The sequence below is a fragment of the Colletes gigas genome, unplaced genomic scaffold (assembly GCF_013123115.1).
Source record: "Colletes gigas isolate AHSC1104 unplaced genomic scaffold, ASM1312311v1 Colletes_gigas_Sc00034, whole genome shotgun sequence".
Taxonomy (NCBI): Eukaryota; Metazoa; Arthropoda; class Insecta; order Hymenoptera; family Colletidae; genus Colletes; species Colletes gigas.
Window position 1 is genome coordinate 204,006 of NW_025106663.1, and position 1,080,638 is coordinate 1,284,643.

The following is a 1,080,638-nucleotide window of genomic DNA, read 5'->3' on the forward strand; positions in this document are numbered from 1 at the left end:
TCGATAACGCAATGTTGTTGATTTTTGATAAAAGTTCTGCAAAATTGTTTAAGCAGGTGTTCTATGAAATGTTGTCTCTTATAATATTACGAGATATAAAATCGACGATATAGAAATTCATATTGTTTGGTATTGCACGATCAGATACATGAATATTATTTTCAATTGTATTTGAAAGTTACGAAATTTGAAAATTACTCGAGCAAATATGTATGCCGAACTTTCTTCCGCAAGTTTCGTTCGTTCAACTTTCACTAGAATTTTTAAGTGCTCTAAACAAGAAGAAAGTTTGCAAACTTTGCCCACGAACAATAGTGTAAGCCATAACTTTGTCTTTCTTTACACACGCTTATTGTTAGTTATTATTCAATTACTAATGATAATTGTTGATACAAAGATCGCGTAATTTACAATTTTAAAAGGCTGTTTATCGATAAATATTCCATAAATTAACTTTTACAACGCAAATTTTTTTTCATCGATACGTTTTTCTAAAAAGGAAAATTGCAAAATATTTCAATTTATCGAGTTCTTTTTGTCTCCGCGTTTGCCAGTCGTCCATTGTTCAGTAATTTTTTGTTGTGTAACGAGATCGATCAGCAGACTGATCGGCATCTCATAGAAAATTTGTATACATAAAGTGACGTCGATGTCTGGCGATTATGCGTCCCGTTAAAATTGCAATATTAATTATTTTTTCTTTTTACGACGTGACTGTGCAGTTCCACAAGAAGTTGAATTGAAAAGTATCTACGTCAGCTGTATTTTTTTCGTAAAAATCACAAAAAAAACATTTGAATTTTAATTATCTCCAAGCATTCGTACGTTATGAAATACAATATTGTCATTAATTTTCACAAAAACCTCTCTCGTTTCTCTACAAGCATTATATACAGTAATAAATAGCTATTTATTATACTTTTAATTGCTTATTTTATGTATGTACATGTACAGTATAGACGATCGGTTTACGCGGTATTGATATCGATCAAGTTTCTCGTTACAAAAGCATCGATAATTGAAACCAAGTACGTACGTTGTAATCGACACGTGTATCGATTCTTCCATACGTCGGTGTCGTTGATAATTAGAAAACGGATAAGCTATTTCCCTCGGAATTGTTGTCTCCTCCTTGTTTAAAGACTATTACACTTGTTTCAAGTGTCATATTTACTTGTATCTTCTAAACAGTAATTATAAACCTTATTTACGGATAAACGGATGTTACGCTTCGAGGAATCCTTGCTCGATGATGCGAGGCAAGGTGAATTTATCTTCTGTTTACTAGGTCCATTGTAGGAAAAACGTGCTACGAATGACGTCAAATACCTGGAGATGTTAAGGCCAACCTCACCGTTTCACGAACGTCAGAAGTTCAATGAGATGGTATTAATTTTTTACCGCGCAAACGTCACACAATTTTTATATAATAATCTAAATATCCCTTGCAATACATTGTTTAACAAACATCCAATTAATTCAGTTGCAAGAAATTGCACAATCTCTTTAAACATATTACATAAAGTCGACCAGGAAAATAACAAAATATTAAAATATAATAATTTTTACATACAATACTCATCTTTTTTTTTAATTCCTAGAACTCGAGATGGCATTTTAACATCTTCAGGAATTGTTTGCATATGTTCGTTCGGAAATAAAAATTAAAAAGAAAATACAAATTTTTATTGGGCTATAAATTATCATCGTTTCGTTTTTTTTTGCCTCTAACAAGGGAATTTTCGTTTTTCTTACAAATTTATTTATTCCGTGGTTAAAGAAAAAATACATGCATAATTCATAATTCGCGAAACACGAAGATTAAATCTGTATTTTGGGAAACCGGTAAAATATTATGGCCTCCGTAAGGAACGCAAAATTGAATAAAATAGCTTAGAGTCGTAGCAATTGGGTGTTTTATGCTATACTGTTGCTACAAAGAATGTCGATGACAATTTCGATAAACAATGCGAAAGGAAGTCATTTACAGACACCTGCTTCCTTCTACATGATTTAATATATGCAGTAATAACGAGTTGCACGGTCTTCGTGGCAGACAAGGCCGATCCAATAGATATCTTAAAGAATTCTGGTTTCTTCTTAAGGTTATTCACAGGAAGAAACCGTACATCACTAGACGAAGGCCATATAGGAAGGGGTTTCCCCGATTACCTGCTTTTACGTGGCCATTACCGCTTATTTACCATTGCACTTATACACTGCGTAACAGATTCACCTAAATACGTCATCGAAACCGATAGCGATATTATGTTTTTTTCCTAACGCATGTTCAACAAATGTAACAAACAATTCGTTCTATAGGCCAATGTCGTCATATTTACTAAGAATTCCCCCCTCAAGAATTGATTGCAAATTGTCAGAAAAACATTTATAATTCATTTTCGAAGTATACAAAGTCCATTACATATATTTATAATATTTGAATTAATATTTTGATGTTTATTATGGAAAACAATCCAACGATTATCCTCGTCGGTCTCGGAATTCGATTTATTTTTTGTGAATTCTTCCTTCTCGACGTCGAATCGCTGGATTTCTTCTTTGGCGAAAGAATTTCTTTCTTTCTGTCGCGATTCCTCTTCTTTTGGCCCTGTTTTCGCTTTGCTTCGACCGAGTCCATTGGCTCTTTGAACAAGAAACGACACAAGACCACTTAGGCGGCTGACCTCGACTCCGTGGTATTTTTCATTTCGTTTTTTTCCTTCTCATATCGAATGCTAGTGGCGCGTTTACGTGCCAAACGTGCCAAAAAACACATTATGACCCTAATATTATAACTATCTATCCCTAATTCTTTGTATCATGTTACATTTCTTCACTCTTTCCTCCTGCAATTTCATTTTAATTTATTCAATTCATTTGGAGCTTCGAAATCTCTTAAAGACGAGTGTATATTTCACTCGTTCGTTACGCTACATATACTTTGAAAAAATATGGATATCTCTAGACAGGGAAAACTGGTATTAGGTTGACTACATTTATCTACTAAATCGTATACTGAGCATTCGTGGTATAAATAAGAGGAAAATTTACATATTGGCTTTTAAGTGCATCGATTAAGCTTGACATTAACTCTATATTCGTCGCCGTACAAATTTGCATAGGCGGTCTGGGTTAACAGCGCTAATTCAGCTAATCGAGAGTCGCATTTTCGATTTTTGCTTGCCGGAATGTATCGATGTTCCAAATACTGGGGCCAAAATAGTCCCTGAATGTTCTCCGAATGGCAATCGGTGTCTGGAAAAAGAAAAAAAGGGTTAAGATAACAGACGCGTCTCTAATCCCTTCGTTTATATCGGTCCCACGATTTCCTGTGGGACCGGTTGCGCGCCTCCAGTCGCGAATCGGAGTTGGCCGAGTTCGCCCGAAGGTCGACGAGCGCCTCCACGTATATAAACCCAGCCCGAGCGCCGGTTCGCAATCATTCGATGACCGACCACGACGCTAGTCACGAGTGAACGCAATTAGTGGAGGTCGTTTGACAAATACCTACATCAGTTATCTGTGAAAAAAACAAAGTGAAACAAAGTGACCGTCTAAACGCCGGTCAAAGTGAAACCAAAGCAATCTTCCGACGATATTCGAGCACGATGTACACGAATCCGTTCAATCGCAAACACAGCACGATCCGCCAGATGCTGGATCGTCTGCTGGACCCGACGAAGAAGTCCATCAGGAGATCGGAGAGCGTGTCGAGTTCCGGAAGCGGCAGTTCGAAGGGTAGCAACGGATCCCTGAGTCGATCATTGAACCACAGAGGCGTTCTCCAATGGGGCCGAAAGTGAACCGCGGAAGAGGAAAAGCGTCGCACGGACTCTCTCTTTCCTTCCTTCGTTTTTGCTTGATCCTCTCTGCCTTCGTGAGAACGGACCAATGGACCGGAAACGAAGTTTTCCGCGATGGCGTACGAACTGGTAAAACAGGCTTTCTATCCAGTTCGACGACACGAAGCCAACGGAAGTGCCACTGGCGTCGCGATGCCAGGGCATCGCCATCGAGAAAATCGATCGTTCCTGTTCGCTCCGATTGATGATCGAAGGACCGTCCTACCGGATACTTCCTTCCACGGAACACCTCAGCCTTTCACACGGACTTTCCACAAAGGAAAACATATGCTACTCGACCAGTCTACCGTTTATATCGTAGATGAAATTACGAAACTTCGATACATTCATTGCCACAGTGTGCCATAATTGCTGGAACTTGAGTTATTCAAAGCTGTTCCACTTCACGAACAGAATCGACGAGAATGTATCTCGGCTATTCTGCGGTGCCTGTAGCCACTATTTTCATATTGCTAGTCAAAAGTCAGTATTAGACATCGAATTCGTTATCCTGAGAACATGTACTCGCGATATTTTCGCACCACACCTATAGTCTTTAACTTATTTCTTTTATATAGAATTTCCATCAAATTAAAACGTATTTATTTTATTATTATACGATGTGTTCTTCAATTTTCCTCCGTCTCCTTCATCCTCGTATCGTATTCCCATTTGACTTTTAAAATAAAGTATTCCTAGAATTTTCACGCGATGATCTTTATTATCGCTAGAGTCAGAGTTGTATAAAACATCCTCAGTCTCGTTGCGCGTCTTTTGAAATGATTATTCAAAATTGTTCGCAAAAAATAAAGCGCTTAATCATACATTTGTAAGTTTTCCTCGATTTGCGCAGGCAAACTTTTCAAACGCGTATAAATAGGAATCGTGCTGATTTAAACGGGGATTTGCATACACGATAGATCCTTCTGAACGTCGAAATCACCACGTCATCGACGATGTCCAATAAATTTTACCCAGCTCCGATTACAGCATGTGTCAAATTGTGAACATATTCCGAGCACTAAAAGTCGAGACGCATTCCAGACGTTGTGTCGTAGTATTAGATAAACAATTACAATACCAGACGATTTTTTAGTCACAACGCCAATTAGACAGTCGACTTGTTATTTATTCGTCGAAATATGACGTGTTAATCTCTTGCACGGAAAGGCAACTATAATTTGTTTCTTTTAGACGTATCGGTGTTATAAAAAATATTGATTAAACAATAATCAATAACACAACGGTCAACGGTAAAAATAACGCTGGAGTGTTTAGATTCTCCGCTGAAAAAAATATAGAATGGTCCTCGAATAGTAAATATATAAAAAAAAATAAAATGATGTAATTTTAGAGAAACGCGTGACAATTACCATAAATTAGTTTAAATTTAAATTCGTGACTTTAATTACGATTAGACACGATAATTAGCGTTAATGAAATAATTCCAAAGCGTTTATTAATGTTTCAAGGAACGACATGGTATGAATTTTTTGAATCGATCATCTTTCCGCTATGCTATAGCGCTTGTAAAAGCAATTCGATCCATTGCGCTGCGTATTAGTAGACTAGCTGTCCTTGCTAAGGAACATATCGTTGATAATGTATAACGTATTGATTGCATAATTGCTACGATCAACTGGAAAAGTGCTATTGCGCGCGCATATTTGATAGCTTGAAAGTCAGACCGCGACAAATTGCTACGCGAAACCTAATTTCTTTGTGTTTTCGATACTCTTGCAGCAGAATTAATTGGGTTAATTAGTCAGATAATTTCATGGTCAGTAAAACAGATATATTCTGCTATATTGTTCATTATACAAACTTCTGTAAATGATTAAGGCACTAAACTTGTACAAATATTTGAGGTCGAACATTATTAAATACGTGTTCACTATGGCCAGGAATAACTGAACTTGTGCAAATATTAAAGACGAGTGCTCGCTACTTACATTTAAATTGAAATGTTTACGTTTGTCAAACAAGCAAAGACTTATTCTCTAAGTGGGGGAGATACAGGTGTGTGTCGTTGATAAAATATAAATTTATGCATAGATAGTTCGATCGAAAGGTGTCATTTGACGCAAATAACCGTGGAAATAATTGTTAATGCATATTACGTTATTTTTAATATCGTGTTATTCGAATATAATCGATGTCAATAGTTTTTTTTCTGTAAGTAGAGGAAGCACGAATGCAACTTTGTTTTTCCTTTTGCACAGATTGCCGTATCATTTGATTTGCCTTATAAAATAACGTTTTACAGTGCCATGCAACAACCTATGGTTAAAGTTCATTCAAGGATATTGAGAGTCAACTACGATGCAAAATAATTTAATTCAAGGATTCGACTAAACACGACCGTGTCTTTTCCGGAAATTGGTTTATCTTTCTTTTGATCGTTGTAGAATATAATATTCGATCATGTTTTACGATCTGTGTTTATCAGAGTCGAATCGATGATGCGGTAAATTGTACACGAAATTAGTTGTTACTTGTTTATCACCGAGAAGCGTTTCAAAGCATCGTAAACAACGATAATATCGAATTGCGTACATTTGAAAACTTGTGCTTAACTTAGAAAACAAATATAGCAAAAATATTTTGTTCGTATTTCCTAAAATAATTCTGCTGCGTATGACTATTCTAAATATATATATTATTATAATTAATAGCGTATAAAGAAACAAGTAAATCATCAAAGCGTTTCATCGGTTCCTCGATGTAAATTACTTTCCCTCGTAGTTGACCTTCAACGACCTTTAACATACATTCCACGCACCTTAAAACGGTGTATTGGAATGTTGACCTTTGCATCTATTCAACATCTGCACGTCTACCAAAAAACCGTTGACGTCACATTATGTCCACTTGGAAATCAAACAAGATTAGTCTAACGCAGTGGTTCCCCGCCTTTGTTTCCTTTTTGGCAGCCTGGAGGTCGTGGATCCTTTCCCAGAATCTGCAAAAATTTACTGAAACACTATCGAGCATGTTGTTCGATTCTATAAAAATGAAACGTTCGAAAGAAGTCGAAGAATCTTTTAATTTGCAATTGTATTGCAGTACCGTGATCAAAATCGGTATCTCGAAATTATACAAAATGAAATTTATTTTCGTTGTGTTTACAGCCTCGTGGGCGGTATAGTAAGAGCCCACTTAACGCTTAGGGCACGTTCTAAAAATTTAGATCGCTCAGCGGGGTCATTGTTACCTTACGTAAATACAGATTAGGTGAAAACACAAATACTCTTACTGTAGACATAGCTAAATTTAACTGTACCTGTGCCAGTCTTCGTCTGTTTCCGGCGTCAAAGTTTTACGATCGAAAAAAATAATAATTCGTCGATTTGCTACGATATTTTACCAAGCAGGAAGGTCAAAACATTAAAAAAAAATAACTAACTAATTAACGATCTCATAAACAAACATTTTAGTAAATTATTTTGTAAAACATACGACAAATATAATATTCTATACAGCATTACTTTAATGCTATACGATGCAGAATCATACTAATGCTGATAACCTCGTCGAACTTTACGATATATATGTATACTGTAATGCAAACATGTCCGATTCTTGACACTTGCCATCGTATAATTTATTTCATCCATTAATAGAACAAAGAAATAGAAAAATATCATTTTTCATAACACGTACCGTCGATGAAAATTCCAGAAACTATGATGCAACAGTCCTGGCTAATCTTGATATACAAAATACATTCATTTTCTCCTTAAACATACGTTATTATGTAATTATAAATTGGCAGTTATAATAATTAAGGATGGGGGGTAATTTAAAATAATTGTACCAATAGAAAAAATTCTTTTTTCACCTATAAAACTAACAGTTTAATAATTATTTCGAATAACTCTTTGTAATTTTTATACCAGTTGTCGATGATTTATATGTGCGCGTAATAACGGTGCTCTGCTAATTAAACAATGAAACAAAGACAAAGAAAGAAGCCTGAACAAAGACAAAGATTTCTATTGTTACTCTAATCATGTTGCAATATTATTAATGGAGGGAAGGAGCTCCCATTGAACGCTAATTGTGCATTTAAAAATCGAAGCACGTACGTTGATAATGGTAGGTTTCAGACGCTTCAGCTAAGAGAAATAGGAAGATTATGAAATGATTAAATAATAATACATCGTGTGAAAGTGAAATGCAAAGTAAGGAGGATTTTAAATGCAAGTTAAATGTATCTGGTGTGCAAGCAGCGCCATTTTGTTTCGGAGACCAAGAGGTTACGGCCCGGAGAATTTTATCTCGGTTTGCAGACTAAACAGCTTGACCTCCGTATGCAACACTAGCTAAATAGTTTAGTATTTTTTAACTAAGAAACGAGTTATAATAGTTACTTGCAAATGATTATATTGCGTAGAAAACGAAGTAGTAAATTTGCAATTATCTGTCATACTTTGTCCTTGTCGAAGTCGTAGTTACTGGACCGCACAAGAAGGTGCGTCTAATCAGGCGTGTATAATCGTTTCCTCAAAGAAAGGAATTGTATATAAACAGGAAGAAGAATCTTGAGTTCAGAGAAGCTTGAATTAGTCTGCAATTACGTTTTATTACGCCTAGCTTAGTTGTTTTTCAATAACATTGTAATTTTTTAGCACGTAAACATGATAGAAGCATCTCGAAACATTTGTTACGAGTCCTGTATCAAAGATTGATTATTTTTAAAGTGAAAGGGCGTACAAAGAGAAGTAACTCCACATTTTTAATTATTTAATATTAATATTTACCAAGTTAAATGCTTCGAGATAGTCTTGTGCGTTCGACGCCATGCAAAGGACATTTCCATATGCAAATTAGGAGGTCATAAGGAAATGTTGCGTGATAAATTACGTTCAATCGATATAGAATGTGCACTGATAGAACGAAGTGTATTTAGGAATCCAGAGATATGTATTTTTTTTAAAAAGCTTAGACACTGAGAATATTTTTCGCCTTCTGGTCGTGTATACTATAAAATTGATAAGATCGAAATCGTTAAGCCGAAGTAAAGATTAATGCCGTGTGTCGCCAAGGCTAATCTTAATGGATCTATTGTGCTAATATCAATCGATCGCGACATTAATTAATTAATTCCCAAGCGATTAAGAGTTAAATACCCGATGACACTTTGACATTTCATTGAAGATGAATGTTCTCAATTGTTTCACGATTTACGAAGCTTTCGATAAGTTTGATAAGGAATGTGGGCCAACCATGGTCCAAATTTATCACTGTCAAACTGTTTCGACAGCGTACAATACGATTCGATCAATTTTTACAGGAGCAAGTATTTTTAAATTAATATTTTCACCGTGTTATTTGAAATTTTCTACGGTGGAATTTAAATGGTCGGCGTGACATAATTGGCGATACCATAATCGGAGTACATTTTAAAATGCATCTTACCAAACCTGTTGCGTGGCACAAAAATAGTGATTCCCTTGCACATTGCGCAGATCAAGTATTACCACCAGATTTCCGATAATCGATTGGAGGACAAAATGGCTACGTTCTTTTTCATACTTGACGCCGTTTGATTACTGTTTTTGGAAATAATTAAAAACGAAGTCATTGGTACAATGCAATACAAGACTGGGGAAAATTTCGAATACTTCATAGATACATAATTAAATACTATTTTAATAAATGTTTACATCTTTATTATTATCACACAGTAGATTATTTCTAAACATACATTGTTTTTAATCATTTAGTACAGTAACTTTAGTCCACGCTTAAAATTGATGCTCGAACGTGTCTCGGTGAATTTTTATAGAATTTGCACGCCATATCTGAAAGACGGTGTGTAATCCCAGGGTTAATTCAGGAGCCAGAAAGCAGTATCTCGGTCTATACTCCGTAAAAGAAAGTATGGCTAATCGAAGGTCATTCTTCGACCTTCGTTATCAATGTCTCGAGGTCAAGTTCCATTAACGTCTAAAAGTGTTCTCGAAAGTATATGTGTATCCTCGGTGATCGTTCCTTTCACGAGACATCTGACACCATTCGGTTGAATAATCGGTTTTTACGCACACATACTCGTCACTGATTTAATTTCACAGTCAATTGTTGCCAATTGTTAACAGCAAGAAAGCTACATGTTGCAGATATTGAGGTTTCATTGATTATTACAATAAATCGCAAGAAAGACTGATAGTGACAATATTTACAAAGATAGTCATAATACCATTAAATGAACGACAATCAATTTTTATTCGAGATCAAAATTAATGTTACCAGTGTGCATAATACAAATTTCTTTCTTTTTCAATTCATTTTTATTCTACAAAAAACAACTAAACGAAACTACGTATCTTACATAGCTACGAGGTACTAAACTCTTGGTTGATTTTGCAATGCAACTGGAGTCAACTATCTGGCACAGACAAAGTTATTTTTATTCGTCGGGATATTCTATTTACGGCGAATAGAAACGAACAGTAAAGTCACAGAAACACATTATAGGCACATTTCATAGGTATGTCACTTAGAATTAGTACATCACGCTTTCACGTAATTATTTAGAAACGTACAGTGTTTTAAAACGCGTAACTGACCTCGAAAAAGTCACAATTACGATCAAATTCTACCACGAAAATCATTTAAACACGTTAAGCAATGTCGTTTCTTCAATTGTTTATACGTTTTTCGTTGTCAGATGCCATTTTTAAGACACTGTAGCGATGCTGGTGGGGAACTTTCCATTCTGATCGCGTCCAAGTCCGTATCAGTAATTATCACAAACGAAAGCATCGATACAAATGATCTTTCTATCCGTTATCTTGGCACGATCTCCTCCTGGCTTCCTGTCATTTGGAAATGCCTTGAATTTACGTTTGTAAAGATATATGGCGCCCTTTCTGTCGGGCATAAAATCCTTTCGAATATTTCAGGCAGCCCTCGATCCGTTTTATTTCCAACTGCTTCCAGCATGTTGTTCCAAAGAAGGTTCGCGGCTGTAAAGAGGGCAGAGAAAACGTAGAAGAATTTATAAATTGAATATTTTAGTCGAGAAAGTAATCGTTAGCCTATCATTTTTCTTTATATCAACGAGTAATGTTTGCTAGTAATTTCTGGAATAAATTATTGGAATGGTCACCCTATTCGTAAAAGTGTCGAGTAAGTTTTTGTACGACTCGTTCTGAGAAAACGATAGTGCAAACGAGCTGCTAAAGAAATGATTTAGTGCAAATATATGAGCAGGAATAATACCAATAATCTAATCGGAATTTGTTTTTTCAATGAGAAATTAACAGGTTATTCAAATTTCTTGATTAATCGACCGGATGGGCACCTCCTTTGTGCTGTATATCTTAATTAATAAAAATTCTAGCTACTGAAAAACTGAGAGTCATTATTGCGGAGCTGGTAAGATAAACGTGACCAGTTCCATAATCACGCAAAATGTTTTTTCATCTTCAGGGCAATTTAAATGCGTTCGTGCAATTTAGTTATAGATTTCAAGTCTGTCATTTGTATTTAGATTTTTACTAAAAATTATTCCTGCTGTTATTCATGTTTTATTGTTTTTATAACAAACCAATATTAAATAATAATGACAGTTATTCGGTGACTCGTTCAATATAGTCCTTTTAAAACGATTCGAAATTTTTTAATTTCATCGAAAATTTCACACCTTCTCGAATTTTTTTCTCGAAAATGGGTAAGATTTCGATGGTATGTCTATTGACATAAAATGATTGTAATTGACCCCCGCAAACGAAAATAATTTTTTTAGAAAGATTTGAAAAATTTTTTTTCGCCGAAAAATTTCACACCTTCTCGAATTTTTTTCTCAAAACTGGCTAGGATATCGAGGATATGTCTATTAACCAAAAATGATTGTAATGGACCCCTGCAAGTGAAAATAATTTTTCCAAAACGATTTGAAATTTTTTTTCCCGTCGAAAAATTTGACATCTTCTCGAATTTTTTTCTAGAAAACGGGTAGGATTTCGAGGGTATGTTTATTGACCAAAACTGATTGTAATTGACCCCTGCAAGTGAAAATAATTTTTTTAAAACGATTCGAAATTTTTTAATTTCATCGAAAATTTCACACCTTCTCGAATTTTTTTCTCAAAACTGGCTAGGATATCGAGGATATGTCTATTGACCAAAAATGATTGCAATTGACCCCCGCAACCGAAAATAATTTTTGCAGAACGATTAAAAATTTTTTAATAATTTTTTAACGAAGCCTCAATCAATAAATTGATATTTTTGATTTTCGTCTTATTTTGGTCTCTAGAATCTCCCATTAAAGTGTTTCCTATGGGTGGCCGAACACTCTGCATGTACAGCAATAGAATGTGGTTTGCAGTTTACTGCAATACCGACGCGTTCATTAAATAATTGCAGCGCCTGGCGATATGCAACCGTTTATACACGCTTGTATAGAAACGAACGAACGTTGGAAGGCGCAACCGTAAATATAGATTCACTGGTATTGTTTATTAGCCTGTTTATCGTTTAATATTCTCACCCAATGCGTGGCCCTTTTGACTGAAATGAAAACAATCGTGCGTGACTAAAGTAGGATCAATTGGCGATGCTTTGCGTGGATCCGCATTTGGAGCATTAAATAATTTCATAAACGGTTGCAATACTACTGTAAAATCTGCAGACTTATCGTATCTGAAATAGAAAATAACAGTTACGTTTCATTGTTCGTCTAATAGTGATTAAAATTAAAATTATTTTTATTAGACGATACCTTCCAGAGTAGATTAGATTTTCTATGGCTTGCTGATAAAAATACGCCATTTTTGATGCAGTTATGTCCGGTCGAGTACCCTTGTGCATACAAGCGCAGTAAAGTGGATGCAAAATATTGCACATAGCACTTCGTGGAACTCTAACAGAGACTGTGACGTCTAAGAATAAAAGAATTCAGTGATTAATAAAGTCGACAGCCGAGTTTGATCGCAAAATTATCGATGATACGTCACCTATAACTGGCACAACGTTGACTAGAGTTCGAGGTAGAGTTATTTTCAAAAAATCCAGAGCTCTTCGCAAATGGAGAGCGTATCGAGCTGGTGAAAATTGTGTGGGACTATAGCATTGAGCGGAGCAAATATCGTTTGCGCCAAAGAATATCGTTACGAGCTGCAATATGCATAAATATTTCAAGATTCTGACACTCGTGTGTCCTGTAAAAGTCTTGGCTTATATTTAATTAATATTTATGGTACCTTCCACTGCTCGTTCACGTTTACTTTGGCGTCGTTTCTGATTCTTTGAACGAGGATTCGTGCTTGTTGCAGTGCATCTTCGGTAGCCGCGACAGGAAACGCGATGTTTAGCTTGGCTTTCGACGAGATAAATTCACCCGTACCCGTGGAGTAGCCAGTTAAATTAGGATTGAACATCTGTTATAATAATTGCCTTGGATCAGTTTCGATTGTTTTCATTTCGCATATGGAATATCGAAGACACTTATGGTTTATGGTTTCGCTAACAAGTTGAGTGCACGTTTAATGCGATTAATACCTTCAGTAAATTAGGAACGGTTAAGAACCGTCTCCAATCACCTTGACCGCCCACGCACCAGCTAACTCCGCGTGCTTCTATAAATGTTCCTATTGCAAATTCTTCCAAAGCTCCACTTCCGGCTATTAACGAATCGCCGAGACCACCGACGATATCTATGTCGCCTGGTCTCAGGCGATGCACATTATCAGGCGTCGATAATGATCTGAAACAAAATTTTCGAATATTTATCGAACCTGTTATTTAACCATTTTTTTGCAATTTTATTAACGCACCTCCCTAGTCGAGTGTTGCAGGGAAATGGAAAATGATCCGGAAGTCGAGGCTGACTTCTTATTCCACTATACGTTGCAGGATACGTTATCCCATGTTTAACAACATCGTTCTAAAACAACGACCATTGTTTTATGTTTCCCTGTTTAGAATTGTTAGTTTTATTCGTTGCATTGGCAATGGATTCTGGTCCATCGAATAATAGGTTTCTCGAAAGGCATGAAAGTTTCAAAGCGTGTGCTTTTTCCGGTACACAGCGCGCGTAGTTCCATCAGAATTTAAGTCTCCGTCGATCGTCGGCGAAATACGAGATTAGCACGACGAGCACGTCGTCGTCGATGACTTTCTTTCATTTGCATTCAGCCGCGCCGTGGCTTAAATACCGTCGCATATAAATAATTTACCGACAAAGTGTGTCGCTTCTATGAAGATTCGAAATAACAACTTGTAAACAAAAGTGCATCGATCGATGTGTCAGAAAATATACGTCGAAATTGCTTTGACTTTCATTCTGATAACAAATCTTTCTCTAATCTTTGCTATTGCAATTTCCTCTTTCGAAAGTGTTTTCGTATCATCGTTAATATTTTAATAAAGAGTGAAACGTAAAGCCTAATCGATTAGAGACACCGAGATCGACCATTCTTTCAAGTCTTTCGAACGAAAAGAAAAGTTCTGGCCTTTCTCCAATTGTTCATCGTGCAAAGTATCCTTCTTTCCACCCCGTCTAGTCGTTCTTCCGGTTTTACGTAACATAGGTCTTCGCATTGTGCTAATGCACCGCACTCTGGATTCGTCATCGATTAAACTTGGGTTTTTTTTTTCATGTTGGCAAGTTTAATTAACTCATTTGTAACGAATGGTATTATGCAAATTTGATTTAATAGTTTATTTGGCCAAATAGACTGTGTTTAGATTGAATTTAAAATGGAATCGAAAAGTCCTTTACTATTTAAAGCAATTGATTATTTAATATAAACTTATTTTATTAAAAGATTGCCTTAAGCAAAAATGACTCAATGTCAAGGGTAAAATCTATCCTCGAAGATCAATTAGTTTCAATTATATTTTCGATCGCGACGTGTCTTGTATAACTGTGGAACGTTTTTATCGTTCATTGTTACAGTTGTAAATATATATACTTAGTTATCAATCGCATGCGAAGTTACACAGCACTATTCCAATATCCAACCTTCGAAAACAAATTTATTAAATATAAACAATTAAATTTTTGCAATGGAAATAAATTCATACGAAATTTTCAGCCGAATATTAGTCGAAAAAAACAATATTCTCCACTGATATGACAGATTGCAGCTGTTTGGTAAATCGAAAACAAAGAGTTCAAATTGGAAAATGGTTTGTTTGATCGTTTTTTTTAGATATTTCGTTTTGTTATAGTTACGATTAGAAATTATCCAATTTATTAATGCACTCCATCAATTATGATTTCTTTTTGATCCACGAAAATCTATCAGTGTCGATTTTAACCCTCGCGATTAAACTGTTACAAACAATCACTGCACATACGACGTCCATTTTACACATTTTGCGGGAATTATAATATGCAGAGAAACGTCCGTTCACTATGAATATCGGTATAAGACTGCAGCTCAAGGCTACACATAGTGAGTTTAGACTTTGCACCATAACTGAATTCTGGAATAAGTAAAATTTCCCCTACCCAAGTACTTTCAACCATAAGGTATATTGCAAAGCCTTTCCAGTCCTTTTTCACCCTACGAGCGTATAAAATATGATTCTTAAGGGTTTAATTTTGATTAAAGTAGCTTATGAACCGCCTAATCTTAATAATTTACATTTGCACCGTTTATGTTTGAGTATTTCTGCTCAGATGCATTAATAAAAAGAAAATTATAAGAATCAAGGCACAGAGAATTATAAAGCATCAGGATAACGGCACATTAATTGGCTCTCGAATCACGTTTGACTCTTCGCGTAGTATAGCTTGCATGCTAAACCATTTTTGGCCAGCGATCGCTATTGTTGGTCAGATGGCAAACCGAATTAGCCAACAGTGATGAATTGGATCCATCGTTACAGTGAACTTTCACCATTACTGGAATACCCAAGATTTCCCCAAAATTTCTAAACCATTTCTGCCGTTTACGTATCCGTTTTTTAACGTTAATAATCCTTACCAAGGAGACTCACCCTTCCCAAACGAAAGATGCTTCTTAAAAAATCCGTGAGGGATCCTATGACCGTTGGTGCTATAATAAGTACCAGCAGCAAACGCATAGTCTCCATTTTCATGGCGATTTTATCCTCTTTGCAGAAGGTAGATCGAAAATAATTCAATTATTTTTACGATCGTTCCTCTTTTTTTCATGCTCCTCGAGAATTTGTCGCTTACGAGGATATATTTCAACTTTCTCCGCTTCCTTGACGTCGGTGCATTTGTCGAGAACCTCGAACCTTGAACCTGAGCAATTTTCACAAGTTATTGCTGCCCAAGTACTTGAAATTCAAACCAAAACAAATTCACTTTTTCCCAAATCGAGTCAAGCATTCGAGCATTTATTTAGCTTTAATATTTAGTCTCTGCAAAAAATTCTATTCGAATGCTCGAATTTTAATGCCAATTTAAAATTGCATTTTAATTGTTTACATGGAACTACATTAATAATAAATTAGGATGCATACCGCGTAAAACTTTCCTTTATTGTCGACCTATTTCCTCCAAGCAAACGTGAAATTCGACGAACAGGATCTTTCTTTCAGGTTCACTCGAACAGCAAAAGTTGAAAAACTTGAAAATATATTTCAGAAAAAAATTACGATAAAAATAAAATTTAAATTATTTGTTATGGTAACTGTTCCAGTAATTGGACAGTTAAGAATAAATAAAAATAGGATGTTGTGTCCCTTAGAAATGAATTGAAACGATCGTGTGTACGATTGTTATTTTTTAATAAAATTCAATTATTACGCTATTAAATAAAATAACGAATTGTTCGATTAATAGAGCAAGTACCTTATCGTCAGTCTCAGCTGATCGCAGTAGTGTGGTCAACAACTTTTCCGCCAGTTTCGAATTACTTTTCTTTTAAGGATTCCGTTAACGTACACTTTTTCACTGTTTCGTTTTCTCGCACGACGCAAAGCAACGAAGTGACACTGATCACACGTGGAGCACAATTTGTCTTTCATGGATGATCATTTAGTATCAGCGAAAGATTGAGCAGAACATGAATGAAGACAGCTGAGGAAAGAAGTAAACGTAACCATCGATGGGGCCCCTCTACTTTTCTGTTCAACGAAACACGCACGTTCTTTTGTATTCTTACGCGGTAGTAAAGTCATCGTACGTGAGTAAGAGTGGCGAAACTATAATTCGTCTTGAGACCATCGGTATAGTTACTATAATAACCGTGAAAACAATAAACGTTCCAAAAAATGGCCAGTTTGAGACGAAGTTAAAGTTTACATTATTCGAAAAAATATTGGCCACATTGTTAAAACATATAACAATACAGTACAACCAAGTGTTCTCGTTATCTTTATTTAAATGTCGTACACAAAATAGTGATGTATAAAATAACAATTTAATTTTCATTAAATAGGAATAAATATTGCTTACAAGTACATATAAATAAAATTGTTTGCTAAGATGGCACTTTGACATTACTATACTAAAATTTAAGAACATTTCGATTTATTTTGATAGACAAAATTGATAATAATTTAATGAAAGCATGATGCATGAGACTCGGAATGCGGAAAACTTGCAACGAAAACGTTTAGTGTGTTTAAAGAAAATTATTATTATCGTAGCTTGTTGTTCCTGCGTGAATTTTCACGCGTCATCAGGAATGGTTTCTTCGTCGTTGGACACAAAAACCTTTCGTATGGTGTGGTCCAATGTTCAGTCTTATTCCCATAAGGTTCTAGCAAATTGTTCCAGAGACCATTGGCATCTGTTTAAAAAAGAATTTATTAACGCTAAAACTATTACAAATGGCTTCTTTTTTTAAGATCTAGCTAGTATCATGAAAAAGTCATTTTTAACCCTCTGGTATTACTAGCATTAAATTAGTATGATTGAACTTACATAATGCGTTGGCCTTTTGGCTTACGTGGAAACAATCGAAGGCAAGATACGACACATCAGAGAATCCATCGTCGGCAAGAGGTATGTTCGAATATTTCAGAACAGGCAAAGCTTCAACCGTGAAATCTTTTGTATGGAATTCTGAGTAGTCAGCAATCTCTTCTTCCAATTCCTGCCATCTGAGAGAAATAAACAATCGATAATAATTAGAACAAACTGCATATAATATCCAACCGATGCAAACCTTCTTATTACGTCATAGTAATTCGATTTCTGGTTTCGAAATTGCAATGCAAACAGGCAGGGGCATTCGAAGGTAGTTATCGTGTAACACTTGAACGAATCTCTCCCTTCTCGTGTGTCGACGAGCGCTTTCAAATGAGGCGGCAAAGCTAGAATAACGAAAGTCCTTGGCAGATTATCCCTCAGTATTCTCAGAGTGTTGATTAGATCAATTTTGTGGTCTTCTAAAATGGACCACGGCGATGGCAGCTCGCACAAGTTGGTGCAGAAGTCGTTGCTACCGATCATCAACGAAATCAGCTGGAATTTATTAGTGTAGATTTAGAAACGTCGTTCCATAGTGAAGTTGAAGACAGTTAGAACCATTGTTTTATTAATAAATCTTTATTTTAATCTGATTTTAACTTGTCGAGCGATTGCAGTTGCAAGTAGAAGGGTTGTACGTACTCTCGTTGGAATGAATTTTTCTTACTTGAAACACGAACCTTCCACTGTTTCTCAACGTTTATCCTGGGGTCATTTTTCATTCTGTTGATTAGATATTTAGCCATGAAGGGCATGTCCCTGGACATCGCGCCAGGTTCGGCGACATTCAGCTGGGAATTTCGATGAGAAGTTTGAGAAGTTCCTTGCGCGTATCCTATTAAATTCGGGTTGAATTCCTGCGTATGTAACAATCAGTAAATATTTACAATTCAACATACAGAGATTAACAAATCGATATAGTTTTAAACTGTTTCAATTGAGGGAAAATTGATTTCTTAGACGGAGGATGATCAATGAACGTACTTTTAGAATATTGGGGAGCGTCAGATACGTTCGCCAGTTTCCCTCGCCGCCGATACTCGCCGTGACGCCTCTGTTTTCAATTACGACCTGTAATAAATTAGTTGAAAATATTCCATTACCAGCCGTCAATGAATCGCCCATCGCGGCGATCACGTCTATGTCACCTGGCCTCAAACGATGAACCGAATCGGGCACTTCCGAAGACCTGCCACCTAAAAGCAAGATCAAAGAGCAAACAATGCAAAAGAGAACCCCAAAGAGCGATGTGCAATATTTATAAAGCAAAAAGATTGCTAAAGCTAGAGCAAAAGTGTGAAAGTTTCGAAAGGAAATGTACGACGATCGTAACAAAGAAAACGAGCCTGCTTACGAGGTAAAAAATTCATTAATCCGTAGAGGACATTGATCGAAGTAATAATTTTTCGCCATTCTTGGCGAACGGATTAGTTGTTGCTTTGTCTATCTTCTGCTAGACCTTTCACAATGATTTCCCGAATAATTATTGTTTGAATCACTTTCTGAATAATTCCACGGGGAATGAAAGATCGTCGTGCGAAGAAGACAAAGAAGAAGTGCATTAATTAGGTTGAGTATTTGATATGGCACCGGGGGCCTTGAAACTCGTTTATCACAAGCTTTCTCAGCGTACATCGATTAAGTAGCTGTTGTTTCCTGATTCCTTAATGTTATTTAAGAATTTTTCTTGAATTTCGAGTGCAAAATCTCCGTCACTTTTACTTTACGAAACTGCAAAGCAGTTAAACAGATCGGAATTCGTAATCCGCTGCCATTCGGAGAAACTAGGGTAAACGTAGAGAATAGAAACACCTTAACGAGTTTAAAATCCTTAAATGTATAGATTTAAAAAGAAAAATGGAAAATAGTAAACTTTACTTACCTGTTACATTGCAAGGAAAGGGAACATTTGGAGGAATTTCTTCCTGAATTTTTTGCTCACGATTTGCTAGAAATTTTCGCTCTTGCCCTTCCGCGTTACCTGCAAAATGCATAACAGTGTGGCTTATAAATTTGTTAATAGAATTAATGAAACGTGAGCTTCGTGGAGGGTTGTCTCAACCCCTACGTATGATAATTCGTATCTTGCATCTAAAAATTTCCCATAAATGTTCCCCAAAATGAATGTTTTGAAGCTTGTTGACGTACCGAAAACTCGAAAGATCAGATTACGAATTTCACGGTAGAGACGCAGGTTGTCCGGCGTGTCTAGAGCTGTTTTTTGCGAGGCTACCAGCAGGCAGATATCCAAAACAAAGCACAGGTGGAGTTTCTTCATGTCGATCGTACGAAAACGCGAACTGCCTACGCGACAACTTGAATTTTTTACCGATCGGCACGAATCGACGACGCTGAACAGGTCCGAAATGGTCGCGTTTCCTTTCAGCGGTTTGCCGTGATCTGAGATCGAAATACTCGCGGAACAATACAAAACTGCCGCGCTGGCTGCTGCGTGCACGTATCATCAGCGACCTTGATTGTACCATAGCCGGTTCTGTGTTTCAATGATCGCTACGAAGGTCGCTAGTTAGCATCGGTCTGATTGAAAAACAAAAAAAGTCAAAGACTCCGGGCGATGCTAGTCCGCAAAAGTCGGCTCGTGAAAATAACTGGACATCGACCTCGCGTATTTTTTTTCCAATTTTTTTCTTTTTTTTTTTAACCACCGCTCGTAATCGTGTCCACACGATCCTCCGCGTCTTAAACGGATCTCTGTTTGCGCGAGTTGACGTCAGGACGCGTGAGAAACAGTTACGGAACTCCATTATCTGATGGTATAATCTGAATAGTTTGCCCATAACGACCGATGAAACTTTGAATCGAAATAAAAAACGATCTGATGCTCGTCGTTTGATTTTGGAATAAACAGAGGACTTAAAATAGCTCCGCAAACAACAGTTCTAACGACGTCGACTTGGAAGATCTTGATGGTCGGTTGACACCTGGCATTTCTTGTGCATTTCAGGCACAAAACCAAAAATCACACCACAAAGTAACTTTTTGTGGACGGAACGATATCATCTCCGCAAATTTGACAATTTTGCTAAACGACAAAATTAATTTATTAATCAATCGAAGGCTTGCTCTAATGAAACGACGATAGGAAACGGAGATATGCTAAGTCGCTGCTGCTAACTTCGTCGTTTCCGCGTGTTGCTCGGAGAATAATAGCAGAAAATATGGCGTCTTTTGTACTCGAAATTAAAATTGCACGCACGACTATCACACGTAATTCCTTAAATCGACGATGCTGGATACTTCGCGACCGATTTAAATATTCTTGAATAATTACGCACGTACCGTGCATATTTCAGGTATAAGCGTTTAAACAAAGAACCAACGACATCGCGCATTTAAAAAAGCAGACACTTCTTACAACCTAAATCTCCTAAGTACGATCGTCGATGATTAGAAACTTCTATCTAATAAAAATTGATATTTAGTTGGAATAGTTGCAACTAAAAATTACTGTGACGTGTCCCACGATCGGTTATATAATTTAATTATATTCTAAATGTAGTGGAAAATATAAAAAAACGTGTGAATATTTATGTTAATATAATACATTCGATACTTAAACTTGATGGAAAAATTCTTCTGAGCACTTTGGATCTGTAGACCCCGAGTTTGAATGTAAAATCGAGGTTGAACTGTCAATAGGATAAGGTGAAAATGCAACGTTCGGTTTTGCGTAAAGAGTGGAACAAAAAATATCGCATGATCAGCACTATGTAACGAAAAGAATAATAAAAAGGAAGTACAGAATGTTTTCAACGATAACAAACATCAATAAATAGAAAACTATTCGAAGTAAACTATACAGCAAACCACTGATTAAGATTCCACGTGAAAAATAAACAAATTATTTAAATACCGACTTTTGTTTACAATTTGTATTCAATCGTTTAAAAACATTGACAAATCATCTGTCACGTGATAGATTTAAATTTAAGAAATAACTTTCTTCTTATTTCGTATAATTTTCAAGTTACAAGGAAATAAAAAATTGCTGGACATTTAAGGGATAAATTTTTAGCTTTCAATGTAAGCTTGGACAGCAGAAAGAATTATGTAATACATAATTCTATATATGCTCTACATACGCCCAAAATGTCAGAAGTTTTTGAATTTCCAAGTTGGGGGGTTCCTCTCTATACAGTTTGTTAACTTATCATTGCAGTTACGAATAGTTTAAACAGTTTCACGGTTCAGCCGCTAGAGTGCGATAGTTTCGAAAGTCGACATACCGACACAGACGAGGTATACGAGTAGACCTTTCACCTAATGTATCTAAATTCGTTTATTATATCAAGAAACAATTCTAAATTCGCAGCCATTAGTTCGTTGTTACTGTATTAGCCTGATGTTAATTAATAATTATTGACTGAAAGTTTCTTTGAATTTCTGTCGAGAACCAAGGTCGTACATCACGTATTTATTTCTTCGATCCTCTTTAAACTGTCGTAACTTCTGAACGGATTGAAGGATTTTAATTTTTAAAAATGCATACAACGCGTATTTTAATCGAGAATATGTAGAAATCGATTTTGATTCTCATAGTTAGTAGCGCCACAGTCTCGACACCGAAATAGTAAAAAGATTCTAGAGTATCGTCTGCGGTAGTATCTTTTAAAACAGTACTGCACAATATTCTATACATATATGTAATAATTAAAATAATGGCTCTAAATAAATTGTGCACAGCGTTTCGGCAAATAACAGTAGGCAGACAAAGTATGTTCAACGTTTTACTTTTAAACGATCTAACAATACAAATATAACCTAATTAATTTTCATTTAACTACTGTTATTCCAGGTAATGTTGTTGGAAGATATATTTCATATTATTTATCAGAGAAGCAACGTAATATTTTGCCGCTGTATTCTTCTAAAAATGCAGTATTTATAAAATACCCGGAAACAAATATTTCATTCGTACCAAAAACACTGAACATAGATTTTGCTAATGCAGACGGTGCTTTAAATAAAAATAAAATCGAAATACCATTTAAGAATATACTATCGATAGAAGAACCTTTAACGCAATATCCTATTCGACGTGACTTGCCGCTTATAGATAAATCTTTAGAGCTTCCTTCGAGCAGTAATGTGGGAAAATTTGCAGTAAACTTAATAGTGATTAGAAGACATAAAATGAAGAAACATCAGAGGAAGAAGCTTCGCAAGAAAATGCAGTATGTCTGGGCAAAAATAAGACAAATGCGTAATATAAGAAAAGAAAAAAATTTTCAAGCAGAATTAATCGCAAAGATTAAAGAAGCGCAAGCATTCGATGCAAAAGCGTATGTTTCTGAAAGACTTGCTCTTTTGAGAAAAGAACGAATACAAAAAACATATAGAGGTGAAATATTGCCACCAGCTATGATTAAGCAATTTTTAGAAGAAGAACAAGCTAGGAAGGAGAAGAGACGTAACAAATTTCGGTTAACACTTGATTAAATATGTATAAAGAATAATAAATGATATTTCCTATGTAGAAATCAGACTTACTAAATTTGTTAGTAAATGTTTCGCGATTTCTTTCTGACCATGTATTTGTTGTTAGACATGATCTGCCTTAGTTTAACATATTTTAATGCAGAAGTTAAATTTCTATCAAGAAATTTAAGCTCTGAATTTTATTTCTGTAGCTATAGTCTAAAGAGAACTCACAGTTTTGGCAATATGAATTAAATTTCGTGTTTTATTAGTAGTTTTAGAGCATTGTTCATTGATTTTAATTTTGCTAAAAGCATTGTTACTATGGGAATCTGGATATAAGATCTCAATATCTATTTTGAAAATCTTTTCAATCTTTCCAAGTATCCTAGAAGAATTTAAACCATTGGAGCTTCTTTTGTTTTAATGTTCCGATTTCTAATACATAAGAATTTAGAGGCCTGAATGAGCACTACAGATCAGTATTAAATTCTAAAAATTCATAATTTAATCCCAGATGAAGGATAATTAATTATTATTCAAGTTGTGATTCGATTTATTGAATTGGCGGGAATATGTTCCGACTTCCTTGCAATGGCGCCAAAAATCAGTTATTAAATTTGCGGGAATTTCTATTTTGTATTTCTGATACATTTTAGTAGTTACAATATCAATTCATAGATGACACCACATTTTTTCAAATACTTTAGGTAACGTAACGACGTAAGGAAAAGAACTATTGCTTCCAATAATTAATTTTAATAAAATTGATTCTTGAATGTTATCAGTGTCTGATATTTCATGGCGGGAGAAATTCATAAGGTAGAGATATGCATGTAAAATTAACTAAATAATCACGAATGATATCGATGTAACAATTTCCAAAAATTATTGATAAATGATAACTATTCATTTTGGGATGATGTGCATGTTAGTAGAAATTTATGCAAATTGGTACTGTGACTTCGTATCAGCTTGTAACAATAGAAAGATTAAAAGATTTTTTAACTATGAAAAGTTATTAACCAACACTCGACATTTCTACTAATTTTGGTTTCAAATCGCAATATTGCATAGTTTTATAGAAACGTTTCATTTTCTAATTACATAATTCTTTATTTCAAATAGTTTAATCTGTGAAAGACTGACACTGCACCATATTTCACGAAGACGAGGACTTTGCCTGGCCTAAGTGTTCTAGAAATGTGAAACATGAATATCATGAAATCATTTCGAGAAACATTATCAAATGCAAAAAACATATTGATATTAACTGGTAGCGGAATTTCTGCGGAATCTGGTATTCCCACTTTTCGCGGTGCCGGTGGTTATTGGCGAAAGTATCAAGCTCAAACGCTTGCAACTCCAGAAGCATTTGCAGCGAATCCTTCTTTAGTTTGGGAATTTTACGAATATCGTAGAAGAGTAGCGAACGAAGCTAAACCCAATAAAGTAATTAGATAATCCCATATTTTCTTCTGCTACCTAATATTCTATATCCGTTCTATGAATTTTAATACTTTTATTCTGGTATATCCTAGGCTCATAATGCAATAGCAGCCTTTCAAAATCGTGCCTTAAAAGAAGGTAAGATTGTTACTATTGTAACACAAAACATTGATGAACTTCATCAACGAGCAGGTGCAAACAACGTAGTGGAACTTCATGGATCGCTTTATAAAACCCGCTGCACAGTTTGCCAAGATGTTGCAATAAATAAAAATATTCCAATATGTTCTGCATTGGAAGGAAAAGGGTAGGAACATGATTGCATTATAAATATAATATAGATTATACTATGAATATAATTTATATATCCATAGATCTCCAGATCCAAACATTATGGTTTCTGATATTTTGAAAGACGATTTACCTAGATGTTGTAAAGAAAACTGTAATGGTTTGCTAAGACCTCATATTGTATGGTTTGGTGAAAATTTGTACGAAGATGTACTTAAACAAGCCAGTAAGTACTCTTTAATGATACATAAAATATATTACAATATTACACGAATAATTTACATAAAAATGTGAATAAAATGTTTCATTTTTAAACACTAGATGATGCTGTAGAAAATTGTGACGCGTGCTTGATTATTGGTACATCGTCGATTGTATATCCTGCAGCAATGTTTGCACCACAAGTAGCAAAACGCAATATTCCCGTTGCCGAATTTAACTTAGAAACAACTCCCGCTACAAAACACTTTGAGTAAGTTAAATTCAAAATTGTATTAAATGGTTTTTAGATAGAATAAATAGCAAGCTAATCTGTATAAAAATTATAGTATGTTGGTATGTAAAATATTTAAATTCGTAGCTATCCAGGGCTTTTATATTTTCTATCTGTTTTTTGCACCGAGTTTATCTGTAACAAAGTAACGTTTCTTTTTGTTATTTTTAAGTTATCACTTTGAGGGGCCCTGCACTACTACAGTAACAGAAGCTTTGCAACCTTGAGTTTATTAAAAAATGTAAGTTTAGAATTTGATATAATTATTTAATATTAATAAAATATTTACCTTGTACTAGACATACTTCAGTGTTAAGTCCAAGATGGTTTAAATATTGCAACCATAATTGTTGTTTCGTTGAGAGAACATCTCGTGGTCCTTTTACTTCTATAATCTTATACTGTAAAAGAAACAAGTTATGTTCATTAGATTTAACAAAAATGTATGTATACTGACAGTTCTTATTTCGAAACTATACAAAAATATATATATATATGTATATATAAATTTTATATAAATATCTACCCGCTTGGTCTCATAATTCCATGCAATTAAATCAGGAAATCCAGCCTTCCAAAGTTTAAAGTTCTGAATAAGTCGTTTACAAATTCCTACAATACCTTCAACTCCTAAACAGTATACTATTTCCTAAAAGTAATAATTTTATTCTTTTCTTGCAAATTATTATATAGCATAGCATATGATACAAAATAATTTCAAAAAAATACGTACTTTTAACTGTAAACTGTTCTTTAGTAAGTTTGAATTCATTATAGATTGATATTGTTTATATATTTCAAATCTTTTTTTCATGAAGGAGCTTAAAGTTTCCGAATCAAAATTCTTAATAATTTCAAATTTTATATTTACTTTCTCTTTTCTATTATCATAGAAATGTTCAGTGAATAAATCACCTGGAGCATATTGATACAGTGTTACAAACGCCCCTGGAATATCTATTTCATAAATTTCTTCCCAGAATAAAGTAACGAATAAAAGAATTGGCAATTCGCCTTCACAATGTACTGCATTAGGAAATCCTTGTTCAGAATAGTGATACGATGCAAGCATTTCTACCGATCCATAACTTTGACTTTCACTATTACTTTCTATGCACCAAACACTCTTATTTCCAATCCCTCTGCTAAAATAATTTTACATTAAATCTTTCACTCATTATGAAATTATAATATATGATTTTGTCTTTTTATTAAAAGATCAGGGATGCAACTGAACTTACTTAGGCATTGATAAAGCATTTATAGTAATAGATGAAACTTCGTATTTTGGCATTTGGTGAATATGATCATTTAAAACTTTATCAATATTGATTTTTGTATGTGGCTTTACACCTTTCTTTTTTTTAAAAATTTTATTTGCTCTTTCAAGAAGTTCTACTCGATCTACTTGTGACAAATTTTCTGTTCCTAAGGCTTCAATTATTACTGATGCGCTAGCATCTACATCTTTGTGGTGATACATTTTAATAAGTGCTAATTCATTGTACCAACTTCCTTTATACTTAGACAAGTGACAATCTTGCTCTAATAAAAAGTTTAAAATTTCCAAGACATGTTTTTTGTCTTCAATTTTTTTAAATGCTTCTATGGATTTTGAAAGTATTTTCAACCACACGTATTCAGGCATGAAACATCTAACATGCATGGGAATTGTAGAATTTCTTAATCTACAAAATGTATGTTCCAAGTATAATTAATATTGAAATTTGTTTCCAACAAATGAGTATCTATTTTTAAATACCTTAACGATTCAATTTTCAATACATTTGACAATTTATCCATAGCTAAATTTCCATAATATCGTACTTTCTCCCAATTTTTCTTCTCAATAGATTCCAATGTAGTAAACAACATAGATTTAGCATGAATGTAACTGTAAATACAAATGAATTTAAATAAACTAAAGAACTTCTTTCATACATCAACATTATAGTTATATGATAAGTACGAAAATCTTACTTTAGTAAATGTGACGTGCAAGAAAATATTGGAAAACGAATTTCAGGAATGTTGGGAAACATTGCTTTTCCTAAATAAACATCATATAAATTGAAAAATGTATCTGCTATGCTCATTTTTGGATCTTGATTTGGTACAAGTAAAGTAATTATTTTATCAATAATATTCCATGTCCTGTCAGTTATACATACACAATAATCCAATATATCAAAAATAGAAGTATACAAAATATCATTTGGACTTTTCATACCAGGAAACAAAGATTTGTTCTTTGATAATTTTAATAATTTGGTTATGATATTTTCTTTTTTTCCATTCGAATCTATTTTCATAACTTGGCAAAGTTGACGTATTTCACCAACTTGCAATAAATGGAGTAGAGTAGACAAGTTTTCATTTTTAACATCAAATGTACAAATAGATCGTGAAGCAAGAAGTTTAAACACAGGTTGTAAGTTCGAAGCTATTTCCGGATACTTTATATTACTTTTTCTATGCCATGTTTTCTTCCTTTTTATCATACATGTCAGTAACAATTGAGCATTTACAGGAAGAGTAACAATGGAATATATAAAGTCCATTTCATTTTCATCGAAGTAACCGCAATTTACAGGATTAGAAAGAACTGTAAAAATAACAGCGGACAAGATTTTTGAGTTTAAGTTATTAGAAAAATTTATTTCACTTTCTTCATACTTTACTGATGTCTTTGTGTTTATGCAACTATACTGGTAATTAAATCTGCTATTAGAATATATTTTTTCCAGATTAAAATTATTTGGTGGAATAGCACCATGCTTTGCTAAATTCATATGCTCAATTGCTTTAGTTATAATGTCATTATGTTGAGTGTGGCCCGAAAGGTTTTGTGGCAAGTTTTTCAATTTTTTATTAGATGGTACTTTTGGAGAATATTTTAACCGTTTTACTGGAGAAATAGAATCACGGTTGTTTGTAACTTGAATATTAGTTTTGTTAGGAGATCTTAATCTTTCATTATCATCGTAGCTTGGTATTATTTCTTCCTTCTTTACTTCCATACTATTATTACGATCTATTGCTATTTCACTCATCTCCAAACTACATTCTAAGTCTTGTTTTGGTGTTCTCAAATTAATTTCATTATCATCAGAACTAATAATATGTGTTTTATTTTGTTTCTCAGTTTTCTTTTTCTAAAAAGGGTACAAGTAACATAAGTATTATATTACATTATAAGCACTTGAAAATCTAAATAATCGGTGAACATAGTAATAAATAGTAGCTTACAGATCTTGAATACGATATATCTTTTAATCTAGAATTTTTGTTAATGCCAATCGTTTTATTTGATCTTTGCGTGCTAATTATTGATTTGTAATATTGATCAATGCGCATTTGATGTGACATTTTTTTTAAAGCTATAATGCGTGTTTCACAAATTTTATTATTCAATCAGTATCGTTAACCCCTTGCCAGTTTCGCAATTTTGATAAAATCGGTGTGTACTAGCACGTCTTCGTGACTTCGTTGTAACATAAGTCATCTTATAATTGCCTAGTTTCTTCGTACATTTACGATGAAAACAGTAACGTGTACACTTCCTACAAAAACTCGCCACGTAGGCTGCCGCATCAATTAACAATAAATAAGTAATGCACACGAACTCGGATCAAAAAGTAGATTCAATTGTACGGCTACTCTTTGTACACGTGTCGTTTCTATATGTTATTCTACCAATGTTCTTCAGTTCTGGTTTCTGAATCCAACATGGCGCTCGCGTGTTACCATTGGCTGAATAGTTCGTAGCAATTTTTAGCGCCCTCTTTCACCGTAAACCGTTTAGATGGCGTTAAAAACACGTTATGAAATACAAATTCGAGTAACCTATCTATTCTCTACCAATCGTGACTTCTTCTTAGATTAATTCTCTTCGGTTTCACTGAACTTAAGTGCTCAAAATCTTCTTTGGAATATTTCGTATTGCTCTTGTACACCTGGAAAGGGGTAGTTTTACAGTTCTACGTGCATTTATGTAAGTTAACAAAGAAAAATGGCTAATAATTGATTAATATTCTCTCGGTTCTGGGATAATCCATCCATCGTAAGGAGTTGAACATTTTTATAGATTTCGACCATCGTGGTCTCATTGCGTGACCTTAACCTTAGAAAGCAATGAATTACTCAAAATACATGTTTTTTGCATCGTTTATAATACGATCGTATAAAGTAGTTAATAATCAGAAATTTTTATATATAATTATTTATTTTACAAATATCGCCATTTGTCAGGGATGTCGCCATTTGTCAGGGATGTGCCAACGACAGCTTTGAAGTCGAATGTTACGCGCATTGTGATCGCGTTGGTAGTCTTGTTTGATTTTCCAACACTTTTAAATGCGTATTTGCAAATAAAAATACTTTCAAGTATAGCTAATGTTTGAATAACTGTTTGTATATATGTACGATGGAATTATTTTTCAATATTTTGTACAATTATTGCACAAGCTTAGTAGTAGAATACCTTATAAACATAGTCTGAAATTTAACTTTTTTTCAAATCATTACGGTTAAAACATATTTTAAATACGGTATTTATAGAAATTTTCATAATTTCAGAAAGGTATTGTATGAGTCAAAAAATAGAAAAACCAATATTATCAGGTCAACGCATAAAGACCAGAAAAAGAGGTACGTTTCGAAAATTAGAGAATTTTGTTTAATATTTGTTGAAAATTATAATAAATTTAATTACAAATTAGATGAAAAAGAAAAGTATGATCCAACGGGATTCAGGGATGCAATTATTCTTGGTTTGGAAAAGGCTGGTAACGATTTAGATGCAATTTCAAAGTACTTGGATGCAGCCGGCTCTAAATTAGACTACCGCCGATACGGAGAAGACCTATTTGACATTTTAATAGCTGGCGGTCTTTTAATACCAGGTGGTTCTATTGCTCAAGATGGCGATAAACCCGTTAAAGCTACTGCTTGTCTTTTTGAACAACCAGAAGATATGGAATCAATGCGCAACTTTGAACAAGTGATATATTACATACAATACATATTTAGAGGAAATTTATTAATTTTATATTATATGATCATGGTTGCAATTTGATTTTTAGGTTTTCATTAAACTTATGCGACGATATAAATACTTGGAAAAAATGTTTGAAGATGAAATGAAAAAAGTATTGGTTTTTATGAAGGGCTTTACCCCTGTAGAAAGAACAAAATTGGCTAAAATGACAGCTTTATGGATTTCCAATGGATCTGTACCACCCTCTGTGCTTTCAGTTTTAATTAATGAACATCTTGTCAAAGATAATTTAGCATTAGACTTTTTATTAGAGGTTTTTGTTACTTGGAGAGAGGAAAAAGGTCTCTCTAGTTTAATGACTGCATTAAAAAAGGGCAACATCGAAAGAAGGTATAAAAATATTCTATATCCTGTACGGAGTGTTAAAAAAATGTGTTTCAATACTTTAAGGACTTGGATTTTTTATTATTTTGCTTTTTTCGCAACAAACAGGTTAATGGAATTTGTACCACCAAATAGACGAACAGAGGAGCATTTTCGATCTGTATTTGAGGCTGTTGGTCTTGCAGATATTGTGAAATTACACAAAGCTCAAGCAAGTCAAGAAGCAAAGCGAGATTTGCAACAATTACTCTTGGATGATTTAGCTGAAAATCGTTCTATGAAAGATATTATATTCGATCTCAAACAAATGGCACAAAGATGTGCCATTCCTGAACATGAAGTTATTGGCCTGGTAATTGTGGTTATATTAGAATTATTATTATAATCATGCTAACAAAAGAAAACATAAACGATTATTTACAGATTTGGGGCGTTGTAATGGGACAAGCCGAATGGAATAAAAAGGAAGAATTGGTAGCTGATCAGGCATTGAAACATCTAAAAGTATATACTCCGCTATTTTGTGCTTTTACAGTCACTGCCAAATCTGAGCTTGCACTCATACTCAAGGTCCAGGAATTCTGTTATGAAAATATGAACTTTATGAAAGTCTTCCAAAAAATTGTTTTGCTATTTTATAAAAGTACGTTGTAATTAACTATACAGCATTCATAAAGATTTGGTACCATTTTTGATTTTTAATAACATTTTATTTTAGCATATGTAATATCAGAGGAAGTAATTTTGAAGTGGTATAAGGAGGGTCATTCGGTTAAAGGAAAACTACTCTTTTTGCAGCAAATGAAAAAATTTGTTGAGTGGTTACAGATAGCTGAAGAGGAGTCTGAATCTGGAGAAGAGGAAGATGGAAATGACGAAGAAGAAAAGCAACAAAAGTATGTTATTTGAATATGTTAAAATTCTTTTAATTATATAACCTTTTTTACATTTCAGAATAATATAACCTTCATTGTCAGAAAATAACATATTTGAACTTTATTCGAAATTTCAAAAATGAATCAGATATAAACTGCAATTGGATCGTACTGATAAACAGAATTTTTAAAAAACCAAAGTTTGTATTACTATGAGACAGTATAACGAAAACAAATATATAAAACTTTTTAATTATTGATAGACAGGAAACAACATTATACTAACATCCAATTAGTATGGAAGATAAATTGTAAATTTGCAATGTCTTCAAATTGTATTACTTTAAGAAAAAATATTTTGTGTTACGTTTGTATAACACCGCTACAAAATATATACAGAATAACAAAAAAAAGGTTATCAAAGAATAGATCTTTATCCCTATGTATGTATAATTTTCAGACCCTCTTTCTTTGTATAAGAATATTGTATTAGTTTATAGAAAATATATTGTCAGGTGGTGTTTAATGTTTGAAGTTTTAGTAAACCCTATTTTTCTGGGACAAGTTGAACAATTTTGTAATTATAAATATTTCAATTTAGTAATTTTCTAAATACAATTGTGACTTTATGTTTTTATATTAGCAACAAAATCATAACTAACATTCATTTAAAGAAAATTAAACAAACGGCTGAACTTTATTCACTGGCTGACTTGAATTTGTTCATAATACATATATATATATATATATACTGTTCAGATAAATTATACTTATTCTTTTATATTTACACATTTTTTCTATAAATACAATAAAAAAAATATGATTACAATTTTAAATATTCTGAACATTTATAGAAATTGTATTTGTGTTACGACGAAATATACATGTACGTCGATGCACTAAAGTTTTTGCTTGTATTTATAGATTCTCATGGCTGCAACTGGTTGTTTTCTGATAAGTGTTTTTCCTCTCATGTACGGTATTAATATTTCAGGAATTTTAATGCGAGCATGTTTTGTTTGATGTGTTTCACAAAGTGCAATTAACATACGGGGAATTGCGCATGCAGTTCCATTTAATGTATGAACATGCAAGACTTCTCCATTTCTTGCTTTGTATTTTATACTAAGTCGTCGTGATTGATAATCTGTACAATTACTGCAACTAGATAATTCTCCATATAATTGTCTTCCAGGCATCCAACCTTCCATATCAACTTTTCTAATTACATAAAATTTTAAATGCAGTATTTAACAGATTAAAATGGAATTAAATATTTATATTGATTTGTTTGAAATACTTCGTGTAATGAAATGAGATACCCTGTATGTTCATACCTATATGCAGGAGCTCCTAAATCACAAGGTGGCATATCAATTATTTTAAAATGTAAATTTAAAGAAGAAAATAAATTTTCTTGTATCGCTTGAAGATTCTGAAATTCTTCCATAGATTTTTCTTGCTCTGAACACACAAACATCTCAACCTTCGTAAACTGATGAACTCTTAAAATAAATAAATTAATTAAAATATGATGTTCAAATTTCAATTCTTGCTAGATATTATATACCGTACCAAACTGTAACTGAAGAAGGAATCAAACTTATATAGAAATACATGTATCGGTATTAAATAGAGTCAAATATTACCTATATATTCCTCTTTCATTTATGGTACTAGATGTTTCTGCTCTAAAACATCTGCTCACAGCAGCTAGTTTTAATGGCAAATCATCAATGGAAAATGTAGTATTCATTATTTTGTAGGCTAATGCCATTTCTGATGTTCCGGATAAACTGTAATTATCTCCATAGGAAGAATTTAAAGTATATACTAGAGTTCGTTCATTATCTGATATTAATCCACATCTCTCTATAACTTTAGTAGGAATAATATCAGGTACTGAAACAAGTTTGAAACCATGTTTTACTAATTCATTAACTGTATAATGAACCAATGCTTCTTCCAATTCTGCCAAATCTCCTACGAATATATAACCTCTTTGTCCTACCAAGGGACCTAAGGCTTCATTTCTCAGTAATTTTAATTTTTTAACCAACGGTAAAAATTCTTGTAATTCAAAATCAAATTCTGGCTTGCATCCACATTTCTTTAATACCTGCGGTTCATTACCATAAGACAATATAGTTGGATCCGTCTGATTTGGGATTTTACTTAATTCATACAAAAAAGATTCTTTTAATTTGGGCTTTTGTGAATACTCAAGAACTTTGTCAATATTTCCAATACCTTTCCTTTTTATTATGTTATTCAAAATAATATCCCGATTTGATGGATTACACAAAAACTCTATATTATACTCAGGTTCTGGAATTTGTTGTATTGTGTTTACATCACTTTGTGTATATCGTTTTTTAAACTACAACAAATTATCCGAATGAAATATTAATATCTCAACAAAAAATAGAATAATTTATAACGTACCAAAATTTGTGTTTGAAATCGTTGATGTTTTAGAAACCGATTACACCCTTTATTGAACCACATTTTATGCGTACATACATATGTGTATGTTACTGGTGATGTTTAATTAACCTAATATGTACATACATATATTTTTGTTAATATATTGATTATCTAATACAATTTCAAGACAAGAAAAAACATAGAAACACAACGGCGACGTACCGCTGGTGTGTATCTAGCGTAAATTGAATGCTAATCTCTAAATGTAAAGCAAGTAAAGCATAGTAAGTGAAAAAAGATCAGTAAAGTTAAAGTTGCGATGGCACCACGTACGAAGTAATTTTTTAATCATTGCAAAACAGTACTTATTCAAATTTAAAGTAATGGTAATTTCAATATGGTGATATATGGTGACTACTATTTTTTAACCGACATTGGAGTATTCGCATATTTAGGTTGGATTTCCCTGATCTAATATAAACTTTTAATTTCTTTTAAAATGAAAGAAGAACAACATTCATCGCTTACGAGTATATTTGTTTTTGTGGTTATGTTGTCTAAGAAACAATTTGTCTCACGTATTTGCGTACGATTATCTCCACAATTCTTAGAAATAATAAACGTGCTTTTTCGGTATTTGCTAAACACCGAAACTTTATGTATTTAATGATATTACAATATTATACAATATTCTCATTGTTTCGGTATAAAATTATTTTCATACGTTTTTTTTACTTTGAATGAATTAAGTTGTTCGTGATTTGTATAACCAAGAATTGTATCATTTGTAATATTTGCAAATTTACTTGATATAAAAAGAACGGTAAGCACTATTTGTTTAGCAGTTTCAAGATATATGTGGTACCTACTTCGATGGTGAACGGGAAACGTTAAAAATAAAAAAATCTTGTTTAACTTTGTTTCTTGGTTATAAATAATTTTCTGTGTCATTGAATGTACATACAAAACATGTACAAACAGTTTGTTAGTTGTGCTAATTGAGTTTGTATCTATAACTTGGAAACAAAGTTAAATGTCCTATATAAATAATGTAATAAAACTAATATTTGTAAATAACATCAATTACAGGTAGCCATGGTTGCCCGTGTTTTATTCAGAAATTGGACTTCTCTACGTTATTTTCTTTGTAATTGTTATAAAGATCAAAACAAAATTAAAAGTTCTAAATATGTTGGTATTGGTTTTTTCACAGCCATCATGGTATACAATACTTCTGGAAATATAGTTTTAGCAGCTAAAAATGAATTAGATATGAAACAATTCATGGCGCAACCCATTACCGACATGGAGGAATTAAAGAAAAGGAATAATATGAGAAAAAAAGTAGAATTGTTAGTAATGAAAACCCAAGGAGATTTTTGTAAAGCTTTAGAGTCATTAGAAGATCCTGCTTATCGTTTTAAAGTTGATCGATGGATCAGAGAGGAAGGTGGTGGAGGAATTACTTGCGTTTTACAAGATGGAACTGTTTTTGAAAAGGCTGGTGTAAATGTATCTGTTGTTACCGGTACATTGCCATCGAGCGCGGTGCAACAGATGAGAGCACGTGGAAAAACTATGCAAGAAGGACCTATGCCATTCTTTGCAGCTGGTGTAAGCGCTGTAATTCATCCACGTAATCCCATGATTCCAACAATACATTTTAATTATCGTTACTTTGAGGTTGAAAATCAAGATGGATCGATTCAATGGTGGTTTGGAGGAGGTACCGATTTGACGCCCTACTACTTAAATGAAGACGATGTAAAACATTTTCATAGTGCTTTAAAACATGCATGTGATAAACATGATCCTTCTTACTATCAAAAATATAAAAAATGGTGCGACGATTATTTCTTTATTACGCATAGAGGAGAATGTAGAGGCGTCGGCGGTATCTTTTTTGATGATCTTGATGTGCCAAATCAAAATGACGCATTCCAATTTGTAAAATCTTGCGCAGAAGCTGTTATTCCTTCTTATATTCCATTAGTGGAAAAGCATAAAGATGATGCATATGGATATGCAGAGAGGCAATGGCAGTTACTACGTAGAGGACGATACGTTGAATTTAATTTAATATACGATCGCGGTACAAAATTTGGTTTATACACTCCTGGTGCACGATACGAAAGTATACTAATGTCTTTACCTTTGTCTGCAAACTGGCAGTATATGCATAAACCAGATCCTGGGTCAAAAGAAGCAAAACTTATCGATGTACTACAAAATCCTAGGGATTGGTTGAATATACAAAAATAATATTCAATGTATAAAAGAAATACTATCAAAATGTCTCCATACATAAAGAATATTATTCTTGTTATTATTAGAATTATCATTTCAATGAATAATATAAACTAAGATCTCCATGATTTATTATATTTTTTATTCAATTAGCAAATGAATTTGCATTGATTTATACAAACGCGCGCGTACATAAGCAAATAAACAAAGCTAATTACAAAAAACATAGTAGTAATTTCAGTTTTACAAGATACAGCTATACTTTTGAAACATTTAAATATATTTTTCGAGTACATAAAATGAATATATTTAAATACTACATAAATTATAAACTATTTTATAAATAAAAGTTTCGTTTAATATCGGTATACATTGTATGAAAGTAATTGTAAAAGTAATATTCATATCCTACGAATATCTATGAGCATGTATACTATTTTTTAATATTATTTTAAATATTGTATAAAATAACTTGGCTATATCAGTTATTGATCTTTACAAATATTATTTAATATACATAAACTTCTTTATATTAAAGGTAGAATTATAGATTATTTACAATGTGTAACATTTAGGCAGTAGTATTTAAATTACATGATTTTTTCATGTACCAATATATAACTTAGTACAGTGTCATTGCATTACACATTTGATATAATCTCAATTAACTTGGTCAAATATTCAGTCTTAGGAAAACACATTTTACAAGCTACAAGAGAATATTGAAGTTATGAAAAAATGATAATACATTTTAATATAAATTGTATACGCTATTATTACAAAATAATAATGAAAATGCATAACGAATAATTAAATAGAATAAAATATGGACGATTATTTTAATTTAAAAAATATACGATGGAAGCAAATATTAATGAATATAAATTACAATTGTATAAATGGTTGTCTTTTTTTTTTTAATCTTTATAAACAATATGTAATGATAAGATGAAAGAAGAAATGAGTTTTAAGCAAAATTTATGTTTGCAAGTGGTTAAAATTCATTTCTATTAACTATATACATTCTTTCTTCAATAAATAAATACTTTGATTGTTACGTAAATTGGCGACGTAAATGTCTTACATTTCTATCTAAAGAAAAATATATGTAGGAAATATTTGGCATTCAGCAAAAAATAGGAAGGCTAAGAGAATATTTTTGTAAGAAAGAATAATTTTTGTCATTATAGGAACTGTAACTCTGTAAAAACAGTAACTTGGTAGAATAATATACATATGGATAGTTTTCTAGATTTAATAAAAATGTAAGTGTAAGCAGAAATTATGTTTACTTCTCCGAATGAAACGATTCTATTAAAATAAACAGATTATTTGTTACATTTCAAGTAAAATAATCGGATTAAACGCTTGTTTCTTTTTTGGTTACTTGTAGATAAATATTTGGATTTTTCAAGTATATTTTACTGACTTCAATTTGTTGTAAACTATCTAAATTTGAATTTTTGCTTACACTTTCTACATCGTTCCCTGAATCAAAACATTTTACAATATTGCAAGGGCTTGACATAAGTGATCTAATATCGGTCAGAGAGTCTGTAGTTTTTTCTTTAGAATCTTGCGCAACATTTGTACAATTTAAACTAGGTAAAGTTACCTCCGCGGTAAAACAAAAATTGTACTCGTTAGTACATACTTTAGGTATACATTCGATATTCAACGAAGAATTAACGGTTGTCTGTACTAAATTATGCACGTTATCGCTAGTTAAGCTATTTACTTCGGAAAATGATAATTCTGACTGACTGAATGATTTTTGAGAAATAGAAACTTGATTGTACAAATGCGAGTTCGTGATTGATTGCAAATTCGTGAATGACGGTTTTAAATATTTGCAATTCTTCGAATCGATAACAGAAGAGATGTCGTTCAATGAACTACAATAATTATTTCTCAATGCTTTTGCAGTGTCTATTGGAAGACAGTACATGCTATTAGAATGAGACAACCATTTTAAATTTGTTTTACAGTGTTGTTTGTCTGTCTTGTACGATTCGTTAATACTTTGACATCTTTTTCTTACAAATTGTTCTTCTACACCTGTTTCTACAGTTTCATAAATTTCTGGTAAATTATGATCACTTTTCTCACTAGTCATTTGGGTAGTAGATTCTACTTCCGAACTATATTCTAAGCTACATTGTTGCGAAACATTTCGTAAGTACTTTTCTTCGTCCGTTTTTATGTCTATATCTGAATCGTGCGAAGTTGTATTCATAACTTCTAGCTTTTGACAAGAATCGTTTCTAGAAGAATTTAATACTGTATTAACGCTTATATGGTCCTGCAATCTGCAATTGTTATTGATTTTTCTCACATTTCGAAGAAGACTTTCATGACCGATAACAAAGCGCATTGGAACACTTATTTCTTCCGACATACTACCACCGCTATCCGAGAGAATGTTAATATTTTTAATATCGTTTATTGGATTTAGCTCGACATGAATATTTGTATTATTTACTTTCGCGCTAGTGCTTAAGATAGTTTGGTCTATATTAGTTTCTAACTTTGCAGCAGGTCGCGGTACAGAAATGCAACTACCTGCATCGCTTGTTGCACCACCGTCACCTTGTTTTCTAGGACCGAGATTATTGTTTTTTGTATGACGACGCTGTTTTCTAAAGAATTTTCTAGCAACACCACTTTGACGGGGATTGTAAAACATTTCTACACAAATTGGTTCGGTATACGTTGTTACGGAATTGTTAGATCTATATTGTTGTCGGTGTAACACAACTAAATTTACGTTTGCCATTTTTCTTCCAACAGGTAAAGCTTCTTGATTGCTCATAATATCCGTAAACTTTAAAGTATTGCAAGTCTGTGATCTGTTGGTACACCTTGACGAGCTAATGGAATTCGAATCGGATGTTACTTGAGTAGCTTGAGAATTAGACAATGGTTGTACTAAATGTTGTACCAAAGGATGCGTTGGAATTACGGGATTTGCATCAGAGATGCTTCTCGTTCTACAACATCGATTTTTTCGCTTTTGAAGCCAGCAACGCATTTTTAACCACTGTGATCTAACATCGTTTCGTATAATTCCGTAAAAGAAAAGAACAAAAATGCCAAGCGAACTCGAGAAAAGGGAATATAATGTAGCAAATACAATTTCATCGAAAGAAATATATGCACTTAATGGTTTTACAGTTGATGCCGCTGCGGCAATCCATGATATTAGATATAAAATTAACATGATAATTTGGCCCTTTAACTGTGTTATTTGAGAATGTTCTGAATCCACAATATCAGAAGAATCTTGTGTGCTGTGTAAACTATTTCTGTTCGTAGATAAATTTGTGCTTGGTTCCAATAATTCTAAATCCATGTTCTCTGTAGCTTGTGTACCTTCAGACAATTGAGCATTCACATCGATATTCTGAATAGCACACTTAATAAGCAAATAAAAAATGATCAGATACATAATTAAAATTCCAGCTGGAAGAAAAAGAGCAGCAAGAGCAGGACCAGATGAGAGGAAGCAATACGAGTATCCTGCATACTCTCGTAAATTTATTGCTCCTGATATACCACAAATTATCATACCTACACCCCAACCAACTAAATAAAGACCCAATAATGGTTTTGGTATCGGTTGATCCTGGATTTCGTTATTTGGAATATCTTCGAGGTCAGATTTTGTAAACTTTTTATACATGTTACTGCAAACAAACCAAATTTTTAATACCGTTGTACTGCATTATATATAATTTGTATAAAATTTTGTAAAATATAAAAAGATTGTTACCTAGCAGACACTGCCATCCATAATAGGGAACACAAAGACAAGTAGTGGAGCGTTAGACCAATACTTTGACAAATTTGAATATTTTCTGTCTGGTGTATACCAACACTATAAGAGAATGATAATAGTGCCATGGCAAACCAAGTATTAATAACACAATGTTTGGCTTTTTTAGGCATAGTGATAGATGTGTAACAAATAATATACGTTGCACATGTAATAATTAAGCATGTTATCGTTATAATACTTCCAATATATATTGCTGGATTTAAATATTTAAATGTTGCTCCTGTAATACTAGAAAAAAATTATACATTTTTAAATAGAAGAAATTCGTTCGATACATACTTGTTTTAAAAATATAAAAAATTTGTTCAATAGATACCTGTTACCATCTTGATCAAGGTACGACGTATCTTGTAAAAGACCGTAATATCCCAATCGATTACAATGAAACACTATTAAATTGTTCAACATATTTCTTAAATAACATCCATTACTTGTCCAACCACCCGATTTATTCAACGTTTCGTCCCAAACTACGGGTAATAATCTTTTTCCAGCATAGTAATACAAAGGTGCTCTTAACATAATGTATACTGGTTCGGTTAAATTTTTCATTGATATTCCAACTGAAAATAAATTTCAAATTGTGTATTGTTCTTTAACGATTAATACATACCCTTTGTATTGCTTATTATAACATACATAATTTGCTTCCAATAATGCACGATGTAATATCCATATTATCGGTGTTAACGAGTTTAGGGAACAATCTGTTATTACTGTATACAGAAATCATTACTTGATGAACAACAGCTTCTTGCGAATATTCCAACAAAGATGCAGGCAGATGTATCGAAGCTTCGATTATTCTGTCTTTTATATTAATAGGAGTAGTTCTATTGTTTGTCGTGCACTGTAAGAATTTTGATTCTGAATCGCTTGCAAAAGCAGCATTTGAATACCATGTACATATCAAGCCGGTAAAACCGCTGCGTTTTATTCTAAATTCCTCCAGTGCCATATTCTTTTTGTAAGATTGTATTGATGGAGTAAATTCTACAATTTTTTCTACAGCCTTTATCAGCCGTGAGCAAGATTTAAAAGAAATTTCGGCCCTTTTTAAGATACTTTTGGGTAAATTAATTACTGTACTAATAACATCAATTAATAAAGAACCAAGTTCTTTTTCCTCGGTTAGAAAATTTAAATAATTTTCTATAGTTTGTGTTATAAAATTTACTTCAACAGGATCAGTTAGTTTTATTCCATGCCCTGTATAATTTTTTAATTTTTTCACAGCTTCTATCAGATTGATTTTTGCGAGCGAAAGATTAACCTTGGAAAATTGTTCCAAGCTTTTGGTTGTGTGCGATATGTATGGACATAACTCCGTGTTTAAATTTTCCCAGTAACCTGTGACATTACAAAAGTAGGAAGCTTTCGAAGATATTTGCATTACACCAGATAAATGGTTGCCTTCGCAAGGTAATTCTGCTTTCCATCCTACCACTGTCCTAGGCCATGTATAAATGCCTTTATTGTTTTTAGTTACTGTAACGTATTTATTGATTAGACAATTACATGAAAACTGAAAACATATGGTTTATCTTACCTACTAAAGGACAATAACGAGTTTGATCAGAAATAACGATTACGCTGATTGCTTTCGATCTATTACCATTTACAGATACTAATAAACAATTCCATTGTCCGTTATGTTCTTCTTTGACCGAAACAATACTAAGAGAACTATAAAAAATTATAGTGTTATTGTATATCAATGTGTGGGAAGTTTACCTAAAATTTATTTAAATATTAGGATACCTGTCCACGATGCCACTGTCTGTCAGGTATCTATTATCGATTTTAATATTGGATAAACTTATTTGCGGATCTGTAAATGTATTTAAATCCATAACTTCGTTGGTAGTATTAGGATACCATAACCAACTCAATTTTGCATTTCTATCTTCTGTAATACTAGGTGCTCTACACTTTAAAGTTAATGAATCTCCAACAAAAACTACTTGATTGTGAATTGGCCAAAGTTCGATCGTAGGAGGCAACCATTGGCACTGAATATTCTCTGAATATCTTATTTTTCTCACAAATTCACCCTTAATATTTGCGGGCGATGCACACTTTGGAGCAGGACTGAAATATTAGAGAAGGTAAATTATAAACATTAGGACGTATAAACGTATAAATAAAAAGAAATATTAATATATTACATTAATTTAATGGAGCTCTTGTAAATCCAATTGCTGAACCAAAATAATTCGCAATTACATATCCATGGATTATTAGACAGGTCTCTAAAATATAAATTTAAATTTGATAAAAATAATATACGTATATTTGTACGTATTTTTGCATTGTACAATATTATTTGCCTTACAATTGCTTTATCGATTTAAGACCAGAAAAGGTACCTTCCTTCAAAGTTGTTAATCTATTTTCATTCAATTTCCTAAAACATATTCGTAAAATATGGTACATTAGATATTTAAATATGCCATTTTATCTGTATGAGAATACTTTAAATTATTATATGCAAAAAAGCAAAATTATAAACTCACTTACAAGTGCTCTAAAGCCAGTAAATCATGAAATAATGATGGTATCACAATACTTATGTTGTTTCCTGACAAATCGCTAATTAAACAAACAATTTTAAGATAAAAGAAAACATGTAACAATATGCAGTGGAATATAATTTATAAACTTACAGTCTTTTTAAATTTGTTAATTTTCGAAACGAATAAGCATCTATGGTTGAAATTTGATTCTTACTTAAATCCCTAAAATTAAATAAGCATATAATTATTATAAGCGTGTAATTTAATCTACAACAAATATAAATGATATTCTTACAGCCTTTCTAAATTTTCAAGACCGTTAAAACAGCCTTCTCCGATAGATGTTACATTATTTTGGGATAAATCCAAACGTTTTAGGTTTGTCAAATTTTTAAATGTATTAGCTTCAATGGTATAAATCTTATTTTTGCTTAAATCTCTGCGACACGTTATTAAAAATTATATTATATTTCATATATTATGGCATATCATAGAAATAGATGTGTTTTTCTGTTAAGAAAGTCATGTAGTATACTTACAATTGTACTAATTCCACGCTGACAATATCAATATTAATACTTTTAATATTTTGTAATTCATTACCACATTTAACGCGCAACCATTCTGCTTGCGCTCCAATTTTGCACGTACAATATTGCGGACACGTTTGAATTATCTTTCCTCTGGCTTGAGTTAAAACCAAGAATATGAGGACAGCCTTCATCATTAGAAAAGAATTACTCTAACCTAGATAACGATAACATATTAATCGGTAAATCAAATATTATTAATATTAATTATTTAATTAATTGACTGTATGTAAACATTACTGCGATAAGTGTAGCCACTTATTAACAGTTTCATTCTTTCCTTTACACAGTGGAAAAACATTCAAGAACATTTTTAATTTATCGTATATACAACTTTCATTTATAATAAATAAATTTGTAATGAGAAAAGGGGGGAAAGGTATCAGGGAAAAATAGGCAAAGTAACGATGAAATTCTAAATGGAAAACATGTACTTACAATATTCACGACAATGAAAATAATTATATTTCTCATATTATTTAAATGGAAAATTGTACGTGTTATTTCCGCGTATTATTGTTTGCGAATAATCATTGGAAATAATTACGAGGGTGGAAAAATACTGAAAGAACAAACACCGCGAGTTCTATGAACCTACGAACTGAACTGTCATAAACTAACTATATATGTATGTATACATGTGTGTATATATATATACACATATATAATATATTAGCATATACATATCACTCAAAATGTAGAAACAATTATAGGCTGATTTTCACGTATTCTATAATATTCAAAGGTTTTGATTACTTTTGCTTTATTCGAAAGAATATATAATCGTAATGTGAACATTTCTAAACCGATATAACTACGATGCAGAATTAAAAATTTCGTTAATAAATGATTACAAGTTCTACGAGTGATGAAATTACTTTTGACAACAATGTTCATGGATATTTGTCATAATTTCAATACCTAACCATTATGTAGTTTGCATTAAATAGCGTCGAGAATTTAAACACGGGATTGTCGAATATAGTTATGTAAAAGATTTTTTAATGGTGAAGCACTAAAAAGAGAAAACACGCGATTAGAAATATATTATTTGGAATATGTCCGGTTTTTTCTTTTATTCTTTGTTTTATGTTTTAATGTCAGGATGTATTATATATCCACCTACCGAATTCGTGTCAGCTGGACTAACCATAAAAGACATTTTTTCAAATTGGTTGGGCAATGAAAATGAATTTTTTATACAGTATCACATAAAAAGAAGCGTGATTACATTGTTTATACATTCCATCCTTCTCTTTGGTAAATACAATCAGTTTTTTATTTTCCCGAACATCCAAACTTTTTAATGCCTATTGTTTTGTTTTGTTTTAGGTTACGTTTCTGGCATACTTCTATCTGGATATGTGGATAGTATAAAAATATTATTGGGTCATAATAATTTATGGTTAACGATTCTCGTTTGTACGGTGATCCTGCCTCTGTATACTTTATATAAAATCATAATATGGTCTATGAATAATTGGGCTAGACATCCTATAGCACAAAATCTTGCGCTTTATTGTAACAATAATATACCATGGACTGCCATAGTTTCCAATATCAACGCAGAATATCAAAGGTTACATATCGGATTTGTATAATACTTTTTAGGCTTTCGCGGCCATAGTGATGAATAATAGAATTGGCTTCCGGGTTGGAGCCGCTTTCAGAAGACGAGAGAGTCCGACGTTTCGCCAGCATTGCAGCTAGCTTCATCAGGGAATCAAATAATCTCTGATACTGAGTACTCGTCTTCTGAACGCGGCTCCAACCCGGAAGCCAATTCTAGTATTCATATCGGATTCGTATTATTTAAAATATAAAGCTTACGTACAAATCAAAGGATTAAAAAATGAATATTTTATTTTAGGATAGATAAAATTGTAATTACCACAAATAGTATAACTTGTATAGTAGTAACGAACAATTGGATAATTAAAGTTATGCCTTATAAAATATTAGTCGCACACCAGACTGATACGGTGTTGATAGTTACCAAAAGTGATACTCACAATATGTCTCCCGTGACAAGAGGAGAAGTACAATTTATTAACATCGAGGTATATTTATACACTTATGAATTGTTATTTTGTATTAATTGTAAATATATCCTGCTTATAGGTAAAGCCTACAAGGACTGGAACGCAATCTTTTGATATAAGATTAAATGCATTGGACTTTAAAAATTTGCAAGATAAAATTTCACGCCCTATTACTATATTACAAAATATTACTTTTCATAAAACTTTGCTCGATCGGTTCATCGATAATTTTAAGGAACAAGTTGAAGAAAATCCATACTATACAAGCACAGAAGTAATTTATAGTTTATAAATCTAGTATTCGATCTTATTTTATAAACCAGTAATGGCATATAAATATTTTAAGGAATTAAATCAGTGTATCGGATGTATGCAAGCTACCTCGAACGTAAAATTGTTTAAACAATGCAGTAGTGGTATAGGAAACGGAGATTCTGAAGATTGTATGATGTGTTATTGTCGTCCAATGTGGTGCATTGATTGTATGGCAAAATGGTTAGTGTTTAATATCGAGTACTGTTTTAATTATATTAATATTTTAATTAAATATCTTTATAGGTTTGCATCAAGACAAGATGAAAATGCATCAGAGACATGGTTATCTTCTAAATGTACTTGTCCTGTATGCAGAGCACGATTTTGCATTTTAGATGTCAGTCTTATACAATCTACCTGAACACAACAGTTCATACATTAACATGAAACTGAATTTTTAAAACGTTCTTTTCAAGTGATACATATAATCTACTAAAGTACGATTAATTAAGGAAAAAAATTGTTATTCCTTATTATTAAATGAATGTAACATAGACATTTGTTAAAATGGATATCACTGCAAAATGTACATTACATACATCTTTTAAAATAAGACTAGAAGATAGTAATTGTTGAGAATATGTTACTCGACATGTTAATTTATTTATAAAACGAGTTTTCAAGATTTCAAGGTATGTGTGTCTGTATAATAGAATTTGAAAAGTGTAGAGACATTTCTTATGTTTATATTAACAAAACATTAAAACCATAACACACATATTCCTTCCTTTTTATTTGCATTCTCCTCTACCTTTCCCATTAAATCCTTAATTTCTTACATTCTAAAGTATTATAACCACTCCAAATATTATTTATATCCAATTAAGTTCATTAACCACTTCTCTATACATTATTTAAAGCAATTAATTAATTATAAACGATTTCTGGAAGCGATTAATATTTCAAAATTGCGCTTAGAATTGCGCAAAAAAGTGACAAACGACGGTATCGCCATCTAATATCAGTGTTTCGAAGTCAAAAAATCGTCCCAGGATCACAGAATGATAGTGGAGGTATCCGAAGTACAGTTACCCCCACTCCTCCTCCTCCTGATATACATAGCCTTGATTATTCATTAATAACTCTCTTTCCAGGAACAAATTATGAACTTTTAGAATTGAAGAATGTAGTATAGACCCTTGGCAACATTCAAGGATCTTTTTATAACCATGGCATGCGTTATTAAATAGTTATTAACAAATATCGGACGACGGAACATTCACGGCTGTATCACCGTCTCCTTTAATCGATGAATTATCAAGTTTTTAATAATGACACGCATATTTTGGCTATTAGGGAACCTAGAGGACATCCCTAGCAACATTTAAGGACCAAGTTTACCCCGCTCCTTGCTCTAATTAATTAATTATTAGCGATAGAACCCTGAGATGTTGCGTTAAATGGTTAGAAACAGTGTCCCGACTTCGGATAATTGTTAATAACTATTTAATAACGCATGCCATGGTTCAAAAAGGTATCCCTGAATCTTGGCAAAGGTCCATACTACATTCTTCAATTCTAAAAGTTCATAAATGAATCCCAGAAAAGGCGTAATTAGTAAATTAAGGAGCAGTAATTTATTAAACTTCGAAAACCTCATAGTTTGGCGTTTTCGCCACTAGTTGGCGCCACAATGCAAATCGCTGCTTTCAAGCAATCACTGCTTGTTAATTAATTAATTACGCCTTTTCTGGGATTAACAGATGAACTTTTAGAGTTTAAGAATATAGTATGAACCCTTGGCAAGATTTAAGGATACCGGTTCTAGCCATGGCATGCGTTATTAAATAGTTATTAACAATTATCGGAAGTCGGAACACTGTTTGTAACCTTTTAACGTGACATCTTAGGGATCTTTCGCTAATAACTAATTAATTAGAGCGTGGAGCGAGGTAAAATTGGTCCTAGAATGTGGCCAGGGATGCCCTTTAGGTTCCCTAATAGCCAAAATATGCGTGTCATTGTTGAAAAGTTGATAATTCATCGATTAAAGGAGACGGTGATACAGCCGTGAATGTTCCGTCGTCAGATATTTGTTAATAACTATTTAATAACGCATGCCATGGCTATAAAAAGTATCCTTGAATGTTGCCAAGGGTCTATACTACATTCTACAATTCTAAGAGTTAATAGTTAATAACCAGAAAAGGAGTTATTAATGAATAATCGAAGGTACTGCATATCAGGAGGAGGAGGAGTGGGGGTAATTGTACTTCGCATACCTCCACTATCATTCTGTAATCCTGGGACGATTTTTTGACTTCGAAACACTGATATTAGATGGCGACACTGTTTCACGGCAGAAAAAGTGACAAACTACAGTATCGCCATCTAATATCAGTGTTTCGAAGTTAAAAAATCGTCCCAGGATTACAGAATGATAGTGGAGGTATGCGAAGTACAATTACCCCCACCCTTCCACCTCCTGATATACATAGCCTTGATTATTCATTAATAACTCTCTTTCCAGCAATAAACAATGAACTTTTAGAATTGAAGAATGTAGTATAGACCCCTGGCAACATTCTAGGATACTTGTTATAACCATGGCATGCGTTATTAAATAGTTATTAACAAATTCCGGAAGTCGGAACATTTACGGCTGTATCACCGTCTCCTTTAATCGATGAATTATCAACTTTTCAACAGTAACACGCATATTTTGGCTATTAGGGTACCTAGTAGACATCCCTGGCCACACTCAAGGACCGATTTTACCCCGCTCCATGCTCTAATTAATTAGTTATTAGCGATAGATCCCTTAGGTGTCACGTTAAAAAGTTCGAAAACCTGTGCCGACTTCCCGATATTGATTAATAACTATTTAATAACGCATGCCACGGCTATAAAAAGTATCCTTGAATGTTGCCAAGGGTCTCAGCTATATTATTAAACCCTAAAAGTTCATGAGGGAAGCCCAGGAAAAGAGTAATTAGTAATTAATCGAGTCGTAGTTCATTGACAGCCGTGATTTATTGCAATGGTGGGGGGTGTCTATTGTGGTGCCATCTAGTGGAGAACATTTAAACTTGTCGAGCAATGGTACACTATTTTCGCCGCTAGATGGCGTGGGGCTAGCTGTACTCCGGATACCTCCTCCTACATTCTGTGATCCTGGGACGATTTTTTGAGTTCGATTTTCTGATATTAGATGGCGATACCATCGTTTGTCACTTTTTTGCCCAATATGAGACCAAATATTTCAGTAATCGTTTATAATTAATTAATTACGTTAAATAATGTATAGAGAAGCGGTTTATGAACTTAATTAAGTATGAATAATATTTATAATGCTGTTAAGTGTTTATAATACTTTATAATTAAAAAAATTAAGGAATTAATGGGGAAAATAGAAGAGAAGGCAAATAAATGAAAGGAAAATATGTACTATGATTTTAATGTATTATTAATATAAATATTAGAAATGTTTTACACTTATAATATTCTATTATACAGTAACACATACCTTGTAATCTTGACAACGTGTTTTATAAATAAATTAAAACGTTGAGTAACATATTCTCAACCATTCTATCTTCTAGTCTTATTAATAAATATATCATCATGAAAATGTAGACATTACGTTGTTAATTATAATAATGTTAGTATTAAACCACTAGTTACAATGTAGTTTACTAACATTATAATATATTCTTGAATTCTATCGCGTTCAATAAGCTGAGCTTTATAATGTCTTTTATTCTATAGTTATTCAACTGTTTAAATTGTCATAATTTCAGGTTTTCTATGAGCTAACTAATTCCTCGTCAACGGCTGGTCCTCGAGGTCCATTAGTTATAAAATCTAATAGTTAAAACGTATAATTTATGTATCATAAATTATTTTTACACATCCCATTATTATTTGATTACTAATTTCCTTTAGTTTACAGAGACTGGTGGTATAATTTGAGTTTGCACCTCGTTTCGCTTTTTATAAACATTCAAAACCCTTTCTTTTTGCATTGCTAACATTTAATCGCATTGGGCTTGAATTTTTAGATACGATCGCGCTTTTATTATCCAGCGACGACATCTTTCTTCTAATCTTCATGTTCAGCATTGTGGAAGAGTACTGCCCTTCTATAATGTCCTCTGCTTTTCATTTTCTGCACCCATCACCTAGGATGACAGTATATTATAGTTTATTATAGTATATTACACACTTATACATATACTTTGAAGCCAGGAATGGAAGTAGTCTATTTCAAGTCATAAATATACATTTATTTCATAATAAAATATACCTGGTTGTAGCTTCAGCCAAGATTATGGTTTCCTTTGCTGCTACATGAATTTTACTTGCTCTTTGAAACAATTAAACTTGCTGTTGATGTCGTACCTAAAAAAATAATTGCATATGAATGTTATGTGACACTTCAAGTGCCTCATAATAACATCTTGCTTTTACTACTCAATTATTTACTATTATACTTCATTTAAAATTTCTTTTAATTGTTTTATAGTCTCAGATAACAATTGTCTGAAAGCAGTGCAAGCTCTCTATATAATAAATGATTCATGTTCTATTAATTTAGTAAAGTACACTACTCAATTAATACTATATGTACAGTCCTCCGTTGACTTGAAGTCTTGTGGAAGGAATGCGGGAGAAGTAGAAGGGATACACGTATTCCCACGTACACATTGATCTCTAGCTCGCTATTCGTCGCGGCAGTTACACACACATATGAACTACCTAAGAGCAAAGGAGCGAAATAGATAAATGGGCGGTCCGACTCCCCTTGCTCCTGTGTCGTCCAGCGAGACTTCAAGTCAGCGGAGCACTGTATGTATATATTTAATTACAATAGAGTTTCTATTATCCAAATAACCGGCACATTTACCCTACTGTTCTTGGGTAAATGTTATGGACTATATTTCATACAAACAAAGAAGTCATTGCTGTATGCATACACCAGTGACATCGATACTAAACAGTTGACGAATAAAGCAAAGGATATTTACATATTTTACTCTTTATTAATAAGTTGCATTACTACATTACCCATGGGTATGTTTTAAATTATATTCCTCGTTTTTATCACTTCATATGTAAGTATAGTTCAGTTATCAGGCATTGCCCCAGTCCAGAGTATGCTGGATAATCGAAATTCTATTGTAATTACCAGACTGCGGATGTTTATGCATTTATGGGAAATTTTAATCCTCAAAAAACTACTTTAATATGCAAAAATATAAGAAATACTTAAAGTAAGATACGAATGATTATATTTAGGGGTTGAGACAATCATATACGAAGCTTCCGTTTCATTAATTCTATTAATAAAAATGTGAATTTGCATAAAGATCCGCAGTCTAGTAATTACGAAAAAATGAATACATACAATATTATAATATTATTTGTGTACGATAGACATACCAATCTCATTAACCCTTTCGTTACTATGGGCAATTACAGTCGCTCTGCATAAAATGCAATTGACATACGACAGACGACATCAGTATTTTTTTTTCCAATAAACACCGTCAAACCAACTCGAGTTTGCATGAAGAGATTTTACTCGAGCACCGTGCACATTTTTGGCCTTTTCAGCGGGAATACCGCAGCACAGAACCCGCCTGTATCGAAAGGGTTAATAGCATAACTCGAGGATAACATAATTCAGATCAAATTCGGTTTCAAGTTTGTTTAAATCACCCCACGCACCCTGTTCAATTATTGCCCTCTCTTTCTACGCGATTACTCCGCCATCTAGCGGCGAAGCAGCGTACTATTTCTCGACAAACTTGGACGTTCCGCCGTAGATGGCGGCGCAATTTGTTTACATTTTTTTTAATAATAAAAATAAGCTTTTGATTATGTTTATACAACATATCCATGTACGCAATCTCTGCGTACATGTACAAAAAAAATTATAAAATTATGTATGCGCGTTGCAACGTCCAAAAAACGGAAATTTTCTTGTAATTTGTTATTTTATTAACTGTAACAATAATTAATTGCGTGTTCCAGATTCACAGCCGACGCGACAAGCTCATTTGAACAGTACATTTCAATTTTCTTCGTTGTTAATACACAATGGACTCGTTAAAAAAAGAACAGGGGAATTATACATGAATTTATGTAATATGTGCTATATTAATGTATCGTATACTGACAGCGGACAACAAAGAGTATATTTGCCCAGTACCGTATCTAGTATTACATGCATCGACAAGGCACAACCATCTTAATGCGACAGTTTTGTCAGCGCGGCAAGATGACATCAATTTTCACGTACAAAATTCCAATACGCAACATCTAAAAAATAACGGTTGCCATCGTCTGGGAACAGTTAGTCCCTTGATAATTCAAGCAACTTTTAACTGCTACCTTTATAACTCCCGCGATGGCCTCCTTTTCCCTACCCTTCCGGTTCGTCCTAGAAGCCTTACTTTCTTCCGCCCCCTTTACGACTGGTCTACTCTCTCTTTACGGAGCTGTACATCTTAAATAATTGATCTTAACGTAGTTGCCGGCGTTTTTATAACTGTTTTACCGCTCGCTGTTGCCGCCGTGATATACATAATGTAGCTGACGGTTTTTAAACTTGAGTCCCTGGACGTGGAGGTGTGAAAATACTCAGCTATCGGAGATACGTCTACCTCCTCGATTCTGTTACAATTCTATTCTGTTCCCCATTAAATAATTCCCTCCGACGAACAAGTTTTTTAAACAAAATCCAAATACTAAATACGATTACGTGGTCAGGGAATTGAATTCATTGGAAAACAGTTGCAACAGCTTCGTAGAGAGAAGGAACTGGGCGATCTGTCTAATTTTTGCAGGCCCATCGGAGTAAATCGAAGAAGCTCTGGTTATTTGGACGAGCGATAGCACTTTCGCCAAGAATGAACTTTCGGAATGCTGAATGCAACATCGTTCTCTTCCAGAAAGCACTTTGACAGTGCCCCGCGGGTACATTACTAGGATTGCCGCCACCAATTCAACTCCCCAGACTTGTCGAGAGCTCGGCCCTAGCCCCCCGACTCCCTTGTGTCTGCAAACAGAGTCGCTCGAGGCGATACCGCCGTTCAAACACCCAATCGCTCGATTCATAACGATGAAGCAACTTGCAAATTCTCCATTGTTAACGTTATTTGACTTAGCCGTGCATTCACTCTGCTGATCTGCATAATAGGTATTAACTCGAAAGGATCCAAATTTCAACCCTATCGGAACAACTTCACAGTCTGATACAAGCCTCCGAAATTTCGAGACATTTTTTTACTTAACCATCGAGGAAAGCAATTGACACTAAACCTACCGACCATTTTCAATTAAATAAATAAATGCACACCGGTCGTACAATCAATAGGAATTGCTGAAACTACTTTAGGTATGTAGTGTCAAAGCAGATGTCAAAATAAATATAGAAGACAGCATAAATTATAAAAGAAATTATGGTCATCGGATAGAGGATAAAATGCCCTTTAAAATAAGCGTTCGTACGAGTGGATAGCGTAATTAGTTCCCAAGATATAGCGATTTTAGTTTCGCGTCGATGCGGTGGCTAGTTACGGAGATATAAGGGTTCGAAGCTTTGTTTACGTTTCATTGTCGGCGCGCGGTCAATGACCGTACGTGATCGTAGTAAATAGTAAATTCTTGGAAATACTACGCGGAAGTAGGTCACGCGAGTCGCGTGATTGGAGTAGGTCAGCGCCACGCACGTGCGACAAAGAGACTCGACGCGTTAGACAAAGACAGCGATAGTCAAATTGGAAAAAATACCCTTTTACATAAATTATCATATCTCGAAAACGGAAAGTCCGATCGACGAAAACCAAAAACCATTTCAAAGAGGAAGGTTCACCGCTGCTAACGATTTCTCAATTTTGAATAAAACGCTAGTAGTTTCGGAACTGCACGTAATTAAAGTTTTCAGTAATTTCAATGCGCGCTAGTAACACGGGAAGCGCCATAAGCGGAGTTTTTAAAAAATCACACCTTCATATAAATTACGATATCTCGAAAACGAGAAGTCGGATCGACAAAAACCAAAAGCCATTTCAAAGAGGAAGCTTTACCGCTTCCAACGATGGGTCAATTATTGATAAAGCGCTAATAGTTTTGGTACTGCACGCGTCTAAAGTTTGTTATACTTTTAATATGCGTTGCTACAGCCTTCGTAAGGCGGACCATGAAAGAGAGTGGAAATTGAGAGATTACCCTTTTATGTAAATTACGATATCTCCAAAACGGAAAGTTGGATCGACATAAACCAAAAACCAATTTCTAAGAGGAGGCTTTTCCGCTGCTAACAGAAGTTTAATTATGGATAAAACACTAATAGTTTTGGAACTGCACGCGTCTAAAGTTTTAGTATTTTGAATACGCTTTACTCATTGTTCTTATACTCTAAAAAAAGGCGTGAAGTTAAATGGCGTTAAAATAACATGATAGGTTTAGTGTTAACCATTTTACAAATCCTTTATTTTCCTATGGTAATTGAAATTTTAGTTGGAAAATCCTGTATTAAAGAATAATAGGAATGGAAAAGGATTCGAACGGGGATCGGGGTACACGTTCGTCACCAGATTAGAAGTCGAAGCCTGCCACCGGAAGCTCGTCCCCCCCGCCCCAGCAGTGGAAATTGCATATCATTCGAGCCCACTTTGCGGGCCAGGTGGCTCGTTTTCCGTGGTCGAAGGCGTTCGCTGATACACGGCGTAGTCCTACTTTGTACAACCAAAATTCGCCGGCAAGATGCAAGAGGACACTGCCAGAAGGAAGAAGCAAAGGTGGCGGAGGCGTGGGCGGCATCGAGGAGGCAGGGAGGAAGGGAGGAATTCGTAATATAGAGGGCCGCTCTACGACTCCGTTGGGAGGAATTCCGGGGTACGTTTTAAATTGCTGCATCCCCAACCTCCTTGTTTATGTATGCTACCGTGTTTCTTATTCTTGTGCGGCAGCGAAGGAGAGCGCACGCTGCCCTAACTTTATGTGCACAGTGCTGGCATAAGTATGCAATCTATGCGTCGGTGTGACCGTATCCCCGTCTGCGTGACCGTACATGTGAAAGCGGTAACCTTTGTGTGCTCCGCGAGGCGTGGGTGTGCGTGTAACACAGCGCACACGCGATCGCCGCCCGCGCCTCACCCATGCATGTATTGTATGGTGAAACGTGGTCCTACGTTTTCTCTCGCCGTGTTACAACCGCTCCACGATCTGCCCGTTTTCTCCCGTGGATTCTTTTCGTGTTCCCAACCTGCTAGACTCTTTCTCCTTATTCCCGACATCCGCCAGGCCTTTCCTACCCAACCCGGTGAACTCTCACTCCCCTCCCCCACCTTCTCCTACGCTCTGTTTCTACCTTCCGGCACCAATTGCTGTAATCTATGGCCTATGCTCGTGGATTTAACCCTGGAATTGAACCACGGTGATTTGTATGGTTTATTAATATTCCACCGTATACACGGGATACAATTTACCCATTGGCCTTCATACATTTCAACAATTTTTCTCACGAGCTGATTAAATCTTATTATTCTTATTAAATTTTTTTATTCGACTGTGCACATAGAGTCTCCGTCCAGCTGTGTTTACAGTACACTACAATGCATATTTTTTGTTGCACAGATCCATTCCCTGCCCTTTCTACCCTCGATAGACTATTAAATATTCCGTCGTCTAATGCAGGGTCTGCTAAGAAGCCTTACCCGATGAGTCCCACTAGGAGGCCCAGGAGGAAACCAGCGAAGAAGCAGTGTCACAAGCTGAGATTTCGAGGGTGTTATCAACGAACAATATTTCATAATAATCATTCTTTTAGGGAGAAACTTTGAACGTTGGGAATTCCAAGATCCAACAAGGAAGAATCTTAACCCATCACGACTAGATTCAAGATTTATCTATAGGTAACACAAACCTAATTTTAATATTCTTTAAAACGTCATCAGAAAATTGCATTCAAGTAGCCAGTTCTCGGAGTGCAAAGGGTAGAGTGTTGAAGAGGAAAGGTCCCAAGAATTCCTTCCTAGGCGTGTTCAGGGTTCGCCAAGTTTCGAAGAATGGAATTTGGCGGAAGAAAAAAGGAAGAGTGGGTCGTTGGGGGGGAGGATCACCCACGTCCCGTCGTTCTAGGCGAAGCGCAGAAACGGTGTAAGCATGACGGTTAACCGGAGAGATCGAGACGCGGCAGTAAACCTACTAGGCGTAGGTTTTGATGGCAGATAGCGGTGGCGAGTCGGTGGTGGACCGAGGAGGAGGGATGGTTGGGAGATGATCGGGTCGGAGGGAAGGTTTGGATACCTTGTCGAGGATAGGCTGCCGGTGCAAGTAGGTTTAATATTTGATACCGCGGGCTGGTCATCCTGCCGAGGCGATAACACAGGCCCCGCGGGAACCTTCCGCCCAACATCCCTCGGAAAACGACTGCCGCCAAACTCGCCGGATTCCGCCCCCGCGCTTCTCGCCACCACCTCCTCCATCCTACATGCTCTATCCACTATGCCGCTACTCTGCCTTTCTGTCTTTTCCTCGCTGACCAGTGTCGCTTCTTATTTTTCTTGGAAATAAACGATCCTCCATGCCCTTTCTGCCCGATAAACAAAGTTACCTCTACTTATTCCTTCCACTTGAAAACACATTCACGCGCGACATAGAGGACTATTTAAAATACCGATCGTTCGAATCGACGTTGGTTAACCACCAACGGACGGCAGACGATCGATTATTTTCATGAATAATGCATGCACTCTTTTAGAACAAAACTGCGCGAAAGTAGCAACATGATTTCGATGGGCATATAATAGTTAAACTTGGTGGAATTGCATGTAAAACAAAGGATGGTTTACCTCTAAAAATTGCGTAATAATATCAGAATGAAACGTAAGTGGAAGATAGTTCATGAACGAATTTATAATAATAATTATCTGCAGCAAGTTTTTGTATTTTAGGAATAAAGAAGACTTAAGCTTGGAACGTGGCACCTTATACCTTGTTTATTTTGAAGAAGATGGAGATCAACGGATCCATTAGCTTACAAACACAGCACACCGTTAAAGGGGTTGAATTTTGAATCGATTCAACACTAGTTAAGCCTATTTTCATATAATAGAATAAGTTAATAGCAGTTATTCCACCTAGATGTAACACTAATATAAATATTCGTTTCAGGTTCATCCTCCGACGGGGGTTGTCGAACGAAAAGACCCAGGAGCCCTCACCGGTACCAGTTACACCTTCTTTGTTTCGAGGATCGATGGATCCATCGGAAAACACAACACACCATTGAAGGATCTCGTAAAATCTTGTGAAAGAAATGTTAATATAAGCAAGTTTTCTAAAATTCAACACTGGTTAAGCCCATTTTGTAAGTGGATAGTTGTTTCACCGAGACCAGACACTAATACGACTACCCTTTTCAGATCGATTGTCCGACGGGGTTCGTCGAACGATCCGTGAGCGAACGAAAAGTAAAAATTGCGCAAGTTGCGGTGATATGGTTGTGATTTGCGGGGGGCATCGACGGTAAATGGCGCGGCGTGGCAGCGACCTTGGTATTAAAACGAAGGACGACCGGGGCCGACCGGTTTACGACGTAGCTACTAATCCAAGAGCAGTAACGGCGGACAGCCGAGCGAGAGATTTCGCGGTGGTCGAACAAAAGCACGATGTGGGAGAAGAAATGTAGGTAGAAAACACGAGGCGGCTTCGAGAAGACAAGGTTGCGCGGGGCAAGGTTCGTACGAGGGGTGGTTCGCGCTAGAATGGTGACTGGGAAGGGTGTGGAGGTCCTGGTGGGGGTTGAAAGAAGAGAGAATTTCCGAGAGGGAGAAAAACGGAGAGACCGAGGGAGGGTAGAATGCAGGGAGGGACAAACGAGTGGTCGCGGTTAGCGACACCCACGCGAAACGCGAAGGCAAGGGCAAAGATGGCCGACGTGGATCGGATTAGGGGCGCAAGCGTGACCGTGTTAGACTCCGCCTATGCACGGTGTTACCCCTCCGTTCCAGTTGTTCTCGACTCACCCCTGTACCGAACAACCCCTCACCGGTCTGAGCACGCGCCGGTACGCGAATATTCCGGCTAGTCGCCACCCCCTACCCCTAAGTTTCCCTCTTGTTCGCGCGCTCCCGCCATCCCCCGTGGAAGAGTTCATCCGCGGAGCACTCTTCGGGCGGCCAGTCAGCGCCAAAAAGTGCACAGCTTCAGGACAAGATTCGCGTACGGTGTTCTCTCTCTCTCTGGCTAATTGCTATCGATAACATTTGCGGAATTAACCGTCGCGAACGGTTCGACCGGTGATGTGATTATTTATCCGGCCGATCAGATCCGCCGTCTTCTCGACCGGTGGACTCGTTTCGACCAGCTGCTCCTCGATAGGGAATTATTTATTCATACTGTTCCGAGCGAACGACGTGCTTTACGTTTCTTTTGTGCAGTGATTGAGGTTGCCGGATTTACCAGCCAGCCGATCGGAATGTTCGATCGCTGCGATGATTAGAACATAGAGGAGGCGAAACAGTGCGGATTAGAGGCCGTTGTGTGCGCGAATCACGTGCAACATGCGAGATCCACGATCGCTACGGTCGATCGTAGTAAAACCGGCAGACTGAGAGCTTCGACGGGGATGAGTTGTGGGCTCGTAAAATGAGAGTGTAGATGTACGACAACCCCTCACGGTGATTCCTCGATCCGTCGTGCCCGTCGGTGCATCGGAATTCCATTTAGAGCGATTTCGTGAATGAAGTGAGGTACTTTCGTTGGTCGCGAGGACATTCTCCGAGTTCTTATCGCACACAGATGCGAACCGCGAATATCCTGGTGAAGAAGAAGCGCAGCTCTAGCTGCTAGTATCGCTCGACTCTCGAGGGTCACCGGTTTTTCGCTGGTTTAGGTCTAAGCCATAGAGCTTAGACTTAGCTGGGCTGCAGGATGATGTACTCACCGGACAAGATGATGGGGAGCAAGGGACTCCACGGGGCACCGATCACTGCCCCGGGCTGTTTCCCTTCGGGAAGATACTCGCCGCCACCTTATCGTGCCGCCCCGGATCCCATGCCGCCCCCGCCGCGACGATGTATGCCAAATCCAACGGTAAATAACACCTTTTACTTCATTTTATCCCTTAACATTACCAAAACCATCGTTCCTTTCACTACCAGACTGTGGATCTTTACGCAAACTCAGATTTTTATTAGTAAAATTAACGAAATAGGAGCTTTGCAGAGGGTTGTTTCACCCTCGAAATAAATAAACATCCGCAGTCTACCCAACAAACGCGATATCGTCATTTTAACTATTTTCTTCGAACAATTTTATTTTGGAATTGTTGGGAACAATAATCCCATAAACCCCTTAATTTGTCGCGTTCAGATTCTAAATTTAACGTTACAGAACATATTAATATTATCTGTTGGCAATTTATGTTGAATTTAATATACCTTAGTTAAAAGTAAAACTTCTTTTCGTTAAACGAATCGATTCTTGTCGTTGCATTGTACCATAAATCGCGCGAAAGCCTTCGAGACGTAAACAATACATTATACATGACCAAGTTGGTGGGTTGAAGAATTGACCCAATACTTTTGGAATGTAAGGGTGGCGATATAACAGACATTGAAAGTTCGCGTCATCCATTTTCATTGGCCACAAGTTTCCCTTGTCACATGCATCACACGATCCTTGTATCCGTCGTTTATCTTACTGGCTTTGCTCACCAATAATGTCTACGATTTCCACCCCTTTCGGCGCTATTTATTTTCAGAATTTTTACTATCTAAACATTAACTCTGATTCGTAAGTATGTGCCTGCGATAATGTCACAGATTCAAGGGAAAACATTATCTGCTTCGACAACAAAATTATATGATACAATGCATATTTGAAAGAAAGCGAAGCAAGGTTAAAAAACGTAATAGAAAGAATGAGAATGTAATTGTTATATAATAATTGTGGTTGTCGAGTGTGTGAAACGAATTTGACACCCTAGAAAACCATCGATACCATCGATAGAAAGATGCAAAAGCCCAAGAGCATTCGGTTATCCGTGTCGTCGGTGATACTCGGTCCACGAAAAGTACATCGAAGGCATCTAAAAGGAATCAATCGGAGCTCAGTGTGGCTGGTAGTCCTACATCCGGTATCTTGACAGCCCCCCCCACACACACTTCACGACGTATCTTTTTTCAGATTGTGGTCCCGTATCCCTGCGCGAATCTCGAAACCATGACACACGTCGAACCGTCGATCTGTCCCACCCCTCAATCTCGCGATCTCTTTCCTCCGACTATGTCGCGGATTCCACGGTCTTTAGTTTATTCATGCGATCTAATAGGATAAAAACCGTCGCTACCAGTTGAGTGCCCAGATGAGATTACAGCCGTACTGTTACGTCCGTTAACGCGAATCCGACGCAATCGTTTCTTTCTGCGATTTTCACAGTCTTTCACGCAACGATCGTTATTTTATTCACGTCGATCTCGCTTTCTCTTTCGATTCAACTTCCGATCGGTGCTTTATCCAATGCAATCGTTACAGTTATTAACACTAAAACTACTGAAAATTATAGATACGCGAAGAAATGTATAATGCGATGATAATAAAATTAATTAGAATGATTAATTTTGATAGTCTCGGTGTTAAATGCACGAAAGAACCTCCATTCTTTGAACCAATATGCTAAAATTCAAATAAATACTTAAAAAGAATTGAACGAATAATCTGACCAAAGCCTAATCTTTTAATTGTATATTTAAATTACGAATGTTTGACGTGATAGAATACGGTGTCAATGATTCAACAGTGTAAATAATTAATTGAATAATCATCGCGTAGGGTTTTAACGACTTTGTAAAATCCCATAAAGAGTTTATTGTAGTAACGATTAAATTCGTTAATAACGTTAATCGTTCATGAGTCTAATTCGTATTCTTTGCCCATGGCGTTAATTATCCATGATAATTAATATAGTTTCGCATTACCCATTTATCGTACTGTTGGTAATTATTTATATCTCGGTGACCATCGTTTCACACGTTTCTCGCGTCGGATCTTTCGCTTGATCATCATATTAATGATGAAATTTAATAATTAACGTCGTCTTTTTTACATTATTAAATTTTCTAATCAACCTTCGCTTCGTGTTTTAAAATTCCAATGCAATTATTACTCGTATTAGTCTTTTATTTGTTTTTTAAATGTACTTCTTGTTTCTTTCTTTTTTGGGAGAAAATTACTATTTAGTAATGTTTAAAGTAAAAGTTTGCTGAAACCTGAAACGTGTCTGTCCGTTGCGTTATTATTTTTATTTGCGTTTGTAAATATTGATCGTGCCGTGACATTATCTACTTTATCTTGTGTAACTAGTTAGATGATAGTAATAGATAACATTGTATCACGATTAATATTTACAAACGCCGATACAAATAGAAATAATGAGTAATGGAGAGACGTTAGCCAAGTCGTATCGAATCGCGTGTATATCCAGCGAATTTTCCAAACTAATTTTCTCAAAAATAAAATTTCCACGCGGGTAGATAGCTAGGTAACTGTTTACATTGTTCCTGCCAAGAACAAAAGCAAAATTATTCTCGAAACATTAGTCGTAGAGTCGTTGGTACTTAATTTTACGAGACACTGTGTATTTGCTGATAATATCGAATCGAACACGCTTGAACAGCAACATTTTAGGTGCTTAACGGAAGAAAAAATCATGCGTGATTGCGGTTATTATGTCCGAACGCTTGAACTGAATATTGCGGGGAAAGAGTAACACCGGATAAGTGTAACGACTCTTCAGGGACTTGACGATGGCTATTATCGATTACTCGGCTACATTCACCACATCATCAGCTATTAACTCTTAAAAGAGAACGTTCTTTTTCCGATACAGTACCGGGAAACGGCGAAACAACGACGTTGAGAACTCGAAAAATTTTATTTTCTACACTATCGATAGTACTCGTGCTGGCATTAAGAATTTAACTCTCGTCTGGGTCTATTTGGATCGCATTATTGACACCGAGGTAGTTATTTCGGGGACACCTTGCACAGTTGTCAAATTATTTATGCAATCTAGAAATTAAGTTCTACGCGACTTTAATAACAATTTTTTATGAATAAGTAATCGATATACAATGCACATTCTGGGCCAGTATACAATGTTTGAAAATCAATGTTTTTGCAACCTTATAAATATATTGTTATTGGTATTTCAAACGTGTAACTTAATTAACTTCAAATATTATCTGAAAATAATGACTGTTGATCACTGTATCGTGTACACACAATTCGCCACTATTTGCAGTCTATTTTTAGTGTTAATGAAATAGTAATATTAATCAGAGCTTCAAGAGATTTTCATTAAAGTTGGAATAAAATTTTGTTGTATAGTTATTCGTTTTCAATATAATTGAATTTGAAACATCAGGCGCGTCTAACCATTATCTGCTATTTCTACTTACGCTGACGCTCATATTAAGTTCTATTCCACTTACATAAAAGCCGTGTGTTTTTTAATGTTCTCCGGACACGTAAATTTGTCATAATTGTTCCCAAAGCCTGCAATCGAATCATTGTCCTTTTACGAATGGTACACACGGATATATTATAAACGTTAGACGTTACAAAGGAAGGTTAAAGTACCAAAATGAAGATGAGTTAGTCAAATCACGTAGAATCAGCCTCCTCAATAATTGAAATTTCGACAGTGCTCCTTTTGTGTGTCGTAGCAAGCCTTTCTCCAAAGGCTGTTATTCTACAGATATCCTGTATCCAGTGGCCTGATTTCCAGAATTTTCGAGGAATTCAATATTTGAATACCTCGTACATTTCTACCAGAGCTAACAGAAGATCCTTGCAACCTAGTACGCCAACTGACGTCAGTTCTTGCTGCTTCTACTGTTAGATTTACGATGGACTACTCTATGTACCAGAATCTGTACATGTATGCATATTTGCTAGTCCTGTAAAATATTGACTCGCGCGAGACATTTGTTGAAATTTCCTTTTACAGAGGAAATTTCATTTCTATTGTTTCTACGATAGGCTAAACAGGGTTGTTGTTTGTAGATTTTCAGTGATTCGGATACTTGATAGTTGGATGTGTGTTGGGTAAATTGATGGAATTATCGAGTCGTAGTAAAAATGTAAGAAATAGGAGGAGATAGACGAGATGGAAATCTGTAAAGTGGCATATGCGTGAAGTGGATGGTTTCGTAGAAGGGATGGTGAGTCGACAATTAGCACCAGCAGGGCTGTTTGACAGACTGAGCTCGGACCGGTTTATTCGTATCGTGGTAGCGCACAGGCCAAAAGGGATGCACGCGTATTCATGCATTACCGTTTGTACACGGGGCTGCAGGCTACGAGATTGCATAATCGATATCTCTACAACACCTGTGCCACTCACAAGTGCGCACCTGTGTACGGGGGAGAAAGGTGAACGCGTTTGAAAAAGGTCATGCGTGGATGCTTATCATCGGCATATTTATATGCCTTCGAATCAATCACTGAAACTTCTTTACTTCGATACATTCGCCCAAATTTCCATAACTCTGCTTTTCTCCTATTTTTCATATCTTTTATTTTTAATCTCCTATATAATTGACGTTTTTCTAATTATTAAATATTGCAAATTTCAGAGTTATCATATCTCCGGGTTTCATTTTTCTCCCATTTCTAGCTCTCTAAATGCTGTCTACAATATGCATACGTATTGAATTTATTAAATCTTTATAATGTAGAGAATATTTTTGGATTATGTTGATTTTTCTCTCCGAGAGGTAAATTGTTAATGTCGGTATTGTATTTTTCCGTTAATAAGAATACAATACCGTGGGAAGGAAATAAAGGAAATAAAGGAAATTTTTCTATAAATTTCATTATTGAAAATTGGATTTTGCAAATAGAATTTTGAATGTGACCTCGTTTAACAAACTTCGAAATCCCCCATGTGTTCCATTACAAAGTTTGAAGTTCGTGTTGCTTAAAATTTAAAATGTTAGAATCCAGCGAGCGTGGGTAGTATTATACATCACTCTGATTTAAAAAATTTTGCAATATTCCTGTACAACGTCGAGTAAAACATTAAAAAGGACAAATAACTTCTCGCAAACTTTGAACAATCAAATTTAAATTGAATGCTATACCTAATAATGATTTACACTAACTGCAAACGTTTCTTACCACGATGTGAATAAATAATAATTCGAGTTGATCATTGCTGGCGAATTGAAAGGAAATCGATTGTATGTAAAATTCAAAAGAACAATTAATAGAAACAGATTTGTGTCTGTAAAGCAGTCAAGCTGTTGGCAGTTTACCTTTAAAAGTTGATGACAATCTGCAGTCGATAAAATAGTGAGAATATTGTTAAAATAGTCTGAATTTCCGTACAAGTTCGTTTCAGAACTCTTCTCTAATGTACCTTTGGAGTTTGGTTAAAATGTCCACTGGCTGTATTCATTCGTTCACGAGAAACTTGACGATTATTCGCTGTTCCACATTTCGCGGTACTTGCTACCCTCTCATTTCTATAACTAACCCTTACTGCAACTGAGGGAACCTGACCTGCTGTTGAGTGCTAGGTAAAAGTGAGGCCAATAACATACCATATTCATCTCTCCCACGAAAAGTATTCATTGAACAGGAAATTTAAAAGACTCGTTTATATTTAAACGACGCGATACATTTGTGGTTACGATAATTATATTGCATTAGCCCTATTGCAGAGTGCTCCTTTATATTACCATATTCGTAACGGGATGTTTTTACGCGAAATACGTTACGTGCATTTAAAACACTTTGAAATATGCAAGAGATAACTATGTCTCTAATAATAAAATATTCAACCTTTTATTAAGAAAATGGTGTGGTACTAAAAGTATCTTTTCTAGATTAAATATTAATTTGGTGTTGTTTCTGGCATAAGTTTTGTTATAGAACTCTGTCACACATGGTGTTTGTTTAAAAAAAAAGAATGTATAAGTTATTATTCGTTCATATAGACTTCGCCAAGTAGAAATATCGAGCAATGGTCAGACGTACCAGGGAAGTCGTGTTACTTTTGCAATGTTTATTTCTCGATTTGACTTCAATTATAGTAAACCAACAGAGCCTGATTACCTTTCGTGAAACTATGGACCGATGATTATATAATAAAATGGAAATACAGACGAATTTTGAAAGAATGGGAATAGATAATAGGGGAATTCGCGTTGTAAAGGCGTATTATGGAATAAGTGAATTTATGGCGAGAATTCGGAGGAGAAGAATAATAGAATAAAGTGCAGATGCGAGTCGGTCGCATTGCACTAGAGTTCTCGATGCGGAGAAACATCGAGGCGATGTAAACGGGATAGTAGGTAGGTCCCTTCGGTGGGAGATAGTGCATCGTCTCACCTACGTGTTCCCACACACGTACGTGTGTCTTACAGCCATAGAACAGCCGCGGACGATCCCACACACGGGACACTGGGGACACATAACGCTCCCCACTTACATCCAATCACTCCTGATTTATATTTACTACTCGCTTGGCCCCTTATTTATCGTGCTTCATGGAGACGCGCGGAGAACAGAAACGTTAATTTGCACAAATTGAAAATTATGGACCGCGACCGAAGGCAAAAGTCATCGACGGAAGAAACTTCGCGAACAGTTATCGATCTTCTTTTCGTTACCGTGGAAATTAGTCGACCATTAGTTTTTTCTGATTCTTCTCCCGTTCCCTTAATCCGCCAATTTTATGGCAATCGGTTCTCGACTTACCACAGTTCTTTCGGAAGTTTAAATAGAATTCAAGAATTTTAAACACTTTACGCGGGCGAAAGGGACTAATTAATATTTCGTGCACGAGCAGAGAAATTAATTACTACGGAATCAAGTGAAAATTATTTTAGCAGCGCGTGTGTTTTCGTTCCAGTATTTACAGCTTGCAAAGATTATTTTACGGTATTAATTTTGTTTAAAGGGCCTCGATATTTGGTAGTATAAACACGAGCTACTTTCAAACGTAAGTTTTTAAACTACGTCAAAGAAATGAGAGTTACGTTCTTTCGGAAGAAGCACGAGAGGATGGATAAAGCTAGAACAAGAAATAAGTGGCGAGAATAACGAAGTAGGGACTTAAAATGGTACTTGCTAATAACAGGTGTAAAAAAAAAAAGAAGTGGAAGTTTAGTCATGCACATATGTTCGAACGATACTTACTAATGGAACCTTTATACCGACTGTGAGATATACGCATATAGACTTTTGTCATGCAACGTGTCTATTCCACCTGTAGTCATTGACTGTTTCGAATAAAAAATATTTTCTCCCATTACCGACAGAAATTTTAGAAGAATTAATTAAATTTGTTTGTATTGTTTGTATTGTCTCAAACCCTGAATATAATAATTCGTATCTTTAAATGTTTCTTATATTTGTGCATATTAAATGCAAAAAGGTCACTAAATCTGTCGAAAGGTCCTCATACTCGTAGAAACGGACACGTTCACGAACAATCCAACGCTATTAATACGAGTACTATTACGAGGGGTTTCCTGCATTAGGGTAAAGTTGGGCTGAAACAGGTACATGGTGTGGGTTAGCAGAAAGGGCGAACATTACTTCCGCTCGGTCCTCCGCGGTTTAACGCTCATATTATTATTTTTATTAGGGAGCCGCGGCATATAATGCTATCAGCCCCTGCATGGGCGGACACGCAGGAAATAAACCTAAGTGTATAATTACAATAATACTTACCGAGATCCCTCCGTGGGTTCTCCTCCCTTCCTCAACCCCTTTTCTTCTACACCCTCTCTAAACTTCTCCGTACCTCCACCTTCTACCTTTTTTTCCGAATCTTTCCCCCCTTCCTTACTGTCATTATCTCTAATCTTTTTTTCCACCGACTGTTCTTTGAAAATCTATTTCCTTTTTATTCCCAATTACCTTCAGTTCTTTGCCTCTTGAATAAATCATTTTCTCGTTATCATTTTTTATCATAATTAAACCCCTAAATATAATAATTCGTATCTTAGAATATTATATTTAAGGAAATATTAATTTTTCGTCGATTTACGTGAAAATATCTTTTACGCTGATGGAGATGGGGACGATTATAAAACATAAGCAATTTGGTGGTGCGTGTGGTACAGCAGACGAGAGTTGTATACGTGACTGAACTGTTAAACGCGAGAATTGCCAAGTTCCGATGGAGTTCGGATGGGGAATGGTCCGTGCTCGTGTCTACTCCGTTAGCTTGATCCCCTCTTCCTGGACCAAATGCCACCCTCTACACGTACACGTCCCCGTCCCCTTGCCCATCTACAACTAGATACATACGGGTCACACGTGTGCCGTTTCTCGGAGAAAGATACTACTTCTCGATATATTTTATGTCGTGCGAAGCATAACCACCCAACGGGTACGAGTGTCTACTTCGACTCTGCTAAAAGTATTAACCAACGTTACTCGATATGCTTCGTGGCAATCGTGGAACGTTTGATGTTTGATTTTACAGGTGTAGAACATTGCATCGAGAACAAAGAAAGACAGAGAAAACAGAAACTAATACTCTAGAAGATATTGTTAGAGAAGTTTTTAAAATGTACCAGTGTTGCTTAAAATAAAATTGTTCTCAGTTGCTGCGTGAAAATATACTGTTCGCTTCGACGGTATGCTTTTGACGGAAATCCATTTTTTATCCATTAAGGGACCCGTCTAATGGGAGACCATCGACGCGTTTCGCGTTTAGGTACTAGAGAAACAATCACGGGACACTCGAAGGGAACACCCCTCCTAAAAATCAAGAGGCTACTATTATGACCATATGTTTATGCCACGATTGTATCTTGGCGAAGGGGGAGAGACGAGCTCAGGCCAGGGGGCAGACCGTACACCTGCTCGAGCACGATAACACATGGGTGAGAGCAGAATGTGTGGGTAGAGCAAACATCCTCGTCGGATATGTGTCATTCTTCAAATAAAAATACCATATTGTGCCGTTTGTCGACAATATTTTCCGGAAAGGAGACCACCCCTATGCAACCTGTTTTCTTCGACAGTCTCTACACTAGCTCAGTTTTTCGCCTTATCATAAAATTTCAACGAGATTATGGCTTTTTTGAGACGTAAACGTGGTTCGTATAGAAGATATTGCAAATGAAATTATATGTTTTGCTGCTCGAAAAATTACGAAACGCTGTTATTACGACAGAAACAAATATAGACTCGAAAACTTCGTGAAACTCGATTATACCCGGATACTTTTTAATAAGAATTATTTCTTCAAAGTATACGTTACTTCGTACTTCCGTATGCTGTGACTATAGTCAGAACAACGGGTGGCCTTGCGCATACATGCGATCAGAAACACCTGATTGCACAGACAGGTAAACTTTTCATATCGCAGGTATTACCTTAGGCATAAAGATCCATTTCTATTGATTTCTCTCTCGAGAAGTTTATTTGAAGTATACCGTTGTTGTTTGAGACTCGAAATTAAAATCTATCGATACGATTAATAAAGCTTCGTAACAGTAGTGGTTTGTAGGGGGTAAAGCAATTTTCAGGGTACGCGTTTAAGGTGGATGCCACGATATCTATCAGATCGAAATCTCATAAATCATTGACCGGCAAGTTGGTTCTTAAAAGCAATGAAAAATCGGAATGCTGCTAGGGTTTATAAATGAAAGTCTCTTCTCGTCGGACAGAAGAAGATGTTTCTGGGAGGAACGAAGCCGAAGTGGCTACGTCCGCTGAAATTAGCATCATCCCCGGTTAAAGCAATATCGACCGTGAGATGTCTTCCGCGGCGTCTATCTTCCAGCATCGGGGTTTCAACCCCCCTTGGTCTTAATGAAATTATCGTCAGGCCGAGTTTCGAGGACAAATCGACGTTTCAATTTTCTTAATGCGCTCATCTCCCCGATGGGGTATTGGCGTGCGGGACCCCCCGTCCTCCCCGCGATCCCGAAAGATGTAACCCGCGAGTGGTAAGGACACGTTCTATTCGCTGTCTGACACCGAAATCCTCGTGTTGCTAAAAGTTTCCCGTGCACCGGACAACACGACAAGCTACAGTTGGCTGTTATTGCCACGTGCGGTCGCGTGACCGCCACGTGACCAACTTGCTACTCGCTCGTGTTTGCTCTCATCCTTCCTTAAGTGCATTACTACAATTGCAATTACAGGCCCACTGAATTTACGTGTCAGTCGCGCTCGAATTATTCCTTAGACACCCCTCTCGGATCTACCCTATTTCCTATTTTATTTTTACAAGTGGGTCAATAACGACACTCGTTTCGTGTACACCTATCGATTCGAAGGACTCGGAGAATCCTAAACGGTCCCCATACACTTTCCTCTACTTCTTTCTTCATTTGAAAAGAGCTGTCAAGTGGAGAAAAGAGTTTAAATTATATTTGAATTTTGTAGATAAAGAAAAAGAGATTTTTTTGCTCTGTATGGATAGGATAGAACATGGATTATTGCTCGTTCGTTGCACGGTGTCGACAAGCGGAGAGGATGGTCTCTAAGCATCGAGTAAGATTAGGGTTAGTGGTGGAAATAGGCTGTGTAGGGCTGTTACTTATTCGATTAGTTACTTGCGTCGATTATTGCAGCAATTTTCGACCCCCATTTCCTGCAACGATCGTGTCTCTACTCTATTGGCTACAATAAAATTTCGATTATCCGAATTGACACTAGAAATTGTCAAAATGATTCGTAATTTCTGATAGAAATCTTTACGAAGTATTTTCGAAAAAGAAATTGATAATATTTTTTATTTTCTGCATTTTTATTATCGGTTAACGATGATTTTCCTAGTAAAATGAATGCGTGAGAATGTCCAGGTGATAGCCGAGATCGATAAAATAATAATCGTACCTGACTTGTCTGTAAAAGTTTGGCCTTTTTGTTGAAGGCTCAAGTGAACTTATAAATCACACAAAAGTGGACTTTTAATTTTAGAATTGGGCAAAGAATTCGGTAAGTGTACATTTCCAAAGCATAATTAATTAATCGCATCCTGTAATTTGTTAGGACGAAGAGAAAAAGCTGGTTTCTATTTCACGTTCTACTTAAAACAATAGCATTTTTGAACGATAGAATAAATACACTTTTCAAGCAATTAAAACAATCATTTTCCTCAAACAATTATTCGATGAAATAACTTGGAAGTCTCTTATATCGTACGTATGTATAATGTGCATAGTGTGGAAACTGTTTGACCTCATACAGATACCGTTAAAGACCAAGTTATAATAGTTTCATGGTCGATAACATTATTTCTTTATTAGAAGCAAAATTACAACTCGGATAGTGATGAAACGAAGTAACTGCTACGCGTAGAAAACTTTACGTATCTATTGTGTTAGTAGAATCTTGTTAAAATATGGAAACCAACTCACAATAAACTGCAAAGCAATCTCAAACTAAAAGATGGGGAGAAAAGTAACATATACAATTTTTAAAAATCATTTAGAGTATAATAACTTTCATTGTTCAGAAAGTATCTGTTGTCTACTTGTTGTATACAGAATGTTCGGCCATGAAAAATTTTAATGGAATATTTCAAAGGCTAAAATAGGATGAAACGTTAAAAAAAGTTATTAAAAAAAGTTATTAAAACAGTTATTAAAAAATTAAATTAAAAAATTTCAAATCGTTCTAAAAAAATTATTTTTGGTTGCAGGAGTCAATTGCAATCATTTTTGGTGAATAGACATACCCACGAATTCCTACACAGTTTTGAGAAAAAAATTGGAGAAAGTTGAAATTTTTCGACAAAATTAAAAAATTTCAAATCGTTCTAAAAAAATTATTTTTAGTTGTAGGGGTCAATTACAATAATTTTTGGTGAATAGACATACCCACGAATTCCTACACAGTTTTGAGAAAAAAATTGGAGAAGGTGTGAAATTTTCGACAAAATTAAAAAATTTCAAATCGTTCTGAAAAAATTATTTTTAGTTGCAGGGGTCAATTACAATAATTTTTGGTGAATAGGCGAACCCCCGAAATCCTACCCAGTATCGAGAAAAAAATTCGAGAAAGTGGGGAATTTTTTCAAAATTAAAAAATTTCAAATCATTCTAAAAAAATTATTTTTAGTTGCAGGGGTCAATTACAATGATTTTTAGTGAATAGACATACCCCCGAATTCTCACTCAGTTTCGAGAAAAAAATTAATTACTGAAACTGTCTGACCAAGCGTTGATCTGTTCCCCTGAAATTTTTCGGCGAAATTTAGAAGTTTCAAATCGTTCCAAAAAAATTATTTTCTACTCCGGGGGTCAATTATAATGATTTTTAGTGAATAGACATACCCCCGAATTCCCACTCACTTTCGAGAAAAAAATTAATTACTGAATGTCTGACCAAGCGTTGAGCTATTCCCCTGAAATTTTTCGGCGAAATTTAAAAGTTTCAAATCGCGCTAAAAAAATTATTTTCGGTTAAGGGGGTCAATTAGAATCATTTTTGGTGAATACACATACCTTCGAAATCCTACGCACTTTCGAGAAAAAAATTCATTACTGAAAATATAGTACTTCCATTAAAATTTTTTTCAGGGGAGGCCGAACACCCTGTATATTTATCTGTATGGTAAAGAATGATTTATACCAAATCTGTGGTTATTGGCACGTGTAAATTCAGTAAATTTGGCGCAAACGAAGGAAAAGAACGCGTTTAATAAAGGTGGAAGAACGGAGGCTTTCTAATTTACTAGCAACGAAGTCAAGACTGCCATCGGAAGATTCTATTTTAATAATTTCCAGCAACGACCGAGGTCTGGAAAATAGTTTCTAGCGTGGCAGACGAGCCGTCGCTTCAGAACGGGTAACCGAAAATTGAAAACGGAGGTCGCGACGTTTTAGGTAACTGAAATGACGTGAAACATCGGGCTCTCAAGCCCGAAATGAAAATCAGATGCAAGTGCCGCCTCAAGTTACTATAAAAGGGATATCAAATGGAAGAAACGACGTACAGATCATGTTGTGCAGACTAATCTATTAGAAACAGTCTATTTTAGCAGTGAATTGTTGCAAATAACATGAATATTTAATAAAACAGATGGTTATAGCTCTTCTAAAAATACCAATTATTAAATATCTTAATTATCGACATATGTACCTAGAAAATTCTAGGTTCTATTGTTTGGAGAATGTTACTAGATACAAACAGCGTCTTGTGTACTTTTTATAAAAATAAGAGAAGAAGTTCAGTTGTGATTTTAGCTTTTGCTGATCCACTTTATTCAGGATATGAAATATAAATGCACAGAATCACCGATGCTCTCCTCCCTACAGCTTCCTCGATAAAAAAGTGGTTTCAAGAGTTTTCCTATTGAGAGTGTATAGCGAGGAAAGTTCATGATGAAGAGGAAATAACAACCGAGTTAAAAAAAATGAGTAAAATCTGCTAGGAGAGATATTGGGGAACAACATTAATTATTTGACAAAGTAAATAGAAACTGGTATAGAGAAAAATGGAGGTAAAGGGAGAAGGGAGGCGGAACGGGGGAGGAAAGTAAAGGAACGAAGGAATGTAGAAGCGAAGAGGAAGAGGAAAAGAATATAAGTTGGAGAGGAGCGATTTTAATCGTGAGGGTGGTGGCGAAAATGGGATTGCGCGGATGGGTACGCAGCCCGAATAGGTAAAAGCGGACCTCCATTAGAGAAACTCTGCCGTCGTCATACGGTCGTTAGTTATTGCGGCCACGGTAATGACGAGGCTCTGTGTTAACTAGATAGAACTGACAAGATAATCATTTCTGATTATTAGCGGCTCCCTTGTCGCGTATTTCTTTGAAACTCCCATTGTTTTTTAAACTCGCGGACAAGAATGTCTCCGATGTCATCACTAAAAAGACGAGGAAGAGCTCGTTGCAATCGATAGCACTTGATCTCGTAGTTTGTTTACTTGCCAAACAAAAGAATATTTTTTCACTGAAACCTTGAAAATTGGCAGTCATTGTGTTAATTATACAGAGAGTGGTAAAAACAATATTTTAACGGTGTCATAATAACTCTGAAACAACAACAAAATGTATCCCTTCGTCTGAGAAATCTACACCGGTTCTTGTCAACTAACGTGTGATGGATGAGAAACGATTACGCAAGAATATCGCTCAATCATACTTAAGAGCAATTCATTGCACTCACCGGCCCCCCGGTGAACATTATACCACAAATAATTCGGCTAACAAATACTACGATTTGTTCGAAGAAGATGTGGCAATTAATGTTGTAATGAAAATACAGGGACCACACGGTAGCAATGGATTTCTGGAGGCCTGCGTGCGAAAACAAGTCGAGAAAATGGAACAACATTCTCGGAGGCTTTATTTACCAGAAAATCGAGTTGGAAAATTTTGTTGAGCCCGCGGCTAGCACGGTCGTTTTCGTTTACATTTTCAAACTCGTTGTCCTCTGTAATGTTTTCATGTTCTGTCTTCGATAGTACCAGGTACCTTTATCGTTAGTCTATTTGCATCAGTCGAGTTGTAATAACGTCTCGTTTCTGCAATCGTGTATACGTTAACATGGTGAATGTGTTAAGAGTTTGACAATGAAAGGGTTGAGAGTTCAACAGCGACAAGTACTACATCCAAAGAAAACAGAGTGAATTAATCGAGTGAGTTCATTTAATAATTAGCGTAGTAATTGGACAGTAAATTAAGCAGGAGAAATAGAAAAGGGTATTAAAACTGTAATATCGAATAGCAAACGGATGTTAGAGAGATTGAGGATGTTATACAGAGAAACGTATACTATTTATCATAGCTCCCTCGCTAGAGATTTCGCTGAAATAGGGAGAAATAACCCTTACGACATATTCACCCCTTTCGGTTCACTCTTCGGTTACGTTTAAACAACACGATCGTGTCAGTGAATGTTCGTCGCCCTTGACTACCCGGTGAACAGTGGGAATCACGTTTAAATCGGCTACAGAAAATTGCAGAGATCAGTTTCAGCTTTCCCGGTGTCTGAAATTAAGTAATATTGCCCAAGAAGTAATCTTATTCTTTATAAACCGAGTCGTAGGAAATACGAGCCCTTGATACCGTCTCCTCAATCATCTCTTTCTTCCCCTATTTCGTACAGCGTGGCTACTTTGGGGGATCTTTTTTATGTCGCGTTTAAATCAGCTCGATTTATATTCAATTGCTTTATTCTCGATAAATAACCAGCAACGACGACTTTAATTATTAACATTCTTCGTTATTCTCTCTTCGCGTTATCAATCTTTGCGTTTTTCTTTTAATTATTAACTGAGTTAATCCTTTTGTTGCAAACAATTAATACACCCATGGATCTCATTACGTTACGCTAAGTACAAGACTTCTGATAAACTGTCGTTGATGACTCCGAAATAAGTCGAATCGACGATGATCGTTACATCGAAAATAGAATTTCTGTAGGTTTAACAAAGAGGAAAGAAATCGAAGTTAACGTAATCGAATCTAACCAGCGATCGAAGGTGTTTTTTTTTGGAACGATGTCAACAAACGCAGCCATGAACCTGAAACGTTGGTCAACAATTTCTGTCATGGCTGGAATTTTGTTTTACCGAGTCTTACAGATTGTTAGTTCAGATCGGTGTATGGTCGACGATGAATAGGGGAATGGGTGAAGTTGCATGGCGGCTGAGTATAGTGTAGATGGTCTGGATCGATGAGAGAGAACGGCTGGTCTGATTGGCGGGGCTGCGGGGGCGGAACACCACGTAGCCAATGAGCGTGTCTATCCCTCGATACATAGTGGTAACGAAATCACTGATTTTTCCGCTCAGCAACCGTCAATTTCGGCTTAACTGTAAATACCATAAAGCGAATCACCATGATTTATGGATCGCTCACGCGTCACCCTTTCGTGCACCGATAAGAATTCGACATTTTTTTTTTTTCAACCCTCGAATCAGATCGCGAATAATATGCCAAAACACACAAATATTCTCTTTATTTTCATCCTTCTTCATCATTTCAAAGTCTCTAATTCTAAAAAATATATTCGAGATACAAATCAACCCCTCGCAGATCACACTCGTCTTTCCGTTAAACGAATTCATCTAATTTTTGGATTTTATTCATAATTAATTGTATCCAGAAATTGACGTTTCGTTTTCACCCTGATGGAAAGTCTTTCGATTGCTGGAACGACATACCAGGTGATTCCTAATTGGTAAAACATGATGCTTACAGTGTCATTCCACCGATCGAGAGCCTAGCGCCATATTATGTATGCAGCGTGACATCGTGACAGACACAGTGCACCTGGAATAAACTGCACTTTAGACCTTGTCTGACAGATGATTGGATTCATAAGTACGAAGGGTACATTACAGATCTGAATCTTATCGTCACTTTATTAAGGCTAATATTTTTAATAAAATTGTCAAAAGTCGGTGAAATACTCGTCGGCAATAATCCATTTTAAAGTGTAAATTTTTAATTGTTCGACGTATAAATAATTCGTACAATTATTTAGCTTATTATTAATACTACATTTTAAAATGAACATATTATTGCAATGTCTGTTTAGAAAAATACAACACGATAAAAGAACGTTTTTACTCGACCTTCAAATACATTTTGCTCTGACCTAGTAACCTTTCTCAGGTAGATAGTACCGTCATATTTGCACTTTTAGTCTGTTCTGGTAGTATTCTAATTTCTAATCATGTACACTAACTCGTGTTTAATATCTTCATACTGGTAATTATCAGGATCCTACGTTTGCTGTGCACCAGCAAAGACTATGTTAGCTGATTTTTTTTTAAACGAGTAAATAACACGAGTAACGTTAGTCGACAAACGAGGATCGTTAGAGCTCCGTAGAGTTTCACGATTTCTGTATTAGATTCCGTGCATCACGTGATGGAAAACAATTATGATAGTGCAACAAAAGGACAGGGGTTTCCCCGCCGATGCAAATGATAATGTGTTATTGACCATCGAATTATCACGGTGTTATCAAATCAAAAAGTAAACAGAGATAAATCGAGAGAAATCTCGATGACGATGACGAGAAACAGAAGAAGCATGAAACGTTTGCGATTTATCAATATGACAGATGAAAGTTACATATCTCGCCGGGTTGAAAATTCTCTGAATTGAAGATGGTATTCGTATTGCAGCACGAATCGGCTGAAACGATGTTCCTCGGGGTAACTTAATCGCGTTCTGCATTAAAAGCAAAAAATTACTCAGTAAAGAGTTGTCGGGTAGCAGGAAGAGCGTCTACGAATCAGAATACTACATTACGAAATTTCATAAATTCTCTTTATGATGGCTCTTAGACGCTTGGGGCTTCGTCAGGACCTGTGTTTTTCACTTGAAATAGTAATGAACCGAGTGAACATGAATTCGTATGACTGCCTATCCACTCCACGTCTGGTACGATCGGAAAATAACATCATACTCGAAGAAATGCGAATTACTCGAGTTAAAAATAATACGCGAATATAGAAAATATTCCTACGATTTTATCTATGATTTTTATTTTTAATATTAGTTTTTTTTTAGATAAACTTGAGAAAATGGCCAATAGTACTCGCCACCAGAGGGCTACGCTCTCGTCTCTCTCGCAAGCGCTCGACTGACCCCTCCGTTTCAAGACCAGCTAGAAATCCTTAATAAATTGCTAACGAATAATATTTATGAGTTGTTAACGTTAGGTTTCTGGAATCTGAACGCGTCGAATTGACGTGTTCCGGTAAACCTAGCATTAAGGGTCGCTGTTGCATACGCAGGGATCATCTTCTCTCATCGTCCAAAGCATTAACCCTTTCAGGACGGTATGGTCGCCATTCAGAAATCATTCGCAGCGGTCGAGTGTCCCAGGTGACGTAGGAAACATATTGGTTGATCGAGGCTTCGGCCACTGCAACCGTCCAGTACTGAAAGGGTTAAGTACCCTTATGGACTATCGACCAGTCGCTGGCGACCACTAGGTTCGCAAGAATATACAGTCGAACCTCGATTATTGCATGAGAACCTTGTCCGTTGCATGATATCGGCAGGTGGAGGGGACAGTCGCTAAGTAACAAGAAAAGTACTATAGAAGACCATAAACGTGGCTCATAAGTAACGTAAAGGTACACTGTCCGAGGCTACTTGTCGTTAGATTGATTAAAAACCAAAGTATTGCTCAGACCTTTCATCAAACTGCTAATAATCGTGAAAAAATTGTAATTATTATTCTCTAAAAACATGGTCAATTTGCAGGAGTTTGAGTCGCGGGCAAAACGAGGCAGAAGTAATAACGATTGAAACGAAATTCTGTTTTTGGAAGAGGGAGAAGCATCGGACAAACGGGAAAGACAGAAGAGACGAAGTTCTCCGTAGAAGTTTTACTGATAATTAACTAAATTTACCAAGGGTTGCGAGTCAAAGTGTGAAGTCGTGTTCCAAGTCTTTCTGCACTTTGACGCTCCACTACGCTGGTTAATAACAAATGAGCCAAGCTTCGCCCCCTTCACTATTGTTATAATCGGAGACACCTGCTCCCTTACAGTAACTGTCTACCACTCTCTATTATTCAGCAGATTCGTTTGAACCATTCCAAACATTGCTTGGATCTGCTTTCCAGTTTCAATCTTGATATCCTCGATATTTGTTGACGTTCCACGCGATCCATCCTCTTACAGGAGTCAAATAAAACCTCGCAAGGTTCATTTCGCAGATCGAAATTATAATTCTCGAAAACACGATCGGGGGCAGGCGTTTGTCGTCGATCAATTTTCCAGTTTTTGTTGGTTTATACGTCTCGATCGTGGAAACGATCTACCATGTCCCGTATAATTCCGCGGAGCGGAGTTTTGCGGTTGATTTACAATCGGTCGGGCTCGCAGCTTCCCTGATAATCAAACGGGAGGCTCGAATTGGATTTGTACGATGCGCGGCACGACTGTGTCCCTATATCCGAGAGTGCAGCGCGTGCATTCACCGGTTACGCCGAATCGTGGATACCAAGGAAAATCAATTAGCCGGGCAAACTGTTTCGACTGCGGCTGTTTGCCCGGGCAGGAGTCGGCAATGTATTTCGTCTCGAAGCTGGAATACGTGTTTCTCTACGGCGCGTGTGCCGCTGCTGCGTGTGCACACACCACCCTCTCTATTTACAACCGATGCATTGCACACGCCGCACACACGTACAGCCCTTGTAATACTAACTTTTCCATGAACGTTTCTGATTACATACGCGATTACCCGCAGAATCAGAATTAAAAATTGTTCCGGGGAAATTGAAACGCTTCTAATAACGGGGAGCGCTTGCGAGAGAGAGAGGGACAAGAGCGTGGCCCTCTAGCGGCGAGTACGGGAGATAACGCCACACGCGAAAACACCGTAAAGCTTTCGACTTTCTTTTATTCGACCTTACGGTGTAAATTGAGAAGTTATTTTGCAATTAACAATGGAAAATTCGTGTGCACACGCCTTCGATGTTATCCAAGCTTTGTGTATTTACAGTCGATGCACTGTGCACATACAGCTTGCTGCAAAACACACACACGACCGTCAGGTGTATACAGGCGTTGATTGCTGATATACCGTATGCGCCCGCGAAAGCCGTAGATGCATACATGCAGGCATATGTGCGCTGCATCGGCATAGAACTACATCGATACGTCGTTGAAAATTGACGAAACAATATTTTTCTCGCGGTGATTGCAAATGTACGTACGCATATAGATCTATCGTTCTGATGTGTACGGTGCTTTGAATAATTAGCAACTGGCAATTTCGGGTTTCACTCGTCGATGTATAAAACAATGTTTCGAATATAAGCTATGAAATAACGAACGAGATAGAACAATATAAATCGCCATTTTTCAGCTCCAACTGTTTCTCGATTGCATATCGAAACAGTTCGCCAGTTTCTCAAATATTTTCGACTTTCTAATGATCGTTATTCTCTGAAGGAGACTACGAAATTGTATAAAGCAATTGGCGGAACAAGTTAAAAGAACTACGATTTAACGAAGACGAGAATATGATATATTAATGTTGACTGCGATGGGTAGAATGACATAATCATTGTCATCGGTAGCAATCGAACTCAGAATTGCCCGACGCTTTAATGAGAACGATATTGAATTACCTAGTTCTGCGCGAATCCTAAAATGACTCATTTAATTTGTGACGCCAGCGTCGCGACGCCGGTATGGCCCGATTCTGTCAATCTTAGCGGTACGCTTTAAATATACATATCACGCGATTGCTGAGAATAAAATATGCAAGTTAGATGAATATTAAATCCTGTTGACAGATAAACTGCACTGATATACACAGATTTCTGGCCAGTATTAAATATTTCCCCGCATAGGTGATTAGTTTCCAAGCCTAAAGGAATTCAACAACCGCTAAACCGATGTAATTAAACGATTGTTCCTTGCTCTTCATTTTTTTTTTGTTTTTTACGATTTACAAACGTTTTACATATTTCATTCTTGCGTTCTACGGTGTCTCGAACACGTGTTTTCAATTTATTTCCATCGAAGAACTCGTACGAAATTTATTAGGGCGGTAAACAAACGTTTCGATGCTAAGACCAGACGGTGCAATTTATTAATTCAAAGTTTTAATTTTAGCTGCAAACTTTCATCGTCGGATATAATTTACGACACATTATAATTGAATTTCGAGAGGATCCTAATTAGTTTATAAGAAAATAAAATGAAATTATAACCGTGGAACTAAAATTACAAATATTTAAAATTCTTTCGTTTTTTGTAAAGAAGTAAAATAACAGAAAAATATTTTACCCTATTCTATTTATGAGACTAATTAAAACATTGTTTTAATATTTTTTCTCGAAAATAGCAACGAGAAAGTAATATAAAGTCTTTCCAAGTAACAATGATCGATTTTAATTTTAAATGGACGAAAAATTAAAATTTCGTTTAAAGCATCGTCCCCTTTTTTGTACATCGCGATCTATTCGTAATAGGAAATTGGGTTTTACGCGATATATATTTCTCCCGTAATAGTTCATCTTCATCGCGCGATGCGAAGGTAAAAGGTCTATGATAAATGTGCGCGAGATTGCTCCATGAGTAATTAATATTGATGACAACTAGTCTAGACAGACTGTCGAGGTTAAAGCTTGACGTTGGCAAATTTTACCAGCTTTCCATTCTTGATTTAACTTTTAAGTACTCGACACCTATTGTTGGGGAGTTCAATGACATTTAGCGCGTATAAAAAGACCGAAAACGAACGCAATTAAACACGCAATTAACGAATGTAGCTGTTTCGTAATTACCAGGGTCTTGATAAACGTAGATAAGCGTTTTTTAAATGTCAGAAAACTCCCAAGTAATTAAACACATTGATTATCGTGTTCGAAGGAAAGTAGAACGCTTGCTAAATCAACGTTTTTGTTTTTCAGAGTCGTATATTGGAAGATGCTTCCATTATGTGCAACTCCTGGTCACCAAGGCATAACGTGAGTACACGATACAACCACTAATTTTCTTCTTGAATGATTTATAGTAAATATCGTGAAAGAATACACCCTTTGACCGTTGGAAGAGTCAAAGCAGGAATAAATATGGAGCCAAACGCGCGTTGCAAATAACAACCGTCGATGGGGGTGGAAGTAAATAATAATAGGTGGAAAAGCCAGGTGGAAATAGAGAGAAAATATATGCGGGAAACGCGGAGAAAGAGAATAATTTTAAACTCTGTTCCGTCATGCGAAGTGTTTCATAATATTTATGCTTTATGAAACCGCGTAGTTATGGCGGCCTGGCTGACATAAACTTGCTAACTCGTGGTTACGATTATGGCCAGTAGTAAATTGATTATCTGGATATATGATGAGGCGGACCGAGATAGTTTGAGTGCCACGAAAAGAGCTACAGCTTCCGAAAAACCGTGAAACAAACAGAAAAACCGTCGGAACAACTTGTCGATATTAATTATTGGATTCGAATCTATAATCGATTCTATTAATAAAAATCTGAATTCGCATAAAGATCCGGGGTCTAATAATTACAAACAGTCTGTTATGATCGAACTTTTGCATCGGTCGAATGGTGTTTTGTAATAGGACATCGGATTTCGCAGTTCTTGTCGTTGATACACCGGTAATTGCGTTGTTTAATGAACGGGGCCATCAATTATTAGGAAACAATATCGAATAAAACCGGGGAGCGACAAGTCGCGCGTCCCGGCAGACACCGGAGAGCTAGCTTCCTGCAGGAAAATATCGAGCGCGATGTAAATTTAGATTGTTTCTAAATCGATGGAGGCGACGGTGGGATTTTAGTCGTGTCTGTGTCACAAGTGAAACTGAATTTGATCATGGGGGAACGGCACCGCGGAGATATGTATACTCGGTTACTCTAGACACCAGGTACTCCGCCATGCAAGTGATAATTCGAACAGTCTGCTCGTTCTCGTGTTAGACGTCAGATTTTCTGGAAGAATTTATTTATTCATGCGTCAGACTACTTCGCGATGTAGGTTATCAGACGGAAATAATATAATTGTCCCAATTTGTGATATCCATTGGCCGTCGGTTCGAGAGCGATCTGCATTTAGACCCGAGTAACCATCGTTTTAATCGCTAAATCTTAACCGAGTAATATTTTCGATTTGAATTTCTACATTCCTATTTTTCCTTTACATTCGTTAAAAACTATAACGATCCTGAAAAAAACTTAGAATGCCTAGATTTATCAGGCACAGTGATAAAGACAAATTAGTATCACATATGCACTCGAGTCTCATAATCGCTATCAAGGGGGTGAAATAATTATTTGGAAAATAGTTAACCGGAGATTAAGTTGAAGCATTGCTCGGTAACGTGCACTAGGTTGGGAAGTTAATCATCGTTGGCTTCTCGCAAATCAGCCTGGACACATAAATTACACGGGTGGCTTGTGGGGCGCGATAATTCAATTGTAATTGGCTAATCTTTAACGTGGCCGAGGTGGAAGACGTATTTAACGGGTGGGTCGGTTGCAGGCAGCTCGGAAAAATGACTCTATTAACCACGGGGACGTGCTGAACCGTGCTCGAAGGGGGACTCCGTAGAAACTTTGCTAAACAACTGCACGAGGTGCTAACTACGCAACTAACAAGAGCAATCTGTATCAGTTGGCCAACATTGCCGTCGCTTTTCTTATCTCTACCGGCACATACAAGTCTCTGTAGTAACTTTTACGTGTCGTGCAATTCTACCGGTTCATTCGGTAGTTTTTCACGCCAAGTAAACATTTATACACCTGTTCTTGGTGTACCTGCAATGATCCTAGCTTTTGTCATTGGTTCGACAAAGCAATTAATAGAATTCTACACGATTCGATCACCTAGATAGATAGAGAGTGCAAGACTAAAGTTACCCCATCTTGAAGATCTTCTCCCTCGCTTTAAGAGAAAACGCGATTTAGGATTTATTGGCCTATTAACACTTTGTTCGAGCAAAGCATTCGTATCCATCAGCAACACTCTCTATTACGCAACAAATGGTTTACGTAGCTCGTTCTTACACGTCAATTATCGTACATTACGAGAGAAGTCACTTTGTCTTGTACAACTGTTCTATGAACGTCTTAAATAAATCGTAAAATTATGAGCTTGTACGTTCACTGATTTTTTAATGCAACTAAAATAAATGTGAAGAAATATTTTTTCACGGTGGAGAATTAAAAAGAAAATGTTCGGTAAACCGGTGATTTTCTAGAACAACGGAAAAACTGATAGAGGAACTTCGGAATTAGAAAAAGTGGCGGTAGTTCAGCAACCTACAGACAGACAGTACGTACACGTACTCCTCGAAGACCCGAGGAGTTCATAAATAATCGAAGCGCTGAAGTACGACGGTAGTTTTCACATGAAATATTGATCGACCGATGCGGACATTACAGTTTATAATGAAATAAGTGGATAACGAATCGCGTTTAACCTCACTTAATACAACCAAACGAACAAAACTCTTCAATGAATTCTCCTTCCACTTAATTCATAATTTATTAGGACGTTGGACACACTTTTATTTAAACGTTTACATAGAAGAAAGGCCAAATATTTATTCATTATGTAAATTTTAAATTACCTTTTACATACGCTCGTGTGTGTACATATATTTGAGCAATGTTTAAAGCATTGTACATCATGTGTGTATAATGCTTTTGTGACGCGTGTGGTATTATACTTGTGTGTTAGGAGTCCGGGGGGGTGTGTGCACGCGCCTTTTGTATATCGATCATGTTATACGCGCCACAAAAAGTATTATATAGACGTCAGAAAATTCACACGAACCACATAATTACAAAACATACGCTACCAAAATAAAACTCTAAGAAACGTGCTGGAAATACTAAACAACAAAAAAAAATTGACACAAATATTACACTCACACCCGTTTCATTCTTCGGAGGAATTATTTTTAAAACGTTTAAAGTCTAACGTACACTGTTTTCCATTATTGAGTGAAAAACAATCGCGACGATGCGAATTGATTGTAACAGATTCATACAACTTTGATGAAACTCTGAGGTGCACAGGATTTCCGTTAAATTGTTTTGACAATGAATCGACCTTTATCGATATTTAATAAAACGAAGAAGAGCAGAGATCGATATCACTATTTTAAGGCGTTCCAACTTTGTAGTCCGTGCCACGAAAGTTTTCACACATTTTTATGAAAACATTAATACTGTTTTGAGCACTTTCGTTGAACTCTTCTCGATATAAGAACCTCGTATCTTGTGGTAGAGACTATTAAAGTAAAGTAAAATTGTTTTAGCAATGATAAACTCAAATTATAAACAATATTTAACAATATTATATTATTATTGTATAGCAAGATTTTAAATTCATTCGCGAGAGAATATTAGAGATTACAAAAATTTCATTCAGCATTTGTTTTCGTTTGAAGGAGGTCTGAATTATTGATATTACCTCTTTCTTCTATGAATGGTTCTATTTCTTCATTTCTAAGAAAAGAAAAGTGCAAAACAAACAAACCGCAGACGGCTAAGGCTGTCACTTATGGCCAATATGAAAGTTTCCAGATATACTTAAATGCATAACTTTTATTTGATTGTGTCTTGTAATTTTTTTAATTAATGGTATCTAACGTTCACAAAGTTTCTACGAAACCCTTACGATTCTATGAATCGTGACACGATATGGGTGAAAATTGACCCACCTTCTTTGGAGGACTATTAATTGTTACACAAACTCGATTAGACTCTGTGTAAACGTTTAAAAATTGGCTATAAAAATTTTTGACGTTCGGTTATTTTTAATAAAATTGCTTCGCATCGTTGCTTTGATTTTTCTCGAATAATGTGACGATATTCCTCGTGTAACAGAACCTTGCAATGCGCTACTAGTGACAGATGCGGTTGACGTAAAATATCCCATATAATATCGATTGCCACAGTATAGAGAAGTATCCGAATAAAACGAAACCATGGTTTCGTTTCACAACTGTCATTAATATATCGCTGAAACAGAGATAGTTTACCTCTGCACCCTCATCTATCCTTTGTTTATTGTTGTTAGAGTTACACATTGATATCGAATGGTACAAAGCATATGCTACATCATCGCGTTTACAAAAATTATTTAATCGTTTAGTTATTGAAATTAGTAGTGTAATAACATGTGCATATAGAAAGCAACTTTTTCTAAACATAAACAAGAAACACCAGACCCTTTATCTCGCACAGTTTTAGCAGCACATCTACCCTAAAATAACCTGTCCAACGACCCCCTTTCGACATTTGACAACCAAACGAATTCGATTAGCAAACCTTGTACGTCACGCGTAGTCGCGTTTGGAATAACATTAATTTAGCTGACCAAATCGTAATTGCGAGTCTAATTGTATCTCATACGTATCAACGTATCCCTCTTCGATCATGCTATCACTTATAATTATCGATGATAATAATTACACAAAAATATAAAATATAAAGTATCTCGTGATTTTTATCACCAAAAAGAAATATTATATAAAATTTGCGAATAAACGTTTGCCAGGAATATTGTAAAAATAATATTTTTTGTTAATATTGAATTTAAAGTCGAATGATCCGTGTCAGGATTTATTACATCAAACGTGCATTGATTTAGTGTTATCAAATTATTGGTAACGCTGGTAAAATTAACATTGGTTGAACTTTCAATTAAATTGAACCTTCATGAAAGTCTGGGAAAAGCTAAACTCAAGTTTCCAGTGTCAAAACTATTTTAAGAGTATCGATCGCACGGCCATGTTGAGTACGCAGAGTGACCTCTGACTCTCTGACAAGGTACTTTTATACAAATGAACCGCGTATTTTTTCCACCCCCCCACACACACACACACGTATACGAGAGTGGCACAAATTTTCGACAAATAATATTTTCATGCATGCTGTCGATTATAATCACGAGCATTCAGGCGGTCACCAAATCGAATCTTTAACAGAATTTCATTCGTAATTTCTAATAAAAACAAACCCTTATTTCCATTGCATTATATATTATATTCTAATTTCTTTGGTACAAAATGATATCTGTTTTATAGATATCCCCATAGGAACATATGTGAGATAGAAAGGCGGTGTTTTAGGGGAGGGGGAGTTAAGACGAAAAATGTGGAGATCGAGCACTATCCGAGACGTTACAAGATTTCTCTGATGCGATTTAAATTCGTTTAAAAAAGACGAGAGGCTTTTGAAGACCGTTAGTTCGGTTCGAGGCACGATCCGTGATTCTTCAATCAGTGTCACGTGTCGCTTTTAACGTTTCAGGGTGACTTATTCGGGGGCTTGAACAGCGGTCTACAAGACGGCTTACTTTCGAGAGCGGAGGCTTTGGCTGCGGATTTGGGAAAACACAACGCTGGCACCCCAATGCCTTTGAAGCACGACCCTGTCTCCGTCTATCATCATGGAGCCCACATGCCAACCCCCCATCCAAATAACCGGCCGCATCATCAGGTACATTCACACCTCTTTGTGAGTTTGCTTTTTTGACATATTATACTGATATCTCTTACGAATCCACCTACTTCCTACCTAGCATATAATTTACCGGATCTCTTAATTAACAAAATCATCCAAACACGGTTGTAACCATCAAGAATTTCATAAAACAAAGTTGCAATGCAAAAACTAAACGTAACTTTACGCACCCGGGCGCTCTGTAATTTTGTTTTTATTTAATATCATTCTATTTTCGTAATTAGAATAGTTTCCACGCGAAACGGTACTTTGGGGGCACAATAATTTTGCCACAGCTTTGCATTATTATCAACAGCAAAAGCTTACCGATAAAATAATTATTTTAATAAATTGTATCGGAGTCCTGGTGCCGGTATTCCGTAAAATCCGATACTCGAATATCATAATAAAATGAAATGAGTTTCAACGGTGGACGAAATCATTGAAAATAATTCATTAAGCGTAGCAATTAATCACGATTTATAATTAATCCCGCAATTAAACACTTCGGTACCACCGATTCTTTATTAATATCATTAACGATACAAGCAACAGTTTTCATTTTCGCACCATTAATCATTAATACCTCCGATATTCTCATGCGCGCTGACAATTTTACACATTCAGGCACGAAAATTTAATGCCTGGGTTTAAATAAATACTTATTGATAAGTAATATTTTTAATAAAGCGATAAATTAAGTATTGAATCAAGGCAACGAGCATAATTTTAAGTAATAAATACAAATTGAAATTTTCACGAACCGTGTACGATAATAATTTCTTATTTCACAAAATACCGATGACTGTTTGAGAGTGATCTAATGGTGAATAAATAGGCAAGGTATAACTGCGGCCAAATTCAATTACAATTTGCTGCTTGTCGTTTTCGGGGGTCTATGCTAATACAAGCAATCTGAGGCTAATGAGTGGAGGATAGTATGACAGTAGGGGTGAAGTAACCAATGTGCAGCGACCCGGAATGATCTTCTCGAGCGTAGGGGCGTTGCTCGTATATTATCTCGCTATGTACCGGGACGATTCGCAACACACTGGGCGGAACGCAATCAATTTTGACAGAATTTCGTTTCCATGGTACCAGGTCGCATATCGATTATTAAAAACTGACCCACAAGTCACGAAACCGCGAAAGAATCGCCGAAAACTAAAAGACGATGCTCGTATCTTTCTTACAATTTAATTTTCTATCGCGATAATTTTGCAATTGGTCGACCGTAAGTCGCGGGTACAGTTGACCATCGAACGGTATGTATAGATCGCGATTCTGGCTTCCCGCAGTGCGGTAGCGAAAACACCCTCTTTCCGCTTACATCGTTTCGTCCCGCTCTTTCCCGCGAATATCTCGTACAGATGGTCAAACAGCAAGTGCTCCATAAACTCTGTTTTTATACGCGAGCCTGACGAATTCAATAACGGCGATGTCCTGCCGGGTTGCTTAACGCGCGACGTATTACGTTCACGAACGCATGTAACGAGTTTTGTATCATTGGCAAAAACGTTGGGGTCCAAAGATGAGAGCAGGGCGAGGAATCGTGACGAGTGATGGCCCGTGCACGGGAGAAAAAACGACAGAGACAAAGGAGAGAAACGAGAGAGCGACGGAGAGATCCAACTAACCCTACCGACATGTCAGCATAATGATGAAATATTGCAGGGGTCTCTAGGGCCCTACCGTGTACACCCCTGGTCTAGTCCCTCGTTCCCTCCATATTTGCCACCATCCTCTTTCAACTTTGTTCCTTCTTCCTCTTTCGTGATGCTTGCAGCCACCCGCAACCCCCTGCATTCCTGATGTAACTATGCTATTCCGTAGCACCCCCGGACCGAAACCGTGCCCATCCAGTTAGCTCGCTGTACACCGTACTCCCGCGAGGATACATGTTGCGTACACCAACGTATTCATACGCATACGTGCCACACCCTCCTCACACACCTACCACCAACCGACGGCCCGTAGGCGCATCTTTGCACATCAATTGCACGGACACTTTCCGTTTTTCTGCCGGAATATACCTTAGATTTACCACGCAAACCTCTTCACGCAGACCCAAACCGAAGAGCATTGCTGTACCGATAACCAGCAGTTTCTTATCAATCATTTGTTCCTTTATCTATAATACAACGTTATAGCAATAATCGGGATGAATTTGATCCTATGATTAAGAATTGGAACATCAAAATCCTTCAATCCGTTCAGGAGTTACGATTTTTTAAACATAAACATGAAATTTCTGTGAAATATTTGAGGCCACATGTTATATTTTCAGAAATGAATTTTTTTCTCAAAAGTGCGTAGGATTTCGGGGGTATGTGTATTCACCAAAAATGATTGTAATTAACCCCCATAACCGAATATATTTTTTTTTAAAGCGATTTGAAACTTTTAAATTTCGCCGAAAAATATCACATCTTCTCGAATTTTTTTGTAGAAAATGGGTAGGATTTCGAGGGTATCTCTATTGACCAAAAATGATTGCAATTGACCCCTTCAACTGAAAATAATTTTTTTAGAACGATCTGAAATTTTTCTTTTTCGCCGAAAAATTAAGGCACCTACCCCTGTCGATTTTTCATAGAAATTCGTTTTTCATTTTTAATAGATTTGTTTGACGCGCTACGGAAATTTTGTTCAATACTTTTTTGTAGGTACCCATGAGCTCTACTTCAGAAAAAAGTTTCATTGAAATCCATGCACTATTGTAGAAGTTATGGTCGTTTGAAAATTAGACCACTTTTATGGGGTTTTGCTCATTTTAAAGTCTTAAAGAACAGCTTTTCGAATATTTTTACGATTTCTACATATTCTCCATTAAAATACGCGTAGTTTGCATTTTTGAAAATTAAAATCCTTCAATCCGTTCAGAAGTTATGATGTTTTAAAGATTCGCATGAAAATTCGGGCAAACATTTCTGGCCTCCCGTTAGATTTTCGGTAAGGAATTTTTTTCTCGAAAGTGCGTAGGAATTCGGGGGTGTGTCTAATGACCAAAAATGATTGTAATTGACCCGCGCAACTGAAAATAATTTTTTTAGAACGATTTAAAATTTTTTAATTTTGTTGAAAAATTTGCCCACCTTCGACACTCGTTATAGAAATTATAACCAATGTCGAAATTGATAGGTTTATGAGAAGATGGTGTACAAAGTTCGGGGCTGTCGTTGCGCCACTTTCTACGAGGAAAAATATAAAGGGAGCTCATAAATAATTTGTAAGGGGTCGCGCACACTGACGTCCACGGCACGTGCGGCATAATTGTGCGTACTAGTTTGCACAAGTTTTTTCCTCGTGTCCGGTTCCTCGTTTCCTCCCTTTGCACCCCGCCAATGTTACTCGTTTTTTATTGTAAACAATATTAATCGAAAAACTATCCCGTCGACTAACGAGTAAATCTGAGATTGTTCTATTTACGAGACTGTAAACAATACCAACGACATTTTTTATCCATGACGTCTATTCAAATCAACTTCTAAATCTTTAACGCGTTATTTGCAAAAGGAAACTAACTTTGGGGCAAAGCAATCTTCGTAAAATCATGTTTGCTCTGGAGAGTACATATATTCTCTCCTCAATTTTCTTGTCTATGCAAACCTCCCTAGACAAAGGTTGATCTATCCCGAATTAAATTATTCAAGAAATAATAAAAATTGGAAGAAACTTCGCGATGTGATCAAGAGACGATGTAAATGCGATTACGTAAATTGAAAGCGTGTAATTGGTTTGTTTTCCAGATGAGCCATCCGGGGATGGAGAGTCTGGACATGCTGGACCCAGCAAATTCAATGACCACGTTGACGCCAATGTCGGAAAACACTGGCGGTGGTCCTGGACACCACGCAGGTATTCACGGGCCGTCGGTTTACGGGGGCATGAACGGAATGATGGGCCATCATCATCATCACGGAAACCTCGGCGGGGGCGGTGGGAGCGTGCCACATCCGGCGCACCATCATCCAGCGATGGCGGCGGCGGCTGCAGCCGCGGCTGCCGCTGGTTTGCATCCGGACGCGGACACGGACCCTCGAGAACTCGAAGCGTTCGCGGAAAGATTCAAACAGAGACGCATTAAACTCGGCGTGACGCAGGCCGACGTTGGAAAAGCGCTCGCGAATCTGAAGCTGCCGGGCGTCGGGGCGCTTTCACAGTCGACGATATGTCGATTCGAGTCGCTGACGCTCTCGCACAACAACATGATCGCCCTGAAACCGATCCTCCAAGCGTGGCTAGAGGAGGCGGAAGCCCAGGCGAAGAACAAGAGGCGGGATCCCGACGCGCCTTCCGTTTTACCCGCCGGCGAGAAGAAGAGAAAGAGGACGAGTATAGCCGCGCCTGAGAAACGATCGCTGGAAGCGTATTTCGCCGTGCAACCGCGACCATCCGGTGAAAAGATCGCCGCGATCGCGGAGAAACTCGACCTGAAGAAGAACGTAGTCAGGGTCTGGTTCTGCAATCAGCGACAGAAGCAAAAGCGCATGAAATTCGCGGCTCAACATTGACCCGAGGGTGGCTTGTGACAGCAAAACTGACCGTATCAGTTGCCCAGTCTCGAGCCCAAACCAGAACCTTTGACCGAGTTTCAGGGTTGGCCGTAATAAAAAGAACACGGCGTACGAGAAGATGGAAGACACTATGTTTCCAAGGAAGAAACAACCCGGTGTGCACCGTCGATGACGGAAGACGGAAGACTTCTCGGTATCAAGTGGGTTGACATTATGGTTGCTCGACACTGTGGTCAGACGATTGTCAAACTGTCACAGGCTTAAAACGAATTGACTGTTGTGTTGTCGTTGCGCGCGTACGCGCGTGCGTCATATTCTCGACGCGTCTCAAACAACAATACTTGGCTCATCGACTCCGCGAGTCTCTTCCCTCGTGCCCTGGCCATTTATTTGTAAGTAACACCCTTGGAAAACGTTCCTCACCGGCTCCCTACGGTCTGATCTTTATTTCGAACGCGTTGGAAAATGATTCGTTGTTGAGAAGAAGATGACCTTCGCTCGATACTATCAAATTAAGCAAGTTCTTGCTTTCCTATTCGATTTACTATTTTCTTGCTTACTTTCAGAGGAAATATAGATTATTTAGCATCTCCTTTCTAATTCCTGTTGACTCTGAATTAAAACGATTCTATGCGTGCGATAAAAGTAGAAAAGAAAAGCGTGGATGTGGGAACCGTAGAAATCATCTGCAAAGTGAGATAAAATTTGCGAAGGATATCGGCTACGATCGCGATAAAAGAGTTTACGATCGTGTACACCTTTGGAGCACCCTCTAGACTCGTTGAAATTGTCCTCGATGCCTATTTCAAAGGTTTTACCGAACTTTGACAGATTCAACGTCCATCTGAAACAGCACGTTTTAATTATTAACATGTTGACTGCCAACACCAGAGCCCGTAACATTTTCTGCGAGATTTTTGTACAACGTTCAACTTGAGAATTCGTTATCCAAGTTAAAACGCAAAAGGGATATATTATTCGCTTAATATTTCGTGTCTTTGAACTTCGTTACACGTCTGGGACGCGTTTTATAAATCATTCTTTTTAATCGTACCAATGTTTCTCTTTTAACCACGAAGAATACTTTTACTTGTGACACGTGCAATCGATAACATTTTCACAGAGAAAAGTATGAAAGATTTGGATCGGCGTGAAACGAATAACGAAAGAAATTTCAGAGAAGATGATACAGGTAAAAATTTGTTTGCGATATTATTAAAGGAGAAAAGAGGGAAGTTTTCGCGTACGAGGAAGAGCCAAATAACAAAAAAGATTGGCGGAAACGATCGTCGACGCGTCTTGAAAAGTACAATTCGAAACATAAAAATATAAAAGTACGTATTGTTATAAAGCCCGACGCGCGGATACGTCGCGCCGAAGAAATAAGTGATATTAATCCTAATGAAGACACTCGGTGCAATGTAAAAAGTGAAAAGATAGAAATGGAGAAAAGAAAGTATGCGTGTAACAAAAGTAAGAGTGAAGAACATCGATATATTTAATACTAGAATAAGGTTTTTACTTGAATACATCAATCTCTGTGATTTTATGTTTATGGAACGTAATTCCATAAATATTTACTTGCTATTTCAAATTTCACGAAGATTTTTCAGAAGAACATTACCTTGAGGATCTCTGTCAAAGTTTTCATCGCATTCTGAAACGATAATTTACTTGTTTCTCGAACGAATTTCAACTGAAAGCATATCTAAACGTAACTTTATATTTCAGGGAACGCGATCATTTCTTTAAAAAGCTCGAATCTCTACTATTTATAGAAATATTGTATATTTACTAGAGTCTGTCGCTGATTGTGTGTATCGTTTCAGAAACGTTGTCGACGACTTCAAGGTTTGAAAAGCTTCGAAAAAAAAAGGAAACTTTCATTTTCGTAATCGCTCTAAATAATGCGTTTGACGCTTAGACACGATTCATTCCAGTAAAATGTATCGATGAATAAGTTTGCGCGAGGTGAGAATGACCAGAGAGAAAGAACGTGAGAAACCATAATAGAGGAAACAAATAAGAGAATGTGTTATGTAGTGATATTGGACAATCAGTGAAAAGACTGTATCATATCATATTGAAGCAATACTGTAGTATTAGTCGGCGAAATAATGAACTTTATTTGTATTGTTCGTGATCGAGCGTTCCCGGTGCACTCGAAGGCCTTCGTACGATATGAAAAGGGTAAAAATGGCAGGAAGCGCTGTTCGATTAACTGTGTTTTTTTTTTCTCTCTCTCTCTCTCGAAACGAACCAATCTAAAACTTAATATTTTCAACGATAAAACCGGAATGGATAGGCGCATAGCAAATAAGATAGCTCGTGTTTACTCGCGTGAGCTGGGACCGCGTACGATCGCTCGAACAAACATCGACAAATTGATCCTACATGATTTTTTTTTTCTTTGAACTTCTCGTCGTGTCTCGCGATTTAGCGCGATCCATTTTTCTTTACCGAACGATTTCGCTGTCCCTCGACGACAACGAAATTTTCGATCAGCGTGAAAAAACGAAATCCTCGACCGACTGTGCGCTAAACATACTCGAAAGGGACACGTCGAACACGTTCCAATGTCGGTCGCGTGGAAACGTAGCCTAAGTGCTGATCACATACTAACCGCGAGAAACTACTTTCAGTGCCGAACGATCAAAGAATGAAAACTTTACGACGTGGACGAGTCGTTATACTCATCTATTCGCGTGCATCGAGCAATACCACAAGGATATTCGGCGAAAAGAAATAAGGCTATTTGTCATTATAATAGTTTTAAATAAGCGGAAGGATGGTAGTAATTTTCAAATTGTACATACGTAAGAGGATAGGTATTTTCTAGAAGAATAATAGTCTATTGCCATTCTACTAGATAATGGATGAAAATTGTAGTGCAATATAAAGTCTAACGACATTATTATTATTATTATTATTATAATATTCGTTAATTTGTTTCTTTGTTTCGATATCGTCGCGCAATATTCAATCAAAAAACGTACCAACTTGTTTTGAAAAAAAAAAAAAAACAGTCAACTCTTACTCTTCTTACGACAAATTTAACACGCCCAGGAATTCGTTTGATAACTTCGTTGAACCGACATTTCTGATTGCTTGTACAGAAACGGCATTCTTCTTACTAATAAAATGTTTTTTAGACACTAACGACAGGGTAAACAAGTCATATCGCAGTATGCTTTTAACAATTATTATTATCGTAATGTACAACTAGGAGCCTTGCTGTTTGGCGCGAGTAGGTATATGTGCCGTAAATACACTGAAAACTTTAGCACACTATTTTGCATACGTGTATACACGCGCCATTCTACGCGAAATTCATCACTTTTGATCCTCCACTTTCTATAAAACTCGAGTTAATCGTTTACGGAAGATACGAGCCTTCCAAGTTTGCAGTTTCTACCAATTTTTACGAAAATTACCCTTCAAAATATAGATTTGTTTCTTTTTACTTCTTGTTTGAATTGCAACAATGATTTTTACAACACAAAAATGATAAAAATATCTTTGATTTTACACGACAAGATAGGAAACCTGGTAGAGTGCAAACACTCGTTGAACTATGTTATAGTAGTTGGGAAAAGAGTATTTATTGCTATGGAAGTCTCATTGTTAATTATTTACTATAGACAAAATTATTATATTTATATTATTTTTCATATCTGTTATTGCGATCTTGTCTGTTGAGGCGAATGTTTCGTTGTTAAAGTTTTAATGGTGTTCCTGTTGTAATAATTGTTGCAATTGTTTTATGCAGTGCTCTCTGCTTTTGCTTCGAAGTATTATTTCAAATTTTCCATTTGTTTTGTTCTTTGTATATTTTATTTATGTTGAAGATTGTTCGTGTTAGTAATTTTATTATTGAAAACGAACATGTTGGGTAGAAAAGTGATCGATTTGCCGTGGAATGGCCCATTATACAGTCATAAAACGAAGAATGAAAAGAATCTGACGAGTGAATAGGAAGTCTATGTAATATTTCTCGAAGCAACGTGTCAAACGGACACAAAATAAGCTCTTTAGTTGTATCGTGTAATACAATTAATCGGTAAACGATATTGTCCTTTCATACGCGATTAAAATATAAGAAATTTAAACCTCTTTTTCGTGCATTCTGCGTGCCAAATACTACGATGCAACGTATACAATCTTATAAAAAAAAAAAACAATACATTATATTCAGATGCATGTACAATCCGATACGTCGTTAAACATAACGATTAGGAAACATTCTCCAACTTTTAACTCGTAGATAAATCGGGTATAAACCTTATGTACATACATTCTACACTTGCAATAATTGCAAATATACTCGTATTATAGACACGGGGCTGTCCACGAAAGCACAGCTTTGTTCTTACAATTCTTCCCAAATTTTAATAACTATATTCATTCAATTTAGTACTACTAAACAGACTTTATTAAACATTCGACAATTTTCGTTTCGTTAGAGATTTATTTGAATTATTTTTTTATTTATTTATTCATTGGACTGAATCGAATCATATCACTAAATATGCAGTATATTTATTTTATCGGAGACCACGTATTCGAGGGATAATTAAAAAAGAATTGCATCGGAATATCTAACAAGGGGCCAAAACATTGTTTTTTAAATCTCCGAAGTGTACGTTTATAGCAAATAAACCTATAATTCCATGATTTTTTTAACATCTTTAAAACTTATGAGTTGAAACAAGGTACATAGTGATTGCAATTAATTTTGAAAGCTTGCTGACTTGGATCGTCCTGTAATAACATTTAATAACTCCCGCGAAACTCAGTGCAAAGTAAAAAGAAAATATTCGAAAAGGTCGCGTATACCTACGTGCGCCAAAGTCGAAGATTCTTGTGTATATATACATATGTATAAATTATTTCTTTATTTGTAAAATGGTCGCACGAAGTAGCGACGTTTGTTTCGGATAACTAGTCAAAAAGCTGAAAAAAAAAAAACAATTTAACCGAAAAGTATTACGTTGACACGTGCGACTACGATAAGGTTTGTATAAAGAATTACGAGAACTATTAATTAGTATAAATAATTACTAGCAGCAATTAGATTGAATGTTTATAATAAATCTAAAGAAGCCAAAATGAATTGTTAAACATAGAATCTTACTCATAGGTGTATGCGTGATCAGTTTCCTCCGCTGTTTTTCCCCCAAAGCGATCAACGATCGAGCTTCGTTGCTTTTATTCATTTTATTTCGCGTTAATTCAATCACAAAGGATCTACGGTAAACGAGGAAATATATAAAAACGTTTCGAATGAATTTAAAGATTGACTATTTTAATAAAGACATCATCAAAATTGAATTGCAATAGAAATACTTTCGATCGAACTGCAATAGTCTCTGTTATTTATCGCGTGCGTGTGTCTTTGTAAGTGACCATGTAGTTGAAAAAAAAAAGGGAATACGCTCACACTCTGCACATTCTATGCAACCTATAAAATGTCCTATTCCGAGTATGGTATCAACGAGACAGAAAACAGATCACGAATCACACACGGTTAAGATTGTTCATTTCATTTGTATAAATCCTGAGGCTTCTATTTGTTGCCGTCAATAATTCTTCGTAAAAAAAACATTCGGGTATAGTCGTAAGCGTTCGAGAATATTTATTGATTTTTACAAAGATCATTGTATAGAAAACTGACGCGATTTGGTAAAAGAAAAAAAAAAAAAAAAAGAAAAAGGTTCTGTAAAATATAACGAGATCTAGCAGGATGTATTGTAAAAGTACCCAAACACCATTTATGAGTAAGACCATAATCGACGAACGATATAATACAATAAAGACATATCATAAAGTATTAGTTTAATTGCCTGACATTGTAGAATTTATATGTAAATATGTTGCGTGCAACTTGGATAAACGTATCGAGGCGATGTAAAGTTAACGGATTATTTGAGAGAGGTAGCAACACACATAGCATTTATCGTATTTCTCATTTAATTCAGATAAGGAATCTCATTACTTCTACTTGTCGTTAGACACTATCACGAATTTGTATATAACCAACTGTCTTTGTAAATTGGTATATAATAATTGACGCACTAGTAAAATTCTATTCGCTTTTGATCTATAATGTATGTCGACATAAAATAACAACGTGAGAAAGAATTGTTCGTGTCGTTTCATAGCACCGGAGAATTTTTGTAAACGCGTAAATTTCTAGTGTACGATAGTTTCGACGGATTTTTCATTTTACGTACGATCGAACGATCAACACGATTCTTTCACTCTCCAAGCAAACGATGTCTGTAAACTTAACGAATAGACGATGGAATCGCATATAGAAAAGACAGTGACGCTCTAATCGAAACGAAATGTTTCCTAAGACCAAAGTAAACGGAGAAATATGCTCTTCAAGTACACCAAATTGCGCGCAATGTAAAACAAAGAACAAGGGAGACAATTTTCCTCCATACTGTACATATCATGTGCCATAACTCATTCACCATACTTTGTGTCCAACTTTGTTCCAAGTACCTACTCAATTATAAATATTATAGTATAATAAAGTAAACCTTGATGTTATTAATAAATTTGTATATCTTCCTTTACCTGGCTGTCTCCCTGGCACTCTTGGCCCTATTCATTTCTCGATTATTTACGCGCGGATCAAAGAGAAAGTTTAATCCAAAAAAAGGAAATTCTGAATCTTTGTTTTACATCTTATATGTACGAAGGAAGTTCAATGCGCGCGGCAGAATCACGTGCAATGTTTTTATTGAACCGAATCCAGACGTAGACACGTTGCATGTCGTGCAGCTATCAACTATTGCGTAGAATTATAAATTTATAACACGAGCACGAATACACCGTTAAAAAGCTTATTTATCCAAATCAGAAGAATCGCACTTCGATGCACGCTTTTCATAAAACGGATAATAGTATCGTCGCGGACACGTCTGATGGCTATCGAGAAATTTCATGACTCTGCCATTAAAGGGAACATCCAATTAATTCTTTCCTACTAATTAGGTTAATACGTTTCGCTTAATATTTTTACTCGTTCTAAATAGACTGTAGATCTTTATGCGGTTGTTTAAATATTTTTGCGGTTCTTAAATTCCCCGTAAATCTACGGTCTAATTATAAAACATCGATCACAGACCGAGGCTCGATTTGTTCGATACAATGGGGACTTGGTACACGAAGTGCAATGGTTAATGAAGGCAAACAATGGTTTCCATTACGAGGACAATGGAACCGAGTGAATGTTTCAGGAGGTAACGAGCCTCGATAGCTTCAAGTATCGAGATCAAAGATCAGCTGAGAACAGCTGCAGTTCTATGGGAACAACCTGTTATAGTGTCGAAGGAGAGAACTCGGGATAGAAAAAGCCGCAAGGGAAACGAGTTTATAGTATCTGGTGATTAATTGGTACGGCATGTAAACAGCCATTCGGTACCTAAGGGTTGTTTGCTTGTGTACACACTGTTCATAAGGATAGAGAAATACATGGGGGTGGTTGAATACGCGAACGAGCCTACGCTGACACGCCACACTCATGCGCTCGAGCCTGAACATGTGGCAGGCGTGCCTAACTCGCGTAGCCTTTGTGTTACAAATCATGTTTACATTATTGCTACACTTGTGCGGTTCTAGCCGGTGCAGTGCACTCGTCCTCGATGGCCCAATAGCCCGGGGACAAATGCGCAGCTAGCTTGCCCTCCAGCCTGGCTTGATTAGTTATTTTTTAGACTCGTTTGGCCCTACGATTATTAAGTAAACTAACTCGCCCTGGAAAAATCTACAATTTCGATATTTCAAACGCTCAGCTCGCATTCAGGGGGGTTGGATAGTATCAAAATTGGAACGAATGATAAACAAATGCACGGTGTATTGACCTGTAATGTACATACTACCCCTAAAGTACATTCGACTTCTGTAAATTTCGTTACGTATTGACCATCGTGTTCGCGATATATTGTTCCCTACTATTTGATCAGTTTAGTATATTGGTCTGTTTTTTGACTCTGATAATTGTTTATCGTGATCAGACTACGGATATTTATGCAAATTCAAGGAATTAATGACCCCAACAACCCCTAAATATAATAATTCGTATCTTACTTTAAGTCTGTAGTTTTTTTGAGAATAAAAATTCCGCATAAATGCATAAACCGTATCCGCGGTGTGAGACCGAACGTGATATTTGTAAACCGTTGGTTTTTCCAGGGCTGTCCATTCTTAGATTTTCAGAAAACCGCGAACCCAACGTCACGAGGTCGCATAAAGCGGAAGGGCAAAAAGAGCACAAGTCGGTTGGTTGTAAATTTTCCCAGGAATATCCGGGGACATTACGGTGCGATCTCATCATAAAAGTTATTGCGATACAATGACAATCCCGTGAATAATGCAACGTTCCGCGGAATTATCAAAGTTATGTGACATTGTTCGGCCGCGAGACACGCGGCCTGGTACACAAAGGGCTCCGTGACACGCGAAATTGAACAAAGGGAGAAGCTAAAAGAACGATGTGGCCGAAAGAACGAGCGAACGCGGAAATGAAAAACGTAGGAGGCGGACGGAAAATGGAATAGAAGTAAAAGAAAGGATAAAGGAAAACATAAGGGGAGGTAAGAAAAGGAAAAAGGATGGTCGAGGGTGGAAAATATCCAAGATGTTGCGACAGTGAGAGGTTGGATATAGCATGGTACGTGGCCGGTAGAGCAGATATAACGGGTAGAACGCAGTAGTTGCCGACGGGAGACCCGAGCTATGTGGGTGAATTATACATGATACAGAACACAATCACCCTACTCGACCTTCCTAACTCGTCCGAAAACCGCCCCTCAGCTTCCGACTGGCCGTATGGATGCCGATACTCTTGCTACCTCTTCGCGTCTTCGACAGCTTCGACTGTCGGCCAACCACTTTTTACCAATTTCCAAACCGATCGAACAATTCGACTCCCGGTATCGACCATTAAAACACTCCAGCAGCCATTTTTGTTTTTAAAAACTACTCACATAATATGACTCGGCAAAAGTCCAATCACTGCTCGCATTTTTCCATCGAGTTCTGAAAATAATAATTACTTTAGTCTCATATAGAATATTTTCCAAACAATAAATGCAGATATTAATCAAAGGTGCTTACGTAATATGACTTGGGAGAAGCTCGATCGCTGTTGACATTTTTCCATCGAATTCTGAAAGTAGAAATTACTTTAGTCTCGTAGAAAAAGAAATATGTAAATAATTCTTTTGATTATCGAAACGATATTCATAAACGTACATAGAGAATAAACAATTAAGGGAACAGTGGAACGGAATTATGTTGTCCTTCGAAGACAGAAGGAGAAACTAAAACTCTGTCCGTTCGGGGTAGATTAAATGCAACTACTTTCAGCGTCGACTGTTAATTCTTGATCTTATATTTAAGTGGAAAAGAGTTCGCGCAACGTGGACGACGCTCTTTCGTATTTTTACGAGAGCGCTAATGGTGTCGAAAGACCCTCTCCTGCCTTGACGAGAATCTACCCTCGCTTCTTCCTCCGTCTTAATTGAAAAAATATGAACTTTTTTGTCGTCACCGGAGAGTACTTTGTTCCCCTTAATACCACCGCTGTCTTACTTGCCGCGTTATTATAAAACATTGTAGTTTTCCGTGCAAAAGATTAAGCCCGGTTCTTCCCGCGTCGTAAGGGAAAATTGATTTAAGTCGTCTCGGGGAAAGAAACATTTTTATTAATATTCGCCCGCGGCGCGGACATTTTTAAACGCGCGACATCTACGAACACAAAAACTGTTTAAGATAGTTTACCGGTTTATTTTTAAACATTTCCCGCGTTAACCCTTTTCGGGAAAAGAAAGAAACGAAAACATTTGCTTCAATTAGTCACCGCCGTTGGATATAATGAACAAAACCACGAAGACTTAAACTAGATTACTCTTTCTTCGTGTCTGATAGCAAGTATATCGTTAAAACCCTTTACTTCTCTCGTGTCCAATATAACGACTTTACTTTGTCATTCGTTTTATAGTTCCTTTTGTATCCTCGTGCCTATAACGACCTCGTTCATTTTTTACTCCTAATGTGCTTTAATTTCACACCTTAACGGAGAAATTGTACGAAACACGTCGAATAAAACATTTACCTTGTTATTTTCTATAATAACCAAAGGTAGGACGGGCGCGAATTAACTTCGTGGACTTTTTAACGTTAATACGAGATCCAAATTGGTGCGGCAGTTAGGAAACGATGCGGTAGCAAAGACAAAACCTGCTCTCCGCTAATCAAAGTGTTTGTCTTCGCTTAATCCGGGCTTAGCGGAGACTTAAATATTCCTTGTAAACTTCCGTTCAACATCGGGGATTACTAAATGGGAGCAACGGAGGGTCTTGTCTTCGACTTAGCTAGAAAGTGCCAAGCTTGACTGTAATAGGATAAGACCGCCGAGAAGCTTTCTTAGTTGATATATGTACAAAGTGTGTCATGTATTACTAAAAGATAGTATTACGAACAAAAAACTTTACAGAGTTCACGTTTCAATCGTTTGGTATCCTTTCGATCTGATGAAGCGGCTCTGTTCAATAACTTTGTCGAAAGATGGCCAAAGTTATTGCCTAGAAAAATAAAAAAAACTATAATTAATTCTGACGCGAGCAGCTAATACGAAGAAAACGCGGGAAGAGCACGCGTAGCTGATGGAACGAGCGTGGCAGGGGTGAGAATTCACAATGACGGACGTTTAGCATGCGAGGACGAGGAAACGCCTTATAATTAGACGCGATACGGGACAATGACGTGCACAGAAAGAGTAGAATTTTAGTGCTACGAAGCTGCCAAAGAATACCACACGGGGAGTTGCAAGAAAAGGGGACCAATTCGAGGGGTTGCAGTAAGAAGGAACGAAAAATCGAGTGGAAGGTACATATATGGGGGAAAAAGACAAACCAATTGTGGAATACATCTCATAGTGTCGGACAAAATGATGGAACAATTTTTCTTTAGACAATGTTTTATATAAGGAGGCAGCCTCTACCCTACCGGCAGAATAGACTACCCTACCTTGCCGAGTAAACTACCCTGCCTTACCTGCAAGGTGCACTGTATGTTTAATAACTCTTATATTTACAATGTTTCATATACGGGGAAGAAATAAAACGAGGTTCGATATAGGCAACTATGTAGGATATCGAAAGGCTAGAATCTAAAATTGTTTTCGATTGGCAAATCAATTAGAGACTTGATCTTGGTGTCTGCCGGCTAAGTTGGGCCGTGCAGACTCGCGACTCGTTGGGTAGAAAGCGTATTGTTGTGCCACAGAGAGACGATATAGCTGGAAGAACCCCACCCACCCCTAGGTCGGTTCGCTCTCCGGCGTGTGCCTACACACGTTAAGAGAACAGGAGAAGTGTGTATGTTTTCAGAGCGGTATTATATCGAGCATAAAGAGCGGCCTCGTCCCGAGGGAATGCAGCGTGTGCGTGCTTGCATGCTCTATTCGCGACCCCCTTCCCCGAACTTGGGACAAACCCCCTTCTCAACGACCCTCGTCGTTCTACCTCCTCGTCGACCCCTTCCAACTTTCCTCGCTCCGGTACAGGCGTCCCCCTTTCGGTCTATGTGCCATCACACTGACTCCCCCCCATCCACCCCCCCCCCCACTCGCCTTCGCCCTTTGCACCCTCGAAATGGAACCGAACAGGTTGATAATCTCCGTATAATACAAAAACTCGTACAGCCACCCTATGTTGATGCAGTCTCGCCCCCTTCTATTCTTCGCCTAACCACTTCAAATCGTCCGACTATGCTTCCATCCCTGTTATCTTATTAACACGTTCCTTCTTATTCCATCCCTCTCCTCCTCAAATGCTGCCCACCTTAATCGTACTTTTACGAGCTACCTTTCTACTTCTATCATCGACTACAGATATGCGGTGAAAGTAAAATTCATTAACTGAGGATACAAAGTATCCGAATTAACCCCGTAATCAACGCGTAACCTCGAATTCTAAACATATCTAGCTTTTTTCCACCGAACGAAACGGAGAATCGATAGAACGGGGGCAAGTATCGCGTGCATCCGATTCTAATTCAATTTCGCGTGATTCAAATGACGTTATTACAGGGTAAACAATTGCACGACTGTAAACCACGCTTCTTTTCGTTCCCACTATATCAAGTCAACCGGGCAGACCGATTGCTGGCGGCGTATAAAACTCTGAGGAATGGTCAATTGAAGCGGCGACGGTTTACCCAGGGAATTGCTGAGGGTCGGTCAGCCAATACTCTTAAAAGATTAACGCGTTTCTTTTCTAGGTAGTGACGTGACACTGAAAGAAGAGGAACTACGTTGGCTGCTAAAGTAGTTGGTCAAGGAACCAACTAGTACTGCCCATTGCCTCGTGATTCGTTGCAGTAGTTGGTCATCTGGTCGGAAGTCTTTGCCAATATGCTTGAATACTCAACTCCTGTCTCTGTCTCTGTCCTTTTTCCTAAACCATGTGTGGTTCTCGAAGAAACCTTCGACCTTTCTCCTCTTCTTCCACCTCTGTTCTCTTTATTATTGTTCCCGGTATTTCACCCTCATTCCTGATCCACTCTACTTGTTCATCCCCTAGATTTTTCCCACTCTGTCCGTCTGTACGATTCTCTTTCTCGCTCTCTTCTCTTCTCCCTTGTATTCCCTTTCCTGGTGCAGTCAGGTTGCTTCTCTCCGCCGCCTGTCGTCTGTCTACACAGTTAAGTGCCCCGCTTTGATTTCCGTCGGCAAACACTGTAAATTCCTATTGACCCGTCTGCCGTCACGTTATCACGTTAAATTAGTCGAAAGTAACGAGTATCGACTCGCTACGTTTCCATATATATTCTTCCCCATTGCCCCATATAGAACTGACGCGGATAAAGCATCGAAAAGTGACGATGCAGTTTCGATATTATCAATCTTACGACAACAAACCGAGTTCTAAACATTCGCGGAATCGAAGAGAAATCGAAATTTCTTGGAAACATTTTTCTAGGAAAGAAACGATTTTCGAGTAATTTGGGTGGCAGATCTTGGCGTAGCACCCTGTATATGAATCTGAGAAAGTTAAGGAGAAGACGGGGCATAACGGTACTGCATGACAGTGTCTCCTAAATATTCAAGCGGAGCAGGTACCTAAAACTTGGCAGCTTTATCTCGGCATTACTCGAAAATTTATTCATATATAATGAACGGTTGAATAATGTATGAGGTTAACCCCTTGTTCTGCCTCCACAAAGCCTACACGAGGAAACTGGGAGCTTGAATACTGCGAGGAGGAGATGGAAGAGTAAGAAGTAACAAACGCGGTACCAGATTATATTTAACAGCTTGGGTGGGGTCCTCAGATTGGGGGAGAAATATATTTTCCTTGGAATTATGTAGGGATACAAGGGAATTAAGTGTACCATATTTGATTATTACCCTTTTAATCTAACTACGGGCCAAACATTTTCTGATACGCTCCTAATTGAATCGCTTTTACGCAAGTTTCCTATAGAATTTAATCAATCGTACTGGGCCTATTATAATAACTAAACCGAGAAATATATGTTTAAATAATCGTGCGACTATTTTCAGTACCATTACTATCAATACTTGATTTTAATCGAATTCCCTTCGGTTCAGACTTTCGACTAAAAATAACTAAATTTCAAAGTTGGAATTCATGAGGCTCCAAGAATGGAGAAAAAGATCCATGAATCGATATTTAAGTCATTAAAGAGTACGAAGTGGGTGACGAAGTTGGTGGATATTTCGGTTTTTAAACGATACCTCGAATACACATAAATTTTGAGTAAATAAACAATTGTAGAAGGATCGATGTGTTTCGTATTCCGTTGAATATGGCATAATCGGGTAGGTTCGCAAAGAGAGGACCGTTCGAAGCTTATATGCAGGCTATTAAGCGTATAATAGAGTGGAAGAGGGCGGCGAAATAAATCCGTTTCCGATACCCTTTGTAATTTGAGATGATCGGCTTGTTTCGGCCGTATTGGGACTCGAACCGGCCTCTTATATGTGTCACCAGGAAGCGGTCGTAATCTGTGATGTGATCCGCTGGGTGAAAAAAGGTGCCGAGAGGATCGGTTCAAGTGGATTGTGAAGAAAAAGAGATAAGAGACGATGCTCGAGGGAAGAGAAATACGACGAGTTTCTCGATCCGTAAATATTCCAGACAAAATTGATTATCCGATTCTTCGATCGCTGAAGAATAATTCTCCTCTTCTGTATCTAGTAAGAAAGAAATTAAATTTAATAGCGTGACAATTCGTATATAAATACGAAGCTCGTGAAAAAATGGGGCTTCTGGTTTCAGAGGGGCATTATACCGAATATCGCGAGTGAAGAGACCTAAATATTTGCAGGTAGTAGTCAGGTCTAGACATTCAAATTTATATTGGGACGTGGAAATAATTTAGTCAGACACATTCCCTCCAATATTAAACTGGTAAGTAGAAATGGTTTGCCACGAGTCAGACAGTCTCTCCGATATATTGATAAGAAGAAATAATTTGAAACTATTCAGACGCGTTCGATCCCATACAATAATACACATTGGGTTAGTAAAACTCTTTGTTTCTTTGGATATCGGAAAAATAGTCACTCAGAAAATCAATAGGTTCGATAGTATTGAAAAACCCATGAAATTGTTACGTGTTAACTCATTTATCGACTGTATATTCGAAAGGTCAACGCGAAAAGTATATTTTTGTTGCGATAAACCGTGTTCGCATTAATTTGCGCAATACTGTGGATACAAAGACAACTGCGAAACAACCCAAGTATATTTCAAAGACGGACAAGGAACAAATAATGGCGCTCATGGGAAGAAGAACAGTACGTGGCTCGCCGCGTACGATATAGTCGGGACATAATGGTTAGGGTAGTGAGCTCGGTGGGGATGGTGAGGGGGTAGGAGACTACAGAGATCGGTACAAAGCTTGCTAATGGACGTCCATTGCTATCGTCAAAGATACGTCTACTTACCAGCTTAATGCGCACATATGTAAAACAGCAGAAATAGAGCATGTAAAAAATACCGCGAAGCGTGGAAACTTTCCACTCCGGGGCACAAATTTATAAAAAACTGTTTATCGCTCTTTCGACAAGCTAATTTTTGAGCTCATTTAAAATACTAATAATATTACAAAGAGAGCCATTTTTCTAACCGTACAAAATTGAATCGACCGATTTGATACTGTGAGTATAATTTACATAAAAACTGGGACCCCCAGAAAAATAGTTTGCTTCAAAATCCAAAGTAAATCGGAAAAAATATCCCGCGAAAGATCATCGCCGATCGAAGCGGAGGCGGTTCGTTGGGGGCACGAGAAGTGGACGACGTAGGTGCAGTGGTTGAAGAAGAGAGAAGAGTCTTGCTTAAAATCCCCGAGACGATAGGAAACGGCAAAAGAGAAAAGAAACAGAGAAAGGGAGAACGCGGCGAAGGCTGTGCACGGATGCTGCGTGCTTCTCCATTTTGTCTTAACGTGGTGTATGCGGTTGCTAGGCAACAGCCCTTACGCTCCATTCATTTATAATTCAGCAGCCAATGCGGGCCACGCGAGTCCGCACCCTCGCTCAGTCATTCGGCTCCGGTCTGTTCTGTGAAACACTGAAACAGTGCCTCCGCGGTTATACAGCACACGCACCTTCGCGTGCACGCATATTCCTTCTTCTTCGTCTCCCCTTTCACACCCCCCTCCCCGCCCACCCCCGTCACCCGATGCTCCCGCTTATTTTACCCTTAACTTCCTCTTATACCCTAACCCCGCCTCTATTGCCAACAGCATTCACAATCTCGCTTTATGTACTTTTCTATGGTTTACAGTTCTCTGGACAATGACTCTTTCTACGGTAAAAGTATCTAATCACTTGTGAGCTCTAGAATTCATTATTCGTTTACTGACTTGGTCCTTAAACTTTGTAGGAAGACATACCGTGACAGCAGGGATCAACAAACCAAAAGAAAAACTATTTTAACAAGTCTTACTACCACCGGATACGAATGTCACGTGACTGGAGCAAGGGAGTAACAAATATGGCGGCTATGAATGTTCCATCGTTCCACTTACCACTTGTAACTCCTAAAATTCATCATTCATCCACTGACTTGGCCTTTAAACGTTTGTAGAAAGACGTACTGTGATGGCAGCGATCTACAAACCAAGAGAAAAACTATTTTAACAAGTCTTACTACCACCGGATACGAATGTCACGTGACTGGAGCATGGGAGTAACAAATGTGGCGGCTATGAATGTTCCATCGTTCCACTTACCACTTGTAACTCTTAAAATTCATCGTTCATCCACTGACTTGGCCTTTAAACGTTTGTAGAAAGGCGTACTGTGACGGCAGCGATCTACAAGTCAAAAGAAAAGTATTTTAATAAGTCTAACTATCGCTGGATACGAATGTCACGTGACTGAAGCAAGAGAGTAACAAATATGGCGGCTAATCGTCGATAAACAGATGAATAATTTTGAAATATGGAATTACTGGGCACACCCCGATGAAAGATCGATTTTTCCAAAGTGCTGTCGTTAATGTAGGAACGTAAGCGGTAAGTCTTGCAACAGAGAGACCAGGGGAGGCAGGAGGACTTGAATACCGAGGAACCGATTCGATGTATGCGTGGAAAAAGACTTTAATCCGAGCGTCAACAGAGGTATTACCGCACATCGTTGCCCCGACTCTTCTCATCCCTTCATATTCCCACCTCAACTCCCTTTAACCCCGACCATTGGCTACGGTATGAAGCCTAGCGAGCGAGGCGAGGAGTTGCCGTCCCCAACTCACTCGCCTCATGCCGTATTCATGGTTCATTATCATAGCGAATCATGGCCCATCAGCTTTTGATTGTCCGTCGGCGTTGTTAGTCCTAACTAATGCGACTGCAGTGACCACGATACCTTGGACATCCGGAATGTTATATCAGAGGATAAGCATCATCCTTCCCTCACGATTACTACGTCTTTTAACTCGAATCTTCGTTTCAATTCGTCCTCACTCTTCTTCTTTTTCTTTTTAATCTTCACTCGACATATGTACCTATATCAAAAGATTTCCTCTTATATCAGTCTTCGTCATGAATCGGTAACAGTTATTTTTCTCTAACATACCGTACAACGCTCATAAATATTATAATATACCTCGGTATATCCTTTAGTTATGGGAATGAATTCCCTTGGAAACTTTCGATCCGTAATTCAGATGCAACCCGAAATAATTCAGCCGGCATTACGACCGTATTACATTGTACCTTGCATTCTTCTGATTTCTCTCAAATACGAATCACGTGGCTTTGGAAGCAAGATCTTCTTTAATATGTAAGATCCTCCTTTAATATCGTGTCCGATAAAAGGATCTTCTCATAGAATCGGACAGAAAATTTCCTCTACTTGTATATATTATGCTGATTCTCTTTAGATACATGTTTGTGCATGCGGTATAACGTGTTCTGAAATCGATGTACATATCGTGTTTATTTCTTTCAACAATTATTTGTATTTTTAAATATGGATTACACCTATAATAGCCTTTATAGCCTTTAATAACACCTAATAGCCTTAATAGCCTTTATAACACCTTAGCCCTGATAATAACAAGTACAATTGCCTATTTTATTAATTTCTCAGTTTTAATACCACCTCTATCACTGTATACTAAGTACCATAATCGAAGGAGACATCAATAACTAATAAATGATCGTACTATTTGAGAAAAATCATTGATCAATGGAAAATATTGATTATGCAAGGATCGTGGTTCGAAATCAGTTGGTACAACCGAGGTTCTATCGCGTCGAAAGTTTTTCGTTAGTAACGTAATTTGAAGGAAATGTTGTAAACGCGAGGAAATGACGATCGTACGTCGTCGTGTGATGTACCGTGTGAAGTCGCTTGGTTAGACGGTCTAACTGAGTTGGCACCTCGGACGGTCGCCAAACGACCTTTTCCTCTCTGTCTCCCATCACTGCACCTTGACTCCTGCTCGACCACGGTTTCACATTAAGTATTCACGTTGAACCCAATTTGCGTGCAAGGAGCGTTCTAGGAAACTGAGACCACGGTACCATCCCGAATTCGCCGAATTCCGAAGAAGGGAAGTTTCCAAAAGCCCTTTTAGAAACCGTCTGCCATTCGTTAGACGGAACAATGTATCAAAAAATCCCACATTAAAACGTCAGTGACGCGAACGCCAAAACTCTGCCTATTTTTAAACCTAATTTAATAACAAAAGACCAAACTGCCGAATAAAAACGTTCGTTCTTATTTGCTTCGAAGAATTCGTGCGACCAATAACAGTTTCCAGTTCCTAAAATGATATCCAGCTGCAATTTCAGTCTGATTTCTGATGCGAGAGGGTTCGAGAGCCGGGATTTTCCTCGCTCATCCCACTCGAGTCTGCACTCGAAGAACATACCTAATGGGAACAGGCAATGGGTTGGGATGGGTTGACAATCCTCTAATTACTTTAAAGTAGTTCTCGATTCTCCAAGCGACGTTACGGTTATCGAGGGTTGCAAGCTAGGAATTTTAGTATCCCTTGAACGAAGCCTTACACGTGCAGGGATCTCCAGAATTCTCTGATAATCGAATTTCCTCTGAAATTGTTAAAAATTGTTAGAAACCATTCGAACTTGAATTAAACAAAAATTGAAGGGGCTCTTCACCCTTCTGGCTCAACCTACGTGTGCATCGAGGTCCCTTTACTCTATAAAACACAAAATCTTTCTAACCCTAACGCTTGGAAGCACGAGAAAATGACGCGATTGTGTGTGAGCCATGGGAAAAAGAAATCAAGCTACATAATGGATCAATTAAACGAAGCGAGTTATCCTTTTCCGAATTATCGACGTAATATCTTTTATTTGGCTCCCGAGATGCGAACATCGCATAAATTTATGCTTAACGGGAGCATAAAGGTCTGACAAGGAATGAGTACCGAGACCTTGACTTAAATGGAGGCGAGCGTACGGGTAGTTGCTGCTACTCGTTGATTATTTATTCAAAGGGTATTACGGGCTCCACTAATTATAATTTATATCGTGGCAGTAACATCACATCGACCATACAGCTTCAGGGATGGTACCGTGTACGCGAAAGTGTCAGGAAAACTTTAGAAGCACCCGTGCACGATGCACTATTGTTTATAAACATTTTCCAGACCCTAAAAATCCATCGATCGAACAGTCAAATTCTCTTATTATACATAATACATACATAAGTTAACAATAGTTCCATTTGACCATTCGATGGTTTTATTATCGTGTTTCTACTAAATATTTAAATCCTATGCATCGAATCGGGATTACTTGTCAATTTGTAATTTCATTGAGGATTTCAGGTGCAAGAGAACAATGCAACTAGAAAGATGAAGTGGTAAATGAGAAAAATTAAGGAAGATGAATTTGAATCAGAATGGGGGGGCCATCGATCAACGTGCCACCGTTTAAAAAATCTGACGAGGACGAAGAATGGAATAGAGTGCGTGCGTGTGAGCAAAGATATTGGAAATTCTATATGAACAAACTGTTGTTCGGATTTAGACAGGGATTAATTTTTCTTCTGTTTAAGTTTAACTTGATTTCGATCGAACCCCACATAGGTAGACACAGAGAATGTGACAGGCACGAGAGCCAGAAGCATGTACAGCCAATCAGCGGTTTTTCCTAGACTGGCTGTCATTCAGTCAACCAAGTGGAAGGACAGGAACGGCTTGTGGTTCGGCTTTGGCATTATTCATTATGCAGCTCACAACACGCCGTCACCTGCCACCGCAGTCCTGCATACACAGTCAGCCTGCCATTGACCACATACGTGTATCCGCGTCTCTGTAGGTAACTCTGCTATATCAGCTACGTCTAACAAGAATTTTTTTTAGCCACCCTGATTTCCCTACAGTCCGCCACGGTTCGCGTCGTTGCTCTGCCAAAACTCATTATCCATGGATTTCGGTCAAAATCGGTTAAACAGATTACTAGGCTTTTTTCGCTGTTACGTTCGGCGAACCGTAAAAAGTGCGGTTCACCAGGATTCACCGCTTTAAAAATAGTTCGTTAAGCGTCACGTGGTTATCGACTTACGGTCTTCTGGCTCGTCCATAAAATATTGATCCCCTCTAAGGATTCTTACAGATCTTTTTCCTTGCGAACATACTGCTTTCCTTGTCCACGGAATTTCTAATTAACCTTCTTGCATCGATACTCGATTTGCTCAGATATGCTGAAATAATATTGACCTTTAAAGTATGTTCTGATAGAGTAATTGTAGGTAAAGAATCATGAGGAACGCGAGACGAGTAATTAGATTCGTTGAGATACAATTAACGAAACGGGAGGCAAAGAAGAAAATAACTTTCCTTTACTACTATGAACCCCAAATAGATAGTAACTTCATCAATGGAATAACGTCAAATGCTACTAGCTGACTACTTGTTATATTTGATTAAATAGAAGATCCTAAGTATTTAATATTCAACATAAATTATAATTATAAAAATTATACAAATATAATTAATAAATATTGAAAGAAGAGTCGCGTGTTTGGATGAACCTGAAATGATGCGTAAACGAGACTTAAGGCGGATCGATTACAAACGTAAACGTATCAGTTTCGCGACTATTCTATAGCGGGCGATCACTTGTCGAAATAAGTAAATCAAATTTCTCGATAAGCTGACGGACGTATGAAAGAATAGCTAGCCATGGAAGACGATTCGAGCTGGTAGCGTTGCATTTCGCTGCTGACAGCGGCCACCCTACGCCCCCCCGATTATAGTGGCAATATGTTTATACCAGACTGATAATGAATTCATGGTACGCATAGGGCAACCTACTTGTGAACAGGTTGCAGTAGCATTACAGATCCGATCGCGCAGATGCTCTTTTGTCAGGAGATGAGTGAGAACCCTGGGGATGGCGGTGAATGATATCAGATCTGTCGGGGTCGTAGTAAGAATCAAGGGAATCGTAGTATAGCCGCGTGTGTATCGTTTGTGCGACCAGGTTCGCCTAAACGTGTTTGTGTGTAGGGATGCAACCGGGGGATCCCACGGATCCCAATGGGGAACCATCCTCGGGGCTTAATGACAATTCTGACTATTCAATACCGCTCAAACGCTCGTTTGCGCTTGTTTGTATGTATTATGATCATTTGTACTTAAGCGGGTGTACCCACACCGACGTAATCGCACGGAGGTTTACTTCGCGATGTCCTCGAGCGGAACGAACCGTCACGAGAAACATACGTCGTCGCGAAAAAAATGTTACACGTATGAAAACAAACGGGGTTTCGCCAGTCGTGTCTCCCGCGACGATGAATTTAAGAATTAAATCGAATTCGATGCGTGTACAATCGTATGAAACCGTACAAAAATATTCGATGTATGATATTTCATAATTACCCGATACCGGAAATAAGTTAGCACCTCGCGAGCTGGCCAACGGACAAGATGCGTCGAATTTAGCTGCATTTTTTCTCTCTTCGTTACTATTATTCATTATTCCTTCCTATGATTAGGTAAAACCATAAAGAAACACTGTCATAAAACGGAAATTATGCATCAAACTGCTTGTATTAATAATTCATATCGGTATAACACTCACAGCATACGTTTCCAACAGCACATTCATTCACAAAGTCCAACGAAAAAATATCAATTCTTTTAACGTCATTAATTCCTAATAGCCTTCAAATCTTGTCTTCTTTATTACGCAATTCTATTCCATCTAACACTTTACCTACAAATAAATAAGTATATATTTGTTTTACCAGCTCTTTTGTTCTTATTCTGGCCATTATTATTTATTCGTAAGGGACGCCGATAATATCCGAATAAATCGGGCACAAATAAAAGAAATATACTACGTATTATATACCCGATCACATGTCAGCTACATGTCGGAATTGTAATCGTTATTATTTTTTGATCATCCTTATTATAATTGTTATATTTTATTATATTTATAACTCATCCACTGCCACGAGATCCTTTTCTTTAGCATCCTGTTTCTTCTTTCGCCAAGACGGAAGTTGCACTTTCAAACAAGTCAAAACTTTTTATCATTTTACATTAACTTGAATATTACACATTTTATCATATCAGTTGCACTCGTAATTAAAAATTAGAGTTATTTTCATATATAACTTTATAAAATTTATTTTATATTCTAAATAAAACTGTTTAAGGTAACGGTAATTGGGTAAATGGCGGTAAATGGCGCCATCTTGGTGATTTCCTACAACTTCAACTTTTAATGCACGATGGTGGCCTCCCTGATCGACGAATTAGATATACGTAATAGTACTAGACACTAGCAATAGTACATGCGTACTTACACATAAGAAAAATGGATTCAAAAAGATAGTTTAACCATAATACAGTTTATTAACAATCGTTTCTATTTTGTACATCATGGATCGATTCTTAAATATCAATTGGTATGTATAACTTTTGATAATAACTTTGAAACTTAACCTAATCGATGCGTAATTCAAGCACACGTTGCTACGATGCAAAACCATACTAATTCGTGTTTCAAACATCGTCAATTGAACTGTTTTTACTCGTAAAATATTATTTAATAAGTAATAGATCTGCGTTGCAGAATTAAAAAGTACAGAGTCGTTCGTTATGTACAACAATACTACAAAGAAACGTAAAAATAGATTTGCAAACGAATGGTTTGTAATTTCATTAAAATCAATGTTTTGTGTAATTGTGTTTTTCTTAGGAATCCCCCATTGGAAGATATGATAGATAACACTTTTATGAACGCAGAAAGATTTGAGAAAGACAGCGTCATGCATAAAATTATGACCGGGAATTACATTGATCCGTTTAAAAATATCGAAGAAGAGTATAAAATGATTAATACCGATTTAATGAGAGACATTAATAAAAAAGTAGACGGTAGTATCGAATCTATTGAAATAAAAAAAGAAAAACGAGCGGATAAATATGTACCTCCTGTTAAACCAATGTTTAAGTTTCCTAGAAGGTCTAACTTAACTAAAGAGCAACAAGCGATGTGTCTAAGAGTCTTATTAAGATTTTCAGAATCTGATAAACCAAAAATAACTCAAACAGAAAGAGAGGAATTGCAGCATTACATGGTAAAGACATAGTTGGATTGGCCTGTTCTTTCTAGAGTTAATAATGGTTGTATTGTTTGTATAGCTTTGCATTATTAATTTCTTCTAGGATTTAAAAACCCTAATATCTCAAGAACAAGATGAATTTTTAGAATTTGCCAAAAGCAAATGGCACGAAAGGTCACTGAGAATCGTATGCGAAGATTACATGAAACTACGTTGGAAATCAAAGTTGCAATATGTTAATAGCCTTCCTAGATATTACGTCGAAGTTACAAATGTACCATTCATAACAGATAAAAGCGTCGAAGTAAAATTTATTTCTGTCTGTTTACAAATGGTGAGTATTTTATGATGGTATACCAGTGAGTACAAATAAATGAAAAAACGCTATTTTTAAAATGTTAAATGTTACTTAGATCGTTGTTTCTGGTAGATAATTGTCTGTAGAATGTTAATAAATGTTTCTTATTATTAAGGGTCAGTTGCCAAAAATAGTACTGCCAAGTTTCACTGGACCATACAAGCTACATATAAGTTCTGAACAGTTACAAAAAAGGTTTCCTCCTAAAAACTATACTTGCAATGAATCGCCAGTTTGTTACAAATCACCAGTAAGTGAAGATCCAAATTGTCAAAAATTGGCTGAAAGTAATAATGTGGATTTAGTAATTTCATCCAGTGGTCTTAATTGTTTAGTAAATAACATTGGACCAAGTTACACGAATTCCTGGATTTTACCTTTAGTTATAAAAAGGCACAATGATAAAAATGTTATCTACATAGATAAACCAGCGCCGCCGAATGCAAGCACTGTACCGAACAAGAATAGTTGGATATACAAGTACATTCTTAAATATTTCCTTATCGAGCATCTTATCTCGGAAAAGTAAGATGAAATTTTTATTATTAATATTTCGTTACGAGTACTGCTTCTTTATTTAATAACACTGTAATTGATACTTTTAAATGTGCAATAATAGTATCGAAGAGTATATCGGTGATATTTATTCTGAGGAAATTTTACGACTGGAAGACGAATATGAAAATGCTTCACCGCGTGTTCAAACTAAGCCACATTTCAATGTATCGGAGAAAGCAAAGGATAATGAAAACATTTTAAAAAGAGAAGAGGATTTGAAAGTTTATCCCCAAGTTCCGGAAGACCGAAAATTAAATTGCGAAGATTCTTTGCATGGTATTCCAGATACCAATATTTCTAATTCAACACACACTAAAGGTAAATACTCTCCTAGTGTCTATATTAAAGTATTAAATAATATTAAATAATATAATGAAATTTATGAATTAGGTGCAGAAAATGTAAGTTCTGAAATGAATATAGAAGACAATGTGTCGTACAAACTGTTTACCATAGGACCACAATCTTTAGAACAAAATGAATTAATGAAGAATGTTATTAAAGACTATAAAATGTTAGTGAGAACAAAAGTAGATGGATATGAGGTTTGTATATATTATAAACTTGTCCGAAAGGGTATTTACAGTGTAAGAGATAATAATATGGTTTATTCGATTAAAGACTTTACAAGATAATGAACAGAAATTGTTACTATTGGCACCAAAATTGGAGCACCAGATTGATCTTGGCGCTGAAGCTGTAACGTTGGAAGAATCGTTAAAACAATGGGTATCTCTCGTATTTAGACCTTTTACATTCCTTGCACGAGGTAAATTCATATTGTACAAAATGAAATAGAGCGAAACCTCGGCCAGTGTTTATAATTATTAATTAATATTGCTGTATCTTAGTCCGGATATTGGCAGAAACGTCAGAAATATTACAAGTGGAACACCGTACTGCGATGTCCGTAAGCAACGAAGTCAAACGGCTTTATAACATAAGAGTCGAAGATTCTTTGACAGTTTTACATAATGTCATTCAGTCGCTTACGAATCTATCTCCAGGCCGTTATATAATGAGGCACACAGTAAGAAATGGGTCATTTGCAACTGTTTATAAAGAAGTAGAAGCCCCTGGGTAAAAACCATAAATTATACTGTTACAAGTACATTTATCTTCAATTTTGTCTCTTTACATATATGTTCCTTTTTCCAGAAAAAACGTTTTTGATATACGTACAGTATATGATGAACAGTTTCATAGTTTACACAATCCTCCTTGGATTCCATTGGATAAGATAGTACCAACTCCAATGAATAAACATCTTGAGAGAATGCCAGTTATGTTCTGCCCAAAAATTGGTAAAAAGTTTTCCAAACATGTTAAAGCAGCGGAAGTAAACAAATCTAACACAGGTACATAATAATTTGTTGCATAATTCTAACCACGTTCCATTTGAATTACTATCAATTTTTATTGTTGCAGGAATACGCAGAAGTTTAAGAAATAAAAACAAGAAGTTTAAATAAATCCACGTGTAAATTAAAAAATATTTTTTTTACAAATCTTTGGAAGAATTAAATTTGTTATAAAAAAGAACAAGTAAACTCTTTCTCTGTCAGACAGAGAAGAGAAAATTAAACGAAATCTTCTACATTACATATCTAATCGCATCAAGGTCAGTTAATATCAGAATAATACTCATCAATTTAATTTATATGCATTATTATTAGCACCTCAGATAACTAGACGAGTTTGGACCTTTGGCGTTAATTGTGAAGCATTTATAAGTGATCTAAATTACCGAGCACTCTATTGTTGCATTAACAAATAAATTAAAATTAATTTTCGATCGTAAATAATTGGATCGCCATCTAGCGTGTAAAAAGTGAATTGTTTGTCGAAAAACTTGGGCGTTTTATGGTAGATGTCGTTTCGATATGCAGTAAATGGATAGAGTAGTGCACATTTAAATGTCCACGATCGGGATAACGAGTATTGATGGAAACACCCTTCATTAAGGTCGAAGAAGAAACAAATGAAAGATGCATAACCAACGAAGAGAGTTGAAAGAATTTATCTTCAAATAAAAGTAACCTGCCTAAAACAATGGCTAACGAAACACCTGCCTAACTATAAATCTAAATTCGTTTATTAAATCAAGAAACAATTCTAAATTCGCAGCCATTAGCTCGGTGTCATCCACGAAGAATAACATTTCTATCGTGTGTGACACCGATTACCAGGTCTCACCACGAGGAGGTTGCTGCGAGCGGAGACCCGAAGGGAGATAGATGGAATCAAAGTTCCATCGATCTCCCTTTTACATTCCTACAAACTAGATCACTAAACTAGAGAGATAGAAGGAAGCAATGTTCCTCCGATCTTCTAGTTCAGTTGTACCAAGTAATTATTTCGTTTGAAAAGGGATGAAGCTATATTATGGGATACGCGACGCGACGCGATACGACGCGATGTCGATCAGCAGTGATCGACGCAAGGAACGAGATACGCGACACGCGAACCGAGTACCTGGTCAAAAGGTTCAGCTCCGTTGCCTCTTAGCAAGTCCAAACGAAGGGGAGGAGAATCGACGCACCCGACACAGAGGTTCCCCATTTCTCCCACGCATCCCGTTGGGAGCCAGATGGACCCAACTCAAGATGTCTAACTGAGAGAGGGAGCGTGTGTTGGGGCTACCGTAGACAGGAACAGTCCCTGATCCCCTCTACGGCCGAAATACTCTTTCCCTTGGCTCGTCTCGCCAGAAGACGACAACTGACCCTTCGGATCAGCTAAACGGCCGATCACTTGCTTTCTACATCAAAGCAGTGGTGACCGGAACGGAGGAACGGGAGAACGGGTGAACAAGAAGCTAGTTGGTAAAAGAATTACTTGGCACATACGCAGACGCATACAAAGGAGTCGTCGATGCTTATATCTAATTTTACCAAGCAATTATTTTGTTTGAAAAGGAGTGAAGCTAAATTGTGAGACGCGACGCGATGCTGTCACATGTTTCGAAGCAAGAGAGAACGAGTGAACGGGAAGCTAAGTTAATAATTGCTTGGTATCGCAGCCTTAAAAATAAATTTATCCTAAGGGCCCTGGAGATAAAAGTCCCTCGATGTTCTTGCGTTGTCCCACGATGATGGAGACCTGTAAGTAAGCTGAAACTAAAAAGCATTTAGTTAAACAGTTAAATATAATAAATTGGGAAACACGAAGAAATAAAATAAATGGGCTCAGAGAAACCGTAAGAAGTGACGTAAAATAGACATGGACAAGAGCACAACATATACAACAAGCAACATTTAAGACAGGAATAAAATATGGGAACAAATAAGAAGCCAGAAGTAAAATATGTAAGAAATCCAGAGAAATGAAAAGAAGGTGAAACGACAGATTCAAGCTTAGCAGACATTTGAACAAGAAGTGAGAAATTGGAGATTTAGATATCACTCACCACTGTGTCAATGAAACAGATTTGTACATGCAATGTAGAATGTGCATCGAACAAACCAAACAAGAAACAAGTATTGAAATATGGAAGGGAACCAGAGAAATAAAAGTAAGATGTAACCCCACAGATGCTCGAAGGTCGAAAAGAAAAGGAAATTAGAAAGAGACGGAACTCTCTCACAAGTGGTCAGTAATGGTCAATATTGATCAGCAAAATTGACCAGTGCTCGCCCAGTGGTCAGCACTGGTCAGTAATGGCGAGTAAAGATGGAGCGCGGAACCACGGGGTTCCGTCACGTCCGCCAGCGCCGAGAAAGAGAGAGAGAGTGAGAGCCCGTGACCGGCAGGTAGCCTCAGGTAGAAGAATTAACAGAGTGGGGATGACCCGTCCTTGGCGAGTTCACCAATCAATTAACGGTTAACCGTGCCTTTGACCGACAAATGAATATTCTACGAAAAATGGTATTAAAACAATTATTTATACAACCCAGGCTATCGAGCATTATTTTAACTATTGTCTGATGTTGATTAATAATTATTGTAAACAATGGGTATGAAAATATGGAGAAATTCGAGGAGACTGAAAGTTTCTTTGAATTTCTGTCGAGAACCAAGGTCGTGCATCGTCGTATTTATTTCTTCGATCCTCTGTCCTTCATACGATGCTTTCTTTTGTATGTGTTTCCAACTTTCATTTCTTATCAGTAAATTATACGGGGTTCTAAGGAAGAAATAAGTAAACTGTGTCGCTAAAATCGCAAAACAAAACACAGATTAATGCATACAAAGAGAAGTTGTGTATTTTGGATCGTAATTTTGGAAAATATTCAAGCATGCGAGAATAATTCTCGTGTCGGCCAATTGGAACGTTTTAAAAATATTAAAAAGATATTAATCGTTCTGGAAAAATTATTTTTGGTTGCTGGGGGTCAATTAAAATCATTTTGGGGGGATTTCGAGGGTATGTGTATTCACCAAAGATCATTGTAATTGATCCTCGTAACCAAAAATAATTGTTAAATATAAAAACATAAATAAATTTTAATGAAATTGTGTCGGTACGTTGGCTTTCGAAACTGTCGCGCTCTTGCGGCTAAACCGTCAAACTGTTTAAATCATTCGTAACCGAAATGGTAAGCTGTGGTTGTTTAGTATTTTTATTTTTATTTTTATTATTATCGTATCGATGGGACAATCTAGAACGGCAGATGCTTCCTATTTTGTTGCATGAGGTGCAATGCTCGCAGAAATGCCCGATAATCAATTTCCAAACGTCCACCTCTTTCCACGGCGAAACATTTGTGTATTGTGTCCAGTTCTCTTATGCTAATTAATTGCAACATGCATCTAGTGGACAGAGCTTTGATCAAACAGACTTTCGAAACCGTGCCAATGTTTTCTCGATCGTAATCCTGTAATCGAACAGGTTTTATTTCAGTTGTATTGTATTAAAAGGCGACACTCGCGTATGCAAATCGAAAACAATATTTCTGTATAGTCCGTATATTTAAATTAAGTTCCAAACTCAGCTGTTTGGGTACGAGTATATTAATGCGATCGCTGACCTTGAACAACTCCTCAAGATTCGGATGTTGAACTCTAGACAGTTTATCCATCGCCATAGTAACCGAATGCCGTTCGTCGAAATTTAAGAACGATTTGGGCGAAGCTTCCGAGGGCACGTGTTGCACAGGCACTAAAAGTGGTGCTCGTTCTAAACTCCCCATAGCAACAGCCTCCTCCATGGCCTCCACAAATTTCACATAATCCACATAATTTGACCTTTAAAATTCAAAATATACACCCACAATTTCTCGATCTTTATATTAAGATTTCAATCTTTACATTAAAATAGATACCTTAAAGGCGCTTGGAAAACTTTAATAATGGTCGCCATTTCTGTACAAGTCAAATTACATGCCAGCTGATCGAGACCCCGTATAAATTCTGATCTTTTTATAACGCGCTGTTTATGGACGTCGTATTGACGCATAAATTCGGAAACCTTCGAAACATACGAATAAACAAAAAATATTTCAGGAAAATATTGATAAAATATTGATATTGATAAAAATATTCCATGTTTCAAAAATAGAAATATTCGATGGTTGAATGGAGTTTTTCTTTCAGAATTGCAAGCATTCTGACCTGGGAGGACCTTCTGCATGACGCACCGCGGCTGTTGGAACCCTTCGACACAGGGGGGCCAATTCGAAAGGTCCCGACCCTTCAGGTTTTTCGATAGAATAGTATAATAAATTTTACCGTTCTGAACAGCTAATTTCTAACATTTATTTCTATCTTTTCTAGCGAAAGAATATGACTCTCAAACTATACAGAGTGTTAAAATAAAACGAAAATCAAGAATATTAATTTCTTGACCGAGGCTTCGTTAAAAAGTTATTAAAAAATTTCAAATCGTTCTAAAAAAATTATTTTCCATTGCGGGGGTCGATTACAATAATTTTTGGTGAATAGACATACCCCCGAAATCCTACCCCCTTTTGAGAAAAAAATTCGGGTAGGTGGACATTTTTCGGCGAAAAAGAATTCTTTCAAATCGTTCTGAAAAAATTATTTTTAGTTGCAGGGGTCAATTACAATAATTTTTGGTGAATAGACATACCCCCGAAATTCTACCCAGTTTCGAGAAAAAAATTCGAGAAGGTTTGAAATTTTTCGGCAAAATTAAAAAATTTCAAATCGTTCTAAAAAAATTATTTTTGGCTAAAGGGGTCAATTATAATAATTTTTGGTGAATAGACATATCCCCGAAATTCTACCCAGTTTCGCGAAAAAAATTCGAGAAAGTGTGAAATTTTTCGGTAAAATTAAAATATTTCAAATCCTTCTAAAAAAATTATTTTTGACCACAGGGGTTAATTACAATCATTTTTGGTGAATACACATACCCCCGAATTCCCGCGCATTTTCGAGAAAAAAATTCAGTAAGGCCGAAACTTTAAACGTTAACAACTTTTTAACGAAGCCTCCATTAACAAATTGGTATCCTTGACTTTCGTGCTATTTTGCCCTCTAGAATCTCCCATTACAATTTTCCCGAGAGGCCAAGCACCGTGTATCTGCAATGCTATTGAAAACAAATTGTATTAAGTCGAAGTTTGAATGGTTTACCTTGACTCTATCGCGAACAACTTTTGCTTTGATTTTAGCTAAAATTAAAACAATATTTGTCTCGTCGGGATCAGCTTCTAATGGGGGTTTTTCAGCATTAACTAGTCTCTTCTCTTTTAACAACGAGACGTATAAAGATTCCTCCACCGCATGGGCTTCTAATTCTTTTAAAAACCATATGTAATTAAAACCTAAGTCGTCGTTGTATCTCTGCTCTAATGCAAATTCCTCTTCCGGTAAAAGTAACACCGTTACGGTCGTTAAAACCTGTCGAAATTGGGATCGCGTCACGTGTCCATTGTTGCGTCTAAAAAACGGAGGTGGAAATCTGTGATTTCGTATTTTTATTAGAATAAACTAACCGCGCGTACCGATCGTAATCTTTGAAAAACTGTTTTATCAAAATTCTTCTCTCGATCACGCGATGTCGAATTTTGTCCAAAACGTCCTCGCAAAGGTCTCTTATGGTTTTCTGTTCGCATTGCCAATTGGACGTTCCTTTTCGACTCAATTCTACTATTTCTTTCGGCGGTGATTCGATTCTCAGATTCGGTAACTTATCGAGCTCTTTCACAGTGAAGACTAGAATTTAGAGTTGAATTTTATACATGTAACTATATGATCATACTAATTATCAGGACATAGAAGTACCTTGATCGATGTCGTCTGCAAAGGTGCGCCAACAGACACGATCTGGATCATTTGGATCTTTGTAAAGAACAATCAGAGCGTCGATTTCCGGTTCTGCTAGGTACAAACGTCCTAAGCTTGAAATTTGTAGACCGTCCAAACCTCTCTTGAATTGTGAAATGGTCACTCTTCCAGAATTCAGAGAATCGAACCTCTGCCATTAATTTCTGATTGATTATCTCGCGTTTCGCGATAACATAATTTACTTGAAAATTGTATTTCTACCAGAGGTGAAGCAGTGTTAAGAAAAATGGACCTTGTAAAATTCGGAAATACGCATTCGAGTCTCGAGAACGTGTCTTTGAACTCGTTGAATCACTTCCGTCAAAGGCATGAGCTCCCTGGGCTCCTCGATCACCGGATGGAAAACAGTTTGCTTTCCAAATACCCTGCTGACCATCTTTTTCCCGATTTCTGGTCGAGGAAGCTTAGGCAGTTCCGCCGTGATGATTCGACCGGGAAACTGGTCAAGGATTCTCTTTCGAAAGAATCGTTCGCGAATGAATAATTTAAAACGATGGTTTTTAAGTAATTAGAATCGTAATTAAATATTACTCCGTCGAGAGACAACATTCCATGCTTGTCGAAGTAAGCCTGAACTTCGTCGATTGCTTGTAGAAAAGCAACGTAATTGATAGTGTAGGCGTCTCTGGCGAATCTCTTTACTAGCAAACAATACTCTTCGGAATCGAGAACAATGCCCAGAAATGCCAAGATCCGTCCAAAATGTGTAAAAGTCACGCTTCCAACATTTTTCGCGATCTGCAAACGATAATTATAATCGGAGATCCGTCTGGTTTATATTATCGGCAGATTTTAATAGCTAAATGCAAATTGCAACGTACTAGCTCGTAATCTTGAAAGTAAGGCCTCAATACTAGTCTCCTTTTGTTGATTAGAATAGCTATTTGAGTAACGATAAGGCATAATTTTCGATACTCGTTTGCACTTAGGCGATTCACGTGCTCCGGATCTTCCCATTCCAAACCGGTTACGAGTGGTTTGTTCTTATCGAATCGAGGAACTGTAGAGAAAGCAGTAGTTCCTTTCTAGATGCAGTTTCGTGATCGTTGCAACGACGAGCAAATTGTTATTCGTTATTCCTGAATAAGATTTACCCGACCCTGGATTCGTGCAGGTAGATAACTGTTAGAAAACTGCATGGCATTGGGCATGGGTCGGATATTTGGAAGAGGATACAAGTTGACTTAACGGTACTGGGTCAGGTATGCCGGTCAACTACGAATTCCTTTCTTTTTAGGCACGCCAGTGGCTTTCAAAACCTTCTAGGTGGCATTTCTAACCATTTGTTTCCTCAATATTTAAGTAAAGTAAGTGTATCGATAAAAAGAACAGTCGATATTCCCGACTGTACGATTGTACGTTTTCTTTTCGAATAAAAGACAATATTCTCGTTTTCCAAAAAACAAAAATGTAATATAATTAACATTGTAACTGTTGATATTTGTAAATAATATCAAACGTACGATTAAAAAGATTTTAGTAGAAAAGTATGTATACCGCTGTCGTGAATAATGGTGCAAAACTGGGAATAAAAGATTCTGCCATCTTGTACACGAAAGTAATCAGCCAGATCGCAAATTTCTTTGTCAGATAAACCAATTTTATCTTTTAAAGGGCCAGCCAACACGGAAACGAACTTCGATTCTGCGTATTAACAAAAATATTACGTAAGAGATGTTCAAGCATATAATAAACATTTAACATTAATTTTGTACGTGTACAATATCTGTATTAAACGAGGTTATGTGCCGGACCATTTTTGGCGGGAATATCATATCGAATTCCTATCATTGGTCGCATAGATTTAATCTATGTATGTAGATATATTAAAATAATAAATAATTTTATCTATAGACAATTCATATAATTGTACCTGAAATTAAGCAATTATTGTTAGGATCTAGAGGTTTATAGTAATTCCATAGATCGAATCCTACGCGAAATATTGCTGCTCGTATTTTGTTGCATGTACGCCAAACATCCTGTAGCCTCAAAATCTATAGACATAATAAACGATGGTTATCAAGGGGCAGACAGAATACTCGTATTTCCCCTCGACATCCTATTTTAGAAAATGGGGGGAAACAGACCTTCTGTTCCTCGGGCATTTCTGTAGTACGGTAGGCCTCAAATATTTCACTCAGAAAATTTTTCTACAAAAGTATCTACGAATTTATGAAACACATGGAGGCTCTTCCGAAAACAAAAGATGAACGAATATTTTCAATAAGTATAGAAAATGTAGATTACAATATATGGGTAATAATTAACAAGATCCGACAATGGATAATAAATTCCTGGACAGTTATGATTAAAACAGAAGAAATAGGGAAAGGATGCCAAAATGATATGCGTGGAAAGTGTTTAATTTGAAATTTACATAAAAAATGCTTCATACGTAAATACTAGCAGTATTCCACAAATAACCGTCCGAAACGTGGCGACATCTAGATCAACAGCAGCGCCAGCTGCTAGCGTCTATTACACGCCTACATGAGAACGCTGAATCAACGATAAACGTTTCCCGCTTTATTGGTCAATAACGCGGGAACGGAATCGTTTTTTCCTTCCTGCTTAATAAAATAAAAAATGGCAAACGGTAGAAAGAAAGAAAAATTTTTTTATCGAAGAAAATGTACGTAAGCGAAGTAAAATATGTTCCTACGCGATATTTTATTGATCTCTTCGAAATTATTACGCGTAGCATTCTGGGAACTGATGCTACTGAATGGAGCCAGTTCCTCGCGTGTCCCTATTGGCCAATTCATGCTGCTCAGTGTTTCTCGCAAATGTGATTGGTTCTTCGTTCTCGTTTCGCTCCCCACGCTCGTCTAAAATTTTCGTGTGCATACCATTATATCCACTGTTCCCCCTTAACATCATGGAATGCCCAGCAACATCGATTGGCGAAACAGGGACGTATCAATCCCTCGAAAATTAGGCGTTTTATCATTTCTACGGAGAAATCAAACACCCTACATAACGAATTTTACAATAATATTCACTCCGCGTTAAGGAAATTAATACGTTTTCACTGGGGAAAGAAATGTGGAAAGTACCCGAGGAAAAAATTAATAATATTGACCAGGTTGAATCGATTTACCTGAAAAAATTTAATTTTTTCTGATCGTACCCGTTATATTGTATATATTCGACAAACTAAATGTTAGGGACAAATTGTATGATAAAAATAGTTTCGGAATATGTATCTATCTAACCTTTCTTTTATACTGTGAAAGCAAATCGTGTAAAATATATAACACTTACAGAAAGTAATTAAATTCTGTGCAAGCTTAGAATTGTATAAAAAGAAGGTAGTTTTGTTTATGGTATAGAAACGACTGTATATAAATATTTCTGAATTTTCAGGGTGGCACGGTGTCGCGATGATACGACACTGGACGTTGAAATCTGATTGGCTGCGGACATTAGGGGAGGTAAAGAGATTCCATGATGCTTTGCGCGGAATCTCCTGAGTCAAACTGAGCGCAAGTCGTACTTCTCCCTTCTCCATTCGGCGGCCGAACAGTACGGACGTGAGAGTGTTGTTAGCTCGTGCAGTGTATTTAAATATTCTCTAAAGCACGATTTATAATTGTGTTTTTGTGTTTCCTTTATTAAAAAAACTGAAAAAAGTATAATAAAATAATGGCCGATCAGGAGAACAAGGACTTCAGCGAAGATATCGCCGATCAAAACTTCGAGCAGAACGGTGAAGCGGAGAACGGCGGCGGGGACGCCGCAGAAAATGGCCAAGAGTCGCAGGAGGACAGGTAACCTTTCCCGTCTCTGGATCTCAATTCTTTTCACTTAAATCGAACGTTATTAGCAAAAATTACCAATTACAACCCGATGCTCATTAAACGCGCGTGAATTCACAATAAACGATTCCGTACCGAGAAATTGCTTTGTGCGATACACGATTATCGCGGAATGACAAAATGGCGGATACGCGAGGTTCCCAAAATTGTAATCCATCTCCATCGATCATGAAACAAGTATTTCGAGTATTACAATTAACTTATTTTCATCTGCTGCAGTATGGAAAATCCTTAGGTATTAATCTTTTTTGGAATAAGCTATGAACAATAGAGGGAAGTGATTTTTAGCGAGGCAAGTAGGAATGCCGGCCGCAAGTTGAGAAAGGGCGCGCCCACGCATTGTTGTAAAAAGCAGTAAAGAGAAAAGTGAATTTCAACGATGAAAAAAAAAGTATTTCGTTCGTATCTTTGAACGCACTTTGCTTGGGTTCGTGTTTTGTCTTTTGTTACGATTACATCGTATCACGTCTTGGAAATTTTCCCACGCAACAAATTATCACGCATTTCGTGCAACAAAGCAGGATACTTATTAAATAATTTTACGTAAATGTTAATCGATATGTAGATTATTCAGGGAGGGAAATGCGCAATGTTTCGTTAATTTAGTAACGCCGTGATATTTTTAAAAGTATAATTCGTAGATTTTAAGAATTCTTGGTGGCTGGTGGCACAGCAAGCACCTTGCCTTTCCCCTTTTTCAGCGTAACGAGATCTCAAGCTGGACGATTTGCCTACCGACGAGTTTAGTCCGATGTCGATGTTGATGTACGGAACACAGTCTTATGTAAATATTTTGTAATATTTGCACTACATCCGTTCTTTATTCTCTTTTCATTATCACAGCATTTTGGGTTCTATACCAAAGGGATTATTTGACTTTTTTCCCTTGTATCCCTACAGCTTTGGATTGTCGCAAACTTGTTGCATAGTTTGGGGTATGTTTTTGCAATATGGGTAAGCTATTCTTAGATTTTAACTTGTAGAAATATTTAAAACGATATTGGGAGAGAAGATGTAACCTTCAAATTTAATGAAACTGTTATTGGAGAAAGACACATTAAATGTTAATGTACGAATATGTTTATGCTTATTTTTAGCATGTTGCGTTCAAGACGTGATAAGAATTTGGAGGTGTGCCTCCTCTAACCCATTACAAATTAACGGTTGCGCGTGTAAGGGACGTGATTTCTATGCATAAAGTAACAAGAGTTAAATAACTGATGGCCGGCATTCTACTGTTTTGTTACGAAAACAATAATAATACGAGAGAAATAAAAATAAATGTTGCATGTTATATATTTTTTTTCTTTTTTTTGAAAACTAAGATAAGATACTTGTATACATATAAGAATAAGTATTAATTATAACTTTTATATGTGCTGTTGTTGCGAGGTATAAGTTTAATTGTTTAAAGTTTTGTAATTTTTGTGTAAACTCCTAATTTCTGCTCTTCCTACCTAGTTAATTCTATATTCTAGTTTTGTAATTCGTGAAAAAGAGGTTATGATCTCATCAATGATAAAAATTTGTACACGTTGCGCAAATAATAATTGTAATATTTTTATAGAACATAAACTTTGAAATGCATTTTTGGCCGGCTGAGTCTTCCTCGTTGATTCATTGCAGCTGAATTCTGGTTAGTCAATTGTTTACGATTGACAGTATGTACGCTTTCCTGGGATCTGTGAACCGAAACGTGAAGCCTTATGATTGACTTCCGAGTCTGAATTATTGTGAGAAGTCTGCGTCAAGTTCAAGTCCGTCATGTTTCGTCACAACACAAGCACTGGAAGTCGAGTCAATTACGTCAGATCAATAAGTCTCGCACAGACACACACTTGCCTGCTGGGTCACGCGTAGAGTAATTTCTGATCCGATGTCAATGCTGTTTGGGCGTGATCAAAGCACAGAGTCACTAGGGCCAATGCGAAAAACTCCAATAGGTCGGAATGCCATTAACCCAGTTTATGTGGCTTGGTCTGCAGGTGGCAAACGACCCAGTGCGATTATGGCGGGCGGCTCGCAACCGGCTAACCGTGACCCGACCAACAACTGATTACCGGCGAGTGACTGGTGCCTACGGTATTTATCACCAGCCCTAGATGATACATGAAAAGATCGATCTAAGTACAGACAACTACCATCACACTGCCAGAAAAGTGAAAAATATTGCAGCTCGTTATATATATATATTTGTATATGAAAAGGCTGAAAAGTATATATCAGGAGTCGAAACATAATAATATTTTGCTGATGACTAAACAAAGAGAGAGAAAGAGAGAAAGAAATATAACATATATATATACGTATATACATAAATATAAATAAACGTCCAATATTCTGTGCCATATAGATATTTAAAAAAAGTATCGAGAAGTTCATCGTTAACTTGTAATGCAAAAACAATTTTTTTAGCTTTTTAATAGAGTTGCAGTCTATCTACCATATGCCAATTCTTTGGGCCAATCAGCAGTCAGAGTTCAACTTGGAAAAGTTAAATCTTATTTCCTTTAGGAGCAGCTGTATGTCAACTGGAGTTGTAACTATTGTTCGGGTTCACATGAACGTCATGAAAAGTACTTTGCTCTCTCATTGTGTTAATTTTTACATATACTTTTTTTGCAACTTTTTCCTTTAATTTTTGTTGACAAGCACATTTATCCGAAGTTCAAATCAAGGTCTCTATGTGGTGTGCAAAGCAGTCTCTTCTCATGGTTGTTTCTTATAATCCTATGTTTCTTATTAAGGATAAACACGTATCTTTTGTATGATAACCTTGTATCAGTGAGTTCATTTATTCTAGGAATATGGTATTCTCATGTTTTTTATTAATATCGTTAACTATCACAATTAAGATAATTTTACTCTCACAAAGATATTCTTCCAAATTTTAAAGTAGACATTACCGTAGGTTGTTTGATCGACTATAGAATACATTTATACACGAGTATATAATAATATTTATATCGATTAAGAAGCTTTTAATAAATTAACATAATATATATATTACCTATTAAATAAAATTCCTTACCAAATGTCTTCAAAAATTTATCCAGTGACCCTTTTCCGAACGATAATATTATACTGGTCTAATTACGTTTCTTGTATATTGTTGATATTAAATTTTAATATTTTAACTCTTCTAATTTTTCCAGGGGTCAAGTCAAAACTCCTTTTTCAAATATAAATGGAAATGATTTGTAACAAAACTTAAAATTTTTGCTTCAACCTTAGTCCTTTATTATATAAATTTCAAAGATCGTTGTAATAAAATTCATTACATTACTTTGCAGGTCAAGCGGAAGTAACCAGGATTCGTTGAATGATAGGTACATTCAATTTTTATTATCTTTTTGTTTTGTTTTTAAGTCCATGCATGTCAGTGAGTATTTCAAAAAATACAATAAGTGAATTGTGTACTCGTCATATTGAAATGATAGCCAATTTATTAATAATATTGGATTATAATTTTAAAGGAAAAAGATTACTACAATTGTAATTTTCAAACACTTTCAAACACTTGTCAATAACAAAGATCTTATTGCAACAAAATAGAATATTGCTTATTAAAAAGATTGAGTCTATAGTCCTCTAAAACTGAAAATTGATGTCGTTCAACAATTGTTTTATTTTTGCTTTTTACAGAAAATTGTTTGTTGGTGGGTTAAGCTGGGAAACTACAGATAGTGAGTATATTTCTTTTCTTTTGATTAAGTATTGTTTTTTATTTATAAACAATGATGTTTCTTCTTAGGACACCTTCAGATGACTTTGTCATATGAGATAGTATTATGAACTGAGTTGTTTTTTATTATAATTCTATCGATTATAATGAATATTCATAACTTCATTATTTTTTAAACCAAACCTATTGTTTTACAGAGGAATTACGAGACCACTTTGGCACGTATGGTGATATTGAGAGCATTAATGTGAAAACGGATCCTAACACAGGACGATCGCGAGGGTTTGCTTTCATTGTTTTTGCAAAAGCTGAATCTCTAGACAAGGTAGAGTAACAATAGAAAATAAACAGAATACTTATTTCAAGATCAAGAATTGTTAGAAATTGAAAATTCAAAACCAAATCTTTGAGAATCGTGAGATTATTGAGAAACTTTCAGTATGATGATATTTTTTTATTGTCAGTTCTGCTACTGACTTATTTGATGATACTTCCTTAGCTGAATTTAAAAATCACAAAACAAATTCATCAAGACAATGTACAAGAATATTATTAAAGGTCTTTGGTAATTTCAGATTATGGCAGCTGGCGACCACGTAATCAATAACAAGAAAGTCGATCCCAAAAAAGCGAAAGCTAGGCACGGTAAAATCTTCGTTGGCGGTCTTTCGACAGAATTATCAGACGACGATATCAAGAATTTCTTCTCCCAATTTGGAACTGTAAGTTTCCCTGTCCTCCAATTTCATCAAGTTCCATCAGTTTTTCTAATTGCAATTGTATTGTTTCAGATCGTCGAAGTAGAAATGCCATTCGACAAGACAAAGAATCAACGGAAAGGGTTCTGCTTCATTACTTTTGAATCCGAGCAAGTGGTAAATGAATTGTTGAAGACTCCTAAGCAAACGATCAATGGTAAAGAGGTACGTTTGAAAACAATGAATGGATCCTGTACGATTGATAGCAATTTGTGCGTGTATTGAAACGATTTAATATTGTACATAGGTCGACGTGAAAAAAGCTACACCTAAACCAGATGGTATGGGAGGAATGCGGGGCGGTGCTGGTGGACGAGGAGGTCGCGGAGGAAGAGGTGGACGAGGACGCGGATTCGGCGGTCAAGGTGGATGGGGACAAGGTGGATACGGAGGTGGATACGGCGGCGGTTACGGTCAAGGCGGCTATGGCGGTGGCTATGATGGCTACGGAGGAGGCTACGATTATTACGGCGGTGGGTACGGCGGCTATGGTGGTTACGACTACAGTGGATACGGTAATTTTATTGATTATTATTAAAGAACTTACACGCGCTTATCGCTGTGTAGGATCATTTCGAAGAATTTGGTTTTTTCCTTTTCATAATAATCAATAGCAGAAGATTATCTGCTACTACCGTCCCAGTGTATTCGGCAGACGATATCATAACTTTAAAATTATTATAAGTTATATCTTTTATGTTCAACCTGTCTAGTCTTCCTCTATATATATATACATATATATATATCTCAATATATACATATATACATATATAGACATTTCATTTAACGCCGTAATTTAGGGAGTTGTGCAGGACTTCGAAATTACGAGTGTTCTTTGGTCAAATATCTGAACATTTTGTCACATATATGCTCCAAACAGTCTTATCGAAACGATTTGAAACATATTTTATTTAATCGGATGGAGTACTTAACTGCAAAATTTCCGACGATCGACGAGAAACGGTTTAATGTCAACCACGACAACATCTTTTTTTTGCAGATACCGCACAAGCTAGAAATATAGTTCGTAAATATGAGCATAGATGAGTTGCGATACAGAACTTTCAGTTCGGAGAATCCAAACGTTTGAACGTAGTATCCGATTATATAAAATCTATCCTGAAACAAGTGTCAAGTATATAATACATATATGTGGCAAGAAACATACAATAAAACTTTTAAAAATTATTATCTGACTCAAGGTTCCTGTTGCCTGCGTCCCTAATGATTGCTTTGAGTAAAACTCGTATTACGTATAATTTTAATTATTATTATACATAAATCCAAATCGTCTGCCTCTATATAGTACTACTTACTTGGTAGTACGTTGATGGAATGACTAAAATTGGTATTGTTTGTATGTATCATACAAAATGATAAAAAGATGTGTGATATTAATTATAACTGACGCTGCAGGGTGAGCGCTGGTTTGCAGGCGGATCAGCGGTATTTTTAATTGTTTTGAAACTTCACATGATCGAATAAATTCCATTGCAAACGAACGACGCGGTTTGACAAATATTTTACTATTTTCTAAATTCGAGTTTTGAATACTGTTGAATGTTACTTCATCGAAGTAAACCAGCAGCTCAAATACGTAGAAACTACATTCGGATTATGTTATTTTACCTTGCGAAATACGCTGCTACATGTCTCCTTCAGACTATGTCGAAACAAACACTTTTAAATTCATAACGGAAAGGTTGAAAATCATGATCCGAATAGTAAATCCCTACTTCCAGAGGGTTGGCTGTTTTTGAGCTGTGACCAACTACCTATTTATTCTAGCAATTTGCTAAGTTATATTCTTTGATGCCTTATGAATATTTAACTTATATATATGTATATATATACACGTACACAATATGTATATATATACATCTATATATATATATATATATATATATATATACACACACATACATGCGAATGAATATAAACATAAACAATAAATTCAAAAAAAAAAGCAGAATATCATATAATATGTAACAGTGAATGTGTGAAGAAAATGAACGTTATATTACAGTCTCTAATATAAACGGTTCAGTTTTCTTTGATATTTAGACTCTATATATACGTAAATACGAATTCTACGCAGCAAATTATTCTCATTTCCTTTTGAAACAAAACATTTTTTAGCCATTTTTTGTCGTTTATCGAATACACGGAACAAAAAAAGTTTCTTGACGCATAAAAAGTATTAATATTTCATACGTTCACTGATTGATGTCAGTGAATCAGTGGAATAAATAAATTCGTTGTCGGGTTGTTCTCTTGTAAATTCTGCAGACTCGCTGACTTCAAATGCACGCAGTCACTGTAACATACTTATATGTGAATTTATGATGTGTAGAAAACATTAAAGCAAAACTACACAGGACTATATGTCGTATGAAATGGTATATTAAACCTTCAATCCTTGCTTTCAAGTCCTGCCACTTAATCCCGATATACGCATGTTTTTACATACTTCCAAATTTCACGTAATCACCTCATTCATATAATGTTTAACACGCTCCTTCGACAATATTCAAATTATCGACACTTGCCGAAAATTGTGTTTGACCTAGTTTTCTTTTTTTTCGTTAATTTGCTTTCCATTTGTCTTTGGCATGATTTTTTTTATTTCTATTTACAAGAACAAACGAACCGGAATCGACTTGCAAAAATTATTTTACGCTACTCACACCGCGTCGATATTTTCGTTGGAAATAACGTAAAAGCAAATTGTCATTATGAATTTACGTGTTCGACCCCTGCATACACTTTCCTTTCCCTGGGACTTTGGCGAATCATTATATAATCATCACATTGAAAGTTTTTCGCCGTTATATATGTTTAAAAGTTTCAAGTGCATGTCATTTTTAATGAACAATTGACTCAAATAGTATTTCGAGAAAGAAAATTTTATGAACAGCCTCTGCACTTATGTTGTATGTTACATAATTAAATGTGCAAACAATGAACCCTTTGGAAGACATGATTGTCTTGTCACATTGTTGTGAAAATACTTGTATTGCGTGATACGATTTCTAATACATTTGCAACGAGCGTTTTAATGTTCAAAGTTTCTAAAGCTGACAAGATTTTTCTTTACATAGACAATGACAAACGCGGGTTTATACATCTACGGTAATTTAGTATTATTATCATAGTAATATTTTACCATAGAAATAAAAGAAAACCATAAAAATAAAAGTAACAGTTATCGGTACATGTTAATACTGACCCCATTGTCTCTTGTACCGTGTGTTCCATGAAACGCAGACGGCTATGGCTATGGCGGTGGTAGTTACGATGGTGGCTACAGTGGTGGGCGCGGTGGTGCACGCGGTAAAGGTACGCATTAGCGTTCCTTCTCTATTTTGTATATCCCCGACCGTCCCATCTTTGTTAGCAATATGTCCATTTTCAAAAGTCATTATCATTTCATCGATTATTTTTCATCAGCCATTACTTTATTTCCCCATCTTGTTTGCCTTTTATCCTCCCGTCAACGTTTCCCTTTATTTTCTCTAAGTATGTGTGTACATGTACGTGTGAGCATATGAAACTTATATTTTACTACTTTCATACTTACGATACTGTTAAGGATAATATGGATTTTAAACATTAATCTAATGCGCATTACTAAATGCATAGAAACATTAATTTTCTTACCACTTTCTTTCATATAGATGTTTCCATCGATTTTGCTTGTTTAGTTTGTTTGCAAATCGATGTTACTTACCTTGTTTTCTTTAACCAAGTAATAAATCATCTACGTCATGTTTTTAAACAGTTGCACTCGTCGATGGTACTTTGCATAATTTGTTTGCAAAACGATGTTACTTCTATGTTTTCTTTAACCAAATAACAAAAGTCTATGTCTTTTTATTAGACAGTTGGACTCCGTCCGAAATTAATGAGCTCTATACTGGTTGTTTTTTTTTCTTAACATTTGACATTAATAATTAATTTTTTTAGCTCCATAGTGAAAGGCCTATCAACTATCTATCGGTGACATCGCAGTAAACGATTTGAAAAAGCACGTATAAAGAAAAATACATGGTTACTTAATATTATACTGCTTTCTTAATCACGTTTGAGAATGGCAATAGTACGTAACACGTTTAACTAAACTATAGTATACGTTTTACACGCTATTAGCGATAAATACTGCTTTGACTTCACTAGGAAATCGAGTTAAAGGTTCTCAAATAAATTAAGAATTATTTGAAACGATGGTTTCCGATAAAGAATCTTTTGATCTTGAGATAACATCTCTTATGATCTGATTAACTTCAAACAAAACTGGTAATTACATAGTACTATTTTATAGTGAAATACTGGAAAATATTTTTGTTTCGAATGAAATCCAAATTTTATATTGCAAGCAAAATTTTTATTTATGAGATATAAAAAATATCGTATTCTGTATGTTAGATATTTCGAAAATGTTTGGTTAAAGAAAAATTTATTTTATACAATTTTTATAAATAATAATTCTTGCTATTAATATTGTTTGATGTTTTCTTCATAATTATGTAACAAAAATATTATAGTTTGTTTTTCACTGGTGTCTTAATCAATTTCTTCTGCATGTTACGTTGAGTTTCATCAAAATTTATCGTCTATGCAAAGTAGTACGCATTAAACTATAAATAATGAAGAATGGAAAATTGTACTTGATACCAACACCGCTAAATCCATCTCATCTTTGTTTCACTTACACATCCTTTAACCTTAAACATTTCTGGTTATTTTGTAGAAATAATTTAAAATTATTCTTATTAATGGTACATAGAATCATGCTGTTAATCCTAAGACTTTATAAGTAAAGACTTATTTAAGGTTATTTTTAGATTGTTTAAGTAATTCGAAAGTTTTCTTAAACATGTATTCGATACAATCTCTTAGTATTCCAGCATACGAAGATTCCAGAAATGTATAAGGAGAAAAGGAGAGTATGAATCAGAACGCAGCCTGCAGCTTACTACCTTAGCCTGTAGCCTCTATGTAGATTCTTCGTAGTTTTATATCCATTACGTTAGTCTGTATTTTCATATTATTTCATACTTTATTCTGTTATTGATAGAAGTGTGCGTGCGTTAATTTCCATGAATTGACCATTTTACGGTCTTTTTCTAATTTTTAATATTAAATATAAAGAAACGAAAAGAAACGGTGGGAAGGAAGAGGGGGAATAACGAAGTTGCTGGACTAACGTACGTCATGGGTATTGTTTCAGGAGGCTCAGGCTACGGCGGAAAGCAGAGGGGAGGTGGTCGTCAGAACCAAAGGCACCAACCCTATTAATGGAAATCATTCATTGCGACCGCAATGCAATTCGCATTGTAACCGCTGGTGAGTCATCATAACTTTCCTGACATCTATAACTTCGATATCAACAACCTTTTTCTTCCTTTTCCAATATCACTTACATTGAAACATATATTGTTTTTTTTTTTTTTTTTTTTAATGCGACTAAATTAATTTTAGACGCGCGATAGATGGAGACGCGCGCGACGGAAACGTTTCAATGATTATTTTTTCTTTCCAGGTTTCCTGTCCTACAACAAATCTCATAACTCGTTAAATCATCATTCCATTAAACCACGCCTCTTTCAACAAGAATTTCAACAACGCAGATTACTGCCGCAAAATAAAATGAATCATCAGGAGTCACGACAAAAACTGTAATAGCTTTTCACATCTTGCGTTTAGCAATACATCTGTATTATCGAAAACAACAGAAGCAAAACATATATACATATATATATTATATATATATATACATATAGGTACATGATGCTTTCTTCCATCTCTCGTTTACCCATTTGTACAAAGCGAAAGATACTTCATGTTTTTCATTGGTCTCGGTTCATCTTATTTATCATTAACTTTTTTTTTTACTCGCCCGTTACGTTACACGACGTTCAGTGTAAGGCACCCCTGTCGTATCGTAGTACGTTTGCAAAGAAATTAACGTTGTACATTGACAATATAAAATGTAGTACAATGATAATACCAAACGTATGGATGACTAAATCGACGTTTACATACCTTACGATGAAACATTGTAACGTATTAACATATATTTGTGCAAACGGGGAAAGCAGAAGATGGGAAATAATTTAAAATACAGATATTAGGAAGAATCAAGTTTTCTTATTCACCGCTTGGGACTGTCGAAGAACAAATTCGTCCCTATTTTTAACAATAAGATTATTTTAATTTGTCTATATAAAACTAAACTTAATAAGATGAAAAAAAACCCACTATAGAAGAGTAAGCAGGCAATGTACTTTTTACACGGCTACGTTAAGACAAAAAAAAATGAAAAGTACCGAGTTGTTTATAATGATTGTGGGAAGAATGAAATGAAGTAAAAAGATTATTGCTTCCTTATTGGTAAGAAAAATAGGATAAAATAAATTCATGTTGTGTACATAATATATCTCGCGTATGTTTGTATTTTTGTTGACCGATCCTAATAATTTAATTTTTTGAAAAGAAAAACGAAATATGTACACAATAGTTCTTTCAAACATAGTGATGAACGTCGATATACTAGATTTAAATAAGACTGACACGGAGGTTTTGTGAATTTGCATTGCAAACAATATTTTGCTGATTCTACTACAGTACTTGTATCGAGCTAGATATTTCAGTTTTTAATCTACACTCAATGATAACACTGTACATTATATTTATATATATATCGACAATTTCATTCTAGACAAAAAAAGGTCGTCGTAATAAGGTTTTTAAAGTAAAAGGAAATATTGTATTTTTCTCAAATTCAACACTGTTCCATGTCACAAAAGTATTACATTAAAAAAAAATTAGAGAAAAAAAAAGTGTTGCCTTTTAATTACACAATTGAAGTTTCTTGTAATATTATATACGAATTCGAAAAAATTATTTTAGAAAATTAGACGAATTATACTTGTATAGTTTCATGTTTCATAAATTTATAAAATTCGAAATTCTTTTCTTTATTTGGCAATTTTTTTTACAGTCCAGTATTGCAGTATTTTATAGTGCAATAATTATGTTACTATATTACTTAGTAAGTAAACAAAATTATTTTTCGTGTTTATTTGATGGTTTGTGCCAAGACAAAAAAAAATGAAATGAGTTTTTTTGCATGTGATACTTATATTATCCACTTCTATCCTGTTGGAGTAACAAAAAATTGTACATTCTAGACACAGCTTGTGTTTCGATGTAATCTCATACTTCAACATTTTAACTAAAATATTTTTAAATATATTAGCAACTTCGCAGATAAGTTATATATATAATAAAACATTGTATAAATTGTAATAGAAAACGCGAAATCTTAAAATTAGGAAACTTCTTTCATAAAGAACGAATCTAAGATTAATTTAAATATATCGAAAGGTTTTGTGTTTTCCATACTTTATTTAAACACGTCCAGAAGCAATATTCTCGTAATATGACATTTTTTGTTCAACCTGTAATATTATTTACAAGTGTAGAATATACTTGCGAGTCTAAATTAACTATCACGAGAACATATAATCAATACATACGTAATAAGAGCGCAAGTTACGAAACTAATGTTTCAAATTTATCATTTTAATTTCTTTACTGTGTTGTGCGTGTAAACTTACAAAAATACCGAAATAAAATGAGAAATTAGACTTCTAAATGAAAACAAACTTTCCCAGTCTGTTTAATTGACCATGTTACGTATCTTTCCTGTAACCAGAATTTTAATTGCCTTTCCTTTTGTTTCAGATATAAGTTTAATACTTTTTTCAGGTTCTCCCCTTAAACTTAAATTATCTATTTTTAGTAGTAAAAAGCATGATCGATTAAACAACTTTTTATGTATTTTGTGTAATAAATTTTCTGTTAATAACATATTAACGAACCACTATTTATTAATACGAAACTAAATATAAAGTACAGCCAATCTCATTTTTTATTTAAATTAATAAATGTTTGGTAATTATCTTGTACGTATTAATAAAAAATTTATTTACATTTGCAAATAATTATCATGACTTCCGATTGTACGATACAATTTTTTTGGTTGACAATTGAACAAATTGAAAAGTCGTGAATATTTGCAAAAAGTATTATATTATACGTATGTATTGTAATAATAAATATATTTATTAAAAGTTATCTGTATTTTTTAGGTTAGAATACAACTTTAGAATACGTAGTTTACAATTCTTAAGTATCGTTCAAAATGATTGTTATTGTGATATTAATTTTACATATGAGATGATTAAAATTAATAGTATGTAAATTTAACATCTAACAAGAGGATAATGATTTTATTATTAATGTGAAAAAGTAGATTGCCATGATAATATTTTCATCGTTATTTCATAAAATATTTATGAATTTTTGCATTATAATAAATAGAGTTATTTTAATATCATGATTTCTATATATTTATAATAAAATGTAATGAATATTACAAATAATTCATCGAGTATATAGTAATTACGTCGTAAGTCTAAAATGCGCCATTCGACAAGTTAGCCAATAGCAAATGAGTTACAGTAGAATGTAATATAATATGTAATTTCAACATTTATTGTTGATACCAGAATTTGTTATTTGTTATTCATTCAATATTATTAGTTATTCGTTTATTCGTCATGGCATCAAATGATCGAAGTTTGTTCTATTACCCTAAATTTGAAAACGACATTTGATCTATTGCTTTGATTTTATATACAATAAATATAAAATAAGTGATAGAAATTTGTTAGTTTTACCAATAATGGACTAATAATAATATTAATAATAATGATTTTATTTTGTGTTTACATGTTTTCCTTCTATGTACTACCAAACGCTTCATGAAGCTGGCGCCACTGTAGTTTGTAGTTCGTGTTCAATCCGCGATAGGTTCACTTTCTGTGACCGAGTCGTTCGTCTTTGTACGATCGATGCATCTGTGCAGGTTCCGCTGCATGTGCTGACATCAAGGTGCTTGGAGGGCTCATACATTGAACTGTTTTTATAATTAACGTTATTGTGAACTGTTGTTGTTCGCGGAAACTTTTCTGTTCTTGTAGCAGCTTCTCATTTTCACGGGGAAAAGCCAGTGGGTTGTGTCGCGCACAAGTGATTTTATTGGGTGAGTGCAGAACGCCATAAGAATCGGCCTCGCCGATGTTCTTTCATTCGACTTCTCGGTGGAAAGGCCTTAGAACAAACCAGGAAGGCAAGCATGATGCATTATCGTGAGAAACCCGGCCTATCATTCGCGAATTAGAACGATATTCGTTGTTCATGAAATACCATTCGACTTAACGAATACTTTGATACCCGTCTCGGATGATATTTATCGAAACATTCTGCTGAAATTTCGCGGCTGGGGGGGGAAATTAGCGTTACTCGTTTCTGAGATTGAGAAAAATCGCCATGCTTGCTCGTGCGACCGGCCCTTTGCCCTCGACCTCGCTATTCCTTCCACGATTCACGAGTTCAAGAGATCATCGATAGATTTCTCGTTTTCCAACACGAATTCCTGTTAATTTTCCATTTAGACGAGCACATGTTTCTCCTACCCGACTTCTTCCGTACTTTATCGTAGAATCGTCCGAATTTAACAAGATTCCAATACACATCGAGATTATACGTTTCAAGATCTTATTGTGTTTACCATTTACAAATGATACAAATACTTGATATATATATATATACATATATATATACAGGGTGATGAAAAAATGAGTCTGCAATTGAGTTGTGTGGAATTAATATGTAAATTTTTATGGATAATTATACTCATAGTTAACATTGAATGCAGATTCCAAGATCAATTCTGCTAAAATTAGCTTTCAATATTTATGAATATTTATATTCATTTGTGAATCTCTCTGAATATAAAAAAGAACTGACTTGTTAGAAGTAGAAGAAGATTGCTTCGTAGATACATGTGTTTTGAATATGGCCTTGCCAATGGAAATTTATATTTAGCCTGTTGTTTCAATGTAAAGAAATATTGTAGTTTTCAAACTTCATTTTTTAAATTATTCAAACAGATTTGCCAATATTTAACACAAATAAAAATGTATTTTACATAAAAATAATTGATCTATGCCCATTAGTACAAACTATTCTATGGGGGAAAAAAGTATTTCAGATTTTATGTTTCTACAAATATGTACGTTATTCTGAAAGCATTTTAATGTTAAGCACATCATTCTCATGTGATATCCACAGATAGCCACTCTGATTGATGTGCATAATTTTAATTTTCACCTAAATATTTATTTGTTTCTTTATTTATGCTCGAGTATACAATATATTAAACTATTATTACACATTGTTAGATGTTTTATGGTTCTTGGTACTGTATGCATTATAACCATCTTTCTTCTGTTGCAGACATTTTTCTAATATTAATATTAGCCAGGTGAACTTTCCACTGCTGTTTAAGCAAAGTATTATTTTAGACGTTAGAAGTAAGAAAATGGTCATGGAGGCATCCCCTTCTCCACAAAATGTCGGCCGTGAATTTGTCCGACAATACTACACTTTACTTAATCAAGCTCCTGCACACCTCCACAGGTAATATAATTTAAGTTTATCATTTTTGTTCGTATAATAACGACGCAACTTTATATAAACGATTGTTGTAGGTTCTACAATCAGCATTCTTCCTTCGTACACGGAGGATTAGATTCCAACAGAGAATCGACTCCAGCTATTGGCCAGAAGCAAATACATCAGAAAATTCAACAACTAAACTTTCGGGACTGCCATGCCAAGATAAGTCAAGTCGATTCGCAGCTTACGCTTGAAAATGGTGTCGTTGTGCAAGTAAGCATCAGTATTAGTATACAGCAAGGAGCATAATTGAATCAATAAAAAAAGTTTGTATGAGAAACGAAGTTCAATAATTTTATTATTTCCCATTTAATTTGTCAGTAATAGAATTTTGCTTGTGATTAAATTTTGCACACGTATTTGGTTCACTTGATATTATTGTAATGATTAAAGTAAATTACTGTGCTTTATTCCATTCATAGGTGTCTGGAGAGTTGTCCAACGCTGGTCAACCGATGCGTCGTTTCACACAAACGTTCGTGTTGGCGATACAAGCACCGAAAACGTATTACGTGCACAATGACATATTTCGTTACCAAGATTTGATATTCCCCGACGAAGAGGAAGCGGACGTAGGTGGCGTGGAAGGAGGTGTAGGCGAGGCCACTGAAAGGGAAGGTGAAGAAGGAGGTCGTCTGGAGCCAGAGGAAGATGAACATCAGAGTCAAGGACAGCAACTTTCGGTACCGGCTGCGTCCACGGAACCACAAGCTCAGCCACCGCTCATCCCCGCTCAACAACAGCAAATGTATTATGCTCCGCCACCGCAACAGTCCCATGTTAGTTTGTTATAATTAAAATACTTTAATGAGACATTGTATTCAAAAACTTTATACCGATATTATGTTTCATAATTTTTTCCAGGTACATCCAGTGATACAGCAGGTTCTAAACGGATCGGTCCACGAAGAAACTCCACTTATCAGTCAGCAACCACCGCCACCTCAGCAACAGCAGCAACAGCAGCAACAACAGCAGCCACCACCTCCACCACCCGCGCAGCAACATCAATACATCACCGAACCCACATCCCAAACACAATTCGTTCAGGAAACGCAGCTGGACAGCGCGACCGAACAACAACCAGAAACAGAGAGCGAACCACAGGCTCAAACGAACGAGATCCATGAGCAACCAGAGACTGAGACGTTCACCGCTTCCGTGCAAGAATCCGAACCTGAACCTCAAGTGTCCAACGCAAGTGTGACCAGCAGCGGTCCGAAAACTTATGCCAATCTTGTGAAATCGTTTCCAAGCACCACCGGCGCTACCAGTCCTCAAGCTCCTAAGCTGTCCATGTCACCGGTATATATTTCATGGTTGCAGTGATTCTTTCCAGCGATCAAACTCTTCTTTACTGTACACTTGACGCGAATAAAAGACATTGAAATCTTTATTTTTAGCCTCCAATGACGAACTTGCGTTTAGATGACAGATCGTCGCTCCAACCGACCAGCAGCGGACCCGCGCTCTGCACGTTTACCAACGTCTCCACGCCGCAACAGCAGACTCATAGAGTCGGGAATCAACAGCCACAGCAACAACAACAACGAATTCCCAGGGGTGGAGCGGTGCAACGAGGTAATCATGGCTATTGACGAAATCCTAGCTCGTTACAGGTTTTGTAAATAAAAAAATTGGAATGTTTTTATTGTACACCTTCTTCCCAGAGAATTGTTTAATTAATGTTGCGGCTAAATTGTCGATAACTCGAGGTAATTAATCATTTTTACAGACAGCGATCGCCGTGGGACAAGGCAAAGTCAATATAACGATGCTCACCAGCTGTTCCTTGGAAACTTGCCGCACAATGCGTCCGAGGACGATTTGCGTCAAATATTCGAAACTTATGGCAGAGTAGTGGAGCTTCGTATACACAGTAAATCGAACGACAGATGCAAGGGGCCGCAAGGGAATAACACAGCGAAAGTGCCTAACTACGGATTCATCACCTTCGAAGATCAGCAAGTTGTCAACAAAGTGTTGCAGAATCTGGTCGGTTTTCTTTATATTACGATACGAAATTCTTTTAAGCATCGAGGAGTTTTTTAGTTTTCTGTCATACGGTTTTAGCCGATTCATTATCCTGCTGGAAACGGGCAAAAAACATTAAACGTGGAAGAGAAGAAGGTGAGGCCTAGAATATCGATGGATGGCAGCGGAGGTCGCTTGAATTCGAACGATGGTAACATGAGAGCAATGGGCGGACAGCAACAACAGCAACAGCAACGAGGCCCTGGTTAGCAATGTTTTAAAAAGTGTTTGTTAAAATTTTGATCTTGCGAAGAAAGGATGAAGTTTAATTGTCATTGCTATGATTTTTATAGGTGGACCTGGAAGCGTAATGAGAGGTGGACAGCATGGTACGAGAGGCGGACGAGGAGGCTTTACACGAGGCGGCGATGGAGTAAGGGGAGGCGGTGGAATGCGACAGCCCGGTAATCCAAGTAATCCGAGCTATCAGAATCGTCGCTAATACCGGAAGCAACGTTAAAGGCAGTCTCCAATTTCTTTATTCTTGAATATGTCATCGGTATATATCTACCATCCTCATTTCCAAAAACAGAAAATCCAAGACTATCTTGAATAGCCACTCGACGTGATTAAAGGCGCTATCATTTTACGCTTAAACAACGCCTTGCGTCGTTCGTCAAGCAAGAAACACTTGATGGCGCAGCTCAAACTGTATGGAATACGAACTCGAGTAGAATAAATCGGGTTTAATTGCATTTAAGATAAGTTCGTCGTGTTCGTGGATAAGGAATAACGACGTAGGAAAAGGAATTCATTAAACGTTCAACCTTTGATTCGTTGGATATTTGATGAAGCGAAATACTACGAGTTCGTCCTTCATACATCGACGTCAGGCAACCTACAAGACTTTACAATGAAAACAAATCTACAAACCACCCGCATATACACGTATATGTACAGCAGAGCGACACGTGATATCCACCTTAGAATTATGGATGTGTTTTGTCTCCCGATCAACTCAACGTTGTCCACGGAAGGAAAAATTCGTTGCCAAGTTGTGGTGTAGTGCGGAAGAAATACCTTAGAACAAAATGGACGAAGAAAAGAACATCGTCAGTACATGTGCGTGACAGAAAAACATGGGACAGTGTTCGAAAACGTACACACTATATACGTCGGACTAGGATTCGATACCATTTTGTTTTTCTTTCGGATGAATATCGCGAGAGTCGTGTGCACGTCGCTATTTTAATTTTCTCCGTTTGCCAATTTGCACTATGGAGATACACGAGCGGTGCGAATTTCCGCTGTCGTATAAATAAGTTACGAGCCAAACAAGACGAAAATTTCAAACGCGAGGATACGAAACGCGTTAATAATAAAACTATCGGTCGTGCGTTTCGTATGCTCTCGAGTTTGATTCGTCAACTGTCGATGGAACGTTCCACCTAATTGTAGAAAGTCGGCAATAATGTTTATAGGTGGTAGTTTGGTCCGTGTTGATTAACGAGTAGAGAACCGCGGCTGTTCTGTGGTCGCACACCAAACATACGATTTTTCTCACGTGGCCGATTATCAATCGACCGGTATCGATTGCTAGTTGAGCAAGTATCTAGACTGTAGCTGGTCTCGCCGTTTCCTAATTCATCCGAGTTTCGATCAAGCCGAATTTACATTTCTTCGCTTCCGATAATCACCCACAATGAAGATCCATTTGTAAATGAATTTTCGTTTGTGTTTATATCTTAAATTATAATCCCTTGGCGTACGATTTAATTACAAGCAATTTCTCAAACATATATTATTTAATTTTCTTTAAATTGTTCCCATGTATTCGTCTTTCCACATAAAAAGAGATCTTTCAATACTGCTGACATCAGGAAAAATAGCAACAGCAAAACGATGCGGCAGTATGCCTAGATTCATTCAAAGCAATGTTTATACTGTTCACTATGAATGATCATGCAAAGTAAAGAGACGTAAATTCGGTTCTATGCTCTGTTTTTTTTTTTTTAATCCGCTCATCCTTTTCCTGTAATTTTTTTTTCCTTTTTTTTTTTACATCAAGTTTACTTGTAATCATGGTCTCTGGTGATCGCAGAACTCGCAGCGACGTTGAGAGTAGGCCTAGCGTTACAATATATTAAATTTTATAAATCTAGAAACTTCTTAAAAACATAATCACGTTTTTCCATTGTTTTTCAATCAGATTGTCCACTAAAATTTTCAAATTTCCAAACATTATCGTATTCTATAATACAAATTATATTATATAATCGAACGTAGGTAGAAAAATAGCTCATGATATATACAGTCATACCCTAACTTATGTCGTTTCTAGCAGCGACAGACATTTGTTTAAATAATCAGATTCCTGTTTACGTGCTTCAATTGATATATTTTGTGATTGTAAACACAACTATACTCTAATCTTTATCTCCCCCAGTCACTTTTACTAAAGTATAGAAAAGTTGTCTCTTAATCTAATACGATTTTAACATATGCATCTGTATATACACGCGTATATTATGTATATCTTGACTTATGTCATTCTGGAACCAATTAGTATGTCAATTCGAGGTATGATTGTATTTAGAAAATTATTTTGTTTTAGATTATAGCTAGGGAAGTATAAAAGAAGATTAATTCCAAATTAGATGTTTTTGCATTTAATACAAGACTATTAGATTTACGTAAATCTTCGATCGTTGTAACTTGTGACAAAAATATGCCATAAAATGTTTTTCTATATGTTAATTTGAGATAAATGCTTGCAGATAATACACGATTCGGCAAGTGCTGCGATTATTAGAGACAAGAAGACGCATCGTTCGATTAGAAGAAAATCGTTGAAAAATAATATCGAAACAACGAGTGCAAAATCTTGAAAACGAATCACGTGCATTGTGTTTCCGTGCCATTATGCGAATACACCTCGCCCCGACACAAGTGTACGCACGAACATAAAAGGAAACAAACGGGACGTTGATTTTTTCCAATAACGGCGATGAAACAGGCGGTAAAATTAACAGATTGAAAAATTTGCCAGAAAAAAACAGGAACTTATCAAAGCGTCATGGCGTCTGAACGGTCAGACGCTGTGAAATTAAGGCTGAGAACGCGAGAAAACTAATTATTTACGTTTCTTGTCGATCCACGAAATCGTTGCGTAGTCTATGTTAAAACATCCGTAATAGTTCGTACTCAAATACGTTGCAATTGCTATGTCTCGGATGCAGCAGAGTCGATGCTGGTTTTTCAACGCTTTGTCAACCGCATACTTTGCCCTGAACTACCATAACACGACTTAACTCGAATTTCCACAACCCCTGCAATCAGAAGGCAAATTTTCTTCACCAAGAACGAATGAGAAATTTTAGATAGACTCATGTAAGCTTCCTATGTACGTATCATTCATAAATTAGGATCCATTAATAAATTTTTTCAACCGATATTCGAATCTAACATTTTTATTCGTTGTTCGATAATAAAATTTGCTCGACTCTGATCGTAGATATGTGAAATTGTTAAGTGGGACTATTTTCTGTGCAATTTTGTCAACGTTACTGAAAATTATTCTTGAAAGCAACCCTTGTCTACTGTTAACATAAGATTCTGTAGTGTGATGCAAAGATGGAGGTCTCCACGATCGGTTGACAATGTGTTGAAGCATCTTAGTTAATAAATCGATGTTTCATAGAAACATTGCTCTCGTACTACAGTGGTGAAGCTGCTTCGTCTCAGTCATAGATGAAGAGACAATTTCGTACAGTTGGTTGAATCAATGTGTCGCTCTTGAAATTATTCTATTCGCTAATTCCGATTTTCCCTGAATCTTCAAACGCCTGTGCATTATTTTTCTATAATTTTGAACCAATCGACAATTGTTTTGGCAATGTTCACTGGAAAGGAAAGCCACGCTTACGCGAGATTGTCTCTTTATACTTGAACGGGAGCTGCAAAAATTTTTAGTGTGAATGTTTTCGTTTTTAAGTGACTATTTTTAATAATAACAATAATATTAATAATAATAATAACGAGAAGATAATTATAACGAACGAAGAGAGGAAGGTACGAAGAAAAACAAATAATTGTAACAATATAATAATTAGAGGATGGCGATTAATAAGTTGTGAATTTTTGTAGCATACATTTTTATTTCGGTCTGCTTAGGCCAGTTTGTGTGTACAACTATGGACAACGTTACAACAACAACAACAAAATAATGTTAAAGGAAAATGGAGAAAAAAAAAAAACAAACAAACAAACGTCAAATGTATTGTAACTTTTTGCATTTAGTATAATATACCTACCTTACTACCAACTCCCGTCAGTATCTTTTTATTTATCTGAACATTACCATTTCTTTGAAGCTTCGAGGAAGCTTGTTTGAATATTATGTATGTTGTACGAGTACTCGAGTAATCAAATATAGTAATAATGTCCAATAAATGTTGTCATCCACGATTTCTTTCAACGATAATTCAATTATTTCGAATTGAACAAATTTGTACACGTTTCTTTTCATCGAGAAATTCGTTCCTTTTCCAAAAGGAAACAGTCTCGAATGAAACAGCAGGATCTTAATAACTTTTTTCTGTAAAGATTAGTAAGGTGCTTGCATCGCAATTTATTATACACAATTTATTTTGTGTAAGTGCATAAATTCTTGTACATAGTTCTATCAGACGAATGTTTTACTAAGTAAGTTATATATTGTTTCAATGAAATAATTTATTCTTATTGCTGAATAAAAATGTGAGGCAATAGAGTCCACGATTGTCTGTAGTTATTATTTTTTTTTTGTCACAATTGCGACCTAGTTAATTGTTGAACAATTAGAGAATCTGTAACCGTTTATATCGTTTAAACACGCAAACGCATTGTATTTTATTTTTATAGAGCAGATATTACACGATATAGTGTCTCGTCTCGACTAAACAAGAAAGTATAGTAATATAGAATTTCGATACTTGCAGGGTAACTATTATTCCCAATATATAAATGTTTAACGCTCGTTAATAGTGTGCAATTATCGAGGTTCTACCGGTATATCCAAATATCACATTTCATGGACTTAAGATTAAAAGGTTTCTGAATCTTTTTGTGAATAAAATTAAACAGAAATCCGATTAAAATTTTTAGCTGTTTTCTAGTGGCTTATTAATTACATTGTATAATAATGGCTAATAGATTTTAAGTAGATTCGTTACACGTAATTTAATATTTCATTCGAAATCAATCGTTTAGTCGCTTATAAGAGCAAAATTAAACAATATAATAGAGAAGGAGTAATTGTATAATTCAGTAATTCTCTTAATCTGCACAATAGTTAACATTAACGAACCGGAGCCTTTATTTATTTAAATTTATACGTCACGTGGAACTTTAAGAAAAAGATATTTACTTTAAAAATTTATTTTTTACGTTTAACGTAAGAATCGATGGAAGAATTTGTATATGTATTCCAAAAGTTTAACGTAATAATCTAGACATTTGATACTTTTTTAATTTATACTAATATTACATGAATTCGACCATGTAATTATACAAACGTAGAAAATTAAGATACATAATAAAAGAAAATAAATTTCAAGATTACTCGTCTTTAAACGTTCGAATTTGTTTATCGAATTGTTCAATCAAGTTTCTACGGTTAAACGTTCTATATGTATACATACATTTATACGTAGAAAATTATGCATGATTGATTGAATTTTAATTGATAGTATTGTCGATGGATTAACGAGGTTTTACTTAATACTGCTTTATATTTTAATTTTTAGTCATACTGTAGCTATATATAACATCGTATAATTATCGAGATGGTTTTTGGAAAGTTCTGGAAAATGGCGATATACTAAGAAGTGTATATAATATATCTATTTCTTTCTATACTTCCACACCTAGCCACACGATTATGGGTTGTATAAGTCCGTTTGCGTTTCGTTGTAAGATTATTAATTACTATCAATTTTATATAGAATTTGCCTAATAAATGTGTGTCATTTTTTTCTATGACCTTCTGCCATCTTTTGACTTGCAATTAATTTCTTGTTAATTTCAGCACGCCTACGTTTTAACGTTATCAACGTTGTTTAATTGATACGGATCCAGGAAGAGCAATACCAAGGATGAAATGTTAATGTTCTGTCCGTTACGTTGAATAATAGGCAGAAGACTGGAAAATAAAATAAAATGGAGGGCACGAGGTTGCGTAATTCATCGTGGGATCTTGGGTACAAGGCGACAAAGAGGATCGAGAGAAGCAGTGCATATGGCAGAAAGATCAAACGGGGTGTTGGAGGAAAGAAAAACGATGAGATCATCGCTGGTTGGTCACTGTGAGTATGGAGACTTTACGCTGCGCTCAGTCAGTACCGGTCCAGCAACCGATTTGGAGTGTTCTTTTGACCGGTCCCGAAAACGGTCGGAGAAAGGGCCAGCAACAGTCCAGAGGATCGAAATTCAGGTAAATATGCAACTGCATCGAGGGCAGGTGTGCACATGCACTCACTATGACTCAGAGTGAAAATCTTATGGGCCTTATCTTGGCAATCGCTTCGATGCCATAACAAGATAAGAAATTGGGTCAGAGAAACATTATTTTATAATAATATTATTACAAACATGTATCATACTAATAATGTTTATATCGATGAATGTTAAAACACATTTTATTTTTGTGTTATTGCCTAATAATTATAGTATTGCCTAGTAATTCATATAATGTAAACAAATGAACTTGTGTAGTTTTGGAACTAAAAGTACGTGCATTTAGCAATTTTTTAATTTTAATAAATAACATGGTTGTTACGAGAGTCTGGACACGGAAGTTTAATTAAGGATTGTCGACTAGGAAGTTACATCGAAGCTGCAAATACGTTCCTTTAATTAACGAATTAATGCAACTTATTGGTTGTACAACGTGGATAGGAATATGCTCGATAAAAGCATCGATGGTGGGCGTCGTTGCACAATTAAACTTATCTTGTAGGAAATTCTTCTTTTTCGAACGGAAATTGAACATCCTCTTTGGGGAAGAGAATATTATTATCGGGTATACATTACTATTATTATTGAGAAACATTTATACTTTCTAACGAATATTTTTCTCGATGCTCGTAGTATTTATTTGTTAACGTAGGAATTAAATGAAAAGTATAGTGATAAATTTCGCGTGTCAGGGTAATTTAAGTCCCGCAGTATGACACGCGATATGTGGATCAATTTCACAAAGATCAACGGAAAGAATTTCCAACAAAGATGTCCGTGGACGGTAATCAAGCGTACCTTAATCGAATGGCAACGATTACGCGGAGGACAGAATACATTTCGTTCGACATTTGAAACGTAAAACATGCTCGAGCTCTTAGGTCAACGCGATTTCGTGGAAAAACGAATGGATATACTTCGAGGAACGAATGTCTCTCGTTGCTACACCTCGTTCATGAGAACAAAGAAACTATTTACATTCGATAGCTATTAGAATACTGTAGCCTTGTTTTATTTATTATTATTTATTCAATAACAATCCATGTAAACACGGTTCATTTTTGGTAAAATAGTAAAGGATTATGAAATAACGATAAGATCGACAAAATCTCGTAGAAAAATCTCCCGAAACGTTTAGAATCGTGGAGGCTTTTCGTGGAGTTTAAAAAAGTAAAATGGAGGCTAACGCGTGTATTGATAGACCGGCTGAGGGCTTCTGTTTATTGTTTCGCGGCAATTTCACGCGTCAAATGTAATACAGCTCGTTGGAAGCTTACGCACAAACCAAACAAGATATATTTAGCTTTGGTCCAGTAAAGCTAAGAACTCGTATTCCAGTTTTCTAAGAAAAAAAGATCTACAATAATTGTTCTTAAATAATTCTCAACGAATTCCATAACATCGTGTAATATACAGGGTGTCTCACCCGATTTTGACATTTTGATTTTCTCGCTATTGTTACTCGTAACAAAAAATGTTTCAGCGGAGGCTTGAATGGTATCGAGTGGAGCATATTCTGATGTTATTAGTTTTTTCGTGAGTGGACGCGTAAAGGTCATATAAAGGTCAACTTTGTTTTTTTAAATGGAATGAGGTATTTTTTAATTCATCAATCGATTCAGCTGGATAATCGTTATAAAAAAGTATAAACTATGTAACGTCGAAAAATTAGTAGTTCAGGAGATATTTCAATTTAAATAATTCTAAAACACCATTACTGTTGTACTAAGACGTTAGCGTTTATTTACAGGAATGGTTCAACGGTAGGTGCGGTAGTAATGATGCCTTAAGAATTTAAATAATTTAAATTCAAGATGTCAAAGTCGGGTGAGACACCCTGTATAAATAATAATAAATCCGAGATACGTTAATGAACGAGCCGTTGGCCTAAAAAGTCAGTTGGGATTCGCGGAATTCCATCCTTCGGATCGTGCGTGGGTGTTTATGCTCAGTTGAACGTAGCCTTCGTTGCGTGCTGTCAATTGCAAGCAGTAACGTTACCATATAAATAGATTTTATCATCCGCAATTGTCGCAAGAAGCACTGTTTCGCTTATGCGAGGAATCGGTGAAGCGGATTGCGTGATCGCAATAAGTGTTCGTAAAGAATCGTGATTTCCGAGTATCTGGGTTATCGCTTCGTTGCTCCTATTAAGGCCTCCCGAGATTTATCGCTAGCCACGTTGACCTAAACCGTATCGTATAAATTTTTCAAATTTAACTATGACGAAATATCACGGACAGATCGTTCGATTCGAGCTTGTTAACCCAGACCTACGATATAACGATTATAGATCCTATACGAGAGACGATGCAAGAACATTAACTTGACCCGATACATTAATTTGAGGTTTAGGTTCTTTGTAACGTCTATAACGGTCGAACGGGGTCGAAATAACGGACACTCGACGCGAAGGAAGTTTATCTTGGCGTTATCTGTCAAGATAAGGCTCTATCCTTCCGTCCAGCATCGAAAACAAAAATAAACGCATACTTCCTACGGTTGTGCGCCAAACTTACATACTAATTGGTCCCAGAACAGCTGATACAAGTCAAAACAAGTATGTAAGTCGAGGTATATGTATATACATTGAATGTTCATCTTAATGCAAGAATAAAAATATCGAAAAATAGTTATATCCTTTAAAAAGTTCAGATTGCCTTGACTTTTGTTTACATACCGGTCTATTTTATGCACACGAAAGGTACAAGAATTTTAAACGTAATTATCTCGAGAAATATTGAATAATTAGTTTATTAATTAATTAATTGCAAAGTGAAGCTAATCGATCTTGTTTGTTGCAGGGATCGCGATGGGGGTGAAACTGCGATTTCTTCTGTTTACATTCTTGTTGGTGGCCATCTTGGTGGACACCTCTTCGGCGCAACAGGTACCCTGCGACACCAATAAATAAATATATCGTAAACGTCGTGTAAAACGAGTCGATTTTCAGCGTCGAAGGAAGTATCGTCGTCGTACGACCACGACGACAGAAGCTTCCGTTCAGGATGAGGTCATGAACATGCTGGAGGCTGACGAAATTGCAGAGGACGCGCAGAAAGCTGAGATCACCAACGAAGATGGCACCAATGAGGACAATTCGAGGCGTCAGAGCTTGCTTCGTGTGGATCCGTGTATAGGGAAACACTGTGGTGCCGGACGAGTTTGCAAGGTTCATTAGAAACGAACAAAATGATTGGTTACTGCCCTCATCCTTGTTCATTGGTTGTAAACGTTGTTATAATTCCAGACCATCGACGACGATACCGCAGAATGCGTTTGCGTGGACGCATGTGGCGAGGAGGTCGACCCCAGGCGAAAAGTTTGCACCAATTACAACGAAACGTTTGACAGCGACTGTCAGGTTTACCAAGCCCGTTGTTTCTGCGACACGGGTGATGCCAGGTGCAGGGGACCTGACTATCAACACATCCATATCGAGTACTACGGCGAATGTAGACAGATGCCTGTAACTACAAACAGAATATTTAAACGATCAATTCACAGAGCTTAAAAGCTTCTAAAGTCTTAATTTTGCAGTACTAAATTTTAGTAATCAAAGAGTCGAGTGTCACAGTTGACGGTTCATGATTTCTGATACAATTAGAATCTTCAGAACTTGATTATAAGTATCCATCTTCCTTGTAGATGTGTAGAGAGGAAGAAATGGCCTACTTCCCATGGCGTATGAGAGATTGGCTGTTCAACATCATGAGGGATTTGGCAGATCGCGAAGAATTACCATCTCATTACTTGAAAATGCAAAGGGAAGCAGAAACGAATCACACGTTACGTTGGACTAACGCCGCCATTTGGAAATGGTGCGATTTGGATGGCCACCCACACGACAGGGCTGTCTCCAGGCACGAACTTTTCCCCATTAAAGCACCATTGATGGCTCTCGAGCATTGCATCGCGCCATTCCTCGATTCTTGCGACGTTAACAACGATCACAAAATCACCCTCGCTGAATGGGGTAAATGCTTGGAACTGGAGGAGGTAAAGTTTCTCAATGCTCTTGAGAATTATTAATATTTTTCATCGTTACAGCAGAGACCTTGTATGCAGCTTGTATCAGAGTATTTATTCAATGTAAAATTAAAGCACAAATCGATTAATATTGATTTAAACGATTGTAGGACGTTTTGGACGACAAGTGCGACGAGTTGGCTGAAGCTACAAACTTTGACCAATAACTAATTACCACAAATTCTAAGGATATGGTGTTCGCAGTTGGATAAAGGAATGGAAGAAAGAAAAGGCCAGAAAGTAAATCAGGAGTTGAATGAAACAGTAAAGTTTCATTAATAAAAGTTCAATATTAACGTTGGAGATTATACTCCATAATTCCATAATAGTTTTCTAACTAGCTGGAAACCTTTTAATCTATAGTGATTCGAAAAGAAACACGACGTCCCTAGTTTTCTCTCCATATACTATACATTAGATACTATTTTGCTAGCAACAACGTACGCATACATCTTTTGTATAAACGTATTACGTGACTGCCTTTTTATCAATTAAAATAATAAATAGTACACTTTTTTCATCTGCTGATACTGATTTCTTATGCTATGCATTATTACAACCGTAATAAAAAATTATTTTTTTATATCTTTCATCGAATAATAGAGATCCAAGAAATTTTATTATTGTTCCTCGCGTTTTACATTATTAATACAATTACTAATAATTATTAAGTATTTGTATTTAATCAAATAATTATTGTATGATTGTATGATGTATATTGTACGTGCATGCATAAAAGAAATAAGTGATTTTTAATAATAAAGAAAGAAGTGTATATAATTGGAAATGCAGTTTCCTCTGGGCATGAGTGCCAGATGATCTAACCCAGATCTACGAAATTCAATTTACAATTGATATTTGTTGTTGAAATGGATATTACTACAAAATTTACACTGCATATGTTTTAAAATAACGTTCAAACTATTACTCATCGATTTAATTTATTTATAAAACGCACTATCAAGATTTCAAGGTATGTTTCTGCAAAATAGAATTAGAAAAGTGTAACACATTCCTTATTCCCATATTTATAAACCATTAAAACCATAACACACATGATCCTTCCTTTTTATTTGCATTCTCCTCTACCTTTCCCATTAATTCCTTAATTCTTTTAATTTTAAAGTATTATGATCTCTTAAAACCATTACAAATATTATTCGTATCTAATTAAGTTCTTCTACCATTTTTCTATGCGTTATTTCATGTAATTAATTAGTTATAAACAATTATACTGGAAGCGATTCATATTTTAAAATTGCGCTGAAAATTGTGCCAAAAAGTGACAAACTACGGTATCGCCATCTAATATCAGAAATTCGAACTCAAAAAATCGTCCCAGGATCACAGAATGTTGGAGGAGGTATCGCACTTTGGATGCCATCTAGTGGTGAAAATAGTGTACCATTGCTCGACAAGTTTCAATGTTCCGCAACTAGATAGCGCCACAATAGAGACCCCCCACCACTACAATAAATCGCAGCTGTCAATGAACTATGACTCGATAATTTACTAATTACGCTTTTCCTGGGATTCATTCATTAACTTTTAGGGTTTAATAATATAGCTGCGACCCTTGGCAACATTCGAGGATACTTTTTATAGCCATGGCATGCGTCATTAAATAGTTATTAATCAATACCGGGAAGTCGACACAGGTTTTCGAACTTTGTAACGTGACACTTGAGGGATCTATCGCTAATAACTAATTAATTAAAGCGTGGAGAGAGGTAAAATTGGTCCTAAAATGTAGCCAGGGATGTCTACTAAGTTCTCTAATAGCCAAAATATGTGTGGCGTTGTTGAAAAGTTGATAATTCATCGATTAAAGCAGACGGTGATACAGCCACCAATGTTCCGACTTCCTATATTTGTTAATAACTATTTAATAACGCATGTCATGGGTATGAAAAGTATCCTTGAAGGTTGCCAAGGGTCTATACTATATTCTACAATTCTAAAAGTTCATATTTCATTCCCAGAAAAGGAGTTATTAATGAATAATCAAGGCTATGTATATAAGGAGTAGGAGTTTGAGTTCGAAACCCTGATGTTAGATGGCGCCACTATATTTCAGCAGAAAAAGTGACAAACGACAGTATCGCCATCTAATATCAGTGTTTCGAAGTCAAAAAATCGTCCCAGGATTACAGAATGATAGTGGAGGTATCCGGAGTACAGCTACCCCCACCCCTCCACCACCTTATATACATAGCCTTGATTATTCATTAATAACTCTCTTTCCAGCAATAAACTATGAACTATTAGAACTGAAGAATGTAGTATAGACCCTTGGCAACATTCAAGGATACTTTTTATAGCCCTGCCATGCGTTATTAAATAGTTATTAACAAATATCGGAAGTCGGAACATTGGTGGCTGTATCACCGTCTCCTTTAATCGATGAATTATCAATTTTTCAACAATGACACGCATATTTTGGCTATTAGGGAACCTAGAGGACATCCCTGGCAACATTCAAGGACCGATTTTACCCCGCTCCATGCTCTAATTAATTAGTTATTAGCGATAGATCCCTTAGAAGTCGCGTTAAATAGTTCGAAAAGGTGTGCCGACTTCCCGGTATTGATTAATAACTATTTAATAACGCATGCCACGGCTATAAAAAGTATCCTTGAATGTTGCCAAGGGTCTCAGCTATATTATTAAACCCTAAAAGTTAATGAATGAATCCCAGGAAAAGAGTAATTAGCAAATTATCGAGTCGTAGTTCATTGCAGGCGTGATTTATTGCAGTGGTGGGGGGTCTCTATTGTGGCGCCATCTAGTTGCGGAACATTGAAACTTGTCGAGCAATGGTACACTATTTTCGCCACTAGATGGCATCCAAAGTGCGATACCTCCACCAACATTCTGTGATCCTGGCACGATTTTTTGAGTTCGAATTTCTGATATTAGATGGCGATACCGTAGTTTGTCACTTTTTTGCGCAATGTTAGAACGACAAACTGAAATGTTCTACGCTAGATGGCGCCACAATAAACACCCTCCGCCATTGTAATAAATCACGGCTTTTAATGAACTAGTACTCGATAATTTACTAATTACTCTTTTCCTGGGATTCATATATGAACTTTTAGGGTTTAATAACATAGCTGAGAGTCTTGACAACATTCAAGGATACTTTTTATAGCCATGGCATGCGTTATTAAATAGTTATTAATAAATACCGGGAAGTGGGCACGGGTTTTTGAACTTTTTAACGCGACACTTTAGGGATCTTTTGCTAATAACTAATTAATTAGAGCAAGGAGAGTAGTAAAACTGGTCCTTGAATATTACTAGAGATGTCTACTAGGTTCCCCAATAGCCAAAATATGCGTGTTATTGTTGTAAAGTTGATAATTCATCGATTAAAGCAGGCAGTGATACAGCCATCAATGTTTCGACTTCCGATATTTGTTAATAACTATTTAATAACGCATGGCATGGTTCTAAAAACTATCCTTGAATCTAGCCAAGGGTCTATACTACATTCTTCAATCCTAAAAGTTCATATTTCATTCCCAGAAAAGGAGTTATTAATGAATAATCAAGGCTATGTATATCAGGAGGAGGAGGAATGGGGGTAATTGTACTCTAAATACCTCTTATAACATTCTGTGATTCTGGCGAAATTTTTTAGCGCAATATTAGAACAAGTATAGCTTCTAGTAATCATTTATAACTAATTAATTACATGAAATAATGTATAGAAAAATTGTAGAAGAACTTAATTAAATACGAATAATATTTGGAATGGTTTTAAGAGATTATAATGCTTTAGAATTTAATAAATTAAGGAATTAATGGGAAAGGTAGAGGAGAATGCAAGTAAAAAGGCTGGAGAATGTGCACTATGATTTTAATGCTTTATTAATATAAACATAAGAAATGTTTTACGCTTACCAAATTCTATTATAGAGAAACACATGTCTTGAGATCTTGAAAATACGTTTTATAAATAAATTAAGTTGCTAAGTAACGTACTTTCAACAATTCTATCTTCTACTCTTAAAATTCTGTGTAGAAACTTGTTCGTTTGGGAAAAACTACAACTTAAATGCGGCGGTATATTATTGAGATTTTCTATGTTAGCTCGCATATCTAATTCCCATTGAGAACATGTTATTTCACTTCCATCATCTGACCTCTTTCTCATGCGTTCGTTATCTTCTTCCAATTCGCAAGCATTCTGCAACACCATAAATAATTAACAGTAGATATGAATTCATCAAAATGTAGATATTTCATTGTCCATTTGAATAATTTTAATATTAAAACAGTAGTTTACTAACATTACACTCTTGGATTCTATCGTGTTCATTAAGCTGAGCGGTTGTAATGTCTATTATCTTATAGCTATTTGACTGATTAAATTCTGTGCGATGATTTAAGGTTTTCTGTGGACTAACTAGTTCTGCGCCAACGCCTGGCTCTCGAGGCCCATTATGTAGTTATAAAATCTAAAAGCAAAGAAGTACAATTTATGATAATAAAAATTGCATCCTCTCTTGCAAGATGCCGCATTATTACAAGCTTTGCATGCACGTGTGGATTCAGCGAACGATACCATAGATCACATTCTGTAGGACAACACACCTTACGAATTAACAGTGGAATAAGATGACGCGAGATCTCGAAATTAAACACATGTCAAACCTCCACACTGTATTAAAACATTCTTAGAATATTACAGCGTTTCTGAGGATTTTTTACTACATCAGAAACTTCCCATTTAAACATACACATCAAGACTGATTTAGTAAAATAGTATAAGATTTAAGTGCAATTAAAAATATAAATTTTATATAGTAATCAAACAGAGGCTTAGCTGTCGTTAATAAATAAATAAATAAAAACAAAAAGATATTTTTCGATCTATTATATTTGTGGCGCCACTTAGCGTTGGCGGGAAGGAACTATTTCTCGACAAACTTGGACGTTTCGCCGTAGAGGGAGCCACAAGATATATATAATTAATTATTATTTTTAATGAACCACTGCTCGATAATTAACTAATTACTCTTTTCCTGGGATTAATTAATGAACTTTTAGAGTTTAATTCTCTAGTGAACAGTAATTACCTCCACATACCTTAAAATATCAAAAAATATCCACATGTTTTCGATAAATAGATAATAAAAACAATGTATTTATTAATCACTGCACTCCACATACTATATAATACAAATGAACCACACAAATGTGGTCGCTGATACCCCAAAAGGGGGTACGCGACTTGTAACAAATAAATGGACTAATTAATTAATTAATTTTAAACAATTATCAGTTCGTATGACAGTACAGTAGACATTCACTCGTTCGGTCTCTATCAAACTCTCAGGTCTGATAAATGAATGGTTAGTTAATCCAAAGCATATACCAACATATTATCATTAATCAGTTGTTAATGAACAAAACAAGTATGCGTATGTATGGTTGATATAATACACCGGCTGTATACTTATTGGTGGTTCTACAAACTAGATAAAATTAACGAGAGAAAGATTAAAGCGAACGACCACGGAATCTGTCAATATTTTTCTGTTGTTTAATTGTTTCCATCTAAACGAAAATGTAACCGATTAAAAGAGAACCGAATAAGAGATAGTCTACTGTAATTGGTTACTTTGCTCAGTTACTTTGTGCAATATAGAACGTTATCTAAAGTAGGGATAATGTTACGCGATGCAATGTTCAAGCGATACGAGATGAAGACGTTATTGCATATACGTTTTAACCGAAATTGTAATAACGATTCGTTTCCACTAGGTGGCGAGGGGTTATTTCGTCGAGCGTCCGTGATTGGCGGATGTTGGTCACATGGGACGACCGCGGGACACGCCGACAGCGCCAAGCGTATTTGGCGGGACCGTGCTTAGACGGCGTCGTCTGTGCTCCTCGTAAGTCTGTCGTGTAGTGAACCACAAAGGCTCTCGTCGCATAATGGTAAGTATCCGCGAGTTTTCGGCGGATCCTTTAGCCATCCGTACCTCGTAACCGCATCACCATCTTCTACGATGTTTGTACTGTTTACTGGTGAAGTTTCATGGCTGTATCTTGTAAATTAACCGTGATTTTTGTTCGTTAACAGGCTGGCGGAAAGGCGGGCAAGGACTCTGGCAAAGCGAAGGCGAAAGCGGTCTCTCGTTCGGCGAGGGCCGGCTTGCAGGCGAGTTTATCAATGCTTAATTAATTCAAACGCGTAGATTACAGTCGTATAATTATTGTCTGTCGATAATGTACGCGATCGCCGTTATTTTTCCTAAATTTTTAAAGGTGAACAGGTGAAATCGTCGCGATTGGCGCGTAAAACCGAAGTGTTTTTAAGTAACTAATCGACGATTCGTTTGTATGCAGGTTTAACGACTATTAGGCAAATAAACGACGTGAATTAGGTTCATTTGACTTTAGTCTACGCATACCGCGACGGTAAATTGGGGAAAATCGTAGGGAAATATATTATTTTTCGAATTAAAATTACGGTGGTTTCATTTAACTTCGGAAGTTTTCAAATGAGACGGTTGTCTGTTGTACGCCCCCTTCTCAATTCTTTCGATTCAATTATTTTACTTACATTGAAATGCATTGTTTGATAATCGGCGTAAAGACATTTCGCGAAAATTGTTTACATTTTTATTTGTTTGTGTCGATCACGCTGGAATAATTTTAAATGACAGAATATAAAATTTTGCTGTTGCTTTTGTTTACCTGTCACTGAAACTCGACTGAGAACGTTACGTGCACTGTTTATCGACGTAAATAGCAGTGTTTTAATATTTAGTCGACAAATTAATCGGTGGCTACGATTTGTCAAATATTTTATCAATTTCGAGTGTTTATTTAAACGCAAATGTAGTATTGTAGTGTTTCTAGTAGTGAATCTTCCTCGTGCGATCCTCGTGCTCTCAGAATTTGTAACGATAGAAAAGAGTTTACGATTGTTTTAATCGGAAACGAGTAAAATATAGGGCGTGCACTATCGAATGATGAAACTACAGACTAAAGCTGAAAAGCTCGAGAAAGTTGAATCATCGTGTACCGCTCGATATCCGTGGCGTTAAAAAAGAGGACCGTGATGTGTTGTTCCCATGTGCGAACGAGGTTTGTTTTTATGCCCCCGGGGACAAATGGATAAAACATAATCGTGGAAAACGCCTAAGTCGTGAAACGCTGTAAATATAGAGTGTTGCGAAAAGTCGTGTCATTGCTCCTCGTTCGATATTTCTTGCATGAAAAGCTGCTGACGCGCGTGACCTTATGTTATTCGAACAGACATTACGTACAGATGCGTTCTAACCTGTAAATATTTACCTTAGCCACGGAACTGATATTTCGATACAATCGAGCTTTCGTGCGTGTGTTCATACGTATCACGTTTGTTTTCCTTTCGTTTTTTTCCAGTTCCCTGTTGGCAGAATTCATAGGCATTTGAAAAACAGAACCACAAGTCATGGTCGAGTCGGTGCTACGGCGGCGGTGTACAGTGCAGCTATCTTGGAGTACCTAACTGCCGAGGTAAGAATGTGTTTGTGTTCTATGGAAGAAATATATGATGAAATAGAGAGAGGGGCAATGGCGGAACGGGGACAAATACGCACAATAGGAAGATCTGAAACCAGAACTATATACACGGATAGCGTTACTAGCGACTAATGGCGGAGTTACCAACTCCAACCATCATGGCCGCTGTTTCCCGCCTTTTCGACGATCGTACGCCAAAACATGAATATTCTATTTTTACTTTTACAACCAATTCTCGAACTTTTTTACCACACGGGGTAGAGATTCGAATTTCTATGTATTTAAGCCAATTCTTTATCGAAAATACCAGTCAATACTCCTGGTCTTTATTTAAGACTCCGATCGGATCGATCATTGACGACATTTCTTCAAAATTTCATATCCTCGACAACGTCGAAAACTCTGACTCGATCCATTATTATAATAGATACATAGAGTTGGACTAAATTTACCATGAAATGAACCTTGTTTCAGGTACTTGAATTGGCAGGGAACGCATCAAAAGATTTGAAGGTGAAACGTATTACACCAAGGCATCTTCAGCTTGCTATTCGCGGTGACGAAGAATTAGATAGTCTTATTAAAGCAACTATTGCGGGAGGAGGTATGTTCCAAGACAATCTTTCTTCACTTTTGCAAATTGAATACAACGCTTCAAATTACAAGAACATTATAGAGCTTGGAATCATCGTATCGCTAGTTGCAAGCGCCGAATTGCACAGGTTCGTAACCGTTAAGAAAAAAATATTTTATTTTCTTTGCAGGTGTTATTCCACATATCCACAAATCGTTGATCGGAAAGAAGGGTTCGCAAAAGCCAGCATAATTAGTGAATCATTGAAGAACATTTCAAGCTATGTAGGAAAAGCAGATGCAGAAGCAAGCAGAGTGATTGTTGACAAAGTGTACCTATGTTACTAAATTGATGGCGAGACTGGCGTGATATATTTATATATATATACACACATATATATATAGATATATAGATATATATATATATATATATATATAAATAAAACAAATATTGATATAATTTAATATAGGTAATGAGAATTAAAGAAAGGACAAATTTTTACCACGCAATTGGCATTCAGAAAGGGAAAAAAAGTAATGTTAGGTTCGAAATAGAGAAAAATTTTAGTGTACACTACTACGTCTGCAACTATTTGACGAGCGATGCGTTGTAGCATCGCTTGTTCAAGACTGCAGAAATCCTCGATACGTTACATGAATACTGAACATTTTGAAAGTTGGAGTATTTAAGGACTTGGATGTGTCGAATTGTTTATAGTTTGTTCGGAGTTTATCTTTCGTTCCGTTACTAAGTCGATGGATGTTCCAAATTTGTCTCCTTTATTTTTTAAATTGCTGCGTGGTATTAACGCCGTTTTTCTTAAAATTTGCTATTCAGCGATAGCAGAAGCTGTTATTCCGAAATAATATTGTATACATACAAGTATTACGTAGTTTTTATTTCAAAAAAAGTTTCTTGTACTTTTCAATATTTAACGTTTCCAATTTTTACTCGCATCTAGATGTCTAATACTCTACGAATGAGGATACAAGTGAAAATAAATACGTAATCATTCTTGTTATTAAATACTCTTGACTGTCTTACAGCGATAAATAACATGTATAAATATGTTTAGAGTAAATTTTTAATTTTTGATAATTTCTGTTCGAAAAGTTCGTTTTGCCAAATACCTTCGATTAAATTTTTCAAGTTTTCAGTCCTCACAATATTAATGTAAGTATACAGGGTGGAGTGCTGAAAAATATATATCCTATAGTATGAATTGGGGGATATATTAAACACGAAAATTGCATGACCAGAAATATCATTTTTCTTAGCAGAGTCGGTCTTCGTATCCAAGTTTTTAATAAATACTTTAACAGAAGAAGAGCTAAAGACAAATACAGCGCTATATATTTATGTGCTGTTTATTTATGAACGCGTTAGTTAATATTTAATGCGAGATATTTGTTTATATTCGTATTATTGTTTTATTTGGCTATGTGCGAACTATTGAACCTTTGTTATCAGTTGAAATTCAAGTTTGTTTGCGCCAAATATTTAAATTCACGAGAAAGCTGTGGCGGGGTTGATTTTTCTTCAAGTATTAAAAACGCAAATTTTATTTAAAAGAGAGCTCCCTGATCTTAAGAACTGGGAAACGATCGAGGAAGAATGATTTTTCTTTCATCATATGTTCCTCTATTCAAACTGAGTAATATGTGTTACTAATATTCCGTAGATACTTTTTTTTTAGATTCTCCACTCTGTGTAAGAACATTTTAGGAACTATAGTTTTTTCAAACATTGTTTCTCCTAACGTCGTGAAAATTGATGTCACTTACGAACTATAATTAGCGAATTCTGAACGATTCAGCTGACCCGAACTTATAATTAACCGTTTCGGTACGGGATCATCGATTGATCATGCGTTCGTTATGGCCTCTGGCATCGATCGGTCGCTACGAATAATTTATTAACGTTCTAATAGATCGGACACTCGTACCGAAAGACGATTTATACCTATAGTGGGCTAAAACTTACGAGACTGGAACCTTTGAAACGTGATAAGCTTTTACTCTCGTGAAAAATATTTCGGCATTAGAAAATTTATAACGCGAAACATCATAATCTCTGTTCTAGTAGTGTTCTATTAATGTAAAAACCATAGTAGAAAAGTTTAACCAGTCTGAAACGTGCAAGCGGTATATATGTTTTTAAGAAAAGTAAATTTACTTTCTCTTTGATTTTGTTCGCACGATTTTTCATTTTATTCTTCATGAAAACTGTTAATCGTGTCATTTAGTGTAATTTTCACTGTATCTACGGGTATTGTACCGTATATTAAATACCAGCTATGTGTAAAACGTTCATTTTCATAATAAAGAAAAGTTTTACTATTGAGTATCGTCCAATCACTGATAAAATGAATATCGAGACTCGAGGGAAAATTGTATACTAATTTGTATTTCGTGCCTTCTTTGAAAATCGTTAAGTTAACTTTAAAGGTAATATATTATTGAAAGGCTGTTACACAACGAATGATTTTTGTAAATGCATCATTGTACATTAACTACGTAATGTCATTTCGTATTGCATGTAAAACATTCGATCTAGAAATATACTTTCTCTGATAGACCATAGCTGTGTAATTAAAAGATAAATGCTACCTGAGGATTCTTTGAAAATAGTCTTGTATTCACAGATCGACAAATATTCAGCTCTTTTTCTTTATTTAAAAAGGAATAATTGTTTCTTTTCCTCGACTATTTTTTTAAAAAGAAGACTCGTATCATTTACAACCGAAGCTCGCATTGGGGGTTGGTTTTGTAACCGGTGATAATTGATAATACGTAGGAGTTTGTCGTGATTCGTACATTATTTAAAAAAACGGTTTAAATACTTACAATTATCTTTGATTTTTTTCATTGCTTCTCTCTCCGGTGATAGCTGAATCTCTGATAGCGAGCTTCCCCAGACGGATAATAAATAAAAATGGAGACTTGTTACCAATTTTCCCGCCTGTAGATTTGTTATCAACGACGTGAATCGACTACTGTGTTGGAATCATTTTCTTTAACTTACAGGATAACGGAGAATGCGTTACCGAATGCCGTTAAGGCAGCACCAAGAAACTGGCTACAGAAATGGTTTCAGAAACATCCATCCTTAGTAACGCCATCGAATTTAAGACTTTATTTGCGGATTAAGCACCGGAGCATTTATTATCGAAGCAGTTCTCCGATGGAGGATATTTTCGTGGTCTCAGTTAAGTTTAGATCAATAGCATTAATTCAGCCAACCAAAATTTTCATTTTCGATATCTGTGTATCAAGATAAATAGTGAAAAATTGATCGCAAGTTTTCAAGACACTAAAACGTAGTTTAACTCTTATAAGTAAAAATTTTGCACATAATAATTGAACTTCTCTGTGTGCCGGTAGGTGCTGCCACCACGGTGGGAGCGGCTCCTACCATCTAGTTTCCCCCACCAGCAGCCAATCGTACGGCTGGTCGAGGCTGCTCGCAATGTAATACGGTGTGGCTTCTTGCGTACTTGTAGAAGAGAGATAGAAGCAAGGAAGAGCTCCCCACTAAGCCGGTCAGAAGCTCAGTCGCCTTTCACGAGCATGGTCGGCTGGGCTACTCGTACCGTGTCTAGAATTCTAAACGCCGAGCATCGTTCGCTCGAAACGTAAATTCCATTCGTCGGGGGACGAGAGTGTCCGTTTTATCGACTTTGTCGCGGGGGACAGGATCTCTCGACGGATCGTCCTCGGGTTCGTCGTGAGAGGGCCGGGTGTTTGTGCACACTGGGTGACAGAACGCGTGGCTGCTGTCCAATAGTGTCCTTTCTACGATCAACGTCTCGTATGCTTTGCAACAGCTTCGTGTCTCGATTTTCGGAAGATCGGTGCGAGAGGAACCGTTTTCGTTTCGCTCGCGCCGCGCTATTTCCGGTGTTTATGCCTTTCGGCGAAATTTTTGCGCGCGCGAAGGCCCAAGGGTGGGGAAACCGTCGGTCTCAAAAAGCAGTGATTCCCCGTTAGAAAATGTATCGTTCGGTCGCGAAGTGATCGGGCTTGAGTTTCGCGAAGAGTGGACGTTGTGACTTTCTTCTCGGCGTAACTTCCCACACAGTTCACCTGGCCGTAGATTCCACGGAGATGACGACCAGACACGCGGAACGGGCTGCTGTTCGTGGCCGGTGAGTCGTTTCTTAAGAATTCTTTGCGTGACAATGCTTTTACTCGATCAAAGCTGTGTGTTAGCCAACTTATTACATTGGCGTGTTACGGTGAAAGGAAGATCTTCGTGTTACACGGTTTCATTTCCAATTTACCAGCGTCACGTTCTTTAGAAACGTCTAAGCTTCGGGCTCGGTGCAATGAAAATACTTGCGCTTTTCAGACGATTTCACTGACTCTGTATTTGGAACAATTGGTATTTATTTTCGAAATTCAATCGTATGCATGCACGGCGGACCAGATTTCAAAATTAGCGAGTCAAATAAATTCTTAAATAATGTTTATTTACGAGCTTGCCAACCGTAGTTTAATACTTGAGAATCTAATTCGATAGGTTGTGAATATTACTTTTTCATTGTTTTGGGGCATTGGTATTGCAAAAATAATGATATATATTTCGGAATTAATACACTAGTTCTTGAAACTTGATGATATATGAAATACTTCTTATACGTGTCGAAGTAAATGATCAAAGGCGCCAAATTTGAAACGTAGCAGTTAAAATAAACCGTGTAGTATCGCGATTATTTCAAACGAATATTTGTTGTTTTATTTCAAATAAAATTGATCCATGTTTTGTTTTTAATAGCGATAGAATGAACGTAAGCAAATCATACAATACGCGGAAGCTTTCGATTATGTATTTACCGATTTGGTAAATGTTTACATGATCGCATTTTCGAAGGATATTGGAGATCATGGGAGCGGAAACCAAGCTTCACGGCATATTGCAATAGTGTATACATAATATTTCTGACTGTTCGCACAAGGTTTGTTTGTTTTTTATATAAATCTCTACGTTGTTCAATATCGAAGTCTCTATAATTTTGATATTTATCTTGTATTTTAGCTTACTTTGTTGCGTGGATATTCCGTGGATAGTTGTTACGAAAAGTCTGCTGTGTTTGGGAACTTGAGTTTTGTTTTACTTGTATCCTGAGTAGAAATGTTGTCTGTAATCTAAATACAGGTATGTACTTGGAACGCAAGGTCGGTTGATCGACAACGTCATCAAGGCGGTGGTGAAAGTTTATCCCGCGTGGAAAGAACACAAACTCGTACTTATTTGTTAAAGTAAAGTATCCAGACATTTTGTGATCAGGATGTTAGTTATTTGTCTCAGAAAACGTCCCGGATTTGAGTTATTTGGTCCTCATTGAAATGGACATTGACAAATTGGTAATTGAAGTTGATTAAGTTTGTAAAATGATACTGAATTAGTTTGGAAAATTATAAAATCGAAATCTACGTTTTCGTTAATCCTAACGATTTTAACTTTTAAAAAAGTTGGGTGTAATGTAATGTCCAACTTCGCGAATTTTGCTGCAGATCGTTATCGCGTTTAAGTACAGCATGCAAAAGCATTTTATAATTAAGGGTCTTTTAATTCGGAATAGTAAAAAAACTTTTTCGCCCATTAAGAGAAAAAGTAGTTCAGTATTTTTTGTTTTTTTTAGAGGTCGAAAGTTCCTAGACCACGTTGGCGATAAAGAAAAAATTGTTTGAATGTTCGTGACTTTATTAATGGAAAAAAGCAAGCTCAAAAATAAATTCTCCGGTTAAAATTGTTTGTTAATAAAGTGCCAGGGCCATTCGACTAATTTTACGATTGTTTTTCGCGATAAGGAAGTTAACCAGAGTTGGATAAAATATTATTTTAATTAGTAAAAATAGTAAATGAATATTTCCAATTATTTTATAAATCATTTTATTTATTTTTGAATGTAAAAACATGAGAACTCACTAAAGAACGCGCTAAATAGGTTATTATAGGACTGATTTACAATTTGATTTTAGGAAATATTCGTGACAAAATGTAATCGTGATATCGTTAATTTAAAATTGTTTGCGCTTGACCCTACGATTGTACGAGTTTTGTTAGCTGTCCATCAATTTGATGCATTTGTTGCTCTAATCAAACAAAGTGTCGCCCCGATTGTGTAACTGAAATAGGTACTTGATTGTTGCAATTACGAAGGAATTGCGAGTGAAAGAATATGATCACGTCGTCTGCACGATTACATTAGAAGCCAAGTCGATTTAGTTGCCTTAAATTGAAATCGAATCTGCTGTTCAGATTTAAAAATTTCTTCTCGTTACTGGGGCCAATCACAATCATTTTTTATGATTAGACATACCACCGAATTCCTGCGCGTTTTCGAGAAAAAAATTCGATTCGGTGAAATTTTTTGGCGAAATTCGAAGGTTTCAAATCATTTTGGAAAAATTATTTTTGGTTGCGGGGATCAATTGCAATCATTTTTGGTGGTGAGACATATTCCCGAATTCCTACGCGTTTTCGAGAAAAAAATTCAATTATGTGGAATTTTTTGGCAAAATTGGAAAGTTTCAAATCATTTTGGAAAAATTATTTTTAGTTGCGGGGGTCAATTGTAATCATTTTTGGTGGTTAGACATACCCTCGAAATCCTACGCGTTTTCGAGAAAAAAATTCGATTATGTGAAATTTTTTGGCAAAATTGAAAACTTACAAATCATTTCGGAAAAATTGTTTTTGGGTCCGGGGATCAATAGCAATCATTTTTGGTGGTTAGACATACCCTCGAAATCCTACGCGTTTTCGAGAAAAAAATTCGAGTTTGTGGAATTTTTCGGCAAAATTAAAAAATTTTAAATCGTTCTAAAAAAATTATTTTTTCTTGCAGGGGTCACATACAATCATTTTTCTTTAATAAAAATTTTGACTAATATTTTGTAAGAGATAAAATAATTATTAGTTTAGACTGTTTTGATGAATCGTAGAGTATAGATCGTTCAGAGGTGATTTTTCGGAAAAAATTAAAGCCTCTTGGAGTGAGTGGACTTTACTCTGGACAGGTGTGCACAGTTTATCACCTTTTTCAAAGACATTTACGAGCGAGTCGCCATCGCAGGTTCTCGATTCAGCAGCATAGCACACGATCCGTTAGCGCATCCTCTGGGTCATCGACCATGTGGTCGCATGAGCGCAACTCGCACGATGAAACCCGTAGAATTTTCTAACAAACATACACGATGATCTATCGTCGTTAAATTATTTATTTAATTCATAATAGGGCCTAATTTTTCTTATAGGGTACTGACTTGATTACTCTAAGATAATTGCAAATAAAAAGATTCTTAAACTTCTTTCTAATAATCGAATTTTATATGATTAAACGTTCGAAAGTATTTCAGTGAACTTTTACAAAACATAGCCCCAAAAGTGTAATATACATGTAGCAAGAATAATGGGAATTTTCAGTTTTGTTTGTGATTGTAATTCCTGGGTATAATTCGATTGCAAATTTCCATAACTTCCAGTTGTTGATTTTTGTCGAGAACACCATGTACACACATACACACGTAAAGTTGAGAAAAATTGTACGGTCAGCGTTACGCCGTCTGACGCTGAAGTTCTTCTTTCCCGGCAAGTGATAAATCGCTTTCCGGATACTTGTACATCTGTTTCACTGGTTTCGTATCGTATCTATCATACTCTTCTCCAAAGCACCGACGTCTACGCTTCATTACAAATTCTATAACGTATCGAGCCCCGACCTCTGCAGACGCGTTGCAATTTTTCGTCGTAGCTTTCTTATTACCAACAACGAGAAATCACGACGTTGCTAGGAGGTTCCCAGTTACTTGAATTTATTTTGTAGATCAGAACCGTACTTTTTATATCAAATAATTTACGTATTTTTTAATTTGGATGAAAGTTTTGTGGAAAGCGAGGCGACTAAAACTCGGAATTCTCACGAAATGGGAGGTAATTTGAACAAAAATAACCGAAGTCAGTTTTTCCGGGTCCAGAAGCCCGTCGAACCGTGTAGCGGAGAGAAATTTAATCGATTGATGAAACCATTAACTGTAACGATGCCTTCTGCTAAACAGTTAAATTCTCTTGCACGTCCGTATTGGTTCGAAGCTATCGTATAACTGCGGGATAGCTTGTTCCCGACCCTTTTCCAATTCCACCTACGAACAATATCGCGGCTGCGATTGATAACAAAACGAAAACAACCGCCAACAGCCTCTCCGGAAATTCGCTTACACGTTCGTCACACGATAATGTAATTGGAAATTGGTTTTTAAACGTAGCTCCCGTTTAGTTTAATTTAAAAAAGAATAATCACATCGATTACAAACTCGTAATCTCTCTAACGATCGTTTATCAAACTAATTTAACTACCAAATTTAAAAGTAATATAAACATTTCATCCTTCGCGCGAAAAGAAACCGTAAAGTCCTTTACCATTTTGCAATCTGATGCTTAGTTTTCGAGATACAGGCAGTTAAAGTTCATCGACGTCCTCGGACGCCATTTTTATCCTAGTCAGCTGATTGCGTAACAGCAATGGCGTCCACACGGAAACTTTAATCGTTTATATCTCGAAAACGAAGCCTCGGATCGTGAAATGATAAAAGGCTTTTCGATTTTATTTTACCCAAGGAATTTAGATTTTTCGATTTAGATTTAATAAAGCTTGCCCAAGTATTGTAGTAATTTTTAATTATTTTTCTCCGGTGTTTCGAAGCGTTAGACAAATGAGAAACGAATGGTACAATCTTGTTCGTTAACTGAGACTCTCATTTTTAAAATGCAGCCGCGACGGAAGCATTCCGACGCGTTTCTAAACCGCGGTTGCACAACAAGATTTCGCTTCTATTCACGCTCGTGTGGGAGAGTTCAGATTCTCGAAATGCTGCGATACAATTGTGGAAACCATTCATTGTCCTGCGAAGAGCTCATTGTTCTTTCTGTCACGGCGATATCGATACAACGTTCTTTTTATTGTACGGTTTACATTCGCGATATGAAATCACTGTCGGGGAATTTTTTTTACCCGCTATTGGCGTTTGATACTCGACTAGCGGGAGATTACTATCGATAACTGCAAGTACAACGACCTACTCTACGCTTTTAATACTTTCCTGGAAATTGTTCTGCCAGGGATTGATTTTTTTACTTGTCGATAATCTTTCGTTGTTATGAATGTATCAGGTTAAACAAAAATATCGAGGGAATACTTCAATAGAATTTAATGAATGTCTTACGAGCGATTGATATGCGTAACCGAATTCATACGTGTAAATTTTGATTCAGAATTAAATGAAATTTTATTCAGAAGTAAAGAATTCCATTCTTTTCGTGAAGAAATCACAGTATATCGTGTATAACAAATATAGTAAATATACAACAAATTTATTCACGAGAAGAATGGAATTCTGGAATTCTGAGTATAATTTCATTTAATTCTGGTTCAAAGTTTATATATATGATTTTAGTTATGCATATAATATGCAATATATTATATGCAATATATTATAGTAAATATATAACAAATTAATTCACGAGAAGAGTGGAATTCTTGAATTCTGAGTATAATTTCATTTAATTCTGGTTCAAAGTTTATATATATGATTTTAGTTATGCATATAATATGCAATATATTATATGCAATATGTTATAGTAAATATACAACAAATTTATTCATGAGAAGAATGGAATTCTGGAATTCTGAGTATAATTTCATTTAATTCTGGTTCAAAGTTTATATATATGATTTTAGTTATGCATATAATATGCAATATATTATACTATGTTATATATTTATATTATATTTAAAAAAACTATAGTTTGTCGACTGTTGGTGGTTATAATGAACCTAGTATGAGGTTTCTAATTAGGAACTATGTATCTTTTATGTGTAACTCGATATTGCGGAGTAGATATTGCATGTAACTATGGAAATTTGGAACGTATTGCTCCATTATATAGGATAAATGAAAAGCCAGGAACCAGGAATTCACGGCACGTGACTTCGATATGTCACGATCCTGATCCTCTGGTTCCTATACAGCCGTTCCTAACTCCGACTACGTTCGTATCCTTCTATTTCCTCTCGTCTGCTCGGAATTCAGGTTGTGAGTCGGGAATCCTGGATATCGCGAGTGTAGCGTTTCGAACGAGGGCGAATTTTGAGTTTGTTGGGTGTGTCAGTTCGTAAAAATATCGCCATCGACTCACGGCCCGGCGGTCGTTGCGCATATAAATTTCACAAATGGCAGAGGACAGGGAAGGTGTTCCCAGTTACGTGTAGCTGCGTTGAAATTCCCTGACAGAAACCATTTAAAACCGTCGCCATTTTACCCATCGCAAACAGTTTATTTATGCCTCGCCAGAATCATAACTTTCGGATCGTTTTATTTTTAATTATTTCGTTGCTATTCTCATTATTTTTTATATAATTTTCCAGAGGCTAAACGAATCAATCGTCATTGTATTTAATGAAAATATAAATAAATGTTCAATACTCGATAAAATATATTAAAGTAAAAAGCAGCAGTTTGTTTGTATAATTGTGTTTATTTTATGCAATCGTGTCTCTGTAAATTTCATTAAAAAATGTTATTTTTATTATCGTGCATTTAATTAGTAATGGAATAACGTTGAATATTCCGAGTTATTAATTTTACAAAATGTTTTCTATAAATTAAAATAACAGTACACGCAGCCTGATTAATCGAAGTTTCAAGCGGATAGATTGTCCGGCAGGAAACGATACCGGAGAACTTTCGTTTCGAAACTTAAATGTTTTGAGCGTAGCAACAGATATCGCGAACTAAAGCTGAACTTGTTATAAATTTGCAAACCGAATACGTATGTTTATGAGCCGAACAAATTTAATTCTCTTGCTTTGGTACACATTTTGCCATTTCGAAGCGACGCCTCGGAGTTACATTTTTATGATGAAGAGCCTTCCGTCAAGTTTTATTTTTTTATCTACTTTAACGTTTAAACATTCCACTCCCATTGACACGAAAGACGCCCGACCGTTACGCTTCTCAGGCTTTGTCGTAATAAATTCTCTTCCGGACCGATTCACGTATCGTCGAAATTATTGCACGGAATAAAAATTATATTGGAATTCTTTTTTATTTCTTCGCGATCGATGAACGTATAGGAATGTAGAGTTATTATTTCTTGACAATCTCGGTGAAGCATCTTCTAAAACGAGAAGCGATATTTGACAATTTTTGTACAGCGTAAGGGTCGTATGAAACTTTTCGCCACTTTCCACATATATTCTTTAACATTTCAGAGTCGCGTATCTTCGAAAATTTTGCATTTTTGAAGGAGGATTTTAGTAGAAATATCGCTTCTCGTTTTACCATTCAACACGAGTCTCCCCTGTTAAAATGGGGGGTGGTAATTTGGCGGGGGACAGTAAAGATTCGTCGTTGTATGGCGGAATGGCGGTAAAACGAACTGGTACGTCGATGTATGGCGGTATTAAAATTTAATTTCGAAGGGAGTCGCATCGATGGGCAACGCGTGCCCGTAAATATGTGGCTTCCGGTTTCTCGTGGCACCTGCACTGCATTCGTTGGAATTTCCAAGGCCTTGCGGTGCCACGGCTCTAAATAATCCTCGAGTTGGTAATATCACTTGGTCCACTAAATTTCTGCGAGCTAAATAGCAAGAGACTGTCGCTACGGCGCCAGCTGCTAGGCACAGTGAGAAATGCCTTATCCTCTCGGAGGATTATAGCTTACCACGCATAATCGTCGTAATGAAATTTAAACCGGAGGCTCGGCGCGAAGCATTAAATGCAAAACCCATCGGTTTTCTCCCCGAGTATTGGCTTTGCCAAAACGTAATTGCGTTTTCTTTTTCACCCAAACGCAAGAAACTAATGCACCGTCCATTTCTCTCATCTTTTCCGCTCAAAAAACGGTTGTGTCCTCTTCGACGGCGGAAGGTTTTACCATTTAAGGGGCTCTTCTATTGTATTATTGTATTTTTTTATAAAGAAACTATGCAACTTCTTGCATTGGCGATTTTTACAACGAGAAATAGTCAAAATTAGTGATAGTACAGAGAAAAAGTGTTCACTCGTGGCTTCCATGTTTAATAAAACCGCTTAATTCACCCACTTGACGCTAGTATAGTCTAAATTAACGTCTCAGTTTCTTGGAAGTAGTTTAAAGTAATTCTCTTGGCAAATATCTGTTTTTGAAGCGCTTCGAGACAAACCATTTTTCATCTCCTGTTATCATACGTTACAAACGTGTGGAAATAATGTGATAAAATGAAAATTACACTCATCTTTGGTTCGAATGTGCACAAAGTGGACGATGAGGGCACGGTTGCAATAGTAGTTCGCACGAAATTAGGGTGGGAGCACGTTGTGGGAGATGAATTGGAGAACCAATTGGTCGATTACAGTTTACAAATGGAGTCAAAGTTCTTTGGTCCGACTCTAAATGATATTGAAGTAATGGTTTGTCGATTAGCCACTGGGAACGACATTCAGTATTCCTTTTGATACTAAATCGGTCGGATCTATCATTTCCTATCCCATAAACGAGGCAAAATTTCGCTTTCTTTGGTCTCGTTCATCAAATAGTACGGTTGAAAATACCAAAACACCGTAGCTCCAAAGGAGAACGATATAGGAAGTGTGTTGCGATACAGACCGATTTTCATTAAAATTTTATAACGTTTTGGCAGAGACTAAACTGCACCGTGTTCTTGCGCCATTGATATAAACTTGGTTGAAGGCAGAGGTAGAAATTGGCAGAGATATTTCTCAGCGAGGATGTTTCGTGAACTAGAAATTCGCGTTCATTCGTCTGTAAAGCGATATCGTAGACACATCATTCCTAGCATTTTCTTTACGCCCTACGGACTCTTTCAATACGAGAAATCAGGACGATGGGAATAAGTAGGAGAACAGAATTTGAAAATATCTCGGCCACAACCAAAACTCTATCAATTAAGGTGCATTCTTTGCAATCGTTGCTCCGACATAAGAGATCAAACAAATCGTATTTTGGGTTGTTTTCTTAAAGTCGGAGCTTCTGAAAATATTTTCAAAGTAAAGATAAAAATCCAGATAAAAGAAGTAACTTTTCTTTTATGGGAAAGAATAAACCGAGATTCTTAGGAAAATATCTTCTGGTCTTTTGATGGAGAATGTAATGTAGAAAAATAAATGATTTACGAGAACGTGTTCATTTGTGATCGCTGTAAAGAGGAACGCACAGAGGCGAAGCGGTGGCTTTGGCGTTAATGACTTAACAAATCGATTCGAACTCCAGACGGTAACTTGTAACGTTATTTTAACTACATTAGCCGGAAATTGCATTATAATTTCCTAGCCACCATGGCTGAACACGCATCGTACATAATCTTGCTACTTGTAGTTTCAGCCAACTCTGTGTAACTACACTGGGAGAAATTGACGGAGACATTCTGGGTTCTGACGTTTCACGGGCACGAAATTCTGTAAATACGAACGCCTAACACGATCCCATTAGGATTTTAAATTATTTTAATTATAGTGTAATTTGAATCGCGTCTGTGAGATACGTGTGTAATTAAAAGTAGTCTTAACGAGGTCGTGTTCGAATTTATTTTCGCCAGGAAAAATCTTTCCAATGTTTGTTTTTTTTTTTTTGCAATGCTCTCGTGAAAATATTATGATAAATGCAGACGTTGTAATGAATCAAATTCTTTCCTAATTAATGACGAATACAAAATACAGAACAGTGATTTAAATTTTTATTCTGCAATTTGAATCTCTATTTTTCTTCGTTCCAAACTTCATAATAATAGAATAGAATAATAAACTTTAACGTATATAAAACGACACATGATTTTATTTGGATGTAAACTCAGGAAATAATTTCAGGTTAAAATTTAGTAGAAATAGTGTTAATCTAGTGAATTTCCACGAGTGCCCGGATAGCTTAATGAAATTAGAACCTAGTGGATTTGCTCGTGGCAGAGTCCTACTGTTACGAGAATATATACACAACCCTGGAATCTCACTCTAAGTCTCACACTTACCCTAAAATACAAATTTCCAGAGGTATTCTGAGGAACGATGTAACCTTGTTCGCAAGTTTTGGTAATCCCACGTGTAATCGTCTCCAGGTACCAGAAGATTATAGCAAAATCTTGTTAAACTGCTTCCTTCTTGTCAAATACAGCGATCATTATGACTTTACCAACTGACTGAACACCGTAATACGCCCGGAATCACGTTACACAAATTACTAAATCAAAGTCCCTTTACCAGAAACCTTGATTTTTCCTATCAAAAGTATTCGTTCATTTACGTTTTGTTTATTCCGTAAATATTCTTCATTAAATACTGCACAGTTAATTCGTGCTTCCCTTGTGCACGATTTAATTAGTTTTTCAAATTAAATATCTCGACAAAGTCGCAGACAGAGATTTAACGAATGGATTTAAAATTTTGTGTCCTTTAGTTACGGAGTAAAGTTTTATTCTTTTATTTTGTAGCCTTGTCGCACAATTTGCAGAGGCGTTAGGGTAATCCTTGGTGAAAACCAGGATTAAAGAAAATCCCGACAGATCCTGCAAGATGAGATCTATAAAACGGAAGTATTGACTCAGTATAGACCTTTAAAATGTAGATTTAAGGACAAACAGAATAGTTTCATAGATCACACACTTCGTTCACACCCAGTCGTAGCAATATTTATGTCACACCAAGTATCAGTATCTTTTTTATTTAGAATATGTCCTTCCATGATAAACAGTGGTCGTAAAAAGTAGGAACGGTTTTTCGAAAAGCGTTGGAAATGGGAGAGACTTCGCGGACTAGCTTTCAATCGTACGATCGTAAAGTCAGTTATTCTGTAACAAGTATGGACCGGAGAAGCAGGGAAAACCGGTTTTCCGTTGCTTGCGACAGTTCAATTTTCACCAGCTGAAAGAACGAGACAGAGTTCCTCAAGTTTCACTCCTCCATGGTCTTTCCTCTTTTCCTTCGTCCCCCAGGTCGCGTCGACACTTTGGAACCTAAATTTCTTTCTTTTTTTTTATTCCTTTCCCTCGGTGTTGGCTCCCGCCGCGTGAGACTTAATTCGTCGGACGTCTTAATCAAAAGTTACGATTCGCTATTTTATCCCAAGTTAAACGCCACGATGGAATTATGGGATTGGAACAGTCGAAAACAGCCTACAATCGCTCCAACTTTATTTGTTGTTTAATTTCGAGAGATTGGGGATATATTTTCTAAAGTCCTTTGGCTAATCGTGAGTTAATAATTAGTGTTTGCTTCGTTTCTGGGGCGAGTCAATCGACTTTGATAATCAGCTTCGATTAATGGGATAGTTAGAACGGAGAAGGGAATTAGAAAGATACGATCGGGGGGTATACATATACACGGTAGAAAATGGACGACATTGTAGGAGGTAAATGGAAGGAGACGCGGAGGTAGGTTTAAGTAGGCATAGCTTCTATCGTAATCCACGCGTTTCCGCTAACGAATCCCTTAAACTTTTGATGTTATCTGCGTAAGAGGATTTTTCGTCAGAAGATGAAGGGAGAATTAGAATTAAGGCATACAAATCTTCCCGGATAACGAACAATTCGTTCTGGTCTGGTTCCGTTCGTTAAATAATGAGATCGCTTGAATTACACCGCGGTAACGAACATTTATTACGTTTTACGCCTTTTTACGAGGTACCAAGACTCTCCTTTTTTTTTTTTATACTTTCTGGACTCGGGGAAATAATGGCCTCCTAACAGTCGATACTTTACGAGCCAAACTTGTTGCAAGTTCTCCTGGTCGCAAGTTTTACTTAATTTCCTCGAAAAGATCATACGTTTCCCTGGAAATAATCTGATTTTAAAAATGTTTCCAACGAAAGAGAATCAAATATTTCCTCGAAAATATTCGTTTGAATTTTTTGTTATCGTTGTTGGTATTTGCTCTGGTAATTTTTATAAACGATGGATATATTTATTTTTTCAGGCAACGAGTTGTTTGGAGTTCTCCTGGCGTACAGAGCGGCGAACAAGGAAATTCGTTTAACCGGTAATTATATTCAAAACTTTATTTTAAAACGTAATAACTTTAGCTGGTACGTTTCATGCATAGTAACGAATAATTTTATTATACAACGATGAATAATAATATTCGTTGCTTTTCTGGCTCTGGCTGCCTGCGTGTATATAGGGTGTTCCGTTTAGTACGAATAATTTCATGTTTCCATATACTCTTTGCGATGTAAAAGAAATGATCACGATTCGAAAAGTTGTTTTTCGAGAATGGAAAAATTCATGGAACTTTGATTGCTCCCAGAAGCTACTACAAGCCCATTGAAATCTGATTGCTTCTAATTAATAACTTTATTAGAACTAACTGACAATTGTAAGCTTTCGTTTCCCTTAAGCTACTTATTACTTATTTCAAAGCTTCTGGTTTCTGAATAATTCGTCGTTAATTGGACGATGTCTTCCATCTAGGAGCACTATAATTATCTATGGCAGTGCTGTGATAACATGGTGCAATATTTACTTTAAAATTAGGAACCGTGGGTAACTGGTTAACAGGCCAAGCAAATAATACACGTTTATTTAAAGTAAAACTTTGATCAAGCTAGGTGTGTTTGGCAAATTCTAATTTTTTATACGAGTAATTTCTTCGATTACGTTTCTGTGGAAGTAGACGATGTAAAGGCTTTGTTTCATCCCAGTTTTGTCAAAGACACCGCAGAATAGAATGTTTCTATTATAGTTGGGTACGATACAAGGATGGAACGAAAGTTTGGCGGTACACGGTTGCTATCATCGATTGCGTAGCGTGAATTTCAGATCGTTATTTACCTTCCCAGGAGTTCGGAGACTGCAGCAAGATCTGGGCTCGTATGCAAATAGATATTTCATTCCTGTCTACGGGAACAAGGATTGAAGTTGGAGGGTAAGGTGATTTTCTCGGGGGAAATTCAGCAAAGGGCACTCTGAGCGTGTCGTAGATACGAGCCATTTTCCTTGTTTCCCGTGGACCGCGAGATCTCAGAACCGGCGCTGTCCGTCGAATTTCTTTTTTCGATTTCAGTTCATTTCCCTCGATGATACGCCATCACATCCGGTCGCGCGACTACCGATTGATTCGTAAGATAAATTAGTAAAGGATCCCGTGTCTGTTCCCGTCCATCGAGCGGTATATTTAATTATTTTCAATCCGCTAGGAAAATAGGTAACATGTGCCAGGCAGGAGTTAACTTTGCATACGTATGAGAAACATCGATTTCCAGCCAGCGAGGGGAACAGAGATGCGTGAAAAAGGAAATGGAGATAACGAGGAAAACAGAAAATATGTCGGAAGAGGGTGGTGGCGCAAAAAAATGCATGGAGTCAACTCGGATGAAAGAAGGAAGGGAAAAAGATAAAAGAACACGAGGACGTGACCGAGGATAGAGAAAACAAAAGTCAAGAGAGAAATTAGAAAAAAAGGAGGGCCCTGAGAAACAGCCATAAACGAAGAGGAGAAAAGAGGATGAGTGATGAAGCCACCATGGGTTTCGGGGTATCGCAAAGAGCGAATTTCTACTGCCATTCCTGTCACTTCCGGGCACGGAAACTCTGTCCCGAGTTCTCTCTTTAAGCGTGCAGCAGATGTTCTCTACGACATTCGCGAACGCCAGAACTTCACTTCAAGGAGGGAAATGTGCTTAACTAGCCGTCACCACCCGATGCTGTCCGCCATTTCGACTCTCTCTCGATTCCCCTTTAACCCTAAACAAATGCTGCGACTTCAAACGAATTTTAAACATCGGGAACTCGAAACTCGCAAAAGATCGACTTCGGTGACCTCCTTAAATATTCATGCGCACTCTCTGACGATCTGCTGATAACAGATCGATCCAGTGATTCGGATGTTAAGTTAAAATTCCATTCTTTATCGTATAAAAGTCTATTAAAAGTATTAAAACTTTAGACGCGTGTACTTCCGAAACTACTAGTGCTTTATTCAAAATTCAACCGCCATTGGCAGCGGCAAAGCTTCCCCTTTAAAATTGGTTTTTGGTTTTTGTCGATCCGACTTCCCGTTTCGGAGATATCGTAATTTATATGAAGCCGTAATTTTTAAAAAACTCCGCTTATGGCGCTTCCCGTGTTACGGCGGGCCACTGACCTGCATTGAAATTACTAAAAACTTTAATTACTTGCAGTTCCAAAACTACTAGTGTTTTATTCAAAATCGAGGAATCGTCAGCGGCAGTGAAGCTTCCTCTTTGAAATGGCTTTTGGTTTTTGTCGATCCGACTTTTCGTTTTCGAGATATCGTAATTTATGTAAAAGGTAATTTTTTCAATTCGACTATCGCTGTCTTCGTCTAATGCGTCAGACCTCTCTCTCTCTTTCTCTCTCTGGCACGTGACTCGTGACTCGTGACTCGTGACCCAGTGCCCCAGTGTTTACTATTTCCGCGGTCAATGACCTCGCGCCGATGTATAGAGTGAAAAGTAAACAAACTCTTTGAACCCCCATATCTCCGGAACTAATAACGCTATCGACTTGTTCGACCGCTCATTTTAAAGAGCATTTAATCCTCTATCCGATGACTATACCAACTACTATAATTTATGTCTCCTTCTATGTTTATTTTGTCATTAACGATAAAACTAGATTAGAAATTGTTTATTTAATTGAAAATTAATTTGTGTACAGTATGTTTGCGTAAATATTAGCCAACGAAGATGAATATTTAATATTTCTGTGTACAAGTTCGTGAAACTCGGGGGTATAGGCACTGCTATGGGCACATCAACGACACGAGATAACATCTAGTACACGATCCACCCTATATCAGCCTAGGGAGTCTGAGTTTCAGCGAGTAACAATGTACGAGTTTCAGTAGCGCACCGATGTCGATATGATGGAGACCCATGGGTGTAATCGACTAGATTCTCTGCAGATAATGATTGCGAGGTGGTTTAATAACGGATTACCACTCTATTTATTGTTATCGTTGGCGAAACGTCACGGAATAACGTTATGTATTGACGTTACTCGCGATCATTTCCGGTTAAATAGCCACCCTTGCATCGGAACACGTTGCTTTATCGATCTCGAAAATTCCATAGATATTCAAAGCCGAGTAGAAACTGGTGTGACATAATCGAGTTACATTTTTCGAAACGATGGTCCCATAAATTCCACGAAAGAAACGAAATCGATAGAGAAATAAATAGTCTGGGGTCTTATAGGGTCTTAAATCGAAGGAACCCTGGCCGATCATGGTGCAATATTCGCAAATGAGAAGCCATGTGTTGCTCGGGACGTAAATCCACGCGGAACGACGATCTGTGCTACAAGTATGAAGTATAAAAAATGTGGCATGCACGGTAAGTAATCGTGGCGTATCTCGCTGAGCGTGGCCAGTCACCAGGAAAACTGGAAAACCGTTCGTGCGTGCATTCTTCGTGCTTTTTCGAGTGAGCCCGACGCTACGTACGTCGTAAAACATTTTTTGATTTATGCATTGTGTTGCGAAAGCACGCTGGAAATTAAGTATCGAGGAAATACACGAAACGCTGTGCCCGTTTCGGGAATTAAATATTCACGCATGTTCGTCGAGAACTTTCCGACACCCACGAATTGTTTTGGCACCGTATTAGCGTCCGTTGCACGAATTACCTTTCGAGATTGCATATTTCTCCCCCGATGAAGCCTCCCTTGTCCGTTGTCGCGAGTCAATCGCCTCATGAATATTAAATCAGGTGTGCTCACGGCCTTGTACTTGATTCCGTAGTTCTTGTTCATAATGCATACATTTCAAGCGAAGTGACTATATTCTTACACCGGCTTACAAAATATCAATTTAACGCGATGAATATTCAAGTCGAGGGACCTGGATTCGAGAAGTACCAAGACTACGTACTCTGATATACTTCTCGACAAAATAATGGGACAAATAGGAACAATAATACGTACACTGTTATTCGACGGAAAGCGAAAATTTATTATTTCTTTAAATCCATTTGTCTGACCATTATTCGGCATTTCTAAGTTAAATTTTCCAAGTCTCTCGGAAAACAATGCTTGGGAAAACTCTGTGGAGGAGAATGTAAGCTGGTATCTTTTTGTCCCGGGTGTGGGAAAGGACGAGACGATTTTCAGAGATCGATAATTTTAAGCGAGAAGGCATTACAGTTCCTGTCGACGCGTACACGCGATAGCGAGCAAAAGGTTCCGTTTTCAAAGAAACATATGGTCCCGGTCCTTTTAGTTCCATCTCTTTCTTTCCGTTCAGCCAACTGGTCTGACTCCCAGCCTTACAGCTCTCGCGAGGAGACGCGAAAATCGATTCTGGCGGGTCGCGAGAGTACAGGAGAGGCAACGAGAAGAGACTAACTGCTCCTCTCTGTCATTTCTCTTCCATACGATATCGCAACTCGTGCCTGTCCGTTGCAACAGGGTCTAAAGCATACTGCCAAGGTCTACTGAAAATCCCAAAATGGTAACTTGGTTCGTGGCTTAGCCCCGACGTCGCTAAGCAATCCCTGTCATAAGCCTATTACCTGTTTTAATTGCATCCATTAGCGGTACCCCTTGCATACCCTTAATCCTAAACTTCGTTCCCCCTTACAATCTCTTTTACTTTCTGTCCTGGAAGAATAGTCCATACAATACACGATCTCCGACCAATCAAACTAGAGTAATCCTGGCGGGGATAATACTAGTCCAAAATGTGGAACATAATTTGATCGTACGAGGTTTTGTTTTCGAGTCGACTCGGAAAATTTCAGTAGAAATGTCGAGTAATGGTCAGACGCGTCGGACAAATCGCGTTAAGTCTGCTATAAATTTTTAAAATTCAATTATCTCGAAACCCCAGCACTGGGCAACGAAATTTCATTTACTTTTTCATTCCCTCATCAATTTTCTCCATTATTCTAACAAATATAGAAGACATAATTCGAGGTACAAAAATTAAAAAAAACCCTATGCTCGTTTGGACCACATTTCTTTACAAATATCGAAACTTCGAGCTGCTCTATTACCATTAAACCAATTTTACTTATCGATAATAAAGTAGAATCGATGATGCTCGACTATCGCTGAAAATACAGTACTCCAAATGCATCGATCGCTTTCATATCACTCTAATCGCATTCGAAAGCAATTTGCAAAATCTGGTTAATAGCACTCGACTTGTTATGATTTCGGGCTGTTCGATTAATTAACTTGATATTTGATAGTATTAATCCGCAGGATTTACGAGTTTTGGTAGAAATTTTATTTCAATTTATACTGCGGAGCCATGGTGGACAGCTATTGGAAAGTTTTTAAAGGTAGTTTCGACGGTCCTTAAAATACTAAACATTCGGGACGAATAATAAAATTGGGTCAAAGCATCTTCCGTCCAATTCGATGGCTGACTTGTACTCCGATAAAGTTTGAATGGTCTTTGCATGCTCGGAAATAATCGCAATTTTTCCATAATTAAAAAAAATTCATATTTCATACAGTGTTAACAGAAAAAGTTATTTGGTCGGGTTTCGGTTCGTATAATCGAGATTCCGTTGTAGTGTCGCGAACAAGTTTATTACAGCAGCTTCGGTGCATGATTCTGTTTACATAACGCGTTGCAATACGACACACGAGGCGTGTTTGAGCTTTTAGTACGAGGCAGTAGAGATAAAAGCATTGTTTCGACGCCGTGGCAGCTTGCAAAGTCGAAAAGAAAACATTTCCTCTGCCACGAAAACGTTTTGTTCCTCGCGACTTCGTCATTGAATTTCGTCACGAATGTCTTGCATCGAAAAATTGAAAATAAAAGCTTAAATCGTACGTTGTTCGAAAGATTTAATTATTTGCTGTTCCATTCCTTCGCAAACGTTTTTAAAAAGTCTTTTGAACGAGTTTCGTATGAGAAAGGTTGAATGAAAATGTGTTCTAGCGAAAGAATTAAACGAAATATTATTCATTGTATATTCCAACCGCAATAAGTTTGCGAATCGTTTCAGATATTTAAAATAGCAAGTTTTCGTTTCAATTTTCTACAATTTAAGCTTCTTTCTGTTTCAGGTAAGTCTGGGAAAAACTGGACGTACGAATTTCAAATTCCAAGACTTTCCAAAGAAATTTCTCGTTGCAGGTATTTAATTCTATTTAAAAAATTGTACATCTTTTCACGGTTATTGAAATTGGTAGTTTGGTTAGCTCTGAATAAAATTGCGGGCGAAATTAACGAACCGTGGAAACGACAGGAATTGGCGAAAACCCTTTGAAGTTCGGAAGCGCCAGAATTTATATCCACTGTGGAATTCTAAGTATGGGGGAACACAATGAACAAATTATAGAGTACGCACACGTGATATTTCAAATAACCGAGTTGTGTTCGCTTCCAGGGTTACACGAGTAACAAGCTCGTATTGCACTCTCGTTCCTTCGACTGCGCCCGAGCTTAATGTATTAAATACGCGCGTGAGTACGTGTAGTATATTTACGTAGAGAACAGTAAAATACTGGCAAATGTTTGAGCACGAAATGAAGCACGGTTCGTGGCACAAACGAAATTGATTCTTTATGAAAATTAACAGAAACGAATAATACTTTCCAACGCATCGGTTTAATACTATTTTAATTAAAGCAAACATAATTTCGACCATACGGTATTTTCGTTTTGTGGATACTTACTCGACCGAGAGGGAGTCTATCATTTATTTTAATCTTGCCAACCTTTCGGGCGTACGATTTGCTTTAAATCCCCAGGAATAATTATACACACCAAAGGTACAACGAAAAATTGTGTTTATTATAAGTGGACTGCGGATTTTTATTAATAGAATTAATGAAATACGAGTTTCACTTTAATTTTAAGCATTCTATAGCTTTTTGAGGCAATATAGAAAATCGAAAATTGAGAATAAAAGTTATTCGTTCATGGTTGCGTTTCGAACGTTTCTGAAAGTTTCGTGAACTCTGCCTAGAGTGTTCTATTCAAATATAAGATCGTTGATTCGATTTCTCTGAAATGAATAGATCATTACGTGCATTGAATGTGCCTGAAGGAAGAGCAATTTCCACCGACACCACTCTATCCGTATTTCCCCCAACATATTTTAAATTGTCGTTTATTCCTCGAGCGGTAAAAAGCTTAAAAGGCACCGGGCGCGTTGCCTGATTTTTCGCGTGTAACTATAAACATGTTCATTCACGGTCCCTGCCCATACGCTGCATTTACATAGGACATAAACGTCTTTGAAAGTATGTTCGTACATATATACAGCGCGGGTAAACAGAAATGCAGACGAATATACAGGACGAGGCAAGACGAGTCGTGCAACCGTGCTGCAGGTGATTTTACATGGGAAAATAAGTAGAAATAAAAGAATAATGGTTTTTCGTTCGAGGCCTTGTTCCCCAGAAAATCGACGTTGCAAAATAAGCAATTTCACTTTGTATATTTTATCATAAAAAAAAAGAACAGATATCTCAGACGTTAGACTTAGAGATATACGGTATTACGTTTGATGGTTATCGCTGGAAATAGTTAGGAAACTTTCAGCAAAGTCCTTTCGAGGAAAAAGGAAATGTCCGCTTTGCCACGTAATACAATACGCTCCAAATAATGCCTCGAAACGGTAAAACGGCGAAAATGGAAACTTTGGGGCGAAGAATGACGAAGGGGGAGGCGAAGGAAAGAAAAGCAAAAGAACGGAAGAGTAAGGAGAAACAGGAAAAGCGAACGAAACAGTCTCTGTCGTCTGTAAACGTATCGCTGTTTGAGAATCGAGTACACGTCGTGCTTTCCCGTGTTTTACGAGAGGACTAGCGCTATCGCGAGATTCTCCCTCGAATGGAACAGAGATTAGCATGTCTGTACATTAAATAGCAGAAAATACTCGGAACGGAAGTATTAAAAAAGATCTCTCTATTTCTGTGGTCAGTGCTTATTTAAGAATTCTTTTCTCCCAGAGATTCCTAGTAATTTCAGTCGCTGAAAAAGTCACTACAACATTTAGACTCTTCGATATTTATTCTACAACGCGACTCAATTATTTTATTTTACACAATTCTGCGGAATTTTTTGGTCGCATTTTACGTACGAAATAATGGAGGAATAATATAATGGTGGAAACGGGGACAGTAATTTCTCCGCTGTTATATTTAAATGAAATAAAGGAAAATCAATATTCAGATTGTAAATATTGAATTATTCCGTTCATATCTAGATAGTAATTATAGGAAATATAAATGTCCACCGTTTAATTAAATCGTAGTTATTGATTGCATTGGTTGCGTTAGCAGTTTCCAGAGAAATTTCATGCATGACTTGAATTTATTTATGTTAGAAATATACTCGAATAGATGTTAAAAACAAGAGCAGGTACTGACATTTTTAGACGAAATTAAAAAATTTCAAATCGTTCTAAAAAAAATATTGTCGATTGCGGGGGTCGATTGCGATCATTTTTGGTGAATAGACATACCCCCAAAATCTCACTCACTTTCGAGAAAAAAATTAATTACTGAAAATGTCTGACCAGGCGTTGACCTCTTCCCCTGAAATTTTTCGGCGAAATTTAAAAGCTTCGAATCGTTCTAAAAAAAATATTTTCGGTTGCGAGGGTCAATTAGAATCATTTTTGGTCAATAGACATACCTCCGAAATCCTACCCAGATTCGAGAAAAAAATTCGAGAAGGTGTGAAATTTTGGCCAAAATTAAAAAATTTCAAATCGTTCCAAAAAAATTATTTTCAATTGCAGGGGTTAATTACAATCGTTTTTAGTCATTAGACGTATCCTCGAATTTCTACCCACTTTTGAGAAAAAAATTCTTTACTGAAAATAAACCGTGTATGTTCTAAGCTCGATGCAATTTTTTTACTGCTCAAACTATATTCCACTCGTAAGTCTAAGGGTGGAAGATCTTTTGTACAAAGTTACGTGGAACGTTGCCAACGTTGCCGTAAAATTGTATCGAGTTGATAAAAAGGCAATTGGTTTTGGCAGGAGTTTGAACCTTCGAGGACGAATCAATTTGTTAATTCTTTCTTTCTTCCTTGGACACCATCGAATATCTTCTTAATTCTATCAGATAAATACGAAAACATGTATAGTATTCTAACAAGTATCATCAAGGCTCTCAAAAGATTAAATCTTAATACTTTCCAAGACTCGAAGATGATTATAGTCTGAAGATTACTCGAAACTCCACGCAAAGGCCTTTTTAAAATCCTAGCATTCCCAATCATTTCTCTCTAAATTATTTTTTTTATTAAATAATTCATTGTTTCAAATTGTTATTCGTAGTTTCGTTTGAAACAAAACTGGTTCACGCGTGGTCGATACGGGACTGTAATTCTTTGGATTAGTTACCCCGATAATAGCACAAATTTTCAGTCCTGATTTCGCGCTGTGCTCGAGGTTCTACTTGTGTACCTTTTAGCGATGGTCGCCAGTAGTGTTAAATTACACCATATCTGTACATAAACGGTATTCACTGACACGTTGGTGCAATAATGGCGGCTTAGCTACGCGATGGACCCTTCGACGACGTAATTTCCAGCGTAGTGCAACCACCGACCGATCGAAATTCGCCATAATCTGACAATTGGCTCACCGCGGCTGGGACGTTCGCGGGTACTCGTAAAAGCTTTCGAACAGGCCATGCGAATCTGAATTAGTTTCTCGATTTAATACAGAATACTTCAGAGGACAGTTTACATACATTTTTATACCTTATTTGTTCTGTGCAATTACTTTCGAAAAGAGTTTTACTTTATAAACACACGATACAATTCTCTTTCGATGTATGTCAACTAATTCTGTATTAATTCATCTTTAAATATTTTTCGTTTTCGTTAGCGTTTTATCGTGTTAGGCAGTTTTCGTATCGAGCACCACGTTTCTCACATTCAACCAACCCCCCAGAGGGGAGGATAATGGCGGCTAAACCGACTTCTAGGCTGGTGACGGTCCCGGTTATGGTCGATCCTTGAACTCTATCAGAGCACAGGATAACAGGACCGAATCTGCCTCGTTTCCATCCTTCTCTGTCCCCCAATATTCCAGGATTTTCGACGAATTCCAGGGATTCATGAACGCTGCACGGCCATTGTGAAACCGGTCCCTAGTTTGTAGATGCGTCTTATCGGCTTACCTTCATCGATTAGCTACTTCTTTTCCTCCTACAGGATCTCTTTCCGCGAGCAACAGTTAAATCACCACAGTTTTTTTAGTAAATCTTGTTACTAACTTTGCAAACCAACCCTGTGTTTTATTTAACCCTAGGAATTTGTTTCAAGCAGAAAAACTATACAATGCAATTTTAAACAAAATAAGATTACATCAGCAAAATCAAAATAAAATTCCATTAATTGGCACTAGCAGAATGTAAACGAAACGCAGAGGGGAGTTAAGCAAAGAATAATTGTTTGAATGAAACGTGAGAAAGGTTGGAAATAGGATCGTCCATTTAAAAATTATTTCGCTTTTCCCGTCGTGATAAAGTATCATAGTTTTCTCTTCCCGCGGCTGCATTCGTTTAAGTTAATTGATGCATTATACTGGGCTGCAACTGTTGGATGATTTATGATTCGTATTACGCGTATTATTTTTTTGCCAGCGTCCGAGACGTTGATGAAAACAGCCATCGTATAATACGAGTTTCCAGGTGTAATGGTCTCACTTTTCTTCGGTAACAAAACGCCCGGGACGTTTTGAAATATGGCCGCCACCTTATTAAAGGGTAAATCCAACGGGGCCCCCTCCCAAACCCTTCCTATCATTGTCGATGTACCGTTATGCAGAATGCTCGGTAACAATGTCGTAATAAATGGCAGAAACGTGAGAAACGTCTGATAAAACGCGGAACGTCGCCTTCGATATAAACTGCAAATCGGCGGGAAGCAAAGAGAAAAGTTTCGGGGACCAGGAAACTTCCATAACTAGCCAGACTTTATGCGAGCACATAATTCGAACGGAAAGAGTTTGCGTTTCGTTCGTCGAACTCTTTCTTTAAGTAGTAGTAGCGAGCCATAGATCTTTGCATATTTTATTAACAGTTAAATTAATAAAGATTTTTTATTAAATTATAAATTTGACTGCAAAAGGTCTCATAAAAAATTGCCCAAGAAAGCTTGAAAAAGGCTCGTTTCATACTAGAAGGCCCCCTTAAATTATTTGTTGATAATCTAAAGATAAAAATGATGACTTTGTTCTGAATTGGGGGTAAGAAGTTGCACAATGTGAGGTTCAGGTTGTTTCGAATTCCGGGGCAAATAGGCCACCGGGTACATAGGACGTCCTTCCAACGAAAGTGATTAAACTGGTAGCACTATGTTTATGTATGCTTGTACCAAAAGTTTGCACAGCACGGGGAAATACGCGGAAGCTTATAAAACGAGCTGGTAATAATAAACTCGTAAATTGTTACTCTCGTACATAAGTAAACTATGAAGCTTGAGCAGTATCGTTTGTCATACACAAGGTTCCCCCTAATGAAACTGCCGTTTCCGAGGCCCTTTGTTTCCACTTTTATTACGGTAAAAATAATCGAAATCGACTTTTTAATAATCATTCGAGTGTACCTCGTTCCAGGATGTCTTTGGGTGCATCGAACGGTACGCTACTGCGTGACCGGAACTCGATTACGCATTCTTCTAAATACGGAATGAGAAGCCGTTATGTTTTCTTGTCATACCGACGTCTATGCCACTCGATACTCATCAGTATACAGGCAACTCGGACTCAAAACCATTTTTTTATCCAACACGACCATCGTCAGGCACATTTCACTCGAAATAAAATAACAAATCCGTTTCTACTTTTCCAAAATTTTACTTTATGAAATAAAAGTTTCGGCTTTCGTAACCGGAGGATCCTATTTTTGTGGGATCCTTTGAGTCTTGCAACTATGTGGAAAACCTTTAAACGACGAAGTAAGTAGTTTCACAGCGGTTTTGCGTCCGCCCGATTCTCATTTAATTGGGGTTATGCAAATTCATTCATTATGCAAAGTCTCAAGTTTTCTTACGTTCCTCGCTCGTTCCTCGTTAAATCTCCAACACAGTTTTGATCGTCACTGAGAAAATATCTTAAGAAAGTATCGATTACGTAACGTTCTGCGTCCGCCTCCTAATTTTCCTCGCCTGGGAATAAAAATACCTTGTTTAAACTGACAAATATGAACTTTCAGTATGTTACAATTTTATGCGATTAAAAATGGCTGTAGGATCGAATAAACCCTACCGAAAGCAAAATGGAGGCACGCTTAGCCTCGACGAGTATCGTTGTAGACTCATTAATTAAGACAATCCGACGAATAGGAGTCTGGATACGCGACAGGAAAATAATTAATGCGAGTAATGAACGCTCGAGCAGCAGGAACAGTGAGCGAATTCATTAGGAACAAAAGAATTTACGCTCGAAGAATTCTGTACAGATATCGATGATAACTGAAATACGTATCAGACGGTACAATGCGGTGCAAACCATTGTTGTCGAGAATATCTCGTCTCTCCGATTGTCTTAAGAATCTTATGCGTCGCCATTGTTGATGCAAAAATCTTTCCAAAAGTATCGAAATAATAAGTTTGTTCTTTATTGCTTGTTGTAGCTCGACCAGTTCCTCGCACTGTGTTAATTTCGTTTTAGCAAAATCTCTTATCGGGGAAAGAAAGGAAATTTCAAATTAATCTTCAATTTGAAAACGTGAAATTTAATATTGTAGAGACGGGGAATAATAACGAGGTTGCTGCTAATAAAAAGCAGTCTGACAACGCTGGGCACAAAGAAAATGACGCCATTGCACTTGAGCCAGAGTGTACAAAGCGAAGGAACAGTGATGGCACAGAATGGAAGTACTGTCGAAGAAAATTGTGACCCTTGGAACCGAAGAAAAAGGTGGAAAAGTAGTGTAGAATTAAGGAATGGAGGGGAAATTTATGATAGTCCTCGTCCAATAGTCGTTCGGAGCAATTCGTGCAAGATTGGAGCTCCCAGTCTGTTCCCTAAAGGTGCAAACGCATCCATAATCCACGCCTTTTGTCATCGGAATCGTCTCTGATATACAGGACGTTTCAAAATAACGGGACAAACCGACACAGACAGATTCTCCGTATAAAAAGAGATCAAAAAGCCCTTTATCATTTTGCAATTCGAGGCTTGGTTACCAAGGTACGAGCAGTTAAAGTTTTTGCGTAGGCGTGCAGGCACTTTTAGTGCATTAACTGCTCGTATCTTTATAAATAAACCTCGAATGGCAAAATTGTAAAGGACTTTTCCATTCGATTTTTCGCGAATATTATAACTATTAAAAATCGAAATTTTACAGCATGTTCCTAATCTCTAATTATTGTCTTCTCTTTCCAGAACGAAGCGCGAGGGAGTTACCCTGTACAACATGAGGTAACGTAACAATTCTAATTCAATACTTTTGACAAACAAGTAGTTCGTTTACTTTAAACCGAGGACTGATCGATTCCGTTTTCCATAACGATTTATAAGCAATTTCGTGTGATCAAAACCACTCACACTTTCCGATTTTTCCGTAATCAGGATTGCCCTGCGAATTTAATTAATCGCTTTCCCTTTGACATTTAATCTGTCGTTACGGGCACGCGAAATTTTCCCAAACGAACAGCCCGTCATAAAATTTCGTAATTGAATTTCCAGAGCATTCGTTAATGCTCTGACAGTTTATTCGCGATGACTGCTTGCATAGAATAACAGACAACGCCAGAAGTAAAAGATAACAGAAACAGAAAAATAAATTATAGCGTATTTACTAAGTTAGTGGGTAGAATTATATTAAGAATAATCTTCTAAAGCAATTTATTCTTTTTTACCCTCGCTGGTGTTCCAATTAACCAGATATCAACGAGCATATATTTTTTTGGGAATCTTCGATAAAATTCTTTCCTATTTTTTTACAAAATTCCTGGACAGTTTGATTTAAAGCTTTTGCTGCGCAAATAGTTTATCCCACTCGCATGCACACATAGTTCACGTACCAAACGTAAAATTCAATGCTTTGAAACGCGACCCATTTTCAAACGCAAGAAAGGGTTTGTTCGATAAAACTCTGTTTTGTTTAACTCGTCAGTGGAATATCGATCGTTTGCGTTAGCTGGAATTGTTATGGCGCCCCTTAAAGATGACTCAATTTAAAATATATAAAGTAGTGCTTTCAATTTTTGTTTGTTTCGCGATCTAATTCGTGGGATGTTAAATTATTGTAGCAGAAATGTTTAAATAACGTTTCTGACGATTCGTAGACACGTTAAATGGTGGGAGTTTTCGATCGAGCTTGAATATTGAGGGGCCATCCCTCTTTTCCTCGAGTTCGCGATAAAGGGAATGCAATTTTCATCCATATTCTCAGAAGAGGAATGTCTTATAATGAAAAATTCCCATTCGCAGTTATCATTCGCGTTGAACGTCGTTATATGAGGAAGCTGCCGCTTTCACCAGCGCTTTTCGTAATGTAGCTGCGTTATACAACTAGAATATTTCCATCGAAAAATAATGAGTAGAGTCGCGTTTGACAATGGCGTATCGCGTTAAAAATTCCGTTGGATTCCTTGATAATGAAGTCTAGTAACGATCCACCGATGATTTCAACCGTAACTCGTTAAATATTCCTACGTTTCCGATACTTGGGCAATAATAATTTCAGTTTTTACGAATAAATTAAATTAATTTTAGAAAATAAATGGAAAAGTATTTTACTACAGAGGCTTCGTTATCGAGATACGAGCTGTTTAAATTTTGGCGCGCGTGACGCTGACTGGGATAAAAATGGCGGGCCCCAGGCATTGCACCAAACAATTTTAGCGACTTGTGTCTCGAAAACGGAACCTCCAATCGTGAACTGGTAAAGGACAGTTAGATTTCTTTTTGTTCGAGAAACAAAATAACAAAAGGTAACAACACTTTTTCAAGTGTTTTTTTTTCGGTTTACAAGGAAGAAATTGAGCGTTTAATATTCGCGTTGATGAATCGATACGGTGGAAATTTACACAAGTCGTTAATTCCCGCGAAATAATATAGAAACGATCGCCGGGGAGCGCGTCCGCAAAAAGCAACGTTCATTGTTTGGCATCGCGATTTTAATATCCTCTCGAGTGCTAATGAAAAGCGTACCGTTCGATTTAACGAATACGTTACGAAATCGTTGTATCGTATTGAGCAAATAAAAGGTAAACGCCGGGCAGGTAGAGGTAGATATTTATCGCTTTATTTTTCTGCGAAACTTGGAAATATTTGCGGATCGCTGACGCGTATCTCATCGGCTGTTTTTCTCATTCGTTTATACGATTCTCGCAGTATCACGTGCAAACACGGCCACGAAAATGTTTTGTCCGCGTGTTGACTTCCAATGATATCTTTCGCCCTCATTCTTCGTTCATTCGTTCCGTTTCCCTCGTATTCCTGACACTTATTCCGCGTTGTTGAACAAATCATTTTACTCGGCTGCGCCCACTCTTGCCTCCCGTGTACCGTTAAATTCTCATTTCTTACAATTTCATTGAACTTTTAAATTGCTACTTGGCTACTCCCCACTCTCTAAAACTTCTTTATTTAAATTGTTGTGCCGCTTGTTCCGCCTCGCGTCGAAATATACCGACACTGCACTAACGGCATTAGGAGATCCGATTAATTTACGCGAAATGTCACCAAAGGACGTCACGCTTTGATCAGCGTGCATTTAAATAATTATAGAACGAAAACTTTGTTGCTAGCGATATCCCAGCGTCGGTGGAATTCATTAGATTGGCACAACCAGTATGTTGGTACTTTTAAATAAAATGTTTCGGATAGTTTCTTGCGATAGATTAAATAGATCCAACGTTTGGGCCAAAAGCTAATAACTATCGGCTCGAGGAGTGTCATCGTCGTTGTTCTCGCCTTGGTCGCCTCTTGTAATGCATCGTAAAGGGTTCAGGAGTGCAAGTACGGTCGAAGGTTGTTGCACGGAAAAGTTTTGCAATAACGCACAATGAGTCTCGGGTAGTTTGGCGCATTGTTAAAGCGGCTAACCCTGTCGCAACTTTCCTTCCACGCTAACAAAAGAGTTAGAGAAAGGGAGCGTGGAGGGCTGGTTAGGGCGAATGGAGTGGCCGAGGGATACAAGCGAGAAGAAAAACGAGAAAAAACGCGGAGAGGAAGATGGCTATTCCGTGTAGGATTCAATATTTCACACGCGTACCACGACCAGCCAATAAAGTCGTGCTCGATGTAAAAGCAACGGTTGCTTCGTTTCTAATACAATGAACCATCGGCGACGGGGATAATTAATATTCGTTTTGCAGCGAAGCAATTGGAATTTTATGAGAAACAGTGAACACCTCTTCTTTGTTCGATTTTGTATTAATCGTTGAGTAGATTATTGGAACAAATTTAAATTAATATTGATTATTTGAAAATTTCAGTTTAAAAGCCATTTTCAAATTGTTTGTTAATAAATAGGGATTGAATGAAACTTTGGTGAACGAATGTAATTATTGAAGTTTTAACGTATAAATTGAGTGTTTGGGGGGCAACAATGGCGAATGTTTGCTGGACCAGGATGATTTGAGGCGTTGGGGAGCTCCGGTGCGCGATACCAGATCGATATCGTTGTTTCTCAAGACCTCGACATGTGATCCCCGTTATGGTCGTCGTCACCGTGGCTGTCGTTCTTCGGTTCGTCGACGATGTTGTTGTCGAGAGAGATAAAGAACGTAACCTCGCGGCAATAGCGTCGATCGACGACACCGGGGGGGATCCTTGAGGGAAATGGGATGTTCTATGAATGGAATCTCGAGATCACGTGACCGGAAATTAAAAGAAAAAAAATAGTTGGCGACGAAACAGTTCCTAGAATTTCTAAAGAAACTAGATTCGCGATTTGGACGTGAATATTAATAGGGAGCATCGAGTTTCTAACTGTGAATGAATTTTTTTATTTTTTTTCGTAATTCAGAGTTCTGTTATGGTGGACTTTTTCCCCGAATTTTAAGGGGGTGATTCTCGTGCAACTCGAGTGGAGAATGGGCCGAAAACATAAGGCCCACTCTGTCTGGTGGAGGCAATCAGGTTCCACTGCCTAATGCTCGCAGAACCGGTGATATTCGACGCTTTGTCCGATCCTCTTCGATCGCGACGTTGGAATTCGCCCCCCTGTCCCGCCACCTCCCCCGCCACTCGTCGATTTTGCACGCACGAATTTAATCTGCAGAGAATTTCCGGCATGTGCACGCGTACCTGTATTCCACGGACGAATGCCTATATCAGATATCGCGAATGCACATTTGAAACGACGAGCACAGTGGACCCGATTACGGCGTTTGATCGCCGACGTACCCTTTGAAGCTATTCGATCAAAATACAATTATCCGTCTCTCGTTAGCGACGATACGTCCTCGCGTCCAGATTCGTCGCGACTAAAGCCTCCGATCTGATTAAAGCCTACAGCGATTTATCGAAAAAAGTCCAGCGAACTCCCAGGATCGGGTCTAAACAACTCCCAAGTTCGCGATCTACGATTTTATCTAAAAGAACACTTTTATTTAGGATTAGAAAGATCAGTTAGTTCACGGTATTGTTCGTAATAATCGTGAAACCGAAGGAATAATAAAGGTATTTAGGCTCTCTATTGGGAGAAGAAGAGTTTTTCGAAAGGAGGAGGAGACTGTTCTAAACAGCAACCGTGGAGCATGCGAGGCGCTCAATTAAGCTGGCCGAAATGAAACTTCGCTAATTAACAGGCGACGGTGGTTGGCCAGCCACTCGTATCATTCTTCGCGGCCACGAAATTCGAACCTAAACCAGACGCGAACTAAACCACAGAATAATTAACACTATTTCGACAAAATGTGTCAAAAGTCGTCTTTTAACATTCATGGATAGGAAAAAAGGTCGTGATGGAATTGTATCGTTAATTTAGACAGCATAGCTTTCATTTATACCGGGTAATCGTAAAGTAGATTAGCTGTTATCAGTAGCGTCTCCTTTCCTTTTCTTCGCCAGTTTCTGCGCGGAAAAGGATCGGTAAATTTGGTCGCGTGGCAGGAAAACTGAGTCGAAATAGTCTCGAAGGAGTTGCCTTTGCTTTGTCGCGATTCAACAAAGTCCCAGGATCGTGTACGTACGAGATTTTGTGAACATCGAGTTCGATTGTTACCCGTTAGAAGCGACACGGCTGGGATAGAATTACGATCGACACTGCGTGGAAATAAATCATATTGTATTTTTGAGCAAGCGCATCCTTCCGGCTTTGGAACGGCCATTTTCTGGAAAATGCGACGCTGTAAAAACGGATGGCCCGCGTTCAAATTTTATTGCGTGACACGTGTACCGTATATCGCGTGCACGCTTGATGGGTCACCCTCTCTTTCCTTTTTTTTTTAGTTCTAAAGCACAGATTCGACATGATTTATAAACACATTTCGTACGCCAGATGTTATGGCAGAGAGGAATATGTTTTATCGGGACTGGGACGTCCAACCATTTGTCGTTTATCGTATCATTTTGTCCGCGGGGATATTCCGATCTAGAAATCAATTTTTAACGTATTCTTTAAAAGAATAAGATGTGAGCTGGTCAAGTTATTTCGTCCATCCTGTATAACACAGAGATTCTCGGGGCAGCATAATAAACTCGGCTCCCTGCTAGGAAGGAGTTAAGTCCACTTTTAATACTACTTTAATGACTTTCTGAAGCGTGTGGTAAAAAGACACGACTGCCGGGGAATCTTAAAAGCGAACTGGTGCTCTTAATGGAAACTCAAGACAATTATGCTAGTAATACCCGGTGTGCTCGTCTGTTTCCTCTTATTACGCGCGACATCTGTCGCGAGCTTGAAACAAACCGATTATGGTAATTACATCGAGCCACAGTCGGCACTTTATTGCGCCGGATCAGATTTTTGATTAACTAATTATCAAGTTTGTAATTTCCGACGGAGCGTCTCTTCGTTTCCGATATAATTTTTCACACGTTTCCAGCCCCCGCTGACGAACTGTTAATTAGTCGGCGAAGGTTTAGCGTCGAAAGCTGCTATCTATCACTGTTCACAGTCGCGCGAGCGCAAACAATGCTCGAAGCCACCGTGAAAGGAGCGATTTTTACGGTGCACCGAATTGGTGGGTCTGTCGATTGTGATTTACGATGGTTCCGTACAGGAAATAGTCACTTCGTCAGGTTCGTCGTTCGATGGCCTCTTCGTCAGGACGATGCATCCTGGTGGGGAGTTCGGTTGGCCGACTCTATTCGATTATCCTGATAAAGTCGTTGATAAAGTCGATCCTTCCTTCAACCGGGGCCACGAATCGCTCTTTGCTCGGACGCTGATTAATGCAACCCAGCCACGGTTCAACGAGAACCGAATTATCGTCGGGACTAACAGAGTAGTTGGATTACCAACGCGAAAATATACTAATCCGATTATTAACTGTCGCTGGCTCGCGTATTTGCATCGTTCTTCCCCTCCGTTCGCCATTTACTTTTTACCCATTTATTCTCCACGACAAATAAGTTTATTTATAACTACTCTCGAGTCGAAAATCAGGAAATCCTGCCCAAACTGCCAGGCAATTTTTAAAGATAGATTAAAGGTAGCCAGTCTCTAAATTTTTTGGCGGGAAAAAAAATTTTATTCGACATTGCTCTAGTCCTTAGTAATTCGGATAATCGGAATTTCGCAGTAATAATAAAAGAAAATGACGCCCATTCGGTAAAAAGGCAGTCGAGCTACTTCTTTTCTCCTCGTCGGCCCTCGAGCCTACGATTTTAATGCTGAAAAGCACCTTTCGGCTCGCGCAGCCCACGGAAATTACAGCGTGTACCTAACCTCGCGTCTGCAAACAAGGCAGAGCACATAATCGAGACTAAATTATGCCAGGCTCTTTTCCGGTGTCGTTCAGACTCTGAAAAGAATCAACATTCAGAGTGGCAGCTGAAGCAACTCGTTCCGCTTCGGTTTATACTCGTCCGCGAAACTCCGCGACGTGAATCGCGACGACTATGCACCGCGATTATACCTAACGTTTCTGCCTGTGTGCGTATACAGGGTGTTCCTGAAACTTGGGCGGTCTGGAAAGCCACCCACACCGATGTTCCTTAAGCAACACTAGCTTTTCGTACCTATCTCCCGGAAACAGGAAGTTACCGCATGATAGAACCAACCTGAAAGGAGAAGTTATTCGCGCGCGCAACTTACTTTATATACTGGGTGTTGCCTCAAACTGGAACACTTCCACGTGTGTTATTAAACTTATAGAAACAATATTCTTACGATAATTGTCATTATTTTTGCAGATGGTTGGGATAGATTTTAAAGTCAGATTACTTTTCTTTAACGAAGCTGTGTCTTCTGATTTATTTGTGACGTTTCGTCGACTGGGAATCACTTTCGTTAGGGTGAAAACAGTAAATGACCAAGCGTTAATTAGTCGACGCTGAACTTAATGGTTACATTAGCACCGGCACACAAGAGAGCATATTTAGTAATCGATGTCACTTGGACTTCGATGTAATGGCGGTGTTCCATCGCGATATGACTAAACTAACTTCCCTGCTAGGTAGACATGTTTAATAAGGCCCGAGCTAATTGCATCAACTATTAACGTTGCAGTTACCCGGACAACGGGAATTGCATTTGTGTCACGTCAGTCGAACTTCTGCCCACACCTAAATCATTCATCAGACAAGCGGGAACAGCGCCGAACCGTATCAATTATCTATTCCAAGCGATTGACAATGTTTAACTATCGGGATTCGTTTGATGTTGCTCGCGAAACGTTATTGATTCGATATAATATAAGAGACGATTCGTTTTATCGATCTCGAACGAGTTATTTTTAAAGTGAACGTAATTATGTATTTTGTAAATAGACCGCGGATATTTATGCGTTTATGGGATATTTAAATTTTTAAAAAACCTTTGATTAATTTAATTAATGAAAATATGAGTTCGTATATGAGATCCACTTGTGAAATATAAAATTAAAATTGAAAACTTTTGAGAGAACCGGTGTATGCAGGGACGATGGAGTAACGTGGCTAAGTCTGTGCATGTAAACCGAGACGAAGGTATGAAAAACACGCACGCACGCCGGTGATAGAAATCTTGCGTCGTCAATTAGGGGTCGACTAAACGTTTAAATGCAAACGTGTGCTCCGATTGAAGAGGGCGCATAAATTGTCACGTGTTAATTACATCGCCCGCGATTGCATTAGTGTTGCTGCACACGAGAGGCGAGAGACTTGCACGTTTGCATGCTGGCAATGAGAGGCGTATAGTAATTGCGCGTTCTGGCCGTAGAGTACCTCGATCGTGGAACGAATGTCTCAATATAGCTCGAGTAATTGCTCAACGCTATTTCCACCCCGGCTTTATGCATACCTATTTCGACCTTAAAGGTGTCTCTCGACGCCTTCGCGTTCGAAAATAATTCTTGACGCGAATTATTTTTAAAACGATTAAATTTCGAACAGAATTTCGGAAGTTAAAGTTTCAAAACCGCGTGAAAACGAATGAAATTGTAAACAACAGGAGGGCCTATAACACGGCACCTGTTAATTACACCGTCGTGTTTAAGCAGAATTAATTCCGAGACAGCGCTCCGAGAGGGTGTCTGGCGACACTGAGCACGTTTCACCATAAGTAACTACCGTGCTATACGGACACCTCGGCGTTGATTGCATAAATTATTAACTGTTACTGTTGCTAGGCTAACGCAAGATTGCTCAGACCTCGACTACGCATGGTGCTCTCGAGACGAACTCTGAAACTTTAGAGTTGTTGAAATCACGAGGAACCCTTTAATATCGTAAAATTAAACACTGTACAAAAGTCTATTTTCCAAGTTAGAGAAAAGATGTTTCGGGCGATAAAGTTATGCGTGAGAGCCCGTTTGAAATACGAAACGAATCGAGGGTATGGAGGTACGAGGGAACGTTAATCCGTATCATGAAATTATTGGCGCAAGGCAGGAAATGAGGCACGGTATCTACTAGCATGATAATGAGAGACAGTCCACCCTAGTGCAGTTTATCGCGACGCTGTAAACGTTAAATCTATTCTGGATTCTCCTTTGTATGGCGGCGTAAATGTAGCAACCGTATAGAGTGGCAACTAATGAACGCGCGTCTATTTATCGGCTCTACCCTGATAAATTTGAACGGTGGGGTGTTTCGATAGCTGTTATGTGCCCATTACGTTCGCACGCGACTTAATGACAAACGTCGTTTGTCGCCTCCGATGGCACCCTGCACGCCTACCATTGTTTTCCTTCCGACAATAACATGGTCGTTTTACGGGTATTAATTAATTACTGCTAAACAAGAAACTCGATCATCGGGGCAATAAAGCATCGTCGAATTTCGATTCCAAATAAACAATCGTCGAATTTATGCTCTATGCACTTTCCAATTTATTGAGGCTATTCCCAGAGACCGTTCGACGCAAAGTATTGTTTATAATTATGGATCGATAATACCGAAACTTCGCGTACGTATTATTTGGTCGTGTTTCCAGATAACGCGGTTAAATTTGTCTACTATTATCTTGCATGTAGCCCGCGGTATAATATTTTAAACGCTCCTGCGCACGATTTACGTTCTTTTTTTCTCTCGTGGAAATTTATTTCGAATCGTGCGATCGTCTGTAATCTACTTAGCAATTTCATTAGGTACGAGATACAAGCATACACGTTCGATATATCGGGGAGACGTACTGCGGTGCATGCTATACAAGCACTGATGCCATTGGAATTCACTGACCTCAACATGCATTTTGACAGTGAACGCCGTTCAATGCGGTTATGCTGCGTGCCGTGGTTTCCATTTCGCAATGCCCAGTATTATCGTATGCCGGAATCAAAGCGACCGCAGGCCATCCATCATGGCGATAAAGGCCTGGAAAGTATTAGAAAAAGATAGCCCCGCAGATTACTATGCTCTGCTCCTTTATCGAAGGTTAAAAATTTAAAGAATTGATCATCCTTCGGATCAATTAAATTTTAACACAGGGCATCCGTAGGTATTTGTTTCTATGGTGTTCGAGCTCCGAAATATCTGAAATATTTATTTTCCATAATTTAGTCTCGCAGAGTCGCCAATAGAAACCGCAAACAGCGTTTCAAAGCAACCAGTTAATTAAACTTGGAATCGGATCATAATTCGTAGTCCCTCTCTCTCTCTCTCTGTGTTCTATTCGTACCCTGTCATTGGCAAAACTCAATCAATAATGTTCGTTCTGCTTTCAGATTTCTCAAGAAGCTTACCGCGCTGCTGGTAATTTGTCTTTCGGCCACATGCACCGGTGAGTGTCTTTCAACAATTATATCTTTGCCTCAATAAATCTACAACGATGTAACGTTTACGTTTACGTAATTATTTTTTAGGTTTAATATTAAAAATAACATGTGTTCGGGTTAATTCTAATATCAGAGGTTAAAACAAGTTTGTAGGGACGAAACTGAAAGGAAGGGGGAGGCGTTTCCCTTTCCCTTGCAGGGGAAACAAGAAAGCTTCCATAGAATCGTGTTCCCACTCTTCCTGTTGGTTGTTTCTTTTTTCCACCGTTCCGAGAAAGTCGCCGTATCTCGAGGAAACCGTTGAAACGGTTTTCCAACGGAAAGAGAAATATTTTTTTCTTGTTTGGCCTTGCTTTTCCTTCCCCCCTTTATCCGCGTTTCCCTGCTATATCCGGCCACACCGTCATCCCCGTCTTCTTAATTCCGTTACTTTAGTCATCAGCGTTGGTGTTTGCCTTTCGCGCGAATCTCTTTTCCACTCTTTCTCCGGAGCATTATGTGTTTCTCTGGCATTGGCTCTTTCAGTCGACCCTCCCCCGCACTCTATCTAAGAACCGCCCCCCCCGCGACCGTTCCTGAATCCGTTCGTAATCCAAAATCAACCTACCATACCGAGTTTAATTACGACGGCTTTAATATTTTAAGAAACTCGCGATGCATTCAGGCACGAATGCATTCGCCGGCCATTTTCTCGAGCAACCCAGACGACAACGCCGCGAAACATTGAAATTTTTTAACGGGTTGTTACTTTTTATTCCAATCTTTCCTTTTTCTTGCGTAATTACCCTCTCTTCGACGTTCTTAACCGTCTCTGTTTTAAAGACGTACCGTATGTAAAATTTGTTCTCGTTTTACGGATTGCATGAGTTTGTATTATCCAACGAATCCGTTTTATTCAAAGCATCGCAGAATCGACCACGAAATTATTCGAGTCGCTCGTACATTGAACCGATCGTTGCGTGCTCGTCAAATTTCCATCGGTCATCCGGTTTGCATACTGTCATTTCGCTCCTGAATGTGGCTTCTGCCCAGGAGATTCATTCAGGATCCTGTTAAATACGGCTTCGTCGAGGTAGAGCAACGAGTTTCCGATAATGCCGGATGCAGTCAGCCGTATTACTGGATAATGCGTCGCTCGCTCAATAATACGCGGCATTCGCGTCTGTTCGATCACATTTGATCGCTTGAAACGTCCCCCCCCCCCCCTCCCCATCCATTCCCAATCTTTCTTTTCTTCTACTCCCTTTCATCGGCTTCGTCGCCGTTGGTTCGCGTCTCCGTCACCGTATCCATTTCCGCTTTCTCCCGTTCTCCTGCCCATTATTTCTTCTCCCGTTTCCTGCGTTTCTCTCATTAGATACCCGTAACTCTTTTGTTCGATATACAAGATCGACTCGTTAGTAATTGCCGTTAGAATCAACGCATGGTAGTTCAAATCGCCAAAAACGCGATCTACAGTCTTCTTTTTTCCGTTAAAATTCCACTCTTTATCTTAGAAAAGTCTATTAAAAATAGTAAAACTTTAGACGCGTGTAGTTCCGAAACTACTCAAGCTTTATTCAAAATTCCACCACTGTTAGCAGCGGTGAACCTTCCCCTTTAAAGTGGTTTTTGGTTTTTGTCGATCCGACTTTCCGTTTTCGAGATATCGTAATTTATGTAAAGGGGTAATTTTTTAAAAGCTCCTCTTATGGCGCTTCCCGTGTTACGGCGGACCACTGACGCGTATTAAAAATACTAAAACTTTAGACGCGTGTAGTTCCAAAACTACTAGTGTTTTATTCAAAATCGAGCAATCGTTGGCAGCGGTGAACCTTCCTCTTTGAAATGGCTTTTGGTTTTTGTCGATCGGACTTTCCGTTTTCGAGATATCGTAATTTATGTAAAGTGGTATTTTTCTTAATTCGACTATCGCTGTCTTTGTCTAGCGCGTCGGACCTCTTTGTCGCACGTGCGTGGTGCTGACCTACCCCACGAACGTGACTGTCGTGACCTAGTTTCGAGCGTAGTATTTCCAAGAATTTACTACGCACTGTTTACTATCTACGCGCGCGGGATGAATGAACTCGCGCGAGCGCACCGCGAAATGTAAACAAACGCTTCGAACCCTTATATCTCCGGAACTAGCCACCGCATCGACTTGAAATTAAAATCGCTATATCTCCGGAACTAATTACGCTATCCACTCACACGAACTCTCATTTTAAAGGGCATTTCATCCCCCATCCAAAGACCATAACTACTTTTATAATTTATGCTGTCTTCTATATTTATTTTGGCATTTACTTTGACGCTACATACCTAAAGAAGTTTCAGCCATTCCAATTGATTATAAATTATTTATTTAATTGAAAATGAATTTAAATCAGTATACAGGACTTTTAAAATATTCTATATGTATAATGCAAGCATTAGGAGTACGTTGCTTCGTAAAAGAGAAAATTATTCGACCGGTCGTGGCAGGAATACACGAAGCGTCGGGTAGGTTTAACGTTAAAAAAGTGCCAAAGATTTCGCGTCCAGATCAGGGGTGTCCCGTTAAGTGTAACGAGCGAACTTCCCCACTGCTTGTCACACAGTATGGTGCAGCAGAGCCTAAGCCACGCCTCGTTAGCGTCGTGGAGTCAACCAGCGAAGAAGTGTTCAAAATATGTATGCGCGTGGAAACCGTGGGGAACCCAGCTTTGTACGGCGCAAATTTCGCTACGGACAAAACTGGCTGGACGCAAATTAACATGTCCAACGCACGTAATCAAAGAACATACCACTAGTTGTTGCCGCCGCGCTTCTACCACCCGCATCCGCGGAAAATAAATTACTTGCGTCCGCGGCTTGACATCAAAGCGATCCTTTCGCCGGGGTCACATTCATTTAACCCTCGTACGACGGACGCGGGGGGCCATTTTGACCCAGGGCTGTTCCCCTATTCTTTGCTCGATGACAAGCGAGACCTCGAGCAGATACAAATTTCAATATTTAACTGTGTTAATGTGCAGTCTTTGTTACAAACGCGAAGATGATTTATCTTATCTTTGTAGAAAAATTTTTAGACGTGTATATCGTTACCGAAGTGATCAAAAGAGAACAAGCGCGAAATAACCTGGCAATGGAGGAAGAACGAACCTTGTATGGTCCACGGACACGGGTCAACATGGTCGTCGACCCCCTCCCCTTGTTCCTAACCCCAACAAGGATTATTACGTCCGGTAGCAGCCAAAGGGAGGTAATTATCCACCACCAGCCCTTTATCTGCTGTGCCGCAGACGCGACCGCGCGAACCATTCGCGATATTCGACCCTCTGTTTGGCTTCGTGATCGCAATTCCCACGATGCGAGTCCGCATAATCCGTATGGCCCTCGAAATTATGCGTCGCGCCGAGGGGAAGGAAATTTAAGACGGTCGTTGCGTCTTTTGGGGCCACGGTAGAAATTGCATCTATCGAAACACGAAATTCTCGTCTCCATTCAGCGATCTGCTCGAACACTGTTATCTGAATTACGCCGGACCCTCGATTGTTGCAACCTCGGCGATAGGAACAGCGATGGTATTGCCTGTTGCTGGATAATAGCTATTCAAAGGGCGATTGTGCAAAGTGCAAAGAGAAAAGAAATTATTTCGAACGCTTCTGGTGACTTTACAGCGAAGGGACAGAAGTTCTAGTAAAATGTAAATTATTCGTAAATTTAATGCGCGTGCAAACGCAATAGGCACGCGTAGCAACGACCGTGTTTAGCTAACGTGCCTGACCGAGACCGCGTCTCGTCGTTTGTAAGGCCGGAATACCGAAGGGTTGGCCGGGTAAAGCGGGATCGGATGGTCCAATGGTCGCGTCGGCGTCCATTTGAAGCGCCGTTGAAAAGAGCCAATATTCCGCTTGGCTGCGCTATGCAGAGTTCGATTCATCGGGGAATTCAATTAGCGCCAGTTGCCGGAAACCTCAAGTAATTTGCGCTCAGCCTTCTACCACCCATTGCCTCTTTGTTTCCTATTCGCTCTTCCTCCAACCAGCCTATTCTATCTTCGTTTCGATTCCACGTCTGTTCCCACTTTCTAGCCCCTATTCCACCTGTCCGTATTTGATCTTCCTCCAATCCTCTGCCATCGCGCCACACAGATATCATGCGTCTGTTCATGCGTTTGCCGTGATATTCCATTTTAGTACGAATCCCCGTCGTGTCTGCTCCTTCCTGTATCGCGTGGACACAAAAATCGTTACACTTGTTGTATTTATATTCTACATTGTTTCAAAACGAATTGGAGCCCCAGCGTACGGTTCGCGTTGAGAAACACTGGCCTGGATCGTCGAAATGTCACAACCGTGCGTCGATACCACGCGAAAGGCGGACGATTTACATGCTTCGCATTCTCGAGACTCGATTGTTATTAGGTCGTTGCACCGAAGCGACAGAAGATGTCAAATGGCCGGAGCAATTTGTCCGGAAGTATTTATTACCTGCTGCAGGGAGGAAAGATGGCAAATGGGATACGGAGGAACGGAGAAAAGCGGCAAGATTACATTCATCTCCGTTGAAACGTAACGCAGAAAAGAATTTAATAATCCCGAATGAGTTCCCCCCGCTCGCCAGACGCCAGAATATCATTCCTCGTTGACGCGTGAACTCGAAGAGCACGATACGTGCTCGATAACAGTGAATAGGATGCCATTTTCAAAGCACCAGTATGTTAAAAAACTGTTTTGATTTGCATAGACGTTCGTTTGAAATCTACCAAGAAAAATTGCAGGGTTCTCCTCGACAGCAGTTTCAATTCAGACTGTTACGTATCGAGAAACAAGTAAATTTGATCTCAAATCTTAGGAAAGTGAACCTTGATCGACTATCGTGTCGAGGAGAGATAAACTTTTCAAAGCATTCGAACGGTATTCGAAAAAAGCGTTGAAAAGCGTTGACTCGTAGATCGTGAATGGAGTCGCGTTTGTCGAAACTGGAACAGAGTAGCGAAACAACTATGGCGGCGCGTTCGACTAATTTTCTAGGCGGCTGTTTTTCGAGGCAAACAATGAAGGAGAAGACAAAGGAAGTCGCTGCGAAAAAAGTGCGGTGTTTCGACAATTCGGTTTCAATGCAGCTTCAGATAAAGGAAGGCCAATACGCGGTTGCATTGTCCGCGAAAATCCGCTCAAGCTCATAGGTCGGACTGCGTGGACAACAATGGAGTCGCGCGACAACGAACGTTTTCACGCAACGACCATGGGGCATCTCGTCGAGAGAAAGAATTCGCTTCATTATTAAACGCAGACGCCGGAAATGGCTAGTATCTACGCTCGCGAAAGATCAGATCAAATAAATCGGAATTTTATTCGACCTTTAAAATGAATTTCCCCGTTATCGAGATTGTAAATTCTTTGTTTACCAGAGTCGTTGATTTCACGGTAGAGTTTATTTTTAAAAAGACTAAAAGTTCGCGATCCCGAATGGAATAGTTTGCGCGCGTCCAAATGGTCGAGAGTTAATTTCATCTGTTTCCGATTGCAGAAAATGAGTATCGGGGTAGAAAAACAGAGAAAAATAGAAAAAAAAACGGGGGGAAAAAAAAACAGATACGCGCAACGAATCGGATCGAAACTTGCTTTTCGCGCTCATTCCGCTAACGACTTTTGTTCCCGAATGCCCAAGTTTCTTTCGAACGAGTTATTCTTTCATATCCAAATTGATGCATCCAATCCATTTTCTATCTGAATTTACATTCGAATTCCAGCCCCGGTTCGTAACTTTTACCGACTCGATCTCGATAAGGACTATCTGTATCAATGGGCATAAAAATTAATATAAAAAATATATATATAATAATTAATAACTGTTGCGTTGGTTCATATTTTGATAAAGTTGATTCGCTTCCACGTAGACCTGTATCTTGTTTCATTTGCGAGAAATACAGTCGTGCAAATAAATTAACCAAGTTCGAAACTTGGATATAAGCATACGTTTGATGTATGATATTACAAACTGCAAGTGATTACATAAAAAAAGAAGTTCTTGGGTACACTTCCCGGGCAGCTTTCCCTGAGTCAATTTATTTCCATGATGCGCCTCGCGATATCTTGCACAAAGTAAATATCAATAGCTATCTGCATATAAGGAGTGGTTTCATTCCGACGGAACAAATTATAAGCTTTTTTTTCAAGTCCACGACAAGCTTGTACAGTTTAAAAAAAACAAATAGAATTTTTTTTGGGGGGGGGTTGCTAAATTTCATTTGTAATTTATCATTTTTCTCACGTGTTTGCCCCGACAGCCGATTCAGCGATCGTTTCTTGCAGATTATTAAAACGCGATAATTCATCATCCGCATTCCTAACGCTGACGCAGGTGGTTTTCTTGTACGCAGACGCGAGCATCATCTCACTAACACTGTTTTTTAGCCACTATTTTAAGCGATTCCCGATACCTGCTACCCTGTATTTAAATTATTTTACGTCTCCGTCGATCAGCTTCTACGGTAACTTTCGGATTCTTGTTTACAAATTTAAAGGGAGGAAAAATAAAATACAAGAAAATTACGTATAATTAATAAACAGAAGAAATTTAGAAAAAATACCCAAGTTGTAATGATCTTACAGTAAAATAAGTTTCAACGCTCGCTCGTTGTTATCTATTACGCGTATATTATCCTACGGAAATCCTTCTACGAATGATAAATATAAATAAACTAAAGAAAATTCAGTATTCGACAGAATTTAACGACGAATATTCTTCATAAAGAACTAGTTTATGTATATTTTTTTTTATCAGAGAAAATGTGTTTAACTATTATCTGATCTCGACTGTTTCTAATTATACGTTATTCGAATCATTTTTGTGAAATTAAAGACAGTTTAATATCTCGCGAATGCGTCGACAAATATAAACATTTGTATTTTTGTTATCGGTGTCGATAACATTTATCACGATCAAAATCCGGACCCTCGTTGAACAGTTACTGTACAACTATTTTCAAAAAATAACTGCAAGTAAATATTAATGAATCAAAGGATTAAAGGCTTTGGAAATTGATTGCATCCTCCTTCACTCTGAATATTAATCACAGTAACTGGAGTGTACAGTTCACAACAAAAACACGGGTTCGCTATTTTTAATTTATTCGTTCCAACTATTAAAATCGTTTTGTGCATTCAGTTGATAAATACGGCTCGATATGGTTTTAATTTATTTATTACATAATATATAGTTTCAGTGTTTACGATTCTACTTTCCATCGATCCAACTTGAAAACTCGCACGAGGAAATTGTAAAGTTTCGGCTGATAGCGAACGAAAAGCTTTCCGCGAATGTGCCAACTCAGAATAATAACTTGTTAACGTTGAACGAACGTGAACGTAAAACTACTGTTGTTAGAAAGAACTACTTTTGTAAAATTGCTCGGTGGAATTGCGTTGTCGTTAGCGCGAATTTCTTGGGTTTCTTCTGCAAGCATAGCAATACCTTCTTTCCCCGCGTTCTCCCAAATATCTCTTTCCATTCTGTCTTTGCTTTCACTTCGTTTTATTACACCGTCTTTTTTCCCCCTTTTCCATCTCTTTGGTCCAGCTCGACATTCACGAAATTTCGATTGCTTCCCAAATGATCCAATGTTCCGCGTCGATTCCCTTTCTTTCTTTTTACCGAAATCCATTACGAGAATTCCTCGCGACAACATTTCGACGATATCAACGATATTGCAGCTTTCAAAGAGGAATAGTACGGATAGTGATGGGCCGCGAGCATGTTCGATCGATCAGAGTTGGGCGAATTTTATTAAACTGTGTAAATCCATTCGAAAAGAGATTCGTTTTGAATCGAAATAATGCTCCACTGTTAAATAATTGCCTCCCCTGAGCGTGCAACACGTTTAAGCATTTCGTTTTATAATGTACGCTGTATTCAGCGTGATATTTCCACCCAAGCGAATGAAATGAAAAAGACACGAGTCTTGGATACTTTCTCGTTAAAAAACAAACGTTTACCAATGGATAGTTGACGCGGAAACTGTTACAAATAAGCCTGTTTGTTAACTGTCGCACGAAACGACTGGTCTAGTGGGTGGACAAATTTCGGAAAAATCGAGGACGAGCAGTTATTTTCGTATTTATGCTCGTTCAAACACGCGGAAATATCAGCCCAGGCGTAGGATTTTAATAAGTGTATCGTCACAACGTTCGAAGGAATAACGAGTAACAAATATAACGTAACGCGACAGCATTTTAATAACAATATTCGTTATCTCTACTTTCGGATGAAATAAGAAGGTCTATTAAATAACCGTGAAAACGTCGATGTTCGATCGAACAGATGTAGACAAAGCGTCGAAATAAATATGCTAAAATACTTAGCAAATTAATGGGAGGGAATTTCGAGGCTTTTTCGGATCGACTGCTTTTTCACGATAAGCGTTCGGGGCTCGCTTAGTTCGACACTCGCGAATATTTTACAAAACTTTGAATGGAGCTCGATGGAGCATAGTCGCGGGAACCCCCCCATCCTCGAGGATGAGAATCGAAAATGAACCGGCGCGCGTACGCACACTTCGTAAATTGTTCCCGGCGCAGCCATTCGTGATAAATCGCCGACATGCATTTGTAATATCCGCCACGCAGAGTGGCGATTTATCGTGTTATCTTATAAATTTTAATTGCTCCAGGAGCGTGCTGCCATTTGTGAATGTCTTATTGGAATTTACTACGGCGTCCATTACCGACTGAGTATAATTTGACACGCTGAAATGGAAACCGTTCTCTCGGTGAAACGCAAGCCACGTTCGCAAAAGTATTCGCATTTTTTAAGCAACATGATAATTCGTCGATAGTTGAATTTTATATTCTCGAGCGCGTTTCGTTGAATTTTCTGTGCATTCAAAATGTCGAGAGAAAAAAGAAAAAATCCAGTGTGCCATTCCAGGGTTAAAGAGGGCCGTTATTTGAGCTTCCGAGTGCCAATCAGGAGCCCGTGCGATTGATCGAGCCACGAATTGCCAGAGGAAGCTGCGTGCGACACCAGGAAATTACTCTTCCGCCTTTTTCTATACAGGGTGGTCCGTATAACGAGATTACACGGATTATAAACTCGAGTAATTGTTTAAAATCACGAATTTACAGCGTTTGGTTGGAACATTGATCGTCCAAAGTTGCAAGCAAGGGAGCATCGATGAGTTACGTTTCCCCAGGTGGTTCGTAAGTTTCCTGAAAGATGGAGATTTTCGAGCCATCCTGTACAGTTCGAGGATCGAACGCGTCCGCACGATGGTTACAGTTGCACGTAATCAATCGGTATTTGCAAATTGAATATGGAAGTCGAGCTCGTTCGCCGCGCAACGAAGTGCAAATACAAAAAATGAAGGAAGAAAGTAGGATCGATGGTCGTTGAGTAATCCACTCGTACGGTTAACGATGTCGATCGATATTCGCGATCCTGTTGTCCATCTATTAAGCGGCGGATTGATATTACGAAACACGATTGGAGTGCCTCCGAAACGATCCCGATTAACCGTGTCACGACGATGCAACGTGATTGTTCCGATTATACAACTCTCACGGTTTATCCAAAACTTGAATATCAAAGAATTGATATCGTTGGAAGATGTTTAGAGTCCCATCACTGTTGCACAATTTCCATCCAAGATCCATGGAAACTCGGGAGGTTCAAAAACGCGTTTGCACCGTCTGCTCGGAGGATGCTCGCGTTCTTTGGACACGGCTGGTGGAGAAGTTCGTGTCGTGCATAATAGCGAGTGTCGGAGCGTTTGAAAACACGTCTGCGCAGAGGCTGGGGGGGGAGGGCTGGAAGTCGTCGTCGAGGGGAAACGAAATAAAAGGAGGCGCGACTTGTAAGAACGGGTCTGAAATATCGGCGACATTAGAGGCTCCTCTAACGCGAATCAAACGAACCTGAAACGCTTCGCGACTGCACCGGTTTTCTAAACGCGTCCGCGTCACGTGCACGCGACACGAAGTGCTTTCAAGGCGGCTGGGAAAATTTGACATGACAACGCACAAAGCGAGAACGCGAGGAGGGACGCGACAAAGCGAGGTCTACCGCGGACGTTGAAGTTTTACGAGTTTAGTCGACGCCCGTTTCGCAAAGGCGCTTTTAATAATCGACTGCTCTCGCAAAGAATCCCCGATAGAACTTTTCTACCGAGCGGAAAATAAATTGCAACAGTTTAGGCGGGACCCCGTTTGCTACGGACATTTTCATTTAATTAATGTAATGGAACCGGTGACGAGCAACAATTACCGCTTTAATAAACTTCGGAAATTAACATGGGGGATACGGAGCCTTACGTTTTTCCTCTGGACGACGATATTTTTAATTAATATTTTACGGAGAGATTGAATTTGTTTGCTGCTTAAGACGAGTTACGAATTTTGTGGACAAAAATAAGAGGTAAATTTATAGATATCGCGAGCGTCTGGCACAAACGGCACGTGAAAACGAGTTGGGAAACTCCTGCTATGGGACTTTCGAAGCTGTTTCCATGGATAGAACGCCGACAGGCAACCTGAAGGGGTGCGAAATGAGGGTAACGAAGCCTGTAACCGAATTTAAAATCGCTCGTCTCGCTACAATCCTTCCGACGTAGCGTGGAATCTCATTTTGCCAAAATGCACCGACATATAGAGGTTTCCAATAAGACCGATACAACTTTCAATTGACACAGCCACCACATTTGTCATTCGTTGCTTCCAGTCACGCGACATTTCTATCCAGCAGTGCTTCACGAGTCGCGAAGAGATACACAGTTGTTCCGTGTGTTGGAATTATTGAAATTTATTTGAAAAATTCCAGCGATCTAGCGCCAAACGATATTTCTGTATTGTTTAGAGTTCTCATGCTACATTGATGTCATCAATTTTCGTGAAAATCTGCCGAAATAGTCTTATCGGGAAAAGGATTTTCGTAACATGGGTCGACTAAATCCTCCATGTTAGACGTCGTAAAGGCTGGAACATCTAACCTTCTACCCATATCCCTAATCTTCTTTTGTACGTCTCTACTCTCCGACTGCTATGAGCTTTCCGCATTTCCTCTTTAGGCCGATTTTCCTTGGAGAATCGTGTCGATGCAACAGCTTTGAACGAAGACAATTTAACTGCTTGCAGAGTTTAAGAAGAGCAATTAGGTCAACTTATTTATTTTATTAAATCAAAGACAAATTTTTAAGAAAAATCGACAGGTCTAACTAGAGAAATTTTTCGACAAAATTAAAAAATTTCAAATCGTTCTAAAAAAATTATTTTTAGCTACAGGGATCAATTACAATCTTTTTTGGTGAATAGACATATCCCCGAAATCCTATCCACTTTCTAGAAAAAAATTCGAGAAGGTGTGAAATTTTTCGACAAAATTAAAAAATTTCAAATCGTTCTAAAAAAAATATTGTCGGTTGCGGGGGTCGATTGCAATCATTTTTGGTGAATAGATATACCCCAAAAATCTCACTCACTTTCGAGAAAAAAATTAATTACTGAAAATGTCTGACCAGGCGTTGACCTCTTCCCCTGAAATTTTTCGGCGAAATTTAAAACTTTCAAATCGTTCTAAAAAAAATATTTTTGGTTGCAGGGGTCAATTACAATCATTTTTGGTGAATAGACATACCCTCGAAATCCTACCCAGTTTGTAGAAAAAAATTCGAGAAGTGTGACATTTTTCGACAAAATTAAAAAATTTCGAATCGTTTTAAAAAAATTATTTTTAGCTACAGAGGTCAATTACAATAATTGTTCGTCATTAGACATACCCCCGAATTCCTACGCACTTTCGAGAAAAAAATTCGAGAAGGAGTGAAATTTTTGACAAAATTAAAAAATTTCGAATCGTTTAAAAAAAATTATTTTTAGTTGCAAGGGTCAATTGCAATCATTTTTCGTCATTAGACATGCCCCCGAAATCCTACCCACTTTCGAGAAAAAAATTCCTCAACGACAATATAATTTCTGGCCAGAAATGTTTGCCCGAAATTTCATGCAAATCTTGAAAACATCATAACTCCTGAACGGATTGGATTGGAAAAAATTGAGGGAGCTGATAGGCTCAGTTTCATTCCTGTCCAGTGACCTTTTATGCCTTTCTAACTGTCATTATGATTGTCGCCAGCTCCCAGGTTTCCCTAGCCTATAAAAGTCTCGAAACCCGAAAGGATTTTCCAGCCAGTTTCTCCAAAGCCTTTCGTGCCACGCTCGAAACTTTTCTGTCGTTGTCTTCCTGTCTACTTCTCTCGTCTTCCCTTCCTCTTGATCTCTCTTTCATCCCCGCAGGTATTCTCGTTCCTTTCCCTCGGTCTTGCGTTCTTTCTTTTATCCACCATTCGCACTACAAACACAAAGCAGCATTCAAATTCCCTCCGCGAAAATTAAAACTCGTTTCTTCTTCCTTGGATTAACGAAGCTTCCCGACATAGAACCTAAGGAGCATCGTGCTTTCAACGTCGAGAAGAATCGAACCAGACTAAACAACTTAGACTCTTCTCTTAAAAAATATCAGCAAACTTTGGTGCGTGACACGGAACTAAGGCCATTTAGAAAATTGCGATTTGAACGAACAAATTCAACTAAAATTAAATCGTAATATTTATCTCAGTTTTCGATAAATTGTAACGAATATCCAGAGGATGTAGCGGTGTGAGAAAATTGCGGACAGCGTCAAGAATGGAAACGTCTCCGTTATATCGACGATAAACCACGAAAAGGTTCAATTCCGTTAGCCGAGCTGTTCGAGAAATGCAGACACTGGCGTGTCGATTTCGTCGAAAAGAAGAAAGGATCCGTTTCTGAAGAGGCAATTAAAGGTCCTCGGTTAGGTCGAAACCGATCGAATCTGGAGTAGCACGGAAAGAACAGTTCGGAGCCAAAAGCTTGCGTGAAAAGGAGCGAAAGAAAAAGAAAAAGGACGCTTCTTTCCTTCCCCCTTTTTCTATCGTTCGCTGACCCCCTTTCCATTTCCTGTTCGGTCATGCGAGCCATCGGAAGAAAGCTTTTAAATTATTGCCGACTTACGAGACCGGTTCTTTCGCTTTGCATTAATTTCAACGACGCAAAGGAAGATTTCCGCTTTTATTTTTTTTTATTTTTTTCCCTCCCCCTCCCCTGTCGCTTATCCTACGGCTTTGACCGAACGGTCCATCGATTTCTTCCAAATAGGGCCACGTTCAATTTCGCCTGTCGCTTCATTACCAACGTCCGCCGTGGCAATTTCAGCGCTCCGGAGCGAAATGTAATCAGCCCCGGAGTTTCAGCGCCCATCCTCTCATTTGCATAAGACGAGAATGGGTAAATATGGACGCGGGGCCCTATGACTGGCTAGAAAAATATTGTTCCCGTACTTTTTTTACCCACGGATTATCAGAAATGGTCCACTGAGAACTACAAGCCACCCAGTGTCCGAAAATTTCAAGTGCTCCTCTTTCCTTTCGACCCTTGAAATATTGAGACTCGTCTATTCGAGACTGCAACTATAGTTAAATTATGCTACTTGATTTAACTTCGAGATTCACGAACGAAATGGCTAGCAACGTAAATGCAGCAGGTAAGGTCCAGAGGGAACATCCGCCGTTAAAAATTGCAAATGTTCCGTGTCCCTGCACGAAGTGGTTAACTCTTCTATCTCGTACAAACCGAATGTACCACAATTTTCTTCCGCCGTGTATACAGGCTGCCTCGATAACTCAATTACCCATGAAAGCTGCAGTCTTTAGTTCGAAAACTTGAAAAATATTCGATATTATCAAGTCCGAGAAGAAGTAATTAAGCGATGTTTTTATTATCGCACTGTTACGCGTACCGTGTCTTAATATCCAAGTGATCATAATTTCACAAGAGTATTTTTAATATACTAAAAAATGCACGAAACCGGAACGCCTCGTAGCTGCGAGACTGTCTCATTAAGGATTCTGGTCATTTTTAAAGCACTCGTATCCAAGGGATGCTTCATTTTAATAATAGATAAAATATAAACACCGCGGGGAAAGTTCTTTTCTTGAAATAATAATATACGCCGGCGAGTAAAATGTAACGTCTACGATGGTTTACCTCGTTTCCAGAATAACGCGAAACTCGAGGTACGTCTACTTCAATATTCAACGTGGCTGTCCGATTTAAATCTTTCGCCCAGCGCCATTGTCTTCGCCTTTATTCTCATCGGCGCGCCGTTGAAATAATGATTTCTCCACGGTGTCTCGAATGCATTCGCCCCCCCGATGCGCAATCCTCCAACCGGAGATCCGTGCACTTTTGCGACGATACAATAATAAGGCTGAAATTTTCGTGTATCGCGTGGCGCGATTTTCTGATCAAAAAGCTTTCGAGTGATTACGAGAGAGCCGTGCATTCGAACGAGGGACGAAATGGAAAGAAAATGGGCGTCGCGCGAAGACGGGGCACAGTCAAAAGGCGAACGAACGAAGGATGCGAGAATTTTGAGGCTTAATGGGAATCGTGGCGCATGGATTTGCATGGCGGACGGGGTTTTCGGAGCGAGGAATCGTGCCAAAAGGATCGTCGCAAGGGGAGCAGGCTCTGAGTACTCTCGGGGGTACCATTTTACGGAATTAATCGCACCCGGTTACAAAAGAAACTCCGTCGTTCTGCCATTGTGCGTCGCACGGACTTGAAAATAATTAGTTCCAACGCCAGGACACTTTCGCCCCTCTAACGAACCTTCAAAATGACCCTTGGAGACTTTTTAGACCGACGAATTATCGATTGGGTATCGTAATTAATTTTCCATAAACACTCGTTGATGATACGTAAACAAGACGCGTTTATGGCCCCCGTTTGTCCGAGCAATAATTAACTGTGCTCGATTGCGGAAAAAGAATAACTTGTCGCGTTGTTTCGTCGGCTGGATTCGTACACGTTGGTCGAAGTTAGCCAGGACAGAGTCAAGGGAGTTCAGAACAAACGTGCACTCGGGGAACGTCGCAAAATTACAGCACGAACGCGGTAGGCAAAGCACACATTGCCGAGGAAGTCGTACGAGCCAGCTACAGATGCGTCATCGTTTGTACAGAGAGACGATGACATTGTTGACGCCCACCATTGAAATTAATACTCTCGTTAACACCATGATTTCTGAGACAATGTTCGTTGATTCGTGGAAATCTGCGGGATTCCACCGGCATCGCGTTCGAGAGCAATTTCATTTTTTGTACACTTGATGCATTCTCTACGATTACATCAGCATCGAAAATCAATTAAATTTGGTAAGACTTGGACGAATTGGTCCTACACGTTGGTTAACATCAAAATTGACGTTTATCGATTTTCCGTCAAAATTAACTGTCAGTCTTCAACCGCAAAGTTTTTCTATTATGGACTTGTAATCTCTCTTTTATTAGTTCGAAAAGTCACGCGAAACCCTTGGAAACTAAAATTACAGTCCCCCTGTCAATTCTGCCATTTGATTTTGGTGCTTGATGTCTAGAATTACATAATAAAATTATAAGAAAAAATGTATTACGTTCGATTTCTACTGTATTTCTGGATCGATGGAATGATCGTATTCTGGTTCATCGTGGACAAGGTTGCACTATTGGGAAATTGTCTCAATTTGCGACTAGTGCACGCACACAGTGCCTAACTACTTGTACCGCAGTCTCATGGTTTCCATGGGAACTTTCCTGCGAGTGTAAGTGGTCAAAGTTAACAGTTTCAGTGATCGAAACTTTCCTGGAATAACTATAGCGGACAGCTTTGGGCAACTTGTTCCACGGTATACGTAGTTCTGTCGTGTTACTCACGCTCGAAAAGAAATAAATCCGTACGCGTAAAAAAAATGAATGTTTCTCCATTAGTTATCGTTGGAAATGCCTGCTCGTCGAGAGCACGGAAAATATTATTTTTGCTCGGCGATGTTTCCCGATTCTCGGACAAATTCTCGATTATTATTATCACTCGGTGACCGGTACGTTGGCATTTAGAAGTTTCGCGCACTCTTTCTACTTTTACAACGAGAGTGCAAGACCTTTGGGTCAACGATTCGATTGAAACTTTCCACTCCCTTTACAAAAATATATCGCGGCAGCGTTAGAAACTCAAATATTTTTTTCAAAGTTTTTTAATACCTTAGGAAAGCTTTGCAACGAATCGAAATTGAAATATGTTCCATATCTGAAATAAATAAATGAATTAGATATCTAATTTGAAATGATTCCTTTAATTTCATTTATTAGATTTAACGATATTTCGGTTCAAAGAGCAGTTCAATTCGATCGATTTATATGCATTCGAAATGTGTTATTACCGAACACGAATTTATACACTGCTTCCACCGGAAGTTACAAAGAACCATTTCTGTAATATCTCGCGTTTCATACTTAATTAGCTAGTCCGTTAATCATTAATTAAAACAGCTATCCGAGTAATTGGACATGCCCCAGTTGTCAGACACTTTGCGGAATTATTGTTTTAATACTTTTAGAAACACAATCTTGATTAACAAAATAAATGAATAATTTTTTTTTACTTTCGCAAAGGGTTAAATTCTATCATTCTCGTAAAGTTTCATAATGGATATTTCTGGCGTTTTCCTGGCGACGAATAAACTTCTGGGTGCGTCGGAGCAAAAGTTCACGAAAATTGTTAATGTTTGTAGAAGAGAAATCCGTGGCTTTATAGACGTTGTGTACCTTTGGCGAAAAATTCTTTTGCAAGAAACGAAGCAAACGAAGGAAGCACGCGATGGCTCTTTCCGAGGTGTCTGCCGGCAAAAGAAATCGGATTTTTGGCGACACGTTCGCGCCGTCTTCGCCATCGGACAAAGTGCTCCAACGAGACTCGAGCGCGAAAAGAAGCGAATGAAAAAGGGACGGAGCAGGGAAATAAGAATGAAATGAATTCCCGCGGTAATGTATACGACGTAACGACCCTTTTGTATCGGGTCTGTCGGTCCTGGAATTATTTTAGACTTGTTAATGCAATTTCCTTAAAAGCCGCCGCGATACATCAGCACATAAACGCGCGCATACTCGTGTCATCCGTAGCTGTCGGGGTTTAGGAACAGTAAGTACACAACGTCTTTTGTTTTATGAAAACGGCTGGAACAAAAGTTCATCTCGCTGGGAAATGTAAGTAGCTGCAAAATTGTTGACAGAGTGTTCGAAGAAGTCGTATTCGTCTAAATAAAATTTAATTCTTTATATCTCGTAAATTGTTTCCATCTTGCAATAATCAGCTCGGATACCATAAATCCTGGCCGTCGTTTTCAATTCTTTTGGCATCGACAGAATTTCGATACGCTTTTACCCGTTCGCCTACCTCCTGTATTATCAAAGGTAAAATGATTTTCCGGGTTTCTTGGGCGCGTTTATCTTTCAATCGATGACCCGTCAGAAAGATTCCCAGCACGTTTAGCGCGACACCATTGAAGCAAATGACGTAATTTCCCGTCGAAATTCCCTTTGATTCTACTATTTGTACATCTTACGTCTTTTCGGGAATTCCTGAAAGCCTTTGAACGTCAGACAGAATCAATTCCTGATAGTTTCTTCCCCCTCATCCCCTCCGTCTACTTCCTTTTAATCAAGTTACGTTTCGAACATTCCAATTTTATATACTTATGTCCAAAGATTTCAACTCGAGAGTTTTTCTGCTGTTTCAGGCGCCAACAACGTGAACGAGCCACCGATCCTGGAGGCTGGGGGATATCCCGCGGGTCTGCCGCTATTAGAATCAACCAAAGTCGGTACGGAAGTGTTCGTCCTCAAGGGCCACGATCCTGAAAGATCGCCTGTAAAATATGGCATACAACTCACGGACCATTTCGTCGTAAATCCACGCACCGGGGTCATCACGTTGGCGAAACCACTAAATCGCGAGGTAAACGCGTTATTAAAATAAATATCAACGCTAAGAAGTAATTAAGGGATGAGAACGGGATCCCGAGCAACATCGTTTACGGAATAAGTGAAGTTTTGTCTGTAAATGATGGTGTTCTAAAAATTTCGTCCACTGCACGGTCACGTGAAATTCTTGCACAGAGGGAGGTGTTAAATGGCAGGTTGGCCACGTAATTAAGTTGGGGCACGCTACTCTATCAAAGCGAGAAATTTGAAGCGCGAAAAGCGACGCCGTCAAAGGGGCGCCAGATAATCGGAATAATGCAAGGGCGGTTATTACGCACATTGCTGAATTAACGCGACCACGCGCAATATGGAGCGAATGTCCATAGGAACAAATTTCGTTGGATGAATTCGATACCGATCGGTCCGGACGGATTACGTTCTGTAAACGTCTCCTCAAGCTGAAATTAATTTACCATGGTTACGATTCCTCGCAGTCTCTCGCGAATCCATTTAACAGCGTTGCGACAAACTTGAACGAAACGTAACCCGATTAACTCTTGGTCGTTATCGTTAAGTCGCGTACGATCCAAAACTGTTTTAGTTTCGTTCGAATATATGGGAAATAAAATGTTGGTGCAGCGATAGAGGCAATAAATTGAAGAATATCTATGACGGATAACGTCATTGACCATTTTTTTCGAAACGTCAAAAGAAATGCAGACAAGAGGCGGTGTTCGTTTGATGGTCAACTGTCCACCAAACTCGCAATAAAAGTGTATCAAGGGTCGGCCACCCTTTGTCCAGCAGATTGCAGTGCGAATCGTCAAGTATTGTTTACACTGGCCCGGTGATAGAGCCGGGCAGGCGTAAAATAATTTTATCGCTGAACTATCCAATATTGCAGCCCGATGATAAGTAATAAAGAACGATTTTGTTGCTGGTGAATGGAGAGGACAGCGTTCCGGGACAGCCTGGGATGTAATAAAAGAACGACAAGTATAATAGAGTTTTTCCAATAAATGCGATAGAACTTTCAATCGTCGATCACAGCCACCGTACTTGTATAGTAATTTCTATACCTTTGAAAAATGGACAAATGGTGTCTGACCGTGTGATTGTTTGTCTGCTTCAGGAGAATGACACGATACGTTTTCGTGTTACGTTAGAAGACGAAGTACCATTGGGCCAACAACCGAACATCGTCGGTGTCGATGCATTCGTAATCGTCCTCGACGAGAACGACAATCCTCCGCACTTTCTGGGCGTACCGTACGAAGCCGTGGCCGAGGAGGACCTCCCAGTTGGCTCGACGATCCTTCCTGGTATCAGAGTAATGGACCCAGACCTATTGGGCGACATCATAGATCTATCCTGCGTTCCCCAGCCACAGGTGAGCCATTAATTCGAGATATGTCCAAAAAGTATTCCACATTGTGCTCGATACCGATGATATTTCCCTTAAAATCAGTTCTCCAAATGACCAACAGCTGCCTTGATAATATGGCTATAATGGTACACTTTTTTAAAGATGTCTAAAGAAGCTAAACCGAATATCGACAACTGTTTCGATGTATCCATGTCCTTAAACTGCAATTCAATCTCAATTCAGTTGTCAATTATCGAACGAAGGCATGGAATTGATTGTTCTGGGTCAGAGTGCGCCCCAGAGAAAAGGTTAATGACCCCAAGAGCGAATATTGTGATTCTGTTGCAGTTCCTCGACGCCTGCGAAAAGTTCGGGATATTTAACGTGGAGAAAGGCCAGAACGCGTATGTGGGTGCTCTGGTACTGCGACAGCCACTCGACTACAGGGAAAGACCCTTTTACCAATTACTGCTCAGGGCGAGCGTGAGTAGAGCTTGAAAATTGATTTTAATTATGCTGTTAACACTCGTACAGCGAATGCAGGATCTCTTTTACCCGGCTGTAGCTGTTATCGTGTTCTTTATTCGATAACAAACGTGAGTTCGTTCGATTTTTTAACACAGTATGACTTGGGCTCTAGAATAAGTAGAAATAACGCATAATGGTCAGACGCGCGATCTAATTTAATTATCTCAAAGTGTTGTTCAGTCTTTTCGACTTATTTTAACGAGTACACGATTGAGAATATAAATAAAATTTGATACACTGTTTCTTCTTGAGATTTACGTATACGATAAAGAACATCTGCTTAAGCGTAATGGTCAGACGCGTTAAGAAAATCTTAATCTATATAAAATGACACGAAATAATGTCGTTCTCTGGATAACCAGAAGTTGGATTAGAAGTGTGTTTTACATGCATGAATTTTGCCCACAGGACGGACTGAACAACGAAACCACGGGGGTAGAAATCAAGGTGGCGGATATTCAAAACAGCCCTCCGGAGTTTCTGGACTCGCTAACGGGTGTGGTGCAAGAAGACGATCCTATTGGAACCCTGGTTATGACCATCAAAGCCAGAGACGGCGACAGGGGGATGCCAAGGAAAATGATCTACGAATTAGTAACCAGTGAGTCGACACTGTATTTTCACTGGTTAATTAAAAAGGTACGTCTCAGGTGCTTATTAATATACAATTCTTGCCTAGACCCGTTCGATTATTTTCTACTGGATGACGAAACGGGCGAACTTAGGACAGCGAAGCCATTGAATAGGGAAGCGTTAAAGGATTCGACCGGGGTGCTCACGCTGACTGTAAAAGCACGAGAATTGATCGATGGGATGCCAGGTAGCGACGATTTGACAGTATCCACTGCAGAAGCAACAGTGACGATAAAGGATGTCAACGACGAACCTCCTACTTTCAATCGTCGCGAATATAAAATTGAAATTCCTGAGAACGTGCCAAACGGAACGCCCCTGCCATATTTGGACATGACTGTCAAAGATCCTGACGTCGTGAGTTTCTCACGATACCTTATAACATTTTCTTAACTTGTAACTTTCAGTCATTTCAAGGTTGGTATAATATTACATTCGTTGCAGGGTTTAAACTCCGTATTTTCCTTGCGTTTGGAAGACATTACGGATGGCGCATTTATTATCGAGCCGACCATGGCAACTGGCAGCACTTCCGTGAACATTCGTGTTGCAAATGGTTCGCTCGATTATGAAAATCCTAACCAGCGGAAATTCATCATCCTGGTAAACTTAGGGATCTTATGTTCGCGTAACTCTGTATTCTTATCTTGGCTGCTATAACTCAAAAGTTATATTCTGTTGATTTTCAGGTAGTGGCGGAGGAGGTTCACACAAATCCCAAGCTTACCTCTACTGCAACCGTAACTGTCGCCATTACGGATGCAAATGATAATCCACCTTCTTTCAGTAGACCCGCTTATACAGCCGAGGTGCTGGAAACTGCCCCACCAGGCACGCCAATTATATCGATCACTGCCAAAGATCGTGATAGTGGACGGTGCGAATAGTTCCTATTTAGTCCCCGAGTCTTTTCATGCTAATATCTTGCTGATATTTCGATCATATTTTAATTTTTAAAGATACTTAATATCGGTAAAAATTGAAACGTATGATACCTTTATTTCAATTCGATTCGACGATAAAATTATTAGAAGCAAATTGTACTCTAGATTCGGTACAGCTGGAATAGCTTATCAGTTACTCGGACAAGGCGCTCAGCACTTTTCTGTGGATAAGAAAACTGGAACAATTACAGTGGCACCTTGCTCAACTCCTGGTATATCACCTTGCTTAGACTATGAAGAACAGACAGAATATTTCCTCACTTATAAGGTAGCTTTTCTATTTATACACATTATAGTATGTGTACTAAATTAAGCACTTATGTTCTTTTTCGTCAGGCGACTGACAATGACGGACAGGGACAAACAACAAGCGTTTCATTGCGTATCAGCTTATCAGATGCTAATGACAGTCCTCCACGATTTTTGCAAGATAAATATCGCGCCGTTATAGACGAAGGCGCTAAGAAATTTGAACCCGAGTTGAAAGTACAGGCCAGAGACAAAGATAAAACGTCGAAAATCACGTACGCAATAGTGGACGGTAATGGAATAGGATTTTTCGCTATAGACCAAGATTCTGGTGAAATCATAGTAACGAATAAAGGCCCGGTCGATTTAACGAACTCTACTCGCGACTGGATAGCGCTGGTTATACAAGCGAACGATGGAATATTCGTCGATTCTGCTATCGTGAATATTACAATTCGCGATGTCAATAATAACGTACCGATCTTCCCCAACGATTTATACACTGCTAGCATACCAGAAATATCGCCGATCGGTACGTAATTTGATCAACTCCTTGTAATTATGATCCATAAGTAACGTTTTATATCTGACGATCATTGTGTTCTATATTTAGGAACGGTCGTGGAGGAAATCACAGCGACCGATGCTGACACAGGAATTAACGCAGAACTTATTTATAGAATACAGAAAGGAGCTTTCGATGACTTCACCATCAACGAAACGACAGGAATAATAACAGTATTCAGGAAATTAGACTATGATAATAAAAACACCTATCACGTGGAAGTGATAGCGCTTGACAAAGGTGTGTAGACGCATTGCTTAGTTTTATTTTAACGCAGGAAGTTCACCAGGTTTTCTTTTCATTTTCATAGCATCCGTGACATCGTTCCTTGTTCAATTCATTTTCTGCATTTCGAAGTACTTCCCCCAAGTATTTAATTTTTTCACTTGTCATTCGACCGGTTTTACAACTGATAATTATAATTCCATTATTTCTAGGAACTCCCAGTCTAACTGGAACGACGACTTTAATGATAAGCGTTGAAAACAGCAACGACAAGGCTCCTTACTTTACACCGGAGACTCAGCGAGCAGAAGTCACGGAGGACACGCCGATCGGTACCGTCTTCACATCTCTAAAAGCTACGGATCCGGACAGTACTAACTTGGGGGCATTAAATTTTGCCATTTCCGAGCCGATCACGGCGATCGATAGAAACGGTCAAAGGGTTAACGACAGCAAATCCTTCAAGGTATAATCAAATACGTTATTTTCATCATACTGGGTTGCCCACAAGTCCTGTTCTCAAAATTAATTACAATCGCAGGACTTCTTCGCTGTCGATCGTGCAACCGGTCAAGTTTCTGTAGTTAGGCCATTAAATCGTGACAGCGCAGCGACTGTCAGCATCACCGTCGTTGTCAGCGACACAACGGCACCCACGCTTCAGCAAGGAAGAGGTAAATTAATATAAAAATACACGGGGGTCTTCTACCAATCAGATTAAGAATTTATTAAGAATACCGATATGATTGGGCTGAATTAAAATTGTTTTATTTATTGAATGTGTACGTAGGGACTCTAGTAGTTACGATTATTGATGTGAATCACATGGCGCCGGAATTCTTGAAGCCATGGACAAGAGAAAATCCACGATATTTGATAGAAATGCAGGAAGAACAACCCACAGGTGCCGTTGTGGGGGCGTTCACAGCAGTGGACACGGATAGCAACATAGCGGGATACGCAATTGAACCTCCAAGTCCTTATTTCAACATAGACAATGTTACAGGTAATTCGCCTTAAGAAAGTGAAACGAAATATATTTAATAAAACTTATTTCCCGTGTAGGTATCGTACGAACCAGTCAGGATATCGATTACGAAGAAACAAAACAATTGGAGTTCACGGTAGTCGCTTATGATTCTGGCGTCCCTCAATTATCCGCCGCTGCGAAAGTAACTGTTACCGTGATAAACGTTAACGATCAGGATCCTAAATTCGAGAAAGAGTTGTACAATACTTTTGTGAAAGAAAATTCGCCTCCAGGGACGCATGTTACCGTGGTAAAAGCAGTCGACGGAGACGAAGGCCTGTTTGGGGAAATTAGTTACAGTCTTATCGGTGATCATGCCGCTGACTTTAATATCGGTAAATTTCGAAACTTTCCCGCGAAATTAAATCAATTTACTTTCTACCTTACTTGTCTAAATGGTTTATTTATATTTAAAAAACAGGTCACGAGACCGGTGAAATTACTGTTGGCGGAGCGACCGTCCTTGACAGAGAAATGACACCAGAGATTACTATAACGGTAATGGCCAGTGATGGGGCCCATATAAATTCTCGTCGAAGTACGACCGTTCCAGTACTTGTTAAACTTATCGACGTTAATGACAATCGACCAATATTTACACAACACAGTTACAGAGCCTCGGTTGCTGAAAATTTACCCGTAAATCCACCTGCGCCAATTTTGCAGGTACCTAAAACCTAGAAAACAAGTTTAAAGAATTGAATATGAAAAGCAACTGATATACAATATTTTCGTTACAAGGTAAGAGCCGTAGACCATGATGAAGGAACTAATGGAGAAGTTTGGTATCAGATTATTTATGGAAATGAAAATGAATCGTTTTCTTTGAACCGCGAAACGGGAATTTTGTATCCTGGCGCAGCGCTTCTTGGCAGAGCTGGCTCTTACAGGATCAAAGTGGAAGCTAGAGACGGTGCTGGTGCAGGACCACACTCGGATAGGTGCTATGTCGATATACGAGTAACGCCAGTCAATCAGCACAAACCTCAGTTTGTTATACCCGAATTAACAAACGCCACCGTCGAAGTTCCCGAAGTACGTGATAAATCAATCAATCGATTACTCGTTTAATCAGATGGAAGAAAATAGCATAAAACATTTTCAGAACGCAGGTGTCCCAAATTATCTGATATTGACGGTAAAAGCAATCGACAGAGATTCCGGTGAAAATGGACGCGTCAGTTATTATCTGAAAGTTGGGAATCGAAACATTCAAGAGACCGAAGAATTTTCAATAAATAAGGAAACGGGCGAATTAAAATCAAAAATTATTTTGGATCGTGAGGCAAAAAGTAAATTCGAGGTAAGTTATATTTATGTATTTATATGTATTTTATTTAAAGAATTTTTTATCCACAACTAACATTTCTAGCTCGTACTGGTAGCTACCGATCATGGCACCCCTACGGCCTACGAGACTTTACGACTCCTTACTGTGCAATTAGTAGATACCAACGACAATTTACCACAATTTTACGACGAATACCATTTTCACTTGTCAGAAAATCGCCCGAAAGATTATTCCGTGGGAAAAGTGACCGCAGAGGATAAAGACGAAGGGAGACACGCAAAAGTTTACTACTATATAGAAGCTGGTAATTAGTACTATGCTCGTGGAATACTATCAAACAATGTCACAGAATCTATTTTTCAGGAAACGAAGACTACGCTTTTTACATGGACAAATCCGATGGCAGTATTTATGCGAATAAATCGTTCGACCGAGAGATACGTGATAAATACGTTCTATCGATTCTAGCTTCCAACGATCCTGATATTTATATAAATCCTATAGACGCGAGTCGTCCATTGACGCAAAACGCAGGCCACGGACACGTGAATGTAACCATAACTATTCTAGATGACAATGACAATCCACCCATTTTCGAACGTAACGACTATTACGCTGGCGTAAATTCAATGGCAAATGTGAACGATTTTGTAACGAAAGTGACAGCGTCGGATTTAGACGTGGGCGAGAATGGTACTCTTCATTATTACGTTGTAAGTGCGAATCTCTACAAGTATGGATCGGAGAAACCTAGCGGCTCCATAGTTCCGAGTCCTTTTAACGTGACTCAAGATGGTAAACTTGTCACGAGCGGATATATGGCCGAATATAATCAAGACAGATTCATCGTCGAAGTTATAGCGAAAGAAACTGCCATTCCAGAGAAATATGCCATAACCAGGGTACACGTAAGTAGTCTCTTAGCCTCTTAGTGTCGTACGCGTTTCATCTCGAGACGAATTATTTCTCATTTCCGTGAAGGTTTGGGTATTCGAACCTTCGCAATTAATCAGAGTCATCCTGTCGCGACCACCGGAAGAAGTGAATCGCGAACGAGATGAAATTGTGTCGGAATTGTCGAACGCAACGCAAAACAGAGTCGTTGTCGATGACATCCGGTATCACGTCGATGCATCGGGTCATATTCGTAGAGAATGGTAAAGGGACATTTCTTATTTATTCTCCGGAGATTTTAACATTTCATAACATTTGAATATATCCTTAGGTGCGATATGTACTTACACGTCGTGGAACCAAAGGCTCAGACCATCGCCCCTGTACCACAAGTACTTAAAGTCATCGATGCAAAGTACGATTTCTTGAAAGATTATTACGCAGGTTTTGCTATCGAGAATGTTGTGGTAAGTAATTTCCATGTTAAAAAATATAACAGAATTTATCGAGAACTTTAAAACATTTTCAGCCTGCTTATGCTGGAGTACAGGAGGAACCTTTTGATCCTGCACTAGCAGCTTTGATAGCATTATTGGTAGTTCTATTGGTCGGTGCAGTCACAGTAACAGTAGTTTGTTGTTGTTTGCGTCATTGGTAAATATTAAAACCATATGAGTTTTGTTCTTTTAATATGTTCGATACATTAGCTTATGCATTTTAGGGTGATCACTGTTCCAAACGATATACGAAAGAAAGACGGCCTAATAAAGAAACAAATCATCGACGAGCTAAATACCACAGAGAATCCTTTATGGATCGAACAGTGAGTTTAAACATACATTTTTAGATACAGCAATGGCCATTGATGAAACTTGATAACAAAAGGTTCTAATTGTACAATTATAGTTCAGACAATTTGACAAACTCTCTTACGATTCTAGAAAACTCAAACTATATGAGGAACAAGAGTTAACGATGCAAGTGTTCAGCGAACCAGAGGGTGGCCTAGGTACAGAAAGACGAGGAAGTGGTGTCAGCGTTGGTATGGGCGATACGTCTCAAGATAACACTTATGCTACCATACAACGTCCACTGCCTACAAACAGGCACCGTCCAACCACGCCAGATTACACAACGCTACCAGGAAATCATAATGTATGAATATTGTTACCGTTTTCTAGACATTACCCGAAGAAGGATTCCTCTCTCGAGCCGACCTGATGTTTTAAAGTTGTTTTTCTATCAAATCTTGTTTTTTTACAGCTTTACGAATCAGCCATGGGTTTCCAAGGATCAACCTTCCAGCCATCCTCGAACGTAATGCCACAACTTACACTTGATCACGATGGGCAACCCCAGTTTGTTTCAGGGCTAGTATAAATTAAGTTTCGCGCCAAAACTTCTTTTTCCAATCAATGTATAACTTCATCGCCGTACGTTGTACCTCTTTATTCATAGCTCTAATTGTTGCACGCGCCTTCGAGGAGAGAAAAAGAAAAACCACTCGCATGCACACACCTTTTCGACAATAATCCGATGATATCGTTAGGTTTTTTCTGCGAATAGACGCGTGTATAAGCGGAGCGTGAAGTATACCGAATTATGCAGGAAAATTCTACCCTAACTGTGTACCTTTTACTACTTCCATTCGAGCTCTTCTGCGACAGCGGGGAATAGAAAATGAAGAGCGACGACGAATGACAGTCAATATTACTGGAATAAATATTTCCCTGTAGTTGGTGTGTGCATGTATATATGTGTGCGTTGCCAACCTGTGGTCCCCAAACTAATCATTAGATTCATTATTAGAAAAATCAAAAAATGCTAGATAATAGACATTGTGAAATAGCTTAACAACCGAAGCTTGGCACGACAGATATATGTATATAAGTGAATGTGTAGATTCCGTCCAACGCAATTTTTTATTAATTACTTCCTTACTAGGTTAGTATGTATTTATGTAACCTTACGTGCGTCTCCCGAGTAAGGAAAAATAACGTACTTATTATGTCGTTAATTTCTACATGAACAAATGGATGTCGTGTTATGGCATTTGATACAACAAAGTGTTGTAAGTAAGGAACGAGCTCATATTCATAAAAATATTTCTAAGGAGAAAATATTCAATCAAAATATCAACATGCATCATAGGTTCACGTACAACTGTTCTTTACAACAGTGGTTCTTAACCGTATTTTTTTTCCCATGGACCTTTTATACGCCATGTTTCTTAAATGTTAGTTAAATCACTGTCTTAAATTATAACGCACAAAACGAAGATTTCAATACCATCTTAGCGATATACTTCTATCGAGAACTTGGAAAGATTTATTTCAGTCCAATGACTATCATAATATCAAAGCATTGAAACGATTAAAGTGATATTGTTAGGTGTAATGTATGCAACGAAAATAAATGTTGAAAATTTTCTATAGGGGTCCACGGGCCACAGATTAAGAATCACTGTTTTTACAATATATATTATATTTATTTAAGTTAGGGTTAAATGACTGCTGTTTATCCAATTAATCTGTGATTTGATTATGCCCTGGTATGTGTACGCGATGATCAACTTGCATTTGAGATTTCATGTGAATCATTGGGCGGTGGACGGATATAGTCATACAATTGTAAGCTAGTTAAATGGAGCTGTTCGCATAAAATTTCAATGTTATGTGAGAAAATGATCATTCTACATTATTTGCAAGGCCATATCACTTCTTATCACTTAAACCGTCCTCGGCAAAACGCGTGTACATTGGGATCTGAAATATTTACTGCGAATAGCTCTAATCATACAGTATATCTTGTACTCGAAAAACAATAACTTAACAATGATCATGTTATGTCTATAAGCATTTAATGTAAAACTAATATCAGTATCACAATATTATTAGATGGTTATGAATATTACAGTTCGTAAAAATATCTGTTTATCGGTTATGAATTTATTGTAACATATTTTATGTAAACCATTGATAAAAGAAAAATATCATATGTCGACATTCATCACATTTTGTGTCAGGTGGAAATAAATATTCAAATCTGTGTACATTTATTTTTGTTTAATACTTGTATGCCTATACATTTAATAACAACATCAAAATACAATCCCAATCGTGCAAAATTTTTGTTAAACGTTGTTATTCAATGGAGTTAGAAATGTGTAAACCATTCCTTATATTTATATTAATAAAAAATCATAGTATGTACTTATTTTCCATCCTCTTTATTTACAATCTCCACTACCTTTCCCATTAATTCCTTATTTCTTTTAATTCTAAAGTATTATAATCCCTTAAAACCATTACAAATATTATTCGTATCTAATTAAGTTCTTCTACCATTTTTCTATGCGTTATTTAATGTAATTAATTAGTTATAAACAATTATACTGGAAGCGCTTCATATTTTAAAATTGCGCTGAAAATTGTGCCAAAAAGTGACAAACTACGGTATCGCCATCTAATATCAGGTTTTCGAACTCAAAAAATCGGCCCAGGATCACAGAATGATAGTGGAGGTATCCGGAGTACAGCTACCCCCACTCCTCCTCCTCCTGATATACATAGCCTTGATTATTCATTAATAACACCTTTCCTGGTTATAAACTATTAACTCTTAGAATTGAAGAATGTAGTATAGACCCTTGGCAACATTCCAGGATACTTTTTATACCCATGACATGCGTTATTAAATAGTTATTAACAAATATCGGAAGCCGGAACATTTACGGCTGTATCACCGTCTCCTTTAATCGATTAATTATCAATTTTTCAACAATGACACGCATATTTTGGCTATTAGGGTACCTAGAGGACATCCCTGGCTACATTTAAGGACCAATTTTACCCCGCTCCATGCTCTAATTAATTAGTTATTAGCGAAAGATCCCTAAGATGTCACGTTAAAAGGTTACAAACAGTGTTCCGACTTCCGATAATTGTTAATAACTATTTAATAACGCATGCCATGGCTAGAACCGGTATCCTTAAATCTTGCCAAGGGTTCATACTATATTCTTAAACTCTAAAAGGTCATCAGTTGATCCCAGGAAAGGCGTAATTAGTAAATTAACGAGCAACAATTCATTAAAAGCCTAGAAAGCATATAGTACATTGTTTTCGCCACTAGTTGGCGCCACAATGCAGAAATCAATACTTCGCCGGTTTTAATGAATCACTGCTCCTTAATTTATTAATTACGCCTTTCCTGGCAATGGATGATGAACTTTTAGAGTTTAGGAATATAGTATGGACCCTTGGCAAGATTCTAGGATAGCTATTCCAACCGTGGCATGCGTTATTAAATAGTTATTAATCAATACCGGAAAGTCGGCACACGTTTTCGAACAATTAACGTGACACCTTAGGGATCTTTCGCTAATAACTAATTAATTAGAGCGTGGAGCGAGGTAAAATTGGTCCTAAAATGTAGCCAGGGATGTCTACTAAGTACTCTAATAGCCAAAACATGCCTGTAAGTGTTGAAAAGTTGATAATTCATCGATTAAAGGAGACAGTGATACAGTTGTAAATGTTCCGGCTTCCGATATTTGTTAATAACTATTTAATAACGCTTGGCATGGCTATAAAAAGTATCCTGGAAGGTTGCCAAGGGTCTATACTATATCCTACAATTCTACAAATTCATATTTCATTCCCAGAAAAGGAGTTATTAATGAATAATCAAGCCTATGTATATCAGGAGTAGGAGTTTTAGTTCGAAACCCTGTTGTTAGATGGCACCACTATATTTCGGCAAAAAAGTGACAAACGACAGTATCGCCATCTAATATCAGTGTTTCGAAGTCAAAAAATCGTCCCAGGATCACAGAATGATAGTGGAGGTATCCGAAGTACAGCTACCCCCACTCCTCCACCACCTAATATACATACTCTTGATTATTCATTAATAACTCTCTTTCCAGGAATAAGATATGAACTTTTAGAATTGAAGAATGTAGTATAGACCCCTGGCAACATTCAAGGACACTTTTTATACCCATGACATGAGTTATTAAATAGTTATTAACAAATATAGAAAGTCGGAACATTTACGGCGGTGTCACTGCCTCCTTTAATCGATTAATTATCAACTTTTCAACAATGACACGCATATTTTGGCTATTAGGGAACCTAGAGGACATCCCTGGCCACATATAAGGACCAATTTTACCTCGCTCCATGCTCTAATTAATTAGTTATTAGCGATAGATCCCTTAGAAGTCGCGTTAAATAGTTCGAAAAGGTGTGCCGACTTCCCGGTATTGATTAATAACTATTTAATGACGCATGCCATGGCTATAAAAAGTATCCTTGAATGTTGCCAAGGGTCTCAGCTATATTATTAAACCCTAAAAGTTAATGAATGAATCCCAGGAAAAGAGTAATTAGCAAATTATCGAGTCATAGTTCATTGACAGCTACGATTTATTGCAATGGTGGGGGGTCTCTATTGTGGCGCCATCTAGTTGCGGAACATTGAAACTTGTCGAGCAATGGTACACTATTTTCACCACTAGATGGCATCCAAAGTGCGATACCTCCTCCAACATTCTGTGATCCTGGCACGATTTTTTGAGTTCGAATTTCTGATATTAGATGGCGATACCGTAGTTTGTCACTTTTTTGCCCAATATTGTGGCTTCCAGTAATTTGTTTATAACTAATTAATTACGTGAAAAAATGCGACTAAAGGCAGAGAATGTAAATAAAAAGCATGGAGAATAAATAATAAGGTCTTAATTCTTTATTAATAACAACATAAGGAATGTTTTAACGCTTTTCAAATTCTATTATACAAAAACACATGGCTTGAAATTTTGAAAACACTTTTATAAATAAATTAAATCGTTGAGTAACATATTTTGAACAATTCTATCTTCTAGTCTTATTCTAAAACATGTATATAATGTAAATTTCGCGGTAATATCAATTTTAACAACAAATATCAATTGTAAATCGAATTCATTCAGTTTATTGCCATAATTTCAGGTTTTCTGTGGACTATTTCTTCGCCTGGTTGGCAGTCGTTGGTTCAGAGTTTCAGACTGATTATATGTTTGTATTCGGAAGCGATACAAACAATTTAACATCGTTTAAAATAAATCATGCCTTCTCGAAGCGAAGATATTTTAAAAGGTTTTCAAGTGTATCCTTTTTTTAATATATTAACGTGTATATCTCTATCAAATAAGCCATAATCAAACTTGACAGTTCATAGGTTAGAATAAACTGTGGTACTTGTCTCACGTATTTGGGTCTTATACCATTTATACAATTAGTTTCCTTGACCGTCATTTATTACAGAAACTGGATGAATTTACGAGATGCTGATAACGGTAAAATATTGTGGCAAGCAAACGATGATTTGTTAGTATGACAGATTGTAAATGTCGTTACAATGTAAAATACTTTCTAGATAATGATACGAATTGTTTAAAGGTCCGTGCCTGAAGTAGAACACGAAGCAAGGGTGCCTAAAAAGATTCTAAAATGTCGAGCAGTGTCGCGGGAAATTAATTTCAGTTCTGCCGAACCGATGGAAAGATTTAGGTTAGAACAGAAAGTGTTGTTTAAAGGACGCTGCCTGGAGGAATGGTTTTTCGAATTCGGTTTTGTAATACCTAACAGTACAAACACATGGCAAAGCGCTTTTCAAGCAGCACCCGAAAGTCAAATGATGCCTGCCGATGTGTTAAAGTAAAGTTTCCATGTAACATAATTGTTAAAGTTTACGTTTAAGCAGTAAGAATATTAATCAACTCTTATTTATGTCTAGTGGTAACGTTGTGATAGAGACAAAGTTCTTTGACGACGATTTATTGGTCTCTACGAGCAAAGTCCGTCTGTTCTATATCTAAACGTTTTCATTTTATCCTGACAACGGGTCCAAACAAATGTGTTTCAATGTGCACTCAGGATGGAATACTAGAAACAATAATTTTAAGTAAAGTTTGTATCTAGCATTTTACTTTATGCACCTACTGTGATACGCATGTGCTAAATGTAATTCCACAAAGACCTGACAGCGAGAGCACCGTTTCTGCTTAAAATGAAGTCGACGAAGACTCGTGGTAACACTAAAAACGTGAGACACCTTTAAAGGCACAATGCATCTTTATTTATTAACTATGGACAGACATAGTAAATTTTGTACATATTGTAATACGCTATGCTAATCTAATAAAGATATATATATATGAAAAGTATATGTTTTGAATTAAACATTTTACATTTATTCTTTCCGATTTGTAGATGTTTAGAAACAATTACTTCAGAGCATGCTTGACGAACATCTTCCCCTTCAATTAGTCGATTCCCCCACCATCAAAAATGCAAGTGACGACAGTGTAAGAAAGAAGGAGGTACTTTAGAAAATATTTACATTTATTTAATCCCTTCATTCCCCTCCTTTACTTTAATTTTTACAATCTGTGTAATTGTTACAAACTTTCCGGTCCCCGACTCGACCCGATTGAGATCTCAGGACCTGCACACCCTCAGCTATTACCATTAAAAAAAATAATCATTGGACATTTAAAAACTATACACGATTTAAGAAAATATAGCTGGTATAGAGAAAGACCTGGATTTGCCTATTTTCCCACTGTACACCCGTGCTATTGATTCGTGGTGTACAAGCAATACATTTTTGAGGCTTCTCTACCCCTCTTGAGGGTGTTCATGTTGAATATATTCTATCCCCTACCCTGTCTGCATTGCACAGGTGTAAGGAAAAAAAAGGAAGAAAAGAGAAAAGAAATAGCGGAGTTGTGGAGCTGCTGTAGTAACCACACGAACTTCTCAATCTGGTAGTGATTCAATTACCATTATCCTACGTCGGTGTGCCGTTCGTTTAGCCTATTTGGTGTATTAATTAATTAAATCACGATCACTGAAGATCAAGAGCCCCGTCGCGATGGATTTGAAAGAAGAAGACGACGGTGGGAACGAAAGTGGCAGGCAGCTGTTTTTGGTAGGTGCTCCGCGTGATCCGTTGGTATCAACCGGTGCTATCGTCGCTTCCTCTGGAGCACCAGACGAAATAAACTCCGGGGATCTGCAGTCGACCGCTCTGGCTAGTCTGATAGGAGCACAATCGTCTTCGGTTTGCTTTCCAACAAAATTCTGTAAGTGCACCCTGCCACCCCAGACCTGATTTAATTAACTGCCACTCTCTACCTGTCGGCCTGTAAGTTGAGGCAGTCCTCAATTAAATTATTGCTAAATGCATTAAGCGAATCGGCAGCCCCTGTTTTAAATAGAGTTAGCGGTAATCAGTTTAACAGTTATGAACTATTTTACTCCGTGTGAATTCAACGCGATTAACTGAAGCTACGCATGATTTTCCAATCAATTCCTGAACTTGTACTTCAATTGTACAGTATTATCGTGCGGATTGATTTCACACGGAGGAACTAGCGAGTATAAATCGCTACGTTGATCACGCCTGTGCCGTTTCTTTTTAGCCTACGACTTTTCACAAAGTCCCGGAAGCGAGGACAGACAATCGTCCGGAGTTGGCAAAAGAAAGCAGCGGAGATATCGCACTACGTTCACGAATTTTCAGTTGGAGGAGTTGGAGAGAGCCTTTCAGAAAACACACTATCCCGATGTCTTCTTTCGGGAGGAACTTGCGCTGCGTATCCAGTTGACGGAGGCCAGAGTGCAGGTAATAGTTGTACAGGGTGTTAGGGAATTATCATCTAAAGTGAAAAGTATAAACAAACATTGCTTTCATCTGTATTTTATCCAATGCGTGCATCAGAGTATGAACAGTGAAGTAAAACCTTACTCTACTTTTTACTTTTTTTACTTATTCTACTTTTTGTTTGCAGGTATGGTTTCAAAACAGAAGAGCAAAATGGCGAAAGCAAGAAAAACAGTGTAAAGTAACGCCTCACTTAACTTCGCATTTGCCGCCATCGGACTGTCAGGAAATCCAACAACAGCAGCAACAGCAGCAGCAACAGCAGTCGGATCATTTGCTGCTGGAACCGCCATTGGGCAGTCCGCCACCTATATATCTTGGCATGGAATGGGCTGGATTTTCGCCATACAGTAATACAGCCACTGCATCGCCTCTTGTAGTCAATAGTATGAACAAACCGTTAGAATTGGAATCAGATGACAATCCCCTGTTGGATCCAGAACTATTGCAACTAAAAACTCCACGTTCCTAATGATACCACTTCCGAGTCTATTTACCATAGTGTAGGGTGCCAAGAATATTACTTTTAGAAGAGAACATCTCTACTGTAAATGACCACTTACAATGTCACTTGAGTTTCGTCGTATATTGTGCAATATTATTATCAGTTTTTATTCATATATTGTAAGTAATTTAAATATGCGGGACCACCAGAAGTTTATCATTAATAACAGGGAACAACATTTAAAACTAAAAACACTTTGAATATTGTTATGTAGATTTTGTAAGAATATACATATAGATTTATTCTTCTTCGGGGGTCGACGAATCCCCAAATAAGCAATGTTAGTTGTATGTTACAAATCGAAATTAAATTTTTACCCTTGAACGATCGATAAAAAGAAATTTGTCCCAAACATAAAATAGTAACATTAGCTTTATTCGGTGTGCATATATTATAAATCATTGAATTAACTAAGTTAATTAATTGGTTCATTCAGGAGCAAGTAAGCAATTCGGGATGCTTCGTCTGATCTTTCAAACGCGAGATAGACATTGAATTTAGAGAATTATCTGTGATGCTCGAGCAGAGAATAACCTACAGCAGCCGTTTTATCGAAACCTTATTAAATGTTCTTGTATCGTGACCAATCAAGGAGCATCCCGAATTAAATAAATTAATGATGGTAATGGATGGTACAATAAAATTATACGACGTACGAATACTCATCTGCGTTATTCGGCGTACGTTCGATATACTGTTTATCTATGAGTACTTCGATACATTTTTTGATCATGCTAATCGAGGGAGCAAATTTAACCTTAGATTGACTTAATATCTGAAACGATAAACATCAATTATATCAATTAGATCTATTAAGAACACAAAGTTAAAATGAAATCTCACCTCTTGTACAAGTTGATTGTGTCTCAAAATCCTACGACTTTTCATGGTACGGACGATAGCGGCTTGCAGGTACAATTTTCTGTCTTCGTCGACACTGCGATGCGTGGCCTCTGTGTCATGGGTTTCGTGAGGTACATCCCGTTGCAACGAGCCGGTTATGCGGAATTTTGTCCTCTTATTAGAATAATTAAAATTGAGCGTCAAAACTGTGTCCTCCTCTAAATCTCCCGCCGTCGACTTCTTCAAAATTTTACAATCGACCAAATTGGCCGCGTGTTTAACCAGTTGATCGTGCGACAAACGCAACGACGCGGCAGCCTCTCGACACTGTATCGAATTGCAATGCTCAAAAAGAAGCAACAATGCCATTTGATACGTTTGCACAGTGACCAAATATGGTTTCTTTAAATAATTAAACTTCAATTCGCCTTGACAAAGGTGATGAAGCCAAGTGAGTTTCCTTCCGCTGAATTGTGCGTGATAAAACGTTTCGAATGCTTGTATAGACTTTTCTAATTGCTGAGGGATATGAAATGGTCCTGGAAACGGGGGTAAGGCTAACGGCCACGCGCCCGCTTGCAATACATACACTACAAAACCTATGCCTAATTGATTCTCTCCGTCCCCTTCTCGTACACTAGCAGCAAATTTGGCATTCAGATCCCCTGAAACTGACATGTCGGTAAACATCCTGTGAAGTTTATTCGTGAATTCGTAGCCACACGCTTGTTTCAAATGATCGATCATGGATTCTTCGGCGTCCATCGATTGCGATTGCTGATGAATCAATCGTTTCGCTAGCATACGCGCGTAAAATTTCTGAAACACGTCCTTGTCGTCGACGTATTTGAAGACGGTGATGCAACGACCCAGTTTCTCTTCAACTTCCACTTCTAACGCGGCCTTAGCTGACTTTCTCAGTAAAGAATCGCAATATTTTGCCAGCTAAATTGGAAACGTTGTATGTAACAAAACTTTCGTTAATTATTGTAGAAGTTATTTTCAGGTAGGAGTGAGCGGGTAAACATGATTCAGGACACACACCCCTACCAGCAACGATAAAGTTACTCACTAGTTCTGGTGCTCTTGCTGGTTGCTGTGGAACGGATCTATGGTTTACAACAGCCGCACAAGCTTTATCGAGAGCAGCCACGAAGGCTTGGTCAGCTTTGAACACATCTTTAATCAATTCCGAATATTTTTGATGTACATCCAGCATGCCATCCACAAACTGCGTGTGTACCTATTATATACCTATTATGGAGTACTGTATCGTTTTTGTAAATGTTAAATATATATTCATCATTGTCTCTCTCCTTACATTTTCTCCTTGTAAGTTTCCGATTGCCTTCAAACCTTGTTGAGTGATGTGTTCTGTAACTTTTTGTACAAGTGGAGTCAAGCCAACAGGCAATGGCTTCAATAATGGATACAGGAGAGACAAATCCCTTCTACGTTCGTTTTCTATCATGTTTTCTGCTTCTGTGTGAAGCCAGGTCACGTACGTGGCTATCATTTTTTCTTCGCAGCACTGCCTTACCTGGAAAATATTACTGTCGAACAACCAACTACTTTAAATTGATTGACCTCTCGATTAACATACAAGAAAAAGAGCATACTTTGGGTACAGAGCTCGCGTGAAGGAACTTAAAAGCACGAAGCTTTTCCTGGATGAGTTGCGATGTTACTTTCTCCATATAGTGCGTTACATCCGATTGTTGGCGTAACGCAAATGCTTGTCTCATGTAAAATTCCCCGCTAGCCTCGAGGAAAGGGCCTTCGAATATCGTTTGATACATCTAGAACAAGATTGTTCGTATCAGAATGTTTTGTAATCGATACCCATGCTGGACAAAAAATAATGTAACATGAATAATTACATCCAGTTGTCCCACTAACTTATACTCTTCTACTCGAACAAAACTTTGTATAACACCGCAAATAACTTCTGTATTTGCTAGCTGAGCTTTACCAACTCTGTCTGCATGAATGCAGTCTAACAATTGAGAGACTAATTGTTTTTTTAATGGTAGGATCATTCTTTTCTTCCAGATATCTAAGCCAAGCTCTCCTATCTCCAGTTGCTCTTGATAATCAGCAGTCATAACGGAAGACGTACCATAAATAAGTTCTGCCTCGGAAAGCTTATGATTTTTAATATGTTGCTGATTTAGGTATAAGTATAAGCTGTGTAAGTAGTTAATGCCCTGCGAATATTCGCACCAAGCACGATGATATGCCTGTAGCAAACTAGATTCGCCTTGGGAACAAACTGTTGTCAATAGCTGGAAGACATGATTGTCTAGAAACTTTTTTGTCTCGTCGTACAATTCATCTGCAAGCGGCTCTGGGTATGCCACGCACATAAAATAGACATCACTAAAATGAAATACAAACGATAGGTTTAAGACAAAATTTAACGACTGTCGTAAATCTTCAATTGTAATATCAAATACTGATACCTAAATCTAGCATTCCATGTTGCACGTGGAACATTTGACAATGTTATTATACACTTTGCAGTCTCTTCCAATAGATTCCATGTTTGTTTAAAATTAATTTGTTTAGGTTTCAGTGACATCCTTTTGCACAATTAAAAGAGCACCAAGGAATTAAGTATATAAATTCTATAATACAAGTATCAAATTTGTAACCCTAGAAAAAAATTATATTAATAGATTATGCTGAATTGTACTTAATTTAGAGTAAGAAAGAGAAACAAGAAGTTATCAAGAGTTCATTAGAAAGAGATTAAAAATGTAAAAGACGAATAATATTAAAAGCTGAACGACTGAAATATATTCCAAGAATAATCTTTGAACTATAGACAAAGGATGAATTTACAAGGTTTTCTTCGAACGTTTTATGCATCAGTGGTTTAAAAATAACAAAAGTAAAATACATAGCGAGCGCATTTTCACTCCGCAACCATCGAGAAATTTCTTTCGATTCGAACGCTTCTATTATTTTTCACGCGCAATATACATACGCGAGAAATTATTTTTTGGAATATCTTTTTTTTTATCAACAGCACTGTAAGTTTCGATCGAACGACAAAAATCATTAACGAATCGTCATCGAACATGCACTGCGAATGATCATATTTTATTGAAAATTGATTAATTTATTGTTTGAAATCAAGATCGAATATTTTAAACGAGACTTCTCGAACTAATCATCGAACGAATTATAAATCACACACATAAACGCGTGTTCCCAGCTACAGCTGACTGGTACCATCCAGATGGTCATGATCAGAACCACTAACCAAAAACTCGTAGAGATAGGGATCTATAATATTCTCATAAACACAATTCTCGATCGATTTTAATCTCCGTCGAGATAAATTCCTTTGGCACGTTTAACTTTAATATTTCGTTCTAAACATTCTCCGTTGCAATATGCATGACATTTATGACGATTACGTTTACACAATACAAATTTATGTCGAAGTTATAATATCGATGTACAGTCACAGTTTATACAGTTGGTCTACTCCCCGTCGACTCTTTTGATCTTTGTGTCGCCAATGTAACCATGAGTTAATTTGCGGGAAATTTTAGTAATACCAATAACGCGTATTTTCACGTTCACAATAGAATTTTTTGTTTCTAGATTCCGTAATCCTCATAGTTATTCTACTAATTTTATATAAATACATTAATTCATTATACAAATATAGGATTCCGTCATGCTCTTGTTATATTATTAATGCATCCCCATAAAATCTCAGCGACACAAAAGTTAGGGTAGTTGACCAACTGTGTAAGTCTGACACGCATGTTACAGAGTGAAAAAATGGTATATACTTCATTTCGCAACAGATAATTCATGAAAATATCTTTAATAACTTAAATTGTATAGTCGAACTATGTACTTGGGGCTATTATCTTACTTGAAATAATAAACCTGCTGCATTCTCAATTTTTGAAGAGCCTTTTCACACAACGATACTTGTACGCGATGCAAATATGATTGGATACTGACCGTACATGTAAACTCAATAGAAATGTTCACCAACGATTCTCGTAGTTTACAATGAGATCAATGTTTCCGCATGAATCTCATATACGGTATTGCGTACATACAAATATCGTCGTATGAAAAGATTTATTTATAAAATTACGATTCTATCTATACATAGATTATAAATACGTTTGTACCGGTTGTACGTTTGTTAAGTACTTCAGATGGCACTGCAATCGTTCAGAAAAATATATGTATTGCCTTCTTCCTGTTTTGCTTGTCCTCGTTCTTTACCCTCTGCCAACGCTACAAGCCGGTCGCACATTCTGTTTTTGAGCGTTACCCACGTTTCGTGTCGTAAGACTTAAAAGTAAGTATAAACATTACTCTATAACATTTTAGTCTATAATATTAAATATTATAAATATATCATATTTTAACGAACCAAACGACGTATTTTATTTACACAATAATACATCATAATTGAAGATGTTTTACGATTCGATTAATGGTTCCAATAATTCATTTTAACAAGAATACGTTCTTGGCACATTATTCAAAGTAAAAGCATACAAGGTGTTTGGAAGAATAAAGACATACTCAACGAACGCATGTGTAGAGGAACATTTCAACATTTTTCATAAGAGTAACCTCAACAAAAAGTACTTACACGTTTATAATTATATCATAAAGATGTACACAAGCATGTTCCGACTTCGAATATTAATTATAGTACAACACGTTGCTTTAAAAAATCCGTTAACTAAATTGAAGCTCTTTTATGAATGAACCCAAAATATGTATTCTTTTACTTGAAAATTGAATCTATATGATGATTTAAATATTCACCATCTTTCGACTGATGACCATGATGGTAATTTTTTCTACTGAAAAGAATCAATTCGATTAAAAATGCACTGTAAGTTAAAATAAAAATTAACATCGAACCTTACGTTTTTCAGAATGCGTTACGTGGCCGCTTATCTTTTGGCTGCTTTGGGAGGCAAAACTTCACCTAGCCAAAATGATATCGAGAAAATTTTATCATCCGTTGGCATTGAAACTGATGCTGAGAAGCTTAAGATACTCATATCAGAATTGAGTGGAAAATCAATCGAAGAACTTGTTGCGCAAGGTATACTTTCATATAAATATAAATAATAATTGTAATAGTTTTAATTTTTTTCGCCATAGAATAATATATATGTATGTATATATTTTTATATATATTTTTACTGTAGGACGTACAAAATTGTCATCTATGCCAGTTGGTGGTGCTGCTGTTGCTAGTACAGCTGTAGCACCAGCTGGAGTTGTTGCTGCTCCAGCTGAAGAAAAGAAAGGTAAATTTACATTTTGCTATTTGTCATTATTTCTTAAGGAAAACAAAATTGTAAACGTTACTAACTTCAATTTTGTTCACAGAAGAGAAAAAGCCAGCGAAGGAAGAATCTGAATCTGAAGATGATGATATGGGCTTTGGTCTTTTTGATTAAAATGCGTAATAGCAATAACTGTGAAAGAACTACCTGTACAATACATGTATTATACAGTTTTTACAAAATGATTTGAAAATAAATTGTATTTTTAATTTGTCGTGCCTAACTTAAATTTCTATATATTACAAATGAAGCAAGTATTTCTTGCATTTTCAGTTACTGATTAATATGAAATTAACGATGTGTTAATCAGATCTTAGAAACGTACAAACGTAATTTGGAAGTGTCCAATTTTTATTAATCGATCAAACGATATATGACTTTTGTTGCATTTTCTTTGTGCACGTAACTTATTTGATATTAGAGAAGTGCGCCAAAATATTTGATGTGATATAATTGTAATTATATATTAGATTAAAGTATATTCATACACTAAAGGTTATTAGGAGGATGTATACTACGTGTACACTTAAGCGTCGTTGCGGCTTCATTCTCAGTAGGTAGTGGGGGATGTGGATTGAAGAAAGGAAGGGGTGGTGTTCGAGATTTATCACAAAATTGAGTTGTATGTATTCTTACGCTGATGAATATTTAAAGTACTATAATCGTTTCAACGTTGATTGTAATATTGTTAGGTGTCAAATTAGGTGAATCATATAGTGTTATTATTTTGATGCATTTAAAAACGTTTGGCAATATCAAGATATAGAATCGATCGAAACACTTTTGTACTTGAGGAACTATTTTTAGACAGAGGGGCGGTCGTTGGCGGCCATGATGGGTGTCAGCGGCAAGTAGTGACGGCATTCACTTTGCGTCAGTTGGTTTTGTGCGCTGATGGTTGAGCTGAGGTTTTCTGGTTGAGAAGCGCACCATAGGTCAAAACACTTGTACATAGAAACGGTAGATAGCCGCAATATTATTTCGACTAAATAACAGCGGCTAGAAAACCTCGGAAAGTTTTGGAAAACATCAGAAAAATGACGCAGTTACTACCCATAAGGTTTCAAGAACATCTCCAGGTAAGTGACCTGTTTTCATGCCCGGTTCCTCAATTATTTCGACACGTCGTCAATGATATTCATTTTTATGTTGTATTATCAACTTTATGTTACATTTGTAATGTTTTATTATTCAGTTTTTTGGTTACTATTTGTTCCACCGATGATAGGACGGAAGTTCCGTTAAACCTTTTCAAATTGACATTACTTTGACAGGTATAATACGATTGTACGTTTTTCGGGATGCAAAAATGTTAACAATTTAAGAGTACATTCGTGATAGAATATGTAGAGGTTAACCGAACATAGTGATATCGTTCTATATCGGAAAGTTGGCGAGAAAAATAAATTGATTTTTTTTTATCAATGAGGGCCATGTCTACTCGGCATATACGCCCCTTATTTCCGTCTTTATATGTCGTGAATTTTCTAATTAAAAGGTTCATCTTTTTGTATTTAACTTAAGTATAGCGTGGAAGAAACATATAATTTGAGATAGTATTTCGTTAATTATTTTTTTTACAGACGAGTTACAATTTTTATTAGAACACATTTTAATGTTTGCATTGATATACAATAATTATACACTAATTGTTCCTTGTTCTAGATGAAACATTTTCGATTTTTACTATTCACTTTACATTATAATTACCTTAACATATGGTTTTCACAAAATTTTCAGAATGAACAAATACAAAGTATTCTTTCGTTGCATTGATTTATAGATGTTTAGATAGTTATTAAACTATATTCTACCTTGTTACTTTTTAAATGGTTATAATTAAACAAGTAACGAATATAATCAATATAATAGTATTATCTCTGTGTTTCTTGATTTGAAAATAGTTTAAAGATCAGAAAAGGATTAATGAATAATAATAGTATTAATAAAGAATATATAGGAGATATTATTTGTAAAAAGAAATATTTAAAAGTAATATTAATTTACTTTATATGTTTTATAAGTTTGTGTTTTATTATTTGTTATAGCTTACAGCTGTTGGAATTAATGCTAATAATGTTAGTTTCAATACACTTACTATGGAATCTGATAAATTCATTTGTGTCAGAGAGAAAGTTGGTGATACCGCACAGGTAGTTATTATCGATATGAATGATTCTGCTAATCCTATTAGAAGACCCATTTCTGCAGATTCTGCAATTATGAATCCTGCGAGTAAAGTCATTGCTTTGAAAGGTAATGAATAATGTTTTTTTTTTTTAATACGAATAAAACTTAGTATTACCAATGTTTAGTAAAAGTATAATAATTTGTACTTTTAATTTTGTGATATTTAAATAATATTTGGTTGTAAAGAGAACAGATTCTGTGTTTTAATGAAAAACATAATGATATATATTTTACATTTGTTATAATAGCGTTGAAAACACTTCAGATATTTAACATAGAGATGAAATCAAAAATGAAAGCTCATACAATGACAGAAGATGTAGTCTTTTGGAAGTGGATATCTTTAAATACTTTGGCATTGGTAACAGAGACTGCAGTGTATCATTGGTCCATGGAAGGAGAATCGACTCCAAATAAAATGTTTGATAGACATTCTTCATTAAATGGCTGCCAAATAATTAACTATAGAACTGATCCAAAGCAAACTTGGCTTTTGTTAATTGGTATTTCTGCTCAGCATAATAGAGTGGTTGGTGCTATGCAACTTTATTCTGTTGAAAGAAAGTGTTCTCAGCCAATCGAAGGACATGCAGCTTCTTTTGCCCAATTTAAAATGGAAGGGAATGCAGAACCAAGTAATTTGTTCTGTTTTGCTGTTAGAACAGTACAAGGCGCAAAACTTCACATTATCGAAGTAGGTCAACCTCCTGCTGGTAACCACCCATTTCCAAAGAAGGCAGTAGACGTGTTTTTCCCACCAGAAGCTGGAAATGATTTTCCTGTTGCAATGCAAGTCAGCTCAAAATATGATGTTATATATTTAATAACAAAATATGGTTATATACATATGTATGATATTGAATCTGCAACATGTATATTTATGAATCGCATATCCGGGGAAACAATTTTTGTTACTGCTCCGCATGAAGCATCTGGTGGAATAATAGGAGTAAATCGAAAAGGTCAAGTATTATCTGTATCTGTTGACGAAGAAAATATAATTCCATACATAAATGGAGTACTACAAAATTCTGAACTTGCATTGCGAATGGCTGTAAGGAATAATTTGTCAGGAGCTGAGGATTTATTTGTGAGGAAATTTAATATGCTTTTTCAAAATGGGCAGTATGCTGAAGCAGCAAAAGTTGCAGCAAACGCTCCAAAAGGAATACTACGAACTCCAACAACTATTCAACGATTTCAACAAGTATGTTTATAGTTTGAAATGAATTTCTAAGTATAATGTATCAACATAAAAATAATTATTTGTATGTTAGGTACCGGCAACACAAGGACAAACATCTCCTTTGTTGCAATATTTTGGAATACTTCTGGATCAAGGGCAATTAAACAAATATGAATCTTTAGAATTATGTCGTCCAGTACTTGTACAAGGACGTAAACAACTTCTTGAAAAATGGTTGAAAGAAGATAAGCTAGAGTGTAGTGAAGAATTGGGTGACTTGGTGAAACAAGCTGATCCAACTTTAGCTCTTAGTGTTTACTTAAGAGCTAATGTTCCCAATAAAGTTATACAATGTTTTGCAGAAACTGGTCAGTTCCAAAAAATTGTATTATATGCAAAGAAAGTTTCCTACACTCCGGATTATATATTTTTATTAAGAAATGTCATGAGAATAAATCCTGATCAGGGTGTAGCATTTGCCCAAATGTTGGTTCAGGATGATGAACCTTTAGCTGATATCAATCAAGTAAGTGTTGTAATATTGTTTATGAATACTTTAAATTATAATATTTTTTTTTTTCTAAAATGAATGAGTATTTCTTTATTTTTGTAGATTGTGGACATATTTATGGAGCAAAACATGGTACAGCAATGTACATCATTTTTGTTGGATGCTTTAAAAAATAATTGGCCAAGCGAAGGAGCTTTACAAACACGTCTTTTAGAAATGAATTTGATGTCTGCTCCACAAGTTGCCGATGCAATCTTAGGGAATCAAATGTTTACTCATTACGACAGAGCTCATATCGCGCAATTATGTGAAAAAGCTGGATTGTTACAGCGCGCTTTGGAACATTACACTGATTTATACGACATTAAAAGAGCTGTTGTACATACACATTTACTATCACCAGATTGGCTTGTTGGATTTTTTGGAACATTATCTGTTGAAGATTCTTTAGAGTGTTTGAAAGCAATGTTAACTGCTAATATAAGACAAAATTTACAAATTTGTATTCAAATTGCAACAAAGTATCATGAACAGTTGACCACTAAAGCATTAATAGGTATTTATTATGTTAATTATACATATTAAACATTATTTTAATCTTACACTTTGTGTCAGTTTATATAGCTAATTCTATTATTACTTTTAGATTTATTTGAAAGCTTTAAATCATATGAAGGATTATTTTACTTCTTGGGATCTATTGTTAACTTCAGCCAAGATCAGGAGGTGCACTTTAAATATATCCAAGCAGCTTGTAAAACTGGGCAAATTAAAGAAGTTGAACGAATTTGTAGAGAGAGTAATTGCTATAATCCAGAACGTGTCAAGAACTTTCTCAAGGAAGCAAAATTGTCTGATCAGTTACCTTTGATAATTGTGTGTGATCGATTTGATTTTGTACATGATCTTGTACTTTATCTTTACCGAAATAATCTACAAAAGTACATTGAAATTTATGTTCAAAAAGTAAGTTTCAATATTAATATACTTTAAATTTAGAGTGAAATTAATAATTTTTACGCAAATGATATTTTTTTTTTTAATTGCATATAAATGAAATTAATATTGTTCATTTGTAGGTAAATCCATCACGTTTGCCAGTCGTGGTGGGTGGTTTATTGGATGTTGATTGTTCAGAGGATATAATAAAAAATCTAATTTTAGTTGTGCGTGGGCAATTTTCGACCGATGAACTTGTTGAAGAAGTTGAAAAAAGAAATCGTTTAAAACTCTTACTTCCATGGCTAGAATCTCGTGTTCATGAAAGTTGTGTTGAGCCTGCAACACATAATGCACTAGCAAAAATATACATTGATAGCAACAATAACCCTGAAAGATTTCTCAAGTAAGTCCGTAAGAATAATTTTTTTTTTTAAGGTACACACAATTTAATTTCGTATTATTAATTAATTTTTGTTTTTGTAGAGAAAACCAGTTTTATGACAGTAGAGTAGTAGGCAAGTATTGTGAAAAACGTGATCCACATTTAGCATGTATTGCATATGAGCGCGGTCAGTGTGATCGGGAATTAATAAGCGTATGCAACGAAAATAGTCTTTTCAAAAGTGAAGCAAGATACTTGGTACGGCGCAGAGATCCTGATTTGTGGGCGGAAGTTCTTCTCGAAAGCAATCCGTACAAAAGGCAATTAATAGATCAGGTTAGTTTACATTGAATGAAATAGGTAAAGTAATTACTTCGCAAAGGTATTCAACAATATTTTATTTTTACTGAAATTGTTATCGATAGGTTGTGCAAACAGCTTTGTCAGAAACTCAAGATCCTGAAGATATATCAGTTACTGTCAAGGCCTTTATGACTGCTGACTTACCAAACGAGCTAATTGAACTACTTGAGAAAATTGTACTCGATAGTAGTGTTTTTAGCGATCATCGTAATTTACAAAATCTTTTAATTCTAACAGCAATAAAGGCTGATCGTACGCGTGTAATGGAATATATAAATCGATTGGATAACTATGATGCTCCGGATATTGCTAATATAGCTATTAACAATGAATTGTACGAAGAAGCTTTTGCTATCTTTAAAAAATTCGACGTCAATACATCAGCCATTCAAGTTTTAATTGAGCAAGTTAACAACTTAGACAGAGCTTATGAATTTGCTGAAAGGTAAAGTATAATTTTTAATAACCATAGTTTTATTACAAATTTTGTTTTTTATCAATTCGTTTCTTGTAGGTGTAATGAACCGCCAGTATGGTCTCAATTAGCTAGAGCACAGTTGCAACAAGGATTAGTTAAAGAAGCCATTGACAGTTTCATTAAAGCAGATGATCCATCAGCATATGTAGATGTAGTGGAGACTGCTCATCGAACTTCTCACTGGGAGGACTTAGTACGTTACTTGCAAATGGCTCGCAAGAAAGCACGTGAATCTTTCATAGAAAGCGAATTAATATATGCATATGCGAGAACTAACAGACTTGCAGATCTTGAAGAATTTATTTCCGGCCCTAATCATGCTGATATACAAAAGGTTAATACACACGTGTTTTAAAAAAGTTATATATTTATGAACATTAATTTATATTGTGTGATTGGTTTAGATTGGCGACAGATGTTTCGATGACAAGATGTACGATGCTGCTAAACTTTTGTACAACAACGTATCAAATTTTGCACGATTAGCTATTACGCTCGTTCACTTGAAAGAATTCCAAGGTGCCGTTGATAGTGCTCGTAAAGCCAATTCAACTCGTACATGGAAAGAAGTTTGTTTCGCTTGCGTCGATAGCGGAGAGTTTAGATTAGCACAAATGTGTGGATTACACATAGTTGTACATGCTGATGAACTTGAAGATTTAATTAATTATTACCAAGATCGAGGACATTTTGAGGAACTTATTAATCTCTTAGAAGCAGCGTTAGGACTTGAAAGAGCACATATGGGAATGTTTACTGAATTAGCTATACTTTATAGCAAATATAAACCTCAACGAATGAGAGAACATCTTGAACTCTTCTGGTCCCGCGTTAATATACCAAAGGTATACTATTAAATATGTATTATTTAGAAATATTTAACTAAAAAGTACACTTTATATTTATTGATTAAACAGGTACTTCGTGCAGCAGAACAGGCACATTTATGGGCAGAACTTGTATTTTTGTATGATAAATATGAAGAATATGATAATGCAGTACTTGCAATGATGCAACATCCCACTGAAGCCTGGCGAGAAGGTCATTTTAAAGATGTGATTACTAAAGTGGCAAATGTCGAACTTTATTACAAAGCTATACAGTTTTATGTTGAATATAAACCTCTACTTTTGAATGATATATTACTCGTACTTGCTCCACGTATGGATCATACAAGAGGAGTTGCATATTTCAAACGGACAGGGAATTTACAACTTGTAAAACCATACTTAAGATCAGTTCAAGCTTTAAACAACAAAGCAATTAACGAAGCATTAAACGGTCTACTTATTGACGAGGAAGATTATCAAGGTCTTAGAACGTCGATCGACGCGTTTGATAATTTTGATAATATCGCACTAGCACAACAATTGGAGAAGCACGAATTGATTGAATTCAGAAGAATTGCTGCATACTTGTATAAAGGAAATAATAGATGGAAACAATCAGTGGAACTTTGTAAGAAAGATCGACTATTTAGGTAAATTATATCAACATATTTGAAGTTTCATTAAATACTAGTAAATTTTATTTTTTTAAATTATTATTTATTTCTCTTGATTATTATATTTGCATTTCAAACAGAGATGCTATGGAATACGCAGCAGAATCTCGAAATACCGAAGTTGCCCAAGAATTATTAGAATGGTTCTTGGAAAGAGGGTCGAAAGATTGTTTTGCAGCATGCCTGTTTCACTGTTATGATTTGCTTCATCCAGATGTTATTCTAGAACTTGCATGGAGACATCGTATCTTACACTTTGCCATGCCATACCTTATACAAGTCGCACGAGAATATATTACTAAGGTATGACTATTTGCAACTTCAAATACCTTTAACTAATGATGTTGCGCAAATCACAGCAGCGGTTTCATGTATTTTTCAATAGGTTGATAAACTGGAGGAAGCTGAAAGTCAACGTCTTGAAGAAACTGATCATCAAGAACACAAGCCTATGATTATGCGTAAGTATTTGTTGTACCCATTTTTATAAAATGTATGTATATATTTTACAATTATATACGTTGTATATTTGTAGCGGAACCTCAGTTAATGCTAACGGCAGGACCAGGTATGATGGCATCTGGTTATACACCACAAGGTGTATATGGTGCACCTCCACAGAATGTTTATGCGCCTACTGCAGCAGCAGCATACCAAGGTTATGGTATGTGAAATTCAATGTGCAACGCATTAAATAACAGAGATCAACAAAATCTACTTTTCTATAATATGTAGGTAGAACAAGATTATTTCAATAGCCCATAATTATTATTAAATGCTGACACAATATCGTTAAAGAGAAAAGCATTGCTGCGAAACAATTGTAATATAATAAAGATAATAAATTCAGAGTAAATTACAAAATATTTAAGCGCGAATTTCTAGTTTATGGGTAACGTTTATAAAACGATTAATTTACTGTTACAATAATCAAAGAGTACCATATTATTTACTAAAATAAAACCATATTAAAAAAATACATAATTTGCAAGTATGCATCATGCATGAATCTTTAAGCAAACATGCAATAGTTAATTTTAGTAATCCATATTGTATTGAAACTTTCTCAAGTTAAATTTGATTATTTCATGTTACTTTGCAAAGTAATCATTACATAGTTTTACATATATATCGATGTATTATGTACGTACGTGCCTTTGTTTAAGTATTGAACAGAATTTTAGTTTAAGGTAACGTAAAATTAATGGTCTTAAAAAATACTTGTAAGTTTCACTTTAATAAATATGTCACGAAATTATAAAGTGCTTCCTCTTTGGTAAAAAGATAAAAAGAAAAGGAAAAAAAAAATTTGGCTAATTATGTGTAAATGACCATTAAAAAAAACAAAAATCCAAAATTGATGATTGTATCCATTCATGGAAAATGGTAAAAAAATATTCTAATATATCATTTTTAGTAGGAAAATGAATCTGTTTAGATTCATTAAAAAGTTGTTGTCAGAGTTAACTGTATGAGCCTCAAAATACTTAGCAAAATAAAGAAAAAAAGCGGCATATATCAGTACATCAGTATAACAACAAGAAAAAACGAAGCTAAGTCTAAACTCTCTATAATGTATCTAGAAACTTAATATAGTGAGATATAAAACGCGTTTATCTGTCTATCAGTGTATACTTTAGTGTCTGTGTCGTTGCTGTGGCTTGCATAAATAAAAATTTAGTATCTGGCCTGGCAGCCAAAATATGAAATATAGAATAGCAACGTTGTTATATACTCTGCTAAAAAAAAAAAAAACCGATAATGAAGATAATTCTCTGATATACTCTTACTAAACGAAGCAAATATTTAATCCATTAGAAAAGAACGAACTTTTTAACAATTCCGTCATATTGATGTATGGATATATGTACTAAGACTTGTTTATGTTGGTTTACAATATTACTACCTTATATTTCTTTGTATACGTTAAATTAAAGCATGTAACGTCTGTAAAAATATTTGAAGGTGTTAAGACATATAAATTAATTGTACTTTCGTTTATTAACGTGTTTAGTCTTTAGAAGTGTAATTTGAAGTTTTTTTTTACTTATTATATTTGGTTTATATAATGTATGTATAGTATCATCCTATCCGGATGTATTATTCGTTATATCATTGTATTAATGTATAATGAAATTATAATACAAATATTAATGTATGTTGAGAGGTCATATTCCAATGCATATGTAGAAACTGACAGAATCGTATTGTTAACGTTTCTGCTCGTTACACATTGTCTGTATAAAATGCTCTAGTAACAGATCAGGATCAGTGTATAAGATATACCGGAAAAATTACATTTTTCCTAACACATCTTACATTCAATGTTCCTAAAAGAGCAATCTTATTGCATAATACATTTTAAGTGACATTTTCTTTTGTCACAGATCTTAAAATAATTGAGATATTCACTTATAAATTGTTCTCATGATTCATAAGTATAAAACGAAAGTTGGAAGTTGAAGAACTATAATATAACAATGTAACAGAACATTTTCAAATATATTTGAACAATGTTTGTTGCAATAATTGTCTATCATGACAAAATGACTTTCGTTTGATATGTAATGAGTGCAGTAATTTTAGCTGCATGTATTAAATAAAGGTGTTAAAATTAGATGATGCGAACGAGAATCTGTAACATTCCTAATAATCACTTCATCTTCATTGAAATTATGTAATGAATAAAATTGTAGATTAAAAAGTGTATTTAATGCCGTTTTGAAAACAAATAGTAATGTAATTGTATCATTGTTTGGATATTACGAATTATAATAAAATATTAATAAATTTGGAACATACTAAGATTGATGTTGACTATACAAACATACATATATCAATTCAAAACCACATTTAAATTTATTAAAATAAACAGTAATATGATTTGGATACATACTTCCTTTATGTTAATTTTATATTCTTGCATATTGAAATTAAACTCACTTTCTAAAGTCCCTTTATGATATTATTTTTGTATACAATAATAGATTATTATTTATCAATTTTAATAAGTCTTTTTAAGTAAAACATTTACAATTAAACATATAAAATATTACATTACTATAAATTAAAATGCATTGGATATAATTATATTTTTCTATAAAATGTATGTTTATTATTAGATTACAAATATTGTTTGGTGAGTTTACTTCTTAATAATTTTATAAATTGTAATTGATTTCACATAAATTACATAGTATTTGTACACAATTTTGTGTTTGTATGTTTTACACATGCACACATTACACATAATACATATCTTTACAATTCATATATACGACCACTCTTCAATTTTTTTATTGTACGGTCTGCAGGTTTAATGGAAATATCTTTTCCAAATAATTCCAGTTTTATTTGTTTTAAATAAATATTCATAATAATAACATCCTTAGGTATAGCTGAAAAGAAATGTATATTACAATATGTAATATTTGAATAACATTTAATTTTAGGAAAATGTGAAATAATTTACATACTTCGAATAATGTTATCTTTTCCACAAATTCTGAAAGTATTTTTACTATCTTGAATAACTATTCCATGTAACCCGATTAAACTAGGACATTTTGATCCTACAACTGATATTTCAGCACCATGGAAATCTGCTTTAATTAATTGTTGATTAACGGTTTCCCAATTAGAATCAGTAGGATCTTTTGGTACATTACTAAAAAACTTGTCACCTAACATTTGTTGCATATAGTTTAGCCACAATTGATTTAATGGCAATAAATCATTATATTTCATGCCATCCTTATAACCAATTTTACGCAAACCAAGTTGCATTCGTTTTCTACTTGTTAATAATTTCCCTTTACATCTTTTCTTTCTGTTCCAATTATTTTTATGTTTACTGAGTATAAATGACTAAAAAATAATTATACATTAATGCATATTTTAAATACTTTATCTTATATATTTTATTGTACCTTTCTTAATTCATCAGCAATTGAATTACTGTCATTTGATGGCAATGTGTTTTGCAAAAAGTTTATGATATATTGTTCACTGTTTTTGCATGTACTAATTTGCTTTGTTATATTTTTAGGCAACGTTAAACATACATTCTCTGTAAGTAATAATGAATACTAATTATTAATGAAGAAACAATAGTATACAATGGTTGTAATGTTAACATATTATTTCACAAGTACATACGATTGGATTCCGCCATCACAATTATTAATAAATTTAAAAAATTAAATACTTAGATGGATTTTGGTACCATGATCGATTGTAAAACAAATACAAAACAACTGCAGCATGAGTATGTGTATATGTAAACTACAAACTAAAAGGGAAATCGAGAAAGAAGACGAAGTGTGAGTCTTTTTATGTTCATGTTCAAAGAAACCAGAACTAGTTCGGCGAAGCAGCAGCCTCCCGTGCCAATCAGCAGCCAGTTAGGCTCCGATTGGTCGACAGTCGTCTCAAACGTCGTATAAAAACGGAGCCCCCTGGCGCGCCCACGGAAGACATCACTCAACCGCCAAGCAAGACGGAGCGAGAAGAGAGACGAAGAATTTCATTGAAGATTCAGAGAAAGGCTCCCATTCACGTTCTTTATCGATTTCCCGAAGTTGCGTGAAGTGTTGACCTGGCGTAACATGTGGCTCGTGTGGTAGGATATGCCGGCTTTCCCCGCCACTTCGTTAAACGCTAAGAAACGTTCGTCGTTACTAGTGTCACCGTCGATGCACTCAGTTATGCTAAATCCGACCACACTGTTCTCGTTACTGACTCGTTGAATTATTTGTACCCGCGGTGATTACAAAACGACAGGAATTAAAATGTTCTTGCCAAAGTATAATGTTACAAAATAGGTATTTTTTTCAAATATTAAAAATGCCCATTTCACTCTAGATGACTAATCTGTAAGAAACGTAAGGATCAAGTTAGCACTTGATAAATAAAATCTTATTGGAGTAATTGATAGAACTTTGCCAAACAATGATAATCCTATCGAGTTTTTAAAATATATTTGTATAATAATTTAATTGGAAAATTCCATAAAATCATTTTGGGGATACATTAAAAGTCGAGAGAATTCAGTACTTCCGCGAGAAATTCCAATTATTCTTATTACATACTACGCTTTTAGGGCTTTGTTTCACTCCCTTTAAATTAAATTACCGCCAATATAAAAAATGCGCGTTGCTTAGTTTTTTGAAGTACTACAATATATGTGAAACTGAAATAAAATCTGAGGAGGATAGTTATTTAATGTTCTTTGTTAACGGAATTAAATACATTCATTGTTACTAGTTGAGAGTGAAAAAATCGATTTACAAGTATCTTAGATTTGTTATCTTTTGTCAGTATTTAGTCACCTGAGTAGTGAAATAGACTTAAAGAATGTGTGAATATAAATAATTCTCCGAGTTAACGAAAATCAATAAAAAACAAGTGCTATTATAATTATAAAAATTAATTTTGTTCGTGTCGGTCTGTAATTATTTGATGTGACATCTAATTGTATTCACCTGTTGCCAAGGGCAATGGGCCGAGAAAAGATTTTTTCGAATAATATATCGGATTAAATTTGATTGCACAGAAAAGGTACATGTAACGAAATGTTTGAAACATCGTTTTAATCGAATTTGAACAAATTGGAAGAATGATATATATTTACTAGGAATCTTAATATAATATTTGTATCAAAATTTACAAAGTAATTTATCACTCTCTGAATCTGAAAATTAGATTAATAAGTTATAATTTGAGATTGTCCGTGATATCAATACCAATATCTACTATTGTTTAATATGTTATGTAAGTTTTCAATGTACATATCTAAAAGTACAAGCTAATAAGGTTATGTTGTTTTCATTAAGTTACAATATACTTTCTTATATAAAGAGAATTTATTACTAATTATTATTATATTTATTTCTAATTTCTTGTACACTAAATAAAAAATAAACATTAATTTACATTTATTTAAAAAGTTTTATTTTATTAGCTGTACTTATAAGAAAATTTTATTACATTGATTAATGTTAAAAACATAGCGAAGTGTACATATAATGTTTGTAATTGCTAATTTATTTAATTTTATAATTTGCAGGAATAATGCTGAACAGTATAACAAAACACATTTTACACTGTTGTGTATTATGTATGGTTATAATTGTTCTTGAATTAATTACTGGTGGACTTAGTTGGGGCATTGATAGGAAAGAACAATTAGACCCATGGGTTCAATATGGATTTGTTGGTGCATTCACTTTGTACTTCTTAAGAACACTTACATTTCTTTCTTTTCCTCAAGTTTTATTTAACTTCGTTGGGTTGACAATTTACAATGCATTCCCAGATAAAATTGTATTAAAAGGTTCACCATTACTTGCACCATTCATTTGTATTAGAATAGTGACACGTGGAAACTACCCAAATTTAATTAAAACAAACGTGAAGAAAAATTTAGACAAGTGTATAGAAACAGGTTTAGAGAATTTTCAAATTGAAGTAGTAAGTGATATACCAGTCGGATTGCCTCTTCATCGTAGAGTTAGAGAAGTTGTTGTACCACCAAATTATCGTACAAGCAGTGGTGCTTTGTTCAAAGCACGTGCTTTGCAGTATTGCTTGGAAAGTTCAATAAATGAATTAGCAGATCATGATTGGATTGTGCACCTTGACGAAGAGACTTTATTGACTGAAAATTCTGTCCGTGGAATATTGAATTTTGTATTGGATGGAAAACATCAATTTGGACAAGGGCTAATAACGTATGCAAATGAAGATGTTGTTAATTGGATTACCACTTTAGCAGACAGTTTTAGAGTAGCAGATGATATGGGAAAATTAAGATTACAATTCACTATGTTTCATAAGCCATTCTTTAGTATGAAAGGTTCTTATTTTGTTACTCAGGTAATCTTTTATTGCATAACTTACACTGATATTTGAATTATAGTAAAAACTTACCAAATATCTTTGTCATAGATGGGTGCAGAAAGACAAGTATCTTTCAACAATGGATTGGATGGATCTGTAGCGGAGGATTGTTTCTTTGCAATGAAGGCATTTACTCAAGGATACACGTTTGATTTTATAGATGGTGAAATGTGGGAAAAATCACCATTTACATTATGGGATTTTGTACAACAAAGAAAAAGATGGTTACAAGGTATATTACTTGTCGTACATTCCAAAGCAATTCCATTGAGTAAAAAGTTACTTCTAGGCATATCCTGTTATGCATGGGTAACATTGCCTCTTTCTACTTCAAATGTTATATTAGCTGGACTTTATCCTATTGTTTGTCCACAATTTATGGATTTTCTGTGCACTTTCATTGGTGCAGTGAATATTTATATGTATGTTTTTGGAGTATTTAAATCATTTTCTTTATATCGATTTGGTATTCCTCGATTCATACTATGCATATGTGGGGCAGTATCAACAATTCCTTTCAATTTGATCATCGAGAACGTTGCTGTCATATGGGGTTTATTTGGTAAAAAACATAAATTTTATGTTGTTAATAAAGAATACAACCCACGATAATAGAGTTATAAAATTTCTGTGTATATGGCAATAATATGCTTATATGAGTGCTCATGCATCATTAGTACCTGTAAGATTAAAATAAGTAGAGGTATCTTTATGTCACAAAGAGTTTAGTTATAATATGAATTATATGATATGTGCATGTAGACTGCCTAATAATCATTAGTTACATTTAGAAACCAGTATATGTATACAGAATGGGGCATTTAAAACAGTTCATTTGTATAACTTGTTTGCTTTTCACAATAGAAAAAAATGTGTCAAACAAAGTTGCTCAGTTTTAATAGGCTCATGATAGCTTTGACTCTTTTTTTCTATTGAGAAAATTAAGTAAATTATTCAGTTAACCAATTTTAAATGCCCCACCATGCATATATAGAGCTATTCATATAAACAAATCATTCACAAATCAGCTATTAAATTATTTATTTAAAAGAGTTCAAAGCGTTAAAAACATTCTTTAAAGTGTCATGAGTTTTTTACTGTACCATAATTTATATAAAATTTAATAGATAGATAGATAGATAGATTCATAGATATTGTTTTCCAAAATTGGATTACAAAGAGACCGCTCCACATACAATCTTCCTGCAACTTAAATTAATATATACCAGTTGTATATAACAAATTTTTAACATAAACATTATTTAATTACAAACGTAAAACTTAACTTAAACAAGGAATATACATATTCTTACATCTACTAATACATACTCCTTTATCTTTGGCCCACATATCACATACTTATACCTTTATTTTTGGAAGAACATCTAATCCACCAGACTCACTCCCTCAATTCCCTATATTTTCTCTTTTCTTCTCTCTAGCTTTTTCAGCCATTCCTTCCCTTCTTCTCTTTTTCTTAATGTACTCCCTATGTTAAACTTCATAATTTTGAATTTTATCCCATAAAACATCAATTTTTTATCCTTTAACTATCTCTCTAGCCTCTAACATCCGTTGCATTTCTTCCTCTTCCTCAGCTACTTTTTTCATCAGCCTCTAAAATTCCTGCATACTTATGCTTACTTAAATTTTTGAACACAGTATTTATAATTGACTATGTAAAGTATAAGGAAAGTATTTTATACCAAATAATAATTAAATTTCTATCTCTTATAGTTTTAAAAGTATCGGATATAAAGCACATTACTTGCAATATATGAATACTTTACAAATAATGGATTAATATTTACATATATCAATGTTAAGTAAGAACTGAATTTAAACTTTTTACACTCAAAATTGAAAGAGAAAACGAATTATGTGATACAAAGTTTGAAAAGAATAAGCACTATATTAAATTTCTGTCTCAAGTATCACTGTAAATGCATCGTTTAAAAAAAAATTATTGTGTGTGGATGGATGTATAAATTATATATAAATGTATTTGAATGTACATAGTATCTTAGACTATGTTATATTAATATATTAACCTTCTGGCAAGCGTGCCAGTGTACAGTGATCGGATCGACTTCGGACCTTTTTCTATTCCTCATTTGAATGTTTTTCTATCTATTTGTACCAAAAGTTAAAATTTCATAACATCAACGCCATCAGGTGCGCTTACCAAAGGGTTAATATACCATCATATATTAAGGTTCATTCTATTTAAACTGAACAATTTAATAATTATTCAAAATTAATGTATATTCTATTTGATTAAAACAATGACAAACATTTTTGTGTTCATTATCTACGTTAAGATTGTAACTATCTAGATAGGAATGGGAAACCTGAGCTTTTTAGTGTCTAATGCAGCTTCTCATAATAAATGTTATTATTATGGTACTAATATGTTATAATAGTCGCTCTTGTATCGGAATATAATTTGTAAAGTATATACATATATTAAAGTGTATCTTAAGTAAGACTAATTTAGAAAACGAAACAATACTCAAAGTTTCGCAATTCATTCGTTCATAAAAGAAATATTAGAATACATATAAATATGCATTGTAACTATTTCCATTTCAATTAGCTCATCCTGTGTAAGCATTTTTTTATTTAAATATCCGAAGAGTACGCATGGCATAGTTACTGACCAAAGGTCTTACATAGGTCAGAAAATAAAAATGCCTGAGCAATTGAGATTCGAAATCATATATCGTTGACGTGAAGTCGATTAATCGAATTTCAGTTCAAGAGTGAGAAGGCAAATGTGAATCTTTCTCTCTCGACTGTGACGAGACGGTCCGAAGTGCGACCGCGCTCACTTCGGGCAGCTTCGGAGAATCGAGAAAGAGGGCGAGCATCAGTCTGTCTTTGTCGATTCCCCGAAACTTCACGAGCTGGTGACGAGCTCATTTGTGCGTGATCCGGCATAGTGCGAGGTAGCGGAGTTAGGTGTCCCCGGTGTACCCGGGGATCAGTCTAGTATCTTTGTTACTAACGTTTAAGTATGGTATCATCATGGTGTTACTTAATTTTACCAATAGTATTATTTATTGGTTTACTACGAAAATGTCGCGAACGTACTTGGGGAAGATATAAGAATATGGACAGTTTGCAAGGTCGGGTATTTATCGTGACTGGTGCAAATTCAGGTATTGGTAAAGAAACAGTGAAAGAATTGGCAAAAAGAAAAGCTACGGTTATCGTGGCTTGTAGAAATTTACAAAATGCTCGCAAAGCTATATCTGATATACGCTCTCAAATATTTACTGGAGAACTGGTGAACATAATTTTATAACTTCTTTCTTTTTTATTATATATTAGTGATATATACTATTGTATGTGTACCTCGTTGTCTTCACAGGTCCCAATGCAATTAAATTTAGCATCATTCTCATCAATCAGAGAATTTGTTACAGAAGTGACAAGAAATTTTACTCAAATTCATGTATTAATTAATAATGCTGGAGTATACGTACCTGCTAAAGAACATGCTTTAACAGAAGATGGATTTTCAATTCATTTTGGTGTGAATCATTTAGGTCATTTTCTGCTTACGAATTTACTTTTAGAACATTTGAAACAAAATGCACCGAGCAGGTGCGTTATAAAACATAAAAAGCATGAATAAAATTTATTATTTATTTATTGTAATTTATTTATGATAGGGTTGTGATCGTGACGTCTAAGCTCTTTGAATTCGGTGTAATAGATTTCTCAAACTTAAATGGTGAGAAAGAGGTGACAATTAAAGGACGTATGAATCCTGCCTATTGTAATTCAAAGTTAGCAAATACCTATTTTGGTATTGAACTTGCAAAACGAACTGAGAATAGCGGTGTTAATGTTTACATGGTTTGTCCTGGATTCACTTACACAGGACTGTTCAGAAACGTTAAAAGAAGTTGGTTTCATTACATAATGTTTTCACCTGTAGCTTTACTGTTTTTACGTACTGCAAATCAGGTAATAAATATCTCTATATATTGTACATACTTTTTTAATTAATACTTTCATTATATTTGTATTCATAATTTTTCACAGGGTGCACAAACTGTGTTATACTGTGCGATTGAGCCTTCCTTATCTAATGAGAGCGGCAATATATATCGTGATTGTAAACAGTATTTTTCAAAAAAAGTACTAGACCCTGATGTAGCACTGCGCTTGTGGGATGTAAGCGCAAAACTGACTGGTATTAATAGTTTTGTAACCATGGACGAAAAATCCCGTGATGTAATATGATTCATACAACACCCCGGACGAGATATCTCGCAAGTCTGTTTTTCTGAACGTCGTTCGTCGGATGATTTAGGCGATGATTTTTGCAAAGGTACCGCCAATACAATAAAAATATTATCTGATAAAACGGTACATAAGATTCCTGAATGAATATTTTTATGTATGCAAACTTACATTATTTTATTTTGGATATATACTCAATGGCCATTTGACATTTATTTTTGTATATAAATATAACAGTGAAATCATATAGTAAGTTTAATAAATTATTGCCATAGGTTTCATAAGAAATAGTAACATATTTTTGTTTGCATTGTTATAAATAAAATACTACATTGTATAGTTTTTTAAAATACTAGAATGTTGAAAATATCTTAAATTCTATTAATTACCCTCAGTAATGCGATCAAAATGAAAAGATTTTAATAGTTACAATGACGATAATATTTCTATACTTTATAGGCATTTCTATAATGCGACATATATCAGGTATATACATACTATTTAACTATTAACAAATTGAATAAAAATACGTACTTCTTACGTACATAGGTTTATAATTTATCTTAGAGTAATTATTGTATATGAAGTTACTAACATAACATACTTAACTATAATAAGTAATCGCATTATAGAAAATATTTGATAACACAGTAAAAAGTAGATACTTACACTGATACAATAAATACATTATAAAATACGATATCATGTTATTTAAACATTGTACATTTTGTATTTCATCATAAAAAGATATCTCATACTTTTCTGTTTTCTTTACACTGTAATATTTTGTTACGAAAGTTGCACAAATTTAGTACAGAAATTACATTGTCAAGCAATAATTATTTTAATACTTTGATTGGTCCTCTCATATGTAGTTTGCATGGATAATAGTATTTTTATCTACAAAAATATGGAAATTGTATTTAAAAATCCAAATTCTCTGCTACAATTATTAACCAAATATTACTGAATATAATTATTATCAAAGTACATTAAAATATGTTTAAATATTATTAGAATCCAACAGGAAATTGTAAATAAAACAATTCAATTATTCTAACTTAAACAAATTAACAAAGGAACTAAATAACTGATCCGTCACAAAATTACGCCTATCAGCAGTAAGTCGAAGTCAATGTTCACAATACTGAGAACACTTATGTATGTATGTATGTACATACATGAATATCTAAATGCATTACATATGGATAATACAATAGTACTAGAAACATACGTCTATCGTGTTGCATTTCGGAATTTTCAGTTTTAAAACTAATAAAATACAACATAAACCTATAATAGATATTAAAAACATAACAAATATAATTCATCTATTTTTTTTAAATGTTTTTTTCCTTTTAGTTTTTAGTAAATTCTAAACAAGGTATTTAGTAGATAAATGCAGAGTTTCGTATTTCGATAATTGAGGAAAAATGCATGAAACTCTTTTTGTTTCAGATTTTCATGTAATTAAGTAGTAGATATCAATTCTAATTTTTCTATGCAAGTTGTGCATCGAATTTTACTAGGATCTGGTACATTTAGATATTAACTATTAGAGCAATAACAGTGTTGTGTTATATTTTAGAATGTAAATTTTACAGACGTGGTTTCATTACTTTAAAACTGGTTTTCTTATTAGCTAAAGCTTCAGTGCGTGCATACACATTTTCTGAACTACGCTTAATAATGTCAATGTAGTCACTTGATGTCTCAAAGTCACATTTGTTTGTTTCATCGTACAAATAACAGTCTGATTTTTGTGCTGTTTGTACTAATTCTGTTTCCAACTAAAATAATGAAAATAATATTATATTAGTAAGAGAAAATAATATTTCGATAAAAATTTACATGCAAACTTACCAATGGTTCTCTTTTTCCATCATTATGGCACCAATTTTTAGAGTACAAAGTGTCTATCCTATCTTTCCTATGGTAAAAAAAAAGAATTTCTTTACCATTTTTATGTGTTGTAGATATAGCAAGAATTAATTTTTTTTTTCTAGTAAAAACTTACTTTGATTCTAAGTTGTATTGTTTTTGTGATACAGTATTCTTTGATGAAGGATATTCTTCTGGGTAACTACAAATAGAACTTGTCCTTTGTTTCTTTTTAGTGTCTTCATAAGTGCATAACATTATATCGTCTAATGATAAGCATGATGTAGCTAAATGTTCTTTATTGTATGCTGACGTTTCAATAGCACCTGCACTACGCTCATGAATATTATAATTTCTTTCGCTATCTGCCATTCTAGAATTATCACAATCTTGTGGAACTTCATTCTCTGAATTATAATCTTCACTATGTTTTCCGTTTTTTAAAGCATTATCTATAACATCATTGACATTTTTTAATATTTCATTGGTGATTGAAATAAATTCTTCAGTTTCGTCTTTTTTAATTGTATTATTATCGTTTGAATTATCGTCTCCATTTTGACTATTAGTAAGTGCCATTTCACAACTACTTATAGAATTTGAGCTTCTGTCTCTTATGCTCGCCGTACCTTCCAAATTGTCTATAGCGTTAATCGATGTAGAAACAGATGTAGGTACCATAATTTCAATATTACTTTCTATTACAATTTCATTATTTACTTTAGTGCTGAGTTCGACATTCTTATCACTGATATTACTTAGAATAGCGTTATTTAAGGTTTCGCTGCTGCTATTACTCGATCTATCTTTTGCTAGTACCAACGTTTTATTGTCAATGGCACTGTCTTCCGATTTGCAAATTCGTTTTGATTGACTGCCTAAAACAAGGGGCTGTACAGGTTTATCTAAACCTTGATCCAAAGAAGAACCAAGAGAAGATTTTATACTCTTCAATTGGTTCATAGATCGCGAAGCTCGATGACATTTTTCAAAAATTATTTTTTGTATCGGGGGAGTTAGTGGTATATTTTGTTTACCATTTCCAACTTCGATATCCAGGGATGAAATAGAATATGTTCGTTTTGAATTGTCCAAACTATAAAGTAAAACAATTTTACGATTATAAAATATTTCGTAAATTGATGTTTAATTAAAACAGAAGCTTAATTACATACTGTGATGGATTTGGTCTAATATTTATCAAAGTAGCGAGATTTGAAAGAGTTGCCCTTAAATCTGTTGTTGGAAGGCCACAGTACCACCTTAATTGAGCTATATTTTTATTCAATAGATAAACAGCATATCGAAAGTGTAGTTTATCCTTACGAGCAAATAATGGAAATCTAAAAATATGATAAATTTTATAAGGTATATTATTTATGTCACTTAAACGAAGATTTTTAGATAAAAATAAAATGCTTACTGCCTCTCATTGTCAGGTAGATTTTCTTTGATATGATCTATAACTTTACTACGTGATCCATAATGTATAATAGGATATCTAGTGGGTATATTAAGGAAATTAGCAATCATTTGTGTGGTATGTGCAACAAATCCCAATGCTACAGCTACTTCAGTATCATTTGACAATTCTAAATCTTCGCTATCAGGTAGATGTACATTATGTATTCGAAATTTTCCATTTCCATTCTGTATAATAAAAATATTAATATATTTTACGCTTCCATTATTTAAAAAGAGGGTTAGACGTATTATGTTTAGAAAAATATATTCTTGTGTCAAGTGTTGCATACATACCTGGGTAATAGGATAAATTAAACTTAGTTCCGAAATTAATTGTCTCCTTCTATGAGCAAGTTGATTACTCAATTGAAAATATGTTTCTCTCGTATCTGTTTGATTTTGTCGCCATTCGTGTAATCTTTCTATATCTCTACTAAGTTCTCTAAACATTTCCATCAAATTCAAACCTGTAACAGACACAAATTTGTAATTTAGAATCGTTTTACTTGAATTTGAAAAATTAATAAATAATATTATATAGTAATCGATACCATAATCTTGATTTTCTTCCATGATATTAGAATGCAACTGAGTTAGCACTCTTAATTCACCTATTTTCCTTGTTCTTTCTTGTTCCAATAATTTTGTTCTAAATCTAGCCATTTCTAATTCCTTACGTATTTTTATTATCTCGGCTTTCTTTTCCTTATTTACTTTATGAGGCTGAAATAATCTATTTAATGAAGATTGAAAGTACTTCGGAGTATGAAAGTTATCCCCAGAAGCTATTCGTATCCGAAGTCTTTGCACTAATACTGTTTGGTGCATCAATGCCTCCATTTTAATTTTTAAGCTGCTTAGTTTACTCACAGTGTAACTATCTTTTATTTCAGACGTGTTGATTTTGATATGTAGATATCTTTTTAATTCAGGGGTTTCGATAAAACAATACAGTGGTGTAAAAAAACCAGCATGAAATTGAAAGATTAGAGAATTCTCTTTTAGCACAGTTTCTAAGGTATTTGGTAGTTTTGGGCCCATGTATGCTAAGCCAGTAAAAGATATGCCCCATGTAAATACAGTTACATCAGTCATTGTATTATCTATAACCATCCTTTTCCATAGCCTTATGATAACCTCTGTTAAAAAAATACATATTATTTATAATATAAATTTCAATGAAGTAATGAATAATAACTCAATTGGAAAGTCTTCAGTTTCTTTGAAGGTTCTAACAGATTGTAAAGCTCACCACTGGCAGTAGAATAACCGGTAGCATGTATAGTTGGTACTTCAAGACTTGACCACCTTGGATTTGCATTATCAATTGTTTCACTTGTGTATATAGGAGAAGACATACATGTTCTATGTAGAGTATAATAAAACCAAGAAATGTCATTAGTTCCATTTGACTTTAAATTGTATCCTATTACTTGTATGAGATTTCTAAGCCTCAACTGAAAATGATGTACACCGTCAAATTAATTAGTATATACATAAAATATAATTAAATGTATAAGTAGTATTATTATTTTGCAAAATTACATGAATATGTATTGTCATTTAAAAGTTTAGCTTAACAATTTGTTCCATTTTTAAAAGTTTGAACATAACATCATCACTGATAACTACTGTAAATTTGTACTGTATATACTTAAATGCAACTATGTTTAAATTAAGCATACAATAACAATTTTACATAGATAATTACCTGTTGTGTAGCAAGAGGAAGCCAAGTTTTATATCGTGGAAAAATACGAGGTTGTAGGGTTAAATCGAAATCTTTAATAAGGTTTGTTGTCTCCGAAACCTCCATTGTATAACTTCATAATACCGCGGATGTAATATCATTAAAGTATAAAATAAGACACAGTAAAATACAGTAACGTAGAAAGCTACAATTTATATTCGAAATTGTAATGTATTTTCAGGTTATCTAAATTGTTTCAAAATTTAAGCAAACAATAATGAATGATATTGAAATGCAATTTTTCTCATTCAAAAAATATTTATCTCATTGATTATATCTTTCAATTACAGTTATTCTTTTTAATTATACATAAACTCGTTAAAAAACATCATCATTTTCGAAGTTTTGACAGTTCTTCGTATTGACACTGATGCATTTCGATGTTCACTAGTTTTTTTACCAGATCTTTTCAGTACGGGCAAATGTTTAAATTTAAAGTTACTTTAATACCCTTACTATTCTTAACAAAAAAAAACCCACCAGCGTAATTTAAAACAATGCATATTATGCAAAATTTATTATTTAAATTATTTTAAAGGTAAGAATTACATACTGATAAGGATTTAAAATTGTATTTAAACACATGACGTTTAGAGCTTTGTTAAAAAATTATGGATAAAAGTATGAAATAGTAATATTATGATACAATGTAGGGTATATACCAACAGCTTAGATACAGATAGATTAAGTGTAAATGTTTACATTCAGTTTATTGGTATCTAAGCTATATTTTCTTTTAAGTTCGTCAAATATTACCAGTTGCGTGTTACAATAGGGAAATTTTGAATCTAAAGGGGATTCGCGCCTTGTGGATTGCTGAAGTAATCTGGAAACTTATTTACATATTTTTATTATAACTTATCCGTTTTTATTTAATAATAAATATTTATTAAGCACGATTGTGTACATTTAGCTACTTAATAAACAGAATTATTAGTTTGATCTAGGGGTATTATGAAAAGTTGTTAAAATAGTAAGATTGTCGTAACAAAATCACTGATCCATTCAGGGCGTTTTGAACGGAGAAAGTTTAAGAACTTTACTATTTCTTCGGTTATACAGTAATGTCGACGGATGGAGTTCTTTATGCTCTTTATCCATAGACATTACGCGGCATCAATTAGCGTTCTTGTATCGTAGTAACGATGTCAAAGTGGGGGAAGTTCGGTAAGCTCCGAAGCTTATGTTGGGCAGCACTGGGCTAGTACAAAATGGTGGACGTGCCTTGACTGCATGATACAGATTGGTAGATACAACATTTTGTTTCCTCATGAAGGAGCTAAATATAATAAACCACGTGTAATATTAATGGATTCATAGAAATTATTACGCTTTAGGTACGTATCTTCTTCGACGTCGAGTAATAACTTTTAATAATCGCAGTAATCAATTCGTGCGTTTACCTGTCAATAAGGCTTCCTTTGGCAAGAAAATGTGTTCGTTGCCTCGATCAAAATTATAAAGTACTTCACCCACATTCGATATTTTTCTTTCTAACTGTGAATTTTAAATATATTATTTGTGTTACATGTTTCTTGGTTAGTAATTTTTTTTCTAATTTTTCTACATTAAATTTGTCCAGTTTTTTGAGATTTCGTGAAATGTTTTCGAAATGGGCAATGTAATTTAGTGTTATTTGGAATGTTTGTAAATGTTTCAGTTTCCGCTCTTGGGAAAATTAAATATTTCTTCAACCGTCGGAAATAAAACAAAAAAGATGGAGAAACGGCAGGAAATACTGGCTCCGTTTTCGTCTGGTAAGTTATTACTAACACAAAGACCATTTTACTGACTACTCTTTATCTGTTGATATTATATACATTAATTGATATCTTTACTGTACACAATAAAATGTTTAAAAAGGAACATAATATCCTTTAGAGTTAATATCCTGTCTATATTTAATTTATTAACATCCTATTTTTCACACACCTTTATGTTGCATATGTAATTTGTTGTATTTGAGCCCTATTAAAGCATTACTACTTAATGGAAATAAACGTTTCTATAAGTGCCAAAAATTGCTTAGTAATCTACGTTAAAAATATGTGTGTTTGTTGTTTTATTATTATTTACATAATGGGTATGTAGAGTTTATATTGAATGAATTATATACACGTTGGTAATGAAAATATAATTTAAAGTAAATTGAATGATTGTACATTCTCTATGTATATATCAATGTATTCAATATTCTGTACAAAATAGTAGTATTTGATTTTCCAATTCGTATACATGAAGGTTTTTGAATTTACAAGCAATTCTTAGTAACTTTCAATGCATCAATATATAAATAATATCAATAACATTAAGTATAATAGTATTAATAGTATAACATATGTAGATATTTTGTAACCTCGTTGATTTGCATAATTTCTTAAAAAGTTGCATAGTATATTCATTTTCTCTTTCTTCTTACTTTTTTTCTTCTTAACGGAAGAAAACTTCTTTCCCTTTGGTATATTCATGGAATATATATTGAGATTACATACTTCAATGGACGCGGTGTTGTCATGAATATAAAATTAATAAAACCAGTACATCAATTTTTCTAAAATTATACATTTTATCAATACTCTTAGGTATTAAAAGTAATACAATAAAGTTATTTAAAAAATATGAAATTTATGTAGAGTAGTAATGCATTATTATGAAACCATGGTAAATAAATATTAAAACAAATATATTACAGATTAATAGTTATTTATTATATAATAGAAATAAAAATATATGAAAAGGAAAAAGTAAATATAAAAATTACAATATAACTACATAATATTTTTTTATTGCAATTTTTATTATTTCTTAATGCATTAAATTTAGTAAAAATATAATGTTTGTATCAGTTTTAAAGAATGATCTTAAAAAAAATGGGATTAAGTTCTGATAAAATTACGATGTTAATAATCGATTAATATAAACTCCGTAAAAATAGAATTTAATAAATTGCCGAAAAGAACACTATCACAAGAGTAGAACTTACGAACGCAGAACCAAGAGATGAATTTACCAAAAAGGGTAGTAGTAAAGGTATTAGATTGAAGGTTGGAGGTCGGTTAAGGATCGGGGGTGCACGAAGGTGGGGTGGCACGCGCGGACCAACGGATCAATTCGCGCTCGGGAGCTACGGGGAAAAGCAACAGTGTGTCTATCCCCTGCTTCCTGGAAAAGTACTTGGCACGACTTGAACATATATACTTATTCTTAATACGAGGATGACAATAAAGGGCTCGTCGAGTCATCGTGTAGGTAAAATAGAATATGATTGTTGATAGAACATCTCCATCGACAGTAATCGTTAAAACCTTGGTGTTTTTGTATCAGTTTATTGGCGTGTGTATAACTCTCTTTGCTCGGTGAATTGACCGTGTAACTGTTCCATTAAGTATAACAGGAAGTTTGCTTAATTAATCAAGGTGATCAAATTTATAAAAACCCATCTTATTCTTATCCAACGTCAGCTAACGTTAGATCGATTCAAGTCGGATATCCTTACGCCCAAATTCGCAAGAACCGACAGACGGCCTTGAATTATCCCTGACCAGTATTAACGCGGCAAGATAAAATTACCGTTTCTAATTTCTCCTTTTCTCATTGATAAAAATACCGAAAACATTTGTTTTATGTTAACGCTTGTATATTGCAAGATGAACTGTGCAGATACGTGCTATGGAATATTTTGCCCTGATTTTCGCTGAATACGTCTTTATACATTACTGTAACATGAAAGCGGGAGGCTGTTGCGATTGTCGGGAGCAGATTCTGTTTGTTCCCTTTGCAGTCAATAGGCACGAGGACATTTCGATATCGGTTTTCTCATATCTCGATATAGTTTATAAAATGCGACATTCCTTGTCGCACGCGAGTTTTATCCTTTTTCTGGAATAATTAGGCTATTTTATAATCTTTTTCTTGCTTTTTGAGTAATTTATTTTTGTCTCATATAATTTTTTAGTTTTAATGATCATTGTTCAAATTGACCACTAAGTGTTCTAAAATTACGAATTTAGTTTCATTGTATCATTATTATATAGTTATAATTGATTTATTTTTAATGTATTTATAGATGAGTGTCCAAACAGTGGGGAGGATAGCGAAGAAGATGTAATAACTGATTATTTGGGATCATCGCATTCTGACTGCGATCGTATACCTCTCATTAATGGAGATCTTGGTAGTCTAAGTCTACATGGAAATATAATTGCTGAGTCCAACTACACCAAAGACAATACAGAGAAAACGGCTATCACTATGTCTGAAGGGACTGATGACCAGCAGCACCACCCATTGCTTACACTCGGCTCTAACATTCAAACTCAGCCTAATCCATTGGTGCCAATTATTAGTGTCACACCTCATTCGCCTAGTCTTGCTAAGAACTATCCTGTTCTGGGTAAATTTCCTTGATTTTTTATCCGTTTACTGTGATGCATTGTATTGTATTGAACTTAATTCCAGTTTATGCTAAATTTTGTGCTTCTGTGGTTAACAATTGGTTCACCTCCTTGCAGAGGACAACTTACAACATTTGCATGAAATCCATGATTGCATTCAACGTATGAGAGATTTGACGCTGAACAACTGGGGATATAATCATCATGCATCCCACAATGATGTACCGCAACGTTTAACTTCATCGTGTCCTTCTCTGTGTCCTTTAATTTCATCTGAGATTGCACCACGCTCGAGTAATAATGATACAGGATCTGATCCAGATCTCCTTGCTAACTGCTCTACCAATAGTTCCCCTACACATTTTCCATCAGTAGGTCCTCGTTCACAGAATGCACAGGGTATAGACAGGAGACGCAGTTGGACTGATTTGGAAGATACTCGATGTGGGCGCCGCAGATATTCTGGGCAAAATCATCTGCAAGCACAAAATATGGTTAATATTGTCTGATACATTTTTGAAGAAATACATTATTTGTTATGCATTTTTTGGATGGACACGACGATTGCTTTATTGCTTTTTTCATTTTGTTTCACCAATGCTTTTCATACTCTTTTGTTATTAAAATATTCAATGATTATTTGTTACAATTTCAGCGACAGCGCAGTATTAGTTTAAGTAGCCTAGACAGTGAAATGGAAATAGAATTACATGGAAAACCATGTACCAGACCTGTAGGAGTTGGTAGTCGCGCATGCAGATCGCAAGCAAGCACTCACTCGCTCAATGAAGCTGATCTAGAACAGGTAATTTAAAAGAAGTTTACATCAACAAACTCTTTAAAATGTTTTGTTTGTAATGAAATACATTGAACATTTTTCTGTAACAGAGTGAATATCAGAAGATAGTCTCAAAACGATTCAAAGGTAGTCAAAGATTAGCGGAAAATAGTGGTTTAATGCCTGGTGTCACAGGTTCTCGTTTACCTCTCCAGAAATCTATTTCTACGCCTTCAATTGTTACACCGCAAGTTAATGCTCATCTAGCAGAGTCTGTAACCAGGACAACACCATCGCTTACAGTGTAAGTTAATTAAATATAATTTTAGATCGTAAAGCTAGATCAATAATCAATGAAAGAGCAGTGCATATATGATTTCCTTTAATTGTCTGTTCTATGAAATTTTCAAATTAATTTTATTTTTACATTTATTTTATGTAACTTATATTAAAATTTGATATTATTTGTAATATACAAAACAATATTGTAACTATTATGATCTAGCCTGCGATCTTTATATTTTATTATATACTAGGGTGATCTATAAAACTTTGATTTTTTTTTATTGAAATTCAAATACAATTATAGTAACAACAAATAATAATTAATTGTTTGATGTATGGACCACCCTGGTACAAGTAATATGCAAGGCAATGCACATATTTCATGTACATATTGTATTTGAATATTAATTTTTTAATTTGTACTTAAAAATCATAAATGCATGACTTATGAATATATTCAAAACAGATTTAGAAATATGCATACATCTAAGAATGCTTGCACCAACTTGTATCATGTAGATAAAACTATTTAAGCATGATTGCACCATCTATTACTATATTTGAAATTACTTCATTTTCAATTTTTAAAAATTAAAGTATATTTATACAAGAATCAAAGCGCTAATTTATATTTATACTATCTACATTTTAAAGTTGTGGAAAAGGTTTTTTTTTTACATCTAGTATATTTGATAATCATTTTTGTTTCAATCTTAATGTAGACCTTACTCGTTTAATGGTTTTTCTTATATTCTGATCGACTTATATCTTTTTATCTTTATGGCGCTTTTATTTCTCGGTGGTATACTACGCGAGAATATCTGATTTGCAATATCTTTTACACAATAGTCGCATACTTTGTGTTTGTACTTGACAATTTCCTACCATCCTGCATGGTACAGCCGAAATGAAAAGGGTAGTGGAAGCGAGACTGAAACCGAGGACCTTCATCCAACAAACAGCCATGAATTCCACGAAGATAGGGAAGGCACTCCAAATGCTCAAATATCCCTTGATGAATTCCTGACTGAGTAAGTATTTTATATTTTTATTTATGTACAAAATATTCTACTAACATTCTACATACAAAGGAAAGTGGCTGGTTTGTATCAGCATAATTACTAAGAAATAATACAGAAATACTATTTAAATTCTTCTGTGTGTATTATATTTCTTCATGAAATGCTTAGTTATACATGTATTTAGTTATAATTTAGATATACTTCAATCACTTTATGCAAAAACACCATAGCAACGCTTGTAGACTTTTGCTGCTGTGATAATTTTCATATTATAAATTTTGATGGGATTTGTAATTATATAATGATTAAAATATATAATTGCAATTTTCAGTGGAACAGTGTACGGCGATCATCATTCAGAAAAAACTACAAGAAAACGGGGGGCTTCCATTTTCTTTCGTAAAAAAAAGGTAGTCAAATATTGAAATGCAGATGTTTTAAATACGTTAAATATATTACAAGTAATTTAAAAAATTGTAATGGCGTTGTAGGATAAAAGTGGTAAAAAAACTAGTCTACAGCAACATTTATGGGCGACAATAATGGCAGGATCTCAGGGAAGTTTATTATGTGATGTTTGTATGAAACAATCAACAAATAAGCCACTTCTACATTGCGACAGTAAGAAACAATTAATATACTATTCTGTTTGTAAATACTTTGTAAATTAGTTGTAAATATAATACTTTTGTTGTGCCAGATTGTGGAGTATCTGTACATCAAAGTCAAGGGTGTAAGGATCAACTAGTGCTAGAATGTATTAAATCAAAACATCATTCTAGCAAAGCTGCCACCAAACCTGCATCGAACATATCTACCATTTCGAATAGCTCTAATGTTAAAAGAGGTTCTACCGCGTCATTGCCTCTAGCAAGTTCATCTGGCAGCGGAAGGTAAATAACTTGTACTACAAAAATAATAGATTTTGTGCATTGGATCTACGTATCTGTGGTTCAAGATTCGCACGCAATTGGCATGGCTAGGTCTAAACTCGGAGTTTCTAATAAACTTCTCTTATTTGCAATATAAGTAATGTATAAGTTAGATAATACGTACACACGTTTAAGTTTAGCAAGGAATTTAAATTCTTTTATACATATATTTTTTTTTCTATTGCTTATTAGATTTTCTGTAAAAATATGTCATCCGATATAATGAACACAATCATTTATCATTATTTGTTTATTGATAATACAATATAGTCAATTATCGAAAAATGATCCAATACATCAATACTTATATGTATTTAGCAATCAAGATGATTACATTTTATGTTTTATTCTAAGAGATTTTACTGAATTTTTATATATAGTACGAAAGATGACTAGTTAGAAGGGGTATTGTATATTTGCTTATTATTCAAAAGCTTTGGCTGGCTCAAAAGCTTATTATTTCTAATTAATTTTGCAGTTTAGCCGATAGTATGGCAAGCTTTAGCGTGTTTATCCTCGCGTCTCTAACATCACTAATAAAAACTTTTGCATATACATGTTGGTTAACATACAAAATACCACGCCCAAACTTCTTTAAACATTCTAATAATGCTTATATAAATTTAACGTAAATTATAGCAGAGATATTAACAAAAAGTAACAGCTATTTTAAGTTGATAATAATGGTTTATCAAGTTATTTAACCAAAGACAATATACAAACGATTCATACTTTATGCTATTACAATATGTATATCGTGGCAAAGGCTATAATATTCTTCCCAAAAGATAATATTTACATATAAAGAGGTGTGTATTAAACAATTTATACGTAAAAGTTGAAAACATGATAGAATAAGAAAAATGAAGAAGGAGGGGAAACAAAAGGCAAAATGAAGTTGCCCTAATGCAGTGTGTGCTTTTTCCTTCCCCCGTGCATTCCCTCTCGTGCAACTACGTCAAACCGATCGATTGTTCGGCGATTAAAGGGAAATTAACAGCAAGAAAACCGTGACAAGCTACAGCCCTTGGCGGCGAGTTGCTACTAAGCTCGGAGTCAAGTAAGTCTCAGATATCTGATGTGTTCCTCCTATTCTGTCGAAGCGTTCGTACGTTTCTGTTCGTGTATTAATCCTACACTGTAGTAGGATGATTCGCGTCTATCGTTCTTCGATTCTTTTCTCGCACACATTGTTCAAAAGGCGATTGAATTGTCTCCTTGTGTTGTATTGGAAGAGACATCACCTTACCCCTGCCTATGCTTCTGATATGCTTGCTTCTATAATTTATGTTCATTCAATGATACATTTTGTGTACACACCTCGTTGTAATTTCACACGAAAATTATAGACCATAAGCTCACAGTTATTCAACAGCTAAGCATTTACTTCATCGAGCATTATCTAGAATGAATGTCATAAGCATTTCGTGTTTCCAAATGATTGGATTTCTCTATTATCTTCTTTTTTTAATATTCCCGCATATTTAAAATTGTAGTTCTATTTATAATCTCTTATATGTTTCTAAATGTATTTCTCAGCTCATTCTCAGCATTTTTCATTCATGTAAAATATCATTTTGCCGGAGATATTGGGTCGGGTTGGAAAAAAATATATTAGTCATCTACTTTTTTTTAAGTATTTTAACAAATTGTGGGTCTTGATTTCTTCATATACATTCTAATATAAGTGTATTATTCTGTTGAATAAGTATTTAATGGTTTGGAACTTTTATATTGCATTCGGGATAGCCCCTACCCGACCTGAATATGAATATTTTTCTTGAACATACATCTATCATCAATGATCCTCTTATTCGTTTTAAGTCCCGTTTATAGTAATGTCTAAAGATCCTATTTGTAGTTTAACATTACTGTCGTCTTTAAACTTGGCAATACTTCGACGAAGCAGTTATTATCGTTCCAATAACTCATATTGTTTCGTAGACGTAAGCGTGATTGGTTTATACAGGACATATGTACAAAATTACGTATTATACATCTTTACGCGCACATACATACCCTCACAAAATAAAACCTAGGTGCTGCTTTACAGATTACATTTATATAGGAGGTAATATTAAAAATAATAGTAAAAATGCTGTAATTTGTTATTCTCGTTCGAGTAATTAATATGTTATAATATTTGAAAAAAATGCATTAAAATACCAAAGGTAAAACCAGTTTTAATATTGTTTATTTCAGCAAAATATAATATTGTTCTTATAAAGAAAAAGAATAAATATTCTAACGTATAAAATTATATTTTCCTTTCAGCCAAACAATAAATGAAGAAAAAGATGGGGACGGACAACATCGTGATATGTCCAGGTTTGTGCGCAATTTAATTAACATTTTTCAATTAAATTCTATTATGTGAAGCGCCATTAATACTTCTGTAAATGATTGATTAAATAATTTAACGAAATGTTTTAGTGGTTGGGAGGAATTCGATTTTGGAGATGATGCTCATCAGTTTACTGTTGCCGATCTTGAAGGTTTAGATCCTGAATTGGGCCTAGCTAAAGAAGAACCTGATTCTTGGAGTGCTGTCATTGGGCATAGCGTTGCTCTACGACTTGTTGATAATTGCGAGCGGAAAGTAAAAAGACAAGAACATATTTACGAATTTGTTCTTACGGAAAAGCATCATTGTTTAGTACTTCTAGCTATGGAAAGAATTTTTGCGGAAGGCATTCGACGTCACGTTCGTTTGAGCCAGCGGGATGTAGAACGCATGTTTCCACGATTACGCGATCTCATCGATATTCATTTACGATTTTTGCAAAAATTACGCAAACGACAGAACTCAAACCACGTTGTTCCTACGATTGCTGATATACTCGTTGATCAGTTCTCTAGTGAAAATGCGCAACGTATGAAGAGTGCCTATGGAGAATTCTGTAGTCGTCACAGGGACGCTGTTGAAGCTTACAAATACCATTTGCGTCATGAGCCTAAATTTGCATCGTTCGTGCGTCAATGCCAGGTAATTATAATATAATACAGTATGGTATTAGAAACTATGAATAATCCTCATTGCGGAATTTAACATTTTCTTTTTCAATTATTTGTATCTTTGTCTACATAGTCGCATCCTTTGCTAAAGAAGAAAGGAATTCCTGAGTGCATCCTGTTTGTCACCCAGCGTTTAACAAAGTATCCATTGTTGGTCGAACCACTTATAAAAACGGGTATTGTACAAGAGGAAGGTGAAGATTTACGTAAAGCTTTAGTTCTTGTAAAAGACATATTAGCAGATGTGGACGCTTGTGTAGCTGTCAAAGAAAGAGAGGCTAGAAAACTAGAGATCTATAACAAGTAAGAAAACGATATTTTTGATCTGTCTTTAATTAACATTACTTGCAATCGATCTTCTTATCTTTATTTAGGATTGATGCAAAATCTGTTGCAACATATCGTGGTGAGAAATTCAGAAAGTCATATATTATGGAGTCTAATAGAATTTTGAAATTTGAAGGTACTGCATACTTAATGCAAGGTCGTGGAAAAATGACTGCCATTGTAGTAGTTGTTCTTTCTGACATATTATTTTTCTTGGCCGAAAGGGATCAGAAGTATGCATTTTTTGTACCTGACAATAAGGCTGGTATAGTATCACTACAAAAGTTACTAGTACGTGAAAAAGCGGGTCAAGAGTCTAGAGGAATCTATTTAATAAGTAGCAATCCAGCTGAACCTGAAATGTTTGAGTTGAAAATTCAGAAACCCAAAGATAAACACTTGTGGATTCAAGCAATTAGATCAGCTGTGGAAGCTTGCCCACAAGAACCTGATAATGAAACTGACGCACTAACTGAAAATAATAGTAGTAATGAATTGAGAGATACACGTTCGTCTTCTATATCGCTCCTTTCTGCCGAGGAAAAACAACGTCTGGTTAAAACTAAAGAATCACATATCCTGAAAATAGTTGGTACGCATAGTATTTTATTGTTAATCGTACAGTTTCATTAAAGCTTAACTACATTATCAATAATTGTTGTTCTTCATTATCACAATTAGCTGAACTACGAAAGAAGGATACTGAACAAGCACTCTTGCTTGAAGAAAAAATCAATCTACAAATGCAACTTTTACATGCAGCAAACATTTGGAGTGGAAATGAATGTAGTGAGACTGAAAGAATAGAAAAAATTGAGAAAGAAATTCCAGATTATACTAGACTGGTTCACAGTGAAGGAACTGATACCACGCAGTTATGGCAGGAGGTTACAATTTTTATTATTATTATATTTTTATGATTCTACAAACAGGATAGAAATTAAGAGAAACATTTGTCATTATAGGTGGTTGTAACTGTTCAGGAAGCAACAAAACTTGCTAGTTCGTTGTCTTTTGGTGCAGGTGGTGCTACTCTGTCAAGAAGTTTAAGTTCTGCAGGTGAACGATATAGCGAGGCCTATGTGCCGCCTGCTCTTTGTGTTCCACGAAGAGCTGAAACATTTGCGGGTTTTGATCATAACAAAGTAAATACATAAATTTGTCTTTAGTTAAAAACAAGCTCTGCACGTGTAACTTTCGCCGTTGGGTCCCAAATCTAAGTATAGTTAACTGTGCATCGCTGTACTGATTAAGTTTCTTTTTTTAGGAAAAATATCCGTTACGAGATTCTGCTGCGATTCATTCCGTAATTTCTCTACCAAAAGTCGGTGAATTTATGAAAGAGAGTCCAGATGAAAAAGCAAGCCAAGATTCAGAGACGAACAAAGATCAACAGTGGGCAGCGATTCGTTTGTCTCATCACGTTTATACGCTGTTCTGTATAATTAGTAATCAAATGACGACAATCGATAGCTTACAGGCTCAGTTAGCTGCGTGTAAAGAAGGAAGTATGGGTAAATCGAATAATAGACCGAATCCGAATCGCCAATTAGAAGAGTTACGTAATTTACAAGATCAATTAAGTCGTGAGAAAGCAGCGTTTCGAGCAGCGTCTCAGCAAGAGCAAAAGCAACTCGAGGAAGAGCGAGCCGATTTGGCAAGGCAACGGGAACAATTGGCAGCTGAACAGCGAGACGTAACACAGCAACGAGATCAATTATATCGACGACTTGAGGCATTAGAGCGTCAAGGAATGACATTAGTTACAGGGTCCGCGCCTGGTTCTGCAACTATACATTTATCCCATATGACTCAAGGAACTGACACAGTGCAGTCACGAAAATCACAACCGGATGCTAAGCGAATACCATTAAATTTAATTAGCGCTACTAATCAGCAGAAAGTGCAAAGTAATCTTCCAGTGAAACAGCAGCTGCCTTTAAAACTTGCTAGCGGAAGCAACAATAATACTAGGTACAAACAACAGTATAAATAATGTACGTTGGTCATTCGTTTAAAATCATTTTTATATTGTACAAATAATAGGAGTGGAGGCACGAGTAACAATAGTCCAGACCGACACTCGCGGACTGGAAGCAGTCCAGCAATTGTGACTGGTTCTGCATACTCTTCACCGGAATTGGGCAACAGTCATGCTAGTACAAGTCAAATTCATTCCTCGAACCGCTCATTGCGAATTACACGATCTCCCCCGGAGTATTCCCATCAACAACACCAACGAACTGAACAGCAACAACCTTTGGAAGAGGAGGTAATTTTTTTCTGACGACTCTTTCGTTTTGGTCGAAAGCATTCTCGATCCTCTCGTCCTGCAACTGGCGAAGCTACTCCGACATCCACGCTAACTCCTTCCCGAAATCAATCAAAAGATGCTCAACCTAGAAGCCGTGTAAAGTCATTTTGACTTTCAACATTTTCTCGGTAATAACGCTGAGTTTATTATTTCTAACATCTTCTATTCTACTGTTACTTTCAATTTTTCTCTGCTCGCGTTTTCAGTTTATAGACAATCCTCCCCCTCCCTTCCATTCTTTTTCCATTTCTTTTCCATTTTTCTCTATCCTTACCTGCTAACAATTTTAATCGTGTTGTATATCGGAATGCAACATGATATACGTACACAAGTGATGCATTTAACGTGTCCGTAATGATGGCGTTACTGTCAATAAAAACGTATATATTATTCTCGATAAATCGACAAAGAATAATGTTACTTTTTAACTGCTATTGAGGGCAATAATATAATTTTACGTAAAATCTCATGAAATCTATCGTAAAAAGAATACATATAAAATATGTGGACTAAAAAAAGATAATGGTTAGTGCTCAGAAATGTTTGTGAAAAAAAAAAAAAGTATTAAAAGGCCGGGCTTGGTGGGAGAGGATCAATCGATCTTGTTGAATTCTTGCTCGTTATGTTATTAAGCTGACTGACAGTTTTAGAGACATGATTTTAGACGAATCTTTTAAGCAAATCTGTTGCTGCTTGCTAAAAAATGCAAGATAGAGAAATACATTATATTAGGAATTCATATACATAAATGTGTATATATACTTTTTCATGGCATATGTATGATGTCACACGTACGTATGTGAATGCAAACGTGCGAAAGAATATACGTGCATATGAATGAAAATAATAATGAATATACGCGTATGTGTACAACTTCATTTTACCAAGAATGTACATGTATGCACTTGTAGGTGTGTATGCACGTATTTGTATGAATGCATGAGTAACCGCGGTAGCTATTCTTATACAATAACATTAAAAGTATTTTAATACGTGCTAAAACGACGGGTATGACCTATTATTAACAATAATGATGAATCGCTATTATGTGTGCCAAGCCACAGATCGAAGTTGATTTTCTAGTATCATAGTATCATTCCTTTAACAAAAACAGTCGTTTACTGTCGCTAATTTCAGTTGAATAAACAACCATTCAAGTAATGTTTCATATTCGATATTTTGCTTCGAGATTTTTCACTGCCATTATTATTACTCTGCAATCATTTTTTTCTTTTTCTTTTTAAATTATCTACAAGTTATTTTATTTATTGCATTATGTAAGATCAGTAATATTTCGCGATTGTCTAAAGTATTTTATTTATGCGAGGCTTTTTCAATGAACAAAGCTTTCGAATGTTTGTGGAACAGGAACTTGTTTCAGAGAAAGTATTACACAAACTATGATCATACTGCACGTGTAAAATGTTAATTCCGTTACTTCATTTAATCATTGCTAAGACAAAAATTAATAAAATTTAATAAAATCAGAATTTTTTATTTTGACACACACATACACACACAGAGAGGTCTCATGTGTTTGCCTCACAAGATGCTGTAGCGTGCAATATGATCGAATAAAGGACAGCGTCGTCGAGGCAGAATGATAAAACATGTGACTAATTAATTTATCCTCGTAAGAAAACATAATTAACATTATCAGCTCGTCTCAATCAATCGTGGTGACAATAGTTCTAAAAAGTATTTCCATAAGATATGTAAAGTGTGAAAAAAAAAAAACATAACTAATGAGTTCTTACAAGTCTATTACTAACAATGCCGAGCATATATCAGCTCATAAATAATATTATATTAACCTGTTAGTAGCCTTCATGGATGAGTGTTCGACTTCATTTCAAGAACACTTAATATAAATTAAACTGTTCTTAATATCATAATGCTCATTATAAGGGAAACATGAAACATATGTGCAAAGTAAGTTTTAACACTAAAGCGTAATTCCAAAAAGTCATTCCAGATAGATATTTAAATACTTATATATATATATATATATATATATAAATATTAAAGAATGTATTCTTTGTATGTATTAAGAACGTTCCACTATGTCGATACAATTAAAGTTCGTTGTTATTAAAGATTTTCTTTGTATAATGAAGTCGCACACCATCTTCAGGGTAACGCGAAGAATCAAATTGGAATAACAACTAAAGAGTAGTGCGGCGGCCTACATGCGTCTCGTGGCATCCAAGACGTTTGATGTCACACGACAGCATAAGTTTAAGAAAGGACATAAAGAATTCTTAGTAACGCGGTTTTCCACGTTTTAGCGAATCTTTACGTCCCTGATGCTCATGGGAAGTATTTTTGTACGTTTACTCTGTACCTACTATTTTACTCTAAAACTATATCTACTGTTATCATTGTGATACTCGCTACTGCGATCGTCTTTGAAAACGTTAATGTAAAATTATAATATCTAAATAAGTGAACGCGTATCTGTTTTAAGACGCGCTCGCTCGATGCATCAACATTAATTCTCTTAGAGTTGGAACACTTTTAAGCTGCTGGCCGTTATATCGGTCACGCTAATATTAATTGTTATAATCGTGTTATTTGCTTGATTACTTTATCAAGATTACCATTTATTCACAATACACTAAATATGTCTATTTTATGACAAATGCAAATCGTACACTCCTATTTTAATAAATCCTTACATTGCAAAGCGAAATAATTTTTCTGTAAGGCGATTTATTGCAGTTAATTTGTTACTCGGCAAGAGTAAACAAATATTTATAATATTTTTCTTCCTCTTGAAAATCTCATATATATATATATATATATGTATACATACATACATAAGTGTGCGCGCGCGCACGTGTGTGTATTAACACACACACACACTGGTATGTGATTTACATTCCTTAGCATTTATATACACATGTTTTGCTGCATTTTTTAATTGACACATAAATCGCTGTTAAATCATTAGCCACATAAAGAAATAATATCTATTTATTATAAATGTACATACAACCGTTATTGTAATAAAGAAGAACGTGAGGGAAATGTACGATTATGTTAATGTTACGTGATATTTCTCTTATGTTTATTACATTAACTTATAAAAACTCTTTATGCATTTACAAATTTTTATCCTATCATTTTTATTCAGTATGGCTTGGTCCTGTGTTGACGATCACGCCCTTTGCCAGTACCACACTTTGCCACCAATTTGTGGCTGGAATTTTGTTGTTTAGGCGATGTTTCTGTTTGCCTCCATATGTTTATAAGTCCACTTTCGCCCACCGTTATCAACGAACCACTCTGTTAAATCATATCACAACATTAACATTTCTACTCGAGTATTATGAAATAATTAACTTTCCTTTAGATGTATGTATATTAAAACTATACCTTTTCATGCAGCCAACTGTCGCGTACAAATTGCTTATTCCCCACCATGTTGTAACATACTTCTAATCGATCATTTATGACGTTCAAGCATCTTAAATTTTCCCTACAATATTTTAATAAGATATGAAAATGACAAGTGTAGCGGGAAATTCAGGCTCGGACCATTATGAGAGCGTATTTTAGACATAACCCGAGATGTATCGAGCTCTGTTTCAATTCGCTGATTTCATGATGATTCGAGCCCAAATTTCGGACTACTCGCACATCCCTACTACTAATAATATATGCAATTTTAATGCTTTATTATTTTATTTTACCATGTTTTTAAATTATGTAGCAATTTACCCTTTAAGACTGCTAGTGCCAGCTATAAGAAATGGCTGTCCGAGCGCGTTCGAAGCATGAAATTTCACAATGTAACAGTTGTCTGGATCATTAATCTAAAATGAATAATTTTAATTATGTAATCTATTTATAGTTTTTATATTTACAAATTATTTTCAACTATTTTAAATTGATAATTGATCTAGCATATATCAACCTGGGAGAGTGCTAAGTTGTTACGTTCAAATTTAGTATACGGAGTTGCTCCATCACAGTTCCACAGTTGTAGTGAATGTGTGTGTGTTGTGCACCAAAGATTATCTTCGTTCAACCATCCTATCCTATCCTTTTGTATAAAACATATGTATGTCCAATGAAAATAGTTTTATTCTACTTTGCAGTACCAATACATTTAAAATTTCATTAAGAATTACAACTCACTACAGAGGACTCGGTATTTAAGGAATAAGTTAGTGCACAATCTTCGGATGGCTGTGTAAGATCAAAGACATTAATTAAACCATCTGTGCTACCAGATGCTAAAATGTCCTGCTTATTAGAATGAAATGCCAAACACGTCACATCTTCCATGTGAGATTCCCAGTATCCACCAAGTAGATTATTTTTATTATACAATTTTGAGTTAGTATTTCGTGTGTCCCAAAATAAAATGAATGCATCTCCTCCGATATGTTCAGTACCACCTGCTACAAGTCTTTCATCGTGGCTTACATCAAAACTACATAGAGGTTTCATTTTTCCATCTTCCATACAGTCTGTAAGCAACAAAAGTGTATTAAACTACAGTTGAGGAAAAATGTAATCTGATTACATTTTGCCCAATTCTATATTAAACACATTATGTACTTGGATCACAGATGTAGACTTTGCAAATCAATTTGACAACATATTTTGAAATCTTTTATTAAATGTGTACCTTTAAATTCTGCAATAATTTTCCCTTTGGCACGTAAATCACACGCTGTGATCTGTCCGTTACTTGTTGCTGTGTAAAAAATGTTTCTAGAAGTAGGACTAAATGTAATACCAACAATAGGTGCTTGATTATGAGTTAATGTAATGGTTTGACTTAAACTTTCCCCGACAGAATATATTACACATGTATGATCGCTCAGAGCTGTACCAATCCTAAATTCTGGGTCACTGTACATAAGAAACAATATATGCAACGCTTTAAAAATACTTTTTAAATGTATGTAAATTGGATAGTTTATGTCAATCCAAGTATAACAATATAAAGCATCAGAATAATTCAAACTGGATTGAATAAACAAATATTATCATGTACAAATTGAAGCAGTTGAAAAAATAAATATTTTCACAATTTGTTTATTCAGTTATTTAATACCAACTATAAAATATCAATTCTTATATAAAGCACTGATATTTTTATATGTTAAAAGTTCAAATCATTTAGGTAATTCTTTAACAGTAGATATTAAGGAATTGTATACTTTTCTTTACGGATATAACGTAAAATGTTTTATAATAATACGAAGATATACCTTTGTGTACCACAGATAGCAAGGACGTAATTGTGATCGAGAGATACTGTCTCCTCTATCGACGATATTAATTCGCTTCTTCTCTTAACGTTTCGATTGTCGTATTTTCGCGTACTGTGCTCAACACTCAGTCTCTTCAACGATTCGACTATTTTAGCCATTATACTCGTTTTTTTATTCTCGAGCAAATATCATAAATTAAGGTTAATATCACATCCGGAATGTAGTACAAAGTGTTTGTCGTTTTAAACTGGATCTATATCGGGAAACTTTCCATTAAAAATTGTTTTTCCCCGATATATAAAGCTATTTAATACACGTATTTTGCTTCAATTATAAATTTTCAAAAATTTAGAAGAAACGTTTAAGGCGCAGTAATCTCTGATTCCGGTAAAATCAATCGTAGCAAAAACTAAATAAACTGTGTAACACCGACAAGGTAAATAAGGTGCCCTTCAAATGTTTAAATTTATATTAATGTCTAAGGATTAGTTTTTTACGTTGCTTAGTGTTTACTCCATAGCCATTGACTTTAGCACTGGCCATGCTGGATAAGAGATAGCACAACATAAACGTATCTAGGTACATATGCACATTATTAATACGATCGAGTCTAAAAATTGTTTAAAATGTTTTATATAAATCTTAGGAAGAATTAAATTTAAAAAGATCAAATAAACTTTTTCTCTAGCTTCTCTAGAAAGGAAAAAATAATCGAAATCATAATTTTTGCTGTTACATGACAAAGTAGACATCCCTGGCAATATTCAAGGATCAATTTTGCGACGATTCTCGCTGTAATTAAGTAATTATTAACGATCTCTAAGTCGTTAGGTTAAAAAATTCGAAAAAGTGTCCCAACTTCCGATATTGGTTAATAACTATTTAATAACGCATGCCATGGCTATAACAAGTATCCTTGAATGTTGTCAAGAGTCTCAGTTATGTTATTAAACCTTAAAAATTCATAAATAATACTCGGAAAAGAGTAATTAGTAAATTATTGCAGTGATTTATTATAATGGCGGGAAAGTATATTTCGCCACGCCATCTACGGCGAAACGTCCAAGTTTGTCGAGAAATAGTTCCTTCCCTCCAAAACTAGATAGCGCCCCAAACACAATAGATCGAAACATATCTTTTTTTTATAAATAAACTAAAACTGAATAGGTTAAGTAGGCTAATATTCAAGGTATGTACATACATTTACAAGTGCAATTACTAAAAAAAAAAAAGAAAGAAATGTATAGTCAATGTACCAACGAAAGGGACACATAAGCCTGAAAGAGGCTTAGTTGTCGTTAATAAAAAAAAAAAAAAAAAAAAAACATCTTTTTGCTTTTATTTATTTATTTATTAACAACAGCTAAGGCTTTCTTAGGCTTATGTATCCTATTGGTTAGTACATAGAATTTACATTTTTATAATTAACTTAATCAGTCTTGATGTGCATATATGTATTTCTAAAGTTATTATTACTTAATCTTTGGTGGTTATGCCTAGACTTAATTGGAAGTTTATAATGTAATAAAAATGCATCAGAAGCAATTTAATATTTTAAGAATGTTTTAATACAGTGTAAAGGTTTGACATGTGTTTAATTTTCAGATCTGGCGTCATCTTATTCCATTGTTCCTTCATAAGGTATGCAGTCCCACAGAATGTGATCGCTGGCATTGTTCATTGTATTAACTCCATTTATTACAAAGATGAGTATGATTTCTCTATTTTTAATTATGCATTTACAAAAACAATTACATACAATTATTTCTGTAGGTACAAAAGTCAATAGTAAGCTCAATTGTTTGAAAGAGCAAGCAAATAACAGGATCTGTTAAACCGTACAACTATAAAAGAAAGTGGGTATATTCCATTATGAAATAAATATATATTTATTATATAAAATAGATAGAATTCTATTAGATTAGATTCCTATCTTGAGAGTGTAATATGTGTAAGATTTACAATTGATATTTGTTGTTGAAATGGATATTACTACAAGTGTACATTGCTATATGTTTTAAAATAATGTTGTTCAAAATATTACACATAAATTTAGTTTATTTATAAGGCACAGTATCAAGGCATGTTTCTGTAAAATAGAATTAGAAAAACGTAACACGTTCCTTATTCCTATATTAATAAAACATTAAAACCTTAACACATATGTTCCTTCCCTTTTAATTTGCATTCTCCTCTACCTTTCCCATTAATTCCTTAATTTCTTAAATTCTAAAGTATTCTAAAGTATTTTATTAAATTCTCTATACATTATTTCACGTAATTGATTAGTTATAAACAATTATTGGAAGCGATTCATATTTTAATATTGCGCTAAGAATTGCGCTAAAAATTGACAAACTACGGTATCGCCATCTAATATCAGTGTTTCGAAGTTAAAAAATCGTCCCAGGATCACAGAATGTTAGTGGAGGTATCCGGAGTACAGTTACCCCCACTCCTCCTCCTCCTGATATACATAGCCTTGATTATTCATTAATAACTCCTTTTCTGGTTATAAACTATTAACTCTTAGAATTGAAGAATGTAGTATAGACCCTTGGCAACATTCCAGGATACTTTTTATACCCATGACATGCGTTATTAAATAGTTATTAACAAATATCGGAAGTCGGAACATTTACGGCTGTATCACCGTCTCCTTTAATCGATGAATTATCAATTTTTCAACAATGACACGCATATTTTGGCTATTAGGAAACCTAGAGGACATCCCTGGCCACATTTAAGGACCAATTTTACCCCGCTCCACGATCTAATTAATTAGTTATTAGCGAAAGATCCCTAAGATGTCACGTTAAAAGGTTACAAACAGTGTTCCGACTTCCGATAATTGTTAATAACTATTTAATAACGCATGCCATGGCTAGAACCGGTATCCTTAAATCTTGCCAAGGGTTCATACTATATTCTTAAACTCTAAAAGTTCATCAGTTGATCCCAGGAAAGGCGTAATTAGTAAATTAACGAGCAACAATTCATTAAAAGCCTAGAAAGCATATAGTACATTGTTTTCGCCACTAGTTGGCGCCACAATGCAGAAATCAATACTTCGCCGGTTTTAATGAATCACTGCTCCTTAATTTATTAATTACGCCTTTCCTGGCAATGGATTATGAACTATTAGAGTTTAAGAATATAGTATGGACCCTTGGCAAGATTCTAGAATAGCTATTCCAACCGTGGCAAGCGTTATTAAATAGTTATTAATCAATACCGGGAAGTTGGCACACGTTTTCGAACAATTAACGTGACACCTTAGGGATCTTTCGCTAATAACTAATTAATTAGAGCGTGGAGCGAGGTAAAATTGGTCCTAAAATGTAGCCAGGGATGTCTACTAAGTTCTTTAATAGCCAAAACATGCCTGTAAATGTTGAAAAGTTGATATTTCATCGATTAAAGCAGACAGTGATACAGCCGTAAATGTTCCGACTCCCGATATTTGTTAATAACTATTTAATAACGCTTGCCATGGCTATAAAAAGTATCCTGGAAGGTTGCCAAGGGTCTATACTATATTCTACAATCCTACAAGTCCATATTTCATTCCCAGAAAAGGAGTTATTAATGAATAATCAAGGCTATGTATATCGGGAGTAGGAGTTTTAGTTCGAAACCCTGACGTTAGATGGCGATACTATATTTCGGCAGAAAATTGACAAACGACAGTATCGCCATCTAATATCAGTGTTTCGAAGTCAAAAAATCGTCCCAGGATTACAGAATGATAGTGGAGGTATCCGGAGTACAGTTACCCCCACTCCTCCTCCGCCAGATATACATAGCCTTGATTATTCATTCATAACTCTCTTTCCAGGAATAAGATATGAACTTTTAGAATTGAAGAATGTAGTATAGACCCTTGCCAACATTCAAGGATACTTTTTATACCCATGCCATGCGTTATTAAATAGTTATTAACAAATATCGGAAGTCGGAACATTTACGGCTGTGTCACCGTCTCCTTTAATCGATGAATTATCAACTTTTCAACAATGACACGCATATTTTGGCTATTAGGGAACCTAGAGGACATCCCTGGCAACATTTAAGGACCGATTTTACCCCGCTCCATGCTCTAATTAATTAGTTATTAGCGATAGATCCCTTAGGTGTCACGTTAAATAGTTCGAAAACCTGTGCCGACTTCCCGGTATTGATTAATAACTATTTAATGAAGCATGCCACGGCTATAAAAAGTATCCTTGAATGTTGCCAAGGGTCTCAGCTATATTATTAAACCCTAAAAGTTAACGACTGAATCCCAGGAAAAGAGTAATTAGTAAATTATCGAGCCATAGTTCATTGACAGCTACGATTTATTGTAATGGTGGGAGGTCTCTATTGTGGCGCCATCTAGTTGCGGAACATTGAAACTTGTCGAGCGATGGTACACTATTTCACCGCTAGATGGCATCCAAAGTGCGATACCTCCTCCTACATTCTGTGATCCTGGGACGATTTTTTGAGTTCGAATTTCTGATATTAGATGGCGATACCGTAGTTGGTCACTTTTTTGCCCAATATTAGAACGAATCGACAAACATAAATGTTCTGCACTAGATGGCACCACAATAGGAACCCCCCCCCGCCATTGCAATAAATCACGGCTGTCAATGAACTACGACTCGATAATTTATTAATTACGCTTTTCCTGGGTATCATATATGAACTTTTAGAGTTTAATAATATAGTTGAGTCCCCTGACAACATTCAAGGATACTTTTTAGAGCAATGGCATGCGTTATTAAATAGTTATTAACAAATATCGGGAAGTCGGCACACGTCCTCGAACTTTTTAACGCGACACCTCAGGGATCTATCGCTAATAACTAATTAATTAGAGGGAGGAGCGGAGTAAAATTGGTCCTTAAATGTTGTCAGGGATGTCTACTAGGTTCCCTAATAGCCAAAATATGCGTGTTATTGTTGAAAAATTGATAATTCATCGATTAAAGCAGACAGTGATGCAGCCGTACATGTTCCGACTTCCGATATTTGTTAATAACTATTTAATAACGCATGAGATGGTTCTAAAAACTATCCTTGAATCTAGCCAAGGGTCTATACTACATTCTTCAATTCTAAAAGTTCATATTTTATTCCCAGAAAAGGAGTTATTAATGAATAATCAAGGCTATGTGTATCAGAAGTAGCAGGAGTGGGGGTAACTATACTCCGAATACTTCCTCTAACATTCAGTGATCCTGGCACAATTTTTTGAATTCGAATCCCTGATATTATAACTAATTAATTACATGAAATAATGTATAGAGAAGAACTTAATTAGGTATGAATAGTATTTATAGTGGTGTTAAGTGATTATAATACTTTAGAATGTAACAAGTTAAGGAATTAATAGGAAAGGTAGAAGAGAAGGTAAATAAAAAGAAAGGAAAATATGTGCTTTGATTTTATTAATATAAACATAAGGAATGTTTTATACTTTTCTAATAATAATACACAGAAACATACCTTGATACTGCATTTTATAAATAAATTAAATTGACGAGTAATATCTTGCACAACATTATTCTAAAACATTTGTGGTGGAAGTTTTTAATGCGACTTTTTATATAAAATTTAATCCTTCATAAGATTTATATAAAACACTTTAAAAAATTTGTATAAATAACGTCTATATCGTAATAACTAAACAATTCATGTAGCTACTTAGACTCAATCGTATTAATAATACACGCTCATACATAGGAATAGTACAAAAAATTGCTTAATGTTTATAATTCAATTAATTTTCGTTTTCATTATTATTACAAATTTATAAAAATTATACTAAACAGTTTCGAGGGAAGTTCTTTCATAAAAGTGAGGTGCTAATTCTAATAACCATTCTGGTTGTATCACTGTTATGTCCTTCATGTACGTTTTATTTGTCTGTAGAACTTCGCAAAAAAGTAGCCTTGAAAAAACAAAATAGAGAACTTAAAACAACGTGCACAATGTTAATACAGAAATAGAAAATATTTAAATTCATATACAAACCATTGTGGTTGTTGAAGTGTATATAAACAACTAGTTGGATGTATGTATAAATCCCTATTGCCACGTACAGTCTTATACACGCCAGTATAATGTAAATATGCTGCTTTTGGAAAAAGTCCAGCTGTTATACATTTTAATATTTGTTGTACGTTTCCTTCGAAATATTAAAGAGAATTATTGGAAAATGTTAACTAACTTATGCGAAGGAATTTGATCTTTAGTCTAAATTTACCATTACAAGAAATTAATGGTATACTTAATCTCTTCATCATGGAATGCATTTGCATTCGAATCTCCGTGGCTCGTCGTAACGCTTTGTAGTTAAGGAACTGTTTCTGGCACCAGTTGGATGTTTTATTCTTCTCATAAGCGGTATAGACATTGAGCATCGTTAAAAGATCTCCTTCTTCCACCTCAAATTTTCTATGCGCCACTCTGGCCTTTATCGCAGCTTGGCCTCCAGCTGGTCTTATGAAAACGTTCTGTACTTGTAGCATGGCGAGAACAGTTGTCAATTCTTCGGAACATTCCATTTCACCTACATATAAAAGAAATTATTTTAAATAGTAGATGACATTATATCTACAAAAAAATTGTACCTGATACGATGAGAGACTTTGCCAGAACAGGTTCCAATGGCATCTCCGCCATTGTTACGCCTAATGGTGTCGTCAATTCTCCATTACTATCAATTGCACCCAACGCGTATAGTAATTCCAGCCCTGTGAGCAAATTTTTACTGGGTGGAGCAGAAGGGAAATTGAACCTCAATACATTATCGATGCCTAAAGCCTTCAACTGTAATATAGCGGGTGCTAAATCAGAGCGTTGCATTTCCGGTGGCGTTGCCTCAAACAGTTCATTGTACGCTTCTTCCACGTACAATCTACGGAAAAAGTTTCATGAAATTTTGTTAAACATAATTGTTTATCTATATGTTTACCTATATGCTTTCCCTGATCGTACGCGACCAGCTCGACCAGCACGCTGGTTGGCCGAAGCTTTCGATACAGGAACGATAACAAGGGAATTCGTTTGAGTTTCCGCTTCAAACCAAGGAACTTTGACAAAACCGCAATCGATAACTAGATATAAAGTAAAGATTCTCAGTTACATAGTACATAACCTTTAACGCATAAAGATGAATTACCATAGACAACGTTTGGAATTGTGATAGATGTTTCTGCTATGTTCGTTGCTACTATTACTTTGCGAGTGTCTTTGGCGGCTCTCCAAAACACTTTAAGCTGTTCTGAATTTGGAAGAGATCCATACATGGCCAGGGGTAAAAGTTTCACTAGAAAAAGAGAAAAATAGTTAAAAATAGTTATCTATATACCATTTGGTTGTGTAACATTGGAGAAGCAACAATATGGCGCAAAATTCTACCCACGTTTCCCTTCTTTTATAAGTTTTGCATGCTCCGATAAAAGAGAAACTGCTTGATCCACTTCGTCCAGGCCCGTAAGGAACGCTAAAACATCCCCAGGCTCTTCGTGTTCGTGTATTTTCAAAACAGTGTCCACAACACTGGTGACATAATTAGCCACCGGCTCTGTAATATAACGCGAGCGTATAATGAATAATTCTTACATGTTAATTATAAATACACATACGATAGAGGACAAAAGTATTCGTACATTATGAAAAACTGTTTATTAATACTTGGACTCTTGCCAGTTTATTTAAAAGTATAATCTCGGGCATTCGGTTTTACATATTAAATACTTTTGTCTACCACTCCACGTTCGTCCATATACCTTTTACAAAGTAAATATCTACTGGGTAGAGTCGACCCTCTACGTTCATTATGACTGCTGTGTCTTTTACTGTACCGGTATTAAAAAAATCTCGAAGTTGTTCCGCGTCGACTGTAGCGGAACAAACGACGATCTTTAAGCTTTTCCGTTTCTGAAACAAACATTATTTCTTAATACAGAACGTAGCATTTAAAACAGACCACCTAGATCATTTGTTTACTTTTGAAAATAAAAAAGAAGATTGTCAAAGCGTTTAAAACTTAATCGATCTGTATGGAATTAATATTATTCGATTTACCCGCATTATTTTCTTCAATAGTCCCATGATGATGTCGGTGAGGAGGGTCCTTTCATGTACCTCGTCTATAACGATGACGGAATAACTCGTCAGCAAGGGATCGCCCATTAATTCCCGGAGTAAAATTCCTTCTGTCATGTACTGTTAACGCGATGAATCTTATATTAATTTTAACAAAAATTACAGTAGTGCCCACATAAGTGACCAAGCTCCGGACCGACATCGAGCTTGGTCACTTATGTGGGCACTACTGTATTTCTTATCTTAATTAAATTAACACACGAAAAGATACCTTGATCCTCGTTGTTTCGTCCGTACAATTGTCGAAACGTATAGAATAACCGACTTCGGTGCCCAAAATACAATTTCGTTCGTCCGCAACACGATTCGCCAAAGAGGTGGCTGCAACCCTTCTCGGTTCCGTGATTCCGATTATTTTCCCATCTGTACACCATCCTGCTTCAAGAAGATACTGTAATCATTTTGTAAAATAAACGTGCATATGTCTGTTGTATTTCATAACGTTACACAAAACGATCTATTTATCTGTACTATATTTTTTTTATTATTTTTCTTACAGTAAACTGGACAAGGGCGAGTGAATTAACAATATAGATCAGGTCGATAAAGATTATATTTCATAGAAACTCGATTAGTACATTTATAACTGTGCTTACAACTTTTTAAGTTCAACGTGAAGCTCTACACTCTCAACATCTATCTGCTACCTTTAACGTTAATATGGATAATCCAGTAGCGGTAGAATATTACGTGTTACGTCTTCGGGGTTTAATGTCATATTTATATCGGATTTTATCGAAAGCTCGTTATAAAGGCTTATGTATGTTAAAAACCTACCATGTAACTTCGGTAAACATAGAAGTGCTACAACTAGGTAACTCGTGACATTGGATCACATCGAAATATGTAGGTAAAGGCCAAACGCTGATTAATATGTGTATAAAATAGAAAATTAACATGTATTATTCAGTCCATATACATATAAAGGGTGTCCCACTTAGCTTGAACATTTAAATTATTAGTTGGATGGACTCATTACCCGCAATATCAGTAGCAGAATTAGTTAGAAAATTGCAAGTAGATGTATGTAAATAGCATATATGTATACATATTATATCGATACTTAGCATTGCCATTGGCAGAGTGATGTAGCAGTTACCTACATGAACAAAAAATTTGAACGCTAAACGTGCGTTGGCAACAGCGAAACATAACGTATGCATTTCGCTGTCGCTAACGCTTGGATTGCAAAAACAAAGGAGCACGACGCGAGGTCGTTAAACTTTTGGCAAACACGAAAATTCACGAAAGTACCCGAATTGATAATTACGACGTTACATGGCCGAGGTTAACAGAACCGAGAGCATCGGTCATGTGTAACCACGGCACATGGCATCGTTCGAATCAATTTGTGAGTATAGTAATAAAAATACATTTCAACAAACCTCGTCCCATTTATTTACGTCGCACCTATCGCTACATCATTCACCATTTAACAACGTTTTACTTCTAAAACAAATGTACAAGGTAATACTTGTCGGAACTTTTGATTACCTTGAAAAATGAAAACTTCATTTGTTAGAATATTATAACAACATTAGCAAACTATCATCGATACAACAATCACATTAACGTAAATGTTACAAGTTGAATTAAGCTAAAATATTACCGGTTTAGCATTTAAAGGTTATGTACTATATATTATTCCTCTCTCACTCGTATTCATACACTATGTGAAGGTTACATATACATATCCATGTTCCTTATTAATACTTTCTATATATTTTTATCAAATATTGTTTATTACAAAGCCTGGAAGACACAAAAAGAATTCGATTAGTCTTAGAAACAATCTTTAGAAATTAGCTATACAAACGCGAGTGAGAGGTTAGTTAATTTGTTTTGTACTTTCCATTTTCTTTAAACAAACGAACAGAACTGCTTTGTAAATGGAAGTAGTCTGGTGCAATAAACAATATTTCATCAAATAAAATAGAATGTATTAATTGAAAACATGTTTCTTTTTCTTTTTATATCCATGTTAAACGTTTGCATAATGTACAAATACAAATGAAAGCAATTAGATCAGTCAGGCATTTTTATAAAATACACGCAGAAAAATATAAAATACAAATAATTTTGTTGAAATATTATTTTTGTGGATAAATGACTTCACAAATTTTAATGTATAAGAGTTATTCAAATCGTTATGTATCACCGGTTACTAAATGTAGGGAATGAGTTATTCCAAGATTCATACTGTCATCCTTGGGAGAAAACATCGGATGAAGTTATCTCTTCATCAATGGTACACCTTGTACATATGCATAGGCCTGTAGAAAATGAAATTCGGTTATATAAACAAGCAGCAATATAACCACGTACGAAGGCCATCTTATAAGTCTGATATACTCCCGTGTTCGATCCAAAAATATTGCCAAAAGTAGATAATCTATGACAGCATGAAAATTTATAAATTTCCAGCAAAGGACTATTATCCAAAATGATAAACCTCTGAATATAGTTGTCTGTCTAGCGTAAAGATGTTCCCTACTAATCGATGGTGTTCTATATTCAGTCTCAAGAAGATCCTGGTATAAAGATATATATCGATTCCAGGCAGCACTGGTCAAGAACAAGTGGACGGACATAAGTAATATATTACGAAGTGCTGTGTTTGAAGTTTTTGAGGTTACGTTTCCAGATTCAAGAACTGAAGAAACAGGAAGCTGTGATAGCTTATCGTATCCTCCACGTCTGTTTGAATTATGGACAAGATATTGATACAGACAAATAATTAAAACAACACAACTCAAAGCATCGCAAACACCATCGACGATATAACCAGTCGAACCAACATCCGATCGTTCCCCATCGATATTTGCTCTTTTTCTAGCAACGTGTCCATCTAGATCATCCAACCATGTTCTTGCTTGAAAGAGTATTACACCTAAGCGTCTATGAGATAATGAATCACTGGAAATACATTTACCAGCCATCACTGCTATTAACACGTGAAAACAACTGATTGCATTTGGTGTTATCCATGTCCAAGAATCGCTAATGTGTAATAGATTGTCCATGATAGCCACAAGCGGGCTTAGAAGAAAATAATTTGGATGGTCGAGCATTAATCCTTTCACAGTCACTGTACACAATGGATTAAAATCACAGGGTATAATTGAAACATATCGTGTACCATTTGAAGTTGGTCGTATATCATAATTTTGTATTCTAGAATATAGTAAAATGTCCATTCCAAGGAAGTATAATGTCAATAATATCAAAATTGGTAGGAGTGACCTGCTTACGAAGGTTGTTGTACCAAACATTTTGCTCTATGACTTTGGCACTGCTTTGCACTGTTAGAATTATTTTTATCACATGTCCATACTTATTCCTTTACATTACTACATTGTTTTTCTACAATGTTGTTAACTTTTTAACAAAGATTTCATTGTTCAAATATACTTTGTGTAATCACATATATTTTTCGGTGATGTATGAATTAAGAGAAACTGAGAAATGTGTATTTTTAAATAACGATATCGTCATGTCAATTTAAATATTCAATTTTCAGTTTTTTTAAATTATAGTTTTGAATTTTTGTACTCATCACATGATTTCACATGATTTCGATAAATCATCGTTTTCACGTTACAATATTTCACAGGTTTTCAAACAACCATTATGAATAATATCTCTGTTTGCAGTGAAAGGTGCTGCAATATTTACGAATGGCCGCGTGATACAACGGCTTCACATGTTTATACATGCTACCTTACAGATTTCGATTTTAGCATTTTGTTCGATTAATAAATTAATGTCGATGAACATACGACGGTTACTCTCTTTTTTATGCAACATTCTCAGTTATGCTTTTCATCCGTAGTTTACTTTAATCAGAGTAATATGGAAGTATTTTTCGTAACAAAATTTTAGTCACGCTGTTATCACACAATTTCTCTTAAACGTTCAATAACGGTTCAACGATTGATTATAAAAATTGTTATTTCATGATATTCTTGTTTACTAAATTATTCCAAATAATTTTACGTAATTCATAATAAACGGTAAAGTTTACTTAACACATATTGCACGTAAAGTATACAGTGAACCACAGTGAACCGTCAAAACTTCTTGGCTTCTGCAATAGAATGGCGATGCGTTGAAACCATAGAACTTTTAATGTTCGCACGCATGCGCGTTTTACGATTTGCTAAACATTTTAACCCCTTACCCTATGATTTAAGTTTCAATGGCGCATGCAATAGTCAACAGCAAGGTCGGTTACGCGTCGAGCTATTTCACGATTCGATTGAATATTCAATGTTGCGCGAACGCACACATCTTATATGTTTTTTAATAATGTAATCGTATTTTATCGCTTTCGAAATTGCGAACCTTGTATGTATTGCTTGCGTTTAACCCGATGCTATTGCTTCGCGTCTTTTGCCTAGGTTTTTTTTCAATTCGCCCTACTATGGTACTACATATTACATATGTGTACAATACACTTATGTGCTATGCACACCATATGACGCCATGGCATATGCTTGGAAAAGGATGGACATACTATCCTTATCCTCTGATGGAGAACCGGCTCTCTTTCTTTTTTTATTCTGCCCTACTCTGTTATTACGAGAGTGCATTTAATTTCCAATTACATTAAACGTATTAATGATAAAATTCATACTTGCATTATTTTTTGTTCGATCATTGTAAATTATGTATATTGATAAAAAAAAAAAAGCTCTGTTTTCCTAGCAATTTATAATTTTATAACTATATTCTACTATTTAAACTGTTGCTTTAAGTACTCTGTGATATTTACATATAACATTCTTATAAGCAACTCATTCTCAAATGTTTCTATTCTACTATCTATGTATTCTACTATCTACTATCTATCTCTGTAATCTATTCTTGATAAGACATGATTGTCAGCAATCAATAATTGAATTTATTGTTTGTGACATACTATGTAGTAAATATATATGTAAATATACAGAGTGTTTTATAGCGTGTATGGGGGACATAGGGCAATGGAAAAAGTTCATACAAACTTATGACTTTCATATGAAATAACATTAATACTTCTACTGAATTTTCCATATAATGGTATTACTTGTTTCAATTCTATCTCATAATTTAATAAACTCAATTTTATAAAGTTTAGACATACCTGAGGAAGCTGTGTACTTTTTCCACATCCAGTTTCTCCGATCAAGACCAATGTCTGATACTTTTCCAATAAATAAATAATATGACTTTTATACTTGAATGTAGGCAATCTTTGACGTTGCATATCAAGTGCAAGAGAATGATGCGCATTATAAACAAATTGTGTACAGGAATGGACATCTATGTCTGGTTTATCTTCTTGCCACATGCTATCTCCTATAACATTAACGATGAAATATAAATTGTTATTGGAAACAGTATATAAAATATATATTAATAGCTTAAAAGGTTATGTTTTATAATAATAATAATATTACAATCATATTTGTATCTAATATATGATATAATAAATGAATAATCGTATTTTCAAAATTGTTCAAGATTAACAAATAAGATAATGTTATCAACGTTAAAGCTACAATTATAAAAACTTGTTTAGGTAAGAAATTTAGAATTATACTTACCTGGTTTGAAAAAAATAGGTTTCGTACTCATTTTGTACGATTATATAAATAACGCGATGAAGGGAATTAGTTTCCAAATACGTTATTTATTTATAAACATTTAAACATAAAAACTAGTTACACTACATTGGGCACAGTACACGCACATTATACACCGGTTATAAATTCGTTAAAACTTTTATTTTCTCCTATAGATGACACTGAATATTATTCTAAACCGTTTGTTATATTGCTAATTAAGACGGAATTACTTCTAAACAGAATCACATGACTGCGACAGAGACGAAACGACATGGGGTTGTGTCTCGAACAGATACAAATTATTATTTACGTATATAAAGTAGTAATGTACTATTTTATAGTTGTACAGTTTAATAGTTAATAACAATCATCACCAAATAAAGACCATGCTTTTGTTTTTTCATCAGCATTCGCTCTTTGGTGCGAGCATGCATGCTAATTTCGCCATTGCTGTTGTTATGAACATTTCCCTATCGTTGTCGCGAATATTTTGCGTTAGTCCGTTTTTGGTCATAAATGTAGAAAAACAATTAAATTTTCTTGATTATATAAAGTTTCTTTAAGTTAAACTTCGTGTAATTTTAAATATTAAAGGCAGTAATCATAGGCTTATGTTTTTTTATTTGTAAAATAGTTAACGTAATTATGTAATCATATTCGTAACAATCAAAAAGGATAGTAACCGGTTTTATATCGATGTAGGCAAATTCATCATATTCGTTTAAATTTCATAATCAGTTTTATATTTCAATAAGTCAAGTAAAGTTTTTATTTCATATTTAAAAGAAATATAACAAAACAGTTGATAGGTATATTTTAGTATTAATTTGAAAAAGTTTCTCTATTAATTCAAGTTTTACAAATCCGTAAAATCTAATTATAAACATTTTACAGTTTTCAATTTAAGATTTCACATTGATTTGCTTATTGTAGAATTAATTGTGACAATTTATTTTCACTGTTATACTATTGAGTTTTTGGATTATGCGATAATAACTTAAAATGAATTTTTATTACTCTGTATATATCATTTGTATGGTATGTACAAAAATTTTTTGTTTAGCATTATTCCCCCTTTTATACATGAAACAGAAGTCTAACATAAATATATTAACAATGTTCTTAAATCAACTATTTCGTCATTGAACATGTTTTAATATAATCTTAACAATCGTTGCTAAATTGTAGGTATTCATTATACAAGAAATAATATTACACAATGATTCTGATTGTATGAAAATAATTTGTACTAGAAGTAACAAAAAAGTTTTTATCAGAATATAATATCAATTGTATGTATAATATTATAAATGATATATACTAAATTGCTTTTGCTTTTTGACCTTTTATATTTTTTACAAACATACATAGTTACCATATTTTAATCACACGTAGATTTGAAGATTTTGATATGTAACTTTTCATTAGTTATGAATGCAGCATATTTGATTGCTGTTACCACAAATTTAACATTAAACGTTTTTGCTCACCAACATATCTATACATACAAACGTAAGTTATTACATATTGTCAAGTGTTTCATTGAAAGTTACTTCCGAATTGCATTATGTGCTATTGCAATGAAAGGATTACTAAACGATATGATGTAAATTTTGATGATTAAAGTACAGACTTGTTATTAAATAATTAAAATTTAAATTGTAAACCATTTAAATTATATATTGCATTAATATTAACGTATTTAAATACATGGTGGTAATTTATCTATTTGTTACGGATTGAATTGTACATCAGTTATATGTATATATATACATATATTACGTATACTGCGAATATGTCAGAATTTACAAATACAATTCGTTTTCTAATTTTCGTCAATAAATGTTAATAATTTGTGGGTGAGCTATATATTGTGTTTTAGGAATGTATTTTTATTTGCAGAAAAATATTGTTTCTTCTATATCTGATATGAGATGTCTATGTATACTCATGTCTGTGGATTAGAAAGAATAAGTTCTATATGGAATACTTTCCATGAATATCTTTCGCGAGCACCACACCGTCGTCTATCTTCATGAATCAGAAATATATTATTTCTAATATTATTTATATCTTTCTTACTTCACAAATCTAGTACTAAGTGAATATATATGTATGTGGATGTCAGTGTGGAAAACCATAGGAAACATGAATGGTAGTAATTTAAAATAAAGATGTATGGTGATGCTTTGGATATACGCAATGTTACTGCCAATTAGACTCACGAAAATGGTTGCAATAAACACACAAATGTCTGAACACAGAAAGTCATTAATATAATGTTAAAGTTTCTCTTTTAGTGCTTGTCTATCTTGATAATGCACGTATAACAAATTTTGGCTGGTTTGACTTATCGGTTAGCTGTTAAAATTCCATCTATAGATTAAGTCTGCAGTAAATGTAAAAGATATTAGGCTGTAGCTTCTGCTTCCCCATTGCTTTCTGTTTCAGCACACTTTTCTTCAAGTTTTGTTTTCTTTTCAGGACTTGCACCATCAGTGGTAGTATCTTCTGTTGTATCACTTAAAGTTGTTGATTTCCTTTTTATACAGCAGCTGTCAACAGGAGCATCTACAAAGGGTAACATTTTTTGTAATATTGACTCTATTATTTCTATAATTTTCTATATTAATATTTTACTAGCACATTGTCTTAATTGTACCTGTAGAATCACCATTCTCTGCTGTTGATTCTGCTTCCTTTTCATTTGACTCTTTTTCTTCATTCGAGCCATTTTCTTTGGTTTCCTTAGCTTCCCCATTCTCAGATGCCTTTGAATCTTCATCATCATCTTCAACTATTTTTTTTTCTTCTTCCACAACTTTCTTCTCTGGGGTGGTAGCAACTTTGGTGTCCCTATAAACATCAAAATATATAAACTCTTTAATTATTTTCGTAACGCATAATACGTAGTATGATATAAACGTATTTTATTCGTTTAAAATAATAATAGCGTCATTTATAATTTTACAGATGAAAGCTGCGTTGTATTTCGATACAACTAAGAAGAGAGAAATGTTTTTAAACGAACGAGGCTTATTCTGCAGTTAAAAATAAATATTGGACATGTTTAATTTTTTAAAATCGGGTATTGGTTTATGCTACACAGTCATAGACAAAGATGGAATGATCGGGGATAGAAATAGAGATAGGACGCCAACTGTGGCGACACCTAGCGATGTTGATATCCTGCTTTCGTCTCCCCTTCTCACCACCCCTCACCATTTAACAGACCATACAAAACACGTACGTAACGCAACACACATATACAGAATGTTTCGGCGCGGCAAATCGTAGATGCGTGGACCGTAAATATACATCAACGTAACATATACGTATATATGTATACACATATATATATATTCGTTCCCATAGCGTCGGAGACTTAAATAAATCTTAGTAGTATCGACATTCATCATTAGAAACACGATATACTTCCTCTAAAATATATTAAAAGGAAAATGAAAATGCGTATTATTAGGATTTTCATACTTGGTCGGTAAGGGAGAACAGATCAATAAGCTGTGCCTTTTCTTTTTAAGGCGATGCGCGTCCAATCTTACGCAAAATATTTTCAGATTTCTTTTATATACATGTGTACGAAAATGATATTTTATTTTCTCAACATCTAAATACCTATATCGCAATTAACATCGGGTAATTAAAAGAATGTCATAATAAAGAATATTTAAATCGTAATCATATTAAATTTACAACTATAGCAAATGTATTATGAATAAGAATAACAATATTTTGATCATAAAAATTGTAAGGACACGCATGAGACAGTGGTAACAAGAAAAATGTAAACAAAACTGACACGCGTTTTGCAATTGTCGTCGTTTCATGTACGTGAAGCTACAAGTGGCGAAAAATAAAAAGGTAAACGATGCCATCAGAAAAGCGACTCTACAAGTAGAGCACGTATCGTGGCAAAAGCAGGTAATCCTGAGAACGTAACGCGTCTTACGAATCAAGCTGAGAATATCACGTAGAGAGGGCATACCCCCCCCTTCCGACTCGTTGTCCCTTTCTCGTGACCATACTCTTACAAACTTAGGTACGCTTTCAAAAGTATACAATCAACTACGGTAGAAACAAAATTGTGAAAGTAAGAAAACCATATTCAATTAGAATCTGTACCGAACGCATGAATGAGGAAAGGAATTATGCAACGGTTGGAACATTAGCCCACCAACACTTTATTCGATAACGAAACATTACAGAAGTGTATTTGGTGAAAACATGTGATTTTCTTACGATAAATCAATAGAATAATCTGTAGTACTCACTTTGTTTCTGTATCCGCCATGCTGATCAATTTAATCGTGTGGTCGATATAGTATTTAGGTAGCTAACGCACTTAATAATAAGGCTTGAGTTTTCTATGCACCGGTAAGCAGCGTAGAATTCTGGTATCACCACTACCGCGGAGTCGCGTACCGACGCGCAAATGGCAGAGAGACTCGCACACTGATTCGCTCGAGACCCAAGTTACTCGGCCCGGCCGGCAGGCCGGCGGCCTTCAAACACTTTTCTTTCCCGCTCGTTTACAGATGGCGCATGAATCAGTCCTTTATTAGGACGTTCACAGTAAATTTGATTTGAAGTGCTTCGAAAATATGAATACAATGTGTCTACAGAAACTGGAATTATTCTTTAAACCGCTATCAAGGAAATTGGTAAATATACCTATTGTTTTCGATTTATTAAATAATAGAAATTGCTTGAAAATCAGTATAAATTTGCCGCTACGTTTTAACTATGATTACTACAGAGTCCAATGAAGTTTCTTGTACAAATATATTAAAGCCAGAAAAGAATATTTAATACATACGATTCATATTGTTGATAGTTATACTTCACTTTAAATACATAATATTACGAACGTATGTTATAATACATTTAATTAAGGCTACCAATAGTTACGAGGCTTAAGGTTCGTAGTAGTGGTGACTTCGCTACTATTGCTTTGTTAATGCCCCTCCAAATAGCACATTGACCAATTGGATTCCGCCTTGCGAAACTCGTAAAAAATCCCCGCACTTCCGGCGCTAGTAACGTATTGTTTGAAGAACCTATATTTTGTTCCGCATCGTCTTCCTGCTAATAACTATCAAATTCTGTGTACGATGTTAGCTGTCGGTTAGATTCTAGTGATATTTAATGTACGCCAAAGATAATAGACGAGATATAAACGTAAACAAAAGTTTGGAAAGTTCTAGAAGTTTCGCGTATGGCCCCATTTCCGGTGTATATTAAAAGGTGCGCGATGCTTTCAGGTTGATCCACGCACCCGACCGAAAGGCTCCACTGCATTTACGTCCATGTTACAGGTTGCTTTTATCGTGAAACATAAAATATTACTTTTCCTTTACGATACTATATTGTTTCTCTGTAGCGTTAGTTTTAGAAGAAACAGAGGGTTATGCAGTTTCAGCCATTAATGAAAGTAGGCTTGATACGATACGATTGGTATATTTGATTTCACTGAAATCGTTATATTTATCTACGTACGTAATATCAGGTTGCTAAATAGTACATATATTTATTATTATATTATTTTCTAATAATTTTTAAAACAAGAGGAGAAATACTGCTTTCAGATAATCGTTTATACCCCAACGAATGTAAAATGGATTATACATTTTTGTATGCGCAAAAATCATGCAAACGCGTCAGTTTAGTCGATTCAGAAATGTATTTTTTGCCCTGCCGTGTATACCACGTGCCAGGAGCCTACGTAAGCATGAAGATAACACCAAGCAGCTGCTATGTACGGTGCAGGTGAAGACGAGCAAAGCAGATGCTTTTCAAATATCCTTTACACAATGAAACATTAAACACGCATTCATGCCAAACCGTATAGGGATTTTAATGAAACTTTCTACCACGAATGTTTAATGTTTCCAACACATTCTTATTTTAATATTCATAGAAAGAATAAACATATGACGTTTACATTTATTTAGACATTTCGTTGCGTAAATTATCGCGAATAAAATGAATTTGCTATTTGTTCGATTAATTGTCCTTGGGCTATTAATTTAAATTCGTAAATTTCTTACGATATTAATTAGTATACGATATAAAACTTTCGCGATGTTTAAATACATATATTATAATCGGAAGTAGATGGAAATTCGTTGACATACAGCTTTGCTTGATGAAATTAAATTTCGTTTTAGTGGGTCAGTGGAAGTGTTCAGCCACAAGCTATTTCGATGACAGTAACCTATATTTCTACTGGCTTTGCAGTGTCAAACTAAAGATAGCATCACGCATCTAAATTTTCATTTCGCTGGACTAAATTCCCACTTTTCTTGATGTGCTCTTATTTCCTACACTGTAGCCTGTTACGCTAGTTTTCTTACTTTTGCGTATTAGAAAGTGTCTGTTACAAAAAGATATTATATGTTTAAAACAAGTTCGTATCTTGGCGAAATGCATGTGGTATTATATTTAAAAATTTAACGACTTGTATAATCGTTTTAAATATTAATGTATCGATATAAATAGTGCATGCTTTTAGTCTGTTCGTCAACGATTCTCGGTTCTTAATAATTTTATTTCCGGTTTTTTTTGCAGTATCGGTCGGGATCTAAATAAATCGAAATGCATGGCTATAAAAATGTTTGGAAAGAAATAAGCGATGCAAGTAAATAGTCGATTCTACTTTCCTTCGGCAAATTGGCACACCGCTTTCAGCTTCAGGTCATGGAATCAATAGAGCGCGTGGTCGCGCGCATCCCATAGGGTAGAAACAAACTGAGGTTGTTGGAAGAAACATATCCGAACGTAACCTCGTTAGACATGTCTTTTGCCACCTTTACCTAGTCTGGCGTGCAATGTGCCGGGATTATACACGAAAATACTATGTGTATCCGAAAGGCCTGACCTGGTCGTACCTTTTTGACTCGGTGGTAACCGGTTCGTCCTGTCCTCCATCGACTCCACCTAGCTTTCTCGACCGTACCTGCTGCTCTAAAATTGTGCCTATATGTTTATCTACAATTAGAAACTAATCGCCAAAGGATTATCACAGGTCAGCGGGTGTTCAACCTTCCGTGTACATACCACGGTTCAATACCACAAAACAGGTCGATTATTATTAATAGCAACGAAACTACCAAATTGATAATAAACTCGATCTGGGATTAGTTTCTAACAAAATAACCATGAGAAAAAATGTTCCAGTCGTTAGAAAGATAAATTAGTTCAATGGTCTTTTAAATAGGTTAGATTTACAAAAGTTTTATCCAAGTTGAGGGTACATACGTACACGTATGAACGCTACAAGGCATAAATAGAAACATCGTATGCTGACCTGTGTTTACATTTTTGTTTGTTCAAGTATCAGGTGATTTTTATGTAAATAATGCATTGAAATTATTGATACGTGTACGATGTATCGATCAAAGCAATCGATAACGTGAATTCGTTAAAGGAATTATTGTTTTGCTCCAGAGTAGTTTATACAGAGTTCGAGTAAATTAAAAACTCTGGTTGGATTTTTACTTGAAAATATGAATAATATTCGTGAACGTGATAGAAAAATGAAAGAGAATCGACCTAAAATTGAAGATATTCGTAACACAACATACTGTTTTTTCTCGGATGACAAAAAGAGTCACATTCCCCATCGAGACGGTGACATAAACAGTCGTAGAAACAATTGACGATCCGGTACGAAACCTTGGACGATTCGTAAAGGAAAACAGCTTGCTTTGAATTAATAGTGCGCGGACGCTTTCGCATGGTGGCAGCACCTCCCGAGAAACCAGTGAAACGTTCCCGTGCTACATCTGTCGGCGACAAGTCGAAGCAGTGGCTGATCTGTGCAGCACAGTATCTCTCTTGCTTCCCGAAGCGGTACTTGGTCATTTTCGCATCCGTGCGAAATCCCGAACGAACAAGCGGAGAGAGCCGCGTCGCCATCTTTAGGAACGGTACCGATTACCTCCGCTATCGCCGCCTGTTTCGTTTTACTTTGCGCAAAGTAAATCCGCGAGTATAACAAAACAATTGGTGTATTTAGTGCAATAACGCGTACTGTATATTCAATCGCGGGGATACGCGACACATAACCGTTTGTGATGTTCGTTTAATAAGCCGAGTAAAAAGTTTCCGTGTGTGTGTGTGCCGTGTAAGTTGAGCAGACGACGTTTCGTAAGCGTTCGAGGGTTGAGAACGATCAAAATCAACGTCGTTCTCTCGATTCGTTCGACCCTCGTTCGAACAATCGTCACCGATTCTGCCGCTTGGTACGTTTAGCCCGTGAATCAACCAGTGTGCAGTGTTTTGATTTGCCGAACGAAGCGAGCGAGGCACGTCGATGGTAGTCGTCGCAGACGTACACGAATCAAGAGAGGAGTAAAAATAAAGGGGGAGTAAGGGATAGATCGAGACGGCTGTAGAGAACGACAGCAACATCGGGCTAGTACAATTGACAGGAAAGATGGCGCTAGGTACGGACGAGGATTAATGCTGACCCATTTTTCCGCGCGAAATCGCTCGGTCTCGCTTTGTCGTGCGATCAAGGGACCAGTAAAATTGGAATCGAGTGCTAGGAGTCGGTTCCTATTGTGAATTCGAACCGATAAAAAGTAAAAACGAAAGGGATAAGTCGTTTGTCGGTAGAAGTGTATTCACCGTGCGGTTCGCGCGTGTGCCCTGTTACTGCGTAAGTGTGAGTGGCCTTTTCGAGGTGTGTGGGTCTGGTTAGGGTCAGCATCGTACCGACAGGTTTCGACGAGAACAGAGGGAACGGTTGAAAGGGAACGCGTACGAAAGACGGCGCAGGTGGTACCGGGCAAAAGTAACGTAGAAGATAGCAAAATTTTTGAAGGGGCCAGGGTTTGGCGGAGCCTTGGTAGGCTCGGCTGCTGGAGAGGATCAACCAAGACGAAGACGCTGTCTTCGCGAACCTTTGGAGCTGCGTAGAGCCCTGGCCGGCTCGGGTATCAGCGCGGCTGCTAAGATGGGCAACAATGCCACGTCCTCGAACAAAAAGGTTGACGCTGCCGAGAGCGTCAAGGAGTTCCTCGACAAGGCAAAGAAGGAGTTCGAGGACAAGTGGCAGAAGAACCCGACGAACACCGCTGCCCTCGATGACTTCGAGCGTATCAAGACTCTCGGTACCGGCTCGTTCGGACGTGTTATGATAGTGCAACATAAACCGAGCAAAGAGTATTACGCCATGAAGATACTCGACAAGCAAAAGGTCGTGAAACTGAAGCAAGTCGAGCACACGCTGAACGAAAAGAGGATACTGCAAGCGATCAGTTTCCCGTTTCTGGTATCGCTGCGGTTTCATTTCAAGGATAATTCGTATCTGTACATGGTCCTGGAATATGTGCCGGGTGGCGAGATGTTCAGCCATCTGCGGAAGGTCGGCCGTTTCTCGGAACCGCATTCGCGCTTTTACGCGGCACAAATCGTACTAGCGTTCGAGTATCTTCATTATCTAAATTTGATCTACAGGGACCTGAAGCCGGAGAATCTGCTGATCGATTCTCAGGGCTACCTGAAAGTCACGGATTTCGGTTTCGCGAAAAAGGTACAGGGCAGAACATGGACCTTGTGCGGCACGCCGGAATACCTAGCCCCTGAAATAATCCTGAGCAAAGGTTACAACAAGGCCGTGGATTGGTGGGCGCTCGGTGTCCTTGTTTACGAGATGGCCGCCGGTTATCCACCCTTTTTCGCCGATCAGCCGATCCTGATCTACGAGAAGATCGTCGCCGGGAAGACGCGATTTCCCTCGCATTTCGGTTCCGATCTGAAGGACTTGCTACGTAACTTGCTGCAAGTCGATCTCACGAAAAGGTACGGGAACCTGAAGGCTGGCGTGAACGACATCAAGGGTCACAAGTGGTTCGCCAGTACCGATTGGATAGCAGTCTTCCAAAAGAAAATAGAGGCGCCGTTCATACCCAAGTGCAAAGGCCCCGGGGACACGAGCAACTTCGACGACTACGAGGAGGAGACGCTCAGGATTTCGCTGACGGAGAAGTGCGCCAAGGAGTTCGCTGAATTCTGAATTCTTGTATGGATAGAAGATGGATACACGTGTCGCGTATTTATTCATACGCGATGGTTCGTCGCTCGTTGGTCGCTTTTTGGGCGAGAGAAAGAGATAGATGAAGAAGTAAGATGGAATATTGAGAGAGAAAGAGAGAGTGCGAGGGGAGGAGGGCAGGAGCGAAAGTGCAAGGGAAGATCGCGTGCATGGAAACGGGAAAGAGAGAAAGAATACGGGTACGAGTGAGCGCGAGTGTATGATTGCGTGCGTGTACGAGGAAGCTCGGAGGCGAACTTAGGCGAAAATGATACCATTAAAAGATTTCGGTGGGACGGGTGGGGGGTGGAAGTGCAACAGAGATGGCAAATTTTGCGCTTTGTTATTTTCACGAAACGATAGTAAAACGACGTTTGTCGAGCGTATATAGAAAGAAAAGAAAACGAGACAGCGAAAGGGACAAACAAGTATAATATATATATCAATGAAAACTACATTTCGGTTGTTGCGTACACGCCATCGCCATTCGCTACTTTTTACATCAGATAATCTTTCTCCCCCCTCCAGTCAACGATGAATATATATACATATACGTACATGCGTGTGTACCCTAAAGGTGGCTTTACTGTCCGGTTTAAGGAGGAGGCGTGTGTAAAGTTTTACTCTCGATATTTATTAATCGATATCGGAAACGTCACTTAGCCCGGAATTATATTTTGTACATAATAGTGTCACTGTCTTAATGAATGTTCCCCGAGGCCCCCTTTACACCACGCCCCTCTTCTTCATCGTCCTGCCTCTTTTAGCACATACGTTTACAAGACTTGAGAGTAGTCATAATTCACCAACAATCAATTGTCATGTCGTGCATTGTTGTCTATTTGTCTACAAAGAATTCTTCTTCGTCGTTGAGAAAATTTTGTCACGATACGATCCCATATTCATATCGCTAGTCGTTGAACGATGATTATTCCGTTGGAGTAATGTTTATATACGACTCGTTTTTTTTCATCGATTGCCCGCTTTGGACAACATCGGAGGGGAAATAGCGAAAGAGGGAAAGAGAGAGAGAGAGAGAGACGTTTATTATAGTATATTGTGAATCTTATAACAAAAAATACTCGTTATATACCGGCTACAGATGCTCGTTGTTGAATTATTGTACCTAGCGTGAATGAGATGAGCAGAGAAACAGAAAGGGAGAACAAAACAAGAGCGAATGGGAGGGAGGGAAAGATAGAGAGAGAGTGTGTGTATGCGTGTGGGACGGGGACAAAAGAGTATTTATGAAATTGGGCGGCAGGGTGGGGGAGGGGGGATACGAGCAAATGAGGATTCATTTTTGGAATGTTTTTAATAGAGGACCACCGGCGTTCGTACATAGATACATTGTAAGAGTAATTCATATGTCGCCTTAAGTTGCTGTACGCAAATGAAGCAACGTTATCTTTTATATAGAGCTGCACTTTTAGTACGGAATGTAAACATACGGACAATCCTGATCGCGCGAACGAACAAAAGGAGAAGAAACAATTGAACGAACGCGTACCGTGAGAATGAAATATATTTCGTCGGATAATAGAGGCACCGGGATTTTATCAGCGACAGCGAATATTGCCGAAAGACGCGTTTGTTGATTTTTTAGATTACTTTCTTTCGCGGTAAATTACGACCATTAACGAATAACGTGAGATTAAGGAAACACCAATAACGGGAGAACGATTTTACGATTTTACGACGATACAGGGACGTATACAGAGCAAACATATTAACTTTCTACGAATAGCTCGTTGGCATAATCGTGGTGGGTGTTTAATTATTATCTGATAGAAATATTGTGCGGTTAAACGCCGCGCACAGGGTCATTGCGAGCATAGAGATACGTATCGATTCGATTTGGTGGTTTGGTCAAGATGTTGGTCGATGGGAGAGGATAAATCTATGGTCTGTGGTAATATCAGTCAACTACGTACTGTGGTTTCCACTTTCGTTCAACTTTGTCCTCTTTACGAGCGAGACGAAACTTTACGATCGAAATTGCAGCTGAAAAGAGAAGGATAGAAACGATAGAGGGAGAAAAAGGAGAACGTAGCGGGAAATAGAAGCCGAGTTCTATCGATAGGCACACTTTTCCGCGTACCATGCGTGCGTCCCTATCTATACAAGGTGTCCCGTAATTCCTGATAAGATCAAAGTGGGGGTTATTGTATTCACAAATCATTCCGAAGCTAGTCAAACTCGAACAATCGTCTCTTATAGTTGCTGATCTTCCGTCGATTCTCTTCTCAATTTATATTAGTACCAAAGATATCGTTTTTTTTGAGGAATTAGAATTCTATTCATAGAAGCTTCGCATTATCGTTGCGATTCGATCTGCTAAATTTAACTAGCGTTACTTTATATACAGAGATTCGTGTAAAAACGCGATTGGATCTTCTGCCAGCTCCCATAGATTCGAACTAACCAGCTTGTATCGATGGTCACTTTCCGTCTTACGTTCTCGGATTGGAATTAATTATTCATTGAACATAGATCAAATGCAATTCTGCTCATGAAAAGCGGTCAATTGCGTTAGTTTATTGTTTCATATCATATAACGCTTCGCCTTCAGCGTCCATTAATACCGTTGCACACAGTAGAATAGTTGTTGCTTCCATCGCTGTAACGATCATACAAAAACGATATCACGTTAATAGATTTTTAACAATTAGATCGAACGCCAGTCTAAGTATTTCGTTGGGAATATTTTTAAAATTTTTAGATAATTTAGTTTTTTTTCTTGGAGAGCATAGAGCAGGCTTTTACTGTGATGTCTGGAATGAAGTATATTTTTAACCATCTAAAATCCTATAAAATAACTCCTTGCAAGTAATATGTACGCTATCGTGAGAATAACTCGATAATATCGAACAGCAACTATCTAATGGGAAACATATGGACGTGGAAATGTTCCTATCATCACAGTTTTATCAACTGCAGAACGCAATAGCAGTTGATATTACCTTTGTCCTTTCTTCTGACGGAAGCTTCTATCGAAAATCGATCAAGCGTTGCGCTTTTAGCTCGCCAAATCCGCCGGAAGATTTGTACAATAATAAAAAGGCCGCGTATATCGTGTAAAATTTCAACTTTCCTCCGATCCTCCATCGAACTTCATAAACAGAAAATACCTGAAAGTAGATTCGCCGAAGTAAAATTCCACAAATTTCCTCGGTTTGCATTCGATTTGCACCTGGAATTACACGCGCAACTTTAATCCTGATTAATCCGAGATTTTTTACATGAAATTTCAAGATTTTAACTCGCGCTGAGATATTGGAGGCAATTAAAAAAAATGGTAGGAGAGAAACGGGGCGAATTAGAGTAGTATGACCGTAACAGTATTGCAGCGCTACTCCACCGTAGTCGTAAAAGTTACGATTGGGCAGTTAACGACCAATTTACTTTGAGACAAGACGAGCATGTTTGCTCGCCGTGCGCTGGCTATTATTCAGGAATAACTGCGTACAAAGGTTCCCTTAAAAACCGTGCATTCTGATATCAAAGAGCGAAACAATTGGAAGGAGATTGCGTACAATACCATTAATAACCGATACGTTTGAACGAACGTAAACGATCACGTTTATCGACAGATATCTATTTTGCATATAGCCATTTCGGGTAGGAAACGCGTAATCTCCGGTGATTAGCGTACCAGAGACATTTGCACGTCGTTCAGCGTTTAGTGTCGTTCGTAATCTGAACAAAGATTTTTTTTTTTAACAAATACAGCGTGTACGTTGGTAGGAGTCTGGCACGGTAACCAGTCGTTTCAAGGACGAGTACTTGGATACTCGTAGAAATCAGTGCAGCAGATATACGTTAGAGGTTGGCAAAAGAACAAGATTGCGTCAGAGGTTCGCGGACGCAAAAAAAGACATCGAGAGAATCGCTGAGGGGGTTCAGCGATTAGAAACAATAGAGACGCAACGTCGAGGATGTTTTTGATCGATATGGGTGTTAACTGGTAATGCGTAATACCGTAGGACGGATATTATGGGAATATCTGGGTAGATCTTGTTAGGAATTACTCTAAGCTATCGTCATTGTCGTGCATGTTCGGTTGATTCCAAGGGATTTGTTGGGGGGAGTCTCTATTAGCTCGAACATTGTACACTAGGGTCAGCCATTTACCATGTTAACCCTTCAGTTACCTTACATCTAAATCATTTTCTAGGTCCTTCTCGTTGTTAAATAAGGTCAAATTTTCCTTTTCTTCTGTTTCGATTACGTGTTTTTTGCCAAGATGGCAATTTAAATTTCTCCGCGTTAGCGCCGTTGGCAGTCTGATGGATATCGTTTCATCAGCCAACATTCCATTCTCAGAGTCGATTGTTACAGTATGCATATCGTAGACTTTGAGCAATCCTCATGAAGCCATTTTGATATCGGGTTACATGTATAGCAAGGAAAAGTTTCTTTCATCGTTCTGTTCTTCGCAGATCGAGTAGCCAAGTTGTGCACGCGTTGCATAATTATTTAGCTCCGACACAGTACTTAAACGAAGAAGAAAGGAAAGTTTATAATTGCAATGGAACGAAGATCCGCTTAACAATCAAGCACGCGATAAAAAGATTTTGCATAGGATTCTCACAGGATGTTTTGATCATTCTGGGGACGAAAGGAAATGTTTGTTTCTTTCGATTTTATTCACCAAAAATGATCGTAATTGACCATTTTACACGAAACGTGGTCGTTTCCTTTTCTCCCTGGAATTGGGGTGTAAAATTGACATTGTAAGGAACATCTGTTCGTGGGGAAGGGTTGTTTTTCTATCGACACGTACGATCAGCGTTATCGAGCGCGCAAGAAGGACCATCGGTAGTAAATTAATCGTCGGGCCATTCAGCCGACGTTCCTCATCTGTGGCTGTGCTCACGATAGTGTTTCTGCTTCTCAGATGTTATCGCCAGCTCGTTCTCGCGTGTAGAGAGTCACTCACGACGAGACTAAATCCCGTTATCCCAAAACACGAGCTGTGCACTCGCAAAAAACGAACAAATGGTTTATCCTCGCGGTCATTTCTGCACGAGTTCACCTGGATCGTTCGATCTATGCTTTTGGGAATCGGTACGATCGACACACAATGCGCGGAATCGGCAATCAGTAGCTGTAAAAAGAAAAATATATATTTTCTCTCTATCGACGTTACGCGACGGGTAAATGACGGTATTCTTCTACTTGATGCGTGATTGCAGGGTCAGACATTTTCTATGTAAACTTCGAGAACCACATCTTTGAATATGAGCTTCGCCCTATCGAGAAACAGAGATTTTCTCGGAGAGTATTTTCTATTAAAAAGTATAGAAACAATGAAATAGCGAAGGAATGAAATTGTTTAAGCGCTTTAGTAGGTAATTCTTTCAATTTAGTCGTTTTATTCGAGCACTATTATCCGATCCATTTGTTCTAAATGATACAACGCGTTTGAATAATCGTTCGAACGTTCATTGGAAATAAGAAAAAGTACAGTCAGGAAAATTCTGAAGGTTTTAGTCCGAGGAATAGTCGAGTAGTTTAGCGATTCGTTCGCCGATATATTGCACTAAAGTGCCAACTGAATTTATCAGAATCTCTTATGGAGTATCTATCTGTCTCTGTATATTCGTCTAAGTGTCTCTCTTAAACATAATATTAAGCGAAGAAGGCTGTGACCTTGTTCACGAATCGGAACTACTTTTCTCTTCTTCATAAAAATGATTATCATCGAGTGTCTATCGGTGGAAATTGTCCCGTTGGTGTTACTAGAATCTAAAATAATTAGGACATGGACGTGGTGATTAGAACGAGCCATTTTATTAATTTATGAAATTTTATTTTCAAACGATGCATTCGATACGATCTCTCAATTTGTTTCATCGTCTAATCAAGCTCCGAGTTTATCGATATCGCGAACGAAATTTTATTATTTTCCACGTGTCTGATCGTAATAAAAAGTAGACGAATTCGAACCAAATAACGTTTATATTAAATTGAATCTCGATCGTGGGAACAATTTAATCAATTTTCCTGGTTTTCGATGGACGCAGAATATCTTTTCATCTGTTATTTCATCGTTCTTTTCATTGTCGTCGAAATACGTAAGAGATAACGAGTTTCGCGAGGGTGTAACCGCTTTCGATGCGTGCTGATAAGGAAACAATTACTCTCGCGAGAAGTACGCGTCGTAAAATTACGACGGCAGACGGTTCGATGCAATTGTAACGTCGTTTTCCATCTGTCGAACACTCTCCATTTACGTATCGCGTAATTTTAGTACGGTGATGCAACTTAAATAGCGACTATCGCGATCTCGAACGCGGCTCGATCGTACGAGTTCCGTTCCAGCAACATTGAAACTCCTCCAGTTTAAATTCGCTGCTCGAACGATCGAGAAAAAGGGTAGATCCGTAGGTGTCGAGGAAATAATTTCTTTTTGGAGTCGTTGGAAAATGAAATTCATGCAATAAAGGGCCAACATTCGCGTCCCTGTACTATCATTCACGTATCGCGACCGACATATCGTGTTAGATATTTCATTAAATTATAGCTAAATATATTTGATAGTGAACACACGTAGCGACGTACTCTAACTCTCTAAGTTCTACTTCCTTCGAATAAATCTGCACTTTTATTTAAATTCTAATCAAATTCCGTAAGCTGAGTTAGCTATGTTTTAATTGAATGCAGATTGTTTGTGTTCGATGATCGAACGCGTGTCTCGAGGCAATATCGTCTGTCGCGACCAGATTCCTCTGATTTTGGCTCGAAACGTAGACGCGTCCAGATCGACGAAATGCAGGTAGACGAGCCTTTCATGCTCGTTACTATACAAAGTAGTTAGCCTTGATGAAGTTCGTTGCTTTCGCGTACACAATGCCTCGACCTCTGAAGGCTGGCTGCATTCATTGAACGCTCAGCCCGCCCACAGGATTTTTTATTTTTCGTCGCCAATCGAAGTCGTTTCGCTGGCCTCGTTAATCTTTCCCAAACGCGGCGACAAAAAAGGATATCGTCGTTAAGTTTCACTTCTACGCGCGTTTAAGATTTTTTAGATAGAGCTTTTTCGATGAGAAACAGAAAAGAATCGTGTTATTTTCCGATTCTTTCCCTTAGAATAATTTTTCGGAGAGAGCGAAGTTTTTGGATCAAAGTACCGTGTACTTTGCTGTATAATTTTGTTTGTACATACGAGAAGTAATCATGGTCCTCGTTGGTCTTCGAGCAGAACATTTTTTTATACCCATAAGGAGGATCATGATCTCTATCGGGCATCGAGTCTGTTTTTTTTTTGTAATTAGAATTGTTTCTTTCTTTTTTTAGTTTCTAATCTGAAACCGTGTGACGAACGTATCTAAAATTCTTATCTAGTTTGATGTTAATATGTAAGATATGTTGAGAACGTATTAGAGAGAAAACTTATTATTGTTCTCGTTATTTCGTTGTACAAAGGTTAATCGAGATTGCGATCAAATTTAGTTGAATTCGATAGGGAAATCGACGAGAGTGTTACGCCTCGTTGAAATTGATATTCTATCCGATGTCTTGGTTTCCAAGTCCAAGAGTCGATCATGTATCCTTTGGCTCGAGCGATGGCTACGAATGTGACCGTAGTTAGCCTGTAGAATCCGTCGTATCACCGTCGTATCTGGTCCCCAGATGCGACACTATATCGAACGACTGTTGTAATTATGCATTAGCTTTCGATATTGGCTCTCGTGCGTTTTAGCGTTGATCGATCCATCGATACTTTGCATACCGCTCTGCGACGTCTACTAGTTCCTCGAGTCATCTAGCGGTAAATCAATTACGACGAAGATCCGACATGGAACGTTGGAGCAGACAGTCTTCTAGTTCATTATCGAATCATGCTTCGAACATCTTCTCAATACCACAAACATTCGATGTACTTATTCGAAAATTTCTAAAATCCCCCGAACCGACAAATTTCCATTTCTTTTCCATCAAATTAAAAATTTTATTCTCAATTCGTGGATATCAAACTTATGGGACGACCTGATGGTTTTGGAGGATTTCGAACGTTGTCGATTCAACCGAGCACAGAGTGGCTTACGTAGGTATGAAATAATCGAAGGCTGCCCGATTGGAAATGGTAATCGGTTAATGAACGAAACCACGCGTGCTCGATAGCCGTGTGCCCGCACATAGTTCGATGAACGTACGTACATGTACTTAAATGCTTCGACTTTCCGAGAGTAATCGGCCAATGCAAATGAAACAATTCATCGTGGCTCGCCTCGATGTTGTACTTGAACGTGGCATACGTATTTATACCCACACACCGACGCGTCTCGTTATAATCCTCCTCGACTTTGTTCCAACGTTTCTGCGTTCCGCTGGTTTGCATTAAAAATTCGTTTCTCATCTTCGCGTCCACCTTTCCTTTCATAATTACAGAGAATCTCGAAGGAACGCTGCAACGATCATTTACATTGGCAAACAATGCCAATTTTACAATTTTCATCCACGAAAGTTCGATCGTTTTCAAAGTCCTTTCAATAGTTTCTTTTAGTGTACATTTTTCGAACAATAATACCTGCAATTGTCTATAATAATCGACCTAGTTTAATCCACTTTCCAAGCTCGTCGTTCTTTAATCGAAAGAATGTTCCACGTTTGTGTTGCTTTCGTATTCGTAGGTTTAAACGCTGAGAAATGTTTGTCCATCGCGCCAGCACTGTTTGGAAGCATGATTAATTTCCATAACCGTAATAGCTCTCTAATTTCTAGTGTAAGAAGCAATTCTTCGAAAGGGTGATCTGTGATGTTTAGTCGATCTGCTTCGCCTCCTGTAAGCGTGTCTGAGATCAAAGCTTTCGTTCTAATTCTCGCTAATATCTTCTAATTTCTCTTCTGTGTTTTTTTGAAAATTCATTGCTTAGAACAGGATAATCAATGGACACGTTCAGACAGCTGAACAGGAATAGATTTGGCGCTAGAAGTAATTCGAAAAATTAATTTATTTCAGACGAATCGAGAATCTCTGTTAAGACAAATACGAACCATCGGTTTTATCTCGTTTCTGTGTTCTTACATGCATACAGGTGTAAACGAATATGTACAATATATTAAGTAAGGGTACGTAATACTAAAACGAAAGGAATTCTTTATCGTAGCTAATTCTAGTCGCGACGGGATATTAAGGGAACTTGGAATAGCTGTAACGCGTATCTAGGGAATTACGTACACCGTCCAAGACCTTCCGATTTTAAGGGTGAACCAATCAAACTGGTGCAACGCTCGAAAAAACATATAAACACTCATATAAATATAATAATTCGTATCTTTTTGCATTGTAGTTTCTTTAGAATTAAAATTTCCCAATTTTTGTTTCGTTCATATTGAGATACGTTTTTTCGAGCGTCGTAGTCGGTAAGAGTTTGAGAAGGATGATAACGTTTGCGAGTGTTTTACTGTTCGTGTAATTTATGGGCGTACGAGTAAACCGATTGTCCGAGATATTTACATCTGTGTAAACCAAGTGCTGGTAGAATGGAAGATTGCTTTCGTGATAGCGTCTGCAGTGGCACAGTGGTTCGAACGCAATTATTCGCTGTTCTTTTTATTTTTTTTTTCGTTGGTAAGGTGTACCGGATACGAGTCTCGATCGTTAACGAACACGGTGACGTAACCGGAAGATAAAGTCTCGAAAATGGTTTTCACGAAGGTAAAAATACGTTGGATTCCAGGGATCGAGGATTATTTGGGGTCTATTGATTAACTGCTTCCGTGAAAATTAATTAGGAACGTTGTACGAAAATTAATTAGCACGACCTTATAGTTGGATCGTCTGGTTATGTCACACGTGTTATCGAACGTTAACGTTCTCGCATGTATCGGTGGAATCTCTATAGTTGGAAAGAATAATCCAATTTGTGGTCGTGTGGCTAGGTCACAGAATTCTTCATTTCCCCCGTAAACTAGTCGAGAACATATTGAATACATAAACGATATCTCTGTTTATCTTAAGCGACCCGGAGAAGTCGAGATGTTCTGCTTTTTATTATTTTAGCTTTAACGAAGAATCTCCATGTTCCTCATTCTCGACGTTCAGCACTAAATAATCGCCTGTGATCGATTACGTTTCCATTCTGCTTATACAAAGGGTTAACGCGATTATCAACCACCCGACAGGTCTCGTTTATAACAGCAGAATGCTGCGTGTTACCATTTACACGAGAGACTGTACGCGTAGTCTCCAACCTTTGACTTTTTAATAGAAACACCCTAGAATATCGAATTCCCTTGATATTTAATCGAAAACCAGACACGGTAAGAAAATTGCATTTTCTGTAAATCCAACTTCGTCCGTCGAGGTGGCAGTTTGCTCGAGTTTTACATCTGAAAGATCCAAACATCTCTCTTTTTTTAATACTTGGTGCTCCATGCATCCGTCCACTCCCATACTTCTTCGTATGCCAGCATTCGTTCGTTTCGAGCAACCTCTTTGCTGGTGGAATTTCTCTTCTTTGGCTGTTCCCTTCTTCCTAGCGTGTGTCCCCGAATCACTGACCTGGCGTTTCCCCCCCCATAGTGTCATCGACAATAATCTCTGTTGGGATTACTTCCTCGATTCGCAGTTCCGTGTCAATGCGCGCACACTCGCGTCAAACGACTCGAACACACGTACACCCTCCATCCAGTACGATTTTAGACAGCGTAAAAAATAAAAATGCGTGTCCCTTTCATGGTCGAAAATTTCGAAACGCTGCGACGCCGGATAGACGCGGTTCTATTGATTTTCCTTGGTCGCGTGTATGTGTACGAGAGAGTGTCGTTCACCTGTCTTGTCCGCCGATACGTTATCAACGATATTCAGATCTTGCCCCGAGAAATTCTTCCCTCGATGGTAATTTGGTGAAACCGGGGGGCTTGCAACGCGAATCGATCAAGGCATTTTGTTTTTCCTCGAAGCGAAAGTTAACGATCGCGCACGATTACTTCTTCGCCGCCAGGTAATCGAGGTTTCGAAATTCTGGCCCCGTTTAGTTGCATTATCGGGGACGCTACCGATTTTTCGTACAATAATTTGCACAGCTGTCGACGATAACAGTAATCTGTAAATGGTGTACAGTTTGTGCAGGTTGGAACTAGGGCTGGAACTGCTTTTATTTGGATGCTTGTATTCGAATGGCGTGTTGTAGATCACGAATCAAGATCATTCTTAACCCTTTACAGACCAAATTATCGTTTCATTCGGTACACGATTGAAAGGCGACTAAAAACAACGTAATATTAAAAGAAATAATATTAGAAAATTGGAAAATTTCTAGAGAAAGAAACTGGAATTGAGTTTAAATTTAGGGGAATGTAAAACGAGCAATGCGTGCCGCGATAAAATAGAATTTGACGTAACAAAAGTGATTTGTGTTATCGATCGAAATATATGTAGTCGTTGAAGCGACGCAGGTTATTCATACTCTCCTATATTATAAGAACGAGACACGGTTAATGTATTTGTATATGCTTATATACATGTAGATTAATTGATTATCTTCTAAGAATCATCGGTTTTACTAACCGCCAACGATTTATTCGTATGCATAATTAATTGGCAGATGACAAGGCATAATATTTAAATGCAACACCAAGTATCTGAATTATTCAATTAGTGCATATTTATGAATACTTTCTTATTTGAATAATGATATACGAAGTTTATTTGTGGCACTCGAATACCTATAACGTTTTCGAATAGTCTGAGCCCTAGTTGGAACGCGTGTGATCGTTCAGCAACCGGTTGGAAATATTCTCTGTATCGGGGGCTACAGACGTAATCGGTTTCCGTACAATAATTTGTACAAATGTCGCTGACGCGAGTGCTTAACGCTAAACCTACCGCCACTTCATCGCTGAAACATTTTTAGGCATGTAACGTCAAAGTAAATCTAAAAATAAACATAGAAGGAAGCAGAAATTATAGTAGTTGGTATAGTCATCGGTTAGAGGATAAAATGCCCTTTAAAATGAGCGCTCGTGCGAGTCGGTAGCTCAATTAGTTCCGGAGATATGAGGATTTTAATTTCAAGTCGATCGGATGAGACCGAAGCCTTTGTTTACATCCGCGAGATCAATGAACTTTCTTACTACGGCCTTGTCAAGGTCGTTGACCGCACGTGACTTGTAGTAACTAGGTCACGCGACCACTCGGTCACCAGTCACGTGCGCGAGAGAGAGAGGTCCAGCGCGACGCGTCAGACAAAGACAGAGATAGTCAAATTGGAAAAAATTACCCCTTTACATAAATTACGATATCTCGAAAACGGAAAGTCCGATCGACAAAAACCAAAAAGCAATTTTAAAGGGGAAGGTTTACCCCTTCTAACGGCGGTTGAATTTTGAATAAAGCTCTAGTAGTTTCGGAATTACACGCGTCCAAAGTTTTACTATTTTTAATACGCGTTCGTAGACCGAAGAATTGGTCGTGACAGGTTTAGTGTTAAACGATAATTACAACAGTGTGAGGGATTCTTGTACAACTTGGATTGAACGCCAATACAAAGTAGGGCAAATTTCTTATGTAATTAAAAATTTCAAAAGATAAATAACTTGGTTGTCAAATCTTCGTGTCTGTAGCCTCTAGTAAATTAAAAAAAAAACACTCGAGTTTTCTGCGTGGCACAGAAGCCACGGACGTAACAATTTTAGCAAGTTTGTGGTGATTGTTGTGTAGTCGTTGACCCGTGTTGAGTGTCGTGCGATTTATTGTTACAACCGGAAGTCGTCGACGCCTACGACTCGTCGTAGAAAAGACAATTTGTTGCGCCCGTGGCTCCCGTTAGAAATTCGATCGATAATCGTGTGATATCGATCTCGAATTTTACGTTTTGATTTCGACACGTCGGGCGGAAGGTGTAGATAGTAAAAATGATCTTGGATCGGCCAAAATGATTCGTTTATCCGCGCGTTACGATGAAATTTGATCCTTTGCACTCTGCACGATTTCGCATAACTCGATCCACAGCTCCAAGTTGCAAACAGATGCAAGTTCTGAACAAGTTAATTTCTCTTAATATTTATATTTTCAAAGATACTCTTCTCAGCGTTTTGGTAATTTTTTTAATGGAAAAGGAAATCATTTTCTTGTCAAAGAACTGTACAACTTTGTGTTGAATCTACAATGTAAAATATTAATAATCGGTTGTTCTACGTGTACTGGAACGTAGGAAAATGAAAATGCATTGAAAATTATGCGAGAGTAATTGTCGCGAAGTAATACGGCGATCAGGGCGTGTAATTGGAGCTGCTGGAACGAAACCTAATGGCAAGCTTTGAAGAGCAACGGGTTAAGCGCGTTTGTGTGTGTCAGATCAGCGGCGTTTGAGGATACAACGGTGAATACGAATCGTTCGTCGATCGAATTGTTGCACCAAAGTACATACGAGTTGAAGTATTCGTCTCCTCGCGAGCATACGAGAAAATTTCGAAAGAAAGAGCAGGGGGTGGGGCGAGAAATGAATATTACCACTATTTTACATGAGGAGTATTGTAAAACGAGACATTTTTTCTCGCCTTGTGATCATTATGTTTGTAAATTGTAGCCGATTACGATTCCTATACGATGTATATGTAGACACTTTGAGAACGGACTTGTATTATCTGATCTAGTACTCGATGAGTTACGAATTTGATTAATGAACATACCAATCTCATTTTTTGTAAATATTAATTTAAAATAAATCCTATTGTAAAGATTGTATAATTTAAATGTCATTCCGATTACTGATTTTACTTTCGTACCTCTGTCGAAACCATGTCAAGTATTTATCACTGCTACTCCCTTTCATCCTCTCTCCGTTATTCGATTTTCTTTTTTTATTCTCGAACGGTGCACGAAGCTTCTTTTTTTCTCTCGTATATTACATGCACGAAGAATTACGACGCGCCTTGGGAGCAACGTATGTTTTTTTTTCTTTGTATTCCTTCGCGAATTTTAATTTTTTTAAATGGCTCACGGTTCCCATAACTTCGTTCATGCTCTTTAATAAAAGCGCGACAGAGTATCTCTTCTTTTTCTATAGTAGGAAAGGACGAGAAAGGTGCGCGCCATTTAGAGTTCACTTTTCGCGTGATTAAATTTTACTGTGCTCCGTTCCCGGCGCGAAAAGATAGAACCTTTAACTTTCTAATTGAAGGATTCAGCGCTGAAAGTTACCTCCGTTTTTAACAAGTCTCTATCAATGAACGTGGACACTGAAAATGTTCTTATTCCGTAAGAATCGATTCAGTAAATCATTTTTACATAACGATCGGGCAAAAACTCCCCGGAAACCATTACATTCTCTCGCGAAGTTTTAACACGAGAATCGTAATATTGTTTTTACGCGCTCGTTTGCCAAACGCGAGATATTGTACGCTTCTAAAAGGAAAACAAATGCATCGAATGTTACATAAGTCGCTGACTAGTGTTATTCCGCTGCAATTGCAGGGTCTGTTGTCAGCCTCCGATGATAGAAGTGTCGGATATACGGTTTTTTTTGCGACCATAAAGTGTCTGCGCGAGAAAATAAATGCGTTTCAACTTTCAAATTCGAAGTATACACGTTAATGAGCTTTCAAACGGCGAAAAAAAAACGCGTCTCGTTGCGATTAATGTAAATGCAAGTTGGAATTGCAATCGTGGCTACTTATGAATATCCATTGAGGCCGGTGTGTAAGTTATCTTTGATCAATACCGATCGCACTAATACCACCAGGTATCAGGTGCTAAGTCCTGGCCTTCCGTGATCTATATCGATACCGTGATTAGGCAGGATGTGTGGAACAGTGGTTCTCAAACTCCGGAACTCTTCTGGACCAAATCAATGGGAATATTACTTTTTAACGAATCAACGTTTTTTACAAATATACTTTCTAATTAAAGTATCTTTCAGTCTAATTTTCTATTACAATTTTAGAGCTGGCAAAGATAAAAGTTTTTAACCTACTTGGTCAGGGTTCGAGTACGCTCGGTTTTGTTTTTCAAAGTACTCGTAGAGGGTTCGAACCTTTCTCGTTTAAGTTCGAGTCTACTTGAAAGTAGCTTTTGTTCCTCGAAGTACTTAAAGGAGGGGGGGGGGGGTGGGTGTCCGGAATCTAACTGATTAGGATTCGAATCTGCTTGGGTTCGAGCCTAATCGTCGCGCTTATTAAAGCTTAAAGTTGGTTGGTACATTTTTATCGACGTTCATCGGAGGCAATGTTGCAACCGTGGCTGACCCGAAAACGCGTAGTTGCAATGATGGAAGCGTTGGTGTGTATCGTAAATTCGAATCGATGGCGTCGGTGTATTGGAAAGAGTGTAATGACGAGTGCTGGTGTCGGGCGATAAATTCTCGCAAAACCACCGAAATAGATCAGCGGAGAGGAGCGGCTCTATGTGAAAATGCACGACCTTGGCTCATCTATAAATTGTTGCTGCGTCTAAATTCGTACCGTGTGCACGGAACAATCATATTTTTACCACAACGATACATCGTCTGCCGATGCTGCAAAAGCACAAACGAGTGGTTTTAAACAACACTTATCAGTCCCGTGTTAGTTTCGAGATTATTCCTAATCTATCCGTGTTGTAAAACGATTATGTTGCTCGTTACATGTGTAATATACAGTCTGTAATTTTTATTTCCATCGTAATCTCCCGTTAAATCCCGATTCTAAAATGGTCGGGGAAACGTACTGATACGCCCGTTGCTTAGAATTAGAGAGCAACGTGTCGCGTTTCCACGCGAGAAACGAATCGTTACATGACACTGTTCCAGGTAGGTGGTTCGAAGCGCGTAAACCGCGCGTACAACTAATAATTTCTCGCAACACGTATTCCATCCGCTCGATAATGCATACGTCCGTTTACTTAACTAATAACAGTTAACCGTAATCACAGGTTCTTGGTGTACGCAAAATCAACGGAAGCTCGCGTCAATACGGAGTTAACACTTTGATTGCACGTTTCACGCCGATTTTCCAACTGCTTTTTTAAACAGGGAAGAGGGAAGAAACTCTTCTTATAGATCGTATCAATTTTATTAATTTCTATAGCTTTTGTTGCAATCATTTTTGTATCAAGAACTCGTGGTGAATTAAATTCGTTGAACCATCGATCGTGGAACACGAGATTCGGTAGCCAGGAGCATTAGATTCTAGGAATATTATCATAACGAAGTGTAGAGATATAATAATAAACGTAAGATCCGAACAAACGTAATAAATTGATTAGACGATAACATTGAAACTGAAACAGCAAAATCGCGTATACGTGGCAGTGGAACTTCGAGGCGCGCAAATGTCACCGTGAAACGTGTTATCGTTCGAATTTGCATTATCATCGGTTTGCATAATATTTGTACGATGATCCACTATTTTCGCCGTTTTTAACGAAAACTGAACCTCGCCAGGAACGAAACAAACATTTAGCCGAGCATCGAATCATTCCGAACATTTCCTTTCGCGGTTTCATTTGAAATTTCGTGAAAAATATCAAATTATATTTATTATAACCAGAAGTAAGTTTATTTAAAAACGATAAATGTATAGTGTACATATTACTTGCATATTTATCATATTTTTCGTGCATGTATACATATCTTACGTGCCTAAACATCTGCAGTCTAGTTGTAACAAACATTGTTAGTAAAAAAAAAACTTATCAATCGAGAGTTTGCGTTTTCTCATTGTTTTCCGCGTCTGGGGAAGTTTCTATTTCTAAACGAAGTGGTTCCTTACGGTAGACTGTCTGTACATATACGCGAAACTAGCACGTAAGACATATTTTACAATATCGTATAGAGAAACGAAAGTATCGGTGTGCAGGCTCGTTGATTCCGTGAAAAAATCAAATCGTTGAGTCATATCCACGAACAAGTTTGTTCCCCGGTGATGGAGGAGTGTGTGAATGGTCGAGTAGGGCACACGATTGGTCCGATTTGGGTGTATGAAGGTCAGCGAGGTACCAATTTCAACATTGAGCAGGCTCGTAGTGGATCGGAAGAATACTAATCGTAAGATGTAAGTGTTACGGCGTTGCGATAGTGCCGTTGAACGGCGTGCAACGTATCGAGAAATGTATCTTTAATTTTGCATCGTGTAAATAATTGAAGGATGGTTCGTGGAAAGTCCGGCTCTGGATAATTAACGAATCGTTCAAGTGGTCCAAATGAAATCAAACGGTCATTGATTGTATTTTAATTCGACTCGTGCCTGACCGTAGCTGTTGAAATTTGTCAAAAGCCGCGAACCAACGGAAGGAAAGTTTCTCGTCGTATCCATAAATCGATTTTCCATCCGGGCATTAAGCGATAATTCGCCGGTAATTGGTGTCAAACTAATTTTAGATTCTGCCCATTTCAGCTCTGTGCCGCCGTTAGGCGTGTGTATAGTTCGACAACTTGGAAAAGATCCTTGAGGGAGTGGCCCGAACGTTAGTGGGGGGACGAGTCTGTTTAAAAGATTCTGTCATACCCTATTTTCACGAATTTTTTAATAGAACAATAGAAGAATAGAAGGATTTTTCTAAACTGTCGATCGATGCATGCACGATTTAACCCTCGAGTGGACTCTAAAAAATTTTCAATGATTACTGGTTTAAACTTGAGGGTTAAACGTTAACAGTGGTTGGAAGACTGTGAGTTTGGTTTGCAGCAGGATTGAGAAATCGCTTTCCATTCACATGGGACGGGATCACATGAGCAGGCAGTACACGTAACGACAAAGGAAGGCAATTCGAATGCCTTGGGGATTCGTCGCCGATAGAACGAGTGTGCGTGACCTGCCAATTGTTCGTTCGAATCGGCTGCAGGCTTTTAAGGCGTGCTTTTCGTTAATAGCGCTCCGTCGAGGCTCGTTACGGTGTCATTAAATGTGTCGTAGACGTGCTGTTGTCTTTGTGATGTCAATATCGGTCCAAAATAATTAGTCCCCGTTGTCGTCACTAAGTCCATGCACCTTTTTCCCGCCGCTGTCGAGCTTAACTCTAGATGTATCGATCCTTCCATCGCGAGTTTCAATCGGTTTGATCGTCTCTGTTTGGTTAACGAACGCATTCCTACCCAAACTCTGTCACACGGGGTTTCGTTCGCGAATAGAAATGTTAGATTCGTTCGTGAGCCAGCTTTCAGAGAAATAACTTGAACTGAATCTAAAATCTCTGTTCGGTTGTTCGAACGACTCCTGTTCGCCTGTCGGGAGCATCACGTTGAAGATCGACGATAGAACCAAAGCCATAAGATATTTTTCTCGGTGTGTCTGGGGTCAGGGGAAGCGTATCGACGTTGTGTAACTTGAAGAGTTATCTGTACGTAGCGTTGGTTAGATAGTCACTCGTCGTTAAGTAGGTCGTCCACCGAACGCAGTAAGCAAATGTCTCACACGAACGACATCTCACGCGATCTTTCAAATTATTTAAAGAAAGAATGCCTGTACCCGTTTTAGTGTACTCCCGAACCGTTCGACCGTTATCGTGAAACTACCGTTTAAGTGTCAAGGTGTAAAGGTACCTTTTTACGGGCCACGCTGCTGGCTGTTTTGCTGTTGCTGTCAGGGAACCGAAAAGAAACCACGAGATTCTCTTTTGGAGCATACGACCGGCCATATCCGAACGATCGTCCTGGCTTTATCGAACCTGTAGAGGCAAGCCTTCGCGCTAGATCTCCGATCTATAAACGCATAATCAGACGGGATCGTAAACACGCGACAATTGCAACGACACCGCGATAGGATCGCTGAACCAGCCTTTAGAGGATACAATAAATATTACACTAGTTTGAAAGCAATAATTAAGGAGCAAGGGACGAACGTAGACACCTAGTTTCGTTTCCTCGATAAGCGTCTCGTCGTTTCTTTTCGATTCGCAGTCTCGATCGCCCGTAAGGAAGTACCTACTGATTAAAGTATATATATAAATAAATATATATATATATATAGTAAAAAGAAATTAAATAATATGAAGAATTTAAGCGCGGATTGAAGTCGCCGAATTACTCGAGGTTCGCTGCAATTCGGCCTCTTTGACGTCTATGATCCGAGACAATACGGGTCAATTGTATATGTATAAATATAGATAATATTATGAATCATGGTCCCGAGACGTGGCTAAGTCTGTCTGTGAATATAATATCAAGTATGTAAACAAAAATGTGTTTTAGGCTATTTGTATTTAAACTAATTTGAGCTGATTGTTTACGTATCCCCGATACTTACGAGTGATTATACGATAAATACAAATAAATTAATTAAATAGTTACTTTCCTCTATTTCTTCGTTATTGGGAAATTTGCGATACTTATCACCCCTCATCTGTTCTCCCTTTTACAGTAAAAAACCGATAATTAACACGAGAGGAAGCGAGACAGAAAATAAAACAGCAGAAACATACATTTTATTTTCGGTAAAGAATTTTTTTCTCGAAAGTGCGTAGGATTTCGAGGATATGTGTATTGACCAAAAATGATTCCAATTGACCCCTGCAACTGAGAATAATTTTTTTAGAACGATTTGAAATTTTTTAATTTTGACGAAAATTTCACACCTTTTCGAATTTTTTTCTCGAAAATGCGTAGGATTTCGGGGATATGCCTATTCACCAAAAATGATTGTAATTGACCCTCGCAACAGAAAATAATTTTTTTAGAACGATTTGAAATTTTTTTTTTTGTCGAAAAAGTCCACCTTCCTGAATTTTTTTCTCGAAAATGCGTGGGAATTCGAGGGTATGTATTTTCACAAAAAATAATTGTTATTGATCCCCGCAATCAAAAATAATTGTTTTAGTATGATTTGAAATTTTTCAATTTCGTCGAATTTGGTCCACCTTTTCTCTGTCGATTTTTCTTACAAATTCGTTTTTAATTTTTAATGAACAGCGTGCCGGATAATCGGAGCTTTACTGTATTTTAATATTGCGGCTTCGGTGATCAGGTAAGTCGTTAATTACTCGGTGCCTTTCCCCACTCTTCCGTATTCCTCGCGCTAAGTGATTCGACGAGTCCCCCCATTCCGTTTCGGGCAGTATCGCGTGACAGTCGTGTTTCCCCGCATAGAAGAACTTTCCCCCACCATATCTAGTCTGCAGAGTTGGAACTTTGAGACGATGGTTCGCTGGACACCTAATTAGTGAGTATGTAGCGTGAATCTCGATGGGGGGAGTACCGATTTGTTGTGCAGTGGGACGTTTATGGCTACTGCAAACACATAAATATGGGAAAAACAAACAAAACGACATAATCGACTACTGATAAGACACTTGGTCGAAACGTGATTAATATTTAGATTGTCATAACTCCGAGAAAAGGAGCTATTTTAAAGGTTGAACTTTCTACTTACATTTTTGCTTAAAGCATCTAGATATGTCCCCGATCAATAACGTTCTGGTAACAAAAGACTCATTAATATGTCTGCGGTCAATAATACGTTAACGTCTATTGTTCCAAACTCATAGTAAAATACACAGAATTTCGTAATATTTTGCTCGAGCCACGGAGACATGGTTGGAAAAAAATCGTGATTTATGGAATTTCGTAAACGTTGGATTTTTAAACAATTCGTGAATAAGCCGTTCAATTTTGGTGGGGGGCTTCATTGTCGAGGAATCGAAAAGATAGAACATCCATCGCCGCCTGCTGAATAACACCATTAAACGATGTCACGCGTTTGAATGGCGCAATTATTGTTTAAACGTATGCCTCGCCGAGTTTCTGCTCGGCTGTGAACCGAAGTTAGCTTGAAATTGAGCACCAACTCGATTTAGTTCGCACACAAAGGAGCGTATGCAGAAACGTACGTTTACTTTGGCCGTGCGTGTACATGTACATCGGTCGATGCGGTTTTACCGCGGACTTGTAGATGTATTAACGAGAAACAGAATGAAGCGTGACGGTAATAATTGTATTATACCTACTTCGCAAACAATTTTAAGTCGCACACCTGCTGGCACATCCAAGAAAATATACGGAGGTTGTCGAAAGGATTCCCAGATATTTCGATTGTAGTAAAAAATTTTTAAATTACTGTTCTTGTGTTCATTGAAATAATTCTTTCTTGTTTTAGCAGTACAATTACACGTAGCAGAGTGTAACATTGCGATGTCTCTATGGGGAAAGGCGTGAACATGGTGATTTTGAAATTGCATCGACTGCGGACGCGGGGACGGTCCCACGGGTAAAAATCAGTTTGTCATACTAGTTGCAAAGTATATTTATTATTGAGATTATACAACGTAGGTAGTTTCCATAATAACGTGCGAAATTATGTATGAAATTAATAACACTTTAGTTCTTGACCTACTTGTTCCCACTTAACCTGTTTCTGGGATGTTTACCCTGGAACTTCATTTCGTAATCGGGTATCTGTTTCTGACAGAAATACACTCATCATTGTAACAAATACATTCCATACAATGTACTTTTAATGCTTCGTTCCAGCTTTCTTGTTGTCTTAAAATATATTAATTGATATTAAACTCACGATGGAACATAGAATATCTTGTTCGTAGCAAATGCACAAAGTTGATGGTCAAATTAGAAGTAAGACGATTTCTTGGGTCTGATCTGATCATAGCGAATCCTCAATGAAGGAAATGTAAATTGATCTACGAGAATTCTTTTGTATTTTGATCTTTGCTCTAAAAAATAAAATTCCGAATAGTCTGGTTGTTTGTTTGCAGTGAGCGTCGAACTCCCAGTTAAACTAATTCTTCAATTAAGCCAGTTCCTCTGTCGAGACCGCTATTAATTGCTGCATCGACCGGGACAACCCACCCGTACGACGACGAACTCGTGCAGGATACATTTCCCGTCTTCTCCGTTGATTTCCTACGAACCTCCGTATTCCGTGCGCCGCAAATCAGGCATAAATTGTATCAAATGAACGGGGGATCCGATCGATTCGTTGCCTGACGAACCAGCTCGTTTTACATGATCGCGATTTACGACGATCAGAAATTTATCTTCTGCTCCGATTTCTATCCAATCGATTCAATTTAGATGATTTCTTGTACCACGAACTATCAACCGACGACGTGCAAACAATGTTCGTTGCTTCGAGAAGTGTCATTTTGCTAGATTCTGTCCACGTTTGCACGCTAAATTAATTTTAGAGCATTCTGACAAACTGCTAGCCCCTTTTGTCACTAGGATGGGCTGTTTGTGTGTTCGTAACGCGGCTCTTTGCTTGCGTAACGATGTAACGTTACGTTGGTCGTAATTATATAATGGTGTGATGCATTCTAAAGGCCAAAGTTGGATCGATGCTAGTGCAGGAGCATCGTAAGACTCTCGAGGAGGTCCTGTACGATCCACCGGAGTGCTCGCCATCGATCGAAATCCTTAGATCGCGCTACGAACTTTCCTTCGTTCCAAGAAACAATATTTTTCGTTGATAGTCGACGCGAAAAGTTTCTCCAAGGTGCGAACATTGTGATTTATCGTCGGAGAACAACGCTCAGAGGCTTCTTAAGATTCGTATTACGAGAGAATCTGACTCACGTGGCTCTGGAAGTACCCGTAGTGTTGTGCATGCTCGTTTTCCGCGCTTCTGTTTTTCTTTTTTTTCTAACTCCGACGCGTTGCATAACGCCCAAAGCGACGCGGACGTGTTATGTGATTTCAGTAAATTTCAAACCCGAGATCGATGGCTGGTATACGCGTTTCCTGTGCTCGTGTTTTTCGTTACAGGTTGGGCGACAGTTCAATCGAAAAATGGAGAATAAAAATTTGTTTCGCGTTAAAAAAAAATTTAGATTGGTTGATCGATTAGGTAATAATTAAAAAATTTATGTTCCACGATCGATAGAACCTGGAAGGTTTGCCTAATGTTAGGAAAGGGATAACAATCATTAGTTTCCTCGCTGTTAATAATGAATTAAATGAAATTACATTGTCCACGCTCGACGATCACGAGGGCAACGACAACGAGGCGCTTAAACGGGTATTAACCTTGTCAAAGACATTGAATATTAAAGTAATGCCAGTTTTTTTTGCATGAACGTTCGAATGCTTGGCTCGATTAGAATGCGTGTGTTGTTCAGGGACGAGATGGGATCGTTGACACTCGTAATCGTACGATGTCGCTTAACGAACTCAATTTGTTTTTTACAGGGCCACTTGGAAACTACAATTATACAGATCAGAGTGTGGTACCAAAGATACGATGCACAAACTAATTACTTTGAAAATTAAACAAAATTGTTTCCATTTTTCCGAAGAAGAAGCAGATAGGAATGTGACTTTTAAATTTGACTTATTATTTTCTGCGAAGTTGCGTGATTTATGGGACGTTCGTGCTTTCGAAAGACCATTCCGGATAGAAACGGCAAAACATCGTTAAATGGAAATGGAGCTTACATTCGTCGCTTTATCAGAGTATGGGATTTTATATAGGACGTTGGTTGTAACATATGTGGGTCACTACGTATAGAATGAGAGTTTGATGTATGAACCGGTTGTCAAAAATAGACAGGTTGCTGCAGAGAAGATAGATATTCTCTCAAGCGATTCGAAAAAAAAGAGACTCGAAATTACGAGAGTGTCTTTATTACGACACCTTTGTTCGTTGGGATCGCGAATCGAATTACAATAGCCATCGATAACCGCACGATTGTCTCGATTTACGGATAAAAGAGTTTCTCGAATACCTCGCGAACCGTCCACTTGTTTCACTTTTTGTTTGTTAAAAAGTCAAGCGCTCGACGCTCTAAAGTAGCTCGATCGATTTCAATTATATACTTCTGCTTCTTCATAAATTGATTTTAACCATGGTTGGATTATATTAATTTTATACTCGAGCTGTATTCCTAAGTATTTTAAATATAATTTTTTTCTCGAAAACGCGTAGGAATTCGGGGGTATGTCTGTTCACAAAACATGATCGTAATTGATCACTGCAAAGGAAAATATTTTTTTTAGATCGATTTGAAATTTTTTTTTCACCGAAAAATTTCACACCTTCTCGAATTTTTTTCTCGAAAATGCGTAGGATTTCGTGGGTATGTCTAATGACCAAAAATACTTGTAATTAGGCCTAGTAACTAAATATAATTTTTTTAGAACGATTTGAAATTTTTTAATTTTGTCGAAAATTTCTCATCTTTTCGAATTTTTTTCTCGTAAATGCGTAGGATTTTGGGGGTATGTCTGCCCATCAAAAATACTTATAATTAGGCCTAGTAACTAAATATAATTTTTTTAGAACGATTTGAAATTTTTTAATTTTGTCGTAAATTTCACATCTTTTCGAATTTTTTTCTCGTAAATGCGGAGGATTTCGGGGGTATGCCTATTCAGAAAAAATGATTGTAATTGACTACTGCAAAGGAAAATATTTTTTTTAGATCGATTTGAAATTTTTTTTTCACCGAAAAATTTCACATCTTCTCGAATTTTTTTCTCGAAAGTGAGTAGGATTTCGGGGTTATGTCTGTTCACCAAAAAGGATCATAATTGATCACTGTAACCAAAAATAATTTTTTCGGAATGATATAAAATTTTTCAGAAATGACTTTAGCAAAAATATAAATATATGTCAATAATTTAGTGACTCACTACATCTATTGGTACCAACAATGAAATGTATAATACAGATATTTATTGTTTGCGTTTCTCACATTAGGAATCGAGCACAGAGTCAGTAATGTTGGCGAATGATAATGATATTTCTTTAAAATTCGCTCGTTATTGGAGATCGAAGGTGGCGACGAAGAGTTCCGAGGCGCCTTGTCGTTGGTTTGTTTCGCGTGGATTAGTTTTCGTTAAAAATACTCGGCAAGCCGAGTGTGAATAGAAGCGAGGATACGTTGTCGAGCGTGTCGCGTATCAGCTCGGCGTACGGTTATGCCGATGACGGCCAATTATTTTACCGCGGTCAAGCGACAGTTTTGTTTTATCGTAACATGACGTTAGAGAAGCGCCAGTGACGTCACTGGACCCACTCAGCCGATAGACGAGAGCCACCGAAGCGATAAACATATTTATTAAGTGTGTTAAGAGGGGACCTTTAGCGCAACCCGAGGCGTTCTTGCGCTTAAGTTTCCCTCATTATTACTCGCGATCGCTTCGCTCCTTTTTATCCCACCGACAGCCTTTTGCTTCGTCAAAATCACAAAGATTTTACCCCTGGTCCACCTTTTATTTTTTATTCGTTCAACTCCTTTCTTCACGGTTCAGAAAACATCAGAAACGCGTTGTATTTTCCAAACTGTCACGCGATTCTTGCTTTCAAACACCTGCCCATCCACCTTCGAATAGAATTTTCCATTCGTCGACTGCCAGGCGCTCGAAACTTTCATATTTTTATTTTCCCAGCGCGTTATTAAAATCCACGAGGCTTCAATTCGTCGTTGCTCGTGACTCGTCGGAATACAAGGCTTTGACATAATAAAGTTGATTGGATATAATAGTGTCGGAATCCGGGCAAGGGACACGAAGACTTATACCGAGCGTCCAAATATTACGGAACAAGCAAATGTAAATTCACAGTCGCGCAAATAAAATTAAAAGACATTTTCACGATTAATTTTTAATCAGACCTGCAGAACGTCTCTACTGGGAGGACGAAACTAATTTCCGATAAGTAGGACGATCGGTGAGTATGTGTAGCAGTAATTGATCGCAGGGAAGAACGCCAGTTATTGGCTTCTATGGAACCGGTGCAATATGGTGCCAAAATGTGACGTGTAGAGTTGATTTTTTGTTTCCAGGCCCTGACACGCTGCTGAACGGGTTGAAAGGAGAAGAGACTGGATCGTAACGGTAACAACCGGTTGTTCTTATTTAATTAGACACGTAGACTGTTATCCAGTCACAGAGCTGCGGTTATGCGGATAAAGAGGTATCCATTTATCGGGCCAAGGATGTCGCCGGATATCACCGATAGCCGCGAATATCCGGTAAACCGCAAACCTATACGTATATCATCGTTCCGCGCGAGCTGTCACGTTTCGATAAGTATTCTGATGGATTTAACTGTTTCCACGAATCGACGTCCAATATAGACGCGATACAATTGTTTAATTTCAATAAGTTCGGATCTCATTGGGACTCGATGGAAATGAAACGTTTTATTTATCTCGGAATTCAACGACGCGGGTGATCTAATAAAAATTATCGTTCGTTTCGGATTTAGCGAACCGCGTCGATGCTTTTGTTCGCCGGTGTACATCGCCGGAGAGGTTACCGCTCTTCGAGAGGGCTCGATACAGACGTTTTAAGTTCAAATTAATTAAACCGTCGTACGGGTCGCTCGTGCTCGTGTTATCCAGCGTCGCAGGAAATGTGTTTATCTATACAGGAAGCTATATTCGGACGCCTGGTCGTACAAGGACCGCGAAGCGTGTCTTGCCCTAGTCCTAGCAGCCGAGACCCAGTTTGCAAAGTTGTCCAAGTCTAGTAGAAACAAGCGAAATCGTTGGTTGGTGCGGGAATAAATATAGAAACGGAGCAGGGTAGTGGAGGCAGACACCGAAGAACCGGCGGAAACACGTAAATACGAGCCAGAACTAGCGTGTGTGGCGGTTCTAGCCGCTGAACTTCTCGTCTCTATGTCCCGTGGATCTATTTCTCTCGTCCACAATGAAATATTTATATTCAAATTTTATTTAACGAGTTACGCTATCTCTCGTCTGTTATTTGCATTCGTGTCTGAACGTTGACTGCTTCGTAGACGGGAAATTCAAGCTGACAGTGTGTGCAGTCCCTGTGTAACAGATTGCCTCTCGAACGAATGAAAAACTATCGAGGGCTCGTCGATACAGATAGATTTCATTGGCACTGAAAATACCGATAAAGGTTAGACGGTACTCGTATTAGTTGAAAGTTTCGAAACGCGTCTATCCTTGTCACAGAGGAACGTCGCGATAGCATAAGAGAAGAGGTAAAGTAGGACGACCAGCCAAAATGTAACGAACGACGTTTGAATATTAATTTTCATCGCTTTTGGTCCCAAGAAATTAGGAAACAATGGTTATTTCTTAACTCCATTAAGTAGAAAAGGGAGATCGAGATTAATTCCAGCAAGAGTTCTTGTCCAAAGCCTATTGGCTGATTCGATACAGTTTTTGTAACGCTGGCGCCAAACGTCGATCGTAAACAGTATCTCCTATTGGCAGATGATCACCTCGTCTAGCAGACGTGCATTTGACCCATTCTTGAACCATACTACTACTAAATCCGATGTACACAGACGGGTGACTAGGTCGGTTTGGTATCGAAATACGGGCGTCGTCGATTAGCTTCCTCTTCCTGCCATTTACGTCACTGGAATTACTCTCAACCTCCTTACAGTGGATGTGCGTTCAGCTCGAATTTCAACGTGTTGTTCCAAATTTCGTAACATTTAATGCGTAGAAATGGTCCCTTTCCCCAAACTCGTCTCGCGATCGTCTCGATACCCGAAACAATTCCCGAGGCGAGGTTGGTTAATTGAAAATTAAAGAGAAAGAGGTTTAAGTGGTCGTCGGTAGACGTAAATACGCTGCAGCAAACGAGAAACTAGACGGACCGTGACCTGGTAAGCTGCTCTGTAATCTTAGTCGGTTTCTCGGAGTTCACCCTCTTTAGTTCCACCCTCCCCCTCCACGCCCCTGGGCTTCATAACCATTTTATCTTCCGCAATGCACTCGAAAGCCCTGTCTCCGTTTATTCCTGCTGGGTGTATTTGTGTATTCGCACGTGTTATTATCACGTTTCGTGCAATCATATTACTACGAATCGACTCGAGTCTGAAACGGTTCGCAACTCCCATGGTACAGATTTTCATGGAGTGAAAATACTACGTGCATCGGCGTCAGCTGTTTTTAGTACGCCTACGGACATTTATTTCGGGCCATCTTAGAATCCGTTGATGTATCAATTCCATTTAAAAAGCAAATTTCATCTATAATTAGCTAGTCTGCGGATCTTTATGCAAATTCACGTTTTATCTCAACCCTTAAATATAATAATTCGTATCTTACTCCAAGTATCTCTTATATTTTTGCATATTAATTGTAGCTTTTTCAGGATTAAAATTTCTAATAATTACAGTAGGGTCGAATCTTTTGCAAATGCATTTAATAATTAGAATCTATCAACTCTGTCGATCGTACGTGCGTCTAATTATCGAAACAAATTTATGTCTGTTGCGTCGGTGAGCCTTGCGTTAATACTGTTTACAGTTTGAATCCCGTAACCGAGATGTAATTGGAACAGTATCGTACGTAAATTGTGCCTAGGATTCGCGTGCTCCACTTTAACGCGTTGCAAGTTTTAAACGCGAACAGATAGGATGATATTGTCGTATTGTTTGTGGCAAAGAACGTTCTATTGTACTTGTCGGTACGAGCGGCAATAAAATGTGATAAAATTGTAAGGAAGTGGACGTTCGCCAGGCGTCAAGTAGCTGAAGAAATTTATACACGAGCTTCTACATATATTTTGCGAATTGGCTTCGTTTCATAATGCAGATTTGAACTTTGCGTCGGGCGATCGCGTCGTTTATAATACAGAGTGTCTTAAAATACGCCGTGTAATACGAGAAAGGCCGTTCTTTGCACGAAAAGTAAAAAATATCTAAGAGCCTATATGGTCAGCAACGAATACTCTATTTTGTTGAATGTATCGTATTTAAGACATCTTGTAGGAACGTTACTTTCAGGAAATATGATCGAAATAGCCGCGGATATTAAAGCTATAAATTCTGGTGTTTCGTTGTCGAAACTTGTGAATGTTGTAGCAGTTGGCCAGAAACGTTTGACGCAATCGCGATAAAAATGTTAAAAATATCAGTCCCCGTGCAAGCAGGCTAAATACAGAAACGTTCTTGGTCGTGTACTGTCCAAAAAGAGCAATTACCGTTATTAAAACATTATTTATATATTTAGTATTTCCCAACAATTAATTCGAAACACGGTAGATGTACTTAGACCCGCGCTATACAATTTTCGACGTCCCTACGCTTTGATTCTCCTGTCACCCAGTTCTCACGCAAGGGTACGATAATAATTATATTTCTCCCCTCGGGGTCCCGATGAGCAATAAATTCTATAAATATACATCTGGCCACTTTGATTGCGCTTTCTCGGGATTATTTATACCTTACCACCGAAATATATATCAATTTTTCGATCTTAATATTCGTAATTCGATCAGGAATTCTCTATCTTTTCTATTTTAACGAGGAATTTTTCCCCTTCTCCAGTGGTCGATTGATATTTTTATTTTCGGGCATCGATGAAATATAGTATCGTTATTCGTCTCGTTGAATCGTAATTGTTCAAGTTTCGCGAAAGACAACGTTGATTCTCCCTGCCGTTGTTAAAAATAAACGATGATAACGATCCTGTCTTTTTCCTTGGGCTACAGCAAATAAGCTGGTTATTTATAAACTATGCCTGCGCCTCTCAAGGAAACTCTGCTGTAATATTAATAAACGCGTGTTCCTCCGCGGAAACTTATAGTAAATAAAAATTGAACCTTCACATTTTGAATCGTAGCTCGTTCATTTAAATTCGTACGAAGATCCTGGGAACGTTATCAAGAGAATTATAATAATTTTGAGAGTATGAATTTGCACAAAGATCCGCGTGTTGTAGCGTTCGTTTCGGTGGTGGAATCAGCCCCGTTGAAAGGCAGCGTTTCAAACAATTTGGCGAAGCCCAGGCGCATTGACGTTTCAATCGAATTAACTCCCCCTCCCAGAGAGTCCACCCCCGCAGAATTTCCCGTCGGAAATCGGGCATTGAATCGACAGCGTTCTTTTCGACGAGCTTCGAAGCCCCGATCGGACATCCTCGCCCCGAGGTAGTCTATCGTATTCAAAAATATACGTAGACGTATAACAACGATCGTCCCGTCTCTCTCCGCGTGTCCCGTGGCTCGTTCTTTCGCGATAGACCGCGATAAATAAGCGGGGTGGGTTATTTATAAAACGGGTACCAGCGATTCTTGAAGAAGATGTAGTGGCATGCGCACTTCTGCCAATTTCTCTCTCGCTCGTTTACTGCGCCGACAGCCTCGATAAAGGAGGCACTCCTGCGAACGTCGAGATGGCACTTCGGAAATGTACCGACCCATTCGAAGGACTATTGATTACGTACGGAAATAAAGTAAAAAGGTAGGAGGCTCCTTTAACGAACGCGACGGATATACGTGTACGCGACACTCGAACGTTACTCCATCGTGGCTCCTTCGCGTTTCATATCCTCCCTCGTCCTTCTCTCTCCCTCTTTACTCCCTATTTAGAATTACTTACGTAACCCATCGAGCTCTGTCCAACTCTGCTCCTATTCCGGTATCGTTTTGTCTCCCGCGAAACGCTCGCGACGTGTCACGTTGCCAAAACTGCAACACGTCCAAAATTATACGACGGAACTACCCCCCCTGTATCCACCCATAAAATTAATATTTTGATTTTCCTTATCGATACGTGGAGTTCATGGCCGTTGGTCACTGTCGGGAATAACAATTGATTACTTTGCTATATCAATTATCGATCAGCGACAGGCGCGCCGCCGCTTCTCATGCCTCCACTTCCCCGTACAAACTTTTTTAAATTATAGATTGCTCGTAACCGCGTTGTTTTATTTCCAACGACCCAGAGCAAAGCATCGTTTCTTCTCGAATTCTAGTTGTGCAACGTTTGAAGTTTATTTTGGTTTCTGAGGCACGGGAAAATTGACTCGAGCTTTCCATGGGTTTCGTCTAGAATTTCCAATTTCGTTTTACAACCTCCATCGAGTCGGTGGATGGGGCAAGAATCGTCGCCGTGGGTTTACCGCTCCATCGGAGGACAGTAAAGTGAGAAATGGGGCGGCGAAAGGGGTGAGAAATTTTTCAGAAAAACGAACACGAAGGAGTCGATGGTAGAATTTTCTACACCGCAGGTAGAACACGTAAGGGTATCTCAGGCAAGCTGTTTGAGTTGCAGATGGTACGAGGTCCCGGGGCTTGGGAAATCAATACCGTCAAAACCACCCCTGGTCCTGTGTCACTACTATCCCTATTCCTCGTACCAGCTATAAAATTCCAGCCACCCGGTACACCGAATCCCCGTGATCGGTTTTGTCGGTTTCGAAAACGGGACAAACCTCTTTTTAAACAATCTCAATTTGACGATTAAATAAATTCAACGTCGTTTCTACCCCCCTCTAGTCAAAGTGCTCGTTGGTAGGCATTTATGCGCGTTCGAGGGCCAATTTAAACTATTCCTCAGCCCCCCCCCCCCGGTGTCTACCATTAATTCCGAGTGTCACTTTTCGCGAATTTTATTCAATCCTTTTGACGAAAATTTCACATCTTCTCGAATTTTTTTCTCGAAAATGCGTAGGATTTCGGGGGTATGTCTGTTCATCAAAAAGGATTGTAATTTACCCCTGCAACTAAAGATAATTTTTTCAGAACGATTTGAAATTTTTTAATTTCGACGAAAATTTCACACCTTTTCGAATTTTTTTCTCGAAAACGCGTAGGAATTCGGGGTTATGTTTATTCACCAAAAACGATTGTAATGGGCCACTGCAAAGGAAAATAATTTTTTCAAAACGATTTGAAATTTTTTAATTTTGTTGAAAATTTCACACCTTCTCGAATTTTTTTCTCGAAAATGCGTAGGATTTCGGGGGTATGTCTGTTCATAAAAAAGGATTGTAATTTACCCCTGCAACTAAAGATAATTTTTTCAGAACGATTTGAAATTTTTTAATTTCGACGAAAATTTCACACATTCTCGAATTTTTTTCTCGAAAACGCGTAGGAATTCGGGGTTATGTTTATTCACCAAAAATGATTGTAATAGACCACTGCAAAGGAAAATAATTTTTTCAAAACGATTTGAAATTTTTTAATTTTGTTGAAAATTTCACACCTTCTCGAATTTTGTTCTCGAAAATGCGTAGGATTTCGAGGGTATATCTAATGACCAAAAATACTTGTAATTAGGCCTAGTAGCTAAATATAATTTTTTTAGAACGATTTGAAATCTTTAATTTTATCGAATTTCACACCGTTTCGAATTTTTTTCTCGAAAATGCTCAGTTTGACGATTAAATAAATTCAACGTCGTTTCTACCCCCCTCTAGTCAAAGTGCTCGTTGGTAGGCATTTATGCGCGTTCGAGGGTCAATTTAAACTATTCCTCAGCCCCCCCCGGTGTCTACCATTAATTCCGAGTATCACTTTTCGCGAATTTTATTCAATCCCGGGTCAATTAGGTTGAATGAACGTCGATGAAACGTCCGTCGGTCGGGTCGATACCATTCCTATTTTCATTTTACGTTTCCGTGCTGTGAAACGCGACCGCGCGAAAGCTTCTTTGCCCCGAACGCTTTGACGTCAACTCGTTCTCTCGATGGAACGAGTGTAACTGACTTTTCCTTTTCCAACTCTAAAAATCTATTTTTCCCCTATGCAAACCAACGAGTAATTAAACAAAATCCTGTAATCCTGTGCGCTCGATCCAAGTCTGTACGAAACTTGGGAACAGTCGACGATATCGAAGGGCGTTGCATTTAATAAATACGTACCCGTCACGGTGTAGATTATTCAGTACTATGACACTGTTGTGCTGTTGCACAGATTTATATTCCGAAGTACAGACTGATTTACATCGCGCTGAATATTTCAATCATTTCGCGATCGCGCGCCGCTAAATTTTTAATCAAACCCGTATCGGCTGCTGGCGTTTAATTATAGGATCGAAGCGCATAGAGCGAGAGAACGATACGTAATCGGTCAGATTTTCACCGAACGAGCCGACAGTATCTTCGTGGCCCCTTTTAAATATCGATATTTATTAATATTTCACTATCGTACCGGTCAATATCTTTGGGAACGGATTCCTAACAATTATTTACGACTAGGAAGAATGCATTTATTATTCAACTTGCGTCGATATTTGACATTGGAAAAACAGATTTGGTTCACCTAATTTTAGGAATTCTTTCCTTGGAAAGTATGAAATAAATATTAAAGTTATATTATAATAAATGGGAATATTCGATAGTTCAATGGAGCACTTGGTTCCTTTATTACAATTTAAAAACACATTCTAGGATAGGAAATTAAATACATTTCCAAATGCAGATCCCTGAATCTCGATCCAGGGAACAGTTTGTTTCAGGGAGATGGCTTTGAGAAGCCACTGTCTCGTATGAACTTTTATTTCGAGTAACTCTTTGTACAGGTTTTTGCGTGCATGGAAGTATCAAAGAGAATCCGAGCTCGATATTATAGATTTCCCAGGTATTTCCGTGTGCGTTGAAAGCAAACGAGCAACAAAGGGTGGAAAATGATCGATTCGCGTTGAAAATGTAAGTTCGGGTCGCTTGGCTCGCTAAAATATATTTATCTCGGGGCTGTTGGAGTGCGTGCGGGATGGAAATGTCAGGGAAATGCATCGTCGAGCGAGAATTTCCCTTGGTCGAGCAATAAGGAGGATCGAGGGGAACGGGCCCGTGCATGGCCAGACCGATTTATTCGAATTTCGCGCAGAGGAATTACGATCGTGTCCTTATATCGCTCGAGTTCATTCCAACGCGTTTTTTCCCAGTGCCACGCGATCGAGAGGGAAACGCATTTACATTAGACCGGTAAAATGTCATTACGAGAAATCGTGGAGGGAAATGAAATTAGGAACTATGAGTGGCGTTGTTTCATCATTTATTGGCTTTATCGTTAGGTTACACTGATTTTTTATTATTAAAAATATATTCTATCTAACGACGCAGTGCAATCGCTTTGAGAACGTTCCGAGGAGGTAGTTTTAATTGAAAAAGCACATGCAACTTCTTCGGTAAATGCGACAGATTCCATTAACGCGAAAATCCTCGCCAAGAGGGGCTAATTACTAATTAGTAAGACGAATGTAGAAACGCGGAATAATTAACGCGAACGGGCGAGTACTGCGAATTGTTAAGGACGCGTTGCTTAGTTATAACTAGTTGAATTTCTCGCCTCCGCCCTTGATTAACGTTTCCTCCGAGCTAATCGTTCGACCTCTCATCGCGAATGATTCGCGTTCAGGGTTGAAATTGTTCTTTTTAACCAGAGTTTCTAAATTGTGTTCCTTCGTTCGTCTCGTTGATCAGGCTTAAATCGAGTCGACGGCGCCATTGGGGTGCAAAGGGTTAACGCGGTGTCTTTTCATAAGCGAACGAAACACAGAGGGAAAAGTGTTTGAAACTCGGACGTTTCCCGGACGATTAACCCTTGTGGAACCATTCTTTTGGTACTTCTCTTTCACCCTTATCCATATGTTTATCACGAACTCTCTTGCCAGGCTCTGTTCGTTTATTTTTTCTTTCCGTTTTATCGCGATCTATCTTTTTTCCGTATGATCGGGCCTATCTGGCTCTCGGTTCCTCCGCGGTTGGTTTCTCCGCCTCTGTCGGTGCCATTGAAAGCCCCGCAACACGTTATGTCTAAACGCCAGTGAATAAAAGCTCGAAGCCAGCCAAGTGAGTATACGCTCCGTCACTTCTAATTTTAGCACAAAGGGTGCGGCGAGCTTGTGTACACGTTTTCGCTGGATCGTGTGCGTGTACGTGTGTGTACGTGTGGATAGGTGTGGAGGTTTCGGTGAGCGCGAACGCTTCGTACAACACGTAACGATAGAAGCAATCGAGGGGGTAAAATATCTATGTAACTATGGATTTCCAGCGGCGATGCCGTTCGTCGGCTCGTTTTTATAGACCCTCCTCTTTGCCTTCTTCCCAACGAAATACGATTTCCGTCTCGCTGCGTATTGGCGGAACGCTATGGCCCCGTCAGTTATCCGGGGAAAACTCCAGTTTCGACCAACAGTTCATAAACAGACCCGATTACCTATTAGTGGCCTCACCAACCTCGAACACACAACGACCACCATTTTAGACTTTAGTCTATTTTCTCGTTGCTGGCTTTTCGATAATTACACGACCACTTTCTCTTCTCTTTTTTTAAGCTTCTCAAGGTCGTCTTGGATCATTTTTTTACACCGTTACGAAAGAACTCGGTTTCACGGAATAACTAATGAAACGATAACGATCGAATATCAGCCAGCTCTCACGATGTCGGAACTCGGTTCTGACGCGGTGACATCCTAACAGAAAGTACCTTACTATCGGTTCCACGTTTCCAGCGAAGTAACAGACGTGCAAGATCGTAGTCCATGAAGGGAAAATCGATCGTGTAATATCGTCGAAGACTCTGGTCAACGTTCCCCGCGATTCCCTAAGAATTTCCCTCCGCGAGAAACTTTTATTACGAACGATAGAATGTCTCGAACCTTTATCAAGAAATTTTCCCAGGGATCGAGTTTGATTAATTCCAGGATTTTAACGTATTGTTCTTCCATTTTATCGAGTGGTCGTTCCAGCACCCTTTCGTTTTCACCTCTGCGTTGCCATTGACGGTCTCGCGAACCACCGAGGGCTTCCAGAGCGGTCTGAAAGGGACAAGTGCAGACAGAAGTGCACACACGAGTCCCATTTTCCTTTGACGTGGCCGTAACGCCACGAGAGTTCGGCCATTATTGTTCGTCGCGGCGTTTGCAACTCCCTAATAATTCGTAAACACTCTGTGTCAACGATTGCTCCACAATGCTGGACAAAACTATCGCCTTTCCACTTGAAATTTCTATTTTTATTAATAAAATCAAATGGAAGCTTCGCGGAGGGTCGTCTCAACCCCTAAATAATTCGTATTATATTTCTGCATATTCGAGTATTCGTGGATTTCGTAATTTTTTAGCATAAAGATCGAGAAACGTAATATTATATATTATTTGTGTATTTACATATGTATAAGGGGTCCGTGTAATTGGTGCAAGTGTTCCAAAGCAATTGTAAACCATTTTCCCGTACAGAACAACACCGAGACAATTTATTGCCTTTGCTCTGCGACGTGGAAGACGAAAATTTCGTTATTAGTATGCATAACCATTCGTATGCGATGCAATTACCCGCATATGAAGTTAAAAGAGCGCGTGTAGCTTTACAGAGGCGATAAATACAATCTACATAGAGAAATTAAACTAATAGCGTATTTATTATATTAACTTGTTCGATGTTTTCAATTTCTTCGCTAATAATAAATATAATGTTTATTATTTGAAGCAAGATCATTTATTCCCTTTTTAAATTAATAATGGTGTAAGTGAAATGTGGGAAGGAGTCAGATAGCAGGGGTCAGCGAATTGGGTCGGCTCGGGTACAATTATTTCCGAGGATTACACGTGTGCCCCGTAAAGTGGGCATTCGGTTTCGCAATTGCGATTGGACGACCCTCGTAGCATAAAACAATGCAGTCGATCGTCAAACGAGAAACCGTCCAAGCGTTTCGACGTGTTTTAACCCCGCTGTTTCCTCCTCTATTGTGTTCTCGTTATTGCGCCTCTCCGTTGCTTACTTGTCGCCCGTTGTAACTTGAAATTACCAGTTACGCCTAAACTGCAGCTGTCTTCTCGGGAACGTACCGATTAACACTCGGTTCAGATCGACTTTGCTTAATCGACGATCATGCTTTCTAGGAACTAAACATTCTATTCAATAACAGTACACATACAGTTTATATATTTTATTATACATTAGAAAAATATTAAGTTTAAAATGAGCGACTCTTTTCTTGTTGCTGGAGGAGGGTGATAGAAATATGATTATAGCATTATACTATTGTACAATTGCATCATTGCTCCATTGCACCATTGCACCTGCAATTAAACTATTCAAATATCGAAGCTAGTCGAGAATAGTTCATTGTTTTGGATGCTAGATGGCGAGTAGATTAAAAAATAGTTTCCCTCCGTCGCGACATCTGTGGCGGAACGCCCAAGCTTGTCGATGGGGTTTACCGTCACTGCAGTTGCTACGTGGTAATCGATAAATCCACTGCAGTTTTCGGTTCGTTTCTATGGTGTTCTAAAGCGCGACCATAAATTCAGTGTGACTCTCAACATTACCGAGAGGCCATGGAAACCCACTATAGCGCATTATGGTAGAAAATGAAATTACAAGAACTCTTTCGCTTTCTAACATAATGTGTATTGGATCAACCCTGGGGGGTAGGAGTGCTCGCAAGGGAAAGAAAACTTAAAGAATTTACAAGAAATAGATACAGAGGTATGCACAAACATACTATTTATATGACAAACTGATTGGTATTAAAATTTGAAGGTGTTTTTATGGTTAGAATTAATATATATTGCAATCGATCTGGTTACTTATGGGTCGAATGACAGATCGATATTCGATGCTTCAGCAGAGCCAATGACAAGACCCTTTCCATTATAACGTCACATGAGTATATCGATAATAAATTATTACCTAATTAATTATTTGTTTAGTGTCTGTCTCTATAGAAATAAATACAGAAAAGAAATTAATTAAAACAGTCACGGGTGTCAGAGTTCTATGAAGTGAAGTAGAATTAATACTTTTTTCTATTCTATACACAAAAGGTACATTTATATGGAAAACGAAATGATTTAGACTGAAAATAAATATTTCTATGATTTGAATTAATATATTTAAATCGATCTATTTATTTATGTATCGAATAATCGATATTCGATACTCGAGCAGAGCCAATGAGAGGCAGCCTTTCATTATGACTTGACGTGAGTGTAACGATGATAAATTATCGCGTAATTAATCGTTTGTTTGGTATCCTTTTGTGTTTATTTTATTCATTTTACATATTTAATTTGTTTAGTTTCAGTTATTAGTGATATAAGGATTAACTTTTCCTTCGGAGATAAGATCGAGAATCGAAACGCTGGGCTACGTGACTATCCCCCCACTCCCCCCACCCCCCGCTGCGCGGTGAACGTGTCTTGACCTGTTCGTCCATTTGTCCTTTGACGATTGTTGTGTTGAGATGCGCTGACAGGCGTCGCGTCTAATGAGGTGCGTAGTATTTAATTATCGTCATATTAATGTTCCAAATCACTCATAGTACTTTCCTTTACTATCTATTAGTGCTTTTATGCAATATTAACAAGTATCTATTAGAAATTCAACGGGAATCGCGAAAAAAGTCGAGTCAATTTCACGCGTATTCATACGTATCTATTCGACATCGATTATGATATCTCTAAACGTAATTATCAATTCATAAAGCATATTTCGGGTTCAGTCTATGCTTAATTAAGATATTGGTACAATTATTTTTATGTATACGATCGTAATTTTTCGTTTTATAGACTTTGCAGGAATTCGGGGGAAAGGGACGTTACCGGTATACAATGGCCGCCATTGAAAATTGCAAATGGAGGGGATTGAAGACGGAATAGTGGTAGATTCAACTTTATTATAACAAGTGAGTGTGTACCTACATATGTTTACATGTTTTTATCTTTTTATCGATTAAATTTGATAGAAAATCGATTAATAGATGTGTGATTGCTTTTAATTATATCTTATTTCTGTTTTCAGGTTTTTCTTTCAGAAATTTTTATGACCGCGCGCAATGCGGTTAATAGAATCAGTGTTTATTGCGTAGATCAGTTGATTGTTTTTCGAAGCACAGCTGCTTCGAGTAGAGTTTCGTTTATACTTTAGGCTCGCGCGAAGGTCGAGTCAGTGTCTGTCGCGTATTTGTATACTTTTTCCCAGAGCATCGTGGCTCTTTGCTTTCTATATCGCGAGATTAGAGTCTCTTGTTCGTCGAAATTAATTTACGGTCGCGTTAGTTTAATTCTCTTTTATTTTTCCTTTGAATTACTCGTTACCGGTATTAGAATCACAGAAGAAAAGAATATGTATTTGGCGGTAGTCTACGAATAAAAAATGTAAGTATAATCCTACTTTATTCCATGCATGCTTAGAAAAATAAAAATTTTTCCAAGTTTTAACATTTTCTGAATTATGAGAAACCTGTGATCTTTTATATTAAATCATGGAATGTGTATAATGTTTACGGTAGATTATAACTGTTTTCTCGTGCTTTATAGACTACGGATTTCATCTTTACATCCTGGAAACCAGCAGGACCGTGCAGAGATGACTTCGCCGATGCATTTCACTGGACAACAGGACCGTCATCGACGCACAGGTATCACGTCATCATAGTCATCGTAGTCAGCGATCGGTGAGTGACGATTTTTGTCCCTCTGGTCCCCCAATCATGTCATAGGACGAAAGGTCCGAATTGACACGGGTGACCGGTTGTATACGTGCTATATTTGGGCGAATATGGTGACCATTACTGTCATGTTTTATTAGTTTAGGCTAGGGTCTTCTTGTGCTCTCTGTTCTTTAAATATAAATGTTTTAATTAGACCATTTATAAATGAAAATATATTAAATATCATCATATGAATAAATATCAAAATATGGATGTTGATTATTAATTTTCTTTACTTATTCATTATCTTTATTATAAAATGATGATTCTAATTATTTCTTTATTACAAAATATAATGTATTTCACGCACAAGAAGAAATATCGCGAATGGTAGATTTTGTAATCAAAGTAATGAGCATTGTATATAATTTCCTCTTTTAAAAAATGTACTTTGATTACAGAATCGACCAATAATAGTTAAATATTTGAAATTTATTTAAATGCTGTGTCTAACACTTTCAAAATAAAGTTTTGCTTAAAGTTTTCCTTTTATATAATTTCTATCACAATAATTTTCTATAATAATAACACTTTTCATGTTTTAATATTAACTTGTTTTGCTTTTACTATAAAAAGTCGAGTTCTTTTAACTGAAAATTAAATAAAATGATACCGTCTCTTTTATTTATTAATCATTCTTTCTAGTTAGGATTTTCAGGTTACTATTCCGTGTTCGTTGCCTAAGTTCATGCACATGCCCAGGTGCTATTTGCATAAGCGAAGGCAACGGGGCACGATGACTTAGATTCATAATAATAATCCTAATTAGCGTCTGACAATTGGTTAATGAATCGTGCGCGACGTACTCTCCACATATGTGTGTGTGGTTAGGCTGTGGAAGTACGTCGTTTAAAAATAAATTATACTTTACAAATAAACTTCTATTTTTTAACATTAAATTTCTACGAATTGCAATAATAAAATAAATTAATAATAAAAATAAATTACAGTTTACAAATAAACTTCTATTTCTTAACATTAAATTCCTACGAATTGCAATAACAATATTAAACTTTTATGCACTATTTAATTGATATTTGTTGCATACTCAATAAAATAAGTTATTTCAAATAACAGAATCAACAGACACAAAAAAAAAAATTCCTATATTACATCGAGACACGTTTTATAAAAATGTTTACATAAATAATATAAATACGCAATGGTCGTTAGCCTTTGTCAGACGATTTCAGGAAATGGTACGTAAAAATTAGAGTGTGAATGTTTGCAATGTTCGGGTGTCGGAGGAACCCCGGGGCTTCCTCTCTAGATTAGGTTTTTTGCGCCCGGACATTATGCGTGAGAACCGTGGAGTGTGTGTTTGCGTGAATGGGTTTTGCAATTTTTTAAATCTAGCGTTAGGTAGGTAGGTAACTTATTTTCTGGTGCGAGTGTTTAAATTTAAGTAGGTAGGAGATTTCGAGAGTCGAAACGATAGCCAAATACAGGCGGATCCGTTTGTTTTGGTTTCACTTTCGATTCTTGGAATCGCTCGTCGCGGTCGCGATCGCGTTACATAGGCTCGCCGAAACGCTCGTCCCCGCTCGAGGCTTCCCACGCATTGTCTTCCAACGATTCGTATATTGTTGGATGATAACGCATTGCACGGAATCTCGAGCGTAGTTTTAAGTTTCAGGCTTTTGGCAGGACCGCCGAAGAAAGAAGAGGCTCTCGGGAGTCGAAGAGGCCCTGACAAACTGTCGCAAGAGCGGGCTGCAACAAATGGCTATTCATCTTCATTCTCGAATGAGGATGGAGAGTCATTCTCTTTCACCATATTCGCCCGTAGTTGTAGTATTTAGTAGTTTTTCAGGTGACACTTGTACAACATCCAGTACTTCTGGACAAATCGCGATTTGCTTCTAGGATAGCGTTGCGACGAATAGTAATCACGGTTCCATTTAGAGTTGCGAATCACAAATATTTTTCGCGTTTCTTTTTACAGGGTAGAGTTGCGTGCAGATACTAATCGCGTTTTGCAGTAGCGTTGCGAAATATAAAAATTACTCGCGTTGTAAATATAATATGAATTTTCTTGCTATTGTTTTTAGTATTTCGAAATAGAAATGATCGCGTTTGCTTCTAAAATAGCGTTGCGACATATATAAATCACAATTCCATTTAGAGTTGCGAATCACAAATATCTTTCGCGTTTCTTTTTACAGGGTAGAGTTGCGTGCAGATACTAATCGCGTTTTGCAGTAGCGTTGCGAAATACAAATATTAATCGCGTTGCAAGTATATGAACGAGAATTCGATCGCGATTGTTTTTAACTTTAGAGCAGTTTCTAATTTGTTTTTGAGTTTCTGTTTCAGATTGGTGGACCAGAGATTGCAAAGCAGCTGAATTGGATGGAGAAGATTCTTCGCAACATCAGCTGCACTGGATCATTATAGGTAGAGTTGTGCTTTATTTAACATAAAATAAATAAAACAAGAGGAAGAAGGAAAGGTTCATACTCTCCTTCTTTCTCGTAAGTTATCGTCATTCATGAGAAGAGGCCGCCAAATGCATCTTTGCATCGTTAGGTCGGTATGACAGTCAGCTTGCAATGCTTTTTTACCGTCAGATGGAGTGGGGGGGGGTCAATGACCCGCTTACCATCTGAATAGTTTACGAGCTGACTGTCATTCGTGAGAAGAGGCCGCTAAATGCATCTTTGAATCGTTCGGTCGGTATGACAGTTGCATGCAATGCATTTTTCCGATGGAGTGGGGAGTCGGTTATCCTCTTACCATTTCGGTGTCACTTCTAACGTTATCGGTTGACAATGGAATTCGAATTTAGCACTCGTAGCGTTTGGAATTAAGATTAAATATTGGAAGCAATGAAAATTAGATTTTGGATTCAATTTCGAAATTTATTTGTCCATTCTTCTGTATATTTCGAATAGTTGAAAACCAAGTTGAATGTTGTAATTTTCCTATCGAATATAAAATATTTCTTTTTATTAAAAATAAGGTATTTTAATATTTCCGAAGCGTTTGAAAATTCGATAGATCACTCAGACCTTTTGTATGAAAATTTCTAACTAAAAAATATAATTCAAGTACTCTGACAAAAGCGCCTTTACGACGCGCAAGTTAATCACGTTTAATTACTGCCGTCGATAAACAGTGCACTGCAACGCCGATGCAACAAAACATTTCATAAATAAAAATTGGTATAATTTCGTATTCCCGTGCATCGTTGATCGTTAATATCTCTCGTACTTAAACTTTATCGTCGCGTATAAGGACGCGAGTCGCGTTAAATTTGATTCGTACCGAATGGTTTCGTGTGCAACAAGTACCTAGGGGTACGCAGGTAGGATTCGATGTTCCTCCGTTATTGTTCGGAAATTAATTAGCGAGAAAGGTGTTGGCGAATGGAATCGACTCGGTATCGAGGCGTCTACGTGGGTGGTAATTCGTTAACGGTATCGTGGGTAATGTTGAACGTAGACAGGTGGGAAATCGATCGATCGGTCATGAACCGTGTCACCCCGGGTACGTTCTACTTAAAGCGTTCGGTTTAGCGGGCACACAGGGGTACAGAGAGCGATCCTGCCGTCGGTCTCAGGATCCTCGACCCTAGGCGAGAGTAATTCTCGTTGGTCGGGAGATTGGATCGTGCTTGAGCATCGGTCGCGACTGTCGCTACGTAACGAACACGCGCACACAGTCGCGTGTACATATGTAAAAGTAGTTCCGAGGCCACGCATGAATCCATACACCTCGCGTAGAGAAGGGGATGCACGCACACCTTGTAAGTCGCGCGGCAACGTTGCCGAGCTATGGGGGTTCGCAAGGCGGTCGAGAGGGAGAGGCGAGGATCCCAGCATCCCGGTGAAGGAGAAAGAAAGGTAGAGAGTTCTCCTGGTACACGGTGGTGGGCAGAATATTGATCTGTGGGGTGGGCTTCGGGGATGGTGTCCTCGAGCCCTCCACCCCAGGCCACCTACTCTTCTGATCGTTCCTCTCTGTCTCGCCCTGGCGCCCGGCTGGTATCCGTACCGGGAGTGGGGGGGACGCTAGTTGCGTGGTGGTCCAGTCCGCAGCTTCCCGCGAAATCGTGGTGGGACTGAACGCGAGCGGTAGGGGGCTCCGGCCAGAGAAGGGGTGGCGAATGGTTAGGGGATGACGGGAGGGAAGGTTGTACCCATCGCGGAGAGCCTTCCTCGCGCCTATATCGCGGCGGTAGCTGCGAGTCGCGAGAGCTCGACCGGCAGCTCGTACACGACCCCCGACCGCCTCCTATTTCAGGGTACTTTCAGTTCCGTTTGGATACCCGATCACAGAACGAGGCGGTTTTCTCCCCCTCTTCTCTCTATCTTTTTCACTCGCTCTCTCTCTCTCTCTCTCTCTCTCTCTCTCTCATTCTCTCTCTCTCTCTCTGTCTCCCTGGTGCTGTATCTACCTAGCTGTTGCCCCTTTGGCTCTATCCGCGCACACGCCTCGCCTCTGTCCGCTTCACCTTCTTCTCGGCCGCTGTCTCAGTCTACCGCGAGTCTCGTACGCCTGCTTGTAGGACACCCGGTAACGTAGCCGCGTGTGTGATAGTGCTTCAACGAGCGTAGCCCTGTTCGTTCGTAACCGTCGTTCAGTAAACGTGCCACACCGGCTTGACTTTTTTCTGACAGCGGCCGGTGCGTGCGACGTCGGATGCTCGGTACCACGGGTACGCGAGAACGTGTTTGCCCCCCAGTGATGAACCATCAGCCCCGCTGGCAACACACCGAGATCACGTCGCGTTGATACGTCGCGAGGATGCGATCGGGGAGGAACAGTGCCAACGACTAAACGATGATGCACTCGCTCGGGGATACAGGGAGCAGCTGCCAGAGCTACGGGATCGTGAACACCAACACGGAGGAGGGCATTTGATGTAAAAGAGAAGGTAGGAAGCAGCACGCTTGGCCAAGTTGCCTGGATACGGGCAACACCGTGTTGCGCTCCGGTGAAGTAGGAGGCAGCGAAGGAGGTGGAAGGTGGTGCTAATACTCGAAAGGATGGAGGATACAGTGGACACCAGTGGAACGAAGATGACGATGCACGCGGCCGATCAGGCTGCGAACGCAGGCCCGCGGTGCGTCCAAGGATCGCGATAGCATAACTGCCTTACTCGAGAACGTGATTTCGTACAACAGTGCCCGGGAACCGTCGTTAACGTTGCGTCCAGGCGACGATCTACTCCCCTCCCGAATTCGTTTATGGAATCGACCAACACTTTGCACCGAAAGCTACCGGGTCGACGAACCTTTGTCGCGGATCTTCTTCGTGGAATACCGTATCCGTGCCAGTGAACGCCTCCGCTCGCTGGATAAATACCAAAGAACAACGGGAATTTCCCTCGTACAAGCGTCGTAGATCCAACGCCCGCGAACCTACCGCGATACTTTTCTACGCACGCGAACCTCCATACAACCCTTTTCTAAACAACGCGCTTGCTCCATGCCTAGCCGATCGCGAGACTAGAACGTTCCCGTGTAATTGATAAATGGCACCGAGCGACAGATGCCGGACGCAATTGTAGGTACGTTCGTATCGACATGTTTGAAATCACTATTGGAACTTTCTCGGTGTACCTTTTACGCGTACAACGCTGGAAAATGTCATTTTTTCCACTATCGACCTTCAAGACAAGTGTCTCAGAGAATATTCAAATTATTTAAAGCATCTGGTCGAATTTGAAATATTGTATTTGCTCAAAGTTCAATTTCCAATCATTTCAGAGTTTATTAAAGGACGTTTCTATTCCAGTAACACTTTGCAGGCTATATTTTCATTCATTTCATATCGATACATCTTTGAAACGACAATCTGATTTCTCGAGAAATTCGGGAACAGCGTCTCGCAGAGTATTCTCTATGTCGTGGAGGCACGTGATATTTTTCTAGCAATTATCTAAAGACCGTACTTCGAGGAAATACGTTAGAGTTTCGGTGGAAAGTATTTAATCGACATTTTTAAAACGTAATTTAATTTCTTGGTGATGCATCGCGTAGTACGTGTCAAGCACATGGCAGACACTTTTCTTTTTGCTCTCGCGTTCTCGCTGAATCCAACGTAGCGATTTAATTAATTATCCAGCGATTAAACGACGTGTCCTCTTGAAAAGTATCGATCCGAAACGCCGCATAGAACGGAATATTTTTAGTCCAACTAGAAAAATATCACGAAACGTTCGAGCAGTGCGTTAGGGTTGTCCGTGATTAAGGGAGGATGCTTATTTCCAGGATCGTAGAATTCGAGCGTCGATACGAGGACAGATCGATCGATAGATCGCCGTGGTGACGGGTTATGGTAGAAATGATCGGTTGATAAATGCGCGGCGTGACTGGCGAACTGTTGACCATGATTCTAATCAGTGAAAGAGCGCGCTACGCAGAGTTCTCCGGTGACGTTGGAGACGGTGATCGCAGCTAGAAGTGGCACGGAATTGTGCAGTGCAGGAACAACGGACAAGGATCGTCCGGAAGAGACAGAGATCGAGATCGGGTGGTCGACCCTTGCGAATACGAGATGTCGACCTGGACTAGTCTGCAAAATTCATTCGCCATGGCAAACCAGACGAGAGCTCTGCCGCAGATGCGAATAAAGCTTTGTATGGTCAGCGCCGGTCTCCAAATAGTCCTTTTGCTCACCGTCCTACCTCAAGGTAAGACCCCGCGCCTGTCGACTTTCCTCCATCCAACGTTCGACACTTTTCAATCGGGACCGTAATTTCGCGCCCTGGAAATTTATTTCGCTGAAAAGTGGCTCGCTAACGACAATCGAAGACGTTCCTAGGCAACCACTTTGATCGAGAACTCTGAAAAAGTTTCCCTTTTTTTCAAACTAAACCTCATGATAGGAATACATGGACGAAGAGTATTCTGCTTTTGATATCAGGCGTAAAGTCTTCATTTTACCTACCAACATATCGCCCTTTAAGTCTTCTTTTCTCCAACCGTTAATATCAATGTGTTAAATTGAATAAACTGAAATATAGAATTTCTAGGATAGGTTGAATTTCGACTTAATTGAAACGACGATTGGAATTCGAATTTCATTGTGATACCGGGCTCATCCTCATTTGCATTCTGTATCGGAATTTCCATACATATAAAGATATTCTGCACGGCCATTCTCAAATGCACCTAACGGCCCTACGGATTATCTGTTTGCCTTTGTTAGAATTCTATCTGACCGGGTCAAACACTGGATACCCATCTCAGATCTACCCTACGAGCATAACTTGCTTCGAACGAACATTAAATTGCTCTTTGAAGTTTCATTCAGTTCTATCAGGTATTCATCTTTACAATTATATAACCATAACAGTATCAAATCGTTGTAAACTTGAAAACATGTAAGTGGAACTCGAGGGTAAGAATGGAAAGTAGCAGTGAGCTTGAGGATGGGAAAAAAGGTCGCGTAAGCGGAAACTTGTACGTTTGGCTGAAGAATCCCAAGGGTTGTAAAGGGATAATACTGCTCTTTACAGCTCTGACGGGTCGTTTGATATTTTATAACTGGCATAACCAGCACAGGGCTTGATCAATTTCTTATATACTTTTTTGACTCTAGAAAAAGGCAAAGATTAGATTTTTTGTGAATAAAACAGCTTCGGAGTTGCAGTTTTCTCTCTCTCGTTGGAAGACAAAAGAATCGGCAAATGGTTTCCCTGTTGCAATACTCTCTGCACGTGGCCCTACTTGGCAGAGAAAGCACGTGTCATCCAAGTTTACGCTCCCTATCTCTCCCGACATAACTTTCGAAGTTTCACTCTAGAATTATTCTACAGTCGGTCTAGAATTTTTATTCCAGAATTACTTTGGAATCTCTTAGTAATTCTTGCACACAGAAAATTCCAAATAAAAATTATCCCGTCAGTTCGAAACGGTGAAGTTCGTTTCTTGGATCTCGTTGCTCGTGATGGAAGTATCCGAAATGTAATTCGGAAGCATAGTACTTCGAGCTGGCAGCATGTGCGCGGTTATATAATTTACGAATAGCTGGTTTCCCCCGAAAACGTCGTGCTAACGTGTATAATACATCGTCTCGTCAATCATGATTACGACTAGCACGCTCGGTGACAGTGTAGCGTATAATGAAATCAGTCTCACTTCACTTCGTTACAGGCTACGATTCGAATCGATATGCCGCCACGAGGAAACCGCATTTCGCTTCGCCCGTGAGTGGTAAATGCATCGTTTTTTACTTTGCCCGAACGCGTGAACGTAAATCGTTTGGAAAAAGACTTAATATAAGGCGTTATTCGTTTAATGGCGAACCAGCCCTATTAGCGAGATATTACTCCACCTGGTACACTCGCTGTACCTTTTTTTACCATTCCGTAAACGTATAACGCGGAACAGCCGGAAAAGATAAGGCTAAAAGGAATGTTAATACGACTGTACAGTATTTTCTCGCGAAGAGTGTATATTCGCCGAGGTAGAAGCTCGTACATTTCTTCTCTCAGTCGGGAAGATTATACCCGATAATAAGTCAGCCGATTTATCGCCATGCCTCGGTTGAAATATCCCCTTGTAGGCGGCAGATTTCGCGATCGTGAGTTATTTCCGGTCGGTGTGCGGAAAGGCTCCTGCAAAACTGACCGGGAGCCACTGCGTATTTTTCCATTTTAAGGTTTACGGCGACCGATGGCTGTTTCTCAATTATCTAGCCCGCGGGGGATTCGTTGCTCGTTCTATCGTGACTTTTCTACGCCGACAAAGCGGACCTAGAGAAGAAATATTTCTCTCGAACGGGGGAAAAACAAGATTCTTTCTACCTATTTTTTGCCCGAGCTTTGAAACCAAAGCATCAGATTTATCTCTTAACGAGACTCGCGGATAGCGTTCGGTTTAAATACATTTACATACTGATTAGAATTTTATACCAAATGTAAAGGTATTCCGTCGCGTTTGATTGCATTTTAATGTAACAACCTCGAGTCAAGTTTCGTCGCAAGATTTCGTTGATTGGGGCGCTCGAACAGCGAAAGGGGTAATTTATCGTAGGCTATAAACGAAAGCGAAGCTATCACGACGGAGATTTATAGCGTCATGTTACAACGAACTCACGAAAAAACTCTGGAAAACGCAACCTGTTCTCTTCAATTGAAAGGACCCTTTGTTGCTACGGGACAATGGAAGTTCCCATACCACGCGAATCACGCGACAGACGATTGCGAAGTTAGACTGGCAGGTTTTGCCTCATCCGCCATACTTTCCGGATCTTTCGCCAGCGAACCGATTTAGAAAATACACTAACCAGCTTTTCCACCCTTAAGCGTTTCAATGTCAGTCGACCAATCTATCGACCTACATCCCGCGCGCTAAAAATGCCAGGTTTACCGTTACTTTCGGTCTTACGTACCCTTCGAGACGAACTGCACCTTTTTCGCACCGTTTTCAGTTTTATTTCTTTTGATTTTCTTAGACTTAAAATGAAAATTCCTTTCCGGGGGGGAAAAAGGATCGAAATCAGTGCCAAAGTAAGAAAATTTACGCGTTCCACTTTCCCAGCTATTGTTTTACTCTCTTTACCAAAATGTTAAATTGGCACCAACTTACAACGCGCTCTTCCGTATTACACGTGTACCACATGTGCCAAATATGCCATATGTCGCTCGATAAATAAGTCAGAAATTCTATAATTCCCGTTTAAACTTGTAAAATCAATCACACATACGGTTTCTTTTAGTATGTCAAGCAGTTGGTCATTTTCATATGTTGGAAAGGAACGATGAAGGCTATATTTCATTTTAATGACCCATGTCCGCACCACGTGTGCTCTCTATGGGGGTTTTAATCTTTAGTAGATTCCATAAATCGTTGCTATTAAGAATTACGTAGAAATTCTGATATAATAGTTTATCTTGAGTTGGTATCAGAATTATTAATGTCTTGTTGCTAAATGCAACAAGCTATTAGCGCACGCGTCACGATGACAACCATAATTCAACGATAACGTTATGTACTTTTACTGACAATTATGAAACGATGAGTCCCGATGTACATATCAATTGCTTACGGTGATAACGAACGGCAGTAATTAGTTTAGAATTTCAAATCAGTGTAGACAGTAACAGGAAGCTCAATTGTCACGTGTGTTTGGAGATACGACTGTTTGGATTCGTATGGAAATTCATCGAAATTGAAAATCTAAGGGAACAATTAATCGTGAGAAATTCGTTTAATTTAGACGCGTTATATTTGGCGTATAAAATGTGAAAGCTCGTTGGGGAATGAGCTGGTGTAGGTCGCGTTCGTGTTTTATAGCTCCCCGGGATTAGAGTCACATTGGTTCGCACGCTTCTTCGATTATGCGCGGCGGCTCTCAGACGTCAAGATTTTTGCATGGTATTACCAAGAGACTAAAAACAACATCCATAACGTCCGATATTGATTCGCGGAAACACACGCCCCCACCCTTTTGGTCGAAGCGTGCACACGCACCCAGCTAGCACCGGCATTAACTGAGAGGAGTAGCACTCGAGAGGTTTGCAGCCGAGGTTTTGCCAAGAGGAAAAATGTTTTTCTGTTCTGCGACAGTAAGCCTTGTCGGCTCAACCTATCAGCTGTCTCATTTTCCCTCTGCAACGGCTTACACTTACATTCTCCCATGCAAACTGCACCTACGGCATGTTGTTAACGCTTGTACCTGCTTGGGGTTTATACCCCGGATTACTTCACACTTTTAACTTCAAGAATTTCAATTACCAATTAACGCCTGCTCCCCTCGAACTTACGATTCCTCGTACATTTGCCCAAAACTCGACCAGCAACCTTTAACCCTTTGCACTCCTATTTTTTATCTCAGGAGCTCCTTTGTCGAGTTCCAGTCTAAAGAGATATCTTGAAAATTACAAAATGCAACAACAGTGTAAATAAAACAGATATTTCAACAGGTAAATTTCAAATAAAACACTCAACTCGATCGAGTAATTTCATTTTAAAATATCACTATAGTCAATTCTTATTATCCAACTAAAAATTAACTTTTTTTATACCATAAGGCTATTTCATAAGAATTTCATTGTGTTTCATTTTAAGATATCACTTTTATTATACATAATTATTAATAATTTTTTTTTTGTTGAGAGCTGCTGGTAACAAAATAGAAATATAATTCCGGAGTGCAAAGGGTTAATCATCGTTTAAGATAAGCTGAACGAAACAATTAAAAACAAGAAAAAACACTGTTTTTCTCGTGATCGATACGCGTTAACAAACTTTGCAACATGTATGTGCAAATATTCCGTTCAAAATGGCGAACAATTGCGTCGATATGTTTCCGCTATGATTGTAACGCTGACAAAAGCATTTTTATTCGGCTAGGAATTTTTACAAATTCGCTTTGCGTTTGACGCCGTGTCGTTTCTGTGTACGCTCGCGCGAGCAGTTGTTTCATTTAATTCCGAAAAGGCCACCCACTTTTGCATTAGCCGTCGAATCGAAAAATTCCACCCGTTCAATCATGCCCGCCGCGTATCTGATAATGAAAATTGGGCTCGGTGTTTTACGACGAACTGTAATTCATACTTTCTGCGTAGTCCGGAGTAATTGGAACGCTCTTAATTATGGATCGCTAAATGGACTTTAGTTTTAAACGAGGGGGAGAGGAAAAGAACCCGGGAATATTACGCATGTTGCATCGACCGCAAAAATTCTCCGATTCCTTCGTCGAGTCATCTTTAATGTAGCAGCTAATTATTTGCATCAAAGACGTCTGGCATTTCCAGATTTACATAATCAATAGGGACATACCACAAGAATAATTTTATCTCTTAAACTTCGGTTACGAGAGTCGAATAAAATGTATTCTTGAAAGTTAAATCGTGGCACGATCGATGAAAACGATGTCGTAAAACTGTGATCCCGGAGTCCGTGTGTTCTAAACAGCACGCTGTTTGTCTAAGCAATTTGTTAATGCTCCATTTTGTACCCAGACAATATGAACGCGAAACTTTCGTCGTTTCCACGTCGGGATGGAAATCACGATCCGAATTAACTAGCTCCCTATACGTTATTCTAGACGACAGTATAAATTTCATTCGCCAAAGTTCTAAATGCGTTCCTCTGGGTGTTGGCCCCTGGCAGCATCGAAATGATTAATAATCTGTCGCGAAGATAGAAATTCCCACAGGACATGGTTAGAGAACGCCGTGGCATCTTCATCATCTCGTTCTCGCGTACAAGTTCCTCAAATTTGCACCGCGGAGAAACGAAAAAAGATAAAGGATGGACCCCGGCGGTTTCGGGGTTCATTTATAAGACGAACGAGGCGCCCGTATGCCGGCTCGTTTTATTTAAATCACGGCCATTTATAATGTCAAGAAATTTCTACCGTTCTAATGGTGATTTATACCCCGCTGTCTGACTTTTCCACTCGAAAAATTGGATCGATCTTGCTTAGAATTAGACGCTGAAAGTGATATCGTTCCTTCGATCGAATATTTACATTCGCGGTGTTGAAGTTCGTTTGCCAGGGATCCCCGAAACTTTCTGGCAATGACTCGCGAGTAGTTTGGCTTATTTACAAACCGGTAAGCGCGAGAAGTAAATATACGAGGGGCCAGGTCGGTGGTCAGAGATGCTCGCGAGGAAATATCGCCGTGTCGGAATAAATATACGACTCGCACGCAAGCGCTGCGCGATCGGCGCCGTGAACTTCTACTTTTCCGGAGTAAAACTTGCGGAGTACGTTATATAGACGACATCTGACGCTCGAAGAAAGTCCACACAGAAACGCTCTGGCGTTCAAGTTAACGGGCTGCGAAGTAGTTACGAACGTAGCTTGCCGCGGTTTGAAAAATGTGGCGAAACTTTAAGGGCGCGACGAAATATTAGGTTGGGGAAAAAGAAATCCATTATTTTTCACTTTCAGAAGGCTGTGGTGATATTAGAGACCAAAATAAGATGAAAATCAAGAATACCAATTTGTTGATGGAGGCTTCGTTAAAAAGTTATTAACAATTAAATTCAAATATTTCAAATCGTTCTGGAAAAATTATTTTCGATTGCGGGGGTCAATTACAATCATTTTTGCTCATTACACGTACCCCCGAAATCCCACGCATTTTCGAGAAAAAAATTCCTTACGAAAATCTAGATAGGTGCCTTTTCCAACGAAAAAAAAAAATTTCAAATCAGGGTTGGAAAAATTATTTTCGGTTGCGGGGGTTAATTACAATCATTTTTGGTAAATAGACATACCCCCGAAATCCCACGCATTTTCGAGAAAAAAATTCCTTACCGAAAATCTAAATAGGTGCCTTTTGCAACGAAAAAAAAAAATTTCAAATCGGTTTAGAAAAATTATTTTCGGTTGCGGGGGTTAATTACAATCATTTTGGGTGAATAGACATACCCCCGAAATCCTACCCACTTTCTAGAAAAAAATTCGAGAAGGTGTGTAATTTTTCGGCGGAAAAAAAAATTTCAAATCGGGTTGGAAAAATTATTTTCGGTTGTGGGGGTTAATTACAATCATTTTTGGTCATTACACGTACCCCCGAAATCCTACGCATTTTCGAGAAAAAAATTCAGTATGAGCAGAACTTTAAGCGTCAATAGCTTTTTAACAAAGCCTCCATCAACAAATTGGTATTCTTGATTTTCGTCTTATTTTGGCCTCTAGAGTCCCCCATTAAAATGTTTCACCCTGTATGTATTGTGGTTATTGGAGAAGTAACATTCCGTACTAAATAAAATTATTTTATAGTTTTTTGGTTGATCGATTGAGTTGTGAGTTATGGAGGTGTAAAAGATGGAAGTTAATACAGAGAAGATTCGGTATATTTTACAATTTTGCTTTGATGAAGGCGAAAATGCAAGCCAGGTATCTGAAATTGTGAATGGCGTTTATGGTTCCGAAGTAGACCAACGTCCAAGAGCTAAAGGTCGACCAAAAAACATTTTTAAACCATTTGCATAATGCTGGATTGAAAAAGAAGCTCGATATTCGAGTGCCACGCGAATTGTTCGATCGAATTTCCATCTGCGATGCCTTAGTCAAACATAACGAAATCGAATGGCAACAAATTATAAAATAAAACGGTACACATTTTACACAAGTCCCAAAATCCGAGCCATGTAAAATAAAGTCTTGAAATAAACGTGAAAATAATGGATTTCTTTTTCCCCAACCTAATATTTAAATTCCAGCGAAACTTTGAAAATGTCCATCTTTTCGACAAATGAAATTTCTATTTGTATATAGATCTACGATCGCGCGTATTGCTAAAAAATTCTTAACGCTACGAATGGAATTTCGAGAACTGTTATCGTTCCTCTTGGAAGTAATTCTTTGACCCGGGGAAATTTGACTGCGTTTACGTATGCGGTTTGATGAATGAAACATTTCTTTCGAGCAAGTGGATCTCGGGATGAGGATTCAGGGGGTATTAGAATTTGAATTTCTTAACGGTACCGCCGGAATTGAGTTTCCAATGCAACAATACCTCGGCTGAATTTCGTTTACATTAAAGAAATCGTGAATGCTTTTACATTCGATACGTTGTTTCGATTCTATCTCTCGGTACATTGCTATTTTCGACGTTTTAATTAACACGGTCCGATCTCGAAATTCAATCAGCGCTTCCGACAATCTTGGTTTGGCTTCGAGCCTCACCGAACGATCAAACAAGCAGTTTGGGTCCTCTCGCTGTACATAGCCACCAATACTTACGTCTCCATTGAACGCGAACCTCTCGAATGTGTATCCTAGGCTTTGGACTCCCGACGATCAAAGCGATTCGGGCAATTTCATGCAAATGGCGAAGATGCTAAACCGAGACTATAGATCGGATAAACGTTTCTAACACGGAATAAAAGTCGAAAACGAGGCATATTCGACGGTGTTTGCTCGATAGGAGCCACGTTACAATTAACGCCAGTGTCGCGTGTTTAAGGGTGCTCGATATTCCAAGACAATAGGTGATTCAGGAATATTAGCTCGATTTTGATGCAAAGGGGCGCGGGTAGAGATATCGATACATCATAATCGGTCAGTGGCAGTAAGACGGCTGCGTTTGCACCTGCCTGCTCCTGGTTGCTTGCCTTTTTCCCCTCTTGTTCTCCTCGAGCCGTCGAAGTTGCAAAGGGAAAGCGGGAGTGCGAGGGAAATAGGCTGATGAAGAGAGGAGCGGAAAGATCCCTTTTATAATTAGGCCCACGGGCGAAGCGTTGCTCCTCTAATTACCTGTCCAACAATCCGGGAGCGAATGAGTAAGTGGCTCCCGCCTCGAGACTAGCCGCCTTCGTTGTTACGGAGCTTATTCAGTTATACGAACAGATTCGTAGCGAGCCGTCAACGTCCTTGTACACTTTTTCGTCGGCGCTCCTGAAAATTCCACGTCGACCTAAAATATCCCGGGACCTGGTGCACGGATAATCCTCCGGGGGGGGAACGATACGAAATGCAAACGAACAAGCTCGAGCGTCGCGGTAATTTCTTTCTTCGTCGGGATTGCACCCGAAATTGTGAAATTCAATGCGAGTAGATGCAGTTTTGCCCAGAATTATTCGGGATTCGATGCATCCCGGGCTACGGTCCAGTATTTCTTGCGCAGAAGCGATTCAGCTTGCAAGGAAACCGAGAGAAGTGCAACACCGTGCCACCACCACGGCTGTGAGTGGGGAAATCGCGGTCGCTTAAGAAAAATTGCACGAAAACATGCTCCTGTCGTCAGATTTATCTTGTTTTTTTTTCGATAGACCTTCCTCGTGATAAACTATGAAACCCACAACCTTTTCGAAACGATATTAGAAGAAATTCAAGCTTTGATCGAGATTTTCCCCATTAATTTCACGCGAAAAATACAACATCGTACATCTCTTTCCATCAAAGTTTTCCTAATGAAATTTATTTTCTATCTTCTATTAAATTTTTTAATATTTTCGTCTTCTTTTGATCCCTAGAATCTCGCATTAAAATTTTTTCCCCAGACGTGTTCGAACACCCTGTATATGTTTATCCAATAACCGGGATATCCGGCAGCCTACATATATGTACAGTGAAAGTTGTAATTAGGTTTATTACGAACAGTAACGTAAGAACATTTCGCCAATAAATTCTACAGAATCTAAAATTTTAATCGAGAGTAATCCATACGTCTTCTGAATTCTAACAGCGTTGTTTACACGCTTCCCTGCACTTTTGCTAACTTTCTTTTTGTTCACTTGCGTCCCGTTGCAGTTTAAAAAAATATCGAATATCGTGGCTGGTCTGTTCAGCATACTTTCGATTGCCAATCCCGTGGAAAAATGTCTCGTTATTTGTTATGCTTGGGAAACGTTTTTCAATAGTTGAAAAATTGTAGCGGAAATACACGGCCGTTATTTGTTTTCCTTTTTAGCGTGTTATTAAAAGTATAAAAACGAAATCGTCGGGACTGTTCGAGGTGTAGCCGGGTGTGTAAGGGTTAAAGTTCTCGATCGCTTCGAAGAATAGACGATATCGATACGGTTTGATTTTAACGGTACCGAGTTTCCATTTTAATGAGATTAGCAATGCGTCGTACAGGTGAAAGACTTTTTAATGCACCGAATTTAAAGCAGAGACGCGACACGAGGCAGAGCCGTCAACTTAATTGAAACAGAAAATTGCATTTAGGTTAACGAGCTAGCTTTAGATCGCGTGAATAGCGTAGGTACATATGTGCTCCTCAGTCGCCACCCAATTATTACATTTCATCTAATTACGCGGGAGGTTGGCCTTTCATTAACAGTCGAAGCCCTTGAATCCTTTTGTCCTAACGAAAAAAACCAACGCAGCCACGCGAAATTGCACCGAGCTGGACCTTTCGATACCAGGCTGAGCCATTCACGTGACTCCCGGCAGAAAGTTTGTCTAATTTAATATGCGAGTCCTCGTTCGAATAAATAATGCATCCAGGGGGAAAGTTGAGGGTGCTTACCTTCCCATCCATCCACTCTCGCTGATGCGAACCACGTTTTCGAAATATCTAAATAATTGAATTTAGTTTAGAATCCAAGCATCCGCGAAGTTTACTTTAAATTGCATCCACGCAAAATTAATGGAATCGAACGATCTCTCGTCATTGTCTTTTCCTTGTCCTTGGACGATAGGAATCCGGCGATAGCGATGACAAGACGTCAGAATCGATAGAGGAGCACATTGAAAAGCGGTAGCCAAGTGTTTACCCAAGAGCTGTGTAAGCCTCTATGATTTGAGTAGGCTGCCTCGATATCCATGGCCTCTTAGGTCTTCACTCGAGCCAAGTGTCGAGTCGAGGCGTTTAAAGCCACGTTCCCGCTAATAAACATTAAAATTTTTATCTTAAATATGCCCAGGACTCCAAAAAGATCAGGGATCCAAACACTTTTTAGCACAGAGTCCTATCTATATCGATGAAAATCCATAAAAATGTTTCAAATATACGTGATCCGCGTGTGGAAAAGTGGCATTAGGTGGCTCGGGCTCGGCTCAAGTGGAGATCGACCCTAAAACGTCAATGTGCATATACGGGTTGACCCAATAAGGATAGACTCGTTGCTCGAGCATCCAGCCTTTTCCCTCCGTTAGTCTACTTTAGACGAGGGCACTGTATAGGCTGATCGAAATCCCGGAAGATGTTCCAGGCGCTCGTAAAAGCATTCGACCCGCGTCTGGCTTAATCATTGTCAAGTAGCAAAATTACTTGGATGCCGAAACTATTTTGTTCCAAGTATCCTTGTTCTCGGAGAGATTGCGGTAATAGGGGATAGACGTTTATGGATTACTGTCCGAACCTATCCACGGTTGTAAAAAGATTAAGGACACGATCGACATTTTTCTCGTAGCGAGGCTATTTAATTCACGCAATTTTCATTATAGACTCTTAAAAATGGTTAAAAAATATAAGATTTGGCAAAGCCCGAGGAGGGATAGAAAAGTGAAGAGCATCGCGATATCGTAACCTTCGTCGTTTGGTCGTAATCAGGCTCCCTCACCCTAACGAATCCGATACAACCGGCCTTGCAAGCTCCGGCTGGCTCCACACATCGATAATCGTCGGTTGAATGGTAGTAGCGGTAGAAGCCGAAGAAGGGGTAGAAGAGGAGGCACAGGGACCGGTTAGTGGTAGGCTTGTTGCTGGCGTGGCAGCGGAATGTGGAGCACTGTGTCAGAACGACACCCTTCTGAACCGTTCCACCGTCACCCAGTCGCTTAGTTCTCTGCACTTTTCACCCCCTTTCACAAAGACTCTCCCCTCGACAACCACTACACAGGTTACAGCTACAGAACCATCCCTTCCTCTCGATGTTTTCGATCCCTTTCCCTACCCCTGGGTCTACCCTCTTTTGCCTGCGATACACACAGCCTTTCTTACTTCTCCCAGGTTATCTCGACTAGCTTTTCTCGATTGCTCTTGTTACCCAGCTCCTTCGATTCCATTCTTCGACACGTACTCTATCCCGTTTCATTGTTCGGTGCACCTTTCTTTGATTAACTCAAGATCCACGCCCCTCTCTGCTGTTTTTGTTTAGATGTTTTCACTTTGACGCGAATCTACTTCGTCTCGCCCCTGTTTAATCCTGCGCTTTTCCATTAACTTCTCATTCGGGATTTTTAACGTCAATTTGGCCAATCAAAGGTTACAAACCTTTGTTACGAATCCATCGCAATTGTACTCGATTTCACCCAACTTTGAATGCTATTGTTTCGGTGTAAAAGTACCAGCAATGCACAGATATATTATGATCAACAAGTGAGGCTCCTGAAAAACTGTACCATCTGTACCGATGAACTCAACAGCTGACTAATTAATTCATATTTAATGGTACATTTCGCGCAGGATATACTGTTTTATTTAACGTTTCTTTGACCATTTCTTCTGGCCATCAATACGCTGCCAACTACGTATTAATTTCAAGCATATTCTGTATAGGGTCTGACGTTCCCTCTCGTACAAATAGAAAATTTTATTTCGAATATGTTGAGAATCGATGAAATATATCGTGTTTGTTTTACACGAAGCGTTGTTTGATATTTTACGTTTCCGAACTAATGTCTGACGCGCCAAATTAAAAGTTAATTGGAAAGCACGACCGTACGCCAAGAGTGGTTATAATTTCCCTGAAACCCCCTATTTCCATTCATTCGAAAACACGATCAAAATTTCACGGTTGAGTGCTGTTCGTTTTCTGTCGGCAAACAAATCAAACAAACAGTTTTATGGTCGGCGGATGGAAAACGATTTCGTGCATTTCTGACTTACACAATTATACATATACAGGGTGTCTGGGAAAAATTTCGAGATGTATATAGCGTGGTCGCGAATATTTATTCGACGATAAGAGAAGTGATATTTTCGTCGAGCAGGAACGTAAGATCGAGGACAAAAATGAATCTAGTTTATGACCCATACGCAATGTATCACCGAAGTTTCTCGAAATGCGCGCTCTCTCGTTTGGCGATGCGGGGATCCGTTCAAAACATTCCTCTTAGTTAGATTTATCGCTGAATAAGACACGGTCGTATTTCGGCAAATGGATTTCTGAGCAGCATAGTCGGGCTCACGCATTGCACGGAATAGAAAACCCGTGAAAATAAAAGGACCGTCGCGAGAAAAATGAAAGCTTAAAGGAGGGTCTACATTAAGAGAAAGTAGACGATTTCCTTTCCTACTTCCCGCGAATGTTCCCCATTATTTTTCTCGCACGTCATTACATTGATATATACCTCTCATATCGGGGGATAGAAAAAGGAAAAGAAGCTTAACGTACGTTTTGCAATAAAGCTGGCAAACCCTATTATCCTCGTACATTTTCACGGTTCGTTTAATTACAAAATTCTAAATATGTATTTTTAAGAGAACGAAGTAAATTAATTATCCTTCCGGTCGTGAGGATTTCTCGATCGTTCGTGTTGGAATCTAGATGAAAATTTCGCGTTTAAAGAAAGAGCAAGTGATGTTTTAACGGGGGTGGTATCGAAGCCAGGAAGGAGAAGGGTTGGCGAAGGTGGCGGCGGAGAGAGGCGGCAGGAGAAAAAAAATATTTCACCGACTCTGGCTGCGACGGAAAAGCAATCGAGGCAATTTCGTTCTCCGTGCAACTGCAGCTGCTCCGTGCACTTCCCCTTGCGCGCGCCTCCAAAGAAAATGCTTTACCCGCCTCTGGAGGGCAATTGCTATCTACGGACGGTGAACCTTGTCCCGTAATTACTCGCCGTTTCATCTCGCCTCGCTTTTCCCATCATTACTGATCATTCTCGCCCTGGTGTTTCGTTATGCGTGCATCCACCGACCAAAACAATGTTTATCTAATCCAACAGTGGGCAACAACTGCCCATCGATCGAAAGGAAAACGTTAATTCTCAACGTAGCTGTCTTCCCTTCTGTTCAGAATATAAATATAAACATCGCGTTTAGTCAGTTACAATTCATTAAATCTTGAATACATTAAATGCATAAAACATTTATGTATATAGCATTCGGTAAACATTTTCCTTTAACGAAATGGCATTTTGGGCATTTATTTATTGCCCTGTCTCCGTAATATTAATTCCCTGTCAAACGGGTAGAATTTATCTCGAGCAAGGGTGTTCCCTTTGTGTTTTTTTTTTTCGACTAACGAACCATCTATTCGTTTAAGCTTTCGAACGTAGCTCGACTCGCGAGGATCCGACACATCCATCTTCTTTACCTTGCCAATTCTGTGCAAACATGCTTCACGAAACGACGAAAATTTCATTCGAACGGGAAGTTTCTCGGGAAAAATATTTAATTTTTTTTTTTGGCGTTACGAGTCTTGGAAGTTTGGTGATAACCAAAAAAAAAAAGAAGCCAGCATCGATTTCTGTATTTTCACCCAAACAGACGCGTAATGAAGCCCGATAGGGACTCTGGGGAAATTAGGAATCAACGGCCACGATCATTAGATTATCTGCTGGTAAATATCAGCGTTTTCATCGCCTTCCGTTCTACTTAGTCTCCGGCGATCTAGCTTAAAAAGTAATTCCAAGCCACGATTAATAATTTTTCTCAAAACGGGAAAAGAGATTAAATTGGAAAGAATTTCACGAAAATGGAAATAGAATGAAATAGAGTCGTGGGAATGGTAAATATCGTGTTCCATCGGGGAGATACGTCTAGAGTAGGTTGGAAAAAGATTCCTCGCGTCGTTTACGCACCCCTAGTGGCAGGAGTACAGGAAAAATATGCTCGGATCGAATATACGATGGCGTAACCTATCTATCCCGTCGAGCGATTAATGTCGTGCATCTTTGATACATGTGACGGAGCTCACCGTCGACGCGCACGTATCGTTGAAAAATAAGCTTTTTCCCAACGGAACTGTATCGTGTTACACGCGTGCAGATGTTTTCCAAAATACTCCGACCGTACAGAGTTCGAAATTCTATGAAAAGCTTAAGTGAAATCGAATAGAAAAAGAATTCACCTCTTCTGTTTATGAAACAAACCATGGAAAGTTAGTTAAATCATGGGCTGCGACAGCTGTCGGGAAAGCTCCGCTCGGAAGTGTACTTATGCACTTTGAAAACGAGTCGAGGAATATTCGAAATGACTTAATAGCCGGGCGAACGCGCATCACGTCGACATCGTTCCAATGAGACTTACGTTAGTTGGACGTGGAAATAAAGTGGACGCGTCCTTTCGAGCGGATTACATTATTCCGTCGAGGAAACGTTCAACTTACGTTAGTTGTAATCGCGTTCAACGGACGTCCCTTCGAGCTTTGTAATTTCGCGAACTTTGGAAAGTTCCAGGGAAGTCTTGGGGGCCGATTACAGCGGGGAACTTTTCCTTTTAGGCGTGGAGGATTGGCAGGAGTATATCGACAAATATATTTCCCGGGGAATAGCGACAGATTCCTCGATTTTAATTTTCGCCGTTGACGATTACAAAGGAATCGTGTCCAGGGATTGGCAGCAAGTAAATTGGTATTATAGTGGACAGGTTGTGAAAAAGTGGCAGACCCGGTCAAAAGATTAAAGGACTTTCAGGACGTCCAGGACTTCATTTCGTAAATTTAAATGGTCCTGTCACGGGGATTTTCGTTTCTTTTTTTTCCCACGATGAAATCGCGAATAGAAGCTAATTGATACGTCACTCAAAGACAAGACACCGATCTTCTCTTTCACGTGTCAAGACCGGGACACGGTTCGTTTGCGTTTGTCCGTGGAATAAATGAGCCGTTCGGTCTGAAAGTGAAGTAATTCCATTTATCTTCGTTTACGAGTTTCAATCGACTGAAAAATATTGATAAACGCTAAGTAGCTCGTTGTATATTTTCGCTGATTTTCCCCCGAGTACATTTATCACGCGTTTAAAGACGTAATCCGTGGAAAAATGTGCTCTCGGTGATGGGAAAACTGGACTGGATTTAAATAGAAACAACTCGATTACAAGTAACTCGGTTACGAGAAGTTCTTTTCTCGAAATCAGAGCCAAATGCAGATGTCGCGAGTAATTTCGTGGTAGGACGGTCAGTCAAGTGCCACTTCCGTTTCCGAGAGAATAACTCTGTTAGCCCGGGTCGATAACACGTAGGCGGCAAAGTATCGCGGCAAGCAGTCCAGAAGATCGAGTTTCCAGAAGTGCAGCTACAAAGGGGACCAAAAGGACAAGCAAACCGTATCCTGTGCCGGTCGACGTTGCTTTTCATGTCTTCCTATTCACGATGGCTTGGCCCTCGCTGTTGCCATGGCGACGATATCGCGGCTGGGGTCAAGAGTCAACGCTTATCCCCCGTCCCGCTGGAAAAACTCGCGAAAAATATTTTCTATCGACCGTAGCAAGCGTAGGTTAACCCTCGAATCGATCATCTTCCAAACAACTATCGTCGCATCGATACAATTAAAGAAGCTAGACTGTAATCCCGGGATAGAAGTTTGCGATTCTTTATATTTACTCACGTTTCTCCGGGATACTTTCAACAGACGCGTTTACTTTACGGGGAACGAAATCACGGGCGTGTTTTTCGAACAATTCGCGGAACCGTTATCGAGCGTTATCGATAATCAATACACAGAGGCGGCGGGTAATTACGGGAAAGGGAAAATAATTTCGGGACGTATCCAGTTTTAATCTTTCGGCTGAAATTTTCATGAGGATCTTCCGATGGCCATTATTTATTTAAAACGAAACGGAGAAGTTTATATTCGAAACGCGGATCCGCAAAACTTTCCGCGGGACACGGAGAGCGACTCGCTCGGAAATGATATTTCTGAAGGGAATTGATGAATTAATTAAACGCGAACAGTTTCGCGAGTTTCGTGCTCCGCGGGATAAACAAAGAGTGAGAGAGTAAAGGTGAACCGATGTGGTTCACTGGTTACAGAACAGTTTCCCTCAAGAGTCGTAATTCGTGGCTGAATGCTGCAAATGAAATTCTAGTTTCAATAAACTCGGACGTCAATGTTACGGTCCCCGAAAACGGAAAGTAAAAGGACATTAAAAGTAACAATGTTGATCGAATAAATCGACCATCGATCACAGTCTTCGTAATAAAAAATATCCCATGGTCATTGTTTGAAACGTGGCCAGATCAGTTTCGAGAAGCTTGGAGTTGAACGATTCTTCCTTGTCGTTGCTCTCAGGGTTTCGCTAATAACCCCAAGGGTTCCCCTCTGGTCGCCATTTTTCACGGTAGTTTCACGATTTCGTGACGAGTTCCAGATTCTGCGCCGAAATCTCGAAACTGCCTCTTCCTTTTCGAAGCTGCTAGGGCAAAGATCGAAGCTAAACGAGCCCGAGTGTGTTTGATGGAACGAAGAACGTTGAAAGACAAAGACCGTGGAATAAAAAGGGTTGGGCAGAAAGAAGCACCCGAGTTTAGATGGGAATAGAAGTTTCTTCTTACACCTTCTCACCAAAGGATCTCTTCTCCTCGCATTTCGATGGTTCTCTCCTCTCTAAAAGGAGCTAAACTTAACGTTAAACTATGTTAATATATCATCTTGGGGAATAATAGTAAGGAGCTGGATTTTCCACTGGACACGAGGCACAGGAATAAAATTTTAGGGCGAGGGTTGTGAGAGATTACGCAAGAAAGGTCAATCGCGCAGAGGGGCTGAAACGGAGACAGAGAAAGATGACGCGCGGGAGGGGTAGAAAGGGAAAATGAGAATTTTGGGGAATGCCTGTTGCTATGACGACCATCCGAGATCTAAACGAGTAACGATAGAGGCAGGCATCCAGCCATACTTCGTGCTATATCGTCGCTCGCGTGGAAAATGCTCGCCGGTGAAATCATATTCGATCTCGCGTCGTTCCTTCTCCGAGGTGCATCGATCTTGGGCGCGCTATTTTCGTTATTTTTTCCTTCTTTCGCGATTTAGAAAGGCTACAGCCAGCCTTGGGGAGCATGGCACGTTTCCAAGCATTCTTTTCGTACAGGTTTTCGCGTTTTGCACTCCCATTTGCACGGCCAGTGCTTCGTCAAAGAGGGCACGTGTGGTTAAAACACAGATTACATCCCAGAACCGTGTAAAACTGAACACTCGAAATGATTTACGTACAATTGTACCACTTTTCTAATCGTAGACACTAAATTGTGCAGATGTACGGGGGAGAAAAGCAATTTCAATTTAGATACTTGGATCGATTTCACTGTCTCGTATCTACCAAACAAATCGACGTTTAATTTTCGGTTTCTTTCATTTCCAATTTTTCTTATCGCTGGTTTTGGTGCACTTCATTCACTTTCAGCGACGCGACGGACTGTTTATTTATCGTTAATTTCGATTGATCGATTGACTTCGTAGATAATGCGAGGAACATTGATTCTAGTTAGCAGATCCTCTGGTTTAGATTTCAAAGAGCCATTGGCCAATTGTTCCCCGTATTTTCCCACGCGAAATCGGACAGTTTTCGACGCATTTTAGTTACACTTCGACGCGCAGTAGCTTCCAGTGATGTTTAAACGTGAAATATTTGTTTGACAATTGGATGGACGTATGTTGGTATCGTAATAAGAGTGTAGCAGGATTAATATTGAAATTTATGTGTTTCGTTGAGTCTTGCCTTTCCCCCCTCTCTGTCGTGGCCCGGGCACACGCGTAGAGGGCAACTATACTCAATAACAGAAGTCATAAATATTCAATGCGCGTCCGGAGTCGACTTAAGGTGATCTATTGAAACGTCGATATTCGATCACGGACCTGGGTGAAGCTCGTGGAAAACCTGCTCGGCCTCTGTCGACCCTGGCTTCTCACTCCACCCGGCACGAAGTATCAACAAGTCACTGTGCGCTGGCAGAAAACCAATGAAAGGGTTGCTTGCTCGTTCGATCGGGACACGAGTTGGCAACTCTTGCTTCAAAAGGAGCGCGATGCCGATCGGCCAGCGTTCCCGGCCGTCCTCGCGATAATAGCATAAACGATCGTTTTGGACATCTGGAGAGAGAAAACGATTTGTATGCGCGTTACACTTAATCCTCGTCGAGCATAGGTTTGCTCGGTATCGAAACAATTTCTTCTGTTGCGCGTCTCGCGTTGAATTTATTTCATTTAACGTGACCGACCCATTCGAGATCGATACACAGGCGATATACAGGGGAGTTTGGCTCTTTAAAATGTCATAACTTCTGAACGGTTTGAAGGATTTTAGTTTTCAAAAATGCAAACGACGCGTATCTTAGTGGAGAATATGTAGAAATTATAAAAATATTCGAAAAGTTGATCTTTCACACCGCAAAATGAGAAAAACCCTATAAAAATGGTACAATTTTCAAACGACCATAACTTCTACAATAGTGAATGGATTTCAATGAAACTTTTTTCTGAAGTAGAGCTCATGGGCACCTACAAAAAAGTATTAAACAAAATTTCCGTAGCGCGTCAAACAAATGTATTAAAAATGAAAAACGAATTTCTAAGAAAAATCGACGGGGGGTAGGTGCCTCATTTTTCCGGCGAAAAAAAATTCTTTCCGATCGTTTTGAAAAAATTATTTCTAGTTGCAGGGGTCAATTACAATTATTTTTGGTCAATAGACCTATCCCAGAAATCCTATCCGTTTTCGAGAAAAAAATTCGAGAAAGTGTGAAATTTTTCGACAAAATTAAAAAATTTCAAATCGTTCTAAAAAAAATATTGTCGGTTGCGTGGGTCAAGTGCAATCATTTTTGGTGAATAGACATACCCCCAAAATCTCACTCAGTTTCGAGAAAAAAATTAATTACTGACAATGTCCGACCAGGCGTTGACCTCTTCCCCTGAAATTTTTCAGCGAAATTTAAAAGCTTCAAATCGTTCTGAAAAAAATATTGTCGCTTGCGAGGGTCAATTACAATCATTTTTGGCGAACAGAGATACCCCCGAATTCTTACCCATTTCCGAGAAAAAAATTCGAGAATGTGTGAGATTTTTGACAAAATTAAAAAATTTCGAATCGTTTTAAAAAAAATATTGTCGGTTGTGGGGGTCAATTACAATCATTTTTTGTCAATAGACATACATCCGAATTCCTTACCAGTTTCGAGTAAAAAATTCGAGAAAGTGTGAAATTTTTGACAAAATTAAAAAATTTCAAATCGTTCTAAAAAAAATATTTTTAGTTGTAGGGGTCAATTACAATCATTTTCGGTGAATAGATCTATTCCCGAAATCCTACCCAGTTTCGAGAAAAAAATTCGAGAATGTGTGAAATTTTTGACAAAATTAAAAAATTTCGAATCGTTCTAAAAAAATTATATTTAGTTACTAGGCCTAATTGCAAGTATTTCTGGTCATTAGATATACCCCCGAAATCCTATCCGTTTTCAAGAAAAAAATTCGAGAATGTGTGAAATTTTTGACAAAATTAAAAAATTTCAAATCGTTCTAAAAAAAATATTGTCGGTTGCGGGGGTCGATTAGAATAATTTTTGATGAATAGACATACCCCCGAATTCTCACTCACTTTCGAGAAAAAAATTAATTACTGAAGATGTCTGACCATGCGTTGATCTCTTCCCCTGAAATTTTTCAGCGAAAAAATTCTTTACCGTAAATATACCTGTGTGGCCAGAAATGTTAATTATAATTTTTCCCAGGGCTGGAAGAATATTCCAAATTATTTCACGTTATTATAGACTAGTCCAGAAATGATATTTTAAAGAATCTGTAAAACTTGAGTGCTCCTCGGATCCAGAATTAATCTTCGCAGCCGCTACTAATGGCAGAAGATTCGTCAAACTTTTTCCCCTAAATCAAAAGCGTGGGTAATTAAGGGAAGCGAGATCCACAGTTAACGTAAATGAATTTCATCCAATATTTCGCATGAAACTCTCGTTCTCTTATCAGCCGGAGGCAAACGGTTTCGCCCCCCACCGACAACCGTCCCTGCGGCTCGCAATCTGCGTCAGATGCTGGAACGTTCCATCACTTTGTGGCAATCCGCGATATCCCGAAATTGATTGTTAATTGCCCCCGTGGCTGGGGAATTGCATTTATCAACGTACGACGAGGCCAACTTTCTCGAAACTTTTACAAGAAACGATCAAGGATTCGTATCTGATCGGTTTCGATCACCAAACTTGTAATTTTTAACGCTGGAGGATCGTCGAGTTTGCTAAAAGACACGCACACAGAGTCGTCACGCACGCCCTTCCAATATCGGTGTATCTTAATTTCCCGAAGTCTCGGAAAGTAATTATGCTTTCATCAGGGTTCCCCGCGTGCAATCGGTGACAATTAAACTCGGTAGACGACCCTCCATTATTCGACGGCAGGATGCGATCTAAGGACGGTTTCGGGGTGAAGTTTGGCGGCGCGAGGAGTTTAAACTACGTTTAATGCGGCCCCGCCTGACGAGTTACGCCTCGATTCGGTGTTCGCGGTAACAGGGCCACGGTAAAACCAGAAGGGACGACTAAGCCTCCTCCTGTTCGAGCACGTACAAGCAGAATCGTCGAGAGGAGGAGTGAGAGGTCAAGGGACACCGTGTATTGTTTATGCTTGACATTGTCAGCGCGTTATCCGAGAGCCACGGTCCCTGCCCACTTGCATATTTCACCTTCCTCCTCCTAACGACGATGCGCTAACGAGATGATAATAAAATATTTGACGACCTGCAACGGTCCCTTTATGGCACGGGATCAAACCAGTTACACCGTACACACGCGGCAGGAGTTATGAATTAGTTGAACGGCACGCCGCTACTTCGTTTCAACAACAATCGCCTCGTTTAGTTGTCCAGGGGATGAAAAACGTTGCAGTCGAATTATTCGTAGCAAAGCTTCTTACGTTAATTAAAAGATACGATTGTAATTTGTTTGGCGATCTATCGGTGATCGTTACCGAATAATTGTAATTGGTTAAAATGGGCAAACAAATGCTTGACTCGCGGCGTAGTCTGAAGTGCAATGAATAAAAGATGACAGTGATAAATGAAAGCTTCATGAATATTTATCGAAGATAATTACTATGATTGCATTTCGGAGCAAGTTTCGAGCGACAGCGGTTAATGCACACCGCGGGGACAGTTGATCGAGAATCACAGCATGGGAGGAGGGACCGAGGACGCGAGTGTTAGCGCAGGTAGAAATTTGATAAAGTAAATTCCTCGTCACTTAATATACGCGTTCGTGACGTGCCACGTACGCTACGTGACATCAGTTGCCCCCGAGACTCCGCGGAAACTTCTCGCATGAAATTTCTTACCTACGCGAACGCTGCAGCCAACACTTGACATCCTAAGAAAAGACGCGTGTAATAACCAAGAGCGTAATTACTCGAAAGCCTCGTAAATTCTCATAAATTTCACGACCAAGCACTTTGTCAGTTCGTTGCAAAGAATCCTCTCCAGCGGGGGCGAAACGGTAACGATTTGAATTATTCAGAACACGAGGGTCATTTTCTCACCTCTGCGTTTGACGTTTCTAACATTAACCCCTTTAAGCCCAGAAGGGTCTCGAGAGTCTTTAGCAGCGCCTATTTATTATTCGCAATTTGTACAGTTCTGCGATAGAAATTGGAAATCGTCGTTTCTTTAAAATATTCTTAGGGAAGCCCAGTTAGCCTGCGCTACAGGAATTCGTCGAGAAACTCGAGCCTTCTACTTATTTGTAGCCCCGAGGCTTTTTCAGAGGCGCTCGGAGATTTAATACCAACAGGATATTCGACAACCTTGACTGACCCGGGGCCTGTGCACACGCTGGTAAAATACGCCGTGTTTATATCTCTGGTCTGGGGAAATCCAGAGAATGATTACCCACGAGGTTTAAATTGTAAATAGACGTACAGCGAAAACGGCGCAACGTTGTAAATCGCATACAAGTTCGCGACAAAAACGGTACATAAATTCAACGTTTTTTCCCCCCTCGAACGTAACGAATGATTTTTATTACGTGTTTAAACGAGGTTGCTTATAGTGCTCTCCAATTGAAATACTTTGAAGCGTCCAAAGTGTGTGTTTTATATTTAATAACTTTCTGTTTCGGCCCCGGAAATTTCTGGAAACGCCGCGCGTCGCAGCGTCGGGTCTCGTATGACAGGCCATTAATCATTACAGTTTATCCGGGGTAGTTCCCTTTGAAGACACGATTCAACGTTTTAATATTAGGTTGGGGAAAAAGAAATCCATTATTTTCACGTTTATTTCAAGACTTTACTTTACATGGCTCGGATTTTGGGACTTGTGTAAAATGTGTACCGTTTTATTTTATAATTTGTTGCCATTCGATTTCGTTATGTTTGACTAAGGCATCGCAGATGGAAATTCGATCGAACAATTCGTGTGACACTCGAATATCGAGCTTCTTTTTCAATCCAGCATTATGCAAATGGTTTAAAAATGTTTTTTGGTCGACCTTTAGCTCTTGGACGTTGGTCTACTTCGGGACCATAAACGCCATACACAATTTCAGATACCTGGCTTGCATTTTCGCCTTCATCAAAGCAAAATTGTAAAATATATCGAATCTTCTCTGTATTAACTTCCATCTTTTACACCTCTATAACTCACAACTCAATCGATCAACCAAAAAACTGTAAAATAATTTTTTTTAGTACGGAATGTTACTTCTCCAATAACCACAATACATACAGGGTGAAACATTTTAATGGTGGACTCTAGAGGCCAAAATAAGACGAAAATCAAGAATACCAATTTGTTGATGGAGGCTTTGTTAAAAAGCTATTGACGCTTAAAGTTCTGCTCATACTGAATTTTTTTCTCGAAAATGCGTGGGATTTCGGGGATATGTCTATTTACCAAAAATGATTGTAATTAACCCCCGCAACCGAAAATAATTTTTCCAACCCTGATTTGAAATTTTTTTTTTCGTTGGAAAAGGCACCTATCTAGATTTTCGTAAGGAATTTTTTTCTCGAAAATGCGTGGGATTTCGGGGGTACGTGTAATGAGCAAAAATGATTGTAATTGACCCCCGCAATCGAAAATAATTTTTCCAGAACGATTTGAAATATTTGAATTTAATTGTTAATAACTTTTTAACGAAGCCTCCATCAACAAATTGGTATTCTTGATTTTCATCTTATTTTGGTCTCTAATATCACCACAGCCATCTGAAAGTGAAAAATAATGGATTTCTTTTTCCCCAACCTAATATTAGTGAACGACGATTCGAGCACGCGAGAAAGTTTATTTTTACCTTCGAACGATGTTGCATGATAAAGGAATTAATAGTTTCCAAGGGGATTCGAGAGACTCTTGTCCACGATTGGGAAAATATCGGAGATAAATCGGAAAAGTATTAAATACGGTAATTTAGTAATAGGTGAAACGGGGTATTGCTTTTCTTTTATACGAATCGTTATGATGCACTTTCGTGTTTATTAATAGCAATTATAGGAGGAAATAATGAACTTGGAGTATCGTAATTGTTATTACAGTTTTAATCTCTTTCGTAATTGTGTTGCACAAATTCGGGGAAAATTGTATCCGTAATTTGCGTGCCCTAAACAAGTAAAAGCTTACGCTCAGTGGAGCTACGATAACAGAGTTGCCTGTCCAGCTGGATAAGAATTTCCATATTTCCGGTCGTAGTCGCAGTTTAAAGTCGGCCGTCCAGCGCGATTATCGAAAAAGCTATCGAATGGTCCCGTATCGACGACAAGCCACTCGAGAAACTATTCGGAAGTTGGACGATTCCCGGGGAGTTAATCGCCGCCGATCGACGAAGAGGCGTATCTCTTCAATTTATTCCGGAGCAACCGGCTTTTGTTGTAAGCGGATTCGAGAGTCCGTCCATTTGCCGGCGGAAGAGTCTGCCACGGATAGAATTCATTCTGTTGTGCATACTATCGATTATTCACGGGTCCTATTCACCGCTCTTACGTGTCGTTTTGACTGTGAAAGCGCACTATTCCCTGCGCACCTCTCGGCCTACTTGTCCACCGATCTATATACACGAGTTTTCCTACACGCGATCAATTCCAGATCGTTTTTATCCTCCCCCCGCCACGATCATTAGTATTTCCTCTAGATAAAACTATTTCGACCAAACTTTCTTAGATAATTTCATTCAGAATTACTTTGCTCGTAAATTGCTCCTCGACTATCGATTGGGAAACTATTCTTTGCAGATTTTTAATCGCCGATACGATATGGAGACCCGGAAAATCACGATATTCTGTCTCCTGTCTGAAAATAGTGATAACTCGAGCGTAATTAACGGGTCACGGTCGCATAGGGAGCCAATTTCACACGTATAATCGTGCGTGTCCTAAATTCCCGACAGCGGTGGAAACCAATCCAATCACACAGAATTCCAGTGGTGACCGATTTGGTAATACCGAGCCAGCTCTTCGAGTACAGATGCTCATTATTCCTTCCTCTTACTGCTTAATGCCACGCGCATATCTCTCATTGACCGACAAACCAGAAATTCCAACGCCAACACCGTAAATACGTTAATAACATACGACGATATAGAATATCGTCTCGATAGAACATTTCCTCGCTTCGAAATCGCGAACTTCGAATTACCAGCAAGACGGGGAGAATGATTTTCGAGGGCGAGTTAAACGTTTGCTTTCGCAATTAGTAAACCCATTAAACGTCAATGGGCATTGATCGAGGGGGGAAAGTGCAAAGAATCGAATAATGTTTCGACAGAGGGAACGATAGCCGGGGTTTGGTAATTACAAGTCGCGGTTTCAAACAGATCCAATTTCACGTATTCCGCCACGTATGTAACGTTCGAAATTTCCGACGAGTTCCCAACGATGATCGATTCCACGGACTATTTTACGTACGCCAAGACTTTTCTTTCCGGCTTCGATAACACATGCCCGGAGTATTTCCGCGCGAGTTCGCGCTATCGATTTTGTCCTCTTAATTCCGAGTTCACCTTCGTCTCTCCGGGCGGAATTTCTACCAACTATGGAGATATGCAATCTCGCGTACGAACCGTAATAAATTGCTACCATAAGTTACGGCTGGGATTTATGCAACAAATTGCCAGGAATGCGTATAACGTGTAACTGTTTTCCAACAATAAAATGTGTTTACGAAGAAGCATAGGTCGTTGGAAAAACACACATCCTTCTATACAATATTTTATTACGGTGTACGCTTTGCAGCAAAATCATCAACTTTGTGCTGAATCATGACACGTGACAGGAACGTCTCCAAAAGCAAGAGACGCCATACGAACGTACATACATAGCGTGATATGCATAGATTCATGTATTTATGTACGTACGAGCATATAGGTGATATGTAGATGTGTTTCTGACTCTGAAAGGCACTCCTATTCCGCTTCCGGGCTTCAGAACTATCCTGTGACACCAGGATTTCTATCCTAAGTACATGGATCTAGCATTTACCTGTCTCGTGTCAGGAAAGCGATAGATATTTTCGAGAGAGCTCGATGACTCGTTAAAAATACAGAGATGAAAGGCCAGAATCGAGACTTCGCTAATTGGTGTTTGTCAGTGACAATGGCTGACAGCGTGTTTGTTATTGTTCAAAGGCGTGGAAGTATATAAGGCAGTTAGCGTTTGGTTAGGGTAGCCTGGAGAAACGCAGTCAAAGCGGTTTTCAGGGCGAAGTTGGTGGTCGATGCCAGTGCTAGAATCTTATTTGCCGGAGATGGTCTCGGCTCAATTCGTTAGTGTCAGGTCAATTAAAGCGGAGACAATGCAGCGCGAGACAGCGGGACACTCCTTACACGTAAACTTGCTAACAAAGAACAAAGTGCGGCCACAGACGCCGCGCGTAACTTCTGCGACAACAACCGGCAAGGTAACGTCATAATCCTTTGTTGCATAATGTTCGCGGACGAACAAGGGAAGACGGCGAGGACAGAGAGAGAGAGGAGTTGAAAGACTCGGGGACGCGTGACTCGGTACTGATAAGGGAAATCAACGTTTCGGTTCTTGGGTCGGATTAACGATCGACGACAATAGGGGAATAACTATAGAACGATCGTGATCGAGTTATTCCCCGGGAGTTTGCGATAGAAACTCGCGAGTTAGTTCGAAACGGCAATCGGAAGGAGATAGATAACGCACGCGGTGAATATCGAGTCGGACGTGGGCAGAGAACCGAGTAATATTTTATTTTCTATTCGCCCAGACAAGGTGTACATTACGTTTAGAAAATGTTGAATTCTCGTGCTGCGTTCTGGCAGTTTAATCTAAAGCGTGATGTATTAGAACGTTGGAGCAAATAATCGATAGATGTATCGCGGAATTGCGCAGTCTGCGATAAAACAATAAAATATTGGTCCGTTTATATTAGAAATAATTAGTGTATCAGGGTCGATCTTGGTTAGAGTACGGAGTGGGCGGATATACTGTTCAACAAGTTTGTAATTAAAAACCGCGGCGACAGAACCACCGTATTTTGTAACCTTGCCCGTTTTCCACTTTAACGGTTTCGCTCTTCTGCGGGGAAATAAAGACAATGTAGGCGACACAGTAAGTTTGCAGTTCCACATCTTACACTCAAAGTCACTGAGAGCAATAAGCAGCCGCAGACCCCGTGTACACCGAATATGAGTTTCCTGGTTACAAGCACCAAGCAGTTCCATATTCTAGGCAACGTAATATCAGCGGAGAGTAACAGAAGTAATAGAAGTAGTAGTAGAGCGACGGTGTGCAACACACAGGGCGGGATGCCACTGTCGTATAAACTCGAATAAAAGCAATTGTTCGATTTTCGAGAAAAAACATACGTTTATCGGGCGTACAAAATTCTGCGGGCTCTGAAATTTCCAGAAATATAATTGCTTTTTCTCTTTTTTCTTTCCGTTTGAAATGACGGGCTCGTATCACGTTCTCTGTTCGTTCCTTTTTTTGTTCTCATTGTTCCCGATTGTCGTATAAATTCCATTCTTCATCATAAGTTACGATTTGTTTGAAAAATGGATTTTGTTCGCTTCTCTAACGAAGCGGCTATATCCGCTTAAAGTTTCAAATATCTCAACGCATGCAAAATCCACCTACCGTTTTTATTCCGCCGATCTTCAGGGAGTAACGAACGATCGTGAAATAAATCTCATTTTTCAAATTACTTTTGCTCGACAGTGATATATTCGATCCTATTTCTTGTAGAAGCTCTTTTACAAAACTAACTAACATTTTAATATTATTAAAATTCATTTGTACCGAACTGCACAGCTGAATTGAAAAAACAGATGAGCTCCTGTCACGTGATATCGAGGGGTGGGAAAAGTGACGAGAACGTGAACAGAAACGTTAGAGCATAACACGCAGGATGCAAGTCGTGCACGATATGTAGATACAAAGGGAACAGTCGTCTATAGGTTATTCAGGTATTCCGTCTGGTATAGAATACCTCGTACGCATTTCTACTCCGTAGCGTGTGTACACACGTGTGCAACCCTTTAAACGCGACCAGTCGCGAGTCTAACTCAAATACCGCTGCCGAGTTGTCGGGAATATTTGACTTAGCCCGGGTATATTCGGCAGTGGCCTAATACTTGAGCCAAGTTCAATTTGACAACGAGATTGTTTCACGTTGCTCGAGACCTTTATGAAGAGATTCCGATGTCTCTGTGCTCTCGTGGTAACGCGCGCGAATCACATTTTCATTTCTATTTCACCGGAGATCTTTAGCCGTTGCAAGGGCTCCCGGGTTAAGTGCAAAGTAACAATGCAATTACACGAACTTGGCGTAAAATCTTGCCGTGAAGTTGCTTACCCTTTTAAATGGAAAGTGGCATACATTTTGTCCTCTCGAAATTCTCTCCAGGCCAGTTCGGGATTTAATAAATTTTCAAGTCTTTTTGCGTACGAGAATGGCCTCTCGCGCTCGCGCAAAATCTGAAATATTGTCGGGCCAAACATTCCTTTCGAGCTCCCGGATTGCAGAGTTACGAACATTGGCATTATTTCAGCTCCAACGATCTTATTGCGCGAAACTCCGGGAATAATTACGAAGTAAGAACCTCCCGTAAATCGGGTCGGACTTTTCGCGAGACGTCCCTCGACTTCATAGTGGGACCCACTTAAACTTTCATCGATTCGGCTCGAGTTTTCCTCGTAAAATTCTAATGGAAACGCGCACCAGATATTACTTTCGCAACCTGTGGCCATTGTAAGGCTAGGAGGTGTATCGCGTAGTTTTATACCACGCAACGAAAGTAATTTCATCAATGAATCGAACTAGACTAATCTACGACTCAACCTTGAGCAGTTTTTTACGATAAGGAGGTACTTTACGATAAATGGGAGGAAGTAAGGAAATTTCAACGCGTACGAAATAGAGAAAAGTATTGCCTTTGACTTTCCTGTGGATAGGTATTGATTCAAAACAGAAAATCCTATACAAGACACGCAGTTATTGTAACAACCTTTCACTGTGCTATGAAACTGCCACGATAAACATAGCTGTAAATACAAACGAGAAAATCGAACGTTATTGGATTCCGCGATGGAAAGAATCGTAACCTCCTATTTATTTCATCTAGTTTCCATGCAAGGAAAGCATTTTACAGTAATTTCCACTTGCTGGAATCATCCGCAGTGCTTGCAATTTAAAGAAACGGAAGTGAAACGCTATAAATATTGTTAAACAGTTCCAGTGGCTCTCACGTAGACGCGTATTGTTGTCAGGGAAACCAGAAAGCACGACGCGGAGCTGGAAAATCGAAACAAGAAAAATTTCTACCATAAATAGCGCTTTCCAATACTTTCCACCGACCCTCCTATCTTACCTGTTTGTTGCGTACAATGATGGTCGATCATCATGGCGACTTCAGAGAAAAGAAACAGAAAATTCTTTGCAATTTATTTCAAAATTAATAATTATTTATATTACATAGTATTCGAAGGATTTTGCCTGTAATATTGCCCTAAAATTCATGGAGTATCGTTCGATCGAGGCAATTTTCTTCGCGGAATAATAGTTCGGTCGAGTGACTTGCGAAAGGAACCATGTGCGCTGTATATACAACGAAGACTCGGGAACCTTATCAATGTTTATGTTTACCGAGTAGCTGTTCGTCGGTTCAATCGCGTGATGGGCGTCTCAGTCGTTCCGCGAAGGTACCAAGGCGCTTCATTGGGTTTCGTTTCCACGATTTATCGTTCCGGGCGTCGAGAGTGACAAACGATATCGGTAGTTGCTTCTTCGTGGAACACATTGTCGAGTTCGAGAGTCCTTCTGTCCTGCATAGTTCTCCCAAGACGTTCGAATCGGTTTCTCGTTACGACTCTGACGCTCCAGCATTATTACGTTATAAAAATTTGTTGCTCCGTTGACTCGAGCTAGGCCAGTTGTTAATCGATTCCTTCGATTGCTCCGAGATTTCTGAAAGTCAGCTGGCAAAGAACAATCAAACTGAAGCTGAGGCTCGAGACTTCGAACATTTGCGGTCAAGTAAGGCTTCAATTAAAAGTAGCTGTATCTCGAAAACGAATGGTTTCAGTTCCCCCGTTTCTCGTTAGTTTTTTAAACCTTCGTTTTAAAAGTTTTTTTAAAATTTCGAGCGAATTTGACGCGTTCTGAACCGATACATGGAAAGTTCCGCAACTAGGTGGTCAGCTCTTTTTATATTGCAACGATGGCACAGCTGACGACATGTGACCAAGCAGGTTTGGTATAGGAAACCCACACCAAGGCTGCCAACTCGATTAAGGTCACTGACTGTGCGTGATTCGTCGTCGCTAGAGATGGACAGCATTTGAACTTTGAACCAGCGAGATACCGAAGATAATAACGCGTGGCAAAATGAAATCTCATTCCGGAGATGCTCTTCTTTTTACGAGACTTTCGATGAAACGGTTTCTCTGCCGGGTCGACCCAATTTCACATTCGAAAACATAGTCGCGAGAAAAGTAGGTCATTCGTCAAAATATGGACCTTCGATGGTTACACATTTAGTAAATATCGTAATTTCGTAATCGTAAAGTTCGTAATTAAATAACAGTGATCGATGTCGTTTGTATAATGTTCTCGATCGCAGAGCGTCTTCCTAAGTACACGTGCTTGGTAATCTCTTATAAAAGCGAGCAAGCAGATAGAGTTTGCCATAGGAAGGCAAGGGATGAAAAAACGCGGGCAGGATTTGCGACGGGACATCGTGTGCCTGAAGTCATAAAGTGCAGTGCAAGCTGCAGGTAATGTTTACGGTCGACTCGAGATTCTCGGTGCACCCGGAAACCAGTTACTGCTGTGTCTACGATGCATTAAATCAATCGTAATAGATCCAACCGCTATTAAAAACAACAACGAACCGCTATAATTCCAATCGTAGCGTGAACATTTCACACAGTGTACTTAGTATAATAATCGTCGATATTACTATTAGAACGTTGTGTTCGTCGAAATGTGGAAAACGCGCGGTACGAACCTGCTTGGTCACCTGAGTTATGCGAGTTATGACAATCGACGATGCTAGGAGCGATTTGAAGATCGATCTTCGATAAGTTGCCGTCGCTCCCTCTGTACACAAGCATAAACGGGAGGAACGTACTCGAAGCCAGTACCCAGCAAGTGACCCGGATGCCTGGAACGTCATCTGATTGGACTGAGTAATGTACGGGCGAAGGGCATTGATTCCCCTGCACTTCCTCTACGATCTCGCGAATCTTCCTCTAAAAACTAAAAAAATTCCAAGTTTTCCAATCGCAGGGACAATATTTAAACGTTGAACGGTTTGTTTAAAAGGAGGACAGTGGAGCAAAAGTATTAAAAAGAAGTTTAACCAATCCCGCGGTGTTTGCCATTCAGGAAACGTTCCATAGTTGCGGTGAAATTTATGAAGTCGTAATATTACCGCCATAAGCATTTCCAGGCATCTTGCACATATTTTAAACAAATTCAGGTTAACGGGAAAATCCGTATTACACCCGGCAAAGTTCGAAAGCGAACTTTGACTCGAAAGTTCTTCCCGGCACTTGCTCCGTCTGTGGTTTTCCGTGGGAACGTTCTGCATACAAACGTGCTTCTTCCCTAGATCTCGCAAAAACTACGCGTGTGGTAATGGCCGAATTAATAGCCAACGCGTGGGGGGTTATAAAATCACATTCTGTTACACTCGACCCATTTTCACCGCGAATATTTCCTATAGGCAAAGTGATAACAACGGTCGTATGTGGATTATCACGTGCAATGAACATTTAATAGGTGTGATCATAGGTATGATCTAGATCTTAAAACGTATCAAAGAGCATCGTGGATGAGTTTCAGTGATTCAGATTGAAATTGTCGCTGAATACTGGTTTTTGATTTAAAGTCCAGTTATTAGACTCAGGATGCATATTCTGCTCTCGTACGAGTCGATACAATTTATGGAAGAGTTTGCTGAAATTGCTGAGGTTACGAGGCCCAGAATTTCCATCTCGGTGGGTTCCAGAGGATCTAATAAAACGCGTCTAGGCTGACCGTAGGCGTCGTAACAACGGAACGAAAGTAGAGCCGTCTTATTTCGGTGGCACGTTGTGTGTTTCGCGTTAGTTATTAAAGACGGGGTCCCTGGTGTAAATAAATCTCGACATCGCGTCGCCAGAATGCACCGGTGGATGCGGAGAGGCTCGTCGCATGCAAATGGCGGGTCGCGCGGCTTTCTCCTGCGGGAATCGTTCGAGCGGGAATGACAGAATTGATATCCGAAGCGTGGATATGGAACTGCTTGGTCACAGCCGTCGCGGTATATCGGAATACAAGGGTTTATGATCCTCTCGTGCTGGCACGTTGCCCGTAAATCGGTCTGACCTCGGGTACGGCTAAGGGAGGTTCGCGCTTCTGTCACAGACCCGATGGCTTCCTGCCATCCACACGTGGTTTCAGACACCTGTAATCTGACCCTGAAGAGCCCGACACGATTCTCCGTAAAACTTTCTTGGCTGGAAACGGTACAAAGAATATAACAGCTCGAACGTACGCGTTAAGAAGTACCACCAAGTGCAAAGTGAAATTGCAACTGAGAGTAATTCATAAAAAGTAGATATTTTAGACGTTTACGAGTATTCATCATGATTTAGACACTACGTTCGTAGGCCAGCACACGAGGTACATTAAATTAGCGCGATTTTACAACGCGTGTCACGTGTTTAGGGTTATTAATTCGCTGGTAACGGACACTATCCAACAACCGTAATTTTATTGTACTTAGCCCCCCGATTATCGCGTAAATATTTGAACGTGTCACTTTCTCCAAAATACGGGCCACTAAATATTAAATTTATTGCTCGAAAGCTACGAGGTACCCATCCATAATTTATGGGTTGCTTTCCATCTTCCAAATTGAGCACTAAATTTTACATTCCTTACACTATGAAATATATTTCAACTTCAAGTTTGTAAATTATTATTTGCGTTTTTGAATGCACGTAGTTCCATGCATATTCTGTCTCTATCATATTTGTAAATAGAAATCAATTTCTGATATTTGATGTTCGCGATATTTCCGATGTTTACTAAACATGGCGCAGATAGAATGTACATACAAGAGAATATGCGCCTAGAAAGGTAGAAATATCGATTTAGAACGGTTAATACTTTTCCGTTCAAGGTACAGAATTACACAAAATCTTTTTTAATGATTTTTCTCCTCATCAGCCAACGAATGATAATTACGCGTACGGAACGCGATAAATTGAATGTTGACGGAGCTTTCGAGAGCCGCGTTAAGCATTTATCGCCGTAGATGAAAAAATAGACGTTTCGCCACAAAGATTCTCGCGAGGCTCGATTAAAAAAAGAAGGAAAAAAAAGGAAGGAAAGGAGAATGCTTTGTGGCGGTACGAGAGGCTTCGTTCTCGCGATGCTTCAGGTAATAACTCATCAGAGAGATTTCCCTCTCGTCGTGAAAACATTATCACGCACACGCTTTCCGCTTGCGCTCGGTTGTCCTATTTATAACGTATCAGTTCCTCCCGGCACGGCTGCTTAACCGCATTCAGCAATATCTCTTTAATGGTTTAATTCTTACCGGCGGGAGGGGGCGCGGGGCGGACGAAAGTTTTTGCATTCTCTTGCCGAGGTAAGTAGAGAGAACGTTCCGTTAATCCACCTACGTACTACTTGTACCCGCGGCTTCGTTAATGTAAAGTCGGCTAATTAATTTTTTCACCGAGCCGTCTGCGCATCCACGGAGAAAAGTATGTCACGCGAAGTAATAAAAAGTTGTTACGATACGTTCCTCCTTTCCGTGGCCTCGCGACGCGACCAGAAAGGATTCTTGTTGGTTTGTCGGAAATTTCTTCGATGGAACGGTGGGAAGGATCTTGCGTTTCCAGGAAACTGCCGCGGGAGGAACGACGCTGTAAAATTTCCGGGTTTTAGAACGGCCCTCCGTTCCGCGAATAAAACGTCCCCTTTTTTAATTCCCAGCTATGATTCGTTTTCACCACCGAAATGCAAAATTTTACACTTTTCGATGGGTTTCAGTACCATCCTTTGGAAAAATATCAGGAAACGTATTGTGCAAAATTATGCCTAAATTTTCGTGCAAGGAGTCGCACAGCTTGGGCGACATAAATTCCAGAAGGCTGTAGCCGCGATATAGTCGCGTTAATATTTATGAGATGCCACGAGAAAATAAGCTTAAAGCGGATGATACGAGTCGTTTGTAATTCGTCCTTGACGTTGCCTTTAATCCTTTAAGATGTAGAGAATTATTCGCCCGGGACGAAGGAACGCTGAAACAGGTTCGCCTCTGTAATGAAAAAGTCGAGTGTTTCATGAATTACGTTCCTCGAATCAAACTTTAACCATTCCGGAGGAAGTACGCGTCTTCGTTTGCATAGTATCATATATTATGTATACATTTGTTTCGATACAACTGAAATGTATGTCACGAGTAATTTCTTAATAAATTCCGCTTCTAATATTCAAAGATTTTCCCCATGCAAGCTACATCACAGCAGTAATTAACTACCGAGTTAGTTCTAATTTACACTGGAATTTGAACTCATTAAATACCATTTAACGAGTGACTACCACGCGCAGCTGTTGTAGAGAACCCCTATCTCGCGAAACAACCGGTGACACTACTTAACGCTACGTTTAATTGTAAACGCACCATCGCTAAATTCATGTTTCTATACGAGAGAGAACAGTTGTCTTTTACACCGCAAATTGCGTACCGTGAAAATCCCTGGATCTCGATCGAATTTAGATGCAAGTTGCAGTTGCAGTGCGTATCATGGTGAATCGAAATTCCGTCGAGCGTGAATGTTGGCAACTGCTCTCTGTTGAGAAGAACGTTTCGTCTTGGCGTGATTAACGCACCGCTTTGATGACTCGATAGACACAGACCTCGTGGGACTGAAAATCCGATACACCCAATCACTGCATCCGTACAGAGTGTGAACTATCAGTAGAGTATCGGGTTGCAAGGCGCGTACATCTACACTGGCAGGCGTGAAGCCTTTCTAAGCATCTACCGTCTATATAGAATGGTACGCGAGTTGATTAACCTCGGCAAGATGAAGCTCTACCCTCGGCCACGGAACCATCAACTGTCACGATGGTCCAATTTCATCGGTTAGTCGAGAGGGTTGCACACCAAGCACCCTGTTAACGCCAAGAATTGCGTTCATCCGAACCATACTTGACCTTCTCCGTGTCCCTTTCAACCAAGTTACCTATAACGTCTAAATCTATTTGGTTTTGTCTGTTTTTGACTGTGCATCGTGTGTACAACGTCAGGTGGGAATATCTTCCGATAGAACTAAACTCCCTCATAGAACAGAGTAGTCAACAAGATTAAGAGATTAGATTTCAAGGAGTTATCGAGCATTCTATGCAAGCTGTTCAGCAGAATCAGTTTATACCAGCTCAATCTCGGATTAAGAATTACCCGGAGCACGTGAATGGTTCTAACTTGGAAACAGGGTAAAATAGAACACGTGTTTGCATCAATTTCCTTCATTGTTTTTGTGTCCTCGATCCACCATTGAAGTGGCTTTCATACGTGACGACTCACCCTAGATTCGTAATGGTTATTGCTACACTTTCGTAACAACATGGAATCAAATGAGCACTCACGGGAGAACGATGATAGGAGCTAAAACTTTAATGGTCCAAGGGAAATCAGGACGAAATAATTGCTCTTTGTTAAAGTTTCCTAAGAGATAATTAATTTAAAAAAACAATTGGATAGGTTAACGATGTAACCAAGGAGAGATAAAAAGGAAATTAATAATAAATGTGGAATTAGAGAACGATGTGCTCTGGTACGTGGAGAATGAAACATTCTATGGCGCATACCGTAGAACCGATCCTAGATACGTCTTATTCTTCGCGAAAGTAAAATTTACAACATTCTATCGGTTATCAATCATCATTCCTTTCGAGAGGAATGATTCGCAGATTCCTGAAATCGACCACTACGATTGCTAGCTCATCGTCCATGAATAGTTCCTTTCGTTGTCTTGGGAATTCTGGATACCCTAATGCTCCAAATACCACCTTTTCGAAGCAACAGTTATTAAATTTCTATTATTATTAAATGATTTCTGGAAGGAAAAGCGTCCGAGTGGAATTTTCTTTGCGGACACTTGAAAATAATTTCCTCTAAGGGCAGAACATTCATATTGCGGTGGTGGAGTATCGTGGAAATGAAGGAACACTCTGTGCGTTACGGATCAGGTGACTGAGTGTGAACAAGTGTTTTGGGACACTGGGAAAGAGGTCGAGTGGTTTTTTAGGTTAGAGGGTGGGGTCGCGAGTACAATGAATATTTGAATGAATTCTTGGGACGTGTATGCAGGTACGGTTAACGTCAAGATGAGTGCGATATCAAAGTGAAATCTCTGTTTCGAAAATTTCTTAACGAGCGTTCGTTATATATTTCCTTTAACAACGTATACGAATTAATTAAATAATTCTTCATTTTGGATCCTCGAAGTAAAGTTTCTTCTCACTGGCGTTTACTACTTTTTTGCTACGAAGCGCGAGACTATTTAAATCAGGGGAGAAGGATGAACGTAAATTCGAACGAAAGTTGCAAATATGCGGCAAGTTCATAACGGCTGTCGAGTGGTTTAAAATGTGCGGTTTAGTGGAACTGTAACTGGGACAAAGAAAGTGCGGGACAATCCGGTGTTCTTTCAAGCCTGCTTTGATTTCTTTGAAACCGATGAATATTCAATTTCATTGTGATATTCGCGCTCTCTGTCTTTCTCTCTCTCTTAGTTTTTATCAGTTTCCTTTCTCTCCTCTGTTTCTGCTCTGTTAGTCCCCGCAAAGAGAATCTAATTTAAGTTCCTCCGCGAGTAGATTCCGCGCCACTTTCGATTTTCTACTCTGCAGAGGACTCGAACAATGGTAATCCCAGCCGAGGCCGCTCAAACGAATCCCGCGAATGTTTAAACTTTCCTCGAGCATAACAAATTTTTCCAATTCCGGCACTTCCGCCCAGGACCGTGGAATCGTTTCAACCGGCGCCAGGCAACGGAATTAATTTACTCGCGTAGATAATCATCCAGCGAGAGTCGCGTGCATTAAAAATTTACATACGAGTCGAGCCAGAACGTGGAAACAAAATGTCGTGTGTTTAGCGTATAACCGCCTAATCACAAACGACCCGAGGCAGCGTTAAATTCTGCATAAATCTCGTAACAGGTTTACACATCTTCGAACTTGTTGGCGTAATAACGAATAGCACAATTATGAAACTAATGCATCCAGAAGCCATGGGAAATATGTATGCCCCACGAGATCGATCGATCAATACGGGAGCTTCTGTTCGCAGAAACCCAATTACGGCTTTTGACTAGTCCGAACCGAAACTTGGACTCACGCTCGCTGACTCTCTTCCGGTACTGTAGTTATACTGTCGCCTAGCATAACGTACGCATCGCAAATTATAATAACAATCGTGCCCAGCAATGGCTTTGTGGTCGGATCCGGTCTTGATGTATTCGAACGTCAAAACCATTCTCCGAACTAGCGCTAAAATAATAAATAGAAGTTTGGAAATCGAAAGCCAATTGCAACGAACAAACATATCTCGAGATAATTGTACAACTGTCGATAGAATGATTATTTTGATAGAAAACTTTGGTAGAATTTTATAAATATCGAATTGAAATCGTAAGATCGTCGTGAAATGTAACAAGTGCGATAGAAAATTGAAAATTTCGCGTCGGAAGTTCGACGTGCCTTAGGAATAATAATCCACGCGGATTCCAGCGAGTCAGAATAATCGAATTTCCGACGAAATCGCTGAAACGCCGCAGAAAATCCTTGCGCGGAGAAATCGAGCGACCGTGTCAGATCTCTGTTGGCAGAAACCCAATTAAGGCTTTTGATTAGTCGAACCGAAACCCGAACTCCCGTTTGTTGGATGCCTTCCGGTGGCGTAGTTCCGCTCCGCGGCCGCACAACTACTGTACGTGGTCAGTAAGTACACGCTCCGGCTTCGTCGCGCGAGTTTCACCAAATTTCTCTGCTGCCAAGTTTTGTCGCCACCACCCAACCCTCTCAACCCTTCCCCGACACATACAGGTTATGTGTTTACAATCCAGGGAAACCTTTCGTTGTTCGGGGCACCGGTGTATGCGTTCTGAGATCGGTATTCACTCGGTCAGACTTTCAGCCGACTCTGTCGGTGCTCTATGCAAGACAGTGACGCTTTGTTTGCACGCAGAGAGTAGCAAACCCAACGGAATTGCACAATACAGGAATTACGCTGCTAAAAAGGGGTTGAACTCGATACGCGAAAATAATGGAGGAAGTTTAAGTAAACGTTTGTCCGGTTTCGTCTCGTTTCCGCGTTGCAGATGCTTTCCAAGGAAAACACAGTGTATTGTTGATAGAAAATGCAAACTTTGTACGTTTCTAAGCACTGTTATTCTTCTTTACTCGATTTCATTTGCATGAAGTTTCGTTTAAACCAATTACGCGTGAAAATTTCCTGTAAAAATGCTGGAATTTACGAACAAAGAATCAATTTATAATCGCATAACCGCCATCGATCTCACTCTCGTATTTAACAGAGCGAATACATCAAATTATATTGATGTACGAACACTGAGGTCGGTGGAACGTTGAAATTCAGGGAATCAGGATAGTCGTTATCGACGATGAACACTGTTACTGAATACGGCCACGTCGATACATATTATATTATTGCACGGCCATATGGATAATCCAATTGGTAATGCCTTCGTATTATTGATTTATGTGCTCCCTCTAATCTTCCGGAAAGAGGAATCAGTCTGTTTATAGGTAATAACGTAGCGCGGTGAAATGTATCACCATTTTCAATCGCCGCGAATTACGGTGTATCTCGTAACGACGACCTGAAAAAAATGATAGCGATTCGATAATATCCGATATATTGATATTCCTGTTTTACGCTTCGCTAGAAATATCAGCGCAGTAGATTTCACGTTTTTTTATCGTAGTTCTTACCGCTTTGATGGGAACGTGTTATCGGTACACGCAAAGATAACAGAAAAATTGTACGCTACACGTATTCGAAAACAGCACGGTAATTAATATGTATTGTTGAACCTCTTGAAGGAGCAGGTATTAAAATAAGGCGCTGGAATTTGTTTAACGTGCATTAAACCGAACGTGAGAGTGGAACACGTGCAGCATGGCTGCCGGAAGGCAGACAAACGGAACCATGAAACTTAAGGAGAGGTTTATGTAAATTATGTTTGCACGATGATCTTTGGACAGTAACGGCGTATCCTTTGCATTTAATCAAGAAAGCCCTCGTATGTTGCGTAAATATTATGCCTCTCAGGCTTCGACGTTAGAATTTAATAAATTTTCAGTGGCCTTTCCATTGTCAAGCTCGACGGAGCTTCGCGGAAACTGTTTTCTAAACAAGCTCTCCGATGCTTAATTTTACTTGTGCTTGCATTCGTATCGACCAGCCTGCGAATAGAATTCTAAGAGAGTTAATATTTGGAAGAAAGAACGGAAGAAATATTACGATGTTGACTGTATATATTCTTGGCGAATCAATGGAGCTTCGAGCCTCGTCGCCTCGTCGCCTCGTCGCCTCGTCGCTTCGTCGCCATTCCCGGCTCTCTTTTTCTCGTTCTATCTCTCTTCCTTATCCCCCGTCGTATTATCTGTTTCCTTGGTGCGCGCAGGCAACATTTCTCCTCCGTAGCACAGATCCACTGCCGAGGTTTGTGTGCAGCAACTTATGCACGTCATTAACGTCTCCCCGTACGCGAACGAACACTTAGAGTATCGTAAATTGAACAAGCTACATTCAGGAACTTCTTACTTGTGGAGGACTCGTTCAAAGAACGACCGTGTTTTAAACTAACCGAGCTTCTGACACGAACGTGATTTCTTCGCTATTTATGGAATCACAGAATTTTAACAATTGATTGTCCTAGGAATTAATTAAAACCAGAGTACCGCGAATAGTAACTAACTAGACACTAACAGTGATCTAATTGCTTCCAAACATTTAACCAACAACCAAACAAACATCGAGCAAAGACAAGTGGACACTCGAATGGTTGCAACTCTGACTATAACCGAGTGGTCTTGAGGGTTCCCATTAATTCTTAATGATGGCTGATCGAGTAACCGAAACATTTGGTGTTTCTGGGTCCATCGGTTCAGTAGAAACCCTCTTACCCTCTCAATCAGCATTTAAGGTTCCTCCCAGTCCCTTCTGTGTGACCGATATGCGGTAGGACAAATCGAATTTTGAACCCGTGCACTCTAGATTCCAAATAGAGTGAATGCAATTAATACCAAATTTACAATAGGGGTTGATTTGTTTTTGGAACATGACCGTCTAAGAGAATTTGTAAATAATTCAAGAGCATGTTAAGCTCGCGCCAGCTGGAAATACTCGAATTGTGCATAGCGCGAATATAGTTATACGAACGTATTAGTCCATGCAAGTTTCGCACATTTCCTGGGTATAATGGTTTCGTCTTTGTTACCGGACACCGAGGGCGCACCTCGAAACATTCTCAGTATTTAGTTGCTGTAATCCCCGTAGATGCTCCGATGCCAACGCGGTTCACGTTCCCAGAAGTTTGCGTTTCGTTGCCCAACAAAGCGTCGTTGTTTGCGCAATAATAATTTTCGGCCATGTTTCGCGCCTCGAACGAAACGCAAACTATGGCTGAGAGACTTTAAGCAACGTGTACCTTAAAAAACGTGTCAGTTTAAAAATTAGACACCTTGTTCCTTTTGTCGAGTCACTATAGGCGAAACTTTACTGCTGATAAGTCGAACTAACACAAATGCAAAACTTGGAACCGAATTTTGTGGCAAAGACAAAATGCACGAGGGCGCAAAGTTCGACTCGTACGCGGAATTAGGTTTCGCGGGTGTCAATTCTAGTACGGTTCGCGGTTTATTTCGATCGCGGTATCGCGATAGACAAGATAACAGAAGCAGTACGTTCCAGTTAAGCTAACGAAACCGCGCGAATCGTGGATCTTCGTCTCGCGAACGCAACTTCGCCAATCGCGGATGTCAACCGGATGACATCAATTCGAGCATCTGACGATCATAATTCGTGATTAAGATCTTCGTCCTGATTATTCGTATTGCCAGAGTTACGCACAGACATGGTTCACGGTCGATGCAGCTCATTGCAAACGCGTGTGTTCATAGAAAACGGATTTTCTGAAGCTGGACTTTGCAATTTGTTCGTGGTGAATAAATGAAGGATTTCTGCAGGATGTGGGGCAGGTTTATAACAGCGTAGTTTTTAAAGAGCCCAGGTATTATTAGTCTCCGTCCGTACACATAATGGGGAACAGGAACTCGTAGGTTCGGGACACGTTCGTTCACTATAACCCACGTGTATGCGATCGGTTGCATTGTACGCTCGCCCGAGCGTGTAAGTAGGTGCGTGCAGTCACGTGTGCCCGATGCCCACGCGTGAATATTTGCGTGGGCTGACGTTTATGGCGTCGCTTTTATCTCCCTGGCTAGATCCTGCGGAATATCTGCGATGTTGTGCCTTTGGATCTCGAAAGGGAGCTGATTCGAGCATAAAATAAAACAAACTTGTCGCGTGAATGGTAAACCGTTTTCTGCCATTGCTGTTCCTGTTTCATTAAGCTGTTGTAACGTATCGACTTGTCGATCGTGCCACGAATTACTATCCATCCCGCGTATGAGCGTCGCACGTGCGAATATTCGGGGTGCGATGACGCTTAGATTCGCAGGGAGTGCCATTCATACCGGTGGTACCCGCAGGCAGGGGTGCCACCAGCAATGGCGCGAAGGAACGTCGACGTCGAAGCTGTGAAAAAGCCACCAGCCAAGCCCCATTCACGCCCGACACCCGTTATCACACATATTTAGTCGAGGTACACGGGCGTCGCGTAACCACTCTGTAAACGACATTCCTCTGCCTTTCCTATTCACCCCCCTCTCCGCCCCCTTTCTTCCTTTATTTCTTGTTCCCTCGCTTTCACCCTTCCGACGACTTTTTTTTCCCCAACCCCTGGCAAAGTCATTCTCATTAATCCAAATCGACGCCGACAACGTTCGTCTGAATGAAGCCGCACCCGCGATCCTCTTTCAGTCGGCCTTTGTGGCCAACTATTAAAAGGCTCATCTACTGTCTGGTTAGCGGAGCTCGTGGAATATTCCGCGGGAAATAAAAATACCGGCGAATATTCGCGAATTCTCCCGATGCCGAAATCGCCGCGTTATACCTGTAAATTATTTACGTTTCGATAAACGCCGCGAATGTCGGCTTTCAGGCAGCCGCGATGCAAAATTTGTATTCGTACCTCGGGTAGTTTTTACTCACTGCCAATTAGTTAGGCTTCTGCACCTACGATGTTGCAATTTGTCTCTTTGCACAGATAAACAAAGTAACTCGAGAAAGCTATCAAACTTTAAAACCACGGTACAATGTATCAGTTTCGAACGCTGTTGAAATTTCCAGTACATATACATACGTAAATAAAAAACGGTTCAATTTCTTTGTTCTGTTTTTCAATCGTAGCCGTCTTCTTTCGACCGAACTGGTCGTTGTCCAGCTTCCTGCTTCTTGTCTGTCCCCGTCGCATACTGTCTGGGTTTCCGGGAAACTTTGAATGGAACTAATCTCGAGAGGAGGATCGTTTAGAGTGACCTAGTATCAATCGATCGTTATCGTCTTTATTTATAGGTACAGTTTTACCTTGACGGGAAATAAGACCAGCTTGTCATGGTGGACATATTCAAAGTGCACTGCTCGCGTGAAACACGAGTACGTTTATTAATTTTCGGGTACGATAGAAATAGAAATGTAGAAACATGCCATATCACAGATACAATCATTCTGATATCTTATACGTATAGAATAGTGTTTCAGCATGATCTAGAAATTGTTTTGGTCAGTTTTCAGTTCCATCCCGATTGTTTACTACTTACGTTTACACAGATACCGATATCGATTCGAGCCCGTTCAAGTGGATCCTTGTCGAGCGAACGAAATCAATGTCATCGTTAATCAGATTAGGCAAATGTATTACGTGCTATTGATCCAGTGTTGAACTATAGTTTATATAGTACCGACATATTGCAATGCTCTGATTAATCACCTTTGTAATGCCGCGCGCGAAACACGTGCTTCGATCTCGATACCTGTCGTTGGTAAACAATGTAAACTATTCCGAATACACGATTTTAACGCGTTTTCTTTGGTTCGTGTGAAATTTTTACAAAATAAAACATCGTTGCAACCTGCAACGAAACGAATAACCCGGTGACCAATGTGCAGCCATCAAAACGAAAACATTCGCAACACGATTGATAGGACGGAAGTTCCGGAATTCGGGAACTGAATTTTGCAGGAAAGTTCGAGTACCGATATTCATGGCACCGTGGGGCTCTAAAATATCGACGCGGTCGGGGCTGGGAATCAAGAGAAATCTATTTATTGGCACGAAAGGTACGCGAGAGAAATAAATTTCGAAAAAAAAAAATGAAACATCGACGCGGGTTGCAATCTTTCTCGCGAACGAATCATTCAGTTTGTATAATTAACAAAATTTTTGATAAATTCTTCGAACTTGGTTGCACGTATCTCGTGGTTTCTATTTACCGGTGGATGAGAAAAGAGAATGAACAAAGAGAAAAGCGATTCTTACGCGAAGGGTAGCGTCAATGACCACGATCAAACCGAGCACAAGAGGGTGGTCTCTGAATATGCTGGGGACATAAAGAAGACGCGGAACAAACGGCGAGGGAGGGAATAAAAAGTGCGAGGAGTATTGAATCCTCCGTGATGTCGGAGCAAGTACATTTGTCGCGACCCCGCAATATTTCGGGGTCTGTCTTCAATGGGTGCACGTGCGCCGAATTCGGCTGCGGTTACAACCATTATTCTCTTCGCAGACACAATCCTGTTGCATTTCGCTTTCGGCCACGGCACCGTGCTCGGATTCTGAAGCTGTTTAAGGCGCGCTTCCAGGAATACAATGTCTTTCCTCCAAAATGAACGTACGCGCGTCAAATTTGCCAAAGAAACAGACGTCCTTAATTCACCACTCGATACGGAGTCAATAGCCACTTGTTAACACATTTTCTGGTTTCTTTTTAATTAAAAGATCAACAACTAGTTCAGTACGTACATTTTCTTGGAGTTGATTATTAAAAATTGCCTGTTACGACCATGTTATATGGAATTGATTGAATTTTATCGCTGTTGGAATAAAACATGGGTGGCTGTAATTATGAATACGAATTCTGGGTGAAGGCTCGAGTGATTAAAAATTGGTGTAGTTTCAATTTGGCCCGAACCGAGTGTGTACCAGCTTAGCAGATTTGCCAGGGGATTACAGTGGCTTACTCGCCATCGTTGCTTCGTAATATATAGAATCCTCACTCGCGAACACGATGTACGATGTTCGCCAGAGTTCAAGGAATTTCTGAACAAACTTTTGCTGAAAGGAGGATTTCGCGCAACAACAAAAGTTAATATTATGGCTATGTGCGATTAATACTGCTACTGCTGCTGGGGAAAAAAGGTCGAAGAATGTCCGAGTAGTTCTAAGAAGTTCGTAGCCACGAGTTTCGAACGTTAATGGATACAGCGGTGATCGATGATATAATTTGACCGATGATTGCGTGTAGATGACTGACACTGTCGGTTACAAAGCGATACACGTTCGGCAGAAGTTGTGCCTGCTTCTAAAATAGATTACTCTTCGATCTGGGAACTTATTCTTTCATTCTTCGACGCAACAAAATTTTCGCCGAAATTTAAAAGTTTCAAATCGTTCTAAAAAAATTATATTTAGTTACTGGGCCCAATTACAAGTATTTTTGGTCATTAGACATACTCCCGAAATCCTACGCATTTTCGAGAAAAAAATTCGAAAAGGTGTGAAATTTTTCGATAAAATTAAAGATTTCAAATCGTTCTAAAAAAATTATATTTAGTTACTAGGCCTAATTACAAGTATTTTTGATCATTAGATATACCTCCGAAATCCTATCCGTTTTCGAGAAAAAAATTCGAGAAGGTGTGAAATTTTCAACAAAATTAAAAAATTTGGAATCGTTCTAAAAAAAATATTGTCGGCTGCGGGGGTCAATTACAATCATTTTTGATGAGCACACATACCCCTGAATTCCCACGCATTTTCGAGAAAAAAATTCCTAAATGAAAATATAATGTCTGACCATACTTTGATATGTTTCACTGAAATTTCATACGTACGCTTAAAACACCATAACTTCCGAACGGATTGGAGGATTTTAATATTTTTAAATGCAAACAATGCGTACACTATCACGTGTATGCAATCATATTAACGTTAAATTTATTTTTGTTACAGAAAGCCTGTGCGGACCCCACGAAAAACGCTTATTGAATAAACTGCTGTCGGGGTACAATACCTTGGAGCGACCAGTAGCCAATGAGAGCGAGCCTCTCGAGGTGAAGTTTGGCATCACACTGCAGCAGATCATAGACGTGGTGAGTTGTCTTTTTCGTATTCGCATCATCATCGATCATGCGATACGGAGACAATTTTGCTACCAATTTAATTTTATATCGCGTGAAATTAAACGTGACGTAAGATGTACGGAGACTTTTGTCGATCGACTGTATTTTCGTTTCCATTGGCAGTAAACTGCACAATACGACCACCGTACAGAAATGAAAGTAAACACACACACGTACACAGGCACACGACACATATAATCGATAGAACTTCGATATGAAAGATTTTCTATTATGACCCCCTCCTTTCTTTCGTCATATATAAGGAGTTACCTGAATCGTATATGAATACTGTTTGTTACCATTCGATCGGGTTTCTTTTCTCGCGCATTCATTGCACCGCGCAAATAAAAAAAAAAAATCCACAATGACATAACTGCGACGTAGCGAAATATAATGGCTGTGGAGGTATGATAAAAGTTTATTCTCGACGCTAATGGCGGGGAATAAAACCACGGAACTGTAGAATGTAAAAACTACTAAAATTTGATACGTTAATGTATCGTTTGGAAGTTAGAAATAAGTAAAAGGAACATTAGTACTCGCGGTACGATGCTGTTGGAGAGTTTATTTGCCAGTGAAAGTGAGACTGTAAAGTACGGCGTTAAATAAAATATTTAGTGTCAATAGCCACGTAATATTTCCAGAGATTTCTTCGAACGGAAGATTGCAAAAGTCGCGCGGCGATGCGGTGCAATTTCCGCGGCGAGATACACCTTAGAAAACTGCCGTCCTGCAATCTTTGCGTGAACTGCAAAGATAAGGAGGCTCGCGATTAGGCTGCACGAGTTTTTGCTCGTCAAAATATCGGTCTTATCTAAATGAGAGCGCGGTTAACGGGGCAAGGGGGGGGGGGGGGACGGAATGAAAAGAGGGAAAGAGGTGGTGAACGAGGCAGATTGCATTACGTTCTCCATTTTCGCTAGCCTTACTTTGCCCATTTACTTTATGTACCCTTCCTTTTGTGCATCGACCCACCATCACGCGAAACACCTTTCTACTATGTAAGTACCGTAGATTCCGATGAACGAAAACATTTACGGCTCTCATAAAAGATTCTTTACGAAGATGCCACGCGTAATTATTGCCTGCTTTCCTTTTATTTAATAATTTTCAACCTGTTCGTTGAGAAAAGCTACGAATAGACTAGTCTTTGACGTGTAAATTACAGCTAGACCAACGATTTACGTAAAAATATACCGTACCATGTTTTTTTAAAGGTATTTTAATTCAATTCCGGCGAGAGTTGCTAAAATTAATATTGTCCGTGTGTTTCGTACACAACGTTACGTTTCCTGGTTTCCTCCTCTGCGCGATCATAGAAAGAGTAATTACAGCGGCAAACGTTCTTCGGACCATGCAACTTTGCACGGAACAAAGTAAACAGCACTGGAAAATTCCGATATAAGACGTACTCGGAATGCAAATACGTGGAACGTAATTATTTCAGACAACAAGCGCCCCCTTTGTACCTAAGTCTGTGTGTCTGTTTGTACAGGACATTTGCGAAAAGCGTAGGAATTCAGATATAAAGCTGACGTTGCAATTCAATTGAAAGTCACTGTCGACCACGAAGACGCAATAGAAAAGAAACAAGTTCGAAAGTGGAATTAAAAATAACGCGAATCCTTTGAAATCGTTTAAATCGTATTTCCAATTAATTTTTCGTCCGTTTCTGTATAAATTTTGTATTTAATAAGATACATAACGCGCTGATAACGAACCACTCTGTTGGCAAAGCGAGATCGTGCGTTTTTTCACATGAAAATTGTACACGACCGCAAAGATACACGACAAAAAGATCGATCAGCAAAATTCTCCCTCGCCTCGCACTTATTTTTACATCCCGTTGCTTTCTCTTTCGAGGGCCTGATTAATTTCCGCGGTTCCGCGTGAAACGCTATTTTAATTCAGGAACATCGAAGTCCGAATGCGGAACATTAACGAGGTTGCAGCACGGCGAGATATAATAAAATTCTCTTTGACCTCTTTTTTTGCCGCGTTACGCGAAAAGGAGTAAATTAAATTTGTCGGAGAAATTCCCCGCGGGTAGGACGTTGTTCTTTGTCACGGAGCTTCTTACAAGCTCGAAAATGAAATAATTATTTTTCTACGCGAAGCGACTTTTAGAGGATCCTGTAGGATCGCCAGCGACGGCGATGGAGGGAATTAAACGGTTCTACACGTTCATTTTTATGCGCCCGCAAAAACAAAGGAATAATCTCGAAAGCACGATGCGTAAAATTAATCAGATTCGCTCGTTACGTTGTTTGCTTGGTGCAAAGGTATTATACTAGCTTTTCCCGTTATTTGACGCTCCGGTGTCATCTTTTTGCGTGCTTATTCGATCCGAGATTTTGCGCGTAAAACGGGCCACGTGAAATAGTTGCATCGTAGCGAAAGAAAAACAGCCAGTTTTCGCTTCCGTTCCCTTCTTCGAGCAAAATTACTCGGAACACGCTTAAATATTAGTCTCGCGCGTTTTTCCAGCGATGAATTGCTTGCTCGGTGAATTGCAAAACTGCACCAGCTATTCCCGTATATTTTTTCATCGAATGCCGACCGGCTGTTATCGCGTTTTCGTTTCCGCGAGTCGACCAATTTTGCTCTTGTTGATTATTTTCAGTTTCGAGAGGAATGGTGTTTTCGCAATTCTCGATCGCAAAAACCATTTTCCTCTTTTCCGCGCGTCGCATTTGTCAACTTCCGGCGTAGCACTTCCCCGGCTCGCTTTTCACTAGGAATTCGAAATGACGCTTCTCACGCATTCAAACGTAGACATTAATTTTTAACGATGGGTGCATTTCACTTCTTTCATGGCGCTTGACGTCCCGTATATCATTCTTTATTTCTCGAAACGAAAAAGCGAACGGACCCGCGAGATATCTCAACTTAATGAACCCAGTCAAGACCATTTCATTTTCTGACAACGAATAGTACAGATGTTTCTATCCTGTTAGTAGCTGGATTCTCTTGTTTTTGCTGTCCTTTCTCTCCAACTGCAAGGTATTTCATGTTGTAGACCAAGTGCTCCCAGTGTTTCTGCGACTGAAGTTGTTTCATAGGTAAGAAACATAGTCCTTATCTACGGAAACTCTAAAACACTTGGCTTAAAACGTTAACTGTTTCGTAACAGTGTGAAAGAAGTATTCGGTACAAAGCACGAAAAAGACAATCTACTTAGAAGATGGGAGAAAATATTGAAAAATACCTCAAATTATAGTCAAAGAAATGAAATTCAACGCAACAATACCATGTGCCAAGCTTTTGAAGGCTGACCAAAACGTCTGATGTATTCTGAATCACAATTCCCCTTAGAGATCCGTCAGACTTTGTTCGTCAGCATAGTACTTAAGAGGCAGACAGCGTATGTCTGCAGCCTTCCTTGGGGAGATGACAGATTCAACCGAGAAACCAGACAGTATTGTTACGATGCAACAGTAGATTTTTCATTACTTAGATATTCGAATGTTTCGTTTATAGCCTGGCACAGCAATTTCTTCGCTCTGCTCCAAGCAAACTCTTTGATCTTCAAAACTAATTCGATTCGACGAGTCTGAAAGATTCTATTGTTTTAATCGAATACATTCTCACTCGTGTCAAAAGTGTTTTAAGGTTTTTCTTGCAAATAACTGAGCCAAGGACTGAGTTACCGAAAGGTAGTTAGGACCAAACCAACAGAATCTTTAAAATGTCATAACTTCTGAACGGAATGAAGGATTTTAATTTTCAAACTTGCAAACGACGCGTATTTTAATCAAGAATATGTAGAAATTGTAAAAATACTGAAAAATTTGTTCGTTCATCACGTAAAATTAAAAAAAACCACATAAAAATGGTCCAATTTTCAAACAGTCGTAACTCCTATAATAGTGAATATATTTCAATGAAACTTTTTTCTGAAGTAGAGCTCCCAAGTACCTACAAAAAAGCATTAGAGAAGTTTTCTGTAGGACGTCAAACAAAATGATTAAAAATGAAAAACGAAGTTTTAAGAAAAATCGACAGTGCCTCATTTTTCCGGTGAAAAAAAATTCTTTCAAATCGTTCTGAAAGATTCTATTGTTTTAATCGAATACATTTTCACTCGTGTCAAAAGTGTTTTAAGGTTTTTCTTGCAAATAACTGAGCTAAGGACCAAATTACCGAAAGGTAGTTAGGACCAAACCAACAGCAAACATAGTTGATGAGAGCCACAATTGCTCTTGAGATCTAAACTGGGAGTTCAACTTGTGTAATTACTCGTGCATCCTAGAATTTTTAAATCAAAGTAAATTCTAGACAAGTAGTAGTCCTTTTAAGAATTCTAAAGTATTATTGTATTATTTTTTATGTGCATTGTTCTTTATCCTGTATGTGGTGGTCGAAGCTCTGGTTTTAATAAAGGCGTGCTTATATGAACTAATAGCACGTTTAATATACGCTGAATTCTCTTTTCACTCGGTGGGTACGTTTCAAAGTACGCCGCGCAAAACATGACATATTGCTTATGGTAGAACGGAGAATTTCTCCTACAACTTTGAAAAACAGTGTAAACAGTAATGAAACGGTATTTATAACGTGGAAAATTTTTCCGCCTTTCATGTATTTCCGTATATTTTTTCGAATTATCCACGCTTTTATAAAATCGTATGTGTCGTCTGATGTTAGCGTACGGGAAGTCCGTTGAATTTTTTTAAACGAATCCGGGGTTTAATGGTCGAACGTTGGCAGCAAATCGACCATAAAACGTGCATCGATTTTACGCCAAAAGTGCAGACAATTGGAACTCGAGGCGAGAAAAAGAGCTGCGCGTATAATTTCTATAATAGTCGGTTTAACGACCTATTAAAACGATCAGTTTTATATGAAATTTAATAAAAATAGACACAAGGGAAGTATTTACGTTGCATTTCTCACCTTAAACGTCCAACGTCAACTCGCAATGAAATTTTTGTAAGAACGTTCATCCTTTGGAGACATTTCTTTAAAAGTTCTTTTCAACAAACTCGATCTCCCGCTAGGTACACGGGCGTATTGTTCTTCGATAACTTCTTTCGATCATAAAACAGAGTTTGAGAAAATTTGGTTTAAAAATTTACAGCCAATCTCTGCGCTATGGCCTCTGACGCTGACGAGACTCGCGATCCGTTTCATTTTGTCCTGAAACAAACAGAAGGCTGAATCCTCGATGTTCCTGTAATTATACCAGGAGCAACGAAGTCTGGTAAAATTGTACGAAATTGTTGGGAAAGTGTGCGATCAAAAATGCGAATATGTCGTGACTGAAAGTGACCGGTAACCAAATTTATTTGGGGTAATCAGTTACGAAGTAGTTTGTTCATTGATACTATCGTTGAAGTGCGTTCGTTTGATAAATCACTTTGAAATTCTGTTGAGTCTGTGGCGGTGTGCGGTTCCCTACAGAGCACTGGTAAACGAACGATTGCAGCAGCAATTTGTGGTTATTGGCTCTCCAGTTTTTGGCGTGAATTTTACGACTAGCTGGCTTTTCCACCCCTCTTTCATTTCCCCGCTCACGTTAGTTTTAACATGTACATTAATACGCCCGCGTGTTTCCAGTCTTGTAACCGTCAACAAAATTATAATAACGATCGATTTTTCCGTGTGTTTCAGGATGAAAAGAATCAAATACTAACGACGAACGCGTGGCTGAAATTGGTAAGTGGAGACGAACGGTATTAGTCGACGAAATCAAGTTAGGAAATTGATAGAAAGTCGGAGGAAAGAAGAAAATTAAGGAGCTTTAAATTATTATCGAAACGCGGAACGTTTCGTTCGAGGAACAGTTTTGGCATTAAAGTTGCAGAAACGAGGAAGTAGCGGCGTTCGAGCTAAAAAATGAGAAATTTAAAATGCATTTGCGGGGGTAGTATCACCTTTTTCCCTCTTTTGCGACACGGCTCGCTTACAGGAAATCAATATACGGTAACTAATACTTCCCTGTCACGGTTGCTATTCTCATTTCCATCGAGGTGGTATAACGTTCCCGATAAAGAACGCATCCCCGTCACCTAGAACAACAGTCTATGTTGGAAAATAAAGCGTTCAAATAAATTTAGAGTCCTAGGTTTATCAAATTCCGATAATATTTCAAAAATATTTCATCTCTTATTCGATGAAGCGATCTTGCTTCGGACGAAGAATAAAGTTTTTACTTGGAATCGCGTGGAATTCGTAATTTTGTTAAAATATGAATATGCACAACTTCTCATTATTAATGGAGAATATTATTTCCATTATAATGGGCCACGGTTCCCATGCCTTTGACTTTGTGGTTCTCCGTGTTGCTGACTAATAAAATCGATTTTTCATTAACCCTTTGCACTCCGAATTATATTTCAATTTTGTTACCAGCGGCTCCCAATGCTTTTAAGAGCTTTATTTGATATTTACCTGTTGAAAATAAGTGTTTTATTTACGCTGTTGTTGTGTTTTGTCATTTTCAAGGTATCTGTTTGGTTTGGATTTGAAAAAGTGTCGAGTCATAGAAGTGCAAAGGGTTAACATTATTATCAGACCGGAAATGCAGGTGCAGTTGTCGGTGTTATAAAGAGCATCGGATAAAAATGTCTAATTTTGTTCCGACTGATAGCTCGAGAATCGGAAATGAGCAGAGAGGAGGATCTCGAGAAGGGCTCAACTCGAATGGGGGGTTCTTCGAATATATAGAATAAATAAAAGATGGATGGAATGAACGTTGGTCGGACGGGGTTAAATCCGTGATCGAATCTGCAAGAGGGTGGATGCATCATAGTCGATTTAGGGGGCTCCCATCATTCTTTTCGCGTTGCAGCTGGTCAGGGAACTGAAAACTGAGGGGACTGGGAGTCGCGGGGGGATAGGAAACGTAAGGTAAACGGGGTAGTGGGTGGCTCTAAGGCGGAGAGGATTCGAGAAAATCGAGGAAGCAGAATGATGCACTCTTGCGTCTTTCTGCAGCCCCGGTCGGGTCGAGATGAAAAGGACGGGATACGTTTTCTGACGTTGCTGCTTCAAATAAAGGGATGAAAACGAAAAGTTGGAGGACGGTAGCTGCGAGCCGGTGACGTTTTCGGCTTTTCTAAGATACGAAAGTACTGCATGGGAATTTATTTAACAACAGTCTACTACGATGCTCCTTGAGACTACGCGGCCCCATACATTTTTTATCATCTCCTCCATTTTACTCGAAACGCGAACGTCTAGGAAAACCTGCACTTCACTACGACTTCTTATCATCGTTTTAAGACACGGTTGGTTTTACGAGATTTCACATGCAACCTGTATCTTGTACGGAATCAAAGCATGGGATCGATCTTGATCCTATGAAATCCTTGATAAGCAAACATATCCACTTTTTGGAACAGCTTCCTTTTTTCCAAAGTAGTTTCTGAATATTCATCGTTCCTTCAAATAGTGCTTCATAATTTTCTCTGCTCAAACACACACACACGTACACTTCCTGTCGTATCTCAAACTCCAATTCTCAGAATCGAACAAGATGAGTAAGTAGTAACTTACGAAGCAAAAAATTATATTGCAGTTTTGCGACACCTTACGAAACAAGGTATCTGTTCGTAAAATAATCTTACGATATTTTTATTATCCTCTAAAAATATATTCCTGACCTCGTAAAGAGTTCAATCGTAAAAAAAGAACTTGTCACAAACCTGACGCGAGGTATTTATATATATATCGAGCTTGATAATTCTTGACGAAATTCCCTCGCTTTTCAGAAATATTGTATCATTCTATATTTTATAAATTTCGTTATTTATCGCCTCTAACTCAAATTCTCCGCTCCAGTACGAATAGTTGGAATTAATCTATGACTATTAAACGACCCCTCGAACCCTCTTCGTTCCGCTCATTAGTTTCATCCGCCTCTTAAATCACATCGTGTCGATATCGTCCGGCTTTTCAGTTTATAGCTATTTTATTGTCTTCGAAGGAATTGATTTCTGGCTACTCGAAAGATTTCCTTCCATTCGTCACATCATTTCTTATCCCTTTTCACTTCGTCACCCTTTTCCTTCCTTCGAATCTCCCCGGAATCTGATTGTGTCCGAACTCTTTTCGTTCTGCTTTTTGTTTGGTCTCTCGGTTCTCCAGCGATCGGCCAACCCTTCGGGAAACCTGGCGAAATCCTCGTAATAATGCCGAAGATCGATCCGCGGGAGAAAAAAGACACGAACACGGAAACTTTTTTTAGCAATTAATTAGTCCTGGAACTTCCTCGTGTTTTGTAGTTTGATCTATTCCTTCCTTCTCGTTCCTGGGATATGAAAACACGAATTAATTAAAAATAGAATTTAGGCCAGTTTAACGTCGATTAAAAAGGGTACTCTCCATTCCACTTTTTGCTCGAACAGTGAAGAATTTTCATTGATTATTCTAATCGATGTTTGAACAAACCCATTAGGAGCCAATTTTCCTTTCTCGTTCGTTTCAAATGTTTTCCAATAGAAATACGACATTGGATCGAAAGATAAAGTTGATCTTTTTAACCATAATGTATGCTATTGTAAAATGAAAATTGATACTTCGACCGTGAACAGATTAAAAAGTCAGTTAGCGCTAAAAGTCAGTAATTCTTTGGAAATAGTTGCTTCGTATAAATTTCCCCCGGATTAGATTTAAACGGCGTGAATGTTTCATTTCAATTACCATCGCTATTTTTTTCGTTTCTTTTTTGCTCGTGAAAATTCCTGGTCGCCTGCAACGACGAAACTTAACAACCGGCGGGTTTTCCGTTCCCCGGGTGTCTGGGCATTAAAACTACATAGCGAGATTCTCGGCTAATGACGAAGTTCCGCGGAAGAGAGTATTAATTCCCGCGGCGTCGGCCGCTTTGAAGTGGCCAATCAAACTTGCGAATGCATTAAGCTAAATAGAATTTCGAAGCAGCGCTTGAACGCGACGTGACTGGCTTAATTCATAGACTGTTATGAAATATACAGGCGCCCCGTTGCACCTCCAGACGGACACACACCTGGTCAGTCGGTGTTCATTCGCGTATCGAGGTCCTTTTCTCCATATTATCGAGAAAGAGCATTCGAGAACTCGAGCAGGGATCTTTTCTCTAGGGTCTCTTCCTCAACCCTGGTTCAGACGTTGCAAAATACCCAAAAAAACAGAATATGGAAAGGTCATTTTGTAGTCAAGGTTCTCATAGTCAAGTCCTGTAATAAAGGAAAATTTTCTCGGTGTCTCGGTTTTCTCACGCCAAGGTGAATAAGTTGCGATGGTAGGAAAACGAAGTCTACGGGGTGTCGTTAGAAGCGACAAGTATTAATAACCCACGATACAGGGGAATTAGATTGTCCGAAATCACCGTAGCTATCCGTTCAATCGATATCCCTGGAGATTTTCAGGTGGATCCTTGCTTTCCGGTGTTTCCGGCCAGGAGCTCATAAATCAGTCTATCGCAACTACACGAATTCTCGTGCGGATATCCGAAGTCGTGCATTACTCTTTACGAAGGAACGAATTCCTTTGTAGGGAAAGATTTACTCGGTGCGGGTCTCTTTGTCGATGTATCGATTAAGGACCCACTCTTTTATACCGCGCCGCGCTCGAACTCGGATAGAAACCGAATCAAACGTCGCCATCGCGAACGAATTTCAGGGAAAAAGCGATCACAATGGCGCGAAACGAAACATTATTTACAGAATGGTCGAAAAGAGCTTAATAAAGAAACATTCCTTACGTTCGAGACAAGATACACTCAAGTTTTGGCATTGGCTGCTAAATATTACCCAAAGGTGTAATTAAGTTTAGGAAAATTCAATCTAAATGTAAAACGAAAAGTCTTTTAGCGTTATCTAAAAAATTGCTTCGTTCGAAAAGGCACAAGGAGGAAATTGGGTTGGTAATGAAAGTATATTGTTTCGAATATTCTACAGTTTTTAAAATCAACGCGAGCTTACCGAATAAATATTGTTCTTTATTAAGCCGTTTCGTACTGTAGAATCTCGACGTTTTTGGCAGGTATTTGTCCACGCCATTTTACAGAATTTCGCGCGATAAATTCCGAAAGTATTCAAATATTTGCCCATGCAGGATTCGAGCGCGTATTTTTCTTCGATCCATGAACCGTGATGCATGGCAGTTTGCAAAATGTTTCGAGAACTCCCCTCACGCTCTACAAGAGACTGACACGCAGCTGAGCTTCGCGGCCATAAGTCAAAACTATGGAATAAAGTTCTGGCTGGTAGTCGACGAAAAACAAACCGAGTAAATCGGCCTGTTGGCCATCTGATTTGTTACCAGGGTTTAGGGTGATAGTAAATGCTTAGAATATCGCGAAGATAGTAGATTATTCTGGGTCGTTCGATAATGACCTAAATTCTGGAGAGAAACGTACTCGAAAAAGGATAAAAAGAACTACAAAAGCCCCGACGACATTTTTCGTCGGCTTTCCTACGGTCCATAGACGAACGTGTGTACAGAAAGGGTGACCGATCAATAGTCAATCAAACGGGCTTCCGTGCTAATCGCTTACGAAACGAGTTTACTGTCGACGGAACTATTCATTCCCTTCCGGTCTAGTCGATCCAGACATTGTAGACAGACTTCATCAAGGACAGGGACGATGAAACGAGTTTATGATACGATCGTCATTTCTTCGTCATTTTTTACATCAAACGTTTCTATGCAGTTTCGATTCTTTTCGTAACTTTTATATAATTTCCAAGTGTACGTTTATCGCACCGTTGAATATTTCTCGGGAAAAGACGAAAGTTACGATCAGTTTCGACGTGCTCGCTTGACACTTTAACGGTAGACGAACCGCTCGTGTGCATCTGGCCTAAAACCAACAGAAACGGGGCTCTGGCAGACGTATTTGAAACCCGGGAGTGGAGAGTTTTCCAACGAGCATGCCGTAAGAATGCTAACCGAACCTGTTGAACGTTTCTGTCGCTGCGATTCAGCCTAGCCGAGCCTACTTGCTGGCTTACCGATTTCCAGACTACACCCAATATCCGAGAAGCAACGTTTCTTGTCGGTTGCCGGAAGATAATCAGCCTGATGGTCGAAATCGAGCCTCGTGCCAACCTTTCTTCGAGTCCTTTCCCCGGGGAAAACCTTCTCTCAGTAAGCATTTGGTCACAGCCGAGACACTCGTTCCAAAATTATTTTAAAATCACGTGCATGATCATCGAACGTCGGTGATCGATTAGAGCAAACATTAAAGCGTAGTTCGCGGTTGTATCGAACCTGTTGCGCAGAAATCGCAGCGGCGGTGCCTGCCGATTTACTTCTCCGTTGCAGAAACTCTGAAAGTAGATTCGATATCCAGGTCACGTCCATTGGTGAACTTGATTTGCATCCAGGACTTTTAGCGGTGAAAGAAAATTCCCGCTGGCCGTAGAAAAGCTGCGGTTACATTTCGTTCCCCTTTTTTTCCCTCGAATCGCGGACTAATGCTACCCTAAAGTTCGGTCCTCACGGAGCTCGAGGATTTTAGCGAACGGTGCGAATTCTCAAGTGCATTCTCAAGGCTTTCAAATCATCCGAACGCTCTCTCCGGCGCATAGCAGAAAAATGGAAAGATCAAGATTTTTATATCATCGTAATGTCTAAAAAAGAAAGCAGGAAGAGTCTGAGATCGAATTATCGAAGAGAAGATTACTTTGGCGTTGATAAGCGCTGTTTCGTCGCTAGTTGCATACAAGAGAAGTTTATCAAAGAGCCGTAACGATGCAATTCCGCAGCACCCAAAGCAGGAATATTTGATAATACGGCAGAAGGACGATACCGCTAATATGACGTTAAAATTTATTGTCGACTAGGCGGAAATTGGCCGAGGGATTCATCAGAGGGATTAATGTACTTCGTCGTACCGCCGGCGGATTCAAATTTCGAGATAACTATTAAAGTGTATACATTATTCCATTCCATAGCTCCAGGAACGAAACAAATGCCTCTCAAAGTGTTGCAAATTTTAAACTTTCAACAAACATACAACTTATCAATTAATTTCAACGTCTTAATACTAATTTCATCAATGTCTCACCTGGCGTAGATCTTTCTGCATTTCTCGCATCATTTATCATTAATTTAATCATTGCTGCTCCATTTCTCGCTTCTGCTGACACGTCGCAACAATGTTTAACACGACGTGGAACGTAATTAATCTGTGTCCTTAGAATCGTAATATTAAATTAATTACCACCTTTGCCCAAACTTAATCTTTTTCTAGAATATTTTCTATAGTTTGTTTCACCTTTGTCGCCATAGAAATTACACGCCGGTGGTTCGGCAAAGATTTAAATTTACGGCGAGCAGAGAAACGAGGCGAAATAGGAGAACTTTTCCAGAAGGTATTTTCGGTACCTGTCATGCCATAAACCATGTTGGGGGGGGAGCACGGCAGCGCTATATTTTTCAACAGGTTTTTCGCGGTTCATCTTCAGGCGAAGTAACAAATTTTCACGCGGCTACAATTGTTAATTTCTCGCGGAAGTGGAGGATACCTCGGAAATAAGTATACAAACTTTCGGGAGCTTACTCTAGCCGACTCCGGAATAAAAAAGTTTGTACGATCATTCTTTGGGAACACTTTCCCCTTCGTGTTATACATGTACACTTAACGTCGACGGTGGAGTTTCCGCGAAAATATGTGTAGAAAGTTCGCTTGAAGTTTGATCTTAGCAGCCGTGTTAATCTTTCTTTCGCTTTATACAATGTCGGGCTGATTTATTCGATCATCGTTTGATTTAAAATATTGAAAGTGGCGTTAAGCGATTCATATATCACGCGTCCCCTTTGATACGATACAACTTTTCCACGAAAACATCGTATGCACAATAGTTGATTTACGAGCACTTTATGGTTAAGTTAGGTAAAGTTAGGCGATTCACCGTGTAGATAAATGAGACACACGGAGTTATAAAGTGTTGACGTTAAAGAAAAGATGCACATTTTTCCAACCAGTTTAAACTTTCGTAAGAGAGTCGTTTCGAGAAACAGGGTTTGAAATATTTTAATAAATTTTCACCATTTAAATTCCCCGTTAGAAGAACACAGCGAAACGTCCAACTTGGAACAGCGTTGTTTGGAATGAAGGCGATGGAGGCAGTTTTGTTCCGCTGAAATTGCTCGTTTTGAACTTTTATCGAGTAGCCAAACGATAATAATGGCGGAATGGGTGTACCCAATGCCTTTTGTAAAAAGCAAACTACGTTGGTTAATCGCGCAGGTACTTTGCTCCTGCCAGGTAACCGGAGATTCCGTAGGATGGCAATAACGCGAAACTAGCATTTTTATTCTTCGACGTGGAACTTAAATTCTCCGCTCTTTTGTCTTCGCGAAATCGTCCAACGACCTGCCGCGTGTCCGATACGAACGAAAGTTGAAATTAAATTACCCAAGTCTTTTAATTAAGCGAAATTACGGCTCCAGGAGAAAGCTTATTTCGCAATTACTAACCGTGACGAGAAGCAGTAACTTTAATGCATTTTTATTTTACCATCATTCGTTAATTTCATATAAAAATATTTTATGTGCGTTTTGGAATGTTAGGAAAAATAGTTAATAGCGTTTGTTGATTCTGCGGCGCAGTTTATATGGGAATCGATTCCTTTGTTTCGCTCAAACGTCAATGATTACACGTGGCATTATGTCGCGTGCTCTGATTAACCCTCGCTTTCATACGTCAAATTCAGTAACGAGAACAAGGTTGCGCATAGAATATGAGCGTTTGATTGGAACAGTTTGCCCGATAGAGGCATAGTTTCGATCGTGTTCGTTGCTCCTATTTTTCGATCGACTGTTTCGTTTAAGGGTACTCGTACATCAATCCCGAAATGTTTAGTTTATCGCTTCGTGCGTGCAACAAAAATGGTCCAAGGGATGTTTCGAGCGCAATTTTTGTGAAATTCCACCCTCTCGCGGTAGCTTGAACAGGAATTTTTCAGGAGAGTCTCTTCCTTTCCAACGCCCTGTTAGGTGAGATTTATGAAAACGAACGAAGGGTCAGGAGCAGCTTCAATTCGATCGAAACTCGGCGGTGTGCACGAAAGGAATCTCGATAAGATAAACGAAACACGGATGCATCGTCGCGTAAGCGCGCGGCATTAAAGATTTCGTTTCCCGTTCCGGGTGGAACGTTCTCACGTAAACGTTCCCCGCAAACAGGTACATCGACTGATCTAAAATGCGAAAGCCAGAGGCACGTTATTCCGGCACTCGTGCTCCTGGAACGTGTGTGTCGCGACAACCTCCTCCATTCCATACATTTAGCAGAGACATTGTGCTAACATGCGACCGACATGTTCCCTACGCGATGATGTTACATGGCTGTCTCTGCTTACGCGTCCTCGTGATTGGTGCTCCGTTTGTTCTTCCCCCCCCCCAAAAGGTGAAGAGTACCTTACAGCATCGCCAATTTCGCTCACGGCGCGCAAACACAAAGCACCAGTTATTTTGAAGCCCGCTCGATGCACAAAATTCACTCCCACAGAGTTTGAAATTATAGAAAATGTTACGTTAGCACCGTGGTTCAAATAAACAATACTTTATTAAATTCAATAAACTTGATTAATACATAAGCAATTATAAGTAATATTCTCATTTCTGTTTGAATTCTTCTAGGACTCTTTACATACATACACATCATTGCCAATTTACAGGAAGATTATTCCCTAACAGAAAATATAGAAAATTCGATGGTTCCGTGACTCTAAATGCCAAAAATATTTCGCAAACGACGGACGTTCGGTGCAGATGTTTTCTAAGGATTCCATTAGGAATACCAACCGCGTCGCATTTACAGAGGAAACAGTTTGAACGTTCGGAAGTTGTTGGAAATTCAACCGAGGCACGTTTGAAATATTTCCCGGTTCGTGGTCGAGCGTTTCTTCGAACGGAATTGTCTGGTCCCCCGGTTCCTCGAAGCCCATTTGTTCTTAGCGAGACTCCGTTGCGTTTCATTTATCGAATGTCTAGACGGGATGAACAAAAAAAATGCGTCGTCGAACGAACAACGGGTTAGGATTTTTCGAAAAAAAAGTTGAAAGCACGCATTCAGTGGCAATCTGTTTGGACGTTCTGTCGTATGCATCTGAGTTGCCGGGAGTTTCGACCGAATGCTTTTGTGCGCGAATGTTTCCGCGCCGGGGATCCAATGTTTTGTCGTAGCTCGGGACCGTAGACTTCGGTTCGAGTTATTTTTCGACTTTTCGCGCGCAGAAGCATCGGTCGAAAACGTGCTTTCACTTTTTCCCCCCTCGCAACATGCGAATACAAGCTTTTCACGAACCGTCGTTCACAGCGGACGCTGAACTTTCCAAAGAATTATCGCTTGTTGTTCTTGCAACAACCCCGTGGCGTATTTTTCAAATTTCCAACGAAATCCGTTTAATTATTCGGCATCGGATAACGTTAATTGGTTCTCTGGATGTTAATACCGTATCCGCAATCGATAGAAAATACTCTTCGACGAATAAATTTCAGGCATAACCGAGGCATTGTCTCGCACTCGGCTAGTGTCGTTTTACCGATAAAACTGAAACGAGTTTTCAGACACAACATTCTTGAATCCACTAAAGAAGTTCAAGTGCATCTCGCGAGGTGAACAATTCCCCGTTTCGTACCCTTCATTGTTCCCGGTACGCTTCTGCATGTTTTACTCCCCCTTTGTCTTTCTTTTCCGCTTCAATTATTCGCTTTCGCCGTCTGGCTGGGGTTCTCCGCCGATGCACTTGCCCTTCTCCACGCGTTACCCTCACAAAGACGGGAAAGCGTGCAGCCCAACACAGTGGCCCACTTACTGTTCGAGGTCTGCATTTGAGGCCCTTGATGCCAACGAGGACCTCTTCTCGCTCGAACCACATAGAAGCCGCCTACGCGCGACCTCCTGCCGGTCTAACTGTATTGATAACGACAACCTGACAGACGATCGGGCATTGTCTTCTTCGTGTTTGCGATTCGAGCCCAGCGTATTTCCGCTATCCCTTTGATAGAGAAAAAGGGTTAAAAAAAAACATTCCTCCGTCCAGGTTGGAAGTTGAGCGTCGCGCGGGGAGTTAATATCAGGTCTCGCGACGTGCCTAGGACAGCAAAATGTCGTTAGAGGGATACTAATCCGCGAGTATTAAGCGAAAAAGTGTACGCACTTGGGCGAGTTTTACGGACGAGCGGGCGCATTCGCGTCCAAGTTCGCGGTGCCATCGGGTATGAACTCGCGAGAGACCTCTCTTTATTGTCTGCCGCGGAAAGTTTTTCGACCTTTTTTTCCCCCCGGGGAACTTTCAACGAGTCCTTTTCGCGGCAACGTCAGGACCCGGCCGATTCTCTCCTACCGAGAATCTCATTGTACGGCTGCTGCATAAATTCATTAGTGGCAACTTCGTCGCGATAACGTTCGGTCCTTCGTCGTAAATTGAATTTTTCGATGCATTTTTACGAAATTCGGAACACCGTACAAAACGAACCACGAACCAGATGAACCAGCCAATCCAGTTTTAGTTTTTATCATAACTGTGTTTATAGATGTTTTAAATCACGGATAAACAAGCGAGAACTCCGTACCAAAGACTTCCTCGTTACGGTATAATAATATTGGAAGAAAGTGAAAAAAAACAAAATTTTGATGGTTAAAAGCATAATTAATACAAAGACTGAAGTGTCTTCTTTCCAATAACTTCCTTAAAAGTTAGTATACAATTATTTTCGCTGTGTTATTATACGCAAATACAAAAGTCCTCGTGTCACAAAACAATCTTCTATTTTGCAATGGATCGTGTTCGAATTCAATGATGAATTTCGTGTAGAAATTTCACGGTTTGAAGCCGTTCCGTTACGTACGAAATTTGGTTTCGCGCTGATAGGATCAAAGTAACCATTCTTCGGATCCATCAAAGCGATAACCGGAGCTCTTTGAAAGATGTCGGGAAGGAACGAAAGCCACAGAGCGTATTCCGTGGAATACCTGTTAGAATTTGGCGAGGCTTGCGCCATTTCGATGGATCGTTTTAAAATAATTCGGGAAAGATGGAACGATCGATCGGAGCGTAAACGGGAAAGCAGACACCGCAACATGGTCCCATCGAAACGAGCATCCAGGCAAAAGCTAAGAGGCGTCGCGACGCGTCGCGTCGAGATTTACGTGGCATTCAGGGGCCCCCGCGGTCGGGTTTAAACGCGTTCCGCTGCAACGAGGGAACAATAATCTCGATCGTTGGGCGTTTAACGAGCCACCAGATTTACCATGGACCGGATGTGCCTGCCGTGACATCGTGCTTGACAATCGCGGCATGTAACTTCCTATTAACCTGGCCAAACCGTTTTCGTCCATGGAACCCCATCGTTAGACGGCTGGAAGCCGAGCCACGATCGAAAATCATTCGGTTCTTCGTTGTTGTTCCGATTTACCATCCCCCGTAGCTTCTCTGTGACGCGACCGATGCCCGCAGCATATGAACACGACGCATCGATTCGTCGACGCCCCTCTTGGGTATCGATTCATCGCGATTCATTCGAAGCTCGTTCCGTTTTGTGCGTTAACGAGGTCGTTTCACCGAAGGTCGTCGCCTGGAAACTATAAGAATTACAGACTCATCGTTCGAGATTAATCGATGGGAAAACATCGTGAAAATAAAACGTCACCACCCGGGAAATTGCTGCTCCCACTCCACCTGCCAAAACAGTAAATGACAGACAAAACAAGTTATCAACTTATCTTTCGTGAGTCTCTGCAAGTTTATAAACTCGAAAAAGCTAACTTTTACGAAAAGATTCAGCTTTAAGAACTCGTTTCTCTTTCTCAACGGCATAAAACGGAAGATTGAACCTCCTAATCTGGTCGTAAAGGAGTTAATGCTTATCTCTGCTCGTGGAATACTAAACAGTAGCGATTATAGTACGCCAAAACGGGTCCAAAATGGCGTGAATTTGTGTTAAGATACCTCGAGGACTGTCACCCGATATAACGGAATATCCGATAATCTGCTACTGAAATCTCGTCGGTGGTGCATTGTCCAAGTTCTATCCTACAATTGTTTATTCTCTATCTGGCAAAGTCCAGTGAAACGCCCAAACTGTTCTATCTTTTCAGACTGTGCTTCGTGCAGCAAGAAAATCCTTTTATGGTTACATATATTTTCACATTGTTCCGCCATTTTCCTCGCAATTGCGTGCAACGGACATATTGTCGCGTGTGCTACTTACTAACTGTTCCCTGCTATTGTTTTTCGATAATTACCGATAATTACTGTTCTTACTGATCTGCTAACGAGACAGACTTCACTATAGACTATAATGTTGTTTATAAGAACGTCGATAGTAGACCCTTTTAAAACAGTGACTTCTTTTTTCGATCGAAAAATCGTGGTTCAAGTTCAAGTTCGAATAGGTTCGCGGAGAAATGCATCGTCGAACATTATGGCAAAATGGATCTGCTAATTGGTAGGAGGAAAGCCGAGGCAATATTATCTGCGCGAAAATGCGCATACGAACGACGACACTGAATAAAGTTAATGTGGTATTGCATCGGTATTATCGACAAAATTACGCGAACGCGCATAATAATGTGGTTGTTCGAGAATATATGCATCGATTTGCCTTGTGCATTTCGATGTGGGCGTGTAACATTTACCGAAGTGAATATGAATGCAGGCATATCGTTTCTGTACCCACGCATCGTTGTCAACAAACTAAATTACTGTTTGTTTACACCGAGCTTGGTATCGACGTTTTTGCCTCGATATTTTGGGATATTTGATAATCGAAAGATTGACAATTGATCGTTTATGATCGATCGTGTAACTCGTAACATTTTTATAACCTTCTATCGATATTAAGACTATTAATAGTTCAATTTCCTTTCACCTTTTTGGGAGAAACGACTCTACTCTGTATCTTGAGCCATAATTACGCCACTATTTGCATCAGATATAGGTCTTGTAATTATAAAGGCATATAGATAGGGACTTTGTTATCAGTTACGAGGCAAATACATTAGCGCGGCGAAATTACAATCTTGCGATAACACTACACTGCTCTCATCTCGATACTATTAATAGATTATAGAAATGGTGCGGTTGCCTGAGAGTCTACGATCGTAACAGCGACAATTTCGGAACGTGTCTCTCGAAAATGTTGATCATCGTCGAAATGTTGCCAGATGCATATTTCCCAAGATATAATACGTTGTGGAAATACTTAGAACCTTTATTTGCATAAACTTTTACCGCGTGATCGTAAAGAAAGGCTGAAAACAATCCTGAGAACGTTATTAAAGTTATTAAAAAATTAAATAAAAAAAAAATTATTTATAGTTGCAGGGGTCAATTACAATCATTTTTGGTGAAGAGATATATACCCGAATTCCTACGCACTTTCGAGAAAAAAATTCGAGTAGGTGTGAAATAGTTGGAAAAATTAAAAAATTTTGAATCATTTTAAAAAAATTATTTTTAGTTGCAGGAGTCAATAACAATCATTTTTGGTGAACAGACATATCCCCGAAATCCTACGCGTTTTCGAGAAAAAAATTCGAAAAGATGTGAAATTTTTCGGCGAAAAAAAAAATTTCAAATCGTTCTAAAAAAATTATATTTAGTTACTAGGCCTAATTACAAGTATTTTTGATCATTAGACATACCCCTGAAATCCTACGCATTTTCGAGAAAAAAATTCGAAAAGGTGTGAAATCTTTCGATAAAATTAAAGATTTGAAATCGTTCTAAAAAAAATATTGTCGTTTATGTGGGTCAATTACAATTATTTTTGGTGCATACACATACCCCCGAAATGTTACGCATTTCCGAGAAAAAAATTCAGGAAGGTGGAGAATTTTTTCAAATGTTTCGCAAAAAATTGTGGAGCTTGGCAATCTTCTTTCTCGGGGGGAAACAGAGTGTTTGGAGAAGGAGAAATTTTCCTTTCCCCCGTACAGAGAAGCGAATAATGGTTCCTCGTGACAGAGCGAGTCGAATCCTTCAAATATTAGCTCCGGCGGAGAAGCTTTGATTCATCGCGGACCCGGTTGGGAATCAATTTTTCGACGAGACGCCGCGATAAATTCACGGGCATCAATGAGAGACTTCCCGGGAGTCACGGTTCGAATTAAAGTCTTCTACACTGAATTTCACTTACGGTTCTCCCCCGCATCTTTCGACGTTTTTTTTACCGATCCGAGCAATCCGGCCGCGAGCTTTTACGATGAGTTATAGGCAACGAACACCGTCTTCGCCTTTCAACCAATTAACCGAATTGCGCCTCGCCGTGCCTTCGAAACTTGGTATACAAAAGAAATTCATTCTCTCGCCTTTTCATCTACAATTTTTAATCGAATATATTCTGTAACCGAGACAATAGATCTTTGAACGCCGTTTCTGAATCGCACGGAATGGTCGAAAGGTGGAAATCGATCGAACAGGAATCACCGTCGAAAGAGAAAGCTGTTATTTCCGTTCCTTCTTGTATGTAGCTAAACCAAGCTCAAAGGGAAACGGGTGAAAGAGCGTGGCTGCAACTATTTGGCAAGCTCCGGACTACCATTTGTGGATTCAGCTAGATAAATTGCTGGTTAACCGACAACAGTGCCAAGTGCGCCGTGTTTAATACCAACGTGATATACCACAGAGTTCGTTAAAAATTCATACGATGCTTAATCGACCAGCCGGCTACGAACGAATCCATTTCCCCTTTCCATTCGACCATTCGATGATCTTTAATGCACGCGACAGCTGCAATGCAAAAATATTCTTCCATTTCCCTTTTAATACGCCACACTGTGTATCGATTCTACAGGCATAATTTCGTCGTAGAAAGGTAGCACCTTTCTCAATGTTATTTCCTCGAATAAACAAACGAAGTCGAAATACAGGATTCCAGATAAGGAACGAAGGCTCGAGAATCTGTGAAGGGGAATCGTGTTGACAGTACTCGATGTACCGCCAAGCAACGCGAACGTTCTCTGCTCTGTGATCGAAACGAAAACAAAGGAACGTCCTTCTCGAAATATTTTTGTCGCGAGCGTTGGATTTTCTCTTTTCGTTAAACTGTCCGGAAAACAATGGACATATTCTCGCGACGCAGCGTTCCGAAGTTGGTTATTTCAAAGTTGATTAGTGCCCCGTGACTTCGCTCCTCAGAAATACGATTTACGGCGCTTACCGACTTCGCCGGCGAATGGCTGTTTCCCAATTACGCCTCCGAAGCATTTCTGCACCGCTCGAATGGAAGTTTATTGACAAAACGAAGAGCGAGATAACGAGAAACTGTATTTCGAATAACCGACGCCTTCAGGTGTGCCTCGAAATCGCTTTAAAAATAATAAAATGTTAATTCCTAAATATACGGGCAGAATTTTTTATCAAGCGTGTTTCGAAATAGAATGAATAATCTGCAGGGAAAGAAGCGTGCTTTGAAGCAAGAAAGTTCCATTAAAAAATCCGTGTTTGAATACTTGTTAGTGCGTGTTCCACCTTTGCTTTTGGAAGCACCGGTCGAGAGCCCAAGGTATTATAATTTCGAGTTTTGTACGACTTTCCTGTGCCCCCAAAAAACGCCAGTCGGTCGGTGCGTTAATACGTTGAAAAGTTCTAATGAAATTATAGTCTTAATCCGTTTTTGGCGTGCTCTGCGCGAAATTGTTGGCGAGAAAGGTCGGAAGAGACCGCAATATCTCGCGAATTTAACGTGTTAATTGCGTTGTCGCAAGAAAATGTTTCATAAAGGCTCCCGTACATCTTCTATTGTCCTATTATAACGCGGTAACGCAATTTTCCCTGCTTCGAAGCTTCGTATTATCTTCGAGTATTCAATCTTTTCATTCACGTTCGAACCACGAAATTCCACCGAGTCTCTATCGTACGATTTAATGATACATCGAAAGATCAACGCAACAGTTTCATATCGCGTGGGTGTACCGAAATGAAACAAAGAAGTACGCGTCGTTTCCGACACGAAAGCGCACTTTGCGCCAGCCCAATAACAGGACTTTCTTTTCTAGCATACTAACGCTTCCTTGATACGAGCCGTGACGATTCTCGAGAAGGATTCTCCTCGTCTATGTGCATACGGTCGCGTGAATTTCAACGAGCAGCCACGTGTTAGCTCGCGCTTGCATTTCGTGCGGGAATTTTGCATACGGCGATAGTAAAGTGAAATGCAGTTCCAGGCGGCCGTTAGACTGGCATTTATACCTCGAAATGTCGTTCTCGTTCGATAGATCAAATGCAAAGCGATGATGATGATCTCGCAGGACATTTTCTCGAATGTCTTATCTCTTTAATATAGTGTGAAAAGAGACCGGTAACTAGAAATTTAATAACACAGATTAAATAGGAAATTTAACGATATTAAAGTACAAGCAAGGTTTTAATAACAATGCAACATATTCTCCCTCTATTATGGCAACAACAGAGAGAATCTACCTTTCCAAATCCGGTGTGTGTGCTTTCCAAAGTACACGTTCTACCGGATTAACTGGATCTCCATTATGCACGTAGAAAATATGTCAAAACTGTGCAATAAGCTTCAATTTCGGGGAAATTCATTTTCGAGTACACGGACGTATTAGTAAAATCCAATTGGACGCAGAGTTTCTACCTAGTGCGTGGAATTAATAAGTTATGTATAACCAGAAATCCTATTTATCTGATTTATAAATCATCATTCTACGTTTTCGGATTTATTCGTACACGGAGAATAATCTTTCTCGAGGTTGAATCGTTCGCTGGAAGACACCGTGTACACGTCCTCTGGGAAAGTTAGATACCGACGCGGGAGAGAAACTCTCTGAGAAGTCAGAAAGCCGAACAAACAAATTGATACCCAATACACCGTAAACTTTCCACGAACGGAGGTTATCCTTGAGATATGAGTTGCCTGCACCTGGGGAACTTTTTACCCGAAAAATGACGAATGATGTGTACGTAACGCAAAACGAAGCGTGCAGAACGTCGCCTCTTATGTTGGACGTTCATACTTTGTTGACAAAGTTTCATACTGGCGCGGATATTCTTCCAAACCATCCTTTGTCCCCGAAACTATGGCGAGAATTAGATATTTTACAATCTTTCTTGCTCTTCGATGGAGAACTCTGTGCAATTTCTAAGTAACACAATGGGAAAGGTTCTCGAGAAAGTCACGACCATGTCCATCTGCGTCGTGCAATGCAACATGTCCATGACGCGGTGAATTTTACAGGATGCAAGTTCGAGGGATCCTTTCCTCGCGCACGTGACGCTGATTTAATTTTTCCGAAGGATGTCGTTGTACAAGAGTGCACGTCCAACACGGGCACGTGCACTGATAGAATATATGCATCCACCTGGCGTCACACATATATTTGCATGCATCTGTGTCTACCAGGACGCAAGATCGTGTCTAGAATCAATTTCACGGAACCGAGCCATCAAACGATTTATTTCGATCATCCTCTGTAAAGATAGCTGAGTTAGAATCGTAGGAAACGGGTTCAAAAATAACAAATACGGTGGCTCTTTCACATTTTACCCAAAAGTTTTACATCACACATTGTACATCGAATTAGAAATTGTTTAAGTTGACCAAATTTATTCCTCACGACACGGGAATTAATGATCTTAATTACGACATTTCGCCTCTCACGAAATTCCGTTCACAGTTCCCTTTAATTTTTTCCGAAAAACGGCGCACGCAAATATACTTAATTACAGCGCGCGTTACTTACTTTTTAATTGAATCCTTGTACACATTAATCCGAGAATTACCTTTACCGGAGAAATTTATACTTTACAGCAGACTTTCCCTTTGAAACACATTTTTTAAACGAGTGTGAAACATTATCTACGCGGAAATAATAGAAATTTTTATTTGAAATATTTCCAATATACAGTTAAGAAGATACAGATACAGCTTAATTATAGAATTAATTTTAACTTAATTACTAACAAAACAAGCCTCAAAGTTGGTTAAAATTTAATTACACCCATGATTGAAATCTAATTAATATACGATTATTTAAACATTTACAAACGAATAAATCTAAATTAATATTAACGTCTTGTTATCTTGTTTTGGAGTAATTTTTAACAATTTTTGTATCGAAAAGATAGTGCCAGGAATGTTTCATTTAAGGTTCCCTCGATTGCGAGTAATGGGCCATTCGATCGACAGATCCGGGTGCCTAAGCCTTGGTTATTTCTCACGCCCAGGAACACCAGGAACACCAGGAGCGTATCCTTTGCCGAATATCCGTTTCCAAGCGAATGATAATACGTGTGTACACTGCGCCAACACGCCGGGCCGTATCATTCAAGAATTCACGCTACGTTGGCTTTGATACCAGCGCAATTAGCGGCAGAATTCCAGTTCGCGCGTATTTTCTACGGAGAATTCACCTCAAGTATATTCGCCAGTGTCTCTATTTACGGTCGAACATCGGTCACAGGTGTTACGATTCCAAGAAAATACGCGAAACGTGCAAGAATGCAATAAATGGATACACGATTGAAAGTTACGAAAACAATTATTCATCGATTTAATCGAAATGTTCACCGTAACTAAGTTCTTTTCGCTAATAATGGGAAAGTTTAATTACTCGAGTCCGAGATTAAAATATTCTTTATCATAATGAAACTCCATTTCCACGCCTATAAAAGATATTCTGCGGAGGACATTTCGTTTAAATTTACAATATTATAATTACCAAATGAATATCGATTTATTGCTACGAAAGAGACGATATCCGATATTAAAACTTGCTCAGCCCCTTTTTCATAACGCGTTTAACGAAGAAGAAGGTACACGCTGTAGAAACTTAATAGTGAAATATTAATTCGCAGTATTTACGAGGAAAATATGCTTTAAAGACTAGTAAATGGCATGAAACATTTTTAATAAAACATGACCGTACATTAATTTCGGTAGAAGAATAACATTGTACGTTACGTAGTAAATATTGCAATTACCGGGCAAAGAATTCTATAATTTATAGAAATTATGGAAACGTTTCCAATGAAATTACTGTTTATATTGTTCGAGTGTTTTAAATATAAAATTCGCAGTATTTACGAGGAAAATATGCTTTAAAGACTAGTAAATGGCATAAAACATTTTTAATAAAACACGACTGTACATTAATTTCGGTAGAAGAATAACATTGTACGTTACGTAGTAAATATTGCAATTACCGGGCAAAGAATTCTATAATTTATAGAAATTATGGAAACGTTCCCAATGAAATTACTGTTTGTATTGTTCGAGTGTTCTAAAGAAAATTTGTTCGCGGGAGTGGTCGCTCGAATGTGAAGCAAATAATTGAAAAAGCAAGGAATCGTCGGAATCGAGGAAAGAATTTTCCAATGGTCTTTGGAAGAACCATTCCTTCCTCTTACATTTTCAACAATGATATTGCGCCATCGCTATCGTTTCTGGCGTTAAATTACTTTACCTGGAGGAAAGTAGTTCGCTCGAATTCTACGCACGTTTTAATAATACGCAGCTTTTCACTGTTATTTACGATACTTGAAAAATTTCATAGCGACGCTCGAAGCACTTATTTTCATAAAAATGCAACGTTACACGAGGAAAAGTCATCATCAAAAATGAATACAAGAAAGTAATTTTTAACGATACAAGTTCGCAACTATTAATGAGTTTCCATTTTAACTTTGAATTTTATGCAGCGTTCAACATTTCAGTACTATATAATAATGTATATTTAATATTTGTAATAGTGTATATTTAATATTTATAATAGTATACATTTAATATTTATAATATTATATAAATATTTGGAATCAGAAATTTTTTTTGACGCGTCGAATTCGTTCCAGAATGTCGAGTCGGAATTTTCCGAACGCGATTCTTCATGCAATTAGCGTAATTGGTAGTTCGAATTGAACGATCGCAGCCAGAAAGAATTAAAGTGAATTAAAAATGAATTAAGTTTTATCAATATTTAAATGATCGAACGAGTTTGTTCCCCGGCGCATTCCGCGCGCCCGGTTGATATTCTCGTTTATTTTAAAATTATTTCAGAGAATGTGTTTATATAATAATTATATTCATTCCTGATTGTGCGCGCGGAATGCCTCTCTCGAACGAGGTTATAGTATTTCGAGACGGGCGAAATAAATGCCGAAATTTTTAACAGAAATCGAGTCATTTAAAACATTTGGGCGGTTAAAGGTGAAAACTTGATAATATTCATAAATGGTTATAAAGTCGAAATTAAATTAGAATAGTTTTAGGATAGGCAGGTGTCCAGTGAACTTTGGCCCAGAGTGTTCGTCGTTGACGTTGATAGAGTCGCGTAAGAATATGTCTACCGTCACGGATATTCCCGAAACTCGCGAGTGAAGCAAAGCAGCTGTCTCTTTGTCTGTCTCTGGCGAATTAACGATCTACAGAGGTCTTCCAGGAAAACGTTTAATCCGGAGGCGCAGGGAACAAGAGCGGAGCAGGGCAGGGCTGGCAGGGCGTCGTCAAATGAACAATTCAAGCGACATACTGCACGTCCAGGGGTTCCGACCCGCCCCCAAAACCCGTCGGCTCGTAATCTATCCCGCACCAAGCTTCACACAAGTTACCAACCCCCCTCCACCCCCCCTCCCTCTCGCCGGGGCAATCTCCTTCGCCGCATAACCCGATAATTCTAATTACCCTAACAAGATCAATAATTTCTCTCGGCCTCGGCGTACGCTACCGCCTCGACGCGTAATCGTCCTGCGAGATTTCTATTGACGCGTCGCGACGCTCGCGCTAGGCCGGTTTCTCCATCATCTTCGAACGGAAACGCAGCTTTAACCATTCTAACTAAGATACGTTCCAGCAGAGAGTTTCCATCAGTCGAACGCGGTCACTTTGTTCCAAACGCATGAACCTAACCAAATATAGCAACTATTGCTCTTTCCAAACTGGGTAATATTTGTACAACGTTAATCAACTCTGTTTCCATAAGGATACACTCCAAATTTCATCTTAGTCTTAAACAACGTTATCATATACAAATTTCAAACCCAAATTTACACTCGCAATAGTGTTCGATTTGGCATATGGAACGACCTAATTTCTCCTCTCGTGTCAAGAACGACCCAGATCCGCTATCCAAAAGCTAAACATATTATGAAACTTACCATTCGTCTACGATAACACGACAAAATGTACGCGAAGGTGTCTCGTTTCGGACCAAGTTTAATTTAAAATTCGAAACAGGTTCGCGTTAGTTTGTTGAAATAAAGTTTCAGAGAGAAACGAACGATTCCCGAAGAAAGATTAAAGAACGATCATTTCGCGATATTTAAATTCCGTTTAACGAAGAAAATTATATTCGATGTCGTTCGCGCGAAAATGAGAAAAGTGGATACACTTGTTTCCGTTGATTTTGTTTTCCCAACGCCGGGGGTAGAAAGTTTTCGTATTCGCGCTTGCTTTGGAACCCTCCCCTTTAGCGGATCGATACGCTTTTGCTCCGCGAATAATTTTTCGTTCGCTCATTTGGAAGCTGTAGCTGTTTACGAAGGCGTCGAAGAGATTTTTACCGATTTAATTTAAGTAGCAACGTTCGTGAACGTTTCGGTGTATTAATATTATTAGCGTGCGCGAATTTCAGACATATTATCGTCTACCGGAAGCGTAAACCAACTCTGGAATTATTCAGAGTGGGTGGAATATCAGTTGCTTCGCGAAACCTGCCCGAAAACAAGCCTGCGTTGTCAGATTTATTAAATAGACAGTTTAAAGCGGTCTTGTATCAAAATATGCGAGCAAATTAAACAATTTAGGGCTTCGAAGATTCTCGTGTCTTGGTTTTAGTTTCATTCCCTTGCAGACCGTTGTAACTTGGAATTCTTGGACAGCTATACGCCACTGGGACCTCGGGATTGGACAGTTCACCTATTATTTGACTTCCAGAAATTCCAGGACAAAAGGTCTCGCGATACTATGGCCTCATTTGTGCTCTTTTCCCTTTTAAATTACAATAAACACGTGTACAGTATAAATTCTCTCTTAGAAATGATTAATCTTGAACGAACCAGAGTCGTGCTAGAATTTACCAAGAAATAGGGGATAACGGTGACCGCGGTTTGTCCGTCAACCTATCGCCACTATTGTCAACATCAAAGCCCGTAATATTCTACTATTGGTTCTCTGGAATCCCTAGAATTAGATTTCCATCGAAAGATCAGGTCCACGGTTCGATCAGTCTCTACGATTAGTATGATCGCGATGACGCCTAGATCAGGGTTGTGGTTTTGGAAGATCGCCGTCCACCCTCGGACTTAACCAACGGCATGCGTTGCATTAATGCACGCGAGAGAGCCAGTCAAGTGCATACGTCCACTATTGTGGTCATCCGAAGATGGATGCGGCGATCCATCGCAGATCGAACGATGCCCATTTCCAAGAGACTGATCCAATTTACATATACACACCTTTTTGCTACCCTGGAAGCAAACTCCATTCCAGAAATCTATTAGAAAATGCATAGCCTCTGTTATTTCGTTCACCAGTCGATTCATAAATTCGTTGGAATGTTTTTAAAATGAAACTGCACTCTCCCACTTTGAATAATTCACGTTTTCTTCATTATTATTTTCGAGAAATTTTATTTCGACCAGCACAAAGTCGTACCGGTTTCGAAGAAAAATATCGAGAAGCTGGCAGCGTGAATTTTATTTTTGTTTCAAAATTCTTCCTCTCTCGAAACATTCTACAGACTTTACAGAAACTAGTAGTCGATGGAAGTAATAACAGGGAGGTTGGGAATACGAAATATAGCCTCCCAGGTGAAGCGAGTAAATATTTTCTTTACTTCAGAAACGAATTAAAGAACATATTTCTGCAAATACTCGTTTCTATAATTTCCCATCGGAACCTATAGTCAAGAATTAAACTTTGACTGTTTAAAAATGTTCTTTTTTTAATTATATATCAGCCATATATTAATTAACGATTTGTTCGTCGCATCGGGGTCGCCAGGATTTTTTTAGGTAATATATGGCTCTCGTGGGAAAAGTTCCGAGTTGAAGAATGTGGCACCACGAGTTAGGGGAATGTGGACAGCGGGCCAGTAATTTCTGCTAGTCGTAGGCGTTAAAATGTTTGACCCAATACGACCCGCAATTCCTTCGAGGATATTTCTTCCATGTTCCAATCAATACTTTCGTAGTATAAAAGTTAGAAACATTATTGCAAGATAAATTCAGTATAACAGATCGATTAATCTCTTCCAATTTCCACCAATGTATTAGAATATTTATTGTATTAAGCTGATCATCAAGCTACATCGCATGGTTCGATAAATACTCATCCGTTAATACTAATATTTGATTGTTAAAAACGTGAACTAGCTTCCAACGAATTAGGCTGCATCACGCGCTCGACGAAGCATAATTATAGTCTTATCCTTCGCAGACTGGCAATGTCTATCTTCCTTTTTGAACTTTGTTTCCCTTTAACGATACACGTACAAAAGACAATTTATTTAAATGGGTGTAGCTGGTCCGTAGCTTTAACCTTGAGAGGCAAGGGTGAATATTCCCACGCGAAGAGAAGGAAACTGTTCTCTCGAATGCAACGCGAAACGTCCAAGTCCCTGAATGGCTTCTTAGCGGTGAAAAAGGCGATCGTTTAATTTCCGAAAATGCGGCACACCTCGCGGGTGTTTCAACCAGCAGCAAATAGAAACCACTCGGTGAACCGTTGGGACGAAATTTTATTTCAGAGGGAACGCCGAAAGAGCGTTCGTTACGCCTCGTTTCCATGGCGGGGGCGAGTCACAGGAAGCCGGTTCGCGTCGTATCGCCGGGGAAAGGAACTTGAAAATCTTGAAGCAGACACGATGCGTCTCTGGCTCATGGAACGGAAGGCGAACTTTCACCCTCTGAATTCCTCGTTTGTGCAATTCAGCCGCGTAATCTAATGAGCAAACGCCCGAGACTCGCCATCCAGACCCGGAAATTGAAGTATACATTATAAAACGCCGCGTTTTCTATGCAGTTTCCACACCACCGTCATAAAACCAGGTCGCGAATTCCTCGAAAGTCACTGCATTTAAATATACACAGCTACCGACCGCGGCTCTTTCTAACGTCTCTGTTAGCAACGCTCTGCCTGTAATTTCACGGGAATCTGACGTGAATCTTAATCGCGATACCCTTTTGTCTAATTTGGAAACGGTGGAACGTAGTTTGCTACCATTTACGATTCTTGCTCGACTTCAAATGGCTCTTTAATCCCTCGTAGGCGAAAGAAATATAAATTTTTTGACAATTAGAGCCACCAAAACTACGAAACTTTTTCAATTTTCAATAACAGCGAATTGTGTTAAAAGTTTTCGACGCTCGAGATTCCTACGAGCCTCAACACTTTCAAGATTCTCGAGCCTATTTTAGTTTCAAGATAGCCACAAAGTGACTCAAAGTTCCAACATTCTTGCTTGAAAATTCGCAACTAAGAGTATTAAAATTCTACCGTTAATTGGAAATTCCTAGGCGGGGAATTACAGAGTCTCTGTTCGAACCTTTAATTACTAGGTACATGAATAAAAAATGTTCATTCAACATAGGTTCAAAAGTTAATACTTTCCGCTAAAAATCGGGTTGAAGTATCTAAAAATCTTTGTCGACGCGAGTGTGGTTGGAAAGGGGGTTAAATGCCCTTTAAAATGAGCGCTCGTGAGAGTGGATAGCTTAATTAGTTCCGGAGATATGAGGATTTTAATTTCAAGTCGATCGGATGAGACCGAAGCCTTTGTTTACATCTGCGAGATCAATGAACTTTCTTACTACGGCCTTGTCAAGGTCGTTGACCGCACGTGACTCGTAGTAACTAGGTCACGCGACCACTCGGTCACCAGTCACGTGCGCGAGAGAGAGAGGTCCAGCGTGACGCGTCAGACAAAGACAGAGATAGTCAAATTGGGAAAAATTAACCCTTTACATAAATTACGATATCTCGAAAACGGAAAGTCGGATCGACAAAAACCAAAAAGCAATTTCAAAGAGGAAGGTTTACCCCTTCTAACGGCGGTTGAATTTTGAATAAAGCCCTAGTAGTTTCGGAACTACACGCGTCTAAAGTTTTACTATTTTTAATACGCGTGAATAGGCCATTATACGCAAGCCGGACAGTGAGGAGGTAGTCGAATTAAGAAAAATTACCTTTTACATAAATTAAGATATCTCGAAAACGGAAAGTCGGATCGACAAAAACCAAAAACCAATCTTAATGGGGAAGGTTTACCGCTTCCAACAGTACTGGAATTTTGAATAAAGCCCTAGTAGTTTCGGAACTACGCGTGTCTAAAGTTTCAGTATTTTTACACTTTCGTTTCTTTGATACTTTTGGGTTGAACACTTTGAATCATCACGCTCGTATTACACCGAAATTTATCAGCGTAGATTTCCGTTGTTCTCGCCCTCCCGGCGGATTTATCTTCTCGAAATTCATGCTTTGTGGATTGCTTAACTCTTACCGTTTGCACGCCATGTTCGAGCGATGGAAACAAAGGAACCAAAAAGGATTTGACGTCGTTTCAGACGAGCATGCTAGGAAATTTCGCGAGACTCTCTCTGATTCTACCAGAACCATCGGTCGATTACTCTCGAATTAGTTTCTAGCTGCATCGTTCCCGCTAACAGTACGAAGAAAAGAAATCCCATTGAGTAATTAATTTTCCGTCTAATGAGGATTAATTAATTTCGCTAATTTTATCTTCGAGCGAACTTCCCGTGATATTCCGCGATTTCATTATTCTTGGAAAATTAATAACGAACGTCAACTTTTCATGGTTCGCGTCGAATTAATTGTTACAGGATTTAAATGTTACGCTATCGTTGTCGTAGAGTATGAGAGTTTTCTTTAATTTTCTAGGAATGGACGGACTATAATCTCCAGTGGAACGAGTCCGAATACGGGGGCGTAAAGGACCTCCGAATTACACCGAACAAGCTTTGGAAGCCAGACATTCTCATGTACAACAGGTAATTCAATCTTGTTACATTTACATAAGGAATTTGGTTCCGTTCGATGAATCGATAAATCTAATTAACACAGCGACCGATTAAAAAGTCTGTTTAAAATCCGGGTGAATCATTTCGCGTTAAAACAGTGACGGGATTCAGTTTCGCGAGGAAACGTTAGATCAACAACCGAATTTATTTCGATAAACAACCGGAAAATGTACTCGAGATAAAAGTATATCGCGTAAAAATTTCCAGCTTAACGGCTGCCTTGTTTTTCGATGAAACTCGAAGGAAATTCTGGCGCGTAGTTTAAAACGTTCTTAAACGGAATTCCAATAAACCGTGCGGCGAACTTTGACGAAGGGACGTAAAATTTCACTATGAAAATCGTGAAGGAATCATAAAATTCTCGAAACCGAAAACACCGACGGAAGTAATTCTGTTTTTAACCGTTCTAAATATCGATTCGCTGTTATTAACAGTGTACCACGAATTACTCTGATTTGACGGGAAAAAATTTGTTTAGAAGTTAGAATTGGATTGATGTGCAACGTGATATTCAGTACGATTAAAATTGTAACGCAGGGCGATGGTTTACATGTTCGTCGAACCGGGAACGAGAATATTTGACGAGCTCGAATTTCGTCCAGGATGTTTTTGCTCCCGAGGAATCCGGGAATAGCAAAATCGAGCTAATTCGTGGTACACGCAACGCATTCGCGTAATCCGATGCATTCGTGTTGCAATTACACCGGGTTGCATCGCCACGCCGCGGATAGTTAAGCTGTCGAACTTTAAAGCACGTTCTCGAATTCGGGTCATCAATATTTCACCGGACAGCCGTTATCCGAATTAGTTCCGATTCCTAGCGGCGGAAGTTGCGCGGGGAAGCGTCCAGTTTCGTCCTCGAGTCGCGTTTTTCCTTTTCGGGGACGAACGAAACGCGCGAGTCGCGATAAAACGTGCCAAAAAAGAACGTGCAAAGGTAAAACACCGGATAATTAAAGAATCGAGGTACGAACTTCCGGTGAAAGCCTTGAGGAGAGGAATATAAAATTTTGAGAATGTTTCAGAGACCCCCACGGCGGCTACACGATATGTCGTCGATGCATAAATCGATTTCTATACGTTCCTTTTATTTTTCACAATGACGTTTTCTCCCGATTGCAAGTAATATATTTTAATCTCCAAGGGTACGTAAACACTATCCCAGTATTGCTTCGCATCTTAAAACGTATATATTACACAAGTACACACGTACATTGCGCGTATAAATATATAATATACGCGTCAATACAATATATTATATATTTATACGGAGAAGTGCATGCGTTTATTTCCGGTGCAAACAACACACAGTACTTTATTTAGTATGTACTTACCTATGTATATTTACATTTTTCGTTTCTGTACATATTTATACATATAAAATAGATATGTATATATACATGCTCTTGAAAGGGTTATTCGATTCTAGTCGTAGAGTACGTTTCTATCCCACGAGTCGACCGGCTTTTCCTCGATTATACGAACGCCATTTATGGTTCATGGTTTCATGGGAACGTATGGGAAATGCCGGTCGTTTCGTATCCGTTCTTCCGTACACTTTTTGTGTATCAATTGCGAAAACGCAGAAGCATTAATTTCATGTACAGACGGGTCATATTCATTTTAATCAATATTTACGGAGGGCCACGACGTTAACATGTTCGCCGCGCCAAGCACGAGTAGAAATTAGAAATATTTATCAGGCTCTTCGCCATTTCGTTGAGATCTTCGAGTTGTCGCGATACAATGAGAATCGAACAAAGTTTGAAAGGAACAGGGCAGAAAGATCGTTCAAACGCGAAACTTCCTCCAGGAAATAACTTGCGATTTCTCTCGTCCTGGGCGTATTCGAGGCGCCTGGAAAACCGCGTCGGGAAGAAAAGCATGCTTCTGAACGATGGACCAGAAGAGGAGACAATTCCTCTATGATTAACGCCGTGGCTCGCTTGATCACGCAGCCTCTAGATTAAATAGTCTTAGATATTAATAGGCAACTGTGTACGCAGTGCGCGCGCGCCAGCAGAACGTGAAACGTCTTCGGAAATATCTCATGTTCTGCTCTGCCCGCAAAATTAATACGCTCGCCACTTTGCTGCCAGCTGATCCCCATCGCTGTCAGAATCAACCGTCGCCTTAAATAATCCGCCAAATTATTACGCATTCCCGCCAGAAGACCGTCTCACATACCGTACGCCGATTCTCTGTTCCGTCAGTTTCAAGTTTTCTCGAACCTGTTCTTAGAATATCGAATTTCCTAGAGATTTATTCGCAATCGAGGGTTTTACGGGGCAAGAACTCGTAGCGAAAGGAACGGCATCGATCTTGTTTCCGTTGGTCGTTGGCAACGCTGAGTGATTACCGCGTTAACGAAGTTACGCGCTATCCGAGCGCGGAAGTAGCCCGTAACATCGCAACAATTCCGAATCCCAAGAGCCCGAACTCCAATTTTGCGTCGAATTGAATTCATCGTAACTGCTAATGGCGTGCTTGGAAGACATCGACCCCGGTTTATCTCGAAATCACTTAATTCTCGTAATCGCGTTGATCCCCTGAATTCCGGGAAACTCGAAAAAAGGACAGCCAGGACACCGGGGAACACGTTGTAGGAAGCAACCGGAGTAATGGCGGGATCGGATGGCCAAGGTTCTAAAGGGCCACCCAGAGAGGCTGGAATCCTCTTTCAGCGACTAACAACCAAGTTGGTCAACCAGTATCTAACTAGCGTCCATTGATTTATGTGACTCGAAATTACAATAATGAAGTATAGAACAATTGCTGTTAAAAGCGCTAAAGATTTTTCTCCTTGTATTCTCGGCGAAAGGGTCGAATGAGAGCACCGTCGATAGCAGTTTAATCAAGTTTGGATTGCGCCGTGTCAGCAGAACTTTGGCGAACGTAGAATTGATCCTTCGTCTTTCCACAGATACTGGAATCCCGGTTGTAATGGATACTGATTGTTTCGACTACGAAGGCACAATAATCTACCATTGTATTCGACCGTATCGAGACCAAAATTTCTAATGTAGCAAATCGTGAACTGTCTTAGTTCGATTTGAAGCCAAAGAGTATGAATATGACATCGTAGAGGCATTCGTAGAGCATCGTAGAAGCGTTTCTTTGTACGTGTTCTGTCCACAGGATCTCGAGGAGAAAAATAATATCATGTGCCCATTTAGCAACACGCTGTAGGTACCTCGGGGAACAGTTACCAGGAGTAGTTCTTCCAAAGAGAAAGAAGAAAGGTGTTTCCTGCGGAACCGTAAAGCGAATCCCGAGCATCCCGCTCGAAGGTACTTTTAGGCGTTGCTGGCTGAATTTAAGCTCCTATAACCTGGAGGTTAAAGCTTCGGGACTGGCGTACAGCCCATAAAATCCGTTGCACCCGAACACGTTCGCGGATCTATGTAACCCTGCCGCGAATCGACCGGATACTTATGAAATTTGTACCAGCCGAATAATCTATGAAAGTCACTCCTCCTCGAGGCACGTCTACCTTCTCGAACACGTTCACCTTTATCTCGCGAATTACTGAACTTTGAAACGACAAATGTCTCTAGGTAATCTCCAGAAGTAATTTCTGAAATCGATTACTTTTAAAATACAATCTTTTCGGATGGAATGTCGTTTTGAGGCTCTTCTTTTCGCGTATGCAGATGGCCCAGGAGCACGATGATCAAATTCAATCGGTGTCAGATTCAATTCACCACAAAACTCACAGAGAACACGTTTGTTACTCGGGGACCGGTTGTACAACGTTAACATAACGAGGTGTACTTCGTGTTTAATCAAGTGAATTTCCCTGTTCATATTTGTCGAGTTAAATTTCGTTTCTATCTACGTTTCGTAGGAAAATGCTACCGGGGGATTATGTATCGAAATTTTGTTATTTCACCGTGTGTTGGCTTTGGCAATATTTGCTCGATTTCGTCGTCTTCAAACAAATGTTGTCGTATAGGTTACCGGTGTGATTGATCTCTGTTCACGGAAGACTCTGACACAGCGCAATTTTCATTCTTTCTCGAGAAGTTAGTTGCCACATCTTAATTATATTTCATCGTACTGGTCTCTGATTAAAATCCAATAATTCCTTCGTTCTTTTAAATTCCGAATTACACGAGAAAGTTTCCACCAAATTCTGTCAGAAATGCTTTCGCTGGGAAAGCAAGTATAAGCAGAATATCATGCATTTTATAGCCGGGTGTCCGTGACAAGCCCTTCTCTCGGAATTCCTGGGCGTTATGATATTTTAAGCTGGTCTACTTTAGGGATACGTTCTACGCTTAATCGCAATCTCTCCAGCTGTTTCCCCCCCGGACTCGATAATAACCAGTAAGCCCTGCTATACGACAATAGTATTCTGATAATGATAAAAATTTCGTTGAGCGTTCGATCGAGCTTCATTCGATACGGAGTGTTCTTTGACGCTCTGTCGGGAAGTTAATATCGTCCTTGGCGCGTTCATGACTTGGCCATAATCGCTTTACATGCTGTTCCCGCGGTAATCACTCGATTTAATCGGCTTAAGGGAGATGCGGCTGAATCGTTCGTCTTCCGCGTGAACTCGGAGAGATCGTTCGTCGAAACGGTCTCCCCAGGTCGTAGCAGTTAACCTGGGCTACCTGATAAATTCCACCCCTCTGTTGAATCACCTATGCCTGGTCGCGTTGGAAATTCGTTGGACGATGGCGACGGCGATGGCGATGGCGAGCAGGGCCTCGCAGCGGGTGGCGGCTGTAATTATGTGTATAATTAATAGAGATGCGACGTCAGGCCACCCCGTTACTGCGGGCCACCGCAGCACCGGGCCCGGTGCCCGCCCCCTCTAAACACGCGCAACACGTAGGAACATTTCGGCATTCCTGCGGAACAGCCAAAATGCCGGCGAACGCAACTACTCCAGCACCGCGATCACCCCCTGGACCGAGTCACGAATCTATCCACACGCCGTACACGTACAGTTTCACCCTGTGTTCCTCAAGGTATGCAAACCATCGGCTCGAAGGCAGCTACGATTCGTCAAATATCCAACACACGGGTCATACAACCCGATCGATCCGCCATTTACTACCAATCAACAGTTTTATTCGACTACAACGCTCTTCAAGTCGAGATGCACCGAAGAGTCACAACATTCGATATAGTTTCTGCTCGACCGTGGACTCATTGATGATTCTGTGCTTAAAGAACCTTGAGATTAATACTCGTTTGGACGATACCCAATATACGAACCTATTAAAGCCAAAATAAGAGCTTACAGCTTACGTTTGCGTATAATTTCGGGGGCTCGTTGTACCATACATATGAATTTTTCGGAAATAACGCGTTTAGATAGGACCTCGTGTGTAAAGTGTGTTTAGCCAGGCAGCGTGTAACGTTGAATTTAGCCTGGAAAGTATCCTGGCACGCGTTTCGAAGCGATGCTCGCGGAGGAGGCCCGCCAAGTTTCAAGCACCCTTCGGGCAAATTAATGCTACGCCACTGGTGCATAGGCGCGCACGATGATTTGGCGCCGTTAACTTTCCGACAGTTTGCCCGACATTTATGACGGTCGAGTTTGAACGCGGCCCACCACCTCGTTATGTCGTCAGGATTGTTTGCTCATGAGAGTATAACAACTTCAACAAATACATATATTCGCGTGACTGTGCTACATGTGCGTTTGCATTATCTAAGATGCTCGATTCGATTCGAACTCTTGCTTGTAATTTTGTTAGTTTTAAAATTAAAAATTCAGAGTAGGTCCTTTCTCGAGGCGTAATTGCCAATAATTACAGTTTCTGTATCGGAGTGAGATAAAGAATTCCATTCGAGTAGCGTTTCCGCGAGACTGCACAATGTTCCAATTGCGAGAAACTTAGCATTCCGGTCGAGAGCCACAGGGAAAGTTAAAAAGACTGTTATCAATCAACGGTACAGTTGATTCCATTTCGCCAATTGCGCGGAATCTTGGAGCGGAAGCTATTCCTTTTCCCCCCCAAGACGAATAGGGATTTTTATAGCATTTTTATGTGCTAGACCACGTACGTGGGTATCGTCCATCGAGCGTAGAATCGCGTACCCGGCCGATATACGCGGAGAACAACGAGATATAAATTTCTTCCGCGAGCTGTTCCTCGTCGTGTAAAACCGCTTCGAAACGAGGATGAAAATTCTTGAATCGAATTTCCGCGCACACCTGGGTCGGTTTCCTTCGGATCTACAGCTTCCATCAGTTATTTAACGCGAAACCACGCGCGTAAATCAAAACGCGAATAAAACTTAGTGGCTTAGTTCCTTCGTCAGTGATTTATTAATTGTTGGACACTAATCGTAACGTTTCGATTCTTTACGAATCGTGTGTGACTTGTTTCCTTTTCATCTCGTATATTTTTGTACTGGAAAAGGCACTAAAAACGTTTCATGATGATCGAAGTTAATTTGTAATTATATAGGGTGTTCGGTCAACACTGGGAAAAATTTTAATGGGAGATTCTGGAGGCCAAAATGAGACGAAAATCAAGAATATCAATTTGTTGATTGGGGCTTCCTTAAAAAGTTATTAAAAAAATTAAATTTAAAAATTTCAAATCATTTACGGAAAAATTATTTTCGTTTGCGGGGGTCAATTAGAATTAATTTTGGTTATTAGATATACCCCCGAATTCCTACGCATTTTCGAGAAAAAAATTCCTTACTGAAAATATAATCTCTGGCCAGAAATGTTTGCCTGAAATTTCAATGCAAATCTTTAAAAAATCATAACTCTTGAACGGATTGACGGATTTTAATGTTTAAAAAAGCAAACGATGCGTATTTTAGTGGAGAATATGTAGAAATTCCAAAAATATTCGAAAAGTTGATCTTTGATCCAGAAAAATAAGAAAAATCCCATAAAAATGGCCCAATTTTTCAAACAGCCATACCTCCTATAATAGTGAATATATTTCAATGAAACTTTTTTCTGAAGTAGAGCTCCTAAGCACCTACAAAAAAGTATTAGAGAAGTTTTCTGTAGGACGTCAAACAAATTCATTAAGAATGAAAAACTAATTCTTATGAAAAATCGACAGGGGGTAGGTGCCTCATTTTTCCGACGAAAAAAAATTCTTTCAAATCGTTCTGGAAAAATTATTATTAGTTGCAGGGATCAATTACAATAATTTTTGGTGAATAGACAAACACCTGAAATACTACCCAATTTCGAGAAAAAAATTCGAGAAGGTGTGAAATTTTCGACAAAATTAAAAAATTCCAAATCGTTCTAAAAAAATTATTTTTATTTGTAGGAGTCAATAGCAATCATTTTTGGCGAATAGACATACCCACGAATTCCTATCCAGTTTCGAGAAAAAAATTCGAGAAGGTGTGAAATTTTGGACAAAATTCAACATTTTCAAATCGTTCTAAAAAAAATATTGTCAGTTGCGGGAGCGAATTATAATGATTTTTGGTCAATACACATACCCCCGAAATGTTGCGCATTTTTGAGAAAAAAATTCGAGAAGGTGAGAAATTTTCGCCAAAATTAAAAAATTCCAAATCGTTCTGAAAAAATTATTTCTGGATGCTGGGGTCTATTGCAATCATTTTTGGTGAATAGATATACCCCTGAAATCCTACCCATTTTCGAGAAAAAAATTAATTACTGAAGATGTCTGACCAGGCGTTGACCTCTTCCCCTGAAATTTTTCGGCGAAATTTAAAAGTTTCATATCGTTCTAAAAAAAATATTGTCGTATGCGGGGGTCAATTACAATCATTTTTGGTGAATACACATACCCCCGAAATCCTACCCACTTTCGAGAAAAAAATTCTTTACCGAAAATATACTATGTTGCCGGAAATGTTTCCATAACTTATTAACAAAGCCTCAACCAATAAATTAGTATCGTTGATTGTCGTCTCATATTGGCCTCTAGAACCTCCCATTAAAATTTTTCCCGTAGATGGCCAAACACTTTGCATAATCAAAGCTTAATATGCAGAGAACATATTTTTCGCGTCTTTTGTAATAAAATAAGGAGAAACGTGTATCGAATGCGTTACGGTTCAATCGTTCAGCAGTCGACGCACGGCAGGAAAAAGCCCAGTGAGGGAAATTCGAGTGGTATTTCGTTTGTACCGGGGCGAGCAGAAACTGAGAAGAAAGATGGACGGGGCGGAAAACATTTCGAAACATGGCTCGGTTCAGGCGCATGAGCGCGCGTGCAGGATGGTCTGGTCGTTGTTGGGAGCACCGGGGAAAAGGTAAAAAGCGTGGAGGAGAGCGGGTTCCGTGGCATGGTCGATGAAACCTCGACCGCCCGAATTTCTAAGGGAGGCTTTCGCTTAAAACCGCGGCGCGTCTTCTGTCGAGGGAAGAACCGTAATCCGTGGCGATAGGAACGCCTTGGAGGGCAGAGCTAAATTCCCCTGCCGCGACACCTAAACTCCCAACGAATCGCGTACCTAAACCGGGCACAAAGACGAGATCGATAGTTACCGTTGAAACCGTTTCGTGTATTCGCTGTTAATTCTGTCGCGAGAAACACGACCGCGCAGACAGCTGACTCGTTGGCTCTGGATGGCTTGGAACTTGAATATTAACTCGGAACGTTCCTACGAAATGCTTCCAAATTCGCCCAAATTTATCGAGCCAAACTTTTCGTCTACAACAGAACGCTAAAACCTGATACACATGTACATATTTTGTGCAAGTTTAAACCTGTTTTATCCTTCACTGTGAGAAATATGGGCCACTTCTGTCAAAGGTTGTAGAAATTTTGTAGAACAGAGTGTACGTTCAGAGTTTTCGTTAATTTTCGGAACGCTTGATGGAATCGCGACGTTGAATCGATGCTAAGTGGGCAACGCGTTAATATCGTTTAACAATACACAATGTCCGTGGATAATGGTGGGCGGGATGGTCGTTACTCGCGAAACAAAAGAGGAGAATAGCCCAGCTAGCACGACTTACTTGTTGCTCGCAGCGCTCGACGCCTCTTCTCTGGTGAATATCGCCATCCAAAAGCGTCAGTCGCACAAAAGGGAGGAAAAAAAGAGGATGGAAGGGTCAGCGATCTTGGAGGACAGGGTTTATCCAAAAAGCCAGAAAATGCCCATCGTGCAAAGGTCGTCGTCGTCGTGTGGCAAAGAACAATCGACGAGAGTGCACCCCCCTTAGAATTCATAAACGACGCTGCGCGCTTTGTGACAGCAAAGGCCGATTTATGCTACACGCTCCGACACGCAGACCTTCCGTTTACACGGAAATATTCGTGTCGATGCTTCACTTTTTCTGAAAATCTGATCAGAAAATAAAATAGTCTATTCAGATGGTCCAATCGAAACCCCCCAAAATATGAACGAAAAACGTTTCCAGCGTAGTTTTTTTTTCTCTCTCTGTTTTTCCGCTCGACTTCTTTTTTCGAAAGCTACAACGCGGGATAAAGTCGCGGGGGATACATGCAACGCATCGCGATTGTTTCGCCGCGGCGCTGCCCGAGAACAAAAGGGAAGACGGCTGTTTGCGTAACAGGCGCCGGTATGAAAAACCGAGAAATTCGCTGGTGTCAATTACCAGCCGCTTCTCCGTTTTCCATAAAATTACACCAATAGAATATTTTCTCTCGTCGAGAATTGGCCAACATTTTGTTCGAACAAGCGATAAAAGCACAGCAGCTGAAAGAGGACGTAACGAGGACGTTCGATTTCGTTAGGAATCAGCGAGCGATTGAAAACTTTTCGATGGTGTATTCGCTAAGTAGGCAATGTCAGGATTTCGTTTTAGGAAAGTGCTCGAAAGTGCTTGGGTAGTTCGGCACACTTTGGTCGCGAACTTCCGGGGAACTGTACGAGCGATCGAAAGTATTAACAGGAAGAACGAAATTTGAAATTTTCCCGGCTGATTCGGTAATGGCGGACGCTGGCAATCGCTTGAAACTTTGACGTCGTCCTTATTTTCCGTTGAATTTGCATGCATATGAAAGCACGGGATTTACAACAATAACTGGCTGTTATTTCGCCCGGTAAAAAGAGCTGTCGTTGCCTCGGTATTAAACTTTTTTCAAATTCTTTGTCAGGTTCCGCCCTCAAAGTGCCATTAAAGTTAGTTATTGCGTTGCTTATAAATCACCGATACGAGTTATTATAGTCAGTCCGGTGCTTGCGCCACTTGTGGAGCTCTTTTAACGATAATAATTAAGCTCTATACATTTTTTCCTGTTAATTATAAAATGGAAAGCAAATTTCAAGCGTGATATAGAATAAATTACCTTCGGGAAAATTCTGCGATTGACAGCGTACGAGTTAATAAATTCTGTGTAATTAATGTTGGTAATTATTAGCTCGAGAATAGTCTCCTTCTATCACGAACTCTTTGTACCAGATTTCTAAGCACTGGTTCCTTAAATATAAGGTGTACAATGGCCTATATTTCTCACAAATTGTTTACTAAATTCGTCCAGTATTGTGCAATTTCGAGAAATTATGAAATTACACGCCTATTTCCATTTTTAATGGATCTTCTTCAGTTTCTTGGCTCGATGCATTTGGGCAAAAAGGAGAAAACATGGATTGATTAGACACCCAGCTGTTCACGAAGCCACGAGATACGCAACAACGAGACAAAACGGATAATAATCGACACAACGTGTAATTTCGATGTTTCGCGAATCAGCTATGGAATAACGCGTGTCAATCACTCTTTAAACGTGAAAATCTAAACCGAGTAATAAAAACGAAACGTAAAAGTAAATACAGTTTTGTTAAATACTCGTCGCGATAAAATGCTTCGATCGGGGGTTGAAATACGTGGCAAGTTCAAGCTAAACGACAGAGAAAAGAGCAGAATTTAATCTTCCAAGGTGTTAAACTAGCACGACAATGAACAAAGAACCGTTAAATTACTTTAAATTGCATAGGTGGTAATAAACTGGTAATTTTTAATATTTTATCAGGCTTTTGTACAAACCATGCATTTAACAGTATATTAATAATGTGTCAGGCGTTGTTTGCAAGCCGACAAGGGCGCCGCTGCCTTGCCCTAACAGTAACTAATTTGAAACTACAATTAATCCGCCGTTACGTAATAGTAATATCGTTTTGGAGTAGGTACTACGGGGTAAACAATAATTGTCACATCAAATCGCTAATAACTTGTGGTAATTGTTGTTAATCGGACAATCTCTAACAGCTGTTTACCTGTTCAATAAATTCTGATCGTTCGAGTGTATCGAGCTGTCGCGAGTCGCGCTACTTTGATTGCGAATCTGCCAAATTTAACTATACAATGATTGACCTAACGAAATCAATAATTGTAGCGCGTTTCACGTTCCGCGAATCTAACCATTGTTGGCGTAATTATACGAAGAATTACACAGCGATAATTACGCGTTTCTGCAGAGAGGGAATTATAAACATTCGAGAATAGGTTGTTACGTTATTAGGCGAGAGACATAAATGTTGGAACATCTCTTGAACCATCAATTTCCTCGAAAGAGAGCATATCACTAGAGTTACGTTAGAAAGATACGCAGCTGCGGAAAATAAAAGCGCAGGAAACTTTTATGTCCTCTAGCTCTCGCGCAAAGGATGCATATTACTCTCTTGTCGAGAATGTATTACCCAGGATGCATCACGAAACATCATAAACGGCTTTTATAGACAAATCTTTTGGAAAATGTAACGCGCGCCATTTAAATGCAAAATCGACCAGAACTTTATTTCCGACCTTTGAACTTTCGTAGTCGCGAATAAATGTAATTAGTAAAACTATTTAAGATCCTGAATCGCTAATTACGAGGCATTCTGTTCGTGTAAATAAAAAGTATCGATCGTGACTTTGAACGTTGCTTCTCGCGGAAAATATGGAAGAAGTATTCCTTCGAAAATTCTGATGCGCAAACTCTCCGAAAGTTAATTAAATTTTATCATTAATTTTTCATCAAAGCTTTGAAATACTTTTGCAATGCGCTTTACGAAGGATTGAAATAGTTGGACTTTTGAAAGGAGAAAAGGGGATTAAAATAATTGTACATAATTTACTCTCGATCGATCTTCCGTGATCGCGAATAATTTACATTTATTTTCGTGGCTGCTTGATTATAAGCGAATTAATCGCGAAAATGGCTTTGACGGTTCGTCGTTTGCATAAGCCCGATGTACGATATTTTAGATTACGCCAGCTTCAACGAGCACGAAACGTTTATTAATTTACTTTGTTCAGGCGGCTAACGACGGTCGGAAAACATATTAGTTCAGGGATATTGGTCTAAAAAATTCTATATTATAGTATAATATTGTAAAAAAAAAAAAAATCTTGGCACCTTGGAAGAAACGAAAGATTTGAATAAATTTTTTTGATCGTTGAGCTTGACATTGTCGATCGATAAAAATCGAGGATTAAAAAGTCGATAAAACGCGTTACGTGGGAGAAAATGAAGCGCCGCGAGACCAAGGCCGATGAGAATAATTAATGGAGATGTAATGTGAACACGTTAGTGCGGAAGAGGGTTTCGATGGGACATACCAAACGAACGTGGTGGTCACGCATAATGGCAGTTGCCTGTACGTCCCTCCTGGCATCTTCAAGAGCACATGCAAGATAGACATCACTTGGTTCCCCTTTGACGACCAACACTGTAACATGAAGTTCGGATCCTGGACCTACGACGGCAACCAGGTACACTACTGTCTCCACTACACACTAAAACACGCTCAGAGTACACACCAGAGCACCAAATATCTCTTACTGGTCCTGAATTCTTCAAACTGCGCGTCCACGCGCTTATCCTCGAAGGGTTAAAACGTGTCCCCGTACAATCCTCGCCAACGATCGTCCAAAACGCTCGAGACCCCGTCACAAAGAGAATTCGAAACGATAATTGCAATTGATAATGAACTGCTCGACGGAATGATCAACTTTGGTAGAAAGTGGTAATCAGTCTGCGATTAAAGGAGCCAGGACGTCATTCTCCGCGGGGACCAGTGAGTTTTTTGCTCCTGTCGCGAGGAGGTCCGATGATTCTCTCCGTGGCGTCGGGCTTCGTAAATGGAGACGCTTTTGGAGACCGTGCAGACATCGACGAGTCCTTATTGCCGCGATATTCGACCCGTTTCCCTGCCACCTCCGCGCAAAGAAAAGTCCTCCTGATCCTACGCCCATGAGATCCCTCCCGAGGCTTCTTTGTCCGACACAAGAACTCAGCGCAACACAATAGCAACGCTCCATAGATAGCCGTTCGTTCTCACGCTTCGTAGCTTCAGCTCAGATCTATATATATATAATATAGGTATATAAATGTACGATACGATATACATTCTTTACGTATATACTGATGCATACACGCACATGTCCCGGCATATGTGAAACATCGAGAAGTGTGGGGCGAAGGAAAGACGCGTGTGATATCAGGAACACGAGCTTGTCCTCTCTCGCTGTGTTTCATACTTTTTTCTTGCCTTTAAGGAAGGCAATTTGTCGGCTACGAATCTCACGTCTGACCGATAACGATGGATTTCCCATAGAAAATTCGTGTTATTCGAGTAACCAGGTCGTTGATCACGCAACAATTAAATTCGTCGGGGTTTGTAACGTTAAATGCCCGTATATATTATTTAATGCCCGAACAGGGTTCTGATAGCTCGTGTTTGCGAGTGCGGTTCCGTTAATTGTATTCCACTTTCAGGGCGGTTGCTACTCGGAAATGCGGTAATAGCGTGAACCGTCGTTAGATTAGGACTCGTCGTATTCAATTATTTCGGAATCGAGGCGAACTTGGCGTAATTGTCATTAACAGGATCGCTGCTTGTTATTGACGCGTCGATTGCTCCGACGTTACCTGCCAGCCATAATTGGAACTGTAAGAAAATCACTTTATTATCGTCGCGCGGATCAATTAATTGATCGTTTCCCCATGGTGGAAACGCGATAAGATGTAGTTTGTAACGTTAATGGCAACCAGGCTTCGAAATCATGTTTCCCTTCGAACGGAATCAAAGGTGTAACTATGAATAATTTATCGAGAATCGTCCTGATGAACGAAACGTCAACGTCTTCATCTTTTCGCGTTAGTTTTATTCGCGATGGCGTATCAGATTTCATCCGACGTTAAATCTCGTTAAACGTGCTCAACTCGACTGTAACCGAATTTCGTAGAAGTTGAGATAATCGCCGTTAATGGAACAACGTCTGCATGCTGGAACACGAGACAGTGTTCCATCGTTAATCACGGTATTTTCATTCGCGACTCGAAAGTACCCCGTCAATTTCCGCTTCCTGCAATTCTCACATTTATGCACATATTTTCTTCGCCAGCCGTATATACAGTTAACCGAGCTAATAACCTAACTTTCACCCTCGATGCACGGGTATTTAAATATTCGCTGGAGCGAATATACATAATAAATAACCGAGTTTGTTCGTTTCACCTCTGATTTTCTCGCGAAACGCCCCACCCCTTGCCTGGACTCCGCGAAACTAGGGACGAACGTGTTTCATCAGAGAGTAAATTTGCTCGACTCGCCGGGAATATAACGTGCGTGAATTCACGAGCAGCGTCAGAAACACGCGCATCCAAGCTGTTCGGATACGGAATGATAAATTCATTTCACTTACGAGCCGCCTCGGACAATTTCCCGCGACTGGATCTCTCGCGTTTCACGGCGCGCGTAAAGAATCGCGGAGGATAGTCCTTTTCCCCCGGAAACGACGAGCATCGTTTGCGTCGCGGATGCCGTGAAATTGCAAAGCAGAGCTTGACAGGACGCATTCTGCCCAAAGGAAGCTGATAAATCGAGAGTTGTTCTGATCGAAAATCATTCGAAGAGAAATCCAATCTACGTAAATAGTTACTCGATAAATATACGTTTCAAAGCAGAGTTGAAAAATGAATCAGCAGGAGTAAGATCAATTTTCAAATTATTTTGATAATAATTATGTTGGAACGCATTTGTTGAAATCAGAGATTCCAATATAACAAATTTGTCAGCTAAAAGGGGTCAGATTATTTCGCGAGTCCATCAGAAGCTTTTAAATATACATATACATGTTTTTCTGTTGCTATATTACTGCACACTCCAAAGTTAAGTAGTAGAGATCAGCCATATGAAATTTACCGGAGAACAAGTAGTATAGATCAACCATTGATCAGCCATGCGAAGCGTACAGATAGTCCAAGTAGTCCAAGTCGATTATTGATCAGACAGGCGCAGACAAATGACAAAAACGAATCGGTTATCAACAATAAGAAATCAAAACCTGTAAATTTTTCGTGTAGGAAAGAAATTGAACAGCTTTGCTTCGTTCTCGAGACCCGAGCAGTTAAATTATGTACTTGTTGATCGTCGTGGACACCTGTTTCTCGTTTAACTGATTACACGTGGACTTGGATACAAGAAACACATTTTCACGTTCACCTTTTTATTCATTTTGAAATACTCTTTAAATCGTGAAACGTTGACTGTAGTGGAAGCGTGGAATTATCGAGCAGAATGATTTTCGTCCATAAAAATATTCGACAGCCCGGGAAAGATAAACCGGTGACATTTTATCTCGAATAATCAATATCGTGGAAAGGCTAGTGTGGGTCGTAAAGTTCGGTAATCGCCACGAATAGCCAAAGATCGCTCTTTTAGTGATAATACCACGCGGAAGTTAAACCGGCGAGTGGAGAACATAAAACGCGAACGATTTATTGTTCGAATCAGAGCCTCGACGCAGTTGTCGAACTTCCTACGATTTATGGAAAGTACGCTGGAGTTATTTCGTCGAGAGTCACGCGTGTGTTTCCTTTTCGTTTTTAATTTTTTAACGCGCGTACGAGAGAATTTTAATCGAGAAAAATTAATGCAATCTCTGTTATCACTTTGTTTCTCACATGCTGTATTCCTAAATTGCGAGAGAGGACCATCGATTACAATTACGAGCAAAGAACCCACTTTTCGAAGGTTTCACGACTGTCTGGAGTATAAATTTCGATAATGTGCACTCGTTTGATCGTGGAAGGTCTGCTTAAAAGCGGTGTCACGATATCTTTTCAACTGCTCAGAGGATTTGTTATGCGTACGTTGATCAGACTTTAAAAAACAAGTAATTATTATAATTTTGAGATACAAGTTGTCGCGAGTTTCAAGAATTTTTACGAATGAATTCGTATCTGACTATTTTTAAAGTCGCTGCAGGGCGTTCTAGCGTGGGTTTAAGTTAAGGAAGACGTGTATAGAGAAAGGAGGAAGCGTAGTGGGCTGGATGAAGGTAATATAAGAGTCGAGTACGATGTTATACAAGCATAATGCAGCGTCAGCCGGTCGCGTACAAAGAGACGTACGCATAACAAATTCGTGAATGCAATCTCGGCACACGAATTGGCTATAAATGTGGCGGACATTATACGTACCCTGGTGTCGGCATTAACCTCTCGGATAGACGAGGGGTCGCTACGGTGGGCTGATGTCGCTTGCCGGTGTTACTTGCTTTCACGGGCTTTTCTACGGAACATATTGAGCGAGCTTTCACTATATTATACGTAGATATTATACGCGCATACAAAACGGTATACGACCACGCGCGGGAAACAAGTTTCAAGGAAAAGAGAAAAGAAGCGAGCAAAAAGCGGAAGATACCGGTGTGACCCAACCCCCCCTAGACCCACACAACCCCCTCGGGAATATACGTCGCGTATATATGTGTCTTCCTCCCAAACCACCCCCCCCAACCAAACCCCCCCTTTCAACCTGGGAGAAAAAAAGTAACAAAGATATCGGACACGTAGGGGACAGGATGACCGAGAACACAATGACCCAGAATATACTTATACATGCCATACACACAGATACATCGACAGTCAAAGCAGGGACCACGTGATTATGTCTGAGCTGGAAATTGTGATCTGCATGGTATATGTCTTCGTTACTCTACTATTGACTCCGCAACGATTATCCTCTCGATTACTCCACTACCATTTTCCTTTTCTCGTACCTTTATTTTCACGACAGCGAAGTCTTGGTTTCTGCATTACGTTTCAGAAGCATGTCATTTCTATAAATTTATTACTCGATGCTAGAAAAAAGGCGAACCTTTTTATAATAAAAGAATGCACTTATTTTCATGGAAAAATTCTAAGGGACAGTTTGACGAGTGTCAATAGAACTGACCAGGAACCACTTTATTCCTTCGATCGTGGAGTAATCAAGGCTCCGTTTAACGTAATTTTTTGCGAGCCTTCGTCGCTAGATAGAGTTGTCCGTGCTTTCTCATCTTTTTCCCCCCTTTTCCTCGGTTTCCATCGACGAGGCACTCTCTCTTGTCTTTCGACACCAAGGAAACGCCATCGAGCCAGACACGAGGATCAAGTTATTTGCAATCTGTCGATCCGTTGTCCAGAACCCGAGCAAAGTTTCCATCGCGGAGTCGATAGCTGAGTGACGTTTCCATGCCAGCTACTAGCGAGATCTCGCTCTTGAAATTCTCCGTTTCGCTAGACGTTCACCGAATTCATTTCATTCATTTCATTCATTTCGCGCGTTTACTTATCGATCCTCGATCGATCAATTTGTAAAATGCTCGGAGAAGTATTACCAGTGCATGGTAATTGTATCGATATTAAGAAATTCTACGCATTCTCTACGGTGACTCGTTGAAATAGACAAAAAGAGCCTGTTCAAGAGATTAACTATTCTCGATGATTTTATTACCCGGTGCATAATGACGCGTGAGGTCGTTAAATTGTTTCGAAAGCGTCCAATTTTGGCAAAAAGTGTCGGGATAACCTCGACGTGAATTAATTTACTCGTCGCAGCGTCGTTGGTGCGTTCACAGAAGCCGAGCAATTAGCGTTTTACGAGAATTCCTGGCCGCGCGTACGCGGAGGGTTTTACGATTGTCGCAAGACCGGTGATAGACAGCTCGTAAATTCGCGAAACCGCGCCCGGAGATGGCGCATTGTTCCGTTCCACGTGTCTGATCGGGGGCCTGTTGATCATAAACTGTTAATCGCGTTTATCTTTGGCGGACAGCGAATGGAAACTGACAAACTGCAGGCTTGACACTGCACGCGACGAGATCAAGATATCGAGTGACTCGATTTCCCCAAAATTCGCTGCAATTTGCTGGTCGCTGTGGCCACCAAGTAAACTGATAAGACGAACCAAAGTAATCGATATCAAAATATTCAACTGTTCGGTTCTTGAAGCAAGGATTCAATACCTATGACTTTTACACAGGTATTACTCCAGCAAAGCTGCATGGAAATCGATATTCAAGTAAATACCAGTCATTTTTTTTTTTTAAATTCTTCGATAATCTTCCGTACAGATTTACTCTTAAAAAGAATAAAATTCGCTTTGTCACATCGTTGTTAATCTCTTGAAGTTCCCAAAGGCTAATCAGTTTGCACCGAAATGTAATTAGAAACTGACGAATCGAAGACGAAGGTAATTTGTTTCCGTACTAGAAATCGATGAGCTACCAATGCGAATGTGTACAGATCAAGGATAACGTCCTTAAGAACACGAGATAAATTGAATATCAGGAGCTGCACCTCGATAAAACTTATCTACGCCTCGATAAACGATCGAGTTTTATTACCTCGCGATACATTGTCCGGGGAGTTTTACGAGAACCTAAGCAGTAATACTTCTCGCGATCCTCTTGCACGCCATTCCTCTGCGAAACAATGTGCGAAGGAATAAAATGTCGCGTTACTTTAACAGGCATTACAGACATGATACTCGAAATTGCTCGTCGATACGTGCAAAACGTTTGCTGAACGGAGAACTTGAGGGGCGAACGACCACTCGCTAAGCTTAGGCTAAGTACATATTTGTTTCGCACACACCTGTTAACTTGTGCCATAATTTTCCTTATGGTCGCCACGGAATTCACCTACCTTCAATAGATGTGTTAGAACCATAAGTAGATCGTCGAAAGCAGTAGAATTTCCATATCGACAGTTTGTTGTTTTATTTTTGGCCTCGCGTAAGGAATCGCACTGTTTTGAAAAGAAATATTATCGTTTATGAGATATCGCGTTCTACTTGCTCGAAAGGGTAAATATTGGGTTGCTAAAAAATTTGTTTACTCGACCGTAAACGAAAAAGAACACGATTTTAATCGGAAACATCGATCGTTCGCGATATATATTTTTGAGTGGCTATACACGGCAGCCCCGGCCACACGTCACGCTTGATTCGTTTACTTTACACATTATTTTCCGCGATTAAACGGTTGTTTTTGCGCGAGCACTTGAAACGGTAATGGATTTATCCCAGACCCGCGAAACGAAAATTTATACGACGACCGAGGAATCAAAATAAATGTTACATTCGCGGCCATATTCCAACGTTTTAAAACTCAGTCGCGACGAACGCGATAATTTCACGAACCTTCGAATTTACAGAAACCGTATTATCTTTGCCAACGAGTGCTCGTCTTTGAAAGTTTCGTCCTCGCGACGTTATTTTAAAAATTATTGTCCTATCGTGAGATATCTCAGCTGTTTTAAGGGCGTACATTTAAGAAATGGAACTTTAGAGTGGGCTGTTCTTTAGAAACTTCGGTGGCCTGCTGCTCTTTGGCCTACAGTGTCCATATGCCTGGCTAGTTCTCAAAGTTTTTAGTTTTATACGACTATCTGCAGGCACGTGCTTTTGACGACGTACGACGATGAATTCGGTAAAGTAAAATTCCAAGTCAGTCTTAGAAAGAGACATCGACTGCTGTTAATAAATTAATTAATTTAGAAGAAAAATGTAGCTCGTAGGTTGTTTCGTTATGACGGATTAATAATTAATTCAGTGAACATTGCTGTAACGAAAAGGGCCGCTGAATCTTGATAATATATTATACCATAAATCACAGATAAAAATGAAGCCACTATATTACTCTGTTTTATGGGGTTCGAGTATTCTTTTATAGTTTTTTCAAGCTATCAGTGATATTAGAATTTACAACCTGACGATTCCTTTATCATTTAAATACCGGATGAAATATTTCCTGAAATATTTGCGTAGAATAATTTACATCGGGAATGTTCACAAGCGGTGCAAAGTCAGATACCAGGTAGGGTCCCTGTGTGATAGAGTGGGGGGGCCTCATCGAACGTAGTCTTCGGTCTAGGAATTATTTAGAGAGGGGATCAGAGTTGTCTACGCATCAGCGACGAAAAGAACGCGCGTAGAACTTTGATAAACATTCGAGAGGACCTTGAATTTGTTTACGCGTCTCGACGTACTGCGTATCCTCGCGAAAGGACAAAGCGAAGTCCTGAATTACGCGTTTAAATACTGAAATACTAGTAAAATTCTTTATCCAAATTTCGGTATCAACTGCAGAAATATCTCGAGCGTCCAGAATCTGGAACAACTCTTTTATCGAAGCCGATACGAAGCATCGATCGTTTGAAAATTTTAGCGATCGTCCACTCACATTTCTTGGTGAGTGACTCTAAATCCCAGTATCTACTTCTTGCGTGTATTTAGTTGTATTAAATATTTTATACATTCGAATAGCACATCAACGATTAGTATATAAGATCCTAGGTGTCCCAGTAAAAATTATCACCTGGATTATTTTCTAAAATTGAGGACTAGTCTCGTTTGAAACATCCGTGATCTATTTTGTAAAGCCGTGGTTAACTTTGACGGGTAAACTGTCTAATGCGGAATTACGAAACGTCGAAGGGCTCGTATAAAATAGGATATCTTGCGGGACGTAGTTCGTTACAGGGCGCTTTGATCGTGCACGTAGAGCCGTGGCAAACATTCGTCGGTCCCCTGATGAAATTTTTCTTCCACCGTCGGACCAAACCGCCGTGAAATAAGCGAGTCGATACCTAACTTGCACCTGTTGCACGTGTGTTCCTGGCATCGCGACCGAGTCTCCAGATACTTTGCATTCGCGTAGCGCCTCCATTCTTATCCCGGGTTTCCGCCCCGCGATGATTGCTTTCAGCCCCGGTTCCTCGTCCTTGTCGCGTGTTCTTTTCCTTGGCAATTTGCGAGTTCGTCACCTACGAGACCAGCTCCGCGTGACCTGAAACTTTCCCCGGGTACTCGTTTTATCCGCGACGTCGGTGATCCGTTTGACCGACTTCCGTGCACTTTCAGTGCGTTGATTGCGCGGCTAATTATAGGGCCGGAATAAATTAGCGATTTTTACGCGAAAAATACGAGGGGGAGCACCGCGTTCCAGTCTCGTTCCGCTAAATTCCCGCGGCGTGTAAATAAACTGGGAACTTTACCCCAGGGTTGATGGAACTGTTTCAAACGAGGCCGCGAATTAATCCCAACAACAATGTATTTTTCGATCCCTCGATAACGCTGATTTAATTTAAGAGTTACTTCGAACGTTGCGCCTAGTAACCTAAAAGGATACATTTGTTTCAGAGTTCATAAACAGTACGACGATCTACTTAATCTCCATCCCCCGTAGACAGTTCAAGAAACACTAGAAACATGTATAGTTGAAGTTTACCGACTTTACTGGCGTGTGCGAAGCAAATTCATTCCGATCGGATGCGCTCTTACATGTGTGCCCCTCGTTGCATTCGAGCACGAGTTGATAGAAAAAGAACGGCGAGAAAGGTGGTGTGTGTCGTGTAATAAAAGGGAAAAGAAGAATGCGTGTGTGGCTCTGTTCGATGCACGAGGTTAGGGCACTCGTGTAAGACCACGTTCTCTCTCTCTCTCTCTATCTCAATAATACATCAAACATCGTGTTCACCGTAGAACTTAAGTGTTAATCGCGAGAAGAGCGCATAAAACTACCCGTTTCCAGCACTCGGTGTGTTCGAAGTACAGTAATGCTCGTTTACGAGTGACAGAATCGCCTTCCCTCTCGTCGCTGTGCACGTTTACGCGTTCTGTGCAACCATATTGGCCTCTGTTTTATCACCTGAAAGCGAGAACTACTGTAACTGCACTCCTCCGTGAACCTCGATCGAGTGGTCAATAGATTGCATACAAATACGTACCTAAATCGAATGTATTCCGCATAAATTGCATAAAATTCGCAGTCTACTGATCAGAATATCGCCGAATATTTTTTCTGCAGCGACTGGGGAGTCGTTCTATATGGACAAAGATGGACGTCGCCTGTTTCTCTTATTGCTTCCGGGTCGTTATTCCAAAGCGGCGAGTGACCTCGGCAAATTATATTCACCGGTTCTAAAAAAAGATTCGCGTACCAATTAATAGAACGGTAATTAGCAGCAGCTTTCCACGCGCTGATTAATCAACGATACCGCGTAGTCGCCGCGTTTATTTCCATGCATCGAAAGTGGAAAACGAAGCTCTCGAGGTTCGATCTCGAAATTGAATTCCGTGCTTTGATTCGAAGCAATCGCGTGAAAAATATCCACTTTAATTGCGCCGCGATAGAAACGCGAATATTCTTCCATCGTTAGTTTCTCGATAGACAGGGTGTTATTAGAATAATAAAGAATCGTATCTACGAGTCCATAAAAATGAAATAAAAAACGGCGAATAAGATCTCTTTGAGAGTATGATTAAAAACCCGGGGAAATGAAGTCCACAAACGGATCGCTAGCAACATTCTGCTTATCTCTTTTAATTACGCTCGGTTGCGCGCCAGCGAGCCGCGTCGTTTATTTACCGGTGTTTGCCGCGAACTTATGCATACACGCGCATTAATCGAAAATGCACGACCGAGTAAACACAGGAGGGACCAGTAAACACGCGGAACGCGTGAATCCGCGATGCAAATACGCGCGTCGAAAAATCGTGTCTTCGATCGTCACGATAACATCGTCGAACTAGTTTAAAGTAGTCTGAAAAGTGTCGTATATTACGCACCCCCCATCGTTCTCTCGAATCGAAAAATGCAGAGAGACCAAGGAGGAGGGCAGAGTTTCTTTACGAACACCGAATCACACGTACTCGTCCAACACCATTCGACACACAAGCCCCGTGAACTAATACATCACAAGGAATCAACATTGGTTCGCGTACCAAGCGAATAAATATACTATATGTACGGCGTGTGTGTCGCATGCTCTGTCTCTGTGTAAAACGCACCTACTCGTGCAGATACTCGATCGATGTGCAACCTGTGTTTGCGATATGTAGATGCATGCGTTCCCTGGTTCCCAGCATTCCTCATTTTCTGTGTATCTCGCGATCAGGGAAACTTGAGAAGAATTTGTTCCCACGGACAATAGTGGCGCTTCGGATGACAGGAACGTTGATAGTTTATCGCCGATATAATCGTTTTCGAGCATTCTGTTAGCGAACGCGTAAACTGTCGAGGTTTACCCGTCGAGTTAAGTCGCCAAAGCGACATCCGGATGTTCGCGGGGGCCTATGTGAATGCGAATTGCACGCTCACATATCTGTCGTCGGTGACGCGTGCTGGTCGATTGCTCTCATCAGCGAGCCCTTCATAATGTAACCCGTGTATTTAACAATGCAAATGCCTCATCGTACATCCATCGAACTCCCATCCTCTCACCCCAGATTATACGAGAGTGGCCGTGGACGGTTGACACGATCGGGCATCGGCTGGATTCTTCGCGTAAAAATAAATGGAAAATGTGAAATAAAATGTTTCGTGCCGGGCTTTGTATCGGGGGTATCGACGGCGATATGGTATTTGTCGGTTATTTTTTCCATCAAACCGACAATTTACATTCCGGTAACGACCAGAGATCGAAGATACATAAGTTTTCAAAATAACGAACAACAGAGAAACGCTTTTGTTCTGCAATTTCAATTTTTTTTTTTTTTTTGTTTTCTATGCAAAGAATCGTATGTTCCGTTGTATCAATCGTCCTCGTCCATGCTGTATATGTTTGCGCAAAGAGTCCTTGGCTGGAAAACCCTCCCTTTGATCGAGTTTCAAGTGCACACGCTGTTGATCCTAAACTGGTAATTATCGGAGAAGGTTAATTCTTGACCGAATCGTCGAAATTAGACAGATTATTGATTATAAATTTACGCGCGGCTAGGATTCCTGGCGTCGTTCCTCGACGTTCCCTCTTTAGCGGGAAATTGTGTTAATCAATGGTATCGAGAAACGGAGTTTGTCGTTTGATATGACGGGACATATCGGGACAAAAACGTGCACGTTGAACGACGCAGATCGCGTTCGAGTCGCCTGTCACCGGTTTAGGATTAATTGTCAATCGTGCATGGGCCGATAAATTTCAGACAGGCAGAGTCTGTGGACGCGGACTCGTTACGCTTTCTAGAATACTAATTGAAAATGACAATTGGATCGATAGACGCATCGGGCCGTGAAAACCTCCGTGAAACCACAGGGAAAATTCAACGCGTACAAAGCTAGTACCTGGAGGATTTTATTACGAAGCACTAATAGAAACTAATCATGTCGTTGATAGTTCCTTAGTGCTTTGAAATTGGATCGCGTGATCGGGATATCTGTCAGGCTGCGTGCAGTTCGATTTTGCAACGCGTGACTGTGATCAAGTATAAATATCAACATACGTAGACACATTAGTTTGCCAAATGATGCGCCAGACAGGGACTAAGCCGGAAATCCTTGGAGAATAAACGCTCGAATCTCGTTCGAATATAGTTCGACAAGTTTAATAAGATCCCCGGGGGTGGTGTACGAGTCGGTGATAGAATAGGAGACCAGACGATTAGATTATCGCTAGGGCCTATGACCTGTCTAGCAGACGTCATCAGATACTTTCCAGACGATGCAACGCTATAGCAAGATAACAGACTGTAGCGGAGGATCCCAGATTCCGTCTGTCGATCGTCGTCAGATTGCTTTCCCTTTTCTGTACCAGACACGCACACGAGACACCCTTCGCGACACACCGTGTTCCCTCGAGTCTTCACCTTGCACGATTTATGGGGTGCGTCGTCGTAATCCGTGTGGCTGCTAATCTATAGCCGTTTGAGATACCAAGCTGTCGCATGTGCACGCGTCTATGTCTGCTTCCATGCTTCCTGTTTCCTAGCGGAATCGACCCGACCGTAGATACGTGCCTGTCTTAATCAAACTTTGACCTTGGTAGCTCGATCTGGTACTGAACTCTGAGGAGGGCGGCGACTTGTCGGATTTCATCATGAACGGGGAATGGCACCTCATCGGTGAGTTTCATTCAACGCACGTTTATTCGCGATCCTTGCAAGTTATCGAGCTTGATGTTGAATCATCGAATTTTTGTGCATCGAGACGTACCAGCATTCTCTTAAAGAAATAAAGAGCGTACGAAGGAAAATGCATTGGAATATTTGCTTGCGTCAAAGCTGTTCCAGGCCAAATTAAGATTAAGAGAATTTTGCATAGAAGGGAACGCGAAAACGTTAACTGTAATGCTCTTCGAGTGCATCGTTCGTATTCTATCCGGCGTTTGTTCGCGAGAAGAACGCTAATATGCGTTAATCCCTGCTCGTTAACGAATCTCTTTGTATTTCGCTGAAAGAGACTACGCCGTAGAACAAGAAAAGGAATTACTAGCGGGAGAAATTCAGACAAGCACAGTTCCATATGTTCATGTTTGCGTTCGATGATTCGATAGAATTAGATAACAAAGCATACGAGTCGAGTTGTCGATTAAAATTAATATTTGTCAACATGGCAACTTGCAATCTTACGAAATTAAAAAAGAATACCATATTATGGAAGAGGATTAATTAGTTTCACACCGAAGAAGGAAATTTGAGGTAGGAGTATTAATATTCGTAACAATAAATGAACTCGAACGTCAAGACGGAACCGAGTTCGCATTATCCCGTAGAAACAATGGACGCTCGAATAGTAGGAGTTGAAAACAATAAAAAGTATTATCAAAGGATAAATGTTGTCAACAGAAAATAACGAAACAATCGGCATTGGTGAACAAGCGTCCTACAGGTGGTTTTATACGTTCCCCAATATCTCTTTGTACTTTCTAATATGTACTTCAGAATCAATTTACGCATTAGTTAAAGGCTCTTCGTTGGCATTCTCTAACGAGATTGCATTGTAAATCGGGCTCGACTTGGTTCTAATAGCATTGATGGATTATCGAAAATCCATTTTCCATTCAACGTCGATTTTAGTGCCTTAATAGACTGCCCGCCTCGATGTCAGTTTCAAGCAGTCACGCGTATCAATGCGGAGATATGACGTGAGTTACTTCGATAGCTCTCGACGTGTAATTCCAACCTAAACTGCTACACCTTTCCAAGTAGAATTCCTCCGTTCTCGCGGCAAAATATTCACGATAATATTCAGATCAACGTTGACATTCTGCCCTGATCGATTCAGAGTAAAACTGACACTTTTCGACTTCTTTCGGCGAGAGATTCTCAAGTAAACATTCTACGGTCACCCTTATTTTTCGATTTTAAAATATTTAAAAAAATCCAGAATTGTTGAATTCATGCTAATATTGAAATACTATAGCTTCCTTTGTGAATGTTCAATTTTGTTAGGTTAAAAAATTTTGTTAACAGTTAGTTTCTATCTGGATAAATTACAAGCTAGGATATAAAATATTTAAAAAATATTCAGAATCGTTGAATTCATGCTAATATTGAAATACTATAGCTTCCTTTGTGGGTGGTCAATTTTGTTAGGTTAAAAAATTTGGTTAACAATTAGTTTTTATCTGGATAAATTACAAGCTAGGATATAAAATATTTAAAAAAAATTCAGAATCGTTGAATTCATGAAAATATTGAAATACTATATAGCTTCCTTTGTGGGTGTTCAATTTTGTTAAAAAATTTGGTCAACAGTTAGTTTGTATCCGGATAAATTACAAGCTCGGATTCGGCATGAATTTGATAACATCTAACAGGATACGATTACTGTATTGTTTAACACAAAGCAGCGATTAATTCTCAACATCCATATAGCTTTGCGCTACACATCATCCTGGGATATCGATGCACGTTCCATACGTCGTTGATTGGCTTCGATGGCTCTATTAATCATATCCCGTGGAGTAACATGAAATTCATGGTGGTTCCAAACCAGTAACTTGTCGACGTAAAAAAACAAAAAAAGAATTACAAGAAAACTCAATATCCAATACTAGTATCATTAAATTAAAACTCAATTAATTACTAGCTATAAGTGTGTTGCATGAAGATGTTATTTCGCAACAGATGATTAATAGAGGCATTCACGCTTGCAACAGTGCATCCATGTCGGAAGAAAGTGTGTGGCATGTTGGAATTGATCGTTGTTTCGTGTTAAACAATCGTATCCTGCGGAATAACATCAATTTCACGCTAGGAACCAGCTTTCAATCCATCGAGAAACAGACAGGATTGAAAAAAATGATTTTTAAAATAAAGAAAAATCGACCATCGACAAATTAACGCCAGATTTACGAGCATCGATCGCGCGTGTTTTCTTGGCTCGATACTCTGAAAACTTTGTTCGAGAGATTCCAAGTAATTTAGGTGGCAATTGTTGTTGGCGAACCAGCCACGTAGAGTCTCAGTTTTCCAGGATAACGTACAGTTTTCGCGGTATTCATTTCGGCGTCGTCGACGCGTAAAGGAATGTTGATGGAAGTCGTTAAGAAGTCAGTTCCGGCGATCCTGCAAACACGAACACGAACACGCTCCTTCGTTCGAAAGATGTTCTTGCGCGAGATTCCCTCTCGGTGCATCCCATGAACTTTCCAATCGACCGCCGAATCCAGTTTCACACGGCTGTATCCTAGACACCATAGTCGCCTCTATAAACCCGTAAGACGGTCCTTTCTTTCCCCGACATCACTGCCTTTGACTCTTCTTTTTCGCTGTCAGCTCCGGAGTGTACCGTCTTTGCTCGAAACTGTTCGACTCGGCGGATGAAAACGCGCGTGAAGGAATCCAAAGTGTCAGGGACGCGAAATAGAGCTCCGGAGAATGTCGAGCGCGAGATTGCATTAATAAATTCAGATTTCTTTGTTCCTTCCATAAAAATCTTTTGAAAGAAAAATGTCCAAAGAACAAGACAATTAAAACGCGCAACGTTTGGTAAATTAGCGTAAAAATAGCTGACTTGAAGAGCTTTTCTGGAGCGGCAACAAGTGACCCAGACCCTGACACTTTCTTATCCGTATTATCGGACTCGATCGGCGACGATTCCGTTTGATCGAAAGTAATTAAAAAGGCTCCGTTCCCTTCGGCGCAATTATTAACGCGATCAGTAAGTATACGACTCCTAGCGACTTGGTCGATGCTTAATTTCTTTTGGAAGTAGCTCGAACATTTCGCGAATCGAACAGAAATGTTTAAAGAAAGGTGAATGTAAGTGTTCGCGAAATGTTGGAGAAGCATTCGGGCGAAATCAGCGAAGCGTGTAATTTGTGACGGAGGATGGACGAATAGTTGCAACGTTTAAAGGTATTTAATTACACGAAACGATTAATGTTAAGCGGGGTAAAGGGTGAACAGCGTTGGTATTTCTCGAGCAGAGTGCCGTTTAATCCCAACAAATTACACGCTCGGCCGATACACGCAACCCACTTACACCTGTCGGTGGGCGTCGTTGGACGAAAACCAGGACAAACTGTCCTTGAATTTCTCCAGCCGAGGTAGTCGTTCAGGTAACTATTAGTTCCCTTGGTATCGACAGTGCATATAATTAAGGTCGTTCGGGGGTTCGTTGCAGGAATGCCCGGGAAGAAGAACACGATAACGTACCAGTGTTGCCCGGAGCCGTACGTCGACATCACCTTCACGATACAAATTCGAAGGAGGACCCTGTATTATTTTTTCAACCTGATCGTGCCGTGCGTCCTGATATCGAGCATGGCCCTCCTGGGCTTCACGCTGCCGCCGGATTCCGGAGAGAAGCTCACCTTAGGTAACGTAACTCGTAGCATGCCTTGCCTGCCGATCACACCAGCCACACACGTATCTTTACGTTACATCTATATTTTTCTATCTTATTCTGTCTTCTTTCCGTTGGTTATTTCGACTCTACACACATACGTATCTGTGTCTATCTATCTGTCTATCTTTCTCTCTGTTTCTCTTTGTGCGTGATACACGTGATCTTGCGACTGTTTTACGAGAAGGGTCGAACGACGATCCACGGACCCAATTCTCGACATGTTTTTTTTCGTTATATTTTTCCACGGTTCGCGACGGGATCAGACGCTGTTTGGGAATTTGCAGTATTACTATAAACGCTCGAACAGATTGATGGGGAAAGAACGACGCCTCGAGTCCTCTTTCTTCGCTAGGCGTCACATCGGTTATCGTTCGAGCGGAATCCGCATGGTATTGAATTTCTTCTCCATTTCGTACTCGATTCGCAATTTTTCTCATCGAACCAGTCGAAATTATGGCCTTCCATATATCCAGAAATATATAGTAACATTTCTCGATCCGAATTTAAGGGGAAAGTAACACAGAGAATATTTCAATATTTTAATAGATACAGGTACCCGAGGAATGCAACGTGGAAAATGAAAAACGTTTTACCTCCGCGAATAATTCAAAGGGGATTACTCGGCTCGTAAGGATATGCAATATATTCTGGACGGTTCTCATTTGGCGGTGGTATTTCTCGAAAGCAGAGAAAGGAAAACGCGCGGGGGATGCATCGCGTAATCGCGAAAGCTCGTTGGAGCTTTGGTATTCTTCGCAGCGTTTCTAGGTTCCCTCCTAAACCAGCGATATCGATGGGAGGGCTGCCTCCTGGTTGTCTCAGGTTCGTGGCTGCGTCCCGTCTGGGGACGTCGCGTGATTTCAATTTTGGATAGGTTGCATCCCGCGGATTACAACCTTGGAAAATCTCCGCACGCCACGATCGTGCATTATGCATACCGGCGCGCCGAAATTCGCCACGATCGTTGTAACCTTCATGAGGCTCGAATACGTCTTTTGGGACGCGAGTCTGGCTGCCAGGACGCGGACAGGCGATTAATTATGCGCGATGACACGTTACGAGACCAGGAACCTGGGGATACGTCGGGAATATTCGAAATACCAGTCGTGATCTTTAAACTTTTTAGTTTTATTTAAATCGTTTGTCCTGTCGCAGTAGAACTCGGCTAATTAAATCCATTAATTGCTTCGCCAATCTTTATCTTCCGAAAATTACCCAATCACCGGGTTAACAAGCAAGGAACTTGGAAACATCGTGGCTAGCATAAGTCTCTTTCTAACGAGTCCTTGAAAAGTAATGCCCGTTGCCTTGGTAAGTTTTGGAAACTCGAAGGTAGATGCTGGTCTTCCGAGGTCAAGCCGAGAGTTAATTACACAAAGTCACTGTCCTAGTCCGACTCTCGTTCTCTTCCTCTACCGGTGAAACTTCTCTCGAGCGATTCGACCACTTTGTATGTATCTCTGCCACGGACGCTTCTGCTTTAACTCCTCGCCTTACCATTTAATTCGCGAACTCGTCCGATAGTCAAACACCGAATTTCTTAATTTGATCATGAAACGTTAACTCTTTGACTGCCGTAAAACTCGTAAGACAAATTTTAATTCTAAACCCAAAGTTCTGGTGTCGTAAATAATTTCACAGTTTTTGCCTGACAGTCGATACGATAATTTCTTGCACTCTTTGATATAAAATTATTCTTTTCCTGATGGATGAACAAGGCAACGGGTTAAATAAAGCGTTTTGGCCGCTAGGGACGAGAATCATTGACACATCCAGCGAGCGTTTTAACCCGCAGTTTTCGATGGAACGTGTAATCGAAAAGCGGAACGACGTCTTCGGGTGAAACGAGCTATAATGGGAACTGTCCTGTTAGAGACATCGACGTCGATCCTAAAGGACTCCGTCGATACACCGGAGGCCAGATTTCACCTTTCGCTATGTATTTCAAGAGCCGCGCGTGATTGGGCTCACTTATTCCGGCAGTCGAGCTCCATCATTCTTTAATGCCGGACGCTGAGATGTCTGATTCGTGGTTCGTTCAGACTCTAGATAAAATGCCTTTTCATTCGAGATAACCCATTTTCGGAACGTTCGTAATTTTGATGGATTTATGACCCCAAGACGTTTCCCCATTTATCGTATTTTAGACACGAAGAGTCTTACCGTGATTTCTTCGCCAATTGTGGACCACTTAGAGTCGGTCCGCAATTATTGGAAATGGTTCCAAGGAGATACAAGCTCTTTCCTATCGAATCCGACGAAATATCTGTTTTTATCCTACGAAAAGATCCTCGTAAATGGGGGGCAATTTGAATAAAACTAGAAATATTACGTTAATAACGCGGTCTGCAGTTTGACAAAAGGATCCTGTAATTTTTTTATCGAACGAACGATTGTTTCCATGGAAAATGGGGAGGAAACGGGGTAAGCCATGCTGCAAACACGGGTTTCTTATGACGGATCGATCCGAGAAACCGGTTTCGGGGCCAGAAAGTGCGGAAATTCAATTTCCATTCGGTGGCTCGCGGAAAAGGACAGGTTAGATCGATGTTTGGCAGGGATTCGGACTCCCGTGGACGTTGTTCCCGATGTACAATCGCTGCTATGCAGAGGATCGAGCAAGTACACGTACAAAACACGAACGTGTCCCGCGAGCCTGCATCCGGTATATAATTTTTCGGACACCGTTCGGCCGGGAAAACACCGTGAAAATACTTTTCTCTCCGCTGGATCGGTGCGTTATTCCCCTTTGGGGAGGAACTCGAACACTGGCCATCTCCCAGAGGCGACTCACGGTCGCACAGATTCCCCGAAATATGGTTAAATCTCGAACGATCGATTCCTCGATACTCCGAACGCGATTATAATTATTAATTTTTATACCAAGTTAAAATTTGCACTTTAATTCTTTGTTATACTCTAACACGCACTGTCGAGCATAGTGAAACAGTTTACAAAAGCTATTGTAATCGAATGCGTCCTTCGTTCGAACGGGTATTGAAAATACACGGTAAATACGAGAAAATTAATTTAAAAAACAATTTAACTCGTTGCACTGCAGTTAACTCTGAATTAGAAGATTACAATTAGAACGAAATATCTCTATATATTTCAAATACCGCGTCAGTGAGAATTTGCTATTGCCATCAGCCGGAACCACGGGTCAATGATCGATGGGGAGTATAATATCTGAGAAATTCCAGCGAAGTTTCATCGTAGCCTCAGGTGAACCCCAATGTAAAACAAATTCAAGTAAGATCAGAAATTCCTATCGAGAAGTGCAATCGCTACGAAAAAGGTCGGAGTCAGAGTGTGCTAATTTCTCGTCGATTTCGAGAGAACAGTCACCAGAGATTTATTATCGTTGTTCCAAGGTGTGAGTAAACTCGATGCTGATTAGGAAAGAGTGACAAACGTTCGGATAAATTCTTGACTCGAGTTTAGCGGTAGAAGGACAGGAGACAGTGTGAAAGAAACGAAATCGTTTTTCTCGCGGAGGAGTCTGAACCCGACACGGACGATAAATCCATCCGTTTCAACGGGGCGGTGATTTATTAAGAATACTTTTGGCCGCGTATGTATGAATAAATCTCCGAAAAAACGAGGCGCGGAAAGTGGCCTGAAAGCTTTCCGCTCCGCGGAGAACAAAACGCGAAACGTTGCATAATCAAATCCCTTTGCAGAATGAACGGAATGTATTCGTGTACTCGTCGCGGGGCACGTTGCGATTGTGCCCGTGATACGGGCTCGTGTGGGTGTTCGCGCGTCGACGAAGAACAAGGTATATAGAGTTGGAAAATGGTCGGAACAGCGCAATTAAAACATAACTGCGGGTCGTTTGTCAGACTATGTATGTCAGAGCTGCAGTCGGTCGGGCAGAGGAGGGACTTATTAAAAATTGCCCTCGTCTCGTGCAATTTTCAGAGTACGAAGACCTTGGGGATTCCGAAAGCTCCGGGAACCTCAACTATGCGAGCAATCGAACGACTATAGAACTTCCCCTATATATACTACCCTTAATATTCGGACACTCGCCTATATCGACCTCTTAGATACGAAGAATAGTTTTAAAGAACCTCACTTTGATTCCAACAACTTTAAAACGAGACAAAATATAAGCTCACATAATATATTGGAGGTATTAGAAGCACTTCCGGTTTCGAACGACGAGAAATTTCCGGCTACTCGAATTCAAGACCAGAGTCACGGGAAATACGTGGGTTTTTGTCGTGGAATCGGCGAATTTTTTCGGGCCAGGATCGAACCGGAAGCTCATTAGGAATTCAAGCAACGTCCTGGAGCATTTCCGCGCTCCCACGAACCGCCAACCCTCTCGAGCTCCCTTTTAGAAAAGGGAACTTCTTACGGTACATATGTCTCGAGTCCTTGATTGTGCACGATCGCGTTTAAGCGTACCGTTGCAATTTCCGGGTACGAGTCTCATAAAGTCGTAAATTTTCACCGTGATATTTACGTTCAGTTTCGAGCTTACTCGATCTGACGGAGCTAACGAGCAAAATCTGGAAAGCTAAACTACTTAATATGCAAATAAGTTCTTCGATAAAAACATAAAATATCTAAAAAATCGCGTCTCGATTCGTTATCGATAGGAATAACGGTGTTTCTGCCGTGGATCTTTTCAACCCTATTGACGTTTGGCAAGCATAGTAATTACGCGTTAGCTCGTCGAGCAGACGGAAGGGATTCCAGCAGGAAATCTGAATAAGAAAGATCGAATCCCGCGGTATCCGAGCCTCGTGCTCGCCTCATTTTCCTACTTCTTCCGCCATTGTTATCAGACCGTCTTTCCAATTCTCCTTTCTGCTTCTCCTTCCGCGTTTTCTGCCATTGTTGTCACTTTACGTCGCCCGGCTCTCTCTCTCGGTCGGTTAAACCCTTCTCGGGACTCGAATTCCCTTCGCGCCAGAGACGAGAACCGGAATCTCCAACGAAACTTCGTGAAATCCTCCAGTGTTATTTCGACGGAGTTAAATAGTTTTGGTAACTGTTTTACGGATCAAGGAAGAAGCGACCTGATCCGTAGTTAAGACGCTCTGTTCATTCTTCGATCGGTCAAAATAAACATACCAAACAAGCATCAGACTCTAGCAATATTTTTCCTATCGAATAAAATCAGATTTTGAGAATTAATCTGCCGGATGTCTGACCGTACATCGCTATTTCCACTTGCTCTCTCGTGTTGGACGAATTCTCTGGTGCTTGATTATTTCCCATCGATCGAGGCCACGTTTTAAACATCGTAAGAGGAAAGACGAGACGTCGTTCGTGGTTGTCTCTCCGGAGAGCACCGTTACCCGCCGGGGAACAATTTCCACCGTCGTCGAGAGCTTATTATTATGGGTAAAAGTGTAGCTCTTTAGGCACGGGCATTATTGCGACGCCTATGAATGAAATTTCCATAATATTATGCCGTTGTAAATTCCGAGCGGTGTGAGCGCCCCGGCAACGCGAATTTCATTAACCGGATAAATACGGAGGAAATGCACAACCCGCGTCCCCGCGTTAAGGCTGCAAAGCGACACTGGCCACTTCATGGCAAGTGTATTTGATTGAACATTAGCATGACAAAGGGTTGGCCCTGCGAGCACACACAACCATCCGCCCTAAGAGAATCGCCTCTCTCCTTGACACCGTTTCCCCCACCTCGATCTCTTTCCCCTTCTTACCCAAACTTTGCCTATATATTTTCTCAACTAAATTCCCTACGATTTATTCCTACAAAGTGCAGTCGATTCTTAGATCAGATTCTCCGTTCTAGCGAAAGGAATACCATAAACGAACGATATACAAACATTTACTATAAAATAAATATTAAGCTCGTATTGTCCAATGCATTTATTGTACAATTTAGGTATATTCCGTAATTTTTAGATTAATTTCACAAGCGCCAGGTGCGCTAACGAAGAAACTTTCACAATGGGGCGTCAGCTTGGTTTTTGTTACCGGCGCGGCCGTGTCACGCTTCATAGAATAGCTTGAAAAATACAGGACACGGTTATTCGTTATTAAATTGGGTTGTCCAATTTATTTTTAAGCAATAAATTTTTTGTCGTCGAAAAAATAACGATACCAAAGAACGACAGAGCGAAATAAAATGTACAGTGTCCCAGAAAGACATCGTTAAGACTTCGTTAAATAGTTAAATTGTTAGTTTTATGCCATATTCGATGGCACATGGTGTTCCACCTTGGCATAATTTTCGCGAACGGTTGATTCCAAGCGTGGGCAACGATTTCGGGACAATTCGTAAATGACCCGTGAGGAAAAGTGATTTATCAAGCGAGCAACCGAGCGTGATCTGTCGGCAGTTACCGAGCCACAGGATCGACGAGCTTTACACTCGAGAAAGCTCCTAGCTCTCAGCATGCAAATCCTTCTTACAAATTAATGCAACTTTCTTACGTCGACGTGGAATTAATCGTGCGGCCGGGTGGCATAAATTCGACAAATTCATCGATTCGTGAATTAATTATTCGAGAGATAATCTATCGATCGCTGGACGGAAATAGGAAATAATGAAAACCGACGCGAACACTTAATTATTTACGGTTAATTCCGATATAGACGCGGGTTGCTCCCCAGAATTAAAAGCACAAACTCGAGTCACGTGAATCAATTTTGCATATTAATTGCACACGCATCGGCACGCGCTCCCGTCGTTATCCATCTACGGAACGAACGTTCGAAACTAATTGTAAGGAACTAATTGCTGGCTTTGCTCGGGGCCCCCCGACCCCATTCTCGGTTACCTGACCAGGCAACCCTGAATGTTATTGGCGGTTTGCCACCCTGCAGCGGATGCATCTTGTCGCGGTTTACGCTGCGCGATCTCATCGAGATGTGACCTCGAACTCTTATCCGACCCGTGTCAAAAACAGCCTTTAAACGAATTAAAGTCCCCGGGGGTGAAGAGGGAGACCCAAACTCCTGCGGGGAATCCGTGTCAAGCAAATTATCGAGGCTGTGTACCTGTTGGATCGAACGATATCGGGGAACGTAGGCAGTTTTAGGCTCCTCTGTTTTCACTTATCCGATTTTTATGGAACTTGGCACTCTGACAGAGCATTTTGCAAGGGGTGAAATCTATTCCGGGTGATTTTCGCGGCCAAAAAATAATCGCTGGCGATTGTAAAGTAATAGTTTGCTATTTAGCTATTGATAAATATGTAGACATTTCCAGCAGTTTTCGAGTTTCGAGTCAACTGGCTGGGACTAATGTTACTAATGACTTGGACGGTCGCGTGCTCGTGGCATCAGCACTATTGTGTCCCTAATTCGACGTATTAATCTATCTTTGGCCGTGTAATTGCTCCTGTCACGAAGATTAACGAAGCATCGGGTCCGGTTTTAAAACATCGTCGTTTAATTAAAATTAAATCGTTTATTAATAAGACGATTTCCAAAGTAAAATACGTTCGAGCAAAAATGAACGCTTGGTTTGCTTGGAACAGTCGAAACTTGATGTATGCAGCAGCAGCAAGCGACTCGACAGTGCCGAAACATTCATCCGTTCAAAATACCGCAGCAGGAACGTGTTAATCCGTCTTCTAAGTTCTATGGAAACTATGCAAATCTGAGTACGGGTCTCCTGTGTGCATCTGCTTGCACAATATCCGCAATATTTGTTGAACGTGGACAGGCAATTAATGTTTATCCTCTTCCGCGTGAATTCTCTGATAATGGAGGCCATCTGGATGCTCCCTTGGGCTGCATAAACGCCATTCACGTTCAACCAATCTCGTTGATGCATCACCTCTTTTTTAAAGGGAATTTCTGTTACGTGCACAGGCTAAGCCACATAAAGTGCTACAAGCTATTAAGAACTCGCGAGAAAATTCACTGCCATCGAATATATAATGATCAATTATTTCTGAAAATCCTATTCGACGAGTTCTGTTATGGGAAAAGTACCTGACCAGATAGCAGTCGAGACACCTCGAAATTATAGCGGTTAACCGGTGCCATAATACAATTCCAAACACTTCAACCATACCGGATAAAGTTATTAACGACTGAGCTGACTCTGTGTTTGCAGCATGGGAGCTCGAGCTACTCATTCACGCGTGGGATTATGGTCGCGCGACTGCGTAACCTAGGAAATTACGAATACGCGTGGTCTGGCGTACCGGATACTAGGATACGTCCTAGTCAAAGATAGTTTAAGCTTTAATAAAATTCTAAAGACCTTTTGGATCACGCTGAAATCCACCTGGAGACGGTTATCGGTCCAATTTTCAAACAGCCATAACTCCTATAATAGTGAATATATTTTAATGAAACTTTTTTCTGAAGTAGAGCCCATGGGCACCGACAGAAAAGTATTAGAGAACTTTTCTGTAGGGCGCCAAACAAATTTATTAAAAATGAAAAACGAATTCCTAAGAAAAATCGACAGGGGTAAGGTGCCTCTTTTTCCCGGCGAAAAAAAAATTCTTTCAAATCGTTCTAAAAAAAATATTGTCGTATGCGGGGGTTAATTGCAATCATTTTTGGTGAATAGACATACCCACGAAATCTCACTCACTTTCGAGAAAAAAATTAATTACTGAATATGTCTGACCAGGCGTCGACCTCTTCCCCTGAAATTTTTCGCCGACATTTAAAAGTTTCAAATCGTTCTAAAAAAATTATATTCGATTATGGGGGTCAATTGCAATCATTTTTGGTGAATAGACGTACCCCCGAAATCCTATCCAGTTTCGAGAAAAAAATTCGAGAAGGTGTGAAATTTTCGACAAAATTAAAACATTTCAAATCGTTCTAAAAAAAATATTGTTGGCTACAGGGGTCAATTACAATGATTTTTAGTGAATAGACATACCCCCGAAATCCTATCCATTTCCGAGAAAAAAATTCCGAAAATCTAATATCTGACCAGGCGTTGATACGTTTCACTGAAATTTCATGCGTATCTTTAGAAAATCATAACTCCTGAACGGATTGAAGGATTTTGATTTTAAAAAATGCAAACGACGCGTATTTTAGCGAAGAATAGGTAGAAATTCTAACAATATCGAGAAAGTTGTTCCTTGACACCGTAACGAGGAAATATTTGCTTTTGATCGTCGCGCAGGAAACAAAATGGAAGTTCTCGAGCGAACGAATTGCCTCCGCTACTGTTACTAATGACGCGGTTTTCGAAACGCGCGCGATTGCGGCGAGAGGAAGTCTCGAGCTTTCTGAACTCGCCGAGATAATCCGTCCTCCGCGGGCCCCGATCGGAGAATTACGCAAATTGCAAAACTCGACAGCTGCACCCGGAATTTCCGTTGAGCGTAAATACGTCGTTTGATGAATATTTATGCGAGAAACGCGTGCACAGATTGCGCGAGAACTCATCGCGCAAATTCTTGTTCATTTAAATAATTTATTTTACGCGGAATCGTGCTTCTACAGGACAAAATTACAGGATCCTGGTTAACGATCGTCTATACCTTTTCAAATCAAAAGTGTTTCGAAACTGAGATTTCCCAGAAAATTCAATTTGGGAAACAACGTTTCTCTGGGCGACTTTGGAACCTTCGTGGATAGAATTGTAACGAACCGTTCGACCAGAGGATCCAATTTCGAGCTACGGTATTGTCCTGGAGTTCCTTTCGAAAAAATTCTTATCGCGATCGTCCATCAGGATGAATTCGTCTTGATACGTGCGTATTTTTGTCCAACAATCGCAGGGGTGACCATTCTGCTGTCGCTGACAGTTTTCCTGAACCTCGTTGCAGAAAGCATGCCGACGACCTCGGACGCTGTCCCTTTAATAGGTACTTCTAACAATCACCACGATAATTACGCATCTCGCACTGGCAAGCGTGTGTTACCATTTCTGTTCTATATGTCTGTAAATACATATATTTATATATATATGTACGCGTGTACAGCGTGTCGCAATAATCGTAACAGAACCGAAATCGAGGCGATTCTGCGTGCAAAAACAAATCGAAAATACCAAAGTGTATCTCCTACGACTTTACGTTATCGAGAAAAATAATTAAAGTTTGAGAGATGTTTCTGAAATATTTTCAATTTAATTTGATATGGGGAGTCGACTCGTTCCTGGTTGCGCTACGATCTGCCACGACACTCTGTATACATATACACTATATTTGTGCCTGTCGTTAAGCATCTCCTTCAGGAAGCAACCCCCGAGAATCGCAAGAAGGGAAAGCGTGAAAGAAAAATCATGCGGGACGGTAAGAACCTCGAAGGTCGTTCAGAGTCGCGGGACAATTTCGTTATTATCGCCGGGTCGAGCCCTGTCGAAATCCATTTCCGAAGGACCGGAGAAATGGACGATCTCGAAGGGTGGTTGTCGGCCAGCGAGAAACGATTACACGGCTGTTTCGACCCCAGGAAACGATTTCATTCTTTCCTATAACACGCCATCACGTCTAAACCTGCTTGTCTCGTGATTCCTCGTTCAGATTTTCTATACAAAATTAATTTACTCGTGAAACAATATCTTGGTTCGCGATTTTCGATACGATTCGCCCCCCATAACTCAACGAAACGCCAGGCCTCGACAATTGCCACGCAATGGCAATAAGCAGCGGGTAACACAAATCACTGCCGCGATAATTAACAACGCGCACCCTCGGTGTAATTAGCTTCCATTGTCGTGGGCCTGCGCGCCCTAACCGACGGTCGAAACGAAACACGGCGAGCAATCTTCGGGGCAAAAAGATCCCGGAATCCCCGCGCGAGAGAAAACTCGACAGATATGCGACTCGCGTCGCGGAAATGTCAATACAATTCAGGAAGGCATGGAAACTATTTCTCTTGGCTGCGCGGCCGGCGTTTCATCGGTTGATCAATCACCCTCGAGGAATCCCATCGTCGAACGTTCGCTGTGCTACGCCAGTACGATTTACGTCCATTGTCTTTGCCACGATTGCTAATATTCCTGGTCTCCGGAATAAAAGGACTTGTATCTTTTCGAGAAGAAATATTCCTGATTCGTGCTAGCAACTATCGAGTCGAAACGATTAATCGACGTTCACCCTGGAAGAAAGAGCTCCCCAACGGGTGGACGAAAGCATGTGGAAGTTTTAAGGACCATCGTGGGCGGCCCGGGACCGCTGTTTCGAAAGTTGTAACGCGTTTACGCCCGGAACAACTTTCCCCTCGGTCGCTGGGAATCCTGTTTGCGGCGAAATTTCGAGCTCTTGGCGTCGGCGCGTGCATCGCGAAGCTTTACGCGTAAATTACCGGACTCGAAAACACTTTTCAAGCCCTCAATCCGGTTCCCCGTTAGCTTTTTCGCCCCGCGAGCTAAACTCATCGACCCTCAAGACGATTTCAACCCTTAGTTCACCGTTTTGTGCGTCTTACAAAAGGGCAACGATATTTTGGAAACTATCGTAGAGTATCTTATGAAAAATTAAGCCCAGAAAACGTCAGTTCTCCTTTCAAATTTGATTCATTTCGTATGAAAGCACGAAACAAGCAGGTGATTGATCAGGGATGTGCGCGGTCTATTCTCTTTCGCATCGACATTTTTCTTTCCTTTCTGAACCCTTCTACAAGAATAAACAGGCTTGTGTTACATTAATGTTTAGATTACTACCTGGTTCCCATGATGTAATTACACGAAAAGTGCCAAAAAGCTACCCAAGAAACTGCTAATAACTAAGTCGGTTTAAAAACTGATACAAACCCCTCAATTTTCTTCTCTCAAACTATTCTACCCCAATAGTTGTCGAATTCAAACACCTACTTTGAAATGAATTAAAAAAGCTCCGGTTAAGAATGAAACTTTTCACGATTTAGATTTGATTTTCCCAGTTTCTTGGGCAGCTGTGTCGCTTGGTACTTGAGTACTACCCTTAAACATGCACGGTTCTTTCCACTTTTGGTGTATTGTATTGTAACTCTCGAACGGCAGTGTGTTTAGAGGAGTTCCTTAATTGATTTAATTGTTTTCTGTGTCCCCGTGTCATAATTTAGAGAGTAACTGGTAGCATCGAACACTCCTAGGTATATTGCTGTGTTAATTGCCTGTTGAAAGGTCCTATAGTTTACTCATAGTCTGCCGTTTTCCCCTTGGGGGTTTAGCAAGGGATATTCCATCAGTTTATCGGGAAGCTTGTGCAAACAGTAAGTTCAATTTCACGGACTGATACGCACTACTTCCGCTATAACGTCATCGAACGTTGCTTCGGTTCGTTTTTTTATTACATGGGGGGGGAAAAAATAATATTTCCGACCGAACAGTATCGAGTTAATACGTGTCCAGCCCTCTTTTTCGGGGTTCCAACAAAACTCAAACGTATCGAATGTAATATACCTTTGTACATACGCGTTTCGTATAATAATATCAATTTCGATTTGGAAGAATCAAATACTTATAGAATGAAATTAATTTCCATCGAACCAAACGATACCGGCGCCTTCGACGAGTTTCCATATTGATTTTACATTTATCGGAGGAATCAGTAATGCATATTTGCCAACGAAAATTGATAAACGATGTGAATTTTATTGAAATAAAGAACTGCAGTTTGTACGAATCGATGTTAATCTGAACGACCTTCGTCGTATTTCCCACGAAACGATAGAAAATGCTTAACGTAGAAACGCAATTTATTTACAGCTCCAAAACATCCTACGTACACGATCGTGTAAGCAAAGAAATTATATGTAATTACGTTATAATCATAACTTTTAGCTAAAGCAATAACGTACAAAGCTCCTGCGCTCCTTTCGCGGCGATCTAACAATTTTAGCCGGAACGAAATCGATTCTCGTTATTCCAAATTTAAATATTCGACGCTATTTTCTACAGTCGTCTATAGTTGGTCGATATACTCGTGTCTCGCGTTCCAAGTCGGATTAATAAATAACGTGGATCGTCGCTGGTGAAGAAAAAACGAGAGAAACAATTGAAAAGAGTCTTCGAATCGATCGATCTCCAGCGTCACTTGGTGGTTCGTTTACCGATCGAAGGGCAACCGGTGAAATAAATAAAAGGGAAATAGCGGGGAAGAGAAAAGGGGAGGAGCATTAACCAGAGTTCCAGCCCTGAAAAAAGTTTAATTAAACCGTAAGAGAAGGGCGGAGGAATGGGGATGGATGCACGCGGTGCATCTATGAGGCGAAGTCCTCCTCTTTGGTCGCCAACGAATACGGTATTCGGAGCCCGGAATCGTGTATTCTTTATTTCCACCGAGGAGTCATTTTCCTCCGGTGTCGTGTGGCCAGTTTTTCTTTTCTCCACGTTCTCTCTGCCCTGTCTTTTTTCGCGTACCATCAACCGCAAGGGAAACCAGTAACCGCAATGTGGCCACGCTCCGGGAAATTGCTCCCAGCTGACTGCTACCAACGACATTCCGCGCAGCCAGGACTTGACGGACTTTCTTTTTCAGCTGGTTAAGCGACGTTTAGACACTGTCGATGGGACCAACGTCGGAAAACGATAGGGCAATAGTCTGTTCTATTCGCTACGTTTGTTCCAAGTCGTTATAGAATTGTCAGAACAATGTTTGATCGTGTCCACAGTGGTACACGTTGCCAGCAGCAATTTGTTTCGATAGTCCCAGCGTAATTCCTGTGAATTGTAACGTACAGGGATTAACGATCGTGTCGTTGGATTGGCTCGATCGCTGGCGATGCTCGTACCATCCTGCGTGAAATTAGTTTCTAACGAGCGACCCGGAGTAACCTCGAGGTTTTTCGGGGGTTCCTCCTTGTTGCGGCGTGAACGGGGCTTCCCGCGGAGATGTTAATGGGCATCGAATTCGCGGGTAATTAGGAACCGTGGGTGATTTATTGGATCGTCCTTTCGGCGGAACGAATTATTCTCGTGTCAAGAGAGAGAAGGAGGGCTCCTGTTGAATCCTTTTGCCCCGATGATTACGTTGCCTCGCGAACATTGTCTGGCGGGACTAATTGAAATTTAATGGGAACCATGAGACGCGAGAATTGTTGGTCGTTCCCGTGCAGGCACGCTCGCCAGCAACGAAGTTCCGAATCTCAGAAAAAGAGCAGTCTTAAAAATTTGAATATCTTTCCTAGGTTGTCCCGTTGAACCTTCAATTGAGAATCCTACCTACAGAGATTAGGAAATTATTAGAGTTCCAGTGATTGCTCTTATAGAAGAATAAAGGAATCGGAGAGATTTAAATTGAGACAATAAGTCAATGGGAAAAGGACTTAAGCTCTTGTTTTTCATGGTAAAAATTAAACTACCTAGAGGGTAATGGAGGAGTTTGAGCACAGACGAGGTATACTAGCCACCCATGCTGAAAATTCGAAGGAAAAACAGATTTGAAAGAAAACTCGAAGGCAATAGGTGGACAAATTTTTTGGCGAAAAAAAATTTTTTCAAATCGTTCTAAAAAAATTATTTTCGGCTGTGGGAGTCGATTACAATCATTTTTGGTTGATAGACATACCCTCGAATTCCTACGCGTTTTCGAGAAAAAAATTCCTTACTGAAAATATAATCTGAAGCCTGAAAAGGTTCGCTGAAACTTCATGCGTATCTTTAAAATGCTATAACTCTTAAACGGATTGACGGATTTTAATGTTTAAAAATGCAAACGACGCGTATTTTAGTGGAGAATATGTAGAAATTTTAAAAATACTGAAAAATTCATTCGTTCACCTCGTAAAATTAAAAAAACCCCATAAAAATGGTTCAATTTTCAAACAGCCATAACTCCTATAATAGTGAATATATTTTAATGAAACTTTTTTCTGAAGTAGAGCCCATGGGTACCTACAGAAAAGTATTAGAGAACTTTTCTGTAGGGCGTCAAACAAATTTATTAAAAATGAAAAACGAATTCTTAAGAAAAATCGACAGGGGACAGGTGCCCCATTTTTCCGGCGAAAAAAAATTCTCTCAAATCGTTCTAAAAAAATTATTTTTACTTGCAGGGGTTAATTGCAATCATTTTTGGTCAATAGGCATACCCCCGAAATCCTACACAGTTTCGAGAAAAAAATTCGAGAAAGTGTGAAATTTTTGACAAAATTAAAACATCTCAAATCGTTCTAAAAAAAATATTTTTAGTTGCAGGGGTCAATTGCAATAATTTTTGTTGAATAGACATACCCACGAATTTCTACACAGTTTCGAGAAAAAAATTGGAGAAGATGTGAAATTTTCGACAAAATTAAAAAATTTCAAATCGTTCTAAAAAAAATATTTTTGGCTACAGGGGTCAATTGCAATCATTTTTGGTCAATAGGCATACCCTCGAAATCCTACTCACTTTCGAGAAAAAAATTCGAGAAGGTGTGAAATTTTCGACAAAATTAACAAATTTCAAATCGTGCTAAAAAAAATATATTTGGCTACAAGGGTCAATTGCAATCATTTTTGGTTAATAGGCATACCCCCGAAATCCTACCCACTTCCGAGAAAAAAATTCCGAAAATTTAATGTCTGACTCGACGTTGATACGTTCCACTGAAATTTCATGCGTATCTTTAAAAAATCATAACTCCCGAACGGATTGAAGGATTTTGATTTTCAAAAATTCAAACGACGCGTATTTTAGTGAAGAATAGGTAGAAATTGTAACAATATTGAGAAAGTTGTTCCTTGACACCGTAAAGCGAGGAAAAGCCCATAAAAATACATTGTAAGGTCTGCTTGTACGCCTCGTCTGTGGTTTAAGCCCTCCTCTTGTATCCGGTACTGATTGGCCGCTGGTCGAACAGCGTGCCGCAGTCGCGTCACCGTATTGAAACGGTAAAATGGGAATAAATGAAGACAGCGTTTTCGATAACCGGTGTCGGTGACGGCAGACCCGATAAACAAAATCGTCGATTTGCTGGTGGAAAACGAGAGAGGTGCTTGTCAGCGTAGAGTTCTCGGCGTTGCTTTGAAGCGATGGATGATTCCTCGGCTCTCGTTATGGCGCCTGTCCTGCGCAATTATTGTTATCCCGTCGAAAGCCGATGTCTATCTTTCGCTATTTGGAAACGAAATACTCGCTGGCGATCGTGAAATGCGCGGAAAAGTGCTTCGTATGGGAATCGATCTCCCACTGGATGTTTTCCTCTCTTCTCTTATTTTTTTCGAAAAAAAGATACCCTTAGTGGCTTCCGAGAGACCTGGAAAACCATTTTGTTACCGTCAACATGTTTCCCCGGTTTCGAGGGAAGATCTCTTAAAAGAATAAGTAACAAGGTTATTTCTGAAAATTGCATCGAGGACGCCGACAAACTAAAACGGCCCATTTTTTTCTCTTTCTTTCCGTTGACTGTGACAGTATCAATTCAGGCACTGACAGTGTAACGTTACTCTCGTTTTGCATCGGAGCCGCGTTAAAGAGAAGCGAAATTCCCTTTGACTTTACCCAGGCATGCTTACTTTGATGCTCTGAATTTAATCTTCCGCAGTCTTCAGTTTTCCAGAGCCTTTCATTAAAGTTGCCCCGCGGATCTTTTCCCGTTCGGACGACCATCTAATGAATATTATTACGAAATTGTTCGACGCGTGCTTCAACCTCTCCTGCGAACATCGATTTACGAGTAGCTCGAAATGCATAGTAAATTTAAACAATTTGTCTGCTTACGTCGTATGGTTATATCGATAACTTGTTTTACTTATTTAAATTTATGAGGAATTTCCATCGCGGTGGAAACAGTCGACAAGACAAGCCGTCATGTCGCCGTGAAAAGATATTTGAGAAAGCCTTTATGCATCTCCTGATAGCAGGACTCCTGATGGCGTATATACTTATGCATACGACCTGATATCGTACACATGAAGTACGCGTCGCGTAGTATTTATGCCAATATCTCCCCTTTCCGATCAAATGAATTCTCGCCGCATAACATATAGCGTTGTCAAAATCGTTGCACATCGAACACGTTACTTTCTGCTTATTTATCGATTCACGTCGGATAGAATTTATTATTTTTACAATGGACGAAAGGTATCAAAGAAGGATCTTTCTCAGTTTCGATCGAGTTTCCGTCGTTACACGAAAATTTCTTCCCCTTTAATCCGACGCAAACACGAGCCGTCTGATCTTTTCGCTTATTCGACTCAATCCCGGAAGTACGTGCGTGTCTGTGTACGTGCGCACGCACGAGTATGTAGCATCGACGTTGCAAAATTTCAATTTCCATCACAGTTCGAGACCCACGATATTGAATCGGGAGATTCGGGCCGGTGCGGTGTACAGAAATCGAGCGATATAAAACTTTCTGAAATATCAGAAATACCGCGATACAAACAACCACGAACGTCCATTAGATTTCGTAGCAAAATGTGAAACAATAAGTTAACGACCACGGCAAATAGAAGTATCAGTTTACGCTATTTATTTTTACAATTATTTGTGTACATTTCACTCTGACGAAACAACGATGTAATTTGTTAAAAGGCCACTTTTTAACCTTACAGTGTAATTAATTCCCTCTCGCGTTTCTTGCAACTTTTTTCATTTCGATTCAAATGTCCCCTAATCGAAATAAGTGCAGAGAAATCTCGCGACACGACGGACCGGTGAAAAAGCTGAAAGTTTCTTTGTAATTCCTACGATTTTCCCGAAGTTCGCATCCCTTTCGCGTGAAAATAATTACGGTGCAATTAAATCGCCGGTCGATGTCCTCGATGCGATTTAAAAGTGATTAGAAAATCATCTCGGATTAAAAGCGTTAAATGTCCTCGTGGAAGATCGAAACGAAAAGTGTGAGAATCTTTCTCTTTTTTGTTCAGATTAAGTGATCGAAAGGTGACTGTTGGAAGAAACCCGAATTCTCGATACCCTTTTCTACGGATCCTGCATACATTTGATACGTTTTGTGCCTCGAGCTTAGGGATGCTGAGAGGGTTATATTTAGATTGTAACGAACCCGTGGAGAGTCCTTCCAGGCGATCGAGCAATTCCGAAGCTCAAGGGGCCACTGAGTTCCGGCAGAATTCTGCAAGTTTACAACTTCGTGTTTGGAACACTGTGCTTCCCTCGAAAACAACTGATTCCGATCATCGAATACCCTCCAATGCTATTTTTCTTATCGATCGAAGCGAAACGAAAGCTCTAATTTCTGCGTCCAAGTCGTTATTTGGAATTTTTAACTTGTTCGCGGCGGTATTTTCTTATCTTGTCGATAATCCGCCTGGTTCGTGGTGTAATGGCACCCCTAACTTGCGATCGACTCGAAAGCATTCACCGAGAGGCGTTCGGCCGATAACAGTCGGTCGCGAACCGCAAATAACACTCATCGAATCGATTTTAACGGTCGCATAAATGTCCAAGCAGATGTACAGACGCGACATTTTGCGACGGAAACTGTGCTCGAGCCATTTCACTGGAACTCGCAGACGTCGATCCTACGGACGTGATCGGTTTCCAGAATCGTCGTCTTGCTATCGCGGATTTTCATCGTCCGTGTATTCTTCGAAACGTATTCGGAATCGAAGCTGACGGACAAGTTGGCTCAGCTTGCACAGACCTAACTCAGAACCCTAGAGAAATGATTTCTGTAATCCCAACGAGGAGCTACCTAATTTCAAACGGTTCCATGCAAAATTAGAAACGTCGAGAATTTTGAAGGATTCATTTAGAGATATTTCACTCCGTAACCCGAAATGAACGTCGTTCCAAACAACATCCAACGCAGCACGCTCGATTGAGCGCGTTAAGTTGCAAACTTTCTGATTAGGTAATAGACGTAATTAGCAGAAGTTGAAGATAAACTTGGAATTAGTTACGCGTTTAAGCGTCACGCGCAAGCTCTTCTAATTAGTCGCCGGTTCGAGGCACGTACGGATTTTCTCCGCTCGTATTCAAAGTCGCGAGTTCCTCGAGCGAGGACCATTCTTCGAGTCTCTCGTCTCTGCTTTCCTTGTCCGTTTTCACCCAGCCACGATGAGGGAATGTGGGTCAATCTCGAAAACGGCCCGCGTGGCCAACTATCACCACGATTCGGTTCTCATCGAGATTGTTTATCGGAATTTTTGCGAAAGTATTCGACGATACGGGCATTTCATCGATCGGATCGACAATGAGGATAAAAACTGGCCAGCATTTTGTCGCTCGTGTTTATTGCTGGCAAACACGCGAGGCATCAGCAACGTGATTATTTGGAAAACGAGCGGATTTCGGCGCGAAATGTCTCACCTAATTATTTTCCAAAAGGTCTATACCTTGCAACGCGAAACGCAATTGTTTCTTTATATAACAACGTGGCAATAAAACTATTTTCATTTCTTGGTATAAATCATGTCATACAGCGTCCCAAGTGTTTTATCGTATTTTATATCCGCCGTATTTTTACGACACCCGGGAAACGGTGTCGCGTAGGAATTTAAATTCCGCCAGCGTTACAACCGTAATGCATACAAACTCATAAATTACGTGGGGCACAAAGCAACGCCGCGACGCGTCGCGACGCCGTAAAGGTTACGGGTGATCGAAAATTCAGTTTTCGTTTTCGACCCATCGATCGTTGAACGTTTTTCAGAACGATTTCGGATGCGCGTCCTGTGTAATTTGAATTCGCAGATTGCAGCGGAGGAATGGCGATCACCGTGAGCAACAGAGACACAAGTACGGTGGAGGAAAAGAGATGATAAACGCCAGCTCGGGGAAAGTTCGTTCGGCTATCCGCGATACTTTATGCAAATTATAAGTTCCTACGATGAAAACGCGATCTAAGTGAATTAACACTAAACCTACCAGCACATATACCAGTCGTGTAATCGATAGGGATTGCTGAAAATTTTTTGTGTGTATATTGTTAAAGAAAATGTTAAAATAAACATAGAAGGAAGCATAAATTATAAAAGCAATTATGGTCATCGGATAGAGGATAAAATGCCCTTTAAAATGAGCGCTCGTGAGAGTGGATAGCTTAATTAGTTCCGGAGATATGAGGATTTTAATTTCAAGTCGATCGGATGAGACCGAAGCCTTTGTTTACATCCGCGAGATCAATGAACTTTCTTACTGCGGCCTTGTCAAGGTCATTGACCGCACGTGACTCGTAGTAACTAGGTCACGCGACCACTCGGTCACCAGTCACGTGCGCGAAAGAGAGAGGTCCAGCGCGACGCGTCAGACAAAGACAGCGATAGTCAAATTGGAAAAAATTACCCCTTTACATAAATTACGATATCTCGAAAACGGAAAGTCCGATCGACAAAAACCAAAAAGCAATTTCAAAGAGGAAGGTTTACCCCTTCCAACCGCGGTTGAATTTTGAATAAAGCATACATAGTTTTAGAACTACACGCGTCCAAAGTTTTACTATTTTTAATACGCGTTATTACACTGTTCTAAAGCAGTGGAAATCTATCTTTTCTTTTGCAAAGAAATATAAATAGTATAAACTGTCAGATGACCGGTCATGGTAGGTTTAGTGTTAATACGAGGACGTTTATCACGAGTATACATACTTTGCCCCAGCTCATATTTTATACAACGAATAATTTTTCACGGTCTCGAAACAATTATTTTTAATTTATTTAGTTTTATTTCGCGAGCGTACAGGTACAAACACCTATGAGCATAAAACAAACAGGATCGTTTAGACCGAGTGTACGTAAGTAAGTGAGAGGCAAGGGTGCAGCTATTGTTTAAACCCAACCTCGAATACATTATACAATGTACAATAATTATAACAGTAGAAGAAAATATCAAAATCAACGAGTAGGCAACAATGATTTAATAAACTTGTAGTGTCCAGTAGTTTGTAGACGTGTACGAAAAGAAGGCTTGAGACTTGGACGTTTGGTGACCTGGGATAGATATATAGGGTGTCCCTAAAATAAAGGGCTAGAATTTTAAAATATATTCTACTCGTTGTAATAATAAAGAAACATCGTGAATATAGATTCATACACGCTTTCTTTACAGCATCTGAAGTCAAACAAAAACATGAAACATTCGATTACTTGGAGACGAATAACTCACGAACCTATGTTTATACGACACTTTCTGGTCATTAAAATAAGTAGACTATATTCGTAAAATTTTGCTGTTTATTTTAAGGGCACCCTGTATGTGTTTGGGAACGAGTGGGACGGGCATTAGCAGAGTGGTACCAGAGATTGGTACGAATGAGATTGTAGAGATACTGCGATATACAGGCGGATAGGGTTTCGAAAACTAGTCAAGGCGACTTCACGAACAAAGGAGAAATCTGATCGTCTTTGGGAATACGGAGGAGAAACGAGGACAGGAATTTTTGGATATTTGGCATTCGATACGAGAAATTGAAAAATCCGATATTCACCGATTTTGGTATCAACAGGCATTCACTTCGCAGCATTGGCGAAATTGTAACCCGAAACGTAGGTTGGTTAAATTAAAGCGAGAAATAGTTTCCAGTTGAACACGATATTGTTCCCTCTACGGTTCCGGAAACGTGCGGTAACGTTCGATTCGTTTCATTATTGCCGGAATACACTCCGAGCAGAATTATTTTTCCAGATTTACGTTAACCACGGTTTAATTGCTGTTCGTTCGGAGAATTTTCTTACTCGTTCCACGTGGAGCTTTCGATGGAAATAAACATGCTCGATGTTACGTGGCAACGTGAAACTTTACTCCCGTCTTTTCGTGTTCCTCGCAAGGATTCTCGTTTCGGAAATACTGTTACAGAACATGCTCCCGCGTATCAGCGGATTATCGAGCTCAAGATGAAAATACTTCCCTCCACTTCGCAGATACGCGGCATTTTTGTCTTTATTTTTCTTTGGAAAGTTTCGACGATAACGGTGGTTATTTATCGCGAATCCTCCTCTCCCAGAGTCCGTATATCAATGGGGTTTGCCTCCCCCGTCCCCCCTTCCTTTTACCCTCTTTTAGCAAGGATAAGAGTCCTTTCAGAAACTCGATGAAATTTCGTGTCCAGCTGACCGCAATTAATATTTTATTTTTTTGCTTTATCTACGCCAATGCGGTCGGTTTCCCGCCTTACATAGGAAATTCATGGCACATGCTCCCGAGTTTTAACGATCTTGGTGAGTTAACGTCGGAGAATTACTTGCTTTTATGATTAAAAGTTTTACGTCACCGACGCGGTCGAAAAAAAATTATTAACAAGATTAAACCACACTTTTGGAAACTGAAGTTTAGTACTTTGTAAAAAGAATGAATTTTTTATTCGTTGTTCGCTGTGCACGTTTTTAAACTCGTAACGTCGACCGAGTACGCGAAACACGGATAATTCTTTCTAAAGAGAGATAAAGAATCATATTTTGTAAAAATTAGCGAAAAAACGCGACACCCTATTGAATTTCGTGAGAAAATTCGGGGATAATGTGGGTACAGAGCTATATAATTATGCACCGCGTTTAAATCCTTTAATTTCATAGAATCGTATAATTAGTCGGGTGTTTTCCAATCGAATTAACGTTATCGGAAAGTAATGTTAACAAACAATGTGAACAACGAAACCTGTACTACTGTTTTTGAATACCGTTTCAAAGTGAATGTTTATCGGTGCATTATAGTCATCGCTTATCATTAGTATCAGTTCGAGTTTCAATTTAAACCTTTAAATTGTTCATTTGTAGAAACGGGTTTATCGTTTAAATGTTATCGACAAGTATCGTTTTTGGGGGATTTGTAATTTTGAGTTTAAAATTACAGATTTAATTAGTTGCAACAACCGTTTGTTTGCGATTCTTTCAGAACGTTTATAGAAAAAAAAGACTGTATATTAATTAACAGCGTTCAATATCGAAACATTTTTAATTAACTCGCGAACCTTGTTGCAGATGATGCATAATTTGTCCAACGTTCATAATGAAAGTTATGCTCTCATGAATTATTAATTTCTTGGTAACCATTAACACACAGATACCTGCTAATAACAGCTAGTTTAAACAACCAATGAGATACACGGAAATCGATTTACAGGTATTATTAATTTACGAAATTCCGTATGTACAATACATATTATTAATTTCACTTACTTAATACGAATTCGATGTAAAATAGTTTCCTGTATTTGATCATTCCTATACCTAATACGCTCTTTCTTTCCGCGTTTCTCTGTATCTTTCACTATTTTTCATTCACGATTTATCTTGCTGACCTATTTCCCATCTCTTTCTCTCCCCATTTTATATCTTTTCGCTGATTCCATCGTTCTTTTCTTTTAGTCTTCTTCCTTTCCTCGCAATTTCTTGCCTCTGTTGTTTTTTCCGTTCACCACCGACGAATATACGGAGACTACAGGGGCTCGAGTTCCCCGGAAACTAAAAAAATCTGTTATTTGAATCTCGGATCGTTCATATTTTGTTAACCTCTTCCGGTACCCAACCTTTCGGGTCTTCTCTCGTTCGATTTTTGTCCCTTCGAAGTTTCATTTCGTTCCGATAACGGACCATCGATTTCATAAACTCCTTTCGTCGGAAAATGGTGGCGCGTTATGCCCTCAAAGTCAGATTAATATCTTAATCGCACCCCTCGATGGAAATACAAATATTCGAGCAAAACTAGGAAGCTTTTGTTGAATGAGAAACAATGCAGCGTATTCTCGCGCTGGGGAAACCGACGATTTTTCTGGTGTTTCACGGAACGCCCCAATCCTCTCTTGATTAAACGCGCCATTAATTCCACGGCACCCGAAACGCTCTTTTACACAGAATGGAAAGTGCTTCTTGAGCGCGGTTCATTTATTTCGTTCCGAAAATAAATACTCGAGGATCGATAGAAATTTCCAAGTCGCGAGCGACGCCCAAATGATCCATCGATCGATAAAGAAATAGCTAATACACGGACTCGGTCGAATAAATAGGAAATTATTCCGAGTCGTTAACGAAGCCAGGAAAAAGTTTTCCCCGTAAATATAGCGCGATTTAAGCAAAATCGTATGCACGAACGACGTTCCCCCGAGGTGGGCGGGCTTTGCCGCCCACTTTTTGCGGGCATTAATATTCGAGAAGAAACGACAGTGCAGAAAATAGCTCGCTCGTAACGATACTTTTTTCCACGACGATAATGTTGCTACCTCGATGACCACGAATTCGTCCTGTTGAACGAATTCCTCCCTCGCCGGTACACGTTATTTATTATTTAGATACAGCTCCTGCAAAGTGGCCACGAGCCTCGTCTTTAATTAATCAACTGTAGGTACTCTGTATGGTCAGATTATGGGGGTTCCAAAGTGATCGAAGGAGCACGTCTATTGGAAAAGATGGTGACGCTCTTTAGGGCCTCCAATGCTGCGAACGAATGCCTGTTTCAAACTTCTCTCAGGTCCATAGAGTCGGTGATTTAGATCAGATTATGCCTATTTTAGTTTCGATCGTTATTTATCAGACTTCTATTAGAGAGACTGCAAAAGTCTCTGTTGCTTATCGATTTCACGTGTGTATTTCCTTCGTCACTGTGAAGTTTGTTCCCCGAGCTGGTGGAAAATTGATCGCAGTGCGGGATTCGCGCGAATCTTCCAACGGGAGAGAATCGCGGTGCTTTGAACAGGATTCCTGGGAATCAGAGTAACGTTTTCGATCCGAAGAAAAGGTGAGCCCCCGGTGTTTTTCCCCTTCGACGACTGTACGGTTTTGTCCGGTACGAAAGAACAACTTTCCACCGCGGAGCAGCTTTTTCTAAACGATACTCTAAGCAGCTACGCGAGCTCTTGCATCGACGTTAAAGCAGTTTAAGATCAATCGCGTCCTCTTTCTCGAGGATCAGACACTCGATCCCGGACCTAACCCTCTCGGTTCGATTCCTATTCTTCGCTTTTATCGGTCGGCTGTTTTAAAACCGGGGATTCACCTAGGTCTTGATCCCCGGATTGTCAGTCGTTCGGACGATCCAAGGGACCGACGTTCGTGCCAATGGTTGAGCACGATCGTCGGATACGAGTACGTAACGGATCATTGAGCACGCTGGGCTACGACTGTTTCAGGAGTGACCATCTTGTTATCGCTGACGGTGTTCCTGAACCTCGTCGCCGAGACCCTGCCCCAGGTCTCCGACGCTATACCCCTGTTAGGTACATTGACTTTTCTGCAAATAAAACGTGTGTCAGTGTGTGTTTATGCCGCTAGGGTTCTCGGAATGCTTTTCAACCCGCCTTCGTTTCCCTTTCTCAGTCGATCATCCTTGTTCCGAACACTTTCCTCTGCTCTTCTATCGCCAGCGAACCTTTTTTTTGACGAGAAGATATCAATGTTTGGAACTTGATTTTTCCATAGTACGGTGCACTCGTTGTATTTAGGAAGCGATTGGACGTTTAAACAAAGGTGCATAACGCGTAAAGTTTGTTCGTTAACGTTGTTTATCGTTGTTTACGGCAGATACACAATCGTCGGACGCAAATCTAATCGCGGGCAGCGTTCGCTCGCACGACTACAATGCCGAATTCTCCCCCTTCGGACGAAAGTTTTTCCCAACAATGCTCGAATTCACGCGTTGTTACTCTCCTACAGGCGCAAACAAAGGAACCACGTCGGAAGAAATTTCCTTTCTCCAGTTCCAAACGACCCTCCCTTGCACCGTAGTTCGGAAACTTCGCCGCCAACTTACCGGGATTTAATTGAATAAGTTCGCGTCTGAAACGCGACAGGTCGCTGTCACCTCGCGCAGGAACCCGAAATCCACTAACCCGGGCACGAGTTTTATCCCAAACAACGATCAAAAGTAGCCAGGGAATTTTGAAAGAAAATAAAATGTTAGCAAGGATAGAACAGAAGCGCCCAAACACTTGTTTCACGAATTAAACAGACTCTGGATTCCAGTGATATGCAAATAGGCGAAACGTTGCTTAGAAGTCATAGTTGGCTTATAGAGCGGTTTAAATGCAAAAAGGGTATTCTATTTTCATTCCCCAACGCAATGGAAACGTCGCGTCTCGAAAGCACGGAATGAACAAAAAGGGCCTGAAACGTTGCTCGTGGAAACTTTGACCGTTCGTGTATCCCTCGTCTCGACGAGCCTGCTGTCGAAAGGGCTCGTCGATCTTCCGCTCGAAAGCTCCAGCCATCACCGACTACGTCGAGACATTATTTCCACCTGGAAAACGCACGGTTGCGTCGCGGAATTTCCTGTTGCAAGCTCGACTCTAAAAACTGTTGCAATACGCAAGTTTATTCGAAATTAAACTAACAAAGTTTCCATTAGATTCTTGGAATTAAAGTGGGTCTGTAAGAGCTCCCTAAAAATATTTTTAGAAGAAGTTTGCGAACCCCTGCGTCAGGTGACGGTTTCCTGTTCCGGAGGTTTGTTTTATCGGTGATCGAAGTAAATTAAAATGCTTGAATCGTGCCCGTGGTGGTGGATTCGTCGTCGACGCGGTGTCTTTGTTCCCTGGGCGCGTTCTGTTTCCCTCGACCCGGTCCGATTTCACGTCGACGTGCCCCTGTCGATGCGTCAACGCCGAAGAAATCGGCGTATCCTTCGTCGTGCATGACACCCGCGATATTGGAACGCGGGATCGTTCGAGAAATTAATCGGAGAGGAATCGAGATACGGGGAGAGAGCGTAGGTGTGCCCCGGAGAGGAAAAGAGCAAACGGAACGAAAGTAATTTGTCTCCGGAGACACGGACACGCGTTGAAAGGATCGCTAGATCTGAATAAATTCACCGACGAGTTTTTTTCGAAATTTTCTCCGCCAGATGCTTGCTCGTTTCGTTGAAATATCGATGCAATCGCAAAGTGCTTGTTCGTTGGCGATGTTGGACCACGGAGTGTCAGAGATGTTCGAAAGGTGTATAAAGTGCCGTGGCGCGGGATAGGTTTACTTAATTATCGTACTCAGTTCGGGAACGTGTACTGCAAAGTGACGTTAAACGTATTTACTCTTCTCTCGACTCGAGATCGAACCTCTTAAGCGTTGTAACAGACGTGCTTTCCAGCAACTCGCGACTGGAATTCGTGGAATATGTTTCGAGCTTAAAGCGATCAAGACCGATAAAGTTTCTTTGCTCCTAATCCTGCGGATACATCGCTCCTCCTCCTCGAGCTTTTCCAAGCCTTTCAAACCGTAACACTTTCATCTCCGGTCATTACGACACAACGACTACTTCTTGGCGAATCTCTTTCTTTCCGGACGGAGACGAGTACTTTAATTATCCAAGGCCTTTGTGTCCCCGCGCGATATTAAAAGCGCGAAACGGTCGCATCTGTAGGGCTTCAATTATATTCAAAACGCCCAACCCGGCCCTCCCCCCCGCCACTCGCCGCAGACCGCGTCCGACGAAAGCGTCGGAACTTCCGATCTCTTTCATTCGAGCACCCTGCCCGGGACAATTCGAGCAAAAGGAATCGTTTCCCTTTGTCCCGCCAATTGCCCGACATTTTATGCTACTTCAGCGCGCCGAGTATGGCGATCGTGTTCAACTCTAATCTCCTTCACAAGATCCTCTATAACAAATTAAATACTAACACCGGCAACATGTCCCATCGAAACTAATTTCACTACAACGATAATGTTAGAAACGAGTGCACCGTTCGACTTGTCGTCAAATTAAAATATTTCCAAATATCATTTAAAAAATTGCTTCTTCCAGCATCCTACGTGTACGAGTGTCTGTGAAGCGTGGAAGCGAATGCTTTTTTAATAGCTACCTTCGAAGCGTATATCGATTGCTTAAAATATTCTTAATTAATTTAAGGCGTCTAACATAAAAAGGATAATTAAAAAGGATTCTTTCGAAGGCCGTTCTCGCGACCAGAATAAATTCCTCTTCTCTCTCTGTCTCTTCGTACTTATTTCTTTTTTCTTATTGTTTTTTGCTTTCGTGCGCGAACGATCGCTGTCTTCTTTACGCGAGAACGATAATAATTGCCTGACTTCGTGTCCCTTCGAGAGCAAATAGACACCCCCCGCGAATACTATTATAATTGCTCTTTTCCCCACCCTCCCCGGTGCCAGCTAATAAATAAAAGATAGACGGGCAGTAATTTAGCGATAAGCGAGATCGCAATTTAAAATATTTGAAGGAGAAATGAAATTAGAATCGTTTCCGTGAACGATGCGTCGACAGCTTGAACAACATGGCTCCCCCGGGGGGTAGCCTCCTTTTCCCCCCCGCGCTGTCACAGCCCTGTTTCCATTCCCCATCGAATGTGTCATACAATATCGCGCCGGTTTCGTCTCATTGTTTCACGGCAATCGATTCTCGCCCGCGAGTCGGCGGAAGTAAACAAAAAAAAAAATTGAAAAAAGAGCGCGTTACGTCGAAAGTCAAGCAGAAACAATTTGTTCCGCGGCCCATTGAAAATGGCTGGGTTTTCATACGCCGGCCAGACGACGCTGCACACGAGTTTTGAACCGCGGGGACGCGTGTGTTCTTCGAAGAGAATAATTTACCTTAAGAGCAATTGATTTTCCAATAAACCAACGTGGCGGGAAAATGTTTGCCAACGCTCGAGGACCGCGAGGATGCAACGAGCGATGAAATGCGTCGAGTTACTCGGCAGAGTTTCAACCCTGGAACGCAAACGACGCCCGTGATATCGCGTTAAGAGCTCACGGATCCACGATACCGTACAAAACTTCCGTCACGTTCGCGACAAATTTCGAAATTATTTAAAAAACTATCCTAGATATTCACCGACGATCGAACAGTCTACACTGGGAGATCGTTGTACGGTGCGTGGCGCGCGTAAAAAACAGGATTTGGCCGTGATAATAAAAGGGCAAAGGTGGATAAAAAAGGTCGAGAAGAATACTGACTCGAACCTCAACGATGTCTCCGGGGTGGTACTTGCGCAAGCTGTAGACGCATTGTTCGTTTACCAGTCACGTTCGAACCGTTTCGCCTCGGTTCCCGCTAAGAACACTCGACGATCGTTTTCTTCCCTTCGTTTTCACGTGCTCTCCTTTTCAGCCTTTGCACCCCTCGAATCCGTGGTATTTTTATTTTACACCTACCTTGGCCTTGTCCGCCCCCAGCACAACCTGATATCTCGTTAGCGCGATCATAAACGCCTCGACCCTCCGCCCCCACCCATCTTTTTATTTTATTTTTCTAAATAGACTCTGCGCTAGTAATAGTATTCCGGAAATATTGCAATAACCTGACAGCGTTTCAGAACAAACTACCTACCCTTCGATTCTCGTTGAGAAGCTGGCACCGATCGCGTGAATTTTCAACAACGAATCCAGTCTCGGTTTATTTCCTGCTGCCCCACGACTTTCTCTCCTTTCCTTCTTTTACCATTTTAGAAAATTCTACTGTCGCTTTGCTACATCTTTTTCTCTCTTCGAGTCTATACGTTTTGTCTTATATACATAGTGTTCTGCACAATATACTCACGTACGCTGTTTACTTGTTCGTTCGCTTCGTATTCTCGTATATTTGTCAAGCAATGCGTTACCAACAACACACGGACACCAGAACACCCACGTACACGTACACGTGCAAACACCATTCTCAAAAATACCAACAATTTCAATACTATTATGAATAATATGTATCAGCTTCCTTTGCAGTTGGAGATGGACAAAATTTATTTTATAAATTAAGAATATAAATCTCTCGAGCGAACTTTCGAAACTCAAGAAAGTTTTGTTCTTAACTTATATTATCAGGTAATTAACAATTGTTTCAACCTGGTCCATTATAGGAGCGTAGAATAGAAGGTAATATCTGGGTACTATCGACTTAAAAAAACGTGAATTTGACAAGACGATGCTATTGTTTCGTTGGATAAAGTGAATCGAATGAAAAGCTCTGTCTTTGGACGATGTTTCTTGAAAGCACTGCAAAGGAACTTTGCACTTTGCCTTTTAATCCGGGGTCCAGGCAATCCATTCCCTCTTCTGGAACAACAATTACGCGGAGTTTAGACACACAGAAAGGTAATCACCGACATTCGCCACACGCTTCTGCCAACGATGTTTCTTGGGAACCGACTCGAAGGAACTACGCGCTTTGTCTTTTCCCGCCAAATCTTGACGATCCTTTCCTACGCCGAAACTACGATTATGTAAAGTTTGGAAAGACAGGAAGGAAATATCTGGTGCGACGCGATAACGCTAGACTTACACCTCGCGAGCCATCAAAGAGACAATTGCTAAGTTGCGTCTCACCGTCTTACTCCATCCGGACAGAGTTCCCTTTGACGCCCGTGCCACTTCCGTATCTTCTGAACTTTCAAAGTACACCTTTGTCGACGTGTGTCTGACTCGTCCGTGGAAGTGGAAAGGACTGTCGGGAGCCTGGTTAAACGGGCAAAATGTGAAATTCTTTCCCGACGGTTCGAACAAAGGGATTACTTTTCCGTTACATTAATTAAAATTCGTCAAAGTGCACCGTAATCCGTAAACAACGTGTACGCGTATTTCGAGGTACGAAAGGTCTCGAACCTCTGACGTGTTCAGTTAACCGAAACACGTTGCACACACTTTAAATACGGTGCATTACATTCGAATCGCGGTAGCGCCGCGTTCATTGAGAACACCGAGCCCCACGGACCATTATAACGATGCACCACACCGGTAGTACATCACTCTCCTAGTTAACGTCCAGTTAAAAAACCATCGTCATTATTCCCCATGCACGGTGAACGCGCGAGGCGTATAATAGGCGTAGCCGCAGACCGCCAGTTTTTAACGCAATTTACGGGACAACGAATCTGAAAGTTTAGCGAATTATCAACCACTCGACGCCAAAGACCGTAACGACAGGAAAGCAACGGGTAATGATCCGAAATTGATGGGAAAAGTGATGGAAATCGACACAATTTTCAACGAAATTGCTGTACATTCGTAATTATCGATAATAGATCGAAACAGGCAGAAGGAATAATTATCAAAAATTTAACATTCGTTTCTTGCGATGTAAAGAAAGGCTTTTATATATTTATAAGCTCCGTAGCTAAAAGTAAACGTGGCTCAGGAGGTTAAAAATACCAGTAAAATTAAACTCTGGCAGAAAAGGAACCGTAAAAAGATTCACAATTCCCGCGTAAAGTATTCTCAGCCATAATTCTCTGGTTTCGTACAAGCATTCGGACAGGAATTTTACCGCGTTAAGTGCTGGAATAGCTTACGCTGTTGCTACAACGTGACCCTTGAATTACAATACTTTAAATCAGCGAACGTGATGTTTTACGCGGGTAAACAATTTCCTGGCCTTACGGATGAAGCCATTTTACAGTAAGCGTTTAAATTTTTCCAACGAAAGAGTTGTCCTTCGTGTAAAATAAATACGTGTTTCGAAAAACGCGGAATCAAATGCTTGTTTCTGATCGAAGTTGCCGAGTAATTGAAATTCAAGCATGAAAAACGTTGAATGGCCCGAAAATTTAACTTCGACATGCGCGTAGTCGTTCGACAGCTGTAAATATAAAATATTTTCACATACGTGTATATTTATTTTAACGTGGACAGTGTACGGGTGGAAACAAGTATTATTTTTTTTTCTCGTACGCGTTATACATTTTTATTACCCTCGTTTCAAGCTTTACGATTACACTGTTCAATTTATTACAGCGGAACGACTTTAAATTTATTTGAAACGTCTGTGTGACTATGGTTTACGCTTGTTCGTCGAAGCGAATACGTGACATTTGCTATTAGATTTTAGAAAATTGCTTGGGTTCCCTTTCCTTCGCGCGAGAATGGCGAAACTCAAAGACACAGCGGAGCACATCTATCAGCGTTCACTGACTTTCGATTAAAAGTAATCGATGCTAATGAAACGCAATGAGCGGACCTCGAATCCAGCGCATTCTCATGATTTCCTTCATTATCCCCATCAATGCGAAACGGGGCAAATTGAGTTAGCAGCAGACTGTCCACCTGTTAGAACGCAACAACGAGCACCTGGATAGGTTTTAAGTTTCCAGGGTCTCGTTTCGAGTTGATCCTAATCGCCTGATCGAATGCAATTCGACGTGTAAATTGTCCAAAGCTACAAATCTGAACAGAACAGTAACAGAGATACAGAGCATAGAGTCAGGATTAATAGAGACGTCAAGGTGGTCCAGAGTTTCGTGAAAATTATAATATATTCAAAACATCGAATGAAAATGAATTCGATGCTAAATACAAGCTCGAAGGGAACTGTCACGAGGAAAAGAGGTCGGGGGTAACGTTGCAGCTTTGAAGAAGGCAAAAAGAGATTGAATTTTTCGCTGCACCTCGTCGCACTTGCCCCATTTTCCAGGTTCTGTAATGAGGAAAGAAAGACGACGTTGTTTCACCAGGGAAAAGGGAGCTGTCGGTTTGAATCTTCAGCGACCAGCTGGCTAGAAGTAATCGATGCAAGAATCGCGCCTCATCTTCGTTAATTATAATCATATTCTCGCTCGATAGACGCCCGAGTCTTTTTCGACATTGCTGCTCTTTCGAGCAGCTTCAATTTTCATCGACGTAAACTCTGCTCGATTTTTAAATTACTGGTCCAAAGATTGCACTCGAAATATCGGTTTTAACGCGTAAACAATTAGATTCGCGATAACAATGACAATGTACAATATAAAGTCTCTCGCGTCGATATTTCCCAGAGAATTCCAGGGAAAATGTTTTCCTCGAAGCTTTTATTTACCCAAAAACTAGACCACCCTGTAACGTAAAAACTTTTCTCTCGGAACAGGTATAAAAATATTCCCATTTCTCGAACATGGTCCTTTGTAAACATTAAAAATTTCACACGTAATTCCCCAAGTACACATTCTATCCAAAGTATGTCACCTGACGAGGTTTGCTACTATGTGCCTCGTGGCTTGCTTGTGGTTCTTTGACGAGACATTAGCGTGTCCCTTATAGTTCGTTAATGATGTACGTATCCTGTACTTCGCTTTTAACTCATTCATGAAACACTGGTAACTTACTCGTGGCTTGCAGTTGATTCGTTGATACCGTGTCTTTGGCGACTCAAACAACAGTAGAGATCTGTGAAAACACTGAATAGGATGATATTTAACCATTGGACGAGCAACGAGATATCCGGGCTACCCATTTCTGTATTCCTTTCAATAATTATCTACGCAAAACTACCCTAAAATGTATGTTAACAATTTCAAATCTATCAGATAGATCGTTTCGATGGATATTCAGGGCATATTTTGTCAAATTCACGTTAAATATTTAGCAAAATGGTAACCGTAACGACGAAGGTGCAAACTTGAAACTAAAGCTTCAAGATTGATTCCGCGTTATCGTTGACACCAATAATCTCAATTCGGTTCATCGAGTCCGAAAACGTTTTACTCGATGATTTCCTTTCGCTGGTGTGCGAGATATCACCTTCCAATTCTGCGTCAAATTGAATTTCAGCAACGCGATAGTTCGGAGCCGCGCCAACGATTTCTCCGATTATGGCGGATTCATCGTTCGCGAAACAAAGATTCAACAATAAATGGATAAAGCAAATACACATTCGCGACACACGTACACGAGACGCCACAATTTCACACGCGCGGTGACCGTAGAAAACGATCGTTGCTCATTTTAATTAAGTGAAAACGCTGATCGCAACACGTACTGCCAATAGTTCCGAACGAGATCTTTGCTCACTTGCATGACGTCGTGCCGTACTATTATTTATTCTACCCTTTTGTTACTTTCATTGTTACAATGATCGTTGTTAGCGTTATTCTTGTTGACTCGTGAACACTTAGAATTTTAAGGAAACACCTAGATACATACGTGTTTACTTGTGTTTACTTGTTGGAACGCGAACGTCCACGATTTCTTGTATCGAGGTTGTCCGATGGTCTGATCGATTTTGTGCAACTGGCGAGCTTTTCTCTTCTTTCTTATCGTATCTTTAGTTCGTCTCGGTCTGCTGCTGCATAATGATTATCGACAATGAAATATCGAACATTCTGCAACGTTTCTGTATTACGCCTGTCTCTTCTTGTCTGTCACTTTAATATTTATCAGCCTCTCTGTCTATCCTCTTTTCTCTCTCTCTCTCTCTCTCTCTCTCTCTCTCTCTCTCTCTATCGCTCTGCCTTCATTTCTACTAAGTACTGGCTCCTCTCTTCTTCTTCCTTTAACCTCTATCTCAATCGCTTTCTCTCTCTCCTTAATTCTCTCTCGCTACTTATCTATTCTGAATTTGGTTTCGTCTATGCAAGCTGCTGGCTCATTGGGTTTTCTGAAAGTGCCTGTAATACTCGGACATTGCCTGTAACACTATATGCTTTCCACATCTACGTTAAGTATACACGTGTAATGTCTGTTGATTGATGTTGATATGTTTCGTACAAGCGACATAGAATACTATAAATATATATATATACTTAGCAATTACTTTATATTGATTATACTGTGTGCGTTATAATGTGATAATTTAATCGTGTACCTATTTCTATTTGATAATTCCACATAGAAAATTGCTATCGGTACGGTATTGCGACATATTTTTAAAACATACTAACTAAAAATTATCAAATGATTTACAATCGTCTTTGTTTCTCCAGAATAGTTGCAAACGTAAAAAACTGAACTGTTATTTTCTTTGTCCCTGACTCGATTCTGCCACCGTAGACACAGATCGAAGGAAACAATTATTCGTCGGGAATAAATGGGAATATTTTCCGTACGTCCATGTGGAATTCACGTACGGAAGCAGTTACGGGAGAGAAGGAAGTAGCTCCTTAGAGAAAACGGATCGCAGACACGTGAATCTGCCGTCAAGTACAAAGGACAATGGTCCTTTAGAAAATGGTCAATTTGGAGCTCGAAAAATAGACTGCTACAGAAAGTGTATGCGTTCCACAAAAGGAATGGTAAAAATACGCGTGTAAATGCGATAACAATTGGAATTAGATTTCGATACTATCGTCAATGTTACAATCCACATTTTTCATTTACGATTCGTCTTCGAAATAATCGAGCAATGTGCAAGTCTATTGCATGCAATATCCTTGATAATTGATCGACCAAAATGCCGTTGGAATCTGGGAATAGAAATGTAATTTTAAGTTATTCAAATTGTGAATCGTATATTTAAGCTCTGTGTGCGTACCAGATCGAGTAAGTGATTAATTTGATCAATTGATGTGAAACGTAAGGGTTCGTTCAAATTCGAAATTATAAAAACATACGTAAAACAATAATTAACTTCTGAAGTGGATCGATATTAACAGCGCGAGTTATTCAAAATGTTATACTCGACAATGTATTTAAAGGTCGTTAAAATCCGCGCTGAGAGAACGCTATTTCCAATAATTATCAAAGATATACCAGCAATATCACCTACCGATGAATTTCGAGCCTCGATAATACGATCGGGTAATGCAATTTTATACCCGAAAAATTTGATGCTTTCGAACCGTCCTGGACAGACCGAAATTAGAATTTCATGGCTGATGATGTTACTGGCGTCGTTCAAGGTAGAAAATGTCCCCGATAAAATGGCCTGGCCGACGGTCTATTAAGACAATCTGTCGTTTTCGGCCGGGGGAATCGTTCGTTCTTGGAAACGTTTTCGGAAACGACGGGAAAGTTTCGACTTTACGACGGCCACGGTAATAATTACGACCGCCGCAATTACACAGGCGCATTAATTCAAGCTTTATAGACCGTATCTGTCTTTCTCCGCGCCGACAGCGACGTTTAGTGCAATATGCCGCGGCGCCTGCCGGAATTACCGGCCCAGGTAAATGAAATTGGCTCGAGCCTCCCCCCTTTTCACTCCCACTCGTCCCTTACCTCCTCCCCCCCGCACTCTGTCACCCGATCTTCTTCTTCTTTCAGTCTTGATCGGTCTTCGTTTCTCCGTGTTACCTCGAACACTCTCATTTCGTAAGATTTCTTCACTGTTTCCATTCTTTTATCTTTTATTTCATAGAGATAGATCAAATCCTTTAAACTTTAATCGCCAGGCGTGTCCTGCAAAGTTTCGGGAAGCTCAGAGGGAGAGACAGTTCGCGGATGTTCCAAGTTGATGATGTTTCATCCTGGCATCCTCGATTTCCTCCATTTTCTCGTTTCATTTCAATTCCGTACTACTTATACCACGTCTCGTTTTTATGGTCATTATTTTCCACTCTTTAGCGACTCTTTACCGTTCCATTTCGTTTCTCGTTTAGTCCATCCCTGGGCGCACCGGTTTCGTTTCTGCATTTTTCTTCGCGGGCGCTCAAACCACCTTCATCGTTTTTTTCATTTAATCCCTTCTTTTGCTACCGTTCGTGTCGTCCCCGCCCCTCCGTTGCAATCTATTTACTCCTGTCATCCTCCGGTCCGTGTCGCCTCTTTCAGAGCACCGTCGGCCCGTCGAGTTTCTTCCCTGTTTTCCTAAGGGTACGTTTACACTGCCGCAACATTCTGTTCCAGAAGACACTTGAAACCCGCGGAAAGGGGTCGATTTTAATGGAACAACGCGTACAAAAGACGCCTAACGTGCGCGAACTTTTGGGGTCTGTCGAAAAACATCGTGAAAGAAAGTTGCGCAATAGTCTCGTGCCTGAAAGCAAATAAACGCGTGTTTCTATGGCTGCTGGCTAGTGTACGTTTTCAACAGTGTGCAAGTGTACAACCTGCCTCCTTACAAGTCCATTTTTTTCTGCCTCGTTTCTTGAATGCGAAGAAAAGAAAACACGTGTCTCTATTATTACGCGATACACTGCTGTCACGTAACGTTATATAATTAGGAATTTTATTTCGCAATATATTCGTTTGGTGCGGACAGATCGTTGCGGCATAAATGTACCCCAATTTTCTCTTTATTTTCACTTTCACTCTGTCCATCTTTAATAGAGATCAGTGGAATTAGTGGTAAGACACAGCGAATACGATTCTGGTACGATCGACAGTTTAAAAGTTGATGCAATCTTGCCTATTGCATAAAGAAAGATGTCCCTTTAAAAATGAATCGCCATTCCTCGAATGTTTCGAAGACTAATAATGTTTCGTTACATTGTGATGCATAAATATATTACTTAAATGGGAACAATTTTAATGGGAGATTCTAGTGGCCAAAATAAGACGAAAATCAAGAATATCAATTTGTTGATTGTGGCTTCGTTAAAAATAGATTAAAAATATTATCTAATTAAAAATTTTCAAATCATTCTGAAAAAATTATCTACGGTTGCAGGCGTCAATTACAATCATTTTTTATAAATAGACATAACCTCGAATTCCTATCCGTTTTCGAGAAAAAAATTAATTACTGAAAATGTCTGACCAAGCGTTGACCTCTTCCCCTGAAATTTTTCGGCGAAATTTAAAAGTTTCAAATCGTTCTAAAAAAAATATTGTCGGCTATGGGGATCAATTCCAATCATTTTTGGTGAATAGACATACCCCTGAATTCCTACGCAGTTTTGAGAAAAAAATTCGAGAAGGTGTGAAATTTTCGACAAAATTAAACAATTTCAAATCGTTTTAAAAAAATTATTTTTAGTTGCAGGGGTCAATTGCAATCATTTTTGGTCAATAGGCATACCCCCGAAATCCTACACAGTTTTGAGAAAAAAATTCGAGAAGGTGTGGAATTTTCGACAAAATTAAAAAATTTCTAATCGTTTAAAAAAAATTATTTTTAGCTAGGGGGATTAATTCCAATCATTTTTGGTCAATAGGCATACCCCTGAATTCCTACCCAGTTTCGAGAAAAAAATTCGAGAAGCTGTGAAATTTTGGTCAAAATTAAAAAATTTCAAATCGTTCTAAAAAAAATATTGTCGGTTGCGGGGGTTAATTACAATCATTTTTGGTCAATAGGCATACCCCTGAATTCCTACACAGTTTTGAGAAAAAAATTCGAAAACGTGTGAAATTTTCGACAAAATTAAAAAATTTCAAATCGTTCCAAGAAAATTATTTTTAGTTGCAGGGTTCAATTGCAATCATTTTTGGTTAATAGACATACCCTCGAATTCCTACGCGTTTTCGAGAAAAAAATTCCTTACTGAAAATATAATCTGAAGCCTGAAAAGGTTCGCTGAAACTTCATGCGTATCTTTAAAATGCTATAACTCGTAAACGGATTGACGGATTTTAATGTTTAAAAATGCAAACGACGCGTATTTTAGTGGAGAATATGTAGAAATCGCAAAAATATTCGAATAGTTGATCCTTGACCTCGTAAAGTGAGAAAAACCCCATAAAAATGGTCCAATTTTCAAACAGCCATAACTCCTACAATAGTGAATATATTTTAATGAAACTTTTTTCTGAAGTAGAGCCCATGGGTACCTACAGAAAAGTATTAGAGAACTTTTCTGTAGGGCGCCAAACAAATTTATTAAAAATGAAAAACGAATTCTTAAGAAATAATCGACAGGGATAGGTGCCTCATTTTTCCGGCGAAAAAAAATTCTTTCAAATCTTTCTAAAAAAATTATGTTTAGTTGCAGGGGTCAATAGCAATCATTTTTGGTGAATAGACATACCCACGAATTCCTACCCAATTTCGAGAAAAAAATTCCGAAAGTCTAATATCTGACCAGGCGTTGATACGTTTCACTGAAATTTCATGCGTATCTTTAAAAAATCATAACTCCTGAACGGAGTGGACGATTTTAATTTTCAAAAAAGCAAACGACGCGTATTTTAGTCAAGAATATGTAGAAATTCCAAAAATATTCGAAAAGTTGGCCTTTAACCCCGTAATGTGAGAAAAACTAGAATCCCCCATTAAAATTTTTTCCAGGGGTGGTCGAACTCTCTGTAGATTAATAAGAATATTATCAATGGATTAGTGAGAGTCCCTGGAACATGAAGAAACATAAACAGCACGAAATTCCATTTCATTTAGCCGGGGACTACTGTATTAGTCTCGAATGAAATATTAATAACTAATCGGGAGAACTGAACAAGAAGAGCAACATCGGGGCTATTTACGGACAGAATTACCGTCCCATAAAAAGGGATGTCGCGTGTTCTTTTTGATCGAGGTCCCGGCACCTTAAAACAAAAGCTTCCAACGTAACGATACACGCTGTAGCTCCATTAATCGCTCGTAAATCCTTGACGATGCAAGTCCACCATCCGTTGTCCGGTCAGGGGTAAAACACTTGACGTATCCCGACGAAAACCCGATCGCGTGTTTTCGCGTCGTGAACGAGCTGCTCGCAGGAAAATGGGCAGTTTTCCCCGGTGACGCCACGCCTCCCGGCGCGAAATTTCATCGAACAAAAGGGCAAAGCGAGAGAGCGCGAGTAGATTAGACGACTAGGAGGAACGAGAGCGGAGAAACAGGAAGGGGGAAGACCGGGAAGCCGTATCGTAAAACGGGGAAAGAGAAATTGAATTTTTTTTATAGGGCCGTGCCACATAAATTTCCTGCCCCGAAAAAAATGTGCTCCCCTCGACCTCGCCGAGGGGCTGGCGAAGAGATAAACGTATCGTGAGATTAGGCGGACCACGCGCGCCCCGAAAGGGCCGCCAAGTGGGCAGAATCGATTCGACTTAAAATTACGCGATTAGGTGGCACCGAGATGAATCAAGGAGAAGAAAATCGATTCTGGTTGAGAGTTCATCGATACGTTTATCCGCAGGAGGAATCGTCAGTGCTCGACGGAATAGATTAAACGCCGGCTGGGATCGAACAGCGGAGAATATCGGTTTTAAAAAACAGACACGATAGATAAAGCGGCCTAAACGAACGAAACGAACGTTCGCTGTCATTCGTCCGAACGAGGAAGAAAAAAGGCTCGAATTTTACGGGCGACTTTTTGAACGCGACGAGCTTTCAAGTGCACGACGCGCGCGCTCGTCGCTGAGCGAAGTTGGCAGATCGCGAATCTAATCGGGGCACAATCTCTTTGATCCCCACGAAATTCCGTGTCGGGGTAACGGAATTACATGAAGGGTACGTCGCCTGGACCGTGTCCGATAAAGTTTAATCTAAAAGTCCAACGTCGCCGGCACGTTTCAATCCACCGATACGTGAAAATCTTGAATTCGCGAACGGCTCGGATTTTCGATCGATTAATCCACGGATAATATTACTCTTTGCTGGGTATTTCATTTTTTATTTCTGTTGATTCCGTTTTGTTGTTGCGCAGACGACGTGCACGATCGAATCGGTGTCTTTAATCCTCTATAACCTGGAGTTTCACGAGGGAGAATAATTACGGGAAAGGAATTGTTCGCGCAAAAATACCAGCACAATCGGAATGAATGATCGATCTCGATTTAGGCTTAATCGCGTCGTTCCGATATTTCGGTGCTGCTCGTCAAATTATACGGTTCGTTAAACTGTCGTGAAAGTTTAATTCAAATCGTTGTTTAATGCATAATGAACACTTTGTGCATAACTGCATCTAGATACCGTTGCCTTATGTACACGCAATAATTCGCTCGAAGTATATGGACCAAGTTTAAAGTAAATGTCACTGTGGGCTTCTGAGATACGGGAAATTATGCAAATCGTACGATTCACGGCCCTCGCAAGCTGTTCACCGCGGGGTGTATTTAAATAGTAATTATTTTCTTCTTCGAAAAGTAATAAAATGGATATTTCTATTAGATTCCGAGAAGACAAATTGCAACGCTTTATTTGCAAAGGGTTAAAAAGTACCGGAGAAACAAACTACTCGTTTTGAGATACGTCACAGGGATTATAGAGGATTAAAAGTCGTTATCGGCTCGGATCGCAAAAAGTGGTTTTAATCTCGTGTAACAAATCGGTTCCCAGCAGGTTCATTAGCGTCTCCTTGCTCGTTTTCCTTGGAACGATCCTTGGAATCCTCATCCTGGTTCGAGGGATTCGATCGCGATGCTTGACACTTGGAAAGGCGAGGAAAGGGGTGACAGAGGGGGAGAGAAAGCGGTAAAAAATGGCGCGGGAAGGCTCGATGGTAATGCCTGGGTCTCCACGGTCGTCGCGAGAGCGAACAAACAACGCGCAGTCTTGAACAAAGGGTCCTTTTCCGTCTCCTCTGCCTGCACCCGTTCCTCGTTCGAACCTCTCTGTCTTTCGAGAATCTTTCACGGGGATCTCCTGGTACCGGGGCTCACAAAACACCCCGGATGCGTTCCGTCGACGCGCTTCTTCTCCGCTCTCGTCGTTTTTTTTCGCGCGTAAACCGCCCCGGCGATCGATAACGCGCACGAGTGCACGTCGTCTACGCTGATCCAGCCACCGAATCAGGTGTATGTGTGTGTACGATGTTGCAGGTGTGACCATCCTGTTATCACAGACGGTGTTTTCCCTGCTGGTGGCCCATGTGTTGACGCGAACCTCCGAGGCGGTGCCACTTATAGGTACCGATCCACCTTTCCTACCTACGCCCTCTTTATAATCAGAGATCGTTCCGTTTCGGGGGAGTTTTCTCTTCCAGCTTATCCTTCATTTTCAATTACGGACCGTAGCCTCACAGTTTCCACCCTCGATGTCCACCGTTACTTCTCATCATCCGATTCGTAATTTCTTTCATTGTAATTGTCGGTAGTTGCAACGTTAATGAATAACGAGACCATTGTTTGTCAAGAAAATGTCACCCTTAAATCGCGTGTCCGAGAAAAAGTAAATTCCTGGGAACATTTTCGTTGGATGAGCTCGAGAAAACTCCCCGCGCGTTCTCTAACTTGCGTTAGAATAACCAAGTGGTCTGTCCTCCGTCTCTCTTGCGTTTCTTCTGTTAGTCGCTTGTGGCCACAACGGCCCCATTCTCGTAGACATCTATTTCTCAAGAAGGATCTTTCTTCTTCCAATGGGTTCGCGATGTTGGAAATTGTCTCCCCTCGCAACCCGCACTCAACACACGAACGAATCCGTGTCCTGGGCGACGCGTCGCTTGTTTCAGTTCCGGTTTACTGGCACAGGAACCCTCTTCGGTAGCCATAAACTACGCTTTACTATCGCTACGATGTTGCCCTTACCGAACACGAACACGAACACGAACACGAACACGAACACGAACGCTGTTTTAAGTATCTGTAAAATGGGAGGGAGCTTGTTTTTCATCCATTCCCTACGGTCAATATTTAATCTCCCCTTCGCGAGATTAGGTTAAACATTTGCTGGGAGGAACAGCGTTACGTGTATACCACTTAACAGGAAACGTAGTTTTTCACGCGTAAAACGTGACAAGCGTATCGACTCGAATTGATCTCGAAAACTTTTTAACGAGCTAACGGGCACGAAGTAGACGCGACCAGGGACAAAGAGCGTGAAATGCAAGCCACCGACGACGAGTGTCAAAGAAGCTGCGGGTGCGCGTCCTTTTCGTGTTCGGTAAGAAGCACGCGAAGTAACGAGAAAAGGTGGCACGAGGAAGAACAGCTTTTTTTTCTGATCTTCAAAAACGCCCTTCGAGACGGGCTCAGCGTACCGCGAACGGAACCGCCAGAATGCTCTTCTCGTGCTGCCGGCTCAAAAGTAAATGGAACAAGAGTCGAGTGAATGGTACGCGTACAGGGTGTGCAAGAAATATTTGTCACGGGCTTTCATGGATGAATCTACGGGGCTCTGAATCGACGTAGATTCGTCAACGCTTCGCCAACAGATCCGTTTTAAATTCTCTGACTCGAATCTCGTCGGAGACCAAGCGTTCCGTTCGAGATAATAAAATATTGACCCAAAAATAATTAGCGGTTGTTAAGAAATTAATTTTTAAGTTCCACAGGCGCGCGCTGGAATACCGTGGAAAATTAAATGCCACACTCTGTTCGCGGCGGTCGCGGAACAAATGCCTAATGGATTAATAAGCTCCCGGTCGGTAGGCGCTGTAATTAAAGAGCTTATGAAAGGGTTCCTGGTGGGTAAAGTGTTAAATAGCTTGCCAGGAAATTCATTGTGACCTTAAAGATCAAGGCCAAATTCATTTTTTTTTATTCCTATTCTAATTACTGAGGGGATAACAAGTTGAAGAGAAACCTTATACCAGAGACAAATCGCTTTCTCTCGAAAGATTGTTAAAATTTTAATCAACGAGATTCTATGGAAATATATCAGAAGGGGCTAATTGAATGGTCCTGATAAACTGTGACAAATATTTTGCTCGCCCTGTAGCGGTGGTCCTTAGTTATAGAGGTGAAATTAAAGAAACAATTGACATTGCGAGCCACTCGCGCCATGGATGAGACAGGGAGTGGTTGGCTGTGTTACAGGAAATGTCTGTCGAATGCAATTCGTGTTTAACGCGTGTTTCGATGCCTGTCGCGCTATACCTGATCAGGTAAGGATCGGTGAGCGCGCGTATTCGCGATTCGACCTGCCAAAATGGCGATTCTCGCGGACGAGCCTATTCGTTAGTCGATCATCGTCCTTTTGGGACTGTCAGGATCAGTTTGCTCGTTAAATTTTGATCCAAAATCGATCGAACGGTAAGAAGATCAAGAGCAGTGTTCCTGCAAAGTTCTTCGTCCTCTCTGTTCCTCGCTGTCTCTCTCTCTCTCTGTCTCACTCTCACAGTCATATTCTCTATTCGCTATTTTTCTCTTTCCTCCCCCTCTCTCTCTTTCTCTCTGTCGCCTTGTATGCGATTAGATTTGTTACTTAGACTCTGTCCATCTACAGATGTTGGTGGTTCTTGAGGAATCGAGAGGGTCGATACGAAGATTTAAACGATCTTCGCGATCCTATGAGAGTGTAATTCAAGCTCAGTTTCCGTCTTCCTTTTTAATCGAACCGGAAGCTGGTGTTTCGAACACCATGCTGAACGAAGAAGCGTGAATCGTGAAGGTACGAGGCCGGAGAATAAAAACAGACATAATGGCATTTCACGTAAGATTAAATCTGAAAGACTCAAAGACCGAGAGTCGAATATTCAGGCTCCAGTGCGATCCACTGACTTTCCATTGACCGAAATCGTCGATTTCCACGGCTGGATGCGTTCGCGCGAAGAAAATCACGATTTACCGAGCCCAGCAACGCGCCATTGATGCAAATAAAAGGTTCGATAATTATTCAGCAGTAATGAAAGTAACAATCGCGATGTGATTACGACAGTTCGGAGGTAGTTTATTTTTTATGTCCGGTCCACGTTGGATGGCGAATGAATCGAACATAATTAATGAATACTTTTCGATGGAGATCGCATTTTGATCACTTTTCGTTTCGTTGCGATCGATCGTACGGAATAGAGTGCGGTTCGATTAACGAATAATCTTCGAAATCGAATCACGTTCCCTCGATAAACGATAGCCCCTGCACGAAACCTGGGACTATGAAAAATTACGCGTTTAAATAAGAAAAATCTGCTGTGCAAACGTTTGTTCTTTCGTCGTCGAGATTGTTTCTATTAAAATCTAATCTCTCTCTCCGGCCGTGACTCGCGGAAACGATCGATTCAAACACGGAGGTTTATTTGTTAAAAGATCCAGATAAGTGATTTCAGATCGAGAAATAATCCTTGAAATGGAATTGAGAGGATTTGTATCTCGTTTGTCGAAGAATTAATTTCTTTCTCTGGTTCGTGATAGTTCAGGGAAAACGATTCTCCGGGAAGGTGGAATCTTCAATTTTTCGTTGGGTAGAATAATCGTTGGAACTACCGAACGATAAAAAAAAAACTTGATCGATCTCGCGAAATATTTGAGCATTAAATTATTCGAATGGGAATATTCCTTTTATAATTGTCGGGGATATTTGAATTACCGAAGCGTTCGGAATATGCAAATACGATAAAATTGGACAAAGTAGTTCCAGCGTTAATTGAGAATTATCAAACGGTTGTTAATCAACGCAAAGAACGCTTCAAAGTTTCGCGAGCTTTATTTCTCCCAGAATGGCCAGACTTTCCAAGAAATTCGAGAGTCGATATTTAACAATCCGAGGTGTTGGAACTTTACGAATAATAATGTCAGCCTATCGTGAGTTATTTCGTTGGGAACGTATCGCTGTTATATAACGTTTCTCACATTTTCCCGTCGGAAACTTCCTTCCTCTTATTAATTATGTCACTTCGAGCAGTCTGTTGATGCACAGCATGCCCCAATGAGCTTTGGCAAAGCATATTTCGCGAACTCCGTACGAATTGTTTCGAGGAAAAACGCCAAGACGATTTTCCCGCGTTTCCAATTAAATTTTCAACCGTAACGATACACTCTTGCATAAAAATTATATTAATTCTTGAACCGACACGTACCAGGCCGTAATTTTCACGACACACGTGGCCGATAAAAAACGAAAAACGAATTCTTAAGAAAAATCGACAGGGGATATTGCCTCATTTTTCCGACGAAAAAAAATTCTTTCAAATCTTTCTAAAAAAATTATTTTTAGTTGCAGGGGTCAAATGCAATCATTTTTGGTGAATAGACATACCCACGAATTCCTACCCACTTTCGAGAAAAAAATTCCGAAAGTCTGATGTCTGACCAGGCGTTGATACGTTTCACTGGAATTTCATGCGTATCTTTAAAAAATCATAACTCTTGAACGGATTGGACGATTTTAATTTTCAAAAGAGCAAACGACGCGTATTTTAGTCAAGAATATGTAGAAATTCCAAAAATATTCGAAAAGTTGGTCCTTGACCCCGTAAAGTGCGAAAAACTCTTGCATAAAAATTCTATTAATTCTTGAACCGACACGTACCAGGCCGTAATTTCCACGACACACGTGGCCGATAATTACTAATTATTTCCTAACTAGACATTTCGCGTCGTAGACGAGCTCGAACGTGCGTGCACTGTGAAATGCGAATTTTCAACGAGATCGAACGGTTTTCAAGCTCGCGTACGCGCAACCCCTGGTGCGTTTTAATGAAACGCATTAAGCGGCTACGCATTCTGGTTTAATTACTATTACACTCTGTGCTCCGCGCTCGAAAACCCTGTCACACGTTTTCAGCGCAATTTCACGGAGATTCGAGCGATCGCAAGACTCGTTCGTCGACGCGGAACATTTTTCTAATATTTTCCAATCGAATAATATCTTTTTTTTATATTTTCTGCTTGAAAATTTGAACCCTTTCCACGAATTATAAATCGATGGTCATTGTAATGTTCGATACCACGCGTTACCACGCATATTTAGCCATCTGTGAACGTAGCACGTGTTTGTGATCCTTTTAATTTTTAGAATCGACCACAAATTGCTTCGTTTGTTCGCGATATCGTTGAAACTTTAATTTAAAGTTTAAACTTTAAACCTTGCGAAACGTAACACGATTGGCTGGTATTATTGTTCGTGCAATACGAGACTGGAAAGAAGATACAGCTTTTCAATTTATCGAGGCTTCAAAAATCAGCTATTTTCGTTCGTTCTAGCTTTATGAAAAATCCTCCCCTTTCAAATGATACACAAAGCTTGTCACGGTAACTCCGACGAAAGATCAAACGGATGAAACGTCGGCAACCACTCGTTCGAAAGCTTTTGTGGAGTTCAATCAAGAACAGTTTTGCATATCTCATTCATATTAACGCGCAGGCATACCAAGTAAACGCTGGTTATTAAAATCTCTGAAAGCCGCGCGTGCTCAGAATCAAAACTGAAGAGATAGGATTTAATTAATAGAAGAACGAAAGAGAATTTTATCCATAAATCGAAATTATTCCGTCTGTTTCCGTTTCACTCGTAAATATCCAATCGTCCGCTATTTTCAAATTTTTAAAAAATTTTTTTAAATTTGTCCTATATTATTTTTAAAATGACATAAATAATTCTCTCGATTTCTTTTGCCTTTGAAGAAAGGTATAACGATTTTAAATATGAGGGGACTTTCTCGTAATTGATGCATCGGGGATTAAGTTTATCATCGATTCATAATCGAGTCGACACATTTTAACGAACTTTTAACTTTAAAATTATATTAAATTTTAAATCAAAGGTAAAATGATCTTTTAGGGTAGCCTGTGAGTGCGTTCAGTGGAATCGGTCAATGGAAAGTCTGACGCTTGGCAAAAATCTATCCAATAGAATATTTATTACGTATAAATTTTAAATTATTCACAGTTTCTCGCTTATAAAAATTTGTTCGATCATAGATTTCATTGGGTGCCCTTTGCAACAAACTCCCGGAAAATGTTATCGGAAATTATCGCTCGATTACAGACGCGAAACGCGGCGAAAGTGCAAACGCTTTAGAATCGATGTAAAATAATTTATTTCGTCGGACGGGTGCGTTTGCGATTCTTCTAGCCTGTTGAATCGCGAAATAATTACACCCGGTAAATTATTTCCACGACGCGACGATTTCGAATCGACGATTTAAGCACAAAAATTGAACGAAGGCGATGATAATTCCGTATCGTGTTAAAATCGTATCGTTTCGTAACCGTTAATTATCCGCTGCTCGCCATTGTGCGTTGAATAAAATAATTTTTAATTTCCCTATCGAGTCGCGCGAGATAAGTATAATTATTCTCCAACGGCGCGAATTTACATTTCGTTGTAATAACTAATTTTGCATTTTGGACAGACATTATTTACGCAGAACTACGCTTTATACCTTAAATCCTCTCTAATCTTATTTACTAAAAAATTATCGTATCGCGAGCACGTTTGTTTCGTATTTTATGTACTTTATAGGTTTCAGAATCGATTATCTCGATAATGAAAGCTCGTAAAAATTACTTTTTCGGGGTGAATACCATACTTTTTATATAAAATACAGCAACTGTAGAAAACGTCGGAGTTTCACCAAAAGGAACGGCTTTTGTAGCCCTAAACTTAAACTTAACCGTGATCTTTCGGAACAAGTGGAACGTATGCACTCGATGCACTTTGCAAACGGTATTCCCGTGTCATCGCGATCCAACTTTGCTGATCTAACGGACATGAAACCGGGAGAAAACTTTACGTTCGACGCCGTATGAAAAATTAATAGAATTCACGATTAGAGTAAGCGTACGTAGACGATTTTCACGGCTTGGCGCCGCTCCGCGATCGTAAAAGAACTTTTATAGAAGCTTGCACAGGCTTCATGGATAATGAAAAAGATTTTTTTTACGCGAAACTTCGCTACAACCTTCGATTCTTTTACAGTCTCTTGTTATTTATTTGTTATTTGTCGGGGAATTTACTGAAAATATTTATATAATTAATAATAAGTTATATTAAGTCGTCTTAGGAGTTAATTCGTCGCTAATGCAAACCAATGTGCATTAAGGAATGGAATATTTATTGGTGAAAGAATAAAATAAGCAACAAGTGGTGTTTCGTCGAAAAGCATTGTGCCGTTAAACGCGTTAACGAGGAAATGTAATCATACTTTTCGTTTCACCGTGTATCTGAAGCTTTCGGGTGGTTCGTGATCGATATAAATTGACGTTTAAACGTTTCGCGACGCTCAGTTTCATACAAAACGGTTTTATCGGGGCTACAAAAGGTCATTCGTGCGTGGTAAACTCGATCCAAGACCACTTGTCGGCGGACAGTTTCGAACTGCTTGGCTTTCGCCTCGATATATATATTTTCAAACTTTTCCCCGCTGCTGCGCGAACGAACCGGGATAGAGATGGCATCGGGCACGTGCGAATGTAACATCGAGAAATCGTCAGACTTTCACAAAGAATCGTCTCGACTCGGTTTAGTGCACCTGTAGTGGCAAAATAATAATGTATTCGTATGAGTAAGCACGTAGGTACGCTGCATCGAAGGCTCTCAAGCAAACGAACGATCTCTTTCTTACTTTCAGCACCCTCTTCTCTATTTCTCTTTCTGTCACTCTCTCTCTCTTTCTCATACACATGATTTCTCTGTCCTTTAACTTTCGAAGTCCATTCGAGACGATCAACGACCATATCATTACGAATAATGAGAGAAAGGACCAGATCGAAGAATTCTGGAGAACAATTCGTGTCTGTAGCGTTAGTCGAAGACATCCTGAGCTCGTGTCAAGACCAGATCCATTGTACCGCGCTGAAAAGATGATGGTCGTAGTGGATTTGTCACATCTCCACCCTGGTCGTTCCATTCTCGTCGATTATTAGCCGCTGACAAGAAGAGGACGAGGCCTCAGGGTTACGTAAAGTTTTAATAAAAATTGACCCGAGGGCCTTGGCCTTTCCTTGCAAGTCCAGACCTACGTTTGCTGTCAGAAGAAGAAGAAGGCTTTACACTCTATTGACGAAGGTTGATGTCGATCTAAACTAGAGAATCTGAACAAAGTTAACCCTTCTTCTCGTGGACGGACAGTTTGTCGGAACCACCAAGGGCTGGGATAGTGGCAGAGTTGTTAACATTTTAATGTTGTACCGAAAGAAGAAAACTACAAATAGTTTGCATTAAACGAGACACGGACTGGCACCCACGTGGCGGAACATTTTAGGCAAATTTCTAGGCCATGCAGTCGGTTAGACTCTGAGATCGAATCTTCCAACGAAGAGGAATTTATTCAACGAGGGATCGGAAGCTCGGACGAAGCTTCTAATACGCTCGAAGTACTTCGGTAATCCCTATCATACTACTAGCAAGGAGTTACCAGCGATCAAGTTTGCGATTTCGACTTGCAATTCCAACCCTTGCTAGCACTCGAGGGTTAATCTCTTTTATGGCTGACCACGTACTTCCTCCTGCGTCTTGTAGCCTGTGTCTTGTCATGCTTGACGCGTATGACGAATCACTCTGGCCTGATTACTCTATTTATCGCTACTCTGAACTCTTGCAAGGCAGTCTTCCTTCTTTCGAGACGACGTTGTTCGATCTGAATCTCTTTTCCGTTAGTCGACGAGTCTCTTCGACGAAATTAACTCTGTTTTACGCTGTCTTGTTTGCATTTGCATGCACGAGGAAAAGAGAAACCCTTGCTTTGAAGGGAATATCTGGAATCGGTTGAAATTTGGTAACGAGGGTCGATGCATCCATCGCGTAGCAAATTAGCCTCTAATGTTCCCGAGGACACACGATGGGCTTTGTTTTATTTAGGAGTTTCTGAGACAACGCGATGCACAATGTCACTGTCTGAAACAGTTTTCCATCGCACACTTCTGCTAATTTCTTCTTCTTCTTCTCGTTCTATTTCCTACTTCTTTTTTCTCTTCTTCCTCCTTCTCTTCTGCTGCTGCTGTCGCTGCTGTACGCCCTGTAACCACTTCTTCTCATTAGTCTAACTCACGGCTTCTGTACACCAAGTGGCATCGCTGAACTTGCAGCTGTAGTTACTTTATTAACGTAAAGCCTTGGGTAAAGGGGTAAAATTGCGAAATTACGTCGACCGAGCGAGCGTTTCCGTTGAGCGTCCGTGTGCTTCCTGTCCGACGATGACGTCGCGAAATACGAATAATAACGTTATTTAACACTGTTTAACTGTCATCCTGCCCTAGAGGCGAATCCCCCCAGGAGCTAATTGCACGAGGTGTTTTTACATCCCCTTCGCGTTTCTTGCCAATTCGGAAATTTTGTTAATTGCCCGGAAATTCGTTGTACGTCGCCCAACTCTAAAAAGCTAATTTCTACGGAAATATGAATATCTATCGGAATAAAAAAGGGGGATATAGTGCTAGGAATTTTTCTATTATTAAGTATTCGAATAAGAAATTGGCGTGATTAACGTTGCGTTTAATCACGCAAGACCCGTCGAATTAAATCGACGCTGTTCCATTAATTCAGCGTCGCATCGCGCTATCGGTTCAGTGTTCCCTCGTTGATTGAGTCACGCGCGGCCGAATCACAGATTAAACAATTCAACGACGAGCGTTTCAATTAAGCGCGAGATCGGGGAAAATCGTTTCGATCCACGCGAAGTCGACGGAAAAACGATCTTCGCGGGTCCTGGAACGAAATCGGAGGCAGATCGATCGACTCGATACAATCGAGGACCCGGTTATTGATCGCAGAAATTTCGAGCGAAGAAAATTTAAAATTAAAGGAGAAATGAAAATGCAGGATAATCAGGGGGGTGAATTAGCGGGCGCGGAGAACGGAGAAAAGTGAATTAGAGAAATTGCCGAGCATTCGACCGATTTCGCGCGGCGCTTACGGAATTCCTCGGAACGTAATTTCGCGTTCCGAGCCGTGGAATCTCGGCGGTGAGCAGAACAGATCATAACGAACCACGGAAATAATAGTAACGCGTGCATAAACCCGTTACGAGCACGTTAATGCGGTATCCCGTGGCCACGGAATCGCCAAGTGCGCGCAGTTATGCGTATTATGCTCCTCGCGGGTAAAATATCGAGGAGGAGATATGTCGCGTGATAAATTTATCCTCCACCGATCTAGGGACCGGAGCTATGCAAGATCTCGAAAAGCACGAAACGTGACTATCTCGACTCGTCTTGGAAATTCGAGACGTTTCTCGCTCGAGATCGAATTTCCCAAGAAACTCTCGTGAGTGCTTAGAGTGCTGACTTCGTTTGGGAAAGGTGTGCAGTCGAAATTTCATTTTGGACGATTCGAACTTCACGGTATAGAAATAACATATTTATTCGAAAATAGATTACAACGAAACATTAAAAAGGAGAATAGAAAGACCGAAATCTAATTAACGTTTAAACGAGTGAGATGAAAAGGAAACCAATTATTTTAAATTATAATTAATAAATATACGCCCAAATAAAATCTACAAAATTTAATTAATATACACGAAGACTCTTTTTATGGTAATTAGTAAATAGAGTTTGTGATGCTGCAATTTCGTGATTCCCGTCCCTAAAATTATGCGTTTCCTTCACCCAATGGTCACCAGCAGCGAAATAACTTTTAACCGTTATAAAATATTTAGAAAGATGCATTGAAACAGCTAAAGTTTTAGCAATGTTTTTCTTATAAAAACTGTCAAAATAACGTCGCGACAGATGTATCCCCTATTCGTATTCCGAAGGATCGTGCACTTTTGACGAGACATCGGAACCTGGAGCATTTACTTTCCTCGATGCGCACACGGTGATTTCGTTTCTGTTCGTCTGAAATAGTTCTCTATAACGATGCGAAATCGCAGTTGCAAAGTGATACTTTCCTTTTCACGGTAAAGCTCCTTAAAATTCGTTTGGTGTTGCGTTCGACGTTTCGCGCTGGAGAAGAGACACTTTAGTTGAAGAGTTGTCAACTCCTAAGAGGATATTCTCCTTTAGACGGTCATTTTTTCGAACTAAATAAGAAATAAGGCGAATTCTTTGAACTTTCCAAAGCTAAATAAACGTCTCGAGTACGGTCAGCGATGTACATTAATATTGATAGCACTTTGCAGAATCGTTTATCGTCGAAATTATCGCAACATTTATATTTTCAATATTTTATCGAAAGATTCTTGCCATTTTTGCCAGCTCTGTGTATTTCGACTAAAATTCTGGACATACCTAATCTAAAGAAACGAGAATTTTCATTCCGTTCGATCTACGCGGGATTTATATTTCGGGGTCAACACGATTGATTGAACGAGAAAAATTTCAATTTCCATTCGATGTTTTGTGAAATGTGGAGACTCGAAATTCATTTCACCGAGATATATTAAAACAAACTGCATATTTTAATGTAAATATTTGAAATGGAACGTTCGCGTGATAAGAAAATCTTGGAGGATCAAGGAAAAAGGAATGAAAAACTCGTTAATGACATTAATAACTAAACAACGAAGAGGGAAGAGTTTGGAATTTCTCTACCAGAGAATTACTGTACCAGTAAACATCTAAATACAGCGAAACGCGACCCGGGAGATAGAGGAGTGGGCAAAGTCGCCAGCCAAAAGCAAAACGCGGCCAGTGTCGAACCACGATGATTACCTAGTGCCTTAAGCACCAGGAAACTTGGAGCTGCTTTGATGGCAGGATGAAAAATCGCAAAACGCACGGTTCATCGAGCGGGTGCTCGAGCGTAGAGTCAAAGAACGGCCGCGAGCGTCGTTAAAATCGCAAGATTACAGATTCGCTCGGTCGAGCTAACGCGAGCGAATCGAGTCGCCGATGGAAAAAGAGAGACGAAGGAAGAAACAGTTTTCGACGGTCGCTGTCGAAGCCAAGTAATCAAGAGACACATTGAGCGCATAAAATTGCGAGGGACCGAACGGACAACGCGGAGGAAAATAGAGAAAACGAGCGATCCAAGATGGGAGACTAAAAGTACGAGTTATACGTGACGAAGGCGGTCGTTCGGAGTAATCAACGGACACAGCGAAATAAACGAACGTCGTCGATGAAAGGGAACTGCATGGGACGGTGAACGAGTGTCTTCCTTAAACAGTCGAGAGCCTGGAAATAGAACTGCGAGGAAAGGAATAGAGAAAATGACTACAAAGTGCTCGAACACTGGACCGTAAGTCCGTGGAAGGCTATCACGATCGTTCGAATGGAAATCTTCGATACTTGGATCGTTCAGAGTCTGCTACTGGCAAAAGATCATACGGTAATTCAGATTTTAAGAATTTAGTAACATCAATTTTTTCAGTCTCTGGGCATCGATTGCATAGTGTGTCTAATGTAAAACGAATTACTTTCATCAGGAACATGCATACGTTTTACACTAGATTACTGATACGCTCATCGGTAAGCTTGATACAGCAAACTCAGCCTTAGACGCTATTAGCGTATGTCGATTGACTCCTATATGATGGAGTCATTTGCCTAATGAACCTGAGGGAGCAGGTTTAAGCAAATACCTCCTAACGGCGTTATCTAGACGATCGAGTTCAAAGCCGCAATTCCGTAACAGAATAAAATAAATTGAAATATTTTGGTGGAGACTGATCTTTCTTTTTCTCTTTTACGAGGCAACTGTATACAAATTTAAATTCATTATCAATTCAATAAACAATTTATAATCTAGTTATATTGCACACCGGTCGTATAATCGATAGGAATTGCTGAAACTTTTTTGTGTGTATATTGTTAAAGAAAATGTTAAAATAAACATAGAAGGAAACATAAATTATAGTAGGTGGTATATTCATCGGATAGAGGGTTAAATGCCCTTTAAAATGAGCGCTCGTGAGGGTGGATAGCTCAATTAGTTCCGGAGATATGAGAATTTTAATTTCAAGTCGATCGGATGAGACCGAAGCCCTTTGTTTACATCCGCGAGATCAATGAACTTTCTTACTACGGCCTTGTCAAGGTCGTTGACCGCACGTGACTCGTAGTAAACTAGGTCACTCGGTCGCTCGGTCACGAGACACGTGCGAGAGAGAGAGGTCCAGCGCGACGCGCCAGACAAAGACAGAGATAGTCAAATTGGAAAAAATTACCCCTTTACATAAATTACGATATCTCGAAAACGAAAAGTCCGATCGACAAAAACCAAAAGCAATTTTAAAGAGGAAGGTTTACCACTACCAATGGCGGTTGAATTTTGGATAAAGCGTGGGTAGTTTTGGAATTATGCGTGTCCAAAGTTTTAGTATTTTTAATGCGCGTTGCTACAGGCTTTCGTAAGGCGGACCGCGAGAGATAGTGAAAAATGAATAATTACGCTTTTATATAAATTACGATATCTCGAAAACGGAAAGTAGGATCGACAAAAACCAAAAACCAATTTCAAAGGGGAAGGTTTACCGCCTCTAACAGTACTGGAATTTTGAATAAAGCCCTAGTAGTTTCGGAACTACACGCGTCTAAAGTTTTAGTATTTTTAATACGCGTTTCAAACAGATATAGCTCGATTGAACGATACGTATAACTTCGTTAATTGTAGGAGTTCGATGATACGCCTTTGCACATATATTTCTAAGGCTGTATCCTTTAAGAAAATGCACCAAAAGAAATTTTTATCTATTCTAATTATATGGAAGGTTGTAACATGTTTTCTGTCGTACGGTTTCGAACTGATAAATCATGAATCGCTTAAAATACATAACCACAGCTCTGGCGAAACGAATCCAGCATCGCAGAAATGCAAAAGGGGAGAGTTCACAGCTGTCGAACGCATAACAACCGAAAGCGATTTTACATGTACCTGTACGATGGAAAGTAATAAATGTTTCACGACCGCGTTGCAAGTATTATATTCTGATAACGGGTCATATGAGTTGGACTCGATATTAAGAAGACCAGAGTAATGATTATTCAATTATTATTCTCAGCTTACGTAACGCAATTTTTCAATGCGTGAAATATGAAAATTTGTATCGTTGCATCGAACGTTGCACGAGGGTTGCGAATTCCGTGTTTATTTAAAGGTGACGCAAATACTGGTAGTTAACTGGTAATTAAACGCGCGTTGTTACCTAAACCTTGCAACAGAACGATGCGGTCCGTACATATGTCATCGTGGTTTCATTCATACTATCACTGCGCATTCATCTAACTTCGTTGCGATTCGAAACGAGAAATCGTCGGCAACCGATGAACCGGAAATTCGTTCGCGGCCTGATTGGTAGCTCGTTTATACCGCGTATGGATCTAAACTACTCCCGGCGATGTCAATCGTTTACGATCGACGTGCTCGAGATTTTACGAGCACGTCAATTGCATTGCTTTTTCCGCGATTACTGCATCGCGAAATTAACCCTTCCGTTCCTAAATTATCATCATCCAACGTTTCATTCTATCTTCTCGATTATACGAAACAGAATTTTTCTAGATCTACGTATACTTAATTACTGCTTTTTTAGACGTTCTCATTTAGCGATCTTGTAAATCCTCGATCGCAGAGTTCGGCCACGGAATTCAGTGTTCAATCAGTGTCTGTGGAACGGCACACATATTAATGAAGTCCTGCAAAACACGTTTTTCGCGTATATACCGTGTTCCTCTCAATTTGCGTTCGCTGTGTAAACCGTTGGTACCTGTTTGCCCACGTACGAGCGTAATAAACATTCTTGCTCGGCGTATACCACGCTCGCGCGTTTACCATGTTCTTTATCTGATTGGGAACGTATCATTTTCCGTGTGCTTTACGTTCACGTTAAACTTGTGTCAATATCAGATTCCGTTTTTAAAACAATCCTTAAAAATTCATAACTAGAACAGAGAGAACAGTCCGCCGTTAATAAGGGGAGCAAAACTTCTAACTCTGAAAATACATAGCTCCGACGTTCGCTTTAAGATTCATTAACGAAGAGAAAAGCAAAAGAGAGTTTCGTACGGAACAATTAATCACGTCAGTGACGCTTATGCCGGCCTTTGTGGACCCGTTAAAAGATAACAGCGAAGATAATCCGAAGTTTAAAAGGTACCTTTTTCGAGCGTTCGCGTTGGCTTTTTGCTATCGAGCGTACCAGCGATGCTTTGAAAGACCTGTAGCTGATCTCAAACGGAGGATCTCGATGACTCGCGCTTCCACCATTTTTCAACGAACCATCCAGGAGTATCTAGATCCTCCGTTTCGGATCTAGAATTAAAAACCATCGTTTCTTCGGGGTTCTCGACTCTCAAAGACGATGGTCTTGATACCTCGTGCGTAACAAACGAATAAAAAGTATGGTTCCGGTAATAAAATCGAGTCGTTGGACGGTTGACTCGCGCTGCCACCGCCGAGATTACCATTTCACTTTTTTATTTTTAATATTTTCAATCGCATTGCCGTATTGATCCGCGGTCGCTGCTTCGCCCGATTTCCGGAAAAATCCTGATCCGATAGCCGGCCGCAACAATGGATTTGCATTATCAAGAATTTCCGATCGATCAGGGGAGGGGGGGTTGAATGCAACGAGGAAGAAAACTCGGGGAATAATCATTTTAACAGAATAGAAGCGAATAACTGAACGCAAAACGTGATCTGAAACGTAGATGGTGGGAAAATGGTTTATTAACACGTTCACGGTATGCGTTCGTAAGCGTGAATTCGAACGCGCGGAAAGATAATGAGATATTCACGGAAATAAATATTCCATCTTCCTTTTTTAACGATATTATCATACACGTATCTTTTTAGTTTAATTATACAGTGAACGTGTTAATTATACTTTCGTCTAAAATTTAACACGTTTAGGAATATACTTTCTGATTATTTACAGATTCGACAATTAATTAATACTCTGACCCAAAACCATAACTGAACCTACAGGGATATCCCAATGTCTCTGTAAAGAAACTATCGCGCACACATTCCGTAAGATAACAAAACTAATCAATTACATATAATTTTCTGTGAGCTCACGTTGGAGCGTTAATTAGAAAACCGTGGCTAATCGATTAGAAAACGCCCAACGCCGAAGACACAGTAAACATCTCTCAGTAAGTCTGTCGCATACCAGCACCAGCATATTCAGCTTCGCTCGAGGAGAGAAATGAATGATAATTTTGCGTAATTATTGGACTACGTGCAGCTTGGACCTTTACGTGAATGCTTAGTTGTTGGTTGAATTGCATGCGGCGGTAGATACTGTAACAATATTCGTGCTTTAACACGCAGGCTACTCGTGCATCCTCGTAGTAATTGCATTCCGTAGCTGCATGCCAATCTGTTAGATGTTTCCTCTACAAGGCACCGGCCGGGTCAGCGATGCACATCGCCGCGGACAATTCGAGAGGACTCGTTATTAAAGTGCTCCTTAACACCTCCTACAAGCGCAGGGAGTGCTTGCACTGGAAATATCTAATACGCGGTGAATATCGATCGACAACAGATTCTTCTCCATAAAGTGGACTCGAATTTACCGAACTAAAGTACTCACTTGTTTCATCGAATCGAAAGTTACCTTAAAATCGCCAATATTTTCATGGACACAGAGTTTCACACTGATCATTTAACGACACGTTGAAAAAAATTTGAAAAATAAGAAAATCAACAAGTAACAAGTTCTCTCGAGAGTCTGGCCAGGGTGACGATTAAGTTCGAAGTATAAAGAATAAAAAGCATTTGTTTTCGCGGCGTATTAGCGCCCACGTAAGTACGCTTTAGTGTCTGTTACTCGGTTCTTTTCACCTGACCGTAGTCAAGCGTGCGGCTTTCTTTCGTTCTTCGCCTAATTTCTTTCTATCTTTATTCCCTCGTCTGTGTGCCCCTTTGCTACATAACGAGGAACGATCCCACAAAGAATCGACGGGAATAAATCGACGAGCAAAAGTAATCGTAACGAGTCTAACTGTTGCATACTTTGCTCTCGTTTACGCAATTTGTCGGTGTACATGGGGAAGCGAATGTGATTAGTCGCAGGACCGAATGAAAGATTACCCAGGGACAAGATGGATAAAATAAAGTCTTGCAATGATTGAAAATGGTAGAGTTCGAGATTAGAGTCTCCCTAACACCTTGCAGTCTTTCATTCTTGGGCGACTAATTGAGTGGATCGACGATCCATTACCGTGACTAATCGCCTTCTTTCTGTGTTTTTTTCTTCGGGGTATCTTCGGGAACACCCCGAATTCAGGGACGTACTTCAATTGCATCATGTTCATGGTGGCGAGCAGCGTCGTTTTTACGGTGTTGGTGCTCAACTTTCATCACAGATCGCCCGACAGATACGTGATGCCACAGTGGGTGAGTTAAACATTAATCTAATCCAAAATTTCTTTCATTACGAAATAAAATTACAGTGAATTACATTACACGTGTCCGCATTCGTAATATTTATCGATAAACAGAATATGTTATCGCTCGTTATTATTTATGAACGTTATGTAACGTATAATCGAATCGAATTAATCAAAATTGATACTCTTTGTTCAATATTAATACGTCAAATACGTTCTTTATAAATACAGGTACATATTTATGAAACGACAAATGTAAACGAGAACATTTCTATTAGAATTAAGCAAATATTAACGCTCGATAACGCGCATTAGTTTCAATTTTTATTTTAAAATTGAATCAAATTTTATATGTACCTTTGATATTATACTTAATCATATATAGGTTGCTCGTTTCTCTTACTTCGTTTGCCTTCATTACCTTTCCATTAAAACTTTAGTTTCTTCTCCTCGAACAACTTTTAATTATCTTTCGTGTTTTATTACGCTGCTGATTTTATTAATCCGCGAGGAGTTCGAAACATATAAAACGATTCGATTCCCTATTTTATTCATGTTAATTAAGAGACAACGGGATGTAAAGCTGATAATGCTTGAAATTCTTAACGAAAAATTTAAAAGAACTGACTTGGATGCAATTTGTTTGTTGAATAATGTTAAAAATGATACGCACGATGGAACGCCCCTCTCGTTTTGGTTCGTGAGAGCAGTTTAAAACTACAGCCGTATCCGCAGTAGCCATTAGAACCGTTAAAGACAGTAGTTGTTGAAAGTTTAAAGCGCCTTCGAGGCGTTAGCACTTCTTCTTGACCGTTGATTACAAGAAGTTTCATAAACCGAGGAGAAACGTACTTGAAGTAGGGACAAGAATCCTACAGCTACGCAAAAATTCCCCGGTGGTAGTTTCCCTTGCTATTACGTTCGGATGAAAGTGAGCCCCGAAGTGATCCAACTTTATGCAAAACTGCGAGAAGAAATCGCGCTCGGGTGCACGCTGTTGAATAAGTTGCACCGGAAGGAATTAAATTTCGAAACACGAGCTGTAAACATTAGTAATTTAGTAATGTCAGCTCGTCCCGCGAGTAACGAATGTTCTTTCTTATCCGTGGCTAGAAGAAATGAAATTCCTCGCGCAACTCACGGGGTGTTCCTCGAATTAAAAGTTTCTATCACAAAGTTACAGAACATTAGACAGCCCGTTGACACGATTTGGTCTTTTTCTTTCTGCGTTCTTATTTAATGTTTCTTGTGCGTTGCACACAGGTAAAAACACTGTTTCTACGATGGCTGGCATGTATGCTACGCATGAATCGTCCGGGAAAGAAGCACGCGAAGAAAAATAGTCTTACAGGCGACCAGACAAAGGATAAAAAGCCGCAGGAAAAACCTAGCATGAGTTTGCTAGCGAACGTTCTAAACCTCGACGATGACTTTCGTCACAGAAACAGCGCAGGAACACTTCCTTCCGGATGTAACAGGTAACGCACATACTTTCTCAAAGGTCCCCTCCTACCTGTATTTTTTTTAAAAACATTTACTCGATATAAGTCTAAAAGTAAAACTGTTTTTAACGAACTATATTATTCATTTGGACGGACTGTTTCGAAAATAACTTCCCTCGGACCTTTCCTGTCAGCGAGACATCGAGCACACAAAATTATTTGATCAGAAATTTCTCAACTGGCGTTCGATATCGGCAAGATATCACGGACAGGCACCAAAGGAAAAGAGAAAATAGATATCTCACCGATGGCCAACAGACTGAAAATTTAAACGAACTGGTGAAATCTATATTCCGACATCCAGACATTATGTTGGGAATAATGGGATGAAAAATAATCTAACAGGCGTGCTGAATTTATAATCAACGTCCGTTGCAGGTCTTGGCTCGATAATGTGATTATCCTGGTTATCGATGATAAAACAACCATCGTTTGATGTATATCGCACCTATTAATTTCACGGATATTTATTTGTTTATTGAAAATATAAAATTTCAAATTTCGATAACGGCGAAGATAAATTGCAACCTTTACATTGTTACTCGTACACTTAGGTAGTGTCCTCGTTTAGGGCTAATATTATTTTCCCATTGGTGGTTCACGGATATGCGAGGGGAAGTAATTTTCGATGTACTCTGGCGCAGTGTTCTATTCCGAGCAGTTTAGAACATGCACAGCTAATAGGGTTTTCAAGTATCTGCAAAAAGGATCGTGCATTTTGAGAGCAAGATACAGCACGAGTGGATCACGATGTTTTACAGATAATAAGTTTAAAGTCGAAAGTTATAGTAATTCCCTCGGATGGAGATACTTTGGAAAACTTAAGGCTGTTTTCTCCGAACTTGCTCGCAAAACTGCTGGTTAACTGTTTGGGCTCCCTCGGACAAACTCCTAATAAACTAGGTCCCCGAATGTCAAAGAAATCAGCATGGTTTTCACGTTTCGCCAAACATGTTTAGATTTTAACACTGCCCTGAACTTTACCGATAACGAGCAAGTGGTTCTTAAAATTATTTAGCATTAAAACATAAAAGATGGTTGTAATTTCGTATCTGACGTTGCATCGTCTTCAGTGCGAGATTCAATATTCACGACATCAAAGTCAAACTAGCTGCTAGGATATTGATTTGCACTAAGGGCAGCGATGCATCTAGAGATCGATCGTTAACGCGCTCAGTGACGATTCTGTGCCCTGATTAATTCGTAAGAATCTAGGTAATAGACATCGTAAAGATTCCTTTCAAGAAATAATATGTTTCTGTTAAATTGTTGAACAGTAGGTCGACGTTTGGCACACCGATATCCACCGGAAGACCAGCGACGGTGGAGAACACGTCAGCGTCGTTGCTCCTCAGCGGGATGCAAGAGGAGCTGCACACGATTCTTAAGGAATTGCGATTCGTTACGAATCGTATGAAAAAGGCGGACGAAAATGACGGAGTCATTAGCGATTGGAAATTCGCCGCCATGGTGGTGGACAGGTTGGACACATTTCTAAAACTTCTCGTTGAAAGACATTTAAAAAATTAGCTTCCGCTCACGTTGATCTCCCGATAAAACTTTCCTAATTTTCCTAATTTTCGCAGGAGACAGCGAAACATAAACTTGATAGTTTGAATTCATAATGGGATCTTTTATCGGAATGAAGCAGAAACTCACTTCCTATTTATGAGACACGGTCGATTATCTTCCCTCTCCATGAAATATAACTTGCATTAATAACTCGATTTAGTCGGAAAATTGTAAAATAAATTATTCGACGTATCCGTGCAATTTTCATTCGCAGTTGCTTGTATCCCGTTATCTATATCTGTCTGTAATCCTTTTTAATGATACTGTTGTGCATTATGAATTTAATAATCATATCAGATAACAATGAATTTCCTCTAATTACAGTTTTCGCAATTGGATATTTTGTCACGTCCTTTGCATAAAACATTTCAATTCGTTTCGAGCATGCAGAGACGGAGAAAACTTTATTCGATCGATAGACGTCTCGTTATTAATAGATATTTTCTCGTTTGCTTTTTTATTCCAGGCTCTGCTTATACACCTTCACGATATTCACGGTTTTGGCTACGATAGCCATTTTGTGTCGTGCGCCACACATAATCGTCCAGTAAATAGACTGCCCCGGTCAAGTCACCGAAACAATGCACAAAAAATGCCAAAGGTAACGTCCCTTTAATTAACATTTTTAATTAAAACACCACGCTAGGCGTGTGAATTCTCAAATTTTCTTTTTCGATTTTTATCAATCGATTCTGTGTAATTATAATCGCGTAGAAATATCGACGCACGAGTGGACCACGGACTGTCTGCCGGTTTTACACGAAAATTGACGCGTAAATTCCTAATAATGATGTCAACGTGCATGGCAGTGTTGTTCCATTCGAGTATCGCGTAACATCACACTTTACGCGGCACGAGAGACACGCAGAAAGCAAAATTAATACAGTACGAGAACGTTAATTTATTTTACATAACGAACTTAGTCCGTTCGTTGTCACGTCGATAATTTCCTGCGAGCGATGTACAATTTTCCACGGAACGGCGGACAATGCCATTTGTCGGGGCATGCAAAATGGGATTTTCGAATATTTACAGGGAGATTTGAAAATGTTACCGAAAAGAGATGTTTCTAGAATATTGTTCCCTTTTACAGAAACAACGGACACGTGGGTGTTCGAGGAGGGCTGCTACGGTGCGACCAAGTAACGAACCGCGAACGAGAAACGGATTCGTTGCTTTATATTTCCTTTCTTCTCGCTCCTGGCCGGCTGTGTCTCTGTTGTCCTTCGGTTCTGCCGTTTCTATCTCGGGAGGGAAACCCGGAAATGGGGAAATCGGACGCGAGAGACAGAGTGTGGAGCGTGCTCGAGAGCGAGGGACACCGCCGTGGAAGAACCAACCGGAGTCCACGAAGAAGGAAGATAAAGAGCCGAGAAGAGGAATTCGATTCGTCTCGATTAAGTTACGCTACGGGCACGTGAGCAGCGCGCGTTCCTCGGGCTAACGAACGGCTAATTAAGAGAGGAAGTAATAAAGTAAACGAGCATATCGCGACAGGGGTGGACAGAGAGTCGCCTCGGCATATATTGTTGACAATACACGGCCACGTTGTGCGTTTACTTTCTTCGGCTACCTTCTTTCGATCGACCGCTGTCACTTTCTCTCCCAAGTTAGGTAAGATCGACCTTCTTTGAAACGCGTGTTCCGGGAACAGGAGATACTCGAGACGCGTCGTTGTACAATTCCTCGAGTGTGAGAGAGCGTGAGAGAGTGTGCGTGTGCGTGTGTGTGTGTGTGAAAGAGAGAGAGAGAGAGAGAGAGAGAGAGCGTTGTCGCGGCCTTTCAATAATAATAGTAACAACACGAACAACTAAATGAAGAAGGACAACAACAATAATAGTAATAATAATAACAATAACAATAATAATAATAGTAACGATAATAATCGTAATAATTAATAGGTAATATAATAATAATACCGGTAAGTAATAATAACGATTTAATAACACTAACGATAATACTACCGTTAACGATATGATGCATACATATATTAACAATAAATGAATAATAATATTTATTGATACTCGCTTTGTGTGCGAAAACGTTACGATCGAATTCGTTAATATATTATCGCGCCACCAAGGGTCTCTCGTGGAAACGACACGGTCTTTAAATAACTGCCAAATAGAAAACTCGAGTCAGTGGTGTCCGACCATTTTACAGGTAAACGACTTAAGGTGCACGATTCGCCGCAGGAAAATTCACGCGTACACGAATTAGTGGGAACGGAGCACAATTCGACAGGAAAGATCTTCCAAGTCCGCGATGATAGGTTTCGTCGAGGTAGCGTAACAGAAATTGAGAAAGTTGTCTTTTCAACGACTGTGTTATTTTTTCTCAAAGTTGAAAGAAATATCAACGGGAAAACGACTGCTAGAAAATCTTCCTTTCATTCACGTGTACACACGTTTCGATGCCGCGTATGAAACAGGCTTCTGTAAAGACGGGTGCTCCAAATTTTGCACGACTCTGTATGTGCTTGTACCCTGGAAAGGCAATTCTGCAAACCGGTCCACAGTCTGTCGATCGTTTGTGGAACGAATGACGAAACGGAAGCTACTAGACGACCCTCGCAACCACGACTCCGGAACAATGGATCGCGCGTGCAGACATTCGACGGTCTAGTGCGTAATCACACTGAAACAGCTCGAAATGATGAAAATCAACGTCGCGGTTTTCGTGCATAGACTCTCCTGAGTCTTTTATCCTAGATTATGATCCAAACATGACAAGGACGAACCCCACTTTATAGAAAAATCAACTGCATTCTCTATTACTCTTTAATATTTGATGCTTTCTAAACGAATTAATCTTTTTTTAAACTTCTCCTTGTCATCCTTCCATAATCTTGTTTCTATTAAACGATATCAGACGACTTCCACTAATTCTAAGCGACAGTCCAATCGCCTGATCTCATTCCTACCATTCCTCTTCGCTCAAGTCACTACCTCAGTAATCTTATAAATCTTTCCACCGTTAAATTAATCGATGGTAGGAAAACCTTCCATGCTGAATTTCACGAGTTACTTTTTAACGATTATATTATTACGTATAAGTAAAAATTAAATGTACTATATTCAAACGCAGCAATTAAAAGGCTAAACTCGGTGAGATACGTACAGGGTATTCGTTCAGGCCTGAGAAAAATTTTAATGGCAGATTCTGAAGGCCAAAATCAGATGAAAATCAAGAATATCAATTTGTTAAAGAATGATTAAAAAATTTCAAATCATTCTGAAAAAATTATTGTCGGTTGCAGGGGTCGCTTGCAATCATTTTTTGTCAATAGGTATACCCCCGATATCCTACCCACTTCTGAGGAAAAAATTCATTACTGAAAATGTCTGATCAGGCGTTGATCTATTCCCCTGAAATTTTTCGCCGAAATTTAAAAGTTTCAAATCGTTCTAAAAAAAATATTTTTAGTTACTATAGTCAAATACAAGCATTTTTGGTTATTAGACATACCATCGAATTCCTACACAGTTTTGAGAAAAAAATTCGAGAAAAAGTGAAATTTTCCACAAAATAAAATAATTTCAAATCGTTTAAAAAAATTATTTTTAGCTAGGGGGATTAATTACAATCATTTTTGGTCAATAGGCGTACTCCCGAATTCCTACCCAGTTTCGAGAAAAAAATTCGAGAAAGTGTGAAATTTTCGACAAAATTAAAAGATTTCAAATCGTTCCAAAAAAATTATTTTTAGTTGCAGGGGTCCATTGCAATTATTTTTGCTGAAGTGACATACCCACGAAATCCTACCCATTTTCGAGAAAAAAATTCCGAAAGTCTGATGTCTGACCAGGCGTTGATACGTTTCACTGAAATTTCACGCGTTTCTTTAAAAAATCGTAACTCCTGAACGGATTGGACGATTTTAATTTTCGAAAATGCAAACGACGCGTATTTTAATCAAGAATATGTAGAAATTCCAAAAATATTAAAAAAGTTGGTCCTTAACCCCGTAAAATGAGAAAAAGTAGAATCCCCCATGAAAATTTTTCTCAGGGATGGTCGAAGGCCCTGTATGTACGTCTTGCTAATTATACTTGTTTCATTCGTAGGGCGACCTTGACGAAACGTAAAATTGCGTGAAATATAGGCGTATGAGATTTAGGCGAAAGCGAAAGGGGCGATAAACGTAAGAACACTTTTGGAACACGCGGCAGTTGCACTCCTCGTATCGTACAACGAATGTAAAGTTAACAATACATCGGGAAACACGCGCAAGAAACGGGTATCGTAAAAGTATCGCGTTCAGAAACGCGAACGTGACCGATTATTGCGACGCAAAAAAAAAAAAATAGAAGAAAATGAAGAACGCGATATAAAGAAAAAATAAAAAAAAAATAAAGAGCATTCGCGGCAGTAGAGTCATTGATCTCCGCATCGCACAAAACCGATATATGTAAGTCTACTTACTACGTGAAAACCTAGTCTATTTTCCCAGTGACGAAGCTGTACGGAATGAGAGAGTACTATAATTATTCAAACGACGCAGAAAACATAATAAATGAATAACTTCGAAGTGTTCTGATTAAATACTCAAATAAATATTGTATATGTATAAAAGAACTGTTTGCATGTCGTGGGACTCAATACACCGTAGTGACGTGATTAAGTATCACGAAAAGTGTCAGTAAAATAAACATAAGAAGTAAACGTAAGTAAGAGTATAAAAATGATAAAAAAATCTGAATATAATAATTTCCGTTAAAATAATCGAGGAACTTTCAAACGTAATTCTCCGAATTGAAACATTCTCGCGAACAATGGTGAAAAACGATTCGTTGGCAATCTTTTTTTTTCGAGTTACAATTAAATAACGAAGAAAACAAAAATCGTCGACTCCTGTTCGATTGTTTAAAAAAATAAAATATAAAGGACAAAGAGAATGTGTAGCATACGCAGGAAGCGCACACGGTCGATCAAAAAAATTTTCTCACGAAATCTTTCCCTATAATAATCGCCGACAATCAATTTTGCGCAACGCGAGACGCGCGCGATTCCTTTCAACAAATGGATACGTTACATGTGGATCGTATGGTGATAGATCCAGGACAGTTTTGAGAACAACGAATACGCATTGAACTCACGATAAAAAGAAAGACTAAAAAACTACGCAAGCTAGATCGAATAGGGTCAAGATCGACGATTTTAAAATCGATTTCGAGGAGCATTCGACCTGAACATTGATCCACGACCTAAAGTAATTTTTTAATCTGTTGGGAATTTTGGTCGATCTTTAACCAGAGATCCGAATCGATGAAACGTGTCGGAACGCGGTCGCAAGTATGACAGACCAAATAAATATTAACAACGGTTAAGGAAAGGGTGAATTAAAAATATAGAATTACTGCAACGGTGTAAAAGTAAAAGAAAAAAAAAAAACAAAGTTTTATATATCGATGAGACGAACGGCAAAGAGTGCATTTTTAATACGAATGCTCGTTATGGGAGATTAACGAGTATCGGCTAAGAAATTTCACACAATATTTGTATCGTTTAAGGGATCGAATTTATTAGGATCGTCTCGAAAGGCAACGCGACTGCGAAATCACGGACGTCTGCGTAGAACGTAACGAATAAGATTTAGAGATCGATGCACGATCATCGTTTTCGTCGGCGAAATGTTATCGTTTTTTGCCGAGAACATCATCGTTAATACTACTATAATTACAACTACTACTATTACTATCTATGATACTATTACTACTACTAGTGCTATGGAACGCTGTTATTATTATTTTATATTATTATTATTGTTGTTGTCATTATTTTATCATCATTCTTTCATCCATCATATATTATTATTATCGTTATTATTCTTATTATCGTTATTACTACTATCATTATCATCATTGCTGCTATTACTGCTGCTATTGCCATCATTATTACTATTGACACAAACTACCGTCATCGTAACTGCTGCTATTATTATTGCTGTTAGAGGAGAAGGTACATTATTACGCGAATACACGTTTTGGTAACCAGTTTAGTTTCGTTTCGCGTTGGTAACGATCGTAGCGTTCGATTTCTTCGAAATCACAAAGCGTTTAGAAAATTGTTGAACGGATCGAAGAAACTTCATTTCGTAAAACGTTCCAGCGAATAATTTGTTCTTGCATCGAACGACACGCGTGAAACTAACATTAAGCTTTTGAAAACATTTCGAAAACGTTTCTCGACATCTTTCGGAAACTTTTAACGCTTATCGATTGCTTTCTAGTCGACACCGACACTACTCGAGGATTGGCCAACCGATCCTTCGTTCTTCGGCTGTAACAATTGTTGCAGAATTAATCGACGCGCGAAATTTCTTATTCGAAGTATGGAATAAGTGAAATTCGCCACAACGACTTCCTCGATTATACTCTTTCCGATAGGACGGCTAGATTTTCTTGTCTGTGTTTCAAAGAAGCAGAGAAGCGGGGAACGCGAATGAAACTTGATCCGTTCGATACGGGACTCTCGATCGATCGAGGACGGACAGATCGAAGCGTGTATCGTGTAAATAACTTCTATAATAAGAATCGATTATTAATGCCGAACGCGAAACCCCCTGAGATTAATGTTCCGCCGAAAGCGACGCCATTCGGGCTGATCGATCTTCCCGATAGATCCATCGATACTCGCATAGTCCAGTTAATCATAGTCCAGAATAAACAGAACATTTTTTAAATATGTCAGAAATTTATTGAGACAAGCTTCTCGTTAAGAGATCATTTTTCTTGCGATCTTTCGTTCACTCGTAAAAGAATTTTATTAAATCGAACATTCGTTAACTAAACTGATACGAGTTCAATACCTATCTTCATTTGACGCAATTAACGCACATACTTAGGTGTTTAAACGGACTGCAAATGAAACATATACGAACTAGGTAACGATCACAGACTGTTTGAAACGAATCTGCACAGCGATAGTGGTTGCAACAGGAAAAGGACCAAGCATATGTCAGTTAAAATCCAGAATCGTACTCGAAACGTGCAGCTAAAAACTTTAAATATTTAAAAGAAGCTATTAACTGCATTCCCTCTAAATCATAATCATTAGAATCGGTATTTTCGAGCTCTATCGTCGCGCAGAAGCCTCTAATACGTATCAGTTTTTTTACAGACGGTTGCAAGCAAAAAATACGTGAAACAAATCGCGTAGAGTTATTTTTTTACCACTTTTCTGGCTTTTTTTTTTACTTTCCGTGCCGATGCGTGCTTCGAATCGTAAGTTAATACATTGATATCGCCACGAGCAATCCACCATGAACGATTCTTTCGCCAGAACGAATCCAAAACGAGAAAATGACATTTCGAAACAAAAGTCACAGAGCAGTGGTGCACAATTTTCTTCTTAAAATTGAATTTCAACCGAACACGATAGGAAATTTGTTTAAAAATTCTCCAAAGCAAATTGCATTACGATTGCAAGAATTTACAAGACGATACTTGGAGATTTCGCGCGTAGGAAAAAATGAAAACGTTAAACACTGTTGATCAGTGCGCTCCAGTTGATTCGAAACGGTAAACGAACGGAGCTCGAAATCAATTTCCAGCTTGATGAGAAAGCAAGAGCGATCTGGTCCTTTTATTCTCACCGATGCTCTTCGATTTCGCGAACGCGTCGCCGCTGGACCGTTGCGAATCGCATCCAACGTACGAAAAGTGTTCGACGTGGTTTGGGATGGCCCGATAGTCGAATCATTTGGTCGAGAAAACGCGACGCAAAACGGCAACCCGTTCGATCCGATTTAACTTTGCCATAATTCGACTATGACTAACGAATGGACTCGAACGTCCGCACCAATACGGACGGGGCGTATTTCCGGTCGACTGGCCCACTGATCGAAACCAGAATTGGGCAAATTTCATTCACCGGTAACGAATATCAGATTCACTAAATTGATTTACGTTAAAAAATTCCGAGGTTTAATTTTACGAGCTCGATGATACGCTTTTGCAAAGAAAAAAAAATTTTTTGCAGTTTACAGTAAGATGGAAATCGTAATTTAATTTTACGAGTTCGATGATACGCTTTTGCAAAGAAAAAAACAATTTTTTGCAGTTTACAGTAAGAAGGAAATCGTAATTTAATTTTACGAACTCGATGATACGCTTTTGCAAAGAAAAAAAAATTTTTTGCAGTTTACAGGAAGAAGGAAATCGTAATTTAATTTTACCAGTTCGATGATACGCTATTGCAAAGAAAAAACAATTTTTTGCAGTTTACAGGAAGAAGGAAATCGTGAAATCTGTTTTTATTTTTGTTGCTCGTTTCTCTCGCGTGTTGATGATAACGGTGTCAAAATTTAACGCGTCTTCATTCGCGGCTAATTGCTGTCAATTACGGGGAAGCTCTGCTTGACGAACGAAGGCGAGCAAGGTGCAGGAAATAGCGAGGCTTATCGTGGAAATTGCCAATCGTCGTCTAATTTACCGGCTCGCAGCCAATTTCGAGTTGATACCGAAGATCCAGGACGCGACCACCTCTCGATACTGTGCATCTACGTGCTTGGACCAGATATTCTCGCTTTATTTAAACATTTCTCCATCGTTACATTCTGTAAACTAATTTTCAGAACACTCTATCTAAATTTCTCTCAAATAAACTCTTCCAAGGATCAGTTTTTCATAAAATCTCCACCCCTGAATATCTATGGAGGATAATAAGCGACAAGTATCTGTAAAACGTTGATTTCTTGTAGCTTGTCTCGCGAGTAAATAAAAGTTGACAAAGTGAAAAGCTAGGTCGACGAACGGAACGTGAAAGTGGCTATAACTTTGGCTATAAAACCAGCAACGAGCCCGTTCTTTTACCCGTTTTTAAGCTTGAAATCGATCCTGCGAGACGTAGAATGTTTTGTCTAGATTCTCCGTTTATCCTAGCTGGTTGTACTATTTTCTGTTGCACGCGAGAATACACAATTCGATGCTCGAATGGCGCCGCTAGCGACAGGTAGAATCAGAGCGCGATAGAAACGGTTGTTAAATTTTAAGGGATTTTCGTTTCAGCCGAGAGAGAGAAGAATTATTGTAAAGCGCATCGTATTGATATACATATTATACATACGCATACATTGAGGACACGAATATACATACACGTATAAATATAGAGGCGAGCGCGTATGTATAGATATATATATATATGTATACACGGACAGAATATATACATATATCTATATGCATTACGTATAAATATATAAATAGGCGTTTGCTTAGGTGATATGTTATATAAATATGAATTCTATAAATTATATATATAAATATATAAATATATAAATAAAAAGAAGATTTAACACAATCCTCGCGTATGCACGAGGGGTGTAAAGGTGTGTTGAATAAAACGAGAACCGCAAGACGTTCGAGCACGTTCGACTAACGGATAATCGCCAAAGTGTTGATAAATTCTAATGCTAAGAGGATTCATTAATGAACTAAATACAAAGGAATTGAATTAGGTTACACGGGCAACCAAAGTAGTCTGTCCCCATATTCGTCTCTGTTCCTATTTCTCTGCAAATGTACGGTCACGTACGCTCGTGTACGCGGAGGGGTTGATTTTGTATCGTTCGTTCGGATCGTTTCTCGGCCGCGTAACGGAACTCGCGTAATTAATAAATACTGTGATCGGTGTTAACTGTGAAACGTCGACTTCGTATCCTCGCGACCGACTTAGCTGGAATTATTTTTTACTCGATACGTTCGATTAGTTTTCTGAACGTCGGGCGAACGTTAATTAAGAATAAGCCAGCGAGTCCAACAAAACCGGGTAAACCTTTGTGTACATTTATATAAACACACGATATGTATATGTATATGATACTTGTAAGCTTATTACGGAATACGACAGAAAAAAATACGTGGAATTTAACGAGATGTAAAGAATCTTCCAACGACGAATATATCTTCCGCGCGTGTCCGTCTCTGTTCCTCGCGCGTCCTTCGTTAAAAGAGAATGATCGTTAATCGTGACACAGTCGATGAGACGAGAAGATGCTTTTCCTTGTTTTTACACCTGTCCCTCGTATCCTTTCACCAGGACTCTATTTTCTCTATTATCCCTCTCCGTCTCTCGAAAACGAACGAGGAAACACAAGACCAAAAAGAAACGCTCGTAAACCCCGTAAATCTGAGTTCACGCGATCTATCGACAAAACCCAAATCATCGTCACTCGAAAAGACGCACAATGACGACTAGATCGTTACGATCCGAGAGTGAGAAGCGTATTTCGATCATTATTTACCATTGTATATATCTCTGTATGTACAACACATACACACACACACACTCGTTGATCACGTGCATGGGTATACACGTGTGCGTACACCGGCTGGATCACCACATATTTCAATCATTATCTATTGATTTAGAAAATGTGACGTATATCGAACCTTTTCTGTAAATAAAATCATTGCAACAAAGTCGTGGTTTCCTAACAGAATTAAAATACTTTCTAATTTAATGAGCATCTAGAGGTGATCCACCCTGTGTGTACACACACGCGTGTACGTGTGTGCATAAAATACATACACCTTACACGCATATACAGGCAAAGAGGCCGCAATCAGAAAGCGAAATTTAACGAAACGGTACGTCGAATGATAATTGCCAAGCCTCTCCGAAGAGTGTGTTGGTTCGATCATGTTCGTTGGAACGAATCCCCTAAAGAAGACATTAATTAATGGTTGATGAGTTTTGAAATCTCTCGAAATTCTTCCTAATTTCCTAATCCTAATTTCGTCGCGGCGACCACGATCGTATCGAACGTTTCTAAACAATTCTGGTATTTATCATTCGAACCACTGTTCAGCACCCTCGTGCTCTAGCCGTTGAATCGATCCATAGGCGTTTAAACGTGGTTTAGAATAATTATGCCTACGAAGGGAGTGCAGTCTGCACAAAAAAAAAAAAAAACAGAAGCGAGCCCAAGGGGGATAATTAATAAATAATTAAATAAGGACTAAGAAATAAAGCCGCGCGGTATGCTCAAAACGTAGAGGAAAGTTTTATCTCTGTACATGCGCTTAAGAGAATCCTTACCTAGAAATATTACAATTATTACGATGTTATTAATGAGACGCGAATAAGGAATTCGGTGTGGTGCGAACGGACACGATTTGTCAATGGGTTTTTTTAGAATTAAGTTTAATAATACGCGAGCCGACGGGGGCGACACTCGATCCCGTTCGCGCGGCACGAAGGATAATTTCGATTAATCGACGCGGTGAATCGCACGCCAGTGTAAAAAAAAAGAAACGAATAATAAAAAAAAAAGAGTGGCTTGAAAATTGATTTTAAAAAGGCTGACGATGGTACCGGGGACGCGTCGAAAATCGTGAAACGAACGAAACGATGGCGATTCCTCGTGCAAAATTCATCGAACGATGTTGCAATTGATCTTTTCTCCTACGAAGCTTTTGTACGTTGCTTGTTGATCTCACCATCTTTTAACTATACTACTGTCTGAAATTTCGACAACCTAAGATAGAAATTGTGAAAACGTGGCAGCCATAAATTATGACAATCTGAAAGACTACCATATAACAGCTAATATTTACAATAGAAAACAAGTATGGGGAAATATTATTGCAGATTTTGCATGAGGAATCACGATCTTCTCGATCGCGTAACGATTTTTGATCCTCTATTGGTTCTATTTAAAAATTTTCAGGAGAACCTCGCTACAAGTTTGGAACATTGTGACACGTTTATGAATAATTATTAAAAAGCATATGAAACATAATGTAACGAAACTGGTCAAGGATTTATTTATTACCGTCCCTTGGAAGATCGCGTGGGAGATTGAATTCAATTCAATATTAAATTAAAGATAATGGAAAGGCGTAATCTTATAATAGATCGTTGTTCGACTGCATTACAAGGACGATCTTATTTATACTTAGTATGTAGAACGCCCCGTGGAAAACGCGCGATTTGCAGCCAGTTATTGGATTCTTTTATGCATAATTGAGACCGTGCATTGCCTTTGACCATCTACTTTCAAGGACTAATTGTAATATATCGATCGTCGGAATAAATAAAGTGCGTAAAGGTAAATTAAATAATTTTTAATTAGCCGACCGAGGGGGAATTCTAATATAAAGCCACTCGTATACCACGTCTGTGAGATAAGTGCCTAGACGCGCCATCTATCGCATTTTTTAGGTCCATGGGGTTTTAGAACCCCATTGCCATGCCGGTATCACTCGCAACCTTACCAACGACCTATAGAAAACGATCTTAGCGCTTAAAAAGGTAAGAAATGAAATTGGAGGAACCCTTCTTTATCAACAAACTGAATCTGTACCGACCAAAGTCGGGCATCAATTGTTAATTATTGAAAAAAGAATAAATTCATTTTTATTATTCGTATATATGAGCGGACATATATCATTTCAGATATCACTTCTGATACATCTGGCAACGTGTAACCATTACTGCTGGCTTCTGCTGGCCTCTGCCAACATGTGCGGGCTTCTGCCTGCCTCTGCTGACCACTACTGACCACTGCTGACCACCCCTGATGCTTCCGACAACGTGTGACTGATTACAACTTGCCACTGCTTGCCCCTGCTGGTCTCTGCTTGCCTCTGCTGTCCCCTACTGACCCCTGTTAACCCCTGCTGACCACTGCTGACCCCTGCTGACCACTGCTGACCACCACCAATGCTTCCAACAACGTGTGACGATTACAACTTGCCACTGCTTGCCCCTGCTGGTCTCTGCTTGCCTCTGCTGTCCCCTACTGACCCCTGTTAACCCCTGCTGACCACTGCTCACCCTTGTTAACAACTTCTGCCATGATATATATGTATTAAAACATTGTATAATGTAAATCTATGACAATAAATGATATAATTACAAAGAATTCGAAGTGTTCTCACCATTTTTTACCTTTCTCTTCCTCTCCAAATCATTACCTTAGTTATAAGACTCCCTGAAACTCCTTGGTTTCCCTGAACCCACTAGGAAGTCGTAAAACTCAGAACTTTGCTAAAAATGCAGAGTTTCCAAGAATTTTCGGCGTTTCCAAGAAATTTCAGGACTTTCCAGCTGTTTCAGGACTTTCCAGCTGTTCCAGGACTTTCCAATTGTTTCAGGACTTTCCAGCTGTTTCAGGGCTCTTTCGTTGTTTCAGGACTTTTTCGTTGTTCCAGGGCTTTCCAGCTGTTTCGACTTTTCGCTGTTTCAGGGCTTTTTCGTTGTTTCAGGGCTTTCCAGCTGTTTCAGGGCTTTCCATCTGTTTCAGGACTTTCCAGCTGCCTCGACTTTTCGTTGTTTCAGGGCTTTCCAGCTGTTTCAGGACTTTTAAATTTTTGATTTTGGCAGCAAGTACGAGAGCTGGACACTTTGGGAATCCAATTTTAACCGGAAAAACGGTCTCTTAAAACTAAGGCAATGATTTGGAGAGGAAAAGAAAGGTAAAAATGATGAGAACACATAGAATTCTGTTAAATTACATCATTTATTCCCATATATTTACATTATACAAGGCTAGAACTTATACATCATGTCAGAAGTTGATAACAAAGGTCAGCAGTGGTCAGCAGTGGTTAGCAGTGGTCAGCAGTGGTCAGTAGGGGTTAGCAGGGGTCAGCAGGGGTCAGAAGGGGTCAGCAGGGGCCAGCAGGGGCAAGCAGTAACATGTAGTAATCGTCACACGTTGTCGGAAGCATCAGGGGTGGTCAGCAGTGGTCAGCAGTGGTCAGCAGAGGCCAGCAGAGGCCAGCAGAGGCCAGCAGAGGGATGCAAAGGCATGCAGAGACCAACACGGGCAAGCAGTAGCCAGTTGTAATCGTTATACGTTGTCAGAAATACCAGGAGTGGTCAGCAGAGGCCATCAGATACCAGCAGGGGCAGGCAGAAGTAGTAATCGTTATACGTTGTCGGAAGTATCAGCCACATTGTTAATATCCATCCTGTGCACACGAATCAATGCGACAAACTTTATTCTACAATAATAACCAACAAATAGCAGCATATATGCCATATCGAGTTCACAACAATACACTCTTACCCAATAAGAGAACAGATTATTATACATATATCAGGGAGTTTCTTAAATAGCTGAATGAACTGAAACGATAAACGATTGAAGAAAACTAAAACGGAGAAACACAAACTATAAAACTGATATAATACACCAAAAATACATTTCTATCTTTCCACTTGTTAACATAAATAACACGTCACCCGCAGCCAACATACTGGGAATATTGTTGGGGTTCTTAACAATCTCCTTTATCGAACATTGGTATGAGATTTTTTAGCACCAGATGATATATACCATGTTTTACGGATTAAAAGTTACCTACAGTGGATCTGTACCTACAGACGTGGTACAAAATACATGTTCTAAAAGAATTATTTTCAGTTGCGAGGGTCAATAACAATAATTGTTGGTCAATAAACATAGCCACGAAATCCTACTCATGTTCGAGAACATAATTCTGATGTAAAGTCTATTGGTATACCTCGACTGTGAGATAACTGCCTAGACGCGACATCTATCGCATTTTTTAGATTCATGGGGTTTTAGAGCCCCATTACCATGCCGGTATCGCTCGCACCCTTACCAACGCCCTATAGAAAACGATCGTAGCGCTCGAAACAGTAGGAAATGAAACTAGAGGAACTCTTTTCTTTATCAACAAACTGAAGCTGTATGGACCAAAGTCGGACATCAACTATGATTGAAAACTCACCAACTAGAATTAAGTCCTGGTTCAAAATTAGGAACAGCCGTCTCAGACACCGCAAGAGTTTAGCTGATGCAGCTAAATCAGCTGCTTTGTAATTGTTGGATACTACCCTGGCAAGCAAACGCGAAAAAATAATCGCAACACTAAAAACAATCGCGATAAAATTCATATTATATTTACAACGCGAGTAATTTTTATATTTCGCAACGCTAATACAAACCGCAATTAGTATTTACACGCAACTCTACCCTGGAAAATCAAACGCGAAAAATTCTCATTGTTCGCAACACTAAATGGAACTTTACAATTAATGTGAATTATTTGCAACTGTAACTAGGCAAAGAAACGCGAATAATTCATACTACGCAACGCTGATAACAAACCGCTATAAAAATTCTTATTCGCGACACTACTCTGAAAGAAAACGCGAAAAATATTCATCGTTCGCAACTCTAACAGCTATTGTGATATATTGTTCTTAGTCGCAACGCTAACCTAGAAGCAAACGCGATACTATTCGTATACCGCGACACTAATAAAATCGCGTATTAAATAATGCGCAACGCTAATTTTACTACGGCGTACAGCCGTTCCAGGCGGCTTCATGGTACTGGAAAAAGTACCATCTGAAAAGCTACAAGTACTACAACTACTGGCGACTATAATGACGTAATAGGAACATGGAATGACTCTCCATCCTCATCCGAAGATGAAGATGCAGAGCCATTTGTTGCAGCCCACTCTTGCGACAGTTTGTCAGGGCCTCTTCGACTCCTGAGAGTCTCTTCTTTCTTCGGCGGTCCTGCCAAAGCCTGAAACTTAAACCTACGCTCGAGATTCCGTGCAATACACAGTTCGTCAACGATTCTACGAATCGTTATCGGAACAGGTGTGAAGAAACTCGAGCGGGACGAGCGTTTCGGGGATCCTACCGCGAAAGAACACGACCGCGAAGAGCGACTAAAAAGCCGCGCGATTCCAAAAATCGAAAGCAAAACCAAAACAAACGGTGCAATCCGTTTGGATCGGCTAACGTTTCGATTCTCAAAATCGAACTACAGGTACAGGACCTTTGGCAGTCCTGCCCTGACCCTACCTACTTACATCTAACACACATACCAGAAAGTAAGTTACCTACCTACCTAACCCTGTATTTAATAAATTGCAAAACTCATTCTCGCAAACATACTCTCCACGGTTCTCACACATAATGTCCGGGCGCAAAACCCTACACTAGAGAGGAAGCCCCGGGGTTCCTCCGACACCCGAACATTGCAAACATTCACACTCTAATTTTTACGTACCAATGCCTGAAATCAACTGACAAAGGCAAGTGACCATTGCGTATCTTTATTACACATATTACGTTACTTTAATGTAATAAAATCTTTGATAAAATATATTCTATAAATGAAACAAATTAATATATTATTGTGTAAATAATCGTAATCGAATTTCTTCGGTTTATTATTGAAAATCTGAAGTTAATTGTTGTTTATACTTTATTAAATATTCTGTACTATGATCCACGCGTATGCAAAAAATATGAGCAAGACGGAATAGAATTTTATTTGGAAATTATACTGAACTTTTAAAACGACGCAATTCCACAGCCTAACCACACACACACATGTGGAAATTACGTCGCGCACGATACACTAACTCAATGTCAGTTGCAGATAGATATTATTAGTAATTTCTATAAACTAAATCATCGTGCCCATTGCCATCGCTCACTCAGGTAACACCTGGGCACCTGGGCGAGTTCAGGCAAAGAACACGGAATGGTATCCTGCAAATCCTGAACTAGAAAGAGTGATTAATAAATAATAAAGACGGCATTTTTCATTTAATTTTCAAATAAAGTGACTCAACTTTTTGTTTGGATGTATTAAAAGCAAAACACGTTAATATTAAAATATGAGAAATGTTGTTATTAAAGAAAATTATTGCAATTAAAATTTAATTATCTAAAAGAAAAAAATTTAATTAAGTATTTATGATAAAACAATTTATTTCGACAATTTTAGATATACCATTTAAATGAATTTATTGAATTATTAATTAATATTTTCAAATATTCTTGGTAGATTCTGTCGTCAAAGTTTAAAAAAAAATGATAATAGAATACAATGCTTGTTACTTTGACTCAAAAATCTATCAGTCGCGAATTGTCTTCTTGTACGTAAAATACAATATATTTTGTAATAATTAAGGAAACAATTAATATTCAATAATATATATTCCATATAACTACAGTATTATTAGAATAATCATTTTAAAATGAATGTAAAAAATAAGTAAAGAAAATATTTAATATATTTTCATTTATAAATGTTCTTAATAAAAATGATTTATTACTCTGTAAAATATTTATTTATGATATCTAAGAAACACAGAGCACAAGAAGACCCTATCCTAACTACAAAATAAAATAATGTTCCTATTCACGGGTATAAAGAATACCCGCGGTCATTATATTCGCCAAAAATACTACGTATACAACCGGTCGCCCGTGTTGATTAGGACCTTTCGTCCTACAACATGATTGGGGACCAGAGGAACAAAAACACATGCGACTCACCAACCGTTGACTACGACGATCCTCTAGGTAGACCTCTGCGATGCTGCTTCCCAGTCTAGTCATCAACGAAATCATCTGCATGGTCCTGCTGGTTGCCAGGATGTAGGGATGTAATCTGGAAACTGTAAAGAATAAGGAAACAATTATAATCTACCGTAAAAATTAAAAACAATTCGTAATTTAATATACAAATATCTACATGCTCAAAGTTGAGCAACACTTACATTTTTTACTCGTGGAGTATCGCCCAAAACTCCACATCAGTGATGCACTGATTCTAATACCGGTGACGAGTTATTGTACTTTTCAAAGGAATAATAGAAAAAGATATTAAAGAAAATGGTAAACCAACGCGACCGAAAATCTAAGTCGACGAACAAGAGGCTCTACTGTCGCGAGTTAGAAAACAAAGAGCCACGACGCTCTGGAGAAGATAGACAAATGCGCAATATACACTGACTCGACCTTCCCGTGTGCCTAAAGTATAAACAAAACTCTACTCGAAGCAACTGTGCTTCGACAAACAATCAACTAATCTACGAGACAAACACCGATTCTACCGACCGCATTGCGCGCGATCACAAAAATTTCTGAAAAAAAATGCTGAAATAAAAAATAAAAAATAATTAAATAATCACTCGGACTTGTTTATTTCTAGATTTAGTATTAAATTTAACCGATAAAATGACAAAATTACGTAAATATATATAGGTACATACTTACTTGTTATAATGAAGATGATTTTCCAATATTCCATTTTCAATTACTTCCATTAGCCATTGTCAATTCCTCCCATGTGCCATTTTCAAACATGGCGTCGATTGCGTGCCGGTAGCATCCCTTCCAGTTGACCTCGAACAGTCAGAATCTGTAACAGCAATGAAACACATATTACGATCCAATGAGTTAAAATAAATATACCTATAACATAATTAAACATCGACTGAACCCGAAATATGGTCCATGAATTGTTAATTATGTTTACAGACTTTATAATTCACGACAATTATGTGTGGGAAGAGCGCGAACGAAACAGATCAAACATTTTTCGCGATTCCGATTGACTTGAACGTCAGAAACGTGTTAATATTATATGAAAATACTAACAGACAGTAAAGGAAAGTACTACGAGCGATTTGGAACATTAAGATGACAATAATTAAAAATTACGTACCTCATTAGACGCGTAACCTGCCAACGCGTCTCATCACACGAGTTTCCAGAAGACGAATGGCGGGCAGGACTATCGCGGGGGGTCAAGGAGTGGGGGGAGTGGGGTGAGATGGTCACGTAGTCCAACGCCGCGACTTTTGATTTTATTTCCGAAGAAAAGGTTAAATCATATACTGAAAATAAATAAAGTAAATATGTAAAATAAATAAAATTAATATTAAAAGATATCAGACAAACAATTAATTAATGTTTTATTGTCTTTATATGCTTGTGACGTCAGAATGAATAACAGCCAATCACAGGCGCTGTTTGAATATCGAATATCGATCTGTTAATCGACATATAAGTAACTAGATCAATTGAATTATATTAATTGTAACTATAGAAACATATAACGTGTAAATATTAACTTTTAAACTAAATTGGAAGCAGTTTACAATGCAAATGTTCCTTTTGTTTATAGCATATTTTCGAAAATTATTTATTTCAGTTTTCACTAGATTTACATAAAAATCTATCTTGATTCTATATCGATATCATTGGGCTTGATTTATGGTAAGAAGTTGGTAGTACAGACATAAACGAAGTGTGAAATAGATGTCGCAGACGATTATTTTTTCGTAACACACGGTTTAAAGGCACAGGCAATGCAGAGTGGAGATGTGTAAAGCATCTTTTTTTTTTTGTTTCGCACGGACAAGGCATTCGAGAGCCCAGCTGCAAGGTGAAGTCGAGTGTCCGGCGTCCGCGAATATAAACAGAAGCTAACCGAGCGTTGAAAAAACAACAAGCGTATCTGATGACTGGCCCTGGCTTACGAATGCTCGCAACGGTAATAATATAATTACTTTTATAAAATACTGGAAACTACAAAAGAAATAGACTAAAGCAGTATTTAGTGGGAGATGAAAAACATCGTGAAAAATGAATGTCTTTTTATATTCTATATAAATTATTAGTCTATTGTTGCATTCACAAAATTTGTATAAAAAGCAGTGATTAAAATAGTAATAAATTAATATATTTCAAGCGATCTCGTTATTTATATATCGATTAACATATCGATATTCGATGTTCAAACAGCGCCTGTGATTGGCTGTTATTCATTCTGACGTCACAGGGATATAAAGACAATAAATCATTAATTAATTGTTTGTCTGATATCTTTTTGTATTTATTTCATTTATTTTATGTATTTACTTTATTTATTTTCAGTATAAGGTTTAACCTTTTCTTCGGAAATTAAGTCGAGAGTCGAGACGTTGGACTACGTGACCATCTCACCCTACTCCCCCCACTCCTTACCCCCCGCGAGGCGCGACCGTTACTGTCCGCCATTCGTCCGCTGGAAGCTCGTGTGATGAGACGCGTTGACAGGCTTCGCGTCTAATGAGGTACATAATTTATAATTATTGTCATCTTAATGTTCCAAATTGCTCGTAGTACTTTCCTTTACTGTCTGTTAGTACTTTCATCTAATATTAACACGTTTCTGACGTTCAAGTCAATCGGAATCGCGAAAAATGTTCGATCTGCTTCGTACGCGCTCTTCCCATACATAATTGTCGTCAATTATGAAGTCTGTAAACATAATTAACAATTTATGGACCATATTTCGGGTTCAGTCGATGTTTAATTAAGTTATAGGTACATTTATTTTAACTCATTGGATCGTAATATGTGTTTCATGGCTGTTACAGATTCTGACTGTTCGAGGTCATCTGGAAGGGATGCTACCGGCACGCAATCGACGCCATGTTTGAAAATGGCTAATGGAAGGAATTGAAAATGGCTAACGGAAGAAATTGAAAATGGAATATTGGAAAATTAATTTCATTATAACAAGTAAGTATGTACCTATATATATTTATGTATTTTTGTCATTTTATCGGTCAAATTTAATACTAAATCTAAAAATAGACAAGTCCGAGTGATTATTTAATTATTTTTTACTTTTTATTTCAGCATTTTTTTTCAGAAATTTTTGTGACCGCGCGCAATGCGGTCGGTAAAATCGGTGTTTGTCGCGTAGATTAGTTGATTGTTTTTCGAAGCACAGTTGCTTCGAGTAGAGTTTCGTTTATACTTTAGGCACACGGGAAGGTCGAGTCAGTGTATATTGCGCATTTGTATATCTTTCCCAGAGCGTCGTGGCTCTTTGTTTTCTAACTCGCGACAGTAGAGCCTCTTGTTCGTCGACTTAGATTTTCGGTCGCGTTGGTTTACCATTTTCTTTAATATCTTTTTCTATTATTCCTTTGAAAAGTACAATAACTCGTCACCGGTATTAGAATCAGTGCATCACTGATGAGGAGTTTTGGGCGATACTCCACGAGTAAAAAATGTAAGTGTTGCTCAACTTTGAGCATGTAGATATTTGTATATTAAATTATGAATTGTTTTTAATTTTTACGGTAGATTATAATTGTTTCCTTATTCTTTACAGTTTCCAGATTACATCCCTACATCCTGGCAACCAGCAGGACCATGCAGATGATTTCGTTGATGACTAGATTGGGAAGCAGCATCGCAGAGGTCTACCTAGAGGATCGTCGTAGTCAACGGTTGGTGAGTCGCATGTGTTTTTGTTCCTCTGGTCCCCAATCATGTTGTAGGACGAAAGGTCCTAATCAACACGGGTGACCGGTTGTATATGTAGTATTTTTGGCGAATATAATGACCGCGGGTATTCTTTATACCCGTGAATCGGAACATTATTTTATTTTGTAGTTAGGATAGGGTCTTCTTGTGCTCTGTGTTTCTTAGATATCATAAATAAATATTTTGCAGAGTAATAAATCATTTTTATTAAGAACATTTATAAATGAAAATATATTAAATATTTTCTTTACTCATTTTTTACATTCATTTTAAAATGATTATTCTAATAATACTGTAGTTATATGGAATATATATTATTGAATATTAATTGTTTCCTTAATTATTACAAAATATATTGTATTTTACGTACAAGAAGACAATTCGCGACTGATAGATTTTTGAGTCAAAGTAACAAGCATTGTATTCTATTATCATTTTTTTTTAAACTTTGACGACAGAATCTACCAAGAATATTTGAAAAAATTAATTAATAATTCAATAAATTTATTTAAACGATATACTTAAAATTGTCAAAATAAATTGTTTTATCATAGTAAATACTTAATTAAAATTTTTTCTTTTACATAATTAAATTTGAATTGCAATAATTTTCTTTAATAATAACATTTCTCATATTTTAATATTAACGTGTTTTGCGTTTAATACATCCAAACAAAAAGTTGAGTCACTTTATTTGAAAATTAAATGAAAAATGCCGTCTTTATTATTTATTAATCATTCTTTCTAGTTCAGGATTTTCAGGATACTATTCCGTGTTCTTTGCCTGAACTCGCCCAGGTGCCCAGGTGTTACCTGAGTGAGCGATGGCAATGAGCACGATGATTTAGTTTATATAAATTCCTAATAATATCTATCTGCAACTGACATTGAGTTAGTGTATCGTGCGCGACGTAATTTCCACATGTGTGTGTGTGGTTAGGCTGTGGAATTGCGTCGTTTTAAAAGTTCAGTATAATTTCCAAATAAAATTCTATTCCGTCTTGCTCATATTTTTTGCATACGCGTGGATCATAGTACAGAATATTTAATAAAGTATAAACAACAATTAACTTCTGATTTTCAATAATAAACAGAAGAAATTCGATTACGATTATTTACACAATAATATATTAATTTGTTTCATTTATAGAATATATTTTATCAAAGATTTTATTACATTAAAGTAACGTAATATGTGTAATAAAGATACGCAATGGTCACTTGCCTTTGTCAGTTGATTTCAGGCATTGGTACGTAAAAATTAGAGTGTGAATGTTTGCAATGTTCGGGTGTCGGAGGAACCCCGGGGCTTCCTCTCTAGTGTAGGGTTTTGCGCCCGGACATTATGTGTGAGAACCGTGGAGAGTATGTTTGCGAGAATGAGTTTTGCAATTTATTAAATACAGGGTTAGGTAGGTAGGTAACTTACTTTCTGGTATGTGTGTTAGATGTAAGTAGGTAGGGTCAGGGCAGGACTGCCAAAGGTCCTGTACCTGTAGTTCGATTTCGAGAATCGAAACGTTGGCCGATCCAAACGGATTGTACCGTTTGTTTTGGTTTTGCTTTCGATTTTTGGAATCGCGCGGCTTTACAGTCGCTCTTCGCGGTCGTGTTCTTTCGCGGTAGGATCCCCGAAACGCTCGTCCCGCTCGAGTTTCTTCACACCTGTTCCGATAACGATTCGTAGAATCGTTGACGAACTGTGTATTGCACGGAATCTCGAGCGTAGGATTAAGTTTCAGGCTTTGGCAGGACCGCCGAAGAAAGAAGAGACTCTCAGGAGTCGAAGAGGCCCTGACAAACTGTCGCAAGAGTGGGCTGCAACAAATGGCTCTGCATCTTCATCTTCGGATGAGGATGGAGAGTCATTCCATGTTCCTATTACGTCATTATAGTCGCCAGTAGTTGTAGTACTTGTAGCTTTTCAGATGGTACTTTCTCCAGTACCACGAAGCAGCCTGGAACGGCTGTACGCCGTAGTAAAATTAGCGTTGCGCATTATTTAATACGCGATTTTATTAGTGTCGCGGTATACGAATATTATCGCGTTTGCTTCTAGGTTAGCGTTGCGACTAAGAACAATATATCACAATAGCTGTTAGAGTTGCGAACGATGAATATTTTTCGCGTTTTCTTTCAGAGTAGTGTCGCGAATAAGAATTTTTATAGCGGTTTGTTATCAGCGTTGCGTAGTATAAATTATACGCGTTTCTTTGCCTAGTTACAGTTTCAAATAATTTGCATTAATCGTAAAGTTCCATTTAGTGTTGCGAACAATGAGAATTTTTCGCGTTTGATTTTCCAGGGTAGAGTTGCGTGTAAATACTAATTGCGGTTTGTAGTAGCGTCGCGAAATATAAAAATTACTCGCGTTGTAAATATAATATGAATTTTATCGCGATTGTTTTTAGTGTTGCGATTATTTTTTCGCGTTTGCTTTCCAGGGTAGTATCCAACAATTACAAAGCAGCTGATTTAGCTGCATCAGCTGAACTCCTCCGGGTGTCTGAGACGGCTGTTCCTAATTTTGAACCAGGACTTAATTCTAATTGGTGAGTTTTCAATCATAGTTGATGTCCGACTTTGGTCCATACAGCTTCAGTTTGTTGATAAAGAAAAGAGTTCCTCTAGTTTCATTTCCTACTGTTTTGAGCGCTACGATCGTTTTCTATAGGGCGTTGGTAAGGGTGCGAGCGATACCGGCATGGTAATGGGGCTCTAAAACCCCATGGATCTAAAAAATGCGATAGATGTCGCGTCATGGCAGTTATCTCACAGTCGAGGTATAGGAATAGAGTTTACATCAGGATTTTTTTGTCGAACATGAGTAGGATTTCGGGGCTATGTGTATTGACCAACAATTATTGTTATTGACCCTCATAACTGTAAATAATTTTTTTAGAATATGTATTTTGTACCACGTCTGTAGGTACAGGTCCACCGTAGGTAACTTTTATTCTGTAAAACGTGGTATGTATCATCTGGTGCTAAAGTCTCATACCAATGTTCGATAAAGACGATATTTCTTGAATTATCTCTTTAGTAATTTACAGTTTGTTTAAATAATCCTTAAAATTTTTAATGCGATTTAATTATTCTACGATTCTTCTTCGATTTAATAATTCAAATTCTGTAATAATACATTGTTCAATATTCTACGTGGTCACTGTTTACATTTTCAAAAATTTTATATATCTTTATTTTGAATAACTGCGTTTAGTCAAACATACATCCACGGTGCAGTTATAAATATAAATAGTTGTAACGTCTTTTAGATGCATCATAAACTAAGTTGTAATGATCAAAGCAGATGATAATTCAAATGATATCTTGTCTTAAAATATTTATTAGGCATATTTGCAGACTTTACAAGGTGTACATGACATCTTGGAACGAAATTAGAGTCTCGTTCGCGTGGTTGAACAGTCTGGTAGTCGAATCGTTCGCTCGCGGTCTTTGAAACGTTTATTTGCGAGAAAGAACGTATCGGTGTCGCATGATTAAACGCTTTGTTACGAGAACACGATCGATCGTGGAACCTCCAGTCAAATTATATACCGTTCGAAATATTGGACAGTGGAAGCGTCTATTTGGGTCACTCGATTCGCGACCCAATCGCTTGAAAAGTTCCGTCGACGATTGACACATTTCGGAGGCACCGCGCGATCTCTGTTTGCGCCTCTCACACACGGGAAAACACTATACACGAGGAATGGTATTTTTTACGCGGGACTGGGAATCGCGATAAAACGAAGGCGGTCGATGGGGAGTCTCCTTTGAACGCGGTACAGCCGGGGCAAAGCTTCCAGTTGTCTCGCTGTTCATACATTTTCGAGATTGAATTTTTCTGTGGACGTTCCCCGATCTCAAAATAAAAACAATTTCACGTTCGATCGGATGCTACTTATAGTTAAAACCATTTCCTGGGGAACAGCTGCGCTGCTGCCGGTGTTCCTCGAATGAAAATAAGGTCGAAGGTTTTTGTTTCATTATACAGATGGAAGGTTGATGGAATCTTTTTCTAGCCCGCACCAAATTTCTCTTTTTAAAAACATTGATTATCCAATTCGAGGAGGAATTATTTGATCGTTCTGGAATTTCCTAAATTACTAATATCAGTTTACTAGATTTTAGTGTCCATATAGAGGAAGGTGGTAAATTACTCGTTACTCGACTAAATTATTGGACGTATTCGAATCAGCCTTCCAAGTGTCGTGACGAGTTGATAAATTAAAGTCCCCCCGATATATCTCCGTAATAATTCACCCTCTTAGCAGAAGTTCATAACAGGAAACGTCTTCCCTGATGGTACAGCTCAACGTTACAAGTACCGACTTCCAGCACAACACGTCGTACACTCATGCTTCCGACAAACTCGGCGCCAAAACTCGCTCCGCCAGTATTCCGCGCGCAACTCGTAATATTACTCTAGGTCAGGGGTGGGAAACCTTTTAGCATCGTAGGGTGGCGCGTCATTTCACGGATTCCCCATAAAGTTCCCCACTCCAATGACAGTTAATTTAGCCAAAATTACGAAGGGGACGCTTCAGCTAAATAGGAATTAATATCCTTTGAAAAATGTTAAGGCACGTTGGGAGATTTATTTACGGTGCTCGTATAAATTTAAGTGGACCGTGGACCGTGGACCGTGGTAAGCGCGATCGAACGTAAGAATTAATAGGAAAGGTTGTTTATACGATCCAACACGATTTTCCTTTTTATTTCGAGCTGCTCCATTTTTCCTCCGGGTACCATGTTTTTAACTTAGCTTTCCATCTAGCTACATATCCGATACTAAGTACTTGACCATGTTTACTCGAAGGTGCGGATAGGTATGTTGCGTTACAGAACTGGGGCGGTGATACTTCCTGTTTTGTTCGACGCGGGCAGGGGTTAAGATAAATAAAAAGCTAGAAAGTATAGAAATAATAAAATTAAGACTATCGAATAAAGAGATACTCGTCGGCTACGGAGGATCGTTTGTTACCGCGTGTTTGCCGCGGTGAATGTATTTCGAGGAACGGTGAACGGTTCATTAATTTCGTTGATTGCAAGAAGCGCACGGTGGGAAAAGACAGTTGATATTTCTCGAGGCATCGCGGACGGTGGTCCAGGCCATTGCAGGGTCTAACTGTTAGCGCCGGGATGGGAACCGTGGAAGAAAAGCATTCGTTAAGAGAGTTCGCGTTTCTTTCTTACGGCTGTTCGGAACGAGTTGGCCGCGAAGACGGAGCGAGAGGAAAGGAGAGGAAGAATAAGAGGCTGAGCGCAAGTAGGGCGAGTAGAGAAACGTGTCCCTGTGCGTGGGATACTTATTTAGCAGAAACTCCTCTCCTTTCGTTCTTCCTCCAGCTCCTCCGCTGTCCCTCTTTGTCTCGATGGCTCCGTATATATCCCGGAATACTAATGACGTAGCAAGAAAATCCTGACGGTGGTAACCTTCGCGGGCGGCGGCAGCTTACCTGGGAAAGTTTTCCCTTCACGTGCCAGCTCTCGGGCCTCGTAGCCGCCTGGCGAAGGCGCCTCCGTAAACGCCGTAACGTCCGCTGTGTTTCATAAATTAGAACGAACATTTCTCCAGGGAGGACAAACCCTCCGAAACTCGGGGGCAGAAGACGTACTCGCCTTACCGCGGACCGGTTATGGCCGTAGGGGGAATACGATTGTTTCGCGACGCCGTGCATAAAAGCGGCTACGAACGTACCCCTAACGATACGTCGAAACGCGCCAACCTGACCCAAAACGACCTCCATCCGCGAATTAATTAACCTGGATCCAGTCGAGAAATTCAACTCGATTCGCGAGAATGTTTGAAAGGTTGCTCGATTATCGACTAATTGGTAGACTAAACGCAACTTTCAAAACCCATCGAAAGGGACACGATTGTTTTTCGAACGGAAACGCGATACATATTGTATTTTTTACATTTCACTCGGGATCCACGGGATTATTTTCAATGGGTATTGCATTTCGGTAAATCGAGGCATAAATATTTTTCCCCCCCCGTAATAGAGTATCGTATTTTCGATGATTTTGCGTAGGTACGCGTATCGGAGGCTTTGTACCTAAATAATGTACATTTTATTGCAACATACATCGCGGTAAGAGAACTTATTAACATGAAACTCGCATAGAACAGAAATTGCGTCATAAACCCTATCATAAACATTAAAATTAGAGTACGTTCGCGAACATAAGTCATCAGAGTGAAATTCACAGCGCCGCCGCCGATCGTTAAATAAATGTTCCGAGTTTCGCAGAGACGAAAAGTAATAATGTCCGCGGGATACCGTTACGGGATCAAATTTTACGTAATAAATATCGCATCGTCGAAACACGCTATCGGGATATCCGCTTTAAAGGGCACACGCATTTGTTTTCCGCTTCTGTTTTAATGGGGTATACCGTTTAAACGATTTAGAATTCCCTGGTTATGCACCGAATAAAAGTGAATAACAATATTTTTTATCGGACGCATTAAAATAACAAATATTCAACGGCCGGGAATAAATTGTATCGCGATAAAAGTGTAGGTTACGCTCGTCAAATAAAAATAAAAATTTCAATCACCGCGGAACAAACAAACGCTTATAAATAGAATTTTGTCTATCTCTCGTTACGAAATACACGGTTCGAGTCTTGGCATAACCGCACTCTCGTTCGTTGGAGAGGAAGGTAGCAAGATTATAATGATTGCTTCTATATTTCGTGCCCTGGTAGATTACAATTGCGGAGGCAAAGCTCGCAGAAATTATCAAAGTAAAATTTCCCCTCGCGAGTGGCTTTATCGCAATGTTTTCCTTACGATCCGAGTGAAACGTTGGGCAAATTAAGGTCGTCTCTGCTCGATTTAAGAAACGATTTCGGGGAAAGAAGAGTTCGACGTTCAATTTCTGTCCCAGGGACGATTTGTCCGTCACGAGTAAAGGGTGGAACGACGACTTGTTCGCTCGGATTCCATATCGTGGCCAACGACTCGTATCTGTTAGGTAAGTTTCGGTTGCCGCGAAAACTAAGTACGAAGTATAAGCGGGCTTTAAAAGCGGTAGGGGGAGGAGGATCGAACTCGAGTTGCGATGGGAACCTCTCTCGCCTAGCTTCAGGAAATCTGATACGATTCTCGCGGTATCGCAAAAACTTCTCTGGCCAAAGTTTTCTACTTGCCCTACCCGGGCGAAATACTTTCTATCATCCGAACAAACGTTTCAGGGCTGCAATCCTCCCAGGGAGCCCGTAGATAACGGTACCGCTAAGCTATTATCTACATTGCTTATTTCCTCGAGCTCCCGCGAAATTTACTGGCAACCAAACCCCGCTATTCAATCGTTGATAGTGTAATTGTTTTTCCATCTCACCTCTCCGACCAGCGTTTTCTTTCTCCTTTTTCCTGTCTGTTTCGCAAAAACGGCCGATCGCCGCTGATTAAAGTACCCGCCACCGACGATAAATTGATCATTTCCAGGCCCCTATCCGAATTACTATCGCGAACCAGCTGGTCAGGATATTCTTCATAAATTGCTTGGAATTTTTTACCGCGAGACGAGTACCACTCTCGTTTTCTTTCGAGGAAATTACAACGTTCTTATCTGGTGCTCGAAACTTGCGTATAAAAGTGTACCATCTTCTTAATTACTTTTCTTATTTATTTAACAATAATTATCGTTGGGGGACGAAGATTCAAAGGATGAAAGGTAGTCGTTAGAGGGATGCATATATTCGCGCAATCCACGTAGATTTAACGCGTCGCGGCGGCGCTCTTTTTCGACGATGGAGAATCGATTGGACGCCGCCTCGCCTTTTGCGAGTCACGGTAAACACAAAGCAACTGCGAAACTCGCAGCCGCAATAACGATGCACGATGAAAGAGAAGTCAAAATTAAAGACGCGTATATAAACATCGAGGCTCGAGATCGAGAGGATATTGCGCTGTCTTTGTTTGCTCCTATTACGTGTCCCGTAACCACTGCCTTATCGTTACGCGATCGAATGACAAATAAATCAACGCAGGAATAGTATATGAAAAGCCAGATAATTTAAATCCAAGGATCGATCATGCGCCAGCTATCTATCTGTTGGAGAACCGCTCGTTTAAAAACTGTCTGGATACTCGGTTGAAATATGCCGGTGCACCGTCATGCATAAACCACACGAGACATAAAACATGCAAAACTTTTTCCAACGATTCGTTGAATCGACTGCTCGAGAAACTGGCGTAAGATCGACTCCTCGATCTTCTAAAAAGAATAGAATTATCGGGGAAAATGTATCTCGATGACTTCGGTGGTGTTTTGTTCGTGATAGTGAAGATTCCAGCGTGGGTTGATCGACGCGATCAATCACGGTGGGTAGTGTCGCGATCAATAGGTGTAAAATGTCGTTGGCAGGTTTGAAAAATTAAAGGGTGCCGCGCTACAAAAGGGTTGGATCGTTAACGATGATTCAGAAGGGCGATCAGTATTTCCGGAAAGGGTACGGTCGTCACGGTGGAGCAGCATACTGTTACCGTGCCATACTGTCTGCGCAAATCCAATTTTACGAGGCTCGATCCCAGCGGATCGAAGTGCATCGCCGACACTGGGGGATGCCACGCAATACGCCAGTCTCTGGCATCACGGAAGCTGAATTCCACGGGGAGTCCAAGCTTTTGGCGACTTAGCCAGGCACAACCATGGCTGGCCTTGGAAGATGGCGAGGGCCCCTTTGGAAGGAGGGAACGCCGCCCGATGATGCCCGGAGGGTTAAAGACGAAAGAGGAAAGAGGCCGAGAATACGCTCGAGGGCGGAGAGAGAATCCCGTGCTATCGTCGGCAGACGTATAGCCCTTCCGCCTTTGAGGGCTTCGTGAAAAAGAATCGTATACAGAGAGGGCTCGAGGCAAAAATCGCGCGGAAGTGCACGCTTCCACAAATAACCATAGTATTTTACACTTCTCCTCGGCTTCAGCCATAACTGCCCGGGTCACACGGTCTCATAAATCGCGACTCGTATTTCTTCCCTACGCGGTGCTGGATATATCCTGCAAATGTGTATACTCGGATTTTAAAATCCGTACTCGCGATCGTTAGTTAGCTGGAAAACGTTCCCGCGCGCTATTTTATCCTTTCTACGTATCTAATCGTTCTTCCTGCTCTCCTTCTCCTTGTTCCTCCACGCGTGTACGTGATGTTAATGCATAAACGAGACCGTTGTTAGTTAGAAATCGCGCTGACGGACCCGGAGTCTGCCTCTCGCCCCGAGTGCTTAATTCAGAGGTGATTTTCGAACTTTTCTGGAACAAAGGTACATTCGCAATTTCGAAAGTTGTAACGAGAGCGCTTTGAATTTTGATGAGGAATGGCGCGGACAACGTCTCCGACATTTCGATCGTTTTATACCGATAACCGTCATCGCCCTGTGCGCCATTACTAATTAACTCGTTGCATATACTTGCTCCAAAGTGTTACGGGAGAAAAGACCGACCGAACGCTTCTCGACGTGCTCTTAGCGTGTCAGGGCCGTCTTAACTCCCGGGATCTTTTCCTCGTTTTTTTGTTCGATAACAGAAACAACGCGAAAAAATTAGTAAGAAAAGAGTAACGCGCAGGGGCGGGAGGGTCAGTTGGGTAGATGCATCGACGTCTGGCTAGCTGTAAACTGATTTGCATGAAAAGAATGTAAATCGTCCGGACAAAGCAATTTAGGTAGTAGGCTATACATAACTCCGTCGTATCGGGCACGTTTTAAAAGTAGACAGCTCGCTCGACTTCCGTTAAATCGCGCTCACAATCAGTCGTTGCAATCGACGAATTGCGGTTGCGCCGGCCCTGGGACACTTTCCATCGGGGGGGGGGGGCAGGGGCTGGATAACTACCGACTCCCCTCTACACCGAACCAGCTTGTCCGACGCCAAGTTCCCCGACTCGTATACGTGCATACATCGCGACTGTCGGCTGTGGAAGTCGAGTGCACGCGCGCGACACACGTCCATGAATCTACGTGTGCGCGTGTGTGGGTGTCGTTGATGGTGTGCGGTCGGGTTTGAATGTATGAGCGGGCGGGAGGTTAGTGCTAGGATCGGCCGGCAGCGGCGCCACCGTTTACCCGAAGCGTACTCGTAGCACAGACTCCGTGCGGCCGTAGCGCCATCGAGTATCGCTTTTCGTTGGTCTGGGTAGGTCGCTGCAGCCCGCGGAGCGGCTATCAGACGACAGTTTGCCCTCTGTGCCTGGACAGAGTGGGTGTGATTTCGGTTCATCTTGCCCCGTTACACGTTGTTGTGGTGCTCGTAGCGCGAGAACGATCGACGAACGTTATAATCGGCTCCTTTGCGATATCTCATACGCGGCTCGAACTCGACACATGAGGAGGAAAGTTGTTCGCGCGAAGTGGTGTGGGACGAAGACAGTAGCAGAATCGGCAACAACTCGAGGAATGACCCCGCATGATCGTTCGCGATCGCACGTCGCCGCGACCAGCCGCGATATGACGCGACGATCTTCGAGCTGTTCGTTGCATTCCTCTTGACTACGTTACGTGTGAATTCGTAATCGGTATATCTGTCAGCCATCTGTTAGCAGTGTGTTCTGTGTGAGATTCAAGTGTCGACGATCGCCAGAGAGGGAAGCCAACGGAGAAAATCTGTTGTCGCGTTGTTTGTTCGCTCGCGCACGTCGCTGAAAAGTCATGGGTGATGTGTACATGCTAGTTAGTGATCAGGATACACCCACGGACGGAAGAAAAATCGACCTGACCGTACCGCTCGCCATAGTAAGTCTCGACTTATCTTCTCGTTAGTTTCTCTCATACGGTAACTTGGTGTTTCTCGTTTGTTTGATTGTGTGTACCCGGTACATACCGTGTTCTCTTCCCGTAGCCTCTTTCGATCTTGGAAGGTTAACGATGCTATCACGACCGGGGGCGAAAGAGAAAGGCCAATGCTATGGACAAGAAGGATAATAACAGAGACGAATCCTATTGTGATATCTGGATCCTTTCTCTCTCCGTCTTCGTTCGCTTTTATCTTCGTTTTTGTCACCATTTTCTTTGCCCGCTCCGTTTCGCTGGCTGGCTGGAGAATTCCCCTGTATCGTTTTGTTCGTTTTCCTCCGAAACTCGAAGAATCGAAACGGGCTTTTAGATTATTAAACTCGACGATAGGCCGCCTAGCGTTCCCGTTGATTCGCTTACGAGAATGACGGATCGAAGTAGCGCGCAACGATCGAGATCGTCGTTTTGGCGCGATCGAATCGTCGTGCATCACCGAGACTATAATCTCGGATAAAGACTGATCGAAACTGTCAAACTCAGCTGATGGAGAAAGCTTTCTCGAGAAATCCGATATGAGTAATCGATCGTCGAAATATATGTGTCCCGAACGTTGAATCACAGGAATTGTATCGATGTAACACGATTTCCAAATTTATGCTAGAAACGAAACTTACTCTTAAATTTGCATCGATTGATCGGTCGAGCGAATTATTCGTTCAAGTGCAAATAATAAATAGCGATAATCTTCCGATTAAATGTCAATAATTAAACTGTATACAGTGCATTACCGAGTAACAAATTACCAATCATTGAGAATAAATTTGATGTTATTTATCTCGGTAAATCAACGTTTCGTTCTCGTTGGGTCAATATTGTTTATTATTCGACCCAAGAAACTTCGTGCTACTTCCTGATCGATTTATTTATTAAGCAACATTTCACTTGAAATAGATTCTTCTTGACACGATGCTAAATATAAATATCATAGCTGGTGTTTCTTTGAAGAGATATCGTTTGCATCTCGGTTCGGAGCATGATATCATCTCGTTATCCTTAATTATACAACGGATTTCTTGAACGTTCGATCTCGAACAAGGTCTCTCGTGTGTAGCATTCGCGACAGCCGGGTTAAAAACGATCATCTCTCGCCGGTAGCATAAAAAGGCGTAATAGTTTCGAGTAAGCGATCCGAGATTGCGCGAAGGCATGCAAAGTACCTATCTCGAGTAGCTCGAGTTGCTCGAGTTATTCGAGGCTTACGATTGCGTTTTCAAATTGCTGTGCTCCGTTTCTACGCGTCACGGAGGAGACCGGCCGGTCAAGGGGGCGAGGGGAAGCTTGTTTCTTAACGGCGAATAATAATTATTGTGTCGTCGCACACAGCCGAAGCCTCGAGAAGTTTATTACGGCGAGGAAACGAGCGCGTTGAATATTCAAGCAGGCTGCATTGAGAATTTACCGTGTAACGATCGTAAAAAATTCGACGAGCACGAACAACGGTCTCGTCTGCTCGCGGAAACACCGCGAACGCCTAGATTAAATATTAATCCGGGACGATGTTTGGTATTCGGTCAAATATAGCGTCCCATTCGCCTTGCGTTACATCAATATTAATTGCCTCATCATCGTGTTATCGGCACCTTGGAGAATTTCGTTCGAGAACGTACTTGAAAACCCCTGGTCTTCGTCGAAGAATGCTAATTATCGGACGATAAACGCGAGTTCGAGTTGTTCCTCCATCGCGATACGGATTTATCAATTTCTTTCGGATGCAATCACGACAAATATACATCGAAGCTTTGGAGTAAATTGTTTAATCGATTCATTTGCATATTAATCGTACAGTTGTACAAAATGTGACACGAAACGTTAACTTTAATATGCACCGTGTAAGACGCTTCGAAACAGTTTAATTTATCGCGAAAAGTAAACAGCTATTCGGGTCATCGGTCCCTGTACGTGTATTTAAAGAGCTGGTAATATTAGCGATGAAATATTCGCGAAACGATTCGTAGAAAGTAAATTGTACGTCGTGGTGCGTGGCTGGAAATCCACGATCCGTATTTCTTGCTGCCGGCAGTGCCATTAATTCGGTAGAACCGAACGAGCGTACAATGCACGCTTAGTTTGGTGATAAACAATGGCGCATGGCTGTGTTAGCGCGTTCTCTGTGGCCAGATAACGATTGACTGGTGGAGACGTGTCCCATTGCCTCGACTTTCCAACCAGAGATAACGCGACGTGTGCTTATTAGGTGTTGTCGAGACTCTTCTTATCACAGACTCGGTCCGTGGACGTAGCACTTAGCCGTGAATTGGCTCGACCTGTAACCAGTTTCCGTTCCTCGGCGCTAACCTGCCGATAATTGAATCAACGCGCCGGAAATCGCGCGACGTGTTCACCTTTTTTCTTTTTTTTTTTCGAGCTTCCTACCGAGGGAAACCCGGGCCTTCGGGGTAAATAGAAATTAAATGAAACGAAATGACGCCGCATTATCTTGCATTAACGCATCCGAATGGCACCCCACAAGGTTAGGGGAACTCGTATGCCCCACGCATATGTCGTTTAGAAGCGCAGGAGGCTCCATATTTAAGGCTACACATGGCGTTCTCGCGATTCTCCCTTGCTGGGAGGTTTCTCTCTGGCTCGACAGATATTTCACGTGTTCGTTCGTCGAAGGAATTCGTAGGAATTAACGCTGATCGATCTCTTTTGTTTTATTATTTCGCTGACATTAAACCAGAGTGGATTTCGATCATTCGACGCCGGTAGCTTTGCGTTTGAACGCGATGCTGTTACGATTATCCCCTTTGCGCCGTTCTGGATGGTAATATGGACAAGCTAATAACATACGTATACTGGTATTTGATAGCTTTGCAGCCACTCATCATCGAATATCTATACGCCAAAGATTAGCATTATCGTTATGTATGCTGCTATTTGTTACAGAGTGTCAATTAGACTATGATTAGAAGCAATTAAATTAATGTTTGGAAATATTTGATAAATGCCACCAGTTGTCCAAAAGATCTCTCGTAGATGATCTCGATTCTAATCTGAAAAGGCGTTAATGAACGCGTGTAGCGAGTTGTTTAATAGTTTTCAGCTTTTAAGAGTCCGAAGAAAGTACAATTATACGGTCGATAAAGTGTCTCCGTGCAGCTAACCAAGTTTCACATTTTGTTTCGGCTTTATTCGCCGTAAATTAGGTGAAAATAGCCAAGTAGGGAATACTTTTAGTATCCAGGGTGTCGGTATAAGTATGGCGTAAGACAGCCTACGTACCTACGTACGTACGTGCCAAAGTTCTCGTCGAGGACAAGCTAGACCGGTACTACAACTTGTCTTCCTCTCTCTCTGTCCAGGTCTCTCTCTTCAGCCGGTGCACAGATGCACGTTGGACTCGCACACGTGCATATTCACGTATGTGCACAGCCAGCCGCGTAGATACAGACTCTTGGCCATTCTTTGTTCGCCTACCTGGTCTCTTTTTCAAAGGCTGCTGTGCTCGAACGGTGTGCAGAAGCTCGCGCCGCCTTCCAACTTTGAGCAACTCGAGGGCATAATAATTATCGCGGAACGACGATTCAGTTATGACTTCGGTATCTTGGATGCACTTGGCTGCACGCGCAACCAATATCGTTGTTCCCGAGCAGAACGTCAAGAGTATGCGCTTTTGCTCGTACGTTTAAAGTTCGTCTTATCAACTCCGAATATGTCGTCTTTGACCCCTATTCGAGACTCAGTTACGAGCTCAAATTAGTCGTTATCTCGATTCAGTTACAATTACAATTTCAATTCGAGCTTTGACAATTATTAAGTTTCTTTACTCCAGCTTTTTAAATTTTTCTGGGCCACTGAAAGAGCCGGGTATATTATTTCTCGAGGTATTGCCTACCTAATTCGAAACAAGTCTCGAAGAATTTATGTTTCTTATATTTCCTCGGTGGTTACGATAAACTTTGCTAATGGGGAAACCAATACCGAATGGAGATTTATTGTAGGCAAATACGAGCCGTTGCATTGCTCGTATATGCAGAGTGGCTCGACGACGACGAGAACGACGGTTCGTCGGTGAAAAAAGGAGAATTTGAAATTTTCAGACGGAAGTTATTAGAGTTCATCAATATCGAATCCGTTCGTCTGTGTAAAGACTTTGCTTTCTTCCATTTCTATATTGGCCTCCCCCCCTGTTACCCGCCGGGCAGAGAGCCCTGTGGTCTTATGGTGGGTAGGCAAGAAAGAGCAGTCGAAAAATTTGAATAGCTGAACTCCTGGAGCTCATAAATCTGGAACAATTCCACGATAAAGGAATTCCTTCCTTTTCTTCCTTCTTATCGATTCACATTTTCCCTTGCTCTTACCCGGTTTAAGTAGAGTTTCGCCTGCCCGGACCTTAAATTTCAAACTGTCGTTTGTTTAATAATGACCGATTGGTTTTCAATCTCGTGGCACTTTTAATTATCGCTTTCGCGATAAAGATTCAATTTTGGAAGCAGCTATTTCTAGTAACTATCTCGTTGATAAATTTTATTAGGATGTTAAATTTTTCTAGAAATCAGCGAACGATCGGAAACTCTTGCCCGTGTACATACGTTTCGTACATATCCTCGAGCGGTTATTATAGATTTTTCCCGTGATTCTCGATAACGTCACAGCGCGAAGACATAAATTTTAACCCTGAGTCATGACATCTCAGAGTATTCACTCGGAACGTATAGGTAAATTCTCCGTCGAATATTTCCCTATTTACGGGGCGATTCTCTGCCCCTGTCGTCGGTTTAAACGCGCCATATTTACAGCTCTTGCGAATAATCCCGCTGCGAGAGCGAAAGCGCCCCCGGAGGAAGCGAACTGCTGCTAGGGGTGTATCCATACGGATCATTGTAATCTCGGATGAACTGTATTTTGATAAACGGGCTCCCTGGCCACGCAAACGCGACAGATTTACAACGAATCGCGGAAGTTCAAGTGCCGTGAGAATCATCGATTAAATCACCTTTCCGCGACGAACACTATGATTTAAATATCGTTCGAGCTTCGTACATCATTTCTATGGGTAGAAAATTTGGCCATTTTGTAACATTCTCGTTTCATCGATACCGAAAATTGTTGAGCGCAGTTTCGTTTGGACGACACGTTTTCGACTACAGCCTCTCTTTCAACTCCGGCTTCTTTCTTTTTTTTCCCACCCCTCGCCGACCCCCACCCTCGTTTCATTCCACCCTTTTCTGGGCGCGGCGAATGCAGGCGCACGTACATACGTACAGTGCGTGCACGTCGTTCTGGGAGCTCATTAATGTTTTCAAGATGGGGACGTGGCCCCTTTGACCTTTTAGAAAACGTCTATACAGACGAAAAAGCAAAGCGCGAGCAAGTGGAGCCCGGGGAGAAAAGTAAAAGCACGTCTGAAATCTCTGAAGGACACTACACGCTGCACTTTGACCCCGGCGCGCACGCAATGAAAGGATACACGTCTTCTGAAAATACTAACGACCGATGCTGCTTGCTTCCTTAATTAAGGTGTGTCTCGTTACTGTCCGCGTTTCGTTGGAAAAACTGGACATCCCCGATATCCAAACATTTCGCTGGCTTTCGGTCTCGCAGTCAGTTTTACCAACAAATTATTATTTGACCAACAAACGCCTCGCTATTTCCCATGTAATTCGTACTGTAATGCGAATTACGCGCTTGACGCGACGCGTTATGGAAATTCCGGCGAAGGATATTTTTCCGGGTGTATTTTCTCGTGCGTGCGATATTAAAGTTCGACAGGATACGGGCAGGGAATGTTCGAACGCCTCGGTAGTATCGCACCTTCCAGGTGGCTCGCGGAGGCACGTCTGTTTGGACCAACAAACGAATTTCTCGAATATCTTGTCTCGTCGATGTCAGCCCTCCGCGTCCCTGTGTCTAGTTTTGTAACCTCGCTTTATGCGTCGAGATATCTCATATTTCGATCTCGAAAGACCGCGAATGTCCCGTAGCGTTGTTGTCTCGTTGTCTCCGTCCCCTTACATACACCACGCTTGCAAACGTCGAGCCACAGAATGTCTGAAAGGGATCGCCGGCCCCGATTTCCTTCGACGCGCGAAATAAGAACGCCCGAAAACGCTTGGCCCCTCACGCCTGGACATTTCTATACACCGACTCCCCCGGTTCCCCTATTCTATTTTTCCCAGCAGACCCTGAACTCCGTGTCCCCTTCTTTTTTCGTTAAGAGTCGCGATTAACAATGAACACCGAAACTTTTTTTCAATTTGCTCCGCGGAATCGACAACGAACAGCGAAGCAGCGGCGTTCGGTGTATCGATAATCCGATTCGCGTGTTTTAATGAAAAGTGCAGTTGTAAAGTTTCGGGGAGGGTATAACTTTCCGCGCGGTGAAGCTGCTCGGGCGCTGTTCGGACGAAATTACGAACGTACCCGAATCTGTTTGGATACACTTCAATCGTCGAAAACACGCCGCTCGCGACGGATACGAATATCCGGTTTCGAAAACAAGCGGATATTAAGAAGTTGGATAATTTCCGCAAGCGAGATAGAAAATATCGTGGAACGAGGATGGTTGGGTCGATCGCGAGATATCGGACGCTATAGTCGAACGAAACGACTTGGACTCGGTGACCGGTATCTCAGGTACCTCGACCACCTGTCTCCACCTCTGACCCACTCTTTCTCTCGCTCGTTCTACGATTGATTGGGAGCACATGCCACCTAGAACACGACCGTTCACAATTTTGGCACGACTCCCTTTCCGTTCCTTCGTTTTGTTCGCTCACTGCCCAACTTTCTCCCCTTCGAGCTGGCAATAAAACCTTTCGATATATATTTCTAGTGTTTACGAGCTGCCCCCGAGGATGTCCCAGTAATTTCACGTGTTATTTCTGGACGCAGGATTGATTTTCAAAATCATAACGCGAAATTAAATGGACGACGCGGATAATCCGACCGGGAATAGTCACGTTCGTGAATTCACGCGCGTTGATAACCCCGGGTTCGAGTTATTTTCTGTAAGGATGCGAACACTCGCGGGAGAACTTTTTACTCGGCGCTCCGGAGTTGAATTTAGTTTACTCGAAAACTTTGAGACATTAGTCCGGCTTTTACCGACGTCCCCGCCATCGAATACCTCGTACGTTTCCAATTCCTCCAGCGGAGAATTTTACCCCGGAGTAATTTTGTTTAATGATCTCCCCGCAAGCTCGAGCTCGCTTTAAATTTCGTAGATCGAAACGTTTCTTGGAGAAGCGGCGTGAAATGAACGATACACAGAGGGGAGAGTGGCGAAAATCAATCTTCGTTTCGAGGAGTCGCGGACACGGTGGATCGTGCAATCGTAGAATGGCGAATCAATCGACTCGAATCGTGTCTCGATCGAATGCCATTACGAGATGAAATTAAGGAAATTGCGTTCCTCCAGCGCGAGAAAGTACATTAAAATTGTAGTTTTTAAAAATTGTAGACCGAGGAATATCGAACGATCGATCCAGGAGGCTCGGTTTAAAACTATAAGACGCGTTTCAGGGTGAAATTTCTTTCCTGCCGTTTGATTAAAAAGTATTGGATTAAAAAGTTTCGTCCCGCTTGGCCCGATATTGGGTGAGCGTAGACTGGGCGTCGTTAATCCACCGGGCGATATAAAGTTGCTGCGTGACCCGGTGCAACTGATTCTCTGTTATCTTGAGGTACTCCGCCGCGTTCTTGGAGTTGGCTGTGATACACGTTGTAGGTATAACTCTTACATAGTAGGTCAGTGCCTCTTGTTTTCCAGGAATGATATTCGGCGTTACCGTGTCGCTAACCTCGGTAGGAACTGCGCGAAATTAGACATTGGCATTGTTCCAGCGTAACGACTTCATCGTTTGGCCACGCCGCGCAAGAAAATATTAGCGACATTACTCTTAACAAGGCGACAGTATCTCGAGGACGATTTGATCAGTTTTTCTTTTACAAAGAACCTTATTCGCGCTCCGTATGAAGTAATCCGGAAACGTACGTTTTTTCTATCCTGGGTTCTTGGTAGATTTACTGCAAGAAACGGCGGAGAATGCCTTTCAGACTTGTTCACGATCCAAGAGAAATCCGTCCTTTGGCTTAGAAAATTGTAATTCGCGATGGTAATGCGATTGGACGTTAGTTTACGTCAGTATTTCTCGAACTTTATCACTCTACGAATGAGGGGTTTCTCGTGTAATGGGATCAAAATATCGATTTCTCCTTTTCCTCGTAAATCGAACTGTACAATATTTCATGAATCTCGATATCTTAATCAAGATAGCTCGTAATATGTGTCTATACGATTTTAAATTACAGTAGAGAGCGAAAATATAATTTCTGGCCAGAATGTTGCCCGAAAATATCATGCGAATCTTTAAAATATCATAACTTCTGAACGGATTGGGCGATTTTAATGTTTAAAACGGCAAACAACGGGTATTTTAGTGAAGAATATATAGAAATTCTAAAAATATTCGAAAAGTTGGTCCTTGACCCCGGAAAATGATAAAAACCCCATAAAAGTGGTCTAATTTTCAAACGACCATAACTCCTATAATAGTGAATGGATTTCAATGAAACTTTTTTCTGAAGTAGAGCTCATGGGTACCTACAAAAAAGTATTAATCAAAATTTCCGTAGCGCGTCAAACAAATCTATTAAAAATGAAAAACGAATTTCTAAGAAAAATCGACAGGGGGTAGGTGCCTCAATTTTCCGGCGAAAAAAAATTCTTTCAAATCATTCTGAAAAAATTATTTTTAGTTGCAGGGGTCAATTACAATAATTTTTGGTAAATAGACATACCCCCAAATTCCTACACAGTTTCGAGAAAAAAATTCGAGAAGGTGTGAAATTTTTGACAAAATTAAAAAATTTCGAATCGTTTTAAAAAAATTATTTTTAGCTAGGCGGATTAATTCCAATCATTTTTGGTGAATAGACATACCCACGAATTTCTACCCAGTTTCGAGAAAAAAATTCCAGAAAGTATGAAATTTTCGACAAAATTAAAAAATTTCGAATCTTTTTAAAAAAATTATTTTTAGTTGCAGGTGTTACTTACAATCATTTTTTGTGAATAGACATACATCCGAATTCCTACTCAGTTTCTAGAAAAAAATTCGAGAACGTGTGAAATTTTCGACAAAATTAAAAAATTTCGAATCGTTTTGAAAAAATTATTTTTAGTTGCAAGGGTCAATTATAATCATTTTCGGTGAATAGACCTACCCCCAAAATCCTATCCGTTTTCGAGAAAAAAATTCGAGAAGGTGTGAAATTTTTCGTCAAAATTAAAAAATTTCGAATCGTTCTAAAAAAATTATTTTCTATTCTGGAGGTCTATTACAATGATTTTTAGTGAATAGACATACCCCCGAAATCTCACTCATTTTCGAGAAAAAAATTAATTACTGAAATGTCTGACCAGGCGTTGACCTGTTCCCCTGAAATTTTTTCGCCGAAATTTAAACGTTTCAATTCGTTCTAAAAAAATTATTTTCGGTTATGGGGGCCAATTACAATCACTTTTGGTGAATACACACACCCCAAAAATCTTACGCGTTTCCGAGAAAAAAATTCCGAAAGGTGGAGAAATTTTTCCACGAGCAAAAAAAAATTTCAAATCAAGCCTGACCAAAAATATTTCATTCTGGCCACTAATATGGCATTGCTCCTTCCCGAATATGCCGGATAATCGGAATTTTACTGCATTCCGTCGCATGGAAATTTAAAGTTTCTTTTCCAAAGCAATCCTGTATAAATTAATGAAACTGAAATGGTCAGACGTTGAACCAAAACCCGCATCGAACTTCCGTCGGCTAATTCAACGATCTAGGACAAAGTGTCTTGTTAAATCTATAGAACAGCCTCTGGTCGAAGCGCAGAGCGTTTCTGCACTTTGAAAGATATTCCGGTGAATTAATCGCGATAGAAACGAAATTTTATGAAGACACGGAAACGGGTAGAGATTGCTCCGACGTCGTGACCGCGTCTGCGAGTGGAAGAGCCCGTCGTCGCGACGTTTTTTCACATTGCATTTTCATTTCGACTGCAAAAAGGAAACGCGAGAAAGGAGTCAGAAGCGGTTGACGTTGTTAGCAGGCGTTGGTAGCCGCGCACGCCTGCAGAAGTAATAGCGCCGCGCATTGTATTCCATTTACGTATGCTGTTGCACCTCCGCGAACTTCTCGCTTCGAGGTTTATATCTCCGCGGTCCCGTGGATCCCCGTGTATCGAAACATTCGAAACTTCCGTCCGTATCGCTATGCGTGCACCCACTTTTCTTTATTAGCGTTCCTCGTCCAGATTCTCCTTTAGAAATATGTTTGCCTTTATTCTTTATTCCTCTCGATGTTTCTCTTTGGACAAACTTATTACTTTTTTAATAAAAGGAACTCTGCTTACAGCATCAAAAGTAGGTTGAAAAGTTCTAGAAACAATGAACGATAAAGAAAAGCAATATTATAAGCGAGCGATCGACGTTTAACGAAAGTTTAGAAAAATGGGATCTACGTACATTAAAATAATCCCCTTAGTAGTAAGGTCGACGCATTAATTCGGATGTCTTGAATATTGAAAAATTTTGTCCCTTTTGGGGATAAAAAATAATCCGGCGAGGACAAATCGGGTGGATAGGAGGGAATGATTTAGGACTGCAATTTTTTTCTGGACCCGAAAAGCTTGAACGATCGGTGGCTTATCGCGCGAAAGAAACGCACTGATTTTCACTAAAATGTTTCGAAATAACAATTTCATCGGGAAACACTTTCGACGTGGAATTTTAAACAGACAGGAAATAAATAACGCGTAAAATATGAAACGTTATCACCTCGGAGGGTCTTCTGAACCGTGGGCAACCTAACTTAACCGGAACGATTTTTATTTTAGGTCTCTCTCTTTCCCCGGGTATCTCTCTTTGCATTTTTCATGCTCCCTTCCCCAGCGCTTCGCCCCTCGGAATTCACCCGTTCCTCTTTTCTTTTGCTTTAAACTTTCTCCGACTTTCCGCCTCCTCGGGTTCTTTCTCCGTCGCGCTCTTTGTGGAAAAGCGGCATTAATTACGAACGCGCGGAGAGCCGTAGACAAAAGTCCGTTACGTTACGCGGCGGTCGTGTGTCCCAAAGTTTGTGCTTCTGTGCCAGCAATTAACAACACGTTTGCGTACGTAGTCTCCGCCGGGCGAACAGTAGAAACGCAAAGGGTGGCGACGCCTGAAAGGGGTGGACCGGGCAACATGGCGCCCGAGTCGTCTTTTTTCTTTTTCGAAATACGATGTTCACGGTTGCTTACGTTTTTTTTTTTCTTTTCCGCCCCGTCGCACCGGAATAATTTGACGACGGGGAAACAATGCCGCTTGTCTCGTTCGAGTATTCGTTCGCCAGGGAGGAATATCCCTGATAGAACGTGGAAACAGTCTCCTCGCAAACACGGCCTAAACGAGCCTCGAGCGTCTCGTTTAAATTAACCCGCAAGTAAGCTCATATTTATAATGTACGAGGGTGCGTGAGAACCTTCGCGGAACCAAGAAAATACAAGGGGCTGAGGGTTTCACGACGTCGAGTTTTTTATTCAGATTTAGTTTGGTTAACAAAGTGTATTTGGTACGTTAAAGGAGGAATGTCGAGTAAATTTTTCTTAAAACGGAACGGATTAATTTGATCAGATTTTCTCGACCAGGTGTACATAGCGTTTCATGAAAATTCCGTACAGACCCCAAGCGCGTTTACTTAAGGGGTTTAATGAAACATTCACCTCCGAGGAAATATTTCTCGTATTTTGGTCGGGAATAAAGGTACGCGGTCGAGTAATCCAATAATGGCTGACGCGTGGTCGGAGTTTTGCTTTTTATTATTCGACGATATCGTTGTCCGTCGGCGAACACGTGCCGGCGTTCCTTTGAACGCGCCCGGAGAAGCCTAGTTCACGGAGTCTGGCGTTTATAAGGGTAGAAAGCGCGAAAAACGAGAACCACGTCGTCCGTGTTCCCCTCTTCGTCCGGAATGCACTTTCCTCCTATTACTTGGTCTTGTTCTCTTTTTGCACGACTGCATTCCCGTAATTTGCTCGTACCGTGGATAGAAACCGTCGCGTCGTCTCTTTGACTGCGCCCGTCGAACGAGACGCAGAGAAAACGCGGACGCGCGGAGGCCTCCAAGTGACGAAAAGTGGAATTTTCGTCTATTCCGAGGAACGATGGGGACTCGGACGCGCGGATTCTTAAGCTTCCACGAGCGGAAAACACGCTCGCGTCTCGCGTTCGGCTACGAGAATGCGAAGCTTCGCAAGAATTGAAACACGACTGCAATCTTCATTCCCGACTAACTGTATGAAAACGCGTACCTCGACTGCTGAGGATTTCTGCTTCGAATTACACTCTTCTCTGTTAAAAAGTCATGGGAGTATTTCGGTTTTCCGTTAACGAAGCTTTGAGCTGCGATCCAATTTATGGATTTAGCCCTGTTTATAGAGTCGTGCCAGCTTGCGGAACAATGCTCCCGGGAAACAAAGTTCGTACGCATCGCGCTGAAAGAAAACAGAAAGTTATTAGTACGTATAAATATTCATGAGTTACGTAAGAATAGGAGTGTTCCTGGGTACGGGGCGAGGCGGTAGTTAGAAACATTCTGACGTTAAAAGCTGGATTTAGCTCGCGGAGACAGCGTAGCTGGAAAGCAACAGTGCGGAGTAAATAGTTCATGCACTCTGTAAAATCATGTAAGAACAAGCATCAGCAGTGCTCCAAAGGCTGCAGTAAATCATCAAACAGCTTACAAGAGTTAGCGCCCCTCGACTGATTTATACATGAATATAAATTGCTTCGCAGACGACGCGGTGTACTGTTGGAATACTTGCCGGTAATATTTGCATATTTTCGACGACAACTTGTAATGACATTAATTTACTCGAAAAATATTTCCGTAACGTTCTACCGTACAATAACGCGGAGTATTTGTTATAGTTACGAGTAGGAATTATATTTTTTTACTCGTTGTAAGCAGTGATATGTTGTTCGCAAAGAAATTAATAGGATGCAATGCTATAAAAGGTCGATGTTACGACCGGTTCGCGTCGTTCGAGGCTACGATAGAAAATTATTGAGTTCGATTCGAACCAGACGGTAGTTGGAATTGATCGGATGCTCCAAGTTCGGCGAAAAACTTTGTACATTGTCATCCGTATGCTCTTCGACATTATTGTGCATTGAAAGAAATTAGAGGAACTCTTGCTCGACGCGATAGACGCGTTCAACGTCACACATTTTATCGACCAATAGTTATCGAACTATCGATACGGGTTTGAATTAATTTTGGTGCGTGCACGGTGCATGGTAGTTTTTATTACGACAGGAACGTAATACTGTGGAGGAATAGGACGAGGGGGGTGGTTTCGCCGGAGACGACCGATAAAACTGAACTTTCCAGGTAGATTGTATCGGTTTCTTCTTAGCATATTCCGGTACGCTTTTCGCTAGACTGCACTTGGGTAATTTGCGCGGTAGCGCGAAATCAATAAGAAACAGGAAACTCGAAGAGACGAAGACTTACCGGGTGTTTTCAACTGTAACAGCAAGTCGTATTCACGCGCTCGCTTTTTACCCGATGCAACGTTCTCATAGATTTCATATTCCGTCGCAAAAAGCTGGCGAAGAAGAATTTAGGACACGCTCCGTGTTCACCTCTGACACGGGTGGAACTTTCTCTTATATTCATACGAGCTCTCTGTATTCAAATTTTGGATTTCTCTCGAGCCATGCATTCGCAAATTATTGAGAAACGTTTTTACTTTTCGAAAATATATTTCTAACGGATGTTGTATAGATTATCCCGTATCGGTTGTTTCCTATTCGGTTCCCGTAGGGATCGAAGCTCCGTCGTCTCGTTTACGCGTCGCGGCAACAAGACACGTCGAAACTTTCAAACTGCTGTCCGCTGGTAGGAAATAACATTAATTACCAGGTAGACAAAACTCTGGTACGCGATGCACGGAACGGGTCGGGATAGTTTGCGCTTTCCGTTTCAGCAATTAACAACATTTGGATTGTGTCGGTGGCGGCGTGTAACGTAGCGGGGGGTGGTGGTTTGGTCGACGCATACCTTTCTTCTCCCTCGAACAAGCATTTTATCCTCGTTACTTTTTCTTCCCGCGTTTCTTTTCACCGGCGTCTCCGAACCCCGTCCAAGCCCGGTTGCACCTCCTCCCTTCGCCCCTTTAGCGCCAGTAATTTACCCGTGGCACGAAATAAACCGCCGTTACCTTGACTACTCCCTTGTCGGGTATTTCCGTGAGTTTCCTCGGTTGCGTTTTTATCGCATTGTATCGCGCCGTGCCATCGCGACGACGACTACGACGACATCAGGATGGTTGGTTTGTTTTGGTTTCCCTCCATCGCGACGCATCACCTTTTTGGTGCTCAAGCCGGGGACGAAGGTGTGCGTTCCTATTGTATCCTCGATCTCCGGAACTTTTTACGTTTCCCATCCCGCTGGGAGCTCCGGAGAAATTCTACCTCGACGCTTAAACGTCCCGATTTTCTCTTATCATAGCCGCGACTGCGTGTTCCGTTCTCGATAATGGACGGGACTCGTCCAGAACGATTCAAACGCGAAATGGATGAGAAAGATACCCATAGCCATCGTTATTTTTTAAAGAAAAGACAAGAGAAACGTTTTGGCTGTTGGAAATTTTCGAAAATTTTTCCTATATAATATCTCGGCAAGGTTCTCATCTAAAAGTAAAGGGACCGAAAAGGAACCAACGTTGAAACATTTATTATTCAGAAATTAAGCTTCATATAGACGCGGGGGCTAAAGTAATTTACAAGGAAGGAAACTCTTACAGTTTTAAAATCTCTTTTGTCCTGATTAAAACATTAGACTGCTCCTGGAAGGAGACTCCGTTTCCCTACGTATTAAAAAATGTGATATTTTCTAGAGAGACTTCGAGGACCTCGCGTCCCTACCAATTCTTCGATGTAAATTTTTTTAAACGAAGATATATTCGGTATTCGTTTCATACAGAGTAGAGTAATATACTTTTTAAAGTGTTTAAATTCTTTTCAATTTAAATATTTTGTATGAATGTCCAGATTTTCTAGGATACATAATTGTCGTAAAACTCGATTCGAGTCCATCAGACTTATCCCCGCAAATAGAAAAAGACTCGAACGCTGCGTTGTTTTGAAACCTTTCTCATTTTATGATACCCGTCTCATAAACCATACCCCGGGAAAAAGATTGTAAAAGTATCTTATTTGCGATGCTAAGAAATTCGCGATAAAATGAAATGCAAGGTTGTAACTCGGAACTTATGGATGGCAGTTGCACGGTAGAGTTATTCAAATACGTTTGTTCGATTCTCTGTACGTAACATGCAAAAGGAGGACTGCATGCGATCGCGGAATCTCGAGTCGAAAGTTGCGATAGTAATTAGACTTATCGTTAAATATTCGCTGTTTGATCGCTCTGTTTTTAACCGTACAATTACGGAATGGTGTTGAAAATCCAGGAATTTCGTTGCGAGGCAGCTCTAGTTCGAAACGTCGGTCGAAGTTTAAACACGCGGTTTTCTCTTGTGACGTTAGCAACGATCGGTGTACTCGCTTATTATCGCTGGCAAATGACACGTGAAATTGAAATTAACCTAGAACTGTGATTATGCGAACTTGTTTGCATATGAAACATTAATCCAGCCCTGCACGCGATCGTCGAACGATCTAGGAATTAATTTGGTTCCCGGATTCGTACGCTCCGTTTCGATCGTGACGATTATTTGCCCATACGGAGCGGTTATTTTCGAACCGATGACGCGTTTCCGCTCGAGCATAAGAGAGTTAACGCGAAAATATATACCTGGCTTATCTAACTTATCTCTTGAACGCGATAACTTGTCTCGTGAGTTTTAAAAATAATCAGATCCAGCGTAAAAAAAAACGGGATTTGCAAAGGACGTGTTTCCTCGTTAAACGTGGCCACGGAGGCAAGCTGGAAGATGCTCGGAATTGTCATATTCGTCGGTCGGTGGAACGAAACGCGCTTCATTCCTAATTCATTAGCGGCAGAATCTCGCTTCGTAACATTTACACGTTTCCGCAGGACAGACAAATGCAAAGTTTCGGTCGAGGGGAGGGGGTGTAACCGTATTTTCATCAGGCCTGGAAGTAGTCGCGGCTGGGCTGTCTCTGTCTAGCAGGTTTGGCCGCCTTTGCACGACCACGAGCACGATGACGACAACGACCACGACGACAACGACGGCGACGAGGCGCGACGTCGAGTTTCGCGTTTGCACAATACACAAATACGGGCATCCAAATACGTAATTCAAACTGGGCGGACTAGCTTTCGGGCTCTACTTTTGCTAATTCCATTCCGGGCCCGCGCTAGGGTTAGAGAAAATAGCTACGCTCGAGGAACAGAAACGACCGCCGGACGTGTGCGGAAAACATGATCGCTCGTGTTGACCATTTTAATTCAAGAAACCGAGCATTGTCCCGACGCGCCCCGACGATACAGAAGTCAGCCACGGTCTTCCTTGCTCGCGAATTAAACATTTTATCGCCTCTGGCTTTTGTCTTTTAACTCCGTCGAGTTTCGTACGATCGAAGCGTCCTTGCGGTGGAAGGGTTAAATGATCATCGCGATAGGATTTTGTGTTTCCTGCGCATAAATACGATCAAGGGAGCTGAATCGGTGCTAATTCGGACAAATCCCCCGTAGCGTGATCAGCTTATTGCCTCTCGAATCACGCGGCTTTCATGTAGGGGACAAGCAGACAAATGTACAGAATGATATATCTTGACGTGCGTGGAGATTGTGTCTGATCAAAGGCCGGAAGGTCGACAGTGGTACTTCGTTTGTTCGATTTAACGATGCCCCGTTAATTAATTCAGTCTCTTCGATGCTAACAAGTACGCTTCCGAGGAACTGTCAGAGTGGGGGGAACTCTCCGACGTGCACCGAATCGGTCGGGCACGATGCTTTCGTGCCAAAACTACAATAAAGCTGAAATTGCATACCTATTACGGCCAGACCCGAGATCGAAAACTGTTTGTGGTAGAAATTCAAGCTTCCGTCGACTGCGTCTAATGCTTTCATCACCACTATCTCGAATAAACCGAATTTTTATGTACGATGACTATCATGGGCAGTTTTAACATTTTTTTACGGAAAGCAGTTGTAAAAAGATTCAACGAGTATCAAGCAGAGATTCATTCTTTTTTTTATTTTAAACGAGTAGAAATAATTACTGAAGTCACTCCTTAGAAATATTTACACGGTCCAGCAATGCTTAATAAACGAGGAATAATGTCACGAACTTGCCAATAATTCTCTAGGAATGTTGAATGGTACAGAAGCTTCGATAAAGTATTTGTTTTTTCGTAAAAAGAAGAACGAAATCAACGTAAAATTTAAAAAACGGATGAAACGAAATCCCCGTGAAATTCGAGAAGAGCGGAAAAAAACGAAATCTACGTGAAATTCAAAAAGAACGAAATCCATGCTTCACGGGAGATTGGACGAATCGAGGATCGATTCTGAAATGATCGATTTTTCAATCACTCTGCCGAGGACATTTTCAATGGCAAGCAGCATTCTTTATATCGATCGTTCGACTCGAAATTTAATATACGTATTCGTGCTCGAGGTCGATGAAAATTCTTAAAACGAAGAATTATAGTGGAAAGATAGGATAACGGGGTACAGCGTTATTTCAGAAACGTGCCTCGATCAGATCAGGGACGCCGACTGATACAGTCGCGATGGATTTGCATATACAAGTTGCCCCCCCACATACGTTTTCACGCTGATGTACGCGTAGGAACGTTTGCCAGCGCCTAGTACACGGTGACTCGGAAACGTGTTAGGCATTAGGCGAAAAAAAATCGGCTGTTTCCCAAGCGTTGGAGCGACGGTGACTGTTTCGGCGATAGCAATTTGTAACCGCGCGACAAGAATTGGCGTTGGCTGATACTAGCTTGGAAACACGAATCACCGGCACTTTAGCGCGAATTGTTATCGCCCGAGTAGTTACCACCGTTGTTATCTAAGCAGTAAGAAATCTTTGTCGTCGCGTTGCGGGAAACCTCTCTTCGAAGCGATACGTATCTGGAACAGAATCTTGGGGGGACGAGACGCGAGTCGAAAATCGTGTGCGGCATAACTCGTCGTATTTACCATGGAAATGCAGATATTCCCGTGCAAACATGCATCAGTCGTGCATACGGGAGAGCACCGGAACAGGTGTGCGTGCAAATATGTACGGGAATCGGCCAAACGTCCTGAAAAACAAAACTCCACCCGGAAGAGTCGATCGTCGGTCAAAACTTTCTCGAGAAAACAATTTTCAAGGATTTCGAGATTCTCTGGAATAAATGAAATAATTATACGCTGTTTAGAAGCGGAGGCTTATCGAAAAAATCAATTCACAAGGGTCGATGCAAAATAGGAAGCCAGTCGAGGGTGGGTTTCGATCGTCGGGCAAAAATATAAATATGTATAAGGCAACAGAACGAATAATATCGTATTTACAAATTTTGATAAAAGCGTTATTTCGAATGAAACCGATGGCACCTCGGGAACGAAATAAATTTTTCCGGTTTCGAAATTGTTTGTGGCCGAATATACGTGTTCGTATTTTTTTTAAGGTACTTTAAAACAAACATCGATTAATATTTACCTTCGAAACGATTTGTTTAATGGAGGAGATAAATTTGATTGAATTTTTATACTTTTCTCGCTGCAAGTGTATCGTTGCAATTATAGAGATAATTAGCGGGTGTTTTGCGTTTCTCTGTGTTGTACGGTAAACGATAAAATATCTAGGCGTGCGCGTCTGGGGGAAAAATATGTTTCGAAGACACGAGTTGAAAATCGTGTAGGACGCGAGTTGCCGCAGTTACCATGGATGTGGAGATATTCCGGGCGCGCAGTACATTGCACATGGGACATTAGGTACATGGAAAATATACAGGTGGATCCGCGAAACACGCTCGGAGCACATCCCTGCGGCGTATTTTTCCTAACTTGATCATTCTCTTACCGCTAGTACTCGTTTCTCGCCTGTTTCTCCATGCTTCTTCCCGACGAGCCGCGCTATCTCGCGGAAACCGTTTTCTTTCATCGACGCAAATCGACGTAAATCGCCGGGACACGGATATCTTCTCAGCAAAATGTTTACGCGCGTATGTTGGATTTCTATTCGAAGAAACAACGATGAACTGTTCGATGCTAGGTAGTTCCGCGTTTGCTTCAAAGGCGAGCCTGTCTATTTATTTGACGATATAACGATATAATGCGAACCGGCATCGGAGAACGGGTAATTTAGAGGGGCGCATAAGGTGCTTGGGAAACAAGTTGCAAACTGCATGGCGTCGGGTTGTCGCAGTATTTGGCGTCGAGATGCAGATACCCGTATGCAAACACGCAGAACCTGTAAACAAGGAGAGACAAACATGCGCTAGACTTGGAATTACATACCGGAGTTGGTGACTGGCCCCTATGGTGTACTTTTACTAACCCTGTCATTCCGTTCTCGTTCCCTCGATATACCTGCAAAATTCTTCTCGCTGATTATACGCTTCTGATACAGTTATAGCCGTGGACGTTAAAAGCTTCACGAAAATATAGATTCCTTTTATTTTATTTTGTTTTTGAATAATATTTACTAAACTCGTTTGTAAAAAAAAGAACCAAAAATGTAGAAATTACAGTGCCACAAAAAGGTATATAAAATATCACAGGTGTATCGAGCCACACATTTGTTCGGTATAGATTTCAATATTTTATCGATCCTATTCAAAGAGATGAGCAGTTTTGTACAAACACGCGTACATCCTTTGGATTTTCCCTCTCGAACGAGATGAAACTTTTAATTCTTTTACGTACAGACTCGAACAATTATTTACAGACACCCGGGGAAAAATTGTTCTGGGTTGGAATTTGATAGGAGGTCGATTTTCTGTTATATTTACCGTCGAGATGTAGATATCCTCCCGCAAAGATGTGTATATATACATCATCGCATAAAACCGAGTCTTTGAAATACGCCAGAAACCAAGTTTCGGCAGCAGGGTGTACTTTTCTTAACTTCATTATGCTACCCTAAGTAGAGACTCCTCCTCGCTTCTATTTGTGTGTTTTTGTACTAATACACGCGCTTCTGCTCCCTCGTAATCCCATTTTCCGTTTAAGTTACGAAAATGAGAAATCCTGAAATTAGTTGGCGCACGATTATCCTCCCCTTTTTAATGGTCAAACAAAGGCCGCGTAATTTCTTGTTTGATGTAAGCCTGCGGCGAACAAATAGCAACATTATGTAAAGCAATTCGCCACCTAACTGCGTTGCTGGTTAAATTACGCTATAAATGCTCGATCTCGTGATCCATATTAACGAAGAACTTTCAGAATTTTAAATTCTTAATCGACTTCAAACCCCGGAATATTTAATACGGGTGTACTATAAATAAAAATTTTCCAATATTTTCCAATTATTTTCGAAGCTACTTTGCAACCGAGTATCGTTAGAGTGAATAATGAAAACATCCAAACGGCGGTATTCTCTTAAGAATAACATACGCAACCCCCCGGAGGCCTTAATTGTGTCGTATATCAACCACAGGAATACAAAGTTACAGAATTCGCCGTTAATTTCCAGACAATAAGTAGATTAGTGAACTTTCTTGGTACTGATAAATGAGTTACAACTTTCCAACAGCGTGAAACCCACTCACTGTTTAGAACGAATTAAACAATTAAACGGAGCAAACTGTATCTCGGGAAATTAGTATTAATTTAACAGAAAGCATCGGGTCGTCTTGGAAGTAATAGAAATTGTTTTATTCTTTCGATCTGCCTATTGAAAATAATTCCAAGGGGCGTGTGGAAAGCAAGGCGGTTCGATGATTAGGGGGTGTCCGTTGTATTAAGGGCAGAGGATATTTGTACGCAACGCGAGGCGAGGAGCGACGCTCGGTTTCCCTCGTATTTACTCTCGAGATGCAGATACCCTCGTGCAAACATGCATCACCGCGGAAACACGGACGCGGAGGGTGCATGTAAGTACACTGGCATCCTTTCGAGTTTTCGAATCGCGTTGGAGGCTCGACGGGTGTACTTTACCTAACTTGATTATACCCACGTCGCGGGTACCACCGTGCTGCTTGTTTGTGCACTCGTTACATCGGTTTGCTTGCACCTTTATCCCACCCTCTCTCGCGACTTTCGCTCTCTCGTCAGTATGCTAACGCATTCCGCCGTCGGTACCACCCGAACAGAGGGAAGAGAATTGGGGGAAAGGGACACACGGCGGAAAAAAAAAAAAAATATCGTCGAATCGAAGCAGCCCGCGGCTCTGCTTCGTCATTGTGCACACGGTATACATAATACATGCGAATAATATTAGTCCGCGCCGACGAAACGACGCTTTTGACGAGACCGTTGCTACGCCGAAGCTTCCATGCGCGCATTTTCACTTATTCTTTCGACTGGCTGATTTTCCCCTTATTTCGCGGCCACCAAGGGTATTAATTTCCGCGATCTCGGTTCTTATTAACGTCTTCTCCGAGCCACGCTTTTAATCCCCCGGTGAGTTTCCGCGCACACAGTGTTATCCGTATTTGAATGGTACGGTTTAAAATATGATACCCACGATAATCGAAACATTAGTATCATTCATGTATGCATGGCGTGGCAACTCACGTGTAAACCCATTTGCATCAAGAAGCGAAATGCGTCGAGTTACCCGTATCGCACCGAGTGTGGAATAATCCGCGAGCAACGACCCCCTTTAAAGCTCATTTGTGTCACTGGTCTAAATATGCTTCGACATTCAGTCCATAATCGGTACTCTCTTTGGCTTCGTAAAATTTGAACGCGTTAAAAATGCTCGACGTATGAAAGCGCGTATTTTATTCTCGCAAAGGCGAACACGTACGCGAGAATCATATCGAATGAATGAGTCGGTAGTTGCGATATTACCGCGAAGAAAGATTCCCTGGAACCGTCGCTTCCCAGAAATTTTATTGAACGAAATCGATTATCGCTGCTGTTATTGACAGTGTTATGAAACGAGTTAGTGTAACTCGACGCTTTTCTCCGAAGAATTTTATCTCGATGGTCGATACTTTCGCGTTTATTGCCGGCGAACATCTTTTGCGACAAAGTTTCTCGAAACTGTCGTCTGCTCGCTACAAAAATAAATTAAGAACACTTTTAATAATCCATCATCGTCGATCTCGAAACCGATCAATTAAAGCTTCCGCGACGCATACGATTCTTTGTAACGAGTCTCGCGATCCACGTTCGAGGAACGAGACAGCAATTCCGCGATAACCGGATGATATTCACGATCGTCGTGTTGCGTTTCTAATCGAACGTGTTTGCATCCCGCCGCGCCGTTGCGTAACGATCGTTTGAATCTTTCATAAGAGCGAATAGCGAAAGGTCACGATCGAATGAAAATTTATGCCCCGGCTTCAAAGGCTCGACGCGACGTTTTCCCTTCCTTTGACCCGAAAACTTTCCCGGTTTATTGGTTTTTTTTTCATCCCCGGGACAGTTAATATCGTGGTCTCATTTAGGCAAATGGCTCGGAAATAAGATTTCGAATATTCCAGCGTTGGAAAAGGTTTTGTAAATTTGTTAAAATAGCCACGACAAGATAATCGACGTTCGCGCGGCCTCTGATTTTTCTATTCGACTTTTAATTTCGTGTAATGACTTCCGACGGAAATCGATGCCCGTTTAACGCGCAGTTGTTCCCTTTAATACGAGCAGTAGGTGAAAATATCCCAATACTGGCGCGTCGACATTGATAGATCGCAGTCATTTGTGCTCGTATGAATTTTATTTGATCGCTTTGTAGGAATTCTCTGAACGATTGCTGCGATTCCATTGGTAAAATTCTAATGGACGCCGCGCGTGATTACGCCTGATAATTTATCGTAATCACCTATCATCGATTGTTTTAGAAATCATAGAAGAAAGTTTCACAGTTAATTTGCAAAAGTCACCAGAAGTAGAGTACGGACCAAAATACTCTTTAATGCGTCGTAACGTTCGCTAGCAGTTCGTTACATCGCGAAACGAGTTCGAAGAAACCTGACCGCGGTCGGTCGGTTGCGGTAATGAATTGCTTCTTCGTGTTGCTCGACGATGAATTAAAAATTAATCGCCCCGCCTCGGACTCCGGTTACGTCCAATGAGGAGCGTTACATTTACCTCGCGCGATTATTAACGCGACGTAACGTTGCAAACGGATCTCCGACTCGGTGGGGGTGGGGACTTGGGACATTTTTATCCTGCTCGTTGAAATCTATTTTTCATCCCATAATATATTAAGGAGCCAATAGAATCTTAATTCTGGGATCGTAAATTTGCTGCGTGAAGCCAACCTCCATAACTTATCGTTCCCCTGTAAGCCGGTGCTCTTCGTTTCGTCGCCTAGTTCGAGCCGCTAATAACATTCTAACAGGCTTCAGTTACGTATCGTAAGAACCCTTATCGTCGTACTCCACGTTTCTAATCCCCCGGCGCAACCTATTCTCGTAACTTCTAATCTCGTCCCTTATTGTCATGCCCCGCAGCTCTAATCCTTACCGTAATATATTTTAATAAGTTCCTCTTCGAGACGAAGCTGGAGGCCGGAGACCCGTCTCGCCAATATCTAAGACTTTTTTAAGGGATCGAGTGCAGTTAATAGTTAGGGAAACAAGAAATCGATACCAAGCTTGTTGGCAAACTTCGGCAAATTTTATATAACGAATAAAACTTCTCGTTTCGTTCCTAAATTACTTTTGTCCTTAAATTCATTCGTAAATTAGAAAACGTCAACTTTATTAACATAGGTAATAGAAATACAATTTATATTTCCGTTACTTTAATTATTTCACGAGCCCTTTCACGTTAAAGCCCTGTTCTCGTGCAATAATTCTATCCTATATGTAAATTTCTGCCTATTCTACCGCATTCTGTATATTATGGATATTCCAATGTCATTTCGTGACGATTAATGCGATTCATCATTTATAGGATACGTGTATCGAAATTCACGCTCAAAGCCGAATGACATACATAGGTTTAATAAATAACAGTTTAATTCTTGGATTAATAATCTATTTGAAACGTTACATGTCGCGAATTGCCCAGAGTATCATTATTTCGTAACAATTCATTATCTAATGTGAATTTACGCGAAAAAAATAGACTTTTCCTTTCGAATACTTTGAAGTTAAAAGATGAATCCAGCTTCAGGAGTTACGTCAGAATGATTTGGACAGTATTTTGCAAATGATCGATGGTAAAGTATCAAAAAAGAGTAGAAAATCCATCAGATTGGTAGTCACTCTACGTTTTCTTGCTAGCAGAGAAACGTAGATTCATTTATTTCAAATAATTGATAATTTATGTTGTGCCTTGACAACGCGTACGGTCTACTTATTGGCATTATCTGCTCGATAGAACCAATTATCGAAGTACGCGTTTCTACAAATAGCATTAATAAATCTCTCATGATATTTAAATCAGCGTATCGCTTAGCGATCCCATATATTCGACGAATGGGGTCAACGCATTCGTAAATAATGCAATCCAATCTATGTAGGACGGATCCATAGCCACCTTTTATCGCCGGTTTAATACAATTCCGACTATATTCTTCTCCGATACGACGTCTGACGTATGTTTTGTGGCTCAAGTACAAACCGATTGAATTCTGATTCGCCTCATCGAACTAGTTTTATTATTTACACGTGGTTAAACACCTTGCAAGGTGTATCGAGGAGTCGCGCGACGAGTAATTAAAGGAAGAGCTCGGTGAGCTTTAAGGACTTTGAAAACTGTCGCTATAATTAGGCGTGTTGACGATTACATCGAGTGCACCGCATGCCGACTAGCGACGCCGACGTGACGAACAAGAGACGCTAATATCAACAGTGACCGGTCTTCGATGCCACGTAAATATTTAATAAAATAGGACGAATCACCAGGGAACGCGTTAAACGATCATTTTGTCAGAGTGGTGTGGATAAACTGGCACGTTCATCCGGTGAGCGTCGACTTTTCTGGTAGTGACTCTTAGCCCTTTCAATGCGACGCCGTTTCTTAGAATTATTGCCAGTGACAAGCCAGCCCCGAAAACCCCTCGGCGTCTCTGACCAGCCCATTGGAAAGTAATGTATCAGAGTAACGGTTTCTTCGATCGGAGATATACGATTCGAAAGGGTTAAATGGGACTTGGGGATTTGTGTGTAATCGGCGAAGGGTGGGAGGGCCGAAAAGTTTCCGGGTTACTGCAACAACTTTTCTATTTCGCGTCTAATAGCTTTCGAAGAGAATTCGGTGACAGTGTCCATCGCGATCGGCGAATGCATTTTTCCTCGTTACTTTCCATAGTTTGGGATTCTGTATCACCTTGTATGCGTCGAAAGGCTCGAACGTAAGTGCGTGCGTGATATAATACATTTAATGGTTTAATCATCGGGCGGTTAATACAATGCGGAAGTTGAGCGAGGCGCGTCGTTCAAAGCGTCAATTTTGATCGATCCGACGTCGCTCGTTTAAAGTTCGAAATTGGATTAACGGTAGTAAGCGAAGCAATAAACTGCGAATGGAAAGGGGATCGCGCGGCACGATCGCCATAAATTCGATTTTAAAGCGTTGCTCAAATCCAGCTGGCCCTGCGACCAAGTCGGAATAAAATAAATAAAATTAATGACCGTCATTTCTTCATGAAGTTTGTTTTCCAACGTACTCGAACGAGCCAGCCAATTTACGGTACAACGTTCAAGAAATGTTCTATAGCATAATGTTGGAGGTGGAATTTGATCGCGTTGAACGATTCACCCTGTATGTTTGTTGTACCGTTAGGTGTGTTGGGTCTCCACGCACGAGCTGGCAAACAGGAACTCCGGGCACGACAAAGTTTTGTGGCGTGTCTACGGTGCAGTGTTGCGTCGCGCTGCAAGGAACACTGTAATTGGTCCCTGGCGTAGCTCGCGAAGGTGTGGCGTCGCGACGGTCACGACGACGGGCGGGGAATCTTTTCGTTCCTCCGGCACCTGCCTCGGTGACGTAATTGCTCGAGCTGCTTTGATGAATCAATCAGCCGACTGCGGTTCGCACGCGCGCGGAACTGCAGCTTCTGCAATTCAAATGAGAATTTTCTAGAGACGCGTGTCACCGCGGTGTGCGGGGTGCGGGGGAGGGGCAGGCTGAAGCACGGAATCATTAACTCGCGGCACACACAGCAACGACGCCGATAAAGTGACTGCCGTTGGGAATGTTGGGATCGCACGTATTCGAGCGCCACTGGCTTATCCCGCGACGTGCTCGCGCCTCTGTTAACGCCAAGCTAGAAACTTCAATTTATGCCATTAGCGGTCCTTTTTCCTGCCCCGTTCCGATCTGCCAACCACTCCACCCCTGACTTTATTCTCTGTTGTTGATAATCATTTATTCCGTTTAACGACAACCGTCGAATCAACGAGCCGTGGCGAGATCGGAAAAAGGAATTTTCAGGTGTCGTCGCGTTCGTTAGAAATTCCTATTTGTCTCTGTTGCGTTCCCTTCGCGTGGATTCTCGTGGTAGAGAAATTGGACGATCAGAAAACGATTCGAGGAAAAATATCCTGCGCGAGTGTGTATCCCAGCCGGGACCCGCGGTCTCTGTTCCTTCGTCCTGTGCATCTGTAATGCGACGTTACTTCCGAAGTGGGCGTTACACACGTACGGAGTAAATTTATGGTGTAAGCTCCTTCGAATCGACGTGCGCTTTGGTGAAATTCTCAAGTGATCAGCGCGTAGGAAGTTCGCCGGATATTCCCCCGAATTTCTAATGCAATTCACGTAGAGACTAGTGCGCCTGTGGGAAATGTAGCGTCCGCGGATGTGTGCGCGGCCACGAATACAGGGGAAACACGACCGTCCCCGGCAAGAAAGCTGTAAAGCGAGGAATAATCATTTTCGGGATGGTGATAGTCGGGAGATTCCGCAGTAAAAAAGTTAACCGCGCGCGGAGGACCGAGTTTCCCTCGTTGTTACGATCCCAAGCTCCACCACGGTCGCGAGTTATCGTCGCGAACCAGTTTCCGAGTAAAATAAGGATGGGATCCTGACGAACTACCGCCCACCATTCCGTAATAGGGTGTTGATATATATCGACAAAGGTAGCACTTATTTTACCTTGAAGCTATGCAGATCCCTTAACAGATCATGTTACATTTCGTAACATAATCTGTAGACAATGTTAGTGAAAACTTTGATCTGCCTCTCAGGTATAGTTGGACCACAGGGCCAAACAATGCCTGGAGCTCAACGATTATATCGAGAATCGATCGGTTCTTTTTGGTAATTTTGAATTCTCCTTATCATTTATTATTCCGTCTTGCCTGAGAATGCTGGAGAAATATGAAGTTACGTATTCTGACGAAACATTGAGACAGAACATTGAGCTCGAACGAAGGGAAAGAAACCCGGGATGCTCGAGAGACACCGGTCGTTAGTTAAACCGAAAGCACTTGGTACGTTTCCTGTCGGTTTATTCTCGGCACAGAGGACTCGTGCGTGTGGACGATCGAGAGGATTCTTCCCCTGCATCGATTTCCCCCGGTACGGAATCATAAAGATTCGAAAAGCTTTCTCCAGCGTGCATATCCGGCAGACGTCGATCCCGGAACAATCCTTTCGGCTTACGCGCACTCGGGAATCCGGGCTTAATGGATTCGAGTAATTAGTCGTGCCCTTGAAAGACGTTGCTCGAAGGGGGAGTAAATAGTAGTGCATAAAGGGGGGCTGGTTTGCCCGCAATCGGCTCGAAGGTTACAGAAGCTGGCGAAAGGGTAGGCGCACGCAGACCGTGGCTGAAACCGCGAGAACCGAATCCATAGTTAGCGTAAAAGATGGCGGAGGATAGCGGGTGGGTTTTCGGGATGACTAGCAGGCCGGGCAGGCGACGAGAGTGAAAAGGGATTGCCGACGGTGGCGGTGCCGGTGCGGGCACGCTCGCACACCCCAACAAAATGGATATAAAGCGAGAGCACTCAGTGCGTTTCCTGTCAGAGCGCTCCGGAAACGCAAGGCACACATGTCGGGGCCAAATGCCCGCGTAGATTTATCCGCGCGTGTTGGTACACGTGGCCACATAAAGGGCCCCGTTGGTCCTCCAGCCGTTTGAAAAGTCCTTAAATTTTAATGCAAAGCTCTAAGTCTCGCTGCTGTTGTGTCGGCTATGGGATTAAATGGGAGACGAAGGGGATACCTCGAGCATTATCCACGCACGCGGTTGGGTTTGCATTAAACGAGCAGCGCCACTGGCAGAACGCAACGAAAAAAAAGCATATAAAGCCCCTGGAAAGCTGTAAAGCTAAAAGAGATGGGATATATACCCATGGTATTGCTATTGCCACTGTCGCGGGGAGACGAGGATCCTATGAATGGCGACGAATCGCGAATAAAAGTTCGGGATCTTGTAAAACGAAGCCTTGGAAAAACTCCAGACAATTTCTGTTCGGGGATTGACTTTTTACGGGAGTCGCGTCGAGTATCGTTTGGCGAAGATTAGAGGTAGACAAAGAGGCGAGCGTCAGTTTTGCGAAACCGAGGAAATACCAGGCTCCTTTTAATTCGATTTTTGCGCGTATCTCGTGCCGACGATCGGACATTACCTCGACCGCCGATTCTTTTCTTCGAGGCTCCGCGGTCGCCTTTGTACGTCGATTTTTATCCATTTGAAATCTCTGCTCGGGAAACGAGGCTGCTACTCGTGATTTCCAGCTATTTAGGTCTCATCTGGCTTCATTCAATTAGACGATCCGAAGTCGACCGGCAGAGATTCCCGAGTCCCTGATATGAATCATACTTTGGTCGATCCTCAGCCCGGAGGAAGTTTAATGATCGTGAAACGTCGAGTGGCGAAATACCGTTTCCAGTCCCGGTCACATTCGGCTCTTTACGCTTGCCCGATCCGATTAAATTAAATTCAATTCCAGGATGATTTTTCTTCGATCCGTCCTCGTCCTTAAAAATCACATTCTCGCTAATTGTGACGGCTCGCGATCCTCGGTAACATTTCGGTCGCATTTACCTTCCTTTATGACGGCATTTAAACGCGCCACCCGGAGATAGAAAAAGGTGGGACTTATCTTTATATGGCTTCTGATATCAACACCCGCATCCAGCTCGTCTGTATAAGCCGATTACGTCCGGCTTTCGCATTCCCGCGCTCGGTTTCCTCGATTCCCGGCCATTTCTGCTCTCCTACCAACCTCCAAAACGTCGTCGACTTTACTATACTCGTTTAAAGTCAATTTAAAAGTATACACGTATACGTGCATGCTTCGTAAATGTCAAATAACACTTTCTTCTTAATTGAAATCTGAAAGAGTAAATCGGTGCTCATCTCGTCAACCTTTTCTCGTTTCTCCTTTCCGCCGTCAACTTTGCCTCCATGCACGGTCACTATTTAACGACAGTCGATTCCCTCGCGTAATCTCGGCTCGTAGCCCTTAAATGACCGCGCTGGCATCTCCTCGTTCGTGTCCGGGACCCTTTGTTCCGCGATAGCGACGTATCCGTGCGTACATCTGTGCTACTGGCTTTTGTTTCGAAAATGTTAGGCGTCCGTGTGTGGATCTTTTATTCTCTTTTTTCGGGGGGGGGATTCCTGTAGCGTAACGAGAGCGGACGGTTGACGTACGGTGGCGCTCTGCCGGTTTATCTAGCAGGATTTTCGTCGGACGGCTACGTTCCCGTGACTCTTTCCCCGGTATCTGCTTGCAACGGGAACCAGGTTGCTGTATGAATATGCTCGCAGGACCCTCGCGAGATCGCGCTCGTTTTTAATTTACTGTTTTATCGGTTCGTGCTCCGGCGTACGTCCGATGTTATCGTTTCGGCTGGTTTTTAATTTCCAGAGGATAAGAGTCCTGTCCCACCAAGAGAGCTGGTTACGTATCATCGTACAAATTCCGTTATCGTTCGCGACACATTTCTGCATAAACTGTTTCATTGTCGGTGTTACGCGATACGGTAACGTCCTGCTTGTTACGAATTTTCCTCCCTCCGGTTCTTACACGCCTTTATCCCTTCTATTTTCTGAAATTGCGAGCACGGGAACGAGCCCCGACGTTATCTGCGTCCTCTATGGTTACCCGTAGCGGAGGCTGTTACCGATTTACCGAGCAGGACATTCTTTAAAGAGCGGTAAAATGGAATATCTTTTAATTCACGAAAGTATCGAAGGTGTTCTAATCGAAATAGGACCACGTTTAATCACCCAAGTAGTAAAGTGCATCGACGCTTAGCAATAATTGGAAAAGTAAAGTCGCTGGCGTTTTGAGAATGTATATTGATAGAAATTCAGCGGTGCAGCATACTTGCTGGGAATGTCGTTTCGTTAATAATGTTATGAAGTTCTCGCCATAGGGCCTGTCAACAGGGCAAACATGTACGCGACGAGTGTGGGTTATCGAGTGGCAGGGCGTCGGGATCGAGAAACGCTTGTAAAATTGTCGAGTATATCGATCGGGCCGGCGCAAAAATATGATTCCGTTGCGGGTAACTGCAGTCGACGCCTGCACGGTCGTACATTGAATGTCTCTCTATTATTAATATGCAGTCGTACGGACGATTAAACGTGGACTCGCGCCGGGGCCAGCCAATAATTATTTGCGGCATAGTTGCGTCGCCCCGATTTCGAAAACCGCATTCGACGCTACCATCGTCAGCTGCACGCGTCGCGGCGCACGGATTCGACAACATTGTTCTGTCGAGTCAACTCCGTTACTCTTCTTTCCATCCGGCGATTCGTAGCGATTCGAGCCGGATTCGTCGCGATCGCTCTATTTAGTTATGAATATCGATCTAATTCGCTTATTTGGAAATACCAACGCGACAACCAGCGTGCAAACAACGGAATCCCAGGTCTCGTAAATAAAAAATGCGTGGCCAAGAAGGTGGCAGGAAAGGAGGCTCTGTGCTGGCAACGATATCGGTCCCCTTTGTACGCACGCTATCGGCGAAGGGGAGGAGGGGAAACGTGGCGCGTACTAATGCCCCGAGCACCGACTGAAACGAATGATTTGTGAGGGTGGCTTAAGCTTCGTTACCGCCGCGGAGGAGCAAATGGAGGCGCGCCGCGAGGAGATTGCTTCAAAACGCTGCTTCGAGCGAACGAGAGACAGATCGAACGCCGTAGAGGAGGAAGGAAGCCTGGAGGAAGGGAGGAACATCGGTGAGCGTGTGTGCGCGATGAAAGAGAGCTCTGACGATTTTAAACCAGTCGGCTAGCGAAAGAGTGACGGAAGAGGACGACTACGTCAAGGATAGAAGCATCGAGCGAGAAGCGGAGGGAGGATAGAGGAGGTTAGAGTCCCGTCTCATCTACTTGATTGCATCGCCCGGATTACAGCAGGGCTTTAACGTATCCCCCTCGGGACGCCTAGCGTGAAAACAAAAAGAGAAGCAACCCTGACGCGGACCCAGAAGGTAGAAAAAAGAGGGGAAAAGCCGACGGACTGCTTCTTCTTCTTCTTCTTCTTCTTCTTGTTCTTCTTCTTCTCTAGGCTCCACGCCGCGGCGTCGGAGTAAAATTCCCCGAGAATAATTTTCACTTCCACCTTCGGCGTTGTCGTTCACCCCTGTACCCCAACTCTGTCTTTCTCCTCTCCTCTCCGTTCTCTTGTTCCACGGTGTCGTTGTCCCCTTTGAATCCACGGGCTAAACCTTCTTCGCCCTTACGTAGTCAAAGAAAATTGCCAGTGAATTAATTTTTACCACCGAGCCCATAATCTCCCACTTTATGGAACCGTCCAGGCTAAATGCATACCTCGAATTTCGATTCGTTCGTCACGACCAACCGATTTAAACGGCCCTGCGTGCATAGTATTTTCGATCAAACCGTTAATTGACGACATACTCGCTTTGCTCCGTGTGATTTATCGGATTGAATTTTGGCCCAAGCAGCTAGCGTGAACGATTTAAATCCGAGAGCCATCGAACTGTGTACCATCCATTTATATTTAACGCTTTAATAAACCAAGTTATGTATATTACAGGTGTTTTCGGGAGAAACGGGTTCTATAGTTGTTTATTAATATTTTGCACGGGCCGTAGCCGTTCGTCGATACGTTATTTCCGTTTAGAACGAAAGCGGCACTTTCGAAATATCATATCGTGGTCTTTTAAAGCGGTGAAATTTTCATGGAAGATTGACAGTTTTGTGTCGTCGGTTTTCAGACTTATTCATTTGCCTAACCGTGGAATTGTTTTCGTGCTTTCAATGTATGTCTCCGTGTAAATCTGTCCTCTGTTTACGATCAAGAGCAAAGATTAAAACACCGTGGCCGTGCCAAGTAGGACGACGTGTGCTGAACAATGTCGTACATACGAGCAACAGCCTTGTTCGTTCTCCTTTGGATTTCGATGATAGCGCGCGAGATCGATTCTCGTAGACAGAATTGCTGTTGCTCCTTCGCTCGGGCTAACAACCGCTAAATTAACCCCGCTTCCGTTGTCGTTAAATACAAGTTAAATGGAAGAAAATTGGTTTCACGGAGTTCCTCGATTTAGGTTAAAAATACTGTGAAAATCGTTTCAACGCTGTCAGACTTCCTCTTCTAAAACAGATATTTAACTCTGATAACGCACGATACGATAAAACTCTCCGAATCTGCCTGCTCCGAACGAATACGATTAAAATACAACTTTGGAGTTAGCTTAAACGTTTCAGAACCATTCTCTCGTTTCTACAATAGAGGCCCTCGAAAGCCAAACTAATCAACTCCACTTTCTGTACATTTCTCAAGTTTGGCTTGATTTTAACATGTCCGTTACCACCATACATTTACTCCGATGCATGCTTTGAACTATCCGCAAATAGGCCAACCGAATATTTGTTAAAATTAATAAGGAGACCCCTGTAGCAATGATAATAACAGTGTTTGAGAACGTTTGAGCAAGCAGATTTCTTCACCGCTATAGAAACAAGGGGGTTCCGAATCGTCTATGGTCGCTTTGCCGCACTTCCTCGATGCATAATTCGATAGCGCGCGTTTGATGACTTCGGTAGCTGAAATCACATGCTCCGAAGGGCCATTATGCACGCAACAACGTGGATAATCATTTCTCGGTACGTTTCTGTTCAACGTCCTGTGATAAAAATGCGAAAGAATCGATCTCGCAGGTTCAGCAACAGCTGGTGGCTTCGTTTCAGGCTGGTCGGACAGCTGCCGCGAAAGCTCGCGTGTAGGCACGTGCACGACCGTGTTCGACTCCTTATGCACGTTTATGGCAGATGGCGAACCGATCGTGAAATGCCCCGCTCGATGTCTTCGCCGGTTGGTTCGGCAAACCGGTACGTAGCACGTTACGCTCGCGATACATAATTCGATGTGCATTCTCCTACCGCTCGAGTCCTCGACAAACTGCCATATGTCAAAACGATGACGTTACAACATTCCTGGCACACTTTCGCCCCTACGTGCCTAAAACCAACGCCACCCTAAACGTAAAAATACTAGAAAAGTACATGTACCTTGGGAGAAAGCAAATAATACCTTTCCTGTAGACGCAACCATTGATCTACGCAAAAGTGCATAAATATTACGTAGGAATACGCAGTGTCTATAACGGTTCCGCGAAATATTTTGCATACATGCATATTTCATGGTAAAGTTTCTATAATTTAAAGCGAAACACAGAAACGTGTTAACGCTGGTACTACGGAGAGTCATTTGTGTAGTAGAAATTTTCGTTTCAACGAAAAGTCGTATTTTAGATTGTCTAATTTACATGAACACGTATCTTAATGGCCGTACACATTCTTAGGAAAACGAAATTAAATACTCCGCCGCTTTCTGAAAAACAAGCGGCAATTGCACGAACAAATTCACGATTCTTAACGTATAGAAATTTCCATATTGTAATTTTCATTTATCTAATTATCGATATTTCCTTGTTCCATTTACCGTTGCATTCCTTTCCGTTATTAACTGTTCAAAGAATGTGAATAAAATTAATTGAAATATCGTAAAGTGTTGTTGCAAAGGGAATTAAATTCTTTTAACATTGAAATCAATTTCTTTTGTGTGCAGCGCGTTGTTGTGGCCGTAATTGAGGGTATCAGGACAATTTTGCATAACAAGGACAACAAGCGCATTACGTATGCCACGTGTAACGCTCCTCCTTTTAAAAGAGATAATCGTCGCCCGCGCTTCCATGAGCTCGTTTAAATATTTATATTGATCTCAACCTATTTCCACAGGCAGTGATGTTGCGTCCGCTACGCTCGCTAGCAGGCAGCCTATTTTCGTTGAAAACGTCCATTGCATTTTAAATCCACGCGGATCTGTTTGCTTTTATAATTCAAGCACGAAATTGTACTCCGTTCTCTGTTCAAACGGCGAATCTATACTTTTCATATCGATGACTGGGCTCTCTGGAATTTCTATCTCTTATCCAGACGTTTGAATTTGCCATATTATCTATTATTATTACGTATCTCTCTGTAAACCATTCCGTTTTATTATTCCTCTGAAATTCTCTTGTAATTCACTGTCCTAGATTTCTAGCTTCCTTACGAGCATGACATAATTTCTTAAGCTCACACACATAACTCCTTTTCTAGCTATATTAATGTTTTACCAGAAATATACCTTCGTCAATGACATTTATGGAAGCTTCTTGGATAGTAAATTGTTCTTGTATGCTAATGGCCTGAACGTTCTTTCTCCGATTAAAACATCGGAATTCTGAATATTTGTTCAGTAATCGTAAATTGTAAGTAGAAGAAGAAAAAGAAGAGAAATAAAGTAGATACAGAGTGATAAAAAAGGAAATAAAAGAAAGAGGGCAAAGAGGCGAGTTGTGGGCAAAGTGATGTTACGAAACCTATCTTCGATATCAATTTCAAACATAAATAATATCGATAATGTAAAGTCGGGGTTTGCCGTGTACAAACAGAAAGAGAGTCTATAATAGGAGGATAGAAATGCTTCGTCGGTGGTTTATTGGAAACTCGGCTGAGGTCTCTAGTTCGACCTACAATGGTATTAAAACATGTCTCGGTTCTCTGAGGACGCACACACAACGCAAGAGCTGTAAATCGATCTTCGCTGGCTAGATAACCCATTATCGAGTGCTCGGGACGACAAACCGAAGCCTTTCGCGAATTAATCCTGTACATTACACGTTATCAAATTCTCTCGAATTAATTGCTGGAAATCAATTTTCCCGCGTGGTCTTAGGCAGTTGTTGATAATTAGAAACCCTTAAACGATTGCGTCAGCATAAATATAATCGATCGTAGGTGTATTTACGATGCGACAAGAGTATCTTGACCCATTTTTCCACGGAGCACGTACGTGTGTACAGATAGGGACGCGTGTTCGTAAGAAAGAGGGCAGCAATTGTAGTTTGGAAAGCGACGATTCCGCCTTGGAAGCTGGCATTGGAGGGTTTGCTCTCGCCAGCGAAAGATCTTATCGACTAATTGGAGCACCATGCGAGCTGCAATAGAGGGTTCCCCGACCCTTCTATTCTCTTTCTAGACGGTGTCTCCTCAACTCTAATACAACACATCAGCGTCTTGTTCCCTCCCGGCGGGGATCGCGACAGCTACCTAATTACGATCTCCTCTTTTCCTCGGAATTACTGGCTCCACCGAGGGAAGAAGATATTTAGCTCGATCGCATCAGCGACGCGTGCATACGGGAACTTGTATTTGGTTTATCGTTCCCGTCGGGTTCCCTTTTTTTCTCCGCCTCTGTCGGCCAGGATACCCGACGGCTTCCTGTGTGAGATCGTATCGATTAATTAGAGGGTCGAGCAGAGTGTCGGTCGGCTTTAACAAGAAGAAAACGATACCTTGTAGAGTACAGGGCGGACCTTATTTTGCCACCATCTTTGTCATATTTAAACGTTTCGGTTACTATGAATATTCTTGTTTATATCAGCTCGAGCTGCTGGTTTAGTCGCAACAGAAAAAAATGAGAGCGTAATCGCTTTATTGTGACTAAATTTTGCACGCGAAACGGAAGAGCTCCGCTAATGAACAACGTGATAAGCATAAAACGCGCGAGCAATGTAGCATTGTTTCTTTTTTCTACCGTTCGTGCTCGTTTCGGTGGTTCCCGAATGCAGAAAACTTTTCTGTTCGGGTATTGCGTAGCGGTTCTTTGTACGTCGTTTGTAGTTTCTTCGTGCATCGGCTCCATTGTTGTAAGTAAACAAACTCGAGGATTATCTCGGGGACTCTGGGAATTTGAACGTCGCTGTTTATAATTCTATACGCTTCTTAGATTGGAAATAGTTGCGTGCAAATAAACCTCACGCTAGACTGAAGACACGTATGGACATCCAACTGCGCGAGCACGTCCCACATCGTTATGTCATACCTTTCCACAATGGATATACGTACTGTTGCCGTTTCTATTTCAGAACGCGCGTCATAGCATTCAACGATACAAATTTTACTTCTTCGTAGGAATTAAAGCACTCAAAAATAAAAATTAAATGTATCCAATCGGGGGGGAAAATCGTTTACGGAGTGAGTAATTAAATATCATAAATAGTGAGATATATGTATCACTTAGAATTCAAATAATTAATTATTGTGAAGTTATTAGCATTATTAAATATAGCTCCGGATATGCTATTCATATAGACTGGATATATTGATTTACGAGGATTATACTTAATAGAGAGCATTAATGCAGAATGATGAATGCCAATGATCACTAACGTATGAATTGCATATGATGTTTTAACTACGTTCTCATGGATGAAAAGCAAACGAAATATGAAATATTAAGATATTTAAAAAAATTTCAAATCGTTCTGATAAAATTATTTTTAGTCGCAGGGGTCCATTACAATCATTTTTGGTCATTAGACATACCCCCGAATTCCTACCCACAATCGAGAAAAAAATTCATGACCGAAAATATAATTTCTGGCCAGAAATGTTGCTCGAAAATTTCATGCGAATCTTAAAAATGTCATAACTTCTGAACGGATTGGACGATTTTAATGTTTGAAATGGCAAACAACGCGTTTTTGAGTGAAGAATATGTAGAAATTCTAAAAATATTCGAAAAGTTGTTCCTCAACACCTTAAAATGAGAAAAACCACCTTACAAGTGGTCCAATTTTCAAACAGCCATAACTCCTATAATAGTGAATGGATTTCAATGAAACTTTTTTCTGAAGTACAGCTCATGGGTACCTATAAAAAAGTATTAAACAAAATTTCCGTAGCGCGTGAAACAAATCTATTAAAAATGAAAAACGAATTTCTAAGAAAAATCGACAGGGGGTAGGTGCCCAGATTTTCCGGTGAAAAAAAAAATTTCAGATCGCTCTAAAAAAATTATTTTCGGTTACTAGGGTCAATTACAATAATTTTTGGTCCATACGCATATCCCTGAAATCCTACTCATTTTCTAGAAAAAAATTCGAGAAGGTGTGAAATTTTCGACAAAATTAAAAAATTTCAGATCGTTCTAAAAAAATTATTTTCAGTTGCAGGGGTCAATTGCAATCATTTTTGGTCAATACACATACCCTCGAAATCCTACCCATTTTCTAGAAAAAAATTCGAGAAGTTGTGAAATTTTCGACAAAATTAAAAAATTTTAGATCGTTCTAAAAAAATTATTTTTAGTTGGAGGGGTCAATTGCAATCATTTTTGGTCAATAGGCATTCCCTCGAAATCCTATCCGTTTTCGAGAAAAAAATTCGAGAAGGTGTGAAATTTTTCGTCAAATTTAAAAAAATTCGAATCGTTCTAAAAAAATTATTTTCTATTCCGGGGGTCTATTACAATGATTTTTCGTGAATAGACATACCCCCGAAATCTCACTCACTTTCGAGAAAAAAATTAATTACTGAAATGTCTGACCAGGCGTTGACCTGTTCCCCTGAAATTTTTTCGGCGAAATTTAAACGTTTCAAATCGTTCTAAAAAAATTATTTTCGGTTATGGGGGTCAATTACAATCACTTTTGGTGAATACACACACCCCCAAAATCTTACGCATTTCCGAGAAAAAAATTCCAGAAGGTGGACAAATTTTTCCACGAACAAAAAAAAATTTTAAATCATTCTGAAAAAATTATTTTTAGTTACAGGGATTAATTATAATTATTTTTTATGAACACACATTCCCCCGAAATCCTACGCATTTTCGAGAAAAAAATTATATTTTATTCTTATTCATAAAAAGATCTGTCAAATCGTTTGCAAATTATTGTTAGAAGCGTTGCTTTTCATCCATGAATGCTAGATGGGCTCCCTATCAGTGTTATTCTATTAGCCGTTGTTATCCTGTAATTTATGTTCTGGAACACACGGCGGCTGAAAATTAATTTTATACCAGGGATTTCATTAGCTTGAAAATCTATTTAATTAACTTTAAATCACCTGTTAATAGATTAACTGTCATTATGCTTTACTTTGGTACTCGAAATGGCTATTTTTAAACATAGTCCACTGGCGGTATGCGAATGGAATTACTATTCACGGACGCATCGAAACGAAATTGTATTTTCAGCGAAGTGGGTATCTCGTCGAGTACGGTGTTTCGATAACAAGCTGCTTGCTTTTATTCTCAGGGCATTAAGCTCGAGAAAAGAGAGCGCACCAAGTTCGGATTATTACAGGATTAAAGTGGTATAAACAACCGCGTTATGTTTTTAACGCTTCGTCGGCGAGAGACTGCGCACGCTGGCCGCTCTTAAAAACCTCGGCAGCGCATAAAAATGTTAAACATCTGGGAAAAAAGCTGTTTCGTTATCGCGATAAACTTGGAGTAGGCTGGATTTTCAGGGTGTCTACGGATTAAGCGAGTTAAATATTCGATGTTTGATCGTTAAATAATTTTATTCGGGAAAAAGAATACATGAGTCAGGAAGTATAATTAATTTGTCTGCAAATGCACGAAAGAGGAAGATTGGCTGGGTATTTCAATAAATAATCGTTCTAACGATGACGCTCGTCTGAAAACACCTTTTGCGCCTTAAATGCTGTAAAGGGCCGATCGACGTCGTCTTCGTCATTCTATCAGCGACAAAGGACCGCGAGCGCTCGGAGCGAACGGGAAGGAAATTCCTTAAAGCCGTAAGAAAAGGCGTCTGCCGTTGCATGGCTGGCATAGCACCCACGAGTAACTGGCGCGCGCCAGTTCAGAATGACAAAAGAGGCATTGTGCTTGCACGTGAGATTTCTGCGAGCCGAGTAACGCCCCAATCACTGTGTAACCTGCACGTATAGTTCCACCTATAGGTACTCCCGGCTGAGCCGCTCTTGCTTATCGCATTGGGCCAACAGCATCCAGTCGGCTCTCGCCTCGAACCACCTTCTCTCCTTCTCTCCTTCCCGAAATCCTGAATCTTGAATCCAGAAACCTGTTCCCGTCGTTGTCGTCGACTGACCTGTGCGTGCGTGCGTGCCACGGACCGGATCTCTCCGGAATCTCCGACTCGTATAAAGCTCCGTTCACAGTAAATAAACGATCTTTCCCAAGGAGGATTCACTTCTGCCTTGGCACGTAACGATCGAGCTCGGTTGCTTCGCAATTACTTCCTGACACTTGACCCCGACGCGGTACAGTACCCCACTGTTGGCGACTCGCACTCCGTTAATAGGTTATTTCATATAGAAACTCAAGAGATGGCTGGGAAATGTTATTTCGAGAAAAAGTACGTTATCAAAGCGAACGATGTAACGAAGTTCACGGTACACGGAAGTCATCGATCGTTGACAGAACGACCCATGGTTGTGTAGTTTGTCCCTTTCTTCGCGAGCTCGTTGCTGTGTTCCAGCAAATCCGCGACGCAATGGAACATATTCTCGTAATGAATTTTTGTCGTTGGTAGAAAACCGAACAATGTAACGGATTTCGTAGTGCACGGAAGTCATCGATCTATAGTCGAAGTTGTTCCATTGTTTCCTCGCGAGTCGGTTCGATAAAGCCAGCCTCCTCGGGGTATATTATAAAAAAAATCAATTCCTCCTGTCGGAGATTGGTAATGAGAATCACTGAACGGATGGTATGATCGGTGGTGCGTCCCTGACATTAAGGATTGCTTCACCGTCCACTCTGGGAGGAGCGTAAAGCGTCTGTAGCCTCGGGCGGACCGCAACGGGTTAGCCCGGGAGAAGGTGAATCACTGCCAAGAGCTCGCTACAATGATCGTCCGGAACTGATTCATGCGAGCTGGGTCCGTTCGCGGTGCACGTTTAACGAAAGGTATGCCGGCGATCGAAGCAGCTTCGCCGCCGTCAGGGACAAAAACGCGAGCGTTGCGTATTAGTAAATCCGAGCGCGTCGCGTTCAACGAATGCTCGTTGTCGTTGTATCGTCGAACGTGTTTTATCCCCCGCGTTGGCGATAAATCACGGCGAATTTAACAAACTTCAGCGCGGGCTCCGCAATAATACACATATTCCCGGGGAAAATTTATACGCGCGTATTGGACACCGGGGCCGCCTGGCAATGCGTCTTTTTTTATTATACGGACGCCGCGTACCGGTTCTTTTTCATCCTTTAATTATTGTTTATCGCGGTTACGCGCGCGACATACGACCGCGTTTTCAAGCAGAATTTCGCCACCGCGACCTGGTCACGCTGCGAGTCAATCATTAAATGAATTCCACGGAATCTCGTGCAACGTTTGCGGTAATGCAGTCCGACCAGTGCCGTTTAATTTTACATTCGCGCGATTACCAACCCCCCGACACACTTTACGCCGTTTCCGGCCGTGGGGATACACGTCACTTTAAGCATTAACGGGTTCTCGTGCTGTCGATTCGCGAGCAAACATCGCGTGCATCGAACAATCGGTCCGCGAGGGACCCGGAAAATGGCCACTCGTTTTCGAGTTTTCTTGCGCGGTTCGCTCAGCAGATTTTAAACGGTAGGCAATTCTCACGCGTCGGGTTTTTGGGGTCACGGTCCAATTAGTTGAACGAATTTCAGAGCCGCACTTGTACCATTTTTTTGTATTTTTTCGCCTCGGTACAGCTAGTTGAAGTGCGCCTCTAGTTTCAGTCCCGTACGGGTGCACGTTCTGAGCCCGTTTTCGGTCCTTTTTCGAGCTTTAATCGTTTTAATTGCTTTGCTCAAAATGCTCGCGGCTCTCGTCGAGCTATATCCCGAATATTCCGCATAATTAAGAGACCATTCACCGATTCGTATTTTGTTTCCATTCCTTAACGCGAACAACGTTCTGTTCGTTTTCGCGATCGCGTTTATTAAATCGCGAGCTCGAAAGTCTCTCGACGAGTCGCCGCACGAATATTTACAGAAAAACTCGGGCATTTGTTATTCGGCGTCCAAAGTTAATCGATAAAGTTGGGAAAAGTCGATGCATCGACGTTGAACCAGTTAAAAATGCAGCGTTCCATATTCAACAAGTTAATTCTATTTTCACTGCCTTGGATCGATACACCCGAAGCCGCGCCTCCCACGCACCCGCTGATACGCACTTATGGTCCGACGATCAATCGATGCATCGGTTTCTAAATAAAAAATTCGGTGTTATTTTTAGAAGAGATTGCGCGTAATTGCGGGGCAACGACCCCGGGATGAAACGATTGTACATCCAGTTACGCGTTTGATGTACTCGGGGAAACAAGCACTCCGGTATCTCCGGCGGCTCCGAAGAGTTAGTCTTCGATTATGTTCCCCGAGGAGCAATCCACGAAATAGCTCTCGGTCGAGATGGTCGAAGTAGCTTGAACGACGGTTACCGGGGTCGTTTGCTCGCATTTAAATGGAGCAAAGCATCGCCCGATGTTCTGGTGAAGTTCGCGGTTGCATGTGTTCTGCTTGGCCACGGTTTCCCTGCTCGGAAGAGTGCATCCATCCGGTCAAATTAAATTAACACTTTGGAGACCCTTGAAAACCGTTTCCCGTGATTTCGAAACGCACGACGATCGTAGTTTAGATTTCGCCCCGTGACGCCGCCTCTACTATTTCAGGGCTCATTTAAGATTCTCCACCGAAACGAATTTATCGATGCGGTGACTAGACTCGACCAAAATATTACGGAGTCGCTCGATACTTCCAGTCTCGCTGTATCGGACCGGCAAATGTATTACGAATTACATAAACGTCACGGTTTTCTTATTCGGATAGGAAAGCTAGGAATTGGTTTGGAAATTTCTGCGCAAACGCATCGACGTTCATCCTTCGAGGAACCTGATGAAGAGTTACGAAGCACCCACGTGTAGCTATCGACTCGATTACGAGAGCGTCGAATAAACGCGCCGTGACGACGAATACGGATCAGCCTTAATACCCGAATGATCCTTCGCTACTCGATATGGAATTGGCACGCACGCGTTCCTTTTTCGCCACTTTTCGACGCCCCCGGCTTTCTAGCGACAACACGAACAGTTTCTGTTTTACTGACTGTAAGCGTATTATCAGACGCTTGTAAAAGGCGCTTGCCGCGGATTACTTTGATTCCCTTGGGGAGCTTTTAATTTTCACCATTACTCGTTCGATAGTACGTTCTCCGAGTTACGAGCAAGGGATTTCTTTTAATATAAAACAAGAACCATTCAAGGTTTACTTCCCCGACAGGCTTATCGTCTCGTCGAATGGAAACGCGTCGACTGTTCGGTATTTTTGGGAAAATCATCGAACCGATGTTTCCTTTGCGTCATCGTGTGGAATACGTCGGGGAGAGAGGAATTATTCATGACGGTTTCCCCTATTTTGATATACCAAGCGGGGCGTCGGTGGCGGCACTTAGGTCCGCACACAGGCGTCGGATATCTCGCCGGTACGTAGGGGTTCTTGCGTATTCACGGTGTCTGTCATCGGTACTCAGGGATTCAAACAGAAAGAGGGGCGAGTTAGCGGAAAGTTTTATTTACTTGAAAAACGCGGCGCCAGGGATCCTTGAGCCAACGCGGAGGGAAAATAAAGTTCTGGCCGGGTAGCGAGACGCGGTAAGAACGGGTAAGAAGAAGCGGAAGAAGTAGTAGACGGTTACCGTTCCTCGGTTGGCGAGAAGAGAAATGACAAAAAATCGGGAAGAGTTGAAAAAGTCAATTATCGTGGCAATCCGAGTTACTGCTCCGACTGCTAGGAGCTGGCAGCTTAGCTCGAGCTAAGCGTAGCCACCGGCGTCGCTACACGGGGGCTTGGAAAACCGGAGCAAAGTGTCCTTCAGCGCACAGCTGAACGGGCGAAATCGTTTCGCCAAAAGTAAATGGGTTATCCGCGAGAAAAAAGATCCGGTTACTCTTTCCGGGGGCACATCCGGCCGCGGACCGTTACGAATTTACATGGAAATTAACCGTAGCGCCCTTGCCTTATCTATAATTCACCCCGACGGCAGAAACTTCCAGCCGGTGACTTTTCCTGGAAAAATTAATCAATTATAGATGGATTCTCGTTCACAGCGATTTAGTTTTTAGTGCGCCTCGCGGCTTAGAATCGAAACGCAGAGGGGGGCGGGGGGTGGGATTTTATTAAAACGCGTCAGAACGCGTATCGAGCCCGGGCGAAATCTGGCGGCCGCGTTCGGAAAAATGCATCGAACCCCGCGATAAACCATTTTCCAATTTTCCGCTCGAATCTACCGGAAGACTTTCTCCGCCGCGCTAAACGAAAATTCTTTTCCCTAAAGTTGCGGCCCGCGATATCGGAGGGTTGCACTCGCGATAGCGTCGGGGATGTAATGCACCAGATGCCACCCGCGAAGAAGCTTTCGATTTTCCGCACAATTTTCGTACCACCGGCGGACAGATGGCCCGCGAATCGTATCCATTGTCGCTCAACAATACCCACCCTCCCTCCAGCGTCTTCGCCTCCTCCTTTGCTTCTTTTTCCCCGAGGTTCCCCATTATACAACTATTTTACCGATTCTATCGGGATCCAAGACGCGAAAGAAATTTCGATAAGAGGACACGGAATCGTTAGGGAAGGTTTATGGGTCTCGAACGTGTAAACGCATAATCGTTATATCGGGTGGTTTGGTGGGAGGTAAGTTGAAATCTCTCTACGGTTCGTGCGCGAGACTTATTACCATGCTCGACTGGTGCATCCCCGCGCCCTAAAATCCATTTATATGTGTATACACACGCGTTAACATAGTAACCCACTTACGTATATACATTTATTACATATTATGCATAATATGTATATTATATAAGATCGCGGTCTGGGCACATAAGCATCAATATGTCCAATATTCAAGCCTCCGTAAATACATATCTATACGCACCCGGGCAACGGTATTACGTGCACTCACGAGCGATATAGGTCGGTTATAGGTAGAGGGTAATATTCGAGGATGCCGAAAGCACGTTCGAGCGATCGATCTCTCGGTCTGGCCCTCCCTCTTAGCGAGTCTTACACCAACACGAACTCCTTCGGTTCGCGGTGCCGGTTGCATTCGGGGTTGCAGACTCGAGCGTCGCCAGGAGAGAAGCACGACCTGCTCCTGGAAAAGGATAAGGAACGTTGGTACGGTCGGGAGGGAAAGAACGAGATAGATAGAGAGAGAGGGAGAGAAACGTAGGGGGCGTGAAGGAGATGCAGAGTGACAGAGCGAGAGAAGAAACTAGAGAACGAAGAGGGGTGGCTCTCTGAGTAGGTATCTCAACTTACGATTGCCTCGGGGGCGTGCACAGAAGTGCAAAGCAATCGTCTCCCAGCTCGACCCCACGGCTATAGGTTCTTCTAGAAACGGTAACGTATCGAAATACATGCGGCGGAAACGTTGGGCCCCAACGTTGCCCTCCGTGTTACACCCTCTGTATCTACGGCCGTACTGAATTCTTCCGCAGCTGAAATTCTCTCGATCTTTTCCACGATTCCCGGGGCTTCTTTACGAGATTTTACCCCGGCGCGATAAATGCACGCGCAATTATACCGGTAAGAAATTGAAATTTCGCGCCCCCGTACGATGCTTGTCCGTTTGTTTTCGTCGGGGTTGGGATTTATAGGGAAGTGCAAAACAGTTGTTCCCGGTGGATTTATGAGCGTGGATCTGTTGCAGGGTAGGGCCGTGTCCGTGATATATCGAACATCGGAAAAGGCAATGTCATAAATAAGAAAAGAGAATCAAGTTTACGGTACTTTGAACAGACGGAACGATTTCCTTTTTATTTCTAATACATCGGTGTACTATGTATTTAGTCGAAACAGGTAATGTTTCGAAAAATGATCGACCGCGGGGATGGAAAGTTTGGGGAACAACTCAAAGTGGATTCGGAGCGTACTGGTCAGCCAACGAGGAGTTGTATTCTACGGAGAATAGAAACTTCCATCGAATTTAATCTTATTACGGTTACCTTAGTTTGGTCGCAGTAGACACTCGCTGGAAAACAAAGCAATTGTCCATCGGCACGACCCCTTAACTATGGATTCTCCTCGAAACGTATCGAGATAGATCATGGATAGTAGCCGGAAGCGAGGGACCAGTCTCCGTTATCCTCTAGTTTCGTACTCGAATTACATCGGGATGATCTTCGTCGTCGCGTTCTTTCGATCTTCGTTGTTCACGAGTTATTTTGTTGCGCTCCGAACCAAGTTGTTCGAAGGCATGAATTTCACAACGTCAAACTGGGTTAAGTTCGGTTACACGTAGTTTGCAGCACCTGTAACAGAAATGCCGACTGAACGTTAAATCGACTGATTGCAACTTGCTGGAAACTATTCTTGATCGTTATGTTCCAGGCATTGTTAGCCAAACATCGCAATCTACTGTAGCTCGTGCGAAATTTAAATCGTTTTACAGAGCGATTCCGAATATACAGTTTAAATATAAATTGTACATTTATTTTCGTGGTATTTTTCGAAACTCGAAACGCAAGAAATTTGTTGGAACGAATTTACGGGTAATTTGCTCCGGGGGGAACGATTTAAATACGAACGATATAATTTAACGGGAGTAAACTCGCTCGCAAATAAGTTCATTTGCGTGACACCTGAAACTTGCAGTTCCGCAATGCAACGGGTCTCGCGGTCTTATTCCGTGGCTGTTGATCTTCTTAAGAACGCTAATCTGCCGGTATATATTAATTTGCCTAATTTCCTCTAGCTCAACGATAGTTGAAGCAGAAAATGTCATCGTCGGATCGTTGGGTTCCAGAGTCGACGGTGGACAAAACTTAAGTCACGATTCTCGCTTGGAACACGACGTTCAAGTTCCGTTCTTTTCGATCATTTGAAATGATTCGAAATTGCGAAATACGATATAAATCACGATGAAATCGGAGCATTCGTCTTTACAATGCGTTTCGTTGATTTTCGTAGAAGGAACGTGTTCATTGCGTGATTCGGAATACAATGGAGGGGCTCGAAACGTAATCTAGCAGCAGCAGATTATCCTAGAAACCTTAGGTGCAGAGATACGTAAAACAGAAGGAAGAGGATTCTCGTTATTTTCCACCCTCTTGCTCGAGTTACGCTAAGAAAACATACAATTTACGGGAATCTCCTGAACTTGAGTGTTTTCATTCCTGGTTAATTGATTTCTTGCCACCGGTTCGATATACCCTTCCTCTTCTGCTTTTTTTCATACCGTTTTCGCGTCTATAGCCATTGAAAAGTTATGGAAAACTCGGTTCTGTTCCCCCCCCCCCCCAATCTAACCGTATCGAATTCAAGTTTTGAAACATCGACTAGTAAACCCATTTCTCTCGGAAATCTTTCTTGAATTTACTTTTTCCTAGCATCTACTTACTCTCTGTCAGGTTCCCGGCTTCGAGTCTATGCGAAATGCGCAAATTGCACGAAACACTCGAACCATGCACGTAGAATGAAAATACCAAAGGCTGAAGTTCTCTTTGGCGAACGAATTACATACCGTTCATTTGTTTTGGACTAGTTTCACATACGCGTATAATAATTTCCGTGCAACTCCTTTGTTAAATTGCTGCAAATTTTACGGACACGTGTTCGTATATAAACCACAGGTAGCCCGGCAACTTCAAAATAAAGTGAAAAATATAATCGATACGTATCGGTACATATTATTTATTTATTTTCTTTGCATTTTCGAACGCAACGCGTAACGTGAAAGAGCAGTGGGCCGAAATGGGATAGAAAGAAAGGTGGAAATGTAATATTTCGGTTAAGGGCATCGTTGGAATCGATCTGTCGTGTAATTTTCATGAGGATTCGTGTATTGAAACTGGTTCAGTGATCAAAACATTTCCGGGACACGCGAGTAATGCGCTTTCGGGACAAGCATCGGCTACGTTCCCCGTTCAATCTTTCGGAGCGGTTCGCTGGCAACGAATGGACGCTAATAGTCGATGAGGTTTGGTAAATTCACGGGAATCGGAATCGATTGGATGCCAGTCACGGGTGCTGGCCGCACCAAAAATTCTCAGATCGCGGTCACCGCCACGGCTCCTCTCATCCTATAGAACGAATACTTGGAATAGAATCCCGGAACATTCTTGACGTCCGTGACGTAGCTATCGAATTAACGGTGTGTACAAAACCGGCGAAACGACGGTTCCCCCTTTCCGGTTCGCCGTAGTTGTCGGTTTCTCTGCAGGCAGTTTGCTTCTACACATACCTGCGGTAGTGTCAGTTTTGCAGGTTTCTTCGACAACTATTCCGAACTCTCCAAGCAGAGTACGACTCCCGTCGATTACATCGGCTGCACCGGCGATGTCGTCGTCGTCGCGGTGCTTTCTTTGCAACCGAATTCCACCGTCGACGCGAAATCTTCCCGTACAATGAGCAATGACTTTGGTAAACGGGGGATTCCTGATTCTCCCGTTGGCGGGCTTGGCAACCGCGTGGATGACAGCCGATACGCGTGCAACAGTACCGATATCAGCTACCATCGATCTATTATATCGACTGTATGGCGACATCTAGCCTCTACAACGCAATAGTAGATGAGAATATTTCAATTTGCGGTGTAATAATCAATAGTGTGGTTCAGATTGTTCGACGTGGACACAGATCCCTTGAATCGAAATTCAGGATGGTTGGGAAATTGTGCTGCAACCAGCGTAGGAGGGTTCTTCGTATAAAATTTAAACCGCGACGGTAACAGCTTCGTGGATCGTATAAAAAAACGATTATAAACTGTGATCAGAGTCGAAGAATTTGGCATAGAAACTTGTCATAGAAATTTGAATAGCCTGAATAACGCCCTGACAAAACCAGCTTCTGAAATAATCGTGGAGACCGTATTTGCCGCGATAGCCATTGGTCATGTCGTTTGCAAGCCAGCATTACTGCAAAAGGTGGTCATTTCGAATAATACCTCTATTTTTCTTTAGTCGTTAACTGTTCGAATAAACGCTGATCGGTTAGAAACGACAATATTTCTTATCCTTTTTTAGTAGCCAAATGTTTCTAACGAAACAATGTCCAGGGTTTACGGATAAGATAGAAATAAACTTTTATCGCGTTTAGGTTTCCCGCAAAACGCGTTCCTTCCAAGTTACAGTCAGTTTTATACTTGTATAATTCTCGCTGGAAACTGACCTAGCGTAACTGCTTCCACTCAGCTGTTTGGTATCAACGTTTTATGCTTCATGTTTAGGGTTCCGACCTGTCCTACTTTCGGATGTTTGTGGCCCACGTCCCATCTTGATACTTAAACGTCCTACTTCCAACAGTCTTTCATAGAAAAATTCTAAAAATTCCGGAGTAAGCGGATCGTTGACGAAAACTATCGACTTTCGTTTATTCTCTATAAATTCCTATTAAACGTCCGACACAGGTGTTTTGGAAAACATTCGGTATTCGATATCACGACATCGGGTCACGAATGTCGTGCTATTTTAACGACTCGAAAGAGTACCTTTTCATTGGTATTAAAATAGAAGGCAGGTTGATCGATAGTCCGGGCCTCGACTCGCTTTCAAACTTGGAAAAAATTTCCTTCGGCTCGACCATTGAAATTCAATCTTTGTTCGCTACAGATGTTCGAGGAAGCTTAAGAAACTTTTGATCCCTGTTCTCAGTTTGAAACAATAAATAAGCGAGGGCAAGGAACAAAGTTTAGTACAGCTGTCATCCGTGTGCTTTCCTCTTCGTTTTTCTTCCGGTCCTTTTCCCGAGTTTTCACCAGATTATTCCAGATTTTCTTCAGAGACCCAGCGTCGATTAGACTACGCGTGGAAATTTGACTGTTTCTTTGCTCGGGAATTCGAGCCTCGAATCAGGGAACCAGACGAGCAAGAAGCGACAATATTATAGCATGTAATAAGAATAATTGTCGACGATGTTTTATGCATCGCGGTGATTTCGCGTTCAGCTCTTTAAAGTAGTCGCGTTCGCTAAACTTTCTTGTAGCGGGAATCTTAAATCTTTAACGGAGCAATTCCTTCTTCTTCGAGTTCTTCTCCCTCTCTCTCGATAAAGTTCGTAACAACCGTGATAGAATTTAGTTTTACGCAAGCGGCAGCGAGATCGTATTTCCTTGGTTACACTTATCGAGCAATTTTTATTGTTATCCGTTGGTACAAAGTAGTAATTTTTAACGAGGGCCATATGCTCCGTACCTCCACTGGGAAACGCTGTATTTCTTAAGGGGATACACCACCCGGACGGCTTATAAAAACAGATGAATTTTAAGTCTGTTTCCTGAGATAACTATCACGCGGTATAACGAGATATTTTCTGTTCGCGTTAAGCAATATTTTACCTACATATTCTATTAAAATGTTTGATAGAATCATATCAACTTGCTTTAAAAGAAAACCATGCACCGTGTTCACCGAAATGACAATGTACTTAAAATTTTAGTTTCATTATATCTGCACGCCTAAATATCATAATTAGAATTTGCGTTCGATACGCGCGAGCGTAATATTGCATATTTCCAATGTCGACAATTTGCGAGGGAAAACGTTACCAATTAAAGCCTTTATTGCTCGCACCAAGAGCAGTATGTTTGACGTCCGTATTTAATTGACAAATTTTTCCTTAACCGAAACGTAGAATTAACGGCGAACTAATTAAGCGACGAGCACAGGGCAGACATTTACGCGTTACGTTGCATGGGAAAGCAATTCGAAATGAGATTTCGTCTCGTGCGTTTTGCTCGTCGTGGCCCTCGTTCGATGCACCCCTGTTTTCTCGAGATCGATCTAACGAGAGCACCCGTTTGGTTTTGTTTCAGATGAATCACCGCAGCTCATCGCAACAGCATTCGCCAGCCGATTCGCTAACAGCCTCGACACGGGTGAGTTTCTATTCTGATCCCGGGCCGGCTATTTAAGTACACGACACAGGAAAGTTTCGGCGCGTATCGTGGCGACGCAGAAAGGAACGGCCGGCACCGACGAGGGGTCGAGTTGGTTGACCCCACGTCTAGCGACCCTAACGCGGCTCGTGTGTCGGATATCTTGAAAATCGCCTGGGTCAGGGCGTGGTGGCCAGCAGGTCCGCAATCAGACCGACCCGCGAGCCTCCCCTCTGCTCGTTCATCATACGGCTCGCTCAAAACATCGAATTAAAATCGCCAAATTCTTTCGACTCGGTTTTCTTCGTCGTCGCTTGCGCTCTTGGCCGTTCTGATTAGTGGAAAATAATACCCGTAACGCGATAGCCCGGGTGTTCGCGTTCATATTGCGGTCGTGTGGGTTTCGTGTAGTTGGTAAGCGCGCGAGCGTGCACCGTGTACGTGCGGTCCGGTTTATCGCGTATGTCCTCACACGGTTGATATATGATTGCGTTGTGTGCGTGCTAGCCCCGGCACACATGTGTCTCTATGATCTATGCGCCCGTAGTTTGTCTCGTACGCTGCTCGGTGTATATCTACGCGAGCGTGTGCGCGTGAATTAGTGACTGCGTATACGCGATATCTGTACGCCATTTCATGGCTGTGCCTGATGGAAACGGGACTCGTGTTAGCCTTCCTGTACTCGCGCTGTGTACTTTTGTACGTGCCTTGCTGGTGCACGCCGGGGCACTTAAAACCTCCACGCTGAATAACTCGTTTACTTTTACCCAATAGATAAAAAGCGCCTGGGTTTCCACGCTGGCTTAATTCCGATATCGTTGCTTTTTTTTTTAATGGACGCGTAAAGGGAATATGGGATATGATATCGAATGAACCCCTTCAGGGTCTTAGAAATTCGAAGAAAAGAAAAGCGAGAGTTTGATTTCAGAGCTCAGTGTACACGCGTGATCGAGAGACACACGTGCGTTGTTGGTTGACAGGAGAAGCGGAGGCGACGCGTGTGTTTGCCTGCGTTGACTCGAACTCTGCGCACGAACTCTGGCTGTTCGACGTGCGCGTGATTGCGTGTACGCGTGCATAAGACCCTTTGTACTCGGGGATTCGGGGAAGCTGCCTTTGCACTACCGGGCGAAGACACGAGCCAATCAATCCCCATCTGCTTTCGGTTTCGCCTCCCCTACGTGCTCGCTACCCTAGCTACCCTCGCTCTCTCTGCGCTACGTCTCTAGAATTTCGATGATCTTCGCCTGGAAACAGATTTATCTCGCCTGCTTTCCTTTCTCTTCGCCAACAGTGGCTTTCGAGTTCGCTTGGACCCTTCATCGATTCCGTGGAGATGCTCCGTACGCGGCTGGCATCGAAGCTACCCCCGTGTGTTTCTATCTCAGCCGTGTTTCGCGTGCTGGTAATTTTATTCCGCTTGCACCGGATGCACCTAGCAGTGGCTCTTCCTGATACTCGTTTTCTGGAACACCCTGCCACGCTCGATTATCGCTACACCCCCTTCGTTCCTCCAAGATTTCACCCGCGACATCCAACGCCCTCGGGCGCCATTCATCCTCGGTTACGTTTTTAATCTAGTCGCCTAGTTTCGAGGGTCCTTATCGACCCTGATCCGTCGTTTGTCATCGCGTCAACGGCCAATAGCTCGCGAAAGCCACCCCGGGTTTGGCTGCGTTCCGAACAAGTTAATAGCTTTTTTGCTACTCGGCCTGTATTATCGGCCTTTTCTTGGCGAGGATTTCCAGCTTAAAGGGAGACGTCGTTAATCTCGGTGAAACCAGATTCGGGAAGGTTAAGGTCGAACTTTCGAATCGGTGGCAAAGTACCGCGTTAACGGAGAATCGCCTAATTTTCACGAGATACTCCGGAACCCTTCTTTTATCTTATCTCCCCTTCAAAGGGACGCGTACGATCGAAAATTTACCGCCTCCTGTCGCCCTTGGTGACCTTTCTCAAACGCTGCAATCAATGTCTGCGCCCCGACCTCGCAGGTGTATAATCGTGCCCGCGGTTACGGCCAACTCGCAGCTCGCTGCGCTATAGTTTTGCAAAACCCGTCGTGTGCAGGTATACAGGAAACCAGAGACAACGAAGCGAACGACCTCGTAAAATTCGACTCGATTTATGTTATGTTTCCTTCTCCGGAACTTTTCCCATCGCGTTCCCTGCAACCTTACTATAAACAATCCTCTGTAAATAGTCTTAATCGACACCGTTGTCGTTCAGTGTCCTGTTCTCGGTAAAACCAGCAGAATATACACGAGTTTATTCGAACGAATTAATACTAATTGAAAGTTTTAACGCGTACAGTAGGGCTCGGTTAAATATGAATATTTCATTCCGAATAGATGAAACAGAATCATCTCCGTCACTGTTCATGTTTTTTCAACTCGAGCGGCCAACAGCTGTGAAAAAAGAGGTTGCACGTCAAAGCGATGCGCGACAGCAATATGTGTATGCAAACCAACAGTTTTTATATATTTTTTGTATTTTCATCCTTCGGTAAAAATATCGTCAATGGTTCGGCAAGAATTATTTCGCAATCATTTCCGAGAAACGTTGAAATTAATGTCACCGATTCGGGGAATCGCCGACAAATATTTGTCGGCGTGCAATTTGAAAAACACGGAACAAAGTCACTTCGTTGTGTACAAGGTTTGCTCAAACATTCTATTTTGACAATTAACGGAATAATTTTTACATCGTGCTCGAATAAAAATTTCAATAAATATTTGATCGCAGTGCTTTGGAAACTAGAGACATATACGCGTTGAAATCGGAAATTTTTAATAAATTTCATGCTTGATAGACAGGCGCGCAATTTACGCCCAATATTAACTTTCCGCGCGGATGGAAAGGAAAAAAGAATTAAAAGCAACAGAGGTGTCAAATATACCGAAAGCGGTAGAATTTAAATTTCACGCAGGTTCTTTATGAAAACTATTGATAAGCGTCGTTCGATGCTCGCGAAAAATTGAATGAGAAGCTTAAGTCTTGAACTTTCGAGGGATCAATAGTATTTCGCGCGTGACTAGGTGATATTCGACGAACACAGGATTTTTATCGCAATTTCCCGCGTGGCCCAGATTTCTCTCATCTTTCATTTTATCATCCACATTTCGATTATACGTCGACGCTAGGCGAATATGGCGTGGACCGAGAATGAGTAAGGTGCACGATCTTATTAAATTCACCGGGTATTGTGCTCCGCTTCTGCACTCGCCTAACCGAACCAGATATCGAGTGCTATCCTTTATTTACATTCGATTACAATAGCTGTTTGCGGATCTTTTATCGAAAATAGACGAGACACACTCGCTTGGTTTACATTCTTAAATAATATCTGGCGATTTTTGAATATGGATCAAAGTTTATTATAATGTATACCGATTTTGATCGGTTCATCGATCGGAATCGTTTGATCGTTGGAGGTAAAAGTATGTCAACCAGTGGCCCGGTAGAAAACACTGTTTATGAAATGGCGGGACAGGTGGGTGGTAGATCGTTACGCGTGCGATCGTCGTCGCCTCGGATCGATCTACTCCTGACCGTCTTTTCCTCCCGATCGGCCGGAAGGCTGCTGCCAGGACGAAGAAGCGTGAAAGCCGATTCTGCTCCCGTGCCGTAAATCACCACTGGCGGATATATAAAAGCGATTATCGAAACTTCGCTAATGCGATTTTCCTGCCGTCTGCTTCGCGGCCCGGTGCGCTGTGCATTAGCGAATGGCTGGCTTGATATAATGGATTGATAGCGAGACGCACTGATCACACGGATATTATTATTATTTACATACGACGAACGACAGGTAATCGCGATGCAACCAGCGAAATGTAATATCCGCGACCAAGTTGAAAATCGGTGAAACGCAGATCGCTTATTATCGATTAGAAATAATTGGAAACTGATCGTACCAGATTCGATCGAGCTTAATGCATGCTCGCGGATCTGGGTCAAATCCTACGAAAGACAAAACCGTGTCTTATCGAGGTACAAGTAAACTGTACGACAAGAAAAATAAGTCTTAACGACTAGAAAACGTCCGGGGAAACGAGGAATGGTCGTTAATCATAATATTTGTCCTCGCCAAACAAATAAGGTGTTTTGTGCGAAATAATGTAGATTGGAAAGGTTTCCACTGTAATTTTTTCAACGGGACTGTGAAAAGCCGATTGCATGGCGTCGTCGATCACCGGGGTCGGGTAAAAATGCGATTGTTGAAACTTGGCTAACGTAATTTCGCCGACGTGGATCCCTCGCCGCCTGTCATCTGCACTTCAATTACCCGTCAATGAAGGCCTCTCTATAAAGGAGATAACAGCGGACGGTTATCGTGAAAGGATAGCGAGCCCACCAAGTGCACGTCTCTGACCATGCGCCGCGAGTTCAAAGCAAACTGCAGTCTGTCACACAACACCGTTATCTTCGTGGAAATTAATTTTACCCACGAAAATTTATGCAGGATGTTCACCTGTCGTAACAGTAATTCTTTTAGGGGATGATTTCTTGACAATTTTCCTATAAATGCATAAATATCCGTAGACTATAGTAAGCGAAATACGGGGGAAGATGAGGGATATAGAGTACATTAAATATACACGCTCGTGTGTTTCTTACAGAAGCGATAAAAGACACTGAATTAAACATATTGTTTCCTTTGCATAAATGCGACAAAGGCCATACGGGACATTCCCATTGAGGAAATTACTCTTGAAGGGAACTATTACTATATAACTTCTTTACGCGTAATAGTATGTTAAAATACGGATAGGAATACGATGATCCGAGACTGAGTCACGCACTCGACGTTTAACGTATAAAACGAACGGGGATACACGAAAAGTTCCCGAGTTTTATCTCCGAAGGACTTGGATTAGATTCCAGGAGCAAAAAGGTCCCAGGAGAAAAGTTCCTTATGCCAACTAGAAACTAGAGTCTGCCGGGACTTCTGGACCCGTTCCTTTATGACTCGGATAACGACGAGAGGGCTAGTTATTCCGAATTCAATACTCCCTGGTAGTGGTACGCCGGGGGGTATATCTCGTTGGTGATCTCCGGATCAAGGAGGTTAGAAGCTCAATAGCGCTTGGGCACTCCTCAACGCTACGGAATAGACTGAACAGAGATGGACCAACGCCGAGAGTCTCGCATTACGTGATCGCAAATGCAAAATAAAAATTATCGACAATGGAATTTAAATCGTAGGAGTTATCGTGGCGGTAAAATAAATTTTGATAAGCGTTTGATCGAACGATCGGGGCACACTGTCTGGGATCTAGTCGCGAATCGTTGGTCGAACGGTACAGAATCGGAGACTCGAGTATCGTGACGGTGGTCGGACCAGCGAACACGAAAGTAAAGCGGGGACCGATTTTCTCTTTCACAGGCACACGGGAGTTGCGTTTCCCGTGGCGTAACGCGACAGGGAAAACTGATTGTGTCGGCGCTGTCAATCACCAACGGCGGATATAAAAGCGATTACCGAAACATCACTAATGTGATTTTCCCGGCGAGCAGTCCAGCCTTTATGGCGTGTCGGCGACATGGCTGACTCTTGCTTGCTTTGCTCGAATGACCGAGGTATGCACGTTGAAATTCATCGTTTCAGAACGAAACAAACGAAACAGAGACCGAGGAAGGGGGAGGGGAAGGCGATAGGAACGATTGATCTCCCTTTTGTGACATCTCAAAGTAACGCGATTAGCGTATCTTGTTCCGCTTCGTCGACGCTAACGCAGGAAACAGTGCTTTTTATCGTCGTGTCGTCCTAAGGTTATTTACCTGAATGAATCGCTCGATAGAGAAATGTGCAAGACACGGGTTAATAATTTCGTAGGCCTTGTGTACGATTGAAGTTTTCTAAGGAATACGAAGCGTGTTGTTCCAACAACGTGGAAGTTGATGCAAGTAAATCGATTTTGGAATGACAATAGGTACAAGTCACAATACAAATCAAGTACGTGGGTGGTTTGAAAAGTTCATAGTTCTCGTCCACCGACAGCGATACAGGCCAAGTTTTCTTAACATAGGATCTTGAAATATTTAGTAAGAAAAGTAATTTTCCAAACTCGTTGGCGTAGCTTGTTCGAAAGGATCTTTCAGGAAATACCGACGCAGTTTATTATTCGATTATTTAAGTTAACAGCTCTCGAGTGAATTATCCTGTAAACCGTAATCGCGGGTAGAGTATGCCAGCTTTGCGCGGGAAGCCTAGGATTTCGGAAGTAATCACTTAATTATCGTTATCACTGTCGTCGTTGGTGCTTATCAAACTAATAATGATAACAGTACCGTTTCGTGCGGCAGGGAACGCGCGGACACGAAAACCTCTGGCTCGTACGAGCCGCTCTCTCTCGAGCTTATTACTTTATCGGTGTATTACGTGACGCTTTCATGCTCGTAATTATAATTAATGTCAGGTAGGGCAGCGTCGGTCGTCATTTGGAAGAGTGGCCATTATTAAGGGGCAGAACGCGCTGCAAACCACTGTCACTGTCAGTGCGTGCTCGCCGGTAATTTCGCGGCGTTGATAAGCGCCGCGCCGTGCCATTAGGTGATAGATTTTATTGTCCGTCAGGACCCACCCCGACTGATAATCATCGCGATACCTTACCTTGCACGCTCCTGGCTGAAATGTGCGCGCACGTGACGGAAATGTACGCCACCATTCGGTATACGCACCTCTCTGATGTACGGGGTGTTCCATTTGCCCCGACATTCCATCCGGAATATCCTCTGTTCTTTCCACACCGCGTGTAACCGATACTATTTTCCCAAATAAAATATCCGAAATTTTGCCAACATTCTAGCTTTAATAATTTCGTATATATCTCCGTAACAACAAATTTCGATATGTTATATTCGACCAGAGACTATTATAGATTAATATTTTCGTTGGTAATTGCTACAAGATTGCTCCCGAATGTACGCGAGTATTATTTAAATTGTCACAGAATTCGTCGTAGCATGAAATTAACCGAGTTTCTCCTATAGCAATGAACTGGCACTCTGCTCGAGTTTGTGAACGTCGATGTACATACAAGAGCATTCCTACTCTGCATCGAGGAAATGTACATAATCGGTTTTAGGGATTTTAGAAGTAGAAGAGGGACTGATAGGATAGAGCAAGCATTAGGAAGGTTCTTAAGTAACCTAAAAGCCAGAATAACTCATAATTCATAGGACATGAATGATGATTCACAGAGACGAGCTAACCGACAATTGAATTTCGATTCACGATTAATTCTTTTTTACCAGTCTGTGTTCCTCTTTTACGAGACAACTGTAGAATTAAATAAACAATTATATCGCACACCAGTCCTGTAATCGATAGGAATTGCTGAAACTTTTTTGTGTGTATATTGTTAAAGAAAATGTTAAAATAAACATAGAAGGAAGCATAAATTATAAAAGCAATTATGGTGATCGGATAGAGGATAAAATGCCCTTTAAAATGAGCGCTCGTGCGAGTCGGTAGCTCAATTAGTTCCGGAGATATGAGGATTTTAATTTCAAGTCGATCGGATGAGACCGAAGCCTTTGTTTACATCCGCGAGATCAATGAACTTTCTTACTACGGCCTTGTCAAGGTCGTTGACCGCACGTGACTCGTAGTAACTAGGTCACGCGACCACTCGGTCACCAGTCACGTGCGCGAGAGAGAGAGAGAGGTCCAGCGCGACGCGTCAGACAAAGACAGCGATAGTCAAATTGGAAAAAATTACCCCTTTACATAAATTACGATATCTCGAAAACGAAAAGTCCGATCGACAAAAACCAAAAAGCAATTTCAAAGAGGAAGGTTTACCCCTTCTAGCGGCGGTTGAATTTTGAATAAAGCATAAATAGTTTCGGAACTACACGCGTCTAAAGTTTTACTATTTTTAATACGCGTTGTTAGACTATTCTAAAAGGTTTGGAACTGAAGATTCTCTTCCTTCATATTTGTTACGGTGTATATTTCCTATTTACATCGGAAGCTACCAAGAATTTAATCAATATAAATTGTTTAACTGATTTGTGAAAAGTTCGATTGATCGTTGCGTCTAATTAGAAGCTAATGTACCATGTGGATGAAATATTTATAATTAATTCGATCGGAAAGTATTTTTAAGGTGGCCATTGTCGAAGTTTGAAAAGTGCAGAGGGAGAGAACGAATCGTACAGTCGAGCGAACAGGAATTCTAACTCGGATCTCTCGTTTGCCGGACGACTGCTCTAGCCAATTGAGCTCGCTCGGACCGTCGACGGATTCCTTTCCCCTGAGTCTAATATCCGAATGATGCCGCCCACGCAAGGTCAACAACATTTTTCCTTTTAAGAGGAACGATGTGTCTTTGTCAACGTAACGACGCAGCAGTCGTCTAAACAAAATTTTGACAAGTTGGATCGCGTACAGGTCGAACGGACAAATCGGACTATCAAATTCCAGCATATCTGAACGTCATGAATATTATTGCTGTTGTACGGTCGCCGATACATCTGTTTCCTGTTAAGCGTTACGACTTCCTTGAGAGCGGTTGCATATGCTCGGTCGGTGTACGAAGTCGCGCGGAAAGTCAAGTTTACGACGGTTCCCTCTCGACGCGTACACACATGAAACAATTTTACGATAGAAAAGCGAGCGGGGACGTAAAAGAATTGTCATATTAGATTCGGAAATCGCCAATAGCAGTCATACCGAGCATCAAAGTATCAGATATCGATTACTTAACGGTAACGACGACCCAACAAACCGTTCAAGTTGCTTTAAACACGAGTATCGTAACAATTGCTGTAACTATTTCTGATCGCATTGTTGCTTTAACGAGCTGTGTCGCGTAGATTGTTATCGTTTCCACCGATACAACCTCGATCTCGACGATAACGGGTAATCGGTCGGCAATCGATTTTCCGCTATTTGAGCGTTAAACTTTCACCTATTTGACTCCGTTTAAATAGAATCGAATATTATTTCTGTGGCGCGGATCGATCTGTCGGCGTGTAAACGCAAAGGGGTAAAACGTTTTAGAATGTTAACTAAGGCCAGAGTCGGGCTCCAATTATGGTAATGTTTCGGTAAATATAAAGAACGTAATTGTACCTCAGAGGCATTCGATAGAGAGGAAAGTACAGTCTAGTTCATACAATATTTACCCTTATCGTGTCCTCAGCGACCATTAATCATGGGGTCAGAATCGATCAATACCCATTGCAGGAGCGAGGGTTATCGCGTATTTGTAATTATAGCCTCCTAATATCTTCCTCATCAGGATAGTAATCACGGTTGCCAAATGTCTCTAGTTGATCGAGATTGTCCCCAATTTCGATATTCACGCGCGTGACAGAAATAGGGCAGCTCTATGGAGACAGATGTATCCAAAAACCCACAGTCCGTTCATTCGATGAACGAACATTCGCCTTAACGATCACCATAAATATTTATTCAATCCTGTCTCGTCTAATTACCGCCCCGTAATTGAAAATCACTCGTACCTAGCAGGTGTGTGCTGAATAGCATTTTCTCAATGAACAGTTTAAACGTTCTGAAGCGTCTAACTCCGATAGAATTACTTATAGTTGCCGAGATAGATATTCTTCAAGTTTGCTACGAACTTGGCACAAAGAAGATTGTTAAAATACTTTTCCGATAGTTGGTTCGCGAACTTTAATAGAATATCTGGTAATTTTTTAAATTAGCAAGTGATTGTCGGTACCGCCAAAGAGATCTCGCTCTATGATGTTTAATTATCAGGTCGTTGAGCGAGATACTGTACTTTGCACGCGTGCGTATCGAGATTTTTCTCGAAGAAAGAAGAAAAAGAGGTTGCTGGTTGGCGGTGGGTGAGATCAGCGTGGCGTGGTGTTGTAAATCCCAGCGTAAATACATCGGGGCTGGTAAACACCACCAGCCCGTATATCGTTAAGCAAAGGCTCGAAGCCACTTCGCCCCCAAAGGGACAAACTGCACGGCCTAGCCAGGATTGTGTGCGTGTCCATGCTCCACGCCCATTTTCTGAACTCAGCCACCGCTGCTGATCCCTGACGTCACTTCCGGCGCGCGCTGTGGTTCCCTCTTTCAAGATCTGACATAGATTGGGGACCCGGGAACGAGCTATTCGTGCATGGAGTTTTACGGTTCGCCTTTGTTTGCCGTTCTTACGGCCGCAAACCGACGGGGTTCCGTCCCTCGAAACAAACAGAGGAAAACAGAGACAACGAAACACGCACGGAGAAATTTCCAAGTCTTGACATTTTTATCTGCTCGCCTCGCGAGACGGAATTTCATTCGTAAAACTGAATCGCGCTCGTTTCGACTTTTTCACGGCTCGAACTTCCTCCTCGGTTTATTCCGCGTTTCATTTTTCTTTTTATTCAATGGCCTCGAATTAACACGCGTCCTTTCATGGGTTTCTATACGGTTCTTTCGGTGAATGTCGACGATCTTTCGATCACGATTATGAAACGTGCTGGCGTACGAAAGAATACGAATGAAAGTCCACAAATTCAGATGGATATTAATTAGGTGTGATAATTATTAGACCTTGCATACCTTTTTGTTTCTAGAAACACTTTAAATGTCTGTTTTTAAATGAACAATTTCGCTAAAAATATTTCGTTCGTTTTTATCGCATGATCTCTTACGAGTCGGGATATACGGATGTCAAATTAACTCGTAAAGTACGGGCTGGGTTTTATAGAGGCTCTCGAAGATCGATGTCAGAAAGTAGTAAAGAAACGTTGGAGTTTATGTCCAGGTGTGTTTGAAAAAAATAAACGACATAAAAGGAGGACTTTGGTGGTTTCGCGTGCAATGGTTATTTTAAGGGCTTTGCGGTCCGTCTGGTAAATAACACGAAATAACAATTGCTCGGACTCGCGGTTTGGAGGTTAACGGATCAAGCGTGCTTTGACAGAAACCATTACGATTTATCGTGAAACAAATCTGGTCTCGTCGCTTACGTGGCACGTACATGTAGATAGAATCGAATAGAAATGTCATTTGCATCATTCCGCGATTGATTTCGCCGACCAACTCGAATCGAGAAATTAAAAATGACGTTTTATCTTCCGTGAAAGTATGTGCCGCCCAATGACGGAGTTCTTTCTCTCGAAATCGATATTTTTATACCGAAATGAATTGCACGGTTGTTGTAGAACAAACTTCGAAAGCTTTTCCTCTCTTTGTTCGCGATAGTGGAATCCTGTAAAGATAATATTGACCAACAAACCTGTTTGTCATATAAAGCGAAAAATGATAAGAGTTTTTCTTGTCTCCGTTGAAATATTTGTTAACCAATACCTGCGTAAACATTTACACGAAATCTAGTAACAAATATTTTCCCGTTTGATCATTTTTTCTGACGATATAAAAAGAGTATATGTCAATACGAGGAAGTAATAGTAATAGCGGGAACAATAGTCGCGGTAACACTGGTCATGCAAATATTTTAATTGGAACACATGAGGGAATAAATATTGTACGAAACTCGTGTAAAATATAAATAATTTACTTTATTTGCGCGGAGAAATGTATTGAAAATTGTTGTTGCGCGAAAAGCGACTGTGAGTATCGTCCTGATATAATTAAGTTAATTTCAGCTTTCAATTCTGATGGAGTTTAATCGCGAGAGCTTTTTCGATTACGATTCGAATCGTGAAAAAACATCGGGCCAAGTGATCGTGTTAAAAAATAAAATACGAGTTCAACGAAACGTATTTTGTTTTCCATTGTCTTACGTAATTTCATGGTGGAAACCGATCGGATCGCATTAAAGAATATTAATAAATAAAAGAGCAATTACGATGTGGTGTGCTTTTAATTTATTAATTAAATTCGAGTGTAATAAATTACTTTGGTCCCCAAACTCAACGCGCTCGGTGTTCAGTGATTATTTAAATGTTCCTCAAACTTCTCTCCGTCTCAGAAATATAAACGATTCTCGTAGAAATTGCTTCGCCGCTGTTCTACGACAGAGTTTGACAATGAGTAATTTTCCAAGTTCTCCGGTGACATCTGTCCATAGCGAATGGCTGTTTATCGATACGAATAATCGAGGAATATTCTTCGAGGGAAAAATAAGTCGACGATAAGTTCAGAATTCTTATTCCGGGTTTTATAGAATCGTTGCTCCTCGATTTGGGAACAATATAAAATCAGGTATTCTTTATTGTTTTTCTGCCATCGATCGACCTTTGAAACGAGTTCCACGCGTTTGATCCCAGCTCTTATTGGTAGTTGCTAGATGGACTTTGCACGAAATCGACCTTTGAACTAGAAAGTGCATCGCGTTGAGTAACAAGCCTCGATGACATTCTGAAAATTTCATTGCCTCGGGACGAGTGATAGGAGACAGAAAGCTGGTCGCGCCAACAATTTTCTAAAGAAAGATTTGCGCGATTACAAATTAAATGTGTACTCGTCGAACCGTTTCGCGATGAATTTATTCGGGAAATACGTGATATCGGTAGGTTAATCGTTAGCCCTTGGAGCGGTACGAACGATATTACACTTACAGTTTCGTTGGAAAGGCCGCGCCTTATCGGAAACAATTTATCGGCGGGTGCCGGGACAACACGCTCGCCTCCGGCTCCCCGTGCAATCGGCATAATTTACTCGCTTATTTCACTATTGGCCCGATACGCAGCTCGCAATTACACTTTTCCTGGCGGCCGGATTAATACGTACACTTTATCGGGGATGATTTATCGGGCAGCGGCGGGACGATTTGATCGCGACCAGTCACGGGTCTCCTCGAGACAATCAATTTTGATCGGGATCTACCACCGGCCGGTCGTCCATCCTTGTCGGATGGCAATTAACGTAAGCAAAGATCGTTATCTCCTTTGAAGTCGGGCTTCTTCTCCACCTTTCGCCTCCCTCTTTCCACGACTCCCTTTTCCTTCCTCGGCGTGCTGCTTTTCACCCTCTTGCATACGTATACACTCTTCCCTCTTCCCTTGTACCTTTACCCCGACACCCTGGGCCCTTTTAGCCATCCCCTTGCATCGTTCCTCCTCGCTCAGTCAATGGTCGACGACCGTCTGCCGTCTCCCCAATGCATCTTTCGATTTCTCTCCGATTTCTCCCGCCCTCTAGCTTTATTCTTCCTTCTGGTATATCTTTACGTCCTTTCAACTTCTTTCCTTTCGAGCCCCCGAGGTGTAACTCTCGCTTTTTAACGAGCTTTTGCTCGCCGATAGTGCCCCGAATACTCAATCTATTGCTACGTGCTAGTTCAGCGAAAAGATCCTTTGCGTTAACCCTGTCATCGACACGTTTTTCCCCCCGTTAATACCTGATTTTTTCAATCCGATGGTCGCCGGTGAATTTAAACGACAGAAAAATAAATGGAATTTCGATTCGTATTGTTTCCGGCGTTTTGACTGGACGCTGATAATCCGTAGCAGGAAATTAGAGATACCCTCGAGGCATTCGAATTTACCGTGAATCGTGATTGTCATTAGACCACAACAAACGCTGCGTGCCATGCGGTCCGACGTGCACTGGGGGGAGGCGCGCTGAAAAATGGACACAAGTATGCCATGGTGTTTGGGAACGCGCGGATACGCGAGGCGTCGCGTTGGATATTTTTGGAAATTTTTGCATGCATGCTGAAAGCTTCGTTTCATCGCGAGCTGGATCGAAAAATTATTCGCGGTCGTCGGTGTTTGCCCCTCTGTCGTCGCGAAACACGCTACCTCGGTACAAATTTGATTTTTCGTTCACGACCGTTTGCCGTTTCGATAAACGAATTCGACACTGCTTTCCAATGCCCGGGGCGACGAAACGTGTCGGCGTAAAAGTGCTTCTGGAAATCAAAATTATATTTATATTATATACGCAACAGGAATTTAGGGTAGGATGCAGAGAGCCGAGGGAGGGATCGATTTTTCGTCGGTCCGATCGAGCAATTACCACCTAGCGGAGCGCACACGGCGCTAAACCCTGATTGCACGTACGCTTGTGTACGCAAGAAGGGTGCGCCGGGTGTTATGCGTATAAATACAAACAGTTTGTCCGTCGACGGCCAGGACGAATCGAATGAATCCATAACGGATATGACAGAAGGGTTACCGTTTTTCCCATTACGGTCCTCCCCTCCCCCCTCCCTCTGTATCAGAATCCGGAAATTACCTGCCGTCGTATTATCATACGAGGGTCAAATCGAGACCACCCTCTCCCGCGCCGCGGCCGCGTTAGCCCTGTTTTTCTATCTCCGTCCAGTCGACAGTCTTCGTCGGTGCACACACGCCGAAATACGAGCTCGTCGTTCGCCAATCAATAGCCTACGTGCCCCGCAATCCGAATTTTCGCCACTGCCGCCGGGAATGAAACCGCCCCGGCATGTATCCGCTTGCGGTTAAAATATCTGCCCATCCGCTCGGACCCGCCAACCCTCATCTCGCCCAACGCCCGCTTCAAAAATTACCCGCCACCGTCTCGAGGGCCTCCTCGTTCGAGAAACGTTTGTATCCAGGCTTTTCAAGGCGACGAACTATCACAGAATGTCGTTACGAGCAGCGAACAGGGGTGCTTGAAACGCAACTGTTTCGTCGCCTTTGAATATTTGGAATATCGGGGCGTTACGAAACACCGAGCGTTCTCAAAGCGAGTATTCGCCGCGCGACGGGGATGAAACCCTCTCTCGTTCCATCGTAGCTGCTTCCCGACGCGAAATAGCCAAGCGCCACCCGCTACCCGGTTGTTGTTTGCATGCACAAGCTCGCGTTTATGCGAACAACCCGACCTACCGCCCGGAATGCCGGAAAAATAGTAACCGCGACCGCTCGCCAGACCTTTAATTGCTCCTTCCCCGAAAACTTGACCAAAATTCGAACGTTCTACTTTCAATTCGATTCAAGCTATTTTTTTCTCACTTTTGGCTCGGTTTTTGAAACGCGCGATGCGTGCGTGCAATGTTTGCCAACGCGACGAACGCGACCATCCCCCGGATGTAACAACGTGAGAATATACATCTGTTCGCTCGCGACAAGTAAACGGGGGACCGTATCTGCGGGCGATTCCACGAAACCGACGAAATATTTCCATCCGGGAAACGATCGACCATTAGAAACCGTAATAACACTCGTGTCCTTTCCGGTGCAAATCCTTTCGCCGCTGACTTTCCTCCGAGAAGTATATGGAACGGGGTTAACAGACAAAATTTCAGAAACGGCAGAAACTCCCCGATACTCAGCGGCGAGGACGTAAAAATCGATAGTTCGCGTACTCGATAGAGTCCGTATCTGCCCGGTAGCCAAGGATAAAGCTCCTTCAAAATGTATCCACCGATACGTTAAAATATCTATGCGTCTACTCGTTCCTGTTGACGGGTTCGCTCGCGTCCGTGTCCGTGTCCGTGTGTGTTTGCCTATATCCCTGAATTCACCTCGATACGTATGTATATGTATACGCGTCATATCCGCTCTGTGGAACATCCGTCGGCGAAGAAAACTTGTAGAAGGCGAAACTTGTCGGTGGATGTCTTCTGCAGTATCCTACATTGAATACGTTTCCCTTCGCTAGCAAGTATTTACTTCTTATGTGCAAAAAGATTGGGAACGCTCTTAAAGAGCACCCACCATTCATGGAATGGAACAAAAGAGGCTTGGTAAATTCGGAAAATCAGCTGTTTTCTGAAAAATCTCTACGTAATCTTCCGCTGCTGGAATAGTTGAGCGGTTACTCGATGCATTATACATAGAATTGTAATATTTAAAGAGCCGAATGTCGAATAACGCATCACCGTGCCGCGACGCTTTCAAATGAAACGTTTAATTAAATTTTTCACCTCGCTTGGACAAGGACTGCAGCCGCCTGTCCGGTACGTTTCATCCTGTCGCGATTAAACAGCTTTATAATCCGCGCCGCGGCTGTGTGCATCTGCCTGAAAAATTCATCGTTTCCCGCGAATTTTTCAAACGAGCGACATTTTTAAAACGCTAAGTACCGCTCGTGTTTGGTAAGGGGAATTTCTGCGTACGAAGATCGGTGTCGAGGGCAGAGAAATAGCTACGGGTTCGAGTAAAGTGCGATTAAAAGCACGAAAGCTACGTCGAAAGGCGATGGCATTTTGTCCCCGATAGTGTCGCCCACTCCCCCTCTTAATCGCCTGCAGGTCTCCGAGTTTCCTATTAACCGTTCCCCATTATTTCTCTTTTATTGTTTTCCCATTCGTTTCTCCATGTTTGACTACGTCTACGCTATTCCGCGGATAATTAAAACGGAATCGCTTCTCCTCCGCGTGTTTGTACAACAACCCTCGAACTTTCGCGGGCAAGTATAAAAAAAAAATGTGCATTCGCCTTTTCAATAGCGCTCATAGATTTTCGATAGGGTTCGGGTCAAGGGTTCGCGCTTGAAAATGGTAAAACACGCGACCAATTGAGCGCACTCGTGGCGGTAGGTTTGAGTGTCCCGATCGAGCTTGAAAGTAATATCTTCCACGGCGAATGGCGGCATATTTTTCATAGCTTGTAATAGATTTCGTTCCGACGTGTCTTTGTACGTCTATCGATCCGTAACAGTTTAAATTGGAATGATTTCACCTAAATGGTGTATTTCGTTGCATCCTGCTGTCGCATCTGAATGCAAATGCGGTGGATAGAGAGCGGGAAGAGGGATGCACGGACAAATAGAGCAACGAGTACAGAAAACGAGAAAGAATGACGCGTGATAACGGAGATGGTCAGAGAAAATTGAAGGAGAAAATTGTGTGCGACTTATGGCACGCTTCCAGAGCACTGCACTCTCCATAACACTGTGTGTGTGTGTTAGACGAGTCATTGAATATCCTCGAGTTCACAGATTAGAAAATGAAACGAGTTACAACCGACAGAGATTTTTTATTATTATTTTTATTTTACAAACGATAGAAGAAAAGTAAATTTACATCGAGTTGAAAGTTTGTTCCTGTAAGAATATGTTACATGCTCCCTCGGGTTTCTATCTGTGCTTTACTTTTAGCTAAAACAGAAACACCTACCGAAAGTACTTAATCTCCCTCTTCTCCTTCTATCTTCGTCAAAATACCACCGTACACGTCCCGTTCTCGCTCCTCCTTCGCTCCGTGCATCCGTCTCCATCTTTTCGCGTTTCTCCGAGATCCCAATCTCCGGCAGGATTCATGAAATGCGCTCCAACCCGCGATGTATTTACGGTTGAAAGCTGCCACGTTGTATACGGCTGTGTGTTTCGTCGACTGTGCTAATCCAAACGCGGCGAAAACGCGTTCACCGTCACGATTGTCACCGGTGGCCACCGCCAAAAGCACACCATTTGCAAAACCACATTTTATGCTGAAAAATCGAGAAACCAGAATAGAAAAATGCATCGTAAATTCTGTAAGGTAATAATGCATTGTACGACGCATTAAAAGATGCGAGATTCCATTCAAGGAGATGCATTATGCGACTGCGTGCATGCATTTACGTCCTATCAGCGTGACATGGAAATTTGGAGCAACCAAAACCATTCAATTTTTACCTCGTGCCTTCCTTTCGTATCTGGAACAGTTTTCGTGATATAGTTCTTTCTATTTTCACGAAACGCCCTGCAATATTGGCTTCCAGACAGATGATAACTATACCACGGATATATCGAGATCGAATCGCGGTATAATTTACCAGCGTGTGCTTATAACAGACATTTTCGGTGTTAATGTTTTCTATTTTACGTTAGAGGCTCGATGGGCAGGGAATTTGTTAACACAGATCGGCGGGGACGTTCTGAATGCACAGAGAACCAATAGAGCGTCGAATTCGATGAACGACTAGATAACGGCGTATCGTTTCGTAGTAATTAGTTTTATCGAAAGCGGGTTCCGAGTGTCACGGGGATGAAAATAACGATTGAATGGAGAGACAATACTCGGACGGGGGAGTCTCTTGTTACGCGGACGATACCCTGAAAAGTGGCGAAATTGATTGCGATGCTTACTTTATTAAATACGCCGCACGGCCAGGAAATCGTTGACTAACTAAATAACATCCTGGCGCTTCGTATCGATTATCCGCCATCGTTCATTTTCAGAGCTCATCGTCTCCGTTATTATCTCCTGAAATTAGTTTAAACGGAAGGAAGAGTTAGGCGGGTGGCTGTTAGCCGCGAGGAAGGACATTAATTTATGACGAGCTCGTGCGAAATTAGCTGTCGATGGGAATTAAATGCACCGTCGAATTTATGGTGTTAACGAATAAAGGCGCTAATTTACGGCGTAAGAGTCCTGCCATCGCCTGTAACGAAATTTCGTGGAAAGGATCTCGTTTTTAAAAATTTATTTTATCCAAATAAAAGGAAAGGAAGTCGAGGGAAGATTCGCTGTAACGTGAAATAACGTGCAAGTTAATGGCGTGGTTTGAGAGCGCGAAGTTCGATTCTCCGGCTGAATTTTACAACTATCGCGGCTCGTAAAAGGAAAGCATCGCGAGGTATCGATTCGAGCGTAGTCGAGAACAGAGGCGTACGTATTTTCTTTCTACGCATGTAAATTCAACGATTTGCACGCTCATCGAATAAAGGCATTCATACGCCGGTGAATGCATAATGTCCCCGCATCCGAAATCGAGTTATGCCCCCCGTAATCTAATGTATTTCGCTATTCGAGACGCGAGACGAGTGAAAAAGTGGAGTAGACACGCGCGGGGGGTAGAGAAGATTGCCGTAAAGAGATGAAAAAAAAAAGAGGAAAGGCAAAGAGGACTCGCTGGCTGGCGCTGTTCCGGAAGTTCCTGCAGAAGGAACGCGTGCTCCTGTAAATATGGCGACACCCGTTGGAGTCGCGCGCGCGGAGGCAAGGCAAGGGGTAACAGCGAGCGAGCTGGAATAAAGAAAAGTACGTGTTCGAGGAGACGACAAAGGGGTTGGCACGAAAGCAATATATTGTTCAGTCTCTCGCGCGACATACGAGTTATCGATACCATAACTCGAGGAACTTGGATGCGTCCTCGTCCTCCGGATCGTCGTCGTCCCTGTTGTCCTCTCGTCTCGCCTTTCGCGCCTCTTGACTCCATAATGCTCGAACCTTGGGCAACTTTTTTTTATTTATCGAGTTTCCCGGGAAATCTCTCGTCCGCCGTTTCCTCTTTCGCACCCTCGCGTTTCCCTTCTCCCGACCTTTTTTCCCTCAGCCGGCCGTCAACCCCTCCTTTTGTTCTCGTTGTTTTCGCTTACTTTGGTCCCTTTCCTCCCGTTTCTTCGGCCCGTCTTTATTGCTGTACTTAGCATCCACCTTCTCACTCTTCAGCCTTGTTTTTCCGAGTTATTCTCTGCGCTGCCCCCCTTTCCACGGATTCTGACGCTGGGCTGTCTCCGTCCCCGTGAAAGCTAATTGTACTCGTTGCTTCTTGTCGTCGCAGCGACAGAACTCCACGTCGTTCTTAGTTTCCGAGCTGGAAACTGGGTCTCTCTTAACTGGGTTGGAGTACAGGGTGGCTATGGGTGTGGGTGTGGGTGTGTTCCGTGTTCCGTGAGCCGTGCGAGCACACGAAACGATACACGTTCGCATACTTAGACGCGATTCTATGTACGCCGAAGGGACCAGGACAGCGAAAGAGACGGAGAGCTTCAAAGCCAGAGGGGGCCCGGAGAGACAAGGAGCGAAACGCAAGCTTACCGTGAATTTAAGCTAACGTCTTCGACTGGAACGCCGCGTGAATTAATCGAGTTAATTGTTGTGTACTCTGCTCCCCACTTGGCCGCTTCTTTGCGCTTAATTAGACGCGTTCCAGTACGCGAGGAGAGCAAGTTAAACGGCGTTTAATACGATTTGACAAGGGGCCCGGGTGTTTAACTTTCGATATCGTTCGGCCCGTTGATTAAAAATCGGCCATCCGTCCGCGGCAATTTTCTGTAATCTTGCCTCCCGCGATGCCTTTGTGACGTTCGACAGCGGGAAGGAAGCGAATGAAAGGGAATTACTCGGCCGCCTTTAATTTCGACCAAGACGAACCAACGAACCCGGGGCTCTCTGCCGTGGCTAATTCGCTCGGGAACGGTGCAAACACTTCCGTGGAGAGAGCCCCGCTCTTTCGATTACTAATTTCGAACCAGACGCACCCTGCCCACCAGAGTTTATCTGTACTATAATAGAATACTGTAAATTATAACAGCATCGGGAAAGGGTCTGTGTCGTATGGCATCGATAAAGATTGCCTTTTAAACAACGACGATACATCGTTATTAGGTTTTTGTTCCGAAACCAGTTGCCAGAAACCATATAGGTCTGTCATACGTGTCACCGGTGGACCTTTTGTTCAACCGGCAGGAAAGGGTAAAGAATAAGAGAGAGAAAGAAGAGCAGAGCGTGAGAAAAGCGCAGAGAGAATGCAAACAGCGAGCGGAGAACGGAGCAACGACACCGACACACGAGAGCTTTGGTCGGCTATTAATTTTGTATTTCGCTTAAACATGCGACGATGGGACTGCACCAGACGGAAATTCATTTCCAGCGTTCCCTCTCTTAGTGCACCGGAGCGACCGCGACTCTTATTGGATTCCCCAGCCGGAGAGGCCTTGCCTGCCTACCTGGCTGCCTGCTCTCTCGGTTACAGAAGCGGTTTATCGAAAGTTTAAATTATTTCACCGCACGACGTCCTGTCCGACCGAGGGAAAACTGCTTGATTCTCTGTCAGACCTGGAGAAATGACAAGAGGAATGCCCGGACAAACGACTGGCTGGCCGGATAACGTACCAAAAGATGTGTAAACGAAAAAAGAGAACAGAGTATTGAAAGAAACACCATATTGAAACGGCGTAAGCACCCTTTCTTTCTTAAACGAACACCTAAATATATTTTTATCGTTTTAACGTAATTTATGTGTTCGTAATGCATACAGAGAGAAAGAGATAAAAAATGATATTAAGGGAACGGAAGAAAATTGCGAGAGGCCATAAGAATCGAGGGGGAGGGTGGAAAGAGAATTGAAAGAAACAACCAAGAGACACGTGGTATAGCGGGGAGAGTAAGAGAGTCTTCCGTCAAACGGGCGCGGTTGGTTTCTGCTTTATATGTATATGCCTCTGTCTCCCATCTCGGAAAATCGATGTTCTACGACCTGGAACGAAATTCCAGGAGAGATTCCAGACGAAAGACCGTTTTCGCAGAAATTCTCGCGAGTTAATCGCAAATAACACTCGCGTTGCAAGGATGATGCTCGCTCAGCTATTTTGAAGAGGGAACGGGCGGTGATTCGATATCGCGAGGGACAGGACGGATAATGGAAAACACGAAAAAAATAGCCTCGCGCTTCGGACACAAACAGGCAAATTAGAAAAAAAAAATTCACATCCATTTTAAATTCGATCTTTAAAAATGTATAAGCAAGGATTAATTTTAATATTTAATACCTTTGGATACGCGTGGATTTTTAAAACACTTATTCTTCCCCCTGTCAAGAACAAATTAATTCGTTACAATCCCTTCTGTTACACCGTAAAAAAGGTACGATTTAAGCAACCTAATTTATCATAGTTAAGTTAAGCGACCTATTTTAAATCGTACTTCCTTTAAAAGTAGGAAATCTGTGAAGAGATAAATTACCAGAGGCACGTTGAGCACCCTGTTTTAAATGGTACCTCCGTCAAAAGCACTAAATTAATCAAAATAACGAAAAATTCGTAAAATAATAATTCCAATATCGAAAACAAGTCCAATTAATGTATTAGAATGACGAGTAAGAAAAATGTGACGTCGGGCGTAGAGAGAGTCGTTCTAGGATAAATCGTTAGGTTTTGTAGCTGTTAAAACGGCGCGTCGCGGCGCTAAACGCGAATCAGTCGGCTGTGTATAAACAATAAATCGAGTCCGTTGGGCGGGCCAATTATGCCGTTCGATCGGCGGAATTATTGATGTTTGATGCGATTCCGACAACCAGATTCCGGGCAACAACGACTTGCTCGCGCGGATACGGAAATTGAATTTTCTCGCTCGAAGAATTCGTCGCGGCCCCGGCCAGCTGCCCGCGGAAATTCTCTTGGAGGTTTTTGCGCGTCGGAACAAAGGGACGCGGGCGCATCCGCCGACGCCCGACCTGGCCAGACGTTTAATTGATCATTTTCTGCCCGTTGAATGACGTGGAAATTGTTTGCCCGCTCGGGCCAGGAGTCGGTCTCGTTATTGTCCCCGGGAATATCGTTATACCCCTTGGAAACAGCGCGACGCGGTGCTCGCTCGGCTAATGCGATCTTGATCGTCGTTGCTTTGAACCACCACGCGTTTGTTCGTCCGTTCGATCGCGGAACAACACCTCGACACTCGCCAGGGCCACGCTTTCGGCATTTACGTTCCAGCAAACATCCAAACGAGTGTTTGTTCCATCGATTAAGATACGCTGATCATTTTTCGTCGCGTTGATCGAATTCCAAACCAAACGTACGCGTGTCGTACGAAATTTTAATGAATAAAGTGACCGGTGTCACCCCAAATGTTCGCACCCCACGAAAGGGAAACATACACCGATCCCCCCTTCGAGCTGCGAATCCTCCCTACTAGACTTTATGGCTTTCGTTTAACCCTAACCTATGGAAAGGTGTCATAACGCATAAGAGTAGCACGAAGGGGAACGCTCGCTTAATATCTCTTTCTGTCGGCATTGTGTCGCGGACCCTAATCGCGGGAAGGATCATTTCGGATGAGTTACACGTCGGACGATTTCTTCTAATCCCAGCTGCCCACAGCTTGATGTCCGTGTCGTTTACGGATTTTCGGAGACCCGCATCCTCTTTAATCAGACACGTGGATACTTTATCAAGGGACGTCTATGAATCTAGAACAGCGTTTCTCATAGTGTGCTCAGCGAAACAATTGCTGAAGATCTTCTACGCAATGTGTCTGAGAATAACGTTCAATGCGTTAACTCTTTACACTCCTATGTCGAGTGTAAACCAAAGACATACACTTGAAAATTACAAAATACAGCAATACTGTAAATAAAACAGATATTCAATTGAATTCATTTCTTCCTCTGTTCGTTTAAATTGCTCTATGTTTTAGTTAACGTAAACTTCAAATAAAACAAAATTGAAATATAATTTGGAGTGCAAAGGGTTAACGATGTCTGTGGGAGTGTTAGGTTTGAGGATCACTGATCCAGAGCTTAATGACTGCGCTGGGTATGATAATTGTCCCCGTCGCGACGCCGCCGAGGAATCTGTCCTGCCCGATACGCGATAAAATGAATAGAAGTCGGCCGACGTTGATATCGTATTGTATAATACGAGGTCAGCGTGAATTATGGTAACCGATAAACAGTTATGCACGCATACGATTCCTTAATAAGCAGCTGATAACACCAGCCTCGTATAAATCATCGCGGGTAATTGCCGCGAACCGCTCGCAACGTGTACTTAACCGAACAAAGATGATTGAAAAGCTCCTTTTGTTTTCCCAGCGTTAAGTACAGCGGGAACTAATCGACTTTTAAAGAGAATTTTTAACCCGTTTGACATTAGCATATGATTATTACAACGGGGGGGGGGATGAAATGCGTGCCTGGAATATTTTCATTTTTCATCCCTATCGCTGGCGATCGAGCAGTGTACGGAATCTGCCGTGAACAGATTTGTTGGAATAATCTGAAGCGTTCGTGTTCCAAGAATCGGTGATTCAATTGTTGATAAATTAAAAATAATGGGAGGAAAGGGGTACTTTAATTATTCCTTTCGAGCAGCTGAGCCCGCATAGAACAGACCTTTCATCTCAGAAGTTCGTTTAATTAAAATGAATATCTTTTCGTTTCTATTGACTGTACGATCAACGAAACGCTAGTTTGCGAATTTATTATATCGTATCGATTATCGGTAAAGTGTTAATAGCGTCATCAACAAATTCCCAATGCGTATAGAAAGAGAGTATCCGGGCGATACGATCGCGTAATCGAAATTACATTATCAATTGCAACGCGATTCGCAATCGGGGCCAGTTCCCAAGTTGAAGCAAAACTAGATGGCAGAAATAATTGCAACATCAGCTGACGTTTGCTGTAAATCCCAGACTTTGGTCGCCATCTGTCACGCAAACTTGGCGCCATACGCTCCGGTGGTTTCTTACCAATCTACAGCGTGCCGTGGAAAGTTTTGCCCTTCCACCCCTCCCAACCCCTCAAGCACCCCTTGGCGAAAAGTAACAAGGCTTTACCTATCATCGATAAATAATTACAGCCAGAACTAAATTTTAAAACGGTTTTCGCCCTCCAAAGGGCCGGGTTCCGAGTTTCCATGAATTCGAAGCAGAAGCTATTTGTCAAGGAGTCGAGATAAATTCCTCTCCTTTCAATAGCGCGATTGGCCGAATGTGTTCTCCTCTCCCCTTGTAATTCCGTTTGATCGAGAACGGGTCCGAGCACGTTGATCGTTTCGCAGTTGAAGCGGATCTTGCACGTGTAATTCGTATTTTATGATCCACTCGAACGCGGCCCGTTCTTGGGAGATTCATTCATTACGGGCGAGTATAATAAAGCCACTCACCGTCCCACTTCGTTTCCATTTTCCTCGATCCTCTTTTTAGCGACGGCGCGAGCGTGAGCGCGAAAAGTGCCATACTTCCGGCGTGACGTAAATTGAGCAACGTCGTTGAAATTCGCCAGAGGAACGGGGGAGGGGGGAGTCTTACCGAGGAACAGCAGAGAAAGGACGAACGACAGAAAGTAAGTGGGACGTTCCATGCCAAATCGATCAGCCATTCTGATCAAAGAGAGGGCTTTGAATGTAAGCCGAGTGCTCGCTCGAGATTGCCAAGGAAAAATCTAATTTGAAACTTAAATGGAGGAATTTGTATCCCCGTTGCTCTTATGACCACTCCTCGCGCTTTAAAAATAGAAAAATCACGCCTCGAACAGAGCCTGATCCTTGCACAATTTTCCTTCCCTTCTCGCTCGTACATGTGCGCGCTTTTTATCCCGCGGGGCAATTATCCCACTAATTGGACGATTTTTAAAATGATGTTGCGTTCCTTGGAAATCAAAATAATCCTTGCTTTCATTTTTGCAATATGTTATTTCTGCGTTCGGTTAATTAACCGATATCCTTTTGAATAAACAAATTGCTTCGGAAACTCATCGAAACGCGGAACGCGGGTTTTCCTACGCAGTTTTAAATCGCGAACAATGAAAAAACACGGAGTAAATTAGGTCAGCGGCAAAGAGTAATTTCGTATTTATAAAACAGTACGCAAAACTTGTTGCCACGTTATTAACAGCAGTTTTGTTTTCCACGGACGAGTACTTCGTTTCTCGTTTTGCCGGGATAAATGTTTTACATGCGAAAAATTTCAAACCCGTTTTCTCGCGATTTAAAAAATATTAAACATTGCAGGTTATTCGACAACCAGAGGAAAACGCCGTGAAAGCTATCGAGTTGATTTGCTTCTTCGAGCGTTTCATGTAAAATGGATCGCGAGAATTACAGAGAAAATGAAACGTTCCGCGGATAAATCCAAAAGGGTGCGTCCTCCCGTAAAAACGAAATCTGTCGATTGCCCGTTGGACGACGAAAAATGGTCAGCAATAATTCAGAACATCCTGTTAGCACGTAATCAACTGTTACGGACCATGGTTCTCGCGCGGGGGGGAAACACAACGAAGCTCAAAGTGTATTTTCGTCCGCGGATTCGAAATAACCGATTTTTCACAGTTTTATTTACACCCGGCGATATTAAAAAGAAAATCCTGGACGGAAATTCAAACGTTTGTTGAAAATACAGACGGTCGGTCGAATACATCCATAATAAAGAATAGAATTCGAGTGGCGGCTCGCTTATAAAATAACCGATATATGCATCGATTCTTTCTTTATTTCTTTTCGCGAACATTTTTCAAACTCTCGAGCATTCTCTTGACCATTTAGAAAATGTTTGAAAGGTATCCCTTGTCAGAGAGCCTCTTGGCGAGCCGTGGCTGGCGTCTTCTCCGAGCGTCGACCGAGTTGTTTTTATTATTATAATGAGCAAGACGCGACGGGTGGTCGCATGTTTCACAACATTATCCTCTGAACTCCCAACGTCTCAGGGCCAGACTTGACGACCTCGAATTCCCTCGACGTCGTCGTCGTCGACGTCCGCGGAACTTGTTGCTTCGACCTGAATCCTAACAAATAGAGCGCGCGGAGAACGCCTCGCGCTTTTAGCGTTTCGTGCACAGCTGTCAAGGAACGACGAGGTTAAGGGGTTCGATCGCCGCAGCGAACAGGTGCGGTAAACTATCGTGTCAGACATTGTACGCGAAATAACTGACTGGTAGATTCTTGGACGAACGAAATTCTTCCTATCTCAACGATGTTACTTGATATTTAACACGTATTACGCTTTGGACAGTCATTTTCAAAGAAGTCACATTTTTCGGTGAAATTAAAAAATTTCTAATCGTTTAAAAAAAATTATTTTTAGTTGCAGGGGTCAATTGCAATTATTTTTGGTCATTAGACATATCCTCGAAATCTTACACACTTTCGAGAAAAAAATTCCTTACCGAAAATATTATTTATGGCCAGAAATGATGCCCGAAAATTTCATGTGAATCTTTAAAATGTCATAACTTCTGAACGGATCGGACGATTTTAATGTTTGAAACGGCAAACAACGCGTATTTTGCTACAGAATATGTAGCAATTGCAAAAATATACGAAAAGTTGTTCCTGAACACCTTAAAATGAGAAAAACCACATTACAAGTGGTCCAATTTTCAAACGGCCATAACTTCTATAATAGTGAATGGATTTCAATGAAACTTTTTTCTGGAGTAGAGCCCATGGATACCTATAAAAAAGTATTAAACAAAATTTCCATAGCGCGTCAAACAAATCTATTAAAAATGAAAAACGAATTTCTAAGAAAAATCGACAGGGGGTAGGTGCCTAGATTTTCCGGTGAAAAAAAAGAATTTCAGATAGCTCTAAAAAAATTATTTTCGGGTACTAGGGTCAATTACAATAATTTTTAGTCAATACACATATCCCTGAAATCCTATCCATTTTCTAGAAAAAAAATTCGAGAAGTTGTGAAATTTTCGACAAAATTAAAAAATTTCAAATCGTTTTAAAAAAATTATTTTTAGTTGCAGGGGCCAATTGCAATCATTTTGGGTCAATACACATACCCCTGAATTCCTACTCATTTTCTAGAAAAAAATTCGAGAAGGTGTGAAATTTTCGACAAAATTAAAAAATTCCAAATCGTTCCAAAAAAATTATTTTCTATTCTGGAGGTCAATTACAATGATTTTTAGTGAATAGACATATCCCCGAAATGTCGCTCACTTTCGAGAAAAAAATTAATTACTGAATATGTATGACCAGGCGTTGACCTGTTCCCCTGAAATTTTTTCGGTGAAATTTAAACGTTTCAAATCATTCTAAAAAAATTATTTTCTGTTATGGGGGTTAATTACAATCATTTTTGGTGAATACACATACCCCAAAAATCTTACGCATTTCCGAAAAAAAAATTCAGGAAGATGGACAAATTTTTCCACGAAAAAAAAAAATTTCAAATTGTTTTGGAAAAATTATTTTCGTTTGCGGGGGTCACTTGCAACCATTTTCGGTCAATGGGCATACCCCTGAATTCCTACCCACTTTCGAGAAAAAAATTCCTTAAGAATCGATAGGTTGAAAACTTTATCACAAAGTAGAATATTATTAGAATTCCAATGAAGATAGCATGAAAATAAAAGCCAACGATGTTTTGGAAGGCCTGTGCATAGTGATGGTGGTATGTAAACGGAATATCACCGAGGTAAACACCGAGCAGCGTCAGTTGGTGACCGCTACTCGACGACAACAGATACCTGTGAAATCGGTCTCTCGTTCGAACAGTAGAACGTAGTAAGAAATCACAAGCGTTAACTAGTAACGAGAAACGAAACGATTTAAGTAATTACATATCCAGTAATTAGTAAGCGTAATCTGTCACGCGAGACCACCGATTAAAATTTAACGACGCGTACAACGCGATGGGGTCCGACTCGAGGATTTTGTGGCGAACGAGATTTAAATTTGACACTTTTTAATTCGCCGGTCGAAAATGACGAATAACCCGTCCGATCTGATCGCGGGACTTTAATCGAACGATTGTGCGGAATGAAACAATATTAATCGGATTGTAATAAATCTTAATGGATTTTCAACGGTGAAATAGCCAATTAAATAAATCTGCTTTACATTCCTCCATTAACTGGAATATAATTTCTGTAGTGCTTTATACGGATACGTTTTCCGAGTTACACAAACAATTTAAATTTAAACGAACGTAGACGACGCATCGATGTCAAACGTAGAATCTACAACGTGTCGGTTTATCAAATATCTACGGTAATGTGGAATTTAATCAGTTTTATCTCGGTTCTGGTACACGCGTGAATGTGCGGATATTATTTTTATCTCGTCGTTCTGGGAATATCAAAGATATTTAACATTTAATTCTTGGATTTCTACGTATTTCATTATTTCCACGTAAAGCTGGCATCCTATATAGAATTTTTCCTTAATTAGCAAAATTATCACATTAATGAAGAAATATCGCGTTCCTTTTTGTTGCATTTCCGGCGGAAAAATATCATTTTCAGGAGCTTTTATCTTTGACAGCTATTTTTACTTGTGCTCGTGTGTTTCAATTTTAACGAAAATATACGAGCATATTTATTTGCGGCGTATCGTTCCGCGTAACAAATTGAAACAAACATTTTCCACGTTCCTTACGCGACTCTAGTCGTTTTGATTTTTTTTAAAACGTACAAAGCAACGAACGATATAACGTGACGTTAATATTTTATACTCGTGTGTTATTAAAAATGTGTCGATAACTTGTTTAACGTTTTGTGTCGTTTTTTCTGTTTCAGGTAAGCAGCGTCCATGAAAAATCCTTTAAAAAAGAGGTACTGCAAATCCACATCAGAATAATCCACGTACGAGTCCAAGAAACTTTCACATCGAACATTTTTTTCTATTTGTCTTTGGATTATTCCACTTCGCGTTTTCCTACCCCCAAGTTTCAAGAATGATTGCACCCCTCTAAACACGGATCTCCATCGCAAACAAAAATATGCGTAGAATGTTTTCGATAGCTTTATGTTTGCCAAAGTTTCATAAATATTGGCGTTTCGCAGTTGGGAAATGTTCCCTGTTAACTGGCAAATATTTGTGGGAATTCGTTGTACATATAGTGACTAACAAAAGTATATATTCGAACGGCAGGATAAAGGGTAGCAACCGAGAGGTTACATAATAATTTACTTTCCGATCAATTTGATGTTTCTCTTTTTTATTTAACATTCGTCGTGGAATGGTCTGCGTGTAATATGGGAGGATCTTATTTTGAGAACGTTGAGTAATCTTCCGTTGAAGAAGCACGAACCGGAAGCGCAAGGGCGGCGCGATTACGGGTATCAGACTTTTAATGGTAGCATTATTCGGACGCAATTTTCTGGCTTCGTGGAGTTTAATATACAGTTTTTCACGCGAGGAGCAATTTCGCCCCGAAATTGGAGGAAAAATTATGCCCCTACGTGGCTAGGATAATCCCGGGCAAAACATATTACAGAGCACGGTAATAATTAAATACGTCTCTTTAGCAGACCGACGGTTACGCGATCCGATTAAACGCGGCGTTTGTCTCGCGTGTCGGCTGTATTAATTTATTCGGTGCTCGGTAATGCACGTGACACGGACGCGATTGATAACAGTTATCCGAAACGCTACCGTTCTATGATAATGCAATCCCCCCCCCCCCTCCTGCGTCTCATCCATGGGGAATAAACGATTTTTCCCAGGGTTTGTTCCTTGCGCTGACAGACTCAAGTTCCTCTTCTTGAATTAATTGGACGTATGTATATTCGCCGCCATATACATAATAGGTCGAAGGATCCTGCTGGAATTGCGAATAACGTAACTCCTCCAGGAAAAGTCGCTCGAAATTGCTAGAATAAATCTTTTCCCTGCGATGTTCGTTTTCAGAACTTGCGCGATAACGACTCGATTCAATTTAATAAATCTTTACGTAGACTTTCTCTTCGTGTATAATAAAGCATGAATTGTTACGCCTTTTTTACCAGACAATAGACTCGCGAATTTATGAAATGTTTAATCCGAAATACGGGGTTTCCTTCCGGGAAACGGCGTGAAAATTTCTATTGTCTCTCGTTAAAAACAATCTCGGCGTGTAATCGGACCTAGCATTCAGTAATTTTTGTCACGGATGTCCATTAACGCGACCAGCTATTTAAAAGCGCGGTTATTTATTCGACAGAAACGCGGAACGATGTAACAGCGTGTAGAGATTTTGCTGGCGGTATGAATGTTCCGACGACAGGCTTTCTATTTGCTTAATCACCGATGCCCCGGGGCGTTATCTAACGTCGCGACGTGCTCGAACGAAGAAACGTCATTGTTTTCCGAAACTGATACGATTAGCCCAGCCGTGCAAACGAATTGGTGTCGTTGACCGGCTTATCGGGAACACGCGCGTGTTATTTCGCGTGTAGAAATTGGAACCAGTCCGCATGAAGGGCGTTAATTTTGAAAAGCAGCCGATAACAAGCGCTTACTCGCGGCGTAAATGTGACGTCGCCCGCCACCGTAAATTCATCAGCGATATTTACATTCCGATATTATACAAATGTCACTCGGTATTGATTTTAAAGGCAACCAACGACACTCCTCGATGATAAACGTTGCTTTATCCGAAGCAATCGCGAGCTCTCTTGTCCTCCATGACTCCGTTTTTAGTCACTCTATTTCTTTGTTTTGTCTTGGATCAGTCCACTTTGCTCCCTTGTGTTTACAAATCCATATCGTATAAGAGCAACTCATGCACAGAATATTAAATTACTGAAAACTATTGAACGAAACGCTGGAAGATATTTTTCCCCTATCGGTTCTCCCGTTCGTTTTCTTTTTTTTTTCGTCGAACTTGCGAGTTTCACGGCACACGGGCTACCGCATGCTCTGTCAATTGCAAATGACGGATTCGTTCGATTGTTTGAGCGACGAAATAGCATCGATACCCTCTGACAAACATCGATCTCGATGGAGGCCCGGGTTTAATGTATATCCTGTCGAGACGGACTGAACTATGCATTCGGAAGCTGCTCGTTCCCTGTTAACCGTGCACGGAATCTAAAATGGAAAGCAAACGAAGAGCTCTTACCCCGGGTTTGTTCATTTCTCAGACGGGGAAATTAATTGAAACGAACCGTCACAATATCGGGAACGTATGGACGTTTAGAACCGCGAATTTTGCATCAGAAATATTTGGGTATTGTTCGTTCTTGAATCGATATTAGCCCTTTATTATATTTTTTTAATCCACCGCTATTCGAAAACTATTGAAAAGACTTGCAAATACGCCCAATGGCCACGAACCGTCAACAAAGCACGAATGCGTGCTGAACTTTAGACGGAAAGTTATAAATTTTTCCGTTCTTTCCAAACTGTCCCCCCGACTGACAATGAGTTATTACTGGATAGGAAAAATCGATGACGTTACACGCAGCGATATCAAACAATGGAAACATCGTTTTCTCAGACAAAATTACGGCGTACCACCTCCCCAAAACTAGAATTACACTCGCAGAAATATTTATCGTCTGTTTGCTGGCTAATGGGAGCTATCCATTATGAAGCATTGTCTCGTAATCAAGAAATACCGAGCAATTAAGCTGTTTTCGTACAGTTTTGTTTCGTAAAGTCACTACGGTAAAATACGTCGCGAAAGAAATATCGCAACTGGAGGTTTTCGACAGAGGAATTTGTTGATGTTTAATTTTATAGAGAAAACTAAGTAACGCGATAAATAACGAAGAATTAGAAGCCGGGTAACGAACTCTTTCGCCCAAAGGGATTACTTTTTCCAGCAACCTAATAAACTGCGAATAAATCGAAATGGAATTCTAATTATGCCACCGAAGAAGTTCAGGAAAAACGAAATTATTCCCTGCTAATTACATCGAACTCCTCCATCCGATTCCTCCTACCCTCGAAGAACATTCGCGTCCCTCGGTATTTTCTCTTCCTCGTACCTCGTTCTCGATCAAAGATGCTTTTTATTAACTCGAACGAACTCGACACCACGACGCGCTTACATATTTTTATTTACTCCGATAAGAACAGTAAATTATAGTCCTCTCTCTCAGGATATTAATTCTACTTCATATTTATCTTAGTACGAATAGATCGAACTTGAAAATACAAGTAGTAAAATTTAGTTTAAAGCTGGTAGATCGTTTTGGTCAATGGGAGGAGGGGTTGCAGCCCCTGTAGCCACTTCCACCCACCCTTGAATGCTGCCCCAAGGATCGGTCAATCAATATCTTTGCCCAGCGACGCGCTAACGATTACGTTCTTTATACAGTTGCACCGATGTTCCTTGGTAACCTTTCATCTGAATTTTGACGGTGAAAAATTACCGTTTTCGTGGTGCGTTTTGTTGCTTCCACACCGGCGTTATATATGATGCATGTCGTCCATCACGCGATCGTTGCAAAAATAACGACATCGTTATTCTTGTAATGCGAACGAGAACGATCAGAGGGTCGGGGGAGAGAGAGGGTAGGGTTAATGAAATTGTTTTAAATACAAATGGGAGAAATTGGAACAGCCAACAGCCCGGCCGGCCGACGTTGATCGCGAAATTCTCGATAAATTGGGAATTTTCGATTAATTGTAAGTCTCGAATGTAATTTCACAATTTGTCGGTTATATGAATTTTATTACGAGAAAATAGGGTTTCTTTCGCGTAGGTGTCGACGATTTTAAAAATATTTTACTCGTTTCAATTAACAATTGAGAATTTATATTACCGCGAATTTACTTGGCATTGTTGTCGTGGAAGTAGAATATCTCGACGAATCCACGACGATGACGTCTGTAAGAGGATCGAGGAAGTTGTAAATTTCTTTTTGCCAAGTTCGGGTGCATGTAAAACGAACTCGTTGCTTCTTGAATTCGAAAGTCGACGGAACGGGAAGTAAAAAGCAGAAGTTTTGCACGTTCCTCGCGATCAACCGCGCGAAACGTTATCCAAACATGTCGCGCGCGCGGAATATTAACAGAAAATCGACGGAAGATAATCGATGCAACGATAAATCACGATAATTTACGATCGATCGTAACGCACTCGCGTCACGTAGAACGTCTGGTAGCCATTACGGTCGAACAATCGTCTCGTGAGAAATTCATTCTCGGTCAAGCGATATTAACTTTTTTTTAAATCGAGAATTGAATTATCAATTAATCTTCGTTGGCCACGTTGACGGTATAATCTCTCGGAAGGTCCTGTAATTCGTTTCAACCGGTCTAAGAAACGACGAGAAAAGGAAAAGGACGCAAGTACCGTTATCCGAATTGTGAAACGATCTTATTTTCTTTTTTCCAGCCCCCCCGTACGCGCAATTACTCTCAAGGATATATCTCTGTCGGAAGGCAAATGGTAGAAAAACCGCCCTTGATCTATATCTCTGGTTCGGATCCACCCTCCATTCACGCAGATTCGCGCCTATCTCGAACGACGTTCCTATCCATTCCGCCATCGTGTTCCTTCGTTTATCTCGACTCGTTTTACCGGATCGTTGGAACGGCTTACTGCCTCCGCGAAAGACAGAAATACTTGGTTTCGAACGAATGCTGTTGGTAATCACGCCATCCTTTATTTTTTCAAATTATTAGTCGATCGATTCGTAAATGATCTTGGCGGATGAATAGCTGTAGTCGACCTAAAATTACGATGACTGTCGCGTATCCGTTTCATTGTCCAGCATGCGTGCAACAATTCACGGATCAGACGTTGACAACAATCGCTGCGATTGCTAGCGCAGCTCGCAGTTTCATCGATTCCTCATGAAAAAAACGGAAGAAAAGATCGCGATCGTTGTAGGAACGCGCTGTTTTTGCTCGGTTGCGCATCGGTATACTACTTTTCGGTCTCCATTCTCCGAGTTCCGTCGTTTCTAGACTTCCTTCTGCGTCGCTTCGAGTCCACTCGACGTTTCTCTCCTCCCGAACCCGACAAATTGTCTCCCCGCATTTATTCCACATTTTTTCCAGCCTCTCTCCGCGTACTATTTATAATCCACAATCATCCCTCCCGGTCTTTCTTGTTCTTCCTGCCCGTCTCGCTTCCCGGGGCTTTCCTCCTTTTATCTTTCCTTCTTTTTACGGAATATTAAGCCGCGCGCGCATTCCCCTCCGATCTCTTGCGTCCATTCACCGGTTCCTCGAGCGTTCCTCCGGCAAATTTCTCGTTCCTAGCATCGCGTCCAGCACACGGATGGGGCGACGAGGGGCCAGAAAGCGAGGGAGCCCGACGGGGGTGGTTTTAGGGGGCGTCTCTTTCATCCTTTGCCCAGCCATTCGTATCTATCGAGGTATAAACAGAAACGTACGACCAACCCCTCTGTTCCGCGAATGTAGCACCCGCCGAGAGCCGTCGAGTGTCGGGCATTAACGTCGAATGCATCACGCGATGCGGGACAAGGATCGGTAGAACGGGGGGACGATAAGCGAAACCGAGACCGAGAAACGCCAGGGGGAGGACAGATGCATCGGTAATGCATGCTGCTGGTCCCGCGATTGCATTTATACGCAAGTTGACAACGCGGGGATGTCGCCAGAAAACGACGCGACCGTGTACTCTTTTGTCCCGAGGTCCAAGTCTGATTTATCCACGGTAAACTTGCGATAAATTGCCTAATTAGAGCGAAACGTACACGTTACATCGTTCGCTGTTCCTTTTACCTGCGCGTTCGATGATTTTTAACGGGTATTTCGCAACGCCGGAGGTTTTATCGAAGGTCGAGGATTAATGACTTTCAGCGATGATGGAATCGTGGCGTGATTTTCAGGTAAACGGATTACGAGGATCGATTGGGCTATTGAAAGCCATACGTAACGTCGGAGTCGCATTAGGATGCGTGCGATTCGATTAATAATGTACGCGCGCTGAGATTTAGATGAAAATTCCGAATTAGAGCGGACAGGCCGGTTAATTGAAAACAGACATAATTGAATCGCGTGAAATAATACGTTAAATGGAACGTGTGCATTCAATGGGGCCTGGGTAAACGTTCGATTTTTATGCATGACCGATTCGCTTAGTTGTTTGAGCACGTTAAAAGGGTCATGATCGAATCAGCCGCTACCTGTGCTACCTTTGCTGCGCCGATGTTTACTTTCACCGGGGAAACACGTTAATGGAGCTGTTACAGGTATGGGCTACGGGTTCACGGTGTTCAGAAAATTACGCCCCGGCTTCCACAAAGAAACGAAAGTCATTTCCATTTGTCTTCGGAGGGAACGACCTATAAAGAGCAGCAGTTAGTAGTTGAAATCCCCAGGAGGCTCGGTCCGCTGCATTTCTACCATGGAAAACCTTCCTTCCTTCCTGTTAGCATCCTCCACCACCGAGAAAAAGGAAACGAAAACGAATACGAAAACGCGCGAATAATTATTCGCGATAAGTGTTTGCTCATTAAGTAAGAAGTTATTCCTTTGGATATCGATTCCCCGTTTCCCATCGTTATCCAAACGTATTCACCAGGAACTGCTGACTCCTTTCTGCAAATTACTTACGACGCGAAGAATTCTTTTCCCCGATTTTCTATAGTTTTATAATCGTAACGAAACGTGTAGCCTTCGGTCTGCTTACCATGGTCGTTCCAACAACGAAACACACGCTCGATTCTGTCCGTGGCGTGATATATCCACATTTAATATGAGAACTCGCGCACGTGGGACACGTTTGTTCCGATTTCAATGATACCGAACGATACCGGGGGTCGGATTTTGATTAATGGTTCTTCGTTTGCGCGGACTCGTACGTTTCCAGACGAACATCGGGGGCCCGTGCTCTCTCTTTCTGCTTTCCTGTTCGACGTGTCCCAGGCTTTCCAGGTTTTTCCGTTTCGCGACAGCAGATTACGTTACCGGTTGCAACGTCAAGCATGAAACATTACACCCGGGGTAATCTAGCCGGGAACAGAGCGTGTTTCCGGGCGCGGTCTGGGCGGAGAAAGCGCGTAAATACGCGTCGGCCTCCCGTTTCCCTCCTTTTTTTGGCTCTTTATGCGGCTTTCGCGAAATTAGGATGGCGGAATCCTCGGCGAGGAGCGTTTCATTGAATTCGATCGACGAGGTTGCCAGCCCTGGGGTCGAAGAATTAATTTCCGGCGCTTTGTTCTCGCGGTCGAGCGATTTTTCAAAGCCTTCGGCGCATAACGCGCTAAGAAAATGGTCGAGAAGCGTTTCTTTGTACGCTTCCACTGCGTACAGCGGGTACCGTGTTGTCTTCAGAGGCTTCGCTCTTCTTCTCGTGGTCTCTGGCCATCGCTTTGAGACTCTTTTTATTTCGAAGGAAAGAAATCCGTTCCCCCTGCTGGAGATTGGAAAGTATTTTAATGAAAGTTAGTAGCAAATTTGATTTACGGCGAAGAACGTCTCGCGTTTCGAGTCGATGGAAAATAATTTATCTTTTGTAGACGTTCTTTTAAATTATTGTCTCTCGCCTAGGTTTCCGCCACGAAACGTTCGACGCGGTTCCCGGTATTCGAACGCCACGCGATTATTTCACTTTTAATTGGTTAATTAGCGCTTCATTCCGCGAATTAATTACTTTATAATCATTTATTTAAGCAATTATATGCGTTTCGAAAATAATTAACTCTCAGAATATTATATCGCGATATAGTCTCGTGCGAGATCGCAGCTGACAGAATTTTTAGTCGACCGTCGCACGACAATTACTTATGTTTCCGTTAATTAAATCGCGAATCGGTAGCTTTTGTTGCCGTTATCGACCAGCGAAACTTTCCACCGTGATTTCTATATCCGACCGGAATTATTGGTTTATGCGGAATCCCACCTTTGTTCCTATCAAGGATATTACAGATTTCGCTTGTACATCGTCTTCCTTTATTTGGTACACGAGTCTATTTACATTTACTCGTTCGTACGGATCAGAATAGATTGCACAGCCGTCGAGGAGAAATATTGTCGCTTCATTAAATTAATATTACTGCTATATGGTTGAATAAGCAACGTTTGCAGACCGGAGTGGCGAGTTAATAAAAACAGCACGCGATCAATCGTTATCCTAAGCAATTCACTGTACGTACGCGACTAGTTCTCGGTTTCAAGCCGACCAAACCGCGTGGGGAACAATGTAAGAACCGATCGACACGGAGGAAACTCTTCTCCCTCGGCGCCAGACCGTAAATGCATTTACGGGGACCGGCTTTTATAGGGGCGATTATTTCGTTACGAATTCACCGTCGACCGATCGTAAAGTCTGCTACACAATTATCTAATTACCGCGGCAATTACGTCCCTGAAATTTCATTGGCCGCATTAAACGGCCAGGTAAGGCTGGGGGGGAGGGGGGCACACAATCGTCGGTGGGTACACTTCGATCGACGCCGGTGGGTAACTAGATTTTAGTCGGACAAGAAACCGAGGTGCTCCGAAGCGAAATGCGCCCAGAGTTGACGAGGCGGAGCGCCGCTGGCTGGATCACCAGGAGAAACTATTTTCCCGCTCGTTGCAATTACGGAAAATCAGCGGGCTTCGCGGTAAATCTCGCGGATAAGAGCACCCCCCCACCCCCTTCCAAGATACTCCTTTCGAACTCTAACGCTTACTTTTTCGCTCGAGATATCGAACTTTAGGGATCGAACGGTTATTTTTATTATAATTTTGAGAATGTTAATCGAAAGGTACTCCAAACTTGTGGGCAACAGTAGCCTAATTCATTGACTCGTGATCGCAGGGTACAGAGATATGACGCCGCGAATCGGAATTGTTAAGCCGAGCCCGTAAACGGAGAACGGTTTACGAGTGGCGAGGCAGACCGCTTGAAATCTGCTAGGATTACTTCGAGAGGGATCAACCCGTGGAATCGTATCGTCCAAACACTAGGGGAGGCTGAGAGACTCGTACAGCCTTTCTTTTCTTTTCCTCTGATAATAAAGGCAGAAAAAAAAAAAAACAAACAAACCAGGAAGATCAACGTTACGCAGGAAAAATTCACAATAACGATTATTTGCCTTGCAACAGCATTTCGTGGGTCTCGGGATTTCTATTTGCTCGCAATTAAACGCGATTGCACGAAACGACAGAGAATTGACTGTTTATCGACGATCGATGCATGCAAAAATTGCGTACCTTGGGCAAATATTCGTTATATCCAGAAATATGGCGAATAAAACACGTAAACGTGACAATTTAGACCTCGTGTTTTAAACGCGAGGTTCGAGGAGCGAGCCTCGAAGGTTGCAAGCTTCGTATAGGTGGGTAGTTGCAACCGGTGCAACCGATCCTCTTTTGATCCGTTTGATCCGATCGATGGGACCGCGCACACTCTCGATACGCTTTTCCGCGGCGAACAATAAAGTTGACGGGGTCGAAATGGCGGGCACACGTACCAGCCAAGGGGGTTGTGTGCGTGCCCGTGCACGTGCACGGCCATTACCATGGAAAATAGCTTTCCATAAAACGAAGCGTGACAGCATTTCGAGGTAGGAGCGCGTCCGTAATAATAGTCGGGCATCGCGTATATGTCGGTTAATCCGATTGATCGAGCGCTAAAGCGCGTTATTATCGCCTTACAGATTCCATGCTGTGCTCTGCCGTTGCACCCCTCAGACGAGTCGTGTCGATCGCAGTTAACCGGGGTGCGTGAGTGTGCAGAAACCGTGCCACGGACACGGCACTCGATCCTGCGACCTCCGTCACCCATGTCCTGTTCTCCGTGTCTGCCCTGGACGTATCCACGCGCCTATGTGTCCACAATGATCAACCTTTTTCGAGGAAACATTCATTTTCTACCAGAAATTCACAGAGGCTCAGGCACTACTAACGTTATGCGTCATAATCGTCGTGGTTGCGTGCTCGCGAACTTTTTTTATCCGGGTAATGCGGCGTATGGAAATTTTCGCATTTCCTTGGAACGCTTTGTCGGCTCACGGATGGAATTAAAAAAATCACTCGGGCAACGTCACCCGACAAAGTCACGGTTCCAAGTCCGCTAATTAGCCGAGTATTTTTTTAAAAACTTGTTTAGAAATATGAAGTCGCGCGGGGTTGGAGACCGAGTGTTTCCCGGAATTTTTTTTCCGAGTAAATCTCATTTTCGACGTGTCACCGGTTCTTTGAGAAACGATCCGTACAATAAAACGCGAGATGCTCCGCCCAGGACGCTCCTCCTCGGTTAGAGTTTATCGTTCTCGGAGAATCTTTCGAGTTGTCTGGAATATTCGCAGATATCTTCCGAAATTCGTCTCTTTAGTTTGATAATTTTACGAGTGTCAGGGGAAACTTCGCGGAAGTTGTATTGATAGACGGGCCGCACGAGCACTTGCCTCGTTCTGTTAGAACTTAATTTACGGATAACAGTTTGACATCCGCTTTGGAACGGAAATTTCTCAATAAAATTCATTTCCTTGCCGTTCTTTCCTTCAAAAATTAAACCATATGTGCCCCATCGTTTTAACGCGTTTCACTTGATAGCGTGTGAATATTAACCGATCCCACCGACGAATGGAATTTCTTAAGAGCCAAATAATTATGTACTTTGGGGAAGTTCGTAACTTTCTATTACATTCCTTATAAATTATACTACAGGTCACTGCATCGAACGATGTTGCTTAAGATAAATGTGACTGAGGTCCTCTGTAAACCTAGTTCTCCATAGTTGCGACGAAACTGGCTATTTGAGCGTGCTAGGAAAATGTAATTAAATTGTTTACACGTAACAATTTCATTTCGTGTTTATTAATTAAATAACAATTACACCGTTCAAAGTTACAAATATTCTCAGAATCTAAGAGAGATATCTTGATATGGCAAATTCCTATTTTTCCCCTCTATGAATTTCTTATATTTTCGCTTAGAAAAGAAGTAGGTATAGCTTGTCCCAGTTTCTAGAATCAAGCTTTATATTCGCTGGGAATTTTCATACCGAACGACACAATCGTCCCGAAACGAGAAAATAATAATTTTAACCGTGCTATAAAATATATCGTTGAAATAACGATTCGGAAATTAGTTTGATTACAAAATAAATACACAAGCATAAATGAAATGCACGTTTGAAGATTGAAAAATATGTTTCTCCGTTGAATAGAAAACGACTCGATCTACGCTTAGAGTTTGTGTTCCCTTGTTTCTCGCTGCGATCTCTTTGCTCGTTTTTTCAGACTTCTCCACTGATTGTTATAACGTATGAATTAGCATACGTTGTTCTAAATTTCACAAAAGTCGTCCAGGTGAATTATAATGCACTGACCGAGTATCCAACAAAGCGTAAAATACTATTCAAAGTACTGTTTAAATTAGAGGAAGGCGAGTAATTGTTTTTCAAATTGGTAGCGATGCGTGAAACGTACCATGTATTTGTTTATTTTAATGTTGCTTTAGCTCGTTATCGGTGTTATTTTTCAAACCAGAGATGCATGTAAATGTCGGTGAAATAAATTAAGATGAAAGTCAAACAAGAATTCGTTAGATTGCTCTCTAGTTTCTCCTCGGTTTAATAAGTTTCCTCGATTATTCTAACAATTTTCTACGGTATTATATGGCACCTGTAGATTTTCTAACGTTGGAGGTCGATGATAATTTCGTCGTACGAAAAACAGGTGACTTGATCTTAAATTAACGCTGTTTCTATTCGCCGTGGTATGCGTTGAATTTCACGCTAGCGTAAGCGGACCGTTAAACTGTTAAAATACAATACGACGCCTTCGGTTATAGCGACTGTTTTATGTTCTGCTCGTCTCCCTTTTGTTCCCCTTCGTTCCAACCGCTGAAATCCGTTTCACGTTGGAAAACGTCGGAAGACGAACGAAATTTCACGCGTTATTTTAATTCGCCTCGATGCAACGCGATGTCGCAATTAACGCGGCGATTAAACCGGAAATACGAAACACACGCGTTATGAATATTCCTCGAGAATCGAAGCCCGTTCCTTTTTTTCTCTCTTTCTCGATAACCGATATTATAGGAATTATTTAAATCGTTCAGAGGAGTGCACGCCTGCCGAGCGTGTACACATCAATTTCCGCGCGTCTATTTAATATTAATGCTCGTGTCCTGAAAGCGTGTCACCGCTCATTTTTCGAGAAATTTCTATTATATCGCTCGACGTTTATAATATTTATTGACGACGCACGAAATGCTTAATGAAACGTGTGCTTGGACGTATTCGCGAAAATATAACGCGTGGCCAAATTTCGCATCAGATTCGTCTCCGAGTTATCCAACCTTATATAATTCCTACAATAATGAATATATTTCAATGAAACTTTTTTCTGAAGTAGTGCTCACGGGTACCTACAAAAAAGTATTAAACAAAATTTCCGTAGCATGTCAAACAAAACTATTAAAAATGAAAAACGAATTTCTAAGAAAAATCGACAGGGCCTAGATTTTCCGGTGAAAAAAAAAATTTCGTATCGCTCTAAAAAAATTATTTTCGGTCACTAGGGTCAATTACAATAATTTTTGGTCAATACGCATATCCCTGAAATCCTACCCATTTTCTAGACAAAAATTCGAGAAGATGTGAAATTTTCGAGACAACTAAAAAATTTCAAATCGTTCTGAAAAAATTATTTCTAGCTAGCAGGGTCAATTACAATAATTTTTGGCCAATACGCATATCCCTGAAATCCTACCCATTTTCTAGAAAAAAATTCGAGAAGATGTGAAATTTTCGAGACAACTAAAAAATTTCAAATCGTTCTGAAAAAATTATTTCTAGCTAGCAGGGTAAATTACAATAATATTTGGTGAATACGCATATCCCTGAAATCCTACCCATTTTCTAGAAAAAAATTCGAGAAGATGTGAAATTTTCGAGAAAACTAAAAAATTTCAAATCGTTCTGAAAAAATTATTTCTAGCTAGCGGGGTCAATTGCAATGATATTTGGTGAATACGCATATCCCCAGAATTGGAAAATAATCCCAGTAAAAATTGGTAAACCGAAGCTACGCACATATATGTAAATTATTCGAACATATCAAACAATCCCTGACATTGTGAATTCGTTTCCAGATATGGTTCCGCGTTGTTCGGGAACCAGCAGGCATTATTATTATTACATCTGACTGTGATAATCGATGTGACGCGAGTACGTGCCGCAAACGGCGATAGAAAATACGAGCCCCTGCTGTAGCAGTTCGCGAGGCTAATACTGGATTAAGTATTCCCCTTTTGATTGAAATCGGTTGAATCTGCAGCAGCCGCATAAATTAGCTAACGCGGGATCGTGTGTGCAAACGAAAATTATATACGATAGGGTATTATCGTAATATGAATTTAAACTCGTCGGATATTAAAGAGTGTGGGACCGTGGAAAATTCAGTTCCGGTTAAATACGACTTAGTATTATTGTGTTTATCAAGTTGTTATTTAGTATTGTGTTTATAAAGCTGTTAATCATACACGGTGGATTAACCGGGGGACAAAATGGTGTTTGTCGGTAGCTAGTGGACTAGATCAGTGTTTCTCAAATCCTCGTCGTTCCTCGACATTGATAAACTATGATAAACGTTTCTTGTTCCGTGGAAAAGAGTTGTGAATCGTGATCGAGGGGTTCTCGAGTGTCGGGGACGCTTTGAGAAACACCGAGTAGGACAATTCGCGGGATTATTCCGCGGATATCGATGATTTTGAAGCGACGCGTGCTCGAAACAGACGTGAAAATGAAACGGGGCCGACCGTACAAACATAGTCGCGAAAACTCATCGAAGGTATCGGGATTTATGGATAAAATACGTAAAGGGGGGCGCAAACGCCGCAGTGTATTCGCTTCTAATTAAAAGTGACATAGGGTTTCCCTTGGTTCGAAAACTAGTTTTCAACGACAGCGGAAGAAAAATTCTGCACGGCGGACGAGCGATTCGTGTTAAAATTCAATCCGACGCTGTTACCGTCTATATTCCGGCTGCATCTGTCGAACCAGGTCGCTGTTCGCGATAACGAAATCTAGAAAGAATCCGAACGTACGGTCGTCTCATTGAAAATTCAACAAATTCGCGCGTGTACTCGATTCGTCTCTCGTCGCGTTCCGTTTAATCCGTCGTTGCGCAGACGTTCGACATTCCTTCCGTTTCAATGGAATTCTAATTGTTTCGTTAAAACGATCTCAACAATGACATTCATTTGCCCAAATTGCTCCTTTCTTTCACGTTTCGATCCGTAGATTAACGCATTGAAATTCGCTATTTTGGCAATAGTGCCGCGATCGAAGGTTTCAATTTAAATAAAAGTGTTGTCCGATGATCCAAGATCTCGCGAAGCGTTTGATCGAAAGAGGGCGGTCAAATAGTCTTTGGGGGTACCGTGACACGGTCGTTGTTCCTTCCCTTTCATCCTGACGGGGGTTTTCATCAGCATCCCATATACATTTCCAGCGTGCCGGCATTGTCTGCCGTTTATCGCGCACAAAACAACGACGAGGAGAGATCTCACCATTCTTCTCCATTTAAAATCGGCTTCTAAACGTTAGTGTACGCCCCGCGCCGGTCGAATCTGTTCCCCGGCGCATTACTCATTGTTCTATTTTGACCGTCCAGCGTCCTCCATTATCCCCGTGGAACGGCCCTCGGCCGGATCCAGCGGACGACTACAAAGATCCGCTTTAAGGACGATCCGAGGCCGCTGGCGAAACGAAAAATTGCTTTTCAGTTAAATTACGACAGTATCGTGATTCATGCTAGACGACGAAGGAAGTGGTTGGCTAGAGGGTGGAGGGGTTTCGAAATGTAAACGGATCTTATCTCGGTCGATGAAGCACGCCGTTCGATATTCCGATACTAGCACCATCGCCATCGCTGCTAGCTCCAAGGGTATCGAGCCCCTGGCATAATGGAATTCCTCGTTATATAAATTTCGGTGCACATTTTTCTGGCACCCATCGATCTCCCCCGGTCTTCCATTTTCCCGGCTTTTCTCTTTTAAAGTCGACGTATGTACTGGCCCGACCTCGATCTCCTCTCCACGCGCTCTCTATCTGCCTCGTAACCCCCTCGCCGAGCGTTTTATTCCGTCTCCGCGAATGCCCGCCCGATCCCTCAAACGTTTTTCGAGACCGAGCCCGGCAGAAAGCGAAATTCCATCGATAACTGCGAATCCGGCCTCGTCGTTTCTTCTTTAAATGATTTTATCTCGCCGAACAAAATGCTCCAAGCCGATAAAAAGGGATTCCCGTCGATTAACTTCCGCTTCGCTTTTGCCCGGCGTTCGCGAGCCAGCAAATTGTAGCCGATCATCTCGAGCGGTGCTTAGGCGAGACCCTCGAGTACCCGGATATCCACGGGACCGAATATTTCAATAGCAAAAATATTCCCTATTTATATAAACGATATTCTTCTGGGAAGATAAACTTTTTAAATTCTTTATAGTTTTTAACCTGGAATAAAATGTTTAGACGTTTAGAAATGCACCGCGAGTCACGCAAGAATGCATTTCACCCGATAAAAGTAATTCCAAACGAATAATAGAATTAAAATAACGTCGAACACGCTCCGTACCTTATGTTCGCTTCTTTGTTTCGCGCGCGTCTTCCCGCGACTCTCGATGAGTCGATCAGGGTCGATATCTCGCATCGATAGATGGCTCTGGCGTCTAACGATTGCGCAGCGTTCTGCGCCGCCGCCATGGACCGTTACTCGGAACGCGGTCCCCCAACCATACGCTTGTTTACGTCTAATAAACCGTTCGTTTTCGCCAGATTTTTCGTGGTTTTCCTGTTCCTTGTCGACGCTTAACACCCTTTGGTCAGTGACTTTAAGTTTGTGCACGTTACAAAGTGAGTTTTCGCGGAATTAGTCGACGATACGTGTAACAATCGAAACGACAACGAGATGACAGCAGCGCTCGGTCCTCGTGTTCCAAAAAGCAGATAACCTCTCGACGTTAAGTTGATTTTCAAAGCGAGTACGGATAATGTGCCTAACGATACACTCGAGTTCGAGTACTGTGCTACCGTTGATTCTCATCGGATCTCAAAAGACCTGCGGTGAGTATTTGCAGTCGATTACTGAATTTACGAAACATGTAATATTTCGTGCACACTGTCGCGATAATTTAAAACTAATTTTCTTTCGACACGGTTCGTTTAGACAGCGATTGAACTTTTAATCGAATCGTTAAAAATCGTGCGATATATAAACTATTTACGCGAGTGTGTTTCGACGCTAATTTGATTAGCGAGGGAAATCGTGTAATCAAATTTTCGCGCAAAGAGAAGTTGATTTTCAAACTTTTTCCCTGCTAATCGAATAAAAAACTTTGCTCCGCCGTGCGTCATCGAGATTTTTTCAACCGCTAACCACGAATATTCTGTCTTTGAAAAAATCAACAAGGATCTGCAAGGAAGCTACGTCGATGGAACAAACCGCGGAGTATCTGTTTCGAAATTGATCGGTTAAATGTGCAAATCCACGCGAGATCGAAAAAAATAAACACGCGAGAATAATCAACGAGACCGAAATTGGATCCGGCGTACAGTTATTTCGCTGGTATTTTTCTGTACGTCCTTTGGTTGTTATTCGGCCACGTAGATCCGTGCACTTGGAAAACGGGGACAGATGTTGCTTTGTAACTTTACGTTCGCCTATCGCTGAATTTATTGACTTTATATCGAGAGCCCGCTGAACTCCCAACGCGTTCTTTTATTACGTGTATCGCTCCTTTTCGTCGACCACAATACCCTTTCAACCGAATTTCCTCGCGAAATCTATTTCCTGTCCATTTTTTATTACTTCTCATTCTCCAAACGCTATAAAATTTCCATCGATCGAAAGTAATTCACAGACAGTAAGACCCCTAAACTACTCGCACAAAGTATGCAAATCTGTTTTTCCAAGAAAGCAAATGCACACTTCGTTACGCGTGCAAAACACTCGATGTACGTTCGAAATTACTGCAATTATAACGCGCTCGTTTCAGATTTCACGAAGCATCGGGCCACACATTATTCGGAAGTTTTAATTATTCCCCGTACAATCTGAATTCATTTCAGTCTGTTAATGGATTAAAAATTCAGTGAATGAAATTAAGGATACGAATCACGTTCCTGTAGCGTTAATTTCATATAGTATCCTTTAGCCATACAGGATAGAATTTAATACTATTATATAATAACACGAAATTAACGAGAGTTATGTGTAATATTTGTCCCGTATAAAACTAATGAAACGTTTCTCGATTTTTTGTAGCCAATTTTTAATCTTTGTTTTGGTAAAAAATTGTGTATTCCGTTCCCCTTGCGGAACTGGGTCGGCAGACATTTTAAATAATCATGTTTTTCCACGGAATAATCCCGGTTACATGTTTTCGTCTTGCGTATTATCGTATTCCTGGTAGCGAAAGGTCGCAAACTTTTTTACTAACAAATTGAACAACTGCGCGGGGTACGGTATAAAATTTTACGTCGAATAAAGGAATACACGTTCCGGGCGTTTTATGGCTGTTCTCGTCTAAAGAATTGAAACCAGCCCGGGAGTTATACCGAATAGAATAGTATTTCGGGGCGAAGGTTACTTTGTTGCACTCTGTTCCCCGCTCTGGAAATAACTTGTAAGGAAAGGCGAGGGGGGAAAAATTGCTGCCCACCGAGACGCTCCTTTGTAGGGAGAAAAAGAATCGACCCGGTCGGATTGTTGGTTTGCTGGACGGCTGCTCCTTGCTCCGCCAGGTGCGTTATCCGTCGACAGATTCCTTTTCCCCGAAACCTAATATTCGAAAGTGACCGTCGGTTATGGTTAGGCCCACCTGACGAAATACGACCACCTCGGACCGCTCGATGATCGTTTCACCGGTCCTCGCCTTCAGCTAGACGAAATTATTCTTTCTTTTTCTAAGTTGCACGGTCCATGCAACGTCCTGTAATTTACAAGCAACATTTACACTTTGTTCGACGCTTAAGACGGCAACAGCCGGAAAATAAAGCCACTTGCAAACACTTGACCAAAAATACACGTATACCTGCATGCACACGTAGGAACAATTTAAGTCGGCTACGTGAGATCCCAAGCTAACGTTTCCAAACGCTTCGACGGAACTTTGCCCTTTACGAACTTCCAAACTTTATTTCGTGCCGTAAAATCTGATGGTTAAAGTTGACTCTGACCATCGAACAGGACACATGCCGCGTTGTAATAATTTTAAATATCCATAGACATCGCACTAGCTGGAAAACCTAATAATTTTCTTCTTTGTTAAAACGATTTGAAAGGCTGGGAAACAATGTTCCGGTTTTTCCGCGGCGCGACGACCATATTTTTCACTTTCCATACCGGAGGGGGGGCGATTAATTTTTTTGTTTCCGAGGTTTTGCCGCCTCCCCGCAAGAATTCCTAACGTTGGGACTCGATTTTTTCTCGTTTCGCGGGGCTTTTTACCCGAAGCGACCAATCGTTTCCGCGACGCCAGATTTCTCCGATAGCTCGATAAATTTTCTTGGCAAAGGTTTGCTATTTTATGGTGGGTTCCTCGAACGCCTCTACTCCCGGGCGAAAAAGCACGCTTCAGAATGAGCAGCGAGAGAGAAAGAAAGATGGAGAGAAAAAAAAAAAAGAAAGGATTACCGTCGATTAATCTTCGTTTCTTTTGCCTGTTGTACGGCGAGCTTTTCCTTTCGGATCTTTCCAGGCATATTGTGCGCCCCCCTGGTCGCATCATTTTCCCTTCTTCGACCAGTCCTTGCCCCCCGTACCCCTCTCTCCTGTATTATGCATTATGAGTTATTAATTATTTATAAGTGTGCTGCCTACTTGAAACTTCTTCTCTATTCCGTGCGTCTCGCGACGTAATATGATTTATCTGTCTACCTGATCTTCTCCTTTACCTTGCAAACTTTTATATCGTCGACCGCCAGCAATTCACTGAATGATTCGCGACCTACGTAATAATGGAAATCAGCTTTATGGTGGTGTCTTGTACGTATTTACATTTATATTATGTTGTAATACCCGTCTGAAGACACTTTATGTCGAACGCTTCATAACGCAAGAAATTAATCCTCCAATGAGAAGTTTTCCTTATCATTCGACACTAATAAACAAATGTGTCGCTAGTAGAAGTATCATCTATCGATTTCTTTCCAAACATTTGTCATTTAAACGCTATTATATCCGTGAAAATGTTGTTTTGATTCCTCCTTGCGATCGTATTGCAAATCCGTACGTGTGTAATTAAAACATAAAGCTCGGTTTATGAGAATTTATAGATTACACAGAGCACGTAATTAAACTCAAAATCTATACTCGTTAATTGGGAGCCAAATGGGACGAAGTATGAATTTATCGTCAGAATCTTGATTTATAAATACACATTTCACTAACGAGCCAACTGTGCGCGCTATTAGAACTATAAAATCATACGTGACCTCAAACTAATGTTAAACCACTTAATAATTCGATTTTAAAAAATTGACGAAGCGACTATAGGATTTCGAAGATATTGCGATCCATTAAATAAATACCATCGAAAACTCTTTTCAAGAATAGAATTTATATTTCCTTTAATGCAGCAAAATAATGGTAATAAAGGTAAAGGAATTTATTGGGAAATTTTAGGTACTAATGTATCTTTGAAAGTTGAAATATTCAGAAATATATTCTGGGTATATTTAATTATTTTATAATTTAGTGTACGCGTCAAATATTCCCATATTGTGTTAATATTATATATTGCACGGGCATCAAATATTGTAAATTTTCTCTGCTAATTTACTTCTTCCCTGGACAGAAAATGTGTTTAATAATCGTTCCATGGCCGGCGTGGGTGATATTAAAATAGAACGTTTTAATTGTTGATTATTATGTGCTTTGAGATTATCTACTTTATTCGGGGAAAGTTTCTATCAAAAGTCCCCCGTAATCTTTCTCCTGGGTGATTTTCGAAGCTCGATGGGAACAGAGGTTCTCCGGGATTAATTTTCCCTTCTCTGTCGTCTACTATTCGCGTTAAATTCGCCTCCATTTTCGTGTTCATCGTCGTGCAGCGTTCCTCGACACATAATTGCACTGGATTACCCCTTTGTGCATCCGAAATTGTTACATAGACGCTAATGTTTCAAATCACTAGATTTTTCATTCAATATCAAACGGTAAAAAGAATTATAATCGTCGAAATTGTCGTTGATCGAAAAAGATCGGCTTCGCCTTTCAAGGTAATATATTTTCACGATTTCATAATTCTCTTCTTTTCGCTATGCAGCCGAAGCATTCGATGCATCATTATTGCGTTTTCTTTTCTAAGCAGATATCGACGCTTCCTAGTTCCCCGCGATCATTTTCCAAATGATTTTTATACTCTGCAACGGAATCCCCGGGAGGTCGTATGAATGAGTTCTTGCCGATTAAGTTACCTCCCTTCTTCTTGTTAAAACGCAATCGAACGAGATATTCACGCGCACACTGCATTCTTGACACGGTTTTTCATTTCCCTTCGTCGAAGAATTCACATCGCGTCGATTCGTGCATGCATATTAATTCTAAGCCGAAGCACTCGACACTTTTTCTTTATCGAATCGATTCACTGCACGGTCGATTACAATTTCTCATCGGGTTATCCGACGATAAACATTTTATTATACATATAGGTATAATAATCACGTTGAGATAGCCTCGGGTAAAACGGTTGCAAAATCTATTGTAATCGTAGCGCAGATAAATTGCAATTTCTTTCGAGTTTGAAATCAGAAATTTCTTGACCGATTTTCCTACCGAATCGCTAAATTTTCTAGCGATCGTGATCCTCGAAACGATCTCTGTCTATCCGGACAAAATGCCGGGGGTTGTTGGGGGAAAAAGAGACGCGGCCGCCGATTAATTTCCGTTTCTCTTTCGTCCGCCATTCGTGCGAATCGCGCGCGGCTGTTTTCGAATCCGCTGGAGCGTATTATACTCTCGACGCGCTATTACGTTTTGTTCTGGCCCGCAGCACGGATATTAAATCATTTGTGACTCTTTATTAACGGAATCCTGCGAAACGGATATTTAAAATCGCTTTTATGCGACAGCTAACGATATAATGATTGTTTACCGATTCGTGTCTTCGATATATCCATTGTAAACAATATACCTTTCGAGAAAAATTTACAGTATAAAGCGAAAATTCCACGTGTAATTTTGTTTTGTAGCGTTAATGGATCTCTTTACGAACGTCCATCGTGTTTACCCAGAAGTATTGCAACCATAAAGGTACCTCTGAAAGCAGGAATACTGAACACATATTGTAACTCAAAGAAATAACTCTTCGGTTGCTCGTGAAGTTGGAAACTTTGTTAATGAAAGTTTGTGTGTTCTTGTTTTACCTTAGTCAAAGACGTTAAATATTAAGCTAAATTTCATTGATCAACTCTAACCAGAAAGTTTACGATCTTCGTACATAACTGAAATAGGTGGTCGAACTTAAACTCTTTTGCTCGTTTTGAGTATGAAAGAAGATCACGTAAAAGAAGACTTTTTGTTTAGCGTAGAGTTCGAGAATTCAATTCTTTTGGACATATTTCGAGGGGCACTGTACGTATCGTTCCATTCAGGCAGCAACGAACGTCTTTAACATTTTATTGGTTGAAATTGCTTTCATCGAATACCCGAATGCATTATGTATGTTGTCGGACTGCGGAAGAGCAACCAGATCTCTTCAAACGATTCAAATATTGGATCGGTGCATCCGGCATCCAGCTAGCTCCCTTCTATCAAACCCTAAACCATTTTCGAGAACACGGTGCAGCAATTCCCGCTTTCGAAAACTTTTACACCGGGAATCAAGTGTCTGAACAGATTTTTTTTCGAACCCTACCACAATGGAACAAATAAAATAAGCAGAGTGAAGTCGATATACGTTTGATTATTTGCACGCGTGATAGTTTGAGAAACTAGTAGGTTTCTGGGAAGAAAAAGGAGACTTCCGGCAATTAATTTCCGTTTTCGAGCACATTAGATCGTCGAATCATGGTCCTCGGTGTTCTGTTTCTCTGTGGGTGGGTCTGTTTGGTCGAGTCTGCCCTTTCGCGAGTTCTGCCTGGTCCGACGATACCCGAATTCGTTATAACCGAGAGCCCCGGGAGCCACGGAACCGTAACTTCGCAGGATACACGATATGCGAGCGAAAAGCACAGAAAGGGGACGAAAAGGAACGGTACGTTGCTCGTCGAACGGAGAAAGACGGGTTGAAATCAAATTTACAATCTGCTGAGTGTTTCTCCCTTCGCAGGCTGCAACAACGCCTGCGAAAGTATCATCCGGGCTCTCTCGTCGCTAGTAATTTCGAAATGTTTTTCGCTGCGCTTTCCGACAGCTTCCCAAGTAGATTTCGCGTTATTTATTTAGCAGCAGCACGGTCGGGTACGCGGCGACGATTAACCGAACGCATCACCAGCGAAGGGTAATTGGTTTCGGCCAATCAGCGTGCAGTCGTCGGAACGTGCCGCCTACACAACCTCCCCCCCTCGAACAACGCGTCTGTGTTTGTTGTAATTAGGATGTCAACGAATAATGCGTGTCCGGTAATTATCGATGATATCTGACTTTACCGAGCGGGACATTCGGATTAATTTCGATACTGAATTCGGACGGGACCCGGTGGTAATTAGTTTATTATGTTTGCCGTTGCGCTTGCTTCCCTTTGGGGAGTTCTACGCAGCCCCGGAATAAGATATTTACCGTTCATTAAGAGTCCCGAATTAACGAATATTTAATATCGTTTGGGATATCCGATACGACGAACGGAACACAGACTGGTAAATAGAACCGATATTTTGGAGATATCGAACAGCGTTAAAAAATCGTGACACTTTCACGGGTATCGGGTAATAATAAGAAAATTTAATTTTCCGTCGGAAATGAATTTTATGTTTCCGCGCCCGAGCTAAGAATTTCCCAAAAAAAAGCGGAGGAAAAAGCCTCGGGCGGAAATTAATTCCAAGACTTAATGAAAGTGGTAATGAGCGACGAAGATTAAGGATATAAAGTAATCGCCGTAAAACTCTATTGTCACGCGATTTTCATATTTTACATAGTTTCACGCCCCTCGGAAAAAAAGAAGGAAATAATGGCGGAGACAGAGAGGGAAAATGGAAAAGTTCGGTATCCGTTCGCCGGCGACTTTGACGACTTTTTTGGTCGCATTTTCCGCTTCGGGACATACAATTAATGCCAATCCTGATTGCGAGTAATAGTAAATCGAGCCCGGCGTCGGTGAACGTTTCACGTTTTTCAGATATGGCAACGTCGATCGATATTCTCAATTTTCGAAGCTCATTATCCGCGTATAATTAGACCCCGTATCTAATTTTTGGCGAGAAATTCACCACTTTTTCGAAAAACCCGTATTCCCCCGATGCTCTTCCCTCCCTTTCTCCCTCGCTGGCAATTTTAAACTCGCTACGTATAAATTGGACCCGTTCTTCGCAATTCTATTCCGCAGATTCGTTCAAAAATCGCGTTTCCTCGAGCGTTTTAATCTCTGCGAGCAGAAATTGTTAAGGTTCGCTTCACGGATTCTTCGAGGCTGAAATCGCGCATCTTCCATTATTACGCGGTTTATCGTGTTCATCCCGGATTTTTTCTAGTAATCATTAATAATTCCATACGATATTCGACTCGTCGGAAGTCCCTGTTCTTTTCCTCTAAACTGATTTGGTGTTGTTATCGTGGGCGATACCTTCCACCTAATTTGCATCCGAGATGCAGAACGTTGTACGATATTCATTAGATAGAACGATGTTATCAGAAAATACGGTCGTTGCGCGGGATTAAAAGGACGTGGACGATAAAGACTTGTAAAAAAGTCGAGTCACGAACCGTTCGCCGGCAACGTCAGTTTCCCGGCTAATAAGAGTGTATCGCAAAAAAGACGGAGAAAAGAAATTGGAAGCCGGTGGCGAAATGGGGGAGCCCCGGTCGCGATATGGATGCGAATACGAGTGCTTTTCGAGAATCAAGATGAGGGAGCGGCACGAAAGACGTCGTTGTCACGTAGTACCCTGATGGCCTCGAGAATTCACGGACCTCGACAAGGGCTTTAAAAGGAAGAAATATTAATCCAAGTTAAGCTTACGTAACGATGAAACACGACTGTTTCTACCGTCGAAGCGAACTTCTCATGGAGACTTGCAAGGAGAGTGCACTCTAAATAGAGAAAGGCAAACGTACGTAGGTCAGTCCTGTTCCTGTTCCGTCTTGTCTACGGGAGCGCACATATTTGCCCAAGACGAACGAGACAATTTATTATGCCCTTAGAACCGACGAGGGACGCGCCTAGCATGCGTGTGCGTGTGCAGGTTAATTAGCTGCAGGTATATCGACGATTCTACGTGGTAAACAGCGGAAGAGTAGCGTTAAAAAATCTCCCCCGGACAAAACAATGGTAAAATTGTTAAAATGTAACAACACCGCGTTTAATATACAGGGTGAGGCATTTTAAACAGGTCACCTGAATAACTCGCTTGTTTTTGAAGATAGGAGAAAATGCATTAGACCAAACTTACTTGGTATCAGGGGGGCTCATAATCTGGTATATCCAATTTTCCTGTAGGCGGAGGCGTCAAGGAGATATGAATGTCAACTCTATTTTTTTTAAATAGAACAGTATATTTTTTTACTTACATTCTGATAAAATGTTTCAAGGCGAATACAATGACCTATTATTAAGGTCATTCAAGGTCACCCAAAGTCAACTGCAATAGAAAATAAATTGTCTCAAAGCACTCTTCGAACACTTGGATACTTTGATATTGCTACTACAAGTGTTCAAAATGGTGATCTTGAACATGAATACATAGTCTAAATCGTTGCAATACTGATGACACTGCCTGGCAAATTTCATTTGTATCTATTACACAGCAAGCTCTTCTTATACGTTCTTGCATGCCAAGTTTGGTAGTTGGTTTTTCGCGGTACACTTCTGCCTTTAATTTTCTCCACAAATAAAAATCGAGAGGTGTCGAGTCTGGGGATCGTGCCGGCCATTTGTTACTTCCTGATCGACCTATCAAACAATCTTCAAATTTTCTATTTAGAAATTCTGTAACATTGCGTGCTGAATCAGCAGAGGACATCCGTCTTGCTGGAACCACATGGATTGTCGTATGTCCAGTGAAGTGTCTTCCAACAATTCTGGCAAAACGTCGTCTAAGATTTTCAGGTACTTACTACTATTTAGCGTGCCATCAATAAAATATGAACCAATTATTTTATTACGAAGAAGGCCACACCAGACGTTTACACACCAAGGTCTCTGTTTGTCGACTTCTCTCAACCATCGTAGATTATCTACTGACCAGTAGTGCATGTTGTGACGGTTAATTGCTCCATGGTTTGTAAATGTGGCCTCATCGGGTAAATAACAGTTTACTCAAAAACATTTCATCGTCTTGTAGTTTTCATAAGTCCCATTTACAAAATTGTAAACATTTTGTATAATCATTTTCAGTTAATTGTTGATGAAGTGATATGTGGTACGGATGAAATTTGTTAATGTGTAATATTCGTAAAATACTTCGTCGACTGATCCCACTTTCGCGTTCCAGTTGTCTTAGTACTAACATGTGGATCTCGTATTACAGCTGCTACAATATTTATCGAGTTTCCATCACCAGTTGCTCGTTTAGAAAGATTACGTGTTTTGTTATCCACAGTTCCAGTTTCTTGGAACTTTTTTATAATGTTTGCAAAGACAGAAAGTGAAGGTCTATTATTACGATCGCGAAATCTTTCACCATACACACCTACCGCTTCCCTCATAATTCTATGACATTCACCATAAATAAGAACCATTTCTATTTTCTCTGCTATCGTGTAACGCATTTTAGAAAACTGAACACTTAGACTGAATAAATATTACGAAGCTGTACTCTAGTCGGTAGTCAAATTACCAATAATGTTTGAGGATATAGATAAGCGTACAATGTGATTGAATGTTTGTTTATCTTTTGTGACTCGTGTCACGTAATACACAGTACGTGATACACAAGTATTTGAAAAGTACTCTGAGACAATTTATTTTCTATTGCAGTTGACTTTGGGTGACCTTGAATGACCTTAATAATAGGTCATCGTATTCGCCTTGAAACACTCTATCAGAATGTAAGTAAAAAAACATACTGTTCCATTTAAAAAAACAGAGTTGACCTTCATATCTCCTTGACGCCTCCATCTACAGAAAAATTGGTAAAACCAGATTATGAGTCCCCCGATACCAAGTAAGTTTGGTCTAATGCACTTTCTCCTATCTTCAAAAACAAGCGAGTTATTCAGGTGAACTGTTTAAAATGCCCCACCCTGTATATCTATTAGCATATTATTGCGCACACCTGTAAACAAAGCGAACGTTACAACCCGTGATAATCGCGTTGCATCGGTGGTACGATGCATGCCCATTAAACAAACTTAATTACGCAACGGGACGTAACGAGCGGAGAAAGGAAGGAAACGTTGCGTCGTGGTGGTTGCTTTTTTCAAATTTGTTCTGTATAATGCACGGATTAAGCACGTGAGAAAAGTTTTAGGTAACAAACATGTCGGCGCCTAATATTTCATGGCTGGAAATAAAGGAGGAAATTTTAATTCACCAGGCTCTGCGCATTTGTTCTCCAATTGCGCAACGGTTTTGTAACAATTTTTAAAAGGGCTAAATTTTAATTGCTTTCGTTCGACTCTCCACCTTCCTTTGGCGAAGCTATTGCGTTAAAATGTGATCGAATGCTTTTTCAAAGGAATTAGAAATTTTGAATATTTTGTCGCGCGATTCGGAGGGGGAAAGATACGAGCAGGTGTAACGCAAGATTTGCACGACGGTACGTCACAGGAGTCGATTTGCATAAATAAGGCGCGCGCTACGGGTGGTGAGGGGGTGAGGGGGGCGGCGTTCCATCGGGTATTATGCCCTCAAAATGCATCGAATACGGAGAGTAGTCATGCATTGGCGATGAATGCACCGGCCCCCTCTGCATCGAGCCGCGTGTATGCGTCGCGGTTATCCGACCGCCGGAGAGAAGAAAGAGTGAAAGAGAGCGGGAGAGAGGGGGGGAGGGGGGCTGGTGGAATACCTGACCATGATAAATGCCCGACGCACATCACTCTCGCGACGCACGTCGCTCGAAACGGCTACAATGCAGCCTCGTGCCTATTATGCTAAAATGCAATCTCCTGATAACCGCAGCCGCGTCATTGCTGGAGCTTAATCTCACCTATCTGTACAACCGAAAGGGGTGGGAAACAAAATGGGAACGAGAGACCGACCGGGGCTCACCCGGTGATTCGGGATAAAGAGGATCGTCGATGGTATGAGAGTTCGTTCGCTGAACACCACACCGTTGGAGAAAGAGAGAGAAAGGCTCGGGGAAACCTTGGAAAACGGACAATGCTAGCGGAGACTGAAGAGATACGAAAAGAAATAAATTCCGGGATCGATAAGCGTCCGGTCGAACGTCAAAGCGCGGGCTGTGTGCCCGCCCCGGACTCCCGCCGCGCTTCGAATCTTCGATAACAAAAGAAAGAAAAAAAAACGAGCAGGAAAAACGGCAATCGACGTGTCATTTTGAGGGTGTAGAACCAGCTTGGAATCTTTCTTGCTTACAAGTGGTCGTCCAGCGTGTCTGAGTGCGTGTAACGATTACGGTAACTACGGTTCCCAGGAAGGACGTTGATTGTTTCATCTTGATTAGCGCGATAACGTTTGATGGCAGTTGGAGAGTTCCGCGAGGGGACGATCGAACAAAGGATTCGATAACGGTCATTTCCTCGAATTATTCCATCGATCCACCACGAATCAAACTTTCTGTATCGCGATCATCGTTTTTTAACGACGATTTACCCAGACATCACCGATGTTATTAATGTAATAAGAAAACTTTTACTAATTGGAACGATACTTTAACGGATGATGAATTGTTCTCTGCTAAAACGGTGTTTAGCTTCCCTCGTTCTGGAATAAATACGAGACCATCGTTTCGGAATTTTATCGTTCCGGATGGTCCGCGCAAAATATGCGAGTTTTTGAAATGTGACATCGCGACGATTAAGTGGTACTGTCGAGGTGACGGATAAACTCGAAATAAATTTGTCTCTGCCGTATTGTAAATTGTTGTTGTTGTTATCGTTCATCCGTATAGAAATGTAAAATATGCAATTGCAGCCGGTAACCCAATCAAGAGAAATACGCGTCGGTAAAATACATTTTGTAGCAAACAAACCGTTCGACAAAGGAACGTCCGTAATCTTCTTTCGAACGTAATCGGCTTACTTACGCATTATTTTGACATTCATGCGAGTCTATCCTCGGAAATTTTATTTACCGTGTTATAATCGCTACCTGAACAGAATGAACAGCCAGGCATTGTCTGGCTGACAATCATAATTCTCGTCCGCGTCGCTACTCAACAGTTTTGAAATTCATATCCCGGCTACCGGTTTTATTATCTTCGTCGCTGTACGATTGTTTCCAATAAAACCTCCTCCCCGCCGGAAACAATTAATATCGACGTTCCAAAGTATCCAGTATATTTTACAAATTACTCGGATCCGAGGCCGTTAAAACACGATGTCAATTATGTAAATTCACAAGATCTCTAACAGCAAAGAGTTACTTCTTTCTCCACCAATTTTATTTAATTTGTTCGTAACGTTTCCTAAAGAATTAAAAGAAGTATTTCTTCTACCCAGCTACAAAATTGTTCGCCGTTTAGCTCTCTTCGAAGGAACATTCGGAAAGTTTAGATACCTCTTCGGGATCGTCTTCCAGGCGAGCGAATAAGCAGGTATTAAGGGCTTAGACCACAGATCGAATTCGGAGTACTTTACCTGCAATCGTGCATCTCGCTTCTTCTTTTCACTTCTTCCTTCTTCCTTCCTTTCCGTAGATTTTTCTGCGTTTCTCTGGTTCGCCAACGCCCTAGACCCGGGGAGGCAGCGAGAACGTAAAGGGGTGGTTGGAGGTTAAGTATCGGGGATCGTCGAACTGTGCTGGAGCAGCTTCGTGCCAAAAGCGAAAAAGGATTTAATGGAGGATCATCGTACGATCTCGCGTGTAAGTTTCATTAACGGAGGAAAACTTGTAATTACAACAGTCTGGGAAATTTGACACCCTCGCGGTATAGTCTTTCCCCGTGTATCTGATCTCGAGTCTGACCAACGACGCTCAGGGCTGATCTCCAAATTTATCATCCTCCGTTCCGGTTCCTCCCTCTTTTGGTCTCGCTATCGCTTTTCGTTAAGCGGCGCATCAATACCTTTCAAATGCGCTTAGTGTAAAATCGTGGCAAGCGTTAAGAGAAGATCGAAGGAGTACTGGGCTGGCTTCCCCAGAGAGGAAGAGGGCAGGGGGGACTTCTCGTGTGCCGAAGGGTGAAGTTTAAGGCGGTGGAACGGAGATGGGTTACCGAGACGAGGTTAGAGTAATCCGGAAAGCTCATCGTGTAATTTCCCATAAGACCCAGGCGAGCTTGTACTTTGCTTTTGTCAAAAGTTTTCCAAGAGTATCGTCTCGTCTCCGTCGCCTCTCCGCGCATCGTTGCATCTTCCTAAAATAGCCAGCGAGTCCGCGCGGCTCGATTCCGGCAACCGAAAGTGCATTTTTCCCTCTTCCGTACCCTCCTACCTTTTTTCCTCTGTTCGCTTTCATCTGGCCACTCTACACGGATGTCACGGGGGCTTAATTAAGCTAATGGATATCCGTAATTGATGCAACGAGACTGTCCGCTGGTAGCCCACCGTATTAGTTCCCCAAAACGTGGAATACGTCCTCCGCGATAAATATCGGTTTGAGTTTCGGTGGCCGGTTCAATGGCTTGGCATGTAATTGTGGCTAATCGATCGGAATAGAATTTCGAGGAAACGTTTCGAGCCTCTAAAAGGATTTTTCTGTTCCCGGATGGAACCCTTTAAAGGACTCGATCGATGCGTTTCGTCTTATAACGGCTCAAAGACAATCTTACAGTGCTAAGAAAGTTTATAGTCTTATTAAAAGGATGTTAAATTATTCGCGTGCCATCGAAATGCGTCAACTCCTTGACCGCGCGAACCGCATTTAATTTTAGCACGCAGCTCGATCGAACGCGATTTAGACATTAATGCGAAGGGACGGTCACCGGTGATTTAAATAGTTGGGAAAGTAAAAGGAAATTTATGCGATAGAGAGATGAAATATTTTCCGGACGCGTCAGATCAGTTATGCATGGGAATAAAAAGAAGCTCGTATACACGCGGAGAATTATCGTCGTTCCGTAACGTCGTTTGCAAATGAAGAATGATACCGCGCCAGGCTGGAAAGTTGAAAAGCCCCCGAAGAAACTGTCGCGCGGTTTAAAAGATTGAATTTCCATTTGAAACATCGCGACTCCGCGACTCGTCCTGTTCAACGGCAGACGTCTTCTTCCGTCGAGGGGAACGCGCCACAATGGCCACTTAAATGCTCGTCAAGAAACGCATTAAAAACTCGTGGCACGACAATGCGTTCGCGTAAGTGGAATGATCAGGACCGTGGCAATACGCGAAACGAGAAGACGCGTTCTGCGTTCAGCTGGAAGGTGGAACTGTGATGCAAGTTACCCGCGGGCTAGGAGGAACATAATGGCATCCACCGGGCGTAAACATATCTTGGCTGGTACACAAAACGGTAGACTAGCGTCGCTGCATCTCGACGCCTGTTCTCCGCAACAAACGAGTTAAGTCAGCACTCGCGAAATCGATAACGAACCCTACTGGCATCCTCGACGACCTGCACACGGCAAAGAGATTACCGTCTTCCGGTTTCAGATATAGTTACTTGAAAATCAATTGCCCGTTCAAGGCCACTTCCTTCGCTATCAATTACATCAGACACGACTCCTGCTTCCGCCTCATGTTTCCTCTTTGTTTGGTGTTTATGTTACAGTGAAACACCGAAATCTGGAGAATGTCGACTTTCACCGGTGAATGTCAACATTCACATAGTCGCTTAGTGTATGTCCGAAATATTTGATAAACACCCTTATTTCTGACTTACACCGGTAAATGTTGACATTCACCATGCACTAATGGTGAGTGTTGAACATGTTGGAGATTTATATTTTCTTCTCCGTAATTCAGTCGCTATAAAACGTCACAAGGGTGACGTAACATTTACACCGACTCTTGTCTTTCATTTATTTATTTACGTCATCGTGACAGCTTCGATCGTTCCAGCGTTAATAAAATTACAATGTAAACGATTTGTACTTTTCAACGGTACCGCCGAAACGTGATATTTTTTCTGATGGAAATGTTTTCAAATATTTTACATTCGCATACGTTTCGCGTTATGGCTGGGCTTCTCCCCCTGTCCTTTATCCGTCGACCCTTTTTCCTGGGCTGTTGACGCGTCTGGGATTTCCCTTCCTTTTATTGTCGCAGTTGTATACGTCGAGCGGAGTACTTTTCCCATAACCACTTGCAAATTCGAAGAAAAAAGTAGCAGTAAATTTCCCAGAGTGCCATTTATGGACTCTGAATCACACATTGTGAGTTTTAATGGATCCGAGACCTTTAGGTAAAAGTATTCATTATTAGAGGAAACCGATCTGCTTTCTATTGAAAGGATAGTCGAAAGTCACTTTCTGTCTGTATTCTATCCTGCTCGAACGTTTCTGTTTCATAGCAGAGAATACCTTCGACCGTTAAACGGTCACACACGTCTCGATCCGCCGTTCGTGTGACCTGCAGTACGCCATGTTTCATGGTAGCGTGCACAGTTCCCAACAATCCTGTGCATTTCACAATTATCGTTGGGAACAGTCGTGCTAACAATAGTTGTATACCTTATCGCGCGATAAATCGTTGTTTTACGGACCACGTTCGCGGCTTGATTAAAGAAAGAGATTACCGCCCAAGGAGGTGACAGACCAGAAACTCTGTTCAGGTTGCTCGAGTCGTAGGCGGGATTAATTACTCGCCGCGATTGTCTCTAACGACACCGTCACTCGATCTTCTATTATTCCTGCTTTCGCTGTCGTGAATTCTTTAATAAGGATGTCGATAGTTCCCCTTCGACAAAGCACGAGACACCAGACTGACAGAATTAGTTAGGCTGCTGTTGAGATACGCTTAATCTTCGTCCAGAGTTCAGTTATCGTTTTGCGGTTCGAATACGCCCTATAGATTGGTTATTCGGTAGTTATGCTTAAAATGTAGGGTATGTAAAGATACGGTACATCGTATTGCAAACAACATACGTGAAACTAGAGCACGAGCAAACAAGTCTCTCTGTTTCATTAAACCGAAGTAGAAGTCTACAGGAACTGTTTTATATACATCGAAATGCTTGCCAATTCTAACTCTGATAATATTTCGACGATTATATGTTAATGGAATTCTCGTTTGCATGCTTTCGTATCGTCTTACCGTCGATTTCCATTTAGAATCTATCAGGGAATTGATATTTACCGAAGTCCATTCTTCGGATAAAAAGTTATGAACGCAGAGATAATTGGAAATTTCCCGATACCGTTCGTAGAGCTTGATAAAGGCGATTTTGTTTTCTTCTTGGCGATATCTATCCTTATCTATAGAAGGCAAGTTATTAGCGGGCGCCTTTCTTTTTAGAATTTTTAATAAAGGGGCTCCTCGAAATTTAATGTTTTCTCAAAGCGACGGATGCAAAAATGGAACACGATCGGCGATGATAAATTCTAACAGCCGTTTGGGAAACATTTAACGGGTTGAAACGACACTTTGATCAGATTTTTTGCGGTCTTTTATATTGTGTTTTCGATTTCGCAATCTTGAATGCCTCGAATGCGCCGCGAAAACAAGAAAACGGACCGGGGGACCATTGTGGAAAATAATTGCTACCCTTCCGACGTGTTTATTCGAGAGCGATGCAAATAATTGAAGAAGCACTGGAAGATACTTTTCTTAATTGGAAGACATCGGTGCCCCGTTTCTTAGATAATTGCTAAACTTTTCTCGATCGTTCAAATTTAAAACAGAATCTTGCTTCTTAATATTGTGGATTATTTGCACTGTTCCGTTTGGCGTATCCAGAAGTCGAAATTGCCTATTATTTTCACTATTTGTCGCTCCCGTGGATTTTCAAATTGTATTCCATTCATCGCTGATGAACTGGCACTCTGTGGCCCCGACTAGTGTTTTTTCATTCGAGGTCGGTCATTTTGTTTCCTATTATCCGCTTGATATCATTGTTCTCAGCATACGATCAATATTTTTACTTTTTTTTGACAAATATCTCGATGATCGACTATCTGCTGGGGAACAGAATGACAACTGGATGAAATCGGTGTCCTCTCCTCGTTAGTCGAGTCACAAAGTCTATGAGAATTCCTTTTGCAGCCTGCGAGGCCACCTCCGTCGTCAGGGAAAAACGTAAATAAACTAGCCAGGGGACAACGGAGCTTGCAAATAAGTTTTTCAGGTGGAAAAAGCCGCGAAACTACTGGTTTTGCTTGGCCCGCGTCTGAATGGAGGCTGACAGCACTTCGCAGCTAACGTGCACTCAACTACTTAATAATGTAACAGTCAGCCAACCACTATGCGTCCATTATGCTTCTATGCACGTTGCACAAGAACCAGAGGTAACAGCCTGGAGGTTGTAATATAGGATTCACATCCTGTATCACGCTTCCCGTCGTTGTGTCTGTGACCTGCGGGAAAACACGACGGATTCTCCGTCATCCTGTCTCTTCCGTCGTTCGGCCAGTTCTTGCGCATCCTCTACCTGTTCGCCAATCGAGCCAACCGGCATGGCAGAGAGCAGCTGTCGATGCCTTTGCTCTCCTTTCACAACTTTTAATCCTCCAAAGTAACAAGCCGATGCTTGCCACCAAACTAACTGCTCCAAACTCTTCATCGAATCAACAAATTCGCTAACGCTGTTTTTCACCACCAAATTCGATGATATCCTCAAATAATCGCATCCAATCGGTTGCAATCTTACTTTGGTCGCTAGTACACCGTGACAGCTTTTGTTCCCGCCTGTTTTTCTCTGTCCCATCATCTTTCAGCACCGTTTCTTCTCACCTGTCCTCCCCGACGTCTGAAAATACGACACGGGGATTGCCCTTTGAGTGGTCAAGCGACGCGTTTAATCCCTTCCCTTCCAACTTCTAGTTCTGTCACGGGGACTCGTTCATTTCCCGCCACTGAACCCGGACAGCCTTGGCGCGGATGATTGATGCACTGGCTGGATTGATACACCCACGATTAGTCCATAAATACTGTCATTCTTCGGCCACCGTGATTGAAAGGTATTTGTTGTTTTTAAAGGCCAACCTCCAGCATAAATTCCGTTCCAATATTAATTTTCAACTGGCTAAAACTCGAATCAACTTGTAGATACTTGATCTGATTCCTATAAAAGATATTCTTAACAAACTTAGTCGCTAGAAATACGTGAATATTTTTGAATTCAAATAATATCGAATAAAAGACTCAATTTTAATATGCAAATGTAGCACATATTCCCCCGCTTGTATTTAATACGAGCATTAAGTTTTATTCAAATTTATTTGTATTTAAATAGAGTAAATTTCCGAGTGCTACAGAACGCTTAATCCGGGCGCGGCTCGAAGTTTTTTCCCGGGTACGTTTTAAATATCTTTCCAGAGTAATTAAAAGCACGCAACAAGTTCGGTGATTATTCGAGCGAACGGAGACTGTTCTCCAGATTTGTTATCGATTTATTTTGACGATATTTCCCCGTCGATTATATTTTTCTGTTCGCGAGCGGCCGGCACACATTATTTCTAGAAATTCGTAAAGCTTTTGGCCCACGGTTTACGTAAACGCTGAAAGCATTTCCTGCTTTGCTTCTTAATGCTGTTATTTCTGAATACAAAGGAGACGTTCGTTCGCGTTTGTTAGGTGGAAAATCAATATCAGGATATTCAATCGCAATGTTTGGCGCGATTCCTGTTTCCGGTACAATTTCTTGGAATTTACATCAGAAAAGAACGTTCGCGATGCGGAAAGTTGCTCTCCGTGCCCGCGTAATCTATCGAAATTCTTCTATCTTTTCCTCTTGGTGGCGTTATTGTTTTCCAACCGATGAAATTTCCGGTTTGTTTAAGATCGTTCGTTTTGTTTCCTGGAGGAACAAAGAAAAAAGCCACCCGGTGCCTTCATTTACGCGAAAACCATCAACGAAGTTGATACGAAACGCGTGTCATTCGTTGTTTGCGTTTTAATTAGAATTAAAATTTAATTAAAACAGTCACTCTGGGGAAACAGTTACGCTGATTTCGTTAGCGTCGGTAGCCAATCAATTTTTCAAACACATTTGCGGCCGCGCCGACGAAAGGACGCGGCTTTTAATTGCAAATTTTTCTTGCACGACATTCCTGCATTTACCATGCTCGGGTTATAACAGCCATAGTCTTCTATATCATAATTTTTCTCGGTTGGACGGAACGAAACAGTCCTCGACATCGTTCATGTTTCTTTTCAAAATTTGTTAATTGCATTATTTAAAATGCAAATAATTATTTATCGATTAGAGAACGAAATGAAAATGCTGAAACTTGAAAAATATTTTCTCGCGAGCGCGGGTTGCAGCGATCCCATGTGTTTTCGCATTTATTCGTTATTAATCGAACCACGAGTACCCCACAAATTAGCCTCTCGGTAGAATTAATAGTTTATATGATTACAACGCGGGTGCGTCTAATATTCGATGATAAATAAATACCCGTGTGCCAGCGTGTTGTAATTCCGCGGCAATTCCGGCTACCTTTTTCCCTTGATAGTCGTAGAACGCCGGGAAAATTATAAAGTTCGCTTGAAATTTTCATTCGGCGCAGCTGCGCCATTTTTTATTACGGCCAAAATTTAAGTGCGTTTATGTTGAGCCAATAAAACGCTGGTCGAGCATTTTTCGCTATCGTTTCCCTGGAAATTTCGTGAAAGGTTGGAGCTCGTGTTTTTCCCCCGGAATTAACATATCACCCAATTGATACCCACCCCACTCGTGATACGTTAGAATAAAATAAAACACAGGCAAACAGGTTCGCGCAGGAGAGGAACGATATACGAGCCGATTCGATCGCCATCCGTTAAGTGGGGATCGTTGGAACGATTTCAGCCCTCTTAAAAAGGGTAATAAACGTCATTGACGATGGACGGGAATGAATTTTTGGCGACATACGTCGGTCCGTGTATCGATATCGCGAATTATTCCCGTCGATTCGAAAACGCTTTTTTTTTGTCGAGGGTTACTCCGCGAACAGAGAAAACAGGCCGCGTGTCTGACGAAACGCGAAAATGAAGCACGTGTGAACGGTACGCGTAGCATAAAATTCCCGACCGCGTATAGCGAATGTAAATCGCCGAGGATTGTACGCGCATGAATTTAACCGTCCCGCATGTAAATTTTGGGAGGTAGAGGAGGGGGGAGGAGAGAGCCAGGGACAGACAAAGTCGACGGGAGCATGTAAATTTTATTGCAATCAGCTATTGTAAACAGGATTAACGACGGAGCGACGCGAAAACTATTTGTCCGTCTGAGTCGCGCCTCTGTGGAACTTGACGATGGATCTTGCTGGCAGATTTCAATCATGATTAATTAAATTAGTTAGTCGTACAAACTAAAAAAAACCATAGCTTTCATAACGAACATGCAAGAAACGGAACACTGATATTCCGCGTATGTAACAAGAGAATTCTAGTAAAATGTAGCGGAAGAATGCAAGTATTAAACGCGAGCACAAGAAATTTAACGTGTCGAGATTAGTCTAGTAGACGAACGCAGGCTTTATCTCCGTTATGAAATTCTGCCCCCGCGGAAAACTAACGAAACTGTGAAAAGTTTGGGGCTGTAAAAGGGAGAACCGGTTGGATATGCAAATGCAACGATGAAACGTAACTCGAAGTCCAATAAAATAAATCAGTGTCGTTAGCAGGGGGACGGAATAAACAACCAAAACGGTCGACGCTGTTAAATATAAAGTATAATGACAATAATAATAACGATTTTTGTAAACTTTCCCGCGCCAGTCGAAACTTGTCACGCTCGGAAAATTGCTGTCGATGACGTTATTATTTTGCCAGCGTCGCTAACAATTTTCGATAAATTTTCAGACAATTTTTTCGATTTAAATTCATCGCGTCAAAGGCGTACAAAGTTTCCATTTTCCGTGACGCTTTAATTATCAATTTTTGCAATTTGAGCGCTGAGAAAAATGTCCCGAATTTCTGTCGGGAAGCGCGATAAAATCGAACGCATCGATACGCGGACACTGTGTGGGCTGTTTCAAAGCGACGATTCGAAAAATCTGACCGTCTGGTCGTCGGCGAGACGCATAAATTCGAGACACTTGCCTGTAAATTATTAGGCCTGCCAGAAACATGCAACTTTGTTACAACCATTTTCTCCCCCTTTTTTTGTCCAACGAAGGGAAAGAACGCGTGCTGGCCAAGGGCAATCGATGAAATCCTATTACGTTTAAAATTCACGAACGTTTAACCGCCCCCGCTGCGCGCAATTTGCATATCTTCCTCCACGGCCATCCACTGGGTCTCTTATAATCGCAATAAGTGCATGACGGTGCACCGCAGTGGCTGCCTGCGAAGTTACTATATTAAGCCAAGAACAAAGGAACGAACAGTGCTTTTTTTCTCCTTTAAAAATTTTACGGTTAAGTTTCAAAGTAGATTCTTGGCTTTCCGGGCCGAGGCTTTCGTTTGAACAAAAGAACTCTTTTTTTTAAATTCTCCGTTCTTGGGAAAATAAACTGCTTTGGATTCGTTTCTTTCTACGAATTAGCGTGTTACAAATTGCACGAATGGAAAAAACACGATTCCGCTGGTTTAACCATTAACGAGAGCGAGAGTTATTATTTGTATTTATTACACGAGGGTTCCATTACTCGATGTCTTCGTGGAAAAATCTTTATCGCGGTACGAGAATTTGTTTAATCGAAGGATCGTAATTCTGATGCTTGTACTTTTAATTCGAGCTTCTATGGGAGGTCTACTGTACTTTCGTGCGTCGATTTACTTGTGTATCCGCTCGAACGTTCATCCCTTTCGCGCGTAACGTTCCGAGCTGTTCAGATTTCACTTCAGAAGCTTCGGCGCAGTAATTTAATCAACAATCCATTTTGAATGTAACATTTGTTCAGGTTGTTCTAAAAGCTGTCCGATGCAGCGAGTGCGTGTTTCTTCCTTTCACCGGGAACCTTTTTGCAGGTTGCATAAACTCGTTAACGCATACTCGACTCGCATTATTAGAAGCGAATCGTTCCGTTGAAAGAGAACGAAATTTTTATTCCAACCGGTAAGGGATGAATGGAAACGAACGATGCGATATTCCCCGGGCGAAAAAATAGAGGATTACGCGGCCAGCAAAACTTTAACGATCGCGAAACGAAATTTACCTTGATAGTTAGCGAGCCTCGAGTATCTTCGATCGAATATTTATCGCGGACTTACATTATTCAACGTGTTTTCGTTTACTATGTATGCGGGATCATTCGCGATTTATTCACTGCGAACGTGACAACGGCTCTAATGTTGAATTACATTCCTCGAGGTAACCTTCTCCTCGCGTAACTCGACAAAAACGAAACGAAATACTTTTGGAAATGCAGAAAAACGAGTAGTTTCGCTAGTATTTCTAACGCGATCTATAACGATCGATCGTCAACGCAGATCTTTGCAATGGACGGTTTCAGTTTGAAATTTATCTCCGTATATCACCTCTTGTCAGCTGAAGATTCTGTCACCTGGGGCGCATTAACCGTGATCAAGAGCTTGTTACCGGGCTAACTGCTTCGCCCAATGAGAATCCAAGGGACACTGTTTCTCATATCACGACTGCAATAAACATCTCACATTCACATACTGATGTTGATCATAAGATTTACCTCTGCGTCCATGCATGGCTCTCGGTTATCAGGAGAGACTCAAAAGACAGATTTATGCATCAGCAATATTCAAATCGATCACGTAGAATATTTTTCATTCACTGTCTATTTCGAGAAGTAACAGAAATTATAGGGAAACAATTAAAAGTAACTATTTCAGTTATTGGACCGGTAAAAAGTAGCATAACTTTTTTGTTTTCCAAAAATTATAGTAGGTGGTATAGTCATCGGATAGAGGATAAAATGCCCTTTAAAATGAGCGCTCGTGAGAGTGGATAGCTCAATTAGTTCCGGAGATATGAGGATTTTAATTTCGAGTCGATCGGATGAGACCGAAGCCTTTGTTTACATCCGCGAGATCAATGAACTTTCTTACTACGGCCTTGTCAAGGTCGTTGACCGCACGTGACTCGTAGTAACTAGGTCACGCGACCACTCGGTCACGAGTCACGTGCGCGCGAGAGAGAGGTCCAGCGCGACGCGTCAGACAAAGACAGCGATAGTCAAATTGGAAAAAATTAACCCTTTACATAAATTACGATATCTCGAAAACGGAAAGTCCGATCGACAAAACCCAAAAGCCATTTCAAAGAGGAAGCTTCACTGCCGCCGACGATTCCTCGATTTTGAATAAAACACTAGTAGTTTCGGAACTGCAAGTAATTAAAGTTTTTAGTAATTTCAATGCAGGTCAGTGGCCCGCCGTAACACGGGAAGCGCCATAAGCGGAGTTTTTTAAAAATTACGGCTTCATATAAATTACGATATCTCCGAAACGGGAAGTCGGATCGATAAAAACCAAAAAGCAATTTTAAAGAGGAAGGTTTACCGCTGACAATGGCGTTTGAATTTTGAATAAAGCTTGAGTAGTTTCGAAACTACACGCGTCTAAAGTTTTACTATTTTTAATACGCTATTATACGCGAGGTAGTCGAATTAAAAAAAATTACCATTTATATAAATTACGATATCTCGAAAACGGTAAGTCGGATCGACAAAAACCACAAACCAATTTCAAAGAGGAACGTTCCCCGCTGCTAACGATTGCTTAATTTTAAATAAAGCACTAGTAGTTTCGGAACTACACGCGTCTGAAGTTTAACTATTTTTAATACGCGTTCCTAGAAAATCTGAATCTTTTAATTCTGCGACGGAGGAAGTGGAATATAGCATTTATCTGCGCAGATGGCTAGGGTTCGGCCGTTCAAAGCGCAATAAGCAAGCAGAGCATGTAATCGACTATCTGACAGTAAATCCTCTGTGGTAAATGTACACGGTCTCTCTGTGCTCGTATCGAGCTTCGGTTACCGCCGAATTCCGACTCCGTATTTACTAGCTTCTGTGTTATACTCGACGATTGGCAACCGTGCCATCCCCGTGTGTGCTCAGGTTGATTCACGCTCGGAACACTTTTCAACGAACTGTTTGAAAGCGTGCACGATAAAACGTTGAGAATCACGAACGCTGTTCTTTCCGAACCGAGAAAGTCGCTATCGTGCCCGACACAGGCATGTTTTAAACAGTTACCGGATTCATACATTTTAAGGAATAAAAATATATTTCTTCGAGAGTGGCTGAACGAATATAATTCTATCGATTCCCGTTACACTTGTATATAATGTTGGAAAGTAATAACACAGCATAAACCAGAAATTCTATTCCGCCATAACTCTCATGTGCTTTGCATATAAATACGGTAGGGAATGATAGAGGGATATCCCGTGAAGTAGAGACTTGTCACTGAAGCGCACGCTTATCCCACTCATCTTTAAAATCGATTTTCCGAAAAAAGAGGAAGCTACGCGGAAATATATTTTATTTCACCCTTTCGATTTGGTGTTTTACGTAACATCGCTACACGTTCGATTTTACCTGGGCGTAAAATACATAATGGAATTTTAATCGTCGTTTCGGATCATCAGTCAACGTATCCGTGACGCGAAAAGCGATAGAATTCCGAAAGAAGAAAACGAGACTAATTTCTATAGAATCCTGTCGCGGTAATTTTATTCCCTGGTCAACCGGGGACCGTTTAATTTCTGGTGATAAATGTTTTAGAAAAACGTACATTAATTTCGAACGGGTTCCAATGTACGAGATCTCTAAAAATATTGGATCCCGTCGCAAAAAGATATTCGGTGTTTGTTCTGGCGGAAAGTCGATGAAATTCAATCTACGAAATCGCACGTTTCGCGCGACCAAGGGATCCAGGGGAAGACGAAAGGAAGAAATTATGCATTCTGTTCTGTTGTAATTACTAGGTGGAAATGTTTTATTCGATGTAATTCGCGTGGTTGTCAGCTTTCGAGATGCCTGACGCGTCGATCGTGACCCTCGTCGCTTGCACTGTGACACGCGATGTTAGACTCGACTGGCATCCACTTCGACACTTTGCATTTACGCCCCCGATTGTCCTGATTCCGTTGTGCAAGTTACCCAAACAACGTGCCGTTTGATACATTGGGTAACATATTATAGCTGTTGACCCCACACAGTGATTCACCCTTTCCTAAAGAAACGATCCTAAAAAACGCATGCTTGTTTGGATGATGAAGCACCTGCCTCGAAGGCTCGGATGAATTTGTCCCGAAAGACGTGTAAATACTCAAAGAGATGGATCTACGGCGCTAAGATAACTAAACGATACGCGAACGAACGTTATTGATAATAATTTAACGCTTGGTTTCTTTGAATTTCGTAACATTCCTGCTTAAACTGTCAATCGTTATATATTATTCTATAGGAGAAATCCGCATTGCTTTTTCCCCAGGTTGCGCCGACAGGCTATTGAAAATTCATTATACGCGGCTTTCGGTTTATCTTTTTTAATTAAAGCTCTTTTCAATTTAACTTTCCTCCGCGGAGTTGTATTCGTGTTTCGCTTAACCGCCGTACGACTCGCTGCCTGGGGGAAAAAATTTCGCCGACTGATTTCTGACGATGTTTAAACTGGAACTGCACGAAAATTTGCGGCTAGAGCGCGGAGTGGAAGCCGGACAAAGTTTGCTCGAGCGTCAAACAAAATACGGGAGACGATACGAGAGGGTTGTTTCACGTATTGTTACGATTTTAAATAATACTTCTTTAAGAAAGGACGTGAATTCGTAAACGTGTCGAGTGTCCCTGATGTTTGATATTAACTTGTAACTTGAAAAATGAAAAGCAGAAAGTTTATTTCGCCATGGATCGATCGGTGAATCGATCGATCTGGGTTCTAGGAGTCGAGCGGTGTGACGATTCGAGAGTTTCGCGATAACGCCTTCTGAATGGCAAGCAATTCTAAAGACGAGACGTTGACCTTAAGAACGAGTAATCGATCGCATTGTACGGAGCTCGACACGCCTGCGATATGCTCGCAGTTCAGCCCGGCATCGGCAAATTTATTACATTATCGGCGTTCAGGGTACGCGACGTGTCGATAGCGACGCTGAAAATTTCGAGCGTCGCACGGGACGCGTGGATCCATTCGCGTAGATTGATTTATCCTGGATCTTAACCTTTACGCCGCGTGTTTTTTAAACGCGGTATCCTTTCTACACGATATACAGTACAGTTCCGGTTATTTCGACTATGAAATGTATCCGGAATGTCCAAATAATCACTATATTTCGCACAAATAAACAAGTCACATTTTTCGGCGAATTTAAAAAATTTCAAATCATTCTGAAAAAATTATCTACGGTTGCAGGGGTCCATTACAATCACTTTTGGTCATTAGACATACCCTCGAATTCCTACCCATTTTCTAGAAAAAAATTCGAGAATGTGTGAAATTTTTCGACAAAATTAAAAAATTTCAAATCGTTCTAAAAAAATTATTTTTAGTTGCAGGGGTCAATTGCAAGCATTTTTGGTCATTAAACATACCCCCGAATTCCTACGCACTTTCGAGAAAAAAATTCCTAATCGAAAATGTAATTTATGGCCAGAAATGTTACCCGAAAAATTCATGCGGATCTTTAAAATGTCATAACTTCTGAACGGATTGAAGGATTTTAATTTTCAAAAATGCAAACGACGCGTATTTTAATCAAGAATATGTAGAAATTGTAAAAATATTGAAAAATTTGTTCGTTCACTCCGTAAAATTCTAAAAATCACCTTAAAAATGGTCCAATTTTCAAACTGCCATAATTCCTATAATAGTGAATATATTTCAATGAAACTTTTTTCTGAAGTCGAGCTCATAGGTACCTACAAAAAAGTATTGGCCAACTTTTTTGTAGGGCGTTCAACAAAATTATTAAAAATGAAAAACGAATTTTTAAGAAATTCGACAGAGGGGTAGGTGCCTTATTTTTTCGGCGAAAAAAAATTCTTTCAAATCGATTTGAAAAAATTATTTTTAGATGCAGGGGTTAATTGCAATCATTTTTGGTGAATAGGCATACTCCCAAATTCCTACTCAGTTTTGAGAAAAAAATTGGAGAAGGTTTGAAATTTTCGACAAAATTAAAAAATTTCAAATCGTTCTAAAAAAATTATATTTAGTTACAGGGATCAATTAGAAGCATTTTTGGTGGATAGACATATTCCCGAATTCCTACCCACTTTTGAGAAAAAAATTCGAGAAGGTGTGAAATTTTCGACAAAATTAAAAAATTTCAAATCGTTTTAAAAAAATTATTGTTAGTTGCAGGGGTCAATTGCAATCACTTTTGGTCAATACACATACTCTCGAAGTCCTACCCATTTCCTAGAAAAAAATTCGAGAAGTTGTGAAATTTTCTTCAAAATTAAAAAATTTCAAATCATTCTGAAAAAATTATCTACGGTTGCAGAGGTCAATTACAATCATTTTTGGTGAATAGACATACCCCCGAAATGTCACTCACTTTCGAGTAAAAAATTAATTACTGAAAATGTCTGACTAGTCGTTGACCTATTCCCCTGAAATTTTTCGGCGAAATTTAAAAGCTTCAAATCTTTTTGGAAAAATTATTTTCGGTTACTGGGTTCAATTACAATTATTTTCGGTGAATACACATACCCCCGAAATCCATTTCAATTTCGAGAAAAAAATTCGAGTATGTGGACAAATTTTTCGACGAAACTAAAAATTTTCAAATCCGTTTGGAAAAATTATATTCGCTTGCGGGGGTCTCTTGCAATCATTTTTGGTAAACGCACATACCCCCGAAATCCTTTTCAATTTTGAGAAAAAAATTCGAGTAGTTGGACAAATTCGACGAAATTAAAAAATTTCAAATCGTTTTGGAAAAATTATTTTCGCTTGCGGGGATCACTTGCAATCATTTTCGGTCAATAGACATACCCCTGAAATCCTACCCCTTTTCGAGAAAAAAATTCTTTAAAAATCAGTAGGTGGAAAACTTTTTCACAAAGTAGAATATTATTAGAATTCCATTGAAGGTAGCATGAAAATAAAAGCCACTGATGTTTTGGAACACCAGTACATAGTAGTGGTGGTAAGTAAACGGAATATCACCGAGGTAAACACCGAGGATCGTCAATTGGTGACCGCTACTCGACGACAACAGATATCTGTATAATCAGTCTCTCGTTTCGAATAGTAGATCGTTTTAACAAATAAATCTTTACGACCAGTGTTAGTGTCCCTCTAGAATCGAATCTAATATACGGTAAATGTGTTCGCGTGCACAGAGTCGAGTATCGTTCGTCGAGATTAATGGGCATTGTCCAATTAGGCGACTAATCGTACGAAACGAAATTAGTTTGTAAAACGAAGGTAATTCGTTGTCGTTTGCATTCCGTTTAGTAAACTCGTTCGGACGAGGCGGAGGATATTACGAAAGTGGCAACGCGGGACAGTTGAAACTGTTCTAATAAAAGAACGAGGGTACCAAATCGTCATTACATTTACGCGTCGCAGCGGCAGGCGACGATATAGCCGATCCTGGAACCGTAGAAAATTCGCCCGGTGATCGGCCGCTGACTCCTTCGGCGATAAAGAAGATTTAGATCGATTTAAGATTCCAATTTCCGGGGCTTCTCATGGGAGCTGGGGGAGGTACTTGGAAAGACGAGGACGTCGACGAGGACGGAGATGTGCTGGTGGCATATCGTGATGAAAGGACGAAGAAGCACAAGAATGGTTCCCCGTAGATAGTAGCCCAGGTTTCGGTAGTGGCCTGGATTCAAAGTAGTCGGCTTCGGTCCGAATTACTAGGCTCCGTTTTCTACGTCTTCCTCCTTCTCATTCCCCTCGATTTTTTACCCCGGGATCTTATCGTTGCTCCTCTTTTAAATCTCTTCGTCCTAGATCCTGTGACTCGTATGTGTTTCCTTAAGGGGTTACATTATTCATGCTTGCTTAAAAATTAATTACAACGGATGGGCGTACGTTTAAGAGTGTACGTTTCCAAAGCAACATTGTTCAAACATGTGCAATTATTTTAAAACTCGTCGACCTATCGATTTCCGGGGGGAAAAAATTTCTTCAATTTTGTTAAACTTCCGGCACGGTGTAACCCCCCTGGTGATTATATTATTTCCGTAATCAAGTTAACTCTCGTTTGGCGGGGCAGCTACATGTTTATGCATAATCCTGTTGGACGGTTTTATAAAGGATTTTATTATTATTATTATGAAACACCAGTTAGTTAACCTTACTGCGGAATTTTATTTTACGGGATAATTTCAAAGCGCGGTTTTTATTGCTGTGGGATGTTTCGGTCGGATAGTTTCGTTCCTTACGTACTTTTTTTCCTTCGGTTTGCCCCCCCTCCAGATTCCATTTCACGTTGTATCATTTATTCATACTTGCCACTTACCGACCTTTTAAACTTCTTTCGTCTTACCTAGGGGCAGCAGGTGTCCCAAGTGCACTCGTAGCTACATTTCACGTTATTTACCAAAAGGAAGACATATTTATACTCGTGCTCAGATTATGTTCGTATCGTTTCCTCCGGGCTGTCTACTTAGGCAGATTAAATAGTAGGTACACAGGATTTAGCAGCGAGAGTACGGTCAGGTTGAACTCAACCAGTCGACTCCGGTCAGTCTTAACCGTTTCCTCGTTTTTATTCCCTCCCCTTAACCCTGTCGTTTTCTTTTTCCTCGTCTCTTGTTTACTCTCTCTCGACCCTCGTTCCCGCGGTGTTTCCTCCTTTCTACTTTCCACCCTGTCCACCTCCTTTGTCTAACTACCTCTCTTAAGTGCTATCTGAAAATTCCGCCTCGTCGTTATTACTGCTTATTTGAATTTCACTTTGCCGTTTGCCTCCACGCGCCCTATATACATTTAATGTATTCAGCACTGGCCAGCGGATCTCAATCTTCTTTTTACAGACGTTCCAACGAATAGCTTCAGTTTTCCAAATCGCCAGGGTCACGTCAGAAGTTAAATGATTCGCTTTATTTAATTTTGCTTTCCCTCCATCGTTTTTTGTTTTTATTCGGAGTTTTCATTTGTTTATCGTAGCAGCTCGACCACGGTTTTCTTTGATCAATCGTCGTTAACATTCCTCTTCGTTTAATGCCCCGACGCTTGTTATTCCCTACACGCGACACGGGAAAAAATTTCCCCGCGTGTCCATTCGTCTGCTCTTATCGTTTCATCTTTTTCCACCACCCCCCTCCGTTTCACTGTCGCAACTTTTAATTCCATCCACGGCCTGTATCGTTCGCTTTAAACTTCGCCTCGCGACTGTGCGTTTCCCGTGTCGGCCCCGACCTCGCGGCTCCCGTTTCTTTTTCCCTTCGTTTAATCTCCGTACAAATGCGAGCAGATTAAACGAAAAATATTTCGCGTTTTAATCCAGCTGTTTAAACTGCGCGCGGCCGTCTATCGCTTTAACCTTTACGCCCGGTTTTCCCCCGCGAGTCGCTCATCGACTTCCTTTCCCCGAAACATCCTCAAAATACGGACTTTGCTGGCCAAGCAACCCCTCGAATCAACCCTCTTGCGTTCACGCACCCCCTTCTTGATCACTCAACGGTAATTGTCGGGGATTTTTTAACGCGTTAATGAAAATATACAAGCGAGAGAGGGTTTTAACAAAAATTAAAAAATGGTCTGGATTAGGTCTGGGTTAGGTTTGGGTCAGGTCTGGGTCAGGTCTGGAAGAAAATTTAGATTTTCAGAAAGGAATTTTTTTCTCAAAAATGTTTAGGATTTCGAGGGTATGTGTAATGATAAAAAATGATTGTAATTGACCCCTGTAACTAAATATAATTTTTTTAGTGCGATTTTCAATATTTTAATTTCATCTAAAAAGTTCAGTACCTACGCGAATTTTTTTCTCGAAAGTGGGCAGGATTTCGATGGTATGTCTATCCACCAAAAATGCTTCTAATTGATCCCTGTAACTAAATATAATTTTTTTAGAAGGTTTTGAAATTTTTTAATTTCATCGAAAATTTCACACCTTCTCGAATTTTTTTCTCGAAACTGTGTAGGATTTCGCGGGTATGTCTATCCACCAAAAATGCTTGTAATTGATCCCTGTAACTAAATATAATTTTTTTAAAACGATTTGAAATTGTTTAATTTTGTCGAAAATTTCACACCTTCTCGAATTTTTTTCTAGAAAATGGGTAGGAATTCGTCAGTATGCCTATCCACCAAAAATGCTTCTAATTGAAGCTTGTAACTAAATATAATTTTTTTAGAAGGATTTGAAATTTTTTAATTTCGTCGAAAATTTCACACCTTCTCGAATTTTTTTCTCAAAACTGTGTACGAATTCGGGAGTATGCCTATTGACCAAAAATGATTGCAATTGACCCCTGCAACTAAAAATAATTTTTCTAGAACGATTTGAAATTTTTTAATTTAATTGTTAATAACTTTTTAACGAGGCCTTTTAACATAGGGTTAAACCCAAAAATAATTGTTTAAATGCTTTTGCAATAGAATTAGACCCTTTATAATGTTTTGCAAATTCTTTTTGAGGCAGATCTTTCTCCCAATGCGAAGAATAATAACAAAATAACAACGAAATAAAATTGGTACATTTTTCAGGATGCGTTCGGTCTCTCTATTTACGCAGACCGCCTCATCCTCGGACCTTTTCTCTCCGTTTTTTCTCCCCTTCGTCCTTATCGTGTTCGTCCGCCCTCGGCATTGACACGTCCCATCGTAAGGAACGTCGTAATTGGTCCTTTGGTCGCGACCGTTGCGCAGAGGGTTGAACGGGGAACGATGAAAGGGTGAGAGTCGAGGCTGGAAAGAAACTGCACAGGGTGGCGGGTATAAAACGAGGGAAAGGAAATTGAGAATGAATCGCTGAAGAAGAAACTGTGTAAATTAAAGAATAAAGGGGGCAATGAATGGTAAAAGGAATCGAGGCGTCGCGGAGTTTCTATGTTTTCGACTATCAATAATTAAAGTACCTGAAGAAACTCGATACTGCGTCCGTAAACGAAGAGATCGGGATGAAATAAAGAGGCGGTGGCGGAACGTTACCCTAGATCAGCTAGGGTTCCTTTGGCTCCCTTGGGAGGTCACGGTGAACTCTGGTCGGGGTGAGATATGCAGAAATTAAATATTCATTTGGGCTACCGACCCTCCCGGTCCATTCTCTTGGATGTGTCGCGCTGGTTCTCTCTTCCTCCCTCGAAAATAATGCCTTGGCCCGAGGCCAGTTTCGTTGAAGGCTCTCGATGTTCCCGATCCCCTTGCTCTTATTTCGTTGCAGCCTGGCTGGGGGGAGAAAAAAAGATGGCGGACGGTGGTCGGGAGCGTGCGCTCGAGGAGTCCCTTTTCGCTAATTCTCGCAACTTTCTTCTCGAACTCGGACTCGAAGGTTTCTCTGTCCCTCCCGATTCTCGTATCGCGTTTCGTGGAAACGTACCTGTTGAACCGTACGACGACGGTTCGATGAAATAATGACGAGTAGTTTATGCACCATTCACCGCGTTACCGGTTGGGAGGAGTAACCTTCGCTGGCTGGCGTGCAGTTCCGTTTCTCTTTGCCGTCTCTGCCTCGCGAGCAGAATGTACCTATCTACCAGCACGTTGTTGCTTCACATACATACGTACGTACGTTTCCTCCCGGCGGTTGATGAAGTGTTTCTCTCGGCGCGGAATTGCATCGCTTCCTTTTGCTGGAACACATCCACCCGGGGTGGTTAGACGCAGCAACGAGGGAACGCGGAGGATAAAAGGATTTGTTTTGGAGCTTTCCGGAGGACAGCCTCGGAAAGAGAAAGGGAGAGAGCCAAGGATGAAATTTGAATATCGTCGTTGTTGCCGCGCTAGAGTTCGCTGGAACGGAGGCGTCGTGATAGCGGTTTAGTTAAGGAACACTTTGTACCGTAATCGTTGTATAAATAGTCATTAGTCGCGGAGCTAAATATTCCTTCAAAGTAGGTTCGTAATTATTTTTCCCTAAGAAACGGACGAGCAGTTAATTATTTTCCGGAGGGGAACTTTTGTAAATTACGTATAAACGCGTGTTAGTTTCGTTGTTGCGTAAGATGGAAATAAAGTAGCTTCTGCTTTGATCGTCCATGCTGTTTAGAGGAAAGCTTGGATCGTAAGTTATTGTATTTCGCGCGAGAACAGCGAGGGGGATCAAATAAGGATAAAAGGGGGACTAGGACCGATCGTTCAATAACAAAGATCACGGAACACGGTTCCCTCACGATTTGAATAAAATAAGGCTCAGCGTCGCCTTTTGCTCTTTAGTGGATGCATTTCGGCGGATGAATATAAGAACAGCCGGAATACGAAAGGATAGAGAGATTTGTTTCATTGTTTCCGGTTAGGAGTAACATAAAATTTGAATATCACGGTTATTCGTTCCTTACCAACCGGTAAACGATAGGAATTGCGTTATTTATTCTCTTGACGTTGCGCAATATACGCCTTAAGGGCACGGGAGAAGCTAACGTTCCCTTTCCTTTTTGTTTCAGGTGGCCACATCCTACAGAATAAACACAGAGAGTCGAACCGAGGCAACAGGGATGAAAGGATTTCTTCGACTGTGCCGAGAAAGGGTAAGACGAGCTCAGAATGTTGTATCGTGCTTTCAAAGAGTCCTTTACAGCGTTTTATCGCATCTACCGAGGGATTCTGCGATTCCGCGAAACGCGGAAAATACAAAAATATCATAATCATTTCCCCCGACACTCTTCCACTCGGAACAGTCGCGTTCCCTTTAATATTTACATTAATTTACCATTCGCGAAAATACAGAAACCCATCGACTTAATGTTGTTCTGTTTGAAAGCATGGTACACCGAATTTTATACAGCACGACACGTTTACCGGGGTGGTTTACTCTGTATAAAATTCGAGTATCATTTTTCATTACAGGTTGAAACACATTTTCCAATTAGTTTCGTTTGCATCGATCGCGTGTTTCTATGCAGTACGATAAAATCACTGTTTCACCCTATTAAAACGTTTACTGGTCGATATAGAAACATGTCTTGTTTTGTTTTCTCTGTAACACGTGTAAAAAAAAGGTGGAATAGTTTTTGAAAGAATTCCAGGGAAAGTTGCCCGTAAATCTGTCGAATTAACGAGGTCGTTATTTAGAAAATTAGAGAAAGTTGTTACAAGTTCGGTTAAATATTGAATGGAATTATTCTATCGGGCAGAGGGTTGATTTAATTAGAAATTAAGGAACGCTGTCGTCGAAGTTGTATCTCCAGGAGCCGATCTAATTTACGTAGCAAGCCCGATCGGCAATAAAGGAAGACGCGACATTATGGCGGGTGCTCGGCTTTCCAATTAACTTAATTAACGTTACAGGACGTTAAAATTTTGACGAAAATAATGTTCCTATCGGCGAAGTGGCTCTTAATTAATTTCCACGATTGTTTTGTAGGTAATTGTATTTTCCACGTCGGGTTTAATTAACGAGCAGACCTCTTGCAGCTTCGCGAAGATCCGCCCCGGAAGAAATAGTAAAACGCTTTCTCGAAACTCGCCTCTACCCACTACTCGACGACGATCGCATTCATCTCATTGAAAGTATCGACGTAGCAGCGAGCCAATTAGCGCCCGGGCAATTTATTATCACGTGGACTTTAATTTGACGAACTGGTCGTTGACCGTCGTTTTTTTATTTGAGAATCGCTGGTCAGTTCAATTTCTATTTCGATGTTAAATACGATAAAGAGATGACGAGACGTCCTAATTTCGATCTTGACGAAACGCGCGAGAAAGTTCATTTCGCGTTTCCCAGCATATTGTTTCGGGGTCCCGACTTGAACGTGGGCCAATTTGCGGTATACAGGGTGTTCGGCCACCCCTGGGAAAAATTTTAATGGCGGATTCTAGAAGCCAAAATAAGACAAAAATCAAGAATACCAATTTGTTGATGGAAGCTTCGTTAAAAAGTTATTAACGTTTAAAGTGCCGCCCTTACTGAATTTTTTTTCTCGAAAATGCGCAAGATTTCGGGGGTATGTCTATTCACCAAAAATGACTGTAATTGAACCCTACAACCGAAAATAATTTTTCCACAACGATTTGCAATTTTTTAATTTTCACGAATAATTTCACACCTTCTCTATTTTTTTTCTCGAAAGTGGGCAGGATTTCGTGGGTATGTCTAATGACAAAAACTGATTGTAATTGACCCCCGCAACCGAAAATAATTTTTTTAGAATGATTTGAAATTTTTTTTTTCGCTGAAAAATTTAGGCACCTACGCCCTGTCGATTTTTGTTAAAAATTCGTTTTTCATTTTTAATAATTTTGTTTGACGCCCTACAAAAAAGTTGGCCAATACTTTTTTGTAGGTACCTATGTGCTTTACTTCAGAAAAAAGTTTCATTGAAATATATTCACTATTGTAGGAATTATGGCTGTTTGAAGATTGGACCATTTTTATGGGGTTATTCTCATTTTGCGGGGTCAAGGATCAACTTTTTGCATATTTTTCGAATTTTCACATATTCTTCATCAAAATACGCGTTGTTTGCATTTTGAAATATTAAAATCGTGCAATCCGTTCACAAGTTATGATGTTTCAAAGATTCACATGAAATTTTGAAGAACATTCAGAAAGATCACACATTAGATTTTTGGTAAGGAATTTTTTTCGGAATTTCTACGTATTCTTGATTAAAATACGCGTCGTTTGCATTTTTGAAAATTAAAATCCTTCAATCCGTTCAGAAGTTATGACATTTTAAAGATCCGCATGAAATTTTCGGACAACATTTCTGGCCATAAATTACATTTTCGATTAGGAATTTTTTTCTCGAAAGTGCGTAGGATTTCGTGGGTATATGTATTGACTAAAAATGATTGTAATTGGCCCCCGCAACCGAAAATAATTTTTCCAGAACGATTTGAAATTTTTGAATTTAATTGTTAATAACTTTTTAACGAAGCTTCCATCAACAAATTGGTATTCTTGATTTTCATCTTATTTTGGCCTCTAGAATACCCCATTCAAATTTTTCCCAGGGGTAGCCGAACACCCTGTATAACTGCACGTCAACCGCTAGTTTCGCGTTTACGAGGGAAATGAAGCACGTCGATTGGGCCACAATATGTATTTGCTAATTCAAATTCCGGTTAATTAACGGCTGATAATTCGGTCAACTGTATGAAATTTTAACGTACACCTGGAAGATGACCCCTTAACCCTTTTGGTAAGGTAAACAAGCTATCGAGGTGACCCTATTCAAGCATCGTTGATAATAATTTATCGTGAAATACAACGATAATAATTCTAGCGGGATCGTGTTACCGTCGTCGAAAAAAAAAGAAAAACGATACGGTCGTGTCGTGTACTACGTTTATAATACATCGTAAATCGTCGTACGTTGTCGGCGGGTGTATAATTAATTATCAATGCGAACCGTGGAAAATGAAATTTTCGATTCTGAGCGTCGTTATCGAATTAAATTAATTAGCGAACCGCAGCCCGGGATGGATGGCGAAAAAACGGAGGAATTTAAATCGAACCGCGTTGCTTGTCGGCGAGACGACAAAATTTATTATTAATTTATCCTGGGAACGGGGGAATCGCGAAAAATTAGGAGGTTCGTTTCTTTCTGAAATGAAGTTTTAGAAAAAGCTGTTTTAGAGACCAGGCTGACCTAAATCTTTGGCTTATGGAAGTCTGCGTACGATAATCCGACAATAATATCGCATTTATCGTTATTTAATATTCGTATTATAATAGTTGACGAATTTCGTGGTATCTTTATTGCGATATAATGCGCAGGTGGTCCTATTCTTCTAAATTTCTCATTAATTTTCATGCAGCGTTCCTCTAAAATTTTCTGTCGCAACGCTGGATGATGCACGGAGTGTCACACGCGAGTTCACTCTTCTCCGAGTTAGTTGAAAAAATGGAATTCTTTTTTTTTTAAGTGATATTTGTAGAACACGCGACACTGATTACGTCAGGACATTCTTCTTAACAAAAATTCCTCCAGCGCAACGAGAGACAATGTTTTACAACGAGATTTCGTATTCCGCTGGTTATTTATGAGCAGCGCCGCGTTCTGGGTACTGAATAATCATGCGAAACGTGATCAAGAAAAAACATCGATACGAGTAATAGTGCATTGTTATAGGTCGAGGCCCACATTCGAAAATAATTACTTTTTGCAATCTGCTCGGCTGTAAAAATAACAAAAATCGGTGCAAACAAGAAATAACAATCGGCAACGTGTATCGAAAGGGAATGGAAATTCGTGAAAATATAACGATCGAACAAGGACGAAACAATAAATGGCGCATCGTAAAAATCAAATTAATTTCGTTGGAATATCGCGCGGGAAAGTTTCGAGGTTCTCCTTTTTTCGCGAGATAATAATTGCCACTAAAATAAATATCCCGTTGCAAAGATAAAATTTCACATTATTATTTCGCGAATCGATCGTAGATCCAATTTCTCGCGACACAGTCAATTATCGTTCCTCTCGGGAAATATTGACTCGTGTGACTGAAAACACTGAACGTATCTTTCATATTCTGTTCCAAATTGAACGAGAATTGTCGAATTCATCGGCCCCGTCCGCCATAACAATGTTCTATCGCTCGCGATTGTATTTCATAATGTTTCCTTTCGTAAATTTGTAATTAAAACATTTACCAAACGCGACTTCCGATATTCTAAAACGTAGACGAAAGTTGATAATGCCCCCGATCCTAACAATTTCATAACTCCACACACGGCTGTTACATTCCTGGTTTTTTCCCGAACGACGCACAAAATTCCTGCGAAGCGGAATTAAACGCATTCCAGTATTTTCGCCCGATAAAAATAACGTTGTCGCTGATACATATTTCTCTCGAGAATAAAAAATGACACGCGATTCCAAGAGTCGGGAAAGCTACAGCGTGTTATTGTTTGTCCACAAAGTTGGAATGATTTTAAAATTTATTTTCCAGCGGAATTTTTAATACCGAAACGGTATGAAATCTCGTTGCAAATCAGTCTAGCCGGGATATTTAATAAATCAACAAATATTTAAAAGGACGATAATGAGAAGGGAGAATTTTATTCGCGTAGCGCAATCAAACATAAAGTACGACGTTGCAAAATGGTTTCCCTGGTTCCTCGCCGGAATTAAGATAAAACTTATTGCGAAGAAAAAGTAGGGTTTTAATTCCACTTGCAGTTCGCCGGAGTTGCGCGTTATTCCCGAATACCGATAAAGTCGAAATTATAGGTCCATAATGAAAAACTTTCTCCCTAAACCAGAACTTGTCGGCTATGGAACGAAAATGAGTTAAGTTCGTCTCGTTTTTTCCTTGTCTTTTTACTTGCGCGAGAAAACGCGAGGATTTATGATTTCGTTGATGCACAGGGAACGCGAAAATGTTTAGAAATTAGATTCAGTTTCTTTGTGAAATTGATAGGGGGGGAAGTTTACCGCGAAAGAAACTTTTCTCCCTAATCCTTCCCGGAAGAAATATCCAAAATTCCATCTCGAAAGTTGAACCTCGTTCCGAAACGCGGCGAAGCGTTTACCAACGATTTTCGGGCGTCTCGCGACGGTTTCGAGTTTCAACTTGAACCGGAGCCAATTCACGGCACTTCCGGTTGCCTCCTCGAGAACGACGAACCATCCAGATGCCGTGAGAACGATCGTTTTGCCAATTTACGATCGAATTCTTATTCCGCCGCCGCCGCGCGAAGAGTCGAAACGTTGTCTTAACCGTTTTACACGTTTCAGGCGGGAATCCCTTCCAGGATATATCGCGACGTTACATCCACTAGGGAACTGACGATTTACGGATAAAGGGTGGGAAATTTTAATCGAGATTTAAAATTCTATTCGATGGAACTCAGATATGGATATCGATACCATTATGTATGCGCATCTGTTGGAAGAAAATTGATAATAATCGAGGGTAACGGTATTAAATATCCTTGCTCTCTGTTCGTAATGATACCTTGGAAAAAGAGAAGCCCTGGGTGGGATCAGAAATTGGATAGAGCCGAACTTTTTCTCGCGACTCGGAACGTGTTATTTGGAACATAACGTGTAATTTCGTATCGTTCGATTGGATCACGTTTCGCTGCCGTATTGTGTAGTTGGAAGGAATTGTTCTCGATGGAATGGCTGAGATTAAAATGACTGCGTGTGTTTCGAGCGAAGTGGGTCAAAATAATCCATTGTTTTCTACCTTTCCACGGAATAGTTTCCCATTCGAAATGATCAATTTGTGCGGCAAGGGAATTGAAAGAAAAAAGAAAAATAATAATTTTGTGTCAAGAGTGTATATAAGTACCACTGATCAACGTTGATCGATACTTTTCAAGTTGTAGAGTTTCGCCTTCGACTCTCTTCTCTGAAAGTGAAATAACTATTCCTTGTTAATACCATTGATCGATCAACGTCTGGCCATTTTGTCAGCCAGTAGACACTTTTAACCGTTTGAAATCACGGTACGGGCGGGAAAAATATTCCGTCGCCCGGCGCAGCGATCAAACATTACCCGAAACTCCTGAACAGTCTCCGTCTGCTCAAATACTCAAATATGTAGTATGAACCGTGATATTCTCGAATGGAAATTTCCGTAGCGAGGCGAGGTCCTCGTTCCATGGCGCAGCCATCCCCACAGCAGAAGATGGTACGTGTCGCGTTCGAGTTTAAATAGAACTTGCCCTGGTATAACGAACGTTCGTCAAATATTTATACCGAATACTTGGCTGTTATAGGGGAACTTCTCGGAAACCCATCTCGCTCAACTTGGCCCATTGTTTGCCGCGAGACGGGTGCGTTCATTCGTCGATAAGCAGCCGGAAGTATAAGCAATAACGTCTCGTACACGATCATCGCAATTTTTTTACGTTTCCACCGATACGAATTCATTCCTGAGTAAGGATCCTAGATTCTATGCGCTTCCGGGGCAACGAAGATCGAAAAATTTCGTTCGACAACATGTGAAAAGTGGCCGTGAGGGAGATCTTTCCGTAAAGAGGTTTATGCATTCGTCCCCTAACTGGAATTTTCAAATTCTGCTACAGTGAGCGACAAATTTCGCTCTAAACAACATCGAAGAGAAATTAATCGCGAAAGTATCGTAGAAAATTGGGGGAAATGCATAAACCTTTTTCATGGTACCGCGTATATACTTTACACCGTTACCCGGTCGTATATTCTGATATCTTAGAATTCAACCTTGTTCCCCGCAACCCATTTCAAAGCACTCTCGCGGTTACTTCGGTTCACCTAGCTATACGTGTATTGTGAATTCCGATATTCGCGACCACAGAGCTCTATCCTTTGGAAACGTATTTGCTTCGAGTATGAACTTAACCAAAAATCCCCGAAGAGAATTCCTTGCATCGTTGTCCTTCCATCGATCCAACTCTCTCTGTTTCTCTTTGTTTATTCGCTCTCTTATGGTTTTCACAGTTGCCATGGGTAATAGAATTGTGGTTCACATGGTTCTTAAGATTCCTGTACAAACTTCTTTGTACGAATAGACCATTAATGTTAGAAATAAACAAGTGTTACACAGTGTTATTGTTTGTGTTTCAGGATCATGGGAATGCACACGAATGAAACGTGTTCTGTTGATAGGTGATTGTTGAGATTAACCACTCGAACAAACGACTGAATAATTTACTTGCTACGAATAGCTAACAACGTGTACAATAGAGATTGCTGGCCATGTCACGAACACGGTCCTAGACGACGATAATTAACGATCAGCGACGCGACGACGGCACATTCCATTCCGTGATCGATAGTCCGCGTGATCAATACCCAGCAGGTCCTATCGTAATTTCCAAATAACCGAGTTCGAGCATCGTTGGAACGAAATATGGTACCTGAACGATTATAAAATCAAAGCATCCCTTTAAATCAGCAGGAAGGCTTCGAAAGTGGGCAGTAACAGAGTGGACACTCGACTGGAAGTTACTGTAGTCGTATCTGGCCCGTGATATCCATCCGGTGTTGTTTTATCGCGGCTCTGTACATCCTCGATCCCTGCTTAACTGTGTTTCCACAGGGTAGATCGAATCTACCCCGCCTATTTCGCCTCCGAATCCAATGGAGTCCGTGACCCGGGTCTGTAGCTGTTATTTGATCCTCCAAAGACAACAGTATTTATGCTAATCCTCGGACGTGACCCCGTAGTCTCCGTGTTTTTCGATCACCGCGAAACAGAAATCTCGAATTGTGCATTACGCCCGACGAAGGTTGTTATATACCGTGGCAACGCCATAACACGGAAGTCAATAATGCTTTCCATTTCGAATTTTCTGTCGCGCCTCGAAACCTTCCTTTTTTACGTCCCCCTTTGCCATTATCTGCCCAATAACCTGGCGGAATGGAAAGCAAAACGTAACGTTGCTTGCACTGTCAATGGAAACCAATAATTACTTTTCATCCTTTTCCAACGCGTTTCATTTTATCAAGAAAAAATTTCTACGAAACAAGTTGTATATAAAATGTCGAGATCGATGGTATAGAAAGTTACGTAACAGAGGTCACTAGGAATTCCTCTGAAAACGATATAATACTCCGGTTCTGTACCTTAGCATTTTGCTATAGATACCCCAGGAACTAAACCTTGTTCTCGTAACCCGCGTCGAAGCTCCCTCGTTTATTTCAGTTCGACTACTCGAGCCACGTTACTCGTGTAGTACCCGTTGCCTCAGGGAATTGTAGGTTGGTAGGTCCTCCGAACTGTACGCGACTCTACGTGATCCAATAATAATATCTCCCAAGCATACAAGGACCAAAGTTTATCAATTAATTCTTTTCCGTTCGAATCGTCGAGAACTCAACCCCCCCGTAAGAATTTAATAATGTAAACACTCGTGAATTTCTTACGGGGGCAATCATCGCGAGAAAGGGATCGAATTAACGTCGGTTTATATTCCTGCACAGAATCTGCCCTCACTATCGATTCACTCTATTTTTTTAGGTTCCCGTGTGCCGTTCGGAGCAATATCGCTCCCGAAAGAATGTTCGATCGTTTTAATTTTGCGAAAGTTTCCCAAACAACACCGCAATTTTACTCGGTTCTGTTTGACTTTGCGAACTTTGTTCATCGCTTTCCCCGAGAAGGTAATTCTTCCACGTTACAAGTGGCAATGGATATCAACGCGTTATTTATCAACTGAAATTTTGTGGGAACGTTCTCTTTTTACCTTCTTCGAGATTTAAATTTCCATAGATTTATCGCTGGAATGGTACTTCATCGTCAGCGATATCTTGCCCCGTTTTAAAAGTATCCCGCGTGTCCTGAAATGAAATTTGTAAATGAAATTCGCGGCGTAAATCCGGGGGGCGACGGTGGCCAATCTAATTTATTAAAATCGCGTCGAAAAGTACTACGAGGATCACGGTCGGCGCTGTTTCGTTGCAACTTTTTCCCCCATGTCTGGCGAAAAAAGGAGAAAAACCGCTTTTTAATCACTCCGATTCGATTCCCTCTAAGAACCAGATATCTCCCGGGGCCCGGAGCACGCCGCTCCGTTCCTCGTTTATTACCATTCGCTGGAATATCCATTAAAAATATGAAATTTCGAGTGGATTTTACCGACCTGTCGTGTCGATACCCCGCAGCTGTATTATTCGCGCTCGGTATGTGTGTTTATTAATTGTTCCAATAAATACGTGTCGCTTGAAAGATTGACAATGAATTTATCAACGAATCTGTTTCGAACCGTGTTTTAAAAAATCAGTTATTACGCGGGCCAACGTGTTCGAATAACGGCTGATCGGAAATCGATGTTTATGCGATGTTTACACGGTCGTTAGAATCTCGATGGAAATTTGGAATTTCAGCGTTTTTATATTCGTATCGCCACTGTTAAGAAAACCTTAAATAATAATTAGAAGCTTTAGATCGTAACAGAGGGATTTAGTATAGACTATGCAATTACACGGGCAACTCGATGATAAAATAAATTGATATAAGTAATTTCCGGTTTCGCGTGACATAATCTGGACCGCCATTTCGCCTGACAGGGGGTAGGTCGCGATTTATATCTCGTGGCGAGCAAGTTTCGCGTTACACGGCCCTCGATGGACGATACCGAACTAGTAACACAAAGTATCGGTTCAAAATTAAAAAACCATCGTTAATTTTCAAGTACGGATTTAAATCATCTCTCGATGGCGTGAAGCTCGTAACTCGAGAGCAGAAATTACATCGCCAGGGAGCTGCTTCGTTTTTTCGTTGCTCCTGTTCGTAAGTTGCAACGTCGTCCATATATTTATATTCGACTTAGCCGAGTTACGTTGCTCCCGCAGTATCCTTGAGATTCTATTTCCCCGGGGATCCTATAAGCCAGGCGGTCCTTCAAAGTCTGCTTACAGTCTGCTTTCGGTATTACCTGCAGCTCGCGCGGATCACCGGGAGTCTATTTTCCAGTCTCAAAGCTGTATTCTCAATTAATCTGACGCTCCCCGGTCGTTGGGAACGTTGTTTCTACGGACGCTGGTGTTTTAACGAAGTTAATTTCCTTCCTTCCGAACGAAGGTTACCGGCTGCAGCACGAATCGAAACGTTTATTGTGTGACTTTCGTCGCGTTTGTTTGCTACCACCCCCCCGTCGCTGTCGATGATACCGTATCAGAGCTGAAAAGTTGCCGGACTCGGCCGGAATAACATTCAGAAGGATTAAAGGATCCCGTGGAAATTGAACCGTACTTTGTCCGCCTTAGATTTCACTCTTCAACGGAAGTGTACCCTTTGAATTTCACGTTCAAAGGAAACGGTTATTGTTTCTATAATAGAATTCTGAATTTTAATGAGAATATCCCGCGCTCGTGTTTTCCCATCCAAGACCCCTACCCGCTATCGAATACCTCCCATTACCATTCCAATCGGGCTGTATTTATTTTACTCGAGAAAATTTCGAAATTCATCCGCGATGGATCGATTCAATTTGGGGGAAACTGCCCTAGCTATTGTCCATTTTATTGTGTAATCCCCTCCAAATAATTCGAAATTTTATCTTATCGTAAGAATTAATTTGGCTCGAAAGTAGTTCGAGGGGGGTCGTGTATCGTTTTTATCCGGCACGTGTTGTTTCCCCCCGACTTCCTGCTGAACAGGAATCATAGAATCTGCCCTTTGATAACACATACAATTAGATGCACTCGGCAAACCGTAAAACCGTTTCCTTCGTGCCCGAGGAGATCCCTCAGACGAAGCTACTGTCGGAAAGTCAAACCCAGCTTCTCTTCCCCGGTACTTTCGTTGTACTTCCACTCGACTTCCTCCCGGTGGGGGGCTCCATCGCGTTGCTCCCTCGGCGACCGGGGCTTCCCCAGGGCTAACCGTACCCAGGCCCTTCGGAATCCCCGACTGCACCAGTCAGTTTTCGTTCGCGTTTCCGCGAGAATTCGAGGTCTGTCTGTGACGGAACCGAGACTCCCCCGCGCCACTCGAACTCCTACATCTCTGCTCCCTCGTCATCCATGTATTTCTAATTCAAATAATAATCTAACGTCGCGTTTGAATGGAAATTACATCTGGGAAAGCTCGGGTATCGAGATAAGAGTCGGGAAGTGCAGGTGGCTGTGATTTTCCCCTTGTCTTTCCTTCCGGTTGGCGGTTCGGTTTTTTCACCGAGTTGGCGACTCGTTTCTTTCCGGTTCTCTTGCGTACTCGTTCTGCAGGATGCACCAGGAGAGACCGGCAGTCTCCTGTTTCGCGAAAGTGTTCTCAAGAGTCGAAACAGTTCCACGGTGACCATAAAGAATGCAAATTGAAATCGCGACGCTTCGTTCTTTTCGAGACAATGACTTCTCGGGTTTTTATTTATAAACAGGCGTGCGAGTTTTACGTATGCAACATAGATACGTGGCCTTTTCGATCGCGCTAGCATACTATTTTTTAAGTTTCCCTGAAAGTAACTTCTCGACAGTTTTAATACGCGATTTGTAGTTGGACTTTCATAAACGTCTATTTCCTAGTGCATAGCAGAAAGACAAACTCCGTTACCTACGAAAACACTCGAGCCGTCTTTATCGATCAGCGGACGGCGACAATGCATTCATTCCCGGAGCGTTCGTCGGGGGAAAGAACATTATGTGGGTCAGAAGATTTATGTTCGCGTGAATTGTCGTTTATATTTTCTCGTTTGCATCGTTAGCATATTCCTAGCCGTTAACGCCCCTCTTTCACGGCGACAAGCAAAAGGGGCACCTTTATTAGCGCCGACCCACTTCGATGATGGATTCGACAGTTAAAAACAAGGAAGAAAGTAGCGAGATATAAATGCACCGCCGTACATAATGGTCATCTTTATGTCCGACCAATTTGTATCCTCTTATTTTGATTAAACGCTGAACGCGACTCGTATTAATTACTCGACCATAAAGAAGGGACACGCCATTTAAAAATATAATCGATCGTTGGTTTGGTCCTGAACGTGTTGTTCCTTGCAAAACCAGTATGCGTTTAAATTTGTCACACCGGGTACGGCCGAAATATTTCCTCTGTCAAAGCTCGCATCCGGAGAAGCGGTAGTTTCATAAAAAAAATTCCAAACTGCGTGCAACCCACCAGTTCACAGTTTACGTTGCTATATTTTTGTTACGCTTTGTTATCGATCGGTTTAACTGTTTCATGCAACGTGTACTAATCTCGAGGAAGACGAATAATAAAACGGCTACAGATGTTTTGTCGAAGACATTTTTCTGTACACTGTACACATCCACGAAAGTACGCGTTCTCTGCTTCAAAGGATCCCGGACTCGCAGAAGTTATTGAAGCGCATCTTTCGTGTTTCTTTATCAGTCACGTTTTTACGGAATCCGCAATCTTTGTTTCCCAACTTTGCCTCGGAACCTATGTTTACCGGTTTCGTTTGCATATTACGCGAAAAATACAAGTCTTTGCAACGTTCCCGGGGCTTTTGGCCAAAACGTAACACCGTATTTTTATAGAAATAACTTCCCCCAACGTATATCGTTGACTGTAAACTATATTTAAGCCGATTACGAAGCTTGTCGACGAGACACGACTTTCGCGTTTCCTCTCATCGACGCGCGAACGAAATTAATCTTGGGCGATTATTAAGCTCGACGTTGATCAGAAAGGATGATAAATGCCTCTCGATAATTTTATCAGTTCGTCGCCTCGGCGTAGCGCGTTGATTATAATCGATGCGGTTTTACGGCGCGGAAACACGCTTCCCTGTTTTCCATAACGCGACCAGCCTCGGGGCTTGATCCTCCATCCTGATGAAAACCCACGTTGAGTACGTTCTATCGGGGCTAATCTTGTCGTCCGTTTATGCATGATGAAGTAGCGCGATACACCAGTCCCGCTTTAGAATTATTTAAGACGGGACATGATACGATTTTAATGACGAGTCATAATCCGCTTTGGACAGTTCTTGCCGCATGCTGGCCGAATGTTAATGTATCGAATTAATACGAGTAATGCGGCGCAGACCGTTCCCGATCGATTTATTTCACTGGCCTGGACACCTGAAGCGTCGCGACGTCACGGCTTGCAAAATTCATTCCCTGCGGTTCGGCTATTCGAGCCAACCCGGACGAGAAACCGCGAACAAATATTTTAACAGACGATAGAATTTTTGTTAAGGATTTTTACGACGTTATAATTATATTTACCGGTCGTATAATGCATAGGAATTGCTGAAACTTTTTTGTGTGTATATTGTTAAAGAAAATGATAAAATAAACATAGAAGGAAGCATAAATTCTGGTAGGTGGTATAGTCATCGGATGGAGGGTTAAATGCCCTTTAAAATGAGTGGTCGTGAGAGTCGGTAGCTCAATTAGTTCCGGAGATATGAGGATTTTAGTTTCGAGACGATCGGATGAGACCGAAGCCTTTGTTTACATCCGCGAGGCCAATGAACTTTCTTACTACGGCCTTGTCAAGGTCGTTGACCGCACGTGACTCGTAGTAACTAGGTCACGCGACCACTCGGTCACCAGTCACGTGCGCGAGAGAGAGAGGTCCAGCGCGGCGCGCCAGACAAAGACAGAGATAGTCAAATTGGAAAAAATTACCCCTTTACATAAATTACGATATCTCGAAAACGGAAAGTCCGATCGACAAAAACCAAAAAGCAATTTTAAAGAGGAAGGTTTACCCCTTCTAGCGGCGGTTGAATTTTGGATAAAGCTCTAGTAGTTTCGGAATTACACGCGTCCAAAGTTTTACTATTTTTAATGCGCGTTCCTACAGGCTTTCGTAAGGCGGACCGCGAGAGATAGAGAAAAATGAATAATTACGCTTTTATATAAATTACGATATCTCGAAAACGGTAAGTCCGATCGACGAAAACCAAAAACCAATTTCAAAGGGGAGTCTTTACCGCTTCTAATAGTACTTTAATTATCGATAAAATGTTAATAATTTCGGAACTGCACCTGTCTAAAGTTTTAGTATTTTTAATACGCGTTGTTAGACTGTTCTAAGACGGTGGAAACAGTGTTGCTGTATATTTAGCGTTAAAAACGTACAAAGTATCAGTTCCCAACGAAACGTAAATATTTTCACGAACAATTTATGAAATCCCGTGCACCGGGGCTGAAACAACGTTATCGTTTTGTTCCATAAATCAACGAAGATGTTGAGGAAAATTCTAACCGTTTTCTGGTGCCTGGTATAAAATGAAAAAGGCCGCGTGAAAACTTCGACCCCGAGGATCGGGGTTCCGAGCAACGGAAGCGACGGTTGGAAAATAGTTTCGAAAACAGTTCGAAGGGTCTTTTCGAGGGGGGGGAAAAAACGGAGACGGTATCGCGTCCGGAACTTTCAAAAAACTATCGGGCAACGCGAACGTCGGTGAAAGCAAACCGGTTTTCGCTCGGTTTTCGCGCTGGAAAAATTACGGACAGGGATGGAACCGAGTAAATGAATCGAGGCTTTTTACGACCCTTCCTTTCTTGCTTGACCGACTTGGAGACTTTTCAGGAGCATATATCAGAACGTTTCGAAGAAAGACCTCTGGGGTCCAGGGAACAATTCGCGCGGCACTCTGCCCCTTTCGCCCATTCTTCCCGTGTCACATCCACAAACGACAGGATAATTTCAAAAGGAACCGTTTTATCACCGAACGAATGGTAATTCATCGCTGATTCCATTCGATCTATCGAAATTACGATTCTAACTGTACATGTTAAAAATAAAACGCGTGGAATCGTGTTTAATTATAGTTTTAATTGCTCGACTGTCTATCAGATAGAGTCGTAAAGCGAAACACAAATAACGCAGACGAGACGAATAGGAATCACCGGTGACAGGGTCACGTTTACTCATGCAACATTTAGGTAATAGGAGTTTCGATCGTTCCGGCTCAAAGACTCCTCGAGCGTATGGTAATGCCAAGATAAAGCGAAAATGTAGTATGAAAGCGGTCACTCGATTCGTCGTCGAATTACAGAGAGTTCAAACCTGCCTGTGTAATTATTGACTTTCGATCGAAACTTGAGCGAATTCGGTTGAACGGAATTGCCGGCCGATGCCTGGGAACAGAAATTGATAGTACATGCGTGTAAACGAGACGTGCAACGTTTCATCGTTGGAAAATTAGAGGATCGCTGAGTACGTGATAAATGTGTCCTCCTCGGAACCCGGAACCGGAACCCATTGTTTGCCCCCGACATTCTTCATCGGGGACGGAGAACGGTCGCTGGTTGTCGCACGATTGTTATTTTCCGCCGTAAATATCGCGCTGATTCTTTGGACGTTTCTACGAAGGTATTCCTGTTGCTCGAAAATTATTAATCAAAGAAGTTTTAATCGTTAAAGGGATTGTTGCTATTGCGATCTAATTACAGAAACTTTCCACGCGGACGAATATACACGGGAACAAAGTTAGAGGTTCATCTGTTAATTAATTTTAACGCGTCGACATCCACCCTAAATTCGCAAGGTCCCACTAGACTACGGTTTTGCACAAACACAACGTACGCACAGTCGGGTTGTTTAATGAAAGGATCGATAAAAGTATTTCGTCATTTACAGTCGCGGACAAGCGTTAGGGAATTGTTATTTTTTCGATTATTTTTGCAACGGAAGGTCCACCATAGTCGCGTATATCGATAGAAGCACACGTTGGGCCACGTTTGCTCGAGAAATCGCAAACGGTATCTCGCTTATATGCGCCGGAAAACAGACAGTTGATACCGCACACTCGAGTTCCTTCGCATTGTACTCGAAATACCGCATAGATACCAGTTTGCGCTGCGAAAGTTCGCGCTACGAGTAAACCGCGTTTATCGTGCAACGCAAAGGATCCTTCGAACAGCAGGATTCGAGACTATAGCGACCAGGAACCTCGTCTTGAACGACACGCGACCGCCAACGCAGATAACAGCGAACCGCTATGTTCCTCTTTAACCTTCCAAAACTCCATTATCGTAGATTAACCGTGAGCTCATTAACCTTGCGATTCTCTAAAAACCCTATTCTCCCCTATCGATGTCTCCTACAAGCTTAGTTTTACGCTTTAACGAAACGAACAGCCCCCCAAAGCTCGCTCCTTCGGAGTTGACGAGCTTTAGTAAAATAATTTCGAAGCGTTTTTCTTTTTAATTTTTTATTAGTTTCGCTCGATAGTGTTGCTCGTGCATAATAAATTGAACTCTTAATCGATATGGCTGACGTGCCAGTCAATGTATCAACGACACCTCTTACTCGTGTATTGTATCTTTCTTTTCGAGGAGAAATGGTGTGGACTCCTGTTTCACGCTCGTCGTACGTTTAATACTCATAAAAAAAGCTGAGTTCGAACAACGCCGAATATCCTCTCTAAAAGCGCTATAAATTTGTGTGACAAATTGGTGGAACACGTCCCGTAGCTACGGAATTATTACGAAATATTTAGATTCGTTGACAGCGAGCATAACCATGCATCACGTGGGGAACACCATAAATCGACTGATCTCAACGTCGACTCGATATACGATCATATGTTTGCCTTCGTGCGTTTTCTCGTTCTCCCCGAAGTATCTTGCAGGTTTTCCTAAAAAATCTAATATTATTCCTGTATGGCATAAATATCAATCAAATGCAGTATGTACAACGCGTTTTAAAATTGGCGAAACAATCCTTTCATCACGGTTTGTGGTGAATTAATAAATTTGATAATATTCCGCAAATTGCACCGATAGTTTTACGGTATAACGTGCATTGCAGTGAAACGTACGTGACGTCATATGCGAGTCGAATCCACGGGTACGTCAATATACGCGGTTCGTTTATAGGCCAGTCCCCAGGGACAAGAAATCGACCAAAAAGTGCACTAATTAGTAGTAAACGTTTGCACGTATTAATGGGTTTGTTTAAACCCGTGAATTTCATATAGTTCGTTATGCCGGGAACGAATTAAAATGGGAATAGCGAGCGTTGTATCTTGAAGACAATTAATTTTATTTCTCTTTTTCGAACGGGTAGAATAAGAAGCGGCGGAAGTTCGAACGGTAAAAAGAAACGGAGATATAGCGTAAAAGTTGTCACCAATAGAAACGGGGCTCCTTTCAGCAGGGATCTCAGATTAAAAAATTCCATCCAATTAGAAAATGCTTTTATTCATTATAGAGAGTGTTCAATTTGTTCTTTGTCCATCTAAATGCATAAGTCTCGTCATCGAGGAACGTTGCATTGTTCCCCTTCGTTTCCTGACAGCAACGAGATGACTTTCGCCCTTTGAATTCGTCGAAAGTACGGTAACGAGGTTGCGTCGCGCTACTTTTCAATTGGTCCGGTAACGATGTCGCGTATAAACCATATTTACCGTTCGCTTTATAAATCAACGAGATTTCGAAAGAACATTACGCTCCGTAACGAGAAATCTGAAATTTCTTACGACTCGAAATACAAATTCCCATCTTCGTCAGGAGTTTCATCTTGGAAAGAGACTGTATACTGTATGAAAATGTCGATCTATAAAACGAGAAGCGTAAATCGGGGAGACAAAAGGATCGAGATGAATCGAACGGGCGCAGCCGTGCATTAGTCTTTTACACCTCGTTTGCGTTTAATGAGTCGAGTGAACGGCGCGCGGCAATTTGTGGTCGGATTATGCGGGTTATGGCCCGTTGCAGTAGGAAAAACGTATATCGTGGTTGGCGGTAACAGGTCAAGTAGCTGGCTTTGTGAAATTAATGAAAGGTTTTCACGTGCGGGGGGCTAGTCTGGAAACGGAGAAAGTCAAAGACCGTATTCGTGTTTTCAGTCTCGCGTGTCGCCTTTGTTTTTTCCTTCAAACGTTTAAATTTCCGACTTGGACCGGCTTACTTTGCAGAAGTGCTTTGTGCCGGCTACTTAAACGTTAATTCATTGATCGACTAAACTTAATTTATATAATTCATTTATTTTTGATCCTGAAAATAATTTCAAGTGTTTAAAAATTAACTTTAGGCTGTATGGGGTGAAATAAATCGTGATTTCGGAGTGTAAGAAAGTTGGTCCTGGGCGGGTGACGTGGACAAACGATAGTCGATGTATCGATCCACTGTTACGAAAGTTTCTGGGAAACTGTGGGGATCGGTAACGAGCGAAGAACGGAATCGGGAGAGTGACGTTTCAGGGCGATCGGTCATTCATTATCGGTGCCGTTCTGTCGCGCGATGGAAACGCTCTGAATGCATAATACGCAGGCCCCCGCGATGCATAATTACCTTGCTCGGGGTGGCAGCGATTGCGCTGCAACAGTACTTCCAGGTGTAATGCCGTAATTTCAATGGGGGGAGGGGGGAAGCGAGAAAGCGACCGTCTGCTCGCTCGACAGCCCATAATAGGAATAAAGGGGCCGTCAGGACCCTGGAAAGGAGGACGAAATAAATTAAATCGGCAGGATTCAAAGAACGCGCGAGAATTAATTAATTAAACCGATATTGCACACCGCCCGACCACCGGTTGTTCGATTCCTCGAAAGTCTCGTAAATATTTATGGCTCTGAACGCCTCCATAAACTTTCTTCCTCTCTTCCTTTTTTTGTCTTTTCAAATCAGAAATTATTTGAAATTTAAATAATGCACCGAGTATAATTAGTAAAACCATATTTATCAATAAACGTAATATCTGATTAGAGACACTGTTCGCGGTTCGCGTATAATTGCACCGCAATGTAATAATAGTGATTAAACATTATTAAATTGATAACAGTGGTCGAATTCGTATTAAAATATGTTGATTGGTACGAACGTGTGTGTAAATGTATTTTTTAATTCCGGATAGTAATTAATCGAAAACACTTGCCCTTGAATACAACGCGTAGTCCGGCCAAAAGAATAACTTCGAACGCATAATTATCTGTAATTAATATTAAATTATTAATTCGTATTAAAATATGTTGATTGGTACGAACGTATGTGTAAATGTATTTTTTAATTCCGGATAGTAATTAATCGAAAACACTTGCCCTTGAATACAACGCGTAGTCCGACCAAAAGAATAACTTCGAACGCATAATTATCTGTAATTATTATTAAATTATTAATTCGTATTAAAATATGTTGATTGGTACGAGCGTGTGTGTATAACTCGTTGAAATGTATTTTTTAATTCCGGATAGTAATTAATCGAAAACACTTGCCCTTGAAACAACGCGTAGTCCGGCCAAAAGGATAACTTCGAACGCATAATTATCTGTAATTATTATTTATCGTTCTCGGGACGAAATCTCGCTTTATTCCCGTCCGTCGTCCTGTAATCCGATTTACTCCGCACAGAACGAGACGAATTTAAAGCCGTAAATGGGAAAATACGAGGACATAGGAGGTGCCCTTATCCCCCGTCGCTTCCGGGATTACATCACACGGTAACGTTTTACATCGTCCCAGACAACGATTATAAATCCGCCTCTTTTCGTCGTCGTCGGTTGTTCGCCGATAAAAACCAGCCTTTTCTAAAAATTAACCATCGAGGAAGTTTTTAACTAGCTAAGCTCAATGTTTAAGTTTCCAAGAAATACTTGGAATCATTAACACGTTGCTTGAATCGTCAGAAGTGTATTTTGTCTGATCAAAGCAAGTTTTTCTCCGCGAAGAAGTCGTAAAAGTGTAACTTATCGGTTTCGTTCGTCCACTCAATGTTTAAGTTCCCAAGAAATACTTGGAATCATTGACACGTTGCTTGAATCCGTCAGAAGTGTATTTTGTCTGATCAAAGCAAGTTTTTCTCCGCGAAAAAGTCGTAAAAGTGTAACTTATCGATTTTGTCCGTCCCCCTCGATTATAAGATCACGTTCGAAAAATGGAAGAAATATTTATTTCCTACCTTTATTGCTTGCGGGAGCACGTTTTCGCGAACCGACAGTGAGCTCGCAGGTTTTTCATTTTGGGGGGGGGGGTGGCGAAGTCGATTGAAACGAACGCCCCGAAAAGGGAAAAGGTTCGATCGGACGGTGGACGTTTCGATGGACCGATGACAACGAAGGAACCGGATATTCGTTTAACTGGCGAGCTTTACGCCGTCGTAAATAGAATCGCAATAAACTTGTGCTCGTTGGCTGATTTTTTTTTTTTACCCTGGTCTCGAGGAGCGATAATAAAAATGTAATTAAATCTTGGCGGTTTTTGTCGTTTCGACAATGTGCCAGCGAAGGGGAAACGTATCGCGGAAAATAATAATCCGAATTGAGTAGCTGTCAGGTCCGAGGAGAATTATTACGGTGCGCGGGAGAAGTAATTGTAGCAGTAACGAATGGATTTCTCGCTTCTGAGTTTTACTCTTGGAAGTCAGATATGCTCGGATACACGGTGAATTAATACTTTTGCTGTTATTGCATTTACTGCGGATCTAATTTCGAATTAACAATTACGCGAGAGTGTCGGGGGCGACTGTCGATGGTAATAAAAGTATCAAAAATCCAATTTAATATACGCGATGAGCGTTCTTCGTTCGACCCTTTTGATACGGAATAAATCAACGTCAAAATTCATTCATTAGCAGTATTTTGAAATCTTTTTCCCCTTGAAACAGCGAAATTCAATCAATTTGGTATAAATATCCTTTAATCATTGATATTAACAAACATAATGAGAGGCAACAGTGGAATATAAACACTTAGATATGCTGCATCGTTTTACTTTTTATTAATTACGAATTCCCCGGTTCCGGTGGAATAATGTTTCGCTTCGAAAATAATGACGCAGATGCTTCTAATGCTCTCGAAATATGCTCGAGAAAAAGCAGGCCGATCAAGCACACGTCGACGCGTGTCAATATGCAAACCAATTGTTGCAACTGGGTCAGAATTGCGGAGAATCCGCTTTATCGTTGAGCTTTCCTTTCACCGGTATTCCGGAAGATTAACACGCCCGCGACGGACAAAGCAGCCGCTGTAATGTCGAAACGAAGGAAAGTATGAACGTATGGGGAACAATAGGAAATCGTGTCGAGGCGTATCGCTGTTTAATCAAATGTGGAAGCGTTTCCAGGTTGTCCAACGGAAACTGGAACGTACGTTTTCGTAACAATGTCGAGAAAGTTTCCGTGTAAAAAAAGAAGAAAAAAATGACCGATCGAGGGTGCATGTGTGCTGTTACGAGACGTTTAGAAAAGCATAATGGTTAATGTCTCGTGAAAGCAGCTTTGTAAAATAGGGCAGTGAATTTTATTCGTCAATGAACGCGTAATTAATACTCCATCGTAGATGCGCTAACGAATGTTGGTTTACGGTTGCAATTATAAGCAGGGATGACCTGGAACAAGCATGTTAAACTGTGCTTTACAACGAACCACGAATATTTGAATTATTTTGGCCATGTTTGAAGAAGCTCCGTTCGGTGTACGTAGCGATTATGAAATTATTTGCATAGAGAACAACGACGATGAATCATCGATCTGTGCTGTGAAGTTTCTTTAATTCCGCGAACGTTTCGTCTTCGGATTGTTTATCGCGACGAGAAAAGTTCGGTGCAGAAACGTCGCTGAAATTACCTGGAACTCTCGTGGTATCTCGATCGTGTTAAAGTTTGATTTTTGCGCTCGTGTATCAAAGGAAAAATATGTCCCAGTCGTTTCTTGCGAGATTGCTTATCGGGTACAGTTATCGGTAACTCCCACGCGTATTGCTCGTCCAATCTCACAGTTTCCGGTGACGAAATTGGTTAAAAGAATTTAAAAAGTTGCACGGTCGATGTTTGAGTTAAGTTTTCTTTAATTAACGTTGGATTCGGTAATCATCGACGTCGAATAACCCTTTAGCGGGCGCGTTTCACCCGGGATAAGGGGAGTGATTAGCCCGTAATTAGTTGTTCCACTCTTCTAAGACCCGGTTCCGGCCGTCAGCGGGTCTGTAATCCGATTTTCTGGCTGACGGCGGTCGTCGCGGAATAATCGAATAATCCCGTGCCTCGAATGGAACCATTAATCGACGGCGGGGGACAAACGTTCGATCTTTTTTTCACGTTCTCGCCTTCTCGTCTCGCGCTTTTTAAGAAGCTCGTTTGTAATAATGATGTTTGGAATCGCCCGGTGACGAGAGGGCTTGGTTGTCGCGTTTCGTCGAACAGGGTAACGAAGTAGGGAGGCACCGATGTTGTTGCAAAAGGCAATTCGCTTATGTAAATCGTGAGAGAGCCGTCCCTGTACGTAATAAAATTTAAAGCGCGCTCCCAACGTGTGCACGGAAATGTACACACTTTGTTTGTTTGCCTGTTTCTCCTCCTTCTTCTTCTTCTTCTTCATCTTCTTTCTCGAAAGGACTTTTCCCCTATACTATGCTGTGTACCGTTACGTAACTGACGTTCATAGAATGGTGGAAATATGGGTTCGCGTTACGGCGATGAATACCTGTTTTCGAAGGGCCTGACGATATTTCTCAAGCTTTCCCGTAATAATGGAAAAATTTCACGCGAGTCTGCTTATTAGCGAATACCAAACGAATAGAAATCAACGTGTTAAAGTATAAAAGTCCCATAGCGTTGATAAACTCGGTTTCTTTAGAGCTTTGTTTAAAACGTACCCAAAAAACTGAAACTAAATTTTACACTCTGCGTTGCCGTGTTTATTAATTGGACAAGTTTTGGCCGAGTCTTCCTTGGCGCCCCATTTTCTCTACCTCCCGCGGTAAACGCTTTAAACTAACCTGGGATATCCTATTTTTTTGCTAACGAAGAAGCATTTCGCAAACGAGAAGTCTGTTGAAGGAAAAAAATTCTTTCTATTTTAAGCTCCGAGCGTGCTGGAGAATGGTTACGAGGGAAATTGGACTCAAAGGAATGTTGATAAAAAAGAAATTAAAATTTTAATATCGAACATGAGTTTACAATTAACCTAAATATTTCAACTTTGAGCAAATTGAAGAAAGACCAAAAGAGAGACTCTTTTTAAAACTTCTCAATATCTACCGATTCGTTTGCTTGATAAAAAGAAACATTGGACGAAAGTGGAATTTATTGGCACGTTTAATTTCCACGCGTCTTCGATTCTGACGAAACGACTGTTTCTCGGTGTTAACACTAGATTGCCCAAGGAAGTCATTTTGACTGCTTTTTAATTTCAATTAGAAAAACAATTATGTATATAATGACACAATTTCTTAGAATTTTGTGACTTTTTGCACAACATATAAATGCGTTTATTAATAATTGTAGTTACCTCCCCCTCTCTTTCATTTCCGGTATATGTGTTATACCTATATTGGTCAAAAGCAGTCATTTTGACTGCTTGGGAAATTTTGAATAATCAAATGACTCTTATTATTGAATTGAGTAAATTTCTTATATGACCAGTTCGACTCTGTATTGAAATAACAGTTTTCATTTTTTTTCGATTACCAACACATGATAACATACAAGTACATGATAAATTGTCGATTTGGGCGTACCTAACCCAGACATAACCCAGACATAACTCAGACCTAACCCAGACCCTAGATCTGGGTTAGGTCTGGATTAGATCTGAGTTAGATCTGAGTTAGGTCTGGGTTAGGTCTGGATTAGATCCGAGTTAGCTCTGGGTTAGGTCTGGATTAGATCTGAATTAGATCTGGGTTAGGTCTGGGTTAGGTCTGGATTAGATCTGAGTTAGGTCTGGGTTAGGTCTGAGTTAGGTCTGGGTTAGGTCTGGATTAGATCTGAATTAGATCTGGGTTAGGTCTGGGTTAGGTCTGAATTAGATCTGGGTTAGGTCTGGGTTAGGTCTGGATTAGATCTGGGTTAGGTCTGGATTAGATCTGAATTAGATCTGGGTTAGGTCTGGTTTAGGTCTGGGTTAGGTCTGGGTTAGGTCTGGATTAGTTAATAATCCAAATTATCTTAACCCTTTGCACTCCTATGTCGAGTGTGATTCGACATCAATTTTGATCTCAGGAGCACCTTCGTCAAGTCTCACTCGACATTCTTTCAAGTCCAAACCAAACAGATATCATACACTTGGAAATTACAAAATACAACAACAGTGTAAATAAAACACTTATTTTAACAGGTAAATTTCAAATAAAACACTTAAAAGCATTGTTCGTTAAGTCCCATTCGACATTTTTTCGAGTCCAAACCAAATCATACACTTGGAAATTACAAAATACAACAACAGTGTAAATGAGACTTAACCCAGACCTAACGCAGATCTAATCCAGACCTAACCCAGATCTAATCCAGACCTAACCCAGATCTAATCCAGATCTAATCCAGATCTAATCCAGATCTAATCCAGACCTAACTTAGATCTAATCCAGATCTAATCCAGACCTAACCCAGATCTAACCCAGATCTAATCCAGATCTAATCCAGACCTAACCCAGACCTAACTCATACCTAACCCAGACCTAACCCAGACCTAACCCAGACCTATTGATAAATTGCAGTTTCTCAATAAGCTAAATTAGTACTTGTTATTCGAATCTTTATGCAGTGATACTTGTTCTAACAAGTTGTTTATTTTATTTCTGCGCCCTAAATTCATAATATTATAACATAATATTAAAAATTAATTTTAAACAAATTACTTTACACATTAGTTAGTCTTTCACAATGCAGTCATTTTGACTGCTTTTGGCCAATATAGGTATATACTAAGTTTCAGTCTTTCTAGTGTTAAAGGTGGCTGGTGGCCTAGCACCAGGTGCCAACTGGAAATCTGCGCCAAATAAACCTTTTTCCCCCGCGGTCGTTTCCAGATTACACCGACGCCAAATTGCTTCGACAGGCAAAAAATTGTTTCTGTCTTTTCTCATTTTCTTAATTCACGTTTGTTTGCTCGCCCTTTTCCATCGAAACGGACAATTCGAAACTGCTCTTCTCGCGCGAGCCGTGTTAGAAATCCGCCTGGAAAAGTTGCGAATAATTCGAGAGAGTGGTTTGGTCGCGTTCCAGGCGAGATCGTTAAGCATTCGTTGATACAGTCGGCGTAGAACCGCTTACATATGTATGAATGTTGTTACGCGAAGACCGACTAACCCCCTATACCCGGAGAAGCCCGATTTAATACAAACACGGTCTTGTTTATATTCGTCGAAGCCTGGAAATCCGGTTATGAATAGACGAGGCTTTAGAATCGTGTTCGATCAATCAATTTCTACTTATTAATTAAGTATCGCGTCGAGGGTTTTCGAGAGCAGAGAGTGACTGTTGGAGTGCAAAGGGTTAAGCACGCCCTTGGTTGTTCCTAATGCACAGACATCGGTATAGTTGTGTTTGGATCGTCGGTGTGGCGTTAAGTAGCAATCCCTTTACCCTGGTGATTCCACGCCGGAGGTATTCATCCGAGTGGACAACGTTACTACTGATTCTATCGACGTTCGCTTGACCCAACGGGGCGCTATAAATTCTACTTAGTTAAACTAATTCCTCGGTTTAAGCTATTGCAAATGCTTACACCGTGTACCAACCCGTTGTACAAGGTTTGCGACTGCTTCGCGGACCATACGTCTTCCAAGTTCGATGACTCGAACACACCCACAGTTGCGAGAGGAATATTTTCCCTCGACGAATCTACGTTTAATCAGCGCCTTTTAGGCGGCCCATAGATAAGATTCGTAATTAGTTATAGACGTTGCTTTGAAGCTCCAAACCCCCCCTTGGAGGCTTTAACCCCGACTGGCGTTTCCACGTAATTCGATTTTCCGGCTGGTGTGCGGAGCTGTCTCTCGTGAAAAGCGACACCGAACCGCTCCAAGTCGAAAAATACTCGCTGAGCCATCGTTCGCGAGGAAATGGGTGATTCCATGGTTAAAAATTAGTCGAGGAACGATCATCCTTGGACAGATCTATTTTTTCCCGACGTAATTAATTTCCCAACGTGACAGCAGTGCGGTCGAGAGGTGGGAAATTTATTAATCGACGAAACAAACGGTAGTTTGACTCCCAAACTATTGCCAGAGGCGATTCCAAAAAATTTATCGTATTGCTCTCACGACCACCTCGCATTAATCACATTTTATTCGAGAAAAAAAATTCAAACAAAGCGACCGTGTATTTCAGCCCGATAAATTTTTACTTTGTACGTCGAAAAATTTATTCACTTTTCTTATTCGATCATGATGCGGCGGTTGTTTTTAACATTTCGTTGTTCCATCGTGCATTATAAAGCTTCGTTCGCGCGAGTGAACGACGCCGGGGTATTGTTGAAAAAAAGAAAAAACACACATTTCACACTTTCTGTTCCCATATCTGCGGCTTGTCAAAGCGCAGCTGCCACGTATAAACGGTATTGCGTTTCACAAAAAACGTGAAAGCGGAGACGCGGTTAAGGGAGAGGCGGCAGAATTCGTCCATCGTCGAATCGCTTGCAAATTCTAACTCAAATTTTCCCTGCCGCCAGAACCCGAATATTCCTACGATCTCTTTAAACAAAAATACGCTCCGCTCGTTTCTCGTTTCTCGTTTCGAAGTCTTCAAACATTCGCCCCGTGTTTGGCGTTCCAATTCTTTCGCGAATTAACGAGAATCCGCTGCTGGATTTGCATAAAATTCTGCTCATATTCGGGAAAGAAACGCCGCATTCGATCGCTTTGATTAACCCTTTTACTGCCTTATTCTTCACATTAGGAAAAAGATCTGTCTCAAAAAAAATTTGTAAAACATTAGAAAGGGTCTAATTTTATTGCAAAAGCATTTAAAAAATTATTTTTGGGTTTAAATTTCTTACCGAAAATCTAATTTTTCTTCCAGACCTAACCCAGACATAATCCAGACCTAACCCAGACCAAGGTGCCTAAATTTTTCGACGAAAAAAAAAATTTCGAATCGTTTTAAAAAAATTATTTTCAATTGCAGGGGTCAATTGCAATCATTTATGGTCAATAGACATACCCTCGAATTCCTACCCATTTTCTAGAAAAAAATTCGCGAACGTGTGAAATTTTCGACGAAATTATAAAATTTCAAATCGTTTTGGAAAAATTATTTTTAGTTGCAGGGGTTAATTACAATCATTTTTGGTCAATAGACATACCCTCGAAATCCTATCCACTTTCTAGAAAAAAATTCGAGAAGATGTGAAATTTTTGACAAAATTAAAAAATTTCGAATCGTTTTAAAAAAAATATTGTCGGTTGCGGGGGTCAATTACAATCATTTTTGGTGAATAGAGCCATCCCCGAAATCTCACTCACTTTCGAGAAAAAAATTAATTACTGAAAATGTTTGACCATGCGTTGACCTCTTCCCCTGAATTTTTTCGGCGAAATTTAAAACTTTCAAATCGTTCTAAAAAAATTATTTTCGGCTATGGGAGTCAATTACAATAATTTTTGGTTAATAGACATACCCCTGAATTCCTACACAGTTTTGAGAAAAAAATTCGAGAAGATGTGAAATTTTCGACGAAACTAAAAATTTTGGATTCGTTTTGGAAAAATTATTTTTGGTTACTGGGGTCAATTACAATCATTTTTGGTCATTAGACATACCCTCGAATTCCTACGCACTTTCGAGAAAAAAATTCCTAATTGAAAATGGAATTTATGGCCAGAAATGTTACCCGAAAATGTCATGCGGATCTTTAAAATGTCATAACTTCTGAACGGATTGAAGGATTTTAATTTTCAAAAATGCAAACGACGCGTATTTTAATCAAGAATATGTAGAAATTGTAAAAATATTGAAAAATTTGTTCGTTCACCCCGTAAAATTCTAAAAACCCCCTTAAAAATGGTCCAATTTTCAAACAGCCATAATTCCTACAATAGTGAATATATTTCAATGAAACTTTTTTCTGAAGTAGAGCTTGATGGGTACCTACAAAAAAGTATTAGACAACTTTTCTATAGGACGTCAAACAAAACTATTAAAAATGAAAAACAAAATTTTAAGAAAAATCGACCGGGGGTAGGTGCCTAAATTTTTCAGCGAAAGAAAAAATTTCAAATTTTTGGACGCTTGGGTAGCAATTGCTCCGTCGAAATTTGATTACTTAGTTCCCAATTATAAGTCTGATGGTCGCAGGGTTGAAAAGAACCCGGTCGCAAGTTTCATCCAGACGTTTTTTAAGTTTGACAAGCCGGCTGTTTAAATTCGGGTTAAGTTGCGGATAAGCATCGTTCCGCCGTGAAACTTCGTTTTAATTATGCACTATTTTAATACAGCCCCTTTTATCGGCGAGACGAACTTCGTTGTCGACGGGGCGAGTTTTTATCAAAGAGTCTTCAATCTGCGAAACTCTTGAATGCAGGCGAGCCTTTGCGACGCTGATGCCCAGCCACCTTTTCCGCTTTCACGAAAACTGCCGTTCTCTTCTAACTCGTATTTCTTATTATATTATTTTACTTTTTCGTCCGCGGGCGCAGGAAGCAATTACGCTTTGGAAATTTTAATAATCACGATGATCAGCGTCCAGATAAATAAGCATTCGCTTCGACTCACTTTTTCGCGACGAGGAATTTTCGCGGCGCGAAGGGTTAATTTTCGATCGATCGCGAACCGAGACGGAATAAAACGGTTCGATTGAATGGAGAAGTTCAATATCCCGGTGGCATAAATTTCTCTGTGAAAACGTCAAGCTTCTCTCCCCTGACGGCTTTGAAAGTTTTCGGTACTTTTCGCCTATAAACCAAACGCCGAATCGATGAATCGACCAAGGAATAAAACTCATTTCAATCTCGCGAGCAGAAACTCGTCGGAACGCTTTGTTGGGGGGCGTACCGTGGCACAATTCTGCTTCTCGAAATTTTTAGTGAAAAAGGAAATTTGACAAAAATGTACTTTCATTTGTGTGTTCGAATCGTAAGAAAAATACTAAAATACCGAGCTCACTTCCATCTGGATCCAAAGATTACGCTCTACGAGGGTAAAACAGCTAGACAGGCTCGTAAACAGGATACTAGATTTTGTTACAAGTTACGCGTTGGTAAAAGATATCTATCGGGAATAATAAAAATAGTATACTGTCCGTATCTCCGTGAAGAATGCTCGCAACTTGTCCGACAGTGGAACCTATTTCTCTCCCTTTCTTTACAGTCTATTTTCTTTTGTATATCCGTTCCGGTTCGACGTGGAAAACGCTACCGCGGCACATATTCCGCCGCACTTTGATAAGTCACTGCCTCTAGATTGGAAAACGGTGTATATATCAACTTGAAGCGGAGAGATTTGCTTTCGATGGCCCACGATTTATTCAAAACACCCGTTAGTTCGGTTCCTAGCATAATCGGTTCCATCGAGACCGAGTTACGCGTTCGTCGGGGGGGATCGGTGTTTACGTAAAATATTTGCTAAAAATAAAAGGGAAGGAGAAACTGTAAAAGGAAAAAGGGGGTTCCCGTGCGCTTTGGTGACGTTACGAAACAACGTGTGTGTGCGTATGTTTCCCGGAATGTTCTCTTTCTTCCTGTCCTTCCGCTTTCCGCGAGACGGGCTGCGAAATGCAATCCTCCTGTCACATATTCTGTCACGCTTTGACAGTCGGCTGGTAAGGGATGAAACGCGTTCTACAGCGTGCTCCAAAATACGAGATAAATTAAAAGTACAGGAACGTTTTTTCGCGGGAAAACCAGCTTTGAGGACAGAGTGTTTCCATCCACAATTGTTAACAATCGTTCTCGAGAATTTTAATCATCTCTGAACGCATTAAGGAATAGAAATCGACGTATCGAAGCCAGATTAAAATGCCCTCTTAACTCCTGACAAGTCGCGAGCCGTGTTGCCAATGGAATATCGCTTTTCCTTCTTTTTCCCCGGGGATTTCCACCTTCGTGTTTTTGTAATCCGTACACCGCTTAGCGCCGAAAGGTTTTTTGTGTTCGTCCAGTTGCAATGTTTGCCCCGTTCTGTCCCCATTGATAGCGGCTGTAATTACTGCCCGCGTACGCGATGACGTAGTATCGACAGCCCAGCATTGTTGCACTGTATTTATTATGCAATTAAACCGCGAGCGTTAAACTAGATTTATAAGTGGTACGCTAGTTGCAACCAGAGTTATCACCAAGTTGTAATTACGAGCATCGGAACAACAGTTTAATTGTCAAAGCTGACCTTTTTCCCCCCGGAAGAAATTCCGAGACACTCGATTACGTAACGAGTGATATACATTTTGGAGTAGCTCCGTTTTAAATCACGTTAAGCTGCTTAGGAAAACGAAGAGTAATGTAACGTTATAATCCAAGAATATCGTCGACCAGAACGTTTGTGTGACGCCCAAGCTGCAAATGTCAGCGGGAGTATCGTTTCGCGCCGGGAACGTATGCATATTTCGCGTCAGGATTTCATTTCGCGCGAGAATTGTATTTTCGCAGGCGCGGAAAGGAACTGACAAATAAGCCTAGCAATAATTTCGCCCGGGGAAAAGGAGGCGAGAGATTTGACAGAAAATAAAACGAGAAAAAGAAGAGACAGGCTATCGACAGCTCGTCTTAGAGGGAAGGAGCCTGGGAAACGATAAAACAAATGACGGGGGACTTCGACGAGGCTGTTCGATATTTCCAGAAATTTCCCCCGAAGAAATAACAAGCATTAAATTAATTAAGTAATTAGCAACGAAACATTCGAGACAAAATCAAACATTTGTAACTGGAACATTCTCAGCAATGAAAGTACATGTATCCAGTGCCTGAGAAATAATCTCAACAAATACAAGCAAATGTCGGTTTTTGATTTTTCCAACATCGTTCCCCCGTTTCTAAAAATCTGAAAAAATTATAGATTAATAATCATAACAAGACGCTAACACTGTAAAAATATAAACGTGGTCGTTTAATAATTGCTATTAAAAAAAAATATTTTTATACTTTTCGAATTTTTTAAAAACTCATTTCGCGGTGAAAAATTCTGAAAAAATTCACAAACACGTACGCCCTAGAGCAAAATACCCACGATTTTTTTCAAAATCTTTGATACGATACAACAAAAGATATACAGCTTAAACTGAAAATTTCGTTACGCCCTGTAACTACCCTCTCGGTAAGGGTACGGGGTTGTTATTTGACACAAATGGTTTTCTTTGAATGGTCTATTAACTGATATGTTCACTGATCAGTTTGTTCCTTCTTTGCGTCTATATCGAAGATACCATTCCAAGTGAAAACAACCCTTTAAAACAGAAAGGGAAATACACAGAGTCGATTATTCCGCGTTGCAATGAATTTCAAAAACGCGAGAAGAACGAGAATAATGAGAAAAGTCGATAAAAATATGAAACCTCTTCGATAACTAAATATTCGAAACGGTTGGAATTGCTATAAGAATTATGATATTTCCTCTGGAATCGTCGCTGTTATTTAAACAAATTCCTTTTTTACGATTTTTCGTGTTATATCTGGGTTTTAGTTTCAGTAATTCTTTTAGCAAACTAAGCCAGTATTGTTTACAAACAACACATCGTTTGTACAGCTTTGTTAACCATTCTGTAAACACTACACAGCGTTCTATGAGTTTATAGTTCATTATTGCGATAAGAACATTGCGTGTCGTGAAAGTGATAAAGTACTGTCACGAAGGGTTGGTTTTTACGCGGAAAACGAACGATACGCTGCATCCAGGCACTTTAATAATAAAGAAAAAGGGGGAATTGTTTAAATTTCAACGAGAGAGAATGGATTCACGACGAAGAAGCATTTCGTATCCGAACGCTTGGCTCGACTATTGGGCAAACGTCGATAGACTGTTGCCTGACAGTCGGAATACAAACGAACCAACGATATTGCCATAAAAATATCTGTACTCGTGTACAAAGCTTTCTTACTTTTTCCATTTTTCCTCCCCCTCGTACTCCCAGTAGCTTTGAAACGCCCTGCAGGGGTGCACGATACGTTTCTCTTTAAAATAAATACCCCTGTTTACCTCTCATTCTCTAATGGACGTTACTCAAAACATAATACTTGCAATAGGCTTTATTAATCACGATAACTATTCACTCGGTTGATTAATTAAAATTTTACTACTGTGATAATGTTTCTCGATCCAATTTAATTCGATAAAGTTTAGTTTCTTCGAAATCGGTTTTGTTCGGATAAGTAAAGATTTGTTGCGAAACAAACAAATCAGTTTTGAGGTAACCAAGGTTCCATTGCCCTGGTAGAGCACGGTTTATGGAGGAACGTCAGCATATTTGCGGCGACCTCGTGAAATTACACACTCCGTTCGGGTAAAACGAAAATCAAAGCCGATTTCGTATCCACGCGGCTTTCAATCAACGAATGCATTAATGTTTCTAGACGGTGTATACACCGACGGTAAACACCGACCAAACGGAGCCAAATTTGTATGACCCCTTCGGAATTGTTTCCATCGATGGTGGAACCAGGGCTTTTAAACGCTCCGAGATGTTCGTTATCCCCTGGAAAATTACAAACACAACCGAAAATCGAGAACACGCGCGAGCGCAACCAGTTAATTGTTTGACGAACCTGGTGATATTACATTGTCGTACTTTTATTCGGTCGTTCGCGGTCGAGCGCGAAATAGAAACTCAGGAAAACGGGTTTCTTTCGATGTTCAATCAACCGCTGATATTTTAATTAAACGCCCCGTCGTTCGGTTTTCAATTCGGTTAGATGTATTTTATGGTTACACGGATATTGCGTTATTCCTGTGGACGGAAACGAATTTTCAAGGAATATATGGACACTGGAATATACACACGCGTGCAATACCGAACCTATTCGTGTTTTCTCCATAACTGTGCCACTATTGGAAACGGAAAAACTTACCTTTTTAAGTGGTTCCCGTTTTATGTCGATGATACGACATTTCGTTTTCGAGATATCGTCGTTCAAAGAAGTGCGTAACTTTTAAAACTCCACTATCTATAATATCAGTTGTCTAACGACGCGTTAAAAATAGTAAAACTTTAGACGTGTGTACTTCCGAAACTACTAGAGCTTTATTCAAAATTCAACCGCCGTTAGAAGGGGTAAACCTTCCCCTTTGAAATTGCTTTTTGGTTTTTGTAGATCCGACTTTCCGTTTCGGAGATATCGTGATGTATATAAAAGCGTAATTATTCATTTTTCACTATCTCTCGCGGTCCGCCTTACGGACGCCTGTAGGAACGCGCATTAAAAATAGTAAAACTTTAGAAACGCATAATTCCGAAGCTACTCAATCTTTATCCAAAATTCCACTACTGTTAGAAGGGGCCAACCTTCCTCTTTAAAATTCCTTTTTGGTTTTTGTCGATCCGACTTCCCGTTTCGGAGATACCGTAATTTATATGAAGCCGTAATTTTTAAAAAACTCCGCTTATGGCGCTTCCCGTGTTACGGCGGGCCACTGACCTGCATTGAAATTACTAAAAACTTTAATTACTTGCAGTTCCGAAACTACTAGTGTTTTATTCAAAATCGAGGAATCGTCAGCGGCAGTGAAGCTTCCTCTTTGAAATGGCTTTTGGTTTTTGTCGATCGGACTTTTCGTTTTCGAGATATCGTAATTTATGTAAAGGGGTAATTTTTTCCAATTTGACTATCTCTGTTTTTGTCTGACGCGTCGCGCTGGACCTCTCTCTCTCGCGCACGTGACTGGTGACCGAGTGGTCGCGTGACCTAGTTACTACGAGTCACGTGCGGTCAACGACCTTGGCAAGGCCGTAGTAAGAAAGTTCATTGATCTCGCGGATGTAAACAAAGGCTTCGGTCTCATCCGACCGACTTGAAATTAAAATCCTCATATCTCCGGAACTAATTAAGCTATCCACTCTCACGAGCGCTCATTTTAAAGGGCATTTAACCCCCTTTCCAACCACACTCGCGCTAACAAATATTTTTCGATATTTCACCCCGATTTTTAGCCTGAAAGTATTAACTTTTAAACCTACGTTGATTATACATTCTTTACCCCTCTCACTGAATACTACAAGTCTCGAAACACTATTTTTTAATGCCCTGTATGTTCACGTTTCCCTTCCGCGCGACACAATTTCTCGATTGAAATTTAAATAAAGAAGGGAGTGGAAATTGACGCGAAAAAAGTAATGGATAAACCGTCGGCGTGGAAAAGCGGAGCAAGGATATCGCGTTAGCTCGTCTGACAACAATTCAAGTGCGTGTCTATTGTTTCGGAGTGCGAGTAACACTCGATACAGATACTCCGAATGGAAAAATGGGCGACGAGTGCACACGCTGGCAGTTGCTCCCCGACAACGGGCGTTTCGAGAATTTAAATACGTTTTTACGGTGGAAAATGTACGCGATTCGGCGCGTTTGTTTGAAAATCGATGGTTAATTCGTGGACGAGTACGAAGCCACATAGAACGCGAGAATTATTAAAATTCTAATGCAAGAGCTACAAATGACGAATGATCTTGATTCTTTTGATATTCTTTGAGCTCTTTATGAATTATATCGCAAACAAATCAACCGTTCGCGTGCAGATGAACAACGTCAATACATAAACTACGTCCAACGGACCGGACGCGGGTGTAATTAAAGTTTCACCGGCCACTTTCCATAAATTCGACGATTCGATTGATTCGATATGGCGAAAAGGTAAGCGTGGCGAGCAAACACTGAAATGCCATTAAACGGGAACTGATTTTCGAAACGAGTTTCGGGGGATATCGTTAACCGACCGAAAGAGAATCAGAAACAGTCGGTCCGCGCCGCGGCCACGCAAGTACCGGTATTAACATAATCGCTCGATGGCGACGATAACGATGATTTCCGTTTACAGGTAATTTTACTATTATTTTTCGCTAGTTCCGCGAGAGAATCGGAATTTAATCTAGAAATACCCCGGACTCGTGATTCGAGATGGCGCGATAATTGTTACTCGACACCTAATTAATGTAATCGGGCATCTGGTGGTACGAGGATCGTTCAAACCGTTGTATCGGATATACAAACGATAATTAACTATCGATTGTATCTCATACTACGAAAAGTGAACATCTCTAATGGTTCTGTGGCGGTTGAGATCGTTTCGTTGCTGACAGGACGCCCAGAAAAATGGTTTCCTCGATTCGGGGAGGGCAATTCTCCAATGAAGGATGAACCATCATGGTCTCGAGGCTTTCTCGCGTAATGATTCGCGACAATCGTCTCGGGAATTAGTCGAACGATGCTTTGTTTCTTGTTTAAACGTTCTCTTAGGCCAGAAAAGCAGAAAAACTTAAATTTTGTTATTTTTCCAAGGCAGAGCTCGATTATTACGCGTCCCGGGGAAAAGTAGGGATGACGCAACAGCGAACAAACAGCGAAATGCCATCAGACGCGACTGATTTCCGAAGCAGACCGGGATATCATTATCCAATCGACCGAAAGGGAACTGCAGAGTAGCTGGACGCATGATTGAACGCGACGATTGCTGGACCGACAGGCTCCTCTTAAACGAGCACGAGCCGCTCTTTGATTACATAATGATTCCCTGCTGGTGTTCGAAAACGAAGCCACGTATTCTCGCGATAAAGAACAACCCGGACGTTCTTTGGAATTCGCGTGTTTTTGCGTGGAAAGGCGCCCCGGGACGTGACACGTTTCGAAACAGGGGACAATTCCCGAACGATCTGTTCACCCCCCCCAGTACGTGAAAAATTGCCTTCCCTTGAATTATTGCTCCTTCCTTCGCGGAGAAACGTACAGTTTTCGATGTTTGAGCGCTCTCTTTGCCTATCGTTGCTATATTTACAGAGAGTGATTATAACCAACGAAATATTACCGAAACGATGACACAGAATCGAAAGCCTCCGGACCCAATTTCGAGGAGAGATGTGTGTTGCACATTGTTGTTATGGCAGAAATGAAATTCCAGCTGTCTCTGCGATGCACCTCGCCCGGGACGAATGAATCCAAAAACAAGAATCGCGAAACACCGATATACCGTTTTTGATTGGAACGAAACGAAACGCGTCTATGTTACGCGATACGAATTACATTTTTCGTGGTTTCGAAACCTGGAAATATATTCTCTCTGCCAAACAAATTAGAAATTATTTATACAGAGAGATCTGACTGTACCAATTGTGTTCTTCAACGATCCAAGGAAAAGCGTCTTTTGAAACACAAACACAAATCTGTGAAAGTAATAGGAACGAGGGGCGAAATGAAACGGCATTACGAGAACCGCGACCACAAAGCCTCCGTCGGTATTTTTGGTATCGCAATACGAAAAATCTCTGTCATCCGTGTTTCGCGCTGGAAAAAGCGCAGCTTCTATTTTCCCACGGTATTACACTCAACGTTTGCAAACATTAAATCCCCGTGTTGCAAATACTGGTTACGCCGTGTAAGACTAGGGGTCGGTTCTCCGCGCCTCCGGTGAAAAGACGGACCCGGGGAATTATTAAAGCCCGGAAAAAAGGTAATCCGAATGACGCAAATCCGTTGATTTTTCTCTCGTTTCGGTTGCGGTATTTTCACTGTCCGGATAATTGAGTTTAAATACATCCACGCTTCCGAAGCTCATTCTCTATACTGGACCCTTGTTTCGTTTGATAGCTTGGTCTTAATTCAACATTACCATATAGGAAAGATATTGTGTAACTCTGGCTAAAAAAGAGGAAACATTGAAAAAGTCTCTACTGGGTACTGGAAAGATACTCGAACTTGAAAACAAACTGGCCCTGTATAAAGCTATTCTAAAACCAATATGGACTTAGGGCAACTCGGTGCAATTTCAGCTGAGGAGTGCTGCAACCATTTCAATCCAAAACTCTGAGTTAGTTAGTTTGTTTGGTGTAAATTACTTAGTTTATCAGTTAGTTAGTTAGTTTGTCAGTTAGTTAGTTAGTTTGTCAGTTAGTTAGTTTGTCAGTTAATTAGTTAGTTTGCATTAAATTAGTTAATTTGTCAGTTAGTTAGTTAGTTTGTATTTAGTTGATAGTTTGTTTAGTGTAAATTAGTTAGTTTGTCAGTTAGATAGTTTGTTTGAAGTTAGTTAGTTAGTTTGTCAGTTAATTAGTTAGTTTGCATTAAATTAGTTAATTTGTCAGTTAGTTACTTAGATTGTCAGTTAGTTAGTTAGTTTGTATTTAGTTGATAGTTTGTTTAGTGTAAATTAGTTAGTTTGTTACTCTGAGACTCGTTTGCTTCTCGATGTGTCGTTGATCAGCCGTTTAAAAGATTTCTATTCTGAAATTAAGTTTATTTACGTTAAATACGTGTGAAATAAACGTTCCCTTTGGACGAAAGATCTTTTCACAGCGTCACACACATGACGTGTTCCAAATTAAAAGCACTACCGGCGGAAGTTAGAAACTGGGTGCCAAGTAAGACGAGGTTGCACGAAACACGGGTCGAGAAGTCGACTGACGCCATTGACAGGTGTTTAATTGAAATATCGTGCGAACCTGTAACATAATGATACACGTTGGGACCGTGATTTATTAATTTAAAACGAAAACGATATATACACGAGTGGGTTTAAAGAAATTGAATTGTGGATGACTATGGAAGACAGTCAGGATGCGCTTGTTTGTGGTTTCAAGCGCAGCCAAACTGGGATTTCATCATATTTAAAGTTCCCGACGTTTAATATTTGAAAAGCTGCACGGAGTTATAAAGTATCAGTTTCTGCATTCCCTTTTATCCAAGTTCGCCTTACTGCCCGTAAAGAGGAACTGGAAACACACGTTTTCTACGTTTCTCAACTTTCTACGTGGCTGTCCTACTTTCCGCGAGCGCGTTAAATGGTCGCAGTTTACGGACGAGGTTTTCCCAATTTTTCGTCGTTCGTCGCCTCCCCCCGATATTTCGCTGGAAGAAAAAAAGAGGAACGTCGCACGACGACGCGAATAACAAGCTTTTCGAAACGCTTCCGCGAATTTGACAGCATCCAGACAGTTCCCGTTCCCCGTCGCTTCGACAAATAATTACAGTTATTCGTAAAATTGGGCGTACACGCGACGCGAATATCGTATTTTACGTGCCCGGTCCAGCGAACGATTCTCACGATTTCTATTCCTGCGCAAGAAATCGAAATAAAAGCAACGATTGCGAATTAAAAATTTCGATGCATCGAGAAATTTCGAGGGGAAAATAGTTTTAACTAATTTTTCATTCGCTTGAGATTCTAGAGGCCAAAATAAGATGAAAATCAAAGATACTAATTTGTATATTTTCGGTAAAGTATTTTTTTTCTCGAAAGTTGATAGGAATTCGGGGGTATGTCTATTCACCAAAAGTTATTGTAATTGACCCCAGTAAACGAAAATAATTTTTTTGGAACGATTTGAAACTTTTAAATTTCGACGAAAAATTTCAGGGGAAGAGGTCAACGCATGGTCAGACATTTTCAGTAATTAATTTTTTTCTCGAAAGTGAGTGAGATTTCGGGGGTATGTCCATTCACCAAAAATTATTGTAATTGACCCCTGCAACTAAAAATAATTTTTCTAGAACGATTCAAAAATTTTTAATTTTGTCGAAAAATTTCTCATCTTCTCGAATTTTTTTCTCGAAAGTGGGTAGGAATTCGTGGGTATGTCTATCCACCAAAAGTGCTTCTAATTGATCTCTGTAACTAAATATAATTTTTTTAGAATGATTCAAAAATTTTTAATTTCGTTGAAAAATTTCACACCTTCACGAATTTTTTTCTCGAAAGTGGATAGGATTTCAGGGATATATCTAATGACCAAAAATTCTTGTAATTGACCCCTGCAACTAAAAATAATTTTTTCAGATCGATTTGAAAGAATTTTTTTCGGCGGAAAATTTAGGCACCCTACCCCCTGTCGATTTTTCTTAGAAATTCATTTTTCATTTTTAATAGTTTTGTTTGGCGCCCTATAGAAAAGTTGTCTAATACTTTTCTGTAGGTACCTAGGAGCTCTACTTCAGAAAAAAGTTTCATTGAAATATATTCACTATTATAGGAATTATGGCAGTTTGAAAATTGGACCATTTTTAAGGGGGTTTTTAGAATTTTACGGGGTGAACGAACAAATTTTTCAGTATTTTTACAATTTCTACATATTCTTGATTAAAATACGCGTCGTTTGCATTTTTGAAAATTAAAATCCTTCAATTCGTTCAGAAGTTATGACATTTTAAAGATCCGCATGACATTTTCGGGTAACATTTCTGGCCATAAATTCCATTTTCAATTAGGAATTTTTTTCTCGAAAGTGCATAGGAATTCGAGGGTATGTCTAATGACCAATAATGCTTGCAATTGACCCCTGCAACTAAAAATAATTTTTTTAAAACGATTCGAAAATTTTTAATTTCTTCGAAAATTTCACACCTTCTCGAATTTTTTTCTAGAAAATGGCTAGGATTTCGAGGGTATCTCTATCCACCAAAAATAATTGTAAATAACCCCTGCAAGTAAAAATAATTTTTCTAGAACGATTCGAAATTTTTTAATTTTGTCGAAAAATTTCACACTTCGAATTTATTTCTAAAAAGATTCTCTGCGCCGTGGACGTTCGTGTATCGCGTTAATGGACAAAATGGTACATTGCGATCACTAATTACATCCAGTTAAACGTGACGTTATCCCTCTCCCTCGATCAGGTCGCAGCCAGCAGCACCCTGCGGCTGCAACCCTTCAAGCTTCCCCGTCTGAACTCGGTATGATCAGTGCGAACGATAAGTCGAGACGTCTGCCGGGCGTATTCTCACCGCGTTATCTGCCTGTAATTAGTTGCACCTAATGACACATAATTAAGACAAAAAGCTCTCTCGAACCGACCGTGTACTCTGTACAGTGCTCTTTACCTACCGATGGACGCTTCAGAAATATGAGATCGCGCCAAAGGATCCTCCTATCGAGGGTACAACCAGCCTCAAAGTATGGACAAACGATTACACCGTATCGAAAGAGAATATTATTTGCTCGCGTTTCAAGGAAATGTTTATCATCCGTTGAAACGTCGAAACGAATCAGCACGCGTAAGAGAACACGTCGGTTCGATGTAATCTCGACGATGCACCGTTATTGTATTTATGGTAATGTTGAAGCGACGGAATTAATGGTCTCGGGGATGATATTTGCTAACCGCGGCAAAAATAATGCGAGTTCATACGGATCCGTGGCCGTTTATTATTTTCATCGCGATTAATTGCCGATCTGATATGCATGATAATGATAATGTATCGGGGCGCTGTTCGACCAGGCGAACCTGCATTAATATGAATGACGAAGAAAAACAAACATTCGCCTAGTTGCGTAATAACGGGGAACTTGCACTGAATTTCGTGCCAAACGCACCGACGCGATAATAATTATGAACTCGATCGTGTAGTTTTCGATCCCGCGGTTTTCGCAACACCGAAACAAAAATAGGGAAATGATTTTCCTTTAGGATATCAAAAACAATCTTTTTCGTGAACATGGATGCTAAATAGAGACCGATTTCTAAACATGACTTCGGATTAACATAAGATAATTTAACCAAACACGGCGGAATAACGTTACCCCGTTGTTTCCGCGACCGAAACAATACGCTATTAGCATCCCAACGCCATCATAATCATATGCTCGTGAACTCACGCAACAGCGAGTAACCGGAGCCGTTATCTCAGTTAATCCTATTATAATTCATATTAGGTCAGTCAGCGAAGCTCTTGTAAATTTTTATCGGTCCGTTTCGTTGCACCGAAACCCGTTTATTATCGTTGGTAAACGTCATCGTTGCTGTTGTCGTTTAGATCGATCAGCCCCAAACCCTGTTTTCAGGAATAGACCGTTTATTTTCCGAGAAAACCATTTCTATGAAACATTGTAAGCGTTCGAAAACATACATAGCTTCCCTCGAAAAATTAGGATATTTTTAATCGCGTTTAAAGCGCACGGAGAGTGCTGGGGATTTATTTAGCGGACGTGGTCGACAATTTGCCTCGGTCCCCGTGCGTGTGCCTGGGGGATGCTCGAATAAATAATATTAAAGCAGGTTCGGAGACCTTGATTCATTAAATAGTGGTTAAAATCTCGGTAATACGGGCGAAATAGGAAACGTGGAACGGGGTCAAGCACGTCGGTTGAACTCGGGGGGGGGGTTAGTTCGGTGTCGGGAGTGTGTATAATCCTTTCCTAATGACGTGCCTATTTTTACCTTTAATACAGCTGACACGTCGCGATCGCGCCTAGCGGGGAAGATCTAGTTCACGCGTATATGTTTTTCAGCACATTTCGCGGTCTGATTAACGTGCATACGTGTACCGTGCAGCCTAAATCCTCGATTCGAGCTTCGAAAAGAATCTTTTTTGGGAATTAATTAATTTCCTTATATGTTTGGGAGGTTTAATAACGAGTCTGTTTGTTGTTTACAGACGCCACAGCGCAGCGTAGCGATATCGACGACCGTGTTTCACCTGCTGGTCCTTGCCGGTCTGTTCACCTTCGGCGCCGCTGCGTTCTGCCCGATCAAGTGCATCTGCGACGACGACAACCTGGTGGTCTCCTGCATAGAGGCGAACCTGGACGTGATACCGATCGCCCTGAACCCTAGCATCCAACGGATAGTGCTCAAGGAGAATCGGATAAAGACTGTGGAGGACGCGGCCTTTCGGTTCTACGGTGACTTAAAAAACGTCGATCTGTCCAGCAATCACTTGTTAACCATTCCCAACGGGAGCTTCGAGGCGCAGAAGCAACTGGTGGAGCTGCACCTCAGGCACAACAAGATCTCCGCGTTGGCAGAGAAGGCGTTCCAAGGTCTGAAATCGTTGACGGTGCTGAATCTACGGGACAATTACTTGGAGAGCCTGAAGAGCGGTCTGTTCGCGTCACTGTTGAAACTGGAGGAGCTCGATCTGGGGAAGAATCGTATATCGAAAGTGGAGGCCGGTGCGTTTCAGAAGCTGGGCTCGCTCAGGGTGCTTCATCTCGACGACAATCAATTGAGAAGCGTCCCGTCGCCGGCTCTGGCCCCGTTGAACGCCCTGGCGGAGCTTCACATAGGCTGGAACGCGTTCTCATCGCTGCCCAACGACGCCTTCAAAGGATTGGAACAGTTGACCGTGCTGGACATCACCGGTGCGGGTTTGGACGATATCGGGGACGGTGCTTTCCGTGGCTTGAACACTCTGCGCACCTTGGAACTGGACGGGAATAAATTGAGGGAAGTGCCGACGAAGCAGCTGGCGATACTGCCGCGGCTCGAAGAGCTCACCCTGGGTCAGAACTTTTTCACCTCGCTGAGGTCCGGGGCCTTCCAGGGGCTCTCGAAGCTGAAGAAACTGGACATATCCGCGGCGAAATTGTTGACCACGGTGGAGCAGGGTGCGTTCTCGGACAACGCGAACCTCGAGACTCTTATACTGAACAGCAACAAACGACTGACCACGATGGAGGACGGCTCGCTGGCCGGTTTGCCGAACTTGAGGCACCTGATGGTGCGCGACAATGCGTTTACCGGATTCTCCGAGTCCCTGGTGGCCTGGAAGGAGCTACGCCGACTGGATTTGAGCGAGAATCCGATGGTGTGCGACTGCAGCCTGCTCTGGCTGTCCGAGGTGCTCGTCCCGAGGAACTCCAGCCCGGTGATATGCGCGCAACCGCCGGAATCCAAAGGAAAACCCATCAAGGGAATGACGCCCGACGAGCTGGGCTGCGCCTTCTCCGATCCCCGTAAACAGGCTTTGCTGGCCACGCTTTGCGTGGCTGGACTCGCCCTTCTCACCGGTTTGACGTTGATCCTCTACTACAGATGTCGCAGACGCGTCAGGGACGCCCTCAAGGACTACAAGTGGAAGAACCGAGCGATCTCGCGCAAGGAGCACGAGTACCAGAAGACCTTCTCCGACGACGAGTACATCGTCAGGTCCGCCCATCCTCATCATCACCATCATCATCACCATCAGGCTCAGTCGCAGCCTATACCCACTCATCATCATCATCATCACCTGCAGCAGCAACAGCAGCAACAGCAGCAGCAACAGCAACACTCTCAGATCGCCACTGGCATCAAACCGATACCGGTGACGGAGCTGTAGCTAGAACTTCGGGCGGCGAGCCCCGGAGCCGGCGGCGTTTGGTTCTTGCCCCACGGCAGCACTACTCTCGCCGAGGGCTTCACCTACATCGACGGGGAAACGGCGCGACAGATGCGCCGTCCGGGGACGCTGCCCAACTCCGGGGCGTCCGGTGCCCGTCGATCGGCCGGACCGATCGACGACGGATCGACGCCCCTCAGCGTGAACGGGGACAGTTGCTCCACGACCAGCGGACGACTGCATTACGCGAATCACTCTTTGCGTCGGGCGCCCCAGTCGCCTCAACCGCCGCCAGACAGCCCCCAGAACGACTCGAGGGTTCAAAACGGCGTCCCAGGACACCACCACCCTGCACCGCCGCTACCCTCGAGACACCAACCCTCCTGCGGGCAGTCCTCGTACCCCACGCTGCCCATGAACGGCCACGCCGCTCATCAGTATCATCATTTCCCCCGCGACAAAGACAGATCGTCCGGTCGCGAGAGAAGTCGCGATCGTGACCTGGCCGTGCATCGGCCCGACAAGCACCGCGACGCTCACGTCGAGATGGAGATGCGCGACGGGATGGACATGGGCGAGATCGGACCCTATCGAGCGTAAGCCGCGAGATCGAAGCCCCAGCGAATTGAATACCAAGACTGAATCGTACTGGCCACGTTTCACGCCTCCTCGTATTCGTATTTGCGATGGAATTGCTGAAGACTGATCATGATGTACATTCCAATCGCTCGAAAATATCAGAATAATCGACGCTAAGAAGCCAAGAGAGAGCATCGATACCGATAGATTGCGAAGCCTGGGAACGTGAAACGTCCTACGAGGAATCGCGTCAAAGAGTCCGAGGGACAGAGGCACAGTACGTATTACGACGACGACAATTGTGTTCGTCCCCGGAAGCAAAGACGCGTATTCGAGACGGCAGCTGACTTTGAAGCTTCCCAGCGAGAAGCTACGGAAAGACGAGACCGGAGGAAGAAAGCGGAAACGATAAAAGTGCAACGTCCAGTTGCGAGAACGTCATCCGACGAATGAGCGTTCCAAGATGCGTCGTTCGTATAAGTCACTTTGACGCGATCGAAAAAGGACTTGAAACTCTCGCTGAAAACAGTCTTTCGGGTCGAAATGGAGCAACTTTCAAAAGGAAAAATCGTATTCAGAGTGTTCTGTTGTCGATTCGAAGCTTCGTTCGTTGTTTAAAACGTAATCGATCGATGGTAGATGAAATTTCGGGATCCCGAAAGCAATCTCAACGAGTCGACTGGCAGAGCGATCGTTCAACCGAATTCGTTCTCCTGTCCTTCGCGAATCTCGAACGTAATCTTATAACGAGCTTTCTTGAACCTGGAGGGCTCATTCCGCTGAAATAGAGCTCGATCATGGACGCGGAACCTTTCACGGAGAGAATCGGGGTCAAAATGGCGTACAATTTTCTTTCGAAACCGTCATCTCCGAGATCGACCATTTTTAATTTGACAAACTTTCTTTAGATCGTTTTGGAATCTTCGATGAAAGCGTTCCCCGGGAAAACACCGACGAACGAGTTAGTTTTCCACCAAAAGACTCGAAACTTTTAAGAAACAGAGCATTCCTGCAATTTATCAATCCAAGTTTTCCCCGGGTTATAAATCCTGTAGTTTTTCCAACTTCGCCGAGTATAAAGTTGCTGCTATTGTTTCGACTCGAGGGAAACTCGAAGCGAACAATTTCAGTTGAATTCCGGCGAATTCATAACAACGTTCATCCGATGAAATTCTGTTTTCGAATCATAAAGTCCAGATAACGCTATTGACGATCCAGCTTCGAACGTTTGTGAAATTATTTTTGTATTGTCCGGTTGCTCACAATAGTGTTCTTGATTACTGTACAAGTCTTCACCGAGTTCGGTACGCTCTTTATTTCTCGTTTCCTAAACTCATGCGATCGGCAGCTGCGTGTAAATTAATTCCATCCACCGATAGGAGCTGAATTCGGATTATTTTTAATCCCACTTTATACTGAACGTGTACTTTTATTATAAACGAAAGGCCCCTGGGCGTGTGGGGCCTTTTTCCTTGGAAACGTCGTGGATTCTAATAGTTTTCGAGATAAATTTCGTGCATCCTTAGCGTAGGACGTAACTCAGGCGGCCGTTAGCGCGATATTCGAGGCTCCTCTTTCGGAAAATGTCGGAGGGAAGCGTCTGACAAATGGAATCGCGTTAAGATAGGATGCTGCAACGGGGTTTGCAACCGCTCGCGGTCCGGTTCAGCTGCTGGAGAAAGATGCGAGCCTTGGTCGAGCAGATTATTTTTCCGGCCGAGTGTACCCTGAGGAATTCCACGGTCACCCAGGCCGAGAAAGGTGACTGCACCTTGAATCGACTCTAGCGCGCCATTCTCAACCGTGCAGAAGCTGGATTCCAGCTTCGATCCCGCAATACCTTCTCGAGCATCCACCATGATCGATTCTTTAGCAAAAAAACCAATCCTCCTACGCGTCAAAGACCTTTCGACCTTCTCCTTCGATTGTTTCGAACTTTGTTCACTTTAAAAAGATCAATCTTTTGTTACTCGTCGAACCAAAATTGCATACAACGCTCTTCTTATTAGAAATTCCATAAAATTGCACTCCATCGAATATTTTTATTTCTTACACTGTGTCAAGAAACGAGCATCTATGCCATGACAAATAGAGGTCCCTAAGACTGAGAAATTTATGTTTTTTTTTATCAATTTGATTCTTAGAAATATCGAGATCTTTGTACGAACACAAAGTTATTCTACGATAATTTCTAAAAGAGCATCGTTGAAACAAATCTTTGCGAATTATCGTTCTTTAGGAAAATGTATGATCGTATTTGCCAAGTATTTTTTCCGCTGATAAAATCGCAATAAATAACAAGTCGACGAAAGTCAATTTGAAATCAATAAATCACATTTCAATTTCCGGGTTTCTCGTTTGGAAATGGGTTTTATTAAATGAACAAGTCCGCGATGAGCAAAAAAATTGTAGAAACAAGCGTGAAAAAAATCGAATGAAACATAGAACTCGTTTTTATCGTAACAGTGTACACTAATCGATTACGAAATAGTATACAGAAACGAAATTTTTTCCTTCGATATTATTATTAGCATAATTTTGTCGATCGAGACATAAATAATAGGTTTTAAATTTGCTCGTGAAATTTATTCCTTTTCCCGGTCGAGTATTAATTAAACACAAAGATGCTAATGCTCGCGCGAACTAAAATGAATCGTTTTAACGCTGATAAACGCAAAGAGTGATTGAAATATTTACCATTGAACATTTTATTCGCTTCTAAATGAACGCTTTATCCGCGGCGCGCGTACGTCGGTATCGAATTTCTGTCCGTGACAACAGATGTTAAAAATTCAAAAGCTATCCTGTGGGTTTGTTTGATCCTCTGTTCGGGAACTTCGAAAAAAAAAATAGGGGATAAAACATTTATTAGTAATTTGCCTTTCTTGATAACGTATCGGTATATATAGACAAATACTGCACCGACTGAAATATTAAATTATCTTTTTACATGTTTGACACGTTGTGTTTCGTCGATAGATTCTATTTGCAAGTGTAATATTCGAGGATCCATGAAATTTCTGCCATAATCGCGACAGAACGTGTTCTGAGGAAGAAACTTGCATTTTATCCTGCATGCTATTAAATGCATTCCGGCGAAACGTTTCGGGATCGAATATCGAACGATCTACCGATAAGTCAGCTCTAAATATATCAGATCTTATTTTTTAAGCAGCGTAAGGGTTTACGGAATAAGAACGACGACGCTAGAAGGAAGTAAGGGAGAAAAGCACAGGAAATTGGGCGTAAAAACGTCTCTTGTGTTTCCGAGGATCGTCGCGCTGAACGAACCTTAATTAGAGTGTCCGATTGTAATTAAGTATATTGTAATTATAAATGTCGGGGTCAAGTATCGTAGATAGTCGATGGAAGAGAAAAGAGGGTAATCTGTCAAAAAAAATTATATATTTTACGATATGTCTGTCGTTTAAAAATTAAGTGAGCTGCATCGTATCGCGTTGCTAGTCAATCGACACGAGTCGATGAGGAGTGGATTGAAAAGATTCGATAATGGGGCAAGGGGTAGAGAGAAGCGTGGAATAAATCACGAATATTAAATTATTGTACAAAATTTAATGCCGATAGTTTGTAAGGCCTATCGTTTTACGAGATCGACCGTATGTTTATATCGTATTACGTATCTATTATAAATAGTACTATGCGCCCAACTCGTATTCTATGCACACGATTCCATCACGTTCCTTTCGCGTAAACGGGCCGAGAATTCCGACTGGTTCCGAGCAAACGTCCACGTAACATGTTATGAAACTTCCTTCTCGTTCGGGATATCCACAAACGGAAGTGTTCCCGCGGATAGAAAAATCCTCGAAGCGAAACTCACGTAAAATAGCAAATATTTTCGATCTCTGGGACTCTCGAAACGTCATTCCTGCTCGAACTTTGAAAGATAGAAAGAAGAAGTAATTAATGACGATTAGAAACCGCGAAACCGCGAATGCTCGAACCAGGAAGAGCTCTAGCTCGTTTGTCAACGTAGTAGCGGCTGACTTCGGTGTCCAATCCCCCAGTTCTTCGACCTCGTAAACTCTGAATCGTTTCCAATTGAAAAAAAAAAAAGACTGAGGAGGTGACGAGGCTTGACGAAGCCTGGCAGAACTATGAAAGATCATCAGCCGGCCAAACAAGAGGAGAGATGCGCGCGATGACGCTGTACATTGGTGTAAAGCATAGCGGAGCCTTATTGAGAAAGCAATATGCATCCTTAAAAGCTGCTTAAAAGTATTTTCAAGCTGTTCATTCTACTCGAGTAATTAATTCCTATGCTAAGTATCGGAGAAAACGCGTTCATCGACGCTGATGACCACGTTACCGAGTATCACCTATTCTATGTAACCCACGGATAGCTCGCTCAAACTTTTAAGCATCCCCAACCGGTTCCAACGCACAACGTTTTTACTTCTTACCGAGCGATCGACAAGTTTTCGATCGTTTGCACTGCCAATGGTAACCTTCTAACAGCGTTTACTTAATCAAAATCGACATTTACACGTTCGTTGAGCCGTTTTTAGCGCGTTTGTACCAGTGATATGATTTCTGATCGAGAAACGATTGCAAAGAGAAATGGTATGGCTTGTAACCTGTAATGTATGCGCTATTGAATATTCCCAGTGACCTTTGTCGCAAAAAGAAGTATTTTTTTTCGTGTATGCATGCTCGAGGGATCGACGTTATACCGTGGGCGGCAACCAGTCTTCACGGGCTGCGTGTAAATACACTTTCGATGATAGCGTGTATAAGAATCATTCGTCGCCTATAAGATACGATTTTCTCCCATTTAATGAATCTTTATTAAAATGTATGATAATGAGCGCGGTCCTGGCTCCAGCGGCCTTCTTTTCGCTGCCTTCTCGCCGGTTGGAACCGATCAAAACTGTAAATAGCGTTGCAAAACGAGTACAGGCGGGAAAAGTGACTGACGGAAACACGGACGCGCTCGATGGAAAAATAGCAAACGGCGCTATTTTCGCGTAAAGAATAAGAAAACGCGTACAGACTCGTGAGAACCGAGCGGAGAAGCAGTGGTTTTAGCGAGTCGTTGGGCCATAACATAGGTCACTAAATATAATATAATATTATAGGGATATTCCAGCGTTATTTTGTACATAAACAACTTTATCAACGGATATTAAGAAGTCATCAATAAATCTATATATAAAAAGTATTTATCTCACCTGATTTATCTTCCCGCGGTATCTGCATCCAATCAACATGTTCAACGCGTGAATGTAAATCCGAATGAATTTTAAAATAATTTATTCGATCGCCAAAGGCTTAGATGTTTACGTAACACAAAAACATTTATTCTGTTAGATTTATGTAACATTACATTTAAATAGGTTCGTACAATGGTTTCATCTTTATGTATAAAAGCTATGTCTAGAAGTACTGAAAACTTTGGTAGAAGCTAATAATCGCACAGCGAGGTACCTGCACCGAACATTCGGACAGAATTTCAACGATTTTGCATATAAATAAAATTTTTTTTATTCAAGGTAGTTACATATATCAGGCACACTGTACTAATGTTTACTTTTGTTAGGAAAATTTGTATAATAGAGCAAAAGAATTCGAAACAAATATTATTATTGTCGATATGCCAAAACCTGCTATTGGAAATAGAAATGGCACTAGATTGTTTGTTAAATCATAAACTATCAGCTGTAATAACAGGAATTTGTTATAAAAATTATATTGAATGCTATAATTAAATGCCCCCCTTGTATTGACCATAAGGACAGTAAAAAGAAAAGCATACTCCATTTTCTAAAGGAAGCTATGGATTCACTAAAGTCTCCTCGCGTTACAATTTTTTTACAAATAAAGACAAAGACGAAGATGAGAACGGGGACAAACACAAGGACTAAGAATAAAGACTAACAATATAACACAAATAAACAAGTAACATTTCCTTACATATCATGTGTTATAATTTGTGTGATTGTTTCTATAATTCATACGATTGATACGAGAAAACATTTACCAGATATACACATTCATATTTGAGACATTTATTTCTGAATATTGAACGAATTTTGGAATAGTTTCGTCCGGGTTTTCGGTGTAGATTCTCTACTGTGCATCGCGTATTCCCCTGCTGTGTAGATTTAAAATAAATCCATCTAACACTATACATTGAAATGATCAAACAACTAAACGTGACGCGTTCGGAATGTTTCTCCATGAACCAAAGAAATAGATATTACTAAAAACGTGTTTACCTTAAATAAAAAATAAATACACGGTATCGACACAAGCGATAGTTTATTACTTCTGGGTTAGTTATTGTTTGTATAAAAAAATCTCTCGTTCTATGTTACGAATTATATCGCGGTTTATTAAATTTTTTCACGAAATTACTATTTTTCCTTTTCTTTTTTCTTTATGAAATCTGACGTATATCTTGGTTAACAAAGTGTGTATAATATTTCATATAAAGCAACTAATTTACATCAAGCAATAGTTACAAGTTTCTGCTTCTTCGATTAATGTTTTTTGGACATCGCAATCCCGAGGCCAACGATACTTGCAAAGCCGATAATAACCCCTCCTGCGATGGCCATGCCACATAGGCCCTCTGTAAACAAAGTAGATCATAACATAGATCACCTTGGCAGTGTGTATTCATTCTGTCGAGCGACATCAAATCGTTACCACGCTAAACACGACGAAAGAATTACCCAAAATGAGAGCTGATACATAATAAACAAGAACGAGTTCAAAAACATAGTCATCTCCATAACCTTTTTCAAGTCACTCGTAAATTCAAAGTTATCCGCGTTGTAAATAGTGCGCATTTACGCCGAGTTCGTTCAAGTGTAACCTAACCAAAAAACTAACAAGATTGCAGAACACTAGAATTGCGTCATACAACGGTTAAGAACAAGAAGATAAAAGAAATCAATACTGTTAAGTTCTCCATTCTAATACTTAAACATCCATTCCTATACGAAAAGCTGTTTTCTAAATTAATTACCACGGATTAGAAATTTATCTTTTTTCGATTATTTTTTGATCTTGCTTTCAACGTACAGCGAATATACGATGTATTAAAAAACCCAAAGTTAACCTAACCTTAAATTGACGAAATATAGTAACTACCGACCCATGAAAATACTAATAAAGTAATAAACTAGTATAAGTAAACTGTTATTTAACTATTATAGACGATAGAATGAATTAATAAGAACCTTTTTCCATTTTTTTCTTGATCAATGTCTCCAGATGTTGTACTTGCTGGTTTCCAGGTTCGACTCTGAGGAATGCTCTAACATATGTTAAAGCTTTCGAGTATTCCTGCAATACGCAATGCACAATTAATAAACAAAGTTAATTGTAAAAGGAATCTGGATGAATCTATAAAATCTTACCTTTATTCTAGCATTTCCAATGGCTAAATAATAAAGGCAATCTCGTTTCTCGCTTTCGCTGTCATTGCTATATAGATCTTCCAATAGAATTATTCCCTTTCGAATATCGGCAGGATATTTACTTCTAACGAGACACCATGCATATTCAAATTGTGCTTTTTGCGTCACGTACGACATGTTTAATTGATCTTGGTATACGCGTTCGAATTTCTGAAAGAATTGGTCAATAATTTGCAATATATGATGCAATAAGTAAATAACGAAATATATAGATCGTTAAAATTTGAATCATATTTTGAGCATCGCAGTGACATTTCTAAAATAATGTACTATAATTTTATAGTAAACGAATAATCTCCGCAACCTTGAAACCAGAAAAACAATTCGTAATTCTTCCATAACCTCTAAAAATCGTTTAGAAATTTGATGCAATTGCATATTAAAGACAAAGCTCGAAACGAAAAGCTTAATCTAGGAAGGTATTTTATGTCCAATACTTTCCCTAATAATATACGTAAAAAACACAAGAAAGTTAGGAACAATTTCGGTATCTTTTATCGAGAAGATTTACCTTTAAATCTTCAGATGAAACAACCTCATCCAGAACATCCTCCATTTTCTAATATAGAACTATACGAATTACACGAAGAAAACAATTTGTCTTGTCCTAAATTCTACCTTAAAAGGAAAGAACACATCACAAATATACCAGCTTCTTTTCGGTAAATCGGACTGTCAGGCAAAGAAACAATAAAGTGCACACATACCCTTCCGTTTGGCACCGCAAATGCATTGGCGAAATAGCAACGCGGCATTCCACGTGAAATTTAAATAATCTTACAAATTTCGACCGTGCAATATCTCTTTAATAAAATATTATCTAAAAAATTGATGGTATAACATCGAAATCGATAATTGTTACTTCTAATTGTTAATGGCTATCATTTTTTATTTCTGTACGTTCAATCGTATTATCGCTTAATATTAGAATTTTTAGTTAATTGATCTCTGTCTTTCATTTACATTTTTAAATGCGATTATGGTATTGTAAAAATTGTAAAAAATATTTTAGGTATTGGGGAAATTCGAGGAGAGGGAATTCAAATTATATGGATCGTTTTTGTTATAAATATTTATTACATTTATTACATCATTATTTATTAGAGAAAAGTTCGTTTAATCGTTTTGTCATCGAATACAGAGGTATACCCATTACGGTATAAAAATCACCATTGATTTTCTCAACTAGACAGCCACCTAACCCTTGCACACCATATCCTCCAGCTTTATCCCTATAACCAAATTTTAATTTTTAATTTTACGCAATAGAAATGGTTGTGTATGAAAGGAAAAGGGATTTACTCTTACAAAGGTTCTCCTGTTTGTATGTATGTCTCTATTTGTTCTTTGGATATGTCTCCAAACTTTACTATTGCAGAGTCATAAAAGTTTACCTCCGCCTTTGGTGTTTTCAAACACACTCCCGTGTAAACTATATGTTCTTTATTCGCTAAACTAAAATATGATGCATCTGTATAGCTTGTAAATGCAGTGGTATCATTCGTGCATAATCATTTTACCTCGTCAACATTTCAAATGCATGCGACTCGTTCTTTGGTTTGCCATAAATGATATCACCCATTGTGACCATAGTATCAGCACCAATTATCAAAGAAGGCTGGACAGGATCTCCTGATAATCTGTCGTATACTTCTTGTACTTTATACTTTGCTAAATCTTGGACGTATTCCCCATAATTTTTATACGCAGAACTGTTCAAGTTCTCATCGTACTCCGAAGGTACTACCTCCGCATTAATACCCTGTGTTATTATAGTAAAACCTGCATGTTACTGGCATACAGTGTATAATTGCAAACATAATTATAGTTATTTTTTAAAATTTATTTCAACAATTTACGACAATTTATGTTTGACATTATAAACTAGAAATTACCAATTGTTTTATTATTTTGTATCGTCTGGGAGACCCACTGGCTAAAACAACTCTGTTTGTTGTTAAAGCTTGCACTGTTTGCTGTAACATCACCCTTTTTATTTTCTCTAACGAATCAATTGAATAATAAAGTTTCCTGCATAGATTTTGAATAGACCTGTAATTTGTTACTTTTGTTTCGTAGTTACACGCGAAATTAGTCTTTTAGAAACACGTGCAACGTAGACAGTTCGCGCAAAATTGTGTGCACCGTGTAACGATGAATTTGCTATAGCTTAAAGTAAAAGAGAGAAAGCAAGTGTGTGTCTTTCCTTCTCGCTCTGAATGGAACTAAAATTCGAATTATAAGCGTATCGCGTTATAGGTGAATTAAAAAAATAATGTAAAATAATTAATATTTAACACTTTACCGACCGGTAGCGGTTGATTAATCGGCTATCGGTCGGTAAGCGTTGGTCGGTAAAACAGTTGATTAATAGGCTGTTAGCCGGTAAAACAGTCGATTAATAGGCTATCGGTCGGTAAAGTGTTAAAAAGCTTGTATTATAGATATAGAATTTTGTAATTATTTTAGAGTCAGGGCACTTTAAAACTAATATTAATTATTAATTAATAATATTCTTTAAAATAATTTAAAAAATAATTTTTTTTTTTTCTTTTTATCGTTTGGTATTTTGTGTACATTCTGAAGTAAATGCATATGTGAGTTGAGGCCGACAGCTATTATAATTTTGTTCATAATGCGTACAAAATTTGCAAACAAAACGTCGCGTTGCCTCAGTCGTGGACGGAATTTCTAAAAAGAAACCCCACGCGTAATGAACGTCGTCCATGGTGTACTCGTTAAAAGGTTTGAAACGCGATTAGACAAACACTTTGTCGAGGGCGGGCGTGTAAAAGGGGGATGGGTACACGTGTTTAGCGCTGCTTAAAAATATTAGAGCGGGAAGAACTATTTTCTAGGCACAGAAAGACTCTAATACATCGTAATCGGTAAATTACGTAAATGCCGCATGCCATGAACGAACCTAAAGGTCAGTCAGTCCGAGGTCTTACATAATCGCAAGGCGAAAGGTTGACCCATCTTTACGCCGCAGTCTTCTTAGCTGAACAAAGATTTCGCGGTATTTTTTTCGTCATACTTTGCATTGTTTCGACGGCGCAACGCTCGTAACCGTTTAATTAATTAATTCGGAACGATTCGTCGTTGAGTGCTCGCCACGTCTTATCAGAGTTTCATTTCTTTTAAGTCACGATCATAAAGCTATCCCGATAACGTTCCGTAAAAGTCGTCTTCGCTTTAAAAACAAAAGTGAAAACTTTCGTTTATCGTACGACATTTCCGCAATTTTAGAATGTTTACATTGAAAACGTATTATTACATTAGGAGAAACGTTATATTAGAGCAGAGGAAGTCCCGGTTTCTTATATTTATGTTGTTGAATTATGTTTGAACGAAGTTTATGTTGACAATTCCGTCCTAAATCAACTCGCTAGAAACAAGGTAAGATAATGAGGTTACGTAAATTGATGGGTTCGCTATTCACGGTCTTTAGGGTCTATTAATTGTTGTTGGTCGACGGGGGCGATCCATTTGCACGAATTGCACATTGGAAATTGTGTTGGAAAATGAACTATAACCGTGGATAGATACAGGAGTCGTTATCGCGACGTTTGCTTATGATAAAATGTGTATCACGTGTATTTAGTTGCAAATAAAAATGTAAATTACACGGAATTCTTGAAACAACGCTATCTGAAGATCTACATAATCAGAGGCTGTGACAAGCAGGATATTAAAAACCAGTTATTAAAGGGTATTCATAAACAGCATGCCAAGATAAACGCGGATGATGTATGCTATTGTTATTTCATGCCTTTGCTTTTTTACGGAATCGCCGATTCACGGAAATAGTAATTTTCTGAGATCAGAAAGCGATCTCCGCCAAGGCAGGAAATTTATTCTGTGGTTTATGCAAATACAAGGTACAATATACGTCAGATCATACGTAAACCTGCGTATACCTTTGAATGGCTTGTTTTTTATCTTTTTCTGGACCAATAAAATGTGTATTCCCAAACGTTCAATGACTCGATATACGTGTTTGTCTTTCTTTCAATTTTTATATCTCATGTGCAATCCTAATTGATAAAGTCATTATTTAATTATTTATTTACGTAAGCTAATTAAAATTCTTTGATCCACTTTATTTAATCTGTTAGAATTAAAGCATAAAAATGAAAGAAATGCGATTAGATAATCCATTTGCTTGGTGTAATAGTTTCGAACAGCGAATGAAATAGTTCTTCGGTTCTTCCGTGCCTTTGGAACAAGAAGTTATTCGTTGCTGACGAATTAAAAGCCATTCGATGTTCGCTGTCCGGTTAAAATTGTGGGGAACACAGCCGGGAGGTGTAATCAAGGCTAACCGGGGTGGTACAATTAATTATTACAATTCCAATTAATGGGGATAAGAAAACGCCATCGTCGCTCATCGCGCTTATGAAATCGACGATCGAAAAAAAAGAAAGTCGGATAGACCTGGCTCCTCTTCCAGTTCGGTGAATTTACAGGTTCTGTTATCTAGTCCAAAAGACAAGTGAAATTACCAGTACATGCGTGTGTAATTTCTATGTCCACGCATTTACGCGAAATGTTGCGTGGGCATAAAAGAAACCCACCGATACGAGTGACCAAACGCGTTGAGTAATTACGAGGATGTTGCACTGCGCATCTGCAACGGACATTGCGTAACAATATTATATATTGAGTGTTAAAACGTTCTTAATCACGATACGAAATTAATGCGTAGTCGCATCACGCCGGTACATCGAGTTCTTTTTCGCTGAAAAAAAATAAGACGTAGGAGTGTTGCGACACTCGCGGGCCGTTTTCAGTTCCCCTTTTAATCTTTTCGCGAAAGTTCTTTTTATCGTTCTCTTTATTCGAGATCCTTCCACTGGCAATTTCATTTCCTAGTTTCGATTAAACGACGCTGGATGGCAATTAGGCGTATTGTAAATTGTAAGGTCGATGTTTAGAATCTTTGTCTTGAAAATCTGGGTTCGTCGACCTGGGCGCATCGAAAGGTCTCGAAATGTGTCTCCTTAATCCCGGATTGTAAGTTAATACCGCTCCTTTACGCGCCCGTGGGTTTCTCTTTCGGCCATTTTGCAACGCGCGGGAATTTGCAATGATTCAGTTGGACGGTCGGGTAGTCGTGAAAATTCGCGTCGCGGCGTCCTTTAAGGCGTCATAAAGCGAAACCAGGTAAAATCTCGAGGCGCGGGTAATCGCCAGGCTATCGTTATTAAATGCGATTACGCAACACGAAAAGCTGCTTCAAAGGACGCGCATTATGAGACCGGCACGTAGTCGTTTCTATGGGGGGGGGCTACGTCATGCCACGAAAGCGACTTGCGTTTAGCATTACGGATAATACGATCGCGATCAGGGGCGTTATTCGAACGGAACTCGATCCCGGAACAACCAGATCTGTCCTTTATCCGATCGAGGACGATCTCTTCCTCTGGTCGCTAAATACATTTACGATACGCCTGTTGGGAAGATAAGTTCGCGAATAGCTGACACACCTTCCGACGAGTAGTTTTCTGACCTTTTCGTTGTCGCTAAAAAGAAAGAAGCTTGTCCGACGGATCTTCGATCCAAAGTGACGGTCGATCGCTGTCGAGGACTGAAAACTCTGACATTTCAATCTTCGACGAGATACACCGGCTGTTTACCATCCTTCTTTCTATTTACCGTTTCGACGAGGAAAGAAACGTGGAAAATGCTCGATTCTCTGTGAACTTGTTACGTTCGTTAAAAGACTGAATATTCTATGGTGTTACGGACGTCGCGTCACATGAATGACACGATGTAAATGTCGGTATATGGCCGTGGAATCCCGCGAGAAAGGCTGGCTAAAGATTAATAACGAATCAGGAGTCTCCAGCCGGTATTAATGCCACGGACGAGTTTCGTCGAAAACTTTTGCACCACCTTACGATATTCGGCTGATGAATCGGCTTGGCCGTATATTTAATGGGTGCACTCGATCCAGTATTACGCAATGGGGAACTCGTTCAATGTTTGGCCAAGAATCGAGCATGCAAAGTATAAAACACGTCACGTGTTTCGATATTGATAATAGAATTCACAAAATTCGTACAAACGACGATATATCGATGTAACTAACACACATTCGCGCGGGCGTTTCGATAATTAAGTCACGCGTGGGACTATTAATTTTCATTAGTGACGAACAATATGTGTTTCGCGTTTGTCGGTGGAAACGGGGGGGGGCTAATAAAAATCAGTTACATCGTTTTTACGTCGGATTCGTTTTAAAGAACGACTCACCGTTTTCATGACTGCATCGATGAATCATAACGCGCTCGATCACGTAACGAGAAACCAGAGAATCGTAGAGATTACTTGTACTATCCAAGGCTGAACTCAGAAATGAAAATATCGAAATTTCTAGCTACGTCGATAACGCGAGGACTTTGATCCAAGATCGATAGTTTTCTGCGCGGTTTATAGTTTTCCATCGAGTCAATCGTTGATGTTTACGCAACTTTACGTTCTGATCTTTTTCTACGAGCAATTACCACGCGATACGTGCAAAATTCCGCGTGGTATCGTCTCGCGGTGAGTTTTCGCGGTCAGTGAAATTGGCGAGGTATGAAAATTGTTTCGCGAATCCATGAAAATTACATTCCCTGATGCATTATCGCCGATTGGACGTTGGCGCGGCAAATGTCAGGGTTAAATAGAAGATTGATGTATCAGAACGCTGATATTCCAATATCGTAACATGTGTAATTTACCTAAATTTGCGTCAGGTTCGATTTGGACGACGTCGAACGCTTTGTGTTTCACAGAGGACTTTCGATACCGCGTAATCGAAACGCTAACGCCGTAAATAGAAAAAGCAATAGTTAAATGTCAAACCATGCTTGACCAAAGTATTTTATAATATACTCATAAATATTATAATTGTTATTCTAGGAGAGTGTAAACATCCCGTGTTGCAACAGTCGGGCAAAGTTGCGAGTGAAACTTTTCTAAGAAACGGTAAATAACGAAGATGCGATTAAACAAACAGTTTTACAACGAACCGAAATGTTTCGATGTTGGTGCAACGGGTGAATGCAACGTTAACAAATGAGACTCGCGGAGCCGTGCGTGAAGAAGCTATTCAAGGAAATCATTACAATCGAATCGTTCTATACAATCGTACATGACCTAGACACTGGAACCCTTTACGCAGCGCAGCGTTCGATCGTAGTGTGTTTTGTTCGATTTTGTAAAAATTCTGAGCAAATATCCGGTAGAACCTTGCACGAAGCATCAATTATCTTCTCGCTTCGCCTTCGTTCGTTCCATCTTCGTTGCACGTTCCTCTCATTCCCACTCGCGACTCTAGCAAACAAATTAAAACGTTATTTATACTTTGTCTCCAATTTCTACTTCGTTTTCGTTGCTTATTGGCCCGGAATAACGATGCTAATTCCATTTTTTAATATCCATTTATATCTTAGACTGTTTGCACACCATACACTGTGGATAAACGTGTAAAGGGTATAGCCGAATAAGGGGGTCAAATGTGCCCTTGAACCAAATTTGTCATACGAAGGGTAGTTATTGGGAAAACTCGGATTAGCGAATTTGTGCCTATTTCCCCTATTTAATCGAGTATGAAAATTATGAAAAAAATCTGGTGCATTGCGACTATTGAGATACGTGTTTGAGAATTTTTTCCAATTTTTCCATTCCAAATCCTAGGCGTGAAAAATTGAAAACCCAAAAAAACACAGAAAAATACGGACTTCGTATTGAAGCTTTCGAGACACTAGATTTATATAATTACTGTTAATGCGTATCGTCATTGGCTATCTCCCTGAATTTTTTCAGATTTTTTGGCAGGGTGCGCCGTAGTAGCAAAAATCAAAAACCGATTTTTTCGACGTTTTTAAATACCGCTCTAGTGTATTTGCTTAAATACCCCACTGTTTAATTATGAAAAAAATCTGGCGCATTGTGGTTATTGAGATACGTGTTTGAGAATTTTTTCCGATTTTTCGATTTCAAATCCTAGGTGTGAAAAATTAAAAACGCAAAAAAACGCAGAAAAATACCGATTTCGTATTGAAGCTTTCGAGACACTAGATTTATATAATTACTGTAAATGCATATTGTCATTGGTTATGTCCCTGAATTTTTTCAGATTTTTTGGCAGGGTGCGCCGTAGTAGGAAAAATGAAAAACCGATTTTTGTCGGCGTTTTTCGCGTGAAAAAGCAACTTATACTTTGAATTTTTGTATTCCCTTTAATAGATAACTATATTCTGTGGTTTTAAACATTTCCATGTTGAGTAAAACAGTGTATACAGTGAACTAAAATGAGCATAAAGTTGTAACAAGCAATACCAGAGGGAGGAAATAACACATTATTTATATTAATAAAATCTTAAATAAAATAAAATAAAATATAATATAAAATATTAATAAATAAATTAATTTTTAATTCCAGGCAAATATTTTATAATTCAATTATTTTAAAATCAGAGACGAAGCTTCGATAACGAATATTAAAATTAATGTTTGGTTTAATGATTTCATTTTGACGCTTGTCGAATTTCTCAAAAATTGTATCGTAACGTGTGTTATAAAAATTAATAATTGCACGAGTATATGTGCAAATTAAAATCATTACGTTCTATATTCATCCTCGTTGCGGACAAGTTGGATTTTTTTCAATTTTAAATATTTAAAAAATGAGATAAGAAATGGTTTGAGTGTGGATCGATTAAAACTCACAGTTGTTGCAGAGTATGAATCTTTCTGCTCATAAAATATGCTTCCCCATTTGGGATATTATTAATTGAAGGTATAATGAGTGATCCACCCACACTGTAGCGATTTTGTGGAAACGTGGGAATATTCGTGGGTCCTCGAGCTGCCGAAAAATGAACGGTCGTGGAGAGCCGACGTCCGTTTCCCGTGTCGCGATGAAAATCCCGCGACGCTCATGCTCGTTCGAGCGCATTTTTCCGAAGATGCACTGGTCAGAAGAAGTGCATTGTGAAGAGGGCAGGGATGACCCCTTTCACTGTACCACGTTGCTACGGTCGTGTATATAAAGAGCCGAAGCATCTGACGAAGAAGCACAAGTATCAACCCATCTGCATCCTAACCGCTTCATCGTCGGTGTCCGTGTGACAGAGAGATTATGTTCACTATCAAGGTAGGTACTCAGTCCGTAAGACACGCGGGAGTAGCCATCGAGACTCGGTTTTCATCGTAGTGGCAAACGTGAATTATCCACGGTGTTAGCTGTCTTAGGGGGGACCATTTGATTTACGCGGTTATGGGGGAGCAATTCGCGTGTGCCTTTTCCAAGATCTACGGTGTTCCAGGGAGATCGATCGAATCACCAAAATGGAACCTCTCGGGGGCCCTAAAATTATTTTTACGCAAATTTTGCAACGTGTTTTGGTCCGGTAGATCGTTTAAAAAAATTGTTGTTCCACCTAAGAGTAGCTTTTGTGTAAAATATTTTCCGATAATCGACGATCGCTGAAACGTGTTTCACTTTCATTATTTTATAATGATTAAGTAAATTCAGAATCACCTGGATAAACTTTGAACGTTTCGAGACGATCGTTAATTGCTACGACAAATTTGTTAACGTGTAATTGTCGAGGAGTGTTGTATCGGCGCGAAAGCACGGATGATAACATTGACAGACGTCGCAATCCTTTCGCCATAAACGCGCAGCTTTTAAATTACGAATGACTTGCATCAGGATAATTCTACAACCGATTACCTGCGCGTAGAAATTTCGTTATTACCGTTATGTCACTCGTTGGTTGGATACTCGTTATGACATTCCGGTTTTGTCCAGGACGCGTCCTCCTCCGTTCAGTCGCTCGAGGAAATTTTCTCTTTCTCGAACAGAATAAAAAGGAAAAAAAGGTAGAAAATTCGTAGGTAAGGGCGCGACGATAGCATTGTTCTTCTCTATCCTCTGATCCTCCTCGAGGCGTTCGAAGATCTTCGTTAGCGATGTTGCGTACGATCAAAATCAATGGAACACAGAACGGGCGTGAAATTAAGAATAGAATTATCATGACAATTATCCGATTGCGTCACGAGCCGTGTCGACACCTTTTTCTTCGAGGTAGGACAATCGCGAAGGAATAAAGCGTGACACCGATGTTGGATCCTAAGTGCTTTTCTACGCACACGCGCCTCTGCCATTCTGGATTCCGATCGCGACATCTTTCGCATCTTTTCGATTGTTCGAACAAGATAAACGAACAAATTTAAATAGAAAATTAAATGTTTTCAACCCCTTGAATACGTCGATGACTTGCTCACTTTAGATTTTAGACGTTGAATCTTTCTTCTTGGTTTTTTAATTCTTTTCTCGATCGAGGAATTAATCGAACAGTTCGGATCTTGTATTTATTTTTTCCGCGATCGATATGTATACCAATTGATTTTTTCCCAGTTTCAATGCCGCAAACTCGTTCTTCCGCGTTGTCGAAGTAGCGCGCAATTGCATATCGTTGCAACGGAAAAAGAGTATGAATTTGCAACGAAGAATTGCGTGGTTCTCGTTTGAAAAAGAATCTTCACAACTGGCTTTGTACATATACTTTCGAATCGTATATGCAAATTGAACTTCTTAATAAAATTGAAAGAAAAGAAGAAGTTTCGAGCGTGGGCGGTGAAAAATGAAAAGATCGACGAATGGACCGAAGTCGGGTTGCCTCGTGATCGTTTGACATTATGAATGGAAGAAGCGTCTGGTTGTCTCTCGTTCTTTCATAATCCGTCTTATTATACGTTATGAAGAACAGGTGGACGTAGCGTCATTACCAGAACAGCATTCCTCTTCAGTTTCGTGCAACGCTTGCGAAACATTTCGTGCTTGCTCGTCGTTTTCTTGATATATTCTTAATAATTCTCGAGATTTCTCTGTCGATATCTCTATCCCCATTTTGCAATAATCTTTTTACGTTTATCCGTTAAGTTGGTAGAGTGAAAAAGTATCTGATAGCCCATGGGGGGGCCTTCCTTGTTCTCTTCCGCCCGACACTCGGCCTTCTGCGCCTCTCATTGTTCGAGTACACGACACGTAGGAAGCGATCGCTTGTTCCAGCTCGGTCATACGGTCAAGGAGAGGCGAAATATCGATTACGTTGCTACGAGAATGAAATCCTGTCCCGGATAAGGTTCCATTGACGACGTCGAACGCGATCGGTAATTAGAAACGCCGCGATCCACCGGGCAGGATTACAGCTCGCCATTTGCAATCCTATCTTTCGTCACTTGCAGACGATTTTCGAACAAAATTGATAATCCATCAAACTCGACCAACTAATAATAAAGTAATCTCGTATAAAAAAAAAGTAACATCAAGTGCCTGAAACTAGAAGACTCGTGAGCTAGATAGACGAGAATTTGCTTTTGTTTTGATATTTTCGCGAAGAATCTTCAGGCGAGGATGAGAAGCGATCGGGATGACATTTAGGGTGGCGAGGAAGATGATTCGCGGCTGATGGGGGTTCTTGAATGAAATTACACGTTTCACGGGCGCATTACACTGTACCACTTTCGTCCTGCCATTACGCCGTATTTCATAATGTCATTTGCGACTGACGTAACCGCGTCGTGCAGCCTCTAGGCATTATCATCTTCGCTTGCCCTTTGCAGCCACACAAAGCCACGCCACCGCGTTACTTTCACCAATTCTATGAATATTTGAACGAAAGGTTTTGCAAACGGCGCTAGGGGATCGGCATCCCATTGTCCACGGATTTCCCATGCGCTACCTCTCTTACCAAGTCACGAGGGAAAGAGCAACTCAAAAAAACTCGCGTTCCAATTAAGGCTTAATTGACACCCCTCGTGCTTCGTTTTCGATGCCCTTTCGTCGAACCTTTCGATTATACCAGCGATTCTAAGTAACGAAAAATATGTTTCAGGTGTTGGTGGCGGTCGTACTTTGTACGACAGGGACATTAGGGGCACCTCAACGACCCAGTGGCGGGGCTGACAAAGATGCGGTGATCACGTCCCAGCAGCTCGAAGTAAACTTCGATGGCAATTACGTCAATAAGTAAGTGCTCAACAGAACGAGGAACGATTTCTCTGAAACTGTCGGCCAGTCTCAACGCGATTTTTCTATCGTTCTTGATGGATGCGTCGGATCAAAGCGTAAGAGAAGCATCGCGGGACGCGGTTTTAATTTATAGTTCTCCGAAAAACGGGTCAAACGTTTCCGAATGAAAAATGTCTGCTCGTTCCTGGAAGTTTGCAACGTAAACTTGGGACAAACGTTTTTAAATGGTTCGACGTACAGTTTGTCGCGCGGCAAGTTGCGGGGAGATAGCTTTAACGAGGTAGCGGGCAAAGTAATTACACAAGGTGAAAACAATGGGCAGGGGATAACAGGTATTCGTTCCCAATGGCAACTGTCGCCCACTGCAATCTCTGTTCTGCATAACTGCATTGTTATTCGCTGGCAGGAGCGTTAGCTACCGTGTTTAAATGTTTATTCTTTCAATTACGCTGCCCTTTCTTCTCCATCGAGTCGACAGAAGTGATTACTTCGTACCATTTCGCTTTGCGATGATTTTGTCGTTGGATTCGGGACTCAGTTGCGTTGTTGTTTAGCTTCGAGACGAGCAACGGGATCAGCCACCAAGAATCAGGCCAGCCTAAGCAAGTGGACAACGAGACCCCGGTGGTCTCGCAGGGTTCGGATTCTTACACGGCGCCGGATGGCCAACAAGTCAGCATCACGTACATAGCCGACGAGAATGGCTTCCAAGTGCAAGGATCTCACATCCCCACGGCACCGCCGATACCACCAGAGATCCAAAGGGCGCTCGAGTGGAACGCGGCTCATCCCGAGGAGGACGACGGCGGTCAACCACGACCACCTGGCCGAGGTTTGATCCTCAGAACATCCCCCTAAACCCCATACTTTACTTTACTTTACATTACGCTTCCTAGAGTTCACAATTATCTTCTCAGAACTCCCCAATTAAAACAATCCAAGGTACTTCAATCTACTTAGAATTTCCAACACTTGGGAGTCTTGAATTAAGTTTCTCAGAGGCGATGGAACAAAAGTAGATTATCGTATCGCGGTTTAGAGTAATTATTTTGAGAATGTTAGGTGTTAACGTAAGTTAGAGCGTGATAATGAACGCGAAAGCGTTGTTCGGTAATTAACAGGATTCTCTTTCCATTCGGCAGGTTAATCAGCCCAACTATACCTCAAACGTGACCTGATTTCGAGCCAGCCATGGACAGAACCGACCCCGAGCCTCCGATGCAACCATAAAAATAAATATAGCGTGGTATATTAATCTAGGATTATACGTAACAGAAAAAAAAATATGGCGCGAGCCGATCCGGTGTATATTAACTATATACTTCGAGATTCTTTATCATACCTTGTATAGAAGAAAGTAATGCGCACTGTTCAGCAGCTTACGACAGGATCGTGCCGATGCGTGCACGCTGCTTTCACACGTAAAACGCGTAAAAAAATAAACGACGCCGTCGCAGTTGCGTGGATGCGTATCGAGCGTCGATAGTATATATAATACGTATACTTTAACTTGTGATTTTTGTATATAAATAAAAGCGTTTTGCCGATGAATTTCTTTACTTTTACATTGTTTGACAGCAGTGAACCTTCTTCTCCTATGGACAATCAGTTATGGACACTCGAAATCAACACTTGTGTTTCCTAATTAATAACTATATGGAACTAGAAGCTATTGTAAATTCTTACCAACGTTTTTCTAATTTTTAATAAATTTCCTTCACGCTCTATGAGAATGTTGTTCAATACTTTTCTATAGGTACCTATGAGTTCTACTTTCCCTAAAAATTCCATTGAAATATATTCACTATTGTAGGAGTTATGGTCGTTTGAAAATTGCACCATTTTTCATGGGGTTTTTTTAACTTTACGGGGTCAAGATTCAACTTTTCGAACATTCTTAGAATTTCTACGTATTCTTCGCTAAAATATGCGTTGTTTGCGTTTTGAATCATTATAGTCATGATCAGACATTATATTTTCAGTAATGAATTTTTTTTTCGAAAGTGGCTAGGATTTCGGGGGTATGTCTATTCACCAAAAAATATTGTAATTGACCCCAGAACTTAGAAATAATTTTTTTAGATCGATTTGAAATTTTTTAATTTCACCGAAAAATTACATACCTTCTACAATTTTTTTCTTGAAAGTGGGTAGGATTTCGGGGGCATGTCTGTTCACCAAAAGTGATTGTACTTGACCCCTGCAACCGAGAATAATTTTTCCAAAACGATTTGAAATTTTTTTTTCCGTCGAAAAATTTGACACCTTCTCGAATTTTTTTCTAGAGAACGGGTAGGATTTCGAGGGTATGTGTATTGACCAAAAATGATTGTACTTTACCCTAGAACCTAGAAATAATTTTTCCAAAACAATTTGAAATTTTTTTTTCCGTCGAAAAATTTGACACATTCTCGAATTTTTTTCTAGAAAACGGGTAGGATTTCGAGGGTATGTGTATTGACCAAAAATGATTGTAATCGACCCCCGCAACGGAAAATAATTTTTTTAGAACGATTTGAAAATTTTTAATTTTGTCGAAATTTGCCTAACTTTTGGAATTTTTTTCTCGAAAGTGCGTAGAATTTCGAGGTTATGTCTATTGACCAAACATGATTGTAATCGACCCTTGCAACTGAAAATAATTTTTTTAGAACGATTTGAAAATTTTTAATTTTGTCGAAATTTGCCTAACTTTTGGAATTTTTTTCTCGAAAGTGCGTAGAATTTCGAGGTTATGTCTATTGACCAAAAATGATTGTAATCGACTCCTGCAACTGAAAATAATTTTTTTAGAACGTTTTGAAAATTTTTAATTTTGTCGAAATTTGCCTAACTTTTGGAATTTTTTTCTCGAAAGTGCGTAGAATTTCGAGGTTATGTCTATCGACCAAAAATAATTGTAATCGACTCCTGCAACTGATAATAATTTTTTTAGAACGATTTGAAAAATTTGTTTTTCGCCAAAAAATCTCAGCATACTCGAATTTTTTTCTCGAAAATGGTTTGGATTTCGAGGTTATGTCTATTGACAAAAAATGATTATCATCGACCCTTACAACTGAAAATAATTTTTTTAGAACGATTTGAAAATTTTTAATTTTGTCGAAATTTGCCTAACTTTTGGAATTTTTTTCTCGAAAGTGCGTAGAATTTCGAGGTTATGTCTATCGACCAAAAATAATTGTAATCGACTCCTGCAACTGATAATAATTTTTTTAGAACGATTTGAAAAATTTGTTTTTCGCCAAAAAATCTCAGCATACTCGAATTTTTTTCTCGAAAATGGTTTGGTTTTTACGGTTATGTCTATTGACAAAAAATGATTATCATCGACCCTTACAACTGAAAATAATTTTTTTAGAACGATTTGAAATTTTTTTTTTGTACATTTTTTTTTCCTTAAATATAACATTATTAATAACTCGATCGATTACTGGTTTTTTTATTGAGAATTAAGACCTTACACATTTTGTACCAATTGAGAATACGGTTTCGCTAAACGTTTTGCCAAGCTCTATGCATACTTCAATGTTGTTGACCTTTTGTTTGCATTTTTCAACTCACGAATAAATACTCTTACTTTCAATGTTACAACGTGATTTCTAATCAACTAAATACTATAAAGCTTGTACACGTTATCAACATAATTTTCTATCGATATTATTACTGTTTTTCTTTATTCTTAACAGGTTTAATATTTTTGAATAACCCAGCTTAGAATTAAAGCACTCGAAACGTCGTTTGACATGTGGTTTGTATATTTATAGCAACTGGTTATTTACAATACCAGTTAATTGACGATGAAGGTGCAGATTGATTACAGGTTGCTCGTCCTGTAATCTAGCCGGAAAGGTTTACTCGAATACGTGTTACCGGTCATACGATGGTGAACCGGTATCACCGAGTGACATTTGACGGAAAATGTCGGTGATAGCGTAGCGTACAAACTATAAAAGGTGCACGGGAGACTCACCCGTTCATCAGTTCGGTTTCATTCGTTATAACTGGAAAACCACTAACCGAGGTAGCTGCTTGAACATTCAATTCTCGACAACAACAAAATTACATTCGTCGGTCATTGACCTTTCAGAATTTTATCAATACACGACAGAATCTAATTTATTTCACTATTAATTAACGCAGATATTACGATAATCGCGTCGATCAGTGGCTAACGAACTGTACATCCTCTAAACCGTGCAATTTCTTTTCAAGAAACCACCCACGCCATGTTCACCATCACTGTTTTCCTTCTAAACATGATGGGTATGGCGTTAGCTGCGGGCAACGAGATCCCCATCGTCAGTCAGAGCCAGGACATCAGTCCAGACGGTAGTTTTTCCGCGAAATGGGAAACTGGCAACGGTATTACCTATCAGGAGGAGGGATTCCTGAAGAATCCTGGCCAAAAGGACACAGAGGCTGAAGAAGTCCGGGGTTCCGCGTCCTGGACCGCTCCGGACGGTACCAAAATCAACCTCGGCTGGCTGGCCAACGAAAATGGCGCCAATTTTCAAGGAGCCCATCTACCGACACCACCGCCCACGCAACCAGTGCCTGTTCTCATTCAGCGTGCCCTCGACTGGATAGCCGCTCATCCCTACAAGGAAGAGAAGAATAGATTGTAATTTTTCACGACGTTTCACTAAAATAACAATTGAGGTCCTTCGAGGTCTTCCTCTTCCTCTTCCCAAGCGCGTAAATGCCTCGAATGCACAGGACCTAGGCTTATCAGGGCCTGGGTGATCCTTTCTACTTCTGAAACGGTTGGTAAAAGACACAATGTTATTACTGCGGAAATATATTTACCATTCTATTACTTTTCTCCTATTATTTACCTTCCTCTTCATGGCGTAACATATTTCTTCAACTATCGTCGATTCTATTGCTTGTAGAAAAATTTACAAAAATTCCAGAAGTGTACTGTACACACGACCTCGATACTTGCACGTTGAAAATTTCCATAAGAGCTGTGAAGGTTGTAAATATCGAGGGGTGGTAGAAATAAAATGGATCAGTGTCTTGAATTGCAACGTTTATTCCGTATGCATCGGTGACATATACTAAACAACGATTATTTACACTGTCGTTGCTCGTAGTAGATGCTCGCGTCTGCATGCGCGACGATACATAATACATAATACATAATACATTATATAATAGGGTATAACGATATAATACATGTGTATGTGTTATACGTATGTATGTACCTCGGTAAGTATAAAATAAATATTTACAGCAAATTGAACCAGAGTGGTGAACGCGTGTTATAGCTGGACGGGAGAGGCAACGACGGCTAGCGACTCATTGTATTTCGTGGCGTTAAAATTGAGGGGCTCGGGTGAGATCACTGACGACGGACGTGTTATCGTTTACACCTGGTTCTGGTCATCCTTGGAGGGATGCGCCGCTATCCACTCGAGCGCTTTCTGAATTAGGGGCGGGATCTCGGGCGTGGTGGGCAGATGAGCGCCCTGCGGTTGGAATCCGTCAGCGTTCGCGACGTACGTCAGCGAGATTTGCTGGCCGTCGTCGCTCTGATAACTGAAGCTGCCCTGCGCGTTCATCGCCTCGTTCTCGGACCCAGCGTTTTGCACCTGGCCCTCCTCGTCCGCTTTAATCCCGTTACCAGCCTCGTAGTTCCATTTGTACGAACCGTCCGGGTTCGGGCCCTCTTGGCTCTGGCTGACGATCGGCACCACGTCCTCCGCGGGGGCGGATGACACGCAGCACGCTAGCGCGAGCACAGCTATCTAAACAATCCCAAAACAAAACCATCATCGATTTTCTCGTTCAAGCTTAACCATCGAGATAATGTATGATTGGTAATGAAGAGTTTGAAAGTTCATGAAGCTCTAAACACCGCGTCGATTATGTGTCACGTCACTGGAGATGAACAGATACTCAGTGTTCGCGTCATTGTGCCAGGCAAGACCGTTTCCCGCGATTTAGCGATGCATCGGGTGCAAGAGTTATGCAAGTGCCTGTTGCACGAAGGATCTAGCCTACTTTACAAATAACGAATCAAAATGTTCGATTCCTGTGCAAACAAACCTCGTAACTTAACACTTTACCGACCGGGTAAACGCCGACCGATAAAACAGTTTATTACCGGCTATCAGTCGGTAAGCGTTAGCCGGTAAAACAGTGGATTAATAGGCTATCAGTCGGTAAGCGTTAGTCGGTAAAACAGTCGATTAATAGGCTATCTGTCGGTAAAGTGTTAAGATGGGCACATAAACGGAAGTAATGGAATTTTTATACGTTCAAGAGGAACAGTACGCGTACCAACTGGACGCAGTAGGCGATACCGTTTTGAGTCAGCCACGATCGCCCCGGTAGTGCAACTTTTATTCGATCGGACGTGGCTGCATCGCGCAGAGATCTTCGATGATATCGAACGTTCTGCACTGTACGATTTCTATATCTAAGATTGCACGTTTCTATTCCCAAATCTGACTAATAATTTGCGATACGAGATACACACTTTGGTTCCGATCTACGATAAGTTCACGGCGTCCTCGGGGACCAAATGCACCCTACTCACCTTTCGAGCGGTTCGAAATGTATAGAAAGAAGACACCAGGCAACGTTTCACAGAGTTTCCGGTACGTATCACGGCACAAGAGACGCGATGGTACGGGCGTGTCGCGGCACTCGACGAAATTCTCCTAAACGAGGGCTCACTGAGGACTATCCCGGATCTCTCGACGGACTTGGATCGAATTTTTTTTTTTTTTTAATTACGCTTACCAGTGACGTGTACATGGTGCAGCAGTAATCGCTGATGGGCAAGTGTTTATCAAGCCCCGCAGCGCTCGTCGTATATATACCCCTCGAGGCATCACCAATACGACCAAGTTTACGATAGCCACTGTGTTCCTAAGAGGACGCACATGGGACACGGCGACACATCGCCAGACAGAGAGAAATCACGACCGGGAGTGACAAAGATACAGAGATTTAGAGGGAGAGAGACGGGTACAGGTGGTACCTCAAGGGGGGTTACACGGATCCTCGTTTAACTTGCGCCAATGCACGCTGATATGCATGTGTGGGGCACCAACAACACACTGTACATCACCCGGAGAGAGACTACTATCCCGGGGATCAGCATGTCACATTGCGCTAAATGTCATCGGGTCCCCGTTAAAGGATGCTTACTCAATTGTCATAATTTCTTTAACGACGCAAAGTCGCGTACGGGGGGAACCGATGGTGAATCCAGATATCCCAGGAAGTCTCAGAAATAGATCTCGCAACGTTGGATCTAGGAAATCATCTCGAGTTTATTTTCAACGTTCCATTACCAAATAATTCTATCTGGCCAGGTTTTCACCAGTTTTTCATCCTATTAAAAACCTGCCAAGCACGTCGGAAAGTCGACAGGTGTGATTTATGAATTTTTGTGACACGCGGACGTAAAAAGGTGTGGCTCGTGTTTTCGTCCAGTTTCGTATTCATATATTTCGGGTGTTCGTTCGATTTTCGCGGAAAATTTCATTTCTTGAAAGCGCTAAAAGCTTTTGCGCGATGTATATAAGTTGTTTCTTTTCAGTTTGTTATTAACGACCAGTCGACGAGGTAATCCGTCGCGAATTAACGTCTGAATTTTTCTTGTACCCGGATTCGATTACAATGATATCGATAGCATCGATTGATCGTTAAATATCGTGAATAGCAAGCATGACGTGGTTTAAATCATTAACTGGAAGCAACCTTTCATTACCAACAATGCTCTGTCAAAGTTCTAACAGTTCACTTTGTCGCTAATTTTCTTTTCAAACGTTAGAATGATCGTAATGAACGATAATTGCAGTAGAATTCTCTGCGGTACGTAATAGGTTGTATTCTCTAACATTTAAACACGCGATTTTCTTGGATTCTTTAATTATTTGCGTTGAATATTTTTTGTTTCCGTGTCTTTCTAGGCGATACTTTTTATAAATCTTTCTATTCTATTTTAAACGTGCTCGACTCATCGTTATTACCTTGAATAGAGCGTAAACGCGCATCTGTTTAATCGGGAATCAAAGTTGCCCGATCGGAATGTTAATGATTGATTATTGATAGGCATTAACGATCGTGTATTAATTACGATTTAGACTGGGGCTTTTTGTACGGAGAAAAACTTGTTGTAATTTAACCATGCGTGTACGTCGTGTTTTACGTAACATTTGTAAACCGCGGTTAATTGATGAAATGGTGGCTAAACCAAGTGTTAAACACGGTTGTACCTGTCGAATATTCCTGCTCATTTGTTTACCATTAATTTATGATTAATTTTCTAATAAAAATACCTGTTTAGGACTTTGCATCGATCATTCCACTTTAGGAAGACGGTTTTAAACGATACAACTAATAAATTATTAAATCGACGAAGGGACGATTAATTATCCGCTTCTTTTACGGAAAATGCAAGGAACACCTTCTACCGATAATAAATTCTCCGTTTCTCAGGAATGTCCAAGTTCCTTGTTCGAAACAACACTTGCAGCGGTGCGTGATTCACCGGTGGCACGTAATCGATATCTATGAACAATTATCTCCAGGTTACTGTTCGTTCATCGATTTTTTTTAATGGAATTAAACATCCCCCGGAGATTATAAAAATATTATAGAAAACGACGAGTTACGATTGTTCAGCGAATAAAAAATTCCCTAGTGGTATGCAGAAACGAGCAACGAATATTTTAATTCAACGTACGCCTGCACTTCGCTAATTGACACGTTAAAATACAGAACAAATTTCTTCTGCAAATAGTCACCGGGTTCACCAGATGCCGGATTGCGGTATGGCAAATATAGGGGAAAGTCAGCGCGGTATGTTTGTGCTTTTAATTAGCTGGTTTGCGTAATAGTGCATACAAAAGACGTGGAAATAAATATCACTCGTGAAAGTAGCCGAATGGATAACATCTTTTTAGAGTGTCGCGATCTATCGAACATGTTCCATGACGATCGAAGGGTTGAATCTTCGTTGCAACTTGTTATTTTTTTCTCGAAAGTAGATAGGATTTCGGAGGTATGTGTGCTCACCAAAAATGATTGTAGTTGACCCCCGCAACCGAAAATAATTTTTCCACAACGATTTGCAATTTTTTAATTTTCTCGAATAATTTCACACCTTCTCTATTTTTTTTCTCGAAAGCGGGCAGGATTTCGTGGGTACGTCTAATGACAAAAACTGATTGTAATTGACCCCTGCAACCGAAAATAATTTTTTTAAAATGATTCGAAATTTTTTAATTTTTCCAACTATTTCACACATTCTCGAATTTTTTTTTAGAAAATGGGTAGGATTTCAATGGTATGTCTATTGAGCAAAAATGATTGTAACTGACCCCTGCAATCGAAAATAATTTTTTTAGAAAGATTGGAAAAATTTTTTTTTCGCTGAATAATTTAAGCGTTCCCCCTGTCGATTTCTGGAAAGAATTAGTTTTCAATTTTCAATCATTTTGTTTGACGTCGTACAGAAAAGTTTTCTAATACTTTTTTGTAGGTACCCATGAGCTCTACTTCAGAAAAAAGTTTCATTGAAATCTATTCACTATTATAGGAGTTATGGTCATCTGAAAATTAGTCCACTTTTATGGGGGTTTTCTTATTTTGTGAGGTGAAGAACCAACTTTTCGAATATTTTTAGAATTTCTACATATTCTTCACTAAAATACGCGTTGTTTGCCGTGTCAAACATTAAAATCGTCCAATCCGTTCAGAAGTTATGACCTTTTTAAGATTCGCAAGGAAATTCGAGCAGACATTTCCAGCCATAAATTACATTTTCAGTAAGGAATTTTTTTCTCGAAAGTGCGTACGATTTCGGAGGTATGCGTAACGATAAAAAACGATTGTAATTGATCCCCGCAACCGAAAATAATTTTTTTAGAACGATTTGAAAGAATTTTTTTTCGCCGAAAAATTTCACCACCTACTCGATTTTTTTTCTCGAAAGTAGATAGGATTTCGGAGGTATGTGTACTCACCAAAAATGATTGTAGTTGACCCCCGCAAGCGAAAATAATTTTTCCAGAACGATTTGAAATTTTTGAATTTAATTTTTAATAACTTTTTAACGAAGCTTCCATCAACAAATCGGTATTCTTGATTTTTGTCTTATTTTGGCCTCTAGAATCCGCCATTAAAATTTTTACCAGGGGTGGCCGAACACCCTGTATAATATCTAATACTTGCATCTAAAATCGATGCGTCGATATTATCAGATTACACCAAGCGTCGTTAATTGATAAAACGTTTGCATTAAACGATCATAAGTACCCTTTCAAAGGCCTCGATCTGTAATTAACATTTCCTTGTAATCTGCAGTCAACAGAATCTATAAAATTTCCCCCTCGAACGTTCAAAGTTTCGCTAACTCGAAACGCCTCGAATTATTCGATAAAACATACCGTTGCGTCAAGAAATTTCTTAAAGAGATGATCGATGGCAAATATTGTATACACTACGGCTCAAAAGTATTCGATTACTTACTTTTATCGTACTATTTATATCCTGCATTAATTATTATTGTTCCTTGGTAAGTACAGTTATGATTACGACAAGGATAGACTTTTGGAGCAAGAGAACTACCGGTTACTGTAAAAAATTTTGATTTATTCCCAACAGAATCCAGTTAATTTGTGCCAGAGAGATTCATTAATCTGAAGAGCCATGCTCGTGTGATTTCGAAGTTAATCGAAACTTTTTTTCTAACTAAATCACACGAATTCGTGAAACTTTCCAACTAGCTTGCCCCAGTCTGTAACGAGACGATCGACGCAAATAAATCTGAAACCGTTCGAGCTTATTTTCGAAGCAATTCATTCGCGTAATACCGTCCTTTTTATTTGTTCGATTATGTTTATCGAATTGAGTCACCTGAAGAGCGTTCCTTTTTATTTCAGTACATCGTGTCCATGGCTCCCTCAGCGGAATAATGTCTTCGGGGAACAGAATTCACGGGTTTGTAAATTATACCGCGTTGAATGTCAGCCTACGCGAGCATGGATCGCAGGCAGACGCGAAAAATGCATCGACGCGAAGAAATCCACGCGAATTTCGGTCCCCCCTTTAACGAAGCGCTTTTTTTTTTTTTAATTGGTGATTAAACATGATCGACAGTCTCTCGTTATTCCGCTACGGTAAATTTTCCCTTTTTTCCCCCCGGAAATAACAGCAACTCCTAGACACCCGGATACTCTGTTAAACTCGTAACGTTGCTCGAACAATGGAAAAACATTTATAATCTGTTTCTCCGCAGTTTTCATTGACGGAGTACCTTTGATCGTGCGTTAACACCGACTTTCTCTCTATCTCCCTCTCTTCTCACTTTCCCTTGTTTATTCTCCCGTATTCTGATTCATCTTCTTACCTTCTCGCTCGTTATTTTACTCTTTAATCTCTCTTCCATCCACTTGTACTTTAACCTTCTCTTTATTCCCTTACTCCCGCTGTCCCTGTTCCGTTATACCCGATTCTCTCTCACTTCGTCTCTTTCATTCAAGTACGCATTCCGAGGAATGCGCAGCGCTCGTAAGTGCATCCGCGTGTAACCTTTCTGCGAGTATAGAACTTCTATTGCAACAACCGTGCATATAGCGCATATATCGTACTTATAAGGCCGTTGGAAATCCATTACCTTGCCGACTGATATTTCAAATTTACTCCCTACTCTTCCTTTGCAAATTTGTCAAACTTTTCGACCACTTGGTCCTTCGATTTAATCCTCAAAAAAAGAGAAAGTACTCAAAAATCGGTATTTCAAACGCTTGGAAACTTTGATGTTTCTAGCCTCGGCGTCTGATTTATCATCGACTCCTCCACTCTAAAGCTATTAATCAAATCACGAAAAGAAGAACAGAAGAATCTATTCTTCTGTTTAGGAAACTTAGATTCAGCCATCTATGTCACGACTGTGCAGAGATTTCAGAATGTTCTCTATTTGGAGTGTCGACGTAACAGCTTATTGCGCATCCAGCGTCGTTAAACACTCGATTATCGCATGCTTGTCGATCACGATTACCATGATAATAATTTCTGTCGCTTTCCTGTGTCTCACAGAGACTGTGGAGAACAGAAATCGCTTGGATTCCCGACTTTTAAACGAATGGTCCTCGACGCCAGGGTACACTTAGCCGTACCCTGCACCTAAGATGAAAGTAAAATTGAATTTGGCGTGCGTTACGTCTTCTAGCCTCCGGGTAGGCGCTCTCTTAGAATGCTCGAGGTATATACACACTTATATGTCAAGGTCGTCTTCTACCAGCAACTTCTTTACCGGTTTACGATTTATTTGCAATGACTCGGTACCGATCATTACCGTCTTCGACTACCTCGGGGCTCCGGGAGCGCAGAAATACGTTTGAATGCATACACTACCGGTCAAAAGTATCCGATCGCCTGCTATATGCCCAAACGAAAAGAAAAGACAAGGAAATTTTAATTTATTTCTCGAGGATTTATTTCGTTCGCGTGTACAATATGTTCGTTGCTCTTTCAAGAGCGTAACTATGGCCTGAGGCAAGGTTTGCTAGGTCAGCCTTATTGATGAGTACACGGATGAAACGCCAATCATTTTTGTACCAAGCATGGCTCTTCAAGATTAATGAATCTCTCTGGCACAAATTAACTGGATTCTGTTGGGAATAAATCAAAATTTTTTACAGTAACCACAGTAGTTCTCTTGCTCCAAAAGTCTATCCTTCTCGTAATCATAACTGTACTTACCAAGATAAAATAATCAATAATAATTAATGCAGGATATAAATAGTACGATAAAAGTAAGTAATCGAATACTTTTGAGCCGTAGTGTATACAATATTTGCCATCGATCATCTCTTTAAGAAATTTCTTGACGCAACGGTATGTTTTATCGAATAATTCGAGGCGTTTCGAGTTAGCGTAACTTTGAACGTTCGAGGGGGAAATTTTATAGATTCTGTTGACTGCAGATTACAGGGAAATGTTAATTACAGATCGAGGCCTTTGAAAGGGTACTTATGATCGTTTAATGCAAACGTTTTATCAATTAACGACGCTTGGTGTAATCTGATAATATCAATGCATCGATTTTAGATGCAAGTATTAGATATTATACAGGGTGTTCGGCCACCCCTGGTAAAAATTTTAATGGCGGATTCTAGAGGCCAAAATAAGACAAAAATCAAGAATACCGATTTGTTGATGGAAGCTTCGTTAAAAAGTTATTAAAAATTAAATTCAAAAATTTCAAATCGTTCTGGAAAAATTATTTTCGGTTGCGGGGGTCAACTACAATCATTTTTGGTGAGCACACATACCACCGAAATCCTATCTACTTTCGAGAAAAAAAATCGAGTAGGTGGTGAAATTTTTCGGCGAAAAAAAATTCTTTCAAATCGTTCTAAAAAAATTATTTTCTGTTGCGGGGATCAATTACAATCGTTTTTTATCATTACGCATACCTCCGAAATCGTACGCACTTTCGAGAAAAAAATTCCTTACTGAAAATGTAATTTATGGCTGGAAATGTCTGCTCGAATTTCCTTGCGAATCTTAAAAAGGTCATAACTTCTGAACGGAGTGGACGATTTTAATGTTTGACACGGCAAACAACGCGTATTTTAGTGAAGAATATGTAGAGATTCTAAAAATATTCGAAAAGTTGGTTCTTCACCTCACAAAATAAGAAAAACCCCATAAAAGTGGACTAATTTTCAGATGACCATAACTCCTATAATAGTGAATAGATTTCAATGAAACCTTTTTCTGAAGTAGAGCTCATGGGTACCTACAAAAAAGTATTAGAAAACTTTTCTGTAAGACGTCAAACAAAATGATTAAAAATTGAAAACTAATTCTTTCCAGAAATCGACAGGGGGAACGCTTAAATTATTCAGCGAAAAAAAAATTTTTCCAATCTTTCTAAAAAAATTATTTTCGATTGCAGGGGTCAGTTACAATCATTTTTGCTCAATAGACATACCATTGAAATCCTACCCATTTTCTAAAAAAAAATTCGAGAAGATGTGAAATAGTTGGAAAAATTAAAAAATTTCGAATCATTTTAAAAAAATTATTTTCGATTGCGGGGGTCAATTACAATCAGTTTTTGTCATTAGACGTACCCACGAAATCCTGCCCGCTTTCGAGAAAAAAAATAGAGAAGGTGTGAAATTATTCGAGAAAATTAAAAAATTGCAAATCGTTGTGGAAAAATTATTTTCGGTTGTAGGGTTCAATTGCAGTCATTTTTGGTGAATAGACATATCCCCGAAATCTTGCGCATTTTTGAGAAAAAAAATTCAGTAAGGGCGGCACTTTAAACGTTAATAACTTTTTAACGAAGCTTTCATCAACAAATTGGTATTCTTGATTTTTGTCTTATTTTGGCCTCTAGAACACCCTGTATAGTGTAATTTAATACGTTCTTATCCGGGGCGAACATGCACGATCAGCTTAACTTCGTGTTTTGCGTTTAAGCGTATAAATCCCGGAGATCTCTTCAGCACCTGGAATAAAATGATCCCGAAATTTCAGCCGGTCCTTTATCCAACGCGTTATTTGCTTGGCGTTGTTTGCTTTGTTGCATAACATTACAATAATTTTCTACGCACCTCTCGATTACGCAACACGATCGACGGAGCCTCGTGTTGCGACAGGATTCAAAGATGCGCGGCTCCCCGGGTGCAAAAAACCCAGACAGCTTTTTTCTTTCTCTTTATTTTCTCTTCTTTGTCATCGAGGTGCAATCGTTCCGCGAAGAACCTCGTAAACTCCGTCAGCTTTTGCCTTTACGCGCCGCCTGGTGCTCCGTAGACCTTCGAGATTTATAGCTAGACGTTATCGAGGAAATTTCGCCTCCTCGTCAACGGCTGTCTTCGATTAACCGGTGACATTTAAAAATGTCGAACAAGACGCTTTGACGCTGCAAAGGATGTCAGATTGCACTTTTGGCGGTGCTGAAACTGTCGAGGAACACATCAAATGTTATTTTTTAATCGAAAGTCTCATCAAATAGCTAGATGCAAGAATTTATTCCTGGAATCTGGACTTGGATGACCTTTCTCCTTGGTCAAAAGAATACTCTGTATTTTCTATTACACCTTTGCATGGAGATTCTGTTTTGTTCAGAAAGAAGGTATCACTGGATAGATTTTCGATGTAAAACTTGGAAGAAAACACACCTTAAACTCCTTAATACTTAAATATATATTTATTCAGTAATCGTAAACGAGCATTTAGTGATAACGTTACATAATGTCTTACATCCTCATTAGTGCGTACACGCGTGAAACATCACTTTGCAGCCATTGCATCGACTACCGTTCGAAATCGCGAATTACATTACATTTAGAATAATTTATACTAACATACAAGTTCTAATTTGTAAGTCTGTAGAGAGGAATTGCGTGTAATTGGACTTATCGTCGCGTCAACGATCTATCATCGGTCTCTGTTCCTTGATCAGCGAGTTTTGTCTTGCTCAGGATGAGCGGCAATGTATTCGAGGGCCTTGAGAATCCCTTCAGGGATCGGATGGGGTGTCGGGAGGTGTTCGCCCTTGGGCTGGAAGCCATTTTCATCGGCTACGTAGCTCAAAGCCACGGGAGATCCATCTTCGAGCGAGTAGCTGTACGATCCTTGGACAGCGATCACAGAGGTAGTTTCGTTCAACTGCTTCAGTTGGCCGCGTTCCTCAGCTTTGATGCCGTTTCCAGTCTCGTAGCTGAAGACATAAGATCCGTCAGGGTTTGGTCCTTCCGCTGTATACGCCAAAATGGCCACCGGGGTCGTGGGGTCCACCGGAGCAGCAGACATGGTCGCCATCAGGGCAAACAGGATGCAAATCTGAAGAAATTTTTATTTTATTTAGCTCCAACTTGGCTGATTTCAATCCTTGGGATCTAGATGGTCAACACAGTACCTTTCATGAATAGCAATATATGTATATCTCTTAAGTATAGAAAATTGTAATATACAGGGTGTTCGGCCACCCCTGGGAAAAATTTTAATGGCGGATTCTAGAGGCCAAAATAAGACAAAAATCAAGAATATCAATTTGTTGATGGAAGCTTCGTTAAAAAGTTATTAACGTTTAAAGTGCCGCCCTTACTGAATTTTTTTCTCAAAAATGCGCAAGATTTCGAGGGTATGTCTATTCACCAAAAATGACTGCAATTGAACCCTACAACCGAAAATAATTTTTCCACAACGATTTGCAATTTTTTAATTTTCTCCAATAATTTCACACCTTCTCTATTTTTTTTCTCGAAAGCGGGCAGGATTTCGTGGGTACGTCTAATGACAAAAACTGATTGTAATTGACCCCCGCAACCGAAAATAATTTTTTTAAAATGATTCGAAATTTTTTAATTTTTCCAACTATTTCACATCTTCTCGAATTTTTTTTTAGAAAATGGGTAGGATTTCAATGGTATGTCTATTGAGCAAAAATGATTGTAATTGACCCCTGCAATCGAAAATAATTTTTTTAGAAAGATTGGAAAAATTTTTTTTTCGCTGAATAATTTAAGCCGTTCCCCCTGTCGATTTCTGGAAAGAATTAGTTTTCAATTTTTAATCATTTTGTTTGACGTCTTACAGAAAAGTTTTCTAATACTTTTTTGTAGGTACCCATGGGCTCTATTTCAGAAAAAAGTTTCATTGAAATCTATTCACTATTATAGGAGTTATGGTCATCTGAAAATTAGTCCACTTTTATGGGGTTTTTCTTATTTTGTGAGGTGAAGAACCAACTTTTCGAATATTTTTAGAATCTCTACATATTCTTCACTAAAATACGCGTTGTTTGCCGTGTCAAACATTAAAATCGTCCTCTCCGTTCAGAAGTTATGACCTTTTTAAGATTCGCAAGGAAATTCGAGCAGACATTTCCAGCCATAAATTACATTTTCAGTAAGGAATTTTTTTCTCGAAAGTGCGTACGATTTCGGAGGTATGCGTAATGATAAAAAATGATCGTAATTGATCCCCGCAACCGAAAATAATTTTTTTAGAACGATTTGAAAGAATTTTTTTTCGCCGAAAAATTTCACCACCTACTCGATTTTTTTTCTCGAAAGTGGATAGGATTTCGGAGGTATGTGTACTCACCAAAAATGATTGTAGTTGACCCCCGCAACCGAAAATAATTTTTCCAGAACGATTTGAAATTTTTGAATTTAATTGTTAATAACTTTTTTAACGAAGCTTCCATCAACAAATTGGTATTTTTGATTTTTGTCTTATTTTGGCCTCTAGAATCCGCCATTAAAATTTTTACCAGGGGTGGCCGAACACCCTGTATATCTCTTAAATATATAGAAAATTAAAATATAGGTAAATCGAAGATCGAAGTCGAGGTGTTATTTTAATGGTAAATAATTGATTTTTTTGGCCGCTGGATTTTCCTGTGTAACTCACCAAAGTGCTCATGTTGATCAGAGTAGTGTTCTCGTTGTAAAGAACAACTCTAACGGCCGGGTTTATATAGCGGTGCCGAAACCTTGCGAGGTGCGAGGACCTCCCTCTCATTGATAGATTTCTGGCCAAGCCTTAGACACTGGCAAACATTACGAAATTTTCTGGAGGGTCTAATAGAGGGGCACGACGAGCACTGACCACAGTACAGACTCGCGACGTCTCGTCAACGTGTACCAACTCTGTCCCTGTGGACATGCTCATCAAGCTTCTTGGAAACGTATTCAAATTTGCGGTCGAAGACAACCACGTCATGTGAGTAGGATTTAAACGGGTCAATTTCCATTTGGAAAACCATTCTTTTCCGAAAGCGTGATCAGAGATGGACGAGTGCAGGAGAAGAAAAGTGTCTGTAACATTATCTTTGTTATTAATCCAAGACACGAGTGTTTGTTTCAGTTTCTCGAAGATAGTTCCATTTTCTTAGCAAACTAAAATTGAGTTCGATTAATTTAATAGCTTTGCAACGATAGACTGTAGTACTGAGAGAAGAATGGTTGATTTTCTATTCAAAATTCGTCGAGTGTCCCGGTGACTTGGTAATTAATAATTAAATATTTTGGTAAGAAATGTGGGTTTGAAAGGACGACGTATGTCATGCTTAAAAATGCATTTGGCGACACGTATGTACCAGAAAAAAGAAGGTCTGCCAAATATGGAATGCCTTTGCCTCGCTTCCATTGACCCGGTGATCCCTTTGTGGGAATTTTCGTGTTTCGCGTGTGTTATAAATTCAGCCCTGTAACGAATCCCCGGGGCCTTGGGGAAATGCACGCGAACCGAATACATAAGTTAATCTATCTTCTTCATGCGAGAGGCTGCCAAATTTTTTTCCCAGGAACCATGCACCGTTAACTGTCTCTTCAATTTGTCTCCGCTTATTGAAATTCTTTTCGTTATCTACGTGCATGGATTCCATTAAAATAGTCAAATTACAAGAATTCTCGTTAGGAATTTTTGTGTTTATCAGAGTCGAGGATCTCTGGCTCGACCAATTACGTAATAAAATATCTAAGATCGGACGTATCTTTTTTTTGGGGGGGTCTCACACAGGTGAAAGGACTGTTTTATTACTTTTCAAATATATTTTTTAACTGTGTCGCAAGATCGTTTCATAATTGTGCAAAAAACAGGAGAAATTCGAAGGACCTGAGATTCTAAGATCTTTGAAATCTTTTGAGAGCGATAGATCGTCGCCTAGGATCGAGTATTTAAAATTCTATTTGACACTGTGTGATATTTTAATGGATTAACACATTACCGACCGATATTAATCGACTTTTTTACCGACCAACGCTTACCGACCGATAGCGTATAAATCAACTTCTTTACCGACCAACGCTTACGGTCGGTAAAGTGTTAATAAACAAACGTTGCACGAAATTTGCCAACGGAGAGCGTTTCTTTGATCGATACTTGTTGCATTGGCGTGTTGGGAGGTGCAGGTGAATGTTCAGACTCCACTGGGAAGTGTCCTTTTGAGTCATCTACCTGTTTCTGCGTACGATTATTAGCCAGTTCGTTTTACAGTCGGTAATATAGTATTGAAATCTGGTTGCAAATACTACAGGGGCTTCTGAAAAATTTCTATAAAAATAAATATAAAAATATTGATGAAAGAAGAAGGCAAATGTGTTTGAAAACCACGCGAGCCGATTTTCAAGTCCACTCTGTACAAGGAGTAATTAAATGTACCTGCAACAATTGATAACGAATATCGGAAGACACGAATCTTCCTTTTGCGTTCATTAAGCCGCGGATGAAAAGGTTGTCGGTCGAGCCGAAGGCAGAAGTGATAAATTATCATAACCTGTCGTACGTGGTTCCTTAATCGGCGACTACGTAACGTTCCTTTGAGAAACTTTAAGGGAGTCGGCTCATCTCGTGAAAGTAAAAATACTGTACGAATTATGGCCCCGTGTCTTCTTCTCCCTGCTCGTGCTAGCAAACGGGACTTACCACGGGTCCTCCTGGCCCTGAATGAATCGAAGTGCAATCGAGAAGGCCCCGAAAACGTTCTCAGCGTCTCTACGTACATTCTCCGGGGATAATGACTCTCGATATTTATTACGAAGCTGTGTTCCTTTATTAATTCTGTAATTCGGACAACCCGGAGCTATTTATTCCCCTTTCTTATCGTAATTACACGGTTGTTGAATGTCCAATAATTTTAATTCTTTTATTGAATAATTCTAACAGGTAAACAAATTTGAAAAACGTTGTTCCAGACGATCTTGTCGAGTCATTTAACGAAGATCCCATTTAACACGAAAATCCTAAAATTGTCAACGAGACCAAAAGTTTGATTTCAAATTAAATAAATTGAACTCATTAAAATTTACGAAGCCTATTAAAATTTATTTTTTTTAGCATTTTAATTTGAGAATGAATTGTTTTAGTTTCGCTTCAAGTTTGGCGAAAGTTCTGTCACCCACATGTGGGTCACGCGGCAGTCAGAGTGTTTATTTTAATTCTTTTATTGAATAATTCTAACAGGCAAACAACACTTGAGAAACGCTGTTCCAGACGATCTTGTCGAGTCATTTAACGAAGATCCCATTTAACACGAAAATCCTAAAATTGTCAACGAGACCAAAAGTTTGATTTCAAATTAAATAAATTGAACTCATTAAAATTTACGAAGCCTATTAAAATTTATTTTTTTTAGCATTTTAATTTGAGAATTAATTGTTTTAGTTTCGCTTCAAGTTTGGCGAAAGTTCTGTCACCCACATGTGGGTCACGTGGCAGTCGAAGTGTTAATTTCTAATAGCAGAATGGCTTTCATTACGAAATACATAACCAATATGAATATTGTAAATGTTGTATGAAGCTACGGATGCCTTGTGTCCGGTCGTTGGGTGGTTATGCAGATTTCGTCCTTCGTAAACACCGCGTTATTACCTTTCGTTTCGTGGACAACCGATTTTAGAGTCAGTTACGGGATCATAAAATTCTATCGTGACGATCTGCCTTAATGTGGTAATAAATATTCCCGCGAGACGTCGTATTTTGTTTCCCATCGAACGCCATGGCTTTTCGGCTTCTAAATACCCGCAGTAATTGCAACGATAGTGAACTCCGATAACCGTTCTCATGGTAAAGTTACATACGTGATTAGCCTTCAAAGTAGCCTTGGTGTTTATGGTTTCTCGGTTATTTTTTTTTTAAATTTTTCTTTGTTACGTTTGAAATGAAATCGACCTTTCGATTTTTGGAGAAACGCGTGGATTTGTCTAGCATCCGAGCAATTTCGCAAGAAGCTTTTAATTTTTTACGCTCGTTTTCGTAACGATTGAGCATTTATTTTTAGTATTGAACATTATTATACATTTATTCCTCGAGGATTGTACAGACCCATTGCTCAATACCGTTTTCTTTTCTACGTAAAAATATACGACATCGACTATAAATTCGTATTAACCTTTCGCATTAAATCAGCTCTTGAAACGCAAAAAAGGCTTGAATTCTGATTGAAAATTAGAGGTAATCACGCTTATTAATAGCATCCACGCGAAACCGAAACCTTACTAGCCCATTTTTATCAACAACCTCTCCGACCAGTCGAAATTATGCAGGAAATTAGCAAATCTGGAAATGCCAAGCAGTCAAACTTCGAATTGTTGCGTTTCGAAGAGTTTCTTTCCTGTTGGACCATCGAAGAACCGATTTCCCTTTTTTTCGTTTATTACTTTTTCTCTCATTATGCACGTCCAAGGAGGAAGTTATGAAAGGTGTTCGGAGTAACAAGAAATTTATACTTTGCAAGTGTCCACAAGTTTCATATTTTACATGTCAGGGGTAATCAGATAATCGAGTGCCCCGTAAGGCACGAATCGTCCCCCCCTCCGTCTTTAAGTACCGAGACACACAGTGGTTCCTCCTTATATAACGTTACGCAACCGTTAAAACGTATCAATTCCTTTTGCACCTGCAGAAACGATGCACGAGCTGTAAATAAAGCGCACGGCGACGTACTGAGAAATTTACGAACGACGATCTGAACATTTGCGACTCCTTTTGCGAAACTTTTCGAATCTTTCGTTTCGGAAATGTAAATTTCATTCAGGTTACGCGGAGAGACCGGAAGATATCTGTTCTGTATCTTGATTAAGAAAAAGTTGCCAGAATGCACGGGTGATACCTGGATCTAGCCACAACCTTTCCGATCCACGGATCGACTGCTATTTTGTCCGTTCTTGATCCGTGTGTGTGGATCATCCGCAAAATTTGAAGGTGTCCAGGCTTGTCCAGAGTGGGAGGAGAAAGGGCTGGAGGGGGATTAAATAAGGCATCGCCTTGTCCGAAATTCTGCTGATGGATATATAAAGGGACCCTCTGCACGATATTTCGAGTCAGTGCAGTGAGAAGCTCGTGTCGGAAGAACCACGTTTACTTTTTGCTGGAAATCGACAAGTATCAAGGAAACACATCATCATGAACGGATTGGTGAGTTCGAGAACACGGTGTCGTCCTTTATGGGATCTTTGTGGGCAGATTGAAATGGGAATTCGAGGAACTGTGTTACGCCATACAGCGATCAGCCGTCTTAATAACAAAATTTACGTAAATTCTTGCACGATGAGCCCGTAAATATTGTCCATTCTTTCGATATTCGATACGTGACAAATCTTAAGATATGTCACACGTATATGCGTATAGAAAAATTATTTTTTTGTTCATTAATAAACGTCTCGTGACGTTCTTCGAAGTAGAATTATTAGAATAGAAATTCATTCTTAATTTTAAGTCAGAATAAATGTGATTTTTTTACGGAAAAAAAAAATTTTCAAATCGCTTTGGAAAAATTATTTTCAGTTGCGGGGGTCAATTACAAGCATTTTTGGTCATTAGATATACCCCAGAAATCCTGCGCATTTTCGAGAAAAAAATTCGAGAAGGTGTGAAATTTTTCAGCGGAATTAAAAAATTCCAAATCGTTTTGGAAAAATTATCTTTAGTTGCAGAGGTCAATTGCAATCATTTTTGGTCATTAGACATACCCCAGAAATCCTGCGCATTTTCGAGAAAAAAATTCGAGAAGATGTGAAATTTTTCAACAAAATTGAAAAATTCCAAATCGTTTTGGAAAAATTATCTTCAGTTGCAGAGGTCAATTGCAATCATTTTTTATCATTAGACATACGCCAGAAATCCTGCGCATTTTCGAGAAAAAAATTCGAGAAGGTGTGTAATTTTTTGACAAAATTAAAAAATTCCAAATCGTTTTGGAAAAATTATCTTCAGTTGCAGAGGTCAATTGCAATCATTTTTGGTCAATAGACATACCCTCGAAATCCTGCGCATTTTCGAGAAAAAAATTCGAGAAGGTATGAAATTTTTCGACAAAATTAAAAAATTCCAAATCATTTTGGAAAAATTATTGTCAGTTGCAGGGGTCACTTACAACCATTTTTGGTCAATAGACATACCCCCGAAATCCTTTCCAGTTTTGAGAAAAAAATTCGAATAGGTGCCTAAATTCGCCGAAAAAAAAAATTTTCAAATCGTTCTAGAAAAATTATCTTCAGTTGCTGGTACCAATTACAATCATATTTGGTCAAGAGACATACCTAAAAAATCCTATCCAGTTCCGAGAAAAAAATTCTTTACTGAGAACACAATGTGTTATATTTATTTTGAATTTTTCGAATTGTCGCAGAATAATGAAGTTTGCTTAGACATGTTTGATTTGCTTTTGGAGAACCTAGGTTTAGCTTGCCCAAGGCGTCCATTTCCAAATAGTTGGACAGACACTAACCATAATGCAAACATTTCCAGGTAATCGTCCTGTGCGCCGTAGCTGCGGTTGCATCCGCGCTCTCGCCAGTCTCCGTGGAGCCGCCAGTTCCAATTCTGAGACAGGTGGCCGAGGGTCCGAATCCCGACGGAAGCTACAGCTACAATTTCGAAACAGCGAACGGTATCCAGGCCCAGGAAGTCGGCTACCTGAAGGCACCTGGCACCACAGCCGAGGCTCGCGAGGCCCAAGGAGGCTACAGCTACACCGCGCCCAACGGCGAGGTAGTCCAAGTGAACTACGTCGCCAACGAGAACGGATTCCAACCCCAGGGTAGCCACATCCCACCCATTCCTCCCCAGATCCTCAGAGCCCTCGAATTTATCGCCGCGCATCCTGAAGAGAATAACATTGGTGCTCAATGAGATGATCGGGACGCCTGGAATCTCGATACGGGAAGAGGATCAGTCTCCAAGGGCTCCTCGGCGGTGATCTCTCGCTAAATCTCGAGGGCTGAAATCGAGACGATCCACCAAAACTTCTTGACTTTCTACTTTCGCGGTTATGTTTCACATTTATACGGGTACCTCGATGTCCACTTGTTATTTTGTCACTTCCAGAAATTATAAGAGAATGTTGAGGAGGCTTTGTAAATAAAATGTATATTGATAATTCTGCTCTTTCTTCGGTGATCGAAGGGTGTTGCATCGATCAGTTTCAATTATTAGTCAAATGGTGTTTTAGTGTACAGGTGTAAGAGCTGGGGGACATCGCTCAAAGAAAAATCAATTTATGCCAAGTTTCATCCCCCTGTTACAACTTTTAATGTCGAATATGTATGATATAGAAGATAGTGCTTTTGCAATCGCGGAATTACACGGTAAGTATAGAGAGTAATATTTTTGGTACAAAGAGCAACATTACATTTTTACTTTGATAATTACTTAACAAGATTTATCGATAAGTTCGTAATATTGCTCTCTTCGTGCCAGAAATATCATCAGAGACAGAAGTAACGAAGATTTTCTAGAAAAATACAAATTTATTCGTAGTTACATTACAGACTACCAACTGAACTTAGGGACTACTTAATGCTAGAATCGCGTGGTGTTCCGTAGGTTCGGTCTAAGAGATTTGAACTGGTTGTTGCTGGTCGGTACAGAGTTCTGTTGGCTGGGCGAGTCTTTGGCAGCTTCCTCGGGATCGGGGGTGGAGGGTTGTTTCGCGATCCATTCGAGGGCTCTCTGAATGGCAGGTGGAATGGGGGGTGGTGTCGGCACGTGGGTCCCCGCCACTTGAGTACCAAATTCATCTGCGGTCCAGCTGATCGCTATTGGTGTACCATCCGGGGCATTGTACTGCACGGATCCTTGAATCAGTTGCGTCTCCGATGGCGTGCCCGCGTACTTGCGACTTCCTGTCTCTTTCTGGACGATTCCGCCCTCCGTTTCGTAGTTGAACGAATAATGGCCGCGGTTGTCCCCCAAGTCACGGCTTTCCGTCAGGATCTTCTCTGGCTGACGGAAGTATTCTTGACAGCTAACTGAGGCGACCACCGCGAGAAACACCTGAAATTATACAAAATTAATAAACCTTTTATATGTAACATTTTTTTTAAAGAAAATTTGCATAACATGAAAGTGTCTGTTTGAGGCTCGATCGTTGTAATTATCGCTATTTATTGGTATCGGTGATCGATGCAGCTTACTATGTTACGTCACGAGCACTCAAGGAAAGTTGATCCACCGGAAAGATAATCTCTGATGGATATTCTTGTTTCGAAGAAGATTCTTATGGCGTTTTAATCTTTTAACGATAGATATATTCACGCTTCTGTGTCATGTTTATGGCCTTACTAAATCTTACTAATAAAGTTGACATTAAAAATTTCCGGAAATGCCAACTCCTTGAATTTCTCTCCGTTGCATTCTTTCTCTTGGTAATTTTGTTTCAATTTCGTCGAGTGTTACGATTAAAAGATACAACATCGTTCTAGTTGCGTGAAACACCCTGTATAATGATTATAGAACAAGTACCGCACCGAAGGTTACTAGCCTGCTAGCATAAATTACGTGTCTGAAGCAATGAACTGTAGTAGCGATGGGATCGAACGTATCGCGGATATTGTTCAAAAGTTATCATGTTCCTAACAATTGATAAGAGAATTATGTTTCCGTGTGTTCGTGCATCGAAGTGTTTGCAGAGTCGATGGAAATAATTCGGTAAGAAAAAGGACCGACAGGTGTCGATGTACACATGTTTTGAAAGATCCGCTTTCTAATTTGCAAGTCAATGGTTTTAATTTGAAAGTCAATACACATGTAACGTAGTGACTAATATCTAAAGTAGTACAGCGTGTTAGGTGGTAATAGACGTATCAAAGGTGTGCCTCATTAACGAATCTTTCGTAAATTTCCTAATCCTTTGCTCGATGTTTCGAAACGCAGAACCGATCGATCGACGTTCGAATAAAATGAAGTTTTCCGAATGATTAATGCAAAATTTTGAGAAGGTAATCGTGTTCCCGATAGAAATATCGTGTCTCGAGTCTCCGGACGTCTGTCACTCGAATCGTTCCTTCGTAATTAAGCTTCGGTGTTCTTTGTTCGTAGAAACTGGGATTGAGAAAGGTCGAGACCGTCAGAATATCTCTCTATCCTCGATCAAGGCGTAGCTAGAGCGTGTATGCTTTAATCTTCGTCATGTTTGTCCTGTAAATCCGTCGAGATACCTTTCTCCGTGAAAGGTCAGGGCAAGACAGATGTGCTCGCAGGTAGGTCGCAATAATCGTTGCATTCGTAAGCGGTAAAAGGGACGGATACACGATTTCCAACGGCCCGTTACACGTAAATTATCAGAAAACTTGGTTTTCATAGATTAAACCGATCCCACGATTCAATTTTTACCTTCGATGCTCGTTTTAAATGCCAAACGAAGGCCTGGCGAGTGCTCCAGATGTAAAACAAACGAGACACTAAGACAGAATTATAATTACATTAATTGTTTCTATAGAGTCGGTGATAGTTTTGTTTGGTGCTGTTAAAAATACGATATAAACCTATGCTCCTTATAAAAATGAATGCTGCATTATAGGTATTCTAAATTTGTGTATAATCGTCGAGACAATTTGTAATCAAAATTAAAAACTCGATGACACTGACCTGACCCAACAGTGTCGAAAATTAATTACCTAAGAAGGTTTACATATTCACGTATGGACGAGGACAGGGCTGAGCAAGCATGTTAAGAAGCTGGTAGGAAATTGAATCTAACTTGAATTGATCGAATAAAACTGTATTTTACCACCGTGGTCACGAAGAGCTCTGATGTAAGATTAGAATATCGTAAAATGGCAAGTTTGCTATGGAATTATCGATATTTTAGGACATTTGAACGTTGATTCGACATTGTATTTTGGATCGTAAAAATCTGGGTGGCTTTGGTCGAAGAATAGTTGGATAATTTGTACATTTAGAGGCGAAGAGGCGTTAGTAGAGACTTACCAGGGGCCGCATGTTGCCGAAACGATGAGAGGACGCGGATAGAACGTGTGAACGGTGGAGGATGTGTCTGTCGTCAGGTAAAAAGGCAACGTCACATATAGAGCGTCGGTTGTTCTGTCGATGATTGCCGGCGTGAAGTTCGTGAGCAACTCTTGGACTGTTGGGGGCACAGCCGACCTTTATACCGGCGAGACTACATGCCAGCTGCCTTTACATAACCCGAGAAAGTGTATTTCGGCACAGCAGCGTCTCCCTCTGGAGCACAATTCAACCAGAGAACGATTCACACCCCCGTAGGAACGAAAACGGGTAAAACAGAAGAGGAGCAAGGATACGCGATTGTTCGCCCGTGTGTCCCTGCACGGCGTCTTTTTAACGCGATTTCACCAACGCGGATTCTCTCGTCCCGGACGAGCACCTCGTTCCTTTACGTAACAACTCTTGCGTAATTCCCATGTGGGTAGCAGTGGAGGCTCCTTTTTGGCGAGACCTGACAATGCAACAACCGACGACGCGATAATTTCGAGAGATGGAACCATTTTGGGACAAGCATGTTTTCAGCTGGTTTCTTTATGCGATAATGGAACGTTCTTCGTTCTTTTTATCGATACACACGAAGAGTCATTGCCACGATCTACATACTTAGATCGAGAGGTGCATATTTCTATAACAGGTTGCTCTTAAATATTCATGGATCGATGGGCTTTCGATCGTTCTCTGGGTTCCAAAGGTCCTCGGAGAAATTCTCGCGATCCAACAGTTTCTCGATCCCATCGAGTCGGTCGTATAATTTTACATCTCAATAAGCAGGCAAAGAGTGGCCTCTGTAATTGTATAGTTGATCTAGAGTGTTTAATGGGACGTTTGGTTCATAGAAAATGGTAAGGGCATCATCCTCGCGAAGAAGCAACCATAGTTGAGCTATAGACCTTTCACCTTATGGACTTTCAGTGGCCCAAACTGACTGACGAGTTGAGAAAATTCGGAGGTGATTTTCGCGTCTTCTTCTCTCATGGTCAGTCGAGAAACTATTCGCTGAACTGATGTATTGATGGGCAGACAGATGTAGCGTGTGTGAGTTGAAAAAGGCAAGTATTATCAGACGGCAGATGTCCAAAGATGCCCCTCCGCTTGCACACACTGCATTGCCACCTTGTATATGAGTTATGGCGCTTCGTACAGCGTCAGAGATTCGAGAAAGGAGGCGAATGTGAGATGTGAGTCTTCCCCTTCTTGCTCTCAACACAGATGAACGCATCACTGGCATGCGATCTCGAATCTCGACAGGTATTTTTTACTTTCCGACCTAAGTAAGCAAACTACCATAATTTGCAATACGGATAGCGAAGAGAGTCGCGAGGTTTCGTACGAAATAAAAAGACAGGACCGCAACAGCGTATGTGTTTCATTTGTCTCACACATGGTCACCCACCTAAAGCTTGCAATTAAGCAACAGTCTCCCTTTTTACGACTCTGTTCGTACTTGTAGATCATGTCTTAGAGATCTAGCTACCTATGTCTTTATATTAACGAGTGTTTTATACTGTTCTCTCCAATTATTTCGTCCTAGAACTCATCCAGTAGCCTTATACCTACATGATTGAACATTGCGTATGAATGGACAGGTGCATGTTGTGTGTGTGTGTGTGTGTGAATGGGCTTGGGACCGCAGACGCTAGTGACCAGGCGTCTGCGGTTCAGTGTGAATGTTGTGGGAGGTTTGATAAAGGCAACACGTGGCGGGGGGACTTTGTGACGTCTCACAGAGTCCCCCCCTAGACGTGTGACAATGGTCACCGTGGGGTTTTAGCCGGTAGGAGTCCGGCACTACCCGTCGACCCTCCCCCCACCCTTTTGGGACGCCCAAAGGGTGAAGGGAGGGCCGGAGGGTGTCCATGAGGATTTCCCCACGTAAAAGAACAAAAAAAAAAATAGAAATTAAGACTTCAAACCAGGTGACAACCCGATTTCAACGCCACCATCGTTGCAGAAATGTTCTGGACACTTTGGACATCCGGTTTCGACCTTTACCTTGAACTGAAGGCCACTGGAAACTTCAGAAATTTTCGAGCGCTTCGAGAATCCAAATGGCCTTGGCCTTGACCTTGAACTCAAGGCCACTGGAAATTTGAAAAATTCTCGAGCTCTTCGAAAATCCAAATGGCCTTGGCCTTGGACTTGACCTTGAACTCAAGGCCACCTGAAATTTGAAAAATTCTCGAGCTCTTCGAAAATCTGAATGGCCTTGGCCTTGACCTTGACCTTGAACTCAAGGCCACCTGAAATTTGTAAAATTTTCGAGCTCTTCGTGAATCCAAATGGCCTTGGCCTTGACCTTGACCTTGAACTCAAGGCCACCTGAAATTTGAAAAATTCTCGAGCTCTTCGAAAATCTGAATGGCCTTGGCCTTGACCTTGACCTTGAACTCAAGGCCACCTGAAATTTGTAAAATTTTCGAGCTCTTCGTGAATCCAAATGGCCTTGGCCTTGACCTTGACCTTGAATTCAAGGCCACTCGAAATTTGAAAAATTCTCGAGCTCTTCGAAAATTCGAATGGCCTTGGCCTTGACCTTGACCTTGAACTCAAGGCCACCTGAAATTTGTAAAATTTTCGAGCTCTTCGTGAATCCAAATGGCCTTGGCCTTGACCTTGACCTTGAATTCAAGGCCACTCGAAATTTGAAAAATTCTCGAGCTCTTCGAAAATTCGAATGGCCTTGGCCTTGACCTTGACCTTGAACTCAAGGCCACCTGAAATTTGTAAAATTTTCGAGCTCTTCGTGGATCCAAATGGCCTTGGCCTTGACCTTGACCTTGAATTCAAGGCCACTCGAAATTTGAAAAATTCTCGAGCTCTTCGAGAATCCGAATGGCCTTGGCCTTGACCTTGACCTTGAACTCAAGGCCACTTGAAATTTGAAAAATTCTCGAGCCCTTCGAGAATCCGAATGGCCTTGGCCTTGACCTTGACCTTGACCAAGTTTTGAAAGTGGGTCAAGGTCACCAGCACTTCAGAAATCACTCAGGTCACTTTGTGAATTGGATTTAGATCGTTTTAAGCAGTTTATTTATATTTTTTTTTTTGTTTTTTTACGTGGGGAAATCCTCATGGACACCCTCCGGTCCTCCCTTCACCCTGTGGGCGTCCAAAGGGTGGAGGGAGGCTCGGTGGGTAGTGCCGGACTCTTACCGGCTAAAACCCCACGGTGACCATCGTTAAACATCTAGCTGGGGACTCTAATGAGTCCACACAGCTCATTCACACTGAACTACAGACGCCTGGTCACTAGTGTCTGCAATTCTGGGACATGGGACTCTGGTCACGGGGTCATATTAACCATAGGACCAAGTGTCCCATGTCCCAGTCCACATATGCACACGCATTCACACTCAAAACACATTCATACCTGTGAATGGTCCTCAGAAGCTAACATGGAGATGTTAGATACTATCTAACATGTGTGGAAGGTCAAGAAATCTTTTGAAGAAGGCTTTTGTCTTTTACTAACACGAGTCGAACGAGTGACAATGCCTAAATCTACTGTCGAGAGATGTAAGCGACGCCAGCGATGCAAGAGCGAAAAATAAAGCGAGTATTAGCCTGTCCTCTCGACTGTCAAAACCTCTATGAGCTCACGTACAGGGAATTTTGATCATGTTGGGCGAAAATGGAATGTAGAGTTCCTGGAGCCACCGATGTATTATAATTTAAAATAAGAAATAGAAGATTTGCGATGTATGGTATCAATGAGATCCTTAGGTATTTTAATAATCATAATCGATTGATCACTCCAATGAAATGAATCGATCGATGCCCAATAATGGACCGTACGAATTTCATTTCATGAACAAATAATAAAAATTTCTGTGAGTTCAACCTGCTGGTAACGTCGCGAGTGACACGAAAATGGTAAGGGGGTCTCCGAGGCCCCATAAAGACGGGCCGAAAAAATCCATTGGGTGAAAGGTCTGTGGCTCGTCCGTGAAAGCACCGAAGCCTTGCAAAGGAGGCCCACCAGGTCCGGAGTCGTAACGATACGCGTATCAGTAGTGTTCGTTGGGACCGCGAGAAGGCACTGTGGATCTAAAAAGCGATAGGCGTGCGTGTGCGTCACGGCTGGTGACGTGCAATCGGCGTGCACAACGCCGTCGCGACGCGACGTCGACGTATCGCAATCGCGTGCAGCCTACGACTGTTCCCGATTTCCGTGGCGTTCTCTCTAAAAAACCCCGTAAATCGCGACGTGTAGTTACGCGTGAACGCGAGGATTCGTGGGTCCGATCTTGGGGCCGGAATTACCAGCCCACGGTACATCGATGGATCCCGGTGACATCGTTGGAATGCAATCGATCCGGTCGGAGCCCTCTTCGATCTGACAGGTGTGTACTCTGACACGTGATCGTGGCGCGTATCTTCGATTCGTAGAAATTCCAAGATCGTAGAGACATCGCCCACGCGAGAAAGAAAAAGAAAAACGTTCGACGAGGAACCGATGTTTTCGATCAGCTCCGTACCCACGTATCTGAATTTCGTCGAACGATGAGACCATCGGTTTTTATAGGTCACTGGTCAATGCTACCTCAACCGGTATTCCACGTCGGATCGTATACAACGCTCGATATGACTTTATCTCCGCGCGATGTTTTATTACACGTATGTTACAAACGGCTGGCGTTGTCAGATAAGAGTAATTACATTTATACGATAATTGAAGATATTACCGATGACAGAGTGTAGTCGTAAAACGTATCAATTTATTCGATAGAATTTATCGCCCGTGAGGTATTTTTCCAGCGGAGAACGTAGGATAGTGGCCAGAGGCTGCGAATGCTTTCGCGGTTCTTCGCGTCAATGAGAATTACCGGAAGTTCGCGCAAGCATTCTGCGTAAATTCCTATCTCTCTCTCTCTCTTTCACTCCCCCTCTCACGGCGTGGTAACTCCACAGTTGTTCCCGTCTCTCTCTCTGTCGGTAGATCGCTATGCCATGATGAATGCCACGGGCAGCAAGAACGCTGTGAACGGCAACGAGACGATCCCAGGCAAGACGAGCCCGCACGGCAACAGCGTCGCCCGTCTCCAGAGCGTGATCGGCAAGCAGAGCAGCTGCGTGCGCAAGATGAGCACGATGCCGGAGGAGGAGGACGCAGGGGACGACGTGGATCCTGACCCGACCAGATCAGGACACCACCAACATCATCACCACGACACCGACTCGGATTCCCCGTCGGAGGAACGAGGACGCCTGCTCTCCGTGCAAGAGCCATCCCGAAGGATCACCATAGCGCCCTGCAACGGCCTGAAAAAGACCATCCCTCGAACGGACAGCAGCAGCAGCAGCATCCACGAGAAGTCCCATCGATTGCAACAGTTGAAACCGAGGGATCAAGAGCCACGAGGAGTGCTCAGATTCAACAGAGGAATCGACTCGCAGAGCGGACGGTACCGTTGCTCGAGCGTCCGCTCCGTCAGGTCTAATCCGACGATGGACGACCATCAGCATCACCAGTATCATCCTCCAGCGGCCAGCTGGGCCTCCATTGTCTTCGCCGATGGGAACGCGCAACCTCACGTCCGGGCGTTCCCCGATTCCGTCTCTATACGTTCTCTAGCATCGATCGGCATGGGCTCTTCCGACGGCCGGAAGCTCACGATACGTAGAGTTCCCACATCGCCGTCGGAGCTGCTTAACATGGTACATCCGCCGCCGTAAGTGAGCCACATTACCTAACGTTCGCGTTTCGACCAAGGACCAGGCTATCAATCATCTCCCGTGGTTCCTCTGCATGCGGTTTCCGGTTCTCGACCTCACCACGCTGTAACGCTCGAGGAATCCTATCTGACGATCGGAGAATCCCGATAGATAAGATACCCCGTTATCGCGACCGTTAGCTGCTTTTTAATCGAGATGATGGCTAATACGCGAGTTGAGAATGATTGATCGTTGTTTGGACAAACGTCCAGTCTGGGAGACAATCTCTCATGACGTTCGCGACCAAGATGTTACGGTACTTTCCAATTTATCTCGTTCCTCTGTTTGATCAGAGTTAGCTTCCGTTATAGAAGAATATTCCAGACGGTAGAGTTCTCTACAATGCTTGGAATATACTTGGAATATAAGATCGACGTTCAGATTTCACGTTTACATCGCGAATACCGTCTAACGAGCAGCCCAAACAACAGGTTTCGTCATCGTGTTGCATAAAAACTGGGCCTAGAGTCCTTTCCGATCAGAACGTTCGCTAAATGCAACTAGGGACCAGTTCCTACTGACAAAGTGGAATGAAATTTCTCAGCTAGAGTCGTTGAACTGATAGAATCATCTTAAAACGCAGTGGTAGTAGAGATCCGACTGTTATGGCTAGTCCAAGTTAGAATTTCGGTGAGAAGAGATGCTTACGAAGCGTGGTCTCGTCATCCAGGGACTGCAATTCCAGCGTATTGTCCCAGAGACGTAAGTGGATAATAGGTGTACAATGTAAGACCATACTTTTGTTACAAGTAGGTGTTCATGCGGTATATTGTTGTAGCTGCCCTGCTTCTTCCATTGAAATCGTAGCGGGACCGTTTAAAGGACCGTAATCGTTGCTCCACATTCGAAGTTCCTATACGCAGCGTTAATGAATTCTGCGTGGAACGGGTCGTTTAATCACCGACCGTAATCGCCAGCATTTATAAGGCTCCGGCTAGGAATTAGTATTCTATATTTTTACCCCCCCTCTGTGAATAATCCCGAGAAGACAAAGAGGATGATTGCTGTGTTAATTCCTTTCGTCAAATGATGCTTCGATAAAATTTGAAAATTTGATAATGACGTAATAATTTACTATTGTCGCCCCTAGCCGGACCCGCCTGGCTGTCCACCATTGTTTCAGCATTGTGAAATATTTCGGAATTTACACAGGTGCGCCGTGTTTATTATCCGGCTACGTCGATTGCCATAACTCTCGCCGTCATACCGCGACATCGTTTCTGCATCTGCCGTGTCGCGAACCATAAAAATTCTTCTTCGTTCGGTACGCTGCTTATATAATACCGAGTGTCAAGGTCCTACGCTTCGTTTGTACCCCTAGTTTCCCACGGTCGTTAATCATAATATGGGCGACTTACGGGGCCCGATTTTCTCTTCTCCTCGGCGACATTTATCAGCCCCGGGTACTGGACACGGTAAATTTTTCGCGTCCTCCTAACGATTTCAATAAATCACGCAGATAAGCTTCGGGATTCTTGGCCAGCTACGGGTGATTAAAGGTAACCGGTTAGGTTAAAAAAGAAACTCGCAAAAGTGGTGAAAAACTCAACCCTTTTCGGTTCTACGTCAAACCGCGAATGGACAATGGAGAAACGATCTTTCGAGCTTTTGTTCTCCTAGAAACGTCTCGATTGACGTGACAGTTTGATAGAAGGCGTGTCATTGATCAAATCGACAGGCAAAACGTGTGTCACCTGGTCGATAAATATGCAACAACTTGCATAATATTGTTCATCCTATATTGTCCTATGGAAATCGAGCGCTCTTTAAATATCTAATTTATGTGGAGTCTCGATCGTTTTATATTCCACGAAGCGAGTCCAAGTGTTAACGTTACAGGAGAATAAATTATTAAAAAATAACATGATACTCTAGGATTAAGAAGTGCCAGTAAGCAAACGAGAGAAGCTAGAAATTGCCAAACTTTCGAGCGTTTAGCTTCTATGGTAAATCAGTAATTCTTCACTCGCGATTCGACGAACGTTTCAGATCATTCGAGGAGAATAAATTATTAAAAACTAACATGATACTCTAGGATTAAGATTGAGAAACGAGAGAAGCTAGAAATTGCCAAACTTTCGAGCGTTTAGCTTCTATGGTAAATCAGTAATTCTTCACTCGCGATTCGACGAACGTTTCAGATCATTCGAGGACGATCTATCGGTGTGCACGAGCCTGGACGATGCAGATGCAGAAGACCTCGGGGATTACAGGCAACCCAGACGACCACACTGGGCCAACAAAGTCCAATTTGTCCTTGCTTGTATCGGTTACTCCGTGGGCCTGGGCAATGTTTGGAGGTTCCCTTATCTGTGCTACAAAAGTGGCGGTGGTGAGTTTCCGTACAATGTATATTATTTATTAATCAACTCGAATTCAAGGTTTATGCAATCTCGATCAACGAATGAAAACATTTTCAATTGCGTGGGTGTCGCGTTTACGATTTATAATGCGCTTCAGCCGTGGAATACCTTTACGAGAACGCTTCTAACGTGTGTTCGTTGAAAACAAATTTGTACGTGCTAGATTGCTGGCTGTGACATACATGTCACGATTAGTGTGCTTGTGATAAAAGTACATACATACGTGTTTATCCTCTGCGCCGTGACCTGCTAAAGATGAACTAATTTCTAAAAAAATATTACAATTATCCTGCATGGTGTTATTCAGAATTATCAGAAAACGATCGATTTAATTTTCAAATTGGTCTAAAGAACCTCAAATAACACGTGTTTATCCTCTGCACCGTGACCCTGCTAAAGATGAACTAATTTCTAAAAAAATATGACAATTATCCTGCATGGTGTTATTCAGAATTATCAGAAAACGATCGATTTAATTTTCAAATTGGTTCGAAGAACCTCAAATAACACGTGTAAAGGAATGAAATTGCAATAGAATGTTGCAACAAAAGAATGAATATTATAGATTATTCTATAACTACATGCTTTACTCTGATAACAGAACGTGCCAACAGTCACGTGTCAGAATAGTGTAACTTTAGATAATCGTGGTTTCTACAAAAGAGCGTCTCAACACACGAAATGGCAATCATGATGGAAACGTATTGCAAACAACGGGAAACGATGCGTTTAAAATTGACAGAAAGGCACGCGACATCAGCGAATAGCTAAAAACTAGGTGAAGGTGACCAAAGATAGAAAAACATGGCGAATCGAAGCATTAAAGTCGTCTTTAAACATTTACAAATTGTTTTCGAGTTAAAACACTTTTGCTTTTTATCAAAAAGCAGAGTCGATAACCTGAAAAACATAATAAAAGTCTTCGCGATAACTCTCGTTAATTAAAAGAACTTTGCAGGACGATTAACCGACTGGAATTAAATTCTACGTTAATCTTTCGAGTATTGAATGTTTCCATATGAAAGCATTTTGTTACTTTTTTATTCAAGTTTAATTATCCCTTTTTTGAGATTATTATTCCAGAGTACAGAGAGTTTGTGTTATGCATCGCGTGACCATTTTGCTGCAACCACATCCCCTTTACGCGACATTCTATGAAATATATAGTTCGAACAAGGGCAGACGTTCTCTCCAGGCCTGTAACGCAAGTGCGTATCGTGTTGCTGGTAATTTTCAAAGTCTGAAAGCATCTCGACGGAGTCCGGACGTGGCGCAATCCGCTCGCGGAACTTGATACATGACCTTGCCGGATCGTAGCTGCACCAGCAACCATAGTAAATGATTTCAATGACACCGGTGGAAATAATCGACGGAGTATCGTTTCAAACGACCGTACGTTAAATTGTACGACCGGAAAACCTGTACGATCTGATTTCTCACGAACAGATGCACGTTTCTCGTCAATTACACGTCGATATTTTACTATGGAGCGAATCCTAGTCCACTCTGATGAAATAAACTTTGCATAGCGAGTACACAGATTCGTACACTTGATTCCATCGTTGCAAACAGAGACCACGGATGATAACATTAATGGGGAACACTGGGATGCATCGAAATGATCATTTCGGTAATCGTGCATCACGAAGTCAAATCAGAGAATGCTGTCTGATTTGTTCGACCAGCGCGCTGTATGTCATTCGTGGAATTAATTTACATACGCGTGAGGTGCACCGACGCGGCACGAATTATTTCAGTGTCACAACCGGAAACAATAATCGTCGCAGTATCTGGGGAACGTGATCGAATATAGCTTATCGTTAAATATTTATGGATGCAGGATAAACGAAAATCTGATTATTAATATATTCGAACTGCAATAATAACAAAATCATGTTCTTAACAAGTCGCGGGTTGTAGTTCCTGTTTTACCCACGCGAAATGCGTAAATAATAACCAGTTTCCTAAACGATCATGTTGATACAGAAACGAATACGTAACCGTCATGGGAAGGAATGCATACAGGGTGTTCGGCCACCTCTAGCAAAAATTTTAATGAGCGATAGTAGAGGCCAAAATAAGACGAAAATCAAGAATACTAATTTGTTGATGGAAGCTTCGTTAAAAAGTTATTAACAATTAAATTCAAAAATTTCAAATCGTTCTGGAAAAATTATTTTCGGTTGCGGGGGTCAACTACAATCATTTTTTATCATTACACATATCTCCGAAATCGTACGCACTTTCGAGAAAAAAATTCCTTACTGAACATCCAATTACGTGCCTTTCAACGGAGAAAAAAAATTGAAAATCGTTGTGGAAAAAATTATTTCCGGTTGCGGGGGTCTACTACAATCAGTTTTTGTCATTAGACATACCCACGAAATCCTGCCCGCTTTCGAGAAAAAAAATAGAGAATGTGTGAAATTATTCGAGAAAATTAAAAAATTGCAAATCGTTCTAAAAAAATTATTTTCGATTGCGGGGATCAATTACAATCATTTTTGGTCAATACATATACCCACGAAATCCTACGCACTTTCGAGAAAAAAATTCCTAATCGAAAATGTAATTTATGGCCAGAAATGTTGTCCGAAAATTTCATGCGGATCTTTAAAATGTCATAACTTCTGAACGGATTGAAGGATTTTAATTTTCAAAAATGCAAACGACGCGTATTTTAATCAAGAATACGTAGAAATTCCGAAAAAAATTCCTTACCAAAAATCTAATGTGTGATCTTTCTGAATGTTCTTTCAAAATTTCATGTGAATCTTTGAAACATCATAACTTGTGAACGGATTGCACGATTTTAATATTTCAAAATGCAAACAACGCGTATTTTGATGAAGAATATGTGAAAATTCGAAAAATATGCAAAAAGTTGATCCTTGACCCCGCAAAATGAGAAAAACCCCATAAAAATGGTCCAATCTTCAAACAGCCATAATTCCTACAATAGTGAATATATTTCAATGAAACTTTTTTCTGAAGTAGAGCTCATAGGTACCTACAAAAAAGTATTGGCCAACTTTTTTGTAGGGCGTCAAACAAAATTATTAAAAATGAAAAACGAATTTTTAAGAAAAATCGACAAGGCAAGTAGGTGCCTAAATTTTTCAGCGAAAAAAAAAAATTTCAAACCGTTCTAAAAAAATTATTTTCGTTTGCGGGGGTCAATTACAATCAGTTTTTGTCATTAGACGTACCCACGAAATCCTGCCCACTTTCGAGAAAAAAAATAGAGAAGGTGTGAAATTATTCGAGAAAATTAAAAAATTGCAAATCGTTGTGGAAAAATTATTTTCGATTGTAGGGTTCAATTGCAGTCATTTTTGGTGAATAGACATACCCCCGAAATCTTGCGCATTTTCGAGAAAAAAATTCAGTAAGGGCGGCACTTTAAACATTAATAACTTTTTAACGAAGATTCCATCAACAAATTGGTATTCTTGATTTTCGTCTTATTTTGGCCTCTACTGTCGCTCATTAAAATTTTTGCTAGAGGTGGCCGAACACCCTGTATATCGAGTATGAAAAAGAATGAAATCTATGTGCCAAAATAAGAAGAATATATTTACGATATGCGAGTGAAGGGAAATATATTTCTGCAATTTGATCGGACTAAATGCTCCTTCCCAAATTAAGTCGTAGTCCACGGGACGGTGATCATCGTTTATTACGAATAAAGAGTTACATCCAGTGACCTTGTTACTGCCCACAGAATGACGATTAACGTTGAGTACTATTACGTACGAGTCGAGTTTAATGCAACCTTTAATAAATCCATATTACAGGCAGATTTAGTAACGACGTTTTTATTCATCGAACAAGTACACTTATGCGCGAAGAGACTGAAAGGAGATGCTTGCAGAAAGGTTTCACCATTTATCACACATGTAATGTCTTTGTTTCGAATTTTCAGGTGTGTTCTTGATACCTTACTTCTTAATACTTATCGTATGTGGAGTACCGTTGTTGTACATGGAACTTAGTATTGGGCAATTCACTCGACGTGGACCGATCGGTGCACTCGGTCAAATTTGTCCCTTGTTCAAAGGTACATTTCATTTAATAAATCTCAGAAATGTTTGATCAAATGTTAGGGAGAATAAACTAATTCGTAATGAGAATAGAAGTTTGGGCACTTTTAATCTAAAAATACTACAAACGACTTAACCGAAGCCTATCTCCAAGATCTTCTCTAAACAGACTACCTTAGACATTTCGTCTGATGTATTACTTTGATACGGAGGGCCCATTTACGAAACTATGTTTGTACAAGAGTTTCGTTCGACGCTGCAATCGGTAGAACAAACGCCTGGTGTTTGGTCAAGCATTTCAAGAATTTCGTACCTCCGAAGAGGAATGTGATTTAATTTTATTTGTTCGAACAGGAGCCGGCTTGTCATCGGTGGTAATATCGTTTTTGATGTCGACCTACCATAATGTGATAATAGCTTACGCTATATATTATTTCTTTGCCGCGTTCAGAGCAAAGCAACCTTGGTCCGACTGCGACCACTCGTGGAACACGTTAGCCTGCTGGCTACCCACCTACAATTTCATCGACAATCGAACACGTCCAAACGCTTCCAGAACGCCATCGGAAGAATTTTTTGAGTAATCAAAAATAAAAGCATATTTTAATTGCTTCCATTAGTCGTGTCTTATCTAGGCACATTTTAAACCCCGATAAAGTTTTCGTATCTTGATTTATTTACTGTGGGCCTGTGGTGCGAAGCCTCTTGGTAAATGTGACTTCTTGGATAGCAATCTTCTCCTATTATCGTAATAATCTCGCCACACGCGCTGACTCATGTACTTTTGTCTACGGTAGATACGAGGGTCTGCTTTCTCACATTACTAACTTTCCTTTGGGTTGTACGATCTGTATTTTATTAGAAAAAACAATAGTTCGGTATCAAATTCTGGTTAACTGATGTAAATAGAAAATTATACTTTCCAATGTTTTAGAACAGTCTAACAACGCGTACTGAAAATAGTAAAACTTTGGACCTGTGTAGTTCCAGAAGTACTCATGCTTTATCCAAAATTCAACCGTCATTGGAAGGGGTAAACCTTCCTCTTTAAAAATGGTTTATGGTTTTTGACGATCGGACTTCCGGTTTTCGAGATATCGTAATTTATGTAAAGGGGGAATTTTTTAAAGGGCGCTTCCCGTGTTACGACTGACCACCAACGCGTATGAAAAATAGTAAAACTTTAGACGAGTGTACTTCCGAAACTACCCACGCTTTATCCAAAATTCAACCGCCATTAGAAGGGGTAAACCTTCCTCTTTAAAAATGCCTTATGGTTTTTGGCGATCGGACTCACCGTTTTCGAGATATCGTAATTTATGTAAAGGGGGAATTTTTTAAAAGGCGCTTCCCGTGTTACGACTGACCACTGACGCCTATCAAAAATACTAAAACTTTAGACCTCTGTAGTTCCGAAACTAGTAGTGTTTTGTTGAAAATTGAGGAATCGTGAGCGGCGGTGAACCTTCCTCTTTGAAATGGCTTTTGGTTTTCGACGATCGGACTTCCGGTTTCGGAGATATCGTAATTTATGTAAAGGGGTATTTTTCTTAATTCGACTATCGCTGTCTTTGTCTGGCGCGTCGGGCCTCTTTGTCGCACGTGCGTGGTGCTGACCTACTCCAATCTCGTGACTCGCGTGACCTACTTCCGCGTAGTATTTCCAAGAATTTACTACGCATTGTTTACTACTCGGGATCAATGAACTCGCGCGAGCGCACCCTTATATCTCCGAAACTAGCCACCGCGTAGACTCGAAACTAAAATCGCTATATCTCCGGAACTAATCACGCTATCCACACTCACGACCTCTCATTTTAAAGGGCATTTCATCCTCTATCCGATGACCATAATTTCTTTTATAATTTATTCTGTCTTCTATATTTTTTTTAACATTTACTTTGACGCTGCACACCTAAATAAGTTTCTTTAATTCAGAATGAATTTAAATAATTGTTTTCAGTGCACGTAGTAGTAACTTGACACTAGAATACGCTAAAATATAGCTTCCCAGTGCTTTCTAAGCAACTCTAATTTTTACTCTCTACGCTTTGCATGCTCACTGGACTCTTTAACACTCGGTCTCTCTTCTTGCTAAGTCCTGTCTAGACAGACTCAAACAGAACTCTCTCATCGACTCTAACAAACTGCACCCTTTCCGTTCCACACTTGTCATACTTGGGGGGGGCCTTCGCCCTCGCGTACGTACAAACATAAGCGCCCACTCAACCATTCCTTGAACTCTATGTCAGTCACACTTTTCCTCGTAATAAATGCATTTCCACGAGCTTTAAATAATTTTAAATTAAATTCTTTTATATGTAGCATTAATAAAGCGTCGTTTCTGATAATCCAGCAACAAGGTACTCCAGATCAGTAAAGGGATCGAAGAGTCAGGAGCACTAAGATGGGAGCTAGTCGCGTGTTTGATCACCGCCTGGATCCTCGTGTACTTCTCCGTATGGAAGTCCATAAAATCGTCAGCGCAAGTCAGATACATCACCGCAACCCTGCCGTTCCTTTTAATCGTCGTCTTCCTGGCACGATCCCTCACCCTCGAAGGCGCCGACAAGGGCCTACAATTCTTCTTTCATCCCCGCTGGGAGCTCCTCGGCGACGCGAAAGTAACACGTCATTTGTTACGCAAACTTTCAAGGATCGATCGTTATTCTCTCGTTTGATTGTTAGGTATGGATCAACGCGGCGGCCCAAATCTTCAATTCCGTGGGCATAGCGTTCGGCTCGATGATATGTTTCGCGAGTTACAACAAGTTCCACAACACCATCCTCGTGGATAGTGTTGCAGTCTCGCTTATAAACGCATTTAGTAGCCTGCTGGTTGGAATATTCTCGTTCGCGACGATCGGTAACATCGCTGTGGAGCAGAATATGTCCGTCGAGGCTGTTTTGACTGATGGTACGTGAAGCTAATGGCGATTATTTTAATTTCTCGCTGAAGATAACATCGAAGGAAGACGGAAAGTTGCAGTAAGTTAATAATTTCTGTTCAAGGACCTGGTTTGGTGTTCGTCGTCTACCCTCAAGCGCTAGCCAAGATGCCAGCGTCGCAGCTCTGGGCAGTATTATTTTTCTTTATGCTAGTCTGCCTCTCTTTGAACAGTCAGGTACGTGGAAAACTTGTTAATACAAATTAACACCGATTATAATTATTTCAAATGGATTTTAGTTCGCTATAGTGGAGGTGGTTGTGACTTCGATCCAAGATGGCTTCCCTCGATGGGTGAAACGTCATCTCGTGTGCCACGAAATGCTGGTCCTCTTAGTATGCGCCATATCGTTTCTGTTTGGTCTGCCCAACATCACTCAGGTTAACAAACTCTTCATTCTTTCTCTTTTATTCTTATTCGTATTTTTATCGATGATTTTTATTTACAGGGTGGTATTTACTTCTTCCAACTGATAGATCACTACGCAGCCTCGATATCGATCATGTTTCTAGCCTTCTTCGAGGTGATAGCGATATCCTGGTTTTACGGTGTGAGACGGCTGTCGAACAATGTGAAGGAAATGACTGGTCGAGTGCCGTCAGTGTACTTCCGGTTTTGCTGGCTCGTCGCGGCGCCTCTGCTGATTATGGTAAATTTCTAATAATTATAAGGAGCTTTTCTACGTAATGATTTTGATACATTCTGATCGTTTCCAGGCTGTGTGGGTGTTTAGTTTAATCGATTACGAACCACCTACTTATCGAAACGGGGAGTACGAGTACCCATGGTGGGCAGAGGCGATTGGATGGGGAATATCATCTCTCTCCCTCATTTGCATCCCCGCTTTCGCCATCTACGAGTTCGTCAAAGCGAACGGTGACACTTGCTCGGAGGTATTTAGAAAAAATTTTGAAATCCCCATGGAACCAAGAGTTCTGATGCAAAATTTAAATGCAACTGGGTCTTTCAGAAATTTCGAAACGCCATCAAGCCTCATTTCGAAGCGTGCAAGATCTGTGGCCAGGAATACTGCACCGAGCCTATTCACAATTACGAGGATGAGATTGTCAAGGAGCTTCAACACGATACCAACACCCCGATACAACTTAACACCAGTATTCTTTTACCGAAACCTCAGACATGATCCAGAGAAGCAACGAAGATCGAAATCTCGCGTACCATTAAACGTACAGCGTGTTTTTAATAGCAAGTTTAGAGTGAAGTCTGAACGTGTGGCGAACCGTAATCCCACTTGCAAGAGTTTCTTTTCTCGTGTCTTCCTTTTTCCCAATTATACTCTTGCAAGTAGGAATATGACATAAGTGTCTGATCGAGAATTCTGAGACTCCAATTTCGAAATTGAAAGGCCTTGTGACCGGTGCAGTGCATCACTTTTTAAAAAGAACTGTACTCTGTACTGAACCGAATCTCTCTAATGAAAATGAATATTTGTGAGTCAGTGTACAGATCGACATTAATTCTCGTTACGTAATATTAACACATTACCGACCGATAGCCTATTAATCGACTTTTTTACCGACCAACATTTACCGACCGATAAAACAGTTGATTAATATCGGTCGGTAAGCGTTGGCCGGTAAAACAGTCGATTAATAGGCTACCGGTCGGTAAAGTGTTAAAAATAGAACTGTACGACTCGAAATTGATATTATATCATGCTGTAAACCTTACAGGTTGAAGGTAGAAGATAGTTAAACGCACTGCAATTAACAATCGCTGTACCATATAGACGACGATAAGTAGAAACGAGTACAAATGCTAACATTAACACATTATCACAATTTATACAATTTATCAAGTAAGTAGCGACGATGGTAGACGGCCGTAGGGGTAAAAGAACGAATAATTATCGCATAAAATAGCAAAACACCGTACAAAGCCAAATTGTCAGTAATAGAAGCGTGTTAAGCACACTAGCCTGTAATAAATTATTACAATCGTCGTTTGTAAATATATTTTTGTAGTTTTAACAACTGTAAACACGATGTAAATGTACGAATAAAAGGATTTCGACAAAATGATTTGTTTTTTCATAATAAACCTGCAAAGGAAACCTTAATAAACGTATCGAACTTATGTAAGTTGAAGACTGCTTCGAAACGAATCCCCATACGTTAAATTGGATTAGCTTAATTGCGTTATGTGCCTACGGAGCGGAGTTTCACGGCGGGATCTGGTCATTCGAGTCTCATGCAACCCCAAGTTCGCTTCAAGGCAACCTGCAGAAGCTGAGGAGAGAAAAACGAGGGGAAGATGACGAAAAAGTTCGAGTTCAATTGGCTAATAGAGGTGCCGGAGCTGTTGAGAAACGGCTCTGTGTTCGATCGATGGTTCGAGGACAAGGAAACGACGGAATTCGAGCCGAGTTGCATGTTCAAAGTCGACGAATACGGGTTTTTTATCTATTGGAAGAGCGAAGGGAAGGTACCACGAGCTTGAAACCTTGAAATCTAACCATAGATGCTAATAGAACACGTTCACGTAGCTTTTAATAAAGAAATTAAATGTTCGAGTACACGGTAGTTTAGACGAATGATTTATAGCTGGGAAATTTGTTATGTAGGACGGGGACGTGATAGAGTTGGCCCAGGTGAGCGACATTCGTTACGGTGGCACGCCAAAGGTAAATCTGATCGAGAAATTCCGATTAACATTTAGTTTGGGCATCCACGTAACAAGCATTGAATGTTTTAGGACCCTAAATTATGCAACAAAGTAGGGAAACACGGGTCGATGGAGCAGGTGGACGAAAAAAGCTTGACTATATGCTCGGGCATCGATTACACGAATATTCATTATCAACACATAATTTGTGCAGACGCTCAAACAGCCAAGGTAATGATAATGATAATGAGAAGCTTTATCGAGTACTTATGAGCCTTTCAACGATGAATATGATTGTTCAAGGATTGGCAAGCTGGTCTGCGATTAATTACCCATAACACGAAAGCTTCCAACGTTTGTCCCACGATTCAGCTTATGAAACAGTACGTATCATAGTCTTCAACCCTTTTTAAATGACTTTAGGTCGATGAACGTTTTGTAACAGAGATTGTAAGAATTGTGAACGATTCTTACGGTGTACTGATAGGAACTAGAACTCAAAATCGTCTGAAAAGTCGTCTGAGCGAGCCCTGGCTCGTGATGTTTACGTTTCGGGCCAAAATCATCACGAGACTCGTTAAAAGGGTTAATTTTAAATTGTAATCTGTTTGTTTAATTGACCCAGTTGGATGAGGCTGAGTTTCCAAGTGGATCCCAAAGGAAAAGTGCCAGTGAAAGTTATATCTAAGACCTTTGCTTCCGGAAAAACGGAGAAACTTGTGTATCAATGTCTATCGGACTTAGGCTTGCCCAGTGGAAAAGTAAGGAAAAACGTTCGAAAAAAGCTATTTTCAGAATGAATTTTGATGCTTGGTAACTTCGTCGATTTCAGAGCGACAAGATAGAGCCAAAGGACTTCACTTTCGATAAGTTTAAAACTCTGTATTTCAAAATTTGCCCCCGAAACGACATCGAAGAACTATTTCAATCGATGCAAGTATTATTTTAAAGAATTCTATAATATTTTAAGCACTGTCCTGCATTTATTAACGTTAGAGTGATGTGATTTAGAACGAAGGGGAAGTCGGATACGATCAGTTTGGGCCAACTTGTGCAATTCATGAACGAGAAACAGAGAGATCCTAGACTGAACGAAATTTTGTATCCTCTTTACGACGAGAAACGATGCACGGAAATAATTAACGATTACGAGGAAGATGAGAAAGCAAAGGGTGCAAGTAAGTTTATTTTGACTGCTTTTTAATTTCAATTAGAGAATATAATGACACAATTTCTTCGAATTTTTATTAACAGTTTATTAATAACTGTAGTTACCTCCTCCCTCCTTCATTTCCGGTATATACTAAACTTTCAACATAAAAATATTAATTCATCATATAGTGTTCGAGGTAAAACTCCTCGTATTGAAATAATAAATGAAAATAATAAATAAATCAAAATTTAATTGAATATAAATTATATGGAAAAAATATAATGGATAAAATTATTCTTATAAATCTAATTGGTAAATATTCAACTATAAAAATTATTGTAAATTGTCTTCTAAAACATTCAGTCTTAATAATAAATGAAAATAATAAATTAATGAAAGTTTAATTGAATATAAATTATGTCCAAAAAATATAATAGATAAAATTATTCTTATATTAATTAGATTAATTGATGAATATTCAGCTATAAAAATCATTGTAAATTGTCTTCTAAAATATTCGGTATTAAATACTGAAATTAATTCAGGTTCTCCTTCAATTAAATCAAATGGAGTACGATTTAATTCAATTGATATACTTAAAATAAATAAACAATATAAAGGAGATAAAAAGATAAAAAATTCAATATATTTTTGAAATATAATAAAATTATAAATGAATAAGCAATATAAAGGAGATAAAAAAATGTTCAATTAATATACTTAAAATAAATAAACAATAATAAAGAAGATAAAAAGATAAAAAATTCAATATATTTTTGAAATATAATAAAATTATAAAATGAATAAACAATATAAAGGAGATACAAAAATATTCAATTAATATACTTGAAATAAATAAGCAATATAAAGGAGATGAAACAATAATATAAAAAAATATTCAATTAATATAGTTACAATAAATAAACAATATAAAGGAGATACAAAAATATTCAATTAATATACTTAAAATAAATAAACAATAATAAAGAAGATAAAAAGATAAAAAATTCAATATATTTTTGAAACATAATAAAATTATAAAATGAAAATCCTTCCGTTAAAATTATTATAATTAATAACTAATTTCATAAGAAATTGATCGTGCAATTTTTATGTTGTAAGTCTTCCTAGCGTTTAAAACCCTTCTTTCGGGAAAATTATCGTGCAATTTTTTATATTTAACAGAGAATTTAACGAAAGAGGGGTTCATTCGTTATTTGATGTCCGATGAAAATGCTCCAGTGTTTCTGGACAAACTGGAAGAGTGGATGGACATGGACCAACCCCTCGCTCATTACTATATCAATTCTAGCCATAACACCTATCTCAGTGGCAGACAAATAGGTGGCAAAAGTACTGTAGAGATGTATAGACAAGTGTTACTGGCTGGCTGCAGGTATCATTTAATTCTTTATCAAATAAAAACACTTAATTATAGAAAATTACACGATTCATTAGGTGCGTGGAACTCGATTGCTGGGACGGAAAAGGGGAGGACGAGGAGCCAATAATAACTCACGGAAAAGCTATGTGCACCGACATCCTCTTCAAAGACGTCATATACGCTTTAAGAGACACTGCATTCGTGACCTCGGAGTACCCCATAATCCTCAGCTTCGAGAACCACTGTTGCCTCAAACAGCAATACAAATTAGCAAAATACTGCGACGAAATCCTGGGCGATCTGTTGCTGAAGGAACCTCTGAAAGACTACCCGGTACTTTCTCTATATTTAACACGAAAGAGACTTGTTTGTTTTCTAATTGCATGTGAATTGACGCAGCTGGAGCCTGGACATCCTCTTCCACCGCCCAGCGCGCTGAAACGCAAGATACTGATCAAGAACAAGAGACTTAAGCCGGAAGTGGAGAAGGTGGAGCTAGAGCTGTTCCGTTCGGGGCAGTTCGAGGCGAAGGACGAAGTTGTCGAAGACCCTAACGCACCTCCAGCTCCGCCAAAGGTTCTACCACCTTGAAAATTGCTTTTACAGGCTGGGGAAAGTGTTCAAATAATTGGAGAAAATGATTGCAGGAGGAAGTGCCTCCGGAAGCTCCTCCGCCAGCTGAAGGAGCTGCACCTGGCGAACCTGGCGCTGAGGGTGAAGCTCCTCCGATTCAGTACACTGGCAGCACCATGGCTTGCCATCCTTGGCTCTCATCGATGATCAATTATGCTCAGCCTATCAAGTTTCAGAGCTTCGAAACTGCTGAAAGTCTGTAAAATACCTTACTTCCTATTAACCCTTTGCACTCCGAATTATGTTTCAATTTTGTTAGCAGAAGCTCCCCAACGCCTTTAAGTAGTTTTATTTGAAATTTACCTGTTTCAAGTGTACGGAACCTCTTTGGTTTCGACGAAGGAGCTGCTGAGATAAAAATTTACGTCGAATCACACTCGACATAGGATTGCAAAGGGTTAAAAGTTGAATTCCTAGTGAATGATAAAAAAAACTAGATATTACCGTTGTTACAGAGAAGAATATCTACCACAACATGTCCTCGTTCTCGGAGACAGCAGCTCTGAATTATCTAAAGACCCATTCGGTGGAGTTTGTTAATTACAACAAGCGTCAAATGAGTCGAATCTATCCGAAGGGTACAAGAGCTGATTCGTCGAATTACATGCCTCAGGTCACTTAATTACTAATTTAAACACACATGCTGATAGCTTTCACGTTGTTTATGGTGATTCAGGTGTTCTGGAACGCGGGTTGTCAAATGGTGGCGCTGAATTTTCAAACCCCAGACTTGCCTATGCAATTGAATCAAGGAAAGTTTGAGTTTAACGCGACAACAGGGTATTTGTTGAAGCCGGAATTCATGAGGAGGCCCGACAAGGTCTTCGATCCCTTTTCTGAGGACGTGGATGGTGTCATCACGGCTCAATGCTCCGTCCAGGTACGTGAAAGTAACAATAGTGATCGATAGACTGCGGATCTTTATGCAAATTCATATTTTTATTAATAGAATTAATGAAATGGGTGTATTGTAGCCTTAAATATAATAATTCGTATCTTACTTGAAATATTTCTTATATTTTTGCACATTAACACTTTACCGACCGATATTAATCGACTGTTTTACCGACTAACGCTTACCGACTGATAGCCTATTAATCAACTGTTTTACCGGCTAACGCTTACCGACTGATAGCCGATTAATCAACTGTTTTATCGGTCGGTAAAGTGTTAAGTGCATTCTGTAGTTTCTTGAGAATTAAAATTCTCCATAAATGCATAAACATCCGCGGTCTAGTGATCAAGATTGGGTCAATGTTGTTTTGTGGAGGCTCACAGAGGGATGGAGACTTTGATAGGGAGATTAGGACATTGTAACAGTGACAGGGACCTTGACAGAGAGACATTGGCCCTGTAACAGTGATGGAGGCATTGACAGAGACAAAATAGGGGTAGAAACAGAAACAGAAACTCTGACAGAGAGAGAGACAGGACCTATTCTGCCTATTTCTACCACCCTTCCCTTTTCTAGCTTCTACTTTATTCTAAAAATGATTAAAACTACTGACAGAGGGATGGGAGACGTTGATAGGGAGATTCCTGGGGCCTTGTAGCACTTGTGGGAGGCAAAATAGGGGTAGAAACAGAAACAGAAACTCTGACAGAGAGAGAGGAAGGACCTGTTCCACCTATTTCTACCACCCTTCCCTTTTCTAGCTTCTACTTTATTCTAAAAATGATTAAAACTACTGACAGAGGGATGGGAGACTTTGATAGGGAGATTCCTGGGGTCTTGTAGCACTTGTGGAGGCAAAATAGGGGTAGAAACAGAAACAGAAACTCTGACAGAGAGAGAGACAGGACCTATTCTGCCTATTTCTACCACCCTTCCCTTTTCTAGCTTCTACTTTATTCTAAAAATGATTAAAACTACTGACAGAGGGATGGAGACTTTGATAGGGAGATCCTAGGGCCTTGTAGCACTTGTGGGAGGCAAAATAGGGGTAGAAACAGAAACAGAAACTCTGACAGAGAGAGAGGAAGGACCTATTCTGCCTATTTCTACCACCCTTCCCTTTTCTAGCTTCTACTTTATTCTAAAAATGATTAAAACTACTGACAGAGGGATGGGAGACTTTGATAGGGAGATTCCTGGGGTCTTGTAGCACTTGTGGAGGCAAAATAGGGGTAGAAACAGAAACAGAAACTCTGACAGAGAGAGAGGAAGGACCTATTCCACCTATTTCTACTATCCTCTCCTTTTCTAGCTTCTATTTTACTCTAAAAATGATTGAAACTGACAAAATCTGGCTGTTTTCTAGGTGATAGCAGGTCAATTTTTGTCTGACAAGAAGGTGGGCACCTACGTTGAGGTGGACATGTACGGTTTGCCAGCAGACACCATTAAAAAGGAATTCAGGACACGTATGGTCCCTGCAAATGGTTTGAACCCAGTTTACAACGAGGAACCGTTCCTTTTTCGAAAAGTTGTGCTACCTGACTTGGCTGTACTTCGACTAGGTAACTAGACCAAACGATCAAAGACAGAAATGGACCAAAAATTCTGATATCTGTTGATTTTCTCTAATTTTTTGGTTGTTTAGGAGTCTATGAAGAGAGTGGAAAGTTGTTGGGTCAGCGTATCTTGCCTCTGGACGGTCTTCAAGCCGGATACAGGCACATATCGCTGAAGACTGAAGCAAATTTCCCTATGGCGCTGCCCATGCTGTTCTGCAACATCGAGCTGAAGATTTACGTGCCCGATGGATTCGAAGGTGATATCGCGGACGAGTTGGCAGAAATAGAAGTGTAGTTCGATGACTGTGACTCGAGACGGTTTTCACCGCTTCCAGACTTCATGGCTGCTCTGTCGGACCCGGGTGGATTCAGCAAAGGAGCGGAGAAACAGGCGGAGACGATGAAAGGGCTTGGAATCGAGCAAACGGACGCCAAAGCTGAGGCCAAGAAGAAAAAAGAAGAGGAAGCTAAGAAGGGTATTAAGAATTTTAACCATTTGCACTCCGAATTATAGTTGAATTTTGTTACCAGACTATCCAACGCTTTTAAGTGTTTTATTTGAAGCTTACGTTAACCAAAAAATAGGAGAATTTAAACAAATTCTATTAACACTTTACCGACAGATAGCGTACTAATCAACTTCTTTACCGACCAACGCTTACCGACCGATAAAACAGTCGATTAATAGGCTATCAGTCGGTAAGTGTTAGCCGGTAAAACAGTCGATTAATAGGCTATCGGTCGGTAAAGTGTTAAATATCTGTTTCATTTACGCTACTGAAGTATTTTGTAAGTTTCGAGTATCTCTTTGGTTTGAATTTGAAAGAATGTAGAGTCACACTCGACATGGGAGGGCAAAGGGTTAAGTAAATCTCATTTGTGATCGGTCAAAGGAACGAAATGAGTCCTTCGATCGCCTCGATTTGAATTTTGATTAATTTTAATTGGTAAACTTGCATTTTTGCCAGTGTTTACGAATGCTAAGTTCTTGTTGATTTGCAGAGGAGTATAAACCGGAACCAATTACGCTGGACACGCTACGAAAGGAGAAAACGTTCAAGCTGGGGAAAAAACAGCAAAAGGAGCAGGACACGATGAAGAAGAAGCATCTGAAGGAACGACAGACGATGCAGAAGAATCACTGCGCCGCCATTGATAAATTGGTCAAAGGAAAAGAGTACGTAATTGGAAAATGCTGGAAATTGCTATGGCGGCTAATCTTGGGAAATAAATTTCATATTTTCCAGTAAGAACGCGTTGGTGCAGGATGCCAACGTGAAGAAGGTAGTGAGCGAGCAAACCGCCCAATGGTCGTCCATGGTGGAACGACAACGGAAAGAGGAGTGGGAGTTGTTGAAGAATCACACGGATGCTGCTCGAGAGGAATTCAAAAAATTGATCGATGTGGTGCAAGCTGGACAGGTTAAGCAATTGCAGGCGAAACACGACAAGTACGTGCATCAGCATGATTTCGTTCAAATTGAGATTGAAAGATTTTCCTGTCTACTTTTAGAGATATCAAAGAAATGAACGCGAATCAAGTGAAGGTATCTGTGGAGACAGCTAAAGAAGTGATGAACGATAAAGCGTTGAAGACGAAGGGTGACAAGGATCGTCGTATTCGTGAGAAGAAGGAACAGAATACGAAGAAGTTCATGCAGGAGAGGAAGAACGTGCAGATCAAACAGGGTCGCGAGAAGGAGAAGCTGAAAGTTAGCCACGAGAAACAGGTGGCTGGATTGGACGGAGAGATCGACTCGGTAATTTTTGTGGAATTCTCCTTTGAATTGAAGTTTTCTTATTTTTAACACATTACCGACCGATAGCCTATTAATCGACTGTTTTACCGGCCAACGCTTACCGACCGATAACCTATTAATCGACTGTTTTATCGGTCGGTAAGCGTTGGTCGGTAAAGAAGTTGATTAATAGGCTACCGGTCGGTAAAGTGTTAAACACAGGACGATACTTAAAGATTTCTCTGTTCCAGACTATCGAAATGTACAAGAACGAAGCGATTCAATACGACTTGTCCTCCAAGACAGAATTTTTCGTATGAATGTTGGGACCTGTGGACATTATACATATTTCTACCTTTCATTTGATACTTTTCTTTATACGATACTTAATACATGTGTAGCATTTTTTAACAGTGAATCTACGCGTAAGGGTTCTTCTTTCGAATTGTTACGATAAAAAATTCTGTAGAAACTTGTAATTACTTTATTATCCCTTTGTACAGTTATAATGCATTCTATGTACAACACCCGTTAATTGTTAAGTATTACACGCTAATTTGAACTGAAAATCTTGTATTATCATTACCCAATAAATAGGCCCTAAATAGTAATGATTTTGGGGGCTAAAAACCCTAACTCGTTTGTGCGTAAACGCTTCTTTTTAACAATCTGAAAGGTTCGATCGTGTCGTTACACGGAAATAGAACACTGATTAACAGAAAAATTGAACGAAAAGAAACCATGAAGACTTGAACTACTCTGGAACTTAATGAATCTTCTCCTTGTACTGTTCCATGTACCGTTGAATGAACGGCGATCTATAGACTCGTAAAGAGGCGATAGAACCGGCGCATGCGCCTACCCAATACACTATTACATGATCCATAAAAGATGTGCCCAAACATCCATACTTCAATGAGGTTGCCAGCGCGGGATTGAAGTAGCCGCCGGAATAATCGAAAGCTGAAAATAGAGTGATCGTTGAGCACTCGTTGCTAAATATAAATCAAGGAGCGCTGCTGGGGTCCACGGATAATTACAATTAATATTAAGGCTCTAAAACAGTAAATAACAATATTAATATAATAAATCGATCGAACCTGCGATGACCAGGCTTGTCCCAATGAAGGAATCGATGATAATGTTGAACTTTGAGTTTATTTCGTTCAAACCGTGCGACACCACCCTGTATACGCACGTCGCCACGCATTCGACGAACGCCCCGAATATTACGGGCACCTGAAAAATAAAAAAAACGATGTCAGTACATGATCTGATGCTCTAATGCACCTTTCAGCGAGTTAAAGCCGAAAATCCTTATTTATTTAATAAATAACTCGGTAAAGGGAGTCGGATTGATTTGGCCATAAGTCAAAGTTTGCCGCGAAATAGTTCGGTATTTCAACGCTAGATGGCGCTCATTTTCGACCTCGAGCCCCCTGGTGCTAAAACGCCCAAGTTTGTCGTCGAATAGTTCGGTATTTCAACGCTAGATGGCGCTGATTTACCGACCTCGAGCCCCCTGGTGCTAAAACGTCCAAGTTTGCCGAGAAAGCCATCTATTGTTGAAAGAACGAACTATTCGACGACAAACTTGAGCGTTTCGCCGTAGATGGCAGCACAAATCATGTACCACCGATGGGTCACACGTTCTTTAATTTATACGCAGGAAGCATCACGGGATAACTAAGCGGATATTTTAGTGGGAAAGAATGCAGTCTCTTATTTGGACACTACTGTGGTTAGTAGAATAATAATAAACTTTGTTAGCGGGGCAGGGGAAGGGCCAATGTCTCACGAAGCTTGTTATTCGAAAAGGAATAGAGAAACCTTTCACGACCTACAGAAAAGTTGTCTAATACTTTTTTGTAGGTTCCCATGAGCTCTAATTCAGAAAAGTTTCATAAATCCTAATTCAATGAGTTTCTCAACTGACCGCCATTTTTAGATCGGTATGTCAGTCAGATTTGCCCGCGAAAGTCCACAAGTTGAAAGATCTATTCGTATATCTCGTCTGTTGCTCGACTATGACCGATCAAGCGACCAACGATCGATAAAGGGTTAATGAAGGGTTAATTCCCGCTTGGAGACATTTAGGTAACTTTTAAAATAAAGAATTATATGTGCGCCCCCAGGCGGACAACCCCCTTAACGAAAATATATGAGACCGTAGTTTGTTACCTGTAAATCTGTGGTGCAATCTTCAAACGCTTTGTTCTTGTGTGTCGAGACGATCTCGAGCGCCCAAAGTAATTGTATGTATCTAAAAACAGCAAGACCGCCGACAAGCTCAGCCCATATTAAAAGGAAAGCGTCGCGCACCGACTTCTTCCCCTCGATGAAGTCCTCGATGTGCGTATAAGGACATGCAGTTGCATCGCCCCAGTTCATAGACCACCAAATCGTCAGTACGAATAAGTATAACCCATACATGGAGACGCCCCAATTTTCGGCGACTAAGATTCAACATCAAGGTAAAAATCAAGCTGTTTTTATTCTAAACTACGATCCACTTAAAAGCTACCTTTTACTAAAAAGTGTTTTGGCCCGAAAATTGAATTGGGGGGCACGCAATCTGGTGTAATTTTTCTCTAATCGGACGCGTAGAGGATATGCACTGCCAAAATCATAGATTCAGTTTCATTTCTGCGTTTCCCTTTTTACGAATAAACAAACTTACTTATTATAAGTTCGAAACATGCACCGCAAAGTTCGCCGGTAGCAATGCCTTCTAAAAATAGTGACCGTAGGAACGGGTCCCGTATATAATATGTCACGTATCTTCTCATCCAATACGCAATGAGACTCGTGAGCAGAATGTACAGCGTGGAGACCGCTAATGCGATCATTGTTGCGCTCATGGTGCTTATTTAATATGCACGAACTGGATGGCAATACTATAAAAATACAAATGCAGACTTGTGAGAAATTCTCAGGTAATTTCTCTAAATAGAAAAAGGAAAATAATAAACAAAATTGATCCAAACTTAAAGAATCTATCAGAAAGTTACTGGCGTCATAAAAAATACAATTAACTTGAGTTAATGCAATTGTATGTTAATTTATTCCGAATAGGTGTATAAACTACATATTAAAACCAGGTTATTATGCAACAAGCATAGAATCCGTACGATAAACTATGGTTTCAGTTACGTACATGTGTACATACCTGTCTATCACCGAACCTCAGTCGTTCTTTTCATATCTCGAGTTTCGTACGTTGACACGACACTAAAACTATTTCTCTATCCTTTCTCTTTTCCTACGCGCGGCGCTAGATTTTCCTCAACCAGTTATTTAAAACTGGCGAGTGTGTGTAATTGAATATATCCGTCCGGATATGTCGCCGCGGCTTTAAATAGCTCTCCCAAATTACCTGGTTGGGCACTGTTAAATATCGACTTGGGGACGTGCACGTACAATTTAAAATAAAATTGATACTTATATATGATTCGTAAACATATGCAATACTTTACACCCATCACATTATAATACCATTTACAAGGTATTACACGGTAACACAGATTTATTTAGTTTCCCCGTGAGAATGATCTAAAAAGTAGAAATTTTAAAATGAATTTAATCTTGATCCAACTTTAACCAATCGCAGGCTCGCTTCAGCCAGCAGCGTTTAGGAATACTTCTAAACAACAGACAACGTTAATTAAAAGACAAGTATACATAGTTATGATTGGATGTTTTTATTCATTTTATGAAGTAATCATATTTATGAACTACATTTATTACATAGGTAAATGATTCCATGTTATTTATGAATGTGGGCTAACTTCAATTATATCATTATAAAAAAGAAAGTAAAATTTATTTACAAGAATCAAAAGACTCTCCTTTGTGCTTTTTGGCCACTTGGGAATCATCTTGACTCTCTGTTCTTAACATTAACCTGGGAATTCGTTTCGATTTCAAATAGGACATCGTTTCGCTTGATGATCTAAAAGAAAAATTAAATTACATAAATCACTAGTTTCTTACTAGATCTTTCCCACTAGTTTCTTACTAGAATAAAGATTTTCGAATTAGAAGATGTAACACATACCTCGGATGAGAAGTTTTAGGGTCAGTCAACATTTCCGTTGGATTGCTTTCAGTCGAATTGGAACTTGTACATTGAGAATAAGGAATGGTCGGGGTTAGGTATGTTTTATTAACTATCTCATTAGTTGGTTCGGTATTCTCCGTTTGATTTGGCATATTGTTACTAATACGATTCTCTCCGTCTGCTGTAGACTTCTTCTTATCTTCTATGTCCGTCTTCACCGATTTCAGGTCGACGTGATTCTCGGCCTTCAGTTTCAATTTACCATCTTGTGTAGGAAAGTTCACGGCAGGTATAGTAATGTTCTTGTCTCCTTTGGTTGAATTCACTAACTTAATTAATAGCTTCGACAGTTCTTCCCTTTTTCTCGTCACGGTTATCTCCTCGAACCAGTTCTTCAATGTTTTTATCGGCAATGTATAATTTTTTATAGGATTCTGAAAGAAAATTGTTAAAAATAAAATTATTTATTACACTATATACAGGGTGTCCTCGCTAAAGTGTGACAGTCGCGATACTTCAAAAACTATTGATGATACGAAAAAATTGTTTATATGAACTTGCCACTCAAGCCGAGACGTCTCCACCAAAACTCAGTAAATTTCCAAGTGTTATATCTTGAAAACTAATAAAAATCGGGTGAATAAATTGCAGGTTAATGAATTTGTCTTGAAAAACACTATCGCATGATCCAAAAAAAAATATATAGTTCCATTTAAAAAACGAAACTTCACCATCGTATCTTTGAAATTAATAACATAAATAAAATTTTCATTTACGCCATAATAAAGATCCTATTTTATCCTGCATTTGTCATATAAACAATTTTTTTGTATCATCAATAGTTATTTAAGTATCGCGACTGTCACACTTTAGCGGGGACACCCTGTATATAAAAGTAAAACATGAACATACTTTAAAGAAGCTCTCCACGTATTGTAATACATATAATCCGCAATCAGTAAAATTCGATTGCTGAGGAACTTTCAACGATGCGCCTTTAATGGTGTCTTTCGAAAATACTTTTTCACTTCCAATTTTTGCAACATATTCGCAACTCAAGTAATCCCTTAATGTTGCTACCACTCGTGCTCTGCTTGCCCCAGCAAGAGAATCGAATATCAATATGCACGGCCTACGGAAAATTAAAACAGAAATATTAAATAAACAGCAATAATTCCACATATGTACATGGTACTTACACTTTCACGATAGAATTTTCCTGTGACAGATTTGGTTCTATTTTCGGCAGGCGACTTTTATCTTCCGCCATTTCCGTTTCATCCTAAATTAAAAATTAACCAAAGTCAGTCCAATAAATGATTTATTTATTTACGATAAGCTTACATCATCTTCGCTATCCATTTCCATTTCTTCGTCATCGCCTTCGGCTTCGTCTCTTTCCGAACCGTCGTCAGGTTGATCTATAGTTATGGTTGTTGTCACTGGCGCGAGCGTTGTGCTTCCGATTGTAACAGCTTGGAGTTTAATCTCCTTCAATCGTTTGCTTCTTTGTACAGTTTTGCGAACATCGTTTTCTTCGGAACGTGCTTGATTCGTAGAAACTTCGCCCACTAATCCAGGAAAACAAATAATAGCCAAAAACCAATGAGCACTGAAACAAATTTTACATATAATAGAGACCTCAACGAAAGGAAGTAACGCATTGTTTCGATATGAAAACTTACTGTTCGTTAATAGGAATTATAATAAAGTCCTTCTCAAATATATTGACATTTTTCGTCCACTTTTGCACTCTTGCGTGTCTTTTTGCAGCAGGCGAAAGAGGCACGTTACTTTCGACTGATTGAGTATGCGGACTCGTTAATCGTTTATAAAAATAAGAACTAAACACGTGAGTTCTATGTTGATCAGATTCCGATAAAACTTCTAATGTTAGATACTTTAAATAGAAGTCAATGATTACATCGTTCAAAAATTGATCCTCTCCAAGACACAAATAATCTTCAGTGTTAATGGCTATACCACCCTTTGCAGGCGGTGGAGGATATACAGTTATTCTGTAAATAATTTTAATTCATTAATATAATAATCTGATATCAATATCTACCTTGTAAATGCGAATAAATTTATTTCTTACGTCTGTATTCCACCATTGACATTCGAATTATTTAACGATGACGATTGACTGTCTTTCTTTGACATAGTTTGAACTTGCGAACTCTGTGAAAATTAAAAATTATTACCAAAAGGTTTTTCAAACGGTAATAAATACAATCGATATAATTTGTTGCTTACATCTTTCGGTGATGCCCGTACCAGAATATCGTTTGCTTCCTTCGAACTTAATTCCTCTAACAAACGCCTTCGTGAGAATAAATTTTTTAGCACTACTTTTGATTCTTCACTTAATTTCTCTGGCAGTAACGTTATCCGTTTATGCGTGTGATCTACGCGTGAAAATAAAAGAAATTTTATTTCATTTATAATCATTAATTATTTGAAAGACAGTACCTTTTCCAGCGGGGTCGTAATACGGCCCTTTTGGATCTTGCATTCCTAATAATTCACGAATCATAGCTCCAGTACTAGTACAAGTATAAAAGAAAAGCACTGGCATCGACTTCCCAAAATGAATTAGTACTTTTACAAGATCTTGAAACTTAACGTCTAATGTTACGAAGCTTTTCTCTATAAAATACGTAAATATTTGTATAATTTAAACTTAATTTAATAATTATCGATATTGGTAGAACAAAATTACCATCTTCCAACAAAGGTACACCAAATCGTACTCCATTTTGGGAGATTACTACTCTTTCCCGAGGAATATATTTATAAGATCCTATCCTTACTGTCCGACACAACAGAGAAGTATGGGGGCACTGAACAGAATTATCTAAAAAAGAAAAATAGTTGTTTTTACTCTCTGTGTCTTTATATTTATGTAATAAATGCGAGTTATTAAATAATACCTTTAAGAATATCTTCGCTATCCATACTATAGTCAGAACTTATACTAGAAATAGAATTGTTCGTAATTACTGGTTCCTTTTCAAGTATGGTCTCAGTTTCTTCTGTAAAACTATTACTTGTAATATGTGAAAATGAACTGTTATTAGAGCCCTCCGATTTTTTACTTTTTCCTTCTTCCTCTTCATCCGACGATATTGTCAAACACTCTGCGGAAGTATCATAGCCAATCATCAATTTTCATTAATATTAAATCGTGAATTAGCTTCCTACCTGGCTCCTTATGAATAGGCCTTGGTTTCACAGCGCCCCTTCCTCTTCCTCTTCCACGTTTATAAACGGACCCATCTCGTTCCAATTTCTCTAGTTTCGCTGATGAGTTTCGCTCGTTATTTTTCTTATAAAAGGTCTGAAAAAAATATGATATATTTACATGACAAATAAAAAAAATTCGAATATAAAATACAGTTGCAATATTAATATCACGTCACAATCCTTACATCAACGGATAACATGGTATCCTTTTTCTCTTGCATGCCCATTGACATAGGTATGGATTTCACATCCTTCGGTAGTTTTCTTCTACATCTTGAACACCGGTTGAAGTCGATTGAACTGATGCCACAGTGAGAACAGACGGCAAGCATTCCCTCAATGTATATAGGCTCCTAGTTTTATACAAAATAGTTCTTTCAGTATTTTCAGTTCTGCATATATCTAATTTATTAGCTTACCTCAATTTGTTGGACAGGGTTGCTGTTCTCATCTGGTGAACTGAAACATTAAACAATGCGCCTTAATATTTTTAAATGTAAATTTTATACGTAATCTTCAGTCGTCAAATATTTAATAAGAAACTTACCTATGCGAATTATCTAAATTAGTATTTACGTTGTCGTGAGAATTATCACTTTCAGTCGTATCATGTGATGCCATCGCTGAACCAGATCTAGCATCCACGATATAGTTTATACCCAATGTAGGATCAGAAACTAAAGAAACACTCGTTGACCCACAAAATACAATGTTTGCCTGAAAGTGGAAATATTTATAAAACCAACAGTTCCCAAAAGAATTCTTCTAATGGCAATGAATCAGATAACAATTCAAGTACCTGCTCTAATAAATCTTGAACCGTACAATCCTCGTTTGGTATGTCAAATGTAATTAATCTTTGTTCACCGTTAGTGAACGTAACTAACATTTTTGCAGTATTTCCTTGAATTTGATGCTGAACTATAGTATTTGATGGATTATCGATAACTTGTTGAAGATAGGCAATACTTTCAGACGAATTGTTTTCTGACTCAATTTGCGATGACAAATTATGTTGATTTGTCAGTGTGTGGTCTGTAAGTGATGTTAATTCTGAGGGTTCTGGAGATTCAATGTCCATACTATTCATATTTTTAGATGAAGATGAGAGCGAAGGTTGTTGTTCATATTGAGACTTTTGTGTTAATGTGGATTGTTTTTGAAATTGTGATTGTGATGTAGATGATATATGTTGTCTTTGTTGCGCTACATTTGTCTGTTGTCGTTGTCCAGGACAATTTAATGAACCCTGTACTGCTTGTGGCATAGCATTTGATAATCGCTGTACATTACTTCCTTGCCGTCTTTGATCTTTTTGCATTTGTTTTAATTTCGTTTGTTCCATTTTAGACTGTTGAGGTATTAATGAGTTTTTTGGTATTAAATTGGAAGCCTGAGGTCTAGTAAGAATTGTACTCAAAGAACTATGTGTTTGTGTAGAAATTGGGGTCACATTTTGTCCGATAGGACTAACTGATTTATTACACAATGAAGGTGTAGATGCTCTGACATTAGACGCATTAGCAGTTTGTATTTGTATTTCAGAGTTACTTGTTACATTCACCCTATCAAGAGCACACAAAGATCCAGTCTGTACACTGTTTATCGGATGTCGATTTCTATTTTGATACAACCTAGGTGGTTTTCTTTTTATAAGTCCAGCACTCAATGATGATGCACTCTGTTTTGAAACTGCATTTTCACTAATACTATTTTTCTGCATTTTTATCCATTGTATTTGTTGTCCTTCATTATTACAACCTATCAATGCCTTAGAACCTAAATAAGATAGTATGTTCCTTTACAGTTTATCTTCTAATACATGATTAGTGATTTTCTTAATTCAACGTATTAAAGTAAAGCTCCGTTTCAATTTCAATAGAATTACCTTTATTATCAACTATGTTTCCACCAAGAGTATTAGTATTAACTGCTGTAGTCTTTAATACGCCTTGAGGTGAAGTTAACTCATTTGTATTTGTTTTAATTATAAAAACATTTTGTCTGGAAGCAAAATGTATCATATTAAATGTGTCAATTAATATTCTGGAAAATAATACAAAGAAAATAATTAAGAATCAACTTTTGACCAGAAAAGTATAGTGTATATTTTGCATTTCACATTATTGATAATTCAATCATACATACTGTTATTTTTCAAACACATACCAATATAGAGAAGAAACTGTATAACTCGATCTTATTAATTATTTACTGAGTTAGTACAAGCTTTAAAACAGCCTGTATGTTGATTATGATTGGTTTTGTCAATCATATACAATAGTAAAATGAAGTTAAAATACAATAATTGTGTATTATTTTTACAAATGAAGATAACGAGGAAGAAAGGGTGCATTGGTACATTTCTAATTTAATTCAAAGAAACAAAAATATTATCATTGTAAACTCAACATGATCTGCATACTTTAAACTTTATTTATTCAGATATTATGAGTAAATTATATAAATAATTAAACATATTTGCATAAGCACAATTTTAATATTTTTAACATTCTTGTCTAGAATCTTTTAAGGGTATGTGTATAAGGGCATATACAAGTAATTAAAATAAATTTAATATCTCCTAACTAATATTCAAGCATGTTATTATTATTTGAATAAACAATAATATTGTATAAAAAAAAAATTTAGACAAAAGTTTTACATATATTATGGCTTGTTCCTAATTTTGTAATATGTATAAAAAAGGTAATAGTTTCATAGTGTATATTATACTTTGTGCTTATATATACTTCATATCTTTCAATAGAGTAAATTAATATTAGTATTAATACATATTATATGATCTTAATAAGTGATTGATAAACTTCTTGCCAATGAAAATATGATTACACTTACGTTTGTCTGTATTCATTATGTGAATACTTAGAAAATATGCTCACATTTCACATTCATAGAGCTTGCTGCAATTTTTTAAATTGTCAAAATACAATATTTGATTATTAAATCAGTAAATCAGAGTAGTAATAAAAAGTTTCTTTGAGGCACACGTGTACAATACTATGATAATCTATTCTAAATATGTTTGGTAGCATAAAAAATAAATAATGTGTGCATTTTCCTTGATAATTTCATTAACAGAAATGTGTTTTGTAGAAATATAAAGTTCAAAGTAATTAAAGGATCCCTTACTGAAATAAGATAATATTTTCCAAGTTATTCATTCAAATAAAATAAACATTCGATAAAAATCAGTTGTAAATATACAGTAATTATTTGATTTCATTCTAAACGATTGGATATCTCCCTAATCTTCAGATCCTGTAATTGATTTGACCACTTTCTTTGTCATATTGTTATTATGTTATATTTTCATGTGTGATTAGAAGACTACTTTAAGAAGTGTTCTATAACAAAGTGTTATAATGTATGAAAATCAATAATAATTTGAATTGCTTATTCTGATCATTAAATAAATGATATAATTAGAAAATTACTTAAAACAAATTGTTATATACATGAAATTTTATATACCTGTTTACAAAATTCTAAATTCAATTAAATATTTAATGTTTACAGTGTCATGTAATTGCGATTATATTAAACATTAAAATATATAATTTCACAATGTAGAAAATAAACATAAAATATGCCTTTTACAACCTATAACATGCTTCACAATTGATATTTAATTTTCATAACCAGTGCCACGTACCAATACCCCCTTCTTTTTTCCTCAAATATTCAATATCTTTCTGTCCCTAAATGTATATCAATATATGAATGTACAAAATTGAAAGCAAAAAGATATCACACTGCTACTTGAATATTTGAAAAGTTTAAATGCATGCGCACAAATTACCCTTGTTCCAATTGCGTTGTAGAGATTTGATTTCCTAAATTAACTTGCTGTGAAAATATCGATTGCCCACTGTTTTGCGGCGCAGTGGTATAAGTTAAAAATTGCTGAGAACCATTGTCACCATTATTTACATCTTCAAAAACTAACTGAACACTTTGTCCTTCTGCAGAGCAAATTTTCTGTAAATCTTCAAGTGATAACGTACCACTGGCATTGGTCACAAAATTATAATATTGTGCCATATTATTCAAGACTCGACTGCTTGCAAATATGATCTTTTGTCAATCAATGTAGACCAATAGCAAACTGATCAATATCACTACTATACAGGACTACACCAGTCCATCAATATCATATCTGTAGAACGACGAATTAGTATCTGCACAATAAAACCTATTAAAAATAATTTAAAGTTACTCGTGATTCTTAGTAGTTCATGTTACAAATCTGATAGTATAATTCAATAGAAAAAAGAAAATAGAAACATAGAAGCAAATCTTAAAAACTAAAAAGAATTGAGCTAATGAAAAATATATAATTACTGTTACTTAATATTTCACTATTTGTTTTATGTTTATCGCATATATTTTTTAATTTAAATTGTTATACGAATACTTTGAATAATAGTATCTCGATAACAACAAAACCTTAATAAAACAGTCAGAAATGACATAAAATCAAGACCAATTCATCATACAGATGTATTACAGAACTATATTAATTATTACATTCACATATTTGCAAAAAGTAATTTATTTCTAGATACATTTACATTGAATTTAAATCACTTATGCCTTATATTTATGGCATAAAATTTTTATATATTTCATGTATATTATCACAAGTGTTTGAAAGAAATACATCTTAGAAATTAAAACAAAATTGTCTTAAGCTACTAAATATAGTTTTAATAAACATACAAAGCATACTAAAAAACGTTTAGTTTTCTTTTATCGATAAATAAACATAAGTTGTAAAATATAACTTCTTAAGTAGTCTCCTACAGAGAATTTCTTTCAAATTACATAATAAAGTCCTAAATTGTTCAAAGTCCTAGAGTCCTACATTGTTTCTCAATTATTCGTTATACTATGGTACAAGGCAATTTTATGCACAATCGGAATGTTTGAAAATATTTGTACAGCATGTGCTTCAAAGTTTTGAAACATTGACAAAAAATTTGTAATAAAAAATTGCAGTATGATGTGTATTGTGGAATAACACCATTACAACCTGATTAGTCTTATAAACAAAAATTGTGCTTCTAAATTATAAAATGCAAATTTTTAAAGCAAAATAAACTTATAAAATTATTACCATTTAGCAAAATTTTAAATACGAGTGGAACTATATAAATTAAAAATGCAATAATTATTACTTTTAGATAATAAGTCAGAACTGTAATTGCATATTATTTTCTACGCTAAGTTTCACTAAAAATAGGTTACAGAATTATCTCCTATAATTTATAATGATACAAATTGTAAGTTTCATATAATATTTGAATTACTTAAAATAGTTATGTAGCAAGACAAATTTGCTTTTCAATGTTATAATTGTTTTCAGTGCTTTTTAAATTAATCATGTTTTTCTTTTACATGAAAGTACATATTTCTTTCTTGTATTTTTTACTGACATCGACATGTAATTGACCACTATAATAATATGACTTATAGATTCAAAATTAAACATTCAAGGTAAACAATATTTCAGAATAAAAGTTCTAAATGATATCCCCTGGCAATTATACATTGTCTAAAAGAACCAGTGACAAATTATGATTTTCTTTCAATAACTTTTAGGGTAATAGCAGTATTTAGTATCAATTCAGACAATGCATTGCCAATATACAGGACATCATTTCCAACAATTATTGTCAAACATTAATGATTTATGTTTTTATATTTTTGAGCTCCAACTCTTAAAGGAAATAACCAAGTAGCCTGTCTCAAGTGCAATAACTTGCACATAAGTTTTAGATTTAGTTATACCATGAGATACATGCCATTATTGAATATATAATATGTATTCTCACATAAATAATATATTATTTTCTATAAAAGAAAAAAACAGAATTCGTACAAAAGTATTATGCTTTTCAAAAAATGAGAAATATAAAAAGTATATATATTTATGAAACTTATGAAAGTTTTGTTTTATTTCTATAATATTGTTTGCAATTTTAAATATTTGCTGCTTTCATATAAAATCTTTATGTATTAAATGTTTCTGGTATATTCTGTATCTAATGATATTTACTAATTGTATCATCATTAAAAATAAAAATTCAAAGTATCATAAGCACGAAATTTAAATGCAGATTCGATAAATTCAAGCAGCTAAGATTCATTAATTAGCAGATAATGTGAATATTAAACGACATAAAAAAGTAAAAGTAAAAAATAAAATAATTTTTTGCAAAAAATGTTGAAGTATTATAATCAATACCTATCTTTAACAATGTGTTTTCTAATGACTTATTTATAAACAATTGAAAAAATTAATAATGTTATTCATCGTTACTTTACATAATATAAATGCATATTTTACAGCTACTGCAAACGATAGTGTTAAAAATAAAGGATGTACTGCCATTACAGCTGATGTGAAATGAGAAAAAACTTGGAAAGATTTGTTAGCATTTTCATCATGGCATGTGATACAAATTTAGTTAAAAAATAATTCATAAAGAAACTGAATATATAAAAATAATTGCGATTATTATTTCTAACATTACTGTTGCTGTTACCTTTAACAATGCAAACTAAAATTTCAAATGGCATTGAAAGGACAAAAAGTATTTAAATTTTACGGAATCATAACCTAAAAGTCGGAGAATGAAAATTATCTTCCGTTTCTCATATCTACTGTACAATAACACTATATAATTTTCACAGAAATGCATGCATCGAAAATAAAATAACTACCATGGATTATTGAACATATTTATGATTAAATGTTGAAACGTGCAAGATAAATGGTAGTAAGATCGTTGAAGAGTTTTATCATAACCTTGTTTTAGAGTCGTAACAATATCGAATAAAAGTTCCAATGAAATATTATTAAAGAAATTTGCATTTTATTGGACTGCAAAGCGGCTTTATTATTAATTCCGTACGAAAAACATGCGGAATTACTAACTTGGATACGAACCGACGTCTAGTGCACACATTACAAATTTTTTATTAAACTGACAACCATGATACTTACAGTCGTTTGTACAAGATGAAGTAAATATACAATTCCGATTTCAGCAATAACAAATACGTCTTTGATTGTACTAAAATTATTTCGTTATAGTTCGCGTAAGTAAATAACAACTCCAATTCGCCATTTTACGTTACCGTTTACGTGAAAGAATCGCAAAGCAACCGATAGACCGCAAAAGATTACGCCACTGCGTCACTGAAGTAGAGTTTCCGGCTCCGGTTTTCTAAGGCTCTAATGGCGCCAAATTCGGTACGTCGTGCTAGTAATATATTAAATAACATTAATATAGTTACATAGACGTTTAATTTATACTTGTAGAAGAGTTGAAAATTAATAGAGCATTTTTAAAATGTTTTTTTATAAACAGAAATAATTAGAATCTTAACAATAAAATAACTTCTAACATTAAAATGTATTTACTATATTTATAAATTGAAATACTAATATAATTAATTTGAAATAGGGAAATTTTATATAGTAATGCAACAGATGAAACAATATGCTGTAACAATTATTTAAAACAATTATAACAGTAATATTTAAAATCATATATCCTTTGAATTTCATGCGAATTGCAAGATTTTCAAATTTTTGAAGATTTCACAGGTTCATAAAATATCATTGTTACGAATAATTGATTTATTTGAAAAGGTGGTTACAAATAAATTCAAAGTACATTAACTTCGAAAAAAATGTTCTATTCAGTCATATATTCTATGTCTTCTTTATGTTTAATATTTGATTTATGGTCATTACTACTAGTAACATTATCGCGAAATAAAGAAATTAATTGCTGTCCACTTCGATGCAATGTATAAGAACTAAATGGGAAAAAATTCTCAGCTGTAATTGTTGCTGTCTTTTCACTACCGAATATAGGAAGCTGACTCCGCGTATTATTTTCGATTATAGTATAACAATATGCCAATTGATACATTCGTGTTATTTCCGCAAAATTATGAACAATTTCAGGGTGGCAGACTTTTAATGGATTTAACCTACAAGTTATAATTTTTGCTAAATCCATTTCTTGTAGATACAACATATCTGAAAATATATAAAAAAAAATTATTCCGATGCACTTTAATTAAAATGAAATGTACTTACATTTTTTTGAATTAGGAAAGTCATTATGCCTTTTAGTAATTATAAGAAATAGTGCTTGGCAGACAGAATAAAATACACTATGTTCTTTATTTTCGTCACGAATATATCTTAAGTGATCTTCCATATTAATATAATCGTGTATCCATCTGCACAATTTAAACTGTACCGTTTTCACTAATCTATTAAAAATACATACATAATAAATACACATATATGCACTAATTAAAAAATAGTATACAAGAATAACTAATTACCCGGCTGTGATAAAATTTGCTGTAACTAATAAACTAGCAATGTATGCCACAGATGATTGGCGTATAATAGGAGGTATATTAGGATTTGATACTTTATTCCATAACCAATCTACAAATGCCTCCACAACAGCTGTTTTAAAACTACAAATATAGAATATAATATACTGAACAAATTGACTTGCATGAGTAGGTAATATTACTGTTTCAAATATTTGTAATATATCGAAATAAAGACTTTTTAAAGATTCTATTTGCAAGACTCCTTCAAGAAAACAGGAGTTATGCATGTATTTCAGAATCAGCGTCATACACACATCCAATTTATGAGCTATTGGATGTATTTTATCTGTTTCTGTTATATCATTGTCTTCGACAATATTATTCTCATTACCAAATGTGCTGTCGCATTCACTACTATCATCTATCAAGTCTTCATCCTTATTATCTGTCTCTAAACGTGGTATGTTTACATCCAATACCATTAACCTACAACAGAAGATGTTTAATTTCTATCTCGATCATAAAATACCACATTAAATATTACCTGTTAATAATTAGAGACAGAATATCCGATCGTAATTGTGGCGCGTATTCGAATATTTGAATCAATGCATAAACATAAACTTCATGAATATGAGTCCCGTGAACAATATATGGAAATCTTCCTCTAAGCGATTGCAATAGTAGCTTACTTGACCTAAAAAAAATCATTTATTCATAAATTATATACAGTGTCTGAACAAAATTTATTAGTAATTTCTTACATTGGCACAATTTTCAAAATTTTGCAAAGTACATCATGTATGTGACTTAATCTCTGAACATCTTCTTCCCTACACTGTCCAGCTTCCCATTCCACATCATTTTCATCTAAACAAAATAGAAATGTTAGTCGAAGACAGATGTTTCACAAAACATTTAAATATTACTGTAAAACATACCTGGTTTGAATTGTTCAACTAAATTATCTATAACATATTTAGCGTAATATATTTGCATACAAATTAAATCTTCCAGAAATGCTTTATACGCGGATGTTACTTCTAGCGAACGATTTGTCCATTTTAATTGCAAAAGTGTTTCTATAAATATTTTATGAGTGGGACCAAGCAATGATATACATTGTCTTACATTTGCCAAAAATTCTTTCAAGTCTGTATCCTACAATTGAATACAGTGGAAGGTAATTTGTTAATATTCGTAATTAGATAAAAATAATAAAAATTATGTTTCTACACACAGGTACCTTCATATTTGAGTCACGTAGAATATGTATTAAATCTTCGTAATCTTTAGTTCCATTGCCAGTTTCAAAATTATATATAATACTTTTCAGATTCTTTGGAAGCTTGAAATATACTCTATTTGACTGTCTAATTAACTGTGACCTAACTCCGGGAGCTTTTAAGATCGATGACACACTGCTAACTCTTGAAGAAATAACTGACATCTGTTTGAAAAAACATATAATATTAAATGAAAGAATTTGTAATGTAAGTATCATACAATACTATTCTAATAAAGTATTTACGAAATTTGTTGTACCGGTATTAAAATTAATTAATATGATCGAGTGACACTTGCCTTATTTCTTGAAACTGTTACGCGTGCAAGTAACAAAATGAGGTTATGATAGAAAATAACAAAAAGCTTAGGTATTATTAACTTTCGGTTATATTTACAACTTTTTAATGTGTTAATATTATGCAATAACTTTGGATTATACGTCTGTTTACATTGTGAAATCGTATTATTGCACGGATATTACATTAACGAAAAATATTACAACATGCGTTCACTAACTCCATGTGGTCAAAGCGGAGCCGAATAGCCGATCTCGACCAATGCCGACTGCCGACAATCTAGATTATCGATTCGTTCTTTCGATATATATTTTTGATAACTCGAATCGTCGATATTTATTCAAACATTCGATTATTGTATTTGTTACGAAAGTTGTTTGTTGGTTGTAAATTTTAAAGACGTTGTGTATAAGTTTACAAACTTTGAATTAATAATTTTGTGCATACATCTCGTGTTTCTTAAAATACCGTAAGTTTTTTTTAACACTAGATTGCCCGAGGAAGTCATTTCGACTGCTTTTTAATTTCAATTAGAAAAACAATTATGCATATAATGACACAATTTCTTAGAATTTTGTGACTTTTTGCAGTACATATAAATGAGTTTATTAATAATTGTAGTTACCTCCCCCCTCCTTCATTTCCGGTATATGTGTTATACCTATATTGGTCAAAAGCAGTCATTTTGACTGCTTGGGAAATTTTAAATAATCAAATGACCCTTATTATTGAATTGAGTACATTTCTTATATGACCAGTTCGACTCTGTATTGAAATAACAGTTTTCATTTTTTTTCGATTACCAACACATGATAACATACAAGTACATGATAAATTGTCGATTTGGGCGTACCTAACCCAGACCTAACCCAGACCTAACCTAGACATAACCCAGACCTAACCCAGACCTAACTCAGACCTAACCCAGACCCTAGATCTGGGTTAGGTCTGGATTAGATCTGAGTTAGATCTGAGTTAGGTCTGGGTTAGGTCTGGATTAGATCTGAGTTAGCTCTGGGTTAGGTCTGGATTAGATCTGAATTAGATCTGGGTTAGGTCTGGTTTAGGTCTGGGTTAGGTCTGGGTTAGGTCTGGATTAGATCTGAATTAGATCTGGGTTAGGTCTGGTTTAGGTCTGGGTTAGCTCTGGGTTAGGTCTGGATTAGATCTGAATTAGATCTGGGTTAGGTCTGGTTTAGGTCTGGGTTAGGTCTGGGTTAGGTCTGAATTAGTTAATAATCCAAATTATCTTAACCCTTTGCACTCCTATGTCGAGTGTGATTCGACATCAATTTTGATCTCAGGAGCACCTTCGTCAAGTCTCACTCGACATTCTTTCAAGTCCAAACCAAACAGATATCATACACTTGGAAATTACAAAATACAACAACAGTGTAAATGAGACCTAACCCAGACCTAACCCAGACCTAACCCAGATCTAATCCAGACCTAACCCAGATCTAATCTAGATCTAATCCAGACCTAACCCAGATCTAATCCAGATCTAATCCAGACCTAACCCAGACCTAACTCAGATCTAATCCAGACCTAACCCAGATCTTATCCAGATCTAATCCAGACCTAACCCAGATCTAATCCAGATCTAATCCAGACCTAACCCAGATCTAATCCAGATCTAATCCAGACCTAACCCAGACCTAACTCAGATCTAATCCAGACCTAACCCAGACCTAACCCAGACCTAACCCAGACCTAACCCAGACCTATTGATAAATTGCAGTTTCTCAATAAGCTAAAGTAGTACTTGTTATTCGAATCTTTATGCAGTTATACTTGTTCTAACAAGTTGTTTATTTTATTTCTGCGCCCTAAATTCATAATATTAAAAATTAATTTTAAACAAATTTCTTTACACATTAGTTAATCTTTCACAATGCAGTCAGTTTGACTGCTTTTGGGCAATATAGGTATATGTATACTAAGTTTCAGTCTTTCTAGTGTTAATAATATTCAATACAAACAGCTCCTTTATCGTTCGAAGACTGATATTATTCGTTCTAATTAGATAATATTAAGAGAATAACACAAATAATACTGAAGTATAATTTTTATTTCGTTCTTTTCCGAGAATTGATATAAATAACCATAGTATCGTTTTCGAAAATAAAATTTATAACTCCGACGCCATGATGGAATAAAAATATTTTCATTCTTTCGTACGAAGGCACGCAGATCAATTGTAACAAGTTTGTAAACAGTCTTGTCGCTTCTGACAACTTGATTTACAACGAAAATGAGTTTTCTACTCAATTTGAAAGTTTTCTGTATCTAGTTTTTATCATTTCTTCGTTATCACAATTGGAAAATCGTATCTTTGGATTATGTCAGGGATTTAAATAGTGTGGTACGTTATTTTGTTCCGCGAGTATATTCGTTAGTACTCGATCCAAACGATCCGGCAAATGATCCAGCAGCATTCGCGGCTTAACAGTCAATTCCCTAAATTCTTCCGCCTGTGCCCATCGCATCTCGTATTTTTTGTCCTTCGCTCGTTGTTTCTTGCTAAAAAAGAAATAAGCAACACGTATAATTACGAAACTACGCTGATACTAATAAAATAACAAACCTATTTCCTTCTGACTGTTTTCTCTCAGGCTTGCGTCTCACTATGTGAAGTATTTTGCCTGCTGTATACAATTGCACATTCGTGATCCTTCTTTTCGCAAAGTCTCTCTCATATATATTATTTTCCTACAATGCACGGAAAATGTTAGTCCCTTCACTTTCACGCGTAAAAATGATAAAAAAAAAAAGATTAATTATTCACTTCTATCCTCGACTCGTTTCGTTCATTGAGCAAAGGCGATCTTCCCACCGATGTGGTGATCACGTTGCAGTTGGACCAGGTCTTGTTTAGATCATTTTCAGGAATGCCAAATAACATATAGCCCAATCCATTTAAGACCACTCTATACTGAAAAGATAACGTTTATCATGTTACGTAATTATAAACATTCGTACAGATTTTTGTTTATCGACACTATGATTCATATTTTCGCTGTAGGTGCGTATCTTATCCACTTTCTCCATTAGAACGGTATACGAGCCTCAGTTTTAAATCAAACTCGCTATCTACTTCACTTTCTAGTAAACTGGGAGTCTTGATTTTACTTTCCCGGCGGTTATCGAACATTCCACGTAACAGAGTTGGAAGCACAGCAATTGTCCATCCTCTCCAACGCGTCGAGAAATTTGAAAGACTATACCTTGGGCAGCCGGCAGGCACGGAGTCTCATGAGCATAGATGTTCTCAAATTTTCTATAGAGTGAACGCTTAGCCTCATTACTAAGTCATTTCCAAGTCCTATCGTTACCACAAATTCTTCCGTTATTTTAGCAACTTCTCGGGAGACGAGGCCCGCTGATCAGAAAGGTTTTTTTCTAATTAAAAAATCCTTCTTAAGAGTAAGAATTTGTAACAGTAATTTCACCAACAATTATTAGTATTTTCTAGAGTATGTACCTGGCGTGGAGAATGCATAGACCTTTAGATTAGGGTACCGAGGTCGCAGCAAAAATCCCAAGAGAATGGCTAATCCGGCACCTAGGCTATGGCCTGAAAATAGAACAATGTTAGAATCGAGTTATCGTCGCATCATTTCTGAATTTACCTGTAAGTATTAAATTATAACGAGGATTCATAGTGAACGCGTGCTCTAAAATTTTGTTATCGTCCAACTCTTTTAGAATTATCTTTGCACCGATTAGCATTGCTCTGTGCGCCTGTAAAAGAGGAAAAATTACATGGAATATCTGATGATACTAAAAATAACGTAACGCATAATGGTTATACGACTGTAATTTACCTGTATTACAAATGCTTACCATTGATCCTGGTGGAAGACCTTCGCATTCAAAAATGACGGAATCCGCTGTAAAATCTGTGATCAGATCACGTAACGATAGCGAACCTCGTATAGTAATGACGATACTGTTAGTCTTATGATCGTCTATTACAAAGAATGGTACCTGGTAACATTTTACAAAGATAAGCGTCATCTTCGTAACACAGAAAGAAACAAAAAATAATCACGAACCTCGCACAAACGATTTTTGAACGATGCGTATATGATATCGTCCGTGGACAAGTCCGATAAAACTTTCACGCCTGCTAAATAGCAATAGCAACAATTGTCGCCGGTAATTGCGGTACGTTTTCTTCTATAATTAAATTGCATTGATTAAAATATTCTATTTCCTGGTAAATATAAAATTTATTCTCTCACAGTTACCGAAAGCAAGTGCAGTAGGTCAGATTGTGTATAAGGCGGAAATATCCGGTACACGTGTACGTGTAAATGGCGATTAACCATCCGTAAGAAGCTATTGAAAGTTTTACGTAATGAAGCGCGTCCTCTAAAGACATCCAACTAGGCGCGTCTGACATAATGGCAGATAAATCTATAACAAAAATTATGCTGTAATAATTAACGCCGTGCATACATTAGACCAAAAAGAATGATAATTAGGGTGGTAGTTTCCTCCGTTTATGATGTTTGAAAGTTTGTTTTATAAGGTCTTAATTAGGGTTGAGAAACTCTATGACATAATGTCTGCAGGTGGCCATTTCGAGGCACTTCCTGTGAGAGTGAGCAATTGCATATTACTGGAGTATGTAGTTATACGAATGGCTATGTTCGAGAACAAGGTCAAATATGTGAACTATATGAACGTTTCTATGTCTCTAAAGTCTATGGTTTATGTTTATTATTAGTAAAATAATTCAGTTGAGGATTAAGGAAGGCAATATACATATGTATACCGTTAGTGTATCGTGGACGAACGAGGAGATTCAAACGTCGCAATTCGTGAGTTTCACGCTTCTGTTGAATTCTTAATAGAATGCAGCCCGCCATTACATCCGAGGGCACCAAGTCCGTTCCGCGGAATAGAGCGCCTATTATATCTAAAAAAAAATATTTTCATTATTATAGTGTAGGCTGTGACTAGACTGGATGGTGATCAGAACAATTGATAATCCAGAGGGATAACTTTCCAATCCAGTGGAGGATAATGGTGGTCGCCGGAAGGTCTGTTCTGACTACTGGTCTAGAAGAATCTTTATAGTACCACTATGAAAAGGACTTGTTAATTATCCATGATCCAATTTCAGTGTGGCAGGAGGACTCTTTCCAGGCCAGCCGTACCTATGTCTCACCAGCGCAATGTTGAAGAGTTTCGTCAGCTTTCTCGTCTTTGCGCAGCCACCAGAGGAACTTCATTCTGCGTAGCCACATGCCCGAAACTTTCGTATGCTCGGCTAACGTGTCCAGATCTTTGTCGGCCAAGGAGCCCAGAGGGTCGAAGATCAACGCTAGACCGAAGATAGTGAGACCTATGAGGATCCAGTCGAAAAGCACCAGAGCTTGGACGACGGTGGTCGTGTAGTGATCGTAACCGCACTCGACCCTATCCCCGAACATCCATAAGCTCCCTAAAACGTTCCAGAATATCTCGGGTAGAAGCAGTAATATCCTGTGGAATTGCGAAAATATCTCACTCTTGATGGAAATATTTCAAACGAATTTTAAGAATATACTTCGACTATACGACTGTTTCCAGAGACAATATTTGAGCATTTTTACTCTGACAGATATTTCGTATTTTTTTTTATTACCGAATAGAACAAAGTCCAACACCCGAGCCAACCAGCTCGACTAGTTAAAGACATTGCATTTCGTGTCTTCTGAAAAACTTGATGCATATGTAGATTTGAACGTATACTTCTGACAGTCTCTTTTGCTTGTTCCTACATTACATATGTACATACGTGTCGTTTGAGATGAAATCTGAATTTTTTAAAATCAATGACGAAAGAGAGACTTTTCCTATTTTGTAGGAGACTTTGTATTATTCGAGATGGGTGGGACGTTTTTGTTGGACGTTGAAAACAAATTACATCACTAAATCTCATAAAAAGTTAATTCTCTGCTCTGAAACGCATTTTTAAAAGAGTTAATAACGCGAACGGCTCGTCGAAAACACGAACCGGTTCACAAAAGACATCGTGCGATACGTCGGGATGAAAATCGATCTTTAAAATGTAAATTGCTGTTAATTTAAAACGCGTACTCACTTGACTGTCAGGAGTGGTTCGACGAATTTACGAGCGCGCGTTTCCATGATAGATCCTTTCGCGCTGTGCCTAACAATGATCAGCATAAAAAGTATTGTTACAGCGAGGAACGCAACTTGTCCCAAAAGGTACACGCGAACCAATTCGCCGCCTAATCGACAACTCCATGTGTACTGGTAATATCTACCGCAAGCACTTCCAATAAGAATTAACCTGTTAACAGATCAATTTACACCTAACATACAACCACGTTTTTTGTTAAATAACATTATAATAACAGTGTCTCTAAAATATGAAAGACCCGATGACGAGATTCAATTATACAGGGAATTCATCGAGTAAAGAAAAACAAACCTGTACTCCGAAATGCTAATTCGAAAATATTGACCGAGGTATTTAACTAGCACCTTATAAATTTATATTTAAGTATGATAATATAAAATAAATACCGTCGATATATTGTACGTATGTAAAATATATTCATGGCAATAGCGTGCATAAATTAACACGCGATGGAATTCGAGCTACGAGTTACCGAAGTATTTATTCTCGCAGGTACCAAAAATTTTATTTTTGTACTTACCACACGGTTCGAATGAAAATTTCAAACAGACCCGGATACACTAGATCATCGGTCGCAGCCAGCCATTTTCTTCCAAAAAGTTTTATCGCAGGCATTTCTCTGTAAAGCGCACGGATGAGTAAAATTCGCTTGAAACGCGGAAGCAATCGAGCTACAAATGTACAACGAATCTCAGCTCTGCTTAATGGCCGTGTGATTGTGTATCGCGAAGTGGCTCGAAGAATTTCTTTAAATCTACGTTCTCAACGTTTTGTGATAACGCAGAATCTTGAACGGAATTCATCATTATCTTCGTATTGCTGTGTGTACGGATGAATGTAGAATTTTGTGAGATTTGGTGAACCCGAGTATGTATCAACTGCAACTGTATTTCTGTGATCGTGAACCACGGATCAGAGAAAGCGCTGAGAGAAAGTCTTTGTCTATCCTACATCTGAGATTATTGACATAACGTTCCCGTCGTAGCTGGACGCGCGAGGTTATCGGTCGTTGAAAGATCTTTTTAATTTTTATTCAGTTTTATTTTTGAAAATAATTTTTAACTCCGCGCGTTCACCAGCGACTCTTGTTCATGGAACTGCCGATGAATAATTCAGTAATTACGCAGTAAACATCATTAGCCGCTCTTGGACATGTTCTTTATTCGCTCTTACATTATGACTAGATTATTCGTCTGTAATGATCAGCGAACGCGACGCTGTTGCATATTTAATCGCTTTTTCTCGCGAAACCTTCGATCGCGTGTCATACAAGGATAGTTATCGATCGTTTCACAATAGCATTTTGACATACTTCCCTATGGGGTTTATTATTATTTAAACTAAGGTTGTAGACCTTCTTGAAACGAAAAAGATTACAGGAGAGTTCGAATCGTGTCATAATCGTTCGATGCAATAATTTCACGGCAATTTAACAATGTTATAGTGGAAACGACGTATACGCGAATAATGATGCGTTTGCGTTTATAAATGCATACTCGAGGTAATTCGTATCTACCTAGAATCTTATATCTTAGTTGAATTGTTTTTTCTACATTATTTGAATTAATTTCAATTGTATTTTCCAGGCACCTTACCAGAGACACGTTTTGGGACGCTCGAAGAACTCAATATCCCAGTTTTCACGATCACTTTGGTACCCCGGATCGCCACAGTGGGAAATAGTTACGAGATTCTATTCTAAACGGGGAAGAAGGATTGTCTGGCGTGCACCGCGACTCATAATCGCGTTCGAACGCGATCGATGCTCGATTGCCGCGATCCCACCGATCGACGGAGACTGTGTCAGCACCGAAAACCGCTGAGGCAAGCACGAGGAAGAATGCGAACGAGCGCTCGCCGTGCCCCCCACGGTGGAACCACCGGTGGACAGAAAGAACCGGGGCGGTGTGCAAATTAGATAAAAAACTGCACTCGGATCGGCGAACTGTCCACACAATGCGCACGGAAACCCGTTCACCTTGTTTCGTAGCACCCTACGCTGAATCTCGCGAGAGCTGGTTGGCGGGGACTGTCCAGCCGCGGCCAGAACTTTCCCTTCGTTCCTCTCGATAACACGTTCCTCCGCTTACGAAAAAACCAATGACTCCTCGCGGGGATAAAAACCGATGGTAGGGAGCAGCTGGGCACGCAGGTGCCCCTGTATCCCACGATTGCAGCAACCTCCCAGTCTCTACTTTACACGAAAATTATGAAACGAGATTGCCTCCCGATTATTACGTTACCTTGTTGATGCTGAGTTCGCCGAAAATTACTTTCCATCGATTACCATGATCTCGCGGAGGTTGCTGTCAACAGGAGGATCGAAGGATCTATCCTCCTTTAACAATACAACCTATTAAACTGATGGTATAAAAGAAATCAGGGATCCTTTGAATAAACATGATTAAACTAAATAGAAATAACGTCGATTGCTGTCGTTACGGGACACCGTCGACTTCTACTTTGTTTTCTGCATGTACATATGTAGTTTCGCTGTATATCTATTTGATTATATACGTCAATCTATTTCATAAAGTTAACCTAAAGCTTATTTTTGTAATTAAACAGGAATCTACTACTGTATCTAAGACTGCGCTGCCATCTACGGTAGAACGTCCAAGCTCGTCGAGAAATCGTTCTGGTCGTTGTCGCTAGAGGGCGACGCTGGCGAATTCTATGGCGTTCAAACATTCGTTGTTTTCATCGTAATCGAATCCAAGACGAAATCCTTCCAATATCCTTCCACACCGCAGACGAGATATTTAACAGGTATTTATCCACATCTCCTGCAACTATAAATAATACAGATAAAAGAATGGTCTGTTTAAAAGAAAAAACAAATGGTATCTCGGGGTGTATTTTGAAATAACGAGAGCAGCACGATTCAACGAACAATATCTCCAATATTGTTCGCAAGATACTCGTGGCTCTCTACCTATAGTACAGAAAAAACGTTTAACATTAAAAGTTGATAAATGTTTCGCACATTCTCCTAGTCTTTTTCCCATCATTCATTCGTTGATTCGATTAATTTGCTTTCTGGGCATATTGGATGGCCCCCATAAAGCGCTACAAGCTATTTTCTTAAGAAAATTCTCTTTCCGTATTTTACAGCACATCGAGACATTTTCTCTAATACATGGTGTACAGATGCCTGACAAAGTTATGCATAATATAACGCCTATTCGAAACACTTCATATTTTGCACGACAGAAGAAATACGATTAAAAAATAAATTCGTAGCAGCAGGGATCAAAGCGAATCAAAAGCAATATGTTTCAGGATAGAAATCACTTTATTAAATATTATAAACAAATAAATAAATTTTTCTATCAATTTGGAATGGAAAACACGCAATCGAGTCCGCTTTACTTCGTAAAACCAAGAAAAACGATACTTCTATTTCACGGCAATAAATTTCGTATCTTCGCAAAAGAATTTTTCCTAAAAAATATTAGCTAGTTCGATCAATTTTTATTAGATGGTCTTCGAATGGATAATTAAAAATAGCCCGAATAAGGTTATGTTTAGATTCGTTTTAATCGGGAAAACCACGCTAATTTATGGATAATGCACTCGCAAATATAGAATGAGGAATAGAACATATTTATCTTTATTAATGTGCATCATATTTTTTTCGACCGTACGAGCCGAGGAAAAATCATTTTCTATAATTCGGGGGGACTGCTTGTATTTTCTGTTCGTTGCAAAATACGAAAGTGTTGTATGTGTGTTTAAAACAACTATCCTGGAATGCAATAATTGTATAGCATTCCCGTTCGAGAGAATAAAGGCTCCCTGGTTATCTGGGATGGTTGGCAGTGGTAACATACATATGTATATTTTACATCAAAGGTTTTCGTCAAACATTAAAATATGGAAAAAACAATTTCATAACCGATTCCAATAGTTTCTGAGCAAAATAGCTTGACATACTTCGTGCAACGCTTCGACTATGTATGCCAACGTACACACACACGCGCACATATATTCATACATATTCGATATGTGTGCCAATACAAATACATTATACATAAAATAATAAACTTTTACGCTAATCATACGATTTACTTCTTTCGTTTTCATTTATACACATATACATGTTTATATATACCTCTACATACATATATGCATACGCATAGACGCACATATGACGTATTATAATAATACACTATGTCGCATATAAAAAACAATTACTTATAGTAGAATACAAGATTGTTTCATACATATACATATACATACACAAATGTATATACGTATGTAAATGCATATGTATTACGTACGTATATATATATATATATATATTTATTTATTTACTTTTTTTTTTATTACTTATTAATTTGTTCGTTTTAATTAATTGAGTGTCAATTTCCGTCGTCGTTAGTTAGTATTAGAATTGTTATTACTATTATTAATCGCGCCTTAGTTCGTTATTTCGTTTCATTTTTAAATATTATTTAATCGTTCCCTCGTTCCGTCATTAAATTTTTCCCCGCACAAAACATTTTTACAACTATCGATCATCTCGATCGGATTAAGAATGACTAAGAATTCGTAATAGAAGAGTATCGATTATCGAAAATCAAAACTAAATTTTAATTTTATCAAAACCTCGTTCATATTTAAATTATTTATACAGCTAACTGTTCGAATAAGAAAAACTCTTTAAATTCAGAAACTTAATCGTATCTTTTAAAAGTACGGTGAAATAATTTGTCGTTAATTAACTAAAAGTTTATCGAGAAAACGCAAAGTGGTTTAGAAAATATAATAACGAAACTTAACAGTGAAACGAAAAGATAGAAATACAAAACGCCACTTCTTTTACAACGTTCTCTTTAATTATACAACTTTTATTAATTTTATCATATAACTGTCATAATTTTCGATTTTTTTTTTACAATAATTTAGGATTATGTTATCGTTAACGCATGACCTCTTTAACCGAATAGAATTAACCGAAAAACAGTTAATAATCAATCGACGGCATTTATAACAATTAGTAAACAAGGATGCCAAAAGTGCAACAATAAAAAAAATGGTATAAATTTAATACAATTTAAGAAAAAAGTAATACAAAAAAAAAAGAGAATTACGATTAAAATTTATTGCTTCATCGTTACTGTGATGCTGTTATCGATTATGCGATCGACGTTAAGACTGAAATTTAATAACGTTAACACGAAACAATCTTTATCTTTCATTCTACCTTAATTACAATAATGACAAATAATCGAAGAATATTTCTTTTATATTTATAGTTTCGTTTATGAACTAACAATTGATACAAAAATCGACTCGTTGCCGACACGATTAGAAAGGCTACCCAGAATACCCCGACAGGGATTAATAACCGTAATAATTATCGACAAGACTTTTCTCGTTAATTTCATTCCACTCTCTTCTTCTTTTTTCATTTTTCTTTCTATTTTTTTTCTAAATAAAAATTACCCCCAATGACAACAATAACGAATGTCGGAGACATTAAAAATTTATCTTAAAAATAAAACGCAAATAAAATCAAATTACAATCATGACTGGCATTAAACGGGGACGTAAAAAATAAACTTAAAAGTTTTACATTAGATTCAAGAGGAAAGATTCGAAAGTTTAAAAATATACTCGAAACGTTTCATTTTTAAATTTAACCAAGCGACAAAGTTACGAGACCGTGTTTTTCGAACTGGCTGTCAAGATTTATCGAAATGTATTTAACTTAGTAGGTAGACTGTTTGCTATACTTTTTCTATCTTTTTCCTATCATGTTAAAAAGAATGGAGAAATGAAAAAGGACCTTCGACTTTGAACGACAGCTATTTCTGTACAAAATATTATCTCATAGAAAGTCGTTATCAAATGTTAGCGATATTATTATAGATTGTAATTCCAGAAATATCTTTTTTTTAAAATACAGTAGAGTTGCGTTCTATCGTCTCCTGGTCAAGTTTTCCTTCGCAACGCATTTCCATATATTTTATTACACTATACGGCAGAGATTCTTCGTGTTCACACTTCAAGTCCTCATATGTATAGCCATTTCCGAGAATTTTCCTCTCCTACAGGCCCGTTCTGCGGCGATATAACGCGACTCCACTGTACTTCGAACAGACAAAAACTTGACAACCACAAAACACAGTGAATTTCGACGAGAAACTGAAAATAAAATTATAATAATATTTTTCTCTACTCTCTTTAGCGTGTCGATAAATTATATAACAGAAAAGTAATTACAGAGCCGAGAAATAAATAGCAAAGATGCCCTTACTTTTTTCCACCAAGTCCCGTGATTATCCCCCTTAACGAAAGGACCCGTTACATATAAATAAAACTAAAATTTCATTAGAATGGCAATTATTAAGGAAGCGTTTGAGTGAAGTCTGTTCAACGAATTACGAAAGGATATAAAAAATGAAATTTAAAAAAAAACAAAAATATGAATTAAACAGCATCGCGAGGAGACGATCGATTGTTCCAATTGTTCGAAGGGTGGAGATAAAACGACTCTGATGTTTAAGGGTGGGTAACAGAGGACGAATGGGTATTTTGAACGATTACGGTTAGATAAAACAAGTTAAAAACCTACCTGAAATATTCATCGGTCCGTTCAAAACATATTTCAAACAGGGCGAAATATAAAAGCACGTTTTTTTACAATAATAATGGTACATCACGATAGCTGATAATGGGAACGAGGGAACTGCAGGGCTTAAAAAAAAAAAAAAAAAGAGAAAACGATCGACTCGATTGGCAGGTGTTAAAATCATAAGTCCTCGAGTTTATTTGCATCTTCCTGGTCTTCCATCACCATCGTTCTTCAACCTTGTTTTCCATCTCTTTCTCTTCGACTACGTTCCCGTTTTTCATCTTCGAAATTAATTCGTTTCGAGTTTTTAGTACTTTTAACGTTACAATTTCTCGCCTCGTGGTTCTGCATCTTAATCTTTAATCTTTCTCCTCTGCTCCTCGGCGTTCGTCATCGATTTTGATCTTAATCTCAAACTTTCAATTATATCCTTACGTTTTCTTGCTTATCGTTACTCGTGATCCATAGTTACGCTCTATGATCCTCTGGTCGTCTTTATTGGAAACTCTGTTGTTCAAAGTTCAACAGTGTCGTGCAGCGACCGTTCAGCATCATCATTATCCTCGTTCTCGTTCCCGTTGCCATAATATCGTGTACTTTTTGGTGGGTTTCGCGCGCATGTACGTGTATCATTCGTTCGTGTTAGGTGTGTGTATGTGTCCTGAGTGTGTGAGCGTGTGTTTGTGAGAGAGATCGAGACAGAGAGCCAACTGCCGGTAAAGCGGACTCTAGCTGAAGAGGCACGCAATGTCGCGATGTTGTTGCTGCAAAAGTATTCTCTGCTCCACGTTCCGTCTCCACATCCTGAAACAAACAATGTCGAGACAATCAGAATCTGTTCTCAGTTACTCCATTACCCATTACCAATCTCGTTCGTTGCGTTCACGACTCGTATGATCCTTGAGACTCTACTGTATATCGCTTTCACAAGGAAACATAGATCTCTAACAAATTTAAAAGTCATGGCTCAAACTTCATGACTTAGATTGTGATTAGATTGCAAACTTATAATTTGAAACAACATTCCAAAGAACCAAGCAAGCAAAGATTTGATTAAAACGTATAAAGAAAAAGATACAGGAATTAAATTAGAAATTCCGAAGTACATCGAGGACAAGACGAACAAATACGCAAATAAATCTTAAAAACAGATTCTAGATGAAAGACAGATGAGTAAACAAAAATTAAAATGCTTTATTATTATTTTTTTTCCTTACAAGAATGAATATACTTTATTATTGGCAATGAACAAAATTAATAAATGTATTTACTTAAATATGCATGATACCTTCTTATCACAAAATATAGCTTAGTTTAAAAATTTCGACGCTTCTTGTAACAATCCTTCTTATTGGCTTAACAACGATCGCATACGTGTTCACTTTACTTTGACGGCCCCGCATTTGATTATTTCACTCGACGGTCATAGAAGGACGTATCGACTATCCCCCAGCTTCTTGTAATCGTACGCGTTAAGAGAGTTACTAACCACACTCGAGCCGGCGGAAGAAGCAGACGTGGCAGCAGGGGTAGGCACCGTCAATATTGGATGATATTGTCTACAACAGCGAAACCGCATGCCCCAAGACCAGCACGAGACATCAGCCGCACCAGTTCCCTCGCGTGTGACGCAGCAACTTCCAATGGCGGTCGTCGTGGCAAGTTACTCGACTCTGGAACCACGTTAAGATCCAGTTATTACGTGCACCACTAAATCTAAAACTACATCCTGGTCCACAGACCACCAAACAGATTTTAACAGTCATTACAAAGAGTTGTCTAGATCAAGCAACGCATCTTTCAATAGATAGGTACCTAATTTATGTATCTCTCACCAAGTATAGCAGAATTTAGTCTCGCGCAAACGGTTTCTCTCTGTTGAGGGTCGAGCTGCCATCCGACCGGTGAATTCCACGGATTTGCATAAGCGAGAAGACTGAACGCATCCTGAAGCATCTTTTTGTTACTTTCATTCTTCCCGTGTTGCTGTCGCAGATGTATGGACTGAGAGTAAAGCTGCCTGCCGAATTCTAACATTTTCTCGATCGCTTGTTTATCCCCGCCACAAAGCTGCTTCTTGTTAGCTTTGTTCGATGTGTTTTCTGGATTGCAACTGCCGTTCTGTTGTTGCTGAATTTGATTGGTATTATCGATCTCTGAGAACAAGTCGAGTTTTCAATTTAGGATGTTGTAAGGAAAATGCGTAAAAATATTTTAATTGATAACTTACCCATATCGACGTCCTCCCCGTTCCGACATTTGTATCCGTTGGTATTTAAATCGCCATTCTGATAGCCGTTGTTGTTTCTAACGCCGTTCACGATATTCTCGTCCATGTCTACGTCGTCTTCGATCTGTCCATTCACGAATTGTTGCTCGGTGGAACCGTTGATCGTGTTGCTAATGTTCATCTCCTCGACGTTACCATTCGCTGAAGACTTGGTGTAAGCTTTCGTGGACTGTATAACACTGGTTTGATTAACATTCGAATTCTGACAAACCTCAGAATCGCTACCATTCACCATTTCAACAAATTGTCGACATTTCAAGGCGAAAAGAAGATTCGGATCCCGCTCGAGGAGTCCCGGATACAGTCGACTGGTTAATTCTATGGCCTCGCCCATTCTACCTGCTAGTACCAACTTCAGAATTCCTGAAACAAACATCACAAACAATACACTTTCCTTTACAACTGTATTTTTATCAGCATACACCAGCCAAGAACTCCGATTGGGTGGGTATCATCTAATTATTTAAAACAGTGTATTAAGAACAGGCTAACCCACTTACCTATCCATTAGATACACTGTTTACCTATTTAAATAGAAATGCATTCCATTTTGCAGAGTTAGTACATTATAAACAAAAGTATTGAAAACTAGGTTCGAGGAAGACTTACTTTGTCTATTTTTTATGGAGTTAAAATCTTCCTCGAATACCTGACCGGTACTGTTGGCAAATGCCTCTGCAGTAGCACAATAACCATGATGGACCAAGTATGTTGAAACCATTCTGCGAAACAAAGAGTTTTCCATTGTTTGAACGAAATCGATTTGGCGGTAATGTTTAAAAAAGAAAATTAAACTTACTTATGAAGAACCGCTTGCCACTGACCCTGGCCATGATCTGGTGTCGGGTAGTTTATGATTTGCATTCTTGTTCTAACACGGAGCTCGTTGAGCATATCGTCGATATCAAAGACAAAAGGTTCCTGACCGAAATTTGCATCCACCACTTCTCCAGGTGTTTGGAGACCAACGGTTGGATACAAATTTGGCTGCAAAAAAAAAGAAGAAAAGTTATTTTCTATATCTAGAAACTTTGTAAGGGAATTGAGATCCTCTTACGTACCGGAAGATCGGTAAAGGCGATACCAAGATTATGTCCGTTCTTTGTGTAAAAAGCATTGTTGTCAACGAGATTTACACCACAACCTATTACATCCCCCGTAGTAAATGTTGGCCCGTAAGGTTGTCCTGTTCCGGAGGAACAAAAGCTGTGCCCATCGTCGCCATGATATCCATACGAAAGCTTATCCCAACCAGGCAACCTATTTACATTGACTCCGTGACCGGACAGGCCGATTCCCATGTACCCGTCTCTGCCTTTACTGACTATTTTCACTTCAAAGTAATAGAGACCGCAAGCAGCTGGTATAGAGTGAGTTGTACGCACGCTTGCTGCATCCTTGTGAGTTTTTCCATACCCTGAAACATGCACATTACTTTTCAAATCAATATTCAAGTCAACGAAGATAATAACTTAACGATAATCACTTTATAAAAAGATTAAAACACAAACATCGGTTTAATCTATGTAATGTTTCAATACATACTTTTCTATACTAAAAAGATCACAAATTGAAGGTTGTCTGTGTATTTAAAATCAATTAAATTTGTTTGGATCAGCTGTATAATTACAATCATTATATTTAATTATATATAAAGCAATAATTAATGTGTCATAGTCGTTGCTGGTAAGTACAACTCATTACAATTTAAAGTTGTATCAATTAAACAAATAGAGATGTAATGAATCGAATTAAAGGGTCATTAGGTGTGATTAGGTGCGAGCAAGATTCCAGACAAATAGAAATTATTGGTAGTTTTGCAATACCAAGAATTCCAAGGTCATTTCGGTATTCGTTTTATAATTTTTAGAGACGCGGATAAATATTCTTAGAAATGTATGTCTCGCTAGAATGTATTAGGAAAATATAATGGTACATTATAGTGTATTTAATTGCAATTAAACGTATATGAAAAAAATCATGTTCGTTAAATTTCAATCTCTTGTGAACATATTTGTAGTGATCTATGTATTCTCTAAAAAGTACTCATTCTATATATTAAACATAAATAAACAGTTGAATAACAATTGAGTAATCAAGAAGGATTTGTGATAAATAATTAACAAATCACCAGCAGGATAAATTTACATATTTCATTACATATTTCTTTTCTATCAAAGCTTTCTAAAAACAATCAAGTTCAAACATAAGTTGTGCTATTTGATAAAAAAAGTGTACAACTTATTTCAATTCTATAATAAATATAAAACGCTTGTATTATTCGATAGGATAAATTATTAATTAATAATGCACACGACTGAAACTATTCCATGAAGTTTATTTATCGAAGAATGAAATTTCTGTAACAGTGTACAAAGAAATATCAACGACTTGTGCTTTATCTAATCGTAATATTTTGTAATCACTTTGCTAGAGAGCTAAAAATAATAATAATTAAAATGTTCATTTTGTTGGAATCAAAATAGTGACTATTATAGAGGCGATTCATTTTACAATAACCAAAAATATTAAGTTCTTTACGTAACAAACAAGTTACATTTGTTAAAAAAAAAATTATTCTTAACTATATTCGATGCTATCAATATTGTGTACTATCAGATATGAAAGAGAAAATTTTTAATATTTAAATAAGATGAATTTTGGAAATAAGCAAGCAGTAAAAGAAATATGTAATGTAAATATAGTTTGGTATAAATATGCACACTTGGAAATTAGTCGACATCGAAGAATAGGATGTAGAAGGAAAGGAGTAAGAGCGACAGAGAGAGAAAAGTAACTGTTCAACATCGCAGCTGTCATTGTCATTGGGCCTTCCCCTACGCAGATTCATTTTTTTTTTCTTTCCACGAATTTCATAAAAAATCGTTCCAAGCACAACACGTACTCCAGAGGAATTTCGAGCAGCGAGAAATATTTACGAAAAATCTTTGAACAAAATTCGAAATAGAAGGAACCGAGAGAAAGTCGAACGGAGACTACGACCGATCAGCTGATTCCTTTGTTTAGGTCGCTGACACACGCGAAACGGAGGCCCTGCCATTTTCAATCGATATTACAACTCCGTCAACGATTCGTCCGTATCGAGCAACAATCGAATCCTATTGGCCAGGATCGTTCCTCGATCCTTCGAATACAACAACTCGGAAAATTCTACACGACAATTTTCTAGGATGGAATGAAATTTCTGGCGAAGATCGGGGGAGCGATCCAAACGTACCTTTGTAATGAACACGAAGATTGTTTTGCGAGAGGCCGATGTAATTGTACTTGTCCTTGGGACTCCAGGACCTTGGCAGCGGTGTTTCCTCTTCGTTGACCATCGGATAGAGCAGCTTGAGGGGATCGACGGGCTGAGTTTGCCCGGAATTCATCTGAGAAGCCTCCATAACACTCCGTTCCTCGCTGGTGGCGGCCATCTTTCTCCTGAGCAGCCCCACTACTTTCGCCCGTGGACTGTGCTTGACTGACTGCGCAACGATCCTGCGCAACTCAGCATTACCTCTTGGTTTTATGAAATATATAATACATAGATAATATACTTGGTAATAATTCTAATGTTAATCTCTATACTGCCCCCTATCGTTCGATATAGCAATAATTAAATAATTAACGTACCTATAAAATCATAGTTCATGGCATTTAAATGACAACGAAATTCAACTTTGGCTGACTTGGTAAACAAACCATTAAAGAAAATTCTCCTTTAATTATCCTTTAAAATTCATTACGAAAACATTACCACGTTCCATGCTCTAATTAATTAGTTATTAGCGATAGATCCCTTAGAAGTCGCGTTAAATAGTTCGAAAAGGTATGCAGGCTTCCAGGTATTGATTAATAACTATTTAATAACGCATGCTATGGCTATGAAAAGTATCCTTGAATGTTGCCAAAGGTCCATACTACATTCTTCAATTCTAAAAGTTTGTAAATGAATCCCAGGAAAAGAGTAATTAATGAATTATCGAGCAGTAGTTCATTAAAGGCTGCGATTTAGAGGGTTCCTATTGTGGCGCCATCTAGTCGCGGAACGCTGAAACTTGTCGAGCAATAGTTGCTGTTTTCGCCACTAGATGGCACCCAAACTACTGCACTCCGGATACCTCCACCCACATTCTGTGATCCTGGGACGATTTTTTGAGTTCGAAATCCTGATATTAGATGGCGATACCGTAGTTTGTCACTTTTTCGCGCGATGTTAGAACGACAAACTCAAATGTTCTACGCTAGATGGCGCCACAATAAACACCCTCCGCCATTGCAATAAACCACGACTTCTAACGAACTACGACTCGATAATTTATTAATTACTCTTTTCCTGGGATTCATTCATGAACTTTTAGGGTTTGATAACATAGCTGAGAGTCTTGACAACATTCAAGGATACTTTTTACAGCCATAGCTTGCGTTATTAAATAGTTATTAATTAATACCCGGAAGTCGACACACCTTTTCGAACTATTTTACGCGACTTCTAAGGGATCAATCGCTAATAACTAATTAATTAGAGCAACGAGCATAGTAAAACTGGTCTCGAAATGTTGCTAGGGATGTCTACTAGGTTCCCTGATAGCCAAAATATGCGTGTCATTGTTGAAAAATTGATAATTAATCGATTGAAGCAGACAGTGACACCAGCCGTGAATGTCCCGACTTCCGATATTTGTTAATAACTATTTAATAACGCACGACATGGCTATAAAAAGTATCCTTGAATGTTCCCAAGAGTCTATACTACATTCTTCAATTCTAAAAGTTCATATTTTATTCCTCAAAAGAGAGTTATTAATAAATAATCGAGGGTACTGCGTATTAGGGGTAGGAGGAGTGGGGGTAGCTGTACTCCGGATACCTCCACCAACATTCTGTGATCCTGGGACGATTTTTTGACTTCGAAACACTGATATCAGATGGCGATACCGTAGTTTGTCACTTTTTGGCGCAATTCTCAGCGCAATTTTAAAATATGAATCGCTTCCAGTAATCGTTTATAACTAATTAATCACATTAAATAGCGCATAGAAAAATGGTCGAAGAACTGAAATATTTGGAGTAGTTTCAAGGTATTATAAAATTAAGGAATCAATGGGAATGAGGATGTAAATAAAATGGACGGAAAGTATGGACTATGACTTTATAATATAAATATAGGAAATTTTACACGTTTCTAACTCTAATTGCCTATTGCTCAATTTTGCCAAAGTCTTAATACTTTGTCTTTTCCGCCGGATGCGACGCGCAACCCGTCCAAAGACCAGTCAACGGCGTAAACCTCATCCGCATGACCAGGCAATTCCCTAAGGAGCTTCTTTGTTTTCATACTCCACACTAAAACAACAATAATGAAATAAACATTGCTGAAAACTGATCTGATCGACAACGAATTCGTTGATAAAGTTTACTAGCCTTTTAAAGTAGAATCTGCGCTGCCACTAACGAGCAAACGAGAGTCTGGACTCCATGCAAGAGAGTACACAGCTTGTACATGACCTCTCAACGAAGCTATATATTTTCCTGTATTAGATTCCCACAATTTAATGGACTTGTCAAACGAGGCTGACGCGATTATGCGACCATCCGGTGAGAATTTCACATCATTGATCAGCTGTTGGTGGCCAGTCATTCTTGCTGAAATATTAATTAAAATCAACAAGATTAACTTTGCTATTTTACGATGATTAATACGTTTTTGCTGTAACAAACAATACCAATGGATTTTTGTCCCTTTTCTGGTTTCCAAAGGAATAACGTAAAGTCATCGGAACCGGAAACAAGTATTTCCTCGCCAAAAGACTCGTACTGCGTCTTCGCACGTTCTAACGAATTTTCAGTTTTGTCTTCGTTCTTTCCAAAACGAAATTGGCCGGATTTAAGTACATAGTCTACGTTCAATGCTAATGTATTCACCCAGTGCGCATGTCCCTCTAAAGTCCTACACAAGATTCCCTGAATGTATCAATTTTAATTAGAGATTTAATAGAATAAAATTATAGTTTACAATTTGTTTGCAAAGCTTTACATCGTCTGCTCTCCACACTTTGACTGTCCTATCCTGGGACGCGGAATAAATGAGACCACTTCCTCCCCATCTAACACACGTCACGCTTCTCGTATGACCTGAGAGAACGCGTACAGTTTGTCCAAGCTTCGTGTCCCATATCCTCAAGTCGCAATCTTTGGAAGCGCTAACTAAGTATCGACATTCTGGATTTTTATGATACGGTTCCCAGCACAAAGACGTCACCCACATGCTGTGCCCCGACATAGCTCTATCTGAAAATAAATTATTGTTTCACCGTAATCCGAGTACCAAGGAACCATATTGCTACCTTATTTCCAGTCATAAAATTATCAAGGAATAATCTTCACCTATTTGTTTGCCAGTGTCTTTATTCCACAACAGAATCACCCCATTTTTACATGCAGACGCAAGCTTACTTCCGCAAGGAGACCACGATATGCACAAAACCCAATGTTTATGACCTTCGCATGTAAAATATGGAGTTTGCGTATAGATGTCCCAAAATCTAACTGTAGTATCTCCGGAACCACTAGCTAAACATGTTCCATCCGGTGAAAATGCAACCGATATCACAGCTTCCTTATGACCTGTATATAACAAGATTGTTTATGTGTAAATTTCAGGATAAATAAGTCATTCCAAACGTACCTTCCAAAGATCCGGTGCAACGAGTAACTGCTCTAACTTTAAAAACTGCTTGCGGTTGATATATAATTTCAATTACATTCTCCTCTGTGCAAAAACTCTGCGAAATGACTTCTTCCAAAGTGTCCGTAACCTCAATATCATTCACATAAAATGCAAACGATATCGGTTCTTCGTATTGCAAGAGCGCATTGCAAATTGCTTGTAACTTGTCGACGGTAATATTTGTGGGTAAATCCAGCAAACCACCCGGTAGCACTTCACCGGTGTCGGATTTAAAACGAGACAGAACTCGTTTAGTTTCCATCGTTTCCATAATGAAATCGCTGGTTTCTTCGAGCTTGCCTCTATTTATGGTTACAATTCCCGTCATTGGATATTTCTTGGCTACAGTGAGCGTAAAAAGTATTCGTACGCTAGTCAATTTGAACAAAAACTTTGCGGAACTTTGTTTATTACAAAAGTATGTTAACAAAAACATGCATACATATTGTTAGAAATCTCTGGAACAAATGTCATTAACAACAAATTATTTATTTATATTTATTATGAAAATATTAACAAATTTCCAGAAATTTACCTAAAGTCTTTGATTCGTAACATTCCACATAGAACGATTACAAGTACGAATACTTTTTACACTCACTGTAAATCTAACTAAAAATTCTAGCGTATAATTCTGTTATTATTAATTTATACATACTCTCAACGTATTGTTTACAATATATTCAAAGCTTCATCGTGGGGACAGATCAACCCGCGTGGCGTGATCGCCGTAAACTGATGTAAAGTCGCAAACTTACAGGTTACAACTGCGATTATAAGATTACAGGTTAAATTACAGACACAAAGTAAATTACAAAGTCTATATGTTATTATATCTTACTTACATTAACGATTATCGTTTAACACTTTCTATAAAATGTGTTCAATTCCCTGACTTCATCTATGCATTTCTATGTTGGCAACATTGCCACTTTATACATGTGTACAAATCATGACATAAACATGTATAAATTCTTATTCTTCGAAGTAACAAATTGTGTATGATGATGTTATTTATTATAAATTTCTTTTCCTTCCACAACTATAATAAAATATAACTAATAACAAATAAAGACGTGACGATAATATTTTATGATAATTTCAGTTGCTTGCAATCTGAGCTTTGAATCGTTTAACATTATTTGTGGTATATAATTCTCTAAAAATATTTAACATGACTGCTACACCAGGATTTGATGAAGGATGGAGATTTAATAAAATCCTTGGTACAGGAGGATTTGGTGTTGTTGAACTATGGAACCACAGAAGCGATGCTAAGCTTGGTACGTTCATAATTTTATAATCTAACATTAAAGAAATCTAAAATCTCCATAAAATATTTTATTTATTGCAGCGATCAAAAAGTGTAAATGGAGTATTACACAGTTGACGGAAACACAACGAAAGAGATGGATAAAGGAAGTTCAGATAATGAAATGTTTGGAACATAAGAATATCGTAAAAGCGTTAGAATTACCATTTAAATACCCGGATGAAACTATAGAATTGCCGATATTGTGCATGGAATATTGTAGAAGAGGTAATCTTAGAAAGGTATGTTTTAAAATTTATTACTCTTTCTACCTAATGAAATAAAATAATATTTATTTATATTGGCAATGTTTTATTAAATTAAAGGTTTTGAATATAAGAGAAAATTGCTGTGGCGTTACTGAAAAAGAAGCGATTAACGTAATGAAGGATATCTCTTCGGCCGTAGAATATTTACATTCTAAAAGTATTACACACCGTGACTTAAAACCTGAAAATATAGTTTTGCAAGAAGAACATGATAACGTAAGTAATTTCCATGGTTTTAATGCCAAACTATCGAGGCTAGGATTTACACGGAAACTTTCTTTTAGATTACGTACAAGTTAATAGATCTTGGATATGCGAAAGAGCTCGGCGAAGCTAGTATATCTGCATCCATAGTAGGCACATTAAATTACGTAGCTCCGGAATTACTTTGGAAGCAGAAATATAGTTGTTCTGTGGATTATTGGAGTTTGGGTATTCTATTTTATGAACTTGTTACCGGTACAAGACCATTTTTACCAAAGGTGCAGCATACTATGACATGGTATAATATACAATTACGATAAGATACAAAAGATCAATGTATAACAAAGCATTTAACATTAATTAATTTTTTATAGGATGCAGCATATTAAAAATAAAGGATACAACGACATTTGTGTTTTTGAATCGGAAGGGAAGATAATATTCCACGAAAATATTCCTGGTCCTACGAATCTATCAAGGTAACAGCTATTGAATTTATTTTAACTCTTCGAGTGCTGTGAAAATATACATCTGCTCGGCAAAAGCTGGTATAATTGTGTACGAATGTATCTATCTGCTTAGAGTACAATGACACTCTTTATCAATGTGTTCTAATTTGTAAATTAGATACACACATGCTCTGTCCGCACTCTAAGGGTTAATAAAGTAAAACATAATAAAGAAGACGGAGTAATTTATATAATTTTACTGGGTTTGCGTCAGATGTCTGAGAAAAAGACTGGTAGAATGGTTTAGAGTGGCGTTACAGTGGGATCCAAAGAAAAGGGGAAGGAAATGCAATGAGAACGGTGAAATGGAACTAGTGGTATTCAAATTGCTTAACTCCATTTTATCTGTACAGGTAATGGTTAAATATATTAACCCTTTGCACTCTGAGATTGCTTAAAATTAAATGGTACGATCATATGTTTTACTTTTATAGATAATAAAAGTATTTTCTCCGTCGAGATATGAAATTAATGAATACGAAATAGATAGTAATACCAGTGTCATAGATATACAGTCTATGATTGAGAAAGATACTGAGATACCAATAAATGAACAAATTTTAACAGATTACTTCGGTAAATGTCTTATTGCGGGCGAAATATCACTCTTATCACAAATTCAGGTACAACGTAACACTGAAAATGTTTGTACATTAATTACAATTTTACTTCATTTTATTTAAATAGTAGAATTAATTAAATATCTCTCATTTATTTAAGTTAGTTATTTTACTTCAGGATCCAGTTCTATTTGTTTTCAAAACTGAAAATACCTTCATGGAGAATACACCCGCATTGGATATTCCTAAATCGGTTCTAAAAATGATAGAATTGTCTAAAAGTCAATTAGATTTTGATGTATTAGAAGATTATTATCGCGCGGCAATATTTTTGATTACACAAGAAAGATATCTGTTCCAGCTATATATTTTTGCTTTGACTATAAAAATGTAAGTTGAGTTTATATTTTCTGGTTAACGAAGCGTTAATGTCCTCAAAATGATAAATGTACATGTTTTGTAAAATTTTAGAGATTTGATAATTGTAAGATTTAATACATTCAACGAAAACGTAACGAATGCATTAACAAGTATAAATGATCTTTCGAGCGAATCACTTCTAATTCAGCAAAAATGGGAAAATGAATTCTCAAATACAGAGAAGATGGAAGCTTTGAAAATTAAGTTTGAAAAAGTTACTAAACTTGCCAAAGCTGCTGATCAGATAAAATTAAAATTCGACTCATTGATGCAAGAATGTAACGAATTGAAAAATAAAGCTGAGATGGTTGATTGTTCCGATATATCGCTATTGTAAGTAAATATTATTTTATGCAATTTTAAATATCGCGTAATGAAAATTGATTAATACTTTAATGCTCTGCAGGCGCTATAAAGCGGTAAAAATCTTTGAACTACATAAAAATGAGAATTCTCATAAAGGTGTAAAACCAACAGAAATGGTAAAATTGATTTTTGAATTTTTCAAAGTTCGACAAGTACAATTTGATAACGAAAATATTTCCGAAATTATGAAGTACGTATATGTATGAATTTACTTATACTTTACATTTAATTGTAATTAATTTACATTGTATTAAGATAATTACATTTTTTTAGGCACATAGCAAAATTAGAAATTGAACTCTTAACGTTGGAAAGAATTTTCGATTCGGTTATAGCTATGCTGACGGTATATCGCGAGGACCTTCAAAATATAACACAATGTACTTTCAATCGTACACCTCGCATTTCTAACAACGAACTACCTCTGAACACATCTGTTGTCACGCGTAATGAAATTGCAACCAATTCAAGAAATAATGATACGAAAATGTCGAATGAATTTACTGGTAATCAGTCTTCAAATACGTCCATTAAGCGCAGTGAAATTATAGACGAAGACAGTAATTTGATATATGATAATATAGTGTTACGTTACACGTAAGTTTAATTAAAATTTTTATTGTACATAAAAGTATTTTAGATAATATAGTAAAGCTGTTTTTTTCTCTTTATTTTATCAGATTAGATAACTTGTTGATAGAAATGCAAAAGAAATACATGGAAATGGTTACTCTGGAGCCGTAATAATATCGCTGGTGAATGTATGTATGCACTGTGATACATTCCGTTTTTAAATTATTGCTCTTTTATTTGCTACACAAATTCTGTTACTCGTTACTTCGAAATGTTTAATTTAATATACTTACAAAAGAATGTTAATATTTCTCTGAAAGCTTCACACTTGAAATTCTTATTTATTATTATTTTTAGTATATTTACTCGATTTTAATGCTCTTGGAATATAATGCCGCACACCCCACTTGATGTTAGCATGTTTATCTGTTTTTAAAAATGTATAAGTGGGTCCATTTGTCATAGTTTTTTCTTTTATTTTCCTCCGAATGTCACTAGATGTTGTTAAGGAATCTAGAAAACATTATATATTAATATGAGACATCGCAAATATTGTTTGAGCACTTGTTATTTGTTTTCATATACAGGTGATTGATGGGACTAGTCTCCTGACCGATCATAGACTTAATCCGATTGCATGTATAAGTGTTTTGTTATTAAAAAAAAGAATTAATATATACGTATGTCTAGAATATTATTTTTCTCAAAATAATCTGTAATCTTTGTTGTATCTTCGATTTAATTTTGTTCATTGATGCAACGTCGTATCAAATAATCTATCAATTGAGCTTACCTCCTTTAGAAATAGCATTAAATACAATATATAAGCACAAATATATGAAAATATGTTTGTTCAGTATCTGTAACAAAAATTAATCAGTGATATATAATTATATATATTTATAAGTGTGCGTATATGCTATTATGTTTATTTTTACTTAAAGTATACCTACTAAATAAATGTTTGATATTTTAAGATTCATTGTGCTTGTAACAGAAGTAAGGCAATGACTGTATCATAGTAGAATATCATCAGTAGCTTGTATTCCTTATATTTAACAAAAAATTTCATGGTTGAATAAACATGTGACACGAACGTTTTTACTGCACTTTCACTCGTACAAGAAGTAATAGTTCGGTTTTCAATTATTGTTTAATACCTTGATAAATTTTAAATATTTAAAGTGTTTATTGTATCGGTCAAAATACAATAGCTTTTATATTTTGATACATTTTATTAAAAAAATTGTATACACATCCTAAACTGAGGATTAAACAACAATGTTAAAATAAATATTATAATTTTTATTTACTATTACTTTCTCTTCGTTGAGAAATCTTACACACCGTACTATTTTGCTAGATTGTCCACATACATCAACGATTATGCAATTCCACGTATAAAAGTTCATTGTACATTAACTTGATAAGTAAAAAAAGAGGAAAAACGCGAATTCTTTTGAGTATCTGTTTGTCCAATTCATTGAGAGGAATAGATATTACTCATTTTCACTGATATCTTCGTCGGTTGTGAACTCGGAATGTTCATCAGCTGCATCAACATCTTCTGCAGTTTCTTCGTCTGAAATATCCCATTGTGGATGTTCTGTGGGCATTTCTGGTGCTTCTTTTACATCCAACTGCAGAGAAATATTGTTATAATAATAATAATCGAATTTGATTTTAACGTGTTTGCATACCTTAATATTTTGAGCTTGATCAAAGCCGAGATAAGAATCACTACGTAAACATACAGTAAATGTATAAACACCAGGCCATCGTGGTGCTGTAAATCTTAACTGAACTTCTTCAAAGTGTGCTAATGATGTAACATAATTAGGTGGTGTCAGTAAAGTCTGACTTTTACGATCGCAGATGTAAACCCACCAATACTCTTGTTTAACATCTGGAAAGAGTGGACAATGCACTTCGTGTGATAAATTACTTCTTCCCTCTAAAACTTTTTCTCTTTTAGAAATTTTTTGTTGAAATCTATATTATAAAAATATCAATAGGTTATTGGAATTAATTTTATCGGTAATAATAATTTGTTATAAATAAATGTTTTACCTTTCCCATTCGGTATCATCGTCGTCGACGGCCACATCCTTTTTATCATGACTGTCTTCATCGTCGCTTCTGTCGCTATCAACATCGCTGTCACTAACATCCGACAACTTATCTTTGGAAGACTCTTTTTCTATTTTATCTTCTTTCTTCCTTGAATTAGGAGTATTTGTTTGTTGAGCATTGCTATTGCCAGACTGTGATTGCGTCTGTGCATTTTTAACAGATGTAGATTTCTTACTAGTGCCTTTCTTGTGAGATTTCTTTTGACCTTTCTTTTGTCTAAGCCATGCAGGCTTCTTTACAGACTGATTTTGTTCTTCTGATACTTCGTCGGTAGGTTCGGCGGTGGCTTTACTATCCTCGATCATTACTTGTTCCTTGACAGTATCGTCGCCGAATAAATGTTTCATGTCTTTGCGTGTTAATGACACTGTTACAGTTACAACAGCACCAGCAGTATAAACCGTTGGATTTTCGTCACCAATTACTGAAATTACACAATTCATGGATATGTTTACCATAGGAAATTTGTTACACATTAATATCAGAATTTATTTTATAACAAACATTAAACATCTTGTACCTTCGGATCGTACTTTGAATTCTATGTATGGCATACTTCCAAGAACTTTCATAACATCTTCATAGTGGCTATCTGATAAATTTCTAAGAATCAGTCTTCGTTCTTCTCCTTTCAATTGTGCGAATTGTTGAAGACTTTTGATTTGATGCTAATAAAAATATGTGTTATGTAACGAAGTATAACATAGATCTTTCATATACAAAATAACAATTACCTTTTTTGCTAAGAAACATTTTAAATTATCTTCACTTATATGTGGTAATTGTAACAGAGGATTTTTAAATTCCCAAAAACCTTGTACTATCATTGGACACAATTTCATACAATTTTCTAATGTTTTTATACTTGGTAAACGTGGAACTAAAAAAAAAAAAATATATTTAAATCTATGTTTCTAGTAATACCTTGAATATGAAAACATGTTATACAAATACAGGAAGCATGTACCTCTTTTAGCATAAGCTAACAAAATTACTCGATTTAGAGAAGTTAGCATTCCTTGAATTAAATATGGACATTTTTTTACTATGTACTGCCTATCTTTGTCCAATGTTTCTGGATTTAATGGTATACGAAATAAATGTGCATGAAGCAAAGCTCTAGCTTTAATGGAATATGAATTACATAGCGGATCTTCTTGATTTTTTGCTCCCAGTTGAGGTAACTGCTTACTGAGCTGAAAATAATAACACATAAAATGTCCTATAACTCGTACTAGTCCACGGAAATGAATACAACATTATATATCAACTCTTACCGAATGAATTTCGTCCCTGTCCGTATGCCTTTCAACTATTTCTGCATTTTGTTTTTTATAAAATTCGAAAGAAGCAGCTAGAATCATGATTACTCTTTTTAGTGACACCGAAGGTGTCTTGAAAAAGAAGAAATAATACATTTCAGAAGTCGCCAACAGTACCTAAGAGTAAATAATAAAATAATATAAGCAGTTTCTCGATAACGTTCACTTATATTATTCAAAATTAGTTATGTATTTACTTGGTCACCAGTGTAACGAATACTCTTATACCACCACATTCCAACAACAGTTGGTAAAGCAAACATAAACACCAATGAATATAATCCCAAAACCCATACAGAATTTTCTTTTTCAACGATCCAGGATGGTAAAGCTATACCAAAACTCATTGCACCTGGACCGTCTGGATTTCCGTACTTCTCCCAATTTTTGCGTGCTTCATCGTCCGTTAATGCTTGATAAGCTATTAATACGGAGGAGAATATTATTACCTTTTAATAGCAACTAAGATATTAATATCTACAGTTGATATTATTTATATAATGGCATTATTACTAATGAAAGATATATACTTAAATTGTTATACAACTAACTGCCAGTATGTAAGCGCATATCTGTTAGTGATTGATGTATTCTACGTTATTCTATCTTAATTCTAACCTTTGGTTAGTTTCATAAATGCTTTTTCATTTCCAGTTTCTTTATCTGGATGGAGAATCAAAGAAAGTTTACGATAAGCTTTTTTAATGTCGCTCTGCGATGAACCCTATAAATAATTACAATATTATAAATATATGCCCCGATATAATCGAATATCTTTTCATGTACATCCATCGCACTTACAGGAGAAACTCCAAGTATTTCAAACGGATCAAAATTGGCCATTTCATAGTCAAATTGTGATACTTTATATGCCAGAAACAGAAGTATTACCCATCCAAGGATAATAAGGAATTTTCTATAAATGATACAGTAATATCAGAAAAACTGCTAATATTTATACATAAAAGTATTTATGTATAAAATGTAACTTACGTAAATAATGCTTTGGTTTCTTTCCACGGTTCATTGAGTTGCAGGATAATCTTTTTCTTTTTACATCCATCGCATTGGCACTCTTTTGCCTCTTGATCAGGATCTAATATATAAATAATGTCAAACATCCTCTTTGTGTAATAATAACGGATCGAAATATAAAATTAATCAAATAAGAATTATTACTATTATCTTCTTCTAAAATTCACACACATCATGTACAAAAATTGTTACAGTTTATAACAAATAATAATAATGTTATAAGCTTAATTATATAATATTTGATGTCGCCTGCTAAAAAATATTGCTAATAGGTATAACATAGAAACAAAACGAAATTGTTTGTAAAATACATATTGCTGCCACATATGCCTTAATTAAATATTCCATAAAAATATATAAATGAAGATCAAATAACAAATTAGTACGCCGACGAACGTTGAATATTTCGATATTATTTTATTTGGATACAAGTATTGAAAATACAGCCTCTTTATTTATTAGTAAATTACTAACGGGATATTCACAATTAAGTGGTGATTAGTCTTCCGTCACAACATTATGGAGTAGGTTGTATATCGATAGAAGGAAGCGTAAAACACGGTAAAACTTATTAAATTAACGAGAAATATGAATGATTATGAAACGTTATTGTAATGTCACATAATTTATACATTAAACCGAACAGAATAATAGAAATCTAACCTTGCTTCGGACAACGTGGCCAAAGATAATACGTCCCAGGTATCAAGAGAAGCGCCAGAAACGACAGTAAAAAGTAGAAAAATGTCCCGCCGCTTTCGTCATATTGAAATTTTTGCCCGCTCATAGCTCATTAAGTAATAATATTTAAGTATATCGTTTAAGTACATTCATTACTAAACACCACTTTGAATTCACGGTACCATCCGATATATAGTACAGTTACAGAGTTGTCGCGTTCAAGACTGCCAACTCAGCATCGAACGCTAACAGTTCAGGTCTGATGTGCAATTGGCGTTGCTGGTAACGTTCGTGTCCACGTAACGAGAAAAAAGGAAGCACTTTAAGAATTGCAATAATTACGTCCGTTGACAAATGATATGACGTACGCATCGTGCAGCCACAGGCTACTTTCCTACATCTATGCGAAGCTATGATACGCCATAGCATGATAATACAACCGTTTGTCCCGTAATTCTTCCTTTGCGCTCTGACCGGCAGCAACGTCACTAACGCCAACGTCACGCCAATGTCTATTGTAAACAAATCTTGAATCGATGGCTAAAATCGATAGAGATATCGATATTGAAAATATAAATGCCACAAAGAAAGTGTAACTGTTTTTGATTACCAATACGTTTAAGAATGAGCGTTCATTCGAGATCGATAGTAAACAAAAACAATTGTACTATTATTACAGGAATATGTTATACACAAATGCTTAATAAAATAAGATATACCCCGAATTGTTCATACGCGCTACGAAAATGAAAAGTCACTACGTGAAAATTAAAATATTAAAAGAAACAGTATTTAATGCCTAATGTTATATATTACGCGTTTCATCTTTTCTAGCATTTCATTTCAGGATGATTATGATTCATGCTGAACGCGTTTGCATCTGATACAGAATATTCTTTTCCACTGTCGATCGAGCTAATTTATCATTAATCGGTATGACTAAGAATTAGTATTATAAGTAATTACGAAATGAGCCCATATATACGGTTTGTTCCATGAATTGAAGAAATAATTATGTGATGAATGAGTTCAGATGTGCTCATGACATTCTGATCGATGATTTTGTCTGGATTGATTTATTTACAAATACTGCCAATCTATGGTTTTTCTTAATTGTAATACGATACTGATTACACGCATACATTATGTATACTAAACGCACTAAAACATTGTGATATCTATCCTTGATAATCCACGAATGAAATTTCTAAGGTGAGTAAATAATGTTTAGTGGTTAGGTTGAATATATATTTTAAAATGTAAATGATTCAAAGAATTGTTTTTTTTGTTATTGTTATTGCAGCTAATATTTTAAATAAATCACTTATTATTTTGCTATTTTTGCCATCATTAAAAAATGTTATCGTACCGATGGTACACACTTTCAATTTTTTTTAATTTACATACCATAAATTTTATATCTAATCTAATTATAATGCAAATATTAAGTACAATTTTAACATTCAATTATACAGAATTTGTACAACTTTGTAATTAGCATAAAAAATGCCTATAAAAAACATAGCTGATTGGACGCAAAGCGACGTGACAAAGTGGCTCGGCGAAACCGGGCATGAAAAATTCATTGATTTGTTTCTCGAACATGAAATTGATGGAAAGGTACTGCTGACTCTAAAGGAGGACGATTTAAAATCGAAAGGCATGAATATAAAGAAAATTGGAGATATAAAAAGATTATATATTAGTATAAAACAGATACAAAGAGACAACATGGCAGTATTATTTGAGTTGGGATACGTTGACTTATTTCCAACATCAAACTTTTATAATCACCATAAACAGGAAGTAAATAGAAACAGATAAATGAAACTAGTTACGTATCTGTAATTGAATATAAATATTTTATATATTTTTTACAGATACCTAGTAGTACTTTAAACAATGAAGGTTCTATGGAACACGAATTTTATTCAGCTTCTATATCGGAAGACGATCACGCGTCGCATTTACCACCTGAAATTTGGAAAGCTTTTATTAGTTTGGCGTATTTGTTTATCGTTACGTGGATTACTGCCTTTGTGATGGTCATTGTTCACGATCGAGTGCCTGACATGAAAAAATATCCTCCATTACCCGACATATTTTTAGATAACGTGCCACATATTCCCTGGGCATTCGATATGTGCGAAGTCACGGGAACCATACTTTTTGCGATATGGCTTATTGTACTGATTTTTCATAAATACAGGTAAAGTATATCGCAATATTTCTTTAAATTTTTAATGAACGAAATTAAGGTAAGTATATCGATGCGCTAAATTAAAATGTGTTTAGCAAGTTTGTGTACTTTGTAGATTTATCTTATTACGAAGATTTTTTGCTTTATCTGGTACAGTCTTCCTACTAAGGTGCGTTACGATGCTTATTACTTCCTTATCAGTACCAGGCGCACATTTGCAATGCCAACCGCGAACGGTTCCCGAAGATTGGACAAGGTAAAAATAGTGTGTTATTGATTGAAACAATTATTAAGAAAAATCTATACATTATTCTTCTTATTTAGTAGTTCCGCATACGTCGAGCTGTACAATAAAATTGCTATGGCTTATGTTATATGGCGTGGTGCTGGTATGTCTATTCAAGGAGTTAGAACCTGTGGCGATTACATGTTCAGTGGCCATACTGTTGCACTCACTATGTTAAATTTTTTCATTACAGAATGTAAGTATCATTGTATTTTTTTACTTTTAGGAAAGTAGAAATAGTACTTGATAAATTTCTTATTTCCAGATACTCCAACACCATTGTACTTTTTACATACTTTTACTTGGATGCTCAATATGTTTGGTATATTTTTTATCTTAGCAGCACACGAGCATTATTCCATCGACGTTTTTGTAGCCTTTTATATAACTTCCCGATTATTTCTATATTATCATACATTAGCGAATAATCAAGCATTGATGCAGCGTGACTCGAACAGAACCAGAATTTGGTTTCCATTATTTAGTTTCTTTGAATCTTCCGTAGACGGGATTGTTCCAAACGAGTATGAATCACCGTCATTGATCATTTACAATCTAGTGTGTACAGGGAAAGATATTTGGGATTTGGTTCGATCTTCGATTTGCTTGAAAAAATCGTGGCGTAATGTACGCAGTAGTGTTAAAAATAATACAAAGAAAGAACATTAACCAATTTATCGATTGTATCGGTTTATATTTATTTGAAAATAGAATTTGAAATATTAACTTTATTTGATAATTCTCTTTACACGTGAAATAAAAAGAAAGAAAGTGAAAATAAATTAACTGTAAGTATTTATTTTTCTAAGTTACATAAATAGTTATTAAAATTACCTGGCTGTTACTAAAATAAATTTATATGGTTCGTCTAGATTTTTCTACTGCTTACCGTACGGTCATTCGTAATATAACAGTTAAATCGAACTATATTGTGGCCTTCCAAAGTAAGTTCTAGCTGATAAAGTGTTATGTTTCTCTGGTCCTTAATTAATATAGTTTGTCGTAATTTTAATTTCGTATTTTTATCATTTCATTTTGTTTGAAATTCTTTCCATTCGAATAGGCATAATGTTACATAAAATTCGCATTAAGACATTGAAAAACTTAAATTTTGTAAAGAACAAAGATTTAACGTGAAATAAGTGTGATAATTTTATCAAGGTGATAGCCATGTTTGTATCTGCCACAATGTTATAGTATTATACTTCTGTTGGTTAAATGGGTACAAGTTTAGAGATACATTTCAAGTGTTGCGCTTATTAAAGTTATATGTTGACGAACGTTATAACGTTAGATTTTCTAGATGAACTTTGAAAATAATGTAAATGATGATTTGATGAAAATATCAATACACCATCTTATTTTATAACTTTTGATATCGGGTCTTGATGGAAACAGATGAATGGAATAGTTGCGATGTTGTGTAAAAATATAAATAGCTTTTCCACCTTTAATTCGTATACATATTTTTTACTGAAATGAAGATACGAGCTAAAGGATTTCATTCTTGGATCTAGCAACCAATCTAGCAAATTATTCAGGTCTGATCCTTGTCGTTCGTCTCTATGTGCTAAAAAGATTCTGAGTGAAGTAGTAAGGTGTAACTATACACGGACAAAAAAAAATCTAGTGATTACATAACGGCCATGATCAGACTAATCATTGAATACTTGTAAACAAATAGAGTGTATGTACACGTGAATGCGTATGTATGGATATGTTGTATGTTGCATATATGTATATGCAATTCATGTACATTTTTCATACAACTTAAACAAGAATAGAAGATTAACATTTAACTTTGTATGAGAATTACTAATCAATAAGAGGCTACTTCTGAGATAATTCATTATATTTATATTTGTTACAAATAGATTTCTGGTTAGAGTTTATTATTATTTTAACTGGAGGCTCGTAAATATTATATTATTAAAAACTAATTAATAGGGGGATAGTAATAAAATGAAGGAACTAATTTGTCATTCTATGTATCGATCCAATGACATTCTATACCAGATGAATAAGATTGCTCTTCGATATTTTCTTACTTTAAATATTTTTCATATTTCTTTATAAATAGGCGCACAATTCGATAGATTTAAAACGTTATTACGTAATTTATTACGCATGTTTACTAGATAACAATTTTGTAAATAGAACGTCTGTATTATCATTAGAATTAGTGTAAAAAGGTGCTGAGTTGGGACAAATAATTTCTATCATATACGGGGTGTTCAGCCACCCTTGGGAGAAATTTTAATGGGGTGTTTTAAAGACCAAAATAAGATGAAAATCCACAAATTGGTATTCTTGATTTTCGTCTTACTTTGGCCACCAGAATCCCCCATTAAAATTTTTCCCAGGTGTGGCCGGACACCCTGTATATTCTTTTAAGGATGTCTAATGTCAACATGACCGATATTGTCTATTGTAATATGCACAAGTCTCGATTTCAACCGATAAACATTTTCTGGATACGAAGTACACTAATGGACAATAAATTGTTTGTAATAATTGCTGCGATAAATCTGCGCTTCTTTCAAAAATAGTACCGTCTACGCAAAGTGTACCGTATCTAAAATTAAACCGCCGGTTCCGTAGACTGTTTGTGATTTCAGAGATGTAATGTCGGTACTAGCAGCCCGTTGGCTAGTACTACGTTATTATTTTACTTGCCGATACTTTGTTCGATTCGGAAATGGAATGTTAATAAAATAATTTTACGCAACGTGTGGCTTCGTATTATCGTTTTTTGAATCTAATTCTTAAAATAGAAGGTAGATTTGTCGGGAGAATATGTCATCGGAAACCGAAGCTGCCTGCCCGATTTGTGGGGCACACTCGAATGCAATGCTCAAGTGCAGCGGCTGTAAACAGCAAGTTTATTGCGGCAAAGATCATCAACGACAAGACTGGCCACGACACAAGTCAGTTTGCAAAGCATGGGAGGTTCACGAAAGTCCCGAACTCGGACGATATTTATTAGCATCGAGGGACTTGAACCCTGGCGATTCGATCATTTCGGAATCGCCTTTGGTCTGGGGCCCGGCTTTGCACACGGATCAAAGAGTTTGCATCGGTTGTGGGAAACAATGCACGTCCATCGACACGAGGTGCACGACATGCCTTTGGCCGGCGTGCCAAATGAACTGTCCCGGTCTTATCGATAAGAATAGACACGGTTTGGAATGTTTATTTCTCGTGAAAGCTAGAATTGTACCCAGGTTTGTAAAATGTTTGATTATTCGTTACTGCGGTATTACCTGCCTTGTATTCTGTAAAGTAAACCAGATAACATCGCATATCTCCCCATAAGGGATTAAGAACGCTTGTAGCTTAATAGCCACGTTTGTTTACGTTGCCATTTTTCCGTAGGTGTGACGTTCTCCTAGTGATACGCATGCTAACACTATGGCGGAAAAAATCCAAATCGTGGACGTCTTTGGAACAATTTCTGAGCCACGAAGAGTCTCGCGGACCTGGCACAACCGCGTACGAAGAGACTCAGAATGTGACACAACACATTGAGCGCCTTCTATCGAACATCGAAGGCGGTAAGGAAATCGTAAGCAAAATTTGCGGTTTGATAGACGTTAATGCGTTGGAAACTGTGCCACCCGAAGGCTCGGTGGCGATTTATAAAACAGCGTGTCTTTTGGAGCATTCTTGCTTAGCCAACACAAAGCACAGCTTTGCAATCGACGATAAGGGGGCGCCACGTATCACGGTGAAGGCACTATGCTTTATAAAGAAGTAAGTTAGTTGGATATGCAATGAAATATATAATTATTTTTCACTCACTGATCGGTTGATTTCAGAGGAGACCACTTGAGTACTATGTACACGCATGCTCTGTGGGCAACAATGGCCAGAAGAGCTCATCTCAGGGAGACAAAATACTTCTCTTGCCACTGCAAACGTTGTGCAGATCCAACAGAGTTAGGCACACACCTTGGTACTTTGATATGTCCTCATGACAATGGTTACATTCTGCCCAAGGATCCATTGGACTTTGAGTCAGACTGGAAGTGTGATTCGTGTCCAGGAACACTTACAGCCTCAGAAGTGATGCAGTTCACTGGGAAACTGGAGGAGGATGTTGATGAAGCTATGGCTGAAGCAAGAAAAGATAAACTGATTGACCTTCTGTCCCGGTAATAATGATTTCTTTCTCCCTTACATGGGAAACACTTAATCTTCTATTCTGTTTCTAATAATTATTTATTTGATATTACAGACTTACTGCACTGTTGCACCCAAGCCATCAGCAATGCATCACTGTCAGTCACTCGTTGATTCAACTGTTATCTGAAAATAATCCAAAGAAACCTGAATTGTGTAAACGTATTATAGGGATTACCAAAGTATTGGACCCGTACGGTGCAAGATTGTCATTGTATACAGCTGTTGCGTTGCGGGAATTATCTACATGTCCGGGCGAAGACGAAAAAAGTCTTTTGTCAAAAGCAATTTCGTTGCTGCAATTCGAACCACCGAATTCGCCAGGTAAAAAATTTAAAGAATTACTAGAGGACGAATTATAACATCTCAATAAGTTTAATATCCACTGCTGGCAATAAAATTTGTATTGAAAGTTTCTATATTTTATAGAATGTATTATATTACATTTGCTAAAGGTATTTATGCTTAAAAAATCATTCTCAGTTTACGGCTTTATATTATACAGATATATAACATAACATAGGATTAAAATGATAAATTTCCCGCATAATTGAACAAATGAATTCCGATTATTTGTAACTATACAGTACATATAGCCGTGACTATTAGCACCGTGATGCATAGTTTAATTCGTTGTCCATTCTTGTATGTCACATTTTACACGTAACAGTATGCTATTAAAATTATGGTGTATTTACAGTATGATTGTATAATTAATACCTACACGTCTGTTTTTTTTTATTTTAATAAAAAAAGAAAGTTGACTGTTTTTTAAAGACAGATATCGGTATCGATGTTTTTTTTTTACAATCTTAAACTAGAGGAGAAATGCAAATTCCAGGTAAATCTTACCGAATCACGATGCTTGTAAATCTAGACTAGATTTAGCTTTGAAACGGAATAGCTGATTCTCATATCAAGAAGGTACTCTTTTATAACAAAGAAGATAATGAAAATCAATTATATTAGACACTATTTTATCGAATTACTCTTTAAATAAAATATTTATAGAACAAATGAGCTTTTATCGACAGAGGATTATGAGCGAGGAGTCTAAAAAAAATTTATACCGATCGACTCGAGTTATTTTAATAAAATTTTGCTAATCTCTGACTAAAATAGCGAGATTGTTTACATGATAGTTACCGAACTATCACTGTACCTCAATTACCTGTACACGAGGATCCAGTACAAATAATAAATGCTATGAAGTAAAACAAGAAACAAATCTAAAAACAAAACTAAGAGCCCAAGGTGTTCGAATAATGTTCGTTCTTAAGGATTATCATTGGTTGTTCTTATTCTGCTTTTTAAAATTAAGATAGACAGGAACGTCGAGTGCGTACACCTAACAACGGATAGGACAACGATTGGCCATTCACTTGCGCCGTGATTTGCAAGACGTAAGCCTTTCCTGGCTGCAACCGCTTTAGGGTAAATGGTAACGCTCGATCGTTCGCCGGACTCTGTTTTTCTTCGCAGACTTCGAAGGTATATTCCGAACGCCGTCGACGATGAAGCTTGCATTGGTCCGGGATTGTTGTTATGCTGGCAAACGACGAGGTGCTCCTCAACTCTTGCACTAAAATACAATACTTGGCTGCACCCGCTGACTCTACTCCTATCGTCACCTCGTGGCAAGTCCTTAACGATCTGTACTCACGTGGTGTACTTCTGGATGGAATCTAAACAAAATATCTTTGTTTGTCTATCTACTAAACAGAACTGTGATAATTAAGGGAACGTAGCTCTGTCTTCCTTGTTAATATCTAAACTCAACAGATTATTTGCAGTATTTTATTAGAAATGACGTTTACTGATTACGTGGTGTACTTCTGGATGGAATCTAAACAAAACATCTTTGTTTCTCTATCTACTAAACAGAACTGTGATAATTAAGGGAACGTAGTCTGCTTCCTTGTTAATATCTAAACTCAACAGATTATTTGCAGTATTTTATTAGAAACGACGTTTACTGATTACGTGGTGTACTTCTGGATGGTATCTAAACAAAATATCTTTGTTTCTCTATCTACTAAACAGAACTGTGATAATTAAGGGAACGTAGTCTGCTTCCTTGTTAATATCTAAACTCAACAGATTATTTGCAGTATTTTATTAGAAACGACGTTTACTGATTAATTGTGGATTAATTATATTGTTGATAGAGGACTAGTGCTTTTGCAGTGTTGTAAGTGTTTATACGCATCCCATGTGATCGAGAAATATCTAATTTGTATAAACGCACCTGTGGAAATATTGTGGACGACTCTTGAGTAGCTAATACCTTTATAGCAAATACTTGTGTCAACTCCTGCGGTGTGGCGGATATCCGTAACGTGTACGCCCTTCCTGAAGTTAAAGGTGGCACCCTTAATGATGCATATCCTACTACTTCCTTTTCCTATAAACGTAGATTATTTATAATATCGATACCAATAGTAAATATTGTTCATTTCACATGAAACCGTACCTAATAAAGAAACACGATATCTTTTCAACTGACAAGTATAACTATTTAGAACTGTATAATGTACATGCGAAGAAACATTATTTTAGGTGGACGATTAATGTGGAATTGAACTATAATTACTATCAAAATGATCTCTGTTTACTCTGGTCAGACTCTTGTGTTGACTGAACTCTTATAAACATGAATCATTGGTTATAGAAATGAGTATATGATTACTTAAGTGCACATGTACTATATGTTGTATATATATATATATTGTACTATATGTTGTATATATATATATTGTACTGTATGTTTCATTACCCGTGAAATTCCTGGGCCACTTAATTTCGCTTTGACGATGCCACCACCGCAGGGAAGAATATGGAAGGTGCTGGAAATGTTCTCCGGAGGACGGTACCGGAAGTTAACGAACCCATCGGTTTTACGCAAATTGGCCGTGGCATAACGACCAGTGCGTAGCATCAATTCCGGCGTTTTTCGGAATCTTATCGTATCGGCGGCCACTCGATTCGAGACATTGTTTCGTGTATTCACCTAATACAGAGCAAAGACAATACTACAGCTATGCATTTTACAGGGGCACGGGTTCCCAACCTCTGGTTTTTCCCCCTTGTAAACAGAATTTGGCATTATTGGTGGAATATCAACGGACACAAAAGTTGGGAATCCCTGTATTACGTTATTAACACTTTACCGGCCGGTAGCGGTTGATTAATCGGCTATCGGTCGGTAAACGCCGACCGATAAAACAGTTGATTAATAGGCTATCAGTCGGTAAGCGTTAGCCGGTAAAACAGTCGATTAATATCGGTCGGTAAAGTGTTAATGAACATTTGGAAGAATCGGTATCGCAAACGATGTGTTTTCCTTGCGACGGAACAATTGCAAATTGCAGTTTTACAATGACTTCGGAATAAAAGTGTTACAAGCGATATTACAAGTATTACAAAATGACGCTGCGCAGTAATCGAAACATTATAGTGGCAGTAAATTTGTTAATCGAGAGAGTGTTTCCCAAGTCCCGATTACTAACCACGTATAACGTGAAATTGTACGTAGTATCGTACTTCATCCTGTGGAGTGTCAATTTCGTTTGTCGAACGCAATGGAGTCCTTCCGGAATGCCGCGGTGTTGTTGCTCCTTGGACGACGAGCTTCTCTTCATGGGGTGCGTGTGAACACGCAGAACATTCTGCGCTGCGCAAAGCGTCAGGGGGTGGGGCTGGGACCCCGACGTGACAGCCAAACAGTAGCGGGATAGGTGGGGGTCCACGTTGCTGTAAACATAAATGCATCCACCTCGAATTCCCAGCGTCTATCAAGAGCTAATTCCAATCCATCGAGACTGATTTTAATCGGTAAATTCTCCTCAATAATAATTTATCGATAGAACATGTCGATTCCTTTTCTTTATCAAACTTCATTTCTTCTTTAAGCGATAAAATTACATGGGTACCTTTGGGGGGAATACACAGTCGAGTTTGCACGCACTCCTACCGCCCCTGTTGTGAAAATAAACATTATTAATAATGATTAGGATGTGTAATTAGTTGTTAGAAATAGGGACCCCTCTTTGGAGGAGGGTTAAAGAGTTTTGACTTACTAGAAACGATTTGGCAATTTTTAACGACCTCCACAACGCTGTTCAACCGCCCGCAAGTGGGTGGTGGGTGGACTTGCTGGTAAAAACCACCCACCACCCACTTATTCGATTCTGTACAACACACACAGATTCACTGAACATTCACTCGGATTCATTAGAGATCTACTAGGCACTCAACACTATCCAGCATCAGTATACATACAGTATACATACAGTATTTAGTGTGTCTCGCATACAAATGATACAAATGTAAAAAAAAGAATTGAAACTGAAGCTTACACATGTTTTAACACTTTACCGACCGATAGCCTATTAATCGACTGTTTTACCGGCCAACGCTTACCGACCGATAGCGTATTAATCAACTTCTTTACCGACCGATAAAACAGTTGATTAATAGGCTATCAGTCGGTAAGCGTTGGCCGGTAAAACAGTCGATTAGTAGGCTATCGGTCGGTAAAGTGTTAAATGCTTAGAATATTTACATATTTACAGTTGCACAGCTTAAAAATAGGTGTTCAAATGGGCAAGTAAATTGATAAATAGGAAAAATGGCATCTTTTAAAAACTCTTCTTAACGCTAAACTTCTGAACGCTAAAAGAGAAAAGTTTAGTTATTCAACGACAAGATAAAATCGACAATCACGTTCCATCGATAAAGTATTAATAAATTGACCAGGTTTAAGTTTCTATTAAACGATATGAACGGTACCTTTTGTCCCAGGATATTGTAAGTCGACGCTTACTTCTTCTCTGTTGGAACTTCAACGGACGGTGGCGATTTTTCTTGTCGTTCGCGTACCACTTCGACACGTGATCCAAGTCGTTGGAGGTCGCGTACAAGAGCACAGTGCTCGGTGTCGGTTTTTGATAATCGTCATCAGGCGGGTCCACGGATTTAATTTCGAACCAATAAAGGCCAGCGCGGGTCTTTGGTATCGTGAAATTTTGATCCTCCGCGCCTCTGTACGTGAAAAGGGGGGAGCCTGGCTTCAGAGTCTTCACCGGCCATCGTGTTTGCGCTGTTGTATCGATCATAACACTCATTCGAAAGATCATCTTAACATAATTTCATCGATATTTTAATCTGATTTCAAACGTTAGAACTTTCACTCACATGCACACATACAACAAAATATAAAGAGGACGAATTATACGATAGAAACCTAATTTTTAAATTCGCGAAACTCGAGGCAGAAATCTTTAGAGGTTTAAAAATACTCGAAACTTTTAAAACTGTAAATTAAGCGATATAAATATGAATTTTTAAAATGTTACGTTTGTTTTGAATAATTTCTGTGCACTTAGAGGTTTAGAAGTTTCTAAGTTTCGAGTATCCCTAATAAAAATCAATCGAAAATGTGGAATTACACGAAGCTCGCAGAATACTGTAAAAATGGAACTGAATTAATCATTTTTATTTTTACTGTTGTTTCTAAACACTTACGGTGGTATAACGTGTGTTTAAATTGCTCTCAATCTTAGAATTGCTCTCAATCGCACGCGTTTCATTTCTCGAAAACGAAGGCTCGTATAAAAAAATTTTTTTGTACATTTTCGATTTATTTTTGTACAAGGAATCGCCTATGTCCGGTTGCACCAACTGTCTTCACCCATCCTGTATAAAATAATTGAATTAAGAACGATTTTTTTATGAAATTTTATTTAATTGAAATTTTAATGTACAGGGTGCTCGACCCTGGAAAAAATTTTAATGGGAGATTCTAGAGGCCAAAATAAGGCGAAAATCAAGAATATTAATTTGTTAATTGAGGCTTCGTTAAAAAGTTATTAAAAAATTAAATTGAAAAATTTCAAATCCTTCACGGAAAAAATTATTTTCGGTTGCGGGGGCCAATTACAATCGTTTTTGGTGATTACATATACCCCCGAAATCCTACGCAGTTTTGAGAAAAAAATTCGAGTAAGTGAAATTTTTTGACAAAATTAAAAAATTTCAAACCGATTTAAAAAAATTATTTTCGGTTGTGGAGGTCTATTTTAACCATTTTTGGTGATTACGTATGCCCCCGAAATCCTAACCACTTTCGAGAAAAAAATTTCTTACCGAAAATCTAATGTGACGTCAGAAATGTTTGCCCGAATTTTCATGCGAATCTTAAAAATGTCATAACTTTTGAACGGATTGAAGGATTTTAATTTTCAAAAATGCAAACGACGCGTATTTTAATCAAGAATATGTAGAAATTCTAAAAATATTCGAAAAGTTGATCCTTCACCCGGCAAAATGAGAAAAACCCCATAAAAGTGGTCCAATTTTCAAACAGCCATAATTTCTACAATAGTGAATATATTTCAATGAAACTTTTTTCTGAAGTAGAGCTCATGGGTACCTACAAAAAAGTATTAAACAAAATTTCCGTAGCGCGTCAAACAAATTTATTAAAAATGAAAAATGAATTCTTAAGTAAAATGACAGGGGTAGGTGCATCATTTTTCCGGCGAAAAAAAATTCTTTCAAATCGATTTGAAAAAATTATTTTTAGTTGCAGGGATTAATTGCAATAATTTTTGGTGAATAGACATACCCCCGAAATTCTACCCAGTTTCGAGAAAAAAATTCGAGAATGTGTGAAATTTTCGACAAAATTAAAAAATTTCCAATCGTTCTAAAAAAATTATTTTTAGTTACAGGGGTCGATTACAAGTATTTTTAGTGAATAGACATACCCTTGAAATCCTACTCATTTTCGAGAAAAAAATTCGAGAAGGTGTGAAATTTTCGACAAAATTAAAAAATTTCAAATCGTTCTAAAAAAATTATTTTCGATTGCAGGGGTCAATTACAATCATTTTTGGTGAATACACATACCCTCGAAATCCTGCGCATTTTCGAGAAAAAAATTCGAGAAACTTCTGAAATTTTTAGACGAAATTAAAAAATTTCAAATCATTCTAAAAAAATTATTTTCAGTTGCGGGGGTCAATTATAATCATTTTTGGTGAATACACATACCCCCGAATTCCTACGTATTTTCGAGAAAAAAATTCTTTACCAAAAATATACTATTTTTTTAATAACTTTTTAACCAAGCCTCAATCAACAAATTGATATTCTTGATTTTCGTCTTATTTTGGCCTCTAGAATCTCCCATTAAAATTTTTCCCAGGATTCTCGCGTTTCTATTCAGTAATTATAACTTTAATTCACTTCTCGATGTCCTTTAGTAAACAAACGGGAATATCTTTGTTCATAAATAACTCAAATTAATTGCCAATTGATATATCGAAGGACGTGCACGTACTTTGTACTTTTACATGCAGAGTAACGAGGAGAACCGTTTAATATGAACAAGAGAGAGAAGAAGAGAGACAATAGCATTAACAAAAGATCAAACATATACAATGTTAGATTTCGTTAAATAATTGCACCCAAATTTTTAATTTTTCAGACTCCCTTTCCCCATCGAGACGTGGAAAATTATTTACAATAGAAAAAACCAAAAAATATGGAAGAACAACTTGGTGCAAGAAGCATGGAAATGAATACAAAGTGATTGTTGACTCTACGATATACAAAATTTAGAAATTAGAAATTAAAACACTATTCGTAGTAAGAAAATTGTCAATGGTCCACTAAGGAAAATAGTATGGATGGATTCAACTTTGATATGTATGTGACATCCAGTAGCGAACGTGTTAAGATATTATATTAGTATGATATTTTAATAAACGATAATTTCATCGATTTTTCTTACATTTCGATCCCTCCGTTTCCTCGGTGTCTTTCGGTGGTTCGACGTAACTGACAGTCCATGATATCGGTCCGCTACAGGGGCTAACAAGTAACGTGAGGGGCGGGCCTTCGCGTGGACTCAGGTAATAGAACCTGCAATAATTTTTATCTGCATCCAGTATGATATTGATGCTCGTAATGAAAATGATTGGGTAATTATTGGGACAGGGCTCACCGATTTCAATAACTCTCAAATACGTTGGACAACACTCTGAACAACTTTTCCCTGCACGTACACACATCACCACTGGCTGGTTTCAGTTTTCAAGATCACAATTTTCTATAGTTCGACTTAAATTTAAGGAGCTATTCTACTATATCATTTAATCTACTGTACTCTTTGAAGAATATCATTTGAAATATGTTTGAACAAGTTTGAACAAGTTTGAACAGGTTCCAACAGGTTTGAACATGTTTGTTTACTTATTAGGAGAAGTATTTACATTTAGAGTATCTTAGACAATGAAGAACTTTGAAGAATATTATTTGAAATATGTTTGAACAAGTTTGAACAGGTTCGAACACGTGTGCATGGAAAAATTGTTGAGAATATTGTCACCAACTGGAGACTATTGAAATACAGCAGAAGGCCCTACGTTCCTAATAATTATCAAATGATTTCTGAGTCAACGTTTAGATAAATTAATCTCTTCGCCTGTACGTACGGTGTAATATACATACAGGGTGTCCCAGTAATAGCAGTACAACTGAGAACGGTTATGCAAAAATGTATGATAAAATTTTCTTGTACGACCTTCCGTTTTCGAGAACGAAAATATTAATTGTTCGACAAACGTATATCTAGGAGCATACATACACATACATACACAAGGGGTGGGCGTCTCCGTATAGGAGTAAAGACACAAATGTAGCGAGGCGTTTATATTTAGTCATAATGTGTGATCGTGCCCGTGCAAAAGTCCCCCTTTAAAGATCGCACCGGTTAAGTTTACGCCTCGACATAGCGTTCGCTGTTTCCCTCTCGCTCTGTCGCACTGATTTTCTTTCACTTTCTCTCTCATACCCTCCTTGCTCCAGCCATCCCCTAGGACGTCGTCACGGCTCATCCCGGTTAGCATACGTACGAGAAGAGCGTCGGGACGCCGCACGTGCTTTTCGCTCACGGACTGGCACTGAAACGGCTATTGTAAAATTAGCGTCTACACACAATGCCGGCGTCGCGGCGTCTGGGGTCGCGCAGCCACGACCCCCGTCGTCTAATTTTGGCGGTCGGCTTGTCCCACGGCAAACTCGAATTGATTCTGTCATTTCGCGAGGACGTTTCGCGACTTTCGTGGAAATCTGGCGACGTTCGACCCACCCTATCACGCGACGTCCACCGGTGCCCCAAATCGAACCTTTCACTCACATTTTTCCGCCATTACAATAGATAAACATTGGAGAATTTTCTAAAAATCATGTTTGAAATATTACGATTTTCATTTGGACGAAATTTGCTATAATTACGAATTTAAACTGGAGAAAACGCATGAAAGAAAGATGGCGGATTCTGTGTAGATGCACAGTGCCCTAAATCGAACATTTCCATCGCATTTTCCCACCATTAGAATAGATAAACATTGGAGAATTTTCTAAATATCCTGCTCGAAATATTAAGATTTACATTTGGACGAAATTTGCTATAATTATGTATTTAAACTGGAGAAAACGCAAGAAATAAAGATGGCGGATTCTATGTAGATGCACAGTGGCCCAAATCTAACGTTTCACTAACATTTTCCCATCATTAGAATACATAAAGAGTGATAAATTTTCTAAAAACCCTATTCGAGATATTAAGATTTACATTTGGATGAAATTTGCTATAATTACGAATTTAAACTGGAGAAAATGCATGAAAGAAAGATGGCGGATTCTATGTAGATGCACAGTGCCCTAAATCGAACATTTCCATCGCATTTTCCCACCATTAGAATAGATAAACATTGGAGAATTTTCTAAATATCCTGCTCGAAATATTAAGATTTACATTTGGACGAAATTTGCTATAATTACGAATTTAAACTGGAGAAAACGCAAGAAATAAAGATGGCGGATTCTATGTAGATGCACAGTGGCCCAAATCTAACGTTTCACTAACATTTTCCCATCATTAGAATACATAAAGAGTGATAAATTTTCTAAAAACCCTATTCGAGATATTAAGATTTACATTTGGATGAAATTTGCTATAATTACGAATTTAAACTGGAGAAAATGCATGAAAGAAAGATGGCGGATTCTATGTAGATGCACAGTGCCCTAAATCGAACATTTCCATCGCATTTTCCCACCATTAGAATAGATAAACATTGGAGAATTTTCTAAATATCCTGCTCGAAATATTAAGATTTACATTTGGACGAAATTTGCTATAATTATGTATTTAAACTGGAGAAAACGCAAGAAATAAAGATGGCGGATTCTATGTAGATGCACAGTGGCCCAAATCTAACCTTTCACTAGCATTTCCCCACCATTAAAATACACAAACATTGACAAATTTTCTAAAAATCCCCTCTCGAAATATAAAGATTTGATAAAATACAAAAAAGAAAGATGGCGGATCGATCGTACCCCTCCTACCATAACTTTCTAATTACTTTGGTACACGTTTGTCTAAATGCTACACGTTCTCGATTATTTACAATTAGTCTGAGCGCAAACAGGTGTAATGCAAAATGCAACGTAAATAATTCGCACGTCCAAACGTGTTGCGCGCGTTGTTTGGCGAACGATTCGTGGAAATCCATCGACGGTCGATTTTTGCCGCGAGCACAAAGGATTTTCCATTTCGCGTTTCGACGTGTTTAATGCAAATTCGCCACGTGTGGTCGCGGGTTACAGCGAACGAATCGAGTTTAAATTATTTATCGAAATGGACTAAATATCCGTTAACAACGATGCAATTTTTTTTTAATATTTCAGCCAACAGTTCTGTCTCTTATTTGCAAAATTTTAATAATTTTATTGCCCCCCTCCTCTTCCTTTTATCTCAATTAAATCCAATACTGGTTCTAGAATAGAAAAGAACACTTTACTAGGTAACTTGAAGTCAGGTAGTCCACTGTTACTTAACTCTCGAAGGATTTGTAATACTTGGGGCTGAATGGAGTCCTTGACACGTGACTGCGATATCATGCATATACACTGCCGTTCAAAAGCACTCGATCACTCGTTACAGACACTATAAAACAGTAGGAGTTCGATTATTATTAAATTACAACTTCAAACGCGAGACAATTTTTTAGAAATAAAAATAAACGCCAAACGCACCGGTACAACACTGATGTTTTGATTGCTGCAGCATCGTTTTCCAACCAGAGATATTTAAATTCGTATAACATTACGAAGAAAATATGGTATCTGGCCGACTTGGCCAAAACAAAAGCATCGGGTTAAAAGTATAAATTATGGTTAAATTTAGAACGATCTTCGAGGGAAATATGAACATACAAAGACCAAGAATCGAACAGTTCTAAATAAATACAGTCTCGAACAATTAATGTACATTTTTTAAATGTAAATTTATAACTTTCAAATTGTTCCTTTTCCCTTAACGCTCGAATCCAGCCATAAAAGTTCAAGTTTAACGCGTATTTTAGTGTCAGAATATTTACAAGTGTAGAATTTGACTCGTGTACGAGTTTCGTGGAAACCATCTGATAGTAAAACTTTATGACGCGTAGCGTCGCGACGCATCGGACCATTAAGTGCCGTGGACCCATTGCAAAAAAGTACAGAGCTCAACGACAATACCGGTGTAGACAAATTGGCTGTTCAAGTATCATCCAACACTATTCTAATCGATAATTTAATTAACAAGATGTGACAGTGATGCGCAGTGTAATATTAACAAACATTCCGGAAATAGAAAATTCTTTGTTCGACAACGTAAGAAACGCGCGGAGGATTATATCATTCGCCAGCAAAGTGAGTCGAATTGTGTTTGGAAAATGTGGTGCTACGGTTGCTGAAACGTGACACGGGGCGCATGACGTTTTTGTATAAACGTTCGGGGCTCCCATGGACTCTGGTACACGTGCATGGTAAACAAGCTGCGTGGCACAAACGAAATTCGTACGAATTGTTTCTATAGTTCGACGAAAAGTGAATGCACCTTTCTGTCCGCTAATTTTAGATCCAACCGAGTGTAATCACAAGGGAAAAATTCTGTTAATAAAACGAAACTCTCTGATCATTACCAATGAGAGATAGAAAAATTAATTGAACGAATCGTTTCAATTTCACACAATAATAATACAAATTGTTTTCTCGAGTGCGAATGATGGTTATCTAATTGGTCGAGGGTTCTAAGATGCATTAATCATTATAGTGCATCTCTACACTCGATCGACGTTCTCAGACATATGTAACCTGCAGATATCTATGTTTCTATCGCATCGTTTGACAAATCAATTGAATTGTCACTTATTTCCCCGTTTAATCGTTCTCTGAAATAATTGTTTTAAATATATAATAGTGAACCTATTTTGGTAGTTTGTATACAATGTATAATGTGAGTTGGATGTGATACTTCCTTCCAATAGAAAAGAGCAGAATTTCTAATGAAACGAGATAGAATTACACAGATCAAAAGGATGTATCATGTCCTCTGAAAAACGCAAGAACTTTCTGCGGTACCTGATATATCAACCAGTATCAACCCATAGGTGTTTATATACTCCTATTACATTCTTTTGGCTAGTATTTCATTAGTACAATGATATAACGAGGTATCATGTGTAACGTAGTAAGGAAAACAGCCGCCTTCCTCACGCTTGGTTCAACAATCTACGGTTTTGCAATGTTTCACGGCTCTACGGAAGATCTGTAAGAGTTTGTATCGAATGAATGAAGAGTCAAGGGTAAAGAAGACGTTTGTGAGATCGCAATTGACGTGGTAGACGAAGGGTAGAGGGTGACAGGTACTCACTGAGACACATTGCCGGGTCGAAGGTTGGCTGGTATCTGGTACTCGGGGTGCAACACGCCTGTTCTGTTGAACTCCTGCACTCTGGTAGGTTTCTCGGACCCGAAGGGCCTGGGGCTACCGATCGTCCTGTATCCCTGCTGCTGCGACAGCCTGTCGCAGAAAGCGCAACCGGTGCCCCTGCGCGCGAACACTGACACAAACGCAACGAGGAAACCGACTTGGAAGCCGTGACGGAACATGACGGGGCCAGGAGCTTGGGAGTCTAAAGGACGACGGTTGACGCCGCGACGTCTGTCGTCCAGTGGCGAACGAGTACGACTGTGTGCCGAACGGTAGACGGGTGCCCAGTCAGCGAGCGAGGCTGCCGCTTGGGAAACCACACTGAGACGAAACGAAATAACCCCTCTTCGCTTCCTACCGAGGCGACTTCGTGTTTGCCCCATCTTCTGGAAGGAACCCTCACTCCTCTCCCCGGCCTCCGCCTCCTCTCCTTTGCTCACAACCCTGCCTCGTCCCCCCGGCGATCAAACCGTACTCGTTGTTATGTTTTGCCGTGCATGTGCCAGCGCGCGACCACGTGTGCACGTGACCCTGATTCGAGGGCATTTTTGCAGAACCGCCGCGTTTGAAGGAAGGGTAAGGGTAGTCCCTGGCAGACCTGCAAAAATATTTAATTTTATTCAGAAACAATGGCCCTGGATATGAGAATCCGAGTACCTTTTCTCTTGTGATTCGGAAGGAGGTCATCCGTGGACCTGGGGGGAACAATGGCGGTTAGCAAATTTAGATTGTTTACACTACGATAATGTATCTGTTACCGTTGGAACCGTCTGTAAGTTAATACTCTTAATCTCGCCGCGGCGACTTCGACAAAGAGGACCGATGCCTTTGTAATTGGGCCGCGTTCTGAGAAGGTGTCCGAGGTGGGAGCCACCCTTTCACGTGTCCAGTCCCGACCTAGACACTGAGACCAGTGACATCTTTTATTTTGAAAATCGTGTGTGTCAGCTATGGCATAGATACGAAAGAGGTAATTATTAATTCTCGTTGAGAGCGACGTGTACCGTGCTGCATAAGGTAAAACAACGGGACCTTCCTGTTTCGCCGGGGCGCAAGGAAAGAAGGAGCCGATATGGCGCGAAAGATCGTGCAGAAAGGGAAGTTATATACGGTACGCTGTATCTTGGACCAACCATGGGACGATGATGACAGCAGGTCTGGCGGGTGGCAGGCCAATAAATCATGGCCAGCAGTGTGGGAACCTCTGCCTATACGTTCCTCTCTCGCGTGTATGGGGTACGCCATTGGTAAAACCTTTACTCCCGTGAGTCGATCGCAGGGTGACCGTACGTCGTACCCGTGCATATAACTCTTTCTCCTTCTTTCTCCGCCTGGGTACGTTCTTTTTTGATTCCGCGCGCGCCTCTTACACACTATCAACCATGGCTGCGTTGCATCCATAGGTGTGTATCGCTATGAATCGTATTATATTGTTACCATCAAATGCATCCTACGTAATCAGTAACGGGCGAGGACCCTTCATCTTTCATTCTTCCACAGTCGGTGATCAAATTGTTAACTCGTTCCAAGTTTCTGCAACAACGGAATCAGATAAGCTTCTGCTTTACTGGCGATCGATGCACGCGCAGTTATTTCTGTAATGCGGAACCTTTGTTACATAACAGCGTAACGTAATTCATAAAGGAGACCACAGATTTCGAGAGGATCGTGTTCGCGATAGGAAAAAAACTTGCTCGAAGAAGCAAAACGACACGAGGGGCAAAAGTAGGGCTTCCCTGCGGTGTACATTTTTGGCCAGTTATCGGTTTTTTTGGAATAATAACAATCTTTTAGGTTAAACAATGTTCCTCTCTGTATCTGGTCACTTTTATGATAACAATTCTTCTGTATTTTCAGTTTAAATAGCTCCTTATAGAGCCTTATAGAGGGGTAAAAGTAGGGCTTCCCTGCGGTGTACATTTTTGGCCAGTTATCGTTTCTTTTTTTACAATCTTTTAGGTTAAACAATATTCCTCTCTGTATCTGGTCACTTTTATGATAACAATTCTTCTGTATTTTCAGTTTAAATAGCTCCTTATAGAGCCACATTGTTGCGAAATGAGTGAATATAGTGAAATCGGATCTCACACTGCTCACGATGCGGTCAGGTCTCTGGTGGACTCCCGGTGAATGGCACGAGCAACTTTGTACACTTTAATGCTTTGTCATCCAAGTCGACTTCGTTTTGTTTGGCTGGTGCGCTGAAAGAAATTGACGTTATCAAATTCCATCACAATGTTTCGATCAATGAATAAGTACAACAAGCTTTAAATACGTGGTCCAGAAATTTGTACCTTATAAATGGTAGATAATAATATAATATTGGTAAAGACTAGTTACGATATCTCTGATAAATATGTTAAAATTACCAAATCGTCTCGGGACGTTCACATGATTGGCCAACACGTGCCCGCAAGTGCGCGTCAATATCTTTCAATTAAGATAAAGGCGCATCATTAATCTTGTTAACAATAGTTGCCCACGGAATCAATTTATCTACCATCTATCACGCAATTTTTGCATTTTAAAAGGTTATTTTCGTTCGTTAAGAATTGTCTATCGAATGCTGACACTTCCTGCTTTATAACTATATAAACTTATAAACCATTCATATTATATGTGGTTCCAAATTCAAAACATTAACATATTTATCTTGAACAATACTTCTTAGATTTATTTAACGGCTATGGATAGTAGATAATAGATTTACATTTCTGAACACGTGTTCTCTAGCGGCTAAATATTACTTCATACACCGTTGAACAATTAATTCCGGGTAAATGTGTCAGGAAGGCAAGAAAGCTGCAAAATCGTTTCGAAACAAACTACAACGTAGCACTCTTTAATTTCAATCTCAGGAACATGAACTCCATTAACTTTTTTTCAACGACTTGTATGTTTCCGGCTTAATTGCCTTCTACTTTTATCCCCCCGGGGGACTGGTTATGGCAATAACGTGGTAGATGCGATATTGGATCTAAAGTTTCGATATTATCCCCCGGGTCAATCGCAATAAATAATCATTTTGCTTGAAAAAAAAGAGCCAGCCACTCCGGAGCAGTCAGTTTTTCGCCCCCCGATATGCAACGACGCTGATGATCTATAACTGCAACATTGTGGCCCATGCCATGAATCGGCAACTAATACACTTTTGGAGAACCGGTTAAAATCGGAGCAGATTGTCGCGATCGTACCATGAAATTGATAGCTTCCATATCTTTTACACGTACGATGCGATCGTTTAGCGAACCTGACGTACCCTGTACGCTTTATTTGCAATTTCAACGGCCAGACTATACATTTGACAGAATGCTACAAGTGGATTTGTAATTAACAGACTGCGAATCTTTATGCAAATTTTTATTAATAGAATTGATGAAATTGGAGCTTTGTAGAGGGTTGTCTCAACCCCCTACTTTAAGTATTTTTTATATTTTTGTATGTTAAATGCATTCTGTAGTTTTTTGAGGATCAAAATCCGCAGTCTGGTAATTAACGATAACAAACAGGGCGTGGCACGAAATTCTAGGCCCAATAAAGCCTTCAGGGTGTACAAAAAGATACATATGATAATTTGATACAAAAGACTTTGATAATTTTCACTGGATATATGAAAATTTCTCTATTATTAAATAATATTTTTGAATCGTATCAATTTCAAGATATTGCAGTCAATTTGTAATATTTAATTAAAAATTGAATTTTCTCTATTATTAACCAGTTAGCTGTGGCGCCCCCTTTCACGAGCGCGCACCTATATGTGTCGCCAAAATCGAGCGATGACGAGTATACTCGTGAATCACAGAGTAAGTGTTGCTGTTAAGATATTGGATCAAAAAGATGTGTTTATTTTATAAAATTGACACTTTTATTACTAATGCTTGGCCTCAAAATATTCTAAATCTTTTGAAATTTCAGAATATGTTTTGTTTTTCTCAAAAATTACAATTTAAATAACCAATGGTCACTACTTTATATGCATGACGAGTATACTCGTCAATACACAAAATCGTGCCATTTCTCCATGACGAATATACTCGTCGATCACAGTTAACTGGTTAAATAGAATTTTTTGGATCATGTCAGGCTATTTCATAAGAATTTCATTGTATATCATTTCAAGATATCGCTATAATCAATTTATATTTAATTAAAAATTGAATTTTCTCTATTAAATAGGATTTTTGGATCATAACGAACCAAGGAACGTTGTAGGAAAACGGAAGATTGGTATCTATGGACTGCTGCACCCCTGATCATTTTATCTGAAACATAAAATTGCTATAAGAAGCTAATCCGACCAGCGGCCGATATTATGTAGATATTTACCGATCGGTAAACACTTTTGCAGTAAACTGGCCGTAATAGAGAGCCCCCGGCGGTTAGCCGCAACTTATTGGAACAAATGACGTTAGATGTAGATGAGAAGGGCTCGAAAAGACTTACACCACAAGTTTTGCTTTACGTGTTTCGGTTCACCCAGGTTGATCCTTTTCTGGAACGAGGCAGAGAGCCTCGAATGTCAGGTTCCGATGATCCAGCTGAGTATCGAGTTTACACGTAACTCGCTCATATGTTGTCCCCCCCCCTCCTCCTCCTTTGCCCCCTCTTCCTCTCTCAGTCGCTCCTGTTCTTCTTCGCGCGGCGAAGACCTACTCTTGCGCTCGGTGGCCACCACCTCGTGATAGTGACCCTGGACGAAGGACCCGCCGACACCTTCCAAGTGTTACCGTATAACCGTGCAAGAAAATCTCACCCGGCCACGCGAGGTCCCTTTCGGGGCGCTCGGGTGTCACACTGGCAACCTGATATCTTATTTGGACCGTGTAAAAGTACACGCGTATGCATTATACGTATATTGCTCTCCTACGTTGCCCCATAACGCGACCCCTTCCAATTCGTTTCTTAGATTAACCTCGCTCGAGTTGAGTATTTCTCTGAACTTCCATTCAGGGGCCCACTTCGGTAATTTTACACCTTCTTCCCCCCCCCTCTATTGTATCTTCTTCCAACCCCCCCACGGTCTTTACGATCACTGTAAATATTTTTACCTAAAAAAATTCACAAAGTTATAATTCATTTTGTACTTTCAGATGCAGATTCATTGGGGGCCCCAGTTTGGTAATTTTACACCAACAAAATCCACCATTTTTCCCCCTCTATTGTATCTTCTTCCAGTCCACAATCTCTACAATCTATCACTGTAAATTTTTACCTGAAAAAATTCACCGAGTTACAATTCATTTTGTACTTTCAGTCACAGATTATTTGTACCGAGAATGCATACTAATTTTCCAGACATACTTCTTCGAGCCCGGAAAATACCGACTGGTGTAATTAAAAAAGTTCATCGGCATTCTTTTACATAACTTGTAATTTCTGATTACCACGTTTTAAAATTTCCCCGCGAATAAACAAACTCTTCTTCGCCTCTGTGCATCAATACTTTTATGGCCCTTTGTTTCCACCGCTGTTTCCTGTTTGGCTCTCCACTTGTGTTTTGATACGACGCATAGCGGAGATAAAGCGGAAGAATGTCCATACATTACTGAGAAACAATTCAACGAAAATTAGTACGAATTCGTACGAATTATTTTGTAATTTTAAACTTTATAAAAGTTCCCCTCCGGGACGTAGTGGAGTCTAGATTTTAAAAAAGTAATTAAGCAGCGTTTGATTAAAAGTTTTAATATGAAAGAAAACCTACGGCGATTCTCGTGGTTTTACGCTATTGAAAAAATTCGTTTCGATTAAAATATTTAACGGGAGATCCGATCGGATACGAAATATGCAAACACTTGGTCTCTGTACACTTGTTGCATATTGCGCCGTCCAGATATGTATTTATAGGCTTCTTCGAAATAGGTTGAGAGCAGTTGCAAAGACCGTAGAAATTCATTACAATTCACGCACGCGGTATATCACACGCTCGACTATATTTCACGTTCCAAGTTTCATCCAAAATTCCATTCCGCAATTTTAGTGAGCTACAATTTCTATTTCAACGCATTCGTTCCTAGATAGATCAGAAAATGATTAAAAATGGCGATCCTCGCTGCCATTTGTATCTCAACCATTTTACAAAGTGTTTCATTTTTTTTTTATCAGTTTTTACTCACTGAACAGGTTGGAGGTACAAGTGTTATCAATAACGAGATCGTTTCGTTTAAAAATAACAGATCTTAACGCTATCTGGTTAATTAATTACCGAGTACCGAGTCAGAAATAAGCAGATAATTACTGTCACAGGCATATAATACACATTATAGGAGCTGGAGGAGGGCGAATGGGGCCCGAGAGGAGGACCCTCAGTGGGCCTAAAAGTGTATACGCGTACCGCTCTGGGCAAACAATGCATCTCCTTGGCCCGTGCCCCTCCCGGAATCCTGATCTTTCGGGTCGAACCGACGTATTACTTATTTATTAGGACCGTGCACGGGTGGTCTGCGACATGACGGAATCGATTACGCGAATTCGCGGAACTGGCCTTCCTGGCCCCGAGTCCCCTCGGAATTATGCTTCCATTCCTTCAGATTCGTCCCTCTTCTCAACCTTCTCCTCCAGACCCCCTCCGTTTCACCGTCTCTTTCCGTCTATTCCTTTCTTGCAATCCTTCCTCTTCCCCTCCAGGCTCCACCTTTTACAAACTTCTACCCACCCTCTATCCTCTTCTACGCTGAACGTTAACGCTCCGCTTATTACGTAATCAGAATTACGATAATTGTTTCGGAACTTTCGACTGCTCATCAATCCGGGCGACAGCCGGTTGCCCGCGGCTACTTGTAGGCATGGATAAGGATCAGAGAGCATTATCTTTGCCTTTGTAAGCTTTCAACAAGGAGATATTGCGAGTTATGGCCATCTCTTCCTCCAAAAAAGTAGATAAAACAGTGTCCACACAGCAAATCACTACATCCATACTGTGGACTGCTACTATCAGCTGCTACCTCAGCTGTGGGATGATAATAACATTGATCAGCACGTTTGCTAATATATAATCTTCTCAAATAAAACAAATCCACAGAAATAATTACTTTGGTATCTCTTCTTCCAAAAAAGTAGATAAAACAGTGTCCACACAGCAAATCACTACATCCATACTGTAACTGCTACTATACCTCAGCTGTGGGATGACAATAACATTGATTAGCATATAATCTTCTCAAATAAAACAAATCCAAAGAAATAATTACTTTGGTAACAGGCTCTAGAATTGGAGACCTTTTCTTTTGCAAATCTGATGAGCTGGGCCAATTTTTCTTTTTCAAATCATCCACAGCAATAATAATAACTTTGGTAACAGGCTCTGAGGATTGGAGATCTTTTCTTTTTGCAAATCTGATGAGCCAGGGCCAATTTTTCTTTTTCAAATCATCCATTGTTGCTTTCAACTTCAAAAAATACAGCTTGGATAACAAGTTTGGCTACAACATATTCAACAGTTAAATTCACACAACAAACGAGAAAGAAAAGAGGGGAGAATGGTGAAGAAACAACACCGCGAACGTTGCAATTGTATGTACAGTTTTTATTTGGGGTTAATATAGTAATTCTCATTATCAGGGCGGGTGAATACGATTGGGTCGTGTGTGTGTGTGTGTGTGTATGTAACGTGTACGTGTGTGTGCGTGTACGTGTGTACATATGTAAATGTGTATTTAGTCCGAAGAGTGAACGTGGGGTTTAAGGTAGCTAGCCTCGTCCTAGCCTCGTGTGCGCAATTCATCACACCGTTAATTAGTCTGCAGCGTTTTACGTGTTTACGTAATTATTAATTACCTTTTTGTTTTGTTCGGTCGTTAATTTCTCTTTGTAAATACTTCATCTAATTTAATTACGTACGTAATAATTCGTTTAATCAATAAATCCGTAATAAATCCGTATAAACGTTGAATCGTGTGCGTGAGTGAACTAGTGGTGCCGATCCTGTCGTAGGGCCGGCTAGGAAGTCTCTGTAGTAACCAGCGGTAAACGTATCACAAGTTATGTAGCATTCATTTATGCATTATCGGCACCGAGGGTTCGCGGATCGAGGCTCTTTCGTTCCAAGCTTTATTCAAGCACCGATGTTTATCCCTTTTCCTCGTCTCAGTACCATAAAAAAAAAGAAACAAATCTGAATCTACAACCTTTACGTTTCGTGTTTGAACTCTACTCACTCGATGTGCAAACAGTGCTTGCGAAACCGAATAAAAAAAGATTTGACGAACATAGGTTCGAAGACCCGTTCGTCTTTAACTCACATTAGATAAAATCTTTCTCAATGTCTTTTGTCCTTTGCTGTAATCTCGTTTAAATGGCCCCATAAAGTACAATACGACAGATCCTCGGACCTATATCGAGATTCCAACGTTCCTTTCGCCAAGCACTGTGTGCCCCAAAATGGCGGCCAACAACTTTTCGCGCGCTTTTCATTGATTATATTTATGATAAGCTTCGACGAGGAAAGGGTCTTGTTCCTTCCGTTTCTGGTCGACGTTAAATTCGCGTTCACATTGATACGAAACACGTCGATCCACGAACACTCGGAAGTATTGTAGTTATAACGTGGCGGCAGTGCCGTGGCGTTTTATCGTTCCGCGACGCCACCTATGAATAGGCGAATCGCGGTACACACGGTCACGCCACGGTCCCCTGCGCTTAGGTAATTGTTATTGTATATCAAACTTTATAAACTGTAATACAATGTAAACCTGTAAAAAATATACTGGGTGGCGACGGCTCTGTATAATATAATAAGTAGTATTATAATCGTTATGGTACAATTGTAATTAGTATAAATATATCGTTATATTATATTTCTGCAATGTGCGCTTCCCTATCTTCATTTCTTCCTTTATCTCGCTTATCAATCTTTCGCCATGTATCGTACATATCGGCGGCCAAGTCGGCTGCCGATTCGCGTTCTATTATTTATTTTCTGCTATACTTTACAACCGCCTCTCGTTCGGTGTACGGTAAATACGGCTAAGCACCATTTTCACGTATATCTGCCGCGTCACGGAACGTATTATCACTTATTCTGTACATTAATTTGCGAATATAAAGCATTCGTGTTAAAGAGAAACGTACAGGAAATAAAAAAATGTATCTCGTGTACGTCGGGGGGACACCTTCGCAGCATAGAAAATGAAACGATCTTCGACAATCGACGCGAAACTAACAACGAGCGCAACGTTCAAGTAGCTACTATTCAACTAAGATATACAGTTACATATTTATTGCGAAACTCGTGATCGTTGGAGGAATAATATCATGTATTTGTAGTAATAGCAATAAAGGTTAATAATTATTCCTTCAACCAAGAGCATCAAAGGCGCAGCGTTTACCGTACCACGAATGAACAGCGTTTTAGTCATTTGTTTATTTGTTTTTTTTCTCATGCGCTCGGGGCGAGGCTAGGGCGATTTAGGAACTACGTGACAGCACAACCGATGCAAGTAACTATTTCATCTGTTTCCTGGTTTTCGTTTTCTTTTTCCTTTTCCTGTTGTTGTTGTTTTTTTTTCTTTTTTTTTATACAATGAAGTCTCGGTGAAGTTCGATTTTGACGGTTTCCATGTCACGACCATTGAAACCCGAATCAAAAAAAAAAAAAGAGGGACCGATGTAGTTATCCCTTGTCCGTGTCGAGTGAAAAGTCGCGAAAACTTCGGACGAAATCGGGAAGGAAAACTTCAGACTTTTGTCGTTTGGATAAACGAATAAACCGAACGAATAGTTTTTCGCCGCGGCGAACACGTGCTTGCTCGACTGACGCGAGACGAATACTGACGGTTGATAACACCGCGACAGAGTGAACGATAGAAACGTACGGGGCGCCATCTATCGACGACGACGCGTACCTCCCCGCACTTGATTCGCTTTCCACTCGATTCACGGAACTTTGGAAACTTTCGCGTTATTTCTCACATAATATATATTGCACGAGACGACGCATTTAACGTACTCACTATCTCTTTCTCTCCTTCATATCGTCTTTCTATTCTTCACTCTGTCTTTCGCATACACGCACGCATTCTCGCAATTTTGTCTCATTAAAGGTTGTATCCGAAGAACAATGCTCGCGTTGCACAATTATCGATAAATATATATATATATATGTATGTATATATATATATGTATGTATATATTACGCATAAATAATCGACTGCGCGCTCTTTGATTCTATGTACAAGTGTTGGCTTCACGTAAATTAAAAATAATTATTTTTCGGAGACACATCGCTCTTTCTCTCTCGCACACGCACACGCGCACGTACATACACGCTTATAATTCTCTCACGCGTTTACTCCTATCTCTTTCATGTAAATAATACTTTTCATTCGTCTTCCTGCTCGTTATTCGTTTCTTTTTTTCTCTCTACCACTGTTTCGGCTATTACATCTCAATGTTTCCGGATAAAATCGTACAATCTCATCCCCCTAACTGTAGGAACTTAAGATATGGTGACTTCGGCGTCGGAGTCCCAGAAAAATCAAAGTACATTCGTTTGTCGTATTTGTGACTTTCGGTATTATGTATAACTGTGCCCATAAGCGGTAGTATTATCGATGTAACAGTGTATACAATCTAGTGGCGATTCGCGGCGGCGGCATTGGTGAAACTATGAGACGCAGAGGCGGCGTGGCGGTCAACGATATCCGATTACTGATAACGACCACGACGATATAAATTATTACAACTAATCGGAATAATACCTACTTAAATACTAACGAATAAGAGAAACAATGGACACACGTTACGTGAAAATGAACCCCTCTTTCGAGCGAAATGGTATCTCGAAAATTAAGTTTTGATTCATATATTGATACATATTTTATTCATTAGTATTATTACTTTAAAATTCATTATTATTAGTATTTTAAAATTCATTTAAGCTTCGCACAGTTTTCGAGTTATTCAAAGATCGTAAAAAAACGTAAAATAAACGTGGAATTTTGTCATTAATTATTAATTGTTGTTAGTAAATAACGTAGAAAAGAACCGGAATGAAACGTCCTATTTTATTAACTATGAATCTAAAGGATCTATTTTGCGGTAAGGAATAGTCCTTTTATTGTCTTGTTACGTAAATATTATCACATGTTTGCTGGTGATAAATTTGATAAATTAACGGTTAATTAAACATTTACAAAATCGTACGTTATAAACAAACAGAATTAAAAACGAGTAGTTTAATGCAAATTATTGCATCGAACTGTAATTCTATAAATTTGAAACTACATTTGTGGCTTCTGAATATTTCGAAATACCATTTCATTCGATAGATCGATCCTCACGACGTCCGATTCGATATTAGAAGATAAACGACACCGCGATAGAGCTAATGATATGTCGCGGTCGCGTCCAGGTGCGACCATAAGCGGTGAAAATCATATTCTATCCGTAAACTAATATTAATAATAAACGTAACGCATGGAACGATAATAATACGAATAATAGCAATAGTAAAATTAATAACCGCGTCGATGTGTGCGTAACAACGTCTTTCACCCGTTCGAATACAACCTTTCTATCTGTAAAGCCCCTATTAACACATTTACCGACCGATAGCGTGTTAATCGACTGTTTTACCGACCAACGCTTACCGACCGATAGCCGATTAATCAACCGCTACCGGTCGGTAAAGTGTTAAATCCCTCCGTCATTCATGCGTATGCGTATCCAATGATTTCTAACAACGAATCAATAATTATCAAACGGCCCAACCCTTATCAACCGGTTTCGCGACCCTTCACAAACTTCAACTAACTTGTACTACGCGCGATAATTATGCGAATTATGGTTCGCAGTAATAAAAAGATAACCAATCGATACGCCCCCAAAATCTCGTATCTTTTTCTTTTTCTTTTTCTCTATCTACACCTCTAATGACAGTCTCGATCGCGTTCGCCTGTGTGTACATGTATGTGTGTGTGTGTGTGTGTATAATTTCCGAGTCTCTCTTTCTCACTATTTCGCGCGCGCAATCGTACCCTTCCTGTCATCTGATTATCTTTCACGTAATCGTTTTCGTCATCGATCGTCTCGATCGAAGGCCGTTCACATTTTCCTAAGGGCTTACAAACAACGAAACAGGCGTAACATGTTTCCATTTCCCCATCGAGGAGTTACCTAACTAACATACCGATCGTTCTTGTATCTTTTATTTATTTTTTCTTTCATCCCCCGTTAACTGTAAAATAATACTGAAGTCTGCACATGGTGCCTATCACATATGTCTATTACGTAGTCTCTTTCTGGCAGTCACTCCCGACACACACACGCTTTTTCTATCGTTTACATACAAATTACAACTTTCAGAAAACGTCCCCCCCCGCTCCCCCGCTCCCCTCGTCTCGTTTTCCCATAATCCCGTACCGATCTCGCAAGCGCGCCGCAGCTTTGTTCGCTCATTTCTCAACAGAGTGGATAAAAAATTGTTAATATCGTTCTCGACGCGGTCGTACCCGCCTCATTAATTACATAACTTTTTCACAAAAATTCGAATTTCAACGCAAAAACACACATACACGCATACACAAAACAGAAGCTAGTCTCGAGTAAGCTGTTGTCAAATGGAAACAATTCAGAAATGGACACGATTAAAATAAATAGAACAATAATAAACAACGATAATTAATAATAATTTCCCGAGCGTGATATAGGGGAAGGCGCGGTACAACCCGTCGAAAACAGTTATAAACTCTTTCGAAACACCCTGTGTGTATATCTATATATATATATATAATAATAATAATATATATATATATAAATATATATATATAATAATCAATAATAATATCAGTTTGTATTGTACAGGCTATTTTTTGGGCCGAAAGCCTGTGGTCTCTCTAATATTTACTTAACCCCCCCCCTCCTCGTCTCGTACCCAAACGCTCTCTCTCATTACATTCTACTTAAGTTATTCTTTTTAATAATATATTTAATCTCGCTTTCGCTAGGTGTAGCAAGGTGTGACATAACGAAATCAACCACATATTCCTGCCGTTCTCTCACCGCTCTTTGTGTGTGTGTGTGTTTTTTTTTTTTGTCTTTTTTTTTTGGGTTTTTTTTTTTTGTATCATTTTCTTAAGTTCTTTAACGAAATAATCATCATAAATGTATTATAGCTTTACGTTACTTTTTTCATTTTTTTTTTTTTTCTCATTACCATTACTTTTACAGTTTAATACGTAACTTTTTTTTTTTTTTCTCTTTATCTATCGTAGATTTGTCTGTGGCTATCCCTGATGTGTTAGTTACCCTGCGCTTCCGTCTGGTTGTCGAAATATTGTATTTTTTCGTTTTTTTTTTCTGCGAAATTGTGGTCTACGATAAAAATTTTCCCCGTTCACCGTACGTTTCCATTTTTTCCCCATTTTTTTGTTTCGTCAAATCGTTCGACGACTATTCGTTTTGTTCGCCGTGCAAAAAGTTCGCGCGCCCCGGAACCCGCCAAGATCCACCGTCCCTTCCGGTTCGAGCGTCGCGAAACCGCGCGAGGCTTTAGAAAAATATCGTGCACGAAAGAAGAACGAACGAGAAGGACGTAAGCGTTAACGAGAAAAACATTATTTACAGATCAACGTATTCCGGGCGTTGTATATTGCACCGATTTTACCGGAAGTAGCGCGCGCTCCGAGTGGAGGTATCCAGGGGGGGGATCTTGGCAAGCTCACGACACCCTGCGTGTGATTATTATGCAACCCCCGATCGTGAACGTCATTCTACGAATCGGCGTGATCGAAGTTCAGAGCTTTACGGGCATTTTAATCGCTATCCGGAATCCAATCAGGGAACAACGCAAACGGCTCGCGCGAAAGTGACGTATTACATTGGTCGAATAACCAACACGGGGGGCTGTGTGTGTAAAATAATATTCAAACTGGAAGCTCGTTTACCACGTGCTTTCGGAGGCAGCGCGGACAACAAGGGCTCGAGGGAACCCTACGCTAGTCGAAATCGCTTTTTAAGAGACACCAGGTACAAGTTATAGTGTATAGTGTCAGGAAAACCTCTAATACATTTCTTCTCTCGATGGGCCTTCGTTTTCCAGATACTTTTATCCAAAAGTTTACACTTCAATTCACTTTCTAGATTTGAGTAAGTCGGTAGGACGGTTGACTTAAATGTTTTTTAATACAGAAAACATCAGTTTTTAATATAGAAGATAGAAACACAGTAATAAAAGGTAGCAGTGTCTTGCAACATTCCCCATTAACGATAAAGCTTACGTAAGCAGAATGAACCAAACTGTTGCAATGGTAAATTGCAATGGTATATAATTAATACAGAATTCACTTCTATTTTCTGTATTAAAAATGCATGTTTTATGTTTAACAATTAATATTGATGTAATACATAATTTTCCATTTCAAAATTGAATTAAAAAAACCCAGTAGCAACGTCGGGGATTCGAACCCACGACCAAGAAGAATTTCGTAGTTAAGCGCTCTACCGACTCACCCAATGCTGTAAACGAAAAATAAACTCTTTCATTATGTATTTATTGAACTTTAAATCAAGATACATATCTCGAGAACAAAGGCCCGTTTAGATGACCATATTAGGGTACTTTGATACTGTGTACTATAACTTGTACTTACTACCACTGGCGTAGAGTTCTCTTGATCAACGTTTCTCCTAATGGAAACTTCGGTAATGTACAATAGAATAACAATTGGCGTTAATCCGGTTGGGCAGAGACGTTGTAATATAGAAATCTGTATAGGGGGAAAAATAGAATAGTAAGTGGGGGGTTCCCTTGCCGCCTCCGAGCGCGTGTTAGAAGAGGTATCGTAACAATCGACGGTATCAAACTATTGTTCGAGTCTTGTAAGCTTACCTCATGTGCATCACAGGCCACGAGGACGTTAAAAGTAGAAAGCGCGGTGTCTCCCTAATCGCGTACGTCACTTTCTCGCCGAGTAGTTGTGCGATCCAAGCAACGGAGTGTGAGCGTTTCCAACAATTGCTATTCCATACAGCAGCCATCGTATTTACTCAGCCGTTTACAGTACTATTTGGTATAATCGCTCTTGTAGCAGGAACTATTTATAGTGATGATACGAGTGGTCTCGCCCGCCAGCAAAAGTGTCTCCGCCACGAAGGCGTCTCGGCACTAGTGGATCATTTTTTTTCGTAAACCCGAAACGCGTTCAGGGGAAACGAGCACCAGAAAAGACCACCGCCTAACGATGGCCCTTCTCTTCTCTCGAGCGGTCTCCGGGCGTACCACTGATATTAACCAAGTAGACACCGGAGTCCCGAGCAAACGAAACAAAGAAAAGAAACGAGACACGATCCTCTCGAGAGAATTTCGCCGGCACGCTCGACCGAGTCCGGCGTGTTTCGCGATCGACGGACAAAAGGGGCGACGTCAATATTTTCGTCCACCGGATAAAGACAGACAAAGAAGGTCGATGGGAACGTAAAGAAAAAAAATCGAGAAGCGAAACGTGGCAACAGTGTGTGGCTTAAGCGTGGATTGAGCAGGGCGTTAACGTCCGTCGAATTTACCCCGGGAGCTGTAATTGGTGATAGTCAGTCTTGTGAAAAAGAGAACAATCTCGCGGAAAGAATCGGGGGGCGTGTGTGTGTGTGTGTGTGTGTGTGTGTTACGTTCGTTGTGTAGGTGTTTTCGAGTGTGGGTGTACGTGTCGAGGGTTTCGTTTAACGGGATGGTTTTATCGGACAGTTATGTGTCCGTGGTCCATCGACGAGGATAATAAGCGTCACCGCGCATACCTATGACCACGAGTAAAACGATTTTGCTTCTAATCCGAACCATTTTGCTGGAGTAGCGCTGGCGCCGACTGAGGCGGTTGCGGTTGCAGCGACTCGTGATGATGGTGATGGTGATGATGATCGACCGGCGACGGGGTTCGACTGCTCCGCGTGGTGGAGAGGTCGCCACCGCTGCCACCGCCGCCGGGATTCCCGGTTGGTTCGAAGGCCTTCTGTTCGCTAGGTGGTAGCAGATGCACCATGCTGACAGGCACGGGGAAAGCAGCGGCGGCGAAATCGGGAAAGAAACCCTGCGGCAGGTTGCCACCGAGCAACGAGTGATGAGGGAATCCACTGTCGTCGCCCGGATGGGGCGGCAGACCGGCGAGCGGATGGGACATCTGCGTGGGCGGCTGGACGGTCTTCACGTTGTTGTTCAACGAGTTCATCACGACTTCGCCCGTCGTCGCGCCCGTGCAGTCCCTCCTGAGCTGCTCGAGCTTCAGGCTCTTCCCGTATTTACCCCTCACGTACATCAGAAGGCTGTTGTACGGTATACCGAAGATCCTGCTCGCCTGCGACGTGGTCATCTTCTTGTTCCAGACGTGTTGGAGCGCCTCGGTGAGCTCAGCGTTCGTCCACGACCTCGGTGGTCCGCCCCTGGGCGCGCTGTGCTGACCTTTCGGCCTTCCCACCGGCAACCCTCGGCTACCGTGGTCCCCCCATCTGCGTGGCGTGTCACCGTCGCCTCTGTGCTTCTTGGGCTTCTTACCCTGATGATGGCCGCCGAGACCCGCCGCGCCGAACAGACCGTGCAACGTTTCCGGCTTAAAGCTATCGTGTAGATCCGCCAGAAGGGATCCCCTGTCGAGTGCACCAGCGTGAGGGAACAGTCCCCCGCCTAACGACGCCACGCCGTCCAGCGGGAACATCGCCGTCACGGAGCTGCGTCGCGGCGTCAACGGGGAGTCTTGCTGTTGCTGTTGCTGCTGATAAGGATGCGTCCTGTTGGGCCCGTGCGGACTGCCCTCCCGCGGATGGTGACCCTGCGGCGGTGGCGGTAGTTGGCTCTGCGGATGGTTCGGCAACCACTGAGCCGCCAGCTGGCCCAAACTCGTCAGGTACTCGCTGTGATGATGCGGCGGCGTCAACGACAAGGCCGACATCGCCGGTAGGCCCGCCGCAGCCGCCGCCGCCGCCGCTGCTGCTGCCGCGGACGGAATGTCTTGAAGGGAACCGTCCGGATGCAGCAGACTGGTGCCCGTCAACGGGGATCCTCTCGGACTGCTCGCCGCCTCGCTGCTCTCCGCCTTCACGTGATGATGGTCGGTTCCGCTCGGCGACATGGATCTCTTCATCGAGAGGTTCTCCGCCATGTCCTCCTGCTGCTGTTGCTGCTGACTCTGCGAACCCATCGACTGCTGTTGCTGGTGATGCTGTTGCTGCGACTGTTGCTGGCTACCGGACAGGTTCAGACCGCTCGTAGGTGGGCTGAGACTCGACGGCGGATGCGGTCGGCTGAGATCCTGCGGCACCAGCTCGCCGGATCTTCGTCGCGGTCGTGCCTGTTTCCGTCGAGGCAACAACGGCGACCCGCAGCTCTCCCTGAGCTCGCGGATGCCGAAGTTCAAGTGACCCATGTGCGGTAACCTGTCGCGATGGTCCCTGGCAGGGTGGAAAATAGTGGTGGTGGTCACCGCCGCTGGTTCCCGCGTCGACGGCGGTGCCGTGCTCTCCGACGCGTTGTCGTCCTCTTCAGGGGTGCCGTGCCTCGCGCCCTCAGGCGTGGAAGGTTCCCCCAGAAGAAGATCGGCCGTCGGGGTTTCCGGCGGCGACGCCGGCCGCGGCTCCGACGACGCCAATCCCCGCACTTGCAGACTCTCAGCGGCTCTCATCAGTCCTGGAAGCTCCTCGCGACCGACCCGTACCTCGCCACGATACATGAAGTCGATCAGCGCCGCGACCTCGTGGCCAGGGAAATCCTTCAACACGATCACCGGATGCTTGCAGGGATGCTCCGCAAATATCCTCTCGAAGAACGGACTGCAACGCAAAGTATTCGAGTTAGGAACGCTTTCAGCAAAGAGGTCTTTTCAATTTAGATTAATATTACTAATGTGGGGGGTCCTGTTGACGAGAGATGGAAAAGGAAAGGGGGCACAAGGCAGCAGGTCCTCAGACGCCCAGGATTAGTGAGAGGTGCTGCCCTCTGGTGGCGAGTACGGGAGGCTCTTGGACCCCAACACTACACCAACGATAACTTTACATCATTGTAATCAATTAAAATTCTACAGCAGTTCATATACAATGTACTCTAATTATGGGAACTTTCCCCCTCCTATCAGTTAGAATTAAAGTGTCCATATATGGAACGTTTGAAAGTTCAAATTTCCAGAAATAGCATTGCATATGGAAATTAAAGCCTGCAGGATTGTTCGGATTATGTACATCTGTACTACATTCCATTCTCACATAAGGACTGTGAAATTCATAAAGCATCAAGAAAGTTAGGTGAACAGCGTCGGCAGCGTGTCGACAGATTATCCCCATATTGGAGAACACGAACATTAACCCATCGCTGGTGCATTTGTGACGCGATTTATCGTCCAGATGTAACGAACGCGAGACACGTACAACGTGCACATAATTCAGCCAATTCGCGGTTCCTCGATAGGTTTATTTTATCCTAAATACGATAGAAGAATATTAGATTTAATTGGAATTATATTGGAAGAATAAAATAAAAGGAATCAAAGATCAAAACGATCGTTTGAATTAAATTCGGAAATTTTCTCGATTTCCGGAGCGGTCGTTATAACCGACGTCGACTGAATTTTATTTAGATGGACGGATTAAAAGTAACAAGAAGCAAATACGATGGGAAATATTCTCTGTACTCTAATACTAATGGTGTGCTAAAATCAAAGAATCTCGATTTTAAAATTTCTCATCGAAAATATGGCTCGAGATTTATTTTAATTTCTTCCAAACAAACCCTTTATTCTATTCCTTCCTTTGTACCATGCTTTCTCTATCAATGTCGGTTACATTTACCATTTCGTCTTCACTGTTTCGGGACATTTCTATGAATTGTTAAGGGTTACTAAGTTCTTCACGAACTTCACTGTATCTTGTAAAACACTTCTGAAAAATAAAAATTTTCTGTTTTATATTCCTATGTATGGTAGGAACATAAACTTTTGTAATTTTGGCTTATCAGAAGAGTTTATTACTATTTTTATTTACCTCGATCACAGGTTCGTAATATTTCTGTTCCACGCTTTGTTTCTTTCTTTCCTTAATTTCGATCATAACCATAACACGATCATTTGTTACAGGAACATACATTGGGCAAGATTGATTGTCTTCACATAGTTGGAGAAATTACCCTGTATTTTCTATTTATTTTTTCACAATAAAAGAATGGATATTTTTAATACGAAAGTGCAACTGCGTCATCACGGACGCCATTATGCAGTTTTTTAAATTATTCTGCAGGGTTAAAGATAAATAATCAACACAGGGGGCAGCACTGTTCAGTTTTTTAAATCTATTGGTGGAATATAACGAATATCTAACCCAGAGACCTAACCCAGTCCAGATAGAGTGTGAAATATAAATAATCCCGACAGGGGGCACCACTGTTCAGTATATTCGACTTTAAATCTATCAGTGGAACGTAACAATTATTACGCAGTCCTGATAGAGGGTGAAAGATAAAGGTAAAATAAGGATCGATTACCTGCAGGCACTAAGGACGACCTTGTGCGCCCTGAGGCTGGTCTCGGCGCAGACCAGTGTCACGTCAACGAGTACCTCGTTGTGCAGCAGCGCCTCGAAGGCCTGTAGTATGTGTGTCTGATGATTGTTCCATCGTAGGGAATAGTGCGACTGCAAAGCCATCCCATCAGGACTGTCCGCGGCGCTCGACATTTTTTCACCGCCGCTCGTGCCGTTAGCGGAGCCACCTTGCTCCGCCTCGTTCTCCTTCGTACCTCGGGCTACCGCGGTCGTCTTTCCTTTCCATGCACGCACGCACGTGATCACGCACGTATCGTGAACGATGCCTCCCCGTCGACACTATCTTGAACGGTGCTGTCCTCCTGAAACCCCAACAAACCACATACAGACCCAAAGCTTTCGGTATTCTCATCATTTCTCTAATCTATTTCCCCTTAAACCGATCAGCGACGAACATCCGTTGCGAACCAGTTTTAAATCACTTAAAACATTTCAAGACGTAACCTTCACTGCATTTGTTTTGGCGGGAATAACTATTCTCTTCTATTACTTTTGAGAAAGATACAACCAGAGAAATAACGTTTAACTTTGGCTGAACGAGTACACGAATTATGATCAAGTTTGACCAAGTAAAAGTATTCTAGTCCACGAGCGATTTAGGCGGCAAAGCGCCCAAGTTTACAGAGGAATAGTACCCATAATTAGCGCCAGATAGCGCCACCATAGCCACTTTACCGCCAAGTGCATACACTTCCCGCGTAAAAAATCTGTTGAAGCTACGACCACGCTACGTAGCGCGTTAAAATGCCCCACACAAGATATTCCCAACGATCTTCGTACGTTTCGACCGGTTTACGTAAGTTTCGAGCTGTACACACTGATTTTATGATAAGTTTCACGATAAATTGGGAATATTTGTCCACGGAAAGTACTTACAGGTAACGAAATTAGTGTACGAGAGTCTTTCTTAACGAATATTCTCTCGTAATCTTAGGAAACTGTGTCTATTACCTACGTTTAGTATTGTAACCTAATTTAATAAATGTGTGTTACGATTAACCCCAATTTCCCAGTCTCCCCGGTAGGTTATGCAAAGCTCTGGCGCATGGTGAGTCGTAATTTGTATAGAATTCAACATTTCCTGACAAAATTTAGTAAATTTTTAGTTTGATATGTCTATTTACTCTCAAATATTGCATAAATAATTAATACAATTACGTAAGAGGCTTTAAAACAGAATGTTCTCGAAATATTTCACTTTTCAATCTCTAATTTCTTAAAACGTTTGAGGTTAGTTAGCCACGAGAATCTTCAAACGATTTTAAACGTTCTCGATCATATTTAGAATAATTTATGCGTATAGTAGGTTATTGCAATTAAATTTCATTGTAGAATGCAATTGAATACGATTTTCATTGCAACATGATTAGAAATAGCGATTCAAGGACAAGCAAATCGTCTTCAATTGCCTGGGAACTTATAAATTTTCACGTTCAATTATCTCGAGAACGAAGTCTCGAACAAAAAAAGTTTATTCTTTATTTTTTATTTGTTTTTTCATGCAGCATCAGTCCCCCGAAAATGGACCTTCGAGTTGTGGCGGTTTAAGCGTACGAGAAAAGTGACGAATCGTGCGACGGAGAAACCGACTAAGAAAGTATTTGGCGGCCATTTTCCTGATGTTTGTCATACTCGAGTGTCACGGAGCTTTCGACGCAGCGTACGGTGAGTCAAACGATTTAAAATGTTTTATTAATACTTTAATTCCTTGTTTAACAATTTATTGTTCAATGTTGTTCTTTATATTATTGGTAAATTGGAAATTTTATATTAAAAAGATGGTCGACGAAAGATGGTATACGACTAATCCATAACCTTGCAAATTAACACAGTTTTTGTATAAAAAGAAGTGTTACGAATCATTTGAAATCATTTTTTATGGTTAAATAGAATTTTAATTATTATTATTGTGTGAAAGAGTGTGATAATTCATGCGTAAGATCGAAGTGGGTTACAGAAATTTCTGATTAACAAAATGGCGGCCACTGATATGATCACTTAGGAACTTTGTGTCGCAATTACTATCGTTTTACAGCGTTGTTCAATTTCTAGACCAGCATTATACATATTTATTATAGAATATGCTAATTTATGACATTATTATACGCTTTACAATTATTATTCAAGCACTGTTATGCTTATATGATTCACAAATGCATATTAATACTTTAAGAGGTAAATCTGCACTCTAAAATAAGTAAAATATGAATAAAACAAAGGCATATTCAGATAAACATTTAAAAAAAATTGTAAATTATTATTATAAAATAATTCTAAAGGTACAAAAACTTTTCATTGAGTTTGTTCTTCTGAAAAGTATTTCAAACTATTTTTTTTCATTTTTTATGATTCATAAAAGTCTAAATAGAGAAAGTTTAAATTGTTGTTTCATTGATGTAAGATTATATGCAAAACTGGAGAAGTTTATTTGGAAATAATCAGCAATTTTAGAGATAGAGGCTCAGTGTAAGATTAAATCTGGGTGTGATACTTTTCTAATGGAAAGATTAGATCATTTCTGAGATTATTGGCTTGTTTGATTCAACGTTTCTAAATTGCATTGGGTCGATGATATATTTATGCAATATTTTTCACTTGTTTTAGCGTACAGGTTCGATCTTTGATATATTTATATGCATTTTGAACCGCCCCTGTGTGTCCGCCGATGGTCGATTAAGTTCAGAAGCGGTCGAGTCTCGAGAATCTCTTGGAAGTTGAAGAAAAAGATGCGAACGAAATGGAGGAGCGAAACTAGCGCGCGTAGACTGATAAGAAATGACCGATGAGCGCAGGTGAAATCGGTGGGTTATCGCGACAGGTGTTTCAAAGGGTTAGATCACTAAAAAATACAATTATAATACTTCTGCGAATTGTCATTAAAATTGGGAAGACTCTGTACCAACAAATAATTAGTTTTTATGGTAATAATCGTATAGTAAATTATTTTTACACGTTATCGATGGTGTTCAGCCATTAATTAAGTATTAATTAAGTTTAAGCTCCTCAGTAATTATAATTATATATAAAAAAAAAATTAAACGTCCACATATGTGGCCAAGGATGTGATTAGGTTAATTTTAAAGGTTCTCAGAACAATGTAGAGAGAGAATATTAATGGTCCAGGGATATATAATTTTCATTGGAATGTCATTAAAATTGGGAAGACTTTGTACCAACAAATAATTAGTTTTTATGGTAATAATCATATAGTAAATTATTTTTACACGTTATCGATGGTGTTCAGCCATTAATTAAGTATTAATTAAGTTTAAGCTCCTCAGTAATTATAATTATATAAAAAAAAAAATTAAACGTCCACATATGTGGCCAAGGTCGTGATTAGGTTAATTTTAAAGGTTCTCAGAACAATGTAGATAGAGAATATTAATGGTTAAGTCCAGGGATATGTAATTTTCTATGGAAACCAGTGTAACTTTCACAATCTTGTGTTATTCGTCCCCATCGATCGGTATTTTCTTTCTACTTTAATTAACGTTTTATGCGTGCGAACGCTCCTTACGAAAGGAGCAAGAAATTTACTCGTTACATCGATACAATCTGGCGAAGTCGATTAAAGTTGCGTGTAAGAAAATATTTCACGATAAGATGTCTGTCGGGGAATTTATATGGGCGAGAAGGAAACTAAAAATAATTCTGATAACTTTTGTATTTGGGGCTGTTCGCTGGTAAATTGTAGGTAGCTGTATTGTTATGTTCAACGCGAAGGTTAATACAAAAATGATGAAAACTAGGATCAAGGGGATTGCAAATTAACAATAATAATATTAGTTATTATATTTTTTTCTTCAATGCAAAAGGTTATGCAAAGATAATAAAAGCTAGTATGGAGGGGGTTGCAAATTGACAAGCATTAATAATAATATAAATCATAAATGGAAGCTATTATATTTTTTTCTTCAAATGCAAAGGTTATTCAAGAATAATAGAAGCTAGTTTTGGGGGATTGCAAATTAATTTCACAGCAAAATGGCAAGCAATAATAATAATATAAGTGATAAATAGTAACTATTGTAATTTTCTGCTGAATACAAAGGTTATTCAAGAATAATGAAAGCTAGTTTCAGGGGGTTGCAAATACATTTCAAGACAAATCAACAAATGATAATATAAGTAATAATATAAGTTATAAATAGTAACTATTATATTTTTCTCCTGAATGCAAAGGTTATTCAAGAATAATAAAAGCTAGTTTTTGGGGATTGCAAATTAATTTCACAGGAAAATGGCAAGCAATAATAATAATAATATAATGCATAAATAATAGCTACTATAATATTCTCTTTAACACAATGGTTATTCAAGAATAATAAAAGCTAGTTTCAGTAGATTGCAAATAAGTTTCACAGCAAACCAACAAGTAATAATAATATAACTAATAAATAGTAGCTATCATAAAGTTAATACAAAAATTCTAAAAGCTAGTTTAGGGAGTTTGCAAATAAATTTCACCTCAAATCGACACCTCATAATACTATAAATCATAAATAGTACCTAAAATATTTTTTCCTCGATTTCAAAGCACATCTAAAAATTCTAAAATCTAGTCTCTGGATGTTGCAAATAAATTTCACAGCAAATCGACAAATAATAATATAACTAATAAATAGTAGCTATCATAAAGTTAATAAAAAAATTCTAAAAGCTAGTTTAGGGAGTTTGCAAATAAATTTCACCTCAAATAGACAATTTATAATACTATAAATCATAAATAATAGCTATTAAATTTTTTCCTCGATTTCAAAGGTTATATAAAAATTCTAAAAGCTAGTTTAGGGGAGTTTGCAAATAAATTTCAAGCTAAATCAACAAATGATAATATAAGTAATAATAAAAGTTAGTTTCAGGAGGTTGCAAATAAGTTTCGCAGCAAAATAGCAAGCAATAATATAACTAATAAATAGTAGCTATCATAAAGTTAATAAAAAAATTCTAAAAGCTAGTTTATGGAGTTTGCAAATAAATTTCACAGCAAATCGACAAATGATAATATAACCAATAAATAGTAGCTATCAAAAAATTAATAAAAAAATTCTGAAAGCTAGTTTATGAAGTTTGCAAGTAAATTTCACCCCCAAATCGACACCTCATAACACTATAAATCATAAATACTACCTATTAAATTTTTTCCTCGATTTCAAAGCACATCTAAAAATTCTAAAAGCTGTCTCCGGAGGTTGCAAATAAATTTCAAGCCAAATCAACAAGAATAACGCTTTCGTGATTCCAGAGAAACGCGCATAAACTTCCCGTTGTACTCGTGTCGCAGTGTTTACGATATAAGCTACCTCTCTTTCGAAACAATACACGTTTCTTCTATCGGTTCGTCGATACAACGCGACAAATTCCGCTCGAATCTCGCGAGTCTGGTGCATCCAACGAAAATTAATCGGCCAATAGGGGGGATGAAAAATCCCCGCGATTGAAATCAAAGTTCGCGGAAGAAGAAAACACCCGATCGCGGGGTATCGGAGAACGCGTCGAGCCTCGTCTAAATTTCAACCCTTGCATTATTCATGCCCGCTGACTGCTAGGAAAAAACACACACACGCGTGTAGGAGGGGGAAACGTAGAAAATTGTTCCAGGTTAATTCGATATGGAGTCAATTGCATTTCCCCACGCTTCGTCACTCCGCGTCCGAAAACTTTCTTCTCAAACACGTGTTTTTTGCTCGATGTTTAACGGATTTTAAAGTCAAACTGTATAGACACTGATTAGAAGAAATATTTGTCAACGATTCTGTGATTCACTGTTAACTCTAAAAAAATAGTTTGTTTTTGAATTTGTAGCTTGGAATAAAAAAAAAATATTCTTTAATTTTTACAAGTAGACAGTTTTTTAAGCTCTGGTCGAATCTCACGATTTTTTTATTATTATTATTCATTTATTAACGGGTAATTAAACCCTTTAGCAGAACGATGTAATATCTAAGGAACTACAGATGTGGATTTTACATAGTCAAACATTATCGCTTGGTGAACGTAACAAGAATAAATTAATTTACAATACGTTGCAAGGATAGTTTTAGACTTTCTAATGATTGTTCAATTAAATCTGTTTTTGTGTGTGCGAAATTTACATTACTAATTTTTGTGAAACATTCTCTGTATTTTTGGAGAGTTAACACAGTGGTTTCGAGATTGGAAATTGTTTTACGATCGTTCACGATCATTTCCACGAGTTTTCCTCCCGAGTGTTTAGTAATACGAACCCAACCCTGTTGACGACAACACCGACGATTCGACGGTTCGAAGAGGACACTCGAAACGTGTGTGTTCTTGGCAACGAAGAACGAACGTTGCCGAATTCGACTCTGATCACACGAGTCCGCGTTTCTCATCTAAACACAGTCCATGGTCACAGGTAACTAGATAACCAGATAGAACACACATGTCACTGGATCGTCGAACGGAGGTATCGTCGGTATGGAAAAGTATTTTATCCGCACTATCTGCTGGGGGTCGAGTATCTCACACTGTTCCCCATGGTACGCGGAGGCAGGAAGTTACACACTGGGACGTTTCTCGTTTGGCGGGAAAGCTAAACACGGGCCGGGCAGACCGCGTGGTTGCCGTAGGTACGATCAAGAGAGAGAGAGAGAGAGAGAGAGAGGGGGGTGGGAAGCGCGCGCGAGATAGCGCCCCTAAACGATCAGCTGGTTCCTCACTGTCACCGTCTTCTCCTCGAAAGCACAGACGCGTTCACAGATCGAGATCGATCGTCACCCGCGTGTACCTCGCCGTACATCGTCGATCACTTCCGGTGCCCCCCCCTGGGGCCGACGATTCGACACCAACGAAAAACGCAGGGGGGGTAGAAAACGTAGAAAAACCTCGAAAGAGGGAAATCGGTGGAAAAATGTTTCGACGAAACTGACCGTATCGTGTGGATTGCGTGTGCGGCACAGCGGCGTCGGCGACGGCCGGTGAGTGAATGCGCCGTGACGTTAGGCGCCCCTCCTAAGATCTCCGCCCCTCTCGCTCCTTAGAGCTCCCCCCTCCCCTTCGGTGACGAGCACGCGTCCTCTCTCTCCCGCAGCCTGGAACACGACACTCTCTCGCTCGCGCGCTAACTAACCGGCCTCCCTCTCTCCCTCTCTCTCGCCACTCGGCCGCCTCCCCCTTTCTTCCACCTATCCAACCCTCTCCTCTTCCAACCCCTGCTTTCTCCTCTTCGTCACTTTACCGCCCCCCCGCCAGCACCTCTCGCCACCTCTGGCGTGTGTCCTGCCGCTCCAACCAACATTCGCAGACCGCCAACTACCCCTTTCCTTCCTTTCTACTTCGGGGAAACCTACTGTTCCGCGGGAGACGCGTTCCTTCTTGTTGCCCTAACTCGCCTTTTCCCACCCCCCTACCGCGCTCCACCAGTTGGTTCTAGAGGGGTTCGTTCGGGGCAGCCACCTCGCGCTCATCCGCGGACCGATGTAACCGATAAGACAAACTTTCACATACGAAACGGGGATTCCGCGACCAAGATCATCCCTGATGTTCTATGTTTCCTTCTTGGACCCTACCACCCCCTAGAAGATGTGAACTCTGTTTATATTTTAGAGATTATCGTGAGTTTATCGGGAAATTTTGTTTCGTTAAACATTGGTGATTATTCTTTCGTTATGGTCCTCTTTAGGGTTGCAAATTAATTGGGGGTTAAATAATTAATAAAATGAGCTTGGTACGACAAGGATTGGTATCGAAATTGGGAACGTGTGCTTCGAAAAATTTAGGTTAAGTACAGGGTGAATAGATGTGAGTAAATTGAAGTTGATACAGAGGTATATATGTGCTTCAAAAAATGATACAAAATATAGAGAAATTTGAGTCAAATACACGATAAATAGATGTGATTAAATTGAGCTTGATCAGGTGTATCGAAATTATATACATATGCTTCAAAAAATGATACAAAATATAGAGAAATTTGAGTCAAATATATGATAAATAGATGTGATTAAATTGAGCTTGATAAGGTGTATATATAAGCTTCAAAAAATGATATAAAATATAGAGAAATTTAATTCAAATACACGATAAATAGATGTGACTAAATTGAGCTTGATACAGGTGTATGGAAATTATATAGATATGCTACCAAAAGTAATACAAAATATAGAGAAATTTGATTAAAATACACGATAAATAGATGTGATTAAATTGAGCTTGATAAGGTGTATATATGTGCTTCAAAAAATGATACAACATATAGAGAAATTTGAGTCAAATACATGATAAATAGATGTGACTAAATTGAACTTAATACAGGTGTATCGAAATTATATAGATATGCTTCAAAAAATAATACAAAATATAGAGAAATATAACTCAAATACAAGATAAATAGACATACCTAAACTGAGTTTGATAAAGTGTATCACATATACTTCAAAGTAATAACAAATATAATTTGAATACAGGATTAACTAAACACGATAAATAGATAAATAGATATAGCTAAACTGAGCTTGATAAGGTGTATACATATGTTCCAAAAAATAATATAAAATATAGAGAAATATAACTCAAATACACGATAAATAGACAACGAATAGGAGTGATTAGGGATTATCTAATCATAGCTTGATGCAAGTGTATCGAGACAATAAACATACCAAAAATAAAAAAAAAACACACACAAAGAAATATAATTTGAGTACACAACAAATGGGGATGATTAGGAATTATCTAATCATAGCTTGATGCAGGTGTATCGAAACAATGAACATACCAAAAATTAAAATTAAAAAAAAAACACACAGAGAAATATAATTTGAGTACACAACAAATAGGGGTGATTAGGGATTAGGGGTTATCTAAACATAGCTTGATGCAGGTGTATCGAGACAATAAACATACCAAAAATTAAAAAAACAAAAACACACACAGAGAAACATAATTTGAGTACACAACGAATAGAGGTGATTAGGGATTATCTAAACATAGTTTGATGCAGGTGTATCGAGACAATAAACATACCAAAAATTAAATAAAAAGACACACACAGAGAAATAGAATTTGAGTATACAACATATAGGGGTGATTAGGGATTAGGGATGATCTAAACATAGCTTGATGCAGGTGTATCGAAACAATAAACATACCAAAAATTAAAAAAAAACAGACCTAATCCAGACCTAACCCAAACTTAATCCAGACCTAACCCAGACCTAACCCAAACTTAACCCAGACCTAACCCAGACCTAACCCAAACTTACCCCAAACTTAACCCAGACCTAACCCAAACCTAACCTAGATCTAACCCAGACCTAACCCAGGCCTAACCTAGATCTAAACCAGACCTAACCCAGACCTAACCCAGATCTAACCCAGACCTAACCCAAACCTAACACTACAACTTTCAATTTTTTTTACCACAACAACATTGTTATCCTCCCTAAAATCTATTTTTAATATTTGTCCTTCTTAATTTTAATTTATCTCTTTATAGATACCAAAGTAGCAACCCTTCGAGAAACATATCCCATTGAAACTCCTAATAAACATAATGAATTGTCCCTTTAATGCTTACCCCCTCCTAAAATTGATCCCGAATTACAAAAAGGTTGCCTTGGATCCATAATTTCCTCGAGTCAGCTGTCCCGCGAGCGATAAAATATTCCCGTTTTCCCCATTAAACGCAACGAACTCGTAAATCACACGAATAAGGATAATAGTGATTAGTGATTATCTAAACAAAGTTTGACACAGGTGTATCGAAAAAACAAACATAAAAAAAGTACAGAGAAATATAATTTGAGTCCACAAGAACCAAAGCATAAAAATTTGTATCTACAAGGAATATTGCCACCCCTATTAGCCCTGCACTCGAATATTTTCTTGTTACTTGCATCGCGTGATCGAGTCATCACCGAGTCTATCATCGTATTTTTGTAATTGCGTTTGAAACGCAACGATGACGATGAAAATTCGACGGAGGCCCGAAATACGGAGTTGCTCGTCCAATCGCGGGGGGGTCGCGGAAGATAAATACAAAGCGGGTGTTGCAAAGATTTCGAGGACGATGAGGAGTCAAGGCCGCCGACGGAGGTGGTTACCGGAGAGGGTGAAATTCCAAGTTCAGGACCGTTCGAAGGATGTTGAATCGCGACGGGGCACCATACGAAGGTAGGAACTGTAGATAGTTTCCCTCCTCCGCTTACACCCTCGCGGGCGCCCCTCATGTTTCCGTGTCCGTGTTCGTGTTCGTGTTCGTGTTCGTGTGCGTTTATGTACTTCCGCCGAATACCCTTGCGTCTTCTCGACTTCGTGACGCGATAAACTGCGGAGCAACTGAAAATCTCCACGCAGTTCTCCGTGAATCCGATCTACTTGACTTTTTTTCACCCCTATGCGTATAATTAGGTATTACGATTTTAATTAACATGGAAATTTTAAGTAATTAATGATCCAGAAGCCCCATCTTTTCTTACATTCGCTATGAAATGCTCAGAAAATATTTAGATAAACTGTTTGTTGATATTTCTAATGCCTGTTTAGATCAATTTTATGATAGGGAAGACTACAGGACTTCAGGATACGTGAGTAGAGAATGATCTAGGATCCATAGAATGGTCAGAAAATATTCACTGTCCATAAACTGTTTGTTGATACGTCTAAAATCTGTTTAGATCAATTTTATGATAGGGAAGACTACAGGACTTCAGGATACGTGTGTAGAGAATGATCTAGAATGCATAGAATTATCAGAAAATATTCACTGTCCATAAACTGTTTATTAATGTGTCTAATATCTGTTTAGATCACTTTTATGATAGTGAAGACTACAGGACTTCAGGATACGTGTGTAGAGAATGATCTAGAATGCATAGAATTATCAGAAAATATTCACTGTCCATAAACTGTTTATTAATGTGTCTAATATCTGTTTAGATCACTTTTATGATAGTGAAGACTACAGGACTTCAGGATACGTGTGTAGAGAATGATCTAGAATGCATAGAATGGTCAGAAAATATTCACTGTCGATAAACTGTTTGTTGATACGTCTAAAATCTGTTTAGATCACTTTTATGATAGTGAAAACTACAGGATACGTGGCTAGAGAATGATCTAGGATCTATAGAATTATCAGTGAAGCGCGCATGTGGCCCGCGGATTTTTAAAATCGAAAATTCGGAAGCAAATCTCTATACGAACGAATTATAGTTTTTTTAGGTAGTTTTCAGTGTAGAATTTTCATTTTGGTTTTTCACTGCAAGACACTCTGTATAGTGATTGAGTATCGCCTGGTAACGCTTTTTTTTATCAATCGTCGGCCATTTTGTGTGCACTGATATATTCACGATAGAGATAGGTAAAACTCAAATAATGATTTCAAATAATGATTTATTCACTGAGTAGTTGAATTTAAATTTGTATGTTTATTCATTCTGTAGTTTTTATTTTTATTTCGATAATTCTCTGCCTTGATTGCTTGCAAAATCACAATAAATAACAATTATCGAAATTGTATTCGCATATTCCAGAAACAGATGGGTTTTCATGGTTCTTTAATGGGGAATGCAAAGTGTGATCAAAGTTATTTAGATCATTGCAACATAGAGAATAATCAAACATTACAGTCGTTTTAAATACGTTTGTAAACATTTAATTATGGTGACAATATTTAGTGTTTTAAAAGGTTAATTTTTTATAATTCATTTAAAAGCAGTAGAAGGTATATGTAAAATTTTGTTATTTAAGAAGAAATTTAAATATTCAACTATGCATGGAAACAATATATAATTGCACTATCGAGGTTGCTTTCTATTTTATATAATTATTACTAAACACGAAGATTTTTGTAATAGTTTACGAATAACAGAGCATAGAGTGCAATAAAATATGGGCAAATATTCTCGTCCAAATGACAATTTTAAAAGAATATATAATGAACGAGTAAACGAATAACAATTTGATTTATCATCAAAATCGACGATACAAATGATTCATACCGAAAAACAAGACATGGATTGCAATGAAACACGCACTGAGAAAATGAGGCAAAATTCTTGTCCAAATGCAAATATTCTTCAACTATTAATCGAAGGACAAGTAATTCATATCACAAAATAAACAATTACTCCAATCGTTGGGTGAAATAAACTCCTTTAAGTGTCTATTATTCGAATAAACTTTTGCCCATCTCTGACCATCGACGTCGATCAAATATGCAAGAAATTCATACTGAAAAAACATGATATGGCAATAAAACACACGCTAAATAAAAATCCTTGATAACGAATACTATTGTTTCGTTCACTCAAACATACTATCAACAATGCAAGTAACTCGTATCAACAAAACAAACCCGAAAACCAAGGCGTTGCAAGAAAACACGCACTGATGAAATGAATCGTTCGCAAAGATGAGGCAAAAAAAGAAAAGTTCTTGTATAAATGAACATTTTCACTAATTAATAATACACAAAGAGTAAAAAAGAAAACATACTATCAAACCATATATCAACGATGCAAGTAATTCACACCAAAGATCATTGGACGAAGCAAACTCCTTCAAAGATCTAACTTTCGCCCCATATCTCCGACCATCGACGTCGATCAAACGATATATGCAAGAAATTCATACTGAAAAAACAAGGTACAGATAGCAATAAAACACAGGTTGAATGAAAATCCTTGATAACGAATAAAAAATGAACGACTATTTGTTTACTCAAACATACTATCAACGATGCAATTCGTATCACAAAACAAACTCGAAAAACCAAGGCGTTGCAAGAAAACACGCACTGGACGAAATGAATCGTTCGCAAAGATGAGGCAAAAAAAGTTCTTGTACAAATGAAAATTTTCACTAACTAATAATACATGAACAGTAAAAAAATCAACGGATCAAGTAACTCACACCCAAAAACCAAACAATTACTCCGATCGTTGGACGAAACATCAAACATCTCCGACCATCGTCATCGATCTTAAGCCCCGATGTCCCTCAAATACAAAACAACCGATCTACCTCTGTCTCCCAGCACAGAAGCATCCACTTCGAAAAGAACGCGTCCATAATCGAAAAGGTATCTACCTTGAATCGTGTAAAAATATCCCAGGTTGCTGGTGGTTCTCCGTTGGGCAGTTGGATCACATCGTGGCCGCGCGAGCACGTGTAACTCTGGATGGATCGCAGTGGTAACACGCAGTATCACAGCACAGGATTCGCGTCCCGTACACGCGTATGGATCCACGGTTTCCGTCACGCGTGACGATCCCACGAACGGTATCACCGATCATTGACCGAAATGGGGGGGGGTGGTTGGGTGGGTGGGGTTACTCGAATCACAGTCGGTTGGAAAATCGCGGGCGGCACGCGTGGATATTCCGCAGGTGGTGGTCGACTGTCAACTATGTCGGTGGCAGGTGTGCACGGTCCCGTGCACAGGTGTGCGGTCGAGTGGCGGCGGGCGGCGGGCGGCCCGGCTCTTAGAGCAGTCGCGTTGTGACTGCCTCTTCGGACTTGCCACTGAAAGTGGAGAACGAGGCGAAGAGTCCCACCTCCTTGTGCCACCTCCAACTGGGTGGGTACCAGCCCATCGGACCCTCCTTCTCCTCTCTTGTCCTGTTCAATCTTTTGCCACGACGCCACACGCCGCCTCGGCGTCCTTCCGCCGCTCCAACGTCCAGACGCGTTTTCCCACCGAGAATCTCGAACCCCCAGAACCGATTACACGACGCTTATGTCAGGTGAACCACGGGTCCCTCGCGAATTTACCTGTACCGTGCCCCAAATATCCAACGTCCTCGCGCACCTGCTCGACCTCCAAGCTAACTGACCGTTCTGCTCGTTCGCGGGGGAGTTTTCTCGCACCGTTTACCCCCACCCCTTCTACGAGGATTTGTAACCGAGGCGCTGCCATGTCCTCAGGATCTAACGTCTTACAAGACGTTCCCAGGTACCAACCGCTGACCAGCTCTTTACACTCAATTACTAACCATCTTCTACCTGAATTCTATTTTTACCTGTTAAACATTACCATTCGATTGCAAATTACTTCTCAAATGCTGTTCCAACTCATCATTTAACACATTGACCACCACGTGACCCACATATGGGTCACACGACGTTTCACCGAGGAGTTAAAAAAATTAATTTCCAAGATTGGATGTTAGAGAAAATAAAGCCCTTGAATTTTAACTAGTCTGTGAAAATAAATTCCCATGACAAATTCTTGTCTAAAAAGAAAATTTAATTTTCCTTTTAATTTTAGGGGTTTCGTCCAGCAGTCAACGTGTTAATTACGAATAATTTTTCAGATACTAATTTTGATTTTGTTTAAATTTGTTCAAGAAATGGTAAATATAGTAAAAATGTGTTCATTTTAATGTGTGAGACTTGCTAAAGAGTAGACTCATGATTTTGAAACTTAACATCAGGAACTTTTGATGGAATTAATGTTACCTTCACTACCACCATAATTTTTAATAATTTTTATTCTATTTTATCACAGTTCCTATATATTAATCGTTGAAATAAAATTTGACAAGCAAATGCATAGTGAGAAGAATAGATTTGTTTTTTTGATACCTTGTGAATGGAAGAATGTGTTCATTTTAATATGTGAGACTTGCTAACGAGTAGCTTTATGATTTTAGATCTTATCAGGAACTTTTGATGGAATTAATGTTACCTTCACTACCACAATAATTTTTAATAATTTTTATACTATTTTATCACAGTTTGTACATATTAATCATTAACAAGCAAGTGCATAGTGAGAAGAATAGATTTGTTTTACGAAAATCTCCTGAATGGAAAAATGTGTCGATTTTAATATGATTACAAAAGACTCGATGATAAAATTAAAATTTTACACTAATTTAATCAATTACAACAAGTTTGACTCATCATTCTGAGTAGTTAAATAAAATTGACTTGTATTTATGCACAATGGACAGAGAATTCAATATTCTCGAGACCCTATCGATTGAAAGACCATAATTTCAATTATTTTTCAGTATTATTGAATTTTAATAAATGAAAACGAGTCACAAATATTTCGAATTACAAGTTTATATTGAGAAAATAATTTATACTTGCATCTAAGCACATATACAGGGTGTTCGGCCACCTCTAGCAAAAATTTTAATGAGCGATAGTAGAGGCCAAAATAAGACGAAAATCAAGAATACCAATTTGTTGATGGAAGCTTCGTTAAAAAGTTATTAACGTTTAAAGTGCCGCCCTTACTGAATTTTTTTCTCGAAAATGCGCAAGATTTCGGGGGTATGTCTATTCACCAAAAATGACTGCAATTGAACCCTACAACCGAAAATAATTTTTCCACAACGATATGCAATTCTTTAATTTTCTCGAATAATTTCACACCTTCTCTATTTTTTTTTCTCGAAAGTGGGCAGGATTTCGTGGGTATGTCTAATGACAAAAACTGATTGCAATTGACCCCCGCAACCGAAAATAATTTTTCCACAACGATTTGCAATTTTTTTTCTCCGTTGCAAAAATTTAGGCACCCAATTGGATTTTCGGTAAGGAATTTTTTTCTCGAAAGTGCGTACGATTTCGGAGGTATGCGTAATGATAAAAAATGATCGTAATTGATCCCCGCAAACGAAAATAATTTTTTTAGAACGATTTGAAAGAATTTTTTTTCGCCGAAAAATTTCACCACCTACTCGATTTTTTTTCTCGAAAGTAGATAGGATTTCGGAGGTATGTGTGCTCACCAAAAATGATTGTAGTTGACCCCCGCAACCGAAAATAATTTTTCCAGAACGATTTGAAATTTTTGAATTTAATTGTTAATAACTTTTTAACGAAGCTTCCATCAACAAATTGGTATTCTTGATTTTCGTCTTATTTTGGCCTCTACTATCGCTCATTAAAATTTTTGCTAGAGGTGGCCGAACACCCTGTATATTAGGCAGCCCTCCGAGTCTGCGAGGCGTTCAAATCACAAAATTCGCAAAAAAGAATTCCACAAACATCCTTCCAATTTTACAAACAATACATTGAATTTGTCTTAAAATTCTAAATAATCGCCTTCGATATCTAAAAAAAGTCGCTTTTTGTCGGTATAAGTCTTTCAATCTAGATATTCGCAAAAGATTTCTATTTTATTCTCTATTATTTATTTATTTACTCGATAAAAGGGAAATTCAATTACCTTCAGTCAAAATAAGGTTACAAAGATCATTTTAAATGGGTAAACAACGCAAAGACAAAGTGTTAAATACAGTTTAAATTCGCTGTTTTTGTATTTATTTCTGACCAGTTATAAAAAATATTTACATCATTATGAACACTAAAATTTGACTGTGAGATGAGTTTGATGCCATGCAAATGAGAAGTTATGATCGTAATGAGTCTTTTGGCTCTTTTCTTTTAATCTTCTCATTTTAACTAATAGTGATCTTCTTCAGTGATGTGTGCACACTCGTTAATTTCAATTCTATCGTTGTCTAGCCAGTTTTCCTAGCTTCAAACCTTGTTGTATTATTTTTGTATGTGCAACCATTTAGCGTAATATTAATTTCTCGTTGAACATGGCGTATTCCCATGCAATAAGTAACGCAAAAGGTAACGAAACCGTGGGGGTATACCAAGACCGCAAATTGGCTAATCGTGTAGCAAAAGGGCGCGATGCCAAGCAACATACAGTCGCCATAAGTAAATGACGCCGGTGATTGTTAAATTGAATATTTACGTTTACCTTGGTACACCGCGAATTACACGAGTTACGCAAACGAGCGTATAAATGTATAAATTAATGCGAAACTATTCCGAATAATTTACATCCGCAGTGCAATTTATTACCAGCAATTGTGCGTCTGAATCTGAAAGGCATCGAGCTCTGTTCGAGATGAGAAGCTTTTAACGTTCAAATAGGACATCGCTATTCTCCGTCTAATCGGTTTTAAGTATTAAACAAATTAAATTGCCCGTTTCAACCCCGCGTTATTCACGTTCGGTTACATATTATTTATATTCAAGGAAAGATAGTCGAGTTATTTAAAATTCTTCCATATAGGTTGACAAATAATTTCAAATAAAATTTTAATCTTTCATGGTGCATATCATTTATTGGGAAACTGTCGTTAAGCTTGCGTTCGTAGAAAATACGGTTATTTTAAATCGTTCTCGAAATTAAATATAATCTAACCTATTTTCTTAACCTCGTCGAAGAGTGAAACTAATTCAAAATTTATCTATTGATAGATAAAATATTGGTTTCATTTTTTATTTCACTGATTTCCAACGTGAGATAATTAAATTGAGCAATCGAAAAATCTAAAAATGGGGTTAATCGAGATCTCTGAAGCCCTCTTAGGGTCACCATTTGTTGAGTCCAGTGACTAATACAGTATAGCAAAGAGGTATGCAAATTCAGGCTAGAAAATGATAAGTAACAAGAGTTCTTTTTTGCAAACTTTCCTCGACAAGTTTGCCCTTTAAGAAGACGTTGCATCGAGGCTACAACTGTGGCAAAAACTGTTTTTTTAGAAAGAGTTAAAAGTGGGTCAAAAAAACTAGGCTCCTTTCCGTTCCAATAATCAATTTTTCCTATAATAGAACGTCGTACGATCGTTTTAATTAATCGACATTCTACAGTATGTGATCATTTTATTAAATAAGAAATTACATAAATTTGGTGGAGACAAACGAGAAGGAATTATAGCATAAATCATAAGCTATAAATAATCTAGAAGTGCGTGAGGGGTTCGAGACACCAGAAGTCCTCTTAGGGTTAGCCACCCTCGACTATGCAATGACTAACCCAATATATATAGCACGTAGCATCGACAGGGATAGATTATTATCTATAAATACTAATTCCCTAAGGAATATATTAAAAATAACTTTAAAACGGAAGAAACATAAAACTAATGATTTTGATATCTCGTTTGTTTTTTGTTTTCTCAATTATTTATATTCTCGTCCAATAAAAAGCTGTTTCAGTTTGCATCTGGACCGTCGCCAGATATAAAACATCAAATTGCATTATTATTTATTCAACCTAATGTTCTATACTATATTATAATATTCCTCAGAATAATGTAGAATATTGTAATATTTTTCCAGTTAATAATAGGAACTTTGTCAGTTGATTTTATGAATCTTGAGGCAAGTCGTAATGTATAATCGTTAGGTTTTCTAAGAATTTTATAAATTCTTTCACACGTTTCTAACGATTAAGGGTAGTTTATTTCATGCAGTATGTTGTGGCGGATCAAGTTTTATTTCATGAAATATTTTAATGTTAAGTTGGTGATATAACAGGAAGTTTCGTACCTCTTCTTGCGAACTTCGAGGGGTGGTTTCAGCCCCTCAGATACGAAAAGAAGCCAAAATAAAAACATACGTCTCTGGTATTTTTCGATAGACATATGGGAAGTTTGGAGAACGATCGAAGGTGGACACTTAAGGGGTGAAAATCACTTTGTACCTCCGCAAAACTTTGCTATGAGACCTATCTACATCAAGGGTGCCCGAAATAGCATTTTTCTCCCTTAATAACATCGACGTTTGGTCGTCTAATTTATAGAAATTATTTAGAATTCCATAGTCGAGCTTCACCCCTAAGAATATGAAGAATATAAAGAAGGTAATTTGAATTAAATGTAAACATATATAAAATTAGCGAAAGTGTTTGGGAAGAAGCAAAGTGAGATCCGAACCCCTGTCCGGTGATTCGGTGTGACCAGTGTGAAATTAATTAGTGTTCCCATAGCGCATTAATAATCGTGGTAATTAAAAGTCACCGAAAATCCGAGTCGGTCCGCGAGTTTGTAGCGTCGTATGAGGAGTCAGGTGGCGTCGGGGGGGTTGTTCTGCATGGGGCCACCGGGCAGAAGGTGGGGCGATACGGGGTTGGAAGGGGGTTGAGGTGGTCGGAGGAAGTACCCACTTCCCGTACCCATTCACCCGTCCTTGTGTCCCTGTTTAAGGGTCTCGCCAGTGCAGCCTGGTACCACTACACCCTCTTCCCCCCCATAGCGAGCCAAGCTCAGTCACCCCCTGCCTGGCATCGTTGCCGCCACTACCATTGCCGCGTCCTTCCAACTCCCGGAGCCAACCCCCCGTTTTGCCCCACCAGGCCGCGGAAGAAGCGGCCGTCAGCGGTTCTCATCCGTGATGTTGCTCCGCATACATCTATACGCCGTTGTACGGATACAGGGAGGACCCAGGGCTGGTGGGGCGGGTGGTGCTGAGCACGCGTCACGAGGCGCTAGAAAAGCAAAGGTGCCCACGGATGTATTTTTTAATTATTGATTTTAATGACGAGGGGAGCCGCTGCCAACGCCATCTTGGATGCTGGGCGGAGTAAGAAGCGTCTCTCTCTCCCCTCCCTCCTCCCTCCGCGACCCTCGTCATCCTCATCCTTCTTCGCCCGGTACTCTTTCCGTCTTTATTCAGCGTTCGTCCGGCGCTCCCTGCGTGGACTCTTTCCTCTCTTGTTCTTTCGCTTCTGCACGCGCCCCCCCCCACCCCCCTTCCTTCCTTCTGTCTTTTCATCCTTTCCACTCTCTCTCTCCTTCTCTCTTTCTTTCACCTCTTTTCTACCGTTTCCTCGCTCTTTGTGCCACCCTCCCTCCCCCCCTGCTCGAATGCTCCGTTCCTTCCACCCACGTTCCCCTCCCCCCTCCTACCCAACCCCTTTCCAACGCCTTCGCGGATCCTTCGCAGGTTACCCCCGCGACGATGCCCTCCTCCTTTTCTTCTCGACTAATGCCGAGAGATAGACAGATGATGATTAAGAAAGCGCCGCTACGTGTGAGGACAACGCCGCGACGCTCTACCCCTACCCATCCTCCCCCCCGTCGACAAACCCCCCTCCAAAACCGTCCGTCGGTGCTTTCTTCTCGATTTTGCTACGTCTCCACCGGTCCTCCGCGTCTTTTCCACCCCTTTTTTCATTCGCGTTGCGTGGGACGATTGGTCCTCGCGGTTCCCCGGGAACGTTGCACCCCCGACGAAACTTTTGGTCACGGTTTTGGGTCACGCTGGAACCCCCCCGCAACGCTACGTCCACCAAAGTGATAAACAATGCGTACATATCCTAATATCCTCGATACAAATAAAATTCAATAATTTTAGTGTTAAATACGCTACCAGCGACGGTCACAGAAAAAATTGAATCTGTGCAATTGATACAGTGATCTCCAGATCCATTTGTGCCCCAATTTTCCCATTTTGGAGCAATGGAACTCGCTATTTTACAATTTTTCCTATTTCAAATATAAATTTCAAGTTTCCAAATAAATTAAACAGCACATCCTACTCGAATATATTTTTGGCCCGTAATTATTTATGTAACATCACGATCTAGACAGCGTTAAACTTTTACAATCCGGTTATATGGTATTTAATTAAACACGACTACACGCGTCGACGCTAAATATATAAGCTCCCTCTCCAGAAATACGATACTCCTTACCTTTTATAAATGATACATGGATGATTTGAAATAATCGGAAGAGCCTTTTTTAAACTTGCCTCTTTGAGCTAGAAAGTTTACGGGGGGCTATTCATAAAACATTAAGTTCATTATCTTCGTTATTAAGAACGAGGCAGAGCTCGACGAAGTTTGATGAATTTTTTCCCAACGTTTCCGACCCTGTTGCTTTTTCTGTGAATAATTGTGTAACAACCGAACAGTCAAAGTTCAGGTATTTGCGTGTCTGAAACCGTACTTTAATAAACGTATGACTCAGAGAGAGACCCCCCTAATAAAAATAACGCATTGAAATATTTTTCTGGAAACGAATGGGGCACTTACTTTGACGAAATTGCGGTAAATTCTTTATGTTCGAGCAAACAGTCCCGAACACAGGTATAGTTTATACCTGACCGTGCACCTGACCGCACCGTGTGCAACATACACAATTGTTTCTCGCAAAATGGCTACCGAAAAAGGTGTTTTCGATCGTTCCCGTGCGTCATGCGTTTATAGGTGTCGTTTCCCCCCCCCCTTGTCGACTAATTACTATTTCTATGAGGCCACCGGGGACTATTTTGATGGGGGGACGATGCTATAAACGAAACGGGCGAAACCAGGTAATCGATACCTGCTTCCTGAAACGTTTAATCCTCATCGATTGTTTCCTCGATCGGTCGGACCCGGTGAAACTTGCCCGGTGAAACTTAATTTCACACCTTCCGGTGCAAAGAGCGCGTTTTACGATCGCCATGCACGTTTTCTTATGTTTTTGTGTGCCGCAACTCATGGCCGGCGGGGTTCGTAAGGAAGCAATTAAACGCGTGGAAATATGTATTCGGACCCGTAAAATAAGAATAACGCGAGCAAACGATAATGCCTTGCGTCTATGCACGTTTTAAAATTGTTCCTTAACTTCAAAGAATGATAAATTAATGCATGGAACTTTCTGTTAGCGAATTTAGACTGTACAGAATGGTGGATCTACGAGATCTTTCTGATTATTATTGATTAAAACTTATTTTTGATTGGGTGCTCTTTTCGACGAAATTGAAAAATTTCAAATCGTTCTGGGAAAAATTATTTTTAGTTGCAGGGGTCGATTGGAATCATTTTTGGTGATTAGACATATCGTCGAAATCCTACGCATTTTTGAGAAAAAAATTCCTTACCGAAAATCTAACGTGAGGTCAGAAATGTTTGCCCTAATTTTCATGTGAATCTTAAAATTGTCATAACTTTTGAACGGATTGAAGGATTTTGAAGTTTAAAAATGCAAACGACGCGTATTTTAGTGAAGAATATGTAGAAATTCTAAAAATATCGGAAAAGTTGATCCTTGACCACGCAAAATAGGAAAAATTCCATAAAAATGGTCCAATTTTCAAACAGCCATAATTCCTACAATAGTGAATATATTTCAATGAAACTTTTTTCTGAAGTAGATCTCATGGGTACCTACAAAAAAGTATTAAACATAATTTCCGTAGCGCGTCAAACAAAATTATTAAAAATGAAAAACGAATATCTGGAAAAAATCGACAGGGGGTAGATGGCTAAATTTTTCGACGAAAAAAAAAATTTCAAATCATTCTGGAAAAATTATTTTCAGCTGTGGGTGTTAATTATAATCATTTTTTGTCATTAGATATACCCTCAAAATCCTACGCGTTTTCGGGGAAAAAATTCGAGTAGATGTGTCATTTTTCGGCGAAAAAAAAAATTTCAAATCATTCTAAAAAAAATATATTTGGTTGCAGGGGTTAATTACAATCATTTTCGGTCATTAGACATATTTTCGATTTCCTACGCGTTTTCGGGGAAAAAATTCGAGAAGGTGTGCAATTTTTCGGCGAAATTAAAAAATTTCAAATCGTTCTCAAAAAAATATATTTGGCTGCAGGGCTTAATTACAATCATTTTCGGTCATTAGACATATTTTCGAATTCCTACGCATTTTCGAGAAAAAAATTAGAGAAGGTGTGAAATTTGTCGGCAAAATTGAAAAATTTCGAATCATTCTAAAAAAAATATATTTGATTGCAGGGGTTAATTACAATCATTTTCGGTCATTAGACATACTTTCGAATTCCTACGCGTTTTCGAGAAAAAAATTCGAGAAGGTGTGAAAATTTTCGTCGAAATTAAAAAATTTCAAATCATTCTAAAAAAAATATAGTTGATTGCAGGGGTTAATTACAATCATTTTCGGTCATTAGACATACTTTCGAATTCCTACGCGTTTTCGAGAAAAAAATTCGAATAGATGTGACATTTTTCGTCGAAATTCAAAAATTTCAAATCGTTCTAAAAAAATTATTTTTAGTTTCTGGGGTTCATTACAGTCATTTTTGGTGAATAGACATACCCCCGAAATCTCACTCACTTTTGAGAAAAAAATTCGAGAAAGTGTAAAATTTTCGACGAAATTAAAAAGTTTCAAATCATTCTAAAAAAAATATATTTGGCTACAGGGGTTAATTACAGTCACTTTTGGTCATTAGACATATCCCCAAAATCCTACCCATTTTCAAGAAAAAAATTCGAGTAGTTTTTGAAATTTTTCGACGAAAAAAAAAATTTCAAATCATTTTGAAAAAATTATTTTTGGCTACAAGGGCTAATTACAATTACTTTTTGTGAATACATAAACCCCCGAAATCCTACTCACCTTTGAGAAAAAAAATTCTTTATTGAAAATATAATGTTTGGCCAGAAAAAACAAAAACAAAATTGAACATGATTGTTTAGTATAGTTTATTCTGTTTCTATAAGTAAACTCGAGCATAGGAAAATTACAATATAACTTATTAAGTTGATCAATTCACTGCTTTCATATAAAAAGTAATTATAATGGAATCGAGTACAGAAAATTAATATTTCTTTCGTGTCTTCAATTCAGTGTGCACTGACAATAATATTATAAAACGTAAGACGTTTACCTAACATGCATAATACCGTCGGTAGATGCTATGTAAACGGGTTAAATAAACAGTGGAATAAGCAGGAGCAAGGAAAAAAGCATTTAAGAAAATGTTGAATAAGTAATTCGCAACTATGACGTATTCGCAAGTAGTACGCGTGGAAAGTTTCGTCGGTAATTAAAATAGAAAAGTTTAAGTCCGGGATTAAGAACGTGATTAAAATCCAAAAGCGTGGAAACAATTTTCGATATATGCATACGGAAACCAGTTTTAAAAATAACAATTTTAATAACTTTGAAAACCTGGTAAATAAATAACTTTCTCAAAATAACTCAAAATAACTTTGAAAACCTGATAAATTTAAAAAAAACGTACCAGTCACGATTTGCATGAAATCTCGCATAAAATTCGCGGGGCAGTGATCCTTCAATCCACTAAAACCTATTATGTAAATAGACGAATTGACGGTGAAAGGTACTTAAACATATGCAGGGATCGATAGAAGGGCGAAGACGAAGATTCATACGCTATGCGGAGGAACTATAAGAATACGAGCTATGGTCGAACCACCCCCATTGTGAATTAATTACCTAGAATCGTTGCAGAGGGGGGTGGCCGTACATTTCGTGGCTCGCGACAATGCCAAGTCACGATTTTATTAATTCCCGACTTTATCACGCGTGTTGCGATCTACGTGTATGTTAATTGATCCACACCAATAATTTCCACCCTCCAAACGACGATTTTTCATCACTCGTTTCTGTGTAGACTATTAGAAGAGTCTATCGTAGAGAATGGTGGCGATTCCTATTCAAATCACGCGCGAAATCGGCGCGATCTAGGATCTAGATTTTGTGATAACCGCGCAGCTACCTGCTCGTGACGATTGATACGCTCTCAGTCCGTCGAGTGAACGTCAACAGAAACGATATAGTGATAGCTAGTATAGTTAGTCATCTTCGTGTGTTTGGAAATAAGTTTCTCGAGTAAGTTGCATTTATAGGAGATCGTTAGGAGCTAATATCGAAACAGAGTAACCCTAGTGCCTTTACAAGTTCCAACGACGGTATTAACCGTAAAATTGCTGTAAAGTGAAGAGGATTAAAATCTTACGAAAAAGAATCTGTATATAAAGTTCGATTGTTTTTCACGTGGATACGAGGCAGGAGGTTTCCAATAATCGCTCAACACGTCCCGGGTGCAACCCATTTTTGCGACTCGAGGGTTTATCCATCGGTGAGTCGAGCGATGGGAAATCAAAGGGTCTTTTCTTGATTCGAACGACTACACTTTTATTTTCCTTTCCCCGATACAAGACGGAGAAAAAGAAGCGTTCGCGTGATGTGGTAAAGTAACAGGGAAGTGTGCTCGTGAGGGGGGGAGAGGGAAAGGGACAAGGAGAGTTTGAGAAGGAAAGAAAACAAAATCGTATCGAGGGCTCTGTGTGTGTCCGGGCGAATTTCTAAACAGTGAGAAACGCGAGTCCACCAGTTCTAACCCCCCCCCCCCCCCCCTCACCCCCCCTACTCAACGTCGAATCATATTTTGGTCGCGTTTCAAACTTTCTTTGCAAACAGCCACGATTTACTATGTTCGACACGACCTTCGAAACCGAGCAACTAAATAAAGTGGTACAACGAGACATTTCTTTCCTTTTGAGGACTAATTTTATAAACTGGAAGATTTCAGCGAGTCGTTTAGTTATATTTAGAATTAATTTTGTAGACAGGAGAATTTCAAGGTAATGAATAAAGTAGTACAGCGACATATCCCGTCCTTTTAGCGCATATTAGTTAGATTAATAATTATTTTATAAATAATAAGTATATTATACTATCTATATAGATCTATTAATTTAAAATCTATAGTTATCTATAAATATATATCTAGAGTTTGATAGTATATAAATATCTATGATTTTATAGAATCAATAGATTATCTATTAATATACAAGTCATAATTTATTAACAATAAATTTAATATTTATACATATACAGGGTGTTCTGCCACCCCTGGGAAAAATTTTAATGGGAGATTCTAGAGGCCGAAATAAGACGAAAATAAAGAATATTAATTTCTTGACTGAGGCTTCGTTGAAAAGTTATTAACAATTAAATTCAAAAATTTCAAATCGTTCTGGAAAAATTGTTTTTAGTTTGAGGGGTCGATTACAATTATTTTCGGTGGATAGACATACCCCCAAAATCCTGCACATTTTCGAGAAAAAAATTATTTACCGAAAATATAATGTGATGGTACCCCAAAATTTCATGCATATCTTTAAAACGCCATAACTTTTGAACGGATTGAAGGATTTTAATGTTTAAAAAGCCAAACGACGCGTATTTTAGTCTAGAATATGTAGAAATTCTAAAACTGTTGGAAAAGTTATTCCTTGACACCGTAAAATTACAAAAACTACATAAAAATGGTACAATTTTCAAACGACCATAACTCCCACAATAGTGAATATATTTCAATGAAATTTTTTTCTCGAGTAGTGCTTATGGATACCTACAAAGAAGTATTAGACAACTTTTTCGTTGGGTGTCAAACAAAATTATTATAAATTATTATAAAAAATCGACAGGGGGTAGATGCAGAAATTTTTTGACAAAATTCAAAAATTTCAAATCGTTCTGGAAAAATTATTTTCAGTTGCAGGAGTCAATTACAATCATTTTTGGTGAATAGACATATCCTCGAAATCCTACCCAGTTTCGAGAAAAAAATTCGAGTAGATGTGCAATTTTTCGACAAAATTCAAAAATTTCAAATCGTTCTAAAAAAATTGTTTTTAGTTTGAGGGGTCGATTACAATAATTTTTGGTGAATAGGCATACCCTCGAAATCCTGCGCATTTTCGAGAAAAAAATTCGAGAATGTGTGAAATTTTTGACGAATTTAAGAAATTTCAAATCATTCTAAAAAAAATATATTTGGTTGCAGGGGTTAATTATAGTTATTTTTGGTCATTAGACATACCCTCGAATTCTTACGCAGTTTCGAGAAAAAAATTCAAAAAGGTGAACAAATTTTTCGACGAAAAAGAAAATTACGGATGGAACCTTAAACGTTAATAACTTTTTAACGAAGCCTCCATCAACAAAATCCTTGATTTTCGTGGTATTTTGGTCTCTAGAATACCCCATTAAAATTTTTCCCAAGGGTGGCTGAACACCCTGTATATGTATAATATACAATTATCTTAATCATATTTATAATTAATTTAGATAGATAGGAGAATTTTAGTTTTGTCTCAAAGTGACTAAGCAATGATACTTTGCAGTAACTCCTATTTTCTCACACATCCAAACACGTGTCATAATATAAACAATATATCTTCACACGAGGAAGGAAGTGTTATTATGTCGCCTTACAACAGTGTGGGACCTAATTGTAAGTTGTAAGCTGAGGCTAGAGGGAGTCTGTTGTGCAACCAGGTGATTTTTATCGAGAAAACTCGCCCAGAAACGAGTGCAAGGGCACAGTCGAGGGATAATTGTAGTTCGTGCGTGTTGATAGCAGAGGTCCTTCGAGGAGACGCGTTTAGATAAAAGGGATCCACGTCCACGTGGATTACTTACCGCGCGACAGAAGCACACGGACATAGAAGGGGGAAGCGTTCGAAGAAAGGGGGTGCGCGAGCGCGTAAGAAGGGAAAAATCGGAGGGTAAACAGGAAAATAGAAACTACTAAGCGGTTGTAAGAGAAGCGAGGCGAACAGGAAATCACTGGGAACGGGAGGAGAAAGATGGAGTGTTTTATTTGAACATCATTCACTTCTATGTACCTACCACGTATAGTTAAACTTTACGTAGCAATCAGATATCCCAAAATCGATCGATGGACTAACGAAATAAAACCGACAAACTTTTTACGGGAAAATTCAACGCTAGGCTCTTAATTGGACCATCTAATACTACAACTCGACTTTTCAAAATTTACTACAATTTTCATTATTATATTATTATATATATATTCCTTCGAGTATCTATCGTTTCAATTTTATTTTTTAATAATTGTAATTTTAATCATTATAGTATGTTTATGTGAATGTATTTTATTGTTTTTGTGTGTAGAATCTAGTCCTGAAGTGTATATTAACCCTTAAGTACACGTTTGAACTATTAATTGTTTAATGTATGTTATTAGTTGATTATTTTTTAAACTATTTAAAGGAGAGTTGATTTCCATTTAATAATTTGGTAAAAATTTAAAAAAAACAAGTGCATAGAACCCCTTGACTCACGATTTAATTTCAAGTGATTTTTCATACAATTTGTACCACCAGAAGGACTAGATTTGTGTTACGAATAGCTTGTGAGTGTAAAAATGTGTTGATTTTCCAAGATTCGATGACGAGTATGGCCTGAAGATAGTGAAAGTTGATACGAAGGACGTGTGATCGTATGTTAAGGGATGAAATGGAAAGAGTGGTCAGAGGAAGATGGAGAGCGTGAAGGGAGATGGAAAGAGGGTTTCTTAAAACGCGTTTGGTCCCCGGTAGGAGGAATGATCCATAGAGCGGGACGAGGGTAGCAGATCGGGAAAGTCTGTTGGTACCCTTCGTATCCGGCTGCGTGCTCTCATAGGCGCCGAGCGTTGATGAGTCGAGGCAGGAAGATGTGGAGAGGAAACGAGGGCGTGTAGGATGAGGGGGGGTGGTGAGACGGGGAGGTAGGAACGACCATGAAGAGAATGAGCGCGAGCGCGATAAAGAAGCAAGGACAGAGGCAGAGAGAAGGAACGACGGGTGGAATGAGTTAGAGACGGAGGTGGCGGAGGTGGAATTAATGCACGCACCGGGCCACGCACCCAAACCCCTTACAGGCAGCCAGCCTACTTCGTTATACGACAAGTATAAGAGGAGAGCACAGAGACTTTTATTGATCGCCTGGCAAAAACTCAGGAACCCTCATTTCGTGCTCCGTACCCCCGACTCTTACCCAGCGAGCTTCCACCATCCACCAACCATCCACCCCCTCCACCCTCTTTCTCACCACCCCCGGGTTGGTCCCCCTTTTGAGGAAAAAGTGGGCTGCCGACGTCGTCGTCCTACTCGTCGTTGTCGTTCGTTGCTTGCTGCTGATACCGGTGCTCCTCCGCTTCCCGATAATCTTTTACACTTAAGGCCTCCCCGTAACCCTTTCCCTTTCGAAGAATCATCCCGCTTACGTGTCGGTGTACCCTCCCCCCGTTTTGTAGTTCGCTGCCCTCTTGCTCGTTCGTTTTACGCTCTGGGGGGCCTGTTCCCCCTCCTTACCCTGCTCTTTTCGTCTCTCATTTTTTGATCCCGTCTCCCTTGATGCTTCTTACTCGCGCCATTATCTACCACCTGCGAGGGCCGAAGAATCCCGGGGGCGATGAAGGTATACGCGACGGAATTACGTCGATGGCCCGGGACTACGCGGCGAAATTCTACCTTTCTTTCTCGGGATGTATGCAAAGCTTTCTGACCCTCCTTGTTTTTCTATATGACCCTTCTGGGCTGATTCTTTCCCACTCGGGGACGACTTACGCGACAAGACGCGACGTAATTTCTCGAAGGGCACTCCTATTTTGAATAAAAATTACAGAGATCGATGAGAAAAGAAGCTAGGAATACGGTAGTGCCCCGTTAACTGTCCACGAAGAACTACCTAGAGACACAGAAACGTCGATATTGTTTTGGTCTGGGTTAGGTCTGGGTTAGATCTGGATTAGGTCTGAGTTAGGTCTGGCTTAGGTCTAGCTTAGATCTAGGTTAGGTCTGGGTTAGGTCTGGCTTAGATCTAGGTTAGGTCTGGGTTAGGTCTGGCTTAGATCTAGGTTAGGTCTGGGTTAGGTCTGGCTTAGATCTAGGTTAGGTCTGGGTTAGGTTTGGCTTAGATCTAGGTTAGGTCTGGGTTAGGTCTGGCTTAGATCTAGGTTAGGTCTGGGTTAGGTCTGGCTTAGATCTAGGTTAGGTCTGGGTTAGGTCTGGCTTAGATCTAGCTTAGGTCTGGGTTAGGTCTGGGTTAGCTCTGGCTTAGATCTAGGTTAGGTCTGACTTAGTTCTAGCTTAGGTCTGGGTTAGCTCTGAGTTAGGTCTGGCTTAGATCTAGCCTTAGGTTTGGGTTAGCTCTGGGTTAGGTCTGGGTTAGGTCCTGTGCAACACACGTACAAAATAAAATCATTATTTTCTAGGAGAAATATAAACCTCTAAAAATAGATTTACCAGAAGAATAGAGATGTCGAGTTTCTGAGTAAAAATTAACCCATTTAAACAATTTCTATGTTAATAATGTTTGAGAATGATTGTAGATGGTAAAAAATTGGACTTTTTCGAACACCGTGCGAGGGTAGGCGAAACTTTTAAATTTATCTCGGCCGATTTAGAGCGAAACCTCCATCGAGGCGTCGATAGATGGGAAATTATGCGTCGAGCTTATGGACGATTCTCAGTTTGGGAAATTTCGTCTTTGTACGAGTTGATCGATGAATGGTTACCATCAGGAACAGCTGGTTTCGGGGAAAGTAGAGTAACGCTCGGTTAACTGAACGGTACAAGTGTACGCGGTATTTCAGTTATTCGGGGGACCTGACAATTCTCCCTTTTTTAGAGTTCAGACTTTGTAGTTAATTTCTCACTGTATAGTAGACTATGATGATTATTAATATAAACAAATGCTCGGATAACTGAACGGTACAAGTGGACGCGGTATTTCAGTTATTCGGGGGATCTGACAATTCTCCCTTTTTCAAACTTTAGACTCTGTAGTTAACATCTCACTGTATAGTAGACTATGATGAATATTAATATAAACAAACGCTCGGGTAACTGAACGGTACAAGTGGACGCGGTGTTTCAGTTATTCGGGGGACCTGGCAATTCTCCCCTTTTCAAAGTTCAGACTTTGTAGTTAACTTCTCACTGTATAGTAGACTATAGTTTGATGAATATTAATATAAACAACGATCCTACGAGAAATAGACTCATGCAAAAAAGTTTCAAACTCATTAAAAGACACTAAAGTATTGCTCTAAATACGATCAGTTCCACTAGGTAACCCAATTGTGTTCGCTAATAACTAGACTGCGGATCTTTATGCAAATTCACATTTTTATTAATAAAATTAATGAAATTGGAGCTTTGTAGAGGGTTGTCTCAGCCCCTAAATATAATAATTCGTATCTTACTTCAAATATTTCTTATATTTTTGCATATTAAATCTGTACTTTTTTGAGGATTAAAATTTCCCATAAATGCATAAAAATCCGCAGTCTACTAATAACCAACAAGGTGCATGTGACCTAAAACGCTCAAAAAACAAAAAAAAACGTTACATATTATAAACGCTAGGGGCAAGAAACATTTATTTAGAGTTTCGTGGAAAGATCGAAAATCGGTAGGAGACAGGAAAAGGCAAGGGAATGAAAAAGAATGGCCATTGTCAGAAAATCACGCAACTGTAAACTCCACGGTTGGTCCACGCACCTCCGGTTTGGATAGAAAAATTATGGCGTATCATTGCCGCGAGTAACGTTCCTGTCCACCCTATTGTTTTCCCCAGTCCGTCTATAGGGCGTGCAGAGAGGCAATAGAGCTTTTAAAGCTTAAAAAACGTAAGTATGTGAAGTCCGGAGGCGAATCTACCCCGAAACGAAGGTCTGGTTTTTGTGCTGGGGGACGCAGTGGAGGCGGCGAGGAAAGGGAGAGGGTAAGAAACGGTGAACGGGTAAGATGTGTTTGTTCCACACGAGCTATTGTTCGCCAAGACTACCTTTCTATTGTTTGTTACAGTCTCACCCTCTCTCTTTCAACAACACGTTCTCCCCTATCGGTATCTTACATCGCGCCAAGCTTTATACCGTATCTTTTGAGGCGAATATTTCAAGAGTTTTCTACTTTCGAAAAATCCCCCGTCCCTTCGCCAGATTCGACTGTTTTATGTCCCCTTTTTTTCTCCCCAACTAGTTTCCGCAAACTTTCACCATTTACCGAACAACAGTTCCTGAAAATGTCATCTTTTTCCATGGAATAGAAAAAAGAATTGCATCAGGTGTACGCAGAAGTTAATTATTCTAAAAAAATACAATTTTATTTCGAGTTTAATATCGTAGCTGAAGTAGCAGCGTGGCTTGAAATTATCGAAATAATTTTAGAATCAGGAGATACCAATATCTGTTTATTTATTTACAGAAATGAATCCTCTTGCGTTAGTCTAGGTATTGTTGAATGCAACATGGAGAGTATTTCCGGGAGATATAACCAATCCATTAAGAACTTTATAAATGAAAACTAAAAATACGATATTGGATCAGAGGTAATTGAAGCTAAATATTTAGATCAAGTCGATAATATAATCACGATCTATTGTAGGAGTTCTTTCAAGTATTTCTTTGATAAACCAAATCAGGGATATTCTATTTTATTTAAAAGAAAGGTTTCTCGGAAAACCTCGATAAACTTAGAAACAATTTATTACGATCGATGGTAATAAATAGAGAGCTAATTTCGGTGTAGTTTTTGCCGGGAGAAGTCTAATTCGATCGTAGTATCGCACCGGATGGTAAGATTCGGGGGAGTTTAGGGTGGTGAGGGGGTGGGAACCGGCCCGCGAAACTTTGAAAAGCGGCGCGCGCGGCGAGAAACTCAGCGCGTCCCTCGTGCTTCCGGTTAGCAGATTTTCCGCGCGTCAAACCACGAGTTCCCCAACTAATTACTTAATTTAATCCGGTAAAAATTCCGAACGAGAGTGTACTTATCCGTGTAGCACTCGTGAAAGTACAAGGCCCCGAAAATCAAACATAAAGAACCCAGGAAAAGGGGGAAAGGGGGGGTGAAAAACGTAGAAAACCACAAAAGATTTCAATCTGTAGGTCTTTGTAGGTGGAAAGCGTTTGCAGGTGCACAGAGAGTTTGCTCATTCACGTACGAAGGGGGGGGCAAGGTTGTACCTGGGCAAAGTAGTCTGTCGGTGCTCCTTATTGTCATACACTCCCGGGCTCCCCGCTATAATAATAATTAAAGTTCCCGTGCACACAATCATAGTAATGGCCGCCAGTGGCACCGGTGTTGTCCGCCGCGGCGTCGAGGAACGGCCAGACGCTCGGAACGAGAGGAGCGAACGCGAATAACCCGACCGACGGCGCAACCCAGTGCCGTCACACTCGAGTGCACGGGACTTCACCCTTGCACTCGCCCCCCCTCGCGAGCACAACCGTAGGAAGAGAGACCAGCGGGGAGGGGGAACACCTGGAAATATTCTAATAAGCAAAATTTTCGCTTTTGTGTTTAAGAAAAGAGAAAGAAGTGGCGGGCAAGTACCGTCGGAGGGCGGAAGAAGGAAGGAATCCTGGGGCTGGCTGGGCTGTACTCTTCTGGTAGTCGCGATGTTGATGGTGGTGGGTAGCGATACCGGTCTTCAAGGAGTTAGAACGATGGCGGAGGGACGTACAGGGGGGATGGGGAGGGGGAACAAGGAAATGAAGGAAAGGGGAACGTACAAGTAAGAGTTCGACGGATGAAGAAGAGGAAGAAGAAGGCGAAGAAGACGGACCGAGGCAGGCAAGGCAGGCAACGCAGGGGGGTTGAGTTGGTCGTATTGTCTCAGCGGGGTGGTTGCTCGCGGGCTGCGCGGGGGGGATCGAGGGGGGTTGGTCGGGTTACTCGGGAGAGGGGGAGAGATGAGAAGGGGCAGGAGGTTAGGCAGTCGAAGGAACGAAGTGGGCGGAAGAAGAAGCGGAGGCAGAAGAATGAGAAAAGAAGAGGGCGACCGGGTGGAGGGGCACGGCGGCGAAGGGGGTAAGACGCTGCATGAAGGGTTGGAAATGTAGATAGAATTTCTTCATTTCACGTCCTTCGCCCCCCCACACCCTCCGTGCTCACCCTCGTCGACCGCCACCGCGATCTCCACCCGCCCCCTCCCACTCCTTGAACCTACGCCTTCTTCGTCTTTTCCTATGCTCCCATTTCTCTTCTTTCCGCGCCGTCCCCCCTATCCCACCCACACCTCCTCGACACCCTCGCCAACCCCCGACCCTCTCCTCTCATTTCACCCATCCCCGCCATTCTTTCTCTTAAGACTCCGCGGCAGAGGAATCGTTAAAATCTGGCCGTACCCTCGGTACCCACCCTACCTTGCTACCCTCCAATGACCTTCTTCTCTCTCGCGCTTCCACCCTCGCTGGAACCTTTCCTTCTTTATCGCGTTCCCTGCCGTCGAAGCTACTGCCCCCCCTCCCCCCGCCTCCCACCACCCCACAGTCACCAACCCTTGAATGCCGCTCACTCACTACTTACTTTCACGGGTGGTTCAGAGGGATTCGTGGGGGAGGTAGGAGGACCGCTGGGTCTCCCGGAGGATAGTATTCCGGTATTAATCGGATGGAGTGGCTTGTATGGGAATTTTCGAACCCCCCACCCACCCCCCCGTTCGGAACCATTCCCTTCGTCATTAGCCTTTCTTATCATCAAACACAATTATTACTATTATTCATCCATCTAACGCCAAATCGAACTCCCATACAATTTTTTCTATTATTATTTTATTAACAGCAGAAATTGATCCATTTCTAATCAAAATTCTTGCAAACTTACTGGACCGAATTTTTGCTAATTTATTTCCATTTCTTCGAGTATCTTTGGCACAAATAAACATTAGGTTTGCCAAGAAGTTCGTACGGTTCTTAACATGTGAATATAATAGAAAGTAATTATTTTATTCAATAATGCATTTTTCATAATTTCTCATTAGTATAATAATAAATAAAAAAAAATTAGTCCCAGTGGAAAATCAAGATCATTATTATTAGAATTCCACAGTTTCCCTTTTGTTTGATGCTGAAACACGTGGGTGCAATTTTTAATTAATCATTTTTTAGAGTTTTGACACCCTTACGAATGGTTGGAAAGCCCATATCGATAAACAATTAGTCGCGCGGGGGTAAGTTTGCACGCGACAAACGGCGGAACATTATAATTTTAATTAAGCAGTTTAGCGTTAGACAGTTTGAGTTTGTCGCGCTGGATCCCGAAGTAGTAAATCAGTCCCTAAAGTTCACGACGCAGCGCGCGGATTTAGGGTCAAAGACGATCGCGTCGTCGGGCTCTTCTGCCTCTTTTGCTCCCCCCCCGAAGCAGCGACAGTGGGGGGGTAACCAGAGTGTTTTCGAGCGACGCTCAAGGGTTATTGTTTCGGGTACTGTGAATTTACATTATTTCCTCCGACCGGTCTCATTGTTCGTTCATTTTTGAACATTGCATTCTCAGTCACGGATTCCTCGTTGTTCTTGCGTCTCACGATACATTTGTATAAGCGTAATTACTGGTGCGATGGTGCACCGTATTTTTCGTAATTAAAATCACTCCTTTTTCTCTTCTTGCGCCCATTTCTGCCATCGCATTGTACCTAATTCCACCGCAAAACCTGATTCGAAATTACCTTTATTATCACGTTACTTCTATTCTCCACCAGTCGATTCTCTTTGATCGATCTCGATCTCCCATATTCTCCAGAATCCACAGAATTATAAAAATTTCCAAACCAAAACATTCGTATCGTAGTTACAGGCACGTACGTGACAAGTTTTCCAATTATTTTCAATTCTGAAACCCATTGTTACGGTTCTCGAATTTACAGAAATTGTTTATTCATTCTTTTGGAAATCTTGATATTAAAATTTCTAATAAAAACATAGTCAATCTTACACACAGTATTATAGAGTATTAGACATTTGGTAGAGTTAATGAGAAGCTTCCCAATTCTTTTATATTCCAAGCTTTCAAATTATTTTCAATTCTGAAACCCATTGTTACGGGTCTCGAATTTACAGAAATTGTTTATTTATTCTTTTGGAAATCTTACTATTTTTAACCAAATTTTTGACCAAAACATAGTCAATCTTACACACAGTATTGCAGTTACAGGCACGCGATATGTTATATAGATGTTACCGTGAATGACCGAAATTGGAGAATGTCAACTTTCACCGGTGAATGTCAACAGATACCAAATACGTCGGTGAAAGATCGAATATTTCATTACATTGTTGTACATTCGGACCCTCTCCGGTGTGTGGCGACAATCACAGATATGCTCTGGTGGAGGTCCAAAACAGAAGAGCCAAAAAACAAGCGACTGGCTCTCTCCTGCCAAATCCTTTGTTCTGCTCGGAGTCAATCAGTTTTGTCAGTCTTATGCAAGCTTTGATAACGCGAGCAACGTTTTCTTAATTTTTTTTTCCGATACCCTAATTTATACTAAATGGATACTGCAGTAAATCGTGATCTTTTTCCAAACCCAGACCCTAGATCTGAGTTAGGTCTGGATTAGATCTGAGTTAGATCTGAGTTAGGTCTGGATTAGATCTGAGTTAGGTCTGGGTTAGGTCTGGATTAGATCTGAGTTAGCTCTGGGTTAGGTCTGGATTAGATCTGAATTAGATCTGGGTTAGGTCTGGTTTAGGTCTGGGTTAGGTCTGGGTTAGGTCTGGGTTAGATCTGGAATAAGTCTGGGTTAGGTCTGAGTTAGGTCTGAATTAAGTCTGGGTTAGGTCTGGGTTAGGTCTGGGTTAGGTCTGAATTAAGTCTGGGTTAGGTCTGGGTTAGGTCTGGGTTAGGTCTGGAATAAGTCTGGGTTAGGTCTGGGTTAGGTCTGAATTAAGTCTGGGTTAGGTCTGGGTTAGGTCTGGAAGAAAAATTAGATTTTCTAATTAGCAAACTCGTCTTTTTAAGAGTAAATTAAGACATAACCCAGACCTAACCCAGACATAATTCAGACCTAACCCAGACCTAACCCAGACTTAATTCAGACCTAACCCAGACCTAACCCAGACCTAACCCAGACCTAACCCAGACCTAACCCAGACTTATTCCAGACCTAACCCAGACCTAACCCAGACTTATTCCAGACCTAACCCAGACCTAACCCAGACTTATTCCAGACCTAACCCAGACCTAACCCAGACTTAATTCAGACCTAACCCAGACCTAACCCAGACTTAATTCAGACTTATTCCAGACCTAACCCAGACCAATTCATCGCTGATAACGGGGGTTAGGTCTGGGTTAGGTTTGGGTTAGGTCTGGAATAAGTCTGAATTAAGTCAGGGTTAGGTCTGGGTTAGGTCTGGGTTAGATCCTTTCAGAAAGAGAGGCGAAAAAGTTACGTCACCCTTGTGACGTTTTATAGCGACTGAATTACGGAGAAGAAAATATAATTCTCCAACATGTTCAACACTCACCATTAGTGCATGGTGAATGTCAACATTTACCGGTGTAAGTCGACATTCTTCAGATTTCGGTGTTTCACTCTAACATACACATTTAGTAGTTATCGAGAAGCTTCCCAATTATTATAAATTCGTACGTTTCTCGAATTTACAGAAATTGTATCAGTCAAGGAGCGTTGAAAATTTGTTTATAAGATCGATTCGTCGCGTGGAAATAATTATTACAGAAAGATGCATGATTGAGAGGATTAACACGTATAGAGGTGGGGTTTTCGTTTGGATATTAAGAATAATAAAATTGCATTTGGTACACGAGACGTCTCGAGCAGTGTACGGTCGTTCCGTGTCCTTTGTTTCGGCCCCGTAATAAAGTCAATTCTCGGTAAAAAGTTTCCCGGGCTGTAATTATTTGCATCCACGCTCTGCACCGTGAAAGGGGAAGAAGAAACTTATACGGGATACGGCGGGCACCCTCCGACTTGCGTGAAAAATATGTAAAGTATTGATTGCATTTTATAATTACTTGGGAGAGCCGGTCGTCTTAGCTACCCTATCCACTCTCGTCCGACTCCAGCCCCTCTCGGCGTTCTCACACCCTTCGCTGTCATCCACCCCCTCACGACGATCTTTCTTTCTCTTTCCAGCGTCTTATTTCCTTTGTCGTTCTCCCTTTCCTCGCCCGTTTCCTTCCACCTCGAGCTAGAAAACAGTTCGCCCTCTCCTCCCTCGCGTTACGCGTGCATGCTTATACGTTTACGCTCGAAATAAACGAACGGATACTCTAGCCATCTTTCCAGCTTGCTTAACCTTTCAGACGAATTTATTTTATTTCTATTCCCTCAAATCATCTTTATAATGTCTCGAAAATAAGCAAACACTCCTATTTTAAGCTCTCGATATATCAATCCAATAAATATAATTTCATTTCAATTCCTTCGAGTCCAAGTCTCTAATAGCTTCCAAAGTATAGTGTGGAAATAACTAGCCAAAAAGTGAAGAATATTTTTTTTTATTCTTCAGGCTATTTGATATAATAATGGTCCCCTTCAAGCTTCAATTTTCTAAGATATACTGCCAATATATATTCTTTTTTTATCCACCATTTGAAACCTTGTACGAGATTTAGTCCTGCTGTACAATTATTTATAATGATTATGTAATAGGTAAATTAAATTATAAGATTTCGATTGGTAAGAGTACAGTTGAGGGAAGATACGAGTGACTGTTAGGAGCTGTTAGGGTTGTATTTGGGGCCAGTATCGCGAAAATGTGAATGGTCGTCGCGATGAATCTGCGTGGGATTCGATCGATCATCGTCGCCGGGCGTTTTGTTCAAAGCGAGGAACGAAAGTTGGTCCGGAGGCTGGGAGAACCGTCGAGCGAGAGAGGGACGGGATATTTCAGCGCGAAAGATACAATTAAGATTTATCTAGCAGCGCAAAGCGGACTGATTAAAAGTTGGAATGGTGCTTTGCAAACACTCCATTAATAAACACGGTTTTAGGAAGACACCCGGAGTACCTGGTAGTTTTTCAGCCGCGATCGACGCGCGTTCGTCGTTTCCATTTGTCCGGGCGTCTCGTATTTACGAGTTTGTTGCGTTTAATGGGGAAAACGGGAATATTGTATCGCTCGCGGGACACCTGACTCGAGGAAATTATGGATCCATGGCAAACCTTTTTGTAATTCGGGATAAATCTGAGGTGGGGGCAACCTCGAAGCATTAGAGGGACAATTCATTATGTTTATTAGGAGTTTCTATGGGATATGTTTCTCAAAAGATTGCTACTTTGGTATCTGTTAAGAGACAAATTAAAATTTAGAAGGACAAATATTAAAAATAGATTTTAGGGAGAATAACAATGTTGTTGTGGTAAAAAAAATTGAAAGTTGTAATGTTAGGTTTGGGTTAGGTCTGGTTTAGATCTAGGTTAGGCCTGGGTTAGGTCTGGCTTAGATCTACCTTAGGTCTGGGTTAGGTCTGGCTTAGATCTACCTTAGATCTGGGTTAGGTCTGGCTTAGATCTAGGTTAGGTCTGGGTTAGGTCTGGCTTAGATCTACCTTAGATCTAGGTTAGGTCTGGCTTAGATCTACCTTAGGTCTGGGTTAGGTCTGACTTAGATCTACCTTAGGTCTGGGTTAGGTCTGACTTAGATCTAGGTTAAGTCTGGGTTAGGTCTGACTTAGATCTAGGTTAGGTCTGGGTTAGGTCTGGCTTAGGTCTGGCTTAGATCTAGGTTAGGTCTGGCTTAGATCTAGCTTAGGTTTGGGTTAGCTCTGGTTTAGGTTAGAACTTGAGATACACTGAGATTTTATTGACCTAAGCAACGTAATTTGCAATATTAGAAAATATTGTGTAAGAATCGATGAAAAATAGGGTCAAATGGAATTCGTTGGTGTTGTCACAGGAAACGTTCGTGGTATATTTACGAGACGGAATCCGTTAACGGTTCAGCGTTGCACACGTCGTGGTTTGCACACGGCGTGGTTTGCACACGGCGTGCAATCACCCTTTTCGGTTAGGGCGATCGTCGATTGTTAAATCGAACCGTTCTTAAGACGAGCACCGTGCCGTGCGTTCATCATATCGTCGCGCGTTCGCGTCCAGACACAACGTAACAGATCATTATGTGTTTCACCTTATATAATAAAGTCTTCTGCTCGTTATCGTTATATGTGCCTATACTTTCGACCACAGTGCATCTCCTATTGCTATCCCATTAACAATAGTTGGATTCAAACTCTCGGTCTTTGGATCACTGGCGTTCTATTCGTCGTGTTCCAACGCTGTACCGCTACTTTCCTGGTGCTAGTATCCTATATCTATGCAGTGTATCTCTGGCTCCCCATCAGTAAAAATTACACTAAAAAATTGATAAATAATACACCAGGAATTTTGCAAGCTACAACTCTAGCAAACCATGGTAACATTAAATGATTATTAAGTGGTAAAGTTACATATTTCGCCCTATACTTAGAGACGAGGGAAAGTTAAAAAGTAAAATATTTTTTTGCAATAATTTTGTCCCTTAATTTTGTTACTTTTAACACAATATTTATTGGCAAACTCGACAGAAAAAGGGACCTCCGAGTGACAAAGTTTTCTCCCCCCTCTCCTAATAGAATTCACGGATCTTCGAACGCGATCGAACCCATATCTTCGTTCCTATTATCATCCAATTAACCTCCTCGTAAAACTATACGATCCCATAAAACCTGAAACGATAGAAAATTGATAGAAAACGAGTACTCGGTTGATCCTCTCAAGCAGATGTTAAGTCTTCCACTTGTAAACCGCCAAAAAAACTCGATTTTTAAAGAAAAACGTTCACGAATTGCCTTCCATGATATCTCAAGATCCACTCGATCGATTTCCTTCAAATTTCGCGTGCATCTTCAGTGTATACACGTCTCACTATAGGACGAAGTGAAAACCCATTATTGAAGCCATTTTTTAAACTATAGAAAAATATGTATCCTAATTAAGAATCTTTTTCATTTTCCTTGAATTGGTTAAATTAGAACTCTCATTCTAAGCTCTGTACTACTCTTAATTTCGACTATTTCTCCGATAAAGTATCAAGAAGTAGCATAGTTTCTTAACAAAAAAAAAAATCCTTCAAAGAGAAGAAAAAAAAGGGTGTTTCAGGGTAGAAGACCCCCCTAATTAGTCGATCGATTTCCTTAAAATTTAGCATGCACCTTCCGTACACGTGTCACTATAAAATGAAGTGAAAACCCATGATTGAAGCTACTATTTTAGCTGTAGAAAGATATGTATCCCAATTAAGAATCTTTATCATTTCCCTGACTTGGTCAAATTAGACTCTAATTTCGACTATTTCTCCTACGAAGTGCCAAGAAGTAGCATAGTTTCTTAACAAAAAAACTACCCCAAACAGAAGAAAAAAAAAAGGGTTTCAGGGTAGAAGACCCCCTAATTACTCGATCGATTTCCTTCAAATTTAGCATGCACCTTCAGTACACGTGCCACTATAAAATGAAGAGAAAACCATTTTTCTGCCATTTTTTTAGCTATAGAAAAATGTATCCTAATTAACCCCTTGCCATACAATAACGTGTCCGACTCGTCACAAGTTCCTCGTGTCAAGTTTCACAATTACGAGGCCACTCACTCTTCATCACGTCTTATAAATTAAAATCAAAATGTTTTTACATTCCCTTAGGTATTCGTAAAACAACTCTATATTTTTCGTGACCATTCCTTGTACGAACAAATGTAAAAGAAAATTAAATAGGATACGTTTGAAAAATTATTTGGAATTGAATCGTAAGTCAAGGGGTTAAGAATCTTCTTCATTTTCTTGACTTTATCAAATTAGAACTTTGTTTCTTACCAAACAGAAGATAAAAAAAGGGGTTCCAGAGTAACCTGTAACCTTAGAGGCGCTTCCAGGGGTGTACAAGTCGCAATAATTCGTTTCGGATTTAAGACGAATGTTAGGTGTAGGTGCGCTAGGCGGTTGGGAACGGAAGGAATATCGGAAAGGTAAGGAACAGGAGACAGACGGGGTGGGTAGAGAAAAGTTGCGCGAGAGGAAAGCGGGCGTAGGATGAATTGGAGGCGCGAGTGGGAGGGCGAGGGTGGGTGGCGAGGCAAAGGGTGGGTAAAGAGGGCCACTGTTTTTACCAAGCAGCCTGCGACTGCCGCGCATTCATTTACTCTTGGTAAACTAACACCGTCTCGCTCGGTCGACGCGCGCCCCCGTCTATTCACTCACACGGTGGGTTCCTCTTGGCGCGAGCAGGGGGATGCTCGACGGTCGCGTGCACGCGTACATATCGAAACGAACGCGTTTTGGGTGGCGTGGGGACGGAACGAAAGTTTCCTTGGCTGACCTAACCCAGAGCCACACGCGTCGCGGGCCCTCGCGTAAGGGGGTAGGAACGCGCGTAAGGGTTTTCTCGGTTTCTTACAGCCGGGGGTAGTGGGAGTTTGGCGGGGGTGGGTGTGTGGGTTGAGGGAGAGCTGCTCTGCCTAGAAGTTGCGCCCAGCATTTTAATCGATTTCATTTGCGCGCACGCCGGAGGAAAAGAGACGACCAGCGCCCCGGAACGGAGAAAGAGTGGCTTTACAGGGTGCCCGAGAGAGAGGGGGGAACGGGAACGGTGACCGAGAGAGGGAGAGAGGAAACGAGCGAATCGAAAGAGCGAGTCTGTTGCCGTACCGAGAGAGAGAGAGAGACGGGAGCGGAAACGAAAGGAAAGCGGGAGAAAGAGAGAAAGCGCGAGCTCGCTCCTCCGGTGTATAAACCTTTCTTTGTTTTGCTTTGCTTGCGTCATTAGGGGTTGGGGATGGATGAGGCGAAGGCGGCGGCCGGGTGGCGGGTGGCGGGTGTACCCTACCAAGGGGGGGCTGAAAGGAGGAGGAGGAGGAGGAGGGGGGGGGAGGGGGGAGGGGGTAGGACTCGACGGGAGAGGGCGTGGTTCTTCTGCAATCTACATATAGGCATCCGTGCAGACGACTTTGGTACGTATGTCGGTATGTGTATGTTTGCTGGTATATGCACGTGTGTTTCACGTAGGTGCACACGTTCTGCCCACGGAATTCCATGTTCGTGAGAGTCGTCGCCATTCGCCGTCGTCTTCGTCCGTGTCCCTACTTATAATTCGCATGATGGGTCGACACACGCTCTAATTAAAACTTTACCATGTATCTCGTCGCCCTAACCCCCACCAACGTTACTTCCAAACGGGCGACAGCCATACGAGGGGAACGTTTTATAGACGCCTCTCGCGTGCGACTGCGAAAATACGGGGATCAGATATCACCGACTTACGGATTTTCGACTCTCAGCGTCTTTGCTGGCCCCCCAGGGGGTGGGGACGATCGACTGGGCTCGACTTTAACCCTTTTCGATCTTTAGGTTCCCGAAACTATTTTAAAAGATGAGAGAAAGACGCATCCTTGATGGAAATATTTTGTAAACAAACGTTCCATCTAATTTCAAATAATTTTCCAAACGTACACTATTTAATCTTCTTTATATACAATGGTCCCCAAAAAGAATAGATTTGTTTAATAAAAAATCTATTAATTTTAATATTATAATATAGAAACTTCACTGGTCATTGTAGGAGTAATAAAAAATTCACATCAATGTTCGTGAAAATTAAAATTAGTAAAAGATTGGTCAGTGTGAGCAATTTTTAGGGGGAGGTTTGGGTTAGGTCTGAATTAGGTCTGAATTAGGTCTGGGTTAGGTCTAGGTTAGGTCTGGTTTAGATCTAGGTTAGGTCTGGGTTAGGTCTGGCTTAGATCTGGGTTAGGTCTGGGTTAGGTCTGGATTAGGTCTGGCTTAGATCTAGGTTAGGTCTGGTTTAGATCTAGGTTAGGTCTGGGTTAGGTCTGGGTTAGATCTAGCTTAGATCTGGGTTAGGTCTGGGTTAGGTCTGGCTTAGATCTAGGTTAGGTCTGGCTTAGATCTAGCTTAGATCTAGGTTAGGTATGGGTTAGGTCTGGCTTAGATCTAGGTTAGGTCTGAGTTAGGTCTGGGTTAGCTCTGATTTAGCTCTCGGTTAGGTCTGGCTTAGATCTGGCTTAGATCTAGGTTAGGTCTGGCTTAGATCTGGCTTAGATCTAGGTTAGGTCTGGGTTAGATCTAGCTTAGGTCTGGGTTAGGTCTGAATTAGGGGAAGGTAGTTTAATAAAAAAAAAATTTGCTCACACTGACCAGTTTTGTATGAATTTTAATTGACACAAGGAGCAAGAATTGTAATAAAAAATTCACATCAATGCTTGTGAAAATTAAAATCAGTAAAAAGTTGATCAGTATAAGCAATTTTTAGGGGGAGGTTTGGGTTAGGTCTGGATTAGGTCTAGCTTAGATCTGGCTTAGATCTAGGTTAGGTCTGGCTTAGATCTAACTTAGCTCTGGGTTAGGTCTGGCTTAGCTCCGAGTTAGCTCTGGGTTAGGTCTGGGTTAGGGGAATGTAGTTTAACACTAGATTTACGGAAGCCGTCAATTTGACGGATATCTGATTCCATATTTAAAATTGCAGAACGCGTAAATATTATTTTTTAACCACTTATGTTGAGCTTGATTGATGCAATGGCAAGAATACATAGTCTAATTTGTCGGGTTTAGGATTAATTATAATATATTTGGAAGGTTATATCAAAAACTCGTTACACGTGGACGCAGGACACACTGTTGTTGTACGACGACTGACCGCTCTTGAAATTTTACCAAAAAACGTTACGCCGCACACACACACATACATACATACATAACGAATACGCGATGTGACTAATGCGGGCCCTGATTCGTTATAACTCTTTACATAATTAAAAGAAAAATCGTATTTTAATTTAATTGTCAACATGAAAGATATTAATAAATATACGTGCGATCAATACCCGTAAATCTAGTGTTAATAAAAAAAATTTCCTCACACTGACCAGTTTATTATGAATTTTAATTGACACAAGGAGCATTTTTTACAATTTTTTATTATAGCGAGGGTTAAATTGATTCGCGACTTATCACGTAAACGACTCCGACACATTCGTGGCTGATCGAGATTCAATATCATCCGCTCCTAACGAGAAGATTTAAATTTTCGCTTCGTCTTGAGCGAGTGACGTGAAGCGTTATCTCGTTGGCCCCGCATAAATAGATCGACACTTCGGGGAGTAATATTGCGGAGATCCGATTGCGCAGGAAGGTTGTACATAAGTTCGAGTAACTTGTCTATATTGGATGTCGCAGTCTACGGTACCCGGTAAATAACACACTAAACGTTAACCCTTTTGGGTTCGACGACCATCCTCTAACGGGGAACGTAACATCTTTCTTCCTAACCCAACATTTCTCAACACAAAATTATTTGTTATTTTAAATACTACTACACCAATTTCACCATTAAAACTTTGAATAATCGTACTTAACACTTTCGATCTTCAGAAACCACAAAATTTCCTTCAAACTTCTAATTTGTATTGAAAATAATTCCTGGAGTTAAATACAGAAATTATTCTATAATCATTGAAAATTTTATTTTGAATTCTCAGTAATTTAATAACCTAGGCATCGAAAATAGCGAAAATACCGAAAGTACCGGAAGTACCTTGTGTGCCCTTCGATCGTTATCCCTAATCGTCTCTCGTAAGTCTTCTAAGCGCGTGTTATCGCGCAATTTAAACATTCAGAACTTCGGAATTAGCCCCCCACCAACATGTTATCCATTCGATCTCTTCGCATAACTCCATGGCTCTGTCTTCGACCCTGTGCATTAATTTTCGAACGAGATATTTCGCGAAATATAAAGTTCGCCTCGAGATAACAGCATTAGAGATTCAACGCGCGTGAACGTTACTCGATTGCATATTACACTCAATAATTATTTAATCAACGACCTGGGTCAATCCTCCTCCCTTTCGAAGTATCAGGATATTTCTTATTTTCTAAATTAATTCGTAGGAATTTTAACAGTAATTATTGGTAGTAACTTATGCATATTCGAACAAAAATCTGTCTGTTAAATTTTGCCAATTTTCAATCGATATAAATCAATCGTAAAGTCCAAAGTTCGTTTTATTCTCTATTGGTACGCTTTTTATCTAATCGACGATGCATTTTTACTCGATGGGGAAGGAACTTTAAAGTCAGATCGACGCTAAACGAGTGTTCTCCGGGGCCACGCAAATATGTTCCCCGGAAATCTCAGGATCGAAGTGCAAGGACTTGTGTTACCTCTGTGTAAATTCGATATCGAAGCTTAAACGGCAAGGTACGTGGCAAAGTAGGGTGTATAGTTGGCGAAGAAGGGGGGAAACTAAGGGAGACACGAAGAGGGTGTAAGTGGATGAAACAAAAAAAGAAAGATCGCAAGGCTGTATCAAACGTTTCCACTATTCGTGTTTTTCTTTTCGTCATGTTTAAACATTCCAAAACTGGGGGTGCAATGAGCCACATTTCTCCAAAAAAAAGGAATACCAGGTGTTACATAACAAACCTGAGAACTTGAATGTCTCTATGGGGGTGTTAGAAGCTTTCAGAATGCAGTACAAGAGTCACTGCAAATGAGTATCTTGTCTCTATTGTGAGGAACAGTTTTAACCCTCTCATTACGCTGTGTCGATAAGAATTAGAAATTGAGAGTAAACGGAAGGATCAGACTATTTGTAAGCATATTTCCAAGACTGCATCCCCCAAGAAAATGCAAAAGAAGGATGAAGCGTGAAAGTTTTCTCGCGCAGTGAAAGGGTCTGTATATCGGAATCGGAATCGACGGGGCGCCCAGGATGGGGTTGCATAACATAGGTGAAACAGGTGTAGGTCGAAGACTAGGTGGGGGGAGTATCAAAGAATGACGTCGCTGTGAGAGGAAGCAGAGGGTGTAGAGCGTAAGAGAAAGGACAGGGACTTGTCGGAGGGTAAAGACCACGTGCTCAGCCACGTGGTGACCGAGAGCCCCACCCTTGCCACCGACTGCTCACACCCTCTCAACCCACCCCCCAGGATGCCCCTCTCACGGGCAGCCTAGCACTCTCCACCCTGTCAGAGGAGACTCGCGCGCGTAAAGCCGCGCCGACGCCAGCTGACCACGCAGTGGACCATCCCGTACCGACGCCAATAAAATCTCTGCGTTACTCTCCCGCCTCGTGGCCCCCCACCCCCGCCCCCAACGGGATCGCACGCCCGCTGAAAAGCCTTTTCCGTTCGTTTTGGTCGTTTTTCCCGTCCGCCACGTGGGCTGGCCACTCCGGGCTGGCATCAAGCTACCCGACTCGAGAGCCAGCCGGCCACGCGACACGTGACTCCTACCCCCGTCAGCTGACCGCTACCTACCTGTTTGCCCGACTTCTTTTCCACCCGACCCACCCCCGTCGCGATTATGCGCGTCAACGGACCACGATTATCGGCGAATCGATGCTCAAATCCCAAACTTTCTCACCACTGAGACGATCTTCATCGTTCCTTGTCCGTCGTTCGATGATTAGAACTCTATTAGCTGAATTTGATATTCAGGCACTGTCCATGAAAAGACAATATTATATGGTCTTCTTTTCATCAATATCGTCATATTCGAATAATTTAACACAATTATCGTCCTCATTGCAATGCTCTCTTGAGTATAATTAAATAACGAAATGATATGTCAACCCCAGAAGACGATCTGCTGCCAAATTAGAATTACTGAGCTCATACGGGGAACATAGAGCGTTACAATGATGGCGTATAATTAACGAAACAATATAGATATGGCATAAAAGAGGAAGCAAGTCGGTGTTTAGCTTGAGAGTTAATTCAAAGGTCTCGTGTCGCGTACCATTTTCGATCGGATCGCGAGGCCCGAGAATAAATATTCAAGAACGCGGGGAGCATCGCGTTGTGAAGTCTGCTCGTAGGGGTGACTCGTGATCGCGCATTAAAGGGCATGTAGATGTGCAGGGAATAAACGGCGCTAGGGATGAGCTCGTGGGGTTCCAAATAAAAGTTCGACTTGGACTAACGTGACTCAAGCAAGAAATTTTTGAGGATCTCAGCGATAATTACATGCCTCTGATCGTGGACACTTCTACTGCCACGTCATTCTTGTATGGATGACAGAACTTTTGACAGTTGGAGTCTACGTATCATGAACAAAAGAGTCTAGAAACTAGAGGAGTACATAACTTCCCTTTTAAATACTGCAAAATTACTTTAAAAACATCATTGGAAACTGCTGGGTTACGTTTGTAACTGTGCTTTTACTTTGGCCTCCCAAAATCCTTAGTTGGTCTGGGTTAGGTCTGGGTTAGATCTAGCTTAGGTTTGGGTTAGCTCTGGGTTAGGTCTGAGTTAGGTCTGGCTTAGATCTAGGTTAGCTCTGGGTTAGGTCTGGCTTAGATCTAGGTTAGGTCTGGCTTAGATCTAGCTTTTGTCTGGGTTAGGTCTGGGTTAGGTCTGGCTTAGATCTAGGTTAGGTCTGGGTTAGGTCTGGCTTAGATCTAGGTTAGCTCTGGGTTAGGTCTGGGTTAGGTCTGGCTTAGATCTAGGTTAGGTCTGGGTTAGGTCTGGCTTAGATCTAGGTTAGCTCTGGGTTAGGTCTGGCTTAGATCTAGCTTAGCTCTGGGTTAGGTCTGACTTAGGTCTGGCTTAGATCTAGGTTAGGTCTGGCTTAGATCTATCTTAGTTCTGGGTTAGATCTAGCTTAGGTCCGAGTTAGCTCTGGCTTAGATCTAGGTTAGGTCTGGAATAGTATGTTAGCGGCAATGTATTTTCCAAGAGAATCGAAAGTAAGGACCACCGAAGGACACTCAGTCTACGATAGATTTATGACAGAGTTTTGGGGTGCATTTGCCGCGTTGGGTCTCCAGCTAGCGCGTGTCGAGGCATTGATTGTTCATGGATAGAGAGAGAGTAGTTAAAAGAGGCAGACGACCTGACGTCGTACTGCTAGAAAAATAAAGTCTTTGTCCTGAAGGATCTGGCCACGGAATGGGGAAGGCGTTGGACCTTCCGGTATGAGCACTGTGAGGAACGGCACGGGACTTACCCCAGAACCGTCAAGGGCAAAACTTCTAACAAGTATCAGTCTTCTTAATTAATTTCTACAGCAATAAATCTCGATAGATGAATGTAGAATCGTATCGTATGTTCGATGATCGTTGGGGGTAAGGAAAATTTCGGAGTGAAGCAAGTGGCGCATAAGCGCAGCGCGTCAGCTTATTAGGGGTTGAGGGTGAGGGTGTGTTGTGTTGGAGGCCACACGTGCGGGCACGCGTAAGAGTAAGAGTAAGAGTTGGATGGTGAAAGAGGGTGGTAGGGAGGGGTAGGTTGGGTACACGACATGTCATGCTGTGCCTGGCTCGCCTCCACCTTCTTCGGAGCCACCTCAGCCCACCGTTCGCCAGCGCTCACCCCTTCCACCGAAAAGCAGCCTCATCCCCTCGGCGCCGCATCCACTGCCACATCGATCCACCTTAATGAGTGGAAAGAATAAGACAGCCTCCCCTACTGCGAAACCGGAGTTTCGCCCTCCCCTACGACGGCGAACGACGTCGTGTATAGGGAAAGACGGGGTCGCGGGAATCGGAGACGGGCGAAGGAAACGGGACTCGAGCCTAGTCGTGGAGGCGCAAGGGGGAAGGGGGCGGTGAGGGGCAGGAGGGAACGTGGAAGGAAAAACCGTGAGAAAGAGAGAGGGAAAAAGGGAAGGAAAAGAGAGTCAAGAAGAGCGAACGAGAGAGGGCCAGAGGGGGCTGAGTTTCAAGAGGTGAGGAGGTGATGGAGTTGGAGCCAGAGGGGTGGTAATGCTCCCGTTGTTTCGCGAGCGAGGGAGGCACGCACGCACCCCCCCGGACTCTCATCCCCCTTTTTCGTCCAACCGACCCCTCACGGCTCCGAGGAATGTTAATTCCCGGCGCTTTAATTCTTACGAATATTTCCCTCGTGCCTGGGACTATCGCCGCGGCAGAGCCAGAAAAGACGGGAGGCGAAGAAGAAGAAGAAATGGGAATCGAGGAACAAGGATGACGGAGAACCTGAACGAAGAATAAGACGAAGGAATAGAACCCCTGAAGGCTCGTCGTTCCTCACCACCTTGGCGTCGGCTTCCTCTCTGTCCTTCTTCCACAGATTCTCTCTCTCCCTCGCCACCTCTGCTCGTGTCTCTGTTTCCCTGTCGCTCATTTACTCTTTCCACACTCTCTCTTCTAGTTCGTATACGACGTCTCGCGGATTTTAAGCTTTACGGTAGTTTTCGAGTGCTTGCGGGATCGCGAGCACCAGCGTTTTTCAGACGTGAACGCGGAACCAGCCACGGTTAACACTTTTACCCGCCATTATGGTCACCGGGTGATCGACCTCTCAACCTTCCAAACGATCGAGGGGCCGTTCCCGTTTAGAAGCTCATTGTTTAGGTAACTATTCCTAGTTTAATCGCGATCGACAACTGTTTACAGTCGGAAAGGCATCTGAAATAAATTTGCAATTATAAGTTCGATATTGTTTCTATACAGAGTGTTCGGCCACCTCTAGCAAAAATTTTAATGAGCGATAGTAGAGGCAAAAATAAGACGAAAATCAAGAATACTAATTTGTCGATGGAAGCTTCGTTAAAAAGTTATTAACAATTAAATTCAAAAATTTAAAATCGTTCTGGAAAAATTATTTTCGGTTGCGGGGGTCAATTACAATCAGTTTTTGTCATTAGACACACCCACGAAATCCTACACATTTTCGAGAAAAAAATTATTTACCGAAAATATAATGTGATGGTACCCCAAAATTTCATGCATATCTTTAAAACGCCATAACTTTTGAACGGATTGAAGGATTTTAATGTTTAGAAAGCCAAACGACGCGTATTTTAGTATAGAATATGTAGAAATTCTGAAAATGTTGGAAAAGTTATTCCTTGACACCGTAAAATTACAAAAACTACATAAAAATGGTACAATTTTCAAACGACCATAACTACCACAATAGTGAATATATTTCAATGAAATTTTTTTCTCGAGTAGTGCTTATGGATACCTACAAAGAAGTATTAGACAACTTTTTCGTAGGGTGTCAAACAAAATTATTATAAATTATTATAAAAAATCGACAGGGGGTAGATGCAGAAATTTTATGACAAAATTCAAAAATTTCAAATCGTTCTGGAAAAATTATTTTCAGTTGCAGGGGTCAATTACAATCATTTTTGGTGAATAGACATACCCCCGAAATCTTGCGCATTTTCGAGAAAAAAATTCAGTAAGGGGCGGCACTTTAAACGTTAATAACTTTTTAACGAAGCTTCCATAAACAAATTGGTATTCTTGATTTTTGTCTTATTTTGGCCTCTAGAATCCGCCATTAAAATTTTTCCCATGGGTGGCCTAACACCCTGTATATATGCAATAAAAATGTTTATTCATTCTCTTATAGAAGACCAAGATTTTTCAAAAATCCAAACGAGTGGATTTTTATGTGAATCACCGAACGTTGAATGAAATTATGAATATTGATTTATTTTAAGCGTTTTGAGACCTAATTTTGCGACTGAAGCGCCGGTCACCGGTGACCACCAGTGTCAGTGACCATGTTGACTTGAATTTTTTATTCTATAGTGATATAGATCGATAAGAGATCTGCATTTGACACCACAAAGTGAAGAGGATGTCAGAGACCACGTGTAAATAAATTTAGTTGCAGGAATTCTTTGCTACGGAAATTACGAATACGGATTATGTAATATGTGATTCGACCCTGGAGGGTGGAAGCCTGGCTGCCTGCCTTCCCCTAATAATTTAATATCGCGCAAAACTGCGGGTCTGGTTCGTCTGGTAAGAGTATGTATCGAGACGTGGAATTGAGTAAGATAAAGGGGAAGGAGAATATCGTAAGAGAAACCGAGCAGAAACAAGGCACATTGGGAATCATGTTGATACGAACAAATTCCTGCAAAATGCTACAACCCAATTTAACAGAATCGCTCTCCACCAAACGAAGCTACAGTTTTCGTGATTGTCTTATACACACGTGACGTTGACGAATGTTTATCGATTATAAACAGACGGTTCTTACATAATCCATCGCATCGACAACTCGTTCGATATCTTACGTGTCGCGTTATACAGAAATTTGTCAAAACCCGGTTAATTGAAATCGATTTCGTTTCACAATTAGGGAAGAACGGGGTCGATAGGAACATGGAGCAATTGTAACGTGTTTGATACTTCAAAATCTATGATTGAAGCACATATACTCATGTTTTAACAATATGGTTACTCGACAAACTTTTCGACGACCTTTAGATTAGTATAGTTTCAGTAAAAATGTACTAAACTACGTGATTCAAGATTGTGAAAGCAAAGAACTATGAGAATTACATATAATTTCAATTTTGTTATTTTTATTTCGGATGTTATATCAAAATTTATGAAAACCCGGTTAATTGAAATCGATTTCGTTTCACAATTAGGGAAGAACGGGGTCGATAGGAACATGGAGCAATTGTAACGTGTTTGATACTTCAAAATCTATGATTGAAGCACATATACTCATGTTTTAACAATATGGTTACAAACTTTTCGACGACCTTTAGATTAGTATAGTTTCAGTAAAAATGTACTAAACTACGTGATTCAAGATTGTGAAAGCAACGAACTATGAGAATTACATATAATTTCAATTTTGTTATTTTTATTTCGGACGTTATATAAAAATTTATGAAAACCCGGTTAACTGAAGTGGATTGAATTTAGCAATGACCAAAGTGAATTTTACGATGTTCACGCGTCGTAGACGAATGGAAACTATCAGAGGCGAGTCATCGAAGTATATCAATGATTTGTTCGAATAAACACGCTCTGAGCCATGACCCGCGCAGGAATAAATGCTACAACAGACGGATGACCGGATATGACGGTCGTGCAAAAACCTCTGGTAGTTACGCTTTTCTCTTTGACTCTCTATTTGCTTCTTCCTCCGCGAATTCATCTCTGTTCATCGGTTTTTCGTTTTTGCCCGGGTGTATACCGTCTCTTTCCCCCTCATCGATCCACTTCGATCTATCATTGTTTCTTCGTCGTGTCGGGGGAAAAAGCGCCGTCAGCGTTTACCTTAAGTTACGTACCTGCCTACGCGTTGTTGTCCATTGCGTTCTTAGAACCTATAGACGGGCCTGTGTTTTTCTATACCACGGCACTTCCACGAACGAGACACGGTTTATTTAATGTAATAAGCATCCACGTGCAACGAGAAATCTCTACACGAACAAACAGAGCCACGGATTGGTCGTGTAACGCACCACAGGCGAAAACATTCGTTTTTTAACTGCCCTACACGAATCCGAAATGTGTTAACTGTAAATTACTTGTTATCTAATCTCTACTGACAATTCTGTGTTTTCCTTTGGTTTAACTGTCTCTTAATAACACAAAAAAAATTGTAGAATTCATCTGGACAAAGCGTTAGCCTACTCACGACTGTCTTCTTCGCGTTTAATTTGGAGGGAGGCCCTCGTGTCGAAAGTTCTTAATTTTTTCAGGTATTTCGAAAGATGCGCCCAGCGGTGGAACTTCCCTCGCGTCAGGGGTAACTGGAAAATCACAGGAAAATTTTTCGGCGAAATTGAAAAATTTCTAATCGATTTAAAAAAATTATTTTCAGTTGCAGGGGTCCATTACAATTATTGTTGGTCATTATACATACCCTCGAAATTCTACGCGTTTTCGAGATAAAAATTCAGGAAGATAGACAAATTTTTGGCGAAATTGAAAAATTTAAAATCGATTTAAAAAAATTATTTTCAGTTGCAAGGGTCAATTACAATTATTTTTTGTCATTAGACGTACCCTCGAAATTCTACGCGTTTTCGGGGGAAAAAATCGAGTAGATGAGGAATTTTTCGGGGAAATTAAAAAATTTCAGATCATTCTAAAAAAAATATATTTGGTTGCAGGGGTTAATTATAATTATTTTTGGTCATTAGATATACCCTCGAAATTCTACGCGTTTTCGGGGAAAAAATTCAGGAAGATAGACAAATTTTTAGCGAAATTGAAAAATTTCAAATCGATTTAAAAAAATTATTTTCATTTGCAGGGGTCAATTACAATTATTTTTGATCATTAGACGTACCCTCGAAATTCTACGCGTTTTCGAGAAAAAAATTCAGGAAGATAGACAAGTTTTTGGCGAAATTGAAAACTTTCAAATCGATTTGAAAAAATTATTTTCAGTTGCAGGGGTCAATTGCTATTATTTTTTGTCATTAGACATACCTCCGAATTCCAACTCACTTTCGAGAAAAAAATTCGAGAAAGTGTGAAATTCTCGACGAAAAAAAAATTTCAAATCGTTCTAAAAAAAATATATTTGGTTGCAGGGGTTAATTATAGTTATTTTTGGTCATTAGTCATACCCTCGAATTCTTACGCATTTTCGAGAAAAAAATTCAAATAGGTAACCAAATTTTTCGACGAAAAAAAAAATTTCAAATCCTTCTAAAAAAATTATTTTTATTTGCAGGGGTTCATTACAGTCATTTTTGGTCATTAGACATTCCCTCGAAATCCAGCGCATTTTCGAGAAAAAAATTCGGTACCGACGAAACTTTAAATGTTAATAACTTTTTGATGAAGCTTTTATCAACAAATTGGTATTCTATATTTTCGACTTATTTTGGCCCCTAGAATCCCCCATTAAAATTTTTCCCAGAGGTATATATAAGAAATACATTGTAATTGTCGATAGTTCTAATAATTGCCATCAATCACGATTTATCGGTCCAATAGAAAAATCCAACTTGGTCAATAATTACTCTAAAAACTAGTAAAAAGATTGCAGTAATTATAGATGACAAGAATTTTTTATTTAAAAAAATATCAAGGGCCACGAAAATGAATTGCTTTGAAATGAACACAAAACAGCGTGTATCGTCGTAAAACGTTCGACGTGGCGTACGATGGTCATCGAACGGTTGATCGTGTAAATCGAAGGTAGGAAAAGGGGTTAACAATCGTCCATCGTAATTCTGGCACGCTACCAAGGCGTTTCTTACGGACAAACCGGCGTAAAATATCTTCGAGCGATTCGCGTCAGCTTTGAATAGCGTCTTAATCTGCTCGTTGGGATCAGGAGTGTAAACAACGTGGCCCAAGCGACGGTAACACATGTACGGGGCCACGTATCGAAGGATAGGCGCGTCGGTTGATCTAAACTCACTACAGGCGATAAATTCAGCCGACGAATAAAATAGATCTCGACTAATTGTGAGAGATGCACGACACACTTGCACGCTCGAACGGTCCTCCTTTCTGTTCTGTTCTGTCCTCCTTCCCTGCACTTATTTTCGCGCTGTCTTACCTCGTCGGATGGGGGGGGATGCTTTCTCTTTCTTTCGCGTACACATCCTCCCACCGGTTCCGTCTTCATGCTCTAGAACGTGCTATGCACTCCTTACACTCTGCTGTGTCCTACGAGGAGGGAAGGAGCGTAGGGGAAGGTAGGCTTCGATGCTTGGTTAAACCTCTAGGAGATCGGGTTATGCACACCGCAAGTTCGTCCACAGATTTGCCGAGCGATGGCTACGAGTGATGAATTAGCTCTTCTTGGGATCCGCTACGCCTTGGAAACAATCGAGACAGAACCACCTCTCTCTCTGGATCGAGCAGCAGAAACGAAACTTGCATGCATCTTGGATGCTAATACGTGGACGATCAAATCACCAAACACACGAGAATAATCACCTATACTAGGGGCAAGATACTCTGCATAGAAAAATGGCAGAGAAAAACTATAGAAAGCTACGTACAGAGAGGTAGTCATCTTGGAAACAAACGAAAGAAGAAAATAACTGGATTATTTATGCCACAAATAATTGTCTATATTTCGTATGCAATATCGATACACTTGGTTAATAACACTCGACTAATGGCGGTCTTTACATACGTGTAGTTAGAGACAGAGTGAGGCTCGTCGCAATACAAAAACAAAAAAAAACAAAAATAAATCTTCTATATAATATCCAACAAAATTTGTAATACAGAAATGGGGGATAGTTAAATGAGTCCTCGACAAATTTTCTGCATAGAAAAATGACAGAGAAAAACTATAGAAAGTTAGATACAGAGAGGGAGGTAGTTGACATCTTGGAAACAAACGAAAGAAGAAAATAACTTTGAAAAATTGTAATACAGAAATGGAATTAATTCGAAACAGGATACACTATAGATCGCCAGAGTGTGCGATTGTATGACGATTCAATTTGTTAATAGAGTTCGCGAAGAAATCTATGTTTATCCGAAACGATGACGTCTGAAAATGATTGATTCACTTTGTCCAAATTCAGAGATTGACGGGGCGGTATCCGGTTTTACTATTTCGAAATTCTCGCGCGCGTTCGGTTCTGTTGAGGTTCGAATCGATACGGATGCGTTAAAAGAGCTTGTGCGGGGGTTTCCATTTTTGGTGCATCAAAGATTCGACGATTATAGAACCGTCGCCTGGGCGCTGAAGAGATCTGTTTCACCGAAATATTCAATGCTTCTACTTACTGGAACCATCGATCCTTACGTGTAATCTCAAAGTGTAATTTTCAATGCACTGCAATTGTTGAACCCTCGATTTTCCTATTTTTTTTATTAATAAGCTTTAGATCTTGTTCAGGTTCGTTGATACGTGAATATTTACAGGATAGTGTAATTTTATTCTTGCTATTATGTTATATGAGCTTGTAGTTTCATACTAATCGTATCATCTGTTGTTAAATGTGAATGATGACGTGTAAAGTGCACTGCAATTGTTGAACCCTCGATATTTTTTTTTTATTAATAAGCTTTAGATCTCGTTCAGGTTTGTTGGTAGGTGAATGTTTACAGGATAGTGTAACTTTATTCTTGCTATTATAATATATGATATTGTAGTTTCATACTAATCGTATCATCTGTTATTAGATGTGAATGATGACAAATATTAGAATATTCAGTTTTTATTGATACTATAAATATTGATACATAACACTGTTTCATTTCATAATTACGACAGTAATTCGACAATCACACGATAATTAAACAATCGTTAGATGCTGTAAAGAGTTAGGATTAGGATTAGATGGTGATTGTAGGTTTAGATTAAATATTCGAATAAAAGTGTGTCTATTCTGTTTCATATTATAATTCAAACACCAATCACTGGAGAATAACACGTTAATTAAAGAGTCTTGAAAGATTTAGGATTAGGATTAGATGGTAGTTGTAGGTTTGTATTAAATATTCGAATAAAAGTGTGTCTATTATGTTTCATATTATAATTCAAACAGCAATCACTGGACAATTACATAATAATTAGACAGTTTTGAAAGATTTACGATTAGAACTAGATAAATATTTTTGTCAAATATTGGAAAAATATTTTTTTAAACCACATTTGTTCACATGAGAAAAATATTGGATCTGAATATTGTATACATGTACAAAAAGTATAAATTGAATGTTTAAAAAATATAAGCTAATAAATATTCAGGGGATATAACCTAGATATTTAAAAAATATAAAGTAAATGTTTAAAAAATGTGAATCCAATATTTGAAAAATATAAATTCAATATTTAAATACCATTCAATAAAATCTTCGAATTTAAGAAAAAGTTATACAAAAAATTAATCTCTATATAAAATATCGAATTCAAAGTAAAATAAAAGTAAACAATTTATTTCGCGTCATATTCTGGAACAAATATTCATCCATGATAAACATAAAATATTTCCTGCATATTTAAAAGAAAATATTCTACTTCTAATATTACATAAAGATTCATTTTATAATGAGAAAAAATGTACACTCCAATGATATGAAATAAATATTATCTGCATATTTAAAAAAAATATTTCTAATATTACATAAAGATTCATTTTATAACAAGAAAAAAATATTCCATTTCTAATATTACATAAAGATTCATTTTACATAAAGAAAAAAAATATTCTTTTCATAATATGAAATATATGTATATTATCTGTATATTAGGAAAAAATATTCTATTTCTAATACGAAGCAAAGATTCATTTAATATTGAGAAAAACATATATTTCTCGTAACATGAAGTAGATATTTCTTGCACATGTAAAAAGAAAATATTTGTCACTTAATATAAAATAAATATTGTATGTATATATGAATATTAAGAAAAGATTGAATCTCTTTTTAATATTATATGAACGTGTATACAATATTTAGTGGTACTAGGGGTAATGAGATGTGGTGGTTGATAGGTACGAACAAGAGGGAACCGCGAGGACGTTCGTAGCCCTCGGTAGGCCTCGTGAGGAACGAGAGATCGCACGAGCGCAAAGATCAAGCAGGATCGTGCGACCCGGACCCCTCGACCTGTGTGCCTCGAACCAAGGAACGAACGAACGAACCAAACGGCCCCCTTTCGCCCTTCTTCTGTCCCTGTTGTGCGCCCGTTGATCCGCGGGTGTTTCGCCTCCTCCATCGCCGCGGCCACTTTCCTCGCCTCCCCCCCCCGCGCTGGTCCGCACACCTCTTTACCCCGCCTCGCGTGCCAGAGATGTGATCCACGCCTGTGATGCAATAACTCGGGATTGTGTTACTTCACCCCGGTGCCGGAGTCGAATTATGTCGGATACGGTCGCGGTCTCGTATACATTTGTTGCGATCACGTGTCCGCCAGCGACGAACAAGTCGCCGCGGACAAACGGGATTGGCGAACGGATCGTGAACAACTGGGATCGTCGATAGCGAATCTCTTGAAAACGGGCCTAACCACGGACTTTATTGCGCCCTGGTCCGTTTAGTAATCATGCCTTGACATTTTTCAACGCGGACGGGTCACGAGACTCCGATGTTTTAGGATCGATACCTTTTTGCACTTTCCCGATGCCCACTCCACAGACATAATCCTCTACAGGACCTCTTCACTATCGAGATACTCTTTCATCCATCACTAGAAATCCCCCAAAATATCGACCAATCGAAACTACCCCTTTATTCAAAACTCATCCTCCATCATCCCTAAAAATTGACACAATATTCAAGAATTTTTTTTTCTACATTGTCGATCATTTATTTCGATGAATTTTCCACACTGGAGGGGGCAATAAAATATATTTCACTCTTACGATCTTCTGTAAATGTTAATAACTTTCTAACGAAGCCTCCATCAACCAATTGGTGTCCTCGATTTTTATTTTATTTTCCCCTCCAGAATCTCCCATTAAAATTTTTAAAATTAGTGTCTAAAATATTGAAAATATAATCCACTAATATAGAAGCAAGCTTTTCAGATGAAAATCCAATTTTCACGGTTTCAGTAAAATTACTTAACAAATGTGTGAAGGGTGGAAAGAAAGGTAGAAGTTGTTTAAAAGGTTTGCCACGTTTAGAGGAGAGCGTCCAGTGCAACGATTCGACGAGACTATTCGCACCCTTGGCTATCATCGGTATCTTGTTTTCGTTCGAAAACCAGTACAGTGTCGCAGCCCAGTCTTAGACATGCAAGGTACACACTTTTACCTCGGGCGTACCACCTTCCAGCTGCGCTAATCTCTCGCAGATCTCCGCGGAATCTCATTAGAAATTCATAACCGTCGCATCCCCCGTGCCCGTACCCCGCCCTGGAGGCACCGGGGGGGGGAAAAAATCCATGATACGAAAGAAATAAGCAGGCAAAGTACATTAAAAATTAATTACTTTGCTGATGGAAGCTAGAAGTGCCTAGTGCGCCTTTACACCGCCAACGGTGTAGTCAGACTCAGCCCCCCTGCCTCCCCCCTCGCCCCCCCCCCCTCTTTCCCTCGCAATTCACCCCGTCTGTGAGGCGCTGCATTCCGCCTCTTTATTTCAAATACTTTCGAGTGTGTATCGCGGCCGTATACTTGTTAGCGCACTTTCCGAAGTCCGAAATAAAACGTACAAAAGCAACCCCGGGGGGTCTTTCAGTCGGAACGTTTCGTTAAGACGAAAACGCGCCTCGGTTTGAGCCGAGTTACGCGTTATTCTGCGAGTACTCGCGTGATCGTGATGCTGGCCATCTCGAAATTAGGCGAAATTAGGATTTACCGTTACTACAGTTTTTAAATATCTTTTCACCGCCACGTGTATTCAATTTTTCAATATTCACTACTTCAGAGCGAAGATGAAAGCAGAGAATCTGTCTTAGACAGCCTATTCACGCGTATTAAAACTAGTAAAACTTTAGAAGCGCGTAATTCCAAAACTACTCAATCTTTATCCAAAATTCCACCACTGTTAGAAGGGGCAAACCTTCCTCTTTAAAATTGCTTTTTGGTTTTTGTCGATCCGACTTTCCGTTTCGGAGATATCGTGATGTATATGAAAGCGTAATTTTCAAAAAACTCCGCTTATGGCGCTTCCCGTGTTACGGCGCGCCACTGACCCGCATTGAAATTACTAAAAATTTTAATTACCTGCAATTCCGAAAGTACTAGTGTTTTGTTCAAAATCGAGGAATCGTCAGCAGCGGTGAACCTTCCTCTTTGAAATGGCTTTTGGTTTTCGACGATCGGACTTCCGGTTTCGGAGATATCGTAATTTATGTAAAAGGTAATTTTTTTAATTCGACTATCTCCGTCTTTGTCTGACGCGTCGGACCTCTCTCTCTCTCCACGCACGTGAGTCGTGACCGAATGACGTCACGTTTACTACTTACTACGATCACGTGAGGTCAATGACCTCGCGGGCTCATCAATGAAAAGTAAACAAACGCTTCGAACCCTTCTATCCCCGGAACTAGCCACCGCATCGACTTGAAACTAAAATCCTCATATCTCCGGAACTAATTACGCTATCGACTGGTTCGAGCGCTCATTTTAAAGGGTGTTTCATCCCCCATCAGATGAATATATTAAATATTATTATTTATGCTATCTTCTGTGTTTATTTTAACATTTACTTTGACGCTACATACTTAGAGATGTTTCAACAACTCCTATTGATCATACAATTGGTGTTCCATAAAATTGAAGTATAAATTATTCATTTAATTGTAAATTCATTTAAATTTATATACAAGCTTTCTGTGGAGCATTTTTTCGTTAATAATTGTTCTCTCAGGATCTAATTACGCTATCGACTAGTTCGAGCGCTCATTTTAAAGGGTGTTTCATCCCCCATCAGATGAACATAATAACGATTATTATTTATGCTATCTTCCGTGTTTATTTTAACATTTACTTTGACGATACATACTTAAAGAAGTTTTAACAATTCTTATCGATTATAAATTATTTATTTAATTGAAAATACATTGAAATTTCTATACAGCTAAATAATTGTTTTCTCTGGTTTCCAAGGGTGTTTTATCTTTTAAAATTGAAAAGTTTTTTGTATAAAGTTATACTGGGGCCATATACCTGTACTCAAAAGATTCGTAGACGACTGTGGGGACAATATCGAGGGAAAGAGAGATCCATCCAGGAAGCAGTGTATAGATCGGAGCGGCTAATAGGTCGCTGGGCGAAATCCGATTGGCGGCGCACGTCCGCAAATCGTCGGCTAGCTAAGTTAACCGAACGCCGTGCTGGGCTGCCTACTCATTTTAATATCAGCTTATTACCTCTAGGCCGAAATAAATAGATAAATAGATTCCGTGGAAAGGCCTCGATCGGATTTACCGAGCGGCGGGGCACTTAAGCCGCGACCCTCTTCGCCGCGACGCGAGGCGACGCGACGCCCGTAGCCGGTGCGGAGGGTAGACCGAGAAAGAGAGAAAGATTTCCACCATCTATCTGCGTTCTCTGCATCTACATCAAATTCCACCATCCGCCACTCCCACGTCCATCGTCCTCCGTAGCGGCAGGACCCGGGACTCCAGGAGTAATTAACTCCTTAACGAAGTAAACACGACGCCATCTTAGCTTCCGCTACTACCGGCATTCCGCCCTACACCCCCCCTCGACGACCAAGCCCCTCTTGCCCTCTTCTTCTTCTTCTTCCGCTTCTTCGTCATCGTCGTCGTCCTTCTCGCGACGACTGCAGTTCCTGTTAAAGTATACCTGCGCGCGAACGAGTCCGAATGGGGGGCTGCGAGGCGCGAACCGCACTTTTTTTCTCCCTCCACCCGCCCCCTTTCCCACCCCCTCGACCACCTCCCCCCGCCGGCCCCGAGATTGCAAAAGCGATTATATTTGCAGCGCATTAATGCCATTCGCGAGATGTTACGTAGGCGACGACGCCCCCGAGCTACGACTTGCACGGTTCTGGTTACAGCCACGGAATTGAAACATCGTCGACGCGGCCACCGATTGTGCCACGGCGATCGTTTTTTTCTCGACCAACCATTTAATTCGTTCTATTATCAGGGGGGAAGATTGTTTAACATGATCGTCCCAAATATCGTGGATTTTTGTTTACTCTGTTTACGTTCAATGGATCGTCCAATACACGCCTCCATTAGTAATTAAATCGGTGTTCAGACACAGGTTATTTCCCTAAGGTGTATTCTTCAAAAGGGGATAAATGATTTTGCTTTGCATAGTTTTTTCAATAACAAAAAAGCAAAAAGACATGCCAGACATGATATTTTCGGTGAAGAATTTTTTTCTCCGCAGTGCATAGGATTTCGGGATTATGTCTATTCACCAAAAATAATTGTAATTAACCCCTGCAACCAAATATATTTTTTTTGGAACGATTTGAAATTTTTTTTTCGTCGAAAATTTCACACCTTCTCGAATTTTTTTCTCGAAAGTGAGTGAAATTTCGGGATTATGTCTATTCACCGAAAATTACTGCAATGGACCCCTACAACTAAAAATAATTTTTTTAAAACGATTTTAAAATTTTTAATTTCGTCGAAAAATTTCACACATTCTCAAATTTTTTTCTCGAAACTGCGAAGGATTTCGAAGGTATGTCTAATGACAAAAAATAATTGTAATTGACCTCTGCAACTAAAAATAATTTTTTTAAAACGATTTGAAATTTTTTAATTTCGCCGAAAATTTTCTCATCTTCTCGATTTTTTTCCCCGAAAACGCGTAGAATTTCGAGGGTATGTATAATGACCAAAAATAATTGTAATGGACCCCTGAAACTAAAAATAATTTTTTTAAAACGATTTGAAAATTTTTTTTTTCATCTAAAAATTTGGCTATCAATTTGAATTTTTTCCCCGAAAACGCGTAGAATTTCGAGGGTATGTCTAATGACCAAAAATAATTGTAATTGACCCCTGCAACTGAAAATAATTTTTTCAGAACGATTTGAAATAATTAATATTATTCCTTATGTCGATGGCGTTGATCATGTGTGTCTATCATTTTTTCCTTCGATATAGTGTAAAAAATTGAACAATGTTTTGTTCGTAATAGAATTACACATCGTATGAACTAAAATCCTCCGTAAAAACTGAAAAATCGTCGAATGTACGGGGCTCTAAACACAAGAAAACGATTCTTTCTATAAATTTCTAATTTAATTACGCAATAAGCATAGTTTAAATAATTAATATTACTATTATGTACATAGTAGTATTATTACGAACAAAATATCATTCGATTTTTTATTCCAGATCAAAGAAAAAAAATACTAAAATTCTCACCAGATCAACACCGTCAATATAAAGAGTAAAATTGATTATTTCATCCAAAACTCCATGAAACATACCAAAAAAAAAATACATTTGTATCTCGAAACATTAAAGAATATACATAGAAAGTGGCGAAATGTTTCATGAAACCTTTACACCCCAAAAAAATTGTCAAACATCGCTCCTCGTTTTACCACAATTTCACACGAGTGTTCCCTGTCGAGGTTTAAAAGCAAGAAATTGTTATTTTCAGTCGCTATAAATAATAAAGATCGTTCGAGGGAACAGCGTGACGGGAGTCTATGGGTTTTGCGTATTGGACCGGCGGTAAATAACTGTGTCGACGTTTGTAACGCGGAGTAACACGCGATGGAGGCATGCACTTTGCCCGGGGGGGGGGGTTAGGTTCATAAATTTCCTCATTGAGCCAGGTAGAGTAGGTCCCGGTGACCACTTGCCAGTGAAAACCAGCCCAGGTAGAGGTGTATTTACGGTACTCGGTCCCTCGAATAACGCGCGTGCTCACACATCCGTCCGCTTCCACGGATAATAGGACCTCGGTGTTCCATGCGAATAAGGATGGTTTAAGGACGACCATCGGTGGGTCAGGTGTTCGTGTGTGAAGGCACCCCCGGGTGGGCTCGACCTCTCCAACGGAATCCTTGTCCGGGCGTTTTTCGTTCTACCTGCCTCGTTGTTGCTCCAACGTCGTTAGGATGACTCGCGTATTAGGTAATTTGTTCCAACGACGTACAAATCCCTCCGTCTCCATTCTATATGTTCCATTATACGCGAACAAACGCCTACAAATTCATAAATTCGTTCGATATTCCGAAATTGATTCTGTAATTTGATAGAAAATAGGGGAAAGTCAGTTCTGGGGATTTCTGAGATTTTTAGCTAACATCAGGGATTTGAAATGTCATAGAAACCTGAAACCTTGTAAGAACTAAAGCACAACAATCCCCAAGCTCGTTGGTGAGTAAAGAATTCAAAAATTTTGGCTACATTTGATAAAAAATCGAACTATATTGTAACAAGTATAGAATCACTCGATAGGGTCGAAGAAAAGGGGTTTACTGTTAGTTTCTTCCACCAAAAGGGGAGATAGTGGTATTAAGAATGATCTAGTGATCGAGTTACATTCTAAATAATTTTTTTAGAACGATTTGAAATTTTTTTTTTTCGTCACGTTATACCCTGTCGATTTTTTCCCAGAAATTCGTTTTTCATTTTTAATAGATCTGTTTGACGCGCTACGTTAAAGTTGTCTAATACTATTTTGTAGGTACCCATGAGCTCTACTTCAGAAAAAAGTTTCATTGAAATATACTTACTATTATAGGAGTTATGGTTGTTTGAATATTGGACCACTATTATGGGGTTTTTTTTAATTTTAGGGGGTGAACGAATAAAGTTTTCAGTATTTTTACAATTTCTACATATTCTTCACTAAAATATGCGTTGTTTGTATGTTTGAAAATTAAAATCCTTCGATCCGTTCAAAAGTTATGACATTTTTAAGATTCGCATGAAAATTCAGACAGATGTTTCTGGCCTCGCATTAGATTTTCGGTGGGGAATTTTTTTCTCGAAACTGAGTAGGATTTTCGGGGTATGTCTATTCACCAAAAATAACTCTAATGGACCCCTGCAATTAAAAATAATTTTTTTAAAACGATTTGAAATTTTTTCATTTCGTCGAAAAATTTCTCATCTACTCGATTTTTTTCCCCGAAAGTGCGTAGGAATTCGGAGGTATGTCTAATGACAAAAAATAATTGTAATTGACCCCTGCAATTGAAAATAATTTAATTTACTGTTAGTTTCTTCCACCAAAAGGGGAGATAGTGGTATTAAGAATGATCCAGTGCTCGAGTTAGAATTTTATTAAAATTAAAAATGGTACTCGAGGGCCGATAACGAAGAATCTGGGTACAACAAGAGGCTCCCGGGTTGTAGAACGTAGGTAAGAGGACGGAGCATCGGTGATCAGGTGTTCGTGTACAAGTACAAACACCCCCGGTGGGTGCACTCGACCTTTCGTGAGTACTATTAAGGCTCTTCGTCCCTTTACCTGTTCCATTGTTAACCGTGCAACACCGTTACTACGACTCCGTGCATTAGGCACTAATTTTATAATCCTCGTAGCGAAGAAACGTCCATGTGCCTCCTGTCTCTCATTGTACGGCTATATCCGGTATATATCTCTCTCACAAAGCCATAGAAAAGACCCGGGGACGCCCTATAGTGTCTCCTAACATTATTTCAAATCGTTCTGTTGGAGTTTTGTAATTAGCTGACACGTTCGATATAACTGTTCAATATAAACGTATATTTAGAAGTAAATTAAACATGTGTGCATACAAAGGCGATCTCTCAGGGAGACATAGTTGGACTAAACAACAGGAAAACAAAACAATATGGTGTTTTCTGAACTTTGATGAGGTCAAAGCTTGGATTATTCCAGCTGACTTTGATCATGCAAAGGCTGAATCTAGACAAAACAATATGGTCGTATCGTTAACGGCCATCATCGATTCTCTAACACGTTCATTATCCTAGTTGCTTTCTTTTTGCTCTGGATGCCTCGTATGTGTGTGAATACGTTGGAATATTGACAGAAAATATTCATTGTAGACAATAAAATAAGGAAAGAATAGGATTTGTACAAATTAAATTAACACTTTACCGACCGGTAGCGGTTGATTAATCGGCTATCGGTCGGTAAGCGTTGGTCGGTAAAGAAGTTGATTAATACGCTATCGGTCGGTAAGTGTTGGTCGGTAAAAAAGTCGATTAATAGGCTGTCGGTCGGTAATGTGTTAAAACAGATATCGTATGTGTGCCAATACGGTTGGAATATTGACAGAAAATATTCATCGAAGACAATAAAATATAGGATTTGTACAAATTAGAACAGATATTTCATATTTTGAATTTTCCTTTTTTCCAGGGATCGATTGCAGTTTCAGGGATTCATTAGAAGGCGGATTAGAAAGTAAAAATAACTCACGTTCCTGTCGGTATTGGAAGCCTGGTAAGTGAGCTAAAATTTTCTAATATCTGCAGCTTGGCTCGATCAAACACCGGTTATTCGTCGATCCAGCAGTACTTGAAGATTTACTGGAACACTTGTCCGTATTACGGATGCAATTATCGACGATCCGGAAGAAAAGCGCGTATCGTACCTTCTTCAGCCTCTCCCTTCCCCCTTTCTCGGTTCGCGACGAATCGTTTTTCACGATTCAGCGATTCCACTCTTGCCATTTGGTCTTACCGATCCGGTCAGTGTTCGGGGAACACGTAAACCCTTCCTTTTCTGCGCATTATATGTTTATCCGTCTTTATCCACTTTCCTTTTGTTCTCCCACACCCCCATCGGTCCCCTGACCGTCGAACGGTGCTCTTCAGCAGGTAGTAACAGCCGTACAGGTGCACCTGCACCCACACGAACCTTTTCAACCCCCTGCAGCCACCAGTAGCGTAACCAAAATGTCGCCAAAGAACAGACTCTTTTGCAAGCCTGAAATTCGCGATGAAAACGCAGGGAAATTGGTCAGAAGCACAGAAAATCGAGGAAAATTGTTCAGAAATTTTCTATCGAGATCTTCTGGCTCGTCGATTTAGATTCTGATTCAGAGCGAAGACATTATAGTTTCGGTGAAGAATTTTTTTTCTCCAAAGTGTGTAGGAATTCGGGGTTATGTCTATTCACCAAAAATGACTGTAACGGACCCCTGAAACTAAAAATAATTATTTCAAAACGATTTCAAATTGTTCAATTTCGACGAAAAATGTCACATCTATTCGAATTTTTTTCTCGAAAACGCGTAGGATTTTGAAGGTATCTCCAATGACCAAAAATGATTGTAATTAACCCCTGCAACCAACTATATTTTTTTTAGAACGATTCGATATTTTTTAATTTCGTCGAAAATTTCACACCTACTCGAATTTTTTTCTCGAAAGTGAGTGAGATTTCGGGGGTATGTCTATTCACCAAAAATTACTGCAATCAGCCCCTGTAACCGAGGATCATTTTTTCAGATCGATTTGAAAGAATTTTTTTTCGCCGGAAAATTTAGGTATCCCCTTGTCGATTTTTTCCCCAGAAATTCGTTTTTCATTTTTAATAAATCTGTTTTACGCGCTACGGAAAAGTTGTCTAATACTATTTTGTAGGTACCCATGAGCTCTACTTCAGAAAAAAGTTTCATTGAAACATACTCGCTATTGTAAGAGTTATGGTTGTTTGAATATTGGACCACTTGTCAAGCCTGAAATTCACTATGCAAACGCGGGGAAACTGGCCAGAAGCACAGAAAATCGAGGAAAATTGTTCAGAAATTTTCTATCGCGATCTTCTGGCTCGTCGATGCAGATTGATCAGTTTTAGTAATTTTATTTAGGCTCGAGGTTTACGGCGGTGCATTTATTACGGTATCTACATTTATAGTTTCTTCTAATCATATTTCTGGCATCCTCGATGACCCAATTCCGATCTATAAACGTCAGTCAATCTAGAAATCTGTCTCGTTCGTTTCAAATCACAATTTCACATCTTCCGAATTAGAGGTTCGCACGAATGTACAATTTTAAACATTTTCCAATGATAATTCTCCAGGCATAACAAGCACCGACATACACTTTTCCTATAGCAACGATCATTTAAATAGTTATTTCACTGTTTCATACAATTATATAACCAAATTCTTCGTTTCTCAGTAGAGGTTTGCCCAAATTTTTAATTCTCAATATAGATTATAGAATGATTATAGAATGATTATTATACGGTCGATCTTCATGCAAATTCATACTGTTATTAACCCTTTACACAACTTGATTTATGAAATACATGAATAAAATTTAAATTGTAGTGTAATTCGGAATTTCGAATTCGTTATTTAGCCCCTTGATGTCGAGTTTTACTATCACAAAGCTACTGAGTGATCAAATTCATGTAAAATTGAAGCTTCAAGCTCTAAAATTCATTGATTTTTGGGACCTTCAACAATAAAAATACACTCGAACGTTCGAACTCAATTTTATTCAACCCCTTGCAACGACAAAACTGCAATTCTATTAGCAAATTGCATTCACACAAAGAGCTGAACAAAATTCATTTTTCCTACAAAGAAATTAAAATAAAATTAACTATAGATATGAAAAATAATTAAAAATTAAACGGTGGGTTAATTTGGAATGTCGCCTCCCAAAGTGGGGGTTTGATGAAAAGGTTCGATCTCCTCGATGAGTCTAATTAGCATGAAAAATCTTCGTAATCGCGTAAACCAGGTAAAGTCGAATGCACCTGATCGACAAAGGGGGCCAAGTAAAGTTATTTAAAATCGTACATTTACGCGATTTCTTTAATTACAGTTCGCATGGCCGTGGTTTGAATGGGGTTGGGGCGATTGAATGGTAGAAGGGGCCGGGGGTATTAAAATCTAAATGAAAATGTTTAAGCAAAGCCCTCCCCCGCTGCCCGGATACGCGGTATTAAGGGCATTATATAATATACATATAATTCTTAAGAGTAAAAAGGCCGGTTCGGTGGTAATTAGCTATCCTCATTCACTCGCGAGCTCCGGCAATTATGCATACTTAAATACACAATTAACTTCTCGAGCGCTAACCCGGGCGATCTGAATTCGAAAAACTCCGGGGAATCGGAGCCGGGTTCCACTCGACTTCCGTGACGGAGCAGTGCGTGAAAGGGTTCAAAGCCTTGCGCGAGCAACTTAAGTCCCCGGTTCGAAAGGGAAAGGGGGGTAAAAAAAAAAAAAAAAAGGTGGATGGCAGAAAGAAGAAGCGAGGTATTGCCTCGTCGAGTAAGGTTAAGGCAAGAGGCCTTGGGGCCATCCTTAACCACTCTCTCTCTCTCTCTCTTGCTCGATGGTTGGTTATATTCGCGTGTCCCCTCTTCCTTTGCTTTTTCCGTTTCTCTCTCTCTATTCGTCGTGTTCACCCGGTACGTGTCTCTCGTGGAGCTTACTGAAACGAAGGGCACTTGGCATTCGGCCATCGGTATGGAACTCGCGCTAATGGCTCGGGCTCTTGGACCTTCAGAGAAGTGCAACATTGTCTTAGCCGGGGCCCCCCTTTTCCCGGAATTCTCCATGCACGTCGTCCATCTTTTCTCGCGGCCAGCCTTGTTCCCTGAACGATCCCGCTCCCGCTCTCGTCACTTTATGTCTCATAATTATTGCCCCTCTGTACCCATTTTACGCTCCCTTCTACCTCCCCCTCTATCTCTCTCCCTCTACAACTACGCGATTACTTCCTCCACAGAAATCGCTTCAATTTTATTCCAAATACACACCATCTCGAATAAAAACAGTCTATCGACATATTCACTCCCCCAAACATTTACTTCTGGTACTAAAATAAATATTTAAATAATAATTAGTTTCTTGAAAAATACCTACAATTTTACTAGAACAGAAATAGTTTAGCAAGATTTATTCGTTGTAGTCACTGGGACAAGTGTTTACTTCTCATACGAATATCTACACAAAGTGTTTAAAAAATAGTAAAATAAATATTGAAATACTACTCGATATTTAAATAATAATTACTTCCTTCAAAAATACCTACAATTGTATTCAAATAATAACCATAAAAATAGAAACAGTTTAGCAAGATTTATTCGTCATATATATAATATTTAAATAATAATTAGTTTCTCCAAAAATACCTACAATTGTATTCAAATAATGACCATAAAAATAGAAATAGTCTACCAAGATTTATTCGTCATATATAATATTTAAATAATGATTAGTTTCTCCAAAAATACCTACAATCTTATTCAAATAATAACCATACGAATAGAAATAGTTTAGCAAGATTTATTCGTCATATATATAATATTTAAATAATAATTAGTTTCTCCAAAAATACCTACAATTGTATTCAAATAATGACCATAAAAATAGAAATAGTCTACCAAGATTTATTCGTCATATATAATATTTAAATAATGATTAGTTTCTCCAAAAATACCTACAATCTTATTCAAATAATAACCATACGAATAGAAATAGTTTAGCAAGATTTATTCGTCATATATATAATATTTAAATAATGATTAGTTTCTCCAAAAATACCTACAATTTTACTAGAGTAATAACCACACGAATAGAAATAGTTTAGCAAGATTTATTTGTTGTAGTCACTAGGACCAAGTGTTTACTAAATAATAAAATAAATATTTAAATACTACTGGAGATTTTCCATATAGAATGTACTTTTTTTAATTATCCCTTTGCGCTCGTCTTTATTAATAGCAACATCTATGAATATCGACTGTAATTTTTAATTTAAATACTGTATTTAAATACTACTCGAGATTTTCAATATAGAATGTTTTAATTATCCCTTTTGCACTCGTCTTTATTCATACCAATATTTAGGAATATCAATTGTAATTTTCTGACGTGACTTCTAAATCTTCTGAGTCTCTTTTCTCCATCAAAATCTAAATATGTACTTCCAACGTTCGAGTATATATTTTTATCGTTGATGGTACCAAAAATCAATGAATTTTAGAGTTTGAAGCTTAAATTTTACATGAATTTGATCACTCAATTGCCTCGTGACAATTAAACTCGACATCAGTGGGCTAAATAATCAAAATTCCCAATTCCAACATTCAATTTTTCTCGTTTCACAAATAGTTTTCCTAAAAATTCCATTTTATTGCGTAAGATGGGACTTTTAAAACTTGGATGACGTTTGTCCGTCGTAAAGCAATTTGTGGACAATGAAACATCTCAGATTTCAGTTTTAGTGAGCGTTCGAACAGGTTCGTGAAAACTATACGAAATTTGGGTGTCGAACGGTTGAATTACAAGGGAAATTGCATTAGGTGCTATCCAGAGGTGAGGATGTAAACGTTTTTGAAACATGTTGTAAACGAGGGCTCGTGGAATATCGTAAAAGGTGGTTACTTTTGACGGAACGCGCCTTCGATTTACGATTGTTCGCAAGGTGCTTCCTCGCGACAGGTAATGCTATAAACCAATATCCTCTTTCTCGGAAAGCTGTCGTTTGGAAAAGTATTACTTTCCGTAGGTATATGGAGAAAGTGGAAGTTTTATGCTCGAATATTTCGGCGATCAGAGACTTTACTTATGGCGTCCACCTTGTCACTGACACCCCTAAACTAACCCTAAGTTTTATTGCTCATCGGTCCCTATTCGCTATAAATAATATTATTACACTTAAAAATATTGATAAGCTTGTTTCAATAATCGCGGTGAAATTTTCAAACCAGATCACAATAGAAGAGAAATCCCAGCTAAAATTCTCGAAATACTCGAGCTCATTTAATTAGAGAATTAATCAGCTTTTAATGCCACGGATGTCGAAAGTTAATAATGAATTTGTAAAAGACAGCTTCGATTTTTTAATTCCATCAGAACATCCGAGGGGACGCGATTGAAATACGATTTCCAAGAATTCTTGAATACTTATCTATTTAATTTGAATTCGATTCCTGATTATTCAAAATCGCGTTTGCATAACGAATGTGTAAAAGTAAAAATCGTTTCTTTAATTATCGATTCAATTTATGTGGAATAGTATTTAAATCTAATTGTTGAGTTTAGTCGAATTGAACAGAAATTACAAGTATGGAAACTGATCGAATTGATCCATCGAATGGACTTTCGTAAAGGGTATAGCCGAATAAGGGGGTGAAATGTGCCCCCAAACCGAATGGAACGAGCCACGGGTCATTCGATAGCAAAAAACAAAATAACCCCCGTGTGGAAATTTTTAACTTGAAATCTCGACCGTGGGGGTAGTAATGGGGTGAAAACGAAAATCATGTTTCAATTATTTCTCTTGACCTATTGAGTAAAAAAATGTAAAAAAATTCAGAGACATTTCGGGTACCGGGGCACACACTTTGGGAGATTTTCAGATTTTTTTGATTGAAGAACCAGGTAGTGAAAAATAAATAACAGCAAAAAATGCCGAAAAATGCCGATTACGTATTGAAGGAGGCCCGGAACTACTTTTATACTTTTACAGTAAACAGGTATTACTATTACTATTGCTCTCAATTTTTTTCAGATTTTTCATTTTGGTGCGCCGCAGTGAAAAAAAATAAAAACCGAGTTTTTCCTCGTTTTCCGCGTATTAGGGTAACTTACACGTTGAATTTTTATGCATCCTTCGATATATAAGTGTTTTGTAGACTGTTTAATGTTTCTACACTAAGCAGAATTACATGAGTAATTGGATTATTGATTGGTTTTGAGGTCTATGATTCTGTGCAGAGTGTTTTGTTTATTGGTTTGTGAAGGTGGTAGGTGCTAGGTGGTAGGTACTTGCAATAATATTTGAATGCAATTGTTGACTTCAATCGAATTCAACAGAAATTACAAGTATGGAAACTGATCGAATTGATCCATCGAATGGACAAGTTTCGTAAATTTAGCGTTAATGAGTAATTGGATTATTGATTGGTTTTGAGGTCTATGATTCTGTGCAGAGTGTTTTGTTTATTGGTTTGTGAAGGTGGTAGGTGCTAGGTGGTAGGTACTTGCAATAATATTCAAATGCAATTGTTGACTTCAATCGAATTCAACAGAAATTACAAGTATGGAAACTGATCGAATTGATCCATCGAATGGACAAGTTTCATAAATTTAGCGTTAATGAGTAATTGGATTATTGATTGGTTTTGAGGTCTATGATTTTGTGCAGAGTGTTTTGTTTATTGGTTTGTGAAGGTGGTAGGTGCTAGGTGGTAGGTACTTACAATAATATTTAAATGCAATTGTTGACTTCAATCGAATTCAACAGAAATTACAAGTATGGAAACTGATCGAATTGATCCATCGAATGGACAAGTTTCGTAAATTTAGCGTTAATGAGTAATTGGATTATTGATTGGTTTTGAGGTCTATGATTCTGTGCAGAGTGTTTTGTTTATTGGTTTGTGAAGGTGGTAGGTGCTAGGTGGTAGGTACTTGCAATAATATTCAAATGCAATTGTTGACTTCAATCGAATTCAACAGAAATTACAAGTATGGAAACTGATCGAATTGATCCATCGAATGGACAAGTTTCGTAAATTTAGCGTTAATGAGTAATTGGATTATTGATTGGTTTTGAGGTCTATGATTTTGTGCAGAGTGTTTTGTTTATTGGTTTGTGAAGGTGGTAGGTGCTAGGTGGTAGGTACTTGCAATAATATTTAAATGCAATTGTTGACTTCAATCGAATTCAACAGAAATTACAAGTATGGAAACTGATCGAATTGATCCATCGAATGGACAAGTTTCGTAAATTTAGCGTTAATGAGTAATTGGATTATTGATTGGTTTTGAGGTCTATGATTCTGTGCAGAGTGTTTTGTTTATTGGTTTGTGAAGGTGGTAGGTGCTAGGTGGTAGGTACTTGCAATAATATTTGAATGCAATTGTTGACTTCAATCGAATTCAACAGAAATTACAAGTATGGAAACTGATCGAATTGATCCATCGAATGGACAAGTTTCGTAAATTTAGCGTTAATGAGTAATTGGATTATTGATTGGTTTTGAGGTCTATGATTCTGTGCAGAGTGTTTTGTTTATTGGTTTTTGAAGGTGGTAGGTGGCCAAGTATAAGGATCGAGGTAAAAGGTAGTTGGATCATGAATGAACCTTGACACGACCTCGCGAACTCGACACCAATCCTTGAATGAATCCAACTATTCGTACGCAGGTTTCCGTGGAGGTGCAGAGAATCCCTGTGGCTGGTCTCCATGTATGAATGAACACGGAAATAGCTGTGCCAGGAAGTGGTGGCATAATAAATACCTCGTCTAACTGGCTCCTCTTCGGATCTCGTCCGTTCTCTGTCATTCCCTGCCTCTTTACCGAGTCAAAGGTTATTAATAATGTTAATAAGGACAGTCGTTTCGTTCCTTCTAACTTGATCACTCGTTTTCAGACAAGTCTTTCCCCTTCGAATATTTTCGTATGCACGTTCACGACGTCGACCGTTTTCGGACAAACTCGGAATAGAGCGATTCCAAATATAAACCGGTTAAATGCTCAAGTTTCGAATGAATATCGCGACGAATTGTTCCCAGGGAAACGTGTGTCTCTCAAACGTCTCGAAATCGTCAACGTCCAACTCATTGTCAATATTTAATATTGATTATATATATTTAATGACAAGAATCAATTGGAGTATAACATATTTTCATTTGGTTGGATGTTGATAAAATAGTGCAAGTTATTAAAATATCATCGAAATTTTAGATTTCTCAAAGTTTTCTCTGTTTCGGGGATGTTTTATAGAATAACAAATATTTGATAGTTTAATGGGGTACTTGTTGTTTTGTAGTATTTCTAATGGCAATAATATTAGTGTATTAGTATGTTGAACTTGTGTTTCATAAGCTTGTTCGTAATTAATTCAAAATATGATGAGGCTTTGTTAAAGAATTATTAACGTTTAAAGTGGAGCCTGTAATGAATTTTTTTCTCGAAAACGCGCAGGATTTCGAGGGTATGCCTATTCACCAAAAATGATTGTAATTGACCCCTGCAACTGAAAATAATTTTTTTAAATCGATTTGAAATTTTTCAATTTCGCCAAAAATTTGTCTATCTTCCATGAATTTTTTTCTCGAAAACGCGTAGAATTTCGAGGGTATGTCTAATGACCAAAAATAATTGTAATTGACCCCTGCAACTGAAAATAATTTTTTTAAATCGATTTGAAATTTTTCAATTTTGTCGAAAATTTCACACCTTCTCGAATTTTTTTCTAGAAAGTGGATAGGATTTCGAGGGTATGTCTAATGACCAAAAATGAATCTAATTGACCCCTGCAACTGATCATAATTTTTTCAGAATGATTTGAAATTTTTCATTTTTGTCCAAAAATTAGGGAACCTACTCGAATTTTTTTCTCGAAAATGGCTAGGCATTCGGGGGTAAGTCTAATGACCCAAAATGATTGTAATTGACCCTTGCAACTAATCATAATTTTTTCAAAACGATATGTAATCTTTTAATTTTGTCCAAAAATTAGGGAACCTACTCGAATTTTTTTCTCGAAAATGGCTAGGAATTCGGGGGTAAGTCTAATGACCCAAAATGCTTCTAATTGATCCCTGTAACTAAATATAATTTTTTTAGAAGGATTCGTAATTTTTTAATTTTGTCGAAAAATTTCACACCTTCTCGAATTTTTTTCTAGAAAGTGGATAGGATTTCGAGGGTATGTCTATTGACCAAAAATGATTGTAATTGACCCTCGAAACCGAAAATAATTTTTTCAGAGCGATTTGAAATTTTTTTTTTCGTCGAAAAATTTAGGCACCTTGTCCTGGGTTAGGTCTGGGTTAGATCTGGATTAGATCTGGGTTAGGTCTGGGTTAGGTCTGGATTAGGCCTGGGTCAGGTCTGGGTTAGGTCTGGGTTAGGTCTGGCTTAGACCTAGGTTAGGTCTGGGTTAGGTCTGGCTTAGATCTAGTTTAGCTCTGGGTTAGGTCTGGGTTAGGTCTGGCTTAGATCTAGGTTAGGTCTGGCTTAGATCTAGTTTAGCTCTGGGTTAGGTCTGCCTTAGATCTAACTTAGGTCTAGGTTAGGTCTGGGTTAGGTCTGGAAGAAAATTTTTAAATGCTTTTGCAATAAAATTAGACCCTTCATAATGTTTTACAAATTCTTTTTGAGACAGAGCTTTCTCCTAACACGAAGAATAAGTCACCATCGCATACGCAACGATATATCGTCGTTCTAAAAGGGTTAAATCAAATCTCTATACACCTACTATCCCACACATACAATCCTGAATTTGAATGGAGAAAATTGTTTTGCTCTACTGGAAATAAGTTCCCAGAAATAAAGTTCCAACCAAACCAGCGACAAATATAGTGGTGTTTACTGAAAAATTTGAATGGAGAGAATTGTTTTGGTCGTCGAGAAATAGCTTGCCAAAATTAGACAAAATATTAAGTTCGATCGATCAGAGACCTAGTCGAAGACTCGATAAGCGTTTTAAAAACACGTTGTAGGATTGAAACATCAGTCTCGAGTGACCACCATGTCACTATGTTTGTATTTAAAACAAATGTACACCTACCATCGACACTTAGAATGGTGAATTAGAATCGAGGGAATTGCGTGTAGATAAAATATTAAGTTCGATCGATCAGAGACCTAGTCGAAGACTCGATAAGCGTTTTAAAAACACGTTGTAGGATTGAAACATCAGTCTCCAGTGACCACCATGTCACTATGTTTGTATTTAAAACAAATGTACACCTACCATCGACACTTAGAATGGTGAATTAGAATCGAGGGAATTGCGTGTAGATAAAATGTGAAGTTTGACCGCTCGAAGGGGGTGGTACGCGCGTCGTCAGCCGTTGAGGGTGTTCAAGAATTGGTATTTGCACACGTCCACTTGGCGGTAGTTGGGGCCCCGTGTAACCAGATTCGAGTAATCTTTCAGCGGTTCGTCACCGGACGATCCCGGTGACACGGTACACTTGGAAAGGAGCTCGATGACTCGAGTCAGCAGCCCCGCTAGTTGCCGAGCGAATTTATCGTCCGTAGGACGCAGAGCCAAAGATAGACAGAGACAGAGAGAGAGAGACGGTGAGAGGAAGAGAGGGAGGGAGGGAGTTGTCGGTGTGGCGGGTGGGTTTCTGGGGTATAGTTCCATCGTTAAGGAGTCGGAGTGGCTGTGGGCTGGATAGGGAGATGGTTTAGGGTCCATACATAGAAGGAGCCAGCACGTATAAGGACGGAACGTGTGGGGTATTGACTAGCCGGCTGGTCCCGGCAAGGGTTGCGGCTAAGACGGAGCAGAAGAGAGGAGGAGGAGGTGGGGTAGGAGGCACCTGAAGCAACGGAAGGAGCTCGGATGGAAAGCAAGATAGAAACGCGCGGGAAAGCGAGAAAGGAAATCGCTCGGAGGACCTAAGAGAGAGAAAGAGCACTCTGAATGCTAAAGGTGGTTCGAGGGATGGAGGGATGAGACGCGTGGGGTGGTTGGGTGGACTACCTAAGACTGATATGGATTGTAGATTATTCTGGACCTCGGGGTGCGGCTTGGCCAAGGGTTAGTATCTCAGAACCCTTGGCGTTTACCTCTACCTCCTCTCTTCTGGCTCTGGCTCTGGGCTCTGCCTCGTTCTCAACCCGCGTAACCAAACCTCTCGGCGTCCACTCACACTCTCCCTTCGCCCCATCCACCGATCTCGCCGTACTTCCTGCCTCGACCCTCCTCGCGTTGCCCACCGCCCATCTCGCGGGCTCCTCGCAAGCAGTTCGTCTGTTCCGACGCGGCTAGGCCTGCGGCCGATTACATGCCTTTCCGTAATCCGATGTTGCGCGAATCCCGCGTTTCTCAGGTCAATTCACCATCTTCCGCAACATTCAAAACCTAAGGAATTTACGGGAACGGGCATTCAACGTTCATCCTCGATCCATAATTCCACTATTTATTACAAATACTATTAAACATCTTACAAATTCACTGGTCACTGTTGCAAAATTGCCTTCTTCCAACCCTTTGCACTCCCCTTTCCAAAGGAACATCCAGCAAAGAATTTAGATTTTTTTTTTTTAAATTTTACCTTGATCAATAACTTCACTATTTCTTGCAAATTTACAAAGTCACATAATCAAGAAATTATTATTCCAAAATTGTCTTCTTCTAACCCTTTACACTGCCCTCTCTGAAGGGACATCCAACAAAGAATTCAGATTTTTTTTTTTAATTTTATCTCGATCCATAATTTTACTATTTGTTGCAAATTTACCAAATCACATAAACCAGCTTCTAAACAAGAAATTATTATTCTAAAATTGCCTTCTTCTAACCCTTTGCACTCTCCTTTCCAAAGGGACATCCAACAAAGAATTTAGAATTCTTTTTTTTTAATTTTACCTCGATCCATAATTTCACTATTCTTTGCAAATTTACCAAATCACATAAACCAGCTTCTAAACAAGAAATTACTATTCCAAAATTGTGTTGTTCCAACCCTTCGCACTCTCCTCTCCAAAGGGACATCCAGCAAAGAATTTAGATTTTTTTTTAAATTTAATCTCGATCTATAATTCCAGTATTTCTTGCAAATTTATGAAATAGTATAAACGAATTTCCAAACGACTAATTATTATTCTAAAATTGTCTTGTTCTAATCCTTTGCACTGTCCTTTCCAAAGGGACATTCAACAAACAATTTATATCTTTTTTTTTTAATTTTATCTCGATCCATAACTTCACTATTTCTTGCAAATTTACAAAGTCACATAATCAAGAAATTATTATTCCAAAATTGTCTTCTTCTAACCCTTTACACTGCCCTCTCTGAAGGGACATCCAACAAAGAATTCAGATTTTTTTTTTTAATTTTATCTCGATCCATAATTTTACTATTTGTTGCAAATTTACCAAATCACATAAACCAGCTTCTAAACAAGAAATTATTATTCTAAAATTGCCTTCTTCCAACCCTTTGCACTCTCCTTTCCAAAGGGACATCCAACAAAGAATTTAGAATTCTTTTTTTTTAATTTTACCTCGATCCATAATTTCACTATTCTTTGCAAATTTACCAAATCACATAAACCAGCTTCTAAACAAGAAATTATTATTCTAAAATTGCCTTCTTCCAACCCTTTGCACTGCTCTTTCTAAAGTAACATCCAGCAAATAATTTGCAATGTAAATTACTAAGTAGTTGTCTGCTTTCCTTTTTTCACCAAAATATAAAGGACACCTTGAGTTTTTTAACTACAATGTGCATCAATTAATAATGTCATTCAAAAGTCTATTGAGTACAGAATAAAAAATTATTGGGGTGCATTTTTTACCCTTGCAATAAGTTCGTAGATTTGGAAGAGCAAGTTCTGAATCGCGTCGACCTAAATGATAGGCATAGCACTCGAATGGTTGCAAGAATGGAGAATGCTAGACACGCGATTGTTCGGAGGATACTACGTCGTGAATTGTTGTAATGGATTCTTAATTAGAATGAGGCAAACTATAGCGTGTGCAAAAAGAGATAAAGTAGTTAAAACATTCTTGAGGAATTTTTTACAAACTATAACACCTCTTGCAGTCAAATTTACAATTGTTTTGTTTATTTATACCAAACGTAGTCAAATATTCTGTTTCATTGAAACGAAGAAACCTGAAAAAATGGCGACACTTTGAAGTTTGTTTATCGATCAAGTAGGGTAATTTTAACACTGAATTTAAGTGATGGAATCAACCCCTGTTTATGGTCGTGTGATCCAAATATCGACTCGCGTGACTGGTGATTACGATCCATATTGGCCTTGGGTCGCGATAAAAATCTCTCTTTTCGAGCCAGCCAAAATTGACCCAGATTTTGCTACATTATGCATCACTATAGCACGTCTACTTTCTTCTACTCAATAATTTCTTTCATTTTGAAAATATAAGATAGAAAATAAGTTTTCTATAAACTTTAAATCTTTATAATTTATATTAATTCAATTTTTAAATATTAATATAAATTTAATAGATGAAACTCATGAAACTCAATAAACAAAAACTACGTCCAAATTTCTGCAACACTTGTCTTGGGATCAAATTCTAAAATCAATTTTACAATCAATAACATTCAAATTTTTCTAATTTTTTCCGAGTTTCTTTATTTCTAATATCATGTAATCTTCATTATGTAATCACAGTTAAAAGTCTCATTTTTTCAGCACTCTGGTTCAAATCATTTTTTAATACATTCCATTATCCATGAATACTAAATTTCTAACACCATTTACCCCAGATTTTATTAACAAAAATCCACTAAATTACCAGGTATACAATTTTAAATAATAAATTACCTGTAAAAAGTTTCTGACAAGGCTGGCTATCCGATATCCCCAACGAGTAGAAAACTTGAAACAGTCGTCGAGACGATAACGTGTGACGTATGTATATATTTCTCTCCACGCATCTCCCTTTCTTTTTTTACAGTTTGCTCGCGCGAGGTACCGGTGCATTGTTAATGACGGTTAATGACAGAGTTGTTACGGGGTTTAGTTGGCGACTATTAGTTTCTCCGTGTACCTGGTACCGGCCACGGCGCGGCACACGCTCGGTAATTACGTGTAGCGTTGTTCTGGAGTGAGGCTAGCACCGGCTGAAAGTTCCGCCTTTGGCATACAGGTGATCTCTTTCCGTGCAGTCGAAATTTTAAAAACGCTTTTATCTAACACTCTGAGAATTTTTACGCTCCTAGCTATGCTGAACCTTATTATGCAACATTGTGTTCGATTTCGTTTTCTTGCTTTTTACACAGATCCTCAAAACCTACTCGATTCTTCTATCGAAACTATGCAACACTTCTACAGAGATTTAATTTTTCTACAGTTTTAATATCAACGATTAAAGCTTTCATCATTATCTAGCACAATTCTAATCCATCCGGAGTGTTAATTACCCAATCATGGGGGGGGGGACCTATGTGATTATCTCAGTACCAAATTTCTATATTTTTATATTCATTTTAATAATTATAATTATTAAGTATCAATTTTATTATTTAAATTCATTTATATTCCCAGAAAAAACTTTCTTAGTCATCCCGGAGAATCGAACTTGGATCAACCGGGTGGGAGTGTCGTGCTTTGTCATCACGCCCCAATGATGGTAATCGATACTCACTAGATTTTAATTGTATTTGAACCCCCAAACGTGCAAAGTTTTAACGAAATCGGAGAGCAGTTTTCGAGCAACCGATCTGAATCTTTATTTTTGCGTTATCTGAACGCGGATCGCTGTATCGCGAATTATTAGAGAGACCGCTGTGCACGCGAGTAATCGAGCATTACATGGTGATCGGAGAGCCTACGCTATCAATTGGGAGTAAATCCGTGAAAGCCATTATTGCTTATCGTGAAATCGTTTATCCTGAGCGATTCGTTCCTCCGCCTGTGCTATAATAATTACACGTGACTCGCGGAACACTGTATACGTTTATGCTCTGACGAGAAACGAGTTTTGGCCATTCTTAAATGGCGGATCCGCGAGAGGTCAACAATTGACCTCTCGTAGATAGAATTCGTAAACATCGGTAGGAATATCAAAGTATCGACGATGTTTAATTTGTGAGTGTTATAGTGATTGCATAAGCTGTGTAAATTGATGTGCTCCAGTTAATATTACCAGTGTTTTATTCGCGACGAGTATCATTGTGCCCCAACATATATCGTTTTTCTTATTCTGATTTCTCCCAGATATTTCTGCACGAAAAAAGCTGAGAATGTTGAAACGTTACGGTCTTCGACGCGGCTGTATCGCTTGCACAATACCGCATCTACCAGATATTATCCACATCTTGCGCAACCATTCCACGAATCTACTTCATGAACACCATAACCACTTTTTCTCTTTTTATAAGCGTATTTACACTGGGTTACTTTTACTCGCTATTTTGTTTTCTGATGTGAAATGTACACGTCGCGATATTTCGAATATAGCATGCAAAATTATACGCGTATCTTCGCGCAGGAGGCAATCGTAATATCTAGTCACGTCTGTGGTAGGGTTTGATGGATCTGCCTTATCGAGGAGTCCACCAGCATCTAAATCCTAAACATTTATTAGTCTCCATAGAATAGTGTGATCAATTTTCTTGATCAAGTCTTCTTAGTTCATTTTTTTATTCGTGTTAAGAGAATGGCATTCCAAAGTTCTCACGTGATAAAGCAGAGCAGGTAATCGTTTGTCACCTATTGGATCTCGTATTGATCTATAGATCAATTTTTTAATTCTGTCGAAAAATTTCATAACTTCTCGAATTTTTTTCTAGAAAGTGGCTAGGATATCGAGGGTATGTCTATCCACCAAAAATGCTTCTAATTGATCCCTGTAACTAAATATAATTTTTTTAGAAGGATTTGAAATTTTTTAATTTTGTCGAAAAATGTCACTTCTTCTCGAATTTTTTTCTCGTAAATGGGTAGGATTTCGAGGATACGTCTATTGACCAAAAATGATTGTAATTGACCCCAGCAATTGAAAATAATTTTTTTTAAACGATTCGAAATTTTTTAATTTTGTCGAAAAATTCCACATCTTCTTGAATTTTTTTCTCGAATATGCGTAGGATTTCAAGGATATGCGTATCCACAAAAAGTGATTGTAATTGGTCGCTGCATCCAAAAATAATTTTTTTAGAATGATTTGAAATTTTTTAATTTTGTCGAAAAATGTCACATCTTCTCGAATTTTTTTCTCGTAAATGGGTAGGAATTCGAGGATACGTCTATTGACCAAAAATGATTTAAATTGACCCCCGTTATCGAAAATAATTTTTTCAAAACGATTCGAAATTTTTTAATTTTGTCGAAAAATTTCACATCTATTCGAATTTTTTTCTCGGAAATGGATAGGAATTCGAGGGTATATCTAATGACAAGAAATGATGGTAATTGGCCCCCCTAGCTAAGAATAATTTTTTTAAAACGTTTTGAAATTTGTGAATTTTGTCGAAAAATTTGTCCACTACTCGAATTTTTTTCTCGAAAATGCGTAAGATTTCGAGGGTATGTCTAATGACTAAAAATAGTTATAATTGACTCTCGCAACTGAAAATAATTTTTTTAGAACGAATAAATGATTTGAAATTTTTGAATGTAATTTTGTTAATAACTTTTTAACGAGGCCTCAGTCAAGAAACTGATATTCTTCATTTTCGTCTTGTTTTGGCCTCTAGAATCTCCTATTAAAATTTTTCCCAGTGTTGGTCGAACACCCTGTATAATATGACGACTCCAGAATACATACGTTTCCACCACAAAGTAGTGTCGAGTTCTAGGGCAAAGGGTTAAACCGAAAAATAATTTTTTAAATGCTTTTGCAATAAAATTAGACCCCTTATAATGTTTTACAAATTGTTTTTGAGACAGAGCTTTCTCCTAATGCGAAGAATAAGACACCTTTTAATTAATAAACGTTAATTAAAATAATATACCCTGCAATAAAGTTTCAACATCATGCATAAAGTTTTCTGGCTTCTAAGTGTTCTTGCTTGCATCTTTTGGGTCTATTATGGCTATTAGAAATCTGTTAAGGTTGAAGATGCGAGGGAATAGATGTGTACGAGAAAAAGAGTCACGAATTGGGACGTTTGTCGTCGAAAAACGTTCGGGAAGCAGGCAGTGTAGGTAGGTAGTCGGGTCTCACGGGGCAATCTTTCACATTCTACGCATACTTGCGCCCACCCAAGCCATTCTGTCAGATAGGTGGTATAACCGAGGCTCGCCTCGAGTCAAGTTCGAGGTACGCTGGGTAGGAGCGTTGGCAGTTTCGCGGAAGCAACAAGCTGTTTATGGCTGCTCCTTGCGCTCCTCTCCTATCCCCCTTTCCTTCCCCCGCTGCAACAGCCCAGGCTTGCTCTCTTCTACGCTTAGGCGGACAATGCCTGGTTGTTGTTGTTGCTGGGGTCCTTGCACACCGATACTCCTTGCAAACGCTCGTCTCACGAGGCTACCTCAAGCTTCTCCCGAAAGAGAGGGTAGAAAGTAAAGGACGGAAGAACCCGGCGGGGTGATCATGGGGGGAGTTCTCCAGGGAGTAGACCTTCGGGCGCGAACAGCGTGCCAAGTAGCTGTTTACATCAATTTTATCGCCGATTTCTGAACCCCGCTGCCGGGACAGATTTCACGCGTCCATAAATCCTCGTCACATGCGTGAGGGAAACAGGAGCGAAGACCCGGCGAGGGGTTAACTCAGGCCTCCTACACCTAAACGCAAAACTACTCTCCGCAAAGTCGACTCTGGAAACAACAGGTCTCCGCGTAAATCCAATCGAATCCTGCTGATAAATACACCAAATGCAGGTGTAGAAATTGATTTTTGGTGGTCTCAGGGAGAAACAAGGAAAGATATAGAAACACTGCGATCATCATTTCATTAAATACTTTTACTATTGAAGAATACTCCTAAAATGACAAAGATTCGAGTAACGTTGAAGGCAAGACAATGTGAGAGATACAGTAGTGTCCAGGTAACTGTCCCACGAATCTACCCTGGATTTTGTGATTTGCTTGCGATCGAAAGGGGCCAAAGACGTGGACAGAAGCTTCTTGGTCAGTTGGAGGATATTATTGAAGGACCTTAACCGGAAGAAGAAACGTATAGGACCCATGAAAGTAAGATACCAGATAAGAGTAAGACCTGTGGGCGTAGATAATCGTGACGTGTAATACAATATGCAGATAGATATTTGCAACTCGCACACAGTGTTCCCTGAGGCGGGAGCCGCGGCCCATGGTGCTCGGAAGTGCGATTGGAGGGAAGGAAGATGCCTCTGGTTCTCTGTCTGTCCTTGTCGCGCCTTCTGCGGCCGGACACGAAGAGCGGTCCCGGGCTGGAAGGAGACCGTAGCTCGAGCGCTAGAGAAAGAAAGGGACGGCGAGCCAGGGGGTGCCCGGAGGGGGGTAAGAAACTGTGAAATATCGATTAAGTTTGCCAGTAAGACAAGGAACGTCCGCGAGGCGAACCTTGCAAGGTGGGAGGGACGATTCCGAAGGCGGCGGGTGGGTGGTCAGGGAGAGGGGGGAAGGTGATATGAGCATTGTATCGGGGAATTAACGGTACTCCCTTCGCTCTCTTACCCGAACCTCCACCTCCTTCGTTGAGCCTCACCCACCCACCCACTTCTCTCTCTCTCTCTCCTTCTCTTACCGCGAGATCCCGCGCCGACTTTCTAATTCCGTCTCCGTTCTCCCTCCGTGCTTGGGGCTCTCCCTCCCTCCATCTTGGCATTTCTCTGTCTCTCTATTATATGTACGTGTGCATCTATATCTGCCTCCGCGCTCTGCGCCTTTCCGTCTTTCTCCCGGACCCGCTCGCTGGCTTCGTCTTACGACTTACCCCCCTTTTCGGCCACCTTCGCATTCGCCTCTGCCCAGCACACGTCCCAGATCGGCTCCCGACCAACCCTCCCTCCTTGCCGCCTGTCTACCAGGAGGAGGGCGACTAGCTACAGGAGATAGAGGGATGCAACGGGTTGCTTCGAGACGCGAACCTACACCAAACTCCCTCGTACCCATCCCTCTGTCTTTCCTGGTCATCGGTGCATGGCCTACCCCCCTTTGGACACGTCCCTCCCTTATCTCGAACGCAGGCCCGATCTGGAATTGCATGTACATGAATCACGCCATACGACGATCGATACACTTTCAGGACACGATTTTCATTCGATCAACCCTTGCAAACCATAATCCCTCTTCTTGCATATTCTATGAAAGTCCATGGTGTATCATTAGAGGGCAATAATTCAATTTTCTGCCATTTCTAACGCGTTGATAATGAAAAAAACGATTTTGAGTTTCCCAAGCGATCATCCCCTAACTTCTTGGCGCTTATATTAGGTGAACCAAGTTCAGATTGTCGATCTTTCTTTCGTGATCCTATATATGTACTCTGTGGTGAATTTTGTGGCATTTGTTGACAACGAAAAAAAGCAACGATTTTGAGCCTCACAAATGAGATCATCCCCTAGCTTCTTGGCGCTTATATTAAACGAACCAAGTTCAAATTGTCGATCTTTTTCTCGTGATCCTACATGTGTACTCTTTGATGAATTTTCTAACGCGTTGACGACGAAAAAAAGGAACGATTTTGAGCTTCACAAACGAGATCATCCCCTAGCTTCTTGGCGCTTATATTACGCCACCCAGTTCAGATCATCGATCTATCTTTCGCGATCCTATATATGTATTTTCTGGTGAATTTTGTGGCATTTGTTGACAACGAAAAAACCCGATTTTGAGCCTCCCAAACGAGATCATCCCCTAGCTTCTTGGCGCTTATATTACGCCACCCAATTCAGATTGTTGATCTTTTTCTCGTGATCCCACATGTGTTGTACTCTCTGGTGAATTTTGTGGCATTTGTTGGCAACGATTTTGATTCTCCCCGTCTCCCCCTTCAAATAATCCTGTAGCTTCTTGAATGAGTGTTCGACCATCCCCTTTACTCGCCTGATTAATCCCTTTACAGCTTGGAATAAAAGAATTTTTATATTCCAAGAAAATGTAAATGCGTGCACCTTTATCGTGTGCTTTGATGATAATTTAAGAATCGCGTACTTATTTACGATTTATTACCTTTAATATCGGGAACTTGGGGAAACTGTAGTTTGTTTACGAGACTCATTGTTCACAGTTTAAGAAGAAACGAAGATGGAAGGTGTGAACGTCTGCGCGTTGCAACGTGTGAAAATACATAGTTAATATCTTGGTAGTTAATAATAGCTGTTCGTGATCGATAAAAATGTGATCTCAACTATCCAAGATCGAGCTAGAAACTTCGCTTACAGAAAGGAGAGCTCCGATTGAAGAGTACCAAAATGGGGTGACGACTACGAGGGGTTGAACGGCCCATATTCTCACCACACGCGTTTACTGTACCATTTATAGTATTAACAGTCGATCATCGCCATTTTTCCCCCGATCAAAGGTCGTCAGAATCCACCTAAAATTCTCAGGGGTTAAAAAAAATATTTTCCACGCTATTCAAATAGTTTGAAGTCAGGTATATATTGTGTATTTCGGGAAGGGAGATTAATTGGTCGAAGCACTTCCAGACGTTATCGTCGCTTATGTTCAAACATCTTGTTCACATAGATCAATATCATTAACTGCTCACACTAGTGCTTGTGGATCATTGTGTATAAATATTTGCGTAATCCTGCGAGTAATCAACGTCACAGCTTGTTTGATATCACCGCGGTACATAATAATGCATTATAGTATTGCAGTCCACAAATTTCAACAGTAATACATTTCTAACTAACCCAATTCGTGCAATAAAAATTTAGACGATTCTAGAAATGTTCATAAAGTTCGTTAAAAGTAACCAAAACAGCATAAATTAGAAAGTGAGATGTATAAAAGTGGAATAGTGTAAATTACAAAGTGGGAGTTTATAAATTTCTAAACTCAAGATACGTTTATTTTAACGAACTTTATGAAAATTTCTGGAGTCGTTTAAATTTTTATAGCAAAGAATAAACGTATCCTGAATAAATTTCAAACGAACCCAATTCTTTGCAATAAAAATTTAGACGACTCCAGAAATTGTCATAAAGTTCGTTAAAATAAAAGTATCCTCAATTTAGAAATTTATAATCTCCCTCTTTGTAATTTATACCATTTCACTTTCTAATTTATGCTGTTTTGGGTCAGTTTTATAAAGTCTCTAACGTTTGGAAGTGTTTTATCTCGAAACTGTCCGTTTCTCGTGCGATTGTCTGGCGCGAAGAAAAGGTGATGATCGTTCGTAGAAATGTCAGGAGTATATAAAGGATGAGGGAGTATCCAACCCCACCCCAAAGCGCAAATCTCACGGTCGAGTGTGAGGTTTTCGCGTTATCCTGTAAGAATAGTACATTTTTTTCGATTAGCTCGACCGTAAACGAATCGTTTCCTTCTTGAAACTTCTCGACACGTTAATCTACAATTATTTATTATTCTCAGCGCGCGTAATTCTTCGTTATCAATAATGGAAACGAATCTGCCACTGTTAAAAATTATTTTAAGGGCGAAAATTCCAGTTAATAAATGAATGATAATAAAATCCCATAAAATTGAGTTTAAATTCATGCTCGAATCGTACAATGATGATTCATATTTTGATTAATAGAATTAACGGAATGGGAGCTTTGCAGAGGGTTGTTTCAACCCCTAAATATAGTAATTCGTATCTCACTTTATTTCTTATATTTTTGCATATTAAATCTGTAGTTTTTTTAGGATTAATGACAAACAATACAAACAAACCTTCTCAATAAGAAACTGCAATATTCTGGATAATATTACAAGTGGTATGATCGAGTAAAAGGGTTAATTTTATAAAAGTGTGATTTCTCAGTCCATCAATTATTTGGAATATATTTCCTGGGCGTGTGAACGTTATGTTTGAGTGTCGAACGAGACGAGTAAACGAAAACAAACGTCCCTGAATGTGACTCGTGCAATTAGGCAGCCAATGACTAGCCTTGGGAACGACCGAACACTTTGTTTTTCTCCGTGGAATTTTGTTTGTATGAATCCTGCTCGAAGGAGAACTCGGGGCAGTTCCAAAGAGAGAGTTGGGAAGAGACGTACAGAGAACGAGAATTCTAAGTGAGAGTCGCAAGAAAATTCGTCAAGTGTTGTGTTATTTTACGTATAATCGTTTAACCTCGTCAAAGATACTGATTCACACGTGTACGTTTAGTAATTAAGTTGTTTTTGATATTAGATCGTGATAGTAATCACTAGAGTTAGGAGTGAATGTTCATAGTTAAATTTTTCATTGATTTCACGTGGAAATATTGTCAGATTTGGCCTTGAAGAGGTTAAATATAATGTGTTGTACATGTGTGTTTTAAATACAGAGATATTTTGTTCTATTTTACCTAAAAATCTCGTGTAATAATTGATAGAAATCGATAACTAGAAAAGCTAGGGAATCATGTCAGTTTCTGTTAAAAATCCCTTCGAATGGACTTTAAATTCAAGCTTGAATCCCATCAGATTCATGTATCGTGCATGTGTGTTTTAAATACAGAGATATTTCGTCCTATTTTACCTAAAAATCTCGTGTAATAATTTCATAGAAATCGATAACTAGAAAAGCTAGGGAATCATGTCAGTTTCTGTTAAAAATCCCTTCGAATGGACTTTAAATTCAAGCTTCAATCCCATCAGATTCGTGTATCTAACTCTATGTTTATAGAAACACGTAAATTTCATGCATTAAGATTCTAAATTTAATATTACAAAACACATAAATTTAACGAATATATCCCCCCCTAGTTAAAAGAAAAATTGCACTTCAAATGTAAACACACTGAATAACAATAAAAATACGCACAACGCAACATAAAGTTACGCTATAGCTATAAAACTATGAACATGGTCACGTAAATAATTAATTTTAATCATTTTTTATTTTTTTGCCCACGTTCCACCCTTTCGAAAAATCTGAAAAAATTAGAGATTGCTATATATTTCGAGAGCTTTATACCCTATAAAAACAAACGTGGTCACATAAATAATTAGGGCAATATAAAACTTTTTCACCATATTTCAATCATTTCTTATTTTTTTGACCACCTTCCAGCCCTTCGAAAAATCTGAAAAAATTACGTATCAATAGTCATAATGTTACGCTATAGCTGTAAAAATATGAACATGGTCACGTAAGTAATTAAGGCAATACAAAACTTTTTCACCATATTTCAATCATTTCTTATTTTTTTGCCCACGTTCCACCCTTTCGAAAAATCTGAAAAAATTAGAGATTGCTATATATTTCGAGAACTCTATACTGTATAAAAATAAACGTGGTCACTTGATAACTTTAGCAAAAAATCACAAAAAAAGTGTCCCTAAATCTAGGTTGAATATTAGAGAAAGAGTGTCATTAAAAGAACCAAACCAAAGTTAGCAATTTTTGTCAATATCGTGCGTGTTACTTTCGAGTGAAGGGGTTGATCTGGTCGGTGGGTGGTAACGCGTTTCCCTGGCATTCCACGGGACACTAAAGCCCAACCGGACTTTTCGAACTTGGCGATAGACTTCTACGTAAAGTACAAGAGGCTCGTCGCGTAGGTATCCGGTATCGTAAGAGAAGAAAGACAAACGACAGGGGGGGTGGGTGTGAAAGAGAAAGAGACAGCTAGGGGGGTGGGTTCGGAGGGGGAGATCCGTTACTGTCAAACAGTGGCGGTCGTCGGTACCCGCTTCTACCGAAGCACCTTGTGCACGTGAATCAATAGCATTAACCCATTCCATCCTATCAAAAGGGGTGGACTGGGTGGTCCGTTGGGCGAACGAGGAGAGGGTGCAAAGGGGTGGCAATAGTAACAATCCTGAGGTATTTAGCCGCTCGCCCCCAGGACAGCGAGGGAGCCAAGATACCGCTAAGACCGTCCGCGTACTGTGTAGCATCCATCCCACCTCGCACACCCCTTTCTCCTTCTCCATCCCCCCTGAACTGATCCTCTCTTTCTCCCTCCCGTTTGCTTCCATCCGACGCTGCTCCTTCTCTCACCCTCCCCCTTAGATGTATCGTAGTGTATTCTCATACGGACTTACTCGCCCTAGGTCTTGGGACCGTGTGTTAGATGCACGTAAGTGTGTCCATACCGGGTGATCACCCGGAAAGCTCACCCCGGGGCTGGGTCAACGCTTAGAAATTCACCAGAACGTGGTCTGTATTATCAAAATCCTCCACAGGGTCTCGCTACACTGTTTCCATCATCCTACCTTTCTTTTTTCGCGTGAGAATATCACAGCCACAAATTGGGGGAGCTTTTAGCCCTAGGAACACCTCACATATCTATAGTAATCGTTTGTTTAATTTCATTGCAGACTATCACCCACCCAAAAGCAGGAATTGTCGACAGATGATCATCCAATCTTTCTTATTTTTCGTGAGAATATCACAGCCACAAATTGGGGGAGCTTTTAGCCCTAGGAACACCTCAGACATCTATAGTAATCGGTGGTCTAATTTCATTGCAGACTATCACCACCCAAAAGCAGGAATTGTCGAATGTCGATCATCCAAACTTTCTTATTTCTCGTGAGAATATCACAGCCATAAATTGGGGAGCTTTTAGCCCTAGGAACACCTCAGACATCTATAGTAATCGTTTGTTCAACCCCTTAACGCTCATATCTTTTGGGTTAACCAATGATCAGTCTTCTAAAAATACGGTTTTTGTTAATTACAATGTTGCGTCTAACGTGTAATTTGAAAGAAAACAAATATTATCATCCCTTGAAACAGTCAGACTCGAGCATGAACGTTATAAGGGGTTAATTTCAATGCAAATTGTCATCCAAAAGCAGAAATTGTCGAGAGATGATCATCCAACAAACTTTGCATGTTCAAACTTTGTATTCTTTGTATTCTTTCGGGTGATCAGTGTTTAGATGCTTTGTGTGTCGGGAATTAAACATTCTGACCCATCTGTTGCACGAGGGAACGAGTTTGTTACGAAGTTTTAGATGATTTTGAATTCTTTAGGTACTTGGTGTTTAGATTCTTAGATTCTTAACTTGGGAATTGAAAGTTTGGGCAATTCTATTGAGAAATGAACAATTTATTGCAATGTTTGCCCAACTTAAGGGTGCATAGTCCACTTAGCAAATGGTGTCACATCCCCCTTAAACCTAAATTGATCTTTTCAATCCTCCAACAGTGAAAATAGAATCGACTATTCCCCATGTTTGTTTGATTGTTTCGTAATTCTCTGACAACTCTCCTGAATCATCCCTGACCTCCGCTATAGTCTTCTGCTTAATTATGCTTCTTTCCATATACAGGGTGAGTTATTCAAACCTTGCACTTAAAATATATTCCTTGTTTATCGAAGACACGAATGAATGAGAAATATATTATATTTAACAAATTATTTCCCCCCAAGGATCCTCGACTAATTACAATTATTAGAATTGAACTTTTGTAGGGTGAGTTATTCAAACCTTGCACTTAAAATATATCCCTTGTTTTCGAAGACACGAATGAATGAGAAATATATTATATTTAACAAATTATTTCCCCCCTAAGGATCCTCGACTAATTACAATTATTAGAATTGAACTTTTGTAGGGTGAGTTATTCAAACCTTGCACTTAAAATATATCCCTTGTTTATCGAAGACACGAATGAATGAGAAATATATTATATTTAACAAATTATTTCCCCCCAAGGATCCTCGACTAATTACAATTATTAGAATTGAACTTTTGTAGGGTGAGTTATTCAAACCTTGCACTTAAAATATATCCCTTGTTTATCGAAGACACGAATGAATGAGAAATATATTATATTTAACAAATTATTTCCCCCCAAGGATCCTCGACTAATTACAATTATTAGAATTGAACTTTTGTAGGGTGAGTTATTCAAACCTTGCACTTAAAATATATCCCTTGTTTATCGAAGACACGAATGAATGAGAAATATATTATATTTAACAAATTATTTCCCCCCAAGGATCCTCGACTAATTACAATTATTAGAATTGAACTTTTGTAGGGTGAGTTATTCAAACCTTGCACTTAAAATATATCCCTTGTTTATCGAAGACACGAATGAATGAGAAATATATTATATTTAACAAATTATTTCCCCCCAAGGATCCTCGACTAATTACAATTATTAGAATTGAACTTTTGTAGGGTGAGTTATTCAAACCTTGCACTTAAAATATATCCCTTGTTTATCGAAGACACGAATGAATGAGAAATATATTATATTTAACAAATTATTTCCCCCCAAGGATCCTCGACTAATTACAATTATTAGAATTGAACTTTTGTAGGGTAGTTCTTGATCCCAATTAGTATTACTAGTTTAATGACTCTGTTTGGTGAACTTTGGGTAGCTTTTTTGTGTCCTTTAATGGCATCTGAGGAGGTTAATCTTACGTAAATTTGTTAACTAGTCAATAGCACGAATTATCCGTAAGAAGTTCCATTAGACGTATGTCTCGTGTGATTTATGTATGACTGTGCAACCTTACCTTTTTAGTCGACCAGCCAGACGGTTTCTGGAACGATTTTCTAACAGATGTTCGTGCAGGACTTATTGCATGCCCCGTTCCCCGGATTTGAATCTTTTTTTCTGCCACTCCGAGAACATTTATTTATTCAAACTTCTTCTTTCTACGAGTTTGCTTGCTCGCGAGATTAAACAGTTGAATCGTTTAGGTCGTTTGGACGAGGGATTTGGGTCGAAGCTCACAAGACTGGACGTTCTTGTCCCGTTTATTTTTCGTTTCGGAACTTCGATATAAATGTGGGCTGACTTTGAGTAAAAAACGAGGTGAAGGTGAAGTTGTGAATATTACTCGTAGCCTTTCGAAAAGGAGGCTCTGCATGAGATGGACGGGACTAAATTTGTTTATTCAGATACAATCTCCCTTGTAAATTCACATCAACACTATTTTTAATTTTATTGATCGAGAATAATTAAAAATACAACGAGAAATTTATGACAAAACAATAACATACCTGCATGTATTTCTTTGTTACTTTATGTTCAATTTTATAGATCGAAAATAATTAAAAATACAAGGAGAAATGTGTAACAAAACAATAACATACCTGCATGTATTTCTTTGTTACTTTATGTTCAATTTTATAGATCGAAAATAATTAAAAATACAACTAGAAATGTATGACTTTACAGTAACTATATCTGCATATATTTCTTTGTTATATTACATTTAATTTTGTGATTTGGTTTCATGGTTTCCCCTGTAAATTCACATCAACACACTTATAATTGCATGCCATATTATATTTAATTTTATAGATTGAGAATAATTAAAAATACAACTAGAAATGTATGACTTTATTTATTTAATTTATTTTATTTTATTTATTTTACTTATTTATTTTATTTTATTTATTATATATATATATATATCATATTTAATGAATTAAATTTAATGTCCTTGCATGTTATGTTGTGATCAATTTCATAAATCGAAACTGATTAGAAGAAACTGATTAGAACACGTCTGACAAACTGGAAGTGGGGAATAAAGTAGCACACAGTTGATACGAGTGTGAGACGTTAAATTATTCGCCAGTTAGATATATCCGGGAGTTTCTTGCGTGTAATTCGGAGACGAATGGTGCTGGGGATCACTGTTTATTAAATCTGTTTTGTCAGTTTTAATGAATGGCGTATGTCTTCGATCGCGTTCGAACTCGAGAGATTAATGGCGAGTTGCAGGCAGAGCATCCCCGAAATTGTCCCATTTCTCAATAATGTTACATATGTGAGAATTGGAGAAACACCTACCGCGTGTTTTCAATATTTATTATATATTTTTATTATTGTTTTTTTCCTCCGGGAGCGGTCACCCATCCCATACTGCACACACGCCGCCCAATGCAGCTGCACTTGAAGATCGAACGGTGACCAGTGCATCCCAACGCTGCACGAGCGTATTATATTGTATTATTTTTTTATTGATAGACTTAATAACATAGAAGCTTCCTAAAGGCTTATTTCAACCCCTAAACAGTCTAATAACGAGTCAAAAATCACATCAACCCCTCGAGTCACCAAGAAAACATCTAAAATAATAAACAAATATTCCCCCTGTGAGCAATTGGTTCACACGACGATGCACGGACATTTTAACACTAGATTTACGGAAGCCGTCAATTTGACGGATATTTGATTCCATATTTAAAATTGCAGAACGCGTAAATATTATTTTTTAACAATTTATGTTGAATTTGATTGATGCAATGGCACGAATACATATTCTAATTAAAATAAAAATCGTATTTTAAGGTAATCGCCAACATAAAAGGTATCAATAAATATACGTGCGATCAATGTCCGTAAATCTAGTGTTATGAACGCGTCTTTCTTCGCCTACTTGTACCCGTATATTCATTATCCTCATCTCTTCTTATTATTGTTGCTAACAATTGTTTATTCAATCATATGTGTTACATGTCGCATCTCCGACAATCTGTTCTGTATTTATATCGTATATAATATCAAGCTTTTAATAAATATTCCCTTAACTGCGTTTAATAACACCCCCCAATTTTCTCAACCATATTTCAATAAAACTCGTGCCTATAAAGCTGTATTAATCGATCGAAAAACGATTGTATCCTCTAAATTTAGTTTTTAACCGCCCTAAAAGGTATTCAAACTGTTCTAAAAGATTCTCGAAGCGAAATCGATAAATCGAAAGGCGATCGTGCGGAATATCGACACCGCTGGGGATTTTTCGATTAGTTCGTTCGATTGCCGTCAGAGGCGCGGCGTTCGCGCGCGATTTTCGCGTATCACGGTTAGTTCAATTTGGAAAAAGGAAGGAAAGGGAGCGAGCGAAAGGAAAAAAAGGAGAACAGAATGAACAAATGGGGGAAAAAGGAGAAAAATACGGGTTTGGGAAGAATGGCATTAAATGCAGCGATCTGTGCAGTCTGGCGACGCGGGCGTTTTGATGCCGCAATACGTGCGCTTTGGTGCGGCCAGTAGAACCGCGCTATATAGTCGCTTTTGGATTTAACCAAGACCTTCGTTGTTCTGGCGAAGTGGAGCCAGCCGGAGCCCAGTAGAGCGCAGTAAAGCGCGTAGAGTATTCGGCTCGAGCAAACCACTCGAGTATGACATGAATTTTTTTCGCCCTCCTCCCTCTTTACCCCCACCCTCCGCCCAACCACCCTCCGCTGTGCTCCTCTACCGAAAGTATCGCCGCTTTTTTTTTTCAAACCCTCGTCGAAACTTCTCACTCTTTTCCACCCACGCGGGTAAACGGTGGAAATTAATCTCGTTTGCTAGTTTCTATTCCGTGCTTATAGTTTACCGGTGAAATTATGGTACTGCCCCTGGACAAGCTTTTTCACCGTTTAATTTTTACCGACTCCTCGAACACCTGCACAACCCCCACGCTAAATGATTTTTATTTCCTCGTGCAATATATATATTCTGTTTATTGGTAGGGGTGTATTTTTGTTCTATTGTGAATCTTTGGAAAAGTCTGTTTCTTCTATTTTGTATTTTTTTTTTTAAATATAACTTCTTTTTTTTACTGAATTGCAAATTTTATTTAAGAAAATTGAAACTAATACAAACTATGCATATTCAAATGAAATAAACTAACTCCAATAAGCTTCAATTAGCTCCAATTATTGCAAAGTTAATATTCTAGAACCTTTGGAAAAGTCTGATTCTTCTATTTTGTATTTTTTTTTAATATAGCTTCTTTTTTTTACTGAATTGCAAATTTTATCATTGAATTTTAGAAAATTGAAATTTATACAAACTATGCATATCCAAATGATTTAAATTGGCACTAATAAGCTACAATTATTGCAAAGTTAATATTCTAGAACCTTTGGAAAAGTCTGTTTCTTCTATTTTGTATTTTTTTTTTTAAATATAGCTTCTTTTTTTTACTAAATTGCAAATTTTATCATTGAGTTTTAGAAAATTGAAATTTATACAAACTATGCATATCCAAATGAGATAAAGTGGCTCCAATAAGCTCCAATTATTGCAAAGTTAATATTCTAAAACCTTCAAAATGAAATTTATTTCTTTTTTTTTGCATTGAGACGAATTTTTAAACCCATTTTTTAAGCCTCTGTTTGAAAATATACAGTGTCGCCATTTATAGTTTTTCTGAGCTCAAAAAATTTTGAAATGTCACTGAAATATGTAGAAAGGAACCTTCTAAATTTGACTGCAAAAGGTGTTATAGTTGACTTGTAAAAAATTCTGCAAGAAATTGTTGAAAAATTCAAGGTAAAATGAGGCATTAAAAATTGATTGTTTATGTGTTTTGTTGGCTATCCTGATCGAGCTATCGGTCAACGAGGCTCAAGGGATCGAGTAGTAGATTTCAGGATCACTGTAAACAATCGAGTATTTCTGTATTGTTGGATTTTGCCTTATATATTCATGAAAAGTGTTTTAGAGACTGTTTAGACTAAATTTTGTAAAATTCTACCTGTTTCACGACAGTTATTTACTTTCAATCTGATACTTTTCTTCTGATTAATTAGAATTCAGTTAATGATACAACTACTGACAATTATAGTCTATTTATTTATATTCATTCTCTCAAATTTTCAAAAATTCAGTCGAGTTAATTTTTTACAAGTTTCATTAGAAATTAGAAATTAGAAATTAGTCATTTTAGGAGTTCTGACCTAATTGGTGACTTCTAAGCAATACAGTTTCAGAATCAATCGTATAATTTGGCTTAAGGCCTAGTTTTCTAATTCTAAATTTAAATTACAAATGTTTGATTCAATAGAATAGAGTTTCAATAATTCTACAGTGTAAATAATCAATTTGTAAATTATTTACAAATATTAGAAATTACAAATGGGTCATTTCGACTGCTATATTAGTTCTAATATCAACCAAAGCACAAAATTAGATCTAGAATTAGGAACAAATAGAAATTAGAAATTCCTTTGCCTATTAAAATTCACAAAATACACACAAATTTAAATTACAAATATTTGACTTAATAGAATAGAATTTCAGTAATTCTACAGTGTAAATAATTAATTTCTAAATTATTTACAAATATTAGAAATTTCAAATGAGTCATTTCGACTACTATATTAGTTCTAATATCAACCAAAGCACAAAATTAGATCTAGAATTAGGAACAAATAGAAATTAGAAATTCCTTTGGCTATTAAAATTCACAAAATACACACAAATTTAAATTACAAATATTAGACTTAATAGAATAGAATTTCAGTAATTCTACAGTGTAAATAATTCACTTCTAAATTATTTACAAATATTAGAAATTACAAATGGGTCATTTCGACTGCTATATTAGTTCTAATATCAACCAAAGCACAAAATTAGATCTAGAATTAGGAACAAATAGAAATTAGAAATTCCTTTGGCTATTAAAATCCCTAAAATACACACAAATTTAAATTACAAATATTAGACTTAATAGAATAGAGTTTCAGTAATTTTACAGTGTAAATAATTAATTTCTAAATTATTTAGAAATATTAGAAATTACAAATGGGTCATTTCATCCTTCATAGTAGCTCTAGTATCAACCAAAGCACAAAATTTGATCAAAAATTGAGGATCAATAGAAATTAGAAATTCCTTTGGCTATTAAAATTCCTAAAATACACATAAATTTAAATGACGAATATTAGACATAATAGAATAGAGTTTCAGTAATTTTACAGTGTAAATAATTAATTTCTAAATTATTTAGAAATATTAGGAATTGCAAATGGGTCATTTCATCCTTCATAGTAGCTCTAGTATCAACCAAAGCACAAAATTTGATCCAAAATTGAGGATAAATAGAAATTAGAAATTCCTTTGCCTATTAAAATTCCTAAAATACACATAAATTTAAATGACGAATATTAGACATAATAGAATAGAGTTTCAGTAATTTTACAGTGTAAATAATTAATTTCTAAATTATTTAGAAATATTAGGAATTGCAAATGGGTCATTTCATCCTTTATAGTAGCTCCTAGTATCAACCAAAGCACAAAATTTGATCAAAAATTGAGGATAAATAGAAATTAGAAATTCCTTTGCCTATTAAAATTCCTAAAATACACATAAATTTAAATGACGAATATTAGACATAATAGAATAGAGTTTCAGTAATTTTACAGTGTAAATAATTAATTTCTAAATTATTTAGAAATATTAGGAATTGCAAATGGGTCATTTCATCCTTCATAGTAGCTCCTAGTATCAACCAAAGCACAAAATTTGATCAAAAATTGAGGATAAATAGAAATTAGAAATTCCTTTGCCTATTAAAATTCATAAAAGACACAAACAGAGTGTTAAGGCGTGATTCCACTGAGGCAACATGTAGCATACGTCAACGACGCATACGACGAAACACAATTTTATTAAGGCAACATGAAATCGACGTTATGTGGACACTTGACACGTGTATTTGCTACACATTCATTTCTTTCCTTTCCAAAATAAACAAATGAGGGATTATTTGATATTTCATTTTTTTTTTTTTGTTTATTTGATGGTCGGGTGGGTTTTTCCTTATATTTTGCCAATTAATTTTGCTTCTTTGATGAATCCCAGTAGGTTGTGTAGCTTTCTGTTGGTGAGGTTTTCTTTAAGTTGAGGTTCCAGCTTGTGTTTACGGCGAAGAATGTTGTCAAGGATTAGGTGGTCCGTTGTAATTGTTGTGTTGCAGTGTTCGCATATTGGGGTCGGTTCCTTTGATAAATTATTTGATATTGTTTTGTCGAACAAGATCGAACACGTCGAGCAACGTCGTCAGTTAATGACAAGTAACATGCTACATGTCGCATAGCATTGCCTCGGTGGAATCATACCTTTAGATAGGTTTGTTGTGTTTGTAACTGGGGAAAAGCAGAGCGTCCTTGGCCTGTGCAAGGCTCGAAGAGACGATGCTCGAAGGAAGATGAGAAGACCATCTGAATTTGCAGCAGTCGATGATGCCCGGATGTGGACTGCGGTCTGTGTCATGCATCAGCAATTCACATCTCTCCAGCCTCATTGTTTGCGTCGAGGAAATCCTGGAATCCCACGTCTACGATGTCCAAGCATCCCAACTACAAAGAATGTTCCGAGATTCGTCCTATTCCGGAAAGGAATAGGCGTTTTTACGATTTTTGCACGGCGAACGCTCGTCCCTCGTCCCTCGTAATACTTTGTATCCTTCGTCGACTTCTTCCGCCGGCGGTACTAGCTTTTACGGACTCCCACTGTTTTTCTTTCCTTGTAATATGACGATTGAAACATTTCCAATCGATCTTAAATCATCCATTCGTTCTCCCTTGGAAATCACCAGTTCTCGATCCATCTTGCTAAAAAATCTTTACTAACCATCCCTTACTCTCGAGAGCCATTTAAAAACCATTTAAGTGACTAGTTAGCTTGTTATTTTGTTAGTTTCTTAGTTTGTGACTAAGCTGGTCCTCAATTTATTTTATTTGTAAAAAAATTAACATAGTTCCTCAGATCTTTTAAATTTCTAATCACACACATTCTTGTATGGAGAGAAACTCTTTAATTTAATTGAAAAATTGAAAAATGAGGATCCAATCCTAGTGTACACTTGCTGGAAACCAATGACTGGTCTTTATTTTATTTGTAAAAAAATTGACATAGTTTCTCAGATATCTCTTAATGCAAATTTTTAATCACACATATTATTGTATCTAGAGAAATCTGAAATTAAAAAATTTTAACTTAAATGCCGGATTTTGGTTATCCAATCAATTCGAAATTTTGCATATTTAATTTTGTTACCTAGAAATATAAAAAGTTGAAAAATGAGGATCCAATCCTAGTGTACACCTGTCCTCGTATGTGTAAGGAGTGGGGGGGGCGGATAAACGAGTGAAGTAAAAGTCATGGAGGAGGTCGAGAAGGTTAATGGTGTACGCATACGTTAAATGTATAATGGTTAGCACGTAATCCCGTAAGACTGCGAGGAACGGAGTCGACGGAGGGGTGAAATTACACGCGAGGCGTCGCTGGCACGCGAGGGATCGCTCTGCGTGTACGAATTTTAAATCCGGAGTGGTTTTTATTCCGGCTGGCTCGATAATTCGACCGACCGCGCCGATAAAAGAGATGTTACAACACGTGGGACTGGGCATTTTCTGAGATTTACTCGCGCACTGTTACTCGTTACTCGTTAATGGTTACTGTGTACTGTTACGTAGACAGAACGCGTGTAGGGGACAGGTAAAACTTGTTACATGCTCGGAGCAAGGAGGTTACTTAAGAGCTGAACTCGTAAAGAGGATAGAGCAATATTCCGCAGGTATTGGGTATTGATGGTCAGGTGTGTCCAACGCAATGCTCGATCAATGATTTATCTTTGTTAACAGTGTCTCTCAATCTTTATACAATTTAAATTACTTACGAGTCTAGTTCTTTGTTAATGATCGTATAGTTTGGAAGCCAAGTTTTTATTTGGGATTTTTTTTTTTAAGTATCGTAAGATACTATTGTATCAGGATTTATGGCATAGTTTTGAGTTATGTTTAAAGAGTACACACGATTTTTTTCATGAAAATATATTTAATATTGTCGATGGTACAGCTGTTTTAGTAGACCTCAATTGAACATGTTTCTAAGTTAGATGTTAATTTTTTCAGGTGTCATTGGCGATTTTTTTTTGAAGAACCATAAGATACTATTGTATCGGGATTTGTGGCATGGTTTTGGCTTATGTTTAAGGAGTACGCACGATTTTTTTCATGAAAATATATTTAAAATTGTGGACAGTATAGATATTTTAGTAGACTTCAATTTAACAAGCTCCCTAAGTTAGATGTTAATTTTTTAGGAGTCATTGGGGATTTTTTTTTGAAGAACCATAAGATACTATTGTATCGGGATTTGTGGCATGGTTTTGAGTTATGTTTAGGGAGTACACACGATTTTTTTCATGAAAATATTTTAAAAATTATGGACAATATGGATGTTTTAGTAGTGCATGTTACCTGCATGTTAGATGTTAATTTGTTAGGTGTCATTGGGGATTTTTTTTTGAAGAAACATAAGATACTATAGTATCAGGATTTATGGCATGGTTTTGGCTTATGTTTTAGGAGTACACTCCATTTTTTTCATGAAAATATTTTAAAAATTATGGACAATATAGATGTTTTAGTAGTGCATGTTACCTGCATGTTAGACGTTAATTTTTTAGGTGTCATTTGGGATTTTTTTTTGAAAAACCATGAAATACTATTGTATCAAAATTTGTTGCATAGTTTTGACTTATGTTTAAGGAGTACACTCCATTTTTTTCAGGAAAATATTTTCAAAATTATGGACAGTATAAATTTTTTAGTAGAGCTCCTTCAATTGAACATATCTGCATGTTAGACGTTAATTTTTTAGATGTCATTTGGGATTTTTTTTTGAAGAACCATAAGATACTATTGTATCAAAATGTATGGCATAGTTTTAGACTTATGTTTAAAGAGTACACACGATTTTTTTCATGAAAATATTTTAAAAATTGTGGACAATATACATATTTTAGTAGAGCTCCTTCAATTGAACATATCTGCATGTTAGACGTTAATTTTGTAGGTGTTATTTGGGATTTTTTTTTAAAGGACCATAATATATTATTCTATCAGGATTTGTGGCATGGTTTTGACTTATGTTTAAGTAGTACACTCCATTTTTTTCATCAAAATATTTTAAAAATTGTGGACAATATAGATATTTTAGTAGACTTCAATTGAACATGCCCCCTAAGTTAGATGTTAATTTTTTCAGGTGTCATTGGGGATTTTTTTTTGAAGGACCATAATATATTATTCTATCAGGATTTGTGGCATGGTTTTGACTTATGTTTAAGTAGTACACTCCATTTTTTTCATCAAAATATTTTAAAAATTGTGGACAATATAGATATTTTAGTAGACTTCAATTGAACATGCCCCCTAAGTTAGATGTTAATTTTTTCAGGTGTCATTGGGGAATTTTTTTTTGAAGAACCATAAGATACTATTGTATCAGGATTTATGGCATGGTTTTGACTGATATTTAAGGAGTACACACCATTTTTTTCATTAAAATATTTTAACAATTATGGACGGTATAAATTTTTTAGTAGAGCTCCTTCAATTGAACATATCTGCATGTTAGACGTTAATTTTTTAGGTGTCATTGGGGATTTTTTTTTGAAGAACCATAACATACTATTGTATTAGAATTTATGGCATGATTTTGACTGATATTTAAGGAGTACACTCAATTTTTTTCATGAAAATATTTTAAAAATTGCGGACACTATAAATATTTTAGTAGAGCTCCTTCAATTGAACATATCTGCGTTAGACTTTAATTTTTTAGGTGTCATTTGGGATTTTCTTTTAAAGGACCATAAGATACTATTGTATCAGAATTTATAACATAATTTTGGCTGATATTTGAGGAGTACACAGTATTTTTTTTATGAAAATATATTTAAAATTGTCGACGTTACAGCTGTTAGTTGAACATCCATTGTGTTCCATATGGACGTACCTATAATAAATACCAAAACCGTATTATTAAAATTCTTGGAATACAATACTAACATAGTAGAAGTATCCCCCCAAATACTTTCTAGAAAATGAAACAAAAAATACAGACTTCTTGAATCCCCTCAGCCCATACTATCCCTTTAACCCTAAAGTGTATCCCCAATCTGAATTATTCTACTTAACATTGATTTTTACCAAATCGGTACAACTTTCCTTCAAACCATTTAAAAAACAATTAACTAACGATTACACAAATTTACAAACAATTACATCGATACATACTATCCAAATAATCCACTCAAGGGTTACCAGAACTCGTTGCCAGGCAAAAACAGCGACAAAAGGAAACACGAGGTAAAAACAGCAGTAGAATTCGAGCAAGTACCACTTTGTGGAATGCATGTCTGTCACAAGTTTCACACATGCCGTCCATTGTGTCGAAAGTCATTGGCGCGGGCATTGTTTAGCGGGGGAAAAAAACGAAACCAAGCATAAAAAGAGTGAAACCAGTGAAAAGCTGTCTAAATCCACAAAAGCGTGTTTCGCTGTGAAAAATCCTCCAAGCCCCCCTCCCCCTCTCGCTAGATTCACCGAGGGGGGTGGTTCCATTTGGCGAAATACATATCGACCACGAAATCAAGACGAAAAGACGCGCATTTACGCAATGCTCACGTGTTCGTTCCATAAGTGTTCGGTAACAGGCATTGTGGCCAACATAGCAAGAAATGGCAGGACAAACCCTGTACGTGATGCGTTGTTGCACACTTATGAAATAACCCCACCCCCCCCCCTACTTTTCTCACCCCCCTTCGCGTTGGCTACGTCTCACCTCCCCTCGTTAGAAGAAACACGAAGGGTGAACGTGCCCACGTGCACGCGTGCACGCGCGTGTGTGAGTTCCAAGGGGGGGTTTCAAGGAGCAGAGGGGGCGGAGGAGACACCGGGGGGAGGTGGGCGCGGGGGCGGTGGGTGGAACGGAGAGGAGAGAGGAGCTGCTTGGCATGAGAAGCGTTCATCAGCCCCGAGGTTTTAAATACGAGGCGAGGAAGGGAACTAAGGAAGAAACCACCCCCCGCCGTCTCTCTACCCTACCAGTGACGGATTGATTAAAAATCTAAGGGGCGAAAATAACATCGGGCGCCTACCTTGTATACTGCAAAACTGTGGCATTTCTTTTTTCTTCTTGGACAGTCTTCGTTCAATTTCATCCCCTCCCCCCCTCCCCCCATTGGTCAATCTGTTTAATTATTATATACCTCGACTGTTTTTTAATTTCTTTTGAGCTAAGAAAATTTGACAAAATTTGGAGTAAATTGCAAACTCGAAAACAACGATTATACCTCGACTGTTATTTAATAATTGAGTTTTCGAGACACTTTTCTAAGCAAAAAAAATACAAGTTTGACAAAGTTTACCAAAGATCGAATTCCTCGTTTGCTATCACTGAGATATTAGAAACGTCGTGAAATAAAAATTGGTCCCCCGGAATGTGGGGGTAACGAGGTACCAAATTCGACCGGAAATCCTACCCTTCCGGGGGTAGCGATCGCAAGAAACCAATATCGCGCGAAATATAGATCCTCGAACGGAATAATCGAGGACAAAACTCGAAAAAATAATTATCCCTGGCCCTCCATGGTCTCCTCAAAATCAAAAGAGCGTAACCAAGGGGGGTGGGTGGGTGGGGGTGGGAGTAAGAAGCAGCGTTAGCTTACGCAGCGGCAACGTGCAGTTTTAAATAGTCCGCGAAGGGTGGGTAGAGTACATTCCACGCTTTCTGGGAATAGGGGTTGATGTGGGTAAGTTGGATGAAGGGGGGCAGAGGGGGGGGTGGTGGAAAGCGAAGACCAGCAAAGGAACGGGTCTGGCGCACGAGGGAAGTAGGGAGAAAAAGGGCGAAAGAGATAGAGGCCGGAGAGTAGACGACGAGGGCTGTCGGGAGATAAGACGCAAACGAACCCCCTTTCGCGTGTCTCGATCGATAGCTCCACACGGAAAATTCGAAAGTAAGATGCAATTAAACAGCGAGCGAGGGTAAGCAAGAAAAGGGGTGAGTTTTCCAGCCCCGTAGGCCCTTCCCCTCCATCTCTCTGCCTCCCTCCGGGTTTCTGCCTCTCTCTGGGAGCCCTCCGACTCCGTTACAAACTTCAACCCCTATCCGCCTCTTTCTTCAGTTTCATCCACTGTCCTCGTCCCGTGGCTGTCGCTGTCTCTTTTCCGCGTTCTTGTTGAGCGTACGTCGGCCCGAAGGGAAGCAACCCTTTTTCTCAACCCCCTCTAGTATTTATATTGAGCGTCTTAAAGCATCTCCCCCTACCCCGTTGCGCCTTCTTACAGTTTTCTCTTCCTTTCTCCTGTTGCTCCAACAACCACCCTTCCTTACTCCTCTTCTTTCGCGCCTCGGTCCTCCTCTTCGTCGTGACGTCACTTTAAATACTCTTTTCGGAGGGTGGTGGGTCGTCCAGGCTGCCGGGTATCAGGGAATTGGTAGTCGTTGCCGTACGGAGCAGAGCTAAAATCATTCTGTCTTATTTCCCTCTATCTGTTCCTCCTCTACGCTGATCTCTCACTACGATTCCTTTTGCTTCCTCTTTCTTCGCCTTCTTTTATACCAGAGCACATCTCTTTCATCTCTTTCTTGGCCACTGCGACGATTCACGATGGCCAACCTCGTCCTCTCCCTCGCCGACGTTATCCCGCTACGCAATGGGAATTAGTAAATATTCTTGAGGTTGGTCCTAGTAATACAACCAGTACGTGGTGCATCCCTTTTCCTAGAAACTCCCCTTCCCCTTGGCTACGGAAGCGCATGTCATTAGAGACGGTCGTTTAGGTGCATGGTCCTGGGAAATTCGTCAGAAAATCCTAGTCTTTCCTTACTCTGATCCACATATCACTGTTATTAGCTTACTCTACACTATAATAGCTAGCTTTCCACATCAAAACATGCCAACAATATTCGATAATTCAATAGTGAATTTGGTATTTTGCAATATTCCAAATTAAAGTAGCATCGTTTACAGTTTCACGAGTATCTTACTCTTCGCGTAGGAATAAAATGGCGACTGTTATTAGTAGACTGAGGATCTTTATGCAAATTTTTATTAATAGAATTGATGAAATAGAAGCTTTGTAGAGGGTTGTCTCAACCCCTAAATATAATAATTCGTATCTAACTTTAAATATTTCTTATATCTTTGCATATGAAATGCATTCTGTAGTTTTTTGAGGATTAAAATTTCCCATAAATGCATAAACATCCGCAGTCTAGTTATTAGCTTACGCTACACTATAATAGCTAGCTTTCCACATCCAAACATGTCAACAATATTCGATAATTCAATAGTGAATTTGGTATTTTGCAATATTCCAAATTAAAGTAGCATTGTTTACAGTTTCACGAGTATCTTACTCTTCGCGTAGGAATAAAATGGCGACTGTTATTAGTAGACTGAGGATCTTTATGCAAATTTTTATCAATAGAATTGATGAAATAGAAGCTTTGTAGAGGGTTGTCTCAACCCCTAAATATAATAATTCGTATCTAACTTTAAGTATTTCTTATATCTTTGCATATCAAATGCATTCTGTAGTTTTTTTGAGGATTAAAATTTCCCATAAATGCATAAACATCCGCAGTCTAGTTATTAGCTTACAGTACACTATAATAGCAAGCTTTCCACATCCAAACATGCCAACAATATTCGATAATTCAATAGTGAATTTGGTATTTTGCAATATTCCAAATTGAAGTAGCATCGTTTACAGTTTCACGAGTATCTTACTCTTCGTGCAGGAATAAAATGGCGACTGTTGTTAGTAGCCTGAGGATCTTTATGCAAATTTTTATTAATAGAATTGATGAAATAGAAGCTTTGTAGAGGGTTGTCTCAACCCCTAAATATAATAATTCGTATCTAACTTTAAGTATTTCTTATATCTTTGCATATCAAATGCATTCTGTAGTTTTTTGAGGATTGAAATTTTCCATAAATGCATAAACATCCGCAGTCTAGTTATTAGCTTACGCTACACTATAATAGCTAGCTTTCCACATCAAAACATGTCAACAATATTCGATAATTCAATAGTGAATTTGGTATTTTGCAATATTCCAAATTGAAGTAGCATCGTTTACAGTTTCACGAGTATCTTACTCTTCGCGTAGGAATAAAATGGCGACTGTTATTAGTAGACTGAGGATCTTTATGCAAATTTTTATTAATAGAATTGATGAAATAGAAGCTTTGTAGAGGGTTGTCTCAACCCCTAAATATAATAATTCGTATCTAACTTTAAATATTTCTTATATCTTTGCATATTAAATGCATTCTGTAGTTTTTTGAGGATTGAAATTTCCCATAAATGCATAAACATCCGCAGTCTAGTTATTAGCTTACGCTACACTATAATAGCTAGCTTTCCACATCAAAACATGCCAACAATATTCGATAATTCAATAGTGAATTTGGTATTTTGCAATATTCCAAATTGAAGTAGCATCGTTTACAGTTTCACGAGTATCTTACTCTTCGCGTAGGAATAAAATGGCGACTGTTGTTAGTAGACTGAGGATCTTTATGCAAATTTTTATTAATAGAATTGATGAAATTGAAGCTTTGTAGAGGGTTGTCTCAACCCCTAAATATAATAATTCGTATCTAACTTTAAGTATTTCTTATATCTTTGCATATTAAATGCATTCTGTAGTTTTTTGAGGATTGAAATTTCCCATAAATGCATAAACATCCGCAGTCTAGTTATTAGCTTACGCTACACTATAATAGCTAGCTTTCCACATCAAAACATGTCAACAATATTCGATAATTCAATAGTGAATTTGGTATTTTGCAATATTCCAAATTGAAGTAGCATCGTTTACAGTTTCACGAGTATCTTACTCTTCGCGTAGGAATAAAATGGCGACTGTTATTAGTAGACTGAGGATCTTTATGCAAATTTTTATTAATAGAATTGATGAAATAGAAGCTTTGTAGAGGGTTGTCTCAACCCCTAAATATAATAATTCGTATCTAACTTTAAGTATTTCTTATATCTTTGCATATGAAATGCATTCTGTAGTTTTTTGAGGATTGAAATTTCCCATAAATGCATAAACATCCGCAGTCTAGTTATTAGCTTACGCTACACTATAATAGCTAGCTTTCCACATCAAAACATGCCAACAATATTCGATAATTCAATAGTGAATTTGGTATTTTGCAATATTCCAAATTGAAGTAGCATCGTTTACAGTTTCACGAGTATCTTACTCTTCGCGTAGGAATAAAATGGCGACTGTTATTAGTAGACTGAGGATCTTTATGCAAATTTTTATTAATAGAATTGATGAAATAGAAGCTTTGTAGAGGGTTGTCTCAACCCCTAAATATAATAATTCGTATCTAACTTTAAGTATTTCTTATATCTTTGCATATTAAATGCATTCTGTAGTTTTTTGAGGATTGAAATTTCCCATAAATGCATAAACATCCGCAGTCTAGTTATTAGCTTACAGTACACTATAATAGCAAGCTTTCCACATCCAAACATGCCAACAATATTCGATAATTCAATAGTGAATTTGGTATTTTGCAATATTCCAAATTGAAGTAGCATCGTTTACAGTTTCACGAGTATCTTACTCTTCGCGTAGGAATAAAATGGCGACTGTTGTTAGTAGACTGAGGATCTTTATGCAAATTTTTATCAATAGAATTGATGAAATAGAAGCTTTGTAGAGGGTTGTCTCAACCCCTAAATATAATAATTCGTATCTAACTTTAAGTATTTCTTATATCTTTGCATATTAAATGCATTCTGTAGTTTTTTGAGGATTGAAATTTCCCATAAATGCATAAACATCCGCAGTCTAGTTATTAGCTTACGCTACACTATAATAGCTAGCTTTCCACATCAAAACATGTCAACAATATTCGATAATTCAATAGTGAATTTGGTATTTTGCAATATTCCAAATTGAAGTAGCATCGTTTACAGTTTCACGAGTATCTTACTCTTCGCGTAGGAATAAAATGGCGACTGTTATTAGTAGACTGAGGATCTTTATGCAAATTTTTATTAATAGAATTGATGAAATAGAAGCTTTGTAGAGGGTTGTCTCAACCCCTAAATATAATAATTCGTATCTAACTTTAAGTATTTCTTATATCTTTGCATATGAAATGCATTCTGTAGTTTTTTGAGGATTGAAATTTCCCATAAATGCATAAACATCCGCAGTCTAGTTATTAGCTTACAGTACACTATAATAGCAAGCTTTCCACCATCCAAACATGCCAAGAATATTCGACAATTCAATCATAAAATTGTCATTTTACAATATTTCAAATTGAAAAAGCGTTGTTTACAGTTTCACGAGTATCTCACTCCTCGATACTGTTCGTTTGTGGAATAAAATGGCGCCAATTGTGTTACCTAGAGGTATTCCGTTTCATGAAGAGCGTTTTTCGCGCGAAAAAGTCTCTTCCCGAATATAGGGGAGCTTAAACGACCGAGAAAACAGAGATTTACCGGCGATAGTTGTTCGGTTGGGATGTACGCAGTGGAGCAAGAGGTATCTGCCATTTGGTTTATGGGTGAACGATTATGTATGTGGAATGAATAAATCACGAGTACCAGGTAGCACGGCCGCCACGTTTGCGCATACCTCGTGGCTCCCGGAAAGCGGTAAAGCGTTCCTCTCGTCATTTTACCGGGGCATACGCGTGTTTCCGTGCTACCGTGGAATAGGAATCCATCGTTTGGTAATAGCACGAGCAGCCAGGCTATTCTACCGTTGCGTAGTCAATCAAAAACCGCGGTGGCAGATCGTAAAATTCGCTTCCTGCATCGATATGCGTGTCTTCTACTCTTTTCTGCGCTGGGGCACACGGTTTACTTTCACCGGATCAAGGAGAACCTGTCGATTCCTCCGCGAACGATCGAACCACGTTGTGGTACCCCAATTCTGTTGATATTTTCATGTCTTCTGCGAAGTTAGGGATCAAGGCAGATATTCGAGAGCAATCTTGCAAGCTTTCACCCTATACTCTGACTATAATTGCACCTGTGTATGTACTTTTAATGCATTTCGACCAGTTTATCGACTCTGTAACTCTTGATAGTAGCATTCGATTAGATTAAAACTTTGCATTTTCTATGTCGAGTGTGATTTGATGTCAATTTTTATCTGAGGAGCTCCAGTCGACAGTTTTTCAAATCCAAAGCAAACAGATACCTTGAAAATTACTAAATAGTGTGAACAACAACAGTGTAAACAAAACAGATATTTCAACAGGTAAATTTCAAAGAAAACACTCAACTTGATCGAGCAATTTCATTTTAAAATGTCACCATAGTCAATTTCCATTATCCAACAAAAAGATATATTGAAAATTACAAAATGCAACAATAGTGTAAACAAAACAGATATTTCAACAGGTAAATTTCAAACAAAACACTCAAATTGATCGAGCAATTTCATTTTAAGATATCACTATAGTCAATTTTTATTATCCAACTAAAAATTAACTCTTCTTATTATTAAATAGCTTCTTTTTATACCATAAGGCCATTTCATAGGAATTTCATTGCATTTCATTTTAAGATACCACTATAGTCGATTTTTATTATAAAACTGAAAATTATACATAATTATTGATAATTTTTTTTTTGTTGGGAGCTGTTGGTGACGAAATTGAATTATAATTCAGAGTGCAAAGGGTTAATACAAAAGGAAACTTGAAGAATCTGATAAGGGCAGTACAAAGATACCACTATAGTCAATTTTAATTACAAAACTGAAAATTATACATAATTATTAATAATTCCTTTTTTGGTTGGGAGCTGCTGGCAATAAAATTGATATATAAAAAAGGAAACTTTAATAAACTGATAAGAGTCTGATAAGGACAGTACAAAGATACCACTATAGTCAATTTTAATTACAAAACTAAGAATTATACATAATTATTAATAATTTCTTTTTTGGTTGGGAAACAAAATTGATATATAAAAAAGGAAAATTTAATAAACTGATAAGAGTCTGATAAGACGTATACAAAATAACAAAAACAGATATTATAGTTAATAGCAAGAGGCAATTTTTAAAATGGAGAACGTTAAACATTGAATATTAATGCCTTAACTTTAACTTAAAAAAAAAAAAAACAAAAATAAATCTGAAACCAAAATAAACAACATCTGTTCGATAAGAGTGAGTTTCCACGAGAAATATAAAAGCGAAGAAAATGCAAATCGTACGTTGGAGCGTAGGAATATTGAATATTAAGGATCCCAGCATTCGGCTGTATCACAATATTTTAATTCTGTTTGTTTCCGGGGGAACCAAGGTTGCATACAGAGGAGGGCGAAATTTAAAACTGAATATAAGATCCCGGGGGGGGAGGGGAGGGGGGGGCCCTCAAAGGAAAAATGTACTCCCATGCGGCAATTTAAGGAAGAGAAATCAAGACTGGATAGAGTTAAGTATTTAGACGAGACCGTGTGTCTTTAACGACATGCACTTTGCCAGCTGAGTCTTCTAGAGTTCTTGTAATAGAAGTGCACCGCGTGCTGTCTATGTTACAGTCACTACCCCGACGATTCGATCTTCTTTATATTTCTTTGGTAATTACTTAATCATGCGGTAAAATAAAAATTCTGGGGAATTAACAGTCATCTGGTAACTGTGCCTCGAGTTGGGTGTAATTTATTCCTTAGGAAACGTCAAAGTATTGAGGATTTAGTTTGAAGTATTGTAAGATGACAAATTCAATATTTCAATGTTGTTTGTAATCATATTTACAAAATTGCAATTACCAAATATCACTTAAATAGCTTCTTCAATTGTGGGGGGTGCAAGAAATGCTTTTTTTCGAGCCATTTAAGTAGCATAAATGAGGCCAGTTAAATAAATAAGGCCTTTGCACTCAGAATTATATTGCAATTTTGTTACCAGCAGCTCCCAATGCTTCTAAGAGTTTTATTTGAAATTAATCTGTTGAAATAAGTGTGTTATTTACACTGTTGTTGTATTTTCTAATTTTCAAGTGTGTTTGGACTTGAAAAAATGTCGAGTGAGATAAAAAATTGATGTGCAAAGGGTTAACCATCAGTAATCTCTGGGGATGCAAACACTATTCTTTGCAACACACTGGTTTTCTCCAATAATTCAAAAAAAAATATTTTTTATACCCCTCCCTTACAATTAGATATTTAGATATGCAATTATTCAATAATTTTCGAAGAATAGAACGCTTGGAAAAAAAAAGAAAAACCGAAAGCTCAAGATTGTGTTCTTTGCAAGTGCAACGTTGGCCAAAATCCTCAAACTTGCAACGTGCATAAGATGATTCCCCCAAAACACAGAATATTAGTTACCAGAGAAATTTAGAGGAAATATTCTCATCTTCAGAGGTAGTTCTATCGTTTTTCTGGCAAAAATAGTGGAAAATGCGAGGTGAATGAGGTTCCGTCGGAAGAATGAAACGAATCTGGATGGTCCTAGAGTTTGGAAGCGTGGCTAGCTTGAATACGAAACGACCGCTCCCACATCAATCATCTTTCTCAGTTTCGTGGTAGAAAGGATCGGTTGCAAATCGTTCCGTGGCGGGGGTCAATAATCGTTGCGCAACGGAGTCAACGTCGGGGCCATTCTGTGAGACAGGATCCGCGGTACAGAGGAATACACCTCGTACAAAACTGATCCTGTTGACTTAACGGATCAATTTGATGCAAATCACTCGGTTTGCGATATACACGCCGCCCGGTGTACCGGCCTGGATCACCTAGGGATCTCTCTATTCGATCGTTAATGCCACGTAGAAGTGAACGGGTGACCCGTCTTCGTCCTCCGTTCTTCGTTCTTTTCGTGTCCAGGACGGTGCATTTGGAAATTAGCGAATGGGCCAATTATCGGCCCCCGATTGCAAGGATCGAGACGATCGAGGGACCTCGCCGGGCCACGGGGATCACTGTGGGAATCCTAACGCGTCTACAGCGTTTATTGAGGCTACGTGTTATTGTAGGCCCATGTTACTCTTTATACCGTGTCAAACTATCCTCTAAATCACTGTTAATTGAATTTGAAAGCACTGGAATTTGTAGCTTTTGGTCAGAATGAAACATTCAATTGAGTCGTTATCAATGATTCTAGGCTCGACATAGTCTGTGCAATCTCAAACCATCAGAGAATGCTCTTATTTTATTGTTGATCGAGGGAGAATTTAATTTTACATTCTGTGTGTTTTCTAGATGGTTCTTAGCCCTACATAGTCATACAATCTAAAATTACTAAAAGAAACTGAAGCATTTGAAGGGATACAAGTGAAATTGATAGGTCAATTGTTAGGTCAACATGAAAAATTAAGCTTGTTTGGCCTAAAATAAAGTTTCCAAGGGTAATATTCTGATGATTTGAGATTGTAGGACTATCTTGGGCTAGGAATCATCAGAAAATCACTTGGAAAAGACAAAATGAATAAATTAAACTTGTGTGGCCTAAAGTAAACCTTCCACGAGTGAACATTCTGATGATTTGAGATTGTAAGACTATGTTGAGCTAGACATCATCAGAAATTTAGCCACCTGTGATGGTGAATCAACCTACTATGCAACCTCCAGATTGTTCTCAACAATCCAAGCACATTTGACTAATCAAACTGAATGAAAATTGATAGGTTTCGAGTGGAAATGAAAAATTGAATTTGTTTGGCCTAAAATAAACCTTCTAAGGCTAAACATTCTGATGATTTGAGATTGTAAGACTATGTTAAGCTAGGAATCATCAAAAAATCACTTGGAAAAGCCAAAATGAAAAATTAAACTTGCTTATTCTCCTAAACTAAACGTTCCAAGGGTGACCATTCTGATGATTTGAGATTCTGTGACTATGTTGAGCTAGAAATCATCAAAAAATCACTTGGAAAAGCCAAAATGAAAAATTAAACTTATTTATCCTCCTAAAATAAACGTTCCAAGGGTGAACATTCTGATGATTTGAGATTTTATGACTATGTTGGGCTAGGAATCATCAGAAAATCACTTGGAAAAGGCAAAATGAGAAATTAAACTTGTTTGGTCTAAAATAAACCTTCCAAAGTAAACATTCTGATGATTTGAGATTGTAAGACTATGTTGAGCTAGACATCATCAGAAATTTAGCCACCTGTGATGGTGAATCAACCTACTATGCAACCTCCAGATTGTTCTCAACAATCCAAGCACATTTGACTAATCAAACTGAATGAAAATTGATAGGTTTCGAGTGGAAATGAAAAATTGAATTTGTTTGGCCTAAAATAAACCTTCTAAGGCTAAACATTCTGATGATTTGAGATTGTAAGACTATGTTGGGCTAGGAATCATCAAAAAATCACTTGGAAAAGCCAAAATGAAAAATTAAACTTGCTTATTCTCCTAAAGTAAACGTTCCAAGGGTGACCATTCTGATGATTTGAGATTCTGTGACTATGTTGAGCTAGAAATCATCAAAAAATCACTTGGAAAAGCCAAAATGAAAAATTAAACTTATTTATCCTCCTAAAATAAACGTTCCAAGGGTGAACATTCTGATGATTTGAGATTCTATGACTATGTTGGGCTAGGAATCATCAGAAAATCACTTGGAAAAGGCAAAATGAGAAATTAAACTTGTTTGGTCTAAAATAACCCTTCCAAAGTAAACATTCTGATGATTTGAGCTCGTAGGACTATGTTGAGCTAGAAATCATCAAAAATTTAGCCACCTATAATAGCAAATTAACCTACTATGCAACCTCCCAGATTGCTCTGAGCAAACCAAGCACATTTGACCAAAACAAAAGCAACCAAACCCAATCAAATCGAATGAAAATCGATAGGTATCGACTGAAAATGAAAAATTAACCTTCTTTGGCCTACAGTAAAGTGTCTAAAGGTGAACATTCTGATGATTTGAGGTTGTATGACTATGTTGAGCTAGGAATCATCAAAAAGTCACCTGGAAAAGACAAAATAAAAAATTGAACTTGTTTATCCTCCTAAAGTAAACGTTCCAAGGGTGACCATTCTGATGATTTGAGTTTCTATGACTATGTTGAGCTAAAAATCACCAAAAATTTAGCTACCTATAATGGCAAATTAACCTACTATGCAACCTCCCAGATTGCTCTGAGCAAACCCAATCAAATCGAATGAAAATTGATAGGTCTCGACTAAAAATGAAGAATTAACCTTCTTTGGCCTACAGTAAACCATTTAAAGGTGAACGTTACGTTGGTTCGAGGTTGTATGACTATGTTGGGCTAGGAATCATAAAAAAATCACCTAGAAAAGACAAAATGAACATTAAAAATGGTCTAAAGGTGAACATTCTGATGATTTGAGATCGTAAGACTATGTTGAGCTAGAAATCATCAAAAATTTAGCCACCTATAATAGCAAATTAACCTACTATGCAACCTCCCAGACTGCTCTCAACAAACCAAGCACATTATACCAAAACAAAAGCAACCAAACCCAAGTAAAATCGAATGAAAATCGATAGATTTCGACTGAAAATGAAAAATTAACCTTCTTTGCCTCACAATAAAGTGTCTAAAGGTGAACGTTACGTTGGTTGGAGGTAGTATGGCTGTGTTAGGGTAAGAATCATCGAAAAGTTAGCCGCGTGTGATGCGAATTGAAAGGTAGTCGACTACGGAGTCGATCTTGAGTGGCCGTGGCGCGGAACAGCGCTCGATGGAGCGGAACTACCAGTCACCTGCTCGCTTCCGGCACGTCGCTGTGGTTGTCCCTCTCTTCTGCCTCCTCTGCTATCGCGCGAACCCTCTGGACAGTCCTTCTCGAACGTCTCTGCTATTTCCGTCCCCCTCCCCGTCCCTAAACCTCTCTCTCTCTCTTAATCTCGTTTTATCTCTCGCGTTCTAACAATATGCTTATTTGGAGAGAAAGTTTATTATCCATTGTTAATTTCACATACATCAATAAATACAGCGATTAATCGAACTGATTCGATGAAAATAGAATCGGAAAGGAAGTCGATTTTAGTCGGGGAAAACGGATTTCCAGCACATCGTAAACATCGCTCAGGGACGTTCTTTATAGCTCCTAGCAAAAAGCTATGTTTCTTACGTAAAATGGCCTCACGATCTATCAACAGTTCACCAAACGAACATATTTGTCGAAGTTCCAAGTATTATAACAATAAATTAATTACAGACTGATATAGAATCGATTACCTACTCTGTTTTATCGACAGGTGAAAAAACAAATCAATTACCGATTGATATAGAATCGATTACCTACTCTGTTTTATCGACAAGTGAAATTTCAAATTAATTAGACTGATATAGAATCGATTACCTGTTCTGTTTTATCGACAGGTGAAATTTCAAATTAATCAGACTGATATAGAATCGATTATCTGTTCTGTTTTATCGACAGGTGAAATTTCAAATTAATTACCGACTGATATAGAATCGATTGTTCTGTTTTATCGACAGGTGAAATTTCAAATTAATTACCGACTGATATAGAATCGATTTCCTACTCTGTTTTATCGACAGTTTCTCACTCCCCGGACAATATTAATAAAAAAAATGGTAAAAATATCGCGAAATCGTGAGTACTGACTCCCCCCCAAAAACGAGACTGTATTAAGAATGAAAAATAATTGTAAACGAATGAGAAATATAAATTCCTGCGTGGTTCTTTGTGGTCACATGTAAGTTGTCACGTCGAATGAAAGGGTTCGCCCGGGTACATATGTATTCATACACGGTGTGTCTATATAGAAGTATATCGGTGGTAGAAGCGTTCCACGCCTGGGAACGTCGAGCATGACTAAGCGTTACGGTTGTTTCGGATCTGGACTGGACAAGCAGATCGAACGATCGATGGATTCGTTTAATCGGGCCACATTCAAACTCCATGGAACTTGTGGTGGACGACCGAACACTACGATTCTCGGCTCGTTCTTCTCTGTCACGCTGGTTTCGCGTCTCCAAATACCAACTGGATTGATTAAATTTGGATATTTGGACAATATTTGATCCTAAAACACACGGAATATTTATTCTGAGGAAAAGAAATCTGAAATCGAAGCTTAATACACAATCATTCGAGCAGTATTAAAGAATTTATCGAGTAACAGGTCTTCTAATATGGATTGGATTGATTAAATTTGGATATTTGGGCAATATTTGATCGCGAAACACACGGAGCATTTATTCTGAGGAAAAGAAACCTGAAATCAAAGCTTAACACTTTACCGACCGGTAGCGGTTGATTAATCGGCTATCGGTCGGTAAGCGTTGGTCGATAAAAAAGTTGATTAAGACGCTATCGGTCGGTAAAAAAGTCGATTAATAGGCTATCGGTCGGTAATGTGTTAATACACAATCATTCGAGCAGTATTAAATAATTTATCGAGTAACAGGTTTCAAATATGGATTGGATTGATTAAACTTGGATATTTGGGCAATATTTAATCGCGAAAAGTACGTAGACGTTAAAAAAGAAAGGTAAACAATCTCAAAAGCACCCCAGTCGAAGATTACTATATCCAAGATAAAGAAATTTAGTGGAATAGAAACTTAATGCACGATATTAAATGATCTTTACAGTTAGTTTGTTAGTTTGTTAGTTTGTTAGTTTGTTAGTTTGTTAGTTTGTTAGTTTGTTAGTTTGTTAGTTTGTTAGTTTGTTAGTTTGTTAGTTTGTTAGTTTGTTAGTTGTTAGTTTGTTAGTTTGTTAGTTTGTTAGTTTGTTAGTTTGTTAGTTTGTTAGTTTGTTAGTTTGTTAGTTTGTTAGTTTGTTAGTTTGTTAGTTTGTTAGTTTGTTAGTTTGTTAGTTTGTTAGTTTGTTGTTTGTTAGTTTGTTAGTTTGTTAGTTTGTTAGTTTGTTGTTTGTTAGTTTGTTAGTTTGTTAGTTTGTTAGTTTGTTAGTTTGTTAGTTTGTTAGTTTGTTAGTTTGTTAGTTTGTTAGTTTGTTAGTTTGTTATGATTTATTTTCATGAATTGAACGCAATATTCCTGAAACTTCGCGTTCCGTCGGACTAAAGTTCCGTTGCTAATAAAGAAAAATTGTAAACGTGCTTCCCAACAGTAGAATCAACTACGTTTTTTAATTTTTTTTATTTTAAACGAACAAAAATATCAAAAATATTGCGAATTTCCTCGAGATGGGATTTTTTTCTTCGAGTTCGATGAACTTTATTTGCGGGGGATCGTTGTTTATGGGTACGTGTTCAATTAGCGGATTTTAATGGAGGATTTGAGGGGGTTTAAGCTAAGAAATGATCTCGTTGAAAGTTTTGATCTCTAGAGGATTAACGAGCAATCTGCGATTTGCGATTTGCGATTTACTTTTGCTATCCAGCCACGACAAGGTGCATAAATAGGCCTAAATATCACAACGGGAGAGAGATACCTGAGGCTCTCGATGCGTCGCAACAGAATCGCGACTCTAATTGAGACGTTATTGGACGATTCCTCGGTTCCCCGACAAATTACCGGAAGTCCATGTCATTGGGCGTCGGTCGAGTCGCGACCAACCTGATAACAAGATCAAACTTTACACTATTTAATTAGAAATTATTTTTCAAATGCACACTATTTAATTAGAAATCATTTTCAGTATGTATACTATTTAATTTCGAATTATTTTTCTACTTGGATTCTATATTTATTAATTCTTTAATATTCGATTTAATTGGAAATAATTTTCAGTACGTGTACTATTTAATTTCGAATTATTTTTCTACCTGAATTGTGTATTTATTAACCCTTTAATATTCGATTTAATTAGAAATCATTTTCAGTATGTATACTATTTAATTTCGAATTATTTTTCTACCTGAATTGTGTATTTATTAATTCTTTAATATTCGATTTAATTAGAAATAGTTTTCAGTATGTATACTATTTAATTGCAAATTATTTCTCAAATGCACACTATTTAATTACAAATTATTTCTCAAATGCATACTATTTAATTACAAATTATTTCTCAAATGCACACTATTTAATTAGAAATTATTTTCAGTACGTATACTATTTAATTTCGAATTATTTTTCTACCTGAATTGTGTATTTATTAACCCTTTAATATTCGATTTAATTAGAAATAATTTTCAGTACGTGTACTATTTAATTTCGAATTATTTTTCTACCTGGATTGTGTATTTATTAACCCTTTAATATTCGATTTAATTACAAATAATTTTCAACACGTATACTATTTAATTTCGAATTATTTTTCAAACGTATACAATGAAAACTTTTCTACCTGAATTTTATACTTATCAACCCTTTAATATACAATTTAATTTCAAATAGTTTTTCAAACGTGTACTATTTAATTTTGTTTAAGGAATAGCCACGAAAAATATTAGATTATGTTTTACGAATACCTCTTTTTACGAATTTAAAAATGTGTTAATTTTAATTTATAATACTTGATAATAAGTAGACACATTATTAACTTGTCGAGGGTTAAATAAAATTGATATCAATTTATGAATAGTGGGCAGAGAATTCAGTATTCTTGAGACACTGTTAATTAAAAAATTGATAATTATATTATTCTTGATTATTGTTGAATTTCAATTTATGAATAATGGGCAGAGAATTCAATATTCTTGAGACACTGTTGCTTAAAAAATTGGTAATTATATTATTTTTCATTATTGTTGAATTTCATATGAAATAAGCTTGATAAAAAAATCAAACCTTATATATTTTTATTTTCTGTCTCTGTAGCCATAAATTCAAATAATCAAGTGTTTATTATTTTTTGAATAATAGAAGACAATATACAGGGTAGTTCACTTAAATATCTTCTTTAATTATAGGGGTGCAACAAATATTCTTTGCAATACAAAAATATCTTAATAATATTACAGAAAAAAAAAAATAATTCAAAGCTTAATAATTCTATTATATTAAATAGATTTATTAATTTTGAGATCTCTAAGGAGATATTCACATGAATCCTGTATAATAGAATTCCCTCATAAAATTCCACTAATTAAAAATAACCTAAATGAAAATTAAAAAGCAAGATTTAGAAAATAGATTAGACTACTTTGGTCAGATGTAGAGAAATGGTGTGTCTGTTAATATAACGACGGGTTCGCTTAAAAATCTCCTTTAATTATAGGGGCGCAACAAATATTCTTTAAAATACAAAAATATCTTAATAATATTACAGAAAAAAAAAAAATAAATCATAGATTAAGAATTCTATTATATTAAATATATAGATTTATTAATTTTGAGATCTATATACATCTATTAAAATATATCCATAGCTTAATAATAAATAATTATCTATAAATCCATCAAATATATAAATTATATATCAACACAAAAATGTTCTTTTCAGACCATTGAAAAACATAATATTTGTTCTAAAGAGATATTTAGGTGGATCCTATATAATAGAATTATTCTCCCATAACCTTATAAAATTTCACTAATTAAAAACAAGCTAAAAAAAGCAAGATTCAAAAAACAAATTAGACTACTTTGAACAGGTGTGGAGGAACGTGTCCATTAATACAACGAACGATAATTCCCAGTAAAACGAGGGGGGCACCGGAATCGAGAAAACGTCAGAGGCGTGGATATTGGGACTCCTCGGTCTCTATTTCTGCCTCCGCGTCCTGGTGAGGCTAAGGGGCCCCCATTACGCGGCCATAAAACCGTAGGCTAGGTCTCTCCCCATGCACTGTTATACGCATCCCGCGCAACCTCCGCAAAAAAAAAATACCACATTGTTCTACCCACGACACTCGCGTACCTGGAACACGGGAGCGTGGGGGATATTAAGTAAAGGGGAAAAAAAAAAAATACAAAAATACAAAAAAAGGGGGCTGTTCCCCCCATCTGCAGGGAGCTGCCGAGGGCCGTGATAACTTGGGAGGATTCTGGAAATTGTGAATCAGCGTAGGTCGCTTTGTATCCGTTCCCGTGCACCGGAAGAATGATTTCGGATGGTAAAAGGGGCCATTCGCCGGGGGAACCCAGAGGTCGCCGAACACGCCCGGATTCCCTCGCGTATATTGCTCCTGAAGTGTTCGTCGACTGAATTTTTTCGGGAACGTTGTTCCAACCAGCCATTCATCGAACCCTAGAAACTTGCGCTCTTTATCCATATTTTCGGGGGGGGAACAGAATTCATATCATTTATCAATTTGCTGTTTAACCCTCTGAACGTGTTAAACGCATTCTGCAGTTTGTCGATGCTCTATAGAATGTAGCTTTTTATAGACAATGAGAAGTATGTGACCTTTGATACTGAATCCGACGCTCCCTTTGCGATGCGTGTACCAAAGCATTCCCCCCCCAGGGGGCAGAAAACCAAGCTGATGAATTATGGAAGAGAAAATTCATTTTTCTGGAGGATGTCTCCCGTTCGAGTCTATAAATGAATACATCTCGGTAAGCACGTCGAATTATACAGGCTGAAGGGCCCATGGAAGGTGTCATTAGAATTTTACAGAGACACTCGCGGTTCTCTTAACGCAGAAGAGCCATAAGCGGATGTTTCGACATTTTTAAAAATAAAATTAAATTAAACAGTAGAGGTTTAAATCTCGAAGGTCTGTTCTGCGAGGCGTTTCTCGAGATGAACTCGGTGACGAGGCATAAGAGCGAACGATTATCACATTCGTGATCTTAATTCGACTTTCACGTGTGAGAACGTGTGTTTAATTTTGCAAGATGGCCGTTAGGAGCGTGACCAGCGAGAAGTGGCTTTGTTAGGCTTCATTTTATCGTCTCTTTTCCCAACTTTGACATTTCGAGTTCGAGAAGTATTGCTTTCGGGGCTGTAGCGATCGAGAAAACATTTTATCGTCGTAAAGGATCTGCTGGCGGTTTTGTCGGTATGGCAACAACATCGTCAATCATGTTACCAGTCATTGGGGGTTTCAGTAATCGTTGCGCAAGTCATTTCTTTCATCGGATACTGCGTCGGAGGATACATGTCATACTGAATGCAATCACTGTTACACTTTAACGTGCCACACTGTCTTATTATACGTTATGTCGATCCTCGTGAGTTATTGTTCGCCTCGATAGATCGCGATGATCGTTTTTACCGGTCACACGTTATAGTTTCGGTAAAGAATTTTTTTCTCGAAATTGCGTAAGAAATCAGGGTTATGTTGCTTCACCAAAAACGATTGTAATTGACTCCAGTAACTATAAATAATTTTTTTGGAACGATTTGAAATTTTTTTTTTTTGTTGAAAAGTTTAGGCTTCTACTTGAATTTTTTTCTCGAAACTGGGTAGGATTTCGGAAATATGTCTATTCACATAAAATGATTGTAATTAACCCCCCTAACCATAAATAATTTTTTCAGATCGATTCGAAATTTGTTTTTTTGTTGAAAAATTTAGGCTTCTACTTGAATTTTTTTCTCGAAACTGGGTAGGATTTCGGACATATGTCTATTCACAAAGAATGATTGTAATTAACTCCCCTAAATATAAATAATTTTTTCAGATCGATTCGAAATTTTTTTTTTTGTTGAAAAGTTTAGGCTTCTACTTGAATTTTTTTCTCGAAACTGGGTAGGATTTCGGAAATATGTCTATTCACAAAAAATGATTGTAATTAACCCCCCTAACTATAAATAATTTTTTCAGATCGATTCGAAATTTTTTTTTTTCGTCGAAATATTTAGGCATTTATTTACCTGTCGATTTTTCTTAGAGATTCGTTTTTCATTTTTGATGGATTTGTTTGACGAGATACGGAAATTTTGTTTAATACTTTTTCGTAGGTATTCATTAACTCTACTTCACTAAAAAATTTCAATCAAATTTATTCACTATTGTAGGAGTTATGGTCGTTTGAAAATTGGATTACTTTTATGGGGTTTTTCTTATTTTACGGGGTCAAGGATCAGCTTTTCGAATATTTTTGCGATTTCTATATATTCTTGATTAAAATACGCGTTGTTTGCATCTTTGAAAATTGAAATCCTTCAATCCGTTCAGAAGTTATGGCATTTTAAAGATTCGCATGATATTTTTGGGGAATATTTCTGCCTACATATTATGTTTTCAGTAAAGAATTTTTTTCTCGAAAGTGAGCAGGATTTCGAGGTTATGTGTATTAATAAAAAATGATTGTAATGGACCCTTGCAACTGAAAATAATTTTTTTAGAACGATTTGGAATTTTTTTTTTCACTGAAAAATCTCACATTTTCTCGAATTTTTTTCTCCAAAATGCGTAGGATTTCGAGGGTATCTCTATTCACCAAAAATAATTGTAATAGACCCCTGCAATCAAATATATTTTTTTTAGAACGATTTGAAATATTTCAATTTTGTCGAAAAATTTCACACTTTCAAGATTTTTTTTCTCGAATCTGCGTAGGATTTCGCGGGAATCTCTATTCACCAAAAATGATTAGAATTGACCTCTGCAATCAAATATATTTTTTTTAGAATAATTTGAAATATTTTAATTTCGTCGAAAACTTTCACATTTTCTCGAATTTTTTTCTCAAATATGCGTAGGATTTCTGAGGTATCTCTATTCACCAAAAATAATTGTAAAGGACCCCTGAAACCAAATATATTTTTTTTAGAACGATTTGAAATTTTTTAATTTTTACTGAAAATTTTCACATTTTCTCGAATTTTTTTCTCAAATATGCGTAAGATTTCTAGGGTATCCCTATTCACCAAAAATAATTATAATTACCCCCTGCATCCAAATATATTTTTTTTAGAACGATTTGAAATATTTTAATTTCGCCGAAAAATGTTTACTCTAATTCCACCATTCCGGATGATCGAGACTGTAATAGTATTCTTTAAAACAGCCCTGTTTATCTGTAGCCTTGGTCGTGGCCATTGGGATAGCCCAGGGTCTTCAAAGTTACTTCATAAACGCTTTTGTCAGCGCGTTCTTTAGGCTACTAAAATTTTTATAAGAAGCGCCTCGTGGGCCATGTTCTCCAGCTTTGAGCACAGTTTACAAGCAAGCGGATCGAGATCTGAGCTACCAGAGGTCCAGTCTTCAACTAGAGTGATCTCTGGAACAGTGTTCCTCCTGTTGTTTGTTCTCTGTGTCTCTTGATGGAAGCCTTTACCTTAGAATGAATACTCAAGAGTTTCTCGTATAATATTTTTTAGAAGATCTTCCATAGAAACGATCTCTCACATTGTTGATGAGGTCAGAATATAAAATAACAAACTTAGACACAAAACGAACAAAATATGAATTTATGTAAGAAAATATAAGCAAAAATATGGCTGTATTCAAACATTCGAGACAAACTCAAACATTTGTAACTCGAACATTCTCAGTATTCAATGAAAGCATATCTATTCAGTGCCTGAGAAACAAACTCGTCCTTTTTCTTAACACATTACCGACCGATAGCCTATTAATCGACTGTTTTACCGACCAACACTTACCGACCGATAGCGTATTAATCAACTTCTTTACCGACCAACGCTTACCGACCGATAAAACAGTTGATTAATAGGCTATCGGTCGGTAAAGTGTTAACACACATTTTACAAAACCACACTGATCCATTTTGTAAACAATTGCAAAGAGCATCAAATGCATTCGAGGCGTTGTGGAATAGCCTGATTTTTAGTATGGTTTTCTCGGTTTGCTGGATTCTGTCGTGGTGTGGGAACGGGGCACGATGGAATCCAGGTTCCGAGAAGACACGGTTAGATTTTAAAACGCGATGCAAGGAAGTTCGAACCGTAGTTTAATCTGCACGACCCGTCATCGGCGCAGAAAATTGCGCTCACGTGACGGGCGGATAGCGTAACAGCGCCGCGAACAGACCGTGGAGAAAGAGAACGGGCACCGGGGGAACGAGAGTCCGCGAATGGAAAAAAGAAACGGGCTACGAAACAAAACCCAACGGAGCTCTAGGAAAAGTCTTAAATCTCTGAATGAACTGGTCAAATGGTCCAGCGAAGAATGAATGGTTGCACCAGCAGTTTCAACTCCACTCGGAGCGGTCCTCCTTCTTTGCCTCCTTTTTACTCCAACTCCCTTCGCCATCACCATCGCACCACCACAGAGATCGCCCCTAATTATGTCATAACAATTTAACTGTATACCCTTCACTCCCCCTCCCAGGGAATCTTCCGTCCACCAACTTCTCATTTTTCTGCTTTTCTTCGCCAGGAATGCACCTCACTCTGTTGCTCTCTTCTCTGCAATCGCGTGTTAACGATACTTGTTAGCCATACTAGCCCCCTCGAAATTCATCGCACAATTCTTTTCAAATCTTCCTCCTTCTTCGTCCAGGTTGCTCGACCAGGTGCAAAAAGACGGATTATTTCGTGAAACTTCGTCTCCGCGACAGGTCCTTGTGGAACAGTTTATCGTGTCGACGAGTACCACGTACCATTCGTACAAAGAGAAACCGATCAGTCGAGCGTGAAGAAGTTACCGGTGCAAAATCAACGATCTACTGGTCGAAAAGTTGTGTCATTAACAACTCAGATATTTCTCATAATTTACATTGCAATTCGAATCTTGTTCAAACCACGTTTATTTAGTCGATAAGAGGTACTATTGTACCATTAGTGTGTAAACTAGGGGTATGATGTTTACATGATATTTGAGGTACCATTCTTCTTTAAATAATTTTTCATAATTTACCATTGCAATTCGAATCTCATTCACATTTATTTAGTCGATAAGAGGTACCATTAGTGTCCAAACTAGGAACACGATGTTTACGTGATATTTGAGGTACCATTCTTCTTTAAATAATTTTTCATAATTTACCATTGCAATTCGAATCTCATTCACATTTATTTAGTCGATAAGAGGTACCATTAGTGTCCAAACTAGGAATACCATGTTTACGTGATATTTGAGGTACCATTCTTCTTTAAATAATTTTTCATAATTTACCATTGCAATTCGAATCTCATTCACATTTATTTAGTCGATAAGAGGTACCATTAGTGTCCAAACTAGGAATACCATGTTTACGTGATATTTGAGGTACCATTCTTCTTTAAATAATTTTTCATAATTTACCATTGCAATTCGAATCTCATTCACATTTATTTAGTCGATAAGAGGTACCATTAGTGTCCAAACTAGGAATACCATGTTTACGTGATATTTGAGGTACCATTCTTCTTTAAATAATTTTTCATAATTTACCATTGCAATTCGAATCTCATTCACATTTATTTAGTCGATAAGAGGTACCATTAGTGTCCAAACTAGGAATACCATGTTTACGTGATATTTGAGGTACCATTCTTCTTTAAATAATTTTTCATAATTTACCATTGCAATTCGAATCTCATTCACATTTATTTAGTCGATAAGAGGTACCATTAGTGTCCAAACTAGGAATACCATGTTTACGTGATATTTGAGGTACCATTCTTCTTTAAATAATTTTTCATAATTTACCATTGCAATTCGAATCTCATTCACATTTATTTAGTCGATAAGAGGTACCATTAGTGTCCAAACTAGGAACACGATGTTTACGTGATATTTGAGGTACCATTCTTCTTTAAATAATTTTTCATAATTTACCATTGCAATTCGAATCTCATTCACATTTATTTAGTCGATAAGAGGTACCATTAGTGTCCAAACTAGGAATACCATGTTTACGTGATATTTGAGGTACCATTCTTCTTTAAATAATTTTTCATAATTTACCATTGCAATTCGAATCTCATTCACATTTATTTAGTCGATAAGAGGTACCATTAGTGTCCAAACTAGGAACACGATGTTTACGTGATATTTGAGGTACCATTCTTCTTTAAATAATTTTTCATAATTTACCATTGCAATTCGAATCTCATTCACATTTATTTAGTCGATAAGAGGTACCATTAGTGTCCAAACTAGGAATACCATGTTTACGTGATATTTGAGGTACCATTCTTCTTTAAATAATTTTTCATAATTTACCATTGCAATTCGAATCTCATTCACATTTATTTAGTCGATAAGAGGTACCATTAGTGTCCAAACTAGGAATACCATGTTTACGTGATATTTGAGGTACCATTCTTCTTTAAATAATTTTTCATAATTTACCATTGCAATTCGAATCTCATTCACATTTATTTAGTCGATAAGAGGTACCATTAGTGTCCAAACTAGGAACACGATGTTTACGTGATATTTGAGGTACCATTCTTCTTTAAATAATTTTTCATAATTTACATTGCAATTCGAATCTCATTCACATTTGTTTAGTCGATAAAAGGTACTATTGTACCATTAGTGTGTAAACTAGGGGCACGATGTTAATAAAATTGAAATGTTCCATTCTTCTTTGAATAATTTTTCTCGTTAGTTTGATGAATGTTGTAACGTGTGTAATTTCAGAGGTTGATGGGGACTTGTATGTACGATTAAATGGCCAAGACGTGTGATTACCCCAGATATTTCGTGTAAGGTGATAGGATGCGGTTTGTTCCGGTATCTGGTCAGACGTTGTACGTCATGGACGTGGACAGCTGCGTGTCCATGTCCAGTGAAACGTAGGCGGATTCGTCGAAGGAAAGACAAGAAACTTCCCCCTCTTCTGTGCATCTATATCACCGGGGGGGGGGGAGGTTTTTTATTCTACATTCTCACGGGCTAACAGGCGGCGGCGAGCCGAATCCGTGGATTTTATCCGTCACGATTACGTGGACCCCGTGCAGGATACGCACAAACGCGCACACCCGTAACCGAAGTGTGAAATCGCGGGGCTGAGAAAAAAGGAAGAGCGCGTCGAAAGCGAGCAATTTCACACCCGTGGACATGTGAATTCACTACGGATACGTCCACCAACACTCAACAATACTTTACACGCGTTAAACACAAACTCTTACTGTTAGCCTTTTTTCTTATGAATTTTTCAAAAAATTACAGTCTATAAAATAAGACAACGCGTGGTTTAGGCAAGTTTCGGCGATATTTGGTATTTCGTCGTCCCATGAATTCGATACTCCGAATAGAATTTGTAATTTAATAGAAAAGAAACTAAATTTGTTGGGTTCAATTTTTTTTAAAACGATTTGAAATTTTTTAGTTTCGTTGAATATTTCACACTTTCACGAATTTTTTTCTCGAAAGTGCGTAGGATTTCGAAGATAGCTCTATTCACTAAAAATGATTATAATTAACCCCTGCAACCAAATATATTTTTTTTAGAACGATTTAAAATTTTTGAATTTTGATGAAAAATTTCAGTTTCAAGAATTTTTTTCTCGAATACGCGTAGGATTTCGAGGGTATCTCTATTCACCAAAAATAATTGTAATTGACCCCCAGAACTGAAAACAATTTTTTTAGAATAATTTGAAATTTTTTAATTTCGTCGAAAAGTTTCACACTTTCACGAATTTTTTTCTCGATTATACGTAGGATTTCGAGGGTATCTCTGTTCACCAAAAATAATTGTAATTGACCCCCAAACCTGAAAATAATTTTTTCAGATCGATTTGAAAGGATTTTTTTTCGCCGGAAAAAAGGAGGCGATTTTTCCCAGAAATTCGTTTTTCATTTTTAATAAATTTCTTTGACGTCCTACAGAAAGGTTGTCTAATACTGTTTTGTAGGTAGCCATGAGCTCTACTTCAGGAAAAAGTTTCATTGAAATATACTCACTATTATAAGAGTTATGGTTGTTTGAATATTGTACCACTTTTATGGGGTTTTTCTCAATTTACGGGGTTGAGGACCAACTTTTCCGATATTTTTGCGATTTCTATATATTCTTCACTAAAATATGCGTTGTTTGCATTTTTGAAAATTATAATCGTCCAATTCTTTCAGGAGTTATGACAATTTGAAGATTCGCATGATAGTTTTGGGGAATATTTATGGCCACATATTATGTTTTTAGTAATGAATTTTTTTCTCGAAAGTGAGTAGGTTTTCGAGGATATGTCTATTCACCAAAAATGACTATAATTGACTCCCACAACTGAAAATAATTTTTTTAGGACGATTTGAAAATTTTGAATTTTGCTGAAAAATTTCACACATTCACGAATTTTTTTCTCGAATATACTTAGGATTTCGCGGGTATCTCTATTCACCAAAAATGATTAGAATTAACCCCTGCAACTAAATATATTTTTTTTAGAACGATTTGAAATTTTTGAATTTTGCTGAAAAATTTCACACTTTCAAGAATTTTTTTCTCGAATCTGCGTAGGAATTTGAGGGTATCTCTATTCACCAAAAATTATTAAAATTAACGCCCGCAACCAAATATATTTTTTTTAAAACGATTTGAAATCTTTTAATTTCATTGAAAAATTTCACAATTCTCGAATTTTTTTCTCGAATATACTTAGGATTTCGGGGGTATCTCTATTCACCAAAAATGATTAGAATTAACCCCTGCAACCAAATATATTTTTTTTAGAATGATTCGAAAATTTTAGTTTTCGATGAATTCGATACTCCAAATAGAATTTGTAATTTAATAGAAAAGGAATAAAATTTGTCGTTTCTAACATCAAGAATTCATAGAAATTTGGAACAAATTAATATTGCATTGAAATTTATCCCATGAATTCGATTCTCCAAAATAGAATTTTTAATTTAATAGAAAAGAAACAAAATTTCAAGAATTCATAGAAATTTGGAACGAATATTGCTTCGAGACACAGTAAAAGTAATTTTTTTGGGATTATAAAAATTCTTGGCATAATTGATTAAAGTTTTTATCACCGTGGTAACAGATAATCTAATGAAACTCGAAGATGCAAGGCGATGAAACACGGTTTTTCCTGCGGTCCTCCGATTTCTAGGTTTTTTTTCTTCGATTTCGCGGAAAGTAGTGATCACGGTGGTCACGATCCCCCCCCCGGATGAGATCACTTTTATGGATTGAATTCAGGGTCGGGGAACTATCGGGCCGTTGGAGGTTATCGAGGCAAAATGTTGGAGCTAGATCTCCGGGTTAGGTAAGTGCCCGTCCGAAGATCAAAGGGATAAGGAAACCAAAGCTTTCCACGTTACGGGGTTAAAGGCTCAGAAAATTCGAGTCGTGCCGTCCACGAGTCGTGGAACCGCGTTTCCGAACTTGTCTAAGAAAAAAAAAAAAATGAAAAGAACGAGCTCACTGCGTCCATCGAGGGGAAACAAAACGACCAAAGTCGAGGAAGCAACGAAAGATTATCGACGATAACAAAGTTAGCAAAAGAAACACAGACGTGAGCAGGCATAAATTAAGGGGGGGTCAAGGGAGACCTCGATCCAAAAAACAAATTCTCTCAAACACGTATCGAAACGTAGCCAAAAATGGAGAAACGATGAAGTGTGTTAAATTGGAAATAATCTTTTCATCGGAGTAAAAATTTGTATGAGAAAAAGTTTAGAACAAGTACCAACGCCGTTGAATCGAGGACTGAGGGGGGGAGGGTGAAAAAGAACGTGAAGAAAGCGGATCGATTGTCGTAATACACTCTTGGAATGGTTAGTCTCGCGTCTTTCTCTTCTTCTGTCTGTTGGACACGCATCAGTCTCGCATCTTGGTATGAATGAAGATAATGTGGGGTCGTGCGAGCCAAGTGTGGGAAGCAAAGTACTCCGGGGACACGGCCAGGCGAGCTATACGGCTCAATCGTCGAGAATTCTATCGATAAAACGTCCCTGAAACTGTTATAAACAATCTAAGAATATACTAAAACTTTAGACAGGTGTAGTTCCGAAATTATTAACATTTTATCAATAATTAAATCACTATTAGAAGCGCTAAGGACTCCCCTTTGAAATTGCTTTTTGGTTTTTGACGATCGGACTTCCGGTTTTCGAAATATCGTGATGTATATAAAAGCGTAATTATTCATTTTTCACTATCTCTCGCGGTCCGCCTTACGGAAGCCTGTAGGAACGCGCATTAAAAATACTAAAACTTTGGACACGTATAATTCCAAAACTACTCAATCTTTATCCAAAATTCCACCGCTGTTAGAAGGGGCAAACCTTCCTCTTTGAAATTGCTTTTTGGTTTTTGTCGATAGGACTTCCGGTTTTCGAGATATCGTGATGTATATAAAAGCGTAATTTTCAAAAAACTCCGCTTATGGCGCTTCCCGTGTTACGGCGCGTCACTGACCCGCATTGAAATTACTAAAAATTTTAATTACCCGCAATTCCGAAAGTACTAGTGTTTCGATCAAAATCGAGGAATCGTGAGCGGCGGTGAACCTTCCTCTTTGAAATGGCATTTGGTTTTTGTCGATCGGACTTCCGGTTACGGAGATATGGTAATTTATGTAATAGGGTATTTTTTCCAATTTGGCTATCGCTGTCTTCGTCTCGCGCGTCGTGCCTCTTTGTCGCACGTGCGTGGTGCTGACCTACCCCGCGTACGTGACTCGCGTGACCTACTTCCGCGTAGTATTTCCAAGAATTTACTACGCACTGTTTACTATTTACGCGCGCGCGGGATGAATGAACTCGCGAGCGCGCCATCAAAACGTAAACAAACCCTATCTCCGAAACTAGCCACCGCATCGACTTGAAACTAAAATCCTCATATCTCCGGAACTAATTACGCTATCTAGTCTCACGACCACTCATTTTAAAGGGCGTTTCATCCCCTATCAGATGAACACATTAACAATTATTATTTATTCCATCTTCCATGTTTATTTTAACATTTACTTCGACGATACATACTTAGAGATGTTTCAACAATTCTTATTGATGATAGGGTTGGTGTTACATAAAATTGAGTTATAAATTCTTTATTTAATTGTAAATTCATTTAAATTTATATACAAGCTTTCTGTGGAGCATTCTTTCGTTAATAATTGTTTTCTCAGGAATTAATTACGCTATTTACTAGTTCGAGCGCTCATTTTAAAGGGTGTTTCATCCCCCATCAGATGAATATATTAACCACTATTATTTATGCTGTCTTTTATATTTATTTTGACTCTACGTTTCTGGAGAAGTTTCAATCAAGTTTATTTGATACAAAATGCATATAAATTTAAATTTTTTCGTTAATAATTGTTTTCTCAGGAACTAATTATGCTATCTAGTCGTTCGAGCGCTCATTTTAAAGGGTGTTTCATCCCCCATCAGATGAATATATTAACCACTATTATTTATGCTGTCTTTTATATTTATTTTGACACTACGTTTCTAAAGAAGTTTTAATCAAGTTTATTTAATAAAAAATGCATATAAATTTAAATTTTTTCTCTGATATCGACTCGTAACAACGAATTGGTGGTTGCTAATGAGGGTTAAAAATAGTAAAAATCGAAGGTACGTTTAACTATTCCGTGCATCGCGGAAGCGGACGAGATTCGGGAAGTTAAAATAATCGGGATCCAATTTTCGCGAACTGATCCAATAAAATTTGTTCATCCAGGGGCGTCTACTTGCGCGTGCACTTTCTTGTCACCTCGAACGGACTCGAAGCTCTCGAGTCATTGACTCCGCTTCCGGTTCGGGTCTCCGTCGCTCTTATTGTTATCTCCGCGGATCCTCCTTCCTCGTTCCTCCCTTTTCCTTCCAGTTTACGGAACACCTCTGTCTCTTTCCGCTCCTCAGCCGTTCTGCATTCATTCCTCCGTCTCTATCCACACGTTCTCCCGCTGTACACGTGCACACATTGAACCCCCAAACAGTCATTTCTCTCTTTTACCAGCGATTTTTGCTTCCCTCTTTGTCTCTCGACGCTTTTCTTTCCTCCGCGTCGTTCTTTGTCCCGCCTGGTCGCCCGTTACGGTGAACCCTCTTTTTCCCCCGCGGATCCCCCCGGCTGCACTGGGTCGTTCTGTTTCCAGAACCCCATAGGCTGACGAGATAGAATAGAAGATCCAACCTGGAGGCCTCCGTGTTCCGTATACATCCTGCTGCCTCGATGAATGGATGTATTTCAGGGCTCCGTGAATTAGTAACGCGATTTTCTCGCGCCTCCATCACCCTCTCTTCACCGTTTTTTTCTGGGGGGAATCATTTCATCAAAAACACGTTTTCGATGGTAAACCTTTAATTTTGTTTCCCAAACGGGTAATTTTCGAGCTAGTCAATACTAATGTCATTCTAAGCTAGGAAAAAGGAGCTAGGAAAATATTTTTAGAGAAGCTATTGTGAATTATTATGGCAACATTGCCTCAAAACTTTTCGACGAAATTTAAAAATTTCAAATCGTTCTAAAAAAATTATTTTTAGTTGCAGGGGTGAATTACAATTATTTTTGGTCATTAGACATACCTCCGAATCCCTACGCACATTCGGGGAAAAAATTCGAGTAGATGTGAAATTTTTCGACGAAATTGAAAAATTTCAAATCGTTCTAAAAAAATTATTTTTAGTTGTAGGGGCCTCTTATGGTCATTTTTGGTCAACAGGCATACCCCCAAAATCCTACTCAGTTGCGAGAAAAAAATTCCCCGCCGAAAGTATTATTCCTGGCCGGAATTTTCATGCGAATCTTGAAAATGTCATAACTCCTGAACGAATTGGACGATTTTAATTTTCAAAAATGCAAACAACGCGTATTTTAGTGAAGAATATGTAGAAATTCTAAAAAAAACTATTCAAACTATTATTTAAGCCAAAAAAAAAAAATCGAATTTTTCAATATTCTAGAGTTACCAGACCCCTTAAGAAGCATCGATTGGGGAGAATATTTGGGGGGGGGGGAAAGATTAGAAAACTGAAGATTGCTCGTCGAGAGGGAGCTGGTACGTCCAGAGGACTGTGGAATCTGAATAGGTGGAGGTATAGAGGCACCTCTGTGGGGGTCTTTATCGGTGTAATTCGTTTAAAAGGAACTACACGGGCGGGCCCCGTGAATGCCCTCCTAAGTCATGCTACGCGAGCGAATGCGCTCACCTGTGCAGCTCGTGCACGGGCACACACGCGAAACGAGCATAATTGTAAGGCCTCGCGAGCGCTTAAACACATTTTTCGGTGGTGGATGATCGATGGAGCTCGATAAGCGTGTTCAATTAGCGTGGCGCCTTTGTACACGAGGACGACTCACCGAATTTATTTATCACGATCATGCACCGTACGAACAGTTACACTGATCTCCCGATACGTCTGTTTACCCATCATACACTGCATCCGCTATCCATCTCTCTCTCTCTCTCACACTATTCATGCTTTTACTTTATTTATTTATCTCTGCAACGATCATTAATGACACACAATTCAATGTATTTCAATGTATTAATGGCAGATTTATAGGAAATTTTGCAATTATTATTATTAGTAAATTACTCAAGCAAAAATAAGACTAAAGTGTTACGTTAGAAACAATTCATAAATGCTTCGTTAAGAAGTTATGAGAATTTTTATTTACTAAAAGAGAGCAACTGGTAATCGAGGCACGAAAAAGTATTTTTAACGTGGAATTATGTACATAACTTATACGTTTCTTTATCAGAGTTTAATTTCTATCATTTTTTTTCTCTATTTTAATGCCCTCAATCTCACCCGAGTTTCACAATTTATATTCTCGTTATAACTTCTTAACACATTACCGACCGATAGCCCATTAATCGACTGTTTTACCGGCCAACGCTTACCGACCGATAGCCTATTAATCGACTGTTTTACCGGCTAACGCTTACCGACCGGTAGCCTATTAATCAACCGCTACCGGTCGGTAAAGTGTTAACAGAGTATTTATGGATTTTTTTTTATATAAGATTGACTTGTAGAACACACACTGTTAAAGTGTTTAGAAAGTGTTTTTTTCCATATCAGACTCATGGTGTTGGTGATATGAAGCATCCCTTCGCGTTCTTTCGATCAATTCTTTCATCGACCCCGATTCGACTGGCTCTGTCCAAGCAACCGGTCTCCTTCGCTCATTCCAACCCCCCTAACAGCCGCGAAACTGATTCGATTTGTCGTACAATGCTGTTTACGATGCGATTACATGCCAGAGGTCCCTGCAGATGGCTAGGCGACGCCCATAGCTCGGGCAACCCGGGGCTCCTGAGCGCGGCGATCTCGAAAAACCCTGACTTTTCCGTGCAGTTTCGACCCTCGAGACTCGCTCCAGCGTCCTGTCGATTCGCGCGAAAGGGTGAAACCGATGCGTGGGAGGGTACACGCGAATTGCGGAAAAAAAACTCACAACTCTCGAGGGCAACGATGGAAAAACCGATTGTTCGAAAGTTTAGCTAATTAGGGGAATACACAATTGCGCTCGAATCAATCCATGTCATACATATTTACAGGACTCTGATAAAATTGTACAGAAATTAACCCTTCTAAACTGAATTGTTCAAGGGAAATTTTGATATGCAAAAGTGTGAGAAAAATCCATGATAATGGTAATAAATGCTTATAAATTTGATTAGAAACACACTTAATATGCAAAAATTTGAGAAATATGTGAGATGTGAATTATTGTATTTAGGGGTTGAAACCACCCACTGTAAAGATTCCATTTAAAAATGGCAGAGAATTTTCGTCGATCCATTCTAATAATTCCCCAACTCTTCTAAACTTATTTTTGAGACCAATTGAAATCAATTTAAATTCGAGAAGGTGGAATATTCCGGCGAAAACAAAAATTCTTTCAAATCGATCTGAAAAAATTATTTTTAGGTACAGAGACCCATTGCAGTAATTTTTCGTGAATAGACATACCCACGAATTCCTACGCATGTTCGAGACAAAAATTCGTGGAAGTGTGAAATTTTCCGGCGAAAAGAAATTCTTACAAATCGATCTGAAAAAATTATTTTTAGGTACAGAGACCCATTGCAGTAATTTTTGGTGAATAGACATACCCACGAATTCCTACGCATGTTCGAGAAAAAAATTCGTGAAAGTGTGAAACTTTAGAACGAAATTAAAAAATTTCAAATCATTCTAAAAAATATATATTTGGTTGCAGGGGTTAATTACAATCATTTTTTATCATTAGACATACCTTCAAAATCCTACGCGTTTTCGGGGAAAAAATTCGAGTAGATGAGAAATTTTTCGGCGAGATTAAAAAATTTCGAAGCGCTTTAAAAAAATTACTTTTGGATCCACGGGTCAATTACAATCGTTTCTTGTGAATAGACATATCCCCGAATTCCTATGCACTTTCGAGAAAAAAATTCGAATAGGTGAAATTTTTAGACGAATTTACAAAATTTCAAATCGTTTTAAAAAAATTATTTTTGGTTACTTGGGGCAATTGCAATCATTTTATGTGGGTACGCATATTCTCGAAATCCTACGCATTTTCGAGAAAAAAATTCGAGTAGGTAGACTTTTTTGACGAAATTAAAAAATATCAAATTCATCTAAAAAAATTATTTTTGGATCCACGGGTTAATTACAATCGTTTCTTGTGAATAGACATACCCCCGAATTCCTATGCACTTTCGAGAAAAAAATTCTTTACCGAAGATATAATTTTTGGCCAGAAATGATCCCTGAAATTTCATACAAATGTTTAAATTATCATAATTCCTGAATGGGTTGAATGCTTTTGATGTCTCAAAATGCTAGCAACGCTTATTACGATGAAGAATAATTAGAAATTCTACTAATTTTCGCAGAAGTTATTCCCTAATCCTGTTAAATGAGAAAAACTCTATCAAAAAATGTAAGAAATATGTGTATTTAGGGGTTAGGTTCCATTTCAAAATTCTATCAATAAAAATTGACATAGTATTTTAAAATTGCACAGAATTTTCGTTGATCCATTCTAATAATTCCTAATTTTTCTAAACTTATTTTCGAGACCAATTGCAATCAATTTAAATAGAAAAAGAGTACCTTTTGAGGCAATGTTACCATAATAATTCACAATAGCTTTTTTAAAAATATTTTTCTAGCTCGTTAGAGTGATATTAGGATCGACTAGCCCGAAAATTATGCGCTTGAATGATTGTATTTAGGGATTAGGTTCCATTTCAAAATTCTATCAATAAAGATTGACATAGTATTTTAAAATTGCACAGAATTTTCGTTGTTCTATTCTAATAATTCCTAATTTTTCTAAGCTTATTTTCGAGGCCAATTGCCCCCTATTCGAATTTTTTTCTCGAAAGTGCCTAAGATTTCGAGGATATGTCTATTCACCAAAAATACTTGTAATTGCCCCCTGCATCCAGAAATAATTTTTTTAGAACGATTTAAAATTGTTTAATTTCGTCGAAAAATTCCCCCTACTCGAATTTTTTTCTCGAAAGTGCCCAAGATTTCGGGGGTACGTCTATTCACCAAAAACAATTGTAACTAACCCCCACAACTGAAAATAATTTTTTTAGTCCCCTACCGTGAAACTTGCAACGATTCTAATTCAAAGGGTGAAATCAATAGAAAATTGTCGAGCTTCGAGAAAAGTTTGGAAAACCCCCGTTGGTGATCGATCGCCCGCGATGCAGTATTAACGATCGCCGATCAATTTTACATGGAACGATGACGCTTCAAGCGCGTGAATTTTAAATTCGTTTCGGTTCTACGCGGGCCACGGTCCGGCGATTTTTATTTGACTCCCCCCCGGTTCGGGTTTAATTTACAGTCTGGTCACCGGTTCGCAACAGAAGTTACCGGAGTCTCGAAGAAAAACTTTCCACGAATTTCCCCGCGAAAATAAATATTCGGTCGCCGGACTGATTTACTCTGTTGCAGAATGCGTGTGGACTTTCAACGAATACGGGACGGTGTTAACCTACTTTCCCGGGAGTTTCCCGCATCCCCCTCCCACTACTTCGTTCGATCTTAATAAAACGAAATAACCAACGGACTCGACGCTCATTATTCGATATTGAACGATATTCCAAAATGGCCATTTTCCACGCGTTACTATCTTGCAACAATTAAATTTGAAACACCCTCTATATGGTGCATTAGGTCCTCCCATGAGTTACTATCATTCAATAGAATTTGATAGAAAATAAACAAAATTTGTTGCTTGAGGAAAGTTTCAAAATTTTAAGTACATCAACCAATATGAATTATTCTAGGTATCAATAAGAATTGTTTTCTAAGCGTTAAATTACTAGGTTTAGTCTAAAATTAATATAATAGAAAACAAACAAAATTTGTCGATTCAGGGAATTTTCAAAATTTTAAGTACATCAACCAATATGAATTATTCTAGGTATCAATAAGAATTGTTTTCTAAGCGTTAAATTATTAGGTTGATCAGTCTAAAATTAACGTCAATAATTCATAGAAATTTGTAAACAAATAAATATTGCATCCTGAATTTTCAGAATTTTAATATGAATTATTCTAGGTATCAATAAAATAAGATAGATGGAATAGGAATTGTTTTCTAAGCATTAAATTATTAGGTTGATCAGTCTAAAATTAACGTCAATAATTCATAGAAATTTGTAAACAAATAAATATTGCGTCCTGAATTTTTAAAATTCAATTTAATATTTAATTTAAAATAAAGTACAACAATTTCTGGGTACATTCGCGAGTAAACAATTTGAAAATTGTCAATATTTTATTAATCAATGTTAAATTACGTTTCAATAAAAAAGTCAAACAAATCTTATTAAAAAAATCTCACGATGCAATGATTTAAGCAAAGAAAAGGTTTACAATTTTCTATAAAATTCCATTATTAGGTTGACATGTCTAAAATTAATGTCAATAATTCATAGAAATTTGTAAACAAATAAATATTGCGTCCTGAATTTTCAAAATTCAATTTAATATTAAATTTAAAATAAAATCAACAATCTCTGGGTACATTACTGAGTAAACAATTTTAAAATTGTCAATATTTTAAAACCCAATGTTAAATTACGTTTCAATAAAAAAGTCAAACAAATCTTATTAAAAAAATCTCACGATGCAATGATTTAAGCAAAGAAAAGGTTTACAATTTTCTATAAAATTCCATTATTAGGTTGACATGTCTAAAATTAATGTCAATAATTCATAGAAATTTGTAAACAAATAAATATTGCGTCCTGAATTTTCAAAATTCAATTTAATATTAAATTTAAAATAAAATCAACAATCTCTGGGTACATTACTGAGTAAACAATTTTAAAATTGTCAATATTTTAAAACCCAATGTTAAATTACGTTTCAATAAAAAAGTCAAACAAATCTTATTAAAAAAATCTCACGATGCAATGATTTAAGCAAAGAAAAGGTTTACAATTTTCTATAAAATTCCATTATTAGGTTGACATGTCTAAAATTAATGTCAATAATTCATAGAAATTTGTAAACAAATAAATATTGCGTCCTGAATTTTCAAAATTCAATTTAATATTAAATTTAAAATAAAATCAACAATCTCTGGGTACATTACTGAGTAAACAATTTTAAAATTGTCAATATTTTAAAACCCAATGTTAAATTACGTTTCAATAAAAAAGTCAAACAAATCTTATTAAAAAAATCTCACGATGCAATGATTTAAGCAAAGAAAAGGTTTACAATTTTCTATAAAATTCCATTATTAGGTTGACATGTCTAAAATTAATGTCAATAATTCATAGAAATTTGTAAACAAATAAATATTGCGTCCTGAATTTTCAAAATTTTAATATAAATTATTCTAGGTATCAATAAAACAAAAATAATTTCTGGATACATTAGTGAGTAAACAATTTTAAAATTGTCAATATTTTAAGAACCAACGTTGAATTATTGAATTACGTTTCAATAAAAAAGTCAATGCAATGATTTAAGCAAAGAAAAGGTTTACAATTTTCTATAAAATTCCCTTACATTGTTAGTATTCAAAAAAAATTAAAATTTCTCTGTATGTGGATAATTGTACCACGGAAAATCGTTCGAGAATCGTTCGTAGATCGAAGTTCGAGGCTCCGTGGATCGCCCCACCACTCGTGATAAAGTTTCGAAATCCAGGGTCGAGTCGTCGAGCGTAAACATTGCCTGATCAGTCGTTGATCGTAGCGCAGGTGTTATTAGATGTCCTCGAGGTCGTTTTTGTTGCATTCGAGGGATACACAATTCAGCGACGAGTGATGGCGCAGAAAGAAAAAGAACCCAGCAGCTTCTGATGCGTTAAATTAAACTTTAACTGCGGGGCAGCTGACTCCTGAGGACTACCGATTGCTTAGAAACTCCGTGATTCCTTCTACATCTGCCCACACCTTCAACAACTCATTTGGAGATCTGCAAAAGCAGGTGAAACCACTTAGTCTTCGATTTTTAGTCATTTTTAAAGCTAAACTAGCTATATCTCACTGTCTAATCGTGTTAACCCTTTGACTGGTCGTTTTATAATAATTTTGGTAATACAATACACATGTCTTTTACAAGAATTCTACGTGAAAAGGCAGATTGACAACGAAGAACAGAATCGTTTCGTTCGAGCGAGTGATGCAGCCTTTGTTTGTTTCCATTCGCGTACGTTCGCGTTGACCCAACATCCTCAGACCTTATTTCAGTTTCTATCTTTGGTTTTGACCAACTCTATCAACCATATCCATAGAAATCGTAACACAGCAGATCATAGCGATACCGATCCATTTTCTCCGAGTCTCCAAGTCTCGAATAACAAAATTCTTCGTTTTCGATGTGTTTTCGCATAAAGAATCGCCCGTTCCTAGATTCTGAGGCATCCTGTACACCGATAGACCTGTATCAAAGGGTTAACACCGAGAAAAAATAAATATTTGTGAACGTTGTAGCTCCCAGCGGAGGCAGGGAGCATCGCTTCCGGTATTAATCCGCCACTTCGATCATAAAATTTACATCCACGTTCCAGGAGGTTGTTCGGTATGCGGCACAGCGTCGTGAAACCACCCCTCCCCCTTGCAAGCCCCGAATCCGACACATCTTACAACCCTTTTCCTTACTTAAATCCAAATAAAGGTTGAGATTCTCGAGTCTCCCTCCTTGGTCCGACATAGGCGTTCCGCGAGCCCCTCTGGATCGGAACTCGCGTTCTCTGTCCGCCTCCCTAGCCCTTTTTCTCGTTCCTTGTCGCCCCCTCTGGCCCCCTCGCCGGTCCCTCCAGGCTCTTCGTCTTATACCACCGGCCACCTTCTTTCACCTCGCGACTTCTCTCTCTTTTTATGCTAACCTCCACCCTGGTCTATCCATCTTCCTTCGACTTCGTCCTTTCTCGGTCGTCCTCCTTCATCCCTCGACCGGTGGTTCCCCGACTCGCTCTCCGGTAACGAGAGGAGAAACACCCTCGCTACTTTTAATCGACCCGCGCTTTCTTCTGCTTATACATACCTAGCCCCCCTCTGTACACCCCTCAACCCCCATCCGTCCTCATCTCTATCCTACCCGTTCCACCTTCGAGCACTCACAACCCCCTTGCTTCTTACGTCTCATCTTTACCACCAACATCCTATATAAGTACCTAAGGGCGTTGTCTTTGGTCTTTCGCGTATTTTGCGCTACGTTCGCGAGACGCAGGGGGGTTTCAGGATTGTACGCGAAATGAATGCGGGAGATGCTCGCGAGAATCCTCGATTTCAGCGTTTTCGAACTGATTTTAGAGACGCGGTGATTACCTGTTTTCTGATGGTTCTCGGAGGATGGAATAGCAATCAAATTTTGGGTAAATGTATCGAGTAATATGCATTGTCAATGGTGGAGGGTCTTCCTGAAAGTGGTGCATTTGTTGCTGGATGCAATTTTCTTAAAACAGATACGTTAAAAATAATTTTAAGGGGTGCTTCCAGTTAATGAATAATTATGAAATGTTTCCCTTCGAGTTTAAATTCATGCTTTGTTTAATACTTTTTTGTGGGTATTCGTGAGCTCTAGTTGACAAATAAATTTCAATGAAATGCACTCACTATTGTAGGAGTTATGGTCGTTTGAAAATTTGACCATTTAAATGGAGTTTTTTTCATTTAACAGGATTAGGGAATAACTTTTTGAGAATTCTTAGAATTTCTAATTATTCTTCATTATAATACGCGTTGTTTGCACTTTGAAACATTGAAATCCTTCAATTCGTTCGGGAATTATGATATTTTAAACGTTTGCATGAAATTTCAGGGAATTATTTCTGGTCAAAAGTTATAATTACGGTAAAGAATTTTTTTCTCGAAAGTGCGTAGGATTTCGGGGGTATATGTATCCACAACAATTGATTGTAATTGACCCCTGCATTCAAAAATATTTTTTTTAGAACGATTTGAAATTTTGTAAATTCGTCGAAAAATCAGACCTACTCTAATTTTTTTCTCGAATATGTGTAGGATTTCGACAATATGTCTATTCACCAAAAATGATTGTAATTGTCCTCTGCAACCAAAAATAATTTTTTTAGAACGATTTGAAATTTTTAAATTTCGTCATAAAATTCTATCTTCTCGAATTTTTTTCTCGAAACTGCGTAGGATTTTGGAGATTTGTCTATTCACCAAAAGTACTTATAATTGACATCTGCAACCAAATATAATTTTTTTAGAACGATTTGAAATTTTGTAAATTCGTCGAAACATTTCACCTATTCGAATTTTTTTCTCGAAAATGCGTAGGATTTCAGGGGTATATCTATTCACCAAAAATGACAATAATTAGCCCTCGCAACTGAAAATAATTTTTTCAAAACGATTTGAACTGTTTCAATTTTGTCGAAAAGTGTCACATCTTCTCGAATTTTTTTCTCGAAAGTGCGTAAGATTTCGAGGATATGTCTATTCACCAAAAATACTTGTATTTGACCTCCGCATCCAAAAATATTTTTTTTAAAATGATTTGAAATTTTTTAATTTCACTGAAAAATTTCAGATTTTCTCGAATTTTTTTCTCGAAACTGAGTAAGATTTTGGGGGTATGCCTGTTGACCAAAAGTGACTATAAGAGACCCCTGCAACTAAAAAATAATTTTTTCAGAACGATTTGAAATTTTCTAATTTCGTCGAAAAATTCCACCTTCTCGAATTTTTTTCTCGAAAGTCCCTAAGATTTCGCGGATATGTCTATTCGCCAAAAATACTTGTATTTGACCCCTGCATCCGAAAATAATTTTTCCAAAACGATTTGATATTTTCTAATTTCGTCGAAAAATTCCACCTACTCGAATTTTTTTCTCGAAAATGCGCAAGATTTCAGGGGTATCTCTATTCACCAAAAATTACCATAATCAGCCCCCGCAGCTAAATATAATTTTTTCAGAACGATTGGAAGCAACAAATATCATTTCTCATATCGCTAGCATCGATCGACAATTTTGTTCTTTTGATCTATAATAGCGTGTAGAATCTAGTCCCGACGCGTATCACTCGTCCTGCTATACCCCTAGGAAAGATTCATACGTAAATGGCAGTCAGGATCGAAGCAATCAGAACTCGTAACCGACAAATCCGTGAAACGACTCTGAATCTCTCTCCGCGGCGATACACGTAGCCTAAGAGGACAATGAAACGCTTTGTTTCGATCTTCCTCCGGGACGAAGACGCCGGGGCAATTCTCTTTTCACATTCCGGGCACTTGCCGCGGTATCCCGAGAAAACAGAACGATTCCGATAGACAAAGAAGATTGAGCGCAGGTGCAGGACAGGGTGGAAGCATCCTCCCGGGTGCGTGTGTGAGGATAGTTTCGCGGTTTATGGCCGATTACTATGGAGGCCGTAACGTCCCGCGTCTTACCTACGTACGCACGTTCGAGTACATATGTAACGATGCATGTAACAGACTCACACAAGCATCCGGGTTGATGCTGCGCCATCAAAACTGCAACGAGTTCGTTTTCGTGTTCGTGTGCGTTTGTTCGCGTTGCTTCAAGATCGGTGATACATCACCTTGCGCACACCACACGGTCAGTACACTTCAAATACACTGCAAGTCAGTTAACTCTGAGTCAGACCTTTCACTTCGTGGTCCAGAGAGCACGGTATGGTACACGAATGGTTCCCACAAGTGGAAGCCTTCACCGTACGATGCTACAGTTTGTTTCTTCGTTACGGAGGGGGGGGGCAGCAGAACCAGCCCAGAAGTCGATGGACACCCGCCAGACTTCTCTTTATTCGAAAAATCATCCTACGAACTAATATCTTATCCACGATTCGATTCAAATAACCACCGAACGATGCAAGAATAATTTCAGTAGCTCGAGAAGGTATTCGAAACGCTTCCAATTTGCTAAAAAATCGAATGCACATGAAAGTGTGAAATTCGACGAAATTAAAAAATTTCAAATCATTCTAAAAAAAATATATTTGGTTGCGGGGATCTATTACAATTATTTTTGGTGAATAGAGATACCCTCGAAATCCTACGCAGTTCCGAGAAAAAAATTCCCCGCCGAAAATCTAATGCGAGGACTAATGTCTGCCCGAATTTTCATGCGAATCTTAAAAATGTCATAACTCCTGAACGAATTGGACGATATCAATTTTCAAAAATGCAAACAACGCGTATTTTAGTGAAGAATAATTAGAAATTCTAAAAATATCGGAAAAGTTGGTCCTTAACCCCGTAAATTGAGAAAAACCCCATAAAAGTGGTTCAATATTCAAACAACCATAACTCTTACAATAGCGAGTATATTTCAATGAAACTTTTTTCTGAAGGAGAGCTTATGGCTACCTACAAAAAAGTATTAGACAACCTTTCCGTAGGGCGACAAAGAAATTTATTAAAACTGAAAAACGAACTTCTGGGAAAAATCGCCTCATTTTTCCGGCGAAAACAAAAATTCTTTCAAATCGATCTGAAAAAATTATTTTTAGTTACAGAGACCCATTGCAGTAATTTTTGGTGAATAGACATACCCACGAATTCCTACGCAGTTCCGAGAAAAAAATTCGAGAAGGTGTGAAATTTTTCAGGAAAATTAAAAAATTTCAAATCGTTCTAAAAAAAATATATTCGTTTACAGGAGTTAATTGCAATCACTTTTAGTGAATAGAGATACTCTCGAAATCCTACGCATATTCGAGAAAAAAATTCTTTAATGTGCGAAATTTTTCGACAAAATTAAAAAATTTCAAATCATTCTAAAAAAAATATATTTGGTTGCGGGGATCTATTACAATTATTTTTGGTGAATAGAGATACCCTCGAAATCCTACGCAGTTCCGAGAAAAAAATTCGAGATGATGTGAAATTTTTCAGGAAAATTAAAAAATTTCAAATCGTTCTAAAAAAAATATATTTGTTTACAGGAGTTAATTGCAATCACTTTTAGTGAATAGAGATACTCTCGAAATCCTACGCATATTCGAGAAAAAAATTGTTTAATGTGCGAAATTTTTCGACGAAATTAAAAAATTTCAAATCATTCTAAAAAAAATATATTTGGTTGCAGTCATCTATTACAATTATTTTTGGTGAATAGAGATACCCTCGAAATCCTACGTAGTTCCGAGAAAAAAATTCGAGAAGATGTGAAATTTTTCAAGAAAATTAAAAAATTTCAAATCGTTCTAAAAAAAATATATTTGTTTACAGGAGTTAATTGCAATCACTTTTAGTGAATAGAGATACTCTCGAATTCCTACGCATATTCGAGAAAAAAATTGTTTAATGTGCGAAATTTTTCGACGAAATTAAAAAATTTCAAATCATTCTAAAAAAAATATATTTGGTTGCAGTCATCTATTACAATTATTTTTGGTGAATAGAGATACCCTCGAAATCCTACGTAGTTCCGAGAAAAAAATTCGAGATGTGAAATTTTTTGGTAGGTTTGAGTCTTCAAAATAAGATTGCAACCTAAGTTAGGAGTCTCAACGCTTAGAGAATTTCACAGATGATAAAGGACATTATGGACACGAAATGTGACCTTTGATTAGCTCAGTTTTCCTTCTAATTTGCGACTCTGAAGCCTGTTAATATCATCTCGAATTAATTGGGTGCTTTGCTAGTCATAGACACGTTTATGAATCCCAAGATAGTCAGCATATAATTATTATAATTGAAATATATTGTGAACACATCGTAGACACGGGTATGTAGAAACGAATAGATGAAATTTTTCGAACGAATGATAAAAGAAATTGCAAACTAAGTCATTCAGGAGTCTCAACGCTTAGAGAATTTCACAGATGATAAAGGACATTATGGACACGAAATGTGACCTTTGATTAGCTCAGTTTTCCTTCTATTTTGCGACTCTGAAGCCTGTTAATATCATCTCGAATTAATTGGGTGCTTTGCTAGTCATAGACACGTTTATGAATCCCAAGATAGTCAGCATATAATTATTATAATTGATATATATTGTGAACACATCGTAGACACGGGTATGTAGAAACGAATAGATGAAATTTTTCGAACGAATGATAAAAGAAATTGCAAACTAAGTCATTCAGGAGTCTCAACGCTTAGAGAATTTCACAGATGATAAAGGACATTATGGACACGAAATGTGACCTTTGATTAGCTCAGTTTTCCTTCTATTTTGCGACTCTGAAGCCTGTTAATATCATCTCGAATTAATTGGGTGCTTTGCTAGTCATAGACACGTTTATGAATCCCAAGATAGTCAGCATATAATTATTATAATTGATATATATTGTGAACACATCGTAGACACGGGTATGTAGAAACGAATAGATGAAATTTTTCGAACGAATGATAAAAGAAATTGCAAACTAAGTCATTCAGGAGTCCCAACGCTTAGAGAATTTCACAGATGATAAAGGACATTATGGACACGAAATATGGCCTTTGATTAGCTCAGTTTTCCTTCTATTTTGCGACTCTGAAGCCTGTTAATATCATCTCGAATTAATTGGGTGCTTTGCTAGTTATAGACACGTTTATGAATCCCAAGATAGTCAGCATATAATTATTATAATTGATATATATTGTGAACACATCGTAGACACGGGTATGTAGAAACGAATAGATGAAATTTTTCGAACGAATGATAAAAGAAATTGCAAACTAAGTCATTCAGGAGTCTCAACGCTTAGAGAATTTCACAGATGATAAAGGACATTATGGACACGAAATGTGACCTTTGATTAGCTCAGTTTTCCTTCTATTTTGCGACTCTGAAGCCTGTTAATATCATCTCGAATTAATTGGGTGCTTTGCTAGTCATAGACACGTTTATGAATCCCAAGATAGTCAGCATATAATTATTATAATTGATATATATTGTGAACACATCGTAGACACGGGTATGTAGAAACGAATAGATGAAATTTTTCGAACGAATGATAAAAGAAATTGCAAACTAAGTCATTCAGGAGTCTCAACGCTTAGAGAATTTCACAGATGATAAAGGACATTATGGACACGAAATGTGACCTTTGATTAGCTCAGTTTTCCTTCTATTTTGCGACTCTGAAGCCTGTTAATATCATCTCGAATTAATTGGGTGCTTTGCTAGTCATAGACACGTTTATGAATCCCAAGATAGTCAGCATATAATTATTATAATTGATATATATTGTGAACACATCGTAGACACGGGTATGTAGAAACGAATAGATGAAATTTTTCGAACGAATGATAAAAGAAATTGCAAACTAAGTCATTCAGGAGTCCCAACGCTTAGAGAATTTCACAGATGATAAAGGACATTATGGACACGAAATATGGCCTTTGATTAGCTCAGTTTTCCTTCTATTTTGCGACTCTGAAGCCTGTTAATATCATCTCGAATTAATTGGGTGCTTTGCTAGTTATAGACACGTTTATGAATCCCAAGATAGTCAGCATATAATTATTATAATTGATATATATTGTGAACACATCGTAGACACGGGTATGTAGAAACGAATAGATGAAATTTTTCGAACGAATGATAAAAGAAATTGCAAACTAAGTCATTCAGGAGTCTCAACGCTTAGAGAATTTCACAGATGATAAAGGACATTATGGACACGAAATGTGACCTTTGATTAGCTCAGTTTTCCTTCTATTTTGCGACTCTGAAGCCTGTTAATATCATCTCGAATTAATTGGGTGCTTTGCTAGTTATAGACACGTTTATGGATCCCAAGATAGTCAGCATATAATTACTATAATTGATATATATTGTGAATTATGAATATAGAAACTAATAGATGGAATTTTTCAACGAATGATAAAAGAAATTGCAAAATGGCTCAGGATCGAAGATTGGGGGATGATTTGTTAATTTTTGCAGATTATACGCGTGGCGAGTTTGTCGATTTTTATCATAAATCAGTGGAAAATGACTGTGTTTTGCCCTGGGGTCGTCGAACTATGATGATTCGAAGTTCGTGTCTTAATCATCACGCTAGTTACGGGTAAAGTTCAGCATATTTATGTGCGATCAGCCTAAGTGGAGCGAATATTTCATCCTCATTCGACTTCCTTATTGTCTTCTTTCCAAGAAGGATAGAAAATTCGTTTCCACTTTGGTCGAACGCGTTATGTGGGTCAACGTGTGTGTGTGTGTGTGTGTTGATCGCGAGGATATTTAACGCGTTTTTAAGAATTGAAAAAATGCCATTGAATTAAAAAAAATTGCTTGAATTGCGCGAGGATGGACGAAAGGAATAAAAAGGGGGCGCATTCCGGATCGATTATTAGTTTCATAATGCATCCAATGAATAAGATATAGTTGAGTCTTTTATTTCGCAGAGGCGAATATTTAAAAGGAATTTAATATTTCGATTGATCCGTCCCAACATCTCGACGTAAATATCGAATAAAAGGGAATAAAAACCACTTGTCGGTACTTTGTCCCGATGGCCAATCAAAGACCGATACCGCCCAGTGCATGTCTGTATCAAAAGATAGATTATTGCCTTTGTGGTCACTTCGATATCTGCCCGATTGGTGGTTACACGTAACAAATATAAAATATCGTTTGTGCCAACCTTTTGATGGAAAGTTCAAGCGTTCGTTATAACGGCGAACATGATACCAAAAGATAGGATAAAGCAAGATAATTATTGATCCATCCGCGAATCGTAAACGCAGACCTTAGACTGCTAATTGGTATAATTAATTTTTATTTCACGGTGGATCACCGTCAGAATCAACAATCAAACTTTCGTTTAACTTTGGTTTATCGTTAAAGTTATTTCAATTATCAAATGATACAAAATTCATGCTTTTTAGCATTTCGAGGTTTCTATTTTCAATTTTTAAAGCTGTGGAAATCATTGGATATTTGTTTAGTTTCGTTGGTGTGCAATTGCAAAGGTTCAGAGCTCAAATGGGGAGTTTCATATGTTTTGTAATTTCAAGGGAATAACTTTTCGAAAATTCGTAGAATTTCTAATTATTCTCCATTATAATACGCGTCGTTTGCATTTCGAAACATTAAAATCCTTCGATCCGTTCAGAAGTTATGATATTTTAAAGATTTGCATGAAATTTTAGGGGACCATTCCTAACTTCACATTTATATTTTTTTTCTCGAAAGTGAGTGGGATTTTGGGGATATGTGTATTCACCAAAAATAATTGTAATTGACCACCAAAACTGAAAATAATTTTTTTGGAACGATTTGAAATTTTTTAATTTCGTCGAAAAATTTCACACATTCAAGAATTTTTTTCTCGAATATGCGTAGGATTTCGAGGGTATCTCTATTCACTAAAAGTGATTGTAATTAACTCCTGTAATCAACTATATTTTTTTTAGAAAGATTTGAAATTTTTTAATTTTCCTGAAAAATTTCACATCTTCTCGAATTTTTTTCTCGGAACTGCGCAGGATTTCGAGGGTATGTCTAATAACCAAAAGTGACAGTAATTAACCCCTGCAACCAGAAATAATTTTTTTAGAACGATTTTAAATCTTTTAATTTCGTCGAAAATTTCCACACCTACTCGAATTTTTTTCTCCAAAGTGCATAAGATTTCGAGGATATGTCTATTCACCAAAAATAATTGTAATTGACCCCTGCATCCAAAACTAATTTTTTTAGAACGATTTGAAATTTTTTAATTTTGTCGAAAAATGTCACATATTCTCGAATTTTTTTCTCCAAAGTGCGTAAGATTTCGAGGATATGTCTGTTCACCAAAAATACTTGTAATTGCCCCCTGCATCCAGAAATAATTTTTTTAGAACGATTTGAAATTGTTTAATTTTGTCGAAAAATGTCACATCTTCTCGAATTTTTTACTCGAAATTGCGTAGGATTTTGGGGGTATACCATTGTGGTATGGGGCATGGGGGTATTGTATTCCAATTCAGAAAATACAAGTTTCATATATGTTATAATTTCAAGGATTTTATCGACGTAAATTTTTCCAGTTTTGAAAGCTGTGGAAATCGTTGGATATTTGTTACGTTTCATTGGTGTGCAATTGCAAGGGTTCAGAGTTCAAATGGGGATCGAATAGGCCCTATAGAAATCAAGGACGAAGGACGATGATTGCGTCGGTCCAAGCAAAGAACAAACATCCACCGATACTTTGTACTTACACGAGTTTATGAGCAATCAGCTGGTGCTGGCCAGCGCAAATTGTTTGTTCCTCAAACCCATTTAACTCCATTCCGTGAAATTCTATTCAAATAATCACAGCTTCACTGGCTGCCAATTACGTTTTTGTTACACCGTACACACAGGTTCGTTTCAAAGAACCCTATACTCCAAATGTGAGTGCAATACTGTTCGTAACATTCCTCTATACGTCTCAAATATTCCCTCAAATTGGCTCGATTTATTCCTCGATAAAAAGAATCCAATGAAGAATTAAAACAGATAACAATAACGAGTCTCGATCATTGATTAATCTTAATTTCGACTCGTCGTCAAGTTTCACGATCACTAAGCTACTTGGCATCAAGTTTCATATACTAAAATCAATATAAATGGCTCGATTTATTCCTCGATAAAAAGAATCCAATGAAGAATTAAAACAGATAACAATAACGAGTCTCGATCATTGATTAATCTTAATTTCGACTCGTCGTCAAGTTTCACGATCACTAAGCTACTTGTCATCAAGTTTCATATACTAAAATCAATATAAATGGCTCGATTTATTCCTCGATAAAAAGAATCCAATGAAGAATTAAAACAGATAACAATAACGAGTCTCGATCATTGATTAATCTTAATTTCGACTCGTCGTCAAGTTTCACGATCACTAAGCTACTTGTCATCAAGTTTCATATACTAAAATCAATATAAATGGCTCGATTTATTCCTCGATAAAAAGAATCCAATGAAGAATTAAAACAGATAACAATAACGAGTCTCGATCATTGATTAATCTTAATTTCGACTCGTCGTCAAGTTTCACGATCACTAAGCTACTTGTCATCAAGTTTCATATACTAAAATCAATATAAATGGCTCAATTTATTCCTCGATAAAAAGAATCCAATGAAGAATTAAAACAGATAACAATAACGAGTCTCGATCATTGATTAATCTTAATTTCGACTCGTCGTCAAGTTTCACGATCACTAAGCTACTTGTCATCAAGTTTCATATACTAAAATCAATATAAATGGCTCGATTTATTCCTCGATAAAAAGAATCCAATGAAGAATTAAAACAGATAACAATAACGAGTCTCGATCATTGATTAATCTTAATTTCGACTCGTCGTCAAGTTTCACGATCACTAAGCTACTTGTCATCAAGTTTCATATACTAAAATCAATATAAATGGCTCGATTTATTCCTCGATAAAAAGAATCCAATGAAGAATTAAAACAGATAACAATAACGAGTCTCGATCATTGATTAATCTTAATTTCGACTCGTCGTCAAGTTTCACGATCACTAAGCTACTTGGCATCAAGTTTCATATACTAAAATCAATATAAATGGCTCGATTTATTCCTCGATAAAAAGAATCCAATGAAGAATTAAAACAGATAACAATAACGAGTCTCGATCATTGATTAATCTTAATTTCGACTCGTCGTCAAGTTTCACGATCACTAAGCTACTTGGCATCAAGTTTCATATACTAAAATCAATATAAATGGCTCGATTTATTCCTCGATAAAAAGAATCCAATGAAGAATTAAAACAGATAACAATAACGAGTCTCGATCATTGATTAATCTTAATTTCGACTCGTCGTCAAGTTTCACGATCACTAAGCTACTTGTCATCAAGTTTCATATACTAAAATCAATATAAATGGCTCGATTTATTCCTCGATAAAAAGAATCCAATGAAGAATTAAAACAGATAACAATAACGAGTCTCGATCATTGATTAATCTTAATTTCGACTCGTCGTCAAGTTTCACGATCACTAAGCTACTTGTCATCAAGTTTCATATACTAAAATCAATATAAATGGCTCGATTTATTCCTCGATAAAAAGAATCCAATGAAGAATTAAAACAGATAACAATAACGAGTCTCGATCATTGATTAATCTTAATTTCGACTCGTCGTCAAGTTTCACGATCACTAAGCTACTTGGCATCAAGTTTCATATACTAAAATCAATATAAATGGCTCGATTTATTCCTCGATAAAAAGAATCCAATGAAGAATTAAAACAGATAACAATAACGAGTCTCGATCATTGATTAATCTTAATTTCGACTCGTCGTCAAGTTTCACGATCACTAAGCTACTTGTCATCAAGTTTCATATACTAAAATCAATATAAATGGCTCGATTTATTCCTCGATAAAAAGAATCCAATGAAGAATTAAAACAGATAACAATAACGAGTCTCGATCATTGATTAATCTTAATTTCGACTCGTCGTCAAGTTTCACGATCACTAAGCTACTTGTCATCAAGCTTCATATACTAACATCAATATATATGTATAACTGGCTCAATTTATTCCTTAATAAATGAAATTCTTCTAATTCTTCATAGAACTCGTTTGATGTCTTTTAAGTTTCATATACTCATAATCAATACATTTTTACATTCATTCACGTATTTCGAGGGATAATTTGCAATTAAATGGGACTTGAAGGGGTTAAATGGAGCTTGAATTCATGAAAAAAAAAACTAGAAACTAAAGATTGACACAAAGTTTAACGCGTTAAAGAGTCATCAAGTGTGAACAGTGTTTACAACATATTAATGGACGAATTTTGAGGCAAAATCGTGTTTTCTGTCCAGGGAAATGCGTTACCGCGAAAAGGGGAAGGTACGAGCGAAAGAGTAGGCAGAGGAGGTGGTAGGTGGGGAGGGACAACGACGCGGAAGAGGTGCAGAAGAGGGGGGGAGGGAGAGAGTGGAGAAAAGAGGAGCTGTCGCGCATCGAAGTCTCCGAAACGGCAGGGTGCTCTCTGCCAAGAGTAACACGAACGAACGAACGAACGAATGAAGCATCGTATGTGGGGAGGAGATGGCTCCGTGAGGTGGATGCACCACGGGGGGAAAAAAAGGAGGTGGTTACGAAGCAGAGCGGAGCAAAGTCGAGGCGCGGAGCCATTGACCCGTGGAACGAGGGGGTAAGCTGTATGGTACAGAGAAACTCATGGGCGAAAATGTGTAGCACCGACACGCACGAGTCCCTTGGACGATGCATACGTATGTAATAAACCGTGTACACGGTGCTGATGTGAACGGGGTACGGATAGATCGAGAACGATTAAGAAATTCGTGACGGGGCATTGTGTTTGCTCTCGTGACACTTGCGTTTATGCTGGAGAGAGGATAGAGGAGTTTATACGGCCATTGCTTCACTATGACTAATTAATAACCAGAGAATGTCTCTTATTATCGAGATTTTTTTATCGTAATGTAATACGAAACATTCGCGAGTCGATTTACTCAATTCTATTAATTTGTTTCAATTTTTATTTTAAAATTAAATTTATTTTTATCGAGTCCTAATTTTTTATTTTCATAATAAATTTCTAGGTTTTGTGTATTTTAATATTATAACGATCGCTAATTTTCGTGGGATTATCGAATCGATTAACCGGAGTTAATCGATTCGAGGAGTGAGACGGTTTTGTATGACAGGAACGATCAAAGAGACAATTCTATCTTTCTGGTCCCGCGAAGACAGGAACGACACGGTCGTAAAGTTTTATCAAGTGCGTTCCGACTTTCTAATAGAACAATCCCAATCAACTTTCCTCCGTTCACGGTGTATTAGTCACGAGCATCGGTTCTTAATGAGAGAAACAGACCGCGGCGGCGTGGATTAGCATAAAAATTTAGTGAAACGATCCAATTTCAAATGTACGACCATTATATACAAACTCGAATTGTTTAAAAGGTAAACTCAATCAACCTTTTACACTTTAAAAAAGAATCTTTAATAACACAAACTAGAAATACCAATTGCAACTTTGTTTTCTTGACTTCTAAAAACAGAGGAATATTCTTCTCTTCGTCATGGAAATATACAAATATCTACAATTTAATTTTTGTTATCACGAATGAAACTTGAATCGAGCCACAGTAGGTATTATGCAGATGCATGAATTTTTTAATTTCGACGAAAAATTCCATCTACTCGAATTTTTTTCTCGAAACTGCGTAGGATTTTGGGGGTTTGTCTAATCACCAAAAATACTTATAATTGCCCCCTGCAGGCAACAATAATTTTTTTAGAACGATTTGATATTTCTTAATTTTGTCGAAATATTTCAAATCTTCTCGAATTTTTTTCTCGAAACTGCGTAGGATTTTGGGGGTATCTCTATTCACCAAAAATAATTGTAATGGACCCCCACAACCAAATATATTTTTTTTAAAATGATTTGAAATTTTTGAATTTCGTCGAAAAATTTCACACTTTCACGAATTTTTTTCTCGAAACTGCGTAGGATTTTGTAGGTTTGTCTATTCACCAAAAATACTTGCAATTGACCCCTGCAGACGAAAATATTTTTTTTAGATCGATTTGATATTTTTTAATTTTGTCGAAAATTGTCACATCTTCTCGAATTTTTTTCTCGAATATGCGTAGGATTTCGGGGATATATGTATTCACAAGAAATGATTGTAATTAACCCGTGGATCCAAAAATAATTTTTTTAGAATGATTTGAAATTTTTGAATTTTGACAAAAAATTTCAAACCTTCTGGAATTTTTTTCTCGAAAATGCGCAAGAATTCGGGGGTATGTCTATCCACCAAAAATGCTTGTAATTGACCCCTGCAGACGAAAATATTTTTTTTAGATCGATTTGAAATTTTGTAATTTCGTCGAAAAATGTCACATCTTCTCGAATTTTTTTCTCGTAAGAGGGTAGGATTTCGCAGATATTTCTAATAACCAAAAACGATTGTAATTGACCCTCGTAAATGAATATATTTTTTTTAGAACGATTTGATATTTTTTAATTTTGTCGAAAAATTCTACCTTCTCGAATTTTTTTCTCGAAAGTGCGTAGGATTTCGGGGGTCCCCCTATTCACAAAAAATGACAATAATTACCCCGCGCAACTAAACGTAATTTTTTTAGAAGGATTTGAAATTATTTAATTTTGTCGAAAATTACTCTGTTGACTGGACAAATAATTCAAAATTGGATCGTTTCTGCAAATCCTTAGTGACTTTATGATAACTAGACTGCGGATCACCATAAAAATTCCTATTTTTATTAATAAAATTACTGAAATTGGAGCTTTGTAGGGGGTTGTCTCAACCCCTAAATATAATAATTTCTACCTTACGTATTTCTCATATTCCCTGCATATTAACTTGTTTGGGGTGTTGAATAATTCCATTTGCACACATATGTAACTCAATGTACGTGATTGGTCAGTGTTTTTCGTTAATAATTCAAAAAACGAAGCTCCATCCGGCATTTTTGCAAAGGAAATTGTTGTTCAGAATCGTCTCCGCTACCCCCCATTTCCGGTTCTTACACTATTTACGGGACACCCTGTATATTTAGCTATCACACATAATACAGATATATAATAATCATAAAAAACACAAACTCAAACAAGCATTCGCCTAAGCACGACTGCATGGCGCATACTAACAATAAGATGGCGCTGCGGTTGGGACGAGCAAACCCCCCCTCATAACTAAATATTACAGATTATGAATGAACACATGTATAAAGTTTATTTATGCCAAATTATAACTATTAGATGAAACTAAGAAACTAAGAAACTAAGAAACTAAGAAACTAAGAAACTATGAAACTAAGAAACTAAGAAACTAAGAATCTAAGAAACTAAGAAACTATGAAACTATGAAACTAAGAAACTAAGAGACAAGGTTACAAATGAGCACATGTATAAAGTTTATTTATGCCAAATTATAACTATTAGAGGTTACAAATGAACACATGTATAAAGTTTATTTACACCAAATTATAAAAAAACTGATTAATAACAATATCATAGGTTATGGAATATTAAAAGTCGCCTGATGGCCAGGAAAACAACATAAGAGCGGTCACGAACGGGGAAACCCGATTCCCCCCTCGCTACCCAACGGTTGCAGGCCCGGCAACCATACCGACGTTAAGTTCTAATTCTGTAGCTTTGTTGACAATTAAAATTTCCCCCATAAATGCATAAACATCCTTAGTCTGGTAACAACGATCGCGGAACGAGTTAGAGGAACGATTAAGAAGTACGCGACGGGGCACATTGTGTTTCCACGGTCTCTGGGGGCCCGGGGTACGCCTCGAGTACACGTCGTTGCGGATCGGTGGTCAAGAAGAGACGAGCGTGTGCGTTGCACGTGTGTGGACGTAGGAACGTGGATGGTGGCGTCGAGGATGCCGCGGTACCGATCTTCGTGGCCGCCCAGGGTCATGCCCTACCCTCTCGAGCTACACAATAATCTTCCACGTCGTGTGTGCTCTGGTATCTCCGCCACGGACGGTTCGTTTTTATCCACTCGATCCTCCCCCTCCTCCTCCTCCTCGTCCCTCTTTCGAAGCCGCTCTGCTCTTTTGCTAGGGTCCCTCTGCCTCTCTTCTCTGCTCGATCCATTTCTGTTGCACCTGCACTTTTCCCGCGCGCGTCTGAATATGTGCATTTCCCTTCTACTCGCTACTTCCTCGAGGGGGGCGAATAAAATGAATTGGTACGGAGGTTAAGGCGCAACCTTGCTACCTGAAACGTCCACACCATCATTTCGTGTTTATTTATTCAAATTTACATCCATTTTTCTATTTTTTAGGCACATTTGCTCGGAAAATTAACGATTTAATATATCAGATCGATCCATATATTCTGTAATTTAATTTTATTTATTTTATGGACAATTTTATTCAAACATATTTCAATTTTTTTGTATTAGATCGTCTCGTGGGTTCCTAATACTTACATACATATTTCAATTTTTTAGGCACATTAGCTTGAAAAGAAAATTAACGATTTGATACATTAGATCGATCTATATATTCTGTAATTTAATTTTATTTATTTTGTTAATTTTATTCAAGAATATTTAAATTTTTTTTATAGTAGATCGTCCCGTGTGTTCCTAATTTAATTTAATTTTATTTATTTTGTTAATTTTATTCAAGAATATTTCAATTTTTTTTATATTAAATCGTCTCATGTGTTTCTAATTTAATTTAGTTTATTTTGGGGAAAACAGTAAATTCATTCTCATTTGACAAATTCCTCACCTTTGATTTTTTATTTAAATTTCAATTTTAAATTGTTTAATAAGATTGCTGTGTTTTATTTTAATATTCATGCAATTAGGCTGGAAGACACAATATTTATTTGTTCCAAATTTCTAAGAATTCTAAATATTTATTTTTATTGAAAATATCTGGAATTTTTTAGGCACATTTGCTCGAAAATTAACGATTTGATATATCAGATCGACCCATATATTCTGTAATTTAATTTTATTTATTTTATGGACAATTTTATTCAAGCATATTTCGTCGAAAAATTCCACCTACTCGAATTTTTTTCTCGAAACCGCGTAGGATTTTGGGGGTTTGTCTATTCACCAAAAATACTTGCAATTGACCCCTGCAGGCAAAAATAATTTTTTTAGAACGATTTGAAATTTTTTAATTTCGTCGAAAAATTGCATAGCTTCTCGAATTTTTTTCTCGTAAGTGGGTAGGATTTCGCGGTTACGCCTAATGACCAAAAATAATTATAATTGACCCTTACAACGGAAAATAATTTTTTTAGAACGATTTGAAATTTTTTAATTTTGTCGAAAAATGTCACATCTTCTCGAATTTTTTTCTCGAATATGCGTAGGATTTCGGTGATATATGTATTCACAAGAAATGATTGTAATTGATCCCTGCAGACGAAAATATTTTTTTTACATCGATTTGAAATTTTTGAATTTTGACAAAAAATTTCAAACCTTCTCGAATTTTTTTCTCGAAAATGCGCAAGAATTCGGGGGTATGTCTATCCACCGAAAATTCTTGCAATAGACCCCTGCAAGCAAAAATAATTTTTTTAAAACGATTTGAAATTTTTTAATTTTGTCGAAAAATGTCACATCTTCTCGAATTTTTTTCTCGAAAGTGAGTAGGATTTCAAGGGTATGTCTATTGACCAAAAATGATTGAAATTTACCCCCGTTATCGAAAATAATTTTTTCAAAACGATTTGAAATTTTTTAATTTCGTCGAAAAATTCCACCTACTCCAATTTTTTTCTCCAAAATACGTAAGATTTTGAGAGTATGTCTATTCACAAAAAATGATTGTAGTTGACCTCTGAATCCAGAAATAATTTTTTTAGAACACATCATACAATCACATTTACAAAATCCATTTATATAATATTCCATTTATATTATATAAATGTACTTCAGTATAAATTCTTGTAAACAATGTTTTAGCCATTTCAAAAAGCGTCAGGACCCCCAAAATGGCCAACAATAGAAAGTTGAAACCTACAATCACATTTAAAAAATCCAATTTATATAATATTCCATTTATATTATATATAATTTATATAATATTCCATTTATATAATATAAATTCTTGTAAATAGTGTTTTAGCCATTTTAAAAAGCGCCAGACCCCCAAAATGGCCAAAAATAAAAAATTGAAACGCTACAATCACATTTAAAAAATCCAATTTATATAATATTCCATTTATATTATATATAATTTATATTATATAAATGTACTTCAGTATAAATTCTTGTAAATAGTGTTTTAGCCTTTTCAAAAAGCGTCAAGATCCCCAAAATGGCCAAAAATAGAAAATTGAAACCTACAATCACATTTAAAAAATCCAATTTATATAATATTCCATTTATATAATATATAATTTATATAATATTCCATTTATATAATATAAATTCTTGTAAATAGTGTTTTAGCCATTTTAAAAAGCGCCAGACCCCCAAAATGGCCAAAAATAGAAAATTGAAACGCTACAATCACATTTAAAAAATCCAATTTATATAATATTCCATTTATATTATATATAATTTATATTATATAAATGTACTTCAGTATAAATTCTTGTAAATAGTGTTTTAGCCTTTTCAAAAAGCGTCAAGATCCCCAAAATGGCCAAAAATAGAAAATTGAAACCTACAATCACATTTAAAAAATCCAATTTATATAATATTCCATTTATATAATATATAATTTATATAATATTCCATTTATATAATATAAATTCTTGTAAATAGTGTTTTAGCCATTTTAAAAAGCGCCAGACCCCCAAAATGGCCAAAAATAAAAAATTGAAACGCTACAATCACATTTAAAAAATCCAATTTATATAATATTCCATTTATATTATATATAATTTATATAATATTCCATTTATATTATATATAATTTATATAATATTCCATTTATATAATATAAATTCTTGTAAATAGTGTTTTAGCCATTTTAAAAAGCGCCAGACCCCCAAAATGGCCAAAAATAAAAAATTGAAACCCTACAATCACATTTAAAAAATCCATTTATATAATATTCCATTTATATTAAATGTACTTGAGTATAAGTTCTTGTAAACAATGTTTTAGTCTTTTTAAAAAGCGTCAGGACCCCCCTAAGAGGGTAACGATGAAGTGAAAGGTGTAATGATGATCGAAAAGTCGTCGAGTGATATTTTTGGCCGGAATTTTGATCGCGATGGACGGTCCAAGATTTAAAATATAAATAACTCCACGCATGCTGTGGTCGTGCCTTTTCAAATCTCGCTCAATCGATGTTGCGGCTGTATATACTCGCCCCCTTTTCATCCTTTCCATTCGTTCCAGTTCTTTCTTTTTTCCGGCGATCTTGTTTTACAGCCTTGTCTGGATTTTTTGCCCCCCGCGCGCGGGCAATTTTCTTCGGCAATTCGAACTTGTACGTGAGGACGCAATCAGCGGGTAAGACCAATGGCACAATTCCGTAAAACCATTTATTCCGTTCGTACGCGTTCTCGATCCTTTTCGGGATCCACGCTCCCCCTTCGATCCATTTTACACCTCACGGCTAACTTTCAAAGCATTCAAATTAATTCGACTATCAGTTTTCTATGTGGAAAAGCTTTTGCAATTTGGTTCTTCATTAAAATATCCCAAGTGTCCTAATTTTTTCAAATTATACCACAGCAAATAAAAATATTCAATGGTTCAATGGGGGTACTCGTTTTATAGTATTCTTAATAGCAATTTTATTATTTAAAAATATAGAACTTCGAAGTCTCATTTAAATATTAAATGAAACATTTAAAAAAAAAAAGTCTGCAATTGGGCCTTTATTAAAACACAAATATTTCTAAAAAATAATCAAATATATTAAATATATAAAAATATAAATTTTTAAAATATATGGGAAAATAAAAATATTGAATAATTCAATAAACTGCTTATTATTTAACAATTATTATAAAATACCTAAGCATTGAGATTCGTCAATTCTAATCATTTTAAACAAATTTAGCAGAATAGAAGCGCCGGTCACCGGTGACCACCGAGTCAAATAAAGATTCTCTGCCGATTCCTGTACTTTCTTGGTCCATTTATATTCTTTGTAATTTTTTGTATCTCCACCATGATTCTTTAAAGATGCAACGTTTCTAAAAAATGTTCATTCATAAAACATTTAGCTCGCGGTAGGAAGACTCAATTATTTCTTTAAATATTTGTATCTTTCGTTGTTACAGGGCTTGGAACCTTGGGAGGACGATTATTGTAAGAATGCTTTGATTGTTATTCATATTTATTTCCCTTTTGTGCAGTTTCTTTATTTCGCTTGTCCCAAGCTTGCGCTTTATCCGTGTTTTATGCGTTCGATGAAGAGAAACCGGACAGTAAATATTACTTGCCTTTTGAGGAACATTCATCCGAATTAAGCAGTGAATTAGTGGAATAATAATAAATTCTTATAAACCGAAAATTAAATTGAATAGTAGCCTTTATTATACTTTGAAAAATGTTTGTACTTGGCTGTATGAATATAGCTTGTTTCGAGTGAAGTTTGAAGGCTTTTGAAGTTTCTGAAATACCAATTAGGGTAATAGCAGCGAACCGTGATCCGTGATTTTGGATTGTAAAGACAGCAAGAAAGAGATCCTCTTTTGTATCAAAATTGCATTCTCTTTAAGAACAAATGGTAGACGAATAAATTCATTTTCATTCTTTCATCGATACCATAACTAGAATCAATGAAATGGAAGCTTTATAGAGGGTTGTCTGAGCCCCCCAAAATGCAATAATTCATATCACACATGGTTCTCATATCTTTGCATATTAACACTTTACCGACCGATAAAACAGTTGATTAATCGGCTATATCGATCGGTAAACGTTGGTCGGTAAAGAAGTTGATTAATACGCTATCGGTCGGTAAGCGTTGGCCGGTAAAACAGTCGATTAATAGGCTATCGGTCGGTAATGTGTTAAGAGTATTCTATAAGATACATTACCATGCATTTTTTAAAATTATTTTCAAGCCATTTATCAATAGAGAATTGACTAAGCAACGTATCCATAGTTCATATTAACGAAGACTCTCGAATTGTAAAGAGGGTTACAAAGAATCAACTCTATCAAATTTCTATTATTATATTTATTAAACGTTATATACAATCAAAAATCGAACGATATAGGTAGGTCACTTCTGACCCCCAATGTCCACACTTCATTTTAACGAAGATTCTCGAAGTGTAAAGGGTTGACATCGTCCTCTGGAGGTTTTAGGGATCATCGTACCATGATCGTTGCACGGATCGGCCAACTTTGAGGCCTCAAACGAAAAGCAGTTAGTTCGTCGCGCGTTGCGGTTTCGCAGTCCCGCCGACTTAGCCGCGGAAATTGAGCGGATTCGAGGCTGAGCGATGGAGTTGACAGAGGGAAAAAAGGGGGGAAAATAAACGCGAGGATAGCCATAGAGAGAGAAGAAGCTCCAGGGGGGAACAGCCGTCGGTAGAACGGGCGTCGCGACGGGCGCCAGCCCAAGGGACACACAGGTGGGCGTGGCGCCTATCCCTACGCGGCGCAACGGGTCGCCAGGATATGAAATTATATACGCTGGGCTAAGGGCATATTCCTCCTTCCTTCTTTCCATTTTCTGTCCCCGTTCGTGTCCCCCCCTGTTCGCGTTGGTGTTCGTATTCCGGTTGCAGTCGCGAGAGTCCCCCCCCCCGGCCGGAGTGTGGCCACGGAGCCACGGTACGAATAAATAAGAAAAGCCCCCGGTGCACGCTTGTTCCGTCACGAGCTGCGGTCGACAAGACGGACGCCGCCGTCTCATCTCGGCGGCGGCCAATCAGCCACGTAATCACTGAGCTCTCTGAACGTTCGTTGTTGCCGGTGACTTAGGCTCTACCTACTGGCTTAACGCGCCGCCGGTGGCTCCTCGATCCACCCCCTCAACCCCCTTTCTTATCCTCCTCACCACTTATCCAACCTCTCCACCCCCCCTCCTGCATTGCGTACAGTACGCAGAACGGATGTTGCGAACTCGTAAAAACAATGCATTACTCTCCAGGGACCTCCATTCAGCCTCATCCTAACGCTTAAACGCGAATTAACACCGTTTCTCGTTAGTCTCCACCCCCCACCCTTGGAATTTGCCTTGATTGACACCTGGAGGCTCGAATCTTTGATACAGTTTTCCAAAAATACGAACTTGCACGATATTACTCTCCAGGGACCTCCGTTCAGGCTCATCCCGACGCTTAAACGCGAATTAACACCGTTTCTCGTTAGTCTCCACCCCCCACCCTTGGAATTTGCCTTGATTGACACCTGGAGGCTCGAATCTTTGATACAGTTTTCCAAAAATACGAACTTGCACGATATTACTCTCCAGGGACCTCTGTTCAGCCTCATCCTAACGCTTAAACACGAATTAACACCGTTTCTCGTTAGTCTCCACCCCCCACCCTTGGAATTTGCCTTGATTGACACCTGGAGGCTCGAATCTTTGATACAGTTTTCCAAAAATACGAACTTGCACGATATTAATCTCCAGGGACCTCTGTTCAGCCTCATCCTAACGCTTAAACGCGAATTAACACCGTTTCTCGTTAGTCTCCACCCCCCACCCTTGGAATTTGCCTTGATTGACACCTGGAGGCTCGAATCTTTGATACAGTTTTCCAAAAATACGAACTTGCACGATATTACTCTCCAGGGACCTCTGTTCAGCCTCATCCTAACGCTTAAACGCGAATTAACACCGTTTCTCGTTAGTCTCCACCCCCCACCCTTGGAATTTGCCTTGATTGACACCTGGAGGCTCGAATCTTTGATACAGTTTTCCAAAAATACGAACTTGCACGATATTACTCTCCAGGGACCTCTGTTCAGCCTCATCCTAACGCTTAAACGCGAATTAACACCGTTTCTCGTTAGTCTCCACCCCCTCAATTCGAACCCTCTTGGAATTTGCCTTCATCGACACCTAGAGACTCGAATCTTTGGTACAGTTTTCCAAAAAAGTGAGAATTCATGAACTTAAAGGGAAGATACATGTCGAAGATTCAGATCTCTTAGAGGTGTCTTACTAATTTAGATCGTTTGGAGCTAGAAAAAGATTGCATTCCCATACAATGTGGTTTCCATTTGGATTATCAGTTCTCTCTAAGAGGATGAATGAACATTTACATCCCTATATATTTTACTTTGCATTGTTTTTTTCTCCATGTCGAGTGAATTATCAAACCCTTTTCCAGGTCTCGCGACCACGTAGTATCTTCTTTTTCGCGCTAACGAAGCAGAATGTACATCCCCCACTGTTTCCTGCTCAAAATGGAAAAAGTAATAGTAAAAAAAGAAAATAAATTGTTTTACTGCTTAAACAATCTTTGAAACCTAATAGAAGCCTCCTCCTCTTCTTTTGCCCCTTCGATCGACACGAAGATCGAAAGATAGAAAGATTTCAGCCCTGAAACCATCATAAACCTACACCACACCTATCGACATACTATTTTTCTATTCAGTTGTCGGTTAAAATACTTATAATAATATTTATTAACACTTTACCGACCGGTAGCGGTTGATTAATCGGCTATCGGTCGGTAAAACAGTCGATTAATACGCTATCGGTCGGTAAAACAGTCGATTAATACGCTATCGGTCGGTAAGTGTTGGCCGGTAAAACAGTCGATTAATATCGGTCGGTAATGTGTTAACAATCAGTGAAAACACTTGTCGTTCCAGTCGGTAAGGAAGAGTCCCCCCCCAGCGATGATTTCTTCGCCCTCTGATTATTCACTAAATAATCATTTTGTCGATAGTTTGGTAGAAAAAAAACGTGATGAAAAAATTCTATGGTTCATACGAGCTTCATGCTTGGAGTCTCGAAGAGGAAGGCGACAATTAGGGCCACTGCGCCTCCTGCCAGTTACTGCGAATGTTTAACGCGTCCCCAATTAACGTTACCTTTCGAAAGGTGCACCTATTGTACCTTGTACATGTGACACAGGAAGATCACGAAAGTGGCCACGTTGATAGCTCCCAGGTGGGTGGGACGAGGTGGAAAACAATGGAGGAAGACGAGCATTCCGGAGTGTAATCTTTGTGTGAACGATGCCCAACCCTCCCTTGAAGCCACCTGCTAAATAGTGCTCCGTAATCTATGTGACCGATCATTTGTAACGATTTTTGCTTCCTTTGGAAATCATTGAAATCGTCCAACTGTGGATTCCAAAGAAATTTGGTTCCTGAAACCTTTATAGAAACACGATTGTAATTTTTACGCCCCCCCACATAAAAAATAGTACCTTTTAACACATTTTGAAGTATATTTTTGTTGTTTATTGTTTGAAGGATAAATAATTTATTCTGTAGGGCGAGGTTCAGGTTCACTGGATCCCTCTGTTCCATAGATTGCTATCTCCGTAGAACTACACTGATATTGAAATAGAATCACGCCCTCGATAGATCGTACCTGCGTTCCATCTCGAGGATTTTACACGCTTCAAGGTAGCGTACGTACGTGCTCGCTTCTTCTTCTGTCCACTACCCATTCTGAACACACATACAGAGATCATTCACGCGTTAGAATGATATTTTATTAATTCTAAAAGTTTCTAGGTGAGCAAAGAATTATATTCGTGGAAAAGAGAGTCTGAGTCTGAGTCTGAGTTTGAGTTTGAGTCTGAGTCTGAGTCTGAGTCTGAGTCTGAGTTTGTGTCTGAGTCTGAGTTTGAGTTTGAGTTTGAGTTTGAGTTTGAGTTTGAGTTTGAGTTTCAAGCGGTTATTTATGTAGATATCGGGGATACCGCGACTTGTAAATTGCCGGCGTATCCCCGGTTCATAGTAATTTAAATCAGAAGATACGTGTATTATCATCGATATCGCGCGGATGTGCACGGAGATATGCATTCGCTTGCGGTGGAAGTTCGTGGTCGCGAGCAAATCCTCATTCAATTTGAGATGTTACGAAGATTTTCTGTTACTCTCCTTCCCGCGTATTATCTACAACCTTCCCAATCCTTTGCTGCATTCGACCGACCGCGTGAGAAAACGCATCGGAGGTAATACGTGACACGTGGTTTCGAATCGGTTCTCTAGTCCCAAGAATGCAATTCGATCAGAGCTTACAACAGGGGAGCATTGTCATGGTCGAGGTACGGTTTCGAGATTTATTGCCAACCATGATCGATATCCAACCATCCTGTCGCGTGATCCACAGATTTTTATTGATAAAATTAGTGAAATGTAAGGGTGATCGAATTTTTTATTGAAAATCTTTCTAAAAAGCGACTGAAATTTCTTTATATTTTGATGGGAAGCAGTTTTTTGTCAGACCATCCTGAGGGGTTGAAAAATTTTGGGGAACAATTTGTAGATTAGGTATGGGGGTCAGTTTTGCCCTAATATGGAGTACTTTTAATATGGAAATTATTAATAATTTATAATTTCAATTAGAAAATATTCATGAAATATTTATAATTTTGATTAGAAAATATTCCTAAAATATTTAGAATTTCCATTAGAAAATATTCCTAAAATATTTAGAATTTCAATTAGAAAATATTTATAAAATATTTCTAATTTCGATTAGAATATATTCATAAAATATTTCTAATTTCGATTAGAAAATATCCATAAAAAATATTTATAATTTCAATTAGAAAATATTCATGAAATATTTATAATTTCAATTAGAAAATATTTATAATTTCAATTAGAAAATATTCATCAAATATTTCTAATTTCAATTAGAAAATATTCACAAAATATGTATAATTTCAATTAGAAAATATTCACAAAATATTTATAATTTCAATTAGAAAATATTCATAAAATATTTGTAATTTAATTTCAATTAGAAAATAATCATAAAATATTGATAATTTCAATTAGAAAATATTCATAAAACATTTATAATTTCAATTAGAAAATACTCATCAAATATTTATAATTTAATTTCAATTAGATAATATTCACAAAATATTTCTAATTAAAAATTACAGATTTAATTAAATAAATTTTGAGTTTTTTTATTGTAAATATTTATTTTATAGTTTTTAAATTATAATTAAATATATATATATATTATAAATTGATTATAGTAGTATTTTGAAATGATATACAATGAAATTCTTATGAAATGGTTTTATATGGTCAAAAATTCTATTTAATAACAGAGAAAATTCAATTTTTAAGTGGATATTATAAATATTCTATTAATTAGCCAAAAAACGTTAGAAAAATCCACCAGAAAAATAGCCAAAGAAGAAAAAGAGATGCATCGAGACTGTTAATCGCGATTACGCCCTTCCAAGGCCCTTCCATCCGCCATAGAGGTTATCAAGGGTCCGTAACAGAACACCTTAAAGAGTTCACGTGCATATAAGGGCCCCCGTAACATACTCGTGAGGATGCAACTGGCTTCGAGGTCCGAGCAGGGTCTCCTCATCCTGGCAGATGCATCCGAACGTTGTTGCGTCGGTTAAAACTCCGCGAGAGAGAGAGAGAAAGGGAGAGGAGAGGCTGAGAGAAAGATGAGGCCGTGTCTGCGGTCGTGACTGCCCCGTGACATACACGCTCACGTTCTACATACATCTTTGCCCCCCCTCCCCTGGGGGGGGGGGCTGCCACGGACTTTCCGCGCGGCGTTCGGTTACCCCGACGATTACACTACCGGCGATCATCATCCACGACAAATTCACCTACACCTGGTGACCAGAAAAATTATCATCAACCCCCCATCCTTGTGTGCCCCCTACAAAAATTATTTACTTGCTCCTTCAGGCTAATATCAGTGATTCAGTGATTAGTGATCATCATCCACGACAAATTCACCTACACCTGGTGACAAGAAAAATGATCATCAACCCCCCATCCTCCCCCCAGTCTTGTGTTCCCCTACAAAAATTATTTACTTGCTCATTCAGGCTAATTTAGTGATTTAGTGATTAGTGATCATCATCCACGACAAATTCACCTCCACCTGATGACCAGAAAAATTATCAGCCCCCCTCCATCCTCGTGTGCCCCCTACAAAAATTATTTACTTGCTCCTTCAGGCTAATATCAGTGGTTCAGTGATTAGTGATCATCATCCACGACAAATTCACCAATTCAATTCACAAATTCACAAATTCAGTGACGAGAAAAATTATCAGCCCCCCCTCATCCTTGTGTGCCCCTACAAAAATTATTTACTTGCTCCTTCAGGCTAATATCAGTGATTTAGTGATTAGTGATCATCATCCACGACATATTCACCTCCACCTGGTGACGAGAAAAATTATCATCAGCCCCCCATCCTTGTGTGCCCCTAAAAAAATTATTTACTTGCTCCTTCAGGCTAATATCAGTGATTTAGTGATTAGTGATCATCATCCACGACAAATTCACCTCCACCTGATGACAAGAAAAATTATCATCAACCCCCCATCCTCCCCCCAGTCTTGTGTTCCCCTACAAAAATTATTTACTTGCTTCTTCTGGCTAATATCAGTGATTTAGTGATTAGGGATCATCATCCACGACATATTCACTTCCACCTGGTGACAAGAAAAATTATCATCAACCCCCCATCCTCCCCCCAGTCTTGTGTTCCCCTACAAAAATTAATTACTTGCTCCTTCAGGCTAATATCAGTGATTTAGTGATTAGTGATAGAGGAAAGACTCCCCCCATGCTACAGACGTTAAAATTGATCGTTTTAGATTTTTTTTTTGAGAGAGGAATTCGAAGTTCTATTGTATGAGACTTTTGGGAACTCGAAGGGGGGTCCTTGAACTGTTTGACAATATTTTTTTTGGGTCATCTTTATTGTCTATAGAAGGCATTTAATTTAATGCAGGATTAAAAGCTCCTTTTTCAATCTTTTTCGTGGAGAATTCAAGCTTCTACTGTATCAGACTTTCAGAGACTATAACAAGGTTTAGATTCACACGTGTAGATTAATTTTTGCCCTGGACTGAACTTACTTTACATTAATATAAGAAAATATTTTGAACAACAATAGTACTTTAACACTTTGGGCGACAAGACTTTCCCCACTATGGAACTAAAACAATTCATTCTGAAATTGACATTGAAATGTTAAATTAAATTTGTATAGGACAAAGTTCAACGTTACGAAAATAAGTACCGAAGACTTCAAGTTATGCAATTTACAATTATTTAAAATCGAAGTTTTGATCTCGTAGAAAATTGTACGGTTTTGGTGTGGCAGTCCTATATAAGTCCTATATAATATGGGTGAATGAAAGTACCAAATGTATGAGGGCTCAGTAGGTCTAATATTCCCCTCGAAAACACAATATTTTACGATCTCACACACTGTTGAACAGTCAAAGTCTGTATATGTATAATATGGGTGAATAAAAGTACCAAATTGGGGGGGAATATGAGGACTCCAGTAGTTCTAATATCGAAACACACCCTCGAAAACGCAATATTTTACGATTATTTGCTTGGAAACCAATTGGAAACCAACAGAGGAGAGATCTTGTATCTTTTGTATATTTAAGAAGCTAGAAGAAAACATTGCACCAAGGATCTCTGATAATATACAAGTTCAAAGGGTTGAAATTCAATTCTGAGAAGGTGGAAGTGTCTTTGATGGAGTATTACTTTAATGCACAGGTGTAACACAGCTTATCTAATGTTCGAAAGAGGAAGATCGACCAACGAGATAGATTCGGTTCGTTGTTGCAAGTGTCAGGAATTTCGTAATCGTTGGAAAACCACACAAAGGTCGCACGAGATCGATCAGAGGCTTTGGTTTTTCGTAAACGGAGAAAAATTGAATCTCACCCTGGCGAATGGAGGAGGCACGAATCGTTGTCTATCTATCCTGCTCGGTGGCTTCGAGCAGGTTTTCGAGCTGATATCATTTGTATCTCCGTGGGCCACGACCCGGGGGCCCCCGGGGGCCCCCGGGGGCCCGCCTATCCTTCGTGCCTGCTCTTATCGAGCAGGATCGTCTGCCTAATATTTATTTCGCCCCTCTGATTTTATTTGGATATCATGTGCGCGTTCAACGCTCAGGCGTATCTCATCGTTACGCACGTTTACGAGGATCCTTCTATCTGCGATAGGGAACGGGGCCCATGACGAGGGGGTAACTTAACACCTGGAGATAGGTGCACGCGCGATTCTTAAATACTCTCGCGATTATGGCTGCGCCTGGGACACTCGATCTTAAATTATCGAACTCTGCTACCGACTCGAACGAACCCCAAAACCCCCCTCAAACGATATTTCTACCCTCACGAATTATCATTCAAATATAATTCAATATAGAATACTGGACTATTATGGGGAATTTTAATTCCCTAGAAACTACAGAATGCATTCAATATTTGCTTAAAAATGGAAAAAATACTCGAGGGGGTGGATTCTCATGTAAGAGGGTTAAAATTATAATTTCTTTCATAAAGAATTTAACATTCTTTTGGGCCCTCAAACTACATAAAAATATTTTTTTTAGTCCATTTTTTACTGTCTACAAATAATCAAAAGGGGCAGAAATTGAGCATTAGAAAAAATCTATATTAATAATAAATCAGTAAAAAAATATTATATGAAACACAGAATCAATTATTTATGACTAGCCTGCGGATTTTTATGCAAATTCATATATTTGTTAATGAAATTAATAAAATAAGAGCTTCCTAGAGGATTCTTTCAACCCCAATACAATAATTCTTATCTTACTCGAGTTTTCGTTATATTTTTGCATATTAAATTGCATTCTATAGTTTATTGACAATCTAAATTTCCCATAAATGCATAAATATCCGCAGTCTATTTATGACCTAAGGGGGGGTTGAAAAGAATTAATTTGAATTACGTAGGGGTCGCAAAAAAAATCTATATTAATAATAAATCAGTAAAAAAATATTATATAAAACACAGAATCAATTGTTTATGATACAACGCGCCAGAAGGGGGTTGAAAAGAATTAATTTGAATTACGTAGGGGTCGCAAAAAAAATCTATATTAATAATAAATCAGTAAAAAAATATTATCTAAAACACAGAATCAATTATTTATGACTAGACTGTGGATTTTTATGCAAATCCATATATTTGTTAATAAAATTAATAAAATAAGAGCTTCCTAGAGGGTTCTTTCAACCCCCAAAAATACAATAATTCTTATCTTAAATTTCCTATAAATGCATAAATATTACCAGTCTATTTATGACATAAGGGGGGTTGAAAAGAATTAATTTGATTTAATAAAAATCTATTTTAACCCGAATGGTAACACGACACTGGTAATTGTGTAGTTCATTGTAGCCATAATCCAGAGAGGCGAATCATTCATACGAACATGTACATACGAGTTCGAGGTGTTACGTTACACGTGCCACGGGAGCCCGTTTTATCGTAGATAAAACCGTTTTGGAGCTGCTGCTGTTCCCCCCCCCCCCACGTGATTAATGCCCCTGGAATCTCTACTCATTATTTACACATGTGATGTGCTCAAAGAACATCTCAGAGCTAATTTCTCCGAAGTGTCAGGCAATTTTTTTTCCAATTTTTCAATTTTAACATATAAAACACTCCACTTATCGATGTGGATTCCCTTTAGTGTTTTCTCGTGTTCAAGATTAGGACATCATACCCATCCATCTTGCGTTCATTGCATTTGCAATGATGTATTATGACGGAATCTCTGCTATTAGTCGCGGTTTATATATTTTCTTAAACTTCTTTCGTTCTTTCGTTATCTTCATGGAATTTTTGTTAATAATTCAATTTTCATAGACAGCGTGTGTGGAAAAATATGACAGACTTTGACTGTTCCACAGTGTGTAAGATGCTGATTAATTTTGTCCAATGACCCAACGAGTCAACTTCTAACGTTTCCATTTTCGATAGCCTTCTTTCCAACCATGAACGCGAGTGCAAAGGGTTGCTTTTGTTCGATTATGTTGCTCACCAGGGTGAGATTTGTCAGAACGCGTTTACGTGGGAGTGGAAAGCGAAAGGAAGATAAAGAAAATGGCGGCGTAAAACGGCACGCCGGTAAATAAGGGATATATTGCCTGGTAGGAGAGATTACTACTTGCGAACGACGGTAATTTCTTTCGCGGTTATGTGTACCGTTGGCTGATGGACTGCCCGGGACTTTTTCGTCCCGACGAACGCGGATTTCCTGCTAGCTATCCGCGGGACTATTGATAATTTGCGAATTTTTTACGGGGCCGGGCTATGTATTATCCTCCATTGGGAATCCTTCATTCATTTCCTAGATATTAATGTACATAAAGACTTCTTATTATGTAACTCCTTTCATCTCTCGATGGAAGAAGAAATTGTCACATAAATAGGCTGTGGTTCGTAATACTTTCAAAAATACTTGATAGGGGGTTGTATCAACCCCTCGTTCCCTCCAGAGGAGCCTGGTCAACGTCTCTGCCAGTCACGTACGAAACGTGTAATTTAAACGCCATCAAGTGTCGTTAAAACAACATGAATCATCGGGTGAGGCCATTAGTGGACTTCTGATAGCCTATGTGTCCAATTAGCATGCGATATCTTAATTAATTAGAGCCCCAAAAGGGGGGGCTGACTCGCGACAAGCCACTTTCGAACGTTTTAATTAATAAATCCGCAAATAATGGATTGTTTATTCGTGAGTTGGGCCCGAAGTGTCCGGGTTCTTGAGGCGTGCATAAGTCCCGGACCCCACGCTGGCCTGGCAGCAACATTTTTCTCGTCGTCTCGGGGAATACGGCTCCGTACAGCCGCTCCAGTAATGATGGATTCGAACCTGTGCTCATTTCGCGCGATCAAACGGTCCATTTCCATCCAAAACCTTCATTTATTGACAATATTTACAAAGTTAACCCTTCAAAGGAAATTTAAAAAAATAATTCGCTACAATTTTACAATTGGAATACAATTTTAAGGCATTTTAAGATGTATTAAAATTGTCCTTCCACCAGAGAAATTCATAAATTAAAAAATTCCCTCCATTCGTTTTGGAAATTTATATTACCATATATTGAGTTGTTGTGAATATTACATAAACTCCACCAACCCCAATTTTGTATTTCATTTTTAACACTTTACCGACCGGTAGCGGTTGATTAATCGGCTATCGGTCGGTAAGCGTTGGTCGGTAAAAAAGTTGATTAATACGCTATCGGTCGGTAAGTGTTGGTCGGTAAAATAGTCGATTAATAGGCTATCGGTCGGTAATGTGTTAAGGAACAATAAAATTGTCCACCTTTCCCCAGTGAAATTTATAAATTAAAAATTTCTTAACTCCATAAAACAAGAAGTGGTTTATTATGAATACAAAAAGGATCATGTGCTCCAAGAACTGAAAATAAAAAATGGATTTGATCGATTAGGCACGCGAATATCGTCTTTAGCGTTGATTTCTAATATTTCCAAAGTCTATGGACGCACTGTAATTGATAAGAGTGCATCGAATCGTACGATATACCATTAAAAGTAAAGTTCGCAAAGCTTGTTGCGCTCGAAAAGCTATTCGTTGAGTTAGATGCACGGTTACGTGTACAAGGTTTGCCATCGGCGCGATTATACGAGGGCACGCGTACACAGGGAAAATACACCGAAATCGATGTAACCCCGTCGAGTACATATCTACACGGGGAGTAGATATGTACCAGCAGCCTCCAAATACACTTTATGAAATTCCATTTTATGGTATCTCGTCGGAGACGGTGCCTTCGATTTGGTGCTAAGAACCCGAAGCAACAGGTGTGACGCTCTAGCCTTTGCGTCGTTGCCCCTGGAAGCTCAGGTAATACGTACGTTGTCGGGGCAAATCATTTTAAGAAATCTTTTATTCACCTTGGTACCGTGATATATAACCGCTGTATCTATTATGGTCCCATGCGATCGTTTTATTTATAACCACCTCCGCTATGGGATCTCACACCTGATAAACTCTGCTCTTTCACCAAATTTCGATCGACTCTTAGGTTTGCGTCTAGTCTGGTTAGGTCTGGGTTAGGTCTAGCTTAGATCTGGGTTAGGTCTGGGTTAGATCTAGCTTAGATCTGGGTTAGGTCTGGATTAGATTTGGTTTAGATCTGGGTTAGGTCTGGGTTAGGTCTGGCTTAGATCTAGGTTAGGTCTGGGTTAGGTCTGGGTTAGGTCTGGCTTAGATCTAGGTTAGGTCTGGGTTAGGTCTAGCTTAGATCTGGGTTAGGTCTGGGTTAGGTCTGGATTAGATTTGGTTTAGATCTGGGTTAGGTCTGGGTTAGGTCTGGCTTAGATCTAGGTTAGGTCTGGGTTAGATCTAGCTTAGGTCTGGGTTAGCTCTGGGTTAGGTCTGGCTTAGATCTAGCTTAGGTCTGGGTTAGGTCTGGCTTAGATCTAGCTTAGGTCTGGGTCAGGTCTGGGTTAGGTCTGGCTTAGATCTAGGTTAGGTCTGGCTTAGATCTAGCTTAGGTATGGGTTAGCTCTGGGTTAGGTCTGGCTTAGATCTAGGTTAGGTCTGGGTTAGATCTAGCTTAGGTCTGGGTTAGCTCTGGGTTAGGTCTGGCTTAGATCTAGCTTAGGTCTAGCTTAGGTCTAGCTTAGATCTAGGTTTGGTCTGGGTTAAGCCTGAATGTTATCACGATCAATTTCATCCCTTTGCAAATACAAAATCGAGTCAACTTACATTTATGATAACAAGAATTCTCATAAATTTAAATTATTCACACATTTTGGGGGAAAAAATATTATTTTATTATTTAAATCACGTCAAGAAATTCCCATTGGGCATTAAATTTAAATCATAGGTATTTATACACTTTCATAGAGGAAGAAATATTTTTTTATTTTTGAAAATCACCCCAGAAAATTGCAATTGCTACTGTGAAATTTAAATGCATTTCTTGTGGGGGGGAAGAATATTTTTTTATTTTTTAAATCACGTCAAGAAATTCCCATTGGGCATTAAATTTAAATCATAGCTATTTATACACTTTCATAGAGGAAAAAAAATTTTTTTAATTATTAGAATTCACCTCAGAAAATTGCAATTGCTAGTGTGAAATTTAAATGCATTTCTGTGGGGGGAAGAATATTTTTTTATTTTTTAAATCACGCCAATAAATTCCAATTGGGCATTAAATTTAAATTGTAGCTATTTATACACTTTCATAAAGGAAAGAATATTTTCTTATTTTTGAAAATCACCTCAGAAAATTTAAATGCATTTCTGTGGGGGGAAGAATATTTTTTTATTTTTTAAATCACGTCAAGACATTCCAATTTGCATTAAATTTAAATTATAGGTATTTATACATTTTCTCAGAGGAAAAAATATTTTTTAATTTTTAGAAGTCACCCCAGAAAATTACAATTGCTACTGTGAAATTTAAATGCATTTCTGTGGGGGGAAGAATATTTTTTTGGAACTGAAATCAATTGTAATCGATATTAACACTAGATTTACGGAAACCGTCAATTTGACGGGTGTCTGATTCCATATTTATAATTGCAGAACGCGTAAATATTATTTTTTAACAACTTATGTTGAATTTGATCGATGCACTGGTATGAATACATATTCTAATTAAAAGAAAAATCGTATTGTATGGTTATCGTCAACATGAAAGGTATGAATAAATATACATGCGATTAATGCCCGTAAATCTAGTGTTAATAGACTCTCCCAAGAGTAAAGGGTTGAAACTTGAAATTTTCATCCCCCCTGACACTTAGATTGAGCGAATAAAAGCTGTTGCAACAGGAGTAACTTGATTTCTTTTTTTGGAGAGCGATTGATTCTTGATATTTATGGTTTATTAAGAATTTCGTAGGTTTATTGTTTGGACGAGGTTCGTGGCTGTCGTGGAGCCATCGCTGTGGCCACGTCTCGTATCTTTTAAGCGGCAGGCAAACCACTCACGCGGCGCAGCGGACCGCGAAATCGACGCTCACATATGAATCGAGAACGGGAGAGGAGCGTCTTCTCTTTTTCTCTTTTTGTTTCTTTATCACGACGTGGAAGCGAAGGAAGAACAGACGGACCGTGCCACGGTCTTCTCCGCCAGCTTTCCGAGACCTTTTCCTTACCTTGCATCCATCTTTCGGTTATTCATTCACCATAGCCTCCATCTTAATCCCCCATTATCAATATTATCTTTTTATGTTCATAGATAAAGTTAGAAATTCTTCTGAGCGTTGTTTATAAATCACCATTCGATTGTTAGGAAAATAAAACGTGTTTTCGATGTTTTGATTATGGTAGTATTCAGGCCTCTGAGAAATTTTTAATAATAATAAGAAATTGGTGGATCGAGGCAAGAGATAATTTACTCGATATTTTAATCTGTTTTTATTCTCTCGCATCGTCAATTTCCCTTGCATGTATCAGTTTTCTTAATGCTATTATTAATTTCCTTCTTTTCGATAGATAAATTAAATTTCACGTGATCGATAAAGGCCAGGACATTCTACCGGCATCGTGCTATGCAAACTATTTTCCCTCGCATCAATGTGATTAATTAACATGAAAAAGTGGACCGATATAATGGCAGAGCGTGGTCGGTTCAATAAGAAGATTCCAACGAGATTCAGTTTTTCTCACTTTGCTTCTACTTTTATTTTTAATGAGTTCGTTTGACGCTGTAGGGAAATTTTGTTTAATACTTTTTTGTAGGTATTCATTAGCTCTACTTCAGAAAAAAATTTCATTGAAATGTGTTCATTATTGTAGGAGTTATGGCTGTTTGAAAATTGGACCACTTTTATGGGGTTTTTCTCACTTTGCTTTTATTTTTATTTTTAAGGAATTTGTTTGACGCGTTACAGAAATTTTGTTTAATACTTTTTTGTAGGTATCTATGAGCTCTACTTTACAAATAAATTTCAGTGGAAGATATTCACTATTGTAGAAGTTATGGTCGTTTGAAAATTAGACCTCTGATATTGGGGTTTTTTTCATTTTACGGGGTTAAGGACTAACTTTTTGAATATTTTTATAATTTCAATATATTCTTCACTAAAATACGCGTTGTTTGCATTTTTGAAAATTAAAATCCTTCAATCCGTTCAGAAGTTATGATTTTTTAAAGATATGCATGAAACATTTCTAGCCAGAAATTATATTTTCGGTGGAGAATTTTTTTTCTCAAAAGTGGTTAGGATTTCGGGGGTATGTGTGTCGACCAAAAATGATTGAAATTGACCCCCGTTATCGAAAATAATTTTTTCAAAAAGATTTGAAATTTTTTAATTTCACCGAAAATTTCACATCTTCTCGAATTTTTTTCTCGTAAGTGGGCAAGATTTCGGGGGTGTCTCTAATAACCAAAAATGATTGTAATTAACCCCTACAACTGAAAATAATTTTTTTAGAACGATTTGAAATTTTTTAATTTTGTCGAAAAATGTCACATCTTCTCGAATTTTTTTCTCGTAAATGGGTGGGAATTCAGTGGTATGCCTAATGACCAAAAATGATTGAAATTGACCCCCGTTATCGAAAATAATGTTTTCAAAAAGATTTGAAATTTTTTAATTTTGTCGAAAAATGTCACATCTTCTCGAATTTTTTTCTCGTAAATGGATGGGAATTCAGGGGTATGCCTAATGACCAAAAATGATTGAAATTGACCCCCGTTATCGAAAATAATTTTTCCAAAACGATTTGAAATTTTTTAATTTTGTCGAAAAATGTCACATCTTCTCGAATTTTTTTCTCGCAAATGGGTGGAAATTCAGGGGTATGCCTAATGACTAAAAATGATTGAAATTGACTTCTACAAGTGAAAATAATTTTTTTAGATCGATTTGAAATTTTTTACTTTTGTCGAAAACTGTCACATCTTCTCGAATTTTTTTCTCGAAAGTGGGTAGGATTTCGAGGGTACGTCTAATGACCAAAAATGATTGTAATTAACCCCTGTAACTAAAAATAATTTTTCCAAAATGATTTGAAACAATAAATATTATCCCTTATATCGATAATGTTGATCGTCAGTTTATCATCTTTTTCCTTCGATCTAGAATAAAAAATCGAACACCATTTTGTTCACAATAGTACTACACATAATATGAACTAAAATCCTCCTTAAAAACCGCAAAATTATCAAAAATACACAGCTTCGAACACAAAAAAATCGTTTTTTTCAGTAAATTTCTAATTCAATTAGACAATAAACAGAGTTACATCAATTATCATTATGAAGAATGTTAGTTCAGATCACGGTGAATCGTCCATCAAGTGAAAAAGTTTAGGATGGACGAAGAAATGGGGGTTGGATTCCGAATACACGTATGCGAGAACGTTTCGTACGAAACAGGGAGGAGAAGATAGATTTATGTTTGAACGCCAGGCACCGCCGTGTTCGTGTCGCCCCTGCAGGGAAGGGTGACTAAGAAGAAGGGGTGGAAGTCGAACGGGGGTGGGAGACAAAGAGGGAGTTTTAATGTATGCCTACCGAGAAAGGCTATAAAAATCAATACCTCAAATTACCAGGCAGTACTTAATTTTCTTGGAGCAACCACCCCCGGCACGCTTCCTCTGTACTACCTCTCTATTTCTCTCTCTTTCTCACTGGTTCGACCGCCGCCCTTCTCTTTTCCGCGAAACTCTGTTCCCGTCGACGACTGGATCGACCAACGAGAGACGGATTTCCCTGCATTCACGTGCATTTTACTTGCAGCGGGTCCTGCAATTACGCAGCGCGGAAGCATTTTTAAATTTTAAAGGGGAGAATGCGGTATTAAAAATGCACGAACGACGACAAGAGCCACTCCGCTCCGTTCTCTTTCTCTTTCTCTTTTCACCTTTTCCTCCTGCCGCCCTCTGTTCCTACCACCCCCACACAACTCCCACCCCTTCGTCTTAATCATTAAACCGCGGGAAGAGCAGGCCAGAGGCAAATCTGAATTACTTATAAATAAGTGCCGATCTCGGATGTTCTTAAACTCGCATTGAAAGCAGGAGTTATCGGAGATACGAGTCGAGGGTGCTCTCCCGGCTCATTGAATTACAGAAATTACAAGTTTATTTGCGCCGGAGGAACGGTATAACTTTTAATACTCGTCTAGATGCGATTCATGCATAAACCCGCTAAAACGTTCGTCGACACTCGACGACAAAATCCTCTGTTTCGTCTCGATCCTCGCGGTTTCCACGGCTCCTTCTCTACCCCCCGGACTCGTACAATTTTCCCCGGGAAAATTTTGGACCGTTACACCCCTAGAAACCAGAACAAACATTGTTTAATGGCAGATTTGTGCATTAAAAAATATTAGAAATGTCAATTCTCTCTCAGTTCACTGTACTACCACGTGTTAGGTTCAATCTTCATAATGCAATCGTGCATCAACACCATTGGCTGACAGAAACCTTGATTTTAGTAGAAACTTTTATTTTTATTTTCTTGATCGTTCTAAAATTCATGAATCCTATTATTTTCTTCATTTCCATAATTAATTGCTTCACTTCGAAGGTGAAGAATTCTTCCTTCAACGAAGAAACACGAAGCCTAACTCAGTCAGAAAAGTAGAACAATAATAACACCCAAAAGTCTAAGGTTAGGCCCAAAAGGCTAGGGTTGATCATTACATAACTGTTTGCAAATACTGTCCATAAACAAACATAAAAAATTTAAAAAAAATTAAGAGAGAACACCCCCATACATGGATGACATGACAGAGCCAAAATGTCGAGAAGTAGCATTGCAAGAGCAAATTTAAAAAATGATATAAAGTTCGATGATGAGTGTGGGGATTTAGAAAAATGGTGGACGGTACGCGTCGCGTGATTTTCGGGTGGTAATGGTAATTAATTGCATCAGCGAGAAAGAAAATATGATCTCGTAGGCCTCGACCCTCGAGTGGCAAGCAAGATTACGACTCAACTCCGGGGCGGAAGGGTTGGAACCCCAACGCTTGATTTTATTGCCCGCCCTCTCTCCCTTATCCACTCTGCCCCCGTCGCTTTCCTTCCTCTCCCGAGTCCCGGAGTCGCTCGTTTCTTTTTCTTCCTTTCCCTTTCGTCGGGTGTACCGGTTACCAGCGGTGGGAAACTTTCCTCCTCGTATTCGGTTATGTGACCCTCACCTGTACCTACGCTATGCTCTAGCGAGTGTGTGTGCCCGTCCCGCGATCAACTGACCCGCGCAAAACTGACCAAAAGAAACCGCTTCCGTGTCGAAGGTCAACGATCCACTCTTCGAAATAAAGCTACCTCCTGACTACTCCTCATCAATGTCTCATTTTAAATTTATTTTACGATTTTTGGAAGCTTTTTTTGATACAACGAGACTGTGGATCAAGCAAAATTACTTGGAAAGTTTTAGTTTTGCGAATCCAATGTCGAAGGTCAAGGCTCCACTCTTCAAATAAAGCTACCTTCTTCCTGACAACTCCTCCTCATCAATGTCTGATTTTGAGTTTATTTTAGAATTTTTAGAAGCTTTTTCAATACAACAAGACCGTAAGATCAGGCAAAATTGCATGGAAAGTTTTAATTTTGCAAATTCAAAGTCGAAAGTCAAGGCTCCAGTCTTCAAAATAAAGCTACCTTCTTCCTGACAACTCCTCCTCACCAAAGTCTAATCTTGAATTTATTTTACGATTTTTAGAAGCATTGCAAGACAATAATTCAAGCAAAATTACATGGGAAGTTTTAGTTTTGCAAGTCCAAAGTCGAAGGTCAAGGCACTAGTCCTCAAAATGGAGCTACCTTCTTCCTGACAATTCCTCCTCACCAATGTCTGATCTTGAATTTATTTTAGAATTTTTAGAAGCTTTTTTAATACAACAAGACTGTAGATCAAGCAAAATTACTTGGAAAGTTTTAGTTTTGCAAATCCAAAGTCGAAGGTCAAGGCTCCACTCTTCAAAATAAAGCTACCTTCTTCCTGACAACTCCTCCTCACCAATGTCTGATTTTGAGTTTATTTTAGAATTTTTAGAAGCTTTTTTAATACAACAAGACTGTAAGATCAGGCAAAATTGCATGGAAAGTTTTAATTTTGCAAATTCAAAGTCGAAAGTCAAGGCTCCAGTCTTCAAAATAAAGCTACCTTCTTCCTGACAACTCCTCCTCACCAAAGTCTAATCTTGAATTTATTTTACGATTTTTAGAAGCATTGCAAGACAATAAATCAAGCAAAATTACATGGGAAGTTTTAGTTTTGCAAGTCCAAAGTCGAAGGTCAAGGCACTAGTCCTCAAAATGGAGCTACCTTCTTCCTGACAATTCCTCCTCACCAATGTCTGATCTTGAATTTATTTTAGAATTTTTAGAAGCTTTTTTAATACAATAAGACTGTGGATCAAGCAAAATTACTTGGAAAGTTTTAGTTTTGCAAATCCAAAGTCGAAGGTCAAGGCTCCACTCTTCAAAATAAAGCTACCTTCTTCCTGACAACTCCTCCTCATCAATGTCTGATTTTGAGTTTATTTTAGAATTTTTAGAAGCTTTTTTAATACAACAAGACCGTAAGATCAGGCAAAATTGCATGGAAAGTTTTAATTTTGCAAATTCAAAGTCGAAAGTCAAGGCTCCAGTCTTCAAAATAAAGCTACCTTCTTCCTGACAACTCCTCCTCACCAAAGTCTAATCTTGAATTTATTTTACGATTTTTAGAAGCATTGCAAGACAATAATTCAAGCAAAATTACATGGGAAGTTTTAGTTTTGCAAGTCCAAAGTCGAAGGTCAAGGCACTAGTCCTCAAAATGGAGCTACCTTCTTCCTGACAATTCCTCCTCACCAATGTCTGATCTTGAATTTATTTTAGAATTTTTAGAAGCTTTTTTAATACAATAAGACTGTGGATCAAGCAAAATTACTTGGAAAGTTTTAGTTTTGCAAATCCAAAGTCGAAGGTCAAGGCTCCACTCTTCAAAATAAAGCTACCTTCTTCCTGACAACTCCTCCTCATCAATGTCTGATTTTGAGTTTATTTTAGAATTTTTAGAAGCTTTTTTAATACAACAAGACCGTAAGATCAGGCAAAATTGCATGGAAAGTTTTAATTTTGCAAATTCAAAGTCGAAAGTCAAGGCTCCAGTCTTCAAAATAAAGCTACCTTCTTCCTGACAACTCCTCCTCACCAAAGTCTAATCTTGAATTTATTTTACGATTTTTAGAAGCATTGCAAGACAATAAATCAAGCAAAATTACATGGGAAGTTTTAGTTTTGCAAGTCCAAAGTCGAAGGTCAAGGCACTAGTCCTCAAAATGGAGCTACCTTCTTCCTGACAATTCCTCCTCACCAATGTCTGATCTTGAATTTATTTTAGAATTTTTAGAAGCTTTTTTAATACAACAAGACTGTAGATCAAGCAAAATTACTTGGAAAGTTTTAGTTTTGCAAATCCAAAGTCGAAGGTCAAGGCTCCACTCTTCAAAATAAAGCTAACTTCTACCTAACATCTCGATGCTACCAATGTGTGATCTAGAATTTATTTCACAATTTTTAGAAGCTTTTTCAATATACCCAAACGATAAATAGAGCAAAATTGCACCAAAAGTTTGAATTTCACAAATTCAATGAATATTTGAAGGTTTTTTGCAGAAACTCTTTAAATTGGTAGAAATAAACATTTTAGGTTTGAAGTGTAAATTATAAAAAGTAGGTTAGAAAGTTGTACGAGCACGATGGTCAACGTGTTAATTACTCTCCACTTATGGTCCACTAAAAAACTCTAGGTCTCAGTAATCATTATTCACCCCTAAAACACCATACAGTTATAGATTATTTATATCAATTTATTCAAACTTCTTCAATACAGTTTTAAGTACACTGCAGGATCTTCATGCAAATTCATATTTTTATTAATACAATTAATGAAATTGGAGCTTTCTAGAGGGTTGTCTCAACCCCTAAATATAATAATTCGTATCTTACTTTCAATATTTCTTATATTTCTTCATAACAAAATTTCTCATAAATGCATAGACATCTAGTTATAACCCATGCAATTACATCAATTTTACAAATATCCTTTAAACATGTTAAATAAACAGTAAGGACCCCCCTAGTAGCAGTAGAGAAATGTTAGAAACACATTGAAAGTCGATGCAAACAGACTACAAACATCCATGTTGGCTACCCCAGGTCGTAAAAACAGATGTCAACGAAGTACGTTAATTTATAAAACACCTTGTGTGTTTTTTCCAGGAGGTTAGTCGAGCCCAGTACCTTGCATAAACGCACGTCGGCGTGTGCAACGGGTCGAAAAGCAAACGAACTGGTCGTATCGAGCACGTTGCACGGAAACGATCATCCTGGAACGCGAACTGACCACCGCCAGATTGCGTTGGTCATGGTTGTTTCGACTCGTCCCCCTGCTCGGCCAATCCCGTCTTTTTCTCTTATTTTACGACGCCGTTTTCTCTCTCCCTCGTTCCTGGCGGACTCTAACCCCACGGTTCCCCCGTTCGCCGAGCGGGATCGACTGAAAAAGGAGGAGAGCAATGGAGGAGGGTGGACGATCCGAGAAAAGAGGGAAAACGGAGAGTCCGAGAGGGAAAGTTGCGAGGGTGGGTGATAAATTGATAGTGGACGTGCGCCACGCGCCCTTCTACGGGGCCAACAGACCGACAGACCAGCAGACCGAATGACACCCTCACCCCGATCAACTGACCCAGGCACTGTTGATCCCCTGAACTCCGAATTAAATGATCCCCAAGCTCCCTCGACCCAACTTCATCCTCCATCTAGACATACCTCACCGATCGTTTGATTTGTCAGAAAAAACCCTCGTCCAACGTCGCGAGGATTCACCTGAAGTTTGGGATCACAAGGTGAGGCTGAAGCTCACGGAGAAAGAGAAGGTGAAGGGAGAAAGTGGATGGCAAATTCTAGCCCAAGTTTCCGACCTTGTTCATCTCCATAATGCTCCTTTGAACAAACATGATCACTGATAATAAAAACAAAGTAGAATGCTAACATCGAGTGTTACACTCGAGAATTTTAATATCACGTGATTTTGTGTCTTTAAATTAATAATCGTGAGATGAGCGTTCGAAGCAACGAGGCTGAGGGATATTGGTGGAGGAATAAGTACAGAGAGACGAAATATCGGGGCAGCCGAAGTTAGGTGGAGGATGCGACTTCCGTTTTAATCAGTACGAATCCAAGTTATTAAAATTCCTGGGGAATTTTCGCGGTTGAATGGAGCCCGGGCGGAGAAGCTTTCTGAAAGAAAAAGAAGTTGGTTCGTTCGAATAGACGAAAGATATAGACCCCGGGTTCCGACGGAATATCGGCAAACTAAAAACGTTAATTTATTCAATGGCAAAGGGGCATGAAGACATGAGAGTACTGCGCCCTAAGAGATGAGCTTGAGAACGAGGAAGAACAGAGAGAACTCCGGGAGGAAGGACTTTCCTGAGGGTTGGAGCTCGTCGAGGGCGGGGGGGGCGGGAAGGGGGGCCAGAGAGGACAGGGTGGCTTAAGGGGAGCAGTCGATGAAGGGGGTGGAAGGGACTTTGGAGTCAAACGAAAGCCTCCGGGGCAGTTTTTCTACCGGCTTCGGTCGAACTCTTGAATTTCGCAAGTTTTTTCTGTCTGATTTTTCTAATTAATTATCGGTATTGATTGGTTCTCGATTTGGCCGCGGGAACGCCTTTGGCTACAGAGGAGATGAAAATGACCGCATAGAATAACCCCGTGAAAAGCGCGAGAGAAGCCAAGCGAATTAACTGTCCATGATTTTCCCGGGAGTCGTGATTAAAGAGTGGCTTTCCACCGAAAGCTAACGAAAGGATTTTTCGATATCCATTCTTTTCTTTCCCCGCTACGCTTCGAAGGCCTTCGAATACCTCGATTGTCCCTCCATAACGCGTACTTTTTACTTGACTGAGACCACACGCCGCAGTATTCCATTTTTACACGCGTTTTCAAACTTAAATTACCCCTTTGCACTCCTAGGTTAGACCACCTACTACTAAACCTTATGAAATTCATCCAAAGTCTCTGCTGGATGTCCCTTCGCAGGGAACAGTCGAATGCAAAGGGTTAAATAGGAACTATAGGGAGAGAATCTTCAGTTTCCATTGTCTTATAGACCCTAGCAACGCGTATTGAAAATAGTAAAACTGTTAATAATAGTAGAACTACCCACGCTTTTTCAAAAATCAAGCCACCATTAGGAGGGGCAAAGCTTCCCCTTTGATATGGTTTTTGGTTTTTGACGATCGGACCTACCGTTTTCGAGATATGATCATTTTTGTAAAGGGGTGTTTTTCTGATTTGACCATCGCTGTCTCCGTCTAAGGCGTTGAATCTCTCTTTCTCTCTCTCTCACTGTTACACGTGCGTGGTGGTGACCTACTCCCAATCACGTGACTCGCGTGACCCGGTTCCCAAGAATTCACTGTTTACTAGAATCGCGCGAGGTCATTGACCTCAAACGTAAACAAACACTTCGGAACCTCATATCTCCGGAACTAGTTGAGCTATCGACTCGTACGAGCGCTCATTTTAAAGGGCATTTCATCCCCCATCAGATGAATATATCAGCTATCATTATTTATACTGTCTTCCATGTTTATTCTGACATTTACTTTGACTCTACATACCCAAGGAAATTTCAACAATTTCTATTGATTATACGACTGATGCGCGATGAAACTGAACCCATACATATGGTGTATATAGTTCCAGGTTGAAATCTCTTGTAAATTGATTTATTTTCCCACAGAATCGAATCTGTTATCCTACTGAGACTCCTGGGTACATTTTGAGCTCAATGTTTACGATACAGAGAGACTGTCGTCGACTTTTCCTCACAAATAACGAGCAATCTTTTAAAAAATGTCCGGTGAAGTGTGACACGTTGATCCTCCGTTATGGAGGACAACCGACGATTAAGCATTCACGACTTTTTCCTGGAATCCATCCCCGGCTGGGTGGAAGTTTCTCGGAAGGTGGTCAGTACGTTGTAAGACGGAGGATTGATTGCCTCGGAGGTTTCACGATGAAGCGGCGGGAAGAGAGGACGCGGAGGAAGAACCGCGAAAGCAAGAGAGATAACAAGAGAGTTAAGCAGAGACGAAGAGGGGGGGTGAAGGTGGTCCAGAACGAGAGGGAACGAGAGAGCAAGTGGGGGGAGAGTCAAGGGTGAACCATCGGGCTGAGAATGCGGCCAAAGTACGTGAGCAGGGGGATGACTTGTGGTTGTGTGTCGCAAGATAGGGTTGCTATATACCACGTGCTCTGTTCTGTGTCCGTCGGTCCGTTCGTTTCTCGGTCGTAACGTCCGTTCCTAACCACTTCTCTCCTATCCTCTTCCTTTAAGGTCCTTTCCCAAGACTCGGGGGGAGGATGGACGAGGTGGTCGAGAGAGTGGCTTGCAAGGACCAGCGGGGGGATGTTCTTGCCCGCTAGGTTGTGTGCATCCTGACGGTGAAATTGTGTGAGAACCACGCACGTGGCGAGTGTGGGTGTGCATACGCGGACACATGTGTGCACGTGCGCACGTGGCCTCGCCTAATGTCCAAGGACCAGGGAATTACCCAACGCTACAACAGGGGAGAGCCTCGCTATTTATTTCGAGCAAGAACGTTGCACTGGAGTTGATCCATCAGGTGACTGCTTAAACGCAACGTGTTAACCGTGACGTGTGTGCTCGGATCTAATGAACGGGGGGGACTTTTAATTGAGGTAGTTTCACGGTCGAATTGTTCTACACGTTACAAAACTCCGACGCAAAATAGAAAATTTATATTCCCAAGAATCTTTAATTAACCCTCGATCTTAACTAAACTGTTTTACTTGACCTTGATTTTTACCAAATTGGTAAATTGGAAATCAATCAACCCTTCAACCCTTTCTAATTCAAGAATCTTTATTAATATGAACAATAATATGCAATTTTTTTATTCGACTTTTAAAGATAGAGAAATATACTTATTTCCAGAGAAATGTATAAATACCTGTAATTCAAATTTTATTTGTATATTTTCTAAATATAATTTGTGTTAGAATAATTTAAAACTTGAATTGTATTACGTTTGTGGATTGTAAATAACTAGATTGATGTATATGTATATTAGACAATTATTAGTTTAAAATTGCCCCAATAATTTACTCAAGGGTCAATCTTTAAGGGTACAGTGGAGAATTTTTTGACTAATTTTTGTTTTTATTTGCAAAATTATTCTTTTTGCAGCATTTAAATTTAATAATAATTTACTATTTCTCTTCAGAAAGAACTTTAAAAATAAGAGTCTTTCAGACTATAATTTATAATACTGTTCCAGCAGACCAAATTACAAAAGAAAAATATTTATCATTTTTTAACAGCAATGATGGAAAAAATAACATAATTCTTTCACTATTTTTCTGAGCTGTTAATTATCATAATTCTCATATAATTTCTTAGTAATTGTAAATTATTTATTATTGTGTGAACCAAGAATGAAACATCACATATTATCATTACTATTATTGCAGAATGGGGGAAATAATAAACTATGAATTTAGAATATTTAAAATTTCTATTCTCAATTGTTCTAATACAATTTCAAACGATCAATTTTGACTCTTCTATACGTCTGTGTTATAAAAATACTCCGTTCCCTTAAAGATACGCTCGATCGCCTCCAGAGCTCGCCACCAGAGGGCCACGCTCTGATTTTTCTCGCAAGCGATCGAGTGACCGGCTCCTATTCAACTTTCTCGCTTCCTCCACCAACAAAATCTAACCCTAGGTCCCGTAACGAAGTATTGCAAAACAGCAATGTTGAAAAAAATAACATAATTCTGTCACTATTATACTTACGTAATTTCTTAACCCCTTAACGCTCATATTTTTCGTATTGACCAAGAATGATCAAAATTTCTTCATTGGACTTGTTTCTAAACATAAAAATTTGATTTTTGTTAATTACAATGTTGTATTTAATTTGAAGGGAAACAAATATTGTTATCCCTTAAATCGTTAGATTAAACAAATATCATTTTTCATAGTAGTCAGATTCGAGCATGAGCGTTAAGGGGTTAATAATTGTCAATTATTTATTATTGTGTGAACCAAGAACGAAACATTAACATAAACAAAATATTTAAAATTTCTATTCTCAGCTATTCCACTACAATTTCAAACAATTTTGACTCTTCTATACGTCTCTGTTATAAAAATATACTCTACTTCGTTAGAGGTACGCTTGATCGCCTCTAGAGCTCGCCGCCAGAGGGCCACGTTCCCGTTTTTCTCGCAAGCGATCGAGTCATTCCCTCCCATTCAACTTTCTCGTTTCCTCCACCCTCAAAATGAACATAATCGTCGAAGAACTGTTAATACAGCGTGTTGTAAGATTCCCAAGGAAGGTGGGGAAGCGTTTCCTCGCGGCGAGGCCAGCGCGAGGCGCACAATGGGACACCCGACGTCCCGTAACGAATTGAAGTTCACTTCAGAGGATGACACCCGTTAAATGCCGTGTCTCGGGCAGAGAGAGAGTATCGGACAAGGCATGTAAGGAACTCTCACACACACGTACGGGATCTTTCGAATCTCGCGTGTGAGGGTCGGGCACGCACACCGTCCAAGCGCGAAATCTCACGACAAATACACACATGTGAGTAGCACAATAATTACTATAGGTAGGTGCACCCGCGGGTAGCTTGGCCAGCAATCGATATATACACACACGCATGGGGGAGAACGCATACACACACGCACAAAAGGGGATAAGGTGGGTGGGCGTTGAACACACGCAGCAGTCGAGAGCGCACACCTTTACACGGTTTACATAAGTGAAGTTCCTTGGCCACCACCCTCAGTCACCACCTCTTATATACCCCCTTCCAGCAAGTACCACCCTCTCTATCCTCCCACGCTACCCTGGCCCTCTTCCTCCTGCTTTCTGCCCAAGCGTTTCTAATTTGCATTCCCCTCCGTTTGCGCTCTCCCCTCCCCTCCTATCTTATGCGTTCTCTCGCGCTCTCGCCAGCCCCTCTCGCTCTCAACCACTGTGTTGGCCCCCGTCCCCCCTCTGTCCGTCTCGCTCTTCATCCCCCTTCGCAACCACCCCCCAGCCCGCCGCCTTGTTCTCATCCCTACACCTTGGGAGCCATCCACCCAACAACCCCGTTGTCCGTCTTGCGAGGTTTCCACGCACACGCGTGTCTTTCGTCCGTGTACCACGCATACGACGGGAACCCCCGGAGGGCGAGAAGGGGGGGCGAGACAAAGAGACCACCCTTAAGTTCGGGCCAGGGAGTAAGACGGCCGTGGGAGTGTGGGGACGACGGGGGATGAGGATCGGTCCAGGGCTGCTGCAGTTAGGTTAGGGCTGCCGGGTACCTTCTTAATACCTTTCGTCGGGCTCGCTTGTATACCTATACGCTTTTCGATCTTGATCGTTAAAGGCGCCTCGCATCATTTCGCGAGTCTTCGACGCCAGATTTTTAACATACTGATTTAATGGACGATCCATCGAATCATACATACTGCTCTAATTTTACAATTTTTTCTTTTTTTTGGGGGGGGGGTTACTGATAAGGGTGGTATTTTATTTTTTTGACATACCTGCCCTTAGACTTCGTAGCTGATACAAGGCTGAATACAGCTTTGATTTGTCACTCCAGTTTGTTTTTTTCTTTTTGTCAAGGGAAGTTTATTTATTTATTTGACAAGTAAACACCCTTCATGAAGAAGTAGAAATATAGAAAGGGGCACAATTATGTATAATCTGATTGCCTCAAACATTGTTTCTATCCAATGCTGGATACAGCTTTGATTTGTCACTCTAGTTTGTTTTTTTCTTGTACTGTCAGGGGAAGTAGCTTTTATTTATTTATTTCACAAGTAAACACCCTTCATGAAGAAGTTAAAAATATAGAAAGGGGCACAATTATGTATAATATGATTGTCTCGAACATTGTAAGAAAATAAATAAATTTAACTAAATTCTTGAAGTATTTTAATTGTTACAAATTACACCTTTTATTTATTTAATTTATTTATAATCTGATTGCCTTGAACATTGTAAGGAAAATAAATAAATTTAATATAGATTTCAAGGTGAACATACATGTAACTTGTAACTAAATGTTTGAAGTTGTTTAATTGTTACAAATTACACCTTTTATTTATTTAATTTATGTAGAATCTGATTGCCTTGAACATTGCAAGAAAATAAATAAATTTAATATAGATTTCAAGGTGGATATGCATATAACCTATAACTAAATGTTTACAGTCTGTTAATTGTTACAAATTACACCTTTTATTTATTTAATTTATTTATAATCTGATTGCCTTGAACATTGTAAGGAAAATAAATAAATTCAATATAGATTTCAACGTGAATTATGCACATAACTTGTAACTAAATGCTTCAAGTTTTTTAATTGTTATAAATTACAGTAAAAAACAGTTTTATGTATAAAATATTCGAAAGAATAGTATTTTTAAATAATTAATTCTCTTACCCCTTTTTTGTCTCTTCCTTAAAGTATAATTGTGTGCATTGTTTTTAAGTTTTATGGAAATAGATAGCTGTGGATGTATTTTAAATGCCTAGAGATAGTTTCAGTAGTAAAATTTGTGTTATGTCACGATTGGATGCTACGACTCCTAGTTTTGAAGTTGAGATTTATGTTCGTATTAATTAGGAGGTCGAAGTAGGTGGTAGAACATCGTGACAATAGCAATCACTGTGTCACATCTCTCGATTACATGCTCGATTATATTAGCGTTATTTTCAAACTACCAAATTACACAATTATTGACATAATTTTAACAATAATAGAAAATTGTTAAAATTGCTATAATTGTTCTAGATCCATGGTTAAAAGCTCTGTCACCCATATATGAATGGGTAATCAAAGTGTCGATGGAAAAATATTCGAGCTTCGGGTGACCGTAGTTGTCAAATATCTAATTAAAAATTGAATAAATAAAAATAAATCAAAATAATTTCAATTCAAATTCCACGTGTTTTAGCTCTAATTTAACATATTCACTGCTAAATCAAAAACTGTACAATGTTTTCAAAAATCAAAGCTTTAATTTCAAATTATTATAAACTAATAAAATTTCAAATTCATAAATCTCATCAAAATTCATTTTCCTCCACATCTCAACCTGAGAATCAATTATCTTAGTTACAAAGTGTCACCCATGATAGCCAAAGTGTTAACAAAAAAAGTTCGATCTTCAGGTGACCGTAGTTGTCAGATATCTAATTAAAAATTGAATAAATAAAAATAATTTCTATTAAAATTCCTCGTATTTTCGCTCAAACTTAACTTATCCACTACTAAATCAAAACAGTACAATGTTCTGAAAAATCTAAACTTCAATTTCAGATTATTATAAACTAATAAAATTTCAAATTCATAAATCTCATCAAAATTCATTTTCCTCCACATCTCAACCAGAGAATTAACTGTTCTTGTTATGGGCAATCAAACTGTTAATTGAAAAATATTCGAGCTTCGGGTGACCGTAGTTGTCAAATATCAAATTAAAAAGTTTAACAAATAAAAATGATTTCGATTCAAAAATTCCACGTGTTTCAGCTCCTAACTTAACACACCCACTACTAAATCAAAACAGTACAATGTTCTGAAAAATCAAATCTTAAATTTCAGATTATTATAAACTAATAAAATTTCAAATTCATAAATCTCATCAAAATTAATTTTCCTCCACATCTCAACCTGAGAATCAATTATCTTAGTTACAAAGTGCCACCCATGATAGCCAAAGTGTTAACAAAAAAAAAGTTCGATCTTCAGCTGACCGTAGTTGTGAATCTGTCGCGATAAAAACCGGTTAAATTGGTAGTTTCGCGTAGTCCTCGCGCGTGTCCAGGTCCAAGGGTGGTCCGGCACCTCGAGAGTCATCTGGTAAGATCCCCCAACGCATGGCGATCGCGATTGTTGCCGAGGCGAAGCGTTCATCTCCCAAGCATATAATCAATATCAAAAGTCTAAAGTGTCTCGCGTGTGTGGCGGACTGGCCGCGCGTAGGGGTCGTAACTCGACGTCGGGAGTTGGGTGAACCCCGCGTTACTGGTTGAAACGAGAACGCCGGTGGAGAACGGAGGCAGGGGACCGGTGGGGCTGAGAAGGGAACAAGAGTGGCGAGCGACGGTGGTGGAGGCGGCGGCGGCGGTGGTGCTGGCGGTGGTGGTGGCGAGGATAGCGGTGGTGGTGGTACGAGGAGGTGGAGGTTCTCATTAAGCAGCCCGGGCACCGCGCGTTGGGGGGGTTTAAATAAGAAGAAGAAGCGTTGCTGGAAGAAGAAGGGAGAAAAGGAGAAGAAACCCGTAAGACTAAGGCACCAAGGGTGAGCAGGCGAGGGAACGAGCGTGGGACTGAGAAAGAGCGAAGAAAACGAGACGGAAAACGAACGGGGTTGGGGAATTATCAAGGCTCGCGCGCTACCCCGCGAAGGGTTGGGGGGCACCGGGGATGGCAATATGGCCGCTACTGATGAGTGATGCTCGTAACCCTTACTGCCATCCATCCCTGACAGATACGTCAGTCAGTCGGATCTCTTAACGCACTTCGGAATTATGCCCGCCACGACCCTTCTTTATCTTCATTCCTGCCATTGTCCTGCTACCAGGCCTTCCGTTGTCGCCGGTACAAGTATCGGATCCTACAACACTTTCACCCCATATATGCTATAAAATAATTCGCAGATTCAGATGTCGAAGAAAATTAATTTCCACCACATTTGTGAATGTAAATATTTTTAATCATTTTGTTTACGATGTTTTGAAACTTTGGTAACACTTTCACCCCATATATGCGTCTATTATAAAATAATTCACAGATTCAGATGTCGAAGAAAATTAATTTCCACCACATTTGTGAATGTAAATATTTTTAATCATTTTGTTTACGATGGTTTGAAACTTTGGTAACACTTTCACCCCATATATGCGTCTATTATAAAATAATTCACAGATTCAGATGTCGAAGAAAATTAATTTCCACCACATTTGTGAATGTAAATATTTTTAATCATTTTGTTTACAATGATTTGAAACTTTGGTCTTGCAGAATATTGTACAGTTTTGATTGATAAGTGAATGTGTTAAATCGGAGCTAAAACACCTAGAATTCGAATTGAAATTATTGGAAGTGTATTTATTATTATTTATTCAATTTTGAATTAGATGTTTGGCAACTACGGTCACCTGAAGATTAAATATTTTTCCAATACATTGGAACTGTAACATCTCTAATTCGTATTGAAATTATTCCAAGTGTATTTATATTAGTTTTATTTGTGATTGATTGATGTTATCCATTGAATTCTGAATTCTGAATTCTGAATTTTCTTGAAGGTACAGAGATATGTGATAACTACGGTCACCTAAAGATCAGTCATTTTTCCAACACTATATTAAAACTGTAACATCTAGAATTCTTAATGGAATTATTCCAATTGTATTTATATTAGTTTTATTTGTGATTGATTGATATTGTCGATTGAATTCTGAATTCTGAATTCTGAGTTTTGTTGAAGGTACAGAGATATATGACAACTACGGTCACCTAAAATTCAAGCATTTTTCCACCTCGAATTTGAATTAAAATTGTCCCAATATTGTAACTGTATTAATTTTATTTATTATTATTTATTAAATTCTGATTTCAGACATTTTTAGCAGGTACAAAGGTATCTGACAACTATGATCCTTTAAGATCATTTTTTTAACATATTAAATGAGATTCAGAACACCTTAAATTCAAATTAAAATTGTTCCATTTGTATCTATATTAATTCTATTTATTATTATTGATTAAACTCTGAATTAAATATCTGACAACTACGGTCAGGTAAAGATCACTTTTCTAACACATAAAATCAGATCTAGAACACTTTAAATTCGAATTAAAATTGTTCCAATTGTATTTATATTAATTTTATTTATTTATGATTGATGTTTTATCGATTGAATTCTGAATTCTGAATTTTCTTGAAAGGATCAAGCATTATTTCACTTCGAATTTGAATTAAAATTGTGCCAAAATTGAATCTGTATTAATTTTATTTATTATTATTGATTAAACTCTGAATTAAATATCTGAAAACTACGGTCAGGTAAAGATCACTTTTCTAACACATAAAATCAGATCTAGAACACTTTAAATTCGAATTAAAATTGTTCCAATTGTATTTATATTAATTTTATTTATTTATGATTGATGTTTTATCGATTGAATTCTGAATTCTGAATTTTCTTGAAAGGATCAAGCATTATTTCACTTCGAATTTGAATTAAAATTGTGCCAAAATTGAATCTGTATTAATTTTATTTATTATTATTGATTAAACTCTGAATTAAATATCTGAAAACTACGGTCAGCTAAAAATCACTTTTAGAACACATAAAATCAGATCTAGAACACTTTAAATTCGAATTAAAATTGTTCCAATTGTATTTATATTAATTTTATTTATTTATGATTGATGTTTTATCGATTGAATTCTGAATTCTGAATTTTCTTGAAAGGATCAAGCATTATTTCACTTCGAATTTGAATTAAAATTGTGCCAAAATTGAATCTGTATTAATTTTATTTATTATTATTGATTAAACTCTGAATTAAATATCTGAAAACTACGGTCAGCTAAAAATCACTTTTAGAACACATAAAATCAGATCTAGAACACTTTAAATTCAAATTAAAATTATCCCAATTGTATCTATATTAATTCTATTTATTACTATTTATTAAATTCTGAATTAAATATCTAAAAACTACGGTCAGCTAAAGAACACTTTTGTAACACATTAAATCAGATCTAGAACTCCTCGAATTCGAATTAAAATTATTCCAAATTGCATTAATTCTATTTATTATCATCAACTAAATTCTAAATTCCTAATTTTCTCTGTAAAATCATTATCGATAAAGAAACATTGTTGATCCATTAGGTCCCTCAAATAAATAAAAAAAAATTCCTCCTGACTAGAAATCCGAGATCAAATGGCAAAAGGTGGATGATCGAATCGAATTAGAACACAATTTTAATATATAAAATTGTCAACGCCGACCCAGTCGTCCAATATAATACACGTTGACGCGAATTTAAAAGAAACACGATCGTTGACTTTCGGGTTTCGTGATCTATACGGTCCCCTTTACATTTAATTTGCTCTGGGAGGGGTTATTACCGTTTCGTGTGTAGTTAACCAAATCAGAGTTTCAATCTGATTTGTACGTCCTGGCCATTGATTACATTCGGACGAATTAGGTCACATGTAAATGAAAGGCATAAATCTCTCCTTTCCCTTTCTTCACTCTTTTCGAATTGTTTGTGGGCACACCATTCGACATTAACGATCAACAAAAATCATTCCCACTCAAACCCTTAACACACAATTATATCAAATATCGATCAACCTAATCTCACTCTCAGGTCAAAAAATAAATTATTATTATTATTATTAAAAATTATTCGACATTAACCATCAACCCAACAAAAATCATTCCCATTCGATCTCTCGATGTACAATTATATTAAATATCGATCAACCTAATTTATCACTCTGGTCAAAAAATAAATTATTATTATTTATTAAAAATTATTCGACATTAATTTTCAACCCAACAAAAATCATTCCCATTCGATCTTTCGATGTACAATTATATTAAATATCGATCAACCTAATTTATCACTCAGATCAAAAAATAAATTATTATTATTTATTAAAAATAATTCGACATTAACGATCAACAAAAATCATTCCCATTCAAACCCTTAAAACACAATTATATGTAATATCGATCAACCTAACTTACTCACTCAGGTCAAAAAATAAATTATTATTATTTATAAAAAATAAAAAAAATATATAAAATATTGAACTAAATATTAATATTGCAATACTCACGTGTATCGATATAAATATAAAATAGAATTGTTAGTATCTGTATTGCAATCGAGTGATCTATAACGTAGAAAATGATCTAGAATTTTGTTCTGTTAAAGTGATCAATGAATTGGTTCAAATGCAAAGCTATTTTATACTGTTTGTGGGAGTCAATTAAGCATACGTCCATATCGATTTTAATTTTTAAACGTTCTAGTTAGCGAGAGGAAATAATGATTTCTAAAAGTTTGACACAGATCCAGAGATACAAGAGTCACGAGGAATATCTTTCTCTGTCCACCTACTTGCATAGTACAATATATCTGGGACATATTTACGACTGTTTTCTCTGTTGGCAATTGATCAGCAGTCTAACGGTTCATTGTGCAGCACACCAATAAATAACAAACGTTTTTCCTTGGCTCGTGGATCCACCTATACAGCCGTACGGAAGAATTTTCGCTGCAGGAATGTGATCGATGACACGGGGAATCTGCACGACGGCAATTATCATAACTTCGACATGTAGAATTCGACGAAATATCCACGGACTATAAATTCACGTCCGACAGTATCAGATTTATCAAACGCAAACAACGATCTCCATAAAACATTAACGAACTTCGTCGATTGCAAAATCCTAAGCAAAACTATAAAAATATTTAAATCTCTCTCTTTGACTCTTTTTTTAAATATTAAACATTTGTTTCTCAATATTAATATCTCATTAACTAAGTTTAATAACTATTTTTTTAAATATTAAACATCTGTTTCTCAATATTAATATCTCATTGTCTAAGTTTAATAATTATCAAAGTTTATTTGTATCAATTTTGAAAAAAGTTTAAACCCCACTTTAAGTTTATTAAAGTGACTTAGTTGTAAATTAATTTTTACAAATTTTACGGTTGAAAAAATATTCTTACCAAAAGTTACATTATTAATAGTAAGAAATTAATTTTACCAATTTTTCTGTTTCCTATTACACGAAGGATCGCTTTATCATCGGGACACCCTATACAATTAGCGAAAGAAATATTTAAATATTCAAAAAAATACTACTATAAATTTTTATTTTGTTTATCGTAAAATTTTAGTGAAATTCGTACTTTGAGAAATCTGATATATTAAATTTATGGCCACTGTGTATATTACGTTTTGAAATTATGATAATTGAAGGCGTGCAGATTCCCTCTGTATAAGTGGATCTCGAAAAATCGATGATAAAAAACTTGTCATGATCGAAGTATCAACCTTGAAGAAATATTTGTGTTTCCTTTCCACGCTGGAATCTTTCTTCGGGTGGCTGGTTGTATCAGGAGACGTCAGCCGTAGGGGTTGCAGCCCCAGTTTGGAAAACACCACCTTAAGGGGAATGTGATACTAGGAGTAAATCGAACGTGGACAGTATCGTGCAATATTTGCTCGGTTTAGGTCAGGGTCAAACATTTTTCCACTGAATCAGATCTAAAACACTTGGAATTTACACTGAAATTAGTCCAAGTGTGTCAATATTATTTATTTGATTAAATTCTTCAAACTACGGTCACCTTAAAATCAAATTAAATCATCTCCAATTCAAATTGAAATTATTCGAATTGGAATTATTCCTGTGAGATTATATTTATTTTAGTTATTACTGTTGATTAAATTCTGAATTTTTAATTTTTTTTACAAAGTACAGAAGTATGTGACAACTACGGTCACCTAAAGATCAAATTAAATCATCTCCAATTCGAATTGAAATTATTCCAGTTCTGATTATATTTATTTTAGTTATTACTGTTGATTAAATTCTGAATTTTTAATTTTTTTTACAAAGTACAGAGGTATGTGACAACTACGGTCACTAGGGTTACCTAAATATCAAGCATTTTTTCGAGTATATTAAAGCCAAACTCCAAAGCATCTCCAAAATTGGAATTAAAATTGTCTCAATTTTATTTGTTTTAATTTTATTTATTATTATTGATTCAATTTTCTTGCAGGTGCAGGAGTGTATGACAACTACGGTCACCTGAAGATCAAGGATTTCTCTGGCAGATTAAAGGTAAACCTCCAATTGGAGTTAAAATTGTCTCAATTTGTATCTGTATTAATTTTATTTATTATTATTGATTCAAGTTTCTTGCAGGTGCAGGAGTGTATAACAACTACGGTCACCTGAAGATCAAAAATTTTTCTAACAGGTTAAAGGTAAACCTACAATTGGAATTAAAATTGCGCCCTCAATGTATCTATATTAATTTATTATCGTTGATTAAATTCTGAATTAGATATTTGACAACTACGGTCACCTGAAGCTCGAATATTTTTCCAATGCATTAAATTAGACCTGATGTATCTCGAATTCAAATTGAAATTGCTCCAATTGTGTCTATATTAAGTATAATTATTACCAAATTCTAAATTTCCTTGTATGTATAGAGATAGTTGATAACTACGGTCAGCTAAGTATCAAACATTTTTCCAACAAATTAAATCAGACCTGACTGAATTAGATATCTCGAATTCGAATTGAAATCGTTCCAATTGTGTCTATATTAAGTATAATTATTACCAACTTCTAAATTTCCTTGCATTTACAGAGATGGCTGACAACTACGGTCAACGCAAGTATCAAACATTTTTCCAACACGTTAAATTAAACCTGATATAACTCGAATTCTAATTGAAATCGTTCCAATCGTGTCTATATTAAGTATAATTATTACCAACTTCTAAATTTCTTTGCATTTACAGAGATGGCTGACAACAACGGTCACCCCAAAACTGAAGCATTTTCTCGCCCCGAATTCGAATAGAAATTGCTCCAATTGCATCCAAATGAATTTTATTTATCCTCGATGAGACTCTGAAGTTTTTGTTGACTCTGTTTGCCAGGGTTGGATCTTTCTGTTTGGCAGAATAGAAGCAAGCAATTTATCGTATTAAAATCTACATAGCGACATCATTCCCGTCTAATCGCGGCACCCGAGGCATCCCTTCGTCGAATGCCCTCCCGCTCTGTCCCCTGCATATATACATACATTCGCAGGCTATTACAGGGACCGACATTTGTATTTCTTTGTGCCGGGCAGAGCGAATAATAGCATGAAACGTGGATTAAGACTGTACGGATAAGATCGTTTCGAGGATCCACTCGAGAGACCAGGACCATTGTCCCGATCGAAACGATCTACTAACCGATCGTCTCCTCTCCACTCGTCAACCCTCTCTTCGTTTCCCTACCTCCCTCTCCCACCTGGTGGTCTCTCTTTCGAGAGCGTCCTTCTCTTCAGATACCGATAACCACCGCCGCCTATGGGTCTCATCTTTGCCGTGCAGTCACGTCTTCGGAAGCGAGAAGGACGGGGCGAATCTGGCCTCGAAAGGCGGAAAGAAAGGGAAAAGTAGAGAGAGGATAGTGGACGACGGGCGCGGAGACGCAGGGGGACGGGGGGGGTGGAAGTGGAAGAGAAAGAGAAAGAAGGTGGAGGA

The 1,080,638-nt window shown here is 39.0% G+C and overlaps 57 protein-coding genes, 1 long non-coding RNA gene and 1 other non-coding gene across 107 annotated transcripts; 31 read left to right on the plus strand and 28 right to left on the minus strand.

Moving 5' to 3' along the window:
- Window positions 1-10,637: 10,637 nt before the first annotated feature.
- On the minus strand, window positions 10,638-15,925 carry LOC122402240 (phospholipase B1, membrane-associated-like). The gene is made up of 8 exons (XM_043404864.1): window positions 15,804-15,925; window positions 13,631-13,740; window positions 13,356-13,560; window positions 13,058-13,234; window positions 12,812-12,971; window positions 12,577-12,736; window positions 12,346-12,497; window positions 10,638-10,816 (listed from the first exon to the last, which is right to left on the minus strand). Exons 1-8 carry the CDS (start codon window positions 15,903-15,905, stop codon window positions 10,638-10,640), a joined length of 1,245 nt encoding a protein of 414 aa, XP_043260799.1. The 5' UTR covers window positions 15,906-15,925.
- A 1,285-nt stretch (window positions 15,926-17,210) lies between these two features.
- Window positions 17,211-20,165, minus strand: LOC122402263 (phospholipase B1, membrane-associated-like). The gene is made up of 7 exons (XM_043404901.1): window positions 19,900-20,165; window positions 19,634-19,732; window positions 18,736-18,947; window positions 18,432-18,608; window positions 17,948-18,246; window positions 17,704-17,882; window positions 17,211-17,569 (listed from the first exon to the last, which is right to left on the minus strand). The coding sequence occupies exons 1-7, from the start codon at window positions 20,027-20,029 to the stop codon at window positions 17,418-17,420; spliced, it is 1,248 nt and encodes a 415-aa protein (XP_043260836.1). The 5' UTR covers window positions 20,030-20,165; the 3' UTR covers window positions 17,211-17,417.
- Window positions 20,166-22,036: 1,871 nt separating this feature from the next.
- LOC122402265 lies at window positions 22,037-23,211 on the plus strand. The gene is made up of 2 exons (XM_043404903.1): window positions 22,037-22,485; window positions 22,568-23,211. Exons 1-2 carry the CDS (start codon window positions 22,431-22,433, stop codon window positions 23,209-23,211), a joined length of 699 nt encoding a protein of 232 aa, XP_043260838.1. The 5' UTR covers window positions 22,037-22,430.
- Window positions 23,212-23,905: 694 nt separating this feature from the next.
- Window positions 23,906-25,693, plus strand: LOC122402264 (NAD-dependent protein deacylase-like). Its single transcript, XM_043404902.1, has 6 exons — window positions 23,906-24,012; window positions 24,319-24,642; window positions 24,732-24,946; window positions 25,014-25,156; window positions 25,252-25,402; window positions 25,596-25,693. The coding sequence occupies exons 2-6, from the start codon at window positions 24,403-24,405 to the stop codon at window positions 25,648-25,650; spliced, it is 804 nt and encodes a 267-aa protein (XP_043260837.1). The 5' UTR covers window positions 23,906-24,012; window positions 24,319-24,402; the 3' UTR covers window positions 25,651-25,693.
- LOC122402262 (fanconi-associated nuclease 1-like) lies at window positions 25,410-29,095 on the minus strand. The gene is made up of 8 exons (XM_043404900.1): window positions 28,673-29,095; window positions 27,404-28,578; window positions 27,186-27,317; window positions 26,665-27,111; window positions 26,157-26,568; window positions 25,950-26,072; window positions 25,713-25,824; window positions 25,410-25,558 (listed from the first exon to the last, which is right to left on the minus strand). Exons 1-8 carry the CDS (start codon window positions 28,790-28,792, stop codon window positions 25,533-25,535), a joined length of 2,547 nt encoding a protein of 848 aa, XP_043260835.1. The 5' UTR covers window positions 28,793-29,095; the 3' UTR covers window positions 25,410-25,532.
- Window positions 29,096-29,259: 164 nt separating this feature from the next.
- On the plus strand, window positions 29,260-31,828 carry LOC122402267 (protein krasavietz). Its single transcript, XM_043404906.1, has 8 exons — window positions 29,260-29,417; window positions 30,002-30,073; window positions 30,145-30,425; window positions 30,508-30,812; window positions 30,915-31,158; window positions 31,230-31,449; window positions 31,525-31,702; window positions 31,761-31,828. The coding sequence occupies exons 2-8, from the start codon at window positions 30,013-30,015 to the stop codon at window positions 31,768-31,770; spliced, it is 1,299 nt and encodes a 432-aa protein (XP_043260841.1). The 5' UTR covers window positions 29,260-29,417; window positions 30,002-30,012; the 3' UTR covers window positions 31,771-31,828.
- Window positions 31,829-31,973: 145 nt separating this feature from the next.
- Window positions 31,974-34,770, minus strand: LOC122402268 (serine--tRNA ligase, mitochondrial). Of its 3 annotated transcripts, none has more exons than XM_043404909.1 (5): window positions 34,637-34,770; window positions 34,127-34,237; window positions 33,331-34,061; window positions 33,019-33,186; window positions 31,974-32,902 (listed from the first exon to the last, which is right to left on the minus strand). In XM_043404909.1, the coding sequence occupies exons 2-5, from the start codon at window positions 34,187-34,189 to the stop codon at window positions 32,581-32,583; spliced, it is 1,284 nt and encodes a 427-aa protein (XP_043260844.1). In that variant the 5' UTR covers window positions 34,190-34,237; window positions 34,637-34,770; the 3' UTR covers window positions 31,974-32,580. The 3 variants fall into 3 exon arrangements, with proteins under 3 accessions (XP_043260844.1, XP_043260842.1, XP_043260843.1); XM_043404907.1 differs by lacking the exon at window positions 34,637-34,770 and adding an exon at window positions 34,331-34,436; XM_043404908.1 differs by lacking the exon at window positions 34,637-34,770 and having other exon boundaries at window positions 34,127-34,308.
- Window positions 34,321-36,606, plus strand: LOC122402269 (oxygen-dependent coproporphyrinogen-III oxidase). Of its 2 annotated transcripts, none has more exons than XM_043404911.1 (2): window positions 34,321-34,392; window positions 35,198-36,606. In XM_043404911.1, the coding sequence occupies exon 2, from the start codon at window positions 35,204-35,206 to the stop codon at window positions 36,368-36,370; it is 1,167 nt and encodes a 388-aa protein (XP_043260846.1). In that variant the 5' UTR covers window positions 34,321-34,392; window positions 35,198-35,203; the 3' UTR covers window positions 36,371-36,606. The 2 variants fall into 2 exon arrangements, with proteins under 2 accessions (XP_043260846.1, XP_043260845.1); XM_043404910.1 differs by lacking the exon at window positions 34,321-34,392 and adding an exon at window positions 34,793-34,931.
- A 750-nt stretch (window positions 36,607-37,356) lies between these two features.
- LOC122402266 (adhesion G protein-coupled receptor A3) lies at window positions 37,357-43,433 on the minus strand. The gene is made up of 12 exons (XM_043404904.1): window positions 43,249-43,433; window positions 43,005-43,148; window positions 42,860-42,931; window positions 42,714-42,785; window positions 42,529-42,600; window positions 42,362-42,445; window positions 41,955-42,284; window positions 41,743-41,879; window positions 40,833-41,681; window positions 40,510-40,756; window positions 40,128-40,421; window positions 37,357-40,041 (listed from the first exon to the last, which is right to left on the minus strand). Exons 1-12 carry the CDS (start codon window positions 43,431-43,433, stop codon window positions 37,716-37,718), a joined length of 4,812 nt encoding a protein of 1,603 aa, XP_043260839.1. The 3' UTR covers window positions 37,357-37,715.
- Window positions 43,434-44,027: 594 nt separating this feature from the next.
- LOC122402270 (E3 ubiquitin-protein ligase TM129) lies at window positions 44,028-46,664 on the plus strand. The gene is made up of 6 exons (XM_043404912.1): window positions 44,028-44,559; window positions 44,632-44,878; window positions 45,170-45,359; window positions 45,421-45,615; window positions 45,688-45,836; window positions 45,900-46,664. The coding sequence occupies exons 1-6, from the start codon at window positions 44,358-44,360 to the stop codon at window positions 46,015-46,017; spliced, it is 1,101 nt and encodes a 366-aa protein (XP_043260847.1). The 5' UTR covers window positions 44,028-44,357; the 3' UTR covers window positions 46,018-46,664.
- Window positions 46,665-58,541: 11,877 nt separating this feature from the next.
- On the plus strand, window positions 58,542-90,067 carry LOC122402226 (inhibitory POU protein). Its single transcript, XM_043404838.1, has 4 exons — window positions 58,542-58,703; window positions 79,997-80,053; window positions 85,362-85,550; window positions 89,303-90,067. Exons 1-4 carry the CDS (start codon window positions 58,542-58,544, stop codon window positions 90,065-90,067), a joined length of 1,173 nt encoding a protein of 390 aa, XP_043260773.1.
- Window positions 90,068-112,383: 22,316 nt separating this feature from the next.
- LOC122402287 lies at window positions 112,384-797,096 on the plus strand. Of its 2 annotated transcripts, XR_006259506.1 has the most exons (12): window positions 112,384-112,520; window positions 112,814-113,195; window positions 113,284-113,514; window positions 113,654-114,063; window positions 114,158-114,414; window positions 114,487-114,641; window positions 114,718-114,865; window positions 114,948-115,176; window positions 115,255-115,454; window positions 115,525-115,856; window positions 668,907-668,918; window positions 797,022-797,096. XR_006259506.1 is itself a non-coding variant. In XM_043404942.1 (10 exons), exons 1-10 carry the CDS (start codon window positions 112,495-112,497, stop codon window positions 115,566-115,568), a joined length of 2,082 nt encoding a protein of 693 aa, XP_043260877.1. In that variant the 5' UTR covers window positions 112,384-112,494; the 3' UTR covers window positions 115,569-117,928. The 2 variants fall into 2 exon arrangements, 1 of the variants encoding a protein (XP_043260877.1); XM_043404942.1 differs by lacking the exons at window positions 668,907-668,918; window positions 797,022-797,096 and having other exon boundaries at window positions 115,525-117,928.
- On the minus strand, window positions 118,698-123,458 carry LOC122402291. The gene is made up of 12 exons (XM_043404955.1): window positions 123,441-123,458; window positions 123,224-123,347; window positions 122,848-122,994; window positions 122,172-122,350; window positions 121,882-122,088; window positions 121,583-121,804; window positions 121,288-121,480; window positions 121,008-121,218; window positions 120,637-120,943; window positions 119,361-119,506; window positions 119,067-119,283; window positions 118,698-118,913 (listed from the first exon to the last, which is right to left on the minus strand). The coding sequence occupies exons 1-12, from the start codon at window positions 123,456-123,458 to the stop codon at window positions 118,698-118,700; spliced, it is 2,187 nt and encodes a 728-aa protein (XP_043260890.1).
- On the plus strand, window positions 124,872-136,437 carry LOC122402299 (RNA-binding protein squid). 12 transcript variants are annotated; one of them, XM_043404975.1, is made up of 10 exons: window positions 124,872-125,123; window positions 128,465-128,500; window positions 128,817-128,857; window positions 129,054-129,181; window positions 129,432-129,578; window positions 129,648-129,779; window positions 129,862-130,129; window positions 132,882-132,953; window positions 134,845-134,960; window positions 135,157-135,298. In XM_043404975.1, exons 1-9 carry the CDS (start codon window positions 124,999-125,001, stop codon window positions 134,910-134,912), a joined length of 1,017 nt encoding a protein of 338 aa, XP_043260910.1. In that variant the 5' UTR covers window positions 124,872-124,998; the 3' UTR covers window positions 134,913-134,960; window positions 135,157-135,298. The 12 variants fall into 12 exon arrangements, with proteins under 12 accessions (XP_043260910.1, XP_043260914.1, XP_043260907.1 ...); XM_043404979.1 differs by having other exon boundaries at window positions 129,862-130,087; XM_043404972.1 differs by lacking the exon at window positions 134,845-134,960 and having other exon boundaries at window positions 135,157-136,436.
- Window positions 138,563-146,502, plus strand: LOC122402293 (ras GTPase-activating protein-binding protein 2). Its single transcript, XM_043404957.1, has 9 exons — window positions 138,563-138,726; window positions 139,983-140,165; window positions 140,237-140,417; window positions 140,627-140,983; window positions 141,069-141,509; window positions 141,608-141,785; window positions 141,940-142,199; window positions 142,278-142,443; window positions 142,532-146,502. Exons 2-9 carry the CDS (start codon window positions 140,068-140,070, stop codon window positions 142,678-142,680), a joined length of 1,830 nt encoding a protein of 609 aa, XP_043260892.1. The 5' UTR covers window positions 138,563-138,726; window positions 139,983-140,067; the 3' UTR covers window positions 142,681-146,502.
- On the plus strand, window positions 148,517-153,351 carry LOC122402304 (SPARC). 2 transcript variants are annotated; one of them, XM_043404988.1, is made up of 6 exons: window positions 148,517-148,650; window positions 151,478-151,563; window positions 151,627-151,845; window positions 151,924-152,142; window positions 152,322-152,672; window positions 152,813-153,350. In XM_043404988.1, the coding sequence occupies exons 2-6, from the start codon at window positions 151,486-151,488 to the stop codon at window positions 152,867-152,869; spliced, it is 924 nt and encodes a 307-aa protein (XP_043260923.1). In that variant the 5' UTR covers window positions 148,517-148,650; window positions 151,478-151,485; the 3' UTR covers window positions 152,870-153,350. The 2 variants fall into 2 exon arrangements, with proteins under 2 accessions (XP_043260923.1, XP_043260924.1); XM_043404989.1 differs by lacking the exon at window positions 148,517-148,650 and adding an exon at window positions 150,973-151,233 and having other exon boundaries at window positions 152,813-153,351.
- Window positions 156,717-157,446, minus strand: LOC122402317. The gene is made up of 3 exons (XR_006259509.1): window positions 157,305-157,446; window positions 157,001-157,168; window positions 156,717-156,897 (listed from the first exon to the last, which is right to left on the minus strand). It is a non-coding gene; the product is annotated as an uncharacterized LOC122402317 (long non-coding RNA).
- LOC122402314 (histone H2A.V) lies at window positions 158,583-163,313 on the plus strand. The gene is made up of 5 exons (XM_043405002.1): window positions 158,583-158,654; window positions 158,800-158,877; window positions 160,110-160,223; window positions 160,704-160,833; window positions 160,994-163,313. The coding sequence occupies exons 1-5, from the start codon at window positions 158,652-158,654 to the stop codon at window positions 161,053-161,055; spliced, it is 387 nt and encodes a 128-aa protein (XP_043260937.1). The 5' UTR covers window positions 158,583-158,651; the 3' UTR covers window positions 161,056-163,313.
- LOC122402279 (cadherin-87A) lies at window positions 164,401-228,561 on the plus strand. Its single transcript, XM_043404928.1, has 29 exons — window positions 164,401-164,950; window positions 176,771-176,833; window positions 190,131-190,166; window positions 200,012-200,067; window positions 217,655-217,872; window positions 218,971-219,228; window positions 219,553-219,687; window positions 220,141-220,333; window positions 220,412-220,722; window positions 220,810-220,968; window positions 221,055-221,242; window positions 221,415-221,577; window positions 221,646-222,090; window positions 222,172-222,363; window positions 222,561-222,814; window positions 222,890-223,022; window positions 223,139-223,354; window positions 223,414-223,713; window positions 223,800-224,044; window positions 224,120-224,413; window positions 224,484-224,681; window positions 224,751-224,973; window positions 225,033-225,577; window positions 225,651-225,826; window positions 225,895-226,030; window positions 226,093-226,217; window positions 226,285-226,386; window positions 226,505-226,718; window positions 226,827-228,561. The coding sequence occupies exons 1-29, from the start codon at window positions 164,910-164,912 to the stop codon at window positions 226,941-226,943; spliced, it is 5,736 nt and encodes a 1,911-aa protein (XP_043260863.1). The 5' UTR covers window positions 164,401-164,909; the 3' UTR covers window positions 226,944-228,561.
- On the plus strand, window positions 231,594-232,696 carry LOC122402309 (retinal rod rhodopsin-sensitive cGMP 3',5'-cyclic phosphodiesterase subunit delta). The gene is made up of 4 exons (XM_043404996.1): window positions 231,594-231,716; window positions 231,875-231,937; window positions 232,010-232,267; window positions 232,347-232,696. The coding sequence occupies exons 1-4, from the start codon at window positions 231,676-231,678 to the stop codon at window positions 232,426-232,428; spliced, it is 444 nt and encodes a 147-aa protein (XP_043260931.1). The 5' UTR covers window positions 231,594-231,675; the 3' UTR covers window positions 232,429-232,696.
- Window positions 232,818-234,865, plus strand: LOC122402306 (homeobox protein ARX-like). Its single transcript, XM_043404992.1, has 3 exons — window positions 232,818-233,697; window positions 234,037-234,239; window positions 234,406-234,865. The coding sequence occupies exons 1-3, from the start codon at window positions 233,487-233,489 to the stop codon at window positions 234,748-234,750; spliced, it is 759 nt and encodes a 252-aa protein (XP_043260927.1). The 5' UTR covers window positions 232,818-233,486; the 3' UTR covers window positions 234,751-234,865.
- On the minus strand, window positions 235,142-239,692 carry LOC122402286 (cullin-2). Of its 4 annotated transcripts, none has more exons than XM_043404938.1 (8): window positions 239,522-239,692; window positions 238,089-238,281; window positions 237,507-238,005; window positions 237,246-237,425; window positions 236,948-237,166; window positions 236,699-236,869; window positions 235,627-236,571; window positions 235,142-235,558 (listed from the first exon to the last, which is right to left on the minus strand). In XM_043404938.1, exons 2-8 carry the CDS (start codon window positions 238,205-238,207, stop codon window positions 235,427-235,429), a joined length of 2,265 nt encoding a protein of 754 aa, XP_043260873.1. In that variant the 5' UTR covers window positions 238,208-238,281; window positions 239,522-239,692; the 3' UTR covers window positions 235,142-235,426. The 4 variants fall into 4 exon arrangements, with proteins under 4 accessions (XP_043260873.1, XP_043260875.1, XP_043260874.1 ...); XM_043404940.1 differs by lacking the exon at window positions 239,522-239,692 and adding an exon at window positions 238,895-239,076; XM_043404939.1 differs by lacking the exon at window positions 239,522-239,692 and adding an exon at window positions 238,829-239,076.
- On the plus strand, window positions 239,827-241,183 carry LOC122402316 (60S acidic ribosomal protein P2). 2 transcript variants are annotated; one of them, XM_043405005.1, is made up of 4 exons: window positions 239,827-239,962; window positions 240,555-240,727; window positions 240,834-240,935; window positions 241,018-241,183. In XM_043405005.1, exons 2-4 carry the CDS (start codon window positions 240,556-240,558, stop codon window positions 241,086-241,088), a joined length of 345 nt encoding a protein of 114 aa, XP_043260940.1. In that variant the 5' UTR covers window positions 239,827-239,962; window position 240,555; the 3' UTR covers window positions 241,089-241,183. The 2 variants fall into 2 exon arrangements, with proteins under 2 accessions (XP_043260940.1, XP_043260939.1); XM_043405004.1 differs by having other exon boundaries at window positions 240,555-240,717; window positions 240,821-240,935.
- On the plus strand, window positions 240,417-240,488 carry LOC122402320. The gene has a single exon (XR_006259510.1). It is a non-coding gene; the product is annotated as a small nucleolar RNA Me28S-Am982 (small nucleolar RNA).
- Window positions 241,662-251,304, plus strand: LOC122402280 (clathrin heavy chain). Its single transcript, XM_043404929.1, has 16 exons — window positions 241,662-241,678; window positions 241,782-242,053; window positions 243,023-243,230; window positions 243,413-244,371; window positions 244,442-244,876; window positions 244,964-245,417; window positions 245,508-245,827; window positions 245,941-246,206; window positions 246,287-246,521; window positions 246,611-246,993; window positions 247,063-247,360; window positions 247,431-247,871; window positions 247,944-248,506; window positions 248,611-248,833; window positions 248,916-248,991; window positions 249,066-251,304. Exons 2-16 carry the CDS (start codon window positions 242,012-242,014, stop codon window positions 249,200-249,202), a joined length of 5,040 nt encoding a protein of 1,679 aa, XP_043260864.1. The 5' UTR covers window positions 241,662-241,678; window positions 241,782-242,011; the 3' UTR covers window positions 249,203-251,304.
- LOC122402307 (ribonuclease P protein subunit p29) lies at window positions 251,675-252,816 on the minus strand. 2 transcript variants are annotated; one of them, XM_043404994.1, is made up of 5 exons: window positions 252,689-252,816; window positions 252,460-252,599; window positions 252,214-252,397; window positions 252,007-252,132; window positions 251,675-251,928 (listed from the first exon to the last, which is right to left on the minus strand). In XM_043404994.1, the coding sequence occupies exons 1-5, from the start codon at window positions 252,702-252,704 to the stop codon at window positions 251,792-251,794; spliced, it is 603 nt and encodes a 200-aa protein (XP_043260929.1). In that variant the 5' UTR covers window positions 252,705-252,816; the 3' UTR covers window positions 251,675-251,791. The 2 variants fall into 2 exon arrangements, with proteins under 2 accessions (XP_043260929.1, XP_043260928.1); XM_043404993.1 differs by having other exon boundaries at window positions 252,007-252,397.
- LOC122402297 (beta-1,4-mannosyltransferase egh) lies at window positions 253,014-257,097 on the plus strand. 4 transcript variants are annotated; one of them, XM_043404966.1, is made up of 3 exons: window positions 253,014-253,151; window positions 254,598-255,406; window positions 255,479-257,097. In XM_043404966.1, the coding sequence occupies exons 2-3, from the start codon at window positions 254,603-254,605 to the stop codon at window positions 256,040-256,042; spliced, it is 1,368 nt and encodes a 455-aa protein (XP_043260901.1). In that variant the 5' UTR covers window positions 253,014-253,151; window positions 254,598-254,602; the 3' UTR covers window positions 256,043-257,097. The 4 variants fall into 4 exon arrangements, with proteins under 4 accessions (XP_043260901.1, XP_043260900.1, XP_043260899.1 ...); XM_043404965.1 differs by having other exon boundaries at window positions 253,030-253,353; XM_043404964.1 differs by lacking the exon at window positions 253,014-253,151 and adding an exon at window positions 253,791-254,089.
- LOC122402303 (retinol dehydrogenase 12-like) lies at window positions 258,262-260,927 on the plus strand. Of its 2 annotated transcripts, XR_006259508.1 has the most exons (5): window positions 258,262-258,719; window positions 258,804-259,039; window positions 259,108-259,405; window positions 259,484-259,772; window positions 260,702-260,927. XR_006259508.1 is itself a non-coding variant. In XM_043404987.1 (4 exons), exons 1-4 carry the CDS (start codon window positions 258,447-258,449, stop codon window positions 259,682-259,684), a joined length of 1,008 nt encoding a protein of 335 aa, XP_043260922.1. In that variant the 5' UTR covers window positions 258,263-258,446; the 3' UTR covers window positions 259,685-260,073. The 2 variants fall into 2 exon arrangements, 1 of the variants encoding a protein (XP_043260922.1); XM_043404987.1 differs by lacking the exon at window positions 260,702-260,927 and having other exon boundaries at window positions 258,263-258,719; window positions 259,484-260,073.
- On the minus strand, window positions 260,997-265,135 carry LOC122402284 (UV radiation resistance-associated protein). Its single transcript, XM_043404936.1, has 9 exons — window positions 264,741-265,135; window positions 264,282-264,486; window positions 263,581-264,168; window positions 263,324-263,496; window positions 262,989-263,215; window positions 262,741-262,908; window positions 261,702-262,661; window positions 261,548-261,614; window positions 260,997-261,474 (listed from the first exon to the last, which is right to left on the minus strand). Exons 1-9 carry the CDS (start codon window positions 264,843-264,845, stop codon window positions 261,283-261,285), a joined length of 2,685 nt encoding a protein of 894 aa, XP_043260871.1. The 5' UTR covers window positions 264,846-265,135; the 3' UTR covers window positions 260,997-261,282.
- On the plus strand, window positions 265,986-277,898 carry LOC122402281 (rho guanine nucleotide exchange factor 28). Of its 3 annotated transcripts, XM_043404930.1 has the most exons (19): window positions 265,986-266,116; window positions 266,440-266,536; window positions 268,846-269,172; window positions 269,291-269,667; window positions 269,829-269,978; window positions 270,062-270,255; window positions 271,139-271,267; window positions 271,590-271,668; window positions 271,750-271,879; window positions 271,959-272,151; window positions 273,179-273,250; window positions 274,465-274,518; window positions 274,624-275,176; window positions 275,279-275,508; window positions 275,580-276,124; window positions 276,214-276,419; window positions 276,498-276,677; window positions 276,800-277,506; window positions 277,579-277,898. In XM_043404930.1, exons 2-19 carry the CDS (start codon window positions 266,497-266,499, stop codon window positions 277,817-277,819), a joined length of 4,407 nt encoding a protein of 1,468 aa, XP_043260865.1. In that variant the 5' UTR covers window positions 265,986-266,116; window positions 266,440-266,496; the 3' UTR covers window positions 277,820-277,898. The 3 variants fall into 3 exon arrangements, with proteins under 3 accessions (XP_043260865.1, XP_043260866.1, XP_043260867.1); XM_043404931.1 differs by lacking the exon at window positions 273,179-273,250; XM_043404932.1 differs by lacking the exons at window positions 265,986-266,116; window positions 266,440-266,536 and adding an exon at window positions 267,894-268,024.
- LOC122402298 (WD repeat-containing protein 89) lies at window positions 278,005-283,626 on the minus strand. 3 transcript variants are annotated; one of them, XM_043404970.1, is made up of 8 exons: window positions 283,575-283,604; window positions 283,075-283,330; window positions 282,486-282,712; window positions 281,990-282,324; window positions 281,766-281,894; window positions 281,570-281,664; window positions 281,225-281,327; window positions 278,005-281,134 (listed from the first exon to the last, which is right to left on the minus strand). In XM_043404970.1, the coding sequence occupies exons 2-8, from the start codon at window positions 283,233-283,235 to the stop codon at window positions 280,979-280,981; spliced, it is 1,206 nt and encodes a 401-aa protein (XP_043260905.1). In that variant the 5' UTR covers window positions 283,236-283,330; window positions 283,575-283,604; the 3' UTR covers window positions 278,005-280,978. The 3 variants fall into 3 exon arrangements, with proteins under 3 accessions (XP_043260905.1, XP_043260906.1, XP_043260904.1); XM_043404971.1 differs by having other exon boundaries at window positions 283,511-283,599; XM_043404969.1 differs by having other exon boundaries at window positions 283,075-283,626.
- Window positions 288,635-297,561, minus strand: LOC122402288 (probable ATP-dependent RNA helicase DHX35). Of its 8 annotated transcripts, none has more exons than XM_043404945.1 (12): window positions 296,829-297,561; window positions 296,366-296,580; window positions 291,452-291,631; window positions 291,160-291,300; window positions 290,862-291,012; window positions 290,495-290,656; window positions 290,252-290,398; window positions 290,045-290,186; window positions 289,701-289,987; window positions 289,358-289,639; window positions 289,102-289,255; window positions 288,635-289,018 (listed from the first exon to the last, which is right to left on the minus strand). In XM_043404945.1, the coding sequence occupies exons 1-12, from the start codon at window positions 296,857-296,859 to the stop codon at window positions 288,892-288,894; spliced, it is 2,019 nt and encodes a 672-aa protein (XP_043260880.1). In that variant the 5' UTR covers window positions 296,860-297,561; the 3' UTR covers window positions 288,635-288,891. The 8 variants fall into 8 exon arrangements, with proteins under 8 accessions (XP_043260880.1, XP_043260881.1, XP_043260879.1 ...); XM_043404946.1 differs by having other exon boundaries at window positions 289,102-289,222; window positions 289,334-289,639; XM_043404944.1 differs by having other exon boundaries at window positions 289,334-289,639.
- On the minus strand, window positions 293,445-295,327 carry LOC122402301 (ceramide phosphoethanolamine synthase). The gene has a single exon (XM_043404986.1). It carries the CDS (start codon window positions 294,510-294,512, stop codon window positions 293,472-293,474), a length of 1,041 nt encoding a protein of 346 aa, XP_043260921.1. The 5' UTR covers window positions 294,513-295,327; the 3' UTR covers window positions 293,445-293,471.
- Window positions 297,858-301,366, minus strand: LOC122402315 (integrator complex subunit 4 homolog). Its single transcript, XM_043405003.1, has 3 exons — window positions 301,142-301,366; window positions 299,512-299,705; window positions 297,858-299,420 (listed from the first exon to the last, which is right to left on the minus strand). The coding sequence occupies exons 1-3, from the start codon at window positions 301,159-301,161 to the stop codon at window positions 299,260-299,262; spliced, it is 375 nt and encodes a 124-aa protein (XP_043260938.1). The 5' UTR covers window positions 301,162-301,366; the 3' UTR covers window positions 297,858-299,259.
- On the plus strand, window positions 304,715-310,582 carry LOC122402300 (cAMP-dependent protein kinase catalytic subunit 1). The gene has a single exon (XM_043404985.1). It carries the CDS (start codon window positions 305,830-305,832, stop codon window positions 306,889-306,891), a length of 1,062 nt encoding a protein of 353 aa, XP_043260920.1. The 5' UTR covers window positions 304,715-305,829; the 3' UTR covers window positions 306,892-310,582.
- Window positions 352,218-527,860, plus strand: LOC122402296 (neuronal acetylcholine receptor subunit alpha-7). 3 transcript variants are annotated; one of them, XM_043404961.1, is made up of 16 exons: window positions 352,218-352,587; window positions 398,040-398,179; window positions 403,823-403,867; window positions 430,007-430,116; window positions 442,606-442,786; window positions 455,109-455,184; window positions 458,693-458,887; window positions 468,613-468,699; window positions 483,770-483,856; window positions 516,854-516,963; window positions 518,220-518,405; window positions 519,072-519,076; window positions 519,736-519,939; window positions 520,497-520,631; window positions 521,124-521,644; window positions 526,263-527,860. In XM_043404961.1, exons 1-14 carry the CDS (start codon window positions 352,452-352,454, stop codon window positions 520,579-520,581), a joined length of 1,647 nt encoding a protein of 548 aa, XP_043260896.1. In that variant the 5' UTR covers window positions 352,218-352,451; the 3' UTR covers window positions 520,582-520,631; window positions 521,124-521,644; window positions 526,263-527,860. The 3 variants fall into 3 exon arrangements, with proteins under 3 accessions (XP_043260896.1, XP_043260897.1, XP_043260898.1); XM_043404962.1 differs by lacking the exons at window positions 483,770-483,856; window positions 519,072-519,076 and having other exon boundaries at window positions 518,220-518,434; XM_043404963.1 differs by lacking the exons at window positions 468,613-468,699; window positions 519,072-519,076 and having other exon boundaries at window positions 518,220-518,434.
- LOC122402292 (insulin-like growth factor-binding protein complex acid labile subunit) lies at window positions 551,215-723,512 on the plus strand. The gene is made up of 4 exons (XM_043404956.1): window positions 551,215-551,836; window positions 601,945-602,007; window positions 680,658-680,741; window positions 721,721-723,512. Exons 1-4 carry the CDS (start codon window positions 551,753-551,755, stop codon window positions 723,383-723,385), a joined length of 1,896 nt encoding a protein of 631 aa, XP_043260891.1. The 5' UTR covers window positions 551,215-551,752; the 3' UTR covers window positions 723,386-723,512.
- Window positions 729,295-732,117, minus strand: LOC122402308 (mitochondrial fission 1 protein). Its single transcript, XM_043404995.1, has 4 exons — window positions 731,924-732,117; window positions 731,353-731,562; window positions 731,173-731,278; window positions 729,295-730,559 (listed from the first exon to the last, which is right to left on the minus strand). The coding sequence occupies exons 1-4, from the start codon at window positions 731,966-731,968 to the stop codon at window positions 730,468-730,470; spliced, it is 453 nt and encodes a 150-aa protein (XP_043260930.1). The 5' UTR covers window positions 731,969-732,117; the 3' UTR covers window positions 729,295-730,467.
- On the minus strand, window positions 732,506-733,536 carry LOC122402200 (dTTP/UTP pyrophosphatase). The gene is made up of 4 exons (XM_043404800.1): window positions 733,308-733,536; window positions 732,933-733,174; window positions 732,721-732,867; window positions 732,506-732,644 (listed from the first exon to the last, which is right to left on the minus strand). Exons 1-4 carry the CDS (start codon window positions 733,395-733,397, stop codon window positions 732,506-732,508), a joined length of 618 nt encoding a protein of 205 aa, XP_043260735.1. The 5' UTR covers window positions 733,398-733,536.
- On the plus strand, window positions 740,444-744,877 carry LOC122402310 (endocuticle structural glycoprotein SgAbd-1-like). The gene is made up of 4 exons (XM_043404997.1): window positions 740,444-740,560; window positions 743,310-743,443; window positions 744,001-744,278; window positions 744,589-744,877. The coding sequence occupies exons 1-4, from the start codon at window positions 740,546-740,548 to the stop codon at window positions 744,591-744,593; spliced, it is 432 nt and encodes a 143-aa protein (XP_043260932.1). The 5' UTR covers window positions 740,444-740,545; the 3' UTR covers window positions 744,594-744,877.
- Window positions 747,422-748,286, plus strand: LOC122402311 (endocuticle structural glycoprotein SgAbd-2-like). Its single transcript, XM_043404999.1, has 2 exons — window positions 747,422-747,470; window positions 747,662-748,286. The coding sequence occupies exon 2, from the start codon at window positions 747,676-747,678 to the stop codon at window positions 748,072-748,074; it is 399 nt and encodes a 132-aa protein (XP_043260934.1). The 5' UTR covers window positions 747,422-747,470; window positions 747,662-747,675; the 3' UTR covers window positions 748,075-748,286.
- Window positions 748,464-750,303, minus strand: LOC122402312 (endocuticle structural glycoprotein SgAbd-8-like). The gene is made up of 2 exons (XM_043405000.1): window positions 750,200-750,303; window positions 748,464-749,199 (listed from the first exon to the last, which is right to left on the minus strand). The coding sequence occupies exons 1-2, from the start codon at window positions 750,212-750,214 to the stop codon at window positions 748,819-748,821; spliced, it is 396 nt and encodes a 131-aa protein (XP_043260935.1). The 5' UTR covers window positions 750,215-750,303; the 3' UTR covers window positions 748,464-748,818.
- On the minus strand, window positions 758,778-760,934 carry LOC122402313 (larval cuticle protein LCP-17-like). The gene is made up of 2 exons (XM_043405001.1): window positions 760,853-760,934; window positions 758,778-759,277 (listed from the first exon to the last, which is right to left on the minus strand). The coding sequence occupies exons 1-2, from the start codon at window positions 760,862-760,864 to the stop codon at window positions 758,894-758,896; spliced, it is 396 nt and encodes a 131-aa protein (XP_043260936.1). The 5' UTR covers window positions 760,865-760,934; the 3' UTR covers window positions 758,778-758,893.
- On the plus strand, window positions 765,347-767,074 carry LOC122402201 (endocuticle structural glycoprotein SgAbd-8-like). Its single transcript, XM_043404801.1, has 2 exons — window positions 765,347-765,358; window positions 766,691-767,074. The coding sequence occupies exons 1-2, from the start codon at window positions 765,347-765,349 to the stop codon at window positions 767,072-767,074; spliced, it is 396 nt and encodes a 131-aa protein (XP_043260736.1).
- LOC122402202 (endocuticle structural glycoprotein SgAbd-4-like) lies at window positions 767,744-770,244 on the minus strand. Its single transcript, XM_043404802.1, has 2 exons — window positions 770,153-770,244; window positions 767,744-768,217 (listed from the first exon to the last, which is right to left on the minus strand). Exons 1-2 carry the CDS (start codon window positions 770,162-770,164, stop codon window positions 767,744-767,746), a joined length of 486 nt encoding a protein of 161 aa, XP_043260737.1. The 5' UTR covers window positions 770,165-770,244.
- Window positions 774,311-787,193, plus strand: LOC122402285 (sodium- and chloride-dependent GABA transporter ine-like). Its single transcript, XM_043404937.1, has 12 exons — window positions 774,311-774,534; window positions 775,131-775,863; window positions 778,048-778,238; window positions 782,195-782,329; window positions 782,667-782,892; window positions 784,669-784,936; window positions 785,001-785,229; window positions 785,325-785,437; window positions 785,500-785,640; window positions 785,709-785,909; window positions 785,977-786,153; window positions 786,231-787,193. The coding sequence occupies exons 2-12, from the start codon at window positions 775,142-775,144 to the stop codon at window positions 786,402-786,404; spliced, it is 2,577 nt and encodes an 858-aa protein (XP_043260872.1). The 5' UTR covers window positions 774,311-774,534; window positions 775,131-775,141; the 3' UTR covers window positions 786,405-787,193.
- LOC122402283 (1-phosphatidylinositol 4,5-bisphosphate phosphodiesterase) lies at window positions 787,477-795,638 on the plus strand. The gene is made up of 20 exons (XM_043404934.1): window positions 787,477-787,705; window positions 787,845-787,904; window positions 787,976-788,116; window positions 788,189-788,268; window positions 788,511-788,646; window positions 788,718-788,818; window positions 788,897-789,063; window positions 790,224-790,434; window positions 790,497-790,755; window positions 790,822-790,998; window positions 791,070-791,250; window positions 791,511-791,668; window positions 791,732-791,935; window positions 793,317-793,515; window positions 793,599-793,769; window positions 793,848-793,988; window positions 794,515-794,689; window positions 794,760-794,963; window positions 795,026-795,272; window positions 795,503-795,638. Exons 1-20 carry the CDS (start codon window positions 787,535-787,537, stop codon window positions 795,569-795,571), a joined length of 3,252 nt encoding a protein of 1,083 aa, XP_043260869.1. The 5' UTR covers window positions 787,477-787,534; the 3' UTR covers window positions 795,572-795,638.
- Window positions 796,018-798,633, minus strand: LOC122402305 (aquaporin-11). The gene is made up of 5 exons (XM_043404991.1): window positions 798,421-798,633; window positions 797,932-798,148; window positions 797,433-797,707; window positions 796,352-796,490; window positions 796,018-796,214 (listed from the first exon to the last, which is right to left on the minus strand). Exons 2-5 carry the CDS (start codon window positions 798,110-798,112, stop codon window positions 796,018-796,020), a joined length of 792 nt encoding a protein of 263 aa, XP_043260926.1. The 5' UTR covers window positions 798,113-798,148; window positions 798,421-798,633.
- A 320-nt stretch (window positions 798,634-798,953) lies between these two features.
- On the minus strand, window positions 798,954-809,747 carry LOC122402282. The gene is made up of 19 exons (XM_043404933.1): window positions 809,591-809,747; window positions 806,381-806,773; window positions 804,446-804,561; window positions 803,357-804,336; window positions 803,105-803,274; window positions 802,977-803,016; window positions 802,743-802,910; window positions 802,516-802,651; window positions 802,245-802,451; window positions 802,034-802,168; window positions 801,784-801,960; window positions 801,568-801,719; window positions 801,410-801,492; window positions 800,997-801,329; window positions 800,656-800,923; window positions 800,511-800,593; window positions 800,224-800,443; window positions 799,309-799,745; window positions 798,954-799,203 (listed from the first exon to the last, which is right to left on the minus strand). The coding sequence occupies exons 2-19, from the start codon at window positions 806,620-806,622 to the stop codon at window positions 799,074-799,076; spliced, it is 4,077 nt and encodes a 1,358-aa protein (XP_043260868.1). The 5' UTR covers window positions 806,623-806,773; window positions 809,591-809,747; the 3' UTR covers window positions 798,954-799,073.
- Window positions 809,748-810,246: 499 nt separating this feature from the next.
- Window positions 810,247-812,754, minus strand: LOC122402295 (RNA polymerase I-specific transcription initiation factor RRN3). Its single transcript, XM_043404960.1, has 8 exons — window positions 812,536-812,754; window positions 812,198-812,401; window positions 811,893-812,112; window positions 811,716-811,821; window positions 811,496-811,648; window positions 810,952-811,437; window positions 810,698-810,876; window positions 810,247-810,637 (listed from the first exon to the last, which is right to left on the minus strand). Exons 2-8 carry the CDS (start codon window positions 812,399-812,401, stop codon window positions 810,288-810,290), a joined length of 1,698 nt encoding a protein of 565 aa, XP_043260895.1. The 5' UTR covers window positions 812,536-812,754; the 3' UTR covers window positions 810,247-810,287.
- Window positions 812,755-814,584: 1,830 nt separating this feature from the next.
- LOC122402290 (diacylglycerol lipase-beta-like) lies at window positions 814,585-820,889 on the minus strand. 2 transcript variants are annotated; one of them, XM_043404953.1, is made up of 14 exons: window positions 820,290-820,889; window positions 819,215-819,313; window positions 818,632-818,844; window positions 817,714-818,030; window positions 817,318-817,461; window positions 816,788-816,956; window positions 816,593-816,716; window positions 816,381-816,524; window positions 816,167-816,278; window positions 816,019-816,111; window positions 815,762-815,916; window positions 815,323-815,469; window positions 815,122-815,246; window positions 814,585-815,057 (listed from the first exon to the last, which is right to left on the minus strand). In XM_043404953.1, the coding sequence occupies exons 2-14, from the start codon at window positions 819,307-819,309 to the stop codon at window positions 814,880-814,882; spliced, it is 2,016 nt and encodes a 671-aa protein (XP_043260888.1). In that variant the 5' UTR covers window positions 819,310-819,313; window positions 820,290-820,889; the 3' UTR covers window positions 814,585-814,879. The 2 variants fall into 2 exon arrangements, with proteins under 2 accessions (XP_043260888.1, XP_043260889.1); XM_043404954.1 differs by lacking the exons at window positions 819,215-819,313; window positions 820,290-820,889 and having other exon boundaries at window positions 817,714-817,989; window positions 818,632-818,761.
- A 2,129-nt stretch (window positions 820,890-823,018) lies between these two features.
- LOC122402294 (ran-binding protein 9) lies at window positions 823,019-831,041 on the minus strand. Of its 2 annotated transcripts, XR_006259507.1 has the most exons (8): window positions 830,806-831,041; window positions 828,629-828,984; window positions 828,367-828,554; window positions 828,177-828,289; window positions 827,508-827,930; window positions 827,113-827,433; window positions 826,767-826,950; window positions 823,019-826,081 (listed from the first exon to the last, which is right to left on the minus strand). XR_006259507.1 is itself a non-coding variant. In XM_043404959.1 (7 exons), exons 1-7 carry the CDS (start codon window positions 831,002-831,004, stop codon window positions 826,817-826,819), a joined length of 1,734 nt encoding a protein of 577 aa, XP_043260894.1. In that variant the 5' UTR covers window positions 831,005-831,041; the 3' UTR covers window positions 826,571-826,816. The 2 variants fall into 2 exon arrangements, 1 of the variants encoding a protein (XP_043260894.1); XM_043404959.1 differs by lacking the exon at window positions 823,019-826,081 and having other exon boundaries at window positions 826,571-826,950.
- Window positions 831,042-832,776: 1,735 nt separating this feature from the next.
- Window positions 832,777-835,222, minus strand: LOC122402231 (notchless protein homolog 1). The gene is made up of 8 exons (XM_043404844.1): window positions 835,146-835,222; window positions 834,836-835,067; window positions 834,259-834,642; window positions 833,958-834,197; window positions 833,608-833,861; window positions 833,297-833,534; window positions 832,995-833,216; window positions 832,777-832,916 (listed from the first exon to the last, which is right to left on the minus strand). The coding sequence occupies exons 3-8, from the start codon at window positions 834,626-834,628 to the stop codon at window positions 832,777-832,779; spliced, it is 1,464 nt and encodes a 487-aa protein (XP_043260779.1). The 5' UTR covers window positions 834,629-834,642; window positions 834,836-835,067; window positions 835,146-835,222.
- A 38-nt stretch (window positions 835,223-835,260) lies between these two features.
- LOC122402233 (inhibitor of nuclear factor kappa-B kinase subunit alpha-like) lies at window positions 835,261-839,339 on the plus strand. Of its 4 annotated transcripts, XM_043404849.1 has the most exons (14): window positions 835,261-835,299; window positions 835,406-835,583; window positions 835,655-835,854; window positions 835,939-836,097; window positions 836,166-836,383; window positions 836,460-836,564; window positions 836,809-836,947; window positions 837,029-837,238; window positions 837,333-837,544; window positions 837,626-837,907; window positions 837,981-838,130; window positions 838,214-838,537; window positions 838,621-838,701; window positions 839,101-839,339. In XM_043404849.1, the coding sequence occupies exons 2-13, from the start codon at window positions 835,475-835,477 to the stop codon at window positions 838,682-838,684; spliced, it is 2,172 nt and encodes a 723-aa protein (XP_043260784.1). In that variant the 5' UTR covers window positions 835,261-835,299; window positions 835,406-835,474; the 3' UTR covers window positions 838,685-838,701; window positions 839,101-839,339. The 4 variants fall into 4 exon arrangements, with proteins under 4 accessions (XP_043260784.1, XP_043260783.1, XP_043260785.1 ...); XM_043404848.1 differs by lacking the exon at window positions 835,261-835,299 and having other exon boundaries at window positions 835,309-835,583; XM_043404850.1 differs by lacking the exon at window positions 835,261-835,299 and having other exon boundaries at window positions 835,309-835,583; window positions 837,644-837,907.
- On the minus strand, window positions 839,332-844,152 carry LOC122402232 (translocation protein SEC63 homolog). 3 transcript variants are annotated; one of them, XM_043404846.1, is made up of 13 exons: window positions 843,667-844,152; window positions 842,962-843,064; window positions 842,770-842,884; window positions 842,587-842,692; window positions 842,166-842,389; window positions 841,924-842,085; window positions 841,614-841,842; window positions 841,381-841,526; window positions 841,167-841,314; window positions 840,584-841,070; window positions 840,214-840,505; window positions 840,017-840,153; window positions 839,332-839,373 (listed from the first exon to the last, which is right to left on the minus strand). In XM_043404846.1, the coding sequence occupies exons 1-13, from the start codon at window positions 843,788-843,790 to the stop codon at window positions 839,367-839,369; spliced, it is 2,280 nt and encodes a 759-aa protein (XP_043260781.1). In that variant the 5' UTR covers window positions 843,791-844,152; the 3' UTR covers window positions 839,332-839,366. The 3 variants fall into 3 exon arrangements, with proteins under 3 accessions (XP_043260781.1, XP_043260780.1, XP_043260782.1); XM_043404845.1 differs by lacking the exon at window positions 839,332-839,373 and adding an exon at window positions 839,467-839,561; XM_043404847.1 differs by lacking the exon at window positions 839,332-839,373 and having other exon boundaries at window positions 839,798-840,153.
- A 418-nt stretch (window positions 844,153-844,570) lies between these two features.
- On the plus strand, window positions 844,571-848,957 carry LOC122402274 (sphingomyelin synthase-related 1). Of its 3 annotated transcripts, none has more exons than XM_043404920.1 (6): window positions 844,571-844,896; window positions 845,160-845,490; window positions 845,565-845,893; window positions 846,000-846,140; window positions 846,209-846,366; window positions 846,436-848,957. In XM_043404920.1, the coding sequence occupies exons 2-6, from the start codon at window positions 845,191-845,193 to the stop codon at window positions 846,837-846,839; spliced, it is 1,332 nt and encodes a 443-aa protein (XP_043260855.1). In that variant the 5' UTR covers window positions 844,571-844,896; window positions 845,160-845,190; the 3' UTR covers window positions 846,840-848,957. The 3 variants fall into 3 exon arrangements, with proteins under 3 accessions (XP_043260855.1, XP_043260857.1, XP_043260856.1); XM_043404922.1 differs by having other exon boundaries at window positions 846,212-846,366; XM_043404921.1 differs by having other exon boundaries at window positions 845,183-845,490.
- Window positions 848,958-848,966: 9 nt separating this feature from the next.
- LOC122402273 (SET domain-containing protein SmydA-8-like) lies at window positions 848,967-850,982 on the plus strand. 2 transcript variants are annotated; one of them, XM_043404919.1, is made up of 5 exons: window positions 848,967-849,394; window positions 849,546-849,923; window positions 849,989-850,125; window positions 850,216-850,324; window positions 850,408-850,982. In XM_043404919.1, exons 1-5 carry the CDS (start codon window positions 848,967-848,969, stop codon window positions 850,712-850,714), a joined length of 1,359 nt encoding a protein of 452 aa, XP_043260854.1. In that variant the 3' UTR covers window positions 850,715-850,982. The 2 variants fall into 2 exon arrangements, with proteins under 2 accessions (XP_043260854.1, XP_043260853.1); XM_043404918.1 differs by having other exon boundaries at window positions 849,989-850,324.
- Window positions 850,983-851,582: 600 nt separating this feature from the next.
- LOC122402276 (protein NDNF) lies at window positions 851,583-863,363 on the minus strand. Its single transcript, XM_043404923.1, has 7 exons — window positions 863,125-863,363; window positions 858,151-858,281; window positions 855,144-855,453; window positions 853,862-854,105; window positions 853,129-853,362; window positions 852,601-852,756; window positions 851,583-852,037 (listed from the first exon to the last, which is right to left on the minus strand). Exons 1-7 carry the CDS (start codon window positions 863,361-863,363, stop codon window positions 851,669-851,671), a joined length of 1,683 nt encoding a protein of 560 aa, XP_043260858.1. The 3' UTR covers window positions 851,583-851,668.
- Window positions 863,364-878,546: 15,183 nt separating this feature from the next.
- On the minus strand, window positions 878,547-882,987 carry LOC122402219 (protein jim lovell). Its single transcript, XM_043404829.1, has 3 exons — window positions 882,638-882,987; window positions 880,269-880,938; window positions 878,547-879,941 (listed from the first exon to the last, which is right to left on the minus strand). Exons 1-3 carry the CDS (start codon window positions 882,826-882,828, stop codon window positions 878,946-878,948), a joined length of 1,857 nt encoding a protein of 618 aa, XP_043260764.1. The 5' UTR covers window positions 882,829-882,987; the 3' UTR covers window positions 878,547-878,945.
- Window positions 882,988-1,080,638: the final 197,651 nt, after the last annotated feature.

Excerpts from the sequence above, each read along its gene's own strand:
- LOC122402240 (XM_043404864.1), bottom strand. The coding sequence starts at position 15,905 with ATGAAAATGGAGACTATGCGTTTGCTGCTGGTACTTATTATAGCACCA. Across the intron at positions 13,741-15,803 it reads GCATCTTTCGTTTGGGAAGG|AACGATGTTGTTAAACATGG; the intron begins GTGAGTCTCCTT and ends TCGTTGTTTTAG. Across the intron at positions 13,235-13,355 it reads CCGTTCCTAATTTACTGAAG|ATGTTCAATCCTAATTTAAC; the intron begins GTATTAATCGCA and ends TTATTATAACAG.
- LOC122402263 (XM_043404901.1), bottom strand. The coding sequence starts at position 20,029 with ATGAAGAAACTCCACCTGTGCTTTGTTTTGGATATCTGCCTGCTGGTA. Across the intron at positions 18,247-18,431 it reads ACGTTGAGAAACAGTGGAAG|CTGATTTCGTTGATGATCGG; the intron begins GTTCGTGTTTCA and ends AATAAATTCCAG. Across the intron at positions 17,570-17,703 it reads CCAAAAGGCCAACGCATTAT|ATGCCAATGGTCTCTGGAAC; the intron begins GTAAGTTCAATC and ends TTTTTTAAACAG.
- LOC122402265 (XM_043404903.1), top strand. The coding sequence starts at position 22,431 with ATGGCTCTAAATAAATTGTGCACAGCGTTTCGGCAAATAACAGTAGGC. Across the intron at positions 22,486-22,567 it reads AATAACAGTAGGCAGACAAA|GTAATGTTGTTGGAAGATAT; the intron begins GTATGTTCAACG and ends CTGTTATTCCAG.
- LOC122402264 (XM_043404902.1), top strand. The coding sequence starts at position 24,403 with ATGAATATCATGAAATCATTTCGAGAAACATTATCAAATGCAAAAAAC. Across the intron at positions 24,643-24,731 it reads ACGAAGCTAAACCCAATAAA|GCTCATAATGCAATAGCAGC; the intron begins GTAATTAGATAA and ends GGTATATCCTAG. Across the intron at positions 25,403-25,595 it reads CCCGCTACAAAACACTTTGA|TTATCACTTTGAGGGGCCCT; the intron begins GTAAGTTAAATT and ends GTTATTTTTAAG.
- LOC122402262 (XM_043404900.1), bottom strand. The coding sequence starts at position 28,792 with ATGTCACATCAAATGCGCATTGATCAATATTACAAATCAATAATTAGC. Across the intron at positions 26,073-26,156 it reads AGAACAGTTTACAGTTAAAA|GAAATAGTATACTGTTTAGG; the intron begins GTACGTATTTTT and ends TATTACTTTTAG. Across the intron at positions 25,825-25,949 it reads GGAATTATGAGACCAAGCGG|TATAAGATTATAGAAGTAAA; the intron begins GTAGATATTTAT and ends TTTCTTTTACAG.
- LOC122402267 (XM_043404906.1), top strand. The coding sequence starts at position 30,013 with ATGAGTCAAAAAATAGAAAAACCAATATTATCAGGTCAACGCATAAAG. Across the intron at positions 30,813-30,914 it reads AAGGGCAACATCGAAAGAAG|GTTAATGGAATTTGTACCAC; the intron begins GTATAAAAATAT and ends CGCAACAAACAG. Across the intron at positions 31,159-31,229 it reads AACATGAAGTTATTGGCCTG|ATTTGGGGCGTTGTAATGGG; the intron begins GTAATTGTGGTT and ends GATTATTTACAG.
- LOC122402268 (XM_043404909.1), bottom strand. The coding sequence starts at position 34,189 with ATGTGGTTCAATAAAGGGTGTAATCGGTTTCTAAAACATCAACGATTT. Across the intron at positions 34,062-34,126 it reads GATTTCAAACACAAATTTTG|TTTAAAAAACGATATACACA; the intron begins GTACGTTATAAA and ends AATTTGTTGTAG. Across the intron at positions 33,187-33,330 it reads AATGAAAGAGGAATATATAG|AGTTCATCAGTTTACGAAGG; the intron begins GTAATATTTGAC and ends ATTTATTTTAAG.
- LOC122402269 (XM_043404911.1), top strand. The coding sequence starts at position 35,204 with ATGGTTGCCCGTGTTTTATTCAGAAATTGGACTTCTCTACGTTATTTT.
- LOC122402266 (XM_043404904.1), bottom strand. The coding sequence starts at position 43,433 with ATGAAGGCTGTCCTCATATTCTTGGTTTTAACTCAAGCCAGAGGAAAG. Across the intron at positions 42,786-42,859 it reads TTAACAAATTTAAAAAGACT|CGATTTGTCAGGAAACAACA; the intron begins GTAAGTTTATAA and ends TTGTTTAATTAG. Across the intron at positions 40,042-40,127 it reads TGGATGGCAGTGTCTGCTAG|TAACATGTATAAAAAGTTTA; the intron begins GTAACAATCTTT and ends GTTTGTTTGCAG.
- LOC122402270 (XM_043404912.1), top strand. The coding sequence starts at position 44,358 with ATGTCCGGTTTTTTCTTTTATTCTTTGTTTTATGTTTTAATGTCAGGA. Across the intron at positions 44,560-44,631 it reads ACATTCCATCCTTCTCTTTG|GTTACGTTTCTGGCATACTT; the intron begins GTAAATACAATC and ends GTTTTGTTTTAG. Across the intron at positions 45,616-45,687 it reads CATACTATACAAGCACAGAA|GAATTAAATCAGTGTATCGG; the intron begins GTAATTTATAGT and ends AAATATTTTAAG.
- LOC122402226 (XM_043404838.1), top strand. The coding sequence starts at position 58,542 with ATGATGTACTCACCGGACAAGATGATGGGGAGCAAGGGACTCCACGGG. Across the intron at positions 58,704-79,996 it reads GATGTATGCCAAATCCAACG|AGTCGTATATTGGAAGATGC; the intron begins GTAAATAACACC and ends TTTGTTTTTCAG. Across the intron at positions 80,054-85,361 it reads CCTGGTCACCAAGGCATAAC|GGTGACTTATTCGGGGGCTT; the intron begins GTGAGTACACGA and ends TTAACGTTTCAG.
- LOC122402287 (XM_043404942.1), top strand. The coding sequence starts at position 112,495 with ATGGATCGATTCTTAAATATCAATTG. Across the intron at positions 113,196-113,283 it reads AGGAATTGCAGCATTACATG|GATTTAAAAACCCTAATATC; the intron begins GTAAAGACATAG and ends AATTTCTTCTAG. Across the intron at positions 114,415-114,486 it reads TAATTCAACACACACTAAAG|GTGCAGAAAATGTAAGTTCT; the intron begins GTAAATACTCTC and ends TTTATGAATTAG.
- LOC122402291 (XM_043404955.1), bottom strand. Across the intron at positions 121,481-121,582 it reads GTATTTCCGAATTTTACAAG|AGGTTCGATTCTCTGAATTC; the intron begins GTCCATTTTTCT and ends AATTAATGGCAG. Across the intron at positions 119,507-120,636 it reads TTGTTCGCGATAGAGTCAAG|GTTTCCGAATTTATGCGTCA; the intron begins GTAAACCATTCA and ends TATGTTTCGAAG.
- LOC122402299 (XM_043404972.1), top strand. The coding sequence starts at position 124,999 with ATGGCCGATCAGGAGAACAAGGACTTCAGCGAAGATATCGCCGATCAA. Across the intron at positions 128,858-129,053 it reads AAGCTGGGAAACTACAGATA|AGGAATTACGAGACCACTTT; the intron begins GTGAGTATATTT and ends ATTGTTTTACAG. Across the intron at positions 132,954-135,156 it reads CGGTGGTGCACGCGGTAAAG|GTTTCCTGTCCTACAACAAA; the intron begins GTACGCATTAGC and ends TTTTCTTTCCAG.
- LOC122402293 (XM_043404957.1), top strand. The coding sequence starts at position 140,068 with ATGGTCATGGAGGCATCCCCTTCTCCACAAAATGTCGGCCGTGAATTT. Across the intron at positions 140,984-141,068 it reads CGCCACCGCAACAGTCCCAT|GTACATCCAGTGATACAGCA; the intron begins GTTAGTTTGTTA and ends AATTTTTTCCAG. Across the intron at positions 142,444-142,531 it reads GCAACAGCAACGAGGCCCTG|GTGGACCTGGAAGCGTAATG; the intron begins GTTAGCAATGTT and ends TGATTTTTATAG.
- LOC122402304 (XM_043404988.1), top strand. The coding sequence starts at position 151,486 with ATGGGGGTGAAACTGCGATTTCTTCTGTTTACATTCTTGTTGGTGGCC. Across the intron at positions 151,564-151,626 it reads ACACCTCTTCGGCGCAACAG|CGTCGAAGGAAGTATCGTCG; the intron begins GTACCCTGCGAC and ends GTCGATTTTCAG. Across the intron at positions 151,846-151,923 it reads GTGCCGGACGAGTTTGCAAG|ACCATCGACGACGATACCGC; the intron begins GTTCATTAGAAA and ends TTATAATTCCAG.
- LOC122402314 (XM_043405002.1), top strand. Across the intron at positions 160,224-160,703 it reads TGGAGTACCTAACTGCCGAG|GTACTTGAATTGGCAGGGAA; the intron begins GTAAGAATGTGT and ends ACCTTGTTTCAG. Across the intron at positions 160,834-160,993 it reads AGCAACTATTGCGGGAGGAG|GTGTTATTCCACATATCCAC; the intron begins GTATGTTCCAAG and ends TTTTCTTTGCAG.
- LOC122402279 (XM_043404928.1), top strand. The coding sequence starts at position 164,910 with ATGACGACCAGACACGCGGAACGGGCTGCTGTTCGTGGCCG. Across the intron at positions 164,951-176,770 it reads CGGGCTGCTGTTCGTGGCCG|GCAACGAGTTGTTTGGAGTT; the intron begins GTGAGTCGTTTC and ends TTATTTTTTCAG. Across the intron at positions 221,243-221,414 it reads AAAGATCGTGATAGTGGACG|ATTCGGTACAGCTGGAATAG; the intron begins GTGCGAATAGTT and ends ATTGTACTCTAG.
- LOC122402309 (XM_043404996.1), top strand. The coding sequence starts at position 231,676 with ATGCCTTCTCGAAGCGAAGATATTTTAAAAGGTTTTCAAGT. Across the intron at positions 231,717-231,874 it reads ATTTTAAAAGGTTTTCAAGT|AAACTGGATGAATTTACGAG; the intron begins GTATCCTTTTTT and ends CATTTATTACAG. Across the intron at positions 231,938-232,009 it reads TGGCAAGCAAACGATGATTT|GTCCGTGCCTGAAGTAGAAC; the intron begins GTTAGTATGACA and ends AATTGTTTAAAG.
- LOC122402306 (XM_043404992.1), top strand. The coding sequence starts at position 233,487 with ATGGATTTGAAAGAAGAAGACGACGGTGGGAACGAAAGTGGCAGGCAG. Across the intron at positions 233,698-234,036 it reads TTGCTTTCCAACAAAATTCT|CCTACGACTTTTCACAAAGT; the intron begins GTAAGTGCACCC and ends GTTTCTTTTTAG. Across the intron at positions 234,240-234,405 it reads TGACGGAGGCCAGAGTGCAG|GTATGGTTTCAAAACAGAAG; the intron begins GTAATAGTTGTA and ends TTTTGTTTGCAG.
- LOC122402286 (XM_043404938.1), bottom strand. The coding sequence starts at position 238,207 with ATGTCACTGAAACCTAAACAAATTAATTTTAAACAAACATGGAATCTA. Across the intron at positions 236,572-236,698 it reads CAGCAAGAGCACCAGAACTA|CTGGCAAAATATTGCGATTC; the intron begins GTGAGTAACTTT and ends TTTCCAATTTAG. Across the intron at positions 235,559-235,626 it reads ACAATCAACTTGTACAAGAG|ATATTAAGTCAATCTAAGGT; the intron begins GTGAGATTTCAT and ends TTATCGTTTCAG.
- LOC122402316 (XM_043405004.1), top strand. The coding sequence starts at position 240,556 with ATGCGTTACGTGGCCGCTTATCTTTTGGCTGCTTTGGGAGGCAAAACT. Across the intron at positions 240,718-240,820 it reads GAAAATCAATCGAAGAACTT|ATTTTTACTGTAGGACGTAC; the intron begins GTTGCGCAAGGT and ends ATTTTTATATAT. Across the intron at positions 240,936-241,017 it reads TCCAGCTGAAGAAAAGAAAG|AAGAGAAAAAGCCAGCGAAG; the intron begins GTAAATTTACAT and ends TTTTGTTCACAG.
- LOC122402280 (XM_043404929.1), top strand. The coding sequence starts at position 242,012 with ATGACGCAGTTACTACCCATAAGGTTTCAAGAACATCTCCAG. Across the intron at positions 245,418-245,507 it reads GACCACTAAAGCATTAATAG|ATTTATTTGAAAGCTTTAAA; the intron begins GTATTTATTATG and ends TATTACTTTTAG. Across the intron at positions 246,994-247,062 it reads GCTTATGAATTTGCTGAAAG|GTGTAATGAACCGCCAGTAT; the intron begins GTAAAGTATAAT and ends CGTTTCTTGTAG.
- LOC122402307 (XM_043404993.1), bottom strand. Across the intron at positions 252,398-252,459 it reads TTGCTGATGAATTAAGAAAG|TCATTTATACTCAGTAAACA; the intron begins GTACAATAAAAT and ends ATTATTTTTTAG. Across the intron at positions 251,929-252,006 it reads AAAAGATAACATTATTCGAA|CTATACCTAAGGATGTTATT; the intron begins GTATGTAAATTA and ends ATTTCTTTTCAG.
- LOC122402297 (XM_043404966.1), top strand. The coding sequence starts at position 254,603 with ATGCTGAACAGTATAACAAAACACATTTTACACTGTTGTGTATTATGT. Across the intron at positions 255,407-255,478 it reads GTTCTTATTTTGTTACTCAG|ATGGGTGCAGAAAGACAAGT; the intron begins GTAATCTTTTAT and ends TCTTTGTCATAG.
- LOC122402303 (XM_043404987.1), top strand. The coding sequence starts at position 258,447 with ATGGTATCATCATGGTGTTACTTAATTTTACCAATAGTATTATTTATT. Across the intron at positions 258,720-258,803 it reads AAATATTTACTGGAGAACTG|GTCCCAATGCAATTAAATTT; the intron begins GTGAACATAATT and ends TTGTCTTCACAG. Across the intron at positions 259,406-259,483 it reads TTTTACGTACTGCAAATCAG|GGTGCACAAACTGTGTTATA; the intron begins GTAATAAATATC and ends AATTTTTCACAG.
- LOC122402284 (XM_043404936.1), bottom strand. The coding sequence starts at position 264,845 with ATGGAGGTTTCGGAGACAACAAACCTTATTAAAGATTTCGATTTAACC. Across the intron at positions 263,497-263,580 it reads GGAAGAAAATCAAGATTATG|GTTTGAATTTGATGGAAATG; the intron begins GTATCGATTACT and ends TGTCTGTTACAG. Across the intron at positions 262,662-262,740 it reads ATTAGACCAAATCCATCACA|TTTGGACAATTCAAAACGAA; the intron begins GTATGTAATTAA and ends TTTACTTTATAG.
- LOC122402281 (XM_043404930.1), top strand. The coding sequence starts at position 266,497 with ATGGAGAAACGGCAGGAAATACTGGCTCCGTTTTCGTCTG. Across the intron at positions 269,668-269,828 it reads ATCTGCAAGCACAAAATATG|CGACAGCGCAGTATTAGTTT; the intron begins GTTAATATTGTC and ends TTACAATTTCAG. Across the intron at positions 271,669-271,749 it reads TTTTCTTTCGTAAAAAAAAG|GATAAAAGTGGTAAAAAAAC; the intron begins GTAGTCAAATAT and ends ATGGCGTTGTAG.
- LOC122402298 (XM_043404969.1), bottom strand. The coding sequence starts at position 283,235 with ATGGCTAAAATAGTCGAATCGTTGAAGAGACTGAGTGTTGAGCACAGT. Across the intron at positions 282,713-283,074 it reads GCTATCTGTGGTACACAAAG|TGACCCAGAATTTAGGATTG; the intron begins GTATATCTTCGT and ends TCTTATGTACAG. Across the intron at positions 281,135-281,224 it reads ACAGTTGGCTGCATGAAAAG|AGTGGTTCGTTGATAACGGT; the intron begins GTATAGTTTTAA and ends ATGATTTAACAG.
- LOC122402301 (XM_043404986.1), bottom strand. The coding sequence starts at position 294,512 with ATGTTTGGTACAACAACCTTCGTAAGCAGGTCACTCCTACCAATTTTG.
- LOC122402288 (XM_043404944.1), bottom strand. The coding sequence starts at position 296,859 with ATGAGTACGAAACCTATTTTTTTCAAACCAG. Across the intron at positions 291,301-291,451 it reads ACGAAACAACGAGGATCAAG|TACATGACAGAAGGAATTTT; the intron begins GTATCTTTTCGT and ends TCGCGTTAACAG. Across the intron at positions 291,013-291,159 it reads TATTGAAGAAAATAATGCGG|AAACGGAAAAGCTTAAAGAT; the intron begins GTAAATCGAATA and ends TGTTTGTTTCAG.
- LOC122402315 (XM_043405003.1), bottom strand. The coding sequence starts at position 301,161 with ATGGCGGATACAGAAACAAA. Across the intron at positions 299,706-301,141 it reads ATGGCGGATACAGAAACAAA|GGACACCAAAGTTGCTACCA; the intron begins GTGAGTACTACA and ends TGATGTTTATAG. Across the intron at positions 299,421-299,511 it reads AGAGAATGGTGATTCTACAG|ATGCTCCTGTTGACAGCTGC; the intron begins GTACAATTAAGA and ends TACCCTTTGTAG.
- LOC122402300 (XM_043404985.1), top strand. The coding sequence starts at position 305,830 with ATGGGCAACAATGCCACGTCCTCGAACAAAAAGGTTGACGCTGCCGAG.
- LOC122402296 (XM_043404961.1), top strand. The coding sequence starts at position 352,452 with ATGTCGACCTGGACTAGTCTGCAAAATTCATTCGCCATGGCAAACCAG. Across the intron at positions 398,180-403,822 it reads TGCAGCAGATCATAGACGTG|GATGAAAAGAATCAAATACT; the intron begins GTGAGTTGTCTT and ends CGTGTGTTTCAG. Across the intron at positions 516,964-518,219 it reads GATACGTGATGCCACAGTGG|GTAAAAACACTGTTTCTACG; the intron begins GTGAGTTAAACA and ends CGTTGCACACAG.
- LOC122402292 (XM_043404956.1), top strand. The coding sequence starts at position 551,753 with ATGGGTGATGTGTACATGCTAGTTAGTGATCAGGATACACCCACGGAC. Across the intron at positions 551,837-601,944 it reads TGACCGTACCGCTCGCCATA|ATGAATCACCGCAGCTCATC; the intron begins GTAAGTCTCGAC and ends GTTTTGTTTCAG. Across the intron at positions 680,742-721,720 it reads TTCGACTGTGCCGAGAAAGG|ACGCCACAGCGCAGCGTAGC; the intron begins GTAAGACGAGCT and ends TGTTGTTTACAG.
- LOC122402308 (XM_043404995.1), bottom strand. The coding sequence starts at position 731,968 with ATGGAGGATGTTCTGGATGAGGTTGTTTCATCTGAAGATTTAAAG. Across the intron at positions 731,563-731,923 it reads TTTCATCTGAAGATTTAAAG|AAATTCGAACGCGTATACCA; the intron begins GTAAATCTTCTC and ends CAATTCTTTCAG. Across the intron at positions 730,560-731,172 it reads CAAGAAAAAAATGGAAAAAG|AGGGCCTATGTGGCATGGCC; the intron begins GTTCTTATTAAT and ends CTTTGTTTACAG.
- LOC122402200 (XM_043404800.1), bottom strand. The coding sequence starts at position 733,397 with ATGTTACAGCAAACAGTGCAAGCTTTAACAACAAACAGAGTTGTTTTA. Across the intron at positions 733,175-733,307 it reads ACAAAATAATAAAACAATTG|GGTATTAATGCGGAGGTAGT; the intron begins GTAATTTCTAGT and ends ATAATAACACAG. Across the intron at positions 732,645-732,720 it reads ATACAAACAGGAGAACCTTT|GGATAAAGCTGGAGGATATG; the intron begins GTAAGAGTAAAT and ends ATTTGGTTATAG.
- LOC122402310 (XM_043404997.1), top strand. Across the intron at positions 743,444-744,000 it reads GATGGCAATTACGTCAATAA|CTTCGAGACGAGCAACGGGA; the intron begins GTAAGTGCTCAA and ends GTTGTTGTTTAG.
- LOC122402311 (XM_043404999.1), top strand. The coding sequence starts at position 747,676 with ATGTTCACCATCACTGTTTTCCTTCTAAACATGATGGGTATGGCGTTA.
- LOC122402285 (XM_043404937.1), top strand. The coding sequence starts at position 775,142 with ATGATGAATGCCACGGGCAGCAAGAACGCTGTGAACGGCAACGAGACG. Across the intron at positions 785,230-785,324 it reads CGAGGCTGTTTTGACTGATG|GACCTGGTTTGGTGTTCGTC; the intron begins GTACGTGAAGCT and ends TTTCTGTTCAAG. Across the intron at positions 785,910-785,976 it reads CGGCGCCTCTGCTGATTATG|GCTGTGTGGGTGTTTAGTTT; the intron begins GTAAATTTCTAA and ends GATCGTTTCCAG.
- LOC122402283 (XM_043404934.1), top strand. The coding sequence starts at position 787,535 with ATGACGAAAAAGTTCGAGTTCAATTGGCTAATAGAGGTGCCGGAGCTG. Across the intron at positions 787,905-787,975 it reads GTTACGGTGGCACGCCAAAG|GACCCTAAATTATGCAACAA; the intron begins GTAAATCTGATC and ends TGAATGTTTTAG. Across the intron at positions 791,669-791,731 it reads CGTCGAATTACATGCCTCAG|GTGTTCTGGAACGCGGGTTG; the intron begins GTCACTTAATTA and ends ATGGTGATTCAG.
- LOC122402305 (XM_043404991.1), bottom strand. The coding sequence starts at position 798,112 with ATGAGCGCAACAATGATCGCATTAGCGGTCTCCACGCTGTACATTCTG. Across the intron at positions 797,708-797,931 it reads ATGTTTCGAACTTATAATAA|TCGCCGAAAATTGGGGCGTC; the intron begins GTAAGTTTGTTT and ends GTTGAATCTTAG. Across the intron at positions 796,215-796,351 it reads GACAAGCCTGGTCATCGCAG|CTTTCGATTATTCCGGCGGC; the intron begins GTTCGATCGATT and ends CTCTATTTTCAG.
- LOC122402282 (XM_043404933.1), bottom strand. The coding sequence starts at position 806,622 with ATGGCACAATATTATAATTTTGTGACCAATGCCAGTGGTACGTTATCA. Across the intron at positions 802,652-802,742 it reads ATACCATGTTATCCGTTGAT|ACCTTTTATAAGAAAAATAA; the intron begins GTAAGGATTGTG and ends TATTTTTTTCAG. Across the intron at positions 799,204-799,308 it reads CCTAAAACTTCTCATCCGAG|ATCATCAAGCGAAACGATGT; the intron begins GTATGTGTTACA and ends TTTTTCTTTTAG.
- LOC122402295 (XM_043404960.1), bottom strand. The coding sequence starts at position 812,401 with ATGTCAGTTATTTCTTCAAGAGTTAGCAGTGTGTCATCGATCTTAAAA. Across the intron at positions 812,113-812,197 it reads TACGTGACTCAAATATGAAG|GATACAGACTTGAAAGAATT; the intron begins GTACCTGTGTGT and ends ATTCAATTGTAG. Across the intron at positions 810,638-810,697 it reads CTTTCCTAATTCAAAAAAAT|ATATGTTGTATCTACAAGAA; the intron begins GTAAGTACATTT and ends ATATATTTTCAG.
- LOC122402290 (XM_043404953.1), bottom strand. The coding sequence starts at position 819,309 with ATGCCTGCGATAAAACTTTTTGGAAGAAAATGGCTGGCTGCGACCGAT. Across the intron at positions 818,845-819,214 it reads ATTTTCATTCGAACCGTGTG|GTTAATTCTTATTGGAAGTG; the intron begins GTAAGTACAAAA and ends ATCTGTTAACAG. Across the intron at positions 816,957-817,317 it reads TCGTCCACGATACACTAACG|ATTTATCTGCCATTATGTCA; the intron begins GTATACATATGT and ends TTTTTGTTATAG.
- LOC122402294 (XM_043404959.1), bottom strand. The coding sequence starts at position 831,004 with ATGGCCGCCACCAGCGAGGAACGGAGTGTTATGGAGGCTTCTCAGATG. Across the intron at positions 828,985-830,805 it reads TCTTCGTGTTCATTACAAAG|GGTATGGAAAAACTCACAAG; the intron begins GTACGTTTGGAT and ends TGCATGTTTCAG. Across the intron at positions 827,931-828,176 it reads CTCCATAAAAAATAGACAAA|GAATTCTGAAGTTGGTACTA; the intron begins GTAAGTCTTCCT and ends TGTTTGTTTCAG.
- LOC122402231 (XM_043404844.1), bottom strand. The coding sequence starts at position 834,628 with ATGACGGGAATTGTAACCATAAATAGAGGCAAGCTCGAAGAAACCAGC. Across the intron at positions 834,198-834,258 it reads TTGCACCGGATCTTTGGAAG|GTCATAAGGAAGCTGTGATA; the intron begins GTACGTTTGGAA and ends TGTTATATACAG. Across the intron at positions 833,862-833,957 it reads AGACACTGGCAAACAAATAG|ATAGAGCTATGTCGGGGCAC; the intron begins GTGAAGATTATT and ends ATTTATTTTCAG.
- LOC122402233 (XM_043404849.1), top strand. The coding sequence starts at position 835,475 with ATGACTGCTACACCAGGATTTGATGAAGGATGGAGATTTAATAAAATC. Across the intron at positions 835,584-835,654 it reads CAGAAGCGATGCTAAGCTTG|CGATCAAAAAGTGTAAATGG; the intron begins GTACGTTCATAA and ends TATTTATTGCAG. Across the intron at positions 836,384-836,459 it reads GTGCAGCATACTATGACATG|GATGCAGCATATTAAAAATA; the intron begins GTATAATATACA and ends AATTTTTTATAG.
- LOC122402232 (XM_043404845.1), bottom strand. The coding sequence starts at position 843,790 with ATGAGCGGGCAAAAATTTCAATATGACGAAAGCGGCGGGACATTTTTC. Across the intron at positions 842,086-842,165 it reads TTCGTTACACTGGTGACCAA|GTACTGTTGGCGACTTCTGA; the intron begins GTAAATACATAA and ends ATTTACTCTTAG. Across the intron at positions 841,527-841,613 it reads GTTAGCTTATGCTAAAAGAG|TTCCACGTTTACCAAGTATA; the intron begins GTACATGCTTCC and ends TTTTTTTTTTAG.
- LOC122402274 (XM_043404920.1), top strand. The coding sequence starts at position 845,191 with ATGCCTATAAAAAACATAGCTGATTGGACGCAAAGCGACGTGACAAAG. Across the intron at positions 846,141-846,208 it reads GTTCCCGAAGATTGGACAAG|TAGTTCCGCATACGTCGAGC; the intron begins GTAAAAATAGTG and ends CTTCTTATTTAG. Across the intron at positions 846,367-846,435 it reads AAATTTTTTCATTACAGAAT|ATACTCCAACACCATTGTAC; the intron begins GTAAGTATCATT and ends TCTTATTTCCAG.
- LOC122402273 (XM_043404918.1), top strand. The coding sequence starts at position 848,967 with ATGTCATCGGAAACCGAAGCTGCCTGCCCGATTTGTGGGGCACACTCG. Across the intron at positions 849,924-849,988 it reads GCACTATGCTTTATAAAGAA|AGGAGACCACTTGAGTACTA; the intron begins GTAAGTTAGTTG and ends GGTTGATTTCAG. Across the intron at positions 850,325-850,407 it reads CTGATTGACCTTCTGTCCCG|ACTTACTGCACTGTTGCACC; the intron begins GTAATAATGATT and ends TTGATATTACAG.
- LOC122402276 (XM_043404923.1), bottom strand. The coding sequence starts at position 863,363 with ATGTTCCGTCACGGCTTCCAAGTCGGTTTCCTCGTTGCGTTTGTGTCA. Across the intron at positions 855,454-858,150 it reads GGAAACGGAGGGATCGAAAT|CGCAAACACGATGGCCGGTG; the intron begins GTAAGAAAAATC and ends TCGATACAACAG. Across the intron at positions 852,757-853,128 it reads GTGGCCCAGGAATTTCACGG|GAAAAGGAAGTAGTAGGATA; the intron begins GTAATGAAACAT and ends CTACGTTTATAG.
- LOC122402219 (XM_043404829.1), bottom strand. The coding sequence starts at position 882,828 with ATGTCGAGCGCCGCGGACAGTCCTGATGGGATGGCTTTGCAGTCGCAC. Across the intron at positions 880,939-882,637 it reads GTCGTCCTTAGTGCCTGCAG|TCCGTTCTTCGAGAGGATAT; the intron begins GTAATCGATCCT and ends TTTGCGTTGCAG. Across the intron at positions 879,942-880,268 it reads AACAGCAGCAGGAGGACATG|GGTCACCATCCGCGGGAGGG; the intron begins GCGGAGAACCTC and ends CCACCGCCGCAG.